Source organism: Vulpes vulpes, chromosome 7 (genome assembly GCF_048418805.1).
Source record: "Vulpes vulpes isolate BD-2025 chromosome 7, VulVul3, whole genome shotgun sequence".
Classification (NCBI taxonomy): Eukaryota; Metazoa; Chordata; class Mammalia; order Carnivora; family Canidae; genus Vulpes; species Vulpes vulpes.
Genome location: NC_132786.1, coordinates 40,574,094 through 41,727,526, shown reverse-complemented (window position 1 = coordinate 41,727,526; position 1,153,433 = coordinate 40,574,094). Strand labels below are relative to the sequence as shown.

The following is a 1,153,433-nucleotide window of genomic DNA, read 5'->3' as shown; positions in this document are numbered from 1 at the left end:
TAATTTGTGAATCTAATTCATGTGCTAAACTCCTTAAGTCCAATATTATATTTAATTTTCACAACTGTCTATTAACTACATTTCATACCCAAGGGAATGAGAAATTAAGAAACTTGCCCAGAGTTACACATCTGAAAGTGGTAGAGGCAAAATTCAAATCTACAACTTTCTGACCAAAGAGCCAAGACTTTTATTCCCATTCCATCACCACCATAGAGTCCACTTGCTCTGTGAAAGGTCTAGGCCATTCAGGGTAGATAGGCAGATTTTGTTATGGTTGTATATGAATGACTATCCCTATACTTTCTCCTGTCTCATAGGGAAGGCTTGTGTCTTTATCTCGAGCCCAGTACTTACCAATCTCAATAAACGATTTACACTGTAAATAAATAAATGTTCTATCAGCCTTTATTCTTACACACAAATTATTTTGAGTAAATACTTTTGTAACATAAATTTCAAAAATACCCTAAGGTTAACAGTTAAAATCACAACTAGAAAAGGCTGCTTAACTCATGCTCTTAAAAACCATCATTCTTATTTACTTTTTTTTTAAAGATTTTATTTATTTGTTCATGACAGACACACACAGAGAGAGAGAGAGAGAGGCAGAGAGACAGGCAGAGGGAGAAATAGGCCCCATGCAGGGAGCCCAATGCGGAACTTGATCCTGGGACTCCAGGATCACGCCCTGGGCTGAAGGCAGGCACTAAACCACTGAGCCACCCAGGGATCCCTCTTATTTACTTTTAAGTATGTATTTATGTAGTTATTTTTTTTATTTTGAGAGAGAGTATGTGTGCATGAGTGGGGGGGAGGGGTGAGGAGGACAGAGGAAGAAGGAGAGAGAGAATCTTAAGCAGATCCCACCCTGAGTGTGGAGGCCAATATTGGGCTTGATTTCACCACCATGAGATCATGACTGGAGCCAAAATCAAGAATTCAATGCTTAACCAACTGGGCTAATTAGAGGCTCCCGAAATAAATTATATCTTACCACATTTTCTGGAAGCATGGATGAAAATGTTTCACAATGACTAAAACATTGCAATTCCAAGGTCAGAAAAGCCTGGTTAGCAACAGGATGCCTAGAAGACCACATCCTCTTTTCTGCCCATCCAGGAGCTAAACCTATTACCTGTCTCCATCCATGATCATGTGCTCCCTGTCTGCTCTCTTGCACATACCTTCCCCTCCCCCCGACCTCAACCTTTCCTTACAACACTCTAAGTGTCCACCTGGCAGTCAAAGAGGTCAGTTGTTGAGACTCGAACCTGCAACCTCCCTCAGCTGCCGGTTCCAGAAATAAATTTTTCTTTAACTCTTTTCCAATGGTAACAACAACAATCAAAAAAAAAAAAATACCCTAAGATTAATTTAACAATAGTAGATATCAACTTGAATTTTTATTTTCAAATTTTTAGTTCAGGAATAAAATTTAGTTATGATTTTCAGTAAATTTAAAATAGAAATATTCCAGTCTGTAGATTTTTTCATTATGTAATCATTTCTGCTAATAGTAAGATACATCATATAAATGCATCATAATACTTCAAAGTGATAATCATTTAAGTGTTCAGGAAATCCTTCTGTCTGCTTGAATAAGTCGAGAGATTGACCATAGAAACTGAGTGAGAAAGGATCTCACTTACACTGGGAATATGAAGGTGGACCCAGTACAGTATGAGCCATAAAAATAGCTATTTATGTAGATATCTATTATTTTTGAAGTAGAATAACCAGAGTATGGGTTTGTTCTACTGCAAGGTTCAAAGAACTCTTTCTGTAAAAGAGCAAACACCAAATTACTTTAGTTTTTGCCAGCCATTATGTCTTTGTCACAACTCCTCACTTCTCCTGTTTATAGCCCCAAAGCAACCAGAAACAATCCATAAATGAAGTAGCATGGCTCTGTTTCAATAAAACTTTAATTACGAAAACAAGTGATGGGCTGGATTTGGTTTGCACAGTATGGCTAACCAAAGCAGCAAAACAGAGGATTGGTTGGGAGACTTTTGTATTTTCTTTTCTACTTTTAACACAGGTCCTTCAGATCCCAGAATCATCGAGCTGCCATCTAGATGCTCAGCATCCCTTCTACCCTTTTTCCCACCCTTACACCTCTAACAGGTTTTCTTCCCTTGTTTATAGGTAACCTTAGCCTCACAGACCCTCCATAGACTGTATACCTTCTTCTAAAGTTTATACCTTAAACATGACTCCTAGAGATACAGTGCATTGGCCCAACATAATTCATCTTGGGTAAAAGGAATTTCTAAACTAATGGTCCAAGTATTTTAGAACAGAGACCTTTTGGCAGTGTCCTTTATGAAATACAACGCAGGCAATTTTTCTTTTGCTGACTTTGGAAAACAATTACTGCCATACATGTTTAATATGAAATTAAATTTGTATTTAGGCCTCTACAATCTGTTTTACCCATTAGGCAGATCTGGTTAGAGGATTTACTTTGAAAGGCCATTTTTTCCATTTATGCAATATCTCATGGGGCTAAATGCTGATGAGCCCACTTCCCGTATGTACAACTAGAAATCTTCCAGAGAATCAGCACCCAGCACAAGCTATGCATTTTCTTCCCATGTCTTAGGTCTGATTAAAGAGCAGCACTAGCCATATATGTACCCAGATTGCCTAATAAATATTCACACAGCTAGTGTGCGAGAACATGCTAGAAAGTTTCGTTTTGGTCTTTTCCTCAGATAGTTCATTATCAGCAATCTATCATAAGCTCTCCTGATATAAAGGTAGACATCAATTTCAAACATGTTAAAACTCAACACATGACATTTCAAATTCTTGGGTAATTATTAATTTATCTATATGTCATATAATATGCTGGACATGTCCTACCTGTTCTACATTTAATTGCTGTAATTACCACATTTAAGTTACTCAAGCTCTGAACACTATAATAAAAACTTCAATTTCTGCTGTGATTTTAATATTTTCAGCGCCTTTTTTTAAAAGTAAACTTAGGGGGAAAAATCAACAATTTCATTTTAAGGAGATTTTTGGATGATGTCATCCACTCCTTTCTTTGCAAGGTCACAATGTAATTAAAATATTTGCTAGCAGAAAGCCATGGACTTGAAAGAGACTTTCAATAGTCAGTTTCTGGGAGCACCTGGGTGGCTCAGTGGTTGAGCATCTGCTGTTGGCTCAGGGTGGTGATGCTGGGGTCCTGGGATGGAGTATCACCTTGGGCTCCCTGCATGGAGCCTGCTTCTCCCTCTGCCTATGTCTCTGCCTTTCTCTTTGTGTCTCTCATGAATAAATAAAATCTTTTTAAAAAATAGTTTCTGTTTTAGTATTAGCCAGTTTCTAATTCTGCTAAAGTCAGTGAGGACCCTTCTCTAGTGTTCCCCAGCCCTCCCTCTAGACCTTTGCCATCTAAGCTTTTTTATTTTTTTATTATTTTTTATTTATTTATTTATTTTATTTTCCCCCAGAAGCATCAGACCACTGGCTATTCCCTAGAAGGCTTTGTTTGCTTTTTGGTTTTGCTCACTGCAAATTTGGGGCAGCAAAGTTTCATTACCAGAATATCTCTTACATTGAATCAAAAGCATTCTTAGGTGTTAGCAACTCTAGTTATGATCAAAACAGATTTTCAATGATTTAGGTATATGAAAATATTTTATAAACTATAAAGCACTTTATAAATATCATTAATTATTGTAATTATCAAGCGTCTTCTGGAACTGGAAAATAGGGACACCTAGATGTCATTTATAATTTAAGTGAATGACACGATACTTCATTCCCTTGTTCAAACTAAGACATTAAGAGGTGCCTGGCTGGGTCAATTGGAAGACTATGAGACTCTTGATCTTGAGGTCATGAGTTCAAGCCCCATGTTGAGCATAGAGATCAAATAAATAAATAAATAAACAAACAAACTTACTTCAAAATGAGATAATGAATGATATCTATTTTGCCTAACTGCATCAAATAAAGAAGGGAAGCAAGAAAATAATTTAGAAAAACACCAAAAAGAATATAATTTTTCCATTACAATTATTTCAAATACATAAAATTAAGGAATATCATAATTACTACATAATTAGTCCATTTTAGCAATGACTTAAAATATAAAAGTGAAGTTATCAAAATAACACTGCAGTGGTTTTTCTAGAATGAATATTGCAGATTATGACTTTGAAGTATTCCAAAAACAAATATCTACTTGTCTAAATGCCCAATATTGTGCCAGGCATTGTAGAAAAGGAAAACAGACTAGATAACATCCCTTGTCTTCTTAACGAGACAAGACAAACAGAAAATAGCTTGTAAATGACACACGGGAATATACACCAGATTGTGTTATCTTCACATCAATTAAGGCTGTGTCAGAAAGGACTTAGCAGACTGCTGAACAATTTGCAAGAGAAGTGAATATTTCCAGATGAAGATTATTTCGATCAGGGAAGGGGGCTACATTAGGAGTTACATCTCTCCTACCATGAAAACTACTGCCTGGGATGATACTCATTTTGGAACAAACATTTCTTGCACTTATAGCACAGACTAAGCCAAAGGAATCCTTTACTGAAGAGGAGATTCTCATTGGATAATTATCTTAATTTTCTAGCTCCTGAGATTTTGCCCTGTAAACTAATTTAGTGTAGTCAGCTTGAAATTGGTTATAATTAACACTTTCTTGTGTTTCTAGTAATTGAATGTCTGCAATAGAAAATGGAAATAATGATCAGAAAGTCATGCTATGTATTTTTCATGCTATGTATTCTTCAACAAATTCCAAGTTATTTAGTATTTTATTTTAAAGACAGAATTAAGAATTTTTAGAAATTAGCTGGCAAATTCAAAAAAAAATTTTTCATCTTAGATCATTTATTTCTGAGTTGGGAACAATTCATTCAATAATGAGTCAATAAAGATTCAATAATGAGTCAAGATTTATGGCAACAAATTTACCCTCCCTGACATAGCTAAAGAATATGTACATAAGTCTGTAGACTATTGAGAGAGGGAGAGAGAGAGGGAGAGAGGGAAAAAGAGAAAGAATACAAATAATAAATATTTAACTTAAAAAAAAGATTTAATTTTATTTTAACAATAAAAGAACTACTATTTTAACATAATACTTTGAAATTTCCAAAAGCCCTTTGGTATAAATCATAATTCTTCTACTAAGCATCTAAGTACAAATATTTCAATTACATTTATTCCTGACAATATATTCTTTAAGGATTATAAAGAAAGTCCTAGTATTGCTACTTCTGTCATGCATTTCTATTTTCTAGTTTACTATTAATTTGATGGTAAATGAGGAGAAATATAAATCACAAACTATAAATTGGTCTACTCATTTACTGGTGTTAGAGTCTTCATAAATTGTTTAACAATGGAGTATGAGAGAGCCTGGGTGGCTCAATGGTTGAGTGTCTGCCTTTGGCTCAGGTTATGATCCCTGAGTCCTGGGATCAAGTCTCACATCAGGATCCCCGCAAGGAGTTTGCTTCTCCCTCTGCCTATGTCTCTGCCTCTCTCTGCATGTCTCTCATGAATAAATAAAATCTTTAAAAAACATCAATTGAGTAAGAAACAATATGACACTCTTAACTTCCGTTACCATATTTTCTTAAAGAGATAAATTTTAATCAACTGAAATTTAGTAAAATTCCCTACTATATCACAATCTCTGTAAAGAAAACAGTGGTGGATATGTTTTGTTAGCTACTACATTTCTTAAAGCACCTAGAACATAGTAAATACTAGATTAATATTTTGTGGATTGATTATTGTTGATTGAATGATTAGTCAGAGTTGATGCAAGCAACAAGACCACCAATCTGTCTTCCAGATCTTTCACTACAGGGGGGCTGAAAGAGCACTGTGTGGGGATAGGCTTCAGTTCACACCTTTTTCTAACTGAAAAATTGCCAGCATCTGCAATCAGACTTAATTCCTTTTCATCCAGGGAAACAGACATGCTCCTTTTCCTGTTTAAATACAGTTACTTCACCAGCATTCTTCATCCCCTCCCGTGCTGTCTTTGGACCAGACTGAACTACCCAATCTCCCAGCTCCCATTCCTGTTGTTCTTCTCCCTCTACTGAGTTCATTCCCTGCTCTACAGATATGTCCCTCCTTTGACTCAGTGTTCCCCTATGGAAGACCCCATTTCTCCCTTTCCATTCAACTTTCCAGAGAGTTGCCTACGTTATGATGGTTTGCTTCCTCTCTGTCCCTCTTTTATTCATGCAGTCAGGATTTTAGCTTCATCAATTATTTGAAGGTGTTCTTCCTAAATCATTCCTAAAATTGTTAAGTTTCAAAATGGATGGATTTTTTTTTTTTTTTTGGTCTATATATTGTTGGGTACATGCTAAAGGTAAAATGCTCATTGCCTTTTCAAAGTCTCCATTCCCTATGACTACCACCCTCTTCTGGTTCCGTGACCAATTTTTCTCTGCTTAAGGGTTTTCACCATTTACTTACGAATTTTTAGAGCACACGTACTCCCCTTCTTATTCCTCAGGCATTAGTGTATCTTAAGCTTCCTTCCTCCACCCACCACATCTAGTACTCTTTGTTCTCTTCTTGCTCTGTGAGTAGTCTCACCTACTCTCATAGTTTGAACTCCTCCCTCAATACCAAGGAAACCCAGCTTTCTTTCACAATAGCTTATGCATACTCATTTCAGAAAACACTAAAATGGCTATTTAATCTCCAAGCTACATGTACCATACCCCAGTAATGACATAAACAGGAAAAGGCAGTATGTAATTTCTGTCAATACTCTGTGGCTAGAATTACATCACATGACCACACCTTTTGTCAAAGGAGATCTGAATGTGTGGCTTTTGGCTGAGAAGCCATTACAGAGGGAGAATACTACCCAAATGAAGGGGCAACCACATTTTTGGCAATGGCAGTTTCTGCTGTAATTATATTGTCCTCATTTTAAAGAGTCAATGCTTGGGATGTGCATGTATCCAAAGTTATTATTCTTTGAGAAAGCTAGATATGTGAACTTTTACTCTAGTAAGACTTACTCTTTTTAAAAAAATTCAGGTTAGTCTATGGTGGCTCAGTCAACCATCTGCCTTCTGCTGAGGTCATGATCTCAGGGTACTGGGATCAAACCCTATGTTGGGCCCTTTGTTCAGCAGGGAGTCTGCTTGTCTCTCTCACTCTCACTCTCTCTTTCTCCCTCTCAAATAAATAAATAAAATATTTTTAAAAGAGACTCAGGTTGTCTACAAGCTGACCAAATTTCAATAACACATCTTTAGTAAAAATCTCTTGCAATGAATTTAGCCCAGAAACTATATTTTAAGTACGATTCACATGATTTCTTGCTCTTCCTTCTTTCTTTTTGCTCTTGAAAATATAAAAACTGAAATAGTTCTATTTTTTTCCAAAAGTAGTGTGTCTATTCTATGGAATGGCTTTAGTCCTTATTTCTATTTGTTCCAACTGTTCAACTTTAAGGCCATCTTAAGGAAGTTTAAAAATATCTTCTGTGTCTTTTTGGCTCAATGTCGAGAATAGAGTTGGCTTGGTTCTTGGGTGTCAGCCATTCTTATCACGTTTGACCTGGCAAACCTGAAAGATGTTTTCCACAGAAGCTTGACAGAAAAGAAGAAATTCAGCAACATTTTAAGTGTGCTACTGCAACGTTAAGGGTTCTGATGAGACAAATATTTGAGAACTGTGACATTAGTGCTGAAATTAAGCTTGATATTGGATCTGAAATTACAATTCAGTTGTAACTCCCTTCTGAATACACAGAGCCACAGAGTCGGTGACAGGAGAGACTTCTAAAATGCTAGAAAACCTGTCAATGCTCTCTGTGAACACTTTTTTTTTCTGTGAACACTTTTTAATGAAGTAAGAAGACTGCAATTCTAAAATTGACTTTTAATCTTAAGCAAACGTATTTGTGTATATTGTCAGCAATTATTTAAAAAAAAAAAAAACCTTTAGTCTCTCCTTTGAACCTGTAAGTGGAGAAAATAGTTTAGTACCCGACTAGAACAAGTGTGTCCCCTCTCTTTATCTCAATCCCCACTCCCTTGGTGAATCTGTAAACTCTACACAGTTTTCCTAGAAGTTTACTCCCAGATGTGATTTTTATCCAAAATTGAGCTATAAAATAATTTCTAAGAGCTGGATATCTCTTGAGTTTATGCTGCCATCCAAGATGGTCACCTTTCTATGTCTTCTTGTGTTTATTTCCCCAAATGCAATGTTACTCACCTACTCCTCTCCCCATGGCCCTTCTTTCTATCAGTATTCAGCCTTAATCATCCAGAACACTTTGCCCCATGGACATCCTCTGGGACAACTTTCCTTTTGATGATGCAGTTGTTGGAGGCGAGGATCATGTCAGACATTCGAAACACAGTATTATAGGAAGAACTTCCTAAGAAATATCTAAATATTCTGTTCTCATGAAGACTGGAAGGAAGGTAGAACAATTCTTATTCCAATTCATCCCATCACAGGAGTTAATTAATATGCATGCCATTGAATTGCATACTCTCAGTTCCACATTTGTCTGTTCTTCTACAATGAATATAACAGCCCAACTTGTTGAGTGTTATGATTCTTTCAGTACATATACCAGTGGCCAGTCAGAGACATAGTAAGTATATTCCTAAATTACCATCCTATCCTAACCTATCCTTTGATTGCATGTCTCTTTCCTAAATAAAAATATTCTATATTGAGAATGTTCTGCTCTGAACTAAATTTCCAGTAATTATTGTGAATTTAGTTCACAAAGGTACAGATCTCAGTGTGAACAGCCTAACTAGATGTTAGTTCTGATGCAGGTAGGGTAAAATTATGACTTATTCCTAGATTAATATTCTTTCTTTTAATAAATTAATTTTTTTATTGGTGTTCAATTTACCAACATACAGAATAACACCCAGTGCTCATCCCATCAAGTGTCCCCCTCAGTGCCTGTCACCCATTCACCCCCACCCTCCCACCCTCCTCCCCTTCCACCACCCCTAGTTCATTCCCCAGAGTTAGGAGTCTTTATGTTCTGTCTCCCTTTCTGATATTTCCCACACATTTCTTCTCCCTTCCCTTATATTCCCTTTCACTATTATTTATATTCCCCAAATGAATGAGAACATACACTGTTTGTCCTTCTCCGATTGACTTATTTCACTCAGCATAATACCCTCCAGTTCCATCCACGTTGAAGCAAATGGTGGGTATTTGTCGTTTCTAATGGCTGAGTAATATTCCAGTGTATACATAGACCACAGCTTCTTTATCCATTCATCTTTCGATGGACACCGAGGCTCCTTCCACAGTTTGGCTATTGTGGACATTGCTGCTAGAAACATCGGGGTGCAGGTGTCCTGGCGTTTCATTGCATCTGAATCTTTGGGGTAAATCGCCAGCAGTGCAATTGCTGGGTCGTAGGGCAGGTCTATTTTTAACTCTTTGAGGAACCTCCACACAGTTTTCCAGAGTGGCTGCACCATTTCACATTCCCACCAACAGTGTAAGAGGGTTCCCTTTTCTCCGCATCCTCTCCAACATTTGTTGTTTCCTGCCTTGTTAATTTTCCCCATTCCCACTGGTGTGAGGTGGTGTCTCATTGTGGTTTTTATTTGTATTTCCCTGATGGCAAGTGATGCAGAGCATTTTCTCATGTGCGTGTTGGCCATGTCTATGTCTTCCTCTGTGAGATTTCTCTTCCATGTCTTTTGCCCATTTCATGATTGGATTGTTTGTTTCTTTGGTGTTGAGTTTAATAAGTTCTTTATAGATCTTGGAAACTAGCCCTTTATCTGATACGTCATTTGCAAATATCTTCTCCCATTCTGTTGGTTGTCTTTTAGTTTTGTTGACTGTATCCTTTGCTGTGCAAAAGCTTCTTATCTTGATGAAGTCTCAATAGTTCATTTTTGCTTTTGTTTCTTTTGCCTTCGTGGATGTATCTTGCAAGAAGTTACTGTGGCCGAGTTCAAAAAGGGTGTTGCCTGTGTTCTCCTCTAGGATTTTGATGGAATTTTGTCTCACATTTAGATCTTTCATCCATTTTGAGTTTATCTTTGTGTATGGTGCAAGAGAGTGGTCTAGTTTCATTCTTCTGCATGTGGATGTCCAATTTTCCCAGCACCATTTATTGAAGAGACTTTCTTTACTAGAAGTCCTAACGATGAGGGTTAGAACGAGTGAGTGACATAGAAGACAAGTTGATGGCAAAGAGGGAAACTGAGGAAAAAAGAGACAATTAAAAGACCATGAAGACAGATTAAGGGAAATAAACGACAGCCTGAGGAAGAAAAACCTACCTTTAATAGGGGTTCCCGAGGGCGCCAAAAGGGACAGAGGGCCAGAATATGTATTTGAACAAATCCTAGCTGAAAACTTTCCTAATCTGGGAAGGGAAACAGGCATTCAGATCCAGGAAATAGAGAGATCCCCCCCTTAAATCAATAGATTAATATTCTATTGAACTTTGGTGTTTTTTTTTTTTTAGATAGATTATTTATTTATTTATTTATTTATTTATTTATTTATTATGAGAGAATGAGAAAGAGAGCATGAGAGCAGGAAGAGGGGGCACAGAGAGAGAGAATCTTCAAGCAGACTCCCTGCTAAGTACAGAACCTGACTTGGGGATCTCCAGGACCCCGAGATCATGAGCTAAGCCAAAATCAAGAATAGGATGCTTAACCAACTGAGCCACCCAGGCACCCCAACATTCTAATTACACTTTGTATTAACTGCAGACATTTTACTCTGTTGTATAGCTTTATGTCTCAAAAGACTAAGTTTATTTGTATACAATGTTTGCTTATCAAGCCAAATAGTAATACATCTACAAATGTCCTAAGAGTTCTAAATATACAAGAAAAAAATACAATATTTATTGATGGATTTTATAGATTTCTGAACTATAGTTAAGATTTGATAAACTTATGAATTATACTTATGATGTAAGTTGCTGATATTAAATAGAAAAGAGCAGATTTGACTCACAAAATCTTTAAGAACCTGTTGGCCACTGGTCACTTAAGTTTATTAAGTTATTAAGCATCAAACTGGAATAGAGTCTGACTTTTATGTCGTTATGAAACCAACTTTTATTTTTCTCCCAAACCATGAACAAAATGTTTCCTCTCCTACACTTTGCCTAACTTTTCAGTATTCAATAGTGTTCTTTGACACTTTCAAAGATGTTTAATATTTGCCAATGGTTTTGAATTCCTTAAATAAAAGTCTACGGGGGAAAGGAATTATGGAGTTTAGAGTTAGTGTAAAGTTATAAATTGTGTGCAGTTTGTCAAAAATCATACTAACTCACTTTTTAAAAGTAGAGAATGATGGGGCTTTTTTTAGGAGAATAATAACACTATGGCAAATAGTCTGATTCAAGTTAAGTTTACCTCCCATACTGTGGAAACAGAATAACACATTTAAGATAACACTGTTTACTTTAACAGATCCCTAGGGGAAACAACTGTGCAATAACCTTAAATAATGTGTTTTTATAAGAGTTAGAGAGAGTGAGAAACTAGACTTATAGTTTTCTTTCCAATTTTCTCCAAAGTGCTAGAGGATATCAGTTTCTCCAGGTGTTTGGCACAAATATAGAGAATCCTCTGTTTCTTTCTTTCAGAGAAATTAAATTCTTCACTAAAGTCCTGCAAAGGATGCTGTGCCACTTCATCACTATTTTGACCTTTTACTTTGACAATTTATTTTTTAATTTCGGTATTTTGGTTAACTTGTGATTAGGTATTTTTATTAAGCACGCCCTGTCAAAATTATTATCTTGCCATTATTATTTTTATAAACATTCATCTAGTAGTAACTTACAGTTTACTTATTTAATTTTTTATGTTTTTTATATCTGTCATTTGATTCAGTCTAGGAGGGAAAAACTCTTCTAGGGAAGTAAAGCACACATCATAATCCTCATATTAGTTCTGAGGGAACTACTAAATACTGAGTGCCTTGCGTATGTTCACACAGCTAATTAGTAGAAGTCAAGTCTCCTAATTCTATACTTAACAGAACTTTCCATCGCATTGATTTATGTCTTTTCAAAGCTGTGCTTTTTAAGTTATTTCTAGAGGCATCCTTTTTCATTTTTAATGAAATTCCTCTAAAAAACGTATTCTTCCAATTCCAGAGCAATTCTCAATTTTAATCATTTTTCTGCTGGATTTGATGAAAAATTAATAGAGCTGAGCATTCTCTTCTTTACATTCTCATTTCCCTTTGTCTCTGAAACACCCACTTTCTGGATTATATATGACCCAGAATTTACTCGCCTTCTGCTTCTCTAAATGTTTCCACATTGTATATTCCTTGGATTTCTTGCATTCTTTTTACTTTCTCATTGTCAGTCTTGTTCATCTCAATACCTTACATGGGGGACGTAATGAAGATATGGAGAGAGCCAAAGAATATGATGACTTATTTTTATTTTTATTCAACACCTATTTATTGAGAACCTACCATGTGTCAGGCACTGTTCTAAAGCTTGTATTCTAGTGGGAGAAGACAGACAATAGATACACACTAAAATAAACCAGTGAAGGAGGACAGAGTGTGCCAGTGCTGTGTAGAATAAATGTTTTTAAAGTTTTCCAGAGAAACAGAACCAGTAGGATATATCTTCATAGGAAAAGAGATTGTTGGGACCGGCACATCAGAAGTTTGCAAGGCAGGCTGGAAATTCCCATAAGAACTTATGTTGTTGTCTTGGGTCTCAAAGCAGTCTAAAGGCAGAATTTCTTCCTCTTCAGGGATCTCCAGCCTTTTCTCTTAAGGTCTTCAACTGATTGGATAAGGCCCACTCACATTATGGAAGGTACTGTGCTTTCCACAGAGACTATTGATTCTAAAAAGAACCCTTCAGAGCAAAATCTAAATTGATGTTTAACCAAGCAGCTAGGCATGATAGCCTAGGCATGTTGACAATAAAATTAACCATCAAAACATGTAAATGAGAAAATGTACAAAGACCCTAAATGAGACAAGGACAACTAGGCCAAGATGTGGTTTTCTAGAGGAAGAGCAATTAAGCCAAAGGTAGAAAGACTAACCATCTTTGGGTGGGAATACAATAGTGGAGATCAATTCAGAGAGGGGCTGAGCCTGCATGTCTTTGCACCACTGTAAACTTTGGACTTAGTGAGATGGGAACACTTGGGCACATGATCTGACTTAGTTTTAAAACGATCCCCCTAGCTGCTATGGTAATTACAGAGTGTAGGGAAATGAGGACAGGCATAGAGAGCAACATTAGAAGATATGGAAACAATCCGGGGAGAAGTTCTTGGCAGTTTGGAAACAGGTTGTTAGGTGTGTTCACGGTGAGAAGAGATGGAGACAAGTGGAAAATGATGGTGTGATTGTTGGGCTGCCAGCCGAGACCTAGACTATCCGCACTGGAAATCTTGCTTCTTGAGGGCTTTTATAGCTTTCAGCTGAATGCCTTTCTTCATAGCAGAGAACTGAGTGACTCAGCTTGTCAATGTACCATTACTGCAGATCTTCTCTTGTGTTTTCTGATAGATGGATCCCTTCAGCCTCAGAGCTTCCAGAAGAGACTCAGAGAGGCTAGAACCCATAACCAGTTGTCTATAGCTGCCAGTAACCTTGTCTGGGGCTCTGAGTCTCTTCCAGTTTACTCCAGGGGGTCATACAGGCAGTATCATGTGTTTGCGGGGGATTGTGGCGGGGTGTGTATGTACACGTGCAGATACTGATGTGAAAATGGTGGGGAGGCACTGTATTATTTTAGAGTGAACCTCTTCCCCCACTCCCACCCCTCCACCTATCACCTCCTGTGCCTTTAGCATTTCTGTACTTATTAGTGGATTACATTTATAGGATTTTTGTTGTATACCATGCACTGTTCCAAGCGTCTTACATGTATTATCATATATGACTTAAAAGATAATCATATTCAGTCTGCACAAAGAAAAGTGACCTTCTGCAAGATGTTTATCGATAGATGGTTGATGTGAAGATAATTCTTCTCAGAGGCTGGAACTGATCTTGAGTCTGTCATTCTTGTATGGTCTCTTTCATATGTTCAATCTATTCTCCATGTTGCCACTCCTCTTTTTAGATCCTGTCTGTCTGCCTCCCTATTTATTCTCCCTGCTGTCATTCTCGTCTAGTACAATGCATACAATTCTCAGCTTTCCTAGAAAGCTTGTCCTCTACTGGGCATGTTACACAGGCTCCTGGCCAATTGGAGCCCCTCCTGGATCATAAACTGGTGCAATCACATTGCACCCGCAATCACATTTCAGCCTCTGCTGCTGTGGGTCCTAATAATCTCTGATGAGCCATAAGGCTCCAAAAGGATAGACATGTTTTAGCAGAGATTTCTCTTTATTCTGTTGTCATAACACTTAGAGATCCTAAACTCATGTTCTCTTTCTCTAGAATTTTTAAATGTATGAGTGGGTTTACATTACATGCCATTCATGTGCACCTGTTACTAATCACATATTATTATCAGGAGTATACGAACTATGTCAGGCACAGGCTGTGCTAATAAAGCAGTCCGGTTGTAAGAATTACAGCATTGTGTGTGTGTGTGTGTGTGTGTGTGTGTGTTTGTTTTTATTTTTTAAAGTTTTAATCCCAGTTGGTCAACATGCACTTGTACTAGTTCCAGGTGTAGGATATAGTGATTCAGCACTTCCACACAATACCTCGTGCTCACTACAAGTGCCCTCCTTAATCCCCATCACCTATTTCACCCATCCCCCTCACCCACCTCTCCTCTGGTAACCACCAGTTTTTTCTCTATAGTTAAGAGTATGTTTCTTGGTTTCTCTTTTTTCCCTTTGCTCATTTCTTTTGTTTCTTAATTTCTACATAGGACTGAAATTATATAGAATTATAACACTTTTATTAGATGAATATGCCAACAACTACCATGTGAGCTACATTTTGTTCTTTGTTCTACATGAATAAGTTTTTTTTTCACTGAGAATTGTTTGCTATTAGATACATAGAACCACATTGATAGGATTCTTACTTTATTTGGGTTTTAATATCCATGAAACAATCTAGGTGTTACAGCATACTTTGCAATATGGCAGGGGGATCACAGCATGCACTAAAAGTTCATAGATTTGTAGGAATAACTAATGAAAGATCCCTTAAGAAATGGGTCTCAGGTTATATAAAAGTGGGGGTACACTTTGATTTTTCTGTGAAGTGCATATATCACCTATTCAAATAAGTAGCGAATCCCTTATGTGTGTGTATTCTGAACTGCCTAAATATATATAAGTAGTTAAATAATGAAGACAAGTAGAGAAGTAAATAAATTACAGAACTGAATAAAATTTAAAGTGACTGGAAGGGAGCAACAAGGATAAAGATAAGTCATTTCATATTTTTGTCAAAACGGGCAAAAATACAGACATGAAATAGTAGACCAATATGTATGGATTCAGAATAAAGTGACTTTGTAAAAGAAAAATACTTGGTTAGAGTACCACAACTTTTAGATGAGCATGTTGTATTACATGAAGAATTTGCAACAGCTACTTCCTTCAGTGCAAGACCTCTCCTTCCCAGTAGGGATCTGCTAGGAGGAGCACATGCAGCCACAAGGCACTGGGGATCTCTCACAGTGTTCAGGTGAAAAGCATCTTCTAGACAATGACTGAGCACAGTGGATTGGCTGAGGCATGGTCATTTCTACCCTATCTTCGTGCTGAATCTAGCCCTCCTTCTTCCCCCTTCTCCTTTCACTAGTGTCAGGCCTGCATCAATGGCTTAAATAAAGTTCTTGACTACTCTGCTCCCCTCCTCTTTGTCTTTCACAGACATTCTTCACAGTAAACTTGGACTTCTGACTCCTTGGCATCTGATTCCTGGAGGACTTTAACTGACAGGTTTCCAAGAGCCCTTCTCTCCACAAAATCTCTCCTCTGACAAACCGGAACATTCACCCATACCATGACTCCCTAATAACAAACAGGTGTGTTTTGAGATGAATTAGCAGCCATTTTTTTTCTTTCAGAAAAAGGCAATTCAACAGTTAAAGTGGTATATAGTATCAGTCAGTTGAGTGGAACTTAGGAGAGGTTGGAGACCAGCGAGGTGAAGTGAGGTGTGGATAAGGTAAGACCTGGTATGTGTGAATTGTAATAATGGACTGAACCAAGTGGATTCACTGATTGGGAGTTGACACATGGTGACAGCTGGGGTGCCTTTGACAGAAGTATCTCTGTTCCACAGGAGATATTGCATTAGAGAAGTTTTGATGACTACCTTTCAAACGTCACAGTTTGCCTTGAAGCACTTCTAGGAAGCGATTTAGCCCAAAAATTAAGAACTGATAGTAATACGGCGTTGAGAACCTTTGAAAGCCACGGTGAAAAATCTAGTTCAGACCCTAACTATGATGGACAGTGACTGGTATGTTGAAAGTGTTTTAGTAATCTCTAAAGAATTTGATCTGTAATGAAAAAAGGTATGTGGTGAATATTAAGTTTGGAACAGTAGCATGAATTTCAGTGACTATTTTTCTTGAAATACTTAGTATTCTGTTTTTAATAGTCTCTTTGCTCAATTTTAACATGCTAAAAGGAAATCCCCATTTGCCTACTAATATCTGCATATGCATGTCATTAGAAATATATTCAATATTTAACTCCCAATCATATAAATTGATAATTCTGGAGGGCCCTTAAGAATTAGATGGCATCATATGTTCTTTTAATACATTCTAACTCTAAGGAAAGATGTTTAATTGATTTTATCAGTTGAAATGTTATTTAAAAATGTATTTCTTTCTTTTTTAAGATTTTATTTATTTATTCATAAGAGACACAGAGAGAGAGGCAGAGACATAGGCAGAGGGAAAAGAGGCTACATGAAGGAGCATGATGTGAGACTCGATCCCAGGACTCTGGGATCCCGCCCTGAGCTGAAGGCAGATGTTCAACCGCTGAGCCACCCAGGGGTCCCTAAAAGTGTTTTTCTAATTAACAGGAGCTAACATTGTATTAATTTAGCCACTTTTAAGTTCTTATAAAACATTTATTTCTTAAGATGATTTTTTTTTTTTTTTACATAAGTCTCAAATAACTATGACAGAGCCATGACAGCAGCACCATTTTTAGGTGACACTGAACAAGTGGGCTCAGAAAATTATTGACTAAATTTACACAGAGTAATCATCTTAATGATTTTTGCTTTTATGGGTTTTTTTCTGACAGTCACAAATAGATTGAACTGACAACCTTTAAAACATCAAATTAAGTGAAACATTGACTTTCATATGTCACATGAGAAATTTATGATAACTTTCCCGTGCTGCTAAAGAATGATGGACACTACAGTAATTATAAGTGTCAAGATAGTAAAAATGGCGTTTGATGCAAGAATTATTATGTCTTTGTTTATGATGAACATGGATATTTGCTGTGCTCATATTAATAATAACCCCCGAGTTTCTTCCAGCATAGAGGCCATTGAGTAGGGTTGAAGCTTTCTAGAATATTCTGTGCTTCCAAGGAAATTCCTGCTAGCTTGCCTCTGGTTAACTAGATGCTGCACCTGTAAAAGAGCTTGTGAATAGAGAACTAGAAAGCACAGAGAAAGAGAAGATAGGGATATAGTGAAAGGTTGAGGAAGAACCTAAGTAAATTTAAATTTATCAAGAGATCCCAGGAAAATTTAACCCTCACAATAAATATGCATGCAAATACAAACATATGTCATGTTAGAGCATGCATTAATGTCTATAGAGCTTATCAATTATAATTTTTTTTGCTGTGAGATATATAAAATGACCATTGTTTAGCATCGTTTTAGCAGTAGAAAGTGTTAGAGTATGATTAAATCCATTGTGAAATGTGAAATATAAAAATCAAACTTAAATATGGTAAGAGATTTAATGAATTTCAACCCAGAAATTACAGTCTTAAATAAAGGGGCATTTTAATCAATGCACTTCTTTTGACATTAGCACCCGTGATAGTACATACTGCATACCTATGCAAAATAAATCTATGTGATGCAAGAAAAAAAGTAAAAATGCACATATGAAAAATAACATAAACATTTAAAATCAGAAAAGGCATCCTTTTATTTGATATACTAGCTTTTAAATTACATTGATTAGAGAATAAGTGCAATGTATAAGAAGCTAATTCAGGCTCCTGACAGAAAGAACATCGAAAATGCATGTATCACATTTAATTTGTTTTTACAGCAAGTCCCAGGCAATCTGAGCATGAGAAAGATAAAACAAAATTATGTATTTCCCCACTCACGCGTGCATTCCATCATTGTCCTACTCTGAATACCAGTTTCACCTGCTTAGTCCTCCTCTCAAGTATATACAATAAAAGTTAATCACCCTCATGCCAAATGCAGGTTTTTATGAGACTCTAAAATCTGTTCCCACCTTTTCTACCAAACACCCTCTCCTACGAGTTATCCGCATTGCTGATTTACCTGTTCACTCCTCTGCTCTGTCTGTGCTGGTTCAAGAATAGCTTCAAACCTCTATAGCCACAAATAATCATCCTACCTCCATTTCCAGTCACTGATACAGCACTGGTTTTCTGTGCTAAATTAAATTTCATTTCTTGTTTTTACTTATCATAGTTTCAATTCATACAAGCTTCTAAGAGAAATTTTGGAATATTCAGAATATGTTGAAGCATGGACAAGTAAATGGGAGACCACTAAATCAGAATTCTAATGCCCAGAAATAGTCATCTTAATTCCTTTAGATTCTATCCTTCTATTTCTATTACATGTAGCTGAATGTTTTCTTAATTTAGTGAGTTTATGTGGCAAATACATTGAAATACACTGAGCAAACAAAAGTCACTGTGCATTTTATCAGCTCCTCTGTGTGGCTCTGGTATCAGAAATAAAATTATATCTAGTGTTTTCATTATGTCAAAACTTGCCTGTCTCTTGGTATCTTGTGGTTTAGTTTGGCTTAGTCTTTTTTAGCATCTTCTAGAAATAGAAATATATAGTTATTTTAGAACTAATATTTTAAAACATCATGAGAATGTTTATTACTAATGTAGCCTACTAGACTAGTAGTTGAAAAAAATACATATTCAAGACACAGCTGGTAGTTCTGGGACTTAGAATAAAAAGAAATATGCAGAACTTGAGTTCAAAGATGAAAGCAAATTATTTGTTTTATAATGCTAGTTTTCCTGGTGAAAGAAGGGCAAATTATAAATAGAATTTTTTGATGGCAAGATTTTATATATCCTATCAAAAGTTGATAAAAGATGGCTCAACTTCAAAATTTCATTGCAAAAATTAGACTCAGAGGAGCTGTTGTAGCTTTACTTTTAAGGATGGACTCCTATGCCTTCTTTCTGATATATACATGTTAAGATCTTAGGAAAGAAACAATGTTGCCCAATTTCTTTGTGTTTTATACAAGGTAAAACGCTACTTTGGATACCTCAAAAAACCAGGTTACACAGGTGAGAAGAATACTTTCCCATTTTCGGTCAACTTTGATTTTTGAAGCATGAGATAGATTCAGTACCTTTCCATTGTTCGTGTTATTTTATTTTTTTCTAGTAGTTTCTCTTTCATGAAGAATATCTGGATGTCCTGAGGGAAAACTACATTGATTTCCTTCAATTGAACATTGTTTCCTAAGTAATTATATGAGCCATCTCTCCCCGTCCTTCCTCGGATTTCTGTCCTAGTTTTGTATAGTGTTGGTTTTCATCTTAGCTAGTTGGGGGACTGTGTCGAGTGTTCCACATATGCCATGCAAAAGCAGATATTAAAAGGTGTTTAGCTGCAGAATGTTGAAGCCACACTGTTTTAGAATCTCAGCTGACCACACATTAAATGGACAATCATTATCCAAATAAGAAGTCTTTATCACACATACTGTGCAATCATGAGACTGTACAATCTTCCCTGGATTTAAAAATTTTGTTTTAGAAACAATAAAATGGAGCAACAAAAAAAAGGTGCAATTAAAAAGAAGCAGATAGGCAGGGAATAGCTGTAGGTTGCTACAGAAGTGAAGAACCGATCCGGATGCATTTCAGCTTCATATACAGAATCCTTTGGCAGAAGATGTGCCTTGAGCTGTTTGGTTCTTCTCTGCACAAGGTTTTTCCTACCAAGGAGTAGCAGTTTAATTGGACTGGTAGAAAGTTTCCCACCTTCTATAGCCTTTTGCAACAATCTTTTATCTTCTAGAAACTAAGGAAAATGCTGCATAGTGGAGGAGGGGCTGACATTGCACCATGACAGAAAATAAGGGAACATTTACTTTTAGTTTTATTATTATTGTATGCTTTGTAATCCCTCAGAACAATTGGAGAAGGAAATAATTTGGAGGCCACTGCAAATAATGATGCCCAGGGAACAGTCTACCCACCTTTCCATGATCTTCAGAGGAATGATTCCTTAGTCAAGGCTCCAAAATTCTTCCAAGTGCCCTCGAAAATCAAAATGAGGAAAAAAACAAAAAAATTTTTGTAGGTTTTTAACAGAAAATATTTTGAATTTAAGTCCTCTGAGATAATTACTATCATGAGTGATAGTAACTAATTAATGTGAGTGTATAAATGAAAGAAATAGTAGGGTATAACTTCTGATATTCAGTTTGACAATCTTATTATATGTTAGCAATTGAGAGATGTCAGCCAATCAATGATGTATTCTTGAAGTACACTACTTATTTGTAAATTTAAGAGAACAGAAAATGTTTACAGGTATTTATCTGCTTGCTTTATTCAATTTTTAATACAGAATCTTGCTTCAATATTCTCCAATTAATGATCTGATCTGATACATTACCTCTTAAATTAGTCATCTAACAAAAATACTACAAACATGAAACAATGAACTTATTTTCAGAATTGTTACTAAATTATACACCACTCTATTGAGATAAATACAAATGGCATGATAACTAAGTGTAATCCTAAAATTTAGTGCACAATTTCCAATAGCAAGGACTAGTATACAAGAAGTCATCTTTTTAAAGGAGACAAAATATACTATTCTAAATTTAGAACAACCACAGTCCTTGGGATTGCAAAATAATGCTCGAAGGGATTTGCCTACTTAAATAAAAAGGAAAAGTTAAACATCAAGCACCAATGCCTTCTAATGTTACTGATCTCTGAGCTCTCCTGGCATTCATAAACCGTGATAGAAAATTCATTTCATGCTTGTCTACTCTGATAAAACTCATGACTGAATTGTTTAAAAATGCTAAAAACAAGGAATGATTATAGGAATGCCCCAAAGTATGGGACACATTGGAACAGAAATAAGACTTTTGAGTGACTATAATATTGGCCTACCTTCACATGTCAACCTAACAAGGATCTTGTTAAACATGGATATAGTAGATAGTTTGACCACGCAATTTAGGGATAATACATGAAAATTATAGCATTACTAAAAATAACATTGTCCGTAGGCAAAGGTACATTTAGAAAATCATCAAATGTTAGACTTCATTGATCCTGATTCTCCTCCATGTTCCCCAGTTACTGAGACTAGAATTCTTCTCTAGGATTCATATCCTGTCTGCATGAATTTAAGGCTGAAAGAGTATTCTCTATTACTCCTATATGTATCTCTTTTTAAGGACTATCACTTTTTGTTCTGGGGATCTTAATGGTGAATAAAACCTACAGTGTTGAGAATAACAGGCTCTCAGGAGAAACTGACTTCCAAATCATTCTTTCCTTATTTTTCTTCCATAATTCTCTAAACACTTTTTAGCATTCTCTGGTTTAAGTTCTTCTTCCACTAATCCTTGAATTTTCCTCCTTGTTCTGTGCCCAAACTTTTCTTCTTCTTCAGTACTTCCTTTTCATCTGAGAGCTACACATTGATAACTCCATTTTTTTTCTGCCTAGGGAATATTTTTCTTAAGTTCTATATTGTGAACTGTTGGGCATTCCTACCCCTAACCTAAAAGTATCAAAGCTTAATTCATTGTTTTTCTACCTACCCTGACACCTATTCTTTTTTTCTTCATTTTTTAAAAGTTTTTTAAAGATTTTATTTATTTGAGGGAAAGACAGAGAATGAGTGGAGGGGAGGGGCAGAGGAAGAAGCAGGCTTCCCACTGAGCAGGGAGCCAAATGCAGAGCTCAATCCCAGACCCCAGGATCATGACCTGAGCCAAAGGCAGATGATTAACCGACTGAGCCACCCAGGTGCCTGCCATTCTTTATTTTTAATCATAATAAGTAAAAGCTACCATTGCCCTATTCTTCTAAGCCAAAAGAATTAGAGGTTTAAATTTAAAAAGTTGTCCCCAGTAACTAGAATCAAATTAGTCATGAAGATTGATAATTATGTCCTCACAATATATGGAATTATTTAACAATTGTTCCATCACCACTGTCAGCATCATAGGTGATAATTACCTTATTTGCACTGGAATTTCTACAGTGGAATAACAATGGGTTTATCCAATGCTAAACATTGTTCCCTTGACTGCATTCTTCAAATTGTAGCCCAGATGGACTTTCTGAAATAAAATTTGATTAAATCATCACTCTGTTTAAAGATTTTATTGTTCTCTTAAGTTGTTTTTACAATGAAGTTCAAACATATTAAGACCATATCTAATATCCTATAGAACCTGTCCTTTCCTTTCTTCCAAGTATCACTACCCATTGATCCTTTTCTTCTCCTTCTTGTTGACAGTTTCACTATTTGCTTTATTCATATAGAATAAAGATAAAAGTTTTTGCTCTTTGCTATTGTATGTTTAGTATACAATATTGAAAGTGTAAATTTTCATATCTGTATCACTGAAATCAAGAGTGTCTATTTTTTTAAGATTTTACTTTTATATATCGAGAGAGCACAAGAAAGGTAGGAGGAGTGGCAGAGGGAGAAGGAGAAGCAGACTCCCCGCTGAGCAGGGAGCCCCACACACTGGACTTGATGCCAGGACCCTGAGATCATGACCTGAGCCAAAGGCAGATGCTTAACTAAGTGAGCCACCCACGGGCTCCTGAAATAAAGAGTTATCTTGAAGAGGGGGGATGCTTATTTCAGAATCCCTAGCTCTTCCTGAAATACCTGGAATAGTACAGGCTCTCAATAAATCTCTGTTAAATATTGATTTAAGAAACTAAAGATATACTACCCAGTAATTTAGGCACTAGAGGTAAAGCTCTTTAATTAGAGAGTTTGCTATTGCTTCTGTTTTGGTGATTTTATTGATATAATAATACTGACTTGGAATTAACTTCCTCAGTGTTATTTTCCCTCTTGACCACTTGGTATTTTACAGATGTCTATTTTGACATCTCTAATCACTTTAAAATAGATACATAATCTTGAAAATCGAAGTGAAAACAACCTAAAATATTTTTAAAAATTTTAATTTCATGAGAGCTGTTAAATCAAAAGATACAAATAAATTAACGTTATTAAAATCTGCTCACTTGTATGCAAGTACTACAAAAGGTCTAAATTTGAAGCATTTTTTGGCTTTCATTTAGTTTTCCCTAAACAGCTGAGATAATAAATGCCCCAATCATTTTTCCCCAGTCCTATGCCAGTAAATTTATCAATATTTTTCCTACATATTCTACTCTCTGACCCCTGATTCAATTGGAGTTAATAGTCTTCATTGTCTTTTAGTTTCTTGATATAGGCTCATGACAAGAAAACCTAAGGCTATAGTTACAGTTCTTGAAAAAAATTAAAATATTACTTATAGAAATTCAATTGGAAATTTTGGTCTAAATTTGGCAAGCTTAGGTCAATGACCTTTAAAATCTTTGACTGCTATTCACAGGACAAAGTACTTTTATTGTCACAAACCAGAACATACAGAAGCTTATGAGATTAATAAGATTACAAAAATGTATTTAATCATTTTCAATGAGCATTTAAGAAAATACTGATGATTAATGATGAAATTCATTGTATGAGCCAATAATGGATTGTACTTTGCAGCACATAAAAATAACCTTTTATCATCTGATTGATAGTAGTGGAGGCCAAATTTTTATTTTCTCACCATTTTCTATATGAAAAGTCAGTAAAATTAAAAAGCTCTATCAAAATGCATAGCATCTTACTGACAGTTATATATAATCATAATGTTTTATTTCAATAACTAAGCTGCCTTGACACTTCTAACTAGAGGTAAGTCTGTCTCTTGACAATAGGACCTGTTGTGATAAACAGGCCTAGACACTGGTCTAAAAAAAAATTGACCATTTCCTTTTATGTGTATATTTCCCTGACATCCCCTCTACTTATTCTTGCACTAGTGAGTATCCATTCTTTGGGGTTTAAGTTAGAGGGACATTGTGGCCTAAGAAGTTGGGAATAAGCTCAATTGTATCCTGTAAATTGTTGGGAGAATATGTGCACTTGCATGCATTGTAGTTATCAAGTGATCTATCTTATAATCGTGGTGGCTCTTAATTTCCATTTGCCAGAATCAATTGCTCAACATATTAATTCTCTTCCGTGTATATTCCTAGTATGTATGTGTGTGTGTGTGTGTGTGTGTGTGTGTGTATGTGTGTAATCCCTACCTTCTACCAAATAGGCAAAAACAGCCACAGTCTTTTACAATGTTCTGGATATAGGTTATAACAGAAAGTGAAGCTCCCAAACTTCTGGAGATTTATTTTGTGTTACCCCTTAAAACCTTTCTGCCTTAATAGGGTTGGGGAAGAAGCATGATCTCCCCACATTCTCAGAGGATATGTGGAGAAAATGCCATAGCACTCCAAGAGCATTTTTCATACACATTTTTTTCTTTATTTCTGAATTCCATAGCTGAATTCTTATCCTTATATTGTCTGAGGATGGCTGATTAGTGTCACAAATTGACTTTAGAACTTTTCTTTTATGTTTATAATCCTATAGCTCCTCGTTTTGAAATTTGGGAGAGCTGACACTTACTGTCTTGAATCCTTCACTGCAAACAAGAAGAAAGAGACCCATTGTAAAATTCCATTGGACAGGCCTAAGCCATATGCCCAAACTCCCCTTCACTTAGGACCAAATTTAGCTGGCAAGAACAAATGACCATATGGGGCTGAAGTTGGAGTTCAGCATTCCCACTGAAGGGGAATAATTTGAGACAAAAGGATTGAAAAGTGAAAAAAGTTCAATGATTTGGTATTTGGCAATGAAACATTTGCTTATTCATATGCTAATATTTTCTATGGAATTAGAGTATCAGTTTTTCATTGAGCATGGCTGATGTAAATTGATTATTATTGACACCAGAGATGCCCAATGCTTTCAATACTATATGTAGTACTGCTACATATTTGTGTCATACAAATACAAGGATTCTTGGAAATCCTATTTTTAATTGTATATGCTATATTGTTTTAGTATGTGCTTCAGGGAGATAACTTCAATTTTGATTAGATATCAATGACAACCAAATCCTCCACATACAACTATAGCTTCTGATGGCTGGAAGAATTTTCCACAGTCTAGTGTTCATCTCTGTGTAGTCTAGCTCATATTTCTCCTTCAACACCCAAATACTTTTACTAATTCATACCTTAGGGCACATTTCAGCCATACAGTAATGTATGATCCTGTATCTCTTTGTCACCATTCTAGGTGAATTGACACAGGGGGAGACGGTGGATTTCCTAGGAGCCATTTCAACACTGAAACAGCTACAAGTAGCTTAATGGTACATGATGCTGTGTAGCACCATCCCCTAAAGCCAAGCTAAATAGATCCCTAACTAACTTTCTCCTATCTGTATATTAGAAAGTACCCATGGCCACTCACTTCAACAGCATCAGAAGGAAAGTGTGATGGAGGGAAATGCATGGATCAGAGCACAGGCATTTACTAATTATAATAAATGATTTAATTTTTCAGATTTTCAAAAAGCTATAACCTTAGGAACACATTGCAGACCACTGCAAAATAGGAAATGGGATCTATGATTGTGAGGGCCCCTAAAACTACTGCTTACTTAGTTTCAAGGAAAATTTGTCATTAAAATGTAATAGAAAGATCAAAACAAGATTTTGCATTTCTTCACTTAGAATATAGTTTACTGATGCCAGCTTATGAGCAGAGGAAGAAAATGCACGATTCCTCACATGCATAGATTCATACCTATGCATGGGCAAAGCTGGATCTGTTGTGAAGAACACACAAATACAGGTTATAAGTCTTTATCATCCAATTGCTTTAATTATTTTTTTGCCAAAATGATTTGTCCATACAAAAAATATTTTAATTTATACTTCTTTTCGGTTTTAAAGTGTAAAAATTAAAATCCTTTTATAATTTTTGCTCACAAAATTATATATTTTTAGGGAGAGAAAAACCTATTTTGCTATTACCAATAGCCCTGTTCAAAATGAACCTCTGCTTTGTAAGGGACCGCTTATTTAGGGAGTGTTTCTTCCATTTTCTATTCTAGAAACTGTGAGGACATAGAGGAGGAAAGATAATCCATATTCTCTGGAACACTACTCAGATACTCTAGGGCCAAGTAAAGGTATGGCTATGTCATCTACAAAACTCTTTTCTCTATCAAGCATAAAGGTAGAACAGCTACCGGGAAATCTAAGGTCTTAGGTGAAATGAGGCACAGTATATTACAAAGTTTATGGACAATGTCCAGAGTGATTTTGTTCTTTAGGAAACCTCCCGGATCTTGGTGAAAAACATTTTACATTTTGAAGTCCAAGCATAAACTGCAGTGAAAGTCTCAGCAAAGGGCTTTTCCTAAATTCTCATGAAATCAGTGGAATATATTGCATGATACATAGAACACTAAGGGAAATTTCTTCTTTCAATTTTTATGCCAGAATTCTGTGGGATCTCTATAATCACGACACATGTATTAAGATCCCTCCAAGCAGGTCACTGTATTTATATTTAGATGTTTTAATAATTTTAATAAAATAAGTTAAGTTTTGTAATTTTGAGATATTAATCAACTAAGGTATAATTATTTTCATTTTCTTTCCTCCAGTGGAATTAATATCATGATTGAGAACATCAATAGTGAAATCATAGAGTCCTTGAAACAAATCTTGGCTTCATGCTATTGAAGAAATTTTAGCAAAACACTTCAGTTCATATTGAAAAGGGTGATAGTCATACACACATGAAGGCCTCAGACATTAACATTAAGGAAGTTTAGAAATAATGTTATGCCCTCAAAGGGATTTATGTTTTCATATGAATAAGCTTGAAACATTTTTAAAGTATTTGAATTTGCTCCAAGAGAAAAAAATGTACTTTTGATACTTTTTATGTAATCTATAGTTATCCTGACACATAGTCTTTTGGCAAAAAGTTTAATCTTCAACATTGAAATTTACAAATGTATGTAAGAAATTCAAATAATTTGGAAGAAGTTACATTTCTGATTCATTGGGAAACCACCATATTTTGTTTATTTTTATAAAAATGTTATATCAATTTTTAGCATATATATGTAATATACATGCAAGCTGTTATAATTATCTAAACAGAGGATAATACTGCTTTATACCTTGAATATCCCATTAAAATATGTGTTCTAAGTATATTAATATCAGTATGCACAAATCTACTTTTATTTTTTAAAATGGCTATGATTTTTAAAAAGATTTAACTTTCCTTTTTGATAAATATTTAGTTATTACTAATAATTACTGTTAGACAAAAGAGTTTGTTGAATATCTTGTGCATTTGAAACATCATAAAACATGCTGGTAACTTATTTGGGTCTTTGTGAATATATTCAAAAGGCAAGTATTGGGTTTTTTTTCTTATCTGTGTCTTGGTTTTTTTAATGTTAGCCATGTAAAATCAATTCAATACCATCCATTCCTATGCTCTAAAAGTTTTTTTTAAAACAAATTTATTTTTTTTTTATTTATTTATGATAGGCACACAGTGAGAGAGAGAGAGGCAGAGACACAGGCAGAGGGAGAAGCAGGCTCCATGCACCGGGAGCCCGACGTGGGATTCGATCCCCGGTCTCCAGGATCGCGCCCTGGGCCAAAGGCAGGCGCTAAACCGCTGCGCCACCCAGGGATCCCTAAAACAGTTTTTAAACATAAATAATGGATTTTTTTTGAAGTTTTTCTAAAACTTGTACCCAAATCATTTTGCTCTGGTTACTTATGAAGGAAAGGGGGTTCATGTGCTAGGGCGAGTACCTATTTCTATTTCCTATTATTTTCATCATATTTTACTCAAATTTTATTTTTAATATATTCTATACTGCCAAGAATTTCTTTTTATATCCTCTGTAGCATAAAGGAAAGAAAATTTCAGTTTCTTTTTGTAAACTTAACCATGACCATCTTCAAATCTTTAATTAAATAAAATTATAAATAAATAAATATAGAAAGGTAGTTTCTCTTCCAATCTCTCTCCAAAAGAGAATGCTAATATGCTTTAGCTTATCCCAAAAGATTCATTCCTCAGTTTTTGTATATTAATCTGCAATTCTTTTATCAAATTATTTTTTAAATTTACACTTTACAGTAGTTCTGCCACCGCCCAACCTCTTATCTGTAGTTTCAGTTACCCATACAGTGGGAAAGCAGATGATCTTTCTTCTAACACGTGGTCAGAAGGTCAATAGTAGCCTAACACTAGTCACAGTACCTAGTCATTCACCTCATTTCATTTCATCACGTAGATATTTTATCATCTTATTTCATCACAAGAAGAAGAGTAAATATAGTACAAGATATTTCCGGGATCAGTAGATAACAGCCAGGATGGGAATCTTGAATATGGTATACTATAGGATACGAACAATGAGCAACACTTAATAAACATTGAAGAAATGAATTATGTTCATGTTTTAATCATTTTCTAAGTGCTTGTAGAAAAGGCAAAAGAAAACTATTTAGCTTGTCAATTTCTGACATTTTAGATGTCTAAACTTATTTTGCCATCACACTTGAATATAGATGGACTCATTTAAAGCTAGATATTAAAGCAATTTTTTTCTCAGGATTTTTCTTACTTCCCCCACCATAAAATTAGTCTGAATCCTCCAGAGAAACAGAACCAATAGGATATAGATGGTATAGATATATCCCACCACACTTGTAGGATGTACGTGTGTGTATATATGTAGTCAGCAAGCTGGAAATCACTAAAAGCCAATGGTATGATTTCTGGATGAGCCTAAAAGGCTGAGAATTAGAGGGCTGATGGTGTATATTCCATTCTGGGTCTGAGTCTAAAGACAAAAGACCAATGTCCCAGCTCAAAAACAAGCAGAAAGGAAAATTTCTCTTAACTTTTTTGTTCTACTAAGGTTCAATGGATTGGATGAGGCCAATGTGTATTTGGGAGACCAATCTGCTTTACTTAGTGTAATGATTCAATTGTTAATATCAATGAGAAATTCCCCCACAGACATACCCAGAATAGCCCTGTTGAAAACAAAAGAGATTTCCACTCTTTTTTTGAGATTTTTAAAAAAATTGAAGTAAAATTAACACAGTGTTATATTAGTTTCCGATGTATAATGATTCAACAATTTATTTATCAGTCAATGCTCATAACCATAAATGTTCTCTTAATTCCCCTTATCTACTTACTCAATCTCTCACCTATCTCCTCTCTGGAAATCAACCAGTTTGTTCTCTATACTCATGAGTATGTTTTGGGGAAACATACCTCATAATAAAGACCATCTATGAAAAACTCATAGCTAATATCATTCTTAATGGGGGGATGCTGAGAGCCTTTCTCCTAAGGTCAGGAATGAGACAAACATGTTCACTCTCATCACTTTCATTACACATAATACTGGATGTCCTGCCACAACAATCAGACAACAAAAAGAAATAAAATGAATCCAAATCAGGAAGAAGTAAAACTTTCACTACTTGCAGATGACATGATACTATAGATAGAAATTCCTGAAGACCACCAAAAAACTGCTAGAACTGAGAGGTTAATTAAGTAAAGTCACAAGATACAAAATTTACAGAATTTTGTTTTGCATTTCTACACATCAATAATGAAGCCACAGAAAGAGAAACTAAGAAAACAATCTCATTTATAATTGCACCCAAAATAATAAGATACTTAGGAATAAACCTAACCAAAGAGGTGAAAGGCCTGTACTCTGAAAACTATAAAATACTGATGAAAGAAATATAGGACAATACAAAGAAATGGAATGATATTCCATGCTCCTGGATTGAGAGAACAAATAGCATTAAAATGTCTATGTTACCCAAAGCAATCTATACATTTACTTCAATTTCTATTAAAATACCAACAGCATTTTTCACAGAGCTAGAATAAACAATCCTAAAGCTTGTATGAAACCACAAAAGATCCCAAAAAAACAAAGCAATCTTGAAAAGGGAAAGCAAAGCTGGAGACATCACAATTCTGGACTTCATCTTATATTACAAAACTGTAGTGATTAAAACAGTATAGCACTGGCACAAAAAAAAAAAATAGAAACCTAGATCAATAGAATAGAAAATCCAGAAATAAGCCCACAATTACATCATCAATTAATCTTCAGCAAAGCAGGAAAGAATATCCAGCAGAAAAAAGTCTATTCAACAAATGGTGTTGCAAAAACTGGACCACTTTCTTACACCATACACCATACACATAAGTTCAAAATGAATTAAAGATATAAATGTGAGACCTTAAGCCCTAAAAATCCAAGAAGAGAAAACAGACTAACTTGGACATAAGGTGTAGCAACTTCTTTCTAGAATGTCTCCTGAGGCAAGAAAAACAAAAAAAGCAAACATAAACTATTGGGACTATATCAAAATAAAAAGCTTCTACACAGCTAAGGTGACAACAAAACTAAAAGACAACCTATGGAATGGAGAAGATATTTGCAAATCACATATCTAATAAAGAGCTAGTATCCAAAAAACTGTAAAGAACTTATAAAACTCAACACACAAAAGCCAAATAATCCAATTAAAAATGAGGAGACATGAACAGACATTTCTCCAAAGAAGATATCCAGATGGCCAACAGACACATGATAAGATGCCACCATCACTGATCATCAGAGAAATGCAGATCAAAACCATAGTGAGATATCACTTCACACATGTCAGAGTGGCTAAAATCAATGCTGCAAGAACAATAGGTATTGGCAAGGATATGCAGGAAAAGAAACACTCGTGCACTGTTGGTGCAAATGCAAACTGATGTAGCCACCATGGAAAACAGTATGTAGGTTCCTCAAAAAGTTAAAAAAGAACTAGTTTATGATTCAGAAATTGCACTACTAGGCATTTACCCAAAGAATACAAGAACAGTAATTCACAGGGATACATGCACCTCTATGTTTATAGCAGCATCATTTACAATAGCCAAGGTGTGGAAGCAGACAAGTGCCCATCCATTCATAAATGGATAGAGAAGATGTGGTATCTATACAAGGAATATTATTTGGCCATAAAAAGAATGAAATCTTGACATTTGCAATAACACAGATGGAGATAAAGAGTATAGTGCCAAGTGACATAAGTCAGAGAAAGACAAATACCATATGATTTCATTCATGTGGAATCTAAGAAACAAAACAAATAAGCAAAGGGAAAAATAATAGATAAAGCAAGGAAAAGACTCTTAATTATAGAAAACAATTTAATGGTTACCAAACGGTTAAAAAGATGATGAGAATTATGGAGTGCACTTGCCATGATGAGCACCTCAAGGTGTATGGAAATGTTGAATCACTATATTGTACAACTGAAACTAATATAACACTATGTTAATTAGTTGGAATTAAAAACTTTAAAAGATTCTTTTTTGTTGTTTCTTAAATTCCACATATAAATGAAATCATGTTGTATTAGTTTTTCTGACTTAATTTACTTGCATTATACCTTATGGATCTACCCAGGCTGTTGCAAATAGCAAGATCTCACTTTTTTTTTTTTTTTTGTATGGCTAAGTAATACTACATTGTGTGTGTGTGTGTGTGTGTGTGTGTGCACATACTACATATTCTTCTTTCTCCATTCATATATATGGATACTTGGGTTGCTGCCATATGTTGGCTATTATAAATAATGCTACAATTAACATAAGGGTGCATACATCTTTTTAAACTAGTGTTTCTGTTTCCTTTGGGTAAATGCCCAGCTAGTAGAATTACTGGATCGTATGGCTGTTCTATCTTTAATTTTTTGAGGAAACTCCATACTGTTTTCCACAGCAGCTGCACCAGTTTGCATTCACACCAACAGTGCGCAAGCGTTCCTTTATCTCCACGTTCTGGCCAACATTTGTTTCTTGTGTGTGTGTTGTTGATTTTAGCCATTCTGACAGGTGTGAGGTGATACCTCATTGTGGTTTTAATTTGCACTTCTCTGATGACGAGTGATGTTGAGCATCTTTTCATGTGTCTGGTGAACATTTGTATGCCTTCTTTGGAAAAATGTCTGTTCAGGCCCTCTGCCCATATTTTTGATTTGCATTCTCGTGAGCTATTTTCTATCACCTTTGTCATATTATCAGGTCATGGTCAAGTACAGGCTTTTTTAAGTTTTCCTATAGGCAACTAGTGGAAGGTTTCTTGGATGTTGATTCATGTCCTGCTTCCACTCTGGAAAATGTTTTTTTCCTGAATATTTTTCTCTTCTCTTCTCCTTACTCTCTAATTGTGGAGCTCCAATTAGGCATTTAGGGTTATCCGGAATCTATGTCCGCAACATTTAACTTTGTGCTCATTGACATTGTCTTCTTTTATTCTAAGTCCTGTGAATTCTTTCCAGCCTATTATTTAGTCTATTTTCATACTCCTGATAGTCAATCTTTCCAGTACATTCTGCTTTTTTTTAAATTTTCACTTCTTCATGTTAAGTCATTTGCTTCTTTTTCTCAAGCAATTATGTTTGTTTGTTTGTTCGTTTGTTTGTTTGTGGTATCTTTGTATTCCTCTAAAGATACTGTTTATATGAAAGTACACGGCCATATCAGTTCTTGGGATTTTTCTGTCTAGTGATTTTCTTTCATGCTACTGGATTTATTCAAATATGCAGTGATTTTGTACCTGCTTAATTTTCATGGAACAAGAGCTTAAGTTGCAAAATATTTATAGCAGAAATGTTTCCTAATCACTGTCTGTTTTCTGATAATAAGTAGAAATTTTTGATATAAGGTAGAAGCTGTGCTGACTGAATTGACATGGGAAGCTTACAGTTAAGGGATGGCATGATCTGTCTGATACGTGAGCAAGTTGGCTTGTCTTTAGATGATGGGAAATGTATTTTCTAGAAATGCATATGGCTTGTTCTTTGAAGTAACCAAATGGAAACTAGGTTTCACTTTGCTTCTTTGCCTGACACCAATGCCCATTCTGTGAATCCTTGTGGCAAATCTTTAGTGTATTTTATCTGTATTTGATAACATTAGTGTAATGTTATCATTACGCCTTTGTCTTGAGGACAAGGACTAGGTCTAATGGCTATAATAGCAAGATAATGACACAACTTTCCCAAAGAATAAAATTGATGGATTTGAAGACTTATTTGACCCTACTATCTCTGGTTGTGTGACTTGTCCAAGGTTTTGGTAGGTAACTCTGCTTTCCAGAACTATGCTTTGCCCTTCTTGAGTTACTATCCTATAGCCATAGTACTTTTTTCCATCAGTCTGATTTCATATAATTTCTATCTCCATCAATTTGACCCTAGGTGCTTTGGATCCTTCTAAGCATCCTAGAGTGTCCATGACCTGATGAATTTGTTGTACCTTTTTAAGATTTTTTACTTCAATGAGTGATTATTTTTATATTACTCTACCCCATCAGTTGGATCTTAGGAAAAAAACTAAATATTTTTGCCAAATCAAACATCTCAATCCATAGGATTTTTAAAAAGGTTTATATTTACCTTAGATGTAGAGATTTGAGGTGATCAAATTTCTCACCTTATGACGCACTATTCCAATACTCATTGGAAGTCTGCTTCTTATTAACCTTCATTTCTGAGCCTAATATGTATCCCTCCCAACATATTTGCTCCAGTGGTCTGATGTGAAATGTCGGTTTTTCAGATCTCCTAAATTCTGTAGGGTATTTTATATATGCATGCAGTACTATATATATTCTATTATAATAATTTTCTTATTAACTATAAGAGATGGTGACATCAAACTCTTCCTATTGACCTTGTAGTCTAGGGACAGTTACAGTTTCTCTAGCAAATGTACCCATGAGTGAGAATATTGGGTGATATGAAGTATGCATTCTGAATTTTACCAACTGTGGCATAAGTGTTCTCTAAAATATCTACAACACACTTTACTCAAACCAATAATATATAAAAATACCCATTCAGCCATTGGTAATATCTTTTCTTAGTTTTGCCCAGATAGTAAATACTAATATGGCAAACTTAATTGTTTCCTTATATTGTTAAATTCATCCAAATTTCTGGAATGAACCCTGATTACTTATTTAATTAGCTATTTGTTACACTAAAGCTAGCATTAAAAGATATTTTCCTTTGCTCTTAATTGAAAATAAGTAAAATACCTACCTCACAAATTCTAATTGAAAACTGTATTTAATAGCATAAACATTAGAGAATTGATTTTTCATTTATACCTAATAAGAGCATACATTAATTATAAATTTAAGCCCTTGGCAATTGATGAATAAATAAATGTGCAAATAATTTTTAGTACGCTTCAGGTTCAGAAGAAAAGTGGTTTCAGTTCATGTTCTAGTTTTTCTTAAAAGTCCTATTATATTTAATTTTCAAAAACTATTTGAAATTCATTTTGGGGGATCCCTGGGTGGCTCAGCGGTTTGTTGCCTGCCTTTGGCCCCAGGCGTGATCCTGGAGTCCCGGGATAGAGTCCCATGTGGGGCTTCCAGCATGGAGGCATGGAGCCTGCTTCTCCCTCTGCCTGTGTCTCTGTCTCTGTTTCTATCTCTGTCTCTGTCTCTCTCTCTCTATCATAAATTAAAAAAATAAAAAATAATTTTAAAAAATCTTGAAATTCATTTTGGATTGACCTTTGCTAACTTTGATTTTTTGTTTGTTTGCTATACATGTGTTTGTGCCCTAAACATGTGGTCATCTAGAGAAACATAACATCTATTAAATATGGGTGTATAGCTAGAGGGGTGAGAGGGAATAGTCCTGTATCTGGTCAAAACTGCTTCTTTGTTTGGTCCTGTGAGACTCATGAATGCAAGCCCCATTGATGATCAGAGTAGGTGATTTGGGGCTCATTCCTCAGGTGACATCTGTAAAGTTTGGGAGGCTAGATGTGTTGATAAGCTCCTTTGGGGAAGAAACTGGCGATTTAATCTTATAATTGGAGAGAGCTGGAAGGAGAAGGTGGGGGAAGTGAGGCTGGCTCTTTCAGGTTCCATAAAGAATTTCAGTCAGCAGCAGGATGCATTATAATTAAATGTCCTCCCCTCAGGCAGCAGCTGGTAAAGTTACAATCAAACCCCTTCCTAGGAAGAACTTAGAGTTGGGCATATTTACCTGCACCCTGTGCACTAGCCTTGGGAATAGATGGGAAGAGACCCGTTAGGAAGTGCTTCTTTATTTGCTTATTCCCCAGGGACTTTTGTACTAAATTCCCCTTGGCTTTCAGAGTTAGGTGTTTGGGGGCTCATCTCTCACATGAGAGTCATAAAAGATGAGGTGCTGCATGTGTGATCCAAACCCTGAGTTCCCCAAGGAGAAGCTGGGAGTTGGGGCTGTCTTGTGTTTGTATGATACTGAGCTGGGATTGGGGTTCATAGTGAGATTGTGTCTCAGCCTTTCCTAAGCATTTTGATGTGGATGTTTTCTCATTTATCCAGTGTCCAGGGGTCAGTCAGCTAGTTTCTGAAATTCTCCTGAAGGAATTGCTCTGTGTGTAGTTGTACATTTGCTACTACTTGGGAGGAGGGAAGTTCGAGTATCCTATGTCACCACCTTGGTCCCTCTCTCTAAATATCAGAACAGACTTTGGTTATATATAAAAAAATAATGCTCTTGAGTAAAGACACGGTTCTTCCCATAGATGCAACCGATAAAGTGCACAATTAATATTAGATGGAAAAAAGTTGAATATAGCACTTACTTGAGAATATCTTTTCAGATACTTTAGCAAAAAGTACAGTAGATTAATGAGGTCTTCAGGGAATCTCACAACCTACGTATGAGTTCTTGGTGCTTGGTAGTAGACAACATGCCCTGTTGTCTTTTTTAAATCATCACCCCACTGCAGAATCATGAGGCCAAATTCCAAATCCATATTTCTCAAAAGTGCTGCCTTACCTTATTAACTGTACTTTGTCACTTCTTGGCCTTTTGATACATTATGAGATTTATTTATTTATTTATTTATTTATTTATTTATTTATTTAGGTAATCCATCAGTGTGTTTTTATCTAAAATATTTGCATGTCAGTAGGGAACTCTAATTCTTTAACAGTAAAGTGTAATCGATGAGACACATCAATGATGTTAACATTGAGATAAATAGATGGGTATGGATGTCATGCAAGCAGAACATCCTTTCATTTCCTGTGAAGTCAAATTCCATGAGTATTGGATGGTGCCCTAGTTCTGAAATGAAATAATACAAATGAAATAAATATCAACATAGTACTTGATTATTTCAGATCAAATTAGTTATCTTAATTCATTAAAGTTATAATTCAATTTACTATATCTGCATTGTACTTAAATGAGAACAATTATGTGACTTTTTGTTTATGTTCAGAATCATATAGTTAAAAAATGGCTCATATTCATATCAATTTGCAATTTGAGCCTCAAATGTGACTCCCACTCTAGAAATTCTTTTTCTTGACCCTATTTACATGTGTATTTGAGTGTGTTAGAAACAGTGTTCCCATATTAAACACATTTATGGACCATTTTAACTTCAGAGAATCTTTCAAAATTATCTGCCAAATAGTATTTTTGATAAATTTCAAAAAAGCTCAAGTATTTAGTAATTAACTGAGGTACTTCCACCTCTACATTAAAGATAATCCAGACCCTTGAGATGGTCTGATGCTATAGAATTAGTTTGAGTTCATTAATCTCAAGATGTTAAATATTTACACAAATGTCTTTTGATTTTTCTGGCCTAATACACTTAAAATGCAGTCTCTGTTTCTCTTTCCCTTCAGTCTTCTGCATTCCATTTTTCTTTATTGCTCTAGCATTTAGCCTGTGTATTCTCACCTAACTATTAGCATCATGGGGCACCTGGGTGGCTCAGTGGTTGAGCGTCTACCTTTGGCGCAGGTTGTGATCCCAGCATCCTGGGATCAAGTTCCACATCAGGCTCCCTGCAGAGGGAGCCTGCTTCTCCCTCTGCCTATGTCTCTGCCTCTCTCTGTGTCTCTCATGAATAAATAAATAAAATCTTTAAAATATATTAGCATCATTATTATTCAATCTTGCTGTTCAACAACTTCTATGTTCTGTCTCCCTTCCTGATATTTCCCAACATTTCTTTTCCCTTCCTTTCTAGGGGTGGTGGAAGGGGAGGAGGGCGGGTGTTGGAGGGGAATGGGTGACGGGCACTGAGGCGGACACTTGACGGGATGAGCACTGGGTGTTTTTCTGTATGTTGGTAAATTGAACACCAATAAAAATTAATTAAAAAAAACTTCTACGGACTTTGTATCATAATTGTCCATAATTGTTAATTATTTTTGAACTTCACTTTTCATGTTACTATTATAATACATACTTCTTATTTAGCATATTTTTGGAAGCATGTATTTCTATGAGCAGCATGTTCTATAATGATCCACTCATCTTAAATGTGTATAAATGCAGAAAATAGATTATGAATTATGTACTGCTAATTTATAATCATTTTGATCAGAATGGATTGTGTACTAAAAGAAAAGCAACAGAAATTTAGTGGATTTCTCAATAGTTTACTATCAGAAAAGCATGCACTCTAAGCATTCATCATCAAATAATTCTGGAAACATAAGCAAGGTCCTCAATAATTCAGGAGACAGAAATGTGTTTACCTAGGACCTTAGATACCCTTACCACAGTTTCTATGCTTTAGTGGATCTTGTGTGTTTATAGTTGTATATTTGAAATAATGAAGTCAACCATGAAAATAAGCAATGTGTGTCATTGTGAATCTCTGTTGGCTTACTTTTAGTTTCTCTCAACAGACTTAATTTCATTTTACATCAAACTCTTGCAACCCAGGTATCTTAATCATTCATCTTTTGCACAAATAAAACTGACTCATAAAATGACAGAACAGTTTGTTTCACAGTGAGCAGATGTGGGCCTACATTACATGGCATCCCATCTGTGACCATCATATATCTCCATGTCCCATAAAAAAAGAATCATTGGTTCTCCTAAAGAATTATTCATCATTTCAACATTCTGCACCAGGAATCCAGGTCTGGGCTACTGGAGGTCACTCTCTTTTAACACAATACCTAGAGCTCCCTTTTAAGGGGTTGTGATATAGCATGGGAAAGAGCAGTAAGGGTTTCTTGCTGGATGTGCTGGGCTCACTGGGGCAAAAGTAATGTCACAACAAGACCAAAGGGGAAAACAATAATGTGTTTACTAGCACCTGCAAAACATTATCTTGTGAGTGTGCTAGTCACCTGCTCTGGGAAATAATCTGTGGCATTCAAAAAGAATAGTGCTGAGCAATATTCAAGTGAGTAGTACAAAAACTATTAAAACATTTTTAAAAATCTGATACTTAAAAAAAAATCTGATACTTGTTTCACTTAAATGAGTCTCCATAGTTATTGGGGAAAAAACCCTAGCATTTAAAATGTAACTTTTGCTATTGTGCAGAAGCCTCTAAGAAGGCCTCCTATGATCCAAATCCCCCTGTTAATGTAATTCCATTCTGTTGGGGAACTTGTTTCTAATCCGTAGAACACAGTGTTGAATAAAAGCATGAAAAGCACAGAATTAGAAGTGAACTCATCCCTGGTAGAGAGCTATAAAATTATCTGGCCTCTTTAGTAGGAATAAATTCCTATTTATGCATATCAAAGTATATTATTTATCTATTGAATTACAAATTACTTTAAAATTTAGTGTCTCGGGATCCCTGGGTGGCGCAGCGGTTTGGCGCCTGCCTTTGGCCCAGGGCGCGATCCTGGAGACCCGGGATCGAATCCCACGTCGGGCTCCCGGTGCATGGAGCCTGCTTCTTCCTCCGCCTGTGTCTCTGCCTCTCTCTCTCTCTCTCTCTCTCTGTGACTATCATAAAAAAAAAAAAAATTATAAAAAAAAATAAAATAAAATTTAGTGTCTCAAAACATTACACATTCATTATTTCACAGTTTCTGCAGATCAAAATTCCATGCACAACTTAAGTGGATCTCCCTGTGTATAGTGAATATTCTCTCTGAGGCGATGGTGGAAGTTGAAGGCTCAAGTGAGACTCACCTGAGGAAGGATCTGTCTCCAACCTCACTTATAAGATTGGTAACATAATTTAATCCCTCCAGGAATTTTTGACTGTGGACCTCAGTTATGCATTGTTTGCGTTTGGTGCTGTCCTCAGTTTCTTGACACCTAGTCTTTTCCAACATGGGGGCTCACTTCCCCAAAGCCAAAGACAGAGAATGGGAGGAGAAGGAAAAAAAGAGAGAGAGAGAGAGAGTATATTATCAAGAAAGAGAGCATAATCTTCTGTGACCTAACCATAGAACAACATCTTCTCAATGTTGTCAAATTCTACTGACTAGAATTATATAAGGCAAGGAATACTATGAGTTGGGGTCATGTGAGGCCATCCTAGAGGCTCCCTGCAACAATACCAATAGTCCTATTTATAGGGAGCCAGGGGCTGATTGTTCAGTATTTTATTACTATGTCTTTTGCCTCATATTTTTTCCTGCTGACTTTCTTTTGCCCAAGTCTCTGTTCATTGCTAGTTTGCCATAATTTGGGGGAAAGTTGAAGAGAAAATTCAAATTAGTCAATTAGCCCTGTTAGAATGCTTTAGAAGAAAGCACAATTCTTTTATGTCCTCTATGTCATACTCATTCTGGGCATATACTCATTAAATTAAAAGATTCACACAGGCATAGTCTGTGCTATTAAAAATCTCTTTTCTCTTTCTCTGTTTTTCTCTGTCTTTCCTTCTCTTCTTCCTCTCTCTTCTTTTTCAAACACATAACTGGATTTATGAGAGTTGAATTTATTTATGGATACAGTTGTCTTCACAACTGTATTTTAAAATATATACCAATGGCCCCTTTCTCATTGGATTCTTCTCTCCGCCAGCCATCCAGCTTCATCTATATTTTACTGAATGATAAAATGAATGTAAGAAGACTGAAATCATATCAAACATCTTTTTGAAGAGTAAGGATATAAAAGTAGCGATCAATTACAAAACAAAACAACACAACAACAACAAAACGCAACCACCCAGAAAACTCACAAATATGTTCCTGAACAACAAATGAGTTGAAGAAGAAACTTAAAAAAAAATTTTGAGACAAATGAAAATGAAAACACAGCATACCAAAACTTATGGGACACAGAAAAAAATAGTTCTAAGTATATTTTATGTAGAGTGCTAAATGCTTACATTAATAAAAGAGAAAGTTCTCAACCTAAATTTACAGCTGGGAGAACTTAAAAAAAAAAGGAAGCCCTAAAGTAGTAGAAAAAAGAAAATAATGAAGATAAGAGCAGAAATAAATGAAATGGAGCATAAAAGTCAATCACATTGGTAAATAAAACTAAGAGCTAGTTTTGAAAAGATAAACAAAATGGGTAAGCATTTAACTGATGGATTATAAAATAAAACGGTATTCCCAAGTAAAACCAAAAATGAGATACATCATAAATCATGATAAGAAACACTAAAATCAGAAGAAACTACTCTCAAGAATTATATACTGACAAATTAAATAATCTAGAGGAAATGGATAAATTCCTAGAATACAATCTACTAAAACTTAATCATGGAGAAATATAAAACTTGAACAATTATTTACTAACTACAAAGAAAATTGAATCATTAATCAAAAATCTTCCAAAAGAGAAAATCCAGGACCAGATGGCTTCACTGCTGAATTCTAACAGACATTTAAAAAAGAATCCTCAAACTCTTCAAAAAAACAGACAAGGGAATATTCCTACAGTCATTTGACAAGGCTGCATTATTTTAATACCAATACCAAAGAAAGTTATCAATACCAGTGAACATTTCTTTTCACTACAAGAAAATTTCCAAAATCCCTATTGAACATAGATGCAAAAATCCTCAACAAAAATAGCAAATGAAGCACTACATTAAAAGGATTATGTACCATGATCAAATAAAGTTCAACATATGCAAATCAATCAACAGGATATACCTTGTTAACAAAATGAAGGTTAAAGATTATATAATCATCTTAATACATATAGGAAAAGCATTTGACAAAATTCAACATTCTTTCCTGATAAAAGTTCTCAACAGATTGAGTATAGAAGGAAGTTACCTCAATATAATAAAGGCCAGACATGACAAGTCTACAACTCAACATCATAGCAGTGAAAAACTGAGGGATTGTCCTCTAAGATCAGGTGTTTTATTCAACATAGTTCTGAGGTCCTAGCCAGAGCAATAGGGCAGGAAAAAAAAAGACTTCTAAATCAGAAAGGAAAAAATAAAATGGTTTCTATTTGCAGATAAATTTATATGTAGGAAACCCTAAAAACTACAAGTTCAGTAAAGTTGCAGATATTAAAATCAACATACAACAGTCATGTTTCTATACAGTAATAAACTATCAGAAGATGAAATTAAGGAAGCAATCTCTTTACAACAGCATTCCAAAAAATACTCAGGTTAAACTTAAGGAAATGAAAGATCTGTATTTGAAACTAAAAAATCATTAAAGAAATTAAAGAAGACACACTAAAAAGACATTCCATATTCATGGAGTAGAATAATTAACATTATTAAAGTGTCCCTCCTGCACAATATGATCTAAAGACTGAATGCAGTCCCTGTTAAAATTTCAATGGCATTTTAAAACAGAAATAGAGAAAGAAATCTTAAAAATTTGTGTGGAATCACAAAAGACCTCAAAGAGCCAAAGCACTCTTGAGAGGGGAGAATGAAGCTGGATATATTGTACTTCCTAATTTCAAACTATATTACAAAGCTATAGGGGTCAAAATAGCATGATATGACATTAAAGAATATGACATATACATCAATGGAATACAACAGAGAGACCAGAAATAGATATATGCATAAATGGTCGATTACTTCTTGATAAAGAAACCATGAATATTCAATGTGGAAAGAATGGTTTTGTCAGCAAGTGGTATGGGGAATACTGGATATTCACATGTGAAAGAAATAAACTAGACCCTGATATTACACCATACACACAATTCAATTGAATTAAAGTATTAACTGTTAAAACTGAAAGAATAAAACTTCTAGAGGAAAATGGGGTATAATTTCCTTGACACTGTTCTTAGCAATGATTTTTTTTTTTATTATTTGACAGCAAAACAGAAGACAACTACAGAAAAAATAAACAAGGGAAGTTCTTGAAACTAAAAAGCTTCTGTCCAGGGAAGACACCTAAGAAATGGGGCAAAATATTTGCAAACACACATCCATTAAGAGGTTAATATCCAAATTATACAAAGAAAACTTCTATAACTCATAGCAAAAAAAAAAAAAATCTAATTAAATCTGGGTAGAAGATCTGAATAGACATTTTTCCAAAGAAAGCATACAGATAGCCAACAGGTATGTGAAAAGGTGCTCAGCATCACTCATCATCAGGGAAAAAAAGATATCACCTCATATATGTTAGGATGGCTATTACCAAAATGACAAGAAATAACAAACACTGGTGAGAATGTGGAGAAAAGGAAACCCTTGTACATCGTAATCAAAACTATCGGGATCCCTGGGTGGCGCAGCGGTTTGGCGCCTGCCTTTGACCCAGAGCGCGGTCCTGGGGAGTTGGGATCGAGTCCCACGTCAGGCTCCCGGTACATGGAGCCTGCTTCTCCCTCTGCCTGTGTCTCTGCCTCTCTCTCTCTCTCTCTCTGTGTGTGACTATCATAAGCAAATAAAAATTAAAAAAAAAAAGAATCAAAACTATCAAAGCTACTGTAGAAAACAGTATGGAGATTCCCCCAGAAATTAAAAATAGAACTGCTATATGATTCAGCAATCCCAGTTCATGGTATATATCTATAGGAAATAAAACCATTATGTCAAATAAATATCTGTATGTTTATGTTCATTATGACATTATTCACAACAGCCAATGTATGGAAACAAAAACTGTTGATTGAGAGATGAATGGGTAAAGAAAATATGGCATACACACATACACACACACACATACACACACACACACACAATGGAATATTATTCAGCCTCAGAAAAAGAAGGAAATCCTGTATCTTGTTATCTACAATGATATGGATGAGCCTGAAGGGCATTATGCTTAGTGAAATAAGCCAGACAGGGAATAATAAATGCTGCATAGTTATCCCTTATATGTGGAATAAAAAAAAGTGATGGGCTGGGGAATGGGGAAAATAAGAATATATAGGGAGAGAGTGGTTAGAGGGTATAGTGTCAGTTATAAGATCTGACAATCTAATTACAACTCTAGTTGATAATTCTGTATCGACTTGGGCATTCCTTTCACAGTGTATATGCATATCAAATTATGACATGGAACACTTTAAATATCTTACAATTTGTCAGTTATACCTCAATGAGGCTGAGAAGTTATAAAATGATCAGAATAATAAAAATTTGTTGAATTAAAGAATCTATAATCTCAGCTGGTAAAATACAAGCCCAAGATTAATTTCAAAGAGAGTAAATACTATAAAAAATGACCAGAGTAAAAAGTATGCTAGAGTTACTCCTATAAAGGATGACTTGGGTAAAAAAAAATATCTCTATGAAGCAAAATTTCTTCAACTAAATAAAATCTAAGAGCAGAGAATAAATTGGAAACCTGCCAGGATTTTTATTCAGCTGGAGTCAGGATGCATGAAGCAGCATATTGTAGGGAACATTCTGACTTGCTTAAGAATTATGAGACCAGACAGTCCAAGGAGGCTGTAGGAGAACCAGTGAAGGGAAGAAGGCAGCAAGACCCTGGGGAAAACATCGCCATGCTGAATCTTGGAACCAATTAGTTAAAGATATTATGAAAGGTGCCTCTGAAGCTGACACGTTTAGTTACAGGTATAACAAAAGGTAAGGCTAGACAGCACGTTTGAATGAACAAGCAAAGTCATGAAGAAGGCTATTTTTCACTGTATTTTTTACTGCTATAAATACATATCACTACCTGAGAAGCAAAGAAAGTATTTTTAAAAGGATTTTTTAATTACAAAACTGGAAAAAAGATTTTCCTTTTGGCCTCACCTTTACACAATGATAAACCTTTTCTAGTCTTATAGTACAAACTTCTACCTGAAAATTGTATATGAACTCAGAATGCAAATGTCTTGAGAAGCAAAAATACAGAAAAGATGGAGTTTGGTTACCTGAATATGACTGTCTTCTTCTGGGGAATGCAGATGGCAGGATGGTCATTGCTGCAGAACATGTGTCCAAAGAGATTAGCGAGACATAACCAGAGAAGAAAGGCTGAATTGTGGCATTAGAAACACCGTAAGCTTTCCAGGCTTTCTGATCTTTAATTCCAACTCTCAAATTCCATTTGTGATAAGTCCCTCTGTATCTCTAGGTCTCATTTTCATTTTCTTGAAGAAGGTAATTTTTAAGACATGTAACTACCAATCTTTGTCAACCCATAGTTTACATTATCTGAGAAAAAATAACTTTTCTTTTATTGATTAACTTCAGGGTTTTCATCTAAATGCAGGTGACATAAAGTGAGAGATTAGTGCGACAGCCCACTCATGATATCTGGTGATATGTGCCTCAAGCTTGAATTTCTGTGAACCTTGGGGATGTACAGAGATGTGCTGGGCAGTCCTGAGAGCCACAGTATAGATGGTGCCTATGAAGTATCAATTCACAAAAGTATCTTGGAGAAAATATATTAATATCGAAACAAGCCAGGATTTAGTATTGAATAGGCTAAGTTCATTTAAAAAAAAATTTAAAAGGCATTCCTTACTTTAAGTACCTTGGGATCTTAAGATTTCCAAGGTGATCTGTTCAATGTCCTTCATTGTTAGGGATAATTAGTTTTTAATCATGAAAAATATTGATATAGCATTATTTTAGGAAAGCAGAGAGATTTATTACATACAACCTATATCAAAAAATACATAGAAATAAACAATAAAGGGATTAAAATCTTAAAATATACAGAATGCTGGATTAATTAGCTTAAATCGATGACTTAGTCAAAGAAAGCAGAAGGCTTGGAGAGCTAGAAATGAAGAATCTGTAGCATGGAGCAGAGGAACAATTTTAAATTAGAACTTGAGTTCTTAAGTTCAGGACTTTTTGATTAAAGAGACCTAATCAAATGCTGTCTAGGGATCCCTGGGTGGCGCAGCGGTTTGGCGCCTGCCTTTGGCCCGGGGCGCGATCCTGGAGACCCGGGATCGAATCCCACGTCGGGCTCCCGGTGCATGGAGCTTGCTTCTTCCTCCGCCTGTGTCTCTGCCTCTCTCTCTCTCTCTCTGTGACTATCATAAATAAATAAAAATTAAAAAAAAATTAAAAAAAAAATGCTGTCTAATCTATCCTTGCTTTCCTTAACACTGCTTCTGGTTGGTAACTACCAAATGCAAATGATCTTAGAAGTTCACTTGGTCTCTGAAAACTGCCTATTCATTTTGAAGTATTCCTAATATTGGTGTGAGAGAAAGTGTAATTGCTTAGCACATTTCCGCACTTACAGTGAAACTTCTTTAACTGAAAAGCTGGCATCATTCGTAGGACTAGTTTTGGAGAGTAAAAGATGATATTCTTGAAAATTTGTTTAAATTTCATTTTTGTTGGCAATAAAATATAATTATTTGCACCGTTCTTTACACAAGTCTGGTTACACACATGAAGAATAAACTATAAAAATTAATACCAAATAAAAGTATATTTTCCAGCTTTAGACATGTAGCATTTATGTGGACAGGTTTCCATGCAGTTCCAGCAAACTCATTACCTTTCTTTTTAAAAAAATAAAATCCAAAATAATTAGAAATATATATTTCATTTTAAAGAGCTAGCAATCCTGAGTTTACATAGGAGTTAAGGATTTGTAGTAGTAATCATTTTCACCATTTATTTTCCCAAGTAATTTTTATTTTGAGAAGTAAGACCGTACTATTTTTAGATAATGATCCGTGATTTTCTCTTACTTTGCAGTGCAATTAACTTCTCAAGTTGGTATACCATGCGCTAAATAGCTCCATGTAAAAAAAATATATATAATAGATTTTCAATAGATAGGCATTAAACAAATGAAAAATTAAAGTGGAAAACAGAAAAACTTTTAATACCCTGAGGTTTTTTTTTTTTTTTTACCCTGAGGTTTTGAATAGGCTAATATGTTTCATTTGTTCTGAGAAAGAGGCAATAATACGAGTAATATAAAAATTCTGCTCAGTATATCATTGTCATTAATATTAACATGGTCTACTTAAATAAATTTATTTGTGACTTAAAGACAAAATTTTATTTCATTCTAGAAGCATTTAAGAAAACTACTTTATTGAGAAACCTGGAGTGGCTCAGTTTGTTAAGTGTCTGACTTGGTTTTGGCTCAGGTCATGATCTCAGGATTATGGGATTGAACCTTTCAGTGGGCTCCACAATGGGCATGGAACCTGCTTATGATTCTCTTTCGGGGATCGCTGGGTTGCTCAGTGGTTTGGCGCCTGCCTTCAGCCCAGGGTGTGATCCTGGAGTCCCAGGATGGAGTCCCACATTGGGCTTCCTGCATGGAGCTGGCTTCTCCCTCTGCCTGCCTCTCTCTCTCTCTCTCTCTCTCATGAATGAATGAATAAATAAAATCTTAAAAAAAAAAAAAAAAGAATCTCTTTCCCTCTCTCTCTGTCCCTCTTCCTCTCTCCCTGAAAAAAGGAACCTATCAATCACAGCAACTTCCATTACATATGGAAATTTTCATGGTACTGATATTTCCCATAAGATGGGACATTTTTGACATAGTTTCTCAATTAGTTGATCATAAATGATTATATATAGGCAGAAACATATTCCTAACTAATACAGTAACACAAATAAGGTTGAATAAGCCTGAGTTTGGAAAATACTTTTATCATATACTTTATTCTTTGTCATTAACTACTGGTGGGCATGTGGCTGAAAAATAATACCATAAGGTATCTATCATTATATAAAGGGAGAGAGGATCTTTATTCTTCTTCCTGTTTTGGGAAATCACTTCCAGACCAATGACAGCACGTGCACCATGGTTAGCTGAACTGTGATTCATCTGGATATTACACAAGCTCCCAGACGTCTGATTTTGTGGTGATAATATGACTTGGGTGATAAGCTTCTTGGGATTTTTGGGTATACCTGCTATCATATGTGGAATTTAAGAAATAAAACAAATGAGCAAGGGAATGAAAAAGAAAGACAAACCAAGAAAAGGACTCTGAACTTAAGACAAGAAACTGATGGAGGTGGGTGAGGGGATGGGTGAAATAGGTGATGGGATTAAAGAATGCACTTGTGATGAACACCAGGTATTGTATAGAATTGTTGAATAACTATATTATACACTTGAAACTAATATTACACTGTATGTTAACTACAATTTAAATAAAAACTGACAAAGAATGATAGAAAAAATTTCTTCTAAGGCATATGATGCTGCTTATACTAAGCAGTAAGTATACTAAGTAGATTTTTTCTGTATCTGTTTTATGGTTTTCAGTAATACATATGTACTTATAAACTCATTGATGAATTGTTTCTGCTATCACTTTGCAGAAATGCTTCAAACCCTAAGACATTAATAAAAATATAATGAATCACTTTATGCCACTAAATACGAACATTTCGAAAAAATGAAAAACTTCATAGAAAAATATTGCTTATGAGAACTGACTTATAAAGGAACAATAACAACAAAAAACCTTAGGAGATTCAAAAACCACTAAATAAACTGAACCAGTAATCAAAAATACTTGCCATTAAAATTTCAAAAGATGATTGCTTTACTGATGAATCTATAAATATTTAGGAAACAAATACAGAATTATGAAAACTCTTCCAGAGAAAAGAAAAGAAATAAAACACTCATCAACTCCTTTTATGATGTTAACACCATCTTTTTAAATTTTTTTATTTTAATTCTAGTTGAGTTGACACATACAGTGTTACATTAGTTTTGGGTGAGTGATACAGCGATTCAACAATTCTATACATTGTGTGGTTCTCATCATCACAAGTGCACTCCTTAATCCCCAGCACCTATTTCACCCATCCCAGCATCCACCCCCATCAGTTTGTCCTCTATAAATCAGAGTCTATTTCTTGGTCTCTCTCTCTCTTTTCCCCCTTTGCTCATTTGTTTTGTTTCTTAAATTCCATGTGAGTGAAATCATACGGTATTTGCCTTTCTCTGAGTGACTCACTTCACTTAGCATTATGCTCTTAGCTCCATTCGTGTTGTTGCAAATGGCAAGATTTCATTTCTTTATGGTCGAATAATATTCCATGGTATTTGTGTGTGTGTGTGTGTGTGTGTGTGTGTATCTTTATTCATCTATCCATAGACTCTTGGGCTGCTTCTATAATTTGGCCATTGTAAATAATGCTGCTATAAACTATAGGAATGCATGTACCCCTTTGAATTAGTGTTTTTGTCTTTTGGGAGTAAATACCCAGTAGTGTGATTACTGGACTGGAGGATAGTTCTAGTTTTACTTTTTGAGGAACCTCCATACTGTTTTCCAGAGTGGCTACATTAGCACCATTTTAATACAAATACCTAAGGATACTGCAAGAGAGGAACATTATAGGCTAACCCCACTCATGAATATTGGTGAAAATACCCAGCCGTCAGTTCTCAGTACGATATTGAAGACTTGAACAACACTATCAACTATGTCATCTAATCACACATACGTTTCAAGTGCAAATGAAATATTACTTCAGGTTTCTAGCTCATGGCCAGAAACCAATGTCTGATTTTGCATACCAACTGTAAGCAATTATATAGGCTTTACCTGGTAGGCCTCATGGGGGAAATGCTGCTTTCCCCACAACAAGTCCCAGTTCATAGCTAACACATCGCAGCTTGTGAAGGAAGTTGCAGTCAAGGACTTCCAGCACTTCAGGAAGGCCATCCTTTTGAAGCATACCTGCCTTCCTAGTACAGGAGTCTTCATTTCTAGGTCTCTCTATCTGGGGGCTTCTACTGCAATGTTTTTCAGGCCTCCTTATGAGGGGGGAGAAGAGAATAACCTTGAATAGAACACCTTTGTCCACTCTCAGTGCTCAGTGTATTCCTACCCCTAGCTCTCTTTCCACCTAGGATCCCTCAGGTCCATAAAACTACAGGAGTCTTTCATTCGAGATCCTTTGACAATGAAACAACTTCCATGTCTGCACTGTCAAATTTATCCTGAGAATACAGGATTGAATGAACACTCCAAAATCAATGTAATTCACCATATTAACACCATAAGAAAGAAAAAAAAAACATGATAGTCTCAATAGATGCAGCAAGAACATTTTTCAAACTGTCACAATTATTTTTGAAGAGGGGAAAATAAACTAGCAACTAGGAATAGAAGGAAAATATTTATCACCTGGCAAAGGGCATCTGTGAAAAAGCCTACAGCTAACATCATACTCAATTGATGAAAGACTCAATGTATTCTCCCTAAGCAAGTGGAACAAGACAAAGATGTCAAGTCTCATCATTTCTATTCAATATTGTACTGGAAGTATTAGCCAGGGACATTAACAATAAGAGATAAAAGGCATCCAGATTGAAATGAAGTAAATCTCTCCTCATTCACAGATGATATGTCTACATCTTTTAGAATGTAAAAAGCTACTGGAACAAATATTTAAGAATAATTAAAGAATACATGATGAATATAGAAAAGCCAATTCTATTTCTACTCACTAGCAAAGAAAAATCAGAAACTGAAATCACTTATAAGAAGACATCAACAGATACGAAATAGTAGATATATTTCTGACCAAGTCACATACTTGGAAAACTATGATGCATTGCTGCGAGAAGTTGAAGAAGACCTATGTAAGTGGAGAAACATATGTTGTGGATTGATCACAAAATCTGTTTCATTAAGATGTCAATTCTCAAGGAGGGGGTAAAATGGCAGAGGAATAGGGGACTGTAATTTGTCTTGGCCCTCCAATACAGCTAGATAGTTATCAGATCATTGTGAACACCCAAGGAATCAATTCGAGATCTGAAAGTACAAATGCTGCAAGTCTACAAGTAGAAAAAGGACCACCTTTTCTAAGGTAGGAGGTGCAGAGACTTGAATCAGTGTGACATAGCTGTGGATATGGTGGTGGGAAGGGATCCTGTTTAAGGAGGCTACTGTGAAGTCTTATAAGTAGCAGAGGGCAAAATCAGAACTTTTAGAAGTCTGCTACATGCCTGACTTAAGGGTGCTCAGGTGGCAAAGCAGAGCAGAACCCCAGGTGTGACAGCATGGTCTGAGGATCCCCTGGGTTGCAAGCAGAACAGGTACTAAGTGCTGCACTGTTCCAGGCATGTGTGTGGGGAGGCTGGCTGAGAACAAGGAGGCTAGGGTGCTGGCTTTTTGCTCTGTGTTGCCATGAACATCAAACTGTGTGGTTGTGGGACTGTTTTCCTGGGATGGGTCTGGCAAGAGGCACAAGTGGGGGAGACCCTCCCTGGAAAGAACAGAGCAGTCAGGACTATAAGAGTCCTAGAAGTTGGAGTTTTGAAACTCAGTCGTGTGCCTGAGATAAAAAAGCTCAGTGACAGGCAGGATGAGCTCAGGGTTCTGACAGAAACCAGAAGACAAGAGGGATTGCTCCTTGGTGAGGGCTCACTGAAGTTTGGTGGGGGTGAATTTTCAGCTCTGGGTGTAGAGAGCCCGGCACTGCTATATTAATTCTACCCATCAGTGCTGAAAGTCTTTAGGGAGCAAAACAGTGCTATCTAGTGGAATCCAGAGTTGCTTACACCAAGCCCTGCCACCCTGTGTACTGGAGGCACGTTTCCACTGATAGAAGTCCACCTGAGAATCAGCAGAACAGGACCTTCCCCCAGAAGGCCAGCAGCAACAACTTGCTTGCACCAAGTTTACTGATCCTGGACGGCTGTAAAGCTTCAGGTCTAGGGGAAGACAGTATTCAGCCTCCTTTGGACTTTTCTTCTTTATTTTTTAAATTTTTTTCACATATTTTCTTATTTTTCAATTCTTTTATTTTTAATTTTATATATATTTCATGTATTTAAAAAATTTTGTTTCCTTTCATTGTATTTTTATCACATATATTTTTTTCTTTCTTATTTTGGGATCTAATTTATTTTTTTTAAGATTTTACTTATTTATTTGACAAAGCACAAGCAGGGGGAGTGGGAGAGGGAGAAGAGCAGAGAGCCCTATTCCAGGCTTGATCCGGACCCTGGATCATGACCTAAACCAAAGGCAGACACTTAACTGACTGAGCCACCCAGGTGCCCCTGGGATCTAATTTCTTTTAATAAGCAGATCAAAACACACCCAGGATCTAGTGTTTTGTTATTGTTGTTGTAGCTGTTTTTGTTGTTTTTTTCTTTTTCTTTCTTTTCTTTTCTTTTCTTTTCTTTTTCTTTTTTTCTTTTCTTTTTTTTTTTTTTTTTTTTTCTCCTCCTTTCTGGACAAAATGATGAGATGGAGCAATTCACCACAAAAAAAAAAAAAAAAAAAAAAAAAAGAACAGGAAGTTAGACTCAGAGCCAGGGATTTAATCAGTACAGCTATAAGTAAGATGTCTGGGGACTCCTGGGTGGCTCAGTGGTTGAGTGTCTGCCTTCAGCTTAAGGTGTGATCCTGGGTTTGGGGATCAAGTCCCACATTGAGATCCCTGTGAGGAGCCTGCTTCTTTCTCTGTCTATGTCTCTACTTTTCAATCTGTGTCTCTCATGAATAAATAATTAAAATCTTTTTAAAAAGTAAGGTATCTCGACTAGGATTTAAAATTATTATAATCGGGCAGCCTGGGTGGCTCAGTGGTTTAGTGCCACCTTTGGCCCAGAGTTTGATCCTGGAGGCCCCGGGATCGAGTCCCACATCAGGCTCCCTACATGGAGCCTGCTTCTCCTTCTGCCTGTGTCTCTGACTCTCTCTCTCTCTCTGTCTCTCATGAATAAATAAATAAATAAAATATTTTAAAAATGATTATAATCTAGTAAACTGGGCTTGAAAAGAGCACAGAAGATACTAGAGATTCCCTGACCATAGGGATAAAAGAACTAAAACCTAATCAGGCTGAAACTAAAAATGCTATAGCTGAAATGCAGTTCCAAATGGAGGCCATACAAATGAGAAGAGACAAATCAAAAGAATAAATCAGTGATATAGAAGATAAAATTATGAAAAAAAGATAAAATTATGGAAAATAATGAAGCTGAAAAGAAAATGGAAAGAAAACTATTAGATAATGAAGGTAGACTTAGGGAACTCAACGATTCCATAATGTGAAGTGTTATCTGCACCACAGGAGTTCCAGAAGGAGAGTGGGAAAAGGGGGCAGAAGGTCTATTGAATGAACTATAGCTGAGAACTTCCCTAATATGGGGAAGAAAACAGGCACTCATGTCCAAGACGCACAGAGAAGTCCTCTGAAAATCAACAAAAACAGGTGAACTCCAGGATATATCAGAGTGAAATGTACAAAACAGAAAAAGAATTCTGAAAGCAGATTGAGAAGAGTATTTAACCTACAAGGGTAAACATATAAGGCTGGCAGCAGATCTGTCCACAGAGACATGACAGGCCAGAAAGGACTCTCAGATATAAGGGCACGTGATTTTGATAGAGATGGAAAGGAATTCTGTGTAAATAGATACTTTTTCAACAAACTGTGTTAGAATATTATAATATCCATTGGCTAAAAAATGAGCTATATAAAAATTATCTCACCGTATTAAAATTTTATTTGAATGTATTATAAGCTAAATAACTCTTCTATATGGGATGCCTGGGTGTCTCAGCAGTTGAGCATCTGCCTTCAGCTCAGGGTCTTATCCCAGGATCTGGGATCTAATCCCACATCGGGCTCCTTACAGGCAGTCTGCTTCTTCCTCTGCCTGTGTTTCTTCTTCTCTCTCTGTGTCTCTCATAAATAAATAAGCGAATTTTTTTAGAAAAAAATAACTCTTCTATAAATAAATGTAGGAAAACAGGTTTTGGCCAAAGATTGCCCAAAGAATTCATAGATATGACATTGAAGGCTTATTTTAAGAAAAATAAAAACTATTTAGTTTTATCAAATTAAGAATATTTGCTCTTTGAAATACATGATAAGAGAATGAAAAGACAAGTCACACACTGAGAAAAATTATTTTTAAATATAATATCTATATATAGAATAGGAAAAGAATCCTCAAAAGTCAATGATAATTTTTTAAAAAGCAGAAAATGTTAATAAATAGGAGAAAGATTTAAAGAGACACGTCACCAAAGAAGATATGCAGATGGAAAGTAAGCACATGAAAAGATGCTCAGTACCATTCATCATTTGAAGAATGCAAAGTAAAACCACACTCTAAGATACCACAAAGTGATTGGCAGGTCTAAATAAAAAGTATGACCAAAGAAAGTCTTGGCTAGCATGTGTAGTGACTAGACTCTTGCTGATAATGGGAATATAAACTGTTAAAACCACTATGGAAAAGCTGTTTGTGTAAATAATACATGTTAATAAATTAAACATGCAGGTATCATTTGTTCCAGTAGATATTTGACCAAGAGAAATGGAAACATATGTCATACAAATAATTATGCATAGAAGTTTTGTGTGTCATTGCCAAATATTATAAACAAACCAAACATTTATCAAGATGTAAATGGATAAACATGTTGTGATATATTTATATAATGGAACATTACTCAACAATCAAAAGTAGTGAACTTTGATATGCATGACATGGATAGATATCAAAATAAATATGTTAAGTAAAAGAAGTTGAAAAAAATGGTATATTGAGATTCCATTACTACAGTATTATAGAAATGTAAACTAATCTCTACTGACAGAGAGCAGGTCATGGTTTCCTGATGATAGGAAAGAGGGCCATTATGGATAATTACATGTGTCAAATTAACCAAGTTGTATATTATAACCAGTTGTATGCTATATGTTTACTGTGTCAATTGCACAATTGATGCCAAAATTTGTGAAATATAGGAAGATCAAAATAAATTTTATTCATGGTTAAAGACCAAAAAGTCAAGTTTAAAAATACTGCATGCAGTATAACTTTTGAAATGCTTGGAAATAAACTTGACAAATATAGGGCTTAAAGATATATATATATATATATATATATATATATATATATATATTCGATTAATTTATAAAATTATTTTTTTAACAAGGAAGGGTGTGATAAAAAATCTGGATTGGTTATTCCTGGCAAGAGCAGAGGGAAGCAGAGGGATGAATTGGGAAGGAATGCCCAGGGTATGAGTATTCATAATATTCACCTATTGCATTAAATGTGAGGTTACATACAAATGCATAAGGAATGGCCATCAAAAAATGTCATGAGCCAAGAATTGTAATTAATTCAGTTCTTTATACTGGAGGTATCACCTATCAAGATTTTAACGAAGATAGAAAATAAGGAAGTTACAAAAGAATCAAAGAATGTTTCCACTTGCAAAGGTTCAATAACAGGCAATACTGAGCTATATTATTTAGGAGGGCATACAACAGTAGAAATATATGAATTAAAAAAGTATGCAATTCTTGCAACAGTAGAAATATATGAATTAAAAAAGTATGCAGTTCTTGCAAGGTTAGGATAATATTTGCTTAAGAAGTGGGGAATGACTTCGTGAAGGGATAAATGGGAGATATTGGCAGCACAAATATTTTATTTCTTAACCCTTGGCCCTTGGGTGATCACTTTGTAATTATTTAAGCTGATTATAAATATATATGTACACATATATATGTATATACATATGGGTATATATGTGTACATGTACATGTATATATCACAATTCAAAATGAAAAATACTACTTGTATTTTTTTCTTTAGATGCCTGATAAATGTCTAAATTGTGTTGTTCATTTTTTCTGTATGTTTATAGATCTCTGTTGACCTATTAATAGGAACTTAGAAATATTCCCACCATGATGAAGGACTGGTCAGTTTCCCCCTGCAGTTCTTTCCATTCTTTCCTTTTCTATTTTGAGGTTATAGAACTACATGCATAATTTTATGCATCTAATGACCTTCCTCGTGAATCAGACCTTTTGTCATTAGCTATACAATTTCTTTATCTCTAATAAAGTCCGGCTTTTTTATGGTGTGTTGTCTCACCAACTGTCTTTAGGTTCATATTTGCCTACTATGTATTTCAACATCCTTTTCCTTTTAAACTTCCTGTGAAGAGAAGGTTTGAGGTGCCTGTGTTAGTCTGCTCAGGTTGTCATAACGAAATACCACTGGCTGGGTAACTTAAACAATATAAATTTATTTTCTTACCATTCTGGAGGCTAAATGTTCAAGGAGAAGGTGCCAGCAGGGTTGATGTTTGGAAATCTCAATTCCTGGCTTGTAGATGGCACCTTCTTGTTGCCCTCACTGCTGCCCTCTCTGGCCTTTTCTCTGTGCCTGTGTATACTACACACAGAGATATCTTTCATGTCTCCACCTCTTCCGGCAAGAACTCCAGTCCTGTCAGATCAGGGTAGCACCCTTTCACCTTTTTAAATCTTAATTACCTTTTTTAAATCTTCTATCTTCAAATATAGACACATTGAGGGTTAGGGTTTCATATGAAGTCCTCCCTAATATATGCATTTTGGAAGGACACAATTCAGTCCATTTATAAAAAGAAATCCATAACAATTCCTTCTTATTTATAGACAGCCTTAGGAGTTATTTTATTTTCTATGAAGTCAAATGATCTCAATTTTTAACAGATAAGTATAGTGAATTTACATTTATTGTGATTATATATTTTGGCTTGTTCCTGTTTATCGTTTGTCTATTCATCTGCTTTTAAAATACTTGCATTTTTGGATTAACTGGTTTATTTTTTATTTGTGCATTATTTTCCCTGTGAATACTTGTATTTTCCCTGTGAATACTTGTATTTCCCTGTGAATACTTTATAACTAGATTACTAGTTATTTACTCTGTTTTTATTCTTTTTGTAGTTAGCTTTGAATCTTTACTGTGCCGATTTATCATACAAAAGTCTAAAGTTAAAAATACATCTTTACTACCCTGTAAATAGGATAATATCAAATATATATTTATATATAAATACATTTCGCTTAAAATGAAAATCAGAAATCTCTATGTGGGATTGACAAAATATCATGACTAAAATTAGTAATTTTAAATCCAGATACTAGAACCAGGCCACTCCTGCCTACATTCAAATCCTGGCTCTGCTGCTGATAACAATGTGAGCTTGGGTAAAGCACATAAATAGTCTATGCCTCACTTTCTCTATTTGCAAAATGGAGATAATTTGCTACATATCTCATAGACTTACATGGGGAATTAAATAATGAATGCATGTAGATTATTTAAAAGGTGCTTGGAACAGGGATCCCTGGGTGGCGCAGAGGTTTGGCGCCTGCCTTTGGCCCAGGGCACGATCCTGGAGACCCAGGATCAAATCCCACGTCGGGCTCCCGGTGCATGGAGCCTGCTTCTCCCTCTGCCTGTGTCTCTGCCTCTCTCTCTCTCTCTCTCTCTCTCTGACTATCATAAATTAAAAAAAAAAAAAAAGGTGCTTGGAACAGAGTAGACTTTTACTTTATTACAAATCTGAATTTGCTACTCCATGAGACTTCACTATTTTTGGAGGATTCATTTGATGAAAGAATGAATGCTGACTTTCCATTTTTTTAAATGACTTCCTACCTGGACTCTGAACTCAAAGCAGATGCCCTATTATGCATACAGAAGGCATAATGACATATCCTGAGCTTGGGCAAGAATAGCTCAGGATAGGATTTCCTACTAGAAATGGAAAATAAACATGGTTATTACATTTGGAAACATTACTATAGGTCACAAGAGTTTTTCACAATTACACACGTCTTTAATAAAAGATATTTTCAGAGCCATTTGATTGTATATAGAACATAAATATCTAAGATATAATCCTTATGAGGCACCTGGGTGGCTCAGTCAGTTAAGTGTCTACCTTTGGCTCAGGTCATGACCCCAGGGTCTGGGATTGAGCCCCTCATCAGGCTTCCTGCTTAGTGGGGAGCCAGCTTTTCCTGCTGCCTCTGCTCCTGTCCTTGCTTGCATGCTCTCTCTCTCTCTCTCTCTCTCTCTCAAATAAATAAGTAAAATCATATATATCCATATATATATATCATATATATCCATATATATGATATATATACATATGATATGTATTATATATATTCCTTATATTCTGTGGTTCCCAAACTTCTTTAATCAGAGGATCCCCTTTTTGTGAAATATTTATTAACAACTGAAGGAATACTTCAGTGTTTATCTGACATGCTTTGAGAAATGCTTGTCCAGGACATTAATCAAGCAGCTATTTAGTGTGTACTTAATATGTGCAAGGACACAAGTTCTACATAGTTGGGATGTAGTAGTGAACATTGCAGACAAAAATTACAACTTTGAAGGAGTTTTCATACTTCTAAGAACAATATTGTTTAAATACTGAAGACTTTTGAATACTTGATAGCTAATACTATGCATTGAGTCCAATTTTCTGCAGTTTGATAGGAGTGTATAATTTTTAATTGAAGTGAAGAATAATGAATTTTACTTTGAGGATTTTTTTAAGATTTTATTTATTCATGAGCGACAGAAAGAGAGAGAGAGAGACACACACACACAGAGACAGAGACAGAGGCAGAGGGAGAAGTAGGCTCCATGCAGGGAGCCTGATGTGGGACTCAATCCAGGGTCTCCATGATCACACCCTGGGCTGAAGGTGGCGCTAAACCACTGAGCCACCTGGGCTGCCCTGAGGATCTTTTTAATGTTATCATATACTTCTTAAGAAAAATAGAACAACCCTGGCACCATCATAATTTCAAAGCTGACATTTAAAATTGGATCTTTTAAATAAATTTAAAAAATAAAATTGTGATTTTTTCCCCAAAATGTTTATTTTAGAAAAAAATTGCTTTTTAATTCTTCAATGTATTCAATGTATCAATAATACCAAATTATAACTTCAGTTAACCTACACTAAGATCTTCCTCTCATATTAATATTTAACATAATTTTAAAGTAAAACTCTAAATAATGATAAGTAACATAAATTAACAAAATAAAAGGACATCATTCTTGTGCCCTTCTGTGTTTCTTCCCCCAGAGTGTCTTGTTTTAATTTTTTCTTTTCATTTATACATTCAAGCATTTTCTATTAATATGTGTCCTACTATTGTCTTTCATAATCTTTGATACTCTTGAGAATCATTCCAAGTATTTTAAGCATTTTTTTTCATATAGATTTTCTAATGTTTAATGTTAAACAGAGTCACTTCTTCCTTTTTAGAGAAAGGCATTTTATGTAGGTGAGGGAAACGACAAAATGGATCCACAGCCTTAAAAATCTCAGAAAGGTAGCTCTCAAAATGTACAACTTGCTAACAAGCATAAAAATGAAGGATATGCTAAAAGGTCATTTCCACTCTAAGCTTTCATCTGTTCAAAGACTAGCCCTGTGGGAACATTGGGTGTCTTAAAAGACAATAATATTTTGATGATTCCAGGAGTTAGACTGGAAAGGCAAAAAACCTAGGAAACTGCAGTTTCACACCAAATTCACATGGAAGAGGAATTAGAGACATGTTTCAGAACCAATGCAATGTCCTTAAAGCATGGAGATACAAGTTTATTAATAACACTAGGGGCTTGTATTTTCCAGTATGTGGAAAGAAAGTCAATTTAGAGGAATGTTCAACAAAGTGATCAACCAATGCCTGATTTACTGCATTTCAAATCTATTTGATCAAGAAAGGATTTGGCACAAGACTAATGTGTGCATGTGTGTGCATGCCTGTTTAAGCTGGCTAACTAATTCATTTATTTTTATGTTGGAATATTTTCATTTGACTCTATTTAAGCCAGGGAAGGAAGGAGACATAAAAAGAAATGGAACTCTTCAAAAGCAGTGATAGTTATTTTTTTGAATCCCCCTACAATATCATTTTTCCAGTAAATAGAAATGAGAATGTACCAGCTGAGGGTTTCTGTAGCCTGGGTAGAGAAAACTTAAATGAAAAAGTATTGAGTCACCTTCCTTTGAGTTGTATGTTGAAGTTATTTATATTCAGTTACTTCCCTGTATTCAGAATCAGCCTTTTATTTGAACTGTATTCATCACGGAATTGTGATGACCAAAGTTTTCTTTTTGTATTAAAAATGGCATGGGCCAGGGAGAGACCATAGAGGAAAGTGTACTCTTCCAGGGCAAAAAATATCTACTCTGCAGGAGGAAATCCCACCATGGGTTATATTTATGGTTTTCCATTTAGCGTTTCTTTGCACTCTTCTTTTAAAAACCTATATATCCCTGGATAGAGTTACTCATGCAGACTATAAAATCTGAGAGTGGATGAATTTATGGGATCTGTGTGGGGCAGCATTGGAACACAGAACTAAAACACATAGGAACAAATGACAAAAACAGGGGGAAAATGTCAGAAATAGAAAGTAGAAAAGCAGTAGACAATGATTTTATTATTCCTAATCCTGGTATGTATCATTTATTTAATTGACTCATTGTATAAACTCATGAATGTCCACATTTCCCCCTCCCCCAAAATGAAAGGTGATATCTCTGTAACCCCAAAGATAATTTTCAGCCAAAAATGTTATGAAATCAATTTACTTCCTTATATTTCCTGGTTTGAATTCTGCTCTGCTCTAATTCACTCTATGAGTTCAGGATGGATGGTGATGTGTGTTCATGTGTTGCCCTGAAGACAGAGCCTGGAGCAGATAGCCCACCAGAGAAGAAAGGTACAGAAATGGCTCATATAAGCCCCTCTCCTTACCTCTAAAACTGAATGACTTAAACTTTGTTACTTTACCAAGAAGAAAGGAATATAGCATTTAGAGTCTACTAATAAGCAGGAAGACATACCCTTCAAGCATGTAAGAGTTCCCTAGTGGCCTGAAAAAGCTACTGCAGTTTAATACAAGAATATAACATATACACAAGAAGAGCTTGACTCACCGCTTTGTGAAAGGCTGATCAGTATATTTACAGAGTGCACAAGTGTAAACCAGTTGATTTTAGCTTTTGTCAGTTTTATTGACACTGTTTTCTTCAGACTTTTCCTTACTATCACCAATTAGAAAACAACAACAACAACTTGTTCATCTCTCTGAAAAATATAGTTTCATATTATAAGGGCAAGTTAAGTTTGAGCAGGGTAATGATGACTTTCTGTAAAGCAAAACTTGGACTAGATAAAGTTAAACAGGAAAGGAACATTTTATTGAGGGCTATTCCAGTAAGGTAGAGAAGCCAAAGCTCTGTCTGAGCTCAGTTCCACTAAAACAAGGATTGGAGAGTTTTTAAGGCATAAGGTAGGGAGAGGTGGGTGGGGAAAATTGTAGGCCGTCTATATTTGCTAGTTGATCTTACCCCAAAAGAAAGTAATTTTTCATATTTTCAAATTTTCATATTTTTCCAACTTAGAGCAATGTACACAGTGGGCTAGGGTTCTACTGGCCACAGAAGATATGAGAAAGGGTCAAGAAACTTCCTTGATAATTACATGTGAAAGAGGTGGTTCCTAGCCCTTGAGAAAGACAACCTTAAGTTTTAAAACTGGCAAGAGATGGGGTACTTGGGTAGCTCATTCGGTTAAGCCTCTGACTCTTGATTTTAGCTCAGGGTCATGGGATTCAACCCCAAGATGAGCTCCATGCTCAATACAGAATCTGCTTCTCTTTCTCTCTGCTCCTCCTCACCCCCAACCACCCTGCTCTGTCTCTCTCTCTCAAATAAAAAAATAAATAAAATCTTAAAAAATAAATAAAATAAAACTGGCAGGAGGCTTTTAAAATGATTTCCATCTCGGGGCAGCCCTGGTGGCATAGCGGTTTAGCGCCACCTGGAGACCCAGGATCGAGTCCCACGTCAGGCTCCCTGCATGGAGCCTGCTTCTCCCTCTGCCTGTGTCTCTGCCTCTGTGTGTGTGTGTGTGTGTGTGTGTGTGTCATGAATAAATAAAATTCTTTAAAAAAAATAAATAAAATAAAATAAAATGATTTCCATCTCAAAGGGGCAGAGAAAGAATGTACAATTATTACTTCCCTAAAGTAAATGATCTAAGAGAAGAGAGATCAGGATTTAGGGGCAGGAAGAAGCCTGTTCATTAGTTGAGCTGAAGGTATTGGAATCTAGTTCAAACTCCAGATTTTTTCCAAGAATGTCTTTTTTCAAAATCTTAGAGTTATAATCATCACTAACATCAGAAACAAACAAGCTCAGGGGGTTTAGTAAATGCTAGATACTGTGCTATGATTTGGATGTGAATAAGTATAAAGTGTGGTTGCTCTTCTCTAGAGGCTTTTAGTCTAGAGCATCAGGGGGAAATTAAAAGATTAAATGATCAATCAATACAAGGTAAGTTGGTATATTTTAAATACCTAATAAGAACATTGAGGGTCAACTATAGCCAAATTTAAAAAAAGAAAAAGAAAAAAGAAGTATGGCTAGAAAAATCTCTGAGAACTCAACAAGGAAGAGATGAGTCAGGCATGGAAGTGAGATTGTATACATGTGAGGTTATGTTGAATTAAGCTTTTAAAGGGTATTATTTATGATGTCATAGGCTCTTTATAAATATATACTCAACAACAACAAAAACGGGCCAGATATTCTGGATGTAAGTATAACTGACTCGATTATGGGTTTCAAACTGAGTTCCTGTAACCCTGGAGTTCCATGGAGTACCAGAGCATCACAGAGCAATTCAAAGTGAGAACATGGAGTTTTAGTGCTCCTTCCTCACAACATAGTGGCTCTGTTTTCATGTCTTCTACTTGGGGGTGATAAGTTTCTCTGGAAAAAACAGATTTCAGTGCTTTAAGAAGGAGCTGAAAGCTGTGGAAAACAAAACAAAACAAAACATTCCACGTTGAGGAACAATTATGTGTAAAAATAATCTTTGTGGAGATGTTCACATTTGTAATTATGCACCTCTGCTCTACCTCTTTTGCACAATTCTTGCCTTAGGCTGAATAACTAAACATTTTTCCTTCATAATTTGTGTCCTACCATGGTATGATGATGCCGTCTTTGGTGGTCTTCTGAGAGGCAGGGATGTGGATAGAGAATGAAAGATATAAGCACAGAGTCTGAAAAATATCAGAGTTATACCTGTAAGTGGGTCATATCCTCAGGGACTTCCAACACTTATTGGTACAATAAAAGGCAATGGGACCTAGAGAGACCTAGAGGACCTAGAAGTATCGTAATTTAGGCAGCTGCCACCCCACCAGCAACAATTCACAACTGATGTATACTCACACACACTTCATATATGAATTGTGCTGCCAAATAAACTGAATATAGTAGAAATGTAGGTTAGTACGATGGGAAGCTGTGATGACTGGGCTGGGGCCCTTGGGTCCATGTGCACTTCTCTAGAAATAAAACTTGATTTTCAAAATTCTCAGTGAGATCTAAAGTTATAGGTAAAGGTTTTTAAAAATAGGGTTGGGTTGTTAATAAATCTACTTATTTTACAATGGTATTTTACTGATATGTCCCAGGGCAAGCAGATTTTGAATATAAGAAGAATTTAGAGAGGAAGAAAAACAGAATAATGTGGATGCATTGAACATCCCATTGAAAAACTTTACACCTATCCTGACACTCAGATGTTCTCTCAGGGTTTAGGAGAGAAGAGATAAGCCAGGGGCAAGGAAGCAAGTTAATCTTCTTTTACAACTTTTCTTTGGGCAGACACGTGACTGCTTTTGGTTTGAATAATAACCCAGACAAACTGACAAAAACCCATCTAGAAAAATGATCTCAGGCTAGTTTTATTTTCTAAATTCCTTTCTGTTTTTCTGATTTCTAGTATGTTGTTCCTTTCTCCAAAAAAGAGAATGTAAAGCACTAGCTATTTACCAGGAGGCAAAATGAGCAGGTTAATCTCCTTTCTCTCCCACTTCCCTCCCTTATCCCCAGACTCCTTCACTTTACCTCTCTTCTTTTGTGGGAGGTGGTATATTCCTCAAGCAAACTCCAGGCTAGAGTTTCTGCACTGTCTTCATTTAAGTACCGAGGAATGAAAGGAACACACGCCCCAGGAAGTTTAGCATTTCGCCTCTCTTGCTACCAAATATAATTCAAAGCAGTGACTGATTCCTAAAGCCTCAGAAGTGCAGAAGCTTTTCAAACTTATGGGTGGCATCTTTCTCTCTGCATCATCATAAACTTCGAACTTTTGCTAAAAGAGCTCACATCTCTTGATTAGAGAACTTGAAACTACAGGGTAAATTATGCTTTATCATCTCAGTTTGGCAAAGCCCAGACCCCCTTACATTCATTCAGAAGAGGGTTTCAGACAACTCTTTTGTAAACAATCTATTTTATAGGTGATTTCAATACTATTTGATGTTGCTGGTTTTGTTTCATGGGTCCTTTTTAATTGGTAGTATTGGCGTCCTGCATTAATTTCCTAATGAAGGTTGCCACTTAAGAAAAATCCAATAAATAATTAACTGGCTGAAATGCAGTTGAGATCTCATTATCTATATGTATTTCAATGGTGCCAGAATTTAGCTTCTGTACAGTGTTCTCTTTCAGCAATGCCTTTAAAGGACCCAAGGTACTTTTCATTTCGGAGTGCTCATAAATGAAGGACCTAGTACCCCTCCCTCTGATTTTCTGAAACATGGAAAAGACAGCACTTTATGTGTGGAGGTAAAATTCTATATGTTCAGAAACAGGGTCTTCTCCAACACAAAAGGCATCACTAAAGAAAAAGTCACCCCCTGTGGCCTTTTCATTTTGGAGGATTGGGTCATGTGGTGTCAACCCTCATTTACTGTCTTTGTAGTGGTCTGGTGGGGTTAGGAATATGCAAGAGATGACTTAAAATAGAAGAAAATAATATTGCTGGTTAATATCTACTTCCTCCAAGTTCCTTTTTGGGTAGGAGATTCTCACAACTTTAAACCCAGGTAATACAAACTTATATAAGAAGTAAGAGAACAGTGAAGAAATTATGGAGCTAAAATAGTGGCAGGCTTTATTAAGCTAAGTCTTTCTTATTTTTAATGTAATTTTTTAAAGATTTTATTTATTTATTCATGAGAGACACAGAGAGAGAGAGAGGCAGAGACACAAGCAGAGGGAGAAGCAGGCTCCATGCAGGGAGCCCGATGTGGGACTCAAATCCGCGAACCCAGGATCATGCCTTGAACCAAAGGCAGACACTCAACTACCAAGCCACCCAGGCATCCCTAGCTAAGTCTTTCTTTTTAGAAATGGAAGAATCAGGGATGCCTGGGTGGCTCAGCGGAGTTGAGTGTCTGCCTTTGGTTCAGGGCATGATCCTGGGTTCCCGGATTTGAGTCCCACATCAGGCTGCTTGCATGGAGCCTGCTTCTCCCTCTGCTTGTGTCTCTACCTCTTTCTCTCTGTGTCTCTCATGAATAAATAAACAAAATCTTTAAAAAACTTACATTAAAAAGAAGAAAGACTTGGCTCTCTGCTCCTCCCCATTCGACAGACAGCTGCATCTGCTGGTGCAGTGCCAGCCACGTCCCCGAGACATGATGGTGAAGGTCGGAGTGAACAGATTTGGCTGTATTGGGCGCCTTGGTCATCAGAGCTGCTTTTAACTCTGGCAAAGTGGATATTGTCGCCATCAGTAACCCCTTCATTGATCTCAATTACATGGTGTACATGTTCCAGTATGATTCTACCCACGGCAAATTCCACAGCACTGTCAAGGCTGAGAATGGGAAACTTGTCATCAATGGGAAGTCCATCTCCATTTTCCTGGAGCAAGAACCCGTCAACATCAAATAGGTGATGCTGGTGCTGAGTATGTTGTGGAGTCCACTGGGGTCTTCACCACCATGGAGAAGGCTGGGCCTCACTTGGAGGGCGGGGCCAAGAGGGTCATCATCTCTCTCCTTCTGCTGATGCCTCCATGTTTGTGATGGACGTGAACCAGGAGAAGTAGGACAACTCCCTCAAGATAGTCAGCAATGCCTCCTGCACCACCAACTGCTTGGCTCCTCTGGCCAAAGGTCATCCATGACCACTTTGGCATTGTGGAGGGCCTCATGACCACCGGCCATGCCATCACTGACACCCAGAAGACCGTGGACGCCCCTCTAGGAAGCTGTGGCGTGATGGCCTAGGGGCTGCCCAGATCATCATCCCTGCTTCCACTGGTGCCACCAAGGCTGTGGGCAAGGTCATCCCTGAGCTGAACGGGAATCTCACTGGCATGGCCTCCCATGTCCCCACCCCCAACGTGTCAGTTGTGATTCTGACCTGCCGCCTAGAGAAAACTGCCAAATATGACGACATCAAGAAGGTGGTGAAGCAGGCATCAGAGGGCCCCCTCAAGGGCATCCTGGGCTACACTGAGGACCAGGTTGTCTCCTGTGACGTCAACAGTGACATCCACTCTTCCACCTTCGACGCGGGGGCTGGCATTGCCCTCAATGACCACTTTGTCAAGCTCATTTCCTGGTATGACAATGAATTCGGCTACAGCAACCGGGTGGTGGACCTCATGGTCCACATGGCCTCCAACGAGTAAGAGCCTCCTGGACCACCAGCCCCAGCAAGAACAAGAGGAAGAGAGAGGCCCTCAGCTGCTGGGGAGTTTCTGCCCCAACTTAATCCCCCAACACACTGAGAATCTCCTGAACTCCAATTTACATCCTAGACCCCAAGGAAGGGGAGGGGCTTGGGGAGCCCTACCTTGTCATGTACCATCAATAAAGTATACTGTACCAGCCAAAAAAAAAAAAAAAAAAAGAGCTTAATAAAGCCTGCTACTATTTTAGCTCCTTCATAATTTCTTCACTGTTCTCTTATTTCTTATATAAGTTTATATTACCTGGGTTTAAGGTTGTGAGAATCTCCTACCCAAAAAAGGAACTTGGAGGAAGTATATATTAACCAGCAATATTGTTTTCTTCTATTTTAAGTCATCTCTTATATATTCCTAATCCCACTCGACCACTACCAAAACCTGCAAATTTTAATACTGTAAGGATAAATACAAAAGAAAACTAAGAGGCTTAATTCTCCTTTTTTAAAACAAGGGAAGATATTTCCTTCCCTTCCCTATTCTTAGTAAAGTCTCTTCTCTTTTAAATACATAAATCCTTTTGAAAACTAGATAGGCCTTTCATCAGCTTTATGACCTAAGAATGTCTTCCTCAAGGACTTTGGAGCCACTTCTTTGAAATATAAATACCAGGGGAGATAGCACCCCTACCTCCCAGTTTCTCTGGCAGGGTAGGAGCCTAATTTTAGTAAATATGTTGCTCCAAGTTACAAAACTACCCCTGTCATAAAGGTGTAAAGAGTTTGTTTTTCTTCTGGATAAAGTCAATTAGCCAATGCAGATAGTCACTTCAATTACCAGGTGAATTTAGAATAAACTATACATGACAAATGGTGTTATCAACTTCACTTACTAAAAAACTAGTTATCTTGAAAATATCTATATAGTAGGTTGTATCTGCTTGGATATATTAAAAGATTAGATGTCTTTCTGTCTTTGCAATGTGTTAGCTGATTTCTTGACATACATCATATTCTGATCTAATATTTATTCAATAATAATACTGTTTTCTTTTTCTGCTAGCTTTTGGAGAGGTTTTCTGGATAGGTTGAAGATTTTATTTTGGATTATATTTCCCCAACAGTGCTAACCCATAGTTTATATGAATGGAGACAACTAAAAGAGTCATCAATCATTTGTTTCCCATTGACTAGAGAAGGCGATACTTGGAATTTACCAGCATTCTTATCTTTCGGGATGTTTTCTCACATTTAATTATTTCCTAACATATTTAGGCTAAATGTGTCTTTTTATGCATATATTGAAGTTCATCAAACTATGTGGAGACATTTTCATAGTCAACTGAAGTTGGGTTAGTAATTTTCCTTTGTGACACATTGACATTTAAATCCTAACTGAAACATAAACATAACACTAGAGGTAAACACCATTCTTTTAATCACTACTAATTAACTCTACTCTGTCATTTTCTGCAAAAGATGAATTACTGAAAGTACATCCCGAATTCCAATTAATTTTGTGACTAATTGTTGTTATAACTCTGGATAAATTATGGTTCTGCAGTAAATAGTTATGATTTACAAAATTAAAAGACACTATTGAAAGTAGAGACATAAAAAATAGGCAGAAATTTAAAACTATGAAATATTTCATGAATTTCTAGTACACAGATGCTTTATTTACCTAAGTTGTTAAGATGCTAATCATAATTAATATTAATTGAGTATCTGTGGTATATAGCCTTGTATTGCTTTCTTTTATATTTTCAGCGTATTTGTAATATTAGTGATACTTTTAAAAGTTCGTGTTTGTTCAATGTTATTATGAATATATACAGTTGTCCCAAAAGATGTTGCCATCATGTGAAAGAGTTTTAGAATTCCATAGAACCCACCACACTTTCTCTTTTGGTATTATCTTTTAACTGATGATGCTCTGGAATCAACTGCTCATTTGTTGAAGCCAAATTAGTCTTCAAATTCAATGAGGACCACATCTGGCCTATCAGGGGAAATACAGTACAGATTATTACTTTTCATTTAAAACTCTTTTGAGTGATAGTAAATAATAACACTTTTTTAAAAATCATCTGATTCTTTGACTCTGAAACTGGTAATTCTAATTGAAGACACATAATATCTATGAGTTAGGCTCCCCAGAAGTAAGTTGCAGCTATTTTTTTTTTTTTTTGGAGTAGAGTGAAGAAATAAATAAAAGGAAAAATTTTAAGAGCTGCAAAGAAAATGACAGAGTAATCTTGGTCTTCATGTTCAGACATTTGGAAAATGTATATACACATTTGTACAAAATCATATTAGAGAATCCTATGTGCTCCTTATCCACCATATAAGGAGCTTGCAAGAAGTCATTCCATTCTAACAATAAATAAAAATCTAATTGAATGGGAAAAAAATCAACAATTTGTCTCAGAACTGTAAGAGAAGGGATAGGTCAAACCAGTGCTTGCAAAATGGTAGAGACAAACAGGCAGATTCAGGGAATCACAACTTGATGGAGTAAAATCCTACATGGAAAAAACTCAGCGAGAATGAGTAGCAGAGTAGGAAACTCTAAACTATAGATGAGGAATTGCTGAAAGCTTAGTATGGATGAGTAGAAGAGGTAAAAACTCCAGAGGTGCCCAGTCATGCCAGGATGGCCACACACTTTTGTGACTATTGCCTCTAGAAAGTTCTATCAGGTTCTCACATTAAACAATGGAAAAAATCCCCTTGGCTTCCAGAAGCGGGGGAGGAAAAAGTAAGTCATTTTGAAATATGCTGTAGCATTCTGTTATTCTTAACAAAGCCTGCTCTCAAGAAAAACTGTTTTACCAGAGACTAATTTTTTGTGGTTTTCTCCAAGCCTAAACAACCTGGGAGAAAGGAAATACTTAATTTTATTACACTTTAGCCATCCCATCCCACATAGGGGGTTGGGAGAAAAGCACTGGGAAGTATGTATAAAGTTCACAGTCCAGAAGAAAGTCTTACTAAGACATGGAGGCCCAATTATGATATTAAAAATTTGTTCCCTCCCCCACACCTTACAATCATATCAGTAAAGGCCAGTTTACTGGAGTTTCTTTTTCCCAGTACATCATGTCTGGCTTCCAGCATATATTACAAAGCATACTTAAAGACAATGAGCACAGGTATAAGATGCAGAGCAGGCATTAAAACTAGACTCAGATATGGCAAGGAAGTTAGAATTAGCAGACTGAAAATTTAAATTATAAGTATCCTGCCAATGGCACTAAAGGAAAAAGTAGACACTATGCCAGAACTGATTGGTAATGCTAGCAAAGAGGCAGAGAATCTTTTTTTTTTTTTTTTTAAGGGCAGAAAATCTAAGAAAGAAACAAAAAGAAATGCTGGAGATCAAAAACACAGTAACAGAAACGAAGAAGGATGTTGATGGGCTCATTACTGATCACAACTGAAGAAGGAATCTCTGAGTTTGGGGAAATGTCAAGAGAAACTTCTAGGACTGAAAATCAAAGAGAAAAAAAATAAAATGGAGAAATTCAAGCATTATACAACAACTACAGAAGGGTACATTCCTAATGGGAATACCAAAAGGAGAAATGCAAAAAGAACAGAAAAAGTATTTGAAGCAATAATAACTGAGAATTTCCCAAATTAATGTCAGACATCAACCACAGATCCAGAAAGCCTAGAAAAGCACCAAGAAATCTTGGATGTATATATATATATACATATGTGTATATATATATATATATATATATATATATATATACACATACACACACACATATCTTATATTCAAATTTGTCAAAAATGACAAAGACAAATCTTGGAGAAGTCAGAAGAAAAAAACAACTTACTTATAGAGGAACAAAGATGAAATTATATGTAGCTTTTCTTTGGAAGCTATGTAAACAGATGGGAGTGGAGGTGAATTTTTTTAAATGTTGAAGAAAAAACCTCCACCAATCTAGAATTCTGTATCCTGTGAAATCATCCACCAAAAGTAACGGAGAATAAAGTCTTTCTCAGAAAAATAAAAGTTGAGAGAATTTGTTCTTCAAAAAAATATATCTGCCTTACAAGAAATATTAAGAATTTTAATATTTTAGTTAAACCTGCCTTGCAAGAAATACTAAAAGTTTTTCTGAGAGAGGGAAAATTATATAGGTCAGAAACTCAATATATTTACAGAAAAACCATTAGAGAAGATATAAGTAAAAGTAACAACTTTTACTTCATTTTATTTTTCCCATTCTTAATCAATATAACAGATAATAGTTTACTTAAAATAATAATAGCAACAATCTATTTGATGATTATCACATATATAAGTGAAATGAACTACAGAAATGATACAAAAGATTATAGGGAGGAATTAGGAATTCTTTGTTTTATGAGCTACATGTACTACCTGTGAATTAACATATTATTATTTGAATTTGGACTTGAATTAGTTACAAATATATATTGCAAACTCTAGGACAACTACTAAAAATTTTTAAGTATAATTTATATGCTAAGAAAAAGAAAATAAATCATATAAAATACTCAAAATGACAAAATGCATTAAAAAGCATGGAAGATAAAAATAGAAACAGAAGAGGACAATGAACAGAAAACAGTAATAAATGTGGTAAAGATTAATCCAATTATATCAATAATTAGCTTTAACATCAATGCCTGAAAACACCAATTAAGAGACAGAGACTGTCAGTAAATCAAAAAACAAGTCCAACTTTATGTTGTCTAAAGGAAATACACTTTAAAAGCACAAGCAAGTGAAAAATAAAGAGATGGAGAAAACCATCCCATGCTAACAATAAACAAAAGAAGAGAAGAGTAGACATACTAATTGCAAACATAGCAGATTTTAGAGCAAAAAAAAAAAAAAAAGAATAAAAAAAGAAAACCTATCATGAATAAAGAGGAAGATTAAATAATGATAAAGGGGTCAATTAATCAAGAAGACAGCAATCTTTAATGTGTATGAGTCTCATAATAGAATGTTGAAATATTTGAGACAACTGATAGAACTGCAAAGGGAAATGGATATGTCTACTCTTATAGCTGGAGACTCCAACATCTCTTCATTAGAAATAGCCAGATTCAGCAGGCAGAAAATTTGTAAGGGTATAGTTGAAATCACCAACATCATTAATCAACGGTATATAATTGACATGTATAGGCTACTTCATCCCAGGACAGCAGAAAACACATTCTTCTCAGTGTCACATAAACTATTTATCAAGAGAAAGCACATTCTGAGCCAAAAAGCACATCTTAACACATTTAAAATAATAGAAATCATATGACATATGTTCTCAGACTAAAAGGGAATTAAACTAGAAATCAATTAGCAGAAAGATAGCTAGGAAATCCCCCAACACTTAGAGATTAGATAACAAATAGGTCAAAGTAAAAATCTCAAGGAAATTAAAAACTATGTTCAACTAAATTAAAATGAAAATATAATAATGAAACTTGTGGGATACAGTGAAGGCAATGTTTAGAGGAAAATTTATAACACTGAATGCTTATCAGAAAGGAAAAAAGACTTTAAATCAATAAGCCTCCACCTTAAGAAACTAGAAAAAGTGATAGCAAATTAAATCCAAAATGAGCAGAAGGGAAGAAATAATAAAATAAGAACAGAAATCAATAAAAAAAATCAATAGAGAAATCCAGCAAAATCAAAAGCTAGTTCTTTGAAAAGATCAATAAAATTGATAAGCAAGTGTCCAGGCTAATTAGGGAAAAGAAGAGACAGAGACAAATAGTAATATCAGAAATTAAAGAGGAGACATCACTACAGATTCCACAGATATCATAAGGAGAATACATAATAAAATAAGTGACTCTATACCCATAAATGTGATAATCTAGATGAAATGGATCCATTCCTTAAAATACTCAATCTCCCACAAGTCACATTAAAAAGAAATAGATAATTTGAGTAGGCCTGTATCTATTAAATAAATTGAGTTGCTGGCACAGAAAGCATTAAGCCCAGATGGGTTCACTGATGAATTCTACCAAACATCAGAAGATAAATGCAGAGGGAATACTACCTAACTCGTTTCATGAGGCCAGCTTTACTCTCATGCCAAAACCAGGCAAAAGCATTGCAAGAAAAGAAAACCATAGGCCAATAGAGCTCATGAGATAAATGTAAAAATCCTCAACAAAATATGAGCAAATTGAGCTCAACAATATATAAAAAGAATAATACACCACAACCAAATGAAATTTAGTCCAAGTATGCAAATTTTGTTCAATTTGAATATTGGTCAAAATAATCCATCACATTAACAAGCTAAAGAAGAAAAATCACATGTTTGTATCAGGAGAGTAGAAAAAGTATTCAACAAATTTTAATACCTATTTGTGATAAAAGTTCTCAGTAGAATAAGAATAGAGGGGAACTTAGTAAACTTGGTAAAGAATATCTGCAAAAAACCTATAGCTTATGTCATAGTGAATAGTGAGAAACCAGAGCTTTTTATTAAGATCAGGTACAAGGCAAGAATATTCCCTTTCTCTCTTCTTTTTGTCATCATATGAGAAGTCATAGCTAATGCAATAAGATAGGAAGTGCAAATAACAGATACATGGATTTAGAAGGAAAAAAATAAATCTGTAGATGAAATGATCATCTATATACAAAGTCTAAAAAGAAATATGAAAGAACCAACAAAAGACTCCTGGAGTTAATAAATGACAAGAAGGCTGCAGAATACAAAGTTAATATACACAATACCATTTATATTAGCACCCCCCAAAATGAAATACTTAAGTGTGAATGTAACAAAATTTGCAACAACAAAAAAAAAATGCAACAGAATAGGGATGCCTGGGTAGCTCAGTGGTTAAGCATCCGACTTTGGCTCAGGGCATGATCCTGGAGTCCTGGGATCGAGTCCCACATCAAACTCCCTGCATGGAGCCTGCTTCTCCCTCTGACTATGTCTCTACCTCTCTCTCTCTGTGTTTCTCATGAATAAATAAATAAAATCTTTTTTTAAAATGCAATAAAATAGAGAGCCCAGAAATAGATCTACACAAATATAGTGATTTTTGACAAAGGATAAAAAATACAGTGAAGCAAAGCTAGTTTTTCAACAAATTGTGCTGGAACTACCAGATATCCAGAAGCAAACAAACAAATAAAATAATGAAAGGAAAGGAAGGAAATCTAGACACAGATCTTGCACCCTTCACAAAAATTAACTGAAAGTAGAGAATAGGCCTAATTATAAAATTCAAAACCATAAAACTTCTAGAAGGTAACTAACATAAGATAAAACCTAGATGACCTTGAGTATGGGTATGACTTTTTAGAGACAGCACCAAAGTATGATCTATATAAGAAATAATTGATTGGCTAGACTTCATTAAAATTAAAAACATTTACTCATGAGAAAACAGAGGCAACCAGGATGTCCTTCACGGAGCAAATAGATGGATAGACTGGGGTATATCTAGACAATGGAGTATTGTTCAACAAAAGAGAGAGGTGAGCTATCAAGTCAGAGAGGAACCTTGGATGCACATTGCTAGGTGGGAAAGGCCAGGCCGAATGGGGTGCATATTATGGGTTTCCAACTATGTGACATTCCTAACAGGATAAGGTTATGAGAACAGTGAGGAGTGGTTGCCAGGGCTTGCAGGGAAGGGATGAATAGACAAAGCACAGAAGATGTAGGGGAAAGTGAAGCTCTTCTGTAGGATTCTTTAAGAACAAATACATGTTATTGTGTATTTATTTGTTGAGACCCATAGAATGTGCAGCATTAGAAGTGAACTTTAGGTGGTGATGATGTGTCAGCCTCAGTTCAGCAGTTATAACAAAGCTACCACTCTAATGTCAGCATTTGAACGTGGGGCAGGCTGCACATGTGTGGAGGTAGGAGGGTGGATGGGAAATCTCTGTTCCTTCTGCTCCATTTTGCTACCAAGCAAAAATAGCTCTAAAAAATAGTCTATTTAAAATTAAAAATCATATATATGGCCTTCTAAAAGTTCAACTTGCTCCAGAATAAGAGAAACGATGCTTTATATATATATATATATATATATATATATATATATATATATATATATATTCATTCCTTAAAATCACTAAGACAATGTTTCAAATAATAATTTCAAATAATAAATTAACTGGAAAAATAAAAATGTGTAACATTATGCCTTATAATTAGTATTATATTTCAGAGTACAAAAAAGTACTAGTTTCCAATATCATCTCTTTTTGTTGAGCCATTAAAATTAGATCCTAAATTTATTGCCAGTATGCAGAAATTACTCGAAACAGGTATAGGCTTTCTGAAATGTTTGAACAGAAGTTGCTTAAAGGATTTGATTTTCAGTCATGCTGCTGGATAAAATCTCTGACTTTTAAAATGGAATATTAGAAGTCTTTGATCTTCAGAGAATAGAATTTAATCAGATCGAAGCAAGATAACTGTGATGGACAGTTATTTATTTAAGAGCAATATGACTTTTTGGTTTTGATAAGCAGAGCTCCCTCTTTTAATATTAAAGTTGACAACTGAAGTGAACCTACTTTTAAGTTCAGAAGGTAAGATAATGCGTTTTTATAGAAACCTAGCAAAGTTTTTATGTTTCATACTGGGAGAAAAAAAAAAAAAAGTAACTAGACCACTTGAATACCAATAAGACCCTATCATGGAGTTGTTTTTAGGGAATTTTAAAATCACTCATTGAGCACCCTGAGGCCCACCAACCTATTTTAACCCTACTTGGTTTCTCAGTACCTCATGAAACACTTGGCTCACAGGATGTGGTCAAGAAATAATTGTTAACAGAAAACAGAGCAAACCAGCAAAAATACAGAGATGCTGTAGGACATGCCATCTCACAGGGATATATTTTTGTCACTCGAGGTAATAATGAAGCCACAGTTAGGATAAATAAAAAGGTCTGAAAGCAAATTCAAATATCAGGTATATCATCCTATGAATAGGAAGGAAAAAATGGAGAAACAATAAACTATATACTTTTTTTAAAAGATTTTATTTATTTACTCATGAGCGATACAGAGAGAGGCAGAGACATAGGCAGGAGAAGAGGTAGGCTCTCTGAGGGGAGCCTGATGTGGGATTCGATCTGGGACCTGAGCCAAAGGCAGATGCTCAACCACTGAGCCACCCAGGTGCCCCTCTTTTAAGCTTTCTATGACGACCGTCCAATACTGCTTTCCGTAAGGTTTCTGTCTCTCAACAAATAAAGTTGGGCTGAAAGAATCCCCACCAAAGGGACGATTTATAGCTTTTGTTTTCCTGGTATAACCATAATAACAAAAGTAGTTAAATGGTGATAATTTGCAATATTTTCCTTCAACGTCCCCCAAAAGTAATACGTGGAAAGGTGTATATATAAGCTGGAGATGAAGGAAACACTGAGGCTCTAGCAAAGAGAAGCCCTGCATGGCAGCTGGAGGTTGAACGTAGGACTCTCTCTGGTCTTCCAGCAGCTTGGATGTCATGTGCGAGGTGAAGCTTTTAGAGCTTATTAATGAAAGCCACTTTTGTCAATGCCGTGTTGTGCTCTCTGGAATATTGAAGACATGTTGGTAAATGAGAGATGAGTCTCCAAATGTGCATACCGAACGCTGTGCATGCAAATGGGCCTGATGTGCCAGGAAGTCTCTTTATGTTTTGTAGTTCTGAAAAATGCCATGCCCACTTTGTACAGAGCTGTCAAGACTGCTTCTTCCAATCAGGCTTTCTAGTTCCACTTCTTCCTCTGAAACTCTCATATCCCTGGAAAATAGAGAAACTAGGTCATGAAAAGTTAAGATTAATAAGTGTATAGTCCAGACTTCTTTTCCACCTCTGATAAATGAGAAATGCAAAGAACACAGCATTAGAAACCTGAATGTGTTCTTTTGTACAAGTTGAGTCATTTACTTCTTCACAAGGAAAATGCAGTCAGTGGCCTGGTTTAGCTCTGTCTCCTACTATATTAAACTGTCTATGGTTCTAGATGTTCTTCACTTTATAAGCTTTTCTTTCAGCTTCAATATTGTAAGTCATTTCAACCATCATCTACTACTCTCTCCAAAGTGAGTGTATGTCTGAGATAATATTAACCAGGTCTCTAAACTCTACATTATATTTACGCCTCACTCCTGCCTTAGTCTTTATATTTATGAAGCTTTCTGTCTATATGAATCAGAAATGTCATAAATGTAGAGAATAGTATTAATTTTGCATGGGACGATAAGGTTCTTTAGAAATATTTAAGAAAGTATCAAGAAACTTCAAGATTAAATCATCGGAATATCTTAGCTATAATTTTACTCTGTAGGGTTTGAATATATTTGTATTTATAAATACATCAAAATTTATTGATTTGTTTTTTTCCCCTTTATTATTCCCCTTCAACAAAAATTAAACAGCCCTTAGTCTCATTTCTAATGTTTTGTACTTACTTCTTAGAAATCACAGATTTCTGATTCCCCCAGATGGTTTTACAATATTTCATATTATAGCTAATGTAAAAAAAAAAGTATATGTATGTATATGCGATTAGAACATTACTATCCTGCTGTCATTTTGTTTGACAGAATTTGGGTTCAGATGGATAGTTGTTTTATGTCACTTCTAAAATTCTCAGTAACATATCACTAAATATCACAGTTTGCTAGAGAGTCAATAGTGACTTCAGAATAGACAACATAAATACTCTGTTTCAAGAGTATTTTATTTTAAAACTGAAAAAAAAATTATACCACCTCTCGCATTCTCACCTTGACATCTCTAAACAAAGCCAATAACACAAGGCTGCTTTATTTACTAGTGACATTCCCAGAAGAGTAAGCATTGGCAAGGTAATTGAGTTCTTCAACTAAATACAGATTCTGTAGACAAGCGCATATACTCTGTATAATAAATAACTTTTAAAAACAAAGATTGTTTTTTAAATTATACATATATAAATATTATGTAAAAAATTACCTTTGTAGTCAAATAACCTTTGCATGCATTTTTCCAAGACTACTCTTTTAGAGAAGTTTAAAGGTAACAGCAAAATTGATAGGAAGATATAGAAATTTCTCACATGTAACTTTGATTCCACACATGCATAGTCTCTCCTAATATCAACATCCCCCACCAGAATGAAACTGTTACATTAGTGAATTGCACCTACATTAATTCATCATAATCACCCCAAATCCACAGTTTATATTACTGTTTATTCTTGATGTTGTACATTCTGTGGATCTGGACAAATATATAGTGATATGTATATACCTATGTATATGCAAGTTCTATTGGTTTCTATTAATATTGGTTATATTTTATTTTTACTTAGAAGGTCAATGCTATTATGATTTGAGAGTTTTTATAATCTCTTGATTCCCAGTGCTCAGAAATTTTTGTTATCCCGCCCTCTCTTTTTTTCTTACATTTTAAAGTTTGCTTCTATTTCTTGTTGTGCTTCCATTTTTCTAACTTATTTTTTTTTCCTATTAGCTATAGTCTCTGTACTTAATTTTGGAGGCTTTCCTCTTTTTCTTAGTCTCCTTGAAACTTCATTCATAGTTAAGAGTAATGCATTTAAAATGTTAATAAAGAAATTGATTCCATGTCTACCACAGCAAAACAGAGATGAAGGACCCAGGCTCTCTAGATGATTCTATACAAAATATTTATAGAAGGCTAAATCACAACATTTATGTAAATATTTAAAATTACAAAATTTAAGAATAAGAACACCAGAGATTGTGGCTTAAAGATTGTGAAGATGTGGGAGCAGCCCTTTGTTGAAGAACTAGGGGCATACTCAGAAATGCCTTGAGCCAGTTAAAATGATTTTCATTTTAATGTAAAATAATACAAATCCTGTTTGCAAAAAAGATAATAAAAATTCTGATGCAGTATTTAAAATGTGTGATACACATTTTGATGACAAAGGAAAGAGCAATTATAGAATAGCCTGAAATTACTGCAAGGAAGAAGCCTGGTCAGGGAACACCAAATTTAGTTTTCACTAAGGAAATTCAACATAAAATTTCTAAGTGTCTTATTACTTTCCAAACAAGATTTTATTTACTAATCACTTACAAGAAAAAACTAATGAGGGATACCTGGATGGCTCAGTTGTTGAACGTCTGCCTTTGGCTCAGGGCATGATCCCGGGATCCTGGGATCAAGTCCCATATCGGGCTCCCTGTGAGGAGCATGCTTCTGCCTCTGTCTGTGTCTCTGACTCTCTTTGTTTCTCATGAATAAATACATAAAATCTTAAAAAAAAGAAAAAAAAACTAATGAGATGGGGTTATCTATACTGTTTTAGTCAGTTGTTTGGTTTCAAACAAATGCATGTATTTGTTGCCTTGGAGATATGAAATTCATTTCACTGAATTTGAAAATGATAGTTTAAATTTGGCAATTTAAAATCACATAATTTTATGCTTCTTAAACAAAGATCACTGATGCCAAGAAGTAACATTTAATATTAGTCTTATATATTGGCTTGGGGTTTTGATAAAATCTAGTCCAGATATTTTGTTAATATTTTGAGGGCAAAGTGAAAGTAAATATTTTACTTTACCTTTAATGTATTCTGAAAATAAAAGTCTTAATCTTATTATAATGAAAATATTACTTCTGTTTTACAGGGGAAAAATAAGATTTTCAATGGATTGCTCCTTATGTCTATGACCACTAGCTTTTTTATATAAAATATAAAACACATATTTTTGAAGACAAGGAGAAGCTACCATGACAATAAGAATTTGATGAAGGATAGAAAAACAATGAAGAAAAAGAAATACCAGAGAGGTAAGTTCAACAGATGGCTGAAAGTCTGAGAAACTGATGAGAGATTTCAACAATCTCATGAGGCTATAGGAATAAAACTTAGATTTCAGAGCCTTCTAAGGAGAAGAAACTTAGGTAAAAAGTTTATTTGGTCAAATGAAAGGATATCCCTTAGGAGTAAGGATAAACTAAAAGTAAACTTTTCCTCATGAAGGCTAAAAATCAGGTATGAATCAATTTAGTCTTAGAGCTGATGAAGATATTTTGGATATATTTTAAATACTACTAGAAGCAAAAGTAAATTCCCTCTGGAGCAAAGTAGCAGTATCCACAGCCTCAAATTATCTATAGAATATTTCATACCTGATATGAAAAAGAAAATAACTAAACATACCAGGAGACCTAACCAGAAGACTAAAATTAAAATGAACAAATGTTAAAAGCAGAGGCCGACAGATTAAAGATATATGACATAAATTTTAACATAACTTTGATCAATATGTTCAGGATATACAGAATATACAAAACAGGATGTATAACTGAAATATTTTATATATAAACAGATGGTAGAAATAGGTAAGTAGACAGATATATACACATTGTGAAAACTCTACACATGAAAAATAATTAATGCAATAAAGATATCAATAGATTAGTTTCACATATTAGACACAGCTGAAGAAAAACTCAGGAAGCCAGAAGAAAATATCTGTGATTATATATAATGTAATGCTACACCAAAAACTTTTATTATTATTTTTTAAAGATTTTATTTATTTATTCATGAGAGACACAGAGGAGAAGAGAGAGAGACAGAGACAGAGACCTAGGCAGAGGGAGAAGCAGGCTCCATGCAGGGAGCCTGACCTGGGATTCAATCCTGGGTCTCCAGGATTACACCCTGGACTGAAAGCAGCACTAAACTGCTGAGCCACCAGGGCTGCCCTAAAAACTTTTATTAAAAACAAATATTGTTTGGTTGATGAAGACATGATACTAACTATGAATTACTTATAAGAGCTACCCCTTTTATATTTTTAGATATACTAAAAGATTGTGTCTTAGTCAGCTAGGCTGCCATAACAGAATACCATTGACTGGCTAGTCTAAACAGCAGAATATTATTTTCTCATAGTTTTGGAGGCTAGAAATCTGAAATCTGGATGCCAGCATGGTTGGATCCTGGTGAAGATTCTCTTCCTGCCTCACACACAACTGGATCCACTCATGGCAGAGAGATCAAGCTCTCTGGTCTCTTCTTATAAGGGCACCAACCTTCATGACCTCATCTAAACCTAATTATCTCCTCAAAACCCCAGCTCCTAATACCATCACATTGTGGGGTAGGGCTTCAATATATTAACTTGGAGGGGGGCACTCAGTCCATAGAAGAACGCAAGTAAAATGATGGAAACTATATCAATATATGTCCCAAATAGAGCTGATATAACTATCCTAACAATAGATAAAAATAGACTTTAAAAATATATTTTATAATGATAGGATGTTCACTCTACCAGGAAGATATAATTATTATAATTTTGAACATAGTTAATTAAATACATAACAACTTCAAAATGTATAAAAGTACAAAATGATGGAAATAAAATAATAAATAATAAATAAAATAAATTCACAATTAGAAATAAAGTAGTAATACTGAGCAAGTCATTTTTTTACAAGGCCAGAATGATCTAAGTGATAAACAACACTGCAAAAAGGAAAAATTACAAGGTTATTTCTTTCAATAAACATATAACTTCTAAAAATAATATTTGCTAGACCTACTACATATAAAAAAATGCATCTGTTATGACCAAGGTTATTGTTTCCTTAAAGTTAGGATGGTATGTAACTTAGAAAATCAATCAATGTAATTCCTGATAGTAACAAAATAAATGAAGAAATCTTATAATGACTTCAAATAGATGTAGAGAAATGTAAGAGATAAAATTTATATATCATTCATGAAAAAAATCTCAAAAAATAGAAATTGAAGCAAACTTCCTCAATCTGATTTTAAAATACCCTTTTACACTAAACCTTTAGAAAATATTATACTTAATGACCAAATATGAAAAACTTTCCCCCCTAGATCAAGAGCAGAGAAGAATGTCTGCTATAACCACTATTATAAACACTGTACTATAGTGAGAAAAAATGATAAAAGATTCAAATGGAAAAGTAAAACTGTCATTATTTACAGACAATATTATGCATGTTGAAAGTCTAAAAGGATCTACAGATTATATTAGAATGAATAAGTACATTTACCAATGATCTATATATGTGTGTGTATACGCATATGTATATATCAGCAATAATTTAAAAATAAACATTTTAAATTCCATTTACAATAACAAAACAATCATAAAATACTCTGGAATTCATTTAATGATAGATATGTAAGACTTCTACATAGAAAACTATAAAACATTTTGGAGATAAATTATTTAAGATCTAAATCTTTTAATTTTTTAATAAAGAGAAAAAGGAGGAAGAAGCTTTATAATTCATGGACTGGAAAGGCTCAATATTGAAAAGTTAGGAATACTCCCAAAATTTATTACAAATTTATTGCAATCCTAACCAAATTTCAGTTTATTTTGTGGTAATCAACAAGCCTATTTCAAAGTTTTAATGTAATAAAAGTGCCCAAACAATCTTGAACAAGAAGAACAAAATTGAATCCAAGATGACACAAGAGGCACAGAGTACTAATTTAAAAGGTTATAGTCCATTAGCTTGTTAAATAATAATTTAAAATATCGACCATTGTATAAAATCAGAGATGTCCCTTTTATGAGAGGATGTGACAGAAATGAAAAAAGGGAAAGCATGCAGCGATGTTTACCTGGTGAAGAAAAGTAGGCTTATGGTTTATTTGATATAGAGCAGAGAGATTCTACTGGTTATTTATGCCTGATAACTATCATTTCCAACTCTTCTATGCCTATACATACCAATGTGAAATATTGAGTATAAGCATTGAAGGAAGAAATATAGGTAAAAGTATAATTTTAAGTGTAGTGTCAAAAATATGAAGGTCACCACTAAAACAACTGAAACGGTTGAATTTCAAGAGGAAGAAGAGAAAAGTATGAAATAGAAAACCTGGTCTAACAGAAGGCAAGAGCAGTGCAGAAATCAACAGGAAATATGGTTTAATTCGCATATGATGGCACGAATAAACCCACACATATCAGTTATTATAATGACTGCGAATGTGTTACATTAATCCTGAGAGAGTGTTGGAAATAGATATTCTAAATAGAGGCTTGTATAGGCAGAGAAACAAAGCCTTTTCCTAACCAAGCTTAGCCCTGAAAGATAATGAGTGTCTACAGTGACCAATAGCAAAACATTTTTCAGGCCTACCAAAAAGCCATAATTGAGGCACCCCTGGATGGCTCAGCAGTTGAGCATCTGCCCTTCACTCAGGGCGTGATCCTGGGATTCCAGATCTAGTCCCACATCCGGCTCCCTGCAGGGAACCTGGTTCTCCCTCTGCCTATGTCTCTGCCTCACTGTGTGTCTCTTATGAATAAATAAGTAAATCTTAAGAAACAAAAACAAAATAAAGAGCCATAGCTAAAAAAATAAACATTCTTTACCAAAAACTTTTAGTTTATGAATGTGGAATTAATGGCAGAATTATAAAACCATGATTTTTAATCTATGAAATAATTAAGGATATGCTGAAAAAGCAGGTATCAAGAAGAAAAGCTCTGATTTGCAAGATTTGCTGTTTTTTGTGTAAATTCTCCCATCATAGTCAATTTCAAGCCATCAACAAGAAGTCTTTGAACATGGAGTTGCAAAGAAATGTACATAATTGGCTCTTATGAGATAATGGATGTTGGCCCTAGCACACCACTAGAAATAACTGATTTAGGTAAATTTATATCAGTGGATGAAACCATTAGAAGATATTCATAGAGAATTTTATAATGAATACTTAGGATTTCACCACCTAAAACTTCTAATCAGTGTCAGCATTGCTAAGAATGCTACCACCAGATACTAAGTACCTTCTGATAAGCATATGAGGTACATAAGACCTCCTTGCTATTGACTATTTTGCCAAAAAAAAATTGAACTGGGTCTAATCAAACCTTTAGAACTAATTGGAAGATTACAAGACAAACAGAAAATAGAGGAACACAGTAAATAGGTGAATATATCCAGACTATGGAACATTCTATAGGTTAGTTGGCCTGGCTTCTTCAACAAATAAAAAATATGAATTAGAAAAATTAAGTTGTGAGCACTATTTAGAAAAAGGATAAGGAGACATGATTTTCTTTTTTTTTTTCTTTTCTTTTTTTTTTTTTTTTTTTGAGACATGATTTTCTAATACAAAGGATTGATCTTGTTTGGATCTTGATTCACACAACAGATGATAAAATAACATTTTTTAGATTACTGAGGAAATCTGAATTATTTAGGTACTGACTGACATCAGTTATCATAGGTATTGCTAATATTTTTGTTGTGATAATAGCATTTTGGGGCTATATAAGAATGTTCATATTTTTAAATATGGCATAATATCTGGACTTTTCTTTAAAACAATTCAGAAAAAGGAAAATATATAATTTTGGCAAATGAGTGGCAGGCAAATTGAGGTTAGTTATGTTGCAGTCTCCCTTTGTGCATGTTTGAAATGTTTCATAATTAAACTTTACTGCAATTGAGCAAAAGTAATAAATAGTATAAACCTCAAACGTAGGAATAAATCTGAAAAGTTGTAATACTTATATCATGACAATGATAACCTTTTTATTTTTTAAATTTTTATTATTTTATTCTAATTCCAGTGTAGTTAACATACAGTGTTGTATTAGTTTCAGGTGTACCTATAGTGATTCAACAATTTCATACATTGCTCAGTGCTCATTATGATAAGTGTACTCACAATCCTCTTCACCTATTTCACCCAACCCTCCACCCACCTCCCCTCTGGTAACCATCAGTTTACCAGTTCTCTTACATAGTTATGAGTCTGTTTTTTGGTTTTTCTCTGTTATTTGTTCATTTGTTTTGTTTCTGAAATTCCACATGTGAGTGAAATCATATGGTATTTGTCTTTCTCTGACTTATTTCACTTAGAATTATACTCTGTGGATCCATCCATGTTGTTGCAAATCACAAATTTTGTTCTTTTTTATGGTTGAATAGTATTCTGTTATTCATCCAATATTCCACTATTCCATAATGGAATGAATATAAAATATATATATACATTATATATGTATATATACACACACACACATATAATAAATAGGATTTCACCACCTGAATTTCTGATCAGTGTCAGCATTACTAAGAATGATACCATTTATATATATACACACACACACACACACTGTATCTTCTTTAACTATTCATCTATTGATGGACACTTAGGCTGTTTCCATAGTTGGCTATTGTATGAAATGCTGCAACAAACATAGAAGTGCATATATCCCTTCAAATTAATGTTTTCTTTTTTAAAATATCTTATTTATTTATGAGATTGAGAGAGAGAGAGAGAGAGAGAGAGAGAGAGGCAGAGACACAAGCAGAGGGAGAAGCAGGCTCCATGCAGGGAGCCTGATGTGGGACTCAATCCCAGGACTCCAGGATGATGCCCTGGGCTAAAGGCAGGCCCTAAACTGCTGAACCACCCAGGAATCCCTAATTAATGCTTTCATATTCTCTGGGTAAATACCCAGTAGTTCGATTACTAGATCATAAGGTAGTCCTGTTTTTAATTTTTTGAGGAACTTCCATACTATCTTCCACAGTGGCTGCCCCAGTTTGGATTCCTACTAATGACATATGAGAGTTCCTTTTTCTCCACATCCTCAACAACACTTATCACTTCTTGGGTTTTTGATTTTAGCCATTCTGACAGGTGTGAGGTGATAGCATTAAAAAAAATACTTAAGAGTAAACATAAATAACTAGTGAGAAATACTACATCTCCTTATGGGCATAGTCAGTAGTAGTTCTAGGAAACAGAAGTGGTTGGTGTTCAGGAAGAATAAGACAGAAAAATAAAACCAAATGCATGCTTGCATTACTGAAGTTGCTACTTTGGAAAATAGAAACATACTAGGGATTGATGAATGGCACCCCGACAACACTTTGTAATGAGATCCTCACTACTAACTTCTTCAGCCTTCTAATAAATTATTTCCATTGCATACCCTGGAGATAGGTAGTTAAGTGTTAAGTTTCCATAATTGATTTCTTACTCTCTAAATATGTCTTACATATGTCATCTGGCAGCTACTTTAATAACCTCTGTCCAAACTCTAAGAAAATAAGAAAAAAGTTCTTATCATCCTATTCTGTTGTATTTCTAGTAATTCATATCAAAATACTAATAGCGAATTTGGTAAGTTGAAGTCTACTAAGGCTGTTTCTGATGGAAAGGCTCAATTTCAACCAGTTTTGTACTAAGTTTTAACTTGATGGCCCACTGACTTTTTCCAGCAGTAATTAAAAATTCAGGAAACTGGAAAATATTGAGTATGCTGGGCTCAAGTGATCCAATATCATTATAAAATACAGTATGACATCCAATTAGTGTTGTAATATCTTAGTCAACTGTGCAATCCTGAAAGAATTTGACATCTATTGTTTTACACAGTATATTGAAAATTCAATATTAAATTCAATTAAATTCAAATTAACTATTTACAGCAATGCATAGAATATGCAAAATATGAAAATAAACCGTTTATCTGTGAATCTCTTTATTCTGTTTATTCCATTATTGAGCTAACCTTCAGTTAAGCAATCTCTTTAACTGTATTTCCCAACAATGCTGGGGAACTGTGGTGTTCTTATATCTTTAACTTAGTAATATCTTCTTTGTAAGTTCATAAACTATGTAAGTTTATTCCAAACTCTTCCAAGTGATGGTAATGAAATCTAGAATAAATATTCCTTTGATTTGGCCTGCTTTATAACTATATCAATATAGGCTAGACTTTATCAGGCTGCCTGAGAAAGAATATTATAATGCCTAAACTTTAGATTATTTGATCTACTCTTCCGCAGGCCAATTTAGATTGTACCATTTCTATCTTAAATGATTGAGGTATTTCTGACTTTTCAATTGCTCCCTAACATGAAACACATAATCTGTTCAAACTGTTTTGGAGTGCTTTTGTCAACCGCCAAACTGCTGAGGAGGCTTGAGTGCAGATTTTAATTAACGTGCTTTATTGAAGTCTTTCAGAGCAATCAATTTTCCCGTGGTTATTTGACATAGGTCCCTTGTTGTTTCAAATATCTTTCTCATTTCAGAAGTCTGGAGTTGGTGAACAGGTCCTGTAATTCAAATTCAGCGATATGTAAGCCAAATTATAACTCATTTTTCATTTTCGAGGTAATGGATTTCCCTGCTAGGTTTTACTGGGGAAGAAGAGAGAGATAAAAAGACAAAGTATGAATTGTGGGTGAAATAAGATGTTTGAAATAGTTTCTCTTTTACAGAAATATTTGGTACTGTTAGTCGCTGAAATTTCAATTAAATATGTTGCTGTAAGGTTTAATTTGAATGATGATGCTATCTCAGGAGGTAAACGAGAGGGAAAATTAAGTTTAATCATATGAGGGACTCTAATGAGAAAACATTGAAGGAAATTAAAGGGAACTTTGGAATAATCATAAACTAAGCTTTGTGACAGTTAGATGGTTATATTGCCACTCATGTTCTCTAGTGATCTAAGACCCATAATTAGGGACTTTTCAAGTACTGGGTAAATAGAAGAGCACAATATAAGAAAGTAGCTGAAAAGTCATGTTGGGGAACTCATTGCGCTATTGCCTCTTAAATTCATGGGCAGCCTTTTCCTAGGTGTTTAAGGATGGGGCTGAGTGAGAAATAAAGTCAATAAAACTGTACACTTGGCTATAGAGTGCAGGTGAATGTGTGGAAGAGTAGCAACTCATATTTTATGATCACTTATTAAGAGCCAAACACCGTCCTGAAAGTTTTGCATGCATCATCACATTTAATCCTTGCCACAAGTTTATACATTAGGATCTATTCATTTCCCTATATAGGGATAAAGACATTGAAGCAGGAGAACTGGGTATGGTAACCCAGGTAACCTCCGTACTAGCACAGGACTTTACCGGTCTCATGTACACCAAAGCAATAGTTATTAAAACAGTACAGTATTACTATAAAATCTCTCCTTGTATAACCGTGAACCAACATGTAATTCAGAAAATTTAATTTTTTTCCCTTGGATGTATTTCAAGAGCTTGTCCAGGAGATTGGAAGTTGTCAGACAAATGAATGCTTTTCCAGGAGCACACATTAGGATCACCACCTTCACTATTCCAGCCATCGCTTCTAGATCTGTTTTACAAAGTCTCTAAAAAATAAATTAAATAAACATATCTGGGAGAAAATGTCTGAAGATTGTTAGAATCACTCTGCTGACAGGGATTCTCTCATTACAGCTTGCTCTGTCCATTTGGATCTCAGCAGGAAATGAAAAGCACACTCAAGATCACTAAGATAATTTAATAAAAGGTGTGGGAAGGTTTAAAGTAACCAAGCAAAGATGTTGCTGAACCCAGGGACTAGCAACAGCAGGAAGTTATTACAGTCATTAGACTTCTGTGTGGCAAAGAGAAGAGTGTTTCTGAAGGTGAGCTGGACAGTGAAAGAGGGGATGCTCACCAGAACCTAAAGATATAAAGGCGGTCACTACCAGGACTGTGACTTCTGTGGCCAGTCACTGACAGAAATGAGGAAGGATGTAGAGAAAAAGCTCTCTCACCACTCTTTTTTCCCATTCTATAATCTCTGCTGCTGCCCTCAATTGGCTGAATCCAACATGAAGCCAGAGGGCAAGAAAATCTAGGTAATGCAGTCCACAGGGGTCCATGCCTTAGAACACAGAACAGACAAAAGAATAGCAGAAAATAGGTATGCTGTGTCAGAAAATGGTAAGGGACAGCAACACAACAAATTACTACAGCTTAAAAATTAATCCTCTCATTTGCTTGTCGGTTCTGTAGAAGAGGAGTTCAAAATGTCCAGCTAGCAGTCTCATCTTCCAGTTTAATGGAATCATGGCCTTGGCCTAGGCATCTCTCTCTCTGGATAGTAGGACTGCCAATCCAAGTGAACTCAAATTTATGTGGATAGGAAGAAAAATATTATGAATGGATTATTAGGTATTATAGTGAGAGGGCCCTCTTCTCTCCACCTATTGGTGTGATGACTATGAGGAAAATAGCAAATATATAGTATACTACTCTAAGGCACATGTCACAACCTATAATATAGGACTTCCCAGATGGCACTGCAATTGTGTCATCAGTTGGCCATTTCTACCATTTTATCAGGTCAGCTGATTTTGAGTGATGGGCACATAGTAAGCTCCATGAATTCTGTGGCATGATCTCTGGCACACTTTGTAAGTGGTAAATTTAATTTCTTAATTAGAAATTGACTAAGTGGCAAGGGTTAGGCACTCTATAAGTACATGAATGGTGACACTGGCAGAAGTAGTATCAGAAAGGATTGTTAGTCTGCGTCCAGAATAATTCTTTTTATGTGAGAACAAGCTATTCCCTTTCATGACAGATTTTGTATAATCAATCTTCACTTGAGTGGCTGGTTAGTCCATTGGAAGATGGTGCCAAATAGGCTCAGCATTATCCTTTTATTAGTCACATGGGCACAAAATAGATCAGCCTTGATGAGGGAAAGTCCATGTTATTGAGCTCGTGAACAGTCCCCATCCTTGCCAACAGAGCTACTTGGTAGATTGGTCCACTGAGTAAGAAGCAGGTATCTGAAAACAAGTAACACTTGTTTTCACAAGGACACATACAACAAGACCATAAATGGGTCATCTTGTCTGATTATTGAGATTCTCCTCTAATGGATGCCCTTTAGGATATTTAAATATGACACACCTATCTGCACTTTGTTCCTATTTTGATAAATTAATCCACATAATTTCCTTCACCCCCAATTTCCTTGTCAGCAATCTACCAATCTTGTCCTTTCTAAGTCCTTGACAAGTCAGCCAATCAATCCATTAGGCATTGCTCAGAAATGAGTATAGAATGGGACCTTTCCAAAAAGTGAACAGTCAAATTTACAGCTCAAATTGCTGCCAACTGGAAAGATTTCCCTTCTATCCAACAGGACTATCCCTGTGTGAAGCTAAAATGCAGCTGCCTACTTCCAGCTGGTCATTGCTGCACACTGTGCAGACCCATTGGCAAACCAGGCCTTCCTGAAATCTTCATCTGTTAATTGGTTAATTGTGTCCTCTTCTGTAGTTGAAAACTGATCATGATTCCATAGATAGGAGGTTGGAGAAGTGACAGTAAAGCAGTAAGGAAATACAATAAGCCACGTGCTATGCAATTTACTTGTGTCCTCTAAAGCTGCTCAGGCCTGATGTTATGTATAGCATTCCCACTAATAATGTTATGCTGTTGCACATCGTTAGCTTTGTGATTTGATAGATTGAAAATTACTGGATTATTTGATAAATTGTGGTTGCCAGTTACTCCGGTAACTTGGTTTTCCATGGTCAGGGGCCCAGTAGCAAGCTAGGAGCTGCTTTTTGAATAGAGAATAGTTGTAGGCAGAAGAGATTCTCATAGCTTGCTTCAAACTTCCAGGGGTGTGCATTGCAATTTCTCTTTAGAGGTTCCATACTGCTCCCCATCTGTCACAGATACTCCAAATATCACTGAATGCTCAGCCATAAGACCCAGACCTTAAGACAGCTTGCACCACACATGGATGGACCTTATGTTAAGTCCTCTTTTCTCCTGATTCCCACACAAAACTGAATCCCTTCTAAGTTATCCAGTAAATCGGTAGGAGAAGCACACTCAAATTTGGTGTATGTTGTTTCAAAATCCAAATAGTTATACAAAACATATTGCCCCTTCGTGGTAGTTGGTGAAAACTTCAGCTAATGTTTCTAAACTTTAGAGGATATATACCCACATATATCAGACAGCTGAATGATTAGAAACTTCTTTATAAGACAGCTTTCCATTTCGTAGCATTTTTATTTCACCCTCTAGCACACCTATATCTTATTGAATCCTGGATGCTTATTCCCTCTCTGTCATCAGATTCAGTGAACAAAACGTCATTAATGTAATGGACCTGTGGTGATGTTCTGTGGGACATACGATGTTTAAGGACACTCACCATTACAATGTAGGATAGCAGGTTATAGCCATAAAATAAGACATTAAATATCTTCCACTCTATCACATAAAGGTGGACCACTTCTGAATATATATATATGCTCATTTATACTCATATATATATATTCATAATATATTAGTATATATACACTCATATATATACTCATATATATATACTAATATATTCTGAATATATATGAGTATAATATATACTGATATATTCTGAATATATATGTATATATGAGTATAATGTATATATAATGTATATATGTATATATACACACACACAAACACATATACACACACACACACTTACACACACACACTTACACACTAAACTGATATCCTGTGTATTTGGTACCAAGGAATATCGCTTATTTTCTCCAGTAAAGATAGTCATCAAAACCACTTAAAATGTATAATCCACAATAATTTCAAGAACAATCTGAGTTTTGCCCTGGCCAAATATGTGAGTTAATCAGAAATATGATATAAACAACTCATCAGTATTTATCAAGTCTCTAATTTTGGTATGGGATTAAATTCTGCTCTTGTTTATTTGCCTGAGGATGACAGTTCTACAGAGTCCCACTTGGTTCTTCCTACCAATGTGCCAGGAAACCACTCTGTGGACTCCCCCAGTTACTAGGTACTTTTATTCCAAGCGTACATTCAGGGACTGGGGAATAACCACAGTTTTTCATTCAAACTGTGAAATTGGCTGATCTCCACTCATCGCCAGATTTCCATAGCTCCTTCCCCTCCAAATCCAACCTCAGGACAATAGTGGAACTGTGGGCTTCTGGGATTTAGTGCCAAATTTCAGATAGCATCTAATGGCCTCTGGAATGCCTAGATATTCTCCTTTTTTCAGGATACATTCAACCCATTATATGAAGGCAGGTTTCCTGGGAAAACTTTAAAGGAAAATGTGTAGTATACAAGGTGGTCAACTTTCAAGTTTCTTCTATTATAAGGATATGACCCCTCTTCAATAAAGGGGTGATAGGTCTGAATGGACTAAGCTGAGAACTAGGTAAATAGTCATGAATAACTACTATGTAGATAATAATCAGATTTCTGAAAAATAATATCTGGAAAAATAATATCTCTAACTATACAGATCAAGTAATTATTCCATAGACTATTCATTATGGATAGAAGCTTATTAATCAACTAGCTGTGACAATAGGTCCCTGTGGGTCAAAACATATTGCTTCATACTACTCCACATCATGCTTATTATGGTATTGTACCCACTCTGTCTCTGAAGATTAAACACCACTCACTATTCCAGGATCTAATTCCATTGAAATCATTAGTTTAATTCCATGGTAGCATCTCCTAGAGCTTTTCTAGGATGTTAGTACTCCCTTCACCAATGTGTGTTTTTATTGCTTGGTAAAAAGAATGCCCTCAAAGAGGGCCCCCTTGAATGCTATGATTAGCATATGGCTAACAGTTTGCACATAGTAGATGAGCTTGAGCATTCTCATATTTCTGAGACTTTGTACTCTTTCCTCTGTAGTATGCCATGGATGTCCCAACATCTCAATCTTATTGAGTGAAGGAGAACTCTGAATCTGGGCTTCAATCAATCAGCCTTTCAAAATATTAATATTGTTCCAAGGACTTGAAACAATATATTACAACAAATTCTGATTAAGTGCATCCAAAATGATAAAATCAGCCAGATGAGTCTTTATATTTAGCTGTTTTAGTCTAAAATCATTAGAACCCATTCAACACATTTCTTCATTTATTTGTTTGTTTTTTGGCCACTTGGTGATCAAATTTGGCAGGATCTTTCAACCTCATTAACTGTGTCCTTTCTTTCCTAAGAAGGGGTTTTGCAATTCTTTTTCTGGTCCTTGGAGAATAATTAGAAAAGTAAGATGAAAAGTACCTGGTGGGGATCCCTGGGTGGCTCAGCAGTTTAGCACCTGCCTTCTGCCAAGGGTATGATCCTGGAGTCCTGGGATCGAGTATAACGTCAGGCTCCCTGTATAGAGCCTGCTTCTCCCTCTGGCTTTGTCTCTGCTTCTCTTCTCTCTCTCTCTCTCTCTCTCTCTCTCTCTCTCTGTGTCTCTCATAAATAAATATTTTTATTTATTCTTTTAAAAAATTTTTAAAGATTTTTTTTAAAAAGAAAGAAAAAGTACCTGGTAAAACTACAAGATTCCTTGTAATGATCACATTGACTCATGTAACTCAAGAGATTCAGCAGAGAAATTGACAACCAGTTAATGTAGCAGATGACTAGCCACTTACCTATCTTTCTCTGGGTGGATAGGCTCCACTGATCCAATTGACTATAGTACTCTATTCCTTCTGTTTTCTGGAAATTGTATGACATAGGCTCAGGGCCTAAACATTGTTTAATATTATGCCATCAATCAAGCATAACCCACAATTTTTGCTGTTACTGCATACGACTTGCACTAATATTTAATGAATGTTTTTCTTTAAATTTATTCTTCTTTTTTACAGATACACATGTTCTGGCCTTATCCTGAACAGTCCTATCCTTGAATCTTGGTTTTGTTCACTAACTATAACTATATTTTTTCTATCAAAGAGAAGCGAAAATAAATACCTATTATTTTCAAATTAATCCATTTTCTACTGAAAATTCCATTATGCATAAAGCTTTGACAATATACTAGGTTTAGATGCCTCATATGGAAAAATGTCACAAGTGCTAAAGAAGTAAAAGGAACTACACACAAAAGAGTTACAGTAGACTGAATGTTTGTTTTCCCACAAAATTCTTATGTTGAAAATCTAATGCCCAATGTGATAATATTAGCAGGTGGAGCTTTTGGGAGGTGATTAGGTCATGAGACCCCTCATGAAAGTAATTAGTGCCCTCATAAAGGGAACCTGAGAGAGCTTCTTTGCCCTTTCAGCATGTTGAGGTCACAGAGAAAACATAGCAGGCCAGCAAGCAAGACTTTCTCACCAGAAACCAATCTTCCAATACCATAATCTTGTACTTTCCAGTCTCCAGAAGCATGAGAAATAAATGTTTGTTGTCTATAAACCATCCAGTTTATGGTATTTCTGTTTCTAACAGCCCAAATAGGCTAAAATAAGCATGTATTGTAAGATTACATCTTATATATTAGCATTTATATAGAGAACAAAAATACGCAAAATCAATCTAGGCTTTTAGAAGTTGGGTTATTGGCTATCTTTGGTTGGGAGAGACTTGTATCAGTCATGAGAATAAGGACTACTTTTTCTTAATCTAGCTGATGGTTTCCACAAGTGCATTCAGTTTGTGAAAAATCATCGAATTGTGTACTTAAGATCTATGCATTCCACTGCCTTTTCCATTGTTTCTAATATTGCTGATTTTTGCCCTGATCTTTCTACATTTCAAATGCAGGATGGTCTTATTTCCTTGTGCACTGTCCCTTTGCACTACCCAATAATATGCTAAGTGCCATCACCATCAGTTATAGCATGTTAAAAAGGCAATAAAGCAAGAGTGCCTTGCACTTTCAACCTAGGGTTCTTAATATTTTACAAAGATTTTAGAGAAAAAAATCTTTACTTAGACCTTTTAATTTCCACCTGTCTCTAAAATTCTCACATAAGATCTTGGCTAAGACATACACACAATTCAATTCTTTTCTTTTTCTGTTCCTGGTCCAGGTTGCTTGGATCATACACATGTATCTTGATATTCCCTCCACTTTTTCTCTGAACTTTCTCAGAACTTTTGTTCCTTTATTTATTTGATTTCCATTCTCCTTTCACTAAGGTGAAAGTGTTATATTCTCAAATAAGAACTGCCACTTCTACCACACATGTGATTTGGATGAATTTAATGACTACCTTAGCTATATTCCAATTCTAAAAGTTAATGAAGTACCATTAATATATTTAAGAGTTTGTTAACTAAGTATTACTTATTTGATCAAAGCTTTGCTGACTCTTTACTCTTTTGTCAAAAGCATAGTAAGCTCCCTGCAAGTATGTGATAAATAATTACTCAAGTGATGTCACTTGAGTAATTAATTTTAAAGGATTCTTTAAAGAGTTGCAATGGTGGCAATTTTATACTCATTGCTGACTATTTATTTTTAAGTACCATTTAAGTAAATTGTGCAAATCAAATTGGTCCTGTGTGTGTATTAACACAGTTCAGGAATTCAGGAATTAATCATAGTTAATTCAATGATGACAAGACCACAATGATTATTAGAATTAAATCTATATGCTAATTTGTATCTTATGTGTCCTAGCAACTTTTGCATTCTGCTTTATTATAAAGAAAATTGTGAAGAAAAGAATATGCTTAAACCTGAAGTTTACATATACCTTAGAAAGTTTAGGAATGTTAGCACATATTAGAGTTGGTTCAACTACCTGATTAACCTGATAAGTATGCGGAAGAAAACTCTGAAAATTGAATAGAGGGACGCCTGGGTGGATCAGCAGTTGGGTGTCTGCCTTTGGCTCAGGGTGTGATCCCAGTTCATAGATAGAGTCAGGCATCAGGCTCCCTGTGAGGAGCCTGCTTTTCCCTCTGCCTGCATCTCTGCCTCCCTTTCTGTGTCTCTCATGAATAAATAAATAAAATCTTAAAAAAAAATAAAATTAAATGGAAAAAAAAGATTTGATTCAAAGACAAGTTTTGATGAGCCCAGGATTCTAATGGATATAAAATTAATTTTAAAAATAAAACATAATATTCTTACTAGAGATCTTCCAGATACTTCTCTAGGCAAGGTCAGTTTAAAGGTGGTTTTTGATAATGTCTCATTTGAGACTAGTGTTGATTCTCAAACGACAGATGTAATTGGCTTTTTTTTTTTAGCACAATCATGATTTTTGTCCATTTGAGCCATTTGAGAGACTAGATCTATTTTGCGACATTTTGAACATTTTATTGTTGTGTTTCAAAGGAAATTTTTGGATAGTCATGTGAACCCCTTGATGACAGGATCTAGTTCTCATTCAACTCTGTGATATAGGCCTAGTCACTTATAAATACACAACAATGTTTAATGTCTGACCTCTAGTGTATGGGAATCTACATAACGATTACTACGATCTGATGAGGCTCGGATATAATGTGCAGACAAGTTTCGTGACTTTTTCTAGCACTGTTTGCTCGTTAAATTTTACCACAGTTCTCAAGTTTTTTGCATCATGACAATATTCCAAGTCTAAAGTTTTTGGCAAAATGACATAAATAAAAAAATTTAAATTGAGAAAGACTCAACCTATCCTTTTTATGTTACATATATATTTTCCTTTTTAAGTGAAGGAGCTGACAATTTTGTGATTTATAAGTATTTAAGCTGTCACTGGCCACCCAGTGTCTTGCTAATGATTTTTCCCCTTTAGATGACAAATCCAACTGATTAACTGTCCTAATTGCAACTGTGCGTATCTTTTCCTTAGCAGGAGTCTGAGTAATTTGGAAGATATTTTTTAACTAGGAATTTGCTTGAAACTTTAAAATGTAGACAGAAAATGTATTTACAAATATAATCATAATACTTAAATATACTATGTGGCTGAGTTAAAAGGACAAGTAAACTTGGATGTGCTCAGCAATTTATTGGAATGGTATGAGTGTGTTGAACTTCCCAGAAAAAAATGCCTATAATATGGTAGAACTCATTAAAAACAAACATTTTTGAAGAATGACTAAAGATATAACAAAAAGATTTATTACTCTAAAGAAAAATTAACTTAGACTTATTTAAAAATTAGCTTCATGGATGTAAATTCTATATAGTATATCCCTAACATTTGTCAATTCATACAACACACTGCAAAAATTGCATTGATTAATTAAAGGGGGTGTTCATGACCAAAAAAGAGGATTATTGAAATTTTATGTATCATCTTATTTTTATAACTAAATTAAATAGTAGATAATTCTCTTTCCTTTTTTTTAAGATTTTATTTATTTATTCATGAGAGACAGAGAGAGAGAGAGAGAGAGAGAGAGAGACAGAGGGAGAAGCAGGCTCCATGCAAGGAGCCCGATGTGGGACTCGATCCCGTGGCTTCAGGATCAGGCCCTGAGCAAGATATGAAAGCAACCTAGTGTCTACTGAGAGATTAATGGGTAAGGAAAATGAGGTATTGTGCTCACTTTGGCAGCACATATACTAGGAGAATGAGGTATCTATTAAATATAGTATATTATATATCTGAAAATTATTCAGGCTTTAAAAAGGAGATCCTACTATTTGTGATGACATGGGTGAACCTGAAGGACATTATGCTACATGAAATAAGTCATAGGAAGTTAAACACTATATGATCTTGTTTTTTGTACAATCTGAAAAAGTCAAGTGCATAGAAGCAGAGAGTAGAATGGTGATTGCCAGAGACTGGGTGGTGGGGGAAATGATGAGATGTTGGCCAAAGGATACCAACGTTTACTTTGCAGGATGAATAAATTCTAGAGATCTAACATAGAGCACAGTAACTATAGTTGATAATACTGTATTATATACTTGAATTTTGCCTGAAGAGTAGATATTAAGTGTTCTTAACACACACACACACACACACACACACACACACACACACACAGAGTTATAACCATGGGAGGTATATATTTGCTGGTTAGCTTGATTATGTTTATTATTTCACAATATACACATAAATCAAAATGTCAGGTTGTATACCGTAAAATATGTAATTTTTAATTGTCAATTATACCTAATAAAGCAGCAAAAAGAAAGACAAAAAAGAAAGGAAGGAAAGGAAATGCAGATTCCTTCCATGTGTTAAATGGCAGAACCAATAAGTATTTCTCTACCTTTTACTTTTAGCAGTTATACTTTTAAGGTCATGTCCTAGAAGCTTTCTCCTGCCACCATAAATGATTAGGGCAACAAAATTAAGTTCTTATGGAGATAAATAGTTGTATGTTTTTGTAGGCCAGAATTCATGAATCGCTAAAAGGTTTATCTAAATTACTCTAATTTATTCTAATTTACTCTTTATATCTAATTTATTACATCTAATTTATTCTAATAAATGCTGTCTCTATTGATATCCTAAGACCTCACCCAAACTCTGACATTCACATCAAAACAGCTTAGTTTATGGATTTGTAAGCTAGTGTTATTTTTATTTAAACATCTCCTCTGCTGACAACTCAAACTGACTCATGCCATAGAAATTTCAGTAAGGTCTCACACAGCAAGGTCTTCTCCAACTCTAGAAAACAGTCTAGAAATTTTACGCTTGTCCCAGGCAGTTGTTAAATAATTCTGTATTTTGGCATAGAGAACATAGTGTGTTACTGAGAATATAACACGGAAATTATTACAGATTTAATTACCTTCAAATTGAAGAAAAATAAGTCACTTTATTTTCTCAGATCCAGGAGTTTCTGGTGTTAATTTGTTTTCTTTCCTTTGTAGTCCTTCAAATTCACTCCTGGGGAAAAAAAAAAAAAACAAGAGCCTCATGTGTAGCAGTGATCCTCATGTCATAGCCTTTTATCCTGGCTATGATATGGTATGTCTTTAATTAGTCTGAATTTATTAAATGAATTTCTTCACCTATAATGAGCCTATCCTTTTTAAGTAGTACAACAAAACAATATTGGCAAAAGCAATATTAGATACTTAATTGATGATAATGTAGCATTGTTGCTGAGATTTTTAATACATAATGAATACATATTTATCCCAGTTTTGAATCAACATTACAATAAAAAGTCTTAACACTTATAATCATCCCTCCAAGTGATAGGCAGATATTTTAGGTGGGTAATTTGATATTTTGGACAAATAAATTCTTCAGAGACCCAATGAGCCAACAATTCCATATATTATATCTATGGAATCCATATATATAATTTCATATACATTAATAAATAAATATAATATTTCATATACATTAATTAAAGTGAAGAAATTGGCTCAAGTGATGGGGGGATTGGCAAACCCAACTTCTAGAGGGTATGGCAGACGGGACTGGAACTTCAGGCAAGAATTGATGTTGCTATTTTGAATCTGCAATCTGTAAGGCAGGCTGGAAACTCAAGCAGGCATTTTTGGAGTTTTTGAGGCAGAATTCCTTCTTTGTCAGGTAATCTGTTTTTATTCTTAAAGCCTTCAGCTGATTGGATGAGACTCAATCTTATTACTGAAGGTTATCTCCTTTCCCTATAACCAACTGATTATAGGTGTTAATCTGATATACAAAATACCTTCACAGTAAAATCTAGATTAGTATTTGACCAAACAACTGGTGCCATAGCCTAGCTGAGTTTATCTGTAACATTAACCATTACAGACATATATTCCACTTTGCAAAAATTTGACAAATATTAAAGGTGATATAAATGATAGTGCTGTTAAACTGTCTTATGTTCACTAAAGTCAATGCCTAAGCTCATTCTTCCCTTTGAAGGGTTCTGAACTCAATTTTGGGACCCTCTGACATTTACAAACAATACATATATTCACAAACCTGTTTCTTCACTACATTCATCATGTAGCAGTGATCTTTGACTCTATTGACTATTCTGGATCTCATGTGTACTGTCCACAAAGTCACTTATAGAAATGGTAGCAATGCCATTGTCCATGAGGAAAATGTGAATGTCTAAGCAGATATCAAAGCTTAACTATAAAACTGGAGAACACTCTTTGTCTAGAGGGTATAAAGTCAAGCACTTTGTCATCTTAAGAGCCTCATACTGTACCAACTGAGGTAGCAGGGCACTTTTATCATCTTAAACTTACAACATTGGTCTCAAAATATTTGATCTAGTCAAAACAATGAATTAAAAAAAATTCATGCTTCACTTAGTTGACAGTATCTAGATTAGCTCTTAAATCTGTTTTTATATATGCAACAGTCACAAGACAAGAGTAAAATTAAAGTTGAAAAAGGGGGCAGTCAAAAAACTTTCATTTCAGATTTTGAATAACTGTTGAGAGGGAAACACATCTGTGAGCTAATAACTTCTGGAAGAGAAGGCTATTACATAGACCATATGTAGATTTTGACTGTCTTTTCCTGAGAAAGTAGGGGAATTTACAACTTAAAACTTATCTGCCTCAGATGGTGATTGTATTTCTATGAAATGATAACAAAATAGTCATTAGTCCAATCTGTGAAATAATAACAAAATTGTTATTAATCCAACCCTATCATATTTGACAATTGCTCTAATTGTCCAAGATTGAAATTGTGTTCTGGCAGTATATATGTATATCCACTAAGAGGAGATAAAAGGGAGGGAACAATCAGAATTCTCTCCTTTCAACCTAATTAATTATGAAAAATCTTTCATAACAAATGCTGTAAGTCTACATCTTACTGTTAACAATTTACTCATTAATGGCTTTGAAAACATTTATGGTTGGATAGAAATTGTCCATTTAAAATGCAATGAGAAAAATATATCAAGCATATTGACAGGTTGTTTTTAGAGACTTTTTTTTTCACCGAAAAGAAAGTGAAAACAGTTCATTCTAATGGGGAAAAAATTCTGTAGTCTGATTTGCATGTTAACTCTTTTAAAGTACCATTATCTCAAACAGTTGCTATCAGTTGCTAAAACAAACAAACAAATAAAAATCAGTTGCTACTATATTTCAAAAGGTTCTGGCAGCTTTTTGAGTTTTGTTATTTTGGTGTTTGCATTACAAAGAATTGCAACTGGGAATTTAACGGTGCTTTTTAACAAATACTTCTGAGCACATTCTAACTTCTCAGAGACACCTATATCTTAGCTATGGGAAGAAAGCAATTCTAAAATCACAGAGAATTTTGGCAAAGGCAACTCTCAGTGCTCATGTGCCACCTCCATTCAGGGTGTTCCTTATGCGTCAAGTCTCAGAACACCAGATACCAGACTAAAAATTTGGAGTTCTCTTTTGTAGTTCATATATTTGATTTGTTAAGAAAAAAAATTTATATAATAGTCCAGAACTAAATTTTGGTAATTACGGCAGCAAAAACACCTAGATTGAAGAGCTTTGTATTTGTCATTGAATTATCTCTACTGTCAAATGAATGACTTCTAGGAAATGAAGGCTAGCCAGTTATCTGGGGGACATATTAAAAAAATAAGTATAGATGTATATGTGTATATGTGTGTGTGTGTGTGTATAAGACTACTATTCTTTATATATAACTACTATTATTTTAATTATAGTGATGGTAATTATTGAGTCAAAACTATTAATGAACAAAATGGAATTTTAATCTAAATACCTGGTTTTGAATACCAGTTTCAAATTTTGTAACAAGGCAAATTAGTCAATCTCTGTGCTGTTCAATTATTCATTTGTCAAACTGTACTTCCCACATAAGTTGTTGTCAACAAGAAAAGTCCCTTGCTTCCTCACATTGGTTTCCATGATTGGATAATGTACAGACTTTACTGGCAAACTGAATGGATAAAAACTGCAAATGGTTCTCTACTTATATCAGGGTAATAGCAACTATCATTTAACATGTTTGTTTACAAACACATTTCTTGTAAAATTACTGCTCTGGCTCTGGCTCTCATTTTATCCATATCCAGCAGTCTTTTTGGTTTTTAGAAATAAATACTGGATAGCTCAATAAAAAACTAATTTTTCCCATTTAGCTGTTTTATGCATATATAAAATTTATTGAGAAAAAATGAATAGGTTTCAGTATGAAAGTAATATTTAAGTAAAAGTGATTTTTTACCAGTTCATATAGTAAATGGATTCAACTTTGAATCAAATATCTATGTAAGTTCTTTCTTCTAAATGCTTAGCATTTTGAATTAAGCATATTTAATTCTGCCTATTTTCAGATTGAATAAAATGATAAATTTTCTTTGGGTGATATTAATCAAATCTAGAATTTGACACTATAGGTGGGGAATCTAACTCCTAATAAAGTCACTTTTAACTTCTACTTAAAGAAAAAAATATTGATAAGTGAAATTATTTTTTAACAAAAGAAACTATAAATTTCTAATAAGTATTAACATTCATTTAATTTAATAGCATGTTGTGTCACATGCTATGCACATAATTTTTATTAACAGGTTATAAATCAATGAATAAAGCAGAACTGATTGTTACATGAGTAATAAGTAAATTTTGTATGTGTGTTTTAAAGTGACTTTTTACTAATTGATATCTGATATTATCAAAATTTTAAATAATATAGAAATCTGAATAACCTTTTATCTTACCCAAATGAAAAATATATAAATTAAAATAATTTTCTGAATGTATATACATTCTTTTTGTAATAATACATATGTCATTGTTTTCATAACATATAACATAGGCATATGAACAAGTATTATTTATATTTTTGCTTAAACACTCTGCCAGTTCTGAGTAAATAGCATAGCATAAGCATAGTTAAAGTTTATTTCACAAATGTAACCAAAATACATTCATATATCTAAATCAAATGAAGACAATTTTCCATGAAAACTTTGAAAGTGGAAAAAAATTGTTTTGAATTCCCCGTATACACAGAAAGGGCTACAGGATGCTCTGAGCATTTAATGGCCACCTTACAGATGGATGGAAATATTTGAATAGACAAAAATTTTAAGTTGTATTAAAGTGGATAAATGCTTATATTGGTTAGAAATTTCTCTCTTGCAAGCACTGGACCCAAATAATAAAACGGTATACTTATATGAGCCTTAGAATGAGGGCAATTTGGGGCACATGTAGCTAAAAGTGGAAAAGTCTAGAAGCTGAGAAGGCTTCAGTCAGGCTTGAGCATCTTCAAAAACTACAATTTGTTCCAATTTGTCTTCTCTGTAGTTTATTTTGTCTGCTTCATGCTAAGGCTAGAAACCCTTATAGTCATGGACTTCCAAAGCTATAGTCTTTTTCATTCAATTCCACCTAATGAAATGATTCTCTCCAAATAACTTTTGTTTAAATTTAGACTGCTTATTCCCAAGAATCATGTATAGAGAATATATACTCTACTTATATGTCATTGACTTTAATGGGATCATGAGTCAATCCCTGAACAAAACACTAATGAACATCTTGGAGGGATGTGGATAGATAGGAAGAAAGATTTGTGGATGGGGATCCCTGGGTAGCTCAGCCGTTTACCACCTGCCTTTGGCCAAGGGTGTGATCCTGGAGTCCTGGGATCTGGTCCTGTGTCGGGCTCCCTGCATGGAGCCTGCTTCTGCCTCTGCCTGTGTCTCTGCCTCTCTCTCTCTCTCTGTGTCTCTCGTGAATAAATAAATAAAATCTTAAAAAAAAAAGAGAAAGATTTGTGGATAGGGTCAGTTTCCACAGTTACATGGACTGCCTGGGGAGGGACTGAATGTCTGGAAAGCAATTCAGAAAGTATTACCAAAAAGAAGGGAGAAAGGATGATGGTCAGCCAAAACCAATAAGTGACTTTTTCTAAATATTTTTTTAAATATTAGTATGTCTATAATTCTTAATGGAGAAGATATAGAAGATATAGATAGTATTATGAGTCTACATGAAAGTAATAAAAAATGCTATAGGTATTCATTTCAAATAGGAAAAATATATACTAGAGCAGAAGGAATGGGTTTTACCCATCAATAGTTCTTCACCTTAAGATTCTAAACAATGATAGAAAAATTAAATCAGTAGAAAAAATACACTAGAAAATTGTTGGTGTAAATTTGAAGGAATAAATCCACCATATAAGATTTTAATGTAACTAGATATTTTTCTAAGCTAATCTGAATTGAACAAGGGATCCTCATGAAGCCTGAAATTTATGGTGTTCAGCAGAACTGTTTACAACCAGAAATTAAGCTCATTTTGGTGTAAGGAGCTTTGCATATAAGCTGATTTTAGGGACTGCTGAAATTCAAAATGTAAATGCGTTTAATCTAATGGTGTCCCTGCTTTGTAATACATGCAGTCCAGCCTGGCATCTTCATTTCCCATTAATCATTGATGTTTTCAATTTACTTTGTTAAGTCCCAAACTAGCCAATATATTGGACTACATACATTTCTCAACTCCTTGGCTCTCAGGAGTTTAATTCCTTTATGGCAAAGAAATCTGTGTGGATGTGGTGGTAACTCTAAATTAAAAAAAAAAAAAAGAAAGAAAGAAAGAAAAAGAACCGTGTCTTAGTTCACATACCTGGCTGGTGGTTACACATTTCCTATCAGGTATCAGGTACATAAATAAATCTGTCTTCTTTTTTAGGATTCTAAGAATTATTAAAGATGTTTTAAGAATTTATTTCTAAATTTCTTCAAGGATCTTCATTCATCTTTTAGACACCTAAATCAATATTTTCTCTCTTGCTTCTATGACTATGCTATTAATAATCTTTTGCAATTACTTGGTGCCTAATATGTTCCAGAAACCATGCCAGGAGCATTATCTACTTTATCTATAATAATACCCATTTTTGTTCAAGTTAGGGATTATAGTCTTCATTTTAATTATGGAGAAACAGAGACTCAGGGAATTTTTTTAAAATATAGTCAATAAAGCTAAAAAGAGGCAAAGCCTCGATTTGATTTTAAGAATATGAAATTATTTTCTGGACTAAAACCTTTCTATCTGATTATACTTTTTGCTTTTCTTTGTCATATATGTAGGTCAAAAATGAATGCTAAGAGGGAAGAATGCTTCTTGCCTCGGTATTGTTTTAGAAATGTAGTTCTCTAAGTATCTTATATAGAAAAGTAAGCAAAAGGGAAAATATTCACAATTTTCATAAACATCAGCCTTCTGATATGGAAGACTAAAATATTTGGGGATAAAAGAACTCATTTTCTTAGAAAAGAATAGAATCAACAAGTAATGTTGAACATCATTGTATATACAGAAGAGGAAGAAACCCATTAGGAGCATAGAAGAAAAATATTAAGATACTAGAGCTTGCTCTATTTTTTGTCCTTTTGGGCTGGTACCTACACTAGGTATTTTGTGTTTGCCCTGCTAGATACACTCTAGACTTTTCCTGCTGTGTCATGGGAAGCTGACCTGTAGGGACTCTATCTCCTTCCTCTTACATATTTAAGCTTCTGTTTGGGTTCAGCCAATGAAATGGAAAGTCCTGACTGAAAATACAAAGATAGGAAGAGGGAACCCTGGGTGGCGCAGCGGTTTAGCACCTGCCTTTGGCCCAGGGCGTGATCCTGGAGACCCGGGATCGAATCCCACGTCGGGGTCCCGGTGCATGGAGCCTGCTTCTCCCTCTGCCTATGTCTCTGCCTCTCTCTCTCTCTGTGTGACTATCATAAATAAATGAAAATTTAAAAAAAAAAGATAGGAAGAGATTGAGGTTAGTTGTTTATATACAGATTCCCATCTTTTAGGGTCATTGTCGGACACCTGCATCCCTGTAATAGAGTCGTTCTTTTGAAAGAATCCCCTCAGAACATCTACTTACCCTGGGTTTAGATAACTGATGTCCCTTCTGTCATTTGAGATCAAAATATGAAAAGGCTATCCACTTTTGCTAGCTTCAGGGTACTACAGTATTCCTCAATGACTTCTTTATATGCTGCCCACACTTTAGTACAACATCCACTTATTAGACTTTCCTCAGTCACTCACTGTGAGTGTTCCATCTTTTTCCCACCAAGACATTAGCTAAAACAGTAATTGGCTTTTGTAACAGCTTTAGGAGAAAGAGCTCTCCACTTTTCAGGGTTACAGAGTCATATCAAAATAAGATTCCATGATTGAGCTGCTCATATATTTGAGAAAAGAAGAAATAGTCTCTTTTCTGGGAGTAATGGACCAATGGTAATTCTGTGGCATGTGGTGATATCATGATAACTCAAATTATCCCCACTGGTAGCATGGGATGAAGGATGTTGTACAGATGGAGGTCAAGTGGCTGACACACTTGGTAACTATGGTAATGATCATGATTATAAGACTGTGGAGTCAGTTGGCTTTTTCTCACAAGCCTAGAAAGCATAAATACTGAAAAGGACAAACTGAAGTCTTTAAATGTCGAACTATGAACAAATTGAGGAAAAAAGTCAGAAAATCTTTAGGGTCATTTTGAAGAGGCTCTCATCTCCTAGAGTTGCTACAAAAATATGCTGAAAGCTGCTAATTTACAGCAACAAGTAAATATCAAATCTTGAAAGAATTTTATGATAAATTAAAGTCACTAATGAGAAAGAAAATAAACCCTGAAACATTAGGTGGGGGGACATTTGAGAAGAGGCAGGCAGTGCTAAAATCCCAACGGCCAAATATCTCTGAATCCACTTTGCCACCAAAATATCCTAACTCCATGCCCACACCCACCCAATACACACACACATACACACACATAAATGCACATACACACACATTGAAGAGACTAGCATCCTTCTGCATAAAGATTTTATGGTTGATCCTTGTATTAGCAATGTCTTTTGTTTTCTATATTCTGATGTTTTGATGTTTTAACATTTGGAATCTTGTTGCCCCTCGAGGGACTGCCTTCCCACAGTTAGCCAGTTCCTAGAGATAGTAAATAATTCAAATGTGAGTGTACTTTTTAATACAAATCAACTAATCCAGAGCCCACATTGGAACCACCTCCTTCTTTGGGCTTTCCCACGTGCCCTAATCACCCCAAGTGCCATGTACCAGACAACTAGCAACAGTGGGTATACCCCAGAAATTACTGAAACTCTTCCAACTGGCCAATCTTAAGCCTGCTTACTCTGCTTCACCAATTCCTTCCTATGAAAACCCCAACAGAGGTTCTTGTACACAGTTCCCCTTTTCCCTCTGCCTTGTGACTCACCCTGTTGCTTCCCCCATTTTATCCCTCATAACATAGCAAATCCCCTCCTTTTAGGAACTATGGGTTATAAGCTGTCTTTTTAAATGATAATCATATCCTGATCTTTTGGCCTTTACTCTCACTCAAATTTTCTCATAATATACCATAATATAAAATAGTCCTCATGCTGTTTCCCCAGAAGAGGTCGTTGACTCATCTCAGGGCATAATTTCACCTCACCTTTTGGCCTTCAAGTCCATAAAATATTAGATATCTATAGGCTAGATGGCTGTAATGATAGAAAAGACCAAGTAGAAGCCCTTGGATCTGTGCATTCCTGCCGAGAGAGTAAATGAAAAACCAACTCAAATGGGACAGATTTGCAGAGATTAGTACCAACTACAAATATTTTGAAGATGTAAGGATAGCAATTGCTACCATATCCTCATTTACTTGCCTGTTAGCCAGTGTGAAACAGAAGGTGTAAGGAAAAACTATAGATTAGCACAAAATCAATCTGATGGGGACAATCACAGCTAAGTCACTGAAGGTAGTGTATTAGACTCGGCCAGCACACCCACTTTCTTGTGCATATGAGCTTTCTTTTTCCCATGCCTGTCAATAAAATTAAACCTAAAACATTTTAAACTTCATCAGCAGTGATGTCAGCATACACTTAATCTCCTGACTTAGGGCTATGTCATAATAAATTTGAGAGATTTCTTGCTCATGCTATCTCATTACTGTTATTCTATATTGATGACAGTGTTCTAATTGGATCTGATTATGAGAAATTAATAAACCTTCTATACAAAAGAATGGGTTATAAATCTTTCAAAATTTCAAAGATTTGCAACCTCAGGGAAGTTTCCATAGATTCAGTAATGTAGAGAATATCTCAGAATATCCTCATTAAAGCACAAGCAAGTTGTTTTACCCTGCACTGCTCACCATAAAGAGTTTCAGTGCTCGTTGGGACTCTTTGGATTCTGAGACAATATGTGTCATTTATACATGTACTTCCCTGACCCATTACTGGAAAACCCATAAATCTGCCAGGTTTTTTTTATAAAGATTTTATTTATTCATGAGAGACACAGAAAGAGAGGCAGAGACACAGGCAGAGGGAGGAGAAGCAAGCTCCATGTAGGATCCTGACGTGGGACTCGATCCCAGGAATCTGGGATCAGGCCCTGAGCCAAAGGCAGACACTCAACCACTGAGCCAACCCAGATGTCCCAATCTGCCAGTTTTTAATGGTGCCTAGAATAAGAAAAGACTGCATAAGAAAAAAAAGATGCCCTGAATTTGGATTCAGTCAGCAGAACTGATGGTATCAAAAATGTTTACAGCAGACAGAGATGCTCTGCGGAACCCTTGGAAAGCCTCAACAGGTGAATTAGCACAGACCCCTCAGATATGAAGGTAAGTCCTGGCCCTTTCAATCACTAACTCTTCTCCATCTGAAAAGCACCCTGTGACTTTGTACTGGCCCACAGTAGGAACAAAATATCTGACGATGAGAAAATGAGCAATCATGCTCCCTACCTGCTCATAATCAACAGGATGTTAGCTGATCTACTGAATCATAAAATTGGATGACTATGGTAGTATGCCATTCTGTAATGGAAAGGGAATTTATGAGACTGGACCTAAGCAGGTCTGGAATCCACAGATAAACTGCAGAAGAATTAGACTCAGGTGCACATGTTTTTGCTGTTTTACCATCTCCCTCTCAACCTATATCTATGATTAATGTGACCATATAGTTAACAGCCAAGTCAGGACACTTTTGAGAGTAAAAAAGTGGCACTGTTAATAATTAAGATGGGACAGCAGGTGTAAATCAGAAGTGTCCTGGCAAACCAGGATCTATCATCACTTTACTTATAACCATTCTACAGAGAAATAAAGGAAAAAGAGCAAATGTGAAGGTTTAGTTTAATAGAATAATGTTTACTTTGTGCAAGAAACAGAAATGGATAGTTCCTACAATACAGCCCCATTCAGGAATATCATTGAAAGGCTATAGTGCAGCCTTTTCCCTCTAGTCAGCAGATTTTTGGGACGTGGGAGTATGCTGCTTCATATTAAAGGAAAGGTAGCCTGGGAAATAGCCTGGGAAATTATTCATGGACAATGGTTAATGGGTTGGTGGACTAATCAGGGACTTGAAAAAAACAAAACTGGAAGATTAGAGATAAGAAATTTGGGATGAGGTACAAACATCTCAAAACAAGCAGAGTATAAAAATAGTTTTGACCCCTGTGAAAACCTTCCAGTGGGCTCCCACTATGAACAAAGCTCTTGAAAATGAGGTGGAGCCTGCAAAACACCCTGTGACTGTCAGCCCTCCAGGTGCTTTCTCAATGGACTATTTACAAAGTGAATATTGACGGTGGGAATCGGGGTTTGAACAAGAAGTGTTTCCTCTCCCAGGCTGATTTGGCTATGACTACTGTGCTCAACCTGCCAAAAGTAAATGCCAGTGTTTCATTCCTAATTTTATTTCATTCCCTGGAGGTACTAACTGGCCACCTGGTGACATGTTGATTAGCTTGAATACCTCATAACATGGAGGTGTTTATTAGGTAGACTTTGTTACAGTAAAAATGAATCTCAAATTATCAGTGGCTTAAAACAGTAACAGCAGCAACAAAAACTATTTCTTGTTCATGTTACGTGTGTTGACTGCAGGTCTGCTCCATTTGGCTTCTGTTCCATTATTCTAATTTGGAACCCATGGTGAAGGAGCAACTCCAATTCGGTTTATCCTACTATTATGACATAGGGGAAAATCAGAAGAGGTTGAAACAAATCAATCACATAATTCATTAAAAGTCCCTACTTTCCATGTGCAAATGGCATAAATAACATCCACTCATTTTCTTCTGACCAAAACAATCTATATGACTAAGCCCAGCAATGGGGGGAGGGAAAGTATGCTCCTTTGGCCATTTACCAGAAGGATGGGCAAATCACATAAATGAAAGACATTAGAATATAATCTTCTAATAAGGGAAAGATCTGATATCTGTGACAGTAATGCAGTCTGCCACAAAATGAGAAGAAACCACTCCACCCCACCCTGTACATACACACAGGAATAGACATACATTCCAGAAACATATTTACTATATATACAGACAATTCTTCTGTGAGGCTAGCATATATGTGATCATAGAATATCTGATCAATTGTCCTGGTATTCCATTAAAAATATCCTTTGAACAAGAGATATATGGTGTAGCAATGCAAAGATGACACACACATTCAAAGGTCTTACTATATCTTCCATACCCACAATATGTTTGATAACATATTTAATGGTCTATAAAATTGGGATGTCAATCAAAAGGATTAATATATGCCTTAAATCAGTGGTCAATCTATAGTGCAATCTCTGCCAGAGATGGGGAGAATGTATTTAAGAACTAGAGTAGAAGTGAGGCTGATTTCTCTCAGTATTAAAATCATAACCTATTAGAAGGACTTCATCTCCCATCTCCATTAATATGGGTTTTCTTGGTATTTATATTTCTGTGCTCACAAAAGAAATACTTCCACCAGGAAACGCCATCACGACTTCACTAAATTGGAAGTTGAGACTACGCTCTGATCGGTTTGTGTTTACTCCTATTGATCTCACAGGTAGAGAAGGGATCACTGTATTGTATTACCTGAACTGATTATCTTGATTTCCATGGAGAACATGTCCTGATGCAACAGAGTGGGGTATAGAAGTACAACGTCAGGAACCCAAGTAATTCATGATCCAGAGGCTCCCCTTTGTAGTGTTTTGACTAATAGTTGGGGTCAGTGGGAAAATGCAGGAAGATAAATAACACCTTAAATACTGTAGGAATAAGGATTTGAGTTATTCCACCAGATAATAATGTCATTCAATTGGGAATATGACTAAAAGACAAACTATGGCAGAAAGCACCTGTAATTACAAGCTTGGGTGTCATGACTAATAAAGTATGAACTACAGCATCTATATTTATGGTAATTGTTTTTTTTTACTTTACTTTTCTTTTTTTGGTGGTAGCTAGTATTTCACATTCCATATTGCTTCTAGAACTTTGTATGTCCTTTGTATTGTGGTCTCTATTTTTCCTTTTTATTTTTTTTTTAAGAAAGGCTGTTGGTGTACCTATTTTTATTTTTTTTTTAAGATTTTATTTATTTATTCATGAGAGAGAGAGAGAGAGAGAAGCAGAGAGAGAAGCAGGCTCCATGCAGGGAGCCTGACATGAGACTTGATCCCAGGTCTCCAGGATCGGGCCTGGGCTGAATGCGGCACTAAACCGCTGAGCCACCCAGGCTGCCCTATATTTTTCATTTGCCATTTCCAATATACTATCCATTCCTTCCATTCCTCCTCAGTGACGAGATGTAGATTTATGAGGGTAAGCACAAGGGTAGAGATCTTGTAATTGCATTTTAACAGTTACCAGTGAATATCTTCCACCAAGGAGGCATTAAATAATTCAGTAGACAAAAAAAAAAAAAAAACCCAGCCAGTTGGTATCAAAGGGCCTCAATCATCAGTCATGGCCAGCACTGGCAAGTTGCCCTTAAATGGATCAGCCATGGTGTACTGATGTGGATGGAAGTTAGGCATGGACTCAACAGTATGGCTCACTCACCACGGCTGCACCAGCTATTACCACTGCTAACTGTCCAAACTTCTAGCAACTGGAATCAGTTCTGAGGTCTCAACAAGACAACACCCCCAGAGACCATCTGGAGTAGTGAGTGTTGTAGTTTGTCATACTTACCTTTCTCTAGTTATTTTCCCAAAGAAAGAGACTAAACTATTGTTAGGTTGATGTCTGAGAATAGTATGTTATGTTCATTTGGTGTAATTAATTAAGAATTTTTGCCTCCATGTATATGCATTGACTATAACATTTTTCTTATTATTTTTTCTCTCTGAAAGGTTTTACTGTATTTTATTTATCCTGATGTTGGGGAAACATTAAAGTTATATGACCTAATATGGGTTTTTCTTCATTTATGGTAGAGATTTAGCAGATCATTTCCTTTTAAAGATTAATATTTTTCCATTTTGTGGAACTTTCTCATTACACTTCTTGGATAATTTCTTCTTATAATTTCCTCTTTTTCTTTATGGAATTTATACCACTTGGGTAGCGGTTACTTTTCTATTTTCCATATCTATCTTTTTCTCCTTTTTCCAATGGAAAGTTGGTAGTTGTAAAATAAAAGTTTTAATTAATAGAGCCAGATTTAAGAAATTTAATATATAACTGGGCTTTGGAAATAAAAATTGTCAGTATTACCAAAAAATAAGATTTTAGTTTTTAAGAACTGTTTAGATGCTTTATTGATGCATTGGCTGACATAAATAATGGTGGGGAAAAATAAGGATGCCAATTGAATCACCAATTCAATACTCCATTTATTATTACAAGGTTACATATTTAAATTTTGTTCCTGTATCTCATTATTTTTTACTGTGAAATACAGCATACACACAAAAAAATGTAAGAAATGTGTGTGTGTGCTCTAAAGAACAATAATGAGAATATATGTATAAGTAAGACCCTGGACAGAAATGAAACAGCACGGTGTCTGTGAAATCATTCTACCCAACATAACTTTACTTTTTTTCTCTATGAAAAGCAAACCTATGATAATCATGAGTTCAGTCCACCAAATATTTTAGATTCTTCTCTAAGCAGATGGTAGGATTTCTTATACCATTCCCTTGATGTTAGGTGTGGCTTAGCCAGTGAAATGGGTACAGAAGTAATGTGTATTCTTATAGGCAGAAGCTTTAAGAGCCAATGTACAATTCAGTATCTCCTCTTTCCTTCTACATCCACCACCGATGTTCAAAATACTGGGGGGTTTATCATTTTGCTGAGATTGAGGGCAATATGATACAAAACTTCTCTGTCCTTTCCAATAGAGCATAAATGAGAAATAACTTTTGTTCTTTGATATCCTTGAAATTTGACATTGTTATGTCCAGGGCCATCCAAAGATGATCAGGAACGACCATTATTAAATGAAGTTGAGGTTTGGGGTACTTGATGCAAAATGGAGACCACACAGATGGAAAACCATGGGGAATGTCAGTGCAGGGATTTTGGAGAGACAAATTTATAGGATTTGGACTTACATTAGGTAATTTGGAGAAGGTTTCAAGTAAGCAAGCTCATCTTGCTCTGGATTGGGTGTTCTCAGTAAGCACAGTCAATTCTGATGATTTGACTGTGATTTAGTGTATCAATATCTTTTATTTAGAAGGCAATAAGAAAAGAGGGAAGCTGTAATTGGAAAAAAAGCAATGGTTATGTAGCTAACCAAGTGGAGGAGGGTGGAAGTTGTTTGGGTACAGTCATGGTTTGCATCGAGTTCTTTTTTTTTTCTTTTTTTTTTTTCTTTCCTGTGCCCAGGCATGATCTCTGAGTGGTTTTATTTTCACCTTGCTTTATCCTGGTTAGAATAACCTTGTCTAATGTTGGTGTTCTGTGAAATTGTTTATGCTCAACCAGAGAACACTAAATCCTAGCTGATAGAGTCAGGCCAGCTTCCAGTTGAGAACAGTCATGGGCTATTTTTAACCTTTTCCTTTTCTAGTCCTCTCTTTTGTCCAAGGCCAAAGTCAGGAGGCAGGACATTAATCCAAGCTATCTATGTCAGTATCATTGCCAAAATTTTATTAATGAAGAGGTTGACTAAATAATGTGTCTGTTGTTGGCATGGAGTTTCCCTCCTGCTCCTTATGTTGAGGGATAAGCTGTCTAATCATATGACTTGATAATGGCTGAGTAGTTGCATTTAAGCCTCTGTATAAGATGCACAGACTAACTGCAACACAGGCAAATACTAGAAATAAAATTGTTATGTTAGTTATTGTTAAAAAGCCACAAAGTGAAGGCACTATATTATTTAAAAAAATGAAAACATGTCTGGAAATCTGGCTAGTTTCCTCTAGACATGGATTTCTCCTGGACCCTAGTCATGAACTATTTTATTTGACATATATTATTTAAATATATTAGCAAAAAGTATTTGCTATAGTACAACCTTGCCCTCCTTGACAAGCTAAGAGGCAATCATGTGATTATATGGACCCTTGCAACTATATTGTATCCACTCAGATAATCCAAAACAATCTCCAATTTCAAAATCCTTAATCATATCTGTGAGTCCCTTTTATCACATAAGGTAACATATTCATAGGTTCCAGGGATAAGGAATTGGACATTTTTGAGGGCCTGGGGAGGCCATTGTTTAACCTGCTCACCATCTGCCTTCTGGCCCTCAAGTAATCACACCCATTTCATATACAGTATACATTTGTCCCATCCTGAAGTCCTGAGTAATTGGGACAGATTGCAATATTAGATCAAGTCCAAAATCTCATGTAACTATCATTTGTTCAAAATCTCTAAACTTCATTATCTAAACCATCTAAATTAGTTAGGTGGGCTCTGGGTATATTGCATCCTGAGGAAAAATTTCTCTCCATCTGTCAGTGAAACTGGAAAATAAGTTATTTACTTCCCAAATAAAAGTATGAAATAGGGATAGAATAATAGTAATAGATATTCTCATTCAAAAAAGGAGAAGTGAAAAGAATAATGGAATCATCAGTCCCAAGAAATTTCAGAATCTAACAGGGATAATTATATCATATTTCAAGGCTTGGGAATAACCCTCTGTGACCCATGGCTCCACCCTCTGTGCCCATGGCCCTGCCTCCGAGTCATCCTTCCTTTTGCAGAAAGCTAACATGTATTTGCAGCTCATTAGCTTTAAGAACTCCATGTATATTATATGAACATGTGTACACTATAAAAATGCAAACAATAATAAGTGTGTGATTAAAGATCTAATATACTTATTATTTGTACCACCCCAATAGCAGCTGCTTCCCCTAAGGAAACACTGGAGCTATGAGTTTGATTCTCTTTATATCACTTTATGTATACATATGTAAAATGTGTATAGATAAAGAGAGACAGAAAGAAAAAGACAATTAGCTCTGATACTTTAGATACTATAGGAAGATAGCATTCAACCAGTTTATTTGCTAATGTGTTCCCTATGATCCATAAGAATATGAATTTCCACAGAATATGTCAAGAAAACTAGTTAAGAATTGTTAATTTTTTAGGATGTTCTGTAGAAAAAGGTCAAGATTTCCATATTTATAAAGTGCTTAAAAATAATTCAAAGCATCCTATTTTTCCAGCTCAGTCTTCTTTGTGCAATAATCATACTTTAACCCTATTTTGCCAACATCTCACCTGTTTATTCATCTCTAGTCCAAGGACAATTTCTAGTATCACTCAGGGGTGGTATATATCATAGATATATCAACTCCTGACAACATGGAAGACTGCAATATTCATGATGCTTTCCATATATATTTTTTTAACAGCTGAGACCCAATAATTTAAAATAGAATTGGCAGCTATGGAGTGTGAAATCAGTGTTGGCATCCACACAAGAATTTTTCATATTGCTTTTTAGTCACAGTCCTGGTTTTCCCTCTTACTGCTCTGGTGTAAAATATTCTCTCTTTTTTTTTTTTCTTTAACAGGTGTTACTAAGAGTCAATTTTCATGCTATATTCTTTGTTGAATTTTTGAAAGATGTTTAACCTGAACAGAGATTTTGAAGAAAGGCTTCTCTGTGGAAACTAAATGTTATTTTACATTAGTTGCATCAGGATTCTTATGGTTATTTTCCATTTTGTGCAATCTGTAGAGGTCTTAAGCAGCAGAAAGTAGAAGGGCCGTGTATTCTAACAATGCTGGCTGTTTAAATTGCCATTTCCACTACATTCATATTCTTCAACACTATCGAATGTAACTTAGTACAAATTGTCATAAATGGAGTGTGCTGTGTTGAAGAAGTTTAATCAGAGGGAGTAAAACATCTCTGCTATTCTTCATGCATTTATTCTGTTGTGTGAGAAATACTGAACTTGAGGGACAGAGGAATTTATTGGAAGAAAGAATCTCTGTATCAAATTTAGTGAGTAGAAATACAAGCAGATGTATTAGTAAATTCAAAAGAATCATATATTTCTGTTACAAACTTATGGAGAGAAAGAAAGACTCAAGAAGGAGAAAGCACATAGAACCAAGGATGGTCCTCTTAGTCTCTAAAGTAAGAGGAATCCACAACACTAAAATTTAAACAAATGGAATTAGATTCCCTAACATCTGCACTAATACACATAAGTGAATTAAACAATACTTAGACTGAGGAGACTCATACACAGTGCAGGAAGCTCCATACCCCAGAATATGGCAATTTTTTTTAAATCTTTTATTATTTTTTATTTATTTACTTATGATAGTCAGAGAGAGAGAGAGAGAGGCAGAGACATAGGCTGAGGGAGAAGCAGGCTCATGCACCGGGAGCCCGACGTGGGATTCGATCCGGGGTCTCCAGGATCACACCCTGGGCCAAAGGCAGGCGCCAAACCGCTGCGCCACCCAGGGATCCCCGAATATGGCAAATTTAAGTGATACATAAAATGTATGCTTGAGAGAGCTTTGGGATATTCCAGACCCATGATTCTCCCTTATTTGATTAATATCATCATAGGCTATAAATTATATAAGTGCTTATTCATGTCTTACCTGTTCAAGTTCCCCACACTAAAAATCCACAGAAGGAATAATGGATGAAGTAACTGTCCTGATGACTTGTATAAGGTGGTCTAGAATTGGAATGGTTTGGGCAGCTTACCACTTAGATTTCTATTTGTGCCCCAACTAATACCAAGGAAACTAGATGCTAACACAGAGACTCACCTATTTCAATCATTTATTCCTTTAGTCAAGAAATACTACTATGTGACTATAATAGTAGCACTTTCTATTTACTAGTTAAACTGGACATTTATTTTCATTATTATAGCTATACCGGTTATTCTTCATAATAAAAATTAGAAAAAAAATACACAGTGGAAGCAGAAAACAACATAATGATAATAGGAGAAAACTAAATAGGTGAATTAAAAGAAAAACTTGGAAAAATCCACAGAGCCATGAAAAAGGGACAGAAATTAAAATATGAGGAAAATATATTTTAAAAGAATAGATATAAGAATTCCAAAATACATGTAAGAATAACAGATATAGGAGGATAAAATATTTTTGGGGTTGACAAAAGACAAGTTTTCAAACCAAGTGATTCCATTTCCTGGGTGAACTATTATTCTATCTAGTTTTACCCTAAGAAAGTCAAACTTCAATAAGAAAAAAATCTTATCAAAATTCAGTTGGGGAAAAATATCTCACACACACACACACACACACACACACACACACACACACAGAGTATATTCATATAAGAAGTAATCAGCCAGGCTGGCTTAATACTTCCTTTATAACACAGGAAAATCAGAAGATTATTCAGCAACATAGGATGAGTTTTGAGTGGAAAAAAATTGCTACTCAAAAAAAGAATCCATACAATAGAAAATCACTTAACCTTCTTGAAGAATTTCATATAAAATTCACTTCAAGATGAAATTCATAACCTAACATAGGCCCAATCACTTCTTACCAACTTGGCTGCAATATCCATGTACCAAGCCATCACTATCCTTTACCTGGATTAGCACAAACACCTCTTGGCTGGTTTCTCTGCCTATAGCCTTTTATTTCTATGGTCTATTCTCAACAAGTATTCAGTGATCTTGTTAAAATGTAAGTTAAAATGTGTCACTCAAGTATTCAAAGCCTTGTAATAGGACTATGTCTCAGAGTATAATCCAAGTTTCTCAAGTTCTCCACTGTCTCCACCTCCCAGAACCAGGGTCTGGTTCCACTTTTGTTCCTTTACCTCATCTACTCTTCACCTCCTTTCCTTTCCAGCCTAAGCCTGCTAGCCTTCTTGAACATGCCAGATCTAAAACTGCCTCCAGACCTTTCTATTTGTTCTTCCCTCTGTTTGAAATATTCTTTACTCAAATTCCCCTTATTTGCCCTTATTCACCTCGGGTTTTACTATAATGTCACCAGGCTGGACTCTCAGTTTACCTTTCCAGACATTCTCTGTCTCCTTTCCTTCTTGTATTTTCACTGTATGTATTTCCTCTTAACCTACTGTATATTATATTTAAGTCTTGATTTTACCCAAATGTTAGTCTCGGAGGAACAGGGACTGTTGTGACTTTTGTTCACTACAGTATATAAATGCTTTCAATTTTAACTAAATATTCATTAAAAGCATGAAATTTAAAAAACTAACATCTAATTCTCATACATTAATTAGAAAAGTAGGATAGATATAGCCTTAACATGATAAAAAATTCCCATCTCAAACTAACAAAGTCATCATATTTAGTAGAAAAAAAATGGTAGTTATATTCTAAACTTAGTGATTGCAAACTCAAATCTGGAAATATTATAGTCAAATTAGTGATCTTATTATCATTGGTATTCAGATTTTACACTAAGATTTATAACAGATGTCACTAGATAAAGAAATAATAAAATTTCTATAAAAAGGAGAAAATACCTTCTTTTGTGCATATGGTGATCATCTTCCTTGAAAAAACTAGTGAGATGTGTAAATAGAGAAAATGAGCAAAAATAAACACCCTGAGGACTCCCAGAGCAATTTGGGATGAATTTGAGAGAGGCTAAAGTTTCTGAAGAGAAGGCAGAAATGTAAATAGTAAAGTATTTTATTCTGTTTTTTTTTATTGAATCATAATTGACATATAATATTAGTTTCAAGTATACAAGATAGTGACTTGATATTTTCATACATTATGGAATGATCCCCCAATACTTTACCATCTGTCACCACACAAAAAAGTTACTGCAGTATTATTCCCTATGCTGTACATGATATCCTCATGACTTATTTATTTTATAGCTAAAAGTTTATACCTCTTAGTCCTCGTAGCCTATTTCACCCATGCCTGTGTTCCCCTACCCTCTGGCACCAGTTTATTCTCTGTATCATGAGTCTGTTTCTGTTACATTTTTTGTTCATTTGTTTTATTTTTCAGATTTCACATGTAAGTGAAGTCACACAGTATTTATTTTTCTGTGGCTCACATCACTTAGCATAATACTGTCTAGGTCCATCCATGTTGTTGCAGATGGCAAAATTTCATTATTTTTTATGGCTGAGTAATATTCCATTATATATACTACATCATATTTATTCATTTATGTATCGCTGGATACTTAGGTTTCTTCTGGTTGTTTTTGCTATCCTTTCAAAACACATCTCCTGGTAGAAGTGGCCTGGGAAATGTTGGTTATTCTCTATGATCTTTTATGGTATACTTTAGTTTTTCTGATTTTCCTCACACAAAGCCCTCTGATTTCTTGGGGGGGGGGGGGGGGTTTGGTGTTAGTTCTCCTTTGAAAAACTTAGTTTTTCTTTCCCCTGTGCATTAATCAGAATTTCAGACAATATCAGGACATTGTGGTTGCATGGGGCATGTGCAAACTCAGAGCAAGGAGCAATCTCTTTGTCAGAATGTAGTAATAATGCATTTCACTCAATGTTGGGTGAATAAGATCCCCACTTAGTCACATGAAATGAATTATTTTCAGAAATCAATGATTAACAGGTTAGAGAGAAGTTAAACTGAATTCAGTTAAACTACATCAAACTTAGCAACCAAAAGCACATTACTCTGACATCCTACTGGGTAGGTTTGTTTGTTTGTTTGTTTGTTTGGAAAACAAATACTTGCTTTTATTGTATTTTTCTTTACACTTAGATCTTATCGATTAAATTATTTTCTTTGGGAGACACCTGGGTACCTCAGTGGTTGGGCGTCTGCCTTTGGCTCAGGCTGTGATCCCAGGGTCCAGGATCCAGTCCTGCATCAGGCTCTCTCTGGGGAGCCTGTTTCTCCCTTTGCCTGTCTCTCTCTCTCTCTCTCTCTCTCTCTCTCTCTCTCTGTGTGTGTGTGTGTGTGTGTCTCATGAATAAATAAATAAAACTTTAAAAAAATTATTTTCTTTGGAATGCTTTAGGGGGAGTATCTTCTCTATTAGAAAGCTGACTTTAAATATGATAATATATTATACACTGATTTACAAGCACAACTTGCATTACTAAATAGTCACTGCTCATGACCAAATTGCATGCATTTCCTTTTGTATAGATTCCAATTTGCTCTAAGAAGTTAATTCACTATGTTCTGTTCATGATTCATTCCCTCAAACATGTTTCTAATTATACCTCCTTGATTTATTATTATTGCTTTGACTGATATGTATATAGCTCTACTTACCTTTGTCCTATCAGTTCTGTGGTTTGAATTGTGTTTTTCCTTTCTAAAGTAACTGCAGTCCTATTTCCCAACACAAGTAGTTACACAGTTTTAATGATGAACTGATCATTCTGTTTTGCTGTGTTAATTTTTTAAAATAATCTTAAATTTAAAATGTGCTTATTGATGCAAAAGAAAACCGCAGTGTAAATTGGAGTGTACTAATTTATTAATTTCATCTCTTCCTTAAATGTAAGCTCATTTTCTCAAATTCAAGCTACCACTTTCTTACAGTCTCATGCATGTACACACAAACACACAAACATAGATAAAGGCATGATGTGTCATATATTTTGGCTAAAATTTTTAAAAATACTAAACATCAAATACCTATGTTAAGTTAAAATAATGTGACTGGGAAAATAATTGGAATAAGATAAATTTTAATTATTGCAAAAAAATACAATGGTATATCATCATCTAAGGAACTGGCTACAAAAATCTAAGTGACTCATGATGGAGTCTAAAATTTATGTGTCATCAAAAAATAATATAAGTAAAAATATCAAGAGTGATGTTAAACATTTAAATTCCTTAACAGTTAAAATCCACAAAAATAACTTCAAAAAGCATTTCAAAATATATTTGAAAATTATGTACAGTATTTTGCCTTTCATTGAGATATATTTTGAACACATTTATTGCTAGTATATCTAAAAGCAGAGTTGTAAGAGAAGAAGAGAAATTAAATCAGTGTACTGCAGAAATTCAGTGCACTATATTGAAGAGTGCACCATAATACAGTAACACAGTAATCTCAGAGTGACAAGTAATGTCAACTGTAAAACCAGGTCAGCATAGAGGTGCCTGGGTGGCTCAATCTGTTAAGTGACCAACTCTTGATTTCAGCTCTGGTCATGATCTCAAGGTCATGAGATTGAGCCCTGTGTCAGCTCTGCACTGGATATGGAGACTGCTTAAGATTCTCTCTCTCCTTCTCCTTCCTCCCCTCTCTAAAACAAACAAAAAAAAACCCAAAAGAATAGGTCAACATACATTTCTCCTTTTCTTTTCCCCTGCTTCCTATAACTATCTTCTTGTCTGTCTTAACCTCTATTCTTTTCTATTATAGGCCATTAAAAAAGGTAAGAATGGAGGCTTTGGTATCACACTAATACTCATGTAAATTTTGTATTATCATCTTAAATATTTCTTTTCTATAACCTTAAAATAAGTATTGTAATTCATATGTGGTAAAAAAAATGTAAAGAAAAAAGATTTGTAAAAATATGAAAGTCTAACCAACCTGAGATGAAGAAAATGTTCTGTTGATATGACTGACTCATAAATGCATGTATTGATTGTACAACTGTATTTTTATTCTAAGATCAGAGAAAATATTCTTTCTCAAATATAGCCCAGCTAGTTGATATCACTGCTTAATATGCAAAATTAGGTAGAATTCCTTAATACTTCTTTTTTTAATTTTTAAACTTTTTTTTAAGATTTTTATTTATTTACTCATGAGAGACACACACACACACACACAGAGAGAGAGAGAGAGAGGCAGAGACACAGGCAGAGGGAAAAGCAGGCTTCATGCAGGGAGTCCGACATGGGACTCTATTATATCAGGTCTCCAGGATCATGCCCTGGGCTGAAGGCAGCACTAAACCGCTGAGTCACCCGGGCTGTTCATCCTTAATACTTTCTGATGAGATTTTCTTTGCTAAGAAATAAAATTCAATATTAAAATTGAAAAATTAAAAACTACTAAAATTTCAAAGATGAAATTTTTAAAAATGTAAATAAATGGAGATATTTGCCAAGTTCCTAGATTAGAAGATTAAATGTTTTTAAAATGTCAATTGTTAATTATTAATCTAGAAATTTATAAACTGTTTCTAAAATATATATGGAAAATAAAAAAATGAGATTCAATGACAAATGAATCTTGAAATAAAAGGATAAATCAATCTTGAAAAAAAGAGATAATAATCTCTGAACTTAAAGCTATAGTAGCCAAAGCAGACATATATGGGTGAATAAATTTTTGACAAAGGTGACAAGGAAATTTGATGAGAAAAGGCTAGTTTTTGTAAAAAAAAATAAATAAATTCATAAAAACGAAGTATCATATAGAAAAGAAATTAATTGATCCTTACCTCATGACATACACACAAGTTAATTCGAGATGGATAGCATAACATAAAGATTAAAACTTTAACTTTGGGGTAAAATCATAAAATATTTGCCATTTTTGAAATAGGGAAAGATCTTTTAAAGGTACAGAAAAAGCAGTGACCATAAAAAAATTCATTTTAGAATTCTTCAAAATTAAAACTTTATCATAGTCAGACCTTAAAAAATGAAAAAGGCATAGAGTAGAAGAGTATAAAAAATATTTGAGATTATAATTATATATATACATATGTATCAGTGTTCTTGTCTTATACTCAGAATATATAAAGAATTTATACAACTGAATAATAAAATAAGAAGTAGTTCAATTAATAAGGGGGACCAGGGGAATCCCTGGGTGGCTCAGTGGTTTAGTGCCTGCCTTTGGCCCAGGGTGTGATCCTGGAGTCCTGGGATCAAGTCCCACATGAAGCTCCCTGCATGGAGCCTGCTTCTCCCTCTGCCTGTGTCTCTGCCTCTCTCTCTCTCTCTGTGTTTCTCATGAATAAATAAATAAAATCTTAAAAAAAAAAAAAAAAAGAGGGACCAAAGACTTGACAGATGCATTACAAAAAGATACACAAATAGCCAGCAAATAAGCATATGAAAAGGTGACATCATTAGCTAACTGCTAAAGAAAAAAATTTTAAATGCAACACCAAAAAGTTCAAACTGTAAGTATGGTTAAATTTGAAAAGATTGATAATATCAAACTTTGTCAATATGAACCACTGGTGAAGCAATTGGTACTCCTGTGTTTTGGGTGGGAATATAAAATAGTAGAGCCACTTTGGAAAAATTCAATGCAATCCTACTCTATAGCTTAACACCTCTACTTCTACAGAAATATACCACCAAAATTTTTGTACAGCAGTGTTCATTGTAGCTATTCATCCTAACCCCAGACTAGAAACAATTCAAATGTCCTTCAAATGCTGATTGGATGTATAAATACAAATAACCCAGCAGTCATATAATACAATACTATTTGGCAAACAAAAGAAACAAATTAGTGTTACACTTCAGAAGATGCATGAATTGATACAACATACTTAGTGAAAGAAGCCAAATCCAAAAGAGTATAAACTGTCTGATTTCCATTCACTCACAGTTAAGAGCATACAGAAGTAACTTATGATAGCAGTAGACCTGGGAGTAGAGGTTGCCACTAAGGCCAAAAAAAAGACCTCAAAATGACAAATGGAAACTTTCTTGGGTGACAGAAATGTGTATATTAACTCAAGTGAAAGTTTCATGGACTATTACATTCGTTGAAACTCTAAACCTCTAAACCATATTTTTTTAAATTTGAATTTTATTGCATATAAACTAATAGAGAATAGGATGCAATGGAAAAGGGAGAATGCAAACACACAGGGACTTGCATGCAACATGAGAAAACACTGTGTCCAAAAAAATATTTAAAATGAAAAAGAACACAATATCTATTTTTGATAAAGAAATAGAGTAATGGAATTTCTCAAATAAGGCTGGTACCAATGTAAATTGCTAAAAGCCCTTTGAAAAACTGGCAGTCGAATACCTTCATTTCTATAACCAAGCAGTTTTACTCCGGGTTATATTTCCAACAGGAATGTGTACACATTTTTACCACGAGTCATTTGCTAGAAGATTTATAGCACCACTATTGGTAAAAGTCGAAAGTTAGAAAATAACCAAATGCACCCAACAGTAGCATGCATAAGCAAATTATGATATATTTATACAATAAAACTTTACACAATAATGGGATAAATGATTTACAGCAACTACATAATGGGCAATTTTCCCAAAAATAATTTTGAGCAAAGTCAGTCCGAAGGAAGAGTATACGTCCTATATATATAACAAAATAGTATATATAATGAACAACAACAACAAAAACAGATCAAGCCAATCTACACTCTAAAGAGGCAAGTAGGGACACCTAGGTGGCTCAGTGGTTGAGCACCTGCCTTTCACTTGGGGCGTGATCCCACGGTCCCGGGATCAAGTCCCACATCAGGCTCCCTATGTGTAGCCTACTTCTCCCTTTGCCTGTGTCTCTGCCTCCCTCTCTGTGTCTCTCACGAATAAATAAATAAAATCTTTAAAAAAGGTAGAGGCAAGTAGTGACTTGGGGCAAAGAAGGAGAGAGATTGACTACATGTGTGTAAAGGAGATTCCAAGAGCTGAACAGCAAGGAATCTTTCATTGGTCTAGCCCTGGACAGTCAGCACATGGAAATTTATCAGGCTATACACATGCACTTTGACCTTAATCCAGTCTTTAAAAAGATACTTTTTGTGAAGTTACATATTGAATAATGCAAAGGGATAGTCAACACCCTAACCTAGAAAAAAAAGCACACGTCACAGGAATTACTTTAACATGTTAATTGGTTCAGAAATCCTACCACAGAGTCTTAGAGGCAACGTGGTTTTGTTGTTGTTGTTGTTGTTGCTGTTGTTGTTTTAAATTCTCCACCTGGGCTCAGAAGCCATTAGATTCCTGACTGATTCTAGTTAAAATGAAATTTTTTATCTGATTCTTTAATATTTTTAAGCATTAGCATTTCCACCCGTAAAGTGAGAGTATTATGTTTGCTGATCTATATGATTATTTCTACCTGTAAAATTCTTTGAATCTGTTGTACAAGATAGATACAGTAGTTTAAAATATTTTAACTTTTCATGCAATTAAAATACAGAATGTTAATATTGTAATGTTTTTATTTAATTATAATCTCTTAAATATTTACCGAAAGAGAAAAATAATTTGTTGAATTCTTCATCCCATTGGCCTTGGCAGTAGCTAACACTGATTAAATTGTAAATGAAGTCTATTGAAAAGCAAAGGATCTTAAGAGTTGCTTAATGCCAGCAGCATTTGTTGGGTCCACGTTTCTCTAAATTTCACTGTGATTTCATTATATGGGGTTTAAAATGTGCATGTAAGGCTTCTGTTAAGGGGAACAATTATCCCATCTTTATTTTTATGATTTCTAAATGCCACATTAACTGCATTGGTATCGATTCAGATAATAAAATGGCAATCAGTATTCAATGAATTGGATAATTTTCTTATGAACGTGAGGACATAGTGTCTATCTACTTTTATATTCATGTTTTTATTTCAGCTCCCAGGACACCTTTCTTTCACAACTCATTAAGTTTCTCAGTGTGTGGAAGCTTTTGGATTATTTAGCTTCTAATAAAATACTTCATTCAATATAATCCCTAGAAAAGGTAGACCACATCTAAAATGATTTTTATTTATTCCTCCTTTTTATAGTAATAAAATGATGTCCTCTGGTTCTACAAATGCACGAATAAACATTTTTAGGAAAAATTTTTAGGCATCATGACTTTTAATTTTTGTTCTCATTCTCGAGCCAATAAATTTATATAGTAGGATTCTTCTCACTGCCAAAAAGACAAAACAAAACAAAAATTAAAGGTCTCCATACCCAAAACTACAAATGTTAGGAAAACAATAAACTTCATGGAACAAGAACTATTAAAATTTATAGCAGGCATCCATCATGAATTTCACTCTTGAAATCGACCTACCCATTCTTTTAAGCAGAGGATTGCTGTTTCCACTAATTTAATTTCTTGGCTGCTATGGGCCTGAGTTGGTGGATTAGAAAAAATAACCATTGAGGGACCCATTCTTACCCTGTCCTGTCATTTCCTAAGGCAGGTTTTAAGAATCCAGTCACATGGAACTGTAACATTGGAGCCATATATTCATCTTTTTACCAACACCTGTACTTTAAAAGTTTCATGGTCACAAATCTAATGTGCACAAAACAGAACTCATCCTCTCAAATCCGTTTATACTGTGTTCACAAAGGACTCAATTTGCCTGAGTTCATGTTTCCACGAGAAAGGACCAAACCAGGGCTCATACTTCTGCCTCTCTCTTTCTGCTTCTTATATAATTGCTGTATTTGCAAGAAACCAGATACGCTTGGTTGAGCTCCTTCAGGGCATCTGTTTTATTCAATCTCCCTGCAGGGAAGATGCTCTCAGATTTGCTTTCCCACAATACATCTCTGAGGGAGATGTCCCAATAGCAATTCTGCTTATGATTGCTTGGGTAAATCTGTTTAATTCAGGGGTAGAGATTAGAAGTGCCCACATATGTAACTGCACACTTCATTTCAGCCTTATCTATAGTATAATTACTATTTCGAACTCCAGTCACTCTATTCTTATCTTTCTATTTTAGGGAGAGAGGAGAATGTTAGGCAAACAGCAGGTTTACCATATCTGTGAGTGTGTGTGTGTGTGTGTACTTTTTTTTTTAAGATTTTATTTATTTATTCATGAGACACACACAGAGAGAGAGAGAGGCAGAGACACAGGCAGAGGGAGAAGCAGGCTCCATGCAGGGAGCCCGATGTGGGACTCAATTCCGGGTTTCCAGGATCACACCCTGGGCTGAAGGCGGCGCTAATCCGCTGAGCCACCCGGGCTGCCCTGTGTGTGTACTTTTAATGAGATAAATCAAATACCTGATATATCACAAAGTTGTGCAATGATCACCACTACTGAATTCTAGAACATTTTCATCATACTGCAATTAGCACTTAATAAGTTTCTATGTAACTTCATACTTACAACCTTCATTGGCTATTGGATGCTTTCTATACCTTTCAGTAAATCATATGGCCAAATTCTAGGAATACTTTCAAACACATTTTGAGTTAAATAACCCTATTAACAAGCCCTGTAGTCCATCACACCACATTTTCCCCTGGGGGACAGATGTTGCCTCTGAACTGGGTCCACTTCCAATATTATCTTCTTATAGCTTATTCTCCAGAAAAGCCAAATCAACACTTTTTAAACACACAGCAAATCAAATAACTCTACTCTGTTAATTATTCCATGACTTCCTCCCTGGAGAGTGATTTTGTCTCTAAGGGGAAATGTGTCAATGTTTGGAGATGTTTTTTATAGTCACAGTGAAGGGAAGGTGTTATGGGTGTCTCGTATGTAAAAGATAAGTATGCTGCTAAACATCCTAAACATCCATTTTCTGGCCTCAAATTTTAGTAATACCAAGCTTGAGATACCCTGTATTTCACTTAGAATAAAACCTGAAATCCTTACCGTGCACTAGAGAACTCTACATAAGCCTTGCCTACCTTTTAGATCTTACCTCCCATTTACCACCTCACACAGTATACTTTAACCACATATCGTGTTTCTTTAAAATACAAAGCTATTTTCTGAATCAAAGTCCTTAAAGTCTTTGCTCTGCATGGAATACTCTCCCTCTAGATTTTTTGCCTGGTTGACCCCTTGTTATCACCCAGGCCTCTGTTCAAACATAACCTCCTTAGATTCAAGCCCTCAGAGCCACAAAGATAGCATTTTAGAAGAGGGGATTATAAGGGGATCACAGGAAGAGAAACTCATGATGAAGAAAATGGAAGAATTATAGACTGTCTTTATAAATAGCATAGGTTGAATAGCTGAAATATGTAGTGCATGCAGCTGAAAGTTCAGTTGCCTGAGATGGGCAATGACATACCTAAATAAATGTTAACTGAGGCACCTGGCTTAGTAGGTGTAATTGTCCAACTCTTGATTTTGGCTCCGGTTGTGAGATCTGGCCCTGTGTCATAGGGCTCCACGCTGGGCATGAAACCTGCTTAAGATTCTCTTTCTTGCTCTCCCTCTGCCCCTCTCTTAAATGAATGAATGAATCAACATGTGTATGTATGTACATATGTATGTATTTATGTTTGAAAACTCATGGCTGGGAATTGCTGGATAGACATGATAGAATGTCAGTAGGAGAAAAGATTGTGATTCCCATTAGGATCCAAATTGGATTGGAGGAAGGGTGAGGGGAAGTGAAGAAGGTGCTTATGGAGTGTAAGAATTATGAAAAGGGGGTCATTGAGAGGACTATTGAAGGTAACAAGTAGGGCAGGAAAATGTTTCATAAAAGCAAACGGATACAGGCTGTGGACAGATAATTATTTCAAAGATTCAGATCTTAAAGGCAGCAATTCCCACTGATAATTAGATACAATGGTAGCTATCCCAGTGAAGACAAAAATAGAATTACATGGAAATCTTTGGAGCCTAAATGATTAAAAAAAAAGCAAACAAACACAAAAACTATGTGCAGGAGTGACAGAGGAGTTAACACATAAATATCCAATTCTCCAACTATGAGGACAAGAGATTGGGGTGAGAAGACTTCAGATTTTAAGCTGAAGTCAATCAAGAAGGTATTAATTGGGACCGGAAGTTCTTGTTGCGAAGTCACATCAATTAATAGTTGCTGCCTGGAACACTCATTGTACTGAGAATGATAGGACAATTTTAAGGCTGGACCAAGTTCAGCAGGAAAGAGTGTCCTTAAGAATAGAGGGAAGGAAGAAGTGGTGGCATCTCTTCCGGGTGTTCCTCGTTGTTATTATAAGAAAGACCTCAGCAACTGAAAGAGTACAAAGGTATAATAATAGGGAATGAAAATCCTAGACTGTAAGAAGTGGGGAGCTAATCATCAGGCAATAACATGTGAAAGAAAGTGGAGAGGAGAACAAAGAATGTTGATTCTCTTTTCTGAAATGTATGCAGTGTGTTCTGAGAAGCAGGGCTTCTGTATGAGCGAATTGATGGGGAATTGATCAAAGTGGGGTTGGAGAAGTGGAGGAAGACTTGGATTCAGGTGACAAGGAGAGGTAAAACTTTTGAGTACATAGGTTAAATAAGATTGACCCTTTGGACAACATATAACCCAGAGCCTTTTATGAGGGTGAGTTTTGGTGTGAAAAGCCAGGCCTCTTTCTTGTCGTAATGTAATGTGACCACGTGTCAGAGAGATTCTTTTCTTCTCCACATTCTCCTCAAAGGGCGAAAGAAGGATTTTGTTTGTTTGTTTAATTGCAATACGCTATCTCCCCCAGACATCCTTACCCTCTGAGTCAAAGTTGGGTTTGACACATAAGTTATCATTAAGCCCCATTACTTTTTTAAGCTGTTTTTAAGTTGTTTTGTGTTGCTTTCCATTACATAAATACCATCAAAGAAAAGACGTAGGATTTGATTATCAGTTAAAATGTCAGTTGAGCTGAAAATCAGTGGGTGGAAAAGCTCAAGAGCCACTTACGATCTTAAAACTGAACAGACAAAGCTAGTTGAGTTAATAAATGTTGCTTTTAAACATCACATTAATTTTGCTATCTAGACTAAGGGAAATGATATTATGGATGGTCCTTCTAGTACTGAAATTACTGTTGTTCGTAATTTTGACATGTCTTTCTAAAACACATGATGCACTTTAGAGAGAATCCAGCCTGGATGTACTTCCAGTATCTTACATTGATATAAAAAGGTCATAAAGGACCTCCACATTTGTATTCACAGATATGTAGCTAGCTTCATACCATATGAACGATTAGCACCTACAAGACAATGATAACAAATGCTTTTGGTGAAATTCACTTATGATATGATTAGCATTATTTTTCCAGACAGAAAGATCTCATAGAATGAGGCCACTCTCTATAGTAGAGACTTTCCATTGGTAATATTAGTTGTTTGCAAAGCTTTTCCTAAAGTTGAGTCAGATTCACATATTTTTCTATCATACAGACAATTACTTCCAAGCTCCTGGGAGTGTTGTCAGTAAGCTCTTTCTCTCATGCCCACACTTCATGAATTCCTAGGGAAGACTCATGTTTATTTGACCATAGAAGAAATATATTTAGCCACAATAGAAGTTATATTTTCAATTCCCAAGAGGTATAAAAGATAAGTCTATCATTACTAGCAGCTTTCTCATTTCTGCATACTACTCAAACACATAGCATTACCAAGATACATGGTTGTAATTTTCAAAGAAATAAAGCATTAAGATAACATGTAGAGATAAAACAACATTACCATACGATACAATAAAATATGAACTATGTAAATAAATTTTTACATGACATTGCTTATCATTTTATTATTTAGTATCTCTTCAGAACGGATAGTGAGGTAGGAGTTATCTGTCTCAATGGAATACTACACACTCACATCTATTTTCACTAGGAATTTATATGTAAAATAATCTAAGGAAGGCAATTTTGAAAATTCAAAGCATATTGGATTTGGCACACACATATAATAAATATGCATCTTATAATACTGGAGATTCATTTAAAATTTTAGGACCTCATTAAAATGAACAAAGTAAAGATTCTAGCAGAAAAGATCAAAATCACAAGTCACATGTATTATGCTTCAGTTACACATCAAACATTAGGGAAGAACTGTGGATTTACTCAGAGTACCCAATCTGAAGGACACAAAAGCCACTTATATGCAAATGTGTAAATTCATATCCTAGTTGTTCAGCTAATGACAGGTATCAGATAGGAAAGATAAGTATTAGATTCCTGAGTTGTGTGTACTTTAAATTTCTATTTTCAAAGTTAACGAAGTACTTTTTTCTACCTTAAGATCCTACTCAGTGCAGCCTAAAAATGATGCAATAACAGTTGGCACCAACATTTCAGTGGCTTACGGTAACATGAACACACTTGTCACTCACACTGTATGGCCATGCACACTGGCTCTGGCTCTCCTCCTAGTTACTGCCATTCTCGGGCTCAGCCTGAACTGGAGGCCCCTCCCTCTGGGCTCATGTAGGTCTCCTGGAAGACAGAAGAGAGGGAGGGGAAGGAAATGGCTGTGAAAAACAACACCTCAGTGTGATAGGGAAATGATCCTCTCATGGGGAGACCTCATAAAGTGAAAGTAGATCTATAAACAGTAAATCAACCTAGCCCAATATATTCATATAATTTTTACTTGAGCCCTATTCTGAGTAAGGAGGCAGAGAATCTGGACAGAGTAACTAAAATGGACAAATTTTAACTGTTTATTTTTAACCTTGTCTGGCCCATCTCCTCGGTTTTTAAGTTGTCTTCTTATTTACTGCCTCGGTTTTTCAATGAAATCCCTCATCTCTGTGTTTATGCCTTTTTCTGATAAACTGGCTGTTTTCTGTGTATGTCCTCAGGGTAGGGATTTGACTTCACTGTGGTTACTCTGATAGATTTACCTAAAACTTCTCAGGAAGAAAGGGCAGAGATTCTCTTTTTGGCATTTGAATGTGTTTCAGTATTATACTACAAACTTTGTGGTTTTTCTCTTAAGATCCATTTATAAGAATAAAAAAAGATCCATTTATAGAATTATTAGGAAATATTTTTTTTCTGAAACAAATATAATCTAGAGTGAAAAATCTCTCTATTGTAATGTCATCTATCATAAGTTTACACAGATAAGCTGTGGAGCTGACCTATTTTGTTGGTCCCAATGGATAAACTTTCACAAGCAAACTTAGAGCTCTATACCAAATCGGTAGGAAGCATTCTTTTATTTAAAAATTGAGTATTGACTAATACATCTGGAACAAATACTTTCCAAGTGTACAGTAGTGGCAAGTATTTTTGCAATAGGACAAATTAAGGAATATCAAAAACTAAAATGGAGTATGACTAAAAATGGCCTTTTGTTGTACACAACTGAATTATTGTACTTAGGTTATTTTTTTTTTAAATGAGAATACATAAAATAACTTACGCAAAGAAAAATGAGGAGCTCCTGGGTAGCTCAGTTGCTTAAGCCTCCAACTCTTGATTTCAGCTCAGGCCGTGATCTCAGGGTTGTGAGATCCAGCCTCACCCAACCCCACCATCCCCCCTACACACTGGATATGGAGCCTGCTTAGGATTTCTCTTTCTCTGCCTCTCCCCACACTCCCTGCCCCAGCTTGCATGCACATGCTCTTTCCCTCTCTCTTAAAAAAAGAAAAAACAAGTGACCTGACTCATGACCTACACAGTGTACCTTTTTATCTGTCCAATAGAGTGTTTCTCTAGGAACCCTGGTGACAGGCAAGGACTGTTATGGGGCAGGAATCACCCTTATTCCTCCTGTAGCTTCTTTGTTCTCAGAAATCAGAAGCTTCATTTTTTTTTCTGTACTCTAGTATATGTTATTCACAACGTAAAGTAATTATTACCTATCAAAATTATTTTCAGCTGGTTAGAATGGCCATGCGCTGTGGATCCCAGGTGGGAGGAATTGGGATGCAATGGATAGAAGACACTGATGACCTCTTCACTATAAGTGTCGGTGCAATTTTCCCTAAAACTTCCTATAAATTTAGGCACATTGCTCAATGGACAAATAAAACTTATGGTCTCCTCAGTTTCATTACCCTGTTCATTTTTCTCCCTTTGCAAAACTAGAATGTATTGGTTTGCAAAGTGACCCTCAGTATATGGAGGGCAAGGAGAGGTCTAAGAAAGAGGCAGTCCCTTCCAAATTAGTAGGGGGCAGGTTTAACACGGGAGAGAACTTGCATGAGGTTTGTCTTAGGCAGCTATGAGATGAGTAGATCCCTATACCTGCTAGCCAAGGTCTCTCTCTCTCTCTCTCTCTCTCTCTCTCTCTCAACGTTATGACCCTAAAAATGGCTCTGATTGTGGGAATGGTGGGAAAACATACATTCCAAGGAGAGGAAGGGAGATAAGGAGCCTCCAATTGCCAGGATCCAGCTCCCAGGTCATGGATAGCCACATTCTTTCAATGCCTTCCTCCGGCAGAATGTTATTGAGTTAAAGGGCCATCTGTTTCCATCACAATCCTGAGTTATAACACAAACTAATGTAAGTTCTATTATCTTGAGATAATGTCTGTATCCAATGCTTCCTTCTCTAAATTTGATCTCCATTCAACAATTTCATTTAAAATATCTTTAGGATCCTACTATGTACAGGCACACTTCTATACATTGGGTATACAAAATAGAAGCCGGAAAAAAAATAAAAACAAAACAAAATAGAAGCCAGCAACATTCCTCACCTTTACCTTCTGTTTGGGAGTAGCGGTAGGGAGCAGGAACAGTGTCAAGAAAGAAGTGTAGTTCTGCTATAGTTCAAATGGAATTTCTGAGAGACCATTCTGGCTAAGAAGAAAGAGGGTGAGCATGGGGGGAGTACCTTTGACCCTTGAACAGTGGAAGGTTAGAGGCACCAACACCCTCACCCCCCTCACAGTTGAAAATCTGCATTTAACTTGATTCCCCCCATACTTACCTACTAACAGTCAACTGTTGATCAGAAGCCTTACCAATGACATGTACAGGCAATTAATATTGGTTATGTTATATGTATTATATAATATATTCTTACAATAAAATAAGCTGAAGAAAGAAATGTAGAGAAAATACATTTATAGTACTGTATTTATGAAAAAAAAAACACATATATGTGGACCTGCCCAGCTCAAAAATGTACTGTTCAAGGCTCAATAATATTTTACTGAAGAGAAGAAGACTGAAATGGTTTTGGTAGATTTACTTCTATCACAGAAACTATTTTCATCTGTCCTATTATTTTTAATCCAATAGCATTCTCTGAGGATTTTCCATACAAATTCCACCAAAGCTAATTTACTCATTAGTCTCATAAAATGCCACATTCATTTGTGCCTTGACTCATCACTTCATGCTCACTCTCCACACACAGTCTCACCTCCACTGGTTACTTCTTTCTCCAGAGATTGGTTCATATCCCTAGTTCCTTCATTAAAGCTCCCCTGGGGGGATCCCTGGGTGATGCAGCAGTTTGGCGCCTGCCTTTGGCCCAGGGCGCAATCCTGGAGACCCTGGATCGAATCCCACGTTGGGCTCCCGGTGCATGGAGCCTGCTTCTCCCTCTGCCTGTGTCTCTGCCTCTCTCTCTCTCTCTGTGTGTGTGTGTGTGTGTGTGTGTGTGTGAGACTATCATAAATAAATAAAAATTAAAAAAATAAAAGCTCCCCTGGGCATTTCCACTCATGTTTATCTCTTCCCATTCATTCATATTGATTGTAATCAATAGCACCTCACACTTTTACGTAAATACTGGAGTATCTGACTTACACATTTTCCATCCTTACTAAGGTAACAAAGTGGGTCTCATATTTCTGGGATTTTTTTGTTTTTTGTTTTTTGTTTCTATCTGATAATGCCTTTGAAATATCAAATAACAACTTAGTATCACTGTGCAGGTCAACCCAATATGAAACACCTGCTCAGCAAAGTCACCAATAAAATGTCTCCCCAATGCATATGGCATCTGCCTGCCACTGGTGGAGGTGGTCTGTCTAACCTGTGACTGCATGATTTAAAAATACATTGAACATTATGTCATTTACGAATAATATGTCTACAAAATCAGCAAAGTGAAATGCCAAAAAATTTTAAGTTAATTCCCAGTCATAAATTTTCCCTGCATTATCAAAACCCAGATGACCAGAGTAAATTACTTATATACATTTTAGCAAGTGCATCTGCTGTTTTACTTACAGTTGTTTAGGAATGATAATAATGATAAATTTTAACCATTACTACTACTGATGACAGTGATAGCAAATGCTAGTACAGTACTTACTCTTCTAAGTACTTTATATATATTATCACATGTCATCCCTTCAACAACCTTACTCTTCCCATTTTACAGAGAGGAAAAGGAAGGATAACAAAGTAGAATAAGTGACCCATGGCCACATAGCAGCCAAGGTTGGAAGGGGAACTCATGAACCAGGTTCTAGAGCCCATTTTCTGAAACCACTAGGTCATATGGCCTCTCTTATTACTCCGAGTCTCCTAATTGTAGAAATGTGTGTCAGCTCTACTCAATGTCATTTCAAAAGTCAACAGGAGCTATTCTGAGAAGCATCTATTTGGCCCATTTATTATGAGTAACTATACATGCACTTGGTTACACACTTGAGTGGGTGAAGGCAAACACTTAGGATGGTGACAAATTCACACAGGCATCTGAAGAAATATAACCATCTACAGAAAGGAGGAAAAGCAAGTATCAATGCTGGCACATGTAATTCACCTTCTCTGCATATATTTTTATATAATGCAATGGAATAAAACATAAATATCATTGCTTAGTGGACACTAGCTATAATGTGACACTTTTTAACAACGTGGACAAAATTATCACATTTGGCAGTAAAAGTTGCCAATATGGTTCTGAGGCATTTATAGACTACTTATGAGGTGTTTTGGGAAGGTGATAAGCGAAAGTGTACTTAAGTCAATAGAAATAAACATAAAAGTATGGTTGTGGGCCTCAGAAATTACAAAAGAACTAAACATAATTGAATTCTTGCTATTTTTTTCAGATGAAAATGGCTATGCTTACTAAGACATCCAGTTATTGAACAGAAAACTAAAAAACTAAAGTTATCAGTATACCACATATTTCATTATAATAAGCAATGGAAGAATGTTATTGGTCCCACAAATCAAAAGAAGAGATGATTCCATCCTGTCTCAGGTGCCAGGAAAACAACAGTCAATTTTTCTAATTTTTCTTCAGTAAAGTGGGAAGGGTTTTATTTTTTTGTCTATAAAGCAAGTAAAAAATTCCCCCCATCCTTGTTTTTATTTTCTTGAAATTGAATGTCTTGCTACATTTACTTTCATCCTGTCTTAGACTTCAAAATTCTTAATATAAAATTTTCTTCAGTTCGGTCTGATTTGCCAAAAGCATTTATTTCTGTTCTGTTGTTGTTTTAATTCTTGGGATACTCCTGTACTTTTTTCTAGAATTTCTTGTTTCTCTCAGCGTCTCTATCTCCCTCTCCTTCTCCCTTTCTCTTTATTCCCTCTTTCTCTTCCCTCTCTCTTCTCAGAACACTGGATTCCAAAGGACATTTGTCCTTTAATTATCTCTCTCTAATTCTTCTTTATTTTAAATAGGTAACAGAGTAAAGAGCATGCTCTCCCAACTCACAGACTATCCCCTAAATGATCAGTTTCCGTCCTGGTACCATACACCCTTACTAGTTTTTATGTACTTTTTCAGATTTTAAAAATTTTATCCTTTGAAAATTTAAAAACACAAAGTTCTGTATTTTTTTAAAAATATAAGTAAACTATAATATTTTGGACATTGCACTTTTTATTTGAGAATCTACCTTAGAGCTTTGTCTGTGTCAGCCCATTTATATATTCTCATTTTTTAATCTTTCTTTTTCACTGGTACTATATTTTTAAAAATTTTATAATCATGTAATAGTATACAAATAAAATACTTATTTTTTAAGGTTTTATTTATTTATTCATAGAAATGCAGAGAGAGAGAGAGAGAGAGGCAGAGACACAGGCAGAGGGAGAAGCAGGCTCCATGCAGGGAGCCCGACGTGGGACTCGATCCCGGGACTCCAGGATCATGCCCTGGGCTGCAGGTGGCGCTAAACCGCTGCGCCACCGGGGCTGCCCATAAAATACTTAAAAGTAATTAAATTCCCATGAACTTTCTGTCATACGTAGTAATAAAATGTTACATATAGCATTCCATCTACTAATGGGCTCCTTCCTTGTCCTCTCCCATTTCTCCCCAGAGAGAATTATTCTCTTCATCTTTGTGTTATAGTCATTGTGCTTTTGAAATTTTGTTCTAATTTGGTTTTACTCAGAAACAATATTTTTCAGTTTTTAAAGCTTTATTTTATTTTATTTAAAGATTTTATTTATTCATGAGAGACACAAAGAGAGAAAGGCCGAGACACAGGAATGGGAGAAACAGGCTCCATGGAGGGAGCCCAACGCAGGACTCGATCCCGTGACTCCAGGAATACACCCTGGACTGAAGACAGTGCTAAACCGCTGAGCCACCCGGGCTGCCCCTCAGTTTTTAAAGGTTTATAAAAATAATATTATATTGTAGACAGTATTCTAAAATTTACTTTTCCACTCAATACCACATTGATACTAATAGTTTTAATTAATTCACTCTAATTGATTATGAAATTCCATCCTGTGAATATACCACAACTGATTTATTGACCTTTCTGTTGATTGACATTGAATTGTTTCTCTTTTTTTTTTTCCTACAATGGGCAAAGCTGCTTTTAAAATTCTTACATGTCTCTAGGAAACATCAGACTTTATATAAGATATTTGAGCTATTTGCCTACATGAGAAAGAATTGCTGACTTAGCATGAGAATGCTCAACTTTAAAAGATAATGCCATTTTTTTTCCAAAATGGTTGTACAGGTTTATACTGCAACTGTATAAAAGGGATTCCTTTCATTCATATCCATTTCAACACTTGGTATTGCCAAAACTCTTATATCTGTGTCCATTCCTCTTAGATGTATATTTAAGAGTGAATTTACGAAGTCACAGGTTGTTGTATATTTAGCTTTAATGGAAATCACCAGTTTTCCAAAGCTGTTATCTATCTTCTTTTCCCTGAAAAAAGTAATATTGTATAATCTATCTCTCTGCTTCTATTCCTCTAATTTCTTTCTTTGTGTGTGTGTGTGTGTGTGTGTGATTTTTTTATTGAATGGACAGAACTTTTCACTAAGCAGAGTTTGAGTTGGGAGACTGATGCCAATTAGAAACAATCTACTGTCATTTTCTGTAGGTATTTTTTCTTTTGTCACAGAAGAGAACCATTATCTATACCAGAGGCTATAAACCCAGATGTCAGCATTCTCCAGCTGTGTAGGCACAGGGTAGAGCTGCAAATCATGTGACCTGATTTGCGTTGTAGTCAATTTTATAGAAACTCTTAAAATAAGACATTGCCCACTCCAATTCAGCTTCCTTTTTAGTAATTTGTGAGGATTTCAGTCAATGGTCTGAGAGCTCTTATATACTATAATGGGACCTTTCTTCATGTTGTTTCTCTCAGGATTCATCATAGCATTGTAATATCACTCCTCCCCTTCTTAATTTAGCTGTTACCACTGAAAATGCATTTTCCATAAAACTTAAAAGTAAATAATTTTATCAAGTGTTAAAGAAAAAAAAGTTTTCCAAGCTATTTAAGACAAAAATGTATGCTGAACATAGAAATGCCAGGAGAAGTTCAGGAAACAAAAAAAGAATCAGATAAAGAAGTCAATTGATATAAGTAAACTCAACAGAAAAAAAAAATGATGGGAATATTTAATGATTTATTTTGTATGTTAGGAAATATTTTTGATCATTAGCCATTTTAATAGAAGGAAAATAAAGCCTTTTTCTACAATTATAGTGTCTCTGAACCATTCTTCTCTTCTTCTCTCTGCTTATTTATATACTTAAGACAATTGGCAAGCACTAATTTGATCTTAACAATGTATTCACATTTACTGTTTTAATCTACTTCTCTGACTTCTCTGAATTTATTTCCATTTGTCCTGTCTTTTAGGGATAACAACTTTGAGAAATGACTGTGTATTTCAGACACTGTTTTACCTCCACTATATACACTAGAACTTTTGCTCCCTACTTACGTACAACCTGATTCTTTTCAAGACCTATGACGTTGCAAAAAGGTGTCTGGATGTTACTTTCTGTGGTCATCAGGCACCTATATCAAACACATGAGCAAGGAAGTTTGTTGTGGTAATGGATAGTTTTTTTTTTTTTCCCAAAGATATAGTAGCACAATTCTAAGAAGTCTTCTTTCAAATTATTGTAACTTACCCCCTACTGATTCTGTATTAATATATGGAGAATTAGTTATTAAGTGCCCATCCAACTGAACATAGTAATATATGAGCATTACACTCTATAGAAACTATATCCAATGCAGTTGACTTAGTAATAAATGGTGTTCCTCAAGATATCTATGAAGCTCTGCAGGCAACCTTTGTGTTGGTTATGGAAGGAACAATTGAGACACCTCTATATACCTGACAAGTCTGCAAACCAGCAAACTTTTTGAAACTATTTTATTATACAATATAGGACAGTGATCATCTTGAATTCTTGTTCTGCATGGCACTGAAACATGATTTTATTATTTAGCATTTATTTACTTGTCTGACTCACATACCTACTTTCTTGTTAAATTTTAATCATAGGAGAGCAGGGATATTATCTGCCTCATTATATTATCCCTAGCACCCAGAACATAGAAGATGTTCAATAAATGCTTGTCAAATTATTAGTAGAATGGAATAAGGAAGGAGCAGAAAGATAGTAAAATATTCATGTCTATCTTTGACACCAAAATTGTAAATGTGTTGCCTTAAAATATAGGAACTATGTTTTGTACATCCATAAAACCACAACATGCAGTCATCTGGTGGATTCTACTTATAATATGCTTAACCAGTGCTAATCTTAGCTAACGAGTTAATTAAATATATGGCTATCTTTCATGAGGGCTACAATTTCCCCAGTTTATAATGGTGTACATATTTATTTTAATACAGAAGTAATGAGGGACAGTGGATATGGGAAAAGAAATATTTAAAGACATTTTGAAGATACATTAGCAGTTAAAATGGAGAGAAATTTACATAAATGAAAAAAATCTAGTGGCAAACTGGTAAGACAAAATAATGAATCTGAACTTGAGATAGAGAATGTTGAAGTATCAAGGATACAACCAGAACAACTTCTCATTTGTTCTCTGTATAAATGGCTAATGACTAAAAAATTTAGGTCACACTGAGAAAATTAGGTGAATTGGTCAAAAGAATTGCTTTTCAAAATTTGAAATTCTCATAGTTCACACCTGGACTAAGTTGATAACTGGAAAGTGTGGGATTTCTGTGGCTACTCCCCTTCTTATTTCTTTTTAGAAATTAGCATCTCAGTTGTCAAGATGAGGAACTGATACTCTTTTATAAGAAACACTATCCTTGGGGCAGCCCTGGTGGCTCAGCAGTTTAGTGCTGCCTTCAACCCAGGGTATGATCCTGGAGACCCGGGATCCAGTCCCATGTCAGGCTCCCTGTATGGAGCCTGCTTCTCCCTCTGCCTGTGTCTGGACCTCTCTCTCTCTCTGTTTCTCTCGTGAATAAGTAAATAAAATCTTAAAAAAAAGAAACACTCTCCTTACTAGATGTATATATCTTCTAATGGCATTAATAATTTTAACTTGGTCATCCTATTTTTACAACATCTGTAATATATTTTCTAAAAATTTTGAGTATCTAATTAGCTTTCTAAATTAACTATAATTCTGGTTTTTCTAACATGAAAGTATTTTTGATTAATTATTCAGTTCTTGTCAATTTATCACTATACTTTTTTCCATTTTTTAAAACATTTGACAGCAAGCCTATCAACTTAGGATTTTACATATTAAAAAACTGTATTCTTATTCTTACTGAACTGGAAATACTATTCCAATTTTCAAAGCAAGACATTTTTGTACATTTAGGTCCAGTAGGAATCGTTTTTGACTTGTGATATGTTGTCACTGGTGTAAAATATAAAGCTGATTCGATATTTTTTTATTCATGTCCCTAATATCTTTGCAAGTTTCCTGAAAATGTGGCCAGGCCTAAAATCATTACTCTTTCAGTCTCACTTGGGATATAAAAAGCAGCTTCATGAGTTGCAAATCATTAAAACATACATATTTCTTCTAGAGTATTTGCTAAGTCAAAGAAATTTTTAAGCCAGGTAAACTCTTTCAAAAGGTGTTAAAAATGACAGTGAGTGCCAGACTGTGAATATAACACAGTAAAAAAATGCAGATCTTGCTGAGAGAGTTGCAGTCAGAAAAACTAAACAAGAACCTAAATGAATGAAAACCGTCACATCTTATCATTTATTTCCTAATCAGCCAAATCTTCTTATTGACAAAAAAATTTCCCTTACATTCAGTAACATTAAGAGATTTAGCAAATGTGATAACTCATGGATGTGCATCTTAACTCTGAACTTTGGAATCTGTTTTTGTTGCTATTGTTTTTACCTGTTTGACAAAGTCTGGGACTCTTAGCCTACTCACATATACTGGGGGATAATTAAGCCAAAAAATAGTGACAAATTAGGGACTTTGTTTGGTCTCTTTGTAATGTATTTTTATAATGTAACTAAACTTAGGTATAATCATATTTCCCACAACATCTTCATACCCCTTGCAATAGATTGAGTTGTGTCCTTCAAAAAGATATGTCTGAGTCCCAACCCCCAGTACTTGAAAATATAGTATTAGGAAAAGGAAACCTTGCAGTTGTGATTAAGTTAAAGATCTCAAGAAGAAATCATCCTTGATTTAGAGAGGGCCCTCCATTCAATGACAGTTATCTTTATAAGGAAAGGGTAAGAGACAGACAGACACAGAGAGGTCTGAAAACCATGCTGAGGATTGCTGGCAGTTACCAGAAATTAGGACAGATTCTCCCTCAGGGCCTTCAGAAGAAACTAACCCTACCAACAACTTGACTTTGGACTTGTGGCCTCCAGAATTTTGAGAAAAAAACATTTCTGTTGTTTTAAAGCCACCAAGTTTGTGGCAATCTGTTATAGCAGTCCTAAAAAACTAACACATCCTGTTATGACTTCCATGATGCATCAATTTTTTTGTTGTTGTTTAAATCCACTAGAAGCACTATAGGACATGGTAAAGGTTGGGACACCTGGGTGGCTCAGTGGTTGAGCATCTACCTTTGGCTGAGGGCATGATCCTAGATTCCTGGGATCGAGTCCCACATTGGGTTCCTTGCATGGAGACTGCTTCTCCTCCCTCTGCCTGTGTCTCTTCCTCTCATTCTGTGTCTCTCATGAATAAATAAATAAATAAATAATATTTTAAAAAAGAACATGGTAAAGGAAATATGCTTTGGAGAATATTTTTCTAGTTGCAATCCTGGCTTAGTTGCTTACTAGCCTAAAAAATATACATATTTAATGTTCCAAAAAAATAGTACAAATGTCATTGGGTTTGTATTCAGATTAGGTAGAAAAAGTACCTAAAGCTGCTCACAGATATAAAGGAATTACACAATAAATATTGTTAACAGCAAATATTCCTAGAGAATATTGATGGTCCTATAACTGCATTATTCATCCTTAATTCAATTTACTTCATCAATTACATTAATGATTCCCCCATGTGAGAGGCCTCTCATTAGTCTTAAAATTCCACCATTCCTAAATTTTTTAATGATGTGGTTTTAGGCTACAATAGAGAAGTGTGGATGGACTTCCCTTTGCTTAGAAGCCTTTAACACAGGCTTTAACATGTGGATTAATTCTGTTCTCTAGAATGTCAATATACTAAAAGAGGAATCACTGAGCTTTCCAAAGGGAATTATAATTTCCTGAGACACTCATATTGTTATTACAACACACCAAATAGGTTTTAAGGACTAAGATGTCATGTGGCTCTGTCCCTAGGGAACCAGATAGGTTAATTTATCTTCTCCAGGATCCACTGGACACCTGTCCTCATGTGTCTGAACTGTGTCAGACCACTCCTATGGAGGAGGACTCTAATATCTTTGTCTTCTCCCTCATAAAAAATAGTTCTAATTAGAATGCCAAATTATTTTATTTTTGTTTTCTGTTTTAAAATATTTCAGAAAACAATTGGTAACTGTGGCTTTAAAAAGACCAGGATAAGGGTATTAGGGATCTGCTAAAGGATTACATAAGTCAAATATTTGAAGGACAGTTAAAGTACTCTAAAAAGTTAAAATGATTTCCAAGAGAAGTTACTATATTTGAAGGGACAGTATATACTACACTAGAGGATGAAAGATTCACTCATTTAAGGGAACTCTTATACTTAAAGCAGCAGGAAGACTTAGGCAGATTTTTTTTTCCCCGTGTAAATATAGTTCTTGGGAATTTATTTAAAATGTCATTATATTTAAGAAATAAAATAAATGAGCTGGGGGTGGAGGGGGGCAGTAAAAAAGAGAGGCAAACTGAGAAACAGATTCTGAACTATAGATGACAAACTCATGGTTATCAGAGGGAGGTGGGTGGAAAGATAGGCTAAATTGGTGATCAGGTTTAAGGAGGGTGCTAGTTGTGATGAGCACTGTGTATTGTATGGAAATGTGGAATCACTATATTGTACACTTAAAACTAACATTATATTGTATGTTAACCAATTGGAATTCAAAGAACATTTTTTTTTAAATCCATTATTGAGTGATTACTATGTCTCACACTGTGCTACATACACAATACGAAGTATAAGGTTTATATGGGTCTGGAACATATTGCAACTCATCTCAGGAAAAAAAAACGCCTACACAAAAAGCAAGTATCTATATAGACAATGTATATGTGTTTGTTGATGTATAATTGAGGTGAAGAGAGATACACAAGCTTTGATTTCCAATTAAAATTCATTATTTGCTATAATAACAATCTCAGTAAAACATATGCCTTATGTTATTCATTCAATAAATGCATTTTCTTCATATGTTTGTGTGTGTCAGCCATGACTTTTAAATGCTGGAGACAAGTGAGATAAACTGGATATAGTCTTCTGGGGAAGATAGATAAAATAGTTAAAGTAAATTGAGTGTTCAGTACAGATTTATTAAATGTATATATTTTTATTCATTTGTTGAGCAATTACTAATAAACAGGCTAGTGATTAGGAATACACAAAATAAACGTATTACAGTTCTATCCTTAAGGACCTCATAGTCTAACTTTAGAAAAAAAGGACATGCATACGGTAAAACATGGTAATATATGTGGTGATTCCTTAATGGACTATGCAAACACTGGCAGTAGAGCAGAGAGAAGGATACAAAGCCCAAATACAAAAGGAGTCAGGAACTTTCCTTAAAATGAGGCTAGAGAGGGGCACCTGTCTTTGACTCAGGTCATGATCTCAACATGCTGGGATGGAGCCCCATATCTGGCTGCCTGCACAGCAGGGAGTCAGCTTGTTCCTCTCCATCTGTTCCCCCCACCATGCTCTCTCCCTCCCTCTCTTTCTCTCAAGTAAGTAAATAAAATTTTTTAAAAATAAATGAGTCTAAAGAAATAAATAGTAGCCATATTGTTGATGGATTTAAATATCATGTTGAGGAATTTAAACATTGCTTTGTGCTGATGGGGAGCCACTAAAGGGAACTAAGCTCAGATGTGACATGGCCTGGTTGTGTTTTGAACAAAGTATCCTGGCTATAGTGTAAAAGAATGAACTTAAGCAAAAAAGGCTGAAAGGCCAATTAAGAAACTGTTGCTATGGTCTACGTGAGGGAAGATAAAGACCCAATCAAAGAAATGGTAGTAGGATAAAGAATGGGTGCAAAAGTCAGCTAAGTACTCAGAAGGGATTATTAACTGAACACAGAATGAAATTTTGACTGAGAGAAGAATAAAAATGATGAGTATGTATGGCTGGAGCAAAATCAATTAAGAAAGGACATGATGAAGTATACTTGGAAACAGAAAAACAGAGTGAATGTATTTTCCACGTGTTAATTTTTGTGGAACATATAAAATAACCATGTGGATGATATGCAACAGAAGAAAAATATGCCTAAAGTGAAAAGAAAAAAAAATTCTGACTTACTGGTATAAATTTAGGAGTTGACACAAGATCACAAGAAAGTATGAGTAAGAATAGGTTATTAACTGGGAGAATTGTTCCCAAATATCAACATGTAGGGGTAGGAAGAGAAAGAGAAGGCCATCAAGGAAGTGGAGGACAATGAGAAATGAAGTGACCAGAAGAATACAATATCATACAATGAAAGGAATTAAGAAAGAGAGAGTAAACAATAATGCTTTAACAGTCAGGGTTCATGCCGTGGAAGGACAGAAAACATCATTAAGTCTTTTAAGCAGGAATGTACTTAAACGGATAATAGGGTTTTTATAAAATTGTTAGAAATCTTGAAGGTTCCAGTTCAGTTTAGGTTATCTAGAAAGATACTCAAAAAGAAATAGGATCTCCCAAACCATCAGAACTATGGAGAAAACAAGTAGTGACTGGAAAACTTCCACAATGGGAATGCTAGAAAATGGGTACACAAAGCTCAGATCACTCTATGGCCTAGAAAATTAGATCAAGAGTTTGTTGCTGATGCCAGTTCTTGACAACAGGATGTGAGACAAGGGGCCCTGAGACACAAGTGAAAGCAACCATCCCTTTCCCAAATATTGTTTGCCAGCAGCATAACCACAGGCCATGAGGACAGTTTTCCACTTATTCTTTCCTAACCTTGCTTGAGTGCATCTAAATGGAAAAACCCAATTCATAACCAAAATCATAGCTGTAAGAGAGCTAGTGAAAAGAAAGTTTTTACTTTCCTGATTTTCTAAATAATAATGTGAGGAGTTTCAGAAAGCCACTCTGAAGAATACATCCACAAGTCTCAAAAACAACATAACCTTCCACCAAGAAAAATATCAATTGAGTATATCGATTAAACATCATCAGTGGCATAGAAAAAGAGCTTCCTGGGGCACGTGGGTGGCTCAGTTGGTTAAGCAACTGCCTTTGGCTCAGGTCATGATCTCAGGGTCCTGGGATTGAGACCCTTATTAGGATCCATGCTCAGTGAAGAGTCTGCTTAAGATTCTCTCTCTTCCTCTTCCTTTGCCCCTCCTCCCACCTAGAGCACACACTCTCTCTAAAATAAATAAATCTTTTAGAAAAAAACCCACAAAGATATTAAAGCATATCTGTGCATCGATGGAAAGTTACCTATAGAGATAAAGGAGATTCAAGATAAAATAGTTGAAAGAAGAAACTATTGAGTCAGCAAGTCACTCATGGGAGTGAAATGATATTAAATTAAGGGAACCTATAAAGGTGTTTATATCAGACAGAAACAAGAAAAACTTATCTTTAAGACTGATGGAGAAAAGAATAATGAATATGGAATAGATATGTTTTCAGATGTGTGTAAGAGGAATGAGATTGTCACTAATGGCTCCAAACTTTTCTTGTTTGATTGTTTTGTTTTTTTTTTTCTCAGAAGGAATTAAGATCATCCAGAAAGAATGAGAGAGAAGGGAATTGAGGTAAGTATATAGGAAAGTCATGAAAGTTTAGAATAATCATTGAGAGAAAACAGAGATAGAGCTAACAAAGAGCAAAGCTTGTTGAGGTCCTAATCAGGCTTACTGACTTTTTATTATCATTGGTATGTTATTTGTCTCAGCAACACTTACTCTACTAGGAATTTGAGCAGAGATTGTAGATCATAGCATCAATTCAGTGCTGGTTTTGATGGATGAAAGTGGCAAGGGATACATTTACAGGAATCTGGGTTACTGAAGGAGGTATTCAGATACTTGACCCGAGATTCAGAAAGGTTAGTGAGAGAAGAGTGATACAGCATCTGTCAGATTATAGAAGTAAGATAGCAAGGCTTGGGAAACTTTGATGTGCTAAAGTGAAGGAAATAAAAATAAAATTGCTGAAAAAAAAAATAAGTCATGACTGAGAATAGGCACATGATGTTTTCAAGTTCTGAGCTTGAGTAGTTCAGGTTAGGAACTGGCCTGGTAGTGAGGATGCTTAATGTGATGATGCTAAAGGCCATCTGAATAATGAAATGATGTTGTATAAATCTGAAGTATGTGATCCACATATAAAAACCTACAATCAATGTAGAAGATGACCATAATAGCTGTAAATAATACATGAAGAAGAGGGTAGTATAATGCCCAAAGGAGTTGTAGTTTTATCATGGAGTGGGATACTTATCTGGAAGTATTGTTGGAAAGCTAAAGAATAACAACCTTATTTCTGACACTGGTGAGTGCAGATAAGCACCTGAGTGGCTTAGTGGTTGAGGTCTGCCTTTGGCTTGGGTGGTGATCCCATGGTCCTGGGATTAAGCCCCACATAGGGCTCCCCACAGGGAGCCTGCTTTTCCCTCTGCCTATGTCTCGGCTTCTCTCTGTGTGTTTCTCATGAATAAATAAATAAAATCTTTAAAAAATTTTTCAATGTAATGATTTTGATTACAATGCCAAAAACAAGAAAGAAAGAGAAGCAATTTTAAATATTGGGCAGGAATAGATTCTAAACTGGTATAATTCTACAATGAAGTATTTTTTTTTACAACTTTTACTAATATTAAAAAGAATTAGAATTTTAAAGATATAACATTGTGATTTGTTTCATGAAGTTGATTTTTATCTTCTTAGTAATATACATCCAAGATTTTTGGAGTTCAAGTTTTTTTTTTTTGTTTTTTGTTTTTGTTTTTGTTTTTTTTTTTTTAATTTTCTGAATGGTAGCAATAGCAGGAGATGATGATAACTTTGCAGAAATTCTTTCCTAAAAAAACATGTTAACCTCAAAATGTTTTGTGAAATTTTACTCATTTGTGGTATCCAGCATTCTGAAAGCCACTTGCAGAAGAAAACACTTTCACAGCATCTTGGTTCACAATGAGCCCCCTGTATTCCTTTGTCTTCCAGAGCTATTCACTCTCATTATGTAAATTTTGTAAATTTGTAAATCTTACAAATCTCATTATGTAAGATGTGGCCACAGACTGTCCACTTGATTAAACAAGGTTTGACACCTGTCTCTGGTTGGTTCCCAGGCAGTAGACTAAGATGAGCTTATTATGTAGGCAAGGGGAGGAGAAATGGTTGGACAGAGTATGACATGAAGCCATGATGTGGTCCCAACAGAGGACTCAGTGGGTCCCCCTGAGAGCTTTGAGATTGGAAGGGCCACAGAACTGTTTTGAGTTGAAGATAAGAAGGCCAGGCCACTATATCCCTTTATTAGTGAGTCACTGGATGCAGTCTGCCCTCAAGGGAGGCATGACTTTGGGCAAGGTAATGTTCTTAACTAAGATCATCTCAAAAGAGGGGTAAAGCTGAAAAACCATCTTTTACAAACTTCTTGACATCTGGAAGAAAATAAATCTACATTTTTGAGAGGGAATCTGGATGATACATTATAACCTCTTCAGAGTACCTGAAAAACCCAAGTTAATCTAAGACCATTTCCAAAGGATTTAGTATTAGAACCAGTCTGTCAACTAGGTAGCTGTATCAGATATTCTTAACTAACACAATCTCCCTATTATTTATTATTCAGCTGATATGGATTTGGAAGGTTCTGGCCAAAGGTATGAATAGGACTATGTGAAGTACATACAAAAGTTGAGTAAGTTTAAAAAAAAAAAAAAGTTTAGTAAGTTTAAATACTGAGGACTTAATTTTTTTTTCTTTTCTTGTAGCAAGGACTTAAAAATAACTGCCTAATACATGATACATGCTCAATATTACTTGTGAGGTGAATAGCAAATGATTATAAGGATTAAGTCTAAATTGTTGCAGCCTATTTAGAATTATTTTGGATGAGTCAAATTAAACTTTAATTTACATTATAGCCAATATATAAATTTATTTTTTCTATTATTAAATACAATGGCCAAAACTTTTGAGTGACTCCTAATGTATGATAATGCATATCAAATCAAATGACTTTTTCTTTGCCCTTCAAAATCATTAAAGCAAAGATGCCAAGGCCTAACTAAATAGGTTTTCAAAATAGCTTCTATTTGTTCTCTTTACAAGGGAACTTTCCTTTTGACATTTAAGTTTTATATATCTTCAAACTGATAGATTTCTTCACAAGGTGTATCAACTGTTATTTGCAAAGCTTTTATCCAGGGACTTTATGGGTAATTCTCTACAGATTTTTTATCCTCTTAATGAGTCAACAAACAGGCTCCGTAAAAGAAAATGAAAATGTGCACATTAGATTTGGTGTCTCTATAAAAGGCAACATTACAGGGTGAGGAAATCAGACTTCCAGGTTTTAAATAACTAGAGATAGTTGTACGTTAAATTGTTAACAACAAGAAGTTTTACATTTCTAAAGGCCTATTAGGAAAAGAATTTCATGTTTCATTACCATAAACTGTCAGTTGATTCTCTCAAAACACCATATATAAATTAACCATTGTAAATATTGTGAAAATCATAGTCTGAATAGTCTTATAAATCATATATATTATAAAACTGCTTCATATATTGGCAAAAAAAAATGTTAAAGAAAGCTCCTGGTGTCTGGTGTTTAACAAAAGATTTATTTCAAAGACTACAAATCAAAGTGTTTATTTCTATGCCTGTTTATATAAAAACACACATCATGCTGTTCTAGGGAAAGTATGATTATTCCATATTTCTAATAACTATAATTTTATTTAATAGTACTACATATTTTTCATAGCCTCTTTGTGTCACTTATATAGGAAGAAGTAATATTAACAATATGAAGTTTTCTAGATCCTATTTTAAATATATTTTAAAAGATAGAGAAAAGTTGTGAAAAGAAAAATTGTGTTTCAGAGTAGTGTGACTTTTGGAATGGTAGTGTGAAGAGCCCCTTAGGTAACCAGCAAATGAAAAAATATTCAAGGAAATTTGCAACATCTCTGTAAGAATAGGGACTCTGGGAGTCTGCAGCCTTCAAGTCATAACCCATTCTATCCGCACTTCCCCCTCATCAGCTCAACATTGCATAAGCTCTAATACAGGGTGGGAATGATCAAGAAATAGGTCTCTCTCCTCCCCCAGCTTTCCCAACCTTTCTCATCCTCCTGGCAATGTGTTGTTGAGTCTAAATTCTAAGCAAGTGTCAAGGACACGTTTTCTCGTCCACCACCTAGTTCCTAGTCAGAAGGCAGCAGCTCTACCCGAGTCATGTTATGCCAAGTATATCGAATGGCTAGATTTCTCCAGATCATTTATATACGGAAGGTGCAAAACTGGGACAAGCAAGTTGCAAAGATGATAGGATAGCACCCCAACACAGTTATCTGCTTACAAAGCAGGAGAACTCTTCCAGAGACATGGGTCACTGTTGCTATCCCAGCTTTGGAGATAAATTTAGGGATTTTGCATTGGGGAAAGGCAAGCCTTAACAAAAGAGAGCTCTGAAGATCTCTCCAAAGGAACTGACTTTTTTGTAAAACAGAATATGGGGAGATTTGAGCCCAAGGATGCTTTTAAAAATAAATAATGGCAACTTTAGTAGTAGGCATTTAAGTGGAGGGAGTCTGGTAGTTCCATTAGATCAACAGGCTAAAAACCATAGGCCAGCTAGTTTAGTAGAGAGAATCAAGAACACAGCTAAGAAGAGTAGTCCTGAGATCAGAACCTAACCTCAATCGCTGGCCCTTGCAAAATGGCATGCATTTAATGCATCAGACCTTAGAAAAAGGTACCCTAGGTCATTGTTAAGAGCAATTGAACAATCAGCAGGCAATCAGTGAAAGCTAATAGCTGTGTCTGATACCAATAAAAGCAGACAGAGTTCAGCAGAGAGATTAAGAGAAAGACATAGTAAGTGACAGCCCTACCAAAATCACCATCATCTCAAGGTGATTGTCTGAATTCCCAAGGCTGTACCTCTGAGTAAGGACACCAAACACTTCACACTTCAAGGAAAATAGACTTAACTAAAATAATCCAGGAAGTCACTAAACAAAGAAGCAAACAACAATAGCAATTCCTGGAAGGGTTGGGAAAGGGGGCAGTACTGCTATAATGTATTTTCTAAAATAGCCATTTAAAAAAAATTATGTGATATACAAAGAAACAGTGGAATGTGACTTATATATAAGAAAAGCAGATGACAGAAACTGCTTGTGAGAGCCACCATATGTCAAATTTAACAGACAGTAGCTATTGCAAATATGCTCAAAGAACTAAAGGAAACCATGATTAAAGAAGTCAAGTAAGACATGATGACAATATTGCATAAAATAAAGAATATTAACACATATAAGTTATTTTTTGAAGAACAAAATGGAAATTCTAGATTTGAAGAACAAAATAACTGAAGTAAAAAATGCGTTAGGGGATCCCTGGGTGGCTCAGCAGTTTAACGGCTGCCTTTGGCCCAGGGCGCAATCCTGGAGTCCCAGGATCAAGTCCCGTGTTGGGCTCCTGGCCTGGAGCCTACTTCTTCCTCTGCCTGTGTCTCTGCCTCTCTCTCTCTGTCTATCATAAATAAATAAAATCTTTTAAAAAAAAGTTTAGAAAAATGCATTAGAGAGGCTCAGTGGTACATGTGAGCAGAAGAAAAATAATAGTGAACTTCAAGATAGATAAAGATTATGCATTCCAAAGAACAGAGGGAAAAGAAAAGAATGGAAAAAGAAAATGAAGAGTTTCAGGGAAATGTGGTATACTATTTAACATACTGACATACACACAATGAGAATGCCAGAAGACTAGAAAATAGAGCAGAAAAAATTCAAAGTAGCAATGGCTGAAAACTTCCAAATTTAATTAAAAACATTGTGTATATGTCCAAGAACCTCCATGAACCCAAGTAAGATAAACGCAAATAGAACCACACACAGAGGAGTCATAGTACAAATGCTAGAAGCCAAAGATAAGAAGAAAATATTGAAAGCAGCAGCAAAAATTAAACAAAATTAAAAAATAATGTGTCACTTACAAGAGAATACTAATAAGATTAGCAGCCGATTTATCATAAAAAGTAATGAAAGCCAGAGGGCAATAGGACAATATATTCAAAGGGCTCAAAGAAAAAATTGTCAACCAAGAATACTGTATCAGCAAACCTATCTTTCACAAAAGATGAGTAAAAATTTTTCAGATAAACAAAAACCAAAAGAATGTGTTGTTAGAAGACCCATCTTATAAGAAATGCAAAAGGAAGTTATTCAGGTTGAAAGCAAGTAACCACATATACTTCCAATCCCCAGAAAAAAAGCAAAGAGCACTATTAACAGTGCAAAAAGTAATTATATAATATAAAAAACATCATAAATGTATATTTACCTTCTTCTTCATTTTACCTAACTTTAAAAGCAGATGTACAAAACAATTTGTATGCAATTGTATATACATTACATGATATAAATAGAAATATGTAGAATATAAATGTTTTATATGAATATGATTATATAGTCATACAATATAAATATACTATTGGACCTATCACATATGGAAATGTAATGTATTTACCAGTAGTAGCGTGAGAAAGATGAGTGGAAGCAAAGCTATATTTTGACTAAGTGGGTGAAATTAAGAGAAACAGAAATAGTAAATTATACTAGTTGAACACTTATTATATAGTTTCTCTATTTTCCCTCATTTTTTAAAAGAAAAAAATCCTAAAATAATAATCATAGTGACTTTTGTTATATGCTAGCTGTAAAACGTATAGCAATAGTAACACCAAAAGGGAGCAAACAGAATAAAGTTATTAGGAGCAATATTTTCAAGTCTCACTGGAACTAAATTGGTATAAATCTGAAAAGATTTTGATAAATTGAGTACATAGTAACTGCTAGAGGAACTAATAAAAAATATCTCTAAACAATGTAGTGAAACAATTATTAAATGTATTCAAATTGGAAAGGAAGAATTAAAGCTATCTGTATTTGCAAATGGCATAATCCTAGATGCAGAAAATCCTAAAATACACACACACACACACACACACACACACACGGAGCTAAAAATTGAGTCCAATAATGTGCAAAATACAAAATCAATACATAACAATCAAATATCTTTCTACACACTGGCAATGAACAACTCAAAATGAAATTAAGAACTTATTTCTGTTTATAATAGTATCAGAAGAAATAAGATACTTGGGAATTAATTTAACCAAAGAAGTATAAGAATTATATTCTGGAAATGTGTCAATTTTGTATTTGAAAATAAAAAACATTGTTGAAAAAACTTCAAGAATATCTAAATAAATGAAGATAGAGCCCATGTTTGTAGATTGTTAGATTTACTATTCACAAAGATGGCAATATTCCCCAAATTGATCTATAGATTCAACAGAATCTCAATTACAGTCCCAGTCAACATCGTCATAGAAATTGACAAGCCAACTCTAAAATTAATATGCAAACTTAACGGGACAAAAATAGTCAAAACATTTTGAAAAGAACAAAATTGGAGAACTCACACTTCCTATTTCAAATTTACTACAAAGTTATAGTAACTGTGTGGTACTGGCATAAGGTTAGACACATAGGAAATAGAATGAAACTGGGAGTCCAGAAATTAGTTCTAACATTTATGATCAATTGTCTTTTGACAAGGGGCCAAGATATTTCAATGGAGAAAGAATAATTTCAACAAATACTCCTGGAACAATTAGATATCAATATAAAAAGAATGAAGTCTGACCTCTCCTCACATCTTATATACAAAAATTTACTCAAAATGCAAGAGGTTAAGTTATTAACAATCTTAAAGGAAAACATAAGAACAAATATTTGTGATCTTTAGTTTGGGAAACCCTTATTAGATGTAACACTAAATCTTAGATAAGCAACAAAGGAAAAATAGAATAATTTGACTTCATCAAAAGGAAAAATTTCCGTGTTCAAAGAATAACATCAAGGAAGTAGTAAGAAGATGCACCTGCATGGCTCAGTCGGTTAAGTGGCTGCCTTTGGCTCATGTCGTGATCACAGGGTCCTGGGATGGATACCCTGTGTTGGGCTTCCCTGCTCATTGGGGAGTCTGCTACCCCCTCTGCCCCTCCTCCCTGCTCATGGTCTCTCTCTCTCTCTCACTGTCTCTCATTCTCAAATATATAAGTAAAATATTTTTTAAAAGGTAATAAGAAAATCCACAGAATAGTAGAAAATATCTACAAATGATTTATCTGTTAAGGGACTAGTGTGAAGAATACATAATGAACTGTTACCACCCAGCAATAGCAAATGACTGAATTCCAAAGTGGACAAAGAATATCAATAGACGTTTCTCCAAATAAGATATGCTAGAAATAGTAAGTACATGAAAAGATACTCCATATGACTGGTCATTAGAGAAATGCAAATCATAACCAACTAAAAAGAGATATCGCTTCAATACCCACAAAGATAGCTATAAATAAGAAAACTGACAATAATTAGTGTTGGTGAGAATGCAGAAATATTAGAACCTTCAAATGCTTCTGTTTGAAATGCAAGATGGCTCACGTGCTTTGAAAAACAGCCTAGCAGTTCATAAAAGGGTTAAACATAGAGCTATCATATGACTAAGCAGTTTCACTCCTAGTTATATACTCAGGAAATTGAAAATGTTTATCTAAACAAAAGCTTATACACAAATGTTCATAGCAGTATTACAATAGCCAAAAGTGGAGATAACCTAAATGTCCATCAACTGGTGAATGTATAATTAAATATATTTAGAAATAATACAGTATCATAGCATGACTCAATCCCTCATGACTTATTTAAAATCCAAATATAAAACTATAATTTACAAATTCAGAAATATAATTAACAATTACCCAATATGACCCGTTAAAAATAGATGTGCAAATTAAAAGAAGGCATTTTAATTTATTATTTAACACCTTTAAAAAAATCATCATACCCATATCTAACTAGGTGTGATAAAATCAACAATCAACCATTGCTGCCAAAAAGATAAATATTTGGGGGATTTTTCATTAAAAACATTTATAGTTTTGGCCTGCTGTGTACACTTTTCATAATCAAGACCAAAAGGAATCAAAAGCTACAGAGAAAGCTTTATACAATATATGTTTTATATACATATATATGTGTATATATATATATTTACACAATTAACACCATTCATCCATAAAAAATAATGAAGTGCTGATTCATGCTGCAGTATATACAACTTGAAAACATGATGCTAAATAAACCAGACATGAAAAATCATATATTGTATGGCATCATTTATATAACATGTCTAGAATATGAGAATCTATGAAGACAGAGCACAGGTGAATGATTGCTTAGGGCTAGGGTGAAGGGGTGGGGCGCAGTAGGGAATGATGTAATGGCTATTGCATTTCTTTTGGGGATAATGAAAATGTTCTAAAATTGATTGTGGTGATGGTTGCACAACTCTGTGAATACACTAAGTGCCACTGAATTGTATGCTTAAATGGGTGAATTCTACAGTATATGAATTATATGCCAATAAAGCTGCTATTAGGAAAATGATTTAAGAAAACTACTCATAAGTTAACTTTGAAAAATTATTTTATTGCTATAATATCCTCTTCTCCTCTAATTTTTCATATTTCAATTATATGGTTGTATAGTTTATCTCTTAATTTAGGTCATTTTAAAAAGGCCAATGAATTATGTGAATGAGCCTAGAGATTATTACTCTCCTAAACAAATAAAAAATTCTACCACGAATTTTCCATCATTGTTATTAGTTTTCACTGTGCATCCTGTTATTAGCATGCTGTGGCACTTTATTTAATAACTTTGAATATGAAGAGAAAATAAAATAGAAACTGATCATCACTTCTTAAGTTCCATGTGACTTCTGGTAGCTTTCACCACTTTAAAAATCTTAGTTTTTGGTTTTGTTTTATGGACCATACAATTAGAAATTTTTCTTTAAGTAAGTAACTAATGATGTTACAATGTGGAAAATATTTTTAAGTCCCAATATTAATAGCATAGTAAATATGATTCATGTCAGTTCTATAGAAATAGGGTGATTTATTAAAATAATACCAGAATTTGGTGGAATATTTATTACAAAAATGATTTTAAGGAAATAATATAAAAATAAGATTTGAAGGTAAATAAACTTATAAAGTTGTTACTTTACCTATTATTGGAACTAGAATAATTTTATTAATTTACATTTGGGATTATACCATCTATATCATATCTGAGGTCTGGCACTGCCCAGTAGTACAATGGCTTTCTTACATCACCACCATCCTTCTCTTTCTTCTTTCAGGTATGCCAGCCTCCTAGCTTACATAGCTTCCTCACAACATACTAAGTACTAAAAGCCCTGTTGCTCACTGGTTTGTTTTATCTGACTATAAAGATGGTCACCTGCATGGGCATACCTGCCACTCCTTCAGGTCCAGTCTGCTTGACAGTTGCCTCTTTGGAATAAGCTATAGTGGAGAACAGGAGTCATGCACAGCAGAGCAAAGAGGATGGTATGAGGCCTTCAGTACAGTCAGAGAACAGAAATGAGTGGACCAAGCAATAGAACTTGGCCTCTGGGCTCCTGTGTATGTCTTTGTGAGCAGCCCTAGGAAATCTGTTCGTTTCCTTGCCTCTGGATGAATTTCCATGGGGCTATGGAGAAGGCCTGTCTCTGTCTCTTTGGTTGGTCAATAAGGGGATATACCTCATAATTTATGAGAGAACAAACAACCTTTTTCCTGGTGCTTTTATAATAAACTGCCAACTTATCATTGATACATTACACCCAATAGGATCAGAGACTGCTCACCTATTACTTTTTGTAGATTTGCTCAAGATGTCCTCAATGATCTCAAGAAATAACAGATCCATGAAGAACAAAACTTATAAATATCTCTTGAAGTCCATTCCCTAACGTCTTCTTTTGGCAACAAAGCCCCCAAAATTTAGCTGTATAATGATAATCATCCATAATGCCTGGGCTTGTTTGAGCTTAGTGTGCCCATGGGACTAGTGATATAACAGCATATGAGCAGAAATGATGTGTAACTTTCAGGTCATTTCCTGAAAACAAACTTCTTTCTCTGGACTACCACAAAAGCATACTAATCCTGGAGGAAATTGTCAAGAAAAAATCAAAGATTGCTTTTGGATGCCCTCAACTGTTCCAACCAGTAGGAAAAAACTAATTTCTGCCTTGTTCAAGCCACTCATGTTGGGTACCCTTGCAAAAGCAGCTTGGGCTATACTCCAATTAATATATTAGACAGAGGAGATAACAATGCACCTACAATAACTAAGCTATCAAATAAACAGAAAAGAAACAGAATACTCAGGTGAAGTACTCCTAGATAATCAAAATTACTGGTCTAGGAAGATTTCAACTTATACCAAACATGGACAATCGTACTTCCTATAGCCAAAATGCAAAAGTTTATTTTATTTTGTTTTTTTTTTTTTTTAGTGTAGGGGCACCTGGGTGGCTCAGTTGGTTAAGTATCTGACTCTTGATTTTGGCTCAGGTCATAATCTCAGGTTTGTGATATTGAGCACCGCATGGTGCTCAGCAGAGTGTTTCTCTTTTTCTCTGCTCCTCCCCTCAGTCATGCTCTCTTTCTCTCAAATAAATATAAATAAAATATTTTAAAACATTTTTTAAGTGGAGTAAATGAATTAAGAATTTGGTGGTTCCTACCATGACTTGAGTTAGAGGTCTGCATGAAGAGGAAATAATGGGTCATACTACTGAAAAGATAGATTCTAAATGAAAGGAGAAAAAAATGGGAAAAATATTTTTAAGCAGTAAACGTTGTAATAGATAAATATAAATTGATAAAGATGGTACGACTGAAAGTTTTAATCTACATGCCACATAAATATTTTATGATAAGATTCTATAAAAGCTTAATTAAGACACCTATATATCATCTTAGTAAATCCTTGGAGTTTGTCTAGAGAAGGGAATTTCCATGGGGCTATGGAGAAGGCCTGTCTCTGTCTCTTTGGTTGGTCAATAAGGGGATATACCTCATAATTTATGAGAGAACAAACAACCTTTTTCCTGGTGCTTTTATAATAAACTGCCAACTTATCATTGATACATTACACCCAATAGGATCAGAGACTGCTCACCTATTACTTTTTGTAGATTTGCTCAAGATGTCCTCAATGATCTCAAGAAATAACAGATCCATGAAGAACAAAACTTATAAATATCTCTTGAAGTCCATTCCCTAACGTCTTCTTTTGGCAACAAAGCCCCCAAAATTTAGCTGTATAATGATAATCATCCATAATGCCTGGGCTTGTTTGAGCTTAGTGTGCCCATGGGACTAGTGATATAACAGCATATGAGCAGAAATGATGTGTAACTTTCAGGTCATTTCCTGAAAACAAACTTCTTTCTCTGGACTACCACAAAAGCATACTAATCCTGGAGGAAATTGTCAAGAAAAAATCAAAGATTGCTTTTGGATGCCCTCAACTGTTCCAACCAGTAGGAAAAAACTAATTTCTGCCTTGTTCAAGCCACTCATGTTGGGTACCCTTGCAAAAGCAGCTTGGGCTATACTCCAATTAATATATTAGACAGAGGAGATAACAATGCACCTACAATAACTAAGCTATCAAATAAACAGAAAAGAAACAGAATACTCAGGTGAAGTACTCCTAGATAATCAAAATTACTGGTCTAGGAAGATTTCAACTTATACCAAACATGGACAATCGTACTTCCTATAGCCAAAATGCAAAAGTTTATTTTATTTTGTTTTTTTTTTTTTTAGTGTAGGGGCACCTGGGTGGCTCAGTTGGTTAAGTATCTGACTCTTGATTTTGGCTCAGGTCATAATCTCAGGTTTGTGATATTGAGCACCGCATGGTGCTCAGCAGAGTGTTTCTCTTTTTCTCTGCTCCTCCCCTCAGTCATGCTCTCTTTCTCTCAAATAAATATAAATAAAATATTTTAAAACATTTTTTAAGTGGAGTAAATGAATTAAGAATTTGGTGGTTCCTACCATGACTTGAGTTAGAGGTCTGCATGAAGAGGAAATAATGGGTCATACTACTGAGAAGATAGATTCTAAATGAAAGGAGAAAAAAATGGGAAAAATATTTTTAAGCAGTAAACGTTGTAATAGATAAATATAAATTGATAAAGATGGTACGACTGAAAGTTTTAATCTACATGCCACATAAATATTTTATGATAAGATTCTATAAAAGCTTAATTAAGACACCTATATATCATCTTAGTAAATCCTTGGAGTTTGTCTAGAGAAGGGACACCAGACATATTTTAAAAGCTTCATTTTACATAAAAGTGAGGTGAACACGTAGAGATCAGTGCACCCTGGTAGAAGGGCAGATGGCATTTTGCTTTTACTTGTTATTTTTTTAAAAGTATTTGTACAAAAGAAGAACAATGAATTAATAGCAACACATAGGACATCAAAGAAAAAGGAAAATGAAGAAGAAGATGTTATAAAACAAAGAGTAAACCCAAAAGATGGAAAGAATATAATTTAAGACATCTGTATTAACTGAGTATTAAGTTCAATGTCATTCAATTCTATTGGATTAAAAATCAAAATCCATCTATGTGGTTTAAAATACTTCTGGAAGGTCTTTCAGCAGCTTAAATATAAAGATATTTGACATTTAAAAAAATGGGGAAAAATGTATCATGAAAGAGTGCCAAGAGAGGGCTTGAGTGACTCTATTACTGAGAAAAACAAATTTTAAGACCTATTATTATAGAAAAAGGGAACATTTTATCCCACCCAAAAATCCCAATTCAATGTTTGTAGAAATTGCTATCCTTATTCCAAAATTTATACGGAAATGACAAAAGATATATAATGACCAAAACAATTTTTTAGTAGAGGATCAAAGGAGATTTTCATTACCCAATTTCAAATTCTAATATAAAGCTAAAGTCATCAGGATTGTGTGGTGTTCACATAAGGTAAACAGATCAATGGAACAAACTACAGTTAAACAAACAGCAAATGCATAAATTGATTTTCAACAAAGGTATCAAGGTGATTTGTGGGGGAAATAGTATTCTTTTAAAAAGAATTTGCTGGAACAAATGAATTATGTGGAGAGAAAAAGTTGGCCCTTATTTCACATCATACACAAATATTTTAAAAATAAAGCCTTGTCCTAAATGTAAAATTGAAAACTAAATGCCAGATAGATTATGTTTTCACTTTTATTTCATTTCAAATATATATTTAACTTCCTTTGTTATTCAATAGCTCATGGGTTATTTGGAAGAGTATTGCTAATTTCCAAATGTTCAGTGTTCTAGATATCTTTGTCACTAATTTTTTAAAACATTTTTTAAAGATTTTATTTACTTAACCCAGAGAGAGAGAGAGAGAGAGAGAAAGAGAAAGAGCACCAGTAGGGACAGAGGAAAGGGAGAAGCAGGCTCCCCACTGAGCAAGGAGCCCGATGCGGGGCTCGATCCCAGGGCCCTGGGATCAGGACCCAAGTTGAAGGCAGATACAACCGACTGAGCCACCCAGGTGCCCTCTGTTACTAATTTCTAACTTAATTCTGTCAGAGAATATGTTCGATAAGATTCCATTTGTTTAAAATTTCGGAGACTTGTTTATGGCTCAGAAATTGGTCCATTTTCGTTAGTGATCCTTGAAAGCTTTAAAAATATATAAAATATTTATATACATACACATACACTGTGGTTTTTGTGTTTCTTTTTATTTGAGTATAGTTGACACACCATATTTGTTTCAGGTGTACAGCTTAGTGATTCCACAAGTGTATACATTATGCTATGTTCACCACAAGTATAGCTACCATCTGTCCTATTGTATCACTATTACAATATCATTGACTCTATTCTTGATGCTCTGTTTTGTTGTTTTTTTGTTTGTTTATTTGGGGTTTTTTTTGGCTTTTGTTTGTTTGTTTGTTTATTCCCATGACTTACTCATTCACTAACTGCTCGTCCCTTCACCAATTTTGTCCAACTTCCCATATCCCTCCTCTCTGGCAACTACTAGTTTGTTCTCTGTATTTATAGTTCTGATTCTGCTTTTCGTTTGTTTATTCATTTTGTGGTTCCATTTATAAGTGGAATGATATTTCTCTTTCTCAGTTTGGTATATTTCACTTTGCATAATACCCTCTAGGTCCATCATGTTGTCTCAAGTGGCACAATCTCATCTTTTTATGGCTAGGTAATATTCCATTGTATATATCCCCCATTTTCCTTATCCATTAATCTATTGATGCACACTTAATTGCTTCCATGTCTTTGCTATAGTAAATAATGCTGTAATAAACATAAATCTTTGCATATATCTTTTCAAATTAGTGTTTTTGTTTTTCCTAAGCACCCAATAATGGAATTAATTGAATCATATAGTATTTCTATTTTTAACTTTTAAAGGAAGCTCCATACTGTTCCACAGCGACTGGATCAATTTTCATTCCCACCAACAATGCATGAGGGTTCCTTTTTCTCCACAACTTCACCAACACTTGCTGTTTCTTGTCTTCTTGATTTTAGCTATTCTAACAGGTATGAGGTCTTAGTTCATTGTGGCTTTGATTTGCATTTCTCTGATGATGAGTGATTTTGAATATCTTTTCAGGTGTCTTCTGACCATTTGTATATCTTCTTTTGGAGAAATGTCTTTTTTAGGTCTTCTGCCTGTTTTTAATCATATTGTTTGTTTTTTTTTGAAGATGAGTTGTATAAATTCTTTATATTTTTTGGATATTCACCCCTTATCAAGTATATCGTTTACAAATCTCTCCTCCCATTCAGTTGGTTGTCTTTTCATTTTCTTCATGGTTTCCTTTGCTATTCAAAAGCTTTTTATTTTGATATGGTCCTAATAGCTTATTTTTGCTTTTGTTTCTCTTGCCTCAGAAAACATATCTAGAAAAATGTTCCTCTGGCAGCTATCCAAGAAATTATATCCAGTGATTACTTCTAGGATTTTTCTGGTTTAAACTTCGTGATTTACATCTTTAATACATTTTGAGTCTATTTTTATCTATAGTGTTATAAAGTGATCCAGTTTCATTCTTTTATGTGTAGCTGTCTAGTTTTCCTGGCACTGTTTATTGAAAGGATTATCTTTTCCCCATTGCGTGTTCTTCCCTCCTCTTTGTCATAGACTAATCATATAAATTTGAGTTTATTTCTGGGGTCTTTATTCTGTTACATTGATCTATGTGTCTATTTTTGTGACAGTACCATACTCTTTTGATAACTAAAGCTTTGTAGTATATCTTAACATCTAGAAATGTGATAGTTCTAGCTTTCTTCTTTCTTGGGATAGCTTTGGCTAGTCAGAATTTTCTGTGGTTCCATACAAATTTCAGCATTATATGTCCTAGTTTTGTGAAGAATGCTGTTGGTATTTTGATAGGGATTGCACTAAATCTCTAAATTGCTTTGGGTAATAAGGACATTTTGATAATATTAATCATTCCAACCCATGAGCATATATACAGTTTTTGTGCACATGAAAATAACATAGGATTATATGTCAACTAGATTTCAAAAGTTAATTTTAAAATTATATAGGTATAAATATATATATATAATATATAAAATCAGACATTGTGTGAAATGTCTGATGATTGTTGATTAATGCCGTCGTTAGAGTTGCTATAGTCCTCTATATCCTTACAAACTACTGGTTTTCAGTCTAATAATTTAAATAATTATGGAATGAGGAGATGAGAGAGAAAAGGATATATATCATGTAAACATGTATCAGAAAAATGTGGTGTTACATTAGTAACATAGTCATACCACTTTTCTTAGGATTAGTGTTTACTTGATGTATATTTCTCCATTCTTTCACCTTTGACCTCTGTATTTTTTACTTAAATGCGTTTTCTGTAGACAATATAAAGTTGAGTGTTGCTTTTTTATTTAGCTTGACAGAGTCTCCTGTTCCTTTGGAGTATAAGACTTTTCATGTTTAATGAAATTATTGATTTGGTTGGACTTAAATCTACCACCTTGCTGTTTGTATTCTATTCCCACTATTTTTTTGTTATTTTTTCCCAGTTTTTCTTGTCTTTTGGATTAACTTACCACTTTTACTATTTAATTTTATTTCCACCATTGTCTCATAAGCTGTATTTCTTTTTTAAAAAAAATTTCATAGTTTACTCTAAAGTTTACTATATGCATCCTTAACTTATCACAATCAAATTTTAAATAATATAATGCATCATGAATAATATAGTGATATAATAGTATAATCCATGTCTCTCATCCATCTTACAGTTGTCATTCATTTTAATTGTATGTATGTTATAGAATGCACCTAATGTTTCGTTTTTCATTCAATGATTTGTAATAACTTTTAAAAATTGAAAAAAGTTGTTTATATTTACCGTCATATTTGGTATTTCTAGCACTTTCCATTCCATGACATAGATACTGATACCTGGTATTATTTTCTTCCTCCTAAAGAACTAGAAATTCCCTCAGTGTGGATCGTTATGAAGATGTCTTTATTCCATCCTCTCGTTTTTGTTTTTGTTTTTTTTTTTAGTTTTTCCCCACTGAATATAGACAGAGTTTTTGGTTTTTGGTTTTGTGTGTTTTTTGTTTCTTTGGTTGGTTTTTAGAATTTGGATTTTTTTTTTTTAACTTCAACATTTAAAGGATTTCGTCCTGTTGCTTTTTGGATTTGTGTTGAGAAGTGTGGCATTTTTTTTCTCTTTGTTGTCATAAAATTGATTCCTGGGGTTGTTTTTAAAACTTGTTCTTTGTAGTTATCTTGCTTAATATTTTGAACATCTTGGATCTATGGGTTTATAGTTTTTCTCAAATTTAGTAAACATATTTTTGTTTCAATTATGCACATTATAGAACTCCTAATATTAACTTAGATTTCACTTTTTAAATTTAATTTTACTCTCTCATTTAGTCTAAATAGTTTCTATAGCTAGTATTCAAGTTCACTGATTTCTTCTGTAATGTTTAATATGCTCTTGATTCCACCCAGTGAATTTTTTATTGCAAAATTGTATTTTTCTGCTCTGCAAGTTACACGTTTCTACTTTGTATTTTCCTTTTCCCTCTTCTTCATTTTTATAGTTTTTAAAAATTGCTAAGTATATTTCTAATAGCCTTCTTCATTCCTTTTCTGATCTAACTGTAAGTATGTCTGCCATTTCTGCATCTATTTCTATTGATTATTTTTCCTTGTTTATGGCTCACATTCTCCTGCTTCTTCAAATGTGTCATAAATTTCAATTGGATGCTGGACATTTTGAATTTTGCATTGTTGAGTGTTAGATATTACTGGCTTCCTTTTTTAAAAAATATTTTATTTATTTATTAATGAGAGAAACAGAGAGAGAGAGAGAGAGAGAGAGAGAGAAAGGCAGGCAGAGACACAGGCAGAGGGAGAAGCAGACTCCATGCAAGGAGCCCAACGTGGGACTTGATCCCGGGTCTCCAGGATCAGGCCCTGGGCTGAAGGCGGTGCTAAACCACTGAGCCACCGGGGCTGCCCCATTACTGGCTTCCTTTAATGGGTGTTGGACTTTGCTCTTTCTAGCAGGTATACTGCTTACAGATCAATTTAATTATTTCAAGCTTTTATAAAAAAATTTTGTTACATCTACAGAGATTTTTAATATTTGTTTATTAAGTGATCTCTATGCCCAACATTAGGCTTGAACTAATGACCCAAGATCAAGAGTTAATGCTCAACTGAGTGAGCCAGCCAGGAGACCTATAGTATGCCTACAGTGATAATTACTTTAGGACTACTTTAGTTCTATTACTAAGGTGACATATCGACATTGTATCAAATGGCTTGTGAATTCAGTGATCCTCCTCTAGCTGGTTGGAACTTAGTCCTATATGAGCTCTGGGAATTGGTCAGAGTATAGCTTCATGGTCATACTTTACCTAATCTTGTGATATTTCACCCTAATAAATACATTGGTTAGTATTCAGCAATGAACAGTAAAGTTTCCAATCTGATTTCTGGAACTCCTAATTTACATAGCAACCTCTTTTCCAGTTTAGCCTCTGTGATCTCTTATCTCAATCTCCCCAGTTCAATAAGACTGCCACTTCACATGGGTTTACTGCCCTTGCAGAAAGTCCTCCAGGCAGAACTCTGCATGATTATAAGATTCACTATAATTGTTTCTTATCCCAGGGGCCACAGTCCCATATAGAAGTTCCCCCTTATCCGTGGGGATACATTCCAGGACCCCCAGTGAATACTTGAAACAATGGATAGTACTGAACTCTGTATTTATGCTTTTATATATATATATATATATATATATACACACATATATATTCATATGTATATATATACACACACAGATATATATATAAAAGCATAATTTTCTTCAGCATATATATATATTCAGCATATATATTTTCTGTATATATATACAGATATATATTAAGTGTATAATATATATTTATAATATATAATATAGTATATAGTATATATAATATATACATTTAATATTTATAATAAATATATATATACCTATATATGATGAAGTTTAATTTATGAATTAGGCACAGTAAGAGATTAACAACAACAATAATAAAATGAAACAGTTATAACATTATACTGTAATAAAAGTTATGTGAATGTGTTCTCTTTCTCCTGAAATATCTTATTGTATTGCACCCTTACTGTTCTTGTAATGATGTGAGGTGATAAAATGCCTTTTGTGAAGAGACAAAGTGAGGTGAATGATGTAGGTATTGTGATCTAGTATTAGGCTACTGCAGACCTTAGATAATGCATCTGCTTCCAGACTGTGGTTGACATGGGTAACTGACACTCTGGAAAGTGAGACAATGAGTAGGGGGAACTACTGTAGTGCCTCTTGTACATTCTATAAAAATATTTACTTTATCTATTTTTTCCATTTCTGCAATTACTTACAGTAGAAAGGGTAAGTCTCGTTTCACTTACTGCATTTCAAAACGTGGATTTTCTGAAATAAACTCTCCAAAGACAGCATGGATATAATACATTCTGAGATTAAGATATTGTCCTTCAAAATGCATTTTATACTTAAAATTAAAAGTTATTAAATGATTCTGTGTTCCTAAAATAGGTAGAACACATGCATCTTAGAACTGAGAAGTAGAACGGTCCTTTCAATTTTTCTGCTACTGATCCTCTTGGGAAATTTGTTCACCTTGTTTCTGAATATAAGTCTCGGCTAGAATAGATGTCTGGTTTCAGAGGTGTGCTGTGCTTCTACTAAAAACACACAGAAGGAGTTGTACTAAACCTCTATTTTTATGATTTAGGTTAGACTTCTACTAACTTCTTTTCTGTTTATACAGATTAAGTAAGAATTCAGTAGACTTCCTATTAATTTCACTTATAGGAAAACTGTCACCGCCTTGCCAACATCATAGGTCTGATGAGTCAGAGTATTCTGTTTGTTGCTTTGACTCTGTTATCCACTATGGTGTGTGCAAAACCTGATACATGACATTGTAGAACAGTAGAGAAAGTATAGAATTTTCGGTTATCTGTGCTAGGACAATTAAATATCACATAAGAGAAAAAAAAGGTATCTAATGCTGAAAAAAAATCAATTACAAGTGAACAAAAGATTTATTTTATTTTTTTTATTTTTATTTATTTATGATAGTCACAGAGAGAGAGAGAGAGGCAGAGACACAGGCAGAGGGAGAAGCAGGCTCCATGCACCGGGAGCCCGACGTGGGATTCGATCCCGGGTCTCCAGGATCGCACCCTGGGCCAAAGGCAGGCGCCAAACCGCTGCGCCACCCAGGGATCCCCTGAACAAAAGATTTAACTGGAAATATAAAATCTTAAAAAATGCAAAAGGAGAATATAAGAGAATATTGTTTTTACAGGCAAAGGGTGGAAGATATTTTCTAGACAGATGCAAATCTTAAAAATCAAAAGGAAAAGATTATTATACTTATGCCAGAAGAGACTTGTAATACAAAATTAGTTATCAGAATACATTAATAATTCAAGTAAGTCGGTAAGAAAAAAAAATCCAAGAGAAAAATGGGCAAAAACACCCCACAAAACAATGTTGTCTTGGAAGTTAAGTAAGAAGCACCAGCATTTAACATACCCAACCTAAATCCTACCCCAATACAATCCTACCCCAATACCCCAATTTAATGTTTTAAATCCAGTGTTGTCATGTCTTGAATTCTTTATTTTTTGAATATTAGTTGAAAACTTTAGGAGTATATGAGATTCAACAATATAGACTGACTTTGTGGAAACTGCATAGTAGGAGTATTAGGAAAATATTTCTGTTTTGTAAAGTGACAGTATCTCAAAGTTTTTTAATTGTTGAATATAGTTATTTCCAAATGAAAAAATTATCAAAAATGCAATGCATACTGTGATAGAAAATAAAATGGATAAAGATAAAACTCAGTGATAGAAATATCTGTTGTCATAATGGAAAGTAAAATATTCAGCTATCAGAATCTTGGTTTTTACAGATGTGGCTAGCCCTTCATCTTTGATATAATATCCCTAGATATATATTTTTGCTTTCATTTTCTTTTGCAGCATTTCATCTTATCTATCCTTTGATAGTTAATGACTACTTTGAATTGATAGTAGTATATTATCTGATCTTTCAGATAAAGATTATGTCTTTCTAGCTCAGATAAACTCTTATACAATAATTTAATGATTTGAATTAAAGACAATATTACTATAAAGTTTAAGCAATTTTAATTTTAATCCCTGAAAACAAATCCCTAAATTCTTGTTTTAAAGCATAATTGAGATACTTACAATATACATTATAAAATCATAATCACCCCTATCATTTTACGGGACAAATTCCAACACATTTTTAATATCTCGTTTATCTTCCTCTGGGTTGGGGAATGTTATCAATCCCAACCTCATCAGAAGAACAATGTAACTAAAATAGAAAGGCAGATGAGGTCAAGTAAAGAGTCTGTTGCAAAGCTACAACTTGCTCTCTAATCTTATGGCATTTAGCAGCAACTTCTTGTCAAAGAGTTGGCTTTGTTTGTTTAGTTGGCTGGTTTATTGGAGGAGAGGTGTTTTCATCTCTTTATGCTTTGAAAATCTTTATCTTGATGTCTTACACATTACCCGAGAAGCTCTAAACCAAAATTGCATACAGCAACTTCACCTGCCCTAATTTGGAGAACTATATACACTAAAGTTATTTTAAGAGATTTTGGTGGGTTGCAGACTTTATGCAACAAACAGTTTAATGCCAGATCAAAGTGTTCTGTATGGCTCTAAATTTCAGGTTCATGATGTTGTTCCTCAATTAGATCATGTAAATCTCCAAGGAGTGGTTGTAGAAAACTAAGCCTGGATTTAAGAACTACCACCTGCCCAGATAATCTGTGTTGCACTCCTGGTGCCACAAGATGTTTTGGAGTTTGAAGGCAATTATTTTGTTAGCTAAGAACTGGCTCAACATTAAGTTGTATTTTTATCTGTACTTCAAAAGTTTCAAGGTGCATGCAGCTTAATATATTTGTTTTATAATCATTATATAAAGTGTAATTAGTGAGACACCTGGGTAACTCAGCGGTTGAGTGTCTGCCTTCATCCCAGGATGTGATCCCCATTCCAGGGATGGAGTCCCACATTGAGCTCCCTGGGAGGAGCCTCCTTCTCTTTCTGTCTATGTCTCTCTCTCTCTCTCTCTGTGTGTCTCTCATGAATAAATAAATAAATAAATAAAATCTAAAAAAATAAAGTGTAATTAGTAAAATTGTAATTATACATTAATATGTGTACTTCCCTTCATTTAAAAAAATAGTAGAAAACCAAGAAATAGTATCCTAGACTACATATCAATTAATAAATACATGGCAATATATGTGGATCCATTTTTGAAAATATTTTTGTGTTTCACTTGAAAGATTTTGAACTGCTTGAAATTTCTAAAATGTGATCATTCAAATTAAAAGAAAATGTCCAACACTTCATATTTCTTTGGTACTATATATATATTTTTAGACTGAAAACTTATCTGCTTGAGATGACAAGCATCTCACATTATACTGAGTTGTGATAACTATAAAACAGCAGATTCAGTCAACCTATAAGATGTAATAGGATTACTGCAGAAATTTTATCCCCCTAAAGAATATACATTTCCAAAATTGAGCAAATATTATTGATCAGAAAGCATAGAATGTTATAGCAGGAAGAGACCTGTCATTTAAAACCTGAGAAACTGCAGTCCATGGAGGGACTTCATTCTCTTCCCTGACACTATTTCCTTGTAAGTTCTGCCCTTCTAATACATACTTTTCATACGTGAAAGCCAAAAATATTTATTGAAAATTATCTTTGTCTATTACAAGATGCTGAACACACAGAGGAAAACAAAATAAGTAGAGCAGCTGTCCCTAAGAGTTTCATAGGGAAAAGGGACATAACATTAATGAGTATTTGTAATGACAAACTATGGTAAGCTATAAAGGAAAAGAATATACTGTGATGTCTCAGTTGAGATCAGAGAATGAGTGAATAGGAGTAAAATAGGGAACAAGAGAGGAGAGAGGTAAGAAAACATGCTGGGGAGAGCCTGAAGTACAAATGAGCAAAATAGACTAAAGGAACTAAAAAAGAAGTTATTAAAAAAAATCCTAACAGGTAAAAAGTACAGACCAACGGGGAAGGTGATATGAGATTATGTGTAGCCTTGGTCTTTATCTGAAAGCCAAAAGAAGCCAACAAAAGATGTAAAGCAGTGAGACTCTATCATTAGATTTGCATTTTATTAAGTTGAGGAACAGAGTTGACACAGGGAGGACTGGTTATAGAGGAGATGAGTTAGGGGACTGTTGTAATATTCTAGAAAAAGGTGTTGGTAGATTGTAGACCTACTGAAAGGAACAGAGGAGAGAGAGATGAAAAAAAATTGTAAGAGGAAATCAGCTCTTAGTAATTAGTGATTAGGAATGAGTCAGGAGAGGATATCAAGGAAGGACCTGATGAGCTTTTATTTTGCAACCACAAATACTAAGCAACAGAATTTGGAAGACTATGGGATAAATTACAAAATGCTGTGCAAAAAAAAAAAAAAATCAATCTGAGGTGCATTTGCAACTTCTTAGTAGAAATATCAAAAAATGCAGTTAAACCAGCATGTCTACATGTTAAAGGAAAAAAATATCTACACAGGTAATAGAAATCTGAGAACTATTAATAGAGAGATATTTGAAGCCATAGGGATAAATGACATAACCTGTTGAGAAAGTATTAAGTAAGAGGAGAATGGAAAGTCCCATATTGGATGGTTAAAAAATAAATATGAATCAGCAACGAGATTCAACACAGTAGCCAGGCAAATAGGCAGAAAAGATAAGCATGTGGTGAAATGTAAGTGAAATTCAGTATTTCAAAAAGGAGAAAGGAATTAATTGTGTCAAATTTTGCTAAGAGAAAAAGGGATTGAGTTTGGAAGTTATCCATAGAAGTTAAATGGAAGTCTACTTCCTTCTTGTGTCTATCCTTATGTTCTTTATGACTTCTAATCAAAGGTAATTTATTATATGTATTATTGGATGTGATTTTGGAAATTTTCCCTCTCAATGAATGTGACATGGCAAAGTTGACATTATACTTTTAATCTGTCCTTTCAGTTGGTAAAAATTCCCAGATGAAACTTTTTCATTGAAGGACTCATGACCTAATAATAATGAAGTTCAGTTTTCATAAATTTGTTTTGTTAAGAATAATAGTCTATCCAACAGTTTGATGCAAATTTGAACTGATCATCTGAAATGATCTATGCTTTATTTTTATTGTCTTTATTACCATTTAACCTTTTAAACTTGGTGAACATTCGCTCAAAAAGGAAATGCTATTTTCCTACAATTTTTGGCTTATCTAGTCTCTCTCTCTATGAATATACATATATATGTGTATATATGTATATATACACACACATATACATCTTTTGTCAATCTATTTTCTAGTTTGTTTAACTACTTGAAAGTTTGTAATCACATTTATACCTGAAACTATTAGTCTCCACAATCACCACTAATTTTTGCACCCTCTTATACCTGCAATAATAAATAAACATTTGGAGTACATTTGACTAATAGAACTTCAAAACCTCAAGCACATAAGAATATTTTCCCTCTTAATTATATCTAAAAAGTTTACATAAAACTGGAGGTGAATAATTAGATATTAATAAAAAGTGAATGACATGCATCATTCAGGTTTGATTAGGCATGATGTTAACCTATGTGTTCACTGTTGGCCAATAAGATACAAGTTAAAGGATGTGAAAAATGACACAGGAGTAGTCATTCAAATATTTGGCTTTCCACTAGCCAAGACTGATCCAGAGCTTAATAGCAGACTTCTGTTAAACTCAAAACCAAAGTCAAATTTTGGTGCTTAACATCGAGATAGTTACATAGTAGAAGAGATGTTGTATAAATACATGATAGCAAGCTGGTTAGATAGATAATACTCTATGATTAGAAAAGCTCTGACCACATATCTAAGTGTACTTTAGCATGACTACAGTTGCCTATGAGACAGAAATGAGCATGGAAGGCAAAGTGTACTTTTAGTTTTCTACTGATATCTTTTTTTATTGTTTGATTTTTTTATAATAAATATATTTTATTAAGAAAGGTATGGAAAATGCTAGCCAATAACTCACATTTCGTAGTTTTCTATATTCAGGGTGGGTATATGTGTATATATGTGTGTGTATAAGTGTATAATACATATACTTAAAAATGTTCTAAGTAAATATATAAATTATCACTGAAGATCTTCAGAGAGAAGAAATTAAAAGAATATAACTTCCATATTTAAATCAGATTAAAATCTCAAAATGTAATCATATAAAAGAAAAATATCATTTGTGGAAGGGCAATAAAAAATTTACCTACCTATCTTGGTCTTTTAAACAAAAAAGCTATTTTGTTTAAAGAGATGGAGGACTTCCATAAGCATAGTTAAGACCTCATCCCCTCAAGAAGAAGGAATAGAAAAGGTATAGAAAAAGTACTGACATTATTTCTCTTTTAAGATTTCCACGGAAAAAAAAAGGAGTATTCGATAATCATCAGTAAATTGTATTACTATGCCAATTTTAAGCACTCTCAAAGAAATTAAAAATCCACAAATAGACATACAACTACTTGATAAATGATGTGACATTTCATCATTGCTCCCATTGGTAGGCTCAAGGTGATATTTTCTAGTTTTATGTGTTAGCCCAATCAGTACATGAATGTTATTTGAAAGATAATTGTTATTGAAAAAAGTAGATGTAACCTCAGATTTTGGCATGATGTGGTAGTTATATTTCATTCTATTCCTAGGTACTAAATTAATCATACTTGTGAACTGGCCCTCTTAGGATTTAGTTTATATAACATCATTGATCTCTCTTGCTCCTACTCATCAATAATTTGCATTTGTAGGCATGAAGCCATTCCAGAAGTCTGGCTCCACAGAGCTTTGCATTTAGCTTCCTGATGCAAGTGCTTGGTAAGCAAAACATTTTCATTCAAATGCTAAGGTTAAGTCAAATAAATGCTACATTCATTCAGATATACCCTTTAATAAAATTCCAATAGTTACCTCTTAGACCCTTTAACTAAATATTATCACTGTGTACTTAAGTGTTTTCAAACATATTAGTTCAACTTGTGACAGAGTTTCACTTTTATCACACCAGCTATTGATGCTGTTCAATAAATGCACAGTGAACCTGTAGGGCATTTTTCTCTGTTCACAGTAGCATATTCCATTTCCATCTTTTCACCACTTTAAAAAACTATTACAATGTCTACAACTGAGAATTCCTAGTTGCATGAAACAGATATGGAAGTTAGAACCATCCAAGTCATGGGAAGGTAGCATAAGTGCCTGCAACTGAAGTCCGATGTTGTAGTTTAGGTTTTATTACAATAATAGGAGAACCTTAAGGATTTTTCAAAAGCAAGTTTAAATTGCTAGACCACTGAAACCTATGCCAGATATGCCCTTGAAAAAGCAGTTATTGAAATCTTTTGGAGCGTGTACATTCAGGTTATGATTAACCTCTGTAGTGGAGAGTACAAGTGCTTTAGATCTGCCTCCAGCAATGGTAACTGGGGTAAATCTCATCACTTTAGACCATCTAGAATTCTCTCTATGCCCTTGTAGTTCTGCAGTGAAGCTCTAAACCTTCCATGCTCACATTCTCATCAGAAGTCGAAATTGCATCCTCTCTTCAGCAAAATTATACTATGGGTCTTCATAATAGTTAAAGGAAGGGAGAAAGGGAAGAATAGAGTAAAGGAGGAAGGAAAGAGAAGGAGGCAGAGAGACCTGGAAATGAGACCTAAAACAGATCCTTAATGCCACTTTATTAGCCATATGACCTTGTGCATTTTGTTTCTGTGACTGAGAACTTTTCAGGATGTCCTCCTTTGCAGTCACTATTATGCAATCTCTTCCTTTTCTGGTTTTGGATATATGCATCTCTTATTATTTCTTAACTAGCACTCTAGCATCAGTGAAACTAAATGTAGACGGGAGAGAACAAGAGGACAGATGGGCTTTTCTAGTTTTCTGGCCATCTGTCATAGAGTGACAGAGCAGAAACAACTATAGTGAACTTCGGAGTGGAGGGACAATGTGGTACATATTTGACTAAACACAAATTAAAATCTGACCTAATGAAATGGCTTCATCTGTGGAATATAAAACTCTTACCTTCCCCTGTTCTGCAATGGGAGAGTTTGGGAAAATTTACAGAATTGGGAAAGGCATGGGATGAAAGACAGAGTTTGTTTCTAAAACATAACCACATTTTGTTTAATTTGCAAAAGAATGCACTGCTCTCCACACAGCTTTCTCCTCTGAAAAGCTATTTGCCAAACAACCTCAATGGTTCTAAGTAAGTCTCTTAGATTTAAGAGATAATTGTTTAAAATTCTTTTGATCTTTTTAAAATTTTGAATAAACATTTGTTTAACTACAGTAATTGAAAAGCTGTTTTTCAGCAACCCTCTTTAAAGCCCTAGTGCCAAGATATGAATATAAAAATTTACATTATAGTGAACTAAAGGTGAGGTTATCTTAAAAAGCTTTGTGTGAGCTTGAACGTTAGCCTCTCACTTTCTCTCGCTGTATTTGGTGGTGGGTGGAGGGAGATAAAGTACACACACAGGTTCAGACCTGAGTCAACAGCCAATGGCTGGTTCTCTCTATACTTCCAGCTGCCAGCTAGGCTGCCCTCCCCCAATGCTGGTCACCTCCAGGATGTCCTGGATGCAGTCTCTCCATATATATCTGATTTTACATGTTTACCAACATTAGAGTAAATAAAGAACAAGCCATGATTATCTTAACTTTCCTACTAATTTATTGTCCACACAAATGCTATGATATATTGCCTGGATATATCAGACTCTACTAAAGGACTAGTCAACTTTAAGGGAATGAAAATAAGAGAAAAAAGTTCTTTATGTAGGTCCCATCATGGGCACACTCCAATTTCCCAGCTAAGCTTTAAAGGCATACTAGAATCTCAGAAGGAAAATGTCAAGGAGGGATATTTTAATATTGGGAAGTCTGGCTCAAATGGTGAAAGGCAGGCCTTTCAAACACAAGAACTTGGTTGAGATTGGGCCAAGTTTCTGATATAGTAGTGAAGCTCCTAAAACAATTCATTGACTGCTAAGCAAGCTAACCAAGTGATTTTCCAGGTTAACAAGATGTTTGCCCCCAGCATCAGTTTGCAAACATTTGCCTGTGCGGACACTAAAATAATTTATTGGTTTACATCTTTATCTTCCTGGGGAAATATTTCCCGGCTTTGAGAGTCAACCCATGTGGACACAGATGATCTCAGTTCTCAGTCCCAGTAATTCTGTTTTACTGATGTAGTGTGTCTTAGTTCTGAGATCTGTCTGCTTCTGAGAAAGGACTTTCTCACAGCTTCTGGAATGCAAATCACCATCCCATCCTCTTTAGAGGGGTACACACCCTGTTAAACACTGAACCTGTTTTGCCTTAAGATCTTTGCAGTATCATTTTCCAAGTCAGAATTGCTTTATTAAGAGTGATGAGAACTTTTTGTGGGAGGGCAAGGATGGTTGAAGGTAGGCATCAGAAGGGTTCAAAAGAGGTGTCTAGGGTAGAATTCAGTAGTCCAAGCCATACTTCTTTAACATTTCCCCACAGATGTGAGGTGCTTTCTTTTTTTTTTAAGATTTTATTTATTTATTCATGAGAGACACACACACACACAGAGAGGCAGAGACACAGGTAGAGGGAGTAGCAGGCCTCATGCAGGAAGCCCAACGTGAGACTCAATGCAGAGACTCATGATCACACCCTGAGCTGAGGGTGGCATTAAAACACTGAGCCACCCAGACTGCCCGTGGGGTGCTTTCTTGTAACCCAGTGGAGGCACCAGTCAGTACTGTCCTCAGACTTTGGCAAAAGTGTTACTGATCTGGACCAGTGCACCTGGTCCCATGTAATAAGGAGTTTGAGAGGGGTCTCACTTTCACAGAGCTCACACTCCTCCTTTCCAATCACCTTTGGGTCGGAGAACTTGGGGAATTCTTGACCAAATAGTTCCTAAGCCTATTCTAGGGTTTGCATAGCTTCTCTGAATATGTCCTGCTGAAGTCAAAAATCATGCAGCCAGTTTATATACTCTTAGGTTTAAGGTGAAGGTAAACGGTGGCTTTTTGAGAGGAAAATGAAGAAGGAAGAGGAACATGAGCAAGATGGTTGTGGACAGTTAAGAATCATGGCTACTGCATCTAAATATAAGGTTTCTGAGACACCTGTGGTATGCTAGAGGGGAGGAAGAGAAAAGTGGGCTGCAAGCTGGGCGTAGGAGTGGCTTTCCCTATTTGCCAGGTTTAATCCTGATCTTCAAGGGCTCTGAAAAATCTAAATTTGAACCTGGTTATCCAGGTATCTAGGAAGTTTTATTTGGTAAGATATGAAGGTAGAATATATTTTTTAAAGAGTTTAGTGGCTTTATATATAGCTTAGAATATGTAGACATAGGCACATAGTCATGTGAGCCTCCGTTTGTACCCAATTCCTGATCCATAAATGTTAAAGGTAGCTCGGTCTTAGTTCAAATATATTCATGCACATGTGCAAATGTAAGCACACAGATACACCCCCACACAGGATGGTCTAGACCAGAGCTTCCACAGCATATTAACATTCTTTAAATAGGAGGACTGGAGTGCCTACATATAGATCCCATAGTTCCCAGACTGGCAGGGTCCAGTCTGCAAACTCTCCTGGCCAGTTCCCTGAAACAGCAAGCAGCTTCATCCCATTTGGCCAGTCATCACCATATACACTACCCTTTTCTAAATGTACTGGAATGTAAAGCTCACAAAGAAAAAGATCTTTGTTTTGTTCACAAATGTATCTCAAGGTCTTAGAACAATGACCACCAGACACTAGGTTCTCAATGATCATTTGTTTAATGAATGATATGAAAATGTTGGGAAACACTGGTCTACTATCAATAGCAAAAAAAAAAAAAAAAAAAACCTCTCAATGAAAACTTTTCCCCACATCCTTACCCTTGTGGAATAGTGCTTAATATATCTACATGAAGCAATATGTGTGCCTCTACCCAACAGGCATTAATTACCACACTACAGCCTCTGCCTTCCGGGCTGACTTTTAGCTTGCGCTACAACTAGTCCTGGAGCAGGACAGTCTGCCCATCTGCCTAAAGAAGTCCCAAAATTATTTAAAGAAAGATTATTTTAAAAATACTTTGTTTTGGGGCACCCGAGTGGCTCAGTTGGTTGAGCAACTGACTTATTTCAGCTTAGGTCATGACCTCAGGGTTGTGGGATTGAACCCCATGTCTGGCTTCGCACTCAGTGGGGAGTCTCCTAGAGATTTTCTCTCTCACCCTCTCCCTCTGCCCCTCCCTCAATTTGTATACACTGTGTCTCAAATAAATAAATAAATAAATAAATAAATAAATAAATATTTTAAAAACTACTTTGATATTAAGTAGTAATGTTACTGTATCTCGGGCCCTGTGAAGGCACTAGCCACTATTCTCTATACATAGATTCAAGGAAGCATAGGGGTCCTCAAATCCTTTTCTTTTCTAAACTGAGTTTTTCTCTCTATGCTCAGATTTTACTTTCCTTTTTCATACAGTCCAAAACATATTCCTTCATGCATCATTATTCCATTTTCTTCTTTAGACTTCATATACTTAAACATATGAAATAAATATATTTTATTTTATTTTATTTTATTTTATTTTATTTTATTTTATTTTAGAGAGAGAGCATAAGCAAGGGATGGGGAGGAGCAGAGGGAGAGGGAAAGAATCCCAAGGAGACTCCTCCAAGCCCAGTGCAGAGCCCTAGGAAGAGCTCAATCTCAGAACCCAGAGATCATAGCCTAAGCCAAAATCAGCCCCTCTGAAATAAATTATTTTGAAAGTCACAATTATACTTCTCTCCCATTCCCAAACACCTTTCTCTTTCTGAAATGTGCAGGGTTAATTATGGCCAAGTCATACCTTCTTAGTATATTGCAAGATTTTTTTGAAAATCATTTTCTGTTTAGCTGTATTGCCCTTTCAGTGTCCAGTCCAGAGTAGATGCTTAATAAATAGAAAACGGAACACAGAGAGAAAGAGAATTAAAGAAATATGGAAAACATGGAAGCTATGCATCTTCTCCTTTTATCCTCCTCACATGGCAGGAATCTTTCCTTGTCTGAGTCCATTGGGAGAACTCTCACGTCCTACAGTCCACTCTCTACAAGTATCCTTTTGAACTACTTCTTTTATCTTTGTGTGTGTGTGTGTGTGTGTGTGAGAGAGAGAGAGAGAGAGAGAGAGAGAGAGAAAGAGAGAGAAGAAGGAGGAGGAAGAGGAAGAAAAATGAGGAAACACAAACATGCTTATAAGCAAATCTAACCAATCAGACAGATTCTTCCAGTATCCCCAATAGATAAAAGAAAGTGATAAAAGCATAAAGTGTGGGAAGAATATCTTCCTCTTTGGCCCAGCCATATAGTTTTAGCCAAAACACTGATGTTACTGCAAATAGCTGCAAGAAAAGATTCCTTGAGTGGCTGATTCCATGATGGGAGTTGCTTCTCCTATTGGCAGAGTACAATTTGGAAACTCCAAATTTAAAACATAAGAACTAGGTAGTGATGTCATGTATCTTTTCTAGCTGCAAATTCAATTATCCCTGTGCAGCCAAAATTTCTTTTCCTTTAGGATTGGAAGGTACAGGAAGATCCAGAAGCACATAAAAAAAATTATTCTTCCTTTCTTATCTGTAAGAAAGCTCTATCTGGAAACCAGTAGGTCATATGCAAATTGAGGTCATGGATGTCTCCTCAATAATGGCTTTTCTCATCCTAACAAATGACCTAGGAGGGAGAAAACTGAACTGCTAACTGCCACACTTAAAAATCTCATGGTTGTCCAATTATATTAAGCCACAACATTTGCAAGCTTATTATTGTTTTCCCATTAGTATTCATGACAGGAGCCTCAGCAAATATGTTCCTAAAACAATCAGGTTCTTAAAGAATTCATATTTCTGACAGCCAGAAGATATTGGACACTGGTGAATAGATAATGCTACGGTGGGTAACTTAGATATTTGCTGTTAGTGATGAACTGCATTTTTTACCTTTTACCTTCTATTTATTAATGCATTGTGCTACATTCCTGTGAAGGAGTGTTCCAGGACTACTAGGATTTTTTTTTAATGAGTAGTAGAAGAACCTCTGTATTTCTTCTTCCAATTTGTTTTCTTGTTATTCAGACAACAGCATGGGAATGAGTCACAGCACTGTTTCCCCTGCTTTTTCGTCTGACCTTTGGAATTATCCTTGGGATGCTAACTAAGCTATCAGCAAGATGCTAGCAGACAGAAGTGAACTTAGCACTTGTGTGTCCTTCCTTTCTTCCAGCAGTCAAGTACAGTCCTTTTTTGAAATTGCAGAAGTCTTTCATGCATATAATTCGTGGCTTCCAATGAGTTTGAACTTCATGCTTGAAGTGATGCACAAGTAAGTGATTTAATTCATGCACCTGTATCTGGATTTTTTCCAGACATAATGAAATGGGTAACCACTTCAGGATTTACCTAATAAGCATTACAGCAAGACATCAGAAAGGCACTGATTGGCATATTTGGGCAGGAAAAGGAACAACAAGCTTCCAGTCGAGCTGTGATAGGCATCTGGGTTCAGCCCTTGGGATAAAAGCTGAGCATTTCTCGGCTCCCAAGGCCAAGCCCTTTGACTTCAATGATGTACAATTTTCTCATTACAAATACTATTGTACCCAGAGGAATTCCTGTCAGGTTTCTAATTATTTTCTCAGTTTGAAGTAAGACCTTGTCTTTAATGAGAAAGAAGTTTTGTCATGTGATTGTTTTCGGCATCGACACACAGTGCAGAGAACAAGACCACAAGGGGAAATAACAACAAAGCCTCAAAAAAGGAAGAGAAAGACCTTTTCAAAAATAAGTGCAAATCATTTTTCCCACTGATTATCAAAATATACACAACTGTGCTGCCATCAAGTACTGTAGTCTTTGGCTGGAGACTTAAAAAGTAAAAATAGTTGCTACTGGCGGGGTTACATAAACCCTAATCAAGATGCTTTGGATTTTGAATCCATAGTCAGTATATCCACATCACACATCTTCCATGCAACCCATAGTCTCCATATATTCTAATTCACATAGAAAATCATCTTTGCAGAGATTATAATTATTCTTAAGTATTTTTTAGAGATTTTATTTATTTGAGGGAAAGAGAATGAGAGAATATGAGTGTATGTGTTGGGGGGGGCAGAGGCAGAGGGATAGGGTAAGGTAGACCCTCCACTGAGCAGGGAGCCCAATGTGGGAGTTCAATCCCAGGACCCTGAGATCATGACCTGAGCTGAAGGTAGACGATTAACTGACTGAGACGCCCAGGCACCCCTGTTTCTTGTTAAGTATTTTTTATGGTCAATATTTTAACAATGATCCCAGCCTGGTTAAAAACTGTATTTGCTTATTTTGTATTTTGCTATATTAAAAATTATATTTCACTCATGCTTCCTCTTCCTCAAAAAAAATTATCAGCAGGATTTAGTATTGCAATCCTGGAAATGGATCCAAACTGAAAAAATAAGATGTTAAGGAACAGAAGTGAGGAGGTCATGGGTAATATATCACTAATGTTTAATTTAATATAAAGATTCACTGGGTAAGAGAACCCAAAGGATAGCATGTTGGAAATTCTGGCAATAGAACCCTACTAGCTAGGAGTCCCTCTAGCATCTTTATGTTTCTTTCATAGCATCTATTCAGAAGTCACAAAACTTCAAGACTTCAATTTCCTTGTTATGAGCAGAGGGATAAAGGCATGGCTCTGTCTCATCATAACAAATGACCAAAGGTAAAACAGTTGATTAATCTGGAAAATAAAGTTAAGGTTTTCATTCACCAAAACATATTGACCATGAGCGCCAAATATTGAATAAGTGATAAGAAAGTTGAATAGAGAATGTGGGAGAGATTTGAACAAGAAGATATAGACTAACCAGGGATATGGTGAAGAAAGATCTATTTGAGAAACTATCATATAAATTGAGACCTGAAGAATGAGCCAGGTGGGTGAGAGTGAGCTGGTAATATTCCAGGTAAAGTAACAGAATGTTTGAAGATCCTGAGCTAAAGCAGAGTATGATACGTGAGAGGAACTCAGAGATGAGTACATGTGTGCACAGTCATAGAAGGCAGTGCTTAGGTTGGGGGTTTTATTTTAAAAGCAACAGGAATCCATTGAAGAGGTTCAAGGAAAAAAAGTAATAGAATCAGGTTATTTTTGAAAAATATTTTGTAGAGAAATATGGGAACAGATCAAAAGTAGAGTTGACAATTATGGATCACTGCAAAACTAAGATTGACTTGACTTGAAGATTGCTTAGGTGTAGGCATGATAACAGGGTAAACTCCAGTTTTCTTTTCATATAGCTGAGTGGATGATGGTGTGGCTGACATAGTTAGGGAAGGCTGAAAGATAAGAAGATGATTTGCATGTTTGGGGAAAGATGTAAAAAATCCCTGTTCAGTTTTAGAGATGTTCGTTTCAATCATAAGAGTATAGGCAGAAAATTAAAAAATAAAAATAAAAAAGGACCTGGAATACCTCAGTGTATAAACAGAAATTTAATCCAAAAGAATAGAATCCAAGGATGTGCTGAGTGTAAAGAAGGAGCAGTGTCAAAGGAGACTGAGAAGTTGCTCTGAGGCAGAAAGAAGTGTGGCAGCAGGAAAGCTAAGGAAAGGATATATTTTGAAAAGCAATAAGTAGTCAAGAGTGTTGAATCCTGTTAATAGAACAAGTAGGATAATGGAAAAATATCCATTGAGTTCAGCAACACCAAGACCATGGTGACATTATCTAGAGTAACTTGATAGCCAAATGTGAGTAGCGAAGCTGAGGAACTAAACTCTTAATTTTTGAAAATCTAATGAGCATAAATGGCCACATGTGATGAGTGGCTACATATTGGACAGGACAAATGGGCCGTCGGGAAAATGGCAGAATTTAGTAGATTGACAAATGAAACTAGTCATTATATACAACTTGTTCATGAAGTTTGCTTCCAAAGCAGAAGAGTGTAAAGAGCAGATTGTGGAAGGGAGTAGGAGATCGAGAAAGGGTTATTTTAAGTTAGACCAACTTTAGAATTTCAAATGACAAGGAGCCAGTGGAGAGGGAGAAGTTGAAAGTACACCAGAGTGAGAGGCAATGATCTTAAATTACATTATACCCAAAGGAAAAAACAAATTCATACGAATGAATAAAGTCAATTTTTATATTTGGTGGTAGAAAATTAAGGTAATTTCTCTTTGTAGTCTTCTATTTACTCTGTAAAGTAGGAGAAGAGGTCATTGGCTGAGGGAGCAGAGGAAAGTTATAGGACTGAGGGAGTCTGTGATGCACATCCAGAGGATTATATGTCCTCCAGGCTGGCTCACACATTTGTAGCAGAGATATTTGACTATAAGGTATGATGTGTGGAGCAGTGAAGATCTACCTGCCTAAAAATATCTCACTGATGGGGCATCTGGGTGGTTCAGTCAGTTGGGTATAGGCTCTTGATTTCTGCTCAAGTCATGATCTCAGAGTCGGGGTGGAAGTTGCTTGAGATTCTCTCTCTCCCTCTCATTCTGCACCCCCACCCCATTTGCATACTCTCTTAAAAAAAATCTCACTGAAGAAACCTCAATCCATCCTGTATTTCCTACAGGAATCCCTGTGCCACTTTTTGGGAAAACACCTATTTCAATTAGTATAAAACACCAAATAAAAAGTGTAGGCATTCACATCATATTGAGACCCACTAGTTTATCTGATGAACTCTTTAGGAGATAGTATGGAAAAATTCAGATCAAGGAAGAAGTAAGAAAAATTTCTTTTTTTGTGTGTGTAAGAAAAATTTCTGATCATGGAACCCACTAAATCCTAAGCTTCTGGGTGGCCAGGAAGAAGTCCTGATCTTGAGACAAATAGACTGGGATGGTGCCAAAAGGAGAGACAGACAATACTAAAGCTAAAACTTGGCCCATAATTCTTCTTAAGGACCATATTCAGCACTGAAGGGCACATTCTTATATCCAGTGTCTAATCCCCATAAAGCGCCCTTTGAGGTGCACTGGTCAGCTTGGAACTAAATTCACAGATAATAGATGTGGCAGGCTGAAGAGAAAATGTGTAGCTCTTCTTGCAGTGGCTTGGAAGCACCGCTGTGGAAGAATGTCAAACTGATGCCATGACTTTTACAAGGTTAAATGCAAGGATAAAGATTGTGGAACGAGCAAGAACCGGGCATCTAGTAAACAAGTTAGAGTGAGAGTGAAGCAATGACCTCGGTCGGTGACAGATTCTGAGAGCCTTGGAAGTAGGAATGACTATTAAAGTTGCAATGTAACAGGAAGGGCACAAGAGGATAAACGTGGAGCCCCCACAGAACACTACCCTGTAATTCAGTTCAGGTTCAGTTGCCATTTATTTTCGCTTAGTCTCAGCATGGCATAATTCTCGGCTTCTTATGGGAACTATGGCAGCTTTTGACACCAACACGAGAAATAGAAGCAATATCCGTGCTGCTCAGGTGCAATAAGTGCATGTTATTTTCCTTGGAGTAATGCTGTGTAACATATTCAAGAGCAGGAAAAGAAAAGAAAACAAAACAAAACAAAAAAACAAAAAATCAACAAATGACCTTTGGACTAGAATAATTTTAACAGTCCTAAACCTGAACATGAACATATAGCCCCCAAAACTCTTGTGACAAAATGTAATGCTATTAAAACATTAAATTCTAGTTAGTTAATATTTTCTTATTAGATACAGTTAGAATCTTTCTTATTAGATTATCCTAGTTCAATAACAGAGACTATAATTATTCACCAGAGTTCACCAAAGCTTAAAATATGCTTCTCCACTTTACAACTGCCCTGGTCCTAATTTCAGCTTTCTCTTGTTTTTAAATTCTACTTTCTACTTTTTATCACAGAAATTGAAGGCAATTGTGTTTGAAACTTTGTTTTAAAAATATCATCCTTAGATATTAACAACAAGCCCATGTACTTAATATTCTAGAAGCTGAAAAGAGAAACTATAAGCAACATTTTTTTCTCATACTCACTGAGAACCAAAAGATTCATGTCCAAAACCAATGGCCATGATGAATGCTTTCAAGCATACTCTTTAATGAGTAAGTCATAAAACTCTTTATTGGTCCATGTGTTTTTAAATTCTTCCCTATTTTCAACCTGATTAATGATGATGAGCATGCTAATAAAATCACCAGCCTGTAGAAATATAGTAATAATTTTGTATGATTCAGAGTCAATATGTGTCTAATTCAGTGGTCTTGACACAGCTTCCATAAGTCACAAGCCTAGTGGCCCATTACAAAAGTTTTCTCTTCGATAAGAACTTTGCTGAATATGACATTTTGAGTTTAGCCCATACTCAAGCACTTAGGTATTAATCTACTTCTTACCTACGCAAACTTTATGTGCATTAAGGTTTCATTGGGATGAAATATGTTTACTAATCATGAACATTTACGGAAACATCCCTACATTTATTATTTCTGGTTGATTATAAAGTGATTATTACTATTTATAAATTAATATTTGTAAATTTCTTTATAGTTGCCACATCTACAGTGTCCTCATTCCATAATATTTCTCAGTTGACTATTTTGGCCAATTATCTCAAAGTCTTCCCATGAAAATTTTTGCTTTACTAGGGCAGTAATGTTTAATTTGCAAGTGTTTATCTTTTTTGATGGAAATCCTCACTTCCATAATGGTTTGCCTCCAGAATATAATTGCCTATAAATGTGTTAATTACACACTTGTAGGGGTGCCAGGTTTAGCAAATAAAAATATTGCATGGCACATACATATACCAAAAAAATTATTCATCATTTATATGAAATTCAAGTTTAAATGAAATTCCTGTATTTATCTGTCAACCCTCTTTATTTGATCATTTTTATAAATAACATGCATAAATTTCCCTTTGAGAGTTTTTAGTGGTTTCCATCCAGAGGATTACCAAAAGAATAAGTCACTACAGTTTTAAGTTATTGCAATCTTCCCTAGAAAAGTTAAGTCAGAGGGATCTTACATATAGAAACTGAAGTAGGGTGCACCTGGGTGGCTCAGTCAGTTAGGAATTTGACTCTTGATTTCAGCTCAGGTCATGATCTCAGGGTCATGAGATAGAACCCTGTGTTGTCCTCCATGCTCAGCAGGGAGTCTGCTTTAGATTCTCTTCCTCTCCTTCTATCCCTCCCCTCCTTTTGCTCTCTCGCTCTCTAAAATAAATAATCTTTTTTTTTAAAAAAAGAAATTGATGTAGAAATATTTCTCCATTCTTCAAAGTGATGCAAGTCACATTGTTCCCTCTAACTTTTCTCTTGAACAGAGCTCTATTCTCAACTATTTGGTTGGTTACTTTTCCCTAGGTGTTCTGAACTGAATGCTTTCCTCTCTCAAAATATATAAGTTGAAATCCTACCCCTCAGTGTCATGATTTGTGGAGGTAGGACTTTGGGGAAGTTTTTAGGGTTGCATGAAGTCATGAAGAGACCTTGTAATGGGGAACAGGATCTCTCTCCCCTCTCTACCATGTGAGGATACAAGTAATAGATAGCTGTCTGTAAACCAGGACTTCATCAAAAACTCAACCATGCTGGCACCCTGATCTCAGACTTCCAGCTTCCAAAACTGTGAGAAGTCAATGTTTGCTGTTCAAACCACCCAGAGTATGGTATTCGGTTCTTGCAGCCTGAGCTAAGACACCAGGCTTAACAATAGGAAATTCACTTATTTCCTCAATATTTGTGACTTATATCCTTGAAGATTACTAATCAAGATTTCATGGAAATATCCTAAGGACATTCAGATTTATGCAGTTCTACCACATGTCCATTTTGGGCACACTTCTTTGAGAGTCTTCAGGCATTTCTTAGTCTTCTGGGGAGGGAGAAGGGACAGAATAATCTATTAGTGTCACTGCCAGAAAGAGAAAAATTGTGGAGAGAATAAATTCTCTCTACAAATTATTGTAGAATAAATTGTATTTATTCAAAATAAGTTCTAATAGCCTTGCTCTTCAAAAGCATATTTGAAAATATGCCGAGGACGAAAAGCAGGAGAAGAGGTACAGCTGACCCAGTAGTGATTTATTTAATTATGCTAAAGCTATAAACCTTCTTGAACATATATCCACTGCTATATGATATATATGTCCATCTTACATACAGTCAAAGCTGTGCATGTTTCTTGGGTTTGTGTGTGCTTATGAGTCAATCACTGGGTCTGCCTGTGGTATATACATGCTCCCAAAAATGGTGTATAAATGAATAAACACATATATGTGTACATACATACATATATCCACAGCCTCCTTATTATTTGTGCCATGCAATTTAATAATTATTTATACATTATTTAGACTTTGCAAATTGGTATATTAAGTCAATTTAAATTCCAGACTCCTAAGTAGTTAGACCTGTCACGGTCACACAGAAAATGAAGCTACTTAGGCAAGTGGTAAAGATGGGAACAACCAAATGAAAATCAAGGTCCAGGGGTGCCTGGGTGGCTCAGTGGGTTCAGTGACTGGTTCTGTCAAGAACGAGGTCAGCTCAGGTGGTGATCTCAGGGTAGTGAGATTGAGCCCTACATTGGGGCTCCACATGCAGCAAGGAGTCTGCTTGTTTCTCTCCCTTTCCCTCCGCCTGCTGTCTCAAATAAATAAATAAGTAGATGATGATGATAGATAGATAGATGATAGATAGATAGATAGATAGATAGATGATAGAGAGATAGATGATAGATAAATCTATCATCTATCTCTCTATCATCTATCTATCTATCTATCATCTATCTATCTATCTATCTATCTATCTATCTATCTATCTATCTATCATCTATCTATCTATCTATCTTAAGAAAAGAGGGGACTGGACACAAAGAGAGTTGGCAAAGTGGGAAAATCAGTTTCATGAGACAGATGGAACTGGGCACACAAGATCCATGCACAAAAATGGGAAAGTAGATTTCAAATGCAAATAGAGGCCAATAGGAGACTGAAAGCTCATGGGCAAACCTGACACCAAGGCCAGAACTACAAAGCCAGAAGGCAGGGCTTAGTTGTAGGCCTAAAAATGGCAGACACTAACTCATGTGACTGGTCACTAGTTATCATGAAGAAAATTAGGCCTAGCGTTCTGCTTCTGGACAGATTTCTGTCGTTTTAAAGACACACTCTTTTGCACAGCAATTTACTCTTCTTTAGACTCCACCACACCCACCCCAGGTCTAGTGCATTAACTAAATGTTGGCTGTTAGAGTCACGTTAACATTTGGGTTCTCAGTATATGCTGTTTCCACACATTATTTTCAGTGACTTTTGCAATTTATATTGTAACAATAATTCTCATAAAAACTTTAATGCATTACCTCTGTGCTTTGTCTGAAATACAAAGTCTAATTGGACAATAAACAGGATGCAAAAAAAATCATGTGAAGGCACATATCTATAACAATAAATACAAAAGGTCATATTTGCTTCTAGTTGGATTAATCTCTACATGTTACTCTGATAACTGTTCATAACATATGAAAGAAAAATGACAATCCTTTCTGATATATTGAGGGGCCTGATAAAAACATTTGCTTTATTTCAATAAAATATACTGCACATTGGGTAGTTTGACTATTTCATAGGCCTGGGAAATATGCATAAATATTCAAAAATAAAACTGAAATAAACATGGACATGATCCTATCCAACCTGGAATATATTCCAGTCGGACAATAATGTTCTTGCTGTTTCTAATTTAATGCTGGTTTTTAATTATTGGTTGAATTTCAAAGCATAAAAATCCTGAAATTAGAAGAACTTTGAGGTACTAAGAATTGGTTATTTGACATCCACAGGAAACCTGGCTTAATTTGACAACAGAATGTCACCAACTGCACATTAAGTGATGATGGTCCTCACAAGTCCCATACAGTACTCCCCATAATAAAAGGGAGCATCTGCTCACTTTAGGAGGCAGAGAGGTTTTGGAGCTTTTCCATATACCTCTCTGTATCTGTTTAGGTATGTATTAAATATATTTATACTCCTCAGTGAGGCAAGTTTGGTTAGATGGATCCTTTGGAGAAAAAAGAAAGTTTAGGATAATGGTCAAAAGTTTCTTCCAGATAAGGAATATATCACCTTTCATGAGCCATAAATGTGAATAATCTTAGATTCGAACCCATAATGATCAAGTCATAGTATGATTTGTCATTTACAAACAGTGCAGTTTCATAGCATTTGAAACTATGAAAGCCAGAGCAGGAACGGAGGTCAATAATAACATAGCACAGGAAACTAGTCTTTGAATGACTAATACAAATAATGCTAGTGAACATTTTTTAAGCTGTCAGGTATGATGCCGTGTGTCAGGTACTGAGTTTAGGAAGAATTTATTCAAACCTCAAAACAACCCTACAAAATAAAATGGCTATTGAAATTTCCATTGGGAAAGGCATGTTAAAAGAGATGAACTAATTTGCTTTGTCACATACTATAAAGTGGTAAAGCCCAGATCAAACTTAGGTCAGAGACTCCAGAAGTCTGTGTTCCTCAGCATTAAATGGTTGTTTTATTATCACCTGGGCTACTGACTACATGCAGGCACTAGCTCTTATTTCATTTATTTCTTCTTGCCGCCTACTTAGGGGCACTCAGTATGCCAATTTTCATAAGCAATGTAAAAGATGTTTAAAAACTGAGTCATTTCACCCTCTTCTGGATAAGATGAGAAAACTAGCAAGGCCCATTTGTCATTCATACAATTTTTCTCTAAAACTGCTTGTGATGTTGGGTAATAATCCCCAGATGGAAGTCATTAAATTTTAATTTGTATGCATATGTGACATCTTGCTTTTCAAAATCTTTTTGACTTTACTCTTTCCATTACTGAAACTAATTGATACATATATGAGAAATAACTAATTAAAATGAGTGTAAAGCAGTTTTCTCAAATATAAAACATGCTATAAAATGCTAATAAAACCATAAAAAATATATGGAAAAATCTGTCAATTACAAAATTAACTTTGGATGGGAAGGCAAATATCATTTATCCTTTATAATGTCCAAATAAGTGGCTTGTTTGGCAGCTAAATGCCTTTTTGCTAATATTAATAAAAATCTCAAGAATAAGAGTGGTTTTTCTTTCATAATGCCCACAAGAATAAAATTTTGGAGACAGTCATTGTAGTTATAAATTAAAGTTGAAAAACAAACAAACAAACAAACCCTCTAAATGGCTATTTGTTGGGACCAGATCTTGCTTATGATTAAATCAGTGTAAATCACTGGCTGGCAAATCACATCACAGTGGAAGAAGTTTTTTCCTCATCTTTATGAGTGACTTACAGCTGGGTGATGGGGTAGGGACAGGATGCTACATAGAGGAGAGAACACTCAGTGGAAGCAGACACACTGCATCAAGTGGGCAGGACTAATGCTGCCAGATGGCCCTGGCTGTAAAGAATCAGAGGAGGCAGGCTTGGGAGGCCGCTGTTCTTAACTGAAAAAGATGCAGTTAACGTTCACCTATAGACACAAATTAACAAAGAAACTGGCTTGATTTATGTACATCCTTGAAAGGAAAGATTAGGGAGCACGTGGGTGACTCCGTCTGTTAAGTGTCTGCCTTCAGCTCCGGTCATGATCCCAGGGTCCTGGGATGAAGCCTGAAGATGCATCCGGACTCCCTGATCAGGGAGCCTGTTTCTTCTTCTCCCTCTGCCATTCCTCAGACCCCCATGCCCAGCACCCCCATTACCATTGTGTGTGCCCGCGCTCTCGCACCCGCTCTCTCTCCCTCTTTCTCTCTCCCTCTTGCTCTCGCTCTTGCTCTATCTCAAATAAATACATAAAATCTTAAAAAAAAAAAAGAAAATTAGAAAATGCAGCCCTGGAATGTATCAGTATTTTAAATAGAATTCATTCAAGCTATCTGCTGTATTTCTGAACTTTTTCATAACTTGTTTTAAATTAGGGGGGTTCTTGTATCAATGACCTTCTGCGTTTATTTCTTCATCATTTTTATTCACTCATTTATTCATTCTCCTACAAATATCCATTAAGTATGCCAAGTAAATAATATTGTAATTAGCCCCCCCCCCCCATTCTCTCCATGGTACTTGCTCTCATGTTGAATGCAAAACACAAGTATTTCACATATAATTATTTAAGCAATGATTTGAATGTAATTTTGATGAGGTCAAAAATAGGGTGATGCACAATTCTAAGGTAACAACCCTGATCCAGCCTAAAGTCACCCTTTAGTAAGAGCAAGTCTCAAGTCAGGAAGCTGTTTGGACCATGAAGCCTGTGTCACTGAGTGGAATTTCTGGGTCATGGAGATTGCAATTCAGGGGAAGAAATTTTCCAGGTGATTCTAAGGACAAGAGCCATCAAAATTTATTTTAGTTTCCTTGTTCCTTACATAAGATTCTTAGCTGGAAGTAAGATTTACTTATAAGAAAATGAACTCTGTTTTTCCCACTATTAGGAAAATACAACAAAAGTAATGTTGTTGGGGAAAGACTACCATTTTTTAAAATTTCAGTTTCAGTATAATTAACATACAGTTTATCAATTCGAGCTGTACAGTACAGTGATTTAACAATGCTATACATTGTGATAAGTGCTCTTTGTGATAAGTGTACTCTTAATCCCCTCACCTATTTCACCAATCTCCCCACCCACCTTCCCTCTGGTAACCACCAGATTGTTCTCTGTATTTAGATTCTGTTTTTGGTTTTTCTTCTTTTACCTTTGTTTATTTCATTTTTTAAATTCCACATGTGAATGAAATCGTATGGTATTTGCCTTTCTCTGACTGACTTATTTCACTTAGCATTATACCCTCTAGATCCATCCAAGTTGTTATAAATGCAAGGTTTCATTCTTTTTTATAACTAATATTTCATTGTATATATATGTGTGTGGATAGATATAGATATAGACACAGATATAGATAGATAGATGATAGATAGATAGATAGATAGATAGATAGATAGATAGATAGATAATCTCACTTCTTCATCATTCATTCATCTATCAATGGATACTTGGCTTGCTTCCATAATTTGGCTATGTAAATATGGTGCAACAAACATAGGGATGCATATATCTTTTCAGATTAGTATTTTTGTATTCTTTGGTTAAATGCCCAATACTGAAATTACTGGATCATAGGGTAGTTCTACTTTTAATTTTTTGAAGGCCCTCCATACTGTTTTCCACAGTGGGCGCACCAGTTTACATTCCCACCAACAGTGCATGAGGGGTCCTTTGCTCCATATCCTTGTCAACACTTATTTCTCATGTTTTTGATTTTAGCCATTCTGACTGTAAAGTGAAGTCTCATTGTGGTTTTGATTTGCATTTCCTTAATGATGAGTGATGTTGAAAATTTTTTCATGTGTCTGTTGGCCATCTGTACATCTTTTTTGGATAGATTTCTGCTTATGTCTTCTGCCCATTTTAATTGGATGGTTTTCCAGATGTAGAGTTTCATACTTTTCTTATATATATATTTTGGGTATCTGCCCTTTATCAGATATGTCATTTGCAAATATCTTCTCCCACTTAGTAGGTTGCCTTTTTGTTTTGTTGTTTCCTTTGTTGTGCAGAAGATTTTTATTTTCATGCAGCCTCAATAGTTTATTTTTTTCTTTTGTTTACTTTGTCTATAGGGGATATATTTAGAAAAATGTTACTACTTCTGATGTCAGTGAAATTACTCCCTGTTCTCTCTTTTAGGATTTTTCAGCTTTAGGTCTCACATTTAAGTCCTTAATCCATTTTGAGTTTATTTTTGTGTATGGTATAAGAATTATGTGCAATTTCATTCTTTTGCATATAGCTGTCTAGTTTTCCCAATGCCATTTATTGAAGAGACTATCTTTTTCCCATTGCATATTCTTGCCTCCTTTGTTGAAGATTAATTGACAATTTAATCATGGGTTTATTTCTAGGCTTTCTATTCTGTCTTGTTGATTTATGTGTCTATTTTTGTATCAGTACCATACTGTTTTGATTACCATAAATTTGTAGTATAAATTGAAATCTGGGCTCACGATAGCTCCAGTTTTGTTCTTCTTTTACAAGATTGCTATTCAGGATCTTCTGTGGTTCCATACAGTTTTAAGATGATTTGTTCTAGTTCTGTAGAAAATGCTTTTGGTATTTTGATAGAGATTGCATTAAATCTGTAGATTGCTTTGAGTAGTATGGACATTTTAACAATATTCTCCTAATCTATGAACATTGAATATCTCTCCATTTGTATGTGTCACCTTCAATTTCTTTTATCAATGTTTTATAGTTTTCAGTTTACAGGTCTTTCATCTCCTTGGTTAAGTTTATTTTGAAGTATTTTATTATTTTGGGTGCAGTTGTAAATAGGACTGTTTTTGTAATTTCTCTGCCACTTCATTATTAGTATAGAAAAATGCAACATATTTCTGTATATTGATTTTGTATCCTGCAACCTTAGTGAATTCTTTGTCAGTTCTAGTAGTTTTTTTTTTTTTTTTTTAGTAGAGTCTTTAGGTTTTTCTCTATATGGTATCATGTCATCTGTAAATAGTGAATTTTTTACATCTTCCTTACCAATTTAGGTGTCTTTATTTCTTTTTCCTATCTGATTACTATGGCTAGAACTTCCAGTACTATGTTAAATAAAAATGGTAAGCATGGACTTTCCTGTCTTGTTCCTGATCATAGGGGAAAAGATTTTAGTTTTCCCCCACTGAGAATGATATTAGCTGTGAGTTGTTCATATAAGGCCTTTATTGTGTTGAGGTAAGTTCCCCCTAAATCTACTTTGTTGAGTGCTTATTATTAATGAATGTTGTACTTGGTAGAATGCTTTTTTTGCATCTATCAAAATGATCATTTGATTTTTATCCTTTCTCTAATTTGTGTGATGAATCACATTGACTGAGTTGTGAATATTGAACCATGCTTGCATCTCAGAAATAAATCCCACTTGACTGGGTGAGTGATTTTTTTAAGGTATTTTCTTTCAGATTTGGTTTTCTAATATTTTGTTAAAGATATTGGCAGCTATTCATCAGAAATATTGTCCCGTGATTATCTTCTTTTATAATGTCTTTATCTGGTTTGGGTATCTGGGTAATGCTGACCTCATAAAATGTATTGGAAGATTTCCTGCTTCTTCTATGTTTTGGAATACTTTGAGAAAAATAGGTATTAACTCTTTTTTAAATGTTTGGTAGAATTCACCTATGAAGTCATCTGGTCCTGAACTTTTGTTTTTTGAGTGTTTTTTGATTATTGGCTCAATTTCATTGCTGGTAATTGGTCTGTTAAAATTTTCTACTTGACTTAGTTTTGGGAATTATTACTAAGTTTCTAGGAATTTTTCCATTTCTTCTAGGTTGTTTGATTTGTTGGCATATGGTTTTTCATAATATTCTCCTACAATCTTTTGTATTACAGTGGTGTTATTTGTTATTTCTCCTCTTTCATTTCTGATTTTGTTGAGCCAGTCTAAATAAAGGTTTATTGATTTTGTTGACCTTTTCAAAGAAGCAACTCATAGTTGTATCAATCTCTTCTATTGCTTTTAGTTTCTATTTCATTTATTTCGGATCCTATATTTATTATTTCCTTTCTTTTACTGGTTTTGCATTTTGTAGATTATCTTCTTGTTGCACCTTTAGGTATAAGGTTAGATTGTGTATTTAAGATTTTTCTTGCATCTTGAACTAGGCCTATATTGCTATAAACTTCCTTCTTTTTATTTATTTATTTATGATAGTCACACAGAGAGAGAGAGAGAGAGAGAGAGAGAGGCAGAGACCTAGGCAGAGGGAGAAGCAGGCTCCATGCACCGGGAGCCCGACGTGGGATTTGATCCCGGGTCTCCAGGATCACGCCCTGAGCCCAAGGCAGGCGCCAAACCACTGCACCACCCAGGGATCCCTATGAACTTCCTTCTTAGAACAGTTTTTGCTGCATCTCAGAGTTATTGGATGGTTTTCATTTTCATTTTTCTCCATGTAATTTTTTAAAATTTCTTCTTTGATTTCTTGTGTGACATTTAATTGTCTAGTGGCATGTTATTTAATTTCCATGCACATGTGTTCTTTCCAGATTTTTCTTGTGGTTGATTTCTAGGTTCATAGCATTGTGGTTAGAAAAGATGCATGGTATATCTTCAGTCTTTTTAATTCATTGAGGCTTGTTTGAGGCCTAATATGTAACTATTCTGGAGAATATTTCATATGCACTTGAAAAGTATATGTATTCTGCTGTTTTAGGATAGAATGCTCTGAATATATCTATTATATCCATTTGGTCCAATTTGTCATTCTAAGCCACTGTTTCCTTGCTAATGTGCTGTTTGGATGTTCCATCCATTAACATAAGTGAGGTGTTAAAGTTGCCTACCATTATTGATTGTACCTATTACTTCCTTTATGTTTGTTATCACCTGCTTTTATATATTTCGGTGCTCCCGTGTTGGGTGCATAAACAGTTATAATTGTTATATGTTATATGAATTGTTATATATGTATATAATTGTTATAAAGGGATTTTTCCCTTTGTGATTATATAGTACCCTCTTTGTCCTGCGTTATAGTCTTTGTTTTAGAATCTATTTTGTCTGTATAGTATAAGTGTTGCTATCCCAACTTTCTTTTCACTTCTATTTGCATAATAAATTATTCCTTTATCCCTTCACTTCCAATCAGCATGCATTTAGGTCTGAAGTAAGTCTCTTGTAGGCAGCATATAGAGTCTGGCTCTTCTATCCATTCTGTTACCCTATGTCTTTTGATTGGAGAATTTAGTCCATTTATATTCAAAATAATTATCAGTAATATGTACTTCTTGCCATTTTGTTACTTGTTTTATGGTGGGTTTTTTTGTTTTTGTTTTTGTTTTTTGTTTTGTTTTGTTTTTGTTTTTGTTTTTGTTTTTGCAGTTCTTCTCTGTTCCTTTCCTCTCTTGCTTTCTTTTCAGTGTGCTGGCCTTCTTTAGTGACATACTTGGGTTCCTTTCTCTTAATTTTTTACATCTCTATTACTGATTTTTTATTTGTGGTTACCATTAGGTTTAATATAACATGTTATACATATAACAGTCTATATTAAGTTGATGGTCTCTTAAGTTTGAAGCATTTTAAAAGCACTTTTGTTCTTCTCCCCCCTCACATTTTAGATATATGGTTTCATAATTTACAAATTTTTATTTTGTAAACCCTTGACTGATTTTTATAGATATATTTAATTTTACTGTTTTTGTATTTCATACTTTTTTTTACTCTTGCTTATGGTTTTTCCTTATTTATTTCCTTAAGGCTGGTTTAATAAGCCTTAAGTAATAATGAATTTCTTTAATGTTTGTTTTTCTGGGCAATTTTTTATCTCTTCTTCTATTCTGAATGATAGCTTTACTGGTAGAACATTCTTGTCTGGCTAACAGCATGGTTTTTTTCTTTCAGCAATTTGAATGTATAATGCCATTTTCTTCTGGCCTGCAAAGTTTCTGCTGAAAAAAAAAAATCATCTGATAGCATCATGGGGTTTCCCTTGTATATAACTCTTTTGTTTTTTCTAACTGCTATAAATATTCTCTCTTTGTCACTACTTTTTGCCATTTTAATTACTATGTGTCTCCATGTGAACCTCTTTGGGTTGATTGGGGGGGGGCTCTCTGTGCCACCTGGATCTTTATTTTTTTTGTTTCCTTCTCCAGATTTATGAAGTTATGAGCTATTAATTCTTCAAACAAATTTTCTGATTCTTTTTCTCTCTTCTTCTTCTTCTGAGATCCCTATAATGCAAATGTTATTATACTTGATGTCACTGAGTTCTCTTAATCTTTTTTCTTCTTTTATTATTCATTTTTTCCTCTCTCAAGTTGAATGCTTTCCATTGCTTTGTCCTCCAGTTCACTGAAATGTACTTCTGCTTCCTCTAGGCTACGATTTATCCCCTCTAGTATATTTTTAATTTTAGTTATTCAGTTCTTCATCTCGGATTGGCTCCTTTTTATGCTTTCTATCTCTTTGTTGAGGGTCTCCATATTTTCTCAAGTCCATTGAATATCTTTATGACCATTATTTTAAATTTTCTATCAGGAGTGAAGTGTGTGGTATTAGCAAGGTTTTTCCTGGTTTCCTGCAGGAGAGGATCTGCAATTGCCTGGAAAAACTCCACTCAGGCCTAGATAGCAGGAATATCTTCAGAAGAATGGGAGTGGGGGAGCATGCTGTTAGCCAGCTGAATGGAGAATGCTCATGCTGTGCTGATTCCAGCTGTTGTCAGTGTATCGAGGCTAAGTGCTGGGAATGGGAAATGGTGCACGTAAGCTCTTTCGTTGTTGTTGAAGTCTTCCAAAGATCTCTGTCCCTCCAGTACATGCTCTGAGATTAGTAAACACGTCTCCCTCCAGTATACCTCAGGCGTTTACAAAGTGCTGCTTCTATTCTGTATCTCAGCAGAGCTGTTTGTCATGCTGTCTCTTTAAGGGTAGAGTCTCAGTTTCCTATCACCCTCAGGCTCTCCCAGAGCTTTGCCTGCTGATTTTTTTTTTTTTTTTGAGGTTCTATGTGTTAAGCTTCACTTCTTATAGGAGTTCCTGACATTCAGCCCCTCTAGTTTTCAAAGCTAAATGTTAGAGGAATTTGCCTTCCTCATGCAGGGTCCATATACTTGGGGGCCTGGCATAAGATGTGCTCCTCTCCTCTCCCTGTGTCAGCAGCATCCCTCCCTGTTCTGGATAGTCCTGTAGATCAGTTTGGTTCCTAACCATCTCTCTGTACTTTCTACCCTTTTCAGGATAGCCTCTTGTTTACATTTACCTGTGGAAAGTCTGTTCTGCCATTCTTTTGGTTGTTTTCTGAGTTCTTTGCACTGATGTAAGTGTTATCTAGTTGTATCCATGGAAGGAGGTGAGCCTAGATCCTCCTCTTTCACCATCTTCCCTGGAAGTCCAAGAATAATATTCTTGTATTCTCCTTGGGATCATGGGTCCCTATCTTTTCTTTGTGGAGGACGTTGCACTTTTGTAGCACATCATCACTATCAATGAGTATATTTATGTGTTTGCGAACAATAATGCCCAGGAGACAATGAGACAAAATGGGACACAAGAGAAAAGTGAGATTGCTGAGTAGAATGTAGTTAGGAACATTACAGTCAGTTATGATTCTCTCTTCCTTGAGAGGCCAGGAAATCACGAGAAGGATGACAGATATTTTATAATAACTATCATAGAGTTTTTAAAAATATTCCTTAAGCATATGCAAACTACCATTTGAGATCCCTCTGTTATGGGCTGAATGCTTGTGTCCCCACAAAATTTATATATTGAAACCCTAACACCCAATATGATGGCATTTTGGAGATGAGGTCTTCAGAATATAATTAGATTTAGATGAGGTCATGAAGGTGGGTCCCTCATGATGGGATTAGGAATTATAAGAAAATAAAGAAATACCAGACGTCTCTGTATACCATATGAGCACACAGTGAGAAGGTTGTCCACAAGTCAGAAAGTGGGCCCTCCCCAGACACTGGGTCTGCCAGTACCTTTATCTTAGACTTCCTAACCTCTAGAACTTTAAGAAATAAGTGTTTGTGGTTAAGCCTCCAGTTGATAGTAATTTGTTATAGCAGCCTGAACTCCTGATCCTGATATTCTCGTAGAATTTTATTAGTATTCAGAGCAGTAGCCAACTTTCCTAGTACAATAAAAGTTATTTTATATTGCTTTGCAAAGCCACTATATTCATTTATTTTTAGGACCAGATCAAATATGAAATTATATTACAATATTCTAAATCCAAAAACTGCTTCCCAAAATATCTGGTTTCTTATTTTATGCAGAAGCAGGCATTATACCCTTAGTAAGGGTCCAAATAGTTCTAAATAATCAACTTGTTTGGGGGGAATTAATGAATCAGGACAATTAGGGACTCTGGGCTATAGGAATGTGTAAGCAAATCAAAGATAAAAGTTTCTTGTCGTGTAAGTTTTCTTGTCACTCTTTGGCATCATGACCCAAAAATAAAAAATAAAATAAAAAATAAAAGTTTATCAAGAATGATTTCCTTCAAGTCAAGAGCTAAAGAAGAAAACATATAAATATATGGTTATGAGTAGAACCCATTGGAAATTTATTATTAATAAACACTCTAGCTTTTCATTAAGACTTAGGCTAATAAACACCAAAGAGAAATGATGACAGAAGAAAATATGGAAATGTAGAAAATTCTATTTCTTTACGGATGAATAAATGGGAAAGTTCACTTTAAATTTATCTGAGCTTCAGACAGAGAAGTAAAGAAGTACTTTTCTTAATTATTTATAAACCTAGTAAATTCTATTTCTTTACAAATGAATAAATGGGAAAGTTCACTTTAAATTTATCTGAGCTTCAGACAGAGAAGTAAAGAAGTACTTTTCTTAATTATTTATAAACCTAGTAAATTTTTTTCACACTATTGCACCAATTTGGGAGTGTCCTTTGCTGCATAACCCTGGTTTCTGTGCCACCATGGGAATAGCAGCTATGCATCTCTGTTTCCTCCCAGCCCACTCCCAATCCACCTAAACATGGAACTTCTTGTGACTTTTGAAGTTCAAACAAAGAGATATTGAACTTCCCAGCTATGAAGAATTCAGTGCTCACTCTGCTCACATCCCATGGTGGTCATCTTCAGAAGAAAGTTTCCTTAATAGCTCTTAAAAACTGAATTCGAGAGCATTAGTGAAAGATATTTTACAAATTCAGCTCCATTCCAATTCCTTTCCTCCAAGAGCAAGGTATCCTGAAGGGGATCTGCCCTGAGCACCAAAAGACTATCATCAAATTTATATTTTATTGCTCTCTTCTTATATTCTTTGGACTACAAATTCTTATCATGACACAGCAATAAGTAGGTATCCGATGTTAGTCTTTTAGCACCTAATCAAAATCATAAGTGTTGATCCTTATTTTCCCCCTCTCTGGCTGACAAATTCTAGATCAGGGGAAATGGACTTTTAAAAACAAACTGTTTCTCTGTGTTTATAGGTTGCTGTCAAGAAAAAGTCATAAGTCTCCCAAATCCTAATCCCTCTTCAGTAAAATAAATATTTGTGAGCCATTTTCTGTACATGAGGCCTTATATAAGAAAACAAAAATTTCTCAAAAATTTCCATTATGAAAATGGTAATATTTCCTGAGTGCATATCACATGTCAAGACTTGTACTAAGCAATGGATTACTTATTTCATCCTCTGAATATAAGGAGGTGGGTACTTTTCTTTTCCCCATTCTGAAAAGGAGGCTAGAGAGGTAAGGAGAGGTGTCCTATGTCAACAAACTTAAGATGCTATGAATTTTACATTACACATTAATTTTATGTATAAATAAGAAAAATGTCAACAAACCATGAAATACCACTCATTTTTTCATGCATCCTAATTAGAAATGTGACAAAATATGAAAAATGTTTATCTTATAATCAGTGAAATAAAGTAACTTGTTCAAGGTCAAGTATCTCCAGACTTAGGGGACTAAGATGAGAATTCTCAAGTGAAAACTTACACAGTTTGAGACAATGCAAAGGACCATAACTAGAGAAGGTGGGCTGCCTTCCAAAACAGATTCCCAGAATAAACATTTATCTTCCAGAATTTGCCACAGTTGTGGGTCTAGCATCTGCCCTAACAACTCAAAAATTTTATTTTATTGATGTTCCAGAGTTGATTGGCAAATAAATGCTGATTTATGTAACCAAAACACACAAGAGACTTTCTAGAAGGCCAATTTTATTAATTTGTCATAAGAAATATATCTGCCAAGTCTAATTGAGTGAACCTGATCAATTTATTTTTCTCCATAAGTAAGTTATATAGGAAGACAAGTTCTCAAGAAATTGCTTGGTGAGCAAGTGTTATAAGCTGAATTATGCTCCCTTTCTCTAATTCATATGTTGAAGTCCTAACTCTCAGGGCCTCAGAATGTGACTGTATTTGGACAGAGTATGTTTAAAGAGGTAATTAAGTTAAAAATGAGGCCTAAGGGTAGACTCTGATCCAATCTAACACATGTCCTTATAAGAAAGGAATAAACACACAGAAAGGCTCTAGGGATGTGAGGACACAGCAAGAAGGTAGCTAGCTCTCTGCAAGCCAATGAGAGAGACCTCAGAGGAAGGCAAATCTGCTGACACTTTGATCTTGGTCTTCTAGCCTCCAGATCTATAAAAAAAAATAAATTTCTCCTGTTTAAATCACCTAGTCAATGATATTTTGTTACAGCAGTACTAGCAAAATAATACAGAAAGCAAAAAGAAAAGATACTGTAATTAGACATATAAATCAAATTTTAATGGACTCAAATTCTATGAGCTAGACATATTTTTCCAGTGAGGCTATTACTGAAACTCATACCAAGGATGCAACCTATCTTATTAGTAAAGGAGAGAACTTATCCTGTCAGAAGTTATTTGAATGGATCTTCAAGTAGAAATCTCTCAAAAAAGAGACATCCAAAAACGTTAATGTTTGCAGAAGGCTAAATAAACAATGTATCTACATTCACTCCACTTCATGAAAACCTTTAGGAAGCTCTCATTGAGGGTATTTTGCTAATGTCTAATTATCCACTATATCTTGGTTTCTAATATTTACTCTCAGGCATCATGTTTTCTTTATGATTCATCTCTTATATGCATGTACAATCTGTAAGACAAGCATGGTTACCAATCAGCATAAGTGTCAAACCATCAAAGAACTACATAAAGCCTTCAGAAAGACAAACTTCAAAAGACACAGAAAAAGATTCCTGAAAAATGGTCTTGACAAATGGGTTAAATTTCAATAGGATGGAGATTAGGGGACAAGTTATTTAAAACTGGAAGAAGCCTTATAAAAAGAAAAAGGAAGTAGTTAATATAATGACATAACAGAACACAGTCATTCTGATTGAAATCATACAAGGAAGAGAGCCCAGGGAACTGTGGCTATAAGTGGAAAACATATTGTAAGGGCCCTTGAATAGCAGAGTATGAAAGGTTCATGCATTATGGGAGACGATGAAGTAAATGGAAGTACATCGTTTCATGGATATACTACTCAACATTAAAAAGAAAGAAATTACTGATACTTGGTACAACTTGGATGGATCTCAAAGGTATTCTCCCGAGTGAAAGAAACCAGTTCCAAAGGATTGTATATTGTAGGATTTCTTTTATGGCATTCAAAAGAAGACAACAGTGTAGCCTAGGTGGCTCAGCGGTTTAGCGCCGCCTTCAGCCCAGGGCATGATCCTGGAGACCCGGGATCGAGTCCCACATCAGGCTCCCTGCATGGAGCCTGCTTCTCCCTCTGCCTGTGTCTCTGTCTCTCTCTCTCTTATTCTGTTTCTCATAAATAAATAAATAAATAAAATCTTTTAAAAAAAAAGAGGACAACACTTTGAATAGAAAACAGATAAACAGTTCTTAGGGGTTAGAAATAGGGCAAGGGTGTGATTTCTAAGAAGTAGCATTAAGGTTTTTTTTTTTTTTTTTGGAGTGATGGAACTGTTCTGAATCCTGATGATGATGATGTTTACACAAATCTATACACGTGCTAGAATTTGCAGAACTGTATGCTAGATGGACAAAATCTATTGTTACAGTATTTTCTTTAAAAATTACTATAATGTGTGAATTAGAACGGTAACTTTCATAAAGGAAAGAAAAACAGATGTGAATACAATATGTGAAAATAAATTACTGGATTAAACTAGTCGGTTCAGCATAAAGGAAGAGGGAAAAAGAAATCAAGATTATTCAAGATTATTCCTGCCTAGGTTGAAACCTAGGCAGGAAGGTAAGTATTTCTCGTGATGTTAAACAAAAATAGTGAACTCAGAAGGGATTGCCCTGGGTACAAGGAAAAGGATAATTTTGGACTTAGCATTTTTGCCTGCCAGAAAATGGTCTAGAGATTATCATCCATCAGGTGGAAATATGAATCTGGAATGTAAAAGAAAATTTTAACAGAGAAGTCAAGTTAAGGACATAGAATTTAGAGTCTACCTGCTTGAAAGTGCTAATTGAATCTATAGTTATGGAAAAGGACACTTTGCAAAGACCATAAAGGAGCATGATGAAGTTTTGGAGATGTCAACTTAATGGGAGAAAAGCGGTGCTAATGAAAACTTCCCTGAAAGCACCAGCCTAGCATGTGCTCTTTTCGAATGTCTTGTTATTCATTTGGCATTAGGTATCAGTTTAATGTTTTTTTAAAACCAGTATGTGCTCACTTTAACAAATTGTATTTGAACTTGAGGACTTACCCAATATGTGTACACAGCACACCTACAATGTACAAGACAGTGCCAGATGATTTAAGTGATTATTTATGACTTGGAGACAGGCCTAGATTTTTTATTAAACTCTGAGCGTCTAAACAGAACAAATTATCCAGGTTTTCGAGCTCTTAGCTCATTCTTGCACTGAACAGAGGTGATAAATTGAAGTGCTGAGTGTGGGAGTGAAGATGCAGGGTGTAATGTCTCATCGATTGGATTTTGGGCAGATGGAACTGTAGACTCCTTTACTATAGTACTATATTTTTTCGCAGAAAATGTGCCCTAAACTTCACTAACATTTCATTACTTTTGTTATAAATAATCCCTAAGAGCTCCTCTATTCTTATAATATGAATCTTTAGGAGAAGCCTGCATCTTATTTTCTTGTTTCTCCATTGCTACTGTGCATTTTAATGAGTCATGCTGGCTACAAAGTCAGGTTGAATTCCCCAGTCAGACTCATGCAATTTCCAAGAATGTATACATGCTGTAAACTATCTAAACATTTAAGAATGGATTTACTTTTCATGCCGATGCCTTTTCGTATAGGAAGCCTAAGAAACAAGCTAGAAAAGCTCCTCTTCTGAGTTATGATCAAAACCTCCAAAACTGCACGTTGGGGGTAACTTTAGAACAGAGTAAGTTAAAAAAAAAAAAAAAAAAGAACAGAGTAAGTTAGAGGAAACAATTATAGAGACACACCGTTGTGTTCCTGCTTATAAAAACACAATAAATTTTATGAAACAAGTCTTGTTTAGTGACACCAGGAGCTCCAAAATGGAAGGAAAGTGAAGTGGTGTAACAAATCCTAAAGTATTTGGAAGATGATAGAGATAACACGTATAGATTCCCATAGAATTGTTCTTCCCCTTTTTGCAAAGAACTATTGGATACTATAGATGGGTTTATTCAACCTGCATTTCACTAATCTTCTCCCTGAGGACTTTAGAAATGAAAACAAATAGAATGAACACATTTTCCAGATTCCATTGAAGGAAGGGTTCTGGAGGCAAATTAAATCTGCCAATCACCTACATGGCAGGAGACTTGGAAGGCAAAATTGAGGCAGAAACCTCACATCTTGTCTGCTTCTGCTTAGAAATACTTGGGGGAAACAAAGATTTCTCTGTAGCAGTAGACAGCGTCCTCACCCAACCCCGGATAGCTCAGTAGTCTGTGGCCCCATGTGACTACTGAGCACTCAAATTGAAGCTAGTCCAAATGAAGATGTTCTGTAACTGAGAAACACCCAGTGGGTTTTGAAGTTCTTTAAAAAAAAAAAAAAAGTGAGCGAGAGAGAGGGAATAACGTATCCATAAATTTTTATGACAGATTATATTTTGAAGTGCTTCAATTTTGGTTAAATAAAACAAGTTAAAATTAATTTCACTCTTTCATTTTACCTTTTAAAAAATCAGACTACTAGAAAATTTAAAATGATAAATGTGCCTCTCATTATATTTCTTAAACAGCACTGCTCCAACTTCCTGTGTATAGACAAAGTTATGTGGCTTCTCTACCTATCTGTCTGGTCCGGGGGTGGCAGCTATGATATCAGTTCTCTAGCTCCCAGGCTGTTCAGAGGCTGTGGGAGTAGGCTCCAGATTCTGGCTTAGCTTCAGTAACAACCTCAGAAGTGGCTTTCCTGGATGAGTCTGATGTAGTTTTGGAATCCTGGTGAAGTTTGGTGGGGAGAGGTCAGGAGCCCATGGTCTAGAAAGAATTCTTGAGGCATCTTTGGTGCCAAATGGTGGTTTTAGTAAAGCACGGGGACAGGTCCCTTGAGCAGAAAGAGATGCTGCTGCCTGCTACTCCCTGCTGCTCTCTGTTCCCTCATCATGTCTATTCTGAACTGTTCTAGAAGTCATCCCTACAGGTCCTGCTTAGGTCCTTTCCTTCAGCCCTTCTTCCTATTTTGTAAGCAGCCACTTCTCTGTACAGTAGTCCTCTTTATTTTAGATTTCTTATTTCTTCTTGCTTAAAATCCGAAATGTGTTTTCTATTTCTTAAAAGGAACTTTAATAAAAAGGGAGCAGCTTGCAAAGTAGGAATAATTTCTGGAATGGAGTTTCTTTGGTTTAATTTTTTAAGTTTCTGAGGAAAAAAATCTATTCTAATGGCAAACTTTCTAAAGTTATGGGAATGTTCCAAGTATGTGATATCGGGAAAGGTAAGTCCATCTTTCTTGCCTAAATATAGTATGTATAAAATATACCTATATTTGCATATTCCAAGCAAGGTACTAGCCTTGAAAACCCTACAAATGATTGAAAGGAGATGCCTCCTCAAGTAACACTGCTTTTGGAAAAGAAAGTTTAAAGAGAAGGCTGCAATAAAGGGAGACAAAATCAGATGGCCTCAATCTGAGACCGTGAACCATTCTCTGGTACATCTGATTTCCATGATAAGGGTTTACAAAATTACTTGCCATTTTTCTCATTTTCAGCATATCTTGAGGTCATCAAAATGCTGACCTCCCTTCCCATGTTCCTGTGTTTCTATTGTAAAAGTGATTTATTAATCTGCCTGGTTATCACTGGGATCATTCTATTTTATATAGAGGTTGTTGCCTATTTCCCATACAGGCGTCTCCTTGCAGTATTACTAGGCATTCAGTGATGATATCACAGCCTCGGAAAATTGCTGCCCTCACTAGTGTATCCCTCTGGGTTGCTTTGGCAGTTGGAGGAAGTGCATGTGTTATCCCCAGCTGTGCAAGGTTTTAGATGTAAATTAATAAAGCACCAGCCTCTACCTGTCACAGTGGGGAAATACAGGAGTAGTTTGAAGCCAAAGGCAGTATAATAATCATTTCGCCATACAGTTGCACGCACACAGGCACAGAAATACACACACTCACATATGCACACATACACACACGTATGCGCATACACACACAGGCTGTATTCATTGAAGACAAGTTCATTTTTCACCTGGCTTATCATATCACACGTCTGGCAGTGCACTAAGATTTTTCAACTAGGATTTGGGAGAAAAGGACTGGGAATTGCTGGATAGAGTTTTCAGGTTTGATGTTGCTACTATGTAATCTCACACTTTAGGTTGAATTAGCTTAGTCTTTTTTTGTTTTTTGTTTTTTGTTTTTCTTTAAGATTTTATTTATTTGACAGAGAGAGCTAGTGATAGAACACAAGCAAGAGGAGCAGCAGAGGGAGCAGAAGGAGCAGACTCCCTGCTGAGTAGCTCGTTAGGGTGCTCGATCCCAGAACCCCGGGATCATGACCAGAGCCAAAGGCAGATGCTTAACCAAGTGAATCACCCAGGTGCCCCTAGCTTAGTCTTTAGCTTCATTTCTTGGCATGCCTTCCAGCTAATGGATTATATGAGCACAGACACAGAGTAAAAAGCTAAGTTGCAGTTGGCAGGAAAGGGGCTGTGGTCACCTTCAGGGCTGGGCTCAGCAGAGTGTTAGGCTAGGAAGCTCTCCAGATCTCTGATTGATCTAGAGACATATCTATTTTTGCATTGGGTATTTTATTTAAAAAATACAACCATAAGTCTGAAATAAAGGCATCGATTTCCTTGTAATATGGAAGGAGGGAGAAAACAGGAAGGAAGATATAGAAAAAAAGGGAAAGAGGAAGATGATGGAATGAAGAAAAATGAGAGGGAGATAAGAAAGGAAGGAGGATTGAATAGTGGAAATAAGAATGCAAACAAGGAAGGGAGAAGGGGAAAGAACAGAATAGAAAATGAAGAGAGAGTGTGCCAAGACAGTCGTGAGGAACTCGTCTTTGTTAAATTAAGGATTCAAGTGCTGTGTTCTTTTCCTCTGTGACTACTCTTTGGACAAGTAAAAACAGAAACAACAAATTCTTGAGGTCTATCACTCCCCCAGGAGGCACAGAATATTGACAAGGAAGCAGGACACAACAAATTCCATTTCATTCCATCTGCCCCTCATAATACTGTACCCTGGACTCATGGGAGACCTGAGTGGAGGAGAAGGACCTCCAGACAGGACTCCAGCACCAGTTGCTTATAACCTGGGACAAGGAGGGAATTTCAAGACTGCAGAGTGGAGTGGATTTCATCTAATGGGCTGGAGGAGGGTTTGAAAAAGCTGTAGCTCTACTACCGTGCCTCGTGTAACTGGGCGTGGAAAGTGGCTAAAGATAAAGTGAAACCAAAAAAACCCAAAGCAATTTCATGTATGTAGACCCCAAAGGGCCAAATCCTCACTTCCTCACATGTGTTTACCACAGCTGACTTGTGGCAGAGAAGATATTTGTGACTTGCAAGAGTCCCCATCCAGGAGTCCACAGAGTGAGAGGCACAGGTTCCTGCAGGATGAAGGGATGTGCAATAGAGGGGAGTTTTGAATAACTTACAAAAGGTGAAGGAGGATGAGACTGTCTCAAAGTTTTTTTTTTAATTTGAGAAAGAAGAAAGCAATACATGTGTTTGAACATTTATTAAGTACGCTCACATTTAATTCTCACAATGGCCCTGTAATTATGGTATTATCACTCCAATTTTCTGTTGAGCAAACATAGATTTACCCAAGATAACTCAGTTGATGTTTATTAACGTGGAATGTAAGCACAGGATTAGCTGGTTGCCTATTGCACTTGTAATACTCCACACTGCTCCATGTTCCATTATTATTTGCTAAGTGTTCATTCCAAAATATTGAGTTCCCATCATGTGTCAATATTGTGCTAGATAATTATCAGGACAAACATCATTTTTTAAAACAATTTTATTTATTTATGAGAAAGAGAGAACACAAGTTGGGGGAGGAGCAGAGGGACAAGAAGACTCCCTGCTGAGTGTGGAGGGAGCAGGGAGCAGGGCTTGATCCTAGGACTCTGAGATCATGACCTATGCTGAAGTCAGATTTTAAAAACAGCCACCCGGGCACCCCAGGACAAACATTATTTTTAGTTAGTTAGTTAGTTAGTTAGTTTTGAACATTATTTTTAAATCATGGAGCCTGTGATCTAATGAGGAAGACAGATATTAAATAAATATCCATGCTGCATTTTATGAGAACCTAAATTAGTCTGAAAAGGCTAGAGAGGAGGTAATATTTAAGCTGGAATTTGAAAAGTGAGGGATTGGATAGACTAAGAAATAGAGTTGCCAAATAAAATGCAAGCCACCCAGATATAACTTGGGATAGGCTTACACTAAAAAAAAAAAAAAATGATTTGCTATTTATCTGAAATGCAAATTCAATAGAATATCCTGTATATTTTTCCTAAATCTGGTAACTTCACTAAAGAGGAGCAGAGAATATGTTCCAAGAATAAAAAGAGTGCATATGGAAAGTTTAAGTACAATACACATGGCAATTTGAGGAAATAAGAGAAGGCCAGTGCAGCTGGAGCAGAGATTGTGGAAGGGAGGATGGGTTAAGATGATGATTCTGCAAAATGACCTGATGCATTGCCTTGTTAGCCACTTAAAGATTTTAGGTTATATCCTAAGGACAAAAGGAAGCAGTTTCATAGCTTTAACCAGGAGAACGAAATGATCAAATTTTAACTTGTAAGATATTACATTGGCTGAAATGTGAATAATAATGGATTTGTAGAAAGCAAAAGGCTAATTGAGTGTGATCTGGTGGAGGAAAATGATGATTTGAATTCAGTTGCAAGCAGCCAGAACACGGAGAATTAAATGAATTTTAGAAATATTTTGGAAGTGGGATGGGCAAAACTAGATATGTGTATGAGGGACATCTATTCTGGTATGACTCTGGATTCATGGCTTGAGCAACAGCATGCAAGATGGCACCCTTTACCAAGATATGGGGTGCTGACAACAAACAGTTGTGCTTGGCAAGGGGATGGGGGTAGGTCATTCGGTCACTTTAGACCATATTGAGAACAGAACATCTTAGAGATGGCTTGTGATATCCCACAAAACTTTCCCTCAGGCCCTCCTGGAAATCTAGCTTCTCTCTGTTATCATCTGTTACCACCCAGACTCTCAATGCCAGACCTCTGCCTCTAACTGTGACATGGTCTCCCACTCTCTCTCCTGTTAGCAATACTTCTCTTCTTCAGAAACTTCTCTTTCTGATGAGCAAACTCTATTCCATCCTTAGTCTTTGCTTAGAAGTGCCCTTTAAGTGTTCTTGCCTTGAATGACACTTAACTAATCCTTGAGACAATTTCAAGTGGAATTTTTTTCTCTGAAATTCTGCACAGCTATTTTTCAGCCATGGCTCCTCTTCTCTTTAGCAAACTGCATTAGCCCTTTGAAATTCACATCCTTCAGATATGATATCACCCCTCCTCACTGTTACAATCTATTGATCTCCTGGTCACTACTTATTCAGCTCTTGCCAGTATTATCAGTGTCTTTTGTTCATGTTCTATATATTTTTTAATTTTGCTGTTGAGTTTGAGAGGTCTTTATATGTCCTAGATACTAATCCTTGGTTAGAAATGTGATTTGCCAACATTTTCTACCACTCCATAGCTTTTCATCGTTTTAACAATGTTTCTAGCAGAGCACAAGTTTTTAATGTTGATGAGGTTCAATCCATCAATTTTATGAATTTCATGAATTTTAATTTTGTTGTCAGTAGTAAGAACTCCTAGTCCAACATCCTATATTTTCTTCTAAAAGTTTTATAGTTTTACATTTACATTGAAGTCTGTGATGTATTTTGAATGTTTTTCTTTTTTTATTTTAAAGATTTTATTTATTTATTTGACATAGAGATAGAGCCAGAGAGCACAAATTGGGGGGATTGGAAGAGGGAGAAGAAGTAGGATGCCTCCTCAGCAGATAGACCAATTTGGGGCTTGATCCCAGGACCCTGGGATCATAACATGAGCCAAAGGCAGATGCTTAACCACCTGAGTCACGCAGGCGCCCCTCGCCCCTTGAGTGTTTTTTTTTTTTAATAAGAAATGAGGCTTAACTTCTGGCTATTCCTTTTTTGCCTGGAGATGTACACTTCCTCCTTTATCAAAAAGTCTTGGGGCATATTTGTGTGAGAAATGTGTATTCTTTGAAATAAAGATTTTAATGCCTCTGTTTCCATGAAGGAAATATCAAGTGGACAAGTATCAATAGAACAAGTTGTGTGTAAAAAAGGGAATCACTGAATCAAAAGCCTGAGTCTATGGTGGCAGGGAGTGATTATCCATAAGGATTTTTTAAAGATTTTTTTTATTTATTCATAAGAGACACACAGAGAGGCAGAGACATAGGCAGAGAGAGAAGCAGGTTCCCTCTAGGAAGCCAGAGGTGAGACTCGATCCCAGGATCCTGGGATTGCAACCTGAGCCAAAGGCAGACACTCAACCACTGAGCCATCCAGGCATCCCTATCCATAAGGATTTTAAGGGTAAGTATGATAGATGAAAGAAGAGCAAGAAAGTAGAAGTCATTATTTCCCAGAGAGGAATTACAACAATAATGCTTTATATAATTTAGACTGGTAAAGGTGGCAATGTGAATGAGAGAGTAGTGGGGTTTATAAATATAATATCTCAATTATTAGTAATTGTGACCCCCCCCATTGGGCTCTCTGCTCAGTGGGGAGTCTGCTTCTCCCTCTCCCTTGCCTGTCCCCCCAACTCATGTGAGCATTCTCTCTCTCTCTCTCTTGCTCTCTCCCTTGCTCTCTCTCTCTCTTTTTCTCTTAGATAAATTAAATATTTTTAAAAATAAGAAATCCAGAATAAATACACCCATGTTTTCTCTCTTTTCTCCAGAAACTCTGAACATTACTAGAACACACACACACACACACACACACACACACACAAGCACATACACACACAGGCTATTTTTACTTTAAATTTATGATAATAAGCTTTAAGAGCTCAATACCACATGGCAGTCTCATTATAGATATAGATACCCCAGAAATATTAATTTTATGCCTTCTTTTCTAAAAATCTCTCACAACCCTCCTACAACTCTCACAATCCACTGAAAATGTCACATCACATTCAATGAGATGAGAGAACTACCTGATCTGAACTCCCTCATCTTCCCACCATTGCATCCAAACCTACCTGCACACCCCCTCATCCTCTTCTCCATTTCTTTGAAAGGCCAGACTCAACCTGACCTCTTTATCCCATCTACTCTCACCTCTTCTACACCATCAATCTCTTTGACCATGGATCATTCACATCAGCCTAGATACATGTTCTAATGCTTTCCACTTTTCAGCAAGGCCAGGTATAAACCCTTACTTGCTTTCACATCCTCTCCCTTATACCCACCTGCCTCCCTTCTTACAAAACATTTTGACAGAGTTCTCTGCTGAATCAATCTCACTTTCTTACCTAGATCCATGCCAATCTGCCTGTAACTTCTATGTACACATGCCACATTCTTGGGGCGCCTGGGTGGCCCAGTCAATTAAATGTTCGACTCTTGATTTCAGCTCAGGTCATGCTCTCAGGGTTGTGAAATCAAGCCCCATGTGGGCTCTTCACTCAGCAGGGAATCTGCTTGAGATTCTCTCCCTCCCTTTCTTTTTGCCCCTTCCCCCACTCTCTCTCTCTCAAATAAATAAATCTTTAAAAAGAAATGTCTTGTCAAAGCGTCTCCTGCCTCTATCTTTGCTAATTGTTACATATAGACTGTCTCTGTCATTTTTCAGCAGCATTCAGTTGCTTGCTGATTCTTTCTCTTGAAACATTACCCTCCTCCTACCCCATTCCTGGTCCTTTTGGTTTCCATGATACCTTAATTTCAGAGTATTCCACCTTGGGTTTTTGTTTATTCTTGTCTTCTGTTCCTGTAACCAGTATGTATCTAAGTGCTGATGCTCTGCTAGATGCTCTTTTGATGCTCTTTCCTCTCTAACACTAATTTCTCTCTTGATGATGCCTTCCACTGCTATGGCCTTCTTTGCCATGCATATCAGTAGCTCTGAATACTGACTATACATTGCAATTACCTAGGACCTTACAAAATACCCATGACTGAGCCTCTCTACCTCATGACAATTCAATCCAAATGTTCAGGGAAGGGTTCTAGGAATCTGTGTGTGTGTGTGTGTGTGTGTTGTGTGTGTGTGTGTGTGTGTGTGTGTGTGTGTTGAGGGAGGAGACATTGCTTTTTAATTTTGTTCTCTGTTGTTCTTGTTTGTCTGTTTCTCCATTCTAATGGCAGTCAGGGTTCAGACACACTATACTATACCATATGGCAGCTTTCACATTTGTGTTGCCAATTCATACTTCTCTTCTCATCTACAGATGTTTTCTTTCCTTCCCAACCTATATCCAATCCATCTGCAATTGCATTTAGTTCCTCCATGAACATATATCTAAAATATGTCAATGGCACATCTGTCTCTCAGATACCACTCCTGGGTGAGCATTAACATTTCTTGTCTCAACTAGTAGAGCACCCTCCTAACTGCTCTACCCCTTCTGCTCCTATCTTCCTTCACCTTTTCCTCAAAACACAGAGTATTCTCCTTAAAATCTATACCAGATCATATTATTTCCTCTTAGAAATTTCCAATGGTGTCTCCTAGTTTGAGAATGAAATCTATAGTTTACATGGCTTTAAGTCCTGTGAAGTACCTTCCCCTTCCCATGTCTAAACTCATTTCATGCCATTCTCTGCCCAGCTCATAATATAACAACTCCTTGAATGTGCTACACTCCTTCCTAGTGATTTTTGTATATGTTCTAAATGCTGATAAGAGATAAGTAAGAGACTTCTAAGAGGGAGGATGAATGGCAATTCGATGATCTTGAAAAGGTGAGAAGAGACAGAACTCAGGATATAATTAGACATGAGTAAAGGAGAGAACTTCCATTATAACATGAAGGAATTTGAAAGGTATAGACACAGCTGGTTAGTCAATATGATAGTTAGCAAAATAATAACATATATTTTATTTTTCCTGTGTCATAGGTAGCAGGATCATTGTATGAAAATAAAAGGGAAGTTGAGGGCCTTTTAAGTAATCACTAGTAATTACTTTTAAATATCATTGTTAAATACAAACTATTGAGCTAAGTAGAAAGATACACCAGTTGTGACTGGTGGTACCATATGTCAGATTGAAGTTGGTAGTCATGGTCTGTAATGAAACCTGGCATCCATTTTCTCTAGATGTCATCAACCACTCAGGTAAAAGTACTGATAATGTAGGAACTAGGGTTCATTACGGCTTTGTGTTTTGCTGGGCTAAAGGCCATTAGAATAATGACAGAGAAATACATTTTAAAAACAAGCCTTGGAAACTAAACTGAACTGCCAGGAAGGTAAAGACAAGAATGGATTGACAGATGATGAGAAGAGGTACCTGCTCACAAGGTTCCAAGAAGATGGAAGGGTATCCTGGGAAGGGGGTGGGGGAGTGCTTTTAAAAGGTTATATTTAGAGGTGCCTGGGTGGCTCAGTTGGTTGAGCTCTGGATTCTTGATTTCAGCTCAGGTCAGGGTCACACCATGATAGGACCTGGCCCATGCATTGGGCTCCATGCTCAGTGGGGAGGCTGCTTGGGATACTCTCTCCCCCTCTTTTTCTCTCCTTCCCCCTGCTCTCTCTCTCTCACAATTGATAAATAAAATAAAAGTAGACAAAAGTAGATATGCAAAAAAGCTTGTGAAAACTAACCCAAGTCTAGTTCTACTGATTATGAGTCAATAGTGTTCATCCTATAGTGAAAATATAGCACATTTAGGCTGAGTCTATAATTTAATGGAAAAGTCACTTGTATATTTTAAAACCAAACTTTTTGTAGTGAAAGCAGTAACATTATAATATGAACACTTTTTTTGCTGAAGGCAATGGAAAGAGCTGCAGTAGAAAGCATCAAAGTCCAATTAAGTCCTAAGTCCTCTGTGAGAATAAAAAAATATATAAATATTTTATCCAAACATTTTAATTACTCCAGGTGTTTTTTTTTTCCTGAAGTTTTTCAGCAAAATGAACACTGTAAATGAAATGGAGCAAACATCTTTGTAGCTGCTCTGAAAATAAAAGCCACTATTAAAGCTTTGACAGCAGGAAATCCAATCTACAGTTTTCCTCCTTCGCTATGGGAGACATGGTATTAACGGGCGAGCTAGACAAATGGAGGCAAGGGATGCATATATTGCCCATGTCAACTTTAGTGCAATTGAGGGCAAATGATTATTTATGCCCTGCCATATTTCTGTTCACAACCATATGACGTGATTCACAAAGACCTGAATTATAAGAATTCTTCCATTGTCAATTTCCAATTATTCTTCCAGATAACAAAACTGTAACTTTTTATACAGTTTTGACACAGAACACAATTAAAAGCCATATTCAAAAGTTACAGCAGAGTGGAGAAGAATTTGGATGTCAAAGTTTTCAGTGCTATGTTGGGGATTTAGAGTATCAACAATGAGGTTTGAATGTTTATTACATTATGTGTATGTAGTAGTACCTTACTGTGTTAAGTTGCAATTTCCTGATAACTAATACAACAGAGAAATAATATATTTATTGTCATTTGTTTATCCTCTTGTATGAGGACCTATTCTACTTTTTTTTTTCATTTTCTATAGGATATTTATTTATTTATTTATTTACTTACTAATTGATAGGGGTTCTTTTTTTATTCAGAATATAAGACTTTTGTTAGATATATGATTTTTTTTTAGATATATGGTTTGTGAACATCTTTCACTCTTTGTACCTTTTCTCTTTCTCTTGATGTCTTTTGGTGAACAGAAGTCCATCCTTTTATGTAGTACAATTTACCAGTCTTTAGCTTTATGGTTAAAACTCTTTCCCTGTTCAAGAAATGATTCCTCCCCCAAGGTCATGTATATATTCTTAGGTATTTTGTTCTAGAAATATTAGTATCTTAAATTTCACATTTATATCAACGAATCATCTGAAATTATTTTGTTAAGGGTGTTAAAAATGATAATTTTTTAAATCTAAATGGACATCCAACTGGTTAAAACAATTTATTGAAAAGGCCATCATTTTCCAGTTGACTAAAGAATCACCTTTATTTAAATCAAGTGATATGCAGATCCTCTATTTTGTACACTGGTTTTGAATTTTCTATTCCTGCACTATTAACTTTAACTAGAGCTGTATGTCTTAATATATGGTTGTCTAAGTCTTTCAACTTTGTGATTATTCTTCTAGATTGTCTGGTCATCACTGGTGCTTTTATTTAATATGAAATTTTTACAACAGATTGTAAATTTTCAAAAACTGCAGCTGAAATTTTTCATGGTAATGTGTTGAATCTCTAGACTGATGTGGAGAGAATTGACATCATAAAAAATTGATTCTTCCTATTGGTTGTGTATCACATAATTCCTTAGACCTTTTATAATGTCTCTTGATAATTGGTATTTCTTTTCTGTGTAAAGGTTTTCTCATCTAGGTAATGATTATTTTTAAGAACATTCCTTTTTTAAAAAGATTTTATTTACTTGAGAGAGAGAGTGAATGAGAGAGAGAGAGCACACAGTGGGGGGTAGGAGCAGAGGGAGAGGGAGAAGCACACTCCCCACTGAGTAGGGAACCAGATTGGGGCTTGATCCCAGGACCCTAAGATCATGACCTGAACCAAAGGCAGATAGATGCTTAACTGACTGAGCCACCCAGACACCCATATATCAAAAGGTTTGAGATATGTATATGCCCATGAACTCAAGATAATGAACATATCCATCATCTCTAAAAGTTTCCTCAGATCTCTTTGGTCCTTCCCTTCTACCCACCTCTCCCACTCCTTCCCCATTCATAAGGACCACCTTAATTCCCTTAATTAATAACTATGAACTTTTCCAATTTTATATAAAAGCCACCAGATTAATAGGAATTCTTTTATGTCTTCCTTCTTTTATTCAGCATAATTAAGATTCATTCACATTATGCATTTATTAATACCTCATTCCTTTTTTTTTTTTTAGTATTTATTATGTAAATATATCACTGTTCATCCATTCACCTATTAGTGGACATTTGGGTTATTTCCAGTTTGCGGCTATTACAATGAAAGTTACTATGAACATTACTTACAAGCCTTTATATAGTTATACATTTTAATGTATAATAAATATTAGTATATACATTTGTAATATATAAAACATAATAATATTTATCTTAAGTAAATACCTAGGAATGGAAGAGATGGACCATATGGTAGATGTATCTAATATTTTTATTTTATATTATATTTTAATTTTTTTTAAGATTTTATTTGTTTGTCACAGAGACAGAAGAGAGCAAGCACAAGCAGGGAGAGGGACAAATGGAGAGGGAGAAGCAGACTCCCCACTAAGCAGGAGCAGGAAGTGAGGCTGGATCTCAGGACCCCAAGATCATGACGGGAACCAAAGCAGATGCTTAACCAACTGAGCCACCCAGATGCCCCATATCTAGCATTTTTAAAATACTAACTTGTTTTTGAAGGTGGCTGTACTAATTAGCTTGTAAATTATGCTGCTGTTGTTTTTGCTCTTTTAATGTTTCTCTGGGATAACTTGACTTATTGTCATGTTGTAAAAATTAACAAATTCATTCTCTTCTAAGATAATGTAAGACCTTCAACTCTTTCAACATTTGTTGTTTTCATAGCTTAACATTTATTTGGTTTTAGAGACATTTAGTTGTTTCTCTTCAAATCTAGATTATGCACATCCTGTCTTTTCTGTTTGGGCTTCCAATTCCACATATTTGCCTCCTATACCCTTATCTGTATGCCACATCTTCATTTGTTCTCTGTGCTTCTTACTGGACATTTTTAACATTGCCCCATTACCAGGCTCATGAATCTTTTTCTTCTTTCAGTATGTGGTTAGTATTATCTATTGATTAAGTGCAGTTAATGTACTATTTAATTTTAGAATTTCCATTTGATCCTGAATTGTATATTCCTATTCTCTGAGACTCTGTATCTTGAATATCCATTCTCTTAAACATGTTAACTACAGTTACTTAAAAGTCTGTGTTTCGTAACTCCAAATAACTTGGTCACCTGAGAGTGTTTTCTGATTTCCCCAGTTATGTCATACGTATGAATCTCCATCATAGCTAGAAAGTGGTATCCTCCATTAAACTAAAATTATAACTTGAGAAAAAGCCAGATGGCATTTTTTTTTTATTTTGAAAAGTCAAGAATTGACTTCTAAGGAATTTTTTTTTTTAGAATTCTTAAATATATGTTCAGTTTTACTGATTTTTTTCTGTTTATTGAGTAAATTCCTCAATGCAGTGTCATGAAGACCTTAAGCATAAGAAATATGAGACTAAATAAAATTTAAAAATGCATAACTTCTTTGGTTAGGTTTGTTCCCAGGTATTGTATTACTTTTGGTGCAATTGTAAATGGGATTGTTTTCTTAATTTCTCTTTCTGCTTTATTATTATTATTATTATTATTAATTATTATTATTATTAAAAATGTGACACATTTCTGTATATTGATTTTGTATCCTACACTCTTACTGAATTCATTTATCAGTTCCAGCAGTTTTTTGGTGGAGTCTTTAGGATTTTCTATATATAATATCCTATCATCTGCAAATACTGAAAGTTTTACTTCTTCCTTACCAGTTTGGGTGTTTTTAATTTCCTTTTCTTATCTTATATCTGTGAGTAGGACTTCCAGTACTATGTTAAATGAAAGTGGTGAGAGTGGACATCCTTGTCTTATTCCTGACCTTAAGGAGAAAGCTCTCAGTGTTTTGCCTTTGAGAATGATGATAGCAGTAGATTTTTCATAATGGCTTTTATTATGTTGAGGCCATATATGGCCTTTATTATGTTGAGGTCCCTATAAACCTGCTTTGTTGAGTTCTTTCATCATGAATGGATGTTGCACTTTGTCAAATGCTTTTTCCACATCTACTGAAATGATCATATGTTTTTATCCTTTCTCTTATTGATGTGATGTATTACACTGATTGATTTGTGAATATTGAACCACCTTGCATTCCAGGAGTAAATCCCACTTGATTGTGGCAAATGATTTTTTTTTTAATGTATTGTTAGGTTTGCTAATAATGTGTTGAGGATTTTTGCATCTATATTGTTTTATTTTTTGGTAGTGTCTTTACCTAATTTTGGTACCAGGATAATGCTGGTTGCTTACAATGAATTTGGAATATCTCCTTCCTCTTCTATTTTTTTTTAATACCTTGAGAAGAATAAGTATTAAATCTTCTTTCAATGTTTAGTAGAATTTACCTATGAAGTCATTTGGTTCTGGATTTTTGGTTTTCTGAGGTTTTTTTATTACTAATTCAATTTTATTGCTGATCATTGGTCTGATCAAATTCTCTAGCTCTTCTTGATTCAGATTTGAAGGTTATATGTTTTTAGGAATTTACCCATTTTTTTCTAGATTGTTCAGTTTATTGGCATATTATTTCTCATAGTATTCTCTTATAACTCCTTGTATCTCTGTAATGTCAGTAGTTATTTCTCCTCTTTTATTTCTGATTTTGTTATTTGAGTTCTCTCCCCCCCCCTTTTATTTTGAGGAATATAGGTAAGGTTTATCAATTTTGTTCATTTTTTCAAAAAATCAGCTCCTGGTTTCATTGATTTGTTCTTTGTTTCTATTTATTTCTGCTCTAGTCTTTATTACTTTTTTCCTTCCACTGTGCTGGGATTTTGTTGGTACTTCTTTTTCTGGTTCCTTTTTCTGGTACTGTTAGATTGTATTTGAGATTTTTCTTGCTTCTTGATCTAGGCCTGTATTGCTATATAAACTTCCCTCTTAAAGCAGCTTTTGCTGCATTTCAAAGATTTTGGACCATTGTGTTTTCATTTTCCTTTGTTTTCATGTAATTTTTTATTTCTTCCTTGATTTCCTGGTTGACCAATTCATTCTTTAGTAGCATATTATTTAACTTCCATGTATTTGTGTTTTTCCCAGATCTTTTCTGGGGGTTGATCTCTAGTTTCATAGTGTTGTGGTTGGAAAAGATACATGATATAACTTCAATCTTTCTGAATTTGTTGAGATTTGTTTTGTGGCCTAATATATGATCTATTCTGGAGCGTGTTCCATGTACACTTAAAAAGAATGTATAATCTGGTGTTTTAAGATGAAGTGTTCTGAATATATCCATTATATCCATCTGGTCCCATGTGTCATTCAAAGCCACTGTTTCCTTGTTGATTTTCTGTTTGGATGATCTATTCATTGGTAAGTGGAGTGTTAGTGCCTTACTATTATTATATTACTATCAATTACTTCCTTTATGTTTGTTAATGGCTGCTTTATACATTTGGGTACACTCATGTTGGGTGCATAAATAAATAAAATTCTTCTTCTTAGATTGTTCCCTTTATGATTATAGTGTCCTCTTTGTCTCTTGTTAAAGACTTTGTTTCAAGCACCTAGGTGGCCAAGTGGTTGAGCATCTGCCTTTGGCTTGGGTTGTGATCCTGGGGTCTGGGATTGAGTCCGGCATCAGGATCCCCACAGGGAGACTGCTTCTCCCTCTGCTTGTGTCTCTGCTTCTCTCTGTGCCTCTCATGAATAAATAAATAAAATCTTCGAAAAAATACTGTTCATAGTTTATTTTGTGTGATATAAGTATTGCTATTCAAGCTTTCTTTTTTTTTTTAAACAATTTATTTATTTTTTTTTATGATAGTCACAGAGAGAGAGAGGCAGAGACATAGGCAGAGGGAGAAGCAGGCTCCATGCACCAGGAGCCCGATGTGGGATTCGATCCAGGGTCTCCAGGATCGCGCCCTGGGCCAAAGGCAGGCACCAAACCGCTGCGCCACCCAGGGATCCCTCGAGCTTTCTTTTTGCTTCCATTTGCATGGCATGACAAATGTTTTCTCTGTCTCTTCACTTTCAGTCTGCATGTGTATAGGTCTGAAATGAGTCTCTTATAGGGAGCATTCAAATGGGTTTTGCTTTTTAATCTATTCTGTCACCTATATGTTTGATTGGAGCATTTAGTCCATTTATATTCAAAGTAATTATTGATATGTATGTACTTATTGTCAGTTTGTTACTTATTACTTCTCTGTTCCTTTCCTTTCTTGCCCTCTTCTCTCTCAGTGTGCTGGCTTTCTTTAGTGATAATTTGGGTTCCTTTCTCTTTATTTTTTATTTATCTATTCCTGGATTAATTTGTTAGATTTATATATAACATGTTATGCATACAGCAGTTTATATTAAGTTGATGATCACTTATGTTTGAATTGAGTCTTTACTCCTCCCTTCTCCTCTCCACATTTCAGGTGTATGGTGCCATACTTTACATCCTTTTATTTGCATATCTCTTAAATTATTTTTATAGATCTACCCAATTTTACTGATTTTGTGCTTCCTACTTTTCTTATTCCTACTTATGGTCTTTCCTTTCCTCTCATGAAGTCTCCTTTAGCATTTCATTAAGGCTGCTTTAGTGATGATGAGTTTCTTTAATGTTTGTTTGTCTGGGAAACTCCTTATATCCCCTTCTATTTTGAATGATAGCCATACTGGATAGAGTATATTTGTTGCAGGTTTTTTCTTTCAGTAATTTCAATATATCATGCCACTCTCTCTGGTCTGCAGTGTTTCTGCTGAAAAATCATCTAATAGCCTTAAGGGGTTTCCCTTGTGTGTAACTGCTTTCTTTTGCTGCTTTTAACATTTTCTCTTTATCACTACTTTTTGCCATTTTAATTACTATGTGTCTTAATGTGAACCTCTTTGAATCAGTTTTGTTGGGGGCTCTCTGTGCCTGCTGCATCTGGATTTTGGTTTCCTTCTTCAGATTCAGGAAGTTTTCAACTATAATTTCTTTAAATAAATGTTCTGCCCCTTTTCTCTCTCTTCTCCTTTTGGGATCCCTAAAATGCAAACATTATTATTCTTGATGCTGTCACTGAATTCTTTTAATCTATTTTCATTTTTAATTTTTTCTACTCTCTTCTGTTCATCTTGATTGCTTTCCATTACTCTGTCCTCATGTCACTGGTCTGTTCCTCTTCTTCCTCCAGCCTATTTATTCCATCTGGTGTTTGAATTTCAGTTATTGAGTACTTCATCTCTGATTGGTTCTTTTTTATGTTTTCTATTTCTTTGTTAAGGGTCTCACTGAGGTCTTTCATCCTTATGTCCAGTGAGTATCTTTTATGACCTTTATTTTAAATTCTCTCTGAAACATATTTTGTATCTCCATTTTGTTTGGCTCTTTTGCTGTGATTTGTCTTATTCTTTCATCTGGGACATATTCTTTTGTCTCCTTCTTTTGCCTAACTCTCTGTGTCTTTTTCCATGTGTTAGGAAAGGCAGTTACATCTCCTGCTCTTGAAAGTAGTAGCTTATTAAGAAGAGGTCCTTTAGCATCTTAAAGTGCAATGCCCCTTGTTCATCAGGAACTGGCACTTCTGGGGTATCTCCTTATGTGCTTCCTGCATCCTGCTATTATGGCTGAGCTTTTTCCTTCAGTTCAGACATCTGCAATGGCTCTCTTTACATGTTGTGGGCAGGGCATGGTCCCTGGTTGCTAGTGGACCAGTCTGGGGCCACCATGAGCTTGAGTTGAATCAGAACAGGTGTTTACCAGAGATGTAGTACCACTGAACTACAGGGTCTTTCCCTGTGTTGTCCTCTGAGAAGCTTTCATTGACAGGTGGGGCCTGCAATCAGATCAGATGTCTGCCCCCAACTCACTACTGGGTCCTCAGTGGGACTGGTGTGTGTGATTGTCTCCTCCTCTCCCACCAGCAGGTGTCACTTAGGAGTGGTGCTGGTCCCTATTGGGACTTCTTGCACACTGCCAGTTTTGTGGCACTACTTTGGATGGGCTCTATCCAAGGGCTTATTGAAGGGGACAGGTCTATAGAACACAGGGGTAGGGCATATGGTGTGTACAGATCTGTTGTAGGAAGGAACCAGGAACTTCTTTAGAAAAGTATTTCAGGACCAGAGGGTGTACATCCACACAGGAAATGTGGAGGCAGGGTATGCTGTTAGTGAGTTAGGTGGAGACTGTTGGTCCTGCTGGTTCTCACAGTTGTCCATGTGTCTCAGCTGAGAGGTGGCAGAGGGATCGCATTATCTGATTTATTGATGGTGATGATTCTAACACATGTGAGGTGATATTTCTCTGGTTTTGATTTGCATTTCACTGATAACTAGTGATGTGAACATCTTTTCATATGCTTTTTGGTCATTTTTTTTCTTTCTGGCCATTTGTATATCTTCTTTGGACAAACGTCTATTTAAGTCCTTTGCTCATTTTGTAGATTCAGGTTATTTCTTTTTCTGTTGTTGAGTTGTCTTTCTCTATTAATTCTGGATATTAATGCCTTGCATAGTTTGTCTTTGAATTTATTGTGTATTGTCTAATTTCTCTGAAATGTGATTACTTTTTATGTAAGTCTTTTGCCTCCTTGGTTAATTTATTCATAACTACCTTGTTCTTTTTGAACCTATTTTACATGGGATTATTTTATGAATTGTCTTTTTGGATTATTTGTTGTTAATTTATAGAAATACAACTGACATGTGTGTGTTAGTTTTTTTTTTTTTTAACTCACAAGTGTGCTAAATTAGTTTAATAGTTCCAACAATGTTCTCGTAGAATCTTTAGGGTTTTCTACGTATAACATTATGTTATCTATAAACAGAGATCATTTTACTTCTTTTCTAATTTGTATGCCTTTTATTTTTTTTTCTTGCCAAATTATCCTTGTTAGGATTTCTAGGACCATGTTGATTAGTAATGGCAAAAGCAGGTAATTGCAATATAAATGTATCAAATCATTATTTTCTTCACATTAAATTTACATCATGCTACATGCCAAATATATCCCAATTGAAAATAAAATTAAAGACAAGATGTAGCCAAACAGATCCATCCTCATACCTACCACCAGATCCCCCATCACCACACAATCCAAATACCATGGAAAGGGCAGGATCCAGGATTGACAGATGAGGCTCTCCAGCTTTTTGTTGGTTCTGCTAGCCATCACCCCACAAAAGCAAGGAACAGCTGCCCAGGGGAGACTTTCAGACCCTCCCCACTGTGCTTCCAAACCTTCAACCAGTGGATCACAGGGGACCTAGATGATGGGGAAGCAAAGAAGTAGGAAAGGTCTTCAGCTCAGCAGCCCCCAGAAAAATAAAAAAAAAAGAAAGAAAGAAAGAAAGAAAGAAAGAAAGAAAGAAAGAAGAGAAAGAAAGAAAGAAGAAAGAAAGAAAGAAAGAAAGAAAGAAGAAAGAAAGAAAGAAAGAAAGAAAGAAAGAAAGAAAGAAAGAAAGAAAGATCTTTGCCTTGTTCTTGATCTTAGTTGAAAACTTTCAGATTTTCATCATTGAATTGGATGTTAGCTATGGGCTTTCCATATTATGGCCTTTATCATGATGAGGTAATTTCCCTTTTTCCTACTTTGTTGAGTTTTATGGTTACCATGAAGATTACATAATATTTTATAGTTATAACAATCTATTTTAAACTGATAACAACTTAACTTCAGTCATAAACAAAAACGCCTCCTTTACATCTCCCTCCCCACTGATGTCATCAATATCACAAACTTATATCTTTTTAGTATTCTGTACCCATTCATTCGTGGTTCTTTTGTTTTGTCTTTGTTTTTGTTTTGTTTTGTTTTGTTTTGTTTTTCATTTCAATGCAGCTGTTCTTGGTTTTGCACTTGTCTGGGGTACTGAAAATTCTAAACTGCTTTATGGAGTTCTCATTAAAGTTTTTGGACTATACAGTGTTGTTACATCATTGTCTCTGGGGTGTGAGGCCCAGGGATTCCTATTCCATTCTCTTTCTGATGTCACTCCTATAAGTCTGCTTTGAAACATACTTTTATTCTTGATAAAAGTCAGGGGATAAAAAAAAAAGTCAGGGGATAAAACTTTGTATATTTTCCAGCAAAAACATATGTTATACTGCTGTATCAAATTAACTGCAAAATGTCACATGTTTAAGACTGCAAATGTTTATTTCTCATTTTACAGCATGTTTATTGTATGTTAGTTGATGACAGCAAGGAGAGTAAGAGGTGAGTGGTTTCACCTACTGATTTAAAACCTAGGCTGATAGAATTTTGGACCAATTGTAATGCTGACAATAAAACATATGGCTTCTCTGGTCACCAGAATATGAGAGAAGAGTACCAGCAAACTCAAATATATTTTCAACTGCCCCCAGTTGGAAGTACCACATATAATTTTGCTTACAGCGTAAGACCCAGAATTAACAACCTCAAACTAACTCTATATGAATATAGGAAACATGTGCCAATATATATTTAAATGTATTTGATTTAGAATATTGCTAATTAGCAAGCTAAGGATTTAACTCAAGTAATTGGTGTGTGTGCATGTGTGTGGGAGGGAGTGGCTAACATAGCAAATTACAGCTCCCTGCAAAAGAAAGAAGAAGAAGAAGAAGAAGAAGAAGAAGAAGAAGAAGAAGAAGAAGAAGAAGGAGACATAAAAGAAACTAATGAAATATAAAAAAGAATTAAGAGAATGCAATAAAATTAAAACCTGGCTGTCTATAGAGGCTAAACAAATAGATACACCTATTTCAAGTTTGAGCAAAAAACTCATTAGGGATGAAAATGGCCATAGTTAAAGACAGAGAAGAAATTTTAAAAGTCATAAGCTGTACTTAAAGAGAACATAATCTAATAATTTAGAATTTTAGATGTGACAAAGAAACTATGCTTTGTATTTCTATATATCATAAACAGGATGAAGTATACTCTTACCCTAAATGAACTGACCACTTCTGGGGGAAAATTACTTTGTCTCTATTCAGAGTCAATATTTTGGATGGGCAAAGAAATGAATCAATAATAAAACCAATGCATCAGTGATGACATTTTCAATATGTATAAATAAAAATGCATATATTTTATTGACACTGTTTTTTAAAAAAATGATGTATTTTTTCAGATTCCAAAATATTTCTTCCAGTTTAGATGGAAAAATGTTGCATTGCAATAAACTTCCACTTTCAGGTATGATGAATAAACAGGATCCAGAATAAACCCTATACTCCAAAACCCAGAAAATTTGACAAAATATGCTTTACCAAATGATTTTAAGACATTGGAAAACAGGCAACATAGGACTGTAATCTATGAGAAAAGAGAAACACACAAGATGAGAAATATGATTGATGGCCTTAAATTTCTGACTAGAGGCAATTTCTAGACTGTAGTGCAGAGAGGTGAAACTCAAGCAGAGTCCAGTAGTCTCACTGAGTTAAGGAGATAGACATCAGAGTTGTGAAAACAAAGGCAGCTAAGAATATGCAGGAAATAGTATGGAGAAAAAGGAGTTAAACAAAGAAAGAGCTCCAGAAATTAGAATTTCACAGATTTCCATTCAGTCTTTGAACACTAATCTGTGCATGCCTAGAGTGAACACCCACAACATGGAACAAAAAACAACTTCTGGGAAAAGAACACATATGGGTGAGCTATAAATTGAGTAACTCCTGGAACTCATACAAGACTAGAAAACTAGAAAAAAATTCAAGTTTCCAACAGACAGAATGGAAAAAACTTGATAAATAAATACAGGAGGTGTTCATTAGTAATGTGTTAGTAGCATAGCTAAATTAACCTGAGAATATGGGCTACTCTGAACCCACCCCTTAAGGAGCTTAACAAGTCTTAAAACTAATCAAACCAATACACATGTAACTTAACTCCCTAACAGGACAAAATCCAATGCCCCTTAAAAGAAAACAACCATATCAAGCACTCAATAACCTTAAAATTGGGATGTCTGACATCTACTCAATAATCTCAACAATGACCGAGAAGCAAAAAATCTGATTCATAGCCAGAGAAAAATTGGTCAATAGAAATGGACCCCAAAATGTCAGCGAGGATAAAATGGCATAAAAGAACTTTAAAACAGCTATTATAAATATGCTAGACACAGACTTTATATCTATCACAAAAATTAGGTCAAAATAGGTCACAGAACTAATGTAAAACACAAAAGTGTAAAACCCTTAGAAGACAGCATAGGAAAAAATCCCTTGGGATTGATGATGACCTTTTATATACCACACCAAAGGTACAATCTATGAAAAAAAGGATTGATAAACTGCATTACATGAAAAAAATTTTATTCTCTGTCTGCAAAAGACACTGTCAAGAGAATGAAAAGACAAGCTACAGACTCAGAAGAACATATTTGTAAAAGATACATCCAATAAAAGACTGTTATCTAAAATATACTAAGAACTCTTAAAACTCAGAAATAAGAGAGCAAACAACTTGATTAAAATGAACCAAAGATGGGATGCCTGGGTGGCTCAGCAGTTGAGCGTCTGCTTTTTGCTCAGGGCATGATCCCGGGTCTGGGGATTGAGTCCCACATCGGGCTCCCTGCAGGGAGCCCGCTTCTCTCTCTGCCTGTGTCTCTGCCTCTCTCTGTGTGTCTCTAGTGAACAAATAAATAATTCTTAAAAAAAAAAAATGAACCAAACATCCCAACTAACACCTCACCAAAGGAGATATACAGTTGGCAAATAAGCATAAAAAAAATGTCCCTTATCATATGTCATCAGAGAAATCCAAATTACAATGAGATACCACTATGTACCTATTAGAATGGCTGAAATCTGGAACGTGATAGTACCAAATGCTATGCAGGACGTAGAAGAATAGGAATTCTATTAATTTTTGGTGGGAATACAATACAGTACACCCACTTTGGAAGATAATTAATGTTTTACAAAACTAAATATACTCTTACTATATGATCCATATCAGTATTTACCTAAAAGAACTGAACACACCTACACATGTATATTTATACTGACTCTATTCATAATTGCTAAAACTTAAAAGCAATCAAAACGATCATTAGGTAAATGGATAAACTGTGGCATACCAGGCAATAAAATATTATCCAGTGCTGAAAAACAATGAGCTTATAAGCCATGAAAAGCCATGGAAGAAACTCCAATATATATTACTAAGTGAAAGAAGCCAATCTGCAAATGCTGTATGCTGTATGATTCCTGCTGTATGACATTCTGGGAAAGGGAAAACTATGGGGACAATAGAAAGATCAGTCGTTTCCAGGAATAAGGGAGAGGAAGGGATGAATAGGCCGAGCACAGAGGTTCTTTTTAGGGCACTAAAACTATTATAATGGCGGATACATATCATTATACATTTATCCAAACCCATAGAATGTACAGCACTAAGAGTGAACCCTAATGGAAACTATGGACTTCAGATGATAACAATGTGTCGATGCAGGTTCATGAAATTTAATGTATACACGGTTCTGGCAGGAGATGTTGATAATCGAAGAAATTATGCAGGTTGGAAGCAGGGAGTATATGGGGACATCTCTGTGCCTTGCTCTCAATTTTGCTGTGAACCTAAAACTGCTCTAAAGAATAAGTATTATTTTTTAAAGTTTATATGATTAAATAGTACAGAGTAACTAAACTGATTTAATTAGAACCACACAAATCAACATGGATGAGTCTTAAAGCATAGAGTCAAAATATGAATAGAAACAGTTGCAGAAGTATAGAGTATGACACCAACTCTACAAGGTAAACTAAACTCAAATAATAATGTTTTATATACAGATATATCCATCTGAGGAAAATCATAATGATGAAAATGAAATGAATGAATGCAAAATAATGAAAGGCACAAAATGTAACTGAAGAATTACTTCTGGGGGATAAAGTAGATTGGCTTTGTCAGGGGCTAGAGAGAACATTAGCTGCATAGATAAGGCTCAGTAGAAGTTTTACAAGTGCTAATTTCATTGTCTGTTTCAATGTGTGTTATGCTAATTTGTATAAATGAACAATGTTATGCCCACTAGATATGCAAAATAATGATTTCTAATACTTTATAAAACATATTTTAGAAAACCAATTACAAAAGAAAACAAAAAAAGATTAAATTGTAGATGCTTAAGATAGCTTTACTAAATCAAATGTGTCCTCATTTCTTTTCTGAAAGAATTCACAATTATCCTACAGTTGTGTAATAAAGTAGAGCATAGTTAAATTTAACCTCTGTTGGGAACTTATTTCAAACTGATTAATCAACTAAGTAAACTCCTTTATTTAACCACAGATTTCTTAACAGCTCATAGTGAGACCTCTCAAAGTATACCAGCTGTAAAATGTTTGTTCTCAGAAAATTTCTTTTTTGTGTGTGTCTAAGGCTTTTGTCTTCTCCTATTAATCAAGTTGAGGAGAACTGGGGAACACAGTGTCTTTAATTTTTATTTTACCTTTGTCTTAATAAAAGGAAGACATATCTCTTGTTTCACAATGTTCCCTGGGTGATTTTTAGCACCACCCTTTTTCAAAATTAGTTCTGTAGGGGATAGTTTCATTCTACTTTGATCCCCTTTTCAACTTTTTCCAACTACACATTATATGATACTTGTACAGATTAGTGAGATGAGCCTCTTTTCATTTTATTAACGATGTAGCTTACATAGCATCTTATTAGCATTATAGATACTATGTGCTAGGTGTGTTTCCAGTCCATGATTATAGGTTCAGTCCATGATCATATATGTATTTTAGGATTTTTACTTTTAATGACTAATCACACCATAGTTAGATTTTAAATTATCTGGAATATATAGCATTTTTTCCAGTGCATGTATACCATTTATTTCCAATCAGACTACACATTCATAGTTTCTAACCAGGATAAAATTCAGAATCTTTTTTTTTCAGATTTGTTTTTATTGAATTTCAATTTGCCAACATATAGTATAACACCCAGTGTTCATCCCATCAAGTGCCCTCCTTAGTGCCCATCACCCAGTTATTATTATTCTATAAAACCAATTGTTCTGTTAGTCAAATTTACTTTGTAATTTATAATAAAGTATTGATTGTACTAATCTTGACTAGCTCTAAAATGTAAGCCAAATATCTAATTTCCAAATTTAATTGGGTTATTTTACATGTTGCGAAAGTCATAGTCACAAACTGATCCAATGGAGTTATGCCATACAGCTTGTGTTCCATTTCATTATGAATAACCATTAGAAATTTCTGGTATTGGAGACTTCAGATTTAGAGCTTTGAAGTATATGAGAGCATGTACCACATACAAACATTTAAGTGTTCTGGATTCTCTTTTATTCTGAATTCCAAGACAGAGACATCATGTAGGAACTTTATTGGGGAGTCTACTAGAGACAACTGTAGGGCAATGAGGAAAGCAGGACTGAATAGATGAAGAAGCTGAGACCTGCATGGGAAACACTGACGTGAAGGACACCCATATTTTTAATAGAATTTATTGCCCAACCTCTAAAATGTCTGTATCTTCACAAGATCTCCAATGTACGGGATCCCTGGGTGGCGCAGCGGTTTGGCGCCTGCCTTTGGCCCAGGGCGCGATCCTGGAGACCTGGGATCGAATCCCACGTCAGGCTCCCGGTGCATGGAGCCTGCTTCTCCCTCTGCCTGTGTCTCTGCCTCTCTCTCTCTCTCTCTGTGTGACTATCATAAATAAATAAAGATTAAAAAAAAAAAAAAGGATCTCCAATGTACTTTCCACTTCTTGCTGATCCAAAATTAAGAGAATGTCACTGATAAACTGGACTAGTATTGTACGGAAAATCTAGCTGGGCCAGTTCCTCTCAGATAATAATTATTAAATAATTATTAAAATAATTAATAATTATTAAAATATTAAATATTTTTAAAAGGCAGGAGAATCAATACAGTTCTAAATAAGACTATAAATAGCTAATTACATAGTATGCAAAACTCTTCAAATGCTCCTTCCTGATGGGTATGGCAAAAACTCTGACAGGTTCTTAAATGCATTGTCATACACTCAAGGCTTTGTTATCCAGTCTAGCAGATGCCATATCTGTCATCCTGAGTACACGTGGGGCTACTACTTGGTTAAATTTGCATTGGTCCACTGTTATTACCCAGAATCCAGGATCCAGACTGGTGAATCAAGTGGAGATATAGTGGGGTGCCTGGGTGGCTCAGTCAGTTAAACATCTGCCTTCAGCTCAGGTCATGATGTTGAGTTCCTGGGATCAAGTCCCACATCAGGCTCCCTGCTCCATGGGGAGCCTGCTTTTCCCTTGTCTCTGTCTCTCTGTCTGTCTGACTCTATCTCTAATGAATAGATAAGTAAAATCTTTTTTAAAAAGTGGAGATATAGTGAAGACCATTAACCTGCATTATTTACATCATTAAAGGGAAGAACACTAATATCTGCCATGCTTCCTGGGATGCAATACTGGTTTTGATTTACCAGTTTGGCAAGACTTATAATACCACTACAATTGGTCTTACCCCACAGGCCAAAAAACAGTTGTGATGTTCCATCAAGTGCATGATTTGTCCATTCCACCTATGCATTGGACTAAAGAAATGTCCACTCCATAGGTGCACAAACCCAGTGAACCTGTAAACCAGACTTTCTAGGATTCCATTTATTATCTGGCTCCCATAATTCCAGTGTTTAATAATAAGGCTATGACAGTGCTTTGATTCCCACAGTTAACACCTCATACTCCATATCTAAAAGTTTTGGAAATGACTGGGTATTCTTCTTTCCCTGCTATAGTTAGCCAAATTAATTCTGTACTTCCTTTAGGGAGGTACTGGGGAATCAGTTTAGCATATATTTGCTGTGTTACAGGGTTCTTCCTGAGGGCAATGGTTCCAGGTATGAAAACTGGTTCAGGTCCAGAAACTAAGCAATAAATTCTGACTTTTTATTGGAACAGTGGACTTAAGATTATCGACATTGATCTATTCTGCATCCTAAATGTTTTTGATGTGCATTTTCCGCAACTCTTACATTGTCTGTCCATCTCTCTTGCTCCCAGGTATACCATAATCTGAGACCTATCTCCAGAACTTACGGCAAGTCAATTTTCTTGGTCTGTGACCTTGACATTCATATTATATGTGTGTCCACCTCATTACCTGATGATTAAGTATCACTGCCTAGACTTTATTATTTAAAGATTCCATTGTCCACAGTTCTGTAACAGCATCTCCTATCATCAGATCCAATCTAAAAACAATAGTCACCACTGAGCTTCTTAAAATCCTGGTAGCACTCTCACCAGCATATAACTTAAAATGTTGGTAACTGTAGGTTTTTCTAGGCCCTCATATATGCAGCATAGTTGACTGATAGATTTTCTTGTTTTAGGTTGTATATCTACTCTAGTCTGCCTATTTCTCTGAAATATTGATGTTTTATTCCACCATCTACCATGGCATGCCTTATCTTTCTACTTCATTAAGTGTGTCTTTATTTTTTGTAAGCTTTAAAGGGCCATCATAGCAACATGTTATCACTTTCTCTTAAGTTCTCTTCCCTAGGTATTAAGTGGAGTGTCACTCCACTCCAGTGGAGTGTCTTCCTGTCAATAAATTCTTCCTTATCGAAGTGCACATCAAATCCCAGTTGACCTCACATCCTCATGTTTCAATACCATGCATTAGTCTTCTAATTTCTGCTGACACATGTTAGCTAGGTCCTACAACTCTTTTAGAGCATAGCATCCTTCTTTCCATAACTGATCTAGTACTTCATCAATTGGTTTACACTGTCATTTGACCTTAACTATCATTCTGGTGACCAGGAAGAAATCTAAGGGTAGGTCACAATGTTTTGCAAAGCAGAGGCTCCTATGTTGTTTTACATTAATGGGGGAAGTGTTAGCCTTCAACGTAAAACAGGCCCAGTGGTCTCAGATTCAAGGTTCAATGTACTTAAGTACATTGACCTGGATATCCCAATTCCAAATTTGTTTCCCACTCCATCCAAATTAAGGTCTTGACCCTGTACACAAGCTTGCTGAAACTGGTAATTAAATTTTTTCTTGAGCTCAGCTACCTTTAAAATCAAGCCCTGGGCCTAATCCTCAGCTTTTTCTGTCCTCTGAATGAAAAAGATCAGGTTCTCTTTATATACTGCCAAAAGGTGTTTTGACTTTCACATTTTTCCTTAAATTGGTGATTAATCATATTCAGCTTTTCATTGTCTTTTTTTAGTGCATTGATCTTAACCATCTGCTTTCTTAATTCTTAGAATTATGTCTTCCCCCATACTTCTCAAAAAAATGAGTGATTATATTCCATTCAGTTAAAAAAATAGTGAGAATTTTAACAATTGCACACTAAGGCAATTGTTTGGGAAACACCAAAGATCAGGTCTTTATTGCTATCTAACTGGTGAGTGATCCATTTAGCAAATCTCATTTTATGCCTACTTTCTAGGATAACTTCTGATACCAACTATCTTAGATAAGTTTCCCTGGAGAGTCTAAGAAAATATTTGTTTGCATTGGAAAGTACATTCAGGAACAATGTATATAAGAAAACAGTGACAGCAGCATTGGGCAAAGGGGAAATTTGAACTCTGCTATAGTTATAACAGAGGCCTTAAAACATACCTTGGGTAAATTAGGATCTGGTATGGCCCTTCAGATTATGGCAAGGTCTTTGCACCCACTGTATCAACCAGTCATTGGCTATGGACTGTCCTGGGAAAAAGGACATGAACATGGATGAAGTAGCTTTCTCTGGCTGAGGACCATTCCTGATGGCAGAAGGTATCTGTCAACCCTTAGCATCCACTAGAGTGCCTCACATCACAGCATCTTCTTCAATACCAATATGAAAATTGAAGGGACATATTTTACTTTTGTCATGGGTAAGGACAAACAAGATATTAATGGTAACTAGACTTGAACTCTTACCTTGGGATCAATCTTAATCAGTTTATATTGACAAATCTTTGCTTTCATGTGAAAGCCATTGATGGCATACAAAAGCAAAGGGGAAATGATGGAAAGAGTAAAGTATGGTTAATGATGGAGAAAGTATGGTTAACATTCTTCTTCACTCTATGAAGAAGAATGCTAAACAAAATATCTATACCAGAGAGACATTTATATTCATATATTAATATACTAAAAACCTCAGTCTATTATTTGATAGATTTTCTTTTTTGACAGAGCTGATTCCTAGCATGATTATCCTATATTTATGCTATAAGGTTATTAATATAATGAAAAATGGTTAATAAATCACACAGGGATGACCAGTACAATCACAAAATATTCAAAAGACTGATGTACCTAGAAAAGAAAAAACAAAAGTCAAGTAGTAAGAAAGGAGATGAGAAGTAATGAAAGTGTACAAAGCATAAAAACAAAACAAATGTAGAAATTGCCTTTGGGAAAACAGTTTTCTGTGCTGATTCATATTCCTGAATTCTGATTTTCCCTTCAATTTCATACAATTTCATGTAAATCTGTCAGGTCTTTGTTTCTGCAAAGGAGGTATTTGAAATTTATTTCATCTGAAGAGTTCTTGTTTACAACAGGACATTTGGTATGAATAACCTACTTGACCATCTTGGAAATGGAAGTCACAACAGTTCATTTTTCAAAATCATGACTTGTCATTCTACTGTCCCAGCTGACTCTGGCTGATGTATGTAGTGAATGTGTAGTTGACTCTCTAAGGTGTGACAAACTTCTTTTTAAATTGATATTTAAACTGAGTACATATGGGGATCCCAAACAGTTGTGGGTATTTTTTGACATTGACCATGTTAGCCTGTACTTCTGAGTAAACTAAATACAATTCTGAAACTTTCATGTAGTTATGAAAACAGATTAATATGAACAACCTTTCTTTTCTGGATGAAATCCAAATATATATTTACAAAATGCAATTTAGAATGGAAATTGATCTGCCTTTCTTTTCTTTACAAAATAATCTACCTTATGCGTTTACCAAATTGGGCTAGACTGACAATTCTATTGAGCCATGTTAGAAGATTGGAAGCATACAAATTACATTTTATTATTTCTATCATTTCTCTTTGCTCTTGTATGTCATTCAGTGATTTCTATGAGTGAAGAGGAGGAGAATATCCTTAGGTGACCTATACAGTTCTTCAAGGGTCATAAAAGTGATTTGTTACAAAGAGTTTATTTTAGTCTCTGAAAAATTCTCTGAGCATGGGGCCTGACCTTTCAGGAAAAAGATAATTTATTTTTTATGCACAGGATAGTTGTTCAGGAGTGGCAGCCTTCATTCAAGTAAAAGAAGCTTAACAAATAAGGCATGTCTCAAGATCTCTCCATGACAATAACTATCCCTGCTCAGAATGCTGGGCACTTCTGAATTTATTAATGTCTTGTGACTATGGAAGGCAAAAGGTATTTTGTGTCATAAGAAGCAAACTTAGGATTTTCTTAAGTGTAGTTTTGTTTCAGAATCTCTATGATCTCTTCAGGTTAGAGAAAAAAATGAAATAAAGGCATCTTGTTTATAAGCCTCTTTTGAAAAAAGGCTAGTGGAAGATTAATAAATATATAAGGACAGAATAATAAGAAGCATTATATCATCCACATCTCTTTGAGGATTTGAAAGAGAAAAAGGACTTTCTATGTGGCCTAGTGCAAGTATCCTGGAAGCTTTGATATGAAAAATAAAATGAAACAAATAAAAATCTTCTAGTAGGATGAGATGAGGCAAACTAAAAGATGGAACATAAATCTACAATTGTGAAATAGTAGTAGGTACGATGCATAAAAAACATAAAAGCTAGATCAGGGACAAATAGACGAGAAGGCAATATTACTTCATTTAGTGCCCAGGGCAGTTACACAAATAAAATATGTTTTTAATTAATCATAGGGGTATTGCAATGACTCCTCATCATGACTGTCTTTTTTAGAAGAGAAATTGGATTTACATGCTGAATGTTTTCCTGTTCCGTTAGCCACAAAGGATGTTGGAGCAACTTGGGAAAGGAGTCTGAAATATTTAGTCTGGTGATCACTGAATGATCAACCTCATAATCCAACCATATAAGCACAATGAAACAAACTAATAGGAGATATAAAAGTCAAGCATGGGGCCTGACTTTCATTGTCACTAGGGCAATAAACTGTGGGTATAGACTCCGTTAAGGAAGCAAGCTTTGAGAATTTTTACTGAAAATTTCAGTATATTTCATCTCACATCTGAAAGATGGTGGCCAAACTTATAAACACAGCCTTAGCCTTTTTGTAATGGGTAGCAAGCAATCAAGAAAGAAAGTATTCAGTAAAATGCGCACTTGTAGGGCAAAAGAAAAAATGTGTATGGCATTAAAAACTTCAGTTAACAAGGAAAGGCTAGGGAATATTTATTTCTAAGAATGGAATGTCTTGCATTGTGTTGATACTAAATTTGTGTGTTAGTAGCAAGCAAGAATGTAAAGCCTCAATTGTTCTAACAGCCATGATGGAGCAGAGACGAAATTGAAACTCTCTAGGATATGCTAATCAAGAATAGAAAGTGGGAGTTCAATTTGGGCATTTGACCTATCAGAGAAGTTAAGTCTGGGAGCTTCCCTCCTCCTGTGTTTGCCCTCATAACCCTTCTGTGGTCTCAAAGAATTTGGGTTTTAGAGCTCTGAGTTCGGTCTTATTATTTTCTTTTTCTTATCATGGCAATCCCTGCCAGCTAAAGTAGGTTATGATATTAACATCAGTTGATGGGGTTTTCTTGCCAACTGATATAGATGGATCATAACATTCTTGAGTCTTTAGTGGTGAACTGTATTCCAAGAGAGCTACTGTTGCTTCAAAAATACTTTCAGAAACATCATCTATGCCAAATTGTTTTAATTAGAAATTGCTTTTACTCTTATCTTATAGTAAATTGTCTTTTCTTATTTTGTTTACATCAATAATTTTTGTTGAATCAGCCCTTTTAGAGCATTTTCATTCTCCATCATCTCATAAGTAGCTTTAGCCTAAATAAATGATCCTGTGGTAAGGTCAGTGGAGAGAGGGACCTCTCTTCCAAGATTCTGAGATCTCCTCTGTGAGACTAGAACAAGCTGACATGGTCTCCAGGGCTTCATAAAATATTTTAGAGCAGTTCAAGGTGTTGCGAAATAGATCTATGAATATCTTCTTTCTCTAGGTGCCCATGGAGCTGGAGAGAGGCTGTCAGAAGGCCCAGCACCTTGGTGTCTAGGGTGCTGGTGATTGCTTTGGATTTAAAGTGTATTTGACTCTTGAGATCATGATTTCCCAGGCAGGTAGGTAAACTGAAAAGGCAGCATGACATGACTTCTCCATTCAAGGATGAGGGAGCAACTCAAGTGTTCTAATCCTTATAGCAAAAGCCAATACAGCCCAGCAAGGAGAGCATACTGGACCATCATAATTGTAAGGTAGATGACTTCCAAATAATAGAATTGAAACACAGCCACTTTACCCTTCTGTCTTCTATTCTTATTAACTAAATGTAGTCATTTTGAGATATAGATCAGTTGGAGTAGAGATTGTTTGGAAGAAAAAAAATACTTTCATTTAAGGATTATAACTTTATAACTTTTTCCTAGAAGTCTTGAGACTCCTCCTTGTTCACTATTCATGTGGATATTACAGAGCTCCTCCTTCATAAACTGAAGCAGAGGATTGAACCAGATGCATTTTATTTTATACTTTTGAGATTGTTAGTTTTATCTAATGCTACACACTGCTTATCTACATAACTCTGAGTTGCCAACTTATTTCTCAAGGAATTTAAAAATACTGTGACCATAGTATATTCACATGTAAGTAGGGATCCACATGGATGGCATATATACTTGCTAGCAGATTTTCTCCATATTTCAGTTGAAACTTACACACACACATTCACTAGCATCTATAAATATATACTTTTTTCACTGAAGTAACTTGGACAGGGAAACAATTATATTCATTTAACAGGAGGCCTGGAATTCTTGCTCAGAATAAACTCACAGGGCATTTCTTATTGTTCTAAGGTTATTTTTAAAAGACATTTAAATAATAGGAAAAACTTATGTTTTGTTATTGGTTGAATTGTATCCCACAAAATAATATGTTGAAATCTGAATATCTAGTACCTTAGAATGTGACTTTGTTTGGAAATAGTCATTACAGATGTAATTCATTAAAATGAGGTCATACTGGAGCAGAGAGAGCCCTTCAGCCAATATGCCTGGTGTCCTTCTTAGAGAGGAGAAGAGACACAGGGATGCAGAGATGCAGAGACATAGTCACACAAGAGAGACACCATGTGAGAGGTTGAGCGATGCACCCACAAACCAAGGAACACCAAGTACTGTCAGGGAAGCACCAAGCCAGGAAGAGGCCCAGGAGAATGCTTCTCTACAGGTTTCAGAGAGAGTATGACTCTGGGATATGTCAATTTTGGACTTCTAGCCTCCAGAACTGAGAGACAATCAAGTGGTGTTTTAAGCCACTCTGTGGTGCTTTGTTAGGATGCTCCCAGCAAACAAACACATGGATTTACTCATGTGCTTGCAATTTCCCATGGTCTTCATTTTGGGAGTCAGGGGTGGGTAGATTCTTATTTCAACTGGTGTCCTTTTCCTTTGGTCTGAAGGGTTTCCTTTAACATTTCTCATAACATGGGTCTGCTGGTGAAGAATCATTTCAGTTTTTGAATTTCTGAAAAAAAGCCCTTATTTGCCTTCATTTTTGTAAGGTGTTTTGCTAAAGATAGAATTCTATGATGATGACTTTTTTTTTCTCCCAGTACTCTAAGATGTTACAGGTCTCTCTTTTTCACTTGCATTGTTCCTGACAGAAATTCTGCCACAGTTTTAGGTCTCTTCCTCTGTACATAATGTGTCATTTTCTCTGTTTGCTTTCAGATTTCCCTTTATCACTGGTTTTGAGCAATTTGGTAATTATATGTATTGGTGCCATTTTCTTCATTTTCTTGTGCTTGGATTTTATCGAGCCTCTTGTATGTATGGATATACTTTTCTATAAATTCAGAAACAGTTCAGAGATGACTTCTTCATTATGTTTTCTGTCCACCTCCTCTACTTCCTTTGTGGACTCCATTTTTATGTGTATTATGTTGCTCTGTTCAATTACCTAATTAGTGTTTCATTTTGGATAATTGCTATGGCCATGTTCTCATCCAGTGTATTTTTTTATTATTATTATTCATTGTGCCTTGCCAAGTCAGTTTTAATTGATTGGGGTTTATTTGCCCTCCTCTTTATGGTTTGTATTTTCCTACTTCTGTGAGTGCCTGGTCTTTTTTTATTGAATGTCAAATACTTTGAACTTTAACATCTTAAGTGGAAGATATTTTTATATTTCTGTAAATACTCTTGAGTTTGTTCTGAGTTGCAGTTACTTGGAAGATTTTGAAAACTTGTTGTTTTGTTTTTAAGATTTGTTAGGTATGACTGGAGTGGTGTTCAGCTTAGTGTTGATTCTTCTTCACTACTAAGCCAAGAGCTTTACCCATGCTCTGTGAATCGTGCTCTCCAGGGCTCCATGAATTGTGAGGTTTCCATATCAGTCTGCTAGGGACAAGCTCTCCTCCTGACCCTATGTGAAAGCCAAGTATAATTACTTCTAATCTTTTCAAAATTATTCTTTCCTCAGTCACGGGTAGTTTCCTTACCTGAATGCACCCATTGGTACTTAGCTGAATTCTTCAGGGAGATGTCTGGAGGTCTCTAGTTTTCTATCAACATACCTCTTTCTTTGGTATTTGGTCCTGTCTATGCTAGCTACCTTAATCTCCATAAACTCTGAACCCCATCAGCTCAATTCAGGACATTTTCTGGGATATATTTGAGATTTCCCTCCCTGCTCTGTGTCTCAGAAACTCTCAACGCATAAGTTGAGCCAATCATTGGGCTTCCTTCATTTGTTTCCCATAACATAGAAATGACTGTCATTCACTGTTTGATGTTCAGTGTCTTTAAAATTTAAAATTGGGTTGGGTATTCTTCTTTGAGTTTATTTTTGCTTCCAGTGTGAGATTTACAGAATATTAACCCCCCAAAGATGCCCACATCCTAATTCCCAGGATCTGTGAATATGTTATGCTAATGTTAAAGAAGAACTAAGATTTCAGATGAAATTAAAGCTGTTAATTAGGTGGCCTTAAAATAAGAAAGTTTTCCTGGATTATCTGGGTGGGCCCATGTGCTCACAGTAGAAGAGTGAAAGAAGAGTATAGTAAGAAAGGCTTGGTCAGCCATTATTGGTTTTAAAGATGGAAAAGGACCATGAAAAAAGAAAGTGGGGAGCCTCTGTAGGGTAGCAAAGGCAAGGAAAGAATACTTCCCTAGAACTTCCAGAAAGGAATGCAGCCCTACCGACATTTGATTTTAAGTCAATAAGACTCATTTAAAGTTTCTGATCCCTAGAACTGTAGTAAATTAAATTTCTGAAGTTTTAAGCCACTAAATTTGTGGCAATTTGTTAGAGCACCAACAGGAAATTAACAAAAGGAGGAAAGTTAATTCAACCCCTGCTACTTTATAATGGATCAACAGTGAAGTCTAATACATGATTTTTAAATTTAAAAAATGTATCAAAAACTTTTAGAACAAATTAATTATCTATAACATTAATAGTTTAAAAAATATTTTGGGTTGCTGGGGTGGCTCAGTTGGTTAGACATCCAGCTCTTGATTTTTGGCTCAGGTCGTGATCTCAAAGTTGTGAGATCGTGCTTCACACTGGTCACGGAGCCTGCTTAAGTTTTTCTCTCTCCCAACCCTTTTGCCCCTCTCCCCCTCAATCCTTTTCTAAAATGAATAAATAAACTTAAAAAATAAAAAAAATATTTAAGACTATAAACCACCAGCAACAAAGTTGAATAGATACAGATAGTAATGTATAATCTTTTCATCAACAGATAAGAACTACAAAAATCTAAAATGTGCCTAACAAAACTAAAAAAGGAGAAGTAAAATATTTGTGGTGATTGTCACACAATTTTACTGAACGATGTCTTAGATTGGATTCACAGAAACAGTCCCTGAGATGGAGACCTGTGTGCAGGACAGTTTCTAGAGTATATTCATAGGATCAACAACTTTACATTTGTGAGGACAGGAAGACCCCATAGGGGAAATCTTGTGATGCAGCTGTAAAAAAACAACTCAATCAACTATGAGCAGTTCTCCTGCTGGAATAGTCCTTCAGAGATTTCCCAGACTGTGGCAAAAAAACCCCCATACTATGTACCCACTGGTTTACCAGTAATTGGATATGCACTTTCTCTGAGAAGGAAGCATAGCATTTGGTGAAGCAGCTCTCTTAAACTGAGGGCATTGCCTTGAGAAAGACATTAGCATGCAATCCATTAGCTCGATTCCATTCATATCCCAACCTGCTGACAGTTTGGGGAATGAGTGCTTCAGTTCTTGAATAGGGGATGTACTCAGTGTCCTATAGTATCCACCAAAACCACTCCCTTTGGCATCTCCTGTTCACTTCCTTTGGATAGTAGGTTCACCTAACCTGGAATAGGTCTCTGGGATTCTGGTTTATCCTTTTCCTGAAAAAATTATAAGAAAAAAGATTGCCTGAATGAATTCATCCCTCCTCCTGCAGCTGGTCACAGAGATGCAACTGATCCTCACTTCCTCCCTCCTCTATTATCCATTCTAGAAGCTCTCCAGCCTTGCTAGTCCAGATGGCTTGCTGCTGACGTATCTGACTCTCTGGTCATAATGCCTTCTCAGTTTGTGATTTCTGCACTTCTTCTCCAAACAGATGCCAAATATATTTTTTCCTGAGCTAGTTGAATACCCACAGTCCTACATCATTCTGATAAGAGCCAATTACCCTGATAATTGGGTGACACCTATTTTCTTGACAGTAAAATGCTCTTCTCTTGGAATTAAAAAGCCTTAAGTAGAGAAGCAATGATCTTAGCTTAAAACTTAATATTATTTCTGTCCCAGCTATGGTAAAGTAGTGATATTAGAATAACTGTCCTATGGATAAAAATTACAAAACTGTGGACAATATATAAAAATTATCTATCTAAAGGTATTAAAGAACACCAGTGGGATGCTTGGGTGGCTCAGCAGTTGGGCACCTGCATTCAGCTCAAGACATGATCCCAGAATCTGGGATCTTCCCATACTGGGCTCCCTGAGAGGAGCCTGCTTCTCCCTCTGCCTATGTCTCTGCCTCTCTCTGTCTTTCTCTGTGTCTCTCATGAATAATTTAAAAAAAAAAAAAAAGAACACCAGCAAGGAATCTGGAGTGGGAAATGCACCAGGTGAGAAAAAACATGTATGTTTTTTTTTAAAGTAATTCTGCAGTCTTTATCAAGCAAGGCAGATAGAACTGAATCAGAAAAGCTTCAGTCTTATTGGCTTGATGTGTCAGAGAACAGATTAAGGCATTGCAGAAGAACTGTAAATCAAAGGGAAAATGCCAGAGAGAATGGGAACAACAAAAGGATTCCCAAATCGGAATATAAACAAATATAAGTCCTCCTCCAAAATTTTCCTGAACTCTGAATTATGTATGGGAGAGACTATATGTATCCCAGGAGACTCAATAGCTTAAAGGCTGAAGGAATTGAAGAGCTACTCACACTGTAGGAGAGACAAAGTTTGGAGTTTAAGTTACATCACATTATAGGCATTTAGTAAATACCTCAGACTTTTTACAAATTCACACTAACAAGTATAAAATCAAAACTATAAATTCAAGGATCTCAGTAATTTAACTGCTTGCTAGAAAAGAGCATTATATAGAGAAAAAGAAATCTCCATAATCTATAATACCTAGTATAGAATTTTTAAAAATACTAGACTTGAAAAACTATGGAAATGTAAATTTTAAAAAGCCAATGAAAATAGATCCTGACATGACACAGATGTTAGAAGTGACAGATCAGAATCTTAAAGCAACTCTTTCAAACATATTCAAGGACTTTAAAGAAAAGGTACTCAGATGAGTGATGGTGAACCTCAGCAGAGAAATGGAAACAATAAAAAAGTAAAATTTGAGACATGAAATTCTGAAATAAAAATGAATTATTTTAAGTCTGAAATCAACAGAAGAAAGGGCCAGTTGACTAAAGACAATCTATGTGAATCTAAAGAACAGGGAGAAAACATTATAAAATTAAAAACAAAACAAAGCCTCAGTGAGGTGTGGAAAAAGTGTTACGCATCCTAATTTGAATAAATTGAGTTTCAAAGGGAGAAGTGAAAAAGAATGGAATGGAATTCTATTTATAAAAAATGGCCAGAAGTCTCCCAAAATTATTGAAAAGCAACAACTAAAAAATTGAGGAAGCTCAACAGACAACAAGCAGGTAAAATAAAAAAATAAACCACACTTAGGCATATAGCCATCAAACCACTGAAAACCAAAATTAGAGGGAAAAACATTAAAGCAGTCGGTGAAAAATGAAGCCTTACATTTTGAGAAGCAATGACAAAAATGGTACCTGATGTCTAATCAGAAAATAATGAGGCAAGGGGCTACCTGGGTGACTCAGGTAAGATTCTGACTCTTGATTTCAACTCAGGTCATGATCTCAGGGTCTAGGGATCAAGCCCCACATGAGGCTGCATGTTGAGCATAGAGCCTGCTTAAGATTGTCTCTCTCCTTCTCCCTCTCCCCAGTTTATGCATACTCTCCCTCTCTCTCTCTAAAAAACAAAGAAAGAAAAGAAAAGAAAGAAAAGAAAAGAAAAGAAAAGAAAAAAGGAGGCAAGTAGACATAGATCATCTTTAAAAGTGCTAAAAGGAAAAGAAATAGAGATCAAACAATGCTATTTCCAGTAAAAAATATCTTTCAAAATAAGAATGAAATAAAATGTTTTTGTTTACTATTTATTATTTTTTGAAGATTTTTACATTTTTATTTATTTGAGAGAGAGAGAAAGCACATATGCACATGAGGGAAAGCTAGAAGCAGGTTCCCTGCCGTACCTGGAGCCTAGGGTAGGGCTCAATCCCAGGACCCTGGGATCATGACCTGAGCTGAAGGCAGATGCTTAACCAACTGAGCCACCTAAGCACCACAACAAAATGTTCTTGGATAAATAATAGCTGGGGTAATTCATTGCTAGCAGTCCTGCATTGCATCAAATGCTAAAATCTTCCTTCAGACTAAAGGTAAATGACTCTAGAGGAAACTAAGAACAACTGAGGGAATGATGGTGTTTTGACTGTGGGTAAGTGTAAAATGCTCTTCTCTTTTCCATTCTCCTAATTTCTCTAAAAATTAACACATTGTTTAAAATAAAAGCTATTTTGTACTAGAAGTTTTAAATGTATGTAAATCTAAAGTATATAACGCAAAAACATCAAAGAAGAAACATGCTATTGGAATTTTTAGAAACTTCTAGATTCTATATGAGGTAACACAACACTAACAAGTTAGAGCATAATGGCTGGGTAAATACAATGGCTAAAATTCTAAAAGAGAAACTAAAATAAAGAAATTAGGTTTATTTTTATTAAGCAGAATCATCATATTAAGTTAAATAAATAAATAGTGTATTTAATTAAATATGCTTAAACAAAAAGAAGGAAGAAATTTAAAAACATAGGAGATGCAGGAACAATAAATTGCATCACAATAGCCTTAAATATAAACAAGAATAATTCATTAAAAGAAAAAGTAGTCAGTGGTGCTCCTGGGTGGTGCTGGTGGGTTAAGCATCCAACTCTTGGTTTTGGTTCAGGTTGTGATCTCAAGGTTGTGAGATCAGGCCCCGGATCAGGCTCTCCTTGTAGCATATGCTTGAGATTCTCTCTCCCTCTCCCTCTGTCCCTCCTGCTCATGCTCTCTCTTGCTCTAGCTCAAATAATCTTTAAAAAAAAAATGTAAAAGAATCACAAGGGATAATCTGAATAAAAATATAAATGCAACTAATCTGCTATGTATAGAAAACATGGCTTAAATATGCAGACATATATCTTGATTAAAAGTAAAAGAATGGAAAAGAATGTGCCATGTAAACATTAATTATGAGAAATTAATCAAAAGAAAATTATAAACCAATATCACACATGAATACAGATATTAAAAAATCCTTAACAAAACATTAATTCGAGAGTGATATTTAAAAGATAATAATAATACATAATGACAAAGTGGATTTAATACAAGAATACAAAGTCCATCTATCATTTGGGAATCAGTCATTCTAATTCCATAGTAAAAAAAATAAATGAGAAAAAAAATCACATGGTATTGTCAATAAATATAAAAAAATTACTCAACAAAATCCAACAGTCATTTATGTTATACACTTCAATAAACTGAGAAGAGAAAGAGAAACAGACTCAGTCTGAAAAGAAGCATCTATGAAAAATAGATCTGACATCATCTTTAATGACAAAGTAGTGAACACTTTGCTTCTCAGATTAGGAAACAAAAAAAAAAAAAAAGAATGTCTTGTTTTCACACCTCTATCAAGCATTTTCCTGGAGATCAAGTCCAGTCCAAAAAATCAAGATAAAAAAAATTGGTACATAAAAATTTTTAAAAAGAAGTTAAATAAACCTATAGATATTCCAAAAGCTAGCATTAAGTGTATATAGGAAGATTGTGAGACACAAAGTATAAAAATAAATTGTATGGAAAGGAAGAATATGATACATAAAATTAAGAATAATTTCACTTAAAATATTATTTTTTAATTAATTTTTATTGGTGTTCAATTTACCAACATACAGAAAAACACCCAGTGCTCATCCCGTCAAGTGTCCACCTCAGTGCCCGTCACCCATTCCCCTCCAACACCCGCCCTCCTCCCCTTCCACCACCCCTAGTTCGTTTCCCCGAGTTAGGAGTATTTATGTTCTGTCTCCCTTCCTGATATTTCCCAACATTTCTTCTCCCTTCCTTTATATTCCCTTTCACTATTATTTATATTCCCCAAATGAATGAGAACATACACTGATTGTCCTTCTCCGATTGACTTATTTCACTCAGCATGATACCCTCCAGTTCCATCCACGTTGAAGCAAATGGTGGGTATTTGTCGTTTCTAATTGCTGAGTAATATTCCATTGTATACATAAACCACATCTTCTTTATCCATTCATCTTTCGATGGACACCGAGGCTCCTTCCACAGTTTGGCTATTGTGGCCATTGCTGATAGAAACATCGGGGTGCAGGTGTCCCGACGTTTCATTAAAATATTATTGAAAATTGAAAATATTTTAGGAATATATCATACAAAAAACATGTAAGAACTTTGAAAACAAAAAACTGCTGAAAATTTAAAGAAATCATAAAAAATCCATCTTTCATGGATTGGAAGATTCAATAATATTGAAAGTTTCACTCTTTCAATATTTATGTATAGGTTTGGCTGAATCCCAATAAAAATCATGCCGGTAAGTTGACATCTTAGAAAAAATGGGGCGGGGGGGGACGTCTAGGTAAGCTCAATTAAGCTTCTGCCGTTTGGCTCAGGTCATGATCTGGGATGGCTCCCTGCTCAGTGGGTCTATTCTCCCTCTCCCTCTGCTCCTCACCCCTGCTCCTGCTCTCTCCCTCTATCAAATAAATAAATACATAAATAAATAAATAACCTTTAAATAAAGAAAAGGCTAGAAAAAAATGGAAAATTTTCTTTAAACATGCAAGACTTTTGTAGAAACTAACAGGATATTGTTTTTAACAAAACCTCGAAAGATCTAGAAGAGCCAAACAATTTTGAAGCAGAATAAAGTTAGGGGACATACACTTCCAATTTCAATAATAAATTGCAGTAATCATGATCATGTGGTATTGCCGTAAGGATAGATGTATAGATCAGTGGAACAGAATAGAGAGTGCAGAAATAGATATGTGCACATATGGTCAACTGAATTTCAAAAATGGTAAATAAAAGATTGCTTTTCAATATACTTATACTTTTTCTGGAACAACTGGATATCCACACAGAAACAATAAACTTTGACCTTTAACTCATAATATGAACAAAAAATTAACTAGAAATATACTTAAATATAAAAGTCTATAAGTTAATGACCAAATATTTAAAAAGATATTTTGCCAGATAAGATACTTGAAATAAACTCATAAAAGATCATTCAACATCAATAACATCATACAAAAAACATATAAGAACTTTGAAAACAAAAAGCTGCTGAAAATTTAAAGAAATCATAAAAAATCCATCTTTCATGGATTGGAAGATTCAATAATGTTGAAAGTTTCACTCTTTCAATATTTATGTATAGGTTTGGCTGAATCCCAATAAAAATCATGCCGGTAAGTTGACATCTTAGAAAAAATGGGGCGGGGGGGACGTCTAGGTAAGCTCAATTAAGCTTCTGCCGTTTGGCTCAGGTCATGATCTGGGATGGCTCCCTGCTCAGTGGGGAGTCTATTCTCCCTCTCCCTCTGCTCCTCACCCCTGCTCCTGCTCTCTCCCTCTATCAAATAAATAAATAAATAAATAAATAAATAAATAAATAATGATGAGGATAAGAAGCATCTGAAACTCTCATATATTATTGGTGAGAATGTAAAATAATACGACCATTTTAGAATATTCTTTGGGTTTTTCTTTTAAGGTTAAATAGAGATGCCTGGGTGGCTCAGTGGTTAAGCATCTGCATTCTGCTCAGATTGTGATCCTGGAGTTCCAGGATCAAATCCCACTTTGGGCTCCCTCTGTGGAGCCTGCTTCTCCCTCCGCCCATGTCTCTGCCTCTCTCTCTGTGTCTCTCATTAATAAATAAATAAAATCTTAAATAAAATAAATAAACATATACTTGCCATATGGTATAGTCATCCTTCTCCTAAGTATTAACAGAAATAAAAACAAAAATAAAGAAAATAAAAAGAAAAACATGTCGAAAGAATTTGTATACATAATATCTATATTAGCTTTATTAACATAACTAAAAAGTGAAACCAACCAACATGTCAATCAACAGATGATTAGACAAAGACATTTTAATGTTGCATAAAATGGAACTTTACCTAGAAGCAAAAGGGGATGAACGATTTATACATGTGACAACCTGGATGAATGTCATAAACATTATGTTGAGTGAAATAAGACAGACAAATTTGAGTACATATTGTATGATTTCCTTGTTTTGTTTGTTTGTTTAAGGGGAAAACAATAGGTCTTCATTGAGAGAAAGCAGATCAGATTTTGTTAAACCAGTGGTGGGTATGAGGTGCTGAGCGAGGAAGGGGTTCCAGATACCTTGTTGGGGTGATTTGAATGTTCCATATCTTCATTGTGACAGTTGTTTCAAAGCAGTTATACATTTGACAAAACTCATCAAACTCTTAAAAATAGTCTGGTTCTCTTAGATCTCCACAGTCTGTAAGATATACTGGAACGGGTGTCAGTCCTAGGTCCCAAGAGCTTAGGGTCACCCACGGGCCTGAATCTGTCCCTTCTCTGGGAGGTGGGGTGAATATGTTTGCTAGCCTTGAGCCCAGTTAAGACCTCTCTAGCCCAGTGGTGTTCTCTGAATTTTGAGGAAGCATGAGTGTAGGGACTGTACCTGCCAAGGACTCCAGAAACTGAGCTCCCACAGCTGGGTCAGTCAACTGCCTCCCTCCTCTGCCCAGTGCTTCAAGCATGGAGCACTTGATGTCCCAAGCAGGGAGGTAGTGGTCCCATTCCACGGTCTCTCTTGCCCATCCCAAAATCTAGGGACCCAAGACCCAACCCCAGGAAGGTGTAATTTTTTTACAAACAAATTATACTTCCAATAGAACTGACAAAAATAACTTAACATTTCATGCCCATCAAATTTACAAGCATATTGGCAAGGATGTGAAGATATTGGAAAGCTTACACACTGCTAGCAAGATTATAAAATGGTACAACCAACAGAAAAATTTCCCAATATCCCATATGTCTAAATTTGTCACATCTTATGGCCTAGCAATCCCACTTCTATTTATTATAGTTGTGTGACTCTCTCATTCATATCATACCAAATAAAATAAAATACTTGAATAAAAATCAAGTATTTTCATTGAAGCATTCTAAGTACAAACAAATAAGTGGGAATTAATCTGGTTTTCAATAGTGAAATGAGTAAATAAAGCTATGGTATTTCCATACAAAGTAACACCACACAGCAGTTGAAATGAGTGCTCTAAATCTTCAAAATGAATAGATCTTGAAAAATATAATATTGAGTATTAAAAAACACAGCATAAAATGCTAGATAAAATGAAGGCAGCAGAAAGAACCAGACAGTCAAATAGAGTAAGGGGAATTTTGTTTTGATAGGGCTATTGTAATTTCTTTATATCAGGGTGATATCGATCCAAAAGAAAGAGAAAAAAATTTAATGTAGCAGAAATGACAGTGAAGGGAGGGGCAATTTTCAGTATGGATCCAATGTATAAAAGGCAAGCAAGGTTGTCATAAACCTAAATGGTGATATCTTTTTTATGTTGTGCATATAAAACCATTAAATTAGAAAAGAAATTTAAATTGAAAAATGTAAAAATTAATGTTCAAGTAAGCAAATATCATTTTGGTTGAAGATACATTCAAAATGAGAGATGAGATAAAAAATGGGATGGCTCATTGAAGGAAATTTTTACTAGATATCAGTATTTGGATTTCACAAGTGCAGTAATAAGGAGCCATTGTAGATTACTGCCACAGTAAAAGTATTGCTTTTAAATATCCTCCTAGGTTATATCCATCCAATTAAAAATTTTGCAGACTCAGGTTTATGAAAATACCTGAGGCAAAGCTTTTGCTATCATAATCCATTAAAGACTCAGTTTTGAGTCCTTCCACTTTGGTCTAAACTTGCATGTTTTAAAATACAGAAAAATCAAGACTATTAGCGAATAGTTTTAGCTCTGTGGGGATATGTATGGTTAAATTAGGATAATCAGACTGACTACTAGTACATTTAGATTCTCAACTTATTGATATGTGATTAATTAAGAAAGCTTCACCTTCAATTAGTTCTTGGATATAACCTAATGTAGAGGTAGAAACATTGCTTAAGTAATTAGGAAAATCCAGCTGTACTTCTGGTCTAACATTATTCAATAAGCTTGTAAAAAAAAAAAAAAGTTGGGCACATGCATAAGAACTATAGATACATTTACACAAGATGTTAAAATGAAACAGTTATTTTAAACATTTAAGAAGCCAATAATCCACACATTTTAGTGTTTCCTTTATATAAAATAAAGCTTATTTCAAGTAATTCATTTAATGTTTATTTTTATAATGTTTTACGTAATAAATCCCAAAGGTTTGGAGGAGAAAGATTAATAGCTAAATATATAATCTATTTTTTTATTTTGTTTCAAAATGTATCAAAATATACATTTACATGGCAAACTATGAGAGTGGTGAAGAAACCATTATATGCTACTGAAATGGACTAATGTTGCTTTTCTCAAGGGTTTCCAAAAGGATTACTTGTGAGGAGAAAATAGCTTTTATTCTGTAACACAAAGACCCCTTTGGGCACTATACAGAAACTATGAATCCATGTGAGCACCACACTTTGTCCATAAGCTGATCCACTGTATCTTGCACACCTTTACTGCTGTTTTTTTTCCCCAATTATCTGTGAACTATAAAATTAGTAAAATGAAATTTTAAAATACTTGTAGGTTTTAGTAAGTCATTTATCCCAAAAACGCATAGCCTTAGAATGCAATTGCTATCAACAGGAGGGTTTTTAAATTTATTTTTAAATTTTATAATGGGGACTGCAACCACTCTAAATCATATAATCTCAGTTAAGTTTGCATCATAATAAGACTGAGCACTAGTATTGCCTTCTCCCAGAGGCATATGACTGTGTTAATAAACCTTATTTACTCTCTTCCATGACCAAATGGTCACCAATCCCAAATGTCTCTTAAATTCATGTCTCATGTTCCTTTTCTACTGGATTTGCCCTAAAGATCCTTTGTATATCTCACTTAGGGATTCTACTTGTTATGTATTCCTCTCATGCAACATACACTAGATGAATCTAACACAATGATTCTCTATAGTCAGTAAGAAAAAAATCAAACATGAGAGTATTTAATGTTTGGTATGATTATATACCAATTATATACATTAAATACCTGAAGGATTTTTAAAAAATAGCATCTCTCTTGGTGAGTGAGTGAGTGGCCTGTGTTAGTTACAGCCTACATGTATTCATTCATCAAATATGCATCGATTTTTATTAGTTAACATATTTCAAGAGTAGTCTGGGTATTAGGAATACAAAGTGAATAAGATAGTTCCAGTTCTTATAAACAATGAAACATATACTTTCAATATAGTTTGATAACATACATATGGGAAAATTTTAAAAATTACTTAGAGCACAGAGTACTTTTGAGATAGAGAAGAGAGAAGTTCTCTCTGTGTATCTCTCATGAATAAGTAAACAAAATCTTAAGAAAAAGGGGAGGTTATAGGGTGAAGAAATATTAACCTTGTAGTGGACAATTGGGGGAACAACATTCCAGGTAGACAGAAATAGTTTATGTAAAGGCATAGAAGATAAAGAGCAAATTATAGTTATCCCACCTTATCCACGGAGGAGATGCTACAAAACTGCCAGTGGATGCCTGAAACCATGTGTAGTACTGAATCCCATATATGCTATGTTTTTTCCTATACTTAATGTTTAAGTGATAAAGTTAAATGATAAAGTTTAGTTTATAAGTTAGCACATAAGAGATTAACAATAACTAATAATAGAACAATTATATCAATATACTGTAATAAAAGTTATGTGAATATGATCTCTTTCAAAACATATTATTGTACTGTACTTGCCTTTTTTCTCCTTGTGTTGTATGAGATGATAAAATACTTATGTGATGAGATCGAGTGAGGTAAAGCACCGTGACATACTATTAGGTTACTATTTGACCTTCTAATGATATGTCAGAAATGAACCATCTGTTCCCAGACCAAGGTTGACCATGGGTATCTGAAACTTCAGAAAGCAAAATCATGAATCAGGGGGATGACTGTATAAGTACTTTGATATGGCTAGAATGGGGCAGAGGGTGAGCTTTACTGGGGCAGTTGGCAAAGTTGGAAAAATTGGCAAGGACCAGGTATAGAAACACATTTATGCCATCATGAAAACTGGATATTATACTGATGGCAAGAAGGAACCATTAAATGACTTTATTTTTATTTTTTTTTAATTTTTATTTTATTATTTATGATAGTCACAGAGAGAGAGAGAGAGAGGCAGAGACACAGGGAGAGGGAGAAGCAGGCTCCATGCACCGGGAGCCCGACGTGGGATTCGATCCCGGGTCTCCAGGATCGCGCCCTGGGCCAAAGGCAGGCGCCAAACCGCTGCGCCACCCAGGGATCCCCATTAAATGACTTTAAATTGATGACTGATGTGGTTAGATTTGTTTTTGTTTTGGCTTTTTAAGAATATTCTGGTTGTGTTTTGAAATGTGGACTTGAGGAAGAAAAGCTGAAGGCAGTGAAGCCTGTGAGGAAGGTACCATGGGAAACACAAGAACAATAATAAGGGGATCCCTGAGTGGATCAGCGGTTTAGCGCCTGCCTTCAGCCCAGAGCATGATCTTGGAGTCCCGGAATCGAGTCCTGCATCAGGCTCCCTGCATGGAGCCTGCTTCTCCCTCTGCCTGTATCTCTGCCTTTCTCTTTCTCTCTCTGTCTCTCATGAATAAATAAATAAAATCTTTAAAAAAAACAACAATAATACAAAATTATCATAAAATAGATGCAGAGGAGATAGTGTTCATAAAACTGGATACTCAACTGGAGGCAGGAGCATTTACTAATATAAATTGGGGGGCAGATTTTAAAGCATTAGATCAGTGAACAAAGTGTAAGTTTTGGTGGTAGACATGTGAATTTTAAGTGCCAATGATAACCTAAATGAAAGGCAATTAAATTAATTAATTAGCAATTAAATATGCAGATCTAAAATCAAAATAGGGACTATTCACCAACTCAACCCAAATGTGCACTGGCCCATGTCTAACGCAGCATCACCAAGCTGGTAGGGGAATAAATCCAACAAGGACTGCTATTTCTGGCCATCTCTCCATTTCAAGGGGGCAGCTTACAACTGCTGCCAGAAGGGTCAGCATTCCACTGACTTCTCAATGTTTCCGTTTCTTTGGCACCACAAATTTCTCTACCTTAAATCATCAGACACATTAATCTCTAAGGCCGCTTCTTTCACTGCCGCATTATTCTTTCAGTTTTGGCAACTGCAGGAGCTGTCCCTGATAATGCCAAGTAACAGACAAGCATTTTAACAATGTGTTCTAATACACATTTCATTTGTACAAATGAAGAAGCAGGTTTATGGTGATAATTTGTTTAGACAGCATTAAAAAAAATACATCAAAATAAGGGTACCGGATTTTATAAGTCTGAAAGGTTTGATGACCTTGATGAAAGATTGAGCTAGAATCTCTTTGTTGGTGTTTTAGGGAAGTGATAACCATCTGATGTAGCCAGGGGATGATTTAATGCATCGCTAATGTATTTAACCCTGGTGAAACCAATCCATATTCCCCCAGTATCTGTTATTAGGAAAACTTTAGCAAAAACGAAACATTCTTCTCTGAAGAGCTTTGGTAATATAACAGGATAATTTGATAAGTACTGACTTGATAATATTAGCATATGGAGACCCTCTTACATATCTTTGACTCAACCTGAATTTCTAAAGTATCTGGTCATTATAGCATCCCTTGTTATATTAGACACAGACTTAATCAAACCCAGCTTTCTCTGCCAAGTTTTCAAATCCTTTCATGATCTGCCCCACTCAGAGGCAGATTTACCATGAGGGTAATGAAGTTTAATATTCAGGGCTCCCCACCTGCACATGAAGACTCCCCAAGTCTGTGTGTTCACAGTATCAAATGTGAAACTGACAAAAATGATCTTTTTTACATAGTTAGGGTCCCTGTCCTTTCTGTCTCTCGCTCCCATTTGTCACACTTGCCTTCATGTCAAGTGGTATTGAAATGACTAGGAATTTGGGGGACTCAGCTAAAGGGAAGGTGAGCCGACAGCAGGACATTAACTTTGTGTTTACTGGGCTGTTTCTGTGCAATTCAAAGTCACTATAGTGCATAACTAACATCGCCAGCTACCAAGGAAGAGAATGGCCTCCAGGAATACTTCTGCCACCCACTGTACCAACTACCCAGTGTCACGACAAGAAATGCAGGGCCAGGCGATACATAGATATCCTACAGTGCCTGCAATCAAAATATGAGTGCAGTGGAGGAGAAACAAGGTTGAAATGTACCAAGGAACATTATGTGTAGGATTTTCCAATCCTCAGTAATTTACAACTGTAAGCAGAGGGTTTATTTCTCATGGGCTCCTAATCTAACTCATCAATAGTGACAAACAAAATGTTCAGGCTAAAGGAAAGGCAAAACCATCTTTTTACTTTTCCTATACAAAATGATACTTCAAAATCACTATCATTTGAAGAGGTGATTCTAGAGAATGAAGCCAAATCATGTAGGAAAAAAGAGTGTCATAGAGGCATGTCTGGCTCTAAGTAACAAAAAAAATCATACCATTTTTCTGGATTTTCATTAGCTTTTCAGATTTGTGGTTTGTTGTGGTTACTTTTCTTAATCTAAGTAAATATTTCATGTTATAACTGAGACAATATACCATCGTATTGTCACATTCGACTCCTAGAATTCAGATATCGCACCTCACAAATAATTTTGTAGGTTAAGCAGTTGCAAAGCAGAGACAAAACAGAGAAATATCCAGGACTTCTAATGCAGCTCCCCAGGGGCTTTGTTCTTCCATCTGGGTCCAAGTTAATGAGGATAACAATAAGCAAAGTGTGCAATCCCTCACTTATAGAGAAACTCATTTGATCCTAACATATTTCCATTTTATGCATAAATACACAGTTCATGAGACATTTTCCAGTAAATTCGTAGACTCCACGTTTATTTACTGTAAGGGCTCTATAAAATCAACTTCTTTATGCATGTGGTTAATCCCTCCCAGTGACTTTCCATCCTTAGAAAGTTTTTGAATACACCACTGCCACTTTATCATTGATTTGCTGGCTTCTCCATCCCTATTCAAATTACTTTAACATCAAGATGTTAACACCAAGATATGATGGGTATTTCTCACCTAAGACTTCTCTGACATGGGTAGTGTTCACCACTGCCTGGTGATAAGCTGACAACTGTTTTCTAAGGGTCTACAATGAACAGCTGCTTCAGGCAGCTGAAAGGCAAAACCCAAGCTGTCTGCTATATTTGATTTCTGCCAAAGTTTTGGTCTATGTATAATTCATACGTAGTTATGGTTCATAACAACCAAATGGGACTGCCTGCACCATCTTCTCTAATTATTTAATCCTTACTTCTGTTCATGACCCTCTTCTTGCCTTTTTTCTTCCTTCCTTCCTTCCTTCCTTCCTTCCTTCCTTCCTTCCTTCCTTCCTTTCTTTTCTTTCTTTCTTCTTTCTTTCTTTCTTTCTTTCTTTCTTTCTTTCTTTCTTCTTTCTTTCTTTCTTTCCTTCTTTCTTTTCTTATAGCCTACTGATTTTGTGAAGATGGGCCATCAGGATACTAGAAGAGGAATATTTTGCCAAAACCTGAATAGTCCTACTGGCCTTCTAAGGTCTCTCTTATTGGCAGAGTTTGAGAACTTGTCAGTTACAAGCAAGAATGTCCTCAGTTGTTCCAGGCTACATAATTCCCAGGAATTTCACAGACTAAGCCAAATCTTGAACTTTAGCTGGATATGTCAGCCAGCCTCTACTTGTCCTCCAGAGCCTCTTCAACCGAAGCATCAGTGATAATCATGTCATCAGTGCAGCATACTTACTTTCTCTAATGGTTATCAAGTTCAAGTCCTACCTCATTAAATTGTGGCCAGATGCCTGAGAATTCAAATTTCCCTGTATCAAAACAGTGAATGCATGCTGGTTTCCATGCCACAAGACAGCAAATTGCACCTGGATGACCTCCAAATCTAGTATGAAAAGAATACATCAGCCAAGTAGGTAACATCATATCCGTCCCCACTGGCCTACTGCACATCCTGGATAGGCTCTACTATATCAAACACAGCTGAAGCAATCAAAAGAGCCACCTTGGCTAATGTTCAGTAGTCTAGTATTAACTTCTAAACACTGTCTTCCATAAGTACTGGCCAGACAAGACTATTAAAAAAGGGAGATAGAAGGATTAAAACTCCCACCCCAACCATTTCTTAATGAGAGTAGCAATTTCATTTCCCTCTTAGAATTCTCCATAGCTTACCATTTATTACAAGGAAGGCTTGGTTCCAGAGATTCCCATTTACCATGGCCAATTAAAAACACATGAAAGATGAGTTTAGCACAGTTTTGTTTTGTTGTTTGGTAAAGAGTAACATGCCCGATTTGTATCTAATACCCATCCCAAGCATGCATTCAGGAAAAGGGAAAGAAATTATCCTTGTCCAGTCACATTTGCCAAATGTGGAAATTTTCCAATTCCACCCTCTCTTCGTTCCCTCCAGCTATACCTCTAGCATGCCATTCAGAGCACAGTTCCTACACTCTTTTTCCCACCCAATCCCAACATAGGAATTATTTTATACTGGGCACCCATATCTAATATTCCTAAGAAAGTTTTGCTTACCAGCTCCAGGCCACTTGACCTAATCATTGTATATAGTTTAAAATCCCTTACCAGGGATTAAGCAAGCAGATCTTAGCCTTTTAGGCAATGTTTTTCAGTATTTATGGTTGACAGAGGGATTAAATCTCCCCAGACAGGACACGTAGAGAAAATTTACTGTAAGCTCTCTCACCTTCATTCACTACAGCTTGTTGGTTGCAGACCATCCAGATACATTTGCTCATAAAAGTTCTCAGTCGCTTAAGCATCAGCCATAACCTAATCACTTACATTCAGCATTATACATTGTCAGTTGCACACCTCCTCATTGCTATTTATTTATTTATTTATTTATTCATTTATAGCACGAGTTGGGGGAAGGGCAGAAGGAGAGGGAAAAAGAATCTCAACCAGACCCAAGTGCTAAGAGCTGAACGTTTGCAGGGTTGGATCTCATGATGCTGAGATCACAACCCAAGCTGAAATCAAGAATCCCACACTTAACTGACTGCGACATCCACACGCCAATTGCTATTTTTAAGTAAATGTGCCAGTAATTATTCTCCGGGCTTTTATATTAGTTTGCTTTATTATTATTATTATTATTATTATTATTATTAGTTTGCTTTTAATTGTTCTAATGCTTGAACAGAAGGAATGCCCTTTGGATTCTGCAGTTACTAAACCTGGTCTTTAGATGCATATACAATTTTTTAATTAATCAATGGCCCTGAGTTACATTGCAAATGAAAGTAACATGCATCCTGATTATAGAAGAAACATGAGAAGCTTTCTAGAACTAAAAAAATATGATCTTCTCCATTTCATTTTTTCCCACTGCCCATCTACTCTTCTTTCACAAGTCTAGCTTTTATCAAGGCTGCTAATAATGGCCAGGAATAGAATATTTAATTAATTTGCCTTTTTCCTGTTATCCCTTGTTTGCTCATTTAATCATCTCCACCACATCTAGAAGGATTTCCTACAAATTCCACTGATAAGATTTATTCCACTAATATGCTTTGGGTTTTCACCATTTCATATAAAGATCAATAGGCAGCTAATGTTGCATCAAGTTCTCATCATATTTTCCCCATTTTTCTTGACAAAATAATAATAAATGGCTATTGTGATTGGTGGATCTGAAACATAAACCTATTTAATGCACAAATCTGAAATAACTTGAAGGATCACATTGTCAAATTAGACTCACACAAACCAGAGATGTTACCTGGTATCAAGCTTTACTAATAAAGAATTTGAGTAAACATGAAGCTCAGACAAGCAAGGAAATCTAAGGCCACCAATACAGCTGCCCATATGTGTTCTGGGCCTATATTAATATATGAGATCTCCAGGTGATGTGTGTAGTCACACCCCTTACACAGGAGGCATTCTTGGCATTAAAATATCTCCATTTTACATTCAGATAGCTACATTAAGACAGCTTTCCCCCAAAGCCATCCCATAAAATTCAAACTTCCATTTCTGTTGACCACAAGCAATCCTAGAGAACAAAATTTATCCTTTAAAAAAGCATTCCAGGGCACCTGGGTGGCTCAGTCGGTTAAGCATCAGACTCTTGATCTCTGTCTAGGTCGTGATCTCAGGGTCCTGAGATAGGGTCCAGCTTTGGGTTTTGCATTCAGCAGGGAGTCTGCTTGAGATTCTCTCTCTCCCTCTCCTTCTTCCCCTCTGCCTGCTTGTGCTCTCTCTCTCTCTCTCTCTAAATAAGTAAAATCTTTAAAAAATATAAAAAGAATAAAAGAGCATCCCAAACCTAGTAACTCTCCTGCTAGCAAATACCACTGGTTTGCTTTCTAAGAGACATGCCATTAGTAAGTTTCCAGTGAAATCTGTTGAAGTCACCATCTTTCTTTCCTAGAAGCAGCCCTTTGCCCTAGAAAGGGGATAGAATGGATTCTAGACCTGCTGCTTATCATTTACTTGACTGTGCCTAAATTTGTATCTTGAAGGGTGTTCTTTTTTCCCTAGAAAAGGAGCTCCCAAATGATATCTTTCAAATCCTGCCAAAATAGGATTGATCCCCAGTTCTGCTATATGCAAGAGAAGAGTTAAGATACATTCCCATCCTCTGTCTCAACTCTGTTCTGATATTCTTTTCCTGCTACACTCCATCCAGCCTCCTCCATGCTTCGTTCACCCCATATGCACTTCACCTTGTGCTCCCACATACTAATTGCCTGCAGCTATCTCCTTTCCTGGGGAAAATCATTTATAGCTTTCAAACTTCAGTTTTCTTCCCAGTTTTCCCTACACAAACTTTATTTCTGTTGTGCCTTAAAAAAATGTATTCTTTCTTTGAAATTGCATTGCTTATGCAAACTATTTGGAAATAACACTAATAAAAGCAACATTGGGACAACTAGGTGGCTCAGTCAGTTAAGCACCTCTCTCTTAATTTTGGCTGAGGTCATTATCTCAGGGTTGTGGCCAAGAGCCCCCTCTTGGCTCTATGCTGAACATGGAGGCTGATTAAGATTCTCTCCCTCTGCCCCTACCTGCTCCCCACTCATGTTCATGTGTGTGCACTCTCTCTTTCTATCTAAATTAATTAATTAATTAATTAAAAATGTAAAAATCTACATCAATTGAGTGCCTATGATTTGCCCAAAACTTCTCTAGGCAACTTACAGGATTGATAATAACTATATCAACTGTACAAAACAGTAATATTATGCATTTTATAGTCACCCAACATCATACCATCAACAGGTCGTATGCTCTAAATGCAGATCTCACTTTGTGTTTAACTACCTTCAAAGCACAAGATCCTTTCACCATTCCATGGTGTATTGACCTTATTCTGCTTTGCCATTTTCTCTAAAGGCTTTATTTTCATATTTCCTAACTTTCCTATTCAATAATATGCACAATCCCAGCAATACCATGCATCCCTCTTCACATTTGATAATGTCCTATCCATGTTATAATAATTTAGTAATATCTATCGAATATATACATGAATAAATGAATTAGATAGTAAAAGTAAAGGCTACTTTTTTTTGCTTATTTTGCCATCTCTGGAGAGGAATATAGTATAAATATATCTATAACTTCTTGTTGGCCGATTGATCACATGTTTAGATCGATATGTTTATTATTTATATTTACATATGTGATACATATGTTGTATATTTATTTTTGTTTACTACATCAGTAAACACCCCAAAAATGCAGGGACTTGAAAAATATAGAAGTTTTATTTCTGTCTCATATAAAGCACTGATCTAGGAGGCTGCATTTTACCTTTGATCAATTAAGTCATCCATGGACCAAAGATATGAGGTAAGCTCTGTTATCTTTTACATGAGGTTTTCACACTTACTGTAGACATCACCATTTCTACCCAGATTGAGGTAAAAACAGTAGCCCAGAGAAACAAATACCTTTCAAATAAGCAATATGGAAATTGAATACATCAATTCTTTTCCCATTCTCTTGGGAAAAACATAGTCCTATGACTATATGGACAGACTGGAAAATGTAGCCCCTGGCATCTCTAGGTGACAATATGCCAGGCCAAAACTTCATCATTATGTGTAGGCTAGAATAAGTCATGTTATCCTCAACTCTGAGTGGCTCAGAAGAACAGTTTTATTTTTTACCCATTCTCCATATTCATCATGGGTCAACTGGGAGCTCTGCTTAATATTTTCTCTGTGTCCTTACTCTGAAATCCTCACTGCTTATACAACTGTTTTTTGGATCTATGCAAGATACTGAAATAAGGACAAAAAAATCTCAAGTCTTTCATTTATATGCTCTGGCCTAATAGTGATGGATCTTACTTGCATTAATAGATCACTGGCTGGGATGCCTGGGTAGCTCAGCAGTTGAGTGTCTGCCTTTGGCTCAGGGCATGATCCTGAGATCTGGGATCGAGTCCCACATCAGGCTCCCTGCATGGAGCCTGCTTCTTCTTCCTATGTCTCTGCTTCTCTGTGTGTGTGTCTCTCATGAATAAATAAATAAAATCTTAAAAAAAAAAAGAGAGAGATCACTGGCAAAGAAAGAAAGAAAGAAAGAAAGAAAGAAAGAAAGAAAGAAAGAACCCAACTGTTGGGCAGAACTAGTCTCAAGTTCTTTGCACCCAGAAGATAGAGAGCTGTTAATATTCATTAAGCAGCAATGATGTTTACCACAGTCTCGAAAAGGTGAAAAATGAATTTGGTTTATAATTGACAATATTCAACACTGCCTATTCCTGCATCTGAAAGAGGTTAATTTTTTTTTAAAGTTATATGTAAAGCATAGGCTTTCACATTTTAGAGTTCATATGGTTGAGGAGAGAGGACTTTTATATGGGATAGTTGGTAATTGCTAGTCTTTTCTTCAATATCATATCAGCCTGAAGATTTTCATTAGAGAATAAACTTCCACCATACTGAATCATATGGTTTAGATGTATTGAGTATTTACTCATATCCAATGGTGGACATTTACTGGTCTAAATCAGTCAGCATAATCTTATCCTCTTGATCATAGTGATTTGATTCAGAAGTGGGCATGTAACGATTCCAATTACCATAAAATAAAAATTTTAATTTTAAAGTTGAAGGAAGACATACTTTCCCATTATAGACAAGATAGAGGTAGCTTTGGCAAATGTTGAGGATCCATCTTTTTTGAAAGGGGCCACCGACACATAGAAATTATTATTTTTAACATTCTTCAGCTACTAAATTAAATCAACCTTAAAGTTTCATTACTTTATAGACTTTATGTTGAGTATTCTGTTACAACATAAAGTCCTAAGCAACCAATTTGACCTCCAAAGCTTTAGTAACTTGCATTGATATAATCATAAGAAAATAAGGGTTTAAAAAGTCAAAATAGAAGAATATTACTTACAAAGAAGTGACACCAGAGCTTCTCTTAGCAACAGTGTTGAAAAATAATTTGATGAAATAAACCAACCACTACTTTTAACCTGTATCTCTGTGTTTTGCCAAGTTTTTCTATAGGAGAACTAAATGACTCTACTAATTACAGAGGAGAGCATTTAGAATTCTTAAGATAATCTGAGATAAAGATAACAAAAAGAAATAGAACATAGAAAGATAGAGGATGGCAAAAATTGCAGAAATCTATGGGCTCTGCAACAGGCTCTTTACTGTAAACAGCTGACCCCTCCACAAATTATATTCGATAAACTCCTCTAACCAGATAAAAATATCCTATCAGATATTTATTTCTGTAATTGAGTTCCTTCTCATGGTTTAGGTAGTGTATTAGCAAAGCTCAACATAGAGAAGCCAGAGAGAGCCCAGGAAGCAGAGAAGGCCAAGAAAACACAATTGTACCTCAATCCGAAGAATTAACAAAAGTTTGTGTGAGGGCTTTGGACTGAGGCATGAGGAAAGCTGGAAAGAGAGGAGTTTGGGTCCTACAAGAAATTAAAACCTCAAGGAAACATCTAGATTACTTTGTAATCTAAGTAATGTAAGTTACATGAGTAGAATGATTTTACATTCTCCACATTCTTCATTCCCAGAATCAACATAAGGGAGTGAAGAGCATTAAAATCAGCAGTGGTTGTTCATAAAGCCAAATGCATGCAGTGTGTAAACACTGATGAGAAGTAGAGGTCCAGAAGTATGCTTTCAATGAGCAAGGGCAGGAGTCAGGAGTCTTAAATACTCTCCAGGTTTGCCATTAATTAGCACAGGGAGTCTTCCTGGGCCTTACGTGTGAGGGCGCAATATAAAGTCCCCTTTGGCTCTACAAATCTATGAATATAAATAACTTGAATATGTGACATTTAAAATTTATCTCATGCTTACTATCAATGCCAGTTACTCTGCTAGCCCTACAATATACTATTAACCCATTTGTATATAGCATTCTAATTCTCAAATCCCTTCCCATATACCCAGTATCTTCCTTGTACAAAATCTTGTGCAATAGAATGATGAATTAATATCATGCCCATTTCCCTGATAAGGAAATTGAGCTTGAGTGAGCACAAAGGATTTGTTAGCAATAAATTAACATTAGCAATAAATGGCTGAGCCAAACTAGAAGCCAAGACTTTTTACTCCAATTTAGGATGTTGGAACAACAATAACAAAGTAGCAAAATGCATTTTATTGCCCCAGAAAGAATAATGAGTGATAGAGAGAATAAATGCCCTGTGATGCTCTGAACCAAAATGGAGTTATCCTGAAGGAGCAAAAATGCTTAAAAGGAGAATAATTTTGTCCAGGCAGGCAAGTTTGCAACACATATATGCCAGCATTTTTATGAAGGAATAATATCTCCAGTCTGACTGAAGTAAACCACAGTCATAAATCACAGTGCCTGAACTTCAGTGAATTTTTAAAAATATATCACCGGCCATAGATTAATCCCCAAGGTCAACAAGCACTGTTTGAAACATAGGAGAGCAGTCCAGAGACAGATAATTCTAAGAGAGCAAGCACTTCAAGACTTTGAATGGTGATGGGTAAGGTGTCAGGGGGATCAATATGAAGACCACTTTGGCTCACTTTTTCTTTCAAAGACTGGGGAAAAAGTGAGAAGTAATGGGGAAAAAGTGAGAAGTAAAACAAACTTTGCAAATGCTAAAAAAGAAAAGAGAAAAAGAAATCCTGAAGTGAAGGGATAAGCTAAGAGAGCATACCTGAAATCAGAATAATTTTGACAGAACTGGAGCCCAGAGAAATAATTTACTGACTAATGTAACTCAGCATGAGTAAACAAATATGAAAAGATAAGGCTAGTGACAAATATAGCATAACAAGCAAGACATAGCAATTATGTACAGAATCTGTATCCTCTTGAGGTTTTCAGGTACCCAAAGAGAGAGCACTATAGTAAATAATCCAGACACTGAGAGCAGAGGTATCAATGCCTCAATATTGACTGTTTGGGACACAGAATGAAAAGCGGCATGGTTCTGGAACTCTACTGCGTAGTCTAAAATTTTCTTGTTTTATTTTTGCCAGATTTTAATTTTTGCCCACTGTCTCCTTTCATCTGTAAAATATTTTTTATTTTATAAAAGTCACAATGAAAATTTAAGGAAATAAACATTTATCAAGTCCAACAGCATTGCTTTATATGTGGAGGAGACTGAGGTTCCAAATCACTTCTCTGTAAATTTAGGAGATGGATTAGATAGTCACTTTGGTCCTATCAGGATCTCTGAAACTTTCAAGAATCAGTGACTATCACGCCACATGCCTGTCTAGGACTATAACCTAGTCGTAGAGGCAGTAACCAGGGAGTACCTTCCACAATATGGATGCCTAATCCGTGCTGCAGGGACTCCTAGATTTATTCCAAGTGTCTATCATACAAATGCTATGTCTACATTCTTAACTGTAATGAACATTAGTTTTGTACCTATATTCAGTAAATGGAATTAACATTTCACCTGGAATTAGAAATGTCAGATTTGATAGCTTCCTCAAGAATATACTATTTGCTATAATTCAAAAGTTTCCTTACAATTTACCATGATGCTGATTACAACCATGCTATGTCTAATCCCATTTTTGTGTCAAAGCTACTTCTGCTAAATAAAAATAAAATCACATTTTGTCCCTTTCAATGAGGAAGAGGACAGCCATCCTTGGAGGTGACTACAGCAGGAGCAGAAATCCAAAAGCACTGAGAAAATAGCTTTATTTTATCCTTGTGACAGCAGCACCTTCTAAAGAGTTATTCTAGGTGAAAGGGCAATGGGAAGTGGAAGTTTGGGGGGAACTACGGAGAAGGATGTGGGAGATGAGATTGTGTATTATTGGAAATCTCTATAAAAAGTAGGCTTAGGGATGCCTGAGTGGCTGAGCAGTTGAGCATCTGCCTTTGGCTCAGGTTGTGGTCCCAGGGTCCCAGGATCAAGTCCCACATTGGGCTTCCTGCATGGAGCCTGCTTCTTCCTCTGCATGTGTCTCTGCCTCTCTTTTTGTGTCTCTCATGAATAAATTTAAAATATTTTTTAAAAAAAAAAAAAAAAAAAAAAAAAGTAGGCTTCGCTGAAAATTTGCTTGTCTTCCAGTCTCTCTGGTACCCTCCAAATCCATTGAAACTCCATCAAGTAGTCCTATATCTAGTCAGATGGGGAATACCTGACAAAAAGAAGAGACCAGTAGGGGTACCTCGGTGGCTCAGTCAGTTAGGTGTCAGACTTAATTTCAGCTCAGATCATGATCTAGGGTCATGGGATTAAGCCCTGCTTTGGGCTCTGTGCCCAGCACAGTCTGCTTGGAATTCTCTCCCTCTCCCTCTGCGCCTCTACTGGCTCTCGTATGCATTCACTATCTCTCTAAATAAATAAATAGATTTCTAAAAATAAACAATAAGAGTCCAGTATAAGCAAACTGAGCCAAAACGGGTCCCCTTTACCCCGTAAAAGGGAGGCCTCTATGGTAACTCACATGGCAATGGGGACCTCACATGACCAAACTTTAACCTTAATATTTTATTTTATTTTATTTTATTTTATTTTATTTTATTTTATTTTATAAATTTATTTTTTATTGGTGTTCAATTTGTCAACATATAGAATAACACCCAGTGCTCATCCTGTCAAGTGTCCACCTTGAAAAGCTGCAAATATGATTCTTAAATATAACATATATAATTTTTAAGACATCAGCAACCAGTTCAGTCTTATTTTTAAGGTAGTTTATTGGCCAAATGGCATGTTTCTGTAAGACACTTGTGGCCCATGTGGAAATGTATGCTAGCCCAAATTCTAACTTGTAATATAAAAATATATCTACTTCAAGCCAGAATGTGTTAAGAGAATCTTTTTCCCTTTTTTTTTTTTTTTAAGATCTTATGATGGCCTCCTCAATGGGGAGTCTGCTTGAGATTTTCTCTCTTCTCCCTGTGCCCCTCCCCTTGCTCATTCTGTCTCCCTCAAAAATAAATAAATAAATATTTGAATAAATAAATAAATAAATAAATAAATAAATAAATAGAAGATTTACTTTTAAATATTATTTTAGAACTTAGCTGGAATAACATTTCTTCATTTGACATTTGTATTAATGTTTGAATTAAAATCAACACTATGAAAGCTAGGTTTTTAAATTTTATTTTATCATTTTGTACCTTTTTTCCATTTCTTACATACTCAAGTCAAAGAGAAATATTTGGGTATAGAATATTTATTCTTTTCTGTTCTTGGAACATCTCTTTTAAAAAGAGTATCAAAGTAAAGTTTAAGAGTAAGAATGACAATAATTGTCAATATCTAATTTCAAATTTACTACTGAAATTAGTATCATTATACTAGTTATTGCATTTGCATGATACCATAGGCTTACAATCCAAAGAAAATTAGTTTGAAGTCAGAAAAATCAGCTTTCAGAGATAAATGTTATAATAAAAATATAGTTTGACTTGCAGTATAGATAGTTTTTAAATTATTGCCATTTCTTACTGTGATTTCTCATAGTAACTGGAAGGAAAGTAGGGAAGATATTGCAGGTCTTCCTGAAGGTCTTTCCATGTGGCAAATTTCTGCTCAATGGGATGTGATCACATGTGATTTGTGCCATTTTTGAGCCACACCATTAAAACTAAGTGTTGCCTTCTTTTTTATCTCTTCACCATTTCTTTAGGTAGATTGCAGACAAAGTTATGGGCCACCCTGAACTCTGTGATAAAAGGCACTGCCTTAAAAATGCTGTCATAATGACGTAGAATGAACCTGAATTCCTGGTACAAGGCCATCTTTATGCCACCCACCTCACCTAGGTGTAGCCAGACCACATATGAAAGAGAATGCAGTGCAAATGTAGGTCTTTTTTACAGTAACTGAGTACCCTAACAAATACAAAATTTGGTTATAAAAAATTCAAGAATATCTAGCAATTATCATCTAGATGTCAGTTGTAACAACAGAAACTGCAAAAAAAAAAAAAAAAAAAAAAAAGAAAACCAGTGTCCCTATTATGTAATGGGGAAGCATTTGGGGGAAACTATCTGAAATTATTGGGAGGCAGACCATGTGTCTCTAAATTCAGAGAGATAATGTGGGAAAATCACAAAATTGGTATGTATTCATTTTTTTCTTGGCACCTTCAACAAAGTTGAACAAGAATGACTAAGATTAATGTAACCAAATGTATGTGCTGAAACTGAAAGGAATTCAGCTCTTTTCTAGAGAGATTTTCTCAGCCCTGCTGTCTGAAATCTAAGGTGACTAAGAATCTGGGAATCTGGGGCATTGCAGAATTAATAAAGCCAACTGCAATAATTTTAAGAAGTGGCTCTGAAAGATAGTTTTAGGAAGAGATAGGTCTGTGGCCCAGACCATGCAGGCCAAACAATGTGAGCTAATTGAACAGCTAAAATTCAGATTAAGATTACTTCTTTATCACTCCCTTATTACTCAGTCTATTTTCAGATGGCTGATTCTTTATTTATGTTCACTTTGAGTGTGACTTGTGCAGATTAATTGACAAGGAAGAACATTCCAGACAACAGAATCTGGGATCACAGAGAGCAATGAGCAAAATAGATTCTTCCAAGAAGCAAACCAGATGGCCTAACCAAGGAATTTACTCAACTGCTAGCTCAGGGCTCTTCTATTCCTGTCCAGTAGTCTGGGATATTTTATATGGATCATTGATTGCTGGTATTTTCCATTCTTGCCTTTTCCAAGTAGGAGCTTATAGTGTGGTTTTCCTATTCCATCATCATTATATATTGGATGTGTGGTGGTGGGGGGCAGATAGCTTGTCATTTAATTTATCACTTGCACTTGGTGGAGCACCTCTCTCAAATATCCAACACTTTTAGTTGAAGATGGCCATGGTACAGAAATTTGAATTGTATTTCTTGGGGAGGAGTGACTTTACATGGGAAGAAAAGAGTGCATCGTTATTTGTGTAGTCAAAAGAATGCATTATGGTAAAGACTATTTGTTTCCAAATACCTGTCCTTCCCTTATCTGAGAGTAATAGATAATTAGATTTATTAATAGATTTTTAGCTGTCATTTTTAGTTGCCATAATCTTTCTAAAGTTTCTCAATATCCCCAATATCATTATGAGGAAGCCTGAGCCAATGATGTATGAGAAAAAAGTAATATGAACTCTTCAGAAAGCTCAACATTAAGGTACCATATGGCCAAGCAATTGCACTCCTATGTATATATCAGAAAGAATTGAGAACATGTCCACACAAAAGTGTGCACATGTTTCTTCAGAGCAACATTATTCATAATAGCCAAAAAGTAAAAGCAATCTAAATGCCCCTTGACTAGTGAATAGATAGATAAAATGCAAGCACATTCATATAATGGAATACTATCCTGCAATAAAAATGAATAAGGTCCCAATATATACTACAACATAGACAAATCTTGAAAACCTTCTGCCAAGTGGAAGAAGGAAGTCATATTAATATAACTCCATTTATATAAAATCCCAAAATAGGCAAACCCATAGAAAAAGAAAGTAAATCAATTCTAGAGCTATAAAAAAAAAAGCAGAAATCAAAAAATAAAAGTAATAATTTCATTTCTGGGGAAGAAGGTGGTGGTTTTTTGGTGAGAGATTATGAAATAGCCTGCAATTAGGTGATGGTTGCACAACTCTGTGCATATACCAAAACCCATCGAATTACACATTCTACATTTTTTTAAAAGATTTTATTCATTTATTTGAGAAAGAGAAAAAGTACAAGCAGGGAGAGGGGCAGAGGCAGAGGGAAAAGCAGACTCGCTACTGAGCAGGAGCCCTAGTCAGGACTCAATCCCAGGACCCCTGGGATCATGACCTGAGCCGAAGGCAGACGTTTAACGAACTGAGCCACCCAGGCTCTCCACATTCTACAATTTTTTTTAATGTAAATTGTATGTTATGTGAATTGTATCTAAATTTTAAAAACAAGAAGAAGAAGAAAGAAGAAGAAGAAGAAGAAGAAGAAGAAGAAGAAGAAGAAGAAGAAGAAGAAGAAGAAGAAGAAATACTTCCAAGGTCTCTGTTTGTTTTCCCTGCAGCTACCTGGCTGGAATGTAGACATGCTGCTAGGATTATCTTGGGTATAAAGATGAAGGCAACTCACTAAGCAGAGAGTAAGACAGAAGCAGCTTTAGGTCTGTAAGCACTGCCTTAACCAAGCAGTTGTAGACTGCTCCCTAGGCGGCCAGGTGGAAGATAATTATGATTGAGTTTAGCGTAAGCCTTTGATTTTAGGGTGTCTGTTATAGACCACAAACCTTTGTTGGGAATTAAAAGGAAAATTACATGACTTTCTGAATTTCTGGTAAATTATCACTATTATCTTTTAATTCCTGTCCAACTGTCCATAGAGGTTGTGATGCTAAATGGAAAGCATTTCATGAGAGGCAGAGTAGTGCTGTGTCTGGTGGGGAAGCTTCTACGTCAGACAACACTACACCAGAGTCCAGCTCTGACACTCACTCCCCATACGACTAAGTTACTTAATTCCCCCAAACTACATCTTTTTCACCTGGAAAAGGAAAATAATAATAACATCAGCTTTATATCTAACAGAGACCAAGGGCTCAATTAGTGGTAGATTTTTAGAAACAGCACTCGCTTGGGGTATTGTTCGGGGCTTTGATTTTTCTTACTATATGCAAATTTTTCTCCAGGGAAATTGTTACTTTTATTTATCTTCTGCTTTTCAAATTCTCCATAGCTCTAAAACTGATTGCTGACCATACAATGAAAAACAGCTTTTTGATTAATATTCAATATTTCCAATTAGGAAATGAATAGTAGTCAACAGTTACGATTTGCTATGGTTAATTATATTAGTAACTAAATGAACAGGTAGAATAAATCAGATATATTTGTAATAAGCTATTTTTTCACATGACTCAAATTAGATAGCCTTTTGTATACAGCGTCTGGGGATAACAGTGCTCTTGAAAAGTTGTTATTCGTGCCCATGAGACTTGCAGAAACCAAACTGCAGTCTCCAAAAACCTGTGTCATTCAGCCTGATGCATGATGCCAAGTCACAGTTGGCAGTCAGGGGGAAAAAGTGCTAAATTACTGTACTGTCTGACACTTTTAAATGAACCTTAAATGAACAATTCATCTCTTGAGCTCAATATGCTGTAAGCATGTTACAAAAAGAAACCTAAGGAAATACTGTCTAATCAAGAAATTTTCCTAGCCCAAATAATAAGAATTATTTCAAATATGCATTAAACTAATGTATAAGCTCGACATCTTATGAGACACCAATTATTCAGATGGAATGCTGTCTATTCTAATTCATTACAATATTGTTTAGCCAATTTGTGTATCTGGAGGTTCTGACTTTAAAATTTGGATTTCCATAGATTATTTTTGCATAAATATCATAAATATCACTATCATATTGAATATAAGGAGGAGTAGTGGAGAAACAGAAAACAAATTTAGGTGGTTTCCCACTTCCTCAGACTCTGAATGAAAACTAGGGTAGGTTCATGGCTCCTTAAGTCACTGTTCAGTCATCAAAGCACTTCCCATCACCGTGGTCACAAAACACAGACTCAGTTCAGTAATTAGAAAGTGAAAGTCAGTGTAATAACTTATAAATTGCAATTTCACTTAAACATGTAGCTTGTTCACAAAGCAGAAACAAAGAATAGATTCAATTTGTTTGTCCCCCTTACTCCTTTCTTCACTTTTATTAATGATGGCTCCTCGACCCTTCCTGAAGGAGGAGTGGGAAGGAACAGGGAGAAGCCAGAAAAATGATGAGCATTTCTTCTTTGGCTTCTTTGGATGTAATAGTGATCTCCACTGGTGCCTTCTAGACCAGAGGTCTTCAAAGTGGGTGCTTCCCTTCTGAGGGATCAGTCATTTGAAGTTTTCTTGATCCATGCAATTGTATATTTATTCCAGTTGGCCACATGTCTATACCTTCTCAGAACTTAGATAGCTGATGATGCTTCTATTTTTTTTTTTTTTCTGCTAAGGTCTTTTGCTTCTCAAGGCTGCTCCCCTTAGAAAATAAGACAATTCTATTCCATGTATTTCACATCTAAGGCCCTCACAAAGTGCATAGGAGGGACCAGAGCATCCTGTGCTCTATCACTCTCAAGATTAATGGGAAACACTCTCCTTCTGCCATCAGAACAACTAACCAATCATGTGTTTTCACCCTTTTGATTTGTGAAGCATGAATTATACATGAGTTTAGTGTGTCCTCCAAGCTCCAGGGACATACATCAAACTTTCTGAGTGATCTCCCTAGCTCCCAGTCTGGAGGTGAAAGGGTCTGACACTCAGCACACTGACAGAGATCTCCCAAGGCTTCCTTAAGTTCCCATTTTTTTCTCCAAATTATTGCATAGACTGTAAGTTAGTGTACAGCTGTGATAGCATAAGAAATTAGGAAATCGCCTTGAAAGTTCTGCGGGAAGCCCCGCACCTCACCTTAAAATAAAACAGCTATGGCCTGGAGACCTTCACTGAAACTATAACTAAACTAGTTCCAGTCTAACATTATTTGCACAAATGCTTTTCTTTCTCTCTTCTATCTTGTTTTTTAATCAGTCCAGTTAATTTTCATGGTTAGATTCTAGATTCTAGATGACCTACTAGTACTACCCCTACTACTTCTGTGGCTAGAGAGAAGGTAGGCTGGTATTGAGAAGTGGGACATAGGTCAGTGAAATATAGCCTCAACATCATGTAGCTCTTCATGGGAAATATATTGTACTATCTATCTTGTACTATCATTAAAAAGTACCAAAGACTGGGTGCCTTAAGACACAGAAACTTATTTTCTCACAATTCTAGGGTCTTGAAGTCTGAGATCAAGTGCTGGCATGGTTGGTTTCTTTGGAAGCCTCTCCTTGGCTTGGAAATGGCTATTTTCTCCCTGAGTCTTCACCTGGTCTTAACTCTGGGCTTATCTATCTCCAGATTTCCTCTTCTTATAGTCAGATTAGATTAAGGCCCACCCTAATGACTTTATTTTAACTTAACCCTTTTAAAGATCCTAATTCCAAAGACATTTATATTTTGAGGCACTGGGAGCTAAGACTTCAACAATATAAGTTTTTATGGGATGCAATTCAGCCCATAATTAATAGCAAAATAGCCATCTTTTAACTGAGATTGATTACTATTTAGAATATCATAACTTTTAAGAATTATCACCCCAAATCATCTTGAACCAAATGCATCATTAATATATATACAGCACACACATATATACCTACATATCCTATGTGTATATATCATATCCTTCCTTATCTTCATAAAAAGAGTTCATTTTTCTGAGTTTTACTTTCTGTTGATACAGAAAGGATTAGATAGCTAGTTCTTCTCATAATCTTTTCAAGCAAATAGTTTTTAAGTATATAATAAGCCCATAACTATCCCCACCATTATCCCATCCACCCCTACCCACCCAAAAAAAGAAAATGGTTAAAAATTAGCTTAAATATATTTGGCTTTTATTAATATCATTAAGTCTTGGTTTTCCCCATTACCACATTGGTATTATAATGTTTCTACCTTGTTGTGAGCCTTAAAAGAAACTACTATGTAAGAAAAGTGTTTAGCCTCATATCCAGCACATAAGAGGTTGCTCAATAAATACTACTTATTTTTATTATCAATATCACATACCCTTTTGACCATGACATTTACTTTAATAATAAAAATATTTGAATTTTAAAGTATTAAATAGTATAAAATATTTAAAAACAATTTGAAATACAAGCCATGCAAAAACTAGGCAATAGAAAACACTTGAGACAGGACACCTTAGTTGAGTAGTTCCTATTGCAGACATATTTACTGCCCTCTGGTGGCCATCGTCCTAACAACAGAACTATTACTTAAAAAAAAAATTTTGAAACATGAGCTTTCAGAAAATATGAACAATCAAAAGGATCATTATATATAAGCAATTATACCCTTCCATTTGATCTGAAAAACTAAAAATATCTATATTATCAAAACATGGTAATAGAAATTTGCTTGTAAAACGATGCATTTGGGGAACTTTCAAATTAAAGAGTCTGGATACTTTGACAAGACTGTAGTTTTGCTATCATCTGAACATTTCCCAACTGAGATTTGAGAAAAGGGCTGAATTAGGTCAGTGTTTTCATAAAGGTTGTTTTCTTTACACATCTGGCCAAAGTTTCATGGCTGCTTTTAAGGATCCATATGCCAGTCTTACTTTACATCATCATTATCATCTTTTCTCAAGTGCACTTCTAGCCTACTTTCAGCCCAATAGTAAATCACACTGTTTCCATAAAATTTTCATATTACTGTCAATATCCCAAACTTGAAGAGATTCAAAAAAAAACCTTAAAATATGACTTTGTGTTTTCCATTAAGGCAAATCCATCAGTCTTGGTAATTTTAAAAAATACAAAAAATATAGAGAGATATGTAGAATATTGGATTTAAGAGTTAACTGATTTTTAACTAATCCTAGAAAGCTTCTTTAAAAAAATATTGAACTTAAGTATCAGGAAAAACCTGATACACTCTAGGGAACTTTTTTTAATTAATCTAAAGAAATCTTTATCTTACAATTTTCTTAAATATTTTATTTATTTATTAATGGGAGACATATAGAGACAGGAAGAGACACAGGGAGAGGGAGAAGCAGGCTCCCTGTGGAGAGCCTGGTATGGAGACTGGATCCCAGGACCCCAGGATCATGCTCAACCACTGAGCCACCCAGGTGTCCCTATCTTGCAATTTCTAATCAAGTAGTTTCTATTATGAATTTTAAATATTATTGCATAATGATGTTTTTAATTTATATAATTGAAGAGTTTCAGTGGAGATTTTCTAAAAATATTTTTATACTATTGGTATGGTTTAAATGAACACCTCCTAAAGGTTAAGAAACATGTACTAAATAATCTGGCCAGGCATTCAAAACCTGATTTTTTTTTTTTAAACTAAAAAGATTTACATTTTTTGTATTTCCTATATAGAATCCAGTTCATATATTTTTCTTAATGACAATTTTATACAGACCATATTGAAAGCAACAGTGTTTACTGTAATGGCTGAGCTCTCTTCTTTGCAGTTAATCTCTTCAATCTCTGTTTCTTCAATCTCTCTCCTTCTGTAATGTGAACTACTGTTATAAAGGTATAAACATAAATCAGATAAGTTTTTAAAGCTCTTGCACATTTATAAAACTTTTTAATAATAAAAAAATAAATGAGCAGAACACACAAAACTAATTCAAATTCAAATTAATCTCACAATGATCACTAAACTGTTAGTTGAAAATCAATATAATACTGTTTAGAGACAGGTCCTTTGAAAGACAGCTGTTCTACCCCACTGTAAATTGGTTAAGGACTTAATTTTCTTACTTTCCCTATCCGAACCCTTTTCAAACCCTTAAGAAAATTTGTTTCATGTTAAAAATCTCAGCATTCCTTAAAACTTTGTTGACAGGGATCCCTGGGTGGCGCAGCGCTTTGGCGCCTGCCTTTGGCCCAGGGCACGATCCTGGAGACCCGGGATCGAATCCCACGTCGGGCTCTGGTGCATGGAGCCTGTTTCTCCCTCTGCCTATGTATTTGCCCCTCCCTCTCTCTCTCTCTCTCTCTCTCTCTCTGTGTGACTATCATAAATTAAAAAAAAAAAAAAAAAAAACTTTGTTGACAGATAGATACTATGATTTGTCTACATTCAGTTTCTTATCCTTTCCTCTGAACTATTATCTTGCCTATAGTATCTCCACTGATAAGAATCTGATGAGTAATGAATTAACTAGAATCCCATCTCTGTGTGTATCAATCTGTATGTTTATGCTGAGATGCCATGGTTGGCTTCTTACTAAAATTACAATGTTGATGACGCAAGCTAATTATTATACCTCATGACCCATTTGGTAAATATATTTATCTTACCTGTAGCAGTTTTAAAACATACTCACAAATTCTTTGATAACTCATTCCATTAAGTTACGGTGTCTATATCCCCTCCCTCTGAATCTAGGCTACCCAGTGACTCAGTAGAATAGAATCATAGAATTCAGTAGAAGTAACATCGTGTGACTTCCAAAGCTGGGCCACAAAAGATGCGCTACTTTTCTTCTCTAGTCACTGGAATACTCTTGGTCTCTGGGATTCTCATACTTGGAGCCATGAGCCACCAAAAGAACTGCCTTGATGCTGCCATGCTTTGAAGAACTCCAATCTACCAGAGAAACCATGGATTTTTCAACCATGCTCTGGTTGAAAGATCCAACTGCTCAATTTATTCACATAACTTTTGCACATTAAATTTTATTTTAGAGTCACATAGCTTAGTATTGTATTGTTAAATCCTTCCCCTGTTGGTCAATGCACTTTCTGAGACTTCATCAGGAAAACTAGTTGACCACAAAAGAACAATTTTTCTGAAATTCCAGGGTGGCTAATTACTAATAGAGTAAGTTCAAGAGTGTTAACAAAATACAATCTGGTATAGAACATTGCCCAGGGGCCTTTCACACCCTCTGGAGGACAACTTGGAGAATCCAAACAAAAATCTTTTAAAAAGCTGATATACTATTGTGTGGTATGTTTAATGCTAAATATGTGTCTTTATCTAAAAAGGATCGGAGACTGAAGGGAAGTTTTTTGTTTGATACTTTTGACATGCATTATTAACTTAGTCATTTGGACTTCTATGTGTTTAGCAACTCACCAAGGAAAACTTCTTGAGGGAATTACTATATCCAAACAGCTATAATTTGACTGAATTAAAAAAGAAGATAAACTTGGAAGAGATGTAACCTTTCCACTTTCCCAAACTACTTAAACCTAGGTAGTTAAAAATCATTATGCAGGCTTTCATTATAATACTTAATGAGAATAGAATGTTGGAATAAGCAAATTGTTCTATACTAAAATTATGAGAGAAGATATTCTGAATCACTTTGGCATCTTAAACTTTCAAAATATGATTATACACATGCTGCCTTTCTTCAGGAGGCCAAAATTCCATAAAGGAAGAATAAAATAAAATTATTCTCCTTAAAGTAAATAGATGTTAATTGATTATAATTGAAAACACCTTCCCTCTGTCTAATCAAATGTTTTATTCTTTTCATCATCCAAACATCATCCAAACATCCAACTAAATTTGTCTTAAAAGTACATGGATTATCTGTTTTATATGTGTGTATATATATATGTGTATATATATATATATATATATATATATATATATATATATATATATATGGTTTTGTCTAGTAATGGTATAAAGTCATGTGTAAGCAAATGTAGTCCTAAAAATTTGCTTCTGTGGGATTGGTGTAAACACGTCTCCAGTGGCACCAGTGACCCCAAGCACAGGGCTGAGAGGCAGATGGTGCCAATCCAGTGACATTCTCTCAGATGGAGAAAACCAATACCCTGAAGCACAGGTCAGCCCCCAGTATGAGGTGTGCAGGCTTCTGTATGTGCTTGCGTGTCTGTATGTGTGTGTGTGTTTAAACAAGCATCAGTGCAGTGTCTTGACTTCTCCTTTCTCCTGCTCAGCATGAACATGATCATGAGAAGCAACCATTTCTGATATTTTGTTCTTCATGAGCAAAAATTAAATATACAAACCAAAAAGACAGACATGTCAAGTGTTATTTACTTAGTATCATGTATGCACTTCTGTGATACTGGACTAACTATTTTAGATAAAGCTCAATCGATCCTGAAAACCCCAATTTTGCAAAAAAGAAAGTGAGCTTCACTGAGATTACATGAATTGTCTTTATATAATAATGATGTGATGTGACAAAAACAGAAGTTTGAACCTCGCTCTTTCTGATTTCTGCCACATTATACTATAAAATAATTTTAAGATGCAGTATTGGTCATGGTGACAGCCTTTTGTTTGCATCAACAAAAATGTAACAGAGGAGCCTGAGTGGCTTAGTGTGTTAAGAGTCTGAGATTCTTGATTTTGGCTCAGGTCTTGATCTCAGAGTCATAAGATCCAGCCCAATTAGCACTCTGTGCTCAGCAAGGAATCTGCTGGAGATTCTCTCTCCCTTCCTCTCTCCCTCTTCCTCTTCCTCTGCCCTTTCCCCACTCATGCTCTCTCTATCTTAAATAAGTAAATAAATCTTTTTTAAAAATTTCAACAATCTCTCTGAAAAAAGTTCTATCAATACTGTATTTTACTTAAATATGAAACAGTTTACCTTGCATGTCCTCCTGGGTTCATGCACCCCAACTTAATTCTTCTCTGTAAAATCCATCAATGTGTAGTTTCTCTGTCAGTTTCTTACCTAGGCTGGTCTGTTTCAGGTGCCAAGGCTCTAAAGCTTCATACTGAAAATATTATTCATACATATTATTTATCCATATTTCTGTTGTCTTGTGAATTAATCTTGCCAATATAACTTCACTTACAATTGAAAGGTTTTTTTTTTTTTCATTTCGTTTTGAAATTTTCACAAGACAACAGAAAGTTGGGGTGCATCAACCTAGGAGGACTTAGCAAGGTAAAATATATCGTATTTAAATAAAACATAGTATTGACAGAACTTTCTTCAGAAATTTTGTTACATTTTTTAAAGATTTATTTATTTATTTGAGATAGAGAGCATGAGTGGGGGGGGTGGGCAGAGGAAGAAAGAGAAAGGAAGGGAGAGAGAGAATCTCCAATAAATTCCCTGCTGAGTGCAGAGCTCTAATTGGGCTTGATCTTACTACTTATTGAACAGGAATATGCAAAAATCCATTTTTATAAATCCAGTGACAAATTTTCCTAAATCAAGGCTAAAAAACAGGAACTTTAATATTATCCATTATTATGACAGATTAATATATAGAAAATAACTTTAATTTTTGAAGAAATGTATTGATATAGTTTACAAGTATCACTTGATCACTTTCATATTTTAATATGTATCTAATTTTTAATTGTGATTTTTAAAAAATTTACTGGCATTATTATATGTTAAAAAGTCAGTTAAAAAAAAGGTTTTTCTGCTTTTTTTTTTCTGGCCATAATTATTATTTATTTCATCCCACAATTTTTTTTAAAGATTTATTTATTTGAGAGAGAGAGATTGAGAAGCAGACTCCCTTGGGACACCTGGGTGGCTCAGGGATTTAGTGCCTGCCTTCAGTCCAGGGCGTGATCCTGGAGTTCCAGAATCGAGTCCTACATTGGCCTCCCTGCATGGAGCCTGCTTCTCCCTCTACTTGTGTCTCTACCTCTCTTTCTCTGTGTGTGTGTGTGTATCTCATGAATAAATAAATAAAATCTTTAAAAAGGAGAGTGAGAGAGAAGCAGACTCCCTGCTAATCAGGGAGCTCCAGGCAGAGCTTGACCTCAGGACTAAAATCATGAACTGGGCCAAAATCAAGAGTCAGGAACTTAATTGACTGAGCCACCCTGGCATTCCTCCTATTACAATTATTATTGTAAGTAATCTTGTCATAGAGTAAAAGAAATACCAACTTCATTAAACATACCACTTCTGTGAGGTATAAAACATGCTTTTAATAAAATCTTTTTTCTATTTAAAGTAGTCAGAATGGATTCTGTTATTTGCAAATATGAACTCCAATCTATATGAAAGGATAATGAAAGGGATTTGTTTAAAAGAGATTTCAAAGACCCAGAAGACACTTCAGAACTGCCCTAACAGTAGGAAATAAAGGAATGGCAAGAGTCTTGTATAATTATGCTTTGTCTCTAAGACTCAAATAATATTACAATTTCACCTCACATTTACTTTTAAATGCTAGCAAATACTTCAGAGTCTACCCTTTCCAAATTTCCCTTTATCTGGAAGACCTCTATCCAACCAAGTATTGATAGTTATGCTAAGTATATTGAGTCTCATTTGTGTGTCATATGTTAAAGCAGATACTGAGTTCAGAAACAGAAATAAAGCATACATTTTTGCCTTCCAGGGATTTACTAAGAATTTGTGCAGGAACACATATATTAAAAAGCAAATTTAAAGTTGCATGGCTCAGAGGGTAATACACAAATTTGATAGGATTGTTCTAAATGTATTAAAATATTGAAAATTTTAAAAATATATTATTATTAACTTTCCCATTATTCAACATGCAGTTTTGCCATTAGGCACAAAGTTCTATGGATATTTGGTTTGTATTATAAATAATAATAATAATGATAATAGCTAATATTAATTGGCTTTCTTTTTTGCTACATACTCTTCTGAGCGCTGCAAATGCTTGACTTTATGAACTCAGATTATTTTGAACCTTGAGGTAGCTTTCAACCTGAAAAAAAAAAAAATCAAATCAATCAATCAAACAAAAAATACAACCCAAAACCATGGGAGTATAATTGATTAGGGATAAATAAACTTATATTTCTTGTGCTTTTTTTTTTTTTTTTTTATAATTTATTTTTTTTTAATTTTTATTTATTTATGATAGTCACAGAGAGAGAGAGAGAGGCAGAGACACAGGCAGAGGGAGAAGCAGGCTCCATGCACCGGAAGCCCGACGTGGGATTCGATCCCGGGTCTCCAGGATCGCGCCCTGGGCCAAAGGCAGGCGCCAAACCGCTGCGCCACCCAGGGATCCCTCTTGTGCTTTATAAGCTTGATAAAAAATAATTTGTTTAAAATATAATGTTCTTTAAGTTTATTTCTCCTTTTCTTATGTTTCTGTTTCACAAATACATTCCACATTTTTTTATTGAGCATCAAAACACTCTCCCTTTTACAGACATCACATTCTGGATGTACACCACCACACATTGACCCTATAAAGCCCTGTATATGGCATGATTCCCTGTTTCCCTGGGTTGTCTCTATCGTTAGTGAAACGGTATGGATTATTATAAAATACCCAGGATATAAACTGCCTTAAATAGGAATGGACAAAAGTGTCATCTGCATTCTAAAAATCACTTTCACCAGGTGGAAGGTAAGAGCTTCTTTCCATAATCGATTTTACTTAATAGTTCGTTTTTTTCTCCACCATGGTTATTAAATAAAGAAGCTCATAAAATTTAAATAAATGAATAAGTGCATTGACAATCCTCTCAAACAAATGCTCTTTAAATGTAACACCTTTTATAATCAATATTATTAACCTCCTAACTTCTGTGGATAGCTTTATGCATTATGAATTCATTTGATGTTAATGTAGGTGCTAGTTTTTCTGTAGGGCAATGATAAACAGGCAATAACAAAATAAGGAGGTATGCTTTGAAGAGACAAAGAGATCACAGCTTTATTTTTTTTTATTTTTATTTATTTATGATAGTCACACACACACACACAGAGAGGCAGAGGGAGAAGCAGGCTCCATGCACCAGGAGCCAGACTTGGGATTTGATCCTGGGTCTCCAGGATCGCACCCTGGGCCAAAGGCAGGCACCAAACCGCTGCGCCACCCAGGGATCCCAAGATCACAGCTTTAATAAAAACAATGCATTCATCTGGTAACCAACCAAAGTGGGAATATTAAATGCTGAAAGGCCCACCAATATTTAGAAATAAGAAATAATAATAATAAGAAATAATTTATTTAATATATTAAATATTTAATAATATATATAAATATATATAAATAATATATTAAATATATAAATAATAAATATTTAGAAATAAGAAATAATAATAAGAAAGCAAGTATCCAATCTTTGAGTATCTCTGTTCATTCTCTCAAAGAGGCTCATAAAAGGCTTATATAGGAGATCAAAGTTTGGAAGTAAAATTATATTGCACTGAAATAGGCTCTTTAGCAATTCTTGTGTCTGCTTCTTGAGCATTTTGCCACCCCTCCTATCCTTCTCCATGCAGACACCTAAATGCCTTTGAACTCCCAGCTCTGCTCTTCCCCTCAAAGCCTCCCATCCTAAAGCAACAGATCAATTTGTTTACTCAAATAATTAAATAATAACACAAGTGTATGTATATGCATTCTCCCTTTCATATAAAGTGCTTACATTTTTTAAAGTTATCCACATAAGTCCGGTCCATTGAGATTTTTCCAAACCAAAATTACAAGGTAAATTTCACAAGAAAACTTTTAAGAAAATTCTAAAATTCAAATTTCAGAAAATAGCAGCTGAGTTCTTGCTCTTGTGAAAATATGACCTTCACTTTGTAGATTTAACCAGAATCGGATACCTACTCTCTCTTCAATCTCAAATATATCAATTACCTTGAAGCTTCAGTATTCCCCATAAGCAACAGGAAGACAAATCCCCTCATGTCAGCCACTGCTACTTCCAGTTATTCCTCTTCAATCTAAGTTAAATTCTTGCTACTTTGAGACTCGTATTACTCACGCAACAGCTTTTATCCTCTCTCCTTAGCACTAGCATCCGTATCATTGAAAGCAATACTCTTTTTCTTCAATTTCTAGCATTATCGTCAGTGACTTCAATATCCAAATTAATGGCCAATACATAATCCTGACCTTGCAATCCTATGCTCTCATCTCTTATGGCCTTTAACTCTATCCTGTCTCCTATTCACATGGATACTCTCTAGTTACAGCTTTCAAGGTAACTCTACCTCTATAATCCAGACCTATAGCTGTCTGGCCACAGTTTCCATTCTTCCCAGTATTGTTAATCAGCTATTCTCATTTTATGTCATATTTTACCTATTTAGTTCTTTTATACTTCTTACTTTATTTATATTTGGCAGCCCTTACCTATCTTGACCTTTTTTCCTAGAGAGCAAAAATTCCACACCCGATCCCTTTAATAGAGCTCCCTCTACACAATTTCTTCAACTTCCTTGCCCCACTGGACCTCTGCCACTCCATTTAAAGCCCAACCCTGTTTAAGTCTAATTGCCTGGTTTCTTTGTTTACGCCTGCATTTCTGGGAGCTGCTGGAGAATATGTCAGATAGATAGTTCTGTGCCTCTGTAAATTTGTGGTCACTGACCTCACCAAAAGAAAACAGTTCCCAGAAACACTTATTTCCCACTTGGAATCTCTTTAAAGTTCCCATCTTCATCACGTTTCCATCAGTCTCAATTTTATCTGACTTATTACTCTAAAATACACAACATAATAAAGTACCTTCTAAAATTCTGGCAATAAATATATACATTCAATTATCTCTTCCTGCCCTCTGCTTTTATAAGAGAGCCTCTTTCTGTCCAAAATTTTCATCTCATGCTTATGATCCTATTGCCTCCCAAGTCCCCATGCACATGTTCAGCTCCTTAGAGACTTCACTTTTCAACCACCCATTTCCTCTCTTCACTGGCTCCTTATTTCCTCTCAGATCTACTCAGTTCTTCCTCTAATCAAAAATGAAACAAAATTTATCCTGCAGTCCCCATCTTTCTCCTCCTTTCAATAATCAAAGTCTCTAAAGGATTTTCTACATGTACCCTTTGTAATTTCTCATTGCTCCTGCTTCCAATTTTCCATTTCTCCTTCCAAGTTTCCCGGTGACATAATAGAAGCAGATCCACTGATTCAAGAAAGCCAGTTATGTGTTTCTCTTCCCAGTCATACCAGGATGTAATACTGGTGGTTCAAATATAAATAATAGTGGAAAGGTTTACCCCAGAAAAACTGGCAAATTGCTATAAACCTATGAATCAATTTTGTTTCTTGTTTACTACTGCTTTGTTAACTGCGGTTTGTCGTCTTCTACCACCTTCCAAATGCCATTTCTCAGCATTTATCAGATGTTACTGTATACATGCTAACTTTTCGTTCTTTCTTTTCATTCTCAGAAAATCAACATCTCACAATGTACCACCAGCCCCAAACTCACTCACAAATCCAAACCAAATTCCCAATGTTCCTTCCCATTTAAATGGCTTGGGCACATGTTTAGCAACTTTGATATTTCCAAAATGGAGTTCATATCGTTTCTTTTATAAGATTGGTCCCCTCTGTAGGCCTTCTTTCAGTAAACGACTCAGTTTTTCATGCAAGCAACTTGGGTTTTATCATTGATTCTTTGATCTTCATCCATCTATCAGTGTAATCTACCTCCTAAGTAAGCATTTTGGACTTCTTTTCAACCCTACTACAGTTGTCCTATAGACTTTAGCTATAATCTGAATTACTTCAACAAGCTTTTATCTCGTTTATTTGCATCCAGAATTATTGCAACCCAATCTATTACCTTCACTAGAAGACTGATGTTTTTTAAAAACAAATGTAAAGATCATGTCAGTCTCCTACTTAATACCCTAAAATGTTTGTGATAAAGTTCAAAATCCTTTCATAGTTCATAAAATATCGTTTACTCTGGCCCCTAATTACCTGCTTGGGTTCATCTTTCTTTTAGTTCAGTATATGTACATCCCAAATGTTGACATACATTTGCCTCTTGCACTGCTTTTCTGCTTGTTTTATGCCATTGCTCTTTACCTCCCAAAGTCCTCTGCTGCCTTATGTCATTACTCATTGCCTCTGACTTTTAATCCACTAATAGCTCTTCTTTCTAAACTGTTATATATGAATCCTGTGTTAACTTTCTATTGCTGCTAATTTCCACAAATTTAATGGCTCTAAATAACACAATTGATTGTCTCACAGTCCAGTAGGTCAGAAGTCTGACACAGGTCTTCCTGGACAAAAATCAAAGTGTCAGCAGGGCTATGCTCCTTTCCTTAGGCTAGAGGGGAGAATCCATTGCTTTGCCTTTTATAGATTCTAGGAGGCAGCCTTGGCTTGTGGTCTCCTGCCCATCTTCAGAGTCAGCCACAGAATACAGAATCATTCTCACATAGTATCACCTGACCTTGCTTCTTTCAACATCTCTTCTTTCCTGACTGACTTTTCTGTCTCCATTTCCCACGTTTTGCTAATATACTGTTGGATTCAGCTTGCTAGTAGTTTGTTGATGATTTTTGTTGGTCAGAGATAATGGTTGGCAGTTTTCTTTTTTTTTTTTTTTTTTTTTTTGGAGTATCTTGGGCTTTGGTACCAGAGTAATGTTAGCCTCATGGAAGGAATTTGTAAGTTTTCCTTTCTCTTCTATTTTTTGGAATAGTTTGAGAAGGGTAAGTACTCTCTTCTTTAAATGTTTGGTAGAATTAACCAATGAAGCCATCTACTCCTGGACCTTTATCTGTTAGGAGTTTTTTTAGTCCCAATTCAATTTCATTGCTAGTAATCAGCCTGTTCGAAATTATTTCTTCTTTATTCAGTTTTAGAAGGTTATATGTTTCTAAGAATTCATGCATTTCTTCTAGGTGGTTCAATTTATTGTCTAGGTTGTTCAACTTTTTGGCATGTAAGTTTTCATAATATCTTCTATCTTCTACTTCTGAGGACTTTGTGATTACATTGGGTCTACCCAAATCATCCAAACTAACCTTCCATCTTAAGGTGTTCAATTTAATCACTTCTGCCAAGGCCTTTTAACTATGTAAAGTAATATATTTATAGGTTTTAAGGATTAGATTATGCACATCTTTAGGAGCCTACTACAGTGCCTCAACTATATCTTCTCACCAAAGTTCTGTGTGCCTAGGATATGTTTGTGAATATTCTACAACAGTACTTTCGCACCTAATTTAAGGTAAAACCCTACAAAAAGCTCTAAATAGTTTGTAAATACCTAGGCTTACAGCGAGAGACACAAAATATCACAGTTCATCATTTTTATTATCATTAGTAGAGCACCCACGGCCATAGAGAGCTGGAACAATGTCCAGAGGGTATGGTCTACACAGGGCTGTTCCATCTATGCTTGCCTAGATTGACCAGAGAAGTGAGAAAATGTCCTCTGAAAATCTTCTAAAATGAGTAGTACTTTTAGTTGTTTTTCTTTTCTAGCTTTATTGAGCTATAATTGACATACACATTCTGTGTCTACATCATGTTTCTTATGTGTGAAATTTCAGTCTTCATTAAAGTGAGTGAATAGAAGACATAAATTAGAAGTTGTTTTTTTTTTTAAGATTTTATTTATTTATTCATGAGAGACACACACAGAGAGAGAGAGAGGCAGAGAAACAGGCAGAGGGAGAAGCAGGCTCCATGTAGGGAGTCTGACATGGGACTTGATCCCAGGTCTCCAGGATCAGGCCCTGGGCTGAATGTGGTGCTCAACGGCTGAGTCACCCAGGTGTCCCCATAAATTAGAAGTTTTCAATTAACAAAACTTGTTTCCTTAAAAAAAGCGGGGGAGGAGGGAGGGTAAATTTTAATCTGCTTACTATGGCTCAATAAAGGAGCTCCTAGTCCTAGAATTCAAATATTTAAATGGTACATTTTTTTTTAAATGTACCACTGTCAAAGCAATTTAATATGAGATTGGATTTTAGGGATTCTTAATATCAGAATCCAAATGTTCATTCATTATTTTCTGATCATTTTTGCGATGTCTTTCATATTTATTAGAAACTCCTAAATTTGATCTACAAGGGTTATATAGAGCCATATTTTATTTTAATAAAAATTTGTATTAAGATGTATTAGTGATTTTAATAAATATGAAAGTCTCAAAGTGTTATTTTCTAGAAGGAGGAACTTCCACAGTTATTCCTGAATGTCACTAAAATATGTTTTTAAAATTTACTTCTACTGTTACCAGTACCAAAAAAATGCCTTTCAAAACAACCTGGAAAAATATATATATATAGTTTGGAAATAGTTGTTCAATACCAAAATGAAGGATAGCCACTGAAATATTTACACATTTGATGCATGCTTTTTCTTAAATTGCCTAAAGGCAAACATGGTACTTGAAACAAACAGAGTCTGGAGGTAATCTGAGTGAGGTAACTAAGTTATTGTGCTTGTTAAGAAAGTGTATATTTATATCACTGGAAAATATTCAACTTCATTCAAATGACTCTACCATTCACATTCCCTTCTCAATGATAAATTTTGTCTATAAATTATTAGGTTATATTTTGTTTCCTGGTGATAGAAATTGTCCAAATTAGAACCAGAGTTTGAATACACTATGATAGTCTATGTCCTTTTCAGATAGTGAAATATGATAAGCAGACATGACAAGTGTGTAGTGCTGCTATCTGTTGAGCAAGCTTTTATTTCTTGAGATTTTTTTTTTGCTTTTGTCTTGAATGGTACAAAGTTTAGAATAAACCTTTAATAATGATGTCACTTCTTCACTTACACTTGACGACATAAAATTTGTGTAAATAGTCACAAGGCGGGAAATGCTGTAGTTACTAAGGTAATATGTTCCAAAATTCAGGAAATGGTAAAGTAATAATCAATGGCTAAATCAAAAGCTAGGAAGAAAACACTATGGACTGAAAAAAAAAATGATGTTAACTTTGTCAATTCATTAGAAAATCTGCAAAATGGCAATACTGGGTAAATTCATTATTTTGCAGAATATTGCTTATAGAAATGAGATTTCTTTACAATTTTTAACTCCATTAAGTGAGTATAGCTTGAGGTCTTTAATTATTTTTTACTGAAACTTGCAGTTTCTAGTTTGTGATTTCTCCTCAAGTTATAAAACATTAATGATCATTACAAGCACTATTTCACAAAATACAAATTAAAGTTCTATAGCATTTTTAAAAAGCCTAAGTGCTACATTTCCGATTACAAAGCAGCTATTTCAAACAGTTATTACATGAGAAGTTTCTAAGTAAAATTACAATGGAAAAAAGGTAAAAAATTAGCCATATGATTCCAGCATCCCTGAAAAATGTCTGAGATGTACTGACATCCAAATCTTTCCATGGAAAGTGGTCTTTATGTCTCCCAGTATCAGACTTTGTTCCTTGTTTCTCAAATAATCCTTCAGAATCAATATGTTACTAAGAGGAGGAACACCACCCCCCCAAGAAACTGGAGAGGTTGCTTTTGGCAAAATTCTGTCAAATAATAAAAAGAAATGTTTCTTTTTGCATTCTGCATCCGTTCGTGAAGGTTGCAAGCATTCAAATGACACTTACAAAGTGATACAAAGCTAAAGTAGGGTAAAATTTAGAGTTATAAAACTGAGGGGTTTTCCTATTATCTTCCTTTTCCTTTTTGAAAATGCAACTGGAAATTGAGTCTGTATTTCCTGTCTTAAAGAGGGCTATCGCAAGAGAGAAAAACAAAAGGGGCTTCCAAATATTTCCATTTCTGTCTCTCATAGTAAAATATGCAATTAATTATGTGTCTATATGATGCTTTAAATTAAATTTTCAGAAAAAGGATCAGTTTTTTAAAATGAGATTAATTACATGGATCAGTTTGCCATGAACTAAATATTGAAAAAAATAAATATTTATGTAAATGTATGAAAGATGTTTATATAAATATGAAGAATATTTCCTATTTTCATGTGGAAAATTACTACTCTTACCTTTTTCATTATGTCTAATAAAACGTTATCTGTATCAATCAGGGCTTAGTTAGGAAATAGCAACAAAGCCATTCATTTATCCATGAAAGACTGAATATGAAGAATTATTAGTTTATAAGAAGGAGTTAATAATAAGAAGGTCAGAGAGACTCCAAAGAATAAAGCAATAGTAGATCCAAATAGCAGTCACTTCTAGGGCCGAAAGGGAGTATCCACAAGAGAGAATCTCAGAAGAGAACCACATCAAGGCTGATAATATTCAGAACTGGTTGGAGAAGTTCAACTGTCATCCACCTGATGGCAGAGAATTTTGCTGAGGAATTGCACTTCTGGTCTGGCAAGCAGAAACTACCCAAATGAATTCCAGCAACATTCACTGGGAAGTCACCCTCTGGGGAGGACCGGGTGGGATAAGAACACTTGCCAGGAAGCCACCTCTGGAATGAGAACAAACCTCACTAGAAAGCTACCTCTAGGGTTCTAGCAAATCTTGCTAAGAAGCCAGCAGCAGGGATGCCCACCACCCACAAGCGAGTTGCCCGCCTGCTAGTGGCAGTTTGGTGGCAATATCAGCAAAGCAAAAAGGAAAATCCACTAGATTCAGGAAGGGAAAACCCTTTTTACCTGTGGTACCCTTCCAGAGTCTTCTACCATAATGCTTGACATTTGCAACCCATTAAAGAACTGTTTACAGAGTCCGACTCCAGTATCACAAAGCAGGACAGAGAAGGATGGTTTGGAGGCAGAGAAGAACTCATTGATGACAGGCACACTATACTTCCAAATCACTTCCATTGTGATTCTGTAGCCATAAAGGAAGATGAGCCACAACTCTGCATGCCCATCTACCATTTATACATATTTTTGTGCTGTGTTGTGTGTGTGTGTGAGTGTGGTTAATATCAAAGAATGCATGCTTTAGGACCTCTCATTTCTAGGATGAAGCTGCATGTCAATAAACAGCAATAGATAATAAAAAGCAGTAGATACTATAGTTGATAAACACTGAAAATCAGGATAAAAGAATGACTGCAAGCTTTTTTCATGTGATAACAGAACACTATTTAACAACGCCACCTATGAATCATCTGAGCCTCTAGTGGAAAACATTCTATGTGCTATTAATTAAGGCCTACACCATGGAGTTACATATGAAATTGAAAAACACTGATGAGATTCAAATAATTTTTGCCTTGTAGAAATGATTTTTGTATGGTAAAGAAGACAAACCCAGACTCAATGGCTTTATTTTCCTCTATAGGCCATTGTATCAGTTTCGTATCTGAGGAAACTTATTCTGTACACACATATATGCATTTAAAAAAAAATCCTTTTGCCTTATTCATATTTCAAGATGAATTTTTACACAGACTAGGTAAGTTTTTTTTTTGAAAACCAACATATGAATTATACATTTTGAAAATGATTTAAAATGTTTCCTCAACATTTTCAGAAAAACAATTTATTTTGTAGTCTTAGCCCAAATTCACTGAATTTCTGTCACTGAATTCATCCAGGATTCTTAAATTTTTTTTCTCATACACTGAATTTCTAAAAAATTAATGAACTGGATTTCTGGTAGGATTTCAGGTAAGATGTGCTTAAAGCCAGAGCTCTTCCTCAGTGTTTCATTTTTTCCAATATATTTCTTCAATACAGATAGGTGCTGCATTTATATCTACTGGTTTAAGTTCTGTCACATTTCACTTTTAGACTTTTAATAAGGCACATCGTGTTTTGCTTTCAATTAAACATCGGTAATTTGCAGTATCTGGTCAGAGCCAGGAAATAGTTTTGTAACTTAGCAACCAATATTTGTGTATAGTTTCCTGTTCTTAGGATGTTTTTGTTTGGTTTGGGTATCAGGGTAACACTGGCCCCATAGAATAAATTAAGAAGTGCTCCCTCCTTTCCAATTTTGGAAAAACTTGTGAAAGATTAGCACCGACTCTGGTTTAAATGTTCGGTAGAATTCACAGTGAAGACCTCTGGACCTGGGCTTTTCTTTGTGCACAGCTTTTGTTTATTTTGTTTTGTTTTGTCTATACTAGTTCATTATGTTTATTTGTGATAGATCTAATCAGAATTTTTATTTCTTCTTGAGTTTGCTTCAGTAGTTGGCCTTGTAGGAATTTATTCATTCCTTCTAAATTGTCTCATTTATTAGCATGTAACTGTTCACAATGATTGTTTAAATCATTTGATTATGATTAGGTACATAGTAATATTACCTCTTCAGTTTTGGTAATTTTAGTCTTCTTTTTCTTAGTCCATTTAGCTAAAGATTTATCAGTTTTCTTGATCTTATCTGAATATAGTTTTGTTTTCACTTATTTTCTTTTGGTTTCTTTTATTTTCTCTACTATTTTTTTATGATCTCATAAACTTCTGTTCTAAACTGTATTATTTCCTTTTTTTTCTCTTTGAATTTATTTGCCTTCTTTTTCTGATGTCCTAAGGTAGAAAGTAGTTAGGTAGTTAATTTGAGATTTTTTTTCTTTAGGCATTTTAAGCTATAAATTTCCCACCAGGCATGGTGCTACCTGCAACTCATAAGTTTTGATGTACTATGTATTCATTTTTACCCAGGTTAAAGTTTTTCTTTAACCCATTAGCTATGTAGGAGCATGCTGTTTATTTTCCACACATTTTTGGGTTTACCAAATTTAGATTAGTTTCTAGTTTTATTCCATTGTCTTTGAAGAACATACTTGGTATTATGTCAATTCTCTTAAATTTTCTGGGGCTTATTTATGGTCCAGGATATCATCAATCCTGGAGAATGTGGACTTGAAAAGAGTTATCTGTCATGCTATTGTTGGGTGGAGGGTCACAGTCATCTGTCCAGTCTGATTTGTTTATAGTTGTGCAAGTTTTCTATTTCCTTGTTGATCTTCTACCTCCTTGTCTATTATTATTAAAAGTGGGATATTGGGCAGCCCTGGTGGCACAGCAGTTTAGCACCGCCTGCAACCTGGTGTGTGATCCTGGAGACCCAGAATTGAGTCCCACGTCAGGCTTCCTGCATGGAGCCTGCTTCTCCCCCTGCCTGTGTCTCTGCCTCTCTCTCTCTCTCTCTCTCTCTCTCTCTCTCTCCCTCTCTCTTCCTGTGTCTATATGAATAAATAAACAAAATCTTTAAAAAATAAAAAAATAAAAGTGGGATATTGCTGAATTTCTATTTCTCCCTTTGTCAGTTTTTGTTTTATATTATTTTGTTTGTTTATTTTGTTACTGTCAATTTTTGTTTTATATGTTTTAAAGCTCTGTTTTTAGGTGTGTACATATTTTTAAGTGTTTTGCCTCTCTAATTAATTAACCTTACTATCATCATAAAAATATTCCTTTCTATCTGTAGCAATACTTTTTGTATTTGTATTCCTCCTTTACTCTGAGTATTTTTTTCATTAAATGAGTATTTCGGTGTAAGATTTTAATTTCTTTAATGATTTTTTTTTACTTTGAAAAAATTGTTTCCTCGGTGGCTGTTCTAAGCATTTTTAAATATGTCTTAACCTATTAGAATCTAGGTTAGACATATATTATTAAATTAATTCCATTGAGCTATAGAAACATTTTTCCTATGTAGATTGATGTCTTCCCCCTTTTTGTAGAATTATTGTTTTACATATTATACCTATATGTGACACAAACCCACTTATACATTGTCATATCACTTTATATAATTTTATTTATTTTAAAGAAGTTGAGGGAAGAAAAGAGAGCAAGTATATATTTATAGCATTTATAGTGTATGTATTCATATCTTCCTATGTACCATTTCTGGTCTTTTTGTCCCTGTGGTTTCAGGCTACCATCTGGGATCTTTTCCTTAGCCCAATGCAACTTTGCCTTTTTTCATTTCATTTGTGTAAATAACATTTCTGTCTGTTATAGATTAAACAATATGATTATATACATACTATTTTATATGATTTTTTAAAAATCAAGTAAGAGAAGAAGAAATAATTCTTCACCACCTTTAGACTTCCTTAACTTTCAAGAATGAAACCAAATTTTGTCTAAGCCTTGAATTATGGGTCTGACTGACTCACCAGTTGAGAATTCATACTTAGATGTTTATAAAGTAGGACCAACTTGAACAAATGAGAATTCAAAAAAAAAAAGCAACCATCTCCATTTGTCCTCAAATCATGAAGTAACTTGCAATTTGAACGTGTTAAGGAGTCATGCCAGTTAATATTTTTCAGTAGGAAAAAACAAAACAAAACTTCTGTACACTGAAGGTCCAATGACTTCAGTATAATTAAAAGTCTAAATCAATAACTTCACAATGTTGTGTGTTGAATAAGAAGCATTAGATTTTGATGTCACAGAGCAGCATAGAGATTTCAGACCCATTTCCCTGGCTGATTTAATAGTAAATTTATTTGACTGTAGAGGGGGGAAGTAAATGATCTGTAAATGTATCATCTAGTCATGTATTTCTGTGACTTCCAAAGTCACAAACATTACTGCTTTGTCTCCTCAATTTTATTCTATATTTTGCTGAAATGTTAAAATCAGATACTATGTGTGAAAGAATAAAGCTTTTATGGAAAGGTAAAAAGAGGTTTTATCTGAAATAAGCAGCACTTCTCATTTTACAACCATAATATCAAAAGAGACTTACACCCTGACCTTGCATTTGAAAGGAAGCTGTCTGTAGTGTGATAAAAAGTCATGGAAAAATTTAGCAGGCTTGTAGGTTCAGGCACTTGAGTCCAAGGGTAAAAGATGCAAAAGTAAAAATATTAAAAAAAAAAATCCTGCCAAAGTAGAATGACTCCTTCCCTCTGGCAAAATCATTGCCGCCCTGAAATAAAATGTAACATCCCAATTCTTTCAGGGGAGACCCTCTGATTTTTCCTCACCATAGCCCTGGGGCCGTACCTAAAGCCATCCTCCTCTTAATAAGGTATCATCGTTACAATTTCTACTTGAGGAGCAGAAATACAAATGGGAATCCCTCTAAGTTAGAAAAGACTGGTGAGGAGGTCTACAAAGGAAGGCTTAAAAAGCCAAAAAAAATAAATGTGGTGCAACTTAGACCAAACAGAAAGATATAAATTCAATATATTAGAAAAAAACAAAATATGTTTCCTTAATTTTTGACACTTCCTAACCTATAGCTGAGGAGAATCTGAGAGCTCATCTAATCCCACTCCTCAGTTTTCCAGGTAAAGAAATTTGAGCCTAGAAAGGTTAAGTATTTTCCCATGTATATTATTTGAGATTCTTCTGAACCTACAATTTCAGAAAGAGTAGCAATTAAATAGAAAACTAATACAATTGAACGGGTAGAGGCAGAAGTTCAAGAGAAAAAGGTGTTTTAAGAATAAAACAAGCTAAATTTAAATCTCTATTACTTTTAGATATATCCCAATTTACTAAAAGAAAAAAGAAACATCAAACTATTAATTTTTTAGATGTTTATTGTGGCTTATAAAAGTGTTTATAGACTAGAAAAGGTCACAATATCATTTTAGGAAAGGATTACTTGGTTAATGTAAAAATATTGCATTTTATTTTTGATGTGGTTTGTATGCATAGTACCAGAAAATTTCCACTAAGGAAGCAGGATTACTTTGCAATATCTTTTTTTTTTAATGGACAAATGATAACTGTTTATTTCTGACAGCCAAAATTGAAGAGGTTGATGACGGATTTGAAGAAGATTCAACAATTTTAATAACATAAAATCACACCTACTAAGATGGCTAAAGCTAAGGAGATTATTCAGCTTTAAAAAAGGAAAATAGGTCTTCAATTTTCTAAAGGGATTTTACACGGAGGATGACTTAGTATCTCTTTACCATTAAAGAAAACACAACAGAATTGCTGTTTACAAGATAATAGAAAATACAGGGTGACTATAAGGAGCATGTATTAAAAAGGTCACTTTCAGGGATCCCTGAGTGGCTCAGTGGTTTAGCACCTGCCTTTGGCCCAGGGCATGATCCTGGGGTCCTGGGATGGAGTCCCAAGTCAGGTTCCCTGCATGGAGCCTGCTCCCCCTGCCTGTGTCTCTGCCTCTCTCTCTCTCTCTCTCTCATGAATAAATAAATAAAATGTTAAAAAAATAAAATAAAAATTAAAAGCTCACTTTCTGTACCTCATCTCAGTGTATTATAGATATTTCCAGTTAAAAATCAAACAATACAGGCAGGTACATACATGTAGGCAGAAGTATTGTGTTAGTGCCTACACTTAAAAAAACCTACAAATTCTAAATTATTGTTTTCCCCTGGAGATATGCAGAAGTAATGTCAATAAGAGGAATCAGGTGGTAATTATCTTTCCCAGGATATTTATTGGTATATGATGATTAAAATATATGATGGTATAGGGATGCCTGGGTGGCTCCTCGGTTGAGTATCTACCTTCGGCTCAGGGCATGATCCTGGTCCCGGGATCAAGTCCCACATTGGGCTCCCCACAGGGAGCCTGCTTCTCCTCTGCCTGTGTCTCTTTCAATCTCTGTCTCTCATAGAATAAATAATATATATATATATATATAAGATAAATAATATATATATAAGATTGTATATTATTTAAGCACTAAAAGTTAAACCTCAAAAATGTGACTTATGACACCCCTAGATGGATTTTCCTATGCCCTCAGCTATCTCTTGAAAGTATAAAATCTTCTCAAAAATCAATGGGAATTTATTCACATCTTTAAAATCTAGGCTGGCACACCATGTTCTAGATGTGTAATGACTAGGACATATTAGAGATTCCATAAATATTAGATGAAGTCCTGGGCCATGCAGAATTACTCTTTGTCTATTTTGAAGGGATAAAAGGCCCTATTTAGCTGCAAGGAACGCAGCAAATGTGTTATTATAGCTGCACATTAACACTCCCGCTAAAAATGGAGTTCAGTTAGAAAATCAGGAGACCATGCACATTAGATAAGCTGCTAACATAGCCTCTGACACACGCCTCATTGTAATAACAGCAATACCCACTTCCTCACCGGCAACGCCACCTAAATTGGGTCGCTCCTTTATGTTTTTATTAATTTTACTACTATTCATACCAAAATAAATCAAGTTCACACTCCTCTTTCCTGAAATTCTAAGACTTTTTTCCGGTTGCTGCTTCACAATCCACATCACTGTGGCAAATAACATTTGCATTTTAAGAATTTTTATCTGAGAACAGAAGCCAAAATAATTTCTCTAATTAGAACAACACTGGATTCTGAACTATTAAATTAGAATGCCCTATGATTTCAGAAATTGTCTCAAACGGTTCTGAAAAGAATGAACAAGGGACATAAGAGATTAGAACTAGTCATTTGATTTGTTTATATAAAGTCCTTTGGTTAATTTAATTCTGCTTTTGCAATCACAACAAAATCCACTGTTGCACATACATACGTTGTATTATGTATAACTCTAAATTTCATAGTAAATTAATAGGGAGAAATTCAGATCAGCCTGCATTCTAGCTTTAATGGTTATTCAGCAAATAGGCAGACTTATTTTCAGCATCTCCAAAAGATATAACAATACTTGGGTGATTTTAGGTTGGTATACACCAATACGCCCCTCCATGTTGTTTATAGCCAGCATCATTTCTGATTGGTCAGTGCTCATGTCATTTACATTTTGGAATATTTTGAATTGTTTGAGAAATTAAATAGATTTTATCTATATAGTTTGAATAATTAATTTCCTCCTTTGAACCATATTTATTAGGTAATATGTAACATGTACTAAATTAACAATGCACTTGCAATACAAATTGTATATTCTTTTCTTTAAGATATGAGTGAATGTTGGAAGAAAATAATCATATCACTCTGAAAATCTTTTTTTTTTAATATTTTAAAATATATTAGAGAGAGAGAGAGAGCCAAGGGAGGAGCAGAGGGAGAGAATCTCAGGCAGACTCCCCACCAAGCCCAGAGCCTGACACGGGACTTGATCCCACCATTCCCAGATCACGACCTGAGCCAAAATCAAGAGTCTGTGGCCTAACCAACTGAGCCACCTAGATGCCTCTCACTCGAGTATCTTGAAGCAGTAACTATCCTCTTACAAATGCATAAGAATGAAAGTTCAGTCAATGCCTCTCTAAAGAAACCTAAGTGGCTACTTAGACTTAGGGCTATGAAAAGAAACCACATTTTAATATATTCTTTACTGGGTAAATATTAAGTAAAATAGATTCTTTTTCTACTTTATTTATTACATTACTTGAAATGCTCATGATAACTCATAAACTAGAATTGTAACAAACATATTTCAAATCCAATTGGTTTAGAAGTACTATCCTATTAGACATCATATTTCTCTATATTTTTGGTTTTCCAAAGGTCTTATACAGTGCCCTGAAATGGCTGTGATTTAATAATTCAGAAATATTGCAAAATAATGAGAATTGTAAAGTACATTGGCTTTTTAAAACTCAGAGTACTTTCCAAAGATAGCCATCTGCAATAACAAGCAGAAAATTGTAATTCATTATTTAGAGTTTGACTGCCACCTACAGGGCTATTTTAGTCTTGTTTTCTGCCATTTGGCCAATCAATATGATTAAATCTTCTCTAATTAGATTAAGTTTGGGGGTGAGGGGGAGACTTGTGAATAAAGTCATTCATTCCATTTAAAGACTGCTCTTAAGAAAATTTAAATGATCACTCTTAAAGCTCTCCCTATATATACTTATACATTGATTTAGTGTTTATTGAGATGTGGACTAATCTTTTACATGATAACATGCTTTAAAAGTTCATTTTAGGACCACAGTACAAAACCTACCTATCAAGTGACCACAGTTCAGTGTGACTTATTCCTGTAAACATTGAAAATCTTAATTTTAATAAAGCTTCAAAATGCTTTAACCAAGGGTATTGATAGGCAGCGGACGAAACACAGTTGTACAAGATAAATCACAAATTGTTTGAAGAGGAATAATAAGAAAATACTTCCTAGGAAATATAATAATGTCATCATGACCAGGAATAAATCAAGTCTATTATACATACTGCATTTGTCGAGGCACAGCTAAAGCCACTGTGTAAACCACAAGAATATCAAACATCCTCCTATGGAGGCTAACATGTGCCACTGCTGTTTCTTTACCAATTACAGCTGTGGCCTTTCTGTAGTCCTCCCTTCTAGACAAGGTTTATTGAGATACCTGGCTTCCTGGCAGCATCCAATGCAGAGCACAGCGTCCCTTCCTTGCGCTGTCCTCCAAACGCATCCTTTCTAACATCCGCTGATTGAGATGCCCCAACGGCTCCTCTTGGTGGGTGTTTCCTTTGCTGCAACTGAGTAATAAGCCTACACTGATTCCAGATCACAGGTTTCACTTTTCAATAAATCACATACTCTGGTATGCTAAAAAGTAAACTATATTCTTTATTCAGGAGATCCCCTACTATCTTTTCTTCAATACCTATGCTCTCACCCATTTCTAATTATTGCACTATAATTTCCATTGGACTGATTTGTCACTGTGGTAGAATTTTACAAAAAATAACCACAATTACTCACCTCCCTGAATATGAGCTCCTGTACAATGTGACTTTTCAGCTCCTCCTATCAAGAGGTAGAGTTTATTAAATGTCCTCTGTGTCTTGTGATTTGCTTTGACCTCTAAAATGCGTCAGAGTGCTGTTGCCAGTCCCAAGCCCAGCCTTCCCAAGACGCAAGTTGCACATTGGCATTCTCTGGCTTGGAACACTCTGCTGCCATGCGATCAGCTCTGACTCAGTAGTGAATCAAAGACCAGGAGGAAAAAAAAAAAAAGACGAGTAGAAGCAGAAACAAGGCATCAGGCCATGACCCAGCCAAACTGGCTACTGACTGCAGATGTGTAAATAAGCTTAAACAACATAGAGGCAGCCAGACCCAATGAGCCCAACCCCAAATTCCAATCCCCCACACCCATGCAATAAAAGGTTGATTCTCAGCCACTAAATTTTGTGGTGATGTGTCATATAACAAAAGTTATTTGCTATAGTCTCAGCAACCAGTTTCTAGTTTGCTAAATTTGTGATTTCACTTTTATCAAATTCACAATTTATATCTACTTCCTTGGTAATGTATCACGTATTAGTTCAAACAGAGTCAACAACAGAAAGCAAAGGGGAAATGCCATACATATCACATGTCCCATCAGTTGGCCTTGTGTCAAACAGTCAACATGAAAAGTTAAAATTAACATACTTCTAAAGAAAAGGATTAGCTATCTCTGGAAACTGAGTAGCATGGGAAATAGCCAGTTGCAGTAATTTACTCATTTGCTTACTTAGAATAACCTATAATTGATGCTTCTTTCAGATGTACCATTGTGGTTTGCTTCATATCTTTTGGAATTTTGATTTTAACTTGTAAATAGAAATGTATGGTTTATAAATAGTAATAAGCAAAATGGCGCATTGATACCATGGTGGCACTACTTTTAATCTCAAAATTGTAGCTAATCTGGAATTACCAAGCCACATTTCAAAAACGTTTATACCTTTGACACACAGCATTATGATGCTGACAATAACTTACTTCCCACAACCTACTGTGAAGCCCAAACATGGCACAAAGTGTGATGCACAAAATTATTCTTTGCTGAGCAGGTGGAGATCATGGAGAATGGAAAACATAAAGTCTAGTGAATCTAAATGCTTAAACACATCTGAAAAAAATAAGAGTTGTTATGTTAAAACCAGTGACTCACTGAAATCTGTTCTTTCAATGTCAGATGAACAAAAACGATGTGGTTTTAGGTACACAAGTTTGTCTACTTGAGGGAATCAACCAAATGTTCCACTCTTCTTTCACTTGTACTCTCTCCTTAGAAGTCCAACATCTGGGGTGCCTGGGTTATACAGTCCGTTAAGCTCCCATATCTTGGTTTTGGCTCAGGTCATGGTCTCAGGGTCTTGAGATCAAGACCCACCTCAGGCTCCAGGTTCAGCAGGATGTCTCCTTAAGACTCTCCTTCTCCCTCTTCCCCTCCTCCAACTCTTTCTCTCTCTAAAATAAATGAATAAACTTAAAAAAAAAAAAAAGCCCAACACCTGCTCTCCTCTCCTCACTCTCAGGTGAAGATTTGCTCCCTATTGAAATAAAATTTCCAGAAGTTCTCACCATCACAAATTATCTCTCCTTGAAGCTGTGCCCATATATTCGGCCTTCTCCTCAATTACTGTGAATGAGCTCCTATCCCAAATCACCTCCTCTAACTTCTACATTCCTTCTGTGAATTTCTGCTAGAATTTCTTCATTATCTAGAACTCACTCCTCTGATATTCTTATATAAATATGGAGGAAAATAGTCTTAGGCCACGTTCTTAGGCACAGTAATAGTGAAATGTTGGCCCTCACAGCTGCAACAACAGTAGCAGCCATTTCTCTGAGCAATTTGTAAAGAATGCAGATGGATGACCTTACCCCCACTCACCCCAGGCTTATAAATTGGAAACTCAGTGATGAAGCCCAGCAATTAACAAGCCCTCCAAGGGATTCTAATGTACCCTAAGGTTTGAGAACAATTGTTCTCAATGGGCAATTGGAAGCAACAGGCTTCCATCTCTCCCATAACAATTACCCTCTCTCCACTAGGTCATACCATCAGCACAGAATCTTGTTTTCTTCTCTCCTAGCCTCATCTTAAATAGTATCACTCCTGACCCCATTTACTACACCTGCTATACTCATCATTTTTTTCTTCTCATATAGAAAAATCTTAAAATTACTAACTAGAACCAACTCTTCTCCTTTCATTTCTATAGAATTTACTCTAGTGAGGCTCCTATTGATCCCACCCCACTGAAACATTTAACAAGTTCTCCAGTGACCATACGTCATCAAATCTAGTGGACTAATCTCAGTTCTCAGTTTCTTTGGCCTATGGCAAGATTTAACCCTGTCAAATTCTCTCTTTCTTGGAATACTTTTTGATCTCTCCCCACTTGGCTTACAGGACATCACTCTTGATTCATTTCCATAATTCATTGGCTTTTCTGCTTGTGCCCTTTGCTGTTTCCAAAGCAGTTCATCAACCACTAAATATTTAAATGTTCCAGGGCTTAGCTCTAGGATCTCTTTTTTATATATATTCACTTCTTGGATGGACTTACTTCGTTTCATGGCTTTAAATGCTGGCTGTGTGCCAACATCTTCCATATTGTTTTTTTAACCTGGATCTTTCTCCTTTGAATGATGATATTTGATTAATGTATTGCATAAAGCATATCCTAATTACAAATAGTTTTTTAAAGCATGATGTTTTGTGACTTAAAATATCATTATGACCTCTGATTTCATGCAACTATGAAGGTGGATGGAAGTGTCAAAGCATTTGGGAAACACTTTGCCAAACAGAATCGTTTACTCAAGTAAACTACTGAGCCTCAGGTAAGAATAGCATTAGTGTCTGGAGTTCTTAGCTGGGGCTCCCAGGCCTCCCACTCCCCTCAGGCTCTGTCAGGCCAACAGTTTAACCAGGACAGAGCAAGCCCTGAAAACCAACAGATTTGCAACCTCTGCAGAGAGAGCTACTTGATTTAGCTTATTTCTTACCTATTTAGTAACAATCTCAGTGACAAGTGAACAGGAAGGCCCAATGGCTCTGCTAGCCTAAGTTATCATCTACTTTGGGACAAGCAGCTAACCAGTTAGCATTATGCCAACATAGTGGGATGCTGTTCAGCAATAAAAAAGAATAAAATGTACGGGTATCTGGGTGGCTCTGTCAGTTAAGTCTTCCTTCAGCTCAGGTCATGATCTCAGGGTCCTGGGATCCAGCCCCATGTTGGGCTTCCTGCTCAGGGGGAGTCTGCTTATTCAGCTCACAACCCCCTCCCCACCCACTTATGCTCATGTTTGCATGTTCTCTCTCTAATTGATAAATAAATAAATAAATAAATAATAAAATCTTTAAATAAAAAAGAATAAAATGCATGTTAACAGGGATGAATCTAGAAAACATTATGTTAATGAAAGAATATGTATGCAAAAGAGTATATACTGCATGGCTCCACTTTTTGTGTAATGCCCAGAAAAAACAAATTTATAGAAACAGAGAGCAGACTGGCAGTTGCTTAGGGCGGAGGGTAGGACTGAGAATTGACTGATTGGGAACAGGGGAATTTTTTTCAGTGATGAAATGTGCTCATGTTCAATTGTGCTTTTAGAAAACAAACACAAATACTTTTTAACTCAGTGGCTTTCAAAATGAGCTGCTTAGTTATCTCCTAAAAGAATTCTGGAGATCTCTATACTGCATCATACATTTTTAAGTTAATACCTACAATTCTTTATCATAAACTTAAATCAGTTCAAAGGACTTCTGAGGTAAGGGAAATGTTGGCATTTTAAAATAAAACTGATATCTCACTCCTTTAAACTTTATCCACTGGACTCTAAATTCAGTTTAATTATACATTTGGCAGAACTAGAATAGCACATCAACAGCTGTAAGAGAAGAATTAATCCCCATTAAACGAAGCCAATTTTTTAAAGTTCAGGGGCATTATGCTTAACATTGCATTAGGGAACATTTTGCTCCGTATCTCTTCACAAGCAGCAGTTCTGATTTTATGAATGCAGTTTAATCTACCTTGTGGAAATTAACAGCAAAACAAGGGAAAGCATCAGCCCATGAGTAAGAGAGGGGCTAAGCAAACAGTGTCTTAATAGTTGTTGCTAAGTGCATTGTTTTAAATATTATTCACAATGTATTCTCTTAAGGTTAATATAAATCTAGTAAGTGCACAGAAGGGATGAAGCACTAAGTAGAGAAACTGTTGATGGTTGACAGCAAGCAGAAAACTTGCACCCAAATAAAACATAAATGTGGATTTCATGTCTGCAGCAATCTCTTGGAAAAGGTAATGAAGAAATATGTCCAGGAACTAAACAAATTTTTAAGAATACAACTGATTAACTTATAATCTGTGTTATTTCTGTCTGAAGAAATAACATTGATCTGTCAGAACTGACATGGAACATCTCCTCTTCTATTTTGTGAAATCATTCGAAGTCTGAAATTGAGATCCAGACAAAGTCTCACCAAGTGCTTCCTTACTATGAATATGATAAAAATGCAGGGAGTGCACTTGAAACAGATGGATATCTTGCATCATACTGGTTTTTTTTTTTTTTTTTTTTTTTTTTTGCAGATCTTGAAGTTTGTAGGATAGACAAATGGATGATTCATGGAGCCTTGAAGTGAGTTTGCTTCCTAGAAGAAATAAGAAACTTCTACTCTTTTACTATTTTTTAAATGACATTCTCTTTGCTTTTCTCAGAGAGAGGGAGAGAGAGAGAGAGACAGAGGAAGAGAGGTGGAGGTAGAAAAAGCCAGACTGGGTGAAGAGGGACACTGGACTGCAATTTAGCCTCAGCTGAACACATGGGGAATCTGGAACTAAATTTCTTGTCAGTCTTGGGATGGGCATGACCTTGAGTAGGGAACTTGACAGCTAAAGACACTCTACCAGAAGCCCTCCCAGATGCTAGGGCTCATCTTTCTCTCATTGGAAATCGGAGTAACTCATCATGTTCATCACTCTATACATGGAACCCCTTGGAAAGTTCTTGGTAGCCCTAACAATACATGTACTCCATTTGTGAATGCTATTAACACCTCGTTTCTTTTTTTACAGTAAGGAAGTCATTTTATCTAACTATGCACATAGGTTCCTGGATCTGGAGACAGACAAGATTAAATGTGGTAGAAAAAGGAGGGCCAGTGTGAGAAAGAGGACAATTACTGACTCTCTGATTGTTTCTCCATGTTTCTCTCTGTCTGTTTTTTCTCATTATCTCCTCTATAAAACAAAAGTTTAAATAGCAGAAACCTGCCCTTCGAAAAAGACCAAGACTAGAGTTGGAGAATACAGTGTGGGGCCTTGCCAATAAGACAAAGTGTTCTTTTGAGAAGGTGGTGCAAGAGTGAATTCAGATGTCAGAGACTGCTGAGAAAAAAGGATGTACTGATGGAATTCTATCTGGGGGAACAGAGATATATTTTGAAAACTCTAGGAGTCAGGTACAGAATCTAGTTATTTGAAGATTTTATTCTGAGCATGATCTTATTCAAATTATATAGGTTTAAAAATAAACTTTTCAATAGTGTAAAAGATGGACTGAAAAAGACAGAGTAAGAGCAGAAAAGCCATTAGGATGCCAGTGTCAGGATTCAGGGGAGCAGATGCGGACAATGAGGGTAGCCAAGAAGGTATATTAAAATCAGTAAGACATCATGATCTTTTGGAAATGAGAGGTATGAATAAAAGGGATGAAAAGTCAAAGGAGATCTAAAATTTCAAATCAAACAGAGAGAGGAAATGGAAGAAGAATACCCTTTTGGAGGGAAATAGGATATGTCTAATTTTAGACATACTGAAATTTGAGTAAAACAAGTCAACTGCAAACAGGCATAGATCAGGGCTTAGAAGAGGACAGGTCTGAAGAAAGAGGTCTTAATAAATAGTAATCACATTGAATTACTCAGTGGTTGAGCATTTGCCTTAGGCTCAGGTCATGATTCCGGGGTCCTGGGATCAAGTCCTGAATCAGGCTCCCCAAAGGGAGCCTGCTTCTCCCTCTGCCTATGTCTCTGCCTCTCTTTTTGTGTTTCTCATGCATAAATAAATAGAATCTTTAAAAAAAAAGAAACAGTAAGTTTTTAAAATATACATTTCAAAGTACTTTATTTTTCCAATTTATACTGAAGGAAAGATAATGGACCCATAAAGATGCCATTAATAATGCTTATTAAAAAAGCTCTAGCCAAGCTCACTTCTCTTCTAGTCTTTCAATCCTTAAACTTCAACTATCAGTATCTTAATTAACCATAACTTAATTATTATTTCACATTAGAATTAGTCATGTTTTGTAATTATACTTTCATGCATAATAAATCAAAATAGGTATAAAATACAATCTTTAACTTATAACTTTGATGCATTACAAGGTGGGAATATAAATTTTTGAAATTTGACAAGTGATTATAGATTTTAATATTAATTCCATTTAATACATTCTTGTTAACTATAGTACCATAAATTTGCTCTTACCCTGATGTTCAACAATTAATAAACAATGAATACAATGAGTTGGAATTTAAGGAATTAAAGGTCTTTTGGGCATTATATGTGTATCAAATTCTGACTGGAGACACATAAAAAATACTTTCAATTATTTTTTTTTAAGTAGAGATAATCCTCTATATGCATCCTATACACTTGATTAAAGCAACACACTTGATGAGAGATTTTAATCATTCTCAAAGATAAAGAATTATTTTCATTATAAAGGGGTAATTTCAGTAATTGATTTATTCTTCAAGTAAGGACTGCTCTTGATTGAAGTCACATGGAATTCAGAAATATAAAAGTGTTACTTCTAGAAATGAAAAAATGCTTTTTTTAGAATGAATCTAAATATCCATCAAAGTCCAATGATGGATTTATTAATGGATTTATCTTATACTGCAAAGCTAACATTGATTTGCTAACCCATATGCACAGATGTGGCCTTCTCTAAAGGAAATCTGGTTGAGCAGAGAGAATTTTAGTGATTGCTCAGTACTCTTCACCCCCTTTCCTCTATAAAACAAAAGTTTTGCTGAAGTCTGATCAGGTAAATAATAAATGGGTACGAAATGTTCACTTGTAAAATATGAGTGCTGTATTTTATTTTTTAAGACTTTATTTATTTGAGAGAGAGAAAATGAACATGAAGAACGGGAGGCAGAGAGGGAGAGAAAGAAGCCAACTTCCAGCTGAGCAGAGAGCCAGATGCGGGGCTTGAACTCAGGACTCTGAGACCGTGCCTGAGCGGAAGGTGGGTGCTTATCTAACTGAGCCTCCGAGGCACTCTTGAGTGCTGTATTTTTAGCTCAGGGGAAATAATATAAGATGGATGTGTAGTGTCAATGTCTGAGAAGCTAGAGAGAAAATGCTGGGACTTCTACAATCCCTATATCCATGTCAAAAAATAAAATAAAACTTGCACTTAAAATCATACAGAAAATAATTCCAGATGAACTGTACCTCTCAGTAAGGAAAGGAATAGAACAAAACTTCCGGAAGATAGTATAGGAAATATCTCCATTGCTTGGTATAGGAGGACTTTTTAAAATATATATGCAAAAAGCGTTAACCTGGAGGGAGGAAATCCATGACACGAACCACATTAAAATTAAGAACATCTGTTCATCAAAATATATCATACAAAATATGTCATGCAACATAAATAACCAAGAAAAGCCTCATATCAATGCCGTTTGAAAAAACTCCTATGAATCAATAAGAAAATGTATAGCCAACATTACAGAAAAATGGACAAGAGGTGCAAAGAGACTCACAATTGAAAATGTGTTCAAACTTCATTAGTCATTAGGAAATTCCAATTAAAACGTAAATGAGATATCAGTTCATAAGCACCAGTGTGGCTGAAACTACACAGAATGGCACCACCAATCATGCTGACAACTTGGAACAATAGGGACTCAATATTCCTTGCAGGAGAGTGAAGGGGTATAGCTATTTGAAAAGAGCATTTTATTCACTGCAAATGTGAACAGACACATAGCACACAGATCCCACGATCTACTGCTAGGTATATTTCCAACAGAAATAGACGTATCTACATCTACACATGTATATAGACATGATAACTCTAATTAAATATGTTTCCAAGGCAGAGAAAATGAAACTGTTCTATTAGAAGTCAAGATAATGGCTACATCTGGGAAGCAAAAGGGTTTAACATTTGGGAGGGGTCATAAGAGGTGCCTCTAGACTGTTGTCAACATTCTATTTTGATTGGGGCAGTGGTTACATGGGTGTTCACTTCATGGGAATTTATCAAACCGTACATGTATATTTTTGTGTACTTTGCTATCCTGAGGAAAGGTATTTCCAAACTAGAAAATATGTTTAAAAGTTAACAATTTTTCTTTTTAATAAATTTGGATCTCTCCATTTACAAATAAAGATGAAGGTTTCTTGCCTGAATGACGGATATTTCAGGTTTACAAAATACAGAATTCTTTCAGGATCTTTTTTTTTTTTAAATTTATTTATGATAGTCACACACAGAGAGAGAGATGGAGAGAGAGAGAGAGAGGCAGAGACAGAAGCAGGCTCCATGCACCGGGAGCCCGACGTGGGATTCAATCCCAGGTCTCCAGGATCGTGCCCTGGGCCAAAGGCAGGCGCTAAACCACTGCGCCACCCAGGGATCCCCCGTTTTTTTTAGATTTTATTTATTTATTCATGAGAGACACACAGAGAGAGGCAGAGACACAGGCAGAGGGAGAAGCAGGCTCCACACAGGGAGCCCAACATGGGACTCAATCCCGGGACTCCAGGATTATGCCCTGGGCTGAAATCAGGCACTAAACCGATGAGCCACCCAGGGATCCCTCTTTCAGGGTCTTAAGTGGAATATAGGAACCCATGTCATCTCACAAAACAGAGATCTATCCACTGAATTTCACTAATTAAAAGGGTAAGTCTGACATCAACAAGACAGAGTAAAAAGAATTCCCATGCCAGTTGGAGATCATCTGAGCCCTTAACCATATTTTATCTCCATCGAAATTTGTTTAATTCTGTGAAGCCTGTTAATTCCAAAAATGAAGGATCTCAATGCTGCATTGTTTTTGGAAACCTTTATTAAGAAAGTTATTTTTCCCTTGCACTGTTTGATATAAATCCTGCTCTAAAAAAAAAAAAAAAAAAAAAAAAAAAAAAAAAAAAAAAAAAAAAAAATTTCAGGCCTTGGAGTCCAGTTCCTTTGAGAAACACAAATTAATATTTTTAGAGGCCAAATTCATTTCATGTAAGAGCATACGGCTGATAAGCAGCAGATAGGCAGCCTGAAAGTTTGTGTTTAGTAGATTAACCCGAGTCCCCCAAAGTGCCACATGCCTCTGAAACATTTCGTGAGGTGAGCTGAGAGCTATTAGTTTTTGGTGATGCAATTGGACGCATCAGGACCTATACTTGTCTCTGAAGTAAGACCAAAGACTGAATTCTGCTCTGAGCAAAGCAAATCAATGTGAAAGCAGTCCCTTTATTTTTTTTATACCCCATGGGTAATGGTAAAATGTTGAGTGAAAGCAATGATGAAAACCCTTCTAGGTTATTAAACTGCCTATATTGCCCTTGAAACATGGGTCCCAAAGTCAGTTATTTCTGTAGGACAGAAAGTAAAGTCTGGACTTTGAATTTGGGGCTTAATAGAGCATTAAGAAATAAGGTAAGTAAAGAGCCAGCCAGTTCTTGAGCATGAGCCAGAATGGTTATTGGACGAAATCAGACCCTGTCCGTAGGAAGTATTCAAACCAGAATGAAACCAAATTGACTTCCCAGACCGGCCCAGCCCAGCCCAGCATTGCAAAGAAGCAGAAGTCATTGCATTCTCCAACGCAGGTCACAACCAAAGCAGCCAGCCAAAAAATAGATTCCGTGACCTTTTCTGCCCATAAAATGTAGTCTGCTATGGTGCTGAATTGCATAAAACATAAAGAGAAATCTATTTAAATTAAAGAAAACCCTGAAGTGGTGAGAGAATGCTTGTTCTGGCTTGTAATCCCATTCTTAGTTATTATCAGGCTGGCCACTCACACGTGAAACTTTTCTCCAATTCAGAAGTTACCTCACCATCCAGCTGCCTCTCTGGAAAGAAAGGATGTAAAACTGAGGAAAGAAGCTCCCTTTGAGACCCCTCCCAGATAATCAGGATAAGGTACCTCCTCAGTACATCAACCCACTTGGGGCTTGCACTTTCCTGTCTGAAGGCAAAATATGGTTGCAATTTGCTTTAGGAGTCTTAAAGAAGAAACTCGGCAACATGTCCAGTGCTTCTCTGGATATAGCAAATTGCAGGAGATTTTGTTTCCCTGAATTACTCCCAAACAATTGCCGGAAATCTCTACTGCGGAAATACAAGCAGGGCTTTAGTGTACAAACTCATAACCATCCACTGTCATTGTTACCATAAGTGGAGGTCTATTTAATATACTGCACTGTATACCCCTTAAATTATATCTCCTGCTGTTGAAGATTTTTAAAATTTATTAATTTAGAGAAAGAGAGAGAGCATGCACACACATATACATGAGTGCGGGGGGGTGAGGGAGGGGCAGAGGGAGCAGATCTTAAGCAGACTCCCCCCTGAGTGCCCAGCCCAATGCAGGGCTCGATCCCACAACCCATGAGATGACCACCTGAGCCAAAACCAAGAGTCTGGTGCTCAACGGAATGAACCACCCAGGAGTCCCAGCCTGCTGCTGAAGATTTTAAATCTCTCTCTTTTTTAACTTCACCAACTAGATGTATTATCATCAATCTATATAGTTAATATTCATTTAGTTTATACCCACATGTCTACCATTTTCAGAGCTCACTATTCTTCTCAAATTAAGATCTTCCTTCCTGCAGGGATCCTTTGTCTCCTTCATGGACTACGTTGGTTAAACATTCCTTCAGTAGAGTCTATTGATAATAAACTTTCTCAGTTTGTGTTCATCTGGAACTCTCCCTCATTCTTGAAACATTTGTCCCAAGTCTATAATTCTAGATTGATATTTTCCCTCACTCTTTTAAATCTATTATTCCACAGCCTCTGGCTCCTTTTGTTGCTACTGAAAAGAAAGGCATCAGCTTCACTACCACTCATTTCTGTGTAACCCATTTTTCATTCTGACAGCTTTTAAGATCTTTAATTCGTTTTCTGCAGTATTTGTTTTACATAGATGGCATTTATCTTAATTTTACTTGGTATACATTTTTCTTCCCAAATTTGGAGCTTATTATCTTTAATCAGTCCTGGATATTTACCCATTTTTATGTTTGTATTTTTACATGTTATATATCTTTCATTGTGTTTCTTCTGTCATTTATTCTTAGAATTCAGATGATACCCATATTAGCCTGTCTCACTCTATCTTCCAGTTCTCTTTATCCTGATGGAAAACAAGAAATAAATGGCCCACTCAAATTAGAAAAATTCAAAGAGGACAAGGTTGTATATAAAATGTCTATTTTGGGGATCCCTGGGTGGCTCAGCGGTTTAGCGCCCCCTTCGGCCCAGGTCATGGTTCTTGAGACCCGAGATCAGGTCCCACATAGGGTTCCCTGCATGAAGCCTGCTTCTCCCTCTGCCTCTCTCTCTCTGTGTCTCTCATGAATAAATACATAAAATCTTTTAAAAAAATAAATAAATAATAAAATAAAATAAAATAAAATAAAATATCTATTTAAAAGCTAGACAGAGATGCCTGTCAGGATCAGTCAGAGAAGCATGGGACTCTTGATCTCAGTGTTATAAAGTTTGAGCCCCATGTTGGGTGTAGAGATTATTTAAAAACAAAATATTTTAAAAATTTAAATTTAAATTTAAAAAAACTGGTTAGAAAAAATAAAAATTAAAAAATTAAAAATCTGGTTAGATAATAAAGGGGGACCAGGAGACAGGCAGCAGCCAAATCCAGCAGTAGCAGACCTAGTAACATTGTAGGTCCTAATGAACAAGGAGATGGAGTAGTTTCCAACACTCAGAAAAACAAGAAGCTTTGTGTTGCAGTCCACCTTGTGATAAGCAATGACTTTCTGTGGAAAAATAAAGTTAGACTGAGTCACCCTGCTAGGAGAAGTCAGAGGATTAACTCTCATTCCATCTTTTTTCTTCCCCCCTACCATCCTCTGCCAAGGCTCCACCCTGATTGGCTCCAACTAAAAGCAGAGGGCATGGAATATAGTCCTTACAAGTCATCCTGGCACAGATACAAGGGTGGAGTTTGTCCTGACTTTCTCGTGCTTGTGTTTTTGTGTGTGGGTTTTTTTTTTTTGTGGGCTTTTTATTCCTTGAAATATTAACTGTAGGAGTTGTTTAAGCCTGCATTCAAATTCCTTTCTTCTAGATTAAGTGTGCCCTTGCTTTACCCAGGACGATCTTATCTTTTTTGGGTAACTGCTGTGGTCTGAATATTTGTATCCTCTCCAAATCTATATGCTGAAATCTTAACTTCCAAAGGTCTTGGTATTAGTAGATGGTGCCTTTTGTTTGGGAGGTGTTTAAGTCAGGAGAGTAGAACATTCATAAATGGGATTAGTGCCTTATCAAAAAGGTCCCAAAGAGATACCTTGACTCCTATTGCCATGCGAGGCTACAATGAGGAGTCTATGACTGGAAGATGGCCTTCACCCAATCATGCCAGCACCCTGATCTCAGACTTCTAGCTTCCAGAACCGTGAGTAGTAAATTTCTGCTGTTGATAAGCCACCCAATCGGTGGTATTTGGCTATTGTAGCTCAAACAGACTAAGACAGAAAATTGGTACCGAGAGTGTGGTGCCACTTTCACAAATAGCTAAAAAATGTAGAAGTGGCTCTGGCATTGGATTATGGGCAGAGCCTGAAGAAGCATGCTTGAAAAACACTGCGCTGCTTTGAATAAACTGTTAAAGGCCAAGCTGACAAAGGCTCTGAAAAGTAGATCTGTAGAGAAGGCCTCCATCTACTAAAGAGAGTAACTAAGACGTCATGAACGGGATGTTGGGAGAAATATTAAAAGCTGTTCTGATGAGGTCTCAGATGGAGATAAAGAACATGTTATTGGCAACTGGAGGAAAGATGATCCTTGTTATGAAGTGGCAAGAAGCTTGACTGAATTGCACTTGTGTCCTAGTGTTTTGTGGAAGGTGAAACTGTGAGCAATGAAATTGGATATTTGGCTGAAACTACTTCCACGCAAAGTGTTGAAGGAACAGCTTGGCTTCTTTTGAATGCTTACAGTAAAATTCAAGAAAAGAGAAATGATTCTGAGGCAGAATGATTCATCAAAAAGGAAACAGAATTTAAATATTTGGAACAATTTCAGCCTCTTCCTATTGAAAGAAATAAGAAACTGTGTTCATTAGAAAATGCAAAGGTTGTGTCCAAATTTGACAGAGATTGGTATAGATTGATCATCTCAAGAGAAACTAGGAGCTATTCATCAAGATGGTAGGGAGACTGGTCAGCCATTTAAACAAGTCAAAATATATTTTCTAAGCCAATGAAAGAATGACCCAGAAGGCATTTCAGAGATCTTTAGGGCTTACCCTCTCATCACCCATCAGTGGAGCAGAGTAAAGGGAACCCACAGGGGAAAAAAAAATTAAAAGGAAGAGCCTCTGTGGCCCCTAGAGCCACCTCACATCCCTGGGTTCAGCTCTAGAATTCCAATTCTGGCACCACAATCCTCAACTGTCCAGGTCTGGTCCAGTGATGTGGCTGCTCCTCCAGAGGGCACCTTCTCCACCAGCTTACAAAGTGTAAGGGCCATGAAGGCACAGCTGCCTCCACCTAGATTTTAAAGAATATCCTCAAGACAGCCTCCATCCATGTAGAGGGCTTCTATAGGAGCCAGACGGCTGCAGAGTCCCCTGTGGGGCATTGCCCAGTGGGGCCATGGGAGCAGGGAATGGTCATCACAAACCCCACACTAATAGATCTGCTGGTAGGTGATTCCAAGCCCAACTGTGAGAATTGCAGCATGAGCTGGGCCTAGAAGAATCCCAGGGGCAGTCTCCCGGAGCTTTGGGGGCTCAACTGCATTCCCAGTGAGTCAAGAATGTGGGGCACAGAGTCAAGGTGGACTGCTCTCAAGCCTTGGGGTTTAATGTTTTTTGCCTTGTTAGGTTTTGGTCTTGCTCTGGACCTGTTGCTGCAATCCCCCTTATCAGTGACTCCTCTGTACTTGTGGTTTTGCTTTCTACAGTTTCATCATGAACTACAGCTGGAAGCAGTGCTCCTCTCTCTGACAAATCATCAGAAGGTCAATAGTCTCCTAACTTTACGTCACAATGCGTCACTTACCTCACTTCTCATCACGTGGGCATTTTATCATCACACGGAATCCCAAGAATGGTGAGTGAAGTACAATTTGTTGTACAATTTTATTATTAGTTATCTTTATTAATCTCTCACTGGGCTTAGTTTACAAACTAAAGTTTATTGTAGGTAGGTAGGTTTGTATGTATGTAAGGAAAATACATGGTGTGTAAGGAGTTTGGTACTAGCCGGGGTTTCAGGTATCCACTGGGGGTCTTGGAACAGATCTTCCGAGAGTAAAAGGAACTGCTGTACTCCAGCTTTCTTTCCTATTTCTCCCTTTAGAATGGGAACGTCCATCCTCTGCCTGGCCACCATTATCTGAGTCAATAGTTTCATAGCTAGAGAGCAATTTGCCTTAGAATGAATGGTATTTTGAATCTCCCTCATTTCTGCTTTCAAGGATATGTAGATGAGACTGGATGTAAACTTTTGAGTTGATCTTGGAACAAGATAAGACTTTGGGTGCTCTTGGGAGGGAATGAATGTATTTTACATGTGAGAAGGACATGAGTTTTGAGAGGCCAGGGGCAGAATGCTATGGTTTAAATATTTATGTCTCCCTCCATCAAATTCATGTGTTGATATCCTAATGCCAAATGTGATGGTATTAGTAGGTGGAGTCTTTGGGAATTAAGTCTTTAGGTAGAACCCTAATAGATGAGATTAGTCTTCTATAAGAGAGGCTCCAGAAAGATCCCTAGCCCCTTCCACCATATAAGGATTCAGCAAGACAACTCTGGCTATGAATCAGAAAAAGAATCCTCATCAAAAGGATACCATTCTGACATCTTGACTTTGGAATTTCCAGCCTCTGCAACTGTGAGAAATAAAAGTCTGTTGTGTATAAGCCATCCAGTCAGTGATGTTTTGTCATAGCAGCCCAAATAGATGAAGACAGGAACACCAAGCAGTCCAGCTTGAGTTTGTTCAGGCCATACAGCAGTTATGAAATTTGACTCCAAATATACATATGGATGGGAATTCTGAGGGAATAGTTCCATTTTTGACTACTCCACTCAGAGACGAGGCTGGGATATGCAAATACTCATACCACTTCCCTCTGTAGGACAGATTTACTTTACTACATGTTTATGTTTCCTTTTGGGAACTCCAGCTTATTTGCAAATCCTTGATTCCTCATCCCAATCTACTTATACCCAAGTTTGGTACCCACTACCTTATTTGTCACACCAACGTTTAACAAATATTTTCAAGACTAAAGCTACTGTCTTCTTATTTTTTTTCATCTTTCTTGGGATATAATTGATAATGGAAATTGTGTATTTTTAAGATATACAACCTGATGTTTTGATGGATGTGTACACTGTAAAATGATGTCACAGTCAAGCTAGTTAACATATCCATCACCTCATCTAAGTACCATTTGTGTGCGTGCGTGTGTGTGTATGTGTGTGTGTGTGTGTCTTTGTGTGTCTTTGTGTGAGGTGAGGACACTTGAGATTTACCCTTTTGGCAAATTTCAAGTATACACTACAATTTTGTTAACTGTAGTCACTATGTTGTATTTTGGCCCTCTGAACTCCATGTTTGGAAACCTGTTAGAATTTATTTCTCACTATTTCTGTCTATAAGGAATTCTCTTACATTCCTGCCCTGCTCACCTATGCTCTTGGTTTTGTTGTTTGTTTATCTCTGTGTTCAACACTTGTAGGAACACTGAGGTGTGACAGTTTCTCTGAACATCCAGTTTGCCATATGGCTTGAAATAAAACTCCACATTCACCTTTGAAACTTAGTAAATGTATTTGAGAAACATACTTTGAAAAAAAATGCCTGCATTCTCATTTCTATTATGAGAATTATATATATTTACTATACATGATGGCCAAAGGGGAAGTATTTTTTACTTTTTTTAGTCCATAGTTCTTTCCTTGTTTCTCATGTTGATCCTATTTTGCAATGTCTGGACTGTCCTGACAAAGAATCACAGACAGTCATAGTGATGGCTTATTCACCCCAATCACAAGAAGGCTGTGGCTCTCACTATCACCCACAGTCTGTGGTGGATGGCTCCACCTTCCTGGTGGTGGTAACTTTCAAAATGTGGTCAGGAGACCAGCTGGCTCACAATTACCTGGGACCTTTATATAAGTGTAGATCTAGGGTCGTAAAAGCTGATAAGGATCCTTACATTTAGGAATAGGTCCAGAAATCTTCATATGAATTCAGTCTCCATATGATCAAGATGAGTCACTGAATTGTAGGATAAGAATTATATGCAAGCACCTTCATTCTCTTTCCTACTAGGTGCCTTGGAAAGGGATTTAAATATTATTAGGTAGCAGCAATCATGACATTTATGGAAAATAGGAACTTCTAAGAATCCTGTGATTCTCCTGTGGAAAATGATTAAAGGCTCATTTCCAAATTTATCTCTCTTTCTCTCTCTCTCTCTCTCTCTCTCTCTCTTTTGATAAAGCATATAGGTATTGTTCACACTCTAAAATTAAAAAGCTATGAAAATATCACTTATTTAATCTGGTACCCTATCAATACATTTTTAAAAATCTAAAAATCAATGTGACAGAGACCAGGGGAGAAGGTTTCATGAGGCAAGTGGGACTTGAATCAATCATAAGTGAGAATGGGTAAGACAGGGTGTCAAGGAGGGGGATCAGACACATGCTGCAGAGGCAGGGATACTCATGCAGCATCTGAAGAACAATGAATGATCCCAACTGGAGTAAAGAATCCTGTTGGATGAAATAGAAGATCAGATGAGGCTGGACTATGGAGGACCTTAAATACTAGTTTGGCATTGCACTTTGGAATTTTAGTGTCTGGCAGATTCTGTAGATTAGCTGAACCACACCCAATCCCAACCTTCTCATTCTTTGCTCACTTCCAATGTAGAGGAGTATCAAAGATGCACACTTACTTCCCAGAATCATGGTTAGAGGTGGTCAGGTGAATTCAAGTTCTTGGTAATGAGGTATAAGTAGAAATCACCAGGAGGCTTCCAAAACAGCCTCTGATTTCCTAAAAAAGGAGAAGAAGGAGGGGGCACAGCCGCCTTTTCCTCTTCTTCTTGCTCCAAACACAGACAATATGTATCCATCGTGACCCACCTTGTGACCATAATATTGAAAACATTGACATGAAGATAGAGCCATCCTGCTAATTTTGATGGGTAGACATTGGAGATCCGCTGAACCAGTAACAGCAGCTGACCTCTGAATTTGATATCATGTGAGAAAAACACACCCTTATGTCTAAACCTCCCTTGGTTGAGTTATCTGTTATATGCAGCCAGACACATTCCTAAATCATACTTTATGAATGCTGAGAGTCTGACTTAATCTATGACACAAGTGGGAAAGAAATGTCACTTTCTCTTTATTTTTCAAAATGGAATTTAACCTGCTTCAATTTCCCAGATGCCTGACTAGTAGAAAATTTAATGTCAGCTATTGTTTAGGGGATTCCAACTTTTACTTTAAGTCTTGTAAATAGTTATAAACATTAAAATAAATAACTTATATATTCCTTTCTCAGTAGTTGTCAATAGTATGCTTCACATACATGCCTCAATGGTAACCTTGGCCTTGAAATCTATTGTAGCTCTAAGGGCACAGGTCCTACTCTTCATTGTCTTCGACATCTTGCAACAACACTAGAAATATTGTCATGAAACACTGCGTGAGATCAGGAAGTTGTACTTAGGTACTCACAAAATCCATAGAAGTCTCATGTGACTTCTAAGCTGAGGAAAGGTCTCCTACTATCAGTCAAACTATTTCAGATCTCCACCCAAATAATACTTGCATCCAACCCATCCCTTCTGGAATGATTGTCCCTAAAACTGCCTCAGTATGCAGAAGCTTTGAAGACTTGGCTATTGGTAGTATTTAGCTTCCTAGAAACTTCATTTTGGCCCCACAACATAAAATCTTCTAAAGCCCAGGAAATTTCAGTTACCTTCTGGATATGAGGCAAATAGTGGTGGGAAGAAAAATTAAAGAGAAGAAAACATACTCCACTATCTTAAAAAGTTGTTGAGTCACACCCAGGTCACGCAGATTCATCAAAGATGTTTTAAGCAAGTTAGAGTAACATTTTAAGGATGATTAACCTGGTGGTAAGTAATAGCATGAAATCAGGAAGGCTAACTCTGCCTTTCTGATTTGTAAATGTGTGTTTTTGTAAATGTGTGCTTCTATTGGAGCAAAAGAAGATTATTAGTTACACACAAAAAGAATATCCGAATATGATCATCTACAAATGCTGTGATACACCATAGAAAAAAATGGGAAACCACCCAAAAGTCCATCTATAGGTGAAGGGATGAGCAACATGTGGCATGCCCACACAGCACACTATTGCTCAGGATTTTAGAAAAGGAACAAACTAGTATATGTTACAACATAGATGGATTTAAAAATAAATATGTTGAACGAAAGAACGTAAACAAAAAAGAAAGTACATGCTGTCTAGTGGCATATATATGAAATTCTAGATTATACAAGGTAAACTATAGTGACAAAAAGCCTATCAGTGGGGCACGTAGGAGATAAAGCTAGGTTACACCATAACCTTCTAAAACTGGTGGAACTTTTTACATTCAGATATAAATTCATGCATGTAACAACCTGCTGTATTTTTAGGTGGTGAAGTTAATAATACACACTCTGTTGGAAGGCTTATAACAGTGATTTCATAAAAAATGCATAAGTAAACAAATAAAGCCTGTAGTTGAAAGATAACTCATGTGGAAAAATATGTGGGGTATAAAATTCAAATTTGAAAAGGGTCACCCTCACATCCTAATTTCTCGTGATACTTAGATCTTATTTTTCAGGCAGTTCTCTCTGAACCTCTTAGGAATTTAATTCATAGTTATTATTACCAGCATATATTAGTACCATACATTAGTATTTAGTATATATTAGTAAAATATTGTGAAAATTTATTATTAGTAATAAAATAATTATATATTATATTTATTTATTGTTTATTCTATTAGCATAATTAGTATGTAATGTATGCTGCTAGTTCTGAGGAGCTGAGGACGAATAAGACCTGAGCCCTGAAACTTCAAAGTAGGGAAAGTGACAGAAACACACAACACATAACACACAACAATCACACGCACAAGATCTTAATAACTATGAATACTGGGTACTTCATATGTGTTTCCTGACCTATAAGCTTCAGAAACACAAGATCAATAATGTTATCTTCATTATACAAATAAGAAATTGAAGCCTAGATGTTAAGTAATTTTCTCCAAGGTCACGTAGCTAGTAGCAAAGCCTGTGACTATGAGCTACCTACTATAATTGCAAGAAAGAAGCGTCCAAGTCGAAAAACTACACAAGAAATTGTTGAGGACAAAAGGACAGCATATTTGAAATCATGAGTTTTTTCTTGGAAAATGTAGGATATGTGGTTATAGTAACTATGCTGGAGCCAAATTAACATAAGTAGTATAAAATAAATACAGACAAAATGTGAGAGGAGCATAAAGAAAGGAGTTAATAATACCTTAAAAACACATTTACTAACATAATTTTTAAATATGGGCAAATATAGAAGTGAAGCAAATGACCTCAAGTCAATGTATATAACACCAATTATTTTATTAAAAATAAAATAAAGTAAAAGTAATAAAAGTACAAGGTAGAAATTCAAACAATATAGACATTTTTAAAATAACAAACCTTTACTTCCACTAAGCCTTTTGCTCCGAAACAGACAGTGGTAAGAGTTAAAATCTCAACATGTATAATGTCTTCTAATAATGCAAATATATGCACTTACATACACTTTTTGCATTGGAACTCAAACTGTAATGCAATAATAATGTTCTGTATCTTGTTTCTTAGATTTTCTAATCTTAAAACAACTATCATTTCAGTTATTTCATTGCTTTAAATACTACATAGTGTCTTGCTGCATGGGTATGTCATGATATATAAATGAATCATTATTTCAAAAATGATGATATATAAATGAGTCATTATTTCAAAAGCAAACTGATACTTCCTTGTAACTCATAAGAGCGTAATTATACATCTCTGGTCCCCTTCAAGTCTTTAGTGCCAACCTCCTGAAGTTCCAGCAGATGGCGCCCTGACAACATGCTAGGAAATGGGACTTGGCTAACAGGATGCCAAACTACTTAGAAGTCAGCCAAAGGACTGTCTCCTTTCCAAAACAAAACAAAAAACAAAACAAAAAAACAAAACAAAACAAAACAAACAAACAAAACCAATTTCACAAATGCTATTCTTTCATAATTTGAGGGTAATTTTGAACACAGTAGCATAACAATCTGTGCTTCAATCGTTTGTTAGTTTAAAAGCCTTGTAGGGGAGCCTCGGTGGCTCAATCAGTCAAGCATCCAACTGGGTCTCAGCTCAATCCTGATCTCTGGGATATGGGATGGAGCCCCGCATAGAGCTCCAGGCTCCGTGGGAGTCTACTTGGATATTCTCTCCTTCTGTCCCCACTGCCTCCTTCAAATAAATAAATAAATCTCGTTTAAAAATATAATAAAAACCTTGGAAGGGGGTCCTAACAATAAGGAATGGCTCAGCTGAAGGATCTGAGCACCTGTAGTGAAAGTAGTAGTGGTTTTTAATGGCTCATTATTAGTGACAAATCATTTCTACTTGCAATATCCCAATTGATCCTTGTAAAGACCCTATGAGGCAGAAACTCAAAAGTTATCTTTATTATACAGACCAGAAAACTGAAGTTCTTCTGCTTTGCAAAGCCTTAGTCCTGAAACAGGGCTCAATGAGATTCTTCTTTTTTAAGATTTTAATTACTTATTCAGGAGAGACACAGAGAGAAGCAGAGATGCAGGCAGAGGGAGAAGCAGGCTCCATGCAGGGAGCCAGATGTCTGACTTGATCCCGGGACTGCAGGATCACACCCTGAGCTGAAGGCAGATGCTCAACTGCTGAGCCACACAGGCATCCCTCTAATTTTTTTAAAAAATATATTTTATTTTATTCATGAGAGCACAAAGAGAGAGAGGCAGAAACATAGGCCGAGGGAGAAGCAGGCTCCCCTAGGGGAGCCTGATGCAAGACTTGATCCCAGGACCCTGAGATCATGACCTGAGCCAAAGGCAGATAGATACTCAACCACTGAGCCATCTAGGTGTCCCTATAATTCTTTTCTTTAAAGATTTATTTATTTATTTATTTGAGAGAAAGGGAGGGAGGGAGGGAGAGAGAGAGAGAGAGAGAGAGAGAGAGAGAGAGACCAAGCATGAGCAGGGGGAGAGGCAAAGGGAAAGAAAGATAGAGAATCTCAAGCAGACTCCCCACTGGATCCTCAGTTTCAAGACCCAAGATCATGACCTGAGTCAGAATCGAGTTGGGTGCTCAACTGAATGAACCACCCAGGCACCCTGTATCTGCTCTAATTCTTCAGTGTTTTTATGTAGATGATATGTGGTGTGTGTGTGTATATCCAATGTTTGACAGGTATATATTTAATATTTTAAGTTAATGTCACTTAAAAATGGGCAGACAGAACTGGGTTCTTCACCAGAGTTTGCCACTATGAAGTGAAGGTGAACAATTTAATCCTCTTAAATCCTATTCCTCACCTGCAAAACTGAGACTTTGCAAATATACAGTGATTTTAAGTCCTAAATGAGATCATCATGTAGCAGGTGTGCAAATGCTCCTCTTAGTCTGGCTGATACACAACACCCATATATTTTGGTATTAAAACCCTAAGCCTGTGTGATCTGGCCCTTGTTTGTTTCTCCAGCCTTATCTTGTCCCAAGATCATTCCAAATTTGAATACTAATTCTTGGTTGCATCTTAGAAAAATCTCGAAGCTTGCTTTAATAAACAGAAAGTCACTTTGCAATTTGATGCTTATCATTGTTTAATATGAAATTTGTGCCATGTTCCTTGATCTTGGAAAGAAAAGGAATGAGCAAAGACTCCATGTCGATTATCAATCTGTTTTTTATTCCAACCCCCTCTCTCTCTAATGTTTCCACTTGGATTCCAGCATTCCCAAACAGTACATGAGGCATAGAGCTACAGTGTGGCTGCCTTACATTCCCATCAGTTAAACCGGAAAGAATAATGAATACAAACTGAGGCACAGGATAGATTTTTCTTGCCCTGAAATATGTAGGGATTCTAATTATGACCAGTATTCCAAGACTGTAGTTGTTTTCTCTATCTTTAATAGAATGTCACTTTATTTTGTGTTCACAAATTTAAAAAATATGCAAGGCATAAAATGCAAATACATTAGCACACTTTTGTAAAACCTTCCTAAGGCAGGAGTGTCCGTGGTATAAAACTTACCACAAGGTGGCACTCGTTCTTAATGTAAACTTTTTTGAAACCCCAAAGCACATACACACATCCTTAAGGCTAACATGTGCCTAACCTGTCTCTATTTTATGACAACTTTTTTATTCTCTGTGATAAAAATTACAGTAATTTGCTTAAACCTTTTTAGCCGAAACCTTTTCTTTTGATTATCAAACCAAGGGAAAAATATATATAATATTTAGGATATTAGGAAAATCTATCTCATATTTAGTCTAACATCTATTGAGTGCTTACCATAAGCCGGACACCTATATTCTGTATGCTTAAGAAATACCAATGAACAGAGAACAATATATACACTAACAGGGATCAGATAATAAATATGTAAATAGAGAAAATAAGGTAGTGTGGAAACCAAATAGTATAGAGTGGCTAAGAAGGCTTCTTTAATGGGTGATATTTGATTTAAACCGAAATATTAAGAAAAAGACAAGCTTGCTCAGATCTGAGGGAAGAGAATTACAAGAATAAGGAGCAGCAAAAGTCCTGACAGAGCAAATCTCTTGAATGGACTGAAGGCAGGAAAGAAGCTAATGTGATGAATCAATGAGATAGTAGAGGGAGAAAGATTGAAAATACGGGAAAAGACTGGATCATGTAGGGCATTGAAAATTTTATTCTGAGTTGAGATGTCTCTGATTCTAAACTGAAGAGTAATTTAATCTTATTATTTCATGTATATTTCAAATTCATAAACATGATATAAATAATAAATGATTAGCTTGCAATGCTTAGTTATATGGCTTAATAATTCCCAAATCAAAGTATGTTTGTAACCAAGAGAACCAAAAGCATCATACCTTCTGAACATTTATGAAGAATAAACATTTGATCCTGTGGGTTCAATATAAAGAGTTATGAGGAAACACTTTTCAGACCATGAAGAAAACATTGTAAATACTTCACAATGGCATTAATATTCCTCCCACATTATACATTTTCTCTACTCACCAATAGAATGTAAGTCAAAGTGACATTTGTCTCTTCTGAGCAGGGCCTGTAGGAAGCTGATGAGTTTTCTCCGTCCTGTTTTTTCCTCTTCTTAAACCAGAAAACAAAGGTCTCCTTAGACCTGAAAGGCTGGGGGAGCCATAAGATGGAATGACTCATTTCTCTGAATTGCTGGATAGAAGAAAGCACCACACTAAACTGGAACACTCTCATGAAGCTGTTTCTTTACTCCAACTTCTCCCTTCCCTCACTTTTCTGCTATAAAGATATTTTTCTTCCACGAAGTTCTATTCATTGCCTGCAAGATAACTAACACCCTCCATGAGCCACTGTTCATAATCATTCTACTCTATCAAATCTTAGCTTTCTTATGTGTCCTACATTTCATCTCAGAACCCCTTGCGTCTCTTTCCTGCCCTAGAGAGTTGGGGATGGTGAGGATCTAAGAGTTTTGTGATTTTGCCTGAGGGATTCTTTTTTCCTCCCTTTAGGGATCAAATGCCATTCTTTTCTCCTGTCTTACGCCTGCTAGCAAGGGAGTCACATCTGCTTTTGTCATGAAACAAATAACTAAAACTGACTGACAAGTTGCAGACAATTCTGGGGCTGATAGAAATCCCATCAACTGGGGATAACTCCGTGGTTGAGCATCTGCCTTTGGTTCAGGTCATGATCCCAGGGTCCTAGGAGGGGAGCCTGCTTCTCCCTCTATGTCTTTCATGAATAAATAAGATCTTAAAAAAAAAAAAAAAAACAAAGAAGTCCCATCAATTTTTGTAGGATATCTCCGCTATCACTGCTAAAGCAGGAGGTCAGGTGATGAGAGTTGAAGAATTACAAAAACTAAGTTGGATGTTCTTTTACTTGTTAAAAGAGATATTCATATCAGGAAATCCAATGTTGAATCAGATATGTAATAAGGACATCAAATGAGCATCTGAGAATTTAGAAATACAATGAAGTCATGTCCTTGAAGAAACCCAATATTTGACCACAAACTGAGGTGAATAAAAGAAATCATACAGATTATTGCAGATTAAGGCATATTCCCAATATTTCCCACATATCCCTGCTAGAAGGAGTCTATTCTAATCTTCAAGGTCCTAGACTGGGTCTCTGAATAGACCAAAGTTCTCTGCTCATGTTTTAACATGTTCAAGGGGGAAAAAAAGATTAATTGGAGGAAAGATCAAGGAAGATATTAGAGAAACACTCGAAGGGGAAGAGATTTCCTTAGTGGTTAGTAATAGTAGATGGTAAGATTTATGAATCCCCGCTATCATATTTAGTACTCAACTTACCATAATGTCTGGCACTTAATCGATACTGAATGTATGAGTGTTGTATGAGTAAATGGGTGGATGGATGGATGGATAAGTGGATGAATCAATGATGACTGAGTGAATTAATAAGTCAAAATTTATATTGTGAGCTCGCCAACTAGCAACATGGCAGAGAGAAGGAAATGGAGCTACTCAGATTCAACCAATCATCCTCACTTAAAGATTTGGATATGTCCTCTGTCCTCATGCACCATCCTACTTCTTTTGAGAATATGTCTTCACAATTCATGTTGAAATGTTAGGGAATGAAAGCAGAACACCGACAGGTTTAAGATTACCAATGTGGAAGGAGAAGGAAGTGTGAAGTAGTCCAAGGTTCTAGATAGGTAATGAGGACTAAGACATAAAGAAAGAAAATATATATAATTTAGCCTCAAAAAAATGAAAACTGAAAAGAAGTTTTTGAAAATGTGCAAAACTATATTTGATGTTAAATAAAAACCCATTTCCAATTCAGTGCATACTTTACATCCAACTCTGCCTTTGTGAACCACCATCAAGACTGCATTCATTTTTCTCCACTAGAAATATTAAGCATTTCAACACAATAGTATGGTAAAAAAAAATGGCCTATGACTTCCTATTAAGAATAGCTGTCTTTCAAAAGAAAAGTATGCTCCTACAACCACTTAAATAATTTTTGGAACACAGCCAATAACTAGATAATTGAAAATTGGCTTATAAATACTTGCTTAACAAATGCAAATTTGATCATCCTAGATATATGAAGTGCTAATCTTAGGAGAAAACAACGCAAATCAAATAGTGAATATTATTTTTAAAAAATAAAAACAATTTAATAAATTTAAAATGTATATGTGGCCAGAATATTTTAAAAATAACTTTTTTTTGAGAGAGAGAGATAGAGATAGAGTGTGTGTGTGTGTGTGTGTGTGTATGTTTGTGGTGGTAGGGGGAGGGCAGAGAAAAAGGGAGAGAGAATCTTAAGCAGATTCCACACCCAACACAGAGCCCCACTTGGGGCTCGATCTCACAACTTAAGATCATGGCTTGAGTGGCAATCAAGAGTCTGATGCCTTACCAACTGAGCCACCCAGGTGCCCCTTAACCCTTTCTTAAATACTGAATTTAAAGAGTCCTTAGCAATACTTCCAGGCAACTTACCTGGTGTATATTAAGTACAATGATGTACTTAAGGAATATATTTTTAATTTATTTTCCTTTAAAATAATAACTGTAAATGCCTACCCTGAATCTAGACTTTGGCTTGGCAATGTTGATCAATTCTCTAGATTACCCCTAGATGGCGATATATAATTGAAATTATAATAGTAGTCACAAGGTTTCTATCTGCAGTAGACCCTGATCCCAAAAATCCTGTTGAATTAAAGTGACAGATATGTAACCTCTGTCTATATAATTTATCTCTTAAAAGACTTTCTCCCTACCTAACCAACGAAATTAAAATGGAATGCTCACTCCGAGTCCACGTTGACCAGCTGTGGATGGTTCACTCATGAAATTTCACAATGAATTTTCAGTCATTGATTTGACAACACTTGGGCTTACCAAGCTTTTAGTTCAGTTTTCTTTTTGCTCTTTGCAGTAAAAGCTGAACATCCGTTTTAAGATTCTATTTCTCTTTGGATCCCCAAGACTGATTTTAGGTTTTTTTCTGGTAGTCTGTGGATTGTATAGCCAAAGTGAATGACCTCCTTGATCATAGGACACCAGACAAAAGTGGATTGGAACCATTTTGACCTGAAGCTTACTTCAGGTCACTTACTGAACCTTTCTAAGTTTGGTTTCTTTATTAGTAAAATGGGAATAATAATATCTAATTTGAAACAGTAATGGTGAAAATTAATGAAGTAGTGCATGTAAAGCAGTAAACCGTGTCTCGTACATTAAATAGTAGCTCTTATATCTCTTACTGATTTTCAGTGTGACTCTTGCCTAATTGCCACCGAAGAACTAATCTAACTGAATAGCATGGGATGCTCCTCTTACTCCTCATCATTTTACCTGTCACCTTACATCTCCATTCATTCTACGGGAATCAGCTATAATTTTTCTTTGAAGATTTTCTGAATTCCATAATCAAATTGAGCTGTCCATTCCCATTGCTCCAACCAAACTCTGTTGATACTTCTGTTGCAACCTTGCCATGGTATATTGTTATTTAACCTCTTTGCACATCAGTGCCTTCCAACTGACCGTGAACTTTGCAAAGTCAGAAACTGTATTTTATTTATCTTTGCCTTCCCAGTGCATAGTACATAGTATGGCACATAGTAGGTTCTCAGTAAAGGTTTGCACGAGTGAGTGAATGAATACCCTTTCACAGACCCCATCTTGACCACGTTTCATATCTCATAATTCCCACAGTCCTTTTTGAGTGGATTGCAAAATCAGTCTGCTCTGCACTTTTCCCAGGATAGTGGGAGGAATTGCTTATCTAGTCCCTTTGATTTGGGGCCAGAAGGAATTACTTTTGGGAAGATTGCCCTGCTGGAAACAGTAAACCTTTTACTCTTTTTTTTTTTTCTTGATTTCCCTTTCAAACCCCCTTTGTCCTATCAGGCTGAAAAGGATGTAAGCCATGTTTCTGTGCCCATTAAATGTTCCTGCCAAAGATAAGAAAGGAATACACAAAATTGGAATAGCCTTGTTAGATTTCTGGCATTATGAATAATTGAGTTTTTTGTGATATGATTTAATTTTTGCAATTAAAAAACAAAGAAAAGAACTGCCAGGAGTTGAAAAATCCCCACTTCTCTATTAAAACCTATTTTCTACTCTACCAAAAATAATCTGACCAATAATGTGTTGAAAAAAAAAAAAAGACGTGGAAGTTACCTGGCATTTTGGAGATTAAAGGATTTGATTGGTCGACTGTTTCATTTGTTTGCTTTTTCTTTTTTTCACTTTTCAAGTAGAAGTTGTATGTTTCACCTAATAAGATTCAGTCATTTGGCTAACTAGAGAAATACAGTCAGCCTTTCTGTGTTCAAATAACATCATTAATCATGGCTTTTTAACTGGTTGAGATGTTAATTATTTCCTATACCTCATACCTTCCTGATTGTAATCCAAATCTATTATCTGGTGGAATGGGTCATGCCATAGTACATCTTGGCCAGCATTTTAGAGTGGCTTGGATATATTGGAGTGGTTTCACAGGAACTTCCTATGTCTAACAGTGTTGCAAAAATAATTTATTAAAGGAAATTTCAAAAGAATTAATTCCAAATGGAAAAGAGATTTTAAGAGTAATGAGGCATAATAAGAAATTCTTAAGTGTACACCTAAAGTAATAAGTATACAGGGGTTGGTAGCCAGCTTCAATTCCATAGGGAAGGCTACCTGACTACAGATCATCATGACCTAGGCAAAGGCACAGAGCACGCATTTCCTGCAAGGATGTAGTTCATTCCAACAGTTGTCTCAGAGTACGCCTGCAAATAAATGTCCCATAAGGAGTGATTGTTTAACCTTTTAAAGATTATGTTCTATTTTTTAAAATTGACTCTAAGTGGTTTGGAGGCAACTCCCTCTGTACTTACTTTACTTGCCAAGCCATCCTAATTCTAAGTTACAAACACACATGTCATGCATAGAAAAAAATTTTAGGAAGTAAAAAACTTTATCTTCAAACAAAGGGTTAACTTCTAAGGATCTTGTCTAGGGTGTTCAGAAAGTAAGCACATTATCATATTTGATAATCTAAGCAAATTATGCACATGGTCTTATTCTCTCCTCTTTTTGAGTTCTCAATATGTTTTTTACTTCTGCATGTCTTACAATTTGGAAGTTACTAGTATGTAGCTATGTGAGAAAGGCAATATATTTCCCAGTAATTGGCTCTAATTGATATTATTCTAGATTGTGCTTCTCCCTAAGACAAAAAAAAAAAAAATGGCAATTTGATGCAACTTAACTGAAGAGAAACAAGAATACAGATAGTAAGTGTTAGTCTAGGCCAGTTTCCTGGAGCAAACATTCCTTTCCCCATATCCCAACCATTTGGTATTTTTGTGACTTTCACAAATTTTGGGGTCATATACAATTATCTTCTATGCAATGGAAGTATGTTGTATTAAAATGCTAAAACAAATCGAAAGAATAACTTAGTCAGAAAGTACCCTTGAGTAAGTGCATGGTGGTAAGTACTTCATAGTTAATCACTAAGAAGATTAGTTGAGATTTGAATAATACGAGTTTTATATATAGAGATAAAAAAACAGTAATTGGGTCACAGGTCAGAGAAAAAACAAGGAAGTCACAATAGAGGGAATCAACCTGAAGTATCAATTTCATAATGCTTTCCCAAGGCAACTTAACCAAAATTAATTTCCAACTGCATCCTGATTTGAGAGCATGTTTTAAATGTCTAGAAATTAGATAAAAATAGAAGTTTAATAAAAATTTACATTTTTTTAAAAAAGTAAATATCTCTGATCAGAATTTGCCTGTTCCTTTCCTTGGTCCGTCAGAGATGTAAAACCTCTTGGATTGCTTTCAAGTTCATGCTTCAACAGTCACATGCCGTAGAAGTTATTATTAGTTAAGAAATAAGAACAGGACAATCCATTTTGTGCAATCCATTTTGTGCTCCAGAATATAAAGATTGCCAACCATATGGACATACAGCTACAAATAAGATCATATTTTTTTGAATTTATACAAGTTATTTCAATTAAAAATCATTCAGAGGTTAATGGATAATCTGACATCAAGAAAATGCAACACATCAAACTTCATTGATTATTACTCTTAATAATATAAATTATTGCTATGTGATTTATCACTACCAACTATTGAGTATTTCTAATATATGGTGAATTGAAACCTCATGCTACTGAATAATTATTTGATGTTAACAAAGAACAGATTATATTCAGATCTTGTGCAATTTATAGTACATGTGATTTTTATTAGTGCTTGGCTTGTTGCATCCAAAATTCTTCCAATTTTTTTTTATTAAAATTGTTCTGAATTGAGTTTAGTGAGCAAGATGAGTTCTCATTTTATTATCAAAGTATCCAGCACATAATAATAAAAATCTGTGATGTAACTGTATAAATATCTCCATTGCCTGGCAATGAGAAAGAACATACAAATAAGATAAATAATTATCAACTGAAACTCACTCCAGAAAATTATCACAGTGTTTTTCTTTTATAAATTCTGAATCCATTACTTTTTTTTCACCAAAGGTAATAGAAAATTTCTGTCTATTTGGATACAAATATATGTTTTATCATATAATTAAAATATGTGATATTAAAAATATATTAAAAATATCACATTGATATTTTTTAATACTACTGAGAAGTTATTGGACAGACATGTTAGAGATGTTAGGAAAAACAATTCATGACAATTAGAAGTTTTTCAACATACCTTATTTTTCAGAAATTATATTACTAATTAGCAATAATAGACTTTAATGAAAAAAATGTTTATCCAAGAAATATATGAAATATACATGAGCTTTAAAAATGTAAATATTTCTGAAAACCTTAGGATGAAAACAATTATCTGCCTAATCACTATTTCCCTCTTGGCTTTCAGAGCCAAAAACTCTTTGTTGTTCTGAATTCTAGTAGTTCTCTTCATTTCTGAATCATTGTTCTTATTGATGCTCTTAATTTATTGACTGGAGACATTGTTTATTGACTTTCTGATAGGAGATGGGAGAGTTTAGCTCATATGAGCTACATTTTTCTGCTCTTTCCTTCATCGTGACTTCATTGCTTACAGATGCTTCCCTGATTACTGTTGAAGTTTAAGTAATCAGCTTGAACCACCTATTATTGATCCATTAATCACAGCACCACTTCATGCCTCACCTGATAGAACATCACTCCTATGCTTCTACCCCTGCCCCTTCCACATCTGATGTCAGCTATGCATTTACTTTCTTTATATCATCAGAGTTGAAATATTCATGGTCTATTGTGTCCAGTTAATCACTGAAATGGATCAATTAGTGGAGTTGAACAACAAAAATTTTCCAGATTGCCACTTAACCTTAATTACATTCTCAAGTTTTTCTAAAATTTCCATCACAATTTAGATCACAGTTTTTTTCTCAGAGAGGTGATTCTCAGATTATTTCATTAACCTCTCTTGTTCTTGCTTGCTGGACCAACGACCTAACTACCATCTAGGAGTCCCATTACTTTGGGCTTATTACTTCCTGAATTCCGTATCTTTCATGTTTAGCTACAGGTCATTCTCCAAAACTCGAAGGAGATAGTATAAAGTAAATTTACTGAGATTACTCATATCTAAAAGTGACTTTATTTCACTCTCATATTTGATTAGTAGTTTGTCTGGGTATAGAATTCTAGGCTGGAAATAATTTTCTCAGAATTTTAGGCACTGTTGCATTGTCAGTTAATAGTCTATATTACGCATGAGACTGATATTGTCTGAGTTTTGTTTCTTTCAAAATTATCTGCATTTTCCCTTACAAAATTATAAGTATAGGGGATCCCTGGGTGGTGCAGCGGTTTGGCGCCTGCCTTTGGCCCAGGGCGCGATCCTGGAGACCCAGGATTGAGTCCCACTTCGGGCTCCTGGTGCATGGAGCCTGCTTCTCCCTCTGCCTGTGTCTCTGCCTCTCTCTCTCTCTCTCTCTCTCTCTGTGTGTGACTATCATAAATAAAAAAATTATAAGTATAGGACACTATTTTATATCACTTGTATTTGTCAGTTTTTAAATTTTAAATTTTTAAATTTTTAAAAATAATTTTAGATTATAGTGATGCTGGCTGGCAATATTTCTAGTCTTTGTCTTACACTCTGGATGTACCACAATTTATTTCCAAAGACTTCATTTTTATCTTGCTAATTGTATTTTTATTACCCAGGAGATTTCTTATTTCCTAATTGTGCTCCCTCAAAAACATAGCTGAGAGTACATACATGTGTCAAAACACATGGAACTTCAAATGTGTGCATTTCATTGCATGTAATTTATACTTCAATAAAGATGATTTTTATTAGGTGGAAACTATCCAATTAACTCCATTTCCATTAATCGTTAATCTCTCTTACTTTCTCATTCTTCTGAAATCTTTTTCTTAGTGATCTCTTTGCTTCTACCTTTATCAATCTTGAAAATATCCTCCCCATTTAGTAGTAAACAACCTTTAACACTTCACCCAGATCATGTTAGGCTTTGGAGTGGACAAAATAGTATCTAGATAACTTAGCATAGACCAGGAGGTCTATTGTCTCCCCTTTCTCTCTGACTTCATTTCATGGATTATCTCTCTTATTCACTAAGTTCTGATAATAGAGGTTTTTGATTTTTGTTTTGTTTTGTTTGAGGATGGGTTGTGGTGTTTTGTTTTGTTTGCATGTCTCTCAAAATGCTAAGCTCATTCCTGTTATTTCAACCTGGAACTCATTCCTTTCAGTTGTCTGCATACCTGGCTCCTTCTCATCTTTTAGGTCTCATTATATCTCACTTCTTCAAGGAGGCCTTACCTGACCACCTTATGTGAAGGTTTCCTCCATTTACCATTCTACATTTACATTTTCTTTATAGCCCTTAGCACTATCTAAATTAAACTAGCTTTTGGCAGCCTCCCAGCAGAAGAAAGCTTCATGATTGGTAGTGTTGTCTTTATTTACACATATCTAACATTTTGTGACATGCTGTGTATCTGCATCTAATCAGCATACACCCCTATATTACCTATATTAACCAAAAGATCATAGACAGAGTATGCATAGTTTTGGAGCCAGAAAGATCTTTGGAGGAATTCTGGGTCTCCACTTATTTTGTGACCTTTGATGAGTTTGCTTTGTCTAATCAGCAAAATGAAAATGAAAAATTATACTTGCTGTGGAAAGCATTATTTGAAGAAATCATACAACTCTTTTCCTAGGTAGAAATAGAGCAGGTGCTTAATAAATTTAAATAGCCTTCCCTATCTGCACTTATCCGTTCCCAAATATTGTGAGAATACCTATTTGCACTTGGAGTTTCAGGTCTTCATGATCATCCCTAGTGCAGGAAACTTATAAATTTCCAGTAAAAAGTGTCCCATTTTGAATCAACATTAATGTTAGGATGTTTCCATTTATGTTAATGGGAAATTTGACCCTTATTATCTTCGCAGATTCGTCCATATGGCAGGCTTGTGACAATGCTCTGCTTCTTCTAAGTCCTCTTTGCCCCTACTTAAATATTCCCAATTGTAATAAGCATTCCCCATATGATGCAGCTGCTATTTTCTGGATGAATTCCTGTTTATCATTTTTCCATGTAGTGCTTATTGCCTAGAACTTCACAAAATTCCCCATGTGTTTTCACACTAGGGCATACTGGAACAAGACTGTCATCTCCTGAATTTATTTTACTCGTCATCACATTAACTTTTATTTTTTCAAGTGGCATCATATGAAGTCTCATGTTGAGAGGCTCCTAAATCTTTCCACATATGTTTCTGTTAAATAATGTCTTATTAATGTTTCACTTTTGCAGATGACTTTTTGTGCCTCAATTCAAGATTTACAATTTCCTTAATACACTTCAGGCAAAAAGATTTTACCTATATCCTATCCTATCTAATTTTCTATGATTTTAAATGAGCAACAAGTGTAATAGTGGAGAACATTCTCAGCTTTTCCCTAGAATTTGAATAATGTTGAATGCCAACCATTATGTAATACATGTGTGTGTTCATCTCCACTCACTAAAAATGAAGTTTTGAAAATATTGACATCTGGGCTTTATGCGTGTGTACTTGTACCATCTGGTGGATGTTATTTCCTTCTGGAATAAAAGAATTACATAGTATTCTAGGAAGGCAAGTTTGGCACACATAACCATAAATATAGAACAAAATGAAAGGAACAAATTGGTCAGTAAATTTTAAATCTGTATTTATTAGCAAGCAAGTAATAAATGTAAACATCTGGAATGTGTAACCACCGAAACAAATTTAAATCTAATTCTTAAATGCATCCTTATTTTATTTTCATTAAAATTGATATTTTTGTGCTATAAACTGTTGTATTTTATGTTCATATTACAAATTCAGAGCATTCATTGGGATAGTTTTGTGTTCAAATAGATTATTTTTACTCAGTGTCCTTAAAAGCAGCAATTGCTCTAAGGTATTTGATAAGCAATATTTTTATGTTTACCAATACCTTTATCTTTTTTTCTTTCCAAGTTTTTATTTAAATATCAGTAACATAGAGTGTAATATTAGTTTCAGGTGAAGAATTTAGTCACTTATACAACACTCGGTGCTTATCACAAGTGCCCTTCTTAATCCCCATCACCTTAACCCATCTCCCCAAACACCACCTCTTTGGTAACCAACAATTTATTCTCTGAGGTAAGAGTCTGTTTTTTGATTTTCCTCTCCTTCTTTTCCCCACCCACTATGTTCATTTGTTTTGTTTCTTTTTAAAACATTTTTAAAAATGTATTTATTCATGAGCAACACAGCACAAGAGAGAGAGGCAGAGACACAGGCAGAGGGAGAAGCAGGCTCCATGTAGGGAGCCAGACGTGGGACTTGATCCCGGGTCTCCAGGATCACAACCTGGGCTGAAGGCAGAGCTAAACTGCTGAGCCACCCGGGCTGCCCTGTTTTGTTTCTTAAATGCTGCACATGAGTAAAATCATGTGGTATTTGTCTTTCTCTAACATATTTTGCTTAGCATAATACTCTCGAGCTCCATCTATCTACATCACTACAAATGGCAAAATTTCATTCTTTTTTATGGCTGAGTAATATTCCACTGTATATACATACCACATCTTCTTTATTCATCATTCAGTAGATACTTAGACTCTTTCAATAATTTGGCTATTGTTGAAATGCTTCTACAAACATTGAGGTACAAATATCTCTTCAAATTAGTACTTTTGTATCCTTTGGGTAAATACCTAGTAGTTTGATTGCTGGATAGTAGGGTAGTTCTATTTTTAACTTTTTGAGGAACCTCTATACTGTTTTCCAGAGTGATTGGACCAGTTTGCATCCCCACCTCCAGTGAAAGAGGATTCCCTTTTCTCTACATCCTCACCAACACATGTTGTTTCCTGTGTTGTTAATTTTAGTCCTTCTGACTGATGTGAGGTGATACTTCATTGTAGTGTTGGTTTGCATTTCCCTGTTGATGAGTGACGTTGAGCATCTTTTCATGTGTCTGTTGGCCTTCAAAATGTCTATTCATGCCTACTGCCTATTTTTTAATTGGATTATTTCTTGGGTGTTGAGTTTGATAAGTTCTTCATGTAGTTTGGATACTAACTCTTCATCAGATATGTCATTTGCAAATATCTTCTCCTATTCAGTAGGTTGCCTTTTAGTTTTGTTGATTGTTTCCTTTCCTGTGCAGAAGCTTTTTATTTTGATGTAGTCCCAAAAGTTTATTTTTGCTTTTGCTTCCCTTGCCTTGGGAGATATACCTATTAAGAAGTTGCCATGCCTATGAAAAAGAGGTTACTGCCTGTGTTCTTCTCTAGGATTTTAATGGCTTCCAGCTTCACATTTAGACTAATAAACATTTTTTAAAGGTTTATTTATTTACTTTAGAGAGAGAAAGAAGAGGGGCAGAGGGACAGAAAGAATCTCAAGATGACTCCTTGCTGAGTGTGGAGCCTGATATAGGGCTCAATTCCATGATCCTGAAATCATGGCCTGGGTTGAAATCCTGAGTTGGATACTCAACTGACTGAGCCACCCAGGTGCCCCAGTTGATGAGTATTTTTTTGAAGGTAGAAACATTGAGTCAATTTTTAACTGAATCCAATTTTATATTGATAGTATCTCTAGGGATGAAACTCAACTTTATACAAATTTTTGTTGTTTTCCCTATCTCCTAACCTTGAAGGAGTCATATATGAGTTGCTGAATATATATTCACCTAAAGTTTATTGGAAATTATGAAAAATAAATTTTTAAGTTTTGGTATATGGTTGACATCTGTTGTTTTTTTCTCACCTATTACATATTTCATCAATTTCTGGTAATAGCTTGATTTTCCCTTCGTTAACCTCATCCACCTCAGTTTAAGTCCATACATATATGTTGGGACCACCTCATCCAGGCTCAGTTTCAGTCCATACAGATTTGTTGGGACCAAACCTATCCTATATTCAAAGTATAGGAAGGTGTTGTACACCTGGACAAAGAGTTTATCCCATCCTCTTAGCTCTCAGGTATAAGGAATGAGCCTTTGACAGAAGTTAGAAAAACAAGCATCATTCCTACAACTTTTGCTGAAATAGGGAGAGAAGATCCATGTGTTTACTGAGATTACCAAGGAAGTAGGATATAAGCACAGGTATGTTGGAGAGTATTTTTGAAATCATGGAAATTATATCTACATATGAAAGAACACAAACAGAAAAATGTAGTTGAGAGATGGAGAGATATTTCTAAAGATACTGTTTCATCATTCGAATCTTGCTATATCTGAAAATCTATTTCTGGACTCTTCAGTTATGTGAGCCAATAAAGGTCCTTTTTTCTCCTTAAACCATTTTTAAATTGGATATCTGCCCATTTTTAATGGAAAGGTGCTTATTAAAACACATTGTCGCTCTCCAAACATTCACAGTTTTCCCCAGGCCCCAGCCACACATCGGACAGGCATTTCCAGGATAGACAGTTAATTTTCTATGCTAATTATGTGTGGCTTTCAATACTTGTCCCCACCCCAGCAAAATATAGTTAGAGTATATCAAGATAAAAACCAATTTCACGACATTAAATTAGTTACACTAACAATTAGAAAAAGCTGCAATCCTCATGAGCAGGAGACAACAGAAGCCATCTATAAATGAATCTTTCAGCTTAGAATGATGGTCAAAAACTATGGACCATGAAAAAATCTAGCCCACCACCTATTTCTGTAAATAGCTTTATTAGAATATAGCCTCAACCTCCTGTAGGACTGTTTTTGTGCCACAATGGGTGAGTTGAATAGTAAAGACAGACACTATAATCTGCAAACCTGCCATATTTACTATCAGGCCCTTTATGGAAAAAGTTTGTAGATACCTCTCCTGGTGGATCACCAGCTGCACTAAAAAGGGATCAAATGTGGCCTTTATGAGCTCATAAGTAGCATTTGTCTGATCTCTGCAGCCCAGAATCCAAAACTATGCTGAAAATGTGTGAAGCTCAAACAGTGGTCACTTATCTGCATTCATATTTTAATAATCACAGGAAAATCAGTTCATCGGAAAACTAAAGGGATGGAAATGGTTTTGCTAATAGCACAGGATATAAAAAAGTAATAATGTATGTTATTTCAACAATTGCATCTAGATCATTAAATAACCCATAGTCTAAAATGGGAGTTTTTATGGTGTCCATATCTGGCAGAGGAACATTCAGTGCCAGCCATTTTAAATGGTTTTTATGACTCCCAGAAGAAAAAGGAAAAAAAAATAATGTATGTAAAACTATGTTGGAGTTATATGTGCAGTTACACAATGTAAGACTTCCCACATTTTTAGTATGCAGGGGGAAAGAAATACTGGAAATAAATTTCTTATGATATAAAGGTGTCTAGAAATCTAGAAATTGAGATCCCTGAGTATTTTAGCCCAGGACTTCATTCATCTGGCTTCTGTCCTTCTGCCAGTAAATCTGTATATGGTTTTAAGAATACAACATGATTTTAGAACCCTCTATTTACAGAATATAAAACACACAAGACCATGAAAATCTAGATGTGGTTTTTCTTCTCTGTGACTCTTATGCTTTTTCTGCTTATGGAAATCTAGCAAAAAGGACAATTTATGAGATCTCCAAAAAAATGTCTCATTGATACTTCTCTTGGGAAATTTTCTGCTACCACCTCCTAGGGGGAAAAAAAACATCTCCAGATTTCCAGTCTAATGATTAGGAATTTTCAAATTTTAATGTCTATAATAATTACTCGGTTCTATGTCCATTTTCACGTACCTTCCCCCAAAGATTCTGATTCAGTGGGTCTGAGATGTGACTTAGCCATCTGCATTCTAACAAGACACTAAAACAATTCTGACGTAGGCACTGGAAAGCCTCTGTTTTGAAAAACTACTGCGTAAACCTTCCTGCTTCCAAACTAATTCCAAACTACTAATACATATGTAGTTGTATTAGTTCATTTTTGCTGTTTAACAATAAAATGCAAAATCTCAATGGCACATAGCAAGAAGCATCTATTGTTATTGTTGATTGGCTGGAATCAGCTGGGTGTCTCTGGGTAGCTCTGTGTATGAAGGCTGGGCTTGCTTTTGTGTCTGGGGTGGTCCGGCCAATCTGCTTACCCAGACCGACCTCAGCTGACGTGACTGGGCACCTCTCATCCCCCAGCAGACTAGCTCAGACATGGCCCCATGGTGATGCAGAGATGCTGAAGATCAAGTAGAAGTACTATAGGTTTGTAGGCCTGGGTTCAGAACAGACTTGCTGCCACTTCGACCTAAACACTATTAGACAAAGCAAGTGACACAGTCAAACTCAGAATAACAGACTAGAAAAGTCTTTTTTGACACTTTAGTGGGAAGAATTGCAAAGTAACCTGACAGAGGGTATGGCTACAGAGAGAGGTGAAAAATTGAGGCCATTATTGCAATCAGCCCCTAAGAAGTACTGAAAAAAATTTGGGGCTAGAAGTGAGTAGTGAACCATGAATTTTATTTAGGGGGACCGGGGTTTGTGGATATGCTGATTCAAGGACATTTCTAGAATTTTACATACAATGGAAATGGAGCTGCATCATCTCTTCCTATCAAAATACTTACCTAAAGCCTATGCCGTCTTTTTTTTTTCTACTATACAGTTTTGTATAAACTGCTGTGCAAGTTCACATTGACTATAAATACAACCTTGAGTTTATATTAACATAATGTAGTACTACATGTCTGACATGTTTGAGTTCATGAAGCCATCCAAGGAATCCAAGCAAATAAATAGAGTTTTGTATGAAATATTAAGAGTCTCAAGCAATAGGTGTGAACATTTGAAAATATCATCCATTTGAAAATCAATGACTTCTTATTGTGAAAAATCTTAAGATTACACATTTTAGAATGCATAATATCCTGGGATAACATGAGCTGAAGCTCGAAGCTGCAACTGGGGCACCTGGGAGGCTCAGTCAGTTAAGCGTCTGCCTTGGGCTCAGGTCATGATCCCAGAATCTGGGGATCAAGCCCTACATTGGGATCCTTTTTCAGCATAAGCCTGCTTGTCCTTCTCCCTCTGCCTGCCACTCCGCCTGCTTGTACTCTCTCTCCCTCTCTCTGTCAAATAAATAAAATCTTAAAAGAAACCCAAAAAGCTCAAAGCTATGATAAAATATATTTTTGAGTATTAGAGAACATATATTTTCAAAGCAGGATGTGAAATGCTAACAGCACATTATTTTAGAATTTTTCTAGAATTATTTGTATACTCCAGATAGATATTAACTGTAGATCACCTTACCTATTAAGCTACATCATCTCAAGGCTTTGATCCCTAATAATTGTATTCCTTCTATGTAAATTAGGCATATTAAAATCATAAGGCTGGTTTTCTTTTCTTTTTTTTTAAGGCTGGTTTTCTTTAAACATTTCCTGAAATCGATGTATCTAAATTCATTCTGGTTTTTGTTTTTGTTTTAACTAATGTGGATTAATGGAATTTTGCATTATAAAAATACCAATATATCTTTATTTTAATGAATTACCCCAGTACTCTGAAAATTGAAGCTTCTGTGTACATAACATGTAAATATTTAACAGAAATCATTTTGACACAGACATAAATCAGTACTGGGAGAGGCACTGTTCTCAAAGTAAATATAGAGAGTGAAAAGATAAATTCTGATTCTTGTGCCTGCTCTTGTCGTGGGAGAACATGAGGACCTCATTATCATAAATAGACAACTCTTTCTTGTAAACTCACAAGATTTCAGACATTTATAAAAATAGAAATTACTGGTGATAAATACTCTTGACTTGGAATGCCACCAGAGACCTCCTGCTTAGGATTTCTTTTTCCAAAGTGCTAAGTTCTACTAATCAAGGAAGTTTCTAAGAACAAACTTGGGAAGGGTCAGAAGGTCTGATAGGACTGGATGATGTAAAATCAAAGTTTTCGTTTTAAGAATGTGTTCATTGTTAATAAGAATACAGCATCCTCACCTCATTTCTGTCACCTGGCTGGAGGTTTTACTAGCATTCCAAAAATGCCAAGGGCATCCCCAAGGGTATGATAAATTCATTTATTTGTTATTATGGACTCGGTAACATCAAAAACAAAGTGAACGATGTAAGAAGGCCCCTATTAATTTGGAGCTATTTCATAATGGATTAACTAAGGCAGGTCCCTAAACCAAAAATGACAACCACAAACTCCCTATCAAATCACCATTTTAGTTTATTTCTTAATGATTTTGAAAGGCTTTATGATTTTTTTTTTGTTATTTAGAAAAGTTAAAGATGTAACAGCTCCCACAGGATCTGTCCTTGAAGCTTTTTATGGAATTACATTTGATACTTAAATTAATATGGTGATACAGGATAGATTCCAGGCTAAAATGAAGAGATTTCCAAAGAGATGTGTGAGAACAACAAAAACACATCCAATCTTAACTAGAAACAAATGCAGACTCTCCAGCAGGAGGCTCTTCTGCTATTTGGACAATAAAAGACTGACCTCAGGTTTATGTGCCATTCATATTGGACACCCTTTTTTTTTAAGATTGTATTTATTCATGAGATACAGAGAGAGAGAAAGAGAGAAGGAGGCAGAGGCAGGGAGAAGCAGGTTCCCTGTGGAGCTGGGAGCCTGATGTGGAATGGAACTCGATCTCAGGACCCTGGGATCATGACCTGAGCTGAAGGCAGATGCTTAATGGATTGGGCCACTCAGGTGCCCCATATTGAGCACCCTTAAATGTATATGTTCCCCAAAGGAGACAAGGACAGTGTGCTTTTGCACTGGTTGGCTTACTAAGCAGTAAATGATAAGTTCCATGAAGCTGAGAATTTACTTGTTCACTTCTATATCAACAAGACCCAAAATTCTCTTGGCAAATAGTTTGGGCATGATAAATAATTGAATGAAGAATGACAAATTTTACTTATTTTTAAGTTCCCTATAAAATTGGTGATTTTATAATAAATGTAAAGTTCTTATTTAGAGTTGTGCTATGATTGTATAGTTATTGGTTTGAGACAAATATTTAAGGCATTTATAACAGGACCCTCTTAGAGATAGGGTTTACATTTAATCTTGACAGTGTGAACATTTGCTCTTCCTCCACCCACCATCACCAAGAAAATATATTTTCCATTTTTTATATCATTATTGATTAGAAGGAAAACAAATCAAAGCCATCTGACCAGTTTAATAATAATGTTGTCTAACATTCTCTACTGACTCAGTGTATTCCTGGGTCTGCGTAATGCAGCTCCGTATATATAAGCATATCCTATAATTGATCCTTCATTAAAGCAATGTTAAACATACATGGAGGACTAAGGCTGCCCAGAGAAATTAGCATGTACTTAGGACAGACATTAATGCTTCTAAAAATCCTTTTATACTTCTAAACCATACCCAAAAAAGCACACGTGGACCTCAAGAGAGCCATCCCCCATAGGGCAGTTTCACTGGCCACTTCAAAAATAAAAGCCCCTTGAAGGTCACCTCTCCTTTCTATTCATCTTCCTGTGGTCCAGAATCCATGATCCTTACCCATATCTCCTTAAGGGCTCTATTCTTCCATATGCTAAGTGAGTCAATGGCTAGTAAAGACTCAGTAGACTTCCCTGGGGTTCTGTATCCACACTCCACTTCCCCACTTCTCCTTGCCCTCTACAATCTAGGTTTTCCTATCTACTTGTACTTCTCTAGGTAAACAACAGCTGGAAGTGGGGAAAACAGTTAATCTCCTTTGAAAGATTTTACCTCTTTTTTCCTCTGTTTCCCATTTGTCCCTAAACAGCCCCAAGCGAAATATCTCCATTATCAAAAAAACAAAACAAAACAAAACAAATTAATAACTTTAAGAGTTTTAAAACTCAAACTTGACACAGCTTTGATTTTTATACCACTTTATTGAGGTATGATTGCCATACAAAAAGTTGTAGATACCTAATGTGTATAACTTGATGAGTTTGGAAATAGTGTACACCATGGAACCATCACCACAATCTATATCATAAATATATTTGTCACCTCCAGAGGTTTCCTCCCTCCTTATTGGTTGTTGTTGTTGTTGTTATTATTATTATTATTATTATTATTATTACTACTAGAAACAAAAAGTATAATGGTAATCTCCAGGGACAAGGAGGCAGGGAATATATAGATGCATTAGTCAATGGATACAAAGTTTCCATTATGTAGGATGAATAAGCAAGTCCTAGAGATCTTCTGTAGCACATAGTGCCTATAGGTAACAACACTGTATTGTATACTTAAAAATTCAATAGATGGATAGATCTTTTTTTAATAAATATTTTATTTATTTATTCATGAGAGACAGAGACAGAGAGAGGCAGAGACACAGGCAGAGGGAGAAGCAGGCTCCAGGCAGGGAGCCTGACGTGGAACTAAATCCAGGGTCTCCAGGATCACACCCTGGGCGGAAGGTGGCACTAAACCGCTGAGCCACCCGGGCTGCCCAAGATAGATCTTTTATTAAGTGCTCTTACCATACACAAAAAAATTAACTGTGATTTGTATCAATTCTTTAGTACAGCTCTGTCATGATTTTTAAGTGAACAAACTGCAATGAATAATACTAGAAATGTTTGCTTAAAAAACACTAAGAAATGTTGGCCTGTGTTTATTCTTTTTTTATTTGGCCATTCCTTCAAGAAAAATGTGTACTAATTTAGAAAGGGAATTTGATCCTCAGAGGAAATACATAAGGATGCTGAGGGAGAAATGAGCCAGGCACTTGGATTAACTTAGCAAAATCTAGAAAATCTGTAGTGTGGGAAAACTAACAAGCAAAGAAAAACACATGCTCTGAATATTTTACAAGTTTAAAAGCCAATTGTTGACTGTGAAGGACTCAGTGCTGGCTGGTAAATCTCCAAGCTTCTCTGCTTTCCATTTTTTCAGGATAAATTTAACAAAACAAAACAAAACATGAACTTAAAAACTCTGACATCATGTTATTTTCTACAATCTAGTATCATACTTTTATTCTACATATCATTAATATTGTAGAGTTTCTATCACATATTTTACACTCTATCATAGTGTGTTCACTTCCTTGAACTTTTCTAATATTATGAATTGAAATACATTTACATTTTTCATGGTCATGAACATATTTCTAGTCTTACAGATCTAATTCTTTGTTCCCGTTGTCTAGATAGCTGACTGGTCCTTTTGATTTTCCTTGAATGGAGAAAATTCTCTATGCATGCATAAAGAAAAGAGCATCAGTCCATCTGGGGCATTCCTATGTTTCTCTGTTTTACTAGATCTTCTATCCACCCGCCCCCCCAACTCCCCAATCCACTCTTCTCCTTCAGCTCAGTGTGGATGTCAGAGAAAGATCCCTAACTTTCTGACTTCAGTTTCATTGGAGTGGAGAACATGAGCAAGAGGATAAAGGAAGGGAAGAAAATAAGGGTAGGGATTTAATCTCCCTTTTCCCTTTCCCGGAGGGTCACCTTGGAGACTAGCAACTTCTTTCAACTAAAGAGATCATAGTTAATGTCAGGACCCCTTTTCACCCAAGCCTCTCCACATCTGTGTCTCTCCCCACTTCCCTCCCTTCCCCTATCTTTCTCCCTCTTCCTTCCTCCCGCCTGCCCTCCTTCTCAATACCATCATCTTAGGTATCTTAATGGCCCTAGGATTCTCACATGCTCTAAGTTCCCCTACACGTAACATCTCTTTGAAAGTAAGCTAAATATGCCTCTCCCCTAGTTCTCCAACCACCACTCTTCTTCCTTGCTCTAACAATCAGTAAGAGACATTTACTGATTATTTTTTAAAGATTTATTTATTTGAGAGAGTGGGGGTGGGGGTGGTGGCTGAGTGGGAGGAGAAAGAGAGGGAGAGAGAATCTCAAGTAGACTCTCAGCTGAGCATGGAGCCCAATGTGAGGCTCGATCTCAGGACCCCAAGATCATGACCTGAGCTGAAATCAAGAGTTGAATGCCTAACTGAGCTACCTAGGCTCCCCAAGAGCCATTTACTTATTTTTTAAAGATTTTATCTATTTATTTATGAAAGACAGAGAGAGAGAGAGAGAGAGAGAGAGAGAGACATAGGCAGAAGGAGAAGTAGGCTCTTGGCTGGGAACCCGATGCAGGATTTGATTCCAGGACTCCTGAGCCAAAGGCAGATGCTCAACCACTGAACCACCCAAGTGCCCCAAGAGCCATTTACTTATTGAAAAAATAATCTACTTCCTCTACCTGCAAGTCCTCACTGCCCATCACTGCCCCTCTGACCTGCTGTCAGTGGTTGTGCTTGGCCTCTACAGGTTTAATCCTCTAAAAATAGCCTTCTTTATACTACTTGTGCCCTTTGAAGCTATGGAGAACATTATTCATGCATTGTTTTACATATTTTTGGTTCAGCTTCCAGCATAACACTTTCTTCTTCCATCTCCTTAGATGCTTGTATCTGATCCTCCTAGCTTGGATGCTGCTGTGCTGTAGTCATTGCCCTAATTCTATATGATTGCTGTGGAAACTATGGTTTTTAACTACTTCTTACATTCTGAGGCTTCATAAATTTCTAATTCCAGGTGTTTTTGCTAATTCAAGGCCCATGTATTCATTGGTTTCATGGTCAGTTCTGATTTGATACTTTGGATACCTCAAACCAAACATGTCTCTTTTTTAACCCATCTTTATCCTCAACCTATCTCTTCTCCTGAATCCTCTAACATTAAGTCAATATGAGAACCATCTGCCTGGGGAACAGAAGATGAGAAGGCAAGAAGAATGGATTCTGGGATGTGTCATCCAGATCCCCCTTTTAAGACCAAGATACGTGTTTCCCTAGTTGCTACAAGAATGTGGATAGCTTATTGATAAATCCCTCTCCGGAAAGTGCCCTTAGCTAAAGGGAGCTCATTTGCCCAAACATATAGCCCTTTCCCAGGAATAGCCCATATCCAGGAATTGTTAAGTGTGGAGGAACAAACAACAAAAACATGAGGATGACTCTGATGGGCTGTCCCAGCCCCATATCACCAGTAGGCTCAGTGAAGTCCTCTACTACAAACACATCAGAATTCAACTCTCACTCTACCCAATCCTGCTTTCTTCCATTTCTTGCAATCATTATTCCTGAGAGCACTCCCCACTAAACTGCTTGCACAAATCTCACCTCAGTGTCTCTCTCCCAGGAGACGAAACCGAAGGTAGCAGGAAGCCAGTGCCAGTCTTCATGACCCCATCTTCCTTATCTCCTTCCTGCAATGGGCCACACAGTCTGTGAATACCCTCTTCTGAATACTCACCCTTTCTTTGAATCAGCCTTAGTTTAGATCTCCATCATTTATTATCAGTATTGCCACGATTATCTGCTAACGGTCTGCCTGACTCCAGCTTCTCTTTCTTCCATCTTATCTCCACTCTGCTGCCATTGATAAACTTTGCAAATCATAAATTCCATTACATCACTCTGGTTAAATTCCACCAGAGTCTCCTACAATGAATTGAATTGACTACTTGCCTACATCTGCAGCATCAAATTCTTTACTTATCTTGCTACCACCGTTGTTCCTACCACTACTATTACCACTACTACTATTGACGTGGTTTCTACTACCACCATTCCCACATGTACACACTCACTCAGAATTTAAAAAATGTCTTACAGCTCTGCTTTTCCAAATAGTTCATGCTACTTTGTGCTTTGCTGTTTTTGAAAACGCTATTTCTCCTCCCTGGAGTGTCTCCTTTAGTGTACCCTATACTCCATCCTTCACATATATTTTCTCTAGTTCTCAAAGTTTCATATGTGGCTCTTGTTTGAAATGTAGGGGCTGCAAAGTTGATGCTGCTAGTGAGGGCCCTACAATAAGGTCAAGTTAACTCTTACTCATTTGTTAGAAAGCAGACATGTAGAGCTATTGTTCTGTAGTAGTGACATCTAAGGAGGAGCCTTTACCCTGATATAATGTGTTACTGGATACTATTCACATTCTCCTATAGTCCATTGACAGGGAACTTGCTCAGCCATAGGGGAATATATCAAGGGTTTCTGAGATGCCTCTTTGTAGCTGGTCATAGTTCTCCCTGCTGGCAACACCATTGGTTGTTAATTATTTTATGATGGCTGGAAGTGGTCTCTAGAAGATCACTCTCTACCAGCGTCACCTATGAAGCATCACTAGTAACAAAAAAAAAAAGAAAATCAATATGCAAGCAAAAACAAACAAACAAACAAACAAACAAACCTAGCATTAATTAAAAATATCTCAGGCTGGTTAGAGGGATATAGCTGCAACCTGTCCCAAATTAAATGAATATCAGAATTAAGCAGCCTGTAAGGGATACCAAACCACATCTCTTCTAGAAATTAGTGACCATTACCTTAAAAAGGTCTTGTCTTATTAATATGACATCAGACAAGGTACTAGACTAATGCTGTCATATTTGGAAATTAATGAAGTCTGAATTACAGATTTAAGTTCTTTTAATAGTTCCAATAACACTCATATATGTCATCTTAGTAAAACCATCATATATTTGTTAGTGAGTTAGTGTTCCAAGGAGAAGATGGAAAAAGGATAGATCACAGAAAGACTAAACTGGAAAAATAAATCAAATTTATAATAATAATAATAATAATAATAATAAAAGATAAATATAATCAAAATACTATTATTATAAAAATATTAGGAATAAAAATAACTATGGCAAAAGAAATAATTCACCAGGGCTATATGATGATTCTGAATCTGTATGCATTTGAAAACATATACCCCAAATACATAATAGAGTAAAAACCAATAAAAATCACCATGAGAAATGGATAAATTCATTGTCATAGTTAGGGATTTTAGGATCTTTAGATTGTCAGAAATGTAAAGGTCAAGTAAAGAAAAAAGAGGAATATTGAATCGGTTTTAGTAACTTTGGGCTGTATCTTGCGAAATCTCCCTCTTTTGTTAACAGTATTGTGGTGGTGACAATTGGTTGGTGTAATGTAGAATCCTCAGAGGCCCCTGGAGTAAGTCTGTCTGCTAGTGGTGGACCTAAAGAGATTTTCGGTGGTTGTTTTGAAATAAAACCATCTGTAACTTTAGCTGGGGCCCAGCTGGGTGCATTTGGCCTTCAGCCAATTAATATGGCTATTAGAAGTTTTTCCAGTTCATCTTTGCTTGACTCATTCCTTGAATTTGACTAGACTTTGGCTTTTTTTTTTTTAATACCAAAAATTGACCTTTTGAGGATAGCCCTGAATAATTGCTTTAAATCTTGAATGGACAGAGCAAATTGCTTTCCAAATGAGGGCTTCCTCTGTTTTTTGAGTGGGGCTCAAGCTAAGAAGCAGCAACTAAAAGAGGATGTTTTTTTTTCTGAGTCTTTTCTCTGTCAAGTTAGGAGATCAGTGAGAAGCGCCCTTCCTCCAGGATGCTCCTAATGCCTGCCCTATTACTGACAGCGACTCTACCATATGACCCTAAGACATACCCTTGTCAGGTACCCAATAAAGGGGGACCTCCACTTGGAGGGGTATTTCTTTCTATTTACACCACCTGCTACATATGAATTACCGGTGTTTTTAAAAGTTATGGGGTGTTCTCCCTTGAATAGAATCCCCTCTCATCTATTTTACTAGAGATTTTGTTACAATAACTGTTTGTATGGTCTTTGGATATTACTATTCTTCATTTTCTCTACCAGGCTAAGACCATGTAGCTTTTCTCCATAGACCAGTATGCACCTAAAGGCAAGCTGATTTTATTCCATATTTATTGAGGTACAATCAACAAATAAAATTGTGCAAATTTAAGGTGTATGACACAATGATTATACATATGTAGTGAAATAGTCACCATAATAAAATTATTTAACATATCCATCACGTAGTTATCTTTTTCCCTTTGTGATGAGAACATTTAAGATCTACTCTATTAGCATATTTCAAGTATATAACACCATATTATTAAAAAGAACCACCATGACATATGTTAGATCTTCAGAACTTCTTCATTTGACCCACATCTCCCTATTTTTCTCATCTGCCCCAACCCCTGGCAGCCAATGGAAAGAAGATACAGTGGAAAGAAGACCACTCAGATGTAAAGATAAATCTGAATAGGTTTGTAGGATTTGTAAGAAGATGCAAAATAGCCTTTCTACATCACAAAGATTATCAAAGTGAAAGGTATTTCAGTGAAGCTGCTCAGCTCTTAAAATGTTCTATTCTCTCACCTGGACATTGCCTGATGGTTTAAATAGTAGATGAACCCCTGGACTACTGGCACCAACTATTATATACTAATCTACAATGGAAGCCCATTTTCTCATTTATCTCTGGGTCATACTATACCGTCTTTGGCACTCCAGACTCCTGCCTTGACAGGTAGATTTTGCTCAGTACTCTAAATCTGCCATCCTCTCTCCCAATACTCCCTAAGCCCCCTTAAATTGAATATTTAAAGCTAATGCCCTTCTCTGCCATCAACTTAGAAAATCTATATAAAGGCAAGCACACAAATACACAGACCTCACACGAATACAACTAATCTACTTTATATGTGCATGGCACTTGCACATAAACAACAACTGAAATATTTTTATAGCTCCTCTGAACTGAAGGTGAAGTGATTGTTCAATCTCATGGGTAGAAATATTTCCCCCTAAGCCCTTTCTCACATTGGCAGAGGGAAATAATATATCAGAAGCAGCTAGTGGAAACTTTTACATCTGGAAATCCAGATATATCATCCTTACCTTTAACCCAATTTAAAATTCATAGCCACTTATGCCACTTTTGTTGAAGAACATGTTTATTGATTATGTTAGGACAGGAAAAGACACTGTTCTATTTTCGGATTCTGTCATCCTAAAGCAGTCAATTAAACTTTTCTCAGAATTAATTCTCCTAATTACAAAAAGGAGCTAAACATTTTATTTTCTAATGTTGCTTAACAATAAGAATTATGAGGGGATCCATGGGTGGCTCAGCGGTTTAGCACCTGCCTTTGGCCCAGGGCACAATCCTGGAGTCCCGGGATCGAGTCCCACGTCGGGCTCCTTGAATGGAGCCTGCTTCTCCCTCCTCCTGTGTCTGTGCCTCTCTCTCTCTCTCTCCGTGTCTATCATGAATAAATAAATAAATAAATCTTAAAAAAAATGAATTATGAAAGCACTGCAATTTGAGTCAGATATATGATTTTTAGTCTTGAATCTGTCATTACCTAGTTAGATAGTATTGATCAAGTTATTTCCTTCCTCTGACCCTCCATGACCACTCAACATACAGACAGGAAAATATATAAGTATCAGACTAGATCTTTTATTGTTCATTTCACAATCTCTATCCATTTGAGAAGAAAGTCATTAAATCATTCTGACATACAAAAGGCACAAATGACAATAACATAACCAACTATGTACTTAATACCCATGTTAGAAACACAGTTGAGGTCTCCTGTGAACATCCTCCCAAAACATTCCCCAGCCTCCGCCATAGAGTTATCCCTATCATGGATTTACTTTTCATCATTCTCAAGCATTTCTTGGTCCTTTACCATATATGTATGTATCCTAAACCATCACTTCCTATGAATCATAGCTTACTGGTAAATCCCTTAACAATTCACTGTTTCCCTCTTAAAATAATATTTGTGAGACCCATCCAAGAGTATATATTAAGTCATAAATAAGTCATATTGACTCATTTTTCACTGATGTTTGTATTACTTTTGGTGGACATACCACGATTTATCTACCCCTTCCCCTATTGATAACATTTCATTTTTCTGATTTGCTAAAACTCACAATACTACAATGATCACTGTGGTATAAGTCCCCTGAATGTGTTGTACATGTGTCTAGGGATGAAATTTCTGGGATATATATATATATATATATATATATATATATATACCTATATATATATGTGTGTGTGTGTGTGTGTGTATATATATATATATATATATATATATATATATATATATATATATATATATATAAAATCTACCAGATTATGACCAGCTGCTCTCCAGCCTGGTTAAAACTATTTATATTTCCTCATCAGTAAGAAAAAATCCTGTTGCTCCATATCCCCACTATAACATTTGTTATTGTTGGACTATTTAGATTTTTCCCAGTCTGAGGGCTGAGGAATGGCATCTCTTTGTGACTAATTTGCATCTCACTGATTTCTCATGAGGCTGAGCATTTTTTCATGTGTTTATTGGCCATTCGTGTTTCCTCTTCTGTGAATCACCTTTTTTATATCTTTCTCTGTTTTTCTACTTCATTGTTTTCTTTTCATGTTTGATTTGTAGTTTCAAAAGCCTATTTTGAATACTAATCTTCAGTAATTTTTTGCATTCCAAGTATCTTCCCCCAGACGGCCCCGTTTTTTTTCATTTTTTGTTGTGTCTGTTGCTACCCAGACATTTTTAGTTTTAACAAATTTACTAATCATTTTCTTTAGCATTTTTACTTTGTCGTTTAAGAAATCCTTCTCTTCACCCCATGTTTTCGTAAATGGTCTACTTTCCTTTATTCTAAAAGCTTTCAAAATTTTCTTTTCTTTTTTCATTCTTTCTTTGTTTCTTTTTTTTTTTTTTTTTTTTTTTTGGAGGAGGTGGGTATTTACGATGTGAATCTTGTCATTTATAAAATTTCTATATATGTCAGACCCAATTCATGGGATTCTTATTTCTCTCCTATTGGTCTATTTGTCTCTTTTGTCTAATATGGTCTTATTCAATAAAACTTCATAAGTCTTGCTATCATAGGACAAGTACACCCACTAGGTTTTTCTTTTTTAAAAGTATCTTATCTCTTTTGAGCTCTTTGATCTTTTTAAATGTGTTTTTAAAGTCATCCTGTCAAATGCCAATCAAACCCCTATCAAGATTTCTATTAGAATCACATTACCGTGTGGCACCTGGGTGGCTCAGTCGATTAAGCCTTTGGCTCAGGTCATGGTCTCAGGGTCCTGGGATAGAGCTTGCTTCTCCCTCTCCCTCTGCGTGCCTCTCCCCCTGCTTGTGCTCTCTCTTTCTCTGTCGAATAAATGAATAAAATTAAAAAAAAAAAAAGAATTGCACTACCTTTACAGAGAGAATTGGTAAAGAATTAACATTGTTATGAACTTGGTTGTTTTTCACCATGAACATGGAATATCTCCATTAATTTTGAATTCTTTATATATGTTTATTTTCTTCCATAAATTTTAGTAAAATATTATACTCTTGTCCAGGTTGTTTCTCTGATCGTATGACTGATTTTTCTCTAGGTACTTTATTTTTTTGTTGCTATTATGAATCATATACTGTGAGGTTTATGTTTTCAATTTTTTTTCCTTGAATGTAGTAGATTGTTTTTGTAGATTGAATATCTAGCAAATTTAATACATACATAAATATATATCACTAATTTATATTTCATTTTAAAAATTCCAATATTATCAGTGCATTCTCTTTTTCTTTTCCTTTGGAAAAAATCTTCCATATTTGACTACTTTTTGAGTCTCTTTAAAGAGCCAACTTTGGCTTTGTTAATCCTCTGTTGTAACCTCTATTTCATTAATCTCACACTCATTTGTTATTATTATCTTTTTTTCTACCATTTCAGGTCTATTTTGTTTCTTCTATAATTTCTTGACTTGGATTTTTATATCACCAATTTTTAGATAACCTTCATTTCTAATATTTGCATTCATGGAAATATATTTTTCTACATTTACTACATTTAATATGTGTTAAAAACAAAATTCAGCTGAGTAAATTTGAAGATCTAATTCACCTTATTAAGTGATTTATGTATTTGGAAGCATCCCATCTGGCAAGTAGAGGGGACCTCTGAGAAGTTGTAAAAAATAGAAATTTTGGTTAGGAAGGAGGATGGGCAAGGGGTTATCAGTAAATGGAAAGGAGAGGGTTATTTTAGGCAAGGTTACTTTCCATTATTAATGGGAGTGGTACGGGGGCTTTCATGCAGAGTGCCCCATCTTCCTTTGGGGATGTAGAGGGTCCAAGTAAAAGATTACCTCATTGGTACTTACCAGACAAATCCAGAATCATTGGCTTAAAATTCCACTCTAGGAGAGGTTGAAACTACAATTAAGCCTTGATTTGCTGTCCTAGGGGCAAGGGACTCAACCTTTGGGACTGTGGTTTTCTTTTTAACATAATGCAATAATTTACTATTATTTAATCAGAAGCATATTATGTAAATAGGCATATTTACATAATGATATTTTGTTTGTGAATAGTTTAAGAGAATATGCTTTTCTTTTTTTCCAGTTATGTCTGTTTCATAAGCTTGTTAATTGTGCTGTTCAAATTTTCCCTATGAATTTTTAACTGCAGTGTCTATCATTATTGAGAGGTGGATGTTACTTCACTAAAGAAGAATTTTCCAATATTTTCTTACAGTTCTAACAATTCTGCCTATAAATATTGTGATTGATAACTACAATCTAGATTGTAGTTATTATATTTCTTAGTGAGGTTGAACCTTTTATGATTATGTAATAACCCTTTTAATTAATTAATTAGTTAATTAATTAATATTTATTCATGAGAGAGGCAGAGCCATAGGCAGAGGGAGAAGCAGGCTCCTTGTGGAGGGGCAGATGCAGGACTTGATCTCAGAACCCTGGGATCACGACCTGAGCCAAAGGCATATGCTCAACCACTGACACACCCAGGTGCCCCATAATATCCCTTTTAATACCCATTCTACTTTTTTGCCCTAAAGTCTATTTCCTTACACAAATCAGTCAGTCCAGTTTTCCTTTGTTAGTATTCACCTGACTTATCATTGTGCCCTTAATATCAACCTTTCTCATCCTTTAGTTTTACCTGGATATTATGTATTCAATCTAACAATCTCTCTCTCATAACTGACAGGTGTAGTCCATTCATATTTACAGAGAGTATTGATATTTTTGGATTTATTTCTACTGTCATTACATCCAGCTTAGTTTTTTCACTATTGTCTTTTATATTTCCTAATATATATTTTGTTAATTTTTTTAGTGTTATTTTCTTTATTCTTTATTTTGGTCTCTTGGCCCACTGATTCTTTAGCCTTAGAAGCTTCACCCACTTCATCTGTGGCTTGTATGGATTTATCTTACTTTTTTAAAAAATACATGTAATGTGAACTCAGCTATGCACTTGGCTTTTTAAATTTTTATTTTATAAACAATATTTGTTTTTTGGTTTTTGTTTTTGTTTTTGTTTTTGTTTTTTTTTTTTTACTGTTTTGTTTGTTTTTCATTGGGAGGGCTTTTCCTCCATACCAATCCATTCTGTTAGAAGAAAATATTCACCTTGTATTCCATTTCCTGTTAATGTCTCCTTCAAACTGACCAGTTAAATAATGAGGAGGATAACTTCCACAACCAGATAATGGAAATTTTCAATGATTATTAAAGACAGAAGGGGAGAGTAAACTTTTCCTGTCTTCTGACCATCTATACTGATAGCAGTAATCAAAGCTTGTATGGAGAAGTAGCTCTCTAAAACATTCTGCTCAACTCCTGTCAAAAATGTTGGTCACAATACCTTCTAATAGACCCCGCTCCTCCAAAAGAAATGAAAAAATGTCCTAGGGGTGTCTGGGTGGCTCAATTGATTAAACATCCAAATCTTAGGCGTCTGGGTGTCTTGGTCGGTTAAGCATCTGCCTTCAGCTCAGCTTATGATCTCAGAGCCCTGGGATCAAGCCCTGCATGAGGCTCTCTATTCAGTGGGGAACCTGTTTCTCCTTCTCTGCTAGCTTTCTCTCACTCTTTCAAATCAATCAATCAATCAGTCAATCTTTAAAAAGATCCAACTCTTGATCTCAGCTCCGGTTGAGATCAAGGTTGTGAGTTTAAGTCTTGCATTGGGCCCATTCTGGGTGTGAAGCCTACTTAGAAATTAATTAATTAATTAATTAGTAGCTTAGATGACTTCTAAAAATTGCTTATCTCTCAATTATGTTAAGTTGAAAAAAAGAGACAATTATTTTATGTACTTTCCCTGAAAAATCATTTTTAGAAACTGTTCTTGGATTCTAGGGCATAGAGAAATGATATTTTCTCCACTTTGCAGCCACCTACCATATGTCAGCATCCCTACTGTCTTTCCAACAGTTTGAAATCTATGCTTGGAGGGCTGATGGTGGTGGCAGAGACAGCTGACTGCCAAAGTTTCATGTTCCCTTGCATAGTATAGAATAAGCTCTTGGAAGTGGCTGAGCAGTGGGGAGCTATATTCTCTCAAGTTCTCTCTCCTTTGTAGGTAGGTCAGAGAATTGAATCTGTTTCTTGTCAATAGAATATGAGTGAAAGTGATAGATATCCATTTCTAGGCTGAGGTAGTTAGGTATCAAATGTGGGAGATTCTGCACTCTTTCTGCCTTCTAGAATGTTGATGGTGCCAGGGTTATCTTGAAATTATAAAATGATAAGATCACAGGAGGGAACTCTGAATCATTGCTTGGAGGAGAGCCATCTAACTCACCCTTGACTGTGATAGATACAAGAAACAAACATTTTTTTATATTAATCCACTGAGATTTGAGAGATGTTTATGATAGCAGTTGCCTAATCTAGCTTGTACCGTGACATTTTTTTTTCAGCAGGAACCTAATACCGTAAGCCTCCAAAATTAATTACCATTGCTAGATGTTTTGGGGTAAATATCCCCACACAGTAGGTGCAATAGTAGAATGTGTTCTTAGTGAAATATTTAATATTTTTTAGCTTTCGGAGTTGTTTTTTTATGAGATCCCTTCAAGTGTAATACACACACACACACACACACACACACATATGTTTGGAGCTGTGTTTGGAGTTAGAAGTATTTTTTAGTGTATTTGGATATTGAAGAAAGTAAATTTGTTATTTGCATTAAATTTGCTCTGAGTTAATAATAGAGTAAATTAAATTATTGTTCAACGTGGTGGTAAGTAGAGCCAATTTCATTATTTTAAGTGGTACTTAAGTCTTTAATCATTTCTAAGTCTTTCTAAGTCATTTCTAAGTCTTTAATCATTTATTATCTGAGACAGCAGATAAAAATATGCTAGTTTTTCTTTTTTTTCCTGTCAATGCTTAGAAAAGTAAGGGAGAACTGTGTGTAAGAAATTAGCTTTAGGAATCCCTGGGTGGCGCAGCGGTTTGGCGCCTGCCTTTGGCCCAGGGCGCGATCCTGGAGACCCGGGATCGAATCCCATATCAGGCTCCCGGTGCATGGAGCTTGCTTCTCCCTCCGCCTGTGTCTCTGCCTCTCTCTCTCTCTGTGACTATCATAAATAAGTAAAAATTAAAAAAAAAAGAAATTAGCTTTAAAATAGTCTAATAACTGTAATTTTACTTTTTAACAGTTGGATAAAAATTAACTTCACATTTAAATAAATGCATGAAAATTTTCTCAGTTATGTAATAATATTCTAATTATTTTATAGTTAGAATTTTATGTGACTAAGAAAACTATTTAAAAAATGACTTAGTCTATTAAGCTGCTGGTGCAAACCTCCCTCTGGGCTCACTCAATATTCTAAAAAGGAATGTGTGAAGATTTTTTCCAGCCCTATGCTAGGTGAGGGTGTAACTTATACCACATACTACTCAAAATAAAACTGTTTACCTCTCTACCAAGGTCATTTTTAGAAACTATATTTTCCTATCAGATTTGAGGCCTATTTTACAATATCAGGATATAATATCCATAGTGCTTACTTCCATTGTTTATTGTAAGTGGAGCCACAAGGATGGATCATATGCCTGTTGCTTAGAAATCCTGCTTTTGTTTTATTTTTATTTTTTTAAAGATGTATTCATTTATTTTAGAGAAAGAGAACAAGAGAGAGCACAAGTGAGAAGGGCAGAGGGAAAGAGAGAGAATCCCCAGCAGGCCCCACTCTAAGCCTGAGACCCACGCAGGGCTCAATCTCACCAACCTGGAATCACCACCTAAGCTGAAACCAAAAGTCAGTCACTTAACTGCACCACCCAGGCACCCCACAAGCCTGCTTTTAATAGCAAGCAAGTATAGAATTCACTTACCGTATTAATACACCAGATCCTTAACACACACAGGATGCTAAACCCCTATAAGTGATGATTTGTCTGCCTTAATGAGAGTATTATAATGGAAAGCTAGGCATTTTACAGATGGAACATGTACACCCTTAGAAACATATAAGATCATAAGGTTTTGTTATGATGAAATGAGTATATTAGAGCATAAATTAAGTAGTTACTATCATTTATTAAGCAGCTTGATGTGTCAGGAGTTGTGATATATGATTTATAAGCATAATCTCATTTGGTGTTCACAGAACCCTGCAAGTTGAATTCCTATTTTATGTACACAAATGGAGTTTCTAAAAGGATAAACAAATTTCCAAAGGTAACAAGGTTAGTTAACAGCAGAATTAAAATTTGAACATTGATATCAAAGCTGTTGCATTTTCCACAAAAGCACACTGCATGCTTTTCCAAGTATTCGATACATTCCTATTATGAACTGCATATTTTATATTTTATTTACAGAGTTTAGGTATTTTTTGCACTGGTGTACTGATCCTATCCCAAATTGATGGAAAAGGGAAATACTATAATCATTACTGTTGTTCCAGAAGCTGTTAACTATAGTGTTCTGGGGGATTATATATTAAACTATTACAAAACAAAATTATAAATCTGCCTCCCAGTAGAAAGAATCCTAAGCAGGAAGTCCCATCTGATGTGACACCTCTGACATCGGCCATTGCCAACCAGTATCAATCCTCTTCTCTTTCTCTGCTCACAATTCCACTGGTGGAGATTCTTTAATTTTAGAGATCTAAGTGGTCACTACTTGAGCCCCTAGGGATGAATCATTAGTACTCTAAGCCAATTCTAGTAACTTCTTTCTTTTTGAGAAGTGGTTAGACTCAGTCAAGTCTTCTAGAAGGGCTTAGCTTTCCTAAAGTCCATGTGATTTCTTCAGATGCTGAGGTCTTGGGATGGGCATGAGAATGGACAGCATCTAAGGATGGCCTCACGGAAAGTGGAAAGAACAGCTTCAGGCAGATTGATAAAACTGTGTAATCTTTCTCTGCTCCAGTGTTCAGATAAGTAGGTCAAAAGTGGCAATACTAATTATCTTAAATTCACAGATACCATAAACACACACACACACAGCTGTTCAGAAGATAAAATTAGAAAATAATCCACTTGCATATTTAGACATCAAAATGCACATTTTATAGGCTTAATTTTCATTGTTGTTTTAATATTTCAAACAAAAAAAATCAGCAACATAAAGTGAGATTTTTCCCGGACCCACATTAAAATATGAGGACCAAAAGCAACATTTTCAATTCATTCTTCTGGCTTGGGGCTTTCTCAGTATGTCTCTCTAGGACCTCAATAAATAAAATGTATGCTGTTCTCATATATAACAGCTCCTTTCTGCCAGCTGAAATTCAACACAGTACAAATGTCACTTGTCCCCTTCCCACCCTACCCACCCTGGTCCCCTCTACCCAGTGAAGCCAGACTAGCATTAGAAATGAGGAGGGTAACTGGATAATAAGGAACAAAGTAGAGAGGAGATTTCTAAGACAGAGGGTATAGAAATTGGGCTAAAGGAACTCTTTACCATACTTTTAACATCCAGATAACTCTTTAAATCCAATTTTAAATAATATCATTAATCCTGTGGCTTAGTCCAGAAGGGGCACAAAAGATCACTAGGATAATAGGCTCTATTCTAGCCTTTAGACACAAAGGGCTTCTAACAAACCCAACACCATGTGGAAAGCATTCTGATATTCTTTTTTCTTAAAGAGAAACTAAAGGCACAATCACATACTTATAATCCTCAAAGCACTTTAAAGTAAAGGTACTGTGAAATATAAATTGTCATTTTTAATTTCTCAGTATTCAGAGAAAATGGTTTGATTTCAGATCTCCAAAAAAATAAATAAAGTTCACTTGCCAAATATAAAATGAGCCTTCCCCCAGGTAGAGAAATGACTGCAGTTTTATTTCTGGGACACAGTCTCAATTATGCAGTACGTGGTCTTTTCTATCATACTGCAGACTACATCTGAAGTTAGAATGACAGCTGCTAACCATGCAAAAAAGATTTTCCATTTTCAAGGAGAAGGCATATTTTGTGAATTTAATTTTCCCTAACAGAAAACATAATCCACCTACAAAATGGAATATGATGATTAAATTAACATCTAACTATACCTTGGCCACTAATGGATACAATGTTCCTTAACCAGTGTCAAATTCAGAAAATGCTCCTGCCAGATTAAACCTCTCTAAAGGAGAATAAGAAAATATATGTATCTAATCCATTTATATCAGGAGAAATGACCTGGGGCAGTAATGTTATTTTCTATTAAGGTAATCTGGAAAGTGGATGGGAACCAGTTGGACAGTAATTTAATAGAAGCACAACACAGAACTCAGAAATGAACAAATTTATTCCTTTACTGAAGAATAGTTAAATGGTACCTTAAGCTTGCATTTGATCTGAAAAAAATATTTTCAAAGCCTGGAACATAGTAATTTCATGAACACTATTTCAAAGGTTACTGAGAAAGTATTCCAAAACAAATATAAAGGACATAGTTCCTCTTTAGCGATGATAAAAGTCATTAGGTTAAAAAAAAGAGTCATTAGAAAGCCATCACTTAAACTTATATATTTACAGTTAAAAAAAATTTTTAAGTAAGTTTAAGAAACTTTTACTAGGAATCAAATATCTGTGTGGTCGGGAGAGGAACACATTTGATCTGAGCTACTCAAGAGCTCTGAATGCCCTCATGCAGCTCAGCACCTACACTGTGACTCTGTCTCTCTGTAATCCATGAAATCAGAGTAAGCAACCTCCAGGACCCTGCTCCAAGGATTGTGGCCAACATTCATTCCAATTAGTTATTGCCTCAAACCTGCTGCTAAATATTCTGAATATATCTCCTTTATCTAAATATATGATTAGTAGATGATAGATAGATGATAGGTAGATAGATAGATAGATAGATAGACACATGATATAGAGAGATAGAGATATAGAGACATAGAGACATAGACACATGGACAAATATGCTAAAATCCTTGTTGTGATACAAAACAAAAATATTTGGAAACAGTTTGTTTTAAAAACAACCAGGATTCTGGTATTGTTTACTCTCTGGTTGGCTTACCAAATTTATAGCTACTTCCATATACTAACATGTATGTATATAAATATTTATATATAAACATTTGGGCCATTCTGCAACTATCCCAATCCTAAGCTTTCTACATCCCTGACTTCTAACACAATAGCTTTCATATCACCTCCTATATCTTGATATATGACCTATCAGAACTTTTAAAACTTTTACAAATTGATAGAGGTCTTTTACAAATTGGGAGGTACGTGTGGGTCGCATCACTTTCCCTCACATTGTCTGGAAATAACCCTTAGAATTAACTGAAGGTGGAATGAGAAAGCGAAGTCTCACTTTAAACAGAGACAAAGACATTTTTATTTGAGTGCTTTTCACAAAAATGACACCTCATATTTTAGATTTAGCTTTTAATAGAAATGTAGAATACATTTCAGAATACATTCTGAAATGAATACAGAGATAATTTGATTGTGAGACAGATATAATTGAGACCTGTAGTAAATTAGTGCTTCAGAAAAACTTTTGCATTAAAAAAATTAAATAAAAAAGGCCTGTTAAGAGCTTCTCAGAATCTCCTGAGAGACTGTTTGTAGAAAGAAACCAATACTTTTGCAGGGAATATTTTCTTATAATAAAGGCAATTAAGCCAACTGAATAGGAGATCAAGAAAAAAGTATCCATAAGTTCAACGCAGTCCTGCCTGGTAACAGAAGATGAATGAATGGTGAATGTTATGAGTTCTTCAGGTTCTAAGATTTTAGGATATATTTGATGGTTGGTTTACAAGTCACATAAGCCATTATTAGAATACACTAAACCCCCACCACCTTATCCACAGGGCATACATTCCAAGACTCCCAGTGGATGCTTGAAAGTACAGATACTACTGAACCATATATATACTCTGTTTTTTCCTATACATACATACCTATGATAAAGTTTAATGTATGAATAGACACAGCAGGAGATTAGCAACAATAACTAGTAATGAAATAGAGCAATTATAACAGCATACTATTATAAAAGTTATATGAATGTGATCTGTCTTTCCAAATACCCTGTTGTACTGTACTCACCCTTCTCCTGATAAAGTGAGATGGTAAAATGCCTACATGATGAGATGAAGTGAGGTGAACGAACAAGCCCTGGGATGTACTGTTAGGCTACTACTGACCTTCCGACAATTCAGCAGAAGGAGGATCATCTGCTTCTGGACTGAGGTTGACTGTGGGTAATAGAAACCTCAGAAACCAGAAAGTGAAACCATGGATAAGGAGGCACTACAGACATACCTTGTCTTATCATGCTTTGCTTCATTACACTTACAGATCATTGTTTAAGGTTTGTGGCAACCCTTTGTGGAGCAAGACTATTGACACCATTTTCCCATCAGGATTTGCTTAACTTTGTGTCTCTGTGTCATATACTTCAGTAATTCTCACAATGTTGCAATTTTTTCATTATTATATTTGTTATGTGATCTGTGGTCAGTGATTACAACTCGCTGAAAGCTGAGATGATGGTGAGCAGTTTTTAGCAATATAGTATTTTTAAATTAAGATATGTACTTTTTTAAAGCGTAACACTATGGCACAGTTAATGGACTAACATGTAATGTTAGTGGACTAACATGTAATGTAAATATAATTTTTTATAATGTAAATATAATTTTTATGTGCACTGGGGAATCAAAAAATCATGTTATTATGATATTGATTTTATTGCAGTGGTCTGGAATCAAATCCTCAATATCTCTGAGATATACCTGTACTGTAGATTGATATTTCGTTTATTCCATCAGATTTTATTGATTAGAACACTATATGAAATGGAGAAGGAAGTAAAGCTTAAACATACATTCACTTAAGAAATATTTTTTCCAAGGTCCCTGGAGGGCACAGTCATTTAAATGTCAGTCAGTTTTGACTCAGGTCCTGATCACGGGATTGTGAGATGGAGACCTATGATAGGCTGTGTGCTCAGTGTGGGGTCTGCTTGAGATTCTCTGTTCCTCTTCCTCTGCTTACTCTCTCTCTCTCTGAAATAAATCAATAAATCTTTATTTTTTAAAAAAGGAAATACTTTTTCAATGCCGACTCATTGCAAAGCCCTGTTTAGGATATTAAGATACATCAGCAAATAAAACAAAATCCTCTTTCTCATGAGTTTATATTCTATTGGATGAGATAACTAGTAAACAAACACATAAATAAATGCTATAAAGAATAAATAAAGCAAAGTAAGAAGGGTATGATGAAGGGTGTGTTTGCGATTTCCATGGGTGGTCAAAGAAGATACCACAGTATAGCAGATTTTTTTTAAATAATAAATTTATTTTTATTGGTGTTCAATTTGCCAACATACAGAATAACACCCAGTGCTCATCCCATCAAGTGCCCCCCTCAGTGCCCGTCACCCATTCACCCCCACCCCCCACCACCTCCCCTTCCACCACCCCTAGTTTGTTTCCCAGGGTTAGGAGTCTTTATGTTCTGTCTCCCTTTCTGATATTTCCTGCCCATTTCTTCTCCCTTCCCTTCTATTCCCTTTCACTATTATTTATATTCCCCAAATGAATGAGAACATATAATGTTTGTCCTTCTCCAATTGACTTATTTCACTCAGCATAATACCCTTCAGTTACATCCATGTTGAAGCAAATGGTGGGTATTTGTCATTTCTAATGGCTGAGTAATATTCCAGTTTATACATAGACCATATCTTCTTTATCCATTCATCTTTCGATGGACACCGAGGCTCCTTCCACAGTTTGGCTATTGTGGACATTGCTGCTAGAAAGGAAACGCCGGGACACCTGCACCCTGATGTTTATATAGCTGACTTTTGAACTGAGAACTCAATGCAAAAAAAATCCATGTGGGGGAGGGTTATTCCAGGACAGTAGTCAGGTCGAGTTCCTGAGGCAGGTGTGCAATTGACACCTTCCAGGAATGACCGGAAGGCCAATGTACCCACAGAGTGCCAGGAGCAAGTAGGGAAGTGGAAGAGAAGAAAAAAAGTTAAGTGAGGTAGAGAACTGGGCTGAGAGACCAGGCTGCTCTAAGCCATCTACGAGATTTGTACTTTATTTTAAATGAGGTTGGAAGGTATTAGAGAGTTTTTTAAGATCATTTATTAGTAAGATGCCATTTGGAGGGCCAGGAGATGAATATGATCTGACTCCTCTTTTAAAGGATTGGCCAGTCTGCTCTATGGAGCATAAACTGCAGGTCAGCAGTGTAGAAAAAGGGAAGCCAGTTAAGAAAGTTAGCCAATGGTCAGCTATGCTAGGCAGTCCTGGTCCAAGTGTTGAGAAATTGGATTAAAGCTATATACTTAAAAGAAATTGACAGAACTAGGTGAAGAATGTGTGTCAAAACAAGTTAGAACTACAAAACTGGAAAATGCAACTCCCGGATAAATCAAACAAAAGTATCTGACTTGTAATATAGACGTAAGATGTATAAATTTATATACACTTTTGGTGAAAATATTATGCATCAATAACCATAGTATATAGAAATGTCTCACAGGTGACACTGTCCTGAGTTGAATAAGGTAGTTCCAAAAATAGTGAGCTACTCCCGTAATTAAAAGTTTCAAGGCAGAGACCATGTGCACCCCTCCACAGTGGTGTTCTAGAGGGCTCCGGTATCATCACGTGAGAGATTATATTTCTTGGATTTAAGCCTTTTTTATGATTTTCATTCTACCGGGGGTGGGGGGGATTAGGAGAAATGAACATACAATGGAAAAACTTCAAAGATGAAAGATAAGTTTTGTTTTCCTGTAATCTTTCTTTCAAAATATCCTTAATAACCATAAGCTTCAGTGAAATATATGTTGGTTCCTTCACTGATGCATGAATACACCCACAGCAGATTGTACATACAAAACCTCCATCAACAAATAGAGAATGGTTTCATTGTCTGCAATAGCATTCCCTGATTGGAAGCAGTCCCTTGGGTATTCATTACTGAAGATAAATCCCACCCCCTTGAAACTGCGGCTGCCCTTAGCCCTTGAAACTGCGGCCACCACTCATGATTATCAGACAAGACATAGCTGGTGAATCCATTTGTTCTATTCAGCTTTAGACCAACACAGGTGATTAACCAGGTAAAACTCTTATTCTTATTCTTGTATTCAGTATCATATATAGCAATATGCATTATTATGGGAGAGGTTTGCATATTAACACATTTCTGAAAATGTAGTCCTGATACTTTACTCATGAGAGTAAAGGGGAGAAAAATGCCTATACTTAAGAATACATTTTTTAAAAAATTGAGATGCATAGCGTCACTCTCTTGTATTATTTGAAGTTGCATTCATCTAAAAATGTAATTCTTTCTTGTGGAAGTATAAATTTTGAACAATAATTGATAGTTGCAATGCTCGGATGTAACAATCAGAAAATATGATTTTTGCTACATAGTTCAAAGTGAAATATTTTTTCAGTTTAACGCAGACGATGTGGGATTTGCATTTTCATTTTTGTTTGCATCTCATCATTTTATTGAATAATTTCAGTACACAATATCATAAAGTTAGCATTGCATTTTGAAGTAATCTTTATGAATGCTTATAGTCATTTCAATTAGAAAAATTAATTTTATAGTGTTCTTTTTATCAGAACTTTTTCATAGAATTTGATCAAAATCTATTAAATAAATCATGTGTGTCTCCTGACAATTAACTAATGTGCCAAATAGATCCAAGCATTCCCAGAGAAATATGTTAGCAAGGCTATATTTTCTAAAGGCATAGCTTTTTCAAAATGCAGAGCTGCTTGATCAACAATGTTATAAATGAAATGATTGGTTGCCTTGAGGTTGAGAGCTAATTGAATGAACAGAGTGTTTCTCCTTACAGCAACCTATAACACTAATGGATAAGCTAATTCTTTCTTCCCTAAAGTAATTGCACAGTCATCCTTAATTTAAAATCACTTGCATTTACTCAGTTGTTTCCAAACAGGGCAAAGGTCCTGAACAGTTGTACTGGAGAGATTTAAATTGTCAATATGATGTAGAGTGTAGGACCTTTCAGTGTAAGTAATTAAAATTTACTGTGCATCTTTTTTTAATGTTATGTTGAACACACTATCTACTATGATTAGCAAGAAAGCTAATATTTCTACAAATTGACCTTATAAAACCTTAATTATGATCTTATTAGTTCTCTGGTTGATTCAATTGCTTTTCTGTTTCCGCATCATGTAGGAAATTCTGAATAAAATATTGAAGAAAAATTTCAGAGATTCTTATCAGTCAAACTCTGCCTAGATTAGTGAATTGTATTCATTATTTTTAAAAATATTGCTAAGATCCCTAAACCAGTGAATGATGTTAGAAACATTATATAGATATGTGTGGCAGTAAAAGTCAGTACCTTAATGTCTACATGAGAAAACCAAGCCCATATTTCCGTTACTGTCTTCATGCACAAGAGTAAATGATTACAAGCTAAGTATTACTCCACGTTTTTAGTATTTCATATTCTAGACAATGTACAGAGCAAGATTATTTTTTGAATTTTATTAAACAAAACTTCATTTTTCAAACCATTTATTAATGTTCTTAAATTTAGCTATCTTAAAATTTAGCATGTTTGCTTTAATAGCTATGCTATCTAAAGTATTGCCACCTGAAACTCCTAAGAAATCTTAATTTCTAGAGTCTTAAAATAAGTTTTCAACATACCTAGCAAAAAGACCTATGCCTTAAAATCCAATTATATTATTATGTATGGTGACAGATGGTAACTACACTTAGCATGGTGAGTGTAACAATGTATACAGAATTGTCAAATCACTATGTTGTAACACCTGAAACTAAAATAATATTGTATGTCATCTATACATCAATTAAAAAATTCAATTATATTATCAGTACAAGTAGAAATGGCTTGATGACAGAAAATTAATTTGCTGCAGATGCTTTTATCTAAACAGATTTTTAAAATACAGGAGAATACAAAGGCCTTACATTGAAACCTTCACAGAATTGGAAAGTATAAAAAGCCAAAATTCTTAGAAATAGTAGGAATTTGAAATAAAAGTGGTTTTATATTTGTTTCTTTGTTCAGTAGCCTGGAAAAGGCTTGATTTTGCCACAACTTAAAAAAAAATCAATGAAGAATTTTGAGCAGACACAAAAACAGGCAGAGTAGCATAATAAACTTCTAGGTAGCCTGGACTAAGTGTTAGTAATTAACATATAGGTGCATCCTTGTCTCATACATCACCCTTCAGTCCGTCCTAGTTCCTCTGTTATTTTGAAGTAAATTCTAGGCATCATATAATTTCATCTGTAGATATTTCAGCATGCATTGCTAACAAACATTTTTCTTTAAAATGCAATTGACCCTTGAAGAAAATGGGTTTGAACTACATGGGTCCACTTATATGTGGATTTTTAAAAATAAAAACAGTACAGTAATGTATTTTCCTTATGATTTTCTTTTTTAAAAAGATTTTATTTATTTATTCATGAGAGACACAGAGAGAGAGGCAGAGGCACAGGCAGAGGGAGAAGAAGGCTTCATGCAGGGAGCCAGATGTGGGACTCAATCCCAGGGTCTCCAGGATCAGGCCCTGGGCTGGAGGTGATGCTAAATCATTGAGCCACCTGGGTTGCTCAGATTATGATTTTCTTAACATTTTCTCTTCTTTACCTTCCATATAGGAATACGTTATATAATACATATTATGAAATATATGTTAAGCTACTGTTTATGTTATTGTTAAGGTTTCTGATCAATAGTCAGCTATTAGTTTTGAGGGAATCAAAAGTTATATTTAGATTGATTTTCAACTATGGGACAGGTTGGCATCCCTAAATCCCAAGTTGTTCAAGGATCAACTATACTACAACAGCATGATCACATTTAAAAAAAAAATAAGCATCCTTAGTTATCACTACGTATATATTAAATGTATAACTATCCTGTAGCCTCCTAAATCTCATTTTTCAAACATTTGTTTAAATCAGGATCTAAATAAAGCTCACACATGGCAATTCGTTGATTCTTTTTTAATCTATAAATTTTCCTATCTCTTTTTTTCCCCTTGCACTTTGTTGAAATATCTCTAGATTTTTGTCTTGTAGAATATCCATCTGGACTTTCTAAGTATCGTATTGTGGCATGACTTAGCATGTTTCTTTACCTTCCACGTTGTATGCTGTCATTTGCGTCTAGAGAATTGCTCAGATTCAGTTTCCATTTTTGGCCAGGAACTTCAGGGTTAGCTTTGTGTTCCTCCATCAGGAGACACTGAGCATGTGGTTGTTTTCCTTTTGGTGATACCAGCAGGCATGAGTGTTCGATGTTGTATATTTCGTTTTGAAATGTAAAAGCATACAGTGAATTCTGAAAAATGAAAATTGAAGATATTTAATGAAAAACAACACAAAATGAAGTATGAATATCACTTCTGGGTTACTTGGCTGGCAAAATCTGGTGATTTTGCCCAGAACTGCAGTTTCTAGAGCTTGAAATTTGTATACAGTAAAAATTAAATGTTTCATATTTCTTAGAAATTGCACACTCAATTCCTTCCTTCTATTCCCTTTTCTCTGTTTTGTTTGTTTGTTTGTTTGTTTCTTTGTCCTACGACTCCAGCTCTTCAGGGGACACTCAAACAAGTTACTCAAGTTGTCATTTCATGCATCATCTTTATTGTTGCCATCTCATATACTGATAATTCTAACAATTACTTCCCTATAAATATTAACTTGGTTATATAATAGTTATGTTTCTAGGAATCAAAAAGAGGGCATGTAGCCTGAAAAGTAATATTTGCTCTACTTTTACTGACCTAAGAAATATGGCTCACATGTTAAAATGACACCTTTAAAAAAATTTTTTTGACAACTTTTAAAAAAAGATTTATTTATTTATTAGAGAGAGAGTCAGGAGTGGGAGGAGGGGCAGAGGGAGAGAGAGAGGAAAGCAGACTCCCCACTGAGTTGGGATCCCCATGAGCATGGGACTCCTTTTTAGGACCCTGAGATCATGACCTGAGCTGAAACCAAGAGTCAGATGCTCAACTGGCTGAGCCACCCAAGCGCTCCAAAGCACCAGCTGTTTTGTTTTTTTCTTTAAGTTATATTTATGGGATCAAATGGCAGAATAATTTTTGATAATTTTCTCAGATAGGAACTTATGCATTAAAGTATAAGAAAGCATCTGCTTATTGGAAAATGGGAATCAGAGCTCAGGAGCTAGTCAGAAACCTTATTCCTGGAAATAAAACATGGGAAGCCAGTCCTAAAGCAAAGCTAACTTATTGGTGGAAGGCTAGGCTTGAAGCTGTCCGCGAGAATAACATTAAATGGGGCACAAGGGCATCTGTCAGGTGGGATTTGTATGAGTTTATCTTAAGAGATTAGATGATAGGGCATCTGGGTTGCTCAGTAGGTTAATTGTGCCTTCAGTTCAAGTCATGATTATGGAGTCCTGGGAGTCTGGGATCAAGCCCCTCATTGGGCTCCCTGCTCAGGAGAGTCTGCTTCTCCCCTGCCCCTCCCCCTTCTCATGTTCTGTCTCTCTAATAAATAAATAATCTTAAAAAAGAGAGAGATAGATGAGATGAAAGTGGAGTTCCATTTTTAAAAGTGTGTAAGACCCCAAATAAATAAATATGTATTTATCAGGAAGTACTGAACAAGCAAAGAATGAAATACAAGTTAAATCAGAAAAAATATCCATGATGGTTTTACAAAATGGATTTTACATATAGAAAGAATATATTCCATTTAGAGTAGTTAAATGAGTTTACATTGCAAATAGGCAAATGCATACAAATAATGGCCCTGATCAGTGATGCTTATAAATGCCTATATGTATATAATATGAAAATAAAATAAGGAAAAAAAACTTCATTTTGGGTGCTGTTTATGCCAATTCCATTATTTTATGCAAAAAAAATGTATTTACTTTGAATGAAAAAGAATTCTTCAATTACCTAAGATTTTGAAAGGCAGAAAAATAAAAGGAAATATTTATTGGGAATAAAGATAATCATACTTTACATATGAGTATATAGTTTTATATTGTCACTTTTCCTTTGTTTTAACTCTATCTGTACTTTCTGATTTGAGTCGAGATGATTTGCTTGAAAGTTGCCTAGTAATTGACAAAATATGCAAAATTTCTTAATGTTGAGTCATTTTTACACTTCCTTGGATATCCCATTATAGCTAATTTTCTAAGATTTAGATAACGTGAGTGACTGTAGAGGTATACCTCATTTTATTGTGCTTCACTTCATTGTGCTTTGCAGGGAACACATTTTTTTGCAAATTGAATGTTTATGGCAACCCTGTGTTAGGCAAGTCTATGGTGACATTTTTCTAACAGCATTCACTCACCTTGTGTCCATCATATTTTGGTAATTCTGCAATATATCAAACTTTTTAATTATTATTTTATTTACTATGGTGATCTATGATTAGTAGATAAGACTATTGTAATTGTTTGGGGTACTATGAAAGGAAGAGTCTCACATCTCTCACTTGAAATCCAAAGCTAGAAATGATTAAGCTTAGTTTCGAAGACTTGTCAAAAGCTGAGATAGGCTGAAAGCTAAGCCCCTTGTGCCAAACAGTTAGCCAAGCTGTGAATGCAAAGGAAAAACTCTTGAAGGAAATTAAAACTGTCATTCCAGTCAACACAGGAATGATAAGAAAGTGAAAATGCCTTCATGCTGATAGGAAAAAAGTTTGAGTAGTCTGGATAGAAGATCAAACTAACCACGTTTCCTTAAGTCAAAGCCTAATCCAGAGCAAGGCCATAATTCTCTTCAATTCTATGAGGGCTGAGAGAGATGGGGAAGCTGTAGAAGGAAGTCTGAAGCTAGCTGGGGTTGATTCATGATGTTTAAGAACAGAAGCCATCTCCATAACATAAAAATGCGGGGCGAAGCAGCAAATGTTGTTGTAGAAGCTGTAGCAAGTTATCCAGAAGACATAGCTCAGATAAATTGTGAAGGTGACTACACTAAACAGATTTTTAGTGTAGACAAAAGAGCTGTATTTTGGAAGATGATGCCACCTAGGACTTTCATAGCTAGAGAGGAGAAGTCACCGCCTGGCTTCAAAGATTTAAAGGGCAGGCTGACTCTCTTGTTAGGGGTGACTTTAAGTTGAAGCCAGTGCTCATTTACTATTCTGAATATTCTAGAGCCCTTAAGAATTTTGCTAAATCTACTCTGCCTGTGCTCTGTAACTGGAAAAACAATGCCTGGAGGATAGCACGTCTGCTTATGGCATGGTTTATGGGATATTTTAAGCCCACTGTTGAGATCTATAGATTAGAAAAGATTACTTTCAAGATACCCACTGCTTATTGACAATGCATGTGGTCATCCAAGAACTCTGATAGAGATGTGTAATGAGATTAATGGTGTCTTCATGCCTGTGAACATAAAATATATTCTGCAGCCCATGAATCAATGAGGAATTTTGACTTTCAAGGCTTATTATTTAATAAATATAGTTTCGAAGACCACTGCCATAAAGAGTGATTCCTCTGATGGATTTAAGCAAAGTAAATAAAAAATCTGGAAAGGACTCACCATTTGTGATGCCATTAAGGGTATTCATGACTCAAAGGAAGAGGTCAAAATATTAACATCTACAGGAGTTTGGATGAAGTTGATTCCAACCCTCATGGATGATTTTGAGGAGTTCAAGACTTCAGTGGAGGAAGTTAACTGCAGATGTGTTGGAAATAATAAGGGAATGAGGATTAGAAGTGGAGTCTAAAGATGGGACTGAGAATTGCTGCAAGCTCATGATCAAACTTGAGTAGATGAGGGTTGCTTCCTTCCTTCCTTCTGTTTTTATTTTTCTTTCCTTTTTAAGTAGGCTCCATGCCCAGTGCAGAGCCCAACATGGGGCTTAAATTCATGACCATGAGATCAAGACCTGAGCTGAAATCAAGAGTCAGATGCTTAATTGACTGAGCTATTCAGATGCCCCAAAAGTGTTTTTTTGGTTTTTGTTCTTTCTTTCTTTCTTTTTCTTTCTTTCTTTCTTTCTTTCTTTCTTTCTTTCTTTCTTTCTTTCTTTCTTTTCTTTGATGGAATCTACTCCTAGAGAAGAGGCTGTGGAGATTATTGAAATGACAACAAAAAATTGAGAATATTCCATAAACTTAGCTGATAAAGCAGAGGCAGGGTTTGAGAGAATTGACTCCAATTTTGAAAGAAGCCCTACTATGGGTAACATCTATTAAACAGCAACCAATTTTGCAGAGAAATAGTTTGGGAAAGGAAGAGTCAATCAATGAGCGAACTTCATTGTTGTCTTATTTTAAGAAATTACTGCAACCACCACCCCAACCTTCAGCAACCACCACCCTGATCAGTCAGCAGCCATTAGCATCAAGGTCAGGTCCTTCACCAAAAAAAAAAAGATGATGACTTACTGAAACTTACATAATGGGTAGGATTTTTTTAGCAATAAAGTACTATTAATTAAAATATGTACATTTTTTAGGTATAATGTAGACCATATTTAATATACTACAGTATAGTGTAAACATAACTTTTATATGCATTAAGAAACGAAAAAAATCATTTGACTTGCCTTATGGCAATATTTGCTTTATTGCTGTGGTCTGGAACTGAACCTGTAATATCTCTGAGGTATGCTGATATACTTCTTTAGTGGAAATGTTGAGCCTCACTGAGACATTTTAATTACTTTAGGTTTTAATTTCCCACAAGAATTCCCTAATTTATTTCCTCTTACTTAAGTTTTCAATCAGTGAATCCTATCCAATCTATGCCTTAAGAGAGTTTGTAAATTAATTGAAAGGTTATCAGAGGAACAGACATGTCTCCTCATAGTACACTTACTTAAATATAAGTCCATAAAGAAATAATTGAGAATTACATGATTTGGAGCCCCTTGCAGTCTGAGTTTTTGGCACAACTCCTAAAAGAAGAGAAGCATTGTTTTTTATTGCCTTCTAATGACAAGGCTTAAGGGTTCTTGAGATATGGCCATCTGGATGAGTGCCTTCAACTAATAAAACTGGGTAGTGCCTCCAATTCAGGCTAGGCTCATTTGCGAATGGTGCACATGATAAGGACGCTAAACCTGATCAGATGTCCAGTAGGTCCGTAACTTACACAAGCTGATATGTACATAGTAAGTTTGAGCTTTGTTTTGCTTTCTCAACTGTGTATTTTAGTTATTATTTAAGGAAATTATAACAATTTTTCTTTCTTCAGAATTGTACTAGCTATTCAAGGACCTTTATATTTCCCAGTTGAGAATCAGGTTGTCAAGATCTATCAAACAAAGATATTTTTTTTATTGGGACTAAACGTATGTATAATTTGGCTAGAATTGACATTGCAATATTAAGTCTTCCAATCTATATACTTAGTACATGAATCCATTTACTTAGATCTTTATTAATGTCTCTCAATAATGTTTTATAATTTTCTGGGTAAATTATTTCTGCAAATTCTGTAGTTTATTACTAGATATTTATGTCCTTGATTTATCCTTAGTTCTTACCTTCTTCATCAGAATTTGGCAATAAATTTATAAAAGAAGATGTTCTCCATCTTTTTGTCATCTAGAATAATTTGACTAATACAACAATGTTAGTAAAAAACCACCTGAACCCAGCTTGTATTTAGTGATAAGCAATTAACAAAATTTTCCTCATCAATCTTGATTTGTTTTATTGTATCCAACTCACTTTTAGTAGTTTATTATTTTTCTAGGACATTATTCTTTTTATATGAATGTATAAAATTATTGATAAGAGATTGGCATAATGATTTTTATAATTCTTTAATTTCTCCTGCTCTGGTGAATGTATCTGCTTTATTACTTCTAATGTAATATTTTTCTTTTCTTTCTTTTTGTTTTGCTTACACATGACAGGTGAATTTTTATTATTGGTATTTTTTATATAAACAGATCTTTTCAGGCCTTTTGCTTGTTTGTTTTCTAATTCACAATTTTTAAAAAGTATCATCTGTGTTAATTTAGTTTGCCTACTTATTTTAGCCTCATTTCTTGTACTTAAGCTAAATGTTTAGTTTAACTTATTTTCAATTATATCTTAGTTACAGAAAGCTATAATTTTCTTAGAGTGTAACTAAACATGAATTATTTTTTACATTTATATTCTATACAGAATTTTATGTTTTCTTATCCAGAATAATTAAAATGCTAGTTTTGCAACCATTCCCAATGGCAAAAAAAAAAAAAGTTTAATTATTTCTTAAAATTTCAGCTTATTCATGGTGTGAGGCAAAGTTGATATAAACATATATATGCAAAGAAGTTGACTTGGGGTTGATAGGTCATAGTGTAAGATTACTGCCTAAACTGATTCATTGCATACTGGTTATTAAAGCAGAGTAACAAAAATAATAATGCAATGATAATAAAGTTTACTTTGAGTCATTTGAAGAAAAATACAAATGTGTATTTTGTTTGCAAATGTAAATTTATTAATATCAGCATATGAATTGAAGAATAATAACTCACTTTATGTTTTATTTAGCCATGAAATTCTTTCTTCACAGAAAATAGGTATTGAATATATAATAATAAAAATAACCAAAGCAGAACTACTGTTGAGTGGGCTCATCAGAGGTGGGGAGGGATGGGCTTGTCCAGATCTCCTCTCTGCCTACCCAGGAGAAGGCAGCTCTTGATAGGTTTCTTAGCAGCATGCAGAAAACACTCATCTATTTGAAAAATGACATGAGGGGAAAAACAGTAAAATTTTAGTTGGATTTCATTTTCTTTGTTATACTTCTCTGGAGTATCATACTTATTCTCATTTGACGTTGTAATAATTCTAATTCTACATAAAAATCTGAAATAACACTCCCAAAAACTCAAGAAAGTAACCTTCTCTATAAAATAAGAAAGTGGAAGCCTAGTAAGAGATTTATTTAGATAGAGGCCAGACCATTGCTGATGGCAGAGTAAAATTAGTAGTCAGACTCTTGATAGTTCTTTACTTTTTCTATATAAACATTTCTAACTCCTGATAATTTATTTAAGTCTGCATTCCATGCAAAGGTAGCTAAATTTAGTTGCCTTGTGGCTTTCTTATTCCATATATGATGTAATTTCAAATCTTGCATATAACAATTCAAATTAAAATAGGTTAGAATGTGTCTGTAAGTGTTTTTTCTCAGTCCTTCTATATAGTTATGAAGTGTATTTTGAGTAGAGACTTCTAAGAGAGCAAGATGTTGATTTTGAATAAAAATATATCCCTTAAATATATATACTTCATGTATCATGATATCATTTCTTCTAGCCTCATCAATGTCTCTCATGTTTGTGCATACTACAATTCCATTCAAGCTTTTATCATACAATGATCTTTATCCTATTGTAGATATGTAAAATAAGATTTACTCCCTAAAATGAGTATAATATTTCAATTTATCAATATACTGAAAAGAATAGCCCCCCAAAATAGGATGATGTTTCAGGAAAATTGTTTTAGCTTTACCATGGTATTAAAACTCATGCAAGTGGCCACAATTAGCAGTCTTAACAAACATTGCATGATTAATTCTCGTAAGTAATGGGAGAAGCAAAGCAGATGGTCCCATCATTTTTTATGTCATTCCTCTAGTTTAAAAATTGTCCAAAGTCAGCTATAATAAAAAGTCAAGATATAAGCTGGAAATGCATCCATCATTCCTCTGATTTTTCTTTACAAATTAAGTGTGGATAGTTTGTTTCATAGTGTTCAAAAATAATATCAATAAATTTGGTAAGAACTTTGGATCCAATAAAGCAACTATAACAGTATTAAATTTTTGGCTAACAGAAGTCCAAGGGAGCATATAATATGGAAAATCTAAATTTTCCTGGTCCTTGCTGGACTTTTTATGAAAAACAAGATGGCACCATTCTTCTAATATTTCCTTCAAACAACTGAACATTGAAAAAAAGAAGAGAGTGTATTTACATCTGAATTTAGAGGTCAGAGTTCTAGAAGCATGCTTTGGCTCTCTTATCAATAAGGAACAGTTTGTGCTGAAGCAGCCACCCAATCACTGACTATAAAATGTGATACTATTGAAATTAATTTATTTACTATTTTAACTCCCCCCCCCCCACAGTCTTTACCATTTGAATCTCAAAAGACCCTATGCAAAGTGGACCATTTACTATAGGTATATTTAAAAATATGTATTTATATATTTTAATATTTATTCATTTATTTGAGAGGAGAGAGAGCGAGAGACCATGTGCAAAGGAGGAGGAGGGGCTGAGGGAGAGAGAGAATCCAAGTAGACTCCAGGCTGAGCACAGAACCCAACTCAGGGCTCAATCTCTCGACCGTTAGGTGATGACCTGAGCTGAAATCAAGAGTCAGACACTTAAACAACTGAGCCACCCAGGCATCCCTAAGTATATTAAGAATATTTAATTCAGGAGGAACTCCAATTTGGCTCAGTGGTTGAGCCTTTGGCTCACGGCACAATCCCAGAGTCCCAGGATCCAGTCCCATTTTAGGCTCCCTGCAGGGAGCCAGCCTCTCCTTCTGCCTATATCTCTGCCTCTATCTCTGTTATCTCTCATGAATAAATAAACAAAATCTTTTAAAAAAAGAATATTTAATTCAGGAAATTATTAAACTTATCATATATATGTCTAGAAGATGTATGTGTACATACATGTAAGAGTAGCATATATAAAAGGAAGAGATTTCCTAAAGTTGTATTTTTCTAGATAATTTTTGAGTGGCATATTTTGAAACAAAAAGTCCACTGCCATAATATGCCATGATCATGGGTTTCTCACAATATTTAGTGAAACCATTTTATTTAGGTTGATTTAACATTTGTGAGTCTACAGAGAAAAAAGTACAGTTCTATTTAAAGATCTTTAAGATACAGAAATACAACAAACCTCAGGCAATGTTTGGCACCATGTTAATGACACATATTTTCACAATTGGTAATCTTTCTCTACTTGAGAGGATGTTTATGTTTAATATGTATCTCTAATAGTTACCAGCATTATCTTTCACCAAGATTTCTTCAACTCAACAAGAGTCAAAACTGTTAAACAAAGTCAATGTGTTTCTTACTTTTTTCCTTAATCACTTCTTTGATGATTGTAAAGTATCTTTGAAGACTTCAAGATTAAAAATAAATTTTGATATTTACTTAATATTCATGTCATTCATGCCAGGCTATTCAAAATGCCAAAGGTGGGACATTTTGATGCATTGCTCTTTATCAAATTCCAAACACAAAAAATGACTTTTGATATACTGAAGTATATGGTATTTCTGTTTACCTGTTATATCTATTATTCCAAGTATTCACTGATGTTGGTTTCATAGTTAATATACTTTCATGAAACTGAAAACATTTATGATAAAACAGTCAGGAGGATTGCCACCTGACATCTAGAACACTACTCTCTTTCAAAAAGAACATGCTTGTGATTTTTACTAGCAAAAAAAAATGTAAGTTACTAAATGTGTCTTTGATTGGGGAAGAGGGGCAAGAAGCATCTCTATCATTTCTTGCTTAGTGATCTTAATGCCTATGACTGCAAAAGAAAAATGACGATTTCACCAATGACCTTTAGTCATTCCACTCAGATTCTCTGTGTCTGAAGAGATAGTCTGTGATTCAGACTATCCCATTTTTGCACAAGAAAAAGAAAAAGACACAATAAAATAGGAATCAAAAATTGAGAGTCAATCAAATGTTAAATTTGAAAGGAGTTTTCACAGTGTACAAGACTGAATGTGGTGGTGACATGAATTGTTGACTTATACATCCTGTGTATGAAATTTTAACAAATAATAAAATAAGAGAAACCTGAAATCAAGTCATTGCTCCTAACTTGTTTGAAAACCTGAAACAATCTCCAGATTGCAAGTATATGTTTTAAAGGTGGTCAGAATATTGTTTTAAAAAGCCAATGATAGGGAACGCCTAAGTGGCTCAGTGGTTGAGGGTCTGTCTTTGGCCCAGGGCATGATCCTGGGATCTGGGATCAAGTTCCGCATCGGGCTCCTTGCAGGGAGCCTGCTTCTCCCTCAGCCTATGTCTCTGCCTCTCTCTGTGTGTCTCTCATGAATAAATAAATAAAATCTTAAAAAAAGAAAAGAAAAGTCGATGATAGGAGAGGTAAAGACCCTGGGTTTAGAAAAAGGGAAATGTATCATGTGCAATGAAAATGAGGATTATAGACACTTAAGAAGTTTTGAGTAAAAGATTGAAGAGCTCTGTGAAACACAAACTTGTGAAATTCTCTGAGAATGCAGGCAAGAAGGTGGAAGTGACTTGAGAGAGAATTTGATACAATGATAGAACAGACAGTAGTGACAGAAGCAATGTTCCTTCAAAATAAATTGAAACATTGGCTATAGAATAAACAATTACAGAAAACTCTTCGAAACTGAATACAGGCCTAAGTAAAGCCAAATCACTCTCAGCAAAATAAGTAAAAGAGGCCTATACCTCAGAAGGTCATGAGGATTTTATTTGTTTAAGTCAGGAAGTCTTATATTTGGGTTTCATGTTTATTTTTATTCAAGTTTTATTATTATCATATGGTGAGAGAATCTTTACATGAGTATTTTCTTTCCATTTCTTGGCTTGTGCTTCTCACAATATGACTATTTCACCCTAGTGTACAACAATGTAACCACCATGAGCACACACACATGGATGAAGCTCTTTGTCCCCAGGGCAGCCTTTTCTCATGGATGTGCAGGGCTGACTTCCTAATCAATTTTTACTGTGTCCCTTCTAAGTCTATCTAAGAGCACCATGTCTTCTTTTCTAAAATCGTCAAATCAGGTTAGTCCCATAGAAGTCCACTTTGAGAAACTCAGTTTTGCCTCAGTCAGGAGGTGCCCCATGACACTCTAATAGTAAATAGCCTTCAGGGCACCTGGGTGGCTCAGTCAGTTAAGTGTCTGACTCTTGGTTCTGCTCAGATCATGATCACATGGGTCGGGAGATGGAGCCCGGGAGTCTGGGGCTGGCTCCCAGCAGGGAGTCTGATTGAAAAGTCTTTCCCTCTGCCCCTTCCCCCTCAAATAAATAAATCTTAAAAAAAAAAAAAAAAAAAAAAACCTTAGGTAAGTGACTTAAAACAGCAAAAGGTTATTTCTCATCAAAGGCACATATCTATTGCTCTCTCTCTTTTAAATATTTTATTTATTTGAGAGAGAGAGAGAGAATAATCAGTAGGGAGGGGCAGAGGGGGAGAGAGAGAGAGAGAGAGAGAAGCAGACTCCTCACTGAGAAGGAAGCCCAATGTAGGGCTCATCCAGGACCCCAGGATCATGACCTGAGCCTAAGGCAGTCGCTTAACCAACTGAGCTTTTGCTCTCCTTTATGTTGGCCCATCACCAGTATCCAAGCTGGCAGGGCAGCCACTATATAGAAATGGCAAGTTGGTAAAGAGTGAACCGATACTTAAAGCTTCCATCCAGAAGGGACACACATCACTTCCATTCAACATTTCACTGAAAAGCCCAAATCAGATGGTCACACACAGTTTCAGGGGAGCAAAGAACTGCAATCCTACCATGTACCTAGAAGGAAAACTGGAAATATTTGATGGACAGAGCTAATGGCTACCACATGTTCCCAGCTGAATTTAAGCAGTTAAATTCTCTGGTGCTCCTAAAGTGGGTATGCTGATAAAAACAACTAAGGGATCCAGGCATTTGGAATTAAGGATGCCAGATTCCCTCTCCAAAACACCTTTGCTTGGCCTGCTGCTCACAAAATTGATGATGGCTCTTATTAAAATTCACATCCAACTGGAACATGGATTGGGTGAGGCCCAGTAGAGGATACCATAGTGAAATGCAGAGAAATGTGAACAACTTTGCTACCTCAAGCCATAATATCTTATTCATATACTGAAGCTAAATCTCTTAAACAGAAATAAAAAGAAATAGCACTCAGGCTTGAAATATTTGGAAGGAAAAGAGTGGGGGGGCAAGGGTGTGACCCTATTTAAAAAGCATAACTCAATGAGATTTCTGGGATTAGTTATAAGCAACAGATTCCAATAGAATAGTTGGGAAGCTAACATGACCAAACCTGGTTAACAGAGATTGATCATTGTGTAGCCACTAAAAACAAACAAACAAACAAATAAATAAAACCTAAAGCCCCCCAAACTATATCATTCAGAGCTGCAGTTTCAGGCAGTAGAGTCTTCTGCTGAACTTGCTCCCAGGGCCCTCTTACAAGTAGTACTCAGAGACTTCATGAGAGAAATCTCCTCAGTGGGAAGAACCTTGGCCACAAGATTGGCTAGCATGATTCATTTCAGAGTTTCAGCATATGTCTACTGAGTTATTACAAATGCACCTCAGATGAATTTAAAGAGCCAAAGTTTTTTATGACTTTCTAAAAATTGAGTAAAATATATTGGTCAAAAATTGAAAAACATATATATTTTGGATGGACAAGAGCACTTAAAGCAAAAGAAAAGAAGCAATGAGTTATATAGTACCTTAAAAAACTAGTAAGATCGGGGAGCGCCTAGGTAGCTCAGTTGGTTAAGCGTCCAACTCTTGATTTCGGCTCAAGTCATGATCTCAGGATTGTGACACTGAGCCCCAAGAGGGCTCCATGCTGAGTGTGGAGCCTGCTTGAGATTCTCCTCTCTTTCCCTCTTCCTCTGTCTATCCCCACCCCCACTCCCAATCTCTCTCTCTCTCTCTCTCAAAAAGAAAAATTCAATAAAAGCTAATAAATTTGACTGCAAATAATGAGGGAGGTATCACAATATAAGTGAAACAAACAAAAGACAAATGGTGAGATGGAATTCAAGCATTATAACAGTCTCTATGTCACTGAAGTATGAAAAGTTTTTATAGTTCAATAAAAAATCATAAATCACCTAATAGAAAAAAAGCAGGAGGAGGCAAACCTACTTGAATTAAAATTTTCTTTTTTAAAAAATGATTTTATTTATTTGACAGAGGGAGAGGGAGAGAACAAGCAGGGGGAGCAGCAGGCAGAAGGAGAGGGAGAAGAGGGCTGGGCAGGAGCCCAATGAGGGCTCCATCCCAGGACCCTGGGATCATGACCTGAGCCAGAGGCAGATGTTGAACAGACTGAGCCACCCAGGTGCCCTTTGAATTAAAATTTTCTAAAAGTCATTCCGAAAGTTAATAAATATCAGACCTTTTGCCCCACTTGTCTGGTTTTTGGGTTTTGTTTTTGTTTTTGTTTTTGTTTTTCATTCTAAGTGCTTGGTCTCCTTCCTCTATTTGGCTTCTGTTGGATTACCCAAGGGCCTTACCCTTGGCCTGTTTGTTCTATCAATAGGTGCTCTCTCTGCAACATCATTCAATTGTAAGGTTTTAATCCCCATTTGTCAATGAATCGATATCTGATCTCTCCCTCCAAAGTCCAGATATTTATATCAAACTGCTGATTTTAGATCTCCACAAATATATTCCAAAGAAGCATGCATAAGCCTCTGGACTCAGAACAGTTAAGTTTTATAAACTAACACCAGCCTGTTGTTTAGACAGATGAAGGATGGCCTAATGAAGAATATGGATCATGTGGTTAAAATACAAAGAAAAACTTGGCAAGGACTGGCTTTGGTATTTGACTTCTCACTGTGCACTAGCAACCCATAATTGTTATCAGATTCTGTTTTATGTTGAGTGGATATGGTCCAGAACTGTGAAAAATATCTTCTCTTATAGGAATGTGAGGGCAATCTGACTCCATCTGTCACCTGGTCGACTGCCCTGGGGTAAACTAGCTTGTTAGGCAGGTGACCCTCTCCTTTCTTACTTATCTTAAAACGATGTGCTTGGTCACAAAACAAAAGAATTTCCCTAATGTGGAGCAAAAGAGTAGCCATGACCCCTCCTACCCCCCCCCCATATTTCTCCTAGTCTAATAAATATCACTTAAGCATGAAACCCAAGTCCATATCTTTAGTCTGTGAAAACAGCTGCTGAGATAGTCAAGTAGCCATAATTTCTAAATCATTTGTACATTGAGCCAAAAGTTCAAGGTAAATGGTACGGAGATTTTTATTTGAACTTTTGTTTAATACTGTTTCTGTCATTTTTATGGAAAATACTTTAATTTTATTGCTTTATTATCCAATAAAATTGGGGGTTTTAAATATGCTATACCCCTAGGCTATATTTTTTGTAGCACAGTGAATTTATATTTAATAGTCTTATGTTGGATGAACATGGCAATTATAATTTTTTACTGTCTGCAAACCTTTTATCTTTCCCTCTCCTCTCTTTCCCTGACTCTCAACAACTATGGAGTAAATATATTCACCTAGAAGTCATACACAAAATTCAAAATAATGATTTCTTCCTTGTTATGCCAAACCTCTCTCTTTCCTGGATTCTCTCTCTCTCTCTCTCTCTCTCTCTCTCTCTCTCTCTCTCGGGTAATCCACACAGTAGCTTAATGTAGATATCATACTTGATACCAGTTTCTCTCTTTTAATCAATTGGTCACCAAAATTTACCCATTCTATGATCCCTATTATTTTTCCATTTTTCATCTATTTTCTCTGCTACCACCTGACTTCAGACCTTCATAGCTCATCAGTTAGTCTAGAACAATGAGTTTTTGCAAAATGTACCTGTAACCGGAAGAAATGGCATTTGAATTAAAGACTGAAAATCTGGGATCAAAGTCATACCTATATGATGAAAATCAAGGATTTGGGATTTTAGTCTCCACACAATAGGAGTGATGTTACCAAAGCAGTTTTAAAATGTTAACCTAGAATGATAGAGATGTCTTGAAATAAAAGCATACTCCGGTCAGAGAAAGAATGAAAAAGTTATTCTAGTAATTAGGGCATGATGAGATAAGGGTCTAGTTATTGTAGTTTCAGATAGAAAAGTTAAGGTAAAGGATGAATTAGAAAATTACAGAAACTTAAAAGGTTGACTAGCACATTATTTGTCTACTTATTTTATTTAAATATCAACATATAATAAAAGATTTCATTTTACTTCCCATGTAAATAGGGCCTAGGGATTAAAGAATCTTCATTGTAGTTCACAATATCACCCAATTTCAAATATAAAGTCACTGCCACATCAGCCATCAAAAGCAAACTCTATTTGTGATGTTCAAAGGTTTAGTTTTATGTTTGAAAAACACCCCAATGCTTTGAATTCTATAAAGCTCTTTAAGCAAAAAAAGAACATACATGTCTCTTCCACATTTATCATTTTGTTCAGCAGAGTTTTGTTTGGAAAATGTCTGTGATATCCAAAAACAAAGTTCCAGATGGAGGAGGTGAAAATAGACATATGTTCCAGCTGTTTTTAATCTCTCATTTTTTTTGGCTGTAGTTAAAATGAAACACACCCTTTAAAAGACAGAATTGTCACTTCAAATGTGAGGGGTTCATATAGTGGCCACTCACAAACTTCTGAATCTTCTATTTTGTATCTGTGCTTGTACATTATTGTGACATATATGTGCATGCATTTGTGAGTATATGTGTGTAAACAATTTGCCTGAGTAGATCTTGTTCTACAGGTGGAACTACGTGCACTTCTAACACTCTGCTAGACATAAAATCTCCAGTGTAAATTCCTGGGGCACCTGAATGGTGCAGGTGGTTAAACCTCTGACTCTTGGTTTCAACTCAGGATGTGATCTCAGGGTCGTGAGATCCAGCTCCATGCTCAGCGCAGAGTCTGCTTGACACTCTCTCTCCCTCTCCTTCTGCCCCTCCTGCTCATGTTCTCTCACGCTCTAAATAAATAAATAACAAACAAATCTTAAACAATTCCCTTGTGTACTATTACATTGAGGTACCTGATATAGGTGGATCTCACTTAGCTTTGGCAGATTTCTGGTACCTTGGAGTGATCAAAACTAGGTTCAGAACAGTTATTTATGGAGTTCCACCTTAACGAGTCTTATTTGACCAGTATCTACAGGCATCTCAAAGTCAGTGTACCCTTGTGGTAATAGAACTGTTCTGTGTCTCCACTGATCAGTGTCAACATCCAGCTGTGATACTGTATTATAGTTTTGCAAGATATTACCACTAAAAGAAACATCAAATCTCTCTGTGAATCTACAATTATCTCAGAATAACAAATTTGTTAAAAACTTAGTCATTTCAATTATCATGCTCTGCCCCAAGAAAACAAATGTCTTTTATCTTTAAAATCTGCTGGTGACACTGGACATGTACCTGATGGGAACGTAGGCATCAACTATGTTCTTGCCTACCACCCCCACATTCAATCAGTAAATCCTGCTGATTTACTTCCTGTTTCTAGAAACCATCTATCTCTTCCTCTTCCTCTTTCCCACTACCGATGCCATGTTTCAGAGCATTATTAATACTTTCCTTGATTAACAAAACAGCCTCCATAGGTCTTCCTGCCTCAAGTCTTATTATTTCAGAAAAGTAATTCTAAATGCAGCTGCAAAAAAAAATAATAATAATAAATAAATAAATAAATAAATAAATAAATAAATAAATGCAGCTGCATATTATGCTTTCCGGGAAGCTTTTTAAGAATAAAAACACAAACAAAAACAAAACTATTCCCAGGGGCACCTGGATGGCTGAGTTAGTAAAGAGTCTGACTTTGGCTCAGGTCAAGATCTCAGGGTCCTGGGCGTGTCCTTCTCCATCTTGCTCTCCCCCTGCCTCCCTCCACTCTAACTTGTACTCCCACTCTCTCTCTCTCTCTCTCAAATAAATAATAAAAAAATAAATAAAATAAAATAAAATAAAATAAAATAAAATAAAATAAATAAAATAAAATACTATTGCCAGATATCTCAGATATCTACCCCACAACAATTAAAGGAAAGTCTGGACATTGGTTTACTTTGAAAGCTTCTCAGGTAATCTTTATGTGTAGCATGGTTGAAATTATTACCTTGAATATCTGTCTTCAACTTAAGATTCTAGAATGATTTAACTAAAATGAAATTCTGGGCATTTCATTCTTCAGCTTTGCCACTCCAAAGCCAGGGTTTGATTTGTGTCCCACCCCAAATTCACATATTGAAGTCCTAATTGAAGTACCTCAGAATGTGACTTTATTTGGAGATAGGGTCTTTAAAGAGACAGTCAAGTTAAAATGAGATCATGGGCTGTGCCAGTATGATCAGCATCCTTATAAAAAGGGGAAATTTGGACACAGACATGCACACAGGAGGATGATATGAAGGCAAGGATTGAGGTGATGTGTCTAGATGCCAAGGAACATTTAAAAAAAAAATGTCAGCAAACTACGGGAAATGAGGCAAGAGGCAGAGACAGATTCTCTCACACAGCCTTACCTCCTTTTTTCCCCTAAAGAATCAATATTTTGCTAAAGAATTAATGTTTATCTACATCGGCAATACTGTCAAAATGAAAATATTAAATATCATATTTATGGTGTTATCTTGAAGATAAGTTTGTGCAAATGTTTTGTTTTTGTCTCTCTCTTTTTTAAGATTTTATGTATTTATTCATGAGAGACACAGAGAGGCAGAGACATAAGCAGAAGGAGAAGCAGGCTCCTCTTAGGGAGCCCGATGCGGAACTTGATCCCAGGACACTGGGATCATGACCTGACCTGAAGGCAGACGCTCAACCACTAAGCCAGTCAGGCATCCCTCTTTTGTTTTTGTCTTAACACCAATTCGTTGAAGAAAATCTCTCCCGGGTATGTACAAATCATACATCCTGACTTGGGAAAAGCTGCTATCCTAGAGCAACCTGTGATGACCTCTAGAGGCTGTAGAAATTTTTTTTCATTTAAGAAATGAAGTTAAATGAATGGGGTGCTTTCCCCAAATCTTTCTCCTGCATGGGGCCTAGAATTTTTTCCATCTGTTCTACCTACTTCACGTGTGTGCACACACACACACACACACACAGATGGTGGTTATTTTTTTTTCTTAAAGATTTTATTTATTTATTCATGAGAGACACACACAGAGAGAGAGAGAGAGAGAGAGACTGAGGCAGAGACACAGGCTCCATACAGGGAACCTGATGTGGGACTTGATCCCAGGACTCCAGGATCACGCCCTGGGCCAAAGGCAGGCACCAAACCACTGAGCCACCCAGGGAGTCCTCTGGTGGTTGTTTTTTAATAAATTAAATTTTTTCTAGGTGGCTTTGTTGTGTGTACTCCAAATTGCACGAAATATAATAATTTTTAAGATAGGGGAACAAAATTAAAGACAAAAAAAAGATAAGGAAGAAAAGAGGGAGGCTCAAAGAGGAAAATAGACATTTCAAGGTCCAGCACCCCTAGTTAAATTACTGAAAATTATTCCTTAGGCTGATGGCTTTACACTTTAACACTGTCAAGAAGCAGCAGTTGCCACTCTCTGTAGCCACAGTGTTAGAACAAAGCCCAAGATCTTTTAGGCCTTTTTGGGATTTGGAGACCACAGATTCCTAATCTACAAATTTTACTTAAGTCTATTTATGCTGTCATTTACAAATTGGCCCATGTCAAATTGGGGGCCCTCTATAACAAAGAGCTCTAGAATCTGCTCAAATTGCAATACAGCAGTCATTCCATTAGTGGTCCCTCTCACTGCCCCAGAGAATTATTCACTGAAGAGGCTTTAGTAAGCTCCTTTCATACTTCTCATACTTCCTAAATTTCTGGGCCACCCATAGATTTTTGGTGGGGGGAGAACTACCCTTCTAAGTTCCATGACAGTGGCAACTGCACACAAAGCTCTTCTGGAAACAGAGGTTCTCACAGGCCCTGAGCCTCTGAATCTCCATATCTTTCTGATCGTGGAGGCAGCGTTCTACAATCTCTGCACAGATAGCATGGCCTCCTTGTTAAGACAGAAATGTTACCTATAAGATACAGTGAAGTTTGGACCCTTTGGAGTATTCCACCTATAGGAGAGGGAGGCTCTTCTGTCCTCAGTGGAGTTGATAGGTGCTAGAGGAAGCTACTTCTCCCTCGAATCCCTAGCTATTTGGGTAACCCTTTGATCAAATGAGTGAACAGCAATGGGAATATGTATCCTTTATGGACTGCATCAAAACTACCCACAATGGAGCATACTGGAAAGCTGCTGCTTTTAATTCCTCAACTTGAACACCCTTGGTAAAGAAGGGTAGCAAAATTAGCTGAACTTTAGGTAGTCCTGTTACCCTGGTCAACAATTAGCTCCATCTGTGCATATTTACAGATTCTTGGGCCACTGCCAGTGGTTCCACCAATGGTAGCAACAGCAATTACTTTTCCAAAGTTTCTCTTTGCTGAACATAATTATGGGAATCTCTTGCCTTACAGATACTGAAAATGTAAATCAAGGTTACATATAAAGTCGCGGTAGAGGCCTCACTTTATCCACTTTGGAGCTCTGGACATTGTTAAAAGTGACCATTTCACTTCTAAAAAATAAACGATGCAGGGCTCTTGAACAAGGTATCCAGTGGAACTTCCACTGCCCTCACCTGGCAGGCTATAGGCTTCATGCTGTCATTATGCATGCTTTAGCAAAATAAAATTCAAGTAAATGTAATATAGTGTATTTCCATATACCATAAACCAGTCAGATATCACGGATGGATTATAATAGAGTCTGATTCTATTTTTGATGTTTGATAGTCAAGTTTCAAACCCTACCCTTCTGCCCTGAGTTTGGGCTAGCTAATATGGAAGCCCAGGTGTTCCCTCATTTGTTACTGGCAGGAAATTCAAACCATGCTAGTCCCAGCCCACAGGTGGGAATCCTTACCTCAGTCCCACTCTAATCACTAGAAAAACCAAGCCAGTTTCTTCTCCTCTCTTTTGGAGCCATTTTTAGATCTGCTTGGGAGCCTGCCCTATGTGCCCTCAAAAAGCCCTCATTGTGTGAATAGTAAACCTTTTCATCCCCTCTCAGACATTGTGTGGGGTCATCAATCTTGACATCAAAGCGAGTTTTTGGTAGGGTGATCCACAGCGTACTTTCTCCTAAACCTCAGTTATTAACTCAACAAACAGAGAGCTCAACAAAACTAGGCTTTAGGATTATTTGAGTCACTCTGATAGAGTTTTGCATTTTCCCCGTAATTTGAGTCTGTTGCAAATTGGAAAATCTCTGAATTCTTTATTCCAAAGGGTATTATCAACTAAGAATAAAAGTTCAGCTGTCTTTTCCTTTTCTGTTTCTTAAATTAACTATTTGTGTGCGTAATTTTCATCTGTCAATTCCAGACAAAATTAGGGGAGTACCCACACCTACATAGAGCCACAATTCCTATTTCCTTGCAAGTTGTTAAACTATGCTGCTGCAGAAACAACTAAGTTACTATATTAGGTTTCAACATGAAATAAACTAATATGTTTAAAACTGGAGGTATTCTGAGCTGGGTGTCCCAAACATTCCTAAACAGTTCTGAGATTGGAATTCAAATGACTCAGATGTTCAGAACTGAACTTTCTTTCCTCTCAAGTCTGGCACATCATTTACTTCTGTTTCAAGAATTTCATTATTATAATGTTTGTTATATGCATAGAGATTTGCAGATGCAGAATTTTTTGATAAAAGTTCTAGACGACAAAACATAAACTAAATAGATGCATATTTATATAATCTGTATATTACAACTACATAAATTCCATATTTGTATAATCCTCTCCAAGTTGCTGGATACATTTTTAGTGCATTGGGGAAATATGTGGTTTCTTAGCATTTGATCTGATGGACTTTCCTTTCCAGCTGTACTGGATTCTCCTGAGTGCAGCTATAAAGAGTTTGGAAAAAGGATATTCATTCCTTTTGAATTTATTCAGAGACAATAAAATATTTTGTTTAAGCCTAGCAGCAAGAATTTTTACCACCCTTCAAAATTGCAGAGAGTCATGAATTATCTTTAAAATTAATAATTCAGATGATTTTTGTCTATCTGAAAATGTGGATTCCAAAGAAATATTTTTATATTCTATAATATGAATTCTGTATTAATTGGTCACATACTTCTAGAAAAATGTCTTATTAAAAACATTCTGCTAATTTGCCACTGGGAAAATATATGTATATTCATGATAAAAGGGAATTCAAAAAAACCTAAAAACAACAACAAAAAAAGGGGAATCCAATCCATGAAAAGAGAAAGAAAAATTATAGAAAACAACAACACAAAAGCAAAATGTTGACACAAAAGAATATGCCAGCAGATTATTTTTCTTATTTTGTGCAAAAGACCTTAAATCTCCTGATTTTGATGTATTTATTTTTTCATCCATAAAACTTCTGTTTTACACCATCATGCTCCACTGTGCTAAGTACCATAGACACAGTAGAAGTCTCTATACTTGAGATGCTCACAATCAAGTAAGGAAGTAAAACATATTAAGGCTCAAGCATCATAATGTGAAGCTATATTAATGCCTTAGGAGCGTAATTAATTCTGACTAGTCATTACTTTAGGGTTATGAGATGAATGTGATGAACATAAGGTTTGAGGTCAAAGAGTACACCACACAATGATCATCTCAATGATCCAAAAAAAAAAAAACCCAATCATTTGACAAAATCCAACTTTTTTATGGTAAAAACATTTGATACATTTAGAAGGGAATTTCCTCAACATAAGAAGTCGTTTATTAAAAAACACAAAACAAAACAAAAACAAGAAACCCCACAACTAACATCATACTCAATGGTAAAAGACTGAAAGCTTTTCCCCTAACACCTGGGACAAGGCAAGGATGCCTGCTTTTACAACTTCTATTCATTATAGTATTGGAAGTTAGAGCTAGGGCAATTAGGCAAGGGGAAAAGAAAAGGTATCCAAATTAGAAGACAGAAGTGAAAATATCTCTGTTCACAGATAACATAATCTACAGCTAGGAAGCCCTACAGAATCCATTTTTTAAAATGTTAGAGCAAATAAATGAATTCCAGCAAACTTTCAGGATATGAAATCAATGTACAAAAATCAGTTGTATTTTTCTGCACTAGCAGTGGACATCCAAAAAGACACTGGATTAGAAAAAAATTCATTTACAATAGAAAACAAGGGAATAAAATATAGTATTTGGGAATAAATTCAACAAAGGAAGCACACAACTTACACACTGAAAACTACAAAACATTGCTGAGAGAAATTAAAGAAGACCTAAATTAATGAAAAGACATCTTGGGCATGGATTGGAAGACTTTAGTTAAGATGACAATATTATCACAGCAATTTACACACTAAGTGTAGTCCCTATCAAAATTCCAATAATGTTTATGACAAAAATAGAAAAACCCCCATCCTAAAATTTATATGGAATCTTAAGAGTACAGAATAGCCAAAACAGTCTTGAAAAAGAATAACAGAGATGAAGATTTCACACTTACTGATTTCAAAACTAACTACAAAGCACAGTAATGAAACATGTGGCACCATGATAAAGGTAGACATATAGATCAATGGGATGGAACTGAGTGCAGAAAAAAAACCCTCACATTTATGGTGAACTGATTTTTTACAAGAATGCCAAGACTTTGCAATGGGGAAGAACAGTCCCTTCAATAATTGTACTGGAAAGACTGGATATTCACATGCAAAAGAATGAAGACTTATTTCACACCATAAATTTAAAAAATAACTTAAAGTGGATTAAAGACCTAAGAATAATACCTAAGACCATTGGAACACTTAGAAGAAAACACAGGGACAAATATACATTGCCTATTAGCAATGGTTTCTTAAATATGATACCAAAAGCACAAACAGCAAAAGAAAAAATAGACAAATTTGACTTTGTTAAAATTAAAAACTTTTATGCAGCAAAGAATACTATTATGAGACTGAAAAGGCAGCCCACAAAACAGGAGACAATACTTGCAAATCAGATATCTGATGAGTTTCATATCCAGAATGTACAAATGACCCTTGCAAGTCAACACAATAGTCAACCCAATTTATAAACAGGCAGAGGTCTTTGAATAGACATTGTTCCAAAGATGACACATACATATGGCCTCTAAGCACATGAAATGATGCTCAACCTCAGTAGCAAAATGCAAATCCAAGTAAAATGAGATACTAGTTCACGCCTATTTGGATGGTTATAATTCTTAAAAAATGGAAAATAACAAGTGTTGACAAAGCCACAGAAAACCTGGAACTCTTATACGTTGCTGGTGGAGATGTAAAGTGCTGTAACTGCTGTGGAGACAATTTGGCAATTCTTCAAAAAGTTAAACAGAATTACCATGTGACTCAGCAATTCTACTTTAAGGTATGGACCCTAAAGAATTGAAAATAGGTGTTCAAACAGATATTTGTATGCCGATATTCATAGCAGCATTATTCACAATAACCCAAAGTAGAAACAACCCAAGAGTCCATCAGCTGATGAATGAATAAACATACATGTAATGTACATGCACACAATGGTATAATATTCAGCCATAAAAAAGAATGAAATTCTAATACATGGTACAATATGGAAGAAACTTAAAAACAATGTTCAGTAAATAAGCCAGACACAAAAGAACAAATATGATTTTATTTACGTGGAATATCAAGAATGAGCAAATTCGTAGACACAGAAGTACATTAGAGGTTACCAGGGACTGGGAGGAGGATAGAATAGGGGAGAAGGTTATTGCTTAATGGATCTGGAGTTTGTTTGGGGTGGTAAGAAACTTTTTGCACAACACTGTAAATGTAAATAATGCCACTGAATAGTACAATTAGCCATGGCTAAAATAGCAAACCTTATGATTTATATACACATATATTATCACAGGGGAAAAAAAAAACCAAGGTACAAAAGAGAGTATATCATAAATTATCTTTGGTGTTTATATTTACATAAACACTGGAAAGATATAAGAAACTAATATAAGTGCCTACTTAGAGTTAACATGAATATTCAGGTCATATACACTAGTTAGGTTGTATTGGCTAAAATATAAGAATACTCTGTCCTTGGACACTTGGGTGGCTCAGATGTTGAGCGTCTGCCTTTGACTCAGGTCATGTTCCTGGGGTCCTGGGATCAAGTCCCACATCAGGTTCCCCACAGGGAGTCTGCTTCTCCCTCTGGCTGTGTCTCTACCTCTCTCTCTGTGTCTCTCATGAATAAATAAATAAAATCTTAAAATTAAAAAAAAAAAAAGAGAATACCCTGTCCCAATTGGTAAGTGGCCACTCCCCAATTCCCTGAATTTCTTCTACCTCTGCTCTCATCCTGGGATGCCTGATTGTCTCATGATCCAGCAGGAAAAGAGTTAACTCAAGCAGGCAGGGATCTGGCAGGCCAGCCTAGAAGTGCAATGGTTATAGGGTGGCAGGGAAAGTACACACTAAACCTTGAAACATCCTTTTGATTTTTTGAATCATGTGACTGTATTACCTATTTACTATGATGAAATATAAAAAAATTTAAAAAGTATACCAGCTATAAAAGACGATTAAGAGAATTTGAGCAAAACAAATGCATACTTGTAAACTCTAGTGGCACAAAAAAAAAAAAAAAAAAAAAAAAAACAAGATTGCTCAGGGAAGTGCAAATTTCGTGTAGAGGCTCAAATATGGGGGCATCAGGGGACAGGTACAGAATGAGCTTAGATAAATGAACATGGACCAGATACGAAGGAACTTTCATATGGCATTAATTAATTCAAGCTATTTCTATTGCACTGATAAATCATTTCTTATTTTTTTAATCAAGGGACCAACTTGAACAAGTCTGTGTGTTAGAAAAACAGTTCCGACAACTGTATAGGTAATGGAGTGAAGAGGAAAGAAGCCAGGAACAAGAGGGCTGAGATGATGAGGAAAGTGGTAGTAACAAGATGGAAATAAAAAGTCATGGTCAGAAGATACTCAAAAGGAATGATCCAATGGTCTTGCCGGAAAAGTTAGCTTGGGCAATAAATAAAAAAGAAGAGAAACAAATAATGATTCTAAAATTTCTAGCTTAGTTGACAAAGAGGGGTGGATTATGACCTTTAATGGGGAATCCTAAACAGGAAATTATTTAGAATTTTGGTTATGTGAAATGTGAATATACTGAGATGGCAAAGATAAGGCATGACATAAGGTGGATTTCAAATAAAAAGTTACTATGAAAATGGTAATATTTTCCATTTTATTTAGGAATGATTTACTAAGAGGAAATATGCTAAATTCTACAGGACAGAATAGTATCTTTGTACATAAATGAAGGTCTAAACTCAAAGAGTATAATTGGAATATGATACAAAAAATATTTTGTGCTGATTTTTACAAATTTATTTTTGACTGCGAAAGCTTCGGTGTTAGACATGTAGAAAAATAATCTCCAGACACTGTCGCTAATTCTAGGATTTATATTTTTATACAGAAATAACAGATATGACTTATCAGAATGCTGTTTAACACTTCCCAATAAATGTATTTTCAAAATATCATGGCATTTTCCAGGGGGTAATATTGTTTCATTAGACGAACAAGAAAAGTTCTATAAAACCTTTACGAAACCTTACGAATGTCTAATGTCATAGAGCATTCTCTTCAAGCTTTCTTCCCTCAATTCTGTATCTACCTCCAGCTACCCCCTCTCTCCCTGCACAGCTAAGCTTCTAGTAGTGTGTATCCATAGTCCTCTCCTTACATTCACTCCTCAGTCCACTTTGCTCAGTTTCCGTAAGTGAAGTGGCTGTTGTTGCTAAGGCCAACAGAGTCCAACGCTTAACTAACTTATCTCACAGGAACTCTCCCTTGCATTAGCACACTTAGCCCATCCTTTCTAGAATGTTCTCCTTCTTTGATCTCTGTAACACACATTTCTGGTGTCCTTTACCCTTCTCTGGTCATTTCTTCTCAACCTCCCTTGCTGGCTGATTCTCTTCCACCCAGCCAGTAGTTGCTGAATTTCTAGAAGGTTACTCCTAGCCCCTCCTCTCTCACTCCGCTCTCTTCTAGGAAAGCTTATCATACCCATGACTTCAATTTTCAACTATAGATCAGTGATTCCGCCCCATGCTTTATCTCAAATCTCTAGGCTTGCCCTCTTCTCTAGACTGCAACCACAAATACCCAACCTCAACTTTTGTTTCTCAACCTGTCAGTGTGGATGTCTCAAATATACCTTAAACTAACCATATCCAAATAATCACATTCTCAATCAGTACCATCAAACGAGATCCTTTTCCAATGCTCCTATCTTAATGACAAGATATCTTTCGCCCAAGGGCACAAGTCAGAAACTTAGTCACATTCTTAACATTTACCTTTTATTAAATCCCATATCCATTTCCTCACCAGACATCGTTAATCATTACTCCCCAAATACCTCTTACATCTCCGAACTTCTTTCTACCTGTATTGTCAAAACCCTAGTCTCCACTGCCAACATCTCTCTCCTGGGTTGTTGTAAGAACGTCGTAGTACACCAACCACGGTGTTGCCATCTATAATCTAGAAAAAAAAAAAAAATGTACTGAGTGGCAAGTTTTTAGTCCAGTTATCTGAGAAGGAAGCAAAGTAAAGCCTTCGTTTCCAAAGTGCCTGCAAAAATGAGCATTATTCAAAGACACAAGAGAAACATGTATATCCACATTACACATTATCATGAATGAATACTATCTCCCGGTTGGAGTGGTTTGGTCAAGTGGTGGAGAAAAGGTTTAAGTGACAAGCACACTTGGTGTGCTTGGTGTGCTGTGGAGGTGTGATTCCTCCACACCTGCTCTGTATCTGACCTTTCAAAACCAGAGTGTCTGATCTGACTTTGCTCATTCAGTCTCTTCCAGATTATTCTGGGGTCATCTGAAAGCCTGGGAAGGCCCCGATGGGCGTCTCCAATAAGGGTAAGAAGGTCTTTGGTGTAAAGATGCTTGTCTATTTTGTCTTGGAGTAGAAGGGACTCCAGGAGAGTCTTTTTTTGTCTCAGAAAGGCAGCTTGCGCCAGTTCTGCTCGTTTCCTGTTGCAATGGTGACACCGCCAAGAAATGTGTTGCTGGGCTGTCGCCCCCTGTTCAGGTGCTGTCCTCATGTTTTTTAAGTAGATTCTGTTCACGAGTTCATCGGGGACCGTACAGGTTAAGGCATCTCCCTCTGAAGCCCGGGCCTCCCATCTAAGCTGTGGCTTTTGACGTCCGCTGCTCTTTTTCTCCTTAGAGTTCGCTCTATGCTGGATCAGGCCTATCTTAACGGCACAGAAAGACTGGAGGGCATTCAGTTCCTCATCAGGGACACGAGTGCTTTCTGCTTGGCGTCGAGCGTCCGATCCGTACCGTCCGGAGCTCGTTTCTTGGCCCCTGAGATAGCGGATCCATTTTCTAATGAACGTCGTTTCATTATTTTTGGAGCCCGAGAGCTCGGCTTGTTGGTCTCCACGTTCCACGTGCGCGGCCCTTCCCCGCTCAGGCTGGCTCCCAGGGGCACAGGCACGGGCCCGGGGCTGCAGTCCTGCCGGGGAGCTGGAGGAGCTGGATCGCTGCGCCCCATCAGCAAAGGGCCCGTCGGGAAGGTCGGCCATCGCCCCGACGTCCGTGGGCACCAGTTCCCCTTGCTCTTCTCAAGCCGGGGCTCCTAGGCGGCGGGCCATCGCTCTGCATCACGCTCCGCGTCTCCGCTTTGATCCACACAGGCTCGGGAACCAGTTAGGCCGGAGCCCACCGCGGTTGGGGCTCCGGCAGACGCCGCGGGGCTCCTCTTCCGGGCCACGCCTTCCCGGCTGCCTTGGCAACGAGGGCGGTCATGCGCAGTGGACGCCGGCGCGGCGCTCCTCCTCCCCTCCCCCGCCCCGCCCCCGGGCGGGCTCTGTGCGCAGGCGCAGAGCTCGCTGGGGTTGCAAAGCGCTGGCTCTCAGTTCGCTCTGCGGCGGCTCCTTCGTGCTATTTTAAGTACAAAAATCTAAGCATCCTTGAGAAAAGCGAGCAAACTGCTTTTCTTCAGGGATCACACAAGAGAACGTTTGTGAGGCCGATGGGAATAGGCGGCCTCTAATTCCAGAATGTATGCCCCGCCTAAATTAAAAAAAAAAAAAAAAATGCTGCCCAAAAAGCGCAAGCAAGAAATGCATCTGCAGACCACCTCTTCGTAGACCCTGTCTTAGAATAAATATCGGACTACCGAAAGCATCCTACAACACTTCGGATGCACATCTTGCTCAGGTTTCTTGTGCTCCAGTATTGGGACCACGTTCTGTTCTCTGTTTTTTCCAGACACAGGTTCTCAGGTCTTTGGTTCAGGCGGGTCCCCTCTGGCTGGCGCGTCAACACCCCTTCTCCTGCAGGATTTATTACTGTTTCTCTCTCTCTCTCTCTTTTTAATGGAGTTCAATTTGCCAACATATAGTATAACACCCAGTGCTCACCCCATCAAGTGCCCCCCTCAGTGCCCATCACCCAGTCACCCCCATCCCCCGCCCAGCTCCCCTTCCACCACCCCTTGTTCGTTTCCCCGAGTTAGGAGTCTCTCATGTTCTGTCTCCCCTCTGATAATTTCCCACTCATTTTCTCTCCTTTCCCCTTTATTCCCTTTCACTGTTTTTTATATTCCCTGAGTCAATGAGACCATATAATGTTTGTCCTTCTCCGATGGACTTATTTCACTCAGCATAATACCCTCCAGTTCCATTCACGTTGAAGCAAATGGTGGGTATTGGTCGTTTCTAATGGCTGAGGAATATTCCATTGTATACATAGACCACATCATCTTTATCCATTCATCTTTCGATGGACACCGAGGCTCCTTCCACAGTTTGGCTATTGTGGACATTGCTGCTAGAAACATAGGGGCGCAGGTGTCCCGGCGTTTCACTGCATCTGAATCTTTGGGGTAAATCCCCAGCAGTGCAATTGCTGGGTCGTAGGGCAGGTCTATTTTTAACACTTTGAGGAACCTCCACACAGTTTTCCAGAGTGGCTGCACCAGTTCACATTCCCACCAACAGTGTAAGAGGGTTCCCCTTTCTCCGCATCCTCTCCAACATTTGTGGTTTCCTGCCTTGTTAATTTTCCCCATTCTCACTGGTGTGAGGTGGTGTCTCATTGTGGTTTTGATTTGTATTTCCCGGATGGCCAGTGATGTGGAGCATTTTCTCATGTGCGTGGTGGACAGTGTATGTCTTCCTCTGTGAGATTTCTGTTCATGTCTTTTGCCCATTTCATGATTGGATTGTTTGTTTGCTGTTGAGTCTGCAAGTCTCAACATTCCCTCCGGAAGAGCTTCATAGTCATCCTGCCCCAAATTCCTTAAAGCCTTTCTTACCTGGTTTGCAGAGATCTGATAACGTTCCCACCATCACCCCACTAGATTTAAAACTCCATAAGGGCAGAAACCATGTCTGTGTTGCCCAGTGCTCCCCAGGTATCTGACACATAAGAAGGGTTGGATAAATCAGTGAAGCAAATGCATTGGATGATTGTGAAAACAGAAACATAACCTCACACAGATCCAGTGTAACTAGCTCAAGGAACTTTAATCTTTATCTTTCTGAATGTGCCCCGCCCGGCCCCCATTTACTCTTTAACCCATGACATGTCCCTTTAAAAGAGCCTTTTAAAAAAACATAGTAGAATTTTATTAATAACTGTTGAAGAATTATAATATGTTGACTCCGAAGATTGACTTTTTCTAGTCTTAATAAATATTTGAGTCTAGATCTTAGTAAATAAATATCTGAGATAATTTCAAGAGAATGGGCCCCCTTGGTCAGTTCCCTTCCTCCGTGTGTGTTGTTATTAAGGTCCAGCGAGATATATTTATAATGTTATTCCAAAAAAATGAACATTTTTTGGCAAAGAGTCAAAAGTCTGAAATGTTCAAAAAGCATCTCCCAAATATAAACTAGCCTCACACTGTTGATACTTCACTTTGCAACTTTATTTATTCAACCCAGATAATATTTTATCAAGTAATGTTAGTCTTTAAAAAAAAAAGGTAGCAAAAAAAAAAAAAAAAAGTAGCAGATAATTGGTGGGTAGCTCCAAGTGATTTCCAACATCTCAAAGGCTCAAGATACTCATTTTTTAAATTTTCATTTTAAAAACCTTCCTTATTCTCTGAATATTTATACATAATTCATTATAACCCACATTTTCCCCAAAAACATTGATCAAAGAAGCTATACTTTCAATAAAGTATATTCATATCTTCTAATATGCTAAATATTTTTAAGAACCTAATACTAGGGGATCCCTGGTTGGCTCAGCGGTTTAGTGCCTGCCTTTGGCCCAGGGCGCGATCCTGGAGTCCCCGGATCAAGTCCCACGTCAGGCTCCCGGCATGGAGCCTGCTTCTCCCTCTGCTTCTCCCTCTGCCTGTGTCTCTGCCTTTCTCTCTCTCTCTACGTCTATCATGAATTAAAAAAAAATAAAAATAAAAAAAAAAACTAATACTAGAAGCAGATACAGTGAGGGAAAATATCCTGTAATTAACCTTTTTTTTTTTTGGTAATAATACTCTTAACATGATGTTTTCCAAGGTACAGCCAGTCATATTCCTTCTAGGGTCTTGACAAAATCCAAGGTTGGTGGAACTTGTCAAAACCTCTCCTGGCTACTTTGCCTGTGCTTTGGGCATCTTGGGTACTTGGGCCGCCTCCTATAGGTTGGCTCTTTTTCTTTCAAAAGCATGCTTGAGAAGTGCCAGGGAGAAAGTGCTTTGGCACATGCAGCAAAACACCATCACTCAGGTGACTTCCTCTGGCAAGTTTTTCCTCCAGAAACCTCAGGCATCTCTTAGGGCTGATGGGAATGTTGGAGTTCTCTACAGATGGAATTGTGGCTGAAGACTGGCTGGAGTGGGGTGGGAGGAGTAGGAAGTAAAGAGATAAATCAAATGCTCCTGGCTTAACCATGTGATGGCACTACTTTTATTACCTTGCGGACACTGTCTCTTCCTTCAAAGTTCTTAATGGGAGGAGGGCAAAGCTCTTTTTTCCAGCTTTTCTTCAACAATCAAATATGCTTTATAGCTATGGGGCTTAACCCCAGAGAGAGGAGGTCAAAATAAATTAGTCTTCCTGTCTGATTCTTTTTCTCTCTTGTTTCTCTTCTCTTGGAGGGAAAAGGACACTCTCTCAGTTTCTTCCTGTTTGGCAAGCACTTCTCCCCCCAGGTATCGTAGCTCTTCCTTCCCAGGTGGCATTTGGCCTGCACCCCTTCCTGGAGCCATGGTGGTGTACAGGGTACCAGGAGGGAATCTAGTTTATGAATAGGGGAAATTAAGTTGACAAATCTTTCAACAATATCCTACGCTTTACATAAACCTCCCAGCCCTGTACTTGGTTCTATGGATCAAGCAAAATGAAATATTATTTCTTCTCCTAAGGGTCTAAGGTCAATGTGTCAGAAATCTCACAGTGAGAAACGATTTTTGCAGAGTAAAGAATCTTACATCACTCATGTTAAAAAATTATTTCAATTTACAGGACAGTACTGGTTCTTCATTTCTTTAAAATGTTTTTCCCTCACAAATATCTCAATCTTTCCATTCTTTTTTCCATTCTTCTATAATTTTTCAGACATTGATTGCCTTACACAGAGTTGCCTTTTTCTTTAATAATTGTTGTTTTGCAAAGATAACATATGTACTTTAAAAGATAAGGATAAGCCACCAATATTGATTTTAAGTAAAAGTTACCTAAATTCTGACCTCCCAAAGATTATACTACAAACACTTATAAACAAAAATGTGGGTTATATTATTATTTTATAAACTATTTTCTTCAATTAGTAATAATGTGACTTTTCCATTCAATTTATAAAAATTCTTTTTCAACGTAATTTCAGCATATTTGATTTATTTAATTAATTAAATTATTTAGGCACAATAATAAATAAATTTCTAAGTATTTGTGCTTCTACAAATTATCAGAATAAATGTTTCTCTAGTTAAATCTTTATATACATTCATAGGTATACATTTATAATACATTCCAGAATGTAATTGATGGTCATATGTGTGTATAATTTGAAGGCTTTTAAGATATCAATTCTTCCCTTTTCACTTTTTACCCCTTACTGCAATATGCAAAATCCAAGATATAATATTTTTCCATAAATACTTCAGTTTATAACTTCAGTAGGTGAGGCATTTCTAAAAATAAAAACCACATTATGATGATTGTCACATCCAAAACATAATAATTCCTTAGTATCATCTAATAACTCTTCTGTATTCAAATTTCTCTGTGTCAAAAATACCTTTTTGCAAGTTGCAGCACTTGTATTGAGATCTGTTCACCACATTTAGCTAATAGGGCTCACAAGGCTCTTTTACTCCACAATTCTTCCCAAGTACAAACAATCTTAAAAAAGGAAAAAGAAAAAAAATAAGCAGCCATAAATTTATTTTTCTTCTTTGTATCTACTATTATGTTCCCTATAGATAATCATTAAAGTTTTTTTATTTATTCTTCCAAGTTTCTTGTTGAAATTACACATCAATATACATTTGTGCACCCTTTCTTAGAAAAAAAAATGTATTCAACATATGTTGGTTGGACCACAGTTATTCCCACATTTTGATGAGCAATTTGGTCTTATAAGGAATCAAATTTTTCTTTGTATATGTAGAGGTATATCTCCAATAAGATATCTAGGAGTAAGATTAACAAATAAAAAATTTAGACATATGTAGTTGTTGAGTTTTGGTGGAGTTCTGTTTTGTTTTGTTTTTTACATATTTCCAAGTTCCCCTCTATAGGGGGGTGTACATTTTGCATTCCTGTCAGCAATGTATAAGAACAATGGTTCCCACGAGCCTGGCCATCAGGATATGTACTCAGATTTATGAATTTTTGTGAATATAATGGATGAGAAATGGTATCTCAGTGTAATTTTACATTGAATTCCTGTTATTATAAGTGAGATTGAACACCATTTTATGTATATAAAGGCCTTTTACATTTATTTTGTATGCGCTATTTTGCCCATTTTTCCAAAAGACTTTTTAATTTATTCTTCTGAATTCTTAAAAAGTACTTAAAATCACTTTAATATTGGCAATATTAACCATTTGTCCATGAGATAAGTCCCAAACAATTTTCCCACTTTGTCTTTTTATTTGCTTGTGCTGTTTGCCATGCAAAAGTTAGATTTTTCATCTCATATAATAAATTTATCAATCTGTTTCCTTAGTGTTCTAGAATTCTTAATCATATTTAGAAAAATTTTGTCCACTCCCATGTTATAAACTCACACATGTTTTCTTACAATATTTGTGTTATTTTATCAATAAATTTTTCTTCTCTGTGTTAACACTCTAATCCTTTTATATTTTTTTTTTCTAATGTGAAGAATGAACCTACTTTTATATATTTTTGTATGGCTATCCAGTGATTCCAATCATACTTACCAAAATGTTCTTGTTTACTCCACTGCTTTTAGATACTGACTTTATCAGAAATTCCCATACATAGTTTTGCTGTGTGTTTTTTTCCTGGAATTTCAAATTTAGTATATTGGTCTGTCTTTCTATTTCTATATACCAATACTATACTGTTTTAACAGACTTTATATAATATGTTTTAATTTCTCATAGGGCCAGACCTCTCTTCTTTGTTATCAGGAATTTCTTGTATGTTCTTATTTCTTTATTTTTCCAAATGAACTTTATAACCAATCTGTCTTGCTTCAGGATAAAAGTAAAAAACAATAGTCTTGGAATATTCTAAATTTATAAATATTGAGGATTTTTTAAATTGGACCTTCCTATTCAGAAATATGGCATTCTTTACAAGTACTCAGGTGTACTTTGGCATCTTGCATGTAGTTTCCAATATAGGTTCTGTCTACCTCTCTTTTTCTTAAGCTTATGGATTTTATTGTTTTATGTTATATACTTTATGCTAGTCATCATAAAGGAAGTTACTTCTTCCACTATATCTTGCAACTGATTATTATTTGTATACTAGAATGCTGTAGACACCAGTATTTTTATTTTATAGCCTGCTACTTTAGTAAATGTTTATTGTTTAGAGTAGTTGTATCTTTGTCTTAGATTTGTAAAACATATATAAAACTTCTGATAGTTTAGAATTGTTTTTGATCTTGAAAAACAAAAGTCAGAATGATCTGCATGACATAGAATTGTCCTATAAAATGCTACTATAACAAAGCTCTGATAGGTAAAGAGATAGAAAGATAGATAAAATATTGAGGGAATTTATCAATTAATTTTTTATTTATGTGGTGTATTAGTTTGCTAGGGCTGCTGTAATAAAATGCCACAAATTAGTGGTTTAAACAACAGAGAATGCCTCACAGTCTGGAAACTAGAAATCTGAAATCAGGGCATGGATGGGATTGGTTCCTTCTTAAGGCTGTGAGGGAAGAGTCTGTTCCAGGGCTCTCTCTTTGACTAGGAGATTGCTGTCTTCATGTTCATATGGTGTTCTCCCTGTATGCATGTCTGTATGTTCAAATTTCACCTTTTATAAGGGTACCAGCCATATTTGTGTCCAATATTGGATCCCACCCTAATGACCTCATTTTAACTTGCTTACCTGTGTTAGAGATATCTCTAAAGGGATACACATTCTGAAATACTGGGGGTTAGGACTTCAACATAAGAATTTGGTAGGGATGCAATTGAACCCATGGCATGTGGTGTTTATGAAAAACAGATTAAAGGTTAATTTGATAGTCTGCCTGCAGGATAGACTTTTATTGTTAAACTGCTTGTGATCTGCTAAGTGAGAAAAATGGAGTAGTTAAATACAGGGACTTAAAGAAAGACAAACTGCTTTATAGGTGTACATAGAGCTACACTCTGTGAGTAGTTTCAACTTTATTTGTCTGTTAATTAAGAAGTATTTTTGTTTTAGATGAAGGACCTTGAGGGCCTTGTGAATACAATTTATATTCTCTGACACTACTATAAATGTGACTGGCCAGGCTTTAGAGATATTGCTCACATTTAGTGTTTTAAGTAAGAAATTATTGCTCTTCCTGGAATATGAGAAAATTTAAATTTTTAATTTTAAACAGATCTTTTAAAATATTTTTATTAAAAAAAAATAAGAGTGCCTGTATGGCTCATGTGGTTAAGCATCCACTTTCAGCTCAGGACATGATCTCAGAGTCCTGGATTAGGCCTACCCCTGCCCCCCCTGCTCACGTGTGCTCTCTCTCTCTCTCTGATAAATAAATAAATAAAATCGTTTTTAAAAAGAAAAAATAAAATATTTTGATTGGTTTATTTTAGAGTTTTTAATGTTCTTAAGCAGTTATTTCCCACTGTCCCATTTGAGTATCTGGTACTTCCAAACAAGTATAGGGCAGAAATTAGTTATTTTATAAATAAGTATCTCCAATATATTTAAGTGTATCAATGGTGATATTCTTCACAACAAATAATGTCAAGCATGAATTTGAATTGTATGATCTCTTTTGTTATTTTTCTTGAAAATTCTATGATAACAACATAATATATAGGTTTTCTAGTCTTATTTACTTCACCTTCACTATACTTCAAATTGAGAACCATTCTCAGCATCTTTATGCAATTTTATAAAGGTAAGTCCCTGGGCCTTTGGGCAATACTACTTAATACTGACATTGACATCTAGGAAATTAATATAAATCAGAACCTAATTGTAATACATTTCTCTTCAAAGCACAGAGGATGTATGAAATGAATCCAGAAATGGGTTTTCTTGAGGGACAGAGGTCTGTGACTCTGGATGTTGGGGGAAAAGATTGGAATTCACAGTGGTTTTCCTGAAAACTACTACATAGAATGATTTTTTCTTCTACTCAATATCTTTGCAAAGCATTTTACTGTAATTTTCCTACTTACAAAGTAAGCTTTCACTGTAAAATGAATATTCATATGATTGCATAGGGTTGGATGACATAGAAATTGCAAATAATTTCATTTGAGACCAATATTTCCATAGAACTATTTTATTGAAGTGTTCAAAGCAATCATAAAAATCTCACTATGCTCTGGAAAGACATCTAATGTAATAAATTGAGCTCACAGACTCAACTTATTTTATCTCCTTATTTTAGATAGGCATTTTCCAAAAACAAACTCTATCACTCAAGAATGTAAGACTGTTTCTTTAGAGCCTTCCATGCTTAACTTGAAAGCTGTCAACCCAGGAGGCTGAAACAGAGCAAGATTATGAAACCTGAGTGAATAGCTCATTCTTTGCGCCCATGCCCTTGCTGCGTGCTGCCCCGTGGTACAAGCCTGAGAGGTATGCACTATGATAGCTAATGAAGCACTTCCTTTATGTCTCACTGACCAGAACTCTTATTTGAAGCCTGTATATTATGCCACTGAAATCTCACAATATCAGCCTTTGTTCTAGCTAGCAGAGACTGTTTCTTGTCTTTCTGTGGCTAAATTTCATGCATCAAACTTGTTAGGCCCTTTACTAATAAGTGTGGCTATATGCCATTAAGCCAGTTCTTGCTGTTTATAAAGTTGTAAAGTTTATTTTACTTTGTTTTTATTTGCCCCTTTTTATTACCACACCCCCCCAAGCCAAGAATTATAATTTTGAGATTATGTGGAGATAAAAACTTGGAGGTGAAAGCCACTGAGGCTCCTGCAAGTTCCTCTTCTTTGTTAAATGTGGTGATAACAATGAACATTATAAGAACAAAAATATGAATAAAATTCATCCAGAATGAAGAGAATGGCATTAAATGGATCATAACTAATCGGATTACCTAATCCTAAATAAGAAGTATTAAAATGGTCCCCTTGTTATGTTTTAACATATTTTTCTCATACTTTGTTATCTGATTGGGCATCTTCCTTCTCTCAACTACTATTACATCAATAGGCCCCAATGCAAGCTTTGATAAAGTGACCTAAAGAAAAATCGGAAGTGATTGCCACAGCTGCCTATAGAACATGGGCTTCAGTTAACCTAAATACAAACAAGAAATGTTAAAAGATTCCTTAGAGCTTGTAAATTTTAGGAAGAAACAATTATGAACCTCTTATCCAAACTCAAGGTGTATCAGCTCCTTCATTTTTGTTTCTTGTAATATAATAGGGATAATGGACACCATCTCTTGGCTGCCATTTAATACCCATAACTTGGCTATTAAATAAGGTAACATACACAAGAGCTTGTTACCCAATACAGGGTACTTATGATCACCATCCTTGCAATTGCAGGATAGATTTAATAGGGAAATAAATACTGAGATCCTTTTTTTTAAAATACTTTATTTATTTATTCATGAGAGTCACACACAGAGAGAGAGGCAGAGATACAGGCAGAAGGAGAAGCAGGCTCCATGCAGGGAGCCCAATGTGGGACTGGATCCCGGGTCTCCAGGATCACACCCTGGGCTGCAGGTGGCGCTAACCGCTGTGCCACCAGGGCTGCCCACTGAAATCCTTCTAATGGACTTCTTCATTATGAGTACACTAATTTTTACCAAGCATTCTACTTTCCTGATTTTGTTTTTTTGCATTTGTATTCTATCTACCCAATAAGACTTCTCCAAAGCACTAAAACAATAAATGTGTAAAAAGACTTTGAAGAGCAAATAACCACAAACACACAAGTTACTTCCTCAATAAAAAAAAGTAGAAGTAATTAAAACACAGAAACACTTGGGGTGCCTAGGTAGCTCAGTTGATTGGGCATCCAACTCTTGATTTCAGCTCAGATCATGATCTTAGGGTTGTGAGATTGAGCCTTGTGTCAGGCTCTGCACTGAACATGGAACCTATTTAAGATTCTCTCTCCTCAGCCCCTCCCCACGTAAACAACAACAACAACAAAACTGGAACACCTTGAGCTACTATCTCAACATTTCTATCGTCTTCATATTTTTTCTGGTTGTCTGATCTCCCAATTTTAGTGGGATTATCAAAATTTCAGGTCAATAGAATATAAATGTGAGAAAAGTTTATCTCATAATGCCAGCCATTGTTCTAGCTAGTAGAAGCTGAATTATATTTTTTACTAAAATGCATGTACCAAATTTGTTTAATTCTTTAAGTGCGTATATGTTTCCACACATAGAATTTATTTTGCTTTCCTCCTCTCCTCTCTTCATATTTTTATTTTTAAATTTTTTCTCTTCATATTTTTGGTTTAAAAAATGTTTTCTATCAAATTAAAAATTAAAATCAATTTTGGAGTGGCAATTATTTGGAGTGGGAGTTGAAAATTACAATTATGTTTTCTACCAACTTTTTAAAGATTGTATGTAGATCTTCATTTCTAAGTATTTCACTATCATAGAAAAAGATTTATAGGTGTCTATTTAATACTTGACAAATAAATCTTAACAAAATGATTAACCAAGGTAAAGACAAATTCCATGACATTGTCATGGTATTTTGTCAATATTTTTGGCAAGTTATGTTTGAGTTTGTTTTTTTTTTTTTTTTAGATTTGACTTATTTATTCATGAGAGATACACAGAGAGAAGAGGAGAGGGAGAGGGAGAAGCAGGCTCTCCGCAGGAAGCCCAATGTGGAACTTGATCTGAGAACCTGGGATCATGACCTGGGGTGAAGGCAGACTATTAACCAGTGAGCCACCCAGGTGCTCCAACGTTTGAGTTTTAAATTTTTATCTTGATTGGATTTTTTTTAAGTAGGTACTATTTTTTCCATCTATTTTCATGTCCACCCTACCCCCATCTCCCAGCATCAAGCTTCTCACAGTCAGTTCTGCTATGGCCCAGTGACCCATCAACATTGTATTCTAAGGCACACAGAACAAAAGGAATGCCCACCGACATACTTCCACTTATGTAGTATTCTATTTCCCATAAAAAGACAGTAGATTTTTTTTAAATCAAGTAATTTTATTCCCTACACTTTTTCCTACTAAGTACTTAGAGATACTTATGCCATCAAGTGTCTAGAATTACTAGATACTAATTAGACAATAACAGAAATTGAGTAATAGGAGTATGGTCAAAAAATGATGGGTATGAGATTAGAAACTTATGAAACTCAGGGACGAAACCTACAAATGAGCCAAGGAGTCTGAAGCCTTGGAATCATTCACAAATCCTTCCTCTCCCCAGATCCCTCCAGTCACAAAATCCTGTAATGACACACCCTGACCCCCAACAGACTGCTTCTCTTCAGTCACATCCCCAGTATTGGACACAGATATCCTTCACTGGATCCAGAGCACCTGTCTTCAAGTTGACCTCACAACCTCTAGACTTTTCCCAAACCCTTCACTTCCTTTCTCCCTTCCTTCCACTCCAACTCCTTTCCAAATAACTATCCACATTGCAACTAGAGTAGAAGACAGCTCCCCTGGTTCATGTTTCTTATTTCTTCTCAACAGTTTGGTCTGGAACAGACATAAGTGACACAGAGTGACTCTTTCAGATTGAAAACAAAACAGAACAGTGAAATATTTAGGATATTAGTTACTTAAGTCTTTATGTAAAAATACTTGAGGAAGAAGGAGAAAGGAAATTGCTTAAGCAGCTGAAAATCCCCCTGGGAAAGAGCCTAACACTTAGTATTAAACAGCAGCTTTTCCATTCTCCTCCTCAGCTTACCCATTCTCCTCACTGATTATTACTCATCCTTCAGGTCTTAGATTATCCATCATTTGAGACAAATATTACCCTTAGACATCTACTACTCTTGCTTTCAGGAAGGAGAACATGCATGCAGCAAATGACACATTATAAATAAGTCTAGAATGGTGTTAAGTGATTCGTGGTAGGTCATACTGATAGACTGTAAGCCCTACCAGGACTGGAAAAAGTCTGTTTTCTTCACCATTAAGCTACATGTCTTGTACCGTCAATACATTTTGAAAATAATAGATGAATTAAATAATCAAATAATTGATTTGAGACTGAAGAAAGAGAAATTAAGGAGTCAATCCCATTTACAATTGCACCCAAAAGCGTAAGATACCTAGGAATAAACCTAACCAAAGAGGTAAAGGATCTATACCCTAAAAACTACAGAACACTTCTGAAAGAAATTGAGGAAGACACAAAGAGGTGGAAAAATATTCCATGCTCATGGATTAGAAGAGTTAATATTGTGAAAATGTCAATGTTACCCAGGGCAATATACACGTTTAATGCAATCCCTATCAAAATCCTTGGACTTTCTTCAGAGAGTTGGAACAAATTATTTTAAGATTTGTGTGGAACCAGAAAAGACCCCGAATAGCCAGGCGAATTTTAAAAAAGAAAGCCATAGCTGGGGGCATCACAATGCCAGATTTCAGGTAGGACTACAAAGCTGTGGTCATCAAGACAGTGTGGTACTGGCACAAAAGCAGACACATAGATCAATGGAACAGAATAGAGAACCCAGAAATGGGCCCTCAACTTTATGGTCAACTAATATTCGACAAAGGAGGAAAGACTATCCACTGGAAAAAAAAAAGACAATAAATGGTGCTACGAAAATTGGACATCCACATGCAGAAGAATGAAACTAGACCACTCTCTTTCACCATACACAAAGATAAACTCAAAATGGATGAAAGATCTAAATGTGAGACAAGAGTCCATCAAAATCCTAGAGGAGAACACAGGCAACACCCTTTTTGAACTTGGCCACAGTAACTTCTTGCGAGATACATCCACGAAGGCAAAAGATACAAAAGCAAAAATGAACTATTGGGACTTCATCAAGATAAAAAGCTTTTGCACAGCAAAGGATACAGTCAACAAAACTAAAAGACAACCTACAGAATGGGAGAAGATATTTGCAAATGACGTATCAGATAAAGGGCTAGTTTCCAAGGTCTATAAAGAACTTATTAAACTCAACAGCAAAGAAACAAACAATCCAATCATGAAATGGGCAAAAGACATGAACAGAAATCTCACAGAGGAAGACATACACATGGCCAACAAGCACATGAGAAAATGCTCTGCATCACTTGCCATCAGGGAAATACAAATCAAAACCACAATGAGATACCACCTCACACCAGTGAGAATGGGGAAAATTAACAAGGCAGGAAACCACAAATGTTGGAGAGGATGTGGAGAAAGGGGAACCCTCTTACACTGTTGGTGGGAATGTGAACTGGTGCAGCCACTCTGGAAAACTGTGTGGAGGTTCCTCAAAGAGTTAAAAATAGACCTGCCCTCTGACCCAGCAATTGCACTGCTGGGGATTTACCCCAAAGATGCAGATGCAGTGAAACGCCGCAACACCTGCACCCCGATGTTTCTATCAGCAATGGCCACAATAGCCAAACTATGGAAGGAGCCTCGGTGTCCATCGAAAGATGAATGGATAAAGAAGATGTGGTTTATGTATACAATGGAATATTACTCAGCGACTAGAAATGACAAGTACCCACCATTTGCTTCGATGTGGATGGAACGGGAGGGTATTATGCTGAGTGAAATAAGTCAATCAGAGAAGGACAAACATTATATGGTCTCATTCATTTGGGGAATATAAAAAATAGTGAAAGGCAATAAAGGGGGAAGGAGAAAAAATGGGTGGGAAATATCAGAAAGGGAGACAGAACATGAGAGAGTCCTAACTCTGGGAAACGAACAAGGGGTGGTGGAAGGGGAGGTGAGCAGGGGGTGGGGGTGACTGGGTGATGGGCACTGAGGGGGGCACTTGATGGGATGAGCACTGGGTGTTATTCTATATGTTGGGAAATTGAACACCAATAAAAAATAAATTTATTAAAAAAATAATAATTGATTTGATGGTCTGCCTACAGATGGCAGCATCTCTGATAGTTTCCTCCTCAGAAGTAAGCATAGGTTTTTCCCTACTTCTCTATTGCATATTATGTTGGTCAGGTACTTGAAATAATTGACCAGCCAGGCCTCATTCAGTAAAAAGCATATCAGTTAAATGTTCACCCTTTGTCTGCATTTGGGTCCTAATCTTTGGCATGTGGCCTGGCCTGAGCAGCAGCAGCATCAAATGTTACAGCCCAGTGACCTCTGCCCCAAAATCCCTCAGAAGGAGACCACAGGAAACAGACATCCTGAGGGAGTCCACAGAAGAGACAGTGTGCCAGGAAGGCACCAGATCTGGAATCCCCCTATAGCTCTTCTCAAATTCTGCTGTGCTTTAACATCATCTTTTAAAATATTGGGTGGTATCCAGGCCACCTCCAATGATAATTAAATCAGAAACTTTGGGGGTTGGACCCAGACATCAGTATTTTCTATAATGCTCTTGGGGATTCCACTGTGCAGCCACAGCAGAGATCCCACATTTCAGGATCCTGTTATCAGTGCTTTAGGACCAGGAGCACTGGCATGACCTAGCAGGAACACACTCCTCTCAAACCAACTGAATTGGAATTTGCATATTAAAATAAATCCTTCCATTATTCCTATGCATGCTGAGGCATGAGTAGCACTACTTTATGACATCTGTCCTAAATAGCCTTTTATAAAATAGCTATACTTCCCATTATTGCCTAATACCTGGTCAATACTCTTTCTCTTCTTTCTTTCTACCATTTGCCCCATCTGTGGTTGCCTGATGTACCACCCTCTTTCATTCTCTGTAAATTGGTATTTTTAGCATTATAAAATATTTTAAACATTCAGAAAGTTCAGAGGACAGACACAATAGAACCCTTGTACCTACTATTAACATGTAACAAAAATGACTGGATCCTTTATCATTAAAAAAAATGCTACAAATAATAAAATTAAAACCACCTGGTCATCCCTAGACAGTTTTTTTCCTTACCATTCCTCCCCAAATGTGTTCACCATTCTGAAACTGGTATAGTTTTTTAAAGATTTTATTTATTCATGAGACACACACACACACAGAGAGAGAGAGAGAGAGAGAGAGAGGAAAGAGAGTGAGAGAGAGACAGAGACAGAGACACAGGCAGAAAGAGAAGTAGGCTCCATGCAGGAAGCCCGATGTGGGGTCCTGGGACTCCAGGATCACACCCTGATCCAAAGCCAGACGCTTAAACCGCTGGGCCACTTGGCCATCCCTGAAACTGGTATATTTTGTATTTTTCCAAACATGCTTTATTCTCCCCATTTGGAATAACATAAATAAAACACAAGCTTGACCTCAGACAGCTTGTATTCTACTGTGTGAGGATGTATTATAAACATAATAAATGAATTACACTAGAAAGTGGTATGTGACATGAAGAAAAATAAGGCATGAAGAGTGTGAGGAAGGTCTGAGGAATTTTATAGTTTTAATTTGGGAAGATCTTTTAGTTTTGTTTAGCATTTTCTCATGTGCTTGTTGGCCATGTGTATGTCTTCCTCTGTGAGATTTCTGTTCATGTCTTTTGCCATTTCATGATTGGATTGTTTGTTTCTTTGCTGTTGAATTTAATAATTTCTTTATAGATCTTGGAAACTAGCCCTTTATCTGATACATAATTTGCAAGTATCTCCTCCCATTCTTAGGTTGTCTTTTAGTTTTGTTGACTGTATCCTTTGCTGTGCAAAAGCTTTTTATCTTGATGAAGTCCCAATAGTTCATTTTTGCTTTTGTTTCTCTTGCCTTCATGGATGTATCTTGCAAGAAGTTGCTGTGGCCAAGTTCAAAAAGGGTGTTGCCTGTGTTCTCCTCTAGGATTTTGATGGAATCTTGTCTCACATTTAGATCTTTCATTCATTTTGAGTTTATCTTTGTGTGTGGTGTAAGAGAATGATCTAGTTTCATTCTTCTGCATGTGGATGTCCAATTTTCACAGCACCATTTATTGAAGAGACTGCTCCAAAGATATGAAATTTGAACAGACATGAAGGAGGTAAGGGAATGAGCCATGAAGTTGTTGAAGAAAAGTATTACAGACTGAGGGAACAGGAGAGCATATGTCCTCCATTGAGAGTAGTCTGGCATGTGAAAAGACCAGCAAAAGTGCTTCGGCTGGCTGGAGCAGGTTAATGGAATTGGAGTTTAATAGTGGAGCACAAATTGAGAACCTAATCGTCTAGGGCCTTCTCAGCTATCGTAAACTTTTTGATATTTTTTGTAAGATAAATAGCCATTAGAATATTTTGAGCAGACATTTTAACAAGATATCCCTTTCTGCTGTGATAGATTTTAGATGAGGAATGGGGAAATGTTATGGTGTGGAGTACAAAGATAGAAGCATAAGTCCAAGCAAGAGATTATGTATATCGAACCAGAATGGTAGCAGTGAGAGTGGTAAGAAATAGTTCTAGTTTGGAGACATTTTGAAATTAGAACTTAAAAGATTTCTCAATGGCATTGGGCATGGGATGTGAGGAATAGATGAGTCAAGAATGAGAAACTGGGGGCAGCCCCGGTGGCTCAGCAGTTTAGTGCTGCCTTTAGCCCAGGGCCTGATCCTGAAGCCCCAGGATTGAGTCCCGTGTTGGGCTCCCTGTATGGAGCCTCCTTCTCCCTCTGCCTGTGTCTCTGCCTCTCTCTCTCTCTCTGTCTCTCTTTCTCTCTCTCGAATAAATAAAATCTTAAAAAAAAAATGAGAACCTGGAAGGATTGAGTTATCAGTAATGCAAATAGAAAAGACTAAAAGACAAACAATTGGAAGGGAAGACTGGAAGAGCAATGTTTGAGATGCCTTTTGGATACCTAAGTGGAGACGTCGAGCAGCTAATCCAGTATGTAAGGCTGGAAACTGAGAAGAAGAAGCTGGATGGTGATATAGAAGTTTGAAAGTCATGTGTGTATCGATAGTGTTTAAAGCCAAGAGGCTAGATGAGATCATAAGAAGAGTGTTTATAGATGAGACGATAAACATGTTCTGTGTACGCTAATATCAAGAATAGGGATGTGAGGAGGATCCGGCAAAGAACACCGAGAGGAGCAGCAAGGGAGATACAAAGAAAACCAGGAGAAGGTAGTGTTCTGGAAGTCCTGTGAGGAAAGTACTTCAAACAGAAGGAAGTTGTCAACCATATCAAATGTCCTTAAGTAAGATAAAGGCTGAGAATTTAACCATTAGACTTAACAATGCAGAGGACTTCGGTGACCTTGACAAGAATAGCTTTGAGTTATGGGGATCAAAGATTCAAAGGAAATGGTTTTATGGAGAGCCAGAAGAGAGAAAATAGAGACAATGTGTATAGGTATCTCTTTTGAAATGTTTTGCTAGGGCAGCCTGGGTGGCTCAGCGGTTTAGCGCAGCCTGCTTCTCCCTCTGCCTGTGTCTCTGCCAATCTCTCTCTCACTCTCTGTCTCTAATGAATAAATACAAATCTTTATTTAAAAAAAGAAATGTTTTGCTATAAAGGGAAACAAAAAACAAAAAAGTTGAGAAATAATTGGAGGTACAAGTGGACTCAAGAAAGGAATGCTTTTAATATGAAAGAGAAATAGTACGCAAGCATGCTGGTGAGAAATCTAATCAAATGGGAAAATATGCAGTTGCAGGAAACAGGAAAAGAAAGGCAAAAATGATGTTCTACCTACAGCACATGAGAGAGGAAGAGATTTAATACATGCATGGAAAGGTCAGCCTTAGAAAGATGCACAGATATTTCATCAAAATAACAGAAAGAAAGGTGTTGTACACATATATAAAAGCTGCTATTTTGCAGTTTTGCATTTGTATATTGATTTGCAATATAATGATTTATAAAGGTTACTTCATTGATCATTAAAAATCAGTGGCACATTAGTAGCTACTGCTATGAAAACTTACTATGTTAAAGTTCTGTGATTACTGATAGCTATTTGCATTAATGAGATTGATATCCTGAGCTGAAATAACAAGATTTTAGTTTGCTGTTCTTATTCCTAATTCTGGGCATAGCCAATGACAGCCAACTAAATTTCCTAACAACATACTGCTTTTCCCTAAATGGAAATCTTTCCTCCAATATACCATTGTATCCCTCATTGTAGAAGGGGATGTAGGAAAGGAGGGAGTAGCCCTGCCCCCATGACCAACCCCCAGACTTATTTGTAGATAAATCAACTTTAAGAAAGAAATATGAAACCTAGATTTCCTTAAAACTCTCTGTGCCTACATATGTTTAGAAAATCTTTCTGTGCTTCCAGAGATTGTGTGCAAATTGAAGACCATCGTTTGGAGGAATGAGTGCTAAATTGAAAAAATAAGAGCTCAGTTCTGAGGTGCCTGGGTGGTGCAGTCATTTAAATGTCCAAATCTTGGTTTCTGCTCAGGTCCTGATCTCAGGGTCATGAAGTCACATCCCGTTTTGGGCTCTGCGTTCAGAGCCTGCTTGAGAGCCTCCCTCTTCCTCTCCCACTCATGGTCTCTCTCTCTCTCTCTCTCAAATAAATAATCTTTAAAACTCAGTTCTTAGTCTTGGCTTACTGTAACTGACTGTGTAAATCACTTAACTCACTGAATCTTAATTCTATCTATGCAAAGTAAATGAGTAGGGTTAACACAATATTTTCCAAAGAGTTTTCAAATTAAAATTCCCCATGAAGTATTCTTAATCAAAGAATTTGGGGCAGTACTATGAACTGCGCTGTTTTTGCAAAAAACACAATGCACATTGGTAGAATAAATCTACTGACAATTCCTGCAGGAGAAAAACTTGTTTATCTTCATTTAATCTATTGATTTCTAGACTATTTGACCATAAAAATGTGTTTGTTTGTTTTTTTGCATTAAAGAACAGACTTCAAGGATCTCTGAACCAGAGTTTTCTGTGATTTTTTTCTAACTGTATAGTTGATTTTTTTAAAAAAAATATTTTTTAATTCAAGTGTAATTAAAATACAGTGTTATTATATTAGTCTCACGTGTTCATATAATGAGTCAACAATTCTATACATTCCTTAGTGCTCATAATGATAAGTGAACTCTTAATTCACTTTACCTACCTCACCTGCCCCTTGCCCCCAACCTCCCCTCTGGCAACCACCAATTTGTTCTCTATATTTAAGAGTCTGGGTTTTTTTTGTTTGCCTCTTAATTCTTTGCTCATTTGTTTCGCTTCTTAAATTCCACATATAAGTAAAATCATATGGTTTTGTCTTTCTCTGAGTGACTTATTTCACTTGGTGTTATATCCTTTAGATCCATCCATGCTGCTGCAAATGGCAAGATTGTACTCTTCTTTATGGCTCTATGGCTCCATGATTAGACATGACACATGCAGCTAGATTCAAGTCATAACTGTAGACACCAATCTGATTAAATGGCTTATCTATTCTATAGAGTTTAAGCTAATTTTAAGATAGCCGAAGCTGCTCTAGAAATAACTAAAGGAATGTACATAATATTTTGCTTTAAGATTCTATTATTTCATTTATTTTCTCTTTCTACAAAGTACTTCTGCAGAAAACCATATGCCTCCATATATTTATTTCTTCACTATGGGACAGCCATGAAGATTATCCTCAAATTTAATATTAAAATTCAAATTTCCCTTAAACATTTCAAGCAAATCATGCAAAACCTTCGTCTGGGTTACTGTTTCTCTATCGTATGGTCAGGGTAGCTGTCTGGCTCTCAGATTAGATTCTGGAGTCTCAGGGATGAAAATACATCACTTGTTTCTCTAATCTCAGTACCTGCCTGGCACTAGAAGGCACAAATATTTCCTCCATGGATATAGCTGTTTCTGCCTATCCATATGTATTTTAAAAAGATGCTAGATAGCCCTCTTTGAAAACAATGGAAAGAAAAAAATTAAGTATAATGTACTGCTAGACTGACTTTAAGCTCCAGTACTTTCCTGTGATCCTTGAAAATGTGAATATATTACATCCCTGAATTGCCTTTGTCTATTTTGGCAGTAATACTCTCAGAGTTCTTTTGGAGATTAGTTTAATATGACCTTCCATTCCTGAAACCACGCAGGCCTATTTCAATCAACCTGTTCTTTTCCAGATGTTTCTCTACCACATCCTTTAACATGGTTTAAAAATTTAATTCCTCTGATGTTTAAAGTATCAACCTTTTTAGACTAATTGTATCACATACATGAACCAAGTGTGTTAGCTACACAGTAATGATTCTGCATGATTTCACTGGATTACTTCATGGGTGTGTGGAAGCACAGATAGTGGAAATGTAATTATAGGGTTAAAACAGTTAAATGTGCTTACCTTCTTAGTTCTTTGTGGTATGTTTTAAAGAATTTTCAACTCAGATGGAAGTACTTTCTAATACAGTTTGTAATTTTGTGCAGGATAATGAGCTCCTAAAGAAAAGACTTTTGAAAAAGGTATTAACTTTCCTATAATACAATTTTGTTACCTGACCTTCAGTGTTTTCTCCTTATACTCACAGACTTCAAATCCCACTAAGACTGATTATTGAACATAACACACTTTAGAAGATTTGACTTAATTTCTACTTAAGATGTTTATTTCCTTGCTGAGTTTTTACTGCTAATTTTTACCAGCCCTAGAGTAAAAAAATCAGTCTTTTTTTTTCATAATGGAGACTTATTTCTTAATTTTTAATATAGTTATTCAATTACAACTAAATTTAAAGGAAGGGGAAAAGTTCAAAAAATAAAATAGACTTCTTATATTTTATTATTGGAATAATAAGGTATAAAAGAACAAAGAGTTCTTTTACTGAAATTTAATAATTACAATTGTCACTCAATACATTCCAATATTTTTCCGGAGCACAAAATAATATTTCCTGAAAACAGATATTCTTCTGTCAAAAACTTGGAAGATGCTCCCTATAACTCACCTAAAAAATTAATCAACAATATCAACCCAAATAAGCTAGATTGTGTTGGTTACCACCTGTCTTGTTGTTTACCAATATATTATCATAGAAATATACCATATTTCAAAAAAATTAATTAATAAAAGAAATATATCATATTTCTATGCTGTTTAGAAGTGGAATCCTTTTAAGATACGTATTATCTAAAGTTATAGTATTGCTAAATCCATATAAAAGCTGACAAGAGTGAGTATGGTTTCCTATACCTCTACTATAATTTTTATATATCAAACTTATTTTTCCAGAAGTGGTAATATTTATGCATATTTTTATAATTCTATTATTGTGCTTAAGGCAAATATTTGACATCATTTAAGCATCAATGATATGCTAGGTGATTATACTAAAAAAGATTTACCTCAGATTTAAATGAGATCTTCTTTCTTGAAGAAGATGTAAACAAAGCACATTAACTTTGAAGAAAAATGTCTTAGCAGTTGATATAAGGCAGTTGAATATCTCTAGTGGAACTGGAGTAAAGGGATAGAGTTTAACTCATTAATTTAATAATTATCTACCATTTTCAGATGAATAATCCTTTAGGACATCTAAGTAAATGTCTCAAATATCCCTTCTTTTACTTTTCTAAATATTTGTTTTATATTCCTTATATCTTTTTAAATTTCCTCTTAAAAATTCTTAATGTCCTCCATCATCTTCACACTTACTTTTGTATTCCAGACCTTTATATATCTCTCCAAATCTCACCTTTTATTTTCCCAGTTTAATACTGGATGTTTGGCTTACAAGAATGAATGAGATAGTCCCAGAAAGACAAATATTAGTCAAGTTGTGTGAGTGTTAAAAATGGCCAATATGGGAGTACAGAATGCTCTGGAAACATATAATAGTGTTAGCTAATCTAATGTGTGATGGGGGGACGGTATTTAGGGAGGGGATAGTTAAGCTTAATATGAACTAATAACAACAGCAAACATTTTGAACTCTATGTTCTAGTTACTATGTCAATATATATATTAGCACTTAATTTTTAGCACTACATGTTTTGGGACCTAATATTAGCATTTCATATTTTAAGTGTTTTTTAAATCAATCTATATTGAAGTGTAGGGTGCTTGAGAAAATTTTAAGGAAGTATTAACAATTGAATAGAATCTTGAATATGACAAAGTTTCATTCAGAAGACATAGGAGAGATATTCCAAGAAAGGAAGCAACCAGTGAGAAATGAAAGAGATATAAGGATGTTTTGGGAAATAGCAAGTATTTCAAAATGAGTAAAATGTCTATAGAGGTAGGCTCTGGGAACAGAGATTAGCTAGAGTAAGATATATGAAGGTGAGAATTGAGGCAAGGATACAAGTAGAGGCTAAACATTTAAAAATTTTAAGTCAAGCTAATAAATACCTAAACTATGTTGTATTTCCCAACCTCAACAAATATGCCTTCTTAATTCATGAGCTACATCTGTCTCTGCTACCAGCAGAGACAAAACCCATAAACTTTTGTGACATTGAGAGCAATAGGATATAACCACCTTTTTCTGGAGGACAGAGATAACAGATGGAAAGAAATATTTCCTTGGTGCCTGAAGACTATATTAGTCAAGAGAGTGATATTTACAATTACAGGTTATACTATATCACTGACAGAAGTTCCTGTTTTTTTCTTTGTTAAATTTAATAAATGTGACTTGTGATATGAGTAGCCCTTTAAATTTTCAGTCCATGGCAAGAGAACTCCTCTCACTCAGGGCTATATGAGAACAATTTCATATAGTTCTGAGGGTTTTGAGTTCTATTTGTAAAGCCATGGGAAGATCAATATTGATCAATAATAATGGTTAAGAATCTCCAGAAGGTTATAAGAAAAAAATCTGTTCAGTTGTTTTTCATGGGTTCTGAATTAAAAATACTATTATTTCCCAACTAAACTGCTTTTGATAAAAGGTAATACTTCTGTCATTATATCATCAAATTTCTGTCAGAAAATGTAAAATTTCTCTCATTATTTAAGTGAAATAGTCATATGCAATAAAAGCACTTGATTCATCAAAGGCTTTTAAGAAATTACATGTCATAGGTATTTAACATACGATTATTATTAAGCTAAGAGTATGTTTTTTCTGTACAATTTAATTCAAGAAGAAAGACCTTCTCCCAAGACTTCTTCACTCTAGGATACATAGAGTGTCTATTTCAGGAAATGGAGGGTTGTTTTAACAATATACAGCATTCCAGAGACTCTTGCCAAGTTATGACAGAAACCATGATTGATGAATAAAATATGGAAGATGGAAAGAAGCCTAAACCCAGGATATAATATTCCGAAGTGATTAGGGCCAATTACTAAGATGTCGATTCCATTGGAAGCATGGTCTATCTTCTAATGCTGGCTTTCATTATCAAAAGGCAGTACAGACTGAGTGGATCCTACAATAAAAGACCCAAGAGAACAGAGGGCTTTGGTATTTCCTTGGTTTGCGTGAAACTTCAATGCGGAAGCAGAATGACATGCTGGTGATTCATGGATGAACCAGTCATAATCTATAAATGAGACATCTGGAAGGTGATTTCAAGTTGCACCTTAAGCATAATCTGGTAAAACTTTGCAGCTAAATATGGCTTTTTAAAAAGTTCCTCTGTTGATTCCAATATAAAGGATGTAATTCAATCCTGTTATGGCTTTTTAAAGTGTTCCAAAATACTTCATCATATTAAAATAGTTTTTCAAGATTGAGATTCATAAACATTTTACATTGCAACTGATTAAAAGAAAACAAATTCTTGAATTCTTGGTCTATTTTTAATGTTAGAGCATTAAATTGCAGAATAATTTCAGACCATGAAATTCCATGGGTATTTAGAATTTATGGTGGTCTGCAATTATTGCTGAAACAAAGATTAATGACCAATATGAGAAAACCATTACATCTGACAAGCTGACCATGGGCCTATAAATAGCACATCCTTTATAGGATTTTCAAAACTATTTTTGACTTTATAGAAGATAAGAATTCCAAGATACCATAAAAAATTGTTTTCTTAATCCCTTTCCCTATTCTCTTCAACATATCTTCGAAGCCAATGCACACATCTAATGACTGTGTATGAAGTATTGTGCTTGGCTGGTATCCCAATGTGTCTTTTAAAAAAATTAATAAAGTTGTGAAAATGGTTAATTTTTAATATGTTTAACAGGGTTTGTAGCATTTTATTCATCATAAAGTATGGAAACACTGGATTTTAAATTACTTATTTACTATCCAAGATAGCATAATAATTCTAAAGTACTTTTAACCTCATAGACAAAAGATACCAGGCAAATAGTCTTTTTTTTTCAAATGTGATATCATTTATCTTAGCATAAATGATTCAGCCAGATGTAGAATTTTAATCTGCAGATTCCAAATTCAATGTCTTGTCATCATTAGTATCATCATCTGGCTAAATGTTCTCTATATATGGTATGAAACTAGAACTGACAAAGTGTATTAAATAGATAGAGTCCAACACTACCACAAAGCCGACTGAGGTTTTAAGAGAAGAGAATGAGAAGGATAAACCTTGTCCATGCCAAGTCCTGTGATCGAATCCTGAGGAGGCAGGAAGCCACTCTGGGCCTCACTTTTGGCCAGGAAAGAAAGAACTGGCAAGCAAAGGCAACTTAGAAAAAAACTCTAAGCTTTCCTCCATGGCATTCATAAAGTTGAAGCTTTCCTAGTTCTTTCCTTTATAGGTACATGCCTATTACCTTTTAGACAAATGTTCTGTTCTGATTTAAACAGGATATCTGGAAAAATTTTATCATCTTATAAATGGGCACTTAATGAAATCTTAGCTCAAATACTTTGTTTCTAAACAAGTATATGTAACTACATTGGCGAATTCAATGTAGTTACATATGCTTACATTCATGATCAATAAGAAAATGTTATTAAGTGCCTATGTGCCACAGGTTGTCCTAGTATTGGAGATACAATAGTGAACAGAATAGAGACTTTAAATCCTAGCCCATGAGGACAGGACTGCAGTCCCGCACGATTCCAGGGGGAGTGTTGTTCAACTGTAAATCTATGTGAATAACATCCCCTGAAGTCGGCACTGTACTGACCATGTGGCCCTTATGTGTGACTTCTCTGCTTGTGGATACATCACATTCCTCGTTTAGGCAGCATTACTGAACAAAGAGATGGTGAAGCATATTGTCCAAGTCAATCTCCCAAAGGAAATAAAGCTTACTCCAAAAAGTGCCAAAATATTTTTAACTCTTTTAATGGACAGCTTTTTAAAATGGATTGTACAATTCCATGCCTTGTTAAACAGAATAGACTGATTAAACTTAACTTATTCTTAATGACTCCATTTCATCATCTTGAACATAGGCTATTAGACTGTGCTAAAATTCAGTGATTATTCTCAGGGGCATGAATCATGCACAATAGTATGCAATCACTGAGCAGCCCCAGCTGCTACACTTTTCAGTTATTTTGTCTGCTTTCTGTAATCTCTCCCTTTATGCTGTTGGCTCTCAGATCCTCCCACCTCTACACCTAATGCAAGTTTCATTTTCTCATACGAAAGTACTGTGTTTAATCTACTTTGTAGAGATAAGCCACAAAATCAAACTTGGTCCAAGCAATTATATATACCATATACCAATTATTTTTTTAGACTTTTAAAGGAGATTTTATTTATTGAGAGGGAGAGAGAGAGGGAGAGACAAAGAGAGGATGCATGAGTGGGGTGAGGAGCAGAGAGAGAGAGAGAGAGAGAGAGAGAGAATTCCAAACAGACTCCTCACCGAGTGCTTAGCCCAACCCAGGGCTCTATCACAGTACCCTGAGATCATGACCTGAGCTGAAACCAATTGAGCCACCAGGACACCCTACCATGTATCAATTATTAAGACCATGAGGAAATATGTAAGGAAAATTCTGATAAAAGTTTTTCAATCTGGCTACTCCAAGACCTTAATAGTATTACTGAGTTGCAGATTTTTGGGTTTGTCAGTTAAATGTCCAATGTATTAAGGCACTTCCTATTTGCATGTGTGTGTGTGTGTGTGTTCATCTGTATAAAAGAGAGTCATAGAGACGATGATAGACAAGAGCAAAATTGACTAATTTGTGTGCACATACACAATTTATGTATCTACTATACATGAGCAGCAAATGATATAAAATAACAAAATAATTGTATTTGCCAACCTAAAATTATCTATTGATGATATTGATTACTGCATTAGCTGTTTGATCTAAATTATCTATTTCTGAAGTTAAGTAAGTTTATAAGTTAAGTAAGTTTATCTATTTCTGAAGTTAAGTAAGTATATAAACAAAATATCACAATTCTACAAGGCATTACTTCAGGAAAGAATACAAAGTTATATTTTCTCTAAGTCTCACGTTTCAAAAATATTTTCCCCGATTTGCATTTATTTTTTCAATTACATATATTTAAAAATAAGTTTTCATTAAAAACTAGTCATATGCAATTATTAGAACAAGCAATATTAGTTGCTACTTCTTTAATTTAAAACATCATTGCCAAGTAGAATTTATCCACATTTTATCCATAAAATCTAGTTTATTTTTTTAAGGTTTTATTTATTTATTCATGAGAGATAGAGAGAGAGAGAGGCAGAGACACAGGCAGAGGGAGAAGCAGGCTCTATGCAAGGAGCCTGATGTGGGACTTGATCCCAGGTTTCCAGGATCACGCCCTGGGCCAAAGGCAGGTGCTAAACCGCTGAGCCACCCAGGGATCCCTAAATCTAGTTTATGATTAGAAAATTGATCCATGTAATTTATATTAAGAGCAAAAAGAAGAAAAGCCATTTAGAATTTTGATAAATGCAGAAATACTTGACATATGTTGAGTAAAGCTGTATTAATAGAAAATTCTTAATACTCAAAAAGCTATTACAATTAGTAATTGATATAATCATATATCAAATTATATTAATATACAAAAATCAGTTGTGTTTTATATATTAGCAACAATCAATGGAACTATAAAGAACAGCATCAAGAATATAAATACTTATGGATAAATTTAACCAGAAAATGCACACCTTATAACCTGAAAGCTATAAAACATTGCTGAATGTTTAAAAAGACCTAAATAAGTCTAAAGATATCCCAAGTTTATTGATTGAGAAATCAAATGTTATAGAGGTATATTTTCCTCAAATTAATCTACAAATCAAAATTACAGAAGACTTTGTTTTCAAGAAATTAATAGACTGCTTCTAAAATTTATATGAAAATTCAAAGGAATTGACTATTCAAAGAATAGTCAAAACAGTTTTTTGGGAAAAAAGACATTATAAAGTTACTATAGTAAGGGCAGTATGGATTATTGAGAAAGGTAGGATAATAGACCAATGGACCAAAATACAAAGTGCAGAAAGAGACCCACACATATATGGTCCACTTAATGTTAACAAAAGTACAAAATCAATTCAGTAGTCTTTTCAACAATCCTTTATTACTAAAAAAAAAACCCTGTATCTATATGTGATATAGATAGATAGGGTAAGTAGATAGATATAGAGAGATAGATTGATCTTGGCCCTCACACAATACACAATAATTACCTCTAGATAGATTATAGATTTAAATATAAGAGTTAAAGCTATAAAACTTCTAAAAAGGAAACACATGAAAAAATGTTAGTGATCTTAAATAAATATTTATTATATAAGATGGAAAAATCTCAAACCAAAAAGAAAGAAAAAAAGAACTTCATCATAATTAAAAACATTTGCCCACCAAAAGATACCTAAGAAATAAAAGGAAAGACACAGGCTGGGAGAAAATGCTATAAAATATATGCCAATAGAGGATTTATATTCATAATATATTAGAGTTATAATCAGTAATAAGAAAAAAACAACACCCAAGTAAAAAATGGGCAAAAGATTTGAATATATAATATTTGAATATAGTATATACACTCTACCAAAGAATATCCATGTCAGATAAGTACATGAAAATTTAGAAATATGAAATTTAGAAACATGAAAATTAAAATCAAAACTAGCTACCACTACACATCAATTAGAATGACTCAAATTTATAAATCTGGCCATACTAAGTGCTTTCCAAATATAGAGCAACTGGCTCTCTAAGTGATTGTTGTATAAGCAAAATAGTTCAGCCACGTTGAAGAATAGTTTTACCGTTTTTAAAAATAATTAAACACACACTTAATATATGATCCAGGGATGCTATTGTTACTTACGTAACAGAAGGAAAATATATTTTTCACAAAGACTTGTGTATAATGTTTGTATTAGCTTTGTTATAAGTAAAAACTGGAAACAATCCAAATGACTATCAACTTGTAAATAAATTGTGGTATATCTATATAATGTGATACTTGGAAATAAAAGGTTGAACTACTGCCATGTACAATGATCTAGATGTCAAAACATTATTCTGAATGAGAGAAATCAGATCCAAAAGAAAATATAATGTATGATTTCATTTATATGAATTTCTAGAAAAAGAAAAATTCTTTCTGACAGAAAGAAGACCAATAACTGCCAGAGCCAGAGATTGAGAGAAAAGAATTACTATTTACTAAGGGAAATTTCTGGTGTGAATAAGACATTCTATAGCATGTTTTTGGTGATTATTATAGGAATTTAAATATTTATTAACACTCATTAATTATACACTTGAAATTGGTGACTTTAATTGTATGCAAATCATACTTCAACAAAGCTAATAATAACAATAAAGAATTAGCCTATTAAATTGTTCACTTGATAGCACAGTGTGACATGGAATATAGGTTAGAGAATTGTGATGTTCTAAACAGTTAATATCCTGCATTTATTATATAAAAATCAATAGCATGGAATTTGCTAATCCTGAGAGGACTCTCTGAACTCCTGTCCTGGTTTTCATCTGTGATCAGTGTCTCTCCTGACATTCAAAACTTGTCTTTAGATTGCTATTTGAACAAATCCCCAGATGAGTGATTGGCATCTCCAAGGCTTCATTGGTTAACTAGTTCAGGTTTCTTATCTTGTCTTAGCCTCATTGCTAGCCTCCAGGATAATTAGTATAATACTTCATGCCTACAACCATTTGGGGATAAGAGGAATTGATTGACTTGAATGCATGCTTTTTGATCAATACTTGCAGAGGAAACATGTGACATGTCCAAAGCCTATGATTTGTCCAAGACACCACTTTGTGAAGGATGGTGCTTATCTGGTTTATTTAGTTCAAGAATTGGAATGTTGAGTGGGATTTTCTGTTTAGTAACAAAGTACAATCACCTCGCTTTAATCATATCTAAAGAGCTTCATTAAACTTGGGATTTCATAAAGACCACAAAAGCTGTTTGCTTACAAGAATTGAAATTTTACTGTTGGAGTAGAATGTATGGATGAAAAAGTTTAAGTGTAAACCTATTTTTAATTGTAGCAATCCTTTACTGAGATAGTAGTGAAATGCTTACCTGAGGCCATGAATATATAAAGTGTGTCTCCCACAGAGTTTTAAAAATGTGCTAGTGGCTAGTGTTATAAAAATATCTTTCTTCTCTTTACTGCTGCATTGGAAAAGATTTGAAAGTTTATCATAGCTTTTGTCAAGAAAATAAAAATAATTTTCTAAATCAGCACTTTATCACTGCATCCCTCCCCAATACTTAGAAATCATTTACTCTGTGGAATCTTTCAATATTTAAATTTTAAAATACACCCCCACATCCACCCTGACACTCTTCAAGAATACCTCATCTCCAGGAACAGAAACAAAGAATAAAATCTATCACCGGCTGACCTGCAGAAGTTGTGATAGTTAAACTGAAAGGCATTTCCTTGGCGCTCTGCATCAGTCACTGGCTAGGGGAAGAAGGCTCCCACCTTAAAGGGGCAGATTGGAGGGAGGTCATTGAACCTGCTCCTCTTAAAGTAGCTCTCAGCTTGCTGATCTCATCTGAGTTTTCACCAAAATACAATTAAGAGATGTATTGAACAAAAGCAGAACTGAATGTTACCAATAATCAATATAAATGATGACTCTGACCAAATATGATAATAAGATGTGAAATTATTCAAAAAAATAATATTTTAAAGATAAAGACATGTATGAAGAATGAAATAAATATAAATGACTAAGTACAAAGCACAAGGGCAGTGTTTAATCGGCCTTGTATTTTAAGTCTGAGAAGCAAATGTAAAAACAGGGAAGATTTTATGAGATGAAATTATCTTTTGAAGGCAAAAAAAAAAAAAAAAGGTATAATTAGTAACATTGTTGTCTGTGTAGCTGGGCCACAGAGGGGAGTATGGACTTTCAAGCAGTATGTACTTTCTAAACACACAGTGTGGTGATAATAAGAGCTGGAGTCAGCCAGCCTGAGGTTGAAACCTGTCTCTACTACTTACTACCTGAATAATGTTAGGTTAACTGTAGAGTGACACTAAGTCTCTGGCTCTCCATCTGTAAAATGGGGTATTCATCTCACCTGCTGCAGTGTTTGGTGAGGAATACTGATTGAAGACAGTAGATTGTCACACCCACTGATACACCCCACATAGACACCCCTGGAGTGAGGGCCTCACTTAACTGGCCAGGGACACACTTCTAAAGCAAAATGGCCACACAGCGGTAAAAGCAGCCACACTGACTTTAGTTTCATAGGTGCCTTCAGATTCCCTAACAAGGACACAGCACTGTTCCTGACACCAGCTGCAAAGAGTAGGGTCTTACCAGATCTGGAAATCCTGATTCTTGATATGCTTCTGTCTTATGCTCCGTGCTTATCTCACCATTCCTGCAGTGTCTACCCAAGATAGATGTCTTCCTACTTACAGAAATGTTTATAAACCTTGGGTCCTCCAGGCTCTTAAGCCATCTCAGCAAATCCCCTTCCTCACCTGAAGGGAGAAAGCAGTCCCAAGGCTCGGGGGCAATATCTCTGCTCCCACTTGCCAGCATTTCACACGGTGGTTTATAATACTGTACTGCATATTCGAAGGTTACTAAGTGAGTAGACGCTGAAAGGTCTCATCACAAGAAAAAAAAAATTTTTGTAACTCTGTAGTGACAGATGTTAACAAGGCTTACTTAATTGGTCGGTCATTTCACAATACAAATTTCAAATCATTATATTGTGAACCTGAAACTAATATCATGTTATATGTCAATTAAGAAAAAAAAAATTCTTCCCAGGGAAGGATGGAAGTTTTGTGAGGATTAAATGACATAATCCTATAAAGCCTTAGGCACAGAGTAAGTACTCAATATCAGTTATTTCATAATAATTATTAAATAATTATTCAAATTATACTTAAAGTAATATTAGCTATTTTAAATTTTACTTCATGGAGTCTTTATGAAATTTAAATGAGCTAATTAATGTAATACACCCGGCCCAAAGCATGGAACACACTCAACTTTCAAGAGTTAGCTATTACTACTATTATGGTTAGTACTCTTCTTGCCGCTGTTGTCATCAGTAGAAGCCCTCACCCTGCACGGATCCTCTGCCTAATGTGTCTCAGTCTCATACCCTGGGTGCACTTTTTCACTAAAACTTGACTCAAGACTTGAGATTGTTTTGCAGCATTAACAACTTCTACTATTTTTGATTGAGGAACTGAGTGGGATCCTCAGCTTGCATTTCAGGCATGTTCAGTGTTGCATTATGCTCTGGAGGAGGACAGGAGAAAAATCGGTGTGATTCAGCAGTGCTGTTCATACTATTTTACAGCACTGTGATTAAGCCTGCCTGACGCTGAATGTACCATGTGATCACAGTTTACTCTGGAAGGTATAATGACAGAACCAGAACACAACTACACAAAGTGATGTGTTAATGGAAAGAGAGTGTTTATCTTCCTTGATTTTGTTCTCTTGATCTAAAAACAAGTGAGACCTTCTAGCTTGAGTTTGTGTATGTATTTTCCATTCTGATTTTTGCCTAAGGATTTAATGTGCTTAAAGACTCAGAAATATACTACCTTATTAACTAGATCACTCCCAATTTTTATAGATTCTGTCAAAGGATATTGGGGCTTTATAATAAAGATGCTAATGATTTAAATTCCCTTATCTGATAATATCCAAAATGATGTGTTTTCCAAAAATATTGTAACTTTGGGACTGATTATTACTTAGGTGCGTGGAAACCATTTTTGACATGCAGATGGCCTAGTACTTCATAGTTACAAAGGATTGATAAGAAGAATGAAGATGCTCTAAATATGTGATTTATTTCATCATGTCATATAGGTATGCAATATCCCTTCTCCAGAAGTTGCCATTGCCTTATGGCTCTAGGTCACTGTGCAAAGTTTCCCTGTGATTTTGAAATTCAAGGGCCACCCAGAACAGTAGGAGAAGGCTATGACCATGAGCAGTGTAACCTGGGTTAGTCCTGCCTTGTAAGTCACTAACTGCCTGTCAGGGTGCAGGGCATTTAATCTGTCAAGGCCCCACTCTGATCATTTGTAAAATAGGGGATGGGTGGAACTGACTTGCTTCTTTACTTAGGTAGCAAGAAATGCCAACTAAGCAACTCAAAGAAACCTGTATCTTAAGACTTTTAGGGATGCCTGAGTGGCTCAGCGGTTGGTTAAAGTGTCTGCCTTTGGCTCAGGGTGTGATCCCAGGGTCCTGGGATCGAATCCTGCATCAAGCTCCCTGCATGGAGCCAGCTACTCCCTCTGCCCCTCTATCTCTCTGTGTCTCTCATGAATAAATAAATATTTTTTAAAAAATGATTTTTATTCCTCCTTCATTGTAGTGTCTCCTAAAAATATGCATATCTTGTATCTATCTCTCTGTACATTAAACCAAAGCCTTGAAGTTCATAATTCTGCCCTATTTATCACTTCTAATCCTTAGAATTCTCTACTACTCCTAATTTCACTTATCATTTCTCATGATAGAGCATCCTGACCACATTTGCTTCTGCGCAGTCAGATTCTCCTGCCCTCCATGTTATATAGTACATGTACCTCTCATTCTTCATAAATCAGTAGCTACAACTTACTTAGTTGGACATCACTGGTGTATAAAGAGAGATACTGTTTATTTTCCTTTGCTCTTAGTGTCGGGGGTAAAATGAATCTCCTTTCCTCCAAAATCAGTTTATAAGCTACAAGAGAGCCAGGCTCACTTGCAACCTCTATGCATACATAGTATTTTGGTTTTTAGGGACCCCAAAAGATCTTATTATACTGATGTAAATCTGCACCTCATCCACAAAAGTAAACATATAGCTGGTTCTAAAAGGAACCATATAGAATGTTGAGTTCTCAAAATCTAGTGACCAGGTAAGCAGAATTATACAAACCAATAGACACTGTATAATTATTAATAACATACTTCAAAATACAGCTTATTGTTTTGTATAATAATCCCTAAGATTTGTCTCACAACATATAGCTTTTTGGTTGGCTTGTTTTATACCCACTGCCTCATTTAAATCTTACTACAACCCACTTTGATAGTTTCAGGTGACAAAAGCCATGTCCCTGAGGCTTACTTTCTGAAGGAAATTATTGTTTAGACATATACTCTAATGCTTAGATGTTAAAATTTGCTCTTATAAGCATTTTCTTGAGAAACCCTACTCCATTTCCTTATAAACCAGTAAACAATGTAACACAGGAGACTCAATTTGTGTCTAAGATGTGTCCACCCTGAATTTCAGGTCTTCTTCTCTGGTGGCATTTATAGTTCCTTCTCCCTTATTGTGAACACCTTTCCCCAAGCTTTTGTTCAAATGCCACTTTCACATGGGCTTCCTTCCTGATGACCTATCTAAGCACACGGGCAGGCATGTATGCACCCACGTGCACCCACACAGACATACACATAGTGCACATGTATACAGCACTATTTAGTCCCTTGCTCTAACTTATTTTTGTTTGTATCAACAGCTTTTGTAATCAATATGTACCTACATGTCTAATGTCTGTGTTCTTCTTTAGAATATAAATTCCAAAGGGAAAGGGGCTTTGTCTTATTATTGATCTGTGACCAAAACCTAGGTCAACGCCTAGCCCCTAATGAATTTTCAACAAATGTATTGAATAATTGAATGAATGATTATGAAGAAATAAGGCAGCTCCTGTAATATATATGAGTGGGAGTCAGATAGATTAGGTCAGTTAGAAAAGGGTGAGCAGCATTGCAGGGGGTAGATGAGATGTTTGGTGTAAAATCACTCAGGTTTTCCTTCGTTAAAATCCCCAAAACTCATAAAGGACTACACTAACAAAACTATTTTAATAAAAATGAGACTCTGTGGAAGACTAAAGGAACAAAATACTGGAAGAATCAGTCTTGCAGTTTTCACCACTGAGAGAGGAGTGGCTTTGGGGTTGACCATGGCTAGCTCTGGCTGTGGCAGTGACTGGTAGATATCCCCATGATATCATAAGCATGTTCCATGCCAGGTCGGTAGGAGTAGTAGTGCCTTTCCTGGAGATCAGTACCTTAACTTCCACTTAGGATCTGTAGGACAAAGAGCCACCTCATAGCCTTATTTGAAGTGGGAAAGGAAACAAATGGTACTTGCCCTATGGGAACCAAGAGTTTGCAGGAAATCCACACCACTTTCCAGAGACTTCCACAACAGTATATTCTAATTGTGTCCCCAAATTGATGTACTCTGCAAAATCCAAGTTACAATGTGCTGAGCCTTCTATTGAATTACAATTGGTGAAGTGCATATGTTTGTGTTTAAGAAAAAAAAGGAGAAAAATACAATCAAGAGAAGATATCGTCTTTATCATTAATGAAGTATAGCAGTACAAATACATAAGGTCTTAATATCGTCATTGTGTGTATCAAAAATGGCAAAGAGACGCAGTCAACAAGGCTCATCAGGAAAGGTTTTTGGAGACATGGATGATAAATATTCTGGGAGTGCTAGCGTAAATGGGAGTCAACTGAACAAGACCTAAAAAGCTTGGAAGAAGTTTGGAGACAATCTCAAAAGGATGACATTAAGAAAAGGAGTCATAAATAATCAGAATTATACAAACATAGTATATGAAATAATTGTGACGGAGGAGATTTTTAAAATCCTCCTTAGAAATACATGGTGTTGGTTCTTGGTTCTCACCACCTACTGTTTTTTTTCTTAAGTATTCAGAAATGCAACTTTCTTATCCACAAAGAATAGGCTAATTCCATTTTTCATGATTACTTGGAAGATTTAAGAAGCTAAAGGAAATGAAAGTTACAATATGATATTTGGGAGTTATTAATATTTAGACCCTGCCATTAATTTTACAAATGTGGAAATTGATTAAGTTAACTCTTTATAAATACAATTTCCACTACATTTCAGATATATTTTGTCCTCTCTTTACTATGTACTAACTATAGAAAGCAGAAACTACTAAAAATTAGAAAATACAGAAAAATATAAGCAAAATTCTATTGATCAAAGAGAATCACTGTTATATTTTTGATAAATTTTTCCAGTGTTGCTCTCTATGGATAGATTTTTGTGAGAGTTTGTTTTTACTTTGTGATGGTTTTATTGGCTAGTACTCCTGTTTAGAGTAATCGGCATTCTAAAATAAGTATTATTAAAGGTGCAGAGCCTTTCAATTAATGTATATTTCAAGTTTCTCTGACAATAATTCAACAGATTCTTTCCAAATTTCACATGGAATTGTGCTGCTGTAAACAACTTTGGATTTAATTTGGAAATAATTGGCATTTTAGGTATTTATTCCTTCTATTTACTTTTATTACTTTAAATTTATAAAATTGAAAATTTTCATTAATATTCCAAAGAGCTTTGTAAATGATTGAGCACAGTAGTTTAGAGATGGGGAGATGAGGGCCAGTCAAGAGGGTGAGGAAGTATAGTGAGGAGTAAACACAAACATGTGGAAAGGCAGTGGTTAAGAGCCTGCGACTTAGAGTCTGACACTCTTCCCCATGTGAGAACTTTGACAAGTTCAGCCTCAGTTACCTTGTCTACATAAGAGCCTATTAAAAGATCCTAGTTCCTAGGATTGTTGTCAGGTTTAAATAGCAACTCCATACAGCCCTGAGAATAGGGCCTGACTATTAATGAGCTCTCAATACTAATCTGTTATGATTCCCAATGTTTTAGTAACAAAAAACAGAGTCAGGGCTTACAGGTCCAAGTGGAGACGAGATTGAATGATGGCTTCCTCATTTTAGAAGTTGACGTGTATACTAAGTACAGAAGGAAAGAAACAAATAAAGAGGGACACTCAGAGATGAGTTATCCTTAAACTATTTTTTAGTTTGGCAAAGTCGTGTTCAGAAAAAAACATTTTCACCAGTATTCTCTTTCCCTTTCATTTTCCTATTTCAGTAAGTGAATAGTTCAGTGCTTCTTGTCTCAAGGGAGGTGTGAGGAGAATGCAGGAAAAGGAAGCCTCCTTTGGCTTTTACAAGAAGCCCCCCAACTCTTGTTTTATTTTATTTTATTTGGCTTCTTTGGGCCCTAGTTAGGGGAATCTTAATGAATTCAGAGCATAGGCAAAAGATCTTGGAGAAAAATATCACAGACTAGAGCTAGTTGTCTTCCCTGAGACAAGAAGAGCTTTTCTTGGGCTGGAAGGAGGGTGTCATGTCACTAACCAGCTGAGCAACTGGACTAGTCACCTAACCTCATTGAAGTTCCATAAATGGATGTATTTTTTAAATACCCGAAATATACAGTGCTTTTTCCCTTTGTAATATATGATATGTCTTTATAAAAATAGGTGGACAAAATATTTTGATCTTTCTTAGAGATAGCAGAGCTGAGAATGGTTTATGTGTCCATTAAATATAGCACCGATATTTAAGATTAGAGAGAGGATAAAAATCTCATCCACATCTTAATTTTCTCCCAGGGATTTTAGCAAGAGAGAAGTAATAACTCATTAAATTCCAACCATTATTATTAATATTATCATTACCACCACCAGCAGCAGTGCCACCACTTCTACTACTAAAGATACTAGAAAATTGATACTAGAAAATTCTAGTATCAAGTTTTACTTTAAATGTAGCTAAGTGAACATCTCAAACTTGTGAAATGCTGGCTAGTTTTCTTGAGCCGCTGTCACAAAATACCATAGGCTGGAAAGCTTAACAACAGACTTTTATTTCTCAAACTTCTAGAGGCTGGGAAGTCCAAGATCAAGGTGTTGGATGGTCAGGTAGGAACACTATTCCTGATGTACAAATGACTACCTTGTGTCTGTGTCCTCACATGGCAGAGAGAGAGAGTTCTGGTGTCTCTTCATTTTCTCATAAGGGCACTGATCCCATTGTTGGGCTATGAAGAGCCCCATCTTTGTGGCCTCATCTAAACCTAATTCTCTCCAAAAGGCCCCCTCTCCAAATACCGTCACATCAGGGGTCAGGGATCCAACACATGAATTTGAGGTTGGGGAGGGTGGGGACTCAATTTAGTCCATAGCAAATGCCAAAATATGTACATATCAAGTTTTTTTTTTTAAAGCAAGCTGCATTTGGTGACTCCAATATTAAATTCTGTAATAGGTTGGATCTGAAACTAGATTTTGTTTGTATTCAAAAATCTTGATAGAACACACTCTTCCTTTCCTTATTAAAATATGAGTACTAATGTAAAATTGGAACAATATGTCATCTGATTTACTATATTTTGGGTCAAGTGGTGAAAGAACTATTCAGACAACCTGCCAGGTTCTGTTAGGTTACACCCAGAGCTTCACGGTTTAAGACAAATGCAGGCTGAAATATTGACTCATAGACATGTGGTCTGGCTGAAGTATGTGCTACATGTTTCTGGAAACACACACACACACACACACACACACACACACATATACACACACAGCCAAGAAACACAGAAATGCCTTCAGAGAATGAAAGCAAAAATCTGAAACTGAGTATCTTGTCCTACCAATTTCCACCATCTCTTAGAGAAGCAATTAGGTATTTCCTTTGTGGTTTGCATTTCAAGGAATTTTTAAAACTCAGCAGTAAGCGAGTTTCTTTCTCTATCATCTCATAATTCCATTTTTCTTGAGAAATGGATGTGTTAGCCTTATGGCACCAGCAGTTGGTAGATAAGCATAGAGCACTTAGAGAAAGCATATGAACATGATATGGGAAGAGAAAAATAACACATTGGTCAAGTCCAAGTAAAGTTGCAAAACAGCCCTCATCTCTTGGCTTTTGCCTTCATTCTCTCAGATGCCATAATGTTTCCTCTCAGTTTCCCATCAGTCCCCAAAGTGTCTTACAGAACAAATGCTCAGGCCCTTGGTGCATAGATGTGCCCCTTGCTCTAAATTACCCCTGCTTCTCTCCTAGCCCCTCCCTCTCCGCCATCTGCACTGATCAAAATTCCTGTTCTTTCCAATGTATGGACAGGAGAAAATGATCTAATTAAATTAATGCTCAAATGTGATTTCCTGATAGTCTTCCGTCCCCTCCTTCCCTAGCTCTTAACTGTGTGGTGTTAAGATTAGAACTATAAATAAGACACAGCCTTATGGGATGCTTGGATGGCTCAGCCGTGTGGCTGCCTTCAGCTCAGGGTGTGATTCCAAGGTCCTGGGATGGAGCCCCACATCAGGTTCCCCCTGGGGAGCCTGCTTCTCCCTCTGCTTATGTCTCCCCCTCTCTTTGTGTCTCTCATGAATAAATAAAATCTTAAAAAAAAAATACGTGGCCTCGCACTCATAGTCACAGAGTCAGATGGGATTCAACCTAGCATGCAGGCCAGTAGCACATATTTATAATACAGGAAAAACCAGGACCCTGGCAGTGACATCCCCATTGATTTATAGGATTTAGTGGTTTCATCCTTCCGGCAAGATAAATATTCCTTTTATTCTTCTCTATTTGCCTTCTTTTGCCCCAAAATTCTTCTCCTCCTTGCAGTGGCCTTTCTAACTGTGAATATTCAGCTCTGGTTTAGGACACTCCACTCATAATTCTTCTTGATGATAGTCCCCAAGCAAAAGGCATGTCTGAATGGAGGTATAAAGCGTGAAGAGAAAAACATAAAAGATAGTAACTAAGTATAATTTTAGGATCATCTGGGAAGGCATTCACAGAAAAGCAGACATTAGAGTGAGGCCTTAGGAAAACAAAGATCTGAAATGGATTTTTAAAAAAGATTTTAGTTATTTATTCATGAGAAACACAGAGGGAGGCAGAGGGAGAAGCAGGCTCCTTGCAAGGAACCTGAAGCAGGACTCGATCTCAGTACCTCAGGATCACGCCCTGAGCCACAGGCAGATGCTCAACTACTGGGCCACCCAGGCGTCCCTGAAATGGAATTTTAAAACAATGTTTACTTAAAATGGAAAATAAGACAATGCCAAACTTTTATAGGGTGCCATGCATGTCTATGTATTTATACAAATATCAGATTGTAAAGTAATCGGTGCAGTTAATTTAAAGGATCACAGTGCTCTTCAAAATCTTTAACAATACTGAGTCTTGTAGGTGTTCGAAAACATTTGTTGTGTTTAATTGATCATCTTTATTCTAATCAACATTTGAAAAAAAATAGATTAATGCTAACCAAACCACTTGGCCCACTTGAAGAAAAATATGTCTTCTAATACACTTATTTCATTCACTTACATATCTTGCACAGTCTGTGTTTTCTATCTTCTTGGTGCTTAGCAATAATTATCATTATTATTATCTTCCCAACTAGAAGAGAAGCAAACAATCCTCTCCTCATGGCTCTTCAGACATAAGCTAAAACAAATTTTCTTACATGCAAATTTGAGGGCATACATGCCAATAATAGCAGGATCTTTTCTCGAGAGCTTCAGTACCATCAGACTGGCTTCCCTGACACATAGCCCAAAGGAAACAGAGAGACCATCGCTCAGGGGATTCCATTTCAAGTTCAGTAAGTCTGTTGCTCAAAATGACTTTGCATGTGGAGTTGTTTTTGTCCTAAACTTTAAAGTCAAATGTCTGTGTTTTTGATAGTTCACACTTTCTACTCAAAACCCAAAATATTATTTTAACTCATTAAAAATCTTGCAGCTCAGCAAGGTCCCAAATAAAATAGCTACTGTGTTCCTGTGATTCATTTGTCTACATAGGAACTTGGCAACCATAATCGACACTCTACTTTGGCCCACGAGTAACTAATATAAGTAGAGGAAACCCTGCTATATTTTATTCCACAATAGGATTATTTTGGTAGTGAAATTCAACCTTCCAACATAAGGATAGAAGAAACCTATTATGACACATGTTTTACAAACTCTTTCAAACTGTGTTTCTAACATTTGAATTTTGGCAAAGCTTTAACTACATTCTGCCCAAAATATTTTTCTCCAACTTAAAATAAGATAATGTAATTTCACAAAAGCTTTCATTTTAAAGACTTTTTCAAGTTTTCATTTTTCATACTAAATGGAAAACTCATCACTGAAATTCATAAAAAAAACACTATTGTGTATTGTTTTATCCAAGAAAATAATAAAGACCAGGATATAGAAGTGATACTATATAAATATATATACATCCTACTGGCTATTGAATAGAATATCAAAATTTTTCAAGAGTTTAACAAAGAATTGTTTATATAGTTTCATTAAAAGGCAGTTCTGGGCAGCCCAGGTGGCTTAGCGGTTTAGCGCCGCCTTCAGCCCAGGGCGTGATCCTGGAGACCTGGGATCAAGTCCCACATCGGGCTCCCTCCATGAAGCCTGCATCTTCCTCTACCTATCTCTGGGCTCTCTCTCTCTCTCTCTGTGTCTCTCATGAATAAATAAATAAAATCTTTAAAAAAAAAAAGGCAGTTCTAATTGTGTTCTTTATTTTTAATGGTTAACATACCACTTCTATCAAGGCTGATAATTTATAAGCAAAATAGTGATTATTATTGGATGTCCAAGTAGGCATATGTACTGATATTCTTACAGTTAAAAACGGGTTGAATTCAATTGTCAAAAATTTAACTAATATCGAGTTAATATTCATTTCAAATATAAATGATTATCCTACTGGTATGAAGAGTTTAAACTGTATAATGCTTAAAAATTCCAAGAGCAGGGCGACCTCAGTTCCAGGAAATATTAGGTTGCTCAATAGAAATCCATTGGAACTAAGGACTATCTAAAGATATGCTTCCAGTTTATATAGAATAGGTACTATTTCTTCCTTCTTGGAAGATAGTGGTGAACGTTTTTCAATTCTCTGGACCTTGATCAGATATTTCATCTATGAAAACATAATGCAAAAAAATAACGCACATTCTTTTTGAAGGTATTTGCCACAATGGACCATGTGTTTAGCCATAAAAGAAGTCTCAATAAATTCAAAAATTCAAATTATCCATAGTATGTTTTCCAGCTATAATGGAATTAAAATCAAAAGCAAAAGCAAAGTAACAAGAAAATAGCAAACCATTATTTCTTTTGAACACAGGATGCAAAAAATCTCAGCAAAAATTTCACAAATTCAATTCAATAACGTTTAAAAGATAATACATCATATCAAATATCATATGAAAGATAATTATACACCGTGACAAAATATCTTAGGAATAGAAGATTTGTTTAACATTTGAAAATCAGTCAGTGAAATGTGCCATTATTAACAAACTAAAAAAGAAAAACTTTATACCACCTTAAAGAAAAATCTTATTCATAAAAAATTGAGAGGGCATCCCAATACCTTTCATGATTAAAAAAAATATTCCTAGCAAACTAGAAATATAGCAGATTAGGATTTCTCAACCTCAACATTGTCAACATTTTGAGTCAAATAATTATTTGTTGTGTGAGAAGCTATCTTGTGAATTACAGTATGTTTTGCATCCAGGAACACCACTCTGCTCCAGTTGTGATGACCAAAAATATTTCCAAACATCTCCAAATATCCCTGGGGAACAAAATTTCTTCCACTGGAATTGAGGGAACTTCCTTAATCTGATAAAGACATCTACCAAAAAAAACTTGCAGCTAATATCATAATTAATGGTAAAAGACCAAATGCTTTTTCCCTTAGATCCAAGAAAAGGCAGGAACATCCACTTCACCAATGTTATTCAACATTGTAATGCAGATTCTAATCCATGGAATAAAGCAACAAACAAAAACAAAAAAGAAATAAAAAGTATTCAGGTTGGAAAAGAGCAAGCAAAACTGTCTTTATTCACATAAGACATAACCACTTAGGCAGAAAAGCTTAGCAATTTTCAAAAAGCTACTAGAACTAGTTAGTGAAGTTTGCAAGTTTTCAGAATATTAATCAATATACAAAAAATTAGATGTGTTCTATATAACAGTAATAAACAACTAGAAATGGAAATTTTAAAATCATTTACAGTAGCATCAAAATAAGAAATACGTATAAAGAAATCTGTCAAAAATGTGCAAGACTGTTACAGAGTAAAGCATAAAACACTGACAAGAGGAATTAAAAACTTCAGTAAAATGTGAGATACATTATGCTCATGGAACAGAAAAGTCAATATTCTTTCTCATTTAATTTATATACCAAATTGAACAAGATCCGGACAGGCTTTTTTTTTTGGTAGAAATGAACAAGCTGCTTCTAAAATTTGTGTGGAAGTGCAAATGATCTAGATTATCCAAAACAACTTTGAAAAGGAAGAACAAAGTAGGAATATTTACAATACTTGAATTCAAAACTTATTGTAAAGCTACAATAGTCAATACAATGTGATATTATAAAAGAAATAAATAGGTCAATGAGACAGAGTTTAAAAATAAACCATACTTCGTGGTCAATTGATTCTTGTAAGAGGGACAAAGACAATTCTTTGGAAAAGGATTATCATAAATGGTGCTAGGGTAATTGGATATCCATATTTAAAAAGAAAAAGAAGAAAAAAAACCTTTGCTCTATACTCTCGCCATATAAAGAAATTAAATGTTATTATGAAATTTATAGCATAAAATATAAAAGAAAATCTTTGTGATCTTAGGAAACCTAATTTCTTTACCATGAGACTGGAAGCATAATCCATAAAAGGAGAAAACTGGTAACTTTTTAATTTATCAAAACTAAGAACTTCTACTCTCCAAAAGACACTGTTAAAAATGAAAGACAATCTAGACTTGGAGAAAATATTTTCAATTACCTGATAAAGGACTTGCATGAAGAATATATAGAGATTTCTAATGACTGAATAATAAGGAAACCAACAAACCAAATTTCTTTCATGAACAAAGTATTTGAACAAACACTTCCCTGAAGATATACTGTTGTTAAAGTAGCATAGGAAAAGATACTCAGGATCAATCATTAGGAAAATGCTAAGGAGATACAACTATACCTATGTAAGAAGGGCTAAAATTAAAGAAATGAAGCATACCAAGTGTCAGCACACACGTGGATCAACAAAAATTCTCAGAAACTTCTAATGGAAATATGAAATGGAACATCTACCTTAGAAAACAGTATGGCAGTTCCTAAGAAAGTTAAAAATCTGCCTACCAAATGAATCTACCATTCACTCCTAGGTATTTATCCAAGGAAATGAAAGACCATGAGCATATGAAGACTTGTACATGACTTTTCATAGCAGTTTTCTGTGTAATAGCCAAAAAAACTTCGTCCCAATGATATTGTCCCAAATGTGCATTAGCAGATGAATGGATAAACTGTGATTGATAAATCCTTGCAATTAAATACTATTCATCAGTGAAAAGGAATGGGTCATTGATACATGCAACAGCATGGACAGATCTCAAATGATGATGTCAAGTGAAGAATAAATCCAGACTATATCCAGAAATATATCCAGAAATAAATCCAGACATATGATTTCATGGAAATAAATATCTAGGCAATTTAAACTACTCTGCAGTGACAAAAAAGCAGATCAGTGGTTGCTTGGTAGTAGAGAGGGAGAAAGTGGCAAAAGGGCAGGATGACAGGCACAAGGAAACTTGGAGGTGATGGATACAATGTATTCATTATTTCCATGGTGGTGACTGCATCATAGGCATCTGCATTTGTCAAAACCATCAGTTTGCAGGTTTTAAATATGCAGAGTTTATTGTGTGCCCATTATATCTCAATAAAGGTAAGAAGAAAAACACAAGAGAAATGCCAAAAACAACAAAAATCTAGAAAAATTGCGAGATGAATTGAGAAATGGATATGAAGAAATTAGCAAAAGGACTCAGCACTGGAAAACAACAGCAGAAATACACTCTCTGAAGATGAGACACAAAAGCAGGACCTTTGTTGCAGCTTTAAGGGCCAGAGCTGTATTGTGGGGTGTCAGGGGAGAAGTGCTTCTTCACCTGCTAATACCATGTTCCATTAGAGAAATGCAGGAGGTGGGATTATACTATTGCCGAGACAAGCATATTTGCAAAGTTTTCATAGCTTTTGCTCATCAGTTACACCTATGACTTAGGTGCAACTATCTCTTATGGGTATAATTTTTATGTGACTAAGAACAACAAAAAAAAATAATTTTAAGTTGATAACAATGAAAGCCATAATAGTGGCTCACTGGAGTATGCCAAATGACTAACTGAATCATAGCCACTAACGTTTTCCCCTGTATCACCTTCCCCTGTAAAATCATTCTCTGGGCCCTTAGATCCCAAGTTCTCAAAAGTCTTGGATCCCAAGTTCTCAAAAGTCCACCTCAAATATTTCTCCACTCTTCTCATCATCAGCTTTTCCCTCACATTGGGAAGATAGCATACTGATAAAAACAACAACAACAACAACAACAACAACAACAACAACAACATAAAACAAAAATTGAAAGCATTCTATTAATTTTCCCATCCTAATGGAAGCTTCTCATGGCCCCACATCATTACTGATACTATGTTTGCTTTCTTCTGCAGGGAAACTTCAAAAACATTGACTCAACTTGTATCTCCATTTCCTTTCCTCAAATTCTCTTTTAAAACCTGCTGATTGGGATGCCTGGGTGGCTTAGCTGATTAAGCATCTGCATTTGGCTCAGGTTGTGATCCCAGGACCCTGGGATCTACCCTTGCACCCTTGGGCTCCCTCCTTTAAGAAGAGTCGGCTTGTCCCTCTCCTTCTGCAAAATTTGTCCTACCTACTCACCCTTGAGTTTCTCAAGAAGCTTTTCAATCTCCTCTTTTCTTCTTATGTAGCAAATTTAATTCTTCATGAAGTACTCTTGGGGCTAACTACCAAAGAATAATTTTATACCTGAACTTTCTCACCTCTATTTGAGCCACCATCCATGTCTCTCACCTGGATCATCATAGTGACCTCCTAACTGGCCTCCCCACTGTGGCCATCAATTCCTTTCAGCCTATTCTTAATGCAACAGCCAAAGTAACCATATTAAAATGTAGAGCAGACCTTACACTCCTTTGCTCAAAACCTGACAAGGACTCTACTTCCTAGTCAGTCAAAGTCAATGTCACTACAGGACACTACCTCCTCCTTACCTCCTTGAGGGCATCTTCTAGCTCTCTACCCCTTTCTTCTTCCATTCCAGCCACATAGATCCCCTTGCTATTTTTTGGAAATGACCAGACACACTTCTCCTTGAGACCTGTCTACTCTGCCTGAAATTCTGTGATGCTTAGATACCTGTATACCCATCTCCCTCATCTTTTAAAAATATTTGCTGAGAAGCCCTTCAGTGATCCCTACCCTGATATCTTTCATTTCATGCTATAACACTATTGTCCCTCAACCTTCACTCTCTGTATTCTTTTTTTTTTTTTTTTAAGATTCTATTCATTTATTCGTGAGAGACAGAGAGAGGCAGAGACACAGGCAGAGGAAGAAGCAGGCTCCATGCAGGGAACCCGATGTGGGATTCAATCCCGGGACTCCAGGACCACACCCTGGGCCAAAGAAAGGCGCTAAACCACTGAGCCTCTCAGAGATCCCCACTCCCTGTTTTCTTTATCACACTCTATATTTTCCTCTCTCCATAGTAATTATCCATATACTAGATAATTTGCTTATTTATTATGTTGATTGCTGATCGTCAACCTCCTACTTCCCATTTAAGCTCCTTGAGGTCAAAGTTCTTTCTTTTTTCTTTTTTTTCTTTTCCTTTTTGGTCTGATTGTTTTTAATGATGTATCCCAAATATAGAACAGTATCATGAATATAATAAGTGCAAGGAAATATTGAATGTGTGGATGGATATTAAGTGTATTTCCTTGTTGTGTATCCTGAATCTCTCAAATGGTTCTATTTTAAAGGGAAAAATAGGAGAGTATATTTATATTTTTATAGATATGGAACAGATATTCCTTCAAAGACACAGGCCTTCGTAACAACTTCATGACCTCCCCACCTTCCCCCACTGGAAGGCTGAGGATGTGGCCTGGACTCTAGACCAGGGTATGGTATAAACAGTGAGGTAGAATGACTCCCAAAGGACAGAGGTTTAACTGGACCTTATTTTATTGAGGAGGAGGGACTTGAACAGAGGCAGTTTCACCTCTTTCCCAGGTGAACAGAGCATGTAAGAGGCAATGCGTGGCCGGGTTTGAGAGCATGGTGAGACAAGTTAGAAGAGAGTGTGAGCTCTGGGCCACAGGTAAAGAGGGAACTTTTTTTTTTTTTTTTCCTTTGGAATAGACTGAAGTTACAGGGACATTTTTAGCCATGAAATGAGAATTTCAGAGAATGTTATCATAATGATAAGCAAGGATGCTGAAGTGTGCTGTATGGTATTATTAATAAGTTTTCATAGAGAACAAATTCTTTAAAAGACTTAAGAGCCTCTACTGGGTAGGTACAGTCAGGCCTTTCTAAAACAAGTCATGCTTGGCATGCACCCTTCATGTTTCTGAGAGTATCCTGGCCCTACCAGACAGGCAAGGATAATTATCAGTTTCCAAAACCAAATATACTATTGGGTTTGTGGCAATTTTTTAATTATAATTAAAATTATAAATAAATTTAATTATAATTTAAAAATTATAATTTTTTAATACTTGCTAAGATTTTTTCCAAGTTATTTAAAATTTATCAAGAGACTTTATAGTTATTCTTGGATTGTAATAATTTTGAATGGAGGAAAGCAATGAACATAATAATCCAAGAAACAGGTACAATTAGTTTTGGAGAATTTATAGACTTTGGTCCTTTTCGTTAGTTTATCATCAAACTTAATTGTGTTCCTTTAATAAATACTTCTGAATGAATACTTAATGTTTAGTTAAAGTGGAGTATCACAAGTTTGACAAAATTGATTTTAAAGAACTAATAATGTACATTCAGATTTTTTTTAAATTTTTATTTATTTATGATAGTCACAGAGAGAGAGCGAGAGAGGCAGAGACACAGGCAGAGGGAGAAGCAGGCTCCATGCACCGGGAGCCCAACGTGGGATTCGATCCCGGGTCTCCAGGATCGCGCCCTGGGCCAAAGGCAGGCGCTAAACCACTGCGGCACCCAGGGATCCCTACATTCAGATTTTTATATGCAAACTACAAAATTGTATTTTTTTCCTAAGTGGGTGTATATCTATCCTAATGAACCTATTGGAAGAAAGTACACATAAAAAAAAACTTAAAAATTAACTAGAAATCCTGTCAAATGTATTCAATTTTTATTGCTTTGACATACATGTGGTAACTCCAATAAGCTGCAGGCTAAAGTTGTTAAATACAGATTTTTTAATTTAATTTAATTCTTTTTTTTTTGGAAAGACATTCTGTCTTCACAGATCAGAAGTCTTTTTTTTTTTTTAAGATCTTATTTATTCATTCATGAGAGACACAGAGAGAGGGAGAGATATAGGCAGAGGGAGAAGCAGACTCCATGCCATGAGCCCAATGTGGGACTCGATGCTGGCACTCCAGGATCATACCCTGAGCCGAAGGCAGATGCTTAACCACTGAGCCACCCAGGTGTCCCTGATACTCAACTTTTAAGAGTAAAACATTCTTTCCCCAGGGTGGATCTCACTTTGCACAGCTGAGGGGTTGTTGGACTATGTGAGAGTCTTTGAACAATCCTTTAGAAGAAGTCCAGGTACAGATTTCCTGAAGATGACAGGGAATTGGCAAGTCTGTCATAGCTGATGTGTATTATTTAGATTATAGTACCTGGGAAGAAAATTGATCTTCATAATAACTTCTAAGCCTTATTCTGCTAGCCTCCTTTTTAAAAAGTACATGATTCCTCTACCAAAAAAATGGTTCCAAATGCATACATTTAACTCAGAGCTCAAAAGATTAATAGATTTTTTTTTTAGTTATCACCGAAGAGCAATATATGAATGGGAGAGGAAGATAATTTGAATGTCAAAAAAAATTGTAGTTAAAAATGAATACTGCATCAGCCATAATGTCTAATGGCTTTATGTGGACTATCATCTCTAATTTTGGAAAATCCTTATATCCAGAGGCTAAAACTGAGGCTTACACAGCTTAAGTAACTTGCACGGGCTCATCACAGTGTTGGAGTCAGACTCCTATCCTGATCCTCTACTTTCAGCTTTCTAACTGCCTCCATGCCGTATTTTATTAGTTTATCTAGCATAGAGTCAGAAGCAAACATTTAAGGAAGTGATGTACTTAGATTTACATGCAGAGAGGAGAAGGGGACAAATACTTGGGACCCTTTCTATGTGCCTGACACCATGCTAAATATTTAAGAAATTATCTCAGTATTTATCTTTATACTCATATTTGGTAAAGTCTTTATGAGAATGTAAGTTCTGAGATTTGTTTGGAGTCAGGCAACTGAAGGATGAAAAATAAATAAGAGTGATTAAAGATTTGGGAAGTAATCCTTCTAATAATAGAAGAAAGCAGGAAGTCTTATTTGTTTAGAGAAGAGAACATTAAGGAGAAAATTACTATTAAGAGTGTCTAGATGTCTATAAACGCATTTATAAATGCATGTGAATAGGGTTTTGTTGTTACCTCAGGCCAATGTAAACAGGAAGGAGGCTAGATTGCATGAGGGGTGATTATAGCACTCATGAGGAGAATCTAGCTGAGAATTAGCAGTGAGCTAATATTTATTGAGCGCCTACTATCTACTAGAAGACCAGAAGACTAGGGGCAGAGATAGAGATGGAGATAAACAAGTTATTTTAGGAAAGAACTTACATCAATTCTCATTCCATTCTGCTCCAGTGTTTTCCTCAGGGAAATAAATACAAATTTATAAATATATGTGTATATAAAGCAAATTCTGCATTCCAATCTGTGAGTTATGTGGAGTTGTCCCTATTTTTAAAGGGGTATTTGAAACTCAGAAAGTTTAGGAAGTCTCCCCAATTTCACACAGCAATTAAGGGTGAGTCAAGAGAGGCAGGCGGACTCTCAGAGGGAAGGAAAAGACACAAAATTGAGAGTTAAAATCTGAGTTCTGGTGTGGACTTGGCCACTTTCCATCATGTGATTGTAAGAAAAACAATTCCACAAAGTTCAGGTGCTTTACTTTTAATACAAAATAAGAGCACATACACACACACACACACACACACACACAGAGAGAGATTATTGGGAAGCTTAAATGGCATGGTTTTAATGAAAGTATTTTCAATCAATATGAATATAGTAGCTCTTTAAAGGATTTATGAAAGTATGGACTTCCTTCTTGCCATATGGTTGTAGGTTAAATTAAAGGAATCTAAGTGCTCATTTTTAAATCAGTAACGTTTTGATAAAAAACTTTTAAAACTTGCTTCTGCCCACATGTTTTTGTGTGAATGCTTCTCATCTTCATATTCACATGCAATATGTTAATCTTGCCATTTCCTATTTCTCTAGTAGTCCATACTTTGCATTAATTTTGAGAGATTTTAGTTATCTAATAAGAAAAGAAATAGTAGGTGTCACATCATACTGCATCGAATCGCCACCTACCCAGCATTCTTTGAGAATATGAAAAGGATGGCCATTGTGATATCCAGGTATCTGTCCGTCTTTATAAAAATGAGTCAACTGAAAATAAAAGTGAACAATGAAAACTACTTTCAATGTCAGAGACATACAGGGTGGGTCTTGGGCTAAAAAGTTTAATATTTCTTGTAGCTCTATGTTATTCATTTAGCATATTGAAATTAGAATTGTTCTTGTAACTCCCATTATGGGAAATCCCTAAGAATTTGTAAACTGCGCATAGACCCAATAATCAGATTAATCTAATCACCAGTCACACACACAAAAATGCTTAAGTCATAAATAGCAAGAGAATCCATTGATTGTAAATAAAGTAGAAGGGAGACATTACAGAGCAATTTCACCCAAGCAAGATAATTAAACTCAGAGATACCGTTTCCTGTTTCTCTGGTATAAACAACAAAGCTGCTCCACTGGCCTCTGCACAACCTGGATGTCCCAAGGCCACATCCCTCTTCTTTCCTTCCACTTTCCCTCAGGAGAATTCTGGGTCATAAAGAAATGAGAATTGGTGTAACTTCTTTCCTGAAAGGACTTGAGCTTCCTCTGTGTTGACATTTGTGTCATCTTATTATAAGACGAGCTAACATCTATTATTAATTGATGCACTAATTAAAGCCATACTTGCAGTTTCCATTAGCTTATTCCCTAAATTCTCCAGAGTTGGCTGTCTGGTTTTAATCAAAACCAAATGGTAGTCCAAGTTCCCAGCCTGGAGCAGCTAGGAGGAAGTCATTCAGTGGAGGCACAAGAAAGCAGAAAAGATAAACAGATGATAGTTCACAAAATTTGTGTCGGACAAAGGATGCAGATACCGTGAGCCGCTTTGGAGATGTGATTCAGGGACTCTGTCATGCTAGATGGAAGAAGTTGCAAGTGGTTAATGTCAGCAAGACTGTAATAGGATCAAGATGGAGTCTGTCTTCTGCTTTCCCAGCACTGTGTTTGTGTAACTGGAGGATTCTGACTGGAGGTAACGCTGCATGTGCCATGACATGAACTACTTTAATTCTTTGAAGGATTCCTGGGATTGGAGAGATTTGAAGACAATGTTCTATCTCCTGGCTTCTTGGGATTTTACTTACAGATCCTCTCAGGTACTGTATGTGGGGCTGCAGCATTGTAGATTGTAAGTAGCGTAAAAAAAAAAAAAAAGTGTTCCTCTTTGGGGGATGACAGTTTTAAAACTCTAAATTCATCTCCCTCTCCTAAGGGATCTTTTGAAAGGGGAACGGGCAAGGGTATTTTGAGTAAGCTGTGCATATACATTTAATACAGTGGGGAAGCTGTAAAGGAGGGAGAAAATTGTTTTCCCCACACCCCCCCCCTTTTTTTTTTAATTCATCAGCAGTGGGGGATAGAGAAAGCTCTAGGACTTTATGACTCTCCAGCTAATCACCTCAAGAGCTTTGACAAACTCACTTCAGTTCTGTGTAAAATCAGAGCTCCTCAATCGCCCAGGCGGGCTCTGCTCTGCCCCCCTCCCTCTGCTTCGTGCACTCTTTCTCACATGCACTACTCAGAGGCAGGAAATGCTTCCCAGGCAATCTGGGCCTGCTTGTGGAGGCCCCTTTCGCAAAACATCAGTCTGAATTTAGTGGACAGAAGTCACCAGGAACGCCTTGACAGGCTCCTGCTTTAGCCAAGGCTCCCTCCAGCTGCAGAGGGTGTTTTTGTTAGAATCACACTCTGCGTAAAACTGCTTAGAATAGAGCCATGATCTCAACCACGAAAATGTGAACGTATATTTTGGAGGACCTAGCGGGGACGGACTTCTCTCCTAGCCTGAGTGTTGAGCGATGTCATGCCTGGGCGTTTCAGCTCCTCGTTGTCTAGGTAAGACGCTGTGGACTCTCTGCTTTATATTTCCAGGCAGGCTTTGAAGAGGCAGAAAGTTGGACAGAAATGTTAGCATCTTGCAAGGAGTGGTGGTTTCCTAAGTTTGGGAGCTAAGCTCTGAAATTAGAAGTGGAAAATGTGTAGGGAGGAGAAAACTGCGAGTCAAATTGTTTTAGCACAATGTCAGTTCTAAAATAGGCTCCAGAGAGATTTTACTCTTTTCCTCCATAAACTACGATTTTATTGTGATCCCTTTTTATCTTTACTTTCCTTTTTTTTTTTTTTTTTTTTTTTTTTTTTTTTTTTTTTAATGAATTAGACCAGGTTTCCTATTCCAGGGCATAATACAAAACAAATACATATTCTCACACTTAAGTGTGAGGTGTAAATGATTTCTTTGGACCCCCCCCCCCCTTCCTTTGCCAACAGGGAGAGTAGATGGCACCAGAGTGGCTTTTCTTTATAATGAATCTCCAAAGAATATTCTATGTGTCATGTAAAATATGAAGATTGGACTCCTCAGTGTTTCCCTAAACCAGTTTCAATCACAGTGCAGGCTGCTAATGTACAGCTTAAATGTTTCATTAAAAAAAAAAAAAAAAAGAGTCAACACATGAAACTTCAAAAATTATTTCTATCCTATATAGTAGTTAACTTGATTTTCAAAATTTATATATCAGAATCCAATTTACTTTATATTTACTTTCCTGGATTTACTGCTCATGTTATACTTGTGTTGAACATTTTTGAAGAATTGAAGTAAATCTCAATGACAGCAACATTCAGTATTATTATTTTAAGGCAGCTGGAAATCACTGCAATCACATGAAAAATGAATCATATATTCATAATTCATATAGTCATAAAATTAGATTTCCACTGGGCTCTAATCTCTTTAAGGTATCTTAAATGTTTAAATGTGCTATCTATGAAGAAAGAAATCTAGCAATGACTGAAATAAAATGGACTTTTTAATGCATAACATACTGTTGCGTTTATATTTCTGAAGATTTAAAAATGAAAATAATTATTTTATAGAAATTGTGTGGATTAGTGTGTGAAAGGGATAAATATTCATGTGTATTTCCTAATCAATTAGATGAACACAAAATATAATAAATGAAAGATGAGAGCTGTTTGACAGTTGGATCATAAGAAATCAAATGTTTTAATTCTAAACTTTTACACAGTACAAGGTGACCATTTGTGGTATTAGCCAACTTATTATTGAATTCTATGCTAGAATAAGTTATCTTAGTATATTTTTAACCATTCACTAACAATTTAAGATGTCTTAAAACTTTTAAATATGATAAAAAAATCTTTTGTTCAGCACATGCAAAATAAAATGCTGACTTATCTAAATTATGATTTGGTAAAATCCCTGAAAAGAATTTCAAGGAAGGAAAGAATATAAGAGATCACTTCTTCAAACGCTGTCCTGAGGTTGACACAAGGCAGCTGAAAAATGACATTCAAAAGTGACCTGTCCAAGGTCACACCACTTGCTAGTGGAAGAGATCACAGTGGAGTGCTCCTTCATAATTCAGATATCTTTATACTACTTCATCTTGTTCTCAAATAATAATTATGCAGAATGAATTATGAATATATCCAGTGGAAGGCTACTTTTAGACAGAAACTGTAGTACTTCTTTAAAAAATAAGAAAGGCTCAAAGCTACTACCCATGTACAGTATGGAGGGAAAAATCATGATTTAAAAAAAAAAGAGCCAAATTCACTAAGTAATGAAGTTTTCTCAAATGTAAAACTTTTCTTACGCCTTTGACAAACACTTCAGCGGAGTAACTTGTTGGTGACTGTTTTATTTCATGTTTATGCCAAGAAAATCAATCCACATGCTAATAATTATAATAATTTTAAACTGATGTGTCTTAAAAATGTAGGGCTAGAAAGGAGCTTGTCCGATTGATATATTCAAATGGTATCATAACAAATCTATCCTGACCAGCGACGTTCAGAGATTTTACTACCCCACCTCAGAATCGGTTTAAGGATCTCATGTACCCAGACATTCTTTCTTTTATCTAACCTAAATCTCTATTGCTCTAGCCTATTTCCAGTTTTATGGGATTTTCCTCGGTGGAAATATGGAAAATCTAAATGAACATATGAAAACATAAGTATACATTTGTGGGCCAAATAAAGCCAATGCCTTTCATCTTCCCTTGTACAGCTTATTTTCAATCCTTTAATTGGTTCATATATCTACTCTGAGCCTTCTACAAAGTTTTTTAGTTGTAGAATATAGAATTTCTTACAGTATATAAATAAATGTCTGACTGGTAGAGTGTAAAATGAGAGAGTTGGCTGCTTAAGCTGTATCATACTTCATATATGACAACATATGTTGCTATGCAACCTGAATACTGCCCTTTCCAAGGCAAGAAGCTTTCTCATAAAACTAATATATGTCATTTCTACTATATGCCATTTCTTAGACAGAATGTGTGTCATGATCCTTTCTTTTCCCCATTTTTATGAACTAGATTGAATTTCCTGATGTTATTACATTTAAAAGACACTTCAACACTTTCAGTGTCACCATCCTACACAATATTGGAATGAGGAATAAATTCAGTAAAGCAGTAGCCTATGTAACTGACTGCATGGTTACTTAGAGAACCTAGCAAAAGAGAATACATCATTTTATTTTTTTTTCTTAGGGATCTTATCATTTCAAAGGATGATTTTTCTGTCCACGTTTAAACCTGCCCATACCATACACCTCACTCTAAAGATTTTAGGCATACTTTAATCTCACTCATAGAGGATTGGGTCTTCTAGGCTTTAAACAAGTTTACATTTGGGACATTTTAAATTAATCCTTTGTTTTGATCTTGTTTCTTCTTGAAGAATGAATGAATTAGTGTATTATCTTACAATAAGAATCTTTCTGTAGAAATCACCACAGTACAACAAATTTCCAAAAAGATAACCTAGATCTGGATCAGAGAATTTTATTATGAAAATAGAGAAATGCCAGTAATTGTACATGCGAATTTAAAGAGGATGAGAGATTTGAAGGAGTTGACATGACTGTTGTGCCCTCTTTCCCCATATGAATGATAAGCACCCTAATCCCACAACTTAAACCAAACAAGACTCCAGATTGATTTTGGTGTGAATATAGGAATGCAGCATTTATTCCACAGTTCTATTTTAGCATTAAGTTGCTAGTCAGTTCACAGAGTTTTGAGAAATAGATGGACTTAGTTTAATTGAATTTAAACAGAATAATGGTGAAGTGTGGACCTTGAGACCTAGTTAAAAGAGATTACTGATTTTGATTCAGTAGAGTATAGAGTTTGTAAATCAACTGGAAAAGATTAAATAAGGGCAGCCTGGGTGGCTCAGTGGTTTAGCGCCGCCTGCAGCCCAGAGCCTGATCCTGGGGACCTGGGATCGAGTCCCACATCGGGGTCCCTGCATGGAGCCTGCTTCTCCCTCTGCCTGTGTCTCTGTCTCTCTTTCTCTCTCTCTGTGTGTCTCTTGTGAATAAATAAATAAAATCTTTTTTTTAAAGAAAAGATTAAATAAGGACTCCATACAAAAAATAGTGGGAAGGCGCTGAATGTGCTCATTAATTAAGATAGATGGGTAGAAAAAAATTACTATACTAGTTATATATGTAAAAAGGTTGTTTTGTATTAGACTGGATTAACCAAGTGTTCTAGCAATACAGTTCAAATAATTCAAAGAGAACATCAGTCCAGTAATGGAAATGAGATAGAAAGGAAGTAGGAGGATCAGAGAAATTCAGAAATTCAATTGTTTCTTTTTATTCTCAGCAATTAACAAGATAGCCTAACACATAAGATGCTCTCCATACCTCTTTGTCAATAAATGTTTGTGGACTAAATCAGTAGGAAAGAGGAAAGAAAGGAAAGCAAAACTGGTGATAAAGAGTGGGATTGTGGGACTTTTTTTTTTTTAATTTTCCAGACATCCTGTGATGATAGAATATTTTTTACAGGGGAAAGAAAATAAGAGGTTGTCAAGAATCGTCAGAGCCTGAGGCCAAAGGTTAACAACATTCTCATAAGATGACATTACAAATTCATTAAAAGCCAGAAGGAAGCATGAGCATCCAGAAATAGTTTAAAATTAAAAGTTACATGAAGCCAGTGACAGCAGAGCACTAGTGAATTTTCCACTGTTTAAATAGTATGGTGTACTGAAAAGCTCATAAGCAGAGTCAAAGAACCAGCTCTGATCTGCATCTTTGCCACTTGATGTTCTGTGATTTTAAAGATGCCCCATAAGTACTTTGCGCTTCTGCATTTTATCGGTAAAGTGAGGAAGATAATGAAAACAGTTATATCCCTGGGTCATTTTGAGCATCACATGAGATTTTATATAGGCAAATTGTTTGCAAATTGTATAACAGACAAATCTGTTTCAAAAAGCATAGGTCAATTAGTCAAGGAAGAAAGACTCATGGTGTTTCATATTTTGGCCAAATCGCTCATCTATATTGAAACAACATGGGCATGCAAGGCATAGTTCCAGCTCATACTCAGCCATGGATTCTGCAGCTAAGGTCAATCAAAACCTAAAGTAGTCATCGTTGTCAGCAACAGCAGCATCACAATTAGCATCATCATTATGTCCCTGAACATCTATCTAGTGAATTCTCACAAGATGCAATGGATTAAATGTTCTACACGTATCATTAGCTTAGTTTTATTATTTTAGCTTAGTATTATTATTTTCCTTTCAATAACTTTTCACTCTTCCCTTTATAGAGGTGAGAAAACTGAGGAAAACAAAATTTAGGTGACTAATCCAAATTACTGGGGGGCGGGGGGGGGGGACAATGGTTCTCTAATAGCCATCTTACCTTCACAAAAAAATGGAGATAACTTTTGCCCACTAGTAGGTATTTGACCTTGAGCTAGTTACTAAGTTCTGCCAAAATTATCCCTTTAAAATTAGGGCAATGATAGCAACTACTCCATGGAGTATTTATGAGTACTATTACCAAGGGAGATAGTATAAATACAGTTCCTGAGCCACAGTAAATGCTTAGTAAATAGAAGTCCTTTATTACTATTACTATTAGAAGTCCTTTATTACTATTACTATTATCATGATCATCAAAAGTTTTCAATGTGCCTGCTGTTAGTTGGGTATAGAGAAGAACATGTGGTAATAAAAAGCAAGCTCAACTGTACATAGATAGAAGGCAAAATAAGATGAGGATTATAGATATTAAGCACAGCAGGAAAAGTTGATGTCAGAGGCATCAACCCCTGGTAGGATGCTGACCTAACAGAAGTAGCTAAGTTCCCAATGATTTCGTGTTCCCAATTTCAGTGAAAGTCATACTTATTTGAATGAGTGAAATCTCAGTATCCTGTTGGCACCTAGGAATCCAAGCACCTGTGTGGTTGTAGCCATATCTCTTATTTGCAGTTGGTGATTACTGTGTCTACCGTTAGAGGGTTCTTAGAAATGATAGCAAAGCTAAAAATAGAAAGTGACCACTTAAAGCAGAGACACATCTCACCATGCTGATGATAAAGCAATATAATCCGTGTCCCTTGTTGAATAGAAATGTTACTCGGCCATTAAAAAAAAAAAAAAAAAAAAAAGCAACCAAGCTCTTGATGACAAATTTAACTCTAAGCTATTTCCTATTGCATGAAAAATTTCAACTGAAACAAGTTCAGAGCAAAGGCAATACTTTTCTTTGGTTATGAGGGGTTTTACAGGAAAAAAATAGGAGGGCAAAAACCCAAATGGTTAATTATTAATAAATGTATTTGCAGAAATATCTAAGATTCAGTGCAGCTCTAAATGCTCAAAGGATTCTGCATAGGATTGAACACTATCATTGAGAATACAGTGTACTTTTAAAAAGCAAAATAGAAAAACCCAAAGAAAATACACATACCTAGATATTACTGTATCCATGATGCAATATTATTCCCCATGACTGTGTTAATTTTGGGATCTTTTGGAAACCACTTATTCCCAAAAAGGTCTTAGTGATATCCAGCAAATATTATGAAGTATTCCAAGATTTCCTCAAATTACATGTGGGTTACTTAAGAAAATGTTAAGAGAATCTGCAGACCTGGCTGACCTAAGCTATAAAGTGGTAGTAAGTCAAACACTGCCAGTACCTGGGCTCCTCCTTGCAAAAAAAAATTAGAAATTACTGAGGCTGCATTACATAGCAAGAACCTGATGATAAAAATAGAGCACCACAGAAATAATAATTTATAATTTTAGAAATCTTTTTAATAATGAGCTGACTTCTAATGAATGACAGAGTTAATTTTCAGGTTTGTCTAATTCCTGGAATCTTTGACTCTGAAAGCTAAGTATAATAAAAAAAATTTACCAAGCTTAGTAAAGCTGAGATATACATAAAAATAGATGTCTTAAAAGAATATTTTTAAATTGGGTACGTGCTTCTTCCTTTTTCTTCTAAAGACCAAATATGATGGAAGCTTGGCTGTGTCTTTGGAGAAAGTAATATACTTCTTATTCCGCTTAGTTCATTATAGGCAGTTTATCCTATGATTTACTATTTTTTTTTGATATCCAGAAAGCCTAAATACATGCAAGCTATTTCATATATATTATTTTAAGCTTCACTAAACAATTTGCCAATAAAGAATTTCAATAAGAGTTTGTTTTCCACAGACAGCTAATGAGGCATAATGAGTAAATTCCAACACCTGACAAAATATGTGAAAGTAGATGGATGATGATTTTGTGAAGAATCAGGACACAGACTGCTACGAAAGAAAGAAAATCTGCGCAAAATCATATGAAGAAAAATTCACGCATCATATTATTAAGATCTCTCTCTCCTAAAGACTATTTCTAGCCCTGTCCAATTTGGATTAGACAGCATGAGTGTTTTAAAGGAAAAGCGCCAATTGTCTTCTACTAAAAGTTGGCTACTCTGACCCCTGACTAGACTCATAGAAATGCTTTTTTAAAATGTGTTATCCTTTTGTGGCTATTTGTTCATACATTTACATAAAGGAATTAAGAAAAGTCATATCTGCCTACGCTTTCTTAGTGCTCCTGAGCATCTTGAATATGAGACATCAGTCTGGCAATGAAAAGCATTCCTCTTCATGTTATTATTGAGCTGGGGAGCAGTGGGAAGTAGCCCAAATGTGCACAGTTTGGTTTGCTTGGTAATTTGTTCCTTGACAGCTCCATCAAGAAAATGAATTTCATTTTGGCCCCTGCAAATGCTCACTGTAATGAAGATTTCCTTTGAAACTAGTGAGCGTACATTTGAAGAACTGTATTAAGTTGTGGTCATGTCAATGTTGTTGTTTCTGTTCCAGTTGTCTAATTCAGTTCATAAGTGGTTTGGGGGCACTTTCTACTTGCAAATGTGACTCCTTGAGAGTAGGCTAAGACACATTAAGATTTCAAATCATGATAGGGTGTTCAGATTCCCAATCTCTCCATTTCACTGACTTACCATATTAGCAACAAAGTGGGTCAATGTGGAAATGTTCTTTTCTTGGTTCAAATGCATTCTTTCTTCTTGCAAGAGTGCATTTTAGAGAGCTGAAACTTTTGAATTAAAAGGAGATTATTTTCCCCATATCTTCTCTTCTTTCCCACAGTGTCTGAGAATATGCCATGTGGTAGATATTCCACATATATATGCTTTAAAGCAGTTGTAGAAGGAAAACATGACCTAGAAATTTAATGTGGAATGGATAATTAAGAAGAAAGACCCTCAAGGAAACCAAAACAACTATGGCCACCTAAGGAAAGAGAAAAATAAAGTGGCAGTACTATTATGTTTTCATTTTCCCTTCCATTAAATACATAGAACCTGAATGAAGGTGTTTAAAAACAGCCTAGGAGCCAATCACGTGTGTGTGTGCATATATACTTATTTTTCAAATTTTTATTTATGTATATGTATGCATATGTATGTCTATGTATGTCACCTGTGTTCTGAAAGGATAAAATGAGATATCTACACTTAGAGTTTTAAGGGGTTGAATAAGAAAAGTTGCCATCTTTCCAAGTACTATGATGAGGAGTCCAGAAGTTGCAATATAATGCAATGGAGAATTCCTCTTTTCATATTCATTTACTCAATTAAGGTTATTTGCATCTAATTTTCTGTATCCTAAAACCTCTTTTAAGATAATATTTTAGAAGGCTATAGCTAAGAGGATTACCAAGAATATTTATCTAGACTTGCAGGAGTTCCTAAAAGGGTCAGGGGAGGAAAAAGAGCCATTAAAAAAAAATCACTGAAGAATCTGATAGAAAACTACAGGACATTTTTGGCCCAAAAATAAATACCCAAACTGGCACCTTTATTGTGCTAATAGAAGGAAGAAGATATATGTGTACTTGTCAGGGGGTGATATAGTGAGTGGGGAAGGGAATACAGGGAATATTTAGGTCCTATTGGATATATTGTAGAGGAAATGCAGATATATTTACATATCAACTTAATCTTAAAATTAATTCTCTGGAACATATTAAAATTTAGATTAAATGTAGGTTATTATTTAACATGCTTTCTGAGGTTCAGAAATTTTTCTTTATCTCAAGCAAATAACACAGAGAATTATAATAATTTAAGTTTTTTAGCTATTTCTCCTATTATTTCCATATTTCTAGACAATACGATTACACTATTTTTTTTCCATTTTAGACATTTTCTGTTAAATTTCTATTATAGAAAATGAAGAGTTAGCTCTCTGAGACTATTCTTCCCAGCATCCCTGACCCTATCCCCTATAAAAATTTTATGCTTCAAAAATAGTTGCTTTCATAATTTTTTTATTAAGTCCATATTTACTGCTTGCAGTATTTGGCTATCCAAAAATTTCATAGCTAAGCCAGATAGTGTACTATGATTATATTTCCTTTCTTTTACAAGCCTGTTTCTTGTAGATAATAATTGATTTTTAGTTTTCTATATAATTATTACTACTTCTTTCATCTATATCATCCAACTTTATTGTAAATTCTTCTCAATGTGGTCATATACCTCATATAATTAATTATTTACATGTGTGGATTTTTTTTTTCCTTAGAGACATTTCTTGTAGAGAACTTTAGGGTTTACGTGAAATGATTGCCCACTAGGTCTGTAACATTAATTTTATCCTGGAAAGCCCATTCCCTGGTCTTTGTGTTGAATTTCTGAGTCCTTTGCTGCCATGTCTTTTTCATTTTATTTATTCTCTTATTTGGGTGGAACTATACTTCCAGTAGCTTCTTCAGCAGATGAGAAAAATTTTTAAGGCTCTTCACATAATTTTAAGGTAGAAATAATTTCCCATCAGAATTTTGAAGATATATTTGACTGTCTTGTTTCCAATTTTGCTATTAAAAAATCCAATAATATTGAGATTTGTAATAAATAATATATAACCTCTTTTCTTTCTCTCTCTGATAACATTTACATTCATTTGCTTACCTCTAAAGTTCTGAAATTTCATAATAATGTTTCTTAGTGTGTTCTATTTTTATTTCTTGTATCACTGCATACTCCACAGATTCCCTTGAATCTGAAGACAAGTCTGTGAAAATCTGAAAAAAAAATTCTTTTTAGGGACACCTGAGTGGCTCAGTGGTTGAGCATCTGCCTTTGGCTCAGATCGTGATCTGGAAGCCTGGGATCGAGTCCTGCATTAGGCTCCCTAAAGGGAGCCTGCTTCTCCCTCTGCTTATGTCTTTGCCTCTTTCTCTGTGTCTCTCATGAGTAAATAAGTAAAATCTTTTTAAAAAATTTCTTCTTCCCTCAGTTTTCTCTGAATGCATTCAAGAAATGTGATTCCTCTCCAAGATGTCAAATGGGTTTTCAAGTTGCAGTAATTCTCTGGAGTTTATTGTTGCCTCTGCTATCTTTCCCAAACAGGTGATTTAGAACAGTGAAACTCTGAACCTCAGCTCTCATTTGATCTAGAAGTCATGGAGGCAGGAAATTTACCACAGAGGACTTTATTTAGGGGTTTCTCCTCTGAAGCCCTACCTAATGTTTCCATCATCCCACACCACTCACTGTTTAAAAAGAAGGAAGGAAGGAAGAGAAGGAGAAGGAATGCTGGAGGGAGGAAGGGAAGGAGAGAAGGAAGGAGGATGAAAGATGGAGGGAAGAAAAAAGGGAGAGAGGGAGAAAAGGAAGGAAGGAAAAGAAAGAGAAAGAAAAGACAAAAAGAAGGAAGGGAAAGAGAGAAAGAAAGGAGAGAGAAATTGATGACCATCTGCTTTATGTTAACTTTACATGGTATTTGTGGCATGAGAAGACTTTTATTTTTCTCTACATGGGTTTCTCCTTTTTAAAAAGATTTTATTTATTTATTCATGAGAGACACACAGAGACAGAGGCAGAGACACAGGCAGAGAGAGAAGCAGGCTCCATGCGGGGAGCCCAGGGCAGGACTTGATTCTGGGACTCCAGGATCACGCCCTGAGCCAAAGGCAGGTGCTCAACTGCTGAGCCACCCAGGTGCCCCTAGATGAGTTTCTCCTATAAAACTGTAAGCTCCTTTAGGAAAGGTGGAATATATTATTTAGATTTTTATTCCTAATGTTTAGCAGAGTCTTTGAAGAAACAAGTATTGAAGAATTGATCTTGGCCAGGCATTGTTGCTGCCAGTTCTTCAATACTGCCCATTCGATTTCAGCCACAAGTGCTTTATTTGCATCATGTTCTCTCAGACTATAGAATGAGCAGTGGTGGGACGCCTAGGTAGCTCAGAGGTTAAGCGTCTACCTTTGGCTCAGGGTGAGATCCTGAAGTCCTGGGATCGAGTCCCCCGTCAGGCTCCCTGCATGGAGCCTGCTTCTCCCTCTGCCTGAGTCTCTGCTTCTGTCTGTGTCTCTCATGAATGAATAAATAAAATCTTAAAAAAAAAAAGAATGAGCAATGGTGATTATCATTGGGATTTCCTTCTCTAAGGACAATTACCAAGCCAAGGTACATAGTATGTGCTTATTTCAGAAGCAGGTGCAAAGGAAAGCATGATTGCTTGATATGAGATATAGGCCAGTGATTCTCAAACTAGAATGTCTCCAGATATTGTCATTTAGCATAATAATGTTTAATTTCATTTAAGTTTAAAATACTGAGGCAGCCCAGGTGGCTCAGCAGTTTAGCACCGCCTTTGGCCCAGGGGCTGATCCTGGGGACCCAGGTCAAGTCCCACATCCGGCTCCCTGCATGGAGCCTGCTTCTCTCCCTGCCTGTGTCTCTGCCTCTCTCTCTCTCTGTCTCTCAAGAATAAATAAATAAAATCTTTAAAAATATGTACTGTTTAGCACAAAATGCCAATGTTAAGGAATGGTGTTACAAAATTAACTCAAGTAATAAATTTGAAATTCATTCGTGTCTAAACATTTTATGCACTAATATTACAAAAAGCAAATTTGGACATTTTACAAACATTTTCCAGGACTGTTACATAATTAGAGGTATATAGAGTCTCTTGTGATATTAATATAGTGGTGTTTGAACACATGCATTTAAGAAGTGAAAAATCCCCATGGAAATTCACTTCATAAAATCAACACCCCGCAATGACCTACACTTTTCCAGATCCTTCATCCAAATCCTCAGGAGCTGAGCTCATTCTGAATGAAAATGCACAAAAGGATTATCAAAAAAAATGTAATGGAAATTTGCAAAATAGTCAATAGTTAGAAGTACAGTTACAAAGAGAGCAATCTGGTGAGAAGACTGATAGGGAAAAATCAGGTCTTTTACAAAGACATCTCAATATTATAGGATGGATTATAATCAATTTAGATGATTTAGAAAATGATGCCAATATGCTCAGATGCAACTGACAATTATCCAGTACTCCTTCTTAATACTCTGTTCAGCCATTAGAACATGGAGGCAGATTTTATCTTATAAATAGAATTTAAATAGGAAGTGTGAATAACGAAGTTTGGAGAGAGAACATTTTTAAAAATCTGTCAGACCATAGGATATGGAATGAGCACTGAAAATGTAGAGGTGATGGTCAGAAGGATAATCAGGATAATTATGTCTTTAAAAATATAGACACTATGCATTTACAGGAATGATTTGGAAGTGTTCAAAGAACCTAAATGAGCAGGACAGAAGGAGTTAATGCCTCAGTGTGTACACTCTACCTAATTTACAATCTCCCTTTGCAACTAGATGGCTTCAGAACTTGTTGAAGTGTCTTCCTTTGACATTATAAAAACACTAACCTATTTGCCAAAGTGGAGTGAAATAAATTAATATGGGAAGGTCCGAAGGGTAAAACTTTTATGTAATCTGTCCCCCAAGGAGTTAATAAAACTCCATTTCTTTTTAGTAAAAAAAAAAAAATGAATCCAGAATTTAGTCTCAACTTAAATGTAAATGTGGCTTAGGAATGACACAGTAATACCACTTGGCATTTCTTAAGTTAGCCTGCTCTCTCTCTCTATACTGGATAAAAATAAAGAAAAGAAAGCATCTAAAACAGAACCGCCCTATTACGACCCAAATTTGCCCATGAAAGCAGAAATTTTCTGGCCTGCGTCTATGCGTTTTTTCCACTTTCCGTAGCCTCCCACACTATAATGACTTATGCATGGAATTCAGGGACTTTATATTTTCTTTTGAGTGCAAAATGAATGCCAACATGGAAAATGTGCAGGCTGACCATTTTCAAATGGTCACAGACCTTTGAGAGAACCAGATAGCATCCAGAAAGATATTTGGTCAGGCTAGGGTACCAAATTCTAGTACATTCCTTAACTCCGCTGGTCTTCACAGGATGGGAATATTTACCTTTCTGGCAAGTGCTTAGTCAGAATAGCTTGAAATTTTTGGTAGGGATTCAGAAGCCTTTTCAATAGACTGAAGTGACCCAAAACCAGCACAGCAGTCCATCTTGTTTATGGCTGAGATCAATAAGCCAATCCATTTATGTGCTGACATTTCTTGTGTAGAGGAAAAACTAGAAGTGTCTGCTCTTTGAATGGGATTTTTCTTTTATGGTCCAATAATTTGGTTTCATTATGGAACAACATTTGGATTAGTCCTTTTTTTAAAGTTCAGTTTACATTGGTATAATTTGTTTCCTTGAACTAAGGGTTTGAATAATTCAAGGCAAAAAAAGGAGAAGGCTACCTGGAATGTGTTTATAATCTACCTTATCTTAGGGCCTGGTTTCCTGGTTTACTTAGATTTTTATGGCCAAATTCTAATAGACGTATACAAACTAAATGCCTTAGAAGCGAAAAAGAATGCTACTGAAATTTCTGAATAATTGTACCAATTATTTTTACCATGTTCACATCTTCTTTTTGGTTCACTGAATTCCTGCATGAGGAGTTCACATTTTATACATACTTAAAGCTATGTGGAGTGGGGCACCAGGGTGGCTCAGTGGTTGAGCGTCTGTCTGCCTCCGGGTCCTGGGATGGTGTCCCACATTGGGCTCCTTGCAGGGAGCCTGCTTCTCCTTCTGCCTGTGTCTCTGCCTCTCTCTGTGTCTCTCATGAATAAATAAACAAATAAAAATCTTTAAGCTAGGTGGAGGGAAAGGGCACAAGTAGAATCTCATTCCATGGAGACAGTGAAGTTTGTTGGCTACTTAGTTAGAAACAGGACCTAGTTTGAATCCTGGTTTACTTCTGGGATATATGACCTTGGGCAACTTATTCAATGCCTCTAAGCTTCAACAAAATGAGCTTGCTAGCTAGTGGTAGCAGTGATAGCATGAATGCAAATGTATTTATCCTAAGGCATGGTCAATGGTGTGTGTTATACTTTCTTGTGAATTGTGTGTTAATAGGAGCTAAACTAGATTATTCCATGTTTCTTAGTCACTCCCTGGAGTAAATACATCCTGGTAGTTTGGGATCTGTATTAGCTCTTTCCAAACTAAGACATTATATGTGCTGTCTCCATAGCTCATGTCGTGAATGAACAGTTCCCTGGTGGCCTCTGCTGTGATTTAAACCAAACAGCAAATAGATCTTTATAAGATCTTGTGTTCACAAAAGTGGAGCAGGAAAGCATGTATGCGAGAGCAACAGGTTTCTTCTGGTGAATTTTGTTAAGTACTGCAATGCAAATGTGTTCTTAATGGAGTTTCACACATTCAGTACTTGGATTGTCATTCATTAATAGGTCAATCAATTCAGCTGCATTTCAAGTGTTGTCAGTGTTTTTGACCAGAAATATTAAATGCAAAATTTTGTTCTAATACTATGCTACTTCTTAAAGAAGTAACATCATTAAAGCTAAGGAATAGAAGCTTTTAAAATCTCTTACTTACTCTTTCATAGCACAGATTAAATGTGCTCTTTTCTAAGATGTATTTTGGTTTGTTAATGAATATCCTGAACTATATACATATATTTTTTAAAAAATTTAATAGGTGGTGAAACGACAAAACACTCTCTTCTTCGACCAGTGGATATGAAGTCATCTTTCATCAAGTTCCATCTCCTTTAGTCTCAAATGGAACATATCTCTCTATCTGTTGTCAAACTACGATGACATGTCTGTAGCTATCAGAAAGAGAAGCTGGGAAGAACATGTGACCCAATGGATTGGGCAGCCTTTTAATTCTGATGATCATAACCCAGCATGTCATCATGGACTAGTAGCTGACAGCTTGCAGGCAAGTATGGAAAAAGATGCAACTTTAAATGTGGATCGTAAAGAGAAGTGTGTTTCACTACCAGACTGCTGCCATGGTTCAGAGATGAGAGACTTTCCTGGGAGGCCAATGGGTCACATTTCAAAGGAGGTGGATGAAAATGACAGCCATGAAGATGAAGATCAGTTTCTTTCTCTGGAGGCCAGCACAGAAACACTAGTACATGTTTCTGATGAGGATGCCGATTCTGATCCATATATTACAGATGATAAGCAGATTTTAACTACCCAAGCACATAAAATATCAGACCAACATAGCAGCAGAGGAGCAGGCTCCTTAATAAAGACGCTGCCCATCATGGAAGGTAACCAAAGTAACTCCTGGAGAATGGCTGGTGGAGCTGACTTAGGACTGGTAGAAGAAAGGGGAGAGAAAAAAGTTACTTACATTGTAAGCAAAAGCCTGGAGCTTTGTAATGATATAAGTTTAAGTGAAATAAAAGATGCACCCCAATTAAGTGCATGTGACTCTTTGACTGTGAAAGATATTGTGCCTGAGAAACAATTGTTTAATTCTGCTGTGATTGCTCAGCAACGGAGGAAACTTGACTTCCCTAAAGATGAACATGAAAGAAACACCTGCAGTGTAGTACAGGATGAGTTCTTGGCTGCTCCTTGCATGGACAGAGGACTGCCGTTATTAAAAGCAGATTCTGGAAGCTGCCTTCTGCAACCTCCTTCCTGCCCTAGTGGAATGTCAGCTGAAAATGGCCTAGAGAAGAGTGGTTTCTCAGAACATCAAAACAAAAGTCTCCCAAAGGTCAACTCAGGAGATGGCATGCAGTGTTTACACTTAAAGGAAACTCTGGCCACCCAGGAACCCACAGATAACCCAGTCAGGCTTCGCAAAAGAAAGGTAAGACACATACACAGATTATCTGGCTTTTGGGATTTTATAAATATCCTTGTTGCCATCACTTAGTATTTTGCAAGGATTAATGATATGTAAATGTTTCTTTTGCCTTATATTGTAGCTGTATAATTCAAAGACTATCTTATTGTACAAATCGTCAAAATATACAAAAACTAAAATTTATTAATCTATTCAGTTCACTAATAGAATTTATAATAGTTTGTGAACATTGTATTTTGGAATTGTGTTGATGACAAAATTGGTTTCATTTCCTCCTTTTGAAATTAAATAGCCACCAGATAGCTCATAGGTCAAGGTATATCAGAAGAATGTTCTCTAACTTTTAGAAAGACAGAAAGTCACAGTATTTACTTTATTTAATGTCAATTATTTGGGCTTTTTTTCCCCTTTTTAAATTTTTTTTTATTTTTTCCCTTTAAAAGTATGTTTTATCATAATTAAAGTGCTATGAATCACTGTGAATAATGACCCTTTTCACATACAAAGGCAACAATATCTCCAAATATGCTGATAAAATTTGAAATAATATCTTGACACATTTGCCATCGATAGTTGTATCAATCTTTCTGTAACTCTTAACCAAAAAGAGCCAATAGCTGAAATTATTTTTTCATGCCAAACTTCCTTTGACTAATCCTGTAGATGCCATACTCCTCTAAAAAGTTTCTGAGTGAGAGGAGCAAAGATTGGGGTTACATGAAGCATTGTTTAGCTAGTAGACTTGGCCAAAGTTTTCTTATCTTTGGGATTTTCTCCAAATTCTTCCAACAATGTAGTGCTTTTGAATCCTAATGTAAATACAAATATAATTTCTTCTGTAAATCCAACATGGTCATTGGTATTGAAAAGTCCCTGCAGATTGGACAACATCCTTCTCCATCTTTTGATAAAATATTAATTCTTCATTGCAATTCTCCTAACATAAAACCAGTGTTCTTAGTTCTGCTCAACTAGGGCTATCGGCAATGAGGAAAAAAAATAATCTCTAACTCTGTGATTAAAAAAAAAGTCTGGTTTCCATAAACTGTGGTTTTGCTAACAAACTAGATCAGTTTGGTTTAAATGAAGTCAAAGACTTGACAGCCAAGATCAGTGTGCTTGAACTATATGACAGCAGAGAATTCCATGCTTCTGGCAAACTCTTCCTTATATATTGTATTAAAATATTAATTCTCCATAAAATTGTTATGATTGGCATGCTCAGGTCACTTTTTCAGAAATGTGCATTTATTCTATCAAATCTTTTGGGAATGTAATAATGACATAAGAAATTATTAACTGACCTATGACACAGCTCCCCTAAAATAAGACAAACCCTGCCCAACTGCCGACAGAAACATTAAACATTCCAGAAACATATGCTCACCACTTGGACATTTATATCAATACTAAGAATGCTGGAAAGAATTTGCTCTTGGACATGTCGCTATAGCATGGTTCCATTATGAGAGCAGTAATTATAACCTATTTACAAGTTCTAACTTAAATATTCTATTTTAAGCATTTCATCATTCTAAAGTGTTATGGCACTGTCTGATGGAATATTTGCTTTGACTCTACAGCTCATTTGGGATGCTTTGTAATAAGAAGATTAAATGCAGAATTTCAAGTTTAGAATCTACTCTGGAAAAGTATGATTATGGGGAGCACTTATAGTCAAAGTCTTTAGGAATTTCTGTTCTATTTTATACTGAATGAATATTAAAATATCTTTGAATTAGCAACTAGCCATTTTAGAACTTTACCAAAGAATATGGTAAAAAAAAATTTCATAAAAATATATGGGCAGAGATATTCATCATTATATGTTACTCACAAAAAAAGAAATAACCTAAATTTCCATCAATAAAGAATGTTTAATTACTGTCTATTATTGGAATGCTACATAGACATTAAAAAGATAGAGTGAAATCCATGTGCATTAACTGAATAATGCTCATTATATGGTGTATCTGGGAAAAGGCAGTGGCAAACCACTTTAGCACATACCAATCTTGTTTGACAAAATCTGTGTATATAGATATAAATATTAATAGGGACAGGGGTATAAATCTCTTTATATGATTAAATAAGATGATGCAAATTCTGACTAAATAGGCATAAAAGTGTTAATAGCAGTTACTTTGAAAGAATGGAATTAAAAGCATACTATATGTTGGCAAATAGAACTTGAGTAAAGAAAAGTAATAAAAATAAATAAATAAATAAATAAATAAATGTATAGAAGCAAGAGATTCTCACCTTTTATCCTATATAATTTTTATGAAAGCTGATAAAATTATGGATGAAATGCATACAATGAACAGAAGTACAAAAATAAAGTAATATTAGATACATAAACTATTTGGAGTATTTTCTGCATAGCACAAAATGACCCTTTATATAATTATTATGATTATCATCACTTCCATTAAATGGAAACAAGTATTTGTAAAGTCTTCAAAATATCAACAAGAGTTGCAATCAGCTACTCCATTCCTAATGCCAGTGAACATCACTTAAAACATGTAAACTTCTTGGAGAGACACACAAGCCACATTTTCACGTCTAAGGTATTAGGTACTAGATGTTGAAATGAATTTGCTTAATTGTCTATATCTGTAAAACTATTCATCAGCCATGGTGACAGCTTTAAGATTAGTGCATGGAAGGTGAAGCAGAATATAAGCTAATGAAATTTTGGTGAGAGAACTTTAATCAACTTATTATCCGAAGGCCATGAGTAAACCAAATCCTTCACTGAAATTTATGAGCATGACTTTTTTTGAGGGGTGGGGGTCAGGGTATAATCGAGAGTCTAAGACTTGGAAAAAAAATGAAAACTAAAGTAGAGCTTCTAAGAGTGATCCTCGGAATGTACTGAAATAGCACTGTACTAGAGATATCATTGTACTCTAGATATACATTATCGCTCCTTGAAACCTATAAATCTTGGCAGGCATTCATTGTTTTGCATGATGTATTTCTTGTTGTTTTCCAGTGTTATTTCTGGCCACCAAGGATAGCTACACATATATTTATTAAGAGTCTCAAGAGAAGAGGACTGTATTTGTAGTGTATATAAATATTAACTTTTAAGCTAATAATTCTAAATATGATGAAATATATCATTAAATTGAAGCCACTGAAATCAAAGGAAAATCAAGTAGATTAGGAGCAGACATTAGCAAATGAGTCAGAAGGCCGTGTGGCATATGACTTGTGCTTATAGAGCGTGGGTGGGTCTTTGGGGTAAGGCAGCTGGTTAAGAGCAATTCTCAGAGACAAATTCCACAGAAATCTGGAGGAGGGAGTCAGTCTAAGAAGTGGTCTCTTTAAACCAAATGAGATGTGAAGATGGAAAATATGTAGGGAAAGACTTGAGGTTAGACTTTTTTAAAGAACTAGTGTATTTGTTCTTGATGGTGGTTAGCTAATTAAAGAGAATCCAACATTCAGTCCTCTCTAGAGACTATTTAAATTGTTCCCAAAGTTTTGCATAACCATAATAGTTATATAAATGTATGAACATATTTTTATTTGCTCACATAAAACATAATCCATATTACAAAGCAATATAAACTGCAAAATCTTATGCAAAAATGATCTGAGCCTTGAGAAGACACCTAATTCCATATTCAAACAAAAATCTCACATTCCAACACTAAATTAAACTATATCCTTTATGCTGTAGTTTTGACTGCTATTGTAGAAAACCAGCATAAAAGTGGCTTAAACGGTATCTTTTTCTCATATACACATAATAAGTGAGTATAAATAGTTCTGGACTAATATGTAGCCTCTATATTTTCAAAACCCCTGGCTCTTTTGATCTAACTGTTCTACCATTTTGATCCCTTATCAATTTTAAAGTCAATGGGAAGAGTTGAAAGTGCAGGAATGAACACACCCCTATGTAAAGGCAGTAGCCAGAAGGGACACACTTCTTTTTCTCTCATATTTCATGTGCTAGAATTTAGTTCCATGACCACACCTAGCAATAAAGCCTAAGAAATTGGGTCTGTATTCTGGGTAAGCGGGTGTCTGCTAAAAATTCTATTATCAAGGATGAAGGAGAAATTTTATATTGAGTGATAACTCATAACATTAAATATGTTAGGAACAACTAGGAACAACACCCTACCATAAATTTATTCCAGTGTATAATCACAGGAATAAACAGTCTGCTATATGTTCTGTGGCATTTTCTATAATTTTTTAAATGTAATTTAACACTACAGAATACCTTTCCGTGGTAGGAAACAATTCAAAATGATGATGACGAAATGCTACACTTTTTCTTATGAACCCCCCCCCCCCCCCCGGAGCAAAACATTATACTGTATATACTGTACTTTATCTCTGGGCAAATGTAATACATTAACTAGAAATGACTGATAAAATCAAGTATTTTCTCCTTACCCTATCTCTAAAATATGTATAAATTCAGTAAAAGTTCACTCATATTTGAAATGACCTTCTCATTCCTTTCTATGACCTTCTTTTTTTTCTTTTTTTCTGTCTCCTGAATGCCTATGTGGGAGCCTTGTAGCATGAGGAGGCTGTCATTGACCGATGGGTGACATAAAGAACATAGTAAATTATGCAGAAGATAGAATGGACTGAGATAGGAAGCCAGCTGGAAGAATATAAAAAGGAAGGAAAAAGTTGTCTAAGAAATAAAAACAAAAGGATAGTTAAGTTAAAGCCCTAAGATATGTTGAATGAAGACAAGGACTAGTGGAATAATTAGAGATTGTTAATAAGCCTAGTATCATTTGATGAAGAGAGAAGGAATAGAAAGCAAAAAAGGATATATAACAGTATGATTTTATACTCAGTTCACATGGGTTTTATTTTTTTTTTATTTTTTATTGGAGTTCAATTTGCCAAAATATAGCATAACACCAAATGCTCATCCCATCAAGTGCCCCCATCAGTGCCTGTCACCCAGTCACCCCAACCCCCCACCCACCTCCCTTTCTACCACCCCTTGTTCGTTTCCCAGAGTTATGAGTCTCTCATATTCTGTCTCCCTTTCTGATATTTCCCACTCATTTTTTCTCCTTTTCCCTTTATTCCCTTTCACTATTTTTTATATTCCCCAAATGAATGAGACCATATGATGTTTGTCCTTCTCTGATTGACTTACTTCACTCAGCATAATACCCTCCCATTCCATCCACGTCGAAGCAAATGGTGGGTATTTGTCATTTCTAATGGCTTGGTAATATTCCGTTGTATACATAGACCACGTCTTCTTTATCCATTCATCTTTCGATGAACACCGAGGCTCCTTCCACAGTTTGGCTGTTGTGGACATTGCTGCTATAAGCATTGGGGTGCAGGTGTCCTGGCGTTTCACTGCATCTGCATCTTTGGGGTAAATCCCCAGCAGTGCAATTTCTGGGTCAGAGGGCAGATCTATTTTAAACTCTTTGAGGAACCTCCACACAATTTTCCAGAGTGGCTGCACCAGTTCACATTCCCACCAACAGTGCAGGAGGGTTCCCCTTTCTCCACATCCTCTCCAACATTTGTTGTTTCCTGCCTTGTTAATTTTCCTCATTCTCACTGGTGTGAGGTGGTATCTCATTGTGGTTTTGATTTGTATTTCCCTGATGGCAAGTGATGCAGAGCATTTTCTCATGTGCATGTTGGCCATGTGTATGTCTTCTCTGTGAGATTTCTGTTCATGTCTTTTGCCCATTTCATGATTGGATTGTTTGTTTCTTTGCTGTTGAGTTTAATAAGTTCTTTATAGATCTTGGATACTAGCCCTTCATCTGATAGGTCATTTGCAAATATCTTCTCCCATTCTGTAGGTTGTCTTTTAGTTTTGTTGACTGTTTCTTTTGCTGTGCAAAAGCTTCTTATCTTGATGAAGTCCCAATAGTTCATTTTTGCTTTTGTTTCTTTTGCTTTCGTGGATGTATCTTGCAAGAAGTTACTGTGGCTGAGTTCAAAAAGGGTGTTGCCTGTGTTCTCCTCTAGGATTTTAATGGAATCTTGTCTCACATTTAGATCTTTCATCCATTTTGAGTTTATCTTTGTGTATGGTGTAAGAGAATGGTCTAGTTTCATTCTTCTGCATGTGGATGTCCAATTTTCCCAGCACCGTTTATTGAAGAGACTGTCTTTTTTCCAGTGGATAGTCTTTTCGCATGGGTTTTAAAGACACAGTCTTGTTGAGTAGATTGTATTGTTTTTAAACTTTTTGCTCTGGGTTGAGGATTAGGGATGGCAGAGAAAAATCATTACCTGGTGGAAAGTTAACATGCAGATGACACAAGGTCTTCCCAGCTATATTTTAGCTTGATTTGTGTTCCAGGTGAATCTGGTAATTTTACAAGTAACTCATTTTTGTATTCTTAGACCACTGAAAACCATCAAATTATTTTATGCCTCTTAAACAGATTATTGCCTTATGACTAGAAAGCCAAAAACATATTTGGAGATATTTGGGGCTCAAGTATTTTGCCTCATTATAAACACAAATAAACACAATTCCCCTAAAACCACGTATAAATGCTAGAAAAAAACCCCATTTAAATATATGATAAAGGATAACATCAGACACGGTGTCTGATAAAACCAATCAGTAATAAATATTGAGCATTTTCAGTATCCCAAGCCCTATACCATGTATCTGGTACACCACCATGAGCCAGATAAACTGTGAAGCAGTTATGTGAAACATTGCTGGAGTTCCCAAGTAAGACTTTTGTTTGATTAATATGTAAGGCTAGCCCCAAGGGAGAGAACAGTAGTGGGAGAGAATGAGAGAAGGGGTGGGGCACAGGAAGAGGAGGAGGTGGAGAGAGAGAGAGATTGAGGAACAGAGAGAAGGATAAGTGGTGATAGGATACCAAGAAGTCCTAGTTAATTGCCAGGAAAAGCAACAATACAATTCTTTGACAAAAAGTGGGTTTGTAGCAGGCTGGAATCAGAACCTTTTCCAGCACAATGCAGTTATGGTTATCTCCAGCAGGAATTTAATAAGGAGACAAGGAACATGAATTTGACTCCAGTGATTATAAAGCAGGTGGAAATAAATTATTGTTATTATAGGTTCACATGAGGAGCTCTGCTGAGTAGAGTCATCTCCACCCATCTCCACCCAATGAGCTTGTATTTCAAGATCCTCAGCTAGTGTCACTTGGGGGAGGACTTTCCCAAATTTCCAAGCCAAATTAACTGCTTGATTCTATCTTTACTCATAGAAGATTTATCTCTTTTATAGTGTTTACTGTCAAATCATTTGATCCCACCCTTGCTAACTAAAACATAAGCTTAGTGGGGGCAGTTTTGTGCCTGTAGCAGTTCAAATGTGTGCCTATTTCATTCAGCCTGGTGCTTAGAACTCCATTCATAAATGTTTGAATGAATGAATATTTCTGTCATGGTAAAGGATTTATTTTCAGAAGACAAAATCAGATGTCTAAAGCCCAAGTATAAAGATGCAGAAGAAATGGAACCATACAACCCAAATCCAAAACCAGACATCTCATTCTTTGTACCATAATCTCCTCTCTATGCTCCCTACTAGTTCTGTGCTAAAACAGAGCATAAGGGAAGGGGGAGAAAAGAACTATATAAGATATGGGTCTCTGAGGCAACCTTCAAGTTTGGTTATTATTACTGTTGGTCTCAAAATAACTAATTAATTGTAACTAATCTAGAACATAGAAATCTGAGGGAAAAATGTTACTCAGAATCCACTTAGTTGTTTCCGGAGAGGAATAGGCAAAAGTCAGTGTAGATGAGGAAAATATTAGAATATCTCTTCACGTTTATTTTTAATTTATCCTTTAATTTTATACATATTTTATAAGATATATGATATATTAATACAAAAGTATATATGTTATAATTTATAAGTATATAACATACACACACTCCTTGAGGAGCCCATGACCAAAAATGTTCGGAGGACACTGGTTCAGAAATTCTCCAACTTCTCTGGTTCATGTCATTCTGAGGAAGTTGGGGATAGAGTGGAGGGGAAATGACAGGAAAAATAGAGTAAGAGATTGAAAGACAAATGAGTAGGAGAGATTAAGGGATTTGTTTAGAAAATGTCAGACGATAGTAAATTTCTTTGTAGTTTATATTGTGAAAACCACATAAAGTAGGGAGATTTGCTGTCAGGTGCCTCTAAGGCAGAAAAATAGACTCTGAATGAGAGCAATTAGATCTGGATGTTTCTTGTTCCAGATATTTTTTTAAAGTAGTTATGATGTGTAGTGGGCTTCTGATCAAGCAGTGATTTAGACCCAAATTGCAAATTTACATTATTAGTAACAAGATCATTAATAAATCCACATTAACCCAACATCAGCTTTTATTGGAGCAAGAATTAATACACATTTATGATGTTATTTTAAATAATTAATGGGTATTTCAGAGCCAATTGCACATTAGAGGCTATCGTAATAGTGAAACTGATTTAGTTTCTTCTTCATGGATTTCTGTTACTATAAACCAGGACCAACTTATTAATCTTTTAATACCAACAAAACCACCATAAGTTTTGGCTTCCTCCCTCAAACAAATGCCAATATCCACAAAAGCTGGGATAACTAACATAGCCTACAGAACAGGGCCCTGCCTCTGTTATCTGGGCACTAAATGCAGTGGTGCCAACAGAATCTGTTCACTTCCTGGCTCATATTCTTAGAAATAAAGTGCTTATCCTCGCTGCCAACAAGATGTCTATTCCACAGATAATGTTCTGTCAAGAAAATTATAGTGCTACTTTAGAGATAACCTTACAATTTTCAAAGGAAACATAAGCAAATAGGAAAATACACTTTCACTTTTTTTCAGTTCTGTCTACATTGCCACAGGAATAAAACTAGTAATTAATGAAACTCTTGAATTTAGGGTCCTATTTTTTTTTTTGAGCCACTAGAACTTGAAAAGGATTTTATATACATTAAAAGTTAACCTAGAGGTTTTTTAAAAATTGAAATAGCATTATTATTGGGTCTAGAAAATGAATGGCTTGATCTGAGTTTGATTTTCTAACTGAGAGAATAAGCTGGTGATGAGGAGAAAGAGCACAGTACAAATTGCAGGGTGCCATTTAAACTTTGTACAGCTTATATGTCCCTAAAATAATGGAGGCAACATTCCCTACACCACAAGGTTGCCAGAACATTAAATGATACAGAAAACGTTATTAAACAAACTACCTAGTACAACTCCTGTAACAATCCATTTTTTACCAAAACTCAAGGTCAATTGACAGTTGCATAACTGAAAAATTGCAGGCAGACTTTGTACTCACAGCACAATAGCAGCCAGGGTCAGTAGCTACTCTAGTTGTAGATTTCTGGAGTGCTGCAGGTCCTATGATAAACCTCCACACTGTCTACAGTATGGGTATACACAGAACCAAATAATTAAGCCAATGGACTCTGAAACCAAGCTGCCTCTCTCACTTGTAGCTTTGTAATCCTGTATGTTATTGATTTTCTCTGTGCCTCCGGTTTGTTTGTTTTCATCTGTATAATGGAATACTTCACTCTGGTGTTAGGAAGATTGCATGTTAATATATAGAAGTAATTAAAACAGTGCCTGACACATAGACAATAACAAGGACTTGAGCTATTAGTGGCAGTAGTTGTTGTGGTCTGCTGTTTGTTTGACTAAATTGTCCTTGTTCTAGATCTGAGAGTAAGCTGAACTGTCTGGGAATAGGTGTGGGGAAAGACTGACAAGTTTTTTTTTTTTTTATAATTGATTCATGAGATACATAGAGAGAAAGGCAAAGACATAGTCAGAGGGAGAAGCAGGCTCCATCCAGGGAGCCTGATGTGGGACTTGATCCCAGAACTTTAGGATCATGCCCTGAGCCAAAGGCAGACACTAAAACGCTGAGCCACCCAGGCGTCCCAAGACTGACAAAATTTAAGAGAGGATTTAGAAAATAAATCAACCTTCATGGACATCTTTGCTACCTAAATATCATGACAGATTAAATCCTGTAATATGCATCCATTGACTAAATAAATATTAAGTGCCTTCCCTTTCCCAGCACTTTGTCATGTGTGGTATAAGATCCAAATAAAAAGCATATGTACATCCTTACCTAAAGGAGTTTACATATTGCAAGGGCAATATAACATAAATAGCAAAATATTCCATTAAATTGACTTTAATAACCTTTCCTTTTAGAACCTAATATAATGAAAAGTTTGGAGTCACAAGTACAGTAACATCACGCTTCAACCTAACCCAAGGTAGAAAATATTAAAATCTATGGAGCTAGAGCATTACAGGGTAGGAGAGGGACTCCGTCCCCGTGAGGAAGTCAAAGAAGATTTCACCAAGTGATGCCAGAACTGAGAGAATGAAAGAGAGGAATCTCTCTGTCTCTACTTTAACTGTTCTTGAGAAGTAAAATTTTATTGTTTTTAAATACATAGATTTCAATGTTAGGGAGTCAGTGAAATAAATACATCAGGAAAGCTATTCGGTAAACAATCACTTTTAAATGCTAAGATGTGCTTTGCAAACTATTTCATGGTGATATAAACATCAAAAGAGGAGGACAGTACATCATATGCCATACTTCAGCTTAGGCAAAGCAGCTTTCTGTTTCCAAACATAGATTTTTAGCTTCATAACTTCTGGGCTCACTTTGCCATAGATAGATAGATAGATAGATAGATAGATAGATAGATAGATAGATAGTTTGATTTCGGCATACTAACGAGTCCTGAACAAAAACTCTAGCTGTGTTAATTTGCTCCCACCTAGTATTTGATTAGTTTGCAGAAAAGTGAAATGAAGAACATGGGCATTTGACTGATGACTAAAGCATCATTGGGAGGTGTACTCACAAAATGGTTCAACTATGAAATGGTGATGAGACTGTGATTCTCAATAATTTTCATACGCTCATAGATATGTAAGAATCATCTTTGGAATGCTACTCATTAATGTTCTTATGATGGGCAATCATAGCAAGGTGATTAAAAAGCATAATTGACTAAAACTATAAGTAAAAAAGCAAGAGAATATGGGCACCGGGTGGCTCAGTCGGTGAAGTGTCTGCCTTTGACTCTGGTCATGATCTCAGGGTCTTGGGATCGAGCCCCTAAGCAGAGAGCCTGCTTCTCTCTCTCTGTGCTCTCACTTGCTATCTCTGTCTCTCTCTCTCTCTCTCAAACACATAAATAAAATCTTTTTAACAACAGCAAGAGAATAATTCCTGTTTGTTAAGAATTGAATTCTAATTATGAAGTTTCACATTCTACTCACATATTGGCCTAATCAACAATTGGAAATTTTCCTGAGAGTCACTTTGAAGTGGTACCAAAGGTATTTGACAGAGTATAACAGAGGAGAAATGTACTTCATGAATACCTGATAAAAGGTCAAATTTCAATTTGCATCTTCCTCCAGTTTAAATAAGAATTTTTTAACAATAAGAGCCCACAGTCTCTATGAGTGATGTGAATTTTCTGATGGTTAACAATGTGTGCTGAGGACAGCACCCTGACCATGCCGTTCATCTTCTGTTGTTACACAGTGAAAGATTGTTGCTCACACACTCAGTGTGCTGATGACAGCCTTCATTTTTCAGCACCATTATTTAAATATTATTTACATTAAGTGTCAATTTGCACCACAAAATCCATTTTATGAATTTTTGAATGAGTGAAATCTTTTCTTAAGCTATGAGGTGTGTAAAGCCTATAGCAGGAATACTAAAGATAAAATAAATTTACTTAACCAAATATTGCATATGTATATACACATATAAAATAATATGTATAGTACATATATAAAACTTACATACCTATATAAATTTATTTGCAACATCTGCAATCATCAAGCACAATCTGAAAGGCAGTATTTGGCTTCCTTCAACAATGTAGTCTTTATTGAGACTTGGAGTAGAGGATGTGACAAAACACAGAGGAACTAAGTGGTCATGACCACAGAGACATTTGCATGTTGGCTGGTGGTGGTCTATTCCCACATGTTTCCAGGGGAGATGTAAAAGGAAACCAGATGCAGGCAAGGCCTCTGTGGTAAACGTCATCTTCAAGGTCTATGGACTGTTTCTCACCTCTCCACCCTCCCACTAAGAGCATAGGGAAGGGAAGTGGAGTTTGGCCAACACAGCAGACCAGTGCCCACATTAAGAAACAAACAGTTGAGCTCTTGGGTACAGAGTTATTTATCACAGTATGCATTTGCCTTTGGGTATGAGAACTTTAATTTTGATCCATGTCTCAACAACATCCCTTGCATTTTGTCTTCATTTTACTGTAATATAGTAACATGATGTTTAACGTCCTATCACATCTTCCTTTACCCAACAAGCGAGACGTTGTCCACTTGACTGTTGTAGGCAGCATCCTACAAATATGGGATGAGACGCAGAATTTGCTTTTCATAGATTCATGGAATGTTCCAGCTGGAAGACACTTTAAACATCCTTGCATTTCACTGTAACTGGAATAATGTGTGTGTATTGACAAGGCCAAGGAGCTATATAATTTAGAGTGTTAATAGTGGTATGTCCTGTTACCAATGTAAAGTTGCTTCCCCATGGAGAAGATGCTGAGTTGCATATTATCATGGAGAAGCTATAATTTAAAAGTAATCAGAAAGAATTGGCCAACATCAAAATGTAACACAAACCTAATATTAAGGGTTTTTTGAACGATGAAAGGAAATGTTTTATCCTTCTATTTCAGACATTTGTCCTCTTGGTGTGCAGAAAGAAAAAAAAACACAGCTTTAAGAATTTAACTACCATTTCAGGTATCTACTGACAAGAATATGAAATAAAATTTTGAAAACTGAAAAGAAGATGAAGTAAAGTTTATTTTTCTCAGCTTCTCCTGGTTTCTAGCTTTATACTAAAAAGTTACTCTTTCCTGAGGCATGAATTTTCATTTAATTCAATTATTCTGTACTCTTTCCCTGTGATCAGCATAGACTTTTATCATAAATATTATCTCTATCCACTTAGAAGTTACAAAGTGGTTTCTCTCAGATGTCTTCAATGTTTGGGTTGAAGCAAGATAAATTTTAAACAAGCTGAAAAGTATTTCAAACAAGTTCCATACTGTGAGCAATCATTAAGGAGGCAAGGAGAGAAAGGAAATTAGCCAGCAGATTTCAGTATAATCCTCACCCAAATTTTTTAAACATATTAGTGATTATGTAAAACACTGAATTTTTATACTTAAAATTTGACGTAGACTAGAAACAAAAAACATGCTAAGCTGTCCAACACCCTATTCTGGGCAACCTAAAATGGAAATAAATCTATTCAATCACATGTAATACATTACGGTTATTGTAATCCAAAATTTCCAAACCTGACCACCTAGATCGTTTATTTTATTAATAGAGAATAAATAGGCAGTAGCCAAATGCTTACAGGAAGCCAATTGATTATGAACTTTAATTGCTAACTTTCACATAAATCTTTTCATTTTTAAAAAGGGGACCAGATTTACTCAGGAGATGTCAATAGATAAGTCACTCTGCTGATATGATGACTTATATATGTGAGCTGCTGCCCAATATTTGTGCCTCCAGTATATTCGCTTCTTTTTTTTAAGATTTTATTTATTTATTCATGAGAGACACAGAGAGAGAAGCAGAGACGCAGGCAGAGGGAGAAGCAGGCTCCATGCAGAGAGCCCGACGAGGGACTCGACCCTGGGTCTCCAGGATCACGCCCTGGGCTGAAGGCAGCGCTAAACCACTGAGCCACCGGGGCTGCCCTTCTAAAGTCAGAGGACTGTACAGTACTTAGCCAGAGCTCCAGTTATTGTATAGAACATTGTAGCAAAACCTGGTGACATAAAGTTGTTTGAGGTAAGGCAAGATGCGTGAGGTTGGTATAAAATGGACAAGGAGCACTGCAGTCTCCAAGAAGGAAAATCTGTACACTACTGTTATCAACATACACTGAAGTCATGTAAAATCCACTGTTTATGATGAGAACCTAAGATAAAATATGGTGAATAATAAAAATGCCCACATTGAGGTTTCCTACATAATTTGAGGGTTCATGGAAGAAATATAAGAGTCAATCTCTACTAAGAAGCAATAGTAGAAGTGTGTTAATAGGACCTAGGAACCACTGCCTGTTGGAAGGAAATGTATTTAGTCATGCCTAACATAGCAAAGAGGTGTAGCTAACACCCTTTTTTTATTTTTATTTTTTTTTTAAATTTTTATTTATGATAATCACAGAGAGAGAGAGAGGCAGAGACACAGGCAGAGGGAGAAGCAGGCTCCATGCACCGGGAGCCCGATGTGGGATTCGATCCCGGGTCTCCAGGATTGCGCCCTGGGCCAAAGGCAGGCGCCAAACCGCTGCGCCACCCAGGGATCCCTGTAGCTAACACCCTTAGAGTGAATAATAACCTTCAATAGGGATTTTTGTTGTTGTCGTACCGCATTTCAAATCCAAGGAGTTATCCTTGACACAGTGTTTTCGAGTAATTATTACCATTTCAGCCACTTAACAATAAAACTTGATTTGGCAAGTATTATTAGCAAACTCACAAGTATTTTCCCCTGTCCTGGGCAGTGGACACCGGTGGACACCCAAGTGAGAAGCAGCAGTCAGATTTTCCCGAAGCGCACTACTGTTTGCCTTGAGGGACTGCTTATATTCAAAGTGACATATTTACCTTCTCCTAAGGCTGCCGCCTCCGTTCCTTCTGCACAGAATTCCACTGCCACTTTGATAACACCCTTCTGCATTCCTAACCGTCTCATGAAACTTTTTGAAACCAAAAGAACTAAACAGGTGCATATAATTAAGAGTGAGTCATAAGGAATATCCACCCTCCCAAATGTGTAGTCCCACTTTTTCACTTAAGAAGGGGTTTAAAAGGTCAAATTTACTTTGAAGCAATGCAAATTAAAGTATATTCACAGCTCTAAGAACTGAAAGAAATCAACCCATTTGTAAAAGATATGCTTCAGAAATTCCAAATGTTTGTTTAAAACCGTTGCCAGATCCATATTGTCACCCCTTCTCCCTCCCTCTCCATTTCTTTCTCTGTTGGCAAGTCATAGTGGCAGAAAGAAAGCTCAGATGAAAAGTTGAGAGCTTTGGAATCTCTCTTCGCTTTAGAAACACTGTAGAAATGCACCTGTGAGCTTAGCTGTAACTAACAATACTTATGAATATAATATTTCTACATCCTCAATATTTCTCTTCCCTAACCCCTTAATCCCCTCACCATCTCTTGCTCAAATTACTGCAACATCATCCTGATTTGTTTGGCTCCAGTCCTAAACCCCACAATTCTGCACTTTATGCTGCACTCCAAATTATCTTTATCCAGTCCACATCTGTCCCGTTTTCCTCTGTAGCTTTAACATTCCAATATGCTGGACAAGGATTTCAAGGACAGTTGCATTCTGGGCAACTGCTCACCTTTGTAGTCTCTTCTGTGCCACACCTCATCTCACCTTTTATAGCCACATTAAACTCCTGTCAGTTACCTAAATTCGTAATATTCTCTCTCTCTCTCTCACCCAGAAAGCTCTCCCAGCCCATCTTCCTACCCTAGGCATTCCTCAGGTCACGTCTCACAGGTCACTTCACTCAAAATCTTCCCTGAACCCCTCAAACTGAATTGGGACCTCCTTCCAGGTGTCATCTGTGCATGCTGTCACCCTCTGTACCTACCCTAGCATAGCACTTAGCACACTGTGTTGGACTTACCTGTTCACTTATCCATACTGCAGTGGTTGAATGTGGAGGCTCCCAAAAAGCATGTGTATATCCTAACCTGGGAACCTGTGAATGTGACCTAACATTGGGAAAAAGGGTCTTTGGAGATGTAATTAAGAATCTCAAAATGAGATCATCCTGGATGACCTGGGTGAACCCTAGATCCAATGCCAAGTGCCTTGCACAAGACAGAAAAGACAACAGATGGAGCAGAAGGCCATGAGAAGATGGAGGCAAAGATTGGAATTATGTGGCCAAGAAACACCTGGAACTGCCAGAAGAGGGAGAAAGCAAGGAAGGGTCCTCTCACAGAGCCTTCTGAAGGAGGATTGCTCTGCCAACACACCTTGATTTCTGGCCTCAGGAGCTGTGAGAGAAAAAAGTTCTATATTTGGCAGGTATTTGGGTGGCTCAGGCAGTAAGTGTCTGACACTCCATTTTGGCTCAGGTCAGGATCTTAGGGTCATGGGATCAAGCCCTCCTCAGACCCTGGGCTGAGCATGGAGTCTGCTTAAGATTCTCTCTCTCCCTCTCCCTCTGCCCCTTCCCCCAATCCTCTCTCCAAAAAGAAGGAGAAGAAGGAAGAAGAAGAAGGAGAAGGAGAGGGAGAAGGAGAAGAAGAAAGAAGAAAGAAGAAAGAAGAAAGAAAAAAGAAGAAAGAAGAAAGAAGAAAGAAGAAGTTGTTCTGTACTTTTAAGGCACTAAATTTGTACTAATTTATTAGAGGAAGCCTCAGGAAACTACAGTAGTCCAATATTCCTCCTTATCTGAGGTTTCAGTTACCAGCAGCCAATTGCCTTCCGAAGCAGACGCTCCTCCTCTGATGTGGCTTCTTGACGTCATTAGCCTCCAGTGTAGGTCCCAAAGGCTACATCATCACCTCACATAATCTCACCATGGGGCATTTTATCATCTCACATCTTCCCAAGAAGGGTGGGCACAGTACAATAAGATATTATGATAGAGAGAGAGAGAGATGATACTCAAATAACTTTTACTACAGTAAATTGTTAGAATTGTTCTATTCCATGATTAACTGGTGTTCATCTCTTACAGTGCCTAATTTATAAGTTAAACTTTATGAGAAGTATGTTTGTATGTAGAGGCAAAACCAGACTTACAGGAATGGTACTATAGGCGGTTTCAGGAACCCACTGGGGGTCTTGGAACTTTTCCCTGGTGAATAAAGGAAGGGGGTGGGTTCCAGGTGTCTTATGAACCTACACATCTTATGAAATTTCTTGAGAGTAGAGACTAGCATACTCATAGCTTATTCACCATTCTCTCTCTAATGCCTAGTGTGTGCATGGCATACAGTGTGCACTTGTGCACTTATTACATTTCTGTAGAACGAGTGATTGAGGGAAGGCTGGCACAGCCCATTGAGCATTACCTTCATGTACAGTAATAATTCACACTATTTCTTTACTGTCTTCTTGTTCCAGTTAAATCACTTAATCACCTCACACTGTATTTCCTCATCTTTAGTTTTATCTGGTAGTTCTTTGAAAGTTATAATAAAAATAACTGTAACTATAGCAGATAACATGAGGACACTTCTACATAAAATGTAGCTTATTTTTTTGAGACATAGCATGCATTCGGTAATTATAAGTAATTACGTGATGTAAAAATCTCTGAATCAATTCCAAGCTTTAAATTGTCTCACTGCTTAACTTGAGAAAAGATTCTGCCCGTAAGATAGCATTGGTTTATTTACCAACTCCATATTTTTATATTTTTCTAAGTATATGTGATACATGCAAAAAAAAAAGTATAAAATGAAAGTTAAATTTCCTCTCTGACTAGTTCCATTTTTCCAAAGACTACCATTGTCAACTGTCTCCAATTCTGGTTCATTACCTAAATAACTATAAATATTTGCTTTTAAAATATTTATTAATTAGTGACAGTAGTGACATAGAATCTATGATGTTCACTTGTGAAAGACATTTATTTCCTTCTGTTGGCTATTCTGTGCCTCTCTCCTAGCTTTGGTGGTCTGTTGATTGTTTTTAGTTTTTCTTGGCTTGTGAACAATCACCTGATTGACTAGGACATGAGTCACATGGGAACAGAGGTCCATCCTACACAATGACTTCATAAATTGTCAACATACAAATTTGTGGAGTGGGAGAGTCACAGTTTGATCCATAACAATTGCTTATATTATGCTAAGCACAGTCCATGTAATGGACTAAAACCAATGGCTGACAAATTTTCTATCATCGAAAAATTACTTTCAATGGAATTTAGTGTTCTCATACTAGTTCAAAGATTCTTAAAAAAAAAAAAAAAGATTCTCCCCTATACCTACTGATCTTTATTGTTTATGTATTTTTATTTTTTAATATTTATTTATTTATTTGAGAGAGAGAAAGCATTGTGGGGAGGGGCAGAGGGAGAGAATCCCTAGCAGACTTCCTGCTGAGTGTGGGGCCGGAAGAGGGTCTTGACTTAAGGACCCTGAGATCATGACCTTAGCCAAAACCAAGAATCTGACACCTAACTGACTGAGCCACCCAGGTACCCCTATTTATATATTTTTAGTTCCTCTGGTATTTGCCTTCATGAATATGCCTCCCAAATAAAATGTTTATTTGTTCATTGTTGATTAACCATTTTAAATAGTATTTTATTTCCATTTCAAAAGTTTAGAAAATTAGTACTTATGCGTACCCCCCATTCTGTCTTCTGATTTTTGTTGATGGTATTCTTTTTATATTTTCAAGGTTTTAACATATACATTCTCTCTTGAGGCTAAAATTAATTGTTCCATGTCTAATTATAAAATTCAAAATCCACAAAAAGCTTTATAGTATGTAAATAACCACTCCAGGAAAACAACAACAACAACAATGAAATTGGACCACAGAGAAGCAGATTGTAAGTCTTGTCATTTAAAGGGAGATCACTCAGGCATCAAGATCTAACAGATTTTAAAATCCTTCTGAATTGCTTCCATTTTCTATATCACGCATCTTGTGCATATCCATGTTCTTTAGCTTTCTTACATTTTTATTTATTAGGTTGACATATGTCCTTGAATAACTTTATCATATAGTTATGATTATTTATTAAGTTCTTTTATATCCATAAGTGTTGCTATTTTTCCCATATTTTAATGATTAAGCAGATTTAGAACTCTAGGCTTTTTTTTTCTTGTCTTTCTTTCCTTCCTTCTTTCTTTTTTTTCTTTTGTCTTGAGAAATTTGATGACATTCCTTGACTCTCCTGTGACCCAGAATTTAAAATATGAAGATCTATGTCACCCTGATAACTTGTTTTCTATAACTTATTTTTAAATCTCTGGATCTTCTTAAGATATATTCTTTATTCTTGGAGTTATAAAATTTATTAGGTTGTGACTATGAATATTTTTGCTTCTTTTGAATGCAACCTACTGTTTACTAAGATCATTCAATCTGAAAAGCTGTCTTTCATCAGTTTAAGAAATATTTCTTACGATATTTTAATGAGTACTGACATCTCCCCTTGTTTCTGTTGCTTCTGCTCAGAATTCTTATTATATGTTTTTGAATAACCTGTATCTATGTCTCTTAACTTCTATTACTTGACACTTTTTTGTATTTTTGCATTATTTACTCTGAGATTCTTTTTTTCTTTTTTGACTCACTGCACCAAATCAGCACTTTGGTCTTCAGGTAGATGCATTTTATCATTCATTGTATGTTAAAACATTTATTGTTTTACTCCCCTATTTTCAATTTACATAGCTCTTTGTTTTTGTTATTTAATTACCTTGTCGATAAACAGTTAGTGAGCATTTACTGTGTGCCAAGCACTCTTCTGGATGTACAAGAAACAAAATAACATCTTTGCTCTCAAGGACCTACTTTCTAGTATAGGAAAGCAGAAAATAAATCCAACAAATGAATGGTAAGCCAACTAAGGAGTAGAATGAACAAAAGAAAGAACAGAATCAAAGAGTAGGATCTTAGAAGCAATGCAAAGGAACTGTTTCTAAAAGGAGAGTGAAAGAGGATGTTTCAAATGCTGTGGATAATATCAAGAAGAAACGTGGCATTTCACAACATAAAGTCCATTGGCTGGCTTGTTCATAGTTTGGTGAAGGGAGATGCTTGCTTTCAGAAGGCTCAAGAACAAAAGGGAGGACAGGAATTAAAGAAAGTAAGCAGAGCCAGCTATTAAATCATGATTTAATATTTGCTGTAAAAGAACATGAAGGGAGAGGGTAAAAGCCAGAAGAGGATGTGGAGTCAAGAGAGATTGTTTTTAATATTTAATGGGAGATATTTAGGTATCATATATGGAGAGTCAAAAAATGACCCAAGAAAAGAAATACCATTGTTACAAGATAGGAGGTAGCTCTAAGACTGATATCGTTGAACTGATAAGGGAGAAGGGAATCCAGTAGAGGGATTGGGTTTAGACAGTGCTAAGACTTCATGTGTACAACAAGAGTGAAGGCAAAGCGTATGGAATATGTTCTCTGCCTGCTCTTTGATAATAATGTGTTCATGTTTTATAGATGGAGCATTCTCTTAAAACTCTCTGAGAACACTAATTATAGAGATAATTTAATGTGAGGTTTAGAGATTTTTAATGTGGAGCTGTATTACCTGAATTATTTCTTTCTGTGCAGAGTCTCTTTCCCTGCTATTGATTTTTCTTAACAATTTAGTGATTTTTCCCTCTTCCTTGTTATGACTAAGAAGAACTGGATAGAGGGATGCCTGGGTGGCCCAGCAGTTTAGCGCCTGCCTTCAGGCCAGGGAGTAATCCTGGAGTCCTGGGATTGAGTCCCTCCTTGGGCTCCCTGCATGGAGCCTGCTTCTCCCTCTGCCTGTGTCTCTGTCTCTCTGTATAACTCTAATCAATAAATAAAGAAAATTTAAGAAGAAGAAGAAGAAGAAGAAGAAGAAGAACAACAACAACAACAACAACAACAGGATAGCAAAGGTGACTGGTGTGTGATCTCCCTGTGATTTTTGTAGAAATCCATAATTCTCGCATAAATCATATATTTCCACTTCCCATGTCTCCATCCTACCCACATACTCATCACAGCATTAAGAAGTACTATAATAAATGCCTTTTTGGCTGTCTCCTTGGATCCAGTTTTTTTCTCTTACTCTAGTTTTTTCTATACAGTATAATCAGATATGAACTTGTTAAGAAAGCACCATCACCAGCTTATTTCCCTTCATGAAAAACTAACCTAATCTCTTGGTTTTTATCAAATGGAGATTATATCCCTAGCCTGTAATTTAAACTTCTCTATTAAGTTCTTGTTAAAAATTTTAAACTTACTCTCACTATTCTAATGAGTCTTACAGAGACTCATCACAAATCCCTGCTCTCTGTCCACGATGGGCTCTTAGAGTCTCTTAGTTACTCTATACACCCAGTTGCCTCATTCCAGCATTTACCACCTAACTGTTTCAACTTTCTTTAAGTTCCCAAAGCTACTTCTTCCTCCCTGAAAAAGTCTTCGCTGGGAAAAGAAGTGAAATGAATGAAAGTTAATCTTTTTAAAAATCTTGTTTGAAAATGAACTAATAAATGCCCTGATATGGTGGTACTGTATGCACATTGAGGTCACTATCTATGTCCTTTGTGCAGTCTTGGTGATCTGTATGGTATAGTGAGAAACAGGGAGTTGTCTAGCAGGTAGATGGATGGATGGGGTAGATGATTGAGTGTGTGTATTCCCCCAGCCATAGCTGACTACAGAATTGTCTCCATTTTCAGTATGGTAGGTGTAAGAGAAAAGAACAACTTCCCTTGCTACATATATGGATGAAGAGAAGAAGATTCCCTCATTGTGGTGTCTTCACATATCCTTGAGTCTGCTGTATTAATAGTTTTATGAACAAGAAGGAGTGTATCCTACAATAAAATTGTAATTCTTTGTGTGAACATATACTTTTGTTAGTATATTCATTCAGCATTGTTTTTACCATCTAATATTTAGGCATCATGTTGGTTGCCTGGGAATCAAAGATGAAAAAGTTTCTATCATTTTCCTTAAGAAACTCAAAAAACGAAGAATAAACTTCTATAACTCTAACTTTTAGAGAATATGCTCCACCAGTGTGATGACCATTCATCCTTGTTTGTCTGGCCACACTGATTTACGCCTGTTGTCCCTACCTCCTGCCTACTTTGCTCCCCCTTGTACTTTCTGAAATGTCTCATTTAGGTGATAAATTACATCATCAATATATTGTACTAACCATACTAAAAAGGATTGGGCTGTGGATGTGTGTGTAAAAATAAAAACGTATCTGGTCTCCTCTTCTAAATTTAAACTTCTTAGTGGCATAAAAAAAAAAATCCTGCTGAAATTAGTAGAATATATTTGCTTTTGTTTTTAATTTTCCTAACTTTTTTAAAAACCTCAACCAAATCTGTATTGATAGAGATTAAGATTTAGATGACTGGCATATGGCTTTTAAAATATCATGGAAAATAAGGCTCTTACAGCTGGATATTCACAGAAATCTATGGAAATGCTAATATTCACAAAACAATAAATTATACTAATTATGTTCCTGAAACAATGCTAAAATAACATTATGTATTCTATTTGAAGTTCAAAAAGTATAAAATACTTATTACTTTTAAATTGATAATATTTCACCCATCACAATTCCTCTCTATAGATTCTTTTTGCTTTGGGAGGCAACCTACTCACTTTTCTTATTCCCTTGGAAACGATAAATATGCTAAGAACTGGTCATCCCATAGGAGTTTCTACACTACCCATTTTTAATTCAGTGGAGAACTGGTTGTGAAATAATGACCCAAGCATATAAAAACCACAAAAAAACACAAGATGGAAGGTAATGATAAGTTTCGGTTCATTCTCTTTTAAAGAATAATTTAGCAAAAAAAAAACTAAAAAAAAAAAAAATAATAATTTCGCTCAATGCTAATTAGTTTGCAGAGATGAAATCCTGGTCTCCTTCCCATCAAGGGATCAGTTCTTAATGCCACATACTCAGCACTTGTCAATTAGCCTCAGGGTTTACAGTTCCCCAAATTTACCTGAGAGCTGAAATACACCAAGGAGTCTCCTCATCTCTGGGAGAGATTCTATGGTTATGGTAGTGTTTTTCTTTTCATTTTGAAACTACTACTGTTTATAATCTCTATTTTCTGTGGTTGCTATTCATAAAAGCTTCTTTTTTCACTTTCTTTCTTTAATTCACTAAGTAAGTCCAAAAATCTCCATGGCTTCTGGGCACATGCTAAGAATAACAGAAAATTCATTATTATAACCACTATGTTTTAGCCAAAGCCCTGATAGGAAAGATGGCCTTTGCTGGGCCCTCAGAATCAGAAGACTAAAGTCCTTTTGAACCAAACTAAAAAAATCAAGGCTTTCTCCAGACTAAGGATTTTCATTAAAAAAACTTTAATTATTAAGATATCTGTACTGTATCGTAAAAAGCACCTTTTTTTCAAATCTTTGAAGAACAAATTCAATGATACAACATTGAATTTAAGTCAATGTTGATACAACACATTTAGGTCAAAAAAAGGAAAACCAGTTACAAATATTTAGAAATTTACTACCTTTTTAAAACTGAAATTATAATTTGTTGTTGTCTATTAAAAATGCCATTATGTTATATCACTATATAAATATGTTCTCATTTCATTATTAATACCTGCACTTTGATGTGGTATAAAACCACAGGAGATTTAATGATCAAAGAAAAGAAAACCAAGGGGGAAAATTTAGGCAATTATTCTCAGAGGTCTTTTATTCCCAGTAAGGGAAATTGACAAATTTTTGCATAAATGCTACAGAAGAGTAACATGAAACCTGTTATTGTTTCTTGTATTATAACGGAGGAGGCAGAGTTAGCTTCTGGAAGAGTGTTCTCATTTCAGTTCTGACAACTCCTATGACCTAGAGCAAGCCTTTCCCTTCTTCATTGTTTAAGGGAGGATACTGAATTCAGAAATATTTCTATTCCTTCCAGTTCCCTATTTTTCTGATTCCCACATACTTGTTGGTTAGTAAACCGTGTTTAGGTTTCAATATATTGACTGTTATTTATTTGTCAGTGTTTACTTTCAAACATTAGAATTTGTCACACACATGAGTTTGTCACTGCAATGGAAAGATGATAACCATGTCCCTAAAAAACAAGTACTTCAAAAACTTCCTTCTAAAAATCTGTCTTCTTGTTCCATGTGGATGCTTTACTCATAAATTTCATCTGAGCACTAAGTGTCTGTCTTAGTCTGATGGGCTGCTATAACAAAATACCATAGGCTAAGTGGTTTAAACAATAAACATTTGTTTTCTTATAGTTCTGGAAGCTAGAATTCTGAGATCTGGGTGAGAGTGTGTTTGGAGTTTGGTGAGAATTCTTCTTCTGGTTTATGAATAGCCAGCCACCTTACCTTGGCAGAGAGAGGAAGCTCTGGTTTCTCTCCCTTTTATGAGAAGGATGCTAATTCCATCATCAGGGCTCTACCCTCATGACTTTGCCTAAAACTAATTAATTCCCAAAGGTCTCACCTCCTAATACCATCATACTGAGAATTAAGGCTTCAACATAATTTGGGTGGGTTGAACAAGATATTCAATCCACAGAAGTATCTCTCTTGACATATCTGGTCAGCATATCAATATCCACTCTGATGTTCAGCATCACACAGTTTGGCTCTTGGTGGTTCTCTAATTCCTTCATGTTTGTCTCTTCAACTATAACCTTTCTAAGGCAAAGACAAGTTTTTCTTTTTTCCTTATTTTTACAGTGACTAGTATTTAGGCACTTAGGAAATATCAACTGATTGATAGGTTGATATCTCTGAATTGTTGAGTAAAATATTTACTAAAAAAAGTTAATAAATATGTAAGGGCTGTGTACTTAACACTCTATTATAATACCCTCACCAAAACTACCAGTATGTTGTAGCAACTTAATCATTTAATAGCCAATGTTTGTGTTTCTTATGAATAAGGAATCTCTACTACTAGAAGAAATGTTTGCTTCACCCTGATTTAGCAAATGGCATAGTTTCGTTTAAAACACCAGACTTCCGTGCCAATTGCAGTCCAGGGATGGTTTTCCCCAAGGAAGCATGACCCAGCAAATCATTAGGGGGTTCAGCTATGTCCTAGGAGACTTCAGCCCTGAAGATTTTTGGAGACATGGGCCAAGTCTAATAGTCTATAAAGAATTCCCAAGTATTAATGGTCATTCGTTCAAGATATTTAATGAATTCCTAAGTAAGCATGAGTTAATATTATACTGTTTAAAGTTATAGAAAATTAAACATTGAACTAAAACATAAATATTTCTTCAAAATTTACAACTTCTCAGCCTCTCTCTCCTTTTTTAAGTTATTTATTTGAGAGAGAGAGAGAGTGAGCGAGAGAGCATGAGTAGGGGGAGCAGAAGAGGGAGAGGGAAAGGCAGACTCTTCCCTGAGCAGGGAGCCTGACATGGGGCTCAGTCCCAGGACCCCAAGATCATGACCTGAGCTGACGGCAGACACTTAACCGACTGAGCCACCCAGGCTCCCCTCAGCCTCTCTCTCAGTCCCTTCCCCCAAGAAAATGAACAACCACTCTCTTCATTCAGTGTACATATGTATATATACATATACGTATGTATGTAGTGAGAACAGCATTAGTTTCTTCTGGAAGGAGACTCAGATTCCTAAGGTGAAGGACACTGCTCCCAGTCTCTCAACTATTCCCTGGGAAAGTTAAAAATAAGTCAGTTGAAAAAATAAGTTGGCACTTGTTATTTGAGAAAATTGCTTTATTCCAGGAACTGCCTCATGTAGCAGAAATTTATTTACCATCTGTGTGGACTTTAAAATTTTTCCATCTTAACTGATACACAACTGAAATAGAAACAGACTTTCCGTGCGTAGGTTTTCCACAGGCCTCAATTTTTTAAAGGGTGTTAACTAAGAAACTTTTGGGATTTTTGTGGTCCCCAGAGTGGGAGAGCCCCATGACTGCCCCTCAGGTCCAAGATCTCCTTCTGGAGACAGGCCCCAGACTGATGTCACTAGTGACTTCAAGTTGGGGTGGAAGGAGTGGAGGGATCTGCTAGGGAGCATTCCAGGGACTTTGCTGAAAGGCATTCTTTATTTTAAATGGCCTTTAGAACAGTTACCTAGCACATTATGTTCAAATAATAAAATAAAATAAAAATAAAAGTCCCTTGGGCAATAAATGACTTCTTCCTGAATTGCTTTTAAGTTATGTAGTCAGATAAGACAAATGTGCTTTCCTCTTTTTCAGCTGTATCAAAGGATTATTTTATTCAAATGTTTTATTAAATTTTTCCACAAGAGGAAGTAACTTTGTTCACTGAGGGAAAAAAATGAGGTTGAATGGGTGGCTGAACACAAGTGGATTTATTGTTAGGCATTGCTTTATATAAACTACAGAAAAATCAAGGGAAATCCAATTGCTACTTTTTGTAGAAAATAAGCTGTCTGGCCGGATATTTTCCTACAATGTTGAGCTATTACACCATTATTTTGGAGGATAGAAACTGGAGTTTCTCTATATATTTAATTCTTTTCACAATTTATGCTTTCCCTTCAAGAAAACTCAAGAGAAAACTCACTTGGTTATCTGTATAGACTTTAGCAAAGCAGTGTCACACTTCTCTAGACATTCAATGTTAACAACTATTAGAAGGTCAAAATCATGTCACGTTATGTAGGGTATGTATTTCAATAGCTTCCAATCATTTCTTATTGCAAATTTTGATGTTAATTTTAATATCCAAACATAAATGTCAATAAAACTTCTAGGATATGGAAAATTACACAATTTATCTATAATTTACCTTTTATAAATTCCTATAATTCCTATGGCTATAGCATTTAGATTCTTTATATGCATTATCTCTTTAATTGTCACAAAACATACAAATTTGGTTAAAATTGGTAGATGAGAAAACCAAGGCCTTGACAAATAAGTAACACACTTCCAGGCCACAGAGCATTTAAATATCAGAACTATTATTCAGAGCTCAGCAAGTCAGGACTCCAACACCCATTGTTCTGGCCATATCATAGGCTTTAGGATTTGGCATTAATGTGAAAAACTCAATTCTAATGGAATACATAGGATTTTTTTTTTACATAGGATCTTTTTAAACAGCAGTATTGATCTCAGCTTTTAAGGCTTTATTTAAAATATAGATGACGTCAACACTTTGAAGACTATTGTTTATTTACAAAATTGAAAGGGAGGAACTTTAACTCTTTGATCTATGCTTTGGAAAGTGGGCCTGTGAACATTTAAAAAGCAGCATTGCTATTCAGACTTATAATCCCTGTCCAGTTCTTTCTTGTTCCCAGAAAACAGTGCTGCTGCATAAAATCCATAAAAGAAAGAGTAAGAGAGTGGATTCTGGAAATAGACAAAATTCCATTTGATTCCTGGATCTCACCATATGTTAGATAGTGACACCAAGAAAGTAATTCAATCTGTTGGTCTGTCTAGCTGTAAGATTGGAGTTAGCATTTAGACATAAGTATGGGAGATGATTATCATGAAATCTGTCACAGAGGAGGCAAAGCTGATGATCTGACTCATGGAAACTGAGGGGCAAGTGTACTAGGAAAATATGAGAAGTAGTACACATGTGACTGTTGTGGTTGCTTCTACAACTACAAAAACCCTGCTCATGTCCTTATTCTACCTCCTTTCATCATGAGTGTGTCACTGCTTTGTACACTAGTTTTCATGTTGTCATAGTTTTAAGGTAAAAAAAAATGAAATTGAGGTAGAAAACAAAATCAAGAGTCCAGTCTCCCACTTAAACTGCTGTTATATCTTCTGCAGATTAACCTCTCCATGTCAAAATTTCTTCAAGGTAAATGTAGTGGTAATAATTCCAACTTTGCTGCATTATTAAAATATTTGAAAGGAAGATTTCGGCTTACAACAGTATTGCTCCAAAGAAACTTCCCTTTTTAGTTAAACTAAACTCTGGAAAGAATAGATTCAGATGTCATTAGATTCACAAGGAGTAAGAAAATCACTAATGAAACACCCTCTAAAAACATGCCAACATGAGCTAGGGATAAAGGAAGACCCAGAACCCTGGTAGAAACCTGAGTAGTGGGCAGACAGGAAGAACAGAGTGGCCCAATCAACATGGCAACTAGGAAACTGAGTCTTGAGCCAATCAAGCTGAGCCATGCTCCTCAAGTTTAGTAGTTCTCCTAGCTAGTGGCAGAAGTAAAAAGTCCCTCTGGCAAAAAAAGTGTTTCCAATCCCCAACTTAGGCCCACAGAATTCCCACCTATTAAGATCAAGCAATGAGCTTCAGTTGCACATTACAAAACAGAAGGTAGCTGCTAGAGCTGAGGATAAATCAAAAGTTGGGTGATCAGATTTTTAAAAAGTCCAAGTTCCTTATTACACCTTTGTAGAAAATGGGGGTTGCATTAATGCATATTTTTAACTTTATATTTTATTATAATGTAAATTTGCCATGCTAAAAATTAAGTGATGGGGCACCTGGGTGGTTCAAGTTGGTTAAACATCTGCCTTTGGCTCAGGTCATGATCTCAGGGTCCTGGAATGGAGCCCCACTCAGGCTCCCTGCTCAGTGAGAAGCCTGCTTCTCCCTCTCCCTCTGCAGCTCCCCCCTGCTTCTTCTCTCTTTCTCTCTCTCTCTGTCAAATAAATACATAAAAACTTTAAAAAAATAAAAAATGATGACATTTCAAGGATAAAGGAATAGAACTTGGGTAAATAAGTTTTAAGGAACAAAATGGGATACAAACAAATAAAAACATCACTTAACAAGCAAATAAAACCAAAATATTAAAAGTGAGATAAATAAAATAGACAAACATTATAACAGGGGCACCTGGGTGGTGGCTTAGTTGGTTAAACGTCTGCCTTAGCTCAGGTCATGACACTGGGGCCCTGGGATAGAGCCCAAGTTGGGCTCCCTGTTCAGCTCAGAGTCTGCTTCTCCCTCTCCCTTTGCCCCTCCCTGCCCAGCTTGTGCTTTCTCTCTCTCAAAGAAATAGTCAAGAAAGAAGAAAGAAAGAAAGAAGAAAGAAAGAAAGAAAGAAAGAAAGAAGAAAGAAAGAAAGAAAGAAAGAAAGAAAGAAAGAAAGAAAGAAAGAAAGAAAAATGTTATAACAAAATCCAATTATATCAATAATCACAATAAGTGGAAATGGATTTCAATAATCAATTAAAAGTTTATTGAATTGAAAACACTCCAAATGCTGTTTACAAAGATATGTAATGTGTAAGGATTTTTAAAGATTACAGGTGAAGGAAAAGGGAAAAGAAAGAGAAAAGGTAAATACAAATGAAATATAACTTAAGACCAGTTATGAAAATCACCACATAAAATTATGTCACCAATATTGATAAACATTTCAGTTCACCATGAAGACAAAATAAATTGTAACAACTAAAATGGACTAAAACTATATAAAGAAAACATTAATACACTAGATAGAAATTTTGAAAAATCTACAATTTTGGTGGGAGGTTATCAGATTTCTTAAATAATAATGAAGATGCAAGTAAAAAATTAATAAATCACTGATGATTTAAGCAATACAATAACCAAGCTTAATCTGATGCACGTATAGAACTCTGCACCCAATAATCAGAACATATATGTTGTTCTCATCATATATGGAGCATTTGAAAACTGGTATTGTAGACTATGAAGTATGTCTCAACAAATTTTAAAAATTGCTGTCATAGAGACCACATACTCAAACCACAGTGCAGTTAGGTTAGACAATTAGGTTAGAATTTAATAATAGGAATTCCCATATATTTGGAAATTAAAGCATATTCACACCAATAATTCAAGAGGTAAGCAATCATAACTGAAATTTTAAAGATAATTGAGTGATTAAAAAATTGTTTACATCTAAACATGCGGGTTCCAAAAAAAGAGCTACTTGTAGGGAAATATGAAAACCATAAATGCCATCATAAAAGAAGAAAACCCAAAAGATAATAAAGCAGGTATCTTAAGGATTAAGACATATAAACCCGATTCAAGAAAGGAAATACTTTATGAAGTCAAGAGAGAGGAAAACAATATTACAAATAGAAAGTGGAATATAATCACTGATAAAGATTAATTAGAGAATATAATGCACAACTTTAGGTCAATGAATTTGATAAATTAGGTGGCATAGACAAACTACTAAGAAAAATCACTGAACTCAACCACGAAAAAAATAATCTTATAGCACTTTTAAAAATAAAAAGCCTTTAAAATTCTCCTACAAAGGAAACACCCAATATAGATGATTTTATAAGAAAATTGTGCTTAGCTTTCAAAGAACAAATAATTTCAATCCTTTATAAACTCTTCCAGAGATTAGAAAGGAATAAATCTCGCTCATGGACATAGATGCTAAAACCTGAACAATTCAGCAGTACAAAACAAGATAAAACATCTTAACCAAATTAGCTAATCCTAGGAATAAAAGAGTACTTTGATATTAAAAGATCTGTATGTCATTTTAAATAATCATTTGTGGGTTAAAGGGGAAAAATTATGATTATCTCAACAGATTTACAAAAAACATTTGGCAAAAGCCAAATCCACTATTTTTTAAATTGAGAAAGTAGAAACAGACTACAGCTATTTTAACCTAACAAAGTCATACCTATTTTTTTTTTTAAAGATTGTATTTATTCATTCATGAGAGACGCAGAAAGAAAGGCAGAGAAATAGCCAGAGGGAGAAAGAAGCAGGCTTCCTGTGGGGAGCCTGATGTGGGACTGGATTCCTGGACCCAGAATCACACCCTGAGCCGAAGGCAGACACTCAACCACTTGAGCCACCCTGGCACCCCTGTGTTACTTTAAAAAGAAAATCCTACAGCAAATAGTATTTCTAATGGGGGCATATTGTCATATTCTCTCTTCAACTTTATGCTGGAGATTCACACCAATAGGGGGAGGGAAGTGGCAATAAAAGTCTAAGAATCAGATTTTCTCTAAGAACATCTGACAAAAATAGTCAAATTATTAAAAGAGTTTAGCAAACTCACAAAAATTTATAAAATGTATATTTTAAAATTTACCATTTATGAAAGCAACAAGAACTATAAGTTACAGAGAAATAAGTCTTTATGTGATGTACCCTTACATATTATCATATGCAGGAAATTATAAAACTTTATTGAAAGATATTAAGGAAGATCTAAATAAGTAGAGGGATGTATTATACTCACAAATAGAAAGACCTGGGGTGCCCTGGGTGGCTTATTGGTTTAAGTTTCTGCCTTTGGGTAAGGCTATGGTCCCAGGGTCCTGGGATCAACCCCAGGGATTAGGCTTTCTGCTCAGGGAGGGGCTTGTTTCTCCCTCTCCCTCTCCCTCTGACTGCTGCTCCCCCTGTTTGTGTGCTCTCTCCCTCCCTCTCTCTCTCCCTCTCTCTCCCGGTAAATATATAAACAAATAAACAAAATCTTTAAATAAAAAAAAAACAAAAAGACTCAATATTGTAAAGATACCAATGCTCCCAAAATTGATTCATAGATTATATACAGTTGAAATTCTGTTTTTCAAGAAACTTGACAACTGGATTCTAAAATATCAATGGAAAAGCAATGGGCAGTGTATAACCAAGAGATTACTGAAGAAGTCATGCAAGATAGCAAAACTGACCCACCCAAATGTCAAAAAAATTTAAACATATTGAATGAATATAATGTGATATTTATGAAGGAATAGACAAAATGACTAATGAAATAGACGAGAAAGCCCAGAATAATCCCATGTAGGTAGAAATTCAATCGTATAGGATAGTGTTCTTGAAGGAAAGGGGGCTGATTCTTGGAAAATTAGTTATCTGTATGGAAAAGGATAAAATTAAGTTCACTCTCCTCTCCTCTCTACAGTTCTAGATGCAGGATTAATGATTTATATGTGAAAGAACTTGAAATATTTTATATGAAAATGTGAACAGATAAATATATGGCAAAGAATAATAAGGAATTCAACAACAACACAGAAAATTAATTACATAAGAAAAGATGGATATATCTTTAAGTTAAAATTTAGAAATTCTTGGGATGCCTGGGTGGCTCAGCGAGCGTTTGAGCATCTGCCTTTGGCTCAGGACATGATCCCGAAGTCAGGGATCAAGTCCCACATTGGGCTTCCTGAATGGAGCCTGCTTCTCCCTCCACCTATGTCTCTGTTTCTTTCTCTCTGTCTTTCATGAATAAATAAATAAAATCTTTTTTAAAAAAATTTTAGAAAGTCTAAATTTATCAAAAATCAGTAGAAAGAAAGCATTTTATTATTTTTTTATTTCTTTTTGTATATTTTTTATTGGATTTCGATTTGCCAACATATAGTATAACACCCAGTCACCCCCTTAAAAAGTGCTTTCAAATCAGAGAAATGCCAATAAAATCACAATGATATTATATCCTCTAGATTAGCACCAATTAAAAAGTCTAACATGCCAGGTATCAGAGTTGATTAGGATCAATAGGAAATTATATACACTCTGGATATCAATATAATTGACACACAATTTTAGAAAACAAGTTGACATTATATCTTAAGGTTAAATATCCCCATACTCTAAAAATATTCTCACTCCTAATATATACCTGAGACACAATCTTGAATTTGCCCCTCAAGAAATGAGTACAAGATCATACATTGTATTAATGTTCATACCAACAAAAAATTAGAAATAAACTAAGCATTCATTTGTGAGATAGTGGATAAATACATTGTAGAATACCAACACAATGGCATATTGTCTAGATATCAAATTAATTAAGCACTTCAATCTACAACACTCAATGTTCATTAAAAAAAGAAAAAAAATTGGGGTGGCCCAGGTGGGTCAGCGGTTTAGTGCGGCCTTCAGCCCAGGTGTGATCCTGGAGACCTGGGATCGAGTCCCATGTTGGGCTCCCTGCATGGAGCCTACTTCTCCCTCTGCCTGTGTCTCTGCCTCTCTCTCTTTCTCTCTCTCTCTCTCTCTCTCTCTGTCTCTCATGAATAAATAAATAGTCTTTTAAAAATAAATGCTGCTGAGAGTAAGGGAAGCACGTTTCAGAAAACTACATAGGGTTCAATATAGTTATAGAGCTCAAAAAGAGAACTAAATAATAGCTTATTTAGGTGCACACACACACACATATATACACAATTTAAAGCCTCTACTTAAAAAAAAAAAAAGTAAAGGAATAAAAAACTAAATCAAAAAATCTTAGCAGAGTAGAGGAAGGAAGGCAAGAATGAGATAGGAGAGGAGCATATAAATGGACTCAAATCATTGCTAATGCTCCAGTTCCAGGGTGAGGGGATAGATTCACAGGGGAGTCACTGTAATAGTATGCTTTACAATTTGCATATCTGGGGCAAACATTTCATATCAACTGATATATTCCAATACAATAAAAGGATGTTTAAACATGATAACAAATGTGAATAATGCTTTTACCATAGAGATTTAGAGAAATTTTTATTGCGGTGTTCTAAATTACTGTATTTTAGATCTATCGTCCCTAATTAGATTGGAAACTGCTCAAAGTGAAGGGTTATGATGGAATTCTGAGTGACACTTGGTGAATATGGCACATGGATGCTTCAGGTTGATGAAGAACTAAAGAGAGTGTCTACTGTTTCCTTTTGTTTGCATGTGTTGATTTTTCTCTTGTATGAGTCTAGATTACATCTGATCACGTGCATTTGGCCACAACACATTTACCCCTCCAGAATAAGACAAAGGTCCCTCTTCCTAAGCCTCTCCGGGCTTCAAGAAGCTTTTGTTCTCTGTATCCTGCAGCACCCACAACACAAGTTGCCCATATCCATGAGCCTGCAGTTTTTACCCACTAATAGCCTTGAACTTGAGTCTTGACTCTGGGGAAAAACTTTCCACCATATTCAAATTTCATCTTTTTTCTTTTCTTTTTATTTTAGTTTATCTCTTTCATTTATTTTATCCCTTGGGCTGCAGAAAAGGAAGTGAGTTAGCTGCCATTTTTCCTCTTTCTAGCTCTTTTGAGCTTTTTCATGTCCCCACAAATAGAACTGCAACTCTAACTCCCAGATGGCTCTCTTTCCCTTAGAGACAAATCTCTGGGGAAGGTTGATAATCCCAGTCTTTAAAGACATAGGTCCTGGGAATCCAGCAAAATGTCAGGTTTCTGTTTCCTCATCAGAGAATAATAAGCCAAAAATAATAACTCTAAACAACTATTAGAACAATGTTGCTTCCTCATGACCAGAAATGACCAGTCTCAATTTAGAGACAATTGAGCACAAAAAGCTCTTTTATCTAATTTACATGAAATCTACCAAATTCACTAGTTTCAACAGGCCTCTCCAAAGCTAAACAAAATTAAAGCTTTTTCATAAATAAGTATCTATAACAAATCAGTGGGGAAAACAAGGTAGTGAATATCCATGTAGTATGAATATGTATCAGATTAATTACAATCTTTTACTCTTTGAATAGATCTGAAGAAATCTATATTTTATCAGGTCATTTTTTAAAGATTTTATTTATTTATTCATGAGAGACACGAGAGAGGCAGAGACATAGGCAGAGAGAGAAGCAGGCTCCCCAGAGGAGCCCAATGTGGGACTTAATCCCAGAACCACAGGATCATGCCCTGAGCCAAAGGCAGATGCTCAACCACTGAGCCACCCAGGAGTCCCTTAGGTCATATTTTTAAAACATTCCCTTTCTACGATTACTCTCTGTTACTTTATAGCAAAGAAGTCAGAGTCACCCCCAGGCAGTTGTTCTCTGCAACTAATAGAACCTGAAATTTTCAGTCATAATCAAGGCCCAGATTCTAGTTCTCTTATTCCCACATCATGGAAAACCTGGTACATATTCAGTCATACAAAGTTGCCATGCTAGATAACAGTCTTTAGTGTCTCTTAAATGCTGGCAACGAGATAAAAAAACATCTCCTGAATTCCTTTGCTTGTTTTTCTAACAAAGAAGAGGCTGTCTTGGATAGTCAATATATTTCAATTCAAAACTGCCAGATGTATATTGCCTGCAATGACAAAAAGAAGGGCCAATTACATCTGATTTATTTTTATTCTTTGCACTAGTGCTACTAGTAGTGCATCATAATGCCCAACAATAAAATGATAGGGTTATGGGAGCCCAGAAGAAGTACTGCAACTAATAAAACATGTGTTCAATGCTCTTCTCTAAACACCATGGGTACAGTGAGCTTCAACACTTTGTAAAGTTACTTTGATTACAACCCTGTTCATTTCTGCTTTCAGAAGAGTAGTATATTGAGATGTAAAGAATAGACACATCTGTAGGAAGAACAAGTTACTAAAATCAAGAATACAAAGGTATTTTATTCTTTCTGTTCAGGATACAGTGCCAACTAAGTTCTGGAAGAAAAGGTCCCAGGTGAATGTGAGCTTTCTAATTATTCTTGGCACGAATGATATCTGTTACTATAGACTACGGGGTGAAATGGCAGCTAAAACATTGGTAGATTTTTAATCAAATTATCTTGAGTAGATTTGGATAGAATTTGTAAGGAATAAGTTGAAAATCTATTTGCTGAATGATAAGACTATATGTACCAATGGCCTTGCAGCAAGTAGTCATGAGCCCTGGTAGGAAAAGGAGAACAATAAGAGTGTCATTCTGTCCCATCTGTCTCTATAATGTGGCTTTCTCCCTTATGGTGCAGATACAAATCAGGGTGGAAAAAGAAATCCCCCAGAACTGGGCTTTCTTTCCACTAGTGCTAAGGCAAATGAGGTAGATGTTAACAGAAATAAGTGTCCCACTGATACAGTTGTTTCTAGATGCACAGAAGCATGGCACACTATTTCTTCAGTAGCATTTTTGCATGCCATGTCTATTGATATATATAAATAAAGAAGGTATTATGGTGTAACAGAAAGCACATTGGCATCAGAGATAAAAGATAAGCCTCATGACAGCTCTACCACTAACTTGCTCTGCAATCTTGGGTAAGTCAGTGAAATTGCTCCTTAACTTATAGAAAAAGAGGATTGAATATAATATTTTGCAAGGGAGAAATGCCTTCTCTGTAGGATTATGCATAGTTTGAAATGAGTAATAAATATAATTTTGTAGTTGAGAAATTAATTATTTAAGACTTTTTAAAATTTGAGAGAGAGAGAAAGAGAGAGAGAGAGCACAAGCAGGAGAGGCAGAGGGAGAGGAAGAGAGATTCCAAGCAGACTCTGTGCAGAGCATGGAGCCAGACACAGGGCTTGATCTCACTACCCTGAGATCATGACCTGAACCAAAACCAGGAGTCAGATGCTTAACTGACTGTACCACCCAGGCACCCCTGGTTTGTGTGTGTGTGTGTGTGTGTGTGTGTGTTTTGTTTTGTTTTGTTTTGTTTTTTAATTTATAGGTATTTAAAACCATGGATGATAAACTACAAAAACCTAGCTTGGTGGATAGTAATTATGACCTGAAGGCAGAAACATGCCTAGGACAGTGCAGAGTTTGAGAGAGAAGGCCAAGAAGAGGCTGCACATATGAATGCTTGTTAAAGGTGTGGAAGAAAATGACTGTACATGTATTTAAATGTGTAGAAATGCTATGTGGACTGATGTGCTGAATTTTCACGTAAAGAAATGGTGAATTAATCCCAAGACATGGGATTGGTATGAGATGCTTTCTCACTGATGTCTTATATCATTATGACATTATTTCTACACATATTTTTACATCCAACGGACTCTTTTTTTTGTTCATACTGTGAAACATGACCACCATATTCTGTCGAAGAAATGAATGGAATCTGTCTTCAGAATTGGTGCTCATAATACTAGTGCTTGTTGTTTACATTGTGATTCCTAAAAATGCCTGGCCTTAGTAACAGACATCTACTCATATGTGGTAATCCCTTTTATCTTTAAAATAACAAAAGTGTGCTGTCAGAAAACATGGGAGGAGCGTTTCTCCCTGTGTTCCTTCATTTGTGATCCATACCATTACCTCCCCCAAGCATCTCCCTAAGCCTTCTTTTGTCTGTTCTCAAAACCCTATCTTCCAAGGCCATACTCTCATACCTTTAGAGTGACACTGATTATCTTTAGCTGTAAATGTTTATTTGCTTTGTCCATTCCCTGGTAGATCCTCCAAGGTAGACTTTTTTATTTCCCTTTGAACTCCAGCACATAATCAGATCTAAATAACTGTGTCATGATGACTAAATAATGGATGCATAGAACATTTACAGTGAGTTTGAGGAAAATGGTTATGGAAGTCTTTTAATTGTACAACCAACATTTGCTGAGCTTTTATCATGAACCAAGAAGGCAGCTCACAAGTTTTTGTAGAAAATAAAAAAGCTGCTATGAAGAAAAGAAACACACCCCTTTAAATACTATGAGACAATTAGACAAATAGGCAAGGCTTTTTCAGTTATAAATGAGTACAATACACCATATTTTAAAAACCTGGAAAGGTTAAAAACAATATATATCAGGGTGAGGTAACCTCACTGGCTGCAGACATACATTTCTCCATGTGTTCATCAATTCTTTATTGAGTGTGAAATAAATTCCAAGCACAATCCTAGATGCTAACCAATCCTGTGGCAGTGAGCAAATCATCTGGGCAAGTTTCAAGAGGGGGCAGTATGAAGAATTTCAATTTCATTGAAGGATGGGTAGGCTCAGGAACAGGCAGATGGAAATTGAGATGGCATTCCAGGCACATGTATATGAAGCAATACTGGGTGAGTGGAGTGGGTGTTCCCTGGGGTCATCCTCCTCCTCATAAACCTATAAAAAGAATTGGGAAAAAAATCTTTTTATAGAGTATGTTATGTGGCATTCTAGTTTTAATATGCTTATTCACAGGAAGCAGTTTTTCCATAACATTTCCCTTTTCTAGAAATCAAAGGGGTTACTATTTAGATCAGCTGAGAAAAGGAAATCATAATAGCAACCCTTCATTAACTTCACTGTGTGGGAGAAGTAGTTCCAGGGTATCAGCATCCCATACATTGATGTCTGTGAGCTGAGGATCCTGTGGACAGGAGAGCTTGTTGCTTGCATTCCCAGCCCACAGCCCTGCCCCATCAGGAAAGCACAGTGCACTTTCAATGAACAAAGAGATAATACTTATTTCTCTAAGAGCCTGCCCAGTAATTAGCCTCAAAGGAGCCACTTGATCATTTTACAGCTATGAGGAGGGAGGGGAAAAAAACATTTTAGAACTCATTTATTGACACAGTTATCTGAAAAATAAAATCAGGAAGAAATCCACAACTAGGAATCTTTTTGAAAAGACCACCTTCTGACATTGGGAATGATCCAGATGAGGTCAACACCCTCAACTTCCTGTCCCAGAGAAAGAGGGAAAAGAGAGAATGAAAGAAGGGGGAGGGCAGGAAAGAAATATGAAAAACATAGAGCTTCACAGAACTTAGAAATTCTCTAGAGATAAAGCAAGAAAAAAGGGGACTTTCAAGAGAATTGCTTTTTAGAGAACTCTTAGAAGTGCTACATTTAGAAATTCAAACTGTAGTTTGTTGGTTGTTTAAAATCATATTCTATTAGGAAAGAATTCTTATTCATTAGCTGGACACAAGAAATAGACTGATCTGTGGTAATGGAAGAGTATTGAAGGCTAGCATTTTTAGCTGATTAGTGTGTTACTTGAATTTTATTCTTCAAAAGATTATATTTTTATATAATATGATACTTTATAAAATTGGTTACCAAATTAATAATAAATATGCTTTTTGAGGATTTTTACCAAAATAATAAGCACACCTCTTTTTTTCCAAGTGAAGAAAAACTATGAGCTTGATTTTTAGTATTCTTTACACATGATGGGGGTATAACAGTGGTAGAAATGTCACCAAATCTGGTTTGAGGGAGAAAAATGTAATTATAGAGTTAGTCTCTATTTTGAAAGGTCATTTGAAGTACTTTGAACTACTGACATATGAAGTGTCAGCAACATCTGTGATTTCAAAATTGTAGTAGTGACTGAATATCAGATCACTGTTGTCACATATTGTACAGCATGAGCTCTGTGTAACAAGGAACAAAGTATTACTATGGAGTTTTAGCAAATGCCAACTTAGCATTTCAAATAACAAGGGAATTCTTCAACAGACTCACCCCATGTTAGAACATTTTATTGACTATATCTTATCAAAGATCCAGAAAGTCAAAACTTCAATTAGTGGAAATTGCAGTGGGCTGGGAGTTAGGAGCTCTGTGTGTTTTAATTTTTACCCAATTTGACCCTGGGAAACTCTAACTTTGGTATAGATATGTCCCTTATCTATAAAGCAAGGGAATGCGACTAGATGATCATAAAGCTCTCTCCAAATCTAAAATAAGCTTGCCAAAATTGCTCCACTGAAGTTGCACACCACACCTAATGGTCATAGACTTATACTGCTTAAATTTTGGCCAGAATTTAAATTCTTAACTGATGACGTTTGATGGTTGTATATCCATATATGACTTAAACTTTGTGTTCTCAAGTCCCTCAAATCATCCTGCTTTGTTTTTTAAAGGGCCTTGTAATAGCCCTCTCTCAACATTGGAGGATTTTTCTAGTGTCCACTGGTCACCAGGTGACTTGCACAGAGGGTCACAATTCTCATACAACTGTTACTTTCCTGTTCAACCTTGTAGTTTGTGTTGGTTCTCTTTGAGCCTATCCTATACTTTAAAAAAGTGTTTTGGAGAAGAAGATAAATGATTATAATTTGCAGAAATGGTGAATAATTCCTCTTTTCAACTATTCTCACAGAAGCAAAAAGTAAAGGTTGAATTTCTTCTTGGTGGGGATGGAGGGGTAAGTGTGGCTAAAACCACCAGATTCCCAATGAGGGCTTGCGTGAACTTTGTTTTTACTTCCAGTCTCACTTAGCTTTATTTGTTTATCCATCCATTCCCTCTGGATAACTCCTTGTATTTCATTCTCAGTATCCTTAGAATTTCCTGTAACACCAAATTCTCCGAGTAAAGTAATTATAATTGCCCTGCTCTCTTAAAAATAAATTGATATCATACTACTTCTCTCTCTTTTTTTTCTTTCAGGACTGATACATTTATAAAATAATTTTCTACTTCACTTGATGTCTTTTGCAAGATACATCTCACCTCTGGCTTCATCTCTCTTGATCTAATATCTAAAAATCTTCTGGTCATTATAATAACATAATGGGACAAGATTATATTTCATAACATATAATCATATTTGTTTGACAGGAGTATGTTTTAAATAATCTAACAAAATAGACATAGAAATGGTGGGCTTTTAAACTAATTTTGTTTTGGGGAATCTGGGTAGCTCAGTCAGTTAAGCCTCCAAGTCATGGTTTCAACTCAGGTCAGGATCTCAGGGTCATGAGGTTGGGCCACATGTGGGGCTCTCTGCTCAGCACAGAGAGTTTCTTGAGTTTCTTTCTCTCTTCCTCTCCCTCTTGCTCTGCTCACATGCTCTCTCTCTTTCTAAAATAAATAAGTAAAATCTTTAAAAATAAATAAAATAAAGTAACTGTTTTATTCTTTTATTCAGTAAACATTTATTAAACAACATGAGTGGGACATAGTGCTGGATTTAGATAAGGAGTTCACAATACTCTGAGGAAGGTGGATGCATTATAAAATACTAAATGTGGCTCCATCTGTTAAACACCCAACTCTTGGTTTTGGCTCAGGTCATGAGCTTGTGGGTGTGGGATTGAACCCTGTGCTGGACTCTGCACTCAGCATGGAGTCTGCTTCAGATTCTCTGTCCCTTTCCCTTTCCTTCTCTCTTTCTTTCTCTCTCTCTCTCCCTCTTTCTCAAATAAATAAAATAAAATGCCGAGTGCAACCAAAGAATCATGCACAGAAATAGAAATGTATCAAGAACAAAGATTTTAGATGCAATTTTTTTCTGTTAATGCAGATCAAGTAAGCCATAATTAAGGTCGTATTCTAAAAATGGGCCATGTTTTCAATTATGGCAACTAGAAAATAAGCAGTGATCCATTCAAATCTATTGATAACACTGCAGGCTTAATTATGTTGTCTTAAACTGATTTTCTGCAGCTTAATATAAAGGCGGACAGTCTGTGCAAGTACCTAGAACAGTATTGTGATAGGCACTCAATCAATGTTAGTGAAACTATGTTTGGATCTGATCCCAGCTTTCAGACTTGAGGGATCACAGAAACCATATTATTTGAGGTATCTACCTCATATCAAGTCCCATATAAAAGAAATATAAGCACATAAATCTTACTTTCATGGGCAGTATAGGCAAGGCTGAAACTTTACATGTGAAACTGTTGGTCTGCAAGCACTGATATGTGATGCTGGTCATGAAAGTAAAAATCATTGCAAAGAAAAGGGCAAAGTGATCAGGAACAGTGAGGGATGCAACATAAGGGGACCACCTAGAGAAGAAGAGGCCCAAATGTTTATAAACTATATAGAGGTATCATACAGTTCTTCTGCAATTTCATTTTGCCTGGGTGGCTTTATCTACCTTGCTCAATATCTCTACTTGATAACATTGAAAAATTCAGTATCTTGAGAACTATTAGAAATGCTATGTCTACAATATTAGGAAGACCCTTTTGAATTCTTTGTGGAAGTACCTCATCTTCAGAAAGTAAAAGCAGTGAAAAAACCTTGGACGTAACTGTGAGAACTAGGTCAAATTGTTTCTCAAACATCGGTCCCCTTGCCAGGGAAATGAGGAGAATAGCTATTTACCTTTGTAGACCTCATTGGTCTGCTAAGACAATCAGATGTAAGTGACACTGTGTTATCTGGGAAACAACCATAGGAAATGCTTGTCATATTTTGGAGATCACCACCTACTGGAGGCAGGGAATCCGAAAATAAAATTTTGATAAAAATCAACTGGAAATTTATTTCAAAACATAATGTCTTAGGTCAATCTTCCAGAGATTCTGATTTCAGTATGTCTGGAGAGGGGCCCAAGAGTATACAGTTTGTATAAGCACCCCCTCGCCTTGGTTATACCACCATAGATGGTAAAGAGACCATACTTTTGTAAACATTGTCTTTGAGTTTACTATAGCCTCACGGAGGCTATAGTCCATCTTATCCATGAAATAAGTACTATACCTAACAAAATTTGGCCCCAAAATATATAGGTTCAGAGATCCCTTCTAAAATTGTTAAGGATCCATGTACTCCAGATTAAGAGTGCCCAATGTAAGATTTTTCTGCTATCAAAAACTCTGTTTCATGATACCTGGAAAAGAAATGATATTTTTCCTTTTTTAGACACAAAGCTATTTTTTTCTTTTTAATTATTACCATTTCATTTAATATTTATCATTTCAATCAATTTGCATCTTTTAAATGTTTGGAAACAAAAGTTAACCAGAAAGCCCCCCAATTTTTAAGAATTTGGTTTACCTGTTCATTTGTTTATTCATTAATATAGCATATGTTGTATTCCAAACAACATTTGGTTTAGGATACAAGCAATAGACAAATCAACTACAAAACTGACAAAAAATCTTACTGTCATGAAGCTTACATTGTAGAGGTAAATATAAATAGAATATGTGTTAAAGTATATCACTATATACTTATCACATGAAAAAAAGGCAGGAAAAATATAGGAAATGCAATTTTAGACAGGGTTGCCAAAGAATGCCTCAATGAGGTAACATTGGAGTAAACACCTGAAGGACACGAGAGAGTGAGCCAGCTTTGCTGGTGTGGATGTGGGTAAGAGAGCTGCAGAGTCCACGTGCCCAGCGAGCAGGAAAGGCTTGAAATAGCTGTGGGGGAGGGGACAAGTGTGGCTGGAGCAGAGTGAGGTAGATGAAGCCTGCAGGAGATAAGCTCCAAGAAGTGAGGATCTTTGGGATCCATGGCTCTTACCCTAAATGTCATGTGAGCCTTTTGAAAGTTTTGAAGAGAAGAGTAACATGATGTGATACTCACGTTTTAACATGCCAGTCAAGTATGTTTCTGTGTAGGCAATGATTGTACAATGTGGGTATCTGAACACAAATGATTCTGTTTGTACGGCATGCCATCTCCTTCCTTTTCCTTTACCAAGGGAAAATATTTTCATGCTTGTGATGTTTGTTTGTAATACTTGCTATTATTAACAGAGGGGTCATTTTTGTTCAATTTATAAACAGAGGAGTCATTTCACCTAATTTGAGGTGATGAACTGTGTACAAATTCTGATATCAAATCAATGATCACGCCTTTGTCTAACTAGTTTGTTTATTTTTACTCATTCAATCATTCAAGAAGTAATTGTTGAGAGTCCTCCACATGTCAGGCACTCGGCACACAGCACACAGGGATTCAGTAGTGAATGAAACCACCAGGATCCTAGCCACACGTGTCTATCCTTCATAATCTTTACCACCTATCTCCCCCTTAGCAAACTGTCCCAATACTGTGTATTCCACAAATACTAAGCTTTCACTCTCTCTTTTTGGTTATATACCCCTCAGGCAGTTTTTTTCCAAGGCTAACTCCTCCTTTTTCTCTGTAATATTGCTGAAACATGATTATCACTATGTGAATATGTTTGCAAATATAGTATTTTAAGAAGACAGTAACTTATTTTTTCTAAATAGATGTTTCAGTCAACAGAATCAAACTTTTCCCCAAACACTTTTTTACTTTCTCACATTACATGCTAGTTTGCTTTTATAAGATTTTTTTTTTATGCTCTTGAAACTATGACCTTGTATAAGTTTCCCAGGAGACATGATTCTCAGCATTTTGTTGGACAAACATTTGTTTTTTGGAACTACATGAACAAGCCAAACTGCACGTAGTCCAACAAATAATTCTGCCTTTTTCACCACACTCTTTTAAAATGTCATATTCAAGAAATGCTAGTATAATGGCAACTAACACATTTTAATTTTATCATTTAACCATGAAGAGAATTTTAAACCTTAGCACATAAAGTAATTTAACAATCTGAGAAAACTTTTGCAATGTGTTCCCAATTTTTGGTTGTCAGCTCAGTGGACATGAAGAAAAATGAAGGCAGTCATATTTTACATGTATTTATTTGCTTAAACAATTAGCTGAAATTAATATCTTTTACACCCTGATACATATTTTAGCAGATATTCTAATATATATTTCAGCAGATAAAGAAGTCATCTTTGCAATAACATTTAACTATAAAATAATAACATTTCTACAATGGTAATGAAGCACTATTGAATTTCAAATTATAGGAAGTTGAATAAAAAGAAAACCTAACCAGAGTAGTGGCATTCCTATAAATTCTTTTGAGAATAGTCATGAGATTTCCAATGAGATACGCTTTCTTAAACCAGACAAATGAATTAGTGGTTTAGTTTAGACTCAGTAAACATTTCTCTCTGAGAAAAAACAAAATACTCTGGCCCATCTATTCTGTTAGTAAGCATATAAGGAAATTCTCTATTTTCATAATTAAAACAGACAAAAACTGGAATATAAATGACTCTGCTTTATTAATCTTTTCTGATAAAATGATCATTTTAATTATTACATTTACATAATTATATTTCATTCCTTTTTATTTTACAAATAGTTTTATATTTTAAACATATTTTATATACAGATTCTGATGGAAATACTGAAGAGATTCATTGTGATGTGGGCTAGTTACTTACCTATTTTTCAGTTCTTCTGTTCAAATAAGGAGTAAATTGTCTGGTAGGTTATTGTGAAGAACACGTAATGTGAAAACTGAATTCATTCTGAAAGGAATAAAAGCAAGAAACTATAAGGCAAAATTGTCGTTTCATTATTATTACTCATATTACATTCATTCTCATTTGGAAGATACAGTCAGCTTGGCTATGGATGTAGCTGAGCAAATACAGCTGTGATAGACAAACTTGTCATTGGAATGTCCCACTGAGGTAACCCAGAAGCCCCAGAACCACCAAGCATGTATGATTGTAGGTTTACACTAACTGTGAGACTCAAGATTTGGTCAGGTGAGATCAGCATAGTTTGAATTGATTATATGTGCAGCTAAGTCAACATTCTCAGGTCTTGGTTACGACTGTTGCTACATGCAAGGTTCCAGGGCAAGCATGCTTGAATTCTAAGATCATTTGGGATCACTGTAGTATACGCGGAAGCAGCTCAAGTTGGAGAACAGAAAAATAATTTCATTTAGCCACTTTGTTTTCTTCTGGTGCTTATATGATAGCTATTTGTATCTAATGCTTCAGGAAATGGTTGAAAAGTAAAATCTGTAGCCATCACATTGTCAATTTGACATGAAGATATCTGGATATTTTAATATCGGGTGAAAAAGGTTTCAGTATCTCCTATACCCTTACATAGAAGAACATGAGTTGAGTTACTCTTTTACTCTGGGTGATGTTTAGTTTTCAGAACAGATGTAAAGTTAGTCAAATTATTGACAAATGTAGGTATAACTATGATCTGGTACAATTTTCAAAAATTAAATTTTAATATAGTTATAAAGATATATTTATTTTAAAAAGTTATTTTAGGGTGCCTGGGTGGCTCAGTTGGTTAAGCGTCCAACTCTTGATTTTGGCTCAGTCATGATCTCACGGTTGTGAGATCAAGCTCTGCCGCAGGTTTCAAGCTTGGAGCCTGCTTAAGAGTCTCTCTCTCCCTCTGTACCTCCTCCATATGCCTCCCTCTCTAAAAAAAAAAAAAAAAGTGATTTTTGTATCTTAAATTTTCCTTAACTTTTTCCATTAAATAACCCTTCAACCATTGCTGCTGGAGTCTTCTTTCATCTTTTATTTAAGATTTCTAAAGCTCTCAAGCAAAATTGGAGGTTGGGTGCAACTGAAAACAAGTCAGGCTTAATGTCAGCAAAGTCTGATTAAGAAATAGCAAATAAATGAATTTAATGTGACCTAAATCAGACAAATGAGGGATGCCTGGGTGGCACAGCGGTTGAGCATCTGCCTTTGGCTCAGGGCATGATCCCAGAGTCCCGAATCGAGTCCCACATCTGGCTCCCTTCATGGAGCCTGCTTCTCCCTCTGCCTGTGTCTCTGCCTCTCTTTCTGTGTGTCTCTCATGAATAAATAAGTAAAATCTTTTTTAAAAATCTGACAAAAGATAATTATATATTTTGTTTTCTCAAATTTATTCAATTTCTGTCTTCCTTTATCTCAAATCTTAAGAAAATCTGACATATGTATATGTATATCTTTTCTTTTTGTTGTGATGATCATTTTATTTGGAAAAAAATTGTTTGTGGCCATTAATTTTGCAAGACTTATTAAGGAAAACTTTGTACCCTTAAAATAAAAAGTCATCAAAACATCATTAAGTTATATACTAGAAAAAGAAAAAAATGTTCAGAAAATAAAGTTTATGATTTCAGTTAAAAATAAATCTACTTTTCATATTCTAATTCTCTTTTAAAACTAAACCTGTTTCATTACCCTGATTTTTAATGTTTTGATGTAGAATTTGTCTTTGATTTTTTTAATTATGTTTTTAAGTTTATAAAAATATGATCATAAGAATTGTATATTATCATAAGATTTGGGGAATAAAAACTGACAATCCCAATAGCACATACAATTATTGGGACTTCCATAATAAATGTAGAGTTAAAGAAAACTGTAATCTGGTATTACAAAGTTATATCTGTCACTACATTGAAAAGTATTCTTCAGTTAGAGAATATTCCTTTGTGTTTTTGATCAAGATTTTTATTTTTTATTCACATCACATAACACATAACAACTTGCCATTAGTATGTAAAGGGGCAACACAGGATTCGCATCTTTTGTGTCAGATTCCTGATTTCTGTCCTATGTTTGCATACAATATCCACTAAATAACAGATAAAAGTTGGAAATTGCATTTCTTGCATTAACTAAAACAAATATCAAGACAATCGCCTCTTTGAAAAAGACAGTTATTCCCTCAGTTGACATTGGAAAGAACGTCTCATGAATTCCAAATGGCCCTTTCTTGTTATTCTTCTTGCAGAGGCAAAGGTTACTTCTATTTCTTTCGATTATATCAACTTCATTGGAGCTGAGCTATGTGCCAATCTCCACATCTCCAAAGACTATTATTTGCTCAAGTCCAACTGTATACTTAACTTTCTACATAAAAAGAGTCTTTGTTAAGGCCAGTGATCTCTGATTCTAGGTCATTTCACAATACTGGGATGATTTTTCTTAATTGCCTCATAAGGTTAACCTCTGGAATGGTTGTGGCTTGTAAGGTACAAGATGCTCATTAAATTGGCTTCCTCAGTAATCCATGAAATGCCTGCAAATGAGCCTCAGTTGCCTGTATGCATCCTGGTCTCAAAAGAAAATGGCTAAAGGGACTCATAATAGGAAAGCACAGATGCCCCCCAAACCCCCTGTAGTTCCCAGAAAATGGTCAAGAAACAATGTTGTTACCCTTATTTGTCAAGTCTGCTATTGTACATTTCTGGCAGTATATTATAAACAACATCAACTGCACCAAAAATGTTCCAAACTGAGATAGAATTTCTGAAATTAAAAGGAAAAAATTAAACACTAAACATTATGGAGGAAGGATGAGGATGGGATTAATTTTAAGGATAATGTAGATGATATTCCAAAAAAATATTTCAGGAGATACAGGAGACAAACCATTTTTCAACCCTGGGAAATCCCATGTATTTTGCTTAAAAGTATGCTTATATTCCAGGGTTTCATGATTCATTACCAACCTTTTTTTCCATGTGAGTGTAAGTAGATATCCACAGTGGCATACCATGGACTGAGCAATTGCAAAGGGAATGAGTCACCTGGTAAGAAGCCTGTCATAATCACTGATGTTGACCAAGTCGACTAGAAGTAGCTTTCAAGATGAGTTTTATTTTTAAAATCCTGTTGTTCAGAACAAAAAATTTATTAACGTTTACTTATCTGTGCTGTCAATACCCTGAACTTATATTTCAGTATACTGGGGGCAAAGTTTAGGAGGAATTACATGTATAGCATTCTAAATTCTCTTAGAACCTGAAAGAGTGTCCATGCTTTTTTTCTGAAAAATGTTAAATAAGTAAGCAGGACACTTTCATGCTATAATAATTCACAAAGTATTCTCAAAAAATCATGAATATCAATTTAGCTGCGCTGACTGGAAAAAATAAAACATAAAAATAAAAAATAAAAGACAAGTAAATACTACAACACCTATTCCAAAATGGCAGCCAATATTAAAGTTTTCTTACATGATCATGTACTTTAACTCTCAGCCTATTCTCTGCATAAACCAAAATTGACAAGATCTAGGAAAAAGATTTTGTTGTAAATTTATGACCTAGAAGGAAAAAAAGACCTAATATCTAATAAACAACTTGCATTTTTCTTTTTTGAAATAATATTGAGAGGTAGTAAAAAGTAAAAGCTCTGGAGTCAGATTGCCTGGACATGACTCCTGTCTATACCACTTACTAGTTGAGTATTAGAAAATGTATTGCAGACCAATTCTTCATAACCATGCATTCACCTGAACCAAATCCAATTTATGCCAAATAGATATTATGCAATGTCACAAAAAGAACTGATATTCATAAATCATATACCTAACAAGAAAATATAAGAATAAGATGATATTAACAGCAAATGCACACACACACACACACACACACACACAAATGTTTAGTAAAAAGCATATATTTTAATATCAATCCTAGAGATGAGTACACTTCCAGAGTGATCATTTTATTTCTGCAGGAAATGAACCGTTTTCTGATTCCAAAAATCAACATTTTGAGAAAACATTGCTAGTAAATCAAGACTCATAGCATACATCTTAGTCAATGCAGTTGAAAACTTGAGCCCTGAACACAGTAAAAATTTGGAATAGTGTTTTAAAGTCAAAAGAGACATGAGAGCTGAGTCCTAGTTTTCTTTTGTTTTTTTCTTGTACTGGTTTTTGCTTTGTTTTGTTTAATTTACATAGGGCCAAAGGTTTCTGCCTCCAGTGTATGATGATTTAAATGTTAGTCATAACTAAATGAACAGTCTTGGGCCATGGTTTCCAACAAGTTTTGCCCATTGGGAAGGGTTTGTGGAAATCAGAAGATGAAAACAAGAAATGAGTGTTATTTTTTCAATTCTCACAATTTGGAAGTAACAGAGAAGGAAAATAAATCAATGTATTTTAATGCCCAAAGTTGTATATTATGCATGAGATTAAATTCTGTTACAGTCTTGCTGAAATACATTATATCCTAAATTTTACATCCCTGAAGATTGTTGCCTAAATGGTACCATGACCATAAGAGAGCAAGGTAGAAATTTCATTGGTATTGAAGGCAAATATTTTCTGTCTCATTTTCATGTTTCTTTTTCTCAGTTATAGAAGACTTGTCTATTTTATTTTTTATTCATTCGAGAGAGTTTACCATTCTTTCACTGAATACCATAAAGCTAATTTAGGGCCAACTAGCCACTGGGGACCTATTTTTTTATTTTATTTTAATTTTTTTAAAACATTTTATTTATTTATTCATGAGAGAGAGAGAGAGAGAGAGAGAGAGAGGCAGAGACACAGGCAGAGGGAGAAGCAGGCTCCATGCAGGGAGCCTGAAGTGGAACTCAATCCTGTAACTCTGTGATCAGGCCCTGGGCCGAAGGCAGCACTAAACTGCTGAGCCACCCAGGCTGCCCGATATTTTTTTTTTAGGAGACAAATCAAAAGATTTTTGTTTTAATATGACTTTCCTGATTTATAATTGATCTGCTACCAAATCTTTCCCTACAGCCATGTACCAATAACCATCCCTTTCCATAATGACTTACATCATTCCCCAGATCTTTTCCTAAAATTCTCTAAGTCTTCCTTAGAAATGAAGTATGTTAAATATGGACACAAGGGTTTGAAATGTGTATTTGTTTGTATTTCTCAGTAGCACATTGCTATGCTGAATTAAGTCTGGCTCCCTGGAAAAACTCCTGGGTGCTGAGTATGCAGATTCTTCAGGTTTTTAATCTAGAAAAGGAGCGACGTCTGGGTTATTTTTGTTTTGTTTTCCTTTTTCAGCTGTTACACCTCAGAGTAGGATGATATCACTCAAAAAAGAGGCCTCCCTACAATAATGTCTGGTTAAGTCTGTAGTCACTGGCATGTCATAGATACTAATCTTGTCCCTACTCATTACTGTGGTTTTTGTGGAGCTAACCAGATGTTCTACTCCTTTGGGTTGTTCTAGGTGATGGCTTTAATAATGAGTGGCTCCTTACTCTGTGTCTATATATAGGGTAGAAAGGCAGTTACTCTAAGCTCCGCAGTTATTGTTCCATTCTCTGGTTTACAAGTTCTGTGAAGATAGAGACTATGTATTTGTACTTTTATCTCTGAAGCACAGGCTTGTGTTTGTTAGTGCCTAGAGCTTCCTGCTTCCTTCTTCAGATCACTGATTTACCCTCCCTCCTCTTCTCCAAAACAATTCTGCTTTCTTTTCCTGGTCAAAGATGAAATGAATATAGCAATCTGGGGCCAAATGCTTACTGATGTGAACAGAAGTGGAAGACACCAAAAGCTTGCAATAAGATTAAACCATGAAGCAGATAAACAACTGTCTCTCAATCTCTCCACCTGCTTCCCTCTCGCCAAACAGTCCCCAAATTAAAATCACTCAGTTCACAAGTTCCACAAAAAAAAGTGAAAGGAGTAGGATAGGCTTGTGTAAAATCATGTATTTCCCCACATGATGTTGATTCAGCTGAATTTCTATACAAGCCAATCCAAAATAAAGGTATTAAAAGACCACCAATTACTTGAAACTTATCTTAGAAAATGTTAGGGAAATAATTTTCTTCTCTAATTATATTTTCATATATTTTTCATATTTTGCTTTTGTCTTCTGTAGTCTCATTTTTCCGGTAAATTTTTCTAAAGATACAATGTATTTATATTTTAGGTCTCCTTTTTACTACATTCTAGGATTCAATATGTATATGTTCTTCTGAAACATCAGTTTAATACTTCAGGTCAGGAACCTCGTTCCAACTTTTTCCAAAACTGTGACAGAGTTTAATTTTTCAAGTTTTCATTAAGTCTATGAGAATCTGCCAACTTAAAACCACATAGAGATTTCAAATTCTGCCTGGGATAGAATAGCTTGTAGCAAACCAATGTTCCCACCAAAAATAATAGTAATACTAGAAAACAAATAAAAAAGAAACTCTACATATTTCAAAGACATCAAGGAGCTATTGAAGCAGGTAGCGATTAGTATACAAGATATCAGAAACAAGGTAATTGAGGAGAGGTAGCCCCAACTGCTGTAAGGTGATGATGTTCTTCTCAGACTATTACCTCATCCTTTCAAGCATTTGATGAGAGAAAAGAGAGAACAAAGAAGACAGCCACTGCTAAAATGCAAGAAGGCAGCAAAATTTTAGTAGTCTCATATTTAAAAAGACAACTATTGGCAATGAGAGATGTCACAGCAGCCAGGACATGAGGGATACATGCCATGGAGAAGGGGGCACAAGATATTGGGGCTGACACTCAAGGTGTTATATTCAGGGCATTAACGAATTATAAGCCTATTGGGGCACCAAAGAGCAAGAAGTGAAGAAGAGCTTCCAGAAGTCATATGGTGCTGAGAGAAAAACTGATGTTCAAGTTAAACCAAGGAGAAATTGCTTAATAAACCCTCAGCTCTCATTTGGGACCCCTGGAGGGTAACATACTTGGAAGGGGAGAGCCTTAGGGACAATAAATCTTACTAAGACTTCAACTTATCCAAAAGATAATTCAGTTCCTAATTCAATTAATGTGATTTGTCCCCACTATAGATGCATACCAGCAAATAGGTTGAACTCTCTCTGGAGGAAGAAACTGTTATCCTGAGTCTCTACAATATTTCATTCAAAATTTCTAATAGATTATCAGAAATGTCCAGGAACCTCTGGGAAACTCACACTGGAGTTATCTCCTATCTAATAGACTATGAAAGACAAGTTAACTTTGGGTTTGAAAAACTAGAGTTATTACTATCTGGATAAGCAACAGAAAGCATATTTAATCTGATAGGCTTCTAACACCTTTTTCTAAAATCTCATAATGTATGCACATGCTGAATAAACAACTATACAAGAGCTATTTATGCTGCATGCCTTCAAAGACATAATGCAATTTATATGTATGTTTTCTACAAATTAATTTTTCCAGAAACTTCAAATGAAATGAAGAAGAGATGAGTATAAAAATGAAAAAATCTTCAATCCATTAAAAAAAAACTTCCAGGCATACTGAGAAACAGGAGCAAAAGAAAGCAAATAACAGGAATAGAGCCACAAGTGATCTAGATAGATCTAGATTTAGATCTAGATCTAAAGTTACCAGTCATAAACTTTTAAACACTAGTTAGAATATTGAAGAGAACAAACAATAAAATAGGAAATTTTAACAGAGATATCCATAAAATTCACCAGAGACATCTATTAAAAAGAATCAAATTGAGGGTGGGGGCACGTAAGTGGCTCAGTGGATTAAGCATTAGACTCTTGATTTCAGTTCAGGTCATAGATCTCAAGGTTGTGAGGTCGAGCCCATCCTCAGGATGGAGCCTGCTTAAGATTCTCTCTCTCCCTTTCCCCTGCTTCTCCCCGCTGACCACTACCATTCATGCACACACACACACACACACACACACACACACACTCTCTCTCTCTCTCTCTAAAAACAAAATCAATCCTTTATAAAAAAATTTTTAAAGAATCACATGGAAATTCTAGGTGTAAAAATCTATGTGACTGGAATTAAGATTTTAATAGGCAAGTTTTACAAAAGATTTAACTAAGTGACCTAGAAAATCACTAGCAGCCAGACTTATTCACAGATAAAACAATATAATTCTTAAAAATGTGATATTAAAATATATTAGCAACAAATAATTTAATTTCCAGAGGTGAGTTGATAGAAAAAAAGGACAGAAGCAAAAGTTGAAGACAATATGGTCAAGAATTTTACAAAAACAGATAAAAGACAATTTCAAGAATGTTAAAAATACTAAGAATAAATACAATGATATTCACTTTTAGGGACGTTGTAATAAAACTTAAAATTCAAAAAGGTAACCTTAAAAGCAAGGAGAGAAAAACAGCCTTACAATCAAAATATCAACAATAAGACCTAAAAGAACAGGTGACTCAGCAATGAATAAATACATATTCCCTGCACTGTGTTAGATACCATGGAGTAAACATTTGAGGAGAAATAAGGGAAAAGTCTAGAATCATATATGAGTATTATGACTATTGGTTTATGAATGTCATGTCAGTGAAGAAAAATGGGACTACGGATTTAAAAGCCTCCAGTTAGAGAAATGAAGAAAATGGAAATGTACAAACCAATAAGAAATGTAATTAGAGATAAAGCAAAAACTTACTACTAAAGTGAGATGACTGTTTTTCAAATTGCATCGAAAATTTTCATAAACCATAACAGTCACTAAATACTGCAGTTAATCACCCTGAAATCTCTTCTAACACCAAATAATAGTTGCTTGTATGCTTGTAATTTTAGAGTGCAGAGTGCAGTGGAATGATATTTTATAATAAAAAAATAACTGGATCAAGACAAATTTGTGAGAAGAAAAATATGGTAGCTTGTATTAATCAAAAAGTCAATATTATTTTGGTCTTAAAAATAACACATTAAAGTTTTTAACAGAGATTTTCTTCATTCCTATGAAAGTGTAGAATGCAACTAAACCTACCACATCAATCTTTGCAAACTTCTCTGTCACTCATTTGATTTGATCTACTAGAGACTGGGAATTCAAAGCCTATCCTCTGAGTTTATGATTCTGAAATAGTTTTGCTTTGCTTTTTAAGAAGAATTTGTGCATTATGAATTTACATTAAAGCTTACAATATATATTTGTGTATTTATATCACAGACTTGACTAATATAATGGCTACAGGATATTGGTGGCTAAGCTTGCACCTAAATAAGAACGGTAAATCCTGGGTAAAAGGGAGGAGAGAAATGCCAAATATTTGATATTAGCTTAGGGAACAGAGGCACTCATTAGCAAAGACACGCAATAGAAATGCAACACAACAGCTGCCATTTGTATAGTCATAATGCTCACTATCATACAAAGGCTGAGAGTGTATTACATCTTCTCAGGGTACCTGGGTGGCTCAGTCAGTTAAGTATCTGCCTTTGGCTCAGGCCATGATCCCAGGGTCCCAGGATCAAGCAGGGAGATTGGGCTCCCTGCTCAACAACGTATTGGCTTCTCCCTCTCCCTCTACCCCTAGCCCCTGCTCCTGCTCTCTCTTTCATGCTGTGTCTCAAGTAAATAAATAAAATCTTTAAAATATATGTACTACATCTTCTCTGAAAATATCTTTTTGTCTGTATTTCTCTAATTAAATAACCCCTAGAATCCTTAATATTAATTCTTAGTTAATATTAATATTCTTTGAAATTAATATTTGCTTGAACACTTTGATAAAGCATTAATGAGTCTAGAACTTGAAGCTTCCAATGGCCATCGGGAGTGATTTTATATCAATTCAGCATAATTTAAAAAATCATGGAGTGGTCGACAAATGTGTATAGCAAACAAATTCAAGACATTAGAATTATAACATCTTTATATATTATTTCTCTAAAGTTTTTGTTATAGTTGTTTTGGAGGTATTTCTAGCTCTAATTTTTTTAATACTAAAAGAACTATAGGTAATGAATGTTAAGGGGAAAGCAAACCTAGTCTCCTGAAATTACTCTCATATTCTCCTTTAGTTTCAACTCAAACTGGGCAATAGAACAAAATGGGGATGAAGAAAATTTATACAGAATACTATGTTTCTTCTGGCTTCCAAGTCCTGCACGTTTATTTGTCCATTTGGGGGCTTTGAATATACTGAAGATGAATGAAATTTTTCATAATGAAAGTTCGGTAGAATTATCCCAGGATATATTTTAAGTTTGGACTGTTTGTTTATATCATATATCATTAGAATTCACTTTCTGAGGAGGTATGAATAAAGTACTGTTGTTAGAGAATATTTCTGAGCATATATGTGGATAGTGAATAAAGAGTCAAAGTAGTTTGACACAAAATGCTAAGTAGTAAAGTGAAAAGGAAATTACTGTTGAAGAGAAGTAGTGTCACTTCTCCTGTCTTTTAAAATTGACTTCCTTCCTTCTTACTAGTCACAGCATTCCTCAGGTGTACTTTTTCATCTAAAGTCCCATGAACACTCCTTTCTTCCTGAGCTTTTATTCTTAGGACTCACCACTATGGCTAACTTTGAAGTATTGCTATATTATATGGAAAAAGAACTAGATTGATTCATTTCAAAAAAAAAAAATACGTAGAGCTCCTTTAACTTTCTACCAAAATTTTAAGTATGTAGAAGTAACATCACTCTTTTTAGACATTACATGGAGATACATAATTAATCAACAAGAGCTGAGATAAGGACGTTGAGATTTTTATAGGCAAACTACATATTTCTTTATATTTACTAACATGTTTTCAAATAATAATAATAATAAACAAAGCAATTTGTATCAGTAGTATTTGTGAAACTCAATGATACCAAGGGAAGCCTTCACAGATTATTAAATAAATTTTAGTGAGCATAGAATTTGTTTTCCTTAAGTTAGATTTCATGGAGCCCTGTGTCTGCAAAATACACTGTAAGTAAAACAGGTTTCTATGATCAAAACAGAAAGGAACTTGCGAGTACTCTAGCTCCAGCTGGAGTATTTACGAATTTTCTTGAAACTGACAGATACTTGAAAAGTAGCCATATATACTTTTACTAGGATGTTCCAAAAATCCTGCAGTAAAGAAACAGTGTCTCCCAAATTTATTTGACCAAAGACTTTTTCCATTCTCATACCTATGATCATCCCACAGATCCAGTGTTCACTGGAATACACTTCCAGGAACACTGAACTCTTTTTATGGTTATGTTGTCCTCCTACTGGGAAGAATATTCTTAGACTAAGTTCAAAGAGCTTAGGTCAAGGAAAAAAATCATTTCTACCAGGTGATTGTGTCTAAAGCCATCATGATGTTCTTTATCACAAATGAATTGTGAAGGGAAAAGCATTCTGTCCTGTACTAAACAGGTTCAAGAAAGGCAGAGGCACCAAGAATGCCTCAACTGGTTAGTACCACTAATGAAATGATGTAACACTTCTTTCTGTGAAATCACAAACAACTAATGGTAACTTAAAAAAAAAAAAAAGAAGAAGAAGATTTTATTCATTCATGAGAGACACAGAGGGAGAAGCAGAGACATAGGCAGAGGGAGAAGCAGGCTGGGATCATGTTGTAGTTTTTTTATGTCACATATGCTGCAAGTCCCCTAAAGTGCTAGAATCTACAAGAACTTGAGTTTTAAGTTGGGTTTTAGCCCTGAAAGGAATTTTGACTCAAAAAGAGCACACAAGATATATATTCCAAATAGAAACTGAAAGAGTGCTGAAATTGGTGCAAATACTAATTACACTTAAAGTTTGCTAACTTACACTTGGATGTATTATTAATTTGGAATTTTTTCAAATAGAGAGGGTATATCAGTAACAGAAAACGTAGTACCTAAACCCTAAATATGTGGTAGGACTTCACTTATTCAGCAGGGGTCAGCAAACTACTGGCTGCTTGCCAACTCTGACCCTCTGCTTTTTCTTTAAATACAGTCTTATTGGGACACTGTTGTGTTCATGTTTACATATTGTCAACAGCCGCTTTTGCCCTGGAACAGAATTGGGTGGCTGTGGCAGAGACTATAAGACACGTGAAACCTAATACATTTACTCTCTGGCCCATGATAGAAAGAGTTTGATGCCTCCTAGTTCGCAAAGGGTATTATTGTAGTTATTAATTAAGTGTAATGAATCAGGGTAAGTGGATGGAGAGTAATCAGGGAGAGGAGGTGGCTGTTTTGGACAGGAAACATCTCTGCACAGAGATGACATTTGAGCATAGACAAACCTGAAAGAAGGGAGAAAACTAGCCTGTGAAAATCTGGGAAATGGTGTTCTTGACAGAGGCACCCCACCTGGCCATTGGAAATGGCCAGAAATGCAGTGGGAAGAGTGATGTGAGAGACACATGAGTGGTAGGAGATACAGTCCTAAGGATCACAACTCCTCGCCACAGTAGATTCAGACTTTAACTGGTAGGAAGCCTTTGAGCTGTTCTGAGTTAGAGAAGTAATATGAACTCAGTTATCTTAAAACAATCATTCTGGCTGTTGTGTTGAAAACTAATTGTAGAGAAACAACTAAGAGTGAAATAGGGCAACTTTGGATTTAAAAAAAATAAACAAACAAAAACTAATATTCTACTATCAGACTACAAAGATACTATTTAATGTCACCAGTAAAGGCCACATATGAGGACAGTAGTTTCAACTCCTGTAGCATACTAAAATCTCCTTGACAGCTTTTAAAAATACCAGTGCTAGAGTGCGGAAAGAGATTCTGATTTAATTTTTTGGTTTTTGAGATTCTGATTTAATTTAATTGAGGTGGGGTTTGAGATGTTTGTTTGTTTGTTTGTTTGTTTGTTTGTTTGTTTAAAACTCTCCAGATGTCTCTAATGTGCAACCAGGATTGAGAACCATTGCTTTTAGAGAAAAATATTGAAGACCGACAAAATGTCAATTTTATGATAGCTAATTATACGGTGCCATAGGGGAAAACAGATTGATGTGCAACGTAAGTTATCCAGAAGTTCACTCTTCCTGTAGGGACTTTATAAGAATCTCAAAACTGTTCAGTGTCCTGGACAATTTTAAAATCAGACCGGGGACCTACTTGTCTGAAGCAGGCATGACTCTGCTTGGATGTGTCAGTATCAAATGGCCTTTAGAGATTCCAGCAGCTTCCCGATTCTGTTATTTGAATCAATTTGTACTACATTTATGGCCTGATGGTGTTTGCTGGCAGGGAATTTCATAGGTTGGAAGTTTTAAACATAGTCATCTGCAACCAGACAACCCCCTTAATGATAGCCACAGAGGCCCCTGCAGATCTGCCTACACAGTGGTCCCTAGGAGCTAGTTACCAGAGTAATACAACAATACTATTTGCTATACGTAAGCATGTGGACCTTCTAAGCCTGAGGCATAGCCATTACATGATGTCATGTATGCTGATGTGATTTGTTGAAAGAAATAAACATAGAATTAATCATGAGAAAGAAGACCTTCTTACTGTGAAAATGATTCATTTGGCTTCGATCATGTGTAAGATAGAGTTCTATGTTTTGACTGTAAGAAAATAGAAGTCATATTTTGACATTCAAAAGATGCTCCATTGACTAAATGCTCACAGGCATGCCCTGGAAACAGAAGAAATCAGTGTGGACCTAAAAGAGAGCCAGCAGCATGTCTAATGAAAATCAGGCGGCAGGCTTTAAAATACACTATCACTCCTTCATCTCCTTCCCTGTTTTTGTTTCACCTTGATTAATGCTTTCATTCAAGAGAAAACTGGGTCTGTTGGCTAGAACCTTCAGTTCTGCATTTGTCAAATTGAGGAACAGTAGAAATGGCATCGAGAAGAAGAGAGCAAAAAGGTGGGAGCTACATATATTTTGAGGACAAAGTAGGAGCTCGACAGACCATCTGAGCTTTTTGGAAATCTTTGAGACATGATAAAAATGATTTCAGTGTTTTAGGGTACATGCTTCAAGATGATTAACTCAAAACCTCTAAGTCTATAAATTAAAACATATTCTCTCAAATTTTGCATCTTAACATATATTTTTAGAAATGCAGATTTTTATGACTATTTTATACCAGAAACCTTCAGTCTCCTTTAACACAAGAGCTAGGTCACATAATGCTAATTTTCCCCATAAAAAGTACAGATATAGGGAAAGTTCCTTTTTTAAACCTTAAATCTGTGAGCATCCAGTGACCAAATACATTCTCACATTTCTAGTAGTATGTGATTTCTTAAAAATGTTTTATGCATTTTGGCAATGTGTCAAACAAATAAGCTATTATAACATCAAGCATCTTTTACATGGCACTGGATCTTACATGATAGAGCAATGGAACAGAGCTCTGGGAAAACACAATTTCCTCCTCAGGTTGTCTGTTTTCTGCATTGTCCAGTTACTGTGTGTTAAAAACCTGCTTAAAAAATAGAAAAAAAAAAAAAAAACGTTTTTTAGTTACTCCTAAAGGGACTTTTAAATTCTATAAAGCCCCAGTTGTCCAGACAATGATTTAAAAAAAAAAAACTAAGAATCTGTTTTTATGAGAAAGTCTGGAAAAGTGAAAATAATGAAGAATGAAAAAGGGTGAGTGCTTTTGGTGTGCTAACACAGTTTCTCATTTCAAGGATTAGCCTTGATAGGTAATTGAATACTGGACAGTAAAATTTGATATAATGTTATTTTCAAGAAAGGCACAAACCTGCTGACCTAACACAATAAGTCCAAATCAGGAGTTGTAGTCTCTTTTTCCAATTTATCTCTACAGAACACATGTTTCCCATATACATTTGGACAATATGAGAGGAAAAAAAAATGAATGGGAAGCAAGATACCTGGATTCTAGTCCCTGCTTTCCATAATTGGTTTGGGGAAAGTCATTGTTATTTCTGTAGTCCTAAGTTTCCTCATTTATAACTGAGAAAGTTGTACCAAAGCTCTAAAATTCCTTATCTATAACTCTTTCTTGATTAACTTTCCATTTGTATTTCCTTGGTAGATTCACCAAAAAATATGTCTATTTGTTTCCTAGGGCTATGTAACAAAGTATCACAAATTGAGTGGTTTAAAGCAATAGAAATTTATTTTTCTTAAGTTCTGGAGGCTAGCACTGGGTGTTTTTCTGTATGTTGGTAAATTGAACACCAATAAAAATTAATTAAAAAAATAAAAATAAATTAAAAAAAAAAAGTTCTGGAGGCTAGAAGTTTAAAATCAAGGTGTTTGAATCTAGAGCTTTCTCCCTCTAAAAGTTGTAGAGAAGAAATCTTCCTTGCCTCTTCCTGTCTTCTGCTGGTTCTCAGCAGCCCTGGGTTTCCTTGTCTTGAAGATCCATTGTTCCAATCTCTGCCTTTGTCATCAAATGGTCTTCTCCCCTGTGTGTCTGTGTCTAGACCCCAAATTTTTACTTCTTATAAGGACACCAGTCATTGGATCAGGGCCCACCATAATCCAGCATGACCTTATCTTAACTTGATTACATCTGCAAAGACCTTATTTTCCAAATGAGGTCATTCACAGGTACCAGGGATGAAGACTTAAGCATATCTTCTGGGGAACACAATTCAACCCAGAACAATGAGTATGAAATTACTGTTACCTACGATTATGTTTGCTTGTTTGTTTTAAATATTCTATTTATTTATTTATGAGAGACACAGAAAGAGAGAGGCAGAGACATAGGCAGAAGGAGAAACAGGTTCCCTGCAGGGAGCCCAATGTGGGACTCGATCCCAGGATCCCGGGACCACAACCTGAGCCAAAGGCAGATGCTCAATCACTAAGTCACCCAGGGGCCCCTTAAGATTATGTTTAAGTGAGATATAATCAGAGTATTTACTCTCCTGTCTATACTTAATGCCTGTTTGTTTGTCATGTCCAATAAAGCAGCCAACAAATTAAAGGAATAGTTACATTTATTGACAGAGGCAGAGAGAAATCTCACCTCATTTTTTTTAACAAAACTCAGTCCACTCCAGCTCACTATTACCCAGTAATTTATCAAATACTGCTTTACACTTTTATTTAAAGTACTTGAGTAATTATATATTGAATTCCCAAATATTAAAAAGTATTATATTTTTATCCATCCCCCCATCTAGTCTATTTTCTTATGTATCACAGATATTTAATAACGACTCAATTGATAGAATATCACAATAGTTATGGGATTCAACTTCATCCTGCCAACACCCACCCAAAGTCGTCAGCTACATCACCCTTCTATCTCTCATTCCTTCTTATGCTGACCTGCACATGCACATGTGTGCACATACACACCCACATTCTCAGTACATTCATATTATTTACTCCTATGCCTGCACAGTTTCACAGCTCCAAGATAATGCTAATAAATTTTACGGATTGAGAAAGAGAAACTAAAACTACTGGTTCCCTATATTTATGCTTAAAATCTAGAGCAATGCCATGCTCGGGTCATGAAGATCTATTTTGTAAAAAGAGCAGTGGCTTAGAAATCATTATTATACCCCAAATCTGTTGTTAGCTAGTTATGGGAGCACCATCTGGAATACCATTCCCATTTGTAACACTCTCGAATTAAATTAGACTTTGTTATCAAATCCATGATTAAATTAGAGCTTGTTATCAAATCCATGATTCTGTAGGAACATCCACTTTTCTTTCTCCTTCCAGTGAGCACAGAGTAATCAGAGAAAATTTTGTCATCTTTTATGTTTGTTCTCAAAAGAGAGGGTTTCTTTTTCTTTTTTTTTTTTTTTTTTGAGTCAATAGAGCATGTCTTGTAAAATTTATAGGACCAAAGTACCATGACATCATACATAATGGAAGATAACAGCCTGAATATGATTGCATAATCTCATTTCAGTATGTGAGTTTTAGAGATAAAACAAGGCATTTACTTGCCATTTCCAAGGAAGAAAGCTTACGAGTCATGCAACTTATAATAGGATTTACCAACTTAGATATTTGACAATTAATCAGAAAAACAGACTTAGTTGTTAACTCCACACATGGGGTAGACATTGTGATTGGTTTATATAAGAATAAGTCTTTTTTAAAAAAGATTTGTTTATTTATTCCAAAAAGACAGAGTGTGTGTGTGGGGGGGGGGGGGATTGGCGGTGAAGGGAGAGGGAAAGAGAAAATCTCAGGCAGACTCCCCTTTGAGCAAGGAGCCTGAGGCAGGGCTCAACCCCAAGACCCTAAGATCGTGACCTGAGCCAAAATCAAGAATCCACCGCTTAGCCAACTGACCCATCCAGGCACCCCCAAAATAACTCTTAATCCACAGTTTTTCCTGACATTGGGCTCCCTTTATAGAAATTTGCTTGGTGAAAATGTGACTCTCCCCACCTCACCCTCCAAGTGGCATTCCAAAGATTACTTTCACCACTTCCCTCAAGCCTTCCTGGGCACCCTTGCCCCCAGAACACCCTCACACACTTTCCACAGTGAAACTTGCCTTTTTGTTCAAAGAGAAAATTGAATCATGGGTCACATATTTCCTTCAGGTTCCTGTCTTCTCCCCACAAATATACATGTCTTTTCATGTACCCTCTCATTCTTACCCACAACTACCTCTTCCAGGCCTTACAGATGGGTAATCATGACACTCATTCTGGCCAGACAAACCTTATCCCCTTGGCCACAGTTCTACAGTTTCGGGTTTTTTGTCTTGTTTTTGTTTTTTGTTTTTTTTTTTTTTCTGAGAGCACTTTTATAACAGAGGCTGTTTGGAAATTATCTTGAGCTCGGAGCAAAGTCTTGAGCCCCCGTGGCCGTATTTGCCATCATACTGGGACAGCTTACCTGGACATGAAGTTGTCACACAGACAAGAGAGGAAGAGCTGTGATGACTTTGCTGGATTCCTAAATATACCTGGGCCAGAATCTACCTCTTAGACTTCTCAGTTATATCCACAATACTTTTTCTTTCCTCTTAACGTGGTCTTAGTGTTTCTTTGAAGGTCAACTAAAATAACTCAAACTAATGCCATAGCCTAAATAATCCTCACTTGAACTTTGACTGGCATGGAAGAATTAGTTGTGGATTTTATAGCTCATCCTTATTTGTTCTGTGTTCATTGTCTCCTTGCTTTTCATTTATCAATGTTCTTCATGCAGCTAGATATGGCAGCAATTAATTGCATATGGCATGTTATAATGCCTTTAAATTTCAAATTATATTGTGAGTTTTTTTTTTTCTGCCTCAATAACTATGTATCCATCATATAATCTATTGTTGGGAATTTAGTGGCAATAAAATACATTTTTTAAAATCTGGTCGTCTACAAAATTCTGTATTTCATAACATTTAGTTTTAAGATTGAGGATTTCTGAGAAATACGATATTGATTCTTCCTAGCCTTTCTGTTGTCTGGGATTTTTAAATCAATCACTAAGTTCCATAGACTGAAGTATTTCAGGTAATTTTGCCTATTTTTTCATTCAATGAAGAAAATACATTTCCAAGTTGAACTTCTACTTTTTACCTTTAAAACTGCAGTAGAGATTTTTAGACAGTATCACCTCAAATCTTAAAAACCATTTTACTTTTCCTCCCTCCTTTCTTTCTTTCTTCTTTCTTTTTTCTTTCTTTCTTTCTTTCTTTCTTTCTTTCTTTCTTTCTTTTTCTTTCTTTCTTTCTTTTTCTCTCCTTTCTTTCTTCTTTCTTTTTTCTTTCTTTCTTTCTTTCTTTCTTTCTTTCTTTCTTTCTTTCTTTTTTCTCTCTCTCTCTCTCTCTCTCTGTCTTTTTTTCTGAGAGAAAGCAAGAGCGAATATGTACATCTGGGGTGGGGGAGGGGCAAGGGTGAAAGAGAATCTTAAGTTCCATGCTGGGCATGGATCCTGACACAGGGCACAGTCTCATGACCCTCTGAGATCATGACCTGAGCCAAAATCAAGAGTCTGACACTTAACCAATTGAGCCACCTAGATGACTAAAAGCCATTTTCTAAATATTGACTTAAAGTGTTTCAATGCTCTGTGGCCCTCAAGTATATGTCCTGTTATACCTTAATGAATGAGTCAGGGACCTCTTGGATTCTAATATATAATTGTCGCTTAGCCTCTATCACAAATTAAAAGTCCAATATCATATCTACCTATTGAAAGGTAATAAGTAGAATTGGAAATAAAGATCACATTTTTGCTTCTTATGCAAGCATTTACTTTTAGATTTTAGGATCCATTTAATTTTTTTCATGGGTCTTTATTTCTCAACAACTACCATTTCAGATAAACCTATTGGATCTGAATCTCAGTTGTAGGGGAGTGGAGAATTTGCATTTCCAATAAACTTTCCAGGTAACTATCATGCATTCTCTAATTTGAGAACTATTGGTGGAAGCAAGAACCTTAGATTCACATTGGAATTACTTAGGGAACTTTACAAAATATTGATGTCTAGATCCCATCTCCAGAAATTCATATGTAATTTTTCAAGAGTGTAGCCTGAGTATCAGGATTTTTAAAGGAATTTTTAAAATCCTGGGAGGTGAATTCTAATGTTTGGTCAAGGTTAAGAATCACTTTTGTGTTCATGCAAGCATCAGGTAGCATTTAAATATGGTATGTAGGGGATCCCTGGGTGGCGCAGCGGTTTGGTGCCTGCCTTTGGCCCAGGGTGCGATCCTGGAGACCCGGGATCGAATCCCACGTCGGGCTCCCAGTGCATGGAGCCTGCTTCTCCCTCTGCCTGTGTCTCTGCCTCTCTCTCTCTCTCTCTCTCTCTCTCTCTGTGACTATCATAAATAAATAAAAATTAAAAAAAAATAAATAAATATGGTATGTATAACTAAAAATGAAAGTTACAAAAGCAAATGGAGACAAATGGAGACTTAACCTTTGAACATTTTGTTACCCAGTTACTAATAAAGTATTTAAGCATTATTAAATATCAGTATATTGTCCAAACAAATATTTTGGCTTTTTTAGAGTTATTCTTAGTTGATAATATTTTCATGTGAACTTTTTGAGCAAGTAGAATTTTTTTTTTTAATCTAGAGGCCCTATCATCATAAGAGTTACCATAAAATGCAGGAGTGCTTCCAATAAATAAAAATAGACTTACTGAGTATTACTGTATGTCTTCCACTATGATGGGCATGGCAAAAAGATATGTCCCTTTTGCTCTTTCCCCTCTAGGAGGCTCGAAGCTAAACTTGCTGCATAATAACAGCAACTGTTTATCTCTAAATTATTGGTATTTTACTTTACACTTTATCAGTGGTCTCAACCAGAAGTACACAGAGAATCACCACTGAAAGGTTTTTTGTTTTTGTTTTTGTTTTTGTTTGTTTTTTGTTTTTTTAAGTACAGATGACTGGACCTTGTCTTATCCAAGATCTTTTTTTATTTTAAAGATTTTATTTATTTGTTCATGAGTGACAGAGAGAGAGAGGCCGAGACACAGGCAGAGAGAGAAGAAGGCTCCACACAGGGAGCCCCGAAGTGGGACTTGATCCTGGGACCCCAGGATCACACCCTGAGCTGAAGGCAGGTGCTAAACCGCAGAGCCACCCAGGGATCCCCTATCCAAGATCTATTAAATCAGAACTTATAGGTGTAGCAGCCAGATATTTGCCTTATACAAAACTCAGTAGTTAAACCCTATGTGTGCCGCTGTTTAAAATCATTACTCTACATCATTGGGTTTGAAACCTCAATGTTTATAAAAGTCATCTATGGCACTTGGTAATCTGCAAATGCCCAATCTCACCAACTATGATTTGGTAGGCCTTGAAGGAGATCTGTGATCTGGCATTTCTAAAAAACATCACAATGTTCCTGCCACAGCTGTTCAGTGAGCCACACCTTAAATACCACTGTGGTGTGTGCATTGTATCTTACAATTTCATTTCATTTGTCATGACATGTTTGCCCATTTTATATAAACCAGCAAAGTTTCTCTAAAGATTAAAATCAAAGTCTTCAGAGTAATAAAAGGTCTTGGACTTCATTGAACCCCATGGTTTTCTGGATTCCTGTGTAACTTTATGCTTAGGCAGATATTCTAGAGTAGAAGGTCAGAAAACAGGAAAGTCTCTGCCTTCCCTTAGCCCATCATGTAACCTTACAGCCCCACCTTTGACCTATTCCATATACTGGGTTATTGTGTAATATATTATTTGAAGAAATGATTATTTGTCTTCAAGAAATATGAAAACCACATATTAGTCCAATGTTTTTATTTCATAGATGAGACAACCAAGTCCTTAGAGAAGTTTTCTTTGCTGCCCATGAACACAATGCTAGAAAATGTGAAAGCCTAGAAAAGCAGAAAACAAGAAAGTAAAATAAAAATTTATAAAATAATAATAAGATGTCCCCTGTTCTCAAATAAAGTGTAACTTTGAGACAAGAATGGAGGAATAAGAAACACATAGTACTAATGCAAATCATATTCTGTAGTATGTGCTTTGGGATAATTAGAACAAGCCTTGTAAAGAAAGCAAAACTTGAACTAGACTCTAACTGGAGTAAGAATTAGAAAGAAAGAGAACACATGGATGTGCCCTTGCATGAAGGAGGAACTTAGCATGGCACTTTAGTAGGCTAAAAAAGAAACTAGACTACATGGGCCTATGAGCTCTGGGTTGAGGGAAAGAAGAAAATCAGGTTGGAATGATGGCTTAGGATCAGTGTGAAGGAACTTTTGAAGAACAGTATGAATAGTTCCCTTCTAACCTGTTTCTTAATTTCTTAGACTTCTCAATTCTTCTGTAACTCTATTTAGAATAATTATCCTAAACTACTGTCAAATAAACAGAAGCAGATGACCAGTAGAACACTCATTGGCTTTCTGGCATGGAATATATTGGGGAAAACTCAGACTTAAGTGGCAACAGGCATGCATTTCCACCAGTGCCCATCACATTCGAGTATGATACAATGGAATCCAGCGGGAACAGACATTGGATTCTGCAAAAAAACAGAGCTGGAGACAAACAGCCATATGACATTGCAGAACCTTTGGCCTCCAGCCCTGTTTTATCATCCTAGCATTCCATACTTGGGGAGCATCAGCCCTTCCCCTGAAATGATAATGGGGCTGGGATGCATGACAGTCCAGTCATTTCCAGATCTTTTCCACCATCTCAACATTCCACTCTAATGCAACTCAAGGAATTTTCTAAAGATCAATATCATTAATATGACCTTAAAGCTTATTAGAAATTAATAATCTCAGGCCCCAGTACAGGCCTACTAAATCAGAATCTGTATTTTTAACAAGATCTCTAGGGTATTTGGCTGTCCCTTAAAATTTGAGAAATACTACTTTATTAAAACTGATTAATTTCAGGGCACCTGGGTGGCTCAGTCAGTTAAGCATCTGACTCTTGATTTTGGCTCAGGTCATCATCTCAGAGTCCTGGAGCCCCTTGTTAGGCTCCATGATCAGCTTGGAGTCTGCTTGAGATTCTCTCCCTCTGCCCCTCCCTCACTCACATTCTCTCTCTCCCTCTCTCTCAAATAAAATAAATAAATGAAATCTTTAAAACTGATTTATTTTGGAATTAGCTATGGCCAGTCTCTAGAGAGCTCTTTGAAGGCTATTTCCACCTGAAAGTCCACCTTTCAGGAAACCCTTCTTGGACAATTTAGTTCTTACCTCTCAGAGACTTAACAGAGGGTACCCTATAATCTTCTGGGGAGCATCTTTTCACTCAAATTCAAGTCACCATAGAGTATTTGGGTCATCATTCCTCAAAGGAATATTCTGTGAAAAACAAAGGGAAAAAAGGTGCTACGCTCAGACATGATTGAGAAATGCCTAATTAAATAAAGCTAAATGATTTTATTTACTTCAGGAATTCTCAAAGCTTTCAATATGCTTATGGATGTTATGGTGATTCAGAAAATAAGTACAAGAAAGCAAAAATCATAGAAAACAGAATTTCACAAATTTATTTGATTATGTAAACATTTCTTTCAAGTCACAACTCTTAACATCTTGAGTGAAATATCCCTGCTAAAATCTTCAAGTTCCAAAAATAAATAAATAAATAAATAAATAAATAAATAAATAAATAATCTTCAAGTTCCAATTTGGGGGACATTAAACTAGGCCCATGTGTGTGCTTGAAACAAAGTTATTATTAAAGTTAAAGCACACAGCATCTCTTGCCAATGTCATATTTTCTTATCTCACAACCTGAGTGGACCCAGAAAATGTATTTGTATCTGCCATCCCTCTGTTCTCTTTTTATCACCTTATCTGTTTGCACTAGCACACACTCACACAAAGACCTAGAAATCACTGAGATTAGAAGACTAATAAGGAAAACAAAAGGCCTTTCCTTCCTGAGTTCTACATTTTAATCATAGCCCTTCCCTTGTTCTCAAAGAAGCCATTTGTGCAGAAAGTCTTGTCTTTCTGAGACCAAACTGGGAACTCTGCTACCAGATTTCTAGCCAGATGGTCAAGCAGTTAGTATATCAAGTGACCACCATGTACTTAACATGTTCTTAGGAACTTTGAGGAGTGCAAAAGCATAAGAAGACATTATTCCTGCATCCCAGAACTTTAGTCTAATAAAGGATTAAGAGTTTGTTTCTAACAAGGGCAGAAGTTGTGAAAGGCTCTGGAAAAAAAACACATAATTGAAAGGAACAAGATTTATTCCTGACCCCAAAGAGCTCACCATTTTTTTAAGAAAATAGACAAAAATGACTATCACAGAACAAGATGCCTATGAGGACAGTGTGAAATGGTTGATTAATTCTAAGGGAAAAGGGACTAAGAAAGAGTCATAGAGAGGATGACTAATAAATTATGCCCTGGAGAATGGATAGGTTATTTCCACATGGAGCAAGGAAAGAGGTGGATTCTAAGCTGAAGAGTAGCATAGATTTTAGGCTGACAGAGACAGAAATAGATGGAGAAAGATTTGTTTAATTTTTATATATGTTAAGAAAATTGGATTCTGTGCAATTAGAAACAACTGGTGTGACATTATGTTGCTGTCATTAGGCTAGATACACCTTCAGAGAAAGGAGAAATGAGTGAATAGTGAACTGGCCTCTTGTCTTTGGATGAGAAGCCTCAAAGATGTATGGGACAGCCCAGGGTCAGGACGGGGGCCCTAAGAGCCAAGACTACGCAGAGAACTGTGGAAAAAGCTGGAAGGGAAGGAGTAGTGCATTGATAGCTGTTGAAAGTTTGGGAAAACAGCTGGAAATCTGGGACTTTGCTGGAAATCTGGGACTTTACCTAGAAAGGGATGCTGAAGTCAGTAGATAGAAAGAGAAGCCCAGTGCCACTCACTACCTTTACACAATCACAAAAGAACAGTGCAAGGGGTGTGGGCTCAAAGCAAATAGCAGGAAGTCCTAAATACAGATTAAAGTCTGGGCCACATCTGCTTCAGAAAAAAACCTGGGGAACTTATTAATACTTCAAAGTGGCAAGTTGTAGGCGAAAAACAGACAAAATTAAGACAAACCCATGATATGACCAAACTTTTCTGTAGCATCTCATTGTAAGTAATCTTGAGGTAAGTTCGAATGACTGTAGGGAGAAATTCAAAGAAATCCCAGGGTAAGACAAATGTAGGCAACTCTTTAAGAGAAGGAAAAATGTAGAGAGAATTAGACACTGGCACTATAAAAATAGGAGCCCCTATGAGATATGAAGGATATAGAGAAATGTTGGGACACAGATCTGAGAGTGACACAGATCTGGAATGACTAATTTCTCCATCTACCTTGTGTCTACTAAGGCTCTCCTTGGCTTTAGTTGTCATCTCTGTTTAAAGTTACTCTATGGGCAGCCCTGGTGGCCCAGTGGTTTAGCGCCACCTTCAGCCCGGGGCCTGATCCTGGAGACCCGGGGTGGAGTCTCATGTGGGGCTCCCTGCATGGAGCCTGCTTCTCCCTCTGCCTGTGTCTCTGCCTCTCTCTCTTTTTCTCTCTCTCTGTCACGAATAAATAAATAAAATTAAAAAGAAATACTCTAAATGGTCTCTAGTCCTCCTTCAAATTTAAGTTCTGTGATCCTCAGAACAAAGATGGTAGAGTGAGAAAATGAGGCAAAGAAGCCAACTAAAGGTTTACTTAAATATAGAGTGTTGTCAGAAGTGTTTTCTCTGAGAAATGAAAGGAAAGCATTTATCAAAATATAGAAGTAAGTATGGAGACAACAAAAAGATACCGGTTTACCATTATCAAAGCAATCAAGCTAATATAACTAATCACACCCCTTCACCTCTCTAAAACAATATGTAATTTAGAAAATGCTATGAAGGCTCAGAAAAGAAAGGAGGCATTTGTGGATTGTCTACTGCTTGCTGGCTTTACATCAGATTGTTATATACTTAATAGCTATAATCTCTTTATGAAAAAAAATTGTCACTTAACAATTACCTGGAATATTGAACGGGGGCCGCTATTCAATTTGTATACAATTGAATCGATCCAATCAAAAAAAGAGGGAGAAATTGTTTTTAGGTGTTTTTAGGGGGATAAGGTTGTTTTGTTTTATATACATTAAACTAGTTAGTATGCCACGGTAATGTGGCATATTTTTGCTTCGACAATGGTATAATAACGATACTGACCTGATATTTCAAAAACTTCAGCAACATGCAACAGCCTCATTCACCAGGAGGGCTTTGTAATACCGCATGTCACCTTCTGCCCAAACACAGCCCCTGTGCCTCCCAGAGATTTCATTAAATGAAAGATTGATTGAGGTAGCGAACCACTTTCTCACTATACATGAATCTAAAAATGTCAGACTGTTAGTGTTGCTGGTATCATTCCCACTGCTGTTTGTTTGTTTTCTGAGTTTTCCTCTTTGGCTGAATAAAAATACTCAGTCCTGTGAACTCTGAGAGCAAGATGTGCCATTCTCTTGACCCACCACACGGCTCCATCAATATTGATTTGAAACAAACCCTCTAGGGCTGTCTGTGTTCCTGGCAACGTTTCAATACTAACATGTGGTTAATTTTTTAGAGGATTTTTCTTCCCTTTCCTGTGCTCAAGAGGAGCTGTGGACTTTGTGGGAAACAGCAGCTTGCTTCGTGCATCTGTGGTGCTTGCATATTTCCCTTAGAGATAGTGACCCTTTCTTCCTAACCCTTCTTCCTTTGCTGCACTTTGTGTTCCAGGAAGTGGAAAGAAGCATATTCTAAATGCTTAGAAGGCTTTTAAGACAATATTCCTAGCGACGTGGTATGTGAGAAAATTCATAGAATTCTCACTACTTTCTCACAAAATTTAGCAGTTAAGGCATATTATCATATTTACAGCCATTTAAATTCAATATGCATGGGTGCATTGTGTTATTGAATGCAGAGGTTGTTAGAAATACTTGTTCAAAAGCAGGTCAATTCTATTAACAACTAATTTCTGACCAAGAGCACAAGAAATATCTTAAGGCAAATAATAGAGATATGATTTATTTTTTTGCCACTACTCTTATTTTTTTTCAGGGACTATGAGTTGTTTTGTTTTGCCTTAATTTCCAAAATTCATGAGAACTGTCTGCCAGAAGAGTATTTCTGTATTTCTATTTTCAATAGCGTAAGGAAATATCTCCTTAATTTCCTATTAAATGTAATAAAGACATTTCTTAGAATTACTTAATTTACCTACCATTTTTATGGCTATAAGTTTACATTTGGGTTATATTTTTTCTGAGCAAATAACAGAATCTTAAAATATAAGGAGATCACAATTCTTATTTTCCCCTTGGTTGGACTTTCTAAGTCTGTAATGGATCAATGCTTTCAATCCACAAGAAGATGCTTAGAATAAAAATAGCCAGTCCTTCCTTTAACTTGCCTTCAGTAGAAGAACATATACTTTGAATTATTTTATCAGTAAAGGTGACAGGTGATACTATAAGATCTGTGCTTTCTCATGTATTTGACCTTTTAGTCACCAGCAAGCATTTGTGGTTGAATACAATTTGAATAGAATTTAGTCAAATTGAATAATGGCACACACCAACGCAGAAATTGTGTGGAAATGACATTTCTGATTAAATAGTCACCAACTGTTTAAGCAGTGCCCATTAATTTGATATATATATATAAATGTATTATTCTTACTCTTTTATACTAGGACTCAACTATTGCCACAGAGAACAATGAGGTAGAGCTTCACTGACCCAGCAGAGAATCCTCTTCACCAGATTATAAAATATGTCTATATCTGCAAATTACTTAAATGGCAAATTTAGATTCACCTTGAAACAAACAGAGGAAATAATTGTGCCACTGGAGACCCCATACAGAGGTGACCCATACAGGAGCAGTAGGGATTGCAGACAGAGCACAAAGGATGCACTTATCTTCTTTGACTTTCAACGCTTTAACAAAAATACAATTACTTTCCTTATAATAGTATAATAAAGACCTGGAAAAGGGGAGCTGTTGGGTGCAGAGAAGAAAATAGATAGACACATGCATGGTAAGCCTGAGAGACAGGGCAAACCTGTGAAGTTCAATTCAATTGAACAAGTTTTTATGTGTGTTTAGTTTATATCTTTTACTGCACCTTGCACAAGATTTTAGCCAGTGTTAATCTCACACCACTCTCAATTCAATCAGTTGCAAACTTGTTTTATTAACATGTTTCGTATCCTGTTCCTAGCATACCTTCCACTTCATGCCTTCCATCGTTCATATTCTTACTCAGTTTTCAAGGCTCAGTTAAATTGTGGCCTTCTCTGTGAAGCTTACCCCATATTATCCAATCAAAATCTCTCTCATTTTCTCCCTCTCTCTCTCTCTCTCTTTTCCCTCTTTTGGTTGCTTGTTTGCATGGCAATCTGCTAAATGTAATATAAACTTCTTAAAAGAAGAGGGATTTGTTTCATCTCTTGTACACAACATAGTGTTAATTGATCTAATAGTTGCTCAATAAATATGGAAAAAATTACACAGATCTCTCTCGGAAACCACAGCTAGAGAAAGAGGGATGAGCTAAAAGTAAGTTAACTACACAAAAAGAAGAGATTTATAGCTGCCAAAATACCCTTTTGCTACCTATCATATGCAGGAACCATATGTAGTTCTCCTTGGTATATTTTAACCTTCTTTTCAATTAACCTTCTCAAGCAGTCAAAACCTAGTAAGTCAATTTTTTCTTGATATTATTCATCTTAGGATTTTTTCATTGCTTAAAAAGCTACACATCTAAAGTACTCTCCAGTTCTAAATTACTACTTTGTGGTTTGTTTCATAATTTTACCATGAGAGTAACAGAATTTTAGCACTAAGTAATGTCCCATCTACCTTGGACTTCTGAAAAGAGTGACATTGTATTCTCTTAAACCTTACCTTTTGAAAACAGAAAATTACTTTTAATCATTTAACTCTCAATACATATATATTCTCTATATACATATCAAACAATATTTTTTTCAAACAATATTTTAAAGGAACGTGAATCCCATTTTAAAATACTATTGAATAGTCTTAAGCTCTCTAACTTACTAGCTTTATCAGTCACATTTTCATTTGTGTTTATTTTTGACTGTACAAATGATAGCCAAGGAATTACTACCCACCATAGGAAAAAGGTGCAAGTCAACACCACAGGAGATTCATATATTATGGAATTTAGCCATTTGAATTAGAAGCCACAGAAACTTATTGGTCCCTTTTATGGGCACACAGTTTATATGGAGAACAAACAAGATATATAGATAAAGAAAAATTTTTCTTCAATGTGCTGGAGAGATTCCCCAGGCAGAAATTTGGGTTAAGAGTTATTACCATATTGGGGAAAAAAGAAGGCATTGTTTGGTTTCCTTATGCACAAGAGAAAGGCAAACAAACAGGTCTTAATGATCTCAGGGAATTGGAGGATGAGTAACCTCAATATTTTGGAAGCAAAAGGCTATTTTTCAAATGTCCCTTTCCCTCAGAAGCATTATACCACAAAGACGTTTTTGAGTTTCTACTAAGTCTTGTAAGGACACAAATAATGACCTACTCTAGGGCCAACACATTTTCTAATCAGTGCATCTAAAAAGTTCTCTTCAATTGAAAAGAAAAGGTAATGTTCCATAGCAGTTGTTGATGCTTTCTTTCTGTAGAAACCGACTTTTAGAGATTGATCATATTGTCTAGATGCTCATTAAAGACTGGAACTTAGTATACAACTATTAATTAATGAAAAAATACTTTTGAGTTTCACTACATTCGTTCTCTCTGCTAGGTACTTCAGTGGTTTCAGGGAAGCCAGATGCTCCATCTCCTCTCATTCAAGCTATCAAAATATTGGGAGACTAATGTGTGTGAAATGCTTAATAATAAGAGGGAGCTACTACTGACTGGTTATTCCTTTTTAATTTGGTAACCAACACAAAGACATTAATGAAAGAAATATCTATACTAAAAGGAAACTGTGTACATGCTGGAATTTAATTGTCAATGATTTGTGTTCATCTTGATCAACATTATTGAGGAATAATTGACAAATATATGTGTATATTCAAAATGTACAAAGTGATGATATGATATTATACACATTGTGAAATGGTTACCAGAATTAAAATAAGCAATGCACCCATCACCTCTTATGATTAACTTCTTCTGTGTGTATGCATGTGCGTGCATGTGTGAAGAATGTTTAAGATCTACTCTAAGCAATTTTCGAGTATGCAGTACTATATTAATAACTACAGTTGCCATGCTGTACATTAGATTCTCAAAACTTATTTTTCTCATAAGAGAAGTTTGTACCTTTTCCCTACATTTCCCCATTTTCCATCCCACAGCCCCTGGAACCACCATTCTAGTCCATAAAATATACGAATCCATAAAATCTCTAAAATCTTTAAAAATATATAAAAGCAGGTCTTTTTTAAAAAAAAGATTTCACCTATAAGTGGTACCATGCAGTATTAGTCTTTCTCTGGCTGGCTTCTTTCACTTAGCATAATGTCCTCTGGCTTCATCCATGTTGTCACAAATGACAGGACTTTCCACTTTTTTATCGCTGAATCATATTCCTTTAGGTATGGTCAGTTCTTGAGGGGTGGTCCATTCATCCTTCAATGGACATGTAGGTTGTTTTCATATCTGGGCTATTGTGAATAATGTTGCAGTGAACATGGGACTACAAATAATCTCTGTGGGATACTGATTTCATTTCCTTTGGATATATTCCCAGAAAAGTATTTTTGCTGGATCAAATAATAGTTCCATTTTTAATTTTTTGAGGAGCCACCATGTTGTTTTCCATAGTGGCTCTACCAATTTACATTCCCACCAACAGTGCATACAAGGTTCCCTTTTCTCTACATTCTTTCCAATATTTGGTTTCTCTTGTCTTTTCTACATTAGTCATTCTAACCAGTGTGAGGTAGTATCTTATTGTGGTTTTAACTTGAATTTCCCTGATAATTAGTGATGTTGAGCACTTTTTCATATACCTACTGGCTATTTGTATGTCTTCTTGCAACAATATCTTTTCAGGTCCTTTGCCATATTTTAATCAGATTATTTGCTTTTGGTTATTCAGTTGTATGAGTTTTTTATATATTTTGGCTACTAATCCCTTATCAATTTATGATTTGCAAACAGTTTCTCCTATTCTGTAAGGTGTCCCTTCATAACAGATTGCCTAATAACTTCTTAAAAACCCTTACAGGGACCCCTGGGTGGCTCAGTGATTGAGCGTCTGCCTTTGCTCAGGGCCTGATCCTGGGATCCCAGGATTGAGTCCCACAATGGGCTTCCTGCATGGAGCCTGCTTCTGCCTCTGCCTATGTCTCTACCTCTCTCTCTCTCTCTCTCTCTGTATCTCTCCTGAATAAATTTTTTAAAAAATCTTAAAAAAAAAAAAAAACTCTGACACATGTTCATTTAAATCGCTATCTGGGTTAAGTATTTATCAATAGTATTAACGTTTTTATTAAATTCTATCAAGATACATTGCATAGCACTAGCTGCTATCTGTCTTAAAAAAAATAAAATTTTGGGCAGCCCGGGTGGCTCAGTGGTTTAGCGCCGCCTTCAGTTTGGGGCATGATCCTGGAGACCCGGGATCAAGTCCTACGTCAGGCTCCCTGCATGGAGCCTGCTTCTCCCTCTACCTGGTGCTCCTCTGTGTGTGTGTGTGTGTTTCTCATAAATAAATAAAATCCTTTTTATAAATAAAATGTGAAATAAGAATATTTATCTTAATTCATTGCAAGTATGTAGCTAATCCCCTAAAACTTAGCCTTAAAATCACATATAGCATCATCTACATTCTATTTAATATGCTCACTGACTAGAGCTCTGTAAATCTTAGCAAGTGTGGAATACCATTTTATCATTTCTCACAAAATGTCAGTTTGGCTTTACGGTAGAGTCAAGGTCATAATAGTACTCTTTTCTATTTTTGGACTAAAAGAAACAGTGCAGCTATTCAGGAATTTGTCTAATCTGTAAGAAGAGAATTATAACTCTGGTGAGTAACCAGGAACACCAGGAATAGGTCAGTAGTTCCAGCCAGGACTCAATATATTGAAACTAATTGTCACAGAAAGGGATGACCACCAGATCTCAACAAATCTGGCTGCAGAGACTGGCACTCAGGGAGGTAGAACCAATGGCCAAGATAAATCATCTCTTCACGTGTGAAAATTTAGTAACTTTACGATTTAGTAAACTTATATACTGAATGTGTGGACATCTTTCCATATCGCTAATGAGGGTTTTCCATCATTAAGTTAAAGGCTTCACAGTATGACAATATATGGATATACCACATCTTTTAAAATCATTCACGGTAACAGACAAGGCGGGGGGGGGGGGGCGGATGGTATTAATAAAGTGTGCTATTCAGTTTACTAACAAAAATTTTTCTGGGTATTCTGTTTGTGGTATTTGCCATCTTTTTAAAATTGTAATTTGTAGTGTTTTAATGTTTTTAATAAATATTTACTTTTTTACCTAATAAAAAATGACAATTGCTGATGTAATTTACAATCATAAACTCCCTATAGGAATTTCAAACTATATGAAAAAACATATGGGTTTCCTTTGCCTCCTCCCAGTTCTACCTCCACTCTCAAAGGCTAGGTATCTTTCCAGATCTTTGTGCATCTATATATATGCATATCAAAATACAGAATTTTGATTCAAGTCTGTGTTTTTGTGTGTGTGCCTGTGTCTGAATACTATGCATGCACATATATATGTGTGCTCATTTGGTACCTAAAAGATTTCATGCTATAGGATATTCTCCTTCACATTTTTTTCCATTTAATAAACCTTCTTGGAGTGCTTTACTAACAAGTAGCAGGGCCCCCAGTACAATTATACAGGTTGTTCCCTGCACAAGGACACCAGACTAAAGTGAGAATTCCTGGGCAACCGTGTTTTACTCATCGAGCAGTGTACCCTGCCATGGGGCTGTATCCCTCCAAAGAGCCACAGTTTCTTACTTACATTGAAGAGCTGACTAGGTTACTTGTGTGTCAGTGCACATGAATCTACTTCATATTTGCAACTAATGGGTAATGATATCTAAGAAATAATGGTACAATAATTTATTACATTAAACAGTTTTCTGCTTATGACTGCATAGGTTATTTCCAATTCTTTGGCCACTACACAAAAATAGTTTCAGTGAATAGTATTGGGCATACTAATTTTTGCATGTTTACAAGTAATTTGTAGGACGTATATCTAAAATTAGAATGCCAAGTTCAAGGACATGTTCTATTTTAATTTTAATAGGCCAAACTGGCCTCCAAAAAAGGCAGAGCTTTACATTTCTGAAGAGATTGTCAATCTCAAATGTGGTCAAGCTTTTTTTTCTTTTTTGACAGTCTGATGGATGAAAAATAATTTCCATTATTTATTTAATTTGCAGTGCTTTGATTACCACTGAGGTTTAGAATTTAAAATAATATTCATTCTTATATAATAGCTTTTTTGAATGCTTTTGCCATTTTTATTGATTTTTTAATAATTTCTTAGTTCTTCATTATACATGCTCCAAATATTTTCCCTGTCAGTTGCCTTTTGATTTTTATCAGTCTTTTCATTTATGGATTTTAGTTTTAATTCCTGTAGAGTTAATATACAGTGTTATATTAGTTTCAGATGTGCAATATACTGATTCAACAATTCTCTAGGTCACTCAGTGCTCATCATAAGTGTACTCTTAATCCCCTTCACTTCTTCACCTGTTTCACCCACCTGCCTCCCCTCTGGTAACCATCAATTTGTTCTCTATAGTTAAGAGTCTGGTTTTTTGTCTCTTTTTTTCTTTGTTTTGTTTCTTAAATTTCATTTGTAGATTTTTTATACAGTGTCAAAAAATGTTTGAATTGTTTTGTTTTAAGATTTTTATAATTAATACTCCCCCCCTTTCCTTTTACAAGAGAATTTTAAAATCAATTTATCATACTTAAGCATTTGTGAGTGAAATATAATGTCAGGAATTTATCTAAAATATTGTTTTTTAAAAAGTAGGGAGGAATACATAAAATAAAATTAACAAAGTCCTGACAAATTTTAATTTTAATTCAGCATCTGAGTTTATTAAAATATTTTTTTGTATTTTCATACATATTTAAAGATATTTATACTAAAATGTTTTGTTTCCTTTGGGACTTCTTCATTTTTGTTTTTTTAAGAATCAGCTTTGCAAGTTTCATTTTAAAAATCCTATAGGAGTTTCGAGTTAAACTACTTTGGATTTAAAAATTAATTGAAAGACAATTAAGATTTCATTCATTCATTCATTCATTCATTCAACAAACATTTATTTTATGATATCATGTGCCAACCACTGCTCTAGATTCTTGGGTTACATCACTGCACAAAACAGGCAATGATCATTACATTCTAGAGGGGAAACAGACATTGCCTTAAAGTATGTTAGAAGGAATGTTCCTATCCAAAACAATTATGTACCTCTCCATTTGTTGTCTTCTTTTACATACTTTGGTGACATTTTTAACTTTCTCCATAAAAATATTGATTATTTCTTGTTCAGTTGCTTCTAGATATTTTAGATTTTTTTGTCACTGTGATTTATTTTTCTCTATTCTGTTTTTTTTTTTTTAAGATTTATTTATTTGACCAAGATAGCGACAGAGATAGTGAGAAGCACAAGTGGAAAAGAGAGGGAGAGGCAGGCAGGGAACCCAATGCAGGGCTCCATCCCAGGACCCCTGAGATCATGACCTGAGCTTAACTCAGGTTACGCGCTTAACTGACTGAGCCACCCAGGTATCCCTATTCTGTTTTTTAAATGGCTAATGATAGTGGACAACAATGTTCTGTGTTTTCCTTTGTTGATTCTCAGATTATTCTCTGGGATTTTTAAAATACAAATTCTCTTTCTTTGTAATATAATTACCTCTCCATTTTGTTGTTGTTGCTACTATTTGTTGATTTATTGCTTCAGCCAGAACCTTAATCACAATATTGAATAAAATGAGTGATAATGAGTGTTCTACTTTTTCTTAAAAGTATAGAAGTGTTTCTAATATTTATCTTCAAAACTTGCTCTAATTGCCTTTTAAATCCTTGCTACCTGAGAGAGTTTTGGTTGTTCTGCTTATTAAATCACTAAGAAGTGATTTAAAATAGGTCTTGAATGTTATAAATACCTTTTTTGGACATTTATATGTTGTATTTTTTTTATTATTCTGTTAATATAAGAGATTAATGGATTTCTTGCTGAACTTCTTAAAAACACACTGGTTTGGCCCCACCCTACACCTATGAAATTTGGAGTGTGGAGCCTTAGAATGTGGAAGTTTTCAAAGCTATACACGTATGCTTACAATCAGCCACTGTTGAGAACTAGTACTAGTATGTGGTTCAGAGTTCTTAAAGTGTAGCCCCCTCCATAGAGCAGCAACATTATTACCTGGGAACTTGTAAAAAGTGCAAATGTTTCATTCCCATTAAAGACCTACTGAATCAGCAGCTGTATTTTAACAAGCTATTCTATTCAGGTGGTTCTGATGCCTAATCATATTTGAGAACCACTGATAGAGTGAACTATTAACAAACAAAAAGAAGGAGAGACAGAAGGAAGGAAAAAAGTGAAGAAAAGAGGGAAGGAAAAGAAAACAAAAAGCAGATGGAGGGAGGGAAGGAGGAAGAAAGGAACAAATCATCAATAAGATGATGTTTCTTCTAAACTTGTAGATTAATAATATGAAGATGCCATCCATGTGAGACTAAATTTTTTTTTCTAATCTACACGTATTCATCCCAGGTCTTTCAATGCATATGAATTTGTATGGGCAATATATCCTCTTGGGTCACCTATAGAGTTGAAGAAAGTGCCTTGTAGGTCTAATAGTGTTAATGCCTACTTAGGTAACCAGAAGTAAGGATGAACGCAAGAAGCCGGGATTTTCCAATCCTGCCATTAACCTAAATTTGTAGCTTGGGAAATTCTTAAATTTGCTAATGTAAGTCATCAGGAAAAAAATGAGAGGACGGAGTTAGATAAATAGTTTCCATACTTTTTCAGTGTGAAGACTCCACTTTGTGCCAACAAAGCCACAGACACATTGCACATGATAGAAGTGAGAAAATATACAATAGCAAAGGATTCAATCTGAAATTACTCATTCTTAGAAAATTTCATACAAAATATTAACAATTCAAGTAAATTTGCAATTCTTAAAAGATTAGCCTCCTGCATTTTTCAGATTTTATTTTGTTACCAAAGAAAAAACAAAATGGGAAGTCTTAGATTTGCCTAGGATTATAACACTAAATAACACACTAAGAAAATGTAATTTCCATTCTTTGAAGTTGCATATCTTAAGAGGCAATTACTGTTCATTCATTCATTCAAGGAAACAACTTCTGTAAGACCTCTCCATTGGAGTGACACTATACTCAAAACAAAAGGTTTCCTCTGATATACCCAGGCAGGGGAGATGTATGTTAAGCCAAAGGAGAAGGATTCCATGGGTCAAAATAGAGTTGCGAGATGAAATTCAGGATGCCTAGTTCCACTTGAATTTCAGATAAACAACATAAAATGTTTTAGTAAATCTCAAATATTGGGGATCCCTGGGTGGCGCAGCGGTTTGGTGCCTGCCTTTGGCCCAGGGCGCGATCCTGGAGACCTGGGATCGAATCCCACGTCGGGTTCCCAGTGCATGGAGCCTGCTTCTTCCTCTGCCTATGTCTCTGCCTCTCTCTCTCTCTGTGTGACTATCATAAATAAATAAAAATATTTAAAAAAAAAATCTCAAATATTGCATGGGCTATCCTTATACTAAAAAACCTTGTTTATGTGGAATTCAAATGAAGCTAAGTATCCTATATTTTTATTTGCTGAACTTAGTAATCCTGGTTGCAATGAGAGAGAGCATGGCATATTCAAGAAACCAAAATAAGTTTTGAATTTCTAACTAAGCATTTCCTAAAATGTAGTATAATTTATGTGAGATTACATCAGATAGTATAGTGATTTATTTTGATAATTTTATAGTTTAATATACAATAAGAAATATAAAATTATAACTGATATATAGCATGAATATATTTTTAAAATTATTTTAACTGTAAAAAATGTGAATCTAATTAAAGAAAAATATTAAGAATTATGTAGTGGTAGTCCTCAAGATGACTGTCATTTGAGGAACACCAGGCATTATGAGAAAGACTCTGAAAGGTAAAACTAAGAAAGTTGACAGATCCAGGTCAATACAAGACTTTTTTTCTAAATTAAGTCATATAATTTTATGGAAAAGGAAGAAATTTTTACTTTTGTCTTTCTTTGTTATCCACACCTAAAGAAAGATGATCATAATATCTTGAAAACAGTAGATGGAATTTTAATGTTAAATGGATGTTTTTCTTATTTTCGTACCAGAAAGAATCATGTCTCCTTCAATATCTGAACCCAAGGAGAGAGCTACTGAGAATTGTAAAAAGAAAAAAAAAAAGTAAAAACTTCAAGGATTTGCAGATATCAAGCAAGCATTATGATAGAGAATAAATAATCAGCCCAGAAAGGCTGACTTTGTATCTATAAATGTACTAAGTAACCCTGAAAGTTAATCTCCAACTTTAGCACTTAAAGACTGATTTCATAATGTTTATCGAATTATTTAAATAGAAATTATATCCCATTCCACAAAATGGGCCTTTAAACCTAGTGGAGGAAGTCATCCTCAGATCTCCCTGGAATAGAGAGGAATTACTGCCCACACAGTTCTCTTCCCGACTCACACCTGCCACTTCTGAGCACTCTTTAGGACCAGCTGCATAGATGTGCTTTGAAACTATGCAGGAGAGTGTGTAAACTATTTACAGAAGTCCCAACATAAAAAATGTTCTATTTGAAGCCTTGTTGGAGTTTAAAAATCAAGCAGAGACCAGTTTTCCTCATCATGTTTGATGAATGGGAGGAGATACATAGGAAATGAGCATAAACACTTAATATAAAGCCATAATTTATATATCAGTTAAAAGATGCCTTGTAGTAATTTTGAATGAGGATATTATTTATCATTCTGTGTCATCTAATATTAAAATTATATTGGCACATGTTACTATTAATTTAAGGTAACATGCAAAGATTTTGTGGTTCAACAGACGATATCTGGCAAATAGGTGTTAGTTCCTGGTTTGTTTTATTACCTACCTCTTAATCTACATAAGTTTCATCTTGAAATGCACCAGAATAAAAATTAAGGTTGACTTATATAACTTGCCTAGAAATTCTGACATAGGATAATTATATTATCTTTAGCTTCTGACCAGCTATTCAGATGAAAATCTTCACTGCTTCTGGAGAAAAAAAATTTAATAACTTTCTGGTTCTTTAAACAGGATATTATTTTAAGAAAGGAAAGTCTAGAGTGAGGAATTTATTGTCAAATGAAATGTATAACACTAATATGAGATTTCATCCTAGTCCAGCTGGCTTCAGATCAAATAATTCAAAATGAAGTTGGGCCAAGTCTTTTTCTAAAAGGTTCTTTTCTACTATGGGTGAGCAAGGAGTCTTACCAGCCCAGAATAGTCAGTGAGATGCGTATAGAATCAAAGACAGTGTAGGGGCCAGAACCTTGGATTATGAATCAGGAAGTCTTAGTTCTATTCCTGGCCTACTATTTAATTTATTATGGCTGTCTATGTGATGCCACAACTCATTGACAAGCAGAACATTCAGGCACTGCTAAATTTGCCGAGCCAAATGTCCACTATTTGGAGGCATTCTGGTCTTTTACTGAATTTCTTTGGTTTTCTTCCAAATGCTTGGCATTAGGAAAACAGAACCTCTCTCTGCATCTTTAGGGGGGCATCCTTTTCTCTGGACTTCATATTTTGCCCAGTCTATAAAATGCTTGGTAATTTTCACCTCCTCCTTACTACATGTATGTGTACTGAATCCTGTGCTGTTCAATAAAGACCATCTGGAGAAAGAGGAGGGTTGGAATTATCTTCCCCAGATAGAAGGAAAGAAGGGTAGTGGAGTCTTATGTTCAGAGAATTCCTTTTCAGACACCTGGAGAGAATGACCCCCTAAAAACTCTGTTTGTCTCCCCCACATTCCACTGTAATCAAAGTGACCTCACTGCCCAGGGACTAAATAGCTATTGGAGGTAAAAAAAAAAGGGGGGGGGGATATTTCAGATTTCCCAATGGAAAACCATGTGGGTTGACCATTTTAGCCTTTTGACAACAAATCAAACTGAATAGTTTTTCTCCAAATTTCCTTAAGTGTGCACTGATGAGTTTAAGAAAGAAATACAACTGGAATTTCTTCCACAACTGTGACATATATTATCTATACCTTGACAACAGCCGGTTATAGTGTCAAGACAACAGGATGTTTCTGTTCTTACTGCTACACAGGCATATATTGGGAAAAGGAGACATATATCACACTGTTGACTCAAGGTCAGCTCACAGGCAAGTAAATAGCTTTTCCTCATTAAAAAAGCAAACCATGGCAGTCCCATTAAGAATAGCCTATTCATGTTCTAAACAGGCACTTAATTCTTAGCTGTGTTAGAGAGGGTGTATAGAACATGGGGAAATACTTGCCTACTCTGCCCTGGTCAGACAACGTGTAGAGTAATATATTTAATTCTGGGCACCAACCATTAATTGGGTCATTGACAGAATTATGTCATATACAGAGAAGAGTAAACAGAACTAATGAGGGTTTGAAAACATGTCATATGAGAAATCATTAAGGGAACTGAGGATGATTCACTTAGAAAAGGAAGAAAATGGGCACAACAAAGTTTTTCAAATATTTGAAAGACTCTTTCATGGAATAGACATGACTTTACTCTGTCTAGTTCTGGAGGGAGAAACTGGGAGTTGCAGAAGGCAGAATTTGACTCCATGGCATTTCTAAACATTATAACTGTACAAATATGAAATAGGTGGCTTCCTAGGGAACAGTGCATAGCACACAGGAGATGGTCAATAAACATCATGAATGGTTGTTAAATAAAAGTGTAAAAGAACTAACTTAGGTGCAAAAGTTTTGTGCATTTAATTGTGGTTATTGTTGTTTTTCATTAACATAGTTTCTGTATATTGGAAGGAATGGAACTAGATTGCGGGAGTTGAGGAGAGAATAAATGATACTAAATGGAATTAAATTGATAATTGCATCCATGAAAGAAAAGTAAATTGGAATACTGGAAAAAGATCAGGACAGAGAGTTGGGAAATATGAGCTCTATTCTATTCAATTTGCTAACGGAGAAGTAATCTGGCTTAAAACCCCCTAGAATTTACTTTCTTCTGCAAAGTCAGGACACTATGGAACCAATAGCCATGGTCCTAGGGTTATAGATTTCTAGAGTGTTAAATTTTGAAGAAAATATTCAAATACATAATGAGTTACTCAAAGAAATATGTTTTGACTTACTTAAGTAAAAATACAAGTATAAAGATGTATTAATTATATGAATTTTAAGATATTTTACAATATAAATAATGGATAGTGCAAGGAAAGCAGTTTAGTGAGAACTTCTGAGAACAAAAAAAGTCTCCAGAACACTAAATTTAAGCCTGCAATTTATACTGAACTTTACCTGCAAAAGTTAAGGAAAGTGCGATCATTAAATAAATAAAATGCATTATTTCAATATGTTAGTACATTGATTAAACCATAATTACAACTATTGGTCACCAGCTCACATAAGCTCCCAAGAGCAGTCTTGGAGCATCTCTTCCAATTCTGCATTCAATAGTGTCTATTTGGTAGCTGGAGATCAGCCACGGCAGTATTTATGTCACAGAAAAATTGACACATGCTACAAATCAGGACTTTCTTTTTGGAATCTAGTTTCTAAACATTTACCAATATACCACTCCCTACCTCCAAGAAACAGCTTCCCAAACAGTGCCTTCTTCTTTCACTTTGATCTCAAAATATGTAAGGCCATGTTATAAAAGTATTTATTTTTTTTAAATCCACTGTAGTTAACACACAGTATTATATTAGTTTCAGGTGAACCATAGAGTGATTCAACAATTCCATATATTATTCATTGTTCATCAAGATAAGTGTGCTCTTAAATTTGTTATTTCCTTATAATTACCATAATGTGGATCCGACCTCAGACTTCAGGAGGAAAAAAAGGACTATAGGACTAGAAAATAATCTTCGGATAAATGGAACTTATTTAACATGTATTAGTCACGTGGCATCACTGGATGTAAAGTAGGGTGAGCTTTCTAAAAATGTTTAGTTGTCAGTACGTGATGAGAACCCTCTAAAAGTTTAAAACACATACCAGATCGTTAATTTGCTGACATCCTGCCAGTGGCCCCACTGCAAAGAATAATTTGGACCTCTTTACAGTGACCTTCATAACAGAATATAATTTGGCTCCTGTTTATATTCAGCCTCACATTGTCCTAGCACTTATTCCTTTCCCTGTCATTTTCCCTCCTGGTGTTCCCAACCTTTTATCTGATCCTTTTATTCATCCAACTCATTCCTGTCTCAGCATCTTGGTGTCACTCCACACTCTGCATGGAATGCTGTTTTCCCAGATTTCCTCCTTCTTTTCTCCTCATCCTGTTCCTTTCCTTTCCTTTCCATTCCTTTCCTTTCCTTCCTTCCTTCTTCTTCCTTTCTCTCTCTTACTTTCTTTTCTTCTTTCTCCACCGCTGTCTCTCTCTTCTACCCCATTTTTTTCATCCCGTCATGATTTAGCCCTCACTTCCAAAGAAAACTCTTTTCCAACCACCCTATACAAAATGGGAAAATCCCCTTCAGTGACTTGTAGTTTCTTTCCCTATCTATTTGCTTCTTGCACTTGTTCCTATATAAAGCCATCCTACTTGTGATTTGTTAACTTCTGTTATCTGTCTTCTGATGGTTGACTATAATATTCAGGAAAACAGGGATTTTTTTTTAAATCTCTTTTTATTGGTGACTATATTTTCCCTTTAATGGTGTTTGGCCCACAACAGTTATGACTACAAGAAAGAAAGAAGGAAAGATGGGAAGGAAGAGAATTTAGCATTTTGGCCTTGATTTGAGTGAGTGAAGTTACTGAAATACAGAGAACTTCACTAATAGGTAGCTTCATTTATTAAGAAGTTTCTCTTCTTGGACTATAGGGAGAGCATGAAATAAAAGCTTCACTGTAGAAGTCAACCTAGCCAAAATCTGCAAATATGAAGCTCTATTTTCAGGCATGAGCTATTTGCTGGAGTTTAGCCATGCACATATGAAAGGTTAGAACAGTAGAGTATTAACATCTAGGTTTTAAAAACAAAGACAATAACATTTATCCAAAGCATCTGATTTGTAGTCAGTTCTATTTTGTGAGGTTTTATAGAACCCAACACAGGATACTGGTCTGTGTACTTGACACTTCAGGCTAAGTGTAATGGGTGGTGAATAAGGAAGCATCCAGGAAGGAAGGGGAAAGAAATAGGCTTATTTCTCTAAAGGAATATTGTAGACCAAGGATGTTTGGTTTTATTCCTTTTGGCAGAGCATTTTAAATAATTTGATGCTCAGCCCATGGATTTGAAAATGTTTTTAAAGCACAATCTCAGCATCCAGTTAACTCAAAGACAAATTGTTTCTGAGACCACTGCTGGTAGGTCTAGGACAACTCAGGACATACTTCTTTATCCAGCATTAACTTAGTAGCTGGAAAAATATCAAGATATACTTTCTATGGCTTTGGGAGATGTTGTTTTACTGCCTTATATTGATTTAATTATTGTTATTATTCCTGAAAACATATTGCATATGCAATGTATAACTTAACTCATCTGCCAGGTAGAAAAACATAACTTTTTGTGCTTGAGGATGTTATAACTGGGAAATGAAAGTCACACAAAAAACATATGTGGATATAGAGATGCAAGGAACATTGTCTTGCCAAACATAACTTCAGTTTAAAAAAGAAGGAAATTATACAAGCAAATGCATTGGAGAAGAAGTAATTAAGAGGACTTTGAATCTCCTGTTAGTCAGATTTTCCATTTTCTGGGTATTAGGAAGAGAATTAAACCAAATTATCTCCAATATTTCTAGGACTCCATTTTAAGGTAGAAGCAGGATTTTACTATAAATAATACTTTTTTGGTTTTGTTGTTGTTGTTTGCTTTTTTAGAGGGGAGGGGTGCATGTGCAAGCAGGGCAGACAGAAGGAGAAGGAGAGAGAGAATCCCAAGCAGTCTCCAAGCCCAACGTGAGCCCCCCATAGGTCTCAGTCTGACAACCCTGAGATCATGACATGAGCTAAAACCTAGAGTCGGGCACTCAAGTGACTAAGCCACCCAGGCACCCCAATTAGGCTCTTTTGAATAAAACAAAGGTCTGTAGCACTGAAGGATATGATATATAGTGAGGTTTAAGTCTGTTTGTAAATACCCTGGACACTCTTAAGCACAAAGCACAAACCTTTATGATTACAAGAGTCTGTAATTATGTCAGAACCTCATTACATGTTTTAGACAGCAGGGACAGTGAAAGGAGATTTAAGTAATAATCACAGAACAGAAATCTGAAGTAATTAACAAAACAAAAATTATTAGTTAATTCTCAAATTTGATGTCTTTGTGGAAATAGGACTCTTTCAATTTGACATTAGTCTGTTAAACCAAACACAAGTTCAGCTTACCCAAATAACTGATCATTAGCTTAATTAATGATTCTTTGAACAATTTAGTTGGATAAGCCAATTATTTGACATCTGGAAAATAATGCTCTGTAATATTAACAATCTGCTCTAAGTCTTGTGGGTACAGAGACTCCTATAGAATTAGATTAATCCATGAAATTACCCTAGTTAGTCCCTGCTCTTTGGAGATCCTTCCTAATGATGGCTAGAGAATTTAGGGGATTAAAAGAAAAATGTCAAAAACAAAAGATCTGATTCAGGCAGTCATCCTACCATCCTACTGCCAATATCATCACCTGCTCCCTTGTACCCATACCCCTCAGGCTTCTGTTACGATATATTTTCCCTTTGAGACCTCCACTGGTGTTCCTTTTGAAGCTGATTTCATCCAGATAAATATCAAAGACAGATGAGAATATGGCAGCATGAATGAGAAATGATTATTTTCCTCAAAAGGGCTACCCCTGAGTCTATTACATCTCTCAATAGATTTTGATTCTGAAGAACCTTACTGTGCTTTGCACAGCCTTTTTTCTCCCACGCAATACTCTATCCAACCTTGATACCTTACACAACACACAGGGAATCTGGAAGATTCCTAATATTAATTAACTTGATTTGAATAAGCAAGAATAGTAAGCAGTCATGCCCAAATAAGTCTATATGGTTAACCAGAAACTTTAGGTTTTCCTGTAAGCAGCAGTATTTCCATAAACATATCTCTATATTATAGGAAATTTATAATAAGAAACTATGATCATTTGCAAAAATATAAACAATTGTGGGGCTTTTTAAAAAAATGTGTGAAAGCAAAAGAAGCTTGAAAAGAAATATTGACGATATAGCCTGAAGTGGCGGTAGGTAAATGGCCACATGCAAAAACAAAACAAAACAAAAACAAAAAAACCTACCCACTGCACAAACTAAAATCCTGCCTTCTTTGATTATTTTCCCATGTTTCACTATACTCAGAAGCATTTTTCAAACATATTCTCTTATATGGATCCTTAAATGTCTAACCACAAACGGTAGTATGTCATAATTGATCGGTACCATGAAAAAAGTAATGCATAACTTTTCCCAAGAATAAATAGCTGAAAAGTAGTAAATATGTATCAATACCCACTAATGTTATACTTCTTTTTATTGCACTTTTTTTCCAGAAGATGTATATTTAAAATTCAAGTAAAACGTTTCTTTGGCAGTAGATCAGTATCTTCCCAATGAAGAGCCCATTGATGATACAGAATAGAACTTCCTTTTCCCCTTGAGTAGAAGGCTGCCTATTATTCAGTGTCCTTTTTGTCACATTGAAGAACAGGGAACTTTTTATTCTTTCCAAGAAATGGCCTTTCAGATTCAGTAACAACATGTTCTGTTCCTCAGGAAATAAGAGAAGATCGAGATAGGGCGCGGCTAGACTCCATGGTGCTGCTAATTATGAAACTGGACCAACTTGATCAGGACATTGAGAATGCCCTCAGCACCAGCTCTTCTCCATCCAGCACACCAACGAACCTGAGGCGGCATGTTCCTGTGAGCTTTCCTCTTTCCACTTCTTTTCCCATGAGAATGATAGCTCTTTTTTTCATATAGTCCCTCTTGCAAATGAAACATCTTTGATGGTAACATGACCTATATGTGGTCCTGCTAATGTTCCATAAATATCACTCAAGTAATTCTGTGCTTGATGCAATATTATTTAAAAGAGTAAGTGTAATTTAAAAGAAAATGATTATTATTAGCTAGACAAAAAAGAAAGTCATCTGGGGAAATTATGTTACCTAGAGATCAAATCATCTTCACTATACTTGTTTCTCTCATTGTAAGTCTTCTCTGACATCCTATAAACACCATTTCCAGTATCCCACAAATTTACATTGCATGTAGAAGATACCTAAATATTTGCTGCATGCACACATGCATGTATCGATGTTTAGATAGATGGGTGGATGGATGGATGGATGGATGGATGGATGGATGGATGCTGGACTAACCCAGCATACTACTATCAAGAAATAATCTAGATGATATTAACCTGAAAACACTCTAGAATTCACTCCATGAAACATAATGAATTGTCCAGAGGGGAGAGTTTTATTCTACTGTGCATTAATTTCATATAAGACAGACACTCAAAAAAAAAAAAAAAGACAGACACTCCCGTATGATTCTGACATTTGAGTTAAAATTTGGAAGACAGATTCCAGGACTGACTACACACTTTATATATTTACTATTAGTTTTATATTAAATGGCTTACTCTGTATAGATCAAGCAAATGTGATGGTAGATTTACTTATAATTAAGCCATGAATCTCTTTTCAATTAACCTATTACTTTTGCTATGTAATAACACATAAAGTGAAGAAATTATGTATTTATCTAAAATCAAAGGGGTGAAAAATCCTATACATAAATCTGAGAACCTACCAAAATAGAAATACTCTGGATCAGATTCTTTAATAAGTATAGTTCTATCACTGATTCTGGAGTTATTCAAGACTTATTCTGGCCATGGGGCAGGATATTTCAAAGTAAATAAACAAATTAAAATGATAGCTAACCTTGGCATATGCTAGGTATTATTCTAAATGATTTATGCATGCTAACACATTCATTCCTCACATTTTTTAAGTATGTGTCAGAGCTGGAGTACATAAGTACATACCTAGTGAGTCTTGATCTAGAGCCATTTCATATAACCACTACACAACACTGCTTTCTCTAGCAGACTATGGTGGATACCTTAGAGTGTAAGCAAATTATAGATGATAGATTGATGAGAGAGAGAGTTAGGAAGGAGGGAAGGTGGAAGGGAGGGAGAGAGGGAGGGAGAGAGGGAGGGAGGGAAAAAAACCAGATGCTTCAACTTAAAAGCTAGTAGAATGAAATTTTTGTGTTTTTTTCTGTGATCCTCTGGATAATTTTTCTTACCTTTTAGGATTCATCTCATTTTTACAGTGAAACCTTGCTTAAATCTCCTTCTGTCTTCCCAGAGAAAATCAATTACTCCTTGCTTGGTGTTGTCCAAGTGCCTTACACATACTTTAGTAGGAAAGGCATCCCAATGGAAGAAATACAAAGTAATCTGAAGACCAACAAAAAAGTGTGTTTTAATCTTGTTTATATATGAAAGGTGTGGAGAATAATTACACTTATCTTCAACACTTTTAAAGCCAGAAATATTTTTCAATAAGAGGTATTTCTTAGTTTTTTGCCATGAATGTAGGCATGGGATATGTTTTCTCTTTGGAAGTTGTCTGGTGAGAATTATTATTTCCCTATTTTTTTAATCTGTCCACTTTTCCATCTATGTTGAACTTTCCTCAATCCCTATGTACTTAGTGGGAAAAAACCCAACCCAAATTGCTGAATTCAACTCCATAGTGATGTCTCCATCTCAGAAAGCAAGACAGCTTTTATCTGCTAGACATGTTTCTTTGTTCAATGGTAAAGACAAAACAAAAACAGGAACAAATTATAGGTGCTGATTTTAGGATTCATCTATATCTACATATTTTGCCTCCATTTAAAGTATAAACTGGATTTTATGTTGCATGTACTGTCTCATGGAATATCATCACCATTGCTGAGCAGTGGTTGATTATATAAATAGTGATCCATTTCTAAGTTTTCAGTTGAATAGATACTTGGAATAAGCAAAATTATACCATAGAAACCTTATGAACTTCAGAGTTTACAGGCCTGGCTTCAAATATCACCAGCTCTACAGCTGAATATCTAAGAACACAGAAAGTTATTTGACTTCTCAACTTCAGGTTCATATAAAAAAAAGGCAATATTATTTCCTGTCTACTGATTCATTGGAAAGAATAAATGAAAGAATATATGTTAAGATGTATTACGCAGATCTGGCACATATTTAGAATGTATTATTTCCTTTCCTTCTCCCATGTACTTACTCACACCAGGCACTGGGCTAAAGATAAATAACATATAGCCTAAAGTCCTCAAAATATCTTTTTGGTCTTTATGTTTTTCTAGGTCATCCCTTGTTCTTTATTTCTCTTCTTTTGTATTTAAAGCTAATTTTAAAATTCTTTCATCATCAAAATTTTTTCCACAGGCACTTTCCATTTCTTTTGATAATTGCACCATGGAATAAAGGGATTATAGCAGCATGATTATGACCTTGATCATCCAGCAAGGAGCAATGTCCCAGATTCAGAGGAGAAACTCCCTGTTTCACACCCTTACATTCCACTGTGAATTTATAGTTTAACAAGGAAGACAAGATATACAATGAAAAAGTAATCTCAGTTTGAGATTACTTATGAGAAAATGCTGGAGTGAGTTTTCTACCTATAATAAAGGATATAAAAAATAATAATAGACTAGGGTCTTTAAGAATGGCTTGAAGATGAAAAAATAAGAATAGAAATATAATAAAAATAAAGAATAGAAGTAGAAACAGAATAGAAATAAAGATTTAAAGGAGACTGCCTTGATAGAGACTTGTGAGTTGGCTGCACCTTGGTGGTTCACCCCAACCCAGAATCTGGTTTCCTCCTCTGGAGTCCAAATACTTGATTTTGTCCAAATATCTACTGAGTGCCAGTCTCTTAGAGCTTCCAAATGATGGCCCATCTCATGGAAAGAATGCAAGTGGGGAATGAAGAAGACAGTAGTACTTACTGAGCACTAATCTTTATTTATGTTACTTCATTTACCCTCAACAATCTTAAAATAAGAATTGAGCTTCAGAGAAGATGATTAATTTACCTAAGTTCACACAGGTGGGGAGTGGTAATTTACTGAAAGTCAGACAGAAGGTAAGATTTACTTCCACATCTGTCAGACTTCAAAGCTTGTGCTCATTCCACTCTATTATAACCCTCCCCAAGATGCCAATTGTCCATTCACAATGGAATAAGCGCCATTTCCAGAACCAGAACCTACTTTTCTGACTGTCAAGAATTTTTTTCCTGATAATAAGGTACTCTGAATATTAAGTTACTAATTGTGTTTGAATTAATGTGTAAATAAGGCAATATTGAGAATATTTTCGGATATTTCATCTTTGCCATCGAGAAGCTTAAGAAACATAAAAACCAGAACCACTTCACTACTTTTAATTGAACCTCCAACACTGTTTTTACAGTATTTTTTGGTGTTCCTGGACCTTTTACCATGGTTCAATGCAGCTATTCAAAAATTTTACTATTCTTCCCAAACCCTGCCCAGCCCTTACACCTATCTCTTAGCAAACATCTTTGTGTTCTTCTTCACAGAGAAAATAAACAAATGACAGGGATTTTGCAGCCTCACAACTGCAAATATCTGTAGGTATTCTTTTTCTTCTCTGTTTTCCTATGACCTCCTTCATGAGCCAAGCTTCTCTTCACCAAGTATATATTCCGTGATTTAATTCTTGTCTATTGCTCCATCATCTCTCTGCAACTCACCTCCTATCTGAAATATCCAGTAGTAACTCCTCAGTCTTCAGCTGTAGCATTTGATGCAATTGAGTATCCTCTCCTCCCTGGACTTCACAATTCCGTTGGCTTCTGGCTCCTCCCTTTCCTTTTCTTCCATATCCTCATCAGTTACTTTTCATACACTTCAGTGATTCCTCTTCCTATTTTTGACCCTTAAATCTTATCTCTAGAATTTAGACTCATTTCTCTCTACGTCTGATAGAATATTCTCCCTGGAAATTACCATGAATTCCATGACTTCCTGCTTATTGAGGGTCACCAGTGAGACCTTTTTTTCTATCCCCAGATCTGTATATCCAATGAATCACTAGCTACCCACTTGTTTATGTCACAAATGTACTGTGCCTGCGTCTCTACTATAACACATCATATTATGTTCCCTCCCATAGGGGGAACTACCCTAAGATTTTTATATTCCCACCCCTGGCACAGTTGAAGCATGGGGTAACAGTGATAAATAGAGCCTAGTAAGGAGATGATGCAGAAGATGAATTACACAAAGCAAAGAGTAGTCACAGGAAAATTATTAGATGGCAGTTGTAATGATAATTTAGGGCTGATTAATCACTTAATTTGGGTATGATAGCAGTGGAAAAAGAAAAGAAGGAATGGATGTGACAGATTCTGAGAGAGCTTGCATGTTATTTCTCATAATGAAGAGAGAGGAAACAATAATATAAAGATTTGTACTAAACTACATATTTGTGACCTTCCTTAAATCACTTATGTGGTTGTATTTTATGCCCCCAGCAGAACATCTCAGTAGCTACTTAAGGAGTTTGAACTCTGGGATCTGAAAAATCTGACTTTTAATGTAAGCCCTACTGCATAATGTGAATTTGGTTAAATTACTTGCCTTAACCCTTAACCACCTCATCTGTCAAGTAGTGATGATAATACCTTCCACATAGGGTTGGTGAATATTGAAGCACGTAATTGCTGTGTAGTATTGTCTTTGAAAGGTAGGGACACAATAAATGATAGATTTTTAAAAATATTTCTTAATTTGCCTCAGAAATATTTTATTGTTAGAAAGGCAGAAGATTACCCTGTTAATCACCTACTCAAAGTATAAACAGGAAGGCAAAAAGAATGCTGGTATACATGTCAAATATAAATGGCTTATAAATTACTTGCTACTTATGACTATCAATCTCATGTTGATTCAATTTGAAATTTTGCTTCCAATTAGGATGACTTTATTTTTCATGCTTAATTGCTCTGGCTAGAACTTCCAGTTCTGTGTTGAGAAGGATTGATGGGAGTGGACATCCTGGTCATGTTCCTGATTTTAAAGGAAAAGATTTTATTTTTTCATCATTGAATATGATGTCAGCTGTGGCTTTGTCATACATGGCACTTATTATATTGAGATATATTTCTTCTATACACAATTTGTGGAGAGCTTTTATTATGAGAAGTTTTGGAATTTTGTCAAATACTTTTTTCATAATATATTGAGATGATTATATTTTTATCCTTGATTCTGTTAATGTGATGCATCTCATTCATTGACTTATATGTGTTAAACATGTTTGCATCTCATTTGATTATAGTGTAACATGCTTTTAATGTACTGTTAAATTCTGTTTGCTAGAATTCTGTTGAGAACTTTTTCATCTATATCAAGGATATTGGCCTGTAGTTTTGTTTTTTTGTTTTTGTTGTAGTGTCCGCATCTGGCTGTATATTAGTGTTATGCTGGGCTTGTAAACGGAGTTTGAGAGTATTCCGTTCTGTTCAGTTTTTTGGAAGAATTTGAGAAGGATTGGCATAATTCTTCTTTAAATGTTTGGTAGAATTCATCAGTGAAACTATCTGCTCTTGGCCTTTCCATTGTTGGAAGATTTTTTTTTAATTAAGATTTTTATTTATTTATGAGAGACAGAGAGAGAGAGAGAGAGAGAGGCAGAGACACAGGCAGAGGGAGAAGCAGGCTCCATGAAGAAAGCTTGATGTGGGACTCGATCCTGGGTCTCCAGGATTACACCCTGGGCCGAAGGCAGACTCTAAACCACTGAGCCATCCAGGCGTCCTGGAAGATTTTTTTATTACAACTTTAATCTCCTTAGTTATTGGTCTGTCGAGATTTTCTATTTCTTCATGATTTAGTCTTGCTTTTTCTTTTTTCTTTTACTTTCAGCTTTACTAAGATATAATTGATAAATAAAATTATAAGGTAAAGTACACATTGTAGTGATTTGATATATGTATACATTTGAAAAGATTCCCATCAATTAGTTAATGAGCACATCCATTGCCTCACATATTTATCTTTTGGGGAGTTTTTTGGTGAGAAGAAAACTTTAGTTCTATTCTCTTAGCAAATTTCTTTTTTTAAAGATTTTATTCATTTATTCATGAGAGACACAGAGAGAGAAGCAGAGACATAGGCACAGGAAGCAGCAGGCTCCCTCCAGGGAGCCTAATGTGGGACTCGATTACAGGACCCCAGGATCACACCCTGAGCCAAAGGCAGATGCTCAAACTTTGAACCACATAGGTGGCTGCAAATTTCTCTTTTTAAAGCTTTTATTTATTTATCTCTTCTAGAGAGAGATGGGGGTGGAGGAGCAGAGAGAGAGGAGAGAGATATTCTCAAGCAGACTCTTCACTGATTGTAGGGCCCAGCGTGGGGCTTGGTCTTACGACCCTGAGATCATGACCTGAGCTGAAATCAAAAGTCAGACGTTTAACCCACCGAGACCCCCAGGTGCCCTCTCGTAGCAAATTTTAATTACTATTTTTAATGTAGTCTTATCAACTGTAGTCACCATATTTAATACTAGATCCTCAGACCTGATTCATCTTATAGCTAAAAATTTGTACCCTTTTGCTAACTCCTCTCTATTTCCTCCTTGGATCCTTTCAATGGTACTGGTGATTTATAATTTCATAGCAAAAACTATAAAACTACTTTCATTGTGAAAAAGAGATATTGATACTTTTGAGTCTAGCTATTCTTTCTTTTTTTTTAAGATTTTATTTATTTATTCATGAGAGACACAGAGAGAGGCAGAGGGAGAAGCACGCTCCATGCAAGGAGACCGATGTGGGACTTGATCCCAGGACCATGGGATCATGCCCTGAGTTGAAGGCAGATGCCCAACCGCTGAGCCACCCAGGCATCCCTATTCTTTCTTTAAACAATATTTTATAAGCATGTTTTACATGCCAGGCACTATTCTAAGATCTGGGGGTATATCAGTAAATAAGATAGATGAAGTCCCTCCTCTTGTGATACATAGATTCTAATAGAGGGAAACAGATAAGATTAGAAAAAAGAGATGAGTGGAAGATGAATGGTTAGATGGATGGTCAGATGGACAGAGGAATGGATGGATGGGTGGATGGAAGGATGGATGGATGGATAGATAAATAGGATGATAGGTGGATATAATTGATATGTGATAGATAAACAAGGCATTATGAAATAGAGAATTATATGCTGTGGAGTTTGAAGGGAGGAAACTCCTTTAGCTTGAAATGTCAATGAATATTCATGCGGAAACCTGGTTTGACAAGAGGGGACCAGCAAAGGGAAATTCTGAGGCAAGAGACAAGAAAGACATAGTTCCTGCCATAGAAACCAGTTTGATGTTTTAGAACTGAAAAACAACTGTATGGCTGAAGCACACCAAGAAACAAGAGAACGGTAGAACATAAGGCCAGAGGGCAGAGATGTAGTGTAGATGATATTCAACTATGTGGGCATGAGAAGGTTGACATGTGGAGAGTAAGCACAGAGATATTTAACGCATAATTTTCTCAGGTTAAACTGTAGAGTGATACGTGCCTCTGCTGCCTCTCTTTGGGATTCCCTCCTCCCCAACTTTCCTCTATGCTCTCAGGCTACCTTATAACACCAACAGAACATTTGATGGATTAAATGCACTGCCTTTGGAGAGATTACCAAGTAATTGCATTCACTCAGCAGATATGTCTTATATACATACTGTGTACTAATTTTAAGAAGACATAATGATATTAATAATAATGTTTATGGTAATGGCTAACATTTAATGAAAATTATTAAGTACAGTTTCCATGTACTTTGCATATATCTTGCTTACTCCTAGAAACTCTGAGTGCATGCTATTATTATACCCATTTCCTTTTTCAAATTTGAGTATAGTTGATACTATACTGATACAATATTGATACACAATGTTATGTTAGTTTGGGGTGTACAACTTAGTGATTTGACAAGTTTATTTATTACGTTATGTTCACCACAAGCAGAGCTACCATCTGTCTCATTACATTGCTACTACAGTCTCACTGATTGTGTTCCTTATGCTCTGCTTCTTATTCTCGTGACTTACTCATTCTATTACTTGTTCCTGTATCTGCTTCTCCCCTTTATCCATTTTATTCAACTCCCCACCCATTTTCCCTCTAGCGACTATCAGTTTGTTTTCTGTATTTGTAGTTCTGATTCTACTTTTTGTTTACTCACTTTTTTATTCCATTTATGAGTGGAATCATATGGTGTTTGTCTTTCTCGGTCTGACTTATTTCACTTAGCATAATACCCTCTAGGTCCATCTATTTTATTCAAATGGCATGATTTCATCCTTTTTAATGGCCATGTACTATTCCGTTAGACATGTACTCACATTTATATATATAAATAAATGTGTATTTAATATATAAATTAGATATAATTATATAAAATAGTTTTATATAATTATATAAATTAGATATAAATTAAAATTATATAAATAAAAATATATTTATTTATATATAAATATAAATCACTTCCTTATCCGTCCATCTATTGATAGACACCTAGGTTGCTTCCATGTCTCAGCTATTATAAATAATACTGCAATTTACATAGAGGTGCACACATCTTTTTGAGTTACTGTTTTCATTTTCCCTGGATGAATATTGAATTACTATTATTATTACTATTATTATTATTATATGATATTTTTATTTTACATTTTTTGAGGAACCTCCATACTCTTTTCCACAGTGGTTGCACCAGTTTGCACTCCCACTAACAATGCACAAGTGTTCCTTTTTTTCCACTTATTTGTACCAACACTTCTTGTTCCTTGTCTTCTTGATTTTAGCTATTCTAATATGTATTGGGTGATATCTCATTGTGGGTTTGATTTACATTTCCCTGATAGTGATGTTTAACATCTTTTCACATATCTATTGACCATATGTACGTCTTTGGAAAAATATCCATTTAAGTCCTGTGCTCATTTTAATGAGCACAAAAATTTTTTCGGTATTGAGTTGTGTAAGTTTTTTATATATTTTGGATGTTATTGGATATGTCATTTGCAAATATCTTCTCCCATTCAGTCAGTTGTGTTTTTGTTTTGTTGATGATTTCTTTTCTGTGCAAAAGCTTTTTATTCTGATGTAGTCCCAATAGTGTATTTTTGTTTTTGTTTACCTTACCTTACTAGACATATCTAGAAAAATGTTGCTATAGCTGATGTCAGAGAAATTACTATGTTTCATCTTTTCTAGGATTTTTATGATTTCAGGTATCACTTTAGGTCTTTAGTCCATTTTGAGTTTATTTTTGCATATGGTGTTAGATAGTGGTCCAGTTTCATTCTTTTACAGGTAGCTGTCAGTTTTCCTAGCACCATTTGTTAGAAACACTGTCTTATCCCCGTCGTATATGCTTTCCTTCTTTTTCATAGATTAGTTGACCATTTAAATGTGGCTTTATTTCTGGGCTCTCTATTCATTCTGTTGCTCTATATGTCTATTTTGTGCCAGTACCATGCTATTTTGATTACTATAGCTTTGTAGTGTAACTTGAAATCTGGGGTTGTAATGCCTCCAGTTTTGTTCTTCTTTCTCAGGATTGCTTTGACTCTTTGGAGTCTTATGTGTCTCCTTACAAATTTTAATATTCTTGGATTTAAATATCTATTTCCCTCCTAGGTTAAGTAAGTATTATTTTTTCAGATAAGTTTTCTACACCTTTTTCTCTGTCTTCTTCAGGGATCCCTATAATGCAAATGTTTATTCACTTGATGTTGTCCAAGAGATCTCTTAATCTATCCTCATTGCTTAATTTTTTTTTCTCTTTTTGATGATGAGCTTGTGTGCTTTCCATTATGCTTTCTTCCAGATCACTTATATGTTCTGCATCCTCTCATTTAATGTTGATTCCCTCTAGTGTGCTTTTTATTTCAGTTATGGTATTTTTCAATTCTGCGTGATTCATTTAAATATTTTCTATTTCTTCATTGAAAATATCACCAAGCCTTTCCATTCTTCTCTCTGCCCCTGTGTATATGACTATGATCATTGCTTTAAATTCTTTATCAAATACATTGCTTATCTGTTTCATTTAGTTCTTTTTCTGAGATTTTTTTCTTGTTCTTTCTCTTGGAGCACATTCCTCTGTCTCCCCATTTTGCTTGACTTCCTGTATTTTTTTCTATATATTAGGTGAAATAGTTACTTTTCCTAAAGTTGTAGGAGTGGTTTTGTGTATGTTGTCCCCTATGTGACTGTGTGTGCTGTGACTTTTGCTGGCTGGACAGAACTATGGCTATATATGCTAGTTATTTTTTTAAACCATGGCATTTACAGAAAGAATAAAGAAAAATAATAATAAAAGAAAAAAGAACATAATGAAATAAAAGAAGAAAGAAAAGGAAAAAAGAAAAAGGAAGAAAAGAGAACAAGAAAAAATAAAACAATAAAATTAAAACAAGACAAATCTTAAAAAGTAAAAAATAATAATAATTTAAAAATTTTTAAAAATAAGATAAGACACAAAAATCATGGCTTGTTTTCTGTGCCCCAGTCACAGGATGACTGGTGTGAGCTAGTGGACCTTGGATTCACTGAGATCACAAGCTCCCTATGATGACAAGACCCTTCAGTTATGTCATCAGGACCTGCCTGATGTGGCATCAGGACACTCCATTTATGGTTTCTGAAATTTCTCATGGCAGCCAAATCCTGCTTTCACCTGGAACTTTAAGGTTGAGGGGGAGAGAGCATTCCCACAGCTCTTCAGTCCTTTTTTTAAAAAAAAAATTTTTTTTTATTTATTTATGATAGTCACAGAGAGAGAGAGAGAGAGGCAGAGACACAGGCGGAGGGAGAAGCAGGCTCCATGCACCGGGAGCCTGACGTGGGATTCAATCCCGGGTCTCCAGGATCATGCCCTGGGCCAAAGGCAGGCGCCAAACCGCTGCGCCACCCAGGGATCCCCCTCTTCAGTCCTTTTAAACTCCAGCTTCTCTTTTCAGTGCACCAGCATGACTCTGGCTGGTGTGGGCTTGCAGACCCTGCACTCACTGGAGTTATAAACTCATAGAGATGACTGGACCCACCCATTTTGGTGTCTGGATCCTGCTGCAGTCTAGGCTTTTAAGGTGGGGTGGGACTATAAACCAGGATGTTCTTCAGTTCCTCTGACCTGGAGAGCTTTCTCGCAGCTTCTCCCCAGCTTGGCAGAGCTCTAGTGTAGTCTCTTTTCTGTGCTAGTTGCTCTTTTAAACCATGTGTTTGGGTTTTTTTTTTTTTTCCCTGTGCTAAAAGAGAAAGGGATCTGTTCCTGATCCCTCAACACTATCCCTCCTCTCTCCATTTGTAGTTGTTTATTACAAAATCCATGGTTGTGGGTGACGAGTCAGTGTCAGTTGTCAGCAACTCTTTAGCATGTCAGTGTGTGTTGGGAGTAGGAAGAGTTGAAAAGATGCTGGTAGCAGGGGGAAAGGCCTTCAGAGAGCATGGACATGCCTTTCATATCAATATATTTTTTAATAGGATCTGGAGTCAGGATCTGAGAGTGGAGCAGATACCATTTCAATAAATCAGACACAAATAAATCTGTCTTCTAACACCGAATCTACTGACCTATCATCGTCCACCCCAGTGGCCAGTTCTGGAACCAAACCCAAGTCTACGGTAAGTTATAAGTGCTACCAGTCAATTTTAACATGAAATGCTGATGATGGTAAGGGTTGATACCTCATGCATTCAATATAGAAGAAATACTCTTTGAGTCTTAGTTGCAGTGACATGATAGCATTTAACTAAGTACAATCCAACATATGTTGTTTGTTTGCTTTATAAGCAATTACACAAGTACTTCACTAAAACAGATCATGTTTCTAGAATTATGCAATTTTATGTTATCAAATTTTGCTGCTGTGTATTCTCATCTTTAAAGAACCAAGAACAAAAAATCTGGAGATGGTTCTTCTTGAATTATTAGCCTGACCAAACTACTTACCAGTCAGAAAATTGCCTCTCTAAGACTAGACATAGAGAGAGAAAGAGATAAAATCACACACATCATAAATGTTATGTGGATATTAAATGACATAGCTCATGTAAACTACTTAGTGAAATGCTTGGCACAGAATAAATACTGAATAAATATAAGTTACTATCTTTATCATGATGATGCTTCATCAACTTTACAGTGCTACCAAAACAAATAAAAGGAGAATTTTCACATATAGTAATATAGCATAGTGAATTGTAAATAAAAGACATTTTCCTTTAAGTAAAAAGTTGAACTACTACAGGAAAGCAGTATTTGACTGTAAAAGGTAACATTTATAGAGGAAGTAATTACAACTTCAAATATCTGAAGTCCCAGCTGCTCCAAAATAACCTTTCCTAGTTTAGTGAAAATCATAGTGGCATATTATTTTTTTAAATGCCCATGTTAGTTTAACACAGAGAAACAAGTTTGGATTGCTTGTTTGCCTGACTTTAAAATAAAAGGCAAATCTGAAATAAGACTCAAAAGAGAATACTCTGAATTTAAAACGTGGTAGATATGTTCAATTGCAAGAATATCTAGAGCATTTTTAATAGAATAAATATCTATTGAACACCTACTACACACCTACTACATGCCATGCATTCTGCTAGATAAAAGAATGGGAGTGGAGTAAAATGTATTTTCTTTCTTTAAACATTTCACAATCTAGCAAAGGGGTGTAGGTGAGTAAACAGGGAAATGCAGTATCATACTATATAGTAGAGCTGTGTAGATTGGAAATGGCAAGAACCACTGACAGACTACATATAATGCTGTTCTAGGTACAATGAAAACATAGGGTCAAAAATAATATGTGTCAACAGGTAGACTGCAATGAAGTGGTGCTCTTCTTTTCCAAAATGGGTTAAAAAAAAGGTTAAAATGTAAAATTAAGGTATGAAACCAAATGATTTCACTTTACCACATTCTTGTTGAAGTAAAAGGTAAAAGTCAACAGTTTTAACTTGAAGGTTTAGGAACCATTGGAGCATTGGCTTTCTGAACATTGAGACAAGGTATGGGGCTGATACATAAGAGAGAAGTAGAAAGGAAGGTGATTCCCTTTTTAAATGTATTCATGCTTATATACACTTTTTAAAATACCTGCTATTATCCTGAAGTGCAGTTATTTTCTCTCTGATATTTATTCCACATTCATCTTTTACTTTAGAATAATTGCCATTGGTATCTTCTTTTTCTCCCTTGAAACATACATATTTTAATATGTGGCCACCTTATAATTTGTAGCAATTTATATTACTTTGTGTGTAGTTACATCATTTTTCTTCAATAACTTCATGTTTATAAATGTGCCCATGTTTATAAATGTGTTTCCATTGAGATATGTCTCTATATTTTTATGATAACCATCTACAGTAAAGTTTTAAAATGAGAAACATAAAACCATCAGCTTTGGGGGGACTTTAATCCTTTAAAATACTTAAAGATGGGTCTGTTTTCAAATTTTCATGTTTGCCATATCAATTGACCAAACTATTCACCTCACAGATAAAATTAAGAAATACTCAATTTGGGGCACTTGTGTTATTCAGTGGGTTAAGAAAAGGAAAAAGTGGCACACATAGAATTTTTAAAGAAAGTTTAAGGGGCACCTGCGTGACTCAATCATTAAGGATCTAGTTTTGGTTCAGATCATGATCTCAAGGTCCTGGGATCGATCCCCACGTCAGGCTCCCTGCTCAACCAAGAGTCTGAATCTTCCTGTCCCTCTGCCCCTTCCCCCACTGGTTCTGTCTCTGTCTCTCTCTCTTCTGAAATAAATACAATCTTTAAAAAAAAAATACCTAGGTGAGAGCACTGGGTGTCATTCTGTATGTTGGCAAATTGAACACCGATAAAAAATAAATTTATTTTAAAAAATACCTAGGTCAATTATTGAACAGAAACATACTTTTTCATGCCCCTAAAGCAAATATTCACTGAAAAGCTGTCAACTTCAGGTAAAATTGTGTCTATCTATCCAGCTGTTCAGGTGTGACTTGTCACCTAGGCACTGTCACAGTTTTGTAGTGATGCCATCACTCCTTAGTCAGTGAGCACTGAGAATCATTATGCAGTGGATTGAGCCTCCAAACACAATATTCCACTTCAAGACAACCAAAAACTGCTTAACCCATCTTGACCAATACCACAGGCAGTTAGAGAACTGTACATGGAACTCTGTCCAGCTACTGAACTATAATTTAGTAAAATTCTCCAGTAGACCATGAGAAGGACCCAGAAAGAAACACTCCACTGTCAAAGACAACTGACTTTTAGGAAATTTCTTGAAGAAAATGGCCAATAAAGAAAATAGCTTGAAAAGCACACTTTTGTTTCAGGGGAAGAGTTGTTTCAATGTGTGTATATATCTAATTTTGTTGTTATTGGTGTTGATTCTTTTGAATATTGTTCCTTTTTTACTACAGTTTGAAAATAGTTTAGCTATGGATCAATTCTATGTTTTCAGTTGTTTCTGGGTGGAATATTAGAATGAAGAATTTTACCTATTTTATGAGAGAGTAAACATATACTTCCCCCCCTCAATCTGGAGCTTGGGAAATAGATAATGTGTAATGTCAGTCTGGCTACTTTGTGAAAAGAGAGAAAACACGAGTATCCTACAGAACCATTCTTTTCACCAGGAAGTAAAATTTCAATTTTAATATTAAGTAGAAACATTAAATTCTAAAAACACCTACTTCTAACATTCACTCATAGCAAACTAACCTTCTGCTCCATAATGTCATATTTTTACAAAATGTTTACTTTTATTTCAGAATTATTTAATGTTACATTTGATTTGCTGCTGCGAAATCTATTTATAATGGTGACTAACTACCACAAATATTTGGCTTTCCTTTTGTATGAAGTCCTCTGGGTTTCTAAGTGCCTATTTTTTAAATAATATTTCTTATTTTTATATGTATTATTAGAACAGTACCAATGAGTAATCTTCAGATTTTTCACAAAGACTATGTATATATCATGCCAAAAAGTAAGCATTAAAGTAGATTTCTGGGATGTATTTTACACGAAAAATGAAGAAGTTGAAAGGTAGGATACCCCCTACCAAAAAAAACACATTAGAAAAAAGGAGGTCTAGTGCTTAATATCCCAAAAATCAATGATTTCTCTCCCAAAATCTTTGTTTTGTCCCTTTGAAACACTTTCACAAACAACTCGTGATCAGTCATATTATTTTTATACCAAGTGCTCTGACTCACTATAGAATGGTATACTGGCATCCTTCTGGCCATGGCATCAGTTGCTTGAGCTGTTCCTCTCTGCATGAATATAGGGTTGTTACACGAAAGATTTCGAAGCTGGACATTAAACCTCAGGGTTTTGTTGTTTTCCCTGAAGATACTTATAAATATAGGTGCTCACTAAATTACTATTAATCATACATTTATGAAGAGAGAAACCACGCTCCAGGTAACAAAGGAAATAACACATCCCATTTATAGAATAAGTACTGGAGGAACAGGGACAGTCTAGCATTCTGTAGAATAACCGAGAGCATCACTAAGAGTAATGCAAGGATATGTTTTCAATTTAGTATAAATTCCCCTTCCCTCTTTGTCCCAGAAACTCTTTTAGTTGCCCTGTGATAGAATTCTAATAACAGTGATGAAACCCTCAATCATTTGGGCATGTTGGAACCACAGCTAGACAGAGCAGCTTTGAGTATGTCTTAAACTATCTAAAGGAATTTTGGAACATATTAGCATTCATATAAGAATGTATTACATACTGGAAAATAACCCTTTTATTGAAGACATAAAAAACTGCAGAAATTATTAACCTTCATTACTGTAATTGCTACAGAGTAAAAAGACAGATACATCTTATTTTAGCTTAAGGTGGCAACAGTAGGTCTAATTCCAGAGATTGAATACACCCCTCATCTTTTCATCATTAATACCAAAATAGTGATGGGACAGATGAAGGAAAACAGCTGCTGGAGGGATGGGAGTTTAGGGTAGGCAGGATGACGCCCAGCCAGACTCTGCCAACCCCTTTAGAGAGCAGTTCAGAATAAATCTTGCCTCCAGTCTGCCACGGTGTGAGGAAAATAGAGCTCAGGAGTATGCCCTGACTACAGTTCAGGATCGTTTCTCGATGACTTTTTAAAAGACTCCAATACTACAATCAGCCTAAAAGTCCAGCTGCTTTTACTGACAGTTCTAAAACTTGCATGGTCAGTCTATTCTATTGTTGAAGAGGACAGTCTCTCAAGATGACCCCCAACACAACTGTTTATGCTATAGTCAGTTTAATGAGGCATTCACATACAATCTATTATTTTCCTTCCCTCTGCATGATAGAAGCAAAATAGTAATTTTCTGTTTTGGCATTCGCTTGTCAATAGCATTGATTTCCCTAAAGGTGTAAATGTTTTGGGGTGCAGGGAAATGGAGGGTGATGGCACTACATAAGAATTTTGACTCATTATTTTTAATGAACATTATTTAAGTTCAAATCATTACAAAAACAGAATCTCACTTTCCCTTTTTCACCCAATGAGATATGGTCTAATCTACATTGTTCTTAAAATTATCAGTTGATATTTTGGCCACTGCCACTGTGCATGTGAGAACCATAAATTGTCATTCATAGTATTTCTATGGATCTATATTTCTCTATGGTAAAAGCAGAGACAGAGAATGAACAGGAATATGAACTTTAAGAAAGACTCACAAGTTTTATCCAGGTAATAATTATGGAGAAAAGTATTTTTGCTTATGTAATAATAATAATATCAAATACAAAAGGGACATGTATGGAATGCACTCTATGGGCAGATATATTATGTACTAGCAGGGCATATAGTTCATTGAATCCTCAGGACAGCCTTTTAGGTAGATGCTATGATTTCCTAGAGTTCATAGATGAGGAAACTGATATTTATAATGGCTAATCTGAGTTGCCTATGACCTCACTGCTAGGAAGGAATGGGGCCAGGATGGCACCCAGATCTTCTGTGCTCCTAAACACTGCTTTAGGCAGAGATGCACCTGCCAACCACCTGGCTTCAGAATCAACATAACTGGTTTGAGAGGTTATTATGTCGGAAACAAATTGTCACTGATGTTTGAATTATTAGAGTGCACAAGAACAGTTTCATTGCACAATAAAGAGCTAGTTCATCAGAGCATGGCATAGGTCATATTCTTCTAACATCATTTTCTAAATCATCTATCTACCATAGATTTTTTTACAGGTGTTTGTATGTTTAGATACATACAGATGATATGCATACATATATGTGTATACATATATCAGAAGATATATACATATATTTGTGTGTATGTATATATGTGTATATATAGATGTACATTCCCTGGTGTTATTTTCCAAAATGTGTGTTGAATAATTCTTACCTATATGGTTCAATTTTTAATAAAACCAAGTTAGTAATTATTAAGTTTTTATATAGTCATGAAATTATTATCCAGTATAAGTTTATATAATGTCTTTATTAATTTTGTATAAGACTCTTTCTCAGGATAAACACAGAAACTACAGAGGCAGATTTATTCATTGTTACCAGGTGTGGGGTGTGGTAATGTCCGTATCTACAATAGGAGATTTAAGGTGGGAAAGGTTTGAAAAAGAGTTTCTAAAGAGAAGCTCATAAGGTAGCAGACAGAGGTTAATGGACACCTTTGACAACCAATAATCAACTTAATTATTGTTTCTGTTGGGCAGCCCAGGTGGCTCAGCGGTTTAGCACTGCCTTCAGCCCAGGGTGTGATCCTGGAGACCCGGGATCAAGTCCCACATCTGGCTCCCTGCATGGAGCCTGCTTCTTCCTCTACCTGTATCTCTGCCTTTCTCTATCTCTCTCTGTGTGTGTCTCTCATGAATAAATAAATAAAATCTTAAAAAAATTATTGCTTCTGTAAAAAGAGGACTTCCACGTAAGCCTGCTTAAAAACAAAAAATATAAAGCTCATTAAATACTGTTTTGATGGAGAGTAATTTATTAAAGATGTCGAGGACAATCTGATTGGGAATATGATATTAATTTATGATGAATTATCCACACAAGATTAAAAACAAAATTCTTAGCACAGAATTTAAGGATGAGTTTAAGAGGTTACCTAAAGTCCTTGAAGTTGTATTTTAAATTGTATATGCACACCAGCATTGACACATAGAAAGACTGTCAATATCTGCATCAGATTCTCAAAGACTCTCCAAACCCCCCATAAAGAAATGCTCTTTTGAGTTTTGATGATTCAGTCAGTTATCCGTGAAGAAACCTGATGAGCATGAGAGAACCTTTGTTACAAATAATACACTTCAGCCACATTGACTGGAATTATTTCTTTCAGCTTTATTTCCTAGTGGAGAGTTCCACAGAAGCGTTTTTCCAATAAACTAGGCTATGCTTTATAGATATGTGAAAAGCAATTCAACACCATTGGCATTTGTCTCAATTATACAGAATTTCAATAAAATTAAAAATGATCCAAGAAAGAAAAAATCATCAAAGTTTTCCTGTAATAGTTTCAGTGCAAATCAGGTTTCATATCCAAATGCAATCACATATCTTATACATATGATCATGAAGCTAACCTCGTTATGCCTGTGATACAGTAAACGGCAGGCATTAAAATTGAAAACAAGAATATAGATTCTGGAGTCCAAATAACATCATTTAAAAACCCAGTTCCTGCATAGAATTTTAGCACTGTCTATATTTTGTTTTACCAGGGTACTATATACTATATTTTTATATTATATACTATATTTTTGTTTAAATGGTTATCAAACCGTTATTTTCAACACAGCTGGTATTTTTCCCTAATCTTGTCCACTATTTAGAACAAAATAGAGGGATAAAGCATTACTGTCTTTTTTACAAAGAGGAACTGCAAATACTCCTCTTTACTGGAGTCTGGGAGAAAAAACACAAGATAATGTATAAAATTAATTAGAGTTTAACAGTATTCCATAATGTCATATATGATAAGTAAAGAAAATAGCGTAGCAAAGGAAAAAATGTCACACATAGAATTTTAAAGAAAGTTTAAGGGACATCTGGGTGGCTCAATCATTAAAGTCATGATCCTAGGGTCCTGGGATCCAGCCTCGCATCAGTCTTCCTGTTCTGTGGGGAGCCTGCTTTTCCTTCTCCCTCTGTCTGCAGCTCCCCCTGCTTGTGCTTTCTCTCTCTCTGTGTCAAATAAATAAATAAAATCTTAAAAAAAAAGAAAACCTCTTCTGAAACATCAAAAAAATTGAATTAGTACAGTTTACCATTAATAAATGCAAAAATGTAATGGTCTTAGAAAAATGCCTTTGATTGTAATGCTTTTGAATATGGCAATCTTACTTTGACATAGAAAAGCAATAACATTAAAGTATGTGGATTTTTAAAGAAATATTTGTCTTTGTTCACTAAGATCTTGATTGTTTATGAGAAAGGAAAATAAAGCAAAATTTATAGCTTTTTAAAGAAAAACTGAGCCACCAAAGAACTGGAAAAAATGTTTTTGAAAAAGACATCATTCTGTGATTATTATAATGAGATATTTCTTAGAATTCTATGATTGTAAAGCATAGAGGAATCCATTCACATATCCTGGATTTTGAAATAATAAATATGTAATTCATTAACCTTGGGCTTTGAAAAATAGGAACATTTTTATAGTTATTTGCTTTTATATTGAAAATAAATTCAAAATTCTCTCATTTCTTGTGTTTGAAGATACTGTCATCTGTTTCCAATGCATTTACAAATTAATTCATGACAGTCTCCAGTCTAACGCTCTCCCAACTGAGCTATCCTGGCCGCTGATTCATGACAGTCTCATTTGGGATGGGTTATTTGATCTCCACAATGACCTCCTCACGTCAGCCTTTTCACTTTGAACCTAAGAGTTTCATTTTGTCAAAAATAAGCATAACTTATACCCAGATACACTGATTCTTAACACTAAACACTGAGTTCATGGTATTGAAAGAATTTTTCAAGTTGGCAAAATTGTTTTTCTATTTTGCTTGTGTTTAGTATATAATAATCTAGTTAATTAGTTGTCCAGAGCAGAATTCCTAAAATTAAAAAAAGGGGGGTAAGGGGGAAAGGAATACCTATGGATCATGGAACAGTTTGAATGGAATAAATTCCGTAAGGGCAAAATAAAAAATCATCTCTGCAATCTAAGGTTTAGTCATATGAATAGTACTTTTGTGTGTTATCATCATTACAATGAGAAAAATTTAGTTTTTCCATGTGCTGATGTTACTTCTCGAATCCAGCTCATATTTTTGTCCAAGAGCAATAACAACTTCCAGTTATTTCTGGGCAATGTAAAATGGCAAGCCAGCAGCATGCCACATCACAGCAACCAAGAATATAATTCATAGCACTGAGCAGTAATAATAACCACTAAGTCATTTTCACAGTCCTCTCTCTCTTCATTTTAGACTTCGTTGTCCCAAAGCTCTAATTACATATTCAATACATTCCCCTTTTTTTAACTTTTCCACTTTGATTGATAATTAATTTCAGCCCTAGCATTTGTTGGTCTCAGCACTCACTTCTTATAGACAGTTGGAAGTCAGATGAAATGTTGAACCAAGGATTCCATGGGAATATTCAGTAGCAGTTACACGAAGTTTACAGTTGGGGCTTCTTTAGCTCTAGTGGTGAGCTGTCTACCACATAGCAAATTTCTAAATGAAAAAATATAAACATCTACCATGTTTTAAAGTATTCTGAACATCACACATCTAAACATTTGGAGTCTTATAATAAAAATAGGAAAGTAAAGGAATTATTTACTTTCCATTCATGATGTCCTAAAACACCATCACTTGAAAAATATCGATATCCCTGACTATTCTAGGTATTTAATGAACATTTTATGTGCTAGTTTTCTTTTTTTATGCCCATAGTTCATATTCTTTACATTATTGTCACCACTGCCATTTTTAGTGATTCTCTTTTCTTTCCATTCTAACACCTTAGTGTAATCCAGATGAATTCTGGGTTTGTAAACTCCTTCAAAGTAAGATCAGTTGATGTTCTTGAAAATGACTCTCATTGTTTCCTGTTCACTGTAAATTGCTTTATCCATTTTATTTGTTGTTGTTCTGCTGATCCATTTTGAAGGTCCTATCTTTGTATGTTAATATTATAGTAATTCACCAAATGGCCACTTACCAAATTATCCATAATGCAAAATGCAGAGAATCATACAAAGAGGCAAAACTAACTGAATAAATCAGTGCTGTTCAGACTGTGCTCTGGAGAATCAGAGCCTTCCTCCACCTGCCTTCCTCCACCTGCCCCAACCAGACTTATTTACTTTTATCTCTTTTACATATTGGCTTTATGAATGAGATCTTCTTTGGTCAATCCATAGCATAAATTTTGTCCAAATCCTAGACTAAACTATAGGAGTGAGAAAATGTTGAAGAATGTTTTTGTGTGTGTCCAGAGAGCCTCTGATATATATCTACTCTATTTCCAAGATCACTGTGGTGAAGCTGCCCCTAGAACTCCTATGCTCCAAGAGCAAGGTATTCATTCCTAAAGCTTCATCATCACTGAGTTCTGAACTCTGGGAGATAAGAAACAAGAAACTGTAAGAGAGAGAGGACTCTGTCTGAATCAGAACAATTTGACTTGGCCTGGGCTTGGGGTTCTGTTGGCCCAGATCATTAAGGTGGTAAATACAAAACAAAATCTATACTTCAGAATATCGGGTTGTAGATGAATAGGTTTGTTTGCTTTTTTGTTTGTTTGTCTTGTTTAATTTGTTTCTATTGGGGAATAAAGTCAGAATTTTAAATAACTTTAAATAGGTGAATATTTAGAACTCAGAACTAGTAGAATTTCCATTTAGATATATTTCCTAATGAAATATTAGCTAAGTATTTAATTTTTACTTTTGGAATTTTGTGGTATCAAAATTTTACAATCATTTCCTTACTTGTAAAACATTTATAGTATACATATATGTGTGTGTGTATATATGTGTGTGTGTTTATATATATGGGCAGTTCTATATACATTTTTGTCTGCATTTCTAATATTTATTTATGTAGTTTCATAGACCAAAAAAGAATTGCATATTTGCCAGGATATTTTTTATTACTAGTAATATTGTACCTTTCTTATATTTATCAGACATTTGTACACCTTACTTTAATAAAAATATATAGAACAATATTAGTAGCCATGTGTAATAACTGATCTATTCATGTCTTCATAAAATTATCCTACATCTCCCTTAAAAAGCAATTCTAATTTATAATGTAGGTGAATTATAATACTATTAATGTTATGAACATTAATTTCATGAAACCCAATTCTTTGTTTTTTCAAGAAGCTATAAGAACTCGCTATGGCTATGTGTAAGCCACTGTGCTAAGCGCTGGAATAGAATTTAAGAAAAAAGTGTTGGAGGGAGAGGATGTGATTGGAATCTCTGGAATCAGACTCTGGGACTAAGAATTGCCTGGAGAAGCTGTGTTGTTGTGTTTCTGAGAGATAGACATGTATGGAAGTGAGGAAGGCCAAATTGGATAGAAGACAGAGTTGCTTCAGCTGCAGTGCAGTAACAGCTGTGGCCTCAGGTGATTGTATGGAGATCCCTGGAGCTGGGTGTCTCTCCATGTTGTCCCAAAGTGAGGGAGGGAGTTAGACCTCTATCCTTGCACCAGCCAATCATTGGTCCTAAGCTGCCCCTAGAAAGTGATGAAACTTTGAGTGAGGCAGTTCCTCGCTCCCAAGGCCATTTCCCAAAGGATATTTCCCAAATTGGCAGCAGTAAGAGAGTTGATGCACTGACCCTGAAGAGGGAATGGCTCTGCAGTCTCCACCACAGATGCTATGACCTTCGCCTTCAATGGGTGCGTTCTCTGGTGCAAGTAGTAGATACCCAAAATGTGGATATAAAAAGATGTAACAAGAACCAAATTATAGTTATTATTAGGACCCTGAGGGAACAACCCTAAGGAACAGGAAAAATGCAGACTCATATTTCCCATTTATGATAGAACTTACAGGGTTTGGAAATTGACCTTATACAAAGGATTAGGAAAAGGAAAAAATTAAAAGTGGATTCAAGATTTACATCTTGAAGAAGTAAGACAATGGTGGGGTCATTGACTAAGGGAATAAAGAAGCAGAGGTAGGAATGAGGAGGAGAAAAAGCAAAGTTTTTAAATCAACCTTATTTTAAGGTATAATTTACATACAATAAAATATGCCCATTTTAAGTGTGCCTACCTCCAGGATGTTTTTGGTAGTAATGAAAAGAAAGAAAAACAAAGGATGCTAGCAGAGGAAGTTTTAGTGAAGGAAGTTATATTATCTTTTTTTTTTATTTTTTGCATTGTTTTACTGTTTTCCAGGAATGTGATCTTAGCTAAATATGCACAACCCAATAGAATGAAATCACAAAACAAATTAATTTTTTATTATACCTTCCATACCAAACACCCAAATCAGTTACTTTTCTCCCTCCTTGATTAGACAAAAACTCAGAAACTCCCATGAGTCTTACTAGACACTCTTAAATAATACAATCACTTTAAATCCCAAAATGTAGCATTCATGAATCAGAAATGAGAAGGTTTAATTTCTGCGATAGTCAACATTGCAATCTTCCTTTACCTGTAAGCCTCCTCTCTCTCCTAGTCTGCCTGCAGCCAGGGAAGGTTGCGAGTGGGAGTTCAGCTTCCTTTTCCTTCCTCTCTCGCCAGATACATCACTAGCTAGCAGCTGTGTAATGAGAGGTGGGATGACAAGGAAAACAGAAAAGTTCTCACTGGATGCACATGAATGCCTATGAGTCTGTAAGAGAAACTGTTACCTGCTATTATCAGTTTTCTGTTGCTATGTAACAAGGCATATTTAAACTTTGTGGCCTAAAATAATAATTATTATTATTTCTCATGGTTTCTAATAAGTTCAGAATCTGAAAGAAACTCTCATCTTGGTCTCTGCCTATAGAGTTTGGGAGTTCCAAAACCCTGCATTGGTTCTGCACTGTCAGAATCTTTTGATCTGAGATGAAGTTGTTTCTGCTAGTGCAATCTCTTTGAAATTTTGTGCATCTCCTATGTGTCCTATTAGAGCTCCAGTAGACAGAGCCAAATCACAAATCTCTTCACGATAAGTCTTTCCCTACCTCAGACTCCTACTGAGGCTTCTGAGAGGCATGCCCTGATGATTCTTAAAACTCCTGTTGTTTAATGTAAAGGATGTGTGATGTACCTTCTAAACATCCCTAGTGAGCTTTTTGTGTGGACAATTCTCTGAGGCATTGTTTTAAATATTTTTGAGACTTTGGCAAAGAATTTTATCTTTAGGTATATTTTCTTGGCTGAACCTAGATTTGATCTTACCCTGAAACTGTTTCTTTTTTAAAAAAAAGATTTTATTTATTTATTCATGAGAGACACAGAGAGAGAGAGAGGCAGAGACACAGGCAGAGGGAGAAGCAGGCTCCATGCAGGGAGCCCGATGTGGGACTCGATCCTGGGTCTCCAGGATCAGGCTTGGGCTGAAGGCGGTGCTAAACTGCTGAGCCACCCGGGCTGCCCAATTTCTTAACTTTAGTATCATTTATTGTCTGGAGACCCTGTGAAGACGTCTTTCTCCCTCTTTTTACATTTTAGTATAAGGAACAAGAACTCATGCAATGCCTTTAATCCAGCCTGGAAATCTCATTTGCCAGATCACTAAATACCTTACACGTTTTCTGCTTTCCACAGCACCACCACAACTATACTCCTAAACTTTCTGTCACTAAATAAAAAATGATTCTTTTCTTCTAATAATATTTCTTTAAGGTCTCACTGAAAGCCTCCTCAAAGGCTATTCAGCTAGTGCTAACAGTATCTTTGGTGTCAAAAGCACTCTCCTCAAGTCCAGCTAACATTCACCTGCCACCTAATCCCAAAGGCACTCCCACATTTTGTCATTTTTTTTACATCTTTTTGTTATAATAGCACCCAATCCTTAGTACCAAAATCTATTAGTTGTCTGTTGTTGCATGACAAATCAACCCTAATTCAGTGGCTTACAACAATAGTAATCAGTGTATCATGGTTTCCATATACTAGAAATTCAGGAGAAGCCTATTCATGCAGTTCTGGTACAGGGTTTCTCATGATGGTGCAGGTAGGTGTTCGCAAGGAGTGGAAGATCTCCTCCAAAACGATTAATCAGCCACTCTGAAAAACTGTGTGGAGGTTCCTCAAAGAGTTAAAAATAGACCTGTCCTACGACCCACCAATTGCACTGCTGGAGATTTACCCCAAAGATGCAGATGTAGTGAAACGCCAGGACACCTGCACCCCGATGTTTTTAGCAGCAATGTCCACAATAGCCAAACTGTGGAAGGAGCCTCGGTGTCCCTCAAAAGATGAATGGATAAAGAAGATGTGGTCTATGTATACAATGGAATATTACTCAGCCATTAGAAATGACAAATACCCACCATTTGCTTCAACGTGGATGGAACTGGAGGGTATTATGCTGAGTGAAATGAGTCAGTCAGAGAAGGGCAAACATTAAATGGTCTCATTCATTTGGGGAATATAGATAATAGTGAAAAGTAATACAAGGGAAGGGAGAAGAAATGGGTAGGAAATATCAGAAAGGGAGACAGAACATAAAGACTCCTAACTCTGGGAAACGAACAAGGGGTGGTGGAAGGGGAGGTGGGCAGGAGGTGGGGGTGACTGGGTGACGGGCACTGAGGGGGGCACTTGACGGGATGAGCACTGGGTGTTATTCTGTATGTTGGCAAATTGAACACTAATAAAAATAAATTTATTATTTAAAAAAATGATTAATTACTCATATGGGTGGCAAACTGGTTTTTCCCCCACGTGGGTCTCTTTATGAGACAGCCTTAGTTTCTTCATACCATAGCAGCTCACTTCCCCCACGGTGAGAAATCTAAGAGACCAAGGCAGAGGTTTCAATGCTTTTTATGAACTGGTTTTGAAAGTCACACACCAATATATCTGTTGTTTTCCTTTTGATTATACAATACTAATCGGCGTGGGAGGGGACCCTCCAGGGCATGTGTACCAGGAAGCAAAGATCACTGGGAACCATCTTGGAGATTAGCTTCCACATCTCTAATTCCCTTAATGCAGGAATTTCTTTATATAGGAATATAAATATTTCTAATTTTGCAGGTCATCTAGGTTTTTTTTTTACAGACCCTGGGAATGCAGACGCTTTTATCTTCTCCTGGCTGAAACCTGTTTATACCTCTAATCAGTCCTCTAATTAAGCCATGCATATATCTCTCATCCATAAGAAATACTAATACTGCCTTTCCTGAAAAATCTAGGAATCCAGCTGATACTAATACAGCCCATCTCCTTTGACTCCTCACCAGCTAGGGAGCCCAATCAGGCCAGATCAGTTTCCTGTGTCCCCTGTGCTGCAGGGACACATATCAGACTTTCCATGTCTGGAGGGTATGTCTGAAGTCGGTTTAACCAGCCTTGAAATGAGAGCAGACACCCTATTTACTAACACTTCTCTGTAGGGCAAGATGTAGGGGAGGACTCATAGCAAACTAAATTCTCTTCCCCAAGTCACTTATTCCTGATTCTATTCTATCCTTTCGGGGGGTGGGGGTAAGTCAGTGTTCTCTGACACATTCTCCTCAAAATATTTGTTACAACCTCTACATTTTTGTCTTTATCACAACTCAGTTTGATATGAAATCTGTCACCTTAGAGTTTAGGTCCAAACCTCAATTTTAATACCCTATCGCAGAGATTTGTGTCCTGGGCAATGATAGGTGTGCCAGGAACACATTTGCTCTCTGCTGCCATTTGAGAGATTAAAAACACTTTGAGGGAGATAAAATCACAGGTTCAAGGTTATGGTAGTTTTTTTTTTTTTAATCATTCACTAAAACTGTATTCAGACAGGACTAAAGATAAGGTACATACTACCCAAAGTTGGTTGACTACCACCCTTCAGTTCCTTAATTGGCCTGCTAAATGTAGAGTTTATATACCCTGAGGGGGGCGGGGGGGATATTTAAAAATTGGTTTTCCTTAAATCCGCTGTTGGAATACATGCTGATAAGGTAATGTGTTAAAACATCATAAAATAATTTGTATGTTGACTTACAGGCAAAACATGGATTAACAAATTTGAACGATTAAAATGATAATGACAGAGATAATAGCAAATCATAGTATTTCTGCAGGGAGAATAAAATATCAATTTGCCTAGACTTAAACTTTTTTTCTAATTTGTGTTCTACATGGTATAATCTTTATGGGGCCTGGTTTCCTCTTCAGCTCCAATAAGAGCTAAAGAAACATCCTTCTACACAAGTCAGATTTGGGGGGGAAGTGTAATGAGGAAAAGGCCTATGACAAAGGATGGGCTCTATCTGGCCAAAAGTTCTGGAAGTTCAATTTGGGGCTGAGATCTAGGAGCTTCAGCAGCTTCTGGGGATGAAGAAGGATAGATTTTAGCAATAAGTACTCCTACCAGGTCTCAAATGGTCAGATAGGCATGAGTGGAGGGAATTAGGTCAGGTTGGCTCCAGGGGAGGAGCAATAATAATATTCTGATTTAGTTGCTGCATGGACAGCAGGAATAGGTTCCAAGGATACATGCTTATATTTAGACTTAGGCTTATTGACTATTTTTCTTAAACTTTTGGAGACAATAGAATACAAAACCATTTTTTTTCTTACAAGATTTCTGAAAACTTTCATCACAATATTGTGATCAAACCAGATATTATTGCACAGAGTCCCTGGGTGGCTCAGTTGTTTAAGCATCTGCCTTCAGCTCAAGTCACGATCCTGGGGTCCTGGAATCAAGACAGACATCAGGCTCCCCACTGAGCAGGGAGCCTGCTTCTCCTTCTCTCTCTGCCTCTGCCCCCAGTCCTGCCCCCTGTGTCTCTCTCTCTCAAATAAATAAATAAAATCTTTAAAAAAAAATTACTGCATATATGGCAAAAAACTATATAATGCCACTTAAAATCTAGAGATACAAAATTAAAATCATTTCAATATTTTATTACTGTTAATGTCATATATTTATTATTTTTCCACATTTATTCCTAGCATATTTCTGAGTTACACAGAGTAGATGTTACTCATTAATTGGTTTAAAGGATATTGTCACATTAGATTATCCATGATTCTGTTTGCTGTATAAATTAAAAGGGGCATTACAAGGACACGACTATAGGCTCCCCTGTGCATCTTTTTAAATTAATTCAATTAAAGTTGTCAGTAAGTTGGCACCTAAGGGAAGCCCTATTCCTCTTGCCAGCTGAGAAAGAACTTTCAGTATTGGTATAAACAAAAAATATATGTGTAATCTGATGTTAAATTTAAAATAGATTTAAGATAAGAGCACATTGTTTTGAAGGGTTTGTAAATAATAAACTATATATAATATATAAAATATATATAATATATATTTTTTCTCCATGGATGAAACTTTTCATGTTTTTAAATTGTATTTCTATATAATGTATTTCACAATGCCTAAGAATGTTCTCCACCACCACCCCCCAAAAAAAATGTTCTCCACCCCAAAAAGATTCACTGGAGAAAAATTCTAACTCATGTAATCTTTTCTTTGATCATAAGTTTGATTATTAAATATATTATTTTCAGATATTATCTTTTACTCCAATAGAAAATTAATATACCACTGACTTAAAATTCTGTAGCCTTCCGATGATTGTTGGATCTTTCGAAGGACTTTCTTCTTTGGTGACAAGATAGTACAGGTAGGCTCCTACAACCACTAAGTTATTTTTCTTCAAATGAGGGCAACTTACACCTTGAAAAAGGATAATATACCAAAAAAAAAGATTAACACTAGTAAAAGTAATGTCATCATTAAAACTTTGAATAATATAAAGCAAGGTAGTTGCAGTATCTTGCTTTTTATTTTGAGGTTTGCCTTCGTTTGTTTTTTTTTTTCTTTCAGAATGCTGCCATCTTCTGGTCAAATTGTATATTACTTCACACACAAAAGATCTACAGCAGAGGCAATTTAGGTTTATATAAATTCATCTTTTATCATTAGGAGTCACCTATTTAATATTTATGCCTCTAATGTTCCAAAACTAGAGAACTTTAAATAATTTTCAAGAACTTTAGGGAGTTAAATTCACAGAAGATGTTTCAGGATTTGTAATGCTATCAAAATATATGTTGCACAGTAAACGCATATACAGAAGGACAGATAAGGCAAAGTGTCTCTAGGGAATATTTGACTTGTTCTATTTCTGTAAGAATAATTAAGCAATTTTGACGTATATTTTCTGTATTCGTTTCTACAAACCATTTTCTAAGTAATTCATTTTGAAAGAATATTTCTATAGTATTTTATAAAGACCCTCAATAAGTGTTCCCCTTTCAGTGAAGAAGATTCTTGTGGGACACCTTCTTAGAGTTGTTTATATTTGTACTTCTTTTAGAATTATTTATTAAAGGATACATAATTTAAAGAGCTTGATTTGATATTAACAAGTATATGTAACTCCTTGAATGTATACTTCTACTCCCACACTCTAGTTTTTATTCCTTTTTATTGATTCATTGAAAAAAACTGAAGCTCTTACCATGTGCCAGTTTCTTTGGTAGGCACTGAAAATTCAAACAGAAGATGCCATCCTTAGACTTAAAAGCATGCAATTTAGTGGATTACTTTAGCCAAGTCCTAGAAATCCTCACTGGACTAATACAAGGACTAATTTATCCTCAAAGGACTATTAGTCCTTTACTAATTAATCAAAAACATTTTAATCTACCAAAACCAAAAACTGGTAAGTCACAGCACAAGAGTAGGAAGCATCTACAAGACTCATGAGCTGCTTCTTTTTGTCACTGATGGTTTCTACCAAATTTTCTCCCTCCTGCCCCACCATCATATTTACAATTTGCTGACACATATAATTCACACCAAATAGCCATGAAATCAGCACAGTAATCAATGTTTAAAAGGTGAAGAATCTTGGCACACTGAGACCCACTTACTTGAGTTACTCAATGGTATTGTAGCTGTACTGCCAGGGTAGTGCTCAGAAATTGCCTGATTAGAGAGGATGGTTGTGCGCAGGGAGAAGGGAAAGGAGTGCTGTGCTCCAGAGCAGGATATGATCTGGAGCTGACCCTGTTCCCTCAGACAGCACCACGTTGCATGGATGACTGCTCAATGAAGAGCCACCTGATAGCTCAGAGGAATGAAGAAAGCATGCATTAGCAACTCCCCCCAGCTTTGCCTTGTTTCACTCTTGGCACTCCACTACTTTTCCCATTATTAAAAGGAAACAGGTAAATGATCACATGTATTGTTGAGCGGTATGTAAGAGATTACAGGAAAATGCTCCTGGTATTCTCTGTAAGAGAAAATAATGAACCACTGCACAGAACGTATGCTTAGGAATTCATGTGATCAGTTCCTCATAGTTAAACTATTCTCTGCACCTAGAAGACTCAACTAAGACTACATAGGAACAGCTTTTCTTCTTTTGGATGCTTTTTCTTGGAGCAGTTGTTAGAGTACAATTGAAAGTTATTCAGGCTCCATGCATGATAAAGTTAGAAAATCTATAAGTCACTCTTTTAAGTATCCTAGATATCAATATTTCCTGCTATTTGGGGACTGGCATATATATATATATATTCCTGTGTTTTCAAACCCAAGTTTAATACATTATGCCATAGTTACATGTACTTTTAGCTCTTCTTTGACTGAGAATGGTAACCAAGTTGTGAAGTATACACATAATTTTTTTTTAATTCTCATCACAAAGCAAAAAAGAATAGTTAGGATAATAGATTTAAAGAATTTGAGATTGTGTCAGCATGCCTTTCATCCTCCTGGTTCAGAAGTTAAGTGAAAGCTTGTATTCAATAGTTCTCTGAGCCAAATCACTGTGGAGGGTCTCAGTCCTAACAAACTATACCATCATTGACACAGCATTCTTATTCTGTTGAGAACTATTTAAAGAGGAAAAATTTTAAATATTAAAAGTCACAAATTAAAAATTATACAGTTCTTTGATTTATGGCATTTTCATACATATCCCTTAAGCAGAAAATATTGCCTTGAGGTACCTATTATTTGTCCTTCATTAATGCTTTCCCTATTTTTCTGTTTTATGAAATTCTTTTGGAAATTGATTAGATTCAGATTAAATTTTGTTAAAGCAATCCAAGCCTGGAAACGATAGTAAAATTTTCATAGAACAATGCAATACAGACATAAAATTACTCTTAACATTTTATAAAGTTAGGCAAACTTATGTCTTCTCTTTTTTTATATTTTTAATAAAGTAGTTCTAAAATATTTTCATTACAATTAAATAATTTAACTGGCTCCTTTTAAATGGCATTAAACAAGATTTCATGATTTGTGGAAATAAATCTCTTAGTAGAGTGCTCAATGCATAGTAATCCCTCCACCAACGACAGTCAGTATTATACTTCAGTATATACAACAGACCTGTTCTTTAAAAGGGACACTTAAAATTATTTAAATGATGAATCAAATAATATTTTAACTAGTGTATTTGCACTTTGCCTAAATTCTATATCAAGTTGTTCTCTGAGCCAAATCAAATTCTAGTATTTTCTGTACTAGAATGAATTAAGAGGCACCATCTGTAATTGAAAAAGGGCAACCCAAGACAATTGAGTTAACTACCAAGATCAACAGCCCAGAAAGGACATCCTTGTCCTACATGTCCTAGCATAAGATAAGGAACGATTTACAGAGTCAGATTCCCAGAAAGATTGGAATACCCAACAATGGAGGAAAGTGAAAAATGAAGGAGCCTTTTTATCATCAAGAAAAACCCCACAGCATACTTTTGTATTCAAAATGACACTAATGAATGTGGTCATTATCTGGGAAGACAGGGATTATGAGAAAGATGAATAATTCAGTCACCCCTCTTTGCATCCATCTTAATAATTGTCATTTGGGTTTCAGCTATAGTCATCTTTGCTACTTCCTGTTGCTATACGGCTTGGTTTCTGCTTTCCAAGCCATCTCATGGTGGATGCCAGGTATTTATTGTACCCTAATCATCTTTCTTCATTGGAAAATTTCCAAAGAACATATATTATAAACTAGAAATAAATATATTCCTGGTAAATTTGCTTTTCTGGCTTGTTAATAGCTTAATGCACAGGCCTCTTTCTGAGCAAAAATCTTGTGCTCAACAGTATATTAAGATGAATTAATAAGACTGATTCTTTTAAAACGAAGTCTCATATGCCTCTATTGATTTTCCTGTTTTGTTTTGTCTTTTATCAATGGCATGTTGTTTTTTTTTTTTTTTTTTGGACTTGAGAAGATGAGGAAATACTTCAGTATTTGGTTAAAATATGACAGAAAGTTCATGAACTTTGTCTTGTAATTGTAATAATTCAAATGGCAGCAAGTAAACATCAGTTTTCATCGATGATGAATATAAACACTCAAAGAAGGGATTTCTGCACTGTGTTGGCGCCTCTGAAGAAATGATGTTCTTTCCACATCACCATAGAAGAATTTGTTTGGACATTTTCTTGGAATGCTAGTGAACTGACTACCAATCGTAGAACAATGCTGCTGTTTGTGTACAAAGTGGTCGTAAACAGGCTACCCACAGAAACAATGATTTATACTGATTGCACATTTCTCTGTAAATGTTTAATCTTTATTAGCAATTTTTAGGGAAAGCATGATTTTGAACCCTTGACTTGGAATTTTCTGGAGCTTTAAAATGATCCAGGATAAAGGTCAATTCTCTTTGGCCCCATATTTCCAGACATTTAGTATTCCATTTCCCATTATCAAAACACACATGCACACATTTTTTGAAAGAAGTAACAAATGCAATATAAATGGTAGGGAGATATGACTATTCCCCAATAAGCAAAATGTCGAATCTCAGATCAAATGAATGATCCTCAATCTATTGTAAGGTGTTCATTATCTGTCTCCATTACTCTCCAGTGAACATAATCTCAAAAGGACTTGGCTCTTGAAAATGAATCATTAAAGCAGCACAGCTTTTATTGGATCCTTTTATAATGTACTTGCTCAGTAGAGAAAATGCTTTTAGACACCTCCTATTACCTGTTGGTTATTTGACATTTTATTTCCTTATTTAGTAATCATTTCTTGAGTGCCTACTGTGTGCCAAGCATTGTGCTAGATACTTAAGAAACAATAGGCTTCCTTACAGAGCTCAGAGTTAAACAGAGAGACACACTAATAAACAACTAATCTCAACTCAAGGGAGGCAGGGAAGAACACCTAGGCTAGTTGTGAGGCAGTTGGGAAAAGTTGGTATGCAGTAGGTGCTCTCAAATATTTCTTTAATATTTAAATACAGATGGTTCTACCCTGGTGAAGGTGTAGAGAGCAAAGAGAAGAGATTTCCAGGCTAAGCAGTTAGTGCAAGCAAAGACAGAGGTGAGAAAGCCCCCACACACACACGCGTGGAGACTAGCAGATGGTTCGGCCTGACACAAGTGCAGGAGCTTTGAACTCAACACAGAGGCTGCAGAGGCCAGTTAGAGTCAGATTTCAAAAGTGTCTCCTAGGGGCGCCTGGGTGCCTCAGGCAGTTAAGCATCTGCCTTTGGCCCAGGTCATGCGCTCAAGGTCCTGGGATTGAGCCTTGCATTAGGCTGCCTGTTTGGTGGGAAGTCTGCTTCTCTTTCTCCCTCTGCTCCTCCCCCTTGTTCATTCTCTCTCTCTCTCCCTATCCCTCTCTCTCCCTCTCTCTCTCTCTGTCTCCCCATCCCCTTCTTTTTAAAATAAATAAATAAACCTTTTTTAAAAAAAAGTGTCTTCTACACTATGACAAGGTGACAAGGAAAATGAGTGAACTCTAGCAAAGGACATTGGGAAGCAGGGCGATCATTCCTGCATTTTGGCAAAGTTTCTTCTGAATAGAGAGGGAATGCTTTGGAATGGCTCTAAGAGAGGCACTATTTTGAAGGTTTTCATAGCAATCCAGGCACAAAGTAAAAGATGGAAGCCTCCATGGTAGGAATGCTAAGGAGGAGGCATGGATAGATTTAAAGTATATTTAAGGAATTATAATCTCTATACAAAAGTAATATAGTGGATATAAAGAGGAGAAAGGAACCAAGACCTCATAATGACTGAGCAGCTAGATGATAATAACTCCAAGACAGGGAAAATCTTTGGCATCCTTGTTCCCTTCTGCTGAAAACTACTGCTGATTTTCATTTGAGGATCCCTCCACAATACCCAGTTTATGTGAAAAGGCAAGGTTGCCCCCAAGAGTACGGCATGTGATCCAGATCAGAGCCAGGGCTGCAACCAATGGCCAAAGTGACGTGGGAGTGTGTGTGTGTGTGTGTGTGTGTGTGTGTGTGTGTGTGATCTGTGTTGCTGATGGCCGAGTGAGGGAGGCTGGGATCCACATGCTCTATGCTAGTCCACTTAGGGTTTGAATATAAAGAATTTTCAGGACCTATGGAAAACAGGCTTTCTCCTCTGCATGGGAATTAGAGTCATAAGAATATGCAAATGCAGCTACTGTAGCCATCTTGCCCCCCTCCCCCAGCAGCAGAAACTAAGAATGTAGACAATCTAGAGAAGAAAGAACAAGTAGGTTTTCATAACATTGTGTGAGCCCTGCTTTCTGCCACATCTGAAGCCAGTCCTCCAACGGGACTTTTCAGTTATGCAAGTCAACATGCTTAAGACATTTGTAGGAGAGAGTCCTAGTGAATGCAAAGGCCAAGGGCAATGTCTAGGAGGCAGTTTAAGCTTAAGTGTCTGGAGCTCCAAGGAGAAATCTGCCATGGAGTGTTATCTGCAGATAAGTGATTTTAAACATGAAATGATTGCCCAGTGATGTAAGAAAAGATAGAAAACCCTGGGAAACACCAACATTCAGCCACTTAGTCACTCAACAAATGCTTACGGAGCATCTTTCTCTAGAACAAATACCACATCAATGGACAAAAGTGACGATAATAATTATATGTCCCTGTTCTTTTAGAGCTGATAGGAAATGGAGGGAAAAGAAAACAACCAAAAAAAGCATATTAGAATTTGTAATAATGATATGTTCAAGGAAAAGAGAGGAGGAAGGAGTAGAATGTGGGTGTTCAGACAGTGATCAGGGTGGGCCTCATTATGAAGTTGACTGTTTAAGTAAGGATTGGAAGCAAATAGGGAAGCAAACCGCATACGTGGCTGAGGAAGAGCACTGCACGTGCAAGAACAGAAAGTGAGGAAGGCTCAAGGCAGGAGCCTACCCACCCTCTGTGCTGGGAAACTCAGCAAAGGGGAGTAAGCTAGGGCCCCATGAGCAAGGAAGAGGGACCAGAGCAGGGAAAGCCTTGCAAGCCACAGGGACAACTTTCACTTCTATTCTGAGTTAGATGAGAAGCCTAACCCTCGTCCTCATATGAGGAGGGTTCTCAGGAGAGATGTTTCATGATCTGGTTAGGCTTCAAGTGGCCCACTCTGCCTGCTGTCAGAATAGCCTTTCAGGGCAAGGGGGAATCAGAGAGGCCTCCAGAAGGCACGCATGACCGTCCCGGCAAGACAGGATGGTGGCTAGGCCTCAGTAGCAGTGGTAGTGGCAAAAACTGGCATATTATAGATATATTTTTAGGGGAGAACAAACAGAAATTCTGATATATTGAATGTCATCTGTGAGAGAAAGAAATCCAGGATGACTTCTGAGCTTTTTCCCGGAGCTACTGGAAGCATGAGAGCAGTCTACAGAGGAAAGTCAATTGGGGTATCTATGAAAGCGCTGTCACAGACTACAGAGGGACACAGCTTTGGGAAGGAGGGCCTGGTTAAACTTTTAAGTGCTGCAGAAAAACCAAGGGAATTAGATAAGCAGTGAAAGTTGCCTCTGACAACAACAGAAAAACCAGTCTTTGATGACTTTATTGAGAATGACTATCATCTTTTTTTTTTTTTTTTGCCAAAGTCAATAGTATTAAACTCACTAGACTATAAAAGGAAGTAAATCAGTAGATTGAATAGAAAGAGTGAACCAATCTGAGGCCCAGTCGAATTCAACACATCTACATTATGTGCAGCATGCTGGGAGATAGAAAGAGGTCGAAGGTTGAAGAGACAGTATGTTCTGTAGGCACTTGGGAACATGGATAAGGCAGCCATACACAGCATTGCCCTGCATGCCCGCATGTCTAAACATCGTCAGAGAACAGTTGAGCAAGAAAAACACTGCTCACTTCAGTACCACTTCTCTTTGCTTGGGAAAAATCCAATACTCTCCTAACCATCTGTGAGGGCTGTTTAGCCTAAAGGATCAGAACCTCGTGTCCATCCAGTCACTAGGTCCCCCTCCCAGGACTGGACAGGCCTGTCCAGGATACAGTAAGAACAGCTTGAATGGAACGTGTCCTCTGATAGAACACTGGCATTTCGTAAGAATTTTTTTCCACATTGGAAAAAACTGTTTTTCATTTTCAGGTGGGTAATAATCCACTGTCTCAACCACAGGTCCTTCATGATCTGTCTACAGTAAATAATAAGTGTGACCTTATTGTTGTGACATCACATGACGTATGAAGGCAACACTTCAGTCTGCTAGAGATGCCCCCTACCATGAAGGAGAAGATGCCAAGGCTCTGTGGGAAGAAAGAGACACCACATGACTCGGGGTTTGGCGTAATGGAAAATAAACTGCCCCAAGGAGATAGAAGACGTGGTGGTTAAGGGCACTTTATCACTGTGGGACATTACTCTCTCAGCTCAGAAGTGGGGATCAAAACCTAATCCGTTTGAAAATTCCCTATCATTTCTTCCAAAACAAAACAGCTCTAATCCTTCCCACTCTTGACTTCTGTCTTACTGGAATCAGTTCAGCTGTTTGGAACACAGCGGTCACTTGAAGCCAGGGTCAAATATCTGGTCTTTGACTAGACTTACCAGCTTAACATAGAAAACAGCCCTAATGCCATGCACACTTATTCAGACCCCACACAATTATTGAACCTAACTGGGGCTAGAAGAGAATGTGTGTGCATTTCTATAGCATCGCTCTCTAAATTGAAAACTTTCCCAAGGCCCTTGTTCTAATAATATCACATTATCCTCATTTGCAAATTTAACTCTGAGGCTCTCTTGCAACTCTCTTCTCTTCTGCCTTCTTCACAATGGTGCTGGCAGATAGGCCAAGGCTGCTGCCTTCAGCCACCAGTAACTCAATTCAGATGCAGAAAAATACAAAAGAGATGAATAAGTCACAGAGTGTGATTTCCATAAACTGTGTCACTAAATCTTACAGAGAACCTGACCTGTAGGGTTAGAGGGCAAGGAAAGATTCAGTATGTTAGTCTGCATTAAAAAAAAAAAAAAAAAAACCTTTTCAAAACCAAACAGGCAACATTTTGGTTTGCTGCTGTAATAAACAGTGCTGCACAAAGAAATAGTTCAGGAAAAGATCTTTAGTAGGTGCAGGCTGCTCTTTGCTTCCCTTCCATTGAGGATAGAGATGTGTGAGCTAATGTGCAGGCAGCTTCCCAGAACAGGATGCTGATTGTGTCACAGGATCTTTGAGGACAGTGTGGGATCATGACCAGCAATTCTCTGTGCCACATTTCCTAGCAGGTCAAGGTCTGGGCTGGCTGAGTAAGGAGCTCTCCATATCCTGAGTTGCAAACATTGCAGGTCGCCTTTCTTTATGTGAGCCTGAGCAGAGCTAACTTTGCCAGGAGACAGGATCACAGATGCTGTGAAGGGGGAGAGACACACAGCAGGCAGGTCAAGTGACCAGGACTAAAGCTGAACTCTAAATTAGAAGAGGGTGAGAGATCTTAAGCAGAGAATGAGAGAACAAGGCAGGAGCACAGAATCAAAAGAGAAATAAACGGAATTTTATCCTACCTCTCTTCTAGTTTTCAGCATTATACAATACAGTAACATAGCCTCAAGGGAAAATAGAGAGGAAAGGGGAAAGAGGCAAAGTCAGTGGTTTGGGAGAGCGAGCAGGCTGGGATGGGGGCTGGAGAGAAAGTGTTGCCTGTCCATACAAGAAAGGAAGGAAGGAAGTGATGCAATTCAGAGAGAATGCAAGAGAGTCCCAGCAATTTCACAGAGATGACTGTGCAGTAGGGCCACATGGATGGAGGGGGACTGATGAGGGCTCCCCTGGGATAAACTGCAGCCAGATGATCTCCCCTCAGAAGGGAAACGGAGACATTGGTCTGGGAGGGACAAGGCTGTGCATCTGATCTTCCTCATGTCCAAGGATGGGTGGGTGTGCAGCCCTGACTGCATCTTGAACAGAGCACTCAAGATGATAGAAATGGAGATAAAACCGTGTCAGGGGAAGTTCATGGACCAAAATTCACATCCTCTCTAGCCGAGCAAATTTCCAATCTTTAAATTTTTTTCTCTTCCTGTTTGAACTGAGGAGGAATAGTACTGGAGTGTAAGTCAAGGCCTCTACATTCTGTCATCAACTCTTCAGCTAATTAGCCGTAGGACTCTATCTCTGAGCGTCAGCTTATTCATCCTTAAAATGAGCATGTTGGAACACCACTCAGGATTTTAACAGTAGAAACTCCCTATTCACATACCTCCCACCAGCCCACAAAGAACCTTGCACAGACCACAGGCCCCATGAGGCCATGTCTATCTAGATCATTACCATGTCACCATAGTTGGAACAGTGCCCAGCACATCGTAGTAGTAGATGCTCAATGATATGTGTTAAATGAATTAAAGCAGACCACAATCCATGATGCAGATCAGAGCTGTCCTGACCCAAGCAATGTGGCACCCCACTACCTCAACTGCCCTCTTTTACCCCTGGGGTCCCCATAGGAACAGCAGGACTATGAGATACCCAGTTTGACCACCAGAGGCTTCTCTTTCATCAATCATAATTCTTTGGTTTCTGTGTAGCACACAATGAGATGAAGTGTAGAAATTAATCTGGTTTGGCCTAAACTCACCTGACTAAAAGATCGCTTTTCCCACTTCACACTCTACTTCAGAGTCTCAGTCTTTAAACCTTCTGGCTATACATCCCCCCACCCTTCCTTTGCAGAAGATGAAAGCATTTTTCCAGACAGGCCTGCTGTGAGTGACTTCATGGAAATGAATATCTTGCGTCCCTAATGTGCCTCTCACACGGGGAACTCCTTGTATTTATTTATTTTTAAGAATAGGGCCGGGAGGTTGACGTTTCCATTAGCAGTTGAGTGATATTTTTTTTTAAATAAAAACCCTACTCCGCTGTGAGACATGCCTCACATTCCGGCCTCCCCACTTCAGGCAGTTATGTGCTACTAAATATGCGGTGGAAATGACACATGTCTGGAAACCCAGAAGCAACACCGTCTCGCAAGTGCTTGCTCAGTGGTATACAATGAAGGTGTTGTAAGCGGTTAATTGAGGAAGGCAGACTCCAAGACTCTCAAAAGAGAAATCCGTGGCACCTTAGGCATCTGGCATTTGTCCCTCCAATGTGTTCAAAGGGGTCTTATGTTTGCGGGCCAATCACACCTACAGCAGGATAAAGGCACAGAATCATCTGACTTTCCAGAGGATCCTAGAAATATCTTAGTATCTGGAGGTGAACTGAGGGCAGTAATTCCACCTACAAGGAAGGATAACACACAGTTTAAGGAGATGGATCAGCCCTTCATACATAACTTTGGATACTAGCAAGCCATGTGGGCACTTGACTGATTACATCCGGTAGCCTGGCGTGGACAGAGGTAATCATTTTAACTCGGAGTATTTTTCTCTCAATTTATGTCAACAAAAGTATCCCTACAGGGCATTCTCTTGATCTAGGTAATGGCTAGTAATAGGATAGAGATTGGGAAATGGAAATTAAAGATGGAATTGGATGGCTAAGGATGATAGTAATAAAATACAGATTGGATTAAATGTAGATTAAGTATCAGAACAGGAAGGCATTTGTCCCAGTTAAAGAAAGTGTTGAAAGTCTTTGGGCACAGATTTACCATGTAATCTCAAATATATCAAGAGTTTAATCCTTGGCAAAATATGAGGTTCATTAAATATGATGGGAAAATTCTGCAAGTGCTTTAGACAACAGGATTTCTTAGATGACAGTTCTTATTGTTTTGAGTTAGAGACATGAGACAATTTTCCTCAAAATACACATATTTTTATTTATACAGGTGTTTACTTTTGACTCATCTTTGAAATGTTTGGAAAGAAGTTCTAGCATATGATAAATTTATAAATCACCTATCCCTATCCCATAAAGGGAATCCATGTGAGCTTAGAGATTTATGTATGTGCCAGTACTCAGGGGGGATGGCACCAAGCAAGAGGGGATGTAGGAATAATATTACCCAGGGGCCTAGAAACTTAGAAATAATGCTTGACTCTGAGGAGGAATAAACCATGAGAGCAAGTCTGAAGAGAAAGCAATGGGCTGCTGTTCCCTGAAGAGTTCAGTGCGTTATTCAAGACTATGGACCAGAAACCACTTTAGTAGTTGTTTTCTGGTTTCCCTCACTCTCCTGCCTTTCCTTTAAAACTGGAATCTGGCACTGTGTTATCCATGATCTGGAAGGAGAAGTCCCAGGGGGAGAAAAAAGAAGAGATGAAAGCATACATGTTTGCAAAATACACATCTGTGCATGTGTATACACACACACACATGCATGTACACACAAACACACCCCCCCTCCTTGCTGGCATTCAAGTCATAAGTAACAAAGAAATCACTGTAGGACTTCCTTTCAAATTTCTGAGAACTTCTTAGAGTATAGTAAGAGTTAAGAGAGCATATACCTTTGTACCTGGTTTCCTTTAGCCAAGTAAAGCAAATGCCACACAAACATACATCTTTGTTCTTGATCTTTCAAGTTATCATTTTGGTGCCAAATGTAAAGAGATCCAAATGAAATCCAGTTTTGCAATCACCAAACACTAAGAAATACTTGAGCATGCTTGGCAAGGTTAGATTTTGTTGGTCCCACAATGCTACTGGGAAATGAAGTTGTAGGATTCTTTTGCATGATAGTGGGGTTTTTTGGTCTGTTTGGTTTTTTATTTTGATTTTATAGGGAAAACATGTGAAAACAATTTAACCAATGAGTTTAGTTCTACATTATAGTAAAACAACTTACAATAACTTCTTCTTTGCCTTTTCTATGCCCTTTGTATAATGAAAAAAACAATGACTTGAAATAATAACTAAGTTCAATTTCAGTTTTGTCACCAGCTTTATGACCTTGGATTAATTTCTTATCTGAGTTTCGTTTTTTTCTCTATGCTTCTTTTTTTTTAATTTCTTTTTATTGGAGTTCAATTTGCCAACATATAGCATAACACCCAGTGCTCATCCCATCAAGTGCCCCCCTTCAGTGCCCGTCACCCAGTCACCCCAAACCCCCGGCCACCTCTCTTTCCACCACCCCTTGTTCATTTCCCAGAGTTAGGTGTCTCTCATGTTCTGTCTCCCTCTCTGATATTTCCCACAGATTTTTTCTTTCCCCTTTATTCCCTTTCACTATTTTTTATATTCCCCAAATGAATGAGACCATATAATGTTTATCCTTCTCTGATTGACTTATTTCAGTCCGCATAAAGCAATTTATATTCCAGTTCCATCCACATCTGAGTTTCAATGCTATTAATTCATGAGATAGGGATAATTGAACGTAGTTCGCATGGTTACCATGTTTTTGAAAGAAAGAATAAATGGAGATGTTTAGCATCCATTTATTCAATGACCTCAAGTCTCCAAAGCATGCTTGCTCTGGGGCTAGGATGCAGAACTGGACACAAAGCAAAGACTCTGCCCTCAGGGAGCAAATATTCAAGTAAGAGATCAATAATAAACCGCAGAGAAATCCCACATGAAATACTTGCCAGTTAGTTCCATGGGCTCTCATTTGTAGATATTAACAGAATTAGGATTTTGCAATTAGTTTTGTGATTAATGTTTATGTCCTCCACTAAAGTTTAGGCTCTGTGGTGGTAGAGAGCAACTATTGTATGCCCATACCATGCACGGAGGTGGCAAATATGCACAATTACAGAAAATGAATGAAAGCATGGTGATAAAGTAATGAACAGAGGGGTGTAATTGAGAAAACAGAGACATGAGGGAGTAAATCATTTGATAGGGTAGTCTAGAAAGGCCTCTCTAGGAATCTGGAACATTTAAATTATGAGAAGAAGCCAGCCCTGTGGAGGAAAAAAGCCAGGAGAAGAGATTTCTAGACAGGAAATATCCAGGGCAAAGGCCCTGAGACAGGAAAGAGTGTGGAATGCTGAAGGAACAGGAAGAGGCCAATGTGGCTGATGAGCGGTAAGCAGCTAGATCACACAGGGCCTGCAGACTCTGCTAAGTGTGAGTTTCATTCTAAACATAATGTAAGTTCCCTTTCCGTTTTCCACGCCTCTCTTTGTTTATAGTTTTGTTTTGGCAACAGGACTAAAATATATTTAAAAATTAGACACTAGATAGTGGATAATTAATCATGGACTATGAGGAATAGATGCCCCTCTTCAGGAGTGGAAGAGATGTGAGCTAATGCATCCAGGAAAGGTTAACCTACACAGGAACTCACCTCTAATTTCAGGCTTATCCTTGAAATTATTGCATTGTCAGGCACTTGGCTCCCCACTTTAGAGAGTACCCAGAAATTTAACTGCACCAAGACAGAGTGTTCTAATTTCATACTTGGTTTCCTCCACTTTGGAAGAGGTCAAGGAAATTTTCCCAAGCCGGACTTTACAAGTCTCCCAAACACAAGCTCTTACTCCACTTTTATTGGTTGTCTGCTGGCAAGTCAGCTAGGCTTCATGTCCTCTAGGAGCATCAAGTTCACCTTCCCCGCAGATTTTGTCTGCAGTCTACTACATGCTGATTCATTTCTGCACTGTAAGCAGATTCAACTTAAGCCACATCTTACTACTTTCCTCCTTTGGGGCAAGAAACTGGAAAATTCTGTTCATTTTTCAAAATGTTAGTGGTTGGCATCTATTGTGCCCAGTGGCTTTATGGCTGTGAGCTTGGATTTATTTCTCTGGTTTTAGGACATTCTTGATTCCTCTTTCTGCTTCCTTGACTATTGGAAACCTATCTTAGGTCAACCTAGCAATCAAATCGTTGCCTGAGCCCATGCCCAACTTCTAATGCCATGACTTCCTTATAGAAGATAACTTATAAATAAATGTGACTAATGAGGAGAACTGGGGCAGCAGTACTCTTGTCAGTCCTCTGAGTTCTGTCTAGAACAAGAACATTGAGTCTATTCCTTCCTACCCCACCAGGAGGGACATTTAATTTTGGTAGGGGGAGTTTGCCAAAAAAGTTCCTAAATAGTTTGTCCGGAAATTTCTTTGAAATATTCAAAATAATATGTAAAGGAGACGTTTATGCCACTTCTTTACTTTTTTAAAGATTATATTTATTTATTCATGAGAGACACAGAGAGAAGCAGAGACATAGGCAGAGGGAGAAGTAGGCTCCCTGTGGGGAGCCTGATGCAGGACTTGATCCCAGGACCCTGGGATCATGACCTGAGCCAAAGGCAGACACTCAACCATTAAGCCACCCAGGCACCCTTAAGCTACTTCTTTAAAATGATACTTGAGGGCAGCCCCAGTGGCCCAGTGGGTTTAGTGTCGCCTTTGGCCCAGGGCATGATCCTGGAGACCTGGGATCGAGTCCCACGTCGGGCTTCCTGCATGGAGCCTGCTTCTCCTTATGCCTCTCTCTCTCTCTCTCTGTCTCTGTGCCTCTCATGAATAAATAATCTTAAATAAATAAATAAATAAATAAATAAATAAATAAATAAAATGATACTTGAAATGTGTATTAAATTCCATGGAAAATGCTTGTGTTATAAAGAAAGAAAAGGAATATAATATTATATAGAGCATGAGCCCAACCATGTAAAACAGCATACAAAGAAGGAAACAAACCAAACTGTTAATGATGTCGGTATCTGGGCAGTAAGGTTATAGATTTTTTTAATTATTATTTTTTCATGGTTTTCAGCATTTGATAATTTGTTAGGATGTGGATTACTTGCATAATCAGAAAAATTAGATTCATTTTAAGAGAAACACACTGTGCAACCAGAATGCACAGAATAAGTGTTATCCTCCTGATTCTATGTGGTCTTCAACCTGGAACACATTAGAATTAACTGGGGAAAAAATAAATTAAATAAATAAAGGGTTGGAAAGAACTTTTGGAGGTGATGGATATATTTATGGCCTTGACTGTGGTGGCGGTTTTATGGTGTATACTTATCTCTAAACTCATGAAGTTGTATATCTTAAATATGACAGTTTTTGTATGTCAGTCAGATCTCAAAAAGTGAGGTTAAAAAAAAATTAACTGGAGAACTTTTTAACACTCCCAGTTCCTAAGGTAAGCCTTTTACCAATTAAATCAGAAGCAGTAACCCAGGCATCAGTATTTTTAAGTTCCCAGATGATTTCAATGCACAGCCAAGGTTAAGAACCATTGGTAGACTAATTGGATAGCTTAGTGGTTTGCAACTCTGGCTGCAATTAGAATCTCCTGGGGAGTTTTTATAAGACCAATGTATGGTCCCTAACCCCAGGTTCTGATTTTAATTGGTTTATAGTAGAGCCCTGGCAGCAGTATGTTCTAAATTTTTCCAGGTGATTCTGATGTATAGACAGGGTCACATGCCACTGTCAGGTAAACTACTATGAGTTGAATATTCACTCTGGGAAAGGCTCTGAGCTGAGTGTTTTATGTGCATTGAATTCTCAGAATAATCCAGCAAGGTGGATAGTATTAAATTCACCTCACAGAGGAGAAAACTAAGACTCAGAAATATGAAATAAATTGCTCTAGCAACCTACCTCTTTTGAACCCAGGTTGTGTCTCATATGAAGATGGGCAAAGAAAGCATTCTCCCCAGTTTTGGGATAAATGGGGAAACTGGGAGGAAGGCTTTCTAAATTCCCGAATATAGAGATTATGGCATACTCACTTTTTTTAAGATTTATTTATTTATTCATTCAGAGAGAGAGAGAGAGAGAGAGAGGAGAAGGGCAGAGAGAGAAGCAGGCTCCATGCAGGGAGCCCGACATGGGATTCGATCCCGGGTCTCCAGGATCACGCCCTGGGCTGCAGGCGCATACTCACTTTTAATTGTTGGTGCAGTAGCTCTTCATAACAAGTCTTTCAACTAGCAGTTGTCCCATTCAATTTCCACGTAGAACTCTATCATGTGTAACCGTATTTGCAGTCTATGGGACATTCTGTTTACTCATTCCCTGACAACCTGAACTGTATTAGTTAAACTTCACGTGTGTTCTAGTACATACTATAATGCTTTAGAATGTAAACCTCCAACTTGTTAAAAGTTTCAATAGTATTTCATTGCCTCACTTTATGACACTGCCCATCTTCTGAGATCATGGCATGGTTGGTATTTTTATTTTGTTTTAAATCTTATTTTTGGTAATAAATAGTTAATTGTATTTTGAGACTTTTTTAAAGCATTTTGCAAAACTCCTTAGATAATTGAAGGCACTTTAGGATGTCACAAAAGCAGCTTTAGGATTACTGTTCCAGACAGATTTCAACATCACTAGATTTGCTGAGATCTCCTCTCTGATGCTTCATGTGGATTGAGTTCAGTTCTGCTGACTGGCTGAAAGTACACTTCACCCCTTCAGATAGTCAAGATTCCCACCACCCTCAAGCAGAACTACAAGTGCACATCACCAACAGAACTGGGCCCTTTTCACTTAAAACCCGAGTCCCAGGTCTTTGAAGTAAAATTCATTTTCCCTGATTTGTATAGCATTACCTGAACGTAACATTACCCAATAAAGCTAAATTGATGGGTTGAGGATACAATATAATCCATTTCAATTACCAGGAGCTCCGGATCAGCTTATGGGGCAAGTTTTGTGAGACCACAAAGAGACCAGAGAATAAATACTGTTTAAAAAGATCACTTGTAAATGTTTTGCTTTTGCATGATAAAATAAGCATTACCTTTCAGATAATTTTGCAATCAAATATTGTCCACAAACTTGCAGCAGAATATAGTCTTAAGTTGAATAACTTTGGCAGTGAGTGTATACAAAAAGAAAAAAAAGAAGGAAATGACCATCTTAGGTGCTAGAATTCATATAAAAGGAAAATCTTTTAGCATTTATTATTTGGTTAGCATTTTTATTTGGCTCCTTCCTTAGCAGGAATTTTATGTTGTACTATAATGGATAAAATGGAAAAATATTTTAATGTTTATTCTTTAAAAGGAAAAAGGGAGCAGCCCTGGTGGCTCAGCAATTTAGCACCGCCTTCAGCCCAGGGCCTGATCCTGGAGACCCGGGATCAAGTCCCACATCGGGCTCCCTACATGGAGCCTGCTTCTCCCTCTGTCTGTGTCTCTGCCTCTCTCTCTCTCTCTCTCTCTCTCTGTGTGTGTGTGTGTGTGTGTGTGTGTCATGAATAAATACAGAAAATCTTAAAAAAAAAGAAAAAGGAAAAAAAGGAACTCATGATATTTCTTTCATGTACTATAGATCAGGAGAAAACATAGGAAGCAAATTAATGATAGTCCATATTGCTAAGGAAACAAGTAAGAAAAAAATAGTTACCAGAGAAATCAAGGACTTTTGGACTAAATGCAAAGCAAAGGTCATCCCTCATCCTTCTACTAAGAAAGCACTTATACTTTGCAGTCTCAGTAATCTGGAGGAAACAAAACTGATAATTTGAGATGGAAGCTGATTAAAGCTTTAGCAAAGTTCTTCAGGTTACTTTATCATTTATAAATAAAAACATCTATGTACATGTACTTTTATACATGGGTATATTTTACATGTGGATTTTACATATGTGGGAAAGAGACTTTTTGACACCATCAGTTTCAATTAACTAGTGAGTTGAATTTTTCTGACTTACAGCTGTTGGCTCCAGAGAAACTTAAAGTAGATAGAACAATATTCGTTATAAAAGCAACATGCTATAGAAAGTTTAGCCTTTAAAGATTTACCTGGGGGAATTACAGAAAATTCTTATTTCTTTCAAGATAATACCTAATTTATGAGAATATATATGCAGGTATTTTAATAAAATATGTATCCTAAGTGGAATTTATATTTTTTTATTATCCAGTGGCCCTCTTCTAATTTCTTCCAAGTATTTTTTTTTTAATTTTTATTTATTTATGATAGTCACACAGAGAGAGAGAGAGAGGCAGAGACACAGGCAGAGGAACAAGCAGGCTCCATGCACCGGGAGCCTGACGTGGGATTCGATCCCGGGTCTCCAGGATCGCGCCCTGGGCCAAAGGCAGGCGCCAAACCGCTGCGCCACCCAGGGATCCCTCTTCCAAGTATTTTTATGTCATTAGAGAATTGCAAAATTTCTAATATGTTATTAATCCAGGGTACTCACATGGCATTGGAAAAAAAATAGGTATTTTTCATTCATCCCAATTTTCTTAAGAGTTTGGCTTATCTGTTACAAAAATATCTCAACTATTGTAATTCTCAAGAGAGAAAATTCTGAAGAATTATGATTTGACTCACAAAAGGAGAATCAACATGTCGTCTTGAGCTTTATTCAGAATTTCACAATCCTTGCTAAACCATAAAGGAAAGGCCAAACACAATAAAACAGCAGAAAACCGTAAGAATGTGCCAGAGTTCAGAGAACAATTGCTCCAGGCTTAACTTCATTGACCTTTAATCTCTTCAGGGCATCGGTGATTTTTCTATAAGGCATCTTACAACGTGACCAAGCTCAAGCCTTGCATGGTTCCCCTGCAAGCTGGAGTCATAACAACAAATGTCAAACTTGGCTTTTGGTGCCGAGTAGTTGGGTAAATTTGCCCAATAAGAAATATAACATTTTTCTCTGGGATGGCCTATTTGAAACACGTAGGTTTCAAACACGTGAGTTAGGATATAACCTCTGACTCAGGGAAGAACTTTTCTGAGGCTTCTCTGACTTTTGCTTATAAAGTGCTTTGACCCAGAAGATCTTCTAGAACTCTAAAACTACCATCTTAAAAGTGAAATACAACCTAGGAGGGAGTAAAAGAGTACTGGTCAGGAAGTCAGAATTCCCATTACTAATGCACCACTTATTATCCGTGTGATCTTCAGAAATGAAGTTTGGAAATCATTTATTAAAGTCCTGTACTATAGGTTAGGACTGGTGTTATAGGGGTAGGACTGGTGCATATAGAGCCAGTTGCTGACTTCAAGAAGCTCATAATTTAATAGAAAATATAAATTTATACAAATTATGATGATATTCTTTGAGAAATGATATACAAGCCTTTGGAAAAATTCTGAAGAGACCGGGAGAAATAGATAACCAGTTTTGTTTGAGGAGTGTTGGCAGAAGCATCTGGAGGGGTTTCAATTAGGACCTTGAAAGGTAATCGCCAGTAATCTGGTATGACGAAAATACACAGTGTAGGAGAAGGATACTTTAGATAAAATGTAAGTTGAGACAAATTGAGAAAAGTTTTGAATAACTTGCTAAAGAATTTGGGTAACACAGGCTGTTTGGGACTAAATTTCCTCATCTTTGAGTAAGGGAGCAGACGGGACCATATCTGAGTTCATGACCAGGTCTAAAGTCTAAATGAGATTACACTAAAAGTTCAAGAGGAAATGCTTTTGTATGAAATCTGGCCAGATACTATCAATTCCTGTAAAGATAGTACCAAGGTAGTTGACTGTTACTCCCAATTTTAGAAGAATAATCTTCCCTACATCATTATATCAGGGCTTTACTGGGGCAGAGGGAGGTGGAGGGACTTTTTTTTTTTTTTAATGGACCAACACTACTTTGTCTTATAAATGCAAAAAGAATACTTTCCAGACTTATAAGCTGAATTACTTAAAATGTTATTTTAGAATGATAAAGCCACAGGACAAATTGGATCACCCAAAATTTGTATAGTAAAGTTCTAATCTCCAATGTGACTATATTTAGAGTAAGAAAGCAATTAAAATGAAGTCATAAAATGAGCCCTGATCACATAAGAAACACCAGAAAGCCTGCTCTCTCCCAGTGTATGTCCTCAGAAGATGGCCATGTGAGGATACAGCAAGAACGGTCATCTGCAAACCAGGATGAGAGTCCTCACCAGAAATCAAATCTGCTTGACCCTGATCCAGAAGAGTGAGAAATAAATTTCTGTTGTTTAAGCCACCTGGTCTATGGTACTTTGGTCACTCTAGCTAATACAGATACCAAATAAATGATATTATTACAGGATAGATTTTTTATGTTTCAGTTAAGATATCAAAATCTGTTTTTAAAATGTGATTGCAGTTTTTAGAACTTTTGAGTTACTAGTTCTTTGTAGTAATTATGAAGCACTAGAAAATACCGTAGTTTTAACTGGTCATGCAACTATATGATGATTATAAATATAACCCTTTCAAGGACACCTGGGTGGCAAAGTGGGTTAAGCCTCTGACTCTTAGTTTTGGCACAGCTCATGATCCTGAGGTGGTGATACTGGTCATGATATTAAGCCCCGAATCAGGCTCCTTGCTCAGCAGAGTGTTTGCCTGAGATTCTCTCTCCCCCTCCCTCCATCCCTCCCACTCATGCTCTCTCTCTAATATATATAAATCTTTAAAAATATATACAACCCTTCCAATGATGTTTTATTTCTTTCAAACATCTCCTTTTCTTCATATCTGAGCTTTATCAGTGGGCTAAGTATTAGTGGCATTCAAAGAACTGGGCTAATGAACTTGGTGCAGAAGTGAATTTCAGACCAAACAAATTCACTTTTTTTCTTCTAAAGGAGTTCTGTTTATGTGCATGCCTATACTAAAATCTCTGGTAATTATTTTGGTATTCACTCAACACAAATCTTTTAACAGCTGCTTTATGCCAGATACTATGTTGGGCCCTAGGAATAGACAAAGATGGAAATGATTCTCTGCTTTCCCTAAAGTTCAAAGTCAAGTCCATAAGACAATGAAATTGCAGTGACGAACGATAAAGTATGCTAAGGGCTATGATAGAATACAGGTTGCTGTGGGAGCATGGAGGAAGAGCTTCTAACTAGTTAGAGAGCCAGGAAAGGTTTCCTAGAAAAAGTTTGTTTCAGCAAAGCCTGGAAGGAAGTTGGCATCTATGAGGTACCAGTAATGTCAAATAAAGGAATTTTAATCAGTTGGAATTAGCCATGCAAAGAGGTAGGGAATGACTTCTTAGGCAAAATAAACATCGTGTTTGAAGATCTGAAGGGAAAAGCATAGCCAATTAGAAAAACAAAGAGAAGTTCAATATGGCTGGAGGAGAGAATCCCAAGAGGCTGAAACATAGAGAAGCAAGTCTCCATGAATGAACCCCTTTGCCCATTTCACTCTCAACCATCTTTGAATAAATTAAGAACTGTGCCACTGTGTAGCATAGAACATTAGAGTTGGAGGGAGCTTTCAGAAAAATAATCCTTTGTTGTTTCAAGTAAACAAGCAATAAAAGGTTGTGAAACTTTTTATAGGTATTATGTAGCAGTTCAAACATATTTTCTTCACCTGGCTGAGAAGAAATGCCACCTATACAGTTGAGAAAGAAAAATTCTTCAGATGATCTGAAATCCCTGACCAGAATGTTCCCTCCTCTCTATCCTCTCCCTGGGAGTTTCTCTTGCAAAGAACTGAACAGGGCAAGCCTCACCATGGTTTAACTTCTGCACCCTGTCTGCAGTTTTGCAGTTCCAAGAGCAAAGCTACTTCTAGCCACCCTTCAGGACAAAGTGGTCTATGTTAAAGACAACTAAGAAGTCAGAGTAGAATCATCTGGAAAGTGAAAATTGTATCATATCCTAAATTAAAACTCTAGTTGAAAAACATTTATCCAGAATGGGCTATTACCCATCTCTACATATCTTAAAATCAATCATGTTTTGAATTGAAGAATAAAATTGAGTTTTCCAGATATTTTGATTTAATGAAAAAATTACTCAGCTTATGGTTCTAGACAACTTGTTCAGATATCAAACTTATCTATAGTGTTTTGAATATATATATTAATAGTATAAATAGTATATTATTATTTATCACTTAATTTTGAAAACTAAAAGGACTGATATCTACACAAGTGAACATTTCTATTTTTAAACGAAGGATAAAATAATTCATCCCATTTTACAAAGCAAGGGTTAATGTTTAGCCAGTGGTAAATATTTATTTGACCTCGTTCTTATCTGCTTGGTATCTTACACCACCTCAAACAATGTCTCTTAATAAAAATGCTAAAAAGTGAAATCCATCATATCTGTTCCTTTCTGCAAACTTATGTGTTCATAAAATTCTTGAGACCTTACAAATCCTTTCATCTCAGACACAGAAGTCTACAGATGAGGAAACCAAAACCAGGGAGAGTGAGTGATCCATCCAGCTGAGTGCTTCTGTGTGTAGCTTGGGTAGGAAGTAAATAGTGTAGCAGGGTTTGAAGGCAGACAGTCTGGCTCCATGACCTGCCTTCAACCACAGTGCTCCATTAACTCTTTCTAGTTGCATTTAGTATTTAACTTTTTTTTTTATCATAAAGCTGTCTCTACATGATTTCCTTTTATCTCTTTATAAGCATATGGAGCCATTCAGCACATAACAGGAAACACATTCTACGTGTAAAATTCAACAAAATTAATCACTAATAAAGATTTATTGATTTCTTAATGGTGTGCAAAGCACTCCATTGATGTTTTTGAGAGCATAAGAACTCTCTGAGTTCTTATGTAAAGAATGTTACTGAAGTTTTTTATTTTACTCTTTCTACATTCCCATGTTTTTAAAGTTCCTACAGGCAATGTCTGGCATATGTGAATTAAACATTTGTTAAATGGTTGGATATATGTTATTATATGCATAGAAATTAATGTAATTTAAAATAATTTGAAATAGTGTATATTTAATTTAATATAAACTACTTCAACTGGCTTTATTTGGAATTTCTTTTGAAAAATGTGTCAGAACCTAAACATCCAGACTTACTCTTCTAAGTTGGTGTCAGCAAACTTTTTTTAAAAAAGGGTCATAAAGTAAATATTTCAGTCTTTGTGGGCCACTGCAAAAGTAGCAGGGACAATACTTAAACCAAAGTATTGGGATGTGTTCCAATATCATTTTATTTGTGGACACTAATATTTCAGTTTCATGTAATTTTCACATGCCATAATGTATTTTCTTTCTTTGTTTTTCAAACATCAAAAAATGTAGCTTACAGACTAATACAAAAACTAAGGAGGATGGATTTGGCACAAAGACATAAACATGCAACCCCTTTCTTAGGGATTACATTGGAAAAATTAACATTACACTGATAGTGTAGCATATCATCAGCGGAAGTATATGGATTTGGGATTGAACCCCAACTCTGTTTCCTAGTTTGTGACATTAATTTCTTCAATTCTTCGTGATTCAGGTTCTTCATCTATAAAACAGGAGTAACAATAATACCTTCCCCATTAGTATATTGTGGGAATAAATGAATTGATATATGTGAAGCCCTTACAACTGTGCTTGGTATATAATAAATACTACATTTACGTTTAGTAATACATAATCTCATTGTTTAAAAATACTTAGGACTCCTTTAAAAGACTTTTAAAGCCAAGTTACAAATCCTGGGAGAAAACATCACCACACTATCATTACCTATTTTATTCATGGAAACTGCCCCTAAATTTGTTCATTTCAAAAAAATCTAAATCAAAGTCAAAAATTGACTCTGAAACTTGTTACTACATTTGTCTGTTGCAAAATATTATCTTCTATTTTAAAAGAAGATACCAAAAGAATGAGTACTAAGTCTGAAAACAATTACACAGAGGATCTTCTTGGTAAGGTGGGAGTAATAGAATCATTAAAGTTTGTGGTCCTCTAAGCTTACTATCCTAACGTAAACAATTCTCATTTATATATAATCCTTCGAGTGCTTTTCTTTATTATTACACTTCACATTTTCACATAAGGAGCTTAAAATCTTAGAGAGGAAATATACACACTTTAAAAATTTCAACTCCATGCCATAAATGATAAAGAACATACAAGTAATAAAACAATGAGTACTCTGGAGGAAGGCTACATGAATACCAGTTGAGGTAGGTATAATATCTACCATTAGAGTGGGCCTTGGAAGAAGGGAATCCAAACTTTAAGAGAAATTAGAGGTGTGGTGTGAGGTGTTTTTGTCCTCCAGACACCTTCTCCTAGTAACAGATCTGGCCTCTGGCCACAGAGGGGAGCACGTGATCTGGCTTCGCTCTTCATAATAGCTCCAGAATTTCTCAGACCTGTCAAACAAGACTGCTTATTTTCCTTTCTGGTCACAAACTAAAAGATGTTATTTTCAATGTGTTTACAGTTATGTTGCCCACTGAATGTAGAAGCTGGGGCCAAAAATTATTCAGCAAACCAAAGACAAGCAAAGGAGAGAGTCCTGATACAGTTAGACCTGGTCATCCGGAGGCCACATCTACCCGCAAATTCAGGATGTCTGAAATGCAATATATCTTCTTTTTCCTCCCCATATCTCTTGTCATCAAATATCTCCTCCTTTCTCATAGTCAGCTTCATATTACCTGATCATTCACCTAGAAAACTAGGAGTTGGTCAGGTTTCCTCTCCCCAGTGTACATCAAATCCAGATCCTTTTGCCTGTTTTTCTTTGTAATATTTATTCCTTATTTGTATCTTTCTCTAACAAAAATGAGCAAACCTGTACTCCATCTCTCTCTTTCTCCTGATTTCTGCTCTCACAACCTCGAGACCATGACCTGAGCCGAAATTGAGTTGGATGCTCAACTGACGGAGCTATCCACATGTCCCTATTTCTACATTTCTAAATAACATGCTTAACTGATATTTCTTGATTTTTCCCCTTTTAGTTATTTAGCTCTAGAAGATAATATTTAGCTTTCCTACCCCACCCACATGTACATACACATACACACTGTATTATATTATTATATTCTCTTACTTGAAATTAACTTTTTTTTTTGCCTTTTAGTTGCTTCCTTTGAGTGAGACAGGGCTTATTTTCTACATTCACTTCACTTATTCATTTTCAAACTCTCTGCCAAAACTATAAAACTTCTTTCAGTGTGTTAATATTATTGATTTTGTATCTATCGAGTTTGCTTTATCTACTTTATTTTTTTCTCAAGGATATTACTCATCGTGCTTTCCATTTTTCTGCTTCTTTGTGGATTATGTGTTATCTATTCCTCTTCCCATCTATCAATCTGACATCATCACCCAGGGTATTCTCTTTGGCTCATCCTGGGTTGGATCCCTTCTTTTATAGAATTGATTCATATTTCCCTGTTTTGGTTTACTTCCTTGTTATGATGGAGCAGATTCTCCAATGACTAAGAGTGCAAGGAATGTAATTTTTGAAATTAATTTCCATGTTTGAAAATGCTTTCAATCTGCCTGAACACTGGATTGTAGTTCAGTTAGGTATTGAACTCTAGGTTAGAAATAATTTTCCCTAAAAATTTCTAGATATTACTTGATTGCTTTGTAGCTTGCTGTTTTGCTCTTGAGAAGACCAAGGTCTCTCTGAGTCCCAATTCTATATGCTATCTATTTTCACCTACTTAATCCAAAATTTGAGTCTTCTTCTTATCTCTAATGTGGTGAGAATTTACAATGATATACTTTAGTATTAATCTCTTCCCCTTTCTATTTGTGGTCACTTGTTCATCCCTTTTAATCTGAAAACTCATTTTTTCTTTTCTGAAAATGTGCATGCATTTTTAAAAATAATTAATTCCTCTTGCATTTTGTGTTCTTTATTCATATTTCCTATGACTTGCATTTTAGACCTCTTGGACTTATCCTCTATTTGTATAAGCTTTGTCTTCTATATTCTAGGTCTTTACTATTTTTAATCCTTCTGAGAAATTTTAATTTATTTTTCAAAATCTCTATTGAATTTTGGTATTTCTCTTTTAAAAAGACACCTGAGGCCATTCATGTTCTCTGCATAGTCCTTTTCTATGACATCCTGATCTTGTTATGATATTTTTTGTCACTCACTTTTATATTGATTCTAATTATGGGTTTCCTTTGCATTATCCCTGTTTCCTCCAAATTTCATGTTTTATATGTATCCTTTTTTGTCTTGCCTTTCATGTTAGCAGCCTTCTCTATTTGTCTGGTGAGCTTTGGCTCTGTTTATATAAAGATAAGTCACTAAAAGTGATTTAGATGCTGGGGCACCTGGGTAGCTCAGTCAGTTAAGTATCGGCCTTCAGCAGGGTCATGGGATCCAGCCCCATCTGGGGCTCCCTCCCTCCTTGCTTCTCCCTCTCTCTCCCTTCCTGCTCATTCTCACTCTCTCTTTCTCTCTCTCTCTCTCTCATGAATAATAAAATCTTTTTTTAAAAAAAAGTGATTGGATGCTGTGCATTGGGATGGGGATGGGAGAGGAGTACTCTAGGATTTGTTGGCGGATTGTTAGTAATCTGGTTGAGACCCAAGTCTTTTTGAAAGTTTTTCAAATCTTGACTTCTCTCAGTCTTCTCTCTTTGGATGACAAGTTTCTCCAGAAATAAATTCTCCAGCACTTCCTAGGTAATGTCTGGCTATCAGAATTCAAGTTGCTGAGCAGAAGGGAATGCTGACTTTCACTTACTCTCTATTCTCACTGCTGCGCCTCATCCAGCCCTCTGCTTTGCCCAGTATCCTTGGGTCCAGAACCTGTCCGATTTGTTTCTCTGGAGAGCAAACTTCCTGTCTCTTGCTGAAATGGCAGATGGGCAATTAACTGGCTGTACAGCATAGGGTTTGGGATCTGGGGATCTGGGGAGCTGTTAGATATAAAGTCGTTCCTCCTCTTTGCATCCTCATATACCTGTCCCAGTCTTCCAGAGTAATTGGTACCCCCAATTCCTGAGCACTCTCAGGGTTTTGTTTTGTTTTCTTAGCTCAACGAATATATTTCTCTCTTAGTGATTTTCCCCCAGGAAGGCTGAGACCATGGCTTTCTACAGCCTATAACATAGCTTCAAACAGTCTATCTTTCCAGAGTAATAATATTCTTACTCTTATCTTCCTGTCACCTTCCTTTCCATTTTTCTCCTTGTATGTTCTTTTTCTTTCTCTCTGTTTTTTTTTTAACTATTATATTTTGGGGAAGAAATCTAAGTTAAATGAAAGTGCTTATTCAGTCATATTTAATCAGAAGTACTTAAACTTTTTGAATTCAAAACCATGCCCTCCATTCCCACTATCTATACTCTAAAAAAGAGTCTTCATAAAGTCTTAATCATCTTTCTTATGGACTCTTGCAACAACCTCCTAAATGGTATCTTTTCCAGTCTGTCATCTTTAATTCTACTTCCAACACACCTCTCTGTTCATCCATCCAAAATGCAAATCTCTCCATGTCACTTCTATTTGAACTTACCAGCTCTCTATTCTCTAGAGAATATCTCACTTCTTTAGTATGGCTCACAGCCCTGAAGGATCCCTTCTCTCTAGCTTGGCTTTGTACCCCTTGCCACATCATGTACCTTAAGCTCCAACAACTTGAGTTTGTGCCCAACCACCAAACACACACAAATCCCCACATGGAGATCAGACTCTCTCCTACATCCTTGCATTACTATGTACTTTTTTTTTCTCTTTCTCCCCATTTACCCCATATTTCTGTAAGTAAGGTCATCTCCAGGAAGCATCTGTTTTTAAATTGCCTCTCTCTCAAGGATTGGGAGCCCCTACTCTGTATTCATAGAAAGCACCTTATCCATATATACTTCATATACTGAAATGAGATTCTCACCTTCTGTGCCCATAGAACAGGAACTGTTAATCAGTCATCTTTCCTGATTTGCTTATGACCTAAACCTCCTGGACATGGCCACAGACATACTCTTGATGCTTCGCTTCTTTCCTCCCTCCCCTGTCTACTTTCTGGTACCTGGGACTAACCTCTAACCCTCAAACTGATTTAAATGAGAGTTAAATCTGCACATGAAGCATGGCCCCAAATGGGCTGTATATTCAGAAGAAATTAAATTCCCAGGCCTGCATCTTTCTCATGCTGCCACCTCAAACATGGCTACTTCAAAGATGTCCAGCCCTGTCCCTCTCAATCTCAAAACACTTGTACATCCTAAAGCTCTATTGATGACATACTTAGGGCTGTATCTGATTTTCTTCAGAAATGTAGATAAAAGCTTTCTTCATCACTATTATTATTAAAGTGTGATTTGGGTTTTTTTCATAAAATAAGAGAAAGGGATGCACTTAAAAAATTGGTTTAATGGCCACCTGATATTTTTCTCCCTTTGTTTTCTAAAATATTCATAAAATACCAATATTATGGTTTTAGGTATTCCAAAAGAATTAAAACCTTGTCAGAAATATCTGCTGCACCTGGGAAAAGGGAAGCAAGAGAACCAATCACAGGGGTTGCAAAATAAAAGGGAGAGTGTGAACTGGGGTTTACACTGGCAAGACCACCCAGCCACTCCATTCCCTTCTTTCTGGACACATCCCCACCGTGGACAATGGGCAAGTCAGTGATTCCATTACATTAGAGGAACTCTGCACTTTGCCATCAAGTTCTTGTACCTGCAGCTCATGTTACAAAGAACTAGAAAAACAGTTAAACTTTATGTACATGATGGCTTAAAGGGATTTTGTGAGCAGACCTGGTAATCCAGCCACCACGTCAGTCCTTTTGTCTATGAAAAAATGGTTTCAGAGTTCTACACAGCAGACTTGAAAGTGAAAATTTAGACCACAACTTGTTTACAAATTCAAACAAGTCTACATTTCATTCCTGCTGCTGATTGAAATCTTAGACTATGATTGTGAACAATTTTTCTCCCCTCAAAGCCTTGAAATGTGGTTCAAAATTCTAGCTGAATTGAAAGAAACTCTTCTAAATGCTGTTGTGAATCTCTTCACATAAGAAAATATGTACACTCAAAATTTAGCCAAGTTTTAGAGAGTAACATAATATTCTCCAAGGATAGCAGTATATAATCCCAAAGTACAAAACTCTGGACATATTTTGAAAGAGCTTTTCTCAATGTCTGAGATCCTTGTGAAGTCATTTCCTAATGTAGTAACAGGTATCTAGTTTATGTAGCATGATATGGAAAACGTGCAGCACAAAACACAAATAACAGATTTGAATGGTTTTCTAGTATTTATATGAATAACACCTTAACACCACCAAAGCTTTATAAGTCCTTTTCTAAGGTCATCATCTTTCCACCCTAACTCATTTCTGACTTTGAAGGTGTGAACGAAAAACTTCACCTAGCCTTTCATTTAATCATATGTGTACATTATCTCTCCCAAGAGATCCCTCATCCTCCCCAGCCCAGACCTCTGAACTGTCTCTTGGCTTCTTCCCTACCTCTCTCTCCCTCCCAAAGTAGCCTTTAACTACTGCTTCGAAGAGATCCATTTCCTTGACTTTCTCTGCAATGATTACTTTGTCTTTTCACTCTCGGCCAACTGAAATCAATGGTCTTTTTAATTCTCAATTTGGATGTTACTACTGCAACTCCTGACATGGTAGGCTCAGTGTATGACAGTTGGATATTGTTGAGGAGGGATAAACAAGGTTACAAGTTCTGTCCCCAAGATTTCCTCTCCTCTAAAATTTTATCCCAGTTTCTTCCACTAGCTCTTCTATCATTTATGGACAAATGTGTTTCCTCTCTGAGCATAACTCTCCTCACCATTTGCCAAATAAGAGGGGAGAGAGGGCTCTAAATTCCTGTTCTGCTTCACTGTTCTGGAATTATATCTATCCACCTTCTCAGTGTACTAGAATAGCGTTATCATTTCTCATTATCCACCTATTATTCAGTTTGGCAAAATAATTACATAATTAGAAATTGACTAAACTTAGTAGGTCAAATGTATGCACACAATTAGGTTGTTTTCTTTTCATACCATATGCAAACTATGTCTAATGACAAAGTGAAGACCACTTCTATGAGTTATTACTTTCTTTCCCTTATTTCTGAGGCCCAAGGGAAAAATATCTACCCAAATGATTTTATCTACATTTGCTTTCCTGGCATGTCAACCTGACTTGTATTATAATGATCATAGTCATTGTAACAGCTACAGAGAGACAGTGGCTAATCATGTGCATTGTTGTATAAGTAACCATTTCTACCACCTTTTTTGCAAAAACTGTTTTGCTGGCACTACTCTGTGGCAGACATGAAAAACCCCTTCTCACTCTGTACTCTGTCTTCCACTTATTTACTAGAATTTCCTTCTACATTGGAAGTACTATAAGTGGAGAACCTATAGCTAATTTATCTTTGTACTTTACTAAATATAAAATATAGACTTTTGGTAAAATAAGTGTTCAATAAACATTGAATGAGTTAATGAGTAGATGAATGAATGTTTTATAGGACAATAACATAAATTCAGAAAATATCAAAGCAAAAGAAATCCTAAGATTCTGAGAAACCCTCATCATTTTCCCAAAGGAAATAGTACTAACCAAACATCTTGATGGCTTAGACTGTTTGTGCTATAATTCTGGAAACTTTTGCAACTGAGTATTTAAAATTTGGATTCATTGTATGTCCAAATATCATGAATATTGACTTTAGATTCACTTACTGTAAATTTATTTTCAAACCATTGTCTAGAAAAAATACCTCTCTAAGAAAAGTCAGGATGGTATATCAATATATTGAACCAATGTCACTAAAACTATCTTCTGTATGGCCAGAGTCTAACTTTTACCTAAAGAGAATCCAGTATAGGAAAAGAATATAGGCTTTGGAATCAAATATGACTCAAATGCATGCCTTTTAATTTACTAACAGCTTGACTTTGGCAGGCCACTTGTTATCTTAGACCCTCTTTTACTTACCCAGAAAATGGGAATCATTCTCTTCCTCCTACCCACCCCCTCCTCCTCCTCCTTCTTCATCTGCCTTCAGAATGTTTAAAAATCAAATAAGATTATATATCTAGGTTACCTGGCATAGTGCCTTGTACAGATTAGACAATAAATCCTCCCCCATCTTGTAACTTTTATTTAAGAACAGTTTAGCTCTAAATGTACAGAAACATGCAGTTTTAATGCTTTTTTTCCATTCAGTGAACATAATTGATTAGCAACACCACATTGCATAATCCCAGGAGTTGTGTAAACGGCAGCCTTGTACATGATGTTCCTGTCTCAGGCAATGAGCCATCACTTTCTGGTCAGAATAATCACTTGGTGTAGTTACACTTAGGGCTGCTAACAATATGAACAACATGAAATAACTGCAGGAAGCACAATAGTGGATGACCCAATATCTCAAACCACTCAAATCACTGAGGAATCATAAATTCACCTCTCCTTGCATCTTCTAAGTAAAGGAAATTATAGAAAGTGCAGGTATATGTGCTTCACAGAGATATCAGTAATAAATAGTAAATAAGTATCCCTGCTTTTTGGTGGGTAAAGTGTGAAGGCAATAGAAATTAAGAGGGAAATTAAATCACTCTCAAGTAGTCAAAGTAAAAAATGATTGTTGAGTTCACCATAGTCACATTAAAAATAGAGATAACACCTCTACTCTGATTAGTCTTGCTTTTGATATATACTGTGTTAGTCAGGGTTCTCCAGAGAAACATAACAGAGAGACAGAGACACAGAGATAGACACAAGGCAGACATATAGACACAGGTAGAAACAGAGAAAGGCTTACTTTAAAGAATTGGCTCTTGTGATTGTGGGAGCTGGCAAGTCTGAAATCACTAAAGTAGACTGGGCAGGCTGGAAATTCAGGAAAGGGTTGATGTTACAGTCTTAGGTCCAAATTCCAAAGGCAGCGGGTTGGAAAGCTAGACAAGATTTCTGTGTTGCAGGTTGAGATAGAATCCCTTCTTCTTTGGGAAACCACAGTCTCTGCTCTTAAAGCCTTCAACTGGTTTAAGGAGGCCCACTTACCTTATGAAGTATAATCAGCTTCACTCAAAGTCAACTAATTTAAATGTTAATCACATCTAAAAAAAGGTCTTCACAGCAATATCTAGACTCCTGTTTGACCAAACAACTGGATACCACAGGCTAGCCAAGTTAACACATAAAATCAATCATCACATATCTCTCACCTGACCAAATCGTTTGCTTTTCTTCCCATTCTAATTATACAGAATCTTCCAGAGTCTCCTCCATATTTGCTATGTATTTTAAACATTTTTTCCTGAATTATGAAGTAAAAGCTTCTTAGCATCTGCATTAAATAGTAAATTTTTTATATATTAAATTGCAAATTGTAGTAAATTAAATTGTAAATAGGGTAGTTCCTATAACCTGTCATGTATTACTTCACATTTAACACATTCATAGAGAGAAAGAGTAGGGTTTTACTTTTGTTTTGTCATACCTCATCAATCATATTTAGAATCTTTATGATTGGAAATGATTTTTAGTTTGGAATTCACAGAGTGAAAGCAAATTAACTCCTTTAACTCACACTTGCCAGATGTATCTCTTGATCTTATATATTTAAATTTAAAGAGCGTCTTTATTGCTAAAATAAGTACTACCTGTCTTATAAAATGGCTTTAAGTTTAGGCATTTTATTATTTTACTTATTGAAAGATTGTTCAGCTGACAACTTGGCTGATCTCATGTTCACACGTGATTAGAGAATTTGATGGATGACTTTTGGTCCTTTACACTCGGGTACAGATGTAATCAGTCTGCTCTTAGCTGGCCTTGATGGGGCCTGTTCCTCCCTGGGGCACCAACCTAAAACCTGCACAATGTTTGAAAAGTGTCTTGCATCTCGGCAGCTGCATACCAGGAAGATGAGCCTGCCTTTTACTTACTCCAGTCACCATCTTGACTCCCCTACTTCAAGGCTTCCTGCAAGGATTCTTAGTAACATTCCAGCCTCCATGACACCCTTGTGGTGCTTCAGTCAGAGACTCCCTGGGAATTCTTCAAGCCAGCGATTCTCAAAATGTGATCTTAGTAGCATCAGCATCACCTAGGAACTATGAGAAATCAAAGCTTCTGAGGCCCCTGAGACTACGCTTGGGGCCCAGCAACCTATGTCTCAACAAGCCCTTTAGGGGAATTCCCAATACACTTTAGAGTTTGTTCTAAGTTAGATGCACAGCACGTGCCCATACCCTAGGTGCGAGTGAGTTCACACTCAGAGCTGCATTACAGGTTCACCTACTTCATTCCTGTCTGCAGGCTGGTCTGTTTTACAGAAGGCTGGAGATACTGGACAATTCCCAGTGGTCCTGCTATATATGATTATATTTGTGAAGCTGTCCAATTTCTTGAGGGCTTTCTTTTCCTTTCCTCCATTTCCTTCTCTGGTATTTGTTTATTACAGATTTTTTTTTTTTGCAGTGTTACAATTATAAACTAGAGAAATTGGTTCAATAGGAAAAACAGTGCTTTTGCTGAAATGTGATCCTATGTTCATTATTTTTACTCAGATCCCACCAGATACAATGTTTGCCTTAGCATAAGTCTCAAAGGAGCAACATCGATCTTGAGTATCCCTATAGTTTGATGAGATTATGCCTTTGTCAGTGCCACGGCATGCAGAACCCTAAACCTTCAGACAGAATCAGTGCTGCTAAATTACCCCAAAGAACAAGAATAGTTCACCTGCAATTGGATATAGCCATAGAGCCAAGTTTAACATTCCAAGAAGTATATCACCGTCATATTTTAAGCTCTTCAGAAGCAAAGGCATACATTTTACTTTGTGAATCTTTGATGGGTGAATTAATTATGGAGTTTACGACTTAGCCCAGATGGTTACTGAATTTAGAAGAACATTGAAATGTGAAGTTTACAGTAATAATAAAACAAGAATAGGCACTATGGTGTGTTAACATTTTAAGGAATCATCAGCCAAACAACCTTATTTAACAGGAGAGGAAATTGAGGGCAAAAATTCATATCCATTGGGTCTATGACAGAAAAAAAATCAACAAAAAAAGGAATAACAAAAAGTAAGCAGTACTATATGGAAAAGAAAAGTCAACATACAACATTGAAGATGAAATCTAGCCTAAAAGGGTACCTGGAATGCCTTTAAAGGATATGTGGATGGCTTTTTCCTGCCCTTCATTCAAGTATCTGTTCTGAGGACACCTCACCAGAGAGGTTTCCCTGAACCCCCATCTGAAACCCTACCCCTATCTATCATGCTCTACCCCAACCTCTGCTTTCTTTCATAACACTTGTTATTACCTTATATTAATTGCTTTTCTCGCTGATCTTATATTTCATAATTGCTTTTTGTCCATCTTCCCTCCATAGAATATGAGTCCAATGAGAACTGAAGGGATTTTACACGTTTTATTCACTGCTGTATTTCTGTTGCTCTAAGCACGTAATAGACATTCAATCAATATTTGTTAAGTGAATGGAAAAGGAAAGAAGAAAGAAATGAATATGAACCCATAAGCCACAAATGAAACACATCATAAATTATAATTGTTATAGACTTTTTATACCAATAATTCTTAATTTGAAGAGAATCACAGTCCCTTTGTGTATTTAATAAAAGCTAGAGATTGTTTTCTTAAAAAATAAATGAGCACATGCACAAATAAATTTGGCATGCAATTTTAGGGGTTCAAAAACTAGGGGGTCCTAGGTTAAGAAACTCTGATTTCTATTAGATTTAGTTTTGTAGAAATGGTCATTTAAATTTAAATCAGAAATAATCTCTGATACTTAAGAAAATTTTCTGGAGATGAGAGCATTTCACTTATTTCAAAACTGAAACAAGGATAGGGCATCTCTTCCCTGTATCAAGCTAGAAATCAAGTATGATTTAAAAATACACACAAAGGGCACCTTGGTGGCTCAGTTGGTTGAGTGTTGAGCTCAGGTCTTGGTCTCCGGGTGGTGGGATGGAGCCCAGGCTCTGTACTTAGTGGGAAGTCTGCTTGAGATTCTTTTTCTCTCTTCCTCTGCCCCTCCCATGAGACATGAGTCTGTGCACTCTCTCACTCCGGCTTTTCTCTGTAAAATAAATAAATAAATCTAAAACACACATACACACACAAATATGAACAAAACATCTCAAATACTAAACTGTGATCTGTTGTCTGATATGATCATTCCTAAAGACAGACTTTCCAAAAGGGAAAAATGGTAAACTGAAACTAGAGAGTTACAAATACTCTATTTTTTTAGCACTTCTTATTTGCTGGCACCCTGCTAACTGCTTCACATGCATCAACTCTTTCTTATAAATCTCCACCCTAGAAACGTTGTCACCAGAGGCCAGAAAAGTCATACACTGTGCCTTGTCCTCTTTGACTCAGAGGCTGATCACTGAATCACTTAAGCTATATTCATCTCTTTGTATAGCTGTTTTAACTTTGAAAATTGTTCTTATATGCATCGTTTCATCTTTTAACCTCAAAGCAACTCTATGATAAAGATAGTTTGGTCTGTAAAATTCCTATTTGACAAGAAAGAGAATGGTTCATTCATTGTCATTCTGCAAGTAAATGAAGAAGCCTAACTGGTCAAAATTGCATACAATTAATATTATGGGAAAATATTTCTTTTCATGCAGTATATATCAATAGCAGTTGAGAGAATGGGACTTTTTTTTAGTATTTTATTTATTCATGAGAAACACAGAAAGAGAGGCAGAGGGATAGGCAGAGGAGAAACTCCCTCCCCTGCAGGGAGCCTGAAGCAGGACTCAATCCCAGAACCCTGTGATCATGACCTGAGCTGAAGGCAGATGCTCAACCACTGAGCTACACAGGTGCCCCAAAATAATGAGACTCTTAACACTAAGGAATTCTTCCTTAATTCAGTCATTTCCTTATTCTATATTAAATTTTTCTTTATTTTCCTGAATCTGTCTCTATTAATCATAACTTTGTTTTCTAGTCTGATTTTACCAAAATTTATGAGAAAGGTGCTTTGTAGGTATAATTATACATATACATACATTATCTTGGAAGTTCATGTTTTTTTATTTGTCTTATCCACCTAAATTCTCTCATACATATGCAGTAAATTTGAACAAAGTGTAGGACATCAGAACCCTTCCCATTACTTTTCTATCTATTTACAATCCATGATGCTAATATGATTATTAAATCAAATCAATGCATTAAAAATAATTAGAAAATATGATTTCCTAGAATATGTTAATACCTTTGAAAATACTGAACCAATTATTTTATATAACTATGAATGAATTCACCCTTAATTAAAAATGAGATAATTAATTATTCTGAAATGAGGCAGATAATGGGTTACTTGATTTAAAAATAGTCCTTATTGAATCAAAAGTATCTTTACTTGAATTGAAAAAGCATATTGCCAATATTTCATGTGTATTATAGAAATAGTATCTACATAATATACTCTTTAATAAAGACCTCCTTTCATGAGCTACATAATCAAGATTTTAGCATAACAGAAATAAAATGAAATTCAATGTTCTTATACTATTCTGGAACTCAGTTCTATAATAAAGGTTTGTCAAGGAAGTATTTGAACAAGTCTTCATTCTATTTCTATTTTTTCCTCCAGAAAAAGATTGTAGTTTACCTTTTGCTTATGACTACAGATAATTGATTTTGTTTTTATATATTTTGTTTACATTTTTCACTTTATTTCTTTTATCTTTAGTGAATATTTAGCAAATCATCACTTCTGATTTTATATTTAAAGTATGTTAGAGGGATGCCTGGGTGACTCAGTGGTTGAGCATTTGTCTACAGCTCAGGGTGTGATCCCAGGATTCAGGATTGAGTCCCACATCGGGTTCCTTGCAGGGAGCCTGCTTCTCCCTCTGCCTGTGTCTCTGCCTCTCTCTCTCTCTGTATCTCTCATGAATAAATACATAAAATCTTTTAAAAAGTTAAAAATTAAAAAATAATAAATTATGTTAAAAAAAGACAAATTTGACACCAGTATTAATGTTTTGACTGTGTCTTCTTGAGGTACTATTAATGTCATATAGCAATAATTCCAGTATATATTTGGGTGGCATACTACATAGTGTCTTCAAATTTCTTAATTAATCATCACAAGAACTCTACAAGTACTGTTGTTATTCTTATAAACAACAACAACAAAAAAAAGATGAGACTGGAGCCAAAAAGCATGTAGCTAAGAAGTGACAGAGCTTGTATTCACTGCCATTCTTCTGATTGATCTAGTTCTTTTTGACCATATAGCAGATCCCCACAATAAAATATATAGTTTAGCTCTGTGGGCCAACACAATTACTCAATCTTGACTGCCTTTTCTCTATAAGGTCTCAGTAGCTATAAACATAACTCTAAACAACAAGCTAATTTCATTAATTGAGAAAAATAGAACTTCTCTTTTGGAAAGTTAAAAAAATCCTCTGGAATTGTTACATAGTCTGAAATATTAAAATACTTTAACAAATATCATAATATGTATTGATACATTGTAATTTCTACCATTGCAATTCTACCTGTGATCCCAATAGTAAACCATACTATCTCATAGTCAAGCAATTTCACCGCAGGATTGGGTATTTGTTAGAAAAATAAACTTTATTAAAGGTTCTGCTTCCCTGTATTTTAGCAAATAATGGAATATACTTCATAGATTTAGATGAATGGTCTCTAGCTCCAATTAAAAGTTTCAGAAGAAAAATAACTCAGTTTTATTTTCAAAAGAAAGATGAGCCTTTGGGAAATATGCACTCTTTGCAATTTTTGGAAGGATTCTGAATAGCATATCTTTTCCCCTGCTAGCTAAAATTTAAGTATAATATGTAATAAACTTCACCTACATAAATGAAAATATGTAGTATTTTTTTATAACTTCCAAACCAAGTATTTATTAAAACCTACCCTCTTGTCAAAAAAATCAGGTTGTTTTGAAATTAATAAGGTTATATTTATACATATTTTAGTATAGGTCCAATGAATAATTATTGATTAATTTTGTTTCTTTATATTGTAATGCATTTTTAGCAGACTTTATATTGCATAGATAAATTGGCTAGTGCTGTGGTTCTATAGAACAATAGATCCAGATTTGGCTTGTTCAAGCATTTGCTTGTTGTTAGTGTTTTCCTTAAGGGAGAATATATAATATATATTCTATAATATATAGAATATATATATTCTATATATAATTATCCTCTACTTCTTGAGGCCCATTCTTGTGAAGAATAGGGATTTCCATCAGCTTGAGGAAGGGATGACTTTACCATGAGGAAAAACAGGATGTTTACTTAAAATATGCTTTCAGAAATGTCAGAGTGCAGACAACCCTCCCTTGATTGTCTTCCACCCTACATCAGAAAGTCGAATACCTTGATAGTAAACATGAAGTAATCTGAATTTTCTTGAGTGCTCACATTGTTTTCTCTAAAAATATTAGAATTCCATTGAGGAAAGTGTACTCCATATCCCTGGTTTTCATATTCTCTGAATATGATTGTTTAAAAAGAAAAAAGTCCTAGGCATGCCTGGGTGGCTCAGTGGGTTAAATGTCGGACCCTGATAGTAACTCAGGTCCTGATCTCAGGGTTATGAGTTCAAGCCTCACTTTGGGCTCTACACTGGGCAAGGAGCCTACTTTAAAAAAAAAAAAAAAAAAAAAAAAAGGTCCTATATATAAATTCTGATGAAGTTGAGAAAGATTCTATATCCATTTGCCTTATTTCCTCCAATCACACCAGCTGCTATCTCTCATGCTCCTCGGCTCCTCCTTCTTCAAGAGACCTCTAAATTGTTGAAGGCTCCAAGACACTGTCCCCAGTCCTATCTGCATGCCTTCTTCGGGAGATCTCATCCTGTCCCATGGTTTTAAAAATACCTCATAGGCTGATGACTCTAAAATGTATATGTGAAACTTAGATATATCTCTTAAACCCAAACTTGTTTCTCTTCATTCAACTTAGCATAGTGACAACTGGCCAGGTTCCCTGAGCCAGGTTTTCTGTGGGCTAATTTGGATTATGCCATTTATTATAACCTTAGCAGTCATAATAACTGTCTGTACTTCCAGCTATAGTTGAAAGGAATGAATTAGCTATTACACTTAAAAAGGCTTAGAACAGTGTCTGGCACATAGCAGGCACTAATAAAACACAGCTATAATTAGGACTTATCTCCCTTTGCTTATCTAACAAGTATCTCATGCTTAACAACACAAGAGCAGGACAATTGGTTTCTTCTCCCCTACACACCCAGTTTCCAGCCAGTATCTCAAGCCAAACACCTAAGAAGCCATCTTGATTCTATTTCCTTCAAATGACCCAGCCAATACATAATTGAGGAAGTCCTGCCAACTTTACCTATAAAAATCTCTTGATATTTTCTCCTTACCTTATTCTTGCATGGAGATAATTGATATTTGCCTTTCATAACTCCAGTTCAAGTCACCACTATTTCCCAGTATCCATTCGCATCTGCCTTTTCTCCTGCCCCTGCAGTCTATCCTCTGCACAGAGTAATTTTTCTAAGCATGCATCACATCAAGCTACTCTTCCTGCTTAAAACCTCCCAGCTGCTTCCCATTATAATCAGCAATTTAGCCCACAAAGGCTTACAGCTCTGGCCTGTGCCCTGCTCCCTGACCTCTTTCCCTTCTATCCTGCCTCTCTCTTCTACTCTGCCACAGTGACTCTAGCCTTATCTCTGTCCTCTGAGCACACCAAACTCCTTCCAACTCCAAGGACTTTGCACTCAGAGCTCTTGTTGCTTCCCCGTATCTGTGCAGGCCTTCCTCAGCGTTCAGGTGGCAACTCAAATATCACCTACACAAGAGCTGACTTCCCTGATTATTTTGGATAAAGCCACCTTCTCTGCCCTCTCCAAGCCTCTGTCACTCACCAGCACACGGCCTTATTTTCTCATTTTCCTCACATTTATTTGAACATGACATCACCTTACTTTTGTTCATGTTTTTAGTTGATCTACCCAACAGGAAAGTTAGCTTCATGAAAGAAGGGGCTTTTTTGGTTCTGTTCATTATTATTTTCCCCCATACTAGAACAGTGTCTGGCACATAGAAAAGGCATTTGAAAAATGTTTTGTGTCTAATTCTGTGCTTGCTATGATCTTATAATGAGTCTCCTACTCTAAAGTAGAGCCTAACACAGTAAATGTGTTTGTAGGTAGCTGACAAATTGATGGTATGTAATGAAAAAGAATAAGTCGTTCTGGACCATTTAGAAACTCACATTTAACTTGAGCTGCTGCGCATTTTGTTTTATGTATTCTAAATAAAACCATGTTTTAAATGGGAGAAGAGAAGATATGAAGGACACTTTTGTAACAAATTGGAGATCCATTTCCCACTGCAGCTTTAAATTCCTCCTTTGAGAAAGGAGGGGACTGAGTGGGGAAAAATTAGAGAGGAAAACAAACCAAGAGAGACTCCTAACTGGGAAACAAAGGGTTGCGGAAGAGCGGTTGGGTAGGGGAATGGGGTAACTGGGTGACAGGCATTAAGAAGAGCACATGATGAGATGAGCACTGGGTGTTATACTATATGTTGGCAAATTGAATTGCACTGCTGGGGATTTACCCCAAAGATGCAGATGCAATGAAACGCCGGGACACCTGCACCCCGATGTTTATAGCAGCAATGTCCACAATAACCAAACTGTGGAAGGAGCCTCGGTGCCCATCGAAAGATGAATGGATAAAGAAGATGTGGTTTATGCATACAATGGAATATTACTCAGCCATTAGAAATGACAGGTACCCACCATTTGCTTCAACATGGATGGAACTGGAGGGTATTATGCTGAGTGAAATAAGTCAATCGGAGAAGGACAAACATTATATTGTCTCATTCATTTGGGGAATATAAATGATAGTGAAAGGGAATAAAAGGGAAGGGAGAAGAAATGGGTGGGAAATATCAGAAAGGGAGACAGAACATGAAGACTCCTAACTCTGGGAAACGAACTAGGGGTGGTGGAAGGGGAGGAGGGCGGGGAATGGGAGTGAATGGGTGATGGGCACTGAGGGGGGCACTTGATGGGATGAGCACTGGGTGTTATTCTGTATGTTGGCAAATTGAACACCAATAAAAAATAAATTTATTATTAAAATAAATAAATAAAAATAAAACAGGGAAAAATATAAATTAATAAATTAATTAATTAAAAAACACAAAACAAAACAAAAATTAATTAATTAATTAATTAATTCCCCCTTTGAGCAGTTTGGGCCTTAGAAAATTTTTATTCTTCATATAAAAAAATTATTGGCATGAGAAGGCTATTTTGTAAGAATTTTTCATGCATTTAATAATAAGGCAGACAACAAAAAATGTTTTTTCAATTATATATAAAGTTGTACTAAGTGCTATATGAAAAATACTATAATCTTTAAAAATACAATTAATTCAGTTAGTTATTTTACTTAAGTAATCTTTCTAGAGTCCCAGTGCTATAGAAGTTCTATAGAGATGATTTACCCATTTCTCTGCCTCAAGGAAGATAAATAGAGATCTCATTTTTGTAAATTTCCGGACAAATAGCAGAATCATAGCTTCATCTTTATGCATTCATTTCACTGGAGACTCAGTTTAATTCCAAAAAGATCATATTTAAATATACTGTTCTAAATAAACTGTCTTAATTCCCTTAAAATATCAGTTAACTTGTGTTCATTGATAGGTTAATCAAGTAACCCGTAAGGCAAAGGCAGAGAATAGTTAAACCCATACCTATATTTACTGTTTCAAGCAGCTTCCAGGGTAAGCTGTGTGTGCTCTGCTGCCTCTGTGGCTTTCGTGAAACTAGAAGGTGGGGTATGAAACTCAGCTCCTTAGAAGCCAGAGGCACTGCAAGAAATAAAATCTTTAAAAAAGATTGCATTGTGTTCATTATGCTTTGTTTACTAAGGCAGGAAAATATCCCATCCACTTTACAACAGTTTTCAACAATGGTTGAAAGTAACTTTTTCCTTTTTGAAATTTAAAGCTACATTAAGGAAAAAATGCAATTTATGTTCCATTTCCAAAACATCTGGTCAATCAAGGTTTTACCGTGTGCAATTTAGAGATCATTAAAAATGCTGAAGCTAAGTCATCGGTTTAAAATGATTTTTGTTGTTGTTTTATGGAGGCTGATGTCAACCTAACATGGTTTGAGTCTTCATCTTCAGAAGTTACACACATTACACTGTGGTCACATTCTCAGTGCATTATGTCAAGGAACAGACTAACAAAAAGAAGTAAGGCACAGAAAGGATACTATTAAAGCCACTTAAAACAAGGAGCAAGGCCTGACTTGATGCCAATATCAATATTTTACTCTTTTTGGTATGTAAAAATATTTGTGCTTCTGAAATCTCAGAAATTTAAAAAAATAGGTTGTATTTTTAAACAAAAAAGTGTACATCCTGAGTTTTAGGGTTTATATAAAAATTTTTTTTGGTTTGGGGGTTTGTTTGTTTGTTGATGTTTCTGTCTGCATCATTTCTGAATTGGGACACAGGTTTTTTTGGGGGGGGACACAGGTATTTTAAATTTGAAAACATTCTATAGTAAACAGAATTCAGCTAAGTGACAAAACAATATGAATCCTCTTAACAAGTCCTTAGTTTGGACAGGCTTTATTCTTGATCTTCTTTGGAATGTCACCTTTTACTGAGTCAGACTTATTAAAATACTATTAGGCTTAGAATTTGCTCTTCATGCATCTAGGCCATGGCTTTATGACTATTATCAGCTTTCTGAGCAAAAAGGAATCCTACAAATTGGAATTGCCACCCAGGAGAAGGACACATTTTCTCCTATCAATTGTTGCTTTCCACGTGAAACCAAAGAAAGCATCTTTTTTAAAAGGTAACCACCGCTCACAAGGCCTCGGTTTAACTGTCAAGAGAGGGACTTATTTTTTTATTGCAATAAAAATCATTTCCGTTAAAAATAATACCTCAGAATTAGGGTTGACTCAGAGAAGAAAATGCCATTTGGCTTTTCTCCTTTTGTTTATAAACACATTAAGCTAAAACTAAACTAGGTACTTGCCATTAGAAGATCAGCAACTTGGTACTTATAAAATTATGAATATTAAAAATTAAATTAAAAGTTTAAGCTTATTTACAAACCATTAATCCATAAAATGTTGTAGCACAACCAGTGTGAGAACCTGTTTACTAGGAATCTGGTATAATAGAAGTCAGAAATCCACTGAAACCTCAGTGAGCAGAGGAACCTGACTCAGAGCAAGTCATAAATGAGTGAGTGAGCTTCTCTCCTACTGGTTCATATATCTTTGTGGCTTATTTTAAGAACTTTTGGGCATTTTCTTCACTTTACCTATACTTTTCATATCTATTTTATTCATTTTAACCTAATTTCATGTATGTAAACATTTTTCAGAGAGAGGAAACCCTACCTATAAGGCAGACTTATTATCCATATTCATGATGCTATACATGTGAGGAAAGTCCCTGTGATTAGCTGTTGTGTCACAGAGAGTCTGGAGAACAAATTAAATAAACTAACAAAAAGAGGTGTATAGTGAGGAAGACAGATGTATGTAATCCTAACCCTGACTGGACAGTCTCCTCTTATCCTCACCCCATGTGTTCTTGCTCATCCAGGATCTGGGGCCTGGAAACATGATGCAGAAGCAATGACCACACAATAGAAAGGTCCCCAGTTATTAAAGGAAACCTGGAGAAAGGTAGCTGATGACTGGTTTGAATGTGTTGACCTCAAAACAATTAGCTATAATTAATATTTGCTCAGAGCTCACAGAATAGGCAACATTCTACTAATGGAAGCTGGCTCCAAAAAAAAAAAAAAAAAAAGAGGCACAGACCCAACACCAGTTTCAGTCAGGAAGACCTTTGTTTTCAGTCAAAAGTTCACATGTATTGAGTTAAATATCTAATCATCAATAAATAGATTATGTGCTCGTAGTCTGCTAAAGCTCCACCTCAGCCAGATTTTGCCAGGCTCTTTAAGTATCAGATGAGTCTACCAGCTAAAGGCAAAAATCAGTCTCAATTTTAAACATTGGGTAAAAAATAAAATAAAATAAAATAAAATAAAATAAAATAAAATAAACATTGGGTAATCAAACAATGTTCCTCTCTCTTGTACTACAAAGCCTGAGCATCATATGTGGACTTTATATATCTGTGTATGTATTAACCAACAGGCATCATTTACAACATGAAAGATGCTACAATGGCATAGGAAGAACAAAAAGAAAAAATATATATTCATAAGTCCCATCCTGAAGGATCTTAGAATTTAGTTGGAGAAGTAAGATTGACAGTATAAATATACAAGAATATATTAAAAATATTTTTAAATAATAATATATATCAGATAGATTTTACATTAGTAGTGGTACTATCTCCTAATCATAAAACATATGTGAAAAAATACCTGAAAGTCAAGCCACCCAAAAACTCAGTAGAAATATCATTATTTGTGGGAATCTTTTCTTTCCCCTGGGCCTTTTGAACTATCATTTTGATGAGAAGAACCTAGATATGAATAGAACTGACCACACCTAAGTTGAGGTGAGGACAAGTGGGATCAGTCTGGGGATGACTGGGATTCGTTTATCCTGCAGACTGGAGCCAAGGTCAGGGATAAATTTTTCTAGGATACAGCCCCAGCCTTGAGTAGCCCTTCCAGTTAATCCAGTGTTCTGCACTAATATTATAATTTTTTATGCATGCCTTGATATGAAAAATTTGGGAAGCTCTGTGACACCATCAGATAGTCACAACTCCGGGAAGTTGTACTTGCTTGAGGAAAGTCTGGGAGAAGGAGAAAGGAGGTGTTTTCTTGTGGTTCCCACCTAACCATAATGATCTTAAAGTAGCAGCAGCAGCAGCATCTAGGAACTTAGAGGAAATAGAAACCCTGGAGCCCTACCCTAAACCTACTGACCTACTGAATCAGAAAACTCTTAGACAGAGCCCAGCAGGTGATTCTGATGCACAAACAGGTTTGAGAACCCCTGATCTAACTAATCAGAAATAGGAATGCCTGAAGTTCCAGTTTTACCTTTTTTTATTACTTAAACATAATTGATTTGGTAGGCTCTTTTAATGGACTTAGGGGAGCAAAGATATTAGGAGCAAATACTGCTAATCCAACTTAATAAACTGTCTCTGGTGGCTTTTGGGTTATGAAGAGTAAGATATCTACATTTACGTACACAACTTTGTGACCCTTTGGATATTCTACTATACTATACCATATCTTGAACACTTTAATTAGAGGCCCACTGATACTTGTAGAATTATGGTCTAAGTGTAGGCAAGCCTTTCTTAAGTAAAAAGTTAGACCTTTATTCTCAAACATCAGCTTTCAGTTTTGTGACTCAGTGAAATTTGCATATAAGTGTCTTCTCTCTCTTAAATCTTAAATTCATTGAAACTAGGAATTGTACTTCAAATAACTAAAATCTTTTTTTTAAAAAAAAGGAATTGTACTTCATAATTTGTAATATCCTCCTCATTGCTTTGCAATACTAAGTTTTAAGGAGTTGATGAGAGCCATTTTCTTACTTTAAGTTGGAATAAATCTAAACCACTGTGTGTTTTAAAATGTGAGGCAAGAAGACAATCTTTTCCCTTGGTGTTTACCTTTCCCAGAGAATATCCAGTCCTGACCTTCATATGTGATAATGCCAAAAGTTCTTTTTCTATGCATTCTTAAATCTCTGTAGCATCTTCCAAAGAGTTCCAGCAGCTGTTTGTCTTCACATGAAAGACCAATTATTTACTGAGAATTATTCACTGGCAGCCCGCTTCATTTATGTCTCTACTATGATCAGGCCTCAGAAGCCACCTACTCATCAGCCTCCCTTTATTTAGCAGAGCAGTATTTATGGCCTTCTGAGGTTTCCTCTGTGAGTGTATAAAATTATTGTCCCAGAACATGTTTAAGTGTTAGAGAAATGCTATAAAGTATTGTGCAATTTTGTATGACTATTGGAAGCAAGAAAACGTTTTTTCTGTGTATCACATTATCCCTTCTTGCCATATGTGAACTAACCTAACAGTCTCCTCTAGGGATGGGCTCTGTTCTGAAAGCCAAGTTCATTAACCTTACTTCTACTTCTCTCTAGGCTTTTAGGGCCCTAAACAAACTATACAAGCAAAGACCCAAGACTAACCAACTTCTGAGATTTCTCTTTTCTTGTTTTTTCCCCCCAGTGTTATAGAATACTTGCCATAAATTACAAGATTCTAAAAAATTTTTTGTTATGATCCTCACTCTCAGTACTTTTCTTGTGTCTTTTTCTATATAGTTAATTTTAAGTGTATGTAATGTTAAGAAACTCAAAACAGTTTTTAGCATATGATGGTATAATGTTTAAACAGATCAGTCACTCGAGGCCAAGTGATTTTTTTGGTAAATAATCTTTACAGATCACCAAATAGTTATCAAAAGACTATTTGATACTCTAATAGTTGCCTAAAAAAATAAAACATACACACACACACACAAACACACACACACACACATTACACACACAAATAAACATAACACCTTTGAGATTTATCAAGAAAAGCACAACTATCATTACATTTTGGTTAGTTTAAATTCCACATTTTTCAAGTTTAGTAAAACAGCTTGCTATGGAATAAGATTCTGATATGGAGAAAATCTTCCAATTTTCATTTCATAAGTATAAGTATGGTTTTGAATTTGGTTTGGAAGCTAAGCACTTACTCAGATTTACACAGAAAGAAAAAGAAAGTTATATCCTACAAATAAAGTTAGCGTTTTTTTAAAGTTACTTTTAAGAAATTTCTCTAGAGACATGTCTACTACATGTTCCTCAATAACATGAGTGACTAAAAAATCTTCAGTTTGCTTTTTATAATATTTCCGGAGAGTTCCCTTGTTAGCACTTTTTTTTTTTAAGATTCCATTTCTTTATTCATGAGAAACACAGAGAGCTGAGAGAGAGAGGCAGAGACACAGGCAGAGGGAGAAGCAGGCTCCATGCAGGGAGCCCGACGTGGGACTCGATCCCCAGTCTCCAGGATCACACCCTGGGCCAAAGGCAGGTGCTACACTGCTGAGCCACCCGGGCTGCCCTCTTGTTAGCACTTTTGAGAAAGATCTGCAACAACATAGTGTTATAAAAAGCAAAACTAAAAAAAATAAAAAAATAAAAAATAAAAAAGCAAAACTACAACAGCAACAACAACAAAAAATTTTTAAAAGATGGCCAACTTTCTAATGAATGATTTTAAAAAAATCAGTCTGCTATGTTAGATTCTGTATTCATTGTTCTCAAGTAACAGACTTGTCCTGACTGTGCTCAGTAGCACCTTCTGGTAGGCTCTAATGAAGCCACAGAATTAACTGTGTTAAGATACATTAACTATCTCACATAATTCTTAGGCCAGCTTGCTGGATGATTTACAGTAACACTGCACAAGGGTTATCTTTCCATATTATCAAAGTCTCTAAAATACATTTATAACCAGAAAAATATTTATTTCAGAAGAAATAATACCACGGACTAGTAAAATTGTTTATTTTATGTCTCCTGGCATTACTGTGAAGATTAAGTAAGATACTATGTATTATAAATATTTAATTACAATAAGGTATTCATTTTGTTGCATTACCTTATCTCTGTGTATATCAATATACCATAACAATATGGTATGAATACCATATGCCTGCCTACGTATGTTAACATCATTCTTTTTTTAATAATAAATTTATTTTTTATTGCTGTTCAATTTGCCAACATACAGAATAACACCCAGTGCTCATCCCGTCAAGTGCCCCCCTCAGTACCTGCCACCCAGTCACCCCATTTACATCATTCTTTGTTGAAAGCCTTAAGTTCCTTAAGAATAGAAACTAATTTTTATTGTGCAATATATGGTTCCTATTTTGACTTAAAATACACAGGGAAGCTCAATAAACACAAATTAATAAATGATGACCATCAACCCAGACAGAAAACTTAACTGCAAAGAATGAAGAAAGAATAATAATGAAGAGAGGCCAGCTTTCTGCCCATTCTCATTAGGTCTGCCACAAAAGGAAGCACTGTTTAACTGTGACAGGGGAAATTTTTATACTAGGAGTATAGTAATACCTTTAAACATGAAATAATCTTTTAAAGGGATTTTCAAAAACCTAGTTCCCTGGGAAATAAGATGAACTTTAGTTTAGCTGCAGTTTTGCCAATGTTTACAGAAATTCCTCATTTAAATATATAGGTAAGTGTATTATTTATTGCTGCATAATAAATCACCCCAAAATTTGGCAACTTAAAATAACAGTGTACATTTATACTCTCACAGTTTCTGTGTCTCAGAAATTCAGGCAGAGCTTGATAGGTTCTAGCTCCAGTTCTCAGGAGATTGTAAGTAGAATGTGTAAAGTGTAACTAAAACTGAAGATTCTGAAATAAACAGACTCATGCACCTGGCTGTTGGCAGGAGCATCCATTTCTCTCCAGGTGAACATGTAGGGTAACTTGAGTGTCCTGGTAACATGGGAGCTAGCTTAGCATGCCATCCTAAAAAGAGAGAGCAAGGAAGAAGCTGCCATGGCTGTTATGATACCGTGTCGGAAGTTACACAGTGTTACTTCAGCCATACTCAGGGAGGGAAATGAGGCTTTACCTTTCAAAAGAAGGAATGTCAAAGAATTTGTGGGCATAGATTAAAACCATTACAGTAAGCTCTATGGGTAATGCCATCTCTATGCAGTAAAGAAATATTACCTCCTAGAGCTCATATGGTTTCAGTTTGACTAAGTATTTTACTAACAGACATTTCCAAGAGAAACTCAGACACTTCAGCACAAATTAAGAATTATTTAAAATTTGGAACTTGAAAGATAAGCTAAAACTTTATAAGTAAGAAAACTATGATCTAAAATGTTTAACCTTCTTAAGGTGACAGGATGAGATCTGAGGTCCCTATTAATACCCACTGTAAATTCTATAGGGTTTCATTACATGTTAGAATGTCCAGCTCTCTATGGATTTCAAGGTAATAATAAAAATTCAATGTAACAGTTCATGAAAGTTTGAAAGTTTTAAAGGCGGTACAAATAGATAAAAAGGTAATAAACAGTAAGCTAAGAAAGTTTTATAGGGAATGTAAATAGATAAAATACGATAGTATTTGCCCTCAAAGTGCTTGCACTTCAGGTAGAACAAAAAGCTTCCGAACATAACCATAACAAATAAGACTATTATTTGTTTATTTTAGCAATTAAATGTTGCTGTCTTTCCTTTATTTATTTATTTTTTTTGGCTGTCTTTCAAAACCAAAATGATTGAGGGTATTCAATAGCAGTGGGTACCAGTTAAAAGAGCCAGTAGATAGTATCTGAAATGTTTTGATTAAGAAATTAAAGCATTTAATAAAAGCAGTTTTGATTTATTTTCTATTCGGAAGTTTGCGCATTATAAAGAAACATTCACTAGAGTTCTTGATAAAAACACATGTTCAAAACCCAGTGGAAATAATGCTTTTGAATAGAAATATTTCTCAGGCCTACTCCAATAAATCTTTAATTTTCTAGTATTCAAGGTTCACAAAGTAGAGAATATGTAGAAAAGTTCCCTTTGTTAATGGAATTTTGACCCAAATACTAAAAAAAAGAGCTGTAGGAATTAAAAATAAGCTTGCCAGAGAATGTAGCACATTTACTGAATTCTTACATAAATCACCTCTTTCATCTGGGCCACGTGGATTTGCTGTGCAACATTATCTGGAGAGCCTATAAATATCAGCCACTTTTAAAAGCCAATTTTGTTTGTTTCTTATCAAAAAAGGGTGGGGGTGGAAGAAGAAGGAAGAAGAAGAAGAAATAAAGAAAGAAAAGAAGAAGAAGAAGAAGAAGAAGAAGAAGAAGAAGAAGAAGAAGAAGAAGAAATTTCCTGAAAACTAGATGAATTATCCCCCTGATTCAGGACTCATATAATAACTTCCTATAGAATAAACAGTGGTTAATTGAAAAGAGGAAAGAGCCTCATTAAGTATCTTGTTTTGGAATCACTTTACAGTGTCTAATTTCTTTGCCTATTTCCCCATTTAGCACATAGATGAATAAACCTAAACTTTTTTTAAAATGATGATTCTTTCCTACTATGAGATTTTGCATTTAAGTTATTGGATGAGTTCAGGATCCTGCTGTATTGTAATCCTTTAAAAAGGGAAAATATGACCTTGTTTAACTATTTTTATTTTAAAACATGCTACCAAGTATCTTCTTTTTGTTAATTACAGAAACTAGGTCATTGGACAAAGTTGTACTCAATATCAAAGTTAAGAGTTATGCCAAAAGGAACCTGAGTTCTGAAAGTGAAGAATTGATAGGGCGAGTTTTTAACCCATTTCATGGATAGCAGAAATCACAAGAAGGCCATATTACATCCCAAATTTGATTGGAACACAGTTTAAGATAATGAGGTAGCATGTTGTTGATATTTAGGACTAGAAATCATTTGATCTAGTGCCAATCTGATAGTTTGTTTAAAACCCAAACCAGCCCTTTGGCAGGCCTAAGCATCAAGTCTCAGGATTAAACAACAGCCTGGAAAAGACGCTGAAAGGAGTGTAGTTCGGACAGCAGACAACTGAGGAATAATGGGACGTCATTTATCATGCCAAGTTAGTCTTTAGGGTCAGGTGTCTATATCACATGCTCCCTGCATTACTTTCACTCTGAGAGAATGTTTTTTATTTTGTTGAGGTGCCTATAATCATAAACAGTCTTTTAAATGAAACAGCCACTAAATCAATTACTTTTGACCTTGATGAAAGGCATACCCATTACAGGTATAAATCAGTCCTTTAGCATCACTGATGATTGATGGAAAAAACTCCAGGTCTGCAAAAGCTAGCTCCATTTGAAGTGGTCCTTGCAGCGCACAGCTTTAGAGTGAACCTCACTCCGTTGTGTTTCTTTGGGAGAGAGACATTATGTGAGGCTAAACTGCAGAGCATTCAATCTGCCTCGTGAAAGTGTATAAACATTTTCTAGTGTGGTCATAAAAATTAAGTGACTTTTCCTTTTACCCCAGTAAGTGTACTCTTAGCCAGTAATGTCTGCCTGAGAAAGAATAAGGGGAAGGGGCAACCAGCCCAGGACTGACAAGCAGAAAAGGGAAAGTGCCAGGGCTTTGTGTTTAACTTTATATTCAAGTCCCCTGCTCCTTTAGAATTTGCACCTATTAGGCATTAAAAAAAAAAAAAAAGATGAATGTTCATTATTCCTGTAAGCTTACATTCTGTTAGGTTTTTGTTTCCCAGTAAGTAAAAACAATACCAGTATCTTTGGTTTCTCACTTATTTTTTTCTCTTTTTATCTATGGTAGAAGATATTTACAGAAAGAGTAATATGTCAGTCCAGAGAAGCTATGTAGAGTAGAGATTAAGAACATACACTTAATCTGTGTTAAAATCCTGTGTTCAATTCTTGGCTTGACCATTTACAAAAGGTGATAATTTGGGCAATAAGTTACTTTGTCTCTACGTGATTGATTAAATCATTGTCCATTGGCAATTGAACTCAATCTCCAGCACCTCTTCCAGCCCTGGAGTTCCAACCCTCTAATCATTTGGTTGGCTTCACTAACAACCAGCCTCAGTTCCTAGGTACCAAAGGGTCACCTCATTAACATAAAAAGACACCTTTATCACTCTTACAATTTAGGAAATTATAAGATTTGTAGAAGCTCTGTGCCAGGAACAAGATAGAAGACCAAATATATATTTCTTTTTATAAATCATAATATCACACACTTATATCCATTACTGGGGCTCCCCATGGGCCTAACCTACGAGGAGCTATGAGGCATAAGACCCTATTGATGAAATCCATACAAAATGGTTTCATATAAGTTATCATCCAAACTGGGATACGTTTGAGAGAAAAAGGAGCTGCTTAAATTAATTGTAATTACTACAAATAAAATGCTTCCCAACAATTACTACTACTGTAGTAGATGTTTATACTGTACATTAAAAGATGGGACAGTAATAGGAATGCCTCTACTACTCTATGCATTCTATGGTAAGACTACTCTATTACCCCCCCCCCCCATATTTTCTGTATGTATAGCTCTCATACACCTAACCCACATTTCCCTCCTACCTCATGAGGTTCTGTGTGTCCTGCAGACTGTAGCAGGCACCAGAGCAAAACTGGCTGGTATACCAAGTGACCAGTAGAGCAGCAGTTGGTCCATTCCATCATCACCGGAAGGCTGATCCTAGCCACTTGTGTCTGAGTGTGTTTTGTTAAGCTAGCAAGCAACATGCATGCTGTGCTCAATGGCAGGTATTTGTTAGACTATGTCTGGAAAGGGTCAGGGAGAGAAGCTGTTTATCACTAGTTGTGTTTCAGATGTAACCATATATTAAAGTGGAAACTTTGTTCTCTGCACATGCATATCACACACTACTAGATAAGACTAGAGAAGCCAGAAAGGTAATTATGCCCTGACTCATATTAATACAACTGTTCATAATTTTATGTCATTAAAAAATAATATTCTGAAACCAAACATACTATTAGCATACAGTCTAGCAATTGCATTCTTTAGTATTTACCCCAAGGAGTTGAAAACTTGTGTCCACACAAAAACGTGTACACAGATGTTTATAGAAACATTATTCATAGTTAATTGCCAAAACCTGGAAGCAAACAAGATGTCCTTCAGTAGGTAATGGATAAATTAGTACATCCAGACAATGGAATATTATTCACCACTAAGAAATGAGCTATCAAGCCATGAAAAGACATGGAAGAAACTTAAATGCATATTACTAAATGAAAAACAACTAGAAAGGGCTTCATACTCTGTAATTCCAACTATATGATACTCTAGAAAAGGCAAAACTATAGAGACAGTAAAAAGATCAGTGGCCACTTGGGGTTGGGGAGAGGCTGAGTTGAAAAGTCAGAGCACAGGCATTTTTAGAACAAAACCATTCTGTATGATTCTATAATGGCAGATATATGTTATATATTTATCCAAATCCATAGAATATACAACACCAAAGTAAATGCTAATGTAAGCTATGGACTTTGAGTGATCTTGATGTGCCAATCAATTAACAGATGTCACAAATGCACCATTCTGTGGAGGCTGTTGGTACTGGGGGAGGCTGTGCCATGTGAGGACAGCAGGCAGAGAGGCAATCTCTGTACCTTCCACTCAATTTTGTTGTGAATTTGAAACTATCCTAAAAAATCAGATCTGATTGTTTGTTTGTTTGTTTGTTTAAAAAAGGAACATTCTGAGACAAATGCTAAACTACCAGGATGCCCCATATAAATTGGGACTATCCCAGGTAAAGCAGGGCATATGGCACTCCTTCCCATCCAGGTCAGACTTCCTGAACAGATAGAGTAGAAGGGAAATCTAGAAGGCCAGATGATAACTTATCAGCAAAGAAGAGGATTTGAGTCACTGGTGTGGTTAAAAAAATTGATTTGGGCTCTAGGACCTTGTGATCAGTGGAGAAAAGTCCTAGAATATTTGTCATGTTATCAACAGCAGGTAACTGAAAGGTCCCTATAGGCACCTGGGTGGCTCAGCCAGTTAAGCGTCTACCTTTGGCTTGAGTCATGATCCCAGGGTCCTGGAATCGAGCCCCACGTTGGGCTCCCTGCTCAGTGGGGAGTCAGCTTCTTCCTCTCCCTCTGCAACTCCCCCGACTTGTGCATTCATTCTCACTCTCTCTCTCCAATAAATAAATAAAATCTTTAAAAAAAGAAGAAAGAACCCTACATAAGATTCATCTAAATTAATCCATCTTTATTCCTCGTAGGATAGACATCTCACATTATGACTTAATTCAGGCATATACTTCAGAAATGCTAACAGGCATCTCTACTGCCTATGTTAGACATTCTCTAAGAGCAGAACGTTTTTAAATATCTCAATGTTCATACAATTTACAGCTTTAAAAGGATTAAACATTTGGTTGTTAGTTGATTAGTATCCTTATTCATAAGACTTTGTGGTTTTTTTGTTTAATTTTTATTTAAATTCCAGTTAGTTAACATACAGTGTAACACTAGTTTTAGGTGATTTTTTTTTTTTCAGTTTCTACTTGTCCTCTGTTACTCCAAGTTTTGTCCTTAAGTTCCAGTCAGATTTAGAGCATTCTTGTTCTTGCTCAGGTCTGTGGTTTATAGCACACATAAAATACCTATTTCAAATCAATTTTTGTTAATGAATACCACTATGATGAATATCTCCCTGTAACAAAAATGTTTCTGGCCTCCAGTCAAGAGCCCACTTAAATGAAGTAATATTTGATAAGAATAAATTCCAATTCAATGAACAAGGTTATAATTTGTCATAAACAGATTTATGTATATCATTTAAGTAGTTTTAATCTATATTCTTTTTGCAGTTATGACTTAGTGGTATATGTTTTGAGTTTCTATCAAAAGTTAAGTTCTGCCAAAGGTTTTAAGTTGGAAGGTAAGAAACTGTAAGAATATTAGTAAATTTGGGGTTGAATACAGGTGAACATATAAGCATTGAATTATTGATATGAACCTAAACTTATATTGGGATATAACTGGTAGAAAAGTAGTTATAAGCAAAATGCTTCTTTATCTCTCAGCCTTCTAAAGACTAAGTTAAAATATGACAAATATACTCATAATGCAAATTATTTTTTATAAGCTAAATACTATATGCAATTCTGTGTTAAACCATTGACAAATACTTTGCCTGTATATTTTTTTTAATTCCAGTATAATTAACTCAATATAATGAATACTGTGTTGTATTAGTTTGGGTGTACGATATTGTCATTTAACAATTCTATACATTACTCAGTGATCATCACAATAAGTGTACTCTTTTATCTAAAGATTTTGTTTGTTTTGTTTTTTTTTTAGAGAGAGCATGAGCAGGGGTGGAGGGGCAGAGGGAAAGGGAGAGAGAGAATTTTAAGCAGGCTCCACACCCAGTGAGAAGCCCGACAGGGGGCTCGGTCTCAACAACCCTGAGATCATGACCTGAGCAGAAATCAAGAATCAGATGCTTGACAGACTAATCCACCCAGGAGCCCCATAATACGTGTATTCTTAATCCTCTTCACCTGTTTAACTCATCCCCTCACCAACCTCCTCTCTCTGGTAACCATCAGTTTGTTCTTTATAGTTGAGTCTATTTTTTTGTCTCTTTTTTCTTTGTATGTTTCTTAAATTGCACATATGAATAAAATGATATGGTATTTGTCTTTCTCTGACTGACTTATTTCACTTAGCGTTATACCCTCTAGATCAATCCATGTTATTGTAAAAGACAAGATTTCATTCTTTTTTATGGCTAAGTAATATTCTATTGTGCGTGTTTATATGCATGTGTATGTATATATACATACCTAATTTTCTTTATCCATTCATTCACTGATGGACACTTTGCTTTCATAATTTGGCAATTATAAATAATGCTACAATAAACAAAGAGGTGCATAGATCTTTGTGAATTAGTGTTTTCATATTCTTTGGGTGAATACCCAGTAGTGGAATTAGTGGATCATATGATAATTTTATTTTTAATTTTTTGAGGAACTTCCATATTCTTTTCCACAGTGACCACAGCAGTTTGCATTTCCACCAACAGTGCAAGAGGGTTCCTTTTTCTCTACATTGTCCCCAACACCTGTTGTTTCTTGTGTTTTTTATTCTAGCCATTCCCACTGGTGTGAGGTGATATCCCATTGTGGTTTTGATTTGCATTCTCTAATGATGAGTGATGCTGAGCATCTTTTCATGTATTTTTTGGCCATTTGTATGTCTTCTTTGAAGAAATTTGTGTTCATTTTTTAATTGGATTATTTGGTTTCTTTGGTGCTAAGTTGTATATGTTCTTTATATTTTTTGGATATTAACTCTCTATTGGATACCTCATTTGTAAATATCTTCTCCCATTCTGTAGGTTGACTTTTAGTTTTGTCAATTGTTTCCTTTGCTGTGCAGAAGCTTTTCATTTTGATATAGTCCCAATAGTTTATTTTTGCTTTTCCTTCCCTTGCCTGGAGGGACATATCTACGTAAATGTTGCCAATGCCAATGTCAAAGAAATTACTGCCTGCGTTCTCTTCTAGGATTTTTATGATGTCTGGTCTCACATTTAAGTCCTTAATTCCTTTTTACTTTATTTTTGTGTATGGTGTAAGAAAGTGGTCTAGTTTTATTCTTTTGCATGTAGTTGTCCAGTTTTTTTAATAATAAATTTATTTTTATTGGTGTTCAATTTACCAACATACAGAATAACACCCAGTTCTCATCCCGTCAAGTGCCCCCCTCAGTCCCCGTCACCCATTCACCCCCACCCCCTGCCCTCCTCCCCTTCTACCACCCCTAGTTTGTTTCCCAGAGTTAGGAGTCTTTATGTTCTGTCTCCCTTTCTGATATTTCCCACACATTTCTTCTCCCTTCCCTTATATTTCCTTTCACTATTATTTATATTCCCCAAATGAATGAGACCATATAATGTTTGTCCTTCTCCGACTGACTTATTTCACTCAGCATAATACCTCCAGTTCCATCCACGTTGAAGCAAATGGTGGGTATTTGTCGTTTCTAATGGCTGATTAATATTCCATTGTACACATAACCCACATCTTGTTTATCCATTCATCTTTCGATGGACACCGAGGCTCCTTCCACAGTTTGGCTATTGTGGACATTGCTGCTAGAAACATCGGGGTGCAGGTGTCCCAGCGTTTCATTGCATCTGTATCTTTGGGGTAAATCCGCAACAGTGCAATTGCTGGGTCATAGGGCAGGTCTATTTTTAACTCTTTGAGGAACCTCCACACAGTTTTCCAGAGTGGCTGCACCAGTTCACATTCCCACCAACAGTGTAAGAGGGTTCCCTTTTCTCCACATCCTCTCCAACATTTGTGGTTTCCTGCCTTGTTAATTTTCCCCATTCTCACTGGTGTGAGGTGGGATCTCATTGTGGTTTTGATTTGTATTTCCCTGATGGCAAGTGATGCAGAGCATTTTCTCATGTGCATGTTGGCCATGTCTATGTCTTCCTCTGTGAAATTTCTCTTCATGTCTTTTGCCCATTTCATGGTTGGATTGTTTCTTTGCTGTTGAGTTCAATAAGTTCTTTATAGATCTTGGAAACTAGCCCTTTATCTGATACGTCATTTGCAAATATCTTCTCCCATTCTGTAGGTTGTTTTTTAGTTTTGTTGACTGTATCCTTTGCTGTGCAAAAGCTTCTTATCTTGATGAAGTCCCAATAGTTTTGATAGCACCATTTTTTGAAAACATTGTCTTTTCCCCATTGCATATTCTTGCCTCCTCTCTTAGAGATTAACTGACCATATAATTGTGAGTTTATTTCTGGGCTATCTATTCTGTTCTATTGATCTATATGTCTATTTTTGTGTCAGTATCAGACTTTTTTTATTATTGCAACCTTGTAGTATACCTTCAAATCCAGGATTGTGACACCTCCAGTTTTGTTCTTTTTCAAAATTGCTTTGGTTGTTCAGGGTCTTTTGTGGTTCCATACAAATTTTAGGATTATTTTTCTAGTTTTGTGAAAAATGTTATGGTATTTTGATAGGGATTGCATTGAATCTGTAGATTGTCTTGGGTAGTATTGACATTTTAACAATATTTGTTCTCCTAATCCATGAGCATGGAATATCTTTCCATTTCTTTGTGTCATCTTCAATTTCTTCCATCAATGTTTTATAGATTTCATATAGCACAGCTTTTTTACCTCCTCTGTTAAGTTTATTTCTAGGTATTTTATTCTTTTTGATACAATATAAATGGGACTCTTAATTTCTCTTTCTACTACTTCATTATTAGTGTATATTTCCATCTATACTTTTATCCAGACTACTAGTCAATATTATATTACATATTACTTTTATATATATATTTATATATAATAAATTTATATATAAGTTTTTATATATAAATTTATTTTATTTGTATATATAAATTTATATATATATACATATATATATATATATCCAACAATTTCTGAATCATGTATGGAATTCATTTTAGTTCAGGGAAGTTTCATTAAGTGATAAATCCCATTAAGAGTTCTGGTTAAATATGAGTGGTGGCCCTAGATATCTCCTATAGTTCAGAAGTCACAGAAAGGTCCCACAAGTGCAGAAGAGAAATATTCTACATTTTGTGATACAGATGTGACTTCCACATATGCCCTTAGGTCCTGCTGCTCCAGGTTGCACAGAACTAGGAGCCTGTTTTCAGTGTAAGGATCCAAGAAGAATAGTGTCACTTGTTGACACCTAAAGGGGCCAAGAATAGAGCTATCTAGTAACAGTTAGTGACAGTCTCCAAATTAAAGGTGAGGTATGAGGATGATAGCTTCTGAACTGGGTTTTATAAAACTTAAAGGAAGTAGCTGACCAAAAACAAGGAAAAATATTTCTTTCAAAATAACACAGAAAATAATTATAAATAGTTCAAAATAAATAAAGGAGTAATGAACCTGAGGAAACAAGTTAATCTGACAGAATGAAGTGGAGGGGGCAGAGACAGACAACCTATGCTTCTTTGCATTATTTCAGAATAAATATATAGTTACTTTCTTATATCATGATAACAAAACCCAACAATGGGAATACTTTACACTTAGGGAGCAGTTGAACAAGTACTATAATAATCCTCTTTTGTGCAGCATGCCATTGAATCATCACGAATATCCCTGAGATGTAGATATTAGTTTTACCCTCTTTTTTAGAGATGAGGAAACTGAACTCAGAGAGTTCTAGAAACTTGTCCAAAGTCACAGAGCCAATCAATAACAGTGAGGGACCCAGTATTTGTTCATATCCACCTCAAATTTTCTATTTTAGTCTTATGTCTTGAATTCATAATTAGATTATTTCTTTTAACAGCATATCTTTTTATTTCATTTAGTGCCACCACAGCACGTAGTAAAGAGCTGTGCATTTGATGGGTACATAGCATGTGTCTATTAACTGAGTTGCTAGAACTAGGCATAAGAGGATGAGAATCTCAGAGCACATGACTAATGGCCATGCATTCCAGGAGGGGCTTGGGGAGAAGGTCATCATTAAAGCATTTTAAGGAAAACAGTGATATAGTAATACATTTTGTCAGGGCCAATTGCCTTTCTAGTGCCCATCAGATACAGAGAGGAGGAGGGTAGCACCAGCAGAAAACTATGACTCAGGCTAAAAAAAATGAGGACATGGACAAATGAAAAAAAAATCCATTATGAGAGATACTGGGAGGAGTAAAGGGCACACATTTAACACTGAGAAGCAGATGAATTGCTGGTTAACATTGTCCATCAAGAAAAATAATCAGCAATTCAGGGTCAATTGCTCTCTGAATAAGTCACTTATCTTGAGTATCATCTTTACCGAAAATAAGTCTACATGTCTATGGTGCTCCTTAATTGAGAACTTTCATTAATCAGACTAAAAAATAAGATAAAAATAAAACAAAAAGCAAAAAACAAGCCTCCTTGAATAATCAGTATTTCTAAATGGCTACTATATGCAAATCACTATACCAAAATATAAAAGAATCTTTTGAAGAACTCACAAATTGATTTTTGAAAAATTTGCAAATATCCAAGAAGGAAGAAATAATACAATTTTTCTAGTGAAATTTATGAACATATTCATGTACTTCAGCAATGATTCTTCTTTCAGAATTACTAAGGTTGACATAAAATCAGATGTTTTAGAATACATACCTTGCAAATCACAAAAATAGAGTAACTTACAGCAAGAGTCACCAAGTAGGATTAATAAAGTACCAAAATTATATAAAACCATGTAAAAGGTAAAACAATTATACCAAAATAGTTCCTTCAATTGATGCATTTGGCATTGAACTTTCATAATTACAAGGTTGGGGAGGGAGACAGGACTTGTTAAATATTGAAAGGAATTTATAACATGAAAATGTATCTAAAGGATATTGAGTTCTCTCATGAATAATATTAAGTGATTTATTGGAAATACAGAAGCATTAAAATTAAGAGCGTCTATAAATTCTGAAAAGAGTTAATTCAATGTGACCCAGCCATGGATTTTTCTGTTTATCTAGCTTGCTAAAGAAATGTTTCCCCCCGCCCCCCAATTAAAAGGATTCCTCAATATGGCTGACAATTCCATTAAATAGGACATGTCAAATTCTTTTTGGAAGTAAGGATGCACAATTACATTTCTCAGGTAATTATACATACATTTATTTCACTTCACTTTGGTTATATATATATATATATATATATATATATATATATTTGTCAATCTTCCTAGCACATGTCTCTTCCACTGTAACTGAATTTCCTTTATCTCCCATTGAATGATTCAGAAGCTAAGTTTAATTGAAATCATAAATTCTAGAAGGTAAGACCTTGGTGGCCTTTGACTTCATCAGTCTTAGGAATTAATGTATTGTAGACAGTGCTTTCAGAACCATATTCTACTCTAATCCCCAATTGGCCTACTTAAGGTCTATAACATCCAGTAAATCATTAATCCCTCTGGATCTCAACATCCTTATAGGCAAAATGACAGACAAAGAACTAGATCAGTGTTTCCCAGGGTTACATAGATTATTGGTAAACATCAGCTGACACAGGGAAAATTATTTTAAATTTTAATACTTATTTATTTTAATGTGTAGTATGAATAATACAACCAAAAATTCAAACCCATAAATTCAGGTGTTTTATTTTTGTTATTTAGAACAAGGCAAGAAAAAATATTTATTTAAATATAATATTTAAATTTTATTAAATAAAAAATTTATAAGTGATATGTGTATGTAGTTAAAATTGAAAAGGTAGTATTAGAAGTAGTTTGGGAAACACACCTAAATGATACCTAAGTCCCCTCCACCATGAAGAGCCTATATATATATCATAAATTTTATATATATATAAGAATTCATGATAGACATGTATATATATAGAGAGAGAGGCAGAGACACAGGAGGAGGGAGAAGCAGGCTCCATGCCGGGAGCCCGACGTGGGACTCGATCCCGGGACTCCAGGATTGCACCCTCGGCCAAAGGCAGGCGCTAAACCGCTGAGCCACCCCAGGGATCCCCAAGAGCCTATATTTTTAATAAAAGAATGGTGACTGTCAAAATGAGAGAAATACTTTGTAAATCAAAACAGGTGATATCAGTTGCCAATTAGACACAGCTTTTCAGCGAACTTCTTTGTTCAAGTGAGATGACATAGAAATCACTGACTACTAACAGTATCACATACTGGCCTGATCTGAAAAAAGTTTTTAAATAAAGATATGGGAAATAAACTCATTTTTCAATTTACCTTCTTTTCTTTTATGCTGTCTCCCATGTCTTCCCCAAAATGTGAAGCTCTAAACTCTTCCTGTTACCCATTGTGGCCACAATGGGCTCTTGCGCCCTCATTTGGGAAAGAGGCTGCTCCATCACTGGAGGATGTTTTCCTGCAATTTCTAAGGACATGATTACCCATTTTGAAATCTGTCTGTAAAATATTTTTGTGGGAACAAAAGTGAATGTTTTTGAGGGGAAGGAATAAATTACTTTGCCACTGATTCTTGCCGTTTTAGAGGCAAATGAAGAGAATGCTTATAAAACAATAGAGTACCTTAGCCATTTCTGTGTGAACATGTCTAATAAAATATGCAAAACCAGTGCTGCCTATAAAGAGAGAAAATACAAAATCAATTGTCATGCTTTGTTGTTTACTGCAGAACAATAACAACAGAAATCCCTTCCTAGAACACGAGTAAGATCCTTTCAGTCTAGCTTAAAGGCCCAGTGATTGGAAGATAGGCTTTCAAAGCACCTTCTTAATGGTAGTGTCCTATGGTTCTGATTCCAAAGAACTAAGAGAGAAATAACTTATATAAGTGAGGGACATGGCATATTATGAAAATAGCACATTAAAGAGGAAAAATCATACTCCATTTCCAACTGAAATCATCAAGAAGAAATTAGATCAATAAATTGCCATTGTACAAAAATGAAGCCAGATATGACATCTATTACTTATGTGACTGTGTTAGCAGCTTCTGTGTACTTGGTTTAAGTTCTTAAAAGGTGTCCAGCTGAGGTCCCTCCTGTAAGTGTAGAAAGTCATTCTAGCAGCAGACCGAAAGAATCAACATATGTCTACAACATTTCCGGAAGGCATGTCAAAACCAGCATTTCCCGTAACCATGTTTCACGTCAAAAACATAAACAGACACACACACAGTCTAAGCTCCCACACACAGCTTTAAAAGACCTCATTAAGAGAAAGAGAATTATTTACTCCCCCTTTCCTAAAATGCTTTCTCTTTAATGGCTTTTTAAATTCAATTATAAAACACCTTCACAGATCAACACAAATGAAAATCTTGACTTGTAGGGAACTACTGGAGGGTCAGTACAGCCATTAAAAAATATATATAAGATTGTTATCCTATCATTTGAATATTGCAAAGAAGAATAACAGCACACGAATGGTGTTTTTCTCTCATTTGGAAGTTATTAGTAGACTTCCCTTTGTTACATTAAGAAATAAGAGAAGAAAATATGAAGTTACAGCGAACCCATATGGGCAGCAGGAAAATCCTATTTAATTGCTTTATTGCCAGAAATGTTAAATCACTTCCTGAGGATACAGTTCAAATGAAACATATGGTAACTATTAACAAAAACCCCTAATGAATTCAAAAATATGCTTTTTATAGGAGCTTTCTCATAAGCAATAGTCATACATGTTTCTTAAACTGTATATATGGATATGTGTTTGGTTCTTTAATTCCGCAAATGTTTGATGAAACCTACTCTGTACCAGACTATACAGCCACCTTGCATGGACTGTTTTGTTTCAAGCACAGAAATAGATATAACACTATGGAACCTCAAAATTTGAAACCCAGGGCACCTGAGTGGCTCAGTGGTTGAGCATCTGTCTTTGGCTTAGGTCATGATCCCAGGATTCTTGAGTCCCACATCAAGCTCCTTGTGGGGAGCCTGCTTCTCCTTCTGCCTATGTCTCTGCCTCTGTGTGTGTGTCTCTCATGAATAAATAAAATCTTAAAAAAAAAAAAAAGACCTGAAGCCCAAATCCAGCCATGCCTCTTCTCTGAAGTCAAAGGCAAAAGACCAATCTTTAGACCAATACTCCTTCCAAAGGGTTCAGTGCCCAAGAAAACCATTCCATTTCTACCTGGGTAGTTCTACTTATCTACTGTCTTCTCACTTCTTTTGATGTCACATCAGTGATGAAGCTAATCCTTGCCATTGAGCATCCACTGTATGGAACTGTCCTGTCTTTCATGTACTTTCTTCAACTGGAAGAAACTTCCAGTTGTATTCCACAACTTGTATTCCACAAGGAAGGAACACTTGGCCAAGGGTTTCTATACATAGGATAATGTAAGGCATGTAATTTAGAAATCAACATATAGCTTTAATTAATTTAAAATGAAGTGTCATCATTTTAAAAATTTACTTATAAAACTTTTCTAGAGAGACAATTCTCCCTCAAATTCAAAGATAAACCAAAAAACAACAACAACAACAACAACAAAAACAAAACAAAGATAAGCCAGCTGAGAGACATTCAGCTGTTGACTGTGTGGTTTTACTTTGAAAGAGCAGTTATAAAATTCTGGGTGCATTAAACTTTGACTCTCCTACCTCCACATCATGCAATTATTTCATGAAAGTGAGCCTTGGAGGCTTCAAGCATCATACAGAATATAGTGATATTCTAAAGTAATAGGCACTGGCTCCGTGGAGGCTAAAATATTTTTGTTTTGTAGTACAACTCATTGTTTAACGTTTTTATTAAATATTTACTTATATGTGTTTGCTATACACTTTGTAATCAAATAGAACAAAATATGGAAAAGACTTGTTGCTAGTCAACTTGTGATTTGGGGCAAGACATTCAATTCATCTTAAAATGCCTTTTTTTTATAAGAAGAGATAGCTTATTTAGATAATTTATAAATACCTCATACAGATATTCCTGCACAGATATTTTGTGATCTCAGTCAATATTTTATCATGGAATCTCTCCAAATTTTTCTTCTCCTTTGTTTTAAAAAGACTCTAATTAGTATTTTCAAACTAGTGTTAGTGACCTCAGAGGCCAGCATGCCAATGGTTGTGTCCTGGCTTCCATCACTGACTGTGGCCTCACATAAGTTACTTCCCTTTCCAGGACTCCATTGGCTATTCTGAGGATTCAGTGAGTTTATGCAGGCGAAAGCTGAAAACTGTACCTTGTACATATTCAGAACCTAGTAAATATTTTCTATTTTTTTCTGAGGCACTTTCTCCACGAACATCTTTTAACTGCTTATCACCAACCTTTGCCAACATTTACAATCTTCTCAATGGAAGGGTTTTGGCTTTGTTTTATTATTTACTGGTCACAGAAGAGAAAATTTAATCTGAAAGACCTCATCTCCAGGCAGGAAGGAAATCTAGGGGCTAAGCTTAAAATATAACACACAGTGTGAATTTAAGTCCTTTTTTTTTTTTAAGAGAGAGAGAGAGAGAATGCACACAAGAGGGAGGTTGGGGGGAAGGAGAGAGAGAATCCTAAACAGTCTTCATGTTCAGCATGGAGTCTGTTGGGGGCTCTCAATATCACAGCCCTGAGACCATGACCTCAGCCAAAATCAAGGGCCAGATGCTCAACTGACTGAGCCACCCAGGCGCCCCAAATGTAAGTTCATTTTTAAACCCCTCTCAAAAAAGATACATAAGAAGTAAACAAATATCGCTAACACTGTGTGGCAATTTTTCTGTAAAGGGGGGAACAGCTTTTCTAAACTGTAGAATCACAGCAGTTCTTCCCGAAGGAAAGAAAAAATAGATGACCCAGCTATAAATGAAAGGATGCTGACGGAGATACCTAGAGCCTATGGAATCCCTTCAATGTCCTGGTCTCTGGACATGACTTTCCACCCTGCCATGTACTCACCTGATACTCTTCCTCACAGCTGCACATTTGCCAGGATGCAGAGTCAGCATTCACACTCAGAGAACAAGAAGTAAACAACTAAATGTAGATAGAGATTGAGTCAAAATATACTTTCACTATAGATTAATATTGCCAAAATAAAAGCCCCCTCTATTTTTACCCAGAGAGATATTTGCCCCTTATTTGGAAATTGTATCAACCTCCAAATTCCCTAAGTTCCAAAGGTCAGAGTCTCAGCAGTAATCAATACCTCACAAAGACATAGGTAACTTGATATTTGATATTTCTGGAAATGAAGATTGATGCTATTCTATTTCCGTAGGCTTATCTGCAACCTAGGTGCATGTGAAATTTCCTCTCTCTTCCTCCCTCCCTTTCTCTCTCTCTGTCTCTCTCTTTCACACACACACACACACACACACACACACACACACACATGCATGTACAACAAAATTAATTATCCATTTAAGCCTACTTTTCTTACCCCAACTCTGAGGACTTTGTCCCTAAAGAGAAGGAGACATGTCAGTTGTAGATATTTTGTTTGGTCAGTAGTTTTGGGTAGAAGGTATCAAATCCCAGTGGCTCCGATGTATTGAAGTCTTCCAATACAAGTTAATACCCTCGTGTGCATGATATTGTATACATGAATAACTCAGGTGAATGGGAAACAGAAGTTCAACTTCCTTAATTTGTTTTAGAATATCCACTGAGAGTAGAACTAGTAGAACTAGACATTTATACGTTAAACTCTTTTTAAAACATCTCCTGAACTCTAATTTTTAAACAATGGTAGTGATAGATGATAGTTGCTGGGAATGGAACTTCTAGAACACTCCTATTAGTAAATTGACCCATTGGCCTAGAGCCCATAGAAACAAATAGTAACAGCAGTTACCTTTTCCTGAAGACCTCAAATGCTTTATCAAAGCTACCACAGTTGGTCCTTTAAGCAACCTTAAGAAGTACATGTGATTGTCCCCATCTAATAAAGGAGGAATCTGAGCCTCAAAGAGATAGGGCAGAGATTTGAAATGCCCAGAAACTCACCAGACAATTTACTTTTTCTGTCTTCCAAAACAGGACAAAGAAATTGAACTAAAAAATTCTACCCAAATTCAAAGAATGTCTTTGGTTTCATTTATTGCCAATATGTTTTTAGGGTTAATATGTGTTTTCAGGGAAGAAAATAATTACATGATTAACAATTATTGTACCTGCGTCTGATAACATTCCTGATAGTTCCTCAACTTTCATTTTTCTTTTACTTTTCTTTTTAGCTTTATTGAGGTATAATTGACAAAATTGTAAGATATTTAAAGTTTTATATCACAATAATTGGAATACATATACATTGTGAAAGGATTTCCACTTAATTACCACATTCATCACTTCACATCTTTTTTTTTTTGTAAAAACACAAGTTCTACTCTCATAGCAAATTTTAATTATACAGTACAGTGTTATTAACTATAGTCACCGTGTTATACATTTGATCCTCAGTCCTTGTTCATCTTACAACTGAAAGTTTATATACCTTTTACCAAATCTTTCTTATTTCTCCAGACCCTCACAACATTTCTACTCTCTGATTCTAGAAGTTTCACTTTTTCTTCTCTTTCTCTCTCTTTTTTTTTTTTTACATTCCACATATAAAGGATACCATACAGCAGCATTTGTCTTTCTCTGTCTGGCTTATTTCACTTAGCATAATGCCCTCAAGGTTTATGTGATTGCAAATGGCAAGATTTTCTTCTTTCTCATTCCTGAATAATATTCTATTGTGTATATACCACATCTTCTTTATGCATTCACTCATTGAAGGACATTTATTTAGGCTGTTACCATATCTTGGCTTCTCTCAACAATGCTGCAATGAATATGCAAGCACAGCTATCTCTTTGATACCCTCTTTTCATTTCCTATGGGTATATAACCAGAAGTTTGGTTGCTGGATCATACAGTAGTTCTATTTTTTTTTTTTTTTTTTGAGGAAATTTCATGCTGTTTTCCACAATGGCTGTGCAGTTTACACTCCCACCAACAGTGCACAAGGGTTTCCTTTCCTTCATACCGTTGCCAACACTTATTTTGTGACTTTTTCTTAATTACTATTTTAACAGTTGGGAGGTAATATCTCATTGTGATTTTAATCTACATTTCCCTGATGATTAGTGATGTTGAGCACCTCTTCATGTACCTATTGGCCATTTGTATACTTTCCATGGAAAAATATCTGTTCAGTTTTTGTGCCCACTCATTTTTCTACTCTTGGGTTCTATTTAATTTTTGCTCCATTTATGGTAGTTCATTTTGTTCCTGATAATGTTTTGGTGTTTCTTTCTAATAATAACAATTCTGTGGCTTCTTTTTTTTTTTTTTTCAGACTATTCCAGGCATTTCAGACAAGGAAAAGGCTGGTAAGTGGACATTTGGTTATGTTTTTCATCATATTCTAGAATAAAATTCCATCTTCGTGTAGACATTTCATTAAATATCAAAAGTGTATATAGCTATTTAGCAGTATCATGGGAGATTAATAGGGACTGATGAGAAACACGGAAATGCGAAAAATTAGACTTGGATTGGTGGTTTCAGGTGCTTTTAAAAAAAATCTTGTGATTTTGAAACATAGAACTTAGAAATTAGATATTTGTGATTTTTAAGAGCTGCATTAAAAGTTTATAGTGTCATCTAAAAATTGAAATTACAGGGTTCAATTTGAGGGTTAATTGAGCTAATGATTTAAATGACTTTACCCCCCCCAAAAAAAAAATAAATAAATGACTTTACCCATCAAACTTAATGATTAAAACATTAGTTTTAGATCATTTTTATATGGAGAATATTCTCTTTCTAGTTCAGTGATCTTACTTTCACTGCTAGGTGGTTTTCACACAAAAGTTTTCATAGTTTATATGCTTCTATGAGCTAAACTTTTCTCTCATGTTTAGGCTGTGTCTCATTTCTTTACTCTAATATGTTGAAAAGTAGCCTTCAGAACAGAAGAAAAATATTGAACTGGCATCTTGTGTCAGTTCAAGAGAAAAACTGTTCAATTTAACAAGGCAGTGGTATTATATGGATTAGTAGCATGTAGTAACTGAATCCCAATTATAGTCCCAGTGCTCTAATACCATAAATAGATGTATTCACTGTCTAGTTGGGACCAGAAATAAATGGTTAAGTAACATTTGCATCACAAAGAGAAAGAAACTTAGCCAATGTCATGCTTTATCTTGGGTTGTGACATTCTCTGTAATTTCCAAGAGTAGCTGCAATTTAAACAAAGTATATAACAGAGCAAAGCTGTCATCTTATTCCAGAACGTCAGCAAATTCTTTCATACCCCAAGGAGAAAATTAAGATGTGAATTCTTGGCTGGTGGGGAAGGGGAAGAAGGGATGGAAATGCTACTGCTTGGGGGAATGGAGAGGCAGAGATATCTTTAAATGATTTCCGTTTGATAGGGAGAAGACCTTCAATTTTTCAAGCTTCTCAAATATTTTAAAGATATGTTTATAAAAACAAAGAACTAACTAAACAAAAAGTGTAACTATAATGTAACTACCACATTTTATCATAATTCAACTGCAAGAAACAAAAACAAGACGTTGTTACTTTTCAATGCTCTATTTGGGTCATTTCTATAATGATGGGGCATGAATGAAAAAAGCTGATAAATTCCATTCAAAGAGATGGAATCTCTTTGAAAGTAGGATCTACGAGTTGATACAAATGACCTACCCAGGTCGCAGATACTTAACCCAGATGGACTGATTTGAATAGAACCTGGCTTCTGTGTATTAAATCATTAGAGTGATAGAATGTACTCCACCATGGAGTTTGATATGGATTTCTTAAGAATGTACTGATTAGCTTAGAAGGAAATGTAATTTTGTTTGATAGTATAAGAAAGAAATGATTTTTTTAAAATCAGTGAATTTATGTGTCAAGATAAAGGCTTGTGTTTGAATATTTTGTTAATAATGGTAAAGGATTTGACAATTAAAACAGAATATGACTTATTTCAAGTTTTAAAGGACCATAACAGACTAAGCAAACTAATTCTTATATTTCTAAACTTTATTATGACCCTATTTAAAATATTTTCAGTATTATATACAAATATGAATCTCTTTATTCCTCTTTATGAATCTTGGATTTTAAGCTCTGCAAGACAGAAGAGTGGCAATGAAGAGAGAGTACCTACTCAATCTTCTGAGGGTTAATTGAGCTCTTAAATAGGATTAAGCTTCATTCCCGCCCCTAAGGCCTGTTATTTTTTTTTTTTTCTGTCTTGTTAAATGAATGTAGCCTATTGTTCCATATTAAGAAAGTCTATTTTTAATCTGTGTGACCTCTCATCCAAGCCAACTGGAACCAATCCCACCAGGCCTTGTGAAGCTCTAAAAAAAATCATTTTGGGTACATTCCATTAATAATTTTTGAGATACAGTTGTGTGGTTGTTTCTGTGTATGCTTTAAGTAGACATCTTCTATTCTGATCCATGTTGCTAGATAAATACATCCTGGTGGAATTAATCCTGCTGCTCATCTTCCACCTTGTGATGACAAAAATTTCCAAGGAGAAGCACTTTGAAAGAGCCTCCCATTGGTTCGTTATTCCAGAAATATACGTATTGAACAGCAACATATTCTAGGCATCTTATTAGGTTATATCAAGGAAGCAGTTTACCAATAAGGCATGTTCCTTGCCCTGAAGGAACTCAATCTCTAGTCAAGAATAATCCATTGGCCGAGCATCTACCTTTTCTTCTTCTAAATTGAGAATTTCTTAAACCACCTTATTCAGAAAGTTCCCAGGAAAAGAATCAAAGTATTAAAATGTACATTCTCATGATCTGAAATAGAATCCAATTAATGTGCTTTTAAAAATCATAATCACATAGTAATGTATAATCATATCCAACATATAGTATTTTCATATAACCTCCCTCATGCCACCAGCAACTGTATGCCCCTAAAGAATGGGCCCAATGCCTTTGGTATATTCTCTAGCACATCTGCTTCCTATCTGTGTGGCCTTAAGCAAGTTACTTAACCTCCTCATTTTCTCATTTCTAGAGTATAAATAAAGAAGCTGCCATGTTGTTGTTGTAAGGCAACAATGCTTGGCACAAAATAGGCCCTAAAAAATGGTAGCTGTTTTTTATGATAATTGGTTGTGCTTATAACTACCATGTGTACAAGCCAAATAGAATCTAGCTGTGTTACTGCTGCCCATGTCTGCTCTAAGAGCTCTTAAATGCTTCCTCGGGGCACCAATTAACAGTTAAGCAGCCGTCCATGTGGAAAAAAGAGATCACTTTCTCTGTAAGCCTCTGAGTAAGTTAATTCAGACAGAAGTTATCATAGCATAGGCAGAGTTGGTCGTATTTTAACCTCTCATTAGAAAGTCCTGTCTCTATTAGGGTGAAATTCTCTCTTGTGAACAGATAATCTTCAGTTTTCACAAACAATTAGTCCATGAGAAATGTATACCCTGCATCCTCTCTTCCTATGACTACATTATCCACTGCATCCCTAATCCCAGGGTAATTGGATCCTATCTTCCCGGCTCCCATCCTCACTCCCTCACCCCCTGTACACAATGCTGTCAACACTGCCTTCTAATCAACCGTCATCCCTTCTCCCTGCCATTGCATTAATGGAGCCCTCCACTTCCCACTGGACTTTCACAACAGCAACCAGAACTGCTTTCCCTGCCTCGACCTGTCATTACATCAGTCCACTCTCTAATGGTCACCAGAGTGATGTTTGAAAAGCACCACCTGGTCATATCAATTCCTGCCTGAACATTTTCTTTGTCTCCCTGGTCTCCACAGGCTAAGGTCAAACTTCCTGCATGATACCTGGCCATTTGTAATCTGGTAGTAGTATAATTTATCATACTAGATATGCCCTTTTTGTCACTGAGATCCACTACTTCTTCCCAGCTCTATCCCCTGGAGGCTTGACTAGTGTGGACAGAATCAGTGGGCTGCCCACCTTTTTATCTTCCCTATTTCTCCAGTGAGGAGCTGGAGGCAACTGGGAGGAAAATAAGGCAGGGCATGACAGTGGGACTGTGAGGTTGGGTAGTTAGTTCCCATCTCTTTCCCAAGGAATCACTGCTGGCTTCTCTTAGGTGACCCTTTCCACCCAACTTAGCAGGTGCTGAAAATCATTCTCCTCTTGTCCTTCTGGTTTCCCTAAACTTTATAAATAGTTCTGTTACCAAGCTTTCCTCAGTTTACCCAATATACCATCTGTTTCCTGCTAGGAGTCTCTCCAATATATCTACCAGTACTTTCTCTTATTTCTCTTCTCTTGTGTTGGTTTGCTGGTTTGTTCATCCAATTTTAGCCACTTCATTCAGTTATAGAAACTTTTCCATTAGTATCAAGTTTCTACTTTTGCCTGGATCATGCAATCACCTTTCAAAAAATATAGATGATAGGCAGAGATAGAGAAAGAGAGAAATGGTTTATTCTGGGGGAAAGAGGATATGGACCATGTTTCTCTTCATCTTCAATGAATATAGTTTCATTTAATTTCATGGGAGAAAAATTTCTACATTTATGATTTAGAATCACCCTCTATAGATGTATATAAATTAGAAAATTAGCATTGCATTTTAGTCACCAAAATATGATTCTCTGAGCATATTTGAAAAGTAGTAATATTGAGTAATATGAAATCTCTCATTCTAAAATGAAATCACAGAACACCTTGCAAATTTTGTCAAAATGCATGGCAGCTCTGGAAAATAGACCATAATTATTGGCCAAAAACGGCAAATTTTTTGCCTTGCATATCTTTAAAATTATACTTGTTTTATTAGATCCAATATTAGATCCAAATTTATTATATCTCCTTAATGATTTCCCAGGCAGAGTTAGTCATTGATTTTTCTGTGCTCCTAGAAATCTCTATAGGTTTGTTACAGCAATCTTTATCATCTTGCTTTGTTGTATGTCCTCATCTCTAGGCCATGAACTTTCCTAGATAAGGAATATTGTCTTTGTGTGCCCTATAATTAAAACAGCTAATAAGCACATAGTGAGTGTTCTGTAAATACATGCTAACCAATAAATTATAATTACAAAGATGCTTTAGCTTCAATCTTGATGATTTAATGTTGATATGGTTCTAAAAATTTATTTAACTGCCCCTACCCCCCAGTACTCTTACTACCCCCACAACTGCCAAATATTTCAACTGGATAATTAATTAATGGTGTTATTTGGGGATCTATCCCACACAAATATGTAAAGGGCACCATTGAGAAAAATGACTTAGAATGTGACTTTGGTTGCATTCCTTGGTCATTTTTCTTAGAATGTTTGTATTCCTGCCTCTAGGTTAGTTCATTGGCAAGAAAATGTTAAAATCAAGATAATGAATAATTGTAGCCCGAAACACTCGTGAAAGATAGCTTTCAGAAGCATATAACAGATTCACAGTCTCTCTAAACTTTGTGTTGTGGCTACTAAGGCAGAACATAGAAATCAAACACTTCTTTGTGACAAATATGTGAGGGGGAAAAAATCAGGGTTTTTCAAAATTTCATTCCAAATTCTTGTAAACATACCAATAACAAAGCCCAGATTTGGTGCCTTTTGGTATTAATTTTCTTGACTGCCTTTGATCACTGAGAAGGGGAATACAGACAACAACAACAGCAGAAAAGAGCTAAAAATGCAAAGATGTGCTCCCCTTTCCAATCTCACTATCATTGCTTGATACAGACTCATCCCTGTGATGTATTCCACTCTAAGTCATGTTTCAATATCTACTGATATTGAGATTTAATGAAAGAATAAAAATAGGTCTGCTGTATTTCAGAGTTTTCCTTTGAAAGACTGCTGTATGTCATATCTCTAGATCACACTAGTTTTAGTGCTGTCTCACTCACTAGGCTGTAAGCACCTTGGAAGACAGAATTTTGTTTTATTCAACTCATCCCTATGCCTGATGTTAGGGTAGTTCCTGGATGTTTGGTAAATAAGCGAATAAATAAAATCCCTTTTTCAAAAAAAATCAGCAAATGCTTTATTCCATATGCATAATACTCCTAGAGCCAAAAGCAAAACTGTATCATTCTATTCTAAGTGAAGCATTTTCTGGGACTGTAAAGACCCCAAGCTGTTTAAAAGGGTTCGGCCGAAAAAAAAGGGGGGGTTCGGCAGGATCTGAAAATTGTCTTTATCTGACCAGGCAGGGCTTTGGCCAACATTCCAAATTCTTTATTCCCTTTCACTCTCCAAAAATGAATTTCATTATTTTTATACTAGTAGCTTATAAATACTCACTTGCTTCACTTTTCTTAGTATTATGGTTTCTGCTTGCCTGCTTTTTTATGAGGAAGGAATTTAGGGTATGCCCACACATAACCTCTCAGTTTCTCTGAAACCTAATGTAAACTAATCCATGAAAAGTTGGCTGTGGTCAACTGGGCTGTTGAGAGGAAACACATTAGCTTTCAGGTATCAAGGAATTCATGAAAAATATAAGTAAGCTATTCTTAAATGCCAAAAATCTTGAATTCATAGGATATTTTTCAATACAAATAACTTTCTGAATCTGCTTCTAAATGTTCTGTTGGAATTTCATTTATTACCAGGTAGGAAAATAAATCTACTGTATCACCAGAAACAATCAAACATATTTCCTTTTCTACCCAATTATATTTCAAGTGACACGAGTACATGATAATTCTCTTTAATGAGTTCCAATTTGAACCATTTTTCTTCTACTTGGCATGGTCTTCCCCAGGTCTCTATAGCCAAAGGCAGCTATATCTTTCTATGGCATATAGTGATACTTGTGATGTATTTCTGTTCATGAATTATCTTCCATATCACACTGTAAGCTCTTAAAGGCCTAAACCCCTCGATTTCATGTTTGTCACCCCACATCCAGTGTGGTATCCTTGCACAAGCAGATGCCCAAGAAAGATTGAATCAATCTATTTATTTGACATACCCAGCAACTCCTCCAGGCACTACGTTAATCTCCAGCTTGTCAATAACAATAACTTTTCACATTTGATGAGCTTAAAATTTCTTCCTCCAAAAAGTCTTGTGCATATTTTGCTCCCTACTTTATCCCTTGAAAGAATGGCTATCAGGACTGTGAAGGAGTAGCTAGGAACTACCAGTCCAGGCTAATGACACAATTTTTCATTTTGGTATTTTAATTGACATTGACTTTTTTATCCCTAGAAAAATTAATTTGTCATTTCTGATCTTCCCTGAAGAATAATTTATTAAAAGGCCCATTTGCATTAGTTGTATTTTATAGAGCAATAGAACTTTCATTTAGTTTGAAAATTATATCTGATCATTTTTAGATGCTCTCAAATATTTATCTTTATACAGTTTGCAATGCACAATTTGCAGTTCAGTTACTTTTATTAATAATACGAATATATACACAAATATATACTCACAAGATAACTGTAGATTGGCTCTGCTTTCTTCAAAGAGGTCCACTGACTTTGGAAAGGTAAATATGGCAAAGTATTACTTCGACCTTCTGAGTATGAAGTGACCTACAAACTCTACTGGTAGGACTTTGCTTTCCTTTTCTTATTGAACCTCCCTTGATTTGAAGGACTTCGATTTGTTTTTCTATGGACAAAAGTTTAAGATCATCTTACAGATGGATTTATAAGCATTTCTATTATAAACTGAAAAATATGATTTTGAGATGTGGTTTATCTTAAGTAGGAAATCCAAGATAGTTATTAACAACCATAACAAATTTATTGATGCCCAAGATAAGGCTGGTGTCCATTTTGTTGTATGAAGGCTGTGTAGAACACAAGTCTGGCTATGTCAGAATGGACCATGGATTTAAGAAAGTATTTTGTCCTGATTACTGTAATCAGGTAAAAGAGATCTTATAAATTCTACAAGTCAAATTTAAGCAAAATGATCTCCCAAAGCCCTTGCTTGCCCACCACAATGTGGTTTTGGCTTTGGCTTTAAGATCTTTCTAACCAGAAGACACATTCCAGTGACTCCCAACTGCTAATGTTAAAAACTTCTTAATATAATAATCATTTCTTTCTTATGGATTTAAGCAAATACAAAGAGGATAATAGTACAGTTTTAACTTTAGTTTATCTGCCTTTTTAAGTCTATGGTCTTCTTGGATATATTTACCCAAATGTTTTCCCCACTGTGCTCTGATCTCCTACATTTTCTCTGCATCAGTGTAATCTCAGCCTCCTAGAAGGTTTTTGACTTAACGTTTGTCAAGTGAATGGTTGAATAAATGATAATAGCAAGTGTTTACTCTGCCTGCACTTTTCTGAGCACTTTATATATATGAACTCAATAAATCCTCTAGCAACCTTATAAGGTTAAGTGTTACTATTTTCCACATTATAGAGATGAGGAACCTGAGACTCAGAGGTTTCCTAAAATACCCAAAGTCACACTTTGTTCAATGCAAGACTCAAAGCAAGCAACACAGACTAGAATGCATACTCCTAACTACTATGCTGTATGTAGTGGTTAAATGCCAAGACTCCTCAAGCTAATGAACAAATTTTTCCATGATCTGACCCTGGCCTTCCTTCCTAACCTTATCTCCCATCCTCTTCTAACATGTACCTTCCGCTGTAACCATGGTAGCAACACTTTTTGCCTAAATTTGCTTCTACATAACTTGACCTTTGATCCTCCTGTTTCCTTTCAGAAATTAACTCCCTCGGCTCCCAAGGTCTCATTTAGGTCTCACCTTCACCATGAAGTCTTCTATGACAACTTCTGCTCATATTAATTTCCTACTTTTTGAAATAATGCCATTTTCATGTTTAATGATATGTGGGTTGTCATTGTGTGTTGAGTGATTTCTTTGTGTCAGCATTGCCTCCAATAGTCTTAAACATCTTATTAAAAGTCATTAAGTATAGCACTGTACACTTAAAATGGTTTATTTTAATAAATAAACTGTTTTGGGGGGAATAATTTTAGATTCACAGAAAAATTTAGTGGAAAGTAGAGCTCAAACATATGACATTCTTTTAAGGGCAAAGCTATGAATATGGTCAAAAGATCAGGGGTTGCGGGTAGGGAGGCATGAATTGATGAAGCACAGAGGATTTAGGGGACAGGGAAACTACTCTGTGTGATACTACAATGGTACAGCATGTAGGCTTTTCAGTTGGTGTCTTTCACTTAGTATCATTTAAGGTTCCTCCATGCCTTTTCATGATTTGACAGCTCATTTCTTTTTAGCAACTAAGTAATACTTCATTATATAAATATACCTCAGTTTAAAGAGCTTATTTAATACATTCTTAGTGTAAACACTTTTTAAAAACTCATTAATCATAAAATAATTGCACACTCCACTTATATTTTTGTCTTTAGGCAAAAAGTAATTCTATTCTCTTAGTCTTTGATTTCAATTACTTCATTTCTTTCCTGTGGAATTTCTTCAGGTTTTCAAATGAAAAATACTACCACTCAATATATGTATTACAACAGCTGTTATTTATTGTGTACCTAACATGTAGTTTCTGAGAAGAGAGCTAGACCCTCCTAATACTAAGCTACACGGTACATGAATCCCTTGGGCTCCAAAGCTGATGTTTTATCTACCTCTTTATGCCTAATATCACCATTTTTCCACCTCCAATGGTCTAATGAAAGTATGAATTCGCATAATTTATATGATCTACATATTCCTGTCCTTATGCTTTTGCTTCCAAAGTTTACTGCCCCCAAAATACTCTTCTATTCTTTTTCTCCAAACCATACTTTTCCTGTAAGGACTCATTTGAGTGCCACTTTTTCCACCACGCCTCCTCTGACTGCTCTACTCTTCAATTAATTCTTCCTTTGAATCAGACAAGTTTCACTGCTCCTAGGTCACAAGGAACATCCTAGGTCCATGTGACCACCTATCCTAACTCATGCAAAGTCCACTGGACAAGAGACAGGCAAGTAGGGGTTGGGGAGGGACACACTTGACTCAAGGTCAGAGAAGAGATGGGCAGACCAATGGACAATCTCTTTCTGTCTTTCTGCCTCTCTCTCTCTCTCTCTCTCTCTCTCTCTCTCTGTTAAATTATGAGCTGAAGAAATAGTCAACCTACAATAGGTGTTTTGGTGAAAAGTTCACATGGACTGTGAGATAAAGTAACAGAGGAAACCACCTTGCAAAAAAGAGCAGAATAATGGCAGAGTTGGGCTAAGACAGAGAAGTGCAGAACAATGCAAACTAGAGAAAGAAATGAAAAAAGTAGCTCCTTTCATTCCAGATGACTCCCTAGGTGCCAGCTTCAATTCTTAGGTCTATGTCCCACATCTGCAGAATATTTCTGTATTCTCATGCCTGCTCAGGCTTTTAGTTGGACTGAATATGAATTAGTTCCTTACACTCAGATAATTAGACATCTTTCTTCAAATTCAGATTGCACATACAATTAGTATCAAAAATTGTCTATTATTTAATTTTACCCGATGTCTTACATCATTCTCTGCTTCTTACATATGTGTCCCATCCCCTAAAATATGCTATAAGCAGCCTCAATGAAAAGCCGTCACATATTTTTGTTTAGTTTTAATCTATAAGACCTACCATCAACTAAGTATATAGTGAATGTTCAATGAAATTTTAACTTTTCACAGCTATACTGCCTTTTTAGTCTACAGAGCTATCTTACTACTTCATAATTACCTGCAACCCATAGAACCTTTCCTAGCTCTTTTAGCTATACTCACCTACATCAGCACCATCTTATCTTGTATTTATGAGATTAATGGATTTTCTCTTTCCTCCTGACCAAATAAATTATCTCCTTTTTAAAACCACTCAACTTTATCCTGAACACGCCATTCGGTTTTTAATTTGCATTGTAATGTGTTTGAGTCAAGTGCTGATACCCTCAACAATTTAGTATGTTCAATAGACTATATCACATTCTCCCATTCCACTAAACACAGTAAGATATTAAATAATAATAGCTAACATTGTAAAACCAAAAGAAGGAAGAATAAACAAATAATCAGGGGGGGAGACACTTGGTACATTTTTTTAAATAAAGTATCTTTATGAGAAAAAAATCAGAATTCTCCTAGATATATCTATATTCTATGACTTAGTATTTTTTAATTAAAAAAAATTACCCACATGGTGGGTATTTCAGTGATGTTTCTTCCCCCTGAGACCCTAATGGCTATATTCTAGCTACAATGATAAAGACATTAGCTTTCATTTTTTCAAAGAAAGATCAGCCAGGAGACTCAAAGGGGAACATGAGGCTTTTCTTCTTTTATAACTATAGTGAAGTGGGAAGCTGGCTTGTTTATTATATACAGAAACTTTCATCATTTTGTAATATTTTTGAGCACCAAATTTGGGGGCCTTTAAAAAAGTCATCTCTGTCTAACTTGTGACCCTGACACTAAGATGGCACTCATCATTCTGCAGCTAATCAAGAACCATCCCCCCAGATGGTCCAGGACAACAGAACATAAACAGAACAGTGACCCCTTATCCTCACATGCAGGCAGCACCCTGGCCTTTTTGTGATGCAGACAAGAGGACCGTGATGTAGAGATGTTATAAATGTCTTTCCAAATGGAGAAATTCTGACACACATACAAATATCTTCAGGCATTCCAAAAGCATTCCCATCTACAATGTAAGCTTAGTTTTGAAAAATAACCGCAGATCACAGATATCAAGACATTTTCCTAAAGGAAACACAATATAAAATTTCAGCAAAGTAGGTTTAGTTAGATTACAGATAGAATTTAAAAGGAAGCCATAGTTCCATTTTTTTTTTTTCCTGGTAGAACCTCAGTAAGCCAAGCTAACAGCACTGATCCATAGAAAGAATTCCACATCTGGAAAATCTTTGCTCCATCTGTGGTAGGTTTCCAGCCTTTTGCTCTTTCTCTTCCATTTCCCGTGACTTCAGCTTACCTCTCTTTTGTTTTCTTTAGTTAAATTATTCAACCCTTAGGGGTTTCAGGGTTTTATTTTGTTTTGTTTTATTTTGTTTTGTTTTTAGGAGGAAGGAGAGCAAGAGAATACCTCACACTGTCTTCGTGATTTTCTAGAATTTAGTCTCACTTCTGTTTCTTGAAGTGTCTACATAAGTAATCTAGACAGTAAAAATACAAATGTCTTTTCAACTCTGGCATTATATGTTAGAAATGCATTAGGTTAGATAGTGATTTTTACCTTTTTAAAATTTTTACTTTAATAGTTTTAATATTGTAAACTTCTAATTTAAGAGTCTTATTTTGTTTGTATCAAATGATAGAAGTTAATATAATAGAACAGGTTAGATAGCGATTTTTACCTTTTTAAAATTTTTACTTTAATAGTTTTAATATTGGCTTTAATTCTAATTTGAGTCTTATTTTGTTTCAAATGATAGAAGTTAATATCATAGAACACATAGAAATAAAGTTACATATTTGTATCATAGCACTCACTGATATGATGTTTAATATAATTAAGAAGAGATGTTTACTGTTAAATTATTATCTCCCCAAAAATCCTCCTAAACCCTAAATACATTATATGGCATTGATGTTTGGATTTTCTTTTATTGTCTGTCTTTTCTTCCCTTACCTGCCCTTACACATTCTTACATGGAATCTCACCAAACTAAAGCTATATCTCCACGATCTCCACCCCTAGCCTATCAGCCAAGCCACCTTTCTCATGTTCAGCAGCCCCTGAGACTCCATCACAGAAATACCCACCCTCTACATCCTGCCGTGTTTTTGCTAATACTGTTATCTTTCCCAGGAACTTTCTTTCATACTGTTTCCAAATTTCTATATTTACCTCCCCTTTAAAGCCTTCCATGACCACCTCTGCTCTGAAATCAGCCCTATTCCCCAGAAAGCTCAAACACTAAACTCGAAATTCTCATAAGATTTTTATTCCTTTATGTTCCTTATGATTACTAAAGCTTATTCTCCCTATTATATCATAAAACCCATGTCCAGTTTATCTTTAAATGTCTTGCACCTAAAGGACACTCAATTATTTTTTGCTTGAAAGAAAAACAGCATTTTTAATTTAAAAATAAAGGCATACAGGACGCCTGGGTGGCTCAGCGGTTGAGCATCTGCCTTTGGCTCAGGGCGTGATCCCACCGTCCCGGGATCAAGTCCCACATTAGGCTCCCTGCATGGAGCCTGCTTCTCCCTCTGCCTATGTCTCTGCCTGCCTCTATCTCTCTCTGTCTCTCATGAATAAATAAATAAAATAAAAAATAAAAAAATAAATAAAGGCTCAGTTGATTAACCTCTAACTCTTAAGGTTTTGTTCAGGTAGTGACCATGAGGTCCTGGGATTAAGTCCTATATCAGGCTCCCTGCTCAGTGTAGAGCCTCTTTGAGATTCTCTCTCCCTGTCTCCCTTTGTCCCTCCCTTTACTAATACTCTCTCTTTCTCTAAAATAAATAAGTCTTTTTTAAAAAAGAATACAAAGGCATACCTATTTAATGCAATGTTTGTTAAAATGTACCTCATAATTTTCTTAATTTCTTGAAGAATGCTTCTTTAAGAATTCAGATTCCTAGATAACTCCAGGCCTGGAGGCTCATAGGCCAAAGAATCTCTAAGATAATATACTCCCCAGAGAGTTCTTGTCCACAATAAAGTTTGAGGCATCACTGGTTAAAGTTAATGATAGTTTCCCATTTATTCTTCCTCCACATGCTTGCAATCTCAATATATACCTCAAAGTTTGTACTTTGCATAACAAAGTCCTAAAGCTTAAGACAAATGATTGTGACACTGAATGACTATATTTATATTACATTATAAATATAACCAGAAATATCTCTGAATGTCTATTTTTAACAAATAGTGTACTGGACGTATAAAACTATTTAAGATACTATCCTCCAAGAGCTTACAAAAAAGGTGAGAGAAAAGATATGTGTGAAAAATTTATTGAACAAGCAAAGTAATCAAAGATGCCACATTATGTCATATAGTTGCAAATTTGCCACTAGTTAACTTACTCATCCAATCAACTAAAGATAACAACATGTTAAAGTAGAAAATGTAATTTTAAGTCCCACCCAGAGCAATTAGGCAGAAGAAGACAGGTGGGGGAGGGTGAAATAAAAGGCATCCAAGTTGGAAAGAGAGAAGTAAAAATGTCACTACTTGCATATGCTGTGATGTTATACGTAGAAAACCCTAAAGATTCCATTAGAAGACTGTTAGAATTAATAAATGAATTCAGCAAAGTTGCAGGCTACAAAATTAATACAGAAAACTCTGTTGCATTTCTATACACTAATAATGAGCTATCAGAAACAAAAATTAAGAAAACTATCCCTTTTGCAATTGCATCTAAAAAGATAAAAGACCTAGGAATAAATTTAACCAAGGAGGTGAAAGACCAATATATGGAAAACTACAAGACATTAATGAAAGAAATTGAAGAAGACACAAATAGAAAGCTATTTCATGTTCATGGATTGGAAGAATTAATATTGTTAAAATGGCTATACTATCCAGAGCAACATGCAGATTTAATGCATTTCCTATCAAAATTCCAGTGGCATGTCTCATAGAAATAGAACAAATAGTCCTAAAATTTGTACAGAATCATAGTAGACCCCAAATAGCCAAAGCCATCTTAAGGAAGAACAACAAAACCAGAGGCATCACCCTCCCTGGTTTTAAACTAATTACAAAGCTACAGTGATTAAAACAGTGTGGCACCATTATGAAAATAGATAAATAGGTCAATGGAACAGAATAGAGAGCGCAGAAATAAACTTACATATATATGGTCAATAAATTTGCAATGAATGAGCCAAGAATATACAACGGGGAAAAAGATGGTCTCTTCAAATGGTGTAATTGGGAAAACTGGATAGCCACATGCAAAAGAATGAAGCTGGACTACCTTCTTTCACTGTACACAAAAATTAACTTAAGATGGATTAAAGACTTAAATGTAAGACCTGAAGCCATAAAACTCTAGGAGAAAACATAAGTCAAAACTCCTTCACAGAAGTCTTGGTGATGACTTTCTTGGTGATGACTTTTGATGACTGCAAAAGCAAAACAACAAAAGCAAAACTAAACAAGCAGCACTATATCAAACTAGAGTTTCTGCACAGCAAAGGAAACCATCAACAGAATGAAAAGATAGCCTACTGAATGGCATAAAATATTTGCAAACCATATATTGATAAGGAGGAATTATCAAAAATATATAAAGAACTCCTACCCCTCAATAACTAAAGAAATAAATAAATAACTCATTTAAAATATGAGTAGAAGATCTGAATTTTTTTTTTCAAAAAAGACATGCACATGACCAATGGGTACATAAAAAGATGCTCTACTTCATTAATCATCAGGGAAATGCAAATCAAAGCCACAATGAGATATTACCTCATGCCTGTTAGAATGGCTATTATCAAAAAGAGTAGAAATATTAAGTGTTGCCAAGGATGTGGAGAAAAAGGAACCTTGTATGCAAGTTCCTCAAAATAGGTTCCTCAAAAAATTAAAAATAGAACTATCATATGATCCAGTAATTTTGCCTTGGAGTATTTATCTTAAAAAGTGAAAATGCTAATTTAAAAAGACATATGCACCTCCATGTTCATTGAACCATTGTTTATAATAGCCAAAGTATGGAAATAGCCTATCAATGATTGAATGGAGACATATATATATATATATATGTATGAATACGACTCAGCCATAAAAAAGAAAGAAATCTTGCCATTTGTGTCTACACCGATGGACCTCAAGGGCGTTATGCTAAGTGAAGTAAGTCAGACAGAAAGAAAGATACTGTATAGTCTCTCTTATATGTGGGATATTTTATATATATAAATTTTTCTACAGCTCTATACTGTCTCCTAGAGCTAAACTTCCTCTTGGAATAGCCCAGCAAATATTATCAAGAACCCATATAACAGAATTCTGATCTCTATGAGATGAGGGGAGAGTGAGGGTGAAGACGTAAACCACCACGCAGTGGTGACTCTGGACAGTCAGATGGCAGAAGGCAATGCTTTAGGGGAAAAGGAGGAAAAGGAAGAGATCTCAGGTATGAAGATGTTCAGTGAGGGACATGAGGAATGACACAAACAAACATTACCTAATTTGTAATTTTGTAATCCTAGAAACAGCCCAAGTGACCCTGAAAATCACTACCACATATTGCTGAAAACTAATATGTTTTAATTCTTTAATAAGACTACAATCCTCAATTTGCCCTTAATGGGATGTATTTTCCCTTCTGCAGGTTAACTCAAGTCCAGCCAAATGTCAGCCCATCCAATTCTCTTTGCTACCCTCTTTCTCTCTCACTTCCTCCCTCCTCCAGTAGAAAGCTGAGGGCCAGGGGTTAAGGGTACAAGGGCAAGGAACAAGTGATGTTGCTGTGAGCTGTTTTTCGTGCTCCTCTTGTTGTCTAGGGATTTACTTGGTCTAGATCTTGAGAACCCATCCCTTCAGAATGCTTCCAGCCTGCCGAGCAAGATAAGTTGTAACCTTAGGTGGCAAGATACTCAAGACACTCTAGACATTGAGCTGAGAGAGTTCACTGCGCTGGAGTGCTCCAGAGAGGATATGGGGGAGAGAAAAGCCTTGAAAACTGGGAAGGGAGATCACAGACAATTCTAGGCATGGAAAACTATTGGCAAAGTTAGAGTAGTGGGAACGCACACGGCTCGATTATGAAATTGTGCAGCCTGGCCAGCTGGAGCATGGAGTTTGTGTTTGGAAGGAGAGAAAACTGGAAAAAAAATAGGATGGGTCCAGACTCAGCAGGACTTGAAGAGTGATTATAACTTTTACTCAGAATAGTAAATCTTATTAAATTAATCAGTGGTACTATCCCAGCTGCAAAGATCCAGACATCCTTATTCTAAACTCTATAGTCAGTAGTAAAGGAAAAAGAGGCAGAAATTGTGTTTTTATTTTTTTAGGGGTGGGGGAGGAGCAAAGGAAGGAGAGAGAGAATCTCAATCAGTTTCCACACACAGCACAGAGCTAACCTAGGAGTCCATCTCACAAGCCTGAGATCATGACCTGAGCCAAAAATTCCAAAATTTTTGGACCTGAGCCAAAATTAAGAGTCAGATGCTTAACTACCTGAGATGCCCAGGCACCCCCAGGATTTTTTAGATGGTATACTACAATACCAGAAACCTATTAGATAATAACTACAATCACTATTCATAAGGACTTTTAATATGTATATATTACAGGGATTAAGTAAATGAGGTTGGAAAAAAAAGTCAAAACTTTTGAGTTGTGCTTTTGGTTTTGGTGATATGTTTCTAAAAACTGAATTCTGCTTTATTATAATTCAACTATTGCTCATGATAATAAATAACAAGTTATATCATTAAGATAAAGAAGAGATACATGAATTTAGAGAACTAATGAAAATAGTCTCTTCTAAAGATCTCCAATTTTCAGATTTTAGAGCAAATCATCCTCCTAAGAAATGTTAACCATTTCCTAAAACTAGTTAGATAAAAAGGTTTACTTTAGAATAATTATATTTTACACTTAAATGACAAATTTGCCTGCTCTATTTCCTGCCACCATCCACCCTTTGTTTTTCTTTGAATATTTCAGTTTGCAGTGTTCTTGCATCACTGATGATCTATAGTCTTGGTGCCAGATGTGAACCACTCACTATGCATGAAACTGCAAAAGCAAAAATGCTTCCATTTCCTTTAAGCATTTTTTTTCAATTTCCAAGTTGAAATATTAAGAATGCTTACCCTGTTGCTCTTCCATGTAAATAACAAATAGTAAGAAATGTGCAAATACCAACGATTGTTTAATTCAGAGGCTGATTAAATGCTGCACAGAAGAGTGTTTTTATCTTTTCTCTCCATCTAGATACACTGGAGCTAAAGTACCACCCACTGAAACACTCAAGTAATTAGTCTCTCTAGATATTTTATACATATATTTAGAGCAAGGTTTCCTAAACTGTTTATGGTGACCTCTTTTTTCCCCAGTCTCCTGGTGACACATTTTAAGATATAATAAAAATATTATTTTAAAATATATTTTAAAATATAATATAAATATATATTAAATATAATATAAATTTTAAAATAGAATAAAATAGAATATAATTTAAAATATAATAAATATAAATATAAAAAATATAAATTTTTTAAATTTTAATATTATAATTTTAAATATATAAATATTTATTTTAAAATATAATTTTAAAATATAATAAAAATAGAATACTAGAAAATAAAATTGAGAGGAAAAACACAAAACAAAAAAAAATAGAAGCCCAAGTGTTTTATCATTAGATTCAACAGACATAAAATTACTTAAGGAAGTAATTCCAACTACTTTGTCCAATTACTATAAGAAGTTTCTAAATGCTTCCTCTAGATTTCTGTGCTCATCTCTGGCCCATTCATCCAGACTCTGACCAGCCATTGGCCTCACATTGAAAAGTCTCAAAGACCAAGAAGCCCAAGACAATAGTGAGTGTGAGGAAAAATTAGGGTCAGAACCCCCTGAGTCTCCAATTCAAGATTAGGGAAGCAGTGCATGCACCATGTTTCTAAAGTCTGTTAATGGGGGTGTTCCCTCCACAATACATACATACATACATACATACACACAATACATACAATAAATACAATAAAAAATAAAGACAAAAAAAGAAAAGGAATTTATCCAAAAGAAGCACTTGCTAACAATCTCCACTGCCCTTCATCATCTGCTTTTTTTTCTTCAGTAAGGAGTATGCTCAACCTTCTCTGCAGATTTTTTTTTTTTCAGGTGAAGTTTGCAGACTGCCACTTCCTGTGCAGCGTAATTTATGCAAATAAGTTCCAGCTCCCATAATTCTATTTTTCCTTTTCTCAAGGCTGTTCTTTTTTATTTTCTTCTCCTGGCTTGTATTTTTTAGCTTTTCATGCCAGTCAGAAAAGTAAGAGTTTCATATTTTTCCTATTTTTTTCTCATTTAAAATATTTGCAGAGATTTTTGGCTTACTATTTATCAGGAAGAGTGTGAAAATTATGTGTTTTATCTGCTAATGTTAGCAAAATACCTGTTTACTTAAGTAATCATATTTTTAAGATTCCATTAGTGCCCCAGAAAGGAACATATATCCACACAAATGACATGTCCTAATATAATAGTGAAATCCAAAAGTAACCTGTCATTATTGAGTTTAAATCTTTTTATTGTTTTGGTTAATAACATGCCAATACTAATAATATTGAATGAAATTATACTAATAATCATTCAACACAGAGTTGAGTCTTTAATGATACCATTCAAATAAATTTTACTATTAATAATATCTGAAGTGCCTTATTATAAAATTCTCATACAATTTGATCCAGTAACACAGCACTGGGATATTATTTTCATATATACATTCCATACATATTCCAAGCCAGTGATCATGCTCTAGAAAGCACATTCCCTCCCTATGAAGACATATCTCCCTGTGAAGACTTATACCTGATTTTCAAAGATTCAGAGTTTTGATGATTTGCTTTTATTCTGGAATTTTCAGTGACATCAAAATTTGAACCCTGAGCCTCTATTTCCCAATTCTTTCACCTCCATATGTTCTGTAAAATGCTTACTCATAAAATCCATTGATTTTTTTTCACTTGGGTTGTTTCTATTTTGCTTTTTTTTTTTATTTGTAGAAGTGCTTAATATAGATATTAACTCTCCATTGGTTATTTATGTTGAAAATATTTCATTTTGCTCTTTTTCATCACCCCCAGAATAACCCTTATGTACCTTATAGTGAATCTCACCCCACCTTCACCCTCATCCCCAGCCTCTGACAAGCACTAAGCTAGTACTTTATCACTGTAATTGTATCTTTTATAGAATTATCTATAAATGGAAGGAGGTGCTGCCAATATTAACATACAGGTGTTTGTACAAACATATATTATCATTTCTTTTGAGTAATACCTGAGTAGATTTAGTTGGTAAGGGTATGTTTTAACTTTATAAGAAACTTACAAACTTTCAAATTGATTAAACCATTTTACATTCCCACCAGCAATATATAAGATCTTACCCAACACTTGATATGGTTAGTCTTTTTAGTTTCAGTGTGTAATAGTAACGCAATGTGATTTTATTTTCCATTTCCCTAATGACTAATGAGATTGGATATCTTCATGTACTTATTTAGCCATTCATATACCTCCTTTTGTAAAGTGTCATTTCAAAATTTTTGTCCATTTGTTAAAATCTGATTGTCTTTTTATTAAATTAAATTATAGGGCTTTTTCTATACTAGTAATTATATATATTCTGGATATATTTTCTCCTAGTCAGTGACTTGACTTTTTCTTTCCTGTGCAGCTTTTTTAAGAGGATAAAGGAGTTTTTTAATTCCAATTTATCCATTTTTTAAAATGCTTGATGTTTAATGGATTCTAAGAAAGCTTTACCTAACTAAGGCCACCAAATCTCTTGTATAACTCTTATAGTTTTACTCTTAAATTACTACTATAGTTCATGGTTCATTTAGAGTTAGTTTGCTTAATGTGTGAGGTAAGAGCTAAGGTTCCTATTTTTTCCATATGGCATCCAATTGTCCCAATACTATTTGTTGAAAAAAGATTATTCGTCCCCATTGGTTTGCCTTGGCATCTTTATCAAGAATCATCTGAACATGTTGTATGGCCTATTTCTGAAATCTTTATTCTGTTCCATTGGTCTACATGCCTATCCTTAAATCTGCATCATCCTGTTTTAATTACTGTAGATTTATAAGTCTTGAAGTCAGGAAGTGTAAATCCTCCAACACTGCATCTCTTTCTCAAAAAAATTTTGGTTCATTTAGGGCCTTTATATTTCCATATTAATTTTAGAAAGAGCTTGTCAGTTAAAAAAAGAAACTTCTAGAATTTTGATTGGTATTGTTTTATAGATTAGTATGAGAAGACTTCACATCCTAACAATATTGATTCTTTAAATCCATGAACATGGCATAAGTCTCTATTTATTTAGGTATTTAATTTCTTTTAGTAATGTTTTATAAAGCATTCAGTGTATAAATTTAGGTATACATATTTGTTAAATATATCTCTAAGTATTTCATATTTTTTTATCATGTTGTAAATGACTTACTAATTGTTCATTGCTAGTAGGTGGAAATACAATTGATTTTTTTTATATTAACCTTAAATCCTGTTAAATTCACTTTTTATTTCTAGTTAATCTGACTAGAAATTAATCAACTTCATTGATCTTTCCAAAGAATCATCTTTTAATTTCTATTGTTTATTTTCAATTTCAGTTCAGGAAATAAAGATTTCCTTTCTCCTGCTGGCAGTTCCAGAGCTGCTGTTATTCTAAGACTAATTTAGTCCTCCTAGAAAAGAATGACCCGGGATCCCTGGGTGGCGCAGCGGTTTGGCGCCTGCCTTTGGCCCAGGGCGCGATCCTGGAGACCCGGGATCGAATCCCACGTCGGGCTCCCAGTGCATGGAGCCTGCTTCTCCCTCTGCCTGTGTCTCTGGCTCTGTCTCTCCTTCTATCTCTCAAGAATAAATAAATAAAATCTTTAAAAAAAAAAAAAAAGAAAGAAAGAAAAGAAAAGAATGACCCTTCTAGGGATTTCTACCTTAGGCCCCGTATTACGTGAGGTCTCATCATGCTGACTGGTGGAACAAAAACTAATCCCAGCCCTGTGTGTGTGAGCTTTAGGATGTTATCTGCTCATTGACTTCCAATATTTTTTTCCCCAAGTTTTGGGAAAATTCCTTCTGCATCTGTGGAGATCAGTATTCAGCAAAAGCCTGGGGAGACTTCTCTGCAAATTTGCAGAGCTTACAATGTTGCTCTTTTTTCTTTGGCACTCTGACCTGCAAATTCTAGCTGCCTCAGTCTCCATAAACTCTGATGTCTATCACCTCAAGTTATGTTTGATTTTCATCTTTCTACTCTGTGGCCAGAAAATAAGGCTGTAAGCTGCAGCAATGGTAAGCTCATCTTTTCTCTCTCTCTCTCTCTCTCTCTCTCTCTCTTCCAGAAATCAAGTCTGGCATTACCTATTATGCAATTTCTGAAAAACATTGTCTTATATTTTGTGTGTGGGGGGGGGTGGTAGTTGTGGTGGTATACCATCAGGATCACTTCATGGACAAAAACTAATGCAACCTGTAAAATAACTTTTTATGAAAACATTCAAACCTGTTAGTACTGGCAGTGTTTTGGGGATCCTTTAATAAATAACATTTATTAATAATATGGCTGAAAAGGTATAATCAATAGGTTGTATTTTTTTTTAATTTTTACTTATTTATGATAGTTACACAGAGAGAGAGAGAGAGGCAGAGACATAGGTAGAGGGAGAAGCAGGCTCCATGCACCGGGAGCCCGACGTGGGATTCGATCCCAGGTCTCCAAGATCGCGCCCTGGGCCAAAGGCAGGCGCCAAACTGCTGCGCCACCCAGGGATCCCCAATAGGTTGTATTAACACAGAAAAAATATTTGTGTTCCTCTTTGGTCTGATTTCGGAATTATCCCTGAATGCATATGCTTGAGTATACCATTAAGTCATTAACCCAAATTGCTTTTGATTTTATTAGTATAGCATATTATTAGAGGCCATTGATAATTGTTAAGATCCAGAAGATAATCACCATGTGGCATTCTTTATAGAGATGTGGCAGTGAGTTTACATGAAGGTAAAATAAAGCATTTGAATTTTTTTTTTCTTAGAAGGAAGTCTTATAACTCAGAATCAGTAAGAGGATGATTTTTTTTGCAATGTCAATATAAAGACACATATAAAACTAGTATGAACTGAAATAAATGCAATTTAAAAGCAATTCAAGGGATGCCTGGGTGACTTAGTGGTTGAGCACCTGCCTTCAGCCTGGGGCGTGATCCTGAAGTACTGGGATCGAGTCCCACATCGGGCTCCCTGCATGGAGCCTGATTCTTTCTCTGCCTATGTCTCTGCCTCTCTCTCTGTCTCTCATGAATAAATAAATAAATAAAATCTTTAAAAAATAAAGAAAATAAAAGCAATGCAAGTAATCATAATATACTCTAATTCTTAGTAAGCAGAGAAATTACATCACTGTAATTCTATTTCATAATGTTGGACTCCTTTAATTCATAATACACTGGAATTTTTTACTGTGAGGAATAAACAATAGGAGAATAGAATGACAAAAGGAAGAATAAAAGGAATAAAAGAATATGAAGAATACAAGCAAGGAAATGTCCTTGCTAAATTTCTTCCTAAAGTTTTAACTGTGTCTAAAATTTATTTTACCAGTAGATATTCTATCCTTTGTTAGACAATATAAATTATAGATATATTATTTCTTTGTACTTGTATTGGTGATGTATCCTTATTGATTTTTCTATAGAATTAAAAATATTTTAACCTTCTGAAATCATGACACAGAAAAAAATCTGAAATCATTACATTAAAAAAATTCTGAGAGCATCACTACTTCCTCTTCCCATTCTCTAGTACTTTTTCTTTCCTGTCTTTCTTGCCAAAATTACTAGTATAGCCAACTAGAGCCGAGTGGTCAACAAAAAATAGAAAGGAAGTAATCGAGAGAGTAAACCAAAACAAACAAATGAACAACTCCAAGGAAACATATTCAAAGCAACTTGAAAATAGCTTGAGGAAAGTATACAGAGGGACAATTAATTTACTAATAGGTTAGAGTCTATGGGCATACTTTTTAGAAGAGGTAAGAGACCCCTACCCCAGTAGAGCTGTTTAACTTTTTTGTTCCGCTTCAGCAGGACAGGTCCCATCCTGTGTGAATCTGTATACTTTACTTCCATCTCTCCTTCCATACCAGAATCAGGCATCTACTCAATCCCCTTTTTAGCAATTGTGAAAATGCTGTCCTAAGATCACAAAGCTATTAAGGGACAGAACTGAAATAAGGTCTGTCTCTGCCTTAGTCTATTTGGACTGCTTTAACAGAATGCCATAGACTGGGTGACATAAACAGCAGAAATCTTATTTCCCAGTCTAGAGGCTGTGAAGCCCAAGATCAAGGTGCCAGCAGATGTGGTGTCTGGTGAGGATTTACTTCATGGTTCATTGACACCATCTCCTTGCTGAACCCTCACATGGAGAAGGGGCAAGGACTACCCCAGGTTCTCTTTTATAGGACACTAATCCCATTCATGATGGCTCACCTCTCATGACCTAATCACCTCCTAAAGGCCCCACCTTCTAATACCATCACATTGGGGATTAAGTTTCAACATGAGTTTGGAGACAAACACATTCAGTATATAGCAGTTTCCTTACTCACAGGTAAGGTGACTCTTCTCAGCCCAGGTGAAGAAATTTATTTCAGAAAGCGCAGTTAATAATGAGATTCAGTAGTTAAAAATGAAAGAAGGTACTATTGTGTTAGTCAGAACGTTTTTCTTTCCTCATATTCACTTCTTGTTTTATTATACCCTTGCCCCTTACACATTTATTCAACAGTATTACCCCAACAAATTGATTTTACTCTGAAAGATAGTGTATATATTTGATACATATCAGGAGTTGTAGAGAAATAGTTTCTGAACATCTTTGATTGCTAATCCCATTAGCAATCTTTGATTGCTAATCCCATTAGTTTCTGATATATACGTTTATTTATAAATATACATACATTTACTTATAATTTTATCCATAAATCACTGTGCTCTGTATATTAGAAAAATAGAAAGTTCAAAGAGCTAAGTAAATAGACATAGATTCTAAGATTTTCTTCTTGCCTTCCAAGGCAATCTCCACAAGTGGAGATTGGAGATAACCAATTTGAAGAACTGTCATTGTGATGTATTGGTCTATCAAGCATTAATAGATATCTAACTGATGGTGCAAACAAACTTACCTTGAACCCTTTGGTTGAAAATACTTAACAATTTATCACAGAGGAGATTCTCAACCAAACTGAATGTAATCCTAAGGGTTCCAATTGTAGGAGCAAATTAACAAAATTGCCACTCACACCAGAGCAAATGTACTCAAGATGGTCATGTTAAATAAACAAAATTCAAAATGAAAACAGAGATTGGCAGCATGTAACCCATATGCTAGGTGTTATTCATTGGGAAAAACAGAAACCATCTATGTAGTCCTCAGTTACCAAACTTTCATACTACAAATTTCGTCATGGGCTTTTGGATACCTAGATACATAATGGAAAACTCCTTTTGTGGAGTTACAGCCCTTTAGGCAGACCTATTATGCCAGGGTAGGCACTGTCATTCACTTAACCTGTTGTGCTGTTGCAGGGGCTAGGTCTCTCACAGGACTTAACCAAATGGGGTTTTAATAGTTTCCTTCCTGTTCCAAAGACCCAGATCTAAGCATGGCATTGACTCTTAATAAACATTTCATTTCCCATCATTAGTCATACTATTTCGAGAGAACCTACTAGCTAGCACTTTGGGTAATCCTAATGTTCTAAGTACTCCAAAGGAAGCTTAAATGAGTTGTATCAGCAAATAAGAGTGGCCATAAGACCACAGGCTTAGAAAAGAAGGAGTCCCTAACATTAGATCAAAGTGTATGGGACCTAGAAACATTATAACATTAAAATTTTTGCTTGCATTAAGAAAATTAAAAACTATAAATTAAACAAAATTAGATAAAAACTATAATACATTATCAAAATGGGATGGTTTTCTTAGATGGACAATATTAGGGACATACTTGCATGAAAGTCTCTACCTTAATATACAAATAAGAGTCCCCCAGGTCAAAGAGCAGCTCCACCAATGGCTGAAACTAGCTTTTTATCACAAGAAAAAGGAACTAAGAAGCAATCAACGCATAATGTTGCTATCCTCATTTCTTTTATAATTCCCAGCAGGATCTTGAAAAAAATCAATAAACTTCTCATATTCCCACTTTCCCCATCTGCCAAGTTGAGATAACATTAACTATGATATACAATCCTCACCTCTCAGTCAGAAGAGACTTGGATTATTTGAAATTTGTAGAAATAAAACTTGAGGGGTTATTCTATAAATGGTGAATTTTGAAAAGCACTTCTGTGTGGAATATTTCTTCTACTACAGAACAAAAGCAAAAAATAAAAATAATTTAAAATTGGCAGTGTATTAGATGGTTTTTACATCATACCAATGATATGTGGCTGAGACTCATTTATAAGGAGTCGAAACATCTTCACAATGAAATTTGAATGTAATGAGTTTTTAGAAATGAGGAGTCAAGTTGCCAGCCCTACTTTGGAATATGGTTAAATCAATAATTAAAGCCCACCTTGCGGGCAGCCCCGGTGGCGCAGCGGTTTAGTGCCGCCTGCAGCCCAGGATGTGGTCCTAGAGACCAGGGATCAGGTCCCACATCGGGCTCCTTGCATGGAGCCTGCTTCTCCCTCTGCCTGTGTCTCTGCCTCTCTCACTCTCTGTGTTTCTCAAGAATAAATAAATTAATAAATCTTTAAATAAATAAAGCCCACCTTGCTTGAAAATATATAGCTGTGCTCCACTTCTCTGAAGTATAAAAGTTACATTTATGCTGGTAAGTTTCCTTTTATATATATATATACACCTCTTATATATACCTTATATATATATATATATATACCTCTTAGGAGGTTAGGTCTATGTTAGGTTAGGTTAGGTTAGGTTAGGTTAGGTTAGATTCTACCAAATGGAACCTGTGCTTAGAATAAGTAGGCTTTCACTGCTGAGATGAGCTACAGTGAAATACTAGGAGGATTTTTTTCAAAAGAGCATGTCACAGAGGAGAAGGAGGGTATTTTAGAACACTTTGGAGATCAGACTTGAGTACCCTATTATTAAACAGTATGTGTTGACTAGGCCTTGGTTATCTTGACTCACTGCCCTTCAATTTTCATAGCTGGGATCATCTAAAACCCATCTGAGACTCAGGCTTATTCCATACCATGGGCCCAGTGGCCATTTTATTTGACTAAGATTAAAGAGCTTTGGCCTGTAGCTTAGTATCAGCTGAGCATACATAAGCCCTAATGGGTCATTATCATCACTGTCATTAATTTATGAGCAATCAAGTTGATCGGGAAGCTAATGAGCTTTGAATGCAGACAGCCCTTGGTATGAATCCTAGGTCTGCCATTTACTCTCTGAACTTTCTCACACCTCTTCTTTCTGCCCTCCAGTTTCCTCATCTCTAAAGAGGAAATAATAACACCTCTAGGGGTCTATCTATCTACATGTCATAGGTATTCAACAAATGCTGTTTCCCTTTATTGCTCCCTTTCTTTTCTGTGTTTAGGTATAAAAAGACTTCATGCCATTACAGCCAGTCACTTTGCATGACTCATACAATCAGTTATTGATATTCATGCTGGGAATGGTTTTATGTTGTAAATCTAGACTGGAAATTTAGGTGAGGTTGGTGTTTAAGAGGAGCTAGGAATCCAAGCTACCTTTTCCTTCTTGGTGCTCCTATAACGCTTTGTACACACTTCTATCATAGAACATATGACACTATTTTGAAATGATTTGTGGTCAGTGGGATTTCTCCTCAAAGACAGAGTCAATGTCTTATTCATCCTCAACTTTTCCACACCTAGCTCAGAGTATATAGTTCACTACTTGTGCTATGGTTACTTCATGCTGTTCCTCTACAAACCAGATCTGCCTTGGTCAACCTGACCAGAAAATGAGTCAACCTGTTTCAAGATGCCCAGACCTCTCTGAAGGAGAAACACATACGTGCACACATGCACATGCACACACAGATACATGCACACACAGACTTTTGGTACTTTGTTTTAAAATGGAGCCATGTGTTAGGCAGTCCAATTTTTTGAGATTTTTTTCTAATGGAGAGTTTTGCCTCGGAAATGGCTCCCATGGGCACCGAGGTCTACACACCTCGGTTAGTACTTGTTGCCTCCTGATCTATGACCACCCCAGTGATAAGGCAAAGAAGACAATATCGATCAAGACACACATTTTCAGTTGGAGAGACTCATGAGCTTTAATAATTTGGGAACAATATGATTGAAAACACCTGGGTTACTAATAAGCAGTGCCACAAGTGTTCTAACTTGTGAGTACAATCACGCTATTATAATGATCATCCTTTGTATAATTAAGTTGTCAAAGTTGATGGGAAAGAGGTTGCAAGCTGTAGAAATTTGGAGACTCTGGAGATCAGTGTGGGTTGAAAATGATTTCATGCATAAAAATAATTATGTTAATAATTAGTACTCACATGGTACCTTGCAATTTACAAAGTGCTTTTACAGCATTTTCTAATTTTGCAAAGGTTATGAACTAGCCCTTAGATAGTATGTGATGCCAACAGTAGGCCGCCATGCCAAACCTTGAAAGTTAAGAGATGGCATTTAGGGGATAGTGAGAGGAAAGAGGAGCAATGCTGCACTACAAAGCAGAAAATCAGCCAAATTCATTGGCAAAGAAATAGATTTACTCGGCATTTTAGAAAGTCAAAAACAGATCTTGTAAAAGAAGCAGTTGGCCCATATTTTGATTTCACGGTGCTCGGCAGTTTTATTCTTTGGGGCAGAGTTTTGGGTGTGCAATTACAACGATGACGTTGGCTTGGTTGGAGCTGAAAGATTCCGAAAACCAGGGGACATGTGGACCTTCTTTAGAGGCAAAACCTAGAAATGTTTGATTAAACCACTTAAAGCAGGTGGAAGCATAGTGAGAAGGGAGACAGGAGGGGGTGACTAATGTTTCCTTTAAAACCCAAGCATCCATTTCCTAGAGAGATCCAGACACATCTGCAGGATGCGCACTGCAGCCCTCCCTGCCCTCCCTCCCCGCAACCAAAGGTTGAACACTGGAGGTCAGAAACAGCCTCATCTACAACCGCGAGGCAATAAAACCCCAAGACGAGGGGGTCACACGCAAACGTGGGTGCGAAGTCACCTCCCTGCCGCCCCTCGTGTCGCGTCCCCCCCGCCCCCGCCCGCGGCTCCGCTTCCCCCGGGAATGCCAGGTGGAGCCGGATCGCCAGGCCAGGAGGCAGGTAGTAGAGAGGCGGCGGCCGCGCCTGCACCGAGCCGAGTCGCTGGCGCCCGCGGGGAGCCGGAGCCGCCCCTCTCGAGCCTCGGAGGCCGCCGGAGCGAGCGCGCGAGCGTGCCGCGGGCCCGCCGCGAGCCCTTCCAGATGGGGCCGCCGCGCGCGCCTGGCCGCGCTCCAGGAGGCCGCCCGCAGTCGGCGCTCCCCGGCCGGGCCGCAGCGCCAGCCGCGGGGCCGGAGTCCTGAGGGCGCACGGCGGTGCGCGCCCTGCCCCGGCCCCGCCGAGGGCGCCCGCAGCCCGAGCCCCAGCCCCAGCCCCAGCCCCAGCCCCAGCCCCAGCCCCAGCCCGACGGCGGCCCCGGGGCGCGCGGCATGGCCCGGCCCCCGAGAGCCCCTCTCCGGAGGTCCTTCAGCGACCACATCCGAGACTCCACCGCTAGGGCCCTGGATGCGATTTGGAAAAACACCAGGGACAGAAGGCTGGCAGGTGAGGGGCGAGCGGGGGCGAGGGGGGCGTACGGCTCGGAAGGCCATCCAGGGCCCAGCCGCAGGTACCGGCTCCGGTGACTCAGGGTCTCATGGGCTGCAGAAAAGTTCAGCACTGTCAGGCCAGTGCTTTCCAGCTTTCCATCTCCCTTCCTCTGCTATTTAACGTCGCTGGGATGGTTGGTTTTTTTTTTTTTTTTTTATCTCTCTAATGCCTCTCTGGTTTCTGGCCTGATTATTTCTAGATAAGGTTTTATGGGAGGTGTGTGTGTGTGCATGTTGTTCTTTTTTTTTTTTTTTTAACCTTGAAAAGAAAAGCAAGGTCCTTTTGAGTGTCAGGAAATCATTGGCGATGAGCAGCTGCAGCGGGAAGCACCGAGCTCCGCAGCGCTGGTGGGGTCCCCCGTGGGGCTGGTGTGGCCCCAGGTGGCCTGGTCTCTGCAGGAGAGCGGCCTGGAAGGTCTGTGTGTCAGTGGAGTAATCTGCGCTGCTGCCCGGGCGAAAGCCTGCTGGTATTTCCTCTGGCAGCCTGGAGCTGCTCTGAGTTCCAAGAGGGTGTCAGGTATGCTGGAGGCAGGCGTTTGAAATATAATAAAACATAAATACAGTGGTGCAATTCAGATGTGCTAGGGCTCGTGTGACATTGCAACCAAGTGGCAGATGGTGTTTCAAGGGGGACACTAAAGAAACAAGGACTTCTGCTTTGGTCCTGGTATTAAGAGTATGAATTGATAGAAAAAGCAGCTAGCAATAAAATGATCTCTCTGAATTCTAGAAACGTATCCTACTCCTGTTTCATGGCTCCTCCTTGTTGGCTCTGTAAGTCCTTGTATTTATGTCATCTACGTGAATCGGTCAGAGATGATATTTTCTTAACCTTTTTGGTTAATCCAGTAGTTTTTCATACTCGCTGTGAAGTTCTGAATTGTTAAAAATATTACACGTGGCCTCCAAGTGTCAACAGATTTCTGTGCTGTATGTTCCTGATAAAAGGTCCTTTGACTTTCACATCACAGTCCTGACGTGACTTGAAGAGAAATTTAAGGGTTGTGATTGTGATAACCGATTATGAAGATAACATGCTAGTTATATTCGCTTGTGAGGCTGTAAGCTTGTCCTTAATGCTCATGAAAATCTTTCTGTTTGTTAAACTAAACAATATTGCCCAATACAGGGCAGGGTAAACAATGTCAAGTCTAATCATAAAGTAGGGGAGACAGGGCAAAATATTTTAAACTTAACCACTTTATTATGGTTTCAGAATAAATATGATACCTTAAAGAAATCCAACTTTCTGATAAGTTTTTTTTAAGCTGTATTATCTAGTGATAACAGTTTGCAATTGGCCAGAGGAAGTTTAAGAAATAAGATATAGGACTATAAAATCTACAACTATAACTGGTTGGCTCTTAAAAAAAAAAAAAAGTAGATCTTTCATTGCTGTCTTCTTTGACAGATCCATTGTCACAAGTGGAAAGGTTCCATAAATAATATCTTATTAAAGACAACACAAAAATATCTTGTGGTTTGGTGTTTCAACTCAAGAGTAAGACTAAATCAAACACTCCTGCCTCCCAAGGTTCCCCTTATATTTTCATAAAGGATGAGATTTTGATAGCTGTTGACCTCCTAGAATAAGGATATTATCCCTGGAAAGTCACTTCCTCCGTCTTGTCATTTGTCTGCATGTGTGTATGTATCTATACACACACACACACACACACACACACATCCATACATAGAGTGTATATGGGCTCAAAAATGTAGCAGCAAATGAAAAACACTTAAAAGTAGTTACTTTATATGTATGATGAAAATTAAACATTTCCACAGCTCTAACAGCAAATAGAAATTTACCTGCTTCAGGTCTGCTGAAGAAAGAAATTCTTTTTATATTGCCCAGTTTTCCTAAGATGAAAATGACCTATTAGGTAATTCACACAGTAGAGAATCCAGGTACTATACTTGAAAAGAAAGAATTTTGGCTTCTACAACGGACTGATTACTGCGGAATTGGACCCTTTTCATGCCTCCCCTGTGCTTGGCACATGGCTCATAGCTCAGTCAGTGTTTGTCAGATGGAGACCAATTTGGTGCACATTCAGAGCTCAAGAGCACTTACTTTTCTCCTTCCCCACAAACTTCTCTGTACTCGAACTTCCTCCTGACCAAAGGCTAACTAAAAGCTGTGAATTATCCACAAAAAGTCACTTCTCTAAACATCAGATACAATCTTTGTTATACATCCTACCCCTTTGCCCTCTGTTGCAGTTTGGAGGGCAGTAGAAAGTCCAAATCTCCTGCTTTACTTTATGTTGTGAAATTAATGAAGTGACAGATAAATAAGTGTTTTGAAGCCTCTGAGGAAATACTTCTTTTTAATAGTGCCTGAAATGGTATTTTCATGATGACCATTACTTTGATGACTTTCATCAAATCTCTCAAAAACTAACTTGAGATTGCAGTTTCTTCCAGAGGTTTAACATATTTGGCCATGGGCCAAAGTTTTAGGTTTCCTTGTTGGGTATTTTCTCTCTCAATCAATCAATTTCACTGGCTCTCCGTGTGTGTGTGTGTGTGTGTGTGTGTGTGTGTGTCCCTCTGTGTCTCTCCCACACATGCAAATACACACACTCTCCATAACGCAACTGTCCCTAGTTCTTCTACCCCAAATGATGTCATGTATGAAAACCATCACTTATATTTCCCTACCTTAAAATCCCTTACATATCAAACAAGGAGCCTGCCTATTATTTTCAAGGATCCCTATCCTTATGTAAACAAAATACAGAATTGCTGCTAGGAAAAGACCTTCAAGCTGTAAGGAGTGATGGAACAGACTGTCTTAATTGTATCCTCCTTTACATGGAATTGCCTTTCTCTGCCCAACCACAACCCACAGGGTTTCCTTTACTCCTTTTCTCTCTCTCTGACCATTATTCCCAAACCCATAGGTACACAGTCTCTCTTCTGAAAGCAGGAGATGGGGCCTCATCTTCTGGGTGACTCACCTGGCTAAGCATCTGACTCTTGGTTTTGGCTCAGGTCATGATCTCAAGGTCTTGGGAGTGAGCCTTGTGTTGGGCTCTGTGCTCCGCAGGGAGTCTGCTTGAGATTCTCTCCCTCCCTCTTCCTCTGCTCTTCCCCCCAAAAAATAAAAATAAAATAAATCTTTAAAAAAATAAAAATAAATAAAAGCAGAGAATGGCATCTAGTTTTCAGGAAATTACAACTTTGAGGTTAACAGTGGGCGATGGAAAAGGTAGATAGCCCTACTCTGGACGAATTGTCCATCCATCATGAACCTCTTCCTTGCCCCTCACAGCTCCTCTCCTCCCTCCTCCCTCCCCTTGGGTACACAACTCCTAGGCTTTGGGGTGTATTTCAGTCCTGAAAACCTGTTACCATTATAATACTCTTAAATAGGGCTTCTTAGCCTTTTTTGTGCTAATGGATCTTTTTAGCATTCTGGTGAAGCCTGCAGATCATTCTTCGGAATAATATTTTGTGATATATAAATAAAATACATAGAATTATGAAGGAAATCAATTATAGTGCAATATAGTTATCAAGGTATTCCAAACACAAAATTGTGGTATAGTAATAGAAAATGAATGAGATTACATAATAGACTCTGATGTTTAAAATATAGGGAAATAAATATAAGTTAAATATTTTGTAAAGATACTAGTGTACAGATGGTTATTGTTAGCTAGAATAAGAGCATTAAGCTCTACAATAGTCTTTGATTCATCTCCTTGTCACTAATCATTATAGATAGAACACTGGGGAGCAGCATCCATATCTAGGTCAGCAATGTGCAAACTTTCAACTTTACTGTTCAGTGGCTGAATGGGGCCAGCAGTGACGTCATGTGAACATCTGTGGATGTCCATTGCACAAAACCCACAATCACGTGTGATCTGGAGCAAGTTTGTTAACCACCAAAACTGTGAAGTAGGAATGAGTATAAATGAAATTGTTGATATATGCATCAACTGTGTCTGATATGCGAAAGTCTGTTTTCTATTGGTGACAAGTCACAGGGACAGCTAATACCATTGTGCATGAGATGAGGGGAGGTGACAGTTTGTCCACATTCATAATTGAAAGAAATGGTAAATTCCAATTAGAGTTTCATGCAAATAAAATATGAAATTTGTCTTCATCCAAGTTCCTAGGCACTCTGAATTCTACTTGTAGACCCTAGATTAAGAATCCCTGCTTTAGGGGCAGCCCCGGTGGCGCAGCGGTTTAGCACCACCTGCAGCCCAGGGTATGATCCTAGAGACCCGGGATCCAGTCCCATGTCAGGCTCCCTGCATGGAGCCTGCTTCTCCCTCTGCCTGTGTCTCTGCGCCTCTCTCTCTCTCTCTCTCTCTCTCTCTCTCTCTCTCTCTCTCATGAATAAATAAATAAATAAAATCTTTAAAAAAAAACAAAGAATCCTTGCTTTATCCGTATTGTAACTTCCAAGTACTTCTAGTTAGACATTCTCATAGACTGGGATGTTGGGCTCTCCTATGTGAGATGGCTGGAATACATTGATGTATGTCCAACAAAGCTCTGCAATCAAGTTTGGACTGATGTGCCAATAAGACTGCCGCTAAGGAAAAATAAGAGACACTAACATTCAGACTGGAGAGAGATAGAGAGGCTAAAAGAGAGGCAAAACTCCCAACTACACACATGTACAATAGCTTTCACCAGTTTGCAAAGTGGAATAGATAAATAAACCAAAAAGAAATTAAATATCAGCCTTTATTTAATGGCATCCAATAAGGTAAGAACAGCTTATACAGCGTAAGCCACATTGATTGTTTAAAAAGTGTTCAATCTAGTCTGTAAGAGAAATATGACATGTAAGGGAGTAAAAATGTAAAAGCCTCAGCCTGTTGTGGGGCATGTGTCACTACTTCCATAGCTAAACATTTTAAACAAGGAAGAAAACTGAATTGTCTATGAAGGAGGTCGGAAAATTTAGACAAATGTCAATCCAAGTGAGATTCAATGGACATAGAATAAATTCAGGTATCTACACTAGGTTGGATCCCATGGGGTATTCTGTTGAGTGTTCAGTATCTTGTCTTTTGTGAAATAAAGTTTTACATTTCAGCTGACCAGGTCTCCAATTCACCAGCAAAACGAATGTTTGACATGCTCTGTAGTACTTTGGCTCTCAATTCAATGGGGCATCAGGAATTCTGGCCCACTTCCCATGATGAGAAACCACAAACACTGACTTCTGTGAACTGTCTTCTGCTCATTGGTTCACAGTGAAAAGCAAGTAAGGGCATATATAATGCCTTTTAACCAAGAATGATGTATGCCTCAAAGTATGCAGGCTCCTCCAGTAAACAAAGACTTCCCTGGGTGTATGCAATACTATGTAACATTTTAAAGGGTCTGAGAGACCACCATTAAAGTGCTTCATGAGACCCTGTCACATTTCTGGAGGGTAGATGTAGCATGTATCTATTAAAATAGATATTACTCTTTCATTAAAAGAGAAGCGTGTTGATGTCGAGGTCAGCTTTGATGAGAGAAAACATAATATATTGGCTAGGAGAGCTGACTATGACATCAGACTTCCGGGTTGGAATCCTGGCTCTTGCACTGGATAGCTTTGGGCAAGTCAGTCTGTTTCTTACCAATATAAAGAGGATGAACATAGATAGTACTTATGTCATAAAATTGTTTCAAAGTTTAAATGAGTAGAGTACTTAGAAGAGTCAGTGGCATATAGTTAAGTACTTCATCAGTTTGGTTATTATAACGCCTCTTTTCTTTTCCCTGTGCCCTAAATCCATAGAAGCTTCACCCTACTAGCATGATACCGCTATAATTTGTCTAAGTCTATTGGGCGAAAATAGTTCAATCCAAAAATAGAAAATAAAAGATAAAATATCAATGCCAAATGGAATTTATTTCCGTACCTCTGGAAGGAAAAAAAAAAAAAAAGAAAGAAAAGAAAAAAATCTAATGAAGGTGACTTCTGTGAAGACCTTGTTGAATTCCAAAATGAGATGACTGGTGAAAATAACTGTTTTTACACATCGGTGAAGAAATCAGCCCTTGCATGTGACTTTGTCAAGCTGCATATACAATATCTGAACGTCTCCCCAAGCGAGTTGGAACCTGCTTTGAAAATTGCTATATAGATGGAGCCAAACATGGAAAAGATCAACAACACAAGCAGGCTGGGGTTTCAAGCACGTGGCACAGCTGTGGTATGGGAAAAAGTATGCTAAATGTCAGGGCTGCCACTTGAAAGGGATATTTGGCCACCTCCCTTTCTGGAGCAAAACTTCTATGACTTTCTTCATTTAAAATAGTATGTGTAAAGCGTCTGCAAATTTTGCCAAAGGTCTGTATAATTATAATAACAAAACGTGTCCAAGGTCAAAGGCATGGTAGAAGGGATATATTAATTAGTCACAGGTATGCTTAAGGATCTGAAGCTAAATAATAAAGTCAAAACTTGACCTAAAGGAATACACTACTGCAAGTTCTCTATTCAAGAGGAATTAATTAAGGTATAGATTGAAGTTACATTTGTTATTGTATATGTTCTCCAATTTCTGATTATAGTCACTTTCTTTTAATAATATTTATCATTCTTGTTTATTGAAGTATAGCTGACACACATTGTTACATTAGTGTCAGGTGTATAATATAGCAATTCAGTAGCCCTATGTGTTAAGCTGTGCACAAGTGTGGCTACTGTCTGTCCCCATACAATGCTGTTACAGTACCATTGACTATACTCTCTATGCTGTACCTTTTCTCCCCGTGACTTATTTATTCCATAACTGGAAGCTCCCCTTCACCTATTTTGCCCATCACTGTGCCCCTGCCCCTCTGGCAGCCATCAGATTGTTCTCAGTATTTATGAGTCTATTTCTGTTTTTTATTTGTTTATTCATTTGTTCTGTTTTTTTAGATTCCATATATAAAAGAAACCCTATAGTATTTTTCTTTGACTTATTTCAATTAGCATAATACCATCCATATTCATATTTTCTCAGTTGGCAAGATCTTATCCTTTTTTATGGCTAAGTAATATTTCATTATAGATATAATAAATATCACTTTATAAAATATGTATATATATATATTTGCCACTTTTCTTTATCCATTTATATATGACTGGACACTTGGGTTACTCCCATATCTTAGCTATTATAAATAATGCTGCAGTAAACATAGAGGATCATTTGTCTTTTCAAATTAGTGTTTTAATTTTCTTCAGATAAATAGCAATGTAATTACTGGATAAATACCAGTGTAGTTACTGGATCATATGGTATTTCTATATTTAATTTTTGAGGACTCTCCGTACTGTTTTCTATAGTGGCTGCACAGATTTACATTCCCACCAATAATGCGTGAAAGTTCTCTTTTCTCCACATTCTCACCAAATATATTTCTTGTCTTTTTGATACCAGCCATTCTAACAGGTGTGAGGTGATATCTCATTGTGGCTTTGAATTGCATTTCCCTGGTGATTAGTGATATTGAGCATCTTTTCATGTACCTGTTGGCCTTCTCTGTGTCTTCTGTAATCTGTCATTCTTGAAGGAAGAGGGTATACCATCTAGAAGGTTCATGCTGGAATTGTTTGTGAGTGATAATGATGATGAGTTTGCACTTTTCCTTCTGTGCTCCTTCCTTATTGCTTGTGAACAACTTGTGATACTTTTGAAGAATTTGCTTGGAATTATTGATGAAGACTTAACTAAAGTTAACTGAAGACCAAAGTGATCTATCCCCTTAATCATTAAATTCAAGACTGTAGTGCTACTATTGTACTTATCAGGCACAGCTAAAGATTGGGCACAGAATATGAACTAAATGTGGCACTTGGCAGTAGGTGGTCATTACCATTTGGATGCATTCTTTATGACAAATACTATAATGACTAATTAAGTTGTCATTTGAGTGCCTACTAAGTGCCAAAACCTAGGCTGAGAGCTCTAAAGAATTTTCTCGTTTAATCTTTAAAATAATCCTATGAGGTATACACCACTATTTTTATTCCCATTTACATATTTTTTGGTAATACCTTAAAAACCTATTAGTGTGTATCCATGGACAAAAATGTGAGTCTGTCAGTCATTATTAATTAACCTCACAAAGATTTATTGAAAGCCTATTGTATGCAAAACAGTGTGCTAGTTAATGGTTAACAAACAAGGAAGACACAGTCCGTGCCTGCCAGCCATGAATATCACACCTGAATTCTACCTTGGAACTCAAGAGAGGACCTACATGGTAAAGTGAACTCCATCATAGTAAGAAAGAAATACACAGTGTCTCTTGGACACTGAGGGATGTTTAAAACTCATCAGTGGTTTGTTCTTCAAACCAGTGATTGTTAGGGAGAAGACACCCTTGTTAGGGACAGTATCAGAAAGAGCATATGTACTTTTAAAAATATACTCAATCAGTTTATTGTTTTCATAGCACAAAATGCTGAAAATAGAGAAGGAATGCATGGGTGAGAGGGATGGGATGTGAGTACCAAGGTTGAGAACCACTGGTTTAAGCTCCTCTACCAGTCCCAATGGGTCCTGCTCCCTTCATGAGCAGAAAATAAGTTGTACACGTAAGAAATCGGACCATCAGCAGGGTGCCCTTGAGGGGGAGAGCCTCTCTGCAAAGAAGGAACAGACAGGTTAGCACATCTTCCCTCAGGAACTGGCCATTCTCCTCTCCATAGGACAGACTCATTACTTCCAAAGTGCCATGGAGTCATATATTTAGTCATTTTTTAAAGATGCAATGTTGACCTTTTTCCAAAGTTTGAGTAACCTAAAGCCTAAAATACATCACTGGCTAAAATAAGGTGCTCTTGATGGATTCAGAAATTAAAATGAACTAAAATTGGAAGTTGTGCTTTAAGTATCTCAATTTGTGGAGGAAATTACTCTCAGATTTCAAAATACATGGGCTATAGAACTGAAATAGATAGTCTAAGTCTTTTGTGATGCCACAGAATTTCTTATGGAACCAAACTGGAAGTCAGGACATCTTTTCTTTCCATCATAATTTTAAGAGACAGTCATATTGCATTTTTAAAGGAAAAAAATAATGATGGGTGAGTTAAATAAAAATATGACTTATTGGGCAGCCTGGGTGGCTGTGGTTTAGTGCTGCCTTTAGCCCAGGGCATGATCCTGAAGACCCAGGATCGAGTCCCACGTCAGGTTCCCTGTATGAGGCCTGCTTCTCCCTCTGCCTGTGTCTCTGCTTCTCTCTCTCTCTCTCTCTCTCTCTCTCTCTCTGTGTGTGTGTGTGTGTGTGTGTGTGTGTGTGTCTCATGAATAAATAAATAAATAAAATCTTTCAAAAAAAGAAAATATGGGATGCCTGGGTGGCTTAGTGGTTGAGCGTCTGCCTTCAGCCCAGGGCATGATCCTGGAGACCTGGGATCGAGTCCCGTGGCAGGCTCCCTGCATGGAGCCTGCTTTTCCCTCTGCTTGTGTCTCTGCCTCTCTCTCTCTCTGTGTGTCTCTCATGAATAAATAAATAAATAAATAAATAAATAAAATCTTTAAAAAAAATATATGACAATATATTATTAATTGTTTACCAGTAACCAAAATTATGTCACACTGAGAAGAAAAATAGTTGAGGTGATAAAATTCAAGTATTAAGTATATGATCATAGGAAACTCCATATATAAGATGATCTTTAAAAATTCTAGTCTATTTTGGATTGATGACACTCTAGAATGCTTTCAGTAGTTTGAAAATTAATTATCATCTATTCAATGGAGAGATTAATGAAATCGATGAAAACATTACCAAAGGAGGTATGAATTTGCATTAATGATGCTTCCAACTCTTCATATTTTTAATTAAAGCATATTTTGAATATTGACAATATGTTCATGTACCTTGGCCTTATTTTCTCTTAGGAGTGATTTCACTAGTAATTCCAAAGAATCTCGTTAATTTTGGCTTCTTGGTGTGGCCAGGTAGAGAGACTGAGGATGAAAGAAAGCAGGAAAGGTTTTCAGAATGAATGTTTCACCTTCAACTAAGGGGCTTAGAAACAGAAAGTATGGGACATGGCCCAGACACTGAGCAGTCAAGAAGGCAGACAAAACATCCATCCAGTGACGCAAAAAGTAACAAAGAGAGGCTTTGTACTGAATGGGCATAATCTTTTATTAACTCCAAATTAGCTAATACTGATTGTGCCCTCACTATGTGAAAGACAGAATGATAGGTGGTAGAAAAGACACAAAGACAAAAACTCTCTGGACTTTTTTTTTTAAGATTACTTATTTATTTGACAGAGAGGGAGAGAGAGCATGGGCACGCAAGCAGAGGGAATAGCAGAGGGAGAAGCAGGCTTTCCACTGAGCAGGGAGCCTGATGTGGGGCTCCATCCTAGAACCCTGGGATCAGGACCTGAGCTGAAGGCAGATGCCTAACCTACTGAGCCACTAGTTTAGACTATATTTGGCAGGAAAAGTGACCTACAGGAAAACAGGTATCTAAAACCTAATTTGACAGGTATCATAGGGTACTTGCTGAGCCAATCAATACTGCCCCCCTCTCCTCTCTGCAACATGAATTTGCCTCTGATCCAAGTGCTGTATAATGAAAGGATATCCACGCTATTTTATTAGCACTCGCTTTTCTGCATTTTGTCAGTCGTGCTCATCTGTACTTCAATGAACATTATTTTTAGTGGAAGTTTCCCTGACACAGCTAACTTTTTTTTTTTTAAGATTTTATTTATTTATTCATGAGAGAAAGAGAGAGGCAGAGACACAGGCAGAGAGAGGAGCAGGCTCCATGCTGAGGGCCCGATGTGGGACTCGATCCTGGGTCTCCAGGATCAGGCCCTGGGCTAAAGGCTACACTAAACTGCTGAGCCACCTGGGCTGCCCTGACACAGCTAACTTTTAAAGTCATAATTATCACTTTTCCACTATTGCTCATGGAAATGAAAGCACTTGAATCGTTGCAGCAAAGAGCCTCTATGCCACTATGAGGATATGACTGTGAAGATGTGTGTGTGTGCGCACGTGCATGCACCAGGAAGGTGGCGTAAAGGCAAATACACATATTTCAGATTAAAATTGTTTTGCATAGTAGCACTCATACGTTCAGCCAGGTAAGTTATTTGGATGTTCCTCAATGTTTAAGAAATTCTTGTACTAGTAGCTGGACTGATTCACCTGGTTGCTCCCTCCACTGAGTAAAAATTAAAATAAAACAAAAGAAAACAAAAAAATAAAGAACTCCACTATGATTTTACTCCATACTTACTTACCTTAGGAATCAGTAAGGTTTGCCTTCTTTGAGACAGTCATTGACCAATATCTTGTATTCAGTACAGCTCAAGAGTGTTCAAAATCAGAAGTTCAGTAAGGACTTGCAAGTGGCAGCCAGGAAGCAGAGAGTGAGAAGAAGACATTTTTATGATTTGCCAGGACTCTGACTCTGACTCTTGATCATTTGACAGTAAAAAATGTTAGTGCTGAATTTGGTGTCGTGACAGAGGTGTCAGTTTTGATTCTCCATAGCAGGAATCTCCAGTCACTATTTCAGTCAAGAACTGAGACACTCGCAATAAAAGCTAATGAATGCCTTCTAGATAAAACCACCAAGACATAGTAAAACACACACACACACACACACACACACACACACACACACACGGCACCTTATTGCTTAGCAAAATCTTGTTTGGTGATCTCTAAACAACCTGACACTATATATCACTTTTCTCTCTCTTCTTTCTCTGTGTTTTTAGGATATTTACTTGTATGAGCATATCTAGGCAATTTCACACACACACACACACACACACACACACACACCTCAGGAAGCCGTCATTTCAAGGAACTCCTCCATAAAAAAATTGAGGATTCCTGATTTACAGGATGCTGATGTAAAAGTCACAAGGTAGCATCTGGTTGTTGACAACTTGGGGTGGAGGTAGGAGTACAGCACATTTAATGATGTCTAGACTTTGTTTTATTTTGTAGATTTTTTGTGACATAGTTAGCTTTTTTTTTGCCGACAACTCTCAAATCACTGACTCAGCATTCAGTGTGGTTCTGTTTATCATGATCCATCATCTCTAATCTGGTTTTGAATAGCAGGATGTTGTAGGTCCAGATTGAAGTGTGACCTCTGAATGTTTTCCAGTCATGCTTGATTACTATATTCTAGAGGTCTAGACAGTGTTATTGGTTTCTCACCAACATAAACATCTGGCAGAAAAAAAAAAAACTAAACTAGATGAGTAAGAACATTCCTAATCTACCTTACAATATGCTGTATTTAAAATAAAACTTTTTAAAATGAAGCCCATCTCAGGTTGAAAAGGATGTCATCAAAACATTGTTTTTCAATTCTGATAAGACAGTCTTTGGACTATAATTTTTCACTGATGAAAACAAGTTTGAACATGTAATTTCAGGCTGCAGTAGAAACATCTTTCCTTTGTGCTATTACAAGAAGCTAGAATTTCATTTAGTGAATTCCAGCCAAATGAAATTAATGCATGCATGTTGCCTCATGTGTAGCTCACGGATGGACCGATGAGGTAACAAACCAGTGGGGACAGGGAAGAGAGATGATAGGACCAAACCCACAGCAATGTAGATATGGGTAGAATATAGGTCTTCTCAAGTTTTATTCTATATGGGTTGATTGCCATATTCTAAGAGTTATTATTTATATTAAAACTATGCAGAGGGATTTTTTGGAAAAAAATATTTATTTATTTATTTATTTATTTATTTATTTATTTATTTATTAGAGAGAGAGAGCAGGGGTGGGAGCAGAAGGAGAGAATCTCAAGCAGACTCCCTGCTGAGCATGGAGCCCCACATGGGGCTTGATCTCATGACCCATGAGATCATGACCTGAGCCAAAACCAAGAGTCAGATGCTCAACTGACTGGGCCACCCAGGCTCCCCTGCAGAGGGCTTTTTTAAAAGACAGAATCGACCAAAGTACTATGCTACTGAGTCACAGGGGGAAACTGAGGCCCTTCTTCTATGTTGAGGCCTCAGACAACATCCAAACAAACACCAACCAAACATGCCTGCAGCCATGAGCACCAGGTTGGAGAATGTTGAAGGATGCCAAGGCAACCCAAAGTACCTTACTCTTGTCTTTTGTATGCAGGTGGAATACAGTAATACTGTGAGAATAACACTGGGAATTTTATACTTAGGATATTGTAAATTTGTGAGATGTCACCAATTCCAATCTATATGCAACACTTTGTGCATAATTTTAAGCTTCTTTATTTCTGGCTTTTTGGTTTTGGTTTTGGTAGGATATAAAGGGAAGATAGAGAAACAGTGTCTTTAGTCCTTCAGTGATCACTTTTATACATTGATGACTTAGAACCCAGGACTGTTTCCAGCCAAAGCTCTTTGGCAAGCATAATCATTGCACAACTGAAGATAAACATAGAGGGTAAACTTCAGAACAATTATTTCAAAATGGTGCCTGAAAATCTATTGTAAATGCCTTTTGCACCATTTAAAACAATAACAACAATCTGTGACCAGCCCCTCTGCACATACCCCAAGGATTAGCCGGCATGTCAGAGCCAAGTTTAAGAGTCTGGGAAAGGGGGAAATAAATGTTTAATTTTAAAAAAAAGAAAAAAAGGAAAGGAAAAAGGAAAGCATTAGTCGGGGAAGGGCATTACCAGGGAGGTGAGGGCAAACCGCCGCCTGTTGATATTCCCCTCTTGGAGACAAGGACAATTGAATCCCAGCCACATACCCACTTTCTCAGCTACCGCCACACACATTCCAAGCTCCCATTCCTGTGAAGCCAGTTCACAGAAAATGTTTTTATTTCTGTGACCCTGCACATGACTCCCACTTTGCTGTGTAGTTTCCCCGAGTGAAACTTTGTGGCCTTATGTGATTAATCCCTACCACCGACCCACACATACCCCCAACTCTCAAACTTCTTTATGATTATCTGCTCTTTTTCTTTACCCATTTTGTACTTAAGTGAGATACTGAGCTTAATAAGCTCGCAATGCATCATTTGTCCTTGTGTGTGCATGCTTTCTTTTCCTTATTCCATATTCTGACTTATAATATTTTTAACTGATTAATAAAAGGCCATAACTTGAGCTGTCCACTCGTCTCTACGTAAAAGTGGATGTTTTCAAGTCACAATAACTTATGTAATGTCTCTGTTTTTATATGGAGTCTTGCAAAATAATGTTTGACAACTTTTATTAGGATAGCAAGAAACTGACCCCAATACTTTGTACCAGTTGAGTTCTAAGGGTCAAAAGCCAAGTGCTTTTAATAACTTTTGAAGAGCAGGTAATCCTTGCTCCCTTTGAAGACTGAACCATGTACTAATTGCTTTTGTAAAATGAAGGTGATGTTGCTCTAGCTAATGGTCCATGCGGTCATACCCTGGGAAATTTGATCCCAGTATCTCGGATGGCTTAAGTTGCTGTTTCCATAACATATTCATTGTTTTTTGTGTTTTTTTTTTAATTCAGTACAGTTTGGGTAACATTTGAAATTGGTCCCTTTGCTTTCCAAAAATCTTTTCTCTAAAATTATCTTTAGATATGTTATCAATTAACTAACAGCAATATTACCCTCACTAAATATTTTAGACATACAAGAAAACTCTGTATCAAGCACTAATTTAAGTAATAAAACATTAAAATACTGTTTAGTAGTTAAAATGTAAAATTACAGGGTGTCCCTCCCGGATCATATTTTCCTTCTTCTTTCTCCCAACTGCCCCCTGAAATTCTCCAATCTTGAACTTGGTGTTGAATCATTCTCATACTACTTTTATACTCTTACTACATAGTAACCTAAGAAAATAATAATTACTGTTTTGCACATTTCAAAGATACCATACTGCAGGTATCTTTCTGCAATTCATTTTGCTCAGAATTATATTTTTGAGATTTATTCATATTGAAACATAAAGATCATTTATTCCTACTCCTGTTCTGTAAATACACTATTACTTATTCATTCTCCTGTTAGGAGACATTTAGATTGTTTCCAATTATGTGCTGTTACAATCACTTGTTATTAGTAATACTATTGTTCATACCACCATGTACATATGTGTAGAAGTTTCTCCATGGAAGAGTAATTCATCTAAGGAGGAAACTTCATAATCTAAGATACGCACATCTTATATGGCCAAAGTGTTCAACATGTATTACACACTAGCCAATGATATATATAATACCCAATACAGAAGGGAATTTTTCAAATATTATAAAAAAATCATAGAATATTTACTTTGAAAAACATGAAAATGTAAATAGTATAGGTAAGATAGTAATAGTCAAATTTATATATATGTATAGATACATGTGAATATGCATATATACAGATATAAACTTATATATGTATATCATATATAGCAGCATATCATGGAAAGTTTTTAAATTTTAATTGAATTAAGCAAAGACTAGCTGAGCAAAGTTTGGAATAAAGATTGTAAATAATAATGTTTCAGTTTAGTGTGTTTTTATATGTAGGTCAAGCTAAAATGTAACTAAGTATCTGTTTAAAGGTGATAATAACTAATATATGATATATATGTATATATTGGATATTATCCAGCCATAAAAATGAATGAAACCGTGCCATTTACAACAACATGAATGGAGCTAGAGAGTATAATGCTAAGTGAAATAAGTCAGAGAAAGACAAATACTGTATGATTTCACTCATAAGTGGAATTTAAGAAACAAAACAAACAATCAAAGGGAGAAAAAGAAAGAGACACACACACACAAACCAAGAAATAGACTCTTAACTATAGAGAAACTACAGAGAAACTGATGGTTACTAGAGGGAGAGGGGTGGGGGGGATGGATGAAATAGGTGATGGGGATTAAGGGAGGCACTTGTCATCATGAGCACTGAGTGGCCTATGGAAGTGTTGAATCACTAAACTGTACACCTGAAACTAATATAACACTATATGTTAACTACACTGGAATTAAATGTTTTAACAGGGCACCCTGGTGGGTCAGCAGTTTAGCAAGCCTTCGGCCCAGGGCGGAATCCAGGAGACCAGGGATCGAATCCCACATGGGGTTCCCTGCATGGAGCTTGCTTCTCCCTCTGCTTACATCTCTGTCTCTGTCTGTCTGTCTGTCTGTCTCTCTCTGTTCTCTCGTGAATAAATAAATAAAATCTTTTAAAAATGTTTTAACAGTGATAATAAACAGTAAGTTCATTTATGCCATTTTGACCCTGTATTTGGGTACAAATACAGCTGAGGTAGGTGATGAGAATAGAAAATGGAAGGAAAGTCTAAGAATGAGAAGAAGTGAAAATGTGATTCAGAGAGAACATCCTCCCAATAACCTATATGAAGAAATGCTTACAAGAACACCTAGGGAATACCTTCCTCCACCCATCCCCCCCCCAAAAAAAATCTCTTGAAGGCTTTGTGAAGACCAAAGTTTCCCTGGAACCAAGTATGAAAACCTGGCAGAGGGGACCAACTATTTGAATGTCATTGAAAAGCAACCCTGTCCTCCAACAGTAGATAATTGTCTTTAAGTGGAGGAAGCATTAATTTGCAAAAATAAGCATAAATTTTTTTTAATTCTACCATATTAGAGGAGTAAATAGTAATACTTATTTTTTAAATGTATTTTTTTTAATATTTTATTTATTTATTCATGAGAGACACAGAAAGAGAGAGAGAGAGAGAGTCAGAAGCAGAGGGAGAACAGGCTCCATGCAGGGAGTCCAATGTGGGACTCGATCCCGGGACTCCAGGATCAGGCCCTGGACTGAAGGTGGCGCTAAACCACTGAGCCACCCGGGCTGCCCTATTTTTTAAATGTCTTTTGTAAGAAAAGCATCATGTTTTAAAATGATGTGCATGTTAAAAACCCGTGTCTCTACCTCAACATTTTACCAGACAGATACTTAACTCATGATGGTTCTTCGGTCTTGAAGTTTAAACTACCAAATAGGGGCATGGAGACCTCTGCTCTTGTATTCATCTATCCACCTAGCAATTTTTCCTTTCATCATATGGGTAAGTTGGAAGCAGCAGACTTAGTGTGGGGAAGATACCAGATGTCATCTTAAAAATGGGAATATAATTAGCCCCTCCTAGTTGCCTGGAAATACTGGTGAGTTTATAGTTTCCTTAGTTAAATAATCTTTCATTTTACTAAGGTGACCACACAAGTCATTTCTTTACAATGTAAGGTCCAAAAAGAGATATAAGTCACACTTTGTAGAACAATGTGTGGATTTTCTTCATCATCACATGATTATTGCTTTTCCTCCTAATTTTAATACCTTTTATCATTTCTCATGGGATATATTCCCTTCAAGCAATTCTTTAAATTCTTTTCTCTTTTCTTCAAAATATAAACCATTTACTGTTCTCTCTATAGTCTCTTGATTTCAGCTTGAAATTCTCTCTGATGACCAAGATTTCTACAGCTCATTTATTTATTCTGTCACAATCACCATCAGCATTATTATTATTTTTAGCATACATGACATGATTGACATTTAGAATGTTCACTCTCTCCCATAACTGTAGCACCCATATCCCAAAAGAGAGGATGGAGAATAAATTTTTAAGCCCTGCCCTTTTTTTAAAGATTCAGAAAGAATGTGAGATTGAAGGGTTTTTAATTTAATTAATTAGTTAATTAATTCCAGTACAATTAACATACATTGTTATTATATTAGTTTCAGGTGTACAGTATTGTGACTCGGCAATTTTATTCTGTGCTCATCGTGTATAGTATGGTCTTAATCCCCTTCACCCATTTCACGCATCCTCCCACTCACTTTCTTCTGTTAATCACCAGTTTGTTCTCTATAGTTAAGAGTCTGTTTTTTGGTTTATCTCTTTTTTTCTTTGTTCATTTGTTTTGTTTCTTAAGTTTCACATATGAGTGAAATCATATGATATTTGCCTTATTTGACTAATTTTATTTAGCTTTTACCCTCTAGATCCATCAATGTTGTTGCAAATGATAAGATTTCATTCCTTTTTATGGCTGAATAATGTTCCTGTGTGTGTGTGTGTGCACGTGTGCATACCGCTTCTTTATCCCTGCACCTATGGATGGATACTTAGATTACTTCCATATTTTGGCTATTGTAAATAATGCTGCAGTAAACATAGGGGTGCATATGTCTTTTCAAATTAGTGTTTTCATATTCCTTGAATGGAATTACTGGATCATATGATAATTCTATTTTTATATTTTTGAGGAACCTCCATACCATTTTACACAGTAGCTGCATCAATTTGCATTGATAACAGTGCATGAGGGTTCCTTTTCCTCCACGTCCTCCCCAACACTTGTTGTTTCTTGTATTTTTTACTTTAGCTGTTCTGACAAGTGTGGGATGATATCTCGTTGTGGTTTTAATTTGCATTTTCCTGATGGTGAGTGATGTTGAGCATCTTTTCATGTATCTGTTGGCCATCTGCATGTCTTCTTTAGAGAAATGTCTGTTCATGTCTTCTGCCTGTTGTTTAACTGGATTTTTTCTTTTTTTTTTGGTGTTGGGTTGTATAAATTCTTTATATACTTCGGATATTAACCCCTTATCAGATATATCATTTGCAAATACCTTTTCCCATTCAGTAGGTTGTCTTTCTGTTTTATGAATTATTTTCCTTGCTGTGCAGAAGCTTTTTATTTTGATAAATTCCCAATAGTTTATCTTTGCTTTTGTTTTCCCTGCCTCAGGGTTATCTAGAAAAATGTTGCTACAACATTGTCAGAGAAATCACTGTGTTCTCTCTTCTAGGATTTTTATTGTTTCAGGTCTCACATTTACGTCCTCAATCCATTTTAAGTTTATTTTTGTGTATGGTATATGAAAGTGGTCCAGTTTCATTCTTTGGCATATAGCTGTCCCATTTTCCCAGCATCATTTGTTGAAGAGACCGTGGTTTTCCCATGGGATACTCTTTCCTCCTTTGTCATAGATTAAAAGATTGAAGTTTTTCTTCAACTTCTTGATATCTAATTTTAGCTAGATGCCTAACATGCAGTGCTGGCCTCTGGTCAGTTTTCCTTGCACTGTTATTTAATACTTACATAACCCTATGAAGTAGATTCTGTTATAAACCTTGTTTTACAAATGAGGAAACATGTCCAGGGATGTTAAGTATCTTGCCAAAAATCACTTGATATTCCAAAGTTGAGCTTCTTCACTTTCCCGTAAAAACTTGTCTTTTTCATCTCAGTTCATGGCAGTCCTCTTTGACTCCTCTCTTCTTTCATACCCTACATTCCTTCCATCAGCCAATCACATCAGCTCTACCCGCAAAATGTGTGGAGAATCCAGCCACTTGTCACCACCCTCACTGCTACCACCCTGGGCCAAGCCACTGTCACCTCGAACCTGTATCCTTAACTACCTCCCTACATCTACCCTTACCCCCTCCTATAATTTATTTCAAATGTGGCAACCAGAGTGATATTTTTAGACATAAATCATGTCATGTCACTCCTCACCTGAAAACCTTCCAATATCTTCCCCTTACATTTAGAATGAAATCCCTTCTATGGTCAAGAAGTCCTTACCTGCCCCAGGCCTGCCTACCTTTCCTACCTTACCTTCTTATATTCTTCCCCCAGTTTAGTCCATTCTACACACTTTGGCCTCTTTGCGGTTCCTTGGCAATTGCTGTTCCTTCATCCTGAAAAACCCTTTTCTCAGAGTCACAAGGCTTTCTCCCTCACTCCATGCAGTGACCCTTTGTGGGTCACTCTATTAAAATCACATTCCTCTATCGACCTAATGTAATCCATTTATCCCAGAATGCTATATATGATTGTTTGTCATCTCTCCCTCCCTCTAGAATCTAAGGTTCTCTTGGAGGCCAGGAACTCAGTATTGTACACCTAGGTATATCTAGTGCTTCAAACAGTGCCTGACACACAAACATTTGTAGAATGCTTTAATCAACAGACAGTTGTATAAACCCAAATGAACACACACAAACTGCCATACTGCAGAAATGCATAATGAATATTATATATTAAAATACAGTACATTTTTTGTGTAGGACAACGTAGAAGGGAAAACAGATATCAAGGAGTAGTAAGATGTCTGCCTCACATTCTTTTTAAACCAATTAAAACACTCAGAAGCTGTTTGAATCAGTAATATCTCCCTTATGATCACACTGCTTTTTCATAAGTTATCTCTGGATAATATTCTTCAGTGTTGATCATTCCTAAAGTTCAAATGATACGAGACTTATACTTGTATTCTTCTATTTTCAGTCTTTTTTTTTCTCTCTCTGTCTCTTTTTCTGTGTCCCCCTACCTACCTACCCACCTGTCTTCATCTGTCCTATTCATATCTTTACACTCTGACCCTTTATCTTTAGTGATCTGCACGTGCTCAGTAAATGTTGGAGGTCTTGCAACATCAGATTCAAACCAGTTCCAAGGTTAACCTCATTTTCTGTTGCTCAGAGTCTGTTCCTCTTCTACAAGTTGCCTTACTTCCCCTTCATTGCTTATATTAAGTCAGTCACCAGATCCTGTCACATGTACCTGCTGTGTGCCTCTGTATCTGCCCCGTCCCTGCTAGTCAGTCCCATGTGCACCATCATAGCACAGACCACCTTGAACCCTACCTACATAAAGTCAACATCTCCTAAGCTTCTGCCTGTGACTCCAGCGTCATGTAGGCTGTTACCATCTTCATCTTGTCACTGTTTTTGCCCAGAAACTTTCAGTGGCATGTGATTCCAGGAACAAAAAAATCAAAACAACTCTACCTGCTTGTGATGATGCTCTGTTATCTGGCTATACTTTCTTCCTCCACCGTACTTGTCTGCTTACAGCTCCACCAAAGCACTGGGTTCCTGTCTCTATGGTTTGTTCCTGTTCTTCAACAAATGTAGCATGATCCCCTTAACCAAAATCTTCACTTTTCAATTCTCTTGTCTTTATAAATGTTTAGAACAAAGTCAGCCTTTACTGTTGTTCTTTTTATCTGAAGTCTTGTAGCATTTACCAATTTTTTAAATGTTTGTAATTAGTTATATGCTTTTTTTTTAAAAGATTTTATTTATTTGTTCATGAGAGATACAGAGAGACAGAGAGAGGTAGAGACACAGGCAGAGGGAGAAGCAGGCTCCATGCAGGGAGCTCAGTATGGGACTCGATCCCAGGACTCCAGGATCACACCCAAAGCCAAAGGCAGACACTCAACCGCTGAGCCACCCAGGCATCCCAATTATATGTTTCTTTTTATTTATTTCATCGTGCAGCTGTTTCAATGTTAGTCCTTTTCACCCAATTAGATAGGAATCTACTTGAACAGAAAAAAACATCTCTTGTACTTGTGTATAGTGCTGGTATGCACCCGCATAGCATACCAGTACTTTTTTTTTTCAGGCAGCATACGCATACACACCAGTTCAAATAAGTCAACATTCCCATTGCTTACTCAGAGAAAACAAGTTTACATGCCAATTCAAGTAGGGCGGGTGGGAAAGAATTGAGGGAAATGTGATTGGTTTGGAGAAGTGAGATTGTTTTAAGATTAAAATCTATATAATGTCAATATGGTAATAATAATAATAATAATAGCACTGATTCCCCACACCCCCATGGTCAGGCAGATTTTTTTTAAGATTTATTTATTTATTTATGATAGACAGAGAGAGAGAGAGAGGCAGAGACACAGGAGGAGGGAGAAGCAGGCTCCATACTGGGAGCCTGACGTGGGACTCGATCCCGGAACTCCAGGATTGGACCCTAGACCAAAGGCAGGTGCTAAACCGCTGAGCCACCCAGGGATCCCCAGGTCAGGCAGATTTATAATGAAGCTAATGAAACTTAAAGGTCCCTTACTTACCCATTTTCCTATAAGCTCCCAAGGGACCCCTAGCACTATTCACATGTTTTTGTAGAACTTATAAAGATATTCTAACTGCACTTAATTCAGATCATCATTATTCACAGCACTGGATTATCTGTGGGCATTCTGCATTCATAATTTTTCATGTTGGATGGTACTGAGGTGGCCAAGACCTTTTGCATCCATAAATTAACATGCCATGCATCACTGGAGTGACTTGAGTGAGCATTTTTTAAGTTATTTTATGCTTTTCATTGTCTCATTGTTTCCTTAGTCACAAAATGAAATTGGGCGTTCTATGGCTAGTTCTAGACCATCTCCTGTCCTTATGAGAAATAACAGAACCCTGAACAAACCCTGGACAAACAGGAAAGGGAGTGTCAGAAGAGATAGAAGTGAATTTTCATTGAGGACCTACTATATCCCAATAGTGTTCATAAGTCATTGATCTCTTTGAGTGCTGTAATAACTGTTTAAGGCAGATAATCATTTTCCCCATTGACAAGTGAGAAAACTCAAGATCACAATGTTAAGTAACTTAATCCCAAGTCACCTAACTGGAAAGAGTTTGAAGATGGATGTGAGTTCAATTCTCCTGAATCCAAAGCCCATGATATTCCTAAACGTCACAGGACTGAAGCAAAAATGAGGAACTAGATGTTACAAATCAATCCATATATGGATAACTGTTCTAAGAAACACACAGATCTAAATACCCTCCTATGTACATATTTTTCTATAGTATATTTATGTAAACAAAACGTAAAAAAGTTATTTCTTTCCTGTACTTCTCTGTATTCTCTTGATCTATTACTTCAAGAGATTCAAAGTAAAGCTGCAGTTTCCTTTGTGAAGTCAAGGATTTATAATTTGTCAGGCCCTAAAGAAAAATGTGAAGGAGGGGGAGTTGAAAGATCTGAAGAGTTTGGAGTGTGACGCCTTGGCTATTTATCTTCAGGTACTGGAATGTTGTGTTTCTGTCACCCTTGCACTTGTGATTTGCTGTGTGATTCCATTTGAGATAGTAGCCACTCTAAAGCAGAATAAATGAATTTGAACTTGCTGTGTTTTAAGTAGTTACTTAATTGTGGCTCCCTGCCATGTAACAGCCTGGGAGAAATCTGTTGTTAGTACTTACATATATTTTATTTCAAGGTGACTTTTGATTATTTCCTTCTTGTATTTTCATAGATACTTTCAAAGCTAGAAAACAGCTTTGTCATTGCTTCAGTAAAATGAGTACAAGCTTGCTACTCAGTAAACACATCATGAGACAGAGAGAGGCAGGAAGATTGCTATTAAATTCCCATGCATTCAAGCAAGGACAGCTGGTTAGGATTAGGAGAATGTTCTACCTTCAGCATACAGCTTTCCCACAGCTTCTTTCCTCTTTTTATTTTTTATTTTTTCTGTAGCTGACATAAACAAAGCCGGCATCATATCCTGCATTCAGTTAACATTTTTGATACAATCAAGATATTTCACTAACTTATTTTTAATGCTGAGTACAGCAAACATTTCATTATTTAGAGATCTGCAAATGTTCACACGATGACTAAAACATGTAAAATAAATTATATCATACAAGATCATCTCTAGCAATAGCCATAATGCTGTTTACTTGCTCAATAGGCATGCCAGACTTTTTACCATTTTTTTTAAAGGTAAGCATATGTGATCCTGGGAACTGCTTGATGAGATTAGTTAGATTTGGGGTGCCTGGGTGACTCCGTTGTTTAAATATCCAACTCTTGATTTCAGCTCAGGTCATGATCTCACGGTCTGGAAATAGAGCCTGGCATTGGGCACCCACTCTGTGGGGAGACTGCTGGAGATTTTCTTCCTCTGCCCCTTCCCTCACTCACATGTTCTCTCCCTCTTAAATTCATACATACATACATACATACATACATACATACATACATATTTTTTTTAAAAGACTAGATAGAGGGACGCCTGGGTGGCTCAGCAGTTTAGCGCCTGCATTTGGTCCAGGGCGTGATCCTGGAGTCCCGAGATCGAGTCCTGCATCGGGCTCCCTGCATGGAGCCTGCTTCTCCCTCTGCCTGTGACTCTGCCTCTCTCTCTCTGTGTCTCTCATGAATAAATAAATAAAATCTTTTAAAAAAAATACTAGATAGATAATTCTCATGAGAGAACTTGATTTTATGACATAAGTGACCACAGTTTTAGGATGTCTAGGTTGCAGTGCTATAAAAGTTTAGAAGGGATCTTGGTCGCTGATTATATCTTCCAATACAAACAGGACAGCACATGGACTACAAATAGTAGTGGGCCTCAGAGCAAAATGTATTTAAAGAATATCATTCATTCGATACTAATCAGTATGTTACTGGTAGACATTATTTACTTTAGGTTACCTATAACCATCACCAGAGAGCCTGTCCTTGCCTCTGGACTAGTTAAACTATTGCAGAAATCTGTGACAACAAGTCATTGTTATTGTAATAATGTAGGCTAAGTAAGACCTTGTTTGAATTCTTAGGAATTTAGAAAGCTTGAATTAAATAGTAATAAATACATACGATTACTTAATAAACTACCTTTAAGACTTTTTTTCGTTCAATCCATTCAACCAGAAGTCATTAGTCATGAGTTTTGATTTGTATTCCCTACTCTGGAACTAAATCAGTTCTGTGAGACAAGCAAGTCAATACCTTATGTAATCTTCTTGTTGTTCTTCTGAAGAAATGGGGTTATTCAAATATGCTATATGCCCAAATATTTGTTCATTGCTGTGCTGCATTGTAGTGAAAATTATAAGACACAGGCTATACTCTCAAGACAGGTACGTTAACCATTAAACATCAAAAAGGGCAGTATTCCCTCATTTAACAAATAAAAATTGAGTACTTTCTATATGTCAGGCATCCTGCCACATGCTGCAAAGATGGCTCCAGACAACATTAATGCCCACCAGTACTGTGGGGATTGCAAAGAAGCTGTCCCTGGAGTTCTCTGGAAAGTGATCATGACAGAGGGGGTGGGACTAGATTAATAAATTAAAAAAAGTAAATGAGGCAAGGCACAAGGAGATATAACTAATTATGTCATTTATTAAGCTTTTATATTGTAGATACTGCTGTAGACTTTTCATACAATTATCACTAACTCACAAAAATATAGTGAGGTGGGTATAGTTTTCCCCATTCTATAGTGGATGAAATTTACTTGGAATATTTTAAACTCACCCCAGCAGGCTTTAGCTCTTCCAAGATTATACAGTAACTGAGAGTGTCAGGATTTGAATCCAGAGTCAATGCCCTTAACCAGCACTATTCTGCCTTCTAAATATTTGTTAAATGAATTCCAGACACTTTGTTAATATGAAGTGATTTTTAGTCACGTCACAACCCTAACATATGAAATCACAAAAAAAGAATAAGATTATATTCAGACCTTCCATCTATGAGTAAGTCAGAAATCTATATCCATTTCCCTTACTCCTAGAGATCCTTTTTTCTTTCTTTAACTGTAGTTTGGTCTTTGTCCAATCAGCAGTTTTTCCAATGATATCTGGTAATGGAGGGTGTGGTGAGGTTAAGAAATTGCTAAGGAAATTTTATTCCATCTTATTTCAATCATCATCCTACACATGAGTGCATGTAGCATAGCCTCATTAGCTATCAACTATGAAAACAAGACCAGCCATTATTTACACATTCATTCAATATAATGACCAAAGTTGGACAAAAATTTAAAGTATGATTTATCTGCATTTGAATGTCTTCTCTTGTTCTTCAACTGCCTAGAAAATGTGGAAGCATATACATAAAATATAAAAATCAGGATGCTTCTCCTGCAGGCTACAACTAACTGCCCTCGAATGGGTGAGAAGAGCATCCTGACTTATATCCACATATTTTCTAAGGCTCAGCACTCATTACTTCTCATTTTTAAATTCACAGTTTCCCTTCTGGCTGTTTTTTCTAGGTGTTTTTTTTTTTTCTTTATCTTTTTTTGGTGGGCCATGGGGAGGTGGGGAATGGATTTCCAAGTGAGAGACCACAACATTCCGAGGAGATGAATACACCTAGAAAGCTGGTGTATTTGTGTAATCCCAAACCTGGTCTCCTAAATATTTGGTAGACTACTTATATCCCTAAGCTGTTATGTTTTCAAGGATTTTTGCAAAAAGGATTTTGCAAATTAAAGGGAAGACCGCGTTCACCCAAACTTTAGATGGTTACTATAGTTAACATCTGGGCTATGTCCTGACGTCAGTGCTGCAGTGATGAAGTCCAGATGTTATAACTTAGCAATGTTTTTGTTACTTCTAAGCATTTGCTGCCTTTGTTGTTTTTTTTTTCAGACTCTAACTTTTTAATACAAGAAGGTATTAGAGTAGGGGAGATGAAATTAGCATATGGCATGGACCCAGAGTAACAGAACCCTCCCCTTTTGAAGCACAGAACTGGCCATCACAGAACATGCAGCCTATAGGAAGGCAGGTTCCAGAGCCTGCTCAGATAAGGATATTTCCATTCTGTTGCTATTTTCAGTTAAAACAGGCTATGTGATAAGCTTTTTCAAGTTTAATACCATATAGTAAGGCAACAGGAAAAGGAATTAAATTAGTAATGAATATTCTAAAATGTTTACAGTTGTCTTTTCCTTTGATTTTAATGCTGTTTTTTTAAATTTTTTAAAGATTTTTTATTTATTTATTTATTTATTTATTTATTTATTTATTTATTCATTAGAGACAGAGAGAGGCAGAGACATAGGCAGAGGGAGAAGCAGGCTCCCTGAAGGGAGCCTGATGCAGGACTGGATCCTTGGACCCCAGGATCACGACCTGAGCCAAAGGCAGATGCTCAACCACTGAGCCAACCAGGTGCCCTGATTTTAGTTTTATATATCCACATACATATATATCTATACATATATAAGCACTGCACACACATGCGTAAACATACACACACACACACACACACACACACACACACTGTGTATTGTTCTACAAAAGGAGAATCACCACTCACACAAAAGCAACCACATTGTGGCGGAGCCATGTTGCAATGAGCATCCAAGGACAGGTTGCAAAAGACTGTTACTCCCTAACATCCATGTAAAGGAAAATCACCAATAACAATTTCATCCTTCAAAACCCATTTTAGTTCTATATATATTCATTTATCTAAAATATTCACATGGCTAATCATATTTTTAACTGATTTCACTTCTTATGCTAATGAATTCCATATGCATTCCAAACACTTTATAACTTGGTGTAAATTGCTCAGCTTTGGTTTAACCTGGAACTATTCTTACAACTTGCTAGGAGTTACCCGAAGTTCTGTTCTGTTACTGCAAGGCTTGGGGAATAGATCATATGATAACTTCCCATTTTTCTCTGTCCTCTAGATAACTTCATGTGAACATTTTATAGCTTCATAGTATTGTACTTGAAGGTGTACAGTGTGGTCTAACAATGAGAATATTGGTCCAAACCTGAGTGAAATTACCTTTCTGGTTTCAGTTCTTGAAGAGACTTCCATTTTCTGTAAATAAATCCTGAGACTCAGTAGTGGTGTGACCATGGGCCAGGTTCTTACTCTGTCTCTTGAGCCATTACTGTTTGGTCAGAATCTTTAACAGGACAGTTGTCATGGGACCTTTCTTTGGAGCATCATGTAAAATCTTTGCTTACTTTTCTACATGGTGAACTGTCAGATATGTGAAAGCAAGCAAGAAAGACATCCTCTTATCTCCAGGATATCCCTCCTTAATTTTTTCAGCATTTTCTTAAGTAAGGTCTTTAAACAGTCTCTTTTAGGTGCTTTCTAGTTTGTTAATAGCCTTCTTTAGTAAAGAAGATACCCTGCAAATGCTCTGAGCAAGGTAGGATATGGTAGGAATTCTTCCTCCTTTGTTCTAGGCCATATGACAATAGTAGTATAATCTATAATTCCAAGAGTAAATGTAATTTACTCTTCACATTTTTATCACCTACACCATATTGGTGGTTCATTTTAAGCTTGTGATCATGTAGAAGCAGATCTTTTTAACATGAAATAGAATCCTTAAGTCTTTTCTCTTCTGCAACAGGTTTTTTTTTTCCAGCCTGAGTATAGGGTTGGCATATGTCCCAGTTAAACCTAATCTTGAAAAATAAATAAATAAATAAACCTAATCTTGTTTATTTTACATATACCTTCCCTTACCCATCATTTCAGCCTATTGAGATAATTGAGTCTTTATCTCTTCATATATTAGCTCTTTACTTCAATTTTGTGACACCTATAGGCTTTATAAGCATGCCACTTAGAACCTTTAATCAGGGACCTTGAGATTAATTTAATCAAAATACTGCTTAGGACATGATCAAGGATAAAATAGAGATCTCTCTTTAGGGTCATATTCATTTTTAATTGTTAGTATGCCTAAAAGGCAGTTGCTCAGCCAAAATATGACTCCATCTAATTGTTCCAGCACCCATTCATTCTAAAAGAACATCACTAAAATGTTGCAAAATGCTTTGCTGATATCAAGAGACATGCCATTTCTCTGATCTCCTCATCTAATAACTTTATAAAATGGAATCAAGTATTATTAAGAATTGCTTTTTCATTTAATTCTTGCATGTTTCAATATTTTTAATCCAACTATGTTATCTCTAATTCACGTGTACCTTTATTTGCATAGTATTTTATACTTCAAAAAATACTTCAGTGTTAATCAATCACCCTCATAAAATCCTTTTAAACAGATTAAGGAAACATATATGATTATCTTTTCTTTTTTTTTAAGTTTTATGTATTTATTTTTAAAAGAGAGGGGGGAGGGGCAAAAGGAAGGAGTGAGAGAATCTCAAGCAGACTCCCTGCTGAGCAAGGAGCCCAAAACAGGACTGATCTCACGACCCAAATCAAGAGTCGAAGGCTTAGCCTACTGAGCCACCCAGGCACCCCTGATTATCTCCATTTTAATGATTAAGAAACTAAAGCTCAGAGAGGTGGCTAGAATCCAGATCATGTTATTTTAAATACAGTTTTGCTTTTCTTTTCCATAACACCACAGCTAAGAGGATTCAATTGCATTCTATTTGCATGGTTAGGTGCTCAATGAATACTTTTAAATAAATGGATAAATTTGTTCAAAAAGTCTTTCTGTCCAAGGACTTTGCCTCAAAGCATTTTGCCATTTAAAAGAGCAGGCCGGGGCAGCCTGGGTGGCTCGGCGGTTTAGTGCCAACTTCGGCCCAGGGTGTGATCCTGGAGACCCGGGATCGAGTCCCACATTGGGCTCCCTGCATGGAGCCTGTTTCTCCCTCTGCCTGTGTCTCTGCCCCTGTCTCTCTCTCTGTCTTTCATGAATAAATAAATATTTAAAAATAAATAAATAAATAAAAGAGCAGGCCAATTTCTGCAAGAACAAAGATTAAACTCCAACTTACTGACAAATACAGTAACAAGAATTAAATATATAAATACATACAATAAGGTAATTTTTTCAAGAGTCTGTATGTGTGGTATTTACAATATTCAGAACAGTGTTTTTCAAATCCCGGCCTACAGACTGGTGCCAATCCAGGTTGAAATTCCCAATGATCTGCAATAAAATGAGAAAATAAGGGGCAATTATTAGGCACTAAATGGTGGCCTCTCACTTCATATGTTGAAGCCTTCACCTCTACTGCAACTGCATTTGGAGATAGAATCTATAAGGAGGTAATCAAGGTTAAATGAGGTTGTCCTTATTAGAAGAGCAAGAGATAGTAGGAGTGTGCTCACCAGAGGAAGGGCCATGTGAGGACACCATTGGAAGCAGCTGTCTGCAAGCCAGGAAGAGAGCCCTCACCAGAAACCAACCCTGACAGCACCTTGATCTTAGATGCCCAGCCTCCAGAGCTGTGAAAAAATACATTTCTGTTGTTTGAACCACCCAGTCTGTGATCTTCTGTTATGGCAGCCCCTAAATGAGCAACAGTGATGTACTGAATTTTTAATAGCATCAAATATATTTAGTTTCAAGCCCTGTCTTTTTTCTGCTCTTCTTACTTTTTGGTTGTTATTAACATATCCTCACTTATGAAATGATGGTGATGGTAGAAGTTGGTTTTAGGTGATGTGGATTAATACATTCACTTAGGATAGTAAAGGTTAGCAATTCAATTCTGTCCCCGCATAGTTTGGAAATTTTACTAGTCTGTGACATCCAAAGTGTTAGAGGAGACCATGTGAGTGTAGAAATGATGTTCTGTTGGCCAGCTGACTTCAACCAGGAGAACTCTGATCTACAAAGAACTAAGATCTTTGTGAAGCTTAGTGAAGCAGATGGGAACAATATTGTTCTGGCAGGGAGCAGCAATATTTTGGGTCAGAAATGATCAAATTGTATTAAAGCAATGTAGAAGCAATATGAGTGGAACAGAATCATTTGGTAGAGCTTTATATGGAAACATTTTTTCAAGAAATACTTATTGATTCTCTCCCACATGCCAGGTATTGTCAGGCAATGAGAATACAACAGTGAACATGGCACATCCCATGCACAGCAGGGTCTCCCTGTTTAATACTCAAGACAGTGAGGGAAGTGCATTGGTAGAAATGGGGCCGGTGTCCCAAAGCAATTCCAGATGAGGCCCTGACCCAGCCTCGAGGATCCTGGCAGGCAAAGGTATTTCAGGAAGAATGGATGGCATATTGGAAGGCAGGATATGGCCACGTGTGTGAACAAGGTGACGGCATCAGTGGAAGTTTATCATTTGGAGATATTTGCCTGAAAAGGAAAAAAGAATGATAAATGGGGATAGTTTTGGGTGGGAAATAATGGCTTCAGGATATGTTCTGGTTTTCTGTTTATTGCTATTTTTGTTATTTGGGCTTCGGTTGTATGTCTTTTAATCAGGGGGAGAGAGATTGGCTGAGGGGAAGTTGCCAATTTATGTAGGGGGGCAGGGAGAAATCGAAGCTGAAACTAGGAGTAAGGACTAAGAAAATTATTGACCTAGTAATGCAAGAGATGAGTAAAAGGCACAATATAAGAGAATCTTCGTTAGGAGGCATGCAGCCCCACCCAGAGACTGGTGGAATTGGGATAGAGATTGCTGGGACAACGGATAACTTGACACAGAGGGTCTGGGGAGATGAGATAGATCACAGCCCATGGCCTCCGCTTTCTTACTGCAGCCCTGGACAACACAGTCTGCTAAAAATGGATCAGGGCTTGAGATGAGTGGAGGAGGCTTAGAGGAATCCTGAAGAAATGGAGAGGATCCAGTCCAGAAATGAGTAAAAGAGCCCCACAGAGGTTAGGGCGCTTAAATGGTAATGGCTGTTACTTGCAAAGCATTGGCTTTTTTTCCAATGGTAATTTGCTACCTTTTCAGGGGGAGGGAGGGAAGAAAGGGTGAATTGCAGCTTTAATTCAGTATAGAGGTTTTCCTGGTCGAAGGCAGTGAAGAAGCGAGAATCCGAGAATCCGGGGAATTGAAAATGCATGCCAGGACTGAATGATGAGTGCAACCAGAGATCCACTATTGAGGGAAGACAGGATGGGAGGCTGAGTCCAGAAGGTCATGTCACAGTGGAAGATTTCTGAATGATGCACTCTGGGGAATAAAATGGCATAGATGGATGGTGGGTGATGGCCTTGGAATTGCAAGGTTGCAGTGTGTGCAGGCTGTCTATGGGGACCCTACCTCCTCTGATGAGGCTTTTGCAGTTGGAGGGAAAGGGAAGTTTGTGGACCAAGGGCTGGTCTTCAGGGAAGAAAGAGGAGCAATGGGAGATGTTTAACTGCAAAAGAGATTGGAGAATGAAGATTGGGAGACAGCAGCTGAGAGAATTTCTCGGAAGCCAGAGAAAGCAGAATAAGAAGAAGAGGGGGCCGGGGTGGCCCAGGGATTCTGTCAGGACCAGGATGTAGAGAAGCTGCTGCTGAAGTTGGGGACGTGAGAGAGCACCCAGAACAATGAAGGGAAGAGTCTGTGGCCCAGGAACTGGGAGTGGGAGGAGGGGGAAGACAAGGTAACAGGAGCGAGGGAGTGCCGGGCTGCAGTGACCTTCTGAGCACCTGCCCTGGGCAAACACAACTGATGACCAAAACTAAGCAGGTGCCAACCTTCCTCGAGCTTCGGTATCAGATGATTAGCCTTTCACTTCATAACTAAAGATTACAGAGAGCGGAGGCATGGTCTTGGGTCATGGCAAAGCTACAGCTGAGCCTTTCTTTGCATGTTACTTACCCCATTTGCCATAAGCAACATCCCACTAAGATGAATGCAAACCAGAAAGTGCTTTCAGCTTGGAGCAGGTCCAGGTGGTACTATAAAGCTTATTACATTATGAAAATATTGCTCATTTTAGTTAGAAAATTATTCTAGAACCATTGTTAGCCTGACGTCTATGATAATTAGTGTTAAATATGAGGCAGGTCTATTCTTTGCCCTGTTTGAGCATCCTTGTAACAGATCTTGGAAGTCAGGCATTTGTGCTGATTTGGGGCAGTCAGGCATAGTGGTTGTGACAAGCAGCATTGTGTGGCAATTAAGAAATTAAGACTATCTGGTGGGTTTTTCAGTCCCCATTCTGCCACTTATAATAATGTGGGTAACTACAGACAGGTTTCCTTAACCCCGGTGTGCCTTAGTGTCCCCATCTGTAAAATGGGCATGATGTCAACACATCTGCCACACAAGGTTGCTGTGAAGATGAAGTGAGTCACAAAGACAAAGCACTTAGAGAGCTGTCTGGCACATTGGAAGTGCTAAATAAGTTACCCATTACTATAATTGCATATAACGTGACATGCTTTAAAAGGTATCATATCTTCTATAGTCAATCCTACTGGCAACATATTGGCCGTACTATCTTTGCAGTTGCAATCCTGACCTAGTAACAACTGTGCCAAATTGCACAAGCAGATAGTAATGTTTGGCAGGGCCTAAAGTTTTGACTGTTAATGGAACAACTGGAACTGACTTTTACTTGGCACCCAACCAAATAATGAATCCTTGTCATCATTTCAGCAATATTTTTTTGCCTCTTGTCTCTTTATTTGCAGTGGTCATGCATTAAATACCTGTAAAAAGCAACTTACTTCTTTCTGGACGATAGGTGAGACTCCTTGCAATGTGATTGAGGACATGGGATATCTGGATGGTATGCTTGTTAACAGAGGAGTCTGTTTCTGCCTGTTTTTAAGAGAGACACTCAGTCTGGGTTTTGTTCATTGGAGTTTTGCAATCAAGGGTCACTTCTAGGTGGGGCACTGTACTGACAACAAAACAGGAATGAACAGTATTTATGGTCTAAATGATGAGATGCATTGGCCTTATGCACTGCTTTATTCATTCAGCAAATATTATAAATATGTTTCAGGCACTGTGCTAGGCCCTGGGACATAGCCCCGCTCCTTAGACTATTCTTCAGATACTTAAATATGAACTCTGACAAGTGTGTTAAAGAGATGAGTGAGACAGTGGTATGCAAGTGAGTGTTGGATGATGGAATGTGGTCTTGTGAAGAAAAAATCATTTGACTTACTCTACTTTCATACGTATCTTTATTACAAACACAGTTGGAATCTAGATTGATGTGGACTGCTGTCTGTGAACTCTTTGGTCAACAAGATTTCTGAGTGGTCTTCATTTTGAAATACTTTTGGAGCAGAAAATTCTATTTCACATGAGATGCACACACATAAGCACAATTCAGAATGCTGTCATATGACTGAATTTAGCCAATACCAGGAATACTGGAAAATGTTGGAACATTAAGAACTTCACTCTATACTAAAGATATTTCCGTTGTCATCTTAATTCCTAATTTTCCATTGGCCAAATCAATCCTATCTAAATAGTTAGCTGAGAATCCTATAGAAAATGAAAGTCTAAGATATTCACAAAAACATGCTTTCAGACCTTTGGAAGCAAAGTTTTTTCTCCAAATGAAAACTACTGCATAAACAAAAATGTATATTTAACTTCAGCTTCTTCCTTTAATTTGCCATTGTTGCAAATGGCCTTTAAAAATCTCCGTTCAGGGGATCCCTGGGTGGCGCAGCGGTTTGGCGCCTGCCTTTGGCCCAGGGCACGATCCCGGAGATCCGGGATCGAATCCCACGTCAGGCTCCCGGTGCATGGAGCCTGCTTCTCCCTCTGCCTGTGTCTCTGCCTCTCTCTCTCTCTGTGTGTGACTATCATAAATAAAAAAATAAAAAAAAAAAATATCTCCGTTCAGGATGCCTTGGGTAGCTCAGTGGTTGAGCATCTGCCTTTGACTCAGGTCCTGATCCCAGGGTCCTAGGATCAAGTCCCACATCAGGCTCCCCGCAGGCAGCCTGCTTCTCCCTCTGCCTATGTCTCTACCTCTCTCTGTGTCTCTCATGAATAAATAAATAAATAAATGAATTTTAAAAAAATCTCCTCCATTCCAGGCAGAAGTATTGCTGGATTCCTTCAGCCTGCCCAACTGCCTTCTCTAATAATTATGCTACCTCAGGACCACTTTCTCTGGTCCAAGTTTCAGCTCCTTCTGTACTCTTTTAAAGTGGTATTTAAAGCACCTTAAAATGTTTTACATCTTCCTGAATAACATCTAATGGCGGGGTCAGGAGTCTGGACAATATCTTAATTTGGATTTCCCTTTTAAGAAACCACTGAAACAATGATTTGGGTGAATGGAGCGTATTTAGGATGTGGCCCCAGAGGCGCACTGAAAGAATGAGGAGGGCTCCGTGAGCGAAGAGAGCCAGGGAAGGGCTGTGAGCAGCCTGCTCGGGGGCTGTGTGCTCTGGCTGGCACTGCTGCAAAATCGCCCTGGACACCGGACTGTGGGTGTCAGGAGTTGGGATGGGCACAGGGGCTCTGCCTCTCAAGGTCAGGGTCCTGGGCTGGAAAGTTTCAAAGGCCCAGATGCCTCCACAGCTGGAGCTGGAATCACCTGGAGGTTTCTTCATTCGCAGCTGGTGGTCAATGCTAGCTGTCAGATGGCACCTCGGCCGGGCTCAGGAGAGCACCTACATGTAGCCTCTTCACACAACCTGAACCTCCTCCCAGCACAGCAGCCTTAGGGCAGTCAGACTCCTTACAAGGTCGAACAGGGCCCCAGAACAAAGGTCCCAGAGAAAGCACACAGGCCAAGCAGCCTCGACTCTTCTAAGCTAACCTCAGAAGTCACACAGTCACATTGTGTTGGTTACAGGCCAAGGGATGACCCTGCCCTGATATAAGGGGAAGAGAAAAATCGAGTTTAGTTCTCAAGTGAAGTGTGTCAAAGCATTTCCAGCACCTTTTCTAAAAACAAAAACCTGGCAGCCCAGGTGGCTCAGCGGTTTAGCGCCACCTTCAGCCCTGGCATGTGATCCTGGAGGCCCGGGATCGAGTCCCACATCAGGCTCCCTGCATGGAGCCTGCTTCTCCCTCTGCCTGTCTCTCTCTCTCTCTCTCTCTCTCTCTCTCTCTCTCTCATGAATAAATAAATAAAATCTTTAAAAAGTAATAAAAACAAAAAACAAAAAAAAATTGTCACAGTCTGGGCAACCATCTTCCCTCTTGACTAGAAGAATCAAAGGGAGGCAAAATATGAATTAACAAGCAATTACAATATAATTCACAGATAATTACAATATAATATAACATACAGGTGATAAGAAACAGGTAGGTACAAGGTTTAATAGGATCACAGAGGAGTGGCCCTTAGCTTGGTCATGGGTTCAGAGACGATGGATTAGTGTCAATCAGATGAAAGTAGGGAGGAGATTTCAAGTAGGAGGAATAAAAGCAGCCGCTTGGTGTGTGCAGCTTGATAAAGTGGAATGTGGGGAGTGGCAGGTGAAAGTGGAAACGGAAGGTCATGAGAAGTCTTGAATGTCATATTAACAGGTAGGGACTTTATTTTTAGGCAATGAAGAGTCATTAAGAGTCCTCGTAAGCATCTAGAGCAAAGATTATGAAAGCCTGAATGGGATATAGCTGGAGTTAAATAGTAGGAGGTGGGTTTGAGAAATATTTAGAAAGTATTTAGAAAGACTGGGGGATTAATTGGGTGTGTGGAGTGTAGGTTTACCACCAGATTCCAACCCTGGATGCCTGGTGGCATGCTGGTTCCAGTGAGAGGAGGAATTGTGTGGGATAAATTGGTTAGAGAGGAGATGGTGAAGATGAGACCCCTGTGCATCCAGGTGCATGTACGTGGCCATGGTCGTGTGCATGTCTGAGTTTCAACTTGGGAGAGAAGACAGGGCAGGAGTATCAATTTGGGAACCATCAGCAAATAGGAAAAGAAAGAAAAAGTCTAAGAAAAATACATGGAAAAGCAGCTTTTTTTTTTTGACTCCAAGAATGCAGATGTTGCTAATAACTTGAAGTAGTGCATATGTGATCACTTCAATTTTCTTGATGATGAAGGCAAAGTTACCTTTTTGGGAGAAGGTGGAGCCCAAATACTGAGAACAATTTTTAAAACAAAGAGAAACAACAAATATGTATCCTAACATAGGAAAGGAGTTTTTTCTCTGTTGGTACTGTGCAAGTCTTTGTAATTGTTCCTGATGTCTACTTGTACTCAGAAATTCTAACCCCAAGTCCCATTCACTAAACAGGCAAAAACATTGATGAAAAATGTGGTAGGGTCATACTCTATATAATCATCTTCTGTACCCTCACCATGATTTCAGCTCCTTCTGATTCACATGCAAATTGAAGAATCACTAAACAAGAAAATTGTTAACCACCTTCAAATTTAAGCCTTCACAAACGGAACCGTCTATAATGAAATGAAAAGAGGTTCTTTTTCGCGTTTCCCTTGGTGTTTAGTATTTGTTGTTCAAAAACATCTCAACAATCTGTGTTTGTGTGTTAGTATGAGTTTCCAGCAGATGAGAGATACCAGGCCTCCTCTGTAAATCTTGGTTACTTTTCCTAAGTCTGATCACAAAGAATTCAAAGTATTGATGCCCTAGGAAAGATGTTTGTCCAAGAGGAATTGGGAGGGGAACAGAACGTGTTTGAAGACCAAGAGGACAAGAAGAACAAGCCTTTCCTTCACATGAGCATGTGCTTACCTTAATAGATACTAACAGTATAATTACTGTCATGTCATGCACAAGTTTGGAGTTTTTGCTTTTGGTTTTGTTTTGTTTTGTTTTGTTTTGTTTTACCTGTGAAAGGGCTTCCCCTAGTTAAAAGGGTTGGAAAACCACTGGTTTAGATAATCCTAATCCACGGATAATCCCCACATCTTCTCTTCAATGGCTCCAATTGCCTTCCCCAAGAAAGCTCCCATCAGAGCTCCTAAGGGTGAGCCAAATGGACAGATCTGAGCTTTGCCCCTCTTAATGAAGCATAGCAAATGACCAAAAGGCAAGCTGCTGAAAGAGAAATGAAAGGAACCCAGGGTCTGGATATTCCAAACTAGCTAATTGGCCCCTGAAAGATAGTGAGCAGTGTGCGAATGCCTGACTTCCTAACAGCTCAGCAGGACCTCCTTGGAAGAATCCAGCACCAACTGGGGGGTCGTGGCAGAAGGGAGATTCTCAACTGGAGTCCTTTGTCCCTGCTGAAAGGACTGAAAGCCCCTCTTCACAGTGTCATTTTGCCATTTAGAGGACTTGGGGGTAAAGGGAAAGAAGATAGAAAGGGAAAAGCTTTTACATTTTCTCTATTACGTTCCTACAGACTTCTACCAAAATATTAATTTTCAAGATCTCTTCCTTTTATGGTCTTGCAGTTGATCCTGATCTAGAATAAGAAAACATACAACAGGGTGTTATGAGCTTGGAAACCAGAAACCAAGGAAAGAGAAAAACGTGAGCCAAATCAGGTCGAGAGTTTTAGCCTAGGAAAACTTGTATTTTCTGTGATATGGCCTTCTGCACATTCATACCAAAAGTGTTTACAGTGAATATTTGCATAATAATATTCTCCTAAATGGCCTTTCCTGCACTTTTAATTGACAGTACTTCTCACTTCTTTGGATAATTTGTAAGCATCTGCTTTTGTGTCAGGCGAAGAGAAATTCAGAGTGTGCATACAAGGATAATATAAATCCATAATTTGACCTCCCAGAGCCCCCTTATGGAGGGATAATATCTCTCAACTGAACGTCCAGTCTGTGCAAGAATAACAGAGAAGAGCCCTGCATCTTTTCTCCTTAATCTCCCTAGGTGCCTCCCTCTCTCATACATTTACTTCCCTTTTTCTTTGGCCGTTTCTACTCTCTCTCTTTCTCTCTCTCAGCCTCTGCAGCCTCATTAGAAGCAAGAGCCTAAGGACACCTGGGTGGCTCAGTGATTGAGCGTCTGCCTTCAGCTCTGGTCATGATTCCAGGGTCCTGGGATCGAGTCCTGCATCAAACTCCCCAGAGAAAGCCTGCTTCTCCCTCTGCCTATGTCTCTGCCTCTCTCTCTCTCTGTGTCTCTCATGAATAAATAAATAAAATCTTAAAAAAATAAAAAAGAAACGAGAGCCTAATGCTATCCAAAAAAATTTATAATTTAATACTTCACATGCCAAGCCACACTTCCTGGCTGACAGTGAGACAGTGTGACACACACAAATGGCCCAATCTGTGCTGGTAACACATATTTCCAGGAAAGGTTCAGATTTTACACATTTATGGGTTTTCCCATTCAGCGCAAAGATATTTTCAAATTAATGAGAATATATATATTTCTGTTTGAAAAAAATAATGGTCATTAATAACTTGGTTATCCAAAAAACACACAAACAATTTCGCCCAGTGATTGTTGCATCCTTTTCCCCTACCAAAATTAAAAACATCTTAAGGAAAGGTAAATGAATGAGTCCATGTGACCATCGCATGACAAAGATAATGGTCATTTTTATGTCCCTTTGAACCATACCTTCGAATCTGATTAAGCTTCTTACTGGCTCTAAAGTCTCTAAGTCTAAAAGGAGGGCATCCTATGGGAGAAGAGCAAGTCCAGTGTAGTAAACAGCACAGAGGGCGCACTGGTCTCCAGAGACATCACTTGAAGCAAAACTTCCATAGTAGGCTGAAGTTTGTTCCTTTGGAAGTTTCCATAAAGGGCTGAGAAGAAAAAAAAAAAAAAAAAAGTCTCCCTAATCTTGTTCCCATGCATCTACTGTTCATTTGAAAATGAAGATTATTTATGTTTAGGGGGCACTGCGGCCCCTTAGATGGCTCTCCAGAGGCGGAGGGCCGAAGGGATGCACTAATGTTTATCACTGGCACCCACACAAGCATCGCAGAAATGCAAGCTCCTTGGCTCACCTCCCAAACTCTGCGTTCTCTCTGACTGACTTCAAGCCACTTTGTAAATGGTGTTGTTGTTTGAGGAGAACATTTCTCTCTGGGTTACAGTTCTACAGGAGTTGATATTTTAACACTCTTCTCCTGGAAAACTTCCCATTTCTAGTACTTGCCTTCATTGGATTCCCCTTTGAAGTAGGAGAACGTGGCCCAGGCCTGAGATTACACATCAGGGTTGGTTCTCTCTGGAGGTTTGTGCCCATGCACGAGTATGAATGTGCGTCTGAGCTGGTCAACCGTTTTGTTGGATGCTCAGCGTGTGGTATAATGCTGGCCAGGATCCTGGATTCAGTCCCTGAACATTCCACACTGAAGAAGGCTGCTCCGCAGCTACAGATCCAACTTGTATCCCCAAATGATATCAAACCATTTGGCAATTACATGCCTCTGGTTAGTCAGAGAAGATGGAGTGACGGACCCCAGTCTGGTCTTGTCCTGCCCTTTCCGGTTGTATAACCCAACATCAACACCTGGCTTCGGCTGTCTTGGATTTGCCCCTGTTCCACATATAGCTATAGCAACTCTATCTTTGTGCCTGTGCCTGCACAGCATCCCAGGACTGGAACATTCACCCCGGTCTTCACCACTGATTTGATACTATGTGATGTGATATTAGGAAGCCTCCCAGCCGGTTGCAGATAACTCTTATAGTTGTTTCTTCACAGTGAGCACTAGATAAAACATTTACAAGTTGCTCTTGTAGACTAGAGATATAAAGCCTATCACCCCAGGTAGATAACACCCAAAATCCTCCTGCCGGACCTCCTTGTTATATAAAGCAAGAAAGAAAAACCAAGCGGTTATATATTCAGAAACTGATTTTCAGATCACACCACATTGCCTGGTTTTGTTTTGATTTTCTGAGTAGACTGTGCTCTGAAGGCAGGGACCTCTCTTCATGTAATTATACATCCCCCACCACTCAGCAAAATGCAATGCACACATGAGGCTCAGCTGATGCCTTGCTCAGCTTTTGATTATTCCAAAGTAAGTACATGCCTGAAAGTACACCTCAAAGTGCACGTACATCACTGGGGAGGAATGACTTTTATGCGCTTCCTGGGAATTAGGCTGATTCCCTTTGCTAACTGTGTAACCCAGGGCCTTATGTGGGCAGGATATGCCCAACTCCGGGCTCCAAGCCAAGAGGATACCTAGGAACTTAAGTCCAGCTTTTTCTCAGGTCTCTGAGCCCTGGGTGGGGGAGAGAGTTCCACCTGAAGAAGGGAAGCCTTCTTCTAATTTGTTAAACGGTGCTGATACTCACCAAGCCACAAACCTATGGGGCAGTGTCTCCTAAGAGGGCACCTTTCCCCAATTTATGGTTTTGTGCGAGTTAGCAAAGTATCAAGTATAATATAGGGAGAGGAAGAGTGATCAAATTAGTTTAATGAGCTGAGAGATTTCAGCTTTCTATTATCACAAAGTCTATATAGATTTCTTTTGTAGATTTCCTTTAAAAATATAAAATCATACATCTATCCAACAACTTGAATGCCTGTGTTAACATGTATATTTATACACATACACACACGTACACACATACACACAGAACTTGATGTGGGGTAAAAATTAAGATAAATGCAGACCTAAATGTTTAAGAGCACAGAGATGCCCAATATTTATTAACTTATGCTAAAGGATGTCAGAATGATATGGTTTTACTGTTTATAATTCCTTCATTTATTCACTTATTCTTTCAATAGGTGTATTAGGTTCATACTATTTAAAAATAATCAATTATAACCTATGAAGGGACATGTAGCTTTATATACTCCACTCTGGAGACACAGCAAACATTTCTCCATGTGGTCAGAAGTCCAATGAAATGCTGGGGAGCTGGATCAGAGGAAAACTTTGTTCTCTCCTTGTGTAAAGGACGTGAGTCTAGCCCTGGATCATTGTATGTGGTTGCTGATCCCTGATCAGCAGAACTCTTGAAGCCATATAAGGACTGCTATATAAGAATAATTTTTGTATAATCATAAAAGACAATGGCTGGAAGGGACCTTGTAGTCTCCTAAACATCAGTCTCTTCATTTCAAGAGAGAAAATTTAAACCTGAAAACGTGCAATGATTTGTACTTTATTTCTTGTTTGAAGAATATCAAATTATTTCGGAAACAACCATGTCTCCTCTTTTCCTCTGACTCTTAGAAACCAGAAACATCTACCATAGCTTTATTTTTCCAGCACTTAGCATTTCACCTGGGTAAGAAGTAAATCCTTTTAGATAGAGATAATCTCATAATACTGATCTCAAGTGGCATTGATTTCAAGAAGCTCATAATAAAAAGGGATAATCATTGCACTACCCCCAATTTATAAGTATCCCTAATTTATTCTTTTGGTTCCATCCATCTCCAAAGCAAGTACAATAAGATTTACTTGTCTCAGAGTTGTAACAGGAAGACTGTTAGAGTTGAATAGTTTTTTTTAAAGGGATCCAAGAATCTATGGTTTGATATACTCCAACGAATTACTATTTTTCTTTTGTTCACTGTCGACATGATTGTAGGCAATTTCCTGTGGAAATGAGTAAAGCAACTGTATGACAAGGTTGACAGGCTAATTTGTGGGTTCAAGATTTTAAGTTTTAATTCTGTTTTTGACATCACTTTACAAAGAGCAGGAGATAGAATCTTGTAATCATATCTCCCATTAATTGAGATAACTATACAAGAAGGCCATTCGCTGATGTCAGTCAACTCAAACTAAGATTGTTAAAAAGAATTGATCTAATAAATGTAATCCTTGAAATTTACAGAAAATCAAGAATAATCTGTAACAGTAAGTGATGGAAAAAATGGATGAGATTTAAAGAACGTATATCCAAAGAAAGTTTGATACGCCTTGATCTTGCAACATTTTACTGGAGATACTGCCTTTGACATTTTTTTAGTTCTTTCTTATATTTTACATAGTTTCAAATGTTTTGTGTTCACAGAATATATTTTTGATTTACTACAAATAAATTATTCAGAATTTCAAAAATGGGTTCCACATTAATTTAGAAAATGGGTAATAATCTTAATTGCATGAGTTTTTTTTTTTTAATTTCACTTTACCTTTTACTGCTTCTTCCTTCCTCCTACCATTAAGGTTTTGTATAATAAGCACCAAAAGTTCTAATCTTCAAACAATCCTTCTGAAGACTGTCAGCTATTTATAGTTCTTTCTTCTCTATTTTACTTTAATGGATGCTTTTAAAGCTGTTAGAAATTAAAGGTCACTGAGGCTGAGGGTGTATGTGGCAATTTGTCCAAATTAACTTATTACTGTGGCCTGGTGGGTGATGATGAGCCATCTGGCTCCATTTCTTAGGAAATGTCCTCCTTGAAAGTGATTTCTGGGAGCAGGTTTAATTTACCTTTCATCTAAACAAAACCTTTAGGTATCCTGTGGATTAAATCTGTGGATTAATTATTTTTAAATTTTAGTTTAGGGGGACCTGTCCTTCAGTATCTTATCTATCTATTTTTACCACACAAGAAAATTGACACAAATTAGCCCCAGGATAGCTATTTTTATATGTGGATTTAGAACAATACACTAAAGAAATTTGTCATTCTGTGAAAATGAAAAATGATAAAAATTAGAGATACTGAATATGCAAAATTTTTAACCTTACATCTTGAGAATTCAATGTGTCCTCTCTCGATTTTTCTTCTGTATCCCTCATGGAAAAAGGAACTGCTTGAGACCCAGCTTTAACCTATCTCATTTTGCAAATGTAAATAAGGTAGTATCATCCTTGCCCCGTTGAATAGCAGTCCACAATCAAAAAGACATTAGATACTTCATTTCATCTGTAAAATTGGAATGAAAGATAAAGTACACCTGTTCCTTTTACTGCCGCATTATTAAGTGGGCATCCCTATAAAAATGCAAGAAAACTCAGCATGCTTCCATTATTAAATTATTGGGTACAACTCTATCACAGTAGAATAACGAGAAGATAACAGCCTTTGTAAATTAACTGGCTGTTAATGAAATGTATTATATGCTTCTATACAACTTACTTACCTGCTTTAAACCACTGGTTTTTCTTTGGGGAAACTTCTGACAGATATGATGCAGCAAATGTTAAAAGTATACAAATTATACCATTTTCAAAATGGTTCTTTTTATTGCCATAAATTTGTGAACTTTACCTGTTGAAATTAATATATCATAGTAATGGGCACTTTTAGTAGGACGTGTACAATAATTACATATTGTCGTACTCATGTAGTACAAATGAGTCCTGAAAGGGAGCTTGCTGTAGGCCAGTATTGAGCATGGGGTTTGTAGTAAATAAAAGTTGAGTTCAAATTCTGTCTATGCAGTTCAATAGCTGGGTGACTTGGCAAGGCACTTTACTTTCCTGAATGTCAGTTTTGTTGTTCATTTCAAAAATAGGCATAATAATATGTCACTTATAGCATGATAATGGTGTTTAAAGGAGACAACTCAGATAAACCACTGGCTGCTGTAGCTGGAACTCAGCTTACACTCTGGAAATGAGCTTTCCCTTCTCTCTACTTTTCTGAAGAAAGCAGAATAAGAACAAGACTTCACGGACAAGACTTGTCAAGGCCCCAGTATTCAATCTTGTCTGTCTATACCTTTACTAAGGAGCTCAAAATATCTTCTGTTTTGCCTTCTTTTCAAATACTTTATTTACAAATCAGTTGCTTTGATTTTGGATTTAAGACCAATGTTTCTTAGCCCAGATTCCATGCCAAAGCAACCCCCACTACCCCAACCTCCGCCCGAATTCAACTTTTCAGCATTCGTGTGCTTTATCTTGTTTGGTGTGGCTTCAAAAAATAATCCATACAACTCACCAGTGTTCATTTGACAAATGTAACTGACATGCACCATTGTTTTATTTTAAGTGGAGCCTAAGGCAGATCTTTAGAGAAACCAAGCAAAGGTGTTGTACCACTTAACTGATACTATCCTGGATAGTCTCCTTTACTCTAAGATGGTAGCACTAAGAAAAAATTCTCTTCATTTTTAATACGGTCTTTGGATTTCCAAGTGTATGGAACTTTTCTTCCTAGGCTAAGTGTGTTTGTCTTAAATTAACAATGTAGCTAAAATATAAGTACTAAGTCTGATTTCAGGATGCTAATTAGAATTGGACTTGGATGCTTATGCAAATGGTAGGTGGACTTGGAATAGACCTGCATTACCCAGCTACAAGCTAAATGTTTTACTAGAACCTGCATTTGTTTTCAGTTGATGGATGAGGGACCGGTATCTAGCTTAGAGTTAACCACTCATTGTTTTATGAAGACAAATAAAAAATGAAAATATGAAAAATAACCACAGGAATGCCTGAGTAGCTCAGTGGTTGAGTGTCTGCCTTCAGCTAAGGACAGGATCCCCATCCCGGGGAGCCCCGGATGGAGTCCCACATCAGGCTCCCTACTGGGAGCCTGCTCCTCCCTCTGCCTATGTCTCTGTCTCTCTCTGTGTCTGTCATGAATAAATAAATAAAATCTTTAAAAAAATAAGAAAAATAACTACAGCATGATCCAAGGTTTTACACTGACTTGAATATATCCCCATTATTCTAAAAATAATAAAGAAAGGAAACAGTACTTATTACAGCTTATGAGCGGATGAAACTTCTGAAGCATTCGGTGTTACCATGTTAGCCTCAGCGAGAGATGGTCAACAATAGAATTCATCTCCCTGCAACAAGATCCTCAATTCCAGACTCTTACTCTGAGGATTTATGGTATATGAAGGTTTTATTTATTTAATACCAAACAGCCAGATGAAAATGAGTAAGGCAGGCGTATCCAAGTATTAAAACATTGTATTGACAAGATATCCAGAGGACAGACCAAATTATGCCACTTTCATTAATGTGCTTATTTTATTGAAACTGAAGCAATGTGATAGATGATGAGGTACATATTGATTATGAGATTATAGGACCTTTATTTGAAATTCCTATGGAGTACATTCTTGTCCTATGCAATTTTCCCATATGGAATATACTCTGTGATCCAAATAAAGTATTACAAATGATATTCAGTCTTTAAAATATCTTGGTTATTTGAGGAGAAAATTAACTATTAGGAAAAAATAAATTATATTTAAATGTACTGAAATCTCTCTCAGATAAAAATAAGAGTATCTGTCTGAAATAAGGCTAAAAATCACCATGGACTATAAACAAATATAGGGGAATCTCTGGGTGGCTCACCGGTTTAGCACCTGCCTTTGGTCCAGGACGTGATCCTGGAGTCCCTGTTTTGCTTATAATGCCGTTATTTTTCCCAAAATAGTGTTGCTTCTTCTGAGAAAGCAAACAAATAAAAAGAACCAGTAAATGAAAGATCTTTATTTTCTTTATATTAAAAAAAAGTTTTACCTATCATGAAGGAGACAATGTAGTGAGATAAATAGTTATTTCTAAGAATTTTGTTTAATACAATATGATATTTTAGGCATGAACTAAGTTGTACTTGCATTTAAAGCTCCAAAAATGATGATGTTTTAAGAGACATAAGTCTCTTAAAATTGCCAAGGCAACATTAATGTCACTTGAAACAAATATGGGTAGTGGGGGGCAGCTTTTTAGCCATGGCTTTCCTCACACACTAAGACTCTAGTTAAATCATCAGGTTAGAATAGGAAAGAAATAAAAATGACTACATATTTACTTTGTGTTGTATGGGTAATGGAATCCCATCCCAGCCTCAGCATTGACTGGTCCAGGACTATCTATATTCCTCCACTCTTTCCTCTCATTATACTGTTTTGTCTCTAACCCCATACTAAGTCTGCTGTAGATCAACGGCTGAGTGAAATGGGGCCACCTCTTTTTTTAGGAGAACAGCTGCCACCACACTGACTAAAGAACTAAGGACCCAAGGAGGGCCATTGTGAAATCTTAGAGTGAACAAAAGTAAACAGTGGGTTAAATTAGATGGGCCAGATTTGCAGGGATTCTTGGGTTATTCGTTTTCTGCAGACACCAACAGTTGGACATAGAAATCTATATTTAAAGATTTATTTATTTATTTATTCATGAGAGACACAGAGAGAGAGAAAGAGAGGCAGAGACACAGGCAGAGGGAGATGCAGGCTCCATGCAGGGAGCCTGACATGGGACTTGATCCTGGGTCTCCAGGATCACGCCCTGGGCCAAAGGCAGTGCTAAACCGCTGAGCCACTGGGTCTACCCTAGAAATCTATATTTACAAAAAAATCTGCAAAGTTTCCCTTTGTAAAGAAAATACAACTCAGCATATCTACATATTTAAAAAATTACAGTTCATTATTCATCCTCCTGTAGAGAGCTTTCAAGGTGAAGTTCAAAAATTTTATTTGCAAATAATTATAGGACAAGATATTTTAAAGTAATTGGAGCACAGTGATGTGGTCAGTAAAGTATGTTGTATGACCTTGGACAAGTCCTATCTCATCTCCTCATCTGTTAAATAAGAGGTTGGGCCAGGTTACTTCTGCTGTATCTCCCTGTGCTATCAACCTTTGGCTGGAAGTATACTAGATTATAAAGAATTGTGGGCCAATAAAACTGAAAGAAACTTCCAACTCTTTGCTTATCTCTGTTTTTTTAAATTTTCTACAAGAAAAACAGATTCCTTTTATAAATTAGGAAGTCATAACTGATCTGTATCCCTTATTTTTAATATTTAAAATATACAGGAATAGAAATCTTAGAGATCATCTCCTTTAATAAATGAGGTCACAGAAGAGGAGGAAGGTTGAGAAATTTGCCCAAACATACAGTCATCAATGATGAATCCAGGATCCTGACAAAATTCCATTGACTCCCAGGCTAGTGCTCTTTGGTGGAAGCAAAAACATGAAACATTAAACATGAAATGGCAGTCATCTCTATCAGTTAACAGGGATAAAAACCCTCCCTTGATTTTTTTCATCTTCCTATCAGGATTTAAAAGACAGGGAGGACTTAGCAATAAAACCAAGAATTTAAAGTACTTGAAGGTCAGGCACTGATTTGTAAAGTATACAAGTTCTGCAAAGGCTAGCCCCACTTTGGGCCAAGCAGAGTGGCAAAGGCCCATACCCTTAGGCATGGATTCCTTCAAAAAGTAATCCTGAAAATGCTGTGCTGTATCTGGATTGAAGCCACCTTGACATACACTCCATTTAGGCGGCCAATCTCCCCCTCAGCTCTCCAAGTGCTAACACCAAAAAAAGGAGTGGCATCAGGTCTCCTAGCTGCTTTGCAACCAAATCTTGCTTTACAGTTTACTTTTAAAATTACCAGTATCTTAAGACAAACAGACGATGACTTTTAAGTTTAAAAAAAAAAATGCACTAAACTAAGTTTTCTTAAACTAAGAAAAGCAGATTGCTGCAGGAGTCTAATTAGGATTTCTAAGGTGTCCTTCATTCGTGGCTGTGACCCTTTCTGGCATGCTCTCTGTTCACACCAGCGAAGATTGAATATCATATTTTTGAAGATATCCTATAATCACTATTTACTGGCTGAGAGTGCAAGAAATGGTTTATTGGCTAGTATTAGTTAAACATCAAAGTCCTTTCTTAGAAAGCAGTGCTGTTTCCCGCCTGTTTGGTGTGCATGAAATCAGTGAACCTAATAAAGCAAGGAGGGCTCATTAGGAAGAGCAACAAAGTTTCCAGTGTCCTTTATGACCGTGCAGCCACCACAGAAAAGATCAAAGCCCCCGTCAGTGGTGTCTGTACATCTGTTTTCTTTTTATCCAACGTGTTATTTGGGTAGTTGTTTGACAACATCAAAGCTTTTGGCCATTAGGTTCTTTGGTCCACATGGGACCAAATTTATTTTACTAATCCATCTGGTCTAAGATATAAACGTTCCTAATAAGTGCAGGTCAGCAGTGAGTGAAATGAACACTTTCGGTATTTATCATTAGTTTTCAGGGGACAAGTTCTCTTTACCAGTCTGGAGGTGGACAGCCTCTTAACTCATGCATCTTGTGAAATTAACCGTTTTCCTTTAAGGAAATGTCATGTAAACTTTTGAATCCAGGAAAAAGAATTCTCTTTCATTCTCTTGCCTTTTGTCTCTCATTCTCTCATTCTTTCAAGATACACATATATAATTCACCCAAGTGTACAATTTAATACTTTTTATGTATTCAAAGTTGTGAAATTTTAGAACATTTTATCATTACCAAAAAAAACCTTGTTATGACATCAACACACTGTACACCTTAAACATGTGCAATGTTATAAGTCAATTATTCCTAAATAAAACTGAGGGAAAAGAGAGAAGAAGAAGAGAAAGAAAAAAGAAAGAAAGAAAGAAGAAAGAAAGAAAGAAAGAAAGAAGGAAAGAAAGAAAGAAAGAAAGAAAGAAAGAAAGAAAGAAAGAAAGAAAGAAAAAGAAAAACTAACTGCACCCATTAGTTGTCACTTTCCTTTTCCCCCCAAATTTCCCTCACCCCCACTCCTTGGCAACCACTATCTATTTTCAGCTTCTACGGATTTGCCCATTTTGAATATTTCTTATAAATAAATAAATATATATTATATATATAAATAAATATATTTATATTTATATTATATATAAATAATATAATTTATATTATATATATATATATATATATATATATATATATATATATACCAGATCGGATTTACTAATTCATCTGTTGATGGACGTTTGGGTTGCTTCTCCTTTTTGGCTATTATTATTAATGCTGCTATGAATATTCATGTACAAGTTGTTGTGTGTACATAACTTTTCATTTCTGTTGGGTATATACTGAGGGGTGGAATTGCTGGGTCATATGTACAGTAGCTCTGTTTAGTCTTTTAAGGAACTGCCAAGCTGTTTTCCAAAGCAACACCGTCATTTTTCATTCTTGCCAGCAATGTAATGAGAGTTCCAATTCCTTCACATCCTCACCATCCTCACCAATGCTTGTTACTGTCTGTCTTTTTTTTTTTTATAGTTATCCTAGTGGGTACAGAGTGGTATCCTTTTGTGGTTTTGATTTGTGTTTCCCATTCTATATGCATGACTAATGCTGTTGAGCATCTTATCTGTGCTTATTGTCTATTTATATGTCTTCCCTGAAAAAGTATCCAGATCATTTGCTCATTTTTTAATTGGGTTGTCTTTTTATTATTGAATTTGAGTCCTTCATGTATTCTATATACAAATCCTTTATCAAGTACATAATATCTCTCTTTTTAATTTTATCTAAATGCTTTCTGGGAATTGTGCATTTCCTGTTTATTTGAATAGGAGACTCCTTAAAAAGGAATCATGAGTCACAATAGAGGAAATAAAGTCTATTTCAGAATCCTCCTCTTGCCATACAAAATCAAAGAGAAAAAAAAAAAAAACTAATAGTAATACTAGAACAAGAACTTAGTAAGTTACCGTGGCCATTTCAGTGTTGTAACAATAATGATTCATGTTTGTGTACACAATTAGAGTTTATAAAGTACCATGATATACATAACCTGTTGTAATCAGCTCTGCGAAATATTACAGTTATCTCATTTACTAATAAAGAAAAAACAGGAAGGGAAAAGGGTGGAGACATTTAGTAAAGTATTTTGTCACACTTAAGACTAAGTTCAGCCTAAACACCAGCTACATAAATGCCAAAATATTCAGGCCAAAGTTCACTAAATGAAACAGAAAAACTATCAAAGCAGTTGTGCATGTAATTTTATTTTACAATTTATCCACATTTCCAAGTGATATCTGAGTATGAGATGAGAAGTAAAACAACTGCCTATGTCATGATAAATTAGCCATAGTTATAATTACAAGATATGAAACACCCAAAAAACTTGAACTTTTATCATGTCTTGCAACACCTAGGTCTTTTACCCTGACAGTATGCACTGATGTTGGGGAATGCAGTACAACCACACATGCTGTATCTTGAGTTTTTATCTATCAGTGATGCATATACTCTCAAGAATAGTACACACTACGATGCAGTTAACTTACTGTGTGACTTTAGATAATCCACGCTTCTCCCAGCTTTTTCTTCATCATCTAGGAAATCCACTAAGATTCCTATTCCCGGGCTATCTGGCCTGAAGGTTTCTGCTGTGTGATCTCTGAGATGATATGGACTGGCGCCTAAGTACAAGGGGGAAGGGGCATAAGAAAAGATGTGACCTGCTGGTATCTGAGTAGGAGAAAGGTAGCAATAATGACATGGTGTTACAGGTTGTTGACTGGTCACTGTGTGAGGCTCTATGTAGAAGTAGGATGAATTGTTTTTATTAATATTATTGCTAAAGCAAGCAGACAATACAGATTAAGCACAGTCGGCAGGCCTGTCCCCATCCTCCCTTGACTCTACAAAGTAGTAATGAACTATTTCATTCGTGCCCAGTTTTTTGCCACATTTATAATGGAAATGACCACCTCACAGTATTAATCCACAGAGTCCTAGTTTAGTCTTACACCCAGGACTGATTCAAACCACTTGAAAGAGGCTTAGAAGTAATCAAGTCTATACCCAGAACAATCTACTAAAGTAGACCAGGATCCTTCCTCAGATCAAAGCCCAAGCATTTTCCAGGGTAACCAAGGCACCAGAGTCAAGAGAGACTCAAAGTTATAGTAGTGGCAGAAAATCAAATAGCTTCCATCCACAGAGAGAAAAATACCCTGAATGAGACAGGTCCCATGTCTGATTATAAAGCATATTGTATATATAGACTTTCCTAGAAAATCTAGGTCCTATATTGCCATATTTTTGTGACTTCCAAGAGATGCCATTAGCACCTTCCCCAAAGGACAGACTAGAGGCTTGGGAAGCAAAGGTCATACTTCCAGAATTTAAGTTCTGAGTTTGACCATGCAACCGGACTGTGCATGCAACTGTGGGAAAGATTAGCTACTCTCTGAGTCAATTTTAGTCAGTCTCTTGGAATTTATGAATGTCAAACAAAACTATATAAATGTGTATGCTATTCACTGTCATGTAAGAAGCACTAATTTCTGTCTCTATCAGAATATGAAAGCATATGTGAAAATATCTTTAATTTTCTAGAGAAAACTAAAAATATAAATTGAAATTAATACTAATCAAGAGTGTCACATTCAAATTGATTAATCAATTTTTGGAAAAATAACAATTTTCCAACTATAGGGAAAAAAAAGAAAATCTCTATTGTTTTGTTTTGGTTTGGTTTGGGTTTTGGCCAAAAATGTACTATTGGACATGGAAACCTCACCTTCTATGTGCTATACATTAATTTAGAGTTCTAGCTCCTTTTCTACCACTAGTGAGGTCAGAAATACCTGTATAGGGGGAAGGGAGTGAATGAAATGTTTGCCCTCTCTACTTGTAGGTGACAGCCAGATTGTTCACATTCCTTCCTGAACTCTGTTGGACAAACCTCTTGACTTACCATGTCTGGGAAATCTTCAAATGTAAATGTGATGATGACATTGGTTGGAGTGCCTGGAGAAGGAAGCCTTTGAAAGTGTCTTAGGGCTCCTTCAACAATCCAGGGGAAACTTGCTCTTAGTCAAGAGCCACTTTGCAAAAGAAGTATGATATTCTTGAAGGCAAAACTCCCAACTTCACATAAGAATATCAGCTTTCTATTTAAAATCACACAGAGGTGTAAAAGAAACAGATACTTCCGCAGACACTTCCGCCCTATGCAACCCATGCAACAGACTTTAATTTCTTGAGATTAAGAGGCTGGACTCTCCAATAATGCTTCAGATTGGCCTTTCATTTCCTGATATAAATAGGAAAACTCATTGAAAACCTAACAAAGAAAAGAATGACGGGGCTCCCAATCCAGGAGCCCATCTACTGTAATTACCTACAAAACTCCTTAAGAAGCTTCCAACTTTCAGTTTTTTTTGTTTTGTCCTTGAATGTATAATACTGAGTTGGGGTAAGTAAGTTGGCCATTGACCATGGGAAGAATAGCAATGGTAGAGGTAGTAGGAAGAGAGAAAATGTATAAGCAGTCACTCCTATAGCTACTGTCATATCTCACCTTTACACCCCATCCTGAGCTAATATTGGGGGACTGAGGAAATATTGTTTAGGAGGAAGTAGCTCCTTGAGTAAGGAAGTGGGCAGTGCAGGAAAAACAAATCAGAACCTTCCCAGAATAGAATTCACCTTTGACTACCACTTAAAGCTCCCCATCCCGTGTCCAAGTTTTGCCAGACAGGGATACACATGTCAAAACCTGTCTAAGCCTGCCCTTCTCCATGAACAATCACAGATATTCTTCTGAAATTAATGTTCCTGGCATTTGTAGCTCTCAAATACTACTTAGACTCTCGAGTCCTTAATGAACAGATGAGTCTGCACCATTTGTTCTCACTTTGCAAAGAATTTGATGTGCTCCTAACAGCAGCAGAGAAGCAAAAAATTAATGAGATTTAGTGGCCATTTATTTCATGGAAGAGCTGTTTGATCAATAGGACTGAAGTCAGCTTGTAGACAATGAGATCCTCTAGGAAATAGGCTCTAGTTTAGTATACACATCTCAAAAAACCAAGATATTTACTGTTTTTGCAGAAGATTCACTATTTTTATAAAGGCTTCATGGTTGCTTTATAGAGCAAACAAATTTAATTTTCCCAAAGAATTTTAGCTTTCTTGGAAGAGTAAATGAGTATTTCTTGTGTTCATCTGGCTCTAAGTAACTTCTTGTTTTGTTTTATTTCATTTAAACAACAAACATTTATTCTCCTGGTTCTGGAAGCTCAAAAGCCCAAGATCAAGGTGCTGGAAGCTTCAGTGTCTAGTGTGAGCCCACTTCTCTTTTCTTTTTTCTTTCTGCCACCAGAATCACCCTTAATGGTCCATCATGATTGTTTTCACTTAGGCTTTTTCTAGCATACACCTCAAATTGTTCCAGCCTCTACTAATACCCCAGCTCTAGTCACTTCAATTTTCTGCTCACAGACCTTCCTCCACTGTTTTTAAAATAAAATTCAAATGCTTCTGCTTGGCACTGAATGTCTCCATGATCTTGACCACTACTTTTCCATCTTCCTCACATTTCTTATATCCTACATTCCATTCACCCTGTCATGCACATTTTAGTATACAGCATTTTTCCTACAATTTTTTCATGGCTAGCCCTTAAAGACTCCTTAGAGATGTCGTCTTCCAGGAGGTGGTGAAGGACAAATGTGACGTACGCCCAATAAAAGAACTAGGGCACTGGTGAGTAACCCTAGTGACCGCCACACTCTAAAATTTTCAGGTATTAAATGGAGAGTTGGGACGCCTGGGTGGCTCAGTGGTTGAGCATCTGCCTTTGACTCAGGTCATGATCCCAGAGTCCTGGGATCAGGTCCTGCATCGGGCTCCCCACAGGGACACTGCTTCTCCCTCTGCCTATGTCTTTGCCTCTCTCTATATCTCTCATGAATAAATAAATAAAATCTTTTTTTAAAAAAGATAAAATTTTAAATGGAAAGAGTTTATGTAAAATACTAAATAACTTCTAATCAAAAGATACTAAGTGTTTTTATAACAAAACAAAACAAACTTGTTCGTGTGTGTCACTTATTTTATACACCTTCAGAACATATAGTCTTTCCAAAAATTACATAATCTGATCATGGCAATTCAGAGTAAAATAAATGCAAAAAAGAAACAGCTTCTTACACATACTTTAAGTACATTTTGCTTTTTATTAGAGTTGGTTTCAGACATTCTTCACATTTTTAGGAAATCTTTTGATTTGTTTCTGTTTTACTGTGTAATTTAAAACTCTCCACCTTTTACTGAAATGTACTAACCACTGAAAAATTAAAAGCAATATAAAAATAGGAACAGTTGAAGCCAGTTTTAAAGACTTTAAGGCTAAAATAAATTTTTCAAATTATAATACTCTACTTTCATATATATGTATTCCTCACAGACCAATAAAATGGAGTGCTCATTGTTTATTGGAAATTGACATTCCAATGGTGTTAGCCAACTAAGTAATTCTTTTTTAAAGTTTCCTGTGCAAAAATGTGTACAAAGAAATGTTTCTATACTAATTAATGTTGATAGTTTGGTTTGGAACATTACGTTAAATTAAGTTAGTTTTATGTGTTCTCTTTTTACTATATTTAATGAATATCATTGGTCAATTTTTTCTAGAATTTTTAATCTTTGTTGCATTATAGAAAAATAGCAAGGGAATGACCAAAAATAGGCATGACAAAAAGCAAGGTTTCACAGAGGTAAATAGATTATTGAGTTTAAATAAGCATTTACCATTCTTAAAAAAAAAAAAAAGCATAGTTGGCTTATGTGCAGAGATGCTACATAAAATATCAGACACCAACTGAGGGATTTGAGGGACAGAGAAAGTTTCAGCCTGATGGACCAGAAGAATGAATTTTATTGAGTTTCTACTATGTGCACTGCTCTGTAATAACTGTGGTTTACATAGTCTTTCACACTATCCATTAACAAACCTATTAGTGTTACTCTCTCCATTATGCAAATGAAGAAGTTGAGGATCAAATATTTAGGAAGATTGCAGAAGATCACACAATCAGTAACTGATAGAAATAGCATTTCAACCAGGTCCTGAGCTCCTCTCATGACAGAAAAAGAAGATGCAGGATCTAGAAAACAGAATGACACAGAATAACAGTATCATAGGAAAATAAGCAGCAGAATCTGGAGAGAAACTATAATGAGAAACAAGAGTTCTGGAATCACCAGGTGTTACTCAGATTTCAGAAACAGTTTTGCAATTTTAGAGAGTATAATATGGGTACTTCTGATGATGGAGCAATTTCAATGGCAAGGTCTGAGCAGAAAATCAAAAGAAAAAAATGTAATATCTTACTGTCTTTTCAAAGATGTATCTAACTTACATGAAACACCAATATACTCAATAAAATGCTGATGTGGAATGTGATTTTATTTTTCTTTTTTTTTAATAAATTAATTTTTATTGGTGTTCAATTTACCAACATACAGAACACCCAGTGCTCATCCCGTCAAGTGTCCACCTCAGTGCCCGTCACCCATTACCCCCCACCCCCCGCCCTCCTCCCCTTCCACCACCCCTAGTTCGTTTCCCAGAGTTAGGAGTCTTTATGTTCTGTCTCCCTTCCTGATATTTCCCACACATTTCTTCTCCCTTCCTTTATATTCCCTTTCACTATTATTTATATTCCCCAAATGAATGAGAACATACACTGTTTGTCCTTCTCTGATTTACTTATTTCACTCAGCATAATACCCTCCAGTTCCATCCACGTTGAAGCAAATGGTGGGTATTTGTCATTTCTAATGGCTGAGGAATATTCCATTGTACACATAGACCACATCTTCTTTATCCATTCATCTTTCGATGGACACTGAGGCTCCTTACACAGTTTGGCTATTGTGGACATTGCTGCTAGAAACATCGGGGTGCAGGTGTCCCGGCGTTTCATTGCATCTGAATCTTTGGGGTAAATGTGATTTTCCTTTCTCAAAACACGTTTATCATAATAGTTCAAAACCTAATAGAGGGGCCGCCTGGGTGGCTCAGTGGTTTAGCACCGCCTGCAGCCCAGGGCGTGATCCTGGAGACCCGGGATAAAGTCCCACGTTGGGCTCCCTGCATGGAGCCTGCTTCTCCCTCTGCCTGTGTCTCTGCTTCTTGTTCTCTCTGTGTCTCTCGTGAACAAATAAATAATATCAAAACAAAAACAAAACCTAATAGAGGATAATTTACACCAACCACCTTTATAGGTTTAACTTTCCTCCATAAACTATAGGGATTTAAGATGTAGCCCTTCCTTTAGGCTTTTTCTTACTTTTGATAACAAGAATGGGTGATAAAGAGATTTAATAAAAATATTTTTTGAGGGTAGCCCTAAGTTTTTTTTATGGAATACAATCCTCTGAGATATATTCTATTGCACAATACCATGAATGCCAGAAGTGGCCAAGAGATATTAATTGATGAAAATAATAAAAAGGCCTTCTTAGATATCATAATTTCAGCCCTCTTTGCTGTCTCTAAGAAGAATAACTTGAGCTTAACTTCTACTTGGCAATGCTTTCCTTGTCATTAAGAAATGGAACATGTTTGGAAGTGACTTTTCCCAGTGAGTAGAAGGGGTGCCTGAGTGAGCATTCTGGTTGACAGCCAGTTTCTCCATCGTCTTCCCAGTCTAGGTGTCTCTGTTTGGGTGTGCCACCAGCAGCAATCATCTGGGTCAGTGGTGTCTAACATCCCCCCTGGGAGGTGGTGGCACAACAGCGTTTGTTTAGTTTGTAAGGAAAACTTGTGAAAGGTGATGACCTTAGTTTAGGGCTGAGAAAACCCAATGAGTTTAAAGTGCCTAAGAAGTGAAGACTCAAAAGGTAGTCCCTTCAACTTCTGCTTGGGAGTAACCTCCAATACTCCTGTGGCCCAAGTCGATGCCGTTAAGTTTAAAATGCTTATCACCTAACACCTTCTGTGCGGCTGCCTTTCATCACTCAGCCAGCAGCTAGCAGGTCTTACTGACATTCTCTCCGCTGTGACTGTGTGGCTGTCACTGAGCTTCCCGGCAGGGCACACAATCATCCTCCCAAGGCTGTTGAGTTCCACGTGAACAGTTAATGATCCCTATTTCAAACTCTGTAAATTTCAGGTTGTACTTTAATGCAATAATAAATCAACAAAAAATTGCCTGTATTTAGTTCCTAAAGCAGTGATGTATGGATTCACTCTGGATATAGAAAAAATAAATATGCTGTGTGTGTTCCCCACCTCTCTCCTCTACAGCAACGCTGTCTTGTAAAACAAATGTTGTAAAAATTGATGAACTGTGAGTGATCCCAAGGAATATTTGCCTCTTTTCTTAAGAGCAATAAGAACATAATATCTGATTATAAGATCCAAAGAATAGGTCATCCTATTTTATGTGTTTACTTGTTGATAGTTAAATTCAACAATTGGGAGCATTTGGTCTCTTGTGAAAATATGCTTTGTGCTTTAAAGCAGTTCCTATGTGGATCAAAATTATAGAATGTAAGAGATAGTAGACAATAAGAACACTTTCCTTTCAATGTAAAGAGCATTTCCAAATGAACCCCTCTGCTACAAATGCCATTCTGCTCAGCTTCCAACTTTATCTGAGCCCTTCTTTATCTTATCCTTCTTTCCTGAAAATTAGAATTTTACATCTTCTTTGAGCTCAGAAGCCTACCTTGTCCAGAAAGGCCCTTACAGATACCATCACCCCTGAAGCATTCAGCTGGGTTTATTGTGGTAAAATATACAAAATATGAAATTCATCATTTTAATCTTTTGAAATATATAATCCAGGAGCATTTAGTATATTCACAGTGTTGAGTAGCCATCATCGTTATGTAGTTCCAAAACAACCTGATCACCCCAAAGGAAACCAGCATCCCCATTAAGCAGTCACTCCCCATTTCTGTAGGTTCCCAGTACCTAGAAACCACTAATCATTCAATCTCAATGTATTTGCCTATTCTGGATATTTCATATAAATGGAATTACATAATATGTGACCTTCTGTATCTGGTTTCTTTCATTTAGCATAACCATTCCAGGGTTCATCCATGTTGTAGCATGACCAGTACTTCATTTCCTTTTTATGACTGAATGATGTTTCATTGTGTGATTATACTACATTTTATTCATCCATCCATTGGCAAACATTTGGATTGTTTACACAATTCCACTCTTGTGAAAATATATTTCTCATGAAATTTGTCATATTTAGCTATTTTATAGCTGCTATGAATATCCTTATACAAGTTATATATATATATATATATATATATATATATATATATATATATATATAAATGGGTGTATAAAATGAACACCCATTTTCTGTTCTTTTGGCAGTATACTTGGGAGTACCATTATTAGGTCATATAATTTTAGTTCTGACTTAATTAGGAACTGCCAAACTGTTTTTTACAGAGGCTGTACCATTTTACATTTCTACCAACAATGTATGAGGTTCCAATTTTTCAACATCTTCACCAACATTTGTTATTTTCCTTTTTTTTTTTTTTTTTATTACAGCTATCCTAGCAGGTGTGAAGTGGTATCTCATTGTGGTTTTCATTTGCATTTCCCTGACAGCTAATGACCTGGAGCATCTTTTCATGTACTTGTTGCCATTTGTTGACTTTCTTTGGAGAAATGGCTATTGATTTGCAAATATTTCCTCCCATTTTATAGGTTGTCTTCTTACTCTTAATAGGGCCCAAGAGTCTTAATTTTAAGTCCAATTTACCTAGACCTTTTTTGTTGTTTGCTTGTGCTTTGGTGTCTTACCTTAGCACCATTGCCAAATCCAAGATCGTGGACATTTACAACTGTTTTCTTTTTGAGAGTTTAGTTTTAATTCTCGAATGTAGATCTTTGATCCATTTTGAGTTAATTTTTGTATATTGCATGAGGTAAGGATCCAGTGTCATTCTTTTGCATGTGGATATCTAGATGTCCCAGCCTCATTTGTTAAAGAGACTATTTTTTTCCCTGAACCATTCAGTTTTGAAAGCCGAAAGTGTTTTACTTAATAGTTATATACTGCTTTTTTTTTTTAGTTATTCATGTTTGTCTTCTCTCTATAAATCCATTCAAGGGAGGAGATTGACTTCTTTAATGTTTCCTATATTTTATATAAGGGCTAAAATGGGTTCCAAAGTGAGAAAAAAGAAGTCAAAGAGAACTCAAGGTTTTAAACCAGGAAAATCAAGGTAATTTATTTAAAAGATAACTTGTTATCTTTTTAAAATATAAAATTAGTAGGACAGTCTCTTCCCTCAAGATGTTCATAGCCTAATGGGTGAAACTAGCCCATCTGATAGCCACCAGACACATGTGGCAATTGTGCACTTGAAATGTGCCTAATTCTAATTGAGATTTATTGAAAGAATAAAATACACACTGGATTTCAAAGGCTTAATACAAAAAGAAGAATGTCAGACATTTCATTAGTCATTTGTATATTAATTACTTTTTGAAATGATAATTTTTTGGTATGTTCGATTATGTGAAATACTATAAATCTAATTTCACTGGTTCCTTTTTACTCTTTTAATGTGGCTTGTTTTATATTTTCACTGGAAAATACTGACATAGATAAACAGAAAATCAAGCAAGTGTCTCACAGAGACCCTAATAAGTGAAAGAGGTGATATTTATAGCCATTTCTTAAAATTCTGTAACCTAGGTTTTTAATTACTGTGCTATACAACTCAAAATCAACCAGAAATATGACGATATGATTAGTGGTTCCAGTTTGAAACTGGAAGGTAAGACAGGGTCTGTAACACATATTGAGTGCAGAACATCTTCAGGAATACAAACAAAATACAAACATCCTGCCTGTACTTCAGATCTCAGGGGCAGACGTACCTGACCCACATCATTCAATTAGAAAACAACTATAGGTTAAGCCAGTGATTCTCAACCAGGGATGGTTTTGGCCTCCAGGGGACATTTGGCAGTGTCTGAAAACATTTTTGGTTGTTACAACTGGAGGTACTACTAGCATCAAATGGGTAGAGGCCAAGGATGATGATAAATTTCCTACAATACACTGATGGCTCCTGAACAACAAAGTATTCTTTGGTTCAGTGGGTCTATAATTCTAAGGTAGAGAAACCCTGGATTGCACTTTACTAGGGTAAATATTTCAAAGAAAGAAGAGCCGAACATGTGCAGGAGCTCTCAGGAAGACTCTGGATAGAAAGGGACCCTTCAGTGAGTGGGCTCTGGAATGTGGGCAGTTGCCAGTGGGTACAGGCATGGGGCAAAGTCATCAAGAGAGCATCACCAGTCAAGAGGAGTGTAGCCAGTGGTAGAAACGAGAAATAGATTTGAGCCACCTGGAGCAAAGAGTACATCATAAAAGAAGAAGAAGAAACTAGAGAAGTTGTTAAGAATTCAGATTTGGGCTCTAACCCTTTTTATTTCATTTGGCAGCTGAGCTGCTTTGAGCAGATCAGTTGACCTTTCTGAAGTTCAGTGTAACCCTCTGTCAATGGGGATTTAATTTAATTTCATTTAATCAAATGAGATCCTCTAACTACAAACAGTTGTATAACTGAAAATACAAAATATTGTTAACTTTATCCTTGTGGTTATTACCAGATTGAGTTGGTACTAGATAGAGTGTGAGGGCTTTGAAAGTCCAGCAAGGAGAAGGGGGTTGGGTCTATGGGACCATCCAGAGCAGGAAAGCCGTTAGAAGTGAGTGATGTTGTGGAAAGTTCACTTGGATACAGTGTGCAGGAAAGATGGGAACAGGGAAGGTGTATAGTGAGGAAAATCATCTAGGACATCTAGCATGGATGGATGAGAGGAGCACAGGGGAAGCAGCTGGTGGGAGGTCCTGTGCCACCATGTTCACAGGCAGCTGCATCCCCTGTGGACTCACATCAGCAACCTGGTGGCAGTGAAGTGATTTGAGCAGCTCTTCCAGGGGCACACTGGGGATAAGTCATGGCTTTTGTAGAACCAGAGAGAAAAATAGGACCTTATGCACTAGTCCTACGTGTTGCATGAACACTACATGTGGTTTCTAAGACTGAGCATTGAATATTTTATAGTCAATGTGGAACTCTAAGCAGATGGTGGGTTCTGAGTTTTCCTTGAACTTTGTTTCACCTTCAACAGCACTACCATGGTAATATTTTTTGAAGCATATGTATAAAGGAATGCCTTTTCTAGCTCTTCAAGGTTTCATTTTCCCGCATTTAATATTTGAGTTCAAATTCTCCCAGCCTGGCACCAAGGCAGGGTATTTCCCATCTTAATTATTTTTTCATTTAAAATAATTTATTTTATAAGACATTTGGGAAGTGGCCCAGAGGTTTTACTGTCATAAGAATCTCGAGAATGTAGAATGTGGGCTCCATTAGCATGTAAGCTTCCAAAGGGCAGGGATTTGAGGTTGTTTTGTTCACTGCCTTAATGCTAGTGCTTAGAACAGTGCCCGGCACAGGATAGCACTCAATAAATTATTTGTTGAATGAGTGAGAGAATGTCCAAATAAACAAGAAGCACACGTTGTTTGTGCACTCACTCTTCCTAGACGGTCGTGTGATTGATCAAGTGCCATGTGCGTCTGTGGTGCTGGGTACAACCGTATCTGACCCCCGGTCATGGCTGTTATCAAAGCTGTCTCACTGAGGCCCATCTATTGTCACTCATGCCTTGCCACAAGCACTCAAATCAAGTGTTTTCTCCTCTCCTTTTTACCTCCTGTGGAACCCAGCAGAGGTAGATCAGAAAAGCTGAAAGTGGAAGAAGATAAGAGCAGAAAGGGATCAAATCCCACCCCCATCCCCCCCCAAACCCCCGGAAGTGGTCATTGGTTTGTCTCCTTACACCTTCCCGCAAGAGTGGCCTTTCCATGTTCCTGAAGAAGAAAACATCTCCGGGGAGGGTGTGCTTCTGGCAGGACTGGTGTGCTCCAGTCAGCTCTGCTGCTGCAGAAATAAGGGCTCTTCAATGAGACTTGATGATATGCCAGTTCCAACGATAAGAAGAGCCTGAAACACCAGCATGTCACCACACACCATCGGCCCTATTTCCCAATGTAGGGCAACGAGGCCACCAAACAAAACAAATAGGACAGCTATTCTCAAAGCTTGACAACATAGTTCTGGACATGTTGGAAAAAGAAAAAAGCTTTCCTAAGGAACTGTTATAACAACAGAAGAACACTAAATAGATCGTTTACAGGTGCCCTCCAGAGTTAGGAGGTCCCTCATTGGCACCTTTTCCATCCTCGTTAGCCATCTTGAGTATTTCCTTGTCCCAAATAACGTTTCTTCACTTTCCTCATCAGCGTGCAAAGGGTTCCTTATGATACTTAAGTCTTCATTTGGTAGGAAGGAAGCCCAAGGATATTTTACTCAATATATAACTTCTTATAAGGGAAAGCAAGCAAACAAAAAAGGCATTTATTCTGAAATGCATTCAGTTATCAGATTTCATCAAACATTGATCTGAGATTTTACTAAGAGATGAGATTTCATCACTGAAGAGGAGCTCAGGAGAGGAAGGAGTATCCCATGGAGTTTCTCTTCACTGGAAATGGAAGCCCCTCCAGTTTCAGAATTGATTCATGACAAAAGCCAACCTTATTAGTGTTCTATGTCCATGCTGTGTCCCTTAAAATAGTATATTCTTGCATTTAAAACCCATAATTCTCTAACATCTTTCCAAATTGAATCTTCCATTTTCTGAAAATCTGGAGCCTTGATAAATTCAGTGAGACCTTCCTTTTCAATGTTTATATAGAAATATAGGAGTATATGTTGTTAAGTGTACATATTTCAAGAATATAAAGTTTATCCAAGATTGGAGTAGTGTCCTAGAAAGTGTGCTATGCATGCCTGTGAGCCATGTGCAGTGTGCATGGGTGTATGTATGTGCACTCACTCTGCATGCATGAACTACCTATAGCCAATAATCCTTCCTAAGGAAAATTGTGTTTTTAAGTTCATTATTAGGGCATTTGTAATGTTGATGCTGTCATGCAGAGTTGTTAGTAGAAGTCTTTCACCTTTTCTCTGAGTGAGACTAAAGAGAAGGGTAATAAACTAATACAATTAATGTAAACAAATTGATGTTATTTGTAACTGTGAAATGACAAGTAAATTGTAGGTGTTAAACTCCCACACCTTTGAACACCTCTTCTTGAAACTCAAAGATTTAAAAAGAAGGTAGAAGCCATTTTTTAAAAATTTCGACTATAGCAAATAACAAGCTACACAAATAAAGATGAAAACGGTGCCCTAGAGTAAAGCAAATGCTGACCAGGTCAAATGAAAATGAGCCAAGTCCAGAACTAGAAAAAAAAAATTTGGTCAAATGGAAAACATTTCTGGACTTCTGTCTTTCAGGCCTGCCTGCCTCCCAAGCTGTTATATGGTGATATTGAAAATATTTCACGTATCGCAGAGATAACATGAGGATGAAAGGCATGTTTGAAGTTCTTGAAACTATTCTGAGAAAGCTACTTGAGAAAACATAAGCACCGTCAATAATACCATTGGTGCTGTCCATCATTAATACCAAGCAATCACTTTTTATGTTTCCTCTTTCTCTCATAATAGTTTTGACAAAAAAAAAATAGTTTTGACATTAAAATATCACACTATAATGAACATTTTCTAAGTCAATCTTCTTTTGTAAAATGAGTACCAAAAGCAATACCAAAACCAAATCCTCAGGAACCAATACAAACAGAAAATAATGGTTTTAGGAAGACAACAAACATGGATTCATTCATTCAGTCAGTCAGTCAGTCTTTCATATCGAGCTGTGGTAGACACTAGAGACATAATAGCCATTGCAGGTCTAGGGGAGGATCAGGGATACAGATAGGGATAGAACTCTGGAAGCTTGAAGGCCAGCATGGCTGGTCAGCTTATATGAACAAAATAGAAAGAATGCCATTTATTCTGTTATTCAACAGAGATAGAAGTCTTTGTAACATTAAATTCTCCACAAAGTGTTTACATATTTATACTGTCATTTGTTTAAACTGGAGTCACTGGCTATTTCTTGAGCATCAGGCATGGTACCAGCTGTTTGTAGGAATGACTTTTCTGTGATGTGTTAAAGTCCTGGTTATGATTTACGTAACCTCACTATTGATCAGCTTTACTTTGCCAACATACAATCTGTATATGCTGTTAAGTTTCCATTCTAGAATACTGATCATTTTATGGACAGAGACTTCATGAAGATACATGGAAAAAGAAACACACTCCTCAGTTTAGGAGTTTCTTTTGTTTTATTTCCCTTTCTTTTCTTTTTAATGCCAGGCTACTTTTTATTTCTGTTTTATAGCTATCATGCTGTAACATATATTTCAATTACAAGGAACTAGAAAAAAGAAATTGACATTTCCCCTACCAATCCTGATGTGGTATCATTATATTACTTATCTGACAGAGAGAAAAAACATGACTAGTATTTGTTGATAACTAATATAGTAGCTTACAATGAATTTTAGGATTTTAGATCAATATTTATCTTAAAAGTTCCTTGAAGAAGATACTGCTCTCCTTCTCTTACCTTTTATCACCTTCACTATTTTTTGCTGGATAGTTACAAGCCCATAAGAATAAGAAAACTAAGACTATATTCATTTCAGAGCACTATTATATTCCTACAGATGAAATGACCTAGAATAAATACATTACTTAAGGCTTCAGACTAGAGAAAGATTTAAAAGCAGCAAGAATGACAAATGCTGTATGTGGTTATCATTTTGAAGATAATGAAGGTATAAAACAATTTATTCAAAATAAAAATTTATTCAAGCCACTAAAAGGTGGAAACTTAAAGTGGTTCTATTGAACCACCTGGTACCAAATAGCAAACAAGGACCATGTGCCTTGCAATATCAAAGTATCACTTCCCTTCTTTCCAGAAGTCAGAAAAAGAGCGTTTCCAAAGCTGATTTAACACAGCAAATTTGCAGAAATGGTTTTGAAATATGGATCTCTATCAAAGATCAAATTCTGTTACTTCTGCTCACCTTCTGTTCTTATCATTTATTAGCAGACTTTGTGTATTTACTTATTTATTCTTTTGCAGTTCTGACACCATTAAATATTATAATCCTCATTGATATACTTCAGTGCTGTAACCTTTGATCTGCTTCTTTAACGAATATTTGTGTATTACGAAAACAGCATGTAAAAATAGCCAGAACTGGACAAAAACAAAACAAGACAAAAAAAAAATTTGCTGAGGACAAAAGAACAGGAGAAACTGTGGGAATGTGCTGTGTTTTCTTAACTGTTTTTTAAAAGAAAATAAAGGCAAGAAATTAGCAAGCAATCCATGACAGATGGACAACAAGTTTGCTGTTCCTTCCTTACCTGTCCTGTAGCATTTAACTATAGAAACTTGAAAGGAAAAAACAAAATGAAACAAAACAAAAACATTTATTTCCTCCCTGCCCTCTACCCCTCAAGACACAGTAAAGTTTATCAACTGTAATCTTTGCATTTGAAAGCCCATAATTGATTTTAATTCATTGCCTTGGACTTCCTATTCCCATATTTAATATTTACATGATTCTGGTTTTTTTTTTCCAGCCTTTCTCTATGGTATTTCTGTGAGCAGTAGCATATTCTATAATTTCAAATAACCTTTAATTTTGTTGTCAGGGAGACTACTGGGCAGAAGTCATCTAGCTCTTGAGTGAGTTTAGCCAATTACCCAACATCTCTATCTCATTATGACCTTATTGTTCTCTACTTACAGTTGCAGATTCAGTAACTCTCCTGAAAGGACTATGGTTTTTAGGGGGAAAATTATATACAATTGTGGAAATTAAGACCGCATGTACTCATAAAAATGTTTAGGTACTTTTTGTAGATATATCTACATATACCTCTAAAAAGAAGGATTGATCTGTATATCTATTTATAGATATACATGCATACATTAATATATATCAAAAAAAAAGTAAGAGCCTTCCTAAGCAGGTAGTTACCCCCATCACTACTTCTCAAAGCATTTTTTTTTTCCAAGAGAGTGTTTTCTCTTTTGAATTTACAGGCTTTAGAAAAAATAATTAGAAAAATATAAGTCTTCAGTGACCCTTAACATTCTTTTTATTTTCATATTCAACATTCCTTATATTTTTTAAAAGATTTTTATTTATTTATTCATGAGAGACACAGAGAGAGAGGCAGAGACACAAGGAGAGGGAGAAGCAGGCTCCCTGCATTGGAGCCTGATGCAAGACTAGATCCCAGGACCTTGGGATCATGACCTGAACCAAAGGCAGATGCTCAACCACTGAGCCACCCAGGTGCCCAACATTTCTTATATTCTTTAACATCAAAATAAAATATATTAAATATAATTAAGACAAATAATATAAATGGCATTTTTATAACTTAAGCTCTAAATAATAAATACTGGACAATTATATTTTCTTTTTTCATAGGTTTTTATGATCTTTCCCCCATCATCAACTCCTCCAGGTGTTAAGGAAATACTTATAAAACTATCTTGCTTCTTTGTATTTTTATTAGGCATACTAAAACGGATGTGCCTGTGTATGTGTGTGATCCTATATTCAAGTGTCCATCGCTGTTTTAATTTTGCAACTAAGTTTCTAAATCTCTATTCCAAAGTCATGACTCATCATTGATCTGAAACTCTGAACACTGGCAAGGAAACAGAAGTTTGATAGAATATCAGATAAGAAATTAAAGTTGGAGAGCCATCAATGTACCTCTGGGCAGTTTTAATCCCAAAACCATGCACTGAAGACATGGAAACTAATTGTACTAGCTTTTTAGAATGGAAACTGTGAATCTGAAACTGTTTTTAAAGATCTAATTCTCTTTTACTGAAAAAAAGTGATAAGTACTAAAAATTGTGTTTATCTTCACAATATTATTTTGAAGACTGACTGAGAGAGAGAGACCGGGAAGAGCCTGATAACGAGAATCTTTAGCTGTGTTTCTAAATTCAGTCCTTCTCTGCCTAGAAACTCATAGGTGATAAGATATGAGTAAGTTTCATGAAATTCATCTTAGTGCCCATACTTTAAGATTAAATCTTTTGAACTCTGCATGCAAATGTATATATAACCTTATGAAAATTTAACTTTATCTTATATAGTTTGATACTTTAGAAAAATAATAACAAAACAGCTGAAAAGATATTGTGCACCTGTGGCCTTGCTTACTGAGAAGTTCTTCTCTTGTCAACCCATAATTTATAACTCACATGGGTAAAAATGAGGTGAAATTTGAATAAAAATGCTATGCTGAATTAGAAAAAATACCAAATACTTTGCACTTTGAACCAAATAGCATATCAACTGATAATTTAACTTCTCAAAAGTCATAATACAGTGGATAAAATATTTTTGTGCACAAACTATATGCATATTAACATTCTTACACTACTAGTGGGAAGGTAATCTGGTACAGCTGCTCTGGAAAACAGTGTGCAGTTTCCTTGGAAAGTTAAAAATAGAGCCACTCTCGTCCCAGCAATTGTACTACTAGGTATTTAAAAGATACAAATAAAGTGATCTGAAAGGGCACCTGCACCCCAGTTTTTATAGCAGCCCACAATGGCTAATGTCCACAATAGCCAAACTATGGAAAGAGCCCGTATGTCCATAGATAGATGATTGGATAAAGAAGATGTGGGGTGTGTGTGTATATATATATATATATATATCACATATATGAAATATTACTCAGCCATCAAAAAGATGAAATCTTACCATCTTCAATGACCTGGATGGAAACTAGAAGGTATTATGCTAAGTGAAATAAGTCAGAGAAAGCCAGCTATCATGATTTTACTCATATGTGGAATTTAAGAAACAAAACAAAGGATCATAGGGGAAGGGCAGGAAAATAAAATAAGGCAAAATCAGAGAGGGAGCAAACCATAAGAGACTCTTAACTATAGGAAACAAACTGAGAGTTGTTGGAAGTGAGGGTGGTGGAGGGATGGGGTAACTGGGTGATGGACATTAGGGAGGTCATGTGAGCACTGGGTGTTATATACAATTGATGAATTTCTGAACTCTACCTCTGAAACTAATAATAACCTATATGTTAATTAATTGAATTTAAATAAAATAAATTTTTTTTTAAATTCATGTATCTCCAAAACAAGGTTTTTCAGCCTCTGCACTATGGACATTTGAGACCAGATCATTTGCATGGGGCCTGTCCTATGCATTGTAGGATGTTAAGCAGCATCACCAGCCTCTAGCAGCTACAGGTTAACAGTACCTTTCCCCATTGCAATGGCCTGAAAACATCTCTAGACCCTGCCAAATGCCCCCTGGGTGGCCAAAGTGTTTCTCTAAATCATTTACATGTAATTCTATACTAATATATAAAGAAAACATAAAAGATGTCTATTTTTAAGGTTGAGTTTTACTTTTTAGTAGTGGCCCCCTAAAAATTTTTGCTTTCCTTTAAATGTTACTAATAATTTTCAGAGACAGAATTGTGACAGATTGTGCTTCAAATTGTCTTTTCAATCTTTGTTTAACAAGAGGTGGCATCCTGATTCAAACTTCAGTCTGTTTCAATCCTTGATATAAAGGCATCATGAGAGAAAAAGATGTGCAAAACTTGATATTGACAAAATGCAACTTTTTAAATAAGTCATGATACAAAATTTACCATCCAGTCTAACAGTTATCCAGAGAGTTCTGCTGAAATTTTACTAATAAATCTCTTCTTTAATGTCTCAAATTCAAATAGGAAACTGCATTTTTATATTTTTAGCATGTATGTTTTAAAATTACTGAAATTCTTCATTTACAAAAAACTGAGCTGGTGAGAAATCTGTATTAAGATGTTTAATGTTATTTATAGGAGTTTTAATAGGTGATACATACACATCATTTTCAATAACAAATCATATAACAATGCACACATTTCTAAAATATTTTAAGAATGCTTTGCACATAACACAAGTTGTTGTTTGTCTTATAAAGCAGTTACTTCCTCATCTATTGTTCAAATGTCACCTTTATCTTGGTGAAACACATTATATATCGACTTTTGAAAAATGTATGCTCAGTTAACATAACAGTGACAGCTATTTTTCATCACAGAAATGTCAGCAAATTTGAAATACTTGCTTTTTGTTAAAGAAAAATGAATAATTTATCTTCCAGTTCCAGGTTCTTTATGATGAGATAACCAATGAGTCTTTATACAGTAAATGGTTTTTCTGGTCACTCCCTACCTCATTTCAAATACTGTAAAGTATTTGCAATAGTTTGTTAATTTTTAAATTAAAATATTAGAATATCAGTGTCAACCTGTAGTATTTTGTGCACTTTTGGCTTTGACTTTTTTGCAGCTTATCTATTAATTTTCCAATGTTGTCTCTATAAACATAGTCTAGAATTCTTTCTGTGGTTAAATGAATTGTTTTTCTGCAAAATATGATTTTTATTGAAAGAGTCATTTATTGAGAATATCACCTCATTGGTTTTTCTTTCCTTTAGTGACTCGTAATAAAAGTGGGAAGGTAGTCATTTATATTCCATTATTGAAACAAAATTTAGTAAATATTATAGTTTGAGACTTGTTAGAAACATCTGTGCTTTCATTTAACTATATCCACCAAACCTCTTCTACTACATAATTTGTTAGAAAACTTGTTTTCTAATCTATAACAACGTCACCAGTGCTTTCTATTAAAGGAATGTATTGTGGCTTGACGTATTGTTTTTCAAGGATTCTTTTAGCCATCTTTATCTTGGCATGAAGAACAAGTGTTTCCTTAATGTACCTGTAAGTCATAAGTGAAAGTTTTCAAGTGTGGCTTCTAAAATTTTAGCATTAAATGTTAGGTTGAGTACCATATAACCATATGTTATGGAAAAAATCAAGAGACTATATTTTGGATGTGTCAGCTTAAAATTTCTTGCTAAGCATGATGACTTTGTTCTGTCCTTATCTGATACTTCAAGGTACATTTTTCACGCAGATCAAGCTTCACTCTGAAAAATAGTGAATGTATATTAATATTTTCATAATCCTTATGATAATTTCATGGCAGAGGGGGAATGGAGGCAGGCATTTTACCAAATCTGGTTAGACTGTCAACACACCAAGAGATCATACTAAGAGTTGAAGAAATATCAACTTCTTTCTCTTCACTATGTATGAACTAATCAGCATTATGTTCAGTGAAATTTCTTTTCAAAATAATATATCTTTTAGATCCATTAAGTTTACCAGTGTTTATCCATTGGTAAATTGAAACTTATATGTATATTCTAAAAGCAAATGAGTACCAGAAACTGTCAACTCTTCCAAGCCATGTAATTCACAATCCTCCCTCAGCTGACTTAGAGTGCTGTCACACATGACTTGTGGAATAAAGGTGTGAATCATTGTCAGTCTACATATTAAATATTAGCAATACTTAATTTCATTCTTCGTTAATAAAAAGATAAACTATAAATAGAGGTTTTCATATTTTCTCCCTAGACCACAAAGGATCCTCTTGCATACTTGCTGGGATGTGAGATTGGGTCTTTCAGGCCTCTGCCTTAGAATAAGTACTAGAACTCTTAAGAGGTACAAATGATGTGTATTAGACCACACTGCAGACTGACATGATCTCTATTTTCCTTAAAACCTGCAGTGCAGTTTGTTTTTTCTAGTGTGACCACCCAATAATGCCGTCTGGTCTATAACCAGTTTCATTTTTACATGTGATCACAAAATGCTCCATTGCAAGACTGGCCAAATTCAGGCAGTATGATCAAAAAGGTACTAAGAAGCAAGCCAATTAGCATCATAGTTATGGTTACAGTGCAAAATACAAGGCAGGTGCCTGTACCATTAACCAATTGAAAAGCATTCTCTCCACTTAGTCATATGTAAAGGCAATGAAGGAATTTGACCACAAACATTCTCATAAAATTTTAAAAACAGTTCCCTGGCTGAGTTAATAAATGAATGGAATGGTTCAGAATTTCCAGCCAAAGTGTGACAAGTAATTGGTGAAATCAGCAAAATATCTAGTGACCATTTTTAAAAAATGTTATGTTTTCAGATGATTAAAGTGCAGCATTCTTTTGCCAGTGATTTATTTCATTTGTAAAGTATCCTACTCATAATAAAATGAAATAACTATGACTTTAGCTTAATAAAATATTTTATTGCTTTTAAAACCTGTGAGATTATATATATATATATATATATATATATATATATATATATATATATTCGTGTATATATACAGGAATGGGTAAAAGTGCTAAACTGAGCCTAAAACTGTCTACATCTCCAGTAATTTATTTCTGTGTAGAAAGTTGTTTTTTTTTAATGTGGAATTTGAGCTTTACCTATATAAATACTGATCAACAGAATACTAAAGCTGTCTTTAAAGTCTGAGGGGAATAGTGTATTTAACCTAACCTATGCTAGGAGTTCTTATTACCTTGACCTTCAAATAACTGAAAGTAAGTGAGCTTTGTAAAGACATTCACTCATGTCAGAGGTTAGCACTACCCACAGGTTTTCTGTTTTCCAACCTCCCAGCCCACACAGACCCTATATGTTAGCACACACAGCAGAATGTGTTAGTACATGGGTCCATTTGTCCTAATCCTTGAAGTTCACTACACTGAATGAGGACTTTGGAATTATTTCTAGCTTTATGGCAATATATCCCTTAAAGGAATCACTTCCCCCTGACCATTTTTGCGCCTCCAAGCCTCAAGACTCTCTTCAAAGCCATTCCCATGATAGGCATACTACAATGATTCTGTTGACCGAAAACACATCAAAGACCCAAGAAGTTAATAAGGCTTATGAGTATGTGCAAGGCTTGTTATGGAGTCTCGCTTTAGGGTAATAATAGCGTCAGGGAAATGAATCAGCACAAACCATTAACAACTCCCCCAGTGCAGAGTTTGGGTTTAAAATTCACACAAAATTACAGAGTTGTTTTCTTATCATGTTACTTCCCATCCATTCTCTTTTGTTTCCCAAAAGGTTTATTTCATGTAAGGGACAAGAGTCCTATCGCAAAGCTATTTTAAAAGGAATTTCCTCTTCTGCCCATAACCCTGAGGAACCCTTGCCTTAAAAAGTGAGAGCCCGTGTTGACAACTAGTACAGATGGAGGGGAAAGATATTCTTAGTGTAAAACTAGCAAAAAGAGAGGATGAGACCCCAGCCCACTCTATGGAGTCACTTTTGTTCACATACAGCTGACTCGTCGTTGAGACAGGACTGTACACAACCTCCAGCTTTGTTCAGCTTCTTCTTTTTTTGAGAAAATTGAATCTTCATTTCACTTTCAGGACATGTCCAAAGTTAGAAATATAAATCCCCAACGTAATTCCAAAATCGATGGAAGGAATCTAGACACTTCTCATCCCCTTAACTTCCCTCCCTTGTTTATAATTTCATAGCAATTTTCCTATTCATTATCTTGGGTGAAGAGAGCCCAGGTATTGTTTGAAAAAAATAAATCATCCAAATGAAAATTTTATAAGAAGATGGTGATTATTGACACTGGATGCTAAGTTACCTTTAGTATCTTATAACCTAAAATGGAAACCATAGAAACCAGTAATTGTACAATATGTAAGTGGACACAACCTAAATACTATGATGTCAACACTGTCTTTGGTTTAAAAAAGAGCAAAGAGGGATAAAGTGTGTGAGGTGAGTGTTCAGGAGAAGAGTAGAAGTGAATCTCATTTTCCTTATAATTTTTCATGAAAAACTGACTCTAAAACTAAAATCTGAGGCTCTCCTTAAAAAGGAGGAGAAATATAATGTATTAAAAGAGAGAAGCTTCTGTTTTGATAAGAGTAAAGTCATAGTCTGGAAAGTGAAACGAATGTTGGATGGACAGACAGACGGACGGATGGATGGATGGATGGATGGATAACGAGTGAAAAGAAGAACCCCAAAGAAAAGTGAAGGTGACAAGCTGGTTAGTAAATATAAATAAAAGAAGGAAAGTAACTTAAGATCTGGAGAATAAAGACACAGGTCATTTGGCCTGTGTTCAGGAATACTTCATATACAGCATTCAAGATGTATTTTAGGGAAACTATTAGAAACAAGTAGGTTAGCTGTATAGAAGTTAGACAAGAATGTTCAGAATATATTCTAGAGATTTTAGAGACTCTGAAAACCTCAGCGGCATAAATTGTTTTTCTTCTTAATTGCTGGACAACAATAGTATTTAAATAACTATAATGGTGACTGAATTTTAACCTAATATGTTAGGAATTAGAAATTTTTCTTCTTAGACACATTCTCGGGTCCTTGTCGTTGTTCTATATCGTCTTCTTAAATTTACTTTCTTAATGAAGTAAGTTCTTGATTGGTTATTATCACAAGGCATAAAGTATTTTGGTTATTATCACAAGGCATAAAGTATTTATGAAGCACTTGTTTTTAGTCAAGATTTTATTTTGTTTTTATCCAGGTTTTATATTGAGGTGGTCTTTACAATGTAAACTCTAATGAATATTTTTGTTTCATTTTTATTGTTTTACATGTGGAAGTTTCTTAACATAGCTTGACGTTACATATTTAAAATTTTTTTTTCATTTCAAGTTATTTCAAAAGAGAATGGCTGCTTTTGAACATTCTGAAATATAATTCTGAATGCTTCCTACAACCTTGAATGAAGTCCCAAATAAATCAGAAACAGGTTGTTTGGATTTTTTTCTTTTTTCTTTTTTTCCTTCAATTGTCAGTTCGCTTTATTATTTGAAGGGGAGTAGGGGGGAACAAAACTCAAAATAAAATCCCTACTTGTTTCATAATGACTATCCACATGAAACCCAATGTATTCAATCATCTGAATCAACTCCATCTGTCTTCTGTGCTCTGTGGTTATAGTTGAAACTATAAATGGAGAACCACAGCCAAACCTTGGTCTCATGGTCTGCATGGTGTCAAAATGGAAACCAATCTTGTAGACACTGTTCATGTCCAAAGCTTCACTGAGAAGAGAAAACACCAATGTTTCAGTCTACTTTTATTACAAATATGGATTCTAAAGCCAGACTACCGCAGTATGAATCACAGCTCTGCCACTCTTTAGCTGGGTGACTTCAAGCAAATTATATAACAATTCAGCACCTCCATTTCCTTATCTATAAATTGAGTAATTTGCAATTATTAATAATCCTGTAGGATTGTTACAGGAACTAAATGAATTGATACATCTGAATCTCTTAGAATATTGCCTGGCATGTTGTAAACACTTAAGTAAATGCAGGCTGTTAGGGCCATTATTACTTTTCTTAAAATGCTATGTTTAACTGCCACAGTTTTAATAAACAAAAACATAGGATACTTGTTATAGTTAACAAAATTGAGCATCATAGCATACTACAAAGAGTGGTGCTTTAGAATGGAAAGAGCATGAGCTCGAGACAGAAGACTCTGCTTCAAGCTCAGCCTCTAACACCAATCAGCTCCATGGTTTGCTTTTTTACCCATTTCTCTGACCTCTATGTTATCGTTCATAAATACATAGAAATAACATCCTCCCTTCCCTGTCTTGTGACATATATAAAGATAATTTTAATGTAAAATAAGAATAATTTTTTAATATAAAATAAGAATGATTTAATAAAAGTATATACACAATTGAATGAGAACAAAGAGAAGGCACTAAAAAGTCTGGACTAGTGGAGCAGGAAGAAATGATCCCTAAGAGAAGTGAAATTTCAATGGTGGTTCTCAGGAATGAACAGAAATGTACTGGTCGCTGTATTCAATGGCATTTAAAAAAAAAAAAAGTCATGTTTGGAAATCAGCTATTAGGATGAGTTTATATGTGAAAGTCCATTCAAAGCTACAAATCGCTATTAGTGGTAAATGCTGCTTGAACTTCATGTTCTAAATACCAGGCCAAGGAGTTGCAGCTTTATCTGAGTTCCTGATATATTGGGAGAGGTAACCTCTAGAACCAAAGCAACAACTCCACTTTGCCTTTCTAAACGGTGCAATTCAAAACAAACGGCCAACCTATTGAACGTGAGAATTACTGGTGTCAATTTAGTGTGAATGGGATTTTTTTTTTTTTTTTTGCTTTATCCCTTTGCCAACACTATTTTTAAAATTGTTTATTAGCTCAGACCATGTTCCAGATTTTGAATCTCTTCTAGGACTAACATAGTTTCCAGAAGATCTTTTATTTTGAGATCTTTTTTCTTAAATCTCACCTCCTTTTTTAAAAACATAAATCAATGACTTAAATACCTACTAATTAGGGACTCTGATCCACTTATGATAGCTACTATTAGCAAACTGTATTGATATAATTACATCCAAAAGCAAGTTGGACACTTTTAGTTAGATTTCTTGAAGCTTTCTGAAATGTTGAAAATGGCTTAACGACACATCACTCTCTTTACTCCACTAGAGATTCCACCTACACCCTAGGTTAGAAACTGTTCCCAGAATTAGATAAAAACGTCTGAAATAAGTAAGAACAGGAACTGAAATATTTCATGGGTACTCATTATTCAAAAAAAAAAAACTACTGAGTATATATCATAGACCAGGTAGTTTGCAAGGAGATGTAAAGACCAATTAGAGAAAAAATAAATTGGAGGATATTCTGGACTGGTTTTTAAGTTCTCTGAAGTAGTGAAATCAAATTAAAGTCCCACCTGTGCCCCCTCTCCCAAACATCCCCACTGCTAGAAATATTCCCAGCCCATTTGAAGCCATGATTATAGGTGACTTCACCTAAAGAAGTACTTACGGAGGGACGCCTGGGTGGCTCAGTGGTTGAGCGTCTGCCTTGCGCTCAGGTCATGATACTGGGGTCCTGGAATCAAGTTCTCCATTGGGCTTCCTGCAGGGAGCCTGCTTCTCCCTCTGCGCATGTCTCTTCCTCTCTCTCTGTGTCTCGCATGAATAAATAAAATCTTAAAAAAATAAGAAGTACTTAAGGGTATTTTGATATTAGGTATACAACATAGCATACCGTGACTGTGAAATAGGGAGAAGTTCTCTTAGCCTCACATAATCAGCACAAATTATCACAGGATTGCTGAAGAATAGTTTCTTTCTGTTTTCAGAGAAAATATAAAAGCTGAAAGAAACTGTAAGAGTGGTATCTGCTGAAAATTAAGAATCGTAGAACCACAGAATCACAGGATGGGAGGAAGCATAAACATGGTAAGCCTGTAGGATACAGCCCATTGTAAGCCTGTAGGATACAGTCGATAAATGAATAGTCATCTATCCCCTAAATAATGGCCTGTGAATCAGCACTAATGGACAACATAGCTTACAGTGGTGGCTGTTGAAATGAGAAAAACCAGGGCAATAGAGTAAAGCTTGGTATTTTGTTTGAGAGGAGAGAGCAATTATTTTAATACAGAAAAATATAAAAGAATAATATAACAAACATCCTTGCATCCTGCATCCAGAATTGACAAACACAGACATTTTATTTTATTTGTGCTATTGTTTTATTACATAAAGAAATAAAATATTGAGGACAAAGTTGTCCTTCTCAACACCACTCCAGTCCCTTTCACCTCTCTGCATCCAGAGGCAACCATGCTCATGAGTTGATATTTCTTCTTCCATCGGTGTATGTGCATGGATGTATCGATTGCATGTTTTAAATTACACAAATGATATCTCTTTCATAGAACTGAATTTATTTACTATTCAAGAACTACCTGTTCTTACAGTATTTTCTATTCTTAGCTTTTTTAAAAAGATATTTATTTATGTATTCATTCATTCAAGAGAGACATCATGAGAGAGGCAGAGACACAGGCAGAGGGAGAAGCAGGCTCCCTGCAGGGAGCCCAATGCGGGACTCGATCCCAGAATCCTGGGATCATGACCTGAGTCACAGGTAGACTACACTCCAGCACTGAGCCACCCAGGTGCCCCCATTCTTCTTAGCTTAAAACATTTTTTTATTTCATTAAATGGTGCCAATTAATATAACTGGCAAACTTGAAAAGCTATAGCCTGTGTTTCTACAATGATCCTTTGCTTTTATTTATTTATTTGTTTGTTTGTTTATTTTATTATCTCTGAAACCTAGAAGAATGGGAATGAAATCACAGTATACCTGCCACATGGCCGTCAAGCATCCACTTGGACATCTCTAGGGTCCACTTGGTACCGTGGTGTCATATCTAAGGAGCTGTTAGAAAATAGTCCCCTGAGTGGGTCTGAAATCTGTCTCCATGTGTCTTCTATTCTATGCTTTGCATCGTATACTTTGAAGTCACACAAGGAAAAACAAGTTTAATTCTCCTTCTTCACAAATGTCCTACCACTAGAGAGAGAAATCATTAGATTTTCTCTGAATCTTCTGTCCTACAAAGTTGAGTATCCTTATTTCCATCAACTATTCTTCATAGAACATGGTTCCAGTAATAACAAGCTGCATTCATAGTCACTTCAGCTGGGTTGTTCACCATTGACAGGAGCTGTTTATTTATATATAAAGGCTCAAAACTGCCACTGCAGCTGTTGCTACTTGTACAAACATGTTTGACGAGGCAACTCATCTGCTTTTGATCTTGAAACACAATGACTGCCATCCCAAGTTGCTAACAAAATTCGTTAGTCGACTTCAATGGGTAGCCCAAGGTATCCAGGTAACTCCAAAACTACTCCGCAAATTGGTGATAAGTTTGGGATTAGAACCCAAAGACTTTGAGGTTCTAGCTATTTCTACCCCCATGTTAAAATATTATGATATCAGCTCTGGCCAAACGAATGAGAAATTGCTGTACCAAAGGGGAAAACCACACTCGGTGCTATTCAGTGTGTGTGCACCAGGTTTTTTTAAGGAAAGGTTGATTTCCCTCGGTTTACTTTCTTATCCGTAACAAAACAGGATAATTCAAGTGTACAATGCCCCTTCAACTTGACCATGAAGGGGATAAAATTCATCGTTTCTTTTTAATCCCCAAAACAGAGTCCTTGTGCTTTTGCCAGCACTGACCGGCCTCTGCCTGGGACAGCCTTCCAGATCAGGTGTGTTGATTCAGACTCAAAACAGCATTTGCAAACGTTTTTGGAACATATCCAGTCGCAGCATACACAGCTCACCAGGGCCTGCTTTTACTCCAGTCCTGATGTCTGATGCCATCAGGAAAAGCATTCTTCACAAAAATGTAAGGTATTATTTTCATATAATATTCCAAGGAGATCAGTAATGATATGTGCAAAGGGCGAGAGATGATTCATGACTGCCCACTCAGCTCCCAAGGAAGTTTCTGAGGCTGATGAATCATTCCGTACGGCAATTGGCACGAGGGCCTTGGAAGCTGTTCTGATGGCAAAAGCAGCACTCTCACTTTCCTGAGGATGGTGATGGATGTCCCCCCGCCCCCACTCTGGGGACCTGGGTTCCCTGGAAAAATATGGCATTTGATAAATATTTTGAACCCAGATATGTTTTCTTACTGAGAGAGTAATTGTGCATTTCCCTGTGGGAAGCTCTTTTCAGAAGTTTACTCGTATTCTGAGACCAAGTGTCAGCCACTCTCTGTCACCCACTCTCCAATGAATTGCTATAGTATATTTAGTGCACATTTAAGCCGGCACAAAAAATACCAACAAGAAGCATGGTTTTCTGAAGCTGTGTATCAAGCATGTTTGTGGACTTTTTAGGGGCCACAGATATTCTCTACAGATGACCAAAATAGATGTTCATTTCCTTCAGCGTCTTACTTAAAATGGATTGTTGGTTTAAATCCAGTGCGTGCTGGCAGATTTCCACCTCCCAGGGTGCACCATAGTAATTACAACTTGTTGGCATTCTTTTCAGCAATTTCAGAAGGGATACCAAGAATTGAGCACGCAAGAGGTTGAATCATCCTTTCATCCCTTGAATGTACTCACTTCCTTTGGTTCTGGCCAAAGCTTTTTGGAAGATACTCCGGTGAACTTCCGTTGCTGGTGTAAAGTAAGCAGTAGAAAAACAGAAGGCAACAACCAGGAATGGGTGGCTACAGCAGAAACAAGGATCAGTACCTCTGACCCACTGGCCAGAGGGAGCCAGGGACTCCAGCCATCACCATTGTGATGCTGTTTCTGTCTGGTTAGTGCAGTAGGCAGGTCAGCTTTTAACTTTGAAAGTATGTGGGGGTTTTTTAAGCTTTTTTTTTTTTATACCATCCTACAGCCCTGAATGGGAACTCCCCTCTCCTAATTCCAAAAAGATTATTCAAGAAATGTTAAGTTTGGTGTTCGAGTTTGATAAAAGATACTGTCCCTGATAATCTTCAAAGGATTCACTTAGTGAGGGCAAAAAGATATTATCCGTAGAAGAGCGCAAGTAGTACTACATGGTAATAATATAAGAGCCGTCATAAAGAGACTCATATTCACTTGCCAGATGAATGTGAGTCAGTGAGAGTTCGTGTGCCTTGAGCCCCAGAGGTTTCTCCACAAGGAAGATCTCAAGAAGGAGGGAAGGCTGGATTGGGTTGGATTGAAACAGCCAGAGAGCAAGAGGGTGCTATTGAGCAGGGGATGAGACAGTCTCTCAACAAAAGTTTTATCAAGAGGCTAATTGTATTTGTTGCTCTGGCTGTCCTAACAAAGGCTAGGTGGCTTGAACAACAGAAGTTTATTTTCTCATGGTTCTGGAGGCTAGAAATCCAAGATCAAGGTGTCAGCAGTGTTGCTTCTCCCAAGGTCTCTCTCCTTGGCTGCAGCCTCCTTCTTACTGCTTTGTCCTCATGTGGTCTTACCTCCATCTACTTGTGCCCTTGGAGTCTCCTTCTCTTTGCACAAGGACACCAATCAAATGAATTAGGACCAACGCTAATAACTTAATTTTAACTCACCTCTTTAAAGACCTCCTCTCCAAATATGATACCATTCTGAGGTAGGAGGGGATAGGACTTCAACATATGAATTTGGGGAGACACAATTAACCCTGAACACTAATGAAACTCACATTTCGGAGACCCTAACTTAGATGGGCCTTTGTGTCAGGAGTTGTATTGTTCAAGGCAGGTAGGAGAAGCTACACTGGAATCACTTCTATGTTAATGTGTCCGGTAAATTGCCAAGAGATATCCAAAGAGAAAAACCTGAATCGTCAAATCTCCAGTAATTCCTTTTCATATCCTCTCTCATGAATGAATTGATATTCATTTTCACACATAACTTTGTATATTAGTTGCTGGTGCTTAAAGGGGGCATCACCCAAAATTGTGTAACATTAGGTTTCGCAGAACCTGAGTCCAGTCTTTGGGTATAAAATACACACCAGATTTCAGAAACTCATTATGAGATAAACAAGGTAAAATCTCTCATTATTGATCTTTATATTGATTACCTATTGAGATGATGATATTTTTGGATATGCTGGGTTAAATAAGCTACATTATTAAAACGAATTTCACCTGTTTCTTTTTTAAAGTGGCTACTAGGAAATTTAAAATAAAGAAGTGGCGGGCAACCCTGTCAGGACCCCTCTCACTTCTAAGAGCTTTCTCTGTGTCTTTACTCAATAAACTTCTGTCCCTTTAAAAAATAATGAAAATAAAAAATAAAAATAAAATAAAAAAGTGACTATGTCATATTTTTATTGGGCAGCCATGGCTGTCTCATACCACACCTGTTCCCGAGCCAGATGCTTCTCTGATGCCTTGCTGAAGCCTAGAGCTTGTAGGGAAGTAAAGACCAAGAGCCCTACCTTCTTCTTCTTCTATTTTTCCTTAATGAAAGCATAGTCAACACACAGTGTTACAATAGTTTCAGGTGTACCACATAGTGATTACACAAGTTTATACCTTTGATTGTGCTCACCAGTAATCCTATCTTCTTTTGCCTTTATGCTAATTGCCTTCTTAATTTAGATCTGGCTGTATTTTTACCTAATTATCATTGCATTTAGTGATGAGGGCCTGAGTATCATGCTAGAAATCCTTGTGTCAAATAGACTTTTTCTGTCTTGGCTGGAATTCCAATGATGTTGGTGTTAATAGAAGAGTATTTTGAATTTGAAACAAATGACTAATAAACAAGTGTATCTGTATATAACCTCACAGGAAGAAACTATTTTAACTTCTATTGTTGAGTAGCTCTTACATAAGAGTCATTCACAGAGAGCCAAAATGCTTACAATTATTTTATCATGGAAAAATTGTATGCTGTAGAAGTGACTTTGGTGAGTTGAAGTCTAATGCACATTAAAGATCTTTAAATAATTTGAGAAGAGTCTTGTCCAAGGGAGCAGTTCCTTTTTTAATATTTCAAAAAATATACATTTCATAAAAATCTATAAAAAGTAACAAAATGAACACCCTTACTCACCACCCAACTTAAGAAATTAAGTGTCTCCAATACTTTAGGAAGTCCCTCCCATTTCCCAGAGTAACTGCTGGTCAAAATTTTATGCTTATCATTATTTTCCTTTTAGTAGGAATTTTACTACCAAAGGAGCTGTTTAAAAAGCTGGTTTAGCCATTTAAAACTGCCTCTGTGGTATGGGCCTGCTGAAAATACTTATCCTGGATTTTATATAGCAACGTAAACTCCCAAAGCAACTGTTCTATTTTTACGAATATTTTTCCATTAAGGAGAAAGAGGTGGAGGGAAGGAGGGCAAGAATAAAAAAATATTAACTTATGTGATTGTGCTTTTATATAAGAAAGTGCCACCACAGAGAGAAATGCAATTATTCAGGCTGGAACTGGAGGGTTGAAGGGCCAAGAAAACACTGGTGAGCCGCCACTGGAAATTGCATCAAAAAGTCTGGCACATAATAAATATCCCACAAATGTTAGTGGCTCTCCTGAAGAGGGAGCAACGTTGAATGCTTCCAATATTCCCAGGTGATTATGATTAATTTCCTTACCCCTATTCTCCTAATGGTAGAAGTCAAGAATCTCCCTAGCTTCAGCTTATTTCCCAAATACTATGTTCATTCTTACATAATGTGAAATTTAATATTTATGTAAGTGTTGGTTAACTGACTTTCTCTGTATCTCCTCTGTATCATCTATGTGGTCCTCTGCCATCCTTCTATCCATCCTGGAATGCATACTCAAACAATTGTAGAGTGTTTTTCTTCAGCAGCTCACCTCAACAAATATTAATGACCACCTACTCTTTGCCAGATGCTATATTAAACTTGCAAGACAGAATGATGAATATGACATGATCCCAGCTCCAAGAACTTATATTCTAGTGAGAAAAGCAGAGAGGTTAAAGAGACTTTTTCACTCCACAGATATTTATTGAGTACCTAGTAGGTGCCAAATGCTCTTGGGCTCCAGGGACACATCAATGACTGAAACAGACAAACTTTCTGCTGTCATGGAGCTTGCATTCTACTGATGAGAGGTAAACAATCAAGAAAATAAAGAAGTAAATTATATGTTGTGTATACATTATTCTGTTAGAAGTCAGGAAGTGCTGGGGTGAAAAAATAAAGCAGAGAAGGGGACCACTGTAGAGGTGTTGAGGGGAAGAGTAACGTGAGTGACATTTGGAATCAGGTGTTCAGGGAAAGACTCTCTGAGAAGGTGACACTTAAGCAGAGACATGAAGAGTAAGGCAGCAGCCATAGGGCTCTCTGGGGGAAGAGCTTTCCAAGCAGAGAAAACAGCAAGTACAAAGGTCATGAAGTGAAAGCAAGCTGTGGGTCCCTTCCCCCCCCCCCCACCCCACCCAGATTCCTTTTAAAGAAACATCAAAGTGGCCAGTACAGGAACAGGAGAGAGTAAGGGAAAGGTCATAGAAGAAAAGGTCAGAGAGGTGACAGAAGGAAGGGCCCGGTAAGCTACCGAAAGGACTTTGATTTTTATTCTAAGTAGAATAGAAAGCCAGCAGAGGGTTATCGGAGGAGTGATGTTAGTTGACTTAAGTTTTAATAGGATCCATCTGACTGCTGCACCAATAATGACTCCAAAGGGACAAGGGTGGAGGTAAGGAAACTAGGAAGCTATTGGAATAATCCAGGCTAGAGATGACATTGGCTTAGACCAGGTTCAGAGCAGTGGAGGTGATGAGAACAGGTTCACTTGTGGGTAGATTCTGAAGATTGAGCCAACAAGATTTGCTAATATTGAGTCTGGCACCTGAGAGAAAGAGAGGAGGCAGGAAGGACTGACTACAAGATATTTTTTAAAAATGGAGTTGTCAGGAACCAAGATGGACAAGACCAAGGGAAAAAATAGGTTTTGAGTGGGAGATCAGGAATTTTCTCCTGATTTTTTGGTTCAGTCATTAAGTTTTAAATGCCTATTTGACAGTCAGGTAGAATTCAGGGAAGAAGTTTGAAATAGAAATATGAATTTGAGCGTTATTAGCATATGGATGGTATCAAGGCCATGGCTAGATGAGCTCACCAAAGAGAGAGTTTAATTGGAAAAGATGTCAAAGGTGTCTGAGCCATTGGGCACTCCAACATTAAAAGTCTGGGGGACAGTAAAACCCAGCAAGAGACTGGAAGGTCATAGCCAATGAGATAAGAGGAAAACCAGGAAGCATACAACTGAACATCAAACAATACAGGTTTGGTGCACCAACCCCTATATAGTTGAAAATCCAAGTAGAACTTTTGACTCCCCAAACACTTAACCCCCAACAGCTTACTGTTGACCGGAAGCCTTGCCAATAACAGAAACAGTTGATAAACATGTATTTTGTATGCTATATGTATTATATACTGAATTCTTATAAGAAAGCATGCTACAGAAAAGAAAATGTTATTAAAGCCATAAGGAAGAGGAAACATATTTATAGTACTGTTCTGTATTTATCAAAAAAAAAAAGTCTGTACATAAGTGAACTCATGTAGTTCAAAACTGTGTTGTTCAAGGGTCAACTGTATGGCTCTGGAATCCAAAAGAAACGAGTTTTTCTAAATTTTTTTTTTAATTTATTTATGATAGTCACACACACAGAGAGAGAGAGAGATGCAGAGACATAGGCAGAGGGAGAAGCAGGCTCCATGCACCAGGAGCCTGATGTGGGATTCGATCCCCGGTCTCCAGGATCACGCCCTGGGCCAAAGGCAGGTGCCAAACCGCTGCGCCACCCAGGGATCCCCAAGAAACGAGTTTTTCAAAGATGACTGAACATGATTAACTTATCAAATAATGCTAACAAGTCAAGAAGATGAAGCCATGAGAAATCACCATTGGATTTGAGTGACTCCAGATGAGCAGTTCTGGGGAATGGTAAAAAGGAGAGCCTCACTGGAGGGGATGCAAAGGAGAAAGGGAGAAGTGGAATTGAAGACAGTGTAGGGTAGAGACTCTCACAGTTTCACAGTAAAAAGGAACAAATAGATGAATGGAAACACCTAGAAAGGGAGGTGGGCTCAAGAGAGGGAAGTGGATTCAAGAAAAAAATTTGGTGATGCAGGAGGAAAAGGGGAGAATTTCTGGAGTCCTTAGGTGGGCAGGAGAAGGTGGTAGTTAGTCTTTGCTTACCCTTAGATGACTGCGTAAATGAAATTAAGGACAACTTGGCAAATAAGCACATGATGAAAGAGATAAAGATGGTAGGAAATTATCAAGCTGAAGTGTTTCCCTCTCTCTGCTCCACTCCTCCGCCCCCCAAAAAACACCCATTTTTATTTACATCTTCCCTTTTAAAACTTCCTTTTGTTCCCATTAATTATTTGAGCCACTATGAAATCCCATACCAGACATTAATAGATGCATATTTCAGCTAAAATAGAAACTCACTGCTGTTAAACTGAAAATATATATGTATTTTCAATAGCAAAATGAAAAGGAGCTATCAGTGCATAATAAGGAGAAATTTTGAACAAGAAAATAAAAATCCTTATCTGTATTTTATGTCTGATAGTAAAAGTTTGGATTTGCCAATATGGGTGGGCATTTTCAGTGTTTAAATGCAACAGATGTTCCATGTTCATAAAATTAATTTCATGTAATTGGGTTTTAGTAGGATTCTTAATGAGATGCTGGTCAATACAGGACAATACAAGCCTGTTAAGAACTGAGATGAGTTGCACAATGGATAAAGATGGTATAGCTGGTGTTTATATGTAAATGAGTTGATTTAGTGACCAATCCTACAACATTCGCTTTAGAAACCTCTCTAACTCAACTTGATGATTCTCAGTGAATGAATTGTGTTCTTTCTACTCACGGTGTACTACAAAGACTCCCAAAAGTGCTTAGTTTGGGGCTCACCATTATAATAGTTAACCTTTACTGAGGCACTTAGCCACATGGTATGTCTGTGGGAGGTAGATTGTTTTTAACATTTTAAAGTGAAAGTCCCTGAGTTTAAATAATGAGTATAAGATTACACCCTAGTGGAAATTCCTGGGACCCTCTACCATAGAACATAGGCTATGGCTACAAAAACGAAAGCCTTGAAAATCAAAGGTGACACCGATTTAAATTCTGAAAGCCACATAAAATCTTTTCAGTGTAGTCATGTTGAAGAATAATTTAAAAGGCAGGCCTACTATTGCACATTTGGAAAACAGCAAAGCATTTACTTAATCTTCTGTGGTCATTGAAGAATTTTCAAATTTACTTTATGTTTCCTCTGTAAACTTAAAGCAAAGCGATAAAAGCTATTTTCCTTTAGGTATTATAGTTTAAACTCTTGCATCTAACAATAATTTATTATTAAAGAATTCTGTAGGGAGAGATGATGCCAAAGAGAGAGGGAAAATATAAGAATTAATTATCAAAGTGCTCCTTCTGGTTCTTTTTATCCAAAATAATTAAATGAATTCTATTGGTGATGAGGTCATTATTTAGGAATAAAGCTGGGTAGCTGGATTGATGGATGGATGGATGATTAATAGATATTTATTTAAATATTTCTTAAGTGAAAAACTTTAAGAAAATGCTCAGTTTATGTGCATTTTGCTATACCCCTTTTCAGGCTAATTCCTTCTTTAATTTACAATTCATCTGTTATCTGTTCTAAAGCTGTTCAAGACTCCAGAGTCTTATTGTGCAAAAGCATGATCTTTCATCCAAAATAATAAGGAACTAAACAAATAGTTAAGAAGCATGTTCTGTGAAAAAGAAAATGAATTTGTATTCTGAGCCCTGCTTCTACAGATTTGTTCATCTACTGCCTCCCCTGCTTCCATGGATTCTGACATTCATAAATAAGTAATAAATTCTTGACAGGACTGTGTCAATAAAATGAGTAATCTGGTCATGCCTAAAGCAAATGTCAATTTTGGCAAGGTTCTTTTACCTGAATTATTTATTGATTCATGGCATTGGTCTGTGCATTTCTTAAGTAGAGCATCAGAAATACAACCAACACAAGCAAAGCATACTCTCCTCCTGTCTGTCCCTCTGGCACAGACTCTGTGATACCTTATTTGTTTATAACATATGCATTTTGCTGGAGTTAAGTATAAATCTTATTTAAAAATGCAGAGCAAAAAAAAATAAAATAAATGAAAAATAAAAATACAGAGCAACAAACCCAAAGCTTATGCTTAGGTTTGATTTTTAATAATGTCTGGCTTTCAAAGGCTATAAATCTAGAGTACAAAAGGCAATCTAATATTTATTTTGTATCTGGTATGTATAAGCCGCTGTGCTCTGTGACACAGAAAAGATGCTTGCCCCCAGGGAGCTAACAATCTAATGGATAAGATAGGTACATAAACAATGAATTAAAACTTCATAAGTAAAGGACTCAGTGCTGTAACAGAGGTACAAACAAAGCACCATGAAAATGCAGAGCTGAGGCACCTGGGTGGCTCAGTCAGTTAAGCATCTGCCTACAGCTCAGGTCCTAATCTCAGGGTCCTGGGATCAAGCCCCATGTTGGGCTCTCTGCTCAGCGGGGACTCTGCTTCTTCTCTCCTTCTGTTCTTGCACTCTCTCTCTCTCAAATAAATGAATAAAATCCTTTAAAAAAAATGGGAAATGCAGAGCAACAATGAGCTTGGACTAAACACAATAGATAGGCCTTAGGAAAGACATATCCTTTAGTGGGTACCTTGAACTATGAATTAAGGAAGTAAAGAAATGTCTGTAAATACACAATCTGCATTTGATAAGTACACGGATTACTAATAACCTAAATGAGTTCACCAAAAACTCAAGGTTTACCTCTGGGGCTGCCACTGATACTTAGTAACCAATAGCAAATCCAGTATCACCAAGCCAATGATGTGTTCATATTTTAAACGGAATCAAACCATGTAGGCACACCAAGCATGTGTGCTGAGTAATTGACTTTTTAACTTATTAATAAAGAACAATATACACGCAGAAAAGTGCTTAAGTGTAAAGCTTGGCAACTTTTAAAAACTGAACATACCTATTTAAGAATATTGCCAGCTTTGCAGATGACCCCGTTGGCCCCTTTGCAGTCACCACCACTACCAACCCCCAAAATTCCTGATTTATTTTTTCTTTTCCAACGTTCCTGATTTCTAACAGTAGAGACTCATTCCACTTTCACATAAATACAGTCACAGTGTGCACAGTTTTGTGTCTGTCTTACCTCACTCAGATTTATGCCTGTGAGACTCATCCATTATTGCTGTGTGTGGTTGTTGTGTGTTCATTCTCATTGCTCTGTAGCATTCTGTTGTATGGATGTACTGCAATGTATTTATCCATTCTACTGTTGATGTGTGTTTGGATGCTTTCCAGTTTGGAGCTATTACAGACAATGCTGCTATGAGCATTCCAGTGCTTGTGTTTTGGTGAACAGATATATACATTTCTAATTGGTAAATCTTATTTGATATACATTTAGCAGAATTGCCATATCACAGTTGATAGACACTACCACATAGATTTCCAACTGTACCCATGTACTCTCCTACCAGCAGTTTATGAGAGTTGCATTTGCTCTACTTCCAACACTTGATATTTCCCATCTGTTTCATTGTAGCCATTCTGGTGGATGTATACAGGACTGTCTCTTTTTCTTACTGATTTTTAAGGGTTCTTTATATATTCTGGATTCAGAACTGTTGTTGGATATATGTATTGTGAAAAGCCTTCTTCTACTCTTTTAATGGTATCTTCTGACAAACAAATTTTTAATTTAAACGTCAAGCATCTGTCATCTTTCTTTTATTGTTAGTGCTTTTTTGGGTTATCTACAAAGTCTTTGTCTACTTTTAAGACAGGAAGACGTTCTACTTTTTCTCTAAAAGCTGTATTTCTTTTTACATCTAGAGCCACAATTCATGGAATTGATTTTTCAAAAACTGAGTTGAGGTCAGGGTTGAGATAAGTTCCTTCCCCCACCCCCTTATGGATATCCAAGTGACTCAGAACCATTTTATTGAGATAGGGAAGTATTTTAATTCAGTTAAGATGTAGTATACCCACTGAAATAAGTAATAGCCAAATGTATCCTATCTTCCTAAGTATTTCCTATCATCTGAAATTATAGTTTGTCAGGGGTGTGTGTGTGTGTGTGAGTGTGTGTGTGTGAGTGAGTGACTAACTCAAATTTCCAGCAAAGAGAAGGGAGGAAATTAGAGAAGGAATAAGTTAATTTCGCTACCATAAATCTATTCTACAGATACTAAATTGGGGTAGTTTTACTGTGATTCTGCATTTTCCATTCTGTCCAGAACTAGCACTGGTTTTTACATGATTCCCAGGCTAAGATCCAAAATTTCTCCTGGTTACACTAATGATTGGAACAGTATCTGAAATATAAAATAGCAAAATGGATAGGAATGCTGGCACCTTTGCCCTAGGCAACCACAATTTCATTTGCAGTCCTTGCTCTCACTGTGTGTTGCATCCTTCAAATTCCATTTGAAAGAAAGATTGCTTGGTGATTTTTTTATATCAATAAACCCCCAAACCTTGGGTGTGTTACCACGCATCTTATATAGAAGTTTGAGGGAAGGAGATACTTTGTATCATTCTGACATTCAACTATAAAAAAACAAAAATTTAAAAATTATGGGAAAGTTAAGAAATTTGAGCATTAAGTAGCTATTATAAGAAGCTATCATCATTTTTGGGGGGTGTGATCATTGTTACATTTTTCTGAAAATTCAGCTTTGGGAGATATATTCTAAAACATTTGTGGACAAATGTCTGGGATGCAGAGCATCCCATATGAGATCCATAATCTCATAAGACATAATGGGATGTCTGGGACTTACTTCACCATAATCCTGGGAAGTTGCAATGCAGTAGATGAGATATGGACAAGACACGTTTGACAATGAAATGACCCTGTTGAAGCTGAGTAATTGGTACATTGAAATTGATTATATTACTTTTCTCTATGTTTGCTTATGCTTGAAATTTTCCACAATCAAAGTTTCAAAAATGTTTTACTTCAGATACTCATTAATGCACTGAAGCAGTAGCTATTTCTCATTTCTTGTATTTCTATTGAACTACAGTTTAAGGCTTTTCCTGAATTCTATCAGTGTCTCTCATATATGTATTGTTTTCCTAAAATTGCCTGAGCTGTCTCATTTTGGAAATTTGTTCTTCTACCTAATTTAAAAGTAAAAATAAGAGGGCATCTGGGTGGCTCAGCGGTTGAGCATCTGCCTTCAGCACAGGTCATGATCCCGGGGTCCTGGGATCGAGTCTCACATCAGGCTCCCCTCAGGAAGTCTGTTTCTCCCTCCACCTATGTCTCTGCCTCTCTCTGTGTGTCTCTCATGAATAAATGAATAAAATCTTTTTTTAAAAAAGGTAAAAATAACAACACATAAATATATGTCTGCATATGTTACATATAAAATCATATACTCACTACATATGGACACACTCACAACAAAGGTGTGCTGATGCCACAGAAATGTTAATACATTAGTAGTTCAAATAGGAATTATTTTTTTAGTTTTGAGGGCATTTTGCATAAATACTTTTGGCATAGAGGTTCAGTAAGCAAAAAAATAACCTGCTACGAACACCCTTAGCTTGACATATTTGTTAAACCTACTTCTACTCCAAGAGAAAAACAAACAAACAAACAAAAACACTGTGTTCGATAACATTTCAGGGTTTTTCCTCATTTATTTGCCCTGGCCCTCCTGCCCTCCTTGCCCATAACTGGTCTGCTTTTGTCAAAGGCATTCGTCCTTCTAATTAGAAATAATGGTTCAGAGAAAGGCTCCTTCACTTATTCAAAGAGAATTCTTTCCAATTTGAAGATGTAGTTTCGTTTAAACTTTGTCTTTAATGAGGAGTAATCTAGATAACAAGGCAAGTGTGTATTATGGATGATACATAAGACAGTTTGTGTGCTTCCATAATTATACCCCTCAGAGAAACATCTTCTTTGAGCACTCATTGTAAATATAATTTTAAAAAGCCAGAGGACCCAAGGCAAGGCCAGTTGTTTCTGGACACATTTTGGGCCTTATGATTCCTCTATGACTCTCTTCTCTCCATGACCAAAGACCAATCCAATATTTTGTTCCTAGAAATCACCACCTTTAGCCCCCCAACACATTTCATTCTTATTGATACCAGTAGGACTCCTGCACAAGTAAGCTTTCATCTTATGCTGTTTTCTTCTTGGTGCAACAACTCTTTAAACCTCTAGCAGAGCCAGTTGACTTACACTTCTTTAATAAAAATAGAAAAGTCCTTTCTTCTTCTACCACACAATTTTGACACTGAAGAATTTTATTTCCCCTCAAGAGTATACAGTTTACAGTTGCTTGTGTTCCTTTTTCACACGTGTCTTGGTTACCCCTTAGGCATCATTCCTGGCAACCATTAGACAAGGGAATCCTGTGAGTATGTAGCAAACAAAGAACCCAAGCAAAGTCCTCACCTGAAACATTTCAGTGTCCTATAGAACCTGATGACTTCCTCATTACCAGTTCATTCTAATTTTCTTTCAACTCAGACCTCTGTTCCCTCATCTGTAAAATGAAAATCATAAGAATACCTACCTCATAAGGGTCTTATGAGGATTAAATAATCTAATTATTTAGATTACTTAGAACAGTGCCTGTTACAAAGTAAGTTCTCAGTAAGTATGATGGAAGCTGCTGCTGCTGCTGCTGCTGCTGCTGCTGCTGCTGCTGCTGCTTGATACACACCATCTGCACCTTTGTGAGTTCTACTCATCCTTCCTGGCCTAGCTCCTGTCTCTATCTCCAGGGAAGCCCTTCGTGAGCTTCCTGCCTTCACAGGTCACCTTCATCACCCGCTACAGGGCTTAGGTCTTAACAAAAATAGAACCCTTATCTATCTTCTACTGGAATTGTTAATTATGGCTTGTTCTGCATGTGAATCTTATCTTTGGAAACAGAGTTGTAAACTCCATGAGAAGTTTTTCTTTATCTCTCATGGACCTAGCACACTGCTAATTCATCCAGGAAGTATTGGGTACTGAGCAAAAATTTGTTAATGGATGATATGCCGGAAGTAAATGTATGATATATTTTAATTCTTAGTAAAAATAGCATGGCATCTATTTGTTTAGTTTGCATTTAATCGAGATTATTTAAAGCTGAGTTCCTGATTGCTTTATCAACATTTATTGTTTTTTACAGGAAGGATAATTATGGAAATATTTTAAGGTTTGAGGGTATCATTTATAATAAAACCTCTCTTCAGAGTAAGCTTCTTCTTCTGACCTAATAATTTAATTTAAAAATAATAGGTCTTTGCTTCGACGTGGATGGAACTGGAGGGTATTATGCTGAGTGAAATAAGTCAATCGGAGAAGGACAAACATTATATGGTCTCATTCATTTGGGGAATATAAAAAATAGTGAAAGGGAATAAAGGGGAAAGGAGAAAAAATGAGTGGGAAATATCAGAAAGGGAGACAGAACATGAGACACACCTAACTCTGGGAAACGAACAAGGGGTTGTAGAAAGGGAGGTGGGTGGGGTGTGGGGGTGACTGAGTGACAGGCACTGAGGGGGGCACTTGATGGGATGAGCACTGGGTGTTATGCTATATGTTGGCAAATTGAACTCCAATAAAAAATTAATTAATTAATTAATTAATAGGTCTGCCTCCCAACAGATCTTCTGTTAACGCCATCAGTCTAGACAGACAAAATTTTATTCTGCTCTTAAAAATCACAGAAAAATATTTCTACAAAATATCTCCTTTAATCGTTTTAGGATTGCCCATTGAGTTCGTTATCTGTGACTTCATGTGACTTTCCATGTCTGTGTCTTAAAACAATGTGAATTTATTATGTGTGTAAAAAAAATTACCGCAAACCTTTAAGAACACAAATTTATCATCTTACAGTTCTGGAAGTCAGAAGTCCAAAATGAGTCTCGCTTGGGCCCAATTCAGGGTGTCATCAGGGCTGCATTCCTTTCTGGAGGCTCTAGAGGAGAATGCTTCCCTTGCCCTTCTCAGCTTCTAGAGGCCGTGCACCTTCCTCAGCTCCAGGATGCTTCCTTTATCTTCAGAGTCAATAGTAACCATCGAATGCTTCCCATACTGCATCAATTCTGACCTCCCTTTCTACTCCCTCACCTACAAGTAAAAACCCTTGTAATCACAGTGGCCCACCTGGATAATCCAGGATAATCTCTCTATTTGAAAGCCAGCTGTTTAGCAAACAACTCTATCTGCCAGTTTAATTCTCTGTTGCTGTGTAGTATAATATATACATAGGTTCCTGGGTTTAGGACATGGACATGGGGGTGGAGGGGGCAATAATCTGTCTCCTACAACCATCTTTTTTATAAGGAAAGACATTCTTATTTGTAAGCAATTTTTATCCCTCGTTTTTTTCCCTAGAGGAAACAGAGTACCAATGAAAAGCATATTAAAATTTTCTTCAAAAGCTATAAAACCAAACCAGGTCCTGACCTGATTGTAATATATTTTATTTTTATGAGATAAAATAAGAAAGTGCATATCCAGAAAAGCACAGCAAGCTAGAAACAAAATAAGGTTCTACAAAGTTTGACTGTGAGAGATTCATGTCTAAAGTGGATACGTTGATTCTTTGTTCCTAAGAAACAAGTGACATATACCATATACTCCATTTATAGAACATTCTGTGAAAGACAAACATAGAAATAGAGAACAGATAAGTGACTTCAGAGGCTAGGAAAGTGGAGGCAGGGTGTGACTTAACAGGAGTAGCAGGACAGAGATCGCCTGTGGTGATAGAACACTTTTGTATCTTGATTGTGGTGATGGTTGTATGGATATATACATACACATGATAAAGGGTCATAGAATCATCCATAAAGACATTGCTTAAAAATGAGGATGTGCAAAAATTGTGAAATCTGACTAAAGTATACAGTTTATTGTATTATGCCAACCAATTTCTTGGTTTGGGGGAAAGTTGAGTGATAACTATAACTAATTTTGCAACTTTTTATGAGTTTATAATTATTTCAAAAACATGGTGATTTAAAAAAAAATACATCTTTAAAAAACAAGAAGGAAGTGAGAGTGTAGGCAGAGGGTTAAAGATGAAGATGAAACACATAAACATCCGTCTGTAATGTTTCAGCTAGAAAAAGTAGACTTTTCTTATGACTTAGCATTTGGGTGGGTAGAGAAATGGACCAGCTCAATTAATGTCAGCTCCCAAAATGCATTCTATTCTCAAATTATCCCAAACCTCTAGTTTCATGGATACTTTAAAGTTAAAAAAATTTACTAGCTTTATCCCTAATCCAAGAGCTGAAAAAAGGAGGCAGAACAAAGAAAAAAAGAGAATTGTTACTTCGTTTCTTGGGAAGAACCAAAAGTTAACAAATCAGATTGGTCTGAAAAAGGAGAACAGGCAGAAAGCTTAGATTTCCATCCCATGTGAACTCTGGGAAGAACTAGAGTGTGTCCAGAGAATTTCTTCCATTAGTTTGCAAGAAGCCAAACATCTGATGGGGAACTTTCAAAACAGGGCTCAAATATTTATTCACTTTAAGATATTCAAGACAATTCCAGAAAGCATCTTTCAAAAATATGTTGATTTTTAAAAATGTATTTCCTCAAAGCTCAAGACACTTCAAAACACTCATCGTAAATGTGCTGGAAAGAAATGCAGTATCAATTACCATTAAACATATGGGGGAAAGAAACTATTTTATACAGACTAATGCCTTTTCTGTTACTTAGTGGGGGTCTGAGGTCAGAGAAGCAGCTACATCAATTTGAGAAAGTTGGAGAAGGAGAAATTAACAAGAGACAAGGAACTCAAGATGAGGGTATTCTGGAGTTTGTTAAATTGAATCTTGATGCCTTGGGACGATTGTGGGAGCTGATTCCTGTGTTCTTTTTGATACAGGACTTAGTAAACTCCTGTTAGATCCATTAAGCTACTGAGGAACAGAACTTCCATTTTTTGATATTCAAACAACGGTACAAATCTGTATGAGAAGTTTGTTCAAAATGGTACATATGCCTGATAAACTAACTTCTGGCAAGTTCAAATCCCTACTTTGTCACTTGCTAACTATGTTAGGAAGTCTCTAAAAGAAACAGTCTAAATTGTATCTTCTATAAAAGGGAATTACAGTAGTGGCTGACATATACTGAGGGATTGCTGTTTTCCAAGCCTGATCTAAATGCTTTATATGTATGGCCTCATTTAATCTTTCGGTAACTGCAACAGTTACTGAAATACTACTACTTATCTCACAGGAAATGATTAAATGTGGGGAATAAATGAGCAACAAAGCGTTAAAATCCTAGCACCGCGTATTAGGAACACGCTAGGTACTAAGTAATTGGTGATTTCCTTCCTTTGGTTTCTCTTATTCAGATATTTTCCTAGCAGTGATTTTGCTTTGAGGAGCCGCTGGGCACACCCTGTCAGGGGTCACTATTAGTGAGGTTGAAAGTGTGTTACTGAAACATCTGCACAAGCACCTTACAAGGCTAGGAACTTAACTCTTAAAATAAATAATTGCCTCTTTAACTCCCCAGACTCTATAAATTAGTTATAAAAATAGCACCCCCAAATGATGTCTATAAAAGGTACATTTTTCTCAAAAGAATGGCGCCATATATATGAAGCATAATTATTATTCTTGTTGGGTTGGTGTTATTATGATCAACTTTTTTATGGGGTTGATCACGTGTAGACCCACTTATCTTCATAGACTCAGTTCTGAGCCTATAAACTAATCCCAAGCTCTGCTCTACTGCTCCCAAGGACAGGCATTCTTTTATCTACAGCAGTAGGATACTATAAGCCCAAGCTTCTTCCTTCCTTCCCTCCCAACAGGTCCTGACCTAGGGCACCACCTACACTAGAAACACTGACTTCCCTGAAGGGATTTTGAGCCTTAATGTAATCTTGAGCAGTACCCTTTGCAAGTCTTAATTAGATGTTATATGTTAGACCTTCCATGGAAACCTGCTTTCTCTTGCACATAAACTGTTTTAAAAGAAAGTAGAGCACCTATGGAAACTCAGTGCACTTTTTCAGAATTTAAAAATTCACTATTTTGGAATACCGGGGTGGCTCAGTGGTTGAGCATCTGCCTTTGTCTCAGGGTATGATCCCATAGTCCTGGGATGGAGCCTCGCATCAGGCTCCCTGCATGGAGCCTACTTCTCCCTCTGCCTATGTCTCTCCCTCTCTCTCTGTCTCTCATGAATAAGTAAATAAAACCTTTAAAAAAAAATAAAAATGGGATACCTGGGTGGCTCAGCATTGAACGTCTGCCTTCTGCTTAGGTCAAGATCCTGGAGTCCTGGGATCGAGTCCTGCATCGGGCTCCCTGCTTGGAGCCTGCTTCTCCCTCTGCCTATGTCTCTGCCTCTCTCTCTCTTTGTGTCTTTCATGAATAAATAAATAAATAAAATCATAAATAAATAAATAAATAAATAAATAAATAAATAAATTCACAATTTTTAAAAATCATGTGAATTAAGAATAAGAATAAATTTGGGTCAGTTTAGTCACTTTAGCCTCAATGGCATAAATTGTATCATTCATGGAAGTCTCCCTGAGTGCTTTATAAAAACCTTTGACACTTTATTGGGAGGAGATGGCAATTTAGTACCAGTTCTATCTTTTTGTCTCCCGCATCCCAGTGTAACTAGAGAGGGGGAGGGGAAATCATGTGTTTCTCCTACACCATTGAAGGGTTCTGAATCTTTGATAAGCTTAGCACTTCACTCTCTCCCACTGCTTCAGCAGCTTCTGACATGACCACCCTTGCATACCCTAAAAATCCATAAATAAAAAAAGTGAAATTAACATATTCAATAAATGTGAACTTAGTTCTCTGTTGTCAAGTCACAGAATTTCAGAGTGGTAGGAGCCCTCATACACAAAGTGGTCGCCTGTTGACCCTCATGCTTTTGAGCAGTGTGTAAAAGGTTAGATCCTCACCCTAAACCCCTTAAAAGCCCATGATTGAGACCACCTCTCTCATTTTTCTCACCAGACACCCTAACGAACTCTATCCCTCAGGCACTAGATTTCTGCGAAATAGTGTCAACTCCTGTTTACTGTAATGTATAGAAATATATTTTCAGAGTGATCTGGAATCAGTAATGCATGCCCATTTACATCTTACTCTCAGTTCATAAAACACATTCATTTCTAATTCCTTTGAAAGACTGTTTAATGACTATTCTTCTCAGTGACTATGATTGCTTTTTAAATGAGACATTCTGTGTCTGTCTCATCCTACAAGGATTTCTGGGTCTTCAAACATTAATACATAAAATTGTAAACATTGTATATTTTAACCCTAACAAATTTCACTTTATCTACATCAGTGGCCTTCTCTAGCATAGCATTGCCTAATAACAATTAGCAAAAATTAAAATTTATGTGCAAAATAAGCTTGAAATCAGTTATATTTCATAAATCACAGAATTTTAGAGTTTAAGGCACTGAAATCATGAAATGTTCTTTCATGTTCTTAATCCCTCAGAGAATTTGATGAAAAGCAATAAACCAATAGGCTTTTTTTTTTCTTTTTCTAAGCCCTGATTTATTTTTAAAGATTTTTTTATTTATTTGAGAGACAGAGAGCACGAGGTGGGGGAGGGGCAGAGGGACAAGCAGGCTCCCTGGACCATGGGATCAAGACCTGAGCCGAAGGCAGACGCTTAACCAACTGAGCCACCAGGCACCCCTTAAGTCCTGATTTAGACCCTCTCTTTAATTTTTCAGAGAAAGCAATTGATATTCCACAGACTAAGACTCAGCCAGAGTCATAAAGCCAGTTTTATCACCCAAATGTGGACCGAAACCCAGGTACCCTGACACCTGACCAGTGGTGGTTTTTATTAGTAAAAAGAGCTGTTCTCTCCTGAGGTTTCCACTGAAAGTCTGGTCATAGTCCAAGATATTTTACACATATTAGTTATAAATGTACAATCAATCAAACTCCAAAAGGTAGAAATTATTTCCTATTTTATAAAAACACTCACATTTGGGAGATTAAGTAACTTACCGAGTTCTTACAGATAATTCAACAACAGAGCCTACATTTCAATTCCTCTATTTTCCAACTCCAAAGGCAGGGGTGGAGAGTACTACACTCCACAACCTCCTTTTAGTTCTGGTTCTGAGATATTAAAGTATAAACATTCTGGGATCCCTGGGTGGCGCAGCAGTTTGGCGCCTGCCTTTGGCCCAGGGCGCGATCCTGGAGACCCGGAATCGAATCCCACATCGGGCTCCCGGTGGATGGAGCCTGCTTCTCCCTCTGCCTGTGTCTCTGCCTCTCTCTCTCTCTCTGTATGACTATCATAAATAAATTTAAAAAAATTTAAAAAAAAATAAAGTATAAACATTCTGAAAATAGCATCTCATTGGATATAGTTGATCTCTGAGAAACAAACTAATCAAAACTTAAGAACGAATCATATTGAACTCGGTTCTAACCTTGAGCTATCTAGTAGTAAAGCCCCCAAATTTCCAAATACTACGCATCACATTTCCTTCTGACCCATACTGTGGTGAAGATAAAGATATATGCCCATATGCTATTTCTGGACTAATAATAAACTTCACAGAAAACTAAATCTCACTTCCTATACCCATGACCTTTTCTATAGTGCACGGAGGAGTGTGCGCTCCCCCTAACATTATCATAATAAATTAAACTCTTCTATCCAACGGTCTTAACCACAGGGTCACCATCAGGAAAAACAGAACTCTAATCATCGAGGCCATTTCCTGACTGCTGCGGGGGATTTTGGGGCCTCCTTAGGAAAGCAGATAGACAGAATGATGAGAAGGTCACTGGTGTGGCTCGCTGACCAAAATAATGCCCCTCAATAATTGGTTTGGTGTGGACTTCACATTGAATTTTTAAAGCAAATGCAAAACAGCCAGTTGTTTATTTCTCCTTTTTTGCAAGAGGAAGATCAAAAGGAGGCTTATCAGGACTGGAGACAGTTTATTTCCATCTCAGAACAAAAGACAAAAGATATTGTGCCTTTTCCTTCTTTTGAGGTCCTTGTGACTGTTCCTTTCCACTCCCTTTCCTGATTGGCAATAATATCCTGACCATTAATCTATGTATTTTAAGCATAAGAATCAATTTCTGAGCTTGTCTCATTTATTTTCATGACAGGAACAATAGAAATAGCTTCAAGGTGCTGCTGGGGGTAAAAGAGACTTAAAATGCCCTATTAGATATTCCTCTTTGACACCTGATGTTACGATGAACTGAAATGTATCTGGGACAAGATCTAGATGCAGATCAGAGCTCTGGGAAGAAGAAATTCATCTAGGAAATAATACTGGCTTATCCACGCATTAAAATTGTGGAAAACGCTCTAACATTCAAGTCAATAACTTCTTTACAGGCTTTCAAGAAAAGCCTTAAAGATACATTTTTTATTTTATTTATTTATTTTTTTGTCTTACACATGTCCTCATAAGGACATAAGGGAATAAGCCATGGAGGGTGAGTACAGTGTGGCAATGTTTTTAGAAATGCAATCACTGTGGCATAAAGAGACCTTCTCTGAGACAACCTCTAGCATGAGCCTCATTTTCAAAAGCTTCATTTTCCTGAGAGCACAGAAAATGAATAGAGAATGTGGATTTGCTATTTTTTTTTTTTTAGGAAACAAAATAACATTCTACAAAAAGGAAATGGTCCTTGCTGTGTATTGTCAGTTATAGACCAAATTCTTTGATTGAGCAACCCCAAAATAAGTTTAGTTTTTGCTTTTGTCTTAAGTCATGGTTTCATGAAACAGCAAATGTTAAGTTAGACTGCCCACTTGGAGATGTTAAATAAATATGGCTAAGATAATGGCTAAAATAATCCATGCAGGTGATGCCATTGGCAGGACTGTATGGATCAAATAAACATGGTTTGGGGGGCTCCTCCTGAAGATACACCACTGATCCAATGGTGGTTGTTAGAAAAAAATTCATTTTCGTGGCTGCCATGATGACTTCTCACATAGCGAGGCTCAAGTGAAAAGCTGTGCTTTCCTCAGGAGCTAGACTCTTGATTTCAGGCATCATCAATCAGGAGACAAATAACAGCATCAAGACCCAGTAGATAAAATACCCCACCATCCCCACTGAGAAGCCATTCAGTTTTAATCCGTAATCCTGAGGAAAATGAGTGTAAGAACCTCAGGTAAATCCAAGGGGAGCTATGGTCCAGATCACACACATAATATATATAATTCTGTGTAATCAGAGTCGCTTACTAAAGAGTCCTCAAATCCCTAATGTACAGATTAAATTCCCTTACAGCCTTTCAGAAAAAGTCTTGACCAATTAGATTTAAGAACATAGGAAATGTTAAGACAAAGGGAGGCTTAGCAAAGTCTACCTCAGTTAGCTTTTGTACCTTTTACCCCCTTAATTCCCTTTGTAACCATTTGCCAAATTATCCTCTACCCAAGTGTTTACCCTAGAATGTACACAGATTCCTTCCACTAGAAGAGGTCCTTTGTTTATTTCCTCTAGTTGTGTAGTTCAGCTCACTTGGAGTCTTTTTATTATTCATTCAGAGTCAGTCCATTTTTAGGGTTTTAGTTCCTTTGAAAGGAGACGAACTGGACAAAATTTCTCTAACTCGCTCATTCTCATCCTATGAAAATGGTGGGCTGATGGCTCAGGAAGCCTGCCCACTTCCCTGCCAGCTCTGACAAATAAGGGATTCTCTCAAGGGCCACAGGGCAGCAAATTCCCAGTGGCCTCTGGACTCATCTGTTAGCCCCCTCCTGGTTCTCCATGACTGTAGTTTTCCTCTTCCATAGCCGGATGGACTTGGTATGAGATGTGGAGTTTTTGAAGGATTTTAAATAGCCAAGCACATAATCAGAGGTGTGCTTGAGAAAAAATAATCAGCAGTCTGAATGAGTTGGCTTATTTAATCAGTTTTAAAAAGATGGCTTAAAGAGCAGAGAAGTCAGGTAGAAGAAGACCTGTCAGTGGCCCCTAATCCTGATGGAAAGTAGTGATGGCTTGAATGAGGGTAAAAACAAGGACATTGGAAGAAGCACATCAGAGGTAGAATGTGTCAGGCCTAATACCTCATTAGCTGTAGGGGAAGAGAATCACATTAAGGAGTAAGTAGTCAAAAAAAGATGCCAGGGTTCTGAGCCTGTATACTTAGACGATATGGTGTCCTTAAGGGAAGGACTGAGAAGAAAGGTGGGGAAATGCTATTTGGCCATATGCTTTAAAGTGCAGAGATACAGCTCCTGCACAACCCCAGGGCCTCCTTCCCACCTCTAAGGAAATTAGCCCTGGCTCAATGGCATAATTAGGGATAGAGTATCAGGACATACCATGAGGGGATATAATATCGGTAGACCTAGACTTAATGCTTTTTCCTCAATTTGCCTTTCTCTGTACATCTAGCCACCTGAGTGAAAGAAATGGATCCAGGGAAGCCATTCACCTTACTTCTAGTCAGGACCACATGACCAAGTGGAAACAATCACTGCCACTCATCTGTGGTCAGTTCATTGCACTAAAGTAGAGGAATACACGAAGGTGTGGAGGCTAATGTTTTAATTGAAGTGGTCACTGCTTTTGCTATACTCTTCAGGAAAATGTAGCTGAAGTGGCAGCTGTTGAAGTTTCAGGGACCCTGGCCAAATCTTTCTTTCCAAAAGAGCCATGGCAAACAGAAGTCCTGGCCATGTGTCCACCTGAACAGTGGACTGTGAGCAGTACTGTGTTAGCGGTGCCAATAGAACATAGGAGTACAGACCACTAGCCAGCTGTGGAAACTAAATGCTCAGGACCAGAGCACTTTGTGACAAGGCTAGAGTATCTCTGGAAATACAGAAATACTGGTGCTTGGTCCATGTACCAGCCACCTGTCAGTACATCATGCCCAAAGCACTTCAAATTCTTTGCCTACTTATTCCCTTTCTGAATTAAACCACTTATCTTTCCTTCATCTACTTTTTTTTAACTTAACACTGAGAATCCATTAAGATCACAGTATAAAGTAGACCTATGATAACTAGCAAAGAAAAATACAAAAGGCCCAGTAAAATTTGGATTTCAGATAAACAATGAGGTGTTTTTTAGTATAAATATCACAAGGGACATAATTACACTAAAAAAAAAAGAATAGCCATTTCTCTGAAATGCAAACATCATTAGGAATCCTGCATTTTATCTGGCAACCCAAGTACAAAGAGAAACCAATAAGGACGCCTGGGTGGGTCAGCAGTTGAGCATCTGCCTTTGACTCAGGGCGTGATCTCTTGGAGTCCTGGGATTGAGTCCCATATCAGGTTTCCTGCTTCTCCGTCTGCCTCTCTCCCTCTCTCTCTCTCTCTCTGTCTCTCATGAATAAATAAATAAAATCTTTAAAAATATATATCTTAAAAAAAAAAAAACAAAGAAAAACCAATAGAACCAATCACAGAACCAGATTTCTATCCATTCTACAACTTACTATTCTGGTGGTGCTTCCCTTTCCTGACTTCCAGGGTTATCACATGCACATTCACTTGCACCCACAAAATACACAAAACCCACCAGAAAATGGAAAATCCATACTCACAGTCTGCTGATTTGGATTTAATTTTATAGCCATCATAGCTCTGTTCTCACTAATATAGTTTTTCAGGCTATTCCTCTGAATTATCCAAGCCAACAAACAACTTTAGTCAACACAAATCAACAGTTTCTATGTGGGACATTTGCAAAAGCTCTGGAGGGAAAAGTCCCTGAGTTAAACCATAATTATGAAAAGAGTTTTCTCCTGATGTTTAAGTATGAATGTTTACTCTGACTTTACCTTGCTAACTCCAGAGGGATGAAATTCAAACCACATCTCACACTGTGTCCCATACCAATGGTCTCCAGTTAATATTTTCATATAGATAAGGGCTGGTTCAAGTCCATGCCACAGAAAGCCTTTGAAAAGGAACATCGGGGGGTGAGATGTCACAGAAAGATCCTAGAAAGCCAAGGGAAGATATTGGGCCATATTGCCCAATGACCAGCCCAACTGGTTTGATGGATGAATAGTGGACCACCACTTTGGACCACAATGAGTACCATCTTGATCTTGCTAGCTCTTTCTTCCCAGACTCAGTAGTTTCAGCCATCATATTCTAGATGCAGTCGGCACCTTCCTCCTGCTTCCTTCTGTTTCACCCACCACAGTGCACCACTCCCCATGGCCTCCCCACTGCACTGCACACATAGAAGGGGCACCACCACCCTCACTAGGGTTACCACAGGCATCTGGCTATATTAATCCTTCACATGAGATTTGAAGAAACCACTCCTCCTCCACTTTATTGTCTGCTAACCTTAGAATAAAGAGCTTTCCATTTTCAAAATCATTTCTTGATCCTGGATACTTTCTCAGATCCAGTGCTAAGCACTAAATGAATTATGTTCCTTTGTTCCAACTTGGATCAACTAATCGTGCAATTTACCAATCAAACAATCTCATACTAACTGAATGCAGGTGAAATGTGCTGTGAAGGTATGAATTACTCTTTGGGTCTTTTTGTTTTGGTTTTTTTTTTTTTTTTTTTTTTTTGCAATTTTAACTTGTATTAAAGAAGTATGGTAATACAATGAGAGGAGGGACTCCAGCTGACTACTAGCTAGTTAACAGAAACTTAGAGTTGGGGCTAAAATCATAGGCTGCCTGGCTGTCCTTGAGCTGGTCATGTATGCATGTTGGGAGTATGACTGTAATAATAATAAGATCTGTTTATTGCTTAGGGAGGCTCAACGTCATACTTCAGGAGGCTATCTGGTATCAACCTCATTCACAAATGCAGACAATGACCTTGAGAGAGATCTGCCAATCTGATAAGTATCTATGACTCCCAAACTCAGTGGGTTAAGACTATTGCCTACGACCAGTTAGTTGCCAAGACAATAATTGCTTTTACTTTGATATTCTTCAGTCTCCAAAATCGTTTTCAGTTTCTCTGCCAGGGCCATTCCTTGTTTCTTTTTCCTGAACTCCTTCTTATGGTGTTTCCATTAAGGAGGAAAGCTGTTCCAATAACAGTAACTACAGTGTTTGTTTTACTAAAAGTCTCCGAATCTAGGCAGGCACTCTTCCACGGTGGTTCTCCGCCTTCCAGGTATTAATTCTTTATTAAAGAAAAACAAAAACTTTTGTAATTCCCCTCAGAACTCTATCTGTACTTTTATTCTTTGTTGATTGAAATATGATACAAAAGAAGCTGCTATGAATTTAGTATACTTTGAAATGAATTTGCATTTTATTCATCACAAAAGCATCTACCTGTGTTTTGATAACAGTGGGGGTATCTGAATGAATTAGTTTGTCCCTTCAGTTTATATATGCTGCAAATATGGATTCACGAACACTCCACAGGAAGTGCAAGCCTCCTGCAACAGGCCAACGTTCCACAGGTTAAGAAGCACAGTGTTGTTCTATATGTTCTTTGTGTCCTATATCTCAAGAGGTATCCTGGCCAGGGATACCTCTTTTAAGGAGGTGATACACTTCCAGGAGTAGCAGAGGCACATGAACCAGTCAACCTCATGCCAGGGCTGGGTGGGAGCTGGGAAGGAGTGAGGCTATAATTTAGGATCAGAATTAGTGCCAGGACTTTTTCTTTGAAAAAGTGTCCACACGGTTATGCCAAAGGATTGCTACCACTTGTTCACCCTATTGAAATACCGAGAGCTGCTCCTGGAGTTTTCAGCTTTATTATTTTTGCAGTCATCATGCCGGAGTTGTTAATACACATATTCATCTAGGTTTCCGTGCTGCCTTGCGTACACATAGGTGGTGTCTTTTGCATGAAGAAAAGAGACTAGCTGAGATTGGGTCAGGTATAGAATAATCTTTTATAGGTGCATCTTCCCCACTGCCACCACCCCCAATCCATCCTGTTCACCACCTTCTCCTGCACATAGTGTTTTCCCAAAACATTAAAGGACATCAACAATCCTTACCTGTTCTTCTCCCCTCTGTGATAAAAAGCCCTCTCTTTTAAAGAGCGCTAGCGGGCATTAAGCTTTCTCTGGTCTCAAAGCCAAATCTTTCTGGAAGTCTAACAAATGCCAAGTAAGAGAGAGAGAGAGAGAGAGAGAGAGAGAGAGAGGAAAAAGCAGGGAGACATTCCCAAGGCCCTCTGAGTGAGGTGAGATGGAGATGGGACTGCCTAGCCACCCAATCCAGGAGGGAAGCACCCCTGAAAACCATGTGTAGATGTGAGAAACATGTCAAGGTTGTAAGTCAAGCTGGGACAGGTACTGGAATATTCTCTGAGTCAAACAGGATTCAGTCCACTCCTCAAAGTCATTCTTTATGACTCAAAGGTTTATAGCTTAAGATTGGGGCTACAATGCTTGTGGTCCTCCCCTCTCCTTTCCTTGCTAGGTTTCTACTCCTGCCCTCTACCCCTCCTGTCCTTTTCTTTGCCATTTGCCCATCAGATTCACTCACCAATTGGAAGAACATTCCAAGGACTGTGCATCAGCTAACCCAGCGGGGGCTCCAGGGTGGAGGTAAACGTTGCCCTGGATGCCGCCTAGAGAGACGGTGGACATGTGTGGGATCTGTTCCATAGGACCTGTGCCAGCTCACCCAAGGAAAGTTATTAGATGATGGGAATGGGGGTGTGGGGAGGGAAAGCCCCTGTCTGGGTTTATAATTGAGGTGATACACCTATAGGTTGCACAATAAATAAACAAAAGAAGGGATGTTGAATGAGATGGTGCCTCAAGCAAGGGAGGGGGTTCTTAAGCTTCATGTCGGGGCACAGAGTAAAGAGAGCCAACTAAGTCCCTTCTCCACCCCTAGAAAGACCTCAAAGCAAGAATGTGCAGCTGTCTCCCAATTCCTTGATAAAGACAGTGCCCCGGAGTCATTCTGAGTGACCCCAGCCAGGCCCTCTGGGGTGGCTAACACCACTACCTGACAAGGGGAATAGTACCAAGTGCCCAGCTTTGTTTCCCCTATTTGAATTTCACCTGGGAACTGTGACCCAAAGATTTGGGGAGTGGACACATGAGAATTTGCTGCCTCGATCTCTTATTAGTTTCTTGGGCTCCTGCCACAGGACTGGTATTTGATTTAGAGGCCTAAGAGGGAAATCAGTCCCACGTGGGTAGATAACAAAACACTCTCCACCTTGGAATCATGAAGTGGAATTTGAATCTGAAGCCAAAAATCCTATCACTGCCTGCTTCGCTAATTACATAAATTTCCTTGCTAGATTCTGCAGCTGTTTATGTGAATAGAGCTCTGGTTCCCAGAAATGGCACCTCTCAACACAGGGGTTCAGGGCACCCATGCCTGGTCTGGAACTAAGACTCAAAATTTTTAGTCCTGTTTCTGTTAACTATGTTAGCTTACCCTGGACTTATTTTACTCTTTGATAAAATGAAGCCAGACAACTGCCCGACGGTACAGAGGTGTCAAAGAAAAATGAGAAAGAAAAAGAGAGAGAGATTGAGGGAGGCAGAAAGAGAGAGAGAGTGAGATTGGGGTGTGTGTGTGTGTGTGTGTGTGTGTGTGTGTGTGTTGGTAGTGAACAGTAACTAGCAATAAATAATCAGTGCAGAAACTTCCAGATTTCACTATGGGAAGGATCATCAAGCTTGATAGGTACCCCCTAGGATACCATTTGACCTGAGGAAGAACAACCAGATATTTGGGGATGCATTTCCCCCCACTCTCTTACTTGTCCCAGAACCTCAACGCCTTGTCTGGCAACACCTTCCACCTTTGCTTTCCGTGAGAGGAGCTAGGAGGAAAGTATAGTTGAATAACCATGAATTTTCCCCCAAATGCACAAATTATTTCAACACAACTGTTTCTAAATTAAAATGTAGCCTGGTTATTCCATGAAGAGCAAGTGCATTGCCTGCTTCTTTTGTTTATTACACGCCTTTTAATAGAAAAATGAACCAGTCTGATTAAATGTGACTCCCATAAAAAATACTGTGCTTAACAAAAGTTAGACTCAAATTAACCCCTCGTGATGAGATGAGGTGATTAGGCAGGGAACCTAGAGACCTACTATGGTTAAAAATATTAAAGGCTTTTTATATGACATACAGATGAACCAATAAAAATGTGACCTCTTGGCACCTATTAAAAAAAAAGATATCTTGGGTTTCTTTCAGTAAAATATTTGAAGGCTTTAAAATTTTAAACAAAGCCCAGCTGGTTTGTATGCACAAGTTCCAAACCCTGAAATATTCTCATGATATCTAGTTTCAAAGAATTCAACTACTGTAAACTAGTGAGTAAACTAAACTGGTATGAGATATTTTCTTTTTAAAAATCTATTTTTGTTACCGAGCATTACATATGATAAGTAAAAATTGAGGGGAAAAATGTAAATTGATCTGGTAGGTAAGGAAAGGCAATATAATTGTCATCCAAATGTAATAAATATTATAAAAGCTAAGTTCCCACTCAGAGTGTGAAAAGTATACCAGAAAATCTCCTGGGATTTACATTGTAGGTGGAATTTAAATAGAGTCAGTATGTTACCCATTTAAATTCTGGAGCTCAGAGCAACATTTTTAAAGAGTTTCTCCTTTAGGGGTGCCTGGGTGGCTCAATGAGTTGAGCAACTGACTCTTGATTTCCCCTCAGGTCAGGATCTCAGGGTCCAGAGATGGAGCCTCATGCTCAGCAGGGAGTCTGCTTAAGGATTCTCTCGTCCCTCTCCCTCTGCCCTTGCCCCTGTTCACACTCTTTCTCTGTCAAATAAATAAATAAATCTTTAAAAAAATAAAAGAATTTCTCCTTTAGGTCCCTATCCCAGTAATATATTTATTATTTTTGTGAGGGGACAGACCCCTTTTCACTCAGTCAGCCCAGACTGAGCTTAATAAGCCTGTGATTCGGATGCCCATAAATAGGAATGTGGTGATTACCAATGCTTTGTTAGTTTTCAAATGCTGAATTAGCTTTAATCACTTCCCCTTCTTCTTCTTCTTCTTCTTCTTCTTCTTCTTCTTCTTCTTCTTCTTCTTTTTAATTGCTCTTCCTACTCCTATCATTCCCTCTAGAACTGACTAGTGGCAGGGTCTATGCTGCCAAAACATATGTCCTTCTCTGTAGTGAATTTTCTTCTCTTCCCCAGTCTTCCAAGTTCAGTGTCACTTCCCAGTGTTGCTTCTTTCTCCAACCCCATCTCCTCAAATAGCATGTCCGTTGTTGTTTTTTTAATTTTACCACCAAAGATTCTTAATGTCTCAGAGTGTTGCAAACTGACTTGATCCTTTCTACCAAAAAGGGGAAAAGGTAGTCACATGGGGTAACTGGATTTGATTTGTTAAGTTATGGTGTAGAGAAGTCTCCTGCCTCTTCTGACTTAAGCGATTGAGTTTACAAGGTCAGTGCGACATGCATGACAAGTTCCAAAGAGCTCCCCGTAAATCCCTCTGAAGGTTCTGTGTGAACACCAATCACACAGTTGTTTATACTTCCTTTCTAGGAATCAGATTCCAGTCACTGCAGTTAAGCCTGCCCTTTTTAGTCTAATCTTCATACCTGAAAAAAATTATTCCCTCCCAAGAGCAATTCTTAGAAGGTGGCTATTCTTTCTATCCCTTGATGTATTCTCTTAAAATATGCATTGACTTCAAGGAGGCTTTCGCTTTCAGAGGGGCAGAGGCATCAGGTTGCTCCTGAGTAGATCTTGTAATAATAGTTCTTACCTACTGACCGCTTCCTACCCAGGGATGCTCATAGCAAGCCGTTCGCCTAAGCATTTGAGTTGCCAACATTCCCTTTAAGCCAGATCAGATACAGGAACATTTGGACTTTTCATAACCTTTCATTCTAGAAGTTTATAAATGTGGGAACCCACCCTTTCCTCCTCCTAATGACTATGATTAAGCCCTGGAAGGAAAAGATGGGAAGTATGTGAATACACAGCCCACCAATGATTCAAGAGTTAGAATTTCCGAGAGAGAAAATATTTGATGGGTTCCTCTCAGCTTTGATGGGAAGGAAGAGACGAGTTTTCCTCAGGGCATCTCCCATGGCAGAACAATGTAAGGCAAAGTTAGAGCTAATATATAAAAAGCATCTGGTGCATCCAGCACACTCTAACCTCGTAACCTTGTAATCATTTGGCACAGCGGGAAGAAGTTCAGAACAAAACAAACTATGTACTCAATATCCTTTGTGTGACTATAACTTAGATCCTTCGGGATGGCCTTTTGGCCATCATGTTGATGGTAGGAAGTTGCTCTAGGACCCAGCTTGTCATAAGGTTGGTTAGCAGTGAGCTTAATAATGGTTAACAATGAGCTTAATAATACATTAATTGAAACTAACTTCCCAGTGGAAAGGAATAGTACTGTATTTTAGAGACTATTCGTCTTGAATACTGTAGCCACACCTTTGCTGGATTGCTAGGTTGATTCTCCTTGCTGATTAAGCAATGCAACAAGAAAATAAATTGTCATATTTCCTCAAATTGTAAAAGTCAGAAAAGGAGGGATGCTCTATTCAGAATAAATCCAGAGGGCATATTACTTTTGAAAACATCTTAAACATTAGGAATCAGAAAGAAAATGTAAACCAGACTAGTTTCCATTTCATCTGTTTAAAAATATTTCGATTTTATAAAACAAAAGCTAGTTAGGAATTTCTCCTTCTATTTTATAGGCTTTTGGCTTATAGTTATTATATTCAGATAAAGTTACTACTCACCTGTAGCTTTGGCTTCTTAATTTCTTTGAACTATTAAGTGGTATGTTTACTGCATTTTCATCAATAAGTATTTATTAGGAGATCTCAAATTTGGGGGTAATTCTAAATTAGCAAGATATTTAGCATGATGAGAGCCTTCAACTTACAAATTAATACAGTAAACAATATAAATGAAAATATATAGGAACTTATAAAACAAATATTAGAATATTGAAGTTTTATTAACTAAAAGCATTTCTCTCAATGTTTTATGAGTGAACCTCCTTTTTGAAAATGTCTGATTTTCTAATTTTTATAATGTCTGATTTTTATAAAAACTTAAACTTAAAAAAATTATAATGAAGACTTTTTTAATTACCATATTTAAGATTCTAAGATTAAAAAATGCTGATGTTCAACCACATGTAGTCTCTTTCTTTCTGCTGGATTTTAGGAGGAGATGGTTTTGTCATGTGTCCATGATGCAAAAGCTAGCACACCAGAATATTCACTGACAGAGTTGTAGCAGTAAAAAAGGGACACATTATGTATGTCCATCAATAGAGGGTTAGTTAAGTAATTAGTGTATAGCCATATAACAGCCACATACAGACTTTAAAAGAAATTAGGTATATACCTAATGACATGAAGACATGTATGTTATATTGCATGTATGTTACATTTTTGGTAAAAAAAAAATAAAGCAAGTTGCAAAGCAACTTGTCATTTCGCTAAACAAAGATCTTTAACACTTACTTAATATACTGTTGAAACTAATCAAGTATATTGCCATTTATTTTGCATATATATTTATATATTTATAAATTTAGAATTCTTGTGTTCTGTTTAAAAACTTGCAACGAAGCCAAAAGAAAGATTTGTTTTTGTGAAGAAAAGGACACAAATTTGTCAACCATTGTTAGCAATGACCGACTCCTAATCTTCTGGATCACTTCAGAACACTTTTTATGGGCCAGGATAAGTGAACTGCAGAAAATGTGGCATTATTGCCACATTTTGGAAGCACTGAACTAAATTCTCCAAAAGATCAGCCTCTGGGATTTCTGGGTGGTTCAGGGGTTGAGCATCTACCTTTGGCTCAGGTCGTGGTCCTGAGGTCCTGGGATCGGGTCCTGCATCAGGCTCCCCATGGGGAGTCTGCTTCTTCCTCTGCCTATTTCTCTGCCTCTCTCTGTCTCTCATGAATGAACAAATAAAACCTTTTAAAAAAAATCAGCCTCTGCCCCACAAAGGATGCCTCCAGATTCTAGCAGTCTCTCACTCAAGTAAATCAGATGCTATATTTAGTAACCTGGAGAAAAATTCATACCGTTCAAATAATGAGAAAATGTAGAAAGTGAACCATCTATAATATCACATTAGAAATAGCCACAAGACAGTCACATTTTTCTGGGGCAGAGTAAACCTCCTCAGATATCCGTTCAGGAACAGATCTGAATGCCACTAGTATTTGTTTATAACACACGTGCGCACAGTAGGGAAGCCTAGTACGTTTACGTTATTTTCTTTTTCTTTTAAATAATTAATTTTAGCAGACAATAAATGGCAATAGTATAAAGTTTAAGTGCCTTTCCCCCAACATCTGTCATTCAGTCACTCATTTCTTTAGATGGTTGTTGTATCCTTTTACATTTGATACATTTGAAAAATACTTTGGTATAAAGAATGGACTATGGTCCAACTTTGTTTCCAGATGGCTACCTCTGATATCAAATAATCATCCAATGATGTGCAAGGCTGCATTTAATAAAAATCTAGATTTCTGTATTTGTGTCAATTTCTAGACTCACTATTCAGTTCTGTTGATTTGAAAATACTGATAATGCTTAAGCTACAGTCTGAATCCTCAGGTTTGAATCTCTGTTCTGTGGTTTGCTGGCTGCATGACCTTAGGCAAGTGGCTTAAATTCTTGAATGGGGAAATGAATAATCATAAAATACTATTTAGGAGATGCAAACACTCAGAGAGTGCATGACATAAGTAGAACCCAATACATATTAGTTATCATTATTCTTAAAACATACCCTTATTGTTTTTATTGATATTGTACTAAATTGATGGATTAAGGGAGAACAGACAGATGTAAATACTGAGTCTTCTCAAATAAATATCACGTGTTTTTATAATGTATGTGTCTTCTTTTGCATCTACTGTCCTCGGACATCTGCTACAGATTTTTATCCATGTTTTATAAAGATTCGCATTCCCTTTTCTATAGTTCATCTTCCCCGGATATTTCTCCATCATATGGTTCCAATCCGTATAATTCCTACTTATTGCTCCCAATTGCCCTGCTCCATTTTTAGACATCTCTTATTCAAGACTCTTAACTGAGGACCTTGACTACAACCTGTCCCTAATGGGATGTAACAGGTTGTATTTCTTTAAAGCAATTAAGATTCAATATTACATATAGAGGCTCATGCATTTTTAAGACTGGTATTTTCCCTGATGAAAAAGTTCTCCTTTGAAATATTTTTCTATACATGAAGCCTGAGTTTGTAGAAGGCATCTTGAGAAATCAGACCCTTCAATAAGATTTTATGCTTGAACCCTTTATCTAAGTTTTCGTTTCATGCACATTAAACTGTTGCTAAAAAGCATGGGTCCTTTAAAGTTCAGGAGGAAAGTGTTTATAAAGATCTAAGACTGAGCTGAAGACAAAGCTATAGCCAGAGGCCTGGTTTCCTGAGAAGGAAGGAGTCCCCCACTAATCTGTCATGCTCCTGTCTAACAGGATATTAAAGCCATCCCAGGCTCCTTTCTTTTACAGCCCTGTGTCTGTACCAGCGAGCCACATGATCAGGGTTCCACACCATGGCTCCCCCAGAGCTCCTTGTAAAGTACAATGTATGAGGAATTCGAGTATTGGAGACTAAAAAAAAAAAAAAGAAAGACAATGAAACCCTTATTATTAGTTACCATCCTCCCAATCACTGCCTGATGTAATTAGAAGAAAAAAATACATACCTTTAAGGGAATACTGGAGCCTGCTGGGCAAGCCATTACAATTCTTACTCTCTTTCGGTTCCCTTTGGTTATGAGGCCTTCATTACATTAAAGGTGAGATGATTTTTAAAAGAAAACACTCATAAATTTTTTTCTAATTAAAGAAATAGGTTGTTAAAAATAGGTTCATATAATAAAACAGGTCATGGAGCCTCCCCCAACCCAATGCATAGTCCTGTCTTAACCATACATTCCTCTGAAACTATCTGAGAGGGTCGGGAGAGATGTGAATTAATAGACATACGCACAGAGAGACACTCATGGACATGTATACATCCCAGACCACAAATGGCATTCAGGTGGTTTTATGAGCAATACTACACTCTTCAGAGACGAATGGCTGATTTAATACTGGCCCAGAGCTGAGAGATTTTGAAACAGGCCTATGACATCCTTTGGAAGAGTTCTATAAACAAGTGTTGTGGTTACCAGCAGAATGAAATCTCAGTTTTGGACTTTGAGAGTAATTCCCTCAGGCGAGCCTTCCCAAACCAAGGGCAGACAAGAGGCCCCATGACCCCAGTGACTGTTAATGGAATCTTTTTTTTTTTTTTCTCACAGTCCCCAGTTTTATTACAGCCCCAGTCAGCCAGGACTTCAGTTTGTCTTCTACCTTTCCTTCCTATGTACACATGTGTTTCCAACTGATGCTCAGGCAGGCCAAGTATATAGGACCTCTTTGCCTTTCTGAGTATGGAACAGAAAGGAATAACTATCAAAGAGAGCTTGATGAATGTGAGTGCTGTCATTGCTTCTCTGGGAAGGGCAAAGGAGCAGATCAGCTTCTCTAGAACTTCTCTAGAGGAGTAGGCGAAGAGAGAGCAAATATGAAGATTGGATGACAGATAACTTGAGTCCGTTTGTCCGTGAGAAAGCAAAAAAAAAACACTCCAGAGAGAGTTCTTGGAGTAGGAAATGAGGAGATCGTGAATGTCCAGAAGGTAATGGGACATCTTAGCCACAGTGTTTTTGGAATTTGGGGAAAATTAAAGAAGAATAGGCTTCATATATGAGCAAGAAGCTAGGAAAAAGAGCCTGATGTTGGGGTGGGATTGGAACTGGGAAATGCAAACAGGAGGGCTTTGAAAGTTTGCTTAAGCTTTGTCAGGAATGAGACTGCCCTCTGTGTGCTGTTCTGCTGAAATTTCCAATCAGTATCCTAAAAATATTAAAGAGCCATCACTGACCACTGGGTATTTGCTGGCCAGGAGATGCCTAGAAGAATGAGAAGTGAGAGCATTGAGCCTGAAAACTAAAGGTTAGGTCTTTAGGAAAACATCTCATTTGTGTATCACATGCACATACATGGAAGCACCTACATACATGTTGCATTTTAGTCAGAGAATATGACTGTTCTAGTTATCTGTCTCTGCATAACAAACCTCCCCAAAACAGTGACATAAAACAACAGGGAAGGGAGACGCCTGGGTGGCTCAGTGGTTGAGCATCTGCCTTCGGCTTGGCGTGATCCTGGGGTCCTGGGATCGAGTCCCACATCAGGTTCCCTGCAGGGAGCCTGCTTCTCCCTCTGCCTGTGTCTCTGCCTCTCTCTCTGTGTCTCTCATGAATAAATAAATTTTAAAAATTAAACAAAAACAAAAAACAAAACAAACAAAAAACAATGGTGATTATTTTACTCATGGATCTAGGATTTGCCCAGACTCAACTAGGCAGTTGTTCCACAGGGTCCAGTGAGCAATTGCAGTCAGATGGTGGCTGGGCTAAGGGTCTCTCAAAGGCTTCTTCATTCACATGTCTAATATCTCAGTTGGGACTACCCAGACAACTATGGGCTGAAACAGCTGGAGCTCCTCTGACATCAGTCTCTCTCGGGCCTTTCTAATTATACTTGCACATCAGGGCCTCCGGGTAGCCAAATATCTTATGTGGAAGAATCCAGAGTGAGTGATTATCTTAAGAAATATGGCTGATGCCAGAAACTGGCTGAAGCCACAGGACCTTTTCCAACACATCTTGGAAGTAAATCAGAACCACCTATGCCACATTCTAGTCATTGAAGGCCACAGGACTGCCTAGGTTCAAACAGAATATTGACCCCACTTTTTGAGGAGAGGATTGCAAAAGATTTTGTGGACACGTTTTAAAACCACCACAGTGGTCAAAATGATAGCACTTTGAAATTTGTTAAGATTGGCTTTATGGCTTAGTATATGGTTAATGGTTTTGTTTTGTTTGTTTGGTCTTAATATTGTAGTGCAAAGAATGTATTAATTGATGGGTATTAATTGATGGGTACAGAAATCTACACATGATCATTAAATTTTTGTATTTTACCTTTTCTTTTTTTTAAGATTTTTATTTATTCATTCATGACAGACAGAGACAGAGAGAGAGGCAGAAGGAGAAGCAGGCTCCAGGGACTCCAGGATCATGCCCTGGGCCAAAGGCAGGCGCTAAACTGCTGAGCCACCAGGGATCCCTGTATTTTACCTTTTCTTTCTTTTGTCTGCTCAACCTATCCAAAGTTGAGAGAAGTCTGTTGAAATCACCCACCATGATACTTGTCAATTTCTCCCTCTAATTCCACCAATTTTAGTTTTGTAAATTGTGAGGTAATTTTATTAAGGGCCCACAGCTTCAGAATCATTTTACTTTAGTCATATAATGAACATGTTTAGTGTTATGTAACAGCCCTCCTAACTACTTGCAGTTCTTTTTGAATTAAAGACTTCTCTTTTTTTTTAAGAGGGAAGGAGGTGCAGAGGGAGAGAGAGAATCTTAAGCAGTCTCTACAATTGTTTTACTATTGGGCAGGGAGCCCAATGTGGGGCTGCATCTCACGACCCTGAGGTCATGACCTGATACAAAACCAAGAGTCAGACACTTAACTGTACCACCCAGGCATCCCAACTTTTATTTCTATTTGTGTAGCTACCCTAATTTTCTTTTGCTTTTTTCTCTGTGTATCTTTCCATATGTTAATGTTTTTGACATAGCTCAAGTTAATATATTGTTATTAACTGGATTTTTATTTTTGTTTTTATTTTTATGGAGACCAACATGATCTACCAGATTTGACTTTTAAGTGGTAACTTAAGACCATTGATATTTATTACTATTTTTGGTAAATAGTGATCTATTTGGTCATATATGTGTGTTTTTAATTTTACCTACTCTCTCCTATGTCTTTATCTTCTGCCTTTTTTACTTGAAAAAACTTGAATCTCTTTGTTTTCTTATTCTAAGTTTTCCCTATACTAATTTAGAAATAATACATTATTTCAGTTTTTTAAAGATGATTCTTGAAATTTTGCTATGCATACTCAATGAATAAATACAAGCACCTTAGAATACTGTACTCCAGTGATTTACTCCTGACTTACTGTTATCTCTATAATTATCCCTTTTAAAGTACCCAAAATTAAACATATTATTTTTTAAGATTTTATTTATTTATTTATTTATTCATTTATTCATTCATTTTAGAGAGAGAACACACATAAGCAGGGGGAGGAACAGTGGGGAGAGGAGAGGGAAAGAATCTCAAGCAGACTCCATGCTGAGCTGCTTAATTTGATGACCCTAAGATCATGACCTGAGCCAAACCAAGAGTTGGATGCTTAACTGACTGAGCTGTCTAGATGCCCCTAGACATATTATTATTATATTATTATTAATATTTCTATTCTCTGCAGACAGGGTTTTTTTTCAATTTACCTGCATTTTATCATTTTCTTTGTTGTCCATTCTGTCTTGCATCTCGAACCTTAGAGATCATTTTTCTTTTTTTTTAAGTACATCCTTCAAAATCTCCACTAGTAAAGTTGTATTGGTTATCAACTCACTCTGTTCTTATTTATCTGAAAATTTCTTTCACTTTCATTCATGAAAATTTTTTCTGGGCATATAATTCAAAGTTATCTCCTCTCCTTACTTCCTCAACTTGAAGATATTCCAGTGTTCTCTTGCTTGTGTTTTGTTGTCATAATGTCATCAGTTTAACTCAGGTGATCTTTCTTTTTTCTCCAGTGCTTTTAAGGTGTTTCTCTTTTTGAAGTATTCTGCTGATTCACTAAACAGTGTATAGGTATGGACTTCTTTGTATTTATTCTGCTCAGTATGCTCTATGCCTCCTATATTTTATGAATTTATATTTTTCATTAGTTTTAAAAGATCCTCACCCTGGGTATCTGGGTGGCTCAGATGGTTAAGCATCTGCCTTCAGCTCATGTCATGATCCAAAGTCCTGGGATCAAGCCCTACATCAGACTCCCTGCTCTGCGGGGAGTCAGCTTCTCACTCTCCCTCTGCCCATCCCCCCAGTCATGCTCTCTCTCTCTCTCAAATAACTAAATAAAATCTTAAAAAAAAAAAAAAGAAAAAAAAAAAGAAAAAAATTCTCAGCCACTGCGAACTCCAAGGGTTGCCTCTTTGCTCCAGTCTTTATATTAACTCCTTCTAGAACACCAAAATGTTTATGCTTGACCTTATCATTTAATATTCCATATTCTACTAAATCCTCTCCTATATCTTTAATAGGCTTTATATTTTCCAGAAGATTTAGGCTCACAACAAAATTGAGAGGAAGGTACAGAGATTTCTCCTATAACCCCAAACCCGTCGAACACGTTTGTTTGCCTGTTATATCGCAGCTCTTTTACATTCTGGAAAAAGTAAAACTATGGAGATAGTAAAACAATTGCCAGGGGTTAGAAGAGAGGGAGGAATGGATAGGTAGAGAACAAAGGATTTGTAAAGCAGTGTAACTGTATAAACTATCATGGTGGCTATGTGTCATCATACATTTGTCCAAACCCATAGAATGTACAACACCAAGAATGAAGCGTAATGTAAACTGCGGACTTTGAGTGATCATGATGTGTCCCTGTAGGTTCATCAGATGTAACAAATGTACCTATGCTCTGGTGGAAAGTATTGATAATGCAGGAGGCTGTGCTTATTGGAGGGGACAGATGGTACGAGAAGAACATACAAAATATCTTGCTCAATTATTGAATGTTCTGAGAAATAAAATGTTTATTTAAGGGAACTCTGCAAATATAGAATATTATTACATACCAGTTACATAATGACTCTGATGTAGAAGGTTGTAGTGCAGGAAAACAAGACAGCCAGCACATGTATTGCCTGCCACTTTTTATTAGTATGGTAGTTGTTTCAAAAATGTTTATGTCACTTCAAGGGAGGGCTTCAATCTAAAGTGTTCTTTATTTTTAAACAAATTTATTTATTTATTCATGAGAGACACAGAGAGAGAGAGGCAGAGACATAGGCAGAGGGAGAAGCAGGCTCCTTACAGGAAGCCTGATGCGAGACTCCATCCCCGGACCCTGGGATCACGCCCTGAGCCAAAGGCAGACCCTCAACCACTAAACCACCCAGGCATCCCAAATCCAAAGTGTCCTAAGAGTAATATGTTGGGATGGTGGTTGAGTATTCCTTTCTAATAACTACCAAAGGTTTCTTCAAAGGAAGAATACAATTAGAGATTAAGTGTATGGATGTTGGGAAATGACTCTTAGTGAAGAGTATGAAAGAAATCACACAAAAAGTCATATAATCCTTCCATTTTAAAAGTCTGAGTGGGAGAATTAAGATAAAAATATAATTAGCAAATCAGAGCAGTGGCTCAGAAGTAAAGTGGAGTTCACTTTTAAGAGGATCACCCTCAAAATTCTACCAAAATTTGTAGGACGCAAATTTCATTAGCGTATACGGACCAAAACACGTACCTCCTGAGGCCTCCGTGGTAGCAGAGGAAGCTTGCCCAGAAAGAGGAGCATGACTTACAGATTTATGAAACATGTGGTTCTGGAACAGATCCAGGAGACCCAAGAGACTGGCCCTCAAGGGGACACAGTTCTACCATGGCAGGTACAGTCCTGGGATTTGCAGCCGTACACTCAGCGGACCACCAAGGTTTTCTTTTCTGAATTGCTGTGAGGCATGGTAGCCCACAGAGTAAATGCCTTTTCCTTTCCAACATTTTTGTATTTAATTAGTAGCATTTTTTAATGCTGGATGTGTTTAGAACCCTATACAAGGAAGTGAATGTGAATATAAATTCAGTGTTACTCTGTGTATCAAGACAAACTAGAACCTAAAGCTGAAGGGACCTAAGAGAACATCTGGTCCAAATCCTTCATTTTACATATAAGGGAAGAGGAGACCTGAGACAGTGCTTCAGACTCACATAGTTTGACTTTAAAGCCCTGGTCATAATCATCATCGCAGAGATTCAAGTTCTGGCTTCCCTAATTATTAGAAGTATGATATCAAGCAAGCTATGTAACCTGAGTTGAATTCCTTATCTGTAATGATAATGTTTACCTCTAAATTAACTTGTTTCTACAACTTAAAATCCTGAGCTAAATGTTCCAGTACCCCTCCTGTCATATAAATTATATCTTTTTATTTATATACAATAAAATATATGATTAATATGTAGTATATTGTATATAATATATGCATTTTTAAAATAAACTAAGGAGCAAGGGATTTATAAGCAACTCAAGGCCACTGATGGTGATTATGAACAAGTTAGGGACATGATTTATATATCAGATCTCTTTCCTCTATACATGCATGAACTTCAGGATTCTCATAGATTCATTTTTTTAGAAATTCAGAACTGGAGCCCTCAATTATGAAATTCAATAGGCTTTTCTAATTTTTTTTTGCCTTTTATATGTCTGTTTTGTCAATTCACCCAAAAGATGAAAATAATCAGTACAGAAATAGTTGTTTGTTTAACAGCAGTATATTTGTATTGGAGAGATCCAATCCAGTCTATTCTCTTAGAAGTCTTCAAACATCAGTCTTCCATAATTCATGAGTCTTATTGCCAGGTCTACTTTAAAAATGTATCATTTTTGCCTTGCAGTTCCCCAAAATGCAGCTTACTTCAACTGAATCCATAAGAGATAATTGACCAAATTGGTTATGCATGAAAAACCAAACTTGATGACATACTTCAGGCCTATTCTCCTGTTGCCTATTAAAGTAAGCTAATGATCTGGAGCTGTGTAGGAGTTTCCAGAAATAACACTGTAATGACCAACATACTGTAGTTCGCAGCTAAGAAAAAGGCCTGTTTATTTTTTTCAGACATTGCTCAAGCCCATGCCATACTATCATTATTTTATGACCCAATCTACAATCTACTATAAAGAAACATCAACACATTACAACTTAGATGAACACAAAACATCTCCTTACTGAAAAAAAAACCTCATATTTTCAAAACCATGGTAGATCATTTTCTTTGAGCCAATGCTTTAGAATGACATCTGGATATTGATTTAAAAGTCAAAGTAAAAAAAAAATAATAGAAGTCAAAGTAGGAGGAACCACATAAATGGCTCCTTTACTTTTTAAAACTTTTTAATTTTAGTTTTTTGAGTACAGTTGACATACAATATTGCATTAGTTTCAGGTGCACAACATGAAGATTTAACTTCTCTCTATACCTTATGCTATGCTCACCACAAATGTAAGTACAGTCGGTCACCATATGATGCTGTCACTGACTGTATTCCTGATGCTATGCCTTCTATTCCTATGACTTACTCTTTCTATAACTAGAAGCCTGTATTTCTCAGTCTCTTTTACTTGTTTTGCCCATCTTCCCACCCTACCCCCATCCTTGGACCATCAGCTTCTTCTCTTGTATTTATAGGTCTGATTGTGCTTTTTGTTTGTTTATTCATTTATTTTGATTTTTAGATTCCACATAAGTGTGCAACCTGTGTTGTCTTTTTCAGTCTCACTTATTTCATTTAGCATAATTCCCTTTAGGTCTATCCATGGCAAGATCTCATCCTTTTTTATGGCTGCACAATATGCTATTATATATTTTATATATACACACACATCTTCTTTTTCCATTCATCTATGGATGGACACTTAGGTATCTTCCATTCAATATCTTTCCAATAAATACACTTAGGTTGTATATAATGCTGCAATAAACATAGAAGTGCATATATCCTTTCAAATTAGTGTTTTGTTTTGTTTGGGTAAATACTCTGTAGGGGAATTACTGGATCAGAAATAATATGATATTTCTGGATTTTTTTAAGGAACTTCCATACTAAAAAAAAAAAAAAAAAAAAGGAACTTCCATACCCTTTTCCACAGTGTCTGTACCAATTTGCATTCTCACTAACAGTTTGTGAGAGTTCTTTATTCTCCACATCCTCATGAACACTTACATTTCTTGTCTTTTTTTTATTTTAGCCATTCCGACAGGTGTGAGATGATATCTCATTGTGGTTTTGATTTGCATTTCCTTCATGATGAGTGATATTGAGCATCTTTTCATGTGTCTGTTGGCCATCTGTATGTTCTCTCTGGAAAAATATCAATTCAGATTCACTGCCCATTTTTAAAATAGATTGTTTTGTTTTGATGTTGCATTGTATAAGTTCTTTATATATTTTGATTATTAGCTCCTTATTGGATATTCATTTGCAAACACCTTCTTCCATTCAGTAGGTAGCCTTTTTGTTTCCATGATGGTTTTCTTCACTGTGCAAAAGTTTTTTATTTTGATGTAGTTCTGACAGTTTATGTTTGCTTTTGTTTAATCTCTTGCCTTCAGAGAAACATGTAGAAAAATGTTGCTACCATGGATGTCAGATATTACTATCTATGTTCTTTTTTAGGATTTTTATGGTTTCAGGTCATACATGTAGGTCTTTGGTCTATTTAGAGTTTATTTTTGTGTATGTGTCAGAAAGTGGTCCAGTTTGATCTCTTGCATGTTATTGTCCAATTTTCCCACCACCATTTATTGAAAAGACTATATCTTTTCCTCATTGTATACTCTTGCTGCCTTTGTCATAGATTAACTGACCTGATAAGCATGGGTCTATTTCCAGGCTTTCTCTTCTATTCTACTGGTCTATGTGTCTATTTTTGTGCTAGTGCCACACTGTTTTGATTACTACAGTTTTGTAGTGTATGATAAAATCTGGGATAGTGACACCTCCATCTTTGTTTTTCTTTTCTTTCTCAAGATGTCTTTGGCTTCTCAGGATCTTTTGTGGCTCCATATGAATTTTAGTATTATTTGTTTTAGTTTTGTGAAAAGTGCTGTTGGTATTTTGATAGAGATTGCAATAAACCTGTAGAGTGCTTTGGGTAGTATGGATATTTTTTAACAATATTAATTCTACCCATCCATGAGTGTTGAATATCTTTCCAATAAATGGCTCTTTTGAACAAAATGGTAGAGAGCAATACTAAAAATAGTTTTCTGCACACAAGATGAAAGGCCAAAATGGCCACACTGGTATTGTACTTAGTTCCAGAAAAACTCAGATAACCTAAGGTTTATTAACTAGTAGATAGATGTACACACACACACACACACACACACACTACACTTAGGGAGAATTTGAAAGTTAAAAAGTGTCTTAAAAATTCAATACCCCTTGGTCTCCATCTGGTACTCTGACCCTGCTAGCTTTTTTGCAGAGGCTTTTGTGGAGGCCTCCCTCTATGCAGAGCATCTCTTTATGTGGTGTTAGGGAAGATAGGAAATTAAGTAAGACAGCTAGACTCGTTGAGTGAATAATGAAACCTATCATTAAAAATAAAACAAAAAATGCCACATGTTAAATGACCTTGTTTTGTAAGTTGATTTTGTGTTAACATTTCTGGCTTCAAATTATATAGAGAAAACTACTTAAGTAAACTCCTAGTTAATAATTGAAAAGAACAAATAAGTAAGACCTTTGAATTTTGTTTTAATCTTGTTTTTTATTTTTATTTATTTTTTTAATCTTGTTTTTTTAATACCATAAACAAGCTTAAAAGGCAGATGGACAAACTAGTAAAAATATTTTATAATATTTTAATATTTCTTTTTTTTAAAGATTTTATTTATTTATTCATGAGACAGACACACACACACACACACACACACACACACAGGCAGAGACACAGGCAGAGGGAGAAGCAGGCTCCATGCAGGGAGCCTGACGTGGGACTCGATCCCAGGACTTCAGGATCATGTCCTGGGCCGAAGGCAGGCACTAAACCACTGAGCCACCCAGGGATCCCTATTTTAATATTTCTAATGTGTAAATAATATTTCAAAATCAGTAACAAAAAGAAAAATGCTTCATTGAGGGGGAAAAAAGCTATAGGACTAAATAGGCAATTTTTTAAAAAACAGCTAGTTAATAAATATGAACATTTTTCAACCAGTGTAACAAAAGGACCAAAACCAAAAGAATAAGTGCTGTATGATTTCACTTATATATATATGGTACTTGGAATAGTCAACTTCCTAGAGACAGTAAATAGAATCCTGGTTCCAGAAGGCTGGGGCGTGGGGGAGCAGAATGGGGAATTACTGTTAAAGAGATAACAGTTGGGGAAAATGGAAAAGTTCTGAAGGTGGATGGTGATGATAGTTGTACAACAAAGTTAACAGACACAATGCCACTACTCTGTACATTTAATAATGGCTAAAATGGTAAATTTTATGTTATTTTACTACAATTAAACAAATTCAGCCAGTTTAGTATTCAAACAAATGTGGACTTAAGCAGTAATGAGATAATACTTTTTTGCTCATTAAATTAGCAGAAGGAATGGAAATGACAATACTTTAATGAAGAGAAATGGGCACATTCAACCACTGATTAAATGTAAAATAAGCACAAAGTTTCTGGATGACAGTTGAGAAATATAAGTCAAATGTCCCAATACCATTTGGGTTATTAGTTTAAAGTACATAAGTGGGGACACCTGGGTAGCTCAGCAGTTGAGCATCTGCCTTTGGCTCAGGGCATGATCCCAGGGTCCTGGAATGGAGTCCCACATAAGGTTCCCCACAGGGAACCCTCTGCCTATTTCTCTGCCGATCTCTCTGTGTCTCTCATGAATAAAAAATAAAATCTTTAAAAACAAAAAAAACTAAGTACCTAAGTGAATTTGCTTAAAGAAATTATCATTCTTGCTCTTTAAAAACTTTTATATGAGAATGTTCATTACATAAAATGCTGAAAAATTAGAAATTCAACATTGGTTAATCAATACGTGTAAATCCGTAAGACAGAACATGAAGCAACTATAAAATGTCATATTTATGTATGTATATAAAATGAAATAAAACATTACAAAACAATATATACTATGATCCCAATTTTGTACAACAAAGTATCTGTACTTAAAAATTTGACGGAGAGGATAGACATAAAAATGGAATACAGGGGATCCCTGGGTGGCGCAGCGGTTTGGCGCCTGCCTTTGGCCCGGGGCGCGATCCTGGACACCCGGGATCGAATCCCACGTCGGGCTCCCGGTGCATGGAGCCTGCTTCTCCCTCTGCCTATGTCTCTGCTTCTCTCTCTCTCACTGTGTGCCTATCATAAATAAATAAAAAAATTAAAAAAAAAAAAATGGAATACAGGTGTCTACCATTGTCCCTGATAGTAGGAGTATGAGGAGGTTTTATTTTTTTCTTTATGCTTTTCCATATTTTCTAAACTTTCTAACAGTAGATATTTTATAATCATAGAATTCATATGTACTATAATTATTAAATATTAATAATATTAACATAATTATTAAATAAGAAAGCAAAGTATAAATATTAGTTGCACTTTCATATTTGTAGAACTTAAAAAAAAATGTCCATTATTCAACTTTAAATGAATTACTTGCTACAAGCCCCAAAAAAGTACTGTTAAATGGAGAACAATGTCAGAATAGACAAAGAATCAAAGCATGCCATTAAAATTGGCTAATTCGATGGGAAAGTAGCCCAGTTTCTTTCATAGAATCAATTTTTACTTTTCATTGGCTTAATTTTTATAATGTCAGAGCCCACATGAAAGAACCAGAGCAGTCACTGGTGAAAATCCAATGGAAATTGGGGGCGGCGAGAGCTCTGACTTGGTGCCATTACTTCTGGGCACCCTCCTTCCCTACATGCTGAGCCTTGAGGCACTGGGCTAATTGGGTACCCAAGCTGCTAAGTGGCATTGCCTTCAGAAGGAGACTCTACTGCAAATATTGTAATTATCTCAGGAAAAAGTGTTCATTGATTTATCATATCAGGAATGAGAATTCAGTATTTTCAAATCCTCCACTCAACTATTACAGTGCTGTATCTGTACCTCTTTCCACCTATGAATTTTCTCCTTCAAGCCCTTTCTTCATGTTTTATGGGGGTGGGAGGGGGGCAGATATTTACCGAAGTATTTTTTAATTGATATATGATTGGCATATAATATTATGTTAGTTTCAGAGTTGAAATGTTATATACATAGCAAAATGATCACCACAATAAGTCTAGTTAATATTGGTCACCACACATAGTTACAAAATACTTTTTCTTGTATGAAAATTTTTTTAAACTTTTTGAGAGTGAGTGTGTGGGGGAGGGGGAGGGAGACAGAGGTAGAATCTTAAGCAGGCTCCAAGCCCAGCCTGAGCCTGAGAGGAACTCGATCTCACAACACTGAGATCATGACTGAGCTGAAACCAAGAGTCAGACACTTAACCGACTGAGCCATCCAGGTGCCTGCATCTTGTGATGAAACCTTTTAAGATCTACTCTCTTAGCAACTTTCAAATATGTAGTACAATTATATGAACTATAGTTACCAGGCTATACATTACATCCCAAAGATGTATTTATTCCTGTTCATTTTTGTTTCACCAGCACACTGCCTTTTCCAAGGTCTAATAAATAATTGTTGCATGATAAACATATTATGTCCGGCTGGTTCATAACTGGGGTTTAAGTGATTGCCCCAAAAGTAGATTTATATTATATTACGCAGGAAGGAACAAAGGGACTCCTCCCTCTTGACTAAAACATCACTGGTAGACTAAGTCACCCTCCCTGTATTTTAAATTGTTCAAAAGAAGTAGTAAAAAAAAAAAAATCTGACTGAGGATGCCTGGGTGGTTGAGCATCAGTGGTTGAGCATCCCTAGATCCTGGGATTGAGTCCCTCATCGGGCTCCCTTCATGGAGCCCGCTTCTCCTTCTGCCTATGTCTCTGCGTCTCTCTGTGTCTCGCATGAATAAATAAATAATATCTTTAAAAAAAGATCTGACTGAACAAGGGAGCTAGTCTAGGTAAAACTAAAATGGGGTGAATCTGTTTCATTGCCCAATCCTCTTTTTCTCTTTCCCCATGTGATACCTCCAGCATTTGGATTTTAAACATTTCTGAAAAGGCTAAATACAAGGGTGGATAGTAGGGAAAGAACCCAGATGTGAGTCACGGAAACTTAAACATAAGTGAATATTTTAGGGACAACCATTACATTTCAAATTTAATTATTTCTCTTCATTGAATACCGTTTAAAAATGATTTTCAAAACTTTCTATTATTTGCCATATTTCCTTTGAACATTACAAATAAATTTTTTTTCCACACTGATTTCCCAACGCTCCATTGAACACAAATTATATTACAACATTTTCCACGCTCAGGAGGCTTTTAGTTCCTGTGGGAGAGAAATAAATTTCCAAAGACATCGCTTGGCTCATATCACTAGAGCAGAGGTTTAAACTAGTTGCCCTGGAGCTAAATGAAGCCCAAAGTTGAAATTACTTGGAATGGGTTTAGATTTTTTTTTTTTAATTAGTTGCCAGCATCTAAAAATTGAGAGGTTTGAAATAAAATTATAGAAAGCTAGGAGGCTCTAGAAAAATCTTTAGGGCAACCCGGGTGGCTCAGCGGTTTAGCACTGCCTTCAACCCGGGGCCTGATCCTAGAGACCCGGGATGGAGTCCCACATCAGACTCCCTGCATGGAGCCTGCTTCTCCCTCTGCCTGTGTCTCTGCCTCTCTCTCTCTCTCTCTCTCTCTCTGTGTCTCTCATGAATAAATAAAATCTTTAGAAAGAAAGAAAGAAAGAAAGAAAGAAAGAAAGAAAGAAAGAAGAAGGAAGGAAGGAAGGAAGGAAGGAAGGAAGGAAGGAAGGAAGGAAGAAAGAAAGAGAAAGAAAGAAAGAAAGAAAGAAAGAAAGAAAGAAAGAAAGAGAAAAGAAAAATCTTTAAGCCCAGAACCAAGGGGTTGCTCTGTTAACACATGCCAACAGTCAAGTGAGCCTTACTGACCCTGCCCCTTTGGGGAAGTTCTGGGTTCCCCAGTTCTCCCTACCCCACTATGGCCTGCCTTCCTCAGCAGTATTATCTGAGTACCTATAGACACTTTAGTTTTACTCTTTTTTAAAAAAACACATTGTAGTGGAAAAAATGCTAGAGGATGTCCTTGGGTAGTATCAATGATATCTAATATCAATCATTAATATAGAATAGGAAACAGAGAGGTGACCTCTTAGTCATTTAGCTTTTTGTCACACAGTTTAGGAATTACCCATGTGATTTTCTTGCCTTAATACACAGTTGAATGTGAAAACATCCAAATAGAGTAGTATATCCCTGTGAGTAGCTTCCGTGAACCTGATACCCAAACTGAGAAGAGCATGGCAGGAGGTAAATATCACAAGTCTTTGTCTTTGGGTCAAGTTGTAGCCACAAAATCTGATGTAATTTGTGATGGTTTTTATCATCATGTTTAAAGGGATTTTGGAGGACCATAGACTTCTGGTGGGGAAATGAGCCACTTAATCCCGGCCTCTTAGAGTCCAGTGTTAATGCAAATCAGCTAACAAGCCTAGTCTAATGTCATCTGCCCACAACAGAAGCAATGAAACATTGGGTGATGAGTTGAAGGTTGAATGAAGAAGAAGGAGTCTGAGCTGTCCTGGGGACCCTCTTTTATCTGGTAAAGCATCGCTATTTGTTGATATTCTTAATGACTTTTTCACTCCTCCCTTCCCCCAGTTTGTAAAAGCTCCTCAGATTTGGAAAGGTTAAAGTCAAGGGCTCACTTTGTTTTGTTTTAATCTACTCCTGATGATTATTTAAATAGAAATCTCATGTTTTTGTTTGATGTGTTCACTTAGTAATATGTAATAATAATGGCTAACATCAAGTGCTCATTATGTGCCAAGCACTTATGTACATTATCTTATTCAATCTTCATTAAAAACCTCATAAGATAGGCACTAGTTCAACATCGTTTTTTTAAAGATGAAGAAACTAAAGTTTCAGAGGCAAAATAATGTGTTCATCACACAACTAGTAAGTGGCCTGCTACAAAAGTCCTGCTTCCAACCACTATTCTGCAAGTGTAGCAGCCTTCAAAATGTAGCGTGTCCATTTCTAAAGAGGGTAAGAATTAAAACTCTGGGGGCACTTGGGTGGCTTGGTTAAGTACCCTACTTTTGATTTCAGCTCGGGTCATGATCTTGGGGTCTTAGGATCTAGTCCCATGTTGGACTCCACACTGGGCACAGAGCCTGCTTAAGATTCTCTCTCTCCTCTCTCCCTCTGCCCTTCCTTCCCCTCCCCCACCAAAAAAAAAAAAAAAAAAAAAAAGAATTAAAACTATGAAATTGAGATTTGGCCCAGGGCACAGGTTATGTCGATAAACCAAAGAATGGAAGAAGGTGCTGAGATTCAGTGAAGGCCAAATGCATAACAATATCTCACCAAGGAAAATGTTTTTGGAGTTATTTGATATTATTAGATGATGAGCTAGCTATCCACATAGCAGAAACCTCCAGAGAAATAGGATGAAATTAGAGAAGACCCAGAAAAGACATCATCAATAATCAAGGAGAAAGGAATGAAGTTTGAACAAAAAGAGACAAAAAGGGCAGTATGTTTTATTCTGAAATACTTAGTGGGGGCTGGATGTATAGGGATTGCATAAACTCCTAGGAACCTAATTAAATTGAATGCAACTTCACCTAACTAATAAACATTAAGAACTTATTCTAAGAGTTGATATGTTTTGGAGAAGATGCTTAGAATATCTGTATTTTTAAGGTTTGAATTTTTAATAAATAAGCGAAATTAGTATGTTTAGGATATGAATAGAAATATATCCTATTTTCTAAGCTTAAAGTACACACTGCAACCTGAGTGGTTCTCTCAAAATGCAGATCTGCCTATGGGATGTCTTCGTCCATTAACATAGCTTCTCACTGTTTATAACTGTAAAGGATAAAACAATCCTTAACACAGTCATGCAGGGAATCAGAAAAGTTCTTGCCCTTACTTTTCCAACTTCCTCTTGAATCCCACTCCAACTTGTTGACAACTGCGAGCGTTTTGACAATTCCCCCAGCATCCAGACTTCAGAGAGCAGGTCTTTCTTGTTGTCTTGGGCTCCACTTCCTGCACATTCATAGCACTTCATTTTCCACAAGGCCCTTGTTACTTCCGCACCAGACTGTACACTCTGCACAGGCAGAGGTGGACGTACCCTTGCTTACCTTGGTGTCCCCAGCTGTTATGAGTAGGTAAAAGCCCTGGAACTATTTATTGATTAGATCCCAAAACCTGAAAGGCCATTCTCCAGAGCCAGAATTCTGATTTGGGTACATTAGAGAGCCAGTGGAGTTAACATTTTTATTGTTGTTTAAAAAAAAAAAAAAAAAAACTGGGGTAAAAAGGAGTCTCCTCTATGTGAACTAAGGAATGCCTAGGAAATCAATATGTTTTTAAGCTATAATTAAGACAGCCTAAAGTCTCCAGTTTGTATTTAACCCTATTTAAATAAACTGTCCCACAACTCCTCTCTCCCCTCCCCTGCTTTACGTTTCTCCATCTAAGACACTGTAAATATTTCACGGTTTACTTTGTTTAGTGCATCTTCACCACTGGGAGATAAATTTTAGGAGGGAAGAGAGATGTTTGGATTTTTTTGCTTGCTGCTATAGCTCCAGTCTAGAACAGTGTTTGGCACATAATCAATGCTCTTGATACATATTTTTGAATGAATGGGTGTAGTGGTTTTCTTTGCGCAGAGGTAATAGGCAGAAAACACCAATTAGCCCCAGAGTAAATTTTCATGAAACCCCGCTCTGAATTTTTAAAAATCTTACAGAGGTCATATTCAATTGTGATCTTTAAAAATGAGACTTCCTGTGATATCAGGGGCCCCCAAATTACAAAGCCTCCAAATCACCCTAAGGTTTGTAAAAACGCGGATTATCACCATCAGAGATTATAATTCTCTGATACAGAGGCCGGTCCTACCACTTGCAGGTTGCATTGGGTTGTGGTCTGAGGTCCATAGTTTGGAAAATACCGACCGTGAATGTGCACACAGTAAACTCCACACGTGCTGACTGAAAACCGAATCCCTCAATAGAGCAGGAATTGAATAATATTAATTATAATATACATTATATTTAATATTGATCAACATAACAACTTGTATTTGTTCTCTATCCCCGCGGGGTTTAGCAATGAATGATGAATGTCCAAGGGACAGGTATTATTCTCCCCATTTTACAGCAGAGGAAACACTGATTCACCCCTACCTCCCGCTTCCCCTCGGTTCTGAAAATTTATGCGGTTCCCACCGGGACGTAAGGGAGGGGGAAAAAATAGAGATTTTTTTTTTTTTTAAGTGTGCGAAGGTACCAAAAAAAAGAGGGAAAGTGCGCGGTATCCCAGAGTTCAGCTCAGAGTTTGCGTGCACCCCTGAGGCCAAGAGTTGGAGAGCTTGGGGCGCTTCCCGCTGCGGACGGGGAGGACAGAGGAGACTATTCCTGCCCCGGGGCAGAGAGGGCGCGGGCACGGGGCGGGGGCGGGGGCGGGGCGGGGCGGGGGCGGGGCCAGAGCACCGCCTGAGGCTGTGGTTGGTTCGCCCAGCGGCGGGGGCGGGGCGGGGGCGGAGCCAGGACGGGCGGGGTCCGGGGCCACCACCCAGGCGGCGCGCCGGCGGGCACGCGGCCGGCCTCGCCCCTCCCCTCGGGGGCGGGCCCTGCGGGAGGGCGCGGCCGGAGGGGCGCGCGGGCGGCAGAGCGCTCCGGCCGCCGGCGCGAGCGGGGGCGCTTAGCTCGGGAGCCGGCCATGGCCGACCTTCTCGGCAGCGGGAGCGAGCGCCCCGGTGCCTCTCGCCCCTCGCCCTGAGCGCTCTCTCCCCTGCGTCCTTCCCGGGGCCGTGGCACGGAGCGGCGAGCCAGGATGCGCTGAGGAGCCGCCAGCGCGCGCGTGTCGGGTGGCTCCGTGGGTCCAGGCGCGGGAGCTGAGCGGGCTGGGCGCTGCCTCGACTTCCCTCCCGCGCCGCCGCCGCCGCCGCCGCCCCCCGCCACGGTTGATGTGCAGGAGGAAGCCGGACATCATGATCCTAACACGTAAGCTAGACCCGTGCCTTGCCGTCGGGCCAGCCGCGGGAGCCAGCTGCGCAGGGGCCTCGCCGCGGAGGAAATGTCACCCCGCCTTGTCCAGCCGGTGCCTGTCGTTCTGTGCCTTTAAACGGCTTCCCGACGCGGCTCGGGACCGAGTCGTCCAGCTTTCTCGGAGTGGAGGAGGAGGTGGAGTGCGGGGGGGAACGAGGGTCCGGGGTTGGGGAGGGAGGTCCTCATCGGGTGGCGACCGCTGGCCGCTGGGCTCGGGGGCCCCGCAGGCCTGGGGGGCGCCCCCGTCGGGCGGGGGGCGGGGGGCGGGGGGCGCGGGCGCCGCGGTCCCGCTGTCCTGCGTCCGAGGGGCGCTGGCCACCGCCTTCCCACCATCGGCCCCGCGGCGACGTCAGGGCTCGGGGCTCGCAGGCCCCTCGCTCTCCAAGCGCAAAATCGGACTCCCCGGGACTTTGCATTATGTAGGGGTGCTGACGCCGCGGGGGCAATTTGAAAATCATTTTTGGTTTTTTTTTGTTTTGTTTTGTGTTTTGAAACTGCTTGAAAGTAAATTGGGGGGGGGGGGCTGGAGAATGGCTTTAGTTTCAAACTGGTTTTTCAAATATTGGAAAGTAAGTAATTCAGCCTCAGGAAGGTGGCCGGTGGCTGCCGGCCCCTGGAGAGTGTTGAAGGTGTTTAGCAGAGCCCCCTCCCCACCACCACCCTGGCTGGCAAGGGGCGGGGGTGCCTTCACGTGCCGGGGCGCCGAACCGGGTTTCCTACCGAGCCGCGTGGAGATGCCCACGCCCTTGGCCGCGGAGGAGGCGCCCGCGCGGGCCGAGCGCCTGGGCCGCGCAAGGAAGGAAGGAAGGAAGGAAGGAAGGAAGGAAGCGCGCCTCCCGACCCGACTTTTTTCGCAAGGAAGTCACGGCCTTTGGGAGCCCTGCCCCGCTCTGCCTCCGTGCCCCTGACCCCGTCTCCCGACGTCACGGGCTGACACTTTGATCCCGCCCAAGGAGTTTCTGCCCGGGCCGAGCCAGCTGGCCGTGCCACGTGTGATTTGCAGATTAGGGTTATCAGTGGATCCGTTCGTCCTTCCAGAGCACGGCCCCTGTGGCGAGGGTGGTCGGAGCGGCCCCGGTGAGGCCGCGACGTGGGAGCCGTGGGTCCGCAGGCTGCTGGCGGCGCGCACCTGGGAAGTGTTGAGACCTCTCTGCCCTCCCTCGTCTGCAGCTTGGGCTCCAGAGGATCAAAGGAGCTAATGCGGGCGCTTAGCACGTGTCTGGTACTGATGTTCCACAAATACCCAGTTTATGCTAATTACTGTAGAAGGAAACTCCTGGGATCCCTGGGTGGCGCAGCGGTTTGGTGCCTGCCTTTGGCCCAGGGCGCGATCCTGGAGACCCGGGATCGAGTCCCACATCGGGCTCCCGGTGCATGGAGCCTGCTTCTCCCTCCGCCTGTGTCTCTGCCTCTCTCTCTCTCTGTGACTATCATAAATAAATAAAAATTAAAAAAAAATTTAAAAAAAAAAAAAAAAAAAAAAAAAAAAAAAAGAAGGAAACTCCTGCAGGTAGTTATTAATCTGCACCGTGGAGGAAAACCTTGCTGCACGCTAGTTTTTTTTTTTTTTTTTTAAGATTTTATTTATTTATTAGAGAGAGAGAGGCAGAGGGAGAAGCAGGCTCCACGCAGGGAGCCCGACCAGACTGGATCCCGGGTCTCCAGGGTCACGCCCTGGGTCCAAGGCAGATGCTAAACCGCTGAGCCACCCAGGGATCCCTGCACGCTAGTTTTGAGTGAGCCTCTTTACACCCAACAGAGTTAGCAAATGGGTTCATTTTCTTTTTACACCCACATGGGTTCATGTTCGAGGTTCGAAAGCTCTTTTCAGCCCTTGTTGGTGAGATGGAGCCGTGTAGCCTAGGCACAGCCATCCATTACAGAAAGAGTCATACGGGTGGCATATATGACGCATTTGGATTAAAAAAAAAAAAATCACAGCTCTGGACAAGGTAGAATACTGAGTCTCAAATTACATTTTTTCCCCCAAACTCTGTTTGCTGAAGGGATGAGGGAAAATAATAGCCCAGCAGAACTCCGAATGTAAATCTATCAGCAGCTCCAAGAGGTTGACTAATTCAGCATCCATCTGGACTGCAGGCTGGTCCTCTGCAGAGATAATTTGCAGACCATAAGTGTGGAATTAATGGAGGCACCCAGTGCCATCTTGGCTTGCAGGCTGGAGCAGATGGCCAGAGGGGTGCCCTGTAAGTCAATAGCCCCCCTAATAGAAGAACTAAAATCCTGGGGAATGAGTGTCAAATAGTTAGCAGATGTGCATTCAGAAGTTATTTCAAGACATTTTCTGAGAAAATGTTGGCAATTGCGTGTATTAACTTTTATTGTGGCATGCCAGATTTACAGCGTGGCCCAAGCCCGGCTGCATATTTTTTTCATTAGCACTACTGTTCAGAGTTTAAAATGAAGCACAACAGACTGACTTTCTCTTCCAGCTGCTTTAAAAGTTTGCTTTTGACCAAAAAAAAAAAAAAAAAAAAAAAAGAGAGAGAGGATTTTCTTTTCATTCAATCTGAGTGACACCTTACACCAAACTAGCCAGAAGCTCAAGAACAGGGACTGACCTTGTTTCCCAACTCCAACTCCACAGGATCAAAATGAGTAGCTTCCAACTTAAATCTTTCCCTAGAGTGGATGAGAAATAGGGTTTTGTTGACTTGCCTGTGACTTTAGCTTACCAATATTAGATCTTAGGAGAAACACCAGCTACTCCTTAAGAGTTAGGCAATTGACTATGGCTAATTGAAGGCAGTGTTCCAAGTTTTCATACACTGGGCCAACCAAAGGATTTTCCATAGTTCTGGAGGGAAGGTGAGAGGCCAGTTGCCCTTTAACCTAAAGCCTTTTTTGTTGTTGTTTTATTATTTTGTTACTGTTTAATATTATGGCTTAAAGAGCAAAGACTAAGCAAAATGTTAAGGGTGTTTTTACATTAAAAAGGGATATTTGGTTGCTTCTGAAAAATATACCAGATTAATAGAAAAGCATATTATGATTGAATGTTATTACTTGGAAGAGAGTGAGAAATGTATATAGTACTTCAACTCTTTCTTGTAGAACCAGCATGGGACCTAGAAGGGATATGGGAGGCCCCATTATGATGCCTTCCAATCAGAGGCTTGGTGGGATTCCAAGAGGTGGTTTGGAATACAAAAATAAGTACTTGAGTTTCCCTTGGTGTCCCCATGGAGATTTTAAGCCATGATGCAATGTTAAAATGAGAGTGGTATTTTTATGACTGAGGCAGGTAAATATGGCATTTCAAAATATGCAGAAACGGGTGATTTGATCCACAAGAATGAGGGCATCCAAAGTACAGTGGGTGAAGTGAATCGTACATTTTTGGAGAGAGCCTTGTACTGGACAGGATGGTCCAGTATTGTAAACACGAGTTTCTCATGCTTAAATCTCCTTCCTAGCAACAGGAAGACGGAAATGAGGCCATGCAAAAAAAAAAAAAAAAAAAAAAAAACCTGAAGGGCTCCAGACAATACTTGACCCACCCTAGCATTTTCCCTGTACAGCCAGAAGACTTGCAAAAGTAAAAATAACTTCAGATGTTTCCCCTTCCTCTCTGGATATTACCAGATCACTAAAGACCGAATTCTTGGAGCTTTAGAACACTATAGTCAAACCTGGCCTCATGGTATAATGGGCATCAAGGCTCATGTCATGCCAAGGCTGTTCTCAAAATTATAAAACAGACCTGGGGAGAAAGGTAATCTTAAATTTTTCTGTTTGCATAGTTCAGTGATGAGAATTCTGTGAGTTGGGACCCAGTAGAGGAAAGAATTTAATTTCTAAACATGGTCATTCTTCTGAGTTTAACTGAGTGCTCATTTTCACAGGATTTAACCTTAAGATACTTTGGAGTGGTGGGATTTCAGTGCAAAGGAATGATGCATGCAGCATTCAGGACCTAAAAAGTTTTCCTTGCAGTGGTGATCAAGGTGAATTAATGCCCAACCAGAACATGTTAACATCTGAACACCATGTCCCGAAAAAGCGAAGTCCCCAGTTCCTCTCCTGAAATTAAGAGGAAAAATGCTCTTCTGGAACAGTTTTCACCATTGTCCTTCTGTCCGATTCTGGGCCTTTTTCCTGTGGAGGAATTCTGAGAAGTGAGGGTCGTTCTTCCTTTTTTAAGAAAGACAGTGCTGCTGGGCGTCTGGGTGGTTCAGTTGGTTAAGTGTCTGCCTTCAGCTCAGGTCACGATCTTAGGGTCCTGGGATCCAGCCCCTCTTTGGGCTCCCTGCTCCCTCCGCTTGCTGCTACCCTTGCTTGTACTCTCTCCAGCTTTCTCTGTCAAATAAATAAATCTTAAAAAAATATTTTTAAAAAGGCAGTGCTGTAAGATTAAAATTTGCCTTATAGCACTCTGGTATGAGTGCTATCAGTGGTGTTTTCTTTCAACCTCAAATTAGTCAGAAATCTAATTAATGGAAAAGGGTAAGATTCCCAGCCTAGAAGGGCTCTTCCTGTCTCTGCCCCTTTCCTTGTGGGATCCTGTGTTATTGTTAAGGATTATCATGATCAATGATAAGGAGTTGGGAGTAGTCCTGCTGGGGGTTCTCTAATTAGGTCTACTCTGCCTTAACATTTTTTTCAGTCTACCTTCCTTGCCATGGTGGGCCGGAAGAAAGCCTTGTGTATTTAGCTTGTATATTTTTTTTTCCAAAAATTTTTTCCAAAAATATACAAAAATTTGTATATTTTTGCTTGTCTCTCACAAGCAACAGTCAACCGTCTTTAGTATGAATGCTCCTTTTTTCATTTTTATAAAAAATCCACAGACTTTTGACAGAATACTAATAGTATTCTGTATAGAATATAGTGTAGAGGCAGAAATTGATCGCCAAGTTCGCTCTTACAATCACGTTTCACCTTCGCCTCAGCGACCCTGAAAAAGCAGATGGGATGATTCCCCTTTTACAGATGAGGAAATCAGGTCTTGGGAGAGAGAGCTCCATTCCTTGCTTCAGATCACTCACTGTCCATGACAGAGCTAGGATTTCCACCAGGTGTGTGTGGCTGTCGCGTGCAACTCAGGGGACTCTGCTTGGCTGGAGTTGGTTCTGTTTAGAAGACAATATTGTGTGGCTCTGGAGAGCCTCACAGTTACTTTGCAGTCTCCTAGGGGGCTTGAACTCCTGGGTGGGGAGCTGTAACTTCAGGGTCCAGAATTAACCAGTGAGAGGTTTTTGCATCCTCTCTCAGGGGCATGGACACCTGAGCCTTTGTCTTTAACATTTCAGGAGGGAATCTGGGATTCCATTTCCTAGCTTCTGTGGACTACCCTGAATAATGCTTTATTCCATAAAAGTATCTGAAAATACTACTTCTTTTTTTTTTTTAAGATTTTATTTATTTATTCATGAGAGACGCAGAGAGAGAGGCAGAGACATAGGCGGGGTCCCTGTAGGATCCTGATGCGGGGCTTGATCCCAGGACCCCGAGATTACAACCTGAGCCAAAGGCAGATGCTCAACCACTGAATCTCCCTGGTGCCCCTGAAAATACTACTTCTAAGGGGATATTTTCTTCCAGATGTCAGTGAAAATCTTTGAATAGCATCTTGAGAATGGCTGCCTGTTAACAGATAATGCCCCTGGACACCAAAGGGTAAAACTTACACCTGACTGAGTCCCTCTCCAACAGTGCTCATGTGGGAGGTGATTTCTCTTAATCATTCAGCCTTGTATTTTATTTTGCTACTAAACCGAGTTTCACAGTGGAAAGCATACTCCTTTTCCATTCACACAAACCTCTGCTTGGTGGCCTTTTCATGTCTTACCCCCTCCTGTCCCCAGGAGGAAAATCAAAAACTCACCGAAGGCTGAGGTCAGTGAAGCTGGAGTCCTCAGATGCCTTTGACACCTCCCATCCACATTTTGTTCTCTTCCTGCCCCACCTCTGAGTGTCCCGCAGAGAGGATTGGAGGCTGCTTCCTGAAGCTTGTCAGAAAGGCGCCTTCCTTCTCCTTGCAGGAGTCTCTGGAGGATGTGTGAGGGACAGAAGGTTTCCACACCCTGAGGTTGTCGCATTTCCCAGGCTGCGAGCACTGAGGAAGCCACAAGGAAGGGACTCTGGAGGTGAAATGGCTGCACTACAGCCTCGCCTTGCTCTTGGTCACAGCCAGGTGACAAAGTAGATGGAAGATGCTAGAATTCTGAAATCATCTTCACCTCCTGAGCCTGGAGAAACTAAACGCACAGGGGACCATCTCCACACAGCTCCCATGTTCAAACTGGATAGCATGAAAAAGGGATCTTCCATGATGCCTGTGCATTTCTAAGTCATTTCAGGGGAAATTCCAGAACTTTGCAATGGCAGCCTGGAAAAACATCGCCTCTTCCCCAGTGAGGGGCAGCAGAGAGGCCTGGTAGTTCAGTGACTAGGCCAAGGTCATATGTGCGTTTAAACAGTGTTTCAGACCCCTTCCTGCCCACATGTGTGAAAAAAGACAAAAACTGGGGAGAACAACAAAATGAGGGTCTTAACGTCTGGAGGAAAAATGTATCCATATAAAAACAGAAGCCTTTCTAAATAAACAGATGGACCCAAATTAAAGTTTGACCATTAGATCATGTGTGTCTGGGGAGCTGGTTGTCACCAGCATTTTTAATGAAAATAATTCTTTAGCTCACCTAAAAGACAATAGGCCTTATTTTTTCTTACACTTGTTGGCACAAAACTGAGAAGGTCCAATTATACAGTGTTTCCTGCTTGAGGTTAGACATAAGAATGCAGCTTCCATTCACCAGTGTCTACCATGTTTTTATTTTTATTCGTCTTTGTGTAAGGCAACTTAATGTTTTGTTCTATTCTTCCTTTTTTTCTCTCTGTTAGAATGGCCTAAAACCTGAGTGGACAGCCTTTTTTTTTTTTTTTAAAGATTTTATTTATTTATTTGACAGAGAGCACAAGCAAGGGGAGAGGGAGAAGCCGGCTGCCCACTAAACAGGGAGCTCGATATGGGGCTCCATCCACGACCCTGGGATCATGACCTGAGCTGAAGGCAGACACTTAACCCACTGAGCCCCCCAGCCGCCCCCTGAGTGGACAGCTTCTCTAGAGTTCCTCTCTACTACTTTTATTTCTCACTTAAGTTGACAGAATTATTTCTGTTTCCCTCTCTAGGGCAGTGTTGAACTTGGGGCAAAAGCTGAAGGTTGGGGTTGGGGGCTACTTAGTAGAATAAGATTTGCAAACATGTAAATGAGAGAATTGATATGCCTGCAAACCTTCCATCTTGGAGATGGGAGGGGCTCACTTCAGGTTTGTTACCAGGTATTTGCCTTGAATCATAAGTTATAAAGGAAGTGAATTATATAATCTTAAAACATCTGCTTCATTTTGTGAAAAAAAAAAAAAAACTCAGAAAACTAAAAGCCCTTACAAGTATGTTATTTAGATTGTTTCCTTTCTTGAAATGGTTTTCTTAATCTATGCAATTATCTTTAAAAGGTTTTATATTTTAAGAACTGTTTCAAGTCATTTTTCTTAGCAAGGCATGCTTGGAAATGCATAAATATTTGTTGTAGAGTACTAGAAGTGTGTGTGTGTGTGTGTGTGTGTTAACCAAAATTGTGTTTTTTTTTTTTAATCCACCCCACATAAAAATGAAATAGAAAGAGGTGATGATGCATTATCCATTTCCTGAATAGTTTATTTTCACTTTAGTTTTGACTTCTTTATGCTGGGTAGTAAGTACCAATTTCCAATTAGCTGGGAAGTATTTTCAGTTCCTGGAAGTAACTGGATCAGTTTAAGTCTGGAATACCTGAGTTCAAACCATGTCAACCATGGGATCAGATGAATACAGAACCCTTTGCCTTTGTGAGAGAAGAGCACATATTTCTTAATATGAAGAAACAGTATTTTGCAAACACTTGAACTAAATGATCCCCAAAGGGGATTTCAGTTGATTTCATTTCAGCATTGCTGGAGTTTCTCTTCAAGTGCATAATCCCAGGTAGAGGCTTGTAGGGTGTGTCTCAGGTTTTCTTCTTTCAAGGCAAAACCATTTATTAAGTTGTCATCACATCATTGAGCAAAATGGGTCCTTTTTTTCCACTTTATATTATTTCTAGGAATGTTCTTTATTAGAAAGCAACATATCGGCCTCCAGACCTCAAGCAGGAGAAAGAGAGAGAAAAAACACTTGAAAACTTTCACAAATTTGCAGTTTTTCCTTGTACTGAAAAACAGTCTGGTGATTTAAAAGTAACCTTTGCAGGCAGTTGAATTATGCATAAAGTCAGTGGTCTAGCTGGGGAGAGCAGGGTAGTTCTGGAACCTTAAGCAAATTACCTGTACTCTGAATCAGCTTCCTACTGGTTCAGAGAAAAGATGAGGAGCTCCAAGAAGCATTTCTGCACCCACCCCACTGATTCTGTAGAAGCCAGGATGCTGGCGAGGGGAAGCACAAACATAGAAGCTCAGTAAGCAGAGGAAAATTCAGGGCTTTCTGTGGGTTTCCTAAGCATACTCCTCCTATTGAGATGAATTTTAGTTTGACAACTGTAGACACACACATAAGCAAAAATATGTAGAGGCTTGAGTTCCCTGTAATATGAACACAGGCTTCATGAGACAAACCAAGGATTTAATGTATTAAATAAAAAATTATAGGAATTGGGGATCCCTGGGTGGCGCAGCGGTTTGGCGCCTGCCTTTGGCCCAGGGTGCGATCCTGGAGACCCGGGATTGAGTCCCACGTCAGGCTCCCGGTGCATGGAGCCTGCTTCTCCCTCTGCCTGTGTCTCTGCCTCTCTCTCTCTCTCTGTGACTATCATAAATAAATTTAAAAAAATTATAGGAATTAATGTATTAAAAAGCAAATTAGAAATTTTCACAATAAACTTCAGTAAATCTGCAAAATTGGGGAGCTGAACTGTTGATCCAGTTTCTTGAGGGAAGAAAAATCTCTCCACATGTAATTGATGATGAATCTGGAAGCTTAACAGTAGAAATGGAACCTATTCTAAAGGTTGTCTCAGAGAGAAGGGGAAATTGGCATAAAGGAAATCTCAGAAACGTGGGGAATTTACAAAGCCTCTGGCAATCCCAGATTTGTAGATGAGGAAACAGGTCCAGAGAGATTATTTTCTGAAGGCTACTTAACAAAGCAATGCATTCTTTCCTGGACCTGTTTTCCTCACCTGTTACAGGTGATACGTCAGCCTCTTTCTGTGATGAGTTATCAGACGATCAGATGCAAAGCTGTTTTACATCTGAGGAACTGATGTTGGCTGCGCCATGGGTAATCAGGCTAAGGGGTGCTTATATGTGCTCTGCGGGATAACCTCCTTTCCACCCCACACTTCCCTCCCTTTGTCAGTGTTACAGTAAATCCCACTGCTCACTATTCTTTCACAGACACCTGTGCATCAGCACCGCTCCTCCTGACTTACACTGTCTCCTTCACCGTGGATCTTCTCTCCCCCACCCAGTCTTCTATGTGATATCCTAACCCCTCCTTAAATAAAGACCGAACGTAAACCAGGTGCTCAAGCAGCCCAGCTCCCACCTCTAAGTTCAGGCTGTCACATCGCCTTCTCCTCTGTACTATATTACGTATAGGAAGTTCCTAGTTTGCTTTTTTTTCTTTCTTTGTAAGAAAAAGCTATAGTGTGAGAATAATATATTTCAAACCAGTTGCTCTGGTAGGGCACAAATAACCATTTTTTAAATGGAATAGAAAAATGTAAGGATGCATTACGTATTTTAAGTGTTATTTGATGAAACTCGTTTCAGTTGGCATTGCTTGTACAAACACGTGTTTGTGTACGTAAATAATGCGTGTGTGATGCATGCATATGTACAATTGTGTACCAGGTTATAATGTAAACTGTATTTCTTATTGTGGATCCTGGTCAGAAAAATTAAGACCACTTTGCAAGAAAAAAAAAATCATGCTGTATTTATGTAATATTTCTTTATCAAGCAACTAGCAACTACTTTGTGTTTTCCACACTACTGTGGGTGCTTGGGATATATCAGAGAGGAAAGTAAGACAAACTTGCCCTTTCGGAGCTTACAGAGGAGAGACAGAAAGTAAACATAATAAATGTTTTGGAAGGGGAAAAATAAATCAGGAAGGGGAGTACAGGGTGGGTGAGAAGAGGCCAATGTGGCTGGATCAGATAGCCACAGGGAGATGGGGTGACCGATGTGGTGTATGAAGAAGGGAGGGTGTGCAGGCCATAGTTAGGACTTGGGCTTTCACCTATAACATGGGGACTCGTTGCTGCCTGTACCAGGTCACTTGGGACTTAACAAACACAAGGGCCTTAGAATAGCCCTTAGGAAACCAGATCTTTCCTTAGTAGAGAATCATGGGACACCATGTACTCAACTGTGAATTACCTTTCCATTTGGCTTCCTGCTTCGGGACAGGAACCTGTGTCTGATTATCCCTGACCACAGCTGACAGCACACTTAGTAGATGTTCAATAAATTAAAACTGAGTAAAGGGGAAAATGAAGGATGATTGGCTTCACTTAAATGTATGACTATACTAGAATATACCTAAAGGTGGACCTGGGTCAGCTACTGTTGGGCTAACAGCCTTAGAATTAATATCAACTGGTCTTCCAGAAGCTTCCTAACTGGTTTCTTTCAGAATATGCACACCAGATGTTCAGAATGTTTTTAGGCATCTGAGAGTAGGAGTGTTGTTAGTTGCTAGTCAAAATCTTTGCTGTGATTAGATAACGTTAGAGTGTAATAAATACTAATATATGCATTCTGCTATCTGACCTAGCCCATCTCGGAATTCATTTTACATAGGTAACTCCTGATAACTACTCTTTGGCAATTGTGTCTGTTTAACATTTATTTTTATTAATTGATAAAAGAAAGAGGGTCATATTATAGTTCTTAGTCTGTTTTTGAAGGAAGGATAATCTTAATGGATTCTCTTTTCCTTCAAACAACTATATTTGTGCTTCCAATGTGGAAGAGTCATCTTCTCAGGATATACAAATAAATTAAGAAGCTTTTGATAGGTGCACCTCACCCAGCATGGGGGGAAAGATGGGGCAGAGAAGTTGATGGGATAGAGAGAAGGGGAAATTTGGGGTGGTAGTGAGAACAGATTAAGAGCTCGCAGCATGAGAGAGCATGGTGTCTCCTGGGAACCCCAAGGAGTTCGGGAAGATGAACAAAGCTTGCATTTGGAGGCCTTCCAGGAGCCAAATGGAAAAGGCAGAGGCCAAATGAAGGTTGTGGGTCTGCTGAGAAGTTTGGATTGTATCTGGAAGGTGACAAAGTCATTGAAGAATCAGAAGCAGGGGGATGACATAATGAATTATGTGCTTCATAAAAGCGAATCCAGGGTTCAGGTACTCTTGGACTAGGACAGATTTGTTGTGGACAGGGAGGGGCAAAGCTTATCACCAAATTTAGTTGGGACACTATTGAAATAATCTGGGGAGAAAGAGTTCCTGAAGCAAGAATACAGAGCAGTGTAGTCTGGATCAGTTGTTCTCAATCCAGGCTGCCCTTAAATTTACCTAGAGAGCTTTTTTAAAAAGGTGCTTCCTGGGTACTCCCTAGACTGAGAAAACCCAAATGCCTGGGAGTGGGTGGTGGTTGGTGGTTTTAGAAAGCTCCCAACATGGTGCCTATTGCATACAGAGCTGAGAACCACTGAGATCAGGGTTTTAAAGCCATGGTGCTCTTCTCCAGTGGGCTGACTTGTGAGGCCCACCTGCCCAGTATGTATGGGCCCAGCTGCGTGGCAGTCCTGTAAACTTGGCCAACTCATTGGAGGCTGGAAAATCGCTAAGAAGACTCTCCTTCTGTTGGAATTAATCTGTGTGAACAAGGGAGAGAAATGAATTTTGTTTTGGATTAGAAAATACTACCTGCCTTCACATAGCTTAAGGTGCTTCTCTGTGGTTGTAAAAGCATCAGCATTTCCATGGATCTTTACCCATAGGTCTGTCATATTTGGGGGAATCCAAGGAATCTGAAAAGTGCTTGAATTTTCTTGCATTCCTCCAATTCCTTAGACTTTTAACAGCTACATTCTATGTAGCTGTGGCATTTGCCTTGAGTCTTGATTTTGGTAGCATGTTGTCAAAGAAGGCAAAGAGCCTGACAGTTCCCACTGTGAAGGTAGGGCACACAGAATATGGAAGTAATCACATCCTGGACCCAATTACTGTTGCTCAACCAGTTAAGATCAGCGGGTTCAACAGAATGATGACGGCGCTGGGGGATTTCTGTTTAACTCACTGTTGAGGGGTAAGGGGAAGATAGGGTCATCCCATAGTGCCAGGAAATGTGCAAATATGGACTAAATGGCTCCCAGCCTTACGCAAAAGAGTCTCCTGGACCTCATTCATCTTATACAACTAACCACTAAAGCTGTTTCCAATAAATATTTCCTGTTTCCTCCTTAACACATTTTGTCTGTTGTTTGCTCAGAGAAAATCCAGGTATTAAAGTGACCTTGTATTTCCATTGTACTTTTAGTTTCTGATTGCATTTTTGCCTGGTGGAGAGAATATTTTTTAAAAGTCATCCTCATAGTTGCATATACTGAAGAAAAAGTCATACCTTAGAGCCAGTGAGAGGCCTCCAAAAACAGACATCAGGATTTAGTGACTAAGAAATGCAATATGTACATGGTTTTAATATTTTAAGTGTTGCTTGTTGTTCTATATTTTTTAAGGGAAGAAACTGTCTTGCTCATGGAAGGGGTAAGAAGGGGAGAGAGAGAGAGACTCGTAAGCAGGCTCCCTGCCCAGTGCAGAGACCGACACAGGAGTCTCTCTCACAGCCCTGAGACCATGACTTGAGCCAAAATCAAGAGTCAGACACTTAACTGACTGAGCCACCCAAGAGCCCCTGCCTTGTTTATTTATTAGTCTTAGTTCTCTCTCTACTATGGTATTTGAATGTAAAGAAAACCCATTCTAAGAAGTTATTTCTCGGGGCACCTGGTTGGCTCAGTTGGTTAAGCATCTGTCTTCAGCTCAGGTCATGATCTCAGAGTCCTGAGATCCAGTCCCCAAGTTGGGCTCCTTGCTCAACTCCTTCTCCCTCTGCCCCTCCCCCCCTGCTCCCGCTCTCTCATTCTCAAGTAAATAATTTTTTTTAAAAAAAGAAGTTATTTCTTTGTTTAGTTCCTCACCTCTGTATCTTGGGGATGATATTAGTAATCTGTGTTTTAGGATCAACGTGAAAAGGAAATGAATTAATATGCCTTAAATGCTTAGACAGGTCCTTGCAAATAGTAAGCACTCAATAAAAGTTAGCCGTTGATAGAATTGTCAAGAGGCATCTGGGAGATCTGCTTAGAGGAGGCAGCATTTGGGATGGATGGACCTTGAAGGGCGAGTGAAATTTGACACTGAGAAGATGGGAGAGCATTTCATACCAGGAAGTCACAGTGATGTATAGTGAGATGAGCAGTGAGCGTCCTATGGCTAGGAGATAGAGTGAATACAGGGTGCTGAACAATTAGGTTGCCTGCCTCATGGAGAGCCCAGAAAACCACACAGAGCTATTTAGACTAGATTTTCCAAGCAATGGAGCTCTAGTGAATTTGTGAGGGAGAGACAAGATTAAGGCTGTAGCTTTGGAGGTGTGATGGTTTCTCTGAGAGAGGAGAGAATTGAGAGGTGGAATTTTAGTTGAGAGACAAGAAGGAAAGTAATGGTTTGCATTGGGGGGGGGGGTGGCATGTGAAACTAGGAAAGGTGTTCTCTACCTGACTTAGATGTAGACATAGGTTCATTTCATGTTAAATAAAATGGAAATACTGATTTTTTCTTTAAATCAGTACTTAGCATTCGAATGTTATTACCATTTTCTCTTGATAATTGGAAATGAGTAAGAGTGAAGTCAAGAACTATTCCATTTATCTTTTTAAAAATGACAACTTTTTACACTTTTTCCAATGTTTTCATTCTGATTTCTACAGACACAGTGTGTTGAGTTTCCATTTGTTCTGCAACCCAAGTTTTCATGAGTGGGCATTCTTAAATGTAAGAGAGATAGAGACTTGCCTATTTCCCGTGTTTCATATTCAAAAGAAAGACACATTTTCATTTATTTCAGGGTAGGGAAAAGGAGGGTAACATTTCTGGATCTCTGAAGTTCTTGAAAATACTGATTTTTAGCCATTTTCAGCCTTTAATTAGATTATCTGCTGAAGATGCAAGCCTTTCCCTGCTCACATCAATTCTTTCTAACCACGTGGCCCTAAGCGGAGTGGCTATTTGGACATAGCTTTTTATTTTTTTTTTAATTTTTTTAATTTATTTATGATAGAGAGAGAGAGAGAGGCAGAGACACAGGCAGAGGGAGAAGCAGGCTCCATGCACCGGGAGCCTGACGTGGGATTCAATCCCGGGTCTCCAGGATCGCGCCCTGGGCCAAAGGCAGGTGCCAAACCGCTGCTCCACCCAGGGATCCCCTGGACATAGCTTTTTAAACGAATTTGTGGTCATTTGGTAGCTTTTCATTTTCCTTAGTGTTGGGAAGTGAGTAAGAGAATGACAATTCAGCAGTAGGCATCTGTGGGCTCCTGAAATCACTCGGGGCCTTAAGCAATATATATGAGAATGCTTGGTAATTTGTAAGGCATTATATAAATAAATGTAAAGGTTTTTAAGAAAATACCTCATATCTTACGTGCCTATGAGCAGGAAGCCATTTTAATCAGAAAATCAGGAACATGGTCTGAAGAGGTGGCAATATTAGCTGGTAAAGTGTGTCTAATTAAGGCTTTTGTGCATATGCTGACCCAGTGTCATGTCTGAATATAGTCAAAAAAGAGTGGACATTGAGAATTTCTGGTTACTCACCACTTGTTGAATAAAATATTAAGAAAGCAAGAGCATATACTTTTTGATAATCCATTGTTCAGAGTCTAACAATCTGTTCCATGGAAATAACCTCCAAATAGGAGTGAGTTATTTAAAATATTTTTTTAAACAAACACATAGCCTTTTTTCTTTCCATGTCTGTCTTTGAGCAGGGGCCACAGAGATAGAGAAAAAAGTTTCTTCATTCTGTAAAATAAAACGTTGAGCTTTTATAGGTTTTTCCAGCAATACAGTTTTCTGGAAAATGTTTATTTTATGATTTTATGTAAAGCTGCTTTCATTCCTTTCTGAGACAAGGTATATGTCATTACATTAAAAAATGTTAAGTACAGGTAATTCGTAGTGGACAATTCTTATTTTGTTGTTTAGATTTTATTTATTTAATCATGAGAGAGGCAGACATAGGCAGAGGGAGAAGCAAGCTCCCCATGGGGAGGGAGTCTGATGTGGGACTCCATCCCAGGATCCCTAATCACAGCCTGAGCCAAAGGCAGACTCTCAACCAGTGAGCCACCCAGGTGCTCTTGAGTGTTTTTAATTGCCTTTCTTTACAGGCCAAGGAGCTCATGAAATAATAGGGAAAAAATACTTCGAACTGTAAAGTTACTAGGCAAAAGTAAGATATGTATACTTCTAATATGGATTGTGCACCTCCATCTGGCTCAGAGGAGAGATGCTTAATAAAGATTTGAATCCAGAATAAATTAAGCAATGTTGAGACATTAATAAATGAGTGAATCACCTTATACACCTAAGTACTCTAATGGCCTGAGAAAGGTGGAAAGAAGAATTGAAAGGATACTTTTTTGTGCAAGCAGAGAAACTAATGAAGGTGCCCTGGACCTCCTCTCTGAGTCAGTTTTAACAGGATTGTAAATATGTGCTTGAGTGAGTTTGAACACAGTGTGTCAGTTGCTCTTTCTTGGCCTTTCTGTTTATCAATACTATCTACAAGATGTTAACCACAAGGAAGTAGAGCTTTATTAGGCATTTCAGTCTGCCAAGACTGTGGGATTTATTGACTTAATGCCCTCTGGGTCACCTGGCAGCCTGGCCTCTACTTCTGGATGCACCTAAGGCACATTGCCATGGCACCTGGGCCTTTTCTGTGCATCCTGTTGGGGGAAAGTCTGTTCCTTTGGGCAGGTTAGTCTTTTCCAGGGCGTCACATGTATTTGTGGCCATCTGTTGATGTGAAAAGTAAACCAGGTTAGACCATCTCGGCTCCAAAATATTTAATCCCTCTTCAACCTGCTTGTTACACCCTATTTTCACAGTCATTTGTAACCAGAACATAGAAGCAGCACAGAGTAACCTACTGCTAGGACCCCATTTTTATTTTTTAAGGAACGATACATAAAAATGCATTTTTTAAAGTCTAAAATGATGCACCATATTTTAAACCATTTGAACTGTGTGTTTGTTTGTTTATTTTGCTTAGCCATTGTCAGGAGATGTATTTTGTGTATATAACAAAATCAGAGTTTGGTAAGGAAGAAAGCAGGCTGAGGTACACATGACTGACATTTTTGTCTTTCTTCTGTTCTGTTGCAGAAATTGAAGCCAAGGAAGCTTGTGATTGGCTACGGGCAACAGGTTTCCCCCAGTATGCACAGCTTTACGAAGGTGAGTAGGGGAATGTTATTTTTGTTTTGTTTTGGTTGTTTTTAAATTAGCATGTTCATATCCTTGGTTCATGATATCACTGATCTACAATTTATTTTCCGATATTTTATCATTTATTAAAATATTTCATTAAGAAAACAATGGAGCAAGTCCTAAGACCTCCACCACTCAAAACAAAAGCTAGGACCTTGATAATAATGCACCCAACGTGTTGCCCCATTAGGTCCCTCCACTACCCCTTGCCCAAAGTAGCTGTCATCCTGAAACTTGTCATTTTCTTGCTTTCCTTTTATATAGTTTTAAAGGCATTTTCCTAATATATAAAGTTTTATAAATTTGCTTTTACCCTTATAAAAGGGTCTTATGCTCTATGTAATCTTGTAAGATTTAATTTTCTCCACTAATTGGTATATTAAGATTCTTCTGTACTGTGTGTCCCTCTAGATCACTTGCTTTGAATGCTGTGTAATAGCCTGTTGTGTGAGTAGACCACAGTTTATTCTCATTCATACTCTGATTGTTGGGCATTTTGGCTTTTTCTGTTTTGCTTTTATAAACTGTAGGCTTATGAACATACTTGTACTGTTTTGTAGTCTTGTGGTACATCTGCAATAATTTGTATACTGAGGAGCAGAATTACCATGTAATAGAAAACGTGTATGTTCAGTTTTATAATCCAGATTTTTCAAAAGTATCTGTATGAATTTTCATTCCTATTAGTAATATATAAAGATCCTGTTCATGTGCTTTCAATACTGGATATTGTCAGACTTTAATTTTTGCCAATCACCAGATATATTTTGACTTCCAATTCCCTAATCATAAATGATAATACTCGTTTCTTCATATCATCTGGCCATTTGTATTTGCTCTTCTGTGAAATGTCTGTTGCCCGTTTTTCTCATGAGCTGATTGCACTTTTCATAATGATTTATAACAGCTCTTTATTCTAAGTAGTAAGCCTTTCTTGGTCATGTATTGCAGATAGATAGTTCCCAGGTTATAATTAGACTTCTTATTTTTGTTTAGGTTGTCATTTAGTGAATATTATTTTTTCTGTGCCATTCAAATTTTTAACTAAGGAAAAGGGACCTTTAAAAAAAAAAAAAAAGGAAAGATCTAGGCCGATTTCCAATTTTTTACTCCTTCACTTCATAATCAGTTCCCTGGGGGTCATTCAGATACTGTGGCTAAGGATGAAGAGCTCCTCAGGTGTGACTCATCCTGAGCCTCTGGCTGCCCATAGTGGGTGGAGCATACCATACGTGGCAAGATGAATAGGATGTTCATTTATGTGGGATTTTTTTTATCATACTCTATGTGAAGTCATTTAAAAAGAATTATAGTTGTGAACCAGTGAACTCCATTTTTATGGGTAATTTTCAAGCAAAAGTGAGTGAATAGTGAAGTGATTCCTAAATTGAGAGTAAGTTAAATGACTTCCAGAGCTTCTTCTACCTTGAGCATTCTTTGTTTCTTTAACTCTACTGAGAATTATAGTTGTGAACCAGTGAACTCCATTTTTATGGGTAATTTTCAAGTAAAGGTTGGGTGAATAGTGAAGTGATTTCCTAAATTGAGAGTAAGTTAAATGACTTCCAGAGCTTCTTCTACCTTGAGCATTCTTTGTTTCTTTAACTCTACTGAGATGATGACACTACATGTCTCTCATTCATTGATTCATTCATCCTATCCATCCCATCCCATCCATTCAACTAATCAACAAGCCACTATTTACAGCAACAGGGGTGCCCAACACTGTGATGAATGTTACCTATTTTATAGAAATAAAAACATAATTCAGACATCAAAGAATAAAGTGATTGCCAGAATCTCAAAAACAAACAAACAAACATAATTTTGGTTGATTTACATCTAAAAAAATACATCTTTTTCATCAGCTTCTTAGGAAGGGAATTGCTAGGAGATAGCCACCATGTGACAAAATTTCTAAAAGATTGAATTGAAATGATGTCACTTAAATATTTTCACCAAAGATGTTCAACTTTTCTCATAATAAATAGTTTTAAAATCATGTCTTTTACTCTTCTCTTCTTGTAGGGTAATAACAATCAGACTACTTCCTGTAACAGTGGCATTGGGCTCTTGGGTGGAGCTAGGGGTCATTGCCAACCTTCTTTAACACACGAACAAAATGCCAATACTAAGAGTGGGTATAGTTTGTAAGTTTGGTAGTGCTAGACATGATTAGCAGGCTATCTTGAGGAGCTATGGGGTGGGTGGGTGGGCTCCCCAGAAGCAAATCCGACAGAGACCATAGAGATCATTTTTATTTTCCTAGCTCATTCAGCTAAGTTATTTCATTGCCTAATTTATAATGCCTAGTCTTCCTCATTGTAGCCCAGATTGAATGTGCAGTATTTTCCCATGAAGTTGGATTCAGAATTGTTTTATTGCTAGACTATGTAAAATATCTTTATTATTCCTACATTATAGGGAGTATTTCCAATTCCTTTTTCTTTTCTCTCTCTCTCTCTCTCTCTCTCTCTCTCTGTCTTATGGTACTTGGTTAACCTGCATGCTTATTATGGTGGAGTTGCTTATCTTTCCTTCAGAGAGAATTTCTGACCTAATAACATTTACAGTATCTTTGTCTTTCAGAAGGGCTTGGAGGTGGGGAAGGTTGGGGAGGGACCACCATTCTATTGCATTCAATTCACAGCTCCACTGGAGATGGGGAAAGATAATTGCATTTGCAGTGGCAGTAAGGTGGCTGTCCTTCTGTTCCTTTTGTTCTCCTGTTTAGAAATCAAATTTCCTTCAATTATGTTCATTTTTGGTGTTGATTTGCTGCCAAGCAGCACTTTCTTGTGAGTGTATGTTTGCTAAGACTCATTTCCAGTCTCTGTCTTACTTTTTGATGAATCCTAACATTCAGACTACATTTGCACAGAATGTATTTGGGATCTCTTCACAATTACAAGTCTTTTGAACTTGTATATATAGGGATATACTGTATATAGTTCTGGGTAGTAATTTCTGTCCTTCATCCTGTGTGCAGGGTGAGTATACACACAGTACACACCAACCCACACATTCCTGGTCTTCCTGTTTTGCTTTAGTTTGGTCTTTGACAATTTATACTTCCTGCCCTTAAACCCAAGCTGGAAGATTAAATCCTAACCTGAAGAACTTATATACATTAACAAAGTATATCTTTCAAAAGCCAGTCCTTTCAGAAGAGTCTAGGCAAGTAAGAGAAAATTATGCATTTAATTATTTCACTTCTCTCTTACATTTAATCCCTACCTACCCAACAGTTTTTGGGTTTTTTTGGTTTTTTGGGGTTGTTTTTTTTTTTTAATTTATTTATGATAGTCACAGAGAGAGAGAGAGAGAGAGAGGCAGAGACACACGCAGAGGGAGAAGCAGGCTCCATGCACTGGGAGCCCGATGTGGGATTTGATCCCGGGTCTCCAGGATCGTGCCCTGGGCCAAAGGCAGGCGCCAAACCGCTGCGCCACCCAGGGATCCCTGGTTTGTTTTTTAATAGAAATTTATAGTTACACAGTTCTGGGTAAGTTAGAATTGTTAAAATAAGACAGTCATGATCTCCTGGATACTTAACAGACATGTGAGCTTTTCATTTACATTTATAGATCTGATGTTACCCTTTAGAAGTATTCAAAATCTATTCATTATTATCAGCTCTATTATTTAATAGCTCAAGGTGAAATAAAATGTCACAACCTTCAAAGAGTTTCACAGTCTGCCCTGGTTGTTTACATTCACTATATGCCAATAGAGTTGGTCTATAAAATAATGAAGAGATAAATTGCTGCAATACTAAATTTCATATATGTCTTTGTAAATCCTGGGCTGCTTCCTTGGTCTGCCTATGTTATTCAGGGAACAATAAAGGTAATCTAACTCTATGCCTTCAACAAAAAAATTGGACTGTAACGCTAATTATGTTGTTTCCAAAATTAAAAAAAAAAAACACTCTGAACCATTATCTCTAGCAAAGAAATTGTTAAGAATAAGGAGCTCCATTCTGTGAAACCAGTAACTGGAAGTTGGAAACTATGAAAATCTAACAGTCAACCCAAGAACTAGAAAATTGCTAATCACTTGCATCTCCAGAACTCCTAAGAGCCTTGTCTATCCCAGTATAAAGCATTAGCTATTTCAGAGGCCATGGGGTTGGCTTTTTGTTTTTTTGTTTTGTTTTGTTTTTGTTTCTGTTTGGTTATGGCAATCCCAGTTTCCTGCTGTGCTGACTTATTTCGCCCATTCCTGACCCACAGAGGTGTACCGAAGAACTCTTACTCATCATATTATGTAAGCATTCTACAGGAAAGACCAATTATACCCTAATAGCTGGGACTCCAAAGAGTAACTTGTTTTTATCTAGTGGCAGTTCCAGAGCTGTTGTAAATTTCCACAGTGGTGCTGCCAGTCTTCTTTTCCTCTTCTTGATGCATTTATCAACAGGGGATTAAAAAAAAGGGAATTCTTCTATCACGTTGACTTTTTCCTCCTTTCTCCTTTTTGGTTCTGATATACCTCCTAGTATTCTAAGAGCATTGAACTCTCCTAGAGATTAAAGGATTTGGGCTTCTATTGTTCTACAGCAGCTTTGTAGCTGGCCTTTTGTTTTAGGGGGAGTTATATAAACTCCTGAAAAGCCATATGGAAGTGCTAATATTTGTTTAAAAATAGCATATCCTGAATTCTCTTTAGCTTTTGATGTCATGCAAATGGTTAGATTCCATTTACTACCACTTGCCATTGTTCTGTAGACCTTTCCTTGGCTCAGTTTTCCATGACCTCTTCCCCTGATCAAATGTGAGCAGACACACACGAAGGACAACCAACACCACCACCACCACCACCACCACCACGCTGAAAGGAAGTATCCTCCTGGTGTTGATTCTGGCTTAAACTATAATTTATAGCAGGGCTCTGTTGCCTGACAATTTGTTTAAATGTGGAACAGTGTTTTGAACTACTTATCTGACAAGAAGGGATATTTATTTGAGTCTACAGACCGCTTTACATCTAAGCTCCTTCAGGACACTGATGGACTACTCGAAAGTTGCTTTATTCTCTCATAGCGCTTGATAGGAAGGGAGGTGTCCTGCACACAGTAGGTATTCAAGAAATTACTTTTTTTTTTCCCTCTGCTAAACCGGGCTAGATTGGCAAGAATTTAGGTGTTCAGTAAATGTATTTTTATTTTTCTTACAGATCTTCTGTTCCCCATTGATATTTCCTCGGTCAAGAGAGAGCATGACTTTTTGGACAGAGACGCCATTGAGGCTTTATGCAGGTAAATGGAAATGTTTTCTTTTTCTTTTTTCCTCCTTTTTTTTTTTTTTTTTTGTTTGGTTTAGGAATGAAATATTAACATCAAAATGTTTTTTGCTTACCCTTGTTCTACTAATTAAGTCAGGTGTTTGATTAGCGAATGGTAATAGTAATTTAATTCATTATAAGTCATAGGCCTCTTAATTAAAATAAGTAACATCTTGTTACTTAGTATTGCCATTAAATGATACTGACCTAGGAGGTACTTAGACCATTCCATATTCAATACCATATGATTGCTGAAACAACATTCAAATGGCCTGGAAACTTGGAATAGAGTTTTTTAAAAAGCAATGTAACTGAGTGTACAGTCCCAACCAGGTGCCCTATCAGAGCCAAAGTTGCTGTTACATTGAATTAAAATAACACATTCAGAGGAATAAATGGGAGGTGGGGGAGTTATGGCGTGTTAGAGTCAAAAGAACCATTGTTAGAATTCCAGAGAAGCTTCTCTGAACCTCTTCAGCTTCCCCAGGTACAAAAAAGTAACAATAGGATTAAATAAGGCTGTAAAATAACTCAGCACAGCTTTTAAGCTACAGTGGACAGGCAGTAAATGAGCATTGATGTGAAATGTGAATAAAACTGTCAGAAATCCTTGTTCGTTGTGCTGGTAGGTCTTTAGGCTAAGGGGCAGCTGGTGGGTTTAATGAAGTGGAAGTGATAAAACATGTAGCAGACAATGATGAGACACTGATAATCCTTTCAAATGCTTCATGACATTTTATTCATTTTTACGTTATTCACCCTTTGTCATTTTTCTCAAAACTTATAAGCTATAAAAGCTGAATTTTGGGGGACAATTATACACAGAAAAAAATTCGCATCATGATTCTATGCGTAAATTTGAAATGAATTTTCTCTTATCAGTACGTATTTTAACTTATAAAAACATCTATAAGGTAGAATGACAGTATTTATTTCTCCTTTGTAAGCAAAGAAAGCATTGCAGTTCAGCGAAAGTACTATTTTTTGCCTTTCTTATGTAAGGCAATTTGTGAATCTGCTAACTTAAGCAGTGGTTAGGGAAAGATAGGTAGGCTCTTTAGAACGGTGTAGGAAATAGACTAGTTCTCATGGTTGATGGGGAAAAAATGCCATATTAACCACAGAAACCCTGTCACTTTTCAAATCCAATTAAACGGCTGCTTAGAAATGTCCAGGGTATGTACACATTTTCTGAAAGCAATGTGATCCCAAGTCCCACACTGTAGTGTGTAATGCCCTATGTCATTAGGGAATGAGAAAGTGTCACTAATACAGTTTGGGAGAGAAGTCAACATCTGGAATGTAAACGACTCCAGACATTTTTAAAATGTTTTAATGCTTAGCTGTGGGGTAGAATTAATTTATTTTTCAATTCATCATTGGTGATAACGCATATAAATGAGGTCACTCATAAGATGGATCCTAGGAAATATTTACGCACTGAGTCAGATCAACCATTTCACACATTTTATGCCACTTAGTAAGTGGGCCCTCAGAACAGCAGCAACAGCTTAGGAATTTCTGGGTCATAAAAATATCACTGCAACATTGGAACCCAAACTAGTCATAATTAGATTCTTGATTTTTTTTTTCTTTTAATATCAGTTTGAAATTTAGTTGCCCTCCTCTGAGGAGACAGTCAGCCATGGCACATTGTGATTTCCGTTCTATTCCAAAAGCCACTTCTCTTTAGAGGGAATAAATCTGTGTTTCTGGATCTTTTGTGAAAAGAAAAGCATAGAAACAGCTAAACCTTCATCTGTATTTGGACTCTGCAGTGTATGCTAGTTGGGTTTCCATTTTTGTGGGTGCAGAGGATGATGTTTCAGAGGTTAAGTGTGAGGAGGAAATGAGGTAATGGGTGTCCCAAAGTGCTTTGAAAATTATGAGGCACAGGGATGCCTGGGTGTCTCAGTGGTCGAGTGTTTGCCTTTGGCTTAGATCATGATTCCTAGGGTCCTGTGATCGAGTCCTGCATCACTCTCCCCACAGGGAGCCCGCTTTTCCCTGTAGCTATGTCTCTGCCTCTCTCTGTGTGTCTCTGATGAATAAATAAGTAAAATCTTAAAGAAGAAAAAAGAAAAGAAAATAATTACGCCAAAATTGGAGGCCCAGATTTGAATATGTGGAGAAAGTATTGAGGTTGGGTTCTCTTTACAAAAAGGAAATGCTTCAGAATTCATAGTAACGGTCATTACCTTGTTTGTAATGGAAACCTTAAGGGCTCTTGTCTGTGTTCACCGAGACTGCTCAAGGCAAATTATTTTCCTTCTGAGAGACCTAAACAAATGTTCTGAAGAAAACGATGAGGGCATCTTCTTTTGAAATGCACTACAGGTTCTGAGTTGTTAGCACAGCAGTGGAAGATAGCTGTTTTCCTGATGATGTGATATTCATCTCCTTAGCTATACTCACCTCTTCCACATAGTTTCTCAGTCCATGGAATTCGAGGGCCAGTAAATCATGAAGCTGTAGTGTGGTTCGAAAGTTTGTAATCTGTCAAGTTCTCTCCAGAGGGACAGACTTCTTATAGACCTCCATCTTTTGCCCTGTTGAAATATTTTGGGAAGTTGGTTTTAAATACGTATATGGTAATAGGATTACCCAAACTCAGTTGCCAAGTATTACTTCATAAAATATTATTAAATATCAATTTTAACATTTTTACCTTTAATAAAACGTTTTTAAATTTGTTTAAAACAAAATAACTTTTTTTGGTTTCTCTTTCCTGCTACCCTCCCCACCTCTACACCCACACACAGATGTTAGAACTGCTCCCATGTACACACTAGTGTTCTGCTTAAAGATATATTATAAACACTCAGAATATTTGGTGATTTCTTAGCAGACTCTACTTAGGGGAAGGCTTGTAGACTTAATGTTTTTTCTTTCTCTTTTTTTAAAAAAGATTTATTTATTTGAGAGAGAAAGAGAGACACAGCATGAACAGGAGGGGCAGAGGGAAAGAGACAGAGAATCTTAAGCCGACTCCCTGTCTCACAACCCTGAGATCATGACCTGAGCCAAAACTAAGAGTTAGACACTTAACTGACAACCACCCAGGCACCCCCAACTTAATGTTTTCCTGAGGATCATGGTGATACTATCTTAATACAAAGTTTGATAGTGACCAAAAGTTAGTTATGAAACTACCACATTTTTTGGATTTGGATCACTCACCAACGTTCTTACCCATATACTTATAAGGGATTTTTGTATTTATTTCCTTGGAGAGATCAGCTCTTGTCCCAGTCTTGTTGGTTTTGCTATAGAATCCAACCCAATGATAAGGCCAAGACCATGAAAAGATCACATTCAGTATTAATACTGGGGGAGTGAAAAAAAAAATACTGGGGGAGTGGTTTGCTTACCTTAAAGTATATACATAATAATGCAAATCTGTGACCTACTATCAGAACACGTCTTCTGAAATGATCTTCTGAAATGATCTTTGTCTTTGGTCACCTGGCTGGCTCTGTCAGAAGAGTATACAACTCTTGATCTCAGGGACATGAGTTCAAGGCCCACGTTGAGTCTATAGAACATTGAAATGATCTTGTCTCTTTTCTGAAAAATATTCCGTATCACTGTTTTCCTTTGGAGTTAACAACCAACTCCTATCAACTCACCAAAGAATTATGTAAATAAGGTGATAATCGTATAATGATAAGTACATAGCCCAACTCTCATCTTCAGTCCCACGCTTTGTTGTAAAGCAGCCCTTGAAACCCCTCAGCTAGGTCAAGCAGCCTGCCACATGGTGGATTTCATCTTTGTTACTATTTCTGTTCTATTAAAAGGAAGCAAGTAAATTTTTAAAGCAATTGTGCTAATTCCAAAAAAAGTATTTTTAAGAACTGGAACAATTTTTGTCAGGTCTGACTTGGAAAATTGTTCCTTTTTCTTTTACATGTCTCTCGTGGTTTTTCCCCCATTTCATTTTAAATGAGGCCCAAATGCCTGCCTGCTGTGCTTTTATCAGGGTGCTTACAGCTCCCTGCAGCCAAAGTCATGAGCCTTTGACAGCCCACCTTGTCCCCCCTCCCTCTTCAGAGCAGGGTACAGGCTGCCCAGCAGATAAGCCTGACGCATTCCTGTGGAGCTGGGCCCCGGTGAGGGCTCTGGGGGGTTGGAGCAACCCAGCCTTCCAGACAGATGGTGCGTGACACCAGTGTGCTGCCACTAGTTTTGGGGAATCATATATGGGACATAAGCTGCTCCTGTGTATTATTAGCATCGTTAAGATTAATTTTGGAAAAGAATCCAGGATACACTGTTTTTGAGTGTCAGAGCCGCCATGTTTTACTCTTGGGGCCTTGGACAAGATTCATGACCTCTCCAACCCCCCCCCCCCATGTCCTCGTCTATAAAAGGAAGGAAAACAGTGATAGCTGTGCCATAGGGTTGTTGTGGGGACCAGAGTGAAATAAGACCTAAGAGGTGCGAGGCACGGTGCCTGACCCAGAGCGAGCCCCCTTTCATCCAGCTGTGACTATTTTGTGTCAGTGTGATCCCTCTCCAAGGAGCTAAGATCTCACCAGTGGGCATTCTTTGGAGGTCCTGGGAATAAATGAATCTTACAGAAACTCCAGGGAATAACTTCTAGGCTTCAAAATGGAACTGCCATTAGTTTAGTGCTACCAACAGAAAAAAAGATAACGTTGACCTTTATAAAACTAGCCTCCGGGGTCTTTTTTGTTTGACTCAAATCTAGAATTTGTGAAGTGAGTCCCTCCCCCCGCTGCCAAAGGCTTCCATGCCTAGTAAACCTGGTTATAAACACCACTCAACCATTAAAGCCAAATGAAGTCAAGTGGGTATTTGATTACAGGTTTGATTAATGAAACCCAGACCTGAGACTAACTGTAACCATTCCGGATTCTTTAAATCTTGAAAACATTTGAGAACTCAAACACTGTGGATCTAAGTCATTTAGGTAATGCATGCCCCTTTAGGGAGGGACCTTGCATCCACTCATTTCAAAGTTTGGGCTTTTTCTTAGTTACTTGTTTTCTTTCCCTCCCCGTCAACAGAGAGCATTTTTCTGAACACAGGCTACACAGGCGTTCTGAGTTATCTTTGTTTATTCTATAAACAGGCTACCAAGTAATCTATGAAATCAAAGCCAGTCTTATCAGCAGGCAAAAATACTTTCTATCCTCCTGCATCAAGTTGTGAGACAAGTTGCAAGAGCAGAATCCCAAAGATAAAGCCTACCAGCAGCCTCCTGGTCAGTTTGAATTCATGTGAATTAAATGTTCTTATCCTATGAAAAAGGAAGAATCACCATTGTAGGAAAAACTGGATAGCTGGCCTTGGAAGACAGCAGATATGCTGCTGAAGGTTTATTTGAGGAAGACTAAGTGCTGGTCATCTGGAAGCTGTTAGAGAGGGCTGTCCTTCACACTTTTACAGACTGTGTATTTCTGTACATATAAAGGGGTTTCTCTTTTTCAGCTATTTCATTATTTCCTGATGAGGACTTTTATTTGGGGGTGGATTTTTATTTTGGTTTTTGTGTTTCTTTCTTTTAGCATTTCATTTCTAACAAACCTAAATTATTTCCCTAATTATAAATTGACATTACGTCTTGGCAGGGGTAAAAAGTATTCAAAGTGAAAATACGACTCTTGTTCCAAAGAAGAATGTGATTCAAGTGCCTAGTCTTGAACTCTGTAAAGATTTTAACCGTTAAAGCTGCTGTATAAACATTTTTCCAGTAATCATTTGCACTATTGCTATGACTGTACTAAACATTATCTTGTCCCATATAGGAAGGTGTAAAAAGAATAGGGTATTAAAGAGACTCTAATTTCCTTTCTGTGTAAGAACTCACTAAACTTTTGAACAGAGTACCTAAGATTATTATTTGTTACAGATAATTGTTTGTTACAACTAAAAATTGGTTTATTTTTCTATTTGAATTTTGATTTGAGATAGAATATACCTTTATTTTTATTTACCAAGAACACTGTTTGGTTCCTTGTTAATGTTCCTGTTTCTATGAAAGGAGAGAGACATCACTGGTTCTTATTTTGTGGTAGTATGTGGAACTACCTAATGGATCGACCTAGGTACCCTTGGGAGAATAAATTTCCTCACTGAGAGTTGTTTGTTCCATGAAGAATAAGAAGCACCTGATAGTACCATAGCAATGTGTCATTTTACTATAAAATAGTAATACTTAATGTAAATGAAGAAGCTTAAAAAACAGAATGGTATTTTTAAGCCATTACTTTTTAAAGAAGTTTCTAATACTCTTCTAAATTATAGAATAATTTTTTATAGAATAAAGAAACTCATTAAATAGGTCATCTGTTTGGAAAAAATATATATCAAATACCCATATATTTGCTAATATTATTTCTTTGCCCTGTAGGCGTCTAAATACTCTAAACAAATGTGCGGTGATGAAGCTGGAAATTAGTCCTCATCGGAAAAGAGTGAGTATATAAAATGTATTATGGGATGAGAGGGAAGGAGGCAGACCAAAAGCTGGATTATGTGTTTTGTAAGAGGGTTTGTCTCTCTTGTCTCTTTCTTTATTGCTTCCTTGTTCCAAAAATCTACATTTTTAATGTTATAATCCAGTCAAGTTTACCAAAGACCAAGTAGCCTTACGTAATTGAAACTGATACTTACCCAATAATCCGTGAGTTTCCTACTGTTTTTTTTTAATTGAGATAAAATTGACACACAATATTAGTTTTGGGTGTACAACCAAATGATTCAATATTTGTATATATTACAAAGTGATCACCACAATAAGTCCATCACCACACATAGTTAGAACATTTTTTTGTTGTGATGAGAATTTTCAAGATCTACTTTCTTAGCAATTTTCAAAATATACAATACAGAATTATCAGCTATAGTCACATGCTGTCCATCACATCCCCAAAACTTATTTATTTTATAACTGGAAGTTTGCACCTTTTGACCCTTGCCTCTGGCAACCACCAGTCTGTTCTCTGTATCTATGAGGGTTTTTTTTCAACTTTCTGATTGGAACAAATCATCTATTATTTTGCCTTGTTAATTCAATGCCTACTACAGATTAAAGGAATGAGGCTTAGGAAATCCCAGTGAATCCTCCATTATTCCCTGCAGAAATTAAAACTACGGTTCTTTGGGAACACTCTGTCTTCCCACATATAACAGTAACCATGTTTCAGAGGTACAGGGATGGAAGAGAAGGCTGGCTTGGGGGCTCCTGAAGAATAGTGAGAGATTGGAAGGAAGAAAAGAGGTGGGGAGGATGCAGGGAAGGGCAGGAAATCCCACACATTCTAGTCAAATGGTGGTATATAACTTCTGTGTATGAAATGTGAGAGCCTTTTATGAGATCTTAGGAGAAGAGGTGGGTGTAGTCCTGGGAGTGAGTGTCACAAATTAGAGTAAACAGGAATAAGTTTGGTCAAAGAACATATTTCTGATTGTTCAGAGTACCAATTTTAATTATCCTAGAGTCCTTGACTTGCAACAAGCTGCCTTCTTGGGGGAGTTAAACCTTTTAAACAAATGAACTGGAACCTCAGCACCCACTGAGCTATGGAGAGAGTCGACAAGTCAGTGTTTAATGCTCTCCACTCATGGTCCTGTGAAACAGGAGTCATGTATTTTCCACACCACTGGGAAAGACATGCATCATACTGAATCGTGCCTTTTGAAATCCCACCTTAAAGGCTCAGATACAATATTTGTGACGCAGCATAACCCCGAGTCCTGCCCATAAATCAGGCATAATCAACAAAGCTGTTACTTCATGTTTCTGAATGTTCCATGCTGTCAGGACTGGGTATTTGTGAAGCCTTGTTGATTGCCTGGAGCGTGTCTGAGGTTGAAACTTCACAGGACACGTGTGGCATTAGCTCCCCACTCCCTGTCTGGTAGGGGGAGGGGATGAAAAAGAACAGGTAAGAAGCTGAAAAGTATCAGACTGCAGAGATGTGGGGGGCTTACCTTGCTCCGTGTCTCCACTGGTCTGTTTGGAGACCTTGTACACTTTTAGGGTGGCCACAGATTTTACTGTCCTTAGTGTCTGAAAACTACCTTTTAATTGCAAAAGAGAATATAAACATATGCTATCAACAGACAGCAAAATTGGAGGCAGACCAGAGGGAGTCCTCCCCGTTGCTGACTCCAGTTCAAAATATTTTGGATGCCTGGAATTTTCACAGATTTCAAGAGGCTTTCCTCTGTGAGCAATTAAAGAACAGCCTATGGATTGACAGTTTCTACAAAATAACTCTTATTTAGCCTGAAACACTTGATCAGGCTTTTTTCTGTTAATCTCCTGATGTACACTTTTGTAACGTAAAGAAATAATAAAATAATAATCATCAAATAATAATAATAAAGATATAAAGGGTGGATTGACACTGATGGCATAAGATGAGCTGGGTCCTGTACCTCCGGCCCCCAGCTCATGTCCTGCTCCCTGCCCTCCTCCTCCTCCCCACCGCCCTCCTCCTGCCTGTCTTCCTCCTCCCCACCATCTTCCTGCTCCCTGCAGCCCACCCCCTCCTCCCAGCCATCCACCTGCTCCCTACCCTCCTCCTCCTCCTTCCCGCCCCCCCACCATCCTCCTGCTCCCACCCTCCTCCTCCCCACCATCCTCCTGCTCCCCACCCTCCTCCTCCCTGCCATCCTCCTCCCCACCCTCCACCTCCTCCTAGCCATCCTCCTCCTCCCACCCTCATCCCCACCATTCTTCTGCTCACTGTCCTCCTCCTCCTGCTCCCCACTCTCCTCTTCCTCCCTGGCCTCCTCGTCCTCCTCCTACCGGCCTCCTCCTCCCCACTGTCCCCCTCCTCCCAGCATCCTCCTGCTCCCCACCATCCTCCTGCTTCCCGCCATATTACTCCTCCCCGCCATATTCCTCCTCTCTGACCACCTCCTCTCCCCACCCTCCTCCTGGTCTCCACTCTCCTTCTCCCCACCGTCCTCCTCCCCCCACCCTCCTGCTGTCCACCATCCTCCTCCTCCCCACCCTCCTCCTGCTCCCTGCCCTCCGCCAGTCCCAGCGATGACCGAATGCCTCCATTCTGTTTTTGCAGAGTGAGGATTCGGATGAGGACGAGCCTTGTGCAATAAGCGGCAAGTGGACCTTCCAGAGAGACAGCAAGAGGTGGTCACGGCTGGAGGAGTTTGATGTCTTTTCTTCAAAGCTGGACCCAGCCCCCGGGGCGCCCGCCGAGGCCCCCCTGAAGACCGCGGCGAGCCACGAAAGCATGCTGACGGAGCTCAGCGAGCGCCAGGAGGTGGCTTCGGTCCTCAGCCTCAGCAGCACCGGCAGTCTCCCAGTGCACGCGCCCCACGCGGGGGACACGGCAACGCCCCGGACCAACTCGGTCATCAGCGTCTGCTCCTCCAGCCACTTCGTGGGCAATGACGACTCCTTCTGCAGCCTGCCCTCTCCCAAGGAACTGTCCAGCTTCAGCTTCAGCATGAAAGGCCAGGAGAAGAACGCCAAGTCCAAGACGCGCAGCCTGCTGAAGCGCATGGAAAGCCTGAAGCTCAGGGGCTCGCCCCACAGCAAGCACAAGGCGCCTTCCAAGCTGGGGCTGATCATCAGCGGGCCCATCCTGCAGGAGGGGATGGACGAGGAGAAGCTGAAGCAGCTCAACTGTGTGGAGATCTCCGCGCTCAACGGCAACCGCATCAACGTGCCGGCCGTGCGCAAGCGGAGCGTCTCCAACTCCACACAGACCAGCAGCAGCAGCAGCCAGTCGGAGACCAGCAGCGCCGTGAGCACGCCCAGCCCGGTCACCAGGACTCGGAGCCTCAGTGCCTGCAACAAGCGGGTGGGCATGTACTTAGAGGGCTTTGACCCGTTCAATCAGTCCACGTTCAACAACGTTATGGAGCAGAACTGTAAGAACCGCGAGAGCTACCCAGAGGACACAGTGTTCTACATCCCAGAAGATCACAAGCCTGGCACTTTCCCCAAGGCCCTCTCCAATGGCAGTTTCCCTCCCTCAGGGAATAACAGCTCCGTCAACTGGAGGACTGGAAGCTTCCATGGCCCCGGCCACATCAGCCTGAGGAGGGAAAACAGCAGCGACAGCCCCAAGGAGCTCAAGAGGCGCAATTCCTCCAGTTCCATGAGCAGCCGCCTGAGTATCTATGACAACGTGCCGGGCTCCATCCTCTATTCCAGTTCAGGGGACCTGGCCGACCTGGAGAACGAGGACATCTTCCCCGAGCTGGATGATATCCTCTACCATGTGAAGGGGATGCAAAGGATAGTCAACCAGTGGTCCGAGAAGTTTTCAGACGAGGGGGACTCCGACTCAGCCCTGGACTCGGTCTCTCCGTGCCCCTCCTCTCCCAAACAGATACACCTGGATGTGGACAACGACCGAGCCACGCCCAGTGACCTGGACAGTACGGGCAACTCACTGAATGAACCCGAAGAGCCCTCGGACATCCCGGAGAGGAGGGATTCTGGGGTTGGGGCCTCCCTGACAAGGTCCAACAGGTGAGCACTTTGCTTCTGTCTGGAGATAGGGGAGGGAGACCAGGAAAGGGACTGCTTCTGCTTTTGGGGGTGGGTAGGGGGGTAGAATGGGTCACATCTGGCATTCATAGCCCTGTGGGTCCCAAAGAAAAGTGATAGACCAGAAGATCCCAACATCCAAAACCATGGATATTGTTTCTGGGTACAGAGTTTTAGTTTGGGAAGAGGAAGTAGGTCTTATGGATGATTGGTGGTGATGGTTGTACAACGGGGTAGGGTACTTAATGCCCCTGAGCTGTACACTTAGCAGCAGTTAAGATGATCATGTATATAATGTGTATTTTACCACAGCGGGGGGAGGAAAAGAATGGAATGAAAGTTGAGTCCTCTCTGTTCCAGTGAGCAGCCACTGCTGATTTTGCATCTACCTGTTGAAAAGTCCTTGTACTCACTCCCTCCCCTGCTCTTCTCCTGCAGGCACAGGCTGAGATGGCACAGTTTCCAGAGCTCCCATCGGCCGAGCTTAAACTCTGTATCCCTGCAGATCAACTGCCAGTCTGTGGCCCAGATGAACCTGCTGCAGAAATACTCGCTCCTAAAGTTAACTGCCCTGCTGGAGAAATACACACCCTCTAATAAGCATGGTTTTAGCTGGTAAGGATTTACTGTGCTCAGTAAGCTATTGGCAATAGTTTGGGTCCCCTCCTTGATGCTGTCCCAATACTGGGTATATGACAGTTCTATCCTTTATTATACCTTTAGACTATCATCCTGATGTAATTTCTGCATTCTTGAGGCTATATTTGATACTGCTCAAGCTAGTCTAACTTTAGGAAATAAGCAAGGGGATTGGTTGAGTAAGTTTTAGCTCTCAGGTATCAAATTGCTGGTTGTCGGTGTAAAAATCCATTGCTGTTCCATCACACTGTTTAGAGGCCTCCTTCCCGATGTTAGACAAAGCCCACCAGGGGCGCCTGGGTGATTCAGTCGGTTAAGCATCTGACTCTTGATTTTGGCTCAGGTCATCATCTCCAGTTTGTGAGATTGAGCCCTACATTGGGTTCTGCACTCAACAGGGAGACTGCTTGAGATTCTCTTTCCCTCTCCCTCTACTCTCCCTCGCACTCTCTTTCTCTCTCTCTCTCTCTCAAATAAATCAGGAAGGAAGGAAGGAAGGAAGGAAGGAAGGAAGGAAGGAAGGAAGGAAGGAAAATATATGTACAGTATCCAATCATACTTATGGAAGGAAGGAAAGAAAAATTTTGTTCAGATCATAGGATGTTGAGACCAACTTTGACATGTCTGATGTACAGTCCTGGCCTTACAATGCTCTTTCTATATGCTTTTAAAAATCATTTTTGATGTAAATATTTGTAAATATTTGAAGCATCACTCAAAAAATCTACCTGTCCTAGAAAATTGAAGTTGTTATTTCTAAAAGAGACTCTCAGAGTGTGAATAATAAATATAAGGGAATTCACTGTTGTAAGATTTTTTTTTTTAAGATTTTATTTATTCATGAGAGACACAGAGAGAGAGGCAGAGATAGGCAGAGGGAGAGGCAGACTCCCTGTGGGAAGCCCGATGCGGGACTCCATCCCAGGACCCTGGGATCAACACCTGAGCCTAAGGCAGATGCTCAACCACTGAGCCACCCAGGTGCCCCTGCTCTATGTATTGTAGGCTAAAATATACACGAAGGTAAAATTCATCAGATGAACTGTCCATAATTACTTTAAAAGATACGGCTCTTGGTGTGTATAACATGAGCTGGAGACCATTAGGCTGGATGGGTCACGGATGTGACCTAATGTGTGCGTATCTTACTTTTTCTGCTGTCAGTGCAAAGCAGAGAACTATCTCCAGATTGACATCCAAGTGCATTTCACAGTGTCAGCAGGCTATCCTTAAGCCTTTCACTCATATGAGTGTTTCATCCCAGTTGCACAACCTCTGCTTTTTTTTAAAAAAAAAGATTTTATTTATTTATTCATGAGAAACAGAGAGAAAAGGGCAGAGACACAGGCAGAGGGAGAAGAAGGCTCCATGCAGGGAGCCCAATATGGGACTCGATCCTGGGTCTCTAGGATCACGCCCTAAACTGAAGGCAGGAGCTAAACCGCTGACCAACCCAGGGATCCCCACAACCTCTGCTTTTTAATACAAATCAAAGAAGCAGGCTGTTTCCTTCGTGGCACTCTGGAGCAAACCAGAGGTGCCCAGGAGAGTCGGCAAAGCAGCGGAAGTGTTCTTTTTCTCTCCAGCTCCCCCTCTCCTCAGGACTCTATGAGTTTAACTTCAGCATCAAAGCACCTCCCGTTCAAAGGCTGTTATTATGTGAGCCTTGCTAAATACAGAAGTTGTTTGTTCTGAATGACAGAAATAAGTATTGACCGGTTTATCCCCACATGCTTCGGATTCTCGGTGGAGATCGTAATGTGTTCTTTGCACATTCCGCCGCTGGGCTTTTCTCCCCCCTCGACAAAGCGAGTATTATGCACACTCATAGCCATGATACCATATACTTAACTGTATGGAAATACACATTTGGCTCTGCACTTCAGTCTTACCTTTCGTAGAGCTATAAACAGTAACGTGTCGTGGCTGCTGGTGAGCGCTCAGAAGTCAAAGCAGGCGGTCTTCTGCAGTGTTCCTCTGTGCTGAGAGTCATATTTTCCCTGCTGGCTATTTAAAAGTGCATATTTTACATTCTCATTTCGAAGTTGCCCACCCCCTTCCCACCAAAACCCTCAAGAATCTGAAAGTCCGTAATACTTCTTGAGTTTTGGTCAGTTTTTCCAGTGAGTCAAAACCAAATGTAAAAGCCTCACATTGTGGGATCCATGGAACAGGAGAGAGATTCTACACAAAGTTATTTTCCTGTTTGGCCTCGCCCTTTCTTGTCCCATTTAGAGAGGTCACTTGTAGAGCTGAAATTTCTGCCTGACAGCATTAAATGCATGACATTGGTTTCCTGCTGTTCCACATACTGCTGGGGCTGGACCTGGTTTTAGGACTCCAGGGAGCCTGGGGTAGGCTCACAAAACCTTCATTGTTCTTTTCCATCTTCTTTTAGAAACCTAAAGATGTTATGCTCTCCAGGGTCATCAGCAGGAGAATTTATTTTGACTTCAGGTCATTAGCTTGGCCGCCCTCTGTTGAGCCTTGGAGTTGGTTCTCATTATGTTGGACCAACATCATGTATTTTCTATTTTCTCATCCAGCATTACACAATTCTTTTATGCCCTAAATACTTTGAATCTCATCAAAAACTTAGAAATGATTCTTATCTATTTACAGGACAAATGGGAACATGTTTTTCAAATTCTGTCCAAAGTGCCTAAGTAGGGTCTTGAATGTTGTTCCTTCCAATGCTGCCATTTTGTTAGGAAGCCCAACAGCTCCCTTAAGAATATAGACTCAGTTCTCAAAGTTAATAGTGGAAGGAGAATCCCCAATAGAGAAAATGTTACTGGGCCTTAGAGCCCCAACTCTCAGAACATCCAGAATAGCACTGTCCCATGGAACTGTCTGTAATGGTGTATATGTTCTATATTTGCTCATATGGTAGCTACTGGAATGCTTGAACTATGACTAACACAAATTTATAATTTTATTTAACTTAAATAGCCACCTTACCAGCACAGATCTAAAGCCCACAGGGTTTACCTGCAAAGATGGGTAAGAGTATACAGACAAATAAACATCCTTCCCATCCCCCACCCTACTATTCATTAAATAGGGCTGTGCCCAAGTTCATGAAAAGGATCAAGGTTCCAGACTACAAGGACCGGAATGTGTTCGGGGTCCCTCTGACAGTCAATGTGCAGCGCACAGGACAGCCCCTGCCCCAGAGCATACAGCAGGCCATGCGCTACCTCCGCAACCACTGTTTGGATCAGGTGAGAACCACTGCTTGCAGGTCCCACCAAATTGTGAGACCTCAGATTCATGCCTCTTTTTATAATTTTGTAGAAAATGTTGCTTCTATCCTGAAAATGTCTGTCTTCTGACAGGTTGGGCTCTTCAGAAAATCAGGCGTCAAATCCCGGATTCAGGCTCTGCGCCAGATGAATGAAAGTGCCATAGATTGTGTCAACTATGAGGGACAATCTGCTTATGATGTAGCAGACATGTTGAAGCAGTATTTTCGAGACCTTCCTGAGCCGCTAATGACGAACAAACTCTCAGAAACCTTTCTGCAGATCTACCAGTGTAAGTGTTCTTTGATCTTAACATTGTTGGCCTTGAGAAAAAGTGGGACCAGCTGAAACCTGTGGCTTCCTTTAATGCCATTCATTTGGACCCATGCGATGACCTCTTGGAAACATAAGTCATCAGTTTCTTCCTTTTCTCCATGCTTGTGAAACAGGTTTCTGTATACCTGTTGAATAATGCAAAAATAAACTTCCCTTATCGTAATTCTCTAATTACTAGAGGAATTACACATGTGTACATTCTTTTTTGGAGGGTGGAGGTTCCAGAGGGAGAGAGAAAGAATCGTAAGCTGGCTCCATTACCATCATGGAACCTGAGATGTGGGGCTCCCATCTCCAGTCCCTGAGATCATGACCTGAGCTTGAAGTCAAGAGCCGGATGCTTAACCAACCCAGTGAGCCACCCAGGCGCCCGCACATTCCTACCTTCTGATCCAGGCTCTTGCTCTGTTGTTTGCTTCTAGAACAGTGATCTCAGATGCTTAGAAGAGCAGATACCTTCTCTCTAGCAGGGCCTGTTGTGTTTAAAACTTCACAGGTGTCTGTGTGTTTTATCTTGCTGTGAAATGAATAAATAATCTTTTTCTGTTATTCATCTCAGCTTCTGTCAGAAATACTTGGGAAAACAATACTCATGCCCTTCTCACTTTTAAGTAAAGCTTCAAGCAAACAGTTGTCTAAATTAATGATCAAGATCAGGATTATAGCTTTTACAGCCCCATGTTTTTCTTGGCTCAGCGTGGTGTTACAGCAGTGTAATATAAAAGCAGCTTCTCTCTGTGCTCAAATTGTCTTTAAACCAGCGCAATGGACTGTATTTTATGAGAAATGGAGCTGGTCTGGATTATTTCATTATTTGTTTCATCCTTTCAGATTTTATGAAAACACAGGTCACATTTTCCCCACCACGGTATTTGTTAGGTATTGTAACCATGGAGCTGTTTTAATCGGTTTGTCCTATGGAGCTGCACTTGAGTGACTTGATTTTTCCACCACATGCCTCTTAAAAGACAGATTTGCCTCGTAAAGGAGGCCCAAAGGTTGAGCCCAGCATTTTCTGCATGTATGTTATTTTACTGGCTTATTTCTCAAGCATATATTTTTATAATAGTCTCTCAGCATGCTTTCCAAAACTTCAAGAAATTCCTAGTAAAAATATCTGTTGTTTCAATTGAATATTTTAGCAGCTTCCTTTCTGCATTTTACGAATAAGCAGGTCTGTTAGAATTATGGAAAGTCCCCAGAGATACTGAACATCTTGTGTAAAGCTTAAGAAAGTTTTTATCCCTTTGTACATATCTTAATTAAGATAGTATCTGACACTGATCAAGGTATAAACATGTATAATGTTTTCAGTCATTGAAAATGGTAAACGGGGGATTTCTAAAAAATATTCTTAGGAAAGAAAAACGAATTCTGCATCATATCTGCAGTTGCAGTCCGAGGTGGATTTAGGAGGATATTGGCATGGTGGGTGTTGAAACATTTTTACCTCCTTCACAGGCAGGAAATACTTGAGGGTAGTGACGCTGGTGGCGGTCCCTAATTTCTTCCATATTAACCTCAAGTACACTTTCTGCAAGTGCTTGTTCAGTACTGGGTTGAGGTCGCTGGGGCTGGTGTTTGCTTTGGGACGTTTCCTCACAATGTGCGTGGAAAAGCACTGAGTTGATGGGGGAAATGCTCGTGTTGTACAGGTGTGCCCAAGGACCAGCGCCTGCAGGCCATGAAGGCCGCCATTATGCTCCTGCCTGATGAGAACCGAGAGGTCCTACAGACACTTCTTTATTTCTTGAGCGATGTCACAGCAGCCGTAAAAGAAAACCAGATGACTCCCACCAACCTGGCCGTGTGCTTAGCACCTTCCCTTTTCCATCTCAACACCCTGAAGAGAGAGAATTCTTCTCCAAGGTACGGGTCAGACGAGGTGTGCATGTGTGTGCTCCGTTCTTCAGACCTTGGCGTCACGGTTGTCCCTCTTTTTTTCTTGGATTCACACCTGAGTTAAGCAAAAAGAAGTCTGCCTCCTTCCTTAACACCACCTCGGGACTTTGCTCCTTTCTTCTCACCCCTGGGGGTGTGACTTTGTAGAAAATCTAATGGCAACCAGGTTTTGAGGGAGAGAGTTGAATATGTGCTTTACCTTGGCAAGTGTTTGCCCTTGTCCTCCCCAGCACCCTCCATGACATTGCCATCAAACCTTCTGCCAGCCCCAAATCATGCAGATTTTCTGCCCTAAAAAACAGGGTGGGAATAAGGAATAAAGTCCTTGCTGTACTGGCTTCTGCAGGGCCAGGAAAGCCAAGCCCCCAGCCTGTGCCAGAAGTCATAAGGTAGTCAGTCAGCTGGCTGTAAGAGAAGTAAGGATAACATTGAGCCTCAAAGCTCGGACCTGGCCTAAACCAATTGTGTGCAAAGTTTCTCCTTGGATGTATGCAAGCTGGGAGTGGCTGAAGAAGTCACAGGGCCTGGAAATATCAAAGGCTGATATTTGCTCAACACTCGTTCTGACCCAACCACAGGACTACGCCCTTGACATTCATTCTCTCATTTAATCCTCATAACAATCACAGGAGGTGAAGATCCTGGCAGGAAAGTGAGACTGCAGAGAGGGTCCGTTTAATAAGTAACTTGCCCACCTCTGACCAGGGGGAAATGGCAGGGCCAGTTGGGGCTTACTGATGAGAGCATTTCACGTAAGGGCCTCACAGCAGAGTAGTTAAGAAAGGAGCTACTAACTGGACTTAACCCCATGCATCAGACCCACCCAGCTGATTCGTTTGCTGGGCTCAGATATTCCTTAGCTACAGGCCAAGGCCTGTGGTGCTAGTTGAAGTTAGCTTTGCTTCTGAACGCCCTACAATACTTAAAATATCTTCTAATCTAGTTCTCTGTGAACTGAGGCATTCCAACTTCAATAGGACGGGTGCTTGAGATGACCAAAGAGAGAGATCAGATAAGATTAAGACAAAACCTCTAGGAGACAATAGAGGGTCCCCTCACCTTCAGGAGGGGATTTTATTTAAACTGTGAAGAATAGTGACACTATTTACCATGACATACAGTGCCTCCTCTGCACGCACCCCCTGGAAGCTGCCTTTCTTTCATCCCACCAACGTAGATACACCTTCCAAGCTGCCCTATTTAAATAGAAACCTGTTTTACGTGATGGCTTTAAATAGCCTCCATCTGAAAACAGTCCCTTTCGTGGTTTTTGTGTTTTGCTGATAAAACTGAGGAATTTTAGTGACCAACGTAAAGCTCTCCTGAACCTCTTAGTAACAAATAGGCTCCGGTGAAATAGATTTTTTTCTTTCTCTCCTTTGGGTTTCCTGCAATAACACATTAATTAAAAACATATAAATATTTGAATCTTTTCCCCTCTGTTATTTCTTCTGCCTAGGGTAATGCAAAGAAAACAAAGTTTGGGCAAACCAGATCAGAAAGATTTGAATGAAAACCTTGCTGCCACTCAGGGTCTGGCCCATATGATTGCTGAATGCAAGAAGCTTTTCCAGGTAAGGAGTTGGGGAACTTTGTCATTTGTTAAGGATAATGTAAATAACTGGGACAAAAATCTTAGGCACATGTGCTTGTTCACATGATACCAAAAGATCTTTCCACAGCTGGAGATTATATAAATAGCTCGTGAATGTCTTTTTTTTTTCTTTTTCTAAGAACATCTTATTTATTTATAATGTATAAGTGCATAAGAGTTACTGTGTTGAGTGACATTTGCCTATCTCTATATCCCTATACTTAAAAAGCAAAAGTGACAAATTCTCTGAAATAAATTCTGTATCTGAGAAGCCTGTCCTCATCCACGTAAGCCTATGTTAGTCATTTACCCTTCTCCTGCGACTTTCCAAGGAGAATACCTGACATGAGGACAGGCTCATTTAGATACTTTGAAGGTGATCTCTTTGTATCTTCATGATACCAGGTGAGATCGGCAGGCCCACTCCTCTGTCTGCTAGAAGCTAGAAGCAGAGTATTTGGAGTGCTTGCACTGCCCTGAGAACCCAATACCTGGCCCCTGTGCTGTGACTTCTACTGATGAGCACACTCCTCTCCTTTTTGTTTCTTGTTTCCCCAACAGGTTCCTGAGGAAATGAGTCGATGTCGGAATTCCTACACAGAACAGGAGCTGAAGCCCCTCACTCTAGAAGCATTGGGACGCCTGCGTAATGATGAGTCGGCTGACTACCAGCACTTCCTCCAGGACTGTGTGGATAGCCTGTTTAAAGAGGTCAAGGAGAAGTTTAAAGGCTGGGTCAACTACTCTACATCGGAGCAAGCTGAGCTGTCCTACAAGAAGGTAAGTCTTGTCCCTGTGGTCAGCCGACTCAGTTCCCATGGTCAGAATTCAGGTTCATCAGAGGTGAGACCCTGTGGCAACATAGTTTCCCACAGGGATCTGTCACCTACCCTTTGTTCCTTGTAGACCTGGGCAGCCAGATGATTCAGTTCCCCAGTTAAAAGTGGAAGCCAGTTCAGCAAGGAACAATACTCACCTCATGCCAGTTGTAGGGATCAGACCATCTAATGAAATCCTTTAGTTCCACAGAATCCCACTATACCTCCCTGGAATGTTTTACGAGAGGTATTGGCTTTAGGACATTTTATAACATGCTTAGATTTTTCTATAATTTGACCAGAATCCCCTTATGTCTCCTCTGATCTCAGCCATTCTTCTCTTGGCCCTTTAATAAGTGAGGATTACTTGGGAGAAATGAACTTGTTAGGATTAAAAGCCCCTTGAGGACAGGGACGTCTTTGTGCTTTGCTGATAAAGCTTAGCTTGATAGTATTGCTTGATCCTGTCTTTACCACCTTAAAAAAAAATAAACAGGGCAGCCCTGGTGGCTCAGCAGTTTAGTGCCTGCCTTCAGCCCAGGGTGTGATCCTGGAGACCCCGGATTGAGTCCCATGTCAGGCTCCCTGCATGGAGCCTGCTTCTCCCTCTGCCTGTGTCTCTGCCTCTCTCTGTCTGTCTCTCATGAATAAATAAATAAAATTTTAAAAATAAATAAACAAATAAATAAATAAACAGAGCATCTGGATGGCCATGCAGGCTTTAAGATGCAGATAAACGATCTTCCTTTATTGCATTGACCCTTACACGGGTCCCAAGAAAATAGATGTTCGTAATTTTGACCAGAAAATTGGTCAAAAGGCTTTCTAGCCTGCTCTTGAATATATTTGGGGACACCAGGATATATGTAATAATTAGCCTCTAAACACATGACCATAAATACAGCTGGCAATTTGCCTTCAAAATATATGTGTGAATTGTCTGGGCACTGAAAAATATATCCTCTTTTCAGGTGAGCGAAGGACCACCTCTGAGGCTTTGGCGGTCGACCATTGAAGTCCCTGCAATGCCTGAGGAAATCCTAAAGCGCCTACTTAAAGAGCAGCACCTCTGGGATGTAGACCTGTTAGATTCAAAAGTGATTGAAATTCTAGACAGCCAAACTGAAATCTACCAGTATGTCCAAAACAGTATGGCGCCCCATCCCGCTCGGGACTACGTTGTTTTGAGGTGAGAGCTTCCAAATGGATTAACAGTAGCAAGGATGAGCCTGGTATCACTGAATGTGCCAAGATGGTAATATTATATAAAATAGAAGGTATGCCTCTGACATAATATCGAACCCTTCCAAATAGGGAAAACATATCTCTGTATATTCCAACAGTGTGTTCATCCCTGAAAATAGTTTGAACACTTTTGGAATCAAACTCAGAAATAGAAGCACACTTGGGACATCAGAGTGGCTCAGTTTGTTAAGCATCCGGCTTGATTTTGACTCAGGTCGTGATCTCCAGGTCATGAGATCGAGCCCCACCTCAGGCTCTGTGCTCAATGCAGAGCCTGCTTGTTCCTCTTCCTCTGCATCATTCCTGCTCATGCTCTCTTATGCTCTTTCAAATAAATAAATAAAAACTTTTTTAAAGATTTAAGAAAATAAAGAATTAGAGGCACATCCAATTGAATATGCTCGTTGGTAGCAGATTCTTGCCCCTTCTAGGATAGATTTTCTTGCTAGAGACAGCTAGTGAATGCATAAACCAGGAAATAACATTTAAGTTCCAAGTGAGCTGTGGTTAAAGCTGAACTATATGTAATTCATAAATACTCTGGAGACCTTATTGAAAGAGGAATTCCAAAAATCTTTGAGGAAATGGCACATCATTAGTCCAGAGCTTTCCAACAGAGCAATACTCAACTGGATGTCTCTGTGCTATAATACATTTGTGAAAGGTAAAAATGGTTTTCATTCACCCTTGGTACTAGTTCTCTTTCAAAGAACTGATGTGTGAATATATCCCCACTCTAATGGCTCTGGATGGAGTTGCTGGTCATTCAAGAGCCCTTGGACAATAGTTCAGAAGATGCCATCTATCCAGGACTGGGTCACACAGGAGAGGAACTCATCCTGCCCCTCAGCTGTCTCTTCTGACAGCAGGACCCATTTGAAACTTGGCTTCCAGGAAATTCCATCCTTTCCCTCTGGTTTTGTTTCTACAGAACATGGAGGACTAATTTACCAAAGGGGGCATGTGCCCTTTTACTCACCTCTGTGGATCACGACCGGGCACCTGTGGTGGGGGTGAGAGTCAATGTGCTCCTCTCCAGGTATCTGATCGAACCCTGTGGATCAGGGAAATCTAAACTCACCTACATGTGCAGAGCTGACTTAAGGTAGGTTCTGATTCTGATTTTTTGACGTGGTGAGGGGTCATGAAGAAGATGAGATTTTTTGTCTGATACAGAGAATGGCCTAAATGAACACATCATTGTATCTTGTCTGCTCTCTAAAGAGCAGTCTTTATAAAGGAACACCTTCATGTGTCTTGGTACTGTGGAAATTGCTTCCTAATTCTGATGCCTTAGAGAAAGTGGCACTAAAGCAATATGAATGCACTGCTCCTGCCGTGAGTTCATAGCCATAGGAAATGAGAGTTTGAGCTAGCCAAGTGGACGATTCACATTTTATAGTCAAAGGTATTTGAATATATAACATGCCCTTTTAGTAATTAATCAGGCCTGCACCCTGTGTCATTGATGAATGTGGGTTCATATCAGAAAACTCATGAAATTCAGTAGTATAGACAAAAACACGAACCTCTCCAAACTTTCCAAAGTGATTACATTCTCATTTGAAATCTTGGCATCTGGGTACATTTTCAACTCTCTATGTGATCTATTTTTGTTCTCTATGCTAAAGCTTTCCCTGAACAATGCACTCAAAATCTGAACTCAGTACAGTTTCCTTGAGAAACTTCGCAAGACATATAATGGATGTGCCACGAGGTTACCTTGGAATAATTGGAGTAATAGTCTTTACTTCCATGGCTTCTGGATCAAGAAATGGAAGTGTCTTCAGAACCCTCTCCGGCTTATTGCAGTGCTTTCCAATCTAAAGAACCCCTTCTGCTTTTCCTTTCCATTGTAGGGGCCACATGCCAGAGTGGTACACAAAATCTTTCGGACATCTGTGTGCAGCTGAAGTTGTGAAGATCCGAGACTCTTTCAGCAATCAGAACACCGAAACCAAAGACACAAAATCTAGGTGATTCCTGAAGCCAACCAGCCACATCTGCCATCTGGATGTTTGTTTCTGGAAGCCCACGCCGGTCCTTGAAAGAGTGGATTCTGAGTCTAGTCCTGAAACAAAACTAATTTAGAGTGTGGGGATCAACTAGCAATTGAAGACGTTTTTAAAGCTGCTTCCTGTTTGTTGAAGGTCTAGATTTTAGGCCTTGACTGGAATATATAAGACTGTGCAAAAAAAAAAAAAGTATTCTTATTCAAATTGCTTCTGAGAAGCAAAACTATAAATACATTACAGAAAATAATGAAGATACTTCATTCTCTTGTGATACTGGTGTATGTGTACCTATGTCATTTTATTTGCAGCGTGTTGAGGGACTGTGTATCCACTGGAATAGTTGGTACTCTTTGACCTGTTTCTCTGACTGAGATGAGCAAAGAAAGGTTTGCACAGAGGAGTGTGTGTATGTGTGTTTGTTGCTGGTTGAATGGCATAGTTGTATAAGTTGGAACGCAGTGTCTGGCACACTGAGACGCCTCCAAGAAGGATTTTGATGCGTCAGGTTCAGTTTAACCTGGGATATCTGACTGCCCATGGACCCATCCAGAAAGGGGACCCAACATCCTTGTTCACTTATTTTTTTTCCAAGTTATTAAGCACATTCCTTTTTTTTTTTTTTTTTAAACCAACCTCCTCTTTCCTTAAAAGTAATTGTAGTAGGTTGATTCCAACCCCTTCTCAAACACAGCATGTCGTTAGACCGGGTTGCAAATAGTGATATAGTTTTTAACCAGTATAGATTAGTTCAAGGAAGAAATCACCCACCCGCCCCCAGCCCTTACTAGCTCAGAAGCACAGTTTTATTTGGGGTTTTTGTGTCTGTTTTTTTAAGTCAAGATGTAACAACTGAACACTCTAACATTTATTCCTGAATCAAGCCTCAGAACTTCTTACCTGTTGGAATTCTTTGCATTGTCGTGTTTATAACCAGAACTCTCGAAGACACACTGAAAACAGGAAACTATGTGTGTCCCAAGGAAATCCCTGTAAATTTAACCCAAGTATTAAAATTTGACAAGTGTTGATTGTTGTTATCCACAGTGTTTCTGGAAGCTGCACATACATAGTTGTTTGATTTGTCCTTTTCAGCAAATAGTTTTTCTGGTTTTGCAACTTTTTTCTTTTTTTTGCTTTGTTTTCCCTACATTTCTTTTTCTTTTCCTTTATAATGATGCCCTTGGACTATATTTTAGTGGTAAAGAAAAATAGTTATCGTAGGGGAAAAAAAAACCAGAAAGCATCAGCAGAGTTTTTTGGAAGGTTAGGTGGTCTTTGTACAGGTTTTACTGTAACCCTAGAGATTGACTCAAGAGACAGTATTAGTGAATTTATTTTGTATGGATCAAAAAGTGAATAATGTATGAATGAGAGCTGTAAGAAGGATTTTTATTTTGTTATAATTTAGTTACCATTGTCAGTGTTATTTCAAAGGTTCTTTGAAGAATTTGCAGCAGAGGGAAGATTAGAGTTTTAAAATTTGAGTATTTTGGTTATCAGTGTTCCTCATGAAGATATACTTGTATATTCAATTTTAATAGCTTTCAGATTTGTAAGATTGTATGTTGTATATACCATTCTATTAAGATAAACATGTACACATGTCCACTGTGCTTTCAAATATAGATAAAGCATGATAAGAATTATTATTTAAAATATACTTGTATTTATACCTCAGATATTCTTTTGGGTTTTGTACCTCAAGGCTTTTTTTTTCCTAATGTAAATACACTTTACATGAATACAGTCTAAGTGAAAAAAAAATAAAAGAAGAGGTTTATAACTTGCTCTATATCTGTACAGAATATAATCCGTAAGTGCACTATTAAATGTTTAAAGGGAAAGGTCTGGCCTGCTTTCCTGTGTATTGCATCTCACTCCTACCCTTAAAACCATAGATTGCAAAGCATATCATTCTAGCATCAACTAAGATGAAAATCAGATTTGCTGAAGGAAAAATCGGACTGCAAATCATTCCAAGGCCAAACTGCCACTGAGCCACTCACTAAACAAACAGGAAACCCTGGTGAAGGTTCAGGAAGCATGGAGACTCTCTCCTAACAAAGGTCGTTGGGAAACGATGCTGAGAAAGAAGACTAAGGAGCCAACAAGAGAAAGATGCTCATAAGCAAAGCCAAGGTCACCATTTCATTCCACAAAAGGTCTCTTTCCCACCGTCCAGCTTTCCTGTGGAAAGGATTCCTTAAAGTTTGACAACCGGAGAATTCAAAGGATGTGAATGTTCCAAGAACTCTGTGTGAGTTACCTAGAGTGATATTGCCGCAACTCACTAATTGTGACTAATCACCTAGATTGTACGCTCTCTGAGGGCAGGGCTCTTCTCCTACACATCTTTATAATCCCAACAGCAGCTTTCCGTGTTTTGTACTTGTAGGCATCTAATAAATTTATTATTTGCTAAATGGAACTCATTGGATTAGTTTCTGTTATTTGAAAAGGAAGAGAACCCAGGATGCCATCTGCTGGAAGCCCTCACTTCCGTGTATCACTGCCCGTTTTGAGATTGCAGACAGTGGACGTTGTTAAACCTAATGGAATCTTAAAAGTTTAAATTGGTGAAGACACATGGATGCCGTATATCTAAAGAGTTCTTTGTGATGGAGTTTCAATCAATCTTGTTTCTCAGAAACTGATACTCATTTTAGAAGAGATTTTATTTTGACTCACTCTGGGGATAGGGTAGGGGAAAAACCAAACGTAATTCTTAAAAAGACACACAGAGACCAAAGCTTTTTTTTTCCCCCCCTTTACCTCCAGATCTGGTTTCCTCAAGACTAAATAGAATAAAGATGAAAACATACGTCTTAAGCCTGAAATACCTACTGCTTTCGTTGTTTGACAGGCTGCAGGAGGTTATCAGGTTAGAGGAGACATCCTTGTGGACACCACTGTAGATTCAGTTGGCTTTTGTCACACTACCCATTTCCTTCTTCCACTCATCGAGTAAATTATTCAGCATCTACTATTTCTCTCACACAGTGTTCAGTACTGAAGGCACGGCAATGAGCGAAATGTCCTCACCCTGCCATCGCAGAACTAAAATCTGCTCACTAACAGAAATGGTTTGCTTCTTACAGACTGAGGACAGGCTCCTATGCATTCAGGAGGGGTGGCTGAAGATCTTAATTGAGCAAAACTCAAGGGAGTTACACTCAAAGTATCTTGCTTACTAATTTTAAATAGAATAACTTGGAAAATTCTAACAAAATCAGATGATTTTTTAACTGATTTTTTTTTTTCAGAGCTGATGGAGACAAGTGAGATTTTGGAAGAGTAAAAACTAAAGAAAAATTAAGGAAGATAATCCAAATCAGTGCTTTCAAACATCACTAGTTAGAGGTGAGTGTGTGTGTGTGTGTGTGTGTGTGAGAGAGAGAGAGAGAGAGAGAGAGAGAACAGAAAGGCTATAGAGGTTTTATATTAATTCTTAATATAAAACTAAGAATTTTTATAGCACCATTCATGGGTCTTTATTTCTGTCAAACTTAAGCTTCACATGTACCCCATAAAGGGTAAGTATTGTTCAAAAATAAGGATATACCTTAGAGGTAGTGACAAATGACACTACCCAGAGCCAGAAGAAGGAGCCAGACTCCAGCCCAGGTCCACTGCCTCAACCACCTCTCATTTAGGAGGTAAATTTATCATCACAGCAGCCAATCCACATGGCCATAGCATCAGAATTGAGAACTCTAGGAAAACGAAGGTTCATAGCAAAATAATCACATTAATCCAGGTCTCAAATTATCCCTATTACTGAGATGCTTACAGTGATATTACATAGGTAAAAATAAATATGAGGCAAAGTTTAGCTTGAAGTTAATGCCTGAAAGAACTACAGTTCTGTTTGCAAATTGAATATATGATCTGAAATGTACGGAGACTCCACTTAGGCCTCCCTGTGGAACAGGATGGACTCTGCTCCATGTGCACGCACAGAACAATTAGATATGTGCTCTGATTGCAGCCTGCCCAGCCCCTCTGATGTCACATGGCCCCAGGGATACAAGGGGAACATTTACCTACAGGTGTCTTAACTTGCTGCCCAGGAGCCAATCCCCAGTCTTGTGACTTTCTGCAATATTTCATTATGCCCTTCCCAAAACAAAAGCACACCAGAAAGTACAAGATCTTGGTGAAAAGGTGCTTTGAAGAGCAAGGGCTAGTGAAAGGTAAAGGAGCTTTCCTGAAAGCAAGGTGGGATTTGGCCCAAATGCTTTACCTCACCTGCCTGTTGGAGCATACAGTAATGATTGTAAAGCAGAAATCCTCAACAATGAGATCATGGCATGCATGTCATCTTGGTGTTCCATCAGGATGAAATTTGCCTAAGGAATTTAAATTCCATTTGCCTAAGGAATGCAAATTACAAAAGACCTCAAAGAGCCTGTGGCAGGGGAAGCTCAGGTAGGTCTGTGCAGTTGCAATGAATTTGGGCCCATTCTCCAGGGGATGATCAGTCCTTTGCAGGCAGGGAGTTTGCTAAATCATGTTGGCAGCTGTAGCCCAAAGTAATTACCCTTGCTGTGTATACACAGTTCCCATTAGAGCAGCGGTTTGCCCGTCTGGGTCCAAGGCTGTGTTGACACCTATAGTATAAACACCTCTTTGCAGAAATTTTTCATCTCATTTGACTAAAAAAAAAAAAAAAAATTCAGGGCTAGAAACATTGCTCCTCATAAGGGATTTTCACTTCTTTCTCTCTCTTTCCTATCAAGATACAAAGCATTTTGGAAAGCAAAAGCCTTCCTCCCTTTCTGACTCTGAGAATGGCTCTCATCAACCACAGTGAGTGACTTGATCCTGTAAAAATAGTCTAATTCACAAAGAAACTGTTTCAAAAAGCTTTGTAGGTTACAGGTACCTTTCAAGTACAAGTGTGTCTAGCTCAAGTCCCAATGGACTTGTTGAGCTATCATCTATTAAGCAGTATAAGGTGTGAGGTCGTGGGATGTGTGCATTACATATAGTTAATGTCACATTTAAATCTCACAGCAGCCCTTTAAAGGAAACCTTTTAGGCTCAATTTATAAATGGAAAAAAGCTCAAAGAGGTAGGGAGGCTTAAAGAAATAAGGTAGCTACATAATGTTTGCAAAAGGACTCAAGAAACTCTAGAGCAACCTATACAAAAGAACATTCTGCTGGAATGGAAATATTCCCTCTCTGTGCTAATAGGACATGTGGCTACTAGGACATGTGGCTATAAGTACTTGACATGTGGCTAATGTGACCAAGGAGCTGAATGCTTAGTTTCATTTAAATTTCTTATTAGTTTAAAGTGAAATAGCTACATATAGCTAGCTGTTACTGTGTTGCTGCTGGTTCTATTTCAAAGATCAAAGAATGAAAGAATGCTTCCAAAGGAATCCAATTCCCATCTCTTCTACCTATAAAATCCTCTTAAAAAAAAAGAAAGAGGAAAAGGAAAGAAAGAAATATGGTAAATATTTATTAAAACCTCCCTGGCCACATTTCAGCTCCGATAACACACTCAAAATTCCACCAGTCACAAGACTCAAACTGCATCTCCTCCAGCCCATGGCCAGCTTCTGATTGTCTCAAGCTTGAGTTGATTAACCTCTTTCCTTTGCTGTACATTTCCAAACCAGAGATAAAGATGTAGCTGACCTGAAAGAATGTTTAATAATTCAGATTATTCTGCTCTGTTGGCTGCAAGCAAAGGGATCCTCACAGATGGGACAAGCAACAGTTGTCCCTTCGTGGTCTGAGCCTGTCGCCTCGTTTCCTCATCTCTGATGTCCAGGCTTCCTTTCTTGTTGGTGACACTGGCCACCTGGTGACAGTTGTCAGGGCCCAGGGGAGCCTTCAATGATAGGGGTTCCTGATCTAGGTTTGATAACAATGGGATGTCTAAGGCAAAATCGGTGGTAACAACCCCAAGACAAGGGTAACAACCCCAAGACAACCCCCGACAAATGCTCCTACCACTGCCTCAAAGGGCTATTTCTTAACATGCTCCGTCCTTTTTCAAAGTTGCCAAAGATTTGTCATATTAAACAGTGTAATTTACTAAAATAATTGATTTCTTTTGTTATTTTCAGTGAAAATGTATATTATTTATAACCGGTAATCAAAGCTAGAAGCCTCTTAGAAAAAAATGTGAAATAACATTGATGGTTCATGATCTGAGCGTGTTCTCAGGGAAGAGAAGCTTACAAAGGTTTTTAAGGCTAAAGACCATCCAAGGCCAACCACCCATCCCATAGAAGCTCAGTGAAGTTTCCTCACCCTGTTCAAGCAAGCCCTTGGCACAGGAGATAATTAATCAAGGAATTGGGGGATTTAATGTCACGCTCCAGAGAAACTAGTTTTCCTGACTTCTAGGGTTGGCTGATAGGATGTATTTTTTCCAATAACAAAGATAAGCCAAGCTTTATTTTGAAGTTCACACAGCCTGTAAAGATTATTAAAGCAAAAAGAAATCTGAACCCCCAGGACCACATGAAATGTTGCAGTATCTCAGAGAGATGGAGAATATTTAATTCCAAAACCCCAGAACACTGAAAATGGAATATGTTTCCTGCCACAAAAAAAGAAGATGAGAAATTTCCAGAAGCAAAGTGACCTGGCTGCGTAGGCAGGATAAAGGTATGGCTGTTGTTTTATTGGCCTGTTGGCTTGTTTTTAACCAACTTAATGCCACGCACACTCCTGAGTCAGATTGATCTTGCCTCAGTGCTACAAGTGGCCATCTCCTACCTTGAGACATCCGGCAAGACTATCCATGAACTCCCCTTTTGAATGACTTCAGGGGATACTTCAGCCGGACATCAAAGGACCAGGGGCCATTTCTCATGATTTTTGCCTTTTCATGACACAGCAGACCCAAGAGAATAAGATAGCAATTTCGAAAACTAACTCCATTTATTTACTTTCATCCATGTTCTATTTTTCTCTGATCCTAAACCCGCTTAATCCCAAGAAAAGTACAAATGGACATAAAATCAGGGAATATGAGGGACAGTGCTTCCAAATAAAACAAAACCATTTAACAAAAGAAGAAAGAGGCAGTCTGAGAAGGAAGCAAACAAAAGAAGGACCCATGCAGGGTTTCTAATTACTAAAATACAGTCACTAAAATCCTAAAGTCAGGACCACCCCTCCTGCATATGCCCCTGGGTTGTGGAGATACCCAAAGAGCAGACTTTTTTATGTGGACTGATGAAATGCCCTTTCTTACTTCACTTTTTACCCTAACTTGTTGGCCTCCTCTTTTGTCCTCTTGTCATGTGGATCTGCTTCCCTCTGGCCATATTTCTTCCTGGTCTCCCCCGTGACTTTTCCCTCTGGATCCTGCAAATCAGCCTTGCTCCAGCGCCTGCCCCTGGCCTCCCAAGTTGGCTGTTCCCTCTGTCTTCCCGCATTTCTCTCTTTTTCTTCATTTCTGTCATTTGTCACACTTGCATGTGCCTCCCCAGCCCAACCCACATCCTCCAAAAAAAACAAAAACAAACCCTATAAAAACAAAACTTTTAAAATTATTTTCAGGCTCCCTTTAATTTGCAAAGCAGAAAGATCACTTTGTGTTGCTCTTGCTTCTATTAACGCACGGATATTCAGCCTATCTCTGCTAGACAGTCTCCAGGATCTTTATCATTGGCCTGCTTTGGGCAGGGAGGGCTATCTAAATTGTTCTAGAGGGACTATTGTTGGAGGTAGTAAGGCATGGGGGTGAGAGCTAATAGTCACTCAGCAAGTCTGGCAGGTAAAGGAGGCAGCCATGGGGAGGTAGAGAAAGTAGGTTTGGGAAAATTTTTCTAAAGTTCAGGGGCACAAAGGCATGGGTCTGAAGTGACTAAGGGGTGGGAGTGTATAGGTTTGGAGACAAAGGAAGTTCACCAACAGGTAGGGAGGGATACGCAGGGCATCAGAATCCTCTCTGGTGGGGAAACCATGGGCTCGCTGGGTGGAGGGTGGCTTTCAAAATGGAGGGAACAGGCCTTCCTCTGGGATGACAAGGAAGGACAGGCTCTGAAGTCTCTTGGTGACTCAGAGCCTTGGGGCCATGGAGTCAGAGAAATGTGGAACTGCATGGGACTTTTGAGATGGCCAAATCCAAGTACCTAACCTAAAGCAAGAGCAGGGGTAGAGGGGCTTCCCCAGGTCTTCAACCACAGGAACACCTCGGCTAGGACTCTTGTGTGGGGAACAGTCATCCCGGAGGGGCTTCTGTTTTTCTCCCCAGTAAAACAGCAGGTGCGCTACTCAGTATCAGCCCTTTGAGGAGCCCAGGCTCACAGGCTCACCCCTGGCTCTCCTAGAGCTGGGCCAGCCCACACTGTCTTCTCCTGTCCCCATCATTATTCCCAAAAGCTGGGAGTAGCCCTTGGGTAGCACAAGTGATTGTCCATTTCAACTGGTAGTAGGTCTGCCCAACTCTGGGTTTTCCATGTAATATCCTATTTAATCCTCCCTGCAAAGCTGTGAGGTTGGAAGGCGTTATTATCCTATTTTGCAGAAGAAGGAAAACAAAATGCTGGCTCCGTTATCAGGGTTCCCACAGAGAAATCACATAAAGAATTTAGAACAGAACCTGCATGTGGCCCAGGCTATGCACTCAGGCTCTGTTAGCTGCTGGTCTTATTAATATTAGTCTAGAGCTCGTATTATGTCCCAGGTGGGAGCAGAGAGTCTGGACGGATTCTCAGAGATCAAACGCCCATTTATACTGATGGTGGGATCTCGGGGAAATGGTTAGTTAACCTCAGTTTTCATATATATAAAATGGAGATAATCACAGTAAAGATATTATAACTGTGCCCAACATATTGGAAGCATCATGTAAGTATTATTACTTCTGAATGTCTGTTTCTTATTCTTTCCTCTTCTAAACCCATGCTAAAATAAACTATACATACTCCTAAGATTAGTATTTTTTTTTAAAGATGGACTTATTTTATTTTAGAGAGAGAGAGAGAGAGAGGAGGGGGAGAGGCAGAGGGAGAGAAACTTCAAGCAGACTCCCTGGTGAGCACAGAGCTTGACTCATGATTCCATCTCACAACCCATGAGATCATGACCTGAGCTGAAACCAAGAGTCGGACCCTTAACTGACTATACTACCAGGTGCCCCTCAGATGATTCATATTAATTATGATTGATCCTGCCCAAGCTTCAGTGGGCAGGCCCCGTGGAGGCCAGACAGCTTCATTTCTTTATGGAGTCTCTAGAATCCAGCACCACTGGCCCTAGATTTTTACTTGGTTAATCATTCAACAGACATGTGTTGAGTCCCTACTATGTACCAAAAGAGGAAAGGCTCAAAAGTGTGTCACCCCTCTTGACTTGAAGATCCTGTAGTTTTGGGGATCCCTGGGTGGCTCAGGGGTTTGGCGCCTGACTTTGGCCTGGGGCACGGTCCTGGGGTCCCAGGATCGAGTCCCGTATTGGGCTCCCAGTGTGGAGCCTGCTTCTCCCTCTGTGTCTCTTGCTCTCTCTATGTCTATCATGAATAAATAAATAAAATCTTTTTAAAAAAATTTTAAAATTTTAAAACCGGGAGTTGGGTGTTGAAGGATGCTGGAGGGGACAGGGAGGCCTTCTGGGCAACCTGGAGGAGTCCACATGGGGAGGAAGTGGGAGGGCTCAGTGAGGCCAGCCAGGGGCCTGTGTCCGGGAAGGTTTGCCAAGAGAAGGACAGAGAAGCAGGCAGATGGAGGGGGCCTTGCATACCTTTCCAAGGAGTCTGTGTGTCACCCTGCAGGCAACAGGAAGCTTTGGGAAGCTCGCAAGGAGAGGGGCAATACAGTTCTGTGGAGTCTGCAGGCGGCGTGGAGGGTGGATCCCGTGGGAGGCCCCAAGACATGGGCAGCGGGGGGCCGCAGCCACGGGGACAGAGTGGGGGGAGCCGCTGAACGCATGTGGCCAGGAGGCCCACCAAGCAGGGCTGGGTGTCAGCCTTCTGGGGGGACTGGCCGGTGGGCCTGGCATGTGGTCAGCACGGAGGCTGACGCCGCCTTCTGAGCCGAGGGGTACAGGGGGTGGAAAGGGGTCTGAGAGGAGGGTGGACAGATGACAGACAGGCAGCCGTGGGGGTTGCAGGCGTCTAAGTGCAGCTGAGCCGCAGCCAGTGGAACTCTGTGTGCGGCCTCCAGGGAGAGCCCGGCCCAGGGCAGCTTGGGAGGGTGATCGGAGGGGCCTGTCCTCGGGCCTACCCTGCCCATGCTGGCCCGCCCGGACTGCCGGCCATGTGCCTCCAGGTCACCCTGTGAAAGATTCCAGGACCGTGGGATAGGGAGATGCGCTCCTTGATAATGATCAGGGACCTAAGAGGTTGTTTTCTTGGTTTTGTTTTGTTTTGTTTTGTTTTTCCTGAACTGGATGTTTTAGGCTCCCGAATACTCTAGTTTATTGAAGACAATGAATTTGTTCATGAATCCCTTCCATAACAGACTGGAGGCTTCATGGTGAAGGGAAATGGAAAAAAAAAGAGTGACCTGTGTTGACCAAAAAACGTAATTAAATAAAGTGTGCACATCGGTTTAAAAAAAAAAAAAAAAGGTCAGAAATTTGCCCTAGATTCTCTGACATTCACAGTCCCTGATTCACAGAGCTCATGTGTACCAGTTACTACTTTCATATCCTTAAAAAACAAAACCGAAAAGGACCAAAAAAAAAAAAAAAAAAAAACCACTGGAGCCAATCATGTCTTAGCACAACAGATCTGTACAAATTAATTAAAACACTTTGCTGTTTTTTTTTTAAAGATTTTATTTATTTATTCATGAGAGACACACACAGAGAACAGAACCACAGAGAGAGAAGCAGAGACACAGGCAGAGGGAGAAGCAGGCTCCACATAGGGAGCCTGATGGGGGACTCAATCCTGGGACTCGATCCTGGGGCTAAACCGCAGGGCCACCCAGGAATCCCCCCACTTTGCTGATTTATAAGGAACCACATCTTTCCTGGTATGGTGTCATTTGCTCTCCTGTGATAATGAGAAGCTTCAGTTGGTGGCAACAGGTAGTTTGGATAAATTCTGAGAAACTTAATTAGGTTTGCTTTATGCACTTTGATTGACCAGACGTAGTTTCCAACATGTGAAGTCACTAAGGGTTGAAAAACAAAACAAACCAAACCAAACCTATGTCCTGGCAGCAGGGGACCCCCCAGCACTGCTGTGCCCCTACTCACGGCCTCCTCACCGACTTGGGCGCCACCCAGCAGCGCCACAGGCGTGCCCACAGGTGACAGAAGGGTCCTGCCGCTCACATTTCCAGACGCTTCTGTGAAACAGCAAAGTGGAAAATTGTAACCCTGCCTCGCTCACTCTAATTCGAGCTTCTAGAGACTCTAAGAAGGCTGGGGGGGTCGGGGGGAGGGAGGGGTGAAGCGTCCTTTCTCTGGGTTCTCTTTTGCCACAGTATTTTGTCATCGTCTGGATTTGTGCTTTGTTTTGTTTTGATTTGTTTGGGTTTGGGTCTGGGCTGCAACTCCCAGACAGTCACCTCGTTAAGGGCAAACATTACCTTACTTCCTCTCTCTCCTCAACACCTACCCAAGGCCTGTCCTACGCCCAGAGCTCCGAAAAAAGCGTGGAGCAGAACAGAGACAATCTGCTTTACAACAAGACTTGCCTTTGAAGACCGAGGATGAAGAACTTGTATTTTCTGCCAGGAAAAGCTCTGGCTCCAGCTCCAGGCTCGGAAGCCCGGAGGGGCAGGCCGGCCGCCTCACGGAGGGCATCTGCTGGATGCGGGAGGCGCTTCTCCCCCAGGCCGCGCCGACAGCACCCCGGTGAGCACGTGCACCCCGGTGAGCGTGTCTGAACACCGACTATAAGCGAGGCTCTGCGGTGACACAACCAATAGGCGATGTGGCTCTTCTTGCCTTGGAGCTTCCCTCTAATGGGGAAACGGAAATCTAACAATTAAGAGAGTATCCTGGGGGCTCTCAGAGTGCCCCCGTGGCCCCCACCCCCAAGTGACAGATGCAGAGAGTGGAGAGGGACTAGATGGTGGGTGTCTTTCTTGTTATCAGTCTGGACTCTGCAACTCCATCAACCTCAATAACCTCAATAAGCATTTGTCTTCCAAGTTAGGATTAGTGGAGCCTGGAGGAAATTTTCTTTTTTTTAAGATTTTATTTATTTATTATTACTCATTTTTATTTTATTATTTATTTATTAGATTTTCTTTTTATAAAGATTTTCTTTATTTATTCTCTCTTCAGAGAGAGAGAGAGAGAGGCAGAGACACAGGCAGAGGGAGAAGCAGGCTCCTCGCAGGGAGCCTGATGTGGGCCTCGATCCCGGGTCTCCAGGATCACGCCCTGGGCTGAAGGCAGGTGCTCAACCGCTGAGCCATCCAGGTGTCCCGCCTGGAGGAAATTTTAATTGGGACGAGGGTGGACAGACATATTTGCGTTGGGCGCTGGGTCTTCCCTTTTTTTCCAGAAAATGACTATCTAAATGCTCCCAAGGTATGTTTCTCCTCCTTTGGATTAAGATCTCAGTTATCCAGCAGCGCCTTCCCAGAGCTGTTTGTAATTGCATTCCTCTCTCTTGGCTTCATAACACTCTGATCATCTTCCTTCGGACTCCGTTTTACATGCGTCCTGGTAGGTGTGACTGTCCCTGAGCCAGCTTTTCCAGTCATTTACCTACTCAAGCACCTCTCCTTTAAAAAATAAAAAGCAATAAAATCAGAAGATATTTATTTCACTGAGCGCAAACAGCTCACAAACAGAAACCGAGACTTCAGCAAAATCTTTGAACTGTCAGACATCAGTCTGTAATGGACAGGAAGCGTATTATATGTAATTTAATCGCCAACCGCTGTTTTCAACCCCCCGTCTCTCTTCCCAGATGAAAGGCCTCCTCTCCCACTCCCTTATCTTTGCCTAAAGCCTCACCTCTGGAGAAGCTCTGAGAAGCCATGAAGAGAGTTAATTTGCTTGCAACAACAACAACAACAAAATAATAAAAAGACGTAAATGAGGTTGAAACACTGAGGTTTTATGTTCCGACTCTTGAGTTGAGACTCATTCCTTTTTAGTGCTTCCAAATGTCAACTGCCAGGACCACGAGAGGGGCCACATCTTGGTTCAAAGGTGCGATTCCGGAAGGGGATTCTCCACCCCAGTCCACAAGGAGAGTCTGGGACCCCACCAAGCCAGGAGGAGACCCCTGCACTTGACAGATCCCTTCAAATTAATCCCTGACATGAAAGGGCTTACGGCCTACTCGTCTGATCATATTTTTAGCATTATCTTTAGCACCTGCTTGGTCTCAGGTGTACAGAAACGCTTAGGAACCTGCAGACACTTGTGACGGAGGGCAGGGGTTGGGGAGGGGGGGGGAGCGGGTTACAATGTAGAGATGCCCACTTCAATGACTCCCTGTGGGATCCCCCTCAAGTGAAACCCACTTGGTAAGATCCAGTGCTCAGGTGGATTGTTGACTCTTCAGGTGGCTAGGACGATGAGTTGTGATCCCCTGGGAGCACTGGCCAGGCCACGGTGCAGGAGGGGAGGTCGGTGTATGGCTGGGCTGAGCTGCCAGTGGTGCAGTGTGTGTGCTTAGAGGGTACGGGAGAGCACAATTCTGCTGTCCTCCAACACACAGCCTGTTCCTTAATATTTCACATGTGCCTACACTTTGATACCACTTAGCACTTGTAGCTGACTGTAATAGCACGTGACTGATGGAAAATTTCAGAGGGATAAGAATTCTAGGATTCCAGTCCTTCGTCCATCTGAGCCTCTGTTGCCATGTCAAGAAATAGGAAAACTACACCTCCTAGACGAAGGGTCAGGCATACAGGGACTTCAGGTATATCAGTGTCCATGAGGGGCTTAGAAGACACACACCTTCTTCTTCTTCTTCTTCTTCTTCTTCTTCTTCTTCTTCTTCTTCTTCTTCTTCTTCTTTTTAACCATAGAAATGTGAGCATTGCTGGGATTTTTTCATGGGGTGGTGGCCTTTGAAAATCTTCCAGGATGAAATCACCTCTAGCCCTCCCTGTAGAATAAAGCTGTGACTTGTTCATGGCTAGGGTGGGCCCGAACTGTTTCCTGAGAAAAGTTCCTGGCTTTGCCTGCTGGCCCTTTATAGCCCACAGCAGTCTAAAATTTCTAGTCTACGGATTGCCCCTCAATTAACAACAAACGATGGTCTCTCTCAGCACTGAACTAATGCCTTCCAACCCTTAGCCAGAGGCTGGGTGAGAACGTCCCCCGTGAAGGGCTATTTCAAAATTATTCAGGGCATCACTCTTCTTGATACTTTAGGTTCTTTCTTTTGGGTACAGCCAGACATGGGAAAAGTAAATACTCAGACATTTAGCATTTAGGTTCCAAAGAAAATATGGAGTTGCATTTCCACCATGGTAGGAAGCAGTTAAGCATTTGGTTTGGATCTGCTTGAGCTTGTGGAGCTGGGGGGTCCCTGCCGCTCTGGGTTCCACTCTGAGAAACCTCCCATCAGGAAACCCTTTCATTCCTAAGGACTGCAGAAAGCCCTTTGTCCATGGAGTTTGCACTTAGAACGAGTTTTTCTCTCCCCCATCCTGAGTTTTTTTGAGATGAGAACCTCAGAATCAGATTTGAAACTCAGTGTAACACTCCCAGGGCTCCTAGGGACTGCCCGCTGGTTGTATTGCACTACTTACTAGGCCTCCCCTCCACCTGCCCTGCTAGCCTCCCTCGTCCTGATGTTAGCAGATGCTTTGGTTGTGAGCTGTCCCAAACCGTTTTTTGCAACCAGAAAGTCGTGACAAGCAAACAAGTGTTTACAATAATCTGCTTCAGGGGCACCTGGGTGGCTCAGTAGGTTAAGTGTCTGCCTTTGGCTCAGGTCATGATCTCAGGATACTGGGATCAAGCCCCACATCGGGCTCCCTGCTTAGTGGAAAGTCTGCTTCTCCCTCTCCCTCTGCTGCTTCCCTTGCTTGTGCTTGCTCTCTCTCTCTCTGCCAAATGAATAAATAAAACTTTTTTAAAAAGCAAAACTTAAAAAAATCTGTTTCAGAGGCTGCTTGTCCATGTAGATACAATCTAAGTGTATGGTAGACTGCCCAGGCTCTTGTTTCAAAGTCTTGTCTCCTCTACCCGCACTTCATTGCTTTAGTTCTCAACACACTGACCAAGTAAGAATGTTACTAGACACTAGGGTAAACTAGACAGTGCAGACCCATGCAAATTAGAAGGTGCTGGAAAAAATATTTGTTGAATGAAAACCAGAAGATGTGCAATGAGGAGAAACTTTGCCCTACAGTTTAGAAATTGTTTCCACCTTCAGGTCCAAGAACTCCCAGTTTCCTGACCTCATAACCCATTTCATTTTGCTCTTCCTTATGAGCACCCTCTAATTTGAGCACCATCATGGGTCCCTTTGTGCCGGTTTCACTCCCTTTGGGCGAAAGGCTAAGAACACTGTATAGCAGGGACTGGCAAACTTCATTTATGAAGGACCACCCAGTAAATACTGTAGATTTTGCAGTCCCCAGGGTCTCTGCTGCAGGCACCGGAGATCTTCATTATTCTTGGATTCCGTACTTATGAATTTGCCCACTCACTAAAATTTATTTATAACCCCCAAAGCAGTAACTGTGGTGCCATCGCAGTCATTCATGGACATGTGCAGAGCAATAAAAAACGGGAGTCGCCTGACACATGTTCTCAGCTGTGAGGTTGGACAAGGTGACATTTCGTCTTCTCATTGCATCTTCTCACACTGAACATAAATGTCCTGTTTGTGGTCCATTCTGTGTCATTTGTGTGTGTGTGTGTGTGTGTTTTGTGAGTGATTTTGGTGTTTAAAATGGCACCCAAGCATAGCACTAAAGTGCTATCTTATGTGCCAATGCACAAGATGGCTGTGATGTGACTTAAAAGGAGAAAATTTGTGTTAGATAAGTTCTGTCCAAGAGCAAGTTGGCCATGAGTTCAATGTTAGTGAATAAATGATATATTAAAAATAACATTTCTTTAAATAGAAATATACCTAAAATAAGGTTATCTATTCATCTGTTGGCAAAGATGTTGTGACCAGGGGCTTGCAGAAAACTAACCCCATATTTCCCTCAGGAGCAATGGTTCAGTATTTGCTAATTCCATAATCCCGATGGCTTTATAGAACAGAACTATGGTGTATAATGATAATTGATTTTATTCAAGTCGAGAAATTAGTAATCTGAAAGCAGGCATAGATACAAAATGAGCATGGATATTTTCTAATAAAACTTTATTTATGACAACAGAAACTTGAATTTCATAAATTTCACGTTATGTTACAAAATAGCCTTTAAAAAAAAAAAATTCCAGGCAGGTCGGGCGGCTCAGCAGTTTAGCAAAGCCTTCAGCCCAGGGCATGATCCTGTAGACCCGGGATCGAGTCCCATGTCGGGCTACCTGCATGGAGCCTGCTTCTCCCTCTGTCTCTCTCTCTGTCTCTCTCATTAATAAATAAAAAAAATCTTTACAAAATAAATAAAAAAAAAATTTCCCCAACCACCAGAATATATAAAAACCAGTCTTAACTTGCTGGCCCTTCATGGGCTAGATTTGTCCCAGGGGCCATAGTGTGCCAATTCTTGCTGTGTGACTTTGCTTTCAGTGAATCCCACCGCTTTAGAGCCAGATCACAGTAGCTTAGAGAGACCCATATTCTCATTCCCCTGGAAGTCTCTGCCATCTGAGGACTATCACTCTGATGGGACCTGAGAACATTTGTGATGTCTAGGGCTTTTGAAATAGGAGACAGTTTTGAAGTTGGAGTTCAGATAGCTGGGTTTGAAAGCCAGTTGTATTATTGCCTAGCTGTTTCATGTGAGGCAATTTTTCTGAGCTTTATAACACAAGACAGAGAATCATGGCCATCTCCTCTGGCTGTAATACAGCTTAAAGTGCACAATGAGAAGGGGCTCTGCAATGGGATTCCTATAGGACCCTCAGGACTCCCACCTCAAACCAGTCCCACAGCTGGACCTCTACACTTGGGGTTCTTTGACCATCACCCAAGCCTCACAAAGGAGACAAGCAGACAAGCAGATGCCAACAAATCTCATTCCTTTCTATCCTCCTTACCGTTTTCAGGGGTCAGGGAGACCATACAACCCACCCAATAAAATGAGCAAGAAGGGATTTCCCTGAAAACTGTAGCCCCCATTTCTGTGGCCTCACAACATACACAAGGGAGGTCCCCCCAGATTCCCCCCTGCCCCTTGTTTAGGCTAATGTCAGTCAGATAATTTTCAGGCATAAGCAAAAACCTGCTGGTGAGAAAACTCTCAAATGTCACTGCTTACAAAGGGGGGAGGAAAACAGAAAACTCTGTTTATTTTCCTGACCTAAAAGATAACATCACTTTGCCCTTTCCTTTTGTTTAAGGTCAGATCGGGAGCATTCTTTGAAAGTGGCTCCAGAAGAAGGAGTTTCATATCTGTATATTCTTGAGCAATTTACGTTTCTAGTAATAATGATTGCTAGGATTATAAAATGCACTGTTAATCCCGTCACCTGTAAATGTAGGTAATGATCTGGATCCCAGCCTACCAGTTAAAGGGATTGGTAAACTGCACAGGAACGATGTTACGGTTATTTTGTCTAAATCAACACTAATTCTAAAGTGGCCTTTCGGTGGCTGTCATATGCCGTGGGTGACATAATTAAGTCCGCACTGTGATCCCCAGGACCTCGCGGCGCTCTGCACACAGTGGCCTAGAGAAGCAACATTCACGGCTTTTCAGCCTCAGACCTCAGAGCTGGAAGGGCCGCGGGGTCCGGCCAGTCTCTAGTCTAAGAATGAGGAAGCAGGGCTCGGGAGCGCCGGTGACCTTGCGCGTCCCGGAGGGAGAGAGGACACGGAACCGCGCACCTGGCGGAGCGCGCGTCTGCGGCTGGCGCCTCCCGGACCCGGGCGGCGGGGAGGGCGCGGGAGGCCGGAGGCGAGGCCCCGCCCCTAGTAGCCCCTGTAGCCACGCCCCCCTGTAGCCACGCCCTAGCAGCCCCTGTAGCCACGCCCCTCGGAGCCCCGCCCCCTTGGAGACCGGACCCGGGCGGCGGGGAGGGCGCGGGAGGCCGGAGGCGAGGCCCCGCCCCTCGGAGCCCCTGTAGCCACGCCCCTCGGAGCCCCTGTAGCCACGCCCCTAGGAGCCCCGCCCCCTTGGAGACCGGACTTGGGCGGCGGGGAGGGCGCGGGAGGCCGGAGGCGAGGCCCCGCCCCTCGGAGCCCCTGTAGCCACGCCCCTTGGAGCCCCTGTAGCCCCGCCCCCTCGGAGCCCCCGCCCCCTCCGGACGCCGGGCGGCGGGGCCGGCGGGAGGCCGGGGGCGCCGGCGGGGCGGCGGGGGGCGCGGCGCGCGCGCAGTCACGTAGCCGCCTGCGGACCGGCTCGCTCGGCGCCACGTAGCGCTCGGCTCGCGAAGCTCAGCGCATTGCGAGGGAGGCGGGATCCAGAGAGGGAAAGCTCCTCCTGTCCCTGCCTCTGTTGCATCTTTCTGGAAATTGGGAGTCTGGCTCCTTCGATCTTGTTAGACTTTTCGAGAAGTGTCAAGGCGAGAGAGCGGGGGAGAGCGCGCGAGCGCGCAGGGGCCGAGAGCACGGGTTTCTCTCGTCTTGCACGGAAGGAAGCAGGTTTGGCCCCACGCGCGGGGCGGGGAGGCCTCCCTCCCCTCTGCCCGCACGCGCCGCCCTGGCTCCGCGCCCCGGCCTCGCGCGCCGGCGCTTCCTCTCCGCCTGGTGGCTCAGGACTCCGAACGGGGCATCGCAGAGGCCGGCGGCGTGCGGAGAGCTGACCCCACGTCTGCCACCGAGCGGGGCGCCCGGGGTGAATCGCTTCGCCTCTTGGGAGGCAGAGGTCGAAACGGGAGCTCCGGGCAGGTGTGCGCGGGAAGCACACCCCGGTGCGGTGGGAGCCCCGGCCGAGGCCCAGGCCCAGGGTGCGTCTCCATTTCGCTGTGCCGCTGAAGCCGATCCAGAAAACCTGCCCGGTTTGCAGGTGGCCCCCAGGGCCTTGCCCGCCCGCCCTTGTGGGTTGAGGCGAGGATGGACTCAGACTTCCTGAGTCTCTGAGGCCTCGGCCTCGGCCTCCGTTGCCGGGAGAGATGGTTTTCGGACTAGCGGCGGGATGCAGCCTTCGGAGGAAGGACTAATCACCCGATGTCTGAGGCTGGGATGTGGGAAGGTGAGGCTAGAACACACCTTTGCCACCCTGCCCCTCCCCCCATCAGGTGGCCTGGCAGGTGTGAAGCCCTTGGGCTCTTCAGGAGACAGTTTAGAAATCACCATCCTGCAGGTTAAGGATCCTTAGCGTGCTCTCCTCAAAACCCTTTCCTCTCTGGCCTCAACCCCCGTCCCACGGCCGGGACACATAGCGACATGATGTCCCTTCCCCTTGCCCACTCCCCGGCTCCTGGGTTCTTTCCTCCCTGCTCTCTCTCGCACGTTCTGCACACCCCCCGTGTGGCCCACGGTGACAACTCTCGTGCCCATTTCTCAGGCCTTGAGCGGTTTCGTTGCTGCATTTGATGCCACGGCCCCTCCCACGTTTTTGAAACTCTTCCTTTAACTTGTGGAATTCCAGCCTGCTCTTTCCGGGGCTTCTGTAATGTCTTCCTCTGCTCAGCCTTTGAGGCTTTCTCCCAGCCAGGGCTCTCTGTTGTTCTTAACACACATCCTTCCCGTGTGACCTCATCCAAATCCTCCCCTAATACATGAACAATGTTGGTGCCTTGGTGAGAAAGTCAGGGTACACGGTGGCCACCCGGTATCCGGCCCCAGCTCTCCTCTTTGTCTCCAGCCCCTGCCATTCCCCTGCGTGTTCCCTTCTCCAAGGTCACTCCAGATATCTCCCACATTTAGAGATTTTCAGCCCTGCCTTCACACGTGCTGGAGAGGCAGCGCATTAACTGTTGGTGAGAAACAAATCCCCACAAAGACCTTTTAGTGGCTTACAGAAACAGGACTCACTTACTATGTCTCTTGGTTCTGGCTTAGGCTCCCTCACAAGTTAAGACGGTGGCCAAGGCCGCGGTCTCCCATGGGGTGGGAGGGGGAGCCACGTCTCAGCTGATTCACATGGCTGGTAGGAGAGCGCTGGCTGTTGGTGGGAAGCCTCACTTTCTCCTCGTGTGCATTGTTTGACTATCTTCATGGCCTAAGAACTGGCTCCCTCCAGGTTGACAAGTAATCCAAAGAGGAAGATAGAAGCTGCAGGGATTTTTTTTTAATATATTTTTTTTAATTTTTATTTATTTATGATAGTCACAGAGAGATAGAGAGAGGCAGAGACACAGGCAGAGGGAGAAGCAGGCTCCATGCACCGGGACCCCAACGTGGGATTCGATCCCGGGTCTCCAGGATCGCGCCCTGGGCCAAAGGCAGGAGCCCAACTGCTGCGCCACCCAGGGATCCCCTGCAGGGATTTTTATAATCTAGCCTCCAGGTTCAGCCAGTGTTATCTCTGCCATTCTCTCTTGGTCACTCAGAACAGCCCTGACCCAGTGGGAGAGAAGGCTACCCAAGGGTGTGAATACCAGGAGGGAAGCATCATTGGGGGCCCTCTTAGTGTGGGCCACCTCGTTTAGTTAGCCCCTTTCTTAGGGTAAATAACTGAGTCTTCTGTCTATCCTCAGCTCACTGACGTACAGCCACTTCCTTTAAGAAGCCCTCCCCATTGCTGAATTTCTTCTGCTGCTTTCATTAGACCTGGGGCATATATCTCCATTCCCCCCTATTCTAAACTGCACTGAAATTGTAGATTTACTTGCTTCTCTCTTGCCTGGTCTTTGGGTTCCCTGAGGAATAAAAGAATGAGGAAGAGGAAGACAACTTAAAAGCACAGGGTCCAAAACAATGGTGCACAGCAGAGTCTCAGTATAATTTATATAAGGAGTAAGTGAATGGATAAATAACATTTCCTTTCCCCAACTAGAAATGTTTTGTATAGCACTTAATTTCTGTCACACCCCCATTCGGTTCTCTGCTGATTGTTTTTCATTTTGCAGCTTTCATATTACATTTCCCACCTGCCCCATCGCAGATGAGCTCTGTTCTTTGATTCTGAAAATTTTTTTTACTTAATTATACATTTAAGAAAGATGTAGCTACAGTGACCTTCACTGCTGTTTGCTTATGATGTTTCGCTTTGTAGAAAACTGAATTGCCAGAAGTAGTGATTTGATTAAATAAGTTATAGGGATGCTTGGGTGGCTCAGTGGTTTAGCCTCTGCCTTCGGCTCAGGGCGTGATCACGGGGTCCTGGGATTGAGTCCTCATCCGGCTCCCCATGGGGACCTTGCTTCTCCCTCTGCCTGTGTCTCTGCCTCTCTCTTTGTGTCTCTCATAAATAGATGAAATCCTTGAAAAAAAAAATAAGTTATATAAAAAAACACTTGTGTAGCCACTGAAATAATAATACAAAAATATATTCGTTGATATGAAAAGATGTTCGCTTGATATTATTAAATGAAGTAAAAGAAAATTGTAAACATTATAATTTAAATTTTTTTAAAAGATTTTATTTATTTATTCATGAGAGACATAGAGAGAGAGGCAGAGACACAGGCAGAGGGAGAAGCAGGCTCCATGCAGGGAGCCTGATGTGGGACTCGATCCCAGGACTCTGGGTTCACGCCCTGGGCTGAAGGCAGCGCTAAAACCACTGAGCCACCCGGGCTGCCCAATTTAAATTTTTTAAATTGCAATAGAATACTTGTAACATACAATTGATCATTTTAGCCATTTTTAAAGTGTATAGTCCAGTAGCATCAAATACCTTCACATTGTGCAGCCAATGTCCAGAACACCTCGTCTTGTGAAACTAAGTCTACACCATTAAGCAACATTCCTTCCTCCCCACTTTCTTTCCTCTCCTCCAGCCCCTGGCAACCACCGTTCGACTTTCTGTCTCTATAAACGTAAATACTCTGGAAACTCTCGTAAGTAAAATCACACAGTATTTGTGATTTTGTGCCTGCTTATTTCACTCAGCATACTATCCTCAACATTCATCCACGTTATAGCATGTGTCTGAATTTCCTTCCTTTTTGAGGCTGAATACTGTTTCGTTGTATATATTTTGTTTATCCACTCATCCACTGAGAGGATACTTGGGTCGCTCCTACTTTTCGGCTGTTGGGTATAATACTGTTAGGAACATAGGTGCACCAATATTTGCTCAAGACCCTGCTTTCAGATCTTTTAGATATATACCCAGAAATAGGATTGCTAGGTAATAGGGTAATTCTGCTTTTAAATTTTTTTTTTAAATTTTTATTTATTTATGATAGTCACAGAGAGAGAGAGAGGCAGAGACACAGGCGGAGGGAGAAGCAGGCTCCATGCACCGGGAGCCCGATGTGGGATTCGATCCCGGGTCCCCAGGATCGCGCCCTGGGCCAAAGGCAGGCGCCAAACCGCTGCGCCACCCAGGGATCCTGCTTTTAATTTTTTGAGGAGCTTCCATACTGTTTCCTATAGAGGCTGCACCATTTTCTGTTCCCACTAACAGTGTACCAGGATTCCAATTTCTATACATCCTTGCTACCTAACACTTACTGTTTTCTGGGCATGTACACTGTGTGTGTGTGTTTCATAGTAACCGTCCTAAAGGGTGAGTTGGTATCTCACAGTAGTTATAATTCACATTTCCCTAATGATTAGTGATGTTGAACACTGTGGGAGTTCTTTATATATTCTGGATATTAATCCCTTATATATGGGATTTGCAAATATTTTATCCCATTGTGTCATTGCCATTTCACTCTGATTGTATGGAAAACAGTTTTTTAAGGAGAAGTGTTTATACAGACATAGATGCAATCAGGAAAAAAACTGGAAAAACAGCTGGAAAGTTAGGGTATAGACTATAGAGTTAAGAGTAATTTTAATTTTCCCATTAGCAATTTTAGCATAAACATAACTTTCACAGAAAATCTTTAGGTAAGTAACATCTGATTCTAGTAAAGCATAGGTCACAGGTCTGTCCTTTGAAGGTTTAATCAAGATATGAAATCGAGAGAATATTCAGGTTGTCAGCATCCTCCCAATGGGATACTGAGTCAAGGAGTGACAAGTGGCTTTACTTTGCTGAGTTTCATTTTCCTCTACTTGAAAATGTGAGATTTCTTTAGTCCTGGAATTCTTTATTCTGAAGAATGTACATACATATAATATCTATAATTGATTGTCCTTAGGAAACTTTTTCCAGTGTCCTCTCTGCTTCAAAAGGCACTTGGTCCTATTTCTATCAGATCCATCACCCTACAGTGTGCCTGCGTCCCTGTCTAGTTTGGGACGTCCTCAAAATCCAAGGCCTTCTCCTCTTGGCAATACCTGCGAGCACAGAGGCTGGCATACTAGTTGACTAACATTACCAAATCCAAAAGGCACGTTTCTTTTATGCAGCTTTCCAGAAGCATTTGACTCAAGAGGATCACCTGGCCACTTCTTTCCTTTGCAGCCATCTCCTGTTTGCCCTTCTGTGATACCTCACTGTCTTGGTTTTCCTCCTCGGTCTCTGGCTACTCATTTTCAGTCACCTTTACAAAGTCCTCTTTATTCTCTACCTTCAGAGTTCTTCGTGGCACAGTCCCTTCTCATCTGCTCTCCTTCCATGACCTCAACTGTTGCCAAAACTTTAATTCCCACCTATGTACCAATTATTTCTAACTGACCTAGACATCTCTTTAGAGCTCCAGACTTGTGTAGCCAAACGTCTCATGCTGTGTTTTCTGTTTGTCCTTACAGATCCTCCCCTTACTCATGCTGACCCTCCTCTCTGCCCTGGCACTTTGACCTTTGTGAACTACATCAACAGACTCTCTGACTTCCAGCTGGGCTTAGCCATAGAGGTTTCCAGCAGAAGATTGAAAGGTAGGAGAGTGAGGTCAGTAAGTTTATTACCCCAGCTCCCTCATTGTGGCTCACCTCAGACTGACTATATCTCTCTACTGAAGGCCACAGATCCTATCAGAAGGCCCTCCATCCACCTCCTGCCCCACCCCCCCAGCCCTCTCTCTTAACCAGTTACTGCCCTTTCCCTTTGCTTCCTCAGGCCAAGTATGGTAATGCCTCCCCCCTATACCTAGCTTCAGGGCACTGCACAATCTTTTTGCATTCCCTCAGCTCTGCCCATACTTTTGTAAAGAGTCTTTTTATTAAACTCTCCCCCCCCTGCCCTGGTTTCCTGCCAGGACCCTGGCTCCTACACACCTATTCAACATCTCCCCTTGGAATTCTCACAGTCATCACAAACATGACATGTCCATGACGTGGTTTTTGATTTCCCCTCAAGCCTCTCCTTCTCCCTACTTTCTGCCATCTCTGTGAATGTTAGCACCAGCAGGCTGGGTGCACAAGGCAGATGCCTTGAAAGTTGATGTGATTTCTCCATTTCCCTCGGCCCCGCTGTCCTCCATTTTACCTATCACTGCTTCTGGAAAATCACCTCCACACATCTGGCTACTCCTAACTCCAATTTTCAGCTTATATATTGTCTTCTGAAAAAAATCTTCCTCTACACAACCAGTTAAGGGCCCTCCATCCCATTATTTTCTCTCTATGTGCCAGTTTGTTTGCTTCTTAGCAAATAATATCACTTCTTAATATCACTCAAGAAGTAATTATCTATTTCACTCAAGAGTTATATCCCTTTGGTAGAACAGGATGACTGAGCTATGAAGGATAATGAATATAACTCTTCAGATTTATATTCAGATCACCCAACTCGAAGTGATTTTCCAGCCACTGTTTCCTGAGGTCAATCCAACATGGCATGGTTAATCTCTGAAGTTCCAAACCTATGTCGTCCATGCTAACCTCTTCAAGGTTCAATATACCCTCAAAGCCTCATGGAAAATGAACCATTAGCTTTATTTATCTAGTCTACACTGGAAGAAATAAATTACATGACATCTAGGGTTTCATAAGAGCCCAGTTCTATTGGCTCCACGTCCAAGGATTTATCCTTGACTACAAATTTGTTTCAAATAAACTCCACATATAAAAACAACTTTCAAAAGATGTAATCTAGACGCCTAAAATGTCAGATTCATGATTTAGTTAGTGCACTGCAAGTTCAGAAAACAAAGCAAACAAAAATCTAAATGAAAGAACACACTTCTATTTTTTTAAAAAAGATTTTATTTATTTATTCATGAGAGACACAGAGAGAGAGGCAGAGACATAGGCAGAGGGAGAAACAGGCTCCCCACAGGGAGCCCGATGCAGGACTCCATCCCAGGACCCCAGAATCATGACCTGAGCAGAAGACGGACGCTCAACCACTGTGCCACCCAGGTGCCCCAAAAGAACACCTTTCTAAAGCAAATTGCCTATCTAAGTCCTCATACACATGGAGTCAGACAGAAAAGAGAAATAGATCTTTGTATTAACTGAACTGAAATATTTGCCTTTTTTCTCTTTGTGGAACACTGCATAAAAGAAACACCCATCAGGTTTGATGTATGGATTCAGAGCTGAGAAACCACCACAGTATTTAGGGGCTCCTGTGTGTTGGTTCTGTTTGAAGCCTTGGGGTTGAACCACACCAAGGAAATCATTACTATGGATGCTGCCTCTGGGCAGGGATTCAGGAAAACAGAGAGATGGAGAAAGGATGAAAGGAGAGGATAACTGGCCCATTCCATGGAGATGATTGAGTGTTATGGACCAGGCACTGCTTTAAGGTTCATGTACTGACTGTGGCTTGAATCTCATTCCTCCTCAGTGACCCTTTTCCAATCATCTTCTAAAGACACTGGACATTATTTCCTTCCTGGACTGGTTAAAAATAAAAACAACAAACAGACCAGGAGTTAATGGCTGGAACTAGTGCCTATTTTTCTATAAGACTTTCCTTGAGCTCCTGGAAATTTTAGAGGCATTTCCTTCACTCCTGGGTTCTAAATTCTTAAGCAGCCTATTCACTGTGAGAGGAGGAGCCCTTCTCTTACGGAGAGCTGGTGATTTGGACATCTTAAGCAACTTGAGTCCTGCTCCTGGATGTGGATAGGCCAAGAAAACCAGGACAGCAAGAAGACAGCTCATCAGATTGCAGAGCTTGGTACAGTAGTCCCCATATCTGTGGCTCTGCTTTCTGCAGTTTCAGCCACGTGCTGTCAGCCATGGTCGTGAAGCAATGATCCTCCTTCTGATGTATCGTCAGGAGGTCAGTAGTAGCTGACCTAGGTCAATGCCAGGTCACACCACCTACATCTTTCACTGCACTTCCTCTCGTCACGTAGGCATTTTATCATCTTACACCATCACAAGAACGGTGAGTGCAAAACAATAGGATATTGTGAGAGAGAGAAAGAAGCTACATTCATAGAACCTCTATTACAGTATAATTGTTCTATTATTTGTTATCATTGTTAATTTCTCACTGTGCCTAATTTATAAATTAAACTTCATACATACATCATAAGTATGTATGTATATTATATGTAGGGTTCAGTTCCACTAAAGGTCCTAGAAGGTATCCCTTGAGGATAAGTGTGTGTGTGGGACCACCGTATAGTATTTATTCTATTGCTGCTGATACTGGGAGCAGCCACCATGGTGGGGAGAAGGTGTTATCATCTGATTTAAAGTTCTTCAGTTAATCTGAAGAGACCAGAGTTCACAGGTTCTCCATATTCTTAATATTTAAATTTTTGCCCTTGGCCTACAAGAATTGGAGGAATGAAGCCCAATCCCTACATTGTTCAGCTGAAGAAAGAGTGTCTTGGGGATATATTTTGCCTGGGGATACATATCAAATCAAATCATTTTGTTGAGTACCTACTGTATGTAGATGGTTAATTTTATGAGTCATCTTGGCTACAGTGTGTTTGGTCAAACATTGCTCTGTGTTTGCCAAAAAGATATTTTTTTAGGTATTATTAATGATTGTTGGTTTGTTTGTTTAGAGAGATTGATTGATATGGGAGGAGAGGGGCAGAAGGAGAGAGATAGAAAATCTCAAGCAGGCTCCACGCCCAGCATGGAGCCTGACTTGGGGGCCAACCTCACAACCCTGAGATCACGACCTGAGCCGAAATCAAAGAGTTGGACACTTAACCAACTGAGCCATCTAGGTGCCCTTAAATATGATGAACATTTAAATGAGCAGACTTTGAGTAAAACAGATGTGTTCCATAGTATGGGTGGGCCTCATATATAGTTGAAGGCCTTAAGAGGAAAGAGAAGGGTCCCCTGAAGGGGAAGGCATTCTGCCTCTAGACTTCAGAGTCAATTCTTTCTGGAATCTCCAGCCTGCCAGCCTGCCCTACAGATTTTAATCTTGTGACCTCACTCAAATTGCGTGAGCTGAAAATCAATCCCATTTTCTAGATACAGCTTATCCATTCTGTTTCTCTACAGAGCTCTGTCTGATGCATCAGGAGTGGGGAAGGTAGGGGATGCACAGGTGATCAACATCTGACTCTCAGGTACCTGGACTCTGCTTTGATGGCCACTTGACCAGACAATAAAGCACAGTAGATGTTCCGCTCATGGCCATGTGTTTCATGACATTGTTGGGGGAATAAGTGCTTGTCTTCACACTTTCAGCTTTTGGAGTGACAATTTTAAAGCGCCATAAGCCAAACGCAAAATTAAATCCCTCAAAATGCCTTTGGATGTACAGTGTTCCTCTTACGGAGGAAATAGCCTCACCAAATCCAGGCAGTTTATTGCTGAAGCCATCCATCTGCTGTCATCCCAGTGTGAGTGCCATGTGTTTGTCAAGTACACGTGTTATGTTCCTGCCACACACTCAGACTCTACATTCTGGGAATTAAGCTGAGGAAAATTTCCGCTTTCTTGACAGCAACTGCCAGAGCATGCTTGCCCTAGTACGCAATATAAATGCAAACTGGGTATTCTCAGGAGAGCTGTCTGAATTCTTTGTTCTTTGGGTGTGCAGAGCCAAAGAAAAATAACCAAAACGTGAAATCTCAGCTTTTAGCTAGCATTGTCAATGCTTACCACCTTCTATGGAGGCCTTAGGGGGGAGGTTACAGAATAGGATACATTATCATCTAAAAATAAATGAGCTGATATTACACAGTACAAATTACATTAATTACAACCTCAGCTCCTTTTATGTCTTTTCTCCATGAGTTTAGTTATACTGAAAAAGTGAAATGGCAACGTTGAAAGAAAATATTTGAACAATTAAGATTTAGAACACAAATATAGCCTTCATTGTATTCCCTGAGCAGCTTATTTCTGATCAGATCTTTCTTAAAAGAAGATTTATTTATTCTAGAGAAAGAGAACTTGAGTGGGGAAAGGGACAGAGGGAGAGAATCTCAAGTAGGCTCCCCACTGAGCTCAGAGCCTGACATGGAGCTCAATCTCACAATCCTGAGATCAAAACCCTGAGATCATGACCTGAGCCAAAACTAAGAGTCAGACACCACCCAGGCACCCTTTGATCAGATCTTTCGGATTATAGTCTTCTTTCCTCCCCTGCCTGCTGCTGCTACGAGGCCAGCCTGCAGTGACAGAGCCAGTGATTCAACAGGGTTCTCAAAGGGTGAAAGGAGATACTCAAAGCATGGAATTGAGCAGACTCAGTGAGAAGGAAAGAACATTTCAAGAAGCTAAGAGGTGGATCAGAGGCTTGCGGAAACCAAAGGGCTGGAATTAGGAAAATAAAAATGAGAATCTGAAACAAAAAGTGACCAACTAGAATGTCTTGGTCTTCCTGCTTCACTCTGCAGTGTATGCATTTACTGTAAACTACTGAGCTTTCAGGAGAATGGAAAAAGGAAAACTGGACAGCGCCTCCTCAGCTTTCCTGTCTTCTCTAGGATTTCCTGCTAGCTTTCCCCACCCTTGGTCACCACCCATCCAGAGAACTACCATCTATCCCCGTCCTATTCCGGTCAATAGACACGCAAGGCGCATTACTCACGCATTATATAGGGTGCAGAACTGGGGGAGGCAGCTGTGAAAGCCTCCTGGCTCCCTGTGACTGACTCGCCCTTTCCTTATTAAAATATGTTGTTTCCTAGAGTGTTCCCCAGGGGCCCCAAGGGAGGCTTTGCTGTGATTCATGTGACTTTAAGTGTGATAGAAATGGAGGACCAACTTGTTAAAGTTTTTATGGGGATCTATTTTCAGGAGACAGAATGTAGCCAAGACACACGTCAAAGTTCAAAAAGGAAGGCAGAAAAACAATGATGAAGAGGCGGTCATTGGGACAGGACATTGAAGCTGGGAAACATCAGATGAAGTCTTTCATGTATCTCATTCTTAAGACACTTAGGATAAGCCCCTGGAGAGTTGCTAAATATGGCATATACATTTGGCTTTAAGGACTTTAGAGCCAACCCGAGGGGACCATGGAAGAGGTTACATGATTGGGGAAGAGTGGTTGTAGCAGAAGTTCTGATGCTCTTGGAACAGAGATTAGAGCAAAACCCACTCTCCCACTACACACATGGCCACCCCTCCCACCCAGCTGCCTCTGTGGAGTAGAGTGAACCACATTTTCTAGCACCCTTACAGTAAAAGTATCAATGGTTTGTAAAGGCTGGGGCTATAGGGGTGTAGTGACAAACAGAAGTCCCTGCTCCCCCCACCCCCAGCATTTTATGCTTTACTAAGAAAAGGGAATATGCTGGGATTTAATGGGAGGGAGATTGAATGAATGGCCTTGCATGGGCACTTCTAGAATGGAGAGATTTTTCACATTTTATGTCAAATTTCCACCATCGGTATAAAGTGCAGGATTCCACACAGAGATCTACAGCCTGTCCAGTATATCTCTTCTGAAAAACATGAAGTGGTTGAAAGAGAAAGAACTTGAGAAGGGGCAAAATATACCTTTGTTGGGGTTATGAGAATTCATGCACTCAGGGAAAAAGTGTGAAAGGAAACAAAATCACGGCTTTTGAGTGAGGTGTGGGGGAAGGGGCATCAATGCTGGCTCACGGGGTGGGGGGGGGGAGTAGAGGGGACAGGTTGAACTCAAGGAGGGAACAGATGCCTCCCCTGGACTAATAAGAGGGGTTCATCAGAAGAAAACACCAGAAATGTGCCCCGGAGATGCCAAGGACACATGCCCCCAGCAGGAACAGCAGGGGCATCTTGCTAGAAGTTTATATTTACCTGATAACACCTACTGATGGTAAAGAGGAGAGGAAAACAGGGCACTAGTTGATTCTACAGAAGTATCTCAAGTGAGTGCCATAATATTTTTTCCATGGCACAGTGCTTTTCACAATGGGACCTCCAAGCCATTCTTTTGAGTTTTGTGTGATTTCTCGGTTTTTATTTTTATTTGTTTTTGCCCTAGATAGCTAGCTTAGGTGACTACTGGTATAGATGAAAGATGTTAGTGTGCTGTAGATGTGGCTCTGTGATACTCTGGAGCAGAAGTGATAGCCAGCCTCTGGATGTCGATGTAGCTTGGGTATGGCAACCAGAGCAATGGAAACCTCCAGTTACAAATAAACCTCGTTCCATCTTTGCCCCCTTCTCCTACCAGCCTCTGGGCAGAACAAGCAGCAACTAGTAACATCAGTGATGCTGTCACAGCCCTCACAGAGCAGATTGGCTTCTTGTACCAGACCCAACTGCTCTTCTCCAGACACTTCCACCATGCCCTGCTACTTCCTCTTCTAGGCAATGAGGTACTGTACTCTCCAGAAGGGGTAAGATGGCACTCCTTTCAAACACAGAGAACCATGCCTTCTTTCCTCTTCCTTGCCCTAGTTTTTCAGGGGAATTCCAATTTTACCCTAGCTGGTCTACTGCAAACTTCACCTACTCTCATTTCTACCCATGAAACACCATTATTCATACCAGAGTACAAACCTGACACCCCTCATTTTGGGGTCCTCTCACTGCTGGCTCACCTTTGGTCACATCAGTCTATTTTTAATCATTATAGGAATTATGTCTTGTGCATTAATTTATTTAAAAGTTTATTGTCCATTCTAGAATATGAGAGCCATGAGAGTAAGGACTTGTTTGTTACATTGACTAGTATATTTTTCATGTTTAGAATAGTGTCTGGCATGTAATTAGTATGCCAAATAATTTATTATTGTTCAAAATAGAGGGTAGAGTCTATTATAAATCAAGAACTTGGGGAAATAAAATATTCCAATATTAATATGAGAATACTTTTTACCTTATAGACTCAGAGACACCTCCACTATTGAACGCTGCAATAGGGAAATTTAAAACAGCCAGAAGTCACCAGGAGTTGGAGAGGATAGAGGAGTACTACGGGGGTATCTCCAAGACCCTTTCAAGGAGTCTGTAAGGTAAAAACTATTTTTTTTAAAAGATTTTCTTTGTTTATTCATGAGAGAGACAGAGAGAGGCAGAGACATAGGCAGAGGGAGAAGTAAGGCTCCCCTCTCTGAGGGGAGCCTGATGCAGGATTTGATACCAGGACCCTGGGATCATGACCTGAGCTGAAGGCAGGCACTCAACCACTGAGCCACCCTGGCATCCCAAAAACTATTTTCATATTAATATGAAGGTGTTTATTTTTTCACTGTGGTGAAATTTCTACTGATGATGCAAAAGCAACAGAGAGCAAAACTGCTGCCTCCTTGGCATGTGGCACCAAATTGTCACCACATACTCACAGTAAAAGAGACTCCAGTTTCATTTAAGAATGTCCTTGATAGGGATACCTGGCTGGCTCAGTTGGAATGTGCGACTCTTTATCTCGGGGTTGTGAGTTCGAGTGCCATGTTGAGTGTAGAGATTACTTAAAAATAATATATATATGTGTATATATATATAATGTCCTTGATAAATCAGTAAAAATTATTAATTTTGCTAAGTCTCAACCTCTGAGTACATGTGCACTTAATATTCTCTATGATAGGGATGCCTGGGTGGCTCAGCGGTTGAGTGCCTGCCTTCAGCTCAGGGTGTGGTCCCATGGTCCCGGGATTGAGCCCCACACTGGGGTCCCTGCGTGGAGCCTGCTTCTCCCTCTGCCTGTGTCTCTGCCTCTCTCTCTGTATGTCTCATGAATAAATAAAGGAAATCTTTAAAGAAAAAAACAAAACAAAATATTCTCTGATAAAATGGGAAGTACACTTGAAGCATTTCTGCTCTATAATGAAGAGTGTTGGTTTTATTTTTTTTAATGTTTTATTTATTTATTCATGAGAGAGAGAGAGAGAGGCAGAGACACAGGCAGAGGGAGAAGCAGGCTCCATGCAGGGAGCCTGACGTGGGACTCGATCCTGGGTCTCCAGGATCAGGCCATGGGCTGAAGGCAGCACTAAACCGCTGAGCCACCCGGGCTGCCCGAGTGTTGGTTTTCTTGAGGAAAAACACTCGGCAATTAAATTGTGAACTAAACTAGTCTTTAATTCCTCCTGGAACACCACTGTCCTTTAAATTTTTAAAGAATGAAAGACAAACTATAGTTATTTAGAATTGGATATTTGATTGATACTTTGTCAAAATGAATAAAGTGAGCTTGTCCCCTCAAGAAGACTGACTGACAATATCAGTTTGTCAATGATAAAATTTTAACTTTCAAGAAAGGATTAGAATTATGGAAAACTTGTATCCATCACAGTGAGCTTGACAGCTTCTTTACAGACATTATTCTGATGAAATTGGTGGCAATATATTAATAATATGATTTGGGGGGATATGTAATAAAATATGTCAAAATTTGGAAGATCTACGTAAGTCAGTCAGCCAATATTTTCCAAATGTTACAAAAGCATGCATGGATAAAAGATCCATTCAAAGTGCAAAATAGACCAATGGACTTCATGTAAGAGAATTTAAAAAGTTCATTGATAAGGTTCCAGGTTCCACATTAAAATTAACTTTAAAGAAACTAGGATTTACTGAGTTTGCGTGTAGTATCAACGACTATGTGCACTTATCTTTAAAACCTATTAAAATACTCCTCCCTCATGCAGAGGCTGATTTTTCTTCATAAACTTTTATCAAAACAAGATACTACAACGGACAGAATGTAGAAGCAGGGCAGATAGGAGAATCCAGCTGTTTTTTATTAGCCAGACATTAAGGAGATTTGTAAAACGTAAGTGCCATGGCACTTCTCACTGAACGTTTTCTGTTTGGGAAAACAGTTATTTGTCATAATCTACATTAATGTGTAATGCATTATGATTGTCACTCTTACATATTGTAAAAATGTCTCCGCATTCATTTCTAAAAGGATCAATATTGATAACCCACATTGAAAAACAAAAAGCAAAACTATTCAGAATCCTCGGTTTTTTAGAAGGTAAGTGAGTTTCAGGACCAGAATGTTCAGAGAGCCCCTGGCCTGGATAAGACTTGAGAAAATTCAACAATGGCTCCAAAGAAATTGAGGCTTTTTTTAGAGGCCAGGTTCACAGTATGAGCCCAAAGTGAATTATTACATTAAACTGAAGGCAGGAGGCTGGTACTTCCCGAGGATCCTTTGAGCCATAGGACATCTTGCCTCGTGCCCTGGTCAGAACCACCCCACGAGGTAACATGATTCGGGCCATGATGACAGGAGGAGGAGGAGGCTCGCCGGCAGCTAGTTGGCTCCGGGGAATAGAAGCAGGTGGCAGGACCACAGCTCTGCCAGCACTGGCCATCAGGCCCATACATCTGATCATGGCCGGAAATGCTTAGGCCCAAAATACTTTCACCCAAAGTCTCAGCACAGTTGAGGTTAAATATGGCTTTGCTGCATTCAGAGTTCTCCCAGTGATTGCTCTGGCATGCCCCCCCCCCCCCCGCCCGGGGCTGGGGGGGCTGGTGAAGACCATGGCATCACAGAAGAGGTACCAGACTTCCTGCCAACTCTGTAAACCAGCTGGGGCTCTCCTTAAACTTCTTGGACTCGCTCTTCCTCCTAAGGAAAAGGGTTGTGGGTGTTTTGGTTGGGTTTGTGTGTGTGTGTGTGTGTTGTTCTCTCTTTCTTTTTTTTTTTTTTTTCTTGCCTTCGGTTTTTGTTCTGGCATTCCTTTGTGCGCCTGGAACCGATTACTAAAATAGGGTCAAACAGCTGGAGCTGGGCTTCCTGTGTGAACGTGACCCGTGCTGATTTCCAGCTTTCCGTCTGATACGTTATCTGCGGCGGCCTGGGGTTTCGGAGGGCTTCCTTCCGCCTCCTGCCGGGCTGCCAGGTGGGTGTGCGCCCACGTGCGCGGGCGGCCGCTGCTGGCAGGTGTTCAGTTGCCGCCAGGAGGCCCCGAGCGCGACCCAGCCCTGCCCCCGCCGGGAACCACGGTCTGCGCGGCTCCCCGCCGGGGGTTGGGTCTCGGGGCCCCGCCGGGGGTTGGGTCTCGGGCCCAGCTCTGCCTCCGCGCAGGCCTCCTCCGGGCCTTGACCCTGGGGACTCCGGGCTCTGCTCCAGGCCTCGCGTCCTAACGCCCCACGCTGGCTTCGTTTTGAAGCATTCCCGGATTTTCCTCTGGCCGATTCACACTCCGCGCGTTCTTTGCCCTCTTTCATGTCCCCCTTTGTACCCCGCATCAGAGCCTCTTACATTTCAGTTCTTCTAGAAATAGCCCTCGTCTCCAGCTCTTAGTGCCCAGGTGAGTATTACGATGGTGGGCTTTTGCTTAGAAAGGAGAGCCACGGGGGACACCTGGGTGGCCCAGCGGTTTAGCACCGCCTGCAGCCCAGGGTGTGACCCCAGGTCCCAGGATCGACTCCCGCATCGGGCTCCCTGCATGGAGCCTGCTTCTCCCTCTGCCTGTGTCTCTGTCTCTGCCTCTCTCTCTCTCTGTCTCTCGTGAATAAATACATAAAATCTTAAAACAAAAGAAAAAAAAAAGAAAAAAAAAAAAAGAAAGGAGAGCCACGATGCGTTTGCTTCTTTCGAGGATGGTCTAGAACTTGGAGATGGGCTTCAGGCAGATCCTCCCTCGCCCTGGAGCGCGAGCCAGAGAGGCTGGGCCGGCAGCCGCTTTTCCAGTGGGCTCTGCTCTATTTTTATCAAAGTCATTTAGGATTTAAGTACGCGGGATAATGGCAAATTTAATTCGTCCTCTTTCACGTTCGCGTCTGAACATTTAAAATGCACCCAGGGCGCTAGACGTCCCGGGTTTCCACCAGCCCGGCCCGGCGCCCCTGCGGCCTGCCCGCCTCCTCCGCGCGGGGTGCGGCGCCACCTGGTGGTGCGATGCGCGAAGGCTGTTCCCTGTGAAGTCCAGGCAAGGCAGGGATTTAAACAAGGTACTGGGAACCTTTGCAGCAGATCACTTAGTGTGCCCAGAGTTCGAATTTGTTATTAACCGTGCACATGTGTGGGAGTTATAGAATCCCTGGAGCCATGCAAAGCGAAGGTTTATGGGTGTGTTCACTTCAGAGAGGGGTGCTCCTGAGTTTTTAACTCTTCAGTGGGATTCTGGTATGCTTAGTGTGGGATCCACGTGTTGGGTGTAGTGATTTACGCTCCTGTGAAAAGCATGGGCAAATTGCTTGATTTTTCTCAGCCTCAGTTTCTCCTTTTGTCATCTGCAAAAGAGAATTTCTAAGAACCTTGACAATCCTTTAAAACATTTCAACCCAGCACCTGGGTGGCTCAGTGGTTGAGCATCTACCTCCAGCTCAGGTTGTGATCCCGGGATGGGGTCCCCGCATCAGCCTCCCCGCAGGGAGTCTGCTTCTCCCTCTGCCAATGCCTCTGCCTCTCTCTGTGTGTCTCTCATGAACAAATAAATAAAATCTTTAAAAAAACCATTTCAACCAACTACAAATATTGCAGTTCCATGATTTACCTTAGTGACTGTACATGCTTAAGATCCATGATTTTTCCATCTTCCAAGAATTTAATGTTAACAGGTAGTGTAGACATAATACCAATAATTGTCATTTTAATATATTTTCTTTAAATTCAATTTGCCAACATATAGTATAACACCCAGGTGCTCATCCTATCATGTGCCCTCCTTAATGCCCATCACTCAGGTAATGATCGTCATTTTTTAAAAAATATTTTATTTATTTTAGAGAGAGGACAAACAGGAGGGGCAGAGGGAGAGATTCTGAAGCAGACTTCCTGCTGAGCATGGAGTCTAACCTGGGGTTTGACCCCAGGACCCTAAGATCATGACCTGAGCTGAAACCAAGAGTCTGATGCTTAACCAACTAAGCCACCCAGGCACCCCATAGTTGTCTTGTCCTTTACCGAGTCCTGCTATGTCTGTGGTATTGTTTTAGGCACTTTACATATGTTTGCCTTGTTATTTGATCTTTCAAAAATTCTGGCCGACAAAATTCTGCAAGATAAATATTATGCTCACAGATTAGGAATCTAAGGCTACCACACCCTACTCTCCCTGTTTACAAACTAGTAAAGAAGATAAAAGAAACAAGTGAAAAATATGGTATTATCATTGCAGTTCATCATACCTCTATTTATGTGTAGAGCACAGTGCAACTTGCCAGGTTCGGACAATACCAAATGTATTCAGGCCACATAAGAGGAGCTATTTCTCTGTCTTTAATATGTTCATTAAGCTGCTGTCATAATGTTATTGTTAGAGAAGCAGTTAAAAAATACATTTTCCAAGGATTCAGGGGAAAACTCCTGTTTATCAAGCTCTAATATGGTGCCCACACCTCTTCCCTGTGAGGTGAGCACAGGAGAGATGGAGAATTGGGTTCTCAGAGGTAATTGCCATGTCCCTGCTGCTGATTCGAAGGTGGAAGGTGGCAGGAGCCCATTAGCACATGGCAGGAACACCTGTGGGGTGCCCCCCCAACATGGCACAATAACCAGTCTGTTGTCTTTGTTGATTGGTTTGTTTGAGTATTCCTTTCGAAAGCTAGAAAGCCTTTCCCAAAGTGTATTGCATGGAATTTTGTGTGGAAAACAGAGTTTCCAGATCAAATAGTATGGAAACCACTGGGTTAAGTAAAGTTAAATGGGTTTTTGGCTCTAGTGGAGGACTTCTTGAAGCATTTTATAAGTCAATGTGTACTTTTTATTTAATTGGATGTATTTTTTTAAAGATTTTATTTATTTTTTCACAAGAGACCAGAGAGAGAGAGATAGAGACACAGAGACACAGGCAGAGGGAGAAGCAGGCTCCATGCCGGGAGCCTGACTTGGGACTGGATCCAGGGTCTCCAGGATCACGCCCTGGGCCCAAGGCAGCACTAAACCACTGGGCCACCCAGGCTGCCCTAATTGAATGTATTTTAATGTGTAAAATCAACCCCGCTAGCTAGAGATAAGGCAGAAAGGAAGTCTTGTCCCTATGCTAGAAATCCTGTCACCTAACCACTGTTGATTTGTGTGTGTGTGAATTTCCAAGAACTTTGGGGCTCCTGGGTGGCTCAGTTCATTGAGCCTCTGATTCTTGATGTCAGCTCAGGTCTTAATCTCAGGGGAGTGAGTTTAAGCCCCATGTTGGGCTCCATGCTCAGCATGGAGCCTACTTTAAAAAATTTTTTGAAACATTTCCAAGAATATTGTAATAGCATCATTAATTCAGATGAATGTTGGAAAAAAATGCTCTGTAGCTGTCACCTGGCAACCCTGAGCTTTAGTCCTACAGATCAACTGAATGCCCAGTAGCTCTGCCCCCTATGGAGGCAGGGTTGCACCATCCACCTTGCAAGCTCCTCCTAGCGTCCTATCCTTAGGTTGCCCACCTGGTTCCTGTAAGCATTGGTGTTTGCTATCAATAATCAACCCTACACTGACCTGATGTCCAGATGGACTTTCCTATGTTATAGAAACTAGGACATAAGTTATATGTTTGAGAAATCTGTTAAGGAGGTTCCTGGCTGGCTTAGTTGGTAGAGCATTCAACTCTTGATCTCAGGGTTGTGGGTTTGAGCCCCATGTTGTGTGTCAAGATTGCTTAAAAAATAAAATCTTAAAACAAACAAACAAAAAAAGAAGTCTGTGAAGAATTCCTAGTTTGCTAAACACTTTGAGAAATCCCATATCCTGACTCATGAAAGCTTACCATTTTATTTTATTTTTTTAATCTTACCATTTTAATAATAATATTTTTTCTATGTGCTGAGCACTTTACATATGCTAATTTGACTAACTCTTCCAGCAGCCCCATAAGGGAAGTTGCATGCAACATCTATGATTTATGGAAGAGGAATGGAAGCAAAGATTGCTTAAGCACCTTTCATCCCTAGGCCACAACTTCTAGAATCTCTTAGCACTTCCTACTATCTCCTTGCATTGGTCTCTGATACTCTGTAGGACCTCTGCTTCTTGGAACTTTAACTGATCATGACAGAGAGTTGTTGGGTATTTATTGGCTCATAACTCCCCCTCCTTCTACCAACTCTACACCCCCAGCTCACTAATTTGAGCATGACACACACAAATAGTTTCAGTGTCAGACTCTGTAAAATGTTTCTATATTAGGATATAAAGTGAAAGAAACAAAAAGTATACTTTTATGTACACTCCGACATTAGGAGGAGAAAAGTGCATAGAAAAGAAGCCTAGAAGGAAAGATGGTGATGGTGTAAGAGTTGCAGGGTAATGGATGATTTTTTCTTTTGTATTCCTTTTCTGAAATATGATTATGTACATTATTGAATGGGAGAGATTTACCTTTCTCGTGCATTTACAAATGTCTCTCCAAAGACTGAAAGACATCTATCAATTCAGGTGGTTACCACGCAATACCATGAAATAATCTTTTCAGTAATTACTTTCTATCAATTAATTAATAATTGCTATTTACCTTAAATATAAAAGCTTGAATTCCCATAAAAACTCATCAAAAAAGCTATTATTATGCTTTTTTGAAATTAAGGAAACCAAGGTCAAGAGAAAGACCACATTGCTGGAAGTAGAATTCACTATTGTCAGGCTCATAAGGCTTCAGAGTGCCCTCTCAGATAAACATATGTCTACAGTGCTTGGATTTCTGTGGGCTGTTTTCACACAAATCCTTTGGGTCATTTTACCGGTCTATCATCATCATTCATCTGATAGAGACAGTTATTACTTAAGATCCCTGTTTTCATAGTACTGCCAAATTTTGTTACTGTATTAGGATCATATGAAGAGTGGCAAACACATAATAAGAATCTACAGCTTCTGACAGTGCTCCTAAGTCCAGCTTCTGACATTAATTCATTAGCAGGTGTGTTGGCCTATCTCCAAGATGGTACCCAGGGAGCCGTTTCCTGGAATCATGCTCTTGTGCTGTCCCCTCCCATATCATATCAGAGTTGTCCTATGAGACCAAATGAGCACAGCAGAGGTGATGACCTGTCACTTCTGAGACTCGGTAATAAAAAAAATCATGGCTTCCCTCTTGCTTGCTCACCCTTGGATCACTTAGCATCGGGGAAGCTAACTGCCATGTCATGAAGACATTTAAACAGTCTGTGGAGAGGTCCGCATGAGTCCTCCAGCCAACAGCCAAGTCACCGAGTGATCTTAGAAGCAGTTCCTCCAGCCTCCTCAAGCCTCTAGATGACTCAGCCCCAGCTGATTGACTGAAACATCATGAAAGACTGATCTCAGACCCATCCAGAGCCATCCAGAAAAACCACTTCTGAATTGCTGACACACCAAAACTGAGATGGTGTTATGCAGTAAGTTGTGGGGTGGCGTGCTACGTAGTGATGGATAACTAACTGATATTTCAGTTAATGTCTTTAGTTCACAAGACCTCAGACAGAGAGGAATTGTACTTGGAGATCTGCACTTAAGGAGAATTTCCTACACTGGGACCTCATTTAAATGGTGACATCCTGGACTTAGAGCTGATGCTGTACAGGGGTGAGACTTCAGGGCAGCATTGGGAAGGATGGGAGTACTTTGCACATGGGAAGAATATGATAGTTATAAGTATGTCCACAAATTCTTTAACATTCTTCTAAAAAGGGCCTCATTCCCCTCAATCATTAAATGGGCAAAAGACATGAACAGAAATCTCACAGAGGAAGACATAGACATGGCCAACAAGCACATGAGAAAATGCTCCGCATCACTGGCCATCAGGGAAATACAAATCAAAACCACGAGATACCACCTCACACCAGTGAGAATGGGGAAAATTAACAAGACAGGAAACCACAAATGTTGGAGAGGATGTGGAGAAAGGGGAACCCCCTTGCACTGTTGGTGGGAATGTGAACTGGTGCAGCCACTCTGGAAAACTGTGTGGAGGTTCCTCAAAGAGTCAAAAATAGACCTGCCCTACGACCCAGCAATTGAAATCCTGGGGATTTCCCCCAAGGATACAGATGCAATGAAACGCCGGGACACCTGCACCCCGATGTTTCTAGCAGCAATGTCCACAATAGCCAAACTGTGGAAGGAGCCTCGGTGCCCATCGACAGACAAATGGATAAAGAAGCTGTGGTCTATGTATACAATGGAATATTCCTCAGCCATTAGAAATAACAAATACCCACCATTTGCTTCAATGTGGATGGAACTGGAGGGTATTATGCTGAGTGAAATAAGTCAGTCGGAGAAGGACAAACATTATATGGTCTCATTCATTTGGGGAATATAAAAAATAGTGAAAGGGAATAAAGGGGAAAGGAGAGAAAATGAGTGGGAAATATCAGTGAGGGTGATGGAACATGAGAGACTCCTAACTCTGGGAAACAAATAAGGGGTGGTGGAAGGGGAGCTGGGTGGGGGGATGGGGTGACTGGGTGACGGGCACTGAGGGGGGCACTTGGCGGGATGAGCATTGGGTGTTATGCTATATATGCTATATATATATATATATGCAAATCGAACTCCAATAAAAAATATATATATATATATAAATTTAAAAAGGGAAATTTTACTACAGAAAAACAAAAACAAAACAAAACAGAAAAACAAAGACAAGATAATAAAAGTCACTGTATCTTCCCTTTGCACTTCCTCTTGGATGGCCCACTCCAGAGGAAGTTGTGAGCTGTGTTATAGAAAGGGCCTTCTGCCAACAACCATTTGAGCGAACCTTCTGGGAAGTGGCTCCTCCAGCCCTGGTCCGGCATTTAGATGACAGGAGCCTCGGCCAGCGTCCTGACTGCATCCCCATGAGAGATCCAGACCACTCAGCCAAGTCACTTTCAGAACCAAGTACCCAGAAATTGAGTGAGAAAATAAATGTTGCCTTAAGTTACTACGTGTAAAGGTAATTTGTTCACAAGAGATAATTAATGTGTCACTGGTGAAAATTACCTGATAATATTTCCATATTTGGATTAGAAAGAGAGTTTTGAATAAATCTAAACAAATTTTCTTCCTCCTCAAGTCATGGAAATTTCAAATGCTCTGCAATTATTCTTGCTCCCATCCTCAAATGTCCTTTTGTCTCTGTTATCTAATTTTTACCTGGATTTTCTCTGTCTTTGGTAGCTCTCAAATAGAGAGTGAGAGAAAGAGAGAGAGAGAAATCAACCCATAAACATTGGATGGATAGAAATAATATTATACAAAGGTAGCAGAGCTGGTTTGTATATACTGTATTTCATTATATACATATGCAGCTGAGGTCAAGTATACAGAAGATACAAAAAAGTTTTGAACTTTAGGTCAAGTTAAATGTTGCACCCTTGAAATTCAGCCTGGCTGTCTGGGTTCAAAACTGGCTCCCCTACCCTATTCACTTCCATTGTCCTCAGCATCTTGAGGGAGAAGGGCTTGGAGGGGGGCCAACTGGAAGTCCAGGAGGCCTGAATGTGTGACTGGTTCTTTCCTGATGGGGGAAGATCTCTCCCCTCTGGGCTGTTCTCTCTCCCATCCCCTCCCTGGCCCCTCCTTCCCTATCTCTCTCCTGCTCTTTTTGCCTGCAGCTCAGGTTTTGAGCCTATTAGTTCTATACTTTTTGATGTTCTTTGTGTCAGTCTATAGCATGTGTGTGTGCGTGTGTGTGTGTGTGTGTGTGTGTGTGTACCCAGGAAGGGGGCAGTGACAAAGCTGTAAGATAATATCTGCCACACAAATAAATAGTTGCAACATTCTGTGATGAGCCTACCAACTGTCATCAGAAGCACCAAAGGCCACCAGAAAAACTTGATTTAACAAAGCTAGGTCTGTAATATGTCCTGCAAGGAGGGGGAACACCAGCCTGATTATCTTAGTCACATCTCAGACAAGGAGATTAGAGCAGGATTTTCATGTGGCTTCAGGGCCTGGGCTGGGTCATTTTAAGGTGACACTTGCAAGGTGGAATCCATCGGGATTGGGAGGGGTTCTGCCTTTGTAGCTTTCTCTGGATGGGTGGGCTCGAGAAGGAAGAGATTGGAGGCCACTCCTGATGCACAAGCTGTGAGTCCTGTATAGACTGTTCAGCTGGTTCACAGCCTTTTCTTCTAGGAACTTTTATTTCCTGAAATGAGCAGCTGGGTGGTTTTGTTTGATCCCAATGTTGTATACTGCAGGTGCTGGGGATTGTTGGTGTCAGCTCTTGGATGCTGCGGAAATGGTCGCCTGAAGGCCGGAGAACTCATTCCTTTGCAGGGAGAGGAGGGTGAGGCCGGGAAAGCCTCAGTGGAAGAGCAGCTCCTTGAGCTGGGGGTCCTAGGGATCGAAGCGTGTCGGTTCTCCAGCCGGGCAAGCCTGGCAAGCATCTAGAGTGTGTCTCAAATTTTAACATTTGTATAAATCATCTGGGATCATTTTTTAAAAGATTTTATTTATTTATTCACGAGAGACACAGAGAGGGGCAGAGAAGCAGTCTCCCCACAGGAAGCCTGATGCAGGACTTGATCCCAGGACCAGGGATCATGCCCTGAGCCAAAGGCAGATGCTTAACTACTGAGCCACCCAAGTGCTCACCTGGGATCTTGCTGCAACATGGATTCTGCTTCTGGGGCTCTGGGTTCCTAGGTGATGCTGATGTTGCCTGTTTGTGGACACACAGTGAGGAGTTAGGTCCTAGACCCACAGAAGGATGTACAAAATCCTCAGGGCATGAAATGGTGAAGTGCATTCAAGGAACACCACCAGGGTGTTGCCGTTGGTGAAGGGGAAGGGTGGTGAGGGCTGAGGAGGGAGAGAGCACCCCGACAGGAGGCCTCATCTGCTGGAGGAGGAGCTGGGGATTTTGCTAGTCAGGGTGCCCAACCCTACTACACACTGGCCTGAGTTTGAACTAGTGGTTCTGGGTGGGTCTTGTTAACTAGTGTGCTCTCAAAGCTCCAGAGCATCTCTCACCCGCAACCAGGCTCTGAACCACTTCTGTGAACAAAGGAGTGCTCTGGGAAGGTCCTTGAAGCCAGTTTTCATCCAAGGTGACAGTTACATAGAGCTGTAGTAGGTGCAGCAGCATCGGAGGAGGCCTGAGTTCAGCTCCAGAGGGATATCCACAAATTACTGAATTGATGTGGACTGAGAAGCTGAGCCCGGGGGAGTGAGATTGCCTGGTTTGGTGAGCAGAGAGCCAGGTTCTAGAAACTTGCTACTCTGGGCTTGAGATGCTTCCAGGGGAGGATGGCCTGTCACACACTTCCAGTCTCTGGGCTTGTAGGAATGGCATGGGGCCACTGGTGCCAGCCAGCTGGGGACACAGAGGAACCACGGTGGGCATAGTGTGGGGGCCTGGGTGGGGTGAGCACAGTGAAAATCAATGGAGACATTTCCCAGGTTTGCCTGAGCCTGGCCCTGACCTGGCCCTGACCTGGCCCTGGCCACATCCTAACACTATCCAGCAACTCCTACTTAGATATGTTATCAGAAAAATGCCTTTTGTGCAAATTAGAAATTTGGAATTTGACCTGTTGATAGTACAGATGCTTGCTTCCTATATTTCTTTTAATTTTAAATTTGTTTTGTTTTCCTAACCCATAGAAAACTATGGCTTTTGGCTTTATAATTAGAAAGGTAAAGGACAAATGTGGTAATTTCATTGCTCGCCAGTTATCTAGTTGTCCTGTAGTGCCTTAAAACAAATGTCCGTACCACACACTTGGTTAGTATATTATATTGCACCCCGTGCTAGTGGCCTTCCTTGATAGCCCTTGTCTTTCCTGACACTTTGAAAGTCACAGTCCAGTTATATCTTATTCAATTTGTCCAGGACTGTTACCGTTAACCTGATTTTACAGCTGAGGAAACTTTACAGATGAGAAAGCTGATGCTCCAGAGGGGTCAAGCAATTTGGTCAAGCCAGTCAGTCCTAACAGCAAGAGAGCACCTAGGAGTGGGGAGTGATGCTCACAGAAGGGAAGCCATTGGCTCCCTTTATGTCCCCCTGATCCAAGCTCACCACACTCTCACTTGGCTCCTGAGGACTTTCTCCCCAGGCAGACTGGGGAACCACATGCAGCTGTTGAGAAAGAGGTCCCTCCAAAACCTGAAATCCAAGGTGGTCAGTTCTTGGTTTTTCAACTCTAAAATTCCTGTCTAAATGAAAGGCAAAGTTGTCTTTTTGGTTTTTTTGGGTTTCTTTTCCACATCCCCACACTGGATTCCCAAGTCTGGGAAGAAAGGCATAAGTCATTAAAGGCTCCCCCTGGGCTTACCCCCCAGCCCGGTTACCCCAAGGCTGACCATGTGGTCTACGTGTGGGTGAGCATTGGATATTGCAGATCCAAGAACCAACTGTAACCCATCATATGTTATTGAGTGTTTGCCTTATGCTGAGCACTGTTCTCAGTGGGGAGATAGTAGACAAAATGGCAAAACAAAATGCCTGTTTCTTGGAGCTTTACATCTTGCAGATTGGGGAGCAGATAACATACAAGTAAAATATTACATACAAGTAAAATGTAATATTTAAGGATAATAGGGGCCATGGAGAAAAATGAAACATGGAAGGGGAATAGGGAATGTATATGTGCATGTGTCAGGGGGGCGGGTATTGGGGGAATGTGGTGTGCAGTTTTAGATAGGTTGATCACAGGATAACTTTGATAACATGACATCTGAGCGAAGGCTGGAAGGAAGTGAGGGGAACATTGCTTATGCTTCAGGGAAGAGCATTTCCAGTAGAAGGAACAGCGAGTGCAAAGTACCTGAGCTACCCGAGTCCTGAAATGTTGGAGAAATAGGAAGGAATTAGGAAGTCTGGAGCTGAGGAAACAAGGGAAGCTAAGTAAAGGAGAAGATGAGGAGGTAATTGGGCCACTGCTGTAGGTCCTAGAAGGTCACTATCAATTTTTCTTATGACTCTCTGCCGTGCTACCCACCATTCCCAGACTACTCAGCCATTTGGCTCTCTCTCCCCATGCGCACAGCCCCTTTCCAGGGCCCAGGCCAGGCATATGCCCTGGGAGGGGATGTGGAGGTTAGGGGGCTGGAGGGGAAGGCCGACACCTCACTGGGTGCGAGGGAAACCCTGGAGGCCTCCCACTGAGTGAGTCCCAGCCATTCAGGCCTGTTTTCCTCTCCTGCAGTTATGTTTACCAGATTCCACACGTAATACTTTTAAATTGTCCACCCCCTCCACATTCCAACAGTCGACAGCCTGAAGTATCCCAGTCTTCCAGCACAGCGTTAGCAGCTGAAGACCGATCATGATTTCAGTTCTCTAATGCTTCTATTTTTTTATTATTATTTATTCCTGAGAGAGACACACACACAGAGAGAGGCAGAGACACAGGCAGAGAGAGAAGCAGGCTCCCTGCGGGGACCCCGACATGGGACTCGATCTCCGGACCCCAGGATCACGCCCTGAGCCGAAGGCAGGCACCCAACCACTGAGCCCCCCCCCGGGCGTCTCTCTTCTCATTCTAAACCTCCTGCCCCAGCTCCTCCGGGTGTCCTCCACCTGCCGCAGACCCCTCCCCATCTCTGTGTCCCTCCCCACCCACGCCTTTGCTGGTTCCAGAGTAATCTTTTGGCAGCACCTGCCTACAGATCTTCAAAGTCCCCCGTAGCATCACAGGTTCGAGTGTAAACCACTCAGCGTGGCATCCCGGCACTTAAAGCTCAAACTGCAGCCTGCTTCTGTGGTTTGCTCCGCCTTTTACCCCCTCTCACAAAAGCCACCTTCCACCAAAGGGGAGTTCGCGGAACAGGGGGTTGGCCTAGAAGACCAAGCTGAGGGCCAGCAACCCCGGCAGTGTGATGCAGCGAGGAGCCTGACCTTTCCACACCTACCCACGGGGCCTAGCACCACCTGAGAAGGTTGGTATAGCAGGCAAGACTGTAAATGCCAAGTTCTTTGCTTGCAGCTCCCACATGACAAATGTTATGGTCCATCATCTGAGCTTCCCTTCCTCTTTGCTGTTGTCGGGATTAACTCTCCTCCTGAGCTCTCCCCAGGAGGCCAGAACCCTGGCTGCCCGCAGTAGGGTGCTGCAGTGAGAGGGGCAGACTGGGTCCTGGCCCTTGTGATACATGTACTCCGGTAGTCAAAGGAAATAAAGATGTGCAATGAATATCAAAAGGAAGACTACACGTGGCTCTGGGACCATAACATACATCTGGCCTGGGTTAGGGCAGGGGCACCAAAGGCCTACCTGAGAAATATGCATTTAAACTGAGATGGAGGGATCCCTGGGTGGCGCAGCGGTTTGGCGCCTGTCTTTGGCCCAGGGCGCGATCCTGGAGACCCGGGATTGAATCCCACATCGGGCTCCCAGTGCATGGAGCCTGCTTCTCCCTCTGCCTGTGTCTCTGCCTCTCTCTCTCTCTCTGTGACTATCATAAATAAATAAAAATTAAAAAAAATTAAAAAAAAAAATAAACTGAGATGGATTCATGATTAGATCAGGCCAGATGGAGAGTGGAGGAATATTCCAGAAAGAGCGACCTGTGCACATCCATTCTGCTCACTTTTGAGTCAATAGGACCAAGGACTGTATCTTATTCCCATAAAATCTTCCAGCAGTTCCTAGAAAGCCCCTTGCCTAAAGGGATTGTTCAAAAGTTGTTCAACACAAATATGAAGAAATGAAGAGTTTTTAAATCACTATCTTTAAAATGATGGGAAAACAAGTGCTGTCTCTTCCCATGGTGTCAGTACCTCTCTTGGGGTGGTTATTTTGAATCAGTCACCAATATTACAGTAATAAAAAAGGACATAGACCACCTGCTTTTGAGGGCTGAGGCCTCACCAAGGGGGTACAAGTGTGAGTTTCTTCGGGACGGCTGTGCATCACGCCTGGGAGCAAGAGAGCTAGCTCTCCCCATGCGGGGACGTGCAAGTCACTTCAGCTCACACACTGGAGTCCTCCCTTAATACAACAGGAGCGTGGGATTGGATTAGGACTCCCTAACAACTTCACAGAGTCTTCTTGTTTCACCAAAATTTGGGTGTCCAACTACATTTCTCTGGATGAGAAATTTTCATTTGCCTCTGATGCGATGACCACAGGCAGCTCACCATGTGACTCATGTCCAAGATGGGCACTGTGGTCCCACGTACAGCCAGGAACAAGGCCTATGGATGAGACCCTCCATACAACATGAAAGTGGCAGCTCCACCCACTTCATGCCAAGCCTGGGCATAGGAATCTCTGCCAGTGTTCCCCAACCTGGGTCTAGTGCTCAGGACCCAGCTCACTGCCCCAACTGGCTCCCCAGTGAGTGGGATGCTTCAGCCTTCTTCTCTATACAGCATCTCTGTTGATAAACCCTTGGGGGTTTGTCTGTTGGAGGTCTCACTGCTCTAATTTTTCAGGGGTGGCATGTGGGAAGGGATTTTGCTTTGTATCTCAAAATATCATGCCCTTAATTATTTTTTATTTTTTTAGGTTTTATTCATTTACTTACTCATGAGAGACAAAAAGTGACAGAGTCAGTGGGAGAGGCAAGGTCCCCTCAGAGCAGGGAGCCTGATGTGGGACCTGACCCCAAGACTCCGGCCAGGATCATGACCCGAGCAGAAGGCACTCTACTGGCTGAGCCACCCAGGTGCCCCTCATGCCCTTCCTTTTACACGTAGCCAAATACCCCTTTCTTTTCAAGAGAAGGAAAAAGCTAGTAACTGATGATTAAATATTGATCCCTGGTGATTTCATTTTAACCCTTGATCAGTTAACGCTGAGACCCAAGCACACATCATCAGTTTTATCTGTACCCAAATTCAGTGGTCTGCTTTCCGTGGTTTCAGTTACCCGAGGTCAAGCTCAGGCGGAAGCAGGTGCTTCTTCTGATCCTAACGCTGCGTCACAGAACCTACATCATTCACTTCAATTCATCATGTTGGTGTTTTATCATTTGACATCGTCCCAAGAAGGGTGAGTGCAGTATTTTGATAAATAAATTTTGAGAGAGACCACCTGAAGGTGGTACTTTTATAGTTCTATTTGTTATTAGTTATTATTGTTATTATTAATCTCTTACTGTGTCTAATGTATAAAACCTTATCACAGGCATGGATGTACAAGAAAAAACATAGTATATAGAGGGTTTGGTACTATCCATGGTTTCAGGCATCCACTAAGGGTCTCAGAACATATTCCTGGCAGATAAGGGGGGACTGCAGTAAAAATCTTGTAAGTAAACTCTTTTTCTTTACACCTGGGAGTCTTAGAGGACCATGAGAGAAGGGACTTAGGCCTACAGGACCTAAGAAAAGAGGTTATCTTGGCAGAAGGCAAAATAAAGTTGAGACCGGTCCCTCCATAGTCAGCTGATCCCAGGAATGGAATTCCATCAGCCAGAGCTGGACTCTTTCTCCCCAAAATGCTGAAGACAGGCTGGGAGTCAGTGGGGCAAGAGTGGGGTGGGGGTTGGGGGAACTCCTTTATACCTGTTTGCAGCAGGCCCTTTAAAGTGGCAAATGTGACTTTGTTACTGGAGGCTGGGGCTGGAGCTGATGCAGAGGACAAAGATAGGTGGAGAAGTGGCTGGAGCCAGAAAGGTCTTTAGTCAACTCCCTCAACCCTGCCGGAGAAGTGGCTGGAGCCAGAAAGGTCTTTAGTCAACTCCCTCAACCCTGCCTTTCTTTTTCTTTTTCTTTTTTTTTTTTTAATTGAGACATAAGGGAAAAAATGGTAGATGATTTAGGAAGGTTTTTTTTTTTTTTCTTTCTTTCTTTGAGAATGAGAGGTTCAATGTGGGGCTTGATCTCATGACCCCAAGATTATGCCCTGAGCCAAAATCAAGAGTAGGATGTTTAACCCACTGAGCTACCCAGGCGCCCTAGGAAGGTTTTTAATTGCTAAAGGTGAATATGGTGCCAAGTGCCATAAAATACCCTGAATGGAAAGAGCTATAGGATGGTGAACAAGAAAATCAACATGGAGCAGGGAGTTGAGGCGATTTTCCTGAATACGGGACCCAAGCTGGGGGCTGCATTGTGACAAAGATCTGGAAAGATCTAAACTAACACAAGGAGTACAAGGGGTGTGTTGGGGGAAATGCAGGCCTGCTTCTCGGCTTGCACGAATCCCTCCTTCTTTAGAGGCAGTGACAAGTGAGAGGGCCCTGGCAGGTGGAATTTCTGGCAGTTCTCCACTGGCTGAGGCTGCTCCGGGGTGCAGCTTCATAGGGACTGTTTCCTATGGCCTGTCCCTCGGGACCGAGGGGGGCGTGATGTGGACAGTGAAAATCAGGTACTGAACTTGACGATTTCCTTCTGATCCAACCACTGAGAAAAGTGTAAAATCTGCTAACAGGTCTGTTAAAGATTCTTAATCTGGATTTATGCGTAGGTATTTCAAAAAAATGAAAGATGAGCACAAAGACGGAAGAAGTGATGGTCTCTAAGGACAAATAACTAGCAATGTCTTAAAACAGATTTCTGCCGAAGAGTCCAAGGTGCACAACCGAGGTTTAATTGATTCTGGCCAAAAGATTGGCACAGGATCTATTTTGTTATCAGTCCTTTTCATGTTGGCCTCCTGAGCAGCCACCGTGAGGGGCAAAAATCGACACCCAGGGATTGTGTGACAGCTTCTTCCATCACGGAGAATGGGAGGTGGTCAGGGCTGCACCAGGCCAGGGCACCATCTGCTGCTCAAACATGCTCCCGCTGAGCTGCGTTAGGGCCACACAAGTGCCCTCTTACTTCACACCCCATCTGCTAAGGAGCTGACAATCTGCAGATGGAGTGGGTCGGGAGGGGTGCCTGCATTCCGAGGACGTCACAAATGATGTTCTCTCAATAGCAGTACCGTATTTCCACATACATTTTAGGACAGTCTAATACATTTTTATTCATCTTAAAATATATATATATATATTTTTTAGTTAATATTCTTTTACTAAATCTTTATTTTTTTTCTTTTACTAAATCTTTAAAGACAACCTGTTCTTAAATGGTTAGTTCGGTTTCCTTTAGACAAAGATAATAGAATTCAAATACAAATGAATTTGCCCGGTTCTTTTGAAGTAGAAGGAGAGGTGGCTGTCCGAATTGATGGAGGTTATAAGAACAGTATCCATCCTGTCACACTCAGAGTGGAGATAAAAGGCATAATTTTGTTCATATAATAACATTTTTTAAAAAGTACACTTACACATAATTTAAATAAACAACCTAATATATATCATAGACATACAAATTACACCATTTTAAATAATACTGATTACAAAAAGATCCTGAACATCATTGGTTAATGCAAATAAAAGATCTTCAGATTGACAACAGTCAAGATATTTTACATCAATTTGTGCTTTTAAAACTATTGCTAGCTGCTTCTGGGAAAAGCTAAAGTAACTGTATATACTGTAGAAAAAAGTTAATGCGCTTTTGATAGAAATAGACAAGTCAACATCAGAAGAAGCACAACAATATTGAACATTATTTTTCAATTTCTTGAAACAAGAAAATCTATTCACGAAATACGTTTCTACGGTAATTGATAATTTAATGTTTTGACAAGTACATTGAGAGGGCTACTTTTTCTTGGTCACTAATGACAACAAACACTTGATGTCTAGAAATATATATATATTTATAGAATACATATTTAAGAGAACATCTAAAGAAAATGGGACAGTTTTCACATATTTGAAGTTCCTCAGAAATTCCACCAGGGTCCACCTTAGTGAGCCTTCACCATTGTCAATCCTTCCCTAACAAAGCCCCTCCACATAGCTAATAGGAAATCTGATGAAAGTCGTATGATTTGCTCATTATAGACATGACTGTCATTCAGCCAAATTCCCCAAAGTGAATATAAATATAATTTCAGTTATGCTGGGCACAGATTAACAGTTGTGACCCACCGTCCTCTGCATGAGGAGATAATATCCAGAGAAAAACAAATGTTCCATGTGGAGAAAATATGTTGTTTCATATGAATCAGTTAGTAATTAATTGGGTTGAGGCAAGCTTTATTTTTCCCAGTTGTAGTTGAAGAAGAGACAAACTATATATTTATTTGCCAAAGGAGGGATCCAGTTTGACCATCAGGTCATGGGGTGGCATGCTAAACTAACACTGCTCCCATCCAGAGAGGGCCATCCCTGGTGCCTAGTCAACTGAGGAAGGCCTGCATCCAGGGGGTACAGAATGGGATGGGATTCTAGTTCCCACTAATGCATCCAATTCCATGGGGATTAAAAAATAGGACAAATCACAGTTAATATTTTCTCTGTGATTAGCTCTTGTAGGTTTCTGTGTGTTTTCCATGCCACGCAGAATGCTTTCTATTTGCATTAGAATTTCGATTCTTGGTTGGTGAGAGTTCCTTTAAAATATTCCCACTCCAGTTCTGTGGACAAATTATAGGGAGTTTATACAATTAAACCAATAATCATAATTTTGGGTCGAAGTTGGGGAAAAGAGGAGTGGAGCTTTCTGGTTTGGGGTCTAGGGACGTCTCTGTAAGGCACTTCCACTCCCGTGGTTTTTCCATCTGCTGGATGGGTGTGTGATAACACTTACCTCATATGCCCTTTGAATTGGCGGAATGAAGCCTGCACCACACATTTTTCTTTGGAGAAGGATTACAATTATGGCATTCGAAATCCAAGTTTATATCTAGGGGATGTGATAATTACTTGTCATTATGTAACTTCTAATAAAAGCGTTGTTTAAAACAGCAGATTGCAGAACAGAAACAAATTGGGTGCAACTGCAGGAGATGAGCCTGAAAAAATAATTGCCAATTTATGAAAAGCCTGAATGCCACGCGGGGGGTTTGCATTTTATTCTGTCGGACACATTGTTTTCTTAAATATGCTTTCTGAAATAAGCATTTCAGAATGCTTGTGCTAGAGGATGTTCATGTGTCTGGGTCAAGCTCGGTTGCATGAAGTCCAGACTTTAGTGCAGGTCTCGGGTATGCTAATACACTGTGATTCTCTAAGAGGGTGTTTTGTATATTACTTCAACTAAACAGTACAATGTGATAACAGGTATACAATGAAAATGAAACTGTTCCAGCTTGGCACCTTCAGGTCAGCTAACTTTAATATTCTGTGTATTTTCAACATACCCGCTATCCATTGTCTTATATCCTGTGTATCTGTTGCAGAGCAGGGTTCAGTCAACAAATAAAATGAGTGAAAATCTCAATAGCTCTCAATTTTCTCAGCCATAAAGTGGAAAAACAGTCATACAATGTTTAAAGGGTTGAAGAGTTGGAGAGAAGTGAGCACAGAGCATTTTGTGACAAAGTTTGTTTTTCTTATTAAAATCAAATTGAAACTGGGTTATACGTGGAAAAAAATAGGTGTAAAAGGGGGGAAATGTGTAAGGGATTAATTACTATGCAATTACTGTGTTACTGTGAAGGCTTTAACTTTGCTAAAGTTCATTTGTAAAGGGGATAATCACACTTGCCTTGAAATGCTCTTATAAAAAAGAAAAAAAGAAAGAAATGCTCTTATAATCTGCCCAGCACCATGCCTGAGTGTATCATACGGCGTTGTGGTTGAGAGGGGAGGCTGGGAGCCAGCCTGCCTGCATCTGAATCTCAATCCTGCTCCTTACTAGATGTGTGATCCTTGCTATGTGTGTGATATTAGGGAATTGAATTCATTTCTTTCTGCCTCAGTTTTCCTGGAAAACAGTAAGAATATTTATATCCCAGGGGGCTCTGATGAAGATTACAGATAGAATAATTAATGTTAGATATTAAGAAAAGTTAGCTGCTCTTATTATTTCACATTTTCTACATAATAGCAGGGAAGAGCTCAGGCCTACCCTAATTTTTTTTCCCCTAGGCTGCAGCTGCTTGGCTAGTGGTTAGACTCCATTTGCTCCCACTGTTCCCAATCTGAGCTGTTTTAGGGAGTACCTTCCCCAACCAAGTTCCACAACTCTTGGGTTTGCCCCTCTGTCCTCCTCCAAACCCATTTAGTTTTATAAAAAATTCAGCAGTACTTTTTTTGTGGTTATTAATATACAATTACATGAATGCTCCTGGCTGATTTGGATTTGGATTGATTTCTCTCTGGATTATATCCACTATTTGCCAGTTCAACTGATCATCAGTTAAAACAGAGGAATTCTTGACATCTAGAATTCGGAAGAACATAGAAGAGCAAACTAGAAACAAAAATCCTACACCATCCCATGTTGGGCAGTGTGATAAGAGAGGAGGATCAGACCAACATGATAATGAGAGACAGTTGTCACATGGTTTGTTAGTTATATGACATGCTGGTGTCATTTCATCACCTTAGTGACAATTTAAAAAATAATAAATAGAGCATGTGCATGGTTGCTACTGTGATGTTATTTTGATTGCATCCTTTCTGGCTTGTTAATGCAGTTTACCCCAAATCACTGGACTGTATGTTATCCTTAAATAGGCCAGTGAGGCATCAGTAAGCCAGCCAAGGCTTTTTTTTTTTTTTTTTTAAGATTTATTTATTTTGAGAAAGAGAAAGAGCACATGCATGAGAGAGGTAGAGGGAGAGAGGAAGAGAGAATCCTCAAGCAGACTACCCACTGAGCACAGAGCCCGAGGTGAGGCTTGATCCCAGGACCCTGAGATCATGACCTGAACCGAAACCAAGAGTCCAACACTCAGCCAGCTGAGGCACCCAGGTGCCCCAGGCAGCAAAGGCTTTTAAGGAAGAACCTTCTGGTAATCTCCCAAACACCTCGCACTAGTTCAGAAAGTGGGACTCTGCAGGGATGCCAGCAAGGAACAGAGAAGGAACAGGAAAGACACTATTTGATCCAGTATTAATAATGGAGTCCAAGTTTTCATATTACTTCAGATAGCTCAGCAAAATCTATAATTAAGCAAGTAAAGGTAGACTGAACACTGGTATATAACCTGTATATACTTAAACTTGCTTATGATTTGTATTTCCTTTTGAGGACAATCCTAAAAACGAGCAAGATTTTTAAATGATTAAGATACTTACATTAGCTTGGCTCTTCAATGACATAGATAAATCTCTAAAGGCAGAAGGTAGAGTTGAGTGCTTTTCACGTGAATATACCAAAGAGAGGTTTCAACCATGGAGTTCAATTTCATATACAACATAATGTCTAGATGCATAGAATTCTTGTGCTCAGCAGATGAAGAGCAAAAGATTGCTAGTATTGGTGGCTTATTTACAGCCCTGTCAAAAATTTGTGAAAGTCTTTCCCAGGAACCATTCTAGAGAATCATCTTACATAAAGCAGGATGTGTGCTTGGGAGGTCACTCACACAGGTTAGGGCACAGCTTTTTTGGCACAGCCTAATAAATGGAGTTGCAAGCGAGTGGTGCACTCCCACCAGAAAGAGAGGACTTCGAGCAAATTCTAGAAACAAAGCTGGCATTAGAGTTACATGTGACAATAAGCTTCAAGGAGAGGAAAATTCCACTTGTAATAAAAAAGGTCATTAAGACTTAATTGTAAAGACTTCTCCAACTCAGAGAATATTTTCTTTCTACCAAGAAAACCACTTCTATTCATATTTAATGTCCTAAATTAAGAAATGGAACCCTATGATCCAGCAATTGCCTAGTAGGTATTTACCCAAAGGACACAAAAATACAGATTTGAAGGGGTACATGTACAGGGCACCCCGATGTTTATAGCAGCATTATCAACAATAGCCACACTATGGAGAGAGCCCAAATGTCCATTGACTGATGATTAGCTAAGATGTGGTGTGTGTATACATGCACACACATACCACATCTTATCTAATGTATACACATATACACATGTGGGCATGCACACCGGATATTACTCAGCCATCGAAGAGAATGAAATGTTGCCATTTGCAACAACATGGATGGAGCTAGAGTGTATTATGCTGAGTGAAATAAGTCAGAGAAAGATAAATACCATATGATTTTACTCATATGTGGAATTTAAGAAAGAAAACAGATGAACATATGGGAAGGGAAGAGAAGGAAAGGGAAACAAATCATAAAAGACTAAATGATAGAGAACAAACTGAGGGCTGATGGAGGGAGATGGGTGGGGGATAGGCTAGATGGGGGGTAGAGATTAGGAGGGCACTTGCTGGGATGAGCACTGGATGTTGTATACAACTGAAGGATCACTGACTTCTACTCCAGAAACCAATATTGCATTCTGTGTTAACTACCTAAAATTAAAAAAAAAAAGAAATGGAAGACACTAAATTAATTTTTAGTTTATATTCCACTTCTAGGTCTGTTTTCATTGTCCCTCTAGTGCAAACTCTGCACCGAACACTACAGATCCCATGTCTTCCATATTGTCCACCAGACAATCTCACCAACCAGAAAGGTGATGATGTGATCTCATTTTAAAGCCAAAGGAGATATACACATCAGTCATTTTCAGAGAAGCATTAAAAATAATCCTTTAGGTTTCTCTGAAAATAGCAGCATTATTTTAAGATAGAGCACAATCACTGAAGGGAAAAAGAACCCCAAACAAATGAAATCTTACACAAAACAAGAATTGGATTTTTGTTCAGGATTATAGTGATCCATAGATTAAAGAGACTTTTGTCATCTGTCTCCTGACCCATGACGTAGATGTAAACAGACCCATGGTTAATCTAAACAGATGCAGTGACTACAACACCCAGTCTGTTTGTCTACAAAGTGGCAGAAATTAAACCTTAAATTAATAGGAATTTATTCTACCTAAATCCCTAATATAACTGATAAAATGTTGCTTTCAATAAGATAAATGTCCAGATTTAAAAAAATCCAACAACAGATCCTCTATCTAGGACAAATATCTTGCTCCTTAATAACATATTTATAATGAGAGCCAAAGTAAAACAGCGCTTCAACCAGATTCTCATTTCCTAAATACTCCTTCAGTTCATAAGAAAAGCATCATTCCATAGTCAATCTTGGTCTTATCTTAACCAGACATTCCTGCTTCCAATAAGGTCATGAAAATACCACCTGGGTCCATGCCACAGCTTCTAGTACCCCACATACCACTCTCTACAGGCTCACAGTGCCTTTAAAAACCTTCTGAGCAACATTGAAAATTTTGTTACTTACGTATTTAGAAGCAAGTCTGCTTATCATTTAGAAAAGTCCTTGTAACACTTCTTGTCTCTCTCCCCCATCTATTGCTTTTCAAAAGACTTTAAAGTAAGAGCAAGGCCTCGGCAACAAAGTAATGTATCACGTGATTCAATTTACATCTGTGCATTAGAACAGGTTTACTTGATATCTTGCTTAGGGATCCAAAGTGTAACCTGAGAAGATGAACTCACCCCCTTTTCATTATAAAAATGCTGTTATCAGAAGGTATTACTTAATAACAGAATCTTCTATAGAATTGCCAAATCACTATGCTATACACCTGAAACTAATATGTTATCATCTGTTGACTCTACTTCAATAGTAATAAAAAAAAAGTCAACAACCAGAATCTATTAAAATCTGCCTGTAATACTGAAAAATGATATGTCCTCAAAATAATTTCATCTTTCAGGGAAGAAAAGATCCCAACCATACTGAAGTTCATTTCCTATTGCTTCTTCAGTTCTCCTCTATAGATAACTTATGAACATCCTTTGTCAAATGTTTTACGTGCCAGGCTCTATGTTCATCTGAAGGTTTAAAAGATGATCAATTCATCATCTCCATGAACCAAAGCATAAATGGATTAAAAATAGTAAAATTGGACGCAAATCCAGGTAACCATACCAAACTTAGTAAAAAAAGAACATGGTTCATCTTTTGGAGGAATTGTCTAAAATGATCCACTCAGTCACAATTGTCCCTTTTTTCAGCAATGATACACCAGTTGCCATGATCATTCCCAGAGCTCAGAACATGCAGCTCTGCCACGTGCTCTTTCAGCAGGCCATAGAGCTCACCTTCTCGAAACACATGGTAGTAGCGCATAAAGGCTCTGGAATCCAAAACGTTGGGTTGTTGTTCTTTGACAGAAATTGTCTCATCTGGGTTGGAATCTGTGGAGTTGAGTGCAGAAATCCTTTTCGGTATTTTACTAGCAGAAGGGTTCCCATCTTCCACATTACCGGCATTCACACAATTGTCACTGGGATGGGCGCCTTCCAGAAAATTCCCATCTCCATTTCTCCTAACTTCTCCTTGTTGGTCTCCGTGTAGATGTTTCATTGCGGCTGATGCTCTTGGCCACTCCAGTGGTTTCTGAGAAGTCTCCACAAACACATCTTCGTCTAAATTTTGTTCTCTTATTGAAAATGGCTCTTGATGATCTAAGTCTAGGCTGGAGTGTCTGGAAGGCTGGATGGATATTGTGGTATTGGCCCAACCTTCTGTATTTTTCAAGGGTCTCGCTCTTTCAATCTGCTTCCTCAGAGTTGATTCATCCAAAGACCTAGAGAAAAACCAGGAACGAAAAGATTTTCCTAAGGTGTTATAGAATCCATTTTCTTCCTCCCCTTCCTTAGAAACATCTGCACAACAGTTTCCAGCCATCAGTGGTTCATAGTCCATGCTGTGGGACCGTTTTGAAGGACACTGCTCTTTAAAACAAACAGAACAGCTACAGATGGAGCAAGGAGGGTGGTAGGAATGGCTTCTTTCTGGATGTCCACACTGCTGCTTTCTCCCAGGCTGGCTGGAGTCTGAGAAAAGCTGGGAGCATAAAGCCCTGTTCCATGGAACGAGCACATCTTGTTTCTCAAAATGTCGGTTCTTTTGTTCCATGGCCCACACGTAAATCATTAGCTGGCCTCCAGGAACTAAGACCCTGGCCATTTCTTTAATTGCTCTGATTCTTCTCTGTTTTGTAGAAAAATGATGTATGACTGAAAAAGAAGAAATTAGACCTCAGCGTGTATACACATACATAAACCTACATGTTCAGACACTAGTATTTTCCATATAATAATGATGCAATTTCAACATCCAGTAAAAAGTCCTTGTTTCCTCCATGGCAGGACAAATGGTGGGATTAGCACAGCCTCACTTTGGGAGAGACATAATTTTTATCTCTGGCTCCTGTACTTTTTAGACAATTTGGGACTATAATTTCACTTCTATGGATTTCAGGTTTCTTTGCTTATACTAAGGCATGTAAAGAATGTGTAAGTTCTAAATCCTCCCAGGTCCCAGATCCTATGAAATTTATTAACTAGAAAGATGACCAGTGTGCATTCATGGAATGTTCATGGAAGCACTGTTACATAAGTATGCCCTTGTAGAAGAACTATGAAATGATTCCTTGCTTTAATGAATGACCGGCACTTCTAAAGCATCAAAAGGTTAACACCACCAATCAATGTGAATAAAATTAATAAAGCAAACAAAAATGGAGAATGTTAAAGATTATTTTCCTATTTAGATAATGCAAAGATAAGCCAGCCAAGCATGAGTCCAAATGATTGCTAAACATATTAATTTTTAATAGAAAGTGGTTGTGTATGTATTTTTAAAAAATCAACGTGTCATTGTTTTACTTCCAAACCCTGAAAAGTTAAAGTGAGACTCAAGTAGGACTGCCTTTATCAAGCCTTAAGTGTGTTATTATGTATGTTTTCATCAAATGCTATGAGGAAATTGCCAGTCTATTAGTTCTGAGAGGAGTTTGATCACAGTAGTATGTCAAGAGAAACAACCAGATCGTTTTTCCACATGCAAAGGTATGCCCCGCCCTGCAATGTTTCAAGTAGGAAATTAGTTCCAAGGGGAGTCTGGTATGAGTAGTGAGAGGAGAGATTGAGAGGAGAGATGGAGGGGAGGTTGGGACAGGTGCTGGAACCCTCACCATAATCCAGCCGGTAGTGGGGGGTTTTAAGCTGATAGATCTCTAGTTTACCTGCCAGGGGGAGACAGCAAATATCTAAAATGAGATTATTATGTAGATAAAGCTATTAAAGGAAGATCATTCAAAGCATACTTGATCTTGTTCCCAATCAGGTTTTCATTCCTATCAGCAGCACACTGGTGCCTCCTACTGTCATGCAGCAATGTGGGAAGCCAGAGGTATGAGGCTAAAACGGGTCTGCAGAACAGGATCCCTGTGTATTTTGTCCTAGATCCTGTCGATAACTCACTTTGTGATCTTTGACCAATCACTTGACATCACTAGGTCTCAGACTATTCCCCACTCCCATTCCCACAGAGCCCTTTATAAAGGTTAATTTGAAAGTTTGCATTGCTGAAGGCAGACTTTGGTCACATAGCTAAAAGGAGGCACAAAGGTCAGGACAAAGACTTAGGATGATGCTAATGTGGATATCTATGACTATTCCTGGTTGTTACTATCTCCCATGACTCGTACCTAATTCACTCCAGAACTTCTGTGGGTCTAACTTCAAAATATGGTCAAATCCTTGTTATCTGCAAATACTGTATTTGCAAATTTTGCTACTTGCCAAAATACATTTGTAGCCCCCCTCCCCACCCCAAATAGCACTCTCAGTGTTTTCATGGTCATTCACTAACAAACACATGGTGCAAATATTCCCAGAGGGCATGTTCCCAGCTGAGGCCAAACCAGGGAACCTCTCCTTCTTTGTTTTCACTTGCCTCCTGTCGACCAGTGTCCTTTCATGGCTATTTAGTGACACATTTTCTGAATTTTGTGCTTTTTGTAGGTGATTTTGCTGTTTAGAAGGATCCCCTAGCATGGTGCTCAGGGGTTCCTACTCATGAGAAGACTGGGATATGTCTTTTAGAGCAAATAAATGTGTTTACAGAAGATTCATTTAGGCTGTTAGCATGAGCTCAAAATTAAATGAGTTGTCTTTAGGAGAACCTGTGTAGCTCAGTCGGTTGAGCATCTGACTCTTGATTTCTGCTCAGGTCATGATCTCAGAGTTGTCGGATGAAGCCCTGTCTCGGGCTCTGCACTGGGCACAGAGTCTGCTTGGGATTCTCTGTCCCTCTCCCTCTGCTCCCCTCCCCCCAATTCTCTCTCTTTGAAAAAATAAATACATAAAAAGTTTAAAATAAAAAATAATTTTAAAATATAAGTTGTCTTTAAACAGAAGCACATGTAAAACAAGGCTGTGTATTAACCAGTTGACAAAAGTGCTACAACCAGAGGCTCACAGGAACCTAGCCCTGTATTTCCCCTGGGACGATGGCTCTGTATTCACTAATTAAATGTTCACAGAGACTTTAGAGAATATAATTACTGTGAATAATGAGAGTTGACTATGTTGCTTTGCCCCCCCCCCCGCCCTCCCCAAAAAAAGCCTCATTAAAACTGGACTGCTTTAATATAATCTCTTTTTAGCAGAGTTATAGGTTTTCAACATTTCAGGATTCTGGGCTTCAAAAGAAGCCCTTTTTTTTAAAAAAAGAGGGAAGCCTTTATATGTATTTGTTTCTTAAACATTTGTTATATGGTGATCCATTTTTAATAGCATAATATCATCCAGGAAATATCTGAATCTTTTATATTGTTGTTGTTTAAGACTTTATTTATTCATTTGAGAGAGAAAGAGAGAGAGCGCACTAACAGGGGGAAAGGAGGAGGGACAAGCTGGATCCCAGGACCCCAAGGTCATAAGTGGAAGTCAGACGCTTAGCCAACTGAGCCATCCAGGTGCTCCTATATTGTGTTATGTTTATATTTAACATACAATACTAAGTAACCTTTAGGCCTAATTTTTTTGGGAAAAGTTTACAAATGAAGATTTCTTTGTTATATAAAAAATCTGGGATCCCTGGGTGGCGCAGCGGTTTGGCGCCTGCCTTTGGCCCAGGGCGCGATCCTGGAGACCCGGGATCGAATCCCACATCGGGCTCCCGGTGCATGGAGCCTGCTTCTCCCTCTGCCTGTGTCTCTGCCTCTCTCTCTCTCTCTGTGTGTGACTATCAAAAATAAATAAACATTTTTTAAAAATCTATTTTATATGCATATATATATATATTTTAAAACATTGTAAGTATAACCAAAATGAGACATGAAGACACATTTACATGAATTATCAATGTCAGGAAACTGTATTGAATTTTTAAAGGATTAAAAAGAACCCTTTTGTTTAAAAAGCATGATCATATGCCTTTATAACTTAAAGGCAAAAATAGTACAATATAGGTATTCTATAGCAATGTGTTCCCCCTGAGATCCCAGAAAATAGGTTGGTTGAATTCAATTACTGGATTCTAGAATCAGAAGGGAAATTGCACGAGATCATCTTTAAAGTCCTGCTATATCTTGCTATTTTATTGTTATCTAACTTTTCCCATATACAGGTCTCATCTCTCTATCTAAAAGCATTCAGAATCCATAGGTGTAGCCGAAAGCAAGAGTGTTCCAACCTCAGCACTACTGACATTTCAGGCTAGAAAAGTCCTTGTTGTGGGGGCCACCCACTAGGTAACAGTAGGTTGTACATACACACAACCAGTCGAGCCAACTGAAAATGTCCCACACATGGACAAGTGCCTTGTAAGGGTGGAGGTGGCAACTTAATCCCAAGTTGAGAACCAATAGCATAAAATAGTTGTTGGGCACTATTTTAGTGTATTGCTAAATTTTCGTAGAATTGTCAAGCTATTCTAGAAGTGGAAAGACTGTTTCTCTTATCAATCTGCAAGTAAAACTTAAGGAATGTATAATTAGGTATGATACTTTTCAAATTATTAAGAGACACAGAAAAGCAATATATATATATATACACATATTTTTTTACATATATACCTACATATATGTACTTCTTCATGTTAAGATTAGCAAGAAGTGCCAACATACAGGATTCTAAATAGGGAAGTAAATATATATGGACATTATCAAAAGTTTTCATAATATAGTGCTAAACATGAAACCTAGCTGAAAATGACCATATCACATTAATTTATAGGTATGGTTCCTAAAAATACATGGTGCACTTCCACCTAAGGAAGCATTTTTCTTCAGAAGATGGCAACCAGGTGTGTTCCATTTCTTCTGCAGACAAAGCATGAGACTTATGAAAGCAGAGGACTTAACCACATACATATGGAATGTGGATTGGAAAGCCAGGCAATTTGAAAATCATCATCATTTTTTAAATGATTAGATTTGGATTAGAAAGCAGGGAAGTATCCTTATACCCACAGTAGTGCCTCAGCGGCACAGCCTGGACATGGGGACTCTAAGACTAATGGAAATGAACAAAAGAGCAGAGAATACACTTTTCTGACATCTCCCCAACTTCCCGTTCCTTAGGTGAAATGACCAACCCAAAAACTCTCTTTCTACTAAAGATTCAAATCATTGTGATGAGTTGCTTGGTGTAACAAGAATCCCTCCTCTTACTGTTTATGCCCCAAATGGACTTAACAGTTTCAACTGCAAGTAAGGCTGAGGCTGGCACAGAGCAAGTTTCCATGGCAACTGTCTCCTACCAGCCTAACTACTTTCAGGGCTGTGGCATCCAGGCCTGCATCCTCTTACTAAGCAAAGATAGAGTTCCCATCTAATGTCAAATAGATCAAGTCCTCATTACCTTCAGGAGAGAGCAAACAGTCTTACTCTGTATTTTTATCTGGCAATCAGTTTTTTTTTTTTTATCTAGTCAGTTTTATTTAGGATCACCTCACTTTGACAAAGCTTGTCATAGTTAAATTGATTAATTTTTAAGTGTATTGGAGCAAATAAGTGGCTTTGCAAAAGATTTTCCTCTTCTCAAAACAACTTGCTGCAAGCTTCCCTAGCATATAAATATGACTAGTAGGTTTCAGGATTACGTGCATTGAGTAAAATGAGCCCTACTTGTGTATATTTCAGGCATGGGGTTTTGTTGTTTCTCTTCATTTGTGGCATGTGTGTTTTTATGGGCACACTTGTTGGGAAAATATGAGGAACATATTTCCTAGACTTATGAATAACCTCCGGCAGTAAGAGAGCTGAGTGGCATTAAAAACAATGCAGGCCGGGACCAGGTGGGGCCATCTCCCCCAGCGCCTTGCACACCAGTGAGTGGTAGATTGGATGACACATCCTGTCAGGTGACATTCAATGCATTAGTTTTATGATATTCTGCCAATAAAGGATACAGTCATGGCCTGATGAAGGTAATATGACTTCTAAAGTTCTACTTCATGTTGGACAAATCTAGCTTCATTTCAATATAACAAAGTATGAAATATTTTTAATGAGTCAAATTCCCCTAATACTTTCTAACTCATAAGTCAAAGAAATTGAAATGAATCATCAGAAAGACTACAATACCAGTTTGAACATTTGACTAGTTAACACAATCATATGTGTACTACCGTAAATACATTTGCGATTAGTCAAATCATCCAGTTGAAATATTTTTAAAAATTAGATAAAATGAATCACATAGACATTTCTACAAAGAATTCATGTTAGGTTGTGAGAATGGCCTCCACCATGTAACATTATTCTCATGGTGAAGGGCAAACGTGTGACCAGGCTGCCTTACCTCCTATGGAGATGATGGCATCGAAGCCCTGATCCCTAAAGGGGAGATTAAGGTTGTCACATACCATGACTTCACATCCTCTACTCCGGGCAATCTCTACCAATGGCCCACAGTAGTCACAGCCCAGGGTATATACCTGGCTGTTCACTTTAAGATACTTTCCAGTCCCACAACCTATAAGAGAAAAACCTGCGTTACGTGCTGTCCTTTCTAGGAAATGGAATACTGTCAGTTTTTCTTACAACGAGGAATAGAAATAACTTTGTATTAATGAACTGAAACAGACGACAGCATGGCATGAAGGTATTCACAAAAGCCAAAGAAAAACCTTCAGAGGGCACTTGCATATTTTCATTTACAATAGAAGAGGGAAAGGAATAGGGAAAAAGAAATAATATTTATTGAACACTTAATGAGGTCATACCCACAGGGTTTAGCACACTAGCTCAACCAAAGACTGTTAGCTGGCTCACGGCAGGGAATCAGAGCTTTGTGGTACCCAGGAGCAGTGCCCAGTCCTTTACAAAAGCTTCCTTCATATACATATTTCATTATGCATAGATCTGTATGTGATGGCATTTATTTTCATATTATTTCTTCAGACATTCTTACTACTTGCTGTGTAAAACAAACTACTGCCCATCATTTTTCATTGGATATACATAAAATAATTTACACATAAGAATAAATGCTTGTCAAATATTTTGAATTTGAATAAAAATGAACTTCAATATCTTTCCATCCAATCTATTGTCAGTCCTAGGTTTTAAATGATCTCTACTGACTTAGTATGCAAACTCTTAGAACTATTATTTTTTCTTAAACAGACCATTTTTGACATCCATTTTCTGGTAGCAGAGACCCAAATAATTCAATATTTACACAACCCAAAGATCTAGATCAATCAGATCTGATACTACAAGAAAGAAAGAAATAATAGGAGAAATCATCTTGAAACAAAGCCTTCTAGGATCTGATACCTAGTGTTATATTTTCACAGACATAGTAGCTAATTCCTTTTTCAGAAATATTTACAGATATCATTAGAGCTGATAATTGTGCCTACTGGCATTAGCTCTAGAGTTTTCTCCCTGAAAAAAATACTACCACTATTCAAGGATGATTAGTTTGCTGCTCCTGAAATATATCACAGTGCTCTAATAACTCCCTCTTCATAGGCCATTCAGAATTATATGAGACAATAAAAGCATAATTAAAGTTCATCGATGCCAGCTGAGACAGTGGTGAGTATGTGAATAAAAAATAAGATTTCCAGCGTGATTATTTCAATGTAAATGATTGGGTCTCAGAAATATTTTAGATCTCCTAGCTACTGTTTCTAAGAATGCTTATGAGAAAAAGTAATCAATATTGGAGGGGAGTTGTGGGAAGATAGGCTTTAGAAAGTATTTCAAAATTGCAGTCCTGAGTATTTCAAAGATGATGGTCATAGTGAAAGAAAAATAATCTTGTAAAACAGTTTGCTTTATTTTAACTGGCTCAGGGGGTACATTTAGAAAAATGAAAGGCCAAATTAACTTAGACTAATAAGAGCAGGTTCAGGATAGACTGCTGATTACCAGAGGGGGGTGGGAAGTGGTGAAACAGGTCAAGAGGATTGAGAGTACACTTCCGGGGATGAGCACTGAGCAACGTACAGAACTGTTGAATCACTACATTGTACACTGGAAACTAATATAGCACTGCCTGTCAATGATACCGGAATTTAAAAAGTAAAGAAACGAAAGAATAGGTGTGTGGATCATGAGAGCTAGAAGGAGGTGTTCAGAGGGCGTCTTGCAGTACTGAAGCCACTTAGGCCTTTTCAAATCTCAGCATCTCCTCAAAGGCTCCCAAGGCCCATGACACCCTTGATTTGTCCCATTTTCATTTCTGATGGCATTCATTTCTAAGGATAGTGGTGAATCTCCCAAATATGATGCAGTTATTTATTTTCCAGCTGCATACACTGAAATGCTAGGAAGGGGAAGATTTTATCCTAATGAGGAAATTGGGGAATATTGCTAAGCCTAGTGACCCCATGATCTTAAATGTGCAAGAAGCATATCAGGACATTTTTGACACTGCAGTAAGCTCCAGTACCCAACAGTCATGCCGCTTTACTCAGTCTCATTAAATGATAACGTTTCATAGTATTGAAGCGAGCTAACAGAAAGTACGGGCTTACATTCCATTCCCTCTTTTCCATTCTGTGCCTCACTCAAAGAAGAAAACAGATACTTGCCCTAATTCCATGAAATGTTTTGGTGCACGGTGGGCAGGTGTTTGCTAGAAATAACTAATCTGAATGTTTCCTCTTAAGTTTGTAGGCACAACTACATTTTTAAAATTCAGAGGTTTTTTGTTTTTTGGGTTTTTTGTTTTTTTTTTTTTTTTTTTTTTTTTTGCTAAGACTCTTATCTCAAAGAGGATTCTCTTTTCCCATGGGAAAGAGAAGACTAGATCACCTATTTATTTCTCATTTTATATACATTTCATGAAGCCAGAGATGAAGGGATATGTTTTATTCTGTAGGCATGGTGCCCACCACAAAGCAGGAGCCCCACGTTTTTATTGACTCAGTGAAGGAATGGTAAACAGGGAATGACTTGGCAAATCAAATCTGACCACAGAGACTGGGAATAAATACATAAAGTTAAGAGGCAAAGGGGATCTTAATTATTGAAAAGTTTATTTTTATTATGTATACACAAATGCAATTTTCAATACTATTGGGACAAATGCTTGTTCTGATGTTGGGTAAGAAAGTAACCTTGCTCAAAAAGAATTGAGCTCTGGTCTTTTTCCTGCTTTCTGAACTAATCTACATAAAGCTCTCAAACCCCAGAACGTCCTCCACACCCCATCTAATGTCCTTATGGGACTAGCCCATTTTAGGTAGCAGTATTGCCATGACCGCACAGATCCTAGCATTTCCTCAGAGACCTGGGATTTCTGCTGTTTTTGAACCATCAAAGTTCTTTTCACTCGGGCTATAGCTCCTGCTCACTTAATTCCTGATACCTGCCCTGAATTCTTAGTTGCCATCAGGGACCCTTCACCCACACCTCAGTAAATCAGCTGGACTGGGGAATAGGGTGAGGTGGCTAATAAAATTCTTGTCAACTGAAAGTTGCACCAATTAAATAGTGAAAACAGCCTAGGAAATTACTGTATGGGTAAAGCTGGAACCCGATTACCTCCAGATGATTATGACCTATACAAAGTTTTACTAGTAATAAAATATATATTGCTAATCTAATAGTCAAGTTAGCCAACATAACAAACCATTGATTTTAGCCAAGTAGAAAACCTGGAAAGAAAAACATTTCCTTTTGGAGATAGTCATATTATCCTACTTTATTCTGTCTAATTACCTTGGGCTCTTTCTTTTCATTCATTTTTTTCTTTTACTTTACTTTTATTTTAAAACCTTTCTCTAGGGGCACCTGGATGGCTCAGTCAGGTGAGCATCCGATTCTTGGTTTCAGCTCAGGTCATGATCCCAGGCTTGTGGGATCAAGCCCCTCATCAGGCTCTATGCTAGGCTTGGAGTCTTCTTGGGATTTTTTCTCTCCATGCTTTCTCTCTCTCTCTCTCTCTAGACACTCTTTCTAAAATAAATAAAATCTTTTAAAAAAGCCTATTTCTCATTGTGTAATCAAAATAGTTCCATTTGGGCAGCCCCGGTGGCACAGCGGTTTGGCGCCGCCTGCAGCCTGGGGTGTGATCCTGGAGACCCAGGATTGATTCCCACATCAGGCTCCCTGCATGGAGCCTGCTTCTCCCTCTGCCTGTGTGTCTCTGCCTCTCTCTCTCTCTGTGTCTATGAATAAATAAATAAAATCTTTAAAAAATAGTTCCATTCATTTATAGAGTAGTAAAAAATATAAAAGCACAAAATTTGAAAAATAGAAATGGGTAAAAATATTACTAGATATAATTATGGATTTACACAGGGGCATCTAAACAGTATCATTTGCACCATAATTTATAGTAGCAAGACAGAACAGACAACATGGATCTGTTAATACGGTGTAAGTACAAATATGGGTTGCTCTCTACAATACAGTAAAGAAAACAGAAGTAAGGTGTACTTATGACAGTTTGTATAACATACGGTGGTATGTTACCATTTGTGTAATCAAAAAACGATAATCCACCCATATGTACACATATGGAAATGCTCATACTTAAATATCTTGATTATATAAGCTAATTGCTTCTAGTGTGGGTTGCTTGGTGCTGCAGGACTGGGATGGCATATTTTTCACTGTAAACCCTTTGGTACCTTTGTTACTGAGCCATGTAAGCGGATCAGCTATCAAAAAATTTTTAAACAATAGGTATTCCTTCTTTTTTGAATTGTTTATATCCTTTCCTCATTTTTCCTTTGAATTTTTGGTCCTATTCTTTCATCCTGACTTTGAAGAATGCTCTGTAGATTAAGAAAATTATCGGGGATCCTTGGGTGGCGCAGCAGTTTAGCGCCTGCCTTTGGCCCAGGGCGCGATCCTGGAGACCCGGGATCGAATCCCAAGTCAGGCTCCCGGTGCATGGAGCCTGCTTCTCCCTCTGCCTGTGTCTCTGCCTCTCTCTCTCTGTGTGACTATCATAAATAAATAAAAATTTAAAAAAAAGAAAATTATCCGGTTTTCTTTTTTTTTTTTTCCAGTTTTCTATCATATAAAGTTGCAGAGATATTTTTACTTAGTTTCCAGGGTTTTTTTTGGCTTCATTTATATATGTGTCTAGATTTTTGCCTTATAGAACTTTTAAACTTTTATATGGTCAAAGATATCAACAGAGTTGATCTTCTTTACTCACAGGTTCTATATTTATATGTTCACCTACTTGACAGAATTTGTTATCCCCAAGTCAGTACTCAAGCACTTGTGTGATGGGTCACCAACAAGCCTGCTTATAGGGCAGCAAAAATTTGGAAAAATCTGAATTGCCTGAGGTGCCCCTGACCAGCACCTTGTTTTGGTTCTCATCCTATCAACAAGTGTCCTTTAGGTGGTCTGTTTACTGTCACTTTTTAAATTTAATTTAATTTAATTTAATTTAATTTTATTTTATTTTTTTATTTAATTAATTAATTAATTTATTTATTGCATTTTTGTGCTCTGTTAGTGACTTCATGGTGTAGGATGGCTGCTGAGCTTAAGGCTCAAGTGCTGGGTGGGGGCTGTGAGCTGTGGGGTTGGGTGGGGTTCCTAAGCCAAGATGGCTATGACGAACCTTATGGACAAGATCTATGTGTTCAGTGCACTTTGCTCAGGCTTGAGTTACAGTGTGCTGGCCTTGGGTTCAATGCTCAAAAATCCATCCTATATAGTAATAACGTGTCTTCAAACAGACATACTCATGAAACGAGGTTAGGGACTGATTTGTTGACAAAAATGCTGTAACTGGAGATTCACAGGAACCTTGATCCTGCATCTCCCCGAGGAGCCGTAATTCAGCATTCGCGAAGTCAGTGTTCATGGCAATTTTTACTAACTTAACATAGGTACTGTGAGTAATGACAACTGGATTATCTTTTATGATTTCTGACTTTCCTTGGTGTTACATATAGAAGGGGATTTTGCCTCTGAGGATATTTTTAAAAATATTCTAGTTCTCAGTCATCTAGTCCTTTAAAGATTTCATTTTCTCATACTTCAATCTTGGCTTCATTTGGAATTTGAGGAGTAGGGTATGAGGAAGAAGCATGTAATTATACTGTTGTCCTAAAGCCACTTACTGAATGGCCTCTTTTTCTTCTAACTGATTTTAAGATTCTGGTACTTTGCTGACACTGTGGGCGGTGAGAGTTCCAAACTCACTGTATCTTCTGAAACCACAGTTAATTCTTAGTAGTTGACATGATAGAGATATTCTCAAAGTCTCTCCATTTCTAGCTGACATGCATTCCTTTCCCACATTCCACACGGTTCATATACCACCTCTAATATGTTAAGAAGCCCTGGACACATGTCTGTTTGTCTTCCTAATAGTTAGAGTGAATGTTTACAGCAAATGTCAAAACAGAAGGAATTTGTAACTATAGAATTATGACTCTTATGGGCACAGTCTGTATGCAGTTTCTGGAAAGCAGTTTTAGGTGGGCAAGCCTCCAGTGGGAATCCCATCGTGTCTTGAACCTTAGTCTTAAATCTACTGGGTTGTAGTTTACCACTTCTTGATTCAGAAAGATATGAGCCAAAGCCCTCCAGGCAAATAATATCCAATTAAAGATATGCTTACAGTGAAAGACCTCCAGAATAGTTAAGGGAAAGGATCTATGAAACTAATAAGAGGTTACAGGACTTCTGCAATCCCACAATTCTGGCTTTTCTGTAGAAGGCATGTGAGCCACCAAACAGGATTGGCAACTATGAAGAGTTATCTAACTTTTAACTGGTCAATTTCACCCTCAGTCATTTCTGTCCTGATTTCTTCAATAATGCCAGGTCAATTTTGTTGGTCGATGTATGCAGAGGTGTTTGAATCTGAAAAGGAAAAGCACAATAGACTATATTTCAGACTACATGGCACAACCCCGGGTTACCTATGTCAGCAATGAGGCTGCCCGGCTTCTGCTCCTGGAGGAACTGGCGGACACGAGGCCATGCTTTGCTCTGCAGGTCGCTGAAGTATGGTGCGGTGCTCTCATACACGTCATGCACATGCTGCTGCTCCAGCTGGGCGGCTTCATGGTCCATCCTGGGAATGGGGCCACCCCAAGAAATGCAGGTCAGAGTCTGCTCCAGAGGTAGCCAAAGGAGGATGCAGATTTCCTAAAATTCGGGACCTACTACCACCAAGGTCATACCATCCTGACACTTTTTTTTAAGCTGCAAAGAACAGAGGCACCTGGTTGGCTCAGCAGTTAAGCATCTGCCTTTGGCTCAGGGTGTGATCTCGGAGTCCCAGGATCAGGTCCCACATGGGGCTCCCTGCATGGAACCTGCTTCTCCCTCTGCCTGTGTGTCTGCCTGCCTCTCTCTCTCTCTCTCATGAATAAATAAAATCTTAAAACCCAAAACAATAAACTGCAAAGAACAAAACCTGCACTGTAACCCTGCCATAGCTGTCCAAAGAGTAGTAAATGTAGAGTTTTTTTTTACCTGCACATCTTCAGAAAAGAATGGTTTGGAAATGAGCCAGTCATCACAAATTCTTGTGTAAGATCAATTCTTCATTTTGGAAGCATATATAAAAGACTTACAAAATGGTTCTCTCTGGATAAAATCATTCTATCTAATGCTAAGTACATTTTCAAATTTTATAACAGGTAGCTCATCACTCCTGTCCAATCACAAAGCCCTAGTTATTCTATCTTTTTAATGTTCTGGGATTCCAACCCTTTCTGTTTCCATACTGATCCTGCTTTAAAGAAGGTGCTCATCTCTTGCCTGAATTACTTCCATGGCCTGTTAATAGGTTGGCTTGTTTGTATTTGCTTTTTGGCCCTCTCAATCCCTTCCCTTATGCCACGACTGTTTTTATAACACGTGAATCTACTTGTGTTGCTTTCCATCTTGGACTTCTTCAAAGGCATCTTACAGCTTGCCCGGTCAAGTTCAGGTGTCATAGGGCATTCAAGGCTCTTTCTGATCTGGCCTTAACCTACCTCTTGAAGCCATTTGTCGCCACCCTTCCCCAGCACTGGCTGCGTTACTCAGTGAACCATGGTTTCTCAGTTGCAACACATTCTCTCCCATCCAGGGCCCTGAACAGATGCTGCACTTTACCTGGCTAACTTTGCATTCTTGGCACACACGTCACCTCTTCCAGAAAGCCTTGTCTGACCTCTCATGCAGGACTGGGCAATCAGAAAGGAGTGGAGAAACATAAGAGTAATCTTAGAGGCCTCTGCTATGTTGGGTTTAATCTTTTAATTATTCTCTTGAGGCATGTGAGTGATGGAAAGTGGTCAGGGGCTCAGCATGTGGCTTTTACCAATTAATGTGAAAGTATCCTTGATCATTTGAGAACCCTACAGGTGCGTATCAGATAGTTTGATCCCTCCCATTGTACTCCTGTGTGTCCCATGCATACTTCTACAGATCCAAAGGGCTATGATAGTTTATTTGATATTTTCCTCTAGCCCTGGCTGGAAGATCCTCGAGATCAAGGGCTTGTCTTATTTAATGCTGAATCCCCTGGGGTTTGCACACAACATACCGTCAATAAGTGAACAAACACAACCAGAATGGAGCCTAACCCTGAGTGCAGAGGAGGGTACTGGCTTTGGTAGAAGAAGGAGTGACTCTGGGGAGTGTGGCAAGAGAGTGGCCTTACAGTCACAAGCTTGCAGATGAGAAAGGGACCTGAGAAGGGTGCCATCTCTAGACAGCTTCTGTGTCCGATTCTCCACCCTCCATCCCCTCATCACTTCTACCCTGGAAAGTAGGAAGCACTTGAGCAAGGCAGCGTCTAATTAGTAACTACAAAGTACCTTCCCTTCTTACTCCCCTTTACATTTAAGCAATATCTTGTGGAGGGATACACTTTGAGACTGCATAAATATCGTTTCTCATAGGCTCATCCACCAATTTTAGCATCCTATCCATTGGTGGTTCTTGCCCTAAACAGTTAATACTACAGTTATCACCAAATGATGATAGTCTAATTCCATCATTCCTTCTCTTACAAGGAAGAGCTTTTTAGGATTTACTCTTAAAAAAACAAATTAGCAGTAGACTATCCTTAATTACCCTGGACCTGCCCACAGCCCCTGCAAAAAAATCTGGCAAACTCCTAACAGAGTACAAAATTCATTTGTGAGGTCTGACAAAACTTCCACCCAAACTGAAACAGCTTATGTTGCACTCTCAACTGGAATTTACAAAGTAAACATATGGCTGGCTATGACTGCCTACACACCAGAAAAACCCAAACACTGAGTGCTTTTCTTTTTAATCAAAATCTCCGTAGACTTAAGTCTATTTAACACTTTTTCCACTCAAGGAATCAAATCCAGCAATGCAATTTTGAGGAACCCTAGAACAAATAAATTTACTTTCTTGTACTTGCACACATTAAGTGGCAATTAACATAAACTCGATTATCTTCATTCTGGCTCCCACTAGAAGCTAAGAATTTGTAGTATCTAAAAGAGTACTCCTTGGAGACCTTCCTCTGAGTCCTCTCCCAAATTGGTTGGCCTGTGCCATACAGAAAGAGATATTTTAAAGTGTGTGAACAATATAAACCCATTTTGTTTTTATTGTATTTTACAGCTGAGGTTATAGACTGCAGAATGAATAGCTGACCGTGAAACTGATTTGTCGAGTTGGGGCTCTCCAATGTGTGACATTTTTAACACTGGATTTAAATTTCCTGCAATATTTTCCATATGAATTTTAAACATCAAGGCAAATTCTTTGTGAGCTAGGTAATGTGATTAAGCTAGTGGGATCAGTACTAAGAGCACAGGGTTCAAGGTGAAGCTGGGGAGATAGGATTTGGTTTAGCCAGGCTTCTTAACCTGTGTGCTATCAAGTTCTAGGCCCTTGTAGCTAGCCTTGTTGGTGAGTCATGAGAGAAGGCAAAATAATTTGAAAGGCAAGGAGAAGTCCGATGAAGTAATGCACTGAAAATTCAAGGAACTAATTTAGGTTTTACTTTGAGTGCAATGGAAAGTAGAAAATAGTTTTTAAATTGGTAGATGGGTTGGAGGGTAGGTAATATGATTGGATGTATAATTTTAAAAGATTGCTCTAGGCCTAATTCTAAGTAGACTAGAGTAGCTGTTGTTATTTGTCCAACCAAGTTCACCACCCCTCTTATTCTAATAATTTGTATCTTGTCCTCTTGGTCACAGAGGCCAAGAGGTCACAGGCATGTGACCAAGGCCTGGCCAATCATGGTACCATATCCCTGGACATAATCATTGGTCCAAGGTGGGCAGGTGATATAAGGTGAGCCAATTAGAATCCCTCCTGGAGCTATCTCCGTGTGGCTTTGGGGCACCTGAGTGGCTCAGTCAGTTAAGCGTCCAACTCATAACTTCAGCTTAGGTTATGATCTCAGGGTTGGGAGATAGAGCCCCATGTGGGACTCTGCACTGGGTGTGGAACATGCTTAAGATTCTCTCTCTCTCCTTCTCCACCTGCCCCTCCCTGCCCCATTCCCACTCACACACACACTCTCAAAATAAATAAAAATAAAATTTTAAAAATAAAAATAAAGAACCAGTGGCCTGTCTCTGGCATCACCAGAGGTAGAAAGATGAAAGATCAGGCTGCCCATGACTATCTTTCCCTCACATGGAAAAGACCTGTCTTTAGGTAGAAGAGAATGAAGTCAGGCAAAGTAAACAGATGAGAGAAAAATGCAGAGAGAAAAAGAACCACAGCCCACAGAAAGTCCTGGTTCTACTCCCTGAGACTTTGGTTTTTACAGTCCTGGGGGCCCGATACTTCTTATCCTACCCAACTCAGGGTCAGTCAATTCCCCTTTGTACTTATGATTGTTGGGTTTCTGACCTGACCACCACAGGAGTCCTCTTTAATTCAGCATTACTTCTTATACGAAGAGCTTGGGTTTTTGTCTGCACCTAGCTGTATTCCTTGCAAAATAGAAGAGAGGAGAGAAAGTGATAGAAAAGTAACGAGAGGTCAGTCGCTTGATGTGCTTTCCCATGGAGAGAGGAACAAAGAGAAGGATCTCAGCAATGCTTCTAGCAACAGGGTCATCATTAAGAAGTCACCAATATTTGGTTGCTCTGTTCTAAGATAACACCTCTCCATCCAATTTCATTCAGGCAAAGTTTGAATTTTGTCCATTAAATATGATCAGAAAGATGTAGATTGTGTTTGGGCAGAAGCTTTAGGAGCCAGTGGGTAGCTCCAGTGCTGTTTTGCATGCCTCTGCAAAATCATGGAAACAGCAGCATAGTCCCCAAGCAACTGCTCTTGATGGGCAGACAGTGTGGATATTTTAAGCCAAAAAAAGGGGGAAATAAACAGCTCATGTAAGAAATGTTGAACAGGTAATGAAAAAGTAAAAATTATCAATCATATTCTATTAGAAGTTACCTTGTTACTATGTGAGTCAGTCTTTTTCCTTCATAAATATTAACATTTTCCTTTTTACTACAGATGTAACAAAACTGGGAGAAAACTGAGACAGTACTGCATTCCGCTTCTTAAAACTTAATTTATTATTGTGAGCCAAGAAGCGACTTTTGTCTCTGGTTTTCTCCAAACTTCTCAAGTATAATTTCCTTCATCCAGTAAATGCCACAGGACCCTAAATGTTTCAGAGTCTACAGAATACTATAATGACTTAAGCAATGCTACCGGATTCTGGACTCTAAAGAAACACTGTAAAATATACAGGTTTGGTTAGCCCATAGTATCTAGCACTAACTAGTCTTAAATATAATAGGTATAACCATGTTTAATGAGTAAGTGAAAACTGAAACTCCAGCCAAAGCAACAATATTTTAAATTATTTTAACAGTTTAGGAATAATTGACGTATAACAAACTGCATATATTTAATGTGTGTGATTTGATAAATTTTATACAAATGCATGTGGGGAACCATGAGACAATTACGATAATGAACATAGCCATCACCCACAAAGTTTCCTTCTGCCCCTCTGTAAGCCATCCCTCTCACATGTCAGTCTTTCCTGATGCCATCTTTCTGGGCAAAAAAAAAAGGGGGGGGGGTAGAGAAGTGCACATAGAGACATGTCCAATACCCACAATTTCACATGCAACTTTGAGATCTGAAGTGAGTACCAAAAAATGAAATACTTTTAATGATCACTGGCAAACTATACACATATACCACACACATGTATAAATAGTAAAAATAATTCAGAGGAGCTGAAAAGGCTTTCTGAGAGATTTTCCTAGTATCTCATCAAGGAGATGAGACACTGCCCTTGACCCCCAGAGAACACAGGGAACTCTGAGAGGCCTTGTTTAGTCCCCTGGAGTGGTTCCTTGTCCCCAGGGAGGCGTCACCAGAGCTGCAGAGTCTCAGGGCAGTTTATAGTAACCACTCCTAGAAAGGCAGCTCCAAGACTAGGATCATAAGCTGTAAGCTCACAGCCCAGTGACCAGAAGGGATCTGTCTTTTGTTTGTGATGGGAACTTCTGTTAAATTTTATCCTGAATTTCTTTCCACACCACTATTTTCTCCTTCATGTTTGGCTCAATGGAAAACGCACTCATTTGTTTTCTGTATCCAGATACCTACCTGCTGACTACATTTCTGAATTAAACCCTCTTTCTAGGAGGTCAAACAATAAAACTTGGAGGAAAAAAGAGCTTCTATATAACCTTGGGCTAGGTTAAACTTTCTTCAACAGAAAGACCTAACCGTAAAAGGGAAAATAAATAAATTAGACTATTAATTAGACTTAATATTAAAATTAAGATATCCAGGGGCACCTGGGTGGGTCAGTCAGTTGAATATCTGACTCTTGGTTTCAGCTCAGATCATGATCTCAGGGTGGTGAGATCGAGCCCTGTGTCAGGCTGCATGCTCAGCATAGAGCCTGCTTAAGATTCTCTCTCCCTCTGCCCCTCTCCCCCGGCCCCACTCACACTCCTCTTGTTCTCATTATCTCAAATAAATAAATATGATCTTTTAAAAAAAATTAAGACATCCATAGGAGAGTGAAAATTCAACCAATAGGATGTGAAAAGATGGTCATAGTACATATGTCTGACAAAGGATCTGTATCCAGAATATGAAGATTTCTTCCACATTGCTAAGCAAGAGACAAACAACTCAATATAAAAATGGGCAACAACAACAACAAAAAAAACCCTCAAAACTTCACAGTGGGCAGGAGATGAACAGGAAACACACAAAAAGTGCGCATCTTCATTCATATCAGGCAACTGCCGATTAAAACCACACCATGATACCACCACCTATGCAAGAGGATGGCTAACAGGAAAAAGACAGAAAATGCCAAGTGTTGGTGAGAACTGGGAGTGTCCAGAATCCGAATATGCTGCTAGGAGAATCATAAATTGTGTCAGCCTGTTGGGAAGACTCTTTGGCAAGTGACAACTAAGCCAAACATATGAGTATCCTGTGGCCCAGAGATTGTACTCTTTATGTATGTGTATATGTATCCAAAAGAAATGCACACATATGTTTACCAAAAGACAGTCACACTCTTCAGAATAGCACAGACCTGGAAATGTATATCATCAGTTGAACAATCAAATAAATTGCCATGAATTCATACAAAGAAATACGTCCGGGTAATAAGGAGGAAAAGTCTGTGACTATATGCAGTGAGATGGCTCAGTCTCATAAATAAAATGTTAAAAGAGAAAGACACAAAAGAATATGGAATGTAGGATTCCATTTATGCAAAGTACAAAAACAGGTAAAGCAAACCTGTGTCATTAGAAGTGGAATAATGGTTACCTAGGGGTGTAGGAATTGCAAAGGGGGGCACTGTCCTGGGGTGTGGTTAATATTCTATTCCTTGATCTGGGTCCTGTTTACATTAGTGCGCTTATTTTGTGAAAATTCATCGAAGTGTACATTTATATGTGCTCCTCTGTGTATTTCAATGTAAGAAAAACCTTTTACTTTCAGACAATTGTCCTACTATGAACTTTAAAGCATTTTAAAACCCACAGCTGAGCAGAATATCCTTTCTCAGCTGTGTCCTGCCATTGCCAGGATGAATGAATGCTATTCGGTTAGTGCCTTCTGGGGGATACCTAGACACTGGAGATTACTAGGGTCAAAGATGAGTTATGGTACTATTTTGAGGCAGTATTCCCATGAAATTAGATGATGTAATAATATATACTCTTATATACAACAGGAGAAACTGTTGAGAGAGTTTTTAGCTCAGAAGAAATGTAACTGAGGATTTCCTGGTCTCTTTTTTCTTGGAATAAAACTATAAAAAATTTTAAGATCATAAAAAAGACCTGAACAAATAATGATAAACCCAGTGCTTAGGATGTTCACCCAAGCACTGTGACTTCAACAACCACACACCTCACAACTCTGATTCACAAATAACCCTTATGCACATGATATAGGGAAATGAACTGAGGGTTTCTTACTAATTTAAATAAAATAATGACTCATGCCAGATTATCCAGTGACCCGTGAAGAATAGTCCATTTGCTCTCAGTAAATATGTCATATTAGGGCAGCAGGTTAGCAACTAATTGGTCTGTGGCAAGAAAAGAAACTCACTTTACTAGCCCTAGATCCATGTGCTCACTAGATATTGAATAGCTTTACCTAAACATCCAATGTGAAATTAAAGATGAATTATGTTAGCCACAGCCTCCAAGTAGCACAACTACAATGATATATGAGGATTACAGATCTCAGTAAGTGGATGGGAACAGAAATTATATAAAGAATCCAGGAAGGGTGCTATCTTACCTTTAGCCTATAACAGCACGCTGGTCCTACTCTTACTTACCATCATTCTCTAATTACCTTGTTGTTCTATTGTGACTGTTACTCATTAAGATAATTCTCAGAGGGATCCCTGGGTGGCGCAGTGGTTTGGCGCCTGCCTTTGGCCCAGGGCGGGATCCTGGAGACCCGGGATCAAATCCCACATCACGCTTCCGGTGCATGGGGCCTGCTTCTCCCTCCGCCTGTGTCTCTGCCTCTCTCTCTCTCTCTGTGACTATCATAAATAAATTAAAAAAAAATTAAAAAAAAAAGATAATTCTCAGATACTTCAATGCTTTTTTAGAAATGTTTGGACAAACTGAAATTTCCTGATTTATTACTCCTATGTTGATCAGCTGGAATGTTTAGGCAGCTGTTTCTGTGGCTCCCTGCAAGTGCACTTACTGGAAAAACCTGCTGAGCTTATGGGAGAATAAAATCTTTCAGAACGATTTCACAATATTTATAAGCTTTAGAACCAAGGAAACAGCAATGTGGAGCCTAATTGAAAGTTGGACGGTTAACCTCTTGAACAACACATACATAATAGAAGAAACAGGGTTCCCCAAAAAACAAAGAAGGAGCCAAAAATATATGCTAATACAGTTTTTCTTTTTCTTTTTTAAAGATGTTATTTGAGAGAGAGAGAAACAGTACGGAGAGGAGCAGAGGTAGAGGGACAAGCAGGCTCTGTGCTGAGCACAAGGCCCAACAGGGGTCTTGATCCCAAAACCCTGTGATCATGACCTGAGCCAAAATTAAGAGTCGAGATGCTTAACTGATGAAGCCACCCAAATACCCGTACAGTTTTTCTTTCTAAATAAGCAAAATGGAATGATGAGGGAAAGAGGAAAGACACCAGGGGAAGAGAAAAGAAGGATGGGAAAAAGGAAAACAAATATATATTGAGTGATTATCATGTGCTTCCTATATGTTAAGGTAAAAGAAGCAAGACACTGCAATGGGAAAAATAGACAAAAATCTAAGAGTTCTAATTTTATAGGGATAAAAATAAGGAAGAAGTGATAAAATATATAATTTTATGATTTTATTAATTAATTTTATATATATTCCATTAGGGCTCAGAACTATTTGCATTCTAATATTCATTGTTCATAGAATGTATTACCATTAATCATTAATAGAAATAACACTGACAACTTGTAACTACAACTGAACTTTGCTTGAACCAATTAAAAAATTGAAGTTCAAAATAATACCAAAGAGGCTTAAAAACCCTTGCTCTAGAAGTCTAGAATTGTGGTATGCTGGAGTCTAATATATTATGTTCAGTTCCAGTGTAACTGGAAATTGTTAAAAAGGAAATTGTCTGTGAGCCCTGCTTGTATGTAAAATAATATATCACCAAATGAATGCATGGAGAAATTTGGATCCTCACCTTAGAATTCAATTAAATTGTACTTATAAGAAGTTTCAAAGACTGACCAAAGCTGGGCAATCCACCATGTTTCTTAAAGCCCTGCTGGGGCTCCTGGGTGGAGCAGTCCGTTAAGCATCTAACTCTTAATTTTGGCTCAGGTTGTGATCTCAAGATCATGAGATCAAGCCTCGTATCAGGCTCCATGCTCAGTGCAGAGTCTGCTTGAGATGCTCTCTATCTCTGTCCCTCACGCTTGTGCTCACTCTCTCTTTCTAAAATAAATAAATATTTTTTTAAAAATCCCAAACACCTCTTTTCTGGCTGGAACCATGGAGAGAGCAGAAGAGAAGAAAAAGAAGGTTCTTGAAGTGTCAGAAACCCTTAAAAAAAAGTGAAGGAATGTCACAGAGTTGAAGATCAAGCATCTGAGGAAAAAAGTTTGCCCAAAAGATGCTTTGAAAGGCAAGGAGGAAGTTTATCTATGAAAAAGCTAAGCATTACCACTAGGAATACAGGCAGATGTACAAAACTGAGATCTGAATGGTGAAGATGGCAAGAAAAGCTGGCAACTTCTACGTGCCTGCAGAACCCAAATTGGCATTTGTCATCAGGATCAGAAGTATCAATGGTGTGAGCCCAAAGGTTCGAAAGGTGTTGCAGCTTCTTTGCCTTTGCCAGACCTACAATGGCACCTTTGTTAAGCTCAACAAGGCTTCAGTTAACATGCTAAGGATGGTGGAACCATATATAGCCTGGGGGAGGGGGGAACCCAAACCTGAAGTCGGTGAATGAACTGATCTACAAGCGTGGTTATGGCAAGATCAACAAGAAGCGAATTGCCCTGACGGATAACACATTGACTGCCCTATCTCTTGGTAAATAGGGCATCATCTGCATGGAGGATCTGATTCACGAGATCTATACTGTTGGAAAACAGTTCAAAGAAGCAAATAACCTTTTATGGCCCTTCAAATTATCTTCTTCATACCCACATGGGGGTATGAAGAAAAAGACCACCACCCATTTTGTAGACGGTGGAGATGCTGGGAATAGGGAAGACTAGATCTTCCCTAGAAGATAGGGAGATCTTCCTAAGATAAATAGAAGGCTTATTAGGAGGAAGAACTAAGATATCTACCATGATTATTTTTATAATCTGGTCAGTTAATAAATTACTACTTTCAAATGGAAAACAAACAACCAACGCCGTTAACCTGCCTTTCAGGGAGAGTAGCAAACTTGAAAATTCTAACACAGCCAAGGCATAGCAATCAAATCACTTCAGGTCACCCGACGTGTTTGAAGATCTGACTGCTAAGGAAGGGGAGAGAGGGAGGGAAAAAGGACTCTGACGTGTGAACCCCAAAGCATGAAGGCACAGAAGTATTGCTGGAGGTAATTTCCAGCAATAATTTGTTTTAAACAGTAAGATGTTAGTTTGAAAGAGCAGAGGATCTGGCAAAGGTAGGTGTGAAAAATAATTTTGGAAATTCGAGATTCTGTGGAATATCTGATCTCTCCCCAAACCTGAGGCCATATACTTATGATCATTATTTGCAATCCCAGACATTTTAGAAATTAAATACATTTTATTTTATTAATTAATTAATGTACTTATTTATTTATTTGTAGAAAGCAAGTGGGGAGAAGGGAATAGGGGAAGGAGGAGAGGCAGAGGAAGAGAGAGAGAATCCCAAGCAGACTCTTTGTTGAGCAAGGAGCCCAAGGTTGGGCTCAATCTCACAACCCTGAGATCATGACCTCAGTTGAATGAAATCAAGAGTCCTATGCTTAACTGACTAAACCATCCGGTTTATGCTTAACTGACTAAACCATCCGGCAACCATCTCTGAGTACCCCAGAGATTAAATACTTTTTATTTTTTTATTTTTTACAATCATTCATTCATTCATTCATTCATTCATTCATTCGAGACACAGAGAGGCAGAGACCTAGGCAGAGGGAGAAGCAGGCTCCACATGGGAAGCCTGATGCAGGACTCAATCCCAGGACCCCAGGGTCATGCCCTGAGCTGATGGCAGATGTTCAACCACTGAGCCACCCAAGTGCCCCAAGATTAAATACTTTTTAAAACTTCTGTTTATCCTCCCTTCCTTTGAGGAACTGCTCCCAGCTCAGACACCACATGATGCTGGGGCCTGCCGGTCCTGTAGGCTGGGGACAGTCACTCTCTCTCCCCAGGGATCACATTTCATAGGGTTGAAAACCCTTCAGGGGTCTCTATGTTCTGCAGGAAGAAGCTTGTACTCCTCAATCCAACATTCAAAGCCCTCCACAACCTTGTCCCAGTCTATCTTCCCAGTCTTATATCCTGGAACCACCATATCTCAAATTGTTAGCTTCTACCTGAAGACCTCTCTTCCCCTAAGTGGATCCCCCCACCCCGAGTGTCTCATACTCCCCTGGAAAACTGATGAGAGGTCATTGGAATCAAATCACTAATGGCACAACCCTAAAGTAAAGATCTTCAGGTTCCTTCCAAGTGTTGCCTTTCCTGAGGTTTGGTTTGTAGCTCTTTCTTCCATTAGCTACTTAGTACACTCCCCCAAAACCTGTCCTTCATGTCAGAGGAAGTGTGTTTTGATATTTGCTGCCAAGAGATTTTATTAAAGACTTGGATGTGTCTTCATGACCACAGCTTGCACCTTGGGGTGCCACGGTTGAAGGGAGTCACGCTGTGGCCCTGAGTTCCTGACAGGACTTGCCACTGCTTGTGGTACTAGAGCATCCTGGGATGGCAGGGTCATGTAGGAACCAGCACTAGCCTAAGAGATCAGAGTTGTGGTACTACCATGGCCATCTTTGCTGTTTCTTCCCCTTTCTTTTTGTAACCACCACAACCTAATATCTGAGCTGCTTTTACAGTTTCCAGGCTTTTTGCTTCCCTTGCCTTCCTCCCACTCCCCATATCTCATATATCCGTAAAGCTGGGAGTTTGCACCATCCTCCATTAATCATCACTTGCTAGAGACACTGTATGTTCCTGTGGTAAAAATGACTGCAGGGATCACACAGTACATGTGTTACTCCTGGCTTGATGGCTTCAGCTTGTCACTTTTCCTCCATGAACCCAAGGAAAGCAATTTAGAATCTCTGTTCCATGCCAATTCTGGATAATTTTCCAGATAATGGATAATAGCCATTTCATAGGGTTGAAAACCCTTCAGGGGTCTCTATGTTCTGCAGGAAGAAGCTTGTACTCCTCAATCTGGCATTGAAAGCCCTCAACAACCTGGTCCCAGTCTATCTTCCTAGTCTTATATCCTGGAACCACCATATCTCAAATTGTTAGCTTCTACCTGAAGTCCTCTCCTCCCCTAAGTGGATCTCCTCCCCTGAGTGCATCTCATACAGCTCCTCATTCAGATCTTTGCTAAAGCCAATAGACTGTTCTCTGTCATCTGAAATGCTCCATCCCCATCCCCCTTCTAAAATCTTACCTGGCCTTCAAAGTCTAGCAAGCTTCTTCCTCCTCCATAAAGACTTCATGGGAAGCCATAGATACAATCCAGCATTCCCAATCTTTCTGTGTTCTGCATATTTATTATCTGTATCACTCTTAAAACATTTCTCATGGTGCTATCTTGAATTCCCAACTTTGTATACATGCCCAACAAGACTAGAAGCTTCTGGAGGGCAGGAACTGGTCTGTGATCTGTCTTTGTCTATCTCACAGTGCTCTGCTGAACACAGAGCAGTCACCCAACATTTAACCATAGAACCAATGCATTGATGACCTGTTTCTTAGCTCCTTCTGCAAGACAACAGGACTTTACTCCAGACAAACTGGTCCTCAAGTCTTTGGTCAGAAATCATAAATGCCCTACTGAGGACCAACAGGCACTCAGAGGAAACAGGGCTAGGACCAAGCTTTCCTGGTTGTGTTTTTATTTCATGATTTCCTGCCCTGGCCGAGGCCTGTTTTCCATATAACCCTAGGCATGCAGAAGTCCCAGCTTTGTATCTAAAAGCAAACACAAGCACTGTAAATTATTCTCCCATTATAAATGCCACAGAAGACACAATATTAAAAAAGAGAACATATAACTCTGCTTTAAATTTTTAAAGACCTACTCAAATTGCAATTCTAACATAACAGTTCGAGTTGGTCAGGATAGTTTGAAGACTTAATTATAAAATACATAGGTTTTTTTTTTTCCTTTCAATCCATGATCCTTCAAACTTAACATCTGCATATTATTTTCAAGTACAGGTTATACTGCAAACTTTTGTATGCTAACAACTGTCATTTAACAATAATGCTCTTCAACTACTAGAAAAGGAATTATGCTCTCTAAAAAACAGTAGATATATTCTGGTCATTTTAACGTACCCTGTACAACTATTCTCAAATTCTTTTTATCACCTAATACAAAAATAAACTCCAACTTGCTTTATATCGCATTGTCATAAATTTAAAATTATAGAGACTGGGACTAATGAGGTTTGCACAGTATCCCAACACGCTCATGTTATCTGAATTGCAGTAAAAGCTGAAAGCTACTAACCTGAGTCATCTTGTGATTACAGGAAAATTACTTCTTGTCTTTGTGAAGCATAGCAATTTCTACCCTCAGAGAGTGACAGTTTTTGCTCATGTCTTTCTTAGAGTGTAATGTAAATGGAAAACAGTAGAGTTAAATCAAACAGTGGGGTCCTTCACACGATGAAGCACTTTGCATGAGTCTCTGAAGAGAACACAGGCCCTATTCGGAAAAACACAAACACTAGATGTCATTTTACATAATGCAAATATTGAACCAGCTACAGACCAGGTTGACCTCTTGACCTATGCATAAATTACCCAGGGATGAAGGGATTAGAAAGAGCTGTGAATATGTGGAGTATGCCAGAACTGAAAGAGCTATTTCTGAATTAATTCCTAAGCTTTCTATAAAATATACAGTACTTTCTCCCAAAATTACATTGAATGATCTCATCTCGTTCCTAGAAAAATTACAAACATTGAGAGTCAACTCTGAATCTCATGGTTTAAGGAAACAAATGTATACTACTTAAGACAATATAACTAAACTGCATTAAAGCATTCCAGTACAATTTAACTACTCAATATTTGTTCATAATATCAGCTACTTCCATAACACTTTGAGAAGCACTCCTACTTATTCTTCATTGATCACATTTATTTTCTTTTTTCATAATACATTGGGTCTGTCATGATACACATCAGAAGACTCTTCTTTACTAGAAAAAAAAAAAAAAGATGGGCCTTGTATGCCAAAAAGCACTTTGTAATGTAGAAGTCTTGGGGTATAAAATGAAATCTGGAGAGATGCCTGGTGTGGTAGGAAAAGCCCATTCTGTAAAACCTTAGGACCTGACTCCTTATCTGTAAATTAAGCAAATAGACCTTATATCTAGATCACAGTTCTCAACCATGTTCCCTAGTCTTCAGATTCTTTGTATGTAAATTTCACTGCCACAAACTGTACCTCTTATTATATATAGTGATTCTCAGGATGGTGGGGTGGCTTGCAGGTAGCTTCCCCTAACCTCCCCTGCTCTCCATCCCACGCCAATCTTGGTCCCTACCTAAGAATCACTGATCTGGGTGTACTTTGGAAATTTTATTTTGGGTCTTCAGAATATGCCTATACATTTAAACCCCAGTTGTCCCTCAATCATATCAGGTATATGATCACTGGGACCCCCAAGAGTTGACCTTTGAAGAAGCACATTTAAGAAGGGTCTTGAAAGAGCTATTTGTCATAGGATCTCATCTTCCCTCATGCAATTTTAGAGTGAGCCTTTATTGTAAAGGAGATGATGCTTGTTCACTGAGCCCCCATGTTGTCCCGAAAATAAATGCTTTCTACTTGGATCCATGCTTGCATACCCTGAGCTAGGCACTCAGTGGAGTGCCAACTGGGCTATGTACCTTTCCTTCAGGAATTAGCACCTAAATGAATGAACCTTCTCAGATATGCTCCTGAAGATGAGTCAGTAAAAGTAGCCAATGAAAGGAAGTGCAGAAGGCATCTGTGAGCTACTTGGGTGGGAGCAGGGGTGAAGAAGCTTTTCTATATGCCCAAATCATACCTTCAATACATATACATATAATTGACTTTCTTTATATTTACTAAATTATGATCCAAATTGTCCCCTGTTGAAAATATATGAATCATTTTATTTTCTCCAAGTAGTTGCTGGGCAAAGACAAAATAAGAGTCTATCTTTTAAAATGTTGAATTCAGATGAGTCCTTTTACAATATTAGCCTTATATCTCTGGAGTAGTTAGTATTAAAAAATGTATTCTCCTTTTCTCCTGAATATGGTAAAACATCTCCTAGGGCAAAGATTTGTAACTCACACCTTTTGAAATTGAGATTAGCCATATGTGTATTTCCTAAAGGGGGTCAGCACCTCAACGTATGGGTTAGGGGCAAAGTCAGTTTTGAGATAAATAAAAATTCTGTAAAATTTGTTCTTTTACACATTCAGTTATACTCAACAAATATTATTTAAGCCTCTTGCACATGTAAGACACTAGAGGTAGAGATAAAACAATGTGCCCAAAAATTAATATGGGAAACAATACAAAGAAATAGAAAATTAAAATATGGCAGAAACTTTACTTTGCAGATGGATATATCCTGAGAGCTTCTAAACCCCCAAACTTATGCTGTACCTTATTTAATCATAATCTTGTGATATTTATAATTAACCCCATTACAAATTACTAAACATCATAGTCTTTTAGGTCACTTACAAGTTTTCAAATCCACAAATGCCAAGGACCCAAATCCAGTGTAATGAATATCCTGATCCAGGTGTGCAGAGGTGCTACAGGAGCAGGAAATTCATCTAGCCTGTAGCAGGGAGATGCAGTGAAGGCTCTTATGCAAGGCTTGCATCTAACCTGGAATTCAGAGGACAAAGGGTAGTCAGATAAAGGGGGAGTGGGTGTTTCTGGGCATAGGAAACAGCATATGCAAAAAAAAAAAAGAAACAAGACCTATTATATTCTTTTTGATGAACTTCAAGGAAATTAATAACAGTAATAGACACATGTGCACACACGCATTCATAATTTACTGTTATCTGGGCCGTTTTAAGCATGAAACATATGTTAACTCAAAGAATCTATGCAATAACTATACAAAACAGGAACTAGTATGTACCCCATTTTACAGGTAAGAAAACCAAGGCACAGAGAATATTAGTGACTTTCCAAAGTTACAGAGCTAGGAAGTGGCAGAGCCAGGATCTGAACACAGAAAGTTAGATTCCAGAGTTCACACTCTTAACTCTCCATCCTGGGGGAGGGAGAAAGGGCAGGTGGGGCTGGAAGAGTAGGTAATAGAACACCCAGGGCTTAGTTTAGCATTCTAGGGAGTTTGGATTTTACCTGAACATAATGAGGAACCATAAATTATTTCAACAGGAGAAATGACAAAATTTGATTGAAGTTTTAAAAATTTCCTTAGGGAATATAAAGTAATGATCATAAAATTACTCCCTGGATTTGAGAAAAGAGTGGAAGACATGAGTAAGACCCTTAACACAGAGATAAGGAATAACAATAGCAGAGATAAAGGGGTCAATAAACAAAATGAGAAACAATACAGAAGACAGTTACATGCAAGGGAAACCCCATAAGGCTACTGGTGGATTTTTCAGCAGAAACTTTGCAGGCCAGAAGACGATGGCATGATCTAGTCAAAGTGCTGAATAGCAAATATCTGCAGCCAAGAATACTCCATCCAGCAAGGCTATCATTCAGAATAGAAGGAGGGATAGAGTGTCCCAGCCAAACAAAAACTAGATGAATTCATGACCACTAACTAGCCTTACCAGAAATATTGGAGGAGATTCTTTGAGTGAAAAGACCAAAACTGACAGTATAAAAGTAGGAAAAATAAAAGCAATAAAAATGAATATTTCTGTAAAAAAATCAGTCAAGGAACTCACAAAATAAAAGGATGTAAAATGCGACACCATATATCTAAAACATGGGGAGGAAAGGAGTAAAGAATGAATCAAACTTAAATGACCATCAACTTAATATAGACTGCTACATGCAGAAGAGGTTAAATTAGAAACTTAATGGTAACCATAAATCAAAAATGAGTAATAATACACAAAGACAAATCTAAATATATCACTAAGAAAAACCAGCAAACCATGAAAGAGGGGGAAAAAAAGAAATTATCAGAGAAAAACTTCAGAATTAACCACAAAACAAATCATAAAATGGCAATAGACACATATGTATTAATAATTACTTTGGTTTTTTAAATTTATTTTTATTGTTTTAATTATTTTGAATATAAATGAATTAAACACTTCGAACAAAAGATGTAAGGTAACAGGATGGATAAAAAAATAATACCCATCTACATGCTGTCTACAGACATCTCACTTTAGACCTACAAACACCTGTATATTGAAAGTAAGGTAATGAAGAAACATTTATCATGCAAATGGCTGTCAAAAGTAAGCCAGAGTAGCAATACCTATATCAAACAAAATAAATTTTAAAACAAAGATGTAACAAGACAAAGAAGGACATTATATAATAATAAAGAGGACAATCCAACAAAATACAATTGTGAATATTTATGCACCTAATATAGGAGCATCCAAATACATAAAGCAGCTAATAACACACAAGGAAGTAATCAATGGTAATACAATAATAGTAGGGGACTATAACACCTCATTTATATCAATGGATAGATAATCAAAACAGAAAATCAATAAGGAAATAGTGGCTTTGAATAACACATTGAACCAGATGAATCTAATAGATATATTCACAACATTCCATCTTCAAAACAGCAGAATAAACATTCCTTTCAAGTGGACCTGACACATTCTCCAGAAGAAATCATATGTTAGGCCACAAAACAGTCTCAACAAATTCAAGAAAACGGAAGGCATGTCATGCATCTTTTCCAATGACAACACTATGAAATAGAAATCAACCACAAGAGAAGGTCTGGAATGAACCCAAATACATGGAGGTTAAATAGCATGCTACTATACAATGAATGGGTCAATCAAAAAAATTTTCAAAAAATACATGGAAACATGAAAATGAAAACAAAGATCTTGTTTGCAGTGAAAGCTGTTCTAAGAGGTAAGTTTACAACAATACAGGCCTACCGTAAGAAGCAAGAAAAATCTCAAATAAACACCTAACCTTGTACTTAAAGCAGCTGGAAAAAGAAAACAAAACCTAAAGCCAGCCAAAAAAAGAAAATAATAAAGATTAGAGCAGAAATAAATGATATAGAAAATTTTAAAAAATAGTAGAGCAGATAAAGGAAACCAGGAGCTGGTTCTTTGAAAAGATAAAATTCATAAACTTCTAGGTGGACTCATCAAAACACAAAAAGAAAAAATTCAAATAAATACAATTACAAAATAAAGAGGAGAAAATAACCAACACCGCAGAAATACAAAAAATTGTAAGAGAATATTATGAAGAACTACCTGGCAACAAATTGAACTACCTAGGAGAAATGGATAAATTCCTAGATACACGTAACTTATCAAAACTGAAGCAAGAGAAATTAAAAATTTGAATATACCAATTACCAGCAAGGAGATTGAATCAGTAGTCAAAAAACTCCCAACAAACAAAAGTCCAGGACCAGACAGCTTCAGATGCCAATTCTACCAAATATTTATTGTTTAATATTTTTTCCCTTTGGTTTTTTTAACTTAAAATTGGTTAGTTAGCATTCAGTGCAATATTCATTTCTGGAGTAGAATTCAGTGACTCATCACATATATACAACACCCAGTGTTCATCACAGCAAGTACCCTCTTTAATACACATCACCCACCTAGCCCATTTAAAGAAGAATTGACTTCTTCTTTAACTATTCCATTAGTTAAAGTTAAACTAATTCCATTAGTTAAACTAGTCAATTTAAGAATTGACTTCTTCTCAAACTATTCCAAAAAAGAGAAGAGGAAGGAAAACTTCAAAATTCATTTATGAAGCCAGAATTACCCTGATACCAAAACCAGATAAAGACACCACACAAAGGGGCACCTGAGTGGCTCAGTCAGTTAAACATCTGCCTTCGGCTCAGGTCATGATCTCAAGGTTCTGGGATTGAGCTCCACATCAGGCTCTCTGCTCAGCAGGGAGTCTTCTTCTCCTTCCCCCTTCTTGTGTGCTCTCTCTCTCTCAAAAAAATAAAATCTTAAAAAAAAAAAAAGACACCACAAAAAAAGACAGCTACAGGCCAGTATCTTTGAGGAACACAGATGCAAAGTCCTTAATAAAATACTAGTAAACCAAATTCAACAAAGCATTAAAAATAGAATTCACCATGATCAAGTGTAATTTTTTCCTGGTGTAAAGGGGTGGTTCAATATTTGTAATCAATCCACGTGATTTATCACATTAATAAGAGAAAAAATATAAACTATATGATCATTTCAATAGATGCAGGAAAAGCATTTGACAAAGTACAATATCCATTCATGATAAGTGCTCTCAACAAAGTAGGTTTAGAAGGAACATACCTCAACATAATAAAGGCCATATATGAAAAACCCGCAGCCAACATCATCCTCAATGGGGAAAAACTGAGACCTTTCCCCTGAAAGTCAGGAACAAGACAGGGATGTCCATTCTCACCAGTTTTATTCAACATAGTAGTGGAAGTCCTAGCCACAGCAATTAGACAACAAAAAGAAATAAAAGGTATTGAAATTGGTAAAGAAGAAGTAAAACTTTTACTATTTGCCGATGATATGATATTCTATACAGAAAACCCTAAAGATTCCACCAAAAAAAACGAGAACTGATAAATTAATTCAGTAAACTCACAGAATACAAAATCAAGGTACAGAAATCTATTGAATATCTATATACTAATAATGAAGCAGCAGAAAGAGAAATTAAGAAAACAATCCCATTTACAATTGTACCAAAAATACTCAGACACCTAGGTACAAACCTAATTAAAGAGGTGAAAGACCTATACTCTGAAAAACTATAAAACACTGATGAAAGAAATTGAAATGACACAAAGAAATGTAAAGATATTCCATGTTCATGAGTTGGAAGAACAAGAAGTATTGTTAAAATGTATATACTACCCCCAAGCAATCTGCACACTTATAATCCCTATCAAAATCTCTATACCAACAGCATGTTTCACAGAACTAGAACAAATAATCCTAAAATTTGTATGGAATCACGAAAGACCTGAATAAGCAAAGCACTTTTGAAAAAGAAGAGCAAAGGTAGTGGCATCACAATTCCAGACTTCAAGTTCTATTAAAAAACTGAAGTCATTAAAACAGTATGGTACTGGCACAAAAATAGACATATAGATCAATGGAACAGAATAGAAAACCTGGAAATAAACCCACAATGATCTGGCAAATTAATCTTCAACAAAACTGGAAAGAATTGAATGGGAAAATGTCTCTTCAACAAATGGTGCTGGGAAAGCTGGACAGCTACATGTAAAAGAATGAAATTGGACCACTTTCTTACACCATACACAAAAATAAACTCAAAATGAATTAAGGACCTAAATGTGAGATGTGGCACCATAAAAACCCTAGAATAAAGTACAGGCAGTAACCTCTCTGACATTAGCTATAGCAAAACTTCTTTAGATATGTCTCCTGAGGTAAGGGAAAGAAAAACAAACAAACTATTGGAACTATGTCAAAATAAAAAGCTTCTGCACAGCAAAGGAAACAATAGAACTAAAAATCAACCCATGGATGGGAGAAGATATTTGCAATAATATATCTGATAAAGGGTTAGTATCCAAAATATATAAAGAACTTACACTACTGAACACCCAAAAAACAAATAATCCCAATTAAAAAATAAGCAGAAGACATGAACAGACACTTCTCCAAAGAAAATATACAGATGGCCAGCAGACACCTGAAAAGATGTTTAACATCACCCATCATCAGGGAAATGCAAATCAAAACTATGATGAGATAACACCTCCTACCTATCAGAATGGCTAAAATCAATAGTACAAGAACCAACAGGTATTGAGGATGACGTGGAGAAAAAGGAACCTTCTTGCACAATTGGGGGGAATGCAGACCAGTGCAGCCACTGTGTAAAACAGTATGGAGATTCCTCAAAAAGTTAAAAATTGAACTGCCCTATACTCCAGTAATCACACTACTGGTTATTTCTCCCCCCCCCCCAAAAAAATACCAAAACACTAATCCAAAGGGATACATGTACCCCAGTGTTTACAGCAACATTATTTACAATAGCCAAGATACAGAAGAAAGGATCAAATTAATAGGAGTGGGGGACTGATGAAGAGCATGTCAAAGAGGAAGTGGTAATAATAATAATGCTGACATCCTAAGATATACCACCACCATCCAAAACCAAAGTGGGAGAGAATGAAAGGCAAACAAAATGAAACTTTGGTAATGACCCTAAATAAACTGATAAACCAATGTTAAAACACATGTGACTATATCAAAGAAGCCTACTTAAGATTTATGCATGTGCAGGAAATCGGATACAAGAAGGACTAGATGTTGGTAACGGACTTTGAAATGCCATGATCAGTAACATGTTATATTTCATTTATATTTCATGTACTGGCACAGGCTGTGCCTACATATTCCTTATGTTCTCTGATTGCAGCATTTTCCAAGTAGGGACAAAGTAGCTTATGATGGCTGCATCTTTGCTGGGTATTGCAATTTATTCAGTGTTCAATAAAGGTCTATTTTATAAATATGTGTAGAAAGGAATAGAAGAATAAAAAATATACCACTTTAGATGGTGCTAAGGTCCACTGGTCAGAGAGAATGATCAGAGGGAGAGTTCGGGGCTGGATATATTGTTCCTGTCATGTTTGGAAGACAACAAAATAAACAAAATAAGATGGATAGGCTTGGAAGCTGCAGAGCACAGGCTGGACGAAAGATCATTTAAAAATCATTATCCTACGTCTTCGCAGTTAGGACCACGGGAATGAATTAAATCAAAAGAAATTATGCAGAGTTAAGAAATGGAACAGAGAACACCAAGGATCCCTAGTATTTAACCCTCATACATGTTAGTATTAGAGAAAAGGCTATCCGTGTGCTGCCATTAGAGCTCTACCATAATTAAATTTAATGGAACAAACACTGACTGCCCGCCCCTACTAAGCAACAGTAGCTTTGGTAGCTTTGAGAGGAGCAGAAAATGGGTGGTTCCCTCCTCTCAAGAAGCTACAGGCTGATACAAAAGTAAAACAGAACATCCGCTGAATGACAATAGTAGGAAGCAAGCACATGATTTATTGATGAAAAATATAGATAGCAAGCAAGATTAGCTTTTATAATTTGGAGCAACACTCTGAGTATTATTCCATCTACATAATGAGGCGAATAAAACAGGATGCTGTTCTAATGAATATTCTTTACCCTACACAGAAGCCCTTACTGATACACCAGAGAGAGTACAGTAGAAGTGGTAGGAAAAAGGAACAGCATTTCTAATTAACATCTCATGAGCAGAACAAACTCAGGCCTTTCACACTGTATAATATGGAGCACTGGAGAATATCACCCTCTCTGTAATCCCAACAGGGTCCATAGGTCCCCCACCCCCACCCCTAGTGTAAATGCATGTGGAAAGAAAGCAGAAAACATGAGGGAAGTACATCTTAGGAGAAAGACTGAATATTTTGAGAATATTTTGTTTTCCTTGAGAGTAATCCAAAGATTACATGCCTAAATTGACTCTATTTAGGTTCAGATACTACCTCCAAAATCTCAGTGTAGGAAATGAAGGTCCTATCAGCCAGGTGAGGAGCATGAGTGTATGGGGGGGAGAGTGTTGACAGGAGGAGAATACAAAGTCAAGCTAAGAACTCACAGCACATTGATGATGAGATCTGTTATCCAAGGCTGCTCCTCCACAGACAATGAATGACTAGACCAGATTCACTGAACTCTATTACAGTTCATTTTGATTTGGGAGATTAGAGCCTGCCAGGAAGTCAAATATGAGATTTAAGAAAAATGAAAATATAGCACCCTGCTTTGCCAGGCATTTAGCTGCTGGTGTCAATTTGACAAAACCAGCTCTGGTCTGTGTTAAGATAAAGGCAACAGGATGTCCAGAATGGCAGCTTGGAAGGAGATTATTTTGATGTAACAGAAAGCAACACATGACCCATGTGAAGGGGAGAAGCAGAACATGGCCCATCTTCTTTCCGCTTAGGAAAGGTTTCAGCAGGTCAAGTGACGAGGAATCCCACAATCATCTTACTGTCAAATGATTGTCCAAGAAGGAGTTTTACGTGAGAACAATGGTGTCGATGTAAAATGAGACATCGTGTGATGATTTTTTAAGAATGGTTAATTCTTATGGTTTCTTCATATGAAGATGCATAATGTATTCATAAAATGTATTTATAATACAATTGACCCAAATTGGTATTCATGGGGTTTTTGTGAAAACAAATCTGAATATTTGAGGTTCAGGGAAAGAGTCACATGCACACAAAGTATAGTAACATCTGAACTGTTGGCATCCTATCCTATAGATTCCACTTACATCTCACCTCTTATGACCTCTCACCTTCCCTCTCATTGTCTCAGCTTGGATTTCATAGATACACCCCTCCCCGACCAAATCTCAGGGCACATCTGGAGAACCAAAGGGACAAGTTGGTTCTTTACTTGAAGGCTAGGACACACACATACACACATTTTTAAAGCCTATTATTTACTGTCACCATAATTGCATAAATGAATGGATAATTTACCCCCACAGAAGTTGGGAGGCCATAATTTAGAACTAAAGAAATACTTTATTTTTTTAAACGTTTTATTTATTTACTCATGAGAGACACAGAGAGAGGCAGAGACATAGGCAGAGGGAGAAGCAGGCTCCACGCAGGAAGCCAGATGCGGGACTCGATCCCATCATGCCCCGAGCCAAAGGCAGACACCCAACCGCTGAGCCACCCAAGTATCCCTAAAGAAATTCTTTAAAATTGAATAATATTTAGCATCATGAAAAACTGACTAAACTTCCTTTAATTTTCTCATTCCATTACAGATTGATCACAAACCAACACTGAAATAAAGAACTGAGTTTGGGGACCAGCTTAATATGATGGTTTCGAGCCCCACCAGTCCCCCCAGCTTCACAGCTTGTGAGGCTCCTGAAATTCAACCCCAACAGCATGGTCATGGTCATGTCTCATTTCTCTTCAGACTTAAAGTCCAAATACCTCAACATGTCACATGAAGCTCTCTGCCATGTGACCCCAGCCAACCCTCCAGCATTTCTCCGCTATGATATTCCACTCAAAGTAGTCAGTCGGCAAACTGCTCGTTACCATAAGATAAGGACTTGGCAGCAGAACGTAAATCAAGGATTGCTTCTTTCATCGAGAAACTCTTACTGTAAATTGCCCTGGGTAGCATAGAGCAATTTACAGCAAGAGTTTCTCGACGAAAAGAAGCAATCCTTGATTTACATCGAAGATGAATGGATAAAGAAGCTGTGGTCTATGTATACAATGGAATATTACTCAGCCATTAGGAACGACGAATACCCACCATTTGCTTAGACATCGAAGGAACTGGAGGGTCTTATGCTGAGTGAAATAAGTCAGTCGGAGAAGGACAAACATTATATAGTTTCATTCGTTCAGGGAATATAAAAAATAGTGAAAGGGATTAAAGGAGAAAGAGAAAATGAGTGGGAAATATCAGAGAGGGAGACAGAACATGAGAGACTCCTAACTCTGGGAAACGAACAAGGGGTAGTGGAAGGGGAGCTGGGCAGGGGGATGGGGTGACAGGGTGACGGGCACTGAGGGGGCACTTGACAGGATGAGCACTGGGTGTTATGCTATATGTTGGCAAATCGAACTCCAATAAAAAAATATACAAAAAAAAAAAAAAGAAAAGAAAGAAACTCTTGCTGTGATAAAGGATAAAGGAACCGGTTTAGTGACTTAGCTAATTTACAGTCAAGGACAAGCTCCTTATCTAGTGGCACTGCTCTCTCTTTATGACATGAGCTTCTCTGAATGAATGCTTTAGACATCTGATGTCTTCATACTTTTAACTCATCTGTCCTGTCTGGAATTACCTTGCTCCCCTAGACTACCTGAGAGACGTAATTATCTCTGTGAAGGCTCTCCTGTCCCCTGGATAGATTCACCGCTCTGTGCTCCCTTGTGTCCTCCCTGTATTACACAGATCCACCAGCATGATGGTGGTCACTGTTTAGCCTGTTCCAGCTGCCTCACATGGTGTTAATGAAACAAATATATGGCATCTCACACATTTCTTTGCACCAAGAGATTTACCCTATAGTGAAAGAAGTAATAAATGATGTCCTATCACTAATCTTACCAGGTACACAAACACCTAGAAACCTAGGTAGAATGGCCTAAGACTCAATTGAGGTCCACATGGGAAACCATCTCTGACTTTGAGATGGGGCTTGTATACATTATTCTGATGTATGTGATATGTTACACCCTTTTTTTTTTTCCTGTAGGTCTTGGGTCTGGGAAACATGAATAGGAGTGAAGTGAAAATTTAGAGCAATGCCACTAATAATTAGTCTATTTTGTGAATATTTTCTCTCTGTTGCTATGGCTCTGGGTTTGCAGGTTTAGAGGTTCTCACACTCCAGGGATTACTATGGCTGTGGAACCTAGTACGGCAGTAGGACTCTACGTTGGTGGCCGTGAGTCCTGGTCAAACTGACGATTAGACCTCGGAGTCTTAAGTTCTGGAGCTGCTCTAGGGTACACTTACTTTCCAAGTCTGGTTCTCTGACTTTCTATGACTTCCATAGCCTTTCAATAAATTCCTAATCAGGGATCCCTGGGTGGCGCAGCGGTTTGGCGCCTGCCTTTGCCCCAGGGCGCGATCCTAGAGACCCGGGATCGAATCCCACATCTGGCTCCCGGTGCATGGAGCCTACTTCTCCCTCTGCCTATGTCTTTGCCTCTCTCTCTCTCTCTCTCTCTGTGTGACTATCATAAATAAATAAATAAAATTTAAAAAAAATTCCTAATCAGCCTGTAGATCATCAGTGTCAGTTTCTGTTGCTTGTGGTCAGGAACCATGGATCACAAAGAACTGAAAAATCATTATTATAATCATTTGTTTCTGTCTACTTCCTCCAGCTTAACTTTCAGCTCTGTATTGACAATGATCATTCCTGCCTCTGATCTCTTTATCCATAATCTCTCTTACTGTATCTGGCAAATTCGGTGGTGGTGGACAATTGCCAAGTGAAGGAATGAATGTTCCCAAATAGCTTTTGCTGGATTCACAACTTTTAAGAAGAAAGAGGCAAATAATAAGTTGTAAATTAAAATATTTTTTAAATTTTTAGTTGTGATAAAAACACATAAAATTTAGCATCTTAACCATGTATAAGTATACAACTCAGTAGTGTGAAGTATATTCACATTGTTCTGCAACAGATCTCCAGAACTTTTTCATCCTACAAAACTAAAACTCTATGCCTATTAAATAATAACTCCCCGTTTCCCCTTCCCCCAATCCCTAGCAACTACCGTTCCTTCTAAGTGCTCGACTATTTTAGATACCTCATATAAGTAGGCTTATTCAGTATTTGTCTTGTGACTGGCTTATTTCATTTAGCATAATGATCTTAAGTTTCATCCACAGATTTCCTTCCTTTCTCAGGCTGAACAATATTTCATTGTATGGACACACCATAATGTTTATCCATTCATCTGTTGATGGACATTTGGGTAACTTCCACCTTTTGGCTATTGGAACAATGCTGCTAGAACATGGGTGTGCAAAAAGCTCTTTAGGATCCTACTTTCCATTTTCTTGGATAAATACCCAGACATGGGGTTGCTGGATCATATGGTAACTCTATTTTTAATTTTTTGAGGATCTTCCATATTGTTTTCCAGAGTGGCTGTATCATTTTACACTCCTACTGATGGTCTGGAAGGGTGCCACATCCTCCCAACATGTTATTTTCTGTTCTCTTTTAAAAATGTTATCCACCCTAATGGGTGTGAGGTGATATCTCTTTGTTGTTTTTATTTACATTTCTCTAGTAATTAGTGATACTGAGCATCTTTCATATGCACGTTGGCCATTTTTATGTCATGTCTGAATAAATACCTATTCAAGTCCCTTGCCCATTTTGAAAGTCAGGTAATTTAGTTAATGATTTTTCTTTTTCCTTTTTTCCTTGTTGAGTTGTAGGAGCTCTTTATGTGTTTTGGATATAAATCTCTTATCAGATATATGATATGATTTCAAATATTATCTTCCATTCTATAGGTTGCCTTTTCACTCTGTTGATTGTGTCTTTTGGTGGAGAAAAGATTGTATCTTTTATTTTTTTTAAGATTTTTAAATTAATTAATTATTTAATTAATTTATGAGAGACACACAGAGAGAGGAGAGACAGGCAGAGGGAGAAGCAGGTTCCATGCAGGGAGCCCGATGCGGGACTCAATCCCAGAACTCTGGGATCACGACCTGAGCCAAAGGCAGATATTCAACTGCTGAGCCACCCAGGCATCCCAATGACTGTGTCTTTTAATAAGTTTGACATAGTCCCAGATAAGCTCTAAATTTTATCCTGAGGTCTACATATATTTAACAGTTATATGTTCAATAAAATATCTGATATCCATATGAAGTAAACGGATTTGGGGGGCTGTGGAACATTCTGATTTCCATGGGCTCAGAAGTACATCTGCTAACTACTTGCATTTGTTATCATACACTCCTTCCTCCTCGAAGAGAGACAAAGGATGAACTGTCCATACTTACCCATAAAGCAAACCCACCAGCTATATGCTGGCAGCTCAACAGCTTCCTTCCTGCAATTCTCTCCCCAACCACCAATTTTCCCTTTGCTATTAAATCTTTCCCATTAATATAAAAATATGCTTCAATATCTCTTAACCTAAAAAGAACCCTCTCAGGCATGACCACAGATCACTATCCAGTTTCGGCCCTACTTTCTCTGCTTCTTTTTATGGCAGGATTATTAAAAAATGCTGTGTCTACTCTTTGGCCTCCCTCTTATTGCTGAATTCTCCATCATCACGCTGATCATAAAGCACCTAGACCATAATGCTGGACCCAGTAAATGGCATAGTTAGCGTAGCTACTTTCAGGAAAAAAACAAAAAACAAAAAACAAAAAAGCCTTGCCACTGTAGTCCCTCTTTCATGCAACAAAGTGGTAAAATGCTTTTGTTTCACCAACAACCCAGTGACATCGGAGGGCCATTCACTTTCCACCAACCCCAAGTCACTGCTTTGACTGCAGACTATGACGCTTCTGCTGCCCAGAGCCTTCGCCAAACACTTGGAACTTTTATTTTCAGATCTGTCCTGGGGAACAAGTGGGATTTGTAGGTGACGTGGTATCCCTGGAGACCTAATTCTGTGGCACTCATACTTCTGTTCTTGTTCTCCAATTTGCTTTGTTCACAAACACCCTTATTTCTGCAACTGAGGTTCCCTGTCCAGTGTAAGATCAAGTCCATGTTGCATGCCAATCTGAAACTTCTAGTCTCACCTGCTGCCATGGTGAATGAAGCCAGTGGCAGGAAAGGTGGAGCGCAGGGGTATCTTTTTTTGGACCTCCGCCCTTACTCCCAGGTCCACCTTGCTTCAAACCTTCCAGCACTGGAGTGGTTGGAGAGACAGCCAGCAAGGCGATGTCAGGGAGCTAGAAAAGTCCCTTTTTGACTAGAAGTGGTGTGAGTGATCGCTGGGCATGCTGGGAACTAACGGCTGCTTCTCTATTTCATGGGCCATTTGGTGGCCTCTGTGCAAGACTTTCATTGGTTCCTTGTAGTCCCTCATTGCAGCAGACTCTGGGAGTGCACTGTCCCGCTGGCAGCTTACAATGACTCTCAGCAGCTGGTCACCTGTGCTACGCCTCCCACATTTTCACCCGCCAAATTGTCAGGCATCTAGATGGGGCCATATTTAGCAGCTAGGCCAACACCATCTATCTTGTGTGGCCCACATCTGGTCCAAGAAAAACACCTTTGATCCATCCTCAGGGAGAGTGCCAGTACTTCCCAAACAATACCTATATCCCCTGCTCTGTTTCTATCAATCTTTGTATTTTCCAGATGTAGGGCTGACCCCAGACTGCTGTGCCCTCTAAACTACAAGGGCCACAGATCAAGCTGTGTGGTCCCCCTTAAAGCTCTGCCACTTGACTTGAGGATGGGAGAAACATCTTCCTCTCTTTTCCCAAGATGGCGTGTGTGTGTGTGTGTGTGTGTGTGTGTGTGTGTGTGTCAGAGAGAGAGAGAGAGAAGGAGGAAGAGGAGGAGGAGGAGGGGGAGGGAGAACAGGGTAAGGTGACATCCACAGTGTGCCACAAAATTCTCTCTAAATAAATCCTCACCCCAGCATCCCAGTTCTTCCAACATGGTTTGGCCTAAGAGTCACAAAACCAGATTTCATATTATTCAGGCTTAAAAAAGAAGGAAATGCTGACACATGCTTTAACACAGAGGAGCCTTGTAGACATGCTATGTGAAACAGCCAGGCAGAAAGGGACAAGTATTATCTGACCCACTTATCTGAGGTCCCCAGAGTAGTCAAGTCCAGAGGGAAAGTGGAATGGTGGTTGCCAGGGGGTGGCAGCTTACTGTTTCATGGGCACAGAGTTTCAACTCAGGAGGATTAAAAGGATTCCAGAGATCGGCTGCACAACAATGCGAACGTACTGAATGCCACTGAACTGTACACTTATAAAGGGTTAAAATAGCAAATTTTATGTTATGTGTATTGTAGTACAGTTCTTAAAAACAACAGGTTTCCACCACTTCTGCGGTTCTGCTTGGGTAATCTAGCAAGGAATTTCACAGCATGAGCCTAACTGCAGCCCTTGGGACCAGGACCAAGTGAGGGTCCCTCCACAGCCTTCTCCACCTTGCTCTGTGTCCTGAAGTGGGGGCTCTGCAAACAGCATGTCTACTTTGTCAAGGGGCTCTGCAGACTGGGCACATCAAATGGAGCCTGGCAGGCAGAGGAGGGAGAGGGGAGCAGCTCCTTCTGGTGGCTTCCTGTTCCTGCTGGAGTTACCCGGCAACAGCCCTTTACCCTGACAGCAGCATTTGTCTCTGGTGGCAGTCGGCTAGGGCTCAGATTTTTCCCACTCTCCCAAAGCCAGCCCTTTGTGCACCCTGAGGAGATACCACAGCGGCTGAGCAGCACTCCTGCCAACGGATCTGTACCCCATCTCTCCAGGGGTCTACCCGGGTATCAGCACTAGCTGACTGGGGGCCCCCTTCTCAGAGGTCTTGATCCTGATTCCACGGGCCCCCTCTAAGCTCCCAAGGTCTGGTCCCAGCTCCAGGGCCCTCCTCCAAGCTGCCAGGTTCTGATAAGCCCATATCCCTCTTCTAGTTCCCCCAACACACAGTGGCAATGGCAGTTGCTTTTGCTGTCAGACCCTATTTGTCCCACTTCGCATTTAAAGCTCTCTAACCTCGGTTTAACCAGTCAGATTAATCAGATTTCCTGTACAAACCTAACTAGTGTAGTTTCCGTTTTTCAGACCTGACCCTGGAGTGGTATTACTGTATTTTTGCACTTGTGTGCAAAAAGTGAAAAGAAGTTCATTTCCACATCCTGCTACAGTTGTTTATGGCCGGCCTCACCCATGTAGTTTGTAAACACCACAGAATCAGGGGGTTTGGGTTCACTGATGTAGACACACCGCACTTTGAACACAATCAGGCAAAAGGCAGGTGCCTGTCATCTTCATTGGATAAATAAATAGGAAATATTTAATGCAAAGATAAAACACAAAATAAAATAACCTCGGTCATGAAAATAGGCTTATAATAGATAAACATTATAACCACATGCAAGTATATTCAGGGGAAAATAAATAGTGGATCTCTACGAAGCACTCTGAAATTCTTAACAATATCTTTTTTCTGCCTTTTTTCCTCCTCATTGTCTTATTTAGCAATTTTGTAAGTGGAGGTTTCTCCAATTTTTTTCTTGTACGTTAGGACCTGTTATCCATGAAATAGTCATTCAGCATGATACTGTTGTGGCTAATAATAAGAAACATTATTTGGTCTTCAACCACTGTTCCTGGACATAGCTCCTAAAACCCTTGAACTTTACTCTAAAGAGTCCTAGGAAAAACAAAAACAAAACAAAACAAAAAAGAGTCCTAGGGATATCTTTGTTATAATAGGTTTTTTCCAAGCAATTCCTAAGATAGCTCCAGAGCTGAAAGGTGAAATGAGTATCTTCTGTTATTATTCAATACCAAGCCCCTTTCACCCACATCTGAGTTTATGTTAATGAGGTGACCTTTGGAAAGCCCCTAAGGATGGGCCAGTTGTCAGGGGAGAAGAGGGTCGGACCTAAGGCCCATCCCCCAGACATCCAGAGCAGCGAGAGGCAAGTTCAAACATCAGGGGCCAATGATTTAATCAATTGTGCTTCCATAAAAACCCCAAGGATGAGGTTTAGCGAGCTTCTGTGCTGGTGGACAAGAAATGCATTCCTGTTAGGAGGGTGGCATACCTCAAACTCTAAGGGGACAGAAGCTCGGAGCCTTAGCGAGGTCCGGGCCTTGCCCTAAGTACCTCATCCGTCTGGCTGTTCCTGAGTTCTATCTTTTAAAAATAAACTGAGACTCCAGTAGGTAAAGTGTTTTCCTGAGTTCTGTTGGCTGCTCTAGCAAATCAACCTAATCCAAGGAGGGGGCTTTGGGAACAGCTGAGGCATAGCCAGTCAGCAGCGCAGGTGACAAGCTGGCCTCGTACCTGGCGTCCGACGTGGGGGAGAGGGAGCAGTCTTGTGGGACAGAACCCTTCACCTGTGGCATCTGAGGCTACCTCCAGGTAGATGGTGTTGCAAGCGAGTGAAATTGTAGGGCGCCCGGCTACTGGCACTGAATCACATGGTGTGCAAGAATCTCCACACGTCTGGTGAGCAGAAGTGAAGCAGGGAGGCAGTCGTGTACTGAGAGTAGAGAGTACAGCAGTGTGTTTTGCCTTTACATTCAGTCAGTCAGTAAAATAGCTTGAAAACTGAGGCTTGAATGCATGAAACCTCACTAATAAAACTTCAGAAGAAGAACTCAGAACATTCTGGTGTGACGAAAAATGCTATAGTGTATTGGGAGAACCAAGCCCAGGCCTGGGTCTGTCAGTGGCACATTACCTTGTGCAAGTCACTCAGCTTCTCCAGGTCTCTGTTACTTCCTCTTAGATGTAAAGTGCCCTTCCTCTTTTAAGACTCTTATGTTCACATGGAAATGTGCTTTAACGTCCCCAAAGTACAACATAACTTTCAAGCATTGGCAGCCTGTGCCAGACTTGAATTTCTTCTTATGCCAGTCCTCAAACACATTTCCCCACTGGACAAGTGTATAGTGGCTGACAGTGGGCAATCTAATAAAAAACTTTGGTGCCAAGTCCTATTCCACGTTCCAAATGAGGTTATAGTTTCCTGTAGCTAATACTTTCTAAACTCGGCTGGATTTTTTTAAGATCCCAATCTGTGGAATAGCGTTAATATTGACAGCTGTGGTAAACGTCTAACACACTGAAGTACATTGCAAAGCTCAAAAAGGACTAGGTGAGGGCAACCAACTCTTCTATTTCAATGATGTGTAAGGCTGAAGAAGGCAGCGGGCAGGATGTGAGCAGTGGAGCTCACGCTCATGGGGAAGGAGCCCTGCACCCAAGGCAGAGCCATCAGCGTGCTTTGGGAAAGTGTATAGTACTAGGTGGAGTGAACTACCGTCAACGTGCTCTCTTTACGGTCTTGTGTGATAGAGAATGCAGTACAATATAAAAATCAATCAGATGCTACTTTAGAAATAAAAAGTGAAGACAGATTACAAACAGGATTACATAAAAAATAGATCTCAGAGCATAAAATTCAAGGACAGTGAAAGAACAGACAAGTCTGCTTACTAATAACAGATGTCTGCAAACATTAACAGTAAATTTTTTTGTTGTTTTCATACAATTCTATTCACAGAAGTATATATATATATGTCTATATATATATAGACACACATATACATACAGACACACACACATATATATGTATACACACACACAAAGTATATATAGGTAAGAAAATGGAAAACCAAGTACTACTGGAATTATCACCAGGAAAGAACTAAAGGTAAGGGATTCTAAGTATCAATTAAGGAGCCTAGGATCCCAAATAATTCTCTCTTTATATAGAGAGAGATCCTAGATGGAAATCCAGCTATAATCCAGAGAGGGAGGGAGTTTGGTTTTCCATATGGAGGAACTGGCTTCCATGCTGACTCTCTGTGACACTGGTCAGGTGAGGCCAGCATAGTTAATAAATGGCATGGTGTACACCCATCATGCCGCAGCTCTTCTGGTAACTAACAGGCATTGTTAAATTGGAAAATGTGCTTCTGGTGTCCCCCGTGAGCACCCAGAGTCAAGCTTTCTGGACTGCCCGTCCTCACCATCCTGAGGATTGGTGCCTCCCAGAGGGCGCAGCTGAACACGGAGTCAACATGTGGCCATCATTTCACACCTCGAAATGTCACTCTGTCCAAGATGCCTCTTAACCTGACTGCAGTTCATTAAAAATTCAGACCTCAGAGTAGAGAACATGAAGAGATTTGGATAGTTAATTAGAAGCTACAGTAGCTCTCCATGACAAAGATATCAGAAATTGATAAAGGATCAATGTTTGCTTATGAGAGGAAGATTCCAAAGAGCAAGCCTATGGCTTTCTAGATTAAAGGAACAGAAAGCAGGAAAATCTGCTCATTTTGCTCCCCTTCCCAAGCTCCTCTTCATCAAACAGGCAGCCTCCTAGGAAAGTCACATGTCTCTGCAGACCTTGATAGTTTCTTAGTGTGTGTATGTCTTTTGTGATTTGGAGAGCATCCCATTTAAAATAGAAATTCATCTTTATCACTTTTTTTTAGAAGCTGTATTACAAGGTACTAGAGCCTATACAATAACGTGTAACAATGCTTCACAACAGGTTCAAAATTCGTTAATCACTTAGTCCGTTACTATCGACTACTTTCATATTTACATTTCCATTGTAAAATGGAATTAAGGTGGTGTTCTAAAAACACATTTAATACTCTGCTGGCATTCTAAGTGGATGAATGACTGTAATTCTACTCTGAGAGTGACAGTTTCCATACTTAATTAACAAGAGAAGTTGAAAACTCAGGAGGCTTTGCCTTCCCTGGAAATTACTGATGTTAAAGGGCAGCTTTCATTAGAAAGGAATACACTTAGGTCTAGTGCATTAGTGGAGAAAAATTTAAAATAATCTATGTTGGTCAAATGCTAATAGGAAAAATTCGTTTGAATGTCAGTTTCTCCACAAGAAAAACCTCCGGGGTGAGCAAGTCATCAGTGTCATTGTTCCTAGGACCTCACTGTGGTCTGATGAGCTTCAGTCTGTGTCCAAGGATTCAGATAGGGTGGGAGTCGAGAATATAACTTTGAAGCCCTAAGATGCAAAGGTCAAACCTAGCTCTGCCACTGCCTTGTCCCATTTGTTTCAGAGACTCTGGGTGTTTTTTAACATATGCTTTTGCCCAGCATACTAGTATTTAATTTAAATGATCAAGGATTTCAGGGCACTGCACAGATTTTTAGATGGTCATTTCAGGGAGAAATCAAATACAGGAAATAATTTACCTAGGACCCTAGAGCGAGCCATGTTCCTTGAACATGGAACCCACAGAACATTCCTGCTTCTCAATCCAATTTTTCATGTACTGTAAGGTTTATTTTCATGCTACCTAAAATTGTACTACTTATAACTCCCATACCTCTGGAGTATTAACCATCGGTGTGTGTCCTGATGAAGAATGTTACGTGATCCTAAAATGCCTTTAACGCTATATGAGGATTCTATTGTTGTAACGTAAAATTGAAAAGGAGACTGTAAACGAGATAATGAACATAGTGTGACCTCTATTTCTTGCTCCTGTGATCTGGGGAAATGAAGCTTTTAGCCCAACTCCTGAACAAGCAGGCTCAGCTCATCTCTGAGGGAGGACTCCCCTCATCAACCACTGAGCCACCCAGGCATCCCTAGAGGTCAGTTTTAATAAAAGCCTGTATTTTGGGACACCTGGGTGGCTCAGCAGTTGAGTGTCTGCCTCCGGCTCAGGGTGTGATCCCAGGGTCCTGGGATCAAGTGCTGCATCAGGCTCCTTGCAGGGAGCCTGCTTCTCCCTCTGCCTATGTCTCTGCCTCTCTCTGTGTCTCTCATGAATAAATAAATATTTTTTAAAAACCGGTATCACATAATTTAACATTAAAATTCCTGAGGTTGATCAAGGTATTATTTATTTTAGTGACTTTTATGGATATCTTTCTAACCTAATACATGTATTTTTGATGCCTTTCTAAATAGCCTATAAATGACTTGTTTTTAAATTGGTAACATAGAGGCTAAGTATGACAAAGTATTAAAGTAGAGTGATGCTCTCCAGGGCTTCGTAGAGCATCTGCATTTACACTGAGTGGCATTAGGCTTTGAGTGCTTCTTAACCATTTCTCTGTCCTCTCCCACCGTCGTCACTTTTCCCTCTGTCTTTTACTCAGCCTAACAGAAACCAGACAACTAAATCTTTTGAGATCCTGCCTAAAATATGAACGAAAGACTTTTGGGTCATCAGAGGGATCGGCTCTGGATAAACCAATTTGGTGCCATCTGACCACTCTTATGTCTTCTTGGTTCTGAGTTGTGATCTGGATGCTGGGAAAGGCTGGTGGCACCTGTGACCTCCTGCCAAGGCCCTGGGTCCTGGCCTTCTGATGGGCAGGCTTTTGCTTTGTAACCAGAGCTCCCTGACACATCTCCTTGCTGTGTCTGCTTCAGTGCTAATTCTGTTTCATTACCTGAGCTCCTAATAGCTGGGATCTTGTTGTTGCTTCTGTGGTCTGCAGCAACCCATACCTGCTTAGCACCTATGAAAACTGATGCAGTGCTAGGGTTTGAATGTTTACATCATGCACAGAGGCTTTCCATTCCAAGTAAGTGCCACAATTATGAAAGCTGCACACAAGTAGGAAATATGCCAGCTAAAAGAATGGTCTAATTTGCAGGCAGCTTACATTGTATTTTGTAAGAATATGTTTGACATTTTAAGCTTTGCTGTGGCAGTAAATTGTACTTCTTCTAGCAGCAGGAGTTATTAAGTCTGTGCCCAGAATAAACCAGACTGTTTTGAAAAGTTTAATTTTTTTCAGTTTTCATACCTCATTTTATAACTGTGTTTGTCTCTTCAGAGATAAGCCTATGAGGAGACACAGTCCATTATTTCTAATTTTAAATAATAAATGCCATTTTATAATCTCCTTCAAAAAAATATGAGTTCTGACTCAAAATTAAAAATAAATAAGACAGGGGATCCCTGGGTGGCTCAGCGGTTTAGCGCCTGCCTTCGGCCCAGGGCGTGATCCTGGAGACCCGGGATTGAGTCCCATGTTGGGCTCCCTGCATGGGGCCTGCTTCTCCCTCTGCCTGTGTCTCTGCCTCTCGCTCTCTCTCTGTGTCTCTCATGAATAAATAAAATATTTTTTAAAATTTTAAAAAATAAAAAATAAAAATAAATAAGACAAAAGATTTAACCTGAAGCTCCTACGGCTGATAGAAGTATTTCTTGGTGATGACCATCCAATACATAATGGGATCTAGGATGCCATCTTCATGGTCTGAATGTTTGTGTCTCCCCCCAAATTCATATGTTGAAGCTCTAACTCTGAATGTGGCTGTATTTGAAGGTGGGGCTAACAAGGAGGTAACTAAGGTTAAATGAAGTCATAAGGGTGGGGGCCCTTATAATGTCCTTATAAGAAAAGAGACCTGAGGCGCACCTGCCATACTCAGTAGAGAGTGCATCTCTTAGTCTTGGGGTTGAGTTCAAGCTCCACATTGGGTGTGGAGCCTACTTAGAAACACAAATCCAAGCAAAGATACTGGAGAACGCTCTCTCCATGTGCACACAGAGGAAAGGTCACGTGAGGGCCCAGCAAGAAGGTAGCTATCTGGAAACCAGAAAGAAGGCTCTTACCAGAAAATAGATTGGTGGCCACCTTCATCTGGGACTTGCCAGTTCCAGAACTGTGAGAAAATAAATATCTACTGGTTAAGCCACCCAGTCCGTGGTCTTCTGTTATGGTCATCCACCCCGACTAAGACACCATCTATTTTGTAACATGCACAATTATTGTGCCAAGAAAGTTGATGACATGCCATCAACGGTAAGATGCACCCTGATACCTATGATGTTAAAACATGAAATGTTAAAAAAAAATTGAAATACAATATTTTAGAAAATTAGTTTTTAAATAACACAAATCATGAAGATGACAATACTGCCTTGAGTTTTTTCACAGATTTTTCTTTAGGAAGGCCAAGAGTTTGCTTCAGTCACCTGATCTCTGTTTTACAGCTTCCTAAACTGTTAGAAAATTAGATGCTGCAGAGCTCATGGATGAGAAAACTCGAGCCAAAAGTGGGCAGATATTAAACCAAAGCTTAAAGTTGTATCGTTTGCACTGAGAACCTAATTCAATTTCCCCAGAAATCCTGAAATGTCTACAAAACAGTGTCTTACCAGGGCCAACTCTGCTCCTACTTCACTAAGAAAATGCAGATTTCTTCATTCTCTCTCCATGCCATCCCCAAGTCTCCTACATCCCTTATCGTCCCCAGGATTGTCAGATGCCTCTCAAAGACCAGCATCTCTCTACTGATGTCATCTTTCCTTGCCTTGGGCCCATCCTCTCTCTCCATCTGCAGCCACTCCCCTAAGAGCGGCCTGTGTGCCTTGCCTACCTCCTTGTCCCTTATTTCAACCCACGGCAGCCTGCCTGCTGTAGAACACTGCTCAATCTCAACAGTCCCTCCAGTTTCCCTGCCACAGGCTCCTAACACTAGGTTTTATAGCAACATCACAGTTTTGAGAAAAACTGTGGTTAAATTGCACAGGATGGTGGTTCTGCTGGCACTTCAAGGACAGCGACAGACCAGAATATACTCTTTCTGAAGCATCTGGTCACCCAGAAGGCAGGAAGCCTTGCCCAGACATTGCTGCCCAGGTGAAGGACCCCGATGCTGAGCAAGACACAAGACAAGGTGGGTATAAGGACCAACAGAAAGAGCATCATGCTGAGATGGGGATCAAGAAAGACGTCAGCTGTGTGTGGAAAGAGCTTTAAGTTCTCTGTCACAGTAGGTGAAACGATGAGAGACTCTTAACCATAGGAAACAAACTTAGAGTTGCAGGAAGGGTAAGGGGTGGGGCAATGGGGTAACTGGGTGATAGACATTAAGGAGGGCACGTGATGGGATGAGCCTGGGTGGTATATGCAACTGATGAATCACTGACCTCTCCCTCCGAAACTAAGATGACATTGTACGTTAATTAACTGAATTTAAATTTAAAAATCAGAATTAAAAAACAAAAACAAAAACCTGATGCCACTGGTGTCACTTATAAATACCTAAAGGCCAACTGGTAAGGAAAAGAAAACTATATAAGCTTCTTAAGGACTAATCCACACATGTACTGATTCTACAAGTCCAGAGGTCCAGCAAACCACACTGCAGCCTCGTTTAAATAAGCAGATCCAGGAAAACAAGGAGTTACTTGGTCCCAGCTTTGTCTAAAGCAGCTGTTGCAGAGAGTATTCAATAACATGTATAAATGCTTTGGTGATTACTATTTGCCTACAATAAAAATTTCCATGTCAAAACAGAACACGGTTTTTTCTCCATTGTTTTATTGGCCAAGTATTCTTTGATGTCCTGTTTCAATGGATGAATCATAATACCCAGCGCACTGGGAATCATTCAAAACCCCAAACTGTGTGGTTAAAAGTTTACAAGCTGACAGTTGAGTCAACGAGGCATACCTTGCCTACAAGCCAGAGAGCCAGCGTTAAGCTGATCTGCTTTTAGCTGCACAAGTGGTGGGATTTCTAGTAGTTTCTGCCGCTTGGAGATTCACTATCATTGTGAAGTGGTATGCTACACATAAAACCAACAATTTTATGCCAGAATGCATCATCTCAATGAGAATTAAAAGCTTCTGGGTGGACGTACTGCCAATACATTTCAAAAGGTCCAAATTTTCATGAGTAGGACAGATTATAAGACAAAAGAGCATAAGTTACTTTGGAAAAAAAAAATCCAGCTCAACATTCTGCTTACAGGTTTCTACATATATGCATATCTGGGTGTGCATGTGTGTCTATACAGCTTTTCTAATGTGTATGGTCTGGTGCGGTTTGCCATAGCTCTGTAGGAATACAGCATTCCTTGCTAGAAATACAAGAGCTAGGTCTGCATATCTGCCCACTTGGGTGCAAGCACTCAAGACCTTCCTGCAGAGGAGAGCCAACGTGGAGAATCCCAGCAGTGTACACAGTGGGAAAAAACGATGGCAGACAGTTGGTGGGACTTGGTGAATGGCTGGGCAGCTTCAGGACCCACATCTTTTCTGGTGTCAGGTGTGTCGATGGATTTCATGGGTCCAGACCCAAGTCTTTAACTAATATGGAAGGAGGTAGTTTGCTCAAAAGTCTGATTGTGTGCATCTTCCTCCTCTGCTAAGAGCTTGAGTGAAAAGCCTGCACCCAAGGTACAGTGTCGCTGATTAGATGTTTCAGCTGGGAATAGATGACAGGACTGCTTTCGCTTCCTTGCTTCATTGGCTTGGAGCCGTGTTCCCTGAACTTGACATGCCATCACCTGGACCCTTGCAGATAACATTTTCTACATCTCTATTCCAGCACCAGGTGAAGTATGTATTAATTTTTTAAGACACATTTTATGCAATTTTTAACTAACATCTTGCATTGCTGTGGGACATTGGTTAAAACTATGAACCAATATTGATATATTATTATTAACAAATGTCCATAGTTTATATTAGGGTTCACTCTTGGTATTCTTCTGTTCTGTGGGTTTTGCCAAATACAAGATGTCACATGTCCATAATTATAGTATCATTTGGAATAGTTTCACGTTTCCATTATTGATCTCCTATACTCCCCGCCCAAGAATCCTGGCAATCACTGGCCTTTTTACTTAGTCCGGACTCATATAGTACTCTTTCCAGAATCTCATATAGTTGGAACTATACAGTATTTAGTCTTTTCTGACTGGTTTCTTTTACTTAGCAATATTTATTTAAGATTCCTTCATTTCTTTTCACAGCTTAGTAAATATTTTCACCATTGAATATCATTCTATTGTATGGATATACCACAGTCTATCTGGTCACCTACTGAAGGACATGTTGGTTATTTGCAATTTGGGGATGTTTACGTTATAAACACCTGTGTGCAGGTTTTCATGTGGACTTGCCTGATAGTATTTCAGTCCCCACTGATACAGGTGTGGTCTGATGAGAACAGACCGTGGGTACTATTCATTCTGAAAAGCTGTAAGATATTCACTTTGGGTCCATTTTTCTCAAAGCTCCTTAGTACCTGTGGGGCTGTCAGCTACCATTTCTGATTGGCAGATTAACCTCTGCTGATGTATTTTTCTGAAACATGGCTATTATCAGTGACCAAAAATGTATCCTCAAGGCTGCTGTTACAGATGAATTAGTTTCTTTATTGACTCCAGAGAGGGTTGACATCTGCCACAGAGACACAGAGGGAAATGTGGCAATTCCTTTTTTGTTCCAGACATGTCAACATTACTTCCCAGGTCTATAAATCCCTAGTGGAAATAAAGTGCTTAAAATTTCAGATGATAAGTTATATTTTGATGCTTCTATTTCCATGAAGGGATTATCTAAGTTCATATCAGATGTACCAATGTTCTTGACATTGACTTTCTGATATCTACTTTTATAGCCAAAAGAAGAACATTCTTCTCAGTATCCAGAAAGTCCACATTCCCCTGTAGCCTGTCTCCTTTCAGCTCAGCTTCCACATCAACAGATGGTGGTTAGTTCTGTTGCCCGTTTCCAGGAAGTTCATGGTCTCCTGTGTTACAAAGATGTTCTAGGTCACATGGAGCCTACTGTTGTTCAATCTCATGCTGTTATTTTCTGGTTCTTTATGCTGCTGAAGGCCATTCACTTGACTCAGATTCTGACGGTCTAAATGCCAGCCCTTTTTCCTTAGAAACATCTGTGATCGATGCATCATGGTAGTGGAGACAGAAAAACTGGCTTCCTTTCTTGTGTGGAGATGGAATTTGAACCCCTAGGTGCTTTTTTTAGCAGGCGGTTTCTTGAAATTGTCTGTATCAACTGATTTTTCTAACGAATTCTGTAGAGGCATAGCCAGACTCCAGTCTAACAGAGTACTATATTGAAATAGTATGACTGGAAAGATTCTACAATGGAAAAGAATGTTCTTTTTCCCTCTATTTTTAATTTCTCCATTTAAAAATCAATATTGTGGGTATACATCCAAAAGGATGGAAAGAAAAGGCTCACAGATGTATGTGTACACCCATGTTCACAGCAGCATTATTCACAAGAGCCAAAGGTGGAAGCAACTTAAGTATCCATCTACAAATGAATAGATTTTTTTAAATGTGGAAATAAATACAGTGGAAAAATAGTCATCATTAAAAAGAAAGGAAACTCTGATACATGCTACAACATGGATAAAGCCTGAGGACATTATGCTAAGTGAAATAAGCCGGTCGCAAAAGATCAGTTTATTACTCCACTAATGTAATGCACCTGGAGTGGTCAGATTCACAGAGACAGGAAGTAGAATGGTGGTTGCCAGGAGTGAAGGGAGTGAAGGGGAGAGGTGCATGGGGACTTACTGTTTAAAAGGTACACTTTCAAGAAGGGCAAGATGATAAAAATTCTGGAGATGAATGATGATAATTGCACAACAATATGAATATACTTAATGCTTCTGAATTGTATACCTCAAGATGGTTTAAATCTACATTTTATGTTATGTATACATTACCACAATTTTTAAGAAATCAATATTGCAGTTAACGCAGTAATGTTACACAACCCAGTATCTTAATCTTGGGTGACCATAAATCCTGGTTTGCTTGCTTCTGTCCCCATTTCTGCTTCTTTTCCCAGGGCAATCACTAGTAGTGCCCCTTTCACTCTTAAAAGTGTCCCAGATTGAACAACAAGTCATCTGATCACTCTAGATCTATTTCACAATTGCATATATCATTGCATTGACATTTTCAATTTGTAAATGTCTTAACATTCAGGATGTGCTTGCATTTTCTCAAGTACTCTATAAATTCAATGTCCTATAGAATATTATGGGTTCTGATCTTTTTTTTTGAAACTTAAAACAACATCCATTTATTCACAGTTCTGTGGGTCTGAAGCTTGGAACATGGCTGAGTTTCCTGCACAGGATATGATAAAGCTGAAATTAAGATATTGGTCAGGCCAAGCTATCGCCCAGAGGCTCTGGGGGAAAAGTCTACTTCCAAGCCCATTTTTGGAATTGAATTCAATTTCTTGTAGTTGTAGGATGGAAGTCCCTGATAGCACTGAGGACCCCCTTTCCTTGCTACCACCCTTGACATTTTTTAATTCTGAACGTTGACTAAAGTACCATTAAGCAGCCCTCTTTTCTTACAAACTCACTATGTCTTTAAACACTAAAACCCTCTAACTTGTGACAAGCTCACTTCAGTTTCTGTAGGTTAAAGGGACCAGATAAAAGGCCCAGTCCAAGACAATTGACATTTTTTGTCTCTTTTTTGTTTTAGCTGCCTTTTTGTTGTTTTGCTATTATTAAAAATATCCATAGATATTCTTTGAAGTCAGAAATACATCTGTGTTTCAATTAACTCTGCCTTTTACCTGACCATGAGAAAATCCCCCACTTGTTCTTTGAGAAAGCCACTGTTTTCCATACTGATGATAAGAGTACCATATTACCCACCAACCCTTTCTTACTGACTCCCCCAAAGGATCCGTCTCTCAAAGGCAGAGCCATCTATCTTTAGCTCCCAGCAACAAGAACCACCAAAGGAGATTCTTGACATCCACAACTTGAGTCAGTGACTAAACAATCATTCAATGATGTTCAAATACTAGTCTTGTTTATCCTCAAATTTTGCTTTAAAAAATAAACCAAAAAACTATGCTTTCTCTACCCACCTCCTGCTTCAACTTAGCCCATCAATGATCTAACTAACCAGAGAGTGAGTTCAGATTTGGATGTTCTTCTACTTTATAATACATGGAAAATTGAGAGATTTTGATTTTCAATCCATAAAAGGAGTTGTGTCCTACAGCTTAATCTGCAACTAAGCTCCATGTAGCCAAAGATAAGAACTCATCCTCCTTATCATCCAGTGGGAGGGAAATCCAGGTTTTTCTTTTGCATGTTTACTCAAAAATGAATGAAAGAGATAAACTGTGGGAAGGGGGAATCAGAGATCATAACGTGTTACCATAACATAGATTAATGCTACTTACTTTCCCTTACAATTAATCGAATAATGTAAATGAAATGAAATGAATGAAAACCGTGTAATATTAGATTCAAACAGTTCCCTCCTGAGAATATACTGTAAGTGGGGCTTAGGTGGGGGCTCAGGATGGAAGACAGTGGATTGGTCTTGAAGCCACATTTACAGAGCAAGAGCACTGTTTTGGTGGCTTGAGTGGAGGGGCTAAACTCTTGGTGTCACCACTGGACTTGGAAGAACATATTCATATTATAGTGTGGTTGACCCCAGGAAGCATTTGTAATTCTGCATTTAAACTGCTTTCATCACCTCCTGGAGATGGTATCTCAATGGAGTGTTGCCTTTTGAGATGAAAAAATTAATTAAAAATAGGTATACGTCATAGAATGACAAATTCACTGAGTTACCCCATTTGTTTCAGCTACTCTGCTCTCATTTTCTAGCTCCAAATATCAGAGGCAAATATAAAATGACTTTATTCAATAAGCAAGATTCATTCCTAGATGTGCTAATGGAATTTCTGACTGCCGATAAATGATAATTTATTACATAGTGATAGCAAAGATTCAACCACATTTACTTTAATGGTTAGCAAAAACAAACAAACACAGAATCTAACGAGCACTGGGGTATGAAATAAGTGATTAGAGTGAATACTCCAATTCTAATCTCCAAATAACAGGTCATCTCTAACTTTGTAATCCTTTTTTTTTTTTAATTTTTATTTATTTATGATAGGAACACAGTGAGAGAAGAGAGGCAGAGACATAGGCAGAGGGAGAAGCAGGCTCCATGCACCAGGAGCCCGACGTGGGATTCGATCCCGGATCTCCAAGATCGCACCCTGGGCCAAAGGCAGGCGCCAAACCGCTGCACCACCCAGGGATCCCTAACTTTGTAATCCTTAAAAAAAAAAAAAGAAAAGAAAAAGAAAAAAACACCATTCAAGTTATAGGATAAAGAAAAATTTGGTACAAACACAGATACATGGATAATGCATCGAATGAAAGAGCCAGCCTGCCAGGAGCTATTTCTCTTATGAGACACCACATTCTCCCTTTGTAGCACTATGCATTAAATGTAGGCTGTCTGGGACTTTGGTGGGAAGGACTTTTTTAGGTATCAATTCTCCTGGTATTTGACTTTGATGACTAAACCGAAACAAAGGAATATTATTTCACATTCAAGCAGAACCACATGCCGAGGCAGGTGCTTGGTAATTTTTAGTTATTTATTTGCCTGATGCTTTTTCCAGCAATTTCGACTATAATGACTATAATATCCATCTGTTTGAAATGGAAATTGGTTAGCAACTAGATCCTTTTTGGATTCTTACAATATATCACCTACCTGCTTAGAATGAAATATGCCACCTAAGGCTCTGATGAAATACGTTTTAGATATGTGCAAGACGTGACAGGGTGTCACTCCGCATTCATTCCAGTCTCCTCCAAGGGTGAAATCCTCCATCTGGGAGGCTGGAAAGGTGTAAACTACATTTCCCAGAATTCCTTGCAGCAAGAGCCTGGGCACAGATGAGCTTCTCCTGATGAGCTGGGTGAGAAGGGAGGGAGAGGATGTATAAAAAATATATGCTTGCAAATTTGTTTCTGTTGTTGGTAGCTGTGTTCAGTCACTGGCTTCCTGGGTGGAGTGGCGCTTCGTAGCAGCTTCTCTGATCACTGTGCTCTTGATTGTCAGCAGCTCCAGTGGTGGCCCTGATTCCCAACCTCTACATGGTAGCAATGATGGCAACAGCCCTGGGGGCCCAGTTCAGCTGTGCTGTCTGGGTGTCATCCCTCGATCTCAGCCTCAGCCCTTTTCTCTCCTTTCAGTGGCAACCTTTTCTTCCAACCTTCCTGCGAGCACCCAGTTCCCATATGAAGCCCCTTTCTGCTTACAGTAGTTAGGGTAGTTTCTATTCGCCACCGCCGCCTCCAGGTACAGGGAAGAAGGGACTGATGAGGGCATTCAGTGCACAAAACAGCAGGTCTGATGCCTGGGGATAACTGCAAGAAGGAAAAAGCTTGTATCCCTCTGACATCTGTGGTTATCCATGAAGAACAGGAGAAAGGTCAAGGGCCATGCCATCCAGAACTACCCAAAATGAGGCCAACACCCTACGGACTGAGGTTAAAGCCAAAGCATAATTATAAAGGCTGAGAACTAATTATGGGGACCCCTAGAGAGAGAAAGAAACATAAAGGAAAAAAATGACAAAGGAGAGAGGAAGGAAAAAGAAGGGAATAGGTAATAACAGCGAATAAAACCATGCATGTGGGGAAGAGAATCAGATACCAAATCCTTCACTGAGTTTGCCTGGATGGTGCGGGAGAGCAACCCACCAAGGATGCATGTTGCTTCCTGCCACGGCCCAGCAGGCCCATGTCACATTTCCTCAGATCTGGGCTCAGGCTCCTCACACACGGACTCAGGAGGGCTTTCCAGGGGTGAAATACAAGTGAATCAGTCCCTACAGCTCCTGAATAGATATATAGATTCAAACTGGATAAATAGGCATATTTTGTGTATTTCCAGCTCTGCTCTGTACATGTATAGAACAAATAGATTTGCATACATGTATACAGGGGAGCTAGAAACATGTAAAATATGTATATTAAACTAAGATCTATTAGATGTTTAAAAAGAAAATTGATCCCAATGGTTTTAAAGTAGGATGATGAGTAATGCAAAGACCTGACAAATGAGTCAGTTATGGTAAATATTGGTTTAGGTTCTGATCGACTTTACAAAATGATTGTAAACATCTTTTTTATAATTTAATAGTCGTCTGAAAGCCTAAAGTAAGTTGTTTACACAAAACAAGAGTTCTACTAACACTGTAATCTTTAATATAAAAGAAAAGAAAATGTGTCTCACAGGCTGGGCCTACTGTCCCTGCCTCACTGACAACATTGCCCCTTCTTTGAAGATACCTGTGTTCTCTTTGGCCGGCCCCTACAGTATACCTGCACATGCAGAGTCTCCCTACAGTATACCTGCACATGCAGAGTCTCTGCAGGGCCTCAGCCTTACATATTAAAGGTTCTTTCTTCCCCAAGAAAGGATCATGCTTTATAACCCCAACATCACTGCCTGAAGCAAGCATTTTTAACATCCCTCCCATCACAGGTCAAATTCCCTGTTTCTGCCCTCGACATCTTGCCTGCCTCCCACTGAGCACAAGGATAATTACAGATTTACTTACATATTACCAGCAGACATGTATTTTATGAGAGGTGAGGCCTGTTTTTCTTGCTATTGTATTCTGAAGGCTTAGCATGGTACCTTAGGTGCCTAAGCAATGCTGAAGATTGAAAAGCTGAAGGAATGTCATTGCTGCTTCATCTCCAAAGTCCGAATACACAGACTGCAAAACATGTAACTGCCCTCGGGGAAACTAGGAATTATTATCATTTTACGAGGACCATACTTCTAATGGCATTAATAGAAACTAGCCAATTGCATGTTTATATTCTATTTTGGAATTTCACTCAGTCATCTCTCCCTCCCCTTACTATCTCATCATTATTTCCAAAAACCACCCACAGGAAATCTCTTTAACCCAGATAAGCCAAAGGCCTGACTAAAGTGGAGGATATGTAGGTTTGACGGGGTGAGGCTCTCGCTCCCAAAGGACACTAACTACTAGGAGTCTGGTGTATACTACAGTGTATACTATGAGAGCATACTAAGTGTACCGGGACAGGAGAATGACCCATTTACCTCAGCATTCAATGCTACTGTCAGTTACACAGCAACCCCTGCATAGCCCCCAGGAGATGACATTTAACACATTTTGCCTTGTAGGACTGCTCACGATGTGCTGACTGCACACTCGACATTCCATATAAATTATTCCATTTGCTTCTCACAGCCACATCAGGAAGTCTCATGATGGCCATTTCACAGATGAGGAAATGGCTCAGAGATGGGATTCACTCCAGGTGATCCAATGCAGCCTCTAAATTCCTTCTGTTGAGTGGTTAGAAGTTTGCCTGGATGGGAAGTAAGTACCCAAAGTGAATGATGTCAACTCCTTTGGGATACCTGTTAGCCAGGGGCTCTATGCTAAGTTCTCTCTTAGGACATCAAGAGAAGAAAATCACAAAAGCTGAAGGGCATTCAGCTGGCCATTTAACACTATACTTGCAGACCTTCCAGGGACCAAACTATACCAGAATCAGGCTCCATTTTTATTCTTTCAGTCTGTTCTTATTTTAAGATTGATTGATTGAATTAGAGAGACTGTGAGTCAGGGGAGGGGCGGAGGGAGAGAATCTTCAAGCAGACTCCCTGCTGAATGTGGAGCCCTACCAAGGGCTCCAGCTCATAATTCTGAGATCATGACCTGAGTGGAAACTAAGAGGTCGGCCGCTTAACCAAGTGAGCTACCTAGGCGTTTGTTCTTAAATAAATCCGCAGCATCTTAAAACTTTCAAGCCAGTCATCTCAGAGCACTTCCTTGTTTACTCACAAGTAGAAAGGAAGGTTGCACAGACAAGTGCGGACAGCCTCATCTCAGCAACACATTAGACCAAGAGCTAAATCACAATGAGAGCTTGACTCAATTCCTATTTAAAATACACACCAGGACATCACCATGCAATAAATATAAAGATTTAGTCGTATGTTTTTCTCAACATCAAGGAACTGTATATTGCCAAGCTTATCTGGTCCTTCCTGCCTTCTTCAAAGCAGTGAGAGAGGCTTCATCATAATGTGGTTCAAATTTTGGATACCAGTTCTCTAAAGGTGCACAGGAATTATTCGCAGTGACATGTCTATAAGTATTCACATATCCACCTGCCAGAAACACTATAAACATTAATACCTTCTTTAGAGTCCTCTTAATCCCCAGTAATATTTGGCTTTAGAAAAATCCACATAAACAGAGACTTAAGATTTATTGGGAAAACACCTCTGCCTCTCCATTTGCAAACAGAATTAACCATCCATAGTATTTTCAATTTCATATCCCGCCGGTAAGTAAAATTTTATTAAAACCGTGAACTACCTTGGTGATTTAGATGTATTCAAACACACACTCAAAAAGACAAATTATTTCCGGAGAGCATCATTATGGCAATTGAACCTTTCTAGAGACAGGCTTTCTCTGGAATTAGAAGAAGAGCCTATAGAGAGAGCTTCCCTTCTCAAATCTGCCCAAAGGCATTAATAAAGCAGTAGCCTCTGGCACGGTTCCCTTAGTGAGGAGATGCTTTCCGACTTGTCAAGGGTCTCCTTTAGAAGAAGTCAATGTGCAATCAGTGGCCGTCAGGGAGTCACTTTCATTCCTCTCAAATGATCCTCCCCTCTGAGCTCCTCCAAAGATCCTTCACCAACACTGGAGAGCCCTTTACACCGCATTTTCCATCAGGCATCAAGGACAGAAAAACCTACAGTCCTCCCTTCTCTAAACTTCAAACCAAATTAACCATTCATTAGCCAGTAATGTCAAGGATTCCACACTCTGATGAGTCACAGGAATAATATTACATTTAGCCACCACCGAAAGGAGGAGTTCAATGTTCAATGTCAATCGTTGCCTGGAACACTGCTAATAATCCAAACGGTATAGACATTTTCTAGCTCTTTGCCCACACGAAAATGTTCAATATACACAGAAATTCTTGCACACCGACCGATATCAAGCTGTGCACGTAGGTGTGTAAACCTGTAAAGGCTTCCCCTCTTTCTACACAAAGCGTTTGTATGCTTACAATATCACCCCTAGGAGCCCAGGGGACACCACCTGCGCCTATGCAAGTATTATGCAAATCCTACCAGCGCGTTTCGAAATTCCTTCTTAAACTGTATTTCTGTCCTCGGCTTTGACTATTTCACTAAGTTCTTTCAGGTCACCCCCAAAATATCGTGACAAACTTTCTGGCTTTAAGTCATCTCAGCTCACCGCCTCCTGCTAGTTAAAAATCAATCCCCAAGTGGTAGCTTCTACAGGGAGAGACACGCGTGCACCCCATGAATGCAATTTTCACCTTGAGGTCACCCAACGTGTCCCCCGCTGCTCCGAGCTCCGAGTCCCCCGGGCTCACGGCCGAAGCGCGCCCCGCAATCCCCTAGCGCGCGGCAGGCTCGCCTGCTAGGGTCACGTCTAAGTTTCCAAGGTAAACAGGTCACTCCGGGGACTGGAACGACAGAGGAAGGGCGGGAACTCACCTGGGCGGCCAGGCCCGCGCCGCGGGGCCCGAGCGCGCCTGGCGACCCGCCGCGCCCCCGGTCCCGCGCCCCGCGCCCCGCGCCGGCGGCCCCAGGCCGGGCAGGAGGCTCCCGCCGGGCACGGTCGGGGCACGGTCGGGGCGCGGGCGGGGCGCGGGCGGCGCCGCGGAGCCCGGCAGTGGCAATGCTCCCCCGGAGCCGGGAAGAGGCAGCCGCTCTTGCATCCGAGCCGGGGGCCCGGCCGGGTGCGACCTGCACCCCTCGACCCCCTTCGGTGGAGCGGGAGAGCGGAAGCAAGAGGGCAGCCCAGACGGCGCGCGCGGGGCAGCGGGGCGGGGAGCGCGTGCCCGTGGGAGCGCGCGCCGGCCGAGCCGCGGCTCCGGGGGCCTCCAGCGCCCCGGGGCTCGGGGCCTCCGCGCGGCCGCCGCGACAGCAGCGGGGGGACGGCCCGCGGCCCGGCGCGCGGCTCCCCGCCCCCGCCGCCTCCCCGCCTCCCCGGGCCGCCCCCACCTCTCGGGAGGCGGCGCTTGGGCTCCGGCGCTCCGGGCGCCTCCGCGCGGGGGGGTGACGGCCTCGGAGGGCGGCGGTGCCGGGGCCGGCGGCGACCTTCCTGCCTCCTCCGCGGGCTCTCGTCCTGCGTCCCCGCCGTGGCGCGCCCTGGGTGGGAGGGACGCCGCGGCGAGGGCACCTGGCCGGAGCGCGGCCACGCAGTACCTGGGGCGGCTACGACGTGACGCTTCAGCGCCGCTTCTCGCCTTGGGTTCCCGCAACCACCTGCTTCCAGGGAGACGATCCGGTGGATGCGATGACCTAGAATCAAGGGCCTTAAGTCCAGGGGGCCAGTGCCCGAGCCCCCGGGTCTTTTTCGCTGAAACGGGGTGCCTGACCCGTTAGGAGTTTGCAAAGCCAGCCCCATCCAAACAGCATCCAGCGGGGCCGGGATGGAATTTAGGTTAGAGGTCTCTGTGCTAAAACCCGCCGCCTCGTCCCCCACCCTCAGCCCCACGCACGCCTTCCTGCTGCAACTACGCTCTGCCAGGCCCTTAGCGTGATAACCCGCAACCCCTATTGCAAACAACCCACTGATCACCAGAGGCCCGTGTACTTGTAAAAAAAAAAAAAAATGCACGTGCCCATATTGAAAAATTAACATATATAGTAATTGCTGTGTTGCCCTTTGTGTATGAAGCTGATGTGTTCCTGATTCCAAGGAGGAGGGAGGGAGCTTCATGCTGAGCTGTTTTCCGGGCACGGTCTTTTTGTGGGGACCCTACTACAGGGCTCACTGGTGTATTTAAGATGCTACTAAGAGAATAAGTGGAGATGCGCACACGCAGCTTGTGATTCTGAACCTACTAGAGCAACAGTACGTTGGGGTAGGGAAGGGAACCTTTGCTTGGGCATCTTTAGCACCATGTCCAGGATAATGAAATTGATCTTCCCTTTTTCTCCCTTTTGCATTTAAAAGGGGAACAGAAAATCAGGAGTCTGATTTTACATGTTCCTCTTGAGCTGGATGCCAGCCCACTGAAGTGCCACTGCTCATTTTTATTTCTATTCAATGGAGCTACAATTGCAATACGTCCTTGAGTGCAAGATATGTACTGGATACTGTGATGTTCCTTGCCATCTTCTAACAGTGCCGTGGGGGACAAGGCACACCTAAATTAGTATAGTGACTTACACACAGTGGAGGCCTAATACATATTTGTCAAGTGAATGGGGTCTCAACAAAATGTGATTTTAAAAAAGTGCCCTGTTTTAAAATCTGTGGGAAAGCATGAGGGAAATCAGTTATAGGTGATGTGGTCAGGGAAGGCATCCTGGAGGGGGCGACCTCTGCAGGATTTTAACAGGGAGAACCCTCCAAGGAATGGAAGAAAGTCTGTTTACTATATTTTTGAGATATGGCAGAGGCAGAGGCTCTTAACATTTTGTGGGAAATAGGCTCATATAAAAATCTGAGAGAAGCGTTGGAGCTCTCCCATATAAAAAACAAATGCAAAAAGATTTGCATATATTTTCTGGGATTTCACAGACTGGCTAAAGCGTATCTATGAATCCCTAGAGGTCTGTGGACTTGAGTTACCATTTCATTGTTTGGAGGCAGGGAGAAAAATAAAGTGATTATTCTATTCGAGGCCATCATAAGAGGCATTTCCATGGCCACCAACGGCCTTTGGGTTGAGGAAATAGAAAAGTGGGCTATAAAATAAATTTACACACTAGAGAAGCAGGGCACTCCCTCCCTTGAAGCTTGGGCATAGCACTTGTGTTCTTTTGGTACCTGAGAATTTCACTTTCATCTCTCAGCAAAAAGATAAACTAAAATATGACTGTCAAACACTGGCAGTTACAGATTGGGGAGTGGGGGTTGGGGCGGGTGTTGTATTATGATCTCCTTATTTGTGATGTTGGACAATTTTCATGAAAAAAATCTTTGATTTTGTCTCTCCAGTGGACATAACCAGTTCTATGACATTTCTTAATTTGGCATGTTAAAACAGAAATTTTGTATTAAAAGTTTTTTTTTAAGAAATAATACAAGTATGCCAGTGATGCCCCATGTAAGATTCCAGGAGTCTCACTTTATCCACATTTTCACTTTCCATGGTCTTAGTTACCTGGCCATCAAATGCAATCTGGAAGCAGGTGCTCCTCCTTCTGACCCATCAGAACATCAGAGGTCACCTGATGCTGCTTTGTGGTGATGGGGCCATTTTATCATCTCACATCATCATATAAAGGGTGAGTACAGGACAATAAAATATCTTGAGAGATGGACACCACTTTCACATAACTTCTATTACAGTATATTGTTATAATTGTTCCATTTTATTATTAGTGTTGTTATTCTCTTTGAATAACAGAGATCCCTTTGTGGCATCCACTGAGGGTCTTGGAAGGTATCCCCTGTTGACAAGGGAGACAACCATATTATTAATAAGTAAAGTCTATATAGAAACAATAGGTCTTGGGATCTCTGGGTGGCTCAGCAGTTTAGTGCCTGCCTTCAGCCCAGGGCATGATCCTGGAGTCCCAGAATCGAGTCCCGCATCAGACTCCCTGCATGGGGCCTGCTTCTCCCTCTGCTTGTGTCTCTGCCTCTCTTTCTCTCTCTCTCTGTGTCTCATGAATAAATAAATAAAATCTTTAAAAAAAAAAAAGAAACAATAGGTCCTCTCTTACAGTTAATTATGAAGCGTGCTGGTGATGGTCTCAACAGAAGTTAAATCACTGTGGAACATTTAAGAAGTGTTCTGTTTCTTTCTAAATTTACACTTCATTTTATATTTCCCTTATTATATATATTTATATATCATATTTCACTTATATTAGTGAATATATTATATGTACTAATTGTAAATATATAAAATGTGTCATATTGAAAATATAACATGAATATATATAATATTGTATGTGTTATATATTATTACATAATGTTATTATATATGATTATTATTATGTAGCTTAGTCAACTCAGTTCCTTTATTAATTAACTCTGGGTCTGGCATGTGCCTCTTGAGCAGATGGCAGGCCAAGGTTCTCTGAGTATCTGCCCTGAGCCCTTTGGAGAAAGGCAGTGACAGTGGTTCCTCACACTGAGGTACCATACTTACCATCACATGACTCACCGAACAAAGGATTTGCGCCCATCAAAAGGAGCTATCTGTGGCCTATAAGGCAGTGACTGGAAGCATGCTGTCAGATAGATATATCCTGTGTAGAGGATGAGACCTGATGAGTTCATTTCCTAAGTGTCTTAGAGGCAAGGCCTGGGTTTAAACCCAGACAGTGAGAGCCCTAGAGCCTGTGTTCTTTTTTTTTTTTTTTTTAAGATTTTATTTATTTATTCATGAGAGACAGAGAGAGGCAGAGACATAAGAAGAGGGAGAAGCAGGCTTCCTGCAGGGAGCCTAATGTGGGACTGGATCCTCGGACCAGGATCATGCCCTGAGCCAAAGGCCGACACTCAACCACTGAGCCACCCAGGTACCCTTCTAGAGCCTGTGTTCTTAACCACTCTTCTTCACTGCCCCAAGAGAGGCAAAGACAGAGTTAAACTGAGCCAAGCACATGACTGAGTTACACTGGAGGGTCAATGAATGCCTTGACAACTGAGGAACTCACCCTACTGAGGAACCCTACCCAGGGCTGGGTTTCCATGTTAACCTTCCAGGACCTTCTGAGTTGCTTATGGCTGTGGAGACCACTGCTTGTTCTTCCTTACTTTCTCATGGAGCTTCATAAGTAAATAATATCAGTGTAGATAACTTGAATAAGCACAACTGTGTGATAGCATACTGGTCACCTATAACACCGCCATCATGACAGGAGGGAGAGCTTTAAGTATTCTGTTCATGGCTCTTTTTTTTTTTTTTTTTTAGGCTCTTCTTTCCTCCTACTAAAAACAGAAGATTCCTTCTTGAGATGCTATTTGAAATCAAATTTCTGCAAATCAAATCACATTTTTTAACTGAATTTTTTCTTTTAGTGAAGTAAATCTTTTTCCACAAAAAATAGCATTTGTTTTCTGTGAACCATTTTGAAAATTATATCTAGAGTTTAGCTGTTATTATTTTTCACCATTTGTTTAATGGAAATATGGGAGGAAATATAATCAATAAATACTAAAATCAAATTATTTCATGTTACTTCTGCTTGAGATCCAATACCAGCTCTCCACTGCTTTCTAAATACCACGAATCCGGTAGCCTATGGCATAGTGCCCCTCACAGCCTGGCCCCAGCCTCTCTGGAGATTTCTCCAGCTTATACAGCCCTCCATTCCACACCTCTAGTTTCCTGAGTTATTACTTTTATGTACAAATTCACATAAGCTATTTTCCTAGAGCTTGTAACTATTTATTTGGTTCTCATTGCCTGTCACAGTTCTTGGCATTTAGTTAGAGCTTAATGCACATATTTGAATTAATTAATTTTCATATGTTGCCATAAGCCTCAAGCTATGCTGCATGATACTTATATAACTATTTTATTCCTTTCAACTCTGGCTGTCTACTACATAAAAAAAACCCTGGTCTGAGTACTGGCTATTAACCACTTGGGTGCTTATCTATTATTACTATAATAGACACTTAAAAAAAAACATAGCTGTGTTCTTTCCTTCATTTGTCTTCCTTTCAAAGTCTTTCCATATTTTTGAGTGATTTTAACTGGTTTAGCATGATAATATCTTGGTGCATAAGAAAATGGGACTTCTCAACGAGTGGAATTGTAAACTAAGGTGAGATTAGCTACAGATTACAGGAAGAAATTGTGAGGTGCTCCCAAAATGATCATTGTAGGAGACTGGAGATAAAACAGTCTGACAACAGGGATAGAAAAGGCTCAAGCTTTGTGACCTCATTGGTTTTAAAGGATTCCCCATAATAAAGCAGTCAGACTGGCCTAGGGATCAAGGAGCTCATAGCTGTTGATACTATAAATCAGCACATTCTAGGAACAGAAGCACTAACCACATACAGTCCTTGGCATTCGAGGTGAGCATGGGCTGGGCTTCCGTGTTCCCCTCACCAAGTCTTAAACCATTCATTTCTCCAGCCACTCTGGTGCCAACAGAGACTGGAGCTACTGCCTTTATCCAAAGAACTGGTCTTCCCCAGACCTATGAAGCCTTCAAGACCTCCTTGGGGTAAATAGTGAATTTCCCACCATGGAGGATTTCTTATCTTATAGGGTTTTATGGGCATTCTGTCTTGTGAACTACATAAAAAATAGCCCTGCCAAAAACTGCAGTACTTCTCAAGTACCTGTCCTTGGTTCTCTGCTTTTCTCTCTCCATAATCTTTCCCTGGACAGCTTCAGTCACCTTTATAGCTGCGAGCAGAGTTTCTGTGTAGATGAATAAAAAAAATCTATGCCTCTAAGCTGGTCTCATATACCTCCAGATTCACATTGCTAGCATCCTCCTCAAAATCTTTTAACTTATACCTGGAATTAATCTCTCTGTCCTGAGAATTTAGCAGTCTTTCTCTATATCCTATTTGTGACACTTATCACTAATTTTTAAAAAGATTTTATTTATTTATTCATGAGAGACACAGAAAGAGAGAAAGAGGCAGAGACACAGGCAGAGGGAGAAGCAGGCTCCATGCAGGGAGCCTGATATGGGACTTGATTCCGGGTCTCCAGGATCACGCCCCGGGCTGAAGGCAGGCACTAAACCACTGAGCCACCCAGGGATCCCCATCACTAATTTTTTAAAAAGGTATTTGTTCATTTATTTATTCAACAGGTATTCATTGAACATTTATTATATACCAACTACTGTGCTAGGAAAACAGTGGTGAGCAAAATGAATAAAATACCTACCCTCGTGGAACTTCCAGTCTAATGGGATGACTGCCATTAATCAAATAATTAGAAATATCACAAAGAAAATGTATAGTTTCCAATGGAAACAAATACCTGGAAGGAAGATTACAGAATGTCATCAAAACTCGTGGTCCCATCTCTCGCTAAAGGGAACACTGGAGTAGGATCATCCTGTGCCCTCAGAGGCTAGTCCAGAGCCATGACTATGGAGATGTTTAAGAAGTTTTTGTTGAAGGAACATATACGTCTACTTCTGATGTATAAGTGCGTGACGCTTTCTCCATTGGATAAATACCCAGCAGGTGCTTCCTCGGATTCTGATCTGGACACACTGCCACTTAGGCTACTTGTTTTTGATCCAGATCCAAGGGTCATGTATCTTCAAGTGTACCCTGTTTCTCTGCTGGCATGACAACATGTAAATTCTTGTGCTTCTAGCAGTGTTATCAAGAACATTCTTTACTGTTCTCACACTCACTAATAGTATGCTGTTCTTACCAGCACAAGCCCATTATCCTTCTTCCTTATAGTTCATAATATTTGCTGAGGCTGTAAAACAACAGTGTGTCTTTCGCGTCAGGGGGCAACTGTGTCATCCTTCACTATCCTTTGTGTCATTTGCCTACTTCCTCTCTATCTCTGCAGTGACTGGGGTATTCTGCATCCTTCTTCTAATTTCTGCCTTGTTGCTCTTTCATGAGCTTCTATATGTGCTCTTGTAATATTTGGAGTCAGCTTTTAGCTGGAACAGCGAGTGACATGTTTCTTGGTCTCTCTCTTTTTCACTGTGCTGTTACATAATTCTTTTGCAAGAAGCATTCTCAGACACAGAATCTCAGGTATGATTTTTTCTTTTGTATGTGTTGTTTGTTTTTGGCTTGAAGAGGACAGGGAATGGGAAGGATGACCTTTTTTGTCATGGTAGGGAAAGAAAGCCTGTAAAAAATAAATTCCAACAACAGAGAACATGTTATATTTAAAAATGGAGTATCTGGCATGTAGAGAAAATACAGAGCCATAATTTTGAAGGCAATTTAATGACCTGGAAATATAATATTAGGTGAAAAAGCATACTGATCACTATTTTGTGAATATTGCATATTTACATATACATATGGGGAAAATACTGGGCACGTTTATGGAAGTGTTAATAGTGGTTTCCTCTGGGTGATGGACTTTTCATTTTTATACTCTTCTATACATTTTTTTAAAGATTTTATTTATTTATTTATTTATTTATTTATTTATTTATTTATTTATTTATTTATTTGACAGAGAGAGAGAGAAAGCACAAGCAGGGGGGAGCCCAAGGCAGGGCTTGATCCCAGGACCCTGGTATCACCACCAGAGCCCAAGGCAGATGCTTAACCAACTGAGCCACCCAGGCACCCACTCCTCTTCTATACATTTTTTTAAAAGAGAAAGTGATTATATGTAGCTTCAAAGTAAAACATACTCCTATTTGTAGCCACAACTCTGTCCTCGTGGATTTTATTGTTTCCCTGCTGTTACCAATCAAGTGTGTGAGAAGCAATATCAACATGTGGAAAGCCGTCTTGTTTCTTTTCTTTAATATTATTTTAAATTCTCAAGTGCAGTAACACAAACAAGCCTAATTGTTTTAAATATGAAGTTCACAATTACCACAGCATTCACTTACAAAAAGCTACTCATGAAGACATCAGAGACACGGCCATGTGTGCGCCATCTTGTACTGTAGCTCAATTACTTGTCCTGCTACACACTGTTTGTCAGGTAATGTGAAATGTCAGCTCCCTTGCTAAGTATCTTGATTGCATCTACCTATTGGTAATGGTAATCTTGAGCTTATATGAGAGTCACTTCTAGGAAAAATGGAGTAGATTCTCTGTGTGTATGTGCACTTTGTGTGTGTATGTGTGTGTGTTCCTGGGGATTTGCTTGGGGAAAACAAAAGGTGATTTTTGATGTGGTTGTTTTTATTTTTCTTTGATGATATTTTTGGAATCTTTGGGGGTACAACTTCTGAAAAAATTAGAATAAATTAGCATTTAAGATTAGGTACAATGTATCTTGCCAAAAGTTAACTTACTGTAAAATAGCTTCAGAAAACTATGCAATAATAAAATTTCATTAGAAAACTATTTGCAATAGTCAAAGTACAATTATTATCTCCTGAGAACAAGCATGACAATAATACTACTCTACCACAATCCTAGTAAAAACCAGAGTTCTTTGACCCTGATCTGAAAGAAGATCTCTGAATCTTAAATTACTTACCTGAAAAGTGAGAGTTAGCAAATCAGGAGAAAATGTCTTTCTGAGGGGAAGATTGCAGGTGAAGTGGCCCAGAGGTTAAGTCACTGCCAACCGGCAGATGGGGAAAGTCCTATGCCCATATGTTTTCTATTATTGCAGGAGAAAATGCACCATTCATTTTCAACAGTGGCTCTTTCATTCCCCAAGGCAGAGCTTTTCCACCCTAACTATTCCGGCCACATACATGCAAATATAATGTGATATAGGTAAACTTCTCTCATGAACTCAATTCTTTCTTATCAGAAATCAAATTAGTATAACCTGAAGAGAACAATGTAAAAGAAATGTCAAGCACAATTTTCTATATCCAAATGGAATATATGTTAAAAGAATTTTCTTCACGTAAGAGTTAACTTGACTGAAGAAATGTTCCTCCAAAAGAGAAAGCCATCTTGCATGGAAATAAAAATGATTTTTTTTCAAAAATTCAATTTATACCTAAATTCATAAATTATAGTATATGTATAAATTCAGTGTATTAAAGCTCCAGCTTTGAAGAAGATCTGAAATGGCTTGACGTTCTAGAATTCTATACCTTTGATTGTCACGTTCAACTCTTAGTGAAAATTTACATTAGAATTTATTTGGAATTATTCCAGCACATATTGATTCAGTATCCAGGTGCATGGTAGAGAAAGAATGGGGAAAACAAGGATTTGAATTGGTATTTTAGCTATTTACTATTGAGATATTACTAAAAGAGAAAAAGATTCTCAAAGCAAACAAAACAAAACAAAATTATTTGCTTCTTAGGAGATTAATTTTTAATGTTGCTGGCCAATTATTCTAACACAAGAGTAAAGCAAAGAGTTTCCTTAGGGAAGTCTCTGGTCTTTATGAGAAAATAGCATAAATGAATCACATCGTGTTAATAAAGCAATTATGTGTGCATGCAAAGTTTAAAAGATGTAAAGGGATTTTTGAGATAATAGCATGTGAAAGTAACAAATGTTTAAAAATATCTGAAAATTTAGAATTATATGAAAAACAAAACAAAATCCATAATTGCACCAGTTAAAGACATCATTATTAACATTTGGTGCATTTCCTTCCTGTGTGCCTCTGTCCATCTAATATTTTTAAAATCAAGAGTAGGATGATATATTTATTTTCGCTTTTAATTTTATCATTGTACAACATATGCATTCTGTTAAGTAATCTCCAAAAACATTGATTTTTAACATCATCATCATATTTCACTTTTAAAATAGAAATCATAAAAAAATAAAATAAATAAAATAAATAAAAAAAAATAGAAATCATGAGCCAGGTGGTGGACAAAATATAATGATGCATTAACTCATGTAATCCACAGGAGAGCCCGAGGCAGCATTATTCTTATTATGGTTCCCGTCCTTCTTTTGTTTGTTTACAAATGAGGAAACTGAGGTAAGGGAGGGTGAGTAACTCACTCAAAGCCAATACCTGATGAGCTGCACCTTGAAACAACTCGGTTCTAACTCTAACGCCAGTACTCTTAATGAATAGGATACACCACCTCTACATGAGAAATGTAAGTGATCCAAATAAAATGTCAAAAACTTTTTTTTAGCTTGTCAAGTCATCAAGTGACTTCTTTCAGAAGCCTTATTGAATAAATCAGCAAGACTTGATATCCGGGTTATGGGATCAGCTCCCCTGGAGCTTTGCATTGAGAATGGAGCCTACTTTGAATTCTCTCTCTCCCTCTCTCTCTGCCCCTCCCCACCCCGGCTAGGTGCATTCTCTCTCTCTCTCTCTCTCTCTCAAACAAACAAACAAACAAACAAAAATCACCATGACAGCTATGTGAATTGCATCTTCCCTCAGAGAACAAGTATTACTCTCTGGTCAAAATCTTCCATTTTCTTTTTCACAGCTCTGAGTTTTAAAAGGGTAATACATTTGTTTCTGTGTTTGGGAAATATGATGACCCTACCTTAAAATTATACATGGAAACCCAGAAAATACTATATCTGTTTTTTTTATAGTAATATGGCATGAATTATAAACTGAAACTATATAAGATGCTGTTCTGTATTTTGGCACTTACCATACCTTACATTGTGTTATTCTCATTATATGTAAGTCCTGATCCCTGCCTGAATTGTCAACCCCTTCAGGATATTATATCATTTCTTGCACTTCATAATCTAGCACTTCTTGCAAATGAGTTATTCAACATTTGCTTGCAATATACAGGATGGTGATTCCGTTGAGTGTACGAGTTCTTAAATACTAAATACTTTTTTTAAAAAAGATTTTATTTATTTCTTTGAGAGAGAGAGTGAGTGAGAGAGAGCACAAGCCGAGGAAGAGGCAGAGGGAAAGGGAGAAGCAGACTTCCCACTGAGCAGGGAGCCCAATGCAGAGCTTGACCCCAGGACCTAGGACCATGACCTAAGCTAAAGGCAGATGCTTAGCTGACTGAGCCTCCCAGGTGCTCCTCAAATAGTAAATTCTTAAATGCTAAACAGTAGTTCCCATATATGAATTAGCCTTTATAGATAATATTGAGTCTAGCAGAGATAATGCTTAGTGATCAACAAACCAGGTCCATTTACCTGCTTGGCATATGGGGAGATTGCACAGCCCTGTCTTCTTTTCTATTAAGTGCAACCATGTCCCTGTGATTTAATTCTGGCCAAAAGAATGTGGACAGAAGTGATGTATGCCTTTCCAGAGTTGCTCCTCCTCTGTGATATGACCTCTCTCTCTCTCTCTCACATATGCACACACATACACACACATATACACATGCAGAATTCACATGGAGAACAGAACTCCTAGAATGATTGGTCCATGAATCTCCATGCAAATACTAAACTTGATTGTGAGATTTCGGGCGTGTTTGTTACAGCATCTAATATCCTATTGTGTTCATTGTGTATTGAATTGCAATGATGCACTAGGCCACTATATGATCTCCTACCATGTTGTTCTTCCCTTTCCTCCTACTCTTTCTTCAACCTGAGGTTCCCTCTATCCATCTTACCTATTAAAACCCTACACATGACTCAGCACAAATGTCCCTTGTTTGAAGCTCTGTTTCAGATCAGAGGCAGAATAGTCTTACTAAACTGTCACAGAGCTTTGTTACCTTGCTGTATGTTCCTAGCTGAGTGCTGGTCACCATTGTATCCCTAGTGCTTTGCCCTATGGTAGGCCTTTATTGGCTCCCAATAAGACCTGTCAACAAACGAATGGATGGATGGAGGAATAGATGAGTGGATTTCATTGCTTCCACAGGTTTGATAAATTCTTTGTGTGTAGGATCATGGCTCATTTATCTTCCTACTTCCCAGTGACAGGCATAGAACTTGGCACTTGGGAGGCACTTAGAAAACGTTTGTGGAATGGTTAATGCACCGTTGACAATGATGGAGGTGCAATTTTTTTTTCTTAGAATAGCTGTTCAACAGAGTTCTAGAATTCTTCAAATATTTAATAGCTTTCACAGATGGGAAATCTATCACTATATTTGACCCAAATTTCTCCACTGGCAATCTCAAGTCTTCCATGATTCTCAGTTACCCTATGCTCACAGCACTTTTGAGCAGAAGGAAGTTCAGTTCCCATAAGCTATTTCTGTCTGATTGATGAATTTACAGAAGAGATGGTAATGATTCAACTGCTCTAAATCAATATGACTGCATGATTTCAGGAAAGACAGGGTTTTTACAGCCTTCTAGCATATATTCCTTTTCCTGTGTGGTTTCTATAATTGAATCACTGATTCATGCTCGTATGGAGGTAGAAAAATGGGGATATAATTATTGGGAGAAATTAAGAAGGTGGCAATAGGTGAGTCTGACTCTTCCTGAAGGCTCAGTAACTAGTCCTATAAATAGAAAAGAAAATACAAAGTACCTTCAAATGATAAAATCAAGAAATATGTGTCTTGTAAGTAAGGTGATAAAAATTTTGTGGAATTAATCATGAAAAATATAGTCAATATCCAAAGTATAAACACCATCTGATTTCAGGCAACATACCTGAGTCTTGAGGATGCCCACCATGGCCATTGCTGTGTTGGTCAGCTCCAAATTATGCCCTGAAATGTGAAAATATTTATTTATTGAAAAAGTGAAATAAACTTTTACATTTTAATGGCACAACTAGTATCCAAGTATATTTTGGTAAAAATTTACAATAAGGAAGATACGCTGGGAAAAAAAGGCCCTTTCCCAACCACCTTCTCACTTCATACACTCTTCTTCCCTGAAGTAACCTGGGGTAAGGTGCATGTTGTCCACCTGGACTTCTGTGCAATTGCCAACGCACATTTGCCTCCGCAGATGTGATGGATGTGATGGGGAGTAGTTCTCCCCTAAATGTCGTCTGCCTGCATGTATCATTCTGCAACTCGTTTTATCTGTTCTGCGACTGGGTCTTGAAAACTCTTTGAAGTCTAGACACACAGCTTTGCCACGTTCTTTTTAACTGCTGCTGTGGCATTCATCATGTGGATATAGAATGTTTTATTTAACTGTCTCTCTATTGAGAGAGATTTACATTATCTCTGAATTTATCATGATGAACTGCCATAATTAAAATAATTGCATTTGTCTGTTTGTGCACATGTATGAGTATCCCTGCAGGTTGGAAGGTGAAAAGTGGAGTATCTCTATAAATATCAGAGGATACTTATAGTACATTTAGAATTTTGGTGAGTGTTCCTCACTGCCCTTCCACAAAACCCCTACCTACTTATTGTCCCAACTACAGTGTGTCAGAGTACTCCCTTGTCAATTTTGGACATTAAAAATCTTTATATATATATATATATATATATATATATATATATTTTTTGCCCATTTTCTAGATTTGGAAAAAACCTCATTGTTCCTTTAATTTGCATTCCTCTAATTGTTAAGGAGGTTGAACAACTTTTGCCATCTATAGTTCTTTTTTGTGAGTTCCTCATTTCACTTAATCTGATTTCACTGGGTTGGGTTTATTTTTCTCATTGATTTAAAAGAGACTGTGAATTCTAGATAATCCTTTGTTTGCTGTAAATGTTGCAAATATTTTCTCCCAGTCAGTTACAAGTCTTTTCAATTTTGTTTGTGTATCTTTGGTCATTTAACAGCCTTACATTTTTAGAGAGTGAAAACTATAAGTCTTTTGAGCAATGGCTTCTGAGATTTGTATTTTGCTTATAAAATCTTTCTCCTTCCCACGATTATAAAAATATTTGCCTATATTGTCCTATAATGCCTCTTTGTCATTGTTGTTGTTGCTGTTACAGTGTGAGATAAGGATCATAGTCAACACAGGGGAATGTCTCACTGAATGAGCATTCCACCCTCCTTCTAGATTTCCATATAACAAGGGTTTGGGGATGTGAGTCTGGTTCTGCTGATAGGAGGTACTAACAAAAGATTTGTATTTGAACTGAGTTATTTAGAGAGAGAGAGGAAGAAGTGCAGGAGCATTCCTTTGCAGGCTTGCATCCTGGCAGAGGCAGCAACTTCTGGAATCAGCAGTGATGGTGGTGGCTACTTCTAAGGAAGCAGATGGATTCCTGTTTAGCCAGCTTGCAGAGATGGCGAAGGGGTGTGGTTCTGAGCAACAGCTGTGGTCCTAGCTTCCTGATCCTGCAGCCTCTTCTTGTAGATCACACATCAGATCCCTTGGCTGTTTAGTTCTGTGGTGTGGATTTGGTAGACATTCCTGGGAATGCAGCCTGGAATCTTTTTCTTCACTTATTCCCTGCAACATTTTGTGAACTCTACATCCTCCTTATTAAATTATTTTTAAAAGATTTATTTATTTATTTTAGAGAGCATTTATTATATTTTATTATTTAAGGATTTATTTATTATTATTATTATTTTATTATTATTTTAAGAGCATGTGCACATATGCCCACAAGTTGGGGGACGGGTAGAGGGAGAAGGAAAGAATTTCAAGCAGATTCCCCACTGAGCAAGGAGCCTGACATGGGGCTCCATCTCAGGATCCTGCATTCATGACCTGAGCTGAAATTAAGTGCCAGACACTTAACCAACTGACCCACCCAGGTACCCCCTAAATTCCTTTTACCTTAAGCTAGTTTGAGTAGATTTTATTGCCCAGAATTCAGAGCCTTAACCAAAACAAGCCAACACTATGCTTTATCTGTCTGTCCTGACTTTTGAGCAAATCTGTCCTGACTTTTGAGCACCCTTTTCTCTACTTATTTGAAATACCTCTATCATAAGTTCCCAAGATTACATTTTAAGGGTCAATTTCTGCAAGTTTCTTTGTTGTTCCATTCATCTATTTATCTGCTCTATACACAACACTACACAGCTAAAATTGTTATAGTCTTATGTTTTAATAAGTCTTATGTTTTAATATATTTTATATAAATATATTATATATTTATTTTATAGTCTTATGTTTTAATAAAATTGAAAGGGAGTGCTCAGTTGGTTCTGACTCCCATTTTCTGCTCAGGTCATGATCTCAGGGTCATGAGATTAAGCCCCAGGTGAGGCTCTGAGCCAAGCATGGAGCCTGCTTGAGATTCTCACTCTCTTTCCTCCCTGCCTCCTGGCTCCTATGCATGCCCCAACACCCTCTCTCTCTAAAGAAATAAAAAAAAAATAAAATAAAATTGGGGATGTCCCTTTTCATTGATGTACAACATACCACATTTGTCTTTGTTATGCATCCACATTTTTTTTCTCCAAATGAATTTCAAAATTAATTGGTTGAGTTCCCTAAAATAAACCATTAGTATTATGATTTCATTGCCATTAATCTATATAGTAATTTACCATTAATTTATATATTCCTTTGATAAAATGCTTTAAAACAGTGGTTTTCAAACTTTCTGGTCTCTCGGGTTCCTTTAGAGTCTTAAAAATTAGAGGACTTCAGAGAGCTTTTGTTTATATGGGATATATCTATCAATATTTACTGTGTTAGAAATTAAAACAAAATTTAGAAGTATTTATTAATTCATTAAAAATAACCAAATATAAAAAATTCATTAAATAACCAAATATAAAAAATTTTATGATTCAATAAAAATAAGAGGTTTTATGTTTTAATATATATTACATGTTTATTATGGAAATAACTCATGTTTTTTGTACAACTCCTTGGAGCACCCCTCTTCTCAAGAGATGGGGTGCTGCCTGGTTTATAAATTATTTAATAAAGACAGTTAGGTCTCCAAATTTACTCAGTTGAATTTTGTGTTTTAACAATGTGGGCAGCCCAGGTGGCTCAGCGGTTTAGTGCCACCTTCTGCCCAGGGTGTGATTCTGGAGACCTGGGATCAAGTCCCACATCGGGCTCCCTGCATGGAGCCTGCTTCTCCCTCTGCCTGTGTCTCTGCCTCTCTCTCTGTGTCTCTCATGAAAAAATAAATAAAATTTTTTAAAAATGCTTTATGTTATGCTTTGGACAGTGACATTTGAAATTAGGAATTACAATTCTCTTTAACCCATTTGTGATTATATAGAAATAATGCAGAAAGTGAACCATGTGCTTTCTTGATAGCCTGAAGGAAAATACACTACCTCTTCCCCTCATACTCCCCATTGGTACTTCCAGACATCTAAGTAGAGCTCAAGGCAGACAACAATAAATTCCCAGCCTAAAAACGAGTAAAACAAAGTCTGCTTACATAAAAATCTTTTTTTAAAAAACCAAAAAACTATTATTTTCCTAAAAAACACAAAAAATAGTGACAAAGCCATATTTTTTACATATTTTAGAGATTTATTTATTTTGAGAGAGAGAACTGGGTGGGGGTGCAGAGAGAGAGAGAGAGAGAGAAAATCCTGAGCAGACTCCCACTGAACACTGAGCCCAAGGCAGGGCTCCATCTTGAGACCCTGAGATCATGACTTCAGCCAAAATCAAGAGTCAGGCACTTAACTGGCTGGGCCACCCAAGTGCCCCAATATTTTACATTTTTGAAAATCTATTCAGTGTCTGGCTTAATAAAAGAGAGTTGGATTCTTGTATCTGTTTCTGCATCCAATCTGCTGTGATAATGCTATTTTGATTGAAGTGTTTAAAAAAAAATTAGGGGACACCTGGGTGGCTCAGTGGTTGAATGTCTGCCTTCGGCCCAGGGCGTGATCCTGGAGTCCTGGGATCAAGTCCTGCATTGGGCTCCCTGCATGGAGCCTGCTTCTCCCTCTCACCCAGGTACGTAGTTGGGAAAGGAAAGTGTTTTAATAACATTTTCAGATAAATGTGGGATATTTTTCTTTGATACTATACCACAACTTGATATGTCATAGTTTCATGAGGTTAGTAAAAATGTGGAATCTGAAATGTTATAAGTGGAAGTTTTATAGTCTAATTCATTAAAATCCATTGATCTGCCTTGCACCTTTAGCAGATTTTTATCCGTACATCTTGCAACATGATGCATTGGTCATTTGGCGAGTATTATGGAGTTATGTTGGCCTTCCAAATATTAACACATTTCATTAAACAAAATTTAAAAATTTTACTCATTAATATCACCACTGATCTCACCAGAAAAGTCAAGTGTTGCAAAGCTGACAATATCACTGTGGTGAATACATGTTCTCCAAAATTTTAATTTTCACTTAAAAGCTTAAATTTTATCATGAGCAATAAACACTGTCAGTTGTGGGTTGTTTTGTGTTGGTTTTTTTTTTTTTTTTTTTTGAAGCAATAGGTCTACTTCATTCCATTTTCAAGAAAATGTTTGCCAAATACCCAAGTCTGAATAACCTTAGTTTTCTACAATTTGTTTTTTCAAGTAGAAATCATGCTCCATGAACGAAAAATAGATTAATTATTAAAAAAAAATCAGGGCTGCCTCGGTGGCTCAGCAGTTGGGCGTCTGCCTTCGGCTCAGGGCATGATCCTGGAATCCCGAGATGGAGTCCCACATTGGGCTCCCCGCAGGGAGCCTGCTTCTCCCTCTGCCTGTGTCTCTGCCTCTCTCAATCTCTGTCTCTCATAAATAAATAAATACAATCTTAAAAAAAATTTTTTTAAAGTCAAGCTTTGAGTTAATAGGGCTTTTTGGAGTTCAGAATCAAAGATAAGGAATTGTATATCTGAACTACATGTACTTAATTACTGATACCTACAGGTCTGAGCTCACATTCCGGGATTATCATAATGGACTGAATAATCAGTTTATTTTACAAATACATACTGAGCACCTGCCATGTACCAGACACTGTTGTTCTTGGTCCCAGGTACAACAAAACAAAGCTGTGAAGCTTAGATTTTAATGAGGTGAGGCAGATTATAAACATTTAAACAGATAAATATAACCCCAAGTAGTCTAAGAGCTATGAAGAAAACTGAAGCACGATACAGACATAAAAAATACTAGAGGTGTGATGGAGGGGGTAGGGTGAGGTGGAAGAGGTGTGGTTGAAGGGGGAGGGGAGCTTTTTGTTTGTGGCGAAGCAGCATAGTTTTGGATGCATGTGCTTACCAGTTGAGTGATTATAGAGGTGGCAAAACTATGGCCTTTGGCTAGAGATCTGTGTGAAGTATGGCAGCGAGCAACGTAAGTATCTTAAGGACTACTCTGGGCACGGTGGACAGCAAGTGGTCTAGAAGTAGGCGTGTTCTAGCATGTTGGAGAACTATGAAGCCAGAGGGGCTACAGCAGAAAGAGCAAGGAAGAGCATGGAAGGAGCCTGCTGCCAGACCAAGTCCATAAGGACTTGGGATCCTATGCAAGCATGACGGCACACCATTTGTGCATTGGGCAGGGTAGTGGCATGATAACGTTAGTGTTTAATAGAATTACTCTGGATTTTGAGTGGCAAATAGGGGAGTGTAATGGGTCCTAGGGTCTGGTGCTCAATATCTCTCCCCACCTCTTTCTAAAGAACTTCCCTGGGGACACCTGGGTGGCTCAGTGGTTGAGGGTCTGCCTTCGGTTCAGGTCGTGATCCTGGGGTCCTGGGATCGAGTCCCACATCTGGCTCCCTGCATGGAGCCTGCTTCTCCCTCTGCCTGTGTCTCTGCCTCTCTCATGATTAAATAAAATAAAATCTTAAAAAAAAAAAAAGGACCTCCACATCCTGCAGAGACTAGAAAGCTAAAAACCATATCTCCTGTGATAGAAGTTCTGCCAATCAGATGCATTTGCATGAGATCTAGTAAAGGTACAGGCCCTGAGCCATTTGGTTTTTCTATTTTCTGCTGGAAAGTCTCCTTTCCAGGAGAAGTGGCTTCTCCTGATCATGGTGGCTTTGTGTTTGTGGTAAAGCAGCATAGTTTGGGATGCCTGTGCTTACCAGTTGAGTGATTATAGAAGTGCCCAAAGCTCCCTTGGTAGCCTGGTTCTACAGTGGATCATTAAAGTTTTTATGGGGGCTCAAATTGGCATTTGTTTCTTCAGTCTTCTACTGATTCTACAAGCCATTAAAATGGCTTCTAGTAGATTTCTTTCTGCTACACCAATAAGATTAGATTCTGGTCTCTGCCTCAACAGAGGGGGCCAACAGAGGAGACCAGAAGCCTAATTAGGAGGCTACTATTTATTCTTGCAAGAGAGATGATGGTGGGATGCTGCAGGTGAGGGTGATGAGAAGTGTTTAATTCAGAATATATTTTAAAGGTGGAGCCCCCACGATTCTGATGGATCGGTTGCTCAGTGGAAAGAGATTGAGGATTTTCAAGGATGATTACAAAGCTTTTGAACCTGGGCAACTGAATTAAATGTGGTACTATTTTTTTTTAATTACAAACTTTGGGGGTAGGCCAGGTTTGATGGGACAAAATATGGAATTTAATTATGGGCAAGTATAAAATGCCTATTCAATATTCGCATGGATATATAATATAGACAGGTGAACACGAGAGATCAAAATTTATGGGAAAGGTTAAAACTGGAATATATAAATCTGGGAGTCATCAGTACACAAATACTATGGATGAGATTGCCTGTAGAGGAATGGTGGAGAGAAGAGAAGAAAAGAGGAGGGGAGGGTGAGGACTATGTAGCAAAACTGAGCTCTAGACATTTGAAAAAGGATGATGATTGAGCAAGAGAGAGAAAAGCAGCAGTGAGGTAGGCAGTGTCCATGCTCTCCAGCCAAAGACACCAGGAATATGCCTGTAACTGAACAAAGTTGAATTTATTACTTATTCCAGCAAGGGAAACACACCCCATATGGGGAACCATGGATGTCTCAATAGGAGTATTAGAAAGATTTGGGCTTGTATCAGGTGACTTTGAGGATTGAAACAGAACTTTTTGGTTTAGATGAGATGCTGTCAGGAAGGGAGGAGATTTCTATGACTGGATTTCTGCACATATCTATGGAGAAGAAGGGAAGAGTAGAGCCAGGGCAAGGCTGTAATTGATACAGAAGCAGTAGTCCCTTGGAGTAACCAAGGTAGGGGGATGTTTGTTATTTTGTAGGTTTGATCAATGTTCACATTTTGGGCTCCATTAAGACAGCATTATGAAGCCATTTTGTTTTCTCGTTTTGATGCCTAGTGGCCACAGAGTGACCTTGTCTGAGGTTGATGTTCTAAAAAACTGTGTTTGAGAGGAGAACACCAGGGTGCAGCTGTGAATGCAGGGCCAGCCCCTAAACTGCACCGAGATCTGACTGTCAGCATCATCAGCCTCACTCCCAGATGCCCAGGGCTGCTTTTATCTTTCTCAGACGAAAACCAGGAGAGTATGTTGTCAAAGCCAGGAGACCAAGATGATTCAAGAAGGGAAGGGCGGCCAATTCTTTAAAACACTGCCAAGAGATCTGGTTAGATGGAACTGAGAAGTTCCTCTCAGGCTTGGAAGTATTGAGTTTTTTGGCGACTTTGACAAGAATGTGGAAGGTTAACTGGATTGAAACTTGAAAAAAAGGGGCGCCTGGGTGGCTCAGTGGTTGAGTGCTGCCTTTGGCTCAGGGAATGATCCTGGGATCCGGGATCGAGTCCTGCATCGGGCTCTCTGTGAGGAGCCTGCTTCTCCCTCTGCCTGTGACTCTGCCCCTCTCTCTCTCTCTCTCTCTGTTTCGAATGAATGAATGAATGAATGAATGAATGAATAAATAAAGCTTAAAAAAACTTTTAAAAAATCTGAGTTCTAGTTTCAGCTATTATTTTAAAACTAGCTATTTGACCTTGGCCAAGTCAATTCACTTTTCTGAATCTCAGCTTTCTGTTTGTAGGATGAAGAGGTTGACCTTGATGGTGACTAAATTCCTAGGGAGGATGGTGTGGTGTAGTTTTTACTGTAGGACAGTGGTTCTCAAATGACCATGAATCAGAATCACCTGGAGGACTTGGTATTTGGTTGATTTTTTGATTGATTGATTGATTGATTGGTTTTAGAGAAAGATGGAGTGCATGCAAGTTGGGGGTGGGGCAGAGGGAGAGGAAGAGAGAGAATCTGCAGCAGACTCCAAGCTGAGCACAGAGCCCAATGCGGGGCTTGATCTCACAACCCCAAGACCATGAGCTGAGCCGAAATCAAGAGTAGAACCCTTAACTGAGTGAGCCACCCAAGTACCCTTGGAGGGCTTGTTAAAGTACAGTTTGCTGGGTCCCACCCCCAGAGTTTTGATTCAATAAGTCTGAGGTGGGGACTGAGAATTTGCATTTCAAGCAAGTTCCACCATGAGGGTGCTGGGATGGAAGCAGTGAACCACTGGTATTGATAAAAGAGAAATGGACTCTGGGATCATACAGATCTGGTATTAAATCCTATGTCTGATATCTTGAGGAAGTCACCAAAACTCTTGGAGTCACAATTGCCCTAACTCTGTGAATTTCAAAAGTTGCTACTCCCCACTCCTTAGCTTTGGCAGCCTCTGTTCCCATTCTGCATCCTCTTTGAAGCAAAACTTAACATTTCTCCATAAACCAAACTCAATGTCAATTTTATTAAAAGTTTTTTTCAAAGGGAGGTAGAAATGGAGGAAGTGGTTTACAATGTGATCATTTGGCAAGTAAGTTACCATTTTAAAATCCTACAAACATTTCTTTTCCATCCTGATACCTCTCCTCAGTGGCCAGCCTCTTGGTTTCCTCCTCTTCATCGATGGATGGGCACCCATGGAGTGGGGCCTATCTCAAGATCAGCCAACATTGGACTCTCAGGTGACTCTCAGAATTTATACTCAGTAACACTCAAGGGGTTTCAAAGGACATAAACATTTAGCTTGCATCCTCTAACAAGTTAGTAGGACCATCTACCTTTATGGGAGGAATAAATAAGATATGAAACAGCCTGTTCCTAGCTTAGTGCCTGGCATACAGTATAAAAATCAGTTTTTACTCTTCCCTACTCCCAGATCTCAATTTTTGTGATTTATGATTTTAGCTCTTTATCTTCCAAGAACAGTCCTGGAAAATATCTAATTCACAGTTGGGTAGCATTCCCAAATAAGCAGTCTTACTCATCCTGGTGTTCTTTGCCCTCTCGACACGGTTGATAAGGACTCACAAGTGGGTTCTGATTACTTACACTGGTTGCCTTGGGAGCCAAGCATCAGGGAACAGGCTGATGGATCAAAGTACAGTAAAGACGATCTAAAAGGCTCTTTTGATATATTCTCGTTTCCATCTCACCATCCTTATCAGTTCCTACCCAGTAGCTACAAGATTGAAAAGCTTAAACTTAATGTTCTAGCTTAAATTCAATGTTCCAGGAGACTTTCAACCTGACAGCAGTAAAATATTTAAGTCTATTAGTCTTTTGGTTCCAGGAATTTCACAGAGATGCTTTTGTCAGATGATTTCCAGCAAGGACATATTAAGATGCATTTATCTCATCTGTCTGTGAAGACCTTGACTTGGAAACAGTTTGTTGGAGAGATTTGGCCATAGGGTCGGAGGTTTCTTTTAAACCCTCATCAGCCAGCTCTTTGTTTATGACATTTGAAGCACTTACTTGCTAACAGAGATAGGAGGTAACTATTGATTCAAGATATTGACAGTACTTGGCAGGACTCGGTACTTGTAACCCAGACACTGAAATGGATTTTTAAATTAACCTCGCTACACAATCTTCTCTTCAGCACCCAGATCTGGGAAAGTACTTCATTAACAATCAGATGCTGAGATAATGTTTGAAAACTGCACCTACCTATGAGGGTTCCAATCTGGAACTTAGGGCTTGCTAAGTCACATTCAGCCACCACTCTGAGTATCTCCATTACCCTCAATTATCCTAAATACCATTTCCTTCTTTGTGCTTCAGATCTGGCTCCCACATTCCCTTTGGAGATAAAGGCCTCTCTGCCTAATTCATTTTTCTCACCTCTGGAATGCACAGCATAATACCTTATGCATGCATGGTGGAAAGAACTCAACAAATATTTAAGTATAAACAAGAAATCAAATACTTACAAGATCCAGAATTTGGAGTCCACTAAAGTTGTTTACAACTTTGAAATAAGAGTCTTGCACTTAGATCTTCACATCTCAAGAGGCGAGCCAAAGATTTTATGTAAGAATACTCAAACTACTCCTCCCCTCTGATCTTCCGTCTTGTCACAGGAAGCACAGTGTCCTCAGAGACTGCCTTAATATATTGAAATATGTTCCTACATTCAGGGTTACATATACCGGTTCCAAAATGTTACCTTCTCAAATATAGCATGTTCCTCACTTGAGTCCTGGATCAAGAGAACATCATTTTGGATCAAGGGACATCATCTATTGACATTTTCTTAGGAAAGGAAACTCAGCCCAGTCAACATGCACCTTGGGCCATCAAACAAACTCCCCATGTATAATAGGCCCACAAGGATATATCTGTGTGTAAGCCATAGAATCGGGGTAGCCAAGGGACGTAAAACTTCTAGGATATTACCCTACCATCCCCTTTCATTAAAAGGCTGGATTATGTGAGGCATAATTTTAGCTACATAAATTAGTAGTTATGATGGCTAAGAAATCACCTTATCTGAGCTATTTTATTTCCTTGCTTCTTTCCTTCCTTCCTTCCTTCTTCTTCCTTCCTAAATCTGTAAGAAGGAACAAATAAGACTGTATTACTATGCTGTGTCAGGAGCTGTATACATTCAGCAGGGTCATATCTCTCTTGTTACTTTGATGCTATTTTTTCATTAGCAAATGACATGATATTCCTGGTTGATTCCTCTGCCCAAGATTTCTATTAAGTTAATAGAAGAGATTAAATCAAGGTAATTGAAAAGATTTGTAATCCCTTTAATGCAATAATTCATTTCTAAATCTAATTACAGTGACAAGCCTAGGGCTTGAGTCATCTTCCTTCTCTGATAGGGAAGTTTTGTACTCAGCAGCACCCACATCTGAAATATCGGTAGTGTATTCAGGCTCTGACTTTGGTAAAATAGAGTGAAAGCAGAGCTGCTGCCTACAGGTGTGCATAAGCAATAACTACTACAGAGATAACGGAGGACTCTGGGGGGAGCCTTTCCTTTCCTTTCCCCATACTCTTTGTAAATGGGCAGGCAGGTAAAGAGAGTCCCAGCTGATACATGAAAAATTCACTGCAAAAGAGCAGCCCACCCAAGCTAAAAGGAACATCATAGAAAGGAGGCCCTGTGTTTGAGGAGATGAGATTGGAGGAAGTAGGAAGGGCTGCCCCCCCTGAGGAGGGAGTTGGAGGGACCTCAGGCAGGCGAGTCTCCCTCAGTGGATAGCCTCCTGTCCACAACTTATTTTTTATTTTTTTGGAAATCATTTTGCATAGACATGCAACTGGATATGGGAGTCTATGCTCATTCATACATCAGTGGAACTTACCCTAATCATTTTAATTTCTCAATATACTGAAAAATTGTAGGTGGGGAGGGGTTGCAGAAAGTAATATAAATGCATTCTATTTCTGATCTTTCATATAGACACCAAATTTTTCATCTAGGACATCAGTAAATTGTGAAATTATGAAATTAGCCACCAGAAGTACTGTCAAATAGAAGTTGGCAAAGATGGTTACTTCAGGGGAATGGGACTAGGTAGGAGAATCTAACTTTCCATTTTAACAGCTTCTAAAGAGGGGTACCTGGGTGGCTCAGTGGTTGAGCATCTGCCTTTGGCTCAGGTCATGAGCCTGGGGTCCTGGGATTGAGCCTTGCATCAGGCTCCCCATAGGGAGCCTGCTTCTCCCTCTGCCTGTGTCTCTGCCTCTCTCTCTCTGTGTCTCTCATGAATAAATAAATAAAACCTTTAAAAAAAAAAAAGCTTCTAAATAATTCTAGAAGGTCACTCCTGTCAATAATAGCTTAAATAAATTGCAGTAGATCTACACCATGAAATATTATGTGGCCATTGGAAAGGGTGAGGTAAGGAAGACCTGTCTGTTCTGATGAATGATTCCAAGAGGTGGAGCTGATGACCAAAGTAGTTCCAGTACAATGTAGACGATATGATCTTATTTGTGTATGGGGGAAAAAGGCATATACATATGCAGAGCAACCTTTCTTCTCAGCTTGCCAGGATGCTCTTGGTTGGCCTTTTCTCCAAATGTAATTATTACTTGTGCTCCTTCCGCACTTGAAAGTGTCCTGGTTTAGACAGTCAATTCTGTGGTGACCTGCCCTGTCTGTATTTGTGTTAAGTGTAGAAAGCAGTGTGCATTGGAGAAGGCAGAGGGGAGAACTTTTCTTCTTGACTGACTGTATTTCCAAATTAAATTTTACAATGAGCATGTATTATTGTGTTTTGGTTTGGCTTTAGAAATTTTTTTAGACAGGGATTTACAACTAGGGATTTACAACTAATTCAGAAATACATTCTCCTCATGAAAATTCAAATAATGCGTATAAAACAAAGTTGATCATCTCTCCTAGCCCAGCTTCCATTCCTGAGGTAAATCCATCGCCTCTTAAACAAATGCTGTATTTTTAGGTAAATGGGATCAGTTTGCACAGAGGCTTAACTTTATATCTTAGGGAACTATGTCTGCACACATCATCTTTCGCTTTTTCACTATTACCTAGCATCAATAGTGCCGTGAGCTTAATTTTGTTCCCCCAGAATTGATATGTGGAAGTCCTAATCCCCAGTACCTCAGAATGCCACTGTATTTGGAGATGGGGCCTTTAAGAGATAATGGAGTTAAAATGAGGTCATTAGGGTGGGCATCTGTATTAGCACATCAACACAGGGGAAAGACACTTGGAGGAGACAGCCAGCTGCAAGCCAAGGAAAGAGGCTTGAGAAGTTACCCCAGCCGACATTTTGATCTCAGACTTCCAGCTTCTAGACCTGTGAGAAAAGTATCTGTTGTTTAAGTCATGCAGTACACAGTTTGGGGAAAGTAGTTACAGCAGCCAGAGCAAACTCATACACATAGTAACAAAGTACTCTAACTTACCTGTCTAACCATTGCCTTATTGGACATTTAGAGGGTTTTTTCCCCTTTCCTTTTTTTTTTTTTTTTGACTATTACAAATAATGCTACTGTGAGACTTCTTGCACACTGTTCTTTGTGCACTGTTGTAAGACTTTCTCTTTGTGCACCTGTGTGAGAATTTCTCTTTGATACATATCAAGAAGTGGAATTACTGGGTTGAAAGTATATTCATCTTTTAACATTTTTTTAAATCCTGCTAAGTGGCCCACAAAAAAATGTCTGTAAAATGCTACTGCTACCAATACTATAAGGATTTATTTCTTTGCACTATCAACCATGTACAGTAGAAGCCATTTTTTAAAAACTGCCAAATTTGGAGGCAAGGAATTGTCAAATTTGGTATATATTTTATTATATAAATTTCCCCTAAATGTTTGATGGTTATTGATTTTTTATGTGGATTTTTGTATTTTTTAAAAAATCGTAGCCTGTCTGTAAGGATTGTCAGGATGTGGTTGGGATGTGCTACTGGGTCCTGAATGCCAGTGGTAGGACTTCTGGACTTGAGGACAAGTGGTTGTGCAGCATGTCACTTGGCACCAGTGGGAGATAGGAAGTGGCTGACTGGCCTGGATGCTCTTTCTGCTCTTCCCCAACCATTATCTTGATATTTGCCCCACGGCTCCCTCCAGCTCTTCAGTCAACCACTCAAGGTACATTTCAATCCAACTTCTATCGCCATGCTCTCTTCCTTAGATTTCAGGCCATGATCTTTCAGCCAAACATCCCTTCTCCTTTTAGGGGTTTTTCATAATTTCTGTTCTGTTGAGAGCATACCAGCTTGTTTGCTGGATTCCTTAAAACAATACACAACACATGTACACACACATACACACTTACTTCAGCCTGTCATCTTTCCTTCATCTGCCTCTAGGAGTGCATTCGAGAAGATAGATATGGATTTAAATCATTTCAGGAATTGAAAACCAAGCGGCATCCAGAATGAGCTCCTGGCTGTGCTCAGTGTGCGTTGAATGGTTTATGATGGTATTTTTTTGGACAATTTGGCCCCCAAACAAGTGAGCCAACCACTTCATCCAATGCTTAACTAAAGAAACCACAATCTGTTCCAATGATGGAGGGATAATTGCTCTGGGCTTACAAAGTAACCATAGGCTGATCTTCAGTGTGAGATCTTCCTACAGAATTCTCGGTGGCAATTTCAACTATGGGATATTTTACCTTCGTTGTGAACTTTAGAACCCACTGCTAACAAGAAAAGGGTGTAAAAACATTGTATTTACATGATCACTTATGATTTTTAACTATAATATTTTAGAGGAACATCTAGTTGAGACAGAATGGAAGAAAAGTTTGCTTGAGGGGCAAGACCTGGAAAGAAATGTGATAGTAAGTGATTTTGGAATGTGGAAACAATGGGTTGGAGACAGTGGCAGGTGAGAACCCTGACTGCACTTAGGGAAGTGGGAGGTGACATTTCTACGCAGAGCCTCCTCAGGAGCCCCATAAACTGAGTTAGAATGAAAAAGGACTTCGGGGCTATTACAATCTTTGAAATTATATTTATTATTGAGAAGTATATACTAGATTCCAACAACAATCTTTATGTAGGAAGAGTATTGACTAATTATTTGTGTTTCTGCTTCCAGATTCCTGCCAACAATTTAATATTGATTTTTGCGATCTGTAACTTAGTGTGTCTCTCAGATTTGTTTCAACCAAATAATTGCTAAAAACGAACTTATCCAAATCTCAGATTAAATGTTAAACAGGGCAGAACAAAGACGAGAACTGCATGGTGCTTTGAAAGAGGGCACTTTACTTTCTGTAGTTTATAATCCTTACAATTTTAGAGATAAAATGATTTTTCAGAATATCGAATACAGCACTTCTATTGATGAGAAGCAGCGACCTGAGAAGTGGTTTCAAGGACTTGCGATTCATTTTTCATTTATTCAAGATGTGTGTGTGTGTGTGGTTTAATCTATTACATGAACTTACTATTAGTGGAAAAGCCCAGATCCTTCCTTGATGCCAAGATCAGTGCTCTTTTTCACTGATTGCTCTGACAATGAACCATCAATCATCATTGTTTGAGTACAGATATTTATACAGCTCTTAGAGTCTCTACGTTACTTTCATCTATCTGCAAGGATATCATGGACTGTCTAATACACATTTGGTTGATATTAAGATAAAATTGACTATAGCCTTCTCCTAAAAAGGAAATGATTTTGTGGGTTTAACTTGGCATGGCTTGTGTTTTAATGAACTTGTTGGCTCACTCCATCCACAGTCCTGTTCCATTCTCCTTCTGTTCACCCAATTTAGGAACTCTCATCCATTGTAATGACTCCCTAATGTACATCATCGCTTCCTTCATTTCCGCAAGGTTTCAAACTTTTTCTTCCCATGTATACCACAGAACTCAAACAACATACTGAAAACCAAAAAAAATAAAAAAAAATTAAAAAAAAAAACATACTGAAAACCACTTTTTATTCTGCATTTCTACTATGTTTGATGTTACAGCACAATTTGCTTAATATTTTGGGCTGAAAACCTGAAAGTTTTCAATTTCCTACTTTACCTATTTTGTTTATTAAGCTCATTTTATCTTGTTTTGATAATACAACAGCCTCTTAACCTATTTTCATGTGTCCTTACCTGTGATGGGTAGTGTGGTTTTTCTAACAATCTCCAATCTCCAGAGTGTTCTTTCTACAACACCAATCCAGTTTTTGCCAGATTCAGTGGCTGTGGAAACATTGTTTTGCAGCATGCTAAAAGATTTTTGATGAAAAAGGCTGCTTGTTCTGGTAAGCAGAATTCTAAACCAGATCCTCAAGATTCCTGGCCCCTGGTTATTCAATCAAATACTAATCTCCTTACTGCTGTGAAGAGATTTTGCAGATGTAATTAAGGTCCCACACCAGTTGACCTGAGAATAGGCAGATTGTCCTGGTGGGTCTGACCTAAGCTCATTAACCCCTGGCCAGAGAAGAGAAGAGAGAGATGTGCTTTGGCTGGCCTAAAAGAAAGCAAGTGTCTGTTCTGGAAACTGTCTGGGGGGTGCTACGTGGAAGGAACCTGAAAGGGATCCCTAGGAGTTCAGAGCAACTCCTGCTCAACAACCAGCAAGGAAATGGAGACATCAGTTTTTCAAAGGCAAAAAAAAAAACCTGAATTCTTCCAACAATGGGAATGAACTTGGTGGTGGATTTCCCCTCGACCCTTGGAGTCTCCATCTGAGAACTTAGCTCGGGCAATACTTTGACTTCAACCTTGTGATAACCTGAGCAGAGAACCCAATCTTGCCACGTTAGACTTTTGACCTGCCCAACTGTGAGCTAGTAATATGGGTTTTGCTTTAAGTTGCTAAGCTTGTGGTCATTTGTTACACAATGATAGAAAACTCATACATATATTCCATTTTCTTTTGGAAATCCTGAGCTAAACAAAGTTAACAAGTTTCCTCAAGAATTCTCCAGTGCATATAATGCTCATTAGGGTTCTTTGAATCTCCAAGAAGAAAATACATTATGATGTGTTTCCTAAACCACAGACACCAGTCTGAGATGCTTCTCATCTAGTCATTCTATTTCCTCGCTTTAAAACCTGTGATCACTTGTTAAGATTTACCTCATAATGTTTAAATATCTTAATTTGACTTTGGGGAACTGGCACCCTGTGACCCCAGTGTATATTTCCAGCATTGTCCCATCATTCTCCCACATCCAACTTGGCTCGTTCTTGTAGACCGAGTCATATTATTAGTTCAGGTTTCTTTGTCTTTGCATGTGTCTCATTTTTTGAGATACACTCAGGTATCTTTCCTGTGATGAGTCCCCATACCTTGTGCAGACATGCGTGCTGGGATCTTTAAACTCTCATTGTACTTTGTTTATAGAGCCCTTCAATCCCATGTCATATTATGTGATAATCACAGTTCGCCTCCTCCTATGGGATTGTGAGCTACTTGAAGAAAGAGACTATTTTTATTCATCGTATTTTATGACAGAAGTGAACCTCAGGCTTAATTTTCTGAGCTCTCCGGTTGTGTTACTGTTTTCTTTATAAAAATTGGGGCAACATTAGCCTGTCTCTAAATGTCTACATTTTTTTCTCTTAGACTCAAGTTTCAATTTTTTTTTTTTTTTATTGTGTGGCCAATCAAGGGAAGCAGGGGAAGTAGTGAAATGGAAAGAGGAATACTGAGGCAATCACAAGGAATAAAAATGAGGGAAGGAGCAATGTGTGGAGCAAAATTTTTGAAACTGAAAATCAAGCTACTTCTGCAAATCTCCTACTGGAATATTGTTCTTTTCTTTCATATACCAACACCGTAGCCTGTTTTTCTTTGGTTTCACACTTCACAAGTGCCACCTCTAACTTTTACTTCATTTTAGACTGAACTCGTGCTTACTGACTGCATTACACATAGTCACCAACTATGATCCTTTCATATATTCTTTTTTTATATAGAGTGCTTTTTTAAATGATTTTACTTATTTGAGAGAAAGAGAGAGAGGGTGAGAGGGAAAAAATGAGTGGGAGGAGCAGAGGGAGAGGGAGAAGCAGACCCCCCACTGAGCAGGGAACTTGACTCGAGGCTCAATTTGGGGCTCGATCCCAAGATCCTGGGATCAGGACCTGAGCTGAAGGCAGATACTTAACCAACTGAGCCAGCCAGGTGCCCTGAGCCTTTCCACATATTCTAAGTAAGAATCAGTACCCCCCAATATCCTTACTGGAGTCCAGTGAACAGTGTCAAACAAACTGAAAAGGTACACTTAAAATTGTTCTCTTTCTGCTCTTTCTACTTTGTGGACTGATTTTAAATACTTCTATCTAATGTGGAAACTGACGGTGCTCCATAAGCATGGTCCCTCTCTTTGCCCTCCATCCATTGCTGCTTCTTTTGGATTACCAAATAGCCTTTTACATGTCTACAGCTTCTCTTGCAGTTGGGTTGGGCATGGGTCTGACCATTAGAATCTGGGGAAAAGGGAAGCAAACCATTCGAAGTCCTGGCCCATGAAAGATCCCACACACCCCTTTAGTCTGCTCTTCCCCTACCATGATGACCTTGGAGACCCCATACACCAGATGGCGCCATTTCAAAGTGGAGGAGAGCCAACTGGTTTACCTCACTTTGTATGTAACTGCTATTAAAGTCACTAGAGTTTGAGTTTAGTTGTTCATGTGGCAGAGCTAAGCCTTTACCTAACTTAGTCTGTTAAACATTTAAAATTTGCAAACCCATAAAAACTCACTGGCTGCAAATATGTAACTGAAAATAAAAGATGAATTTGGAAGAAGTCATTCAAGAAACTGCAATTTTTTTTCAAGTGAAGCTTTGTTGTTAAAATTTAAATGCTAAACAAATGCTATAGACGCCCAAGATTATAATTAAAGGACTCGGAAGGAAATACAGTTCCCACGCACAGATATAATTTTATCCAAGAACTAGGTTGTACCCCTTCCAGTATTCTTTCAGAACTCTTAATTATAGAGATTACTAGCTCAAGGAACAGGAGGTTAAACATCTGCTTCCTAAAATGAAGCCAAAAGCTTGAAACAAATAGGCTGAATCATACTGAAATTAAAGAATGAGAGGCTAAAATTAAATATCTCCACCAGAAGCTTATACTCCTATTGAAATAATCCTGTATCAAGGGCTCAATGGAAGAGGTACGGTTGGATAGTGAGGGCATCAAGACAGAGGTCTTCTCTGTAGCCGCCATTTTAGTTGAGAAGTGAGACCCAAAGAGGTGAACTGTGCCAATGACATTAGAACATCCCTAGCTGGTGCTTTTTCACCATTCCCAGCGGAACGCATGTCGTTGGGATTGGGGTGGGGGTGAGGGGGGGAGGAGGCAGGCAGGATGGAGCTGTGCCATCTCTAAAACAGAGAGGAGACTGGATAGATGTGAGTCCATCAGGCCTCATGGTGGTGTCCATTGTTTAGTCGTTTGTCAGAAAAACACAAGACTCTAAGATTAACTCTTCAGGTAGAACTAAATCCCCACCTTCCTTTTTAATTGTATATGAAATGTGTCTATTAGAGTTTTATTTTAAAGCTTATTTTATATAAATATTAGATGCTTTTAGATGACGGAAATCATATGTGGTTATATAACAGGTCTGTTCTATGTCTTTTGGTGTGTGATGGTCAGACAGGTGTAGTTACAAGAGGGGACATGGGACAGGCTCAGGGAAACAAAGTTTCTTCTTCCCATAAGTCCTAGAAACAGGAAGCACAGCACCTCTAGCAGAGCCACATGGAGCAGCCTCCTGGGAGTTAGGAAACAGAAGGGAGGAGCAAAGGGAAAACCAAAAGCAGACCCTATATTGGGCATTCCTCAGGAAAGGTATGGCAGGGCAGGGGAAACAGGTCAGGACTGACTAGTTTGAGTATTTTCTGAGGGCTCTAAATTATAGAGATGGTCCTCAGATGCCTGGCCTGAGGTGATTAAGGCAGAGGAACATGGCCTCCTGGTGTACCTGGACAAGATAGAGGAGTGTATGGCTCTGGATTGATTCGTTTGCACACCAAATACTCATTTCCTGCTGAGCCTTTTACTATCCCTAAAAATTGGCTAACCAGGGAGGGGCAACCTCCTCAGCCAGAAAGGTTTTTAAGATGTCAAAATGTAATACACAGAAAAAAAAATTAAATATAAATAATAGAAAGTCAAGCAATACAGAAGCATAAAAATGAAACATTAACAATCTCCCCATACCCTCCCCCAAGCCCCTTTACACAACTCCACCTTATCTGAAGTTAAGTTAGCACTTTGGTTGTATTCTTTCACATTTTTCTCTATGCAAACAAACATGTTGACTAAAATGTAGGCTATATTTTTAATCAACATGGAATTACACCCTATACATCTCTCTGCTACTTATGCTCTCGCTTGACTGTATTTATTCTACGTTAATAATTGCAGATATAACTCATTACTTTTGACCGATGTTTAATATTTTATAGAATGGATATTCAAATTTGTTCAACTGTTATTTCCTTATAGACATGTAGATTATTTTCAGTATTTTTAAAAATAATTACACATATGCTTTAAAAAAATAACCACTGTCCGTAGATCTTCATGTTCTAATGCTCATTTCCCAGTGAGATTGTTAGGTCAATAAATGCATTGTAAATGTTAATAGAAATAAATAGATAATGACAGATTTCTTTTTCAAAATGTTTTAGCAATAGAAGCTGTTATCACCAGCGTGTGAAGGCGCTAGCTTTAGCACATCCTGATCAGCCCTGGATGTTATAAATGTTTTAATTTTTAAATTTCTTTTTATTTTTTTATTGTTTATTTACTCATGAGAGACACAGAGAGGGAGAGAGGGAGGCAGAGACACAGGCAGAGGGAGAAGCAGGCTCCATGCAGGGAGCCTGACATGGGACTCGATCCTGGGTCTCCAGGATCAGGCCCTGGGCTGAAGGCAGTGCTAAACCGCTGAGCCACCCAGGCTGCCCTGGGATTGTTTTCTTAATTTCTCTTTCTGCAGCTTCATTATTAGTGTAGAGAAATTCAACAAATTACTGCACATTGGTTTTGTATTCTGTGACTTTACTGAATTCATTTATCAGTTCTAGTAGTTTTTTGGTGGAGCCTAGGGTTTTCTACAGATATTATCATGTCATCTGCCAATAGCGAAAATTTTACTTCTTTTCCAATTTGGATACTTTTTATTTCCTTTTGTTGTCTAATTGCTGTGGCTAGGACTTCCAGTACTATATGGAATAAAAGTGGTGAGAGTGGACATCCTTGTCCTGTTCCTGACCTTACGGGGAAAAGCTCTCAGTTTTTCTCCAATGAGTATGATCTTTGCTCTGGGTTTTTCATATATGGCCTTTATTATGTTGAGGTATATTCCCTCTAAAGCTAGTTTGTTGAGGACTTTATCATGAATGGATATTGTACTTTGTGAAATGCTTTTTCTGTGTCTATTGAAATGATCATATGGTTTTTAGGTTTCATTGTTTTTCTAGTTTATATTTTTTGACTACTGATAACACTGAGCATCTTAGACAAAAAGCTTCATTATTTAATTATATAAGAATACTAAAAACCATATTTTTCTCTTGGTCTCTTCTGAAGGTTTGTTCCCCCTGAGGAAGCTGGTTGAGTTACTGCACAGCACACATAAATGCAGATCCTTGCTCTTTTTCTTACACGTCTGCATTTTACCTCTTCTTTCCCCTGGAATAAGATGAAATGGAACTCTGGCCACTTCTAAATTCACTCGATTCAGGCTGTGCAGAGGATATTGTTAAAATTCTATTTGTTATTATCTTATCTTAGGGGATAATGAAAAGAAAATAGCTGTCAGCTGCTTCCTTCTGAATGTTGTAATTTTTTCTTTGAGGAATTAATAATACATTGAATACACTTAGGTTTTGAATATACTTTGGTTTGAAATCATTTTGTGCTGTCACTGAGATGTGATGACACCCTTCTTCTGTGGTTTGGGTATTGTTAAATCTTGTCTTGCTAAGCAGCATGAATCAAAGAATAGCATAATCAAGCCCTGGTTTCTCTGGGTGAGTCCAAAGTAAATAAACCTGTGACAACTGAAACCTGTCTTTTGATCAAATGGCCTCGAGCTTAATAGCCAGAAGCAGCACCCCCGGATCAATATAAGGGGATGATGCTGAAGTGGTCGTATTAGAGTTTTTCAGAGAAACAGAATCAATAGGATCTAGCATCTATCCATCCAGATATTCATTTTAAGGAGTTAGCTCATGTGATTGGGGAGCTGACAGGTCTCACGTTTGTGTGGCAAGCCAGCAGGATAGAAACTCATGTAAGAGTAAATTTGCAGTCTTGAGTATGAAGGCTGGAAACTCAGGCAGAATTTGGATGTTGCAGTCTGGAAGCAGAATTCCTTCTTCTCCAGGGAACTTCAGTCTTGGCTCTTAAAACCTCCAATAGTTTAGATGCCACCCGCCCACATTACAGAGGGCAATCTGTTTTACTTAATTGATTGTAAATATTAATCACATCTAAAAATACCAGTAAAGTAACATCTGGACTAGCTTTTGATAAAAAACAAAACAAAACAAAACAAAAAACAAAAAAAACGGGTACCATGTTTTGCCACATTGACACACAAGATTAACTGTCACAATGGTGCATATTTTATTTGCTTCTGATGAGCTTCAATGATACAACTGCTATTTGTTTAAAATTTACATTTTTTTTAAATTTATGATAGTCACAGAGAGAGAGAGAGAGGCAGAGACACAGGCAGAGGGAGAAGCAGGCTCCATGCACCGGGAGCCTGATGTGGGATTCGATCCCGGGTCTCCAGGATCGCGCCCTGGGCCAAAGGCAGGCGCCAAACCGCTGCGCCACCCAGGGATCCCCTAAAATTTAAAATTTAAAGCAGAGCCTGGATAGAGTCGAGCTATAGTCCAAGAGAGATCGCTAATGTCGCATTCATTTCTAGCATTATCTAGCTCCATGAAAAAAGCAAATGCAGAGACCATGAACATATCCTGCTTTGGGAAAGGAGTAGGAAGGTAGAGAATGTGTGATTTTCCTATCCTCCAATGTTCTTTTTTTTTTCATCCTTTGTCCTTTAACCCCAATAAATTGACCTCTTTTACTTTCTAAAATAGCTGTGTTAAGAGTACTCAAGTGAAATGGAGTGCTTTTCTTAGGAACAGTTTTTCCAGTTGTTGGGATAAGAAATTCTGGAACATACAGATAGATTTTAAGTAAACTTTACAATTGAATTGTTGGCCTTAGCATCTGTATCTATCAAATTTGGGGAGATTTTTTAAATCTCCATTTCTACTTCACTCATGTAATTAAAAAAATAATTTATTAAGATGAAATTCACATAAGATAAAATTAATCATTTAAATGCCAAAATTCATTGGTGTTTAGTACACTCACAGCGTCGGGCAAGCACCATTTTCTGTCTAGTTTCAAAACATTTCAATCATTCCAAAGTGAAACCCTAAACCAGTAAGCGATCTTTCCATCTAACCTCTGGCACCACTCATCTGTATCTGTGCCTATGGATTGATTTATTATGGATATTTTTTATAAATGGAATCATGCCATATATGACGTTTTGTGTTTGGCTTCTTTCACTTTGCATAATGTTTGGAGGTTCATTCAGGTTGTAGCATACAGCAGTATTTCATTCCTTTCAATAGCCAAATAATATCCCATGCAATGTATATACTGCAATTTTTTTATCTTTGTTGATGGACATTTGCGTTATTTCCACTGGTTATTCTAAATAGTGCTCTTATTATGAACACATGAGTACATGTTCTTGTTTGAGTACTTGTCTTCAACTCCCCATATGGTGATTCTATGTGTAACCCCTTGAGAAATTGTCAAACTGTTATCCACAGTGGCTGCACCATTTTACATTTTCATCAGCAACATACAAAAGTTCCAGTTTCTCCACATGTTTGCTAACACTTATCTTTGGTTTTGTTTTTAAATTTTACTACCTTCCAAACATCGTAGTGGGTGTGAAGTGGTACCCTATTGTGGTTTTGATTTGTATATCCTTAATGACTAATGATATTGTATATCTTTTCAAAGGCATTTGTACAGTTTTAATATTTTAATTTCATCCTGCATCTTAGGTACATGACAGAGTTTTCACCTGATGGAGCATAGCACAGTCACAGATATGCCAAATTATCGACACCGTTAGCCTGTACTGGGGGAGACAGGTGGCCAGAGTCCACGGGGTCATTCATCTCAGGCTGTAAGCAGACTCCTTCTCTATCTCCCCTGGCCCATGTAATTTTATCATTGTTTTATGTGTGCCAGTAAATGAACAATTTTGGGAATACTGGTTTAAGGGGGTATAGACAACCGTAATTATCTTGATCTATCCTAGTTAATGGATAACAAGCTGACTCAGAGATGTTTTATAGAACTGGAATTTAGTTATTTCAGAACTCATAACACCAGACTTCCTATAATGGCTCACTGGGAATACCATCCTTAGACTACATTCCTAAAAAGGGCATTATGTTAATGGAACTAGAAAAGCCTAGTGATACATTATAGCAGTCATGATAAATCTTCTAACTATTCTGTAATGCAGCTTTCCTAATGAAGGCCAGCTTTATTTCAGAAATTATTAAAAATATTTTTTTTGTATTCATGCCCCTCCATTAGTTATGATGTACCTAGTAAGATGAAGAAGGGGTCTTTACCTAAGAAATTATTTGGGATAATCAAGGCCTAAAGGGTTTTTTTTTTTTTTTTTGTAAGTTTGACTATTTATATTGATTGCATTAATCATTTCTTGGCCAAATTTCTTCTTCACATTATTTTTTTTTTTAGTGTGTCAGTGTGTGTATGGTATTTGTGCGGTTTGTTTATGGTACACGTGTGGTGTGTTGATATATGAGATGTATGTGTGGTGTGTTTGTATCTTAAGTGTGGTGTGTGTGTGTGTGAAGTATACATGTGTAGTGTGTAATGTGTGTGTCTAGAATATGTGTGGTGTGTGGTTTGTGTGTGCTTTATATGTGCTGTGTCGGATATATCTGTTGTGTGTGTGGTCATGTTGCTATATGTGTTGTACATGTGTGAATAATTTGTTGTGAATTGTGCATGAGTATAAGGTATGGATCTGTGTGCATGGTATATGTGTGTGGTGTGTGTGTTGACAATATATCTGGTGTGGGTGTGATATATATGTGTGGTATATGTGGAGTATGTAGTATATGTATCTGTGTATGTGTAGTATGTGTAAGGTATCTGAGTGTTATTTGTATGTATTTGTGTTTACTGTATGTCTGGTGTCTGGTATCTCTGTGGTATGAGTATGTAATATATGTGTTGTGTGTGGTGAGTGTGTGTGTTTTATATAAGAGTGATCTGAGTGTGGTATACGTGTGTTGTATGTTTGGTGTGTGTGTGGTATATACATGCCCTGTGTGGTGTATGTGTGTTGTAGGTGAGGGTGTGATTTATTTGCCATGTGTGGCTGGTGAATATGTTGCATATGTGTGGTGTGTGTGTGCTATATGTATGATGTGTGGTTTGTGCATGTGTGGTAAATGTGCGGAAACAGTATATATGTGTCATGTCTGAATTTCACACTATTTGTAAGCCATAATAGTTACAAGGAGGGAAATCCATTTTTATTTTTCATTTAAAGAGCAAAATGACTGTGATAGGAATATATTACCTTAAAATATTAACTCACCAACAATGCCAGAGCCCTATGATCACCACAATTATAGTGAAAAATGATGTTTTCCATTTCTGTGCCTTATACAATTTCGTTTATAATATATTTGCCTTTGGCCTACCTAATCTGGTTTTAAAGGCTTTAAAAGATGATAGGAAGATTCTTCTTTTTTAATCTAAATATCTCATGTCTCTCTAAAGAACATACTGTATATGATATTGCCAAGCAGGTAAACTTTTAAATTCATCAATGAGAAAGTAAGGAGTAGTTTAGCAACTGTGAAAATAGAAGATTTTGGATATTAAAATCAAAGGTCATAATAATCTCAGTACTAAATACTGAATGTCCCTAATACAAAGGGACAGTGTCAATAATACTGTTAAAATTCAAATGATTTTATTCAACTAAGATACGGTTCTTATGGAGCCTATGTACTATATGTGAGTGTGTGTATGCATGTGTGTGTGTGTGTATGTGTGTGTGCAAATCCTGGTTGGGAAGAATGGGTGTTCCCATGATTAAATAGGAGAGCGAAAGTATATGGGTAAAGTGGCATTAACTGCTGAAAGAAGAAAGACCCATGCATCTTAGTAGTCTAACAGAAGAGTTTATTTTTACTAATATAAAGTCCAGCTGGGTTTGCGCATTACTCAGACTTTGTCACTCAGAATCTTTTCTGTTTTATTTTTTACTGTTGGAAGTTTAGACACAGCTTTTTTAACCCTGAGGCCTGAAGTTTCTGGACGAGCCCCTATCATTCCTGCTTGCCTACCAGCCATTTCTTGCTTAAGCTCCTCTCTGCTGCAAGGATCTCAGCCTGTAACAGCCAATACTCACTGCTAGCATTGTTTCCCGGCCTCTTCCCTTCAGCTGGCGGCTAGTAGACAACCTTCCAAGTTAAAAGCATTGTCCTGCTCGCCTTGGATCCTCAGTCTCCCAGCCTATCCTCAGTGTCTTTTCCTCCCACTGCCTGAATCCTAAATTAGACTCCAGGTTTTGGTTAGAGTGGTGCTCCATTTCAATGTACCAATTTCTGTATTAATTGGAGAAGGATAATCACTACAAAAACATAAACCCCTACACCCCCATTGCTGGAGAGAAGCCTATTTCCTGCTCACCTGCAGTCCACAAGGGGATTTAGGAGGGGAATTACAGTTCAGATTTAGGTGAAAATTAGGGTTTGCTTCAAAAAGAGGTGAAGGAGATTTCAAATCATACTCATTTTACTGAATTTCTGAAAAAAGCCAGCTTTTACCTTAAGTGCATGATATCTTTTTTGTGATTCACATTTTATTCAAAAGCCTCCAGCCCTTAGAAGTTGAATGAAATGCCAGATCTCATAGAAATAACTTCTAAAAACTTTTTTTTTTTCTATACTGGCTCCTTTCCATTCTTTTAAAGCATCAGAATGGGACTGTTCACAGGTATGGGAGGAATCACTGATCGTAAAGTGAATAATGAATACAGCCTCACAACAGGAACTCATCCATGCTGATGTGAAGCAAGAGAGAGGCTGAGTGTGTCAAAGGTAATCAAGGCTTCATGGTTAGAAGTCAGAGCCTCACTAAAATCTCAGCTCCCCTATTGACTAACTCTGTGTCCTAGTTGCATTTCTTAGCCTCTAGCTTTTAATATATTCATAACCTCCCTGCAGAGCTAAGCAGGGAGGATCATAACTTTCAGGATTTTACTCTGCTATTTAAGAAAAAAAGGGTAGACACTGCTCTTAAGAAACCAATGATCTGGGTGCTAAGTGTACTTCCTGCGACTGTGGTATCATTCACACCAGGCTTTCTTAGCAGAAAAAGCTAAGATACAGATGTATGTATATACATTCAAATACATGCTTGTGCATGCATGTGTATGTGTGTGTGCACATACATATCTTGCACATAATTTCAGTGTTTTTCACTTGCGTGCACACTTGGATTTGTTTTAGCAGAATTTCTTCTTTTTTTTTTTTTAGATTTTATCTATTTATTCATGAGAGACACACAGAGAGAGGCAGAGACATAGGCAGAGGGAGAAATAGGCTCCCCACTGGGAGCCCTACATGGGACTCGATCCCAGAATCCTGGGATCACGCCCTGAGCTGAAGGCAGACGCTCAACCACTGAACTACCCAGGTGTCCCATTAGCAGAATTTCTGTTTTGATTTGGTAGGCAACTTTTTGCATGACACTACAGATATTCAGCTAGCAAGAGTCCAACTAGCAATGAATTAGGAGGTATCTGGTATAAAATAAACCTCAGATAAATATTTTTGTGTCATTTATTATAAACATGGGTGGCATAGATTAGCCCACCACAAATGGTGTAGATTTTTCCTTTGCTCTTAGACAAATAATTGGAAGAATGTGATTAAGGAAAATATGAGTTACAAGTCAGAGTCACAAACAGAATCTATGATACCCTCATATCCCTGGAGCACAAATTATCATGTATTCAAAGAAAAGTATATGTCTGGTATGCTTAAACCTCAAATATTGTCCTTTTTGAAAAAACAAGTTGAGATTTCTGTTTGGAAGGTGAAATACCCCTCATTTCTGGAAGGAATATGAACCTGTCAATGGGAAGATTGCCCTAGGGATTATTCCTAGCTAGAGTATTGTCATACCTTTGCTAAATATCTCTGAATAGGAAACTAGCTACTGCAAGGCAAAATGTTATTCTACTATATTATTTATTAAAGTAACATTTATTATTACCTTAGAGAAAATTAAGGTATGGGATGCCTAGGTGGCTTAGTGGTTGAGCATCTGCCTTCGACTCAGGTTGTGATCCTGGTGTTCTGGGATGGAGTCTAGCCTCAGGCTCCCCAGAGGGAGCCTGCTTCTCCCTCTGCCTATGTCTCTGCCTCTCACTCTGTGGTCTCTCATGAATAAATAAATAAAATCTTTTTAAAAAAAGAGAGAGAAAGAAGAAGATTAAGGTAAAATGATAGTGACTTTCATACTGTCAGAAGTCATTTCTCAAACCCATGCTATTGATGAATGTGATATTGATCAATAAGTAAGCAGCTCACAGATATTAGTTTATTTTTGTAATATCTTAAGCCAATTTGATAGATTTTTACTTTATAATGAACAGAATATTGAGCATATCATGAGCAGTAAAATTAATCATTAACCTAGGGGTCATGAAAAATTAATTTGGAAGGAGTTGACAGCTATCATGTGGGCCATTATTATTTCAGTGGAGACAAACTTGCTGATATTTGTCATTCTACTATGAGATAATAGAATATTTGTATGCCTAGGGTTCTTGGCACAGAGCTCCTAAATCCCTTGTAATTTCGTAAGTGATAAGAGCACTAAGAGAATCTTTTGTTCTAATATTTGGTCTCTGACCCTGGATCCTGACACAGAGCTCTTAAGTCCCTTGGAGTTTCCTGTGTGATAGCAGTGTCTTTTGTTCTAATGAGATGATTCTTGATGGGCCCCTGGGTGGTGGGTGGTCACCAGAAAGACCAAACCATGATTAGAAGCTTGAAATTTTCATCCCACCCCCATTCTCTGGAAAGAGGATAGGAATGGAGATGGAGCCATTGATCAATCATGCCTATGTGATGATGCCTTTCATAAAATTCCCTTAGTGGGGCATCTGGAGAGTGGCGGTAAACACATGGGGTGCTGGGAGAATGGTGCACCTGGAGAGGTCATGGAAGGTATGCACCATTCCCCCCACCACCACCCCTGATACCTGCTTTACACAGTCTCTTCCATCTGGATGCTTATCTGTATTTCTTATCCTATCTTTTTATAAGAAGTGAGTTACCGATATCTCTGCCTTTGGTGAGTTACAGTAGCGAACTAGTTGAACCTGAGGAGGGGATCATGGGAACTTACAGTTTATAGCCGATTAGCCAGAAGCACAGGTGACAACCTAGACCTGCTATTGGGATCTAAAGGGGCAGTGTTGTGGGGCCCAGCCCTTAACCAGTGGGCTCTGAAGCTATCTCCAGGTAGAAATTGGAGTTAAACTATAGAATCCCTACCAGGTGCAGACAATCTTCAGTGGGGGGAACTCTTGCACACATCTGGTGCCAGAAGTGCCGTAAGTGCGGTAGCGGTGTGAGAATAAGAAAGTAACATGCCAGAGGAAGAGTTTAGTTTTTCCTGTGCAACTACCATATTATATTTGTTAATGTTAATGAAAAATGTCACGTTTTATAGCCAGTGTTGTTATTAATCATTTTTGGTACATAATTAAGTTGTGTTTCTGTATCTTAAAATACTTTTTTAAGATTTCACTTATTAATTTTAGAGAGAGGCAAGGGGCAGAAGGAGAGAAAGAATCTCAAGCCGACTTTGCCCTGAGCTTGGAGCCCCATGACGTGGGCTCTTAACCCTGAGATCATGGCCTGAGCCAAAATCAAAAGTAGATGCTTAACTGACTGAGCCACTCAGGTGCCCCTGTATCTTAAAATATTTTTTATCATTGAGTATTGGTATTAGAATCTCATGTGCACAACTAACTGTATTTGGTAGTTGTCTTGTGGCCAGAGAGAATTAATGAAGTCTCTCTGTGTCAAACTATAATAAGAATTCGGGCATTGTCTCTGTTTGATATGAATTTAAGTAGTCTTAGAGTGTAAATGTTACCTAGAGATGCTCTAATATCATTCTGTAATTTTATAGGCAATTTTACGAATGAGGGAATTTGAGCTCAGAAAGGTGACATTAACTAGTTCAGAATCATGATTTCGTGGAAGATCTAGATCCAGAATCCAAGCATGGGTCACCACATGCCTCCTGGATAGCAGGCCCTCCTTGAATGTAAGGAATAAGTGAATGACGTGTACATGATCTGATCTATATATCGGGTGTCAGAATAAGGGCCACCCAGGATGTTATGATCTAAAGCAAGAACTCAGCCTTCACAACGCAAAGAGGCTGCAGGTGGTAATTTTAAGGAGAGTACGAAAAATATTTTGATTTACCTTTAAAAGCTCTGACTCTACTTTCTCTAAAATTAGTTGCATCGATAGCCATTGCAACCCTAACAATAGTATTAGGAATATGTTTTTATAGATGGGGATCTTATTTTTTTTATTTTTTTGGGATCTTATTTTTTTAAATAGCTTCATTTCATAAGCTGCAGTGTGTTAGCTCTAAAAAATCAATTAAAATTATGTTTTGATCCTTTCTTGTTTGGTTGGTTGAATGTTAGGCTGTCGTTTATTTATTCTTATCGGTGGTCTAACAATCAGTGCTGCCTAGAATATGGCAAGTTTGCTAATAATGCTAATTAAATTACATATTTAGTTTTTTTTTTTTAAATCATTGATCATCCACCTTGATGTTGGACTGCTCATTATATCCCAGAGCCCAGAAATATGCTTTTTTTGTACATCAAGTACATCCACTTAGCATTTAGAATTAGCATGGGTTTAGTTCCCTTTAGACATTTTCTTTTCAATTGTACAAAAGGACGACTAAAATAACCAAGATTCAAAAGACTTTTTATAGAGCAGATATAATGAGCCTGATTCTCTGACTCACAGGTCACAGATGGATCCTACTGTCAGGCTAGCTAGAAAGGAAGAAAGGTAGAAAACAACTTTTTCTTGCCTACTGGTCAGAAACAGGAAGCCACCTTATTTTTTCAGTTCCTGGAGCATAAGGCATACCTGAGAACAGAGCTGTTCCCCGAGCCCCTATGATTTCCTGGCCTACTCCCTATTCAGAGAAGCTTTTGTGAAGTCACACAGAAGGCTGCAGACCCTCAAGAGCCAAAGTTCTAGAACAGCCACCAGGCAAGACTTCTCTTCATTTGCTCTGTAGATAGGAGGGGCTTCTCTGGGCTCAGAGAATTTGTAGGGTCTTTGTGGTGATCATTTCAGACAAAAGAGTTAGTTTGTTGTTACTGCTTATTCCTATTAATCTCTTTTAGGGTAGGGTTTGGGATTTTATTTTTTTTATTTATTTTTTAAGATTTTTTTATTTTAAAGAGTGGGGGGAAGGGCAGGGGAGAGAATCTCAGGCAGACTGCCCGCTGAGCACACCGTAGGGCTCCATCTCACCATCCTGAGATCGTGACCCTGAGATCAAGACCTGAGCTGAAATCAACAGTTGGACACTTAACTGACTGAGCCAACTGAGTGCCCCAGGCTTGGGCTTTTAAGTCAAAGTAGAAGATCATGAGAAGCAAAGGACCAAGGACCAAGGACCGAAAGACGGACTTTCCCAAGATCTATAACCAGCTAGTAGCAGGGTTTGCATTTATTCCTCTTTCTGCCAAATCACCTTTCCCTTCTGTTTCTTTGCAGTTTCTAATCCCTATTAGTTGCTTAGTAATTGTTCCTGGTTTAATGTGATTCAATTAAGTTAATCATCATACCCAAAATATGCCCTATGCTAGTCCCGATTCTCTGTCTTACATTGCTGTTCCTTAGGATGTTGATTTATCATTTTTGGATCACAATTTTCCCCTCGCAACTCTATTGCTGTGTTGTATTTACTACTGTACAGAAGACATATGAGGCCAATCTAACTTTTCACTTTATTTGTAATCTTTCTTTTTCCTCCTGGACACATGTAGTACTTTAAATTCTATTCCAGAGCTTAAAACCCCCCATGTCATTTCCAGGTGTAGCTCTGTCTTCATGAATTTTACCCAGTAATCAGTATTTAGTATCCTTTAAATATGTTAAATTAGGCTCTCTTTTTTTAGCTTAAGAAAGTTGTATTAATGCACACTGGGTGTTATATGCAACCAACGATTCACTAAATTCTACCCCTGCAAATAATAATACACTATATGTTAACTGAATTTAAATTAAAAATTAGAAAAAAGAAAGTTATATTATTCCTTTTAATGGTTATTTCTACTCTGACCTTATGTTACCTCTCTGGATTTTCTACACATTTCAACACATGTATCTAATGTGTCATTTTAGCTGAAAGGACAAAGAAAAATTTTGATTTACTAATAACAGACATTTCAAATGTGGAGATCCAAAATCTTAGAGAGGTAGTTGGAAGTACAATGAGCAATCTCAACAGCAAATTTGTGTTCTGTCCATTTCTTCTCTATATTTTATGGGACTACTTATGCCAATATTAAGCCCCAATTAGTCTTACGTGGCTTCTGCAGTGCCTCCCTTCCTACCCAGTCGGTCTACTAGTATTAGGAACAAGCCCCTTCCATGCCAGTTTTGGTTTACATTTGTGTCATCTCTATTGTTTACCTGGCAGCCCCAGTGATCAAACAAATTGACTCATAGAGCAGAGTACCTCCCAGTTGTTTATCTCCCAGCATCCCTCAAGGCATGCCCTTGCCTCTTATTTTCACCCTCTCAGTTACAGGGTAAAAGTGGATTCTTCTAGGATCCTTCTATTTCATTCTTAGACACATTGCTTTTTTCTAGAAGGGAGTTACAGGCTATCTGATCCCATCTGTATTGCTTCTAGCTGAATTTCTTGACCTTTTTGACATGGAGAGGACACCTTTCTCTAGTTTGCGCAATTGGCAAGGCAGGCTTTACAGAAGTTTCTGCAGACATGAATGAAGTCTTACGGGTCCTATGTGATGCTTTCTCCTCCTACATATTACTGCTGATGGAATCTCTTCCATGAGGTTAGGCATACAAAATGGGATCTCCTGATTTCTCTTTGCCATATAAATGGAATGAGTAAGTAGATGAATGAATGATAAATAGGTGTTAACTAGGTGAAGAATGGAGCAAGACATTTTAGGCAGAGGGAATAACAAAAATTTACAAAGAATCTGAAGACAGAAAAGGTTATTTTTGGGAAACTAGTAGAAAGTCAGTATGGCTACAGTATGGTAGGTGAGGGTATGATGGTTCACTTTATGTGTCAATCTAGCCAGGACAGGATACCCAGAGGTATAGTCAGACATTATTCTGGGTGTCTTCCTGAGGGTGTTTTTGAATGAGATTAACATTTAAATAGGTGGTCTTTGAGTTAAGTAGATTTTTCTTCAATCAATTGAAAGCTTGAATATAACAAAAAGACTGACCTCCCCTGAGCAAAATGCAATTGTGCAGTAGATGGCTTTCAGAGTTGACTGCAACTATGGCTCTTTCCTGGCTCTTTAGCCTCTACTCTGCAGGTTTTGGACTTGCCAGTGTCCATAATGAGCCAACTGTAACATAAATCTCTTTTTCTGTATGAATATATATGTAATTGTATTGATTCTGTTTCTCTACAGAACTATTACAGAGAAGAAATATGGGTACTATGGTGGATCATTTATATACTTTATTCAAAGAGTAAGGATATGAGACATGATCTGATGTGCATTTTCCAAAGGTCATCTGGCTTCAGTGAACAAATCAGATTCAAGATATTTTTGGTGATGGACTGATGTGCATGATAGGGGAGACTCAAAGGTCACTGGCTTATGTAACTGGATGGATAACACATGTCATTACAGATACATGGAGGCCATGGGAGAAAGCTCTGGAGCACTGGGGATTATGAATTTAGTTTATAACATGTTAATTTTGACATGCCTGTGAGGATGTTAAGAAGATAGCTGGATATGCGGGTATGGACCTAAGATGTGAAGTATGGACTGGAGCACTTGCTAGACATAGAGTTTTATATGCTGTTCTGCACTTAAAGCCAACAATGAAAAATATGTCAAAAGTTCATAGAAGGCCTTCAAGTGAGAGATTCAAAATAAAATCTATAGGAAAGGTCATATCAGTGGTTTCCAAACTTCTAGATACCACAGACCAGTAAAATTAAGACAGATAAACAATTGGGGAATTGGTATAAACTTGCCAACTTTTGTCAACTAAAGACATTTTTTAAAAATACTACCCACTGTCGTCATAATGTCAAAGAAAAATATTTCCTACTCTCTCCTTCCCAAAAAATATCCCTGTATTAGGTAACTCTCTTAAAAAGGAATAAATTTAGCTTTATGAAGCAATATCCTTTTTATTATTTTTCTGTAAATCTGTGAAAACTTCATCTCACACCAGTACTGTGGGAAAATGTTTGGCAAGCAGTGGGATACAGGACTTGGGATATTTCAGCTTCATGAATAAAGAAAGATGAAAGTTGATGTGTTCATTAGGTTCTTCTTATAACCTACATGCAGCTTCTGCTACCCCATCCCCCTTGTCTTTCTGTCCTTGTCCCTCTTCTGCCATTTGGCTCTACTACAAAGCTCATTGTGTCCTAGGAATAAGTAAGTCTAGCTCAGGACCCAGATTTCCTTCCTCACATCTCTGAAAGCCAACTGGAACTATTGGAAAGCTCAGGCCCCACTAGCTACATCATTGAGATCTAGAGATGTTAGAGCAAAGGAAAAACCCCCGTGACCATGGACCAACCTTACTGGGTTTCGTTCACCTCCTCCAGAGGCTATTCACACACTCTGGGGTGTGGCACTAGAGCAGAATATCAACTTATTTGATGAACAAATATTTTCAGAGTCCCTCCTATGGGCTCGCTGTAGTGTTATGCTGGAAATACGGAGATACAGGACATGGCTCTTTTTCAAGAAACTCAAAGGTTAGAAGGATGTGCATGCTGTCCAGGGCCAAACCTCCTGTAGGCCTGTTGATCAGAATACCAAATTGCCCTATCTGGTAGTTGGTAAAGCCTGGACTTCCAGGCCAATTGTTTAAAAGGCAAGTTCATGAATTTCCCACCAATGTCATGACTGGTGATTTTCTTTTCCCACCCAAGACTCCTACTGAGGCACCTCTGTGAGAACTGCATAAGGAGGTGGGGAGGTGAGCCCGCTCACCTCATTGTCTATATGTCTGTTACACAGCCTCATTAGTTGTTTGAAGCAAAGCAAAAGTAAAAGCAACTCAACTCCTAATTGTAATTCTTTCCCGTTGTGATCTTGGACCAGCTGTTTATTGCCTGGTGCAGTTCATTGGCAGTCAGTAGAGTTGGCAAGAATACAGTACACTTAGTAAGAATGAAAAGGATGGGGTGAAGGTCAGCCATCCCAGCCACCAGGGAGGCCTGCTTTAGCCCACAGCATTCTGGCCCAGAGCCACTGGCACAAGGGGAGGAGATTGAGGTAGAAGACCTATTGCTACAACCAAGAAGTCCTTGTGGCCAGTGCCCAATAGAAGCAAAATACACTTTTGGAAAAGGTTTGGGTGGAGGAGGGCACTTCCAAGTTGGGAAGAGAGGCCTAAACTCCCATGCTAATAGTGGCAGTGACCCTAGCTCCTTCCTGAGCATTGTGCCAGCTGCTGTGCTATCACAGCCACTCTCTGAAGTCCCAAGGTCCCTCCCCATTCATCCCATGGGAGAGGAATCCCACAGTGGTGGCTCCTCCCCTCCAAGGACTAGCACCACATCTAGACTTGCAGCAGGCAGCTAACACAGAAATGTTCATTAGCACTGTAACCCAGAACATGCTAGGAGGCTTGTGAGGAGCCTGTTACAATGCAGATGCTGTCATGATCAACTTGTGGAGCTGGTCAGTTATGCCCAGAGCCCTGGCTCTGGAAAGAGGCCTGAGCTCTTTGCTAGTGCAACAGGAGCAAAGGGTGATCATAAGGATGTCTTCTAAGCTGCAGCAAATGAAAGAACTGAAAAGGTCAAGGTTAAGGAGAGTATACTTGTCCCTCTGGGAGCGTGGATGGGAAGCCCTTGTGCAAAATGAGCCTGAGCTAAGGAGCCCAGGACTTTCAGCTGTGTCCTGAAGTGAGTGGCTGGGGACAGTGTGAGCTGGGCACCTCACCATCGGGTGCCCACAAAAGCCCCCAAATTGAAGCAGTGGTGGCAGTAATGTGCTTTGCCTGGTAGAGTGGCCTGTTGAGCACTGGCATGGCTCTTCCCCCTGAGAGAGGAGACTGTGCCTGCAGCTCTGAGATCTCCAATCCACAGGCTTTCTTACCCCAGTGGGACCGTTGTCTATGTGGCTTGAGATGCTCTCTGCTGATAATGAGCGAGGCACCAGGGAGCAGCATCGCTACTCAATTGTACCTTTATTCTGAATCTCTTTTGTACTTTTGCTGGCCCTCAACCCTGGACTGGAGTTTTGAGGTCTGGCCAAGCACATGAGAGAAGCAGATATATAAAGCAGAAAACTTTTCGTTCTGCTATAAGCTGAATTTAGAGACCCACACCTGCTTTCATGGAGCACATACCAGTGACACCTGACCCAGTCTGAGATGAACAATCTGAGGCTCTTACCTGCCACGCTGAATTGTGGGGAGCAAAGAGAAGTTAGATGGGGGCAGATATGAAGGATAAAAGCATTCCAGGCTGAAAGACAGTATTGGCAAGACCGTGGAGCTTGGGGACCAGTGACAGAGTTTCTCGGTCTTTATTTTCCAAGTTGGTAAATGCATCCCAAGACTCTCAGCAGTTTTTAGAGAGAATTGTCTATTAATGCATTCAGTCGTTCAATAGACATTTATTGAGTGGCCACAGAGTACAAGGCAAAATGCATTAAAAGATTAATAAAGCTTATTCTCTGTCCTCAAAGAACTCAGTTTAGCAAATATTATTTATCAAGAGACAGGTGCGATGATAGAGGTTAGAACAAAATGTTACAGGAACATGAAGAATGGAGTGATTACTTGTGATTAAGCAGGTCAGGAAAGCTTTGCAGGGGAAGAGATTTTGAAATTATAAAATAGGATGGGAAAGGGCCATTTGTATTGCCAAGATGTTTAAATACGTCCAGACTTATTTTAGTTTGCCCTATTTGCAAAAATGCTTCAACCGCTGAGATGCCTATAAATTAGATGTTAATTAATGAAGTGAAAATGATGTAGGGAACAGATCCAGATTTATTTTGGATGGAAATTGAGCTCCTTGCGAAAGTCAGGTTATGCAAATAAACTAACTGCCTTTATAATTGTCAGAGAATTGGGAATGTTATTTAAATATGTTAAATATATTCTAACAGATAGTGAATATTTATAATGCCAACTCATTTTCTCCTCAAGGTAATATATAACATCATGCATTTCTAGCTCTTTTTTGAAATAATTTCCTCCTCAATATTAATGTTTTTCTTCTCTTATGCATATAGTATATTTGCTATAGCACATTTTCTCAAAAGTGAGGGGTTCTACTATGCTTTTACTTCCTGATCTTTCTTTAAAAAAGATGTTTCTATTGAGTTATAACATGCAAATCTGCACAAATCTTAAGTATGTGGGCTAATTAATTCTTACATATGTATATGTTCATGTAACTATCATTCTAATTAAAATAGAAAACATTTCTAGAATCTTTGAAGGCACTTTCATATCCTCTCCCAATTAATATCCAACCCTGTAGAGGTGACTACTTTTTTGGTTCTATCACTGTAGATTAGTTTTGCCTGTTGGTGAACTTTAAGTGGAATCATACAGAACACGGCCATTCGGGTCTGGCAGCTTTAGCCCAACATTAGTATATACTGCTAAATAAATTTTCAAAATCCAACGATTGAAAGTCATAGCAACAGTATAAGAGATTTGGTATTCTCAGCCTTTTTAATTGTAGCCACTCTGTAGTGTATCACAATGTATCTCACTGTGGTTTTAATTTTCATTTCTCTGATGACTAATTATGCTGAAAACCTCTTCATATGCTTATTGGCCACATGTACATCCTCTTGTGAAATGTCTATTTAAATATTTTGCTGTTTTTTAAAAGTTGGATTGTCCTCTTTTTGACTGTAGGAATTCTATTCTAAACATGGATTCTCTGACAGATAAATGTGTTGCAAATATCTTCTGGTCTTCAGCATGCCTTTTCACTCTCTTTATGGTGTCTTGTTTTTGTTGAAAAGAATTTCTTCACTTTAATGAATTTCAGATTGATCAATTTTCTCTTTTGTGGTTAGAGCATTCCATGTCCTCTTAAAGAAATGTTTGCCTCCTCAAGGGAAAGATTATAATAAATGGAAAAATGTTTTAACATTTCTCAGAGAACGCTCAAACCTGCGTGAATACCAATTTAGATTCCTACTTTGAGACCCATATTCTAAGACATTGTTTTGGAACATCCTGTAGATAGATAGAAAGAGCCCCAGAAACCAACACCAAAATACCAGTATGGGATGATTCCATTTTTAAACCAAATGGGTGAGGAGTTTTGACTTTAGAGGACAGTTACTAGAGAAACATTGGATATGTATATATTTTTGCAGTTATTAGAGAAATATTATATATTAAATAAATATATATAATATATATGTCACATAAATATTTTTGCTTTCTTATATTTCAATAATATGAAAAGCTTGGGGGGAAAGGGTGTGAGATGAGAAAATCAACTCACTTGAAAACATTAGAGCAAAATCCTTGTCCTTCCTCCCCCTAAATTCCCGATTTGGAATACCAGTCTCTCCCCTTGACCTACTTTTTATCACCATTTCAGCACACACACACACATACATAAAGAAGATCCTAGTCCCAAGGGAAGAACACGACTGAGCTATTTATGGCTTCTGAAACTTGCTCTAACTTGACAGTTCACAAACATAACAGATGGTCTATAATGACTGAACTATTGTTGGATTTGTCTACAATGGTTAATTACACACTCATTTCTTAAAATATAAGATACATGGAGATTCGTTATTCTCACCAAAGGAATATAGTCATACTTAGTAAGTCATATTTAGTAAGTCATGTTATACAGTTTTATGGATAAACAGATTTGAAATAATTAAATATATTAAAATACAATTACCATTTGCCACATTGAACATACATTTTCCAATTTTCAAATCTTTTGTAAAGCTTATAAGGTAATAGCATGCCTTTATTAAGTAATACTCTCAAATTTCTCTCTCCAACAATGTTCCAACTAGAAATTAAAAAAAAAACATACTAAGCTTATATGCTTTACTAGAGTCGGAGCAAGTCACTGAGATGTTTGAAACTATATTTAAAAATTTGGCAGAGAAAAAAATTTTGCAGAAAGGCCTTCCCTCAATGTCCAGACTAAGAGCATTCATAATGCTAAGACTCTGTTTTCTACTTTTTTAGGTTTATTATTTTATTTTAGAGAGAGCATGTGAGTGGGGGGGGGGGAGGGCAGAAAGAGAGGGAGAGAGAGAGACAAGCAGACTCCCTGCTGAGTGCAGAGCCTGACAAGGGACTTGATACCAGAGCCCCCAGATCATGACCTGAGGTGAAATCATGTTGGCCACTACATTAACTAAGACACTCAGGCACCCCTAAGATTCTGTTTTCTTGAGTTTGATCTTTTCTCAATTTGTCATGATTATTTTGGGGGGAAAAATTCAGTGCAAGAATATTAAATTTAAGATACTGAAAATGAAGATACATTCTTCTTTGTTCATTCAATTTTTTAATTCCTCATTTACGAACATGTTGCTCACATATGAACAGTAAATACAACAAAAGGATACATGGCTTTTGTAGAAGGGGTTATGGGCCTCACATGAAGAAAGCTAGTTCCACTTAGGGCGTGAAGGGCTTTAGGAAGTCTTGATAAAGTCATAAAATAACTCGAAAGATGAGTAGGCTTTTCTCTTTCCCTCCATGTCTGCTCTTATTCTTTTTTTTTTCCCCCAGTTGTATTCTTCACACTTGATCTTTTTTCCAAAAATGTTTTTGTGGATGTCTTATCACTGGTGCAGCCAGTAGAAGTGGAAGGCAATATCTGAAAGATTCGTTTGGTCTCAGTCCTGCAGAAGTCATATCTGACCCTGGGCTCAATGTCAACAGATCACTCACCTATAACAAAGTACTTAGGAAGGATGATGCTTGCAGGATCTCAGATTAGAGAGATCCCTTGTATTTGTAGGAAAGCTCTGGAAGCCTCACTTGGGTGGCAAAGATACAGAGAATTCAGTCATCGTTGGTCTGGCTTTGAAATCCTAACAAAGGTTGGGTTTGTAGTTATTCATTCTGAGTTTGACTGTTCCTTTGTGTTCTGAAGTACCTCCCACTCTGTTCTTTGTGGAACAGGACTGCAGTTCAACTAGCAAGGAACCCAATAATGCAATTTTGAGCAATTAGATAACTTCAGGAGTTTTAGTTCAATAATTAGGATGGACATCAAATAGAGTCCAGTTTAGTTGCTCTTCCTCAGGTCCTGTCAACAACGATACTGTTTTCAGGGAGGACTAGTTCTCTACTATTTTTTTTTTCTGTTGGACTTTTTCTGAAACTTTACAGCTAATTGTTAAACAACATACACAGCAGAATGATTCTGATAACTAATTTGTCTATTTACAAAAGAAAATGAAGGGACGCCTGGGTGGCTCAGCAGTTGAGCTTCTGCCTTCCACTCAGGGCATGATCCCGGGATCTGGAATTGAGTCCTGCATTGGGCTCCATGGAGGGAGCCTGCCTATGTCTCTGTCTCTCTCTCTCTCTGTCTTTCATGAATAAATAAATCTTAAAAAAAAAAAAAAGAAAGAAAGAAAGAAAAATAAACTATTAAGAGAGAAATCTGAACTAAAGAAATTATGTATTATTCATCCAACAACAACAAAAAAACCCTCATTATTTCTAGCATAATGTGCTAGACTCATTAATCCTGCCAAGTTATTTTTATTTTTAATTCTTTCCCAAAGGGTTATGCTTATTTTTTCACATTGTATCAGCCACATTTCCTACTTCAAGATTATTTCTCAGTAGTTTTAAATTTGGAAGACATTTGTATTAGGTGAGAAATAATTTAGGGTTTTTTTGAAGTTTGAGTCAATCAGCAGGAAGCAAAGAGGAAGGGAGTGAAAGAGGAAGAGATACGTGTGTGTTATCTTGACAGATGCAGGGATCAAATACGGGGGAAAAGAGGCATTAACGGTAAAAGAAAAAATTACCGTTACAAAAGGCCTTTCTCCAGTAGGTATTTAAAAACTATAGATCTTCTTATGATATAGTATTGCCTAGATCTGGGGTAGTAAGCTATTACAAACCAGTCTCTGATCAATTCCCTGTGTGAAGGCATGTGGACTAATGTAGAAACCTTATAGTCTTGTTTCAATTTGCTCAAAATATGTCTTTGTTCAAAATATGTGTTTCTATTGAAAGTCATATCTCACTCTATCCTTTTATGTTGCCCAATTTTTAGCTCCGTGACTGATATTTAGATATCTGTTGAATGACTAATAGAAAGCAGAGCAGGAAGAAGCAGAGAAGCAGAGGAAAGGAGAACCAACTCACTGGGGTTTTCCTTCTTGTACCACTAGCAGTACCAAATAACTGACTTTTAGTTTAAAGCTCTAGTGGGGCAGCCCGGGTTGCTCAGCAGTTTAGCGCCGCCTTCAGCCCAGGGCCTGATCCTGGAGACCTGGGATCAAGTCCCACATCAGGTTCCCTGCATGGAGCCTATTTCTCCCTCTGCCTGTGTCTCTGCCTCTTTCTGTGTGTGTGTGTATGTGTCTCTCATGAATAAATAAATAAAATCTTTAAAAAAATAAAGCTTTAGTGAATGCAAACAAAATTCTATTAATGGGTAGCAGACCCTCCTTGACAATGTACAACTGGGCAGAATGAGAAGCAGTAGACATGACTTCTATAAGGGAATATATTACTTCTGATTTTGTCAAAGTGTTGGAAGGAAACATTATATTAATAAATGCAGACTATATTGTTAATTATGAGGCTACTAGGCTGCCAACCTTTTGAGAAAACCTTCATATATTTTCAAAGAAATCACATGGAAGAAATCTGTGAACTTCTATTGCCTTTTTTACTCTGGATAACATATATTATATCCCAAAATAAATAAGTTTCAGACATTCTGCAAATATTAATCAATATTTCTGGATCCTAAGTGAGAACTTTAAAAATCAACCTCTCTTCACAATGCATTCATCTAGAAAGGCTGTGACCTCCATCTGGGCAGAAATACCCATTTGGTTTTAAATTTTTTAAAAAAGTTTCCTCTTACCTTGACTTCTGGGATCCTCACTTTTTCCTACCATTTTGACTATTCTTTCTTAATCTCATTTGTAGACCTCCTATATTTCTCCCCCCTCCCTTTAACTCTGACATGGTCTAGGTTTATGTCCAAGGATTCTTTCCTTCTTTTTATGTTCTCCCTGTAAAAGTTTCACCCACTTTTCTAGTGTCCTCTGCCTCCAGTGTCTCCAGATCTCTATCTTGAGCCCCAAACCCATTCTTGATCTCATGAGCCTTACAGTTGAGCTTCCGGATGTCCATGATGCAGATTGTAGAGGTTCATGAATCATGGCTGAGTCATCTGGTTTAAGATCTTGAAGAAGGAGTGCTGTGTTCTAGTCAAGGGCCCCTGATGAAGCTTACGGTAGAGACAGTCTGCAAAGCAAAATGGTGTGCAACAAATTGTCTACTGATGAAATGATATGAAGGTAGATAATGTTTTCTAATTAGTTTCTGTAATTGAATATGATAATTTTTTTTGAATATGATAATTAAAACAAGTTATTTTTGGTTTTGCTAGTAATCAATTGACTACTCTCCATTAATCTGAATTACAGTGATTTGTATTTCCAGTATTTCCCTTCAAAAGTTTTTATCATTTTTTAACTTATACTGAAAATGCTGTACCTACAAGGCCTATGAAAAATAAGCTGAGGACATCGTGTTCCATCATAAAAATGATGTACAAACTTTAATTTAAAAGATAACTCTTTCATTCCAAAGCTTTAACAGAATGATACTCAAAAAGAATTTTATCCAATTAAATTCAGGTCATTGAAAAAAGTTCAATAAAGAACATTTTCTATCTAGCATTTTCATTAGGTTAATAGTTCAGCTGTATTTCTTCCATTTTAAATGTTTATCCTAGTATCCTCAGATATGTTTAGGTATTAGCAATCCTGATACCATATTTCAGGTGGCAAATTTCAGGTGGATTTATAATTAATTAAAGGACTGTATCCCCTACCTCTCTATAAGGCTTGTCCTTAACATATTCGGCAGTTCCTTCCATGATCAATAAATTCAATCTCCACGAGGCAAGGGCAGAACTCACAATTCGCTTATCTTCACCAGGAGATAAAAATTTCTGGTATAGTCAGTCACCCATGTTTGTTATGCTCTCTGTTTCTTTATAAATTGCCCTGTATTGTAATTGAAGTTTGGTCCCAACAGTACATCATAATGGTTCAGAACATAAAGTCTGCAGTGAGCATCTGGTTCCAAACTCAACTCCTGCTTACTCATTGAGTGACCTCGAACAAGTTATTTAATGTATACAAGCCATTGTTTCCTGACCTTAAAAATGAGAATGAACATATGCTGTTGTGAGAATTCAATGAAGAAGCATGCATGAAGTACCTAATGCAAGGCCTGAAATATGTAAGTCTGTAATAAGTGGTAGCTATTATGATTCTTGCTATTATTTTTGAACACAGGAACCAGTGGTCATTATCCTTGGTGACTGCAGTGGTAACTGCACCAACTACCCTCTCTCCAGCTTGCAGTTTGGGAGGTGGTCCACATAAATCCAACCTGCCCTGTAGAGAAGTTTGGCCTGCTTCCAAGTTTGCTTAGATCTGCATGAATCACAACAGGTTCATTCATTCTAAAGCTATTATTACTGAGTGCAGACTATATTCCATGTATTACAGGATGTGCTGAGGATTCAGGAGTCAGCAAACAGATGGTCTGAGACTTGACTGAGGATTTTTGCTTTCAACCATGATGGAGTAACTGGTACCAAACTAGTGCTAATACCTCAAATTAGAAATCTGGTTAAAATCCATGAGTAACTGGTTTAAGGTACTGACAGTAGGCTGTGTAGAACTGTTATAGAAGGGAAAGAGAAGAGAACAAAGTGACCACAATGACTGCCCAGCTCTCTGCCTGAAGGGAAGGAGTATCCAAGTGGAGAATGGAGGCGTGGTTGAGCTGAAGAGACAAGGCCTGGGCTCAAGGAAGTTGAGGCAGTGGGAATTGGCAGGCAGAGTCCTGGAGAAGAGAGGTGTACACAGAGCAAGAGCTCCAGGAATTGGCAAGTGGATCCCTGGAGTGTTGAACTGAGTACAAAGCTGTGCACGCATATGGTGAGACTCTACAAAGGTGGCCTCTATACATTATGGAAGGAACAAGTAGGGAGTTAGAAGCTGAACAAATCCTGAAGCTTACACAGCGCCATGAGACATTTGGGTTCCAACCAGCCAGAGATATGTCGCTGAGCATCTGAGCATTCAAGAGAGACCCCCCCAAAAAGCCACACCTTAGAGGTAGGACTTGTCCTGAGTGAAGACTATTCTAGAACCATCCCAACTTAAATATAAGAGCTTAAATATAGAACTTAAATATAAGCTTCAAAAAGACCAACTTGATCCAAACAAGACACAGTGAAGAACTCCATTGTAATTCATTAATAAGTGAATTGAGGTGAGTTTCCAAAACTGTTTTAAATAGACAAAAAATACCATCTCTAAGTTCAGTTGGTTTTGCTGATGGTTCTGAAAGATAATTGATGTACATAATTCTCTTAGATCTGTCCCTTTATCATAGAACTGTTTTTCCAGGAAGAGTAACATAGCTGAGAAGCCTGTTCAGTCTTTCTAACCAAAGATACATATGCAGGATTCACTAGACTATCTCTGGGCACATTTGACTCACAAGCTTATTGAAAGATATTTTTTTAAGAATTTATTTATTTGAAAGAGAGAGCGAGCATGTGGTGGGGGGGTGCAGAGGGAGAAGGAGCTCCCTCAGCAGGGAGCCCAATGCGGGGCTCAATCCCAGGACCATGATCTAAGGCAGATGCTTAACTGACTGAGCCACCCAGGCCCCATCCCTTAAGAGATATTGAAGCAAGACACAGGATCTGAGGGCCTGATGCCTATCCTCTAATAGCAATTGGGGGTTTTCTTTATGGCGTATTTTATATAATTTCAGTAAACTGTGCTGCATAGAAGAAGCCCTTCTAGGGTGTGGCTTTTCAGGGGGTCTCTCTTGAATGCTCAGCAACATATCATAGAGAAGAATAAACAACTAAAAAAAAGATAAAAGACCATCATGTGCCACTGTATTACAGAACAAAGGCAAAACAAGAATCCGATATTGCCAGGAATCAGATGTTGAAGAGTAATTTTGAGTGAAGAAGACAAGGTGGTACTGCAGGAATCATTCATTCATTCTCAGCATCTGTCCACTGCCCTCTGAGGCTCCTTTCCTCTCTATGCTCTGTCATTAAATAAGAGGAGGGTGTCCATGCAGAGAGAGGTCTGTGAAACACTTTATAACTCAGGCCATTAGCCAAAGTCAAATTAGCACTTGGGAATACTTGCAGCCACACATGAAAAACTTCCAGTTCAACCAAACCAGGAAAGGGCTGTTCTCCCTGCAGAACACCAGCTACCGAGCAGAGGGTAAAACATGAAAACAAGCAAAGAAGTGCAGGCTCATTTCCTGAAGCCCTCCGGGGAAGACCAGCACGCTAACCAAATTGAAGACTCCCATCTGGAAGAGATTGCCAATAACAGTTTTCAAAAAATCATGTCTACAAATAGAATATGTATTTAAGAATAGGAATAGGAAGTTAGATTTTAAAAAAACACTTGAAGATCTTATATATGACCTTTTTTTTTCTTTTAAATATTTTATTTATTCATGAGAGACACAGAGAGAAAGGAGCGGCACAGGCAGAGGGAGAAGCAGGCTCCATGTGGGGATCCCAGTGTCAGACTCGATCCCAGGACCTGGGATTATGACCGGAGCCAAAGGCAGATGCTCAACCACTGAGCCACCCAGGCATCCCTTATATGACCTTTTTAGGAGACAAAATATGAACAGCAATGGAAGAAAAGTTTTTGGTTATCAGAATAAATAAAATATATAAAAAGTTTTTTAAAATCCATTAATGGCTTAGTTACCTTTTTTTATTCTAAAGTCTTGTAATGAAACCATTTAAAATGATATTTGGTTGGTTTCCTACCAAATGCTTCTTTAAGAAATTTCCTCCTCAAAGCTAAAGATCCGAAGGAATTTGCAAAGTGGCTATTAACAATTATTGAAAAGGCATTAACTTTTTAAAAAGCCTTTGAAAACAAAAGACATGAAGACCCAGAAGGATTTAGAGAGATTGCTTCTCAGACAGAAGGGAAAAATTAATGAGAGAGGTAAGAAGGAGCCACCTATTCTCTAAGTGCCCAGCCCAGGCTCCTGTGTGCTGATGTACTTGTCACCCCTGACGTCTCAGTCTACAAAGTGCTCCTGTTTTGACCAGCTTGACAAGACATTCTCTTCATTTTTGTCTTGCGTCCCCACAAGCAATCTGTCAATCTCTGCTATAGGTTCTTCTACCTTGGTCCATGTGAAAACTCTTTCCTTCCTGGGAAACACATATTCTTCTCTTTGGTCCATGCTCTAGATTCCAACTTAAAAAAAAATCAAATTCCATGAGTATTGTTATGTTTTGGGTTTTCCTCTCTAACAGTGGCATCTACGAGGTTTAAACTATGTGTATACAGTGTATTGAAATGTGTATACAGTGTATAGAAATATTCTTAATGAGTAAAAGTGGTGGAATGATAGTTTTGACTCAAGATGCTTTGAATATTCTCATCCTGGTGGACAATTCATCCAAGATGGCTAAGACGGTTGGTCCTTTGCTTTCCCTTTAGGTAGAACTCTACTACTTACTTTCTAAATGAATGGTGTGTGCAAGTGCTTGGCAGGTGTGATAGACCTCACCAGGGCAACTCTTCCCAAGGGAAATTGACAGCTGAGCAAATTGAGAGTTTGTGTTAAGAGCATAATAACCCTTAAGCTTCTTTCAGGTTCTATAAGTTACTCAGAGTTTCAGAGAAGGAATAATAAATCCACTATTTTATTAGTTCAAAAAGGCTAACCTACAAAATATGTATTTTCCCTTCAAATTGTTCTCTGGCTGCCACACAGTTTGGCATGATCAAATTGCTTATGTGGCATTTGGGTCAAGAGCTCTGATCAAGATGATGTCAGTTGGGGCTAGCTTCTGGCCAACACACAACAGGTCAAACCCTGGAAGGGTCACACCCTCTCTTCAAAGCGTCTCTCCCTCAAGACCAGCTACATAATTGGAGGAGCTTAGTGCAAAACAAACACGTGAAGCCATTTGTTGGAAAATTATTAAGAATTTCCAGACAGCGACAGCAGAGCATGAAACGCATCCATGGCAACTTCCAAGTCAGCTGCACAGGTTGCACACTCGTGATAGCAGTCAGGCTCCTCCTGTCTCCTTGCCCTGTCCTTCCATCACTGGGACTGATGTGTCCTCTCTCTTGCTCATTTACAACAGAGTGAAAGTAGTTAGAACCTTCCTCAAGAGGTAGAGTCTTCCCAAGCTTAGTAATCATATCTCCCAAGTTAGAGAAAAGAAAAAGCCTCACTCTGCTTGCAGATCTGATGAAAACAAACTCCATTTCTGAGTACGGGCTATACAAAATTCTTTGCCTGAAAGAGTCCAAAATCATTTTAATGAAAGTAGCGGAATAGATGAATGAGAGGAGTAGCTTTTTGGGTTTCTTCCAGCTTTTAAGTTTCTAGAACTCCATAAACATGTGTGAGTATACTATATGCTTATTCTATCTCTGGGCTCTACTTGCTTCAATAATAGGAGAAACACATCTACTGTGTGTAGCAAGCCATTGTCTCTTCAAGTATATTAATACAAGTTAGAAAAAAATTGAGGAGTCTTAAAAAACTATATGAGAACCAGTCTGGTCCTGGTGGGAGAGGTACGAGAAAAGCAGTCATGGTTGAGGGATTTATTTCTCTGATGGAAGATAACTCTGTATTGCCCTCAATGTGCCCAGCGGATTGCCTAGGGCTCCAAGATAAAAGGACTCCATACTCAAATAAGACTAGGAAATGCTGTGTTAGGGGCACCACATTAAAGTTTCCTAGATGGCCTGCGGCTTACAAAGGAAACAAAAGCACAGAGAAAATCTATAACCCATTCATTTCCACTTTGTATAACCCAGTTTTGCCCAAACGCATTCATCTAATCACAGAACTCCTTCTTTATGTAATAACTATTAAAATCCTGGCATTGAAAACTGGCGTGGAACGAGCACGCTTTGGGAAATGCTGATTTAATGAGTCTAGGGAGACCGTAGGAAGGGAATTCATCTGTTGAGCACCTTCTAGATTCCAGGCACTATTTTATGCAACTGACCTCCCTAACTCAATGAATAGAACAACCAGCCTCCAGAGGTGGTTCTCAGGATCCCAATGTTGTATACAAGGTGAATATGTGAAGTAACTTCCATGGAGCTGCAACTTCCAGTGGTTTGGGATTTCGTGCCAGTGTCTGATTCTGGCACACTAGGCCCCTTCCTCTAGAGCACTCCAAATTTACTAACAGCGAGGAGAAAACCCCATAAAGCATAACACCTTATGAATGCATGCTCTCCGTTCTGAAGACTGAGTCTTACACAAGATACGTGGAATTTTCTTAGCAGATTTTTCATAAATGAAACAACACAAATGCCTTTTCCTGTGGCCTGCCATCTGTTGTGTGGCCCAAGAGATAAATCTTTTCACAACAAAGCGAGGCTGAACAATTGTACCAAATAACTAAGGTGCAGAATGCAGCATACCTCTGTGGAGAACCAGAGCTGATGAGCTGGTCCGAATACTGTTACATTAAACGAATACCGAGAATGTTCTAAATCCCACCCGATGCATTCTAGAGATAAATGTGTGAGGAGCTTAGCCTTTAAAGGAGATTTACAAACATTTATTAACCAAGCTACCAGAGGCAAAATGGACTTTCAGGTTTACATTAACTTCTGCTCACATCCTGATTTATTCCCTATTCTTAAAACTGAAACAAATTTGCTCTTGAGCTGCTTTTTCATTCTGTCTGAATAATTCAGTGTTTTATACTTGGTAGCTCCTCCGGATTTTCAGGAAACACTCAATTTTTAATTGGTGAATCATTGCACATATTAATATTAAGGCAAGTGGTCCATAAATAAAGCCAATGTGGAATTGAGGCTGCGTGGAGTAGACACTTGTGAAAGCAGACAGAGAGAAACATCTGTATGGTAAGCTGGGGTAAACTAAAGAGCCTGCTTGGCCCAGACCTTAAAGGGAGGGAAGACCCATTCAGGGAAAGCCCACTTCATGTCAGCACTTGAGGGGTAAGCAGGGATTAATTAAAGACACGTGGGGGGCTGGCTGTAAGGCAGTCCATGTGCAAACACTGCCACATAGCTGGTAACTAGGACTCGAGATGATAAGAGTAACCACTTCTCCCAGCAGCTGTGGGGTCTTATCACCATATCAGGGAGCAGCACCCCTTCCCTGATGCGGGTGTTAGGGTAAAAAAAGTAGCAGTCACCCATGCAGTACTGTTCCCCAAAGAGCCATAGTACCATGAGGCACCACATCAGAGACCAGCAAGGGGTCGAGATGAGAGGGACAAGAGCCAGAGCAGCTCATTGTGGAACGCACGGGAGAAGAAGCCCCTGAAAGTTCTGAGAAAGAGGGGAGAGGATTCTTGAGGGTGGCTAATTTCTTGGCAAGCTTCCATGTGGGACTACACCAGAAGTGGGATTCGCTGTGATGGTGGCAGGCTGAGGGGGTCCTTCCGAAAATGAAATGCTGTATAAACATCTAGTTCGGGTTGTATTGGCTAGACTGGCTATTGCTTGTGTCTCTCCAGGCCCCACTGCTCTAGCAAAATCCTCTCCACCTGACCATCGGTGCGGACACATGACCCACGCCGGGCCAATCCCAGTGTGTCATGCCCGCAGGTGACTGTGACTAGTACAGGTGTGAGCACATCACCAAGACTGAGTCGATTAGAATAGATCCTTGAATTGATTTGAGTCTGCATTCAAATAAATAACAAAATGTTTATAATATACTTGGGGAAATTTAAACACTGGATAGTTAATGATATTAGGGGATTATAATCAGTGTTTTATGTGTGATGATAGTATTGTCCTTATCTTTTAGAGGTACACACAGGAACTTTTAAGGATGGAACGACTTGAAAGGTGATATGTGAATCACAATGATCAGAAAAATTCAAGATGAGGGTAGATGAGACAAAATTGTCCATGTTGAAGCAGGATGATTGGTACATTGGGGGCTCTAACACTATTTTCTCTACTTATGCCAATGCTCCAATTTTTTCATACGTATGAAAGAAACTCTTGAGATTTTATCTCCTGAAGCTGAAGGAGAGAAGTGCTGTTTCCTCTGAGATCACTCTGCTCAGAACTGCCAGCGGCCATGTGCTCCATCCCCAGACAGAGCCCATCTGTATTAAGCACCGAGACCTTTCCTGCAGAGGGAGCCGGAGCCAGTGGACAGAGAGGGAGGCTGCTGACTCATAGGTGGCTTCCCAGGATTGTATTGATTCACCTGGAGAGCTGATCACCAATGAAGCTGATCACATACGATCCCTTTGCATCAAATGTACCCTTCTTTATGTCAAGAAATGTAGGTATCTGTGCATAGAACACAACATGGAGGCTCTCTATATAGAGTCATGTAACTTTTTCTCCCAACATAATTATCCAGACACTATTTACTGAATAACTCACAACTTTCCTACCAGTTTGATATGGCCTTTTTAATCAAATCCCAAATACCTAGGTCTGTATAGGCCACCATTCCACTATTATGTTCTTCTGAGCTGCATGTTTTCATACGAGTCCCACCTAGGTTAGCTATTATGCCATACAGCATGCTGCAGAATCTGAAAGTGCAAGGTCCTCTTGGAAAAGTTATGCTCATTTCTCAGCATTATTCAGTATGTTAATCTTGTCCAGTTTGTTTAAAATTCCACTGAGATTTAGACTATAGTTGCATTACCCATATATATCAATTGTTTTGGGTGGGAGGCGATTTAAAGGGCCTGGGATATCTTAGTAAGCTTTCTGAAAATTGCAGAGTCAGAGTTTATATATTCTAAAAGCCTAGATATGAGAATTCAAAGTGCATAGTATTTCTGATTTTCTTTCTGGTAAAAAGACCTTGTAAAATTCTGAGTTCTTTATTTGATGTTTCTAGTAGATTTTTTGTTCAGAGTTCTCCTTTACTTCCAGTAGCATGGGTAACGCATTTTTGTTCCACCACTATTTATCTGAAAAGCATTGATCTCCACTTACTTCTAACGTAGATTTTAATTTCTGACAGATTTTATCAAAGCCAGGTCCTGTATTTTTCCTTTGCGTGGCTGCTATATTCCAGAAAAGGCGAGCATATGTTTGGGAATTAGGCTCCCCCTGCTGGCAGATTTAACATCTTATAAGGCATCTCAGGTCTTTACAAATCCAGTTCTGTTTTACAGCATCTTGGACCTAAGAGATTGAAGTGTTTTCTAAATTCTCTCTAGGCAGTCTGCATCGATAAGATTTATTGACGTAAAACTAGAAGACCATAAAATTAATTCTAAAATATATAAACCAGGAACTATGAAAGAGGAGCAATCACTATAGTTTGAAGACCGTTATGTGCTGGTAAATGTTTAACAGCCAGTTCCCTGACAAGCACTGATTTGTAGCATTTGCTAATGTTTGCAGTGTAAATACTTTCACCATGGTTCGTTCCACCAGGGCTCATTTCATTGGCTACCGATGCGAAGTCATTGAACATGAAGCTAGGTAGAGATGCTCATAGTTGGCTCCCACAGGTTGGCTCCAGTACACTGCCACTTGGAAGATGTGGGAAGGCTTGCTCTCCATCCTATACTCTGCATAAGATATGTGAGAGGGAAAACAAAATTAGGTACTTTACAGTTAGATAAATTTGAATTCAAATCCCACGCCACTGCTTTCTGGCTCTAGGCATTGTGTTCCTGGGATTAAGCATTCTTGACTCTGAAACGATTTGATAATACCCACCTGGTAAAATTATTGTTAAAAGCTAAGTAGGATGATGTATATAAATCACCTCAACAGGACATGGATTTTTGATAAAATGGCAAGTTAACTCTCCACAAAGACACAGAGGAGGAAGGACCATCTGGGTGAGAGTACAAGATAACCAGACACAAAGATGCTTAGCATGCGCTGGAGTTAGGGCTGGCATTCATATCTGATGGCAGAGAGTTTGTAGCTGCTTAGCTCACTGGGAGGAAGTCATTCTGATTATAATTAAAGATACATACTGGAGGAATATGAAGCAGTAATAGCAGATAAATAATACTGTATTTTGGGTTTGATTGCATAAAAGGCAAGAAAAAGCAATTTATTCTCAAATAATAGAGGACATGTTGTCTCAGAATGTCTGGTCCTGGCCCCAATAGCAGAAGGAACAAGACATACTTGCCCCCTTGTCTCCCGCTGCTGTGCTGAATTTATTTCTAGACTATTTTCAGTGGGGGAGGGCTCTCACATAAAGTGAAAACTGTCACTTGGTTCCAACTTAAACCTGACAAAGACCCAAGGCCTCCTTCATCTCCTGTCTCTGTTTAGGTATTAAAGAGATTCCTGGGGTGCTGAGGACTTGCTGCCCATCAGCATCCCATAAACCCTTTGTGTCTGCCATCCTACCAGAAGACTCCAGGGATTGCCCTCAAGGAATTGAAAAAGGCTCTCAAAACTCAAGTTTTGAGAAGTGCCTTCTCTTCTATAAATTTCATTTCTTCACAGCATTAAACTCAGGATGTCAAAACTTTTTTTTTTCTCCTTCTGATTACTGTGTTTTGGGAGCCAGGAATGGGTTTCCGAGATCATTTTCCTTAGGAGGATTTCTTTTTAAATTTTTTTTTAAATGTATTTATTCATGAGAGAGAGAGAGAAAGGCAGAGACAGAAGCAGGCTTCTTGCAGGGATCCTGATGTGGGACTCGATCCTGGGACTCCAAGATCATGTCCTGAGCCAAAGGCAGACACTCAACTGCAGAGCCACGCAGGCATTCCTTCCGTAGGAGGATTTCTAGCGGGAAAAGCTTATAGGATACTAAGACAATTTTTTAAGCTTTGTCTTAAAAAAAAAAAAAAAGAAAGAAAGAAAGAAAAGAACTGTCTGGGACAAGCAGTTTTCGGAATCCCCAAACCAAGGAAGGAGGGGAGGAGAGAGGTCAAGGATCAGGGACAATAAAGGCATGAGCAAGTTCCAAAGATCACCGTGGCCATTCCAGTGAGGGCGGAGGGGATCACAGTCTGCCTCAACTGAAGCTGGAAGGAAGGCTGTCAGACTGCAGCAAGGACTTCCCAGGGGTCAGAGATACAGGATTGACAAGGGAAGCAGGAGGGGTAGCTCTCTCGGACCCCAGAGACCCCTGGGAGAGAGAGGATGGGCATCCAAGGTGGCAGCTATTTTCAGAGCAGCATTTCCAGGAGTAACAGTTATCTTATGATTGCTTAAATGTTTGCTATTTATTACCACAGGGACATCGGAGATATATGTTTTTTTTTAAGATTTTATTCATTTATTCATGAGAGACGCAGAAAGAGAGAAAAAGGCAGAGACACAGGCAGAGGGAGAAGCAGGCTCCATGCAGGGAGCCCGACGTGGGACTCGATCCCGGGTCTGCAGGATCACGCCCTGGGCCGAAGGCAGGCGCTAAACCACTGAGCCACCCAGGGATCCCCATTGGAGATATTTTAAATATGTCCCTACCCCCCAAGAATAAGATACTTTTCGACTAGTCCAGTAAAAAGCATGAAAATTAACCTAACATTTTTGCCTTGTCAACTCCTAATGAGTACAGTATTCAGAGAATCAGTTCTAGATAGGGTTTTTTTCTTTCTTTCTTTCTTTCTTTTTTTTTTTTTTTTTAATTATTTTCCAGTCAAACACAGATCATTTTGGAGGGCCCTGAAGAATAGGACACCACGAAGAGATTCTGAAAACTCGAATATTTTCTTCCAGTCCCAGTTGTCACTCTCAGGGCACTTTCTGCTCCCCGGGATTATGAAGTGCTGCGGTGCACGGAGGGCTGGTGAGGCTGCCTTTGCAAGATCTCCCCCAGCAAGTCCGCCCTTAGAAGCCTGCACACAGGGTTCCAAGCAGATCTAAGCTCTGAGCAGTCCCTGGTCCTGCCAAATCCTTACATGTTCCCTTATTTCACAGCCTAGAGAAGAGGGGGAAGTTTATTTAGTGCATTCAGTTTTAGCTCTTTGTAACTGGACTTTTGACCAAGTAGAAGGTAGGTTTTTATTTTTTAAAAGAAAGTTTTTTTATTTAAAAAAAAAAAGTGTGTGCATGTTTTTAAAACTTTTGGGGGGAGGAAGCCTTTTTAAGAAAAAAATAAAAAAAATCAGTTTGTATATTTTTATGTTCTTCTGATTGTTTTAATTGGAAACTGAACTTGGTAGACTTTTTTAAAAAGCATTTAGCAAAATTTTGCCTTAGGGCTTTGGGCTGCTATTTTGTGGCTTGTTTTATTTGAAAATATTGTTTATTTGTTTAGAAACTGAGGGTAGGGGACTTTAAACAAAATCCAAACAAAAGGCCCTCCTTCTCCCACACCCCCTACATCAGGTCCAGAAATGTGGTGGAAGATTTCTGTAAAGAAACATTTTTTTTTTTAATTTTGGACTTTGGTCTGTTTGTTTGTTCTTACTTGGAAACTGGGGCTGGGAATTAAAATTAAATTATTTTTAAAGCCATGTCTAAATTTTACAGCAGAATCTTTCCCTGATATTTTAGTTCCTTTATCAGAGAATTTTAGTATTCCTAGCTTTTGTCTGTTATTTTGTTTTCTATGGGAAACTGTGGCATGGCATGGCATGGGAGTTTAAAAAAATAGTATGACCAGGCTTCAGGCTACATATTTCTGCTATTTTTGTTTTACTTTAAAGCAGAAGCTTTTAATTGCATGTTGTGTATTGAAAACAGACGATACTTTAGTGTGAGTAGTGGTTAAATTCATTTATACTTTATTTTATTCAAAATGTATTTACTTAGCTCTTCCTCTGTGCCAGGCACTCCCTTGGACCTTGGGACACAGCAGTGAACAAAACCAAGGCCCTGGCCTCATGACGCTTGGATTCAGGCAGATGCTTGGCAGGCATGCTGCTTGGAAGTAGGGGCGGGCTTTGTGACTGAGCTGTACAGGGAAGGATGAAGGGTTTCAGAGTCAAGTTTCCAGAGAAGCTGGAGTTGGAGGTGGGGTATTAGTTGTAAAATTAGGGGAAGGAGCTGTAGCCAGGAAGTATATGCTAGAAATGGGAGACTAAGGCAGATAGGAGCGAGTCCAAGTAATTCCACTCAATCAAATAAAATCTTTTTTAAAAAACGCTCAAAAGTGAGAAGCTAAGCTGTATGCCTAGAGAAGCTATGTGCAGCCTAATAACCAACATCAGATTAAAGTGATTGCAAATCCCTTCCTTACTTAGCTGTGTTAAAATGTCATCTTCTCATTGAAATCTTAACTGGCCACCCTACTTAAAATTGTGACCTCCCCACCTTGACATTCCCTACCTTTTTCTTACACTGTTATTCCCTGTAAAAGATAATACCTTCCAACATGTTCTACAGTTTACTTGTTTATTTTACTTCTTGTCTGTTTCTCCCTGCAAGATCATGGACTCCATAGAACAGAAATGTTTCTCTTTGGTCTGCTGCTCTATTCCTATCACCCAGAATGGTTTGGGGTCCATAGGATGTGCTCAACAGATACTTGTTGGATGGATGGATGGATTTGTTTTTGTATTCAGTGATTATTTTTTAAGTCCTACTCATCAATAAGAAAAAGTCAAGTAGCTGAATATGAGTGGGCAAAATATATGTATAGGAGTTCACAGAGAAAAAACCCAAATGGTCAATAAACACGAAATATTCAACCCCACTTGACATCAGCAAATAAACTAGTAATTAAAAGAATAAGACTTACCACAGTGAGAATGTTGATGTGGGGTGTTGCTGATGATGCTGGGCAGTAAGTACCCTTTTCAGTTGGTGGAAGTAAAACGGGTACAACTTTTGAGAACAGTTGCATGGTAAACAGAAGTAAGCTAGAGATGTGCACATTCAACATTTCAGTAATTCCACTCAAAATCTATACTCAAGAGAACTGGTTCTCAAACAGAGAGTTTTGACCCTCCCGGGACATCTGGTGATGTTGGAGACATTTTCGGTTGACACACTGCAGGGAGAGGAGTGTCGGAGGGAGGAAGGGTCACTGGCATCCAGTGGGCAGAGGCAGAGCACCCTACCATGCCCAGGCAGCTCTACAACAAAGAATTATCCAGCCTAAAAATGTCAGTGGATTATCTCACTTAATCATCATGAAAATCTTCAAAATATATGTTGTGTTTTTTTCAGAGAGGGAGGCAGAGATGTGGGAAAGTTAAATACCTTGCTCAAGGTTGTAGAGCCGGGTCAGTGCTGGAGATCTGCCTGACTCTACAGTTTCTTTCTTAGAAATTCCACCCATTCCCATTAGGATAGGAAAAGCAATCTGGACAAGAAGAAATTTCTTTTTGTATAACCTGGGAATATCAGTTAAGAGTACACACTGTCCTGTGTTCAGTCCCAGGATTGTCATTTTTGACCCTGCAGTGACACCAAATGTTACGCTAGCCTTATTCCTGCTCTTTATGCTCTGATCTACCCTCTTATCTGAAGGAATGATTTACTTGTTCCCTCAAGTTGACATTATAAAATTTGCTTTTATTTGTCTTGTTTCATTTTGTGCTACGGTAACTTGAAAATCTTTTTTTAAAAAATACTAAAATAATTCTATGCAATGACAAAATATGTGATAATGCCTGGTGCATAGGAATTATTATTTTCACTACCAATAATAGCAATATGCCTATTGACTGAAGTTATGTAATATTAAGAAAATCACTGAGGGAAACTATTTTTTTAACATATAAGGAAAAGTTGCAACAGTTTTATTGCAGATCCCCCCAAAATAAAATTCTAATGCTTCATAGAATTATAGGTTGGAAACAAATTCTGTAATACCAAAGGATTTCTTTTTGTTAGCAAAAGATAAATAATCCACTAGCTGTGAAAAGTGAAAAAAATAAAAATAAAAATGTCAGTGGAAACCCTGCCTCAAGAAGCATGACCAAAGATGTGCATAACAATACTATTTGTAATAGAACAATAACTTTAAAAGTAGAAACAGGAACAGCTCTTAAGTTGGAGTGCCACAAAACAGTTCATTTGAGTAAATTACAAATATGTATCAACATGATACAAACAATAGGACTGAGTGGAAAAAAAGCAGATCTACAAACACAAGTTACACAATTTTTAAAGGTAAACACTTGTGTGGGTGATCCACATAGCAATTGGACCGCAGACTTCAGATGATCAGCCATTGGCATCTGCCCTCATCAGGGGCTCTGCTTTGCCTTATTAACATTCTGGCAGCAAGACCTCACATTTTACATGATTCATTTTTTTGGACACATATTGTTACATCCGTATATGATAAAAGCCAAAAAGGAAAAATTCATGCAAATGATATGTTCCAACTTCAGGAACATGGTTCTCTGTAGAAGGAAAAGAAAGATCTGGGTGACGCTCTGACTGTACCTGGAATGTTTTCTTTCTTTTAAGAAGGCAAAAATGTTGCTGAAGCAAAGACAGCAAGATACTGACATTCCCTTAATTTCCATGGCTGGTATTGTAAACATCCGTTGCATCATTTTTCTATATTTTAAAATAGTTCACAATGAATCACTCAGAGCAAAAAGAAAGAAAAGGAATGAAAGATAGGCCAGTATTGGTTTTTATAATGAGAAGTAGATACAAAATCACACAGCTCTGCTGCTTTCTCTCTACAACCTTGAAGAAATAGTTCAACGCTCCTGGGCATCTTTCCCAATCTGTAAAATGGGCTGACAATCCTTAGCCTCCACCAGTGTCTTCAAATTTTAGTCATGCTGTGCTGCTTCACCATTCCTGCTGACATTCCCTCAACACCTGTACTGTGCGGGGGCTCAGTGCACAACCTAACACCACGTTTCATCCTTCCTGTGATCCGCATGCCCTGCTTTGGAAAACATTGCTCCACTGCAGGGGACTCTGCAGGAAGAAATAAGCCTGCATACATGGCACCACCCAACCATGTTTGCATATGTTATGCATGCAGCAAATACAGCAAATGAGTGTGGTATCTTAATCTGTATGTTTTATGTCATAAATTACTTCTCATAACTTAAAAATATCTAATGCAGTCGTTCTAATTTCACATTTTAAAAATCTGAGATTTTATTTATCTAGGAATCAATGCTTTGGGTGGTGTCATTTTTTTTCTCTGTATTTGGATATAGTAAATATTTCTCTTACAGTCTTATTTATAGCATTAATTTATTATAATGATGTTTGTTACTTATAACAAAATGGATGAATTTGAGAGGCTCAAGAGCGTAGATTTTATTGAATAATGGTTCTCAGGTGTTTCAGAGGTGAGAGGTATCAAAGCTCCACACATCTCTCCCTGCCCCCTCCCTTGCTTTTGGCCCTGACATTGGAGGGTGACTGATGATTCTTTTGGAGCAAAAGATTTGAGTGAGCTGAGGAGTAAGTAAGCAGTGTCACAGTTGATGACTGCAACTGTAAGTCAAAAAACCATCTTCTCAAGAGAATAGGTTGCAAAACAAAATTGGTTATAGGGAGAATATTTTAGCCACACCCACGTGAATGAAGGCCCAAGGGTCTTACACCAGCAGGGCAGCCTGGAGCCTTGCTTACAGGATGTTGCAAGAAGCTATTGTTGTTTGATGAGGTCTTCTTGTTCATGATCTTCCACAAAAAGGCTCCCAGCTAGAGCCCTGTTGGACTAACATTTTCACTATGATCCCTGAGTGTTTTTAGTGAGGCCATCAGGGTGCAAATAATTTAAAATTCCAAGCACAGTCTTCCTTTTAAAGAATGATAAGAAATGCATTCTAAAATCATCTACTTCTCTGTCTAGGAAGCCCTTCTTTAAAAAGGTTTGGTAAAAGAGGGAACAGAGATCTGAAGAACATCTAAAGGTTAAATTATCCAGGCCCTCTCTATTCACCAATGGGATGCATAAATGAAAAATTAGCACCACATGTCAGGACAGCCTGTCAAAAAATATTTTAACGGATCAGAGACCTAAATGGAAGATATGAAACCATAAAATTCCTAGAAGAAAACATAGGCAGTGACTTCTTTGACAATGGCCATAGTAACATTTTTTTAGATAAGTCTATTCAGGCAAGGGAAACAAAAACAAAAATAAACTGTTGGAACCACACCAAAATAAAAAGCTTTTGCAAAGTGAAGGAAACCATCAACAGAATGAAAAGGCAACTTACTGAATGGGAGAAGATATTTACAAATGGTATATTTGTAAAAGATTAAAAACCCAGACATAGAACTCAGCACCAAAAACAACAACAACAACAAAAACAGATAATCTGGTTTTAAAATGGTCAGAGTAACTACATAGACTTTTTTCTGAAAGACAACATACAGATGGCCAACAGACCCATGAAAAGATGTTCAACATCACTAATCACCAGAGAAAAGCAAATCAAAACAACAATGAGATACCACTTCATACCTATCAGAAGGGCTAGAATAAAAAATATAGAAATATCAAGTGTTGGCAACGATGTGGAGAAAAAGGACCCCTCATGCACTATTGCTGGAAATGTGAATTGGTGCAGCCACTGTGGAAAACAGTGTGGAAGTTATTCAAAAAATTAAAAATGGAAATACCATATGATCCAGCAATTCCAATACTGGGTATTCACCCAAAGAAAACAAAACCATTAACTCAAGAAATATATGCACCCCTATGGTTATTGCAGCATTATCTACAATAGCCATAATGGGGAAGCGATATAAGTGTCCATCAATAGATGAATGGATAAAGATGAATGGATAGATATAGATGACATAGATATAGATATAGATATAGATAACTATTGCTCAACTATAAAAAAGGATGAGATCTTGCCATTTACCACAACCTGGAGAGAAGGTGAAATAAGTCAGAGAAAGACAAATACTGTATAATTTCACTTACACGTAAAGTCAAAAAATCAAAACAAAAGCAGAAACAGACTCATAAATGCAGAGATCAAAATAATGGTTGACAGAAGGGAGCAGGGTGAGGGATGGGTCAAATGGGTAAAGAGGAGTGGGAGATACAGACTTCCTGTTATAGAATGAATGTCTTAAGAATAAAGACACAGCATAGGGCATGTCATCAGTGGCGCATGTAAGTGAGAACTAACTAGTCCATACATGAAGCTATAAAGATCTGAAGTGAGGGGTGGCAAGGGCTAAAGAGTTTTGGCCATGGGGGAGTGAAGAGAGAATTAAAATGGGTTCACATTTTCTAGTTTGGGTGACAAGCATTCATTCACTCATCAAACAGGTGGTGCTACATCAGGCACTGTATACGTCAGGCATTGTGCCAAATGTTAGAGATAGTAGCAAGAGCAGGAAAGTCGGGGATGAGAGGATCTGTCGTCTATAGTCAGACACAAAGAGGTTGCAGGAGGACGCACTTCCCCTTGTAATGTCCAACAGGCAGCAGGAAATACCAAACTCATTTGCCTAAAAGATGGAGGCCCTCAGAGAACACCAGGTGGCAGCATGGACTTGGAAGTTAAAGTGAAGCCAGACCAGCTAGTATCCATTAAGTCTCCTATTTTACATCTGAAACAGATTAAAACAAAATACCATTATTCTTAGGAGAGTACTTTTTAAAAATTCATAAGTAATGTTAACTAATTAAATGCTTGTTTCAACATTTATAAACAACTTTTTATTGGGGGAGGAGGTAGTTTGTTCTACAAAGATATGTACACAAATATTGGCTTTTACGTAACATCATTTGTCAAGAAAAAATCCAGCAGAAATATGCATATGATTAAGGCAACAGTCTTCCAGCTGGATACATATTCTCAATATTATTGCATTGTACATTACTGTGTTCACAGTTCATAAGCTAAATGCTTCCAGTACTGGCAGGGTTGGAAAATACTGTAACTGTGGGAACCCAGAGGTTATAATGCTGCTATATGAGGTGAATGTTTTGTTATATAATTAGCACATTATTTTCCCTTGTGTGTTTCATGTAGCTCTGTTTTTATATTTAGCATAATCCTTCTACCCACGCTTTGTGTCCCATCCTGCCCCACCTTCCCTGAAATGAAGCATACTTAATAACCCCTCGTTCTCAGGTTGTTTTGTCTTTCTCTTACAATTAGTTCTCTAATTTCTCATTTCATGTGTTCATAAGTCTCCCTATAATCCAGCAGTGTGCTATTTTTAGGCAAGGAACCAGTGTGAGGGCTCAGCATCAAGCCAGCACAGCAAAGGAAGACCCAGAGAGAACAGAAACCATACCTTCATCCCCCATGCGAAGAGCTTCATTGGTGTGTCAGAAGGATGCAGTTGGTAATTAATGCTGACTCTCAGGGGTTATGATGGTTTGCAAGTCCATGATTTGTATTTTGCTGAATAAAATTATTCTGCATTGTTTAGTCAATGGTAGTAAATAGTTCATTCCAACTGTGAATTTGGTTCTTCCCAACTAATCCGTTTGTTGCCCTTCTGTACGTCTGAATTATTGAAATTCTACAGGTATTGATCCTTGGTTCTTCCAGCAAAGTAGGAAAAAGAAATCAGAAGAAACGTCCATTGTGAACAATCCACCCATCAAAACAAGTGTCAGTTTCTGGGATTTGGTGGAACTCAAGAGGGCAGAAAAAAAAAAGAGATTTCTGTAACACATGGGAAAATTGGCACAGAAAAGGGGAGAGGGAAGAAGAAAAATAATCCAGACAAAAACATTATACCACCACCGAGAAGTATTTTACGAAACAGCTTTCAGTATTATGAAAGGCAAAGAAAATCGGAGGAATTGTTCCAGATGAAAGGGACATGACAGCTAGATGTGTTGTTTGAACTTGGATTAGATCCTGTGCTAGGCAATAAAGGAAATTATTGGGCTAATTGACAAAATGAAAATACGGACTCTATATATTAGCGCTACATTTCCTGAATTTGATCATTGTACTGTGGTTAAGTAAAAGAGCATCATTGTTCTTAGGAGATGGAGGCACAAACATTTAAGTGGGAAGGGACATGATGTTGACAACTTATAGTTTAGAAAAAAAATAGAGATGAAAAATCAAATACCATAAAATGTTACCACATGTTGAATCTAGGTAAAGCTTAAAGCCTTGTGGAAGTTCTTCTCACTGGTCTCACAACTTTTCCAAACATTTGGAATAGGGGATCCCTGGGTGGCGCAGCAGTTTGGCACCTGCCTTTGGCCCAGGGCGCGATCCTGGAGACCCGGGATCGAATCCCACGTCGGGCTCCCGGTGCATGGAGCCTGCTTCTCTCTCTGCCTGTGTCTCTGCCTCTCTCTCTCTCTCTGTGACTATCATAAATAAATAAAAAATTAAAAAAAAACATTTGGAATAACTTTAAATTTAAAAGTAACAATGATGGGGCACATGGATGGCTTAGTCAGTTAAACATCTGACTCTTGATTTCAGCTGAGGTCTTTATCTCAGGGTCCTAGCATTGAGCCCTAGGTGGGCTGCAGGCTCAGCAAGGAGTCTGCTTGAAGATTCTCTCTCTCTCTGCCTCTCCTCTCATTTGCATTGTCTCTCTCTCTCTCAAATACATAAATAAATCTTTTTTTAAAAAAGTGACAATGATAATGATACTAATAATAATTCTGAAAAGCTAGACCTAAAACTTCATACTAGCTACATTTTTCTGCTTCAAATTAGACTAGCACAGTTAGACAGCTTTGTCTAATCATCTGTGATCACCATAGAGCTAAATATGCTTGAGTCTGTGTTGAAAGTCTACATTAAATATCTTCCATTTTAATTTGTGTGCATATTATTATAATTATATAAGATAATATGTATTATAGAATAATATATTACATAATATAATTGTTATTATTATATTACTTAAATATTTTTCTGAAATATATTTTATTTCTTTATTTTTAACTATTTTTTTAAAGTAGGCTCCTCACTTGAGCTGGGGCTTGAACTCACCACCCTAGGACAAAGGGGCAGATGCTCTACCGACTGAGCCAGCCAGGTGCCCCTACTTAAATATTTTTAAGAGAAATGTCAGTGCAGAAAAAGAGACCTTTTTTTCTGAATCATTGAGGGTAAGTTGCCAACCTGATAGCCCATAATTGCAAAATATTTCAGTGTACATTCCTGCAAACAAGGGTATTCTCCTATAGAACCAGAACACAACCACCAAAACCAAAACATTAACACTGATACATAATTACCATCTGATTATGAGGCCCCCTCTCACTATTGTGCTCCTCCTAATGTCCTTTACAACAAGTGGATCCAGTTCAGAACCACCCGTTGGGCTTAGTTGTCTATCTCTTTGGGCTCCTTGGCTCTGGAGCTGTTCCTCAGACTTTCTTCATCTTCCTTGGGACTTTTGAAGATAGTACACCAATTATCTTGTGGAATGTCCCTCAATCTCTTGCTCCTTCATGATTAATTCAGGTCATGCCTCTTTGGCAGGAACATCACAGATGTGATGCTGTGTCCTCATTGCCCAAGAGTGCTGGCACATCATTTCAGTGTGTCCCATTGTTGGTGATATCTCTTTGATCACTTGACTAAGGTATTGACTTCCAGACTTCTCTGATGTGAAGTTTCTCTCTCTTTTTTTTTTTTCTTTAGAATTAATAAGTATATTGTGCACAGGTACTTGCAGGGTAAATATCCCATGTCTCATCACTTGCAATTTATTCATTTATTATATCAGTCTAGACTCATAGTTTTCTATTTTATTCGATAGGTTATGCTTTACTAGTAATATCATTTATTTTAAAGTACAAATTGTGCCAGACTCAGCTAGTGCAGCCCCTGCAAGCTGGGCCTGTGTTCCTTTGACATATCCCCATCATTCTTTGAGTATACTTTCTTAGCTTCTGACACACACAAAAAAAGAGTTTTCTGTCTCAACTTGTACTTTCCCTGCCCTAGCCCTGGAATCAGCGAGTTCTTCAAGGAAGTTGGTTCCTTTTTGTAGAATCATGTTAAGAAAAACAGATCTGAGTGCTAGGAGTTTCATTTGCTGTTACTAGGGCATCACTTTACTCAGTAGACAAAGTCAATGTATATACGCCCATGTGTATACTTAAATCTATTTATTGTCTTTATCTTCCTCTCTATTTTCTGACAACCTGTATGTTCACACTGATACCACCAATTCCAATTCAACACTACTGAGGTCCATTTTGTTTTCTCTCCGTCTCTGGCAGTGAGAAATCTATCTGCCATTACCCTTAATATATTTACCTATTTGATCAATTCCCCATATAGGAACATTCTCTGCTGCCACCACTCATTCCCCATCTGGAAGTTTTCCTCACCACACCTCAGCTCCAACACCTCAAGGTTTGGCTGCACCTCTGCTTCCTTCCTGGACCTCATCCTGATGCTCTTAGCGCTCTGATTCCCCAGGCTGCCGCCTTGCTGCACAAATACCCTCCCCACTTAGCCTGGATGGACTCCCACACCCTATGCCATGCCACCCTTCCCTAAGGATTTCCTTCCCACCCTACTCAGGTTTTAATATACCTTCCTCATCCCCCACCCCAATCCCTTGGGGACACAGCCACACAGGGATGCCCTTCTCATGCTGCCCAAGGGTTGGGTGCACATTCTTCTTCCAGCCATCTTGTCCGTTTGTGACCATTCTTTATAAAATCAATGAACATAGAGGGAAAATAAAATTTACACAAAGGAATCTCCACACCATGGCAATGTGTTTATAAGCTTAAGTGAAGCAGGCTTAAAATGAATTATGTAGCTATCAAGGTAATAACCCATTAAGCTTTAAATTCTCTGAACTCAAATCATATGACATTTGCTCAAGTAGCAGAGACTTGGTAGACTGTGTGGAATATGAAAGTCAGAATGGCAGGATCTGCTCTTCCCTCCTCCACAAGATTATGGAACTATTTCCGAGTTTCCCAGATGACATTAAGAATTCAGAGAATGTGTCTCAAAAGCTGTTCCACTCTAATGAAATCATCTGTTGATTCTGTTTCTATCAGTAAACAAGCAATCAGATGTACTGCCTCTATTCTTCTACTAAGTGGCAAGTATTTACTTGAACTCTCAGCACCTCAGACCACCTGGCACAGTGGTGATGGGAGCCACATAGGTCTCTGTTCTGTCCCCAACTTTGAGTCATAGTGCAGATGATGCCATTTGCTTGGCTACTCTCTGAACTTTCTTAGCTCTTGATCTACATCTAAACTTCCAGCTCTTCAACAGAGGCAATGTAGTTCCCAGGAAGAGCGTGGGCTTTGGAGCCAGTCAGGTATAGTTTGAAATATATTTAGGTAAACTTAGTTTTTTCATCTAGAGAATAGCATCTAAAGTTATACATATTTTGCTAACTTTCTGTGAAGGTTTGGGAGAGCATAAATGTAATGGGGGAAATAATTTGATAATTATGTGTGTGCTTTTTTTACTTCTTAGTTTCCTAATACATGGCCTTGGTCCTAGGACACTCAAGGAACCCATCTGCCTGAGGGAGGGAGATTAAGATTTCTATAAAAGGAACACAAAACAAAACTAACAACAACAAAATGACAGATAATGTTCAGTTGCTGTCATTTAAACTGTGGTTTAGTTTAAATGAAGCAAAACATTTAGAGCTTTAAAAAAACATTAGAAATACAGCTTAAATGAAGCAAAACAACGGCCTTTCAGGCGAGGCTTTGCCATAAGAAAGGATTACCTAAATTCATTTATCTTTTTCTTTAGCTTAGAGTTTTATGTAAGGGACAAATAAGAGCAGAAGAGGAGCAGAGAAACCTGCCTTTTATGTAGAGGACACAGAGAAAGAGAAGAGTGAGATAGTCAGATGGATGTGCCCTGATTCTTCCCTCTGAAATTTGTTATATAAGTTGGGTACATGGACTCTTATCTTATCTTGTCTGGGTCTCAAGAAGGAGGACACAGCATAAACAGCCATATACCAAACAGGGAACGGTCTATCTAAATAAACTTGGGAGTGCAATGTGGTCAGATAGAGAAATGCCTTGAAGCATAGCTTCCCAGGCTATTCTCATCCCCATAAGACAAGGACACTGTTAAGGCCAATGGACCTGCCATGGGGCTGCTAGGATAAGGCAAAGTGACCCACAGAAGAGGCTAAGGGTGGACGGTCTGGCCAAATGACCACATGGAAGATAAAAGAGAGATTCAGGAGCCAGCAGGCAGTGAGAGAGGAGAAACTAATTGACTGGCTCTGTCCAGAAGCATTGTCCAAAAGACCCATGAGCTCATCAGCCCAAAACAGCAGGTTTGGAAGGAGTTGATCAAGCAACATCATTTTAGAGGCCAACAGATGTTGCCAGGTAATACTCCACATTCAACCGAAGACCAGAGGACCCCATTTCGCCCACAAACCCAACAGGTTATGTGGCCACTCCATACCACCTTCTACACCAACTACTCCATCTTACAGAGAAGGCAAAGAAGGAGTAATCTGAGAGACAGAACATTTTTATCCAATTGAGAATTTTTTTCCAAAAAGGATCGTTTTATTTTTTTTTAGGTTGGACCAAGTTTAAACTACATTAGAGATTTGTTCTGTTTCATCTCTCCACAGAGTGGGGTAAAGGGAAAGGCTATAAAAGGTTTTATTCCTGGCCACAGACTCAAACCACTATAATGCATTGCCTGCTTATTCACGTGATGCTCTTAGCCCCAACTCAATCCTAATGTCTTCCACCAAAATAAGCAGCCAAGAAACTGAAAACAGGGTCCGAACACAGCCAAGTCATCTTCCAAGAGTGGTTATTAGCATCCCATCTGTCACAAGCTCCCTCTGCCAACAGTGTTGCCCATGGCCAAAGATGGGATACTGTGGGAGAGCAATGGGTTCCAGTTCCTTCTTTGTTGATCATACTTAGTATGCTGCTTTTCCATTTCTTTAAGAGCATGATGTTGAGTTTCATGGAAATGAGAGAAAGTATTAGAGAAGTTTTCATAAGGTAACCTAGGAAGACTTTCTGCAACTCTGCCCATGTAGGCCAACATCAGCTATTCTGTTTTCATAACTTTCAGGGAAGAGCATCAGGGACAGGCCTATATACCGTATCTGAGTAGAGATTTACTTTTTAAACAAATTTCTGTGCTCAACTGAATTCTTAGGACTTGAACCAAAGGAAGAAAGCACAAAAAAAAAAAAAAAAAAAAAAAAAAAAAAGCAAAACATGAGAGGAAAGTATCCAGGTCTAAATGTTTATTTTGTACCACCTGGAACTGTATCGTAAAATACAAGTGATTCAGCTTACAAAGCTACCTTGCCAAAATAGTGCCTTTAAAGGCACTTGGGACATAATTTGTGTTTAATTTTAAAAGAAACCAATTAGAAGTGTGTGTGTTTTATTTACCAACAAGACCAAATTGCTCACCAGTGTGAGCTGTGTTTTTGCCCAAGCTTTGCAGGTGCAGACGTCTATATAAAAAAGCCCTAATTCTGAAGGCAAAAATAGGGATTTTCCTACTGGCAGTTCCCTCCTTGGTTAATTAGATGGCATTAGGAAGAAAATGGTTGGCCATGTTATCTAGAAGAAAGTATTATTAGAGATGGGATTATATCCTAAAAACATTTAATACCCTGTGTTCTGGTCTCTAACATGCCATCTGGAGCAGCTACTTGGGCAAAATTACAGCAAATTAATAGAAATATAAAAAAATGCCTCAATTTATTAACAAAGATAAAACTCCCTTGCTGAAAAAAATAAGCTTGTTAAGTGCCATGTGTGAGTTGTGGTTTGACAGACAACAAATACAGAAGATGAAGAGTCACAAAACTTGACTTATTCGAACCACCAGCACATCTGTACTCTTAAAAAACAAGAAACTTCTCAGAGACCCACTTCCCTTTTTGTAAAATAAAGATCATTTTTTAATTTTATGCATTTATTTTTTAAAAGATTTTATTTATTTATTTAAAGAAGAAGAGAGAACAGGGGGAGGGGCAGAGGGAGAGGGAGAGAGAGAATTTCCAGCAGGCTCTGCACTGGGTGCAGAGCCCAATGTGGGGCTCGATCCCACGACTCTGAGATCATAACTTTAGCTGAAATCAGGAGTTGGCCATTTAACTGACTGAGCCACACAGGCACCCCTACAAAGCCTTTGGAAGTGAAAATTTAGATAACTATTAATTCCTAGGTCTCATACTTCCAGCTTAAACAAAAATGGGTGTTTTGATTAATGAATCATTGTGTTTATAAGGTCCAACATAAATAAACTTTCATTATAATAACCTCATTTCATAAAGCTTCTCATGCTTTCTACCAATTACATTAGGACGAGAAGAAAGATTGAAATACTTAAGAAATGGTTCTCCAAAAAAAGGGGGGGGGGGCGGGCAATGGTGAATACACCTGCTACTTACATACTTCTTACCAGATGCTGCAAAATGAGGTAGAAAATGAGAACAAATTGCTGGCCCCACAAAGATGATTTCAGTTCCGTTGGAGACCACTAGGAAGTCAACTCCAGCTGAATCAGTTTAGATCCAGATGGAGAGCAACAGGGTAACTTCATGGTAAATCCTCTCCATTTTTCCTTTAGAAATGGCTCTGGATTTTTTTTTTTTTTTTTTTTTTTTTTTACAATGAGTGTCTGCAGTTAGGATGGAAATTTCTTGTGGTATGATTCATTCCTGGTTTTGCTCACAGAATTACTCACCATTTTTTGTTTGAGAAAAAGCATTTGCCATGCTGGAGCCTAGAACTTTCTTTAAAAGTAGGAACAATTCTAATCTCAGACTCATAATTTGGATGGTAAAAGTTTTGCAGCTGTATCTAGCTACCTCTTGAAAGTTCTCTTATGAGTACACATATAAGTGTTGGAATGTTCAGTTGTTAAGAAAACAATAATAGAAGACCAAAGCACTTTTTAACCACCTTGTTAAGGTGTGATTGACATGCAAAAAGCTGTACATATTTACTGTATACAACTTGATGTGTTTGGAGATAGGTATACACTGTAAAATCATCATAATCTGTGCCACGAATGTATTCATCATTATATAAATAATAATAAAGTATTATTATTGCTTTTTGTGATAAAAACATCTAACATAGCATCTACCCTCTTTGGAAAATTTTAAATATGCAATAGAATGTTGTCAAGTATAGGCTGTATGCTATAGAGTGATCTCTAAGATTTATTCATCTTGTATAATTGAAACTTTGCACCTTTTGTCTAATACCTCTCTCTCTCTCTCTCCTCTCTCTCACTCTCTCTTTCTCACCATCTCCCATTGTGCCTAACAACAACCACTCTACTCTCTGTTTCTTTGAGTTTGGTGCTTTTAGATTCCTCATATAAGTAAGACCAAAGCATCTTTTCCAGTTAATGATTATGTGATAGTAAATTGGAAGAACAAAATCTAGGAGAAAATAAAAATAATTATAAACCCAATGTGTTTGGGTACAACCAAAATTCCACAATTTAGGTGGACAATAAGTGGTGCACAATCTATCCAAAACAAAACTTTCTGAAGGAAATGTGTTTCATCCAAATATTTTTAAATGTGGTGAAAACTACTATCTGAACCCACAAGGAACGCCCATGAGAAGGCTACATACTTTGCCTTTTCTGAGCCATATTAAGGAACTAACCAAGGTTCACTACAACTGATCTAAGGGAGACCATTGATTCCTAGTATGGGATGGGAGTAATTAGGCAGCTTCAGACTGGATCCCATAGTGTTCATTTGCCCTGACATACTTATTGGGTTCCTGTATATGGGTCATATGCACAGCCCCCATATTCCCTACTCCCACCCCTGGGCAAGTTAGTCACTGACCCCTGTTTGAGAAATGTGATTATTCCATAGGCAAAAGCACTTTATAGTTACACAGAGAGGGTCCTTTTCAGTGCATGGGATACTAGTTAGTGCAAAGGTACTTTGATATCTTCAAAGACTAAATCCTCTTTTATCATATCTGACTTCAAAGTTTTAAACCATCCAGGAGCCTCCATGATCTGTTCTTACCATCCCTTTCCAGGTTGTTCACAACACCCTCTCCCATTATCCCGTACTTCTGTACAGCTAGAGTACTAGGAGCTTTGTTGGTTTTATTTAATATCCCCACATTTTCTTTTGTTTTACTGCCAAAAATATCTTTCTCCTCAAGTTGTAACTACTTCTTTATATCCCACCCTCCCTTCTTACAAACTATATTTAAATGACATTTCTTCTATGAAGCCTTCCCTGAATCTCCATCAACACCTGGCTGAATGTAATCTTCCCTCACTGCTATATTCCGATAGCAGTTAGTACATCTTTTATAGGGAGACTGTCATATTTTAAGCCATGTTTGTTATTTCTAGGCAACTCTCATCTTCCTTAATGAGGATGATAATAATAAGAACAGCTACCATTGCTTTGAGGGCTCAGTGTGCTGTAAGGACTGTGCAACTAGAGCTTGAGTCTTGCAGTTGCTCTATAAAGCAAGCATTTTGATCTCTATTTTACAAATGAGCAAAAAGGTTTAGAGAGTGGTGGACTCCAACATCACAGGCCAGCAAGTCCTAATAGTGGGATGTAATAAGACATGCGTACAACCCCAAACCACTTCTCTTAGCCACTGCCCTATCACCAAACCCAGAAGTTCTTTAAAAAGAGATATAGGGAGGTGCCTGGATGGCTCCATGGTTGAGTGTCTGCCTTTGGCTCAGGTCATGATCCTAGGGTCTCAGGATAGAGTCCCACATTGGGTTCCCCTTGGGGAGCCTGCTTCTCCCTCTGCCTATGTCTCTACCTCTTTCTGTGTCTCTCATGAATAAATAAATAAAATCTAGATAGATAGATGATAGACAGATAGATAGATAGATAGATAGATAGATAGACAGATAGATGATAGATAGATAGGAGGTGGAGGAGGCTAACCACTGCACACCTAAACTATACCTGGCACTGGAGCAGGAACTTTCATGTGTTCATTATCTCATTTATCTGTGAGTTACATGGTGTAACCCACACTTTGCAGCAAGGAAAACCAAAGTTCACTACAAATATGTTTTTTGAAAGGGAACTGATTAGAATAAGCCATATGTAATGCATTTAATTGGTAAAACATTGAGACCCAGAATATATAAACACGTCCTACAAGTCAACAAGGAAAATAATAACTACCGGCAAGAAAATGGGCGGAAGACATGAAGAGGACAAAAGATATTTAGCATGGAAGAAACCAGAATGACCAAAATCACATGAGCTGATGTTTTGACTATTTCAGTCTTACTAGAAATAATGGGAAATACAAATTACAACCACGAGATGCCATTTCACACCCGTCAAATTGACAAAAATTAAAATCTTTGACCACCCCACATGTTAAGGTAATAGGAAGTTTTGTATACTGGAAATGAGAGTGAAAATGGCACCGACATCTCAAGCATTTTATAATGCCTTTGGGACCTAACAACTTCACTTCTACATATATTCCCTAGAGAAGCTGTCCTCAAAATCAATACAGATTTGTTCACCTCAGTACAGTTTAGGGAATGGAGAAACTGTGGTATTGTAATATAATGGAATATTTTTTTACTGTGTTAAAAAGAATAATCCAGGTACACCTGGGTGACTCAGTCATTGAACATTCAATTCTTGGTTTCAGCTCAGGTCGTGATCTCAGGATTATGAGATTAAGCCTTGAGTTGGGCTCTTCACTGCTTAGAATTCTCTCTCTCTCTCTCCCTCTGCCCTTCCCCTCCCAAATAAATAAATAAATAAATCTTTAAAAATTACAAAGTATAATCCATATATCAAAAATGGATCAATCTGACAACCTAATACTGAATTTAAAAATCAAGTTACAAAAGTGTACATTTATGAAAAATTTAAAACAAAGAAAGCAAATACTGTTTATGGGTACTATGTAGCAAACCTCTGTCAAGTATATGCAGTAAAAGTTTTTTTTTAAGTATAAAAAGTATTTTTTTAAGTACAAAACAAAGTACTTAAGTATTCACATTAAAAGTGGATTGCTAGGCCCCATAGGCATTATAAAACCTGTCTGAAATGGTTGTACCAATTTTCATTTCCATTTCTATTTCCAGCATATAAAACTTCCTATGACTCCCAACATTTGGAATTGTCGGGTGTTTTAATTTTGGTCAATTTGAAGAATGAGAAATGGCAACTCATTGTTTTAATTTCTATTTCCCTTCATTCTAGCAAAGTTGAATATCATCTCCTCTGGGGAAGGAGATAAAGGATGAGATTAGGACTTTTACTAGCTTTGTGTCTCGACTAACAACACCACAAATTTAATAGCTTAAACTAACACCCATTTATCATCTCTCAGTTTCCTTGTGTTAGAAGTCCAGACAAGGTTTTGCTGGGTTATTTGATCTGAGTCCAAGCTTGAAATCGAGGAATCAACCAGACAGTGCTCACACTTGGGAACTGGACTAGAAAATAATCCAACTTCTGTCAAAATGTAGGCCAGGTTCATTTTCTTGCAGCTATAGAATCATGGTGGCCAGTTTTTTCAAAGCTGGCAATGAGGAAAGAGGTTCTCTGTTGTTGTAAATCTCTGACTTCCAGACACTCTTTGAAGGTGTTCCCTAATTAGACTAGGCCCAAACAGGATAATCTCCTTTTCAGCAAACTAAAACTCAGCTGATTAAGGACTTTAATTACATCTATAAAATCTCTTACCCTTTGCCGTGTAATGTAACTTAATCAAGAGAATGACATCACATCATCTTGCCATATTCTATTACTTAGGAACAAGCCAGAGGTTCTGTGACTCAAGGGGAAGAGGACATATAAGAGTGTGGCATAACCCTAGGGCATGTCCACCACAGGACCGGAGGCTGATTTTGTCTAGGATATGTTCTCTCTCTTAAAAAATGGAGTCTAAATCTTAACATTTATTCAATATTGATGTTGCCTACACAGATATCTGTTAAATTGTTTCTGGGACTTTTCTTTATCATTGACATAGTTCAAAATGTAAGCAACAAAGTTTTTAAAAAATTACTAAGTAGGCTCACCAGTAAAGGACATTTCAAAAGACCAATAGAACAGAAGAAGAGGGTACAGAAGAGGTCAGGTTTGATGATATCATCACTTTTTCTAAACCCCAGATTCTGAGAGCCCTTGATTACTTTTTTTGGCCTATTTTATTATTTTTATTTTTTTAATTCTTTTTTTAGACACTTCTTTATTTATTTATTTATTCATGAGAGACACAGAGAGAGGCAGAGACATAGACAGAGGGAGAAGCAGGTTCCCTCCAGGGAGCCTGATGCAGGACTCGATCCCAGGACCCCGGGATCATGCCCTGGGCCAAAGGTGGCACTCAAACACTGAGCCACCCAGGTGCCCCTTCTTTGGCCTGTTCTAAAAACCAGTGGGCCCACAGATCCAATGTCTGCCCTTCATGCCCAATTAACAAAAAGCGTCTGTGTTATGTTTTTATTTGATGAAACAGGAGATGAGCTCCTTTGGTTCCCGACTGCTGAGGTTAGTTACTGGACAGCATCTGGCTTATTCTCAGAGTTGCCAGCTAAGAGCTACTGCAAATCCAAGAAAACCAGGACCTAAGATCATTAAACACATTTTTGGTCACATTCCTGCAAAAAGAAAATTAACCCCACCTCGAGTAACTTGTTGACAAAGTGACAGAAATTGATACTGTCAGGAAAACATGTAGTCAAATGTGGCTTAAGTCTCTGGCCTAAACTCTAAAAATGCATTTACTTTACTATGAGTTAGCAAAGCATAACAAGTTTCAACAAGATCAGAACAGACTGGAGGTTTGAATTATATAAACACATTTTGGTGCCAAGAGAAAACACTGTAAAGTAGTTTAAGCAACTCAAAGAATAGAGTCTGAGTAAACTTTTAAGCAGGGAAGGAGAAACCAGTCTTTTTCTAGAAACTTAAGGAATGATAAAGATACCAATAACTGATTTAACATTTTCAAACTCTTTCTTGCCCCCCCCCCCCCGCTTATTTAAATTGCTTATTTGCCATTTTATTGCACTTACTTGAAATTATTTTGTTTGTCTTAACCTCTTTCAAAAAAAAAAATTTCAATGAAAACAAACAGAGAAATTGGAAGACCCCTCTGGAAAATCCTCATTTCAACCTTCTTTTAGCTCCACCCCTAAGGAGATTCAGGGGATCAAAGTCCTCCATCTCTAGGCATAAATGGGGCCCAGAGAAAAATCATACCATGTAAGCCTCTCTATTGATTTCTGTAGGAGATAGGTTTAATTTCAACAAGGATCATCTTGTATGGGAAAAGAGATTGCTACAGGGCATCTTGGTGGCAGGGAAAAGAATATGTAAAGGAAGTAGCAGTCTGACTTGCTTAAGCCTATGCCAGTTGAAGGGTTTAAGCATTGATTATATATCTATGAGTTTCTGGTGTTTCACTCTTTGTGGCACAGGTACTTCCTCCTTTCGTTGGAAACTTTGCTGAACTATTACCCTAACACTACTATAGTAGCTCTGTATTAATCTGTTAATAAATTACCACAAAACTCAGCAGTGTAAAACTGTAAATCTTTACTATTACACATCATTTCTGAGGCTCAGGAATCCAAAAACAGCTTAGCTGGGTAGCTCTGGCTTAGGGTTGCTCTGAAGGCTCTAATCAGGGAGTCAGCTCAAGTTTTAGTCATCTGAAGGCTTGACTGAGGCTGGGTGATCTGCCTCCAAGACCACTGCCTCATATTGTCGTTTGCCAGAGGCCTCAATTCCTTGATAAATGAGTCATTCTATAGGCTGCTTGACTGTCCTTCTGAGATAACAGTTGGCTTCCCCAGAAGGAGTAATCAGAGAAAGTAAGGCAAAGCCACAATATCTGTTATTACCCAGCCTTGGAAATGACGTAGCATCCTTTTTGCAGTATTCTATTGGTTGCACAGACCAATCCTGATATAATGCAGGAGGAGATCACACAGGGTGTGGCTATCAAGAGGCAGAGATCACTGGAGGCTATCTGTCGGCAGGCTAACTGCAACTACCTGAAATAATGAATTACTGATACTTGCTTCAATATTTTGCTCTCCCATTTCAAGTGATCCCTTTTCTCTAATACATTGATTTTTTTTATTGTCTTTGGAATTTAAAAAAAATCTGGTAATATAGAAATGTTAGGGCTGGACTTTACATGTTGCCCCTGCAGAAGTGTGTTTGCTTTATTTATTTATTTTTTAAAGACTTTATTTATTTGAGAGAGCATGAATGGGGAAGAGGGGCAGGGAGAGGGAGAAGCAGACTCCCCATTGAACATGGAGCCTGATGGAAGGCTTGATCCCAAGACCCTGGGATCATGACCTGAGCTGAAGGCAAACACTTAACTGACTAAGCCACTCACAGGCCCTAGGAAGTATACTTACTTTAAAAGAGAAGTTTCTTTGGGGGTGAGGGAAATATTCCAGAATAAGATAGTGGTGATGGTTGTACAACATTATGAATATATTAAAAACTATTGAATTATATACTTTAAAATGCTCAGAATATGTGATACGAACTTCACTGGAATAAAAAACAATTTTAATCAAGGGGGTCTGGTAACATTCATATCAAATTCGCTGATCCAAAAAGACTTACAGTTGCTTTTAACTCTTTACATTGTTTGTTCTCTCAGCTCAAAACTGGAGTATGATTAATCCAGAAACTATCAGGTCCTGGGAAAAATGATATATGGAGCTCACACTTAGGGTAGGCTGGAGTCTACTGGAAATAACAGTAAGTACTAGGGCAGTGTAATGGCAAGTTTTTAAGATCGCTATTGAATCACATTCCTATGATCCAGCTCACATGATCCTTCCATCGGGAAATACACACAGCACATCTGATTCTGGCCTAACAAATGTTATCAGTAGATTTGTGTATTCTTTGAGCATTTCCCCTAAGATCACTTATGTCGGGGCATTTTTTGCACAATTTGTGATTTCACTTGGTAATTGTTTTCCATTATGTTGGCTTGTGTCATCAGCTACTTGAAGAGGCGCCAGATTTTTTTTTCTTGTATTTAATACCCTTTGTGGCTATGAGACTCAGTCTGCCAAAGACCCTTGATCAGTTTTTGTTTTCCTGCATATACCACCCTTGTCAGTAATCAGGAAAACTGAGTCAGCCTCAACCGGCACTGATGGTCACAGTGTGCCAGGGATCATATCTACTGTATCATCAAGTATTAAACGACTGTCCCAAGTAGTTCTTAGTCCTGAGCCTCAGAGTGGTTACATGACTTTCCCAGAGGTCATACAATCAGTTGAAAATATATTACCTAAAGTAAGACCCTTAGATACAGAGCATTCTGCTTTGAAGCAATTCAATAAATTATAAAAAATTCAACTGAGATTAATGAAATTGACCTCATCTGACTTGCTATGTACAAAGATTGTGTGTGAGCTGGAAACCTACCTTCCCATTTACCAGATTCTCCATAACCTGACTCTTATCTTTCTATGATGCAGGGGGAGATGCATAGGAAATGGGGGTCCACAAGCATGTGACTTTCAGACAGGTCCGGGACTTGTCTTCCCCACCTCTCACTATCTTTTCTTTTGCTCTCTCTCAGCAAGTCCAGAGCAGAGTCGTGAGTATGAGAGCAAAGCATGACACTGCTTATCCTGTTGATCAAAGTCATGAGGTCAGCATAGCAGATCTGCTCGATCCTCTCAAGGCTCCATGAGTGTTTTCTGTCTCTTGGAGGCCTCTTCTAAATTGTTTTTCAGGTTTTCTGTGGCAGCTGGTAAAATAGGGAAGTATTGACTCTCAAAATTTGATAGATATCATGTAATAAAATGCTTTGCCTATTCCTGTTCTGCATTGATATCTTTTATTAACTGGAATCATAAAATATCTTATGTATAAGCCTAAATTGAGTAATAATGAAACTTTCGTAATCGCTGAAATTGTTCGTGCGTTGGAGAGAGTCAGGAAAATATGTCTAAGGGTGCGATGGTGCCCAGCTATAATGATATAAGGGAATGTATGTCAACATTAATGTCAAATTCAGGGAGACACAGGATACTTCAAAATGTGTCACTAACGGTAATGAGATTTGCGGCTCAAATGTGCGAATAGGTAGTTAGAAAGACATTCCAGAGGTGGAGGGTCAGAGAATTTACAGAACCCTCGTCCTTCTGGGGAATGAAGAAGGGAATATCCGGAGCTCAAAAAGCCTTGTACTGAGGCTTGCAAGGGGAGCCTTCTGATAATCCCAAAATAACCACTGCGACCTGATTCTGTTCTTTGGTACCTTTTACAGATGAATAATCCTGAGGTCCAGCACAGCCAGATCACTGAAATCTTTCTGAAAGGAACTCATTACATATTTCTACATCAACAAAACCCAAAATCCGCGATAATCTCCTTTTCACCAGGACGGAAGGGGAAAGGAGGAAAGGAAAAGGAACGTAAGAAATTACTCATTTTTTATGGCTATGATGATAAAGAGGTACTTGCTTTAAGAGCCTGGATATCAAGAGTGTTTCATCTGAGTGTCTCCACACGTTGGGAAGGAAGTTTGAAATACTCTTGCATGCAAAAATGAAATATTTTCATTGGTAATGTAGTCTTTTGACTAAGGATATTAAAATATTATATTAATATATAAACATTAAAAATATTTCATAACCAGTAAAGTCATAGAAATTGATATGTAAACTTCAAAATTTAGAAACATAACTTTATATACTCTCAGAAAGAAAAAATGAAAATTCATGTGTTTTTTAACATCACTTGCCAAGTGATTGAACCGCAGTAGAATTCCTTAAATAATTCTAATAATTTCCAGATTATTTATTGATTTTTAAATATTGTTTATATGATCTTTTGTTTGACACGGCTGTCACTAGCCACATGATGGCCCCATCTGAGCTCTAATTTATTAGAGACATGTTCCCACCACATCAGACTTCTCATAACTTCCCTGTTAAATTGACAAAGATAAGGTGACCTGTGATGCTGTGAAGTGCTTGAGGGTCATTGTCTCTCATCTCAGCTCTCCGATCTCCCTGGTGTTCTCCAGGGCTTCACTCTTTTCTCTCCATGCCCTCTGGTCCCTCATCCCTGATGGCACTACCAGGGCAGGTTGCCCACTAGGAGCCTCTCCTGGCATAAGTGAATCAGAAGGTAAAAGGAAGGTAGGAGAAAAGAGACAGTGAGGTGGAGAAGTGCTCATCTTCGTCACCAAGAGTCTGCCTCTTGTCTATTGCCCCCACCCCACCCCACCCCCAGCCCAGGTGGTGGGAGATGGTGGCAGCACGTCCTATGTAGGGCAATCTGTGGGCAACAGGTGCAGGTTTGAGCTCAACTATTGAGCAATATACAAAAAAGTGTAAGACAAAGGGAGGAGAATAAAAGAAATGCAAATGGAAGTCACCCACGAATTGGGCAAGTGCTCTGAGGTTTCCCAGAGGCAAGAGGGCTCCAGCTGAGGCTTGGTCTGCCTCAGGAAGGAAAGGGCAGGAGGGCATCTGAAGGGACACCCGGCTCCTCTGTCCAGCAGCTTGCCATTGGTGTCGGGTCAGAGGGAAGTTCACTTGGTTACTTACTGGTGTGCTGACCCTTTGGCTCTCAGGTAGGTTCCCTCCCACATAGTCCTCTTCGCTGTGCTCAGGGTCCCCTCCCACTCCATGGATCACGGGAAAGTATCAGACAAGTTCCCCCAAGCCATCTGAAAGAACCCAAACAAATACCTGCTAGGCCCAGTAGCTCCCCAGCTGCTACCTGAGTCTTACCATTCTCCATCCCTTGGGCGATGTTAGGCATTGTTTGAGGGGTTTACCAGAAACATCTTCCTCAGCTCTTCTCCGTGTCCATCCTCTCCCACCTAGGAATTTTAAACTTAGAATCCTCCCACACCTAAAACAGAATGTCTCTGCCAAGGTCCCTAACCCTGCTCTCCAACATTCAAACCAGAAAAATGTGTTAGAATTGTATGTGCAATTTCTGTATGCTGGATTTATATTATTCTTTTTTTCCACTTATCACAGTTACTGTTAGATTAATGATCAGTTGGAATTTATATAATTCAACATTCTTTAAAAAAAAGATTTTATTTATTTATTCATGAGAGACACACAGAGAGAGAAGCAGAGACACAAGCAGAGGGAGAAGCAGGCTCCATGCAGGGAGCCCGATATGGGACTCGATCCTGGAACTCCGGGATTGTGCCCCAGGCTGAAGGCAGATGCTCAACTGCTGAGCCACCCAGGTGTCTCATAATTCAACATTCTTACAATCCCCAGCCATGCTGGTGGATGCTAGCTGAATCAGCTCTCCCTATGCTATCAAATACAAGAACCTAAAAGCCCCTCAGCCACTTCCCAAAGAATGTTCTGTGGATTCAGCAAATCCATGCAGTATATTGGGGAGTAATATTCTGAGGATGTTAAGCCAGTGTATTTTTCTGTTATTTGAAATGATGGTTTCTGAGTCACTCCATGGTTTTCACATCAAGTGTCACTCCTGGACAACTGGGACCATAGAAGTGTCTTCATGGTATAGAGGGGATGCCCTTACCATGTGACAGCTGAGTTGTGAGGACCTCAAGTCCTCTCGAGGGAAAAATATGCAAATGTGGAAATCAGAGAGGACCATGAAAGGAAAGCCACTTCTTCTGAACCAGGTGGACTCTGGGAGGGGACGGAAAGGAGAGGAGAGGAGAGAAGAGGAGAGGAGAGGAGAGGAGAGGAGAGGAGAGGAGAGGAGAGGAGAGGAGAGGAGAGGAGAAGAGAGGAAAAGGAAATTTAGAAGTCATCACCTTCGTTTTAACCTCTCCTCCCCTGGCCAAAGTAGCATAGGAAAGAGATTGGATAGATATGATAAGGAGAAAGCCCAAATCGGAGGGACTTTTAAGGCCTGCACCATTTTTGGAACTCTAAGAGTAAAGACCACAATGCGATGTGGCCTCAGGACATTGTCAGCCAAGTTTTCTGGGCCAATATTAGCCGCATTGCTAGCGGAACATCTGGTGTCCAGTTCCACTGGTGTTAACGGTCTCTCCTGCAACATCTATGCTTGGCAGTGACAAGGGTGCTATCAGCACCAGGTCTGATCCGCAGCAGGATATTGGCCCTTGTTTCTGGCTAAGTGACCTCTAAGCTTAGTTTTCTGGCACTCAGAGAGATTCTATGCCTACTCATAATCCTTTCACCGTATTCCTTTTCTGTGTAAACAGTATGGAGCTGGTTTTCCTTATTGGCAACTATGGACTGTGGCTAAATCATAAAATAACACAAGGAATGGGATTCTGTAAGAAACAAGCCCAAACATGTGAAATTGATTGAATAAAGAAATTAGGGTACCAGAATTTGAGGTTAGATGACTCTGCAGCTATAAAGCATTTAAATATGCTATGATATGCTATGATATGAAGCTATCACCTATTCTACTTTTGGTCACAGGTAGAACAGAGTATAGTATTAAAAGAAATGGCAGGGAATCCCTGGGTGGCTCAGTGATTTGGAGCCTGCCTTTGGTTCAGGGTGTGATCCTGGAGTCCCAGGATCTAGTCCTACATCGGGCTCCCTGCATGGAGCCTGCTTCTCCCTCTGCCTGTGTCTCTGCCTCTCTCTCTCTCTCTCTCTCTCACATGAATAAATCAATAAAAATCTTTTAAAAATAAAAGAACAAATAAAAGAAATGGCAGGAATGATTTAGGATGCTTTTTGAGGATGGTCTACTTTTATAGACCATTCTCAAAGTCCTATAGTAGAAATATGAGCTTAGCCTGAAGATGACCATCTGAGAGCACAGAGGAAGGCTGGAAACTTGGAGGAGATAAATTGGAGTAAAAGCAAGCCTAATCTGCCACACATTTCCCACACACTTCTCATTAACCAATTTTTTGGCCAAGAAAAGAGAATACAGTATAGGGAAGTGCTGGATCATGGCTAGTGCCTTGCTCACACAAGGTTATTACTTTGCACAAATTCAAGGTAGTTGCCATTGATATTCAAGACCAAGAAAAGAGACAAGGCCCAGAGAATCATGGTATGGAGCATGGATTCTCAGACTCAAAGATTACACAGACACATGCTTTGGCTGTAGTCATTAGCTCATGAAATGGATAAGAAACAAATCAAACCTATTCTTAGAAACATTATTAATGGAATCATTCTCTGGAGAAACCCCAGTATTTGCTAACATTAACCAGAAATAGTTCAACTTCTTTGGTAATCTCCACAACCCTAAAGTATAGATGCTAAGGTCTGTGCCATTTTTCATCCATGGGGCAATGTTAGGCACTGTTTGAGGATGCTGGAACATGAGAAGCTATATGTGAACCTGATAATACCTCACAACATCCAGAGACACTAGAATTGGAGTTGGGCATATTAACTGACAGAGACATTGGGTTGTTTTCCTTTAAGAAAGCAATAATCATAATTCACACAGGAATGATTATCTTTGGAAATGTAGATAGAGGAATGTGTTTAGATGTTGAGTGACCAAGGGATAGTCTGTCTGTAGCAGAAATAGTTATATGTTTACCCTACAGCTATTTTTACTACTTGGTTTTTGTCCAGGTAGACACAGTTATGCAAAATCATGAACCAAGTAGAGAATGAGCTTGGTCTTAGGTACAATCCAAGTCTATCATGGTGGCTCTGTTCTGTAAACTGGTGATTGATTTATACAAAGACATGGCATATAATTCTGGCCAATGAGGAAAGAGGAAAAACTGGGGGGACCTTTTGTCCTGAGTAAGACACAAAAAGAAAACAGCGCTTCTTCCTTTGGATATTATTGTTTATGGACATGTTACCTGAAACTGCAGTTCTCTCTTAGCCTGAATATAAAACCAAAACACATGGAAGACAGAATCATACAGAAATGGATCCAGAAATACTGATTATACCATGAATGGTGCCATATTCCCTTGAACAGATTTTTGTTAAGGGAGACAACAAAGATCTTTAACATTTAAACCAGATGGTTTGAAGTTTTCTATATTTGTATCCCAAGTCATTCTAATGATACAGTTCACAAACCTAATGTATCATCAAAATCAGAAGGAACTTTTTTCACACTGAATATACACCAACAGATTGTTATACAACATCCCCCCCTTTGATCCTTCTCTTAAGTTGAGAAATAGCTGATTATAAATTTTTATGAAAATACAAAGAGCCAAGAATAACCAAGACAATCTTGAGGATGAACAAAGTTAGAGGACTTAGACAACCTTATATCAAGTCTTATTTTAATCATCATGGCCTTGGTACATGGAGAGACAAATAAACCAATGGAAGAGAATGGAGTTCACAAAGAGACACATACATACATAATTGTTTGATTTATGACCAGTTACTCTACACTGTAAGATAGTCTTTTGAACAAATGGCATATGGATATCCATATAGAAAAATCAGACACCATGCAGAAAAAAATTAACTTTACCTCTTTTCTCATATATATGCAAACATCAATTCCAAGGGCACCAGAGATCTAAATGCAAGAGAGCAATAAAAGTTTCAGAAGGTAACATAGGAGGATATCTTCGTGATCTTGGGGTAGGCAAATATTTTTTTTTAAATGGTACACCAAAACCATAAAGAGAAAAATTGACAAATGAGACTACATTAAAATTGAGATCTAAAAGACAGCATTAAGGAAAAGTCAAGCTACAAATGGACAGATGTGTATCTGACAAAGATATAAAAGATAGAAACATAAAATGTGTATCTGTAAAAGAATGTATAAGGAACTCCAAGAAAGCAATAAGCACAAACAACCCAAGAAGAAATGCACAAAAGATTACAAAAAAAGATACCTCCCAAAGGAGACATCCAAAGAGCTAATAAACACTTGACCAGAAATATGTACATGTGTTTTCTGAAGCACATGCACAACAATTTTTATTGCAGCACTATACTTTTTTTTAAAATTATTTATTTATGATAGTCACACAGAGAGAGAGAGAGAGAGAGAGGCAGGGACATAGGCAGAGGGAGAAGCAGGCTCCATGCACTGGGAGCCCAACAAGGAACTCGATCCAGGGTCTCCAGGATCGCGCCCTGGGCCAAAGGCAGGCGCTAAACTGCTGCGCCACCCAGGGATCCTCTGCAGCACTATTCTTAATAATCAAATATTAGAAGCAACACAAAAGTCCAGTCAAGACAGACCAGAAAATAAATTGTTGCATTTTCATACCACAGAGTAAAAGTCAGCAATAAAATTGAACACATTACTACTGCTTCGGTAGCCTCCACAAACAGAATGTTGAACCTGGTACGAAGGAGTATATGGTGTCTCATTCTATTTGAGTAAATTTGGAAAAGAGGCCAAAATAACCTATGGTAATAAAAGTCAGAATAATGGTTGTTTCCTGGAGTGGAGTAGGGTAGGGAGTGACTAGCTGGTGGCCTTAGAGAGGCTTCTGGAATGCCGGCAAAATTTGATGTTTTTTCCTAGGTGTGGCCCCGCAGGTGGGTTCACTATATCCAATTTCACTGAGCTGTACCATTTGGAACAGTATGCATGGATGTGACACTTTATAAGGAAATGTACATCTAAAAAAAGTCACTTGGGGTTTGACTTTTCTCTTTGCACATGCCCTCCAAGAGAGAATAGTATGTGATGTCACCCCCTTTAAAAGGAAATAAACTCTTAAGACAAGTTCTTAGAAAAAAGTAAAGATGAGGAACTGCTTGTTGTTGAGCCTCTGGATGAAAGCGAAAACACACCTGGGCCCCTACCTGGGAACATCTTGCCTAGAGAGTAAAAAATGCATGGTTATAAGGACATCTTCTACTCTAAGAAAAAATATATGATGAGTAAGATCAGATTAAATGGAAATTTAGAGAAGGTGATAGAAACTTCCCAAGAAAGGTCAGGGATGCAGTTTTAACTGATGCTCTCAGGGATTCCAGAGAGTGTGGGAAAACCCTGTGGGATTATCACGCCATGAAGGACAGCAGATTGCTTCAACAAATACAGTAGAACGTTGCCATCTCCTTATGAGGAACTTTCTAATTGAGATCTTTCAGGAATGGTGATTTTGCCCTCCCAGCTTTGTCTTATTTTAAATACTCTGTCAGGAAAGCATTTTACCCTTTCCGAGGTTTTCTTGAATATATAAATTATTCTCTGTAGTATTTTGGCTCTGTTTACTTAACAGCGTTGAGAACAAAGGCACACTATACAAACCATTAAAATGATACAGGGCTTCAGAAATGTTAAAGAAGTTGATCAGCCAACTACAGTTTTTTTTAAACAATGGAATATTCTAGAAGGTCATAGTTTAAAGGCATTTAAGTCAAGTAATGGGTTTAAGTAGAAAGAGAACAAAGCATTTGGAAGACTGCCTTGTTTTTTGTCAATGTTCATGAAAAGAGAGTTGCATGATCGGCATTAACCCTGTCCTGTGCTCTTTTCTCAACATTTTAACTACCAAGAATCACTTTTTAAAATCTCAATCTCAAAAAAAATAAAAATAAAAAATAAAGTTTCAATCCCCTTCTACTCCCATATTTTATAAGATTCTGTATGTCAAAAAAATTGCACACTATACAGAATTCATTTTCATTTATTTAAAAAGATATATGATTGCCAAAGAGAACACCTACCTGCATGAGAGAACCAGTATAATCAAAATCATATAATAAATTCAATCTGAAGGAAAAAGAACATTTTAGTTACACTGTACTAACTCAATAAAAATATGACTTTAGAGACTTTTGCAAAATTGAAATTAGCGTGCAAATTCCTATTATCACCTCAGTGCTCTAGAGACTTGGGACGCCAATGTATGAAGGACAGCTCTGCTTCTTGTATCGTTGTATCAAAGACTTTAATAGTATATACAAGGTTTATATATAATAGGTGCAGAGTAATTCTAGATATACTATGAATATCTAGTCTTTAGAAAGTCTTCCACTGGCATTTTTCAGTCTTCTACCTTGAATTCAAACACAGAGAATTGTTGTTAAAACAAGATGGACATCTTTTCCATGGCCCAATGCTTCATATTCAATTTGTGAATTGGTTCCCACTGACAAAGATTCTCCTCACTGCCTAAAATCACTTAGTTGACAATGCAAGGGAACCAATAAAAAAAATTCTTATTCTGCAGGTAGGGAGCTCAATGAGGTAGGGATATTGTCTGAAGTAAGGAACGAGTTGATAGGCCAAATTTCAATTACCCACAGTAATTACGTTTGTCTTTAAAGACAATAGCAGCACATCTATTATCATTGAACCACTACAAAGCAAACTCAGAACTCTGTCCACCATGACATCAGGTCACCCAACAGATAATTACCGGTTCTTTGGTGTTGTGATGGGTTGAATTATATGCTCCCAAAAGATATATTGAAGTTCCAACCTCTGTAAAAAGTGGGAAATGCCACATGAGGTCAGAGGTAAAGATTGGAGGGGTACAGTGGCAAGCTGGAGTCCCAGGGATGGACAGCTGCCAGGAGAAGCCAGGAAAGGGCATGGAGAGATTCTATCCAGAGACCTCGAGGCACCATGGCTCTGCTGACACCTTGATTTCAGACTTCTAGCCTCCAGAACTGGAAGCAAGTACATTTCTGTTGTTTTCAGCCACCCAGTTTGTGGTCCTTTGGGATAGAAACCCTAGAAGACAAACACAAGTGCAAACACTTAAATTTCAATTAAAGACCAGAAGCGTGGGGACTCATTATTTTCTCTGTAATGAAAATCTGGCTCCCATAAATGAGCTGGTTTATTTCTGCAAGCACTAACATAAGTTAAAAAAAAAAAAAAAAAAAAAAAAAAAAGACCTTTTATGCAGAACCACTTTCTTTTGGTGGTTGTAACTTTCCATACCTCACTATCTGAAAACCTCCTCCTAGGAGATAAAACCTCAGTGTGACTCCCGTTCCCTTGAAGACACACCCCTTTTAATCCACAGCTGATCTAATACTTCATACAAATACTCCTAGCTAGTACTCCTGACTCAAGAGACAGGTTTGTGTCAATCTAAAAATGTCAATATTATTGGAATTAAAGCTTACTGAGTAGTATCCAGACAGAGAACAACTTCTAAAAATAAGACAAGGAAGAAAAATCACCTTGTTCCATGAATGCTGAAAAATAAAATACATCGTTTGTCCTAAGAGATGGTCTACAAATATTTCCCGCTGAGACCTGCTGTGTATTTCCAAATCATGCTCCACAGAAAACTACCCCATGAACTACTCTTCATCAAGGCGATTTAGTCATTTGATACATTTCAGAAAGACAGCATCCTCTTTCTCTGGGAGACTCTCTGTGTGTATTTGCGTATTAAATCCTCTCGGAGACTGTAGTTAAAAACATAGACAAACATGTTTTAGCAAATATTGTATTTCCCCAAATTACCTCCCTAAGACACTCTTTCTCTTATAAGAGCCATCAATATCTAGGAACATACTTTGAAAAAAAACAATGGGCCCACCAAGCATACTCAAGTTCCCCGCTGCAAGAGAAAACTGAACTATTTACTGGGATGTGTATACAGTTGACTTTCCAGAAGAAGCACACATGAAGAGATTTATTGGCTTACTGAGGATGAGACATGGGTTCAGAGTGGTGGGGCCCTATGCAATCTGGGGGTGGGGTGGGGTGGGGTGGAGGACCCTTTAAGGAAAAGCATACAAAATGACCACAGAACACAACACCATTTCTTTCCTGTTCTTGGGAATAGTCCCAGGCAAGTGAGGGTTTCTGAACCTTATGCTTCATTAGCTTCATGGAAAATCCACCTCAACTTTAAATATGGTTGGCTACATGGAATAAAGTCAAAACTCAAATTAGGGGTGCCATCAACAAAATTGGAATGTGTTTCTCTCTCAGGTCATAGTCCAGAGATGGACACCGCAGGGATGGCGTTATGGTGGCTTCGTGTGAGGTTCTTCTATCTTGTGGCTGTGTCATTCCTAGAATGTTGCCTTTGGCACCAAGTCTCCCAGGCAGGCAGCAGGATTGAGAAAGAGCTAGAAGAATGAGCATGCTCTGAAGTTTAGGGACACGCTCTTTGAGGTGCATCTAGAGCGTTTTCTTGCATCCCAATCCAATGCCAGAGTTTCATTACATGGGCTCCCTTAGCCGCTTACTTTCTTAGAAAGGAAGTCTGTATTCCAGGTGGTCAGGTACCTCGGGGAAATGGCAAGGGTTTTATTATTGTAGAAGTAGAGGAAAATCAGTACTGAGACCGCTAGCATTTTCTTCCTCCTATCTCTTGACCTCTGTCTCTGTCTCTCTCTCCTTGTCTCTCTCCTCACTCTGTGTGTCTCATTCTTTTTTTTTTTTTTTTTTTTTTTTTTAGCTTTTTTGAGGTCAATTTGTTTCTCTCTCTTTTTTTTTAAGATTTTATTTGTCTGACAGCGAGAGAAAGAGAGCACAAGCAGGGGGAGCAGCAGCAGGAGAGGGAGAAGCAGGCTTTCTGCTGAGCAGGAACTCTATGCGGGGCTCGATCCCAAGACCCTGAGATCATGACCTGAGCTGAAGGCAGATGCTTAACCGACTGAGCCACCCAGGTGCCCCTCTCTTTCATTTTTAAATGGACAAACTCAGAGCTTTATCATGAAGCATTAATTAATATCTTGTGCACTGAGCACCGATGTCCCTAAAACCATCAGAATAGGCTTATACAGTCTGTGTTGTTTCTTAGAAAAATCAAAGGATAAAGTAAATAGAAAGTAGAAAGTAAAATAGGGTAAAAAAAAAAAAAAGAAAGTAAAATAGAAAAAAAATTTGTGGATCGCAGGGGTTCCCACATTCTCTGTAAGCAAAGGCTACATTTCATCTCCCTGTGAGGCCCCACAAGACAAGACTGAGCTTGAGGTGAGGGGCTGAGAGTGAGAGGAGCAGCCCCAGGAGGGGAGCCACTGCCAACCAACCGCAGGCCTCCCCCGCCCCCACCCTGGAATCCAGGAGAACTTGGGGACCAGAGGGAGGGGCGCTGGCTCCAGCTGGCTTAGAGAACGTGGAAGCTTTTACTTTTTTCAGGGTGAAGGGAAGCAGGAAGGTACTTTACTGGAGGAAGGTTTAAACAAGAAAATCTGTACTTGGATTTCTTGGAAGAGAGATGCCAAGTGGAGAACAGTCTGAGAAATTTGAGCAGGCTGATTTCTGACTATTTGAGCTGTATCATTCCTGTTAACAGCAGGGTCTTTCTGCTGTTAGCAGAGACTGTTAGCACTTCAGCAGGCAGGGGAAGATTCCGGGAATCATCTTTGGGCTTTTGGCAGGCTGGCCCAGGGCCCACTGTGTGCCCCTTCAGCCCTAGAGGCTCGAATCCCTCTTTTAGAAGTGCATCCTGGAACAAAGGGGCCCTGTCTGTTAACTTCCAGCTTTCGGGCAAGTCTTTGCCTTTAAAGATGGTGTAGAGTTAATGTAAGGCAAACTTCCTATACTCACAGGCTTTTTTTTGAATTTTATTTTTTCCAAGCTGAGCTTAAGAGGCATGTGGTCGAAACTAATACACACTTACAAAAGGGGTCTGTGTGCCCTGCTCCACAGAGGCGTTCAGACACCATTCCAAACCCGGATGTGGCCTAAACCTGCCCTGGAAAAGCAGAAAGGCACAGGATACGGCCTGTAAAGAATCATCACTCCCCTCAATTATGTAAGACGTTTCAACAAACTCTATTCGTTTATTAGGTCTATTAAACTATCTTGATAAGAAGAGTGTTTTCTAATAGAAAAATCAGATTAAAATCTAAAGAAAATAATTCTTAACCAAGCAGAGGGAAACGTTTTGGCAAGGTCTGAACCTCTGGCAGGGGCCAAGCAAAAGTTAGGATAAATGATTCGTAAGTTATTAATGCTTTATTCAAACAAGGCCCTGTTTTTTAAAATGTGTTAGGTATATGTATATAAAAATATAAAGTTAGGTCATCTGATATTTTGAGTAAATTAATACATGTAGTGTTCTATGCTATTAATTAGCTACTTTATATGGTGCCCTCTTTAGGGAATGGCAATGAAAGATTTGGTATGAGGGGCGCCTGGGTGGCTCAGTGGTTGAGTGTCTGTCTTTGGCTCAGGTTGTGATCTTGGGGTCCCGAGATCGAGTCCCACATCTGGCTCCCCACAGGGAGCCTGCTTCTCCCTCTGCCTGTGTCTCTGCTTCTCTCTCTGTGTCTCTCATGAATAAATAAATAAAATCTTAAAAATATATATATTTGGTATGATATGAACTGCTATAGAGAATCAAGTCTATTTTGGCACACGCAAGTTCATTGCATTGATCAGTCACTGTACATTGTTTGTGCGCAGTGTCCAAGGCCCTGGGGTGGGGACGGAAGGGACACAGAAACAAGTAGCTCTTGCTGCTGCCACAGCCAGTGAATTATCCAGTGGGAGGAGAGAACTTGAGTCCACAAACAAATCTAGTTCACCATATTTTATAATCAATGCTAAAACATGTCTATAAGGGCAGCCTGGGTGGCTCAGCGGTTTAACACCTGCCTTCGGCCCAGGGAATGATCCTGGAGACCCGGGATCGAGTCCCACGTCGGGCTCCCTGAATGGAGCCTGATTTTCCCTCTGCCTATCCCTCTGCCTGTCTCTCTGACTGTCTCTTTCTGTGTGTGTGTGTGTGTGTGTGTGTGTGTGTCTCATGAATAAATAAAATCTTAAAAAAACAAAAAACAAAAAAAAAAAGTCTATAGGCAGCAAGAGGAGGCAGTCTTCTTGGTGAGGGTCTTCCTGTGGGCCAGGCACTATATTGCATTATTTTCTTGACACGGATTACCATGACAGGATGACATGATGACTGTGTGATGTCTGAGGAAACTGAGTCAGAGAAAATGGTAGCTAACTTGCTAACTTGCTGAAGATCAAAGCTCAAAGGCAGGGGAGCCAAGTTTTTAGACTCAAACTGCTAGATCATTGCTCTTTGCACTATAAGACACGCTTTGGACACAGCCATGAGGACTTGACTCTTTCCTTTTGAGACAATTACACATGGTCATAGAGAAGTGCCATCCAAGCTGAGTCCCGAAGGATCCAGAAGGTTATGACAGAGTGAGTGGTAGGAGGGAAGGAAGTGAGCAAAGATGTGGAGGGAGAAGAGCATAGAGGCTGCTCGAGGAACTTAAAAGAAGTCTAATTTGGTGGCAGCTTGGCCAGTAGCAGAGGGTAAAACGAAGAGGCTGGTGCAGTGTAGGCATCAAGCAGAGTCCAGTGGTGACAATTCATGCATTGAATTGGGCCCAGAGCAAAATCCCAGCTTTATGGCCTGGTTTCCTCTGGAGAATGGGGATTGAAGAGACTCCTCAATTCCCTTTCTGATTCTGTGTCTGTGCTTCCCTGTCTGGGAACCTCCGTTCCCCTCTTGCTACTTCCTACCTCTGTCCGCAAGGGAAGTAGACACTTCCATCTACTGCCCACCCCACTCCTCCACTAGCTTCTGTCCAAACCACCAGTGCCAGTGGTTTCCTGTTTGGGGAGCACATGAGACTCTCACTGGGCCACTTTCTACCTGAGGTCAGAATGCCTTCATGGTAAAGGACAAACCCACCTGAGTTGCTCTGCTGCTGATTTCTGTCTCCAACGGTGGGCTCTGTGCTTCCAGCTGAGGACCGTGATGAGCTCTACTGGCTTGCAGGAAGACCTCTTCATATTTTCCCAGATGTGTTTTGGAAGCTAAGTGGATTCCCTGATAATCTTGGGCTTAGTGACAGGGAAACAAGGAGAAGCTTTCCTTAGATTTCCTTGCTTAAACCTTATTCTACAAATCCGCCTTGCATTGGGATTACTGAGTCCCTGCCCAGCTATTAATGAATTGGCATCTTGTTTTCCTGTGAGTTTTGTTCTTTGTGTGTATAGATTCCTGGGTTAGAGTCTCTATAGAAGGGGAGAGAGTGAAGGAGCAGGAGGTAGAGGGGAGAAAAGAGGAGGAGGCTGGAGAAGAGGAGGGGAAGAGCCTCATTATCAGCCTCAGGAAAGGCATATGCTTGAGGGTTGATGCCTGGGGTGAGACTGGCACAACTTTCTGGCTTTATGGGTTTTTTTTTTTCAGTTCCATATCCAAAAGAAGGAAAGTTCTCCAAAATTCAATTTGATTCTACACTTACTGGGGGCTTAGTATGTGTAAGAAACTCTTCTAGATCTTGGGAATAGGTTGAGCAAGGAGAGGAAAGAGACAAAAGAGCTTCCCTCAAGGAATTCAAGTACAAAATTGAGTGGATTTAGCTTATCACTGAAGTTTAGTAGGAGCATTCACTTCTTCCAATTTACTGCAAACTCTACAAAATATCAAATGACAAATTGACTCATAAGAGCTCTTAAGGAGTGAGAACTGGGTGTCTTCCAGGGGGTTATATAAGACAATACCATTTATAAAAATGAGCTTCTTTTCTCATTTTTCTTGATTCCGAAAGCTTTTGTTACCCTTCTCACCTCTGATAACTTTAAAAAATCATGCAGAGGTGCTACCCAACAAATGCTTATCTAAGCAAAGACAGGTCACTCCCCCTGCCCATGATCCAGTCAAGTGCCTGCGCCTTCAAAACCTCATCACAGATCACAGAAAATAGATGTTCAAAATAATCACAAAGGAACAAATAAGATATTTCCAGGATCTAACACTTTTGAAATTAGATCTCAGAAGACACTATTCCAATTGTTAGATCTATCTTTGTGTTAAAACATAATCCTTAAAACAGCAGGACTCTGGAAAAGTCTTTGCAATATTGTTTCTCACTATTCAATATCATCTTCACCTCCTCCTGGGCCTATTATGCTACAACACAGAATATCAACCTCATTCTTCATTACAGAAAATATCTATAAACTTCTACAGGCATATCCTTAATATGTTTTGCTTGTTTTAATGCTTCTTTAAGATAATTATGAGATTGATTGGATGCTTGCAAAGTAGCTCCAGGGATCCGTGACTCTAACCCAATGAATGGCTTCAAAAAGAAACTAAGTCCTAAGAGATATGAGAGGTATCAGGGACAATCACATGTATGCAAGCTGGTGGGAAATTGAGGAGGGAGTGCAACACAAAAGCAGGTGTCACTGCTGCCCTCTTGACAGTGGGCCCCGAGAGATATAGTTCACCGAACCATCCCATCCCCATCCTTCTCTCCTCTCAGAAGCCAAGAAAAGAAGCTAAACCCTGAGTGTGCTCAAATGACTTTTACACATGGGAGTGGAGAAACAAATAAATACATACTGAAGGGGACTGAATGGATGCCAGTGGAAGGCCACTGAGTCACATGGGTTTTCCAAGGCACGCCTTCATTGGCAGAGATCATCAGTGACATTTCATCATGTACTGTAGGAGTGCAGCTTTCACATTCCCAGTTCTCCCCATCCCTGGCGCAAATACAGCAGGAACACACTCTGGTTTTCTGGATATGGCTTGAGAATACCTAAAACACTGTAGCATTTGTTTCTCACAGGGAAGAAAAAAGGGCACAAAAATGAAAAGAAGATCATCTGCCCTTGCCATCAGAAAATACTTGCATTTCAAAGAGTGTCCTACACTGACCAAGGTGAAAATCTCTGGCTCATGCCGATTATGCCATTAGGTAGAGGGATGGAAGATAGAGAGATTAGGTGGTTGTCCTCCTTGCTGCCTGCCATGCTACCACTGCCCCCCTCCGTGTCTATTCATGGGCAAGTAAAGGCCCTGGCACCCCCACCTTTTTTGCAGCCAGCCACAAGAAGTGGTACCCTAGTGTTGATTCCTAGGGCCATTGTGCCTTCTCAATAAGATTACACATCAAGTTGTCTCACAGTCTTTAAAGACTGTACTGAGGCTTCTCTTGGCCCAGTTAGTCACCCACACCAGCCGAGACCTCACTGTCCCTGATTCTAAGGAACAGCTCCCTTGATCAGCAATGAGTCAGTCTTGGATTTAGCTTCTTCAACTGTATATCCAGGACTTAGCATTGGTTTCCTTTTTTAAACACTAGTTCTTCCAGATGCCTGGTTAGCTCAGCAGTTGAGTGCCTGCCTTGTGCTCATATAGTGATCCTGGGTCCTGGGACCGAGTCCCACATCAGGCTCCCCCGCAGGGAGTCCGCTTCTCCCTCTGCCTATGTCCCTGCCTCTCACTCTGTGTCTCTCATGAATAAATAATCTTAAAAAAATTAATTAACACTGGTTCTTCATTGGCTAGGTTTCTATACTGCCTTCATCTGTTGGAGCTGCTATAACAAAATACCACAGACTCTGGGGCTTATAAACTCTGGGGCTTTACTTCGCACATTCTGGAAGCTCAAGTCTGAGACCAAGGTGCCAGCATGGTGGTATTCTGGAAAGAGGCCTCTTCCTGCTTTGCAGCCAGCGCCTTCTCCCCATGGTCTTCACATGGCAGAGCAGTGAAGGAGCCCTGTGTTATCTCTAATCCCATTCATGAGGCTCCACCTTCATGACCTAAGCACCTCCCAAAGTCCCCCACCCTCCCACTAATACCAACACCCTGGGAAATTAAGATTTTAACTTAAGAATTCAGTGGTGGACACCTTCAGACCTTAGCATATGCGGTCCTCTGAGAGACTGTTTCTTGTCTTGTGCTGTGGTCTCCCTAGTGGCTGGATCTTCTGATGTTCACCTCATTTCCTCCTTACTTACAGAACCCTTAAGCTGTTAACGCCAACTGCCCACCCACTTGGGCTTTTTATGAATCTGACTCTTAGCTTGCTAGTTACCAGGGGCTTTTACTTTGTATATTGCCTAGTTTTCTCCTGAGAACGAACTCTTGATTTTTAGAATTCTTTTTAAGCTCACATTTCTGGGTACTATGTGTTCCCAAAATAGCTGACCCTTGGCCTGGTTCGCTTGTTCAAAAACCTGGCTTTCTCTCGATACCCTGGCTCTAATTGGATACTTAGTTTTTTTTCTTTTTCAACTTTGGCTCATTTTACTGCCACCTAAACTCTGATTTGAGAAGCCTAATCCAACAACTGAAAAGAATGGTTAAAAATTCATTAATGGGGATTCTCTTTACAACCGTGTTGTCAATTATATGATGCTTTTCTGCCTTCTTTAAAATTAACATCACTTGGGATAAATTTATTTGAATACTTTTACTTTTGATTTTCAGAAGTCTTACATTTTCAAATAGTATTTTTGCGTAATGACACTGATGCTAAAACAAGAGACCTTCCCTGAACTAATAAATTATTAGCTTACAACCGAGCTGTATGTAGAATTCTGATTCCTTAATTTGCTAATGCTTATCATAAGAATGTAGCGATCTGAACTGAGTCGTGCTAGGGTGAATCCATCTCAGTATTCAGGTATGAACAGTTACCTCAAGCAACAAAGCAGTTCTACCTAACAAGCTTGAAGAAACCATATCCCAAAGTGCTAAGAGGAATTTCTGGCTCTTTTTGTCATGATTTTTTTCATGAGTTTCATGACTCCATATCTGTTTCCTAAGAAAACCACTTCTGCTGTAGGCATCAGTTACTCCTTTTGTTCCAAATAGAGAGAAATAGGTACAAAAATGATGGAGCAAAAGAAAATGTAATTATTCATGCTAATAAAATGCAATAAAGGCATGGTTTGACCTAGAAAAGCAGAACTAGACACAATTTTAATATAGTTTTATATGTTTTGTGCCTTTAGCGTGATATAGGGGAAAGAATATAGATTTGAAAGACCAATCTAGGTATAATGCCAATGCTCTTCTTTACTATCTTCATTACCTCTCTGAACCTGTTTCTTTATCTGTTAAAAACATTAATATTTATATTGCAGATTTGTTTTTTAAAAAAAATTTTTTTTAATTTATTTATCATAGTCACACACAGAGAGAGAGAGAGAGAGAGAGAGATAGAAGCAGAGGGAGAAGCAGGCTCCATGCACCCGGAGCCCGACATGGGATTCGATCCTGGGTCTCCAGAATCGCGCCCTGGGCCAAAGGCAGGCGCTAAACCACTGCACCACCCAGGGATCCCCAGATTTGTTGTTAAAATAATAATAAATGTACTCAGTAGTTAGTAGATACCTAATAATATAGAAGTTGAAATAGTTAAACTAATTTGGTGTATCTCACTTGGAAATATTATTTCAATAAAAGAAATGAAGAAGGAGGGAACTAAAAGATTTGAATTTTGTTTTATCTTGTTAATACATAGGTAGAACTCTCAAAGGGAACAGGGTAGACTAGTGCTAATATGGTAGCCACTGGCCCCATGTGGTTATTTATATTTAAAATTTTAAATAAAAAATTCAGTTCCTTGGTTGCACTAGCCACAGCTTAAATGCTCAGTAGCCACATGTGGCCAGTGGCTACCATATTGGATAGAGCAGATGGAAAATATTTCCATTATTTTCAAAAGGTCTATTGCCAGTGCTAGTCTAGACCTAGAGATTATCTGTAGACTGTTGCTTCTGTCAAAGAGCAACTGTCTAGGATTAGACAGCTTCACAGTGCTGAAAGCTAGATAGTTCCTGTTTCTGGTTTCCTTTTCCCACCACATCAATTGGCTTCTCAGTCCCTAGTCCCTTATCCCATAGCACAAAGTCCCAAGATGCATTCTTCCTTTCTTATGCCATCTACCAGAAGACTTTGGTCTCAAGGTATCTGTTCCCTAAACCTAGTTCAGATTTTAACTTTTGGGAACATAATATATAATCCTTTATGGGAATATTTTAGTTTTCAAATGAAAAGTAATGATTGAAATGCCTCTCTTTATAAAACTTCAGAAGGAAAATTTGGAACGGGGTTGTACCCTACACTCTTAAAAAACCATCGTATTTGGGTGGCCACCTAGTTCCTTTATGTCCACAGCTGATTCTCTTCTGGCTGCACTAATTGGCCAGATTAAAAGATTAAATATCTTCTAGAGGGATCAAATTTTGAGGGAAAAATATGGCAGTTATAATCAAATAATACATTGTCTGAAAAGTCAGATTTTTTTTTTATTCCACACTTGCTCTGTGTCACATCACCCCAATGAAGCCTGTATGAGTATGAAATGGTTAAGCAGTAAAACCTTGAGTTTCTGCTGCCAGAGAGACCACTTAATGGTGTTTGCCTGAAAATGTTAGAACAGCAGAAGGGTTATATCTGCTCAGATCAGATCAGAAAATTACTCTATCTGCTTGAAGTTGCCAAGTTTTAAATGTTTCTGTTGCCATCCTAAGGCAGAACACAGAAGTTTGAGTCAGAGGGAAGAGTGCAAGGTCAATAATAAAGAGGGGAGACATCCCCATTATGTGGCCAGCACTTAGCAGGGATCCTTGAAGGAAAGCAACCCCTTTAAATATAGCCGGTGAAGACTGCATCTAAATCCAGCACTTTGAACATTTATACTACAAGGGACTGTTTTCTGCCTTTAATACATGAGAGTGACAACCTCAGTACAAAACATCCTAGGACTAGAATCAGACAAAAGATATATAAAAGATACATATATATGTAAAAAAAATTTTTAAAGATATATGTATGCATATATATATGTAAAGTTCAGTAGACCCGGGAGGCTTAATATGAGAGATATTGATGAGATGAGAATTCATAGATGAGAATTCTACCCAGATTAGAACAGAAACAATTCTACTAATCACATCGAGGAAGTAAGTCAACAAGTCAACACTTGCTGGGAAGAAAAAATATAAATCAGCATTAAAATTCTTATTGTAGGGCAGCCCGGGTGGCTCAGTCAGTTAAGCATCTGACTCTTGAACTCAGCTCAGGTCATGATCTCATGGTTGTGGGATCGAGCCTGGCATCAGGCTCTGTGCTGGGCATGGAGCCTACTTAAGAATCTCAGATATTCTCTCTCTCTCCCCCCCCTCTCTTAAAAAATTATTAAACTTTTTAATTAAATGTGTATAGTTCATGATGAAGGGTTGAAATTAGTCTTCTTCAATTAATCATTTGGGTTTTAAAAATTCTCATTAAAATTCACCTTCTATTCAATAGATAGATGGATGCACCTCGTATTCAGCACTCCTATTCATAAATATTTGGATTGGGTGGACTCGATTGATGCTTGAATTTGAGACTGTGTGCCCTAAGTTGCAATGTGAGGGAAAGGGTACTCCACCCAAACATATCTTAGGTCTTGTTTCTGTTCAGCCAGCTAACGTGAGTCAGGTGTTACTGGGAATAGCACTTCCAGAAGTTAGCAGTCTAGAGAATGTGGGGTCTCCTGATCAGATGGGGGGCCACCAAATGTGGGGTGGCCCGATCTGGTAAAGGCTGATGGAGATGGCAGTGAAAGAATTCACCTGTGGCATGGGGCACCTGGGTGGCTCAGTTGTTGAGCATCTGCTCAGGTCGTGATCCCAGGGTTCTAGGTTCAAGTCCCACATCCGGCTCCCTGTAGGGAGCCTGCTTCTCTCTCTGCTCACTCTCTCTGTGTCTCTCATGAATAAATTTTAAATTAAAAAAAAAAAAAAGAATTCACCTGTGGCAGAACAAAACAGATAGAAATTTATTGGATACACCCCAAAGGAACAGCAGGCAAGACAGCAAAGGAGACACCGTCCACCAGGAAGCAGTTGGGGGCTGTAGTTAAGGGGGCAGGTGAGGAGGTATGGGAGGGAACACATGGAATTCTCCTTTTTTGGTAACTGTGTCCAGGTGGTCAGGTAGGGCTTATGGATATCTTGAGGTGGGTCACCTAATGGGCCTGTTTATAATCAGCAGGGGAAATTTAGGGGGTCACTGTAGCCCTCCTACCTTACTCAGGCTTTCATTGTTCAAGTTGGTTGCCCGAAAGTGGCCTTTATAGAGAAGGTAGAAAGACTTATGGAAAAATGTACTCCAGTTTGCCTTAAGGAAAGTGACTATTACTCTAAAGCAAATCTGTTTTGTGGAAGCCAGTTTGTCAAGCAGCTAACTCACTAAAACCCATTCAGTGAAAACCAATTCACTTCCATCAACTGTCACATTACTGATGTTTTTTTTTAATTTTTCAAGTGTACCTTCTCCTCAGCATCACCTGAATCATCTCACTATAAATTTCTAGGCCCAGCTCAGTTGAATGTGAATCTCAACTGTGTTTCAAATTTGGGGTATGAAGATACTTCTCAAATGTGTGATGGAAGCTTGACAATCTACTCTCTATTTTTGAGGACTTAGTTCCTAGACCAGATCTTTCTGGTACATTTGCTCCTGCTTCCCAGGGCAAAATCATCAAAATACCTAGTGTAAGGTATTTGTCTCTCAGTATCCATTCGGTCAGTTGGTTAGATGATCGTTCAGTGACTTGGCTTTTAGCAATGGGCCGTCCAGTGAAGTGGCCATTAATCAAGCAGTCATTTAGGAAATTGAACAAAGTTAGCTTTACTTCTTTCTCACCCTGAAGATGATATATGCATGGGAGTCACCACCAAGAATAATTTAAACAATCCGTGACATGTTTTGACCTGCACATTGATTTTTCTCATACTGTTTAAATTCGTGTTTCTAATTTGGGGTCATTATCATACCAACCTCATGATGTCTGCAATATCCTCGTCGTTAGTTAATATTTTATTTAAGCTGGCTCAATGTTTAGTTTTAATTCATTTATTTTAAAGGAAACTCTCATACAGAGCAAAAATATCTGTGAGTTCACAAGTTTGGCATGCCAGTTATATATTTTTTAAGTACACTTAAAGTCCTTGCTTCGGCAGCACATATACTGAAAATTTAAGTACACATAAAAATACATAACTATTCGGATAAGAAACACTCATTTCTGAACATAAACCCTCCTCACGTGTCATTAGAGATATGAATCCACATTTTGGGAAAACAATTTAAATGAAAAGCTGAAGAACATGATGGCATAACAGCCTGTGTGGCGCAGCAGCCTGCACACAGCACTATCCCCAACAGACCAGTGGTTCTCAACCTCGGCTCCACCCTGACTCCACTTCAAGCCAAGTAAATAATTATCCTCCCAGAGAGGGGGGACCCGGGAATGATATGTTATAAAAGCTTCTGGTTGATTCTAAGTGTAGCCAGGGTTGAGAACCATTGCCCGGGACCGTATCTTTCAAGTCAATCCCATGAGGGCAGGAACCAAGAGGAGTTTGTTCAATGCTATATTCCCTGTGACAAGAACAAGAGCTGCCCTGAGGCAGTGCAGGGTTCATTAATATTCTAAGAGAAATGGCTACAGAAAGCAACTACTACCTCCCTTCATCTGGAAAGCAGAAAGAGGACTTACGAGTCTGCATTAGTGGGGTCAACTAGTAAGACCAAGACTGAGAGGGCTATTCCAGAAGTCTGAGCTCTCAGTAAAGAGATTAGAGGTTTCCTAGAAAAAGAAAAAAGAAGAAGTTTCCTTGAATTGTATCTTTTGTTTTTCTCTTTGGATTCCCCCTCTTTGTTACTCTTTGCCTGGGGTCAAACAGGATCTCTGAGACCTAATCTATCCACTTTGTTCTTGAGTACTGTCATGGACTTTTAACCGCCTGCTTTCCTCCTGCTTGTCTGCCTCTTCACTCTTAGAATAAGAAAAATCAAATTCCTGAGCCAGTGTGACAGGGCTGCTAGCCTCCTGTGCTGGAGTTCTGTCCCACAGAAGGCCTGCCAAATAACGATAGCTTGTTTTAAAAATGTCTTCAGTTATTATATATGTTTCTACGAAAGATGAAGGAAAGAGTGCTAATCATCCCAAACCGTTCTCTGGCTTTCCCCATCCCTGCCCAAGCTAAGCATAATTGAACAGACACAATATGAGCTTTCACTGTGTTGGCCAGGTTGTTTATAAATGTGTGTGTGTGTGTGTTTATCCAAGTCATCTAAAAATAACCCAAGTGAACTAAGTAAAGTAAGTGTATGCCATGCTTACCAGGAATATTAGGAAGCAAAAGCCCTTCAATATCTGAATTAGCTCTGGCACTGTTTCAGGAAAGAACTGGCTCACATCTCTTGCATAAGACTTATGTAAGAGATTAGATGTGGTGCCTGAACTATTCCAGTTATCGACAGCTTGGGGAAAAAGAAAAGTGTGCTACATTGTTGTTGCTTGCTAAGCTCTCTCAATTTCAATGGCTTCTTGTCTCTAGAAATAAAGCATCTCTAATGCTTGAAAAAAAGAAAAGCTTAGTTTTTCTAGTCTTTTTCTAGCTTTTTCTAGAAGCTAGAAAGCATACATATCACAGAAGCATATGTAGAAGTAAGCCAAAAAATCAAAGCTATGGTACGGGCAGTAAGTAATTTAGAAATTGGGCAGAATTTAAATTGGTTCATACGTGAGCAATAACAAGAATAGCAGTTTTACAATTAAACTTGAAACTCCAGGCCACATTCCACACATAGCTATTACTTATCACTGAAGAAATAACTATTTTCCCACATCTCATAAAACAGCTCCTCAAAATTTAGAACTCACAATTATCGTCATAATCATTCTGAAAAAGATTTAGAACAAATCCAATTTCCAGATATTTTGATAAAAAAAAAATGAAGGTCAGACATGACTCTCACAGCCTTCTCTCTATATAAGGTTGTGCTTGGTTCTCATTATCATGTATATATAGATATTTTCTCATGGAGCTGTGTGATGTAGAGAAAAGAAGTTGAATGTTAGAGCTTCGGTACAAATACAAGCATCATCCTTTACTTGCTGTATGACCTGAGGAAATTGCTTAGGTACTTTCTAAGCTTATTTCCTCAATTGTAAAATGAGAACAACAGTGTCTACCTATCAGTGTTGCTGTGAGGATTTAGATTAAAATAACCAACATATATTGAGTGCTTATGTGATAATGTGATTTATAATAAGAAATATCTGTTTGGTCTTCCATCCCAGTCCCTGGTGCAGATTTCCCCAAGCCCTGGAAATTTCCTAAGTGAAAAGAGTGGTAAAGGTGTCTTTTGTTATTCATAACAACCCCCTTTCAACCCAACTGAGTTTATGTGAATGAGGTGACTTTTGGAAAATCCCTAATAATGCTGTTTAGGGAGGACAGAGAGACTGGAGTCTAAACTGATCACTGATGGCCAAAGATTTCACCAAACATCCTACATCATGAAGCCTCTATAAAAACCCAAGAGAGCAGGGTTTGGACAGCTCCCAGGTTGGCCAACGGGTGAAGGCCAACTCATGTAGGGTGGGAGGGTGACTCACCCGGAGTTCATGGAAGCTTCAGCCCCTTCCCACATACCTTGTCCTATGTGTCTCTTCTATCCAGCTGTTTCTGAGTTATGTCTTTTTATAATAAATGAGTAATGTAGAAAGCAAACTGTTTTTCTGAGTTCTGGGAGCCACTCTTGCAACTTAATCAAACCCCAGATGGGGTTCATGGGAACCTCTGCTTTATAGTTGGTTGACTGGAAGCACAGGTGAGAACTGGGACTTGACATTGGTATCTGACTGAGGTGGACGGAAAGGGAGGACAGTCTTGCAGGGCTCAGTCCTTAACCTGTGGGGTCTGACTCCAATTCCAGGGAGGCAGTGTCAAAACTGAATTGTAGGACACCCAGCTGGTGTGCAAGAATTGCTCAATGTAGGGAACCCCTTTTCCACATTTGATGACCAGAGTACAGAGGTATAAAGTGCCATGGTATGGGATAAACACCAGAGTTTTTCCTAGACAGTTTACTATGTAACTGACAGTATCTAGAAAAAAACAAGTCATCTAATCCTCATTGTAGGATCATTACTGTCCTTCCTTGTTGATAAGGCAACAGGCCCAAATCACCCAGCTTGTAAGTTGGGTTGATGGGATTTGAACTGAGGTTATGTGACTCTAGAGCCCGTGAGAGTTGTGAGGTATCAAATACATTAGCACTTAGCAAACCATAGCACCCACATTAAATTCTCCTGAACTTACTTCTCCTTTTTCCAGATGAGAAATTTGCCAATGAGGTCATTAATATACATCCCCTGAATCTCTAGTAGCCTTGGGTGGCCTTTGCCCCTTGTTTTGAGCTATATTTCTGCCATCCCAGCAGGCTCAGAAACTGAAAATTACTACAGGCCTCACACCGTCTCTGGGCTGAGCTTCAACGGAGGGATGGTGGTGCTGGGGAGTGGAACTTTCATACACTGTATTTTGAAAAGCTTGAGGTGGAAGGAATTGAAAGCAGATCTGGTGATCTGTTAAACGCTAGAATAATTAAAACAAGCCTAAAATATCTGCATGGAGGAAACACATGCTTGATAGTAGCGATTATCATGGAAAAGAAAGTTTCCACATGCATTGGGTTTATGAGTATTAAGACATTAAGTCATGGTCGTTTTAAAATGAGGTGTGGTCAGTGTCGTAAGACTTCTTTAGAAACCTTGTACAATGAGAAATAGATAATGCTTGTAAACTAACCACAGTGCCCCACATAGAGCAAAGATCAGGTAATTTATAGCTGTTTTATCATTACATTCTTTCTTTGAGTATGTCAACTTTTGAGAACCTATAGTTGGAATGAAAACTATGCCTTTCCCCCAGTATTTCTAGGTGAGAGGGAGGTTTTAGGTAAACTCCACTGATTTCAGGGTCTTCCCAAAATCAAAAACAAAAAGATACTCAGCACCCCAGGAATGGGATTGAGAGTTACTGAGGCAGGTGGCCCAGCTTCATGCTGTTCCCAAGGCCTTGACCTCCCTGAAACCCCTTTCAGCGAGAACCATGATTTCAAGACTCCCATCATTTCATGAGTCAGCTGCTTTGGTGGAACTGCCTCTCACTTGGTCCTCTTGGTCCTTACAATTTGTGATCATGACTGCACACCTCCAGTATAGAAACTTGCCCAAAGGTAGTGAACCATGTACAAGTCAAAACTATCATAACCAAAATGATGATAGCTCTGCTTGCAGGTTAGTGAAAAAAATGTTTCTCAGCCCCACTGAGAACTAGTTCTACCAGCTTCGGTTTCTTTAGATATGAATGGCTTGAAAATGACACCTAATCAAGGATCCACTACTGGGTACAGTCTGGGCATATGAAGTAGTTTTGCATTTGTTTTAATATTAACCCTCTTTCAAAATGCCCAAACACATCAATGGCAAATGCATGACCCAACTCAACTGGGTCAAACCAAACACCATTATATCGAAGTAGATGGAAAGCTGAAGGAGGTCCGTGTCAGCTTGAATGTGGTGGAACCCCCACTCTTCCCTTGGGCTCTGCTTGGTGTAGAGTAGGCTGTGGTGAACAGTTGACTTGTACTGGACGGACACACTGTTCACCGGTGTGAACCTGTATATTAAATACTAATAAAACTTACTTCCCATCTTTTTTTAGATGAAAAACAAACAGAAATAGAAGTTCTACAGTGAATCTTCTCATGCACCCCCACTCTGGACACCACCACTCACTCCCTAAGGCATAATTAAAGAGTTACAGAATGTTAAAACTAGAGCTCCTCCAAACTGATTATTTTAAGGATTGATGTGTATAGAGCACTGGCCCTTGAAAGTTTTTCACAGAATTGTTTATTCTTCCTCCCCAACAAATTCTCCCTGGAAGTTACAATTTCATGCGCCTCAGCTATTATTCTCCTCCTTCGTGGTTTGATAGTCTGGCTACACAAGATTGCAGAGCTGGCTGTTCCCTCTGAGAGTCTGTGGCACGCCCGTGATGGATGGACCAATTCTAACATATAATAGCAATATGTCTCGGTTTGCTTTATAAACACTATCACTGAAGTGGACCTCTAGTCCCCTGGGAGCAGTGGGATGCGTGGCCACAAAAACAGTGCAGTTGTAGGTCAGATCTGTTTCTGGACACAAAGATCAGTCATCTTGTGTCATGTTTAGATGTGGTATGATTAAGATACTTAGATATGAGTAAGGTAATTTTAAATAGATTTTGTAATAAGAATAGCAACGTTAGAGGCACCTTGGTGGCTCAGTTGGGTAAGCGTCCTCCTTCGGCTCAGGTCATGATCTCAGGGTCCTGGGGTCGAGCCCTGTATCAGGCTCCCTGCTCAGCCAGGAGTCTGCTTCTCTTTCTCCCTCTGCCTCTCTCCCAGCTGTGCTCTCTCTCTCTCTCTCTCTCTCTCTCTCTCTCCCTTTCTCTCAAATAAAATCTTTTAAAAAATAATACAAACATTAAAAATCACTTTGTCTTGTTTGTGCAAAAATAATCCTATTTCTGTTAGAGCTTTTTATTGTATGGCTTTAGCAGCAGTGGACATTCTTTCTGAAGATGAGCTCACAGAGGACTTGTTGACTTGGGGACAGCACTAACATTCTATGAGAATCAATGAGCATTCTCTATGATTCATGCCACAGTACAGCTAGTTCATACCTGAGGAGGCCAGAGTGATGATCTGTGAATACAGGACACAGTCTAATGTTAACTATTTCCATAGACTTTTCTCAAGACAGGTGTGTATTAATAAAAATTGAGAATAAGGAGGAATTTGATAATCCCTTAATATGTGAATAATGGCAACTCTAAGACCTTAAATTGTAAAGGTAGAGGGATGTTTTATTGATAGTTTCAGAGTATCAGTCAGCCCAGTCCTCTACTTTGGGCCAACTAGTACCCATTACATAGGAAACTTGAGAGCAGAGCCTCCATGCTACTTTTCTTTATTTTCTGAACTCTTTTGCCTACCTGCAAGGTAAGTCATCTTGTAGCTCTTAAGAATTACTCTTTTTTCTAAGATTTTATTTTTAAATGATCTCTATACCCAACATGGGTCTCGAACTCACAACTACAAGACCAAGATTCACATGCTCCACTGACTGAGCCAGCCAGGAGCCCCAGGAATTACTCTTTAGTTAAATTCAGCAGCCATTAGAAAATCCTCTCCCTTATGTATATTTTGTGGTTGAGAAGGTGAGCAAGGTAGTAAATGTGTCTTTTAACAACTTGATGGGTTGGATTACCTCCTCTAGGACTGAGTTTCTAGAACTCTAGTCAAATATCAAGTGGCACTGGTATCGGAGAAGCTTTTGTATGTTTGCATGATTTCAAGCATACAAAGAAGTTGAAGGAATAATAGAATATCTTTGTACCCATGTCATAGATTTAATATCAGTATCATTAATATTTTACACATTATATTTCTATGTATTTATACACACACACACACACACACACACACACTTTTTTTTTCCCCAGTATGTATTAATGACTCTTGCATAACTGATTATTTCATTGGTGGTTGTGGTGACATGACCTGGATCACTGGGTAAGGAGATCTTGTTTCTTAATTTTCTTGGCCTGCAGGCAGGCCATTTATTAATTTCTTTCTATCTATCCTCACCACTCTCCCCTGGTTGAGCAGATCCCTTGCTCCCAGGACTCTACTCTCCTTCTGGTCACCCATTGGCTGAATAATCAACATCACTGATCCATCTCAGTACATTTTTCCCCCAGATTTCCACTAGAAAGGGATTCCTACATATGCTGAATGGCCACCAGCTTCTATGTGGGTCCTTTGTTTGGGTAAAGTAGGATACGTCTTCCACAACTACCTTTTTGGTGTCAGACCATAAGCTGGATCGTGAATTATGACACTGGAATACAGGGCTCTCCAATTCCATGCTGTTTTCTAGATGGGAATTGAATAGTCCATCCCAAGGGAATTCTTCTGAGCTGTATCTTAAAGAACTGGCTTGACCCCACAACTCTTTGGAAAAGGAAATTAGTGTTCTATTGCAACATGGCATGACCACTATACAATCTCCCTGGGGAGGGGAGAACATGGCCCCTTAATGGAACACTAAATTCCAATACTGGTCTTCAGTTAGACCTATACTACAAGACTAGACAAATGGGCAGAAATCCCCTATGTTCAGGTGTTCTTTCTCCTCAGGGAAAGTAAGGACCTATTGGAGAACTGTAAGGTTACTACTCTCACCACCCTCTGGTTAGGACAACGTTGCCCACCTAGGACAACATTGCCCACCTCCTATGTCTCCTTCAGCTCCTGCAGAGGCACCCCCACCTCAACCCTGCCACACTAGAGACCTCCCTTACCCCCACCATAAAGAAACTAACCCCTAGTGGAGGCAGCAGGTGGTGAGTTTGGGACTCAATCCATGCATAAGTCTTTCTCCCTAGTGGAACTAAAACAAAGTAAACTAGGGAGCTCCTCGGATAACCATGATAGATAGATATATCAAAGGCTTTCAACATATCACCATCATATATGAAATGACTTGGAAAGAGATTATGGTTATCCTGGGAGAAGTGCTTTCTGACACCGAGTTAGAAAGGGAGAAAAAGGAGGCAAGAAAGTATGCAGATGGTCTGTACTTCTCTAATCCTAAGTATCCTATTGGAGAGACCATGGTCCCACCTGTGGACCCTGGATGGGACTATAGCAATGAAGCCCAACAGTGGGAAAGAAATTCCTTCAATATTTGTAATAAGGGATGCCTGCCATAAAGTCATTAACTTTTCCAAAGTAATAGCCATCAGTCAGAGCCCAGAAGGAAACCCAAACACCTTTATAAATAGGCTAAAAGAGGCCTTCACAACATAAACCGATCTCAACTTAGACTCCTCTGAGGGCATTTACAAAAAACTGGTTCAGGAACCTAAGGCTGACCTAAATGAAATGGTGATCATGACCCTTTATAACCATGATAAGGAAACAGAGGTTAGAACTCCAGAGCAGGGAAAAAGAAAAGACGTCAAGCATGCCCAAATGCTAGCTGAGTTATAAGATTAGGCTGCCTCCAAAGGCCCCCCAAGCAAATAAAAAAGCAAAAATAAATGCCATGTTTACTAACAACAAAGGCATTGGGCACAGGGCTGCCCCCACAAAAACAATCCTCCTCTTACAAATTTGGGCAACAGGGCACTGGGCTTCTCTCTGTCCCTTGACCCAGACGGGACCAGGGCTACCAGCAGCCTCCCAGATGACTGCCCAAGAATGAGAAGGCCCCCTCCAGTTGGCCCCACCTTCGAGCATCCACATCACCCAACTGGACCCAAGGGTGCAAATGGATGTGACAGGTAGGCCAACTGTTTTCCTACCTGATAATATGGCCACCTATTGTGTCTTGACTTCCTTCTCTGGACCTCCCTCCTCTAACACCTGCACCATCATGGGAGTGTCTAGCCAACTGGCCATCAGACATTTCACTTATCCCCTGTTCTGCTTTTGGGAGGGACAAGCATTTATCCATAGTTTTAAAAATTATTCCTGAATGTTCCAGCCCGTTATTGGGCAAGGACCTCTTTAAAAAATAGAGGTCTGGAAAAAAAAAAATAGAGGTCTGTAGTCATCTTTTAGCCTTATACTAAAAACTATCTATGGAACATGCTAGGGGCTCTCTTAACATGACCCTCACCAATTCCAACACAAATGTTAAAAGACTGAGATTCCCTAGTCAACCCTGACATCTGGGATCAGAGAATCCCTGGAAGAACAATATCAACCATACCCATTATAATTGAATTTACGGGCCCCCATTACTACCCTCAAAAAAAAAAAAAAAAAAAAAAAAACCCTCTCAGACCTGAAGCAAGACTGAATCTACTGCCCATAATTACCAAGCTTTTAAAACATGGGCTTCTTAGCCCCACAACTTTATCCTGCAACATTCCCATCCTAGCAGTTAAGGAAAAGGACAACAGCTATTGCCTAGTCCAGGATTTGTGAGCCTTTAATGAGGCTGTTATACCCCCATACCCAACTGTGTGAAATCTGTATGTTATACTGGGCACCATCCTCCAAATGGCTTCTGGTTTATGGTCCTGGACCTTAAAGATGCTTTTGTTTGCATCCTATTGCAATTTCTGTTTGCATTCCATGGGAATGCCCTTGTGCACCCATCTAGCAACTTACATGGACAACACTTCTGCAGGGATTTAGGGGTAGCCCTCATCTGTTTGGCCAAGCCCTCTCTAAGGATTTACAAGACTGACAACTTTCGGGGGGAGCAATCCTCCAATATGTGGATAATTTGCTCCCCCACTCAAGAGTTGGCCATCCAACATAGCCTAAATCCTAAACTTTTGGACAGAAAAGGGTTATAAAATATCCAAGTCCAAAGCTCAATTGGTGCAGCAGGTGTCTTATCTGGGAGTTATCATAATCCCCTTAAAGATACAGTCTTTCCCCAAAACGAATCCAAGCTATAATTAACTTATAATGGGTACTACCAGAGCTAAAAGCAACTGAGGCCTTCCTGGGCCTTATGGGATACTGTAGAATCTGGATTCCCAGCTATTGACTTATTGTCCAGACTTTCTATGATGCCCTAAATGGCAAATTAGACTCTACTCCTGTGAACTGGGGACCTTCACAACAGTTAGCTATGGGCAATTTAAAGAGCTTCTTAAACAGGGACCTGCAATAGGTCTGCCCAACCCAGCAAGACTTTCTAACTTTATGCTCATGAAAAAGAAGGCATCACTCTGGGAGTTTTAATACAAAAATTTGGGACCACTCCCCAGCCCTTGGCTTATATTTCTAGATGGACTGACCCTACAGCCAGAGGAGGTCCACCCTGCCTCTGGGCCCATGGAGCCCTGGCCTTATTAACAGAAGAATCTCTAAAACTAATATTGGGAGCACCCATACAAATCCTCAGCACTCATCAAAATCCAGACCTCATGACTAATCAGGCATCAAACGGGCTCTCTGACAGCAGAATTCCACAAACCAAATTCTACTACTAGAAAACCCTCTCTTGCAGCACTCTCAACTCCACTACCCAACTACCAGTCTCAGAGCATGACACAAAACCCTTCCATTCATGCACAGAGATCCTTTCCATATCCACAAAGCCTAGGCCACAAAGCCTAGCCTGATGTTGGCGACCAACCTTTACAAAATATAAAATGAAATATGGTTCACTGATAGTATTAGCTTCATGGAAGAAGGCAAGAGAAAAGCTGATTATACCATAGTGTCCCTTCTACCGTGGAGGCACAAGCCCACCTAAGCAACTCATCAACTCAACTAGCTTAACTCATTGCTCTTACTAGGGTGCTAGAGCTGGCTAGGAAGCAGAGGGTTACCATCTACACCAATTCCAAATATGCCTTCTTAGTCCTATCTGCCCACACAACCATTTGGACAGAAAGAGGATACCTCACCTCCAAAAATATACCTATCAAATATGCAACTCACAAGCCCACATGCTTGAGGTGTCCATTGCAAGGGTCACCAAAAAGGGGACTCAGAAATAACACAGGGCAACAAGGATGCAGATCAGGCTGCCAATCAGGCAGCCTCTCCTACAGGGCCCCTCCTACTTGGCCCTTTATCACTGCCACAACCCAAATATACAGAAAATGACAAAGCCCGGGTAAACAAAAAGAAATTTCCCTAGATGACAGCAGATGGTATCCGTTAGATGGAATCTTGGCCATTCCTCAAAGTGTTCAATGGAAACTAGTTAAAGCCCTTCATGAATCCACTCATTTAGGGAGAGATGCTTTATAAACTCTCATTTCCAGAACATTCCAAGGTAAAGGACTCTCCCAGATGGTTCAACAAATAACCTCTTTTCCCACTTGCACATATGTAACAACCCCTGGGGGGTGCTCATCACCCACAACTAATCCAACCAATAAAGAGGCAAGGATCCTACCCTGGAGAAGACTGGCAGATGGATTTTACTCAGATGCCACCCTGCAGAGGATACAAATACCTCCTCATGCTTGTTGACACTTTCATAGGGTGGATGGAGGCCTTCCCCACACAAACTCAAAGGGCAATTGAAGTAACCAAACTTCTACATGAAATCATCCCTCAATTTGGTCTCTCAGAGTCACTTCAGAGTAACAATGGGCCCTCCTTTGCAGATACCATAGTTCAATCTGTCCCAAAGCACAGGATATCAAATACCACTTCCATTGTACTTGGGAGGCCACAGTCCTCCAGGCAGGTGGAAAGGGCCAACCAATACCTAAAAGGTTTCATTAAAAAAACTCACACAAGAGACATCTCTAGATTGGAAAGAAGCCTTGCCAATTACCCTTCTCATAGCTCCCAAGAAGGCCCTGGATTTAAGTCCATTTGAGGCCCTCTATGGTGACCTTTCCTACCTACAGACTTCTTCATGGATCCAGAGACTACTGACATACAAGCTCATCTATCTAAATTCCAGTAGGCTTTAAAGGAATACAGCCTAACAGTACCCACCAACAAATAATAGGCGCATCTTCTATATGAACCTGGTGACCAAGTTCGAATCAAGGTTGGGAAAGATGCTCTCTTGCCACAGTTGTTCTACAAAATAGACATGCCCTGGATCTGCTATAGTGGTACAAGGAGGAACTTGTCTACTCTTGCAAGAGGAATGTTGCTTTTATGTCAATAAATCCCTAGAAATCCAACAAGATATATGGGAACTTTTAACTCATGCCACCAACCTTGAAAACAAATACACCCAAACCCCTTGGTGGAATCCCTTGTCCTCCATATTAGCAATGGGTTATACCCTTTATGCCCCTCATCTAGGGGTTTTCTTGACATTACTCTTTGGACCCCTCTCCCCCACTAATCAATATATATCAGTGCCCTTTGTCTCCTCCAGATTACAGGCTACCAATCTCCAACTGGTCCTCAATCAAGGATATCTACCTTTAGATGCCTGTGCCTCTTTCCCTTTTGGAAGTCCCTTGGATGGACACCACCAACCACCACTACCTTCTGTCCTTGACACCCGACAAGTGATAGACTCCTCAAATCTTCAACAGCTCAAAGAAGCCTAGTGGTCGTTGCCTCAACTCCCAATGATTTGGGGGTCCAATCACTTGAGAGGAGAATGACAGGCAAGTCAGGCATGAGCAGGGAGGAATACAGCAGATGCCAGCCACAGTCTCAGAGCCACCCTGAGAGTTAACAGAACAGGAAAGGCCTAACCACAGAGCCACACAAAAACCACAAGGGGACTTCCAAATAGCTGAACATGCGCATAAAAGGTGCAACTTGCCCTTAGGTAACCCTAAGTCACAACAAAGCCCATTAGAAACTCCTAAATATGCAATACATAAATAAATACAATCACAACAGAATGTATCCTGGGTAGGTGCATGCTCAGAAGCCAAAGTGTATATACCCACCAGCTGTCAATCAAAAATGTCAATCAAAGCCAAATTTACATATGCAAAAAGCTGGCTTAAATGAATGCAGCTGGTGCTTCTTGGGGCCTTTGCCACCCTGGCTCCGGCATTGGCCCACTTTCTCTTTTGCAAGTTGCTATACTTATCTACTCATTAAACTCTATCTCCTCATTCTGGTTTCAGCTCGCCAATTCTTTGGTGCACTGGGGACAAAAACCGAGTGACCCGGGAACAATTGTTAAATGGTGATTATTAGCCTATCCTTTCTTCAATATAGGGGAGCTGACATTCTTCTGACAAAAAACTTTCTATCACTAAGCAACTGATGATAATTTTAATTCCTCTCAAAAAGACATGGTAAAGGGTTTTTTTTGTTTGTTTTGTTGTTGTTGTTGTTGTTGTTGTTTTTTACCAAAAAAGTCAGAGTTAAGACCAGAGTAAGACGATGGCGTAATAGTAGGTTCTGGTGGTCCTAAGTACTTGCTTTTTCTTCCTTCCTCCTTCCCTCTCTCCCTCCCTTCCTTTTTCCTTTCTTTTATCTTTCTCTCTTCCTTCCTTCCTTTCTTTTCTCTCTCTCTCTCTCTCTCATTGTGGACTCATGGATTCTTGTTTATTCGTTGAGTTACAATCATGGTCACAATTTTTTTGAACTTCAAATAATCTAAAATTTGGCCAATTAGACACTCTTCAAACTATGTCTTTTTGTATTTGCCTTAATTTTTTAAAAATAATTTCAAACTTACAGAGAAGTTGCAAGAATAATTCAAAAAGCTTTCTCATCTTATCACTTAGTCATGAACATTTTACATTTGATTTCTTATTCTCTCTTTGCTGTTTTTCCTCCCTGAGGAAATACTCAGGAAATAATACTCTCTAGGGCTGGAGTATTATTTCACTGAATATCCTTGGATTAAGGTCTTGTGGAAGAAGATAATTGAGAGAAATTAGCCATAAATCCAGTTCATTATTTTTGTTTTTCTCCAGCAAAATACATTCTTTTTCCATATAAGGACATAAACAACTACAAATAGTTACAGATTTCCTTAAGAGCAAGACTTAAAAAGAAGATTCCCAAGCACATGTTGGGTCTTGCTGACTTCCAGACGCTTTTACTAAACTTGATCTTTAGAGAAGCAAACTTAATTAGAACTTACATTGAAGTTTTCAGATATTGTAAACGGACTCCAGGTCCTGGTCTGTGCATAGCAAAGCTGACTTCTCGGAATACTTGGAACACTTCTCTCAGTGTTAGAGATCTTCAAAAAAGTCTGGAGCTCTCAGGGGTCTGTAATTTTTTATGAATATTGGTGTGTTCCCCCCCCTTCACCTTTAAGTATTATCTTGTTTTCAATCTCCCCCACGCTGTTCTAAAAAAGGGTTATTTTTTATTTAGTTTTTGAAAGGTTTTTGTTTTGTTTTGTTTTGGTGGAGGAGGGTTGGTTTTTGTTTTTTTGGTTTTTTTTTAAGAAAGAGAAAGAGAAGGAGAGGAGGGAAGGGGCAGAGGGAGAGGAATAGAGAGAATCTTTTTTTTTTTTTTTTTTTTTTGAATAGAGAGAATCTTAAGCAGGCTCTACACCCAGCACAGAGCCAGCCCCATGTGGAGCTCAGTCTCAGGACTCAGATCATGACCTAAGACAAAATCAAGAGCCAGATGCTTAACCAACTGAGCCACCCAGGTGGCCCTTGGGCTATTTTCTTTTAAAGCCATCACATGATTTGTTACTTTTAGAGTTGGTGTGGAATAGACACTCACATAGCACTTCATGGTTTAGGGATTTGTAGCTTTCATAGCCTTCTGTTTTTAGGAACCATGGCAAGATTATGCCAGAAGCTTGGACTCTCCCCTCTTTCTTCGTCCCTTCCTTTCCTTCATGTGCTTACCCAAAGATCATAAACATGTCAATTCTTGACACATGGGGGGCGGGGGGGGGGCACTGTCTTGGTGGCTTCTCTCGTGGGCTTCTCTCTTCAGCAGCATGCATTTTGGTGTGTTCCTTCCATGAATAATTTGGTCCCCATACTTCTGGTCCCTACACTCTTCAATCAGTGGAGAGACTCTGCTGTCTTTTGGTGGCTAGCTGGCTACACTACTTTTATTTATTTATTTATTTATTTATTTATTTATTTATTTATTTATTTTTAAGATTGTATTTATTTATTCATGAGAGACACAGAGAGGGAGGCAGAGATATAGGCAGAGGGAGGAGCAGACTCCCTCCCCTGTGGGGGAGCCTGATGCAAGACTTGATGCCAGGATCCTGGAATCATGACCTGAGCCAAAGGAAGGTATCCAACTACTGAGCCTCCCAGGCATCCTGGCTGCACTGCTTTTAATGTAAGTTTGATCTTAGTCCTCTCCCCCTTGTCCTCAGATCATTAAGTATTTTATGATCTTTTCTCAATCTCAGGCCTGCCAGCTCTTTTTCCACTTTATCTGAGGTATAAGATAAGCCACATGGTTTTCCTTCAGTAAATACTTAGAAATATACATTGACCACACACAGGGTAAACAATATTTGTGATATAAAATACAAATATTTTCTCAATATATATTTACATACATACTGCTTAGCCATATATAATATATAATCTATTTGCACTCCAGAAATGAGGGAGCCACTCTATGTCTCTGTTTAAAAAGACTTGTGAATTTTCTTTTCCCTGTAAATCCTCCTCTTCATGAGGGATACAGGCCCATTATGGAAACATGCTATAAAAACCCTAACCAGTGATCTCAAGTCATTGCCAAAGTGCAATGACAGCTCACATCTCATGAAATGAATTTGTTTTGATAGCAGCCCCTTAGATTACATGCTGTTTACAACCCTTCGTGAGACTGAGAGGAGGGTGATATGCAAGCAGTATGACCCACGTAACCATAAGGAAGAGTCAGGCTTTCCCATATGCATAAATATGTCCAGCCATGCTATCTGGCACGTATACTAGCTTGCACTTCCCCACTTCCGGACTAACCAAAGATTATTTTTTACTTATTTATGACAGCCTATCTCCAAAAAGAATTTGAGGCAGCTTGCAAAATTGATTAATAGCCATCGGAAAAACAGATTTCAGGGCCAAAGTCGGATTTTTTATCTGGAAGAAAGTTTCACCACACTAAGCATAACACAGTTGATCAATGCCAGGAGTGAGCTAAAAATTGCATGGGAAGACTCATTAATGCTCGTTATGTACTTTCTGAGCTCTGGAAATACAAATGCACTTCAAACACTACGTAGCATAGCAGGTTACATCAATGTAGACCACTTGCAATCATGGAAATATTGTTGACAGCTTCAGAAATAAAGGACATCTGTGTAACCAAACATGCAGAGCTTGTCTTTTAATAAGAGCCACTCCTTCCCCAAATAGAAATTCGGTGCAACTACAAACAAAATTTTCCTATAAAATAAAATATGAGATTTGCTGGTTTTTTGCTAACCTGAAGAATTACCATACCAGGAAAAATCCCCTTTTATTTTTTAACACATGCAAAGATTTCTCCTAAATAAGACCTAGAACCATAAGATGATGTTGTATTTCCCAATATAAAATCTTTCATTATGGGGGTCTTGGCTGTCTTGGATTTTCCAAAAAAGCATGTTGTAAAGTGTATCCCAAATCTGAATATCCTCATCTAGTCTCCACCATTTCCTGCTTGGACTATTGCAGTAGTCTTCCAGTTGGTCTCCTGTCTTCCAAGCTCATTGAACTAAGATCTATTCTCTACTAGGCAGCCAATGTAACCTCTAAAGATGGAAATCACATCATAAACTCCTCTGTTTAAGTTTTTCAAAGGCTTTCCACCTTACTCAGTTATGTCATGTTGTTACATCCCCTGACCTTTCCCTTTTATCTGCTATTCTGATCCCATCTCCTACTCCTCCCTTTTGCTCACTCTGTTGCTACTCCATGAGCCTCTCTATAATACATCCAACATACTGAGCCACTCCTACCTCAGGTCCTTTGTACTTCTCTCTACCTGGACATTCTTCCCCAGTTATCCAAACAGTTTCTGCCCCAAAGCCTTCAGGATTCTACTCAAATGTCACCTCATCAAAGGGAACCTTCTCTAATTGGGCACCTTATATGAAACAGTATACCTCTTTTCTCTGTCAGACCTTGCTGTCTTTCTCTTCTAATACTTTATCATCGGTTGATATATTATCCATATTTTTATTAATTTGTTTACTATCTCTCTCTCCCAACTAGAATGTAAGTTATTAGAGAGGCAGGACAGAGTTTTATCCTTTCATATCCTGAGCATTTTGTATTCTAGATCATTGTCTGGCAAAATGTTCACTGTTGAATGACCAATTATACTTATTCACAAGATAAGATATGGCATTTATTTGCTTTTGATTGAAATTCCAACCAAATGTGATAATACTGATAAGGTAATACAGATCAAAAGTTCTGATAGAAGTCATTTGGGACATCTGGTTGGCTCAGTCAGAGGAACATGTGACTCTTGATCTTGGGGTTGTGAATTTGAGCCCCACGTTGAGGTAGAGATTACTTAAATCAATAAACTTTAAAAAAAAAGAAGTCATTTATATGAGAACATCATTACCTTTTTTTTTTAAATCATCAGCTTTTGGGCAGCCTGGGTGGGTCAGCGGTTTGGTGCTGCCTTTATTTCAGGGCATGATTCTGGAGACCCGGGATCGAGTCCCACATCAGGCTCCCTGCATGGAGCCTGCTTCTCCCTCTGCCTGTGTCTCTGCCTCTCTCTCTCTCTCTCATGAATAAATAAATAAAATATTTAAAAAATAAAAAATAAAAAAATAAAATCATCAGCTTTTTAGATATGTTTTTTTCCTAGTCACCCACATGAAATTTTAATATCAGAGATATATTGCATATGCTTTTATGTACTGTATGTACTCACATATCTTTATATCTGTGCTTTATGATTAAGAGTAAGATATTTCCATTCAGTCCATAAGAACTCATTTTCCCCCCCATTGAGTAGGCATGATCAGTATCTACAACGACTAAAATTGGGAAAATTATTACTTAGTATACCCAATCCTAACTATGAGGTCCAGGAGAGCCTGGCTGGCTCAGTCAGTAGAGCATGAGATTCTTGATCTTGGGGTAATGAGTTCAAGCCCTGCATAGAGCTTACTTAAAAAAAAAAACTGAGGTCCATAGAAGAAAAATAATGGTCCCATTTGACTTTTAAAAACAACAGAGAACCACATGCATAGGTGCTAGCTGGGCTGTGTCCTCTATGTGACAATTATATCCCTTCTTCCAAGTAATTGGCAGTCTGTGGAAAACACAAGAAATATCCTGTACACAGAGCCCCCTGCCTTTAGTTCTGGGCTGGCTTGCTGGCTATATTGATTTTGATTATATGCCTGCTCTGTGTGAACTCTTTATATTACTCAATGCTTTATGATATTTTCTCCTGCTCCATTCATGAAAGGACTCAGACTGCAAGCATTCAAGAATCAAACAAACAAAAAGCAATAATGAAATAACACAAATGAAACTATGAGAAGTGTGATACAATAAGAACTCTATATTTGGTCTTTGTCAATGGTTCCTAACAAAGAGCTTCTAAAACCTTTGGAATATTCTGAGGGATAGGAGTGTTTTGTTATTCATAATGAGCCCCTTCAACCATTCTTGAGTTTATACTGATAAAGTGACTCTTTGTAGAACCCTAGATAGCTTTGGAATGAGGGCTGGTTGCTGGGAGGAACCAACTATGTGATTAGAGGGTTGGAGCTCTCACCCACGTCCCCAGGACATCCAGAGAGTGAGAAGAGAGGGGCTAGAGATTGAGTTCAATGATTTAATCATATGCAGTGAAGCCGCCATAAAAACCTCTAAATGGCATGCTTCAGAGAGCTTCCAGGTTGGTGAATGCATCATGGTACTGTGAGGGTGGCACCCTCAGAGTGGGCATGAAAGTCTCTATCCCCTGCCTCCACTGCCATACTTTGCCCTATGAATCTCTTCCATTTGGCTGTTCCTGAGTTATATCCTTTATAATAAACTGGTAAATATGGGTAAAGTGTTCCCCCTGAGTTCTGTAAGTAGTTCTAGCAAATCATTGAAACTGAGGTCATGGGAATCCTTGATGTGTAGCCCATTGGTAAGAAAGACAGGTGGCCCTCGGGAACTTACGTCTGGCATCTAAAGGAGGGCAGAGTCTTGTGAGACTGAACCTTGAGCCTTTGGAGTCTAACACTATCTCCAGATAGTTAGTATCAGAATTGAATTGAATTGTGGGACACCCAGGTGGTGTCCAGAGACTTGGAGAACTGGTTGTTGATGTGGGACAAACCCACACATTTGGTGTCAGAATTGTTGGGAGGAAAAACATCCCAGAAAACCTAGTAATTCAGGGTGAGATGATTAGTGTAAGAGCCTGGGATTTCCAGTGTGTCCTGCAGAACCCCCAGAGAGGTGCCTCAGAGGCTGCTGCAGGGACGGGGAAAGGGCAGGATGTACATTAAATAGATGAGACCATTTTACAGGATAAATTTTGTCTTCCAAGAAATATTCTGACACGATTTCATTTTCAGCTGTATTTAGGAGATCATTAAGATTTAATGCGACATGTGCTGCTTTTGGTGCTTGCCCCAAGCTCTCCTATACCGTCACTTCCCCATTCATGAGTTCTCAATTTTGCTTCACTACCAGTTAGATTATGTCGTTGAGTAATTTTTTTTCAAAAAAAGTACACAAATGATACATTTTCTAAGTTACTGCATTTCTGAATATACCTTTATTTTGTCTAACATACAATTTGGCTGCCTATGAAGAGCTGGATCTTAACGGATTTCATCTTGATATTATATAGAAATTTCTCTTCATTGCCAATTCTCAAGAGGTACAAAGGCAGGTGAATTTTTACCTGTCTTTCTCTTTTTTGTGGGTGGCTTATCTTTTGGCCCTGGGTCGGATTTAAATTTTTTATCCTTATAAATCAAAATATGTGCCAGGATATGTCTCTTTGTATCTTTTACTTCACATTGGCCTGGAATTAAAGAGCTCTTATTCTCCATATACAGCTCTTAAATCACCTTCATAAAGTATTTTTTTCTGGCCTTTTCTCCAAAACCCAACTCACCTATATGGTGAGCTCAGTTCTCTTTCTTGACATCCTTTCACGTCTATTCACTTTCTTTTCATTCTGTGAAAATTCAAGTTTGTTTCTATGTTCCTAATTCATTTTCCTCTGCTCCAATTGTGCCTTCCACACACTTCCAAAGATGATTTTAATGTTCCTATTGCGTTTTCTATCGTTTTCAATGTCATTAACAACCCTCCCCCCATTTCCTCTATTTTACGTTTCTTATCTTGGACCATTCATTCCTTACACAACTTTCATTTCCTAGGAGCTTTGCTGTCTCTCATTCTACTGAGAGTGTTTTACTTCTGGTTTCTAAAATAAGCCATGGGCAGAGGTATGTTTTTAATCTGTCTTCCTGTGATATTTCCTTTAATTTTTTCTAAGAAAAAATTCATAAGCCCCATTTAAGTTTTTGTTTTTACTCATGTTGTAGTCAGTGTAGACTCAGTGTTTGCCAACCAAATACACCGAAGGTGAAACATTATTGCTCCGCCCTCTGAATGTAGGTAATGAATAAATTCCTTTCTCAGATCTTTAGTTGAGATAAGTTGATAGCTATTTCAAATTTCTAATAGATATTCATCTACTGAAAAACAATAATTTTTTCCATCCCCAATTTCTGATTCTCTGTAACTATAAGCAAGCAAGTAAATAAAACACAATTTCCAGCAGTCCACTTTCCTCTCCTGCTTTTTAGCTCTTTACACATGAGAACCACACCATCCTCATCGTAATCACCAACTCTGTTTCCTCTTCTTCCTGGACACAGGGCCAGACTAGCTATCTCAGTTCCCTTGCAGTTAGGATTCTAGCTGGAGGCATGAGTGGAAGTGAATATAGCAGTACTTTTGGTCTGACCAAGCAGAAGTTGCCATATGTGGGCCACTCTCTTTTCTCACATCTGCTCACTGGCTCTTGGTGCTCAGGAAAACATTAGAAGTCACATGTTTTTTATTGAGGTATAATTGATATACCAAAAAGTGCACGTATTTGATGTATACAATCTGTTAAGCATGGACATATGCATATACCTATGCTAACATATCCATCAAAACAAAACAAAACATATCCATGATCTCCAACTGTTTCCTTGGGTCCCTTTGCTTTTAGTGTGTGTGTGTGTGTGTGTGTGTGTGTGTGTGTGTGTGATAAAAACACTTTGCATGAGATCTACCCTTTTGATATGTTTCGAGGTGCATGATACCATACAATTCACTAGGGGCCCTATGTTGTATAGCAGATCTCTAGAATTTATAGGTCTTGTATAATTGTTAACTTTATGCCCTTTGAACAACTTCCCATTTCCCCCTATCTCCCTCCCCAAGAGGCCACATGTTTTAGAGGGCTGAGCCTGTGGCAACTTGGATCCCTGAATGACTGTGTGGAGCAGACCTTGTTCAACCTCCTAATCACCACCTGGCAACTCAAGTTGGAAAACTGTGTGAGGGAGGAAAACACTTCTACTGCATTAATTGAAATGTTAGGGTTTATTTGTTTCAGCAGTGAGTGTAGTTAAACCAAGATACACTTTCCTTTTTCTACCCTTCCCATCACACTTATTTTCTGAGAGTGGCTGGATCTGGAGAGACATGGAGAGACATGGAGAAGAGGGTGGGGATTTTGTAGATAGGATGGCAGTGTGTCAGCTACTTCTCAAACCATAAACCTGGGAAGAGGGACATGAAGTCCTGTTTCCTGGTGTTTTCAGCCTAAGCATTCAGAGTTATGCACCATCATGAGGTATTTTCTTATACTTTACATGGTTTTGGCTCTTTGAAAGGAAGACTGAAGATGCAGAGAGGCAGAGTGCCTTGGTACATCTTCTTAGCACAACTTAATTTTCACTATAGGTCATGGGAATTCTGGCCTCATGCCATGTGTGTTCTCTGCCAGTCCTTGGTTTTGGCAATTCAAGTATTTAAAAAAAAAAAAAAAAAGTTTTTTTAGTGTTGAAACAGACACCACTTAGAGAATCTGGCCTATTCCAGAGATGTGCCCTTTCTTCAGGAACCTTCTACTTGATCCCTAGGGGTCATGCTCATCAGCCAAGAAAAAATTGGATGTTTCAAGTAAGATGAAAGGGAAGACAATATTGACCTTGATGGGAAGACACTAATCAATAATTTAGGTTCATATTTTGAGCCAGTGAAATATTTTTTGGAGTGCTTTTACTATCTGATATTTAAAGAAAAGCAATAGTAATACATGACATGTGAATAATGTTAGACAGTTTATAAGTTTATCATAAATTATCTTTTTGGTCAAAAAAAAAGATCCCCTACTAATTCAGGAAAAAAAACAAGGGAAAGCAAATTAAAGAGTAGCAGAGTAGAAAAAGTCAAAGAAAAAATTTAGATGCATATAATGAAACAATTACCAATGGATGTACTTTGCATTTTATTTTCCCTGAAATGTACTCGTGAAAAATACAATGTCCTCTGTGTCTAATTTTAAAGGCAAATTATATTTTAAGATACATGAGGAGAAAGTACTCAAATAGTTCCCCATTTATTCTGTTTCTACTTTCCCTCCTCAATCCACCATCTGTATTACAGCCAGGGTGGTTTTTGTAAAAATATAAATAAGATCATGTAAATCCCCAGTTTACAACCTTTCAGTGGCTTTCCTTTCACTTGGAATAAAATCCAAATCCTTCTTACCTGAGTGATCTGGATTCTGACGCCTCTCCAACTTCTTTTCATGTCACATTTTTCTCCAGTCATAATTTCTTCAGCCACACGGGCTTTTCATTAGTTGCTCAAATACATTGAATTCTTTCCCACCTTAGATCTTTTGCCCATGCTGATCCCTTGCCCATGAAGCCCTTCCCCACACTTCAGAAGGCTAAACACGTCTCATGTTAACATACCTCCTGATGTTAGGCCTTCTCTGAGCCCTGGTATGTAAATTAGGTTCCCACTGCTAGATATTCAGGTCTAGCAACATATCTTTCAGAGCACCATGCCACATTTCCTCCATTATTTGCTGCACTAGACCTCCTCCTAGAGTAGAAGTGCCATGGACGTGGCCATGTCCTCTAGCACAGTGCAGGTCCACAGTAATTCAATAACATATATTTCTTAATTGTGGTAAAATACGCCAGAATTGACCACCTCACTTTTAAGTGTACAGTCCAGTGGCAGTTAGTACTTTCACATTGTTGTATTGTCATCCAGAGAATTCTTTTTATCTCACTGATGTGCTAAATAATATTTACAGAAAGAAGAGGTCCCTGATCCCTTTTGTAAAGTGAAGGATCCTCTGTAATGTAAACAAACAAACAAACAAATAATCCCTCCCAATTTAACCTCTAGAGAAGTTCAGATTTTAATATACTTGATTTTCATAAAAAATGGAGCACACAGAAAACTGCTAGAAATACATGTGGGCATGGGCTGGGAAAATCAAGTGTTACTGGTCACTCTAAGTGAAACGGCTGAGAAAAAAATGTGAATAGGAAATTAGGTAAATTAGTAGGTAAATAACATAGAAATAGCATATACATTTAAACTATCTTGGGCCTCTCAATACAGGGAGATCTTTTACAAATGAATGCTCATTTAGACGTTGACTTTCCTTCTAATGTGGGCTCTCTGAGTGCGTGGCCATTTGATGACATAAACAAGTAATTGGAAGTGTTTTTTACTCTAAGACAAAGAAACTACCCAAGAGATGACTTGTATCTGGGAAGAGTCATTTAGGTTTGATTCCTATGAGAGGCTTGCAAAGCTGTGAGATCGTTAATTGACTTGAAACTCTTACTGCCAGATGAAATCCTGGTGTGTGTTCACAGGGCTCAGAGGATTCAGCTAGGAGTTTTGAAATTTGGAGAGGAGGGAGACATAGAGGCATCTGAAAAAAATTCTTTTTCAAGGTAATAAAAAGGAGGCAAAGCTAATTAGAGACCATAGAGCAGACATGTACAAATAATTATGTATTTATATAGCGCACATAAATACTAATTAAAGTATGTGCTGAAGTGGTGAGGGGAGCTAACTTCATCTGGTTGGGATGTCTCACTCTGCCGGTGTCTCCAAAACAGTGATTTCATGTCCGTGTAAACACTCTTCTGAACTAACACAATTAGCATGGCTGTAGCTCAAATTACATAATTTACAAGTTAATCCTTCAGACCTAACATTAAGCTCTGTGAATTCAATTATAAATCACTATGTCGAAAATACTTCGTAACAATGAATTTTTAACAAGAGACCTTCAGGAAGGTCCCCATCTATTCAGCCAGGTCGTGGGTTTTTTTTGTTTTGTTTTGTTTTTTAAGCCTCAACGGATTTCATAATTGCTTAAACCAAACCCTAACTAATCAATGTAGCATAAAGACAGGCTACCATCAACCCAAAGGCAGCAAAGTCAATGAACAGAGTACAAAGCTCCAGGAGGTGTGTTCTCAAGGTGGAGAGTTTCTCATTATTCGATACCATCGGAAGGCAGCGGTGTCCAAAAGTGCTGAGCTCTGCAGTACTTTGCTATTCCCATCAGTTAGCATAACATCATCTGGCTCCTGCTCTGGGTATTGATGTTATGTAAACACGCTTACGTAAGGAAAGGAGAAATAAACACGCAACCAATATGCAGTGCTGGCTGCTGATCGATGCCAGAGCATGCATATTTTGATTTGTGCTTTATGTAGAGCACAAAAATACTACTTCGATAAATCTGTACAGTAAGGTGCAAGCTGTTGAGAAAATGGCATCAAAATACACAATGTGGTTCTGTGTTTATTTCATCCTAACTGGAATGTCACTTCCTACACGGATCCATCTGTATTCCAACCAGGTCCTAATGGTATATGCTTATGGGACATCTGGTTGATTTCTTGCTCTAATACAAAATTATATTTGTGGTAAAGCCATGACCTATCTCTCTTTATTGGCATTGTACTTGGAGCAGCTTGTCCTAGACAGTCCTCCTAGCTAGTTCCTTCTCCCCAGAAATGCCCAGACACATCCTGGTTGCTTGCACATCCAGAACCTTGGCTCTGGGTTTGAATCTAGACTCCACCTCTTCTTTCTAGCTGTACAAGTCTGAATAAATTACTCAATGCAGTTTCCTCCCTGGCAAAATGTGGGTAATAGTACCTATCCCAAAATGTTGATAAGCAGATTAAAGGAGATCATGTAGCACTGGGGGGCACATAGTAGCTAATAAATGGTAGCTAACTCGGTAACAGAACACCCAGGTACATTTGATGATGTGCAAACCAGCCTTTATGGTCCACTTCAGGGGAGCACAGTGAATGCGCTCTCTCACAAACACTAGCAGAGAGGCAGTCCCCCAACGACTGTGCCGCCTTTGGAAGGTCTAAGGCCGCTTCCCTGTTAATTGCTGGCTTCACCTCCCACAAGCCATTCTTTATGTTACATAGTCTTTACACAGCCTGAGTGGGCCTTCTTTGCCTGATCACCAGACACTCTCAGGGGAAACCATTCGTGGGCAGAAATCGTGAAGGGTCCCCGTGTCCCTGCTGGGCACGTGAAGTTAGGGCAGAAGCTTGACTTGATGACACACACCTGCTCTTGCCTTCTTTCGCACTCACACCTTCTTCTGGAGCCCAGATGTCTGCTGTACAGCCTGGCAATTGGGAGCTTAGCTCTTATTTATCAATAAGTAAGCAACACAGGCTAATCATACTCCCAACCTAAATATAATAACCCAACATAAATTTGAGGGAGGCCTTGTTTCTTGTGTTTGCTTTAGTTTGCTTCCTGAGAAATGATGACTCCTGCCTTTATCCCATATTGACTAATTCTGGGCTTGCTGTGGCTGTGATAATCTATGGCCCCTGCAGACGCTATGCAACTGGCCAACCACTTACTTTGTTACCTCCAGTCTATCACAAGTACAGGCTATGATGAAAAGAAAGTATTCGAGGAGATCACTTTCTCTGACCATCTTGTTATGGATGAAAAAAAAAATGCCTTCTAAAATTATGCACAGGCACATTTTATTTAAACATACAGGAATTGGGGTGCCTGGGTGGCCCAGTGGTTGAGCGTCTGCTTCTGGCTCAAGGCATGAACCTTAGGGAGTCCCACATTGGGCTCCTCAAAGGGGGCCTGCTTCTCCCTCTGCCTATGTCTCTGCCTCTCTCTCTGTGTCTTTCATGAATAAATAGATAAAATATTTTTTTAATATAGGAGTTTGTTTTATTTTAACAACAATCCTATTCAGGGGATAAAACATGTTTTAATCACCCCCTGTGATTCCTGTTGGGGAGGGAGGGGTTCTTGCCCTAGGGCTACAGTGATGGCCAAACACATGATGCCAACACTGGAAGATGAGACCCACAAAAGCTCATTAGTCACATATATGTGCAGCCCAGAGGAGGACACTGATGTCATGCAGAGCCATACAGGAATGGAATGGACAGCTAAGGGCTATGGCAAGCAGACTTTTGAGTGTCAAGAGAGTGAGGTGGCATCTGGCTCCCTCAGTGGCTTGTTTGAATAATTCTGCTAGCTAGCAGGGGACTGAAACCCATTCCCCCAGGATAAGTAGGAACTACCTCTGGTTTCTTTGATAGGAGGGTTATTTGGCTAGAGATCTTATCCATGAGTCTACTAGGATGTTCAAGGTCCCCCCAGTTTCACCAGATGCAAGGTGGCCCATAAATAGACTGGACATGTCAACATTATGAACCTCTCCTGTTGGTGTAGAAACCAGAGCAAATGGATTTCCCAACATTGACTCTAATTTGCTAAAGGGCCTTATTTTTTTCCTACATTTAACACAAGACCATGACAGAGTAACATAGTAAGAAAGAAGCAATCCGTTAGTATTGTAAGGAAATAAGACATTTTATTTCCTTTCCTTAAATATGTGTGCTGTTCCATGCCTTCAACCTAATGTCCATTCATTAAGAGGGGAGAAAGATAAGTTAATGCTTCCCAAATTTGGATACCTTCTCAAAACAACGGAAGGATGTGTCATTTTCTTCTATACTGTGTAGCCACTGCTTCAGGACCTCCCCGTCCCCTAACCCACTGTTGAAAAACAACTGTCTTTTCTTACCTATGTCATGGCATACTTGTATTTATATTTTTGGTAACATTATAAAGCCTTGGAAGCTTGATGCATCCCCTATAGTTTGCAAAGGTAATCAGCAGAAGGATAAGAACAAAAAGCCTTGTCTCTCTTCTCCATCCCATCCTATCCTCTGTCACTTAGTTTATACAGCACTCACCCCTACAACACAGCTACCATAAAAATAAGGTAGACTGTATATAGCATTACAGAAAACAGATCTTTAAAAAATCAAAAGTGTTTAACTGGTACACACCTAAAACAGTGCCTGGCATACGGTAAGCTCTTATTCCAACATTTGTTAATGAGGTGAATGTCTACAGTAGGTATGATTAAAATGAACCAGCACATAGTTCAAAAAGATGAGCACATCTACATAAAAAAAAAAAATGTACAGGGCCTACTTGCTGACACTCAGGGTCAGTTCTTAAATTGGACCACGTATCCCTGTTCTTCTGAGTGAAGATCCTGAGTCATCTCCATCAGCACCACTTAAGATGGTCCTATAACAGTTTGTCTAAGGCCAAGAATAAGCATTTCAGAGAGCACTTCTGCTGATTCTGATCTCCACTGGAGTTTGAGGCTCATTCGGTTACATAATTAAATAGATGCATTTTAGAGAAAAGGAAGCAAGGCACTATAGATTTTTTTCTGTTTGTGTTCCTTGAATATTCACATGTCGAAATCCTACCCCACAAAGTGATGGGATTAGGAGGTAGGGTCTTTGAGAGGTGATTAGGCCCTAAGGGTGGTATCCTCGTGAATGTAATTAGTGCCCTTAAAAAAGAGACCCCAGAGCAAACCCTTGTCCATTCTGCTATCAGAGGTTCCAGTGAGAAGATAGCCATAAATGAGGAAGTGGGCTCTCACCAGTCAATGTATCTGCTGGCACCATGATCTTAGCTTTCCCAACCTCCAGAACGGTGAGAAATAAACGTTCATTTATAAGCCACCCAGTTTATGATATGTTTGTTACAGCAATCCAAACAGATTAAGAAAGAAGGTAAGAGACTCCTCCTCTGACCAGCACAGGCCCACTGAGTCACAGTTTTATTCTTGGTGTGAATACAGGTGTTTTCCAATTCTTCCATCACCTACCAGACTCTTCCCACCAACACGCATTTGTGAATTTCATGATGAAAAGAGATGTGCCTTTCAATTGTGCTTTATGGTGTTTTAATTCTTAAAATGTACTTTATTTTTTTTAAGTTATTTACTTAAATCTAAGGCAAGCTTTAGAAATAACTGGAAATACCTAGGTCTCCATGCTGTAACTCCTTTTCTAATAGGCTTCAAAATTCCTGCATCCTTGGTCTCTGATATATAGTTCAGTGGTACCTCGCCCCTGCCGCACTGAGATGACTGCATGGGGGCCTCCACCCTGACTCCTCCACCATCTTGGATTTGATGTTCATCTCTCTACTCTGTACAATAAGGCAGGCTTTGAAGTTCATGAAGAACCCTTTTTGCTTGAAGACCCTGAACAAGTGGCATAACGTAGGACTCCTTTGTGGTGTTTTCTTGGAGGAGGAATTGTGTCCTCAGTCTCCTGGGCTGCTGGGGCTTTTTCCTTTCCCTCACCCCTAGTGTCAGGGAGCTAAGGAGCCAAAGAAGGATGATATTAGGGTTGTCTGTCTTCTCTGGTCCTATGGTGCTGGAACTGACTTCTGATAGAATTCTGTCCATTTCCTTTTGATCCCTCTGGGTTCTGCCTTGGGCTGGGGGGCTCTCTGGCTTCCATCCCATTCACTGTGTAGCCTGCAGGATGGAGACAAGAGGTCTGCTGTGGGACCTTTAACTGTTTCTGCAACAAACTTGCTGGTCATCTCTGCCCTGCAGTCACCACATACATGTTGTCCACAAGGGAGGAACCAGCAGCTCTTGCTGACATGCTGCAAGTATGCACTAGAAGCAAACACTTGCTCCAAGTATGTGAAGACCTCAGGCCACATCAGAAGCACCTGTCATGAACATGCAGGTTCCACTTCCTGCTGGATCCATGAAGGCTATTCCTGCTGGTGCTGTATTAATGTGCCAAGTCTGTACTCGGTTGCCTCCCTGTCCGCAGCACTTGCTGTGGTGCCTATCCCTTTGTCAGGCACAGTAGGCTCTGTGATTAGGGAAGGATGTGCTTCTGGGAAAACAGTTCATGAGAGGAGGTGGACCCAAACAGGAGGTTGGTGATCCTCTTGTCCATGGGGCTCCATAACCACTGGGCTCTGCCTCAAACTCAGGTATGTCCACTGTGTCCTCTGCTGGAATGGCTTGGGTACAGCTGGAAGCTTCCATTGGTGGTCTTGGAGGTAAACAAGGTTTTCCTAGTGGACAAGAAAAAAAAAACCCAAAAAGATCCCTTGCACCTGAAGGGGACACAGCTGAAGGTTAAAGACGTGTCCGGTGGCAAGCCTCAGGTGGGGCTATTGTTTCTCATGACTTCGATGGCTATCTTTACAAGCTTCAAGGGAAGCTCCCCGGTTAACTCCAAGGTCCTGGTAAGCCTGTGGCCTCTTCCCTGGGTGTCTTCCACACCTGGCATGCTCCTCATAGCATGCGCTGGCCAGCATCATAGTATCAGATGTTGCTGGGCTGGTGGATATGAAGCTCAAGGTCACCACTGGCACGCAGTGTACATCGATCACTTCTCTTTTGCTGATCTGGAAAAAGTCTCTTTCAAAGACCAGTGGGTACTTGAATATAGCACTCTCCCCCCTATACAGTTGTCACTGCAATGTCCCCACGGGGGTTAATAAAAAAGCTCACTACACCCTGCTTTCCGCCGTGAAATACGGGAGCACATTTTCGAGGCTCCCGGCTACCTTTTACCAAGACCGCTCCCTGCGGCTCGCCCCCAGCTCCCGCCCCGCCCGCAGGCAGGCTCCGCACCGCACAGCCGGGCCTCGGCCAGGTGGCCGACCTGGCTGCAGAGCCCTCGAGGGAGCAGCCAGGAAGGGGTGGGGCGCTCGGGCCCACCCCTCAGCCCCTGCAGCCCGCGGGGGACAAGCCTGACAAGCCCTCGGAGGGGAAGAGACGCAGGTCGCGCCCCCTTGATCCCCGCCGCCACTGCTTTGCATCCGTCAACCCGAGCCAAACGCAAACGCCCGCCTGCCCGCTGAGCTCCCATTCAGCCAACCCCGGGGCCACCTTTCACCCCCTCTGGCCCATCGGGACCTACCGACGTCACACCGCCCCTGGTCCTGGTTCGGCCACAGCGGGCCCCTCGGTAGGGACTCCACCCCCCTCCCGCCCCCCAAACTCAGAGCCCCCGCCCAGGCCCCGCGGAAGCGCGGCGCGCATGCGTAGACCCCGCCTGCTCCAGGACTGGAAAACCTCCGACGGGGCGGGGGGGGGGGGGGGGGGGCTTCTAATTGCAAAAGTAAAGATTTCGCATGTGAGCCCAAGCTGCATGGTTTTCCACTAGAAAATTATCAAAAGGCAAGGGATGTATTTGTTCAGAAATTACAGCCTCTCTGAGCTGGAAGGGACTAGAAATTATGTGTTACAACCCCCTCATCAAACACGGGGCTGGAGAAACTTTTCCCATAGGTTCACAGAATGGGGGGGGATGTGGAGAATGGGGGTGTCGTGGAGGATGGGGAGTGTGGAAGAAGATGGGGGTGTGGAGGAGGATGGGGGTGTGTGGAGGAGGATGGGCTGTGGAGGAGGATGGGGGTGTCGTGGAGGATGGGGGGTGTGGAAGAGGATGGGGGGTGTGGAGGAGGATGGGGGTGTGTGGAGGAGGATGGGCTGTGGAGGAGGATGGGGGTGTCGTGGAGGATGGGGGGTGTGGAAGAGGATGGGGGTGTGGAGGAGGATGGGGGTGTGGAAGAAGATGGGGGGTGTGGAGGAGGATGGGGGTGTGTGGAGGAGGATGGGGGTGGGGATGGGGGTGTGGAGGAGGATGGGGTGTGGAGGATGATGGGGTATGGAGGAGGATGGGGGTGTGGAGGAGGAGGAGAGTGTGGTGGAGGATGGGGGTGTGGAGGAGAATGGGGGGGTGGGGATGGGTGTGTGGTGGAGGATGGGGTGTGGAGGAGGATGGGGTGTGGAGGAGGATGGGGTGTGGAGGAGGATGGGGGGTGTGGAGGAGGATGGGGGGTGTGGAGGAGGATGGGGGTGTGGAGGAGGATGGGGGGTGTGGAGGAGAATGGGGTTGTGGAGGAGGATGGGGGCTGTGGAGGAGGATAGGGGTGTGGAGGCGGATGGAGGTGTGGAAGAGGATGGGGGTGTGGTGGAGGATGGGGGGTGTGGAGGAGGTTGGAGGGGTGGAGGGGATAGCTTATGCTCTGAGTGAGATGCTTTTTGGCCTCATTGTGTGCGGCACAGTGTCCTTCAACTGACACCATCTCTGTGTTTGCAAACTTTTCTTATATATATAAGTAGCTCTTTTTTTCCCCAAACACAAAACAAGTTTGATTTATCATATAAATTCCAAAACATTCTTTGAAGCAAGTTGTTTTAACAGATTCACAGTTGACCCTTGAACAACATCAGGGCGGTAGGGGTGGGTAGGAGCCCTGACCCCTGCCTGGTCAAAAAAAAAATGAGTGATGCCTGGGTGGCTCAGTGGTTGAGCATCTGCCTTCGGCCCAGGGTGTGATCCTGGAGTACCAGGATTGAGTCCCACATCGGGGTCCCTGCATGGAGCCTGCTTTTCCCTCTGCCTGTGTCTCTGCCTCTCTCTCTGTGTCTCTCATAAAAAAATAAATAAAATCTTTAAAAAATAATAAAAAATTATAAGGAAAAAAATACACTTATAGGACTGTACTATATCTATGGAAAAAGAATCTTCCGGAATGTGGACCTTCGTAGTCCAAACCTGTGTTGTTCAAGGGTCAACCATAGATGAAAGCTTAGTATTCACAGCTACTGCAAGCTGCATTTAAGCTATCTAGTTATATCTGGGGTCAAATAACTCGGCTACATCAAATTTAGGAGAAACAAAATTGGAGCTGTTCTTTTACTCAAAATGCCCCCGTCTGCTCAGAAAGGTTTGATCTAAATCTGGTGAAGCACTTGCTATGGAAAAGGCCTTAGTTCTTTTAGGCCTGAGTTGATGAAACAGGGGAGAAAGATACAGTGATACCCAGATAAATAAATCCTCTAAAGCCAAAGGCACTTGTAGCAAAGTCAGCCTGATAATAAATGGGTTTGCAGGAACCTTCAGTTCCCTCCACACTGGATGAGAAGTGTCGTCACCTAACAAATGAGTCAGAGTCAGAGGTGTCAGATCCTGAATTTTTACAAAGATAGGGGTCAGAATCAGATTAAATTAGTGGCTAGAATTCTGGGAGTTCATATGAGCTAGCCAGTTAGGACAGAGAAGGGGGCATCATAAATGGATTCATGTACTGGACCAAATATGTACATTTTACTTACAGGTCCAGTCAAGACATTTCTGATGGCGAGGCTTTTTATTCAAAGTTATGTGTTTGCAATTTGGTTCCATAAGGGAGTTAATGGGATTAATTAAGACAAGATATAAGAATTTAAGGATTATTTTAGGGAGTGGGATACCTGGACCATGCATGCAGCCCAGCAGTCTCTTCTTGACAAAAACACCAAAGGATGGATCACTGGAAAGCATCACTGTCTTTCTTGACTGACCTAAAACTTTAGTTGAGTCTGACTTCCCTTAGTAGTATTTTAATATATCCATTATTCTTAAACTTGTTCTGGACTGTTTATTTTTGTGATAATTAGTTTTCCGTACTGGCTAATAGAATCTGTAGAATCTGTGTTGTTTACTGAATTTCTTTCACTTAAGTCTGAAAGTATCCCTTAGTCTAGCTATTTCAGAGTTGAAAACGGGGATAGAAAAAAAAGTTCCTTCTCTCTTGTCCAAGGCCCTAAGCCAGTCTGGCCTAAACCATGCACTGGACACTGAAGAAAGATGGTCTGTGATGCATATCTACCTGATATGTTACATCTCTTCCTCTTCCTCTGGTTTTCTCTTAACTTTCAACCTCTAACCTGGTTGCTTATTCCGCCATTATGTCCTTGCCCTGACTCTTTGATCTGTACATTATCATCTCCTGGTTGTGAACTCTTCCATCATCTGAAGTGATCATCTCTCCTTTTTTGGAGAACCTGTAGACCATCTTGGGACACAGGTCATCTGGCCCAATCTACTCACAGGGACTTGCCTACCTAACATCCTGTAGCTCCTTCACCAGCTCAAATGTCCACGCCACCCAAATAACGTACTCTGGTCTTTCAGATGAACCCATATACATGTTCACTTTATACACATCATTCATTCTTCTATGAATTGCAATCTTACATTTTTACAATTTAATATGTCAGATTCTAAAAACATCACACAGGAGCTGAAAATGAGCCAGGCTTTATCTTCTCAGCGGGGGGATAGCCTGACCAAGTTACATAATCTTGGGAAGGTACAAATGAAACGAAACTACATCGTAGGGGGACAGAATCGGGGGGGGGGGGTGTTCCTCTATAGTTGGCAGGCATGAGGAGTTTGTCAGATTGCCAGAACATATATGAATTATCGAAAAGTATATTTACTCAGTGTTGTCCACTAGGATTAGTGATTCTTTTTCAAGGAAGCTGACACTGCAACTTTATTTCTCTTATCTTTCTTAAATACAATTATGATTTTGTTAGATCCTATCATAAGAAACCATGTTCTAGTTTCCATTCCACCTCCTTAATTCCACAGACTTCACTCTCTCCTCTAAGCAGTGGCACAATGACCGTAGCCAGCACAAGCAGAAAGGTGGGCAGCAAAGCACACGTATACCTGTGTGTAGCACCAAAGCCCCTTCCTTATTCTACCATTCGACAATTGTTTTTTTTTTTTAATCATGGATTTATTATATATGTTCTAAGCACTGGAAATCCAACAGTAAATAAAGCAGTTTATTATATACATAAATAATGTCTCCATCATCTGGCCCTTTTGTCTTTGCCCCCTGGTCCCTAAATTTTCCCTTGTGGAATTTATAATAAATAAGATAAACATACAGTTTATTAGGGATAAACGTGAAAAGATTAAAATATTAGGGATAAACGTGAAAGATTAAAAAACAAAAAACAGGTAAGAGAGATTGGGAGACCAGAAAAATCATCACCGAGAGGGTGCCATTTGCACAAATGTTCCAAGGGAAAGAGGGAGAGCAGCCTTGAGCATATCTGTCAGAAGAGCATCCCAAGCCAGGAGAACAGAGAGAGCCAAGGCCATGAGGAAGCCAATGTGCTCAGGGAGGAGTAAGAATGGGGAGACCAGCAGGAGATAGATCAGAAAGGCTGGTGCATAGGATAGATCAAGGACTAACTTCTGGGTCACTGGTCAGCACTTTAAATTTTCTTGGGAGCTCAACTGAGGAATAAATGTGTTTTGAGGAGCATACTGTTTTATGGTTTAGGGTGATGACTCTGGTTGTTGTGCTGACAAGAGAACAAAGAGGGTTGGAGCCAGTGAGAAGACTGTGGCAGTAATCCAGCAGGTGTGGAATGCTGCTGGTGACTTGGACCAAGGTGGTGGTAGAGTGAGAGGGGGTCAGAACCTGGATACATTCTGAAGGTAGAACCAAAAGGATTTGCTGGCCTTGTGTATGTGAAATAGGAGAGAAAGAGAGGAGCTCGGGATGGCTCCAAGATTTTTTGACCCATGTAGACATCATGGACTTGGTGGGATCACCCTCTTGGGATCCTACATGGACCCACGTAGACCATGTAACTTGGTGGGATCACCAAGTCTTCTCAAATCTTCAAAGACTTTCTATTATCCTCAGTTTAGCGAGCATTTCTAAGTAATAATAGCAATACTAATGCTAGATTCTATCCAAAGTATTAGTGTTTTATAATTTTCAAATTATTAAAGCTTCATTCACTATGTTAGGTGATTATACAGTTGACCCTTCAATAATGCAGAGGATAGAGGTACTGACCTCCGGCGCAGTCAAAAACCCATGCCCCCAAAACTTATGAGAGCCTACGGTTGACCAGAAACCTTACCAATAACACAAACATTTGCTTAACATATATATTGTATATGTATTATATACTATGTTCTCACAATAAGGTAATCTAGAGAAAATATTAAAAAAAAAAAAACAGAAGAAAAAATACACTGACAGTACTGTACTGTGTGTATTTACAGAACAAATCCACATACAAGTGGACCTGAACAGTTCAAACTTGTGCTGTTCAACTATATATTTCTTTGTGGTTTTTTTGATTTGTAGATACATATAATGTTGCTGAATTTAATTTTCTGTTTCCACTTGCAAAATTCTTATCTAAAGAATACCCAAACTGGTTGTGTTATTTCAGGAGGGGAAATGCTGATGGCTTGGGCCATGGTGACTATGGGGGTATGGAGTGAGGAAGGGAGGGAGTGAAAGGTCAGGGGGTGGAGGGAGCAATGAGAAGGGGTCAGACTCTCAATATATCCTGAAGGCAGAACCAAGAAGATCTTTTGGCAGACTAGATGGGAAGTATGAAAGAAAGAGAAGAGAAATGAAGAAAATAACTTATCCTCGTGTATTAGCAGTTAAAAGATTTTTCATCACTAACAAGACTGAAGAATATTAGGTGATATCATTAATTTGTCCATGACTCATTCAACAATGATCATCTAGTGTCCTTTCCGTGTCCTAGGTGCTGGAGACACATCTGTGAACAGGATGGGCAGAAATTCCAGCTCTTAAGGAGTTTACAGTCTCAAGGGTAGAGACAAATTATATGTATAATATATCAGATGATAAGTGCTAAATGCATGGGGGCGGGGTGCAGTCAAGGAAGGAGGATAGCAGCAAGAGGAATTCATATGTGGTTAATTCTTAGGGCTTGTTAAATAATATATGGGATTTATATTTATATTTATATATGGGATTTTTTCCTTTCTTTCTAACAGCTTGATGCTGGGAAATATGCTCATTTTATCAATTTGCCTACCAATAAAATAGAATATGGGTTACCTACTTAGTATTTCTAGATTTTTTTAGAGCATTGGAAAGAAGAATTAAGAATGGCGCCCATGGTAAGGGTAGTGCCCCCTGAGCACACTGACAGTGTTCCCCATGAAGATAACAGAATATTTTTATTAGCAATGAGTAGTAAACTGTACTTGGTTAGACAGTAGTCACTGCAGACAATTGGGTTTAGATATCTACTTAGCATCACCTCTATTTAACCTACGCAGGTTGTCCTCATTAGGGCTTTTCACTTAGAACACCATTATAGCAATCATATACTGTATTTTTAGCATCTTATATAAACTTCCCCACAAATGCCCAAGTTATATAACCACCCCCCCCCCCCCACACCCAGACTTTTCTCCAGCCTCTCACAGAATTACAGTAGGGGCGAGGAGGTGTGTGTGGTGGGGGATCCCTGTCCTATGATTGAAAGGGTTAACGTCCCAGAGATCAGATCCCCCCTCCCCTGGATGGGGCTGGGTGTGCATCAACAAAGTGTGCTTCCTGATACCCCTTCTATTCTCAGCCTTTCCTCTGCTGTTAGATTTTCATGTAACAGGTGTCACGTTGCTGTGTTCCTGAGCTTGGAAGACTCGCTGCCTCCTCTCAATTGTGTTCAAACAAACCCTTAGGGCTCAGATCCAGAGGCAGAGGCACCTGAGAGATGGTTCCAGTTCCCTCATTTTACAGATGGCAAATGACTTCCTCCCAGATAGACAGCACAAATATGGGCGGCACCAGGTCTCCGGATTGCCCCTCCAGTATGACTTCCGTTAAACCAGGAGTTTCTCAGATCTTGGTGTCCTCATACACATAAAATAAGGGCTATGAGAGGTGGTCTCTGAAGACCCTTTCATCTGTGCATTATGTACATATATGCTATTGGGTGTGTGCTGGTTATATTGGACTTTAGAGTTTACTGTTTTCAATGCACTAACCGGAATGTTACCAACTGCAATAAATCAGAAAGAGGATATAATTTTGCTTGGCTCTTTAAAGCTTAAATTCAGGCTTTCTTTTTTAATGGTAAGAATGTGAAGAAACAAATGGTAAATTCACCCACGGCAAAAAAAAAAAAAAAAAGAAAAAAAGAAAAAAAAGAAAAAAAAAAAGAGGCTCAAATACACATCTTCAGCTGACTCGTGTCCAGGAAAAGCACTATGTTACGTTATTCTTAAATAGGAGTTTACCTAACTATATCAGGAAAAGTCTCCTTCTGGTGTGGCGGGGGGAGGGCAGGGATACGAAGGGAATGATGGTGATAAGCATTTTCCAAATTAGGAAACAGATATGCTTTTCTTCTTACTCTCTTACATAACTGATCTATTTTAGAAGACAACACTAAAAAACTGAAATGAAATACAAATCTCATGATTTTACTACTTTGTTAGCAAAGACAGAGGCAAGTAATGCTCAAAGGGAAAGAGGGGAGAGCCTCACCCCGGTGTACTCCCTCTGGCCAGGGGGCTGCTTCACGGGTTCCCCCTCCTCCACTGCAGCCTGCCCGGGGAGCCAGAGACCAAAGTCCGAATTTTAGAAAATGAATGAAGGTACTAGTTTTTCTCTCCTCTTAATTTAAAAGGCAGTCACATCAAAGTGCATATCCCCTTTTGGAGGCAGAGAATGATGGAAGAGTGACCTGCTACAGCCGGTGATTGTTTTGCCCCAGACTTCCTGTTTCAGAGGGAAACTGTGCAGCACAGAAAGGCCACAGAGGCAGCCTCTTACATAAATAAGTTACATAAATGAGAACCAGTTATGTAAATGTATAAACCAGCAAACATGAATTATAACCATTCACAAATGCCAAGGAGATCACGGCAAGATTCCTCCCACGGTCCCATTTTTTTTTTTTTCCCCTCTCACATTATTGTAATTGTACCATTTTATTTCACACCAGAATCAGATGTGCTTATCTGTCACATTTATTAGGAAAAGAAACTCGAAAGGACAAATGATACTTCACACTATTTTCTGAACCATACATTTTACTTTTGGGGGAAATTCCATAATAAAACCTGACTGGAACTCTATCTGAAGGAAATATAAGCATATTTGTTAATTTATTATACTTCATGTGTAATCATGGACACATGTATGAAGTATTTACTATTGTACATTTTTGCCAGCTGCTGTTAAGGACAGGAAGGTATCACAAAAAGTCAATGTCCATCTACAGAGGGATATTTGTTTTCTCACTTATGGTTTCAAGTCTCGAGTATGTGAGCATTCATTCTTATTATTGAGGGAAGGCAATGGCGGGGGGGGGGGGGGTTAGGATTAAATTCAAGGTCACAATTACGATTAATCCCAATATTCCCCACCTCAAACGATTAGGAATTGCTCCTTGTTTCTTGGCTACAGTGTTTTTCAGGTGCAATCATGAATAGTACAGGAACCCGTTTGCCTCCGCACCCTGTTGGAATGGGAGCCTCCGCTTTTCCTTAACTAGCTTTTTTCCTTGTTCCTTTGGGGCAATATATCCACATCTCGTCTGAAGTTACAGAATTTGCTCATTGTGTAGTAAAAACATATGTAACTCAAAAGCAGTTTTGAGCCTAACTGCCTGTTCCATATAAAGAAGGATGTTAATTAAACGTTAGCCCATTTCAGGCATAGCATGCTCCGGTTAACATTCCATTTACCAACTTTCTTTATTTTGAAAATCTCATGTAATATATCTCTGAGATCTAACACGGTAACCTAACAGTGAAATGAGAGAAGGGAGCAGAGCCTGCATATGTTATTGGCTGTGTGATTTGGGGCAGGTAACCTTCCCTCTCTGGGCCATTGTTCTAACCATCTGAAAAAGGATTAAAAGTTCTAAGTCACTTCCAGCATTAACAATCTAGTGGCCTGTTATCAGGTCTATATTCTCAACGGAGAGCTTTAAACTCGCTGATACCAAGTTTAAAGGAAATATAACCGACTTACAAAAACCCAGATCATTTTTTTCCTTCTGTTGGCAATGCTGCAAACCCTGCGCAGGTTGTAGCGTTATACTGCCCTATGAAAACTATGCATCTTGGTGGTTTCTCTTTAAAAATGCCAAAAATAGGCCTTAGCCAGCTGTGGAGCATTGAATGAGATGGGAAGAGCGCGTCGGCCACCTTGGGAACCTGCGGGCTTTCTTCCCCGCGGTGGGGGCAGTTTTACACAGGAAATCCGCAGTAACTTGCCACCGTGGAAAAGTGCCTTGTCCTCCGCTGGGAGTCGGCTCAGGAACGTGGGTGGGGTTATTTTGTTTCTAAAGTCGACCTAGCCTAGGCGGGAGGAGTCACAGAGTCCCCAGACTGACTCGGCGCACTCTTAGGTCCTCCGCCTCTACATGTCCATCTGTAACTTGGGTGTAAAGAAACTGCAGGCGTGCACCTGACCACCACACGGGGAGGCGCCCACCGGCCGGGAAGACGGGTCCCGGGGCGGGCCCCCCCCTCAGGGCGCCGGGCGTGTCCGGGCGGTGCTGGCGATCTGGGCTTCAGCCCCGGGGCCCAGCCGCCGGCAGAAAAGCACCCGCCAAGCGGGAATCGGGGGAGAAGCCTCGGAGGCAGGTGAGGGCAGGCGGCCCGCGGAGAGGCGAGGGGCGGGGCGGCCCGCGCGGCCAGAGGCTTTGTTCAGTTACAAGCCAGGCCCCCGTTTCGGGAGAAGCCAATTGGAGCCCCGCTGGGGGATCATCTGACCTCGCGTTCCTGCCCAGGAGGGGCTTCGGGAGGGGCGGGGCCAGGGGCGGCTCCTCCGGGACCGGGGCGCGGGCCGTGCGGGGGAGTCCCGGGCGCCTGGGCGGAGCCCCGCCCCGCCCCGCCCGCCAGGCCCCGCCCCCGCCCGCCAGGCCCCGCCCCCGGGGCTTCCCGGGCGCGCGCCGCCCCGCTGTGTCCGCGCGCCACGCCCCCCAGCTCGCGGGCCGCGTGCGGAGCCGCGCGCCCCGGAGGCTCCGCGACCGTGGCGGCGGGCGGCGGCGGCGGCGGCGGCGCAGCCCTCCGCGGGCCATGTCTTCTCCGGACGTGGCTAGGAGCTCCCCGGGGGGGAGCCGGGAGATGGCGCCCGCGCCGCGGGGCCGGGGCCGGTTCTGGGAAGTGGGCGGCGGCGGCGGCGGCGGCGGCGGCGACCGGCTGGGGCGCGCGGCGGCGGAGTCGGGGCGCTGGGAGCTGCTGCTCCGCCGCGGCGAGCTGCTGGCGCTGGGCGGCCACCTCCAGGGAGCGCTGGAGGCGTACGCGGCGGCGCTGCGGCGCGGGGCCCCGGTCAGGCCCGACTGCCTCGGCACCCTGGTGGACTGCCTGGTGCTCAGCTACCGGCTCCGCCACGGGCTGGGCTGCAGCGCGGCCCCCGCGGCGGGCGCGGACCCCGGGGCCGGCGGGCTGCTGCGCTGCCTGGGCTGCCGGGGCTTCCTGAGCGAGCCGGTGACCGTGCCCTGCGGCCACAGCTACTGCCGTCGCTGCCTGCGGAGGCAGCTCCGAGCCCGCTGCCGCCTGTGCCGGGACCGGCTGCCGCCCGCCGCCGCCGCCGCCGATGCCGAGGGCACCACCCCGCGGCCGCCGCCTCCGGCCGCCGCCATCGCCGCCTCGGGCTTCAGGACCAGCGTCGTCCTCAACCACCTGGCCGAGAAGTGGTTCCCGGGCCAGCGGGAGCGAGCCCGCGCGGCCGGCCGGCTCGGGGACCTGCTGCACCAGGGACGCTACCGGGAGGCCCTGGCCGCCGCCTGCGAGGCGCTGCGAGCAGGTGACCGCGCGGGATGCGGCGGGCCCGGCCGACCCCCCGCCCCGACGCGCCGGCCACCCGGGCCCGCGGCGCCCCGGGGACGCTTCTCCGCCTCCCCGAGGCCGCCCGGCTCCCGCGCGTGGGGCTTCGGGGTCCCGGCGGGTGTGGGAGGGGGCGGCGCCCCGGAGTGCTTCGGTCACAATGGGGATCGCCTTCGGAGGCGGCTGTGACGCGGCGCGGGGAGGGGCGCCCGGCTCGGGGTTCCCCGGCCGCGGCCCTGCGGTCTGCGGGGAGCGCCCCGAGCGGAGCGCGCGGCCCGGGGGAGGGCGCCGGAGCGCGGGATGCGGTGGAAGTTGGGCGAGCCCGAGCCGCAGCTTCCTGCCGCGCTCCTTCCTGCAATTGGCCGGCCTGGCCGGGCCCGCTGGGGCCGCCGCCCGCACTCGGCGGCCGGGGCGGGGGTGGGGCGTCTACCGTCGTGCCCCGCAGGAGTCACTGGGGCAGTTGGAAGCCGCGGGAGGGCACAATTGCATAAGCTGGGGGGGGGGGGGTTGTGTAACGGGTGACGTCCGGTGGGCGTGGCGGGAGCTGGGCGCCCGCACCCCGCTCCGGGAGGCCCGGCCGGCCGCTGGGCGCGGGCGGCTGCCGGGGCCGCGGGGCCGCGGGGCCGCCGGGGGGGGTGGGGGTCCGCGCCCACCTGCGCTCGCCTGCAGCGCGGGCTGCCCGAGGCGGCCTGCCCGGGCCACGGCGTAAGCGCACGCGTGCTCACCTTTCGCGTAGCCCCGGTGCACGCAGACGAGGAGGTAGTCTCCGCTGAGTTCTTAGACGCGCCTGCCTGCCTGCCTTTCCGCGCCTGATCAAGCCGTAGGGAAAAAGCCTTCTGGATCTTTTGTCTGATCCTCCTTCGTCTCCAAGAAGCCGCTTCGGCTTCCTGACCTAGGTTAGCACCGTTCAGGGGGTCTCAGGCTGCGGAAGGGGACCCTGCCCGACTTGAGGTAGAATAAAGAGTTCTTTACATCGGTGGTGCCCCCACTAGGGGGGGACTTTACCGCGGGGGCGGGGGGGAGGACGTTATCTAGAGCAACATCTGGTAATAACTGGAGGCATCTTGGGTTGTCTCCCCTGGCGGGAGTGAGTAGTAGTGCTGGTGCATGTAGTGGGCAAAGGCTAGGGATGCTGCTCTACCTCGCACGGCGCACCGGGCAGCCTCCCACACGCTTACCAGGCCCCAAATGTCAATAGTGTCCCTCTTAAGCCTTGTGTTAAATAAGCATATTTCAAGGTTGGTGTCTTTATTGGCATGAAATAATGCTTGAGGGAGTAATAATACCGGAGAAAGTAGACACCCAAAATAAAAACTGATACTAGGTATTAAGTCAATTTATAAACTGTGTAACTGAAACGCTCTTTTGTGGGTCCTTTATCCTAAGTGCTTAGTCATTTTGAACTAGTGACCTTCTATTTAATACCTTTAGAGCGCAAAGCATAAACTTGGCATATTTTCGTAGTCTTTGAGTATCTTTATGGGAACTGTAAGCAGTCATAAAGGGGAGTAATAGAATGATAGGCCCAGAACAAAAGAGAACTAGTTGGAATACAAAATTCTGATACAGGCAGCTCCGCCTTTCTGGGTAAATAGAGTTTGAGGAAGTACAGACCATCTAGGCCATGGTCCTCATTTTAAAAATGAAGCAGGAGCCAGGACAGTGAAACGAGTTGTCCCACAGTCCACACAGCTAGCTGGTTGGAGAGGCAACATTATATCCTCCATTTCTCCTAAATGTTGCACTTTGGTGGGTCCTAGCTTTAGAACTCATCTTTTGAAAATGTTTGGCACATTTCCAGAGAAGTTGTTGTTGTTTTGGTCCTGGTATAAAATAAAGGCTAAAATTTACTGATAGCACCATGTAGTATTAAATACTGCACTCCATAAAAATTAGGCACTTCATAAGAATTCAGGTCTTAATCTACAGAACAGTGAGCACATTTACTAATTTAAGGTCTGGCTTACTGTTTTATAACCAGTAATCTTTTAATTAAGGAGGATTTGGGGCTTTGGATTGGAGATATTATTTTTAACAGAAAAAAAACCCTGTCTCTTTTTTAAAGACAATTTGCATGGTATGCACAGAAGAATTTTGCCTATTTAGCTACTTAAATCTTACTTTTGTGGAACTAGAACTCAAGTCTTTTGACTTTCACCTCATAGCCAATTTTTCCCTCTTCTGAGGTCTTTCAAAAATCATTAATTCCCTTCTCAAAAATGTGTCTGAATGTTATTAACAAGGATAACTTTTTTCATCCCATAAATCTGTAGTGCAGCATTGGAGGGAAAAAAAGATCTTAGAGTTAACAAATTGTAGTTGGTATAGATATCAAGTATTCTAACAATTTTGGGGGGTAAATAAAAATATTTAATAGAGTTATAAATCTGTAGTTAGGCATTAACTTTTTCAGAGTCAGTTCATTAGATAGGCATTTGAAATGCGTTTATATAATTGTACAGTGGTAGTAACTAAAAGACCTTCACTATAATTTCTTCACAAAATTCTTATGAAAAACTAAATACTATTAACTAGAAAAAGATAATCTAGTCTGCAGTTAGCCCACACCCGTCCAGATTTATCCCTGTTGACAAGAAAGGAAAGCTTGAAAACCTTTACCAAAATCAGAAGGTTCCCATTGAGATTACATAAGTTTCTGTCAAGTTGAAATATATTTAGATAACATTTAATCTATTGATCTTTTGGTATTAACTCTCAGATGTTTCATAACTTTGTCTCGTTAGTATTCAGGGCTATTATGTAAAAGCCTTTGCTGTGTTGAATCTTTATACTTAAGAGCCTGTTGAAATGCCCCCACTCTGCTGTGCTATTTTCCATTTATTTTTAATGAATTTTTGCACTGACTTGCCTCCTCTCTGTATACACCCCTCTCTCCTAAAAGAAGACAAAAGATTGTTGTAATTTACTGTTTGAACTGGTTTTAAAATAACAAAGGTCATAACAGGGAGAGCAGTTTATTTCAAATACTTATAAACGTTTGTTTTTTAACATTAATTGTATAGTTCTTGCCTATTAAGCATGAAAAAAATATTTTACATATCATTTGATGTTCGTAAAGAATCCTGTGGAGCACCCTTAACCTCAGAAGGAAACTGAGGCAGCTAGCAGTGGAGGCACAGCTGTCTTAGTGGTTAAAGCTGTGCACACTGGCAGCTGACGGCCCAGGCTTGCATCCCAGCGCAGCCCTCCACTTGCAGTCCTCCATTTGCGCTCTGACCTTGGGCCTATTGTCTAACCTTTCTGTTTTGGTTTCCTTATCTGAAAAGAGAGAATAAGAATAGTATCTCATAGATAGATAGCAGTAGTCACAACTACCTAGGGCTGTTGGGAGAATTAGATGTAGAGTGCTTTGAATGGTGCCTGACAAAATAAATGCCTAGTAAATATTAATTAAAATATGTTTAGGGGCACCTGAGTGGCTCAGTCAGTTAAGCATCTGCCTTTGGCTCAGGTCATGATCTTAGGGTCCTGGGATCCAGCCCTGCCTCGGGCTCCCTGCTCAGCAGGAAGTCTACTTCTCCCTTGCCCCGCCCTCCTCCTGCTTGTGCTCTCACACTCTTGCTCTGTCTCTCAAATAAAGAAATAAAATCTTTAAAAAATTTTTTTAAATGTAAAAGTTGTGCTACAACTAGAAGATGATTTAGCTAAAATGAAAATCTAAATGTTATGTCAGTCCTGTTCTTTTCTCTCTCCCACATTAGTATTAGCAGATTGAGGGTTAATTCCTGATTCTAGCCTATGTGTGTGAATTAGTAGTAACATTTTAGCACCCATCAATAAAATAGAGATACTGAAAGGCTTTAATTATAAATAGATTAGTCAAATTATAGGTAAATACTGAATACACTTAAAATGTAAAGGTGTTTTGGGGGTGTCTGGGTGGCATAGTCCCTTAAGCCGCTAAGTGTCTGCCTTGGGCTCAGATCAGGATCTCAGAGTCCTTGCTCAGCCAGGAGTCTGCTTCTCCTCAGTCTGCCCCTCCCCCATGGCTTTTTTTTTTTTTTTTATCTCTCTTAAATAAAGTTAAAAAAAAAAGACAATGTAGAGGTGTTTAATATCTTAATTAGGTTAATGCGAAGAGATTTAAATTTATTTAAACAGTAAACTTTGTATGCCCTAAGTTAATCTGTAAAACACTTGAAATAGTATACACTGACATTTACATGGTGTCTCATAGTTTACAAAATATTTTCATTTCCCTTAACTGATCCTTACAAAAGATCACATGAGGTAGGAGGGCAGCTTTAGCATTCCTAATTCAGGGACTGAAAAAGAGAGCTCCAAGAATTTTAAGTGACTTTATTGAGGCAAGTAAATAATCAAGTTAGAACTGAAAGCAGAAGCACCAGGTATGTGGATCCTGTTTCTAAGACTAAAATTCATTTTAAAAATTAGCATATAAGTCATAAATCTCAAGTATTATTTATTCAGTGGGTATTTACTGAGTACTTACTACATACATGGCTAGAAATAAGAAGTGGACAAAATACAGACTGTCCTTTTAGAGTCTGTATTTTTTTTATTTCTTTTAAAGTTGCAGTAAATTGGTGTTTATTGAAAAGAAAAGGAGTTTATTGCTTAACTGACATAACAAACAGCCTATATGCAATAGATCTCTGATTCACCTTTTCTTTGAGTCAGAAGACACTTTAAGGATTTTTGCAATGCCTCAGGGTCACTACAAAAAGCAGTCACACTGGCATAGTCTTACTGATATAGAGGATGGGAAAAGGGGTTATATAAATGATAAGTGGTGTTTTAAATAATTTCCATGTCTTTTATCTGTTCTTTATTCATAAAACAATGCAAAATTTATCAAAACTCCATTATCTTAGGTTTCTAGTTATTTGTATATTAACCTTTGGTGTATGCAGAATTGTTTTTCTATTTAATAGAAAATTTCTAAGAGTCTTAGATATATTTAAGTGAAATTTTAAAGGCATTTATATAGTATTCTACTATTTGCGTTGTAGATATTTTTCAAAATTGTTATATGTTTTACTGTAGAAGGTGAATGACCTAGACTCTAAAATGCAAGACGGAAGCTTCTGTTCAAATTTCAACCCCTTTGGTAGGATGGGATCAGTGTTTTGTTTTGTTTTTTTCCTTCCTCTCCTTTTATCCAGTCTGTACTACTTATCCCTAAAGATGTTTCTCACCTGGTAAAGTTTTATTTAGGTAACAGAAAAGAAAATACTCTAATACCTTGTATCAAGAGCTAATCTCATTGCTAGTCAACTTATTTTGAAATACTTTGTAATAGTAACAATATCTATTTTTTATTGAGCATTTTGTGCCAGGGATTGTGTTAACTGTCAACAGGCATTGTCTATGTAGTTTTCACGACTTAAGTGCGGTCTTAAGTCTTAAGATGTAGGTGTCACCAGCATTGTATAGGTGAGGAGACTGTTTAAAGAGTAAGGTAAACTGTCCAAAGTGGATCTAAACCCAGGTGTTCTGAATCCAATAGTTATCACCTTAAGTATGCCAGACTACTATTCCTGGACTTTATTAATCACTAATAACTTCTCCATTGACAGCTTTTACTTTAAAGACTTATTTATTTTATTTTAGAGAGAGAGAGAGAGAGAGACAGCATGAGCTGGGGCACAGGGATGGGGGGGGGGCACAGAGGGAGAGGGACAGAGGGAGAGAATCCCAAGCAGATTCCCTGAGATCATGAACCAAAATCAAGAGTCCACTGCTTAACCCACGAGCCATATAGGCAGCTTTTAGTTTAACTGTGATAACCAAGCCCTACCATACTGAACTTGAAAAGTTCTTTGACAGAAGCAAAGAAATTTGGCATTTTGGTTAGCCATTGAGATTGTTGAAATAGAGCAACATATAAATCTCAGAAAAAGACATTGGGAAAAATGAGTAAAAGATTATGAACATGGACTTTTTTTCTTATGCATAAACAATCTAGGCAATAAATACATAGTTTTAAAGGACAAGCTTACTGTTGCATTGTATATGTAATTTTTGGCATAGCCATTCAACTATATAGACAGTGACTAAGGAAATAAGCAGATATGTAAAGGCATACAGATAAGTGTTCATTGAAGTACTTTTTAAAAAAATTTATTTATTTAGAGAGCACACAAGTGGGGAGGGCATAGGGACAGAGGGAGAAAGAGAATCTCAAGCAGACCCTCCATGGAGCTCAGAGCTGGAGGCACGGCTCCATCCCAGGACCCTGAGATCTGACCTTAGTGGAAATTGAGAGTGTGATGCTCAACCAGTTGAGCCACCTGGGTGCCTCTGTAGTAGCAAATGCTGGAAGTAAAAACTGCTGAGTAGTATATTTTAAAATGGATTGCGAATGTGGTAGGATTCTTTGCAACCATTAAAAATCATGTGGATTTAATTGCATTGACACAAAAGCAGGTTGTAAACTCTATTTAGGGTAGAGTTCATAAAACTGTAAAATTAAAAATGTAATCTACACATACAGGAAAATGGCATAGGTTATAGGCCAACACTGGTTATTTCTTTATAGAGGGAAAAAGATTTTTATTAATATTCAGGTTTTACAGATTTTGTAAGTAAACATAGTTTTTATGATCTGAAAAAAAGTTTCTTGAAGATGAACTAAGGAAACCACCTTAGGATTGGAACAAAGATGAGTAATTGGGATTCTGGGGAACTCTGCTCAGCCCATGAAATGCCTCAGCAGCTTAAGACCTGGTTTCCTCAGATGTATAGCACGATTTAATTTAATTTTTTTTAATTTGCCTGATGCCTGACAATACCACTGGGTCTAAGAGAAGAGAAAATGGGAACATGAATTAAGGAGCATAAGGGGACAGATTTCCCCTTGTTCAGCAAACATTTAGCAAAGCCAGGATTTGAGGACACAAAGACAGGAAATAATGGAGGGAGCTCAAAAATAGATTTTAGAATGAATGCAGTGCACATACAGTGAAGGAACAGTCATAATAGCCAACATTTACAATGTACCAAGCCCTCTTCTGAGTATTTTGCATACATTAACTTACTCTTGAGTAATCCTGTGAGGTAACTGCTGTTATTTGCCAAAGTGAACAGAAAGAACTCTGGAGCCATACTGCCTGAGGGAGAATCTAGAGTCCACCACTTCCTAGCTTTTTGATCTTGACAAGTTACTTAAACACTCTATGCTTGGTCTCCTCATCTATGAACATGGACAGTGGACAGTGCTAGACCCACGTAGGATTACTGAAGGTTGTAAATCATTTAGAATAGTACATAGTAAGTGGTGTTTCTTTAAAAATAAATACATAAATTTTAGAAAACGCCCTCAATTTTGTAGCGGAGGAAACAGGTAGAGAGGTGTTTGGCACTTTGCCACAGTCACTCAGGCAGTGTGACTTAAGAGCTCCTGCTCTTGATCCTCCTGATGTTCCAAGTGAGGGTACACTCAGAAGAAAGCATCTTGAGAAGAGATTGGTAAGATGAGTCCTGTTGGATGAGAAATCGTTCCCCAGACCAAGGGGAGGATTAAAGTAGAGCCCTGACAAGGAGGGAGTTCTATAAGCAAAGGAAGGAGGCATGAAACAGAATGGCATGTGGGGCAGGGTGAGGTTAGGAATTACTGGAGCCTTGTTAAGTAGGAGGTTGATAATAACCAGAAGAAAGGCTGGAGAGCTGGGCCGGAGCCAGGAGTTTAGGGAATTGTATGTTGTACTGAAATACACATCTCATCTTATGGAGGGTGAGGATAGAAGTGGGGTAAAATTGGAGACAGGGAGAGCAGTTAGCAAGTTGTTGCAAAAATCTTAAGAGATCTGAGTCCAAACCCTTAACTAAGGCTGTTAGCAGTAAGATTGGAAAAGACCAGGGACAGATTTGAGAATTATTATAGGAGGTAAAATTGACAGAGTTAAGGATTTGACTTGGGAGGTCCAGTGGTATAATTAGTAGAGAATACAGAAAAAAAGACTTTTTTTTTTTTTTTTAAATGGAAACATACTGAGTTTGAAGAAATTATAGCAGGTGGTTGGAAATTTGGTGAATCTGAAGGCAAGTTGAAAAGCTCAGAACTGGGGCAGCAGGGTAGTTCAATCAGTTAAGCATCTGCCTTCAACTCAGGTCATGATGCCAGGGTCCTGGGATTGGGCTCCACATTGGGCTCCCTGCTCTGCAAGGAGTCTGCTTCTCCCTCCATCCCTTCCCCTCCTCTCACTTGTATTATCTCTCTCTTAAATAAATAGATAAAATCTTTAAAAAGAAAAGCTCAGAACTGAAGATAAGTATGTGAGAGCTGAATCATGGTTTTAGTACAATTAGCCTGAATGGCATCTTTGTATTTCTTCACCTTTTCAGCAAATTGGGTCTGTATGTGCCAGGCACTAGGGTACCTGCGGTAGTGGTCTGAGGGGCCCCTCCCTGAGGCCATGCTCAGTTGAGGTGACTTTTTCACTTTAGGGTGCTCAAGGCCAGGTAGAGAACATACTGGAAACATTTGTTTTGACTCTTTCAAACTTGAATTACTAACACAGCTGGGCTGATAGTTGTATTTTGGGTGGGGTTTTTTTTTGGCGGGGTGGGGGGGAGATGGTCACAATTGCATTTTGCAGAAGTTTACGTGGAGGGCAGACACTCTATGCTTTGATAATTTGAGGGTCTCAGTGCATTTGGCTCTTTTTTAGAATTAAGAGTTTGAAATAAGTGGGTGGATTGGCCCTAATCTCAATTTTGGGCAATTTAAACTCACTGGATAAAGTTCCCCCTTTATAAAGTCATTTAAAATAATTATTCCATTAACATTTGAAGTTCTTAATATAAATGTTACCTATGAGGAATTAGGGAACAAGACTTTTAAAATCTAGTCCTCTTATATGTACCTTTTCTGTTCTCCCTATATATACTAATTTTATAGGCTCACCTTTAGGGAATCCCAAGAGCCTTGGTGTTTTTGTGTTGGGAGAATTAGGGAAAGAGTCTGTTTTTATTTTGGTCAGAGTGGAGAAGTGTGATACATTGGCTGGCTGTTGTCAATGACAGAGGTATTCTCGGACACTTGCTTCAGTGCTGACCTACAGAAGTGTATTGAGTAATTAAGGCATCAATAAAAGGGTTTGATATTCTAAAATTTTGCATCAAGTGTGATGCAATGGGGACCTGCTGTAAAAGAAAAAAATTGGAATGAAAAAAAAAGGCCCCTTCAGGGACCCAAGAGGGGAATGGGCTGTGTGCTGCAACAGTGAACTGATGAACATCTCCCTGTATCTGAGATGCAGAGAAGGGGGGGCCCCAAGGATGCTGCTGGAAGCACCCCAGCTCTGGGTGAGCAGTCCTTTATGGGTCAGGGTTGTTTTTTTTTTTTTTATGCTTTTGCATTGACTACTCATTCTTGGACTATTTTGGCACATGCTGCTCTCAATTTTCTAAACTCTAGTTATTTTTGTCAAATCAAGATTACATGATCCCATTTCACAATAAAGTAAAATTTTCTAATTAGATTGTAAGCTCCTCAAAGACAGGGATAAAATAAAATCTTCTGAACACCTACAGGGCCAAGTTTTATGCCAGGACTTTTCATTCTTGATTGATGAATCATATAGAGCTTTCAATTTCCATGTGGTTTTATTCAGAGATAATGGTTTCCAGTTATATTACTTTAAGAAACAAAAGACAAAATATTCTAGACATGTCTTTTTTATTTAGGAAGCATGAAATATTTTCCTGAAAGATTTCATTCTCCTTTGGAAATTTTCATTGGTACACATTTGAAGGAAGAGTGTAGTTCCAATTCTGAAGCATCAGCTGAAAAAATCCAATGTCATTGTTGAGAGTTATATGTAGGAAGGCAGTCATTTAAAAACTAAACTAGGGAACTGTTTTATTATACATTGTTTTTTAAATGAGGAATTATGGGTCTTTATACCCTTTTCACGATGAATGTTTTATTTTCTAAGCATGTGCTTTTGAAGGCTTCTAAGATGAATAGCTTTAAAAGAAGAGTTAGATTAATTTTGTCCTTTAGATGTACTGAAAATTAATTTTTGGCTTAGGCTTCCGTTTTAGAAACTATGTACCTGTAACAATTGATGAATTTTGACCTCCTAAATTAACCCATCAGTGTGCAGTAGTAGCACATATGCTTGTTTATAAGTGAGGATTTAGAAATTAAGGTATAAAAAAGTAAGATTTACCATAAAGAGGCAGGTTTTCTAAACCTCTAGCACCTGTTTTTCAAATCTGTATAGAATGCCCTATTTTAAGAAAACATTTGTTTTCTTGAAGGTGATTATTCATATTATAAAATATTTCCAGTACTTAAAAACCACCATTTCTTGTGCTAAAATTATTCACATATAGTCATGTGATAAAACTTCCAGATAATATTCAACACATAAGTGGGTTGCATGTATACTCTACTTTGCTTAGTGGTTATTGGCTGGCATCACTAAGGCAGTTCTTAATCTAGTGTATTTTTTTATGGATTATACAATAATATTTTTAAAATAACCCTTTACAAAATATTTATTTCAGAGCCCAGTGACGTGACTCTAAAAATTTACCGAGCAGAATCATATGCTGGTCTTCAAGAGTTTAAAGCAGCCATAGAAGATTTAAATGCAGTTCTCTTTCAACTGCCAAATTGGCCTGAGGTAAAATTATTGTTTTACATTTATATACACTTAATAATTTCACCTGTAGGGAACATGAATTCAGTTATGGTTACAAGTTTCACCAAGATAGATTTGTTGACTCTTTAAATAAAATATATAGAGTTTTAGAAATCTGGGGTTAGTATTTTGTGTGGATGGCTATCTAGCAATTTTTTTAATTAAAAGGTACCTTTATTTCCTAACTAAGAACAACCTGAATTTAAGGCATAGAGAAAAACAAACAAACAAAGAGACTTGAATAATCAAAATTTCCTCAAAGAGATGAAACTGGTCACACTGTGAAAATGTATCCAAGCTGAAAATTGATGGAGGAGGTCTATTGATGGAAAGAGACGAGGTCCTTTAGGCTAGAAGATGGAGGCATCATCATGGAGGCCCGATGAGGCAGTGATTTAATACAGTCAGTGGGGACCAGGGAGGTTGCCTTGCCCATATGCTTTTAAAAAAAGACTTGAGGCAAATGTATCTTATGTAATAAGTTTACTCATTCTCCTTTGTATCATATTGCCAAGGCAAATCAGTTCATGTCCCATATATGTTCTTTAAGCTGGAAGTTACTGTCTTATATGACTGTTTGCCCATTTGAAACCATGTCTTTGAGGACAAAATAGTAAGGATGCTCTAAAAATTATAAATTAATAAGAAAAATGACACAGAATCCCATGATGGCCTGACTGGTTAGCACAAGGCAAATATATATTAAGAAGATGGAAAATGATCTTGTATGGACAATTTTAAAACTATTAAAAAAAGAAAGAATCCTCTGGATTACTGAAGTGATATAATTAGGAATTTGGTTTTGAAGTCATTTTTCCATAAGCACTTCTCTGGGGGAAGTGTGTAACTGTACCTTTGAAATGCTTTGGGCTTCTCAGAGTCATTCAGAATTTTAAAATGCACATTTCCAAGCAAACTGTATTTCTTTTTCTTGATACTGATTTTTCAAAAATAATTCTGTCAGTAAAAGTTGTATATATGTGCTTCCATTGAAGGTCTACTTCAGGAAAGGAAAAGTACTCCAGGATGCTGGTTTTTTAGGTGATGCCTTACAACTATTTCTTCAGTGCTTAGCCCTTGATGAGGATTTTGCACCTGCAAAGCTAGAAGTAGAAAAGGTAATCGGTTTACCAATTATAATAGTTGAAGGCAGGTCTAAGACACGTTGTCTTTTTAAAAATGCTGATTAGAAACTTGAGATAAGAACATAAGGAATCCAGGGGCGCCTGGGTGCTCATTCGGTTAAGCAACTGCCTTCAGCTAAGGTCATGATCCTGGGGTTCTGGGATTGTGCCCCACATCTGGCCCTCTGCTCAGCAGGGAGTCTGCTTCTCCTTCTTTCTCTGCCACCCCGTCCCCCCAACTCATGCTTTTTCTCTCTCTCCAATAAATAAAATCTTAAAAAAAAAAAGAGAGAACATAAAGAGTCCAGTGAGTCAGATTTAGTATCAATTTGACAAGTAGTTTTCAGGTCTGTATACTTAATGTATAGAGTTTTTACTGAAATCAAAATATTTCATTAGCAGATATTTAAATTTATTATTTTTGGGTAAATTTAGGTGTTTTCTACTAGTTTGATTGGAACCAAACTAATAGATACATAACACTATATGTTTCCATGTACCACATTGTAAGAGATCACCACTAAAAGGCTATTTACCATCCATCACCCTTCCCCCATTTTACTCAATGCCCTTCCTCTTTGGTAACCACCAATCTGTTCTCCATATCCGTGAGTTTGTTTTGGTTTTGTTTTGTTTATTCATTTCTTTTTTGTTTTTGTTTTAGATTATATATATGAAGTAAAGTCATACCACATTTATCTTTCTCCATCTGACTTATTCACTTAGCATAATACCTTCAGAGTCCCTTCATGTTGTCCCAAATAGCAAAATACCATTTTTTTAGTGGGGGAGACTAAGTGGTTGTCCATTGGATACGTATAGCATATCTTTATTCATTCATCCATTGATGGACATTTAGGCTGTTTCCATTTCTCAGCTCTTGTAAATAATGCTGCACTGAACATAGGAATGCACACGTCTTTTCAAATCGGTGTTTTTGCATTCTAAAGATGAATATCCAGAACGATAGCTGCACGATATCTTTGTTCTAGTCCTAATTTGTTGAGGAATCACCATATTGTTTCCATAGTGGCTTTACCAACAACAGTACACAGGATCCACTTTTCTCCACATCCTCAGAGCCTTGTTATCTCTTGTCTTTTTGATGATAGCCATTCTAACCACTGTGAGATGATACCCCATTGTGATTTTGGTTTGTATTTCTCTAACTAGTGATGTTGAGCATCTTTTATGTTCCTGTTGGCCATCTGTATATCTTTTTTGGAAAAAATGTCTTTTCAGAGCTCTACCCATTTTTAATTAGGTTTTGTTGTTGTTGAGTTGTAAGAGTTCTATATATATCTTGGATATTAATCGCTTGTCAGATACATGATTTGCAAAAACCTCCCATTTAATAGGTTGCCTTTTTGTTTTGATGATGATTTCTTTTGCTGTGCAGAAGCTTTTTAGTTTGATGCAATCCCATTTGTTTATTTTTGCTCTTTTCCTTGCCTTTGGAATCAGATCCACAAAAATACTGCTAAAACCCATACTGAGGAAACCGTATGTTTTCTTCTAAGAATTTTATGGTTTCAGGTCTTCAAGTCTTTAATCCATTTGAGTTTTGTGTATGGTGAAAGATACTGGTCTAGTTTCACTCTTTTGCATGTGGCTCTCCAGCTTTCCCCAGCACCATTTATTAAAGAGACTCATTTTTCTATTGTATGTTCTTGGCTCCTTTGTTGTAAATTAATCGTCCATTTATGTATGGGTTTAATTCTGGGTTCTCAGATCTGGATCATGCATGTGTGCATTTTTATGCCATTATCATACTGTTTTGATTACTGTAGCTTTGTCCTATAGATTGAAATCAAGGAGCACACTCCAGCGTTGTTCTCTTTTCTCAAGATTGCTTTGGCTATTTGGATTCTTTTGTGATTGTCTACAATTTTAGAATTATTTAGTCTAGTTCTATGGAAAAGTACTATTCGGATTTTGATAGAGATTACATTGAATCTGTAGGTTGCTTTGGGAAGTATGGACATTTTAATAGTATTCTTCCAATCCATGAGTGTCACTGGAATAAATCCCATTTGATCATCATGTATGAACTTCTGCTGTGTGGTTAAATTCAGTTAGGTAATATTTTGTTGAGGATTTTTGCAGTAATGTAGTCACTGATAATGGTATGTAGTTTTCTTTTCCTGTGGTTTCTTGTCAGACTGCTGGCCTCAAAATTTTCAGTGTTTCTTTAATTTTTTGGAAGAGTTGAGAAGGGTAGATATTAAATCTTTGAATATTTGGTAGAATTCACCAGTAAGCCATCTGTCCTGGACTTCTGTTTATTTGGAGGTTTTTGATTACTGATTCAATCTTCTTAATAGTAAATGATCTATTCAAAATTTTTGTTTCTTCACCATTCAGTCTTGGTGGATTGTATGTTTCTACAAATTTATTCATTTCTTCTTGGTTGTTCAACTTGTTGGCATATAACTTTAGTGGTGTCTTATATTTATATTTTGGTGATGTCAGTCATAACATATCATTTCTGATTTTATCAGAGCCCTCTTTTTTTTATCTGACAGATTTTTTTTTACCTTTTTTTATCCTAGTATAATTGACATAGTGTTATATTAGTTTTACTGTATACTATAGTGATTCAACAGTTCTATACATTATTCAGTGCTCATCATGATCCAGGTGTATTTTTAATCCCTTCATCTATTTCATCGTAAACCCCACCCACATCCTCTGTCAATCACCCATTGTCTATATCTGAGAGTCTGCTTTTGTTTCTTTTTTTCTTTGTTCATTTGTTTTGTTCCTTGCATTCTACATATGAGTAAAACCATATGGTACTTGTCTTTCTGGACTAACATTTCATTTAGCATTATATCCTCTAGATATGTCCATGTCGTTGAAGATGGCAAGATTTCATTCTTTTTTACGGCCAAGTAGTATTCCATTGTGTACATACACATCTTTATCCATTCATCTGTTGCTTCCATAGTTTAGTTATTGTTAATAATGTTGCAGTAAACACAGAGGTGCATATATCTTTTTGAATTAGTGTTTTTGTGTTCTTTGCGTAAATCCCCAGTAGTGGAATTACTGGGTCATATGGTATTTCTGTTTTTAGTTTTTTAAGGGACTTCCACAAAGTTTTCCACAGTGGCTGCACCAGTTTGCATTTCTACGCATAGTGAATAAGGATTCCTTTTGTCCCCCACATCCTGGCCAACACCTGTTGTTTCTTGTGTTTTTGATTTTAGCCATTTGACAGGTGTGAGGTGATACCTTGTGGTTTTGATTTGCGTTTCCCTGATGATTAGTGATGTTGAGCATCTTTTCATGTTATCTGTTGGCCATCTGTATATCTTCTTTGAAGAAATATCTATATATGTCCTGTGCTCATTTTAATTGGGTTATGGGGGGGGGGGAGTTGGTTAAGTTCTTTATATATCCTATATATATAAAGGATATATATCCTATCCAAAATAGGATATCAACCCCTTGTTGAATATATTATTTGCAAATATCTTCTCCCAGTCAGCAGGTTGTCTTTTGGTTTTGTTGATGATTTCCTTTACTGTGCAGAAGCTTCTTATTTTGATGTAGTCCCAGTAGTTTATTTTTGCTTTTTGTTTCCCTTTCCTCAGGAGACCTACCTAGAAAAATGTTGCTATGACCAGTGTCAAAGAAATCATTGACTTTTCTGTCTTCTAGGATTTTTATGGTTTTAGGTCTTAAATTTAGGTCTCTAAGCCATTTGGAATTTAATTTTGGGTCTCTAAGCCATTTGGAATTTAATTTTGGGTATAGTGTAATAAAGTGGTCTAGTTTCATTTTTTTGCATGTAGCTGACCAGTTTTCTCAACACCATTTGTTGAAGAGACTGTTTTTTTTCCCATTGAATATCATTAATGGATGTTATACCTTGTCAAGTACTTTTTCTGCCTTTATTGAAATGATCATATGGTTTTTATCCTTTCTCTTGTTGATGTATCACATTGATTGATTTGTGAATATTGAGCCGCCCTTGCATCCCAGGAATAAATTCCATTTGATTGTGATTAATGATTTTTTTAACATGCTGTTGGATCCAGTTTGCTAGTATTTTGTTGGGGATTTTTGCATCTATGTTCATCAGAGATACTGGCCTGGCCTAGAGGTCTTTGTTTTCTTTTCTTTCTTTTTTTTTTTTTTTTTGGTATCATCTTCATCTGGTTTTGATGTCAGGGTAATGCTGACCTCATAGAATGAATTTGGAATCTGTCCTTTCTTTGGGTTTTTGGAATGGTTTGAGAATAGATATTAACTCTAGATATTTAAATGTTTGGTTAGAATTTCTTTATGAAGCCATCTGCTCCTGGACTTTTGTTTGTTGGGATGTTTTTAATTACTGGTTTAGTTCATTGCTAGGAATTGGTCTGTCCAAATTTCCTATTTCGAATGCAAGAGCCCTTTTTTCTTTTTTTTTTTGGTCTGGGTGTCTTGACATTTGTTGATTTTATTTATGTGTTCAAAGAACCAACTTTTAGTTTTTTTGATCATCCCTCTTTTCGTCTATATTTCATTTATTTCTGCTGTGATATTTATTATTTCCTGTCTTCTAGGACTTTGGGCTTTGTCCTTTTTTTTTCCTAGCTGCTTTAGGTATAAAGTTAGATTGAGATTTTTCTTGTTTCTTGAAGTAGACCTCTTAGAACATCTTTTGCTGCACCCCAAAGATTTTAGCACATTGTACTTCTATTTTCATTTCTCTCTAGCTTTTTTTGTTTAATTTCTTTGGTATCTTCGATGAACCATTTGTTATTCAGTTGCATGATGTTTAATCTCCACATTTTGGGGTTTTTTTTTTCCTTGTAAGTAATGACTAGTTTCATACCATTGTGGTTGGAAGAAGATGCTTGATATGATTTCAGTATTCTTTAATTTGAGGCTTGTTTTGTGGCCTAACATGATCTATTCTGGAGAGTGTTCCATGTATACTTGAAATGTTTGGATGCAATTTGGATGCAGTGTTCTGTATATATTTGTTAAGTTCATCTGGTCTAATGTGTCATTTAAGGCCAATGGTTCCTTATTTTCTGCCAGGATGATCTATCCATTGATGTAAAGGGGGTAGTAAAGTCCTTCATTATTATTGTATTACTGTCAGTCCCTCCCTTTAGGTCCATTTTATTTGCTTTATATATCTTGGTGCTCCTATGTTGGGTATATATATGTTTGTAAAATGTGTTCTTGTTGAATCTTATCACTGTAATGCCCTTTTCTATTATTGAAATCTTTGTTTTAAAGTCTATTTTGTCTGCTATGAGTATAGCTATACCAGCTTGCTTTTCGTTTCCATTTGCTTGGAGCATCTTTTTTCCATCCTTCACTTTCAGAGTGTGTGTGTCCTTACTTCTGAAATCTCTAGTAAGCAGCATATAGATGGATCTTGTTTTCTTATCTATTCAGCCACCCTGTGTCTTTGATTAGAGAGTGTAGTCTGCTTGCATTTAGAGTAAGTCTTGATAGGTATGTACTTACTGCCATGTTAATTATTTTTTGGCCGTTTTCATCTTTCTTCTCTTCCATTCTTCTCTTTCTCTCTTACCTTGTAGTTTAGTGGCTTTCTTTAGTGTTATGATTAGGTTTTTTCTCATTTTCTTTTGCATATTTTACCATCAGTTTTTGCTTTGTGGCCACCATAACATTCATATATAACTTCCTTTGTATGCAGTGGTCTGTTTGGAGTTGATAGCAACTTAAATTTGAACACATTCCAAAACTTTACATTTTTTCTCTCCCCTCATCTTTTAGTTTTTTAATGTCACCTTATACATCTCTTTATTTTATGCATCTCTTAACTAATTATTGTAGTTTTAGTTAATTATTTTTGTCTTTTAACATTCATACTTGCTTTATAAGTGATTGATTACTTACCTTTAATACATGTTTTCCATTGAGATTTTTACTTTGATACGTTTCTTATTAATTAGTGCCACTTCTTTTCGGTTTAGAGAAGTCCCTTTAACTTACCTTGTAGGGCCAGTATAGTGGTGAATTACATTAGCCCTTGTTTGTCTGGAATACTCCTAATCTTTTTTTTTTAGTTCTGAATAATAACCATGCCTTGGTAGAGAATTCTTGGATGGAAGTTTTTTCCTTTCAGCTCTTTGAATATGTTGTGCCACTCTCTTCTGACCTGCAAAGTTTCTGGTGATAAATCTGATGGCCTGTGGAGTTTCCCTTTCATATAATAAGTTTTTTCTTTTGCTGGTTTTAGGATTCTCTCTTTAAATTTTTGTGTTCCAATTGTAATGTGTCTTGGTGTGGATCTCTTTGTGTTCATCTTCTTTGGAACTCTGTGCTTCTTGGACCTGGAAATTTTGTTCTCTTCTCCAGGTTAAGGAAGTATTCAGCCATTATCTCTCCAAATAAGTTTTCTGGCCCATTCTCTTCTCACTTTGGGACCACTACTCAAGAATTTCTATTGGTCTGCTTTTAGCTTTTAATTTCCAGCCTAAGTTCTGCTTATTTTCATAGTTGCCCATAGTATTGCCTCAATTTATTCTACCTGCCTTTACTCAGTAATCCATATATCACTTTCCAGAGTTTGTTTTGCAGTGTGTTAGTAGGTTTTAAATAAAAGAAAAAAAAAAAAGGAAGTAGTTCTCTGATCAAATGACTGGGGAATATTGGGTTCAACCAAGTTAAACAGATTTCTTCAGAAGTTCTCAGAGATTTTGCTATGCTAGCATGAGTAGCATTCAACATTTGTCAAACTTATTCACATAGCATCTAGAAAGACTAGAATCTTTGAAAAATTCTTTTGGAAAATCTACCCTGATATAATTGCACTCATAATGTTTTCAGTATCTTCAGAACATGCCATCTTATTTATCACTTTATAGGATTGTTTTTTTACATTGTAGTCAGAATCACCTTGGGTGCATGGTAAGTGTAACGATTCCTGGACTTTACCACGGACCTTTGGAGTTAGAATCTCTGGAATTCAGGCATAGTTTTACAAGCACCCAGGGAGATTCTCGTGTACTTTGAAGTATGAGAATTTTGAAAATTTTGTCAGCTCTCCAGTGCCTCACGAATACAGCTAACATCAGTGAGCCCTCTGTGAGTCTTGTTTGCATATACATCCTAGCCCATGGATTTAATACACTGTTTGCTATTGTGTGTTTTCTGTTTGTTAGTGGTATCTCCCCGGGGAGAGTGCAGACTTTTTAAGGGCATATAATTTTGTGTTTTCCATGCTACTAGATATCCTTATATTTCTGTAAATATTTAAAAATTGACCTTTAATTAGGTAAGGTGAATGCAAAATAACTGATGCTTTGAAATATTTGTTCCTGATATGCTTTTTGTAAATTGTGGTATATTTAACATATAATAAAATGCATGGGTTTTATAGTTCAAGGAGTTTGGAGAAATTATCCATGTAACAGCACCCCAGTCAAGATGTGGAATATTTCCGTCATGCCAGAAACTTCAGTCATCCCCTTTTCAGCAAATCCCCTATATCCCTGCTCCCAGAGGCAACTACTGTTTAGATTTTTATACTATGATAGAGCAGTTTTGCCTATTCTAGAATTTCATGCAAGTGGAATTACACAACGTGTACTCATGTCTGGCTTTTTTTGCAGAACATAATAGTTTTGTGATCAGCAATATTTAGGGGTTCTAGGATAGGTAAATAAATGTTTAATACTTTTTTTTAAAAAAACCAGGAGACATAAAAACATACAGATTTTATTTTTTTTAAGATCATTTATTTATTCATGGGAGAGAGAGAGAGAGGCAGAGACGTAGGCAGAGGGAGAAGCGGGGAGCCTGCTTCAGAACTCCATCCCAGGACCTGGGATCACAACCTGAGCTGAAGACAAACGCTCAACCACTGAGCCACCCAGGTGTCCCAAAACATACAAATTTTACAATGTTTGTTCATTAAAGGGGGTATTGCTTGAGCTCCTACCAGATATGCACTTTTATTTGCATTGTAGTGATTTATGAGTAATTTCATTTTTTTTAAGATTTTATTTATTTATTCATGAGAGGTAGAGGCAGAGACATAAGCAGAGGGAGAAGCAGGCTCCTCAGGGGAGCCGGATGTGGGATTCAATCAGAGGACTCCAAGACCACACCCAGAGCCAAAGGCAGATGCTCAACCACTGAGCCACCCAGGCGTCCTGAGTAATCTCATTTTTTGTTTGAGAGAGTACAACTGAAAAACCAAACTTCCAGATTTAGACTTTAAGAAATGTTCTGCTGTTCATTTAATACAGCTTATTTGACAATCAAAAACATTTGAGCCTTTCTCATTTCCTTCTAGCCAGGCTCTTCCCCTAACTTAACCTTTTTTTTTTTTTTTTTTTTAGAGTTTAGATGTATTCCTGATAAAAGCACCTGGAAATTTTGATACAATAGCTGCCTTCCAGGTTAACTCACAGCTATTATGGGACAGCTGCCATATGGTGTGCTCCCATTCCAGAGATGGGCAGTGGTAGCTGCCCGTGCTTGTGAGAAGCTAAATTCAGTATAAACACATGGAATTTTAAGACTTTTGTAGTTAGAGTTATTATAAGTTCTTTAGTTCACTTAAACACTCTGAGTCCAGCCTTACAGTACACTTTGGGGTGAACTGTGAACCATTCTGACAGAATAGTACTCACTAAAGTTCAGACATAAATATTTTCTACTTCCCTTAAGGTCTCTTCTTTTTGCAATCGTTCATTAAAAAGTCAGTTTTTATTTTGGGTACCTTCTCAGGCTAGTAATCTAGCTGCTCCGATAATTCCTTTTGAATTATTTCTGTGAAGTGATCTGACCCCCATTAAGACACATCTTGGTTTTACAAGACTTTCAGAGAATTTGGCAGTTCTATTTATTACTTAATCCCTTCCTCCTCTGCTCATTAAAAGCAATATCTGCTACGAATTTTCTAAAATTTCTTAAATATCAGATAACTTTATATTAAATATCCCTAAGCAAATATTTTATTTTTTCCATTACTTTTGTAATATTTCTCTTACAGATTTTATGTGATTTATTATCACCTGAAAACTTAAAAGAAGGCCTGAAGGACTCTTCCTGGAGTTCATTGCCATGTATTAAAAACAAGCCTTTTGGTTTTCCTTCAGTAATGGAAGAGTCTCATTCTGCCAGTGAGCTTAGTCCAGAGCAGGTAAGGGGTGAGAAAAGATTTTTCATGGATTTAGTACATCTGTTTGACTAAAATTTTCACTTTCTTATTTCAAGTATTAAGAATCTATTGAGGCACTTTTAATCTATTAAGCATTATCTTAGATTTTGTCTGAAGCCTTTTTTATTTTATACTAAACTTTTATGTAAAATATTTGTTCATTAATCGTAGTTTTAGGTCACCCTGCATATCAGAAAACTTTTAGTCTTGTGGAAAATGTAGAACATGGTATTTTAGTTTCCTCAGGGTTGGAACAAATAAATTAGCCTGTGTAAACCTCATTATAAACATGTATCAATTTGACTTTTAAGGGCTATGTGATTATAAATAAAAGTCATTTATTTATCAAGGTTTTAAAGTTAAAAGTTTTTAAGTGAATACTAAAATGAAGATTATGAAACATTGGAATTTCATTTCAGTTTGATTCTTGGTGAGAACAATAAAAGATAGTGAAGAAATAGAATTATCTTTGTTTATTGTATTTTTGTAGAATGAAGAAGTACCAGAGGTCACATCAGAGCTTATCAGAGGAAGCTTAAACCGGGCTTGGTCAGCACAGGCTATAAATTCAGCAGAAATGCCTGCCAGAGAGGACTGTTTAAAAAGAGTGTCCTCAGAACCTTTACTCTCTGTTCAAGAAAAAGGTGCTCTGCTGAAAAGAAAGTTGTCTCTTTTAGACCAGGATGTGATTGTAGATGAAGACGGAAGAAATAAGCTTAAAAAACAAGGAGGTAAAAATGTCACTACAGTCTTATAGGACACATTTATTTATTTAAAGTGGTCTTTAAACTTTTCCCTAAAGACGATAGTCCTATCTCTTTGTTTTAATAGAAACTCGCAATGAAGTCTGTACATTTTCATTAACTTCTGGTGACATCCCAGAAGAATTAATAGATGTCTCAGATTTTGAGTGTTCTCTCTGCATGAGGTAAGTATATAACATTTTACAAATTATGAATATTTTATTTAACAGATACAATACATAATAGATAAAAGTAATCTACTCTAATAGGCAATGTAAAGTGACAGACTACTGGACTAAATCAAAGATAGGAATTTTAGTTCTAGGCTTAACTTGCACACCTTGGGCAAATAAATCTCTGAACACTATTTGGATTTACCTTAGTTAGAAAGTGGGGTCAGTATTTGCAGAACCTACATTGCAGGTGTCATAAGAATCACATGGCTTAAATATAAAAAAGTGTCTAGGAAATTGGAAAGTACTAAAGAAGTTACCCATACTAGTGAAATTTAGATACATCTCTGGTTTTAGATTTGCGTAAAAATTCTAACCACCTGTTGTTGTATGTATATGATTCTATCTTGTTTTTATATCTCAACTATAAAATCTTTTTAAAGTAAAATTAGATAAATATTTCCATTATGCAGAAGGCTTGTAATTCCAGAAGACTAATAGTTTTGAAAGAATATTTTTCATTTACTTGAGTTTTGGTGGGGTCAAGGGAACACTGCATGGAGAGTCAGCTTGGTGCTGCCACAGGCTGGTAGGAATTAGCGGAATTCCAAGCAGATGCCCTACCTCTGAGCCTAGGCTTCTTTATCTGTAAGGAAAGGGCAGTGGGCCAGATGACTTCTGAAGTACCTATATATCTAACAATAATAATTCTAGGAAATTCAGAAGTATCATGTTTCAGGAAAGAATTAGAATGTTAATAAAACTAGTTTTTCTGTATTGTTTATTACATATGATATATTACATATGATATTAAGCCTAATATTTAAGACTCAACTGTAAGGTTTTAATTAACTTTGTATAATAAGGCTTTCATAAGCATATTAAGTCATTTTAAAGTGACGAAAAAATAATCTATACAAAAACTAAGATTATTAATTATATGTTTTATATTATTCACATCTCTGAAATCCGTTGTGTATTTTACATTTTTGTACTTATTAAATTTATCACTGCCCCTTCCTTCCTCTCCTGCTCACTAGATCCTCCTTCTTCCTCAAATAGAGGTCCATTATTTATTCACTTTTTCCAATGTATAGTTTAACGTGAAAACTAACATGTATTTTGGTTGGTTTCAGGTTGTTTTTTGAGCCAGTAACAACCCCTTGTGGACACTCATTCTGTAAGAATTGCCTTGAGCGTTGTTTAGATCATACACCATATTGTCCTCTTTGCAAAGAAAGCTTAAAAGAGGTAAACATTTGTATATTTATCTGTTTATTGGTCTTAAGCTTGGCAACATTGATTTCTGTTTGGCCATAGAAATAGTGATTACCACGTTCAGAATAAGTTACTTTATGTATGCTAAGTGACCAGGAAGGATAACGTTTCATTACCCAAATGCTAGTGCTGGAGAAAGAAGAATTTAGAGAGCATAGGGGAAAGTTGGGTGGTCCTGGAGGCCAAGCCCCATGTACTTTTTTTTAACAAGATCTGGTATGATCAAGTGCCTGGTCTAGAATGGGTTCAATTTTAATGACAGTATTGGGGAAACCCAGTTGCCCTGCCTTCCATCCTCCTTAGTAATAGGCTAGATTTTGGCCCCAGTTCTGCCCCCTTTAACATCTGGACCAACTCTAATAGAATTTTTTGCCTTGATGGAAATGCTCTATACTATGCTGTCCGCATGGTAGCCACTAGTCACATGTAGTAATTAAGCACTTGAAATGTGTCTAGTGTGACTGAGAAACTGTATTTTAAATTTTAATTCTCAAGTAGGCAGAGGTGACTGTGGCTACCATTTGGGCAGCACAGCTCTAAAGAGTGGTATATGGACAGAAGAGCTTCCCATAGCCCTTGTATATATAGCCCATGTGTTAAGGAAATAGCTAGATCTCAGGTGCATATCCTTCTGTAACCAATGGAAAGACAACATTCTACCAGTCCTGCTTGGGAACCCCTGCCCCATAAAGTGAGGCCCAGGCATCATAATTCTGAGCTCCAACTGCATGGATGGCATTGATTAGGGAGAGTGATCCTGTTTCTTGTGGTGATAGGATTGCTCAAAAAAATAAAAAGTTGATAAGACATTTTGTAAATGAATGTGTATGTTTATTTCCTATATAGAAAACACAGCTCTGTACAGATATGATACCATATGTGTATTATTAATTTGATATATAATAAACTTGTATGTAAAACATTAAACCATATACAAATTTTGTCCAGAAACAAGATAAACTCATTCTTAAAGAGTTTGTTAGTTACATTTCAGCTGATATACTTAATGTTTTCAGGTGAAGTACTCCAATCATGCTGTTTTTCTTGTGTTTCCAGGTTTTTAGATACTCTGTAGCACATTTATCACACTTTTTCTCTAAGAATTAGACACGTGGCTTTAAATGTAGAGAGATCTCACCTTTAAAAATGTCTAGAGTTTGAAGGAAAACAATAAGCATATTATTTAAAGATACATTTAACACACTGTTTAAAAATAACTATTGTGTGTCTTAAAGATATATATTAGATTTTACCTATTATACAGGATATCTTAAAAAACAAATTGATATGCTCTATAGTTTTACTCTTTTCCTACTTGTCATTTTCTTTTGCTCATTTTTTCATTTGAATGTATTCTAAAGATAGGATTTTTATAGCAACGTAATAGTTCATTAATTTAACATTTCCCTGTTGTAAGTTGTTTTGTTCTTTTTTTATATATATACTACGCTTTGTGTCTTTGACTATATTTCCTTAAGATAAAATTTCTGGAAGGTGAATTATTAACCAAGAGCCATATATTCATAAGACTCTTAATTACTGGGTTGCCTACATTCCCCAGAAATATTGTACAGATTTAATTTCCTATCAGTAATGTAAGAGAGGTGGTATTTCCCCAAATTTAATATAAGAGTATTACATTATATATTATTATTATATAATATATAGCCCCATGGTTTTCAAAATGTGTTCCCCTTCACCTGGGAACTTGTTAGAAATACAAATTCTCAGACCCTACTCCACAGCCACTAAATCAGAAACTCTGTGGGCTAGGGCTCAGCAATCTTCATTTTAACAAGCCCTGATTCGTGAAGTTTGAAAACCACTACTGTTACCCGTTTCCCAACCTCCCACATTCCCTCCTCCTCCTGTTCTTCATTGGATAATGACAAACCCTTATTTTTGCTGCATCTGCAGATTTTAAAAGTATGGCTTCTCTGTATCTTGTGATTGTCTCCCAAGAGTCATTCCTCACTACTTTTATGAAATTTATATTGGTCATTTTTGTGTTCGAAAATTCTGTACACACCCTCTGACCCAGTCCCTGGCCTTAGGCAGTTTTTAAACTTATCTACAGAAATATAATGTCTCCTTGTCCATGTAATAAATACGGTGCAGGGTGTGGTAACTGCCTTTTATGTGGTAAAGGCGGTAGAAATGGGCTTCTTGCGAGCCAGAAAGATAATTAAGGCAGACTTCACGAAAAAGGTAAAGATGTAGCCAGGCCTTGCGGGATAGGCAGGCTTCTCATAGCAGGAGGGAGAGAGGCATGGCTTTTAGCAGTTACTAGAGAATGACAGAAACGTGTGAGTGGCAGTTTTGCAGAGTATTGAGGGAGCAGTACAAATGCACCATTTTATATGGAGAGGGACACAACCTCTCACTGAGGGTCTGAGTGATTGATAGTAGGTGATGAGGGAAGCAAAAATCTGAAAGAAAAATTATCTGGAAACTCTGCCACTGAAATGGGGAACAAGAAAGGGAATAGTTTTGCTTTTCTTAAATAAGGCACTTGCCTTTATTTTATTAGCTTATTTTTGTTTCTTAGTTAAAATGCTAGTTTGAAGTACCCAGAAGCTGCCCGATAGAAGTTGGCCTTTGGTGTGGGAGAGGGCAGGCAGGCCTGAGTGCTGCTAATAGAGGATTCGTGGCCACAGCAAGACAAGGGTCTTCTGTATAGGGCACGGTTTCCACTGCAACCGTGTACCTTTATTGGTCTCAGCACAGCCTGGACAGGTTGACCTGTTTAGCACCATCCGTTGTCATGTTCCCCCCCTCACCCCTTAATTCAGAATTGACTGTATAAATATGTAATAAAGGCTTTACTCTATTCAGTTCAACTGTTTTGCCTGTTTTATACCATAGGAAAAGTACTGGAATGTAAATAATATTGTCTTTTAGTATCTAGCAGATAGGAGGTACTGTGTCACACAGCTGTTGGAAGAATTGATAGTGAAGTATCTGCCTGATGAGCTGTCTGAGAGAAAAAAAATATATGATGAAGAAACTGCTGAGCTCTCACAGTAAGTTTCTTCTCATAAAGTTAATGTAATCCCCACCCTTTGACACAGTAAGGTGACCTCCTCCCAGCAAGCTGGATCCTGTCTGCAGTTCAACCCAGTCTAGCCAAAGGCGTATTTTAAACAAATAACTGGTCAGCTCCCCCCTCTCCTCAACAGACAGAAGTTTTTTTTAAAAGTTTCTTTAGTAACTTCCAGATGTTCCACTGGGGGTTGCCGACTCAGCTCTTCACCCCGTTAGCAGGCTTTTAGGCGGAGGAGGAGGGATTTCCTGCAGTGACATCAGGCAGTGGAACTGGGAAGGGAAGCCTCAGGTACCTGGCAGGGCAGGAGGAGGGTTGAGGAGAAATGGCCCAGATTGGCAGGCGCATCAGCCAGTTAGAGCTTGGAAAGCGGGTGGGCCCTTGAGGCCTGAGCCTGAAATCGGAAGGAGTGACTTAGGGGCCAAATTCTCAATTAGTGAAGATTATTGACTGGTAGATTTAGTGCCAGGAGGTAACTTGGGCAATAGTGGTACGGATGGTACAGACCACCCTGAAGGGCGAGCACCCAATGGCTAGGTGGGGATGGGTAGGTTGGACTTGCTTTTGCTGCTTTGTATTCTTTCTTCCTTGTCTTTTTCTTCCCTTCTTTAACCTTCGTGTCTTTCCCTCTTGCTCCAGCTACATGAATCTCTTTAAATTTCTTACGTAGGTATTTCATTTCTTAACTTTTCTTTTCCCCACTTTCTTTTAACTGGACACACTAAAGGACAGAATTGCAAATCTTACATGCTGTTTTTTTTTTTTTTTTTTGTCTCCATTATTTTTTCTTACTAAGAAAAAATTGTGCTTGCAAGCTTAATACATGTCCACCAACTGTCTTTCACGAGGCCAGCGGCCTTCAGTAGAATGCTTTCCAATCTTCTCTTGATCGAAGCCAATACTGATTTGTCTTCAATGGAACTCACTGTGATCTTATGATAGAAAATATTCTGATAGGAAGATTATGAACCTTTTTGATCAACACTACAAAAAGCCTGGATATAAGAAAGCAGTAGATTTACTTCTGAAATCTGAGAAATAGAGACTCTGCAGAAGGGTGGAATCTGCAAATTATAGATGGAGTAGTAATGTGAGGGGGGCTGAGCGTGATGCCCAGTTGCTTGAGAGAGTCTTGCTGCTTACTAACAGGCCTTTTTTTCTTTTTTTTAAGGATAGCTCATCCCCTGGTACTTAAAAAGTTTTGCTAATAGGTATACTGTTTGGTTTTCTATCAGTTCTTATGTTGATGTGTAGAGTGCTCAGTGATAGTAGAATACACATTTTTAAAAGAGGAACTAGCACTTGTGTTATTAAATACTACTTTTACTATGTCTTTTTGAAGAAAAACTAAAAAATATTATAAATGAGCAAGGTGAGGGGCCATAATCTATAACCCAGAAGGAATCACTGTGGGCATTTGTGGGCACATCTCCTTCCAGATTTTAATATCTATAAATACACTTTAAACAAAAATGGGATCATTTTATTCATATTGGTCTATAATCTCATTTTTTCCCAAGTCAACAAGTGTATATCTTTTCATGAAAATACGGTATTTCATTTTATAGTTATGTCAGTGTTACAGTAAACATCCTTGGAGGATTATTTCTAGGAGTTCAAAAGATACGAACTTTTTAAAGTTTTTGACGCACATAGTCGAATTTTTCTTCAGCATGGTTCTGTTTCAAATTGCCCTCTGCATTGCCAGATTTTCCCCCATACCCTTGCCAGAACCGGGCGTTGCCTTTATCCTTATTTCCTGGCAATCTGGCAGTGAGAAATATTCTCTAATTAGCGGAAGAAAAAGTTACCAAGTTATCTGTTTTTGATAGTGCATTTGAAAATACTTTAATGCTTAATACAAAGAAGCTTAACAATTTGCTCTTTACTGTGGGAGCTCATTTTTTCTTATCTATAAGTAAGAGTATTTTATGGATAAAAGGTTAACTGTTATGTTACAAATATTTTAAACAGGTTCTTAATACATATCTGTAAATATAATTTAGCTCTGTATGATAACCTGGTATCTTAAATTCAAATTTACTTTCATAAAAGGATCACAGACTTAGTATTAGCATTGCATCTGTGTGAGCTTAATGAAGGAGATGTTGATTCTAATTCTTAGCTCTAAATAAGATGACTTTTATTTTTGCCGACTTTTTATATTAATTTATCAGTGTTGCAAACTTCATTTTTGTTTTATGTTCTGATGTGTGATAATGAAACTTTTTTCTTTTTCAGCTTGACCAAGAATGTTCCAATATTTGTTTGCACTATGGCCTACCCCACTGTGCCTTGCCCTCTTCATGTATTTGAGCCAAGATACAGATTGATGATTCGAAGAAGTATACAAACTGGAACTAAACAGTTTGGGATGTGTGTCAGTGATTCACAAAATAGGTATGCTTTTTTGGTACATGAATATTTTTATGTTAGAACTTGCTTTGAATTTTGAGAACTTGCATGCTTTGTTGCTTGAACTTTATTAATCAGAATTTTTCTTTTAGTTTTGCAGATTATGGTTGTATGTTACAAATTAGGAATGTACATTTCTTACCTGATGGAAGGTCTGTGGTTGATACAGTTGGAGGAAAGCGGTTTAGGGTTTTAAAAAGAGGAATGAAAGATGGATATTGCACTGCAGACATTGAATATCTGGAAGATGTTAAGGTATTAAAAAATGCTTTCTTAGCCCACCTTGGTATACTCTACCCTAGGCACTGTACAGGCATACAGGCTGATCTTTTTCCAGGCACATAAAACGGTTCTTCTATCAGAAGATAGATACTTAATACAAATTAGCTCCAAGTTACCTTTTTCTTATCTTGCTCTTACTTACTGAGAGTTCCAGGAGAACTTGGGTATCCAGAACGTAGATCATCTTCATTTCTACAAGCTCCACAACCATCATGGTGCCCGGAATGTAGGTGGACACTGTGAGCACTTAACAACAGCAGTTAATTGAACTTTCAATCCATCTTAGTTATGAGAGCTGCTAATCCCTGCCCTTTTTAATTAAAGTTGATCATCAAAACTAATATCATCAGAATTAAGTGTGATATAAAGGAAAACACATAAAATCCTTTAAAAACTGTTATATATGTGTCTGACATAACCTTAAAGATAAAAGAGACACAGTTGGAGGATGTGTTCAAAATCCAGGGCATCACAGAGAAAATACCATCACCATACTTGTTGGTGACTGCTTACCTAGGGAGGCTTATTGTGATAATCTTCTTGGACAGGGTTAATGTGGCCTTTTTGATGTTTCCAGTATCTAATCACCATCTGTGATTAGTTTGAGTACCAGAAAAAGGATTTGTGATGCTATCAATATCAAATTAAAGGCAGTTCTTTTGGAAGGGCATTTTAAAACCATTGATCTTATGCTTTTGCTGTTCACTGATTTATTTGGGCCTTTCCTTTTATTTGCTTACTGAATATTGGCATTAGACATTTCTGTAAACATTAGCTCATTGAATTTTCAAAACTCAGCAGATGAGGGAAGGTAAAAAAACAAAAAAAGTGTTAATTTGCCTAAGATCCTATAGGTAGAGTAATGAAAATGACTTAAAGCTAGCTCTCTGGCTTCCAAGTGCTGTGCTTTATCATTATGCCATATTGCCTCTCTGGTAAACTAGATTAGTCTGATATTGCCTATCCTATCTTATTATTAAGATGCCATGGGGACATTTTCTTTGTGCAATGGGCCAAATGGATTGTGTGAGTTTAAATTTTGATATGATTGATACTGTCTGTGCCTCAGGCATGGTTGGTTAATAGAATCATTTGCTAAAGGCAATATTCTTCGTAAAAGTAATGCCTCATTTTAGCTTTTTGTAAGCTTACATCTTCACATTTGGATTTGATGACAAAATCCCTTGAGTGTATGGCCAGTCATATGACTTAAATGTAAATATGGGACAACAGAATAGCATATTGAAAGCATTATAGATTTGATGTTTAGAAACAGTTGTCTTTGTAATCTTAGGAATGTCTAATAATTTTTCCTGGTCTTAATGCCTCATCTATATAATGATGTCTCTTCTGGAAGAGCTTCTCAAATTTGTTTCTTATAGCAAAGTCTTTTATTTTTTTCCTTAGTGTAGTAATTCTATTTTCTGTGACTTCTAATGAGGATTTAAATTTCGGCTTGCTTTTTAGCCAGCTCCTTTTTCCATCTCAGGCACTTATCATTTTTGTCATTCCTTGTTTTCTAGAGCTCGTGGTTTGTTTCCTTGAATTTTGTAAGGGTGCAAAGTAGCAGGTTTTTTTTTTTTAATAGTTTTAACAAGTCACAAGTTTATTTCTAGCTTATATCAAGACCAATGTGTGGTAGCAGGGGACTGAATCTTGTGTAGTCATTCCAAAAGCAGAATTCTTCAACTGTATGGCTTCTCTCTACCTTTTTATTAAAAATGATTAAACTGGTAAATTATGTTAAGTCTACAGTTCAGAGGCATTAAGTACATTCACATTATGCAAAAAGCAAGTGCTTTTTAGTTTTTTCATTTCAAATCTTTCAAAAATAAAATGTTTTCAGAGTTCCTTTGTTGTTTTTATGGTGAGTCATTCTTGAAGTATGAAAGGCTGAGTCAGGGCTGGTATTTGTTCAGATGAGTTAATGTATGTGAAATAGAGCACTCCCTGGCACATAGCAAGTGGTATAGAAGTGTGTGCTAAAGAAATCAATGTAAGATGGATGTGTTAATGCTCCATTTTCTCTCCTGTGCTCTGTGAAGCTACTCCTTTTGGATCTTAGGCTGTAAGACTGATGCATTCAATTTTGTGTTTGCAGTTTAGTGATCCAGTAGTCTGAGGGGTTCAGGAAGTAGCCACAGCCTTGGCCTTAACAGCAAGCAGTTCATTGTAGCATAATTTATTCTCTATCTTTTGATATACTGGCTTTAGTTTCTTGTTGTTTTGACCCAGTTCCCTGCTAAAAGGTGTAATTATGCTTATTCTCCATCCTGTTAATGCTTTCTGCCATGTTATCTCTGCGTTAAACTTCCCCCGTTTTCCCTTTTATTGTAGCAGCTATATTCTTTTTTGTTCACTGTTTTCAAAAGCCATTAATCCATAAAGACAAAAAGGAATTCCAAATTCATGTAGACCTTTACCCAAGAATTCACTCTCAGTGGTACTGCTCTCAGTTGGGGGCTGGTGGTAGGGTTCTGCAGTATTACATTGCTCCACCGCCAAGGTGGGGTGGTGCTCAGCTGGTGTTTCAGTCTGGCCATTGGCACTGTGTGAGGCAGAAGTACATAATATGTATTGCATAATACTCTGATCCAGCAATGAAATAGGTATTGCCTATTTTTAAATTATTTTTTCATTTCTGTAAGGCTAGTGGTAATGGGTAGGAAGACTAGACACAAGTCTTACTGACTATTGTACCTTCTAGGTTGAGAATGAAGAAGAGATCAAGAATCTCAGACAGCTTCATGATTTGGTATACTCACAAGCCTGCAGCTGGTTTCAGAATTTAAGAGACAGATTTCGAAGCCAAATTCTTCAACACTTTGGCTCAATGCCTGGGAGGGAGGAAAACCTTCAGGTATGATGGCTTTGATATTGTTTCCAAAAGTCTCACTTTTTTTTTTAAGTAAACTCAAATTAGTGGATTTTTAAGGTTTTTTTCCCCCTTTGGCACAGCATTCCCTTTGTCCCTGCTGTCTTTAAAATCATGACCATAGTCTCCAGATCAGTGGTGCCCACTACAGTTTGTCTAGGAAGGGGATGGACAGAATTGTCAGCTGAGGTAGCTGTAGCCATCATTGCATAGAAGGAAGAAGCCCTTACCCAAGGATTTGCTCGAAGGAGGGATAAGGAATTAATAGTGGAACATTCTGGTAAAATAGTACCACCCAGTAAATCGTGATTAAGAGACCTAGTTGGCCTGGGAGCCAGTCAGCTTCTTTGACAGTTGGGAGATGCATCATTTTATATACTTTCTAGAAGTCTTCTTTCATCTCCAACTTTTTTCCTTGCTACTTCAATTCATTTGTGTCTCTTCACATTTCATACTTCACTCCTCATGAAACCATTGTTCTGATGGTCTTGCTCAAGTACTGAGGCACTTTCTGTGCAAGCAAACGTGTGCAGTAGGTACCATAAGATGCACAAGAAGAAGTATCCCCATTCTGAAAAGTCTGATGATAGACCCATCCAAACACCAACTTTTAGGCCTAAGCATTTTGAATTGAATAACATGGTTATGTTAGCAGATTTCAAAATGTATTGGCTATCAATAAATATATGAAGAGGGAGAGAGAATAGATCCCACTGTGATGGACACTGCTTCTCATCCTAGTTTTCAAAGGATGGTCCAAGTCTGTCTGATTCCCAGTTGAATCCTTCACCTGGACCTGAACTAACATCAGACCATCTCCAAATGGGTACTCATTGTGTGTCTTACAGACTAGTTGCCACGCATTTGTTTTATCCAGGCTGCCAGAATCTGAGTAAACTTGATAGAGATAGCCTTTGATCATAAAATTGCACAAGTAAATTTTAAATGTAAAAACTCAACATTACTTTCACCACCTTCCCCTTTTATTATTCAGTCCTCTGCCCTTGCTTTCTAGTATTATTATTGTAGATCAGTATTTGGTCATGAAAACAAAAGCAGCCACTCTGTATAATCCAGGCATGAAAAGTTTATTGTAGGATGTAGAGTTGACACAGCTGTTGGCAGAGCTGCAAGAGTGAAGATCAGGGACATCACTGATGGGAGACAGGGAGCTGCCACCATAGATCTCTCAGCCTGATACCAGTAAAGCACCATCTCCTCCAGAACATGCAGGGAAGTTTCTGTAATTCTTAGGAATACCAGGGAGGCACCTATCAGCAGCAGTCTGTAACACTGTAGCAGGTGGTTCTTAAGTATTCTCAGGAAGGCTCTGCAGATCTGCCAACACTTTACAACAGTCTCTGGAGAACAATGGTTTCTTCTCTTCCAACTTCCACATCTCACAGAAGTATGCCTCTCCTTTGCCAAGTCTAACCAAGAACTGTCTGAGAGAAGGGATTCTGGGAAATGTTTCTGACCTCTCTGAAATGCAAGAAGGAGGTGGTAGTGATAGTGACCTGAAAAGTTTGACTCAAAGAATCTGGAGGGATACAACATTGATCTCAGGAGCGGTTTTTGTCATTTTGAACCAGGTTTCAGGTTCAATAAGAAGCAATCCAGTGTGCAATAGAAGTGGCTTAAAAATTCTGTATAAATTCCAAGTTCTTTCGTTAGCCATCAGATATAGCCCTTATAACATCAGAAGGACTTCTTTGCTGGCAATGTTTATTTTTTCAAGCAAAACTGGAGGCTGAGACCTTTTATATCTTGCCTAGAATTTCATAGTTCTTTGAAGACATTTTTAACTTAATTGATATTTAATTAGGATGGTTTTGCCTCCATAGCACATTTGGCAGTGACAGCTCACCAACTTTTTCTCTTGCTACTTCAATTCATGTTTGTCTCTTCACATTTAATACTTCACTCATGAAACTGGAGATATTTTTCACTGTCACAGCTGAGGTGCTGCTACTGGCATCTTATTGGATAGAGGCTAGAGATACTGCTGAACATGCTAGAAGGCACAGGCCTGAAGTTGAGAGACCCTGCTCTAAGGCGGTGCAGTGCAGAGGGAAGCGTGCTGGCCATAGAGTCAGGACTGGTTTCAGTCTTAGGCAATTTACATTTCTGGTGTTCAGTTTCCCTGGTTTATATGGGTATAATAACCTTCCTTACATGATTGTTAAAAGAATTTGAGGTAGGAGCCGACACATAGTAAAGTGCTCAATGAAGAGTAGCTTGTTGGTTACATAGATGTGTATTTTATTAATACTATAAACTGTTGATTATTTTTAGGCAACCCCTAATGGACCCGCATGGTGTTGGTGGCTTCTTGCAGTTCTTCCTGTAGATCCCCGATACCAGCTGTCAGTTTTGTCAATGAAGTCTTTGAAAGAACGGTTGACAAAGATACAGCATATACTGACTTATTTTTCTAGAGACCAATCTAAGTAACTAACTGCTTGGATCTTCCTTTAAAGTTACCCTAATCTGGCTGTGTTGATGGCCAGATTGTCTGCTGCCTTTTGCACATCCAGTGCTGGTTTGAGAAATGTAATGAAACCTTTTTTTTTTTTTTTCCCTTCAACCTCCTGAATCATGTGGTTCTGCAAATGAATACCTTCAACTAGGACTTAGACCACTAAGAACTTGCACAGAAAAACACGCACTGAATGTGTGTCAAACCTCTACATTGTGATGAAGTTGCACTATGTACCATATTCTAAAACGAAATGAGAACTGTGTGTATGTGGAGTGTGTGTGTGCGCGCGCGTGTGTGCATTTTCTCTGGCTTTAAAATTAAAAAAAAAAAAAAAAAAGCCATAGAGAGCAGACCTTGCTGAGGGTTGGTTATTGCCCAAGTTTACAACAGTAGTGATACAAGTTTTTGCGAGTTGAATTTGCCTCAGATAAATCTGTCCTAATGCTTCTATTTGCACAAGTATGTAAACTATGGTATTGAGTATCACTCTTTGTTGGAAATACTGCTCTTGCTGAACTGTCTTGACCATTGACTATGACACAGTTTCTTATTTATGTAAATACTTGCATCCTAGTGGCCAACAGGCTTTGGATGCAGGACCTAGAGCCAGTTTTCAGGAACAATTGCAAACCTGCCATGGTACTGTGCATCTATTCATAAAACTCTTAAAACTGTGAAACTATGGTTTACATTTAATTGTACATAAAGGTAAATGGAGAACTCAATTCAGTACCAGTTAGTTTGTACATTTTAGGGGACTTTCCACATTAACTGCCCATCTATATAATTTATAGTTTGACATGATGTGTTTGTTTAAAAAAAAATTACATAGTATAAATCCATTAAGGATCTGGGGGAAGAGAAGAAGCTTAATGTAGAACTAAGCTTTTAAAGTATGTTTTATTTTTTAATTCTGGTCTTGGTGCAAATGTTAGTTATGCCTTATTCATATCACAATTAGATCACCATGCTGTGACATGGTTTATATTCATGCTGCCCTAGATACTTTTGTAATTATTTGTTGCAAACTTGTGACTGTCCCTATTAACTTTCTTTTATGTAAGTACTTTGTAAAAGTTTCTTAAACTTTTGCTTTTGCTTATTTAATTTTGAATAAAAGCTAAATTCATAATAATTTTTTTCTTAAATTTTAGGTCAGTGTCATAAAGATGAGATTAGTTTTGCTTACTGTTTTGTAACATGATATATAAGCTTATAGTTTTCAAACTATTTTTTGGGGTCATTTTTTTGACCAAACAATGCAGTGTCTTAACATGGCCTTAGGCCCTAAAACAATCCTTTAAAGTACGATTTTTCAGCATTTAAAAAAGCCATGTCCCTTTAGGATAAAAACCAAATTCTTCATCTTACCCCCATTTGAGACTCCTTGATTAAACATCAGGACCCAATTCCCCAGGTAGCATTTTCCAAACATAAATATATCATTTAACAGTGAAGATTTTTATATAAAATATATTCGGAAATGACTGCCTAGTGAACCATTCTTTGCCTCCATGATTATGCTAATTGAGAATTTTATCTAGAGTGGGCCATTCCCCAAAAGCACTTTATCAACAATCCTGGAGTGTTAAACTTTCTTATAATAAACTATTGAATGCCTGTTAAGTAGTGTCTGGGTAGTAATATACATGCAAAGTTAACCTATAATTCTTAAACTATATATGATAAGGAAGTAGGATTTACCTGGTGCTGAATCTTCATCTGTGCACATGCGTGCAGACACACAAATGGGCATTAAATGATCTCTGTATACATATACATACTAATGGAAATTCATGAGTTTTATCATTTGACCTTAATTTTGTGATGAATGTTCCATTTTTCTGTCTGTAGATTTTCATGGATCCCTGGACAGCTATTTTCCTACTACATCTTACATACCATTTATCCAGAAAGGGGAAAAAAAAAGTCTGATTCTTACCCTTATTATTCTAAGTGACTAAATTCAGTCCCTGTTCAACATTTCAAGTCAAAGTAGCTAGTTGCTGCTCTTAATACACCTGACTCTACATGTCCATATATTTTCCTGGTCAAAGGAGACTCTTAACACCTTCGCTCAACTAAAACTCTGAACTCCATAGTACTTTCCTTGTGCTTTGCTAATGGCACTTACAGGAGATAACAATCATGCATAAATCCACTCATGAGTATTATGATTGGTGCCTAGCAGTTTAGACAGACTTGATAGGCTGACCACTCAACTGAAATAAGTGCCAATTAGAAAGAGTGACTGCATAAAGGCGGTTAGAGCAAGAACTTTGCCTTCTTCCCCAAATCCAACAAAAATGACAGAAAAAAAGAAAGAAAGAAAGAAATCTAAGGACATTGTGAAACCAAAAATCCATCAATTGACAAATGCTTTTGAGGAATTTCTGAGCTATGGGAACAGGACTTGATAGAAAGACTGAGAACACAGCTTTGCAGAAGAGGAAGACTATATCGCAACTAGGGGAGGGTCTTGAAAAACTCAAGAGGATTTTGTGGGGAGATAATACCTGACAAAGGTAGATCATTTGGCTTCTTCCCTACTTGTACTGAGTAACAGGTAGCAACAGCAGCTGTTCTCTAGCCAAATCACAGAATGTGGACACTGGGCCAAGAGAAGACCCATGAAACATTAGCTACAGATCCCCAGTAGGATGGAAAGCCCCCACACGAAGAGGGCAAACCACTGATCTACCTCATTTGGTAGTGCGTTCCAGTGTTCTTCCACAATCAACAGAAGCAGGCTGCCTGTGACTGTTAATCCAAACAACAAAGATAGACAAACCCTAGAAATTTGAGGAAAACCTCTAAATGAGACACCAAAATCAGTATCTTTAGATTTGAGGATTCAAAAAGAAAAATTATCTTTTTTTTAATTTCAAAAAAGATCTAGATGGGATCCCTGGGTGGCGCAGCGGTTTGGCGCCTGCCTTTGGCCCAGGGCGCGATCCTGGAGACCCGGGATCGAATCCCCCTCCCGGTGCATGGAGCCTGCTTCTCCCTCTGCCTGTGTCTCTGCCTCTCTTTCTCTCTCTCTGTGTGTGACTATCATAAATAAATAAAAATTAAAAAAACAAAAACAAAAAAGATCTAGAAATCTAAGAAATGTTTTTAGACAATCCCTGGTACCGCAAAAACATTCAATAGAAGTTAGTTGAATCAGTGGATGAATCACAAAAATAAGTAGATGAGCTAAATAAAAGAATGAATGCAATGAATTTTTTTTTTTAGATTTATTTATTTATTCAGAAAGAGAGAGAGAGGCAGAGGGAGAGGCAGGCCCCATGCAGGGAGCACGACGGGAGACTCGATCCTGGGCCTCCAGGATCACACCCCGGGCTGCAGGCGGTGCTAAACCGCTGTGCCACCAGGGCTGCCTGAATGCAATGAATTAATGAGGAGGAAGGTTGAATTGGGACCCCTTCCAGAACACAATGATAGATCCATTAAGTATGAGATATGGAGGATAGATTCAAAATTTTTACATCCATCTACTAGAAGTGTCTTAAGGAGAGTGGAAGAGAAGCAGCAAATAGTACAAGTAATTTTCTCAGACCTCAAGACAAAGAATAATCTACTTGCTTTCTCAGGGACCAGATTCATCCATCTAAAGGGAACAAGGCAAACTTAGACTGAGCACAAACAGAATAGCAATAACTCCGTTGTCTAGCATTGATCTGCAATGGGAGAACTGGCCCAATGATATGAATCTAGTATGAATTTTCTTCATAAACCAATGTTCAAATGCCAACGTTTTCAAAATGTTAAGCATTTTTACAGATAAAACCTTTATAACTCAGTTTAATAAATGAGTTCTCTTGCAGACCTGCCTCCAAATAGCTTTTGTCTGTTCACCAAAATTAAATGTATCCGTAAGGGTTTTGGGGGCAGGGCATGATTTAGGGTATTGAAAAGAATATAGGCTTACTTTGAAAATGTAGTAAGACCATATTTAATCCAGAGAAAAATCCTGTGAGGCAGGCATTCTTCTTGTACAGATGAGAAAACTGAAAGACTAAGTAGTTAAGTAATTGTCAAAGGATTTACACAGCTAATGTGTGGTGAAACTGACTTTGAATCTAGGCATCTGGCTTGACTTTATTGCCATATCAAGTTATAAAACATCTAAGAAGGTCAATGTGTAAAGAAGGGTCTGGAAATGATTCACTTGACTTTCTGACATAGCAGGCTTTATGCGTGACAGGGAGTACATTTTACAGCTATGGAATTAGAACTTGATTTTAAGCACCTCACCACGGTTGTGAGATGGCCAAATCAAGCTTAGCCATATATTTTTGGAATCAGTGTAAATTGCTATTTTAGAAAGTTATGTTGCAGTGTATATATTGAGGATCATTAAAGTGGTCGTATTCTTTGACCCAATCTAATTTTAGAGGAAGTACCTTAATTCAAGAAAATAGAATCCACATGAATGATGATATTCTTTTAATGTCTCTAGAACAGCAAAAACTTAGAACCAACCAGTGCCTACTATTGGTAACAAATAGACTGTGTGAAAAAGCATAGTTCAAAAGTATAATTATGCCGCAATTAACATGGTAATTAAAGAGAAGACATGGGAACCTGGATGGCTCAGTCATTGAAGTGTCTGCCTTTGGCTTGGGTCATGATCCCAGGGCCCTGGGGTTGAGCCCCACATTGGGCTCCCCACTCCGTGGGGAGACAGCTTGTCCCTCTCCTTCTGCTCCTTTTTGCCTGCCCCTTGTGCTCTTTCTCAAATAAATAAAAAATGTTTTTAAGAGTAGAAGATACTAGGTAAAAATGAAAATGATAAGGTCAACAGGTAATATATTTCTTTAGAAATCCTGTAGGTCTTAGAGGGATGGCCAGCCACCTAATCTGTTCAACCTACAGCTATATTACTCTTGGGATTTACTATTTGAAATTGTGACCACATGAACCTTTATGAACATCACGGTTACACTGATCAACTTTCTTCGGTTTCAAGTACACAAAAGCTTGGAGGCTGGAAATAGTAGTAGTAAAGAATGATTGTATAGGCATATACCTTAAAAAAAAAAAAAAACCTCAGGGTATTTGGCATTGTCCTTTCACTGTTCAGTATTAGGAAATATGAAGAGAAGTAAATGTGAAAACCATTTTGGTGATAAAGATGTTAAACCATGGTAACCACAGGACTTCCAGGAAAGATGGAGTAGGAGGATGCTAAACTCACTTTGTACCACCGACACACCTAGATAACACTCAACCACTGTAAATAATGCAGAAAATGACAAAGTTTGGCAGAACAAACTTTCTAAAGCTAAATATAAAGATGCCATGTAACAGCAGAGATGAGATCGGGAACCAAGCTGACCTATGAGACTGCCCCGGGGAAGGAGGGATGACCACTGCAAGCACAGATAAGGGAACAATACAGACACCACACCAAGGACCCTAGGCCTGGGGGACCCACACAGGAAGAGGAATCCCCCTAACATTTGTCTTTGAAAACCAGAAGACCTAAAATCACATGTTCATAAAATCAGTGGAATAACACCTAAAACTTTAAAAATCAGCAGACCCCACTCTGGAAGATCAGGCATATAATAGGAAACTAGTCCCCACCCTTAAAGAGACAACACAACATGGGATCCCTGGGTGGCGCAGTGGTTTGGCGCTTGCCTTTGGCCCAGGGCGCGATCCTGGAGACCCGGGATCGAATCCCACATCAGGCTCCCGGTGCATGGAGCCTGCTTCTCCCTCTGCCTATGTCTCTGCCTCTCTCTCTCTCTCTCTGTGACTATCATAAATAAATAAAAATAAAAAAAAAAAAAAAAAAAAAAAGAGACAACACAACAAACATCCACAGACACAGCATATAAGCAGCAGTTTGAAAGAAGAAAGGGGTGGTGGTTTGGGGGACGATACAGGAAAGAAATTTACTTACTAATTTCAGAACATGCACTGGAGGAGCAGGCATCTTTAAGAGACTTCTCCAAGAACAAAAGAACTGTCAGACGCCATTTCCTTCCCTCACCCCCCATCCTAGATACCCAGA

At 37.7% G+C, this 1,153,433-nt stretch overlaps 4 protein-coding genes, 2 long non-coding RNA genes and 2 pseudogenes across 33 annotated transcripts; 4 read left to right on the top strand and 4 right to left on the bottom strand.

Annotated features, from left to right (window-relative positions):
• Positions 1–64,879: 64,879 nt before the first annotated feature.
• On the top strand, positions 64,880–65,975 carry LOC140599492 (glyceraldehyde-3-phosphate dehydrogenase-like; annotated as a pseudogene).
• A 289,501-nt stretch (positions 65,976–355,476) lies between these two features.
• On the top strand, positions 355,477–844,173 carry DLC1 (DLC1 Rho GTPase activating protein). Of its 21 annotated transcripts, none has more exons than XM_072763595.1 (19): positions 355,493–355,611; positions 452,063–453,202; positions 542,039–542,188; positions 553,879–554,019; positions 638,706–638,739; positions 814,060–814,131; positions 814,576–814,611; positions 819,343–819,424; positions 825,830–825,893; positions 828,510–829,933; positions 830,390–830,566; positions 833,655–833,814; positions 833,929–834,127; positions 835,827–836,040; positions 837,533–837,647; positions 838,229–838,447; positions 839,457–839,674; positions 840,662–840,835; positions 841,590–844,173. In XM_072763595.1, exons 7-19 carry the CDS (start codon positions 814,590–814,592, stop codon positions 841,708–841,710), a joined length of 3,189 nt encoding a protein of 1,062 aa, XP_072619696.1. In that variant the 5' UTR covers positions 355,493–355,611; positions 452,063–453,202; positions 542,039–542,188; positions 553,879–554,019; positions 638,706–638,739; positions 814,060–814,131; positions 814,576–814,589; the 3' UTR covers positions 841,711–844,173. The 21 variants fall into 21 exon arrangements, with proteins under 21 accessions (XP_072619690.1, XP_072619704.1, XP_072619696.1 ...); XM_072763590.1 differs by lacking the exon at positions 814,576–814,611 and adding an exon at positions 385,216–385,282 and having other exon boundaries at positions 355,504–355,611; XM_072763597.1 differs by lacking the exon at positions 355,493–355,611 and adding an exon at positions 437,627–437,675.
• Positions 383,564–388,380, bottom strand: C7H8orf48 (chromosome 7 C8orf48 homolog). The gene has a single exon (XM_025993517.2). It carries the CDS (start codon positions 385,951–385,953, stop codon positions 385,042–385,044), a length of 912 nt encoding a protein of 303 aa, XP_025849302.2. The 5' UTR covers positions 385,954–388,380; the 3' UTR covers positions 383,564–385,041.
• Positions 844,174–891,181: 47,008 nt separating the features above from the next.
• On the bottom strand, positions 891,182–962,910 carry TRMT9B (tRNA methyltransferase 9B (putative)). Of its 6 annotated transcripts, XM_025993524.2 has the most exons (7): positions 962,373–962,910; positions 961,478–961,627; positions 927,779–927,928; positions 925,556–925,753; positions 911,797–911,951; positions 905,241–905,414; positions 891,182–899,663 (listed from the first exon to the last, which is right to left on the bottom strand). In XM_025993524.2, the coding sequence occupies exons 5-7, from the start codon at positions 911,948–911,950 to the stop codon at positions 898,630–898,632; spliced, it is 1,362 nt and encodes a 453-aa protein (XP_025849309.1). In that variant the 5' UTR covers position 911,951; positions 925,556–925,753; positions 927,779–927,928; positions 961,478–961,627; positions 962,373–962,910; the 3' UTR covers positions 891,182–898,629. The 6 variants fall into 6 exon arrangements, with proteins under 6 accessions (XP_025849309.1, XP_072619686.1, XP_072619689.1 ...); XM_072763585.1 differs by lacking the exons at positions 961,478–961,627; positions 962,373–962,910 and adding an exon at positions 961,659–962,072; XM_072763588.1 differs by lacking the exon at positions 962,373–962,910 and having other exon boundaries at positions 905,305–905,414; positions 961,478–961,615.
• LOC112916087 (large ribosomal subunit protein uL30 pseudogene) lies at positions 921,281–922,089 on the top strand (annotated as a pseudogene).
• A 63,055-nt stretch (positions 962,911–1,025,965) lies between the features above and the next one.
• LOC140599668 (uncharacterized) lies at positions 1,025,966–1,114,279 on the bottom strand. 2 transcript variants are annotated; one of them, XR_012002575.1, is made up of 5 exons: positions 1,113,934–1,114,208; positions 1,059,817–1,060,133; positions 1,035,867–1,036,908; positions 1,030,408–1,035,173; positions 1,025,966–1,026,316 (listed from the first exon to the last, which is right to left on the bottom strand). It is a non-coding gene; the product is annotated as an uncharacterized lncRNA (long non-coding RNA). The 2 variants fall into 2 exon arrangements; XR_012002576.1 differs by lacking the exons at positions 1,025,966–1,026,316; positions 1,030,408–1,035,173; positions 1,035,867–1,036,908 and adding an exon at positions 1,056,739–1,059,453 and having other exon boundaries at positions 1,113,934–1,114,279.
• On the bottom strand, positions 1,099,284–1,102,820 carry LOC140599667 (uncharacterized). Of its 2 annotated transcripts, none has more exons than XR_012002574.1 (2): positions 1,102,703–1,102,820; positions 1,099,284–1,102,197 (listed from the first exon to the last, which is right to left on the bottom strand). It is a non-coding gene; the product is annotated as an uncharacterized lncRNA (long non-coding RNA). The 2 variants fall into 2 exon arrangements; XR_012002573.1 differs by having other exon boundaries at positions 1,099,284–1,102,184; positions 1,102,703–1,102,815.
• Positions 1,112,369–1,149,031, top strand: LONRF1 (LON peptidase N-terminal domain and ring finger 1). Its single transcript, XM_072763584.1, has 12 exons — positions 1,112,369–1,113,188; positions 1,123,709–1,123,827; positions 1,124,841–1,124,963; positions 1,133,947–1,134,096; positions 1,134,605–1,134,845; positions 1,134,946–1,135,042; positions 1,136,167–1,136,281; positions 1,139,210–1,139,331; positions 1,141,593–1,141,751; positions 1,141,859–1,142,021; positions 1,144,756–1,144,908; positions 1,147,219–1,149,031. Exons 1-12 carry the CDS (start codon positions 1,112,459–1,112,461, stop codon positions 1,147,375–1,147,377), a joined length of 2,331 nt encoding a protein of 776 aa, XP_072619685.1. The 5' UTR covers positions 1,112,369–1,112,458; the 3' UTR covers positions 1,147,378–1,149,031.
• The last annotated feature ends 4,402 nt before the right edge of the window (positions 1,149,032–1,153,433 follow it).

Bases quoted from the DNA above. Each gene is read 5' to 3' on its own strand.
- DLC1 (XM_072763589.1), top strand. From the start codon at position 452,186: ATGTCTGTAGCTATCAGAAAGAGAAGCTGGGAAGAACATGTGACCCAA. The intron at 833,815-833,928 runs GTGAGAACCACT...GTCTTCTGACAG, and splicing joins GCAACCACTGTTTGGATCAG to GTTGGGCTCTTCAGAAAATC. The intron at 834,128-835,826 runs GTAAGTGTTCTT...CGTGTTGTACAG, and splicing joins CTTTCTGCAGATCTACCAGT to GTGTGCCCAAGGACCAGCGC.
- C7H8orf48 (XM_025993517.2), bottom strand. From the start codon at position 385,953: ATGGCCGACCTTCCCGACGGGCCCTTTGCTGATGGGGCGCAGCGATCC.
- LONRF1 (XM_072763584.1), top strand. From the start codon at position 1,112,459: ATGTCTTCTCCGGACGTGGCTAGGAGCTCCCCGGGGGGGAGCCGGGAG. The intron at 1,134,097-1,134,604 runs GTAAGGGGTGAG...GTATTTTTGTAG, and splicing joins GTGAGCTTAGTCCAGAGCAG to AATGAAGAAGTACCAGAGGT. The intron at 1,139,332-1,141,592 runs GTAAGTTTCTTC...TTTCTTTTTCAG, and splicing joins GAAACTGCTGAGCTCTCACA to CTTGACCAAGAATGTTCCAA.
- TRMT9B (XM_025993524.2), bottom strand. From the start codon at position 911,950: ATGGACCATGAAGCCGCCCAGCTGGAGCAGCAGCATGTGCATGACGTG. The intron at 905,415-911,796 runs GTAACCCGGGGT...TTTCTCTTATAG, and splicing joins CAGCCTCATTGCTGACATAG to GTTGTGGGACTGGAAAGTAT. The intron at 899,664-905,240 runs GTAAGGCAGCCT...CTTCTTTTTCAG, and splicing joins TGCCATCATCTCCATAGGAG to TCATACATCATTTTTCTACA.